This window comes from Erythrolamprus reginae, chromosome 6 (assembly GCF_031021105.1).
Source record: "Erythrolamprus reginae isolate rEryReg1 chromosome 6, rEryReg1.hap1, whole genome shotgun sequence".
In the NCBI taxonomy this organism is placed as follows: Eukaryota; Metazoa; Chordata; class Lepidosauria; order Squamata; family Dipsadidae; genus Erythrolamprus; species Erythrolamprus reginae.
The window spans coordinates 23,903,378-24,866,702 of NC_091955.1; the positions used below are offsets into that span (position 1 = coordinate 23,903,378).

Sequence of the window (963,325 nt, forward strand, 5' to 3'; positions counted from 1 at the left end):
GTATGCTGGTTCTGAAGGATTTTTCAAAAATTATGCTTAGTGGTTCAGCTATGGCAAAAGAGAGGTTTTTTAGGAAGTAAGCACATAGACCATCTGGTCCAACTGATAGAGAAGGTTTAAGGTCACGTAATGCTTTTTCAACTCATTCTTCAGTGAAGTCTACTTGGGTTAGGTCGTTGAGGGAGTTTGAGGTGCGATTGATGAAATTGGGGGATGAGCCATTGCTGTTAACAAACACAGAGCCGAAGAAAGAGTTGAGGAGGTTGGCTTTGCATTATATTCCAGAAAGTAAAATATCATTTAGCTCTCTGGCATTTATACTGTGGGATGCATAAAGCTTATAGTGTCCCCCAGGTTACTCAACTTCTGTATGTAATCAGTGTGGTAATGATTATCAAGGATTGCAGGTTTGGGTGCCTTCTCTATGTAGGTAATATTGAAGTTTCTTCTTTCTGCCATCATCAAGAATGCTGAGCTTATTGAGTTGCTGCTTGGGCTAGATTGAAGACATTCTGGTTGGAGGAAATCTCATAAAATGGGGAATGATTTTTCCTGTTTTGTTCTTCCTTGAAAGGATCAATTGTAGATCTGGGCTTTGACAAAAAGTGCTTATTTGCCATTTTGTCAGGATGTTTCTTGTATGTGAAACAAGATATTATCCGACTCTCTGGAACCAGCTCCTCCTGGAGATTAGAACTGCCCCCACCCTCCTTGACCTCCGTAAACTCCTTAAAACTCACCTCTGCCATCAGGCATGGGGGAATTGAGTCATTCCCCCCCCCCTCCCGCGGGCCTATACTATTTATGTATGGTATGTCTGTATGTATGTCTGGTTTAATAATGGGGTTTTTAAATGTTTTTTAAATTTATTAGATTTGTCATGAATTGTTTAATTGCATGCTGTGAGCCGCCCCGAGTCTACGGAGAGGGGTGGCATACAAATGTAATAAATAAATAAATAAATTAATTAATACAGTTCCTCATGTTGTGGTGATCCCCAACCATAAGTCTAGTGCCAATTCTCCCAACACAGCTTCATGCTGATTGGCAGGAAGGTCAGAGATTCTCAGTTAGGTTTTTTTTTTTTAAAGTAACTTCATTGATTTGGGGGGGAGACGACAAGATATCAATGACTACTTCAGCTTCAACCACAACAACACATGAGCACACAACAGATATAAACTTAAAGTAAACCACTCTAAACTCGACTGCAGGAAATACGACTTTAGTAACCGCTTGGGCAGGAAACCCTACAACACTTCAGACAAATGGTTATGCAACATCTTCTTTAAAACTTTATTTTTATTTTTTATTTTTATTTATTTATTTTGTCCAATACACAATACACATTGAAGAGAATAGACAAGTAGTAATATATATAAAGAAAATGATAGGATAAAAAATATAAAAATAGAGGAGAAGATATATGAAAGGAAGAAAAGATAAAGGAGATAAAGGAGAGACAATTGGACAGGGGACAGAAAGCACTCTAGTGCACTTATGCACACCCCTTACTGACCTCTTGGGAACCTGGAGAGGTCAACCGTGGATAGTCTAAGGGAAAAATGTTGGGGGTTAGGGGTTTACACTAATGAGTCAGGTAATGAGTTCCATGCTTCAACAACTCGATTACTAAAGTCATATTTTTTAGTCAAGTTTGGAGTGGTTAATATTAAGCTTGAATCTGTTGTGTGCTTTTATTTATTTATTGGATTTGTATGCCACCCCTCTCCGGAGACTCGGGGCGGCTAACAGCAACAATAAAGCAGTGTACAATAGTAGTCTGATGTTAGAAACAATTAAAAACCCATTAATATAAAAAACCAAACATACATACATACATACCATGCATAGAATTGTAAAGGCCTAGGGGGAAGAGGGTCTCAATTCCCCCATGCCTGACGGCAGAGGTGGGTTTTAAGCAGCTTATGAAAGGCAAGGAGGGTGGCAATTCTAATCTTTGGGGGTAGTTGGTTCCAGACGGCCGGGACCGCCACAGAGAAGGCTCTTCCCCTGGGTCCCGCCAAGCGACATTCTTTAGTTGACGGGACCTGGAGAAGATCCACTCTGTGGGATCTAACTGGTCGCTGGGATTCGTGCAGCAGAAGACGGTCCCTGAGATAATCTGGTCCGGTGCCATTGTGTGTTGTTGTGGTTGAAGCTGAAGTAGTCTTTGATAGGCAGGACATTGCAGCATATGATCTTGTGGCCAATACTTAGATCATGTTTAAGGCGTCGTAGTTCTAAGCTTTCAAGACCCAGGATTGTAAGTCTAGTTTTGTAAGGAGTTGTTGAATTGTTGAATTGAATTGTTGAAGTCCACACGTCATAGAACAGCCATCTTTGCCTCCCCCTGTGCTATCATGTCTCCCTTGTGGACTTCAACTCCCAGAATTCCTCAAGACAGCTTTTCTGCAGTTGGGAGACCTCTTGTTGTACAGGTTAGCGTCCCATACGGACCGCGAGAATTGTTACTTCAGGCGCGCGTGCGCCTTTGCACCACAAACCGATCAGCTCCGCGCGCCGCCTCCCAGCCAGCCAATCGCCTCTCTTCGTCTTTCACGCTCCGCCTCGTGAGAGCCGGAGTCCTCCCTGGCTGTCAAGAGTGAGATCATTGCTCCCGGCCAGCCCGCCTATTACGTGCTTCCGCTTCTGTCCTTCTGCGCCTGCCCGACTCCTTCCTCCTGCGGTAGCTCCGCCTCTATCCTGCTGTTTCTTTCGTGCCTCGCCGGTAGGTTGGCTTTTTTTCGAATTTTAAGCGCTGGAGGCGGAAACTCTCCCTGACCGGGATGGGGAGGGACCTTTTTATCATTATTCCTTTCTTTATTTGAGGGGGGGAGGGAGTGGCGCCTTCTCGACTCGGCTACTCCAGGCTCGTCCAGGGCGGAGTCGCCATAGAACCCTCCGCGTTTTACGTTTGTCCCCAGTTTTCCCAATTGGCGGCTCCTGAGATGCAGAACGACAATACCCATCACCCCCAGCCGGCATTGGGGCGTGCATTGCTGTAGATTGCTATACTTGCCTAGGATACTTGCCTAGGGAATCCTATCCGTCGCGGCGCCACCGGAGTCCCTTCTCTGCAGAGGGGGAAGATAATCTGCGAGGCAGCCGTTTGATCAGTGGAAAATAATTATAAATAATAAAATAACGTCCTCCTTCCGAAGGTCAGATGGATCCTTTCCATTTCTAACCATTCTTAACAGTATTTACAATTTCTCTTTTCGTTGTTTAGAACAGAGGTCTCTAACCTTGGCAACTGTAAGACTTGTGGACTTCTATTTGCATGGTCCATTATTTCTTTGATTTTCATAGAAACATAGAAGATTGACGGTAGAAAAAGACCTCATGGTCCATCTTGTCTGCCCTTATACCATTTTTTCTTAGGAAGAATATATGTTTATCCTGGCAATGTTTAAATTAATTTACTGTGGATTTACCAACCACGTCTGCTGGAAGTTTGTTCCAAGCATCTACTACTCTTTCAGTAAAATAATATTTTCTCAGGTTGCTTCTGATCTTTTCCCCAACTAACCTCAGATTGTGCCCCCTAATTCTTGTGTTCACTTTCCTATTAAAAACACTTCTCTCCTGAACCTTATTTCACCCTTTAACATATTTAAATGTTTCGATCACGTCCCCCCTTTCCCTTCTGTCCTCCAGACTATACAGATTGAGTTCATTAAGTCTTTCCTGATAAGTTTTATGCTTAAGACTTTCCAACCATTTTTGTAGCCTGTCTTTAAACCCGTTCAATTTTATCAATATCTTTTTGTAGGTGAGGTCTCCAGAACTGAACACAGTATTCCAAATGTGGGCTCACCAGCGCTCACAATCTCCTTAATATTTTCGTTGTTTAGAACAAGGTCTCTAACCTTGGCAACTTTAAGACTTGTGGACATCTTCAGTTTGCATAGTTAATTATTTCTTTGCTTTTCCAATTGAATATGTAGCCTGGGTAGTTGTTCTTTCCAACTTGGTTCTTCATCACCGTTATGTATATTTCATTTCTTTTTGCTGTAAGTTGTGTGCATAAGTGCACCAGCGTGCCTTCTGTTCCCTGTCCTAATGTTTCTCTATTACTAGTATCATGTATATAAACATTGTTATATCTTTGTATGCGCCAATACATACTTGACAAAACAAATAAATAAATATGAGTTGACACCCCATCTGCCCTAGGTAGTTTGGCCTGTAAGCCTGACAGTTGGTTCTATATAAAGTACAGTGGTACCTCTACCTAAGAACGGCTCTATTTATGAACTTTTCTAGATAAGAACCTGGTGTTCAATATTTTTTTGCCTCTTCTCAAGAACCATTTTCCAGTTATAAACCAAAGCCTCCGAAACTGTAACCGGAAAAGGCAAGGAGAAGCCTCCATGGGGCCTCTAGGAATCTCCTGGGAGGAAACAGGGCCTCCACCTTCTCTGTGGTTTCCCCAATCACACACATTATTTGCTTTTATATTGATTCCTATGGGAAAAATTGCTTCTTCTTACAAACTTTTCTACTTAAGAACCTGGTCACGGAACAAATTAAGTTCGTAAGTAGAGGTACCACTATATGTGTGTGTGCTTACCATGGTCTTCCAAGACTGAAGGATGCCCATGCATAAATTTAGTTAATGTTGGATTCTTTTGTATTATACTCACCCCTCATTGGTTTTATAGTTAATGTTTTGCCACGAAATATAAAGTAAAGCTTGAAAGAAATTACAGAAAATAGTGTCATAGCCTAATTAAAATAAGACTAGTCCAGGCTGCCAGCAGGACTCAAAAACTGACCTCAAACTGTGCACATGTAGTTACCAAAATGTGGCTAGGGTCTTCTGAAAAAAGAGTAGCTAGTTTTTATTAAAGATGTGTGTATTAAATTAAACTAAACTAAAATATTTAAAATAGATTATTGCTTTGACAAAAACCTACAGTGTTACTTGCTGTCTAGTAGTGATACATTGCCAAAGTCTTGGTTATTTTATAATGCAGAGAAAATCAATAGAGACAGCATTAATTATGTTAATATTTTTTCTTTCTTTCATTTTTTTAGGAACACAAACCAATGCTTATTTGACTATTAGTACCGGAGTCATTCCAAGTTAATTGTGGATATCTATAACTGATGGGGCCATGGAGAGTATTACAAATCTATTTGGTGACTTGTGTGAGGCTCACATAGTATCTGTGTCAACAAAGATCCATTTGAATAAAAGAAAGAGCAGCAAAAAAATTTCAAGGAAAAGTCTCAAAAAGATTGCATATAATACTTTGTTTGCTGATCTTTTTCTGGATGAAACCCACAAAGTTCCTCAATCAAATTTTTCTAGACTCCCTGTGAAAAACAAAATATTAATGCTGTCTTTCAATTTGAGAGTTGCCGGACTGGGCTTAGAAGCAGACCGGCTGGAACAACTTGTAGAGGAATTAGAAACCTCTACTTGCTTACCGTTTACTGAAATTACTTCTATTTTGGATTTTCTGGTACAGCTTTCAGGAAGTGGGCCGCCTCATTGCTCACCCCTAAAAAAGGATTATTTCGTGAATAACAAAAATGTAGGAAGAAACACAAAATATCAAGGGTATGATTATTATGATGTTAGCGTATTTGAAGCAGATGCGCAGGCTTTTATTGCAAATGAAGAACTTCAATGTAATGATACAATTCAAAAGACGTTGCAAATTATGGAGGCAGCACCTGGCACAGGTCTTCCTACGGTGGAACTGTCTTCACAGCATTGCTCAATGGGGGACAGGTACGAGAGAGAAACTCGGGTGTCGCTCTTCGGTGCTCTCATTCACAGTCGTACCTAAGATATGGACATCAAGTTGGATTTGCCACCTGTGCCTGACAATGCAGATATGTCTGGACTTGCAATCAAGGTATAAGATTGTTTTCTTTTGTCTATGCCAGGGATCCCCAAACTTGGCAACTTTTAAGACATGGGATGTTGAGTTGAAATCCATAAGTCTTAAAGTTGCCAAGTTTGAAGACCTCTGATCTATGCCAATATTGATCTTAATGAACTTGTGGATATTTATACTTCCTCCATAGAATATAGCAGGGTGCCCAGCAAACCTGGAAAACGGAAATCAGGGAAATATCAGAGAATTTGTTAAAAAACCAGAATAAATAGTGGGGGAAATAAATTATTAAAATGTTTAAAAGTCGGGAAAATCATGTAAAAAAAACCAACAACGGATTGTGCTGCCTGGCAGAGTCAAGCAAAAACGAGCATAACTGTGGCAACAACTTGCTTCCTCAGCTACCAATATTTCTCCACGGCATAGCCGTTTGGTATGATGTCATCTACGACCGTGCCTTAACTAGATCGCAAGTTACAGGGAAATGTCTGGCAAATATCAGGGAATTTCAAAATGCTTTCCCCCTGGACACCCTGGACAGAAGCACCACTGTCTCCATTCATTCTACCTCTACAATTTCACAATTATTATCTCATTGGAAGGATAAACAAAGACAAAAATGTAGATTTTCACTTTCATGCATTTCCCTAATCTGATGCTGTATGTTTCCATCTTGAAGTGTAATGTGATTCACATAAATATACTCAAGAAGATCAGTATGCTTTGCCCCGTTCTCAACATTGCAAAATGTTTCTTGACCAATAATATGCTTCTGACACATCAATATTTCACAATAACTCGGGGTTCTAAAATTTTTTATTGCTTTCATTTATTGATATTATTTATTCCTGTTTGAATGTTAGGGCATAGCAATATGGTCTCACATGAGATATTTTTATCGAAAGTTGGAATACACCAAATCTGAGTATTAATTTTAATTTAAACAATTTGTTATAATCTCGTATTTTTATTAGAACAATCCCAAAGCACAATTGTTAAAAGCAGTAATATAGGAACAATAAAGGAGTATGTTTATATTTGCAGGTTCCCCAGAGTATTGATCCTTCTGAAGATGAAGGATTCCAGTCAGCATCCAATCTCACTCCAGACTTTCAATCAGAACCTAGTGTAACACCAGATCTTGATCTCTGGGAGGCAGCACTTACTTTTGGACCCAGTAAACGACCGTGCTGGGAAAGAATTGGATTGTAAGTATTTTGTTTTATTTTTTGAAAAAGTATAATAATTGTTCAATTATGTTTCCTTCCTCTTTACATTTTGACAGGGAAAAGAGACAGGAAATGTGTGGAGTTGCACACCTAATAGTGTGGAGACTATAGTAATAAAGGGAAACTGATTAATAACATTCACATTTGCATGCCTTTGAATGATACATAATAGTTGATGAAAAGGAATGCATAATAACAGGATTCAGAATATAATGTCTTTTATCTGGTATTTTCCATATTTTTTAAAAAAACCTAGAAAATTGTTAAAATAACCACCATTTTTTGATATTATAGTTACTAGTGCAGTTGTGAAGATAATTGTAACAATTAATAATCCAAATCCTTTAAAAGTTATTTTATATAAATAAGTTGACTTTCAACCTTCCCCACCCAAAAAAAGCAGAGGTTGATTGATGTACAAATAAAATAAGAGTACCGTAATTTGCCCAAGAAATTAAAATTATTTTATTTGTTCTTTTTTTTGTTAGACTATATTTAATGCAACAGGTATTAAATAATATTTAATAAGGTCTTTACTCAAAAGGAATTGTGGGCCATAAAGATTAGATGCCACCAAATTGGAAAGAATTTGTAATCTACATCTCTTTATAACATGGTTGCATGATTCATAGCTTAGCTATACTGAAGGTCAAACAGCAAAGGAAAATCGTATATGTTATATATGGTTTTGTCAATAATAGTTTTCTTGAAAATTGGGTCTCAGTTTCAAAAGTAATTCAGTCTTCTAGTTTTAACATTTTTGTGGATGTTTTTTTCTGACAGTCCTCCTGGGAAAAAAGAGGAGCCATATCTTTCAGAAGCTGGTAGAGAAGCCTTTGACAAATTTTGCAGACTTCGAGAACAAGAACTTCAACTTTTCAGCAGTACTAAATTTCAGTTTCCACAGCGTGTATTAGTAAGAGAGCCAGAAATTGTTAAGGATGTGTTGAATGTTCTTATTGGAGTTGTATCCACTTGTTTCTCATTTAATCAGGTACTGTATAACATTTCTATATAATAGTTTTATATGCATTTTTGCATTCTATCATGCTGGACAAAGTAGTCTAAGAAAAGTATACATTTATCAATTTTGCAAAATCTATCAAGGGTATTGTTTAATGCAAGGATCCCCAACCCCTGGGCCACAGCCCATTACCAGGCTGTGAGCCATTTTGAACCGGGCCGTGGAAGCAGGTGAGTGAACGGGCGCTCATTCCCATTTGTGCAAGCAGCAGGCAAGAGTGTGTGGTCTTGCCTACCACTTGTGTGGAACCATCCCCTCTCCTAACAACACCCCCTGTCTGCAAAGCCAAAAAGATTATGCCACTAATTTAGGAACAGCACTATATTGTGAACAGAGACTGTTTCACCTTATTTTCCCCCTCTCTTTTGCAATAACTGTCCTTCCTCCCCTCCCCCCCTAAAAAAATGTATCTAAGGTGACTCAAAAGAGTCCTCTATCTTGAAATAAATGTTGATTTTTTTTTTTCTGGTGAGGAGGTATAGTGAAAGGAGAATGGGTCTTCTCAAGCAAGATGCTTCCATAAATGGAAATGGATATTGGACTGCTCCTACATTTTGCATACTCCTAGAATTTATTATTGTAAGTCCTGCCCCGAGTCCTACGGGATTGGCAGCATAGGAGTAGAATAAATTAAATTAAGACATTATTTTAAAAACCCTAAGTAAAGCAATTGAATTATGTAAGTACCCCGTCTTATACTGTGCATACAAATCCAATAAATAAATAAATGCCCGCATTATTAAGTTAATTTGTTGCTACTTAGTAATGTTTTCAATTGCTCTACTTTTTAACTATTACAAATAGTTTAATAAACTATCCAGATTCTTTTTGGATGGTTTAAAAAAATATTGTAAAAAATATTAATGGCCATAATTTTGATTTAACTTTAAGGCATGACCCATGTATTCAGTAAATAAATTATTAAAACATAACATTTATTGATTAATTATCAATTATATATATTATATTAATTATATTAATTATCAACAATTATCAATATCTCCGGGACTGCCTTCTGCCGCACGAATCCCAGCGACCGGTTAGGTACCACAGAGTTGGCCTTCTCTGGGTCCCGTCGACGAAACAATGTCGTCTGGCAGGACCCGGGGAGAGCCTTCTCTGGCGGACCCGACCCTCTGGAATCAACTCTCCCTGGAGATTAGGACTGCCCCCATCCTCCTTGCCTTTCGCAAACTCCTTAAAACTTACCTCTTCCGTCAGGCATGGGGAAATTGATTCCCCTGGGCTGTTTCCGCTTTATGTATGGTTTGTATGAGACGTATGATTGTTTTTATATTAATGGGTTTTAAATTGTTTTAATTTTGGATTTGTACTGTTTCCGTTGTTGTGAGCCGCCCTGAGTCTTCGGAGAGAGGCTGCATACAAATCTAATAAATAATAATAATAATAAATAAATAATAATAACACACTAGATCAGTTTTGTGTAAGACAATTTTTTCACGGATCAAAGAGAAGACAAGCGTAAAACCTAGAATCACTTGCATGTGCAGTTTGCAGTCGGGTTCCCGCTCCTATGAGATTCTAATGCCTGATAATCTGAGGTCTAGCACTGGGGAGCAGCTGAAAATACAGGTGAAACTTTGCTCACTTGCCTCCAGCTGTGTGGCCCAGTTTCTAACAGGCCAAGGACCAGAACCATCCCATGGCTCAGGAGTTGGGGACCCCTGTCCTATATAATCAAGTTCAGGCTATAATTTATTTACTATAAAGACATTCCATAGGAAACGTATAGAAAAGAAATGTTCTAGTGGTCTTTTTAACCAGTGGTCTCCAACCTTTCAGGATCGACAGACTGGCAGAGGCGAGGAAGTGAGGGGGTAGGGGGATAGTTTCATGCGCGATCACACCGCTTTCACAAATGCAGCTTTGTGCACTGTGCATTCACTTCCGCCGCCTAGTTCGAAAGAGGTTGCAGCTCCCTGCCCTGGATAGTTAAAACTTCCTATTGAATAAGAAACCAGATTGAAATTACTTAAAATGTTGTATTTAATTTTATTAGAATATCTTACAATATCAAATTACTGTAGTATTTATTTATTTTTATTTATTTATTTATTATTTAGATTTGTATGCCGCCCCTCTCCGAAGACTCGGGGCGGCTCACAACAAGCTAGAACAAATCATAAATAATCCAAATAACTTTAAAATATTTAAAGATTTAAAAGAACCCCATATACTAACAGATACACACACAAGCAAACCATGTATAAATTAAACATGCCCGGGGGAGGTGTTTCAATTCCCCCATGCCTGACGGCAAAGGTGGGTTTTAAGGAGTTTACGGAAGGCAGGAAGAGTAGGGGCAATTCTAATCTCTGGGGGGAGTTGGTTCCAGAGAGCCGGTGCCGCCACAGAGAAGGCTCTTCCCCTGGGGCCCGTCAACCAACATTGTTTAGTTGACGGGACCCGGAGAAGGCCCACTCTGTGGGACTTAATCGGTCGCTGGGATTCGTGCGGCAGGAGGCGGTCTCGGAGATATTTAGCATCGAGGTAATATTTAAGATTAAAACTGTTACAGTATTCAGTAGAGTTTTATTTCAGGAGTTAATATAAAAATGGTACATTTAAGTATTTTCCAATTGGATTAATGAGGACGTGTATTTGTTTAGTAAATATATTCCAGGCTGTGCATTTCACTAATTTCCTGTTATTGCTTTCTCAACTTTATAGGCAGTGCAGATATTTGTAGTGAAACAAGGCATTTATGTATCTGGAACTTCACCCGAAAGTATGAATTGTCTACTATCAGAAGTAGCTGAATATGGAACTTATTACACACGGCTGAGCCGTTTCTCTGTTCAACCAGTCCTGGACTCATCATATAAAAAGGGGCTTGTATTTCAGGTAATGCACTTGCAATTTTTATTATTAATTTGGTTGAACATAGTCTTCTCTTTACCTAATATCTATTAGTAAAGTCTGGTATGTCCTCTGTTTTGGAAGAAAAAAATTGCCTTTCTCTTATACTGTTCAATTAAATCCCAGTTGTACAAAACTCCTCTTCACAAAGTGCAGGGGGAATAAAATACTGAGCGCAAACAGAATCTTGTTTATGCATAAACCTATTACATTTCACTTGGGAGTCAACCTGGTTATGAGATTAAAAGTGTGTTAGTCCCTCTTATAGATAACTTGCACCAGAACCTGGATTTTCGTAGTGCAGCCCTCTTAATCCTATTAGATTTTTCATTTCTAATACCATCAACTGGTGCACCAGTTGCGACCCTATTTGGACCGGGAGTCACTGCTCACAGTCACTCATGCCCTCATCACCTTGAGGCTCGACTACTGTAATGCTCTCTACATGGGGCTACCTTTGAAAAGTGTTCGGAAACTTCAGATCGTGCAGAATGCAGCTGCGAGAGCAATCATGGGCTTTCCCAAATATGCCCATGTTACACCAACACTCCGCAGTCTGCATTGGTTGCCGATCAGTTTCCGGTCACAATTCAAAGTGTCGGTTATGACCTATAAAGCCCTTCATGGCACCGGACCAAATTACCTCAGGGACTGCCTTCTGCTGCACGAATCCCAGCGACCAGTCAGGTCCCACAGAGTGGGTCTTCTCCGGGTCCCGTCAACCAAACAATGTCGCTTGGCGGGACCCAGAGGAAGAGCCTTCTCTGTGGCGGCCCCGGCCCTCTGGAACCAACTCCCCCCAGAGATTAGAACTGCCCCCACCCTCCTAGCCTTTCGAAAGTTGCTTAAAACCCACCTCTGCCGCCAGGCATGGGGGAACTGAGATATACTTTCCCCCTAGGCCTTTACAATTTTATGCATGGTATGTCTGTATGTATGATTGGTTTTTATATAATTGGGCTTTTAACTGTTTTTAGTATTGGATTTGTTATATACTGTTTTATTGTTGTTGTTAGCCGCCCCGAGTCTGCGGAGAGGGGCGGCATACAAATCCAATAAATAAATAAATAAATAAATAAATAAATAAATCATAACATTTCTCTGGACACTTGTGATGTTACAGACAGAAGATACTGTTTTGTAGGTCTTCTCCATTCTGGGAAGATGATTCCAGTAAGTAGTTTTGACCAATCAAGCTCTTTGTCTCTCCAGGATGTTTCTTTTCTATCCCAGTACTAGTGAGACACATCCTTTGTTGATTCTGGGTGAAGTATAATTAATTTGCTGATGACATTCACTTATATAATTCTGAGCCAGGTAGGGGATGATATAAATATAGAGTCTCTCGAGATCATAAGATGATGGATGGGACAAAGCAAGCTACTGTTGTGTCCCAGAGGATAGTTCTTCTGTCTCTACAGAAACCATCAGATCTCTAACAAGGCTTTCTTTGGGTTTGCACTTTCACGAAGAAACAAGTTCATTATTTGGGAGTTCTTCCGAATTCTTTTCTGCTTGATAATCAAGCAGAGTACTTGGCTAAGGGAAGGCTTTTCCAAGCTTTGGTGTAAGATTTAAGGTGCTTTTTGGATAGGAGGTACTGACAACAATGTCTCATGCCTTCATTAATTTATTAACCTCATTAACAATGTAGTATTGTCCCTGCACAAAAAAACACATGCAGATTCATGTCTTAGCCCAATATACCTAATAACTGAAACAAATATTCCTTACACTATATATCTACACATAAAGACACGAAATAGCCAAGGGAGTATCCACATGTCTTTGTCTTAATCCCTGCTCAGCATTGTACCATTTGTTATACATTCCATTTATTCTCCCAAATGCCTTCTGTGATATACTGTTCTTGATTTATTCAGCAACCAACATTCAGATTTATATTTGTGCCAAAATTCTATAATGTAACCTAAGACTAGTATCAGTCAATTTTGATATATCTTAGTTGATATATCACAAGGAATACAAAACCCCCGTTCCATTGCATACTACTTATGCTATTGTATACATTCAGGGGTCTCCAAGGCTAGAGTTTGTCTTAGAATTCAGCATACTGCTGTCCACATCCCACAAAGTTGAAGGTATATGTAGTGTACATAATATATTGTTGACTGTTAGCTAGAAATCTTTCTGATTGTCCACTTTATATGTTTGTAAGTACAGTATATATAAATTAAACCAAGTTTTTTGTTTGTTTGTTTGCAGACTCAGTGCGGCTAACAAGTGGAATAAATACAATAGCATTAAAATACAGTCAAAATTGCATAATAAAATCAGTAATATAATAACGATAAAATCTTAAAAAGAACCATACACACACAACAATCTAATTCCAGGCCTGCCAGAAAAGCCAGGACTTAACGGCTTTCCGGAAGACTGGTAGGGAGGAGATAGTGTGAATCTCGGGAGGTAGCCACCATAGAGAAGCCTCATAGTTTATACTGTAAGAATTGGCCATAGTTCAATTGTGTCTCAATTATCAACTGTGAATAAGTAAGCCATAACTTAACGTGATATACAAATTGATTTGTTCATGCAGAGAATGTGTGCCACTACTAAACAACGGTTTTATGTTTCAAAAGGTTGGTGTCTTAAGCTGTAGTGTATGATGTATCCTATCTCCATTTTCCAGTTTAATAAACTATGAGATATGTTGTATTTAATATTTTTAATTAAAAAAAACCCCTTTCTTTTTGCTTTTGTTAGGCATTCACAAGTGGACTGAGGAAATACTTACAGTACTACCGAGCGTGTGTTTTGTCCACTCCCCCAACTTTAACTCTTCTAACAATCAGCTTTCTCTTCCGAAAACTAGGACGACAGCTAAGGTAACTTTGTAGGATTAATGTACTAGGACAATGATGGCGAACCTTTTTTTCTTTGGGTGCTGAAAGAGCGTGGGCGTGCATTATCATGCATGTGCGAGTGCCCATACCCATAATTCATTGGCTGGAGAGGGCGAAAACAGCTTCCCCTGCTCCCCTGGAGGGCCTCTGGAGGCCGGAAATGGCTTGTTTCCCAACTTCTGGTAGGCCCAGTAGGTTCATGTTTTGCCCTCAGCAGGCTCAAAAGGCTTCCCTGGAGCCAGGGGAGATTAAAAACGCCCTCCCCCATCCCCCTGGAGGCTCTGTGGAAGCCAAACATGCCCTTGCAGAGCCTCTGTGCAAGCCAAAAATCAACTGGCCAGCACACACATTTATTTATTTATTAGATTTGTATGCCCTCTCCGAAGACTCGGGGCGGCTCACAACACATGCACATCGGAACTGAGCTAGGGCAACATCTTGCACACCAGCAGATATGGCTTCGCGTGTTCCCCATCACTAATAGGACATAAATGGAAAATTGAACACTTTTCAATAGTGTCCCAAAGATAGTGGTGTGAAAGATGCTGTCTTTATTTTAACACAGTGGCCTGAACCCCACCTGGTTGGTCAGCCACCTCTCCCAGTGGTTGAGGGGCCTGGGACAACATTGTCATCAGTGCCTGGTCTCTCCAAACATGCCAACGGAGACATGCCATCCCTCTTGGGTGGTCCTGGTTCCAACTCCTCTGAACCGGGTTCCAATGGGACCATGACAGATGCCCTTAAGGCTAGAAGAGCATTAGGGAATAAAAAAAATATAGTCCTGACCCCTCTTTTCTAATATAGTGGTACCTCTACTTATGAACTTAATTCGTTCCGTGACCAGGTTCTTAAGTAGAAAAGTTGGTAAGAAGCAATTTTTCCCATAGGAATCGATGTAAAAGCAAATAATGTGTGCGATTGGGGAAACCACAGGGTGGGTGGAGGTCCTGCTTCCTCCCAGGAGATTCCTAGAAAGGCCCCACGGAGGCTTCTCTCTGCCTTTTCCGGTTATAGTTTTGGAGGCTTGGGTTTGTAAGTGGAAAATGGTTTTTGAGAAGAGGCAAAAAAAATCTTGAACACCCAGTTCTTATCTAGAAAAGTCCATAAGTAGAGGCGTTCTTAGGTACAGGTACCACTGTATAGCTTTATTTAAAAAGCTGCTGCTTCAGTGTGGTGCACATACATTTATTTATGAAAATAATGTCACATTGGTTGTATACATCAATGTTGGTTTCATGGGACTAAGTAGAAATGGGTTGGCTGGTAGTATGTTCGGAGATTTTTTTTTTCAAAATTCCCAGACTAGCTAAGAACCACATAATTCCTTGTGATCTCCCACCCAAGAGTTTATGAAATCTGGCTCTGCTTAGCTTTTCAGACTCGAACCTAGGTTAGGCAAGATAATCTGGCACACCTAATTATTACTAACGGACTATTCAAAAAATTGAAATATATTTTGTTATACAGTAATACAGTATTTTAGTTAGATCAACGTAACATAATTAACAGACTTAGATATTTCCTGTGAATTGTTTTAATTGATTGTGATATTTTGAAATGTATATTAAAATATTTAATTATATAAATTAAAATGTTAATTTAAATTGGATTGAATCTAAGACCTATAATAAAATACTGTATGTTTATCTTTTCCTAAAAGTTTAGTTACACTTAACATGTATTGTTAGAGCATCCTGGGTTAGACTCTAGAAGGCAAGATCTCTTGTCATTGTTTTGCCACAACAACTCTGTAAAAACTCCATTAAGGATGTTTCTAAGTCTCAGTACAAAAATTGTATATTTTTATGTGTGGCTTGGTTGGAATAAATAGTTGATCTCAAAATGTTTTGAGGCCATGCATTTTAAGTGGCTTGATAGGATTTCTATACTATTCAACTTGTAATATTTGTACTCATCAATATTTGTAGTAATGTAACTGAGCAAAAAATATTGTGTATTTCCCCACCTGTTGAGAGCTATGAAACTACTACAGGCTCACTTGAGCAAAGAAGCAGCTGTCGGCAGTAGCTTTATCCAGTTGATTTCTTGGATAAAGCCAGGCAAGTGAGTCTGAACTGAAAAAATGCTAGTTTTATGCTTTTTACACAAACTAGCTTGTATGTATTGCAGGGAGTAAAACTTCTTTCATATCTCTACCAAGAGACGCTTAATAATTGCAGCAGTGAGCATTATCCAGTTCTCCTGTCCCTACTGAAAACAAGCTGCGAACCGTACACAAGGTAGGATCTTTGCATTGTCACAGTGATCTGGCATAATCATGTAATAGGTTTTCTTATATATAACAGCCATTCTAGACTTTTTCTTTTTTTTTAAAGGAAGTTCATTGTTTTGTGTTTTAGGTTTATCCATGACTGGGTGTATAGTGGTCTATTCAGAGATGCGTATGGTGAATTCATGATTCAGGTTAATGAAGATTATCTAGGCTTTAGAGGTAAGCTTTCTTTGAAATATTTGTTAGATTTATTGATTGATTGATTTGATTTGATTTGTATGCCGTCCCTCTCCGAAGACTCGGGGCGGCTAACAACAATAAAAAAGACAATGTAAACAAATCTAATATTAAAAATAATCTAAAAATAATCCCACATTTTGTTCAGGAACTCAGGGCAATGCAAATAAGGCTCCTTCCACTAATTTTGCTCCAACACAACAGCTATTTCTAAAAGATATGTTGGACTGAGAGAGAAATGGAACCCAATGAGTGAAAAATATTGTAGCACAAATGCTAAGTTGCCTGGCTTGCGAAAAACAAATGGATAACATTTGAGCTCTCACTGCAATCTATTGCTTTAAAACTGTACCAAAATGGTATATTTCAGAACTCTTTTTGATATGTCGTATTTCTTTATACTTAGACAAGCATTACTGGACCCATGGATATGTTTTGATTTCTAAAGAAGCAGAAGACTGTTCCTGTATTTTTGAAACATATTGCTAATGATGTATATATTTGTGGGAAAACTATAAACCTACTGAAACTGTGTTGTCCCAGGGTAAGTATTAGAAGTGAATTCATTATCTTGATTAGCTGTTTCTGAATCTCTTCCAAATTTTCAGACTCTGTTGAAATAGTGCCCAGAACTGGATCTAGGGTAGAAAGTACATCTGACCAAAGCAAAATAAACTAAAATGATAATTTGTTGATACAACCTAAAACTCCTTTTGCAACCCCATCTCCATGCTGACAATTAAAATCACCTATCCTTTTTTTTTTAAATCATAGTTTGTTTTGTCTGTTAAGTGTTATTTGCAACCCATTTTTGTATTTTTAGCATTCTTTATTAACCTCAAATCTTTCTGTCCTTACGTTTTTCTCTACAATTCTGTGCCCCCTACCTTTGTTCTGTACAATGGTACGTCTACCTATAAACGCCTCTACTTACAAACTTTTCTAGATAAGAACCAGGTGTTCAAGATTTTTTTGCCTCTTCTCACGAACCATTTTCCACTTCCAAACCTGAGCCTCCGAAACTGTAACCGGAAAAGGCAGGGAGAAGCTTCCGTGGGGCCTCTCTAGGAATCTCCTGGGAAGAAACAGGGCTGGAAAAGGTGGGGAGAAGCCTCTGTGGGGCCTCTCTAGGAATCTCCTGGGAGGAAACAGGGCCTCTAACCCTCCCAGTGGTTTCCCTAATCGCATGCATTATTTACTTTTACATTGATTGCTATGGGAAAAATTTGCTGCTTCTTACAAACTTTTCTACTTAAGAACTTGGTCACGGAACGAATTAAGTTCGTAAGTAGAAGTAGCACTGTATATTGTCTTATTTGGGTGTACCAATATTGACCTTTTGTTGTGCTTTACTTGTGCTCCTCACTGGAATTGCTTGCAGTTGTGCTTTTAATATCTTTAGGAAACCTTACTCTTCTCGAGCCCTTTCTGATTACTGGTAGTTTCTCTTAGCATCGGAGCCTACCAGTGATTCCTTGAATTTATCAAAATCTTGTTTTTGGAACTCCCATAATACATGCTTGAGTGTATACTGCTTTAGTTTTTCTGAAGATCAAGAATTCTAAAATTAAATGGTTATTTTCTTTCATGTTCCTTTTACTACTTCAACTAAGTTTCCCATATTCAGTAGCATCAAGTCACAGACAGCTGATTTTCCTATAACTTCTTTCAGCTTTTGAAGAAGAAAAAATGCCAGCACTACAAATCAGGAATTACTGGGAGGAATATCTTGACAGAGTTTGTATTCTAATAGATATTGAAATATGTCTTCCACAAATACAGTTTAATCTCTTATTGAGAGACATGCTTCCTTTTGGAAGATACTATCCAAATCTTTTCCTTGCTTCTTGTAGTCTCTAAGCAGGGTTCATATTTACAGTTCCTCTTCCCTGCTTTGCATTGCTTCTGTTTCCTTTTGAATAAATAGTATAATTTGCTTGCTGTGTTGCAGAGATAGTCATTTCACCAGCCATCTATTATATCTTCCATATTCTGTACTGAGAACTCGAGCTTATGTTTATTTCCATACTCCAAACATTCATGCTAACATTGAAGGGCATGAACATGATGAATTAATGTTGTTTCTCAGTTTTCTTTGAGTGTCTTAAGAAGCCCAATTTCTGCATTACACAAATCTCTTTCTGTGGTCCTTCAGCATTTTTATTTATTTATTTTATTTATTTATTGGATTTGTATGCCGCCCCTCTCAGAGACTCGGGGTGGCTAACAGCAGTAATAAAACAGCATATAATAATAATCCAATACTAAAAACAGTTAAAAACCCATTATTATTAAAAACCAATCATACATACAGACATACCATGCATAAAATTGTAAAGGCCTAGGGGGAAAGAGTATCTCAATTCCCCCATGCCTGGCGGCAGAGGTGGGTTTCAAGCAGCTTACGAAAGGCTAGGAGGGTGGGGGCAATTCTAATCTCTGGGGGGAGTTGGTTCCAGAGGGCCGGGGCCGCCACAGAGAAGGCTCTTCCCCTGGGTCCCGCCAAGCGACATTGTTTAGTTGACGGGACCCGGAGAAGACCCACTCTGTGGGACCTAACTGGTCGCTGGGATTCGTGCAGCAGAAGGCGGTCCCTGAGATAATCTAGTCCGGTGCCATGAAGGGCTTTATAGGTCATAACCAAGACTTTGAATTGTGACCGGAAACTGATCGGCAACCAATACAGACTGCAGAGTGTTGGTGTAACATGGGCATATTTGGGAAAGCCCATGATAGCTCTCACAGCTGCATTCTGCACGATCTGAAGTTTCCGAACACTTTTCAGAGGTAGCCCCATGTAGAGAGTGTTACAGTAGTCAAGCCTCGAGGTGATGAGGGCATGAGTGACTGTGAGCAGTGAGTCCCGGTCCAGATAGGGTCGCAACTGGTGCACCAGGCGAACCTGGGAGAATGCCCCCCTCGCCACAGCTGAAAGATTTCTCTAATGTGAGCTGTGGATCGAGGAGGACGCCCAAGTTGCGGACCCTCTCTGAGGGGGTCAATGATTCTCCCCCCAGGGTAATGGACGGACAGATGGAATTGTCCTTGGGAGGCAAGACCCACAACCACTCCATCTTGTCTGGGTTGAGTTTGAGTTTGCTGACACCCATCCAGGCCCCAACAGCCTCCAGGCACCGGCACATCATTTCCACTGCTTCGTTATTTCAGCTTTGCAGAGAATTTGGTTTCAAGTCTTTTGAACCTTGCCATGGTTTGTCCAAACATTTTTTTTTTACCAATCCTTGTTAGGTGCCAACAATCCATCATCTAAATAAGTCAGATTTCGGTCCCAGAAAGCAGATTTCTCCCATTCACCCCAATTTCTTTATTTGTTTATAGCGCTTTCATTTGCGTGACCAATCGTGTTCAACATAGATGGAGGTTCTGGCTGTTTTTTTGTAGTACTATGTTAGCAAAAACGTCAGAAGAGAAGGATTTGGGGGTAGTGATTTCTGACAGTCTCAAAATGGGTGAGCAGTGTGGTCGGGCGGTAGGAAAAGCAAGTAGGATGCTTGGCTGCATAGCCAAGGTATAACAAGCAGGAAGAGGGAGATTGTGATCCCGCTATATAGAGCGCTGGTGAGACCACATTTGGAGTACTGTGTTCAGTTCTGGAGACCTCACCTACAAAAAGATATTGACAAAATTGAACGGGTCCAAAGACGGGCTACAAGAATGGTGGAAGGTCTTAAGCATAAAACATATCAGGAAAGACTTCATGAACTCAATCTGCATAGTCTGGAGGACAGAAGGAAAAGGGGGGACATGATCGAAACATTTAAATATGTCAAAGGGTTAAATAAGGTTCAGGAGGGAAGTGTTTTTAATAGGAAAGTGAACACAAGAACAAGGGGGCACAATCTGAGGATAGTTGGGGGAAAGATTAGAAGTAACGTGAGAAAATATTATTTTACTGAAAGAGTAGTAGATGATTGGAACAAACTTCCAGCAGACGTTGTCGGTAAATCCACAGTAACTGAATTTAAACATGCCTGGGATAAACATAGATCCATCCTAAGATAAAATACAAAAAATAATATAAGGGCAGACTAGATGGATCATGAGGTCTTTTTCTGCCATCAGTCTTCTATGTTTCTATTTATTCCTATATGTATCAGAAGGATTGGCATTGGATTTGATAAGTCTCTAAGTTGTTCTGTCTTATCCTTTATTTTTGCTGCTGATGGTTTTGGACAGAGCCAGGCAAGGTTGCTCTACTATGACTTATGGACTTCAACTCCCAGAATTCCTGAGCCAATCATGCTAGCTCAGGATTTCTGGGAGTTGAAGTCCACATGTCATAGAAGAACCAACTTTGCCTACCCCTGGTTTAGGATCTTCAGGCTATTACAGTAAGGAATTGTCAGCTTGCATGGCTATTCTGTTTGTCTTCTTACAAGGTCCAGTTGCATCCTCCAGACGAGGCAACTTTAAAACTTGTGGAGTTCAACTCCCAGAATTCCTGGCTGAGGAATTATGGGAGTTGAAGTAGACAGGTCTAAAAGTTGCAAAGTTTGGAGACCCCTGCTCTATGTGTTTTAGGGATTTCATGTCCCGTCTCCTTTTGTGTCATGAAATCCTAGAGTTCATTTTATTTGCAGGTTCCTAAAAGCTTTATTTTTTATAACGAGTGATCAGAATATATTCTACATTGTTTGCTTTTAGAGTATTTCTTTTTCTTCTTCATGGTAGAAACACTTGCTAAAAGTCTATGGAGGAATAAAGCCCATCAGATTCAGAAATTATAGGATTGAGGCCTTTAAATAATATAGGAGGCTAATGAAAAGTAAAAGGTGTATAATTTAAAAGCAAAGTTGATTTTAATCTCTCTTTTTGCAGCACTATATATGCTGGTCTGATATTTCTGTTCCTCGGATTTCTGTAACTTTCTCCCTTGATGAATTAAAAGAGATTGAGAAAGATTGTGCAATCTATGTAGGTCGAATGGAAAGAATTGCTCGCTATAGTACCATCAGCAAGGAAGAAAAGGTAAATATATTTAACAGAATAATTTCAGAATGGAAATTATTCCATCCCATTGTCCAGGATCTAGACAAAATCTAGTCAAGATTTTGGTTTCTGAGTGATAACCTTTTGAATTTCAAATGTCCTAATTTATTTAATGCATGTCTCCTTTTATGATTTAACATTTGAAAATTGTAATAAATCACATGGATTTTCTCCTAGGTTTTGCGCTTAGAAATTGAGAAACAGGAGTTAATTGCTCATGCTCGAGAAACAGCTAGCAAAGCTCTCAAAGCCATTACTGGTAATTTATATTTGTCTTTGCAGTCTAGTTGAATTTCTTCTATGATTTTTTCTGATAAAAATATGCATTTTAACTTTATTTTTAAATCAACAGATATCAGAAAAAATGGCACTGGACGTAACAAAACGTGAACAATTTCAGAGATTGAAAGAACAATTTGTAAAAGATCAGGAGGTATGTTTTTATTCATCAGGTCTCTGTGTGTATGCGTATATATGTATATGCATATATATGTGTGTATATAGATTAGAATCTATATAGAATTTTCCTGAAAAGATATACAGCTCAGCTTAAGGTCTTGGAAAATGATTCTGAAAATCTTTCTGAATATCTTGATAGCGTCGACGTGCTCTGAAGCAGGAAGAAATTGATGATGATTTTAGTTATGCTCGGGAACTCCGAGAGAGGGAGAAGAGACTGAAAGCTTTAGAAGAAGATTTAGAGAAAAGGGCAAGGTAAGCATTGTTCTGCCGGTGTGTTTCAACTGCCCGTAATTACAGGGTAATTAGTCCAGGCAGACACACTCCACATGATAAAAAGGGAAAACCCAAAAGTTTTTATTAATAGAAAAACAGAAACAAAAACAGAAATAGATTGAGTGATTTTTGTATAGAATATAGCTATACTGCCTCCTCTGCGGGATTCTTGGTCGGACCGAAGGACAAGGTAGTTACTTGATGTGATGATGGAATCAGGATAGGATGTATTTAGCCATGTTTCACAGACAAAGATTAAATATAGCTACTAAAGAAATCTGTTGACTTCATCTTGAAGACAGCTATTAAATCCTGCAATATGAATCTCAGCTCACTTTGTTCATATACACATTCTTATAGTGCTTGAGTCCCATTGATCTTTATGAACCCTTACTAACTACACCTCCTTACCCTTATAAATAAGATATGGACGTACATACTCCTATTACTCCTTCATACCCCAAAGTCATACAATTCCGAAGTGTCAGCTATATTGCGAACACCCCCTTTCCCCTTCTTTCTGTACTTTTCTTCCTATCTTTCCCTCTATCCTTTTCTCTATTCTTTTACCTTATTTTTCTGACATTTGATACTGTATTTTGCACATAAATACTCAAGATTATATATTACCGGTACTATTATTGTTTTATATTATGTATTATACTTTTACCATATATTTTCCATATTTGATATTGTATCTTGCACATTTACACTCGAGATTATATATTACTATTAATACTTCATATTATGAATTATACCACTTTCTCTTTTATGTTTATTTTGTTCATGTTTTCTTTTTAATGTTAATATTTAATAAACATTAAAAAAAAAGAAATCTGTTGAATTCAGAGAGGTCAAATAGGTGAGTGGAAATCTTATGAGTTTCCTAAGCATAATCCTTATCCCACTTGTTGCTCTTTAATATGGTAGGCTACAATCCTCAATACTTTTTGTAATTTAAGGTCAGCAGGTTTGGGGAAGTTATGTAGCAAAATTAAAAATTTGTCAGCAACCCTAATCCTAATTAATACTTAAACAAATCTTAAGAATGCCCCCCTTATATAAAAACAAATGGAAGATGAATTGCATTTAATAGCTGAAAGCTTTTGTGCAACAAAAATAAGAGGTTACAGGTTATAAAACACCTTTAAAATGTTAAAATATTAAAATCCAAAATTGCAATATTATTAAGAACTATACTAAAACTGAACAAAGAGATAGGGCTCCAAAATATTGTTTGTCTTTGATTATTGGGGGAGGTAAAGTTACATATAATATATACCGTATAAGATGCACCAGAGTATAAGTATAGGTTTTTGGGGAGGAATATACGAAAAGAATCTGCTTACCAGGTATTCAACTGGCTAGCATCCTTAGTCTGGTCAGCTTCAGCACATTATTTTATCCCTTGGTTAGGACTTTTTTTTTAAAAAAAACTATTCGGAGAGAGTAGCAATGAAAGAGCTTGCAAGCCAGTAAGAGCGGGGAACATCATTAGCACCTGGAAAGAAACATTTGGAGCAAGTAGAGAAATGGAAAAAACCCTGCAAAGACTTAGGGCTTGGAAAACATTCGCAAGGAATAACAATGAAAAAGCTTGCAAGTGGGTAAGAGCTAGGAACATCGTTAGCACCTGGTTAGGGCTGGAAAGAAACTTACTTGGAACTAGTTAGAGCAATGAAAAAAAAAACCTGCAAAGACTTAGGGCTTGGAAAACATTCTTCGCAGAGAGAAACAATGAAAGAACCTACAAGGTAAGAGCTGGGAAGATTGTTAGCATCTAGTTAGGGCTGGGAAAAAAAAAAAGAGAGCAACATTTAGAGTATAAGACGCACCCAAATTATCAGCCTCTTTTAGGAAGAAAAAGGGTGCGTCTTATACTCCAAAAATATGGTATAACTTTATATATGGCTAAAATATAAAATATTTATATGAAATATAAAAACGGAATACAAAAAGGACATTCCATTTATGAACCAGAATTGTATGTATTCTGTTCCCTAACATAATATTTCTTTTTTTCGTATAGTGGTCATCCGAGGTGATGTTAAAGACCTTCAGCCTTTGCTTGTGAGAAAAATCACATCTTTATGAATCACATATTTTTTTATGGTTTCAAAATGCAAAAGATTGTTGACTTTCCAATCCACCATTTCGGCAGAGGCTTTCAGGGCTAAGCCAGTAAGGAAAAAGGTATAGAGTAGTAGTATTCAGATATTGCTGCTTTGGCTATTTCTTCTTAGCATGTTTTGCTTCACTGAGTTGATCTTGCTTAGCGTGGTTCTATGGAGACTTATGTCTCCATAAGGAGCAGTTGACCAAGAGAAAGAAAGGGAGGCGAGATTATTAATTATCTTCCATTGTCTCTGAGCACTAAAATGGGGTTTTCTTCTTTTATAACTTTTATCACTTCTTTTATAACTAGGGACTTAGCAATTTTAAGGAATGATTCAGAGACCATATGATGATATTAATGCTAATATGTTTAATTGAAATTAATTGTGGGTTCATATGGAAACAAACTAACTTTTTTGCACTATGGAACCTGAAGAAATTTCTATTTTTCTTCCATTATATGTTTATGTCGATTTGAATATTTTAGAATTTAGAAAACTGAATGCGGCTACATAAGTATACCAATTGAAGGAACATTGTAACACCAACATTTCTTTTTCATCAGGTAGAAGAACCTGAAAATTCAACCTCATTGAGTGTTGTGACTCAGCAAACTTCTGTCTCTGAGATCATTCTGTCTGAAAACCAGGAAGGAGGAAGTACGGGGGTTGCTATATGGAAAATAGAAGATTACCTGCAAGAATTATCTAATCAATATTGCCTGGAAAAATATCAGGATCAATATGAGTTTATGTGTGAGTAGTCTCAAAATGAGAGGCATTTAAACAATGTAACTCTTGATATGATACCGCCTTTCAAAGAAGATAACTCTTGAGTGTTGCTAACCTAAAACTCGGTACCTCAAGGGTGAGGAGTTTATGATCTTTAGATAAGGGGTCTCCAACCTTGCAACTTTAAGCCTGGAGGACTAACTCCCAGAATTCTGTGAGTTGAAGTCTGCCAGGCTTAAAGTTGTCAAGGTTGGAGACCTCTGCTTTAGATCATGGGTACCCAAACATTTTGGCTTTCCTGATCTGCATTGAGTGAAGAGTAAATTTGTCTTGGCCCACATATATATAATATAGTATCACTAAAAAAATTAAATAATATTATTAAAAATTTAAAATCTTGTGGGGCCGCATAATTAGCTGTTCAGGATTGCATGCTGTCCTGTTGGTTGATCACATTTGCTGTAGATGTTCTACATCAGTGTCTACCAACTTATTTAGCCTAGGGAGGGTGAGTTTTTTAAATCTCTTTTTAAATTCTAATTTGATTTAATTCTAAAGGCTGTGAAATGAGAGAGGCTCAGTAATAAGTCAAGGACTCATTGTACAGCCACTATAGTAAATGATGGCAAATTATTTATCTTTACTAGATAAGTGGTCAAAGCAATGGAAACTGCAGTTTAATGTTTCCAAATGTAAATAATGCACTTTGGGGAAAAGGAAAACCTCAATCTGGGTATTGTATTGGCAGTTCTGTGTTAGCAAAAATTTCAGAAGAGAAGGATTTAGGGGTAGTGATTTCTGACAGTCTCAAAATGGGTGAACAATGCGGTCAGGCGGTAGGGAAAGCGAGTAGAATGCTTGGCTGCATAGCATAGAGGTATAACAAGCAGGAATAAGGAGATTGTGATCCCGCTGTATAGAGCGCTGGTGAGACCATATTTGGAATACTGTGTTCAGTTCTGGAGACCTCACCTACAAAAAGATATTGATAAAATTGAACGGGCCCAAAGACGGGCTACAAGAATGGTGGAAGATCTTAATCATAATACATATCAGGAAAGACTTAATGAACTCAATCTGTATAGTCTGGAGGACAGAAGGGAAAAGGGGGGACATGTGTTAAAGGGTTAAATAAGTTTCAGGAGGGAAGTGTTTTTAATAGGAAAGTGAACACAAGAACAAGGGCACAATCTGAAGTTAGTTGGGGTAAAGATCAGAAGCAACTTGAAAAAATATTATTTTACTGAAAGAGTAGTAGATGCTTGGAACAAACTTCCAGCACAGATGGTTGACAAATCCACAGTAACTGAATTTAAACATGCCTGTGATAAACATATATCCATCCTAAGATAAAATACAGGAATAGTATAAGGGCAGACTGTAAGTATTTTAGGGCATGCAAAAATGTAAGCTCCTTATCTCTTAAGGTTCTGCCGAGCTGAATGTTTTGAGAAATGTCCCTATTCTGGAGGTTTTCCTGGAAGTTAATTATCCACTCTTCCACACATAGTCCAGCCCGAATTTTGTCTGGAACATTATAAATTGCATCTCATTTATTTAAACATATAAATTACATCTCATTTATTTAAACAAGGGATGATCCAGAAGAGAAAAGGGAATCCTTGAAAATTTTGAGTAGGCATTGGAGTGTTCCAGCCAGTTGTTATGAGTACTACCTTCCTTCCTTCCTTCCTTCCTTCCTTCCTTCCTTCCTTCCTTCCTTCCTTCCTTCCTTCCTTCCTTCTTCCATTTTTATGCCGCCCTTCTCCTTAGACTCAGGGTGGCTTACAACATGCTAGCAATAGCACTTTTTAACAGAGCCAGTGTATTGCCCCCACAATCCGGGTCCTCATTTTACCCACCTCGGAAGGATGGAAGGCTGAGTCAACCTTGAGCCGGTGATGAGATTTGAACCGCTGACCTTCAGATCTACAGTCAGCTTCAGTGGCCTGCAGTACAGCACTCTACCTGCTGCGCCACCCTGGCTCATGGAAGATCACAAGTTGTTGTTTTTACTGTAAAACTTTGGGGATTTAATTATTTTTCTTAGTAATTTTGAACTCTAAAGAAAAGTATTTTTGTTGCGTAGAAAATGGCAAATCTCCATTCTTGTAGTTTCATGGGTTACTTAAGTTTCATGATTCAGGCACTAGAAATTGTTTTCCAGAATTCCTAGGCAAAGATATTAATGTACTACGTACTAAGGAAATGCTTTTACTGGTGGTTAAAACATGTGCTAAATTATATTTATATGTACCTTTTCTCTCTCTCTTTGGCATTCAGTTTTCAACTTTTTGAACAGTATTTTATAAATACTTGCATTGCTTTATGGTTGTTATCTATATACAGTAGTACTTCTAGATACGAGTTTAATTCGTTCCAGAAGGGAGCTTTTATGTCGAATCTGGAACAAATGGCTTTAGACTTTGTTTTTCCCCTCCGAGATAACCAAAAGCAAGGATCCTTGCGCCACCTAGTGGACGCTCAGCTCATATCCCAAATTTGAGCTTGGGTCTGGAACAGAAATTTCTCTCCCCTCGTGGCTCGTATCTTGGAATACTCGCATGTGGAGCAGCTCGTATCTAGAGGTACTACTGTATTAAGTTGGTTACTGCAAACTACAGGCTGTTACATCTTGGTTGTTGATTCATTATATTTTACCTTTTGATAATCTTTAAAAGTAATGAAGTTTCGCTTAATTTTTTTTTTAATCTGTAATGCAGCCGAGCTTCCAGTCTCCCATCTCTTACATCACATGATCCCCAGATCCTATACTTTCCCTGTGCATCCCTCAATACAGTCAGCAACAGATAAAACAGCTGTACAGCTAAGTGAGCTCTTGTCACTTCCAGTGCTGATGAAACGGTCGATCACTACTCCCTTAGTTTCTCAGTAAGTAGCATTGGAACTATTAAGTCAATATGTAAGAGTACCTTGTTCTGCTGTTCACATTGTTTCATTAAGGACAAACAAATGATCATCTCTCCTCCTTTTATTGAGTCAACAGTATAGACCAGTGATGACGAACCTATGGCATGGGTGCCACAGGTGGCACGCTGAGCCATATCTGCTGGCACGCAAGCCGTTGCCCTAGCTCAGCTCCAATGTGCATGTGTGTGCCAGTCATTTGGTTTTTGGCTTGTGCAGAGGCTCTGGGAGGGCCTTTTTGACTCCCAGAGAGCTTCTGGGGGAGTGGGGGGGGGGTTACCCTCCCCTGTGTTCTGTTGGGCTCTCTGGTAGACTCCTCCCAAAAATTCACAGGTACAAATTTCAGACACACACACGTTTGAAAATTCAAAACAATGTTCTTTATAATGAAAATTCACTTAACCTAAGCCCTCTTTTGGTATAGCAAAGAGCAGTCGTCTCCAAACAAACTGATAATTTGTACAAGTCCCTTATCAGTTCTGTGATACTTAACTTGCAGCTGTGAGGCAATTCACAGTCCTTCTTTCACAAAGTGAAACACACTTTGCTCTGGTTTAGTTTCAAAGCGGGGAAAATCAGCACACAAAAGGCCAAAGTCAGTAAAGCAGTCACGAAACACAAGGATCAGATAATCCTCCACAATGGCCAAACCCACAGGCTGCTATTTATAGCAGCCTCACTAATTACCAAAACCCCAGCCAACCACAGGTGGCCTCATTTTCTTTGATAATAATCTCTCAGTTGTCGTTGCCTATGCATCGCTCTCCGCATGTGTGGCTGTATCATTAACTCTTGTTCTGAATCCAAGGAGAAGCTAGATAATTGATCTCCTTCTGAGCTGTCTGCCCCACTCTCCTCCTCCCTGTCACTCATCTCTTCTTGGTCAGAGGAGCCTTCATCAGCAGATTCCACGGGGCAGGGGGGGGGCGCAAAACAGGCCTGCAGCATGTGGATGTCTCCCCCACATCCACAGTCCTTGGGGCAGGAGCTGGGCCAGGGCTAACCAAAACACCCTGGCTCCAGGAAGCTTTTGGAGCCTGGGGAGGGCAAAACACAAGCCTACCAGGCCCACCAGAAGTTGGGAAACAGACCATTTCCGGCCTCCAGAGGGCCTCCAGGGGGCGAGGGATAGCACTTGCTTACTCTCTTTTGGCACCCGAGGAAAAAAAGGTTTGCCACCACTGGTATAGACAATTTAGTGATTACAGAAACAATCCTATATCATGAAATAACTTGTATTAGATCTATAAATATCATAGCATATTTCCTCTTCAGTCTTTTCTTCATCAGGCCAAAGGAATTGCATAAATATATGATGAAGAATTAGAGTAAAAACTTTTATTTTCAATATACATGGTACATCCATATTTGAAAAGCAACCAAAACTTTTATTTTCAATATACATGGTACATCCATATTTGAAAAGCAACCAAAAGACGTTGAGCTATTCTAGTAAATTCTTTTGTAGAAGCCAACCATTAATTCTGTATACAGGATCAAAAGGAACATTATTTTTAACATGGTTTGATTGGTGATTCATTTTACCTTATTCCAGCTTATCGTGGTTTTCTTTCTTCTCTTTTATAACGAACAGAGAATTTTAATTATATTACATTTTAAAATTTGTATCATCTATTTCTTTTTTATATATAGTGTTTCCCTTGTAAACAAAGCCATTGTGGATTATTATTTTGTGGAATTGAATGTTGAGAAACATTTTGAAGCATTGAGGCATTTTTTGTTAATGGAAGATGGAGAATTTGCTCAATCACTCAGCAATTTGCTTTTTGAAAAGGTATTGAATTATATCTATTTGCCCAGAAAATAGCCATTTCATGAGTGTGTTTCCAATGAAGATCAAGAGCAAACAGCCAGTCTTGGAACTGTGCATTATAGGAAACTCTGGCATAAGATTTTCTGGTAATAAACAGCATGCTTAACTTCTGCTTACATCCTGCCCAGTGAATTCTCAGCCTCTAATATGCTATTTTCTCATTCAAGCTTGGATCAGGACAGACACCTGGTGAACTTCTGAATCCATTAGTCCTCAATTCCATCTTGAATAAGGCACTTCAGTACAGTCTTCATGGAGACAGTCACTTGGCTTCTAACCTCTCTTTTGCACTGAAATATCTCCCAGACATGTTCAAACCCAATGCTCCTGATGCCCTCAACTGCTTAGACTTACGATACAAGGTGAGATGCCCATGGAAATTTTCGACTTATATTCTATAGCAGGGGTCCCCAACCTGATCCAATGGGTCACAGCATGCCAGAAAGTGGACCACAGAAACAAGTCAACCTCTATCTGCAGGATGCAGGCAGTATACCAACCCCCCCCCCCCCCCCCTTTATGGTCTGTGGAAAAGCTTTCTTCACGGAACCGGTCCCTAGTGCCCTGAAGCTAATGGGGTGTATGTGTTCTAGAACCATGATTGATTTATTAAAATAATTGATTCAGAATATTTCCTGATGCTATTTATAAATGCATATTTGTGTTGTTTTTATATTATTATTATTATAGTAGATCCTTGGAACAAACTTCCAACAGACGTGGTTGGGAAATCCACAGTAACTGAATTTAAACATGCCTGGGATGAATATATATCCATCCTAAGATAAAATACAGGAAATAGTAAAAGGGCAGACTAGATGGACCAAGAGGTCTTTTTCTGCCGTCAGTCTTCTATGTTTCTATGTTTCTATTATTATTATTATTATTATTATTATTATTATTATTATTATTATTAATTAGATTTGTATGCCGCCCCTCTCCGCAGACTCGGGGCGGCTCACAGCAGTGATAAAAACAATATACAGTAACAAATCTAATATTAAAGTTTATGAAAGGCAAGGATGGTGGGGGCAGTCCTGATCCCTGCGGGGAGCTGGTTCCAGAGGTTCGGGGCCGCCACAGAGAAGGCTCTTCCCCTGGGTCCCGCCAGCCGACATTGTTTAATCGACGGGACCTGGAGAAGGCCAACTCTGTGGGACCTAACCAGCTGCTGGGATTCGTGCGGCAGAAGGCGGTCTCGCAGATATCCTGGTCCGGTGCAAAGTTTGCAAAATAAAGATTCATATGCAGTGAGAAATATTTCCTTTTTCTTTTAGGTTGACTGGCCCTTAAATATTGTAATTACTGAAAAGTGTATGAATAAATATAACAAGATATTCTCGTTCCTGCTACAGCTGAAACATATGGTATGGACTCTTAAAGATGTCTGGTTCCACTTAAAGCGAACTGGTAAGACTGATTTGCTTCTCTCAAATATTTATTTTTTTCCATTGAAGTATTTTTACACATATTATTTTGATCATTTAATATGTTATTCAACATTGTTATATTTTAGCAGTAATTTATTGACCTTAAATTACATTGATCCTTTTTTTCTTTTAAATTTGGCTCCTAAAATATTTTCTCATTTTTAAATAAATAAATGTGTTTTCAGACCCTGTGATTAAATGTAATATTTGTTTTTCAGCGTTAGTAAAGCATGCATCGAATTCAGCCCAGTTTCGACAACTGCAGCTTTATAAGCACGAAATGCAGCATTTTGTTAAAGTTATTCAAGGTTATATTGCAAATCAGATTTTGCATGTCACTTGGTGTGAATTTGGAAATAAATTGTCTTCTGTGGGAAATTTGGAAGAAATTTACCGAACACATGCGGAATATCTCAACAAAGCAATCTTTCGGTAAGGAAGCTGTATAACTTGTCTGATTATGTTGATCAGTATTGTTCATATAAGTAAAAGGATGGATTAAACATAATGGATTTCCATTACACTGACTTGGTTTGGGTTTACTTCTACTATAATGTAGCAGAACAGATGCATTGTGCATTGATGGACCACGGAAAGCATTTCCTTGCATTGCATTGCAGGAATGAAGAGGATCTTATACAGTACTTCAACTAGCAGAAATAATTTCTTTAAGATTGTTAAAAAGCCAGTTTGTGTATGTTCTGAGGAGCAATCTGGACTGTAGCCACCCTAGTACAGAATCACTTGCGGCTTCTCTTGTGTTTATAAATTTATACTTTCTTTGAATCCTAGAGGCTGTTAGATGATTGATCGATTACAATAATTTATATCCGTTTAGGATAATAGGTCTCCCAAAATGGTTTAAAGTAAATTATACATAAAAATCAAACAAATATAGTTAGGATCCTTTGGACAAGTGGTTTCTTTCCCCAATCCTCTTTGTAATTGGCTCCTTACTATAATGATGACTCTATGCGGAGCAGGGAAGAATCAAGATTCATGTCAACCCTTTAAGGCAGTTCAGGTTCACAGAATCCAGACAAGTTTGACTGCAACTATAGTTTATTAAGAAGGTTCATAGCAGAACGTCTGGAAATCATCCAGTCCATTTCTGGTTTCACAAAAGCAAAATTATTTTCCAGATGTTGAATATATTTACAAAATGTAAATCGGGGTATTAAGCTCACATTGTCATGTTGTCATGTGTCATATTGTGACTTCCCCCTTTGCTAAAATGGGAATGGGCGTGGCCAGCACGTGATACATCCAGGCACCAGGCCGCGAGTTTAACACCCTTGATGTAAATCAATTACACTTACTATTTTTAATTCGTTAAAAATTTGGGGGGTTTCATGAACGAAGGGTTAGTATCTAATGGAGTTAGTATACTTTTTTACATGATTCAATAATCAACACTCTGAATCAATTCAATCAGTTTTAATTCTTAATATGGTAAATGATAAATATATACAAAAGCTGGTTTTGGACTCTAATTTTTAAAAGTGAGAAAGGGTTCAAAGAGCAAGATGTTTAAAAAACAATGAACCAGTTTAAGTTTCTTTTTAATATTTTCTTTGTTTTCAGACCTAAACATGTTCTTATAACTGTGGATGTATAGTTTTAAAATCTATTACAAAGTTAGAGACATTACATTGCTGCCTGTCAGTTAATTTCACATTGGTATATGTTTAAAATATATCTTTGCTTTTTCTGTGACAGGGGATTATTGACGGAAAAGGCAGCCCCTGTGATGAATATAATTCACAGCATCTTTAGCCTCATTTTAAAGTTCCGTAGCCAATTAATCTCTCAGTCTTGGAATTTTGATAGCAGCAAACATGTGGCTGTTCACCCTAATTTTGGATTAATGCAGCAGTCCTATAACACATTCAAATATTACTCTCATTTTCTGTTCAACGGTAAGACTTGTCATGTAATTTTCCTGTAATGTTAATCTGAAAATCAAAATGAAACTCAAGCACAACATCATTGACTTAATGCTTTTAAAGATCACATTACATTTGAAATTAAGAATGTTTATCAGTTTTCTTAGAGCAAACCTTCAGGGAAATAATATATTCTGTATTATAAGGTGTAGAATAAAAACTCACTTGCACTTCATTTCATATTAAATTAGAGCATCATAGTATCAATATGGTGAAACCTCCATGAAGTCAGATGCAGCGTCAGCTGTGCTTCTGCAGTCTGCAGTGTCCTATCCACCTTATCTCCCTTGGTTGCACAAAACAGTTTGCATAAAGGCAGATGGCAGCAACGCTATCTCTCTTTCCAGAGTCCTCTTTGTAACTGGTTCCTTACTATAAACGTACAGCAGGTTCACCCTGCCTTCACCCTAAATGAAGGATCATCTCTTTTTTTGTATTTTTTCCTTCAGGCCTACTTTCACCTCCTAATTTTGAGCCTTATTTGCTTTCCTTTTTCATGCAGAATTTAAGTCCCACTGTTTACAACCGTTATAAGGAAAACCAATTGATTATTGCTATGTTTAGCAAAGTACTTGATAGCAGCCTCCTTTATGCATGCTATCTAAAACACTCTTAGTGGGGCAGCATTCCCTGCAATCATATGATATTGCTGGGGGAAATAATGAGGGTTTAGGATTTGATATGCATCATCCAATTGATGCTTATTATTGCAAGGATTCATTCCAGGGCCACTTTGTTTTTTCCAATGAGGACATTTGGAAGAGACCCAGTAACATTTTTCTTGCCATGTTTCTGTGTTCCTATGTTTCTATTGATAATTGACTTTTCTAAATTTCCCCCTTTCCTCCCTCTTTCCCTGCAGTCGTAACAAAGCTTATCAACAGAGGATACCAGTCTCACCTTGAAGATTTCTTACTAAGAATTAACTTCAACAACTATTACAAAGATAATTGACCCTTCACAATAGACCGAGTGCTCTGTGTATTATAAGGAACCCAGGCCATTTGAAAGCCGCTGACCTCAGAAGCTTTGAAGAGTTTCCACTGAAAATAGTGACAGAGTAAAATGGTTCAATTGAAACAGCAAGATGCTCCATTTCCTCACATAGCATGGCACCGGTTCACACTGTCTATTAGATTTATTGGATTTATAAGCCTTTTCTTTTCATGGAAGCATGTTTCCCATGTTGGTGTGATATATCAAAGCATGCATAAATGTAAATTTGTTAATGTGTAAATTCTTCCTTTAGCATTGTAAAAGTTTCTCATGTAAATGTGTAATAAAGAGCAGAGCATAAATTTATTATTTTGTAATCAATATGCAGATGTTCAGAGCAAACCTCCCCCCCCACCTTACTGACAATTACCTCTTTGTAGATAAATGTAATATGTACATAATCTAGAATGTTTATTAATTATACTGTAATGGCCTATGATTATAGATGCTGTGAAGTTTCTTTTATAGATCTAATCATTTCCCAATATAGCTCTACACTCCTCATATTCCCCTGAGTGTCTTATTGTATCCTTCATTATTTTTTAATTAGCATCAAAGCACATCAGAAGGCATCCAGGGTCATTAGGATTTGGGCAAGCATATAAATTTTACTATTTTTTCTTTGCAATAGGAGGGAGAGAGGAAATGTGAAGGAAAGAAAGAACTTTGTGCTGGATGCGAAATTGTGTTATATTGAGGGGTGCTGGATGCGAAATTGTGTTGTATTGCTTTTAGTCCTTGACTAGTATATTACCAAAGCTTTTAAGTTTACTTTATTCTATTGCACTTTGCAGGCTCAAGTATGTAGGTTTTGTGTTGCATTCAGATTCTCTGCAAGATTACCTTGTGCTCTTACAGGACAGCTCTGAATGTATTAATGGGCACCAAGAAGGTGGAAATACCTGTTTAAGCAGTGTAAAGGTTCTTTGCTTTCCAAAGACAAATTCTGCCCTTTTCCAAAAATTCTTGCACTACTTGGGATGTGTTATTTCACTATAGTTTCTTTTTTAGTTTCAAGATCCAAGCAAAGCTATGAGATCCAGACAGGATTCTCACCAGGATATGTTGCTCATCAGACTTTGAAGCCATGGCAGTTGCCTAAAAGTCCTTTTATCTACTTTTAATAGCTACCAATCTCCAGACATAGCCTCTGGTTTCCTAGTTTGCTTTCATCTTATACTTTCACCTTTCATCCTATACTGTCATCTTAGCATTCACATCCTTGAAAAACCTAGAGATGCAACGTGTCATGGTTGCATCACCACCTTGAAAGCTTATAAGTAAACGTATGAATATATGAGGGAAGTGAATCTGGAATGCATTTCTGCCTAAATGCAGCTGCTTTCCCAAATTGTGGCTGGCAATTCCACCATTACTCCTTCACAAGCATATGTTTAAGTCAAAGACATTTCAGTTCCTGGGACAACACTAAAAATAAATATCTGGGATCAACTTATTATACAGCACCATCCAAAAACAAATTAGTTGCACAAAATTTCATTTCCTAATTTTCTTATTTAAAAAATGGACATTTGCTGTAAACATCATCAAATTCATTTATTTTCAATTAATATAGCTTATGGTGACAGATTGCAGATTTTATGTGCTATGATTAAAATCATAACTCATTTAAAATACTTAAGTCATGGTAACAACATTCACATGGTGTATTTTCATTGCCTTGCCAAAACCCCGGAAACCCAGAGCCAATAAAATTACTTAATTTTATTCACATCATTTGTCCTATTTTGTTTTATTTAAACACGTACCCAAAAGACCTGAAAACATAAGACCTTTTAATAGTATCCTGTTTCCCTCAAAATAAGACATCCCCTTATAAGGCCAATCGCTTATTTCAGGGTTCAAAAAAATATGAGAGTGTTTTATTTTCGGGGAAACACCATATAACTTAGTGACTTAGTAGTAGTAGTAGCAGCTATGCTGGCTGGAGAATTCTGGGACTTGAAGTCCACAAGTCTTAAAGTTGCCAAGTATGGGGACAAGAGATATACTATGACTTAAAAGTCTTAATATCTCAGTACAGGTGGTCCTTAATGTAAACTAGTTGGTTAATGACTATTCAAAGACATATCCACAAAAAGGAGACTTACAGCCTGGATCTGAAGTTCTGACTGTTGCCCCAACCTTGCTGTCATATGATCTCACATTTGAGCACTCAGAGTCACTTGACTGCATTTTATGGCGTTTCTGGATTTCAGCAAAACCATGCCTTAATGAACAATGGGCTTGCTTAGCAACAGCAGTATTTGGTGACCAACTGTAGTGTTTGCTTAATGACCGCAGCAGTGGAAAAGATTGTAAAGTCAGGTTGGTCTGTGATTGACCTGTTCTACACAACCATAATAGGTTCCATTCTAGTGGTAACTCAAGGACCACCTGTAGTCTAGATTTTTATTTTTCAAAATTTATTTACTAATTGTCAGCCATTGCCCCCGCCCGCTGAGACACGTACTTTTCAGCAACAGATGTTTTCATCCAGTTACTTTGTTGAATGATCTTTGTTGAAATATATGAAATACATGCTGAATGCTGTAGTCAAATGTAATCAAAATAATTATATTTAACTGGCAATAAACCCCAGATTGCAAAAAAGAGGAAAAATGGAAGACTCTCTTGAGGTAGCAAATTTGAAACACAAAAAATACACAGTCTATACAAAATGCAACATTGGAATGCGGAAGGCTTGTTCAAAATCAGTAATTTACGGTATACTGTATTTTTACCTACTGTAACTCTGAGGCTATATTTCTTAAGTTGGGGCTAGGGACCCTTTGCCACCCTTAAGGAGTAACAAAGCTAAATTCAGTTTGTTCATCTATAACAATAATAATAGAGTTGGAAGGGACCTTGGAGGTCTTCTAGTCCAACCCCCTGCTTAGGCAGGAAACCCTACTCTACTTCAGACAGATGGTTATCCAACATCTTAAAAACTTCCAGCGTTGGAACATTCACAATTTCTGGAGGCAGGCTGTTCCACTGATTAATTGTTCTAACTGCCAGGAAATTTATCCTTAGTTCTAAGTTACTTTTCTCCTTGTTTAGTTTCTATCCATTACTTCTTGTTCTACCCTCAGGTGCTTTGGAGAATAGGTTAACTCCTTTCTGGCAACCCCTGAGATATTGGAACACTGCTATTCAATGCTCATCTATTCAACAAATAATTGGTGCCATTAATTTAGAAAATCTATTTTGGATGAGTAAAGTGTTAAATATTCCTCATTCAGTGAACTGCATGCACCCAGAAAGCAGAATACAGTCTTGAACCAAAAAGAAAAACATAATTTGCAGTACAATTCCTAATTCACAAAGAAGTGGAGACAGTGACTCAGGTTTCTGAATGTACCTATATAGATTACCATATTTTTCAGAGTATAAGACGCACCTTAGTTTTGAGGGAGGAAAACAATGAAAAAAGGCCTCTGCTTCCTAGCAATTTGTCAAACAGCAAACAGCACAGTTGATATACACTATTTGCTATGTATTTCTGTGCATGTGTGCCTGATCCATAGAAACAACAGATAATTGGAAAAATGTACATTATGGCAGTATATTAATGCCAGAAAGTTTTCTTAAATGTAATCACTAACTCCTCCCAATTATTTAAATAGATCTACTCCAAACATGACTAAGTCAGAATTTAATTCCACTGCTTTATCTTAATACTAAATAGGACACTATTACATTTCAGACTATACAGTGGTACCTCGGTACTCGAACGCTTTGGTTCTCGTACATTTCAGATAACGAACAAAATTTTTGGCAAAAATTTGCTTCGGTATCTGAACAAAAATTCGGATACCGAACAGCCACAGAAAATTTTGTTCACTATCAGAAATGTTACCGCCGGGGGCTGCTGCAATCCCAGCAGCTTCAGGGGGCTGAGGAGCTCTATAAGAGCTCCAAGTTGCAGGAAGGGTGGGGGCTGCTGCAATCCCGGCAGCTTCAGGGGGCTCCTTTCCTCAATGCTTCGTACCTGTAAGCAGCTGCAAAAACTTTCTCCTTCCGGCTTCCCTTCGAGGAGCAACAGCGCCGGGAACGTCACGTGATGAAGGGAAGCTGTTGGAGCCATCTGAGCAGTTGCCGCCGCTCCAGCAGCTTCCCTTCATCACGTGACGTTCCCGGCGCTGTTGCTCCTCGAAGGGAAACCGGAAGGAGAAAGTTTTTGCAGCTGCTTACAGGTACGAAGCATTGAGGAAAGGAGCCCCCCAAAGCTACCAGGATTGCAGTAGCCCCCACCCTTCCTGCAGCTTGGAGTACTGAATTTATTTATCCCATAGGAAATAAAGAAAATAGATTTAATTGGTTCCCAGCGAGTTAACGGGCTGGGAACCAATTAAATCCATTTCCATTATTTCCTATGGGATAAATTCAGTACTCGACCAAATCGGTTCTCGACCACACTTCTGGAACGAATTGTGGTCGAGTATTCCCTCCCAGCAATCTGCCTCCTTGCAGCTTTAGTTTCACTTTCATTTTAGCATGTGGGTCTGCCTGCAGCCTCAAATCAATGGAGGGTCAAGAAGCTGATAATCAATTGCTTGGCTTAACAGATTCTGTGCTTTGCTGCAAGGAGTTAAATTGCTGGGAGGCAGAGGCCAAAGGGTGGGAATAGCCGGGGCTACATTCAGTGTATAAGATGCATCCACGTTTTTACCCTCTTTTGGGGGTAAAAAGCTGTGTCTTATACTCCAAAAAATACGGTATCTTCAACTCCTTGTAAAGTAGTTGTTGAAAATATTTGTCTGAATTTTATCTATTTGGTTTTTTACAGTGTACAGTTTTACTATTTCCCTAAAGCCCAGTGATAATATATTCATGATCAAGCCACAGAGGTTCACAATAAATGAACAATCTGCTTAAATCAAACGCATCTTCAAAATAAAAGCAACTCGCTTTCCAGTGAAAGAATCATAATATCCCTGCATAGCTAAAAATTAATAATATAGCTCTGAAGTACTAATAATTCATTTTCAGACAAAAATACATCCAGCATCTGGGTTTACATTTTTGTCTTCAAAAACAGAGGTTTCATTTGGATGTTCACCAGCTAGTATGCATAAAAATATATAGTGTTCCCTCGATTTTCGCGGTCTCGATCTTCGCGAAACGCTACACCACGGTTTTTCAAAAAATATTAATTAAAAAATACACGGTTTTTTTGCTATACCACGTTTTTTCCCACCCGATGACGTCATACCAAGAGTCACTTCTCTGTCTCTTTCCTGTCATTCTCTTCCTCCCTCTCATCTCTTTCTTTCCTTCTCTCTCTTTCTCTATCTCTCCCCCTCTTGCTCTCGAACGGCGAGCGAGCGGCGGGTGGCCGGGCGAAGGGCAGGCGAGCGGCGAGCGGCGGGCGGGCGAACGGACAAGCGGCGAGCGGGCAAACGGACGAGCGGCGAGCGGGTGAACGGACAAGCGGCGAGCAGCGGGAGGGCGAACGGACGAGCGGCGAGCGGCAGGCGGGAGGGCGAACGGACGAGCGGCGAGATGTTTATTTTATTTATTTAGATACTGTAGATGTTTATCTAATATTAGTTGCACTTTCGTCGCTCCCCGGCTCCACCATCTGCGCATGCGCGGCCATGGAAAAAAGGGCGCGCATGCGCAGATGGTGTTTTTACTTCCGCACCACTATACCGCAGAAAATCGATTATCGCGAGAGGTCTTGGAACGTAACCCCCGCGATAATCGAGGGATCACTGTAATAGCATTTCCTGCTCAAGAAAAACTTCAACCTACCAATTTACCTGGCATATGATATTAAGTGGGTGCCTGGAGAATTGATTGTCACATCTGATGAAATAAACGTGGCTCTGGTGAGACAGGAAAACACCCAAATGATCTGTTCAGACTTAATAGCACTTCCACAGCACCTTGCTACTCTTTCTACTCCTAAGAGCTTTGCAGCCTCTTTGTGGAAAATTTTAGCAAGGCACGAAGATCATGTCACACACAGCTCAGATGCCCAAAGTGGAGGCTTGCTGCTATATGGAATTTTTTCCTGGGTTCCTGAACTGCAGGTAGCAACAGCAGAAGCAGCTGCCGTCACACTTTCTCCTTCTTCAGATACCTCCAGGAAGCATTCTGAATCTTAAAATGGCCTTTCTAGGAGTTTCAAGACTCTTCTCACCTGTAGAGAAAGGAAAGGAGAGCAAGAGGGTGAGACACAGGACTGTTCTTAATAGTGTCCTTTGGATCTGGAGCCTCCCACTCTACTCCTGCACATCTCCCAAGAATTTGATTGGTTTTATTCCTTTTTGTGTGAAATCTAGAATGGTTTTTCTTGACCCTGGACTTGAGTGATAGGGATTAGTGGTTGTTCAATTTTATTATTGCTTGGTTTTTAACTACTGATGCGTCATCCAGAATTCCTGCGATGAGATGGGTGGGCAAAAAACAATACAGTGGTGCCTCGGTTCTCAACCACAATTTGTTCCAGAAGTGTGGTCGAGAACCGATTTGGTCGAGTAAAGAATTTATCTATCCCATAGGAAATAATGGAAATGGATTTAATTGGTTCCCAGCCCCTGTTAACTCGCTGGGAACCAATTAAATGTATTTTCTTTATTTCCTATGGGATAAATAAATTCGGTACTCCAAGCTGCAGGAAGGTTGGGGGCGGCTGCAATCCCCGCAGCTTTGGGGGGCTCCTTTCCTCAATGCTTCATATTATTACCTGTAAGCAGCTGCAAAAACTTTCTCCTTCCCGTCGGCAGCAACGGCGGTGGCTTCCCTTCGAGGAGCAACAGCGCCGGGAATGTCACGTGTTGAAGGGAAGCCGCAGGAGCCATCTCAGCAGTTGCCGCCGCTCCATAAGTTTCCCTTCATCGTGTGACGTTCCCGGCGCTGTTTCTCCTCGAAGGGAAACCGCCGCTGTTGCCGCCGCCGGGATGGAGAAAGTTTTTGCAGCTGCTTACAGGTAGTAAGAGGCAGCAATGAGGAAAGGAGCCCCCCAAAGCTGTCGGGATTGCAACAGCCCCCACCCTTCCTGCAGCTTGGAGCTCTTATAGAGCTCCTCATCCCCCTAAAGCTGCTGAGATTGCAGCAGTCCCCGGCGGTAACATTTCAGATAATGAACAAAATTTTCTGTGGCTGTTCGGTATCCCAATTTTTGTTCAGATACCGAAGCAAATTTTTGCCCAAAATTTTGTTCGTTATCCGAAATGTACGAGAACCAAAGCGTTCGAGTACTGAGGTACCATCGTATATAAATATGGGAAATGTTTACCTCTAGAAAGTCACCATTTTCTGCTGCTTCAATAGCCTTTTGAGCAATGTACAGTGATCCCTCGATTTTCGCGATCTCAATCTTCGTGAAACGCTATATCGCGATTTTTCCACCCGGTGACGTCACTCCTTTCCTTTCTCATCTTTCTTTCTCTCTCTCTTTCTCTATCTTGCTTCTTCCTCTCTCACACTCTCTTCCTCCCTCTCTCATCTCTTTCTTTCCTTCTCTCTCTTTCTCTATCTCTCCCCCTCTTGCTCTCGAGCGGCAAGCGAGCAGCCGGGCGGGCGGGTGAACGGGCAAGCGGCAAGCGAGCAGCCGGGCGGGCGGGCGAACGGGCAAGCGGCAAGCGATCAGCCGGGCGGGTGGGCGAACGGGCAAGCGGCAAGCGATCTTGGGGTTTCCCCTTTGCCTGGGCGGCGGGAAGACCCAGGGAAGGTTCCTTCGGCCGCCCAGCAGCTGATCTGCTCCGCAGCGCGGCAGCAGCGAGGAGCCAAAGATGGGGTTTCCCCTTTGCCTGGGCAACGGGGAAACCCCATCTTCGGCCCCTCGCTGCTGCCGCGCTGCGGAGCAGATTAGCTGCTGGGCGGCCGAAGGAACCTTCCCTGGGTGCCGCCCGCCGCCCACGCAAACTCCACCATCTGCGCATGTGCGGCCATGAAAAAAAGGGCACGCATGTGCAGATGGTGTTTTTACTTCCGCAACCCTACATCGCGATAAATCGATTATCGCGAGGGGTCTTGGAACGGAACCCTCGCGATACTCGAGGGATCACTGTAGTTCCTCAATATATATTTTGGATTGCTGGCATTCATAATTTTCAGACGCTCATCATGCCATGTATCAGTATTGCTAATGTGCTCCATTTCTTTTTCCAGCCTAACTCTGAAAGCAGAATAAAAGCGTTTGATCAGTAGAGTTTGTTAAATATCTGAAATGAGTCATTTAAAAAGATAAATATCATAGTGCTTAGCTAAGTATATAATATTAACAAATGAAAAACTAGAAGTTAAGTAATAGCATTAGACACAAACATTCATCTGCAGTTCACAGATTGAATTGTTATCATGCGATTTATAAATATATCTCAACAAAAAGAACAAAAGACACTAAAACGAAGAAAATTTAAATAACCTCACCTGTAATTCTGCAACCAATTTTTCCAGGTTTTTTTATTTCTATTGAGTAAATCGGAGGCTGTTAATTGCTGCAGTTTGGAGAACTGTTCTATTCGTTCCAATTCCTTATTAATGTTAGACTTTGTTCCAATTAAGGCAAAGAGTTGTGGGTTAGACTGTGCTAACATCAGCATCATGGAGAGTTGTCTAGAAAAAAAATCCACTTGTCAATTCCATATAGTAAAGCATCATACTTGTCAAGAGTTATTTCTTATCCTTCTAAAGCAGTGTTTCTCAGACTTAATGACTAAGGTATGTGAACTTAAATCCCAGAATTCCCCAGGCATGTTGTCTGAGGAAATCTGGAAATTGAAGTCTATAGGTATTAAAGTTTGAAAAATGCTGTTTTAAAGGAATGTTTAAAACTGAGTAGGCTTAGCTTTTCATATATCATCTGTGCTTTCACCTCTATAACATAACAGGCTGTGTCATTTCAGGCTTTCCCCCCAAAGATTCTTAAAATACTGCCTGTATTTTAAGGATCTTTGGAATCACAAAACAGGTTTTGCTTGCTATCTTCCTTGTATTGATTACAGGTGAAACTCGAAAAATTAGAATATCGTGCAAAAGTTCATTTATTTCAGTAATGCAACTTAAAAGGTGAAACGTAATATATGAGATTTATTACATGCAAGCCAAGATAGTTCAAGCCGTGATTTGTCATAATTGTGATGATTATGGGGTACAGCTAATGAAAAACCCCTATTGAAAGGTTTGATATTGTTCTATGTACAATCCTTGTTTTATTGATCGCATGTAACATTCTAATTTTCTGAAATGATGGATTTGCGGTTTTCATGAGTTTACACTTTTAAAAGTGAAGAACAATTACAATTGGGGGGGGGGGGAAGGTCATATATAGCCAGAAAAATCCTGCTGAACACATCAAAAAGGTCAGAACCATCAGTTTTCAACAACTTCCGAAATATCACTGGAAAAGAGCTGCATGGATCTCTGGAAAGATACTGTTATGGAGGGCACCTCTGAATTAGTTGTCTAATTCATCATTTTGTTTTCCATTCTCTATTGGTCTTTCACTTACAGCGATTTCTTAATCCTGACATGGAGATCTTGTGGCAGAGCTACTTCACCACATCCACTGCACATGCTTACGAAAGGACATGTTTCATTATAAATTTGTAATCTTATAATATTTTATAATTTATAATATCATAAATGTGTAATTCTTAGCTTCAAGAATCTTTGGAGTTAAATGGTATGTTGAGCCTTATGAATTAAAATGAGCAGATACTGTGGTTTACTTACTAACCACTCATCTTATATTAAGCAAAATACATCCGGAACCGCCTTCTACCGCACAAATCCCAGCGGCCGATAAGGTCCCACAGAGTTGGCCTTCTCCGGGTCCCGTCGACCAAACAATGTTGTTTGGCAGGCCCCAGGGGAAGAGCCTTCTCTGTGGCGGCCCCAGCCCTCTGGAATTAACTCCCCCCAGAGATTAGAACGGCCCCCACCCTCCTTGTCTTTCGCAAATTACTCAAGACCCACCTTTATCGCCAGGCATGGGGGAACTGAAACACCTCCCCCAGGCTTTTATATTTTATGTTTGGTATGTATGTGTTGTATGGTTTTAAATTGTTGGGGTTTTAGATATGTTTTATTTTAATATTAGATTTGTCTCACTGTTATATTGTTTTTGTATTACTGTTGTGAGCCGCCCCGAGTCTTCGGAGAGGGGCGGCATACAAATCTAATAAATAATAAAAATAAAAATCCCTTTCCTGTGGATACTATTGCATGCATTAAAGAGAAAATCTGGTATTCATCCTGCCTTACTCCACTGCAGTGTTTCCCAGCCTTGATAACATTTAACATGTATTGACATCATGGCTGGGGAATTCTGGAAGTTGAAGTCCATACCTGTTCAAGGCTTAGAAATACTGGTCCATTATTTTCATAAAATCATAGAGTTGGAAGGGACTTTGGAAATGTTTTAGTCCAATCCCCTGTCTAAGGCATGAGATCATGACAAAACCCCCAGTTTAAAAGGTTTTTTGTTAATATCTGAGATATTTCATTATCAAGTAAAGAACACATTTCTTCATTCACCAGTTGTTCTCTTTCTATTAATGAAAAAAAAATGCTCTTTCTTAGCTGTAACGTAGGTTTTTAAGGATTTTACTGGAACCTAAATATTGGTCTCATTTTTAGCCCAAACTGTAATTTGGAGGTCCCTGAACGGCTTTCCTCCTGCTATGACCGCCTTCAGCACTATAACCTGATGGAAAGATGCATTTCGGTCTCTGCCAGAGAAGGAACTGAGAGTGAAATCATGCTGATTCACAGGTATGCTCCTAGGGCAATGTCAGCCACTGTTGGAGAAATAATGAGGAATAAATTCAGTATACAGTGATGCCTTGTCTTACAAACGCCTCGTCATACAAACTTTTCGAGATACAAACCTGGGATTTAAGATTTTTTTGCCTCTTCTTACAAACTATTTTCACCTTACAAACCCACCGCCGCCGCTGGGATGCCCCACCTCTGGGCTTCAGTTGCCAGGGAAGCGCACATTTTTCTGCTGCTGGGATTCCCCTGAGGCTCCCCTCCATGGGAAACCCCACCTCCGGACTTCCGTGTTTTTGTGAATCCCAGCAGCGCAAAAATGGGTGCTTCGCTGGCAATGGAAGTCCGGAGGTGGGGTTTCCCAGCGAGGGGAGCCTCAGTGAAATCGCAGCATCGCAAAAACACGGAAGTTTGGAGGTGGGGTTTCCCATGGAGGGGAGCCTCAGGGGAATCCCAGCAGCACAAAAACAGGCGCTGGCAAAAGGGGTGAATTTTGGGCTTGCACGCATTAATCGCTTTTCCATTGATTCCTATGGGAAACATTGTTTCGTCTTACAAACTTTTCACCTTAAGAACCTCGTCCCAGAACCAATTAAGTTTGTAAGACAAGGTATCACTGTATGTTTCTTTTTCACTTAACATTTACGGTAATTGTTTTTATAAAGTCCAAGTTAAGTCTTAGCACCCTAAAAGAGAAATTGTTATTTGCACCGATAAATAACCCAAAAATTCAACATGAAAACCTGGTGACAAAATAGCCGATGTTCCAGAACTATTTCTACTGGGAATAAAATATCACAATAGAAAATAAGAAACAGGACTGCCACACATGGTCCAATGTTTTTATAAAGTTTTGTTTATGTTTGTTTATGTATGTTTATAATGAAATAAAGCTTTTTGTATTAAAAAAAATAGCCGAAGTTAAAGGATACCATTTCAGCACCTATGGTGTGTCTATGCAGGTAGTCCTTCGAATACTACCATTATGCAGACTGCCCAGTTTCCAGCCCTTTTTGCTGCGGTCTTTAAACAAACCAATGGTTCACTATATGAATGGTTTTGTCAAAGAACATAAGAGCTGGTTGCTCACATGGCCATGATACGCTGCAAACAACTATAAATGCAGCCATGTTGCCAGGCATCCCACATTTGGTCACATGACTCCAGAGGGACCAGCCATCAGAACATTGAATTCAGATTATAGGATCACTTTGAATGTAAACTACCCTTCCCCAAAGAGAAAAATATATGATGAAAATTAGGGAGAGGGGTTTTTTTTCCAGTCCACACCTCTGAAAGATATTTAGTTAACTGAATGGGAAAAAGATAAAATGATAAATAGGTTATTGGCTGAAATGTTGCCTATAAAAACATTGCAAAGAGTTTTGTAGTATTTCTATTGAAGCTCCAGTTTCTCCTTGAAAAACACATCTTTGCAAGAGTGAATAACTTATTTCTTTCTCTCTCTGCATATTTATTGCTGGAAAGCCATATCACAATTGATTCAAACTTTGAATATGGTTTATTGTATCAAAACATAAATACATTTGTCCTTTCAGTTATGTTTTTTGATCCCAGCACAACTAACTAGAGGTAATAATCAGTGATCAACATGATTTTCTCAAAGAATGTAAGCAGATAACTCATTTGCATTAGTAATTAGATAGTTATCAAAAGCTAGTAGTACAGTATTTTTAATTTTGGGGAAATTTCCGGGGATGGAATAGATTGCAGGGTAAGAATCAGGCCAAAAGAAGCAAAGAAAATATCAACCTATGGATAAGAAAGCTTTTAGACTTCAATGTAAAGGTTTTATACACTACTTCTACTGTGTGTTCTGTCGGGCTCTCTGGTAGACGCCTCCCAAAAATTCACAGGTACAAATTTCAGACACACACACGTTTGAGAATTCAAAACAATGTTCTTTATAATGAAAATTCACATAAACTAAGCCCTCTTTTGGTATAGCAAAAAGCACTCGTCTCCAAACAAACTGGTAATTTGTACAAGTCCCTTATCAGTTCTGTGATACTTAGCTTGCAGCTGTGAGGCAATTCACAGTCCTTCTTCTTTCACAAAGTGAAACACACTTTGCTCTGGTTTAGTTTCAAAGCGGGGGGAAATCAGCACACAAAGGGTCAAAGTCAGTAAAGCAGTCATGAAACACCACGATCAGATAATCCTCCACAATGGCCAAACCCACAGGCTGTTATTTCTAGCAGCCTCACTAATTACCACAGCTCCACCCAATCACAGGTGGCCTCATTTTCTTTGATAATAATCTCTCAGTTGTTGTTGCCTATGCATCGCTCTCCGCATGTGTGGCTGTATCATTAACTCTTGTTCTGAATCCAAGGAGGAGCTAGATAATTGATCTCCTTCTGAGCTGTCTACCACACTCTCCTCCTCCCTTTCACTCATGTCTTCTTGGTCAGAGGAGCCTTCATCAGCAGATTCCACCGGGGGCAAAACAGGCCTGCAGCATGTGGATGTCTCCCCCACATCCACAGTCCTTGGGGCAGGAGCTGGGCCAGAGCTAACCACAACACTGTGTATACTTCATAAAACTCTCCTAGCACATACACAAAGAGATTTTCTTTATCTCTTGTTTCTCTTAAACTTGTAGGGTTTCATGTTGCGCTGAACTGAGCCACAGTAAGGAATGAAGTAACAGTAAGAGATGTTCTTTTGGATTACTAAGTTCAATGCATCCTAGATGTCTCAGTGCTTTTTCTTAGAAGGCAACTGAACTTTCTTGTTTTTTTCTTTTGAAGACATTTTGCTTCTCATTCAAGAAGCTTCTTCAGTTCTGATAGGATAGTGGAGAATGGAAGGATTTATATTTCTTGCAGACAGCAGGTAATCTGCATTCATTTATGGGTTGTTGAAGCATTTGGAGGTTTATCTGTGTCCTCAGGGTTTTCCCAACACAGATGAGCTGATGAAGCTTCTTGGATGAGAAGTGAAACATCTTAAAAGAAAAAACAATGTCCAGTTGCCTCCTGAAAAAGCACCTTTGGGACAACCATGACCTGGATGATTGAGAATCTCTACAGACTAATGCATCCAAGACTTAGTGTTCTAAACTTAAAAAAAAAATCCATCCCAAAGAAATGGGATTGTCATTTCCTGAGAAATGGTCCCAATATAGTTGTGGCTTAGAGGCAAAATCAGCAATCAGCCCAGTTTATATACCGTATTTTTGGAGTACAAGACGCTCCTTTTTCCTCCCTAAATTTGGGTGTGTCATATACACTGAATGTAGCTTTTTCCCCAGCCCTAACTAGCTGCTAACCATTTCCCCAGCTCTTACCTTGCAAGCGTTCATTGTTTCTCTCTGTGAAGAATGTTTTCCAAGTCTTTTCAGGGTTTTTCATTGCTCTAACTTGCTCTAAATAAATTTATTTTTAACCCTAACCAGATGCTAATGATGTTCCCAGGTCTTATCGGCTTGCAAGCTCTTTCATTGTTACTCTCTATGAACTGGGATTTTTAAAACCCTAACCATAGTATAAAATAATGTGCTGGCTAAGGACGCTAGCCAGTGGAACAGTTTCCCTATTTCCCTCCTAAGGTGCGTTTTATGCTCCATTGCGTCCTATACCCGAAAATATGGCACGTATTGGTTTGGCATCTTTCCACAGATCTCAATTGGCTTGCTATAGATAGCTGTCCTGGTCACTCGATCTGCAACCATATTCCTGATTAGCAGAGTAAAAGAGGCAGCAGCATTTGATGCTTGCTCACACCCTATGTAATGTCTATGTGTGACACCATATTTCTTTTTCTTTTCCAGTATGGATTATGTGGAAATTGTGAAGAGCACTGAGAAAATGGAAAAAGAAGAGCTCCAAAAAGTCTCTGCTGACTATGATGTTGTTTATTTTCATCCAGTATGGAGCCTAATCAAGATTTCTTCCTAGATATAATATTCCTTAGTTATAAACCTTTTCCCCAAAGAGTTGAAAATTAAAACATTTTGTTCTTAACATGAATATTTCTAAAGGATCTAGGAACATTTTGGAGGAGACGTAGAGTCTTTGATGACATGGTTGCAGCAGTCATTTTGACTTTTTAGCTTTCCTATGCAAGGCTTAAAAGGGATCTATTGCTTTTGCTATCACCACTAAACCCTTTTCTGATTTAAAGATTCCCCCCCTTCTATTTTTCTCTCTCCAAAATTATGCAACTGGGGTAAGATGCTGAACACTACAATTAATGTTTGCAGAAGGAACCAAATTTAGCCATTGTTAAATAACTTAAAATGGGTTTCCAATGTCCACCCTTAACTTTAAAATGTTTCTACAGGCTCTCAGCTCTTACTTTGCCTGGAACTAAATATTCCACATAAAGAACTGATAGATAAATTAGTGAAGATTGGTCTTAATCCCTGGATAGTTCAATGGATTTGCAGCTGGCTGAAGCGTAGACATCAGAGACTTATTGTTAATGGCGAGTATTCTGAGCAGAGACAGGTTACAAGCGGTGTGCCACAAGGGTCTGTTCTGGGTCCTATTCTTTTTAATATGTTTGTGAGTGACATAGGGGAAGGTTTGGTAGGGAAGGTTTGCCTATTTGCCAATGACTCTAAAATGTGCAATAGGGTTGATATTCCTGGAGGCGTCTGCAATGGAAACTGCAGTTTAATGTTTCCAAATGTAAAATAATGCACTTGGGGAAAAGGAATCCTCAATCTGAGTATTGTATTGGCAGTTCTGTGTTAGCAAAAACTTCAGAAGAGAAGGATTTAGGGGTAGTGATTTCTGACAGTCTCAAAATGGGTGAACAGTGCAGTCAGGCGGTAGGGAAAGCAAGTAGGATGCTTGGCTGCATAGCTAGAGGTATAACAAGCAGGAAGAGGGAGTTTATGATCTCGCTATATAGAGTGCTGGTGAGACCACATTTGGAATACAGTGGTACCTCGAGATACGAGTTTAATTCGTTCCGGACCTGGGCTCTTAAGTCGAGCAGCTCTTATCTCGAACGACTTTTCCCCATAGGAATTAATGTAAATAATTTTAATTGGTTCCAGCCCTCAAAAAACTCACAAAGTTAGTCTAAATTATGCAGAAAGACATGTTTTTAATGAAGAAATGTACATGTACATATAAATGAATAATGAAGTTTCTTTCACTTGTAAACTTTCTTAAACTTTTAAATTTACATATGTTCAACTTCTCTGCCACCCAATCCTGTAGGACAGAGGTCCCCAACCCTTTTTGCACCAGGGACCGGCTTTAAGCGATCAAGAGAGGAATGGGTGAATGAATGGACGGAGGGTGGGAAGGAAGGAAGGAAAGAGGGAAGGGACAGGAACAGAGGAAGGAAGCAAGGAAACTTATGAAAGGGGAGAGTAAGAGAGGAATGAGTGAAGGGAGGGAGGGAGGGAAGAAGGTGGGAAGGAGAAAGAAAAGAAGAAATAGAGGAAGGGAAGGTAAAAGAGAGAAAGAAAAAGAGCAAGAAAGAAAGCTGCAAGCCCCCCCCCCCAAGCCCCCCAGGCCGGCTGCAACCTTTTAAAACACGCGCGCCGCTTCGCAGCTGTCTCCTGAAGCCGAACGCGGAAGTTAGCGTTTGGCTTCAGGAGACAGCTCCTTGGCGCTTGTATCTCGAATTTGGGCTTGTAAGTAGAACAAAAATATCTCTCCCCTCCCAGATCTTATCTCGAGTTGCTCTTAAGTAGAGCAGCTCTTATGTCGGGGTTCCACTGTACTGTGTTCAGTTCTGGAGACCTCACCTACAAAAATATATTGACAAAATTGAACGGGTCCAAAGACGGGCTACAAGAATGGTGGAAGGTCTTAAGCATAAAACGTATCAGGAAAGACTTAATGAACTCAATCTGTATAGTCTGGAGGACAGAAGGAAAAGGGGGGACATGATTGAGACATTTAAATATGTTAAAGGGTTAAATAAGGTCCAGGAGGGAAGTGTTTTTAATAGGAAAGTGAACACAAGAACAAGGGGACACAATCTGAAGTTAGTTGGGGAAAAGATCAAAAGCAACATGAGAAAATATTATTTTACTGAAAGAGTAGTAGATCCTTGGAACAAACTTCCAGCAGACATGGTAGATAAATCCACAGTAACTGAATTTAAACATGCCTGGGATAAACATATATCCATCCTAAGATAAAATACAGGAAATAGTATAAGGGCAGACTAGATGGACCATGAGGTCTTTTTCTGCCATCAGTCTTCTATGTTTCTATGTTTCATAAACTTATCCCTCTGAACAGGTGGAGCTTTTCTTATGGCCAAGATTCCATACTTCCTCCAGACCTATCCTTCTACCCATCTCCCCAAATTCCTACTTTCTTAGTTCAATTCCTTGCAATGTAAATTGAGAGGAGGTGACTGCTGAGTGATTCTTTGAATCAGGGGTCTCCAACCTTGGCAACTTTTAAGACTTACGGACTTTAACTCCCAGAATTCCTTAGCCAGCAAAGGATGAGTAATTCTGGGAGTTGAAGTCCTAAAGTTGCCAAGGTTGGAAACTCCTGTTTTGAATTACAGTTCTAATACCCAATGCTTGAATGAGGGGAAATTCAGTGTTGCAGAGTACCAACCTGTTCCCATCTCTCCAGTCTTCCTTCATTCTTCTCAGAAACTGCAGTAGAGTCTTGGAATCATGAACTTCTTCTGTTCTTCAGACAACATATCATTGTGCCAAACTGGCTGTGGGAGCAACGCTACAATTGGTAGATGCTGTGATGTTGGGAAAGGCCCGTAATGGTTTGACTCTAATAAGGTAACCAAATCGAGATGTTTTCCAAGTAAATGTTCTTTGGTACAGTTTATAGTTAACTGATTCAATCATACTTGGTTGCAGGCCTCCAGGTCATCACAGTGAAAGAAATGAAGCAAATGGATTTTGTATCTTCAATAATGTTGCTATTGCAGCAAAATATGCTCAAAGAAATTATGGCTTGCAAAGGTGGAGTATAGCAATTTAAAATCACAAATTCAAGGAGGTCTTACTGAAGAGTCCAGACACAGGCTAAGTAAAGACGGTTCCTTTATTCAGCTCTTAAAAGGAGAAGTGACAATCAGCGGAACACGTATGCTCTACCTGGGGAGAAACCGCTCTTTTTATACATTTGCGGCTCCCGCCAAAAGAGAGCAGCCCGCGTCTGAGCCAATCAGGAGCGACTTCCTGTTTCCAGCTCAGACAGCGTTTTCAAAAGGAACAAACTATTTACAAGGATACAACCCCCCTCCCTCCTTAGTCAGAATACATCACTCAAGAAAGCCACGTGATGAAGTCCTCCAATCTGCTCGGTCTTCGCAGGGCTCGCTCCGACCTGCGCAGTTCATTTGAGTCCTCGCTTCCAACGGTGGAGGTCGGTTCGCCTGTACTTCCCCAGTGCGTCTGGGGCCTAGTTTGGGCTCCGGCCCGCTGAGTCGACTGGGCAGGCACAACACCGACCTCTGAGGGTGAAGACGGCTCGGCGTCGCTGGAGGACCCTTCCTGACTGGATAAGTCCATTTGAATGTCCATTAATGCGGGTTGCGCGTTACAGTCTATTAGAGTGGGAGAGTCTGTTTTAGCCGTTTGTTCAGGGGAGGTTTCAATGCGCTTTCGTACATGGTCAATGTGTTTTAGGGGCAGTTTGTTGTACAATTATTCCCTTCATCCAATTCAAACCCCCATCAAAATTCTTTGCAAAAACACTTTGACCCAAATACAATTGTCTTTCAGGGTTCACATACATAGGATTATGAGTACAAAACCTTGGGTGTAACCTATCCAGTGGGGACCTAAGTTTCCTTCCCATTAGTATTTCAGCAGGGCTTATGTGTGTGTGTGAATTTGGTGTAATATGTTGTGTTAACAAAAATTGGTCCAGATGCTGTTGTACATCTCCAGGGCCTGACCTGCGCAATGCCTCTTTTGCCACCCGAACGTATCGTTCTGCCAAACCATTAGCCCAGGGCGAGTAAGGCGAAATGAGAGCATGTCTGACCCCCAAGTTATCTAAAAATAATTCAAATTGCCTGGCTATCAATTGGGGTCCATTGTCTGACACTAAGATGTCAGGACAGCCATGGGTGGCAAACAAATGGCGCAGAACCTTAATTGTGGCACTCGTGGTTATATTATTCATTGCAATGATTTCCACCCACTTGGAAAATGCATCTACCACTATTAAAAAATATTGTGACCCCACTGGCCCTGCAAAATCAATATGGACCCTGGACCAAGGCCCTGCAGGTTGTTCCCACTCTGCTGGAGTTGTTTTGGGGGGGTTAGGCCGAGACTCTTGGCATGGATCACACTTGGCTACCCACTTTTCAATATCAGTATCCAGACCTGGCCACCATAAGTGCCCCCTAGCTAGGCCCTTCATCCTGACAATACCAGGATGGCCCACATGTAACATTGTGAGTACTTTGGTCTTTAGACTCTCAGGAATGATTACCCGATCACCCCACAACAGGCAACCTTTAACATATGACAATTCCAATCTTTTGGTTTTAAAATCACTTAAATCAGATTCTACAGAGTCATTCTGCCACCCCTTAAGTACACAGTTTACCACCTTTTTCAAAATTGGGTCTTGCTGCGTGTTTGCAGCCACCTCCCTTGTTGTTGTTAGTGGGTTATCTTCGAGCTCTATCATTAAAACATCAGCAGATGGGGCAGGGTCCTCTACTAACTCTGCCATTGGGCACCTACTGAGACCATCTGCGTGGTTGATGGTTTTACCCCCTTTGTGAATGAGCTCGTACTGGTATCCTGAGAGGAACAAGGCCCACCTGATTAATCTTGGAGACATAAATGGGGGAGTTGGTTTGTTGGGGGCTAAGAGGCCTAGTAAAGGCTTGTGGTCGGTAACCAATTCAAAACTCCTGCCAAAGAGATAATTATGAAACTTCTTCACCCCGGCCACTAACGCTGGAGCCTCCTTATCTAGTTGGCTGTAATTTCTCTCCGTATTGGTCATTGTCCTTGAAAAGAAAGCAATTGGGGCTTCTGTATTATTTGGCAACACATGTGCCAAGACCCCTCCCACGCCATATGGGGACGCATCGCACGTAAGCCTGACGGGTAGTAAAGTGCTATACTGGACTACTACACTTGCGGAAGTTAATAACTGCTTTATTTGTAAGAACGCTTCGTGCTCAGTTCTCCCCCATGTCCAAAGCGTTCCTTTCTGAAGTAGCCGGTGTAGAGGCTCTGCTGCTGTTGCCTTCTGTTTTAAAAAGACAGAGTAAAAGTTTAGAAGGCCTAAGAATGCCTGCAATTCTGTTCTATTCTGTGGCTCTGGGGCTTCCCTGATGGCTTTTAATTTTTCAGTAGTGTTGTGTATGCCTTCCCCATCGATTCTATATCCTAAGAATTTTACACTGTTGGTTCCCCACACACATTTGTCAGGTTTGATTCTTAACCCTTTATCTTGTAGTCTATGTAATACTTCTCTTATTCTTCTGTTGAGTTGAGATTGGTTTTCTCCTGAAATTAAAATGTCATCAAAATAGGGAATGGTCCCTTTAATTCCTGACAACAAGCATTCCATTATGCTTTGAAAAATCCCGGGAGCTATGCTTACCCCAAATTGTAATCTGGTACATTTAAATGCACCCCTGTGGGTGACAATTGTCTGTGCGAGTGCTGTTGGTTCATCGACAGGAAGTTGCTGGTAAACTTGGGCTAAATCGATTTTTGCGAACACTTTCCCTTCCCCCAGGGAGTGAAGGAGCTGTTGTACCACTGGAATGAGGTAAGGGTGATGTTGGAGGGCTTTGTTGAGCGTAGACTTATAGTCAGCGCAAACCCTCAAAGAGCCATCCGGTTTAAGAGGCGTAACTATGGGTGTTTCCCATGGTCCCTGCTCTACAGGAACTAAAATGCCCTGGCTTATGAGCTTATCTAGCTGTAGGTCAAGCTTGGGAAGGAGCGGGAGGGGTACCCTGCGAGGTTTGAGCCGGACAGGAGGGACCTTGGGGTCAATAGAAAAGGAGATAGGGGGCCCTTTATACGATCCCAAGGTGGGGCTAAACACTTCTGGGAATTCCTGTAAGAAGTTAGGCATGCTATCAGAGTTAACAGTACATATACCAGAAATTTCAATTCCCAATGGTTCCATCCAAGCCAAACCCAGGAGAGAGTGTCTAGCCCCTGTAAAAACAATCATAGGAAGGGTACATTTAACAGTCTTAAACATAATAGGTACATTCACTTGGCCTAGAACAGGTATTATTCCCCCTTGAAAATCTCTAATTACCAATGAGGTTTGTAAAAGGTCAGACTTTGAGAGGCTAGGCATGTACATTATAAGCTTTTCCCACGGCATAATGCTGTATTTAGACCCCGTATCAAGTTCCATGGAGCATGGCTTGTTGTTTAGGAGCAGTGAGATTACAATCTTGCCCCCATTTTTTGTTGCCGTGCTATTCACGGAAAATTGATTGTTACCTCTTGAGTAGTCGCGGTTAGCGATTGAGTAGTTCTTGCGGCCGGAAAACCGGGGAAACCGGTTTTCGCGCGGTTGAGGTGTTTGAGTCTGGAAACAAGGAGGACGAGGAGTGGAGAAAGATTCCTCAGGTAAAGTTGCTCTGCAGGCTTCGATGATATGGCCGCGTCGGTTGCAGCGGCGGCAAACGGCGTCCCGGAAGGGGCAGCGTTGGCGCGGATGGTTTCCTCGGCAGCCGGCGCAGGGGGCGACGGGGCGAGGGTATCTGGGTTGTCTCGGTTGGTCCTGTTGCAGCAGGAAATAGCTGTCCTCGTTGAGGGCTGGTGGGCTGAGGTCGTCTGGGGCCTCAGCGCGGGAAAACGTGGAGTCAATCTTGGCGATGACTTCTCGCTTGTCGTGCTCCTTCAGCTCTTTGGCAGCAGCGTCGGCGACCTCTGCGGTTTGTGCCAGCTTGAATACTGCCTGGAGAGACGGCTCGTCTTCGGTGAGGAGCTTGTTCCGGACCATGGCATTTCTCATGCCGAAAATTAAGGCATCAGTGAGGCGAGCTTCTGGGCTATCAAACTTGCATTTTGAAAGCACCGTTCGAAGACGCGTAGCGAACTGATTAATGGATTCGGATTCGAGCTGGGCCATTCTTGAAAACTGGTGCCGGAAAACGACGGCTGGTTTCGTAGGCTTGAAATGGCTCGCGAGCTTGGTTTGCAGGACGTCCCAAGCGACGGATTTGGCTGGGAGCGGATCGGTGAGAGTCTGGGCGAGATCGAATATTTCTGGGCCGCAGTAGTTCAGGAAGATTGCCCGCTTTCGTTCGGTGTCGGCGTCCCTTATTCCCGGGGCCTCGAGGAAGATCTCGAACTTGGCTATGTAGGCGTCCCAGGAGGATTTCTCCGGATCGAAGAACTCAGGAGCCCGGCCGATTTGAAGGTTGTTCATTTTGCACGCGTGGTTCTTCCGTCCGTCGTCGCCAGTGAAGAGTCCAGAGACAGGCTAAGTAAAGACGGTTCCTTTATTCAGCTCTTAAAAGGAGAAGTGACAATCAGCGGAACACGTCTGCTCTACCTGGGGAGAAACCGCTCTTTTTATACATTTGCGGCTCCCGCCAAAAGAGAGCAGCCCGCGTCTGAGCCAATCAGGAGCGACTTCCTGTTTCCAGCTCAGACAACGTTTTCAAAAGGAACGAACTATTTACAAGAATACAACACTTACCTTGTAATGAATGCTGCTGTTGGTTTCTGCAGGATCCTCATTGTTGACTGGGATATACATCATGGACAAGGAATTCAATATGCATTTGATGATGATCCAAGGTTCGTCTATTACTTGTTTTTGGAGATGGTGCAGCAAACCTGAGTACTGCATGAGTTTAAAAAAGTTTTATTTTGGAAATAAATTACCAATGAACTTTGGTAGCAGACAGCAGACCTCAAGATATTTTGATAGCATTCACTGCACAATTATTACAATGTCGGCCTGATTGCGTCTGCAGAATCTCGCCCATCTGCCCTGTTCAGGATGACTCACTCCCTTCTTAATCGGGGGTAGTTGGGGAGCCCTTGTAGGGTAGTGCCGAGGCTTTTAATAAGTTTTTCGCAGACAAAATCGCTCAGATCCAGACTGACCTTGACCCAAATTGGAGTGCAGAGTTGGCTGACAACGAGTCAGTTGTGGTGACAGGAGCCCGTCTTAGTCCATCTATTTGGAGTGAGTTTGACCTGGTGACACCTAATGAAGTGGACAAGGCCATTGGAGCTGTGAGTTCCGCCACCTGCTTGCTGGACCCATGTCCCTCCTGGGTGATCTCGACCAGCAATGAGGTGACACGGAGCTGGGTCCAGGAGATTACCAACACTTCTTTGGGGGAGGGGTCCTTTCTGGCTCCGTACAAGGAGGCACTTGTGCGCCCCCTCCTCAAGCTTTCCCTGGACCCAGCTGTATTCAACAACTATCGTCCTGTCTCCAACCTTCCCTTTATGGGGAAGGTTGTGGAGAAGGTGGTGTCGCTCCAGCTCCAGGGGTCCTTGGAAGAAGCTGATTATATAGGCCTTCAGCAGTCAGGATTCAGATCCAGCTACAGCATGGAAACTGCTTTGGTTGCGTTGATGGATGATTTATGGTGGGCCCGGGACAAGGGTTTATCCTCTGTCCTGGTGCTTCTTGACCTCTCAGCGGCTTTTGATACCATTGACCATGGTATCCTTCTGCACCGACTGGAGGGGTTGGGAGTGGGAGGCACCATTTTACGGTGGTTCTCCTCCTACCTGTCTGGTCGGTCACAGTCGGTGTTAGGAGGGGGGCAGAGGTCGACTCCTAGTTTCCTACCTTGTGGGGTTCCTCAGGGGTCGGTTCTCTCCCCTCTGCTGTTTAATATCTACATGAAACCACTGGGTGAGATAATCCAAGGGCATGGGGTGAGTTACTATCAGTATGCTGATGACACTCAGCTGTATGTCTCCACCCCATGTCCACTCAGTGAAGCAGTGGAAGTAATGTGCCGGTGTCTGGAGGCTGTCAGGGTCTGGATGGGTGCCAACAGGCTCAGACTCAATCCAGACAAGATGGAGTGACTTTGGGTACTGCCTCCCAAGGACTCGTCCATCTGTCTGTCCATCACCCTGGGGGGGGGAAATTATTGACTCCCTTGGAGAGGGTTCGCAACTTGGGCATCCTCCTCGATCCACAGCTAACTTTAGAACATCATCTTTCGGCTGTGGTGAGAGGGGTGTTTGCACAGGTCCACCTGGTGCACCAGTCGCAGCCCTATTTGGACAGGGAGTCTTTGCTCACGGTCACTCATGCCCTTATCTCCTCGAGGTTCGACTACTGCAATGCTCTCTACATGGGGCTACCTTTGAAGAGTGTTCGGAAACTTCTACTCGTTCAAAATGCAGCCGTGCGAGGAGTCTTGGGCCTTCCAAGAAATGCCTATATCTCACCATCACTCCGCAGACTGCATTGGCTACCGATCTGTTTTCGGGCACAATTAAAAGTTTTGGTTATTATTACTTATTTATTTATTATTAGATTTGTACGCCGCCCCTCTCCACAGACTCGGGGCAGCTCACAACAACAATAGTAACAATTTAACAAATCTAATATTTAAAAAACATCTAAAACCCATCATTAAAACCATACAACACAAGCATACCATACATAAACAATATAAGCCTGGGGGGATATCTCAGTTCCCCCATGCCTGGTGATATAGGTGGGTCTTAAGCAATTTACGAAAGACAAGGAGGGTGGGGGCAGTTCTAATCTCTGGGGGGGATTTGATTCCAGAGGGACGGGGCTGCCACAGAGAAGGCTCTTCCCCTGGGGCCCGCCAGACGACATTGTTTAGTTGACGGGACCCAGAGAAGGCCAACTCTGTGGGACCTTATCGGCCGCTGGTTTCGTGCGGCAGGAGACGGTTCTGGAGGTATTCTGGTCCGATGCCATGTAGGGCTTTATAAGTCATTACCAACACTTCGAATTGTGACAGAAACTAATTGACAGTCAGTGCAGGCCACGGAGTGTTGGAGGGATGTGGGCAAATCTAGGTAGCCCCACAATAGCTCTTGCAGCAACATTCTGCACGATCTGGAGTTTCTGAACACTTTTCAAAGGTAGCTCCATGTAGAGAGCGTTGCAGTACTCGAACCTCGAGATGATGAGGGCATGAGCAACTGTGAGTAGTGACTCTCTGTCCAAATAGGGCAAACGCCCTCATTGCCACAGCCGAAAGATGATGTTCCAATGTTAACTGTTGATCCAGGAGGATGCCCAAGTTGTGGACCCTCTCCGTGGGGGGTCAATAATCCCCCCCACCAGGGTAATGGACGGACAGATGGGATTGTCCTTGGGAGGCAAAACCCACAGCCACTCTGTCTTGTCAGGTTGATTTTGAGCTTTTTGACACCCATCCAGACTCCAACAGTCTCCAGGCACCGGAACATCACTTCCACTGCTTCACTGACTGGACATGGGGTGGAGATGTATAACTGGGTATCATCAGCATACTTATGATACCTCACCCCATGCCCTTGGATGATATCACCCAGTGGTTTCATTTAGATATTAAATAGTAGGGGGGAGAGGACCGACTCCTGAGGCACCCTGCAAGGGAGAGACCTAGAGGTCGACCTCTGACCCCCCACTAACACCGACTGCGACCGACCAGAGAGCTAGGAGGAGAACCTCTGAAGAACAGTGCCTCCCACTCCCAACCCCTCTAGCCGGCGCAGAAGGATACTATAGTCGATGGTATCGAAAGCTTCTGAGAGGTCAAGAGGACAAGCCCCTGTCCCGGGCCTGCCAGAAATCATCCATAGGTTATGAACTATAAAGCCCTACATGGCATAGGACCAGATTATCTCCAAGACCGCCTTCTGCCACATGAATCCCAGCGACCGGTGAGGTCCCACAGAGTTGGTCTCCTTAGGGTCCCGTTGACCAAACAATGTTGGTTGGCGCGACCTAGGGGAAGATACTTCTCTGTGGGGGCCCCGGCCCTCTGGAATCAGCTCCCTCCGGAGATTCGCATTGCCCCCACCCTCCTCGCCTTCCGAAAGCGACACCCAGTCCTTGGAGCTGTACCCTCGCAGGGAAGAGGCTCCGACCTGGGGGAAGAGAAGTGGGCATTACTCCGCAGAGCAGGGGCCCAAACCGTCGAAGTAGGTCACTCCAGTATCTGAAAAACAAAACAGAAAGGATACTGTTAGTAACATATAATATGCTTTATAAATAAGAAATAAATCAACTAAATTACAATCTAATTAACAGTAAGACTACAAGAGTCATAGGAGGAAAAACATGAGTCCCTCCACTATGACTGATTCAAGAATCTCTTTTCTTCCACAATAAAACAAAACAAAAGATCAGAACAAGATATACTTTATGAATAAAAGGGCACAAAATGTTTCTGAACTATTTATATAATTTTTATATAGAAAACTATCTTCCAGCCTGTTATCTTCAGAAATGCTGTTGGCTTTGCTATAAAGACTTTTTAAAATTTTCTACAGCAAAAATATATAAATATTTTATATGTATTGTATAAATGTATGAATATTGCATTAATACTGTATGAACATGTGAATAGAAGGGAAACTCATCAAATTTGCAGATGACAATAGACTGGCAGGAATAGACAACACTAGACAATAAACTGGCAGGACTAGACAACACTAGGCTCAAGATCCAGATAGATTTTGACTGGTTTGAATACTGAACCCTATCTGAAAAAATGAAAAATAAGAAAAATTATAACTTTTATGCTTAGGCAAGAAAACTCAAATGTACATGTATGGATTAGGTAAAACCTGGCTTAATAGCAGTAACTAAGAGAGAGATCCTATAATCCTAGTAGACAATCACTTAAATATGAGCCAAGAATATGCGGCAGAGCTAAAAAAGGTAACGTAATCTTAGGTTGATTAACAGGGATAGAATCAAGATCACATGAAATAGTATTGCCGCTTTATAAAGCCTTAATACAGTGGTTCTCAACTTTGGGGGTCAAACAACCGTTTCACAGGGGTTGCTTAAGACTATGGGAAAAGACTGGCTCGGTTCCTCTGGCTCCAGCACTGTTTTGAAATGCGCTTCTGCCTGTGAGGAGGCGATGAGGTTCTGGAGCTGCTACAGCAGGAGGGTAGGGGGAGAGCTCCGGGAAAGCGACGTGGAGAGATGCGAACGTGCCCTTCCACCGCCTGCCTCTCTGCACCTTTGGCTCTGTGGGCAACTCTTGGGCTTGCGCCGCTGGGCATGAGTTAACACCAAACATTTCCTCCTGCTGGGTGAGTTGCTGCTGCTGCCGCCTTTCTGACAAAAGGCTTGGAACAAATGGGAGCCACTGGACAAGGAAGCAGCCACCTCTGTTGCCTCTGAGAAGAGCCCCCTTTCCTGGAAAAGTAGTTAGAGGGGCTTATTTCAGCACATGCGCTTAAAAAGGCTGGTTGCTCTTATTATGGGGACATGTATTATTTTCGAGGGGGAAACAGTACATTGTTCTGATATTTGAGGAGCTGCCACAAAGAAGGAAGGGGATCAATCTATTTCCAAATAAGGCAAGACAAGAAACAATGGACAGAAACTAACAAAGAAGAGAAGCAGGAGAAATAACAGTGAGAACAGTTAACCAGTGGAACGGCATGCCTTCAACAGTTGTGGGTGCTCCATCACTGAAGGCTTTTGAGAGGGGACTGGACAGCCACTTGTCTTGAATGATGGAGGGCATAGATGGCGAACCTGTTTTTCCTCAGGTGCCGAAAGCGCATGCACGCATGCTATTGTGCATGCGTAAGTGTCCACATCCATAATTCAATGCCTAGAGAGGGCAAAAACGCGCCCCCCCTCCCAGGCCCTCAAGAGGCCGGAAATGGCCCAGCTACAGCATGGAAACTGCTTTGGTCGTGCTGATGGATGATCTCTGGCGGGCCCGGGACAGGGGTTTATCCTCTGTCCTGGTGCTTCCTGACCTCTCAGTGGCTTTCTATACCATCGACCATGGTATCCTTCTGCGACGGCTGGAGGGGTTGGGAGTGGGAGGCAGTGTTCTGCAGTGGTTCTCCTCCTACCTCTCTGGCCGATCGCAGTCGGTGTTAGTGGGGGGTCAGAGATCGACCTCTAGGTTTCTCCCTTGTGGGATGCCTCAGGGGTCGGTCCTCTACCCCCTACGATTCAACATCTACTGAAACCACTGGATGAGATCATCCAAGGGCATGGGGTGAAGTGTCATCAGTACATTGATGACACCCAGCTGTACATCTCCACCCCATGTCCAATCAGTGAAGCAGTGGAAGTGATGTACCACTGCCCGGAGGCTGTTGGGGTCTGGATGGGTGTCAACAGGCTCAAACTCAACCCTGACAAGACGGAGTGGCTATGGGTTCTGACTCCCAAGGACAATTCCATCTGTCCATCCATCACCCTGGGGAGGAATTATTGACCCCCTCGGAGAGGGTCCGCAACTCGTCTTCCTCAATCCACAGCTATCATTAGAACATCACCTTTTGGCTGTGACGAGGAGGGGGTTTGCCCAGGTTCGCCTGGTGCACCAGTTGCGGCCCTATTTGGACAGGGAGCCACTGCTCAGTCACTCATGTCCTCATCACCTCAAGGTTCGACTACTGGAATGCTCTATATGGGGCTACCTTTGAAAAGTGTTGGGAAACTTCAGATCGTGTAGAATGTGACCACGCAAGCAATCGTTGGCCTCTCTAGATTCACCCACATCTTGTCAACACTCTGCGGCTTACACTGGTTGCTGATTACTTTCCGGTCAAAATTCAAAGTGTTGGTAATGACCTATAAAGCCCTACATGGCATCGGACCAGAATACCTACGGGACCACCTTCTGCCACACAAATCCCAGCGGCCAATTAGGTCCCACAGAGTTGGCCTTCTCCGGGTCCCATTGACTAAACAATGCCATCTGGCGGGACCTGGGGTAGAGCCTTCTCTGTGGCGGTCCCGGCCCTCTGGAATCAATTCCCCCCTGAGATCCAAATTGCCCCCACCCTCCTTGCCTTCCGCAAGATGTTAAGGACCCATTAATGCCACCAGGCATGGGGGGGACTAATCCCTTCCCCATCTTTCTGACTAGCTTTTGAGAATGGTGTGATTCCGTAGAATTGAATGTTTTTTTTAGTAATAATGGGTTTTTTAATTAGTTTTAATATTGGATTTGTATCATATTGTATTTTGTTGCTGTTGTGAGCCGCTCGGAGTCCTCAGAGGGGAGACATGCAAATCTAATAAATTATTATTATCACTATTATTATTATTATTTCCCAATTTCCAGTGGGCCCGGTAGGCCCATTTTTTGCCCTTCACAGGCTCCAGAGGCTTCCGTAGAGCCTGGGCAGGGCAAAAATACCCTTCCCACCGACCGGAGGCCCTCTAGAAGCTGAACATGCCCTCCCACAGCATCTATGTGAGCCAAAAATCAGCTGGCCAGTGCGCACATGTGTGCTGGAGCTGATTTAGGACAACGACTCATGTGCCTGCAGATATGACTCTGGGTGCCATCTGTGGCACCAGTGCCATGGGTTTGCCATAACTGATATAGGGTCTCCTGCTTGAGTAGGGGGCTGGACTAGAAGACCTCCAAGGTCCCTTCCAACTCTGCTATTTTGTTATTCTGTTATTTGGTTTGTGGTGTCCTTTCAGTCTTTACAAACTGTTCTGGAAAGCAAGGGGTCGAGATATATAGGTTTTGGTTGCCCTGCTCTAGGGAGGCAGATATACGGTGCAGCCGATTAGCACTGTACAGCTCCACTTTTTAATATGGAAGTGAATATCTTTAGCTCAAGCCAAGGAAAAGAAGATATAGGGAATCACAAATGGGATTGCATTTCTTTAGTAACTCCCCACTGAGATGTATGTTTATAAATTAAATCTAAATAATGTCAACTGCTACTGAGTAAAGCCTGAGTAAAGCCTGAGTAAAGCCTGAGTAAAGCCTGTATAATTTTTTTAGCATTAAATAAACTTAATTACAAACTCCCATGAGGTTATCTTACATGTGAAAGAAATAAATTTAATGTTTGATCAGTAAGGTTACTAATCTCCTTGGGATGTTAGTCAAGTGTTAAATATTTCAACAATGACCAATAATTGGGGCAAGAAGCATAATGGTGGGAGGACAATCTGTTTTCTGATATTACTCAGCTGGAAATAAATCTGAGCTTTAATCTCCTTCAGCAGGAGTCTTCAACCTTGTCAATGTTAATAATAATAATAATAATAATAATAATAATAATAATAATAATAATAATAATAATAATAATAATGTGTTTGTCAATTGCAAAAGGCTGTTTTACTGGGATCGGCAAACATAATTTGCCGCTACATCACGCAGTGCTAGGTGCTTGGGAAGCACCCGACTGGTGATGAAATACGAAATCCAGCATAGTTATCTCATTTGCTGTGTTGTATTGACATAATGACATGATATTGTGATATAAAATCCAGCATATACTTCTCTTTTGCTGTTTATTACTTTTTTGTGAATAAAAGAATAATAAGAGTGGGAAAGGACTTTGGAGGTCTCAGACAAATAGTTATCCAACATCTTCTTAAAAACTTCCAGTGTTGGAGCCTTTACAACTTCTGGAGGCCAGTTGATCCACTGATTAATTGTTCTAACTGTTAGGAAATTTCTCCTTAGTTCTACGTTACTTCTCTCCTTCTTTAATTTCCACCCATTGCTTCTTGTTCTACTCTCAGGTGCTTTGGAGAATAGTTTGATTCCTTCTTCTTTGTGGCAACCCCTGAGATATTGGAACACTGCTATCAAAGTTTAAACAAGGCTCTTCTATAACATGTGGACTTCAACTCCCAGAATTCCTGGGCTAGCATGATTGGCTCAGGAATTCTGGGAGTTGAAGTCCACATGTCATAGAAGAGCCAACTTTGCCTCCCCCTGTGCTATCATGTCTCCCTTGTGGACTTCAACTCCCAAAATTCCTCAAGCCAGCTTTGCTGGAGTTGGGAGACCTCTTGTTGTACAGGTTAGCGTCCCATACGGACAGCGAGAATTGTACTTCAGGCGCGCGTGCACCTTTGTACCACAAACCCATCAGCTCCACGCGCCACCTCCCAGCCAGCCAATTGCCTCTCTTCGCCCTTCACGTTCCATCTCGTGAGCACCGGAGTCTTCCCTGGCTGTCAAGAGTGAGATCATTGCTCCCGGCCAGCCCGCCTATTACGTGCCTCCGCTTCTGTCCTTCTGCGCCTGCCCGACTCCTCCCTCCTGGGGTAGCTCCGTCCCTATCCTGCTGTTTCTTTCGTGCCCCGCCGGTAGGTTGACATGTGTCTCAATTATCAACTGTGATTAAGTAAGCCATAACTTAACATGATATACAAATTGAATTGTTGATGCAGAGAATATGTGCCACTATTAAAGAATGGTTTTATGTTTCAAAAGGTTGGTGTCTTAAGCTGTAGTGTATGACGTATCCTATCTCCATTTTCCAGTTTAATAAACTATGAGATATGCTGTATTTAATACTTTTAATTTTTTAGAAAACTTTCTTTTTGCTGTTGTTAGGCATTCACAAGTGGACTGAGGAAATACTTACAGTACTACCGAGTGTGTGTTTTATCCACTCCTCCAACTTTAATTCTTCTAACAATCAGCTTTCTATTCAGAAAACTAGGACGACAGCTAAGGTAACATTGTAGAATTAATGTAATGGTATATAAATGGAAGATTGAACACTTTTCAATAGTGTCCCAAAGATAGTGGTGTGAAAGGTGCAGCCTTTATTTTAACACAGTGGCTTGAACCCCACCTGGTTGGTCAGCCACCCCCCCCAGTGGTTGAGGGTCCTGGGACAGCATTGTCATCAGTGCCTGGTCTCTCCAAACATGCCAAGGGAGACATGCCATCCCTCTTGGATGGTCCTGGTTCCAACTTCTCTGAACCGGGTTCCAATTGGAGTATGACAGATGCTCTTAAGGCTAGAAGAGGATTAGGGAATAAAAAATATAGTCCTGTGTGTCCAATCACACTTGGCCAATAAATATAGTCTCTACTTACGAACTTAATTCGTTCTGTCACCAGGTTCTTAAGTAGAAAGGTTTGTAAGAAGAAGCAATTTTTCCCATACGAATCAATGTAAAAGCAAATAATGTGTGCGATTGGGGAAACCACACGGAGATTCCTAGAGAGGCCCCACGGAGGCTTCGCCCCGCCTTTTCTTGGCCTGTTTCCTCCCAGGAGATTCCTAGAGAGGCCCCACAGAGGCTTCTCCCTGCCTTTTCTGGCCCTGTTTCCTCCCAGGAGATTCTTAGAGAGGACCCATAGAAGCTTCTCCCCTCCTTTTCTGACCATGTTTCCTCCAAGGAGATTCCTAGAGAGGACCCACGGAAGCTTCTCCCCTCCTTTTCTGACCATGTTTCCTCCAAGGAGATTCCTAGAGAGGACCCACGGAAGCTTCTCCCCTCCTTTTCTGGCCCTGTTTCCTCCCAGGAGATTCCTAGAGAGGCCCCACAGAGGCTTCTTCCTGCTATTTCTGGTTACAGTTTCGGAGGCTCGGATTTGTAAGTGGAAAATGGTTCTTGAGAAGAGGCAAAGAAATCTGGAACACCCGGTTCTTATCTAGAAAAGTTCATAAGTAGAGGCGTTCTTAGGTAGAGGTACCAATGTATAGCTCTATAAAAAAAGGTGCTGCATCAGTGTGTTGCACATACATTTATTTATGAAAATAATGCCACATTGGTTGGATACATCAATGTTGTTTTCATGGGACTAAGTAGAAATGGGTTGGCTGGTGGTTTCTTCAGAGATTTTTTTTCTCAAAATCCCAGACTAGCTTAGAACCACAGAATTCCTTGTGATCTCCGATCCAAGAGTTAATGAAATCTGGCTCTGTATAGATTTTCAGACTCAAACCTAGGTTAGGCAAGATAATCTGGCACACCTAATTATTACTAACAGACTATTCAAAGAATTGAAATATATTTTGTTACACAGTAATACAGTATATTAGTTAGATCAACGTAACATAATTAACAGACTTCGATATTTCCTGTGAATTGTTTTAATTGATTGTGATATTTTGAAATGTATATTAAAATATTTAATTATATAAATTAAAATGTTAATTTAAATTGGATTGAATCTAAGACCTATAATAAAATACTGTATGTTTATCTTTTCCTAAAAGTTTAGTTGCACTTAACATGTATTGTTGGAGTATCCTGGGTTAGACTCTAGAAGGCAAGATCTCTTGTCATTGTTTTGCCACAACAACTCTGTGAAAACTCCATTAAGGATGCAAGGCTCTAATCATCCTCTTCTGAGCCAAACATTAGTGTAGCTCAGAGATTATCTTGTCTGTCCACTCCCTTGGGCAGTTTTAATATTCTACTACAAATGATACAACTCATCATCATCATCATCATTCTCATCATTCCTATCATCCTTTTCCTCCCACTTAGGACTGTATAACTGTAACTTGTTGCTTGTATCCTAAGATTTTTTTATTAATATTGTTTCTTCATTGCTTATTTGACCCCTATGACAATCATTAAGTGTTGTACCACATGATTATTGACAAATGTATCTTTTTCTTTTATGTATGCTGAGAGTATATGCACCAAGACAAATTCTTTGTGTGTCCAATCACACTTGGCCAATAAAATTCTATTTTATTCTATTCTTCAACTCCCAGAGTTCCTCAGCTAGCAAAGACTTCAACTCCCAGAGCTCCTCAGACACAAAGCTTCTTGTTGTGTCCTTGTAAATAGTAGTTTGGTTCTGTGTGAAAACGCTGTCTTAGCGAGAATCAGGAAGTCGCTCCTGATTGGCTCAGACGCGGCTGCTCTCTCTTTGGCGGGAACCGCAAATGTATAAAAGAAGCGGTTTCTCCCAGGTAGAGCAGACGGTCTCCGCTGAAGTCACTTATCCTACTGAGCTGAAATAAAGGAACCGTTCTCACCTAACCCTGTCTCTGGGTCTACTTCACTGGCGACGACGGACGGAAGAACCACGCGTGCAGAATGAACAACCTACAGATCGGCCGGGCTCCCGAGTTCTTCGACCCGGAGAAATCCTCCTGGGACGCCTACATAGCCAAGTTCGAGATCTTCCTCGAGGCAGCGGGAATACGGGACGCCGACGCCGAACGAAAGCGGGCCATCTTCCTGAACTACTGCGGCCCAGAAATATTCGATCTCGCCCAGACACTCACCGACCCGCTGCCAGCCAAATCCGTCGCTTGGGACGTCCTGCAAGCCAAGCTCGCGAGTCATTTCAAGCCAACGAAACCAGCCGTCGTTTTCCGGCACCAATTTTCCAGAATGGCTCAGCTCGAATCGGAATCCATCAATCAATTCGCAACGCGACTTCGAACGGTGCTTGCAAAATGCAAGTTTGATAACTCGGAAGCTCGCCTCACCGATGCCTTAATCTTCGGCATGAGAAATGCCACGGTCAGGAACAAACACCTCACCGAAGACGAGCCGACCCTACAGGCAGTAATCAAGCTGGCTCAAACTGCAGAGGTCGCCGACGCTGCTGCCAAGGAACTGAAGGAGCACGACAAGCGAGAGGTCATCGCCAAGATCGACTCCTCGTTTTCCTGCGCCAAGGTGCCAGACGACCTCAGCCCACCAGCTATCAACGAGGACAGCTTTTTCCTGCTGCAACAGGACCAGCCAAGACATCCCAGGTACCCTCGCCCCGTCGCCCCCTGCGCCGGCTGCCGAGGAAACCATCCGCGCCAACGATGCCCCTTCCGGGACGCCATTTGCCGCCGCTGCAACCGACGCGGCCATATCGCCGAAGCCTGCAGAGCAGCTGTGCCTGAAGAAGCCTTCTCCACCCCGCGTCCTCACCGTTTCCAGAATCAAACACCGCAAACGCGCGAAAACTGGTCCTTCCGGTTTTCCGGCCGCAAGAACTACCCAACCGCTAACCGCGACTACTCAAGAGGTAACAATCAATTTTCCGTGAATAACACGGCAACAAAAAATGGGGGCAAAATCGTAATTTCCCTGCTTTTGAACAACAAACCATGTTCTATGGAACTTGATACGGGGTCTAAATACACCATTATGCCGTGGGAAAAGCTTAAACTATATATGCCTAACCTCTCCAAATCTGAGCTAGTACAAACCTCGTTGGTAATTAGAGATTTTCAAGGGGGAATAATTCATGTTTTAGGCCAAGTGAATGTACCTATCGTGTTTTAAAATGTTAAATGTACCCTACCAATGATTGTTGTTACAGGGGCTAAACACTCCCTCCTGGGGTTGGCTTGGATGGAACCTTTGGGAATTGAAATTTCTGGTATTTGTACTGTTAACTCTGATAGCATGCCTAACTTTTTACAAGAATTCCCAGAAGTGTTTAGTCCCACCTTGGGATCGTATAAAGGGCCCCCTATCTCGTTTTCTATTGACCCCAAGGTCCCGCCTGTACGGCTCAAACCTCGCAGGGTACCCCTTCCGCTCCTCCCCAAACTAGACCTACAGCTGGATAAGCTCATAAGCCAAGGCATTTTAATTCCTGTAGAGCAGGGGCCATAGGAAACACCCATAGTCACGCCTCTGAAACCTGATGGCTCCTTAAGGGTTTGCGCTGACTATAAATCTACGCTCAACAAAGCCCTCCAACATCACCCTTACCCCATTCCTGTGGTACAACAGCTCCTTCACTCCCTGGGGGAAGGGAAAAGGTTCGCAAAGATCGATTTGGCGCAAGCTTACCAACAGCTCCCTGTCGATGAACCGACAGCACGCGCACAGACAATTGTAACCCACAGGGGTGCCTTTAAATGTACCAGATTACAGTTTGGAGTAAGCATAGCCCCAGGGATATTCCAAAGCATAATGGAACGGTTGTTATCAGGGATTAAAGGGGCCATTCCCTATTTTGATGACATCTTAATTGCAGGGGAAAACCATGAGCAGCTCAACAAAAGAATAAGGGAAGTACTTCAGAGACTGCAGGACAAAGGGCTAAGAATCAAACCTGACAAATGTGTGTGGGGAACCAACAGTGTAGAATTCCTAGGTTATAAAATCGATGGGGAAGGTATCCACCTCACTACTGAAAAATTGAGAGCCATTAGAGAAGCCCCAGAACCACAAAATAAGACAGAATTGCAAGCTTTTTTAGGTCTTCTAAACTTTTACTCCGTCTTTTTAAAACAGAAGGCAACAGCAGCAGAGCCTCTACACCATTTGCTCCAGAAGGAAACCCCTTGGACATGGGGGAGAACTGAATACGAAGCCTTTATACAAAATAAACAGTTACTCACTTCTAAAAGTGTGGTAGTACAGTATAGTACTTCGCTACCCATCAGGCTTACGTGCAATGCTTCCCCATATGGCGTGGGAGGGGTCTTGGCACACGTTTTACCAAATAATACAGAGGCCCCAATTGCCTTCTTTTCGAGAACAATGACCAATACTGAGAGGAACTACAGCCAACTCGATAAGGAGGCTCTAGCTTTAGTGGCAGGAGTGAAGAAGTTCCATAATTACCTCTTTGGCAGGAGTTTTGAATTGGTTACCGACCACAAGCCCTTACTAGGCCTCTTAGCCCCCAACAAACCTACTCCCCCATTTATGTCCCCAAGGTTAATCAGATGGGCCCTTTTCCTCTCAGGATACCAGTACGAGCTCATTCATAAAGGGGGTAAAACCATCAACCACACAGATGGCCTCAGTAGGTGCCCCATGGCAGAGTTAGTAGAGGACCCTGCCCCGTCTGCGGATGTCCTAATGATAGAACTTCAAGACAACCCACTAACCATTGCAAGGGAAGTGGCTGCACACACGCAGCAAGACCCAATCCTAAAAAAGGTAGTAAACTGTGTACTTAAGGGGTGGCAGAACGACTCTGTGGAACCTGAATTGTGTGATTTCAAAACCAAAAGACTAGAATTGTCATATGTAAAAGGTTGCCTGTTGTGGGGTGATAGAGTAATCATTCCTGGAAGTCTAAAGACCAAAGTACTCAAAATGTTACATGTGGGCCATCCTGGGATTGTCAGGATGAAAGGCCTAGCTAGGGGGCACTTATGGTGGCCAGGTTTGGACACTGATATTGAAAACTGGGTAGCCAAATGTGATCCATGCCAAGAGTCACGGCCTAATCCCCCCAAAACAACTCCAGCAGAGTGGGAACAACCGGCAGGGCCATGGTCCAGGGTCCATATTGATTTTGCAGGGCCAGTGTGGTCACAATACTTTCTAATAGTAGTTGATGCATTTTCCAAGTGGGTGGAAATCATAGCAATGAACAATATAACTACAAGTGCCACCATTAAGGTTCTGCGCCGTTTGTTTGCCACCCATGGTTGTCCTGATATCTTAGTGTCTGACAATGGGCCCCAATTGACAGCCAGGCAATTTGAATTGTTCTTAGATAATTTAGGAATCAGACATGTGCTCATCTCACCTTACTCACCCTGGGCTAATGGTTTGGCAGAACGTTACGTTCGGGTGGCAAAGGAAGCTTTACGCAGATCAGGCCCTGGAGATGTACAACAGAATTTGGACCAGTTTTTGTTAACCCAGCATATTACCCCAAACTCTCACACGCAGATAAGCCCTGCTGAAATACTGATGGGAAGGAAACTGAGGTCCCCCCTGGATAGGTTACACCCAAGGTTTTGTACCAAAAATCCTATGTATGTGAACCCTGAGAGACAAATGTATTTGGGGCAAAATGTGTTTGTAAAGAATTTTGATGGGGGTGTAAATTGGATGAAAGGAAAAATTGTACAACAGACCGCTCCAAAAACATATATTGTTAAGTTAGAGGATGGTCGAATGTGGAAGCGGCACATTGACCATGTACGTAAGCGCATGGGAAACTCATCGGAACAACCCGCTGAAACAGATCCTCCCACTTTAACAGACTGTAACGCGCAACCCGATTTAATAGACTGGCAAATGGACTTATCGAGTCAGGAAGGATCCTCCAGCGACGCCGAACCATCTTCATCCTCCGAGGTCGGTCTTGTGCCGGTTAGATCAACCCAGCAGGCCGGAGCCCTGACCAGGCCCCAGCCGCACCGGGAAAGCGCAAACGAACAGACCTCCACCGTCGGCAGCGAGGACTCAATTGAACTGTGCAGGTCGGAGCGAGCCTCGCGAAGACCCAGCAGATTGGATGACTTCGTCACATGGCTTTCATGATTGATGTATCCTGACTAAGGAGGGAGGGGTGTTGTATCTTTGTAAATAGTTTGGTTCCATGTGGAAACGCTGTCTGAGCGAGAATCAGGAAGTCGCTCCTGATTGGCTCAGACGCGGCTGCTCTCTCTTTGGCGAGAACCGCAAATGTATAAAAGAAGCGGTTTCTCCCAGGTAGAGCAGACGGTCTCCGCTGAAGTCACTTATCCTACTGAGCTGAAATAAAGGAACCGTTCTCACCGTTCTCACCTAACCCTGTCTCTGGGTCTACTTCACTTCTGACAAGATATTTCCTGTGAATTGTTTTAATTGATTGTGATATTTTGAAATGTATATTAAAATATTTAATTATATAAATTAAAATGTTAATTTAAATTGGATTGAATCTAAGACCTATAATAAAATACTGTATGTTTATCTTTTCCTAAAAGTTTAGTTACACTTAACATGTATTGTTGGAGTATCCTGGGTTAGACTCTAGAAGGCAAGATCTCTTGTCATTGTTTTGCCACAACAACTCTGTGAAAACTCCATTAAGGATGCAAGGCTCTAATCATCCTCTTCTGAGCCAAACATTAGTGTAGCTCAGAGATTATCTTGTCTGTCCACTCCCTTGGGCAGTTTTAATATTCTACTACAAATGATACAACTCATCATCATCATCATCATTCTCATCATTCCTATCATCCTTTTCCTCCCACTTAGGACTGTATAACTGTAACTTGTTGCTTGTATCCTAAGATTTTTTTATTAATATTGTTTCTTCATTGCTTATTTGACCCCTATGACAATCATTAAGTGTTGTACCACATGATTCTTGACAAATGTATCTTTTTCTTTTATGTATGCTGAGAGTATATGCACCAAGACAAATTCCTTGTGTGTCCAATCACACTTGGCCAATAAAATTCTATTTTATTCTATTCTTCAACTCCCAGAGTTCCTCAGCTAGCAAAGACTTCAACTCCCAGAGTTCCTCAGACACAAAGCTTCTGACAAGATAGTGGCAATGCTGGCTGTGGAACACTGAGAGTTGAAGTACACAAGGTTGGAGCCCCCTGCTCTAAAAGGATGCAAACGACCAGCTGTCTGCAAGAAATAAAAATCCTTCCGTTCCTCACTCTCCTGTCACATCTTAGATGTGAAATGAAACAACTTCAAGGAAAAACGTCGTCTCTTGAAAAAAAAGCACCTTCACCACAACCTGGAGGACTAAGACTCTCCGTAGACGCTGCAAAGCTTCATCCAGTCCACGTTTTCTGCATTTAAAGGTGTTTTTTAAAAAAGAAAACCCATTTTTAAAGGCAGCGGGGGGGGAGTAATGCCGAGAACAACCAGCCCCGCCCCTTTGCGACGTATCAGCCACGGAAAACAACCCCCCTCCCCTCCGATACTTAGATAAATTCCTTCTGGGCTCTGCATTCAGCCAGGGTCTCTTTCAGGCTGCCTCTCCTCTGCGGCTGCGCAGTGCCTGAAAGACGAACGGTATGGGGCTACTGGGCTTCTTTCCTAGTAACGCCGGGAGGAGAAAGAGGAGGAGGGAAATCAGCCCCTGTCTTTCTTTTGGACCTACCTCCCAAGATCGCGTATCCGTCTGAGCTCGGGCGGCGGCGGCAGCGGCGCAGCAAGAAACATCTCCACCAGGCCAGCACCATCTTTTCTGATGGTGACGTAAACCGCAGTGCCCGCGTAGAGAAATGACCTCACACTACGTTTCCCTCGCACGCAGGGAAGCCCTTAGCGTCATCTACTATGCCTGCACAGGTCTCGGGAGTGGGGGTGAGGTAGCTGTTTCCTCGGGAATTCTGGGAGTTGAAGTCCGCGTGTGTCATAAAGCCTTCTAAGATTTTGACCGTCGATGTTGCGAAGATGCGCTCACTCTTGCTGCAAGTGACTGTCTAGTCATAAAAGATTCATAAATAAATTACTTTTTATGAACGCGAACCATGTATATATTTATTTTATGAATGTTTATTTTAAAAATAAAATCACTTTTAAAAATTGATATTATTATGAATTTGTAACTACTCTTATGAACAATTTATGTCCATAATTTCATGGACACACGAGGACCCGCGCGCGAGACACTCCAAAGTTCTTCCGAGCGTTCGTTCTGTCAGTTCTTAAGATGTAGAAGAGTAGTCACATCTTGGATATGAAAGGTATCTTCCGGGTCCATTTTTCTTAAGAGAAGTTGGGGTTTTCCCGCCCAAAGAATACGGCTGGGGACAGATCTCTATGTTTAATACACCTTTCTTCAAATTTGAAAAGAATGACGGCCTTAGAATGTTCATCTAATGCGGGTTTCATTTAAAAAACGACATCCCTTCACAGTTACAGGTATAGAGAACAAGAGAGGCTTGGAAATCGAGCGACTCTATGGTGGTCATATAGTCTCGCCCTTTCGCGCGATTGTACGTGGGAGGGGGGGAACCGCGCGAGTCCGTCTTCCCTGGTGACGTTTAGAAGTGACGTTCCATATTCAGTGGGCGTGGCCCATTTTTCAGTTGAACGCAGATTCGGTTATTGTGAGGGAGGTTTGCCATCTGTTTGCCGTCGAGTTGAAGGGCGCTCAGTGGAACAAAACTGGTATTACAGGCTATATACATTTCCATTAGAAATCATCAACGAGACTATTTAATAATAATAATAATAACAGCAGAGTTGGAAGGCACCTTGGAAGTCTTCCAATCCAACCCCCCTGCCTAGGCACGAAACCCTGCGTGGCTTCAGACAAGATGGTTGTCCAACATCTGCTAAAAAACTCCCAGTGTTGGGGCATTCACAACTTCTGGAGGCAGGCTGTTCCCCTGATTAATTGTTCTGACTCGAAATTTCTCCTTAGTTCTAAGTTGTTTCTCTCCTTGTTTAGTTTCCACCCATTGCTTCTTGTCCTAACCTCAGGTGCTTTATAGAATAGATTGGCTCCCTCTTCTTTGTGGCAACCTCTGAGATACTGGAACACTGCTATCATGTCTCCCCTGGTCTTTCTTTTCATGAAACTACCCATGCCCAGTTCCTGAAACCTTTCTTCACATGTTTTAGCCTCCAGTCCCCATATCATTTATGTCACTCTTCTCGGCACTTTTTTTACAGCCTCAATATCCTTTTTGCATTGTGGCAACCAATACAGAATGCAATATTCCAAGTGTGGCCTTACCAAGGCCTTATAAACTGGTATTGACACTTCATGTAATCTTGATTCCATCCCTCTGTTAATGCAGCCTAGAACTGTGTTGGCTTTTTGGCAGCTGCTGCACACTGCTGGCTCCTATTTAAATGGTTGTCCACTAGATCCCTCTCACAGTTACTACTGTTGAGATAATAGTTACATATGCAATTCATAGGCAAGAATCACTTCTCCAAAGGCACTGGCAAATATGCCCTGGGAAGTTTGCAGCCACCAATATTCATTTTGGATCATCATTGTAATCTTTAGTGATTGCTGCAATCTAATCTCTAGGATTACAGAAGAAACTAATGGATGAATGGAATAGGGTACATTGTGGAATCCTTTATTTCTCCAATGCACTGGCAAGGAGAGTCCAATGTGGGTGGTATTCTCTAGTCTTATTGGTAGGGACTGAGTTCAATTTAAATATTAGGCAGGCCCCGCCCCCTGGCCCCTCAGTCAAAAAAACTCAGTCGCAGTATAGGGACTTAGAGTTTTCTTCTCTCATACACAATGTGTATTTCTATGTGTATTTCAACTAATAAAAAATTTCTTTTTCATGTATTTGCAGGTAAGATATTCTACAATCAAGATATATGGTAGTACAGTATAGGGCTGACACCCTCCGTGGGGGTTGCTGTGTCTGCATAGCAATAAGCCGGCTGTCAGATTCGAGCTCGCGTATCCCTCTCCAGGGTCCTGATTGGCCGCATAAGCATAGTTACTGTTAAAGCGGGAACCCTCCTTTGTATGTGATTGGTAGTTGCCTCAGAAGGCGTCCTGTATATAAGTCTGTGTTCTCTTGTGTATTTTCTTAAGCCTGTACCTGCCCTGTTGGCATGTTCTGATTAAACTCACATGTTCTGGTAAAAGGCCTCAGTTATTATACTGGCGACGAGATTTCAGCCCTGCATTTCCATCCAGCATCTGTGTCTGCAGTAAGTGACAATGTCTGTACAGCTTACTTTTCCCCCTTTCAACCCACAAGGGGAGACCTGGGATTCCTACGTTGCCCGCTTCGACTGTTTTCTAATTTCAAATGGGTATACCGAGATTTCTGGGGACCGCAAAAGATCTTATTTTCTCGGTTTCTGCGGCCCCGAGATGTTCGAGACTGCCAGAGCTTTATTCGCTCCCGTCTCTATCCATGATGTGCCTTGGGAGACTTTCCTATCAACTCTCCAAGATCACTATGCCCCTGCCCCGTCACGGTGTGCCCGGCGCTACGTTTTTTATCAGAGAAACCAGGCAGAGGGTGAATCCATTAATGAGTTTGTGGCCGCTCTCCGCCGGGCTGCATTATATTGCGAGTTTACAGATTTAAATGATTACTTGCTGGACAGGCTAGTGTTCGGAGTCCGGGATGGCCGCCTTAAACGCCGTTTGCTGGCCACCCGGGATTTGACCTTTCAGACAGCTTTAGCTGAAGCTCGTGCTTTTGAGCTTTCCACGCTATCCCTGGCAGCCATGGACAGCTCGGTGAACGCAACAGCTAAAGTGCCAGCGGTGCCAGAGAACCCGAAAGCCGCTACAGAAAAGGAGGGCGGCAGCGAAGTTGAGGAGGAGGAGGTATGCCGGCTGGGTGCTTCCAGGGGTCGTGAGCCTCCTGCCAGCCGCCCCCGGGCCCCTCTGTCCCCTTGCAGGGGTTGCGGGGGAAACCATTATAGGTCAAATTGCTCGTTTAGAGAAGCGGCTTGCCGGCGTTGCGGGGCCAGGGGCCACATTGCAAGAGTCTGCCGTTCCCGGAGGTCCCCTCCAGCCGCCCCTAGAGAGCAGAGGGAGTTCCAAGGGTCCAATCCCCGTTGGCAGAGGAGATTTTCTTCCACTAAGAGGGATGACTGCAATGCCATCTATAGCTGCCCGCGCCCAGCTTCTACGTTCGTGAGAAAAACCTCAGGCTCTTCTGACAAGATCTCCGTGACAGTTCGTTTGGGAGGCGTGAATTGCTCCATGCAAGTGGACACGGGCTCCGCGCATTCATTGGTTTCCTGGGCCACCATCAAGAAATGCATGCCCGGATTGAGCAAGAGTCGGTTGCAGCCATGTACTGTGACTTTACGGGACTACCAAGGGGCGCCCATTCCGGTGTTGGGGGAAGGGAGATTCCCTGTCATGTTCAAATCTTTCATGGGCAGGTTGCCTCTGATGGTGGTGGACGGGCCATTCTCCAGCCTCCTGGGTTTAGACTGGTTTAAGGCTTTGGGCTTTTCTGTTGCGGGGGTGAACGCTGTGAGAGGGGAATCAGTATTTCAAGGGCTTACTAAGGAATTCCCCTCCGTCTTCGATGACAAGCTGGGTTGCTACACGGGAACCCCGATTACTTTTAGCCTTGATCCCAAAGTGCCAGCTGTAAGGCTGAAGCCCCGCAGGGTGCCCATTCCCCTCCGGCCAAAAGTTGATGCCGAATTGGACCGTCTGATTGCACAAGGGGTGTTGGAGCCGGTTGACCAGGCTGTCTGGGAGACCCCACTGGTCATCGCTTTCAAAGGGGATGGGGGATTGAGACTGTGCGGGGATTATAAGTGCACTGTTAATAAGGCCCTGGCTCACCACTCATACCCGCTTCCAGTGGTGCAGCAGTTACTTCACACTCTGGGTGATGGTAAGATCTTTGCCAAGCTTGATTTATCCCAGGCTTACCAACAGCTCCCCGTAGACCCCTTGACAGCAGAAGCCCAGGCGATCATAACGCATAGGGGGGTGTTCAGGTGCCACAGGCTGCAATTTGGGGTCTCTATTGCACCGGGGTTGTTCCAGGGGTTGATGGAACGGTTGCTGTATGGGCTGGAAGGCACGGTGCCCTACTTTGACGACGTGCTGGTCTCGGGGAGTTCCGAGGACGAACTTCTTCGCAGGGTTAAGCAGGTATTGCTCAAATTCCAAGAAGCGGGACTGAAGCTCAAATCAAAAAAGTGTGTCTTTGGGGTTCCAGAGGTTGATTTCCTGGGATTCAGGGTGGATGGAAAGGGAATCCATCCCACCCCTGAAAAGACTAGGGCCATTTGGGATGCCCCCAGACCCCAGTCGAAGGAGGAGCTGCAGGCTTTCCTGGGTCTCTTGAATTTTTATGCGGTGTTTATCCCGCACAAGGCTTCGGTGGCAGAGCCGTTGCATAGGCTTCTGGACAAGCGGTCAGTTTGGCACTGGGGGGAGCGGGAGGAAGCTTCTTTCAGAGGGGTCAAAGGGATACTCACCTCAAACAGTGTCCTGGCTCAGTATTCCCCTAGTCTGCCATTAGTTCTCACCTGTGACGCTTCCAGGTACGGAGTGGGTGCTGTCCTCAGCCACAGATTGCCAAACGGCTCGGAAGCCCCTTTGGCGTTTTTTTCCCGGACTTTGGCCGCAGCAGAAAGAAACTATGGCCAAATAGATAAGGAGGCATTGGCCCTAGTGGCGGGAGTTCGCCGTTTCCACGAGTATTTGTATGGCAGAAGGTTCGAGTTAGTGACGGACCACCAGCCCTTGCTAGGGTTACTCTCAGGTAACCGCCAGAGCCCAGCTGTCTTGTCTCCACGTATGACACGCTGGATTGTCTTTATGGCCAATTACACTTACACGTTAACGTACAAACCGGGTCGTCACATTGCACATGCAGACGCACTCAGCAGGTGCCCAGTACATGAAGAAGTAACAGACCCTGCACCGGCCAGCTCCGTTTTTGCTTTGACAGACGGGCCAGTGGTACTGGCTGCCCCCGAGGTATCTAGAGAGACAGGGAAAGATCGCATTCTGGCCCAGGTAAGGCAATGGGTTTTGAGGGGGTGGCCACTCTCTACCCCAGCTGACCAGTTCATTCCGTTTTTCCGCTGTCGCACGGAGTTCTCCGTAGAGAAAGGAGTTCTATTAAGGGGGGGCAGAGTAGTTATACCAGGCAAGCTGAGGAACCAGGTGTTGTCCCTGCTGCACAAGGGGCACCCTGGAATAGTTAGAATGAAGGGTCTGGCCAGGGATTACGTGTGGTGGCCAGCATTAGATAAGGAAGTGGAGCAATGTGTGGCTAACTGTGCTGTTTGCCAGGAGAGCAGGTCTTTACCCCCACGAGCGGAACCTTTAACATGGGAACCACCAGCTAGCCCCTGGACACGCTTGCACATAGATTTGGCCGGTCCCTTCATGGGGCAAACATTTTTAATCACCGTGGATGCATACTCCAAGTGGGTAGAGGTGGCCCAGATGCAGTCCACTCAGTCGCAGGCCATCATAGAATCCTTAATGACCCTATTTGCCACGCATGGGTTCCCGGATCTACTGGTCTCGGATAACGGCCCGCAGTTCACATCAGTCCTCTTTGAATCTTTTTTGGCTACAGCTGGCATTAGACATGCCTTGACCTCGCCTTGGCATCCGGCCAGTAATGGCCAGGCGGAACGGGCAGTTAGGTCAGTTAAAGAGTCCCTCAAACGGCTGCCCCAGAACTCTTGGAAGGCTAGATTGGCTGATGTGCTCATGGCTCAACATACCACCCCATGTGTAACCACGGGGAAGACGCCAGCAGAGCTTTTAATGGGTCGCAAATTGCGAATCATACTTGACAGGTTGCACCCAGGGTATGCGGGAACAGTACAGTGGCCAGACGCCGCCAGACGTGAGGTGTCTGTAGGAGACGCGGTATTTGCCCGTGCCTTTTCAGGACATAAGAATTGGGAGAAAGGTATAGTTTGCAGGGAACTGGGGCCTCGTTCGTTCGAAGTAGAACTAAGAGACGGACGAATTTGGAAAAGACACCTGGATCAGATTAGACTTAATAGGGAGGATCGGCAGGAAGATCGGGAAGCCAATGAGTTGCAGGGGGTGTGTCTTCAGGACCCACCCACAGCTGCAGGAACTACAGGAAACTTTCCCTCAGCGTTTCACAGGGAAGAAGAAGTGGGCCAGGCTCCCAATCCAATACATCCGGCCGAGATCGAGAGGTCAGAACATCCCACAGAGCCCCGGCGCTCCGAGAGAATCTGTCGCAGACCTGGGTATTTAAAAGATTATGTCTGTGTCAGCCGAAGGGGCAGGAGTGCTGTGTCTGCATAGCAATAAGCCGGCTGTCAGATTCGAGCTCGCGTATCCCTCTCCAGGGTCCTGATTGGCCGCATAAGCATAGTTACTGTTAAAGCGGGAACCCTCCTTTGTATGTGATTGGTAGTTGCCTCAGAAGGCGTCCTGTATATAAGTCTGTGTTCTCTTGTGTATTTTCTTAAGCCTGTACCTGCCCTGTTGGCATGTTCTGATTAAACTCACATGTTCTGGTAAAAGGCCTCAGTTATTATAGGGGTCACCTTCCAGACTACCGCTCCTCCCCCCATTCGGCCCTCAACTCACAGAGGAAAAGAAGTTGAGGGCGGGAGAGAGCCACCGGGTTGTGTACCTCTGTGGTCACGCTCGGTTATGACCATCACGGTTGGCATCGGAGGGGTGCCCTCCTCCGTTGTACACACCGTCATCAAGATTTCGATCAAACAGTCGTTTCGAGAGCGATTTAAAGTGGAAATCATTGGGAAAGAAAAGGACAAAGACAGCTGGAGATAGCAGATCGGAGGCATAGCCACTCGAAGGTTGCCGAGGCGACGGGACGCCATTTTGAAGGCAAAAGGGCATGCTCTCAGCATTCACCTGGTTACCATGGTAACCGCATCGGGCACCATTTTGAAGGCAAAAGGGCATGTTCTCAACATTAACCCGGTTACCATGGTAACCGCGTCGGGCGCCATTTTGGTGACTCGAATACTCGATCTGCATAGGCAACACGCACGCGTGTGATTGCCTGCCTGTCAGTTAGCCGTTTCTGAGGAAAAAGATCGGCTGTTAGACAGAGACTTATTCAACTATTCTCCAAGCGTGAGTTTTAAGATAAAACAAGTTTTAAGGTAAAACAACATGGCAGAACCTATAATGCCTATAACAGAGGGATCATCATCCTCTAAGCCTGATATCCCCAAGGGGAAAATTCCTTCAGACAAAGGAAAGGCAAAGCCATCACAAATGGCTTCATTGAAGGAGGCAGAAAAAAAGATTAGAGCCTTAGAAAAACAATTAGAGGCACAGAAACAGCTTTTGCCTCCAGCTTCAATTGCAGGATCATTTCTTTCACCAGCCTCCCCCATGAACAGTGAAGGGGTAGCAGGCTCAGCTAATGAGAAAGATTGGTCCCCAGAGAGAGCTGTTAGATCAACACCTGTGACAAGGTCAGAGCCACAGGATATTCTAAAACAGGCACAAACATGGCCCAATTACTCTTCTAATATACAGATGGGACAACTACCACAATATGGACATTCACCAGCAGCTACATTTACCCCTGCAGCTGCTGGTTTGCGTGGAGCCCAAGATACATGGCAAAGTATGCCTCCAGCACTTCAAGATTTAATAACTAGTGCATATTCGCAAGGCATAATGGAGGGGACACAGCAATATTCCACACAGCAGTATGCCCCACAGCAATATATTCCACCACAATATGGGTCTCAAGTAGCCACTAATAAAAGGTCTAGAGACCTGTGGTCAGTTCCATCTCCTCATTCAAGGCCAGAGTCTTTAGAAGAGGACAGACCTTATAGAGAGGAGGACAGTGAGGCGGAGAACTCTGAATAAGAATTCTCCATGAGATGAAAAAAGAAAATTCTACAAATTTTGTAACTTAAGGAAATAAAAATGACAATTCCAGTGAACAATTGGAATAATGACCTTTTACTGGATTACAAGAGACTGCTTAAAATATTGGAGAACTTTGTTTGAAGGAATTACAGAGAAAGACTTTCATTTAAAAACAAATACAAAGTTTATTTGTAAAATGGGTCAATTTTTTATTTTAGGTGTTTTGGGGATTTACTTATATCTTGATATACTGATTTTGTTTACATGGTGTTAATTTTTTACTTGTTTGTATCCATCGTCAGAACGATGAAGACACTGAGGAAATTCCTGGGGCTGCGACGGAACACCACGGAGAGAGCTGCCAGGTGAGAAGGAGCAGGCCTGGCCTTGATTCCTGCCTGGTCTTCATGCAAACACCAGCTCTCCTCTTCATCTCTCTTTGGTTCCTTGGGCCACCCATTCTCCCTTCAACAGGTTTCTGAGGATGGGATTTCCCCCAGTGAGGCCCATCACCGGTCCAAAACATGTCCACGTGGCAGACTCTGTGGATGTCATAGGGAGCTGGGTAGCAGAAACATCTGCTCCTGAGGTTTCACTCAACGCTTCTTCACTTTGTGGGAAGGGGACTTTATGATCTCTTGATGGCATGAGGCGCTAAACTGGATTGTGTCTTTAAAAGAACCCTTTAAAGCAGGGGTAGGTAAAGTTGGCTCTTCTATGACACGTGGACTTCAACTCCCAGAATTCCTGAAGTAGCGTGATTGACTCAGGAATTCTGGGAGTTGAAGTCCACAAGTCATAGAAGAGCCAACTTTGCCTACCCCTGCCTTAAAGAATAAATACCATCCCATGTTTGGAAGCTTATAATGTGTAAAATGTTCAATTTGCTTATAATCCATAAATGGGAATAGGTTTTTGGAAATAATTTACCGGTAGTTTCTTTTCCCACTTATACCAGGCACATTGTAACTAGGACACACTGTACAGTGTGACTAACAACAGTTCATTTAGTGGCCATTCAAAGTTACGTCAGTGAAAAACTGACATATGACCATTTTTCACACTTAGAACCATTGCAGCATCCCCGTGGTCACGTGATCAGAATTCAGACGCTTGGCAACTGACTCTTATTTATGTTGATTGCAGTGTCCTGAAATCCTTAGATCACCTTTTGAGACCTGACAACTGAAGTCAGTGGGGGAAAACACATTCACTTAACAATTGTGTTGCTAACTAAAACTGCAGTTGTCCCCTTAACTGTGGCAAGAAAGGTCATAAAATGGAGCAAAATGTACTTAACAAATGTCTCATTTAGCAAAATAAATTTTGTGCTCAGTTGTGGTGGTAAGTCAAAGATTACCTGTAACTAGAACCATATTATGCTTAATACTTCAAATGCCCTTTTTATAGTATTTGTCTAACACAATGACATCCTTCCTATTAACTCTACTGTTCAAGTATCTTTTTTCATATATAGAAACATAGAAGACTGATGGCAGAAAAAGACCTGATGGTCCATCTAGCCTGCCCTTATACTATGTTCTGTATTTTATCTTAGGATGGATATATGTTTATCCCAGGCATGTTTAAATTCAGTTACTGTGCATTTACCAACCACGTCTGTTGGAAGTTTGTTCCAAGCATCTACTACTCTTTCAGTAAAATAATATTTTCTCACGTTGCTTCTGATCTTTCCCCAAGTAACTTCAGATTGTACCCCCTTGCCCTTGTGTTCACTTTCCTATTAAAAACACTTCCCTCCTGAAATTTATTTAACCCTTTAACATATTTAAAAGTTTTGATTATGTCCCCTTTTCCCTTCTGTCCTCAAGACTATACAAATTGAGTTCTTTAAATCTTAGCTGATAAGTTTTATGCTTAAGACCTTCCATCATTTTTGTAGCCCGTCTTTGGACCTATTCAATTTTATTAATATCTTTTTGTAGGTGAGGTCTCCAGAATTGAACAAAATTGATAAAAGTGAAGGAGGTCTAAATATTTTCTGAAAGTACATATATAAAAAGCTACTCATATTTTATGAATATATACTGTCTACTCAAGGTATATGAGGACAGCATGGAACTGCAGAATTAGGCAAAAATAAATTGTACTAGATTTTAGACGTATGCCAATAATTAATCCACCTCTATATTTTAATGCTTTGTAAAACGAACAAATTTGAATAGAAAATTAACAGATAAACACCATTGCGCTGTAAATAAAGAACTTTATTCTTTATATACTAAGTTCACTTATCACGCTGGGAATTTTTTATTAGATAATATGCAAAATGCACCTTTACTGTGAAACAATGTTTATCTATATACAGTGTCATTTTAAGTCAAACATATATTAGAAAGGTTTGTGCAAATCAACTAACAAATTATAATAATTACAAATATTTGTTCAACATTTTATTATAGGACAGAAATATATTGCAGAAGCAAGGTATGTATGCAAAATTCCCTTAAATATTGGTGTTTCTTTCTATTATGTGGCCAAAATAAATTTCAACATTTCTGAAACTAACGACACATTTAATACTAGTTATCATAAAAATGAAATGAAAGAATACTAATCCTGTACCTTTAAATTTTTATTCTGTTGTGGATTATGGAACGTTCAATGATGTATATGTAAAGGAAAACTAAAAGCTCTGGTTTTGGGACAAAAATGGTATCGAAAGGGTTTTTTGCTTCTGTGTAGTAATTAAATTTATAGATAGAGTAATAGAGCTTTCACCTTTATTTATATGATTCCCTGTATATTAAACCATCAAGATATATTACTTTCTTATATGTTTCCTGACATCTTATCACCAGAGCACAGGGTTTTATTTTCTAATATGATTTTCCCAATCTATGATTCATTATATAAAAACAAAATAACAACATTTATTATATAAATAAGTATAAGATGATACTCATGTCCTTGTCTGTCCGCACCCAATTTTAATATTAAAGATTGCTTCTTGGCATGATAGGTGGCCTTCGTCAGTCTTTGTATTCCAAATTCATGGACTCAGTATATTTTTCGGTGTATATACTCTGAATGTAGCTTTTTCCCTCCAGCCCTAACTAGCTCTTACCTTGCAATCTCTTTCATAGTTTCTCTCTGTGAAAAATGTTTTCCAAGCTATAAGTCTTTGCAGGGCTTTTTCATTGCTCTAACGATGTCCCCAGCTCTTACTGGCTTGCAAGCTCTTTTATAGTTACTCTCTGCCAAGAATGTTTTCCAAACCCTATCTTTAGGGGTGTGAGGGATTTTGTCTTAGGTGTATATGCTCTCAATGTACGTAAGGAGAATAAAATAATTAATCAAGAATAAAAAGATACTAAACTTAGTGATAATCAAGGTTACTAATAAGCTATCAAATTGTACTAGGAAACAAATAAAAGCAATATATTTGAAAGATACAAGCAGCATGGTTATAGTAATAAGTGGGAAGAGAAGAATAGTAATACAATCTTAGTAAATTCTTTGACAATGTTTTGGGAATTAGTTGTTAAGCAGAGTGATGGCATTTGGGAAAAACTGTCCTTGTGTCTAGTTGTTTTGCAGTGCTGTGTCCTATAGCGTCTGTTTGAGGGTAGAAGTTGAAACCAAAACAACCCCCTGTACACCCTTTTCCAAGGCTGCGCAAGGAGGCGGGCGTTGGAGTTGAGGGTGGAGAGCGACAATAGTGCAAAGGCCGGCGAAGGTTATTTTGAATGTTGGCCATGGCCGCCTCCGCCTACCTGGTGCCTCCGGCCCCCTCGCGCCCCTGGCTTCTTGCCGCTGCCCCTCACCCACCCGATTCGCCTCTCCGGCATTCTCCTCCTCCGCTTCCTGCCTTGGGGTGCGGCTCCTCCCGCTGCGGTGGCGGCTGCGGCTTCTCATCCTCCTCATCCGGCCGCTAGCCGCTCCAAGCACTTTGGGAACGCCCGCCCTGCCCTTCTCGCAGTCCCTTCGCTGAGAGAGCTTTCATCTCGGGCTGTCAGTGAAGGGGCTGCAGGAGACCGGGGCAGGCATTCTTCTCACAGCGGAGGCCGGCGAAGGTTATTTTGAATGTCGTGAGAATGAGAGTGAGAGAGAGAACAAGAGAGAGAGAGAGAGCAACAGACAGAGCGAGATAGAAAGAGAGAGAGATTGAAAGAGGGAGGGAGAGAGAAAGAGAGATAGCAAGAGAGAGAGAACAAGAGAGAGAAAGCGTTAGAGATAAAGAGAGAGAAAGAAAACAAGAGAGAGTGAGAGAGAGAGAGAGAGGCAGAGAGAAAGAAAATAAGAGAAAGAGAGAACAAGAGAGAGAGAGAGCAACAGACAGAGCGAGATAGAAAGGAGAAAGAGAGAAAGAAAGAGAGATAGAGAAAAAGAGAGAAGAGAGGAAGGAAGAGAGAGAATGAGAGAGAAAGCAATAGAGAGAGAGAGAGAAGAGTGGAAGGAAGAGAGAGAAAGAGAAATGATAGAAAAAAGGGAAGAAAAAGAAATTGATTGAGGCAGAGAATGACAGGAAAGAGAGAGAAACAGAGAGAGAAGTGACTCTTCATTTAATGCATATGGTAAAAAGCACTTAAATAATAACAAGAGGGAAAAAACCAGCGGTCACCTGTTTTTGGAAATGGTTCAAGAGTTCACACACACACAGACACACAGGAGGGAGAAGAGGCAGGGATGGAAAAAGAGATGAGAAGTGAGAGAGGGAAGGAATGGGAGAAAAAGGGAGGACGAGGAAGAAATGAGAAACAAATGAGACAAAAAAGGGGGAGAGACAGGAGAGAGATCCAGAAATGAGAACAGTGGTAGAAATTTGAGGAGGGGTGATTGATTAAATATGGATTGACTATGGGATATTGGCAAAAAATATATTTAGGTGTTGTTTAATATTAGGATGTATTAATTTTCAAAAATGCATTCAAATTTTAGAACTATATAGAATTACATAGGTAAAATTAATGGAAGATACATATGATAAATAAGGGTTTTATGATATGTTCTGTATGATTTTATGAGTTTGCATTATGAATTTAAAATATACTTGGAAATGTAGAAGATTTATGTAAGTTAATAATAGTAAATGCCAAGTGCCTGAAAATTAATTGAGCTTGGAAATATTGAATGAAATTATAGAAAAGTATAATTTATGGAAATATATTAATTGATGCATTGGTGTTCAGGTAGATTTTCATGGTATTACTAGATTACTATAATACTATGATAAATATTTAAGAAACAAAGATTTTAAACCATGGATTTATTAATAGTTGTGGTTTTGGTTTTACTGGTTGTTTTAGTTTTCATAGTAATAGATTTTGGTTTTGTTTTATTATTAATTTCTTTTAATAAAAAAGAAGGGATTTTTTCCTTATTTATTTATTAATTAATTATTTATTTATTTATACTTCTATGCAGCTCAGTCCCAAAAGGACTGCTGCTCAGACACTAAACTTTTCTGCTCACACTGAAAAAAAATTAGAGGGAACATTGGTTGGTAGCAATATTTTTTTGCGCAAAAAGAACATTCTTTGTTGAGCTTTTTTGATAATGTTTTTGATGTTAGGTGTCCATTTTAAGTCTTGAGATATGATAGAAACTTGAAGGACTCTAACTGTTGGTACTGGGTTGCCTCGTATTGTAAAAGGTGGTAATATAGGAGGTATAAGGATACCCCTTGAAGGAGTTTTAGAAACTACAGGAGTCTAGGATGAGGTGACTAGTCTTTGGTAGTGTATATCATAACAGGAACATAGTGCTTATTTTTTGGCTAAGCCATATTGGCTCTCAAATTTTACAGGTGAAAGATTCAAAAAAACAAAATATCCACTGTGAAAGACCAATTCATGAATTAATACATGCTTTGGATATTAATGAACGAGGTGACGAAGACGAAGAGGTGAGTTTTTCTGTAAGTCAGCGATAATATTTTGGGGAAATAAGATTTCCTTTTTTATTCCTTTACTCTTTTTTATAATTTTTTAAAAATGTTTCAGACAGGTATCATAGCATATTGAATTCATTTCCTTCATTTTCAGAAGTCATAAATCAAATAAATTGAAATTATTGAAATCATGAATGTAATAATAGTAAGCAAGGTACATAAATATGTACATATTATATTTATTTGCAACCGTTTCTGCTGGCCCAATCACCATTCTATTCGGTTTCTACTAACCCTTCCATCATTCTCGTATAATTGTTCTATCCTAGTTATCCCTTTTCCCTTCAATTCTCTTATTGCCCTATTTAAGTTTGTTTCGTTATATCTATTTATTACATACAATGCATCTCCATACAACTCCAAACTAGGGTTGGCGCATCCTCCATCATTTTCATTAGCTATTAACCACTTTTTCCTTATTCTTGGTCTTTTATCTTCTATTCAATGATTAAGTTTCCTTTCCCATTCCCTGAACTTAGTGCCTTGTAAAACACCTGGCAATACCTGAAACAAATACATCTTAGGAACAAGCAAAAAAAGGCGAAAATCACCGGGATCTTACCGGGTATGCGCGTGCACAGCTACCGACCTACCAGAGCCGCGCACCTGGGTTCACCGGGTGCTGCCCACCACGGTCTATGTTAAAAACATATCATAATAATCACCATGTCAATCATTCAAGTAATTGTGATTCCACCAACCAATCAAATCACTAAAACACAGTCACCCAATCTATTTGCTACATTCAAACCAAATCTCCACCCCCCAACACTATATATAAGGAACAAATGGCAGTTGCAAACATTCCATATTTACAGCAGCACGAAGCTTAAAACTTCAGCCTGATGATGGTGAATGTGATTTCACCGAAACGTCGCATAGACACTCAAAATATTACACGGGGCAAAAACCGAACTCAGAACAATCTACACATATACATATACATATACATATACCCTGTTTTCCCCAAAATAAGACAACCCCTGATAAAAAGCCCAAGTGGGCTTTTGAGTGCATGGAAATAAGGCCAAGTGCTTATTGCAGGGTACATAAAATATTAAGATAGGCTCTTATTTTTAGGGAAACATGGCACACATACATATACATATACATGTATATATAAGTTTATACATATACAATTGTGTACACCATATATAAGGAATGTGGTGGCGCAGGAGCTAAAACGCTGAGCTTGTAGATTGAAAGGTCGGCAGTTCAGCAGTTCGAAGCCCTGGCACCATATAATAGGGTGAGCTCCCGTTACTTGTCCCAGCTTTTGCCAACCTAGCAGTTCGAAAGCACGTAAAAAATGAAAATAGAAAAACAGGGACCATCTTGGTGAGAAGGTAACAGTGCTCTGTGCACCTTCGGCATTAAGTCATGCCATATGACCACGGAGACGTCTACTAACCAAAAAATTAATTGAAAAGCTCATGAAAACCCAAACTTTTGTTCCAAATTACTGTATTGGTTTCATAGTACATGCTTCAGCTTCTTAGTAGAAAGTTTTATCAGCACTGGAACTTTCTTAGAGATTACTGCTACACTATAGCATTATGATGGTCATTTAAAATCTGGGCAGAATCTTAATAAAACTGCAATTTTGAAAATTATGGAAATAAATATGTATGTCAAGAAATAAAATATAGTTCAATATAGTAATTTTATTTTACAAAGCTCCAAGTGAAGGTGGAATACCATCACAAATTTATCTCTGTTTTAAATATAGGCTGTTTAAAATGTTGTCAAGTCTGAAAAATCTGTTCTTATTCCTTTACAGTTTGATAATGAATTAAGGATATTTATGGGATTGCGACCACATCAAAAAATGAAAAGGAACAGTGAATTCCAAAAAAATTACCAATGGTAACTTTTTATTATGAAGATAATTTCTGTGTATAGAATTTTTATTTTAAATATATTTAATTTTGCTATAATGAAATAATTTTACATATAAAGATTAATACCCTTGTTTTTGTGACCTGTTTTTTCTATGTCTTATGCACTTCCTATTGATTTATAATATAGGTGCAGGTAGTTTTTGTGCTATAACCATTTGTAACAACTGTTCAAAGTTACGAGGGACTTAAAAGCAGTAACTAACTACCAGTTCTTGCATTTTTCAGCTTTGCCAATTTATTTATTTATTAGATTTGTATGCCGCCCGTCTCCGGCATACAAAGCTCCTGGGCTTATGATAAACTTGGGTGCTTGACAACCATCATGCATTTACAGTACTTGCAGATTTATGACCTTCCCACCATACTTCTGAAAAGCAAGTTAAATGGGTGAATTTGCTTAAAGACCCTAGCAAAACAGATGTAAAACTGGACACAACTCACTTATTCTTGACAAATGTATATTTTCTTTTATGTACACTGAGAGCATATGCACCAAAAACAAATTCCTTGTGTGTCCAATCACACTTGGCCAATAAAGTAATTCTCTTCTCTTCTCTTCTCTTCTCTTCTATTTATTCTATTCAAGGTTGCATCACTTAGTGATGGTTCCAATCCCAATTGTGGTTATAAGTCGAGAACCATTCATTGTCCTCACTTAACAGCCACAATTGTGCCCAGTCAATATGAGGTGCAATAGATCAGTGATTTTCAACCTTTTTTGAGCTGCGGCACATTTTTTACATATACAAAATTATGGGGCACATTGAGCGGGGGGGGGGAGTGGGGGGGCTACAAAAAGTTTGGACAAAAAATTATCTCTCTTCCGCCCTTTTGCTCTATTTCTCTCCCTCTTTCTCTCTCTTCCTTCCTTCCCCTCTCTGTCCATCCCTCTTTCTTTCTTTCTTCCTTCCTTCCTCTCTTTTTTGCTCTTTCTATCTCTCCCTCCTTTCCTGCCTCCCTTTCTCTCTCTTGCTTTCTTTCTCTCTCTCTCTTGCTTGCTTTCTCTCTTTCTTTCTTTCTCTCTCTTTCTCAGCTTCGCGGCACACCTGACCATGTCTCGCGGCACACTAGTGTGCCACGGCACACTGGTTGAAAAACACTGCAATAGATGACCTGACTTGATTTTACAATCCTTTTTACAGTGGTCATAAAATGAGTAACTGTGCAAATCATGTTTGTTAAGCAAATCCATTCTCCCAAATGGTGGTGGGGTTTTTTGTTTTTTGTTCTTTTTTGCTGGAAAGCAGCAAAAAAACATTGCAAATAATGGTCACACGCTACAGCTGATTGTAACTGTGAGTACGGGATCAAACACTCAAAAGGTGATTATGTGACTTCAACAGGGTGTGCCAATCATAACTTTGAGGAGGGGTCATAAGTAACTTTTGGGGAATTTTTAAACTTCGTCGTGTTGTTTTGCAAGGAGCAACAAATGCATGTTAAAAAATAAATGAAGAACTAACTACAGAAGAAATAATGAGAGTTTTGCTACAAAATAGATGATAGAATATAACATTATAGTTGATAAAAACATGGAAAGAACTTGTATGCTTTAGCAATGCAGACAATCATGTGAATTGTTAATTAAATTGTGCATCTACAGTATCAGAAAAACAATGTTAAATTGACATTTTGGTCATTTTAAAATGGCTATTTGTAGAGTAATGAACAAAGTCTAAATATATTAAATCATTATTTTATTCAGCCTGGCAAAATTCTTTCTTTGTGCAACAAAAATAGAATCTGTAGTATACTTTAAACAATTGCATTAAAAAAAAAATGTCTTTACAGTATGGTAGAATATCTAAGAGGGCCCGAATATACATTAAAAGATTATGAGACTGAAGAAAGTTCATCTCAAATAAAGTTAAATGGAGAAAAAAAGATTAAACATTCAGACATCAACAAGGAAGTTGGAGAACTAAGAAAAAGGGTACGTACTAACTATTACTTTAATTGATTTAAATTCCACTCTTACATGATAACACTCGCATAGTCCTTGTACTAGTGAACGATAAGCTCCAAGCCCAGTTAAGAATACTAGTCGTCATCTATAAATAAAAAAGTACAGTGGGAAACTGAGTTATTTAATTTTCTTCTTTAAATTGCTTCTTATGTGAGATTCTGCTTAGGTTTGGACCTGGGTGTAGTCTCCTTCCATGGAAGTCTTAAAACTGGTTCCCTTTCTTGTTGGCCTTCTACAATGAAATATACAGTATCTTTCATTTGGAGGTGATTCGGGCTTTCTTTTTTAGACTTTCACTTGGTGCACTATTGGCTGCTTTATCTAATGTTTAAAATGATAAAAGCTATAAAACTACCCAGAGACCAGAGATAGAGGTACCGCATTTTTCGGTGTATAAGATGCACCGATGTATAAGACGCACCTAGATTTTAGAGGAGGAAAACAAGGAAAAAAGCATTCTGAACCAAATGGTGCAGTATTATATCGTTTAATAAAATAGCAGTGTAGCAGAATACTTTTTACAACCATGTACATTAGCACCTCGTGATACAAATCCCTCCTCTCACGAACTTTTCGAGATACGAACCCGGGGTTCAGGATTTTTCTGCCTCTTCTTATGAACTTTTTTCGCCTCATGGATCCACCTCCGTGAACGCTGAACCTGGAGGTTTGGCAAAAGTTCGAGTTCGGCATTCGGGTTCGGCCAAGAAGCACCGCTCCCCAGGTGTCACCTTTTGAAACAGCCGTGGAGCTTCTGGGCGTTCTCCTGAACCCGGAAGTTTGGCAAAGTTCAGGTTCAAATTCGGGAGGCCGCCGAGAAGCGCCGCCACCCAGCTGTCACCTTTTGAAACAGCCGGGAGGCTTCTTGGCATTCTCCTGAAACCGAAACCGGAATTTCGCCAAAGTCCCCTTTTCAGTCGGCCAGGAAGGATGTCTCTGTGATGTCACAGCTCCGCCCCTGGAATTCCCTATTGGGATTCCCCACCTCTGTTTGAGCCTCCCGACTGGCCGAAAGCTACACAGCTCTTCTAGGAAGGTGGCAACCAGATGGTGGCGTTTCTCGGCGCTTCTCCTGAACACAAACACAAACTTTTGCCGAATTTCCGGGTTCAGCGTTCAGGGGAACACTGAGAAGCCCCCCAGCTGTTTCTGAAAATTTCCAAACGCCAGAGCGAGATAGAAAGAGAGAGAGATTGAAAGAGGGCGGAGAGAGAGAGATAGCAAGAGAGAGAGAACAAGAGAGAGAAATTGTTAGAGAAAAAGAAAGGGTTGGGGCCACCACAGAGAAGGCTCTTTCCCTGGGGCCCGCCAACCGACATTGTTTAGTTGACGGGACCTGGAGAAGGCCCACTCTGTAGGACCTAATCGGTCGCTGGGATTCGTGCGGCAGCAGGCGGTCTCGGAGATATTCTGGTCCAGTGCCATGAAGGGCTTTAAAGGTCATAACCAACACTTTGAATTGTGACCAGAAGTTGATCGGCAACCAATGCAGACTGCGGAGTGTTGGTGAAACATGGGCATACCTAGGTAAGCCCATGACTGCTCTCGCAGCTGCATTCTGCACGATCTGAAGTTTCCGAACACTTTTCAAAGGTAGCCCCATGTAGAGAGCATTACAGTAGTCGAACCTTGAGGTGATGAGGGCATGAGTGACTGTGAGCAGTGAGTCCCGGTCCAGATAGGGCCGCAACTGGTGCACCAGGCGAACCTGGGCAAACGCCCCCCTCGCCACAGCTGAAAGATGGTTCTCTAATGTGAGCTGTGGATCGAGGAGGACACCCAAGTTGCGGACCCTCTCCGAGGGGGGTCAATAATTCCCCCCCCCAGGGTAATGGAAGGACAGATGGAATTGTTCTTGGGAGGCAAAACCCACAGCCACTCCGTCTTATCCGGGTTGAGTTTGAGTCTGTTGACACCCATCCAGGCCCCAACAGCCTCCAGACACCGGCACATCACTTCCACTGCTTCATTGACTGGACATGGGGTGGAGATGTAAAGCTGGGTATCATCAGCGTACTGATGATACCTTACCCCATGCCCTTGGATGATCTCACCCAGTGGTTTCATGTAGATATTAAATAGCAGGGGGGAGAGGACCGACCACTGAGGCACCCCACAAGGGAGAGACCTCAGAGTCGACCTCTGGCCCCCCACTAACACCGACTGCGACCGACCGGAGAGGTAGGAGGAGAACCACTGGAGAACAGTGCCTCCCACCCCCAACCCCTCCAGCTGGTGCAGAAGGATACCATGGTCGATGGTATTGAAAGGCGCTGAGAGGTCAAGAAGCACCAGGACAGAGGATAAACCCCTGTCCTGGGCCCGCCAGAGATCATCCATCAATGCGACCAAAGCAGTTTCTGTGCTGTAACCGGGCCTGAAACCCGACTGCTGGGGACCTAGATAATCGGCTTCTTCCAAGGACCGTTGGAGCTGGAGTGCCACCACCTTCTCGACAACCTTCCCCATAAAGGGAAGGTTGGAGACTGGCCAGTAGTTATTTAGTATGGCTGGGTCCAGGGAAGGCTTCTTGAGGAGGGGGCGCACGAGCGCCTCATTATAGGATGATGGAAAGGATTCCCTCCCCAAGGAAGCGTTCATTCACTCTTTTACTACTTTAACAGCACCAAAGGCGGCACAAGCTTTCTATAAGCAGGGTAGAGGTTTTGTGAAGAGATAAAATGAACCTGTTAGTGGACCCAGCTCCGTGTCACCTCCCTGCTGGCCGAAACCAGCCAGGAGGGACACGGATCCAGTAAACAGGTGGCGGAACTCACAGCTCCAATGGCCTTGTCCACTTCATCAGGTGTCACGAGATCAAACTCTTCCCAGACAGGTGGACAAGTACGGGCCCCAGTCAACTCGACTGACTCGTTGTAAGCCGACTCTGTTTTCCAATTGGAGTCGAGGTCAGCCCAGATCCGAGCGATTTTATCAGCGAAAAACGTGTTAAAATCCTCGGCCCTACTCTGTAAGGGCTCCCCAACTCCCCCCTGGTTAAGAAGGGAGCGGGTCACCCTAAACAGAGCAGCCGGGCGGGATTCCGCTGATGCAATCAAGGCGGCATGATACGTGCATCTTGCCGCCTTGAGCGCCACTTTGTAAGTCTTAATAAAAGCTCTTACAAGTGTTCGATCGGATTCAGACTTACTCTTCCTCCATCTCTTCTCTAGACGTCTCTTCTGGCGTTTCAACTCCCGGAGCTCCTCGTTGAACCATGGAGCTCTATGGGGTCTAGTGCCACGGAGAGGTCGCAAAGGCGCAATCCGATCAAGAGCCTCTGCTGCAGCCTTGTTCCAGGCTTCCGCAAGAGACTCCGCCGAACTGTGGACGAGTGCATCTGGAATAACCCCAAGCGCCGTCTGAAAGCCCTCTGGGTCCATCAGGCGTCTGGGGCGGAACATCTTAATTGGTTCCGCCTCCCTGCGGGGGGGAGGATTGGAGCCAGGAAGTCAAGCCGTAGTAGAAAATGGTCTGACCATGACAAAGGCAGTACTTCTAAGCCCCTTAGTCTCAGACCATTGCTCAATTGCTCAGAGAGGAATACCATGTCGGGTGCGTGCCCTCCCTCGTGAGTCGGACCCTGTGTTACTTGAGTCAGGTCCATGGCTGTCATGGTGGCCATGAACTCCTGTGCCAGTCCAGAGGCATACACACACACACAGGAGGGAGAGGAGACAGGGATGGAAAAAGAGATGAGAAGTGAGAGAGGGAAGGAATGGGAGAAAAAGGGAGGAAGAGGGAGAAATGAGAAACAAATGAGACAGAAAACGGGGAGAGACAGGAGAGGGACCCAGAAATGAGAACAGTGGTATAAATTTGAGGAGGGATGATTGATTAAATATGGATTGACTATGGGATATTGGCAAAAAATATATTTAGGTCCACCTGGCAATACCTGAAACAAATACATCTTAGGAACAAGCAAAAAAAGGCAAAAATCACTGGGATCTCATCAGGTATGCGCGTGCACAGCTACCGACCTACCAGAGTCACGCTGCTGGGTTCACCGGGTGCTGTCCACCACGGTCTATGTGGGCTTTTGAGTGCATGGAAATAAGGCCAAGCACTTATTGCAGGGTTCACAAAATATTAACATAGGCTCTTATTTTTAGGGAAACATGGCACACATACTCATACATATACATGTATATATAAGTGTATACATATACAATTGTGTACATCAGTGCTCCGTGCGCTTTCAGCATTTAGTCATGCCATATGACCACAGAGACATCTTCACACAGCGCTGGTTCTTTGGCTTAAAAATGGAGATGAGCACTGCCCCTAGAGCTGGAAACAATTAGCATGGATGTGCGGGGGAACCTTTACCTTTGCCTATGAGGCGAAATGACCAAGTCATTGAGCTAGTGCAGCTTGTAAAAGAAGGTCACAAAATTATTCAGGACAAGAACTAGATAAAGCAAAAGTAAAAGTAAGATCTGGTTCAATTCCCAAGATACCTGTACTTCCTAAAATGTTGTGATTGAAACTATTGTTAGTAATTTGATCTCAAGGGTTACTGATTGACAATGAAATGGATTTCAGTCTTTTTTGACATGATTTGGCATGCTGTTAACCTTCACAGATGAGTGTGGTTCAAAAAATTAATTGAAAAGCTCATGAAAACCTAAAATTTTGTTCCAAATTACTGTATTGGTTTCATAGTACATGCTTCAGCTTCTTAGTAGAAAGTTTTATCCACACTGGAACTTTCTTAGAGATTACTGCTACCATAGTTCCCTCTAAGATGAGCAGTGAGCAATCGCTCACTTAAAAATCATCATCAACTCAGAGTTTTCCAAACCTGCCCAGAAGCCGAGAGGGAAAGAGTGAGAGGGAAGGAGAGAGAGAGGAAGAGAGGAAGAGAGAGAAACAGATAGAAAAAAGAGAGGAAGGAAAAGAGAAAGAGAAAGAATGGGAGTAAGGAAGAGAGAAAGAAAATCAAGATCTAGTTTGAAACTAGCTCAACTATTTAAGTGGCATTTTGATATTAATAGAGTTGCCCTATTATGAGCTCACTGTTATAGACACACAGTACAGTAATTTATTTTGAAATTCTCTGAGGCAAAACAGGGTGGGTTTTTTATTTGTTTGTTTGTTTGTTTGTTTGTTTGTTTATTTATTTAATATTTCTGTGCCGCCCAGTCCCGAAGGGACTGCCGCTCAGACACTATACTTTTCCGCCCCCCCCCCAAAAAAAAAATTAGAGGGAACACTGACTGCTACACTATAGCATTATGATGGTCATTTAAAATCTGGCCAGAATCTTAATAAAACTGCAATTTTGAAAATTATGGAAATAAATATGTATGTCAAGAAATAAACTATATTTTAATGTGTTGCTATACTCAAGACATTATATTCTCAGTTAATGGTTTAATTAAGATTTGGGTGTACAGCGTGGACTTTTCTTCTAAATTAATATATTTTATGAATTAGACACAAACTACTTCTCAAGAAACTTTGGAACAGATGAGAGCTACGAGTAATGCATCTTGGGGAAATCAATTGGAGAACAGTATTAAAAAAATAGAATCAGAGTTGGCCACTTTAAAAAACAGTCATCAAGATATCCTATTGGAATTGGAAAAATATAAAGGACTCTATTTAGAAGAACTAAAATTACGGAAATCTTTGGAGAGCAAATTGGATAGGTAAGTAAAAATGCTTCAATTCTTGTAAAAGTGTAATTTTTTTTATTTATTTCAGATTAGCTAATGTCAATATGAAAAAAAAAATAGTATTGTAAACTCGCTATGATAGTGATAATTAATGCAAAGCATTGTGGTTAATGCGAAGCATTCTGTTGAATGGTTTCAAAAATATCATATGGTAACAGCAACCTTTAAGTATCTATTTAGTAAATCTGTCTGCTCTTACTACAAAGCAATTCTGGCTGGCTTACAATACCAAAGCAGCTATACTATTGGACATTAAAAATATTAAAATTAATATTAACATTGAATATATAACATTAACAATTAATTTTATGTTTAATAACATTTACTATTAAATATAGAAGTAAAATGGATAATATTTCTTCAGATTAGTGGTTTATTTCCTTTTCCACTTGAAAGGTCTAAATGTATAATTTCTAATGCCAAACTTTGACATCTAGCTTGTCAGCAAAATTGTAAACATCCATATAATTTTGTACCATTACATAAATTATTACTCTTTTGCATACTTAAAATTTGCACAGGTATGCAAAACAATATTTGTTTTGCAAATTAAAGGGAACATAGAAAATAGAAATAAAAATAATTACTATGTTAAGGACTGCCAATAGGTGTTGACTAGTATTTTATGGCAGGAGATAGATTCCATAAAAAATAAAAGCTCTCTCTTTGCGTTTTATTGATGTATTTATAGTGAAGTTTCAAATCAAGGAAAAGAAAGACTTGATATTCTGCTTTCTAGAATTCTCACCCACTCCCAACTTAGAATAGAATAGAATAGAATTTTTTATTGGCCAACTGTGATCGGACACACAAGGAATTTGTCTTGGTGCATATGCTCTCAGTGTACATAAAAGAAAATATGGATTTGTCAAGAATCATGAGGTGTACAATACTTAATGATTGTCATAGGGGTCAAATAAGCAGTGAAGAAACAATCAATATTAATAAAAATCTTGGGATACAAGCAACAAGTTACAGTCATACAGTCCTAGGTGGGAAGAAATAGGTGATAGGAAAGATGAGGAAAAACTAGTAGAAATAGAAGTGCAGACTTAGTAAAAAGTTTGACAGTGTTGAGGGAATTATTTGTTTAGTAGAGCGATGGCATTCGGGGAAAAACTGTTCTTGTGTCTAGTTGTCTTGGTGTGCAGTGCTCTGTAGCGACATTTTGAGGGTGGGAGTTGAAACAGTTTATGTCCAGGATGTGAGGGGTCAGTAAATATTTTCACAGTCCTCTTTTTGACTCGTGCACTATACAGGTCCTCAATGGAAGGCAAATTGGCAGCAATTGTTTTTTCTGCAGTTCTGATTATTCTCTGAAGTCTGTGTCGGTCTTGTTGGGTTGCAGAACCAAAACAGACAGTTATAGAGGTGCAGATGACAGACTCAATGATTCCTCTGTACAATTGTATCAGCAGCTCCTTGGGCAGTTTGAGCTTCCTAAGTTGACGGAGAAAGAACATTTTTGGGGTGCTTTTTTGATGATGTTTTTGATGTTAGGTGACCATTTTAGGTATTGAAATATGATAGAACCTAGAAAGTTGAAGGTCTCTACTGTTGATACTGTGTTATCTAGTATTGTGAGAAGTGGAAGGATGGAGGGGTTTCTCCTAAAGTCTACCACCATTTCTACGTTTTTGAGTGTGTTCAGTTCTAGATTGTTTCGGTCATACCACAAGGTTAATTCTTCAACCTCCCGTCTGTATGCAGATTCATCATTGTCTCGAATGAGTCCGACCACTGTTGTATTGTCTGCAAACTTTAGTAGTTTAATACATGGATCGTTTGAGATGCAGTCATTGGTGTATAGAGAGAAGTGGTGAGAGTACACAGCCTTGTGGGCGGGAAGCTGTGCTAATGGTACATGTATCTGATGTGATTTTTCCTAGCTTCACCTGCTGCTTCCTGTGTTCTAGGAAGCTTGTGATCCACTTACAAGTGTGTTCAGGTATTTTTCATTTTTATTTATTTATTTATTTTGTCCAATAAACAATGAAGGTTTTAGTGGGTATATATCTATATACACATAGTAAAATACATGATTGAAAGTCTGGTCTCATAGGGTATTCTATTTCGAGTGGAGGAGTGAAGGGCTCTTCTGGTGAAGTATCTTTGGACATTTTCAAGGGTGTTAATGTCTGAGATGCCATATGGGTTCCAAACAGATGAGCTGTATTCGAGGATGGGTCTGGCAAAAGTTTTGTAAGCTCTGGTAAGTAGTGTGAGATTGCCAGAGCAGAAGCTACGTAGGATTAGGTCTACAACTCTTGAAGCCTTCTTGGTTATATTGTTGCAGTGGGCTTTGCCAGACCCATCCTCGAATACAGACTTAGACTTTCAATCCTGGGCCTAGAAAGTTTAGAACGAAGACGCCTTAAACAAGATCTAAGTATTGCCCACAAGATCATATGCTGCAACGTCCTGCCTGTCGGCGACTACTTCAGCTTCAACCACAACAACACAAGAGCACACAACAGATTTAAACTTAATATTAACCGCTCCAAACTTGACTGTAAAAAATATGACTTCAGTAACCAAGTTGTCGAAGCGTGGAACTCATTACGGGACTCCATAGTGTCATCCCCAAACCCCCAACACTTTACACTTAGATTATCTACGGTTGACCTATCCAGATTCCTAAGAGGTCAGTAAGGGGCGAGTACAAGTGCACTAGAGTGCCTTCCGTCCCCTGTCCTATTGCTCTCCTATATCTCCTTTACCTTTCTTCTATTCCTATATTTCTTCTTCTATTCTTTCATTGATATATTCTATTCCTATATCTTCTTTTCTATTATTTCTTAGATATATTTTACTATGAGTATCTCATCTATAACCTTCATCATGTATTTTACTATGTGTATATTGATATATACCCACTAAAACCCTCATTGTGTATTGGACAAATAAAATAAAATAAATAAATAAACAAATAAATAAAACAGTTCAGATGGGAAATCTTGACAACAATTTATCACATCACATAAATGCATCTCCTAACATTGGAGAAGAATTCCTGAACACCAGTAGAACTCGTGCGGAAGATTTACTAAACCATGCGGAAGATTTACTAATGGTTAGTAATTGTGAATGTCATTCTATACTGTAATTTCTGTTTTAACTTTAGGTTATACTTTAAGTTAAAGTGATATGTTATTTCATTTTGTAAACAATCTTTAACTCCTTACCTTGTCTTAGGCACAGCATTTTCTAAGAAAAACGGTGAAACCCCCGAATACTTAATATCTTAATTTCTATTGTTCTTTTATGGAAGTTTAACAATAAAATTATGCATAAATATGCTCCATGGAATGCTTAAAATACTGACTGAAATTTTGAATATTATTTAAAAGTCAAATTTGATTGTTTTGTGATTTACCAGTTAAACGTATGGCAAATTTTAGAAACATGATACTCGTCCCATCTTTAGAGACTTCTATGCAGAATTTACAGATAGCTGGTGTAGCTGCAAGAAAATAAGGTTCGCAACAGACCAGACAAATCTGTAAAGTCCATCAAGAAGGCACAAAATGTCTGCCTTGTTACTCCAACTTTGATTCAAACAATTCTGTGAAAGATCAGTGTTTACTGTTCCTTTCTATAAATACTACATGCTGACTTTTATAAGCTATGAGCTATGCTGGTTTTTAATTTCTTTTTTTGTTTAAAACATTTGTATAGCATCCCATCGTATATCAATTATGGGATGCTTACAACCAGCAGAACAATTTTTTTTAAAAAAAAAGCTGGCACCATAGCCACGCTTGCCTGCAGCCCACATTCTCATTCCAGCTTCATCGTGACCAATTCCAATCTTTGGGAGAAGAGGCAGATTTTAAGGGCTTTTCTGAAAGTCAGAAGGCATGGGACCTGTCAGTTTTCAGTGGAAAAGGCATACCATAGGCTAGAAGGTTCAGCAGAAAAGGTAGACTTCCAAAGACTCCAAGATTGGCAATGTTTAAGAAACAGGACCTCGAATGGAGCCCTGTTCCTTCTGTTGGGATGGACATTTAGGGAGAGACTTTTAAAGTTGTACAATTGACTTTTGACAATGAGTAGGAGGAGGATAGCAGTAACAATGTCTTTAATTCTCTCCATTCGTTTGCCATTACTATGAAGTGATAATAAGGTGTACTGTAATTTAACACTTCATTTAACAACAAGAAAGGAACAATCAAACAAAATAGTGGTGTACAGTGATCCCTCGATTATCGCGAGGGTTCCGTTCCAAGACCCCTCGCGATAATCGATTTTTCGCGATGTAGGGTTGCGGAAGTAAAAACACCATCTGCACATGCGCGCCCTTTTTCATGGCCGCGCATGCGCAGATGGTGGAGTTTGCGTGGGCGGCGGGGAAGACCCAGGGAAGGTTCCTTCGTCCGCCCAGCAGCTGATCTGCTCGGCAGCGCAGCAGCAGCGAGCAGACGAAGATCGGGGTTTCCCCTTTGCGTGGGCGGCGGGGAAACCCCGATCTTTGTCTGCTTGCTGCTGCTGCGGCCGCCCAGCAGCTGATCTGCTCGGCAGCGCAGCAGCAGTGAGCAGACGAAGATCGGGGTTTCCCCGCCGCCCATGCAAAGGGGAAACCCCGATTCGGCTCCTCGCTGCTGCCACGCTGCTGAGCAGATCAGCTGCTGGGCGGCCGAAGGAACCTTCCCTGGGTCTTCCTCGCTGATGCCCCCGCTCGCCCGCCCGCCGCCCACCGCCCGCCAGCAAGAGGAGGAGAGATAGAGAAAGAGAGAGAAGGAAAGAAAGAGATGAGAGAGGGAGGAAGAGAGTGTGATAGAGGAAGAAGCAAGATAGAGAAAGAGAGAGAGAAAGAAAGATGAGAAAGGAAGGAAGAGAGTGACGTCATCGGGTGGGAAAAATCGCGATATAGCGTTTCGCGAAGAACGAGATCGCGAAAATCGAGGGATCACTGTATAATAAATTGCTAACATATAATGAATTAAAGAATGAACAGAACGTGATTTTGAAACTTCCTGCAAATTCAGTGATGAACAAATTAGTCCAAAATGAAAGGTGAAGAAAAGGAAGTAGAGTAATAATTCTATAAAGAGATCTGAAAGTAAAATTAATGGGAGTTTAAGAAAAAAGCCCCACCTGGACCCGAACTCACTGCTTACAGTCACTCATGCCCTCATCACCTCAAGGTTCGACTACTGTAACGCTCTCTACATGGGGCTACCTTTGAAGAGTCTTCGGAAACTTCAGATCATGGAGAATGCAGCTGCGAGAGCAATCATGGGCTTTCCCAGATATGCCCATGTCACATCAACACTCCACAGTCTGCATTGGTTGCCAGTCAGTTTCTGGTCACAATTCAAAGTGTTGGTTAAGACCTATAAAGCCCTTCATGGCACCGGACCAGAATATCTCCTGGACCGCCTTCTGCTGCACGAATTCCAGCGACCGATTATGTCCCACAGAGTTGGCCTTCTCCAGGTCCCGTCGACGAAACAATGCCGCTTGGTGGGACCCAGGGGAAGAGCCTTCTCCATGGCAGCTCCGACCCTCTGGAGTCAACTCCAGTACTGCCCCCACCCTCCTTGCCTTTTGCAAACTCTTAAAAACCCACCTCTGCTGCCAGGCAGGGGGAAATTGATTTTCCCTGACCATTCCCTTTTGTAAAATCTCGTACCCTGCCGCAGGCCAGATAAATGACCTCAACGGGCCGCATCCGGCCCACAGGCCGTAGTTTGGGGACTGCTGCTTTTAGGTATGGTATGTATGGTTCTTTTGGGATGTATGACTGTTTATATATTAAGGGTTTTAACTGTTTCAATCATTGGATTTGTACTGTGCTTTGCTGTTGTGAGCCGCTCCGAGTCTTCGGAGAGGGGCGGCATATAAATCTGCTATTTAATATCTACATGAAACCGCTGGGTGAGATCATCCAAGGGCATGGGGTGAGTTATCATCAATATACCGATGATACCCAGTTATACATCTCCACCCCATGTCCAGTCAACGAAGCAGTGGAAGTGATGTGCCGGTGCCTGGAGGCTGTTGGGGCCTGGATGGGTGTCAACAAACTCAAACTCAACCCAGACAAGACGGAGTGGTTGTGGGTCTTGCCTCCCAAGGACAATTCCATCTATCTGTCCATTACCCTGGGGGTAGAATCATTGACCCCCTCAGAGAGGATTCGCAACTTGGGTGTCCTCCTCGATCCACAGCTCACATTAGAGAAACATCTTTCAGCTGTGCCGAGGGGGGCGTTCGCCCAGGTTCACCTGGTGCACCAGTTGCGACCCTATTTGGACCGGGAGTCACTGCTGATGGTCACTCATGCCCTCATCACCTCGAGGCTCGACTACTGTAACGCTCTCTACATGGAGCTACCTTTGAAAAGTGTTTGGAAACTTCAGATCGTGCAGAATGCAGCTGCAAGAGCAATCATGGGCTTTCCCAAATATGCCCATGTTACACCAACACTCCGCAGTCTGCATTGGTTGCCGATCAGTTTCCGGTCACAATTCAAAGTGTTGGTTATGACCTATAAAGCCCTTCAGGGCACCGGACCAGATTATCTCAGGGAACGCCTTTTGCTGCACGAATCCCAGTGACCAGTTAGGTCCCACAGAGTGGGTCTTCTCCGGGTCCCGTCAACTAAACAATGCCGCTTGGCGGGACCCAGGGGAAGTGCCTTCTCTGTGGCGGTCCCGGCCCTCTGAAACCAACTCCCCCCAGAGATTAGAATTGCCCCCACCCTCCTAGCCTTTCGTAAGCTACTTAAAACCCCAACGGCAGCATCACATTGTTTCAGGCACGAGGAAGAAGCAGCTCCTGGCATGGGTGGATGCGGCAGCTGAAAGGCAGTGATACACGGCTTCAGGTGCAGGGAAACCACTTTCTGGTCTGGAACTGGCAACCAATGGCATGCTTGGTATCAAGCAGGATTAGGTATAGAGTGGCATGGGGCAGGAGGCCGGAGTCCATGAGCAGAGGCAACAGAAGCGAAGGTGGAAAAAGGAAGACGCTGCTCCGCTCGTTTGTGTTTATTTTGTTTTTTAATCTCATAACTACAGGCAGGCAATGGTGGGTGGGGGCTTTCCCATTTTGACCCCTCAAGGGAGAGTGGAAAGGAAGGATGGGAACTTCTTGCAGCCTTCCACTGTGTCATGTTATGTGAGCTAGTGGAAAACTAACTAAAGCACATTGTGAAAAGTGGAAGCTAGTGAAGTATATACCTCTTTCTTTTTATCTCCATGGCAAGTATTGGTTCCACTGGTTCATCAGTTATTCTCTAGACTATTATCCAGTATTTCTAAACTGACAGATCGTATGAAGTGATCAATGCATGAAAAAGTGCTGCCAGAAACTAACAAAGACTTCTGTGTAGATTGATTGTTTCTCTTTTTGCTAATGCAAATTAGTGTATAACACTAAATAACAAAGTATACAAAGAAGAAAAATACATAGTTGTATCGGTAATGCAGATTGTGCATATAAATTGCAATCACAACCAATGTTGAAGCTGCGCCTGTAAAAATATATATAGTTTACATACTTTTTTAAAAAATTGCCTGTTTGTGCTTCTTAATTATCTATGATTATACAGTTATAGATATATATATGTGTATACACAGAGAGAGACAGATTTGTTCTTTAGTCAAAATGTTTTGATTTTGCATTTTTTAAAATAAAACTTTGTTGATTTTTAAATGTCTCCTTTAAAAACGATAACATGATTATACTTTTAGTAATTCTGCAATGTTACATTTAAAAAATCACATATCTACATCTTATTTGGATCTTATATCTTATTTATATCTTATGTATACCTTATTTATTTAACATAATAATTGACAAGATTATACCTTTATATTTGCCTGCACATATAATTATATCTTTCTATTTATATATTTACCTCTTATATTTTTGCTAATTTTAAGAGTTACCCATGATCTTCTTATTTTATTTTCCCTAATTCAATCCATTTGTGCCAATGTTCCCACATCTCATAATATTCTGATTCCTTTTGGCCCCTTAGTTCCAATGTATGTTTGTCCATTTCGGAACATTCATGAATTTTGTTTATTATTACCTTTTCTTGGGGGGTCTCAGAATTTTTCCAAAATTGGGCAAAAGTAATCCTAGCTGCAGTTATATGTTAAATATTTTTTTCCCTTTACTATATTCTTTTTTAAAAATTCCCAATAAGAACCTGATTTTGCATTTTAAGCTACCTGTGAAGTTGGTCTTTGATTGGATATTATATTATCAGCAAGTGTTGATCCATTAATGCTAATACATGATGTAAAGTTTTGATCAATGTTAATTGAAAACTAGAATTTTTTTTAAAGTAAGAGTAACCTGTGTGAAATTTTATATTTAGTAATATTTCAACCATAATCTAAATGTAATTTCAGATGCAGATGTAAATAGATAAAAGGATCGCAAGAGTGCTGGATAAAGGTAAATAGCAAGTTATATGCTGACAAGTTATATGCTTATTCTGCTGTTTTCTTTGTTTCCCCACCCACACCCAGAAAATGATACTAATACTGAAATTTTTAGACATTGCACCTCATCATTTATGTTTTAGAACAGGGCTGTCAAAGTCACAGTCCACAGACCGGATGCGTCACTTGCTGGCACCGTCCCTGCCCAGTATAGCGAAGGGGGGAAAAGTCCCGATATGTCACGCGACAACGCAAGTTTGAGACCTGTTTTAGAACCTAAATGTGGCCACAGTTAAAGCTTTAGCAACTTATTTTTAGAACATAAAAATATAAACCTGCTGAGAAATATACTAATCTGCATGATAGAAATATAGTTCTGATGTATAATATACAAAGTAAAATAAATAAGGAAAAAGGAATTGTGCAGGAATAAGAACACCGACACCTAGAGCTAGATTTTAAATGAGTCACTTTATTAAAGTTAAATGAACATAAACTGATTATCAACCAATAGCCAGGACCTGCAGAGGCCACTAAACATTTTGGGGCAGAAATTATTCACGAATAACCTTTCTGGGCAACTATGGGTGTAGCTCCTTGCTGAACAAGATGAAGGTACCATGCTTCACCTGGTTCCTGGCCACGCCTTGGCGTGCGGGAGGGCTCAACGTACAATCCCCTTCCAGTTATTGGGATAGTTGAGTCCCAAGGACACTCCCTCTCCAATTGCCCCGGCCGCAGGGTACCTAGAGCTCCTGGCGAGAGATTGCCCATCATCTTCCAAAAGATGCCCTAAAGGAGAACATGCAGTTGCTATCACTGCCCATTGCCGCCCCTAATCTGCCATGGAGGGGGGGGGGTCGGATCTCTATCTTGGCCCCCCGACTCCCCCCTCATCCTGGACCAGCTCACGTAGGCACCTCTGCAGGTCTCCGAGGAAAAATTTGGCATTCACCTCACCTGAGAGGTGAATGCCATCGGCTCGGTAGAGCCCAGGCCTGTCAATTCTGATCTGATGGTGGTGTTGACTATTGCTACCCCCTTCCTAGCATTATCCCTGCTCTAGGGAATAATAAGTTGCGCCACACCATCCTCTAGCGGATCACAGCCCAAAGCAACGTGCAACTGGGCAACCAACAAAAAGGGACCCAAAGGTCTACACAGGCTAGACAGAACACGGCTAAGCCTCTCACATTACAGGGTCATGCCCACTTGAGCAAGACCACCCACTTGGCGCAACCACACAATGAGGACCCGCAGGCCTTCGCAAGCATGCCAGGCCAAACCAAGGATGTTGCCACCATGTGGAAGAATGTCAAACTGGGCGACACCACAGTCGATAACCACACCATCCAAAAAATGGGAGGAGCCCCTCCATCGCAGGCCTCTCGGTTGGCTGAAGGACCCTGACCCATTGGCAAAGCATCCGCTTCCATCCGAAGTCCTTCTTTGTATCTCTCTTGGGCTTCTCCCATAAGCAGCGATGTAAAACAGAACTAGGTAAGGTAACATCACAGCGGTAAAGCCACCCTTTGTGCTATGTCGGATGCATGTCCGAAGACCATAGACCACCCCCGGCTGATAGTATTAACCAACCTCTGTAGGAAAAACCCCAGCGGCTGCCCTTGCTCTCTCGGGTAAAAGAATGTGACTCTTACTGTCCCAAGGGCTAACCAAGCTTGGTGCCCGGTGAACGGGGAGCCTCCCTGTTGATAGGTTACCCTCTCTTTGGGCCACCTTGCTGCACAAAATGCCACCACAGCTGCCCGCATCAAGAAACTCCTGTCTAAAGAAGGAAGGCAAATGAGCAACCTGATGCCTATCCGCTCCGTTCTGGATCCCGGCTGTATGGACCTCAATGCCACCCTGTTCTTCACCATGCTGAATGACAGGCAGCGAACGATGCCAAAGAAAGGAAAGGCACCAAAACGGTGTGAGGATTCAGTACTATTTTGCCGCTTACGCCTCCTTAAAGGGCAGGCGTTTGTCCAGAATGACAAAGAAGTATTGTCGGTGCCTTCCGTTAATTGATCGAAACCCGCATATACATCATGCCGCAGACAAACAGTTTTACTGCTAATAATTGAGCCGGGACATCCTGGTGCCCAACTTAAGGGCAGAATAGGACCTTGACTATGTCAGGAAGGTCAGCTAGGGGCATAAAGTAAGCCAGCTGATAAAAGTATTACCCCTGTAAGAAGAGTTGGCATTGAGTTTAGCTAAATCAAACCGGGAGGTCCCGGTATAACTGCAGCCGCCACTTATACTGTCCCAGAGTTGAACTGGCAGCCTTTTACCCAGTATGGGAAGATAATTCATCTATATAAATTTCAAACTAAAAGATGGGGATCTAGAGAGCTAGCTAGTGCTAATGATATTGGATAGCATTATTACACTCACAACCATGTAGGCCACCCAAGCCCATAATGGTATTAAAGGTAAAGGGGGGGGGGGTCTTGCCCATATAGTAATTCTACGAAATAATATCCAATACCCAGCTTTGCCCTCCCTGGTTGAAATGGGGTGGATTGACTAGCAACCTTTAGCCCTGTCCTAGGGTAAGCCCATAGAGCTAGTTAGTGCTGTTGATGCTGGACACCGTCATTACGCTCCAGTGTATTTAGACCACTAAGCACATAATAGTACAATTAATAATTGTGGTGGCCCGCAAAAGTATCAATACTGGGAAGTAATGCTCGATCCAAAGCTCTGCCAGCCTAGATTTGAATATTATTTGAAGAATGCCCAAAAAGCAGAACCACCTTTGATCCAAAATTCCAGTAATTATTAACCTCCTGATGTTCCTTCAAGGAACTCCCAAATTAAGGGTGTGCCATTCATTACCCTAATTTTTATAGCTGTGTGAACCCATTGATGAGCGAATAAGAGTTCCAACCTGGTTATCCTTACTATGGATGTATTCCCTAACCGTTTCCTATCTTCTTTACCTGGGAGATTCCTTAATTGCTTCCTACCTTCTTTACCTGGGAGATTGGCACAACGGTGTCCAATGTACTTCTGATGCAGGACCCCAAAGGGGTGTGAGCCATATTAAATGGCTAGAGAGCCTTGTCCACCCCCACCGTAACAGCTGGGCTCAGAGCCAGAGTATCATTAAGGCCCTTATGGTATATAGGAAAAATACCTATGTAGGTGTGTCCTCTTCAAGCCACCTTCCGCTGAAGGTGAAATAGGAAATGTTGCACCACAGTCTCATACCATTACCAGGATATGAATCTGCATAGCTGTTCTGGTAATCACTTCTGGACCACAAGCTCTGACATTGAATCATACACGGAATTTTTTTTCCAGTATGATTTATTTTGCATAGATCACATTGGTAATTTAGGGTAAAACTGTTATCCTTATTTCTAAAACGTATATAATTTGCAAAAGCATACACCCATGCTGGCGAACCTGTTGCATGCGGAGCCATATCGGAGGGCACACAAGGCATTGCCCTACGTCAGCTCAGCTGATTTTCAGCCTGGGGAAAGGCCGATTTGCCCTCCAGATGCTTCAGGGAAGCTTCCCTGAAGACCCGGAGGGCAAAAAATCTCCTAACTGGCAAATCAGAAGTTCAGAAAAACAGACTTCCAGTTTAGGTTTATTGGATTGGATTTAGGTTTATTGGATTTATATGCCGCCCCTCTCCGCAAACTCAGGGCGGCTCACAACAATAATAAAAAACAGTACAGTACACAATACCAAATCCAATGCCCACCCATCCAGTTCCAATTTAAATTAATAATCTCATAAAAAACAGTATATATAAAAAACAGGCACACAGTCAATCAATCAACAAAACAACATGGGCAAGGGGGAGGTGTTTTAGTTCCCCCATGCCTGACGGCAAAGGTGGGTCTTAAGGACTTTACGAAAGGCAGGGAGGGTGGGGGCAATCCTAATCTCTGGGGGGAGCTGGTTCCAGAGGGTCGGGGCCCCCACAGAGAAGGCTCTTCCCCTGGGTCCCGCCAGACGACATTGTTTAGTCGACGGGACCCGGAGAAGGCCAACTCTGTGGGACCTAACCGGTCGCTGGGATTCGTGCGGCAGGAGGCGGTCCCGAAGATATTCTGGTCCGGTGCCATGAAGGGCTTTATAGGTCATAACCAATACTTTGAATTGTGACCGGAAACTGATCGGCAGCCAATGCAGACTGCGGAGTGTTGGAGTGATATGGGCATACTTGGAGAAGCCCATAATTGCTCTCGCAGCTGCATTCTGCACGATCTGAAGTTTCCGAACACTTTTCAAAGGTAGCCCCATGTAGAGAGCGTTACAGTAGTCGAGCCTCGAGTTGATGAGGGCATGAGTGACTGTGAGCAATGACTCCCGGTCCAAATAGGGCCGCAACTGGCGCACCAGGCGAACCTTCAGGGAAGTTTTCTGAAACTCCGGAGTGTGAAAAACGGTCCAACGGTCAAACTGGAAGTTCGGATAGCAGACTTCTGGGTTGCCCTTTGGGCTGATTTTTGCACTCCAGGGTTTCAGGAAGCTTCCCTGAAGCCTCTGGAGTGCAAAAAACTGCACAACGGGCAAACTGAAATTACATTTTTTCCGAACTTCCGGTTTGGCCGTTTTTTCACCGTTCAGGCCTGTGTGCATGCGCAGGGGCTGTGCAGGGGGGTGCACATGCAGGGGGGGAGGAAAGGTGTATAGGCATGTGCATGCTTGCTAGCACACACACACACACACCCTTTTGACACCCGAACCAAAAAAGATTCGCCATCACTGGAATACACTGTGGCTTAAAAGTTTTTTTGTTACATAGCTAAATAAACACTGTTAAAAATAATGCTAATATCCGACAAAATTGGCATTCTATACCGTTGTCACTTCATCGTATGTTATTAAAACTGTAAAAAATACTCTTGTTTTTCAGCTTACCCTAAATTTGCTACTGGAACTGCTAGATTCTCCTCTTTTTTATCAGTTGATGGACCTTCAAAATCAAACATAGACCAAGATCCATTTTTGAAACATTTTTTTACAGTTCCATTTACTGTACATAATAGTCTTTTACTGCTAGTTTTTCTTTTTTCTCTCGATCCAGTTGTACAATTTTTCCCATACTCTGTAGTAGTTTTTATTTTGTTGATTTAGCATTTCGTAAGTTAATTTGCTTAATTTAGCGCAGTCTAATATCTTTTTGATTACCATCTCTTCATTTGGCGTCTTTTCTTGCTTCCAAATTTGCGCAAATGTTTTATGCACTGTTTTATGTTGTGTGATGTAAAAACTGTTAAAAATCAATAAAAATATTTTTTTAAAAAAAAGAATTTGCGCAAATGCCAATCTTGCTGCAGTTAATATATGGATTATTAGATAATAATTTTCTTTACTGTGTTGTCCTCTAATTATTCCTAGTAAATACATTTCAGGTTTCCACTCTAACATTTTTGAAATTCTACTTGGCGGCAAATGCCATCTATAAAACATTTTAATTTGATTTTCTTTAAAGGAGGTTGACTTTGTTATTTTCCAATTATATGTCCATACCTTTTCCCAAGTATTTAAGTCTATCTCTTTGTTTAGGTTTCTACACCGTTCTGTCTGGGTGCCCCCAGACTTCAACACCAACTGGAAAAAGCAGCCAGACACGCTGGTAAAAGCAAAAGCACTTTATAGCTTGAAAAATAAACACAGAGAAAAACCTGTTCTTCCCAACAGGCAGGCTATGAGACTTCACAGCAGAGTCCTGATGGCCAGACAATACAGCAGACTTCTTGCTGGCACACCCACCACTGTAGAGAATAAGACCCACACCTTTTCCCCCCGAGGTTTCAGTATTCAAAGTCACAAACCAGAATTCCAAGACACCAAAGATCACAGCCAGGTCCCAGGACTCCCAAAGATAATACTCCACAAGCCAGGAAGGGTGGGTCTGGCTTTTCAGCCTTTCCAGAGAGCACCACACCCAAACCCAGCTGTTGCCTCTTTAGTGCTGAAAGTACCTGGCTAATTGTCCCCTTCGTTGTGTTGCTCTTCTCTGCCGGAGATCGATGATTGCTTGTGCATTTTCATCTAAGGAATCCAGGCTGCTTGCTGGGGAGAGCTCCCTCTCGGGGGACTCTGGCTGTCCTCCCTCTCCCTCAGCCTGAGATTCCTCCTCCCCGTCTGCCTGAACCTCCTGTTCCTCATCCTCCCCCTCTGAGCAGGAAGCCGGCAGAGGATCAGCCGTTCCCTGAGGAGCCTCAGACGGAATCACAACATACACCAACTAATCATATTGTCCTTTAATGTCCATTCTGTATTTTTACAATTAATTAAAAATGTATCTGTTTTCTTTGATATGTTGTTAATAGTTTACCTAGGATGTTATTGTTTTCTTTTTAATGTAATTAAAAAATGTAATTAAAAATTTAAAATAAAACAATTTTAAAAAAAGAATAAGGTCTTCAAAGTTCTAGATCTGACTAGATTACTTAATTTCTTTTTAATAGGATGCCTATCTGGCAGTGCACTTGTATGTAGAGAAAAGACTTCAGCCTTCTGGTCCCCGTTTCGTTCTCGCCATCATCCCCAGGTTTTTTTTAGAAAATTCACACTAGCCTGTGACTAGTTAAGTTTGTAATTATATGTATATTAAAAAAGTTCTTCCTAGATCTGCTCTTGCACTTTAATTAATTTGCAGGTAACTAATTAATTAATTAATTAATTAATTAATTTGCAGGTAATTGCAAATTAATTAAAGTTTTTCTGGTACTTTTATTTATTTCCTCAAATGCATCCCATATACAAGGCATCTCTCTCTCTCTCTCTCCTCACCCCTGTTAGTCATGAATAGAATAGAGAATAGAACTAAAATTTTATTGAATAGAAATGAATAGAACAGAAGAAAACAAAACAAGTAGAAAATAGAAATTGTTATGGTTGGCTCTGGGCCAGTTCCTGCAGTGGGGAATTTGGATGTTGATTTAGGGGAATCCTCAGGTTATCAGAGACCTGTTTTATTGCCAGTAGAATCAGACAATGAAGTTGACTCACAGCCAGGGGGAGACAGTGGGGGAGAGGAATCAGACGGGGCGATGGGTGCAGCCAGCCCACCAGTCAGTGCTCCAATTAGTGAGTTATCAGAATCAGAGGAGGACCCACTTGTGGATGTCCGTATGCACAGGCTTTTGGGAAGAAGGGATCAGTTGCTCAGGCGTCTCAGAAGATAAGTGAGCACACCTGTTCAAGGGGTAATTATGTTAATGTGTTTTGTAATAAATTACGGGCGTTGGGAAGTGAGAGCTGTTGGCGTTTATGCATTTGAGAAAGAGACTTCTGAAAACATTGCTACAGCTCATATTAGTCAAGGATTTCTACTGAACTTTGGACACTTCATAGTTAAAGAACTTTTGAGGACTTTTTGGCTGGATGGATGTGGAGATTTACAGCCATCTTATCTGTTCGTTTTGGCATGCTGCCGCATTCAAGTACTTTTTCGGGTGAAAGTAATTTGACTCCTCTCAGAGCTTGAGTTTTCAAGATGGCTTGATAAACTTGCTTTAATTTCTTTGTGACTCTGTCTGTGTTTGAAATTCATTCCAAACTGGGGGCTAATTGCCAAGGGCCAGGCATAATAGAAATGAAAGGAATGGAATAGGAAATGCACAGAATAGAGCAGAGCAAAGCATAATTTATTAGCCAAGTGTGATTGCATCTACAAGGAATTTGTCTCCAGTTCATAAGCTGTCAGTATAGATATAAACAGCACGTAGTAGATCATAGGTCATAATCATAGTTAAAATCATTAATCACAAGTTAGAAACAACAATTGATAAATAAATCATATGAAACCAATAGAAGGTGATAGGAAAGATGAGATGTTAAAACTTTAAATGTTGCATGTGCAGCTACAACAGGCTTAACTGGACCCCAAAATTAGAGATCCTCAACAGCCTGTCTGAAGATATCAATACATTAAAAACAACTTCCAAAACACATCAAGCATTCATGGAAAACAGAACCGCGCCTACAATCCATGGAAAAAACATCCAAGCGCTGTTAAAAGCAAAACCTCCAAACCTTATCTCCTCTACCACTCCACCTCCACCTGATTACACCCCAACAAGTCCACCTCAACCACCACCCATAACACAAAGACAGTCCAACTCTTCCCCACTCTTGTCAAAGATGCAATGAAGCGTGAACATAAATGCCGGAACGCCATCCTATTCGGCCTTGAAGAAAATGATGAACCTGATATAACAAAAATACGGAACATTATCCGCCAACAACACTCTCATTCAATCTCCCCAGAAGATATATTAGAAGTATCCAGAAACGGACCAGAGCATAAGTTCTGTGATGGCTCGGTGGCACCACATTTCTGCAAAAATGAACCTACAAAACAGCTTTTCATCAAGACCATTAATCTCATAGCCAGATACAACATCAGATATAACAAACTTAGATCCAGATCAGACCTTTCACTCCTTCAATGCATCCGCTCCCGTGAACTAAGGGCAGAACTAAAGAGACACCTTGACCTGGGTGAAACCAACTTATACATAGACTACAGCACTGAATGCATCAAATCCAAAACCCACAACCCTCCCTACATCTTCCAGTCTAACTATTCTCATTAACCACCCTACATCTCCCAACTGACCATCCCACAACAACAAACTGACACCTACCAACCAGCCACAGTACAACAACAACAAAATGGCATCCCAAACACCACAAACAAAGACTAGAAAAGCACACCCCTTACTACCTCTAACCAATCCAAAACCTACTCCTAACACAAAATCAGTCTCAAATGCAAATTATTAAATGCCAGAAGTATAGTCAACAAGATGTCAGAATTCCTCCTTCTTGACTCCTCCGTCTTCGATATTATCTTTGTCTGTGAAACATGGCTCAATGTGTCCTATCCAGACCCCATTATTACAACCAAGAACTATCTTATCTCTTGTTCTCACTGTGTATCCTGCAGAGGAGGCGGGGTAGCTATATTCTACAAAAAATCTCTATATCTAAAAAACATCAAAATTGCACGGGATCTGTCACTCCCTGAAACTATTGTCTGTGAACTATCTCTAATTACCACAATTCGCTTCTTACTCTGCTACAGAGCTCCTGACTATGACATCACACATGCAAACAACTTATATGCACTACTAATGTGGGCTACACACTGCCCACCCCCCATCATCTTCCTCAGAGACCTCAACCTACCACACATTAACTGGACCTTAAATGACTATAGCATGGAACCTATACATTCTACTATACATAACACCGTCACCAGAGTACTATGTAGGGCTTTATAGGTCATAACCAACACTTTGAATTGTGTCCGGAAAACAATCGACAACCAATGCAGTCCGCAGAGTGATGGAGAGATGTGGGCATATTTTGGAAGGCCCAAAACTGCTCGCACAGCTGCATTTTGGACGATTTGAAGTTTCCGAACACTCTTCAAAGGTAGCCCCATGTAGAAAGCATTGCAATAGTCGAACCTTGAGGTGATAAGGGCATGAGTGACCAAAATATGATTTTCTAAAGTTAGCTGTGGATTGAGGAGGATGCCCAAGTTGCAGACCCCCTCTGAGGGGGTCAACAATTCTCCCCCCCCAAGGTAATGGACGGACAGATGGACGTGTCCTTGGGAGGCAGTATCCACAGCCATTCCGTCTTGTCTGGATTGAGCTTGAGTCTGTTGACACCCATCCAGAACCTGACAGCCTCCAGACACCGGCACATTACTTCCACTAATTTTACCCTTAGACTATCCATGGTTGACCTCTCCAGGATTCCTAAGAGGTCAGTAAGGGGTCTGCAATAGCTCACTAGTGTGCCTTCCGTCCCCTGTCCTACTGTCTCTCCTATATCTCATACATGGGGTTTTTAGTGGTTTTTAAAATTATTAGATTTGTTGTACATTGTTTTATTGTTGCTGTGAGCTGCCCCAAGTCTACGGAGAGGGGCGGCATACAAATCAAATCAAATCAATCAATCAATCAATCAATCAATCAATCAATAATCTATCCCTCTAACTTTTCTTATATTCCCTCATTGATATATATCTTATTCCTATATTTTCTCTTCTATTCTTTCCTTGATATATTTTACTTTGAGTGTATCCTCTATAACCTTCAATGTATATTATTGTGTTTTTGGACAAAATAAATAAAATAAATAAATAGGTTACAAACTATAAAAATATCAATTAGAATCTTAGAATTTGGCGGAGCAGTTTTTAATTCCTAGGAAAACAGTTTGACTGGACAGTTAGGTTGAATATTGTCAGTTTGAACCCAGAGGAAAGTTATCCCATTACGTTACCTGTCTGTTGTGATAGTAATGGAATCTGTATTCCCACAGTACCGGTGTCCTACAAGTTTGATGAACTACAGTACTTCTTTGTGTGGTCATCCAAGTTGAGACTTGACAGTTTAACCTGGGAGCGGAGAGGGAGAGGGGAATCAAGCTATAGGCAACTTTGATAGTAGGCGGCCAAAACAGTAATTACACTGAAATACATAGAGTATCTATTTACAAATCAGGTAGGTGCTAGCTAGATGGCCCCCCAGATGGTCCCCTAGGGGAATCAAGCTATAAGCAACTTTGATAGTAGGCGGCCAAAACAGTAACTACACTGAAACATATAAGGTGGCACAGAAGGTAGAGTGCTGTACTACAGGCCACTGAAGCTGACTGTAGATCTGAAGGTCAGCAGTTCAAATCTCATCACCGGCTCAAAGCTGACTCAGCCTTCCATCCTTCTGAGGTGGGTAAAATGAGGACCCAGATTGTGGGGGCAATAGGCTGGCTCTGTTAAAAAGTGCTATTGCTAACATGTTGTAAGCCGCCCTGAGTCTAAGGAGAAGGGCGGCATAAAAAAAATCGAATAAATAAAAATCTATTTACAAATCAGGTAGGTGCTAGCTAGATGGTCCCCCAGAGACAAACATACAGTGGTACCTTTACTTAAGAACTTAATTCGTTTCACGACCAGGTTCTTAAGTAGAAAAGTTTGTTAAGTAGAAGCAATTTTTCCCATAGGAATCAATGTAAAAGCAAATAATGAGTGCAAACCATTAGGAAAAAAATAAAAGCTCGGAATTTGGGGGGGAGGGGAAGGAGGAAGAAGAGGAGGACAGTCACTGCCAAAGGAAGAAGGTGAGGTGAGGGGAATCAAAAAAATCCAAAACTTTAAGGTTTTTTTTAAAAAAAGAGGGACTCTTAAGGCAGGAGGAGGAACATGTGCCTCCCATACAGCCAGCACGAGGTTGCCTCCCATACACTGTGCCAGAGAGAGAAACCCAGGCGGGCGAGAGGAACCTCTCGCTCCTTTGACTGAAAGGTGGCTGCTGCTGCTGCTGCTACCTGCTTCCTCTTCCTTCCCATGCTGAAGGGCTCTGTTCTCTTGCTCCCTTGCTTTGTACCACTGTGGTGACTCCTTGGATTGTCTGAAGCCGAGTTGATTTTGCCAGGGCGAAGCAACTCCTTTTGCCTTTCTGAGCCCAGACGCTCCGGGAGGCAAGAAAATGCTTTGTTCGCTCTGGATGCCAAAGCCTCCTTAAGCGCCTCCGAATGGCTCCTCTGGCAGTCCAGAAAAGCCCGAGATGGCCAGGATTAAAGGGGGAATGGCAGGAAACTGGCCGGGCCTTTGTGCCGCTTCCAGATTTCCTGGGAATTTTTTCCGGGCTTGGGTTTTTAAGTAGAAAATGGTTCTTAAGAAGAGGCAAAAATATCTTGAACACCCAATTCTTATCTAGAAAAGTTCTTAAGTAGAGGCGTTCTTAATTAGAGGTACCACTGTATTTGCAACCTTCTGATGAGCAAAGTCAAAGGGGAAGCCAGAATCACTTAAGAATTGTGTTCAATGTTCCCTCTAATTTTTTCCCGATGTGGGCGGAAAAGTATAATGTCTGAGCGGCACATTTTCATGCCTGGGCGTGAATCGGTTAGAAACAAATGGGGGTCACGTGACCTCAGGGAAAACAGCAACAGTCATAAATATGAAACGGTAGCAAAGTTTTGATCCTGCAATCATCAGGCTGCTTTAAAGGTCCTAAGTGTGAAAAGGGGACGTAAGTAACTTTTTTCAGGGCCGTTGCGACTTTGAACGGTCAGTAAATGAACCATTGTAATTCGGGGACAACCTGCCTTTCCCCGTAGATGTTTTCTGTGGAGCTTCAAAATGGACTCCTGGTCTGCTTCTAAAAGAGTGCACTGGTCAGACAGATAATCCTCGACTTCTGTTCTGACCCCAATGGAGGCCCACGTTTCTATCTCCTGAGTAAGACGGTTATTAAGTGAGTTCTGCCTCACTTTACCACCATTCTTGCCACAGTCGTTAAGTGAATCCCTGCAGTTGCTTATCAGAAGATCCCAAAAGATGTTCACATCACCCTGGGACATGGCCACCATCATAACTAGGTTGTCAAGTGTCCAAAGTTTGATCCAATAACCCCTTTATTTTTCTAACAAAGTCCTTCCTTTCTAGAAGGAAGAATAAAAAGAATATCATGCAAAAGGGGATTAAAAGGGGATACAAAAAAATAAAAAATAAAAGGGTTTGGTTCAAAGTTCTGCTAAGATTGAAGAAATTGGAGTTTGATAAGGGTTGATTAAGCTTGGAGTATTGTTTTGTTTACTCTTTTTAAAATTATTTTTTCTATTTAGATATATGAATTTAGGAATTGCTGATCTGTTTTAATAAATTTAGAAGTATTGATTATAATAAGGTATGTAGTAGGTGATACTGATTTGGATTAATGCATAAATGGAATTGAATTTAGAATTGTTGGGGAGATTAATGATATTAATGATTTTTACTTGATTGAAAATAGAGAATACCGGTATTTAGAATTTTTTCCTTTTTTTCTTTTCTGAAATTGAAATTTAAGATTAATAATTAAGTAAGAAATTAGATAAGTATTAATTGGCTGTTAGATGGGCTGAAATAATTTTTAAATTTTGGATTAGGTAAATGTACTATTTAGAGGGGGGGAGAAGTCTGAAATTTGTATATGTTTATGTTTTGTTTTTAATTTTCTTTTGTTAACATCTGATTGACTATACGAGGTTTTCTTGGTTTATAGAAAAATGTATAAAGAAAGAAGGAAGCACTTTGGCGTAATGGTTAATAAGTTAGAAATATAATTGGTGTTGTAGTTTTTGAAGGAACATTAAGGAAGGAATTTAATTAAAGGAAAAAAACTTTTGCAACTTTTTTGATGATTGATATTAGTTAGTAACAAAATACCGCATTTTATTCATGGAAAATTAGATGGTACACTGTATTATTTGAATGTATGTTGAGAGAAAAAATTAAAAAAATTTACCCCCCAAAAGTCCTTCATTCTTCCGTCCCTCCATTCATTTCATTCTTCCTTCCTTTCTTCCCTCCATTTCCTTTTCCTTCCTTCCTTTTCCCTCCATTTCTCCTTACTTCCTTCCTTCTCTCCCTCCCTTCTTCCTTTTCTCTTTTCTCCACTCCTTTTCTCTTTCTCTCTCTCTTGCTTCCTCTCTCCCCCCTTTCTCTCTCTTTCTCACTCACTCTTTCTCACTCGCTCTCTGTCTGTTGCTCTCTCTTGCTTTCTCTATCTTTTCCCCCGTCTCTTTCTCTCTCTCTCCTTCTATCTCTCCACCTTTCTTTCTCTCTCTCTCTCTCGGCCCCTCCTCAGATGGTCATCGGGCCGGCACCGGCAGCGTGCAGGATGTGGATCCGTACCCCCCCGATCATCGGGCCGGCGCCGGCAGCGTGCGGTGCGTAGCTCCTCCCCCCTTGTTTCTTCAAAACAAGAAAAACCTTTGCTGGCCTCTGCACTTTCGTCGCTCCCTCTCCCCAACTCCAACGCCCGGCTCCATTGTGCGACCTCGACCAACTCTAGTAATGATAGATTCTGAGGAGGATGAGCCAGGCCCATCCTGGTATCCTGGGCCAGTGGCTTTGCCAGCTGATGCAGAGAGTGAGAGTGAGGGAGAGATAGACCTGGATAAACCTGGGGGACCACCCGAAGCTTAAGAAACAAATAAATCAATGCTCTGTTTCTTTCACTGATTTTAATCTTTAATGAATAAAAAAAACTGGTTAGAAGCCAAATTCAATCAAGCATTTAATCAAATAGTTGTTCCAGTTGTATTTTGTAGTTGTTCCAATATATATAGTCAATGACTATACATATTTATTCATTACAATAAGTAGAGGAACGTGATGTAGAGTCTGGTTTGTGGCTTAGTATCAATAGCCATAAGACCACCTCTGCATCTAGCAACTCACATTTCTTCAAAATTCACATTTGCCACATTTGCCACAGAAAAGATTCTAACGCTGGTGTGAAAGGAGAAAACTTTATACTAATTATGAACTGAACTCTGTTCTTCCTTCAAAGAGGCATCTGTTTTTCTACAACATTCTTTTTTCCCCCCAGTTCCTGCTTCAGATCCATGGGCTCCTTTATTCTTATGACGTCAAAAGCTTTGGAAAATTTAACTTTCAATTCTGCTACTGCTCTAGTCAAAATGTTTCAAGACAGTAGCAAAGAAAAGAACGTCTCTTTGGAGAGCTTCTGCTTCATCTTATTTCAATTTTCTTGAATTGTCACGGCCATTTGAAGCGAAAAGTCCTCAAATTTCTTGGTTTATGTTCTTCTTGCCCTGAGTACTTCAGGAGTACCCAGAAAGTTAGTATCTCTCCCCATATTGTGGAATAAGCAAAGGGGATGGAGGGAAGAAGCTGGAGTGCCAATCAGATGGTCCTTTCATATATATTTATTTATTAGATTTGTATGCCGCCCCTCTCCGTAGACTCGTGGCGGCTCACAACAACAATAAAACAATGTACAACAAATCTAGTAATTTAAAAACACTAAAACCCCATTATTAAAAGCAAACATACACACACACACACACAAACATACCATGCATAAACTGTATAGGCCCCGGGGAGATGTCTCAATTCCCCCATGCATGACGGCAGAGGTGGGTTTTAAGGAGTTTACGAAAGGCAAGGAGGGTGGGGGCAGTTCTAATCTACGATGTCTGTCACTCCATCAGTTACAACTCTAGGATGCAGCCATGAAGATGTTTATGAAGAAGGAGGAGGAAGCAGAAGAAGAAGAAGAAGAGGAGGAGGAGGAAGAAGAAGAGGAGGAGGAAGAAGAAGAGGAGGAAGGGGAGGAGGAGGAGGAGGAGGGGAAGAAGAAGAAGAAGAAGAAGGAGGAGGAGGAGGAGGGTGGGTGAGGAAGAAGAAGAAGAAGAAATTCTTTATTGGCCAACTGTGATTGGACACACAAGGAATTTGTCTTGGTGCATATGCTCTCAGCGAACATAAAAGAAAAGATACATTTGTCAGGAATCAAGAGGTAAAACACTTAAATTGTCATAGGGGTCAAATAAGCAATGAGGAAACAATATTAATAAAAATCTTAAGGATACAAGCAACAAGTTACAGTCATACAGTCATAAGTGGGAGGAAATGGGTGATAGGAATGATGAAATATCATGAAGGTACAGCAGCAGTAAAATAACATGGTGCCAGTGTCAGTGGGGAAAGGATCTTACAGTAGAAGAATCTTCAAGCATCTATCACTGCAAGATGACATTCCTTTAAGTGCCCCTGCTTTCTCCAGAGCTGAGGAAAACACTGGAGACATCCATTGTTTTATTACATTTTCCCTTGGGATTTTACTAGAAAGATGCATACTGCTTGGGAGTACAGTAGGGAATGGGACTCTCTCAACTACTTGAGAATTCAGATCAAGGCTTCCAATTTTTCAACCTTGCCTGAAAAACCCCCCACAGTCCATCTTTTTCCCCCCACATGCCCTTTCAATTCCATCAAACTGAATGAGGCTAAAAATTATATTTATTTATTATTTAGATTTTTATGCCGCCCCTCTCCGCAGACTCGGGGCGGCTCATATGTATATGTGTGTGTGTCACATGTTTTGGGTGAATTTGAAAATTAAGGGAGACTAGGATAGATCTATTTTGGCCTTTTTTTTGTCCTCATCAGCTAGCCATACCCTCACTGGGACTTGAACTTATATATATATATATATTTATATATATAATTATATATATATATATATTAGTTGATTTACATACATCAATTACATCATACAGCATACACCAATTACATCAACAACCCCAGGTGTTACCCCACTGACTCACCAGGAAGTTTCAACACAGCTTGCAGCTGCTGAGCCATCAAACCACACCCACCCACCAGTATTTATAGAGGGAAGGCAGCTCAGGTCTCACTGTGTTTGCCCTAGAACAAGGACAGAAGCACCAGCCTTAAGATGACGAGTGGGACCTCGTCGAAACGTCGACAGAAATATCTGAATCCTACACGGGAAGAAACCTGAATATGCCAAGACTTTCATACCTGTACCCGTGAAAATATACGAAAACAAATATATATATATATATACATATATAAACATATACATACACACACACACATATTCGACTTCTATGCTACCCAGGCCCAAAGTACTCAGGGTGGCTTACAACAATATAAAATACAAAAAGCAATTAAAAAGAAGTCAAATATATAATCTAACAATAAAACCCAGATTAAAATCCATAATAAACTAAATAATCACCATACATATGTAGCATTCATACAATTGGGCCATGATAGTTGTTGACTCATGGCCTGCTGGCAAAGCCAGGTCTTCGTGACCTTACAGAAAGCCAATAGGGTGGGAACAGTACGGACATTGGCGTGTGTGTGTCAAATTAAATATCAAATATTTATCAAATATGACTCCAAGAGATGAACGAGTTCAGAATTTGACCAACACATCAATATGTCAGTATTACACCAACTGCTATGATCAGGATAACAATTCAAATCAGAACCTGTGGTTAACTAACCACTTTCCTTAACAGATGCTATAAACGGTAAACAACCAGCATTATAATGGATTAGGCCTTAATGCATCAAATAGCTGATGCTCAGCTCTTCCAGAATTTTTCCATTAGTGATACCAGAAATTAACATCTTTGGTTTAGCATTTGCTTTGTTTGCTCATAAACACGTTGGTTCATTAGGATCAGAGCTGCAGCCTCAGGAAGCCCATCATAACTAAAAAGAAGAGTCTCGTTGGTCCAGGAATGCTGCAGGCTGTGCTAGTGGCTGGCATACATTCAAGGCTGGTGATTGTTGAACTGGCCTGGCTAAATGTTGTCGCACCTCCGATGGTAGCATCACAGACAGCATGGGTAGTGCAGCCCTTCATGGCAACTTTTGTAGATTTTTCTTCTGGTGTTTAGAAAGGGAGAATATTACAAAAGGCATGTTAAACTCAAGGGGGCAACAGATACACATCAATCCATTTCTTCAAGACCAAAGAAACACTGTAGTCTACCCGCACTTCTCCCAGATGACTTTCCTCCCATGGAACCAAGTTGCTGCATTTATAATTTATATTTTGAGAGAATGATTCATATCCTTTAAATTAAAGACAGTCAGCAGTCAAATCCTGTGTAACCTAATACAGTGTTTCCCAACCTTGGCAACTGGAAGATATTTGGACTTCAACTTCCAGAATTCCACAGCCAGCGGATGCTGGCTGGGGAATTCTGGGAGTTGAAGTCCAGATATCTTCAAGTTGCCAAAGTTGGGAAACACTGACCTAATAAACAGAAAGCAGTGTAATAAAGGAGGGCAATAACACAAAATGTTTCACAGACAACAGATCAACACCCAGTATGAACCGTATTGCCTCAGCTAATTCATTTTGCTTCTATAAACTCAGAATATTTCCTATACATTAGCTGGGTGGTGTAGTGGGCTTAAAACCTACTTGGAAACTTGCCAGCCATTTGCCTATAGAGTTAAAAAAAAGGGGGAGAAACTTTTTTGCTCTCAAGATTTTGGACCTCTTATGATGAGCACTGACATATTTTACAGTAAATAACAAGACTGTCTAGAATATTTGCAGAAAAATAGGTTTTCTTCCACATCTAATTATTATTTATTAGATTTGTATGCCGCCCCTCTCCGTAGACTCGGGGCGGCTCACAACAGTGACAAAAAACAATATGCATTGACAAATCTAATAATTTAAAATCTAAAATAGCAATTGTACATTTTTTAAAAATCTAAAAACAAGGAACCCCAATATAAAAAACATACATATAGTCATATCATGCACTAAAACTACATAGGCAGGGGGAGATGTCTCAGTTCCCCCACGCTTGACGACAGAGGTGGGTTTTGAGGAGTTTACGAAAGGCAAGGAGGGTAGGAGCAGTTCTAATCTCTGGAGGGAGCTGATTCCAGAGGGTCGGAGCCACCACAGAGAAGGCTCTTCCCCTAGGTCCCGCCAGACTACATTTTTTAGTCAACGGGACCCAGAGAAGGCCAACTCTGTGGGACCTGACCGGTCGCTGGGATTCGTGTGGCAGAAGGCGGTCTCGCAGGTATCCTGGTCCGGTGCCATGAAGGGCTTTATAGGTAATAACCAACACTTTGAATTGTGACCGGAAACTGATCGACAACCAGTGCAGACTGCGGAGTGTTGGAGTAACATGGGCATATTTGGAAAAGCCCATGATTGCTCTTGCAGCTGCATTCTGCACGATCTGAAGTTTCCGAACATTTTTCAAAGGTAGCCCCATGTAGAGAGCGTTACAGTAGTCGAGGCTCGAGGTGATGAGGGCATGAGTGACTGTGAGCAATGACTCCCGGTCCAAATAGGGCCGCAACTAGTGCACTAGGCGAACCTGGGCAAATATTGATCTGAAGTGCTATGGAAAATAAGATCATCAGAAGGATGTTTAACAGAACAACAGAATTGGAAGGGACCTTGAAGGTTCTCTAGTCCAACCCCTTGCTCAAGTCCAACCCCTTGCTCAAGCAGGAAACTATACCAGTTTAGACTTTGTTATCCAACTTCTTCTTTAAAACCTCCAGTGTTGGAGCAACTACAACGTCTGGAGGCAAAAGCCATTCCATTGGTTAATTGCTCCCTTTCAGGAAATTTCTAACTGCCAGGAAATAGGACTGTGCTTTTGACAGCTGCAACACTCTGCTACTTCATATTTAAGTAATAATTAAGTAATTATATATTAGGACTCCAAGATCCCTCTCATAGGTACTACATACTATTGAGCAGGTATCACATATTCTGTACCTGTGCATTTTATTTTTCTTGTCAAAAGTGTAGAATCTTACTTTTCTCACCATTGAATTTCATTTTGTTAGATAGGGTCCCCTATTCAAGTCTGCTAAGATGCTTCTGTATCTTGAGCCTATCTTCTGGAGTGTTGGCTATCCCTGCCAATTTAATGGCAGGGATATCCCTTCATCTAAATCATTGATGAAAATATTGAAGAGTACTGGGCCTAAGACAGAGCCTTGTGTACCCCACTGCATTCTGCCCTCCACCACTGCATTCTTCCCTCCCTATAGATACAGTTCCCTATAGATACAGTACATGTGGTTGGTCAGTCAGTTACGAATACATCTGGTGATGATGCTGTCTTACCCATATTTTTCTACCTTTTCATGTAATAGGTTGAAAGTAGTACTTTATCAAATTTACTGAAGTCCAAGTAAATTATATCCACAGTATTTCATTGTTCCATTAATTTTGTCACATTGTCAAAGAATGCAATAAGATTTGTCTGGCATAATCTGTTTTTGGCAAACCCATATCGGCTTCTCCTTGTGACTTTGTTTGCCTCTAGGTGTTCGCAAATTTGTTGCTTGGTTATCTTTTCCCAGAATCTTCTCAGGTATTGATATCAGGCTGGTAGACTGATTCCCCACCCCCTTTTTTTGAAAATGGAAATTACATCAGGCCTTTTCCACTCATCTTGTAGTTCCCCATTGCTTCAGGATCTTTGAAAAATATGGTTCAATGGTTCCGAGATCAGGTCTGCCAATCCTTCAGAACTGGCATCACTTAGACTTGACATTGTTTAAAGAGTCTTGACATTGCTTAGAGTAGTGATGGCGAATCTATGGCACATGTGCCACAGGTGGCACTCAGAGCCATAACTGAGGGCACGGGAGGTATTGCCCTATGTCAGTTCCAGCGCGCATGTATGTGCTGGCCAGCTGATTTTCGGCCTTCTTTTTTGGCCATTTTCGCTCTCTCCAGGCTGCCAAATTTCCGTTTGGCCCATTTTTCACCATCTCCAGGCTCCAGGAGTTCAGAGTCTTCAGTGAGACCTGTGCGTGGTGGGAGGTTTGCACATACATGGGGGCAGTGCTGGGATTGTGTGCATGTTGGGGGAGAAAGGCATGGGTGTGGGTACATATTCGCACACTAGCGCGCATACAAACTCTTTTGGCAACCCAAGCCAATAAAGGTTCATCATCACTGGCTTAAAGTGTCAGGTCAGGAGAGCTCAAACACAAGCTGGGCAATTTGTTTTTCCCAGTGTCTTAAGATAGAATTAATATTCTCCTATTTCCTATCTTATTTTTCCAGGTTAATTTGAGCTGTACATGATCTTTGGTTAAGCTACTGAACTTTAAGACTAAATAGAGATACCAATTAGGGTCTCATCATTCTAATCCATCATGCCAACTTCCACACTTAGCTACTCTAAAAAATTGATTCCTTGCTCTACATTTTAAATACAGCCCTGACATGAAAGTTTCATCTACTGCAACATGTCCAAAGCAAAGGTTTTTTTAAGTTTGACTTCAGGGGAATGTCTTATGTTGTTTCCCTGGCAGCATCGTGGAAGCCTTTTGCCATAGCCTCCTGAGATTGTTTTGATCCCTGTCCCATATCTTTTATAACCCTGGGGTATTCTGAAGGCATCTAATTTAGGTACTATCCATGTGTGATCTTGCTCATCTTGTGAAGACAAGCCAAAGTTAGCTAAGCGCTGCCAAGTATCTATCTGAAAAATTGAGAAATTGAGAAGATTCAAAGATACTTTAAAAATACTTTACAAATGTTGCACTAGAAAGAAATGCCCCAATTATTTAAAGACTTAAGACCTCTTCTTTATAAATGTACATTCCATACTTGCTGAAAGCTTTCTCATCTATTTTACTGATGGCATTTGACTGGCAACATTCCATTGCTCATGTTATTGGATTTTAATACAAGAAAAAGCCATGTACCTCCCTGCCCAACAACATACATATTGCACATAATCTGAATGCATCTGTATCTCTGAATGAGCATAACTTTCATTTCTGCCTGCTGTGTTCCTATGGGTATTTTGCAAAGGTCATAGTTTAGATTCTAAATACCAGGTAAATAGCTTAAAGCAGTGTTCCTCAACCTTGGAAACTTGAAGTATGGACTTCAACTCCCAGAATTCCCTTCAACTCCCAACTGGCCAGGGAATTCTGGGAATTGAAGTTCATGCACACAGTTGAGAAACACTGGCTAAAAGACTGCATTCCAGATTAAGATTTTAGATGCCTGCACAATGTCATTAACTGCTGATATGGTTCTTCACGTCTGACTTTCCTAGATTCATGTTGGAATTCATGTTCCTTTTGGCAATATACTTTAAAAACATCCAACGTGTTTCATGCATTTCTAATTATGTCTCCAAACAAGTTTTACTACTAATCTTTCAAGCAAATTGACAGTGTCTGAATTAGACCATGCCATTATTTTCTTGTTGGACCTGTCCTTGGCTTGATATATAAGAACCTTCTAGGACTACATCCTGCCAAATGATTCCTGAGATTAACACCATGACAGACAGAGTTCCCAGTTTCTCTGCATCTGATGACTTTAACAAAGGTTGGCTGATACTTATGATCCCATGAATAGTCAAGGCAATAGAAACATAGAAACATAGAAGTCTGACGGCAGAAAAAGACCTCATGGTCCATCTAGTCTGCCCTTATACTATTTTCTGTATTTTATCTTAGGATGGATATATGTTTATCCCAGGCATGTTTAAATTCAGTTACTGTGGATTTATCTACCATGTCTGCTGGAAGTTTGTTCCAAGGATCTACTACTCTTTCAGTAAAATAATATTTTCTCATGTTGCTTTTGATCTTTCCCCCAACTAACTTCAGATTGTGACCCCTTGTTCTTGTGTTCACTTTCCTATTAAAAACACTTCCCTCCTGGACCTTATTTAACCCTTTAATATATTTAAATGGTACTGCAACCTCAGAATTCTTACTGGAAATTGATTATCTAGATGTGTCAAACTCAAGGCATGTTGTCACTTGACGTATTGTGATTTCCCTGTTCACTAAACTGGGAGTGGACATGGCCAGCACATGTCGCCCAAGTTTGACATCCCCCATCTAGATAATCACCAATCTGGATTGACACATGGAATTTGCTCAGAGACAGCCTCATTGCTCTGATAGATGTTCTGCATGAAGAGAGAGACAAAGGAACTATAACAGTGGTTCTCAACCTGGGGGTCGGGACCCCTTTGGGGGTCAAATGACCATTTCACAGGGGTCGCCTAAGACCATGGAAAAAGACTATTTCCCCATGGTGTTAGGAACTAAAGCTTCTATTCTGGCGCCTTGGAACGTATTTTTACAATCCGACCAATCAGGCGTTTACAGTGGGAGTGTCCTTCCTGCCAATCAGCTTAAAGCTCTGTTGGGAGAATTGGCACTAGACTTATGACTGGGGGTCACCACAACATGAAGAACTGTATTCTCTGTGATGGCCCCGACCCTTTGGAACTAACTCCCCCCAGATATCAGAGTTGTCCCCACCCTCCTTGCCTTTCGTAAGCTCCTTAAAACCCACCTCTGTCGTCAGGCATGGGGGAATTGAGACTTTCCCTTCCCCCTAGGCTTATAAAATTTATGCATGGTATGTCAGTATGTATGATTGGTTTCTTAAATTGGGGTTTATAAAATTAACTTAAATATTAGATTTGTTTACATTGTATTATTATTGCTGTTAGCCGCCCCGAATCTACGGAGAGGGGCGGCATACAAATCTGATAGATAGATAGATAGATAGATAGGATAGATAGATAGATAGATAGATAGATAGATAGATAGATAGATAGATAGATAAATAAATGGGTATTAGAAAGGTTGAGAACCACTGAACTATAACAAAATCTCTTGGTGACTATTAATACTATTAGCCCTAATGGCTAACTGACATAGCCAAGATGCTAGGAGGAAACTTAGTGAAATTCAGTAAACTCTTTCATTACTTGAAACTTTTTTGCATAAAATTGTCATAGGATAAATATTTGGATACATTTCATTAGACACAACAATTATTATTTTCTAATCTCCCATGTCTTATATAAGCTTCTCCATACTGTATACATTTTATTTAAAAGAAATAGATGTTTCTAAGATGCAGCCTGCTGTCAAACCCCATAAGAACCCATATGAAATGCTGAATAAATTACCAAAATGTATGTATCCAGCCAAATCAATGCACTGAGTCTCGTATCCAACACAATCAACAATGTCATCTTTACAAGAATCAGGAAATGAAGCGTAGCAGGCTGGGCATCGAAGACCATTGACGTTGGTATCTAGTTCTGGCACTGAATAAATAGAAAAATTGTAGAAACTATATCAAGCAGCATAATTAAATAAGAAAATGACATCATGGGTTAAATATTTGGGGAGGGGGAATTCCTTGTTTTGAGCTCAAGATGAATTGTTTCAATTATTTAGTTGATTGGATATTACAGAAGATTAAACAATTTTGTACCTTTATTCTATCTTTAGCAAGATCTTTTGCCCCCATTCACAATGGAAGTAAACATAACTAAGCATTTTAAGATTCATGTTCCTCATCAATCATAATTCTTATGTTTATTGTAGCAATTTTCTTGTCCCTAAGAAGTGAGCCCAGTGAATGAAAGAATGCTTCTTATAAAGGATTTGTTTGACTGCTTTTATTGATAACTTTAGGCTATTTCATTTTAGACTGAATTGTTATAAATGTGCACAAGGTGAATTACCCATTTATAGATTGTTATATATATCTAGTGAATCATTTTCAATGTCCTTTTAATTTAATTTATTTTATTTATTTATTTTGTCCAATACACAATAATACACAATGAAGGTTATAGAGGATATACTCGTGTAAAATGTATTAAAGAAATAAGAGAAGAGAAAATATAGGAATAAAATATATCTATGAGAGAATAGCAGAAGAGATATTGCACGAGTCAAAAAGAGGACGGGGAAAATATTTACTGACCCCTCGCATCCTGGACATAAACTGTTTCAACTCCCACCCTCAAAATGTCGCTACAGAGCACTGTACACCAAGACAACTAGACACAAGAACAGTTTTTCCCCGAACGCCATCACTCTACTAAACAAAGTAATTCCCTCAACACTGTCAGACTTTTTACTAAATCTGCACTTCTATTCTACTAGTTTTGCTCATCATTCCTATCCTTTTCCTCCCACTTAGGACTGTATGACTGTAACTTGTTGCTTGTATCCTAAGATTTTTATTAATATTGATTGTTTCTTCATTCCTTGTTTGACCCCTATGACAATCATTAAGTGTTGTACCACATGATTCTTGACAAATGTATCTTTTTCTTTTATGTACGCTGAGAGCATCTGCACCAAGACAAATTCGTTGTGTGTCCAATCACACTTGGCCAATAAAATTCTATTCTATTCTATTCTATTCTATACAGGGATAGAAGAGAAGATATATGAGATATCAGAGAGGCTATAGGACAGGGGACGGAAGGCACTCTAGTGTACTTATGTATGCCCCTTTTTATGCTATCTATGATCGTTAAAAAGAAGTGCATTTTCTGAAAAATTTCATGGCCTTGGAATTCTTCCCTCTCTTTCCTCTCTCTTCACTGTCATGTCAATATACCTCTTCCTTGTCCCAACTTTGCCAGAAAGGCAGCAGACCTCAAGATGTGTTTCCAATTCAGAACAACGTTGTCACAACTCTTCCAAACAGGTTGGAATAGCCATTTCCAGATTAAAATATTTTACATCTCATTCCTCTGCTCCATACGATATTTTGGAAATGGAAAGACGTGGCATCTTGAGAGCAACAAGTTCACTTTTTAGATTATGTATAGATTTAAGATTGTGCAATGATCCTTCCAAAAGTGTACAATTAAGTTTAAGTTTATAGGTAGAAGTCAACAGCATGTGCCAGGACTTGGGCTTAAAATAAATAATATGGAAATGATGTATTTCCCCAATTTATTTTTAAATTTTATTTTAAATTTTGAACCAGGGTCATTCCTTGTAGTGAGTGGGAGGTCTAAACCTTCACTGCTGACTTCTTCCTTCTTATCTGGCTATCTGGTTTTATTTACTCTTTTTTTAGCCTGATCTTTGCTTGGTTCCTCTGCTTTTAATAAATGCTCCTTAACTTAAATCATTTGTACAAAAGCACAAGGGAGTAAAGCTCAAGATAGATACCTACATTTGACTGGAAAATTTGTATTGCAGGCATCGTCATTACAGCAAAAAACACTTGTCCTTGATCTTCCTTTTTTACCCAGATTAATGTGAGCAGAACCACCTTCACAGACACTTGATGGAACACAGCTTTTAATAACCCCCTGAGCCTGAAGTTCTCCTGCAGGGAGGAAAAATAAATTGACATTTATTTTCTCAATTTAAATAATGAGGAGCAGATAATAGCAGATAATGAGAATATGCGACACTAAAAGCAGCAAAGCCCTTCATGGCACTGGACCAGAATATCTCCGAGACCGCCTTCTGCCGCACGAATCCCAGTGACCGATTAGGTCCCACAGAGTGGGCCTTCTCTGGGTCCTGTCAACTAAACAATGTCGGTTGGCGGGCCCCAGGGGAAGAGCCTTCTCTGTGGTGGCCCCGACTCTCTGGAACCAACTCCCCCCAGAGATTAGAACTGCCATTACTCTCCTTGCCTTTCGTAAGATCCTTAAAACCCACCTTTGTCGTCAGGCCTGGGGGAACTGAGACATCTCCCCTGGGCTTATACAATTTATGCATGGTATGTTTGTATGTATGTTTGTTTAGTAAATGGGTTTTTTTTAATCAAACCGGTTTTTTAAAAATATCTTAAGTTATATTTGGATTTGTTATAAATTGTTTTTATTCTGTTGTGAGCTGCCCCGAGTCTGCGGAGAGGGGCGGCACACAAATCTAAATAATAAATAAATAAATAAATAAAGCCTATTTAAAATTACAGTGAATACAAAGAGTAGCATCCTATTCGGATAACATGTTTGACCTTGAAAATCACTAACCAGGAAAGATCTTTACTGGTGACTGCTGCATCATATAACGATTAACTATTTAGTGGTCATAATTTGGGAATAGAATTTCCACCACTCATTAATCATTGCACCATAATTTCATAACACCGGTAGCCTATTTGCTACTGGCCATACAGGCAGAGATGCAGCCGTTGGCAAAGCTTGGTCACTACAGCCATCCCAAGTTTGAAATGTGTGTTTTATAAGTAGCCCTTATATTCTTAGCTATTCCTTCTCCTCTGCAATTTTTTCTTGGAGAACTAAAGTTGGATTAGAAGACCTCCAAGGTCCCTTCCAACTCTGTTGTGCTGTTCTGTTCTGTTGGCATGAGCTTCTCCCGAAACCTGCTACTTTCATTAAAAGCAATATTGTGGCATTGTTGCCACAAACTTCAGCCCTTTTGCAAATGCTTGCGGCTAATTGCATACATAAAAGGGGATTCAATATATGAGCGGGATATGTTTAAGGCTACATATAGTCTCCTCTAGTGTTAGGTAGATGTATTAAAGGGCCTCCTATTTGAGTTCCCACACCACATTCTCACTGCTGGACTGCGTCATCAATTTAAACTTCATGTCAAGGAATTTAATGGACTGCCTCTCCCCAACTACATCTACATGGCCCACCAGAATAGGAAGGCAGGATATATTGTAGATCCCAACTATTAAGAAAGTATAGATTAGATTAGATTAGATTTATTGGATTTATATGCCGCCCCTCTCCGCAAACTCGGGGCGGCTCACAACAAAGTAAAAACAATACATAATAACAAATCCAATACCCACCAATCCAATTACAATTTTAAGCTAAAAAAATTCATAAAAAACAACCCCAAAATATTAAAAAACAAGCACACAATCAATCTAACACCAAAACAACATGGGCAAGGGGGAGATGTTTCAGTTCCCCCATGCCTGACGGCAGAGGTGGGTTTTAAGGAGTTTGCGAAAGGCAAGGAGGGTGGGGGCAATCCTAATCTCAAGGGGGAGCTGGTTCCAGAGGGTCGGAGCCACCACAGAGAAGGCTCTTCCCCTGGGTCCCGCCAGACAATATTGTTTAGTCGACGGGACCCGGAGAAGAACCACTCTGTGGGACCAAACTGGTCGCTGGGATTCGTGCGGCAGAAGGCGGTCCCGAAGGTATTCTGGTCCGGTGCCATGAAGGGCTTTATAGGTCATAACCAACACTTTGAATTGTGACCGGAAACTGATCGGCAACCAATGCAGACTGCGGAGTGTTGGAGTGATATGGGCATACTTAGAGAAGCCTAGTAGGACCCAGGAAAAGGACCTTTTCTGTAGGGCTCTTCATTTTGGAATATCATTTCCCCAGAGATAAGATTGGCTCCTACCCTGCTTTTCTGACAGTTTTGTCAGGAAGCTTCGGAATCTCATCTGGAGCCAATCAAGTGGGTGGTGAGGTGGGATATGGGGTAGGGGTTTAAATTTGTGAATTTTTAGCTGTAGATTTTTAATATTGTTTTCTGCCCACTGCCCAGAGTCAGTGTGTGTGTGTGTGAAATGGGTGGCTATATAAATTTGTTTAATAAACCAACAAATGTAAAAAAAATACTATTATAAATAATTTCTATTGCTATTCTTTACCTTCCAGATATGTTTACTAATAAACAAATTGCAGAATAACTGAAGCATGCAAAATTGCAGCAATTCACGCGGCATATAAATTTAATAATCATTAAAGCAAATGAAATGAGTGGACAAATAAAGTACTATTAAACCTATAGGGCAGTGATGGCAAACTTTTTTTTTCTCAGGTACCAAAAAAGAGTGCACATGCACTATCACGCATGTGCGAGTTCCCACACCCATAATTCAATGCCTGTGGAGGGTGAAAACAGCTCCCCCCCACCCCCACAGGCCCTCTGGAGGCCGGAAACAGCTTGTTTCCCAACTTCTGGTGGGCCCAGTAGGCTTGTGTTTCACAGACTCCAAAGGCTTCCCTGGAGCTGTGGGAGAGTAAAAACGCACTCCCCCATCCCCCAGAGACACTTTGGAAACCACAAACAACCCCCCTGAGCCTTTGTAAGATCCAAAAATCAGCTGGCCGACATACACATGCATGTTGGAACTGAGCTAGGCCAACAGCTCACGTGCCAGCAGATATGGGTGGCACCCATGCCAAAGGTTCACCATCATTGCTATAGGGGAACCTTTACCCTCTTGGCTACCCAACTCTCCCCAAGCAAAGCACATAACAGAAAATAAGTCTCCACCAAGAAGTCCTATTGTAGTTTAATAGCAGCAGAATGGGAAGGGGTCATGTAGTAGGATTACTAGATCAGGGTTTATTTATTTATTTGTTTGTTTGTTTGTTTATTTTGTCCAATACACAATGAGGGTTTTAGTGGGTATATATCAATATACGCATAGTAAAATACATGATGAAGGTTATAGAGGAGATACTCATAGTAAAATATATCTAAGAAATAATAGAAAAGAAGATATAGGAATAGAATATATCAATGAAAGAACAGAAGAAGAGATATAGGAATAGAGGAAAGGTAAAGGAGATATAGGAGAGCAATAGGACAGGGGACGGAAGGCACTCTAGTGCACTTGTACTCGCCCCTTACTGACCTCTTAGGAATCTGGATAGGTCAGCCATGGATAATCTAAGGGTAAAGTGTTGGGGGTTTGGGGATGACACTATGGAGTCCGGTAATGAGTTCCACGCTTCGACAACTCGGTTACTGAAGTCATATTTTTTACAGTCAAGTTTTGAGCGGTTAATATTAAGTTTAAATCTGTTGTGTGCTCTTGTGTTGTTGTGGTTGAAGCTGAAGTAGTCGCCAACAGGCAGGACGTTGCAGCATATGATCTTGTGGGCAATACTTAGATCTTATTTAAGGCGTCTTAGTTCTAAACTTTCTAGGCCCAGGATTGAAAGTCTAGTCTCATAGGGTATTCTATTTCGAGTGGAGGAGTGAAGGGCTCTTCTGGTGAAGTATCTTTGGACATTTTCAAGGGTGTTAATGTCTGAGATGCGATATGGGTTCCAAACAGATGAGCTGTATTCAGTTGCAAAACTGAAGATGGTCTCCAAATGGTGAGAATATGGCTAAGTTTTATTTCCTGCTGGCCAGCTAAATTTTTGCAGTTTGATTCTGATCCATCAAACCATGAGTCCAACCCCTTCTTCATGCAGAATTGTATCCTATGGCAAGTGGTTGGCCTCTGTTTGAAGGGTCATCCATAGCCTCTCTTTTTTAATTTTCAAGATGGTTCCATTTTCACACAATTTTTATTGTTTTATGCATAGGATTTATTTTTCTAACATGCAATTGGTATTTGTTCTGCCAAATTATTCAGCCACACACAATTCTTCATGGAAGTTCTTTTTTTAAAAAAAGTTTATTCATCAATCTTCAAGAGCAGAGCACACAAAATATATGAGTATACTGAAATCAACGTATAATTTTGGTTACAAAAGAAAACCCACTTTCCGATGTTACTTACCCAATACACTTTCAAATGCAGTAACACCACAAAAATCCTCTTCTGGAGGACATACTTCTATATGACCGGAACAGTTACGACCTTGACCGATGCAAACTTCACATTTCAGAGCAATACCTGGAGAACACAGAGGGGGAAAAAAGGGTCATTTATATACCTATTTAATTTTTGGAAGAGAAATTATTAAATGTACTTAATTCTGGAGTCTGAAATGTCTCCTAAGGGTTCAAAACCAAAAATACTATTTGCAATTCCCATTGCTAACTAGAATGAGCTATGAATGTATAGATATACAGATGAAAATAAAAAAAATTAGACTATATTGACCCTGGACTTAAAGAAAAACAGTGGACCAACACCAGCAGTTGACATGGCTCCCCAAATCAACACGGACTGTGTAAATGTTACACTGGACCTCAAGCATCTTGGGGTGTGTGCCTCTCCATTCTTCCTCCATACTCTGGGTCCTTGGTTTCCAAATGGGATGTAAACATTTCCACAGTCTATGTTAATTTGGGGAGCCATGTCATCTGCTGGTATTCATCCACCGTACTTCATTAAGTTCAGGGTCGACACAGCCCATCTACCAGATTTTGGAGCACTCCACGCTTCCACCTGCATACGAGCTTTATGGGGATTTATTTTATTTTATTTTATTGGATTTGTATGCCGCCCCTCTCCGTAGACTCGGGGCGGCTAACAACAGTAGTAAACAGCATATGACAATCCAATATTAAAACAGTTAAAAACCCTTATTGTAAAACCAAACATAGATACAGACATACCATGCATAAAATTGTAAAGGCCTAGGGGGAAAGAGTATCTCAATTCCCCCATGCCTGGCGGCAGAGGTGGGTTTTAAGAAGCTTACGAAAGGCAAGGAGGGTGGGAGCAATTCTAATCTCTGGGGGGAGTTAGTTCCAGAGGGCTGGGGCCGCCACAGAGAAGGCTCTTCCCCTGGGTCCCGCCAAGTCCAAGGGATGATAATTTAAATTTTCCAGCAGGACTTGTCACCTGCCCACCCTGCCCGAAGCTCCAAAACCTGCTTCAATGACCATGGGATTACTATCATTGATTGGCCAGCAAACTCGCCTGACCTGAATCCCATAAAGAATCTAAGGGACATTGCAAGTGAAGGGCTACCAGAATTTTTACTACCACACTGTGGGCATGGCTTATGCAGGATGTCCTGCATTTTCTTTCAACATCTTTCAGTGCAAATTGGGTGCTCTGGGGTGGAGCTCCATTTTGGCTACCCCACTGCATCCCCCCCCCCCATCCAAGCAGTAGCCCACCCCTGGGCATTGCCAAGAGAAAGATGAGAGTTATGACACGGAACAATGCAGAAGACTGAATGCCACTATTGAAGCATCCTAGTATTCCATAACACCACAGCAGTGCCACAGGCTAATGCTGCATTGGGGCAGGAATTGCTGCAAAAGTGGCCCAAACAAAGAACTAGATGCATATGCATGCTTATACTTTTCAGAAGTCCGATATTGTTCTATGCACAATCCTTTTTTATTGATCGCATGTAACATTCTAATTTTCTGGGATGGTGGATTTGTCGTTTTCATGAGCTGTCTGTTCCCTATAATCATATTCCTATTATGAATCACATTCACTATTATGACAAATCACGGCTTGAACTATCTTGCCTTGCATGTTATGAATATCTCATATTTTAAGTTTCACCTTTTAAGTTACATTACTTAAATAAATGAACGTTTGCACGATACTCTAATTTTTTGAATTTCACTTGTAGATACCCATTTATTTATATGACATGTGGAAAAAGTAGAGCGCAATAGGTTTGTATTATTTGGGGCAACATTAAATGAGTTCACATACTTCATACAGGTGAAGTAATGATTCTGCAATGCTGTTCTGGATTTTTGCCAGAGATCAGGGATAAATGGAAGCACATGACTGCCAGGGTGTATCACTTGTTCGTAAACCTGTTTATAAACCAGCTTGGCCTCATTAGCAAAACTTTTCTCTGGTTTAGATCAAACAATTATTCTGTATGCTATGTCATTTCACAAACTTGTTGCATTATAGATGCTCTTTCCTACAAATAATACAAACAAATTTACAACAAAGTGAAATCCCCAGAACCTTATATAGATCAGGCAAATTTGCACAAATAAGTAATGTCATTCAGTGAGATGCCAGAAGATTTTTTAAAAAATGAAGACCATACAATTATTTTATTTGTTAATGATGTATATCATTAAAAGCCTACAGTATATCTGAGCTTTTAAATATTAATGTTCTCCTTGAAGGCAGCTGGCTGACTGAAAACAAGTCTGAATTACAAACAGTAAGAAATCATATTTGAAATAATAAAACATGAAAGGGCTACAACAGATAAAACAAGGCATTAGATCAAAACCTAGCCATTCAATAAAAAAGAATGCCTGACCAAACAGGAAGATTTTTTGAGAGCCAACAAACACGGCAACAGTAGAATTCTACTCTTACATGTCATGTAAATATTTTTGTTTTGTTCAACCTGTTCAAGTTTGAGTCCAAAAGACTGCCTGAACAAGTCCCTGCATTTTATTAGCAAGGTTTTCAAAAATGGTTTTCTATCTGTGTAATGATGTCATTTCCCAGACTGCTTACATTACTTCAGTTGCATTATTTACACTGTTACAATGCTTTAATTTCCAATTTACAAGGTTTAAAGGAATAAGGAACATCCCTCCACCTAATTAGTCCATTAACATGAGGTTTCACTGTATTTTAAACCAAGGACCATTAATCCTATTCGGTATTCTATTGCCCAAACCAAAAAAAATCAGATCTCTTTAGAAAGATAAATCTTATATTTTGTCAATCTTTCTAAGCATCTGTGTATGTGTATCGATAAAAAGGACAATAGAAAGGCACAACATCTATTTCTCCCACACAAACCAATTTATACCACTGCCACCAAAGAAGGAACTACTCACCACTGGCTATCAGTGCTGAGAGGAGGCCAAAACTGAGGCAAACCTGCATTGTTGCTAGATTAGAACTGGACTAAACTTCTAACGTGGCCAGCTTTTTAGCTAGGAAGGTTACCTTCAATTACTGCAAATGAAGGAGTGTCCCAAAGCATCCTTTCTCCTTAAGGCCAGAGTGGAGAGGAAGTTACACATTAATGACATGCCTCCTGACCAACACAAGCCAGATCAACTACACTGCAAAAGCTGCTTTGGCTTCTGACAGGTGTAAGGTGCTGATTTTAACTAAAGAAGACCTAGAGGATGAGAGACTTGAGATTGGACTCAGAGGTTCAGATGGGTTTGTTGTTAACATATCTGCCTCCTAGCTGCAGTGCAACAGTCCTGCTTGCACTTCTAGAGGCGGTAGCCGGTTGGCGGTGGAGTTCCCCGGGCTTATGGTTCTGGGGGGACTTCAATTTACTGTCACTCAGCGAATCCTCGGATGCAGTGCAGGAGTTCAGGGCTTCCATGGCAACCATGGATCTGTCCCAGGTACTTCAGGGTCCAACTCATAGGGGAGGACACAGGCCCGACCTAGTGTTTCTCTCGGGGCAGTGGAATCACGATCTGGTATTAAGAGGCATAGATGTTTCTCCCTTGTCATGGTCAGGTTATTTCCTGCTGAGGCTGGACTTTAAGATACCAATCCTCCATCACAGGGAGGTGGAGCCCATTAAGTGGTTCCACCCCAAAAACCTAATGGACCTGGGGAAATATCTGCCTCTCTTGCCCACAATCTGGCTGAGTCTTTGGTGGTTGTCTGGAACAGAACTTCATCAGGGGCACTAGACCGGATTGCGCCTTTGCGACCTCTCCATGACAGTGATCCAGGAGAGCTCCTTGGTTCACCGTGGAACTCCGGGAGATGAAGTGTCAGAAGAGACGTCTAGAGTGATGCTGGAGAACCGGTAAATCTGAATCTGACCAAACATTGTTAGGAGCCTTTATTAGGACTTACCTAGTGGCAATATGGGCAGCAAAATGTTCACATTTTTATGCACATTGCATTCACAGATTCGTGCCCAGCTGCCCTATTTGGGGTGACCTGTTCCCTTCTCAATGTGGAGGGAATGGAGGAACCCTTGCAGGATAGAGCTGAGGAATTTCTGGTGGACAAAGTCGCCCAGATTCGAATGGACCTGGACAATTCCGGCTGAGATGACAGGCCTTAGTCCTATTGTGTGGGACAATGCCCCTTTTGGCTAGTCTTGACCAGCAGGGAAATGACACGAGGCTGGTTCTAGGCCTGGTCAATACCTCGAGTGAGGGGTCTTTTCCGCAACCGTTAAAGGAAGCGGTTGTGAGGCCCCTCCTCAAGAAGCCATCCTTGGGTCCAGCTGAGTTGAAGAACTTTTGTCCAGTCTCCAAATTACCCTTTGTGGAAAGGTTGTGGAGAAAGTGGTGGCACTCCAGCTCCTTCGGTCATTGGATGAAGCAGATTATCTAGACTCATTTCAATCTGGTTTCAGGCCTGGCTACAGCACAGAAACTGCTTTGATCACACTGATGGATGATCTCTGGCAAGCCCGGGATGGAGGTTATTCCTCTATCTTGGTGTCCCTTGACCTCTCAGCAGCTTTTGATACATTGACCATGGTATCCTTCTGCGACAACTAGGGGAGTTGCGAGTGAAAGGCACTCTATAGTCGGTTGCAATCGGTGTTGATAGGACAGAGGTCGATCCCTAAGCCTCTCCTTTGTGGGGTACTGCAGGGTTCGGTTCATGTCCATACCCATAATTCAATCTCCCCATGCCCTGCCCCCTGTGCATTAGTGCACGATCCACCCCGCTCCCCGACTTCCAGTGGGCCCAGTAGGCCTGTTTTTCACAAAAACAGCCTCTACTGCCCCCCAGAGGCCCGCTGGAGGTCAAAACACCTTCCCAGATCCTCCACGTGAGACCAAAATCAACTGGCCAGCGCGCACATGCACGCTGGAGCTAGGGCAATGGCTCGTATGCTGGCAGATATGGTTCTGTGTGCTACCTGTGAAACAGGTGCCATAGTTCGCTATCATAGTCTTATTAATTAGTGTTAGGGTGTGTCTTTATGGCTTTATGTTTTAAGATGTGTGCTTGCAGTCATAGAAAAATAATGAAAAATAAAAGAGGGGAAGTACAGTGGTACCTCGCTTCTCGACCACAATTTGTTCTGGAAGTGTGGTCGAGAACCGATTTGGTTGAGAACTGAAACAATTTAAAATAAACTCCCCTCCTCAGTTGTCTCTCCCTCTAGCTTGCCTGCTTCTGTCCCCATCTCTCTCTCTCTCTCTCTCTCTCTCTCTCTCTCTCTGTAGCTTGCTGGCTTCCGTCTTCAGTTCTCTCGCTCGCCCGCTTCTGTCCCTGGCTCTCTCTCTCTGTAGCTTGACAGCTTCCGTCTTCAGTTCTCTCGCTCGCCCGCTTCTGTCCCTGGCTCTCTCTCTCTCTCTCTGTAGCTTGGTGGCTTCTATCTTCAGCTCTCTCGCTCGCCCGCTACTGTCCCTGTCTCTCTCTCTCTCTCTCTGTAGCTTGGCGGCTTCTGTCTTCAGCTCTCTCGAGTGTTCGAGTTCCAAATATTTGTTCGGATTTCAGGGCAAAAGTTTCTTGAATTTCCTGGTCGAATACCGATTTGTTCGAACTGAGAAGCGTTTGAAAACCAAGGTACCACTTTAGCTCCTAAATTGGCAGTTCTGTGTTAGCAAAAACTTCAGAAGAGAAGGATTTAGGGGTAGTGATTTCTGACAGTCTCAAAATGGGTGAGCAGTGTGGTCGGGCGGTAGGAAAAGCAAGTAGGATGCTTGGCTGCATAGCTAGAGGTATAACAAGCAGGAAGAGGGAGATTGTGATCCCGCTATATAGAGCACTGGTGAGACCACATTTGGAATACTGTGTTCAGTTCTGGAGACCTCATCTACAAAAAGATATTGACAAAATTGAACGGTCCAAAGACGGGCTACAAGAATGGTGGAAGGTCTTAAGCATAAAACGTATCAGGAAAGACTTAATGAACTCAATCTGTATAGTCTGGAGGACAGAAGGAAAAGGGGGGACATGATCGAAACATTTAAATGTGTCAAAGGGTTAAATAAGGTTCAGGAGGGAAGTGTTTTTAATAGGAAAGTGAACACAAGAACAAGGGGACGCAATCTGAAGTTAGCTGGGGGAAAGATCAAAAGCAACATGAGAAAATATTATTTTACTGAAAGAGTAGTAGATGCTTGGAACAAACTTCCAGCAGACGTGGTTGGTAAATCCACAGTAAATGAATTTAAACATGCCTGGGATAAACATATATCTGTCCTAAGATAAAATACAAAAAATAGTATAAGGGCAGACTAGATGGATCATAAAGGTCTTTTTCTGCCGTCAGTCTTCTATGTTTCTAAGTAAGGAAATATGAATTAGTCACATTTTCACCTGTGCAAAGGGATGCCCTTCCCACAAATCCACCCAAGAAGCCTTCCAGGTAGCTTACACATCACTTAACATGGCTTAACATGGCTTAACAGGGATACTCTGAGCTTGTTCTCATGTAACTCCATGCCTTGAACATCTAGTTCCAGATTCAAAAGTCTTTCATCAGAGTAAGCCTTTATGAAGTGTTTCATAAAGCAAACTGCAAGGACACCAAAATCTAGTTTTCATATTGTACTAATTCATGGTTCGTAGGATAATTTACATTGGGCTGGGATTACACAATACATAAAGCGATATACAGTATCATTGTTTAGAAAACCATACTGCAGGATTGTAGTTTAAAATATTGTTTGGACTGGCTTAGTACATTGCCTTGATGTATCCTTTTGTCTTGGCATAATGCTAGCCACGTTTTATAGCACTAGTCATAATTAAAGCAATTTTTGAGTTAGCATAACAACATAATAATTGATACTGTAATGATCCTGAGCTACAAGAAATGAAAGACCTACAAGTTATTTATTCCACTTCATTGATTGCAGTGTTGTGTCATATTTGAATCCTACCATTATAGCTGTTCTTTACTATCTTTTATTAAAATAAATCAGATTCATAAACTATAGCTTAAAGGTAACCGCAATCAAGGCCATAGTTTGTCAGGATTTAGACATAAAACTAAACCATGATCAGCTTGAAATAGAAGACTATTACAATTGTCTTCAAAAGAAACACCTACGTGTGAAGAGCTGCTACAAGAGTTCCAGAGGGGGTTAACATTTAAAAAAAGTTTAAAAAATGAAATTATGTGAGGAAACATCACTGCTTTTTCCCTTATAATTGAGTACAGGCAGTCTTTGCCAATCAGGACCAGCAATTCTGTTGCTAAGTGGCAATCATTAAGCAAGACATGTAACCATGACAGTCTCACCTCACCTCCACTAGTCATTAAGTGAATCACCTGTCTTTGTTAGAGCAAGATGTCACATGACCTAGACTTGTAATTTTACTGCTGGCTTCCCCATTCACTTTGCTTTTTGGAAGCCAGTTGTGAAGCATGCAAATGGTGACCCCAGGATGCTGTGATGGTGCTAAATTCAAAGTGCCTGAATCTCAATCGCATAACCATGGGGACATTGCCTTGGTCATAAATGTGAGGATTGGTTGCAAAGTTATTTCTGAGCACCACTATAACTTGGAATTGGCTAAACAGGGCAGTCACCAAGTGAGGACTATCTGTGTAAAGATTCTGTTTTTTGATATTGGCATTGTGGCCATCTTGCCAGAAGCATTTCATCTGGGTGTAAAGAACAGTGAGACGCCCTAACTTCCTTTCAAACCGACACGCCCATGTAAACAATTTTTCCGAATGTATGTCATCCCTGCCACCCACATACCACCTCTTACCCTCAATAGGAAACCTTGTCATGACTCAACATTCCAGCTGGGTCTTTGTTCTGACACCATAACTTGTCTTTCCTCCAATGATGGCGTTTTCTTCACTTCCTTCACCCAAGGTCATGAATTCAGGCCTTCCAGGGAAGTGAGCCTCTCAATTAAACACTATCCATGGTCTTTCATCAGGGTTGCACCACACCTTTTTCATGTTACTGTGTTTGGCAGCCTGCCTTGAACTTTCAAAATGAAGGTTTCGTTTACTTATTTTAATATTTTTGTCATAACCAATGGCCAAGGCCAGACCAAGCAATCTTATAGTGATGTGATGCACCATAGACCATTTAAATTACTGTATTTTTCGGTGTATAAGACGCACCTTTTTACTCTCCAAAAGAGGGTCCAAAAACTGGGTGCATCTTATATTCCGATTATAGCCCCACCCACCTGCCAGCCCCACCCTTCGGAGGTTTTCGGCCTCCATACATTGCATTTTGGCGTGGTTCCAGGCAACAGGGATCACTTCCATACACGGCCAGGGGAAGGTAGGGAAGAAAGCACTGCACAGGAGGCATAAGGCAAGGTGACTCACCAGTTGGCCTGCGGAGGAAAGCGTTTTCACTGAATTTCAAGTGGCAGCCATTTCTGGTCGGCACTGCCACCAAAAAATGCTTTCCTCCCTCATTCCAAAAATGGGGCGTACAGCCGGCGCTGCCTGCTGCCCAAAATGCAATGCTCTGTTTTAGTCCCCACACGCTCCATTTTTGGAATCGGGGATGGTATCATGACACTTCTGCCTGAAAACACGTTTCTCCTCATTCCAAAAATGGAGCATGCGGAGATCAAAACAGAGCATTGAGTTTGGGGTGGCAGACAGCGTTTTTCCAATCAGAGAGAAAAGTGCCTTTGGGCTGCAGCGCCGGCTGGAACCACTCACCGTCTGAAATGTGATGCTCTTCTTTTGCCTGCTCAAGCCCCATTTTTGGAATGGGGATGGGTGGACAGTGAATGGCTCTGACCGGCGCTGCAGCCAGAAAACTCATTTCAAAACCGGCTAAATAAAGGTACTTAAAAGAAAAAGGAAATGTTGGGGGGGTTGTTTGTTTCTCTCTTCTTCTTTCACTTCTATGTAACCACATGGTTTGTTAAGATTTGTGCCTTCCCTAATTTAACTGAGATTTATGGTGGGAATGACTTGTATGTGTGCGGGGGTGGGCTACTTCCCGGACCGGATGGGGGGAACACCTGCTACCTGTTCCTTCCAATGCTGAAGGGCTCCCCTCTCCTCTTGCTTGCTCGCTTTGTAGCCGGCGCCTTTCTTTCGCTGTGGTGACTCCTCGGCTGCCCAGAGGCTGCCCAGAGGGAAGGGAGCAGAGAAAGGAAAATGCTTCATTCACTCTGGGCTGCCAAAGCCTTCTTAAGTGCCACCAAAATGCTCCTCTGGCAGTACAGAAAAGCCAGAAATGGACGGGATTAAAGGGGGAATGGCAGGGAAATGGCTGGGCCTTTATGACGTTCTCAAATTTCCTGGGAAATTTTTCAGGTTTAGGGTCAGGTTCTTAAGTGGAAAATGATTCTTAAGAAGAGGCAAAAAAATCTTGAACACCTGGTTCTTATCTAGAAAAGTTCTTAAGTAGAGGCATTCTTAAGTAAAGATACCACTGTACATGATACTAGTAAAAAAATAAAAGAAACATTAGGACAGGGGACAGAAGGCATGCTGGTGTACTTATGCACACCCCTTAGGAATCGGGAGAGGTCAACGGTAGATAGTCTAAGGGTAAAGTTTTGGGGGTTAGGAGATATACTACAGAGTCTGGTAGTGAGTTCCATGCATCAACTACTCGTTTACTAAAGTCGTATTTTCTGCAGTAGTGTTTGGAGCAGTTTACATTAAGTTGTATCTGTTGTGTGCTCATGTGTTGTCGTGGTTGAAGCTGAAGTAGTTGTTGACAGGAAGGATATGATTTTATGGGCTATGCTTAAGATCATGCTTAAGGCGACATAGTTCCAAGCTTTCTAAACCTAGGATTGTAAGTCTAGTTTCGTAGGGTACCCTCTCCTAGAGCCTGGGTGGTGCAGCAGGTAGAGTGCTGTACTACAGGCCACTGAAGCTGACTGTAGATCTGAAGGTCAGCGGTTCAAATCTCATCACCGGCTCAAGGTTGACTCAGCCTTCCATCCTTCCGAGGTGGGTAAAATGAGGACCCGGATTGTGGGGGAAATAGGCTGGCTCTGTTAAGAAGAGCTATTGCTAACATGTTGTAAGCTGCCCTGAGTCTAAGGAGAAAGGTGGCATAAAAATTGATTAAATAAAATAAATAAAAATGAAATATCCTAGGAAATATTTTAAAAGGCAGAAGATTATATGGAATATCTCCAGAGACATGCTTTTAGGCAAGGAAAAAGACTCACTCTTACTAGCCCCCACCTTTGTCAATGTGCCATCAAGGAAGGCCCAGCACACCTTTTTTAAATAGGTGGACCAATCTATTCTACATAACAAACAATAGCCATATTAGGAATTACCCCAAACCCTTTCATTCCACCACCACCCAGCAAACTTGCATTCAAAAACACAGCCTACAAAGTGGCTTCTGCATGGAAATCTGATAACCAATCAGAGTGCATTTCTTATGCAGAAACAGGAAACTCTGAGGTGGGGCCAAACTCAGAGATTCTTAGCAACTGCTCTCTCTCTCTCTCTCTTCTTTCCTCCTGAGCCAACATCTGAAAGCATGTGATCCATCTTTTCTTAAGAGCCATCCACCATTAAACCTTTCCAAGCAACCTCCATGAATCCGGTGTCTTTTTCCCCCACCTGGAACTGAACCAAGAAGAATATTACTTCCTTCAATTTAATACTCAATTTTTAAAAAACTTTTTTCCTCTTTTCTTCCTTTTACCAATTTTTTCTTTTTGTTGTTCATTCTGTTGGATGTGGTTTTTTTTTCTCTTTTGCAGTTTATTCCCATTGGTAACACACACATATATGGTAAATTAATTAAGGACATCTCACTCTTCATCCTCCATCAAAGAAGTGGAATACCCTCAAGATAAGGAGAATTACTACAAAATCCCTTCATAATAAATCTATCTTTAGGAAGGAATCTACATATCTAAGGCCCTCAGACTTCTCTTTTCCTCCTGGGCAATATTTGAATATATAAAACCAATGTACACTCCTCATGGTTAAAACTAAGGGCAGGAACACCTCAATATGGAACTCTAAATATTACAGCCTGCTGGTATCTATGTAGAATAATTATATAGGATACCTTTAACCATTTTTTGTGATTTAATTTTCCAACTGCTTAAGTTTGTGTTTATTCATGATCCAGCTTAAGAAACTGGAGCAAGAAAATTCTTCTAACTCCATCAGTATTCATACTGTCTGGGGACAATGGAAATTGTGGCCTGAAAAATCTGTACAGCACCAGAGCTGAGCATCTTTTTTTCCCCTTTTCTTCTAAAACATGCTCTTTGTCTTAATGAATATCAAGGCAGAATCAGGTATCTCGTCAGGAGCAAAGAACCAGGACCATGGATTAAGTGTTAGTACAGAAGATTTATTGTTCACACTTATACACAAGTGAAGCAGTTTCAAAAGAACCGCCCCTCCCCCACTTCTGAAAGTAGCAATTGAGCTAAAATGGCAGTTGCTGCAAAAAAGAACACCGTTAGGCCCCTCCCCCTCAAAGCTAGTGGAAGAGCCAGAAAGCCTCTCAGTATGAGATAAAATAAACTACTACTTTGTCTGACAGGAAAACACAGAGATATTGCCATTAGCTTTGGAGACCATTTTCCCAACCTCGAGGCAAGGCAGGGCAGTCAGAGAAGCTTCAGTGGGAAGAGGGTTTTAATGATTCTGAAAAGGTTTGGGTTCTGTTCGAGCTCTGGGCCAAAAATTGCATTTGGGCAAAAGAGAAAAGTTTCTCCTGTATAAATCTCCTTGAAGGATCTCAGTCCTGAAGACATCCCTTACCTCTCTCTGTTCCCTCATCCCAAGGCAAAGGGTCTTCCTACCACAATGCTTTTTGGAGACCAGTAGGGATAAATAAATAGCATTTTTCCTTCTTTGCTGTACATTGTAAATGAGTTCGTTGTTGCTTCCTCTGGACTTTAAACATCAGATTATAGATATCGTCTACAGCCTGCCTTTTTTCCCCTCATACCCAAACTTTCCCCCCATCCCAGAAACAGAAACACTGAGGAAAGCACTAGAGCAGAGGGGGAGAAGACAGTAGCAATGAGGCAAAATTCAAGAAAACATGATTAGCTCATGGCAGACTTTTAAAAAGTTATTTATGACCTGTCTTCAAAATTACATCGGTCCCATCTTTTATGATCATATTTGGCAATCACTTGAAATTTATGCCCAGTTGCAGCATACCATAGCAATGTCAATGTTTTGGGTTGTATTTTTGTTGCAAAAAATGGCAAAAACACTGGTTCATATGCCACCTGGAAGCTCAACCATGTGCCATTATATAATATAGAGAACTCTCTGGGAGGATGTGGCAAATGGGTCTGTTTAATTGGTTTGAAGGAGAATGGGAAATGGACATTACATTTAATTGGAAAACAATCATCTGTTTTTTGAAAGGGGGAGATAGATTGGCTGTACAAATTGGACTTACTATATTCAATCAATTGGTAGATGAAATTAAGAAACAAAGATGAATATTTGATATGGGACAAATTAGGGTTAATATTTGGAAGGATTTGGGATTGAAGCTGTGGTAAATTTTCTATGGAACAGATTACAATAACAGTTGTTAACAGAGGGTTTTGGAATATCAATGTTGCCTTTCTTTTGTTATTATTCTTATTACTTTCATAGTTTTGTGTACTTATTGTTTTTCCTGTTAACTATTTTGTTATTATTATGGTATGTAGATGACAAGCTAAAATTTGTATTTAGTAATTTAAAATTCTTTTGGCCTATTTCACAAAGGGTGGGAAATGAACACGGTTGTATTATATTAATCAGATTCAACTTGGAAGGATATGCGTATATATATATATATATTTCCCCTTTTTAAAGACACCTTCTCTATTTAATTCCTATTGTGTTTTTTACTGTTTTGTTTTTGTTAATGTTTTGGAGGTTTCTATTTTAACTATTTTTGAATAAACTAAATATTACCAGGGGGATTCCTCAGAATGGAGAGTCTCAGAAACATTTAAAGTTTCCCTTCTAAAGAAAAAGCAATTGTGACCCAGGGACAAGACAGCACACAGCCTTCCTGGCTTATCAGTGCCCAGGAACAAGAACTTGTGTAGTCTTGTGGTGGTATTTAAATGTTGGCAAAAAGGAGGATAGAAAGATAGAATCCTCTCTCTCGCCTTCTCTTCCTCCCCCTCTAGTTCCTCTTCCACTCTATTAAACCTTTCCAAAGTGTCTCCCAACTCATAATATACTCAAATTTAAAGGGTATCTACAATTTCCAAAAAATTCTTATTGTACCTTAAAAAGTAAAAACAAATCTTTTATAACATCCACAGAAAAAAAAGCTACCTCTGGTAACAAAAAATCTTGTCTTGTGGGTTAACAATAGTGATGGGCGAACCCAACAAAGTTCGGGTTCGGCGAGTTCGGCCAAACTTCGCCGTGAAGTTCGGGTGAGTTCGCCGAACCCGAACTCTTCTGGAAATAAAGCCACACGCCAGGAAGGAGTCTCCGTGATGTCAAGGTCCCGCTCCTGGAATCCCAGTGTGGGATTCCCCACCTTTTCCTTGCAGTGCCGCTGCGGCGTCCTTTTCTGTAAAAATAATAAAAACACATTTTTTTCAGTAAAATACACCTGCATATCTCAGCTTTTAAATAGGTGGCACACCTTGGAGGGGACATGCATTTAGGCTACATGGAACCATCTGTGCAAAAAAAATATTTTTTTTTTTACTGGCCAGGTGCACAGTACAGTGCAACCATTGTCTGCATTCGCACTCAGGACACACACATTTTTTTCTAATAAAATGCACCTGCATATCTCAGCTTTTAAAAAGGTGGCACACCTTGGATGGAACATGCATTTAGATTCAGAACACATCTGTGCAAAAAATAATTTTATTGATGGGCACCTCCAGTTATACCATTGACAGGATTTGAACAGAAACTATACACAAACTTTTTCCATAAAAATATATCTGACTATATACATACATAAGATGAATTTTACAGCTGTGGGGGGGGGGAGGTGGTGATGGTAGCAAACGCTCTAACCACTCAGTCAGATGTTGGCACAGCCAAGTCCTGTGGGATCCACGCCTGGTTCATTTTAAGGAATGTATGTCCACATTGTGGATAGGCGGATCCTTTTGTCGGTGATGACCCCTCCTGCGCTGCTGAACACATGCTCAGACAGGACACCAACCTGGCATTGAGTAGCAGCAGCCTGAGCCCAGGGCCAGAGTTACACTCATCACCAGTACCCTGGGTTGAGCTCACAGAGCCGGAACGAGGGATCGTTATTAAGCAGCGATCTCTCGTTCCCCTGGAACGGCTAGTTCTGTGGCTTCCACCATATCTGCCTCTCCCCAGCAACACTGGAATATTCCGACCCTCTGCCACCCCAGAGATCGGTGCCTTCTCCCCTCCCGCCTCTCTCTCGTCAGGTGGGCCATGTAAATCATTCGTAACATACCCATTTACCCAATCCATACCATAATCTCACCCATCCCAACCATCCCACTCATACCAATCATTCATCCTATACACATTATTACATCCACCCCAGTTATCCATTACTTTAAAAAAAAAACCAATAATTTAATTTAAAAAGATTAAATTAGCAATGATTAAAACACTAATAAAATACGTAGCAAATATATAAAATATGCAATCTAAAATTCATAATAATTAATATTGATGGAAATAAAATCAGATCTTAGTCACTGGTCAATCATCAATCAATTCAGGTATAATGTCCTCTATAGTTCTTCCGTACAGTTTTAGAGTCTTAAAGTCTGCTGTCTTCTACAATATTCCCGCTAGGGGGTGCAGGTCTTCTATGATCTTACGTAGTAATTAGGAAGATGGAGGGGGGAGAAGATAACAACGATGACAAACAAGAATTAAACATTAAACAATACCCCCAATCTAATTAGCCATGATGTTCCTAGGCAATTAATTCCATCATTCTCTCCCCCTCAAGTCACTCTGGTCTCAATAGTCAGTTGTTCTAATATCAGCCAACACCTACTCCATGGGGCACTCATACTGGTTGTCTGTCTCCTGCATCCCACTTTATCCCCCTCGGCAGCAGCAGCTCTCACCCACTGGTATCATGCGGGTGTGTGTGTGTCATTGTTCCTAGATGTTCTTCGCCCACCAAATCTCCACAGACAACCTCCACTGCCAACAGCAGGTCGCTCTCACTGGCCTGGATCCTCGGCATCTTTTGGTCTCACAAGCAGGGATTCACTTCGATCTCAGCGCTGGTCTCTGCTGGTCTCTGCTCCGCTCCTCTCCATTACCCTTTTGCCTCCACCACCTCGGCACTGGTCACACTCACTCACTCACCGGCCCTGAGCCGGGAGGTTCAATTCGGTTGTGGCTCTCTGCTCTCCCAGTTCCTTTCCTCCCCTTCGGCATTTTGCACCCAGGCGTGGCCATCTTCCACGCCCCAGCTGATTGCCCTGAAAAACTCTCTCAACGCCGCAGTCTCTGGCACCCCTACAACAGGGCGAGAGCACTCAATTTACAGCCCCTAAAACGGGGGACACAATAGATTGATTGATTCATTTCCGATGATTTCTACCGTAGTCTCAGGGGAGCGGCGGACCCACCATCTCCACACCGCTCACACTGGAACTGTATCACTATCCAATGTGTTTTGAGAGGTTCATGATGCAATTGAAATAGTATCTGACTGCTCCCCTCTCCTCGTCTATCAGGATCTTCTTCATCTCGCCTTCCCTTTTGTTTTGTGGTTGATGCAGTTTTAGGAATCTGAATAGGCTCTTTTAAGGCCCCTTTAAGATGAATTGTTCTTTCCTGTATTACTTCTCTGATATGTTTTATTCCAGTCTTGTTTATTTTCAATACTGGAAGCCTTTAACACAATTTTATTATCTGAAGTAGGAGTTCTTCCAACCCACAGGGCAAATTTACAGGGGTCACCTTTTATAGGTTCTGAGACACCGAACTCTGAAGTAAACAACTTGCTCTTGTAGATGTATTTAATTCTTCGACTAGAAGCTTTGCCCCAGGACAAGACTGGCACACAGTAAAATTTCACTTGGGGAGAGGACAACTGGCACCCTGCCCACCAAAGTCTTTTTCTTCTGGTGCCCTGGCTGGCTTTGACCCCAGGACAAGACTGGCACAGAGGAAAATGCAACATGGGGAGAGAGCAACTGGCACCCTGCCCACAAAACTTTTTTTTCTTCTGTTGCCCTGCCTGACTGGCTAGGCTGCTATGCCCCCTGCCCACACAAGTTTTCTTCTTTCTTTACCTTGGATGCCTTTTGAAGACAATGTCACAGTTGAGAAATCTCCCTTTTAGTGGATCAGCCAGCAGATGCAGCCTAGTTGATGTTTGAAATCTCCCCAATCTATCTCTCCCTGGCGGCAGCAGCAGCACTGTCCCTAACTAACTACTATCTCTTTCAATGGTGATGGACTGCATGGTCCTGCCTTTTATAGAGGCAGGTCTGGTGTCCCTCTGGACCAATCAGTGGCCAGCAGGACACATGGCCAATCATAGCCTTTTCTTGCGTTTTATGTCCAGAGAACGCATGGCTTCAGCTAAGAAGAAGGCTGTTGATTGGTGCCTCGCGGAGTTTGTTCGAACACCAAACTTTTGCACGGACTTTCAAAAAAGGTAGGGTTCAGGTTCGGCATGCTGAACACAGCAAAGTTCGGTACGAACCCGTTCAGTTCGCCCAACACTAGTTCACAATCAAACCAGGTTCCCCGCTCACACAGCTATCTCTGCCCTGCACTGTGCCAAAACCATGTTTGCATTGTATCCAGATATATATTAAGATAAACAGATATGTATTAAGATAAACACCATGCTTAACACTTGGGGGGGGGGGGGGGACAATTGCTTAATGTTATGTCCGGAAGGGGACATACTCCAAATTTACATGCCAGTCGCTGATTGGCTCTGGTGCGATTGGCAGGTTTAAAGAACTGCTTTATAAGTGCCTCGCCTGGGCGCGCAGCTCAAGTCTGTAAACTGCTACAGCTTGATCTAATAAAGTTAGAAACAACAGCTAAAGTGTCCTGCCTCTCCTTGTCCAATGTAACACTTGCTATATAAGAATTTTCAACCAGGACTTTATATACTGTATTGCTGAAGGCTGATGCCAAATCCAGCTTTGCAAAAGTAGGTATCAAATTCCCAATTTATTAGAAATGAAATCCTATATCTGGACTGAGGTCTGAATGTAATAATCAGAGTTTCCAGTATTTAGGAAACCTGGGCTTCTAACTGATGATCCATGTCAAACAATATAATAACTAATTAAAATAAAGGTGCTAATACATTAGAACTATTTGCAGTCTCATGACTTCAAGCATTCAGATCTGAAACAGATATTTAAAAAATATCCATAAAGGGTTTTTTAAAAACAAAACAAAAAACTGGACCTTGGAGAAGATGAACTTCAACAGAAAGTCCATTAGAAAAAAACAAAATTAGAAATATGAAGACAGGAATAAGAACCATGGGACAGGCTTCAGTTTAATTTTATGTGTGCAAAGTATCTTGGAGGAAGTCATGCCTGTGATCTTTTATCACCAATGGAAGCTGAGTATTAAGAATATTTTTTGCTTTTTTCATTGATCCCTAAGGGAGCGCAATAGGACTTGGGCCATCAGTGATCACATCATCTTTTTAAAAAAAATAACTTTTATTTGAATACATATATACTCACAATAAAAACATTTAAAAAGAAAGTGAGACGAATGTGTAGCAAATCTATATAACGGTTCTAACTGTACTCGCATTCTATTACATATCATTTTTTAAATACTTATTATAAAACGGTTTTGTAAAAAAAAACCCAATAATAATTCATATAAGTAATCTTATCTCTAATTCCCATCATGCAATTTGTCACCAGGAAATAATTGTTTAATTTGAAATTTAATTGTTAATTAAATGTACATTTATCACTTTAACCTTTTTTCTAGCCAGCAATTAAACATATCCCAGCATTTATAGAATTCAGACTCTTCCTTGTTTTTTATTTCCAACATTAATTTATCCATCTCTGCACATGTTCTAATTTTTTCTATTATCTCCTCTTGTGGCACCATTTCATTTTTCCAGTGGTGAGTAAATGTTAGCCTAGCCGCCGTTGTTATGTGTATAACCATATATACCTGACATTTTTACCATTTTTAATGTAATATTCCTAGCAAAAAACATTCTGGTTTTGTTTTTTTTAATTCCTAATATTTCAGATCATCTTCATCAGCATCATAATCCACAAATATATCATATGAAAACTGATGAGCAATGTTTCATGAAGTTAGCACTTATGTAGTGTGGATCTCCCCAGGGCATTGATGCACAGATGGGCAAACCACTTGCTTTGTATCATTGCTGTGATAGCTTTTGCAGTGTTCTACGAATCCTTCTTGGTCCAGATTTTTTTCACTACAATAAGGGCAAGGAAATGTAAATCTATTGGGGACCCTCCTGGTATTCTGTAATGGTTCTTTAGTCACAGCTTTAACACCTTCCATTATGTAATTCTGGTACTTCGAACAAGCAGCTGCATGAATTCACAGCTTTGAGAAATACTTTTTTATTCAGTACACAGTTGGCACATTCCAGTTGGGTTGTTCTAGCTGACTCAGCCTCCAGACGGCGACAAAGTTCATCACCCTGAAGAAGCAAGTAACACTTAACCCTGCTGACCCGAACAGAACAGCAGGGTTAATTGTTAATTAAATGTACATTTATCACTTTAACCTTTTTTCTAGCCAGCAATTAAACATATCCCAGCATTTATAGAATTCAGACTCTTCCTTGTTTTTTATTTCCAACATTAATTTATCCATCTCTGCACATGTTCTAATTTTTTCTATTATCTCCTCTTGTGGCACCATTTCATTTTTCCAGTGGTGAGTAAATGTTAGCCTAGCCGCCGTTGTTATGTGTATAACCAAATATACCTGACATTTTTACCATTTTTAATGTAATATTCCTAGCAAAAAACATTCTGGTTTTGTTTTTTAAAATTCCTAATATTTCAGATCATCTTCATCAGCATCATAATCCACAAATATATCATATGAAAACTGATGAGCAATGTTTCATGAAGTTAGCACTTATGTAGTGTGGATCTCCCCAGGGCATTGATGCACAGATGGGCAAACCACTTGCTTTGTATCATTGCTGTGATAGCTTTTGCAGTGTTCTACCAATCCTTCTTGGTCCAAATTTTTTTCACTACAATAAGGGCAAGGAAATGTAAATCTATTGGGGACCCTCCTGGTATTCTGTAATGGTTCTTTAGTCACAGCTTTAACACCTTCCATTATGTAATTCTGGTACTTCGAACAAGCAGCTGCATGAATTCACATCTTTGAGAAATACTTTTTTTTAAGTGCAGTCATTTCAATTTGCTTTTCCAAATTAGTAAATTGTCCACACCCAGTTCCATGGAGGGAGGTCTGAGAAAAGAATTACTTCCCAAACATTACAGTAAGAGATTAAAAGCAAGCATGTTTTATCAGTTGCCTTTGACTGTATGCAACAAAGGGAAGTTTAAATTTTGAAATAGAAATAGGTCTCTTTTAAAGTGCACTTTGTAAATTTGTGTTTTAGGGGTTCACACAGATGGAATTAAGAATCAACATTCTTAACTTTCTTCAATAGTTTATCAACGCTGCTATAGAGTACTAAATCACATAATAAACCACAGCAATGCTATGAAATAGACAGGATACAAAATGAAAGTAGCTAAAAGAAACTTTCCAATTTTGATATTCAAATAAAGAAAAAACACTGAGCCCCATGAAAAGATGGTGGTTCTGAAAAGAAACCTTGATGACAAAAATCAACCATTAATTTGGAAAGGCAGAGCCAAGATTCACTCCTCTATAAAGGGAGTCAATTTTTAATCTTAAGTATTACGTACTTGCTAGTTCTGCCAACATGTCATACCAGTGAAAATACATGCACTGCTAACCAAGTGAAATAAATAGTGCACAAACCAGACAAATGGGCTACTATTTATGATCTAGAGTTTGCATATCAAACTCCTGTACTTATACATGCACAGCCACATGTCCTTGCTCTTTCTTATATGCATGTAAATGCTCCTTGTGATCATATAATAACTATCTACATAGGGTAATGTGTACAAAATATACAGTCAAGGAAGAACCAAGGTAAATAACCGTTCCTGCAAAGTTAGATACGTTCCTTTGAAACACGGTCTGTATTGTGCTTTTCAATTATAAATGGTTTATAACTTCATGCAACTTCCTAGCCACCATGCTGTCTCCACAACAGAACAATAAGGCATGTGAAGCAATGTTACACTTTTTTTCTACAAGGATACAAATAATTTTTTTTAAAAACTTGGTGTCCTCGGAGAGGGGTGGGATACAAGTCCAATAAATAAATAAAATCCTTAGTGGATCAACAAGAGTGAAACTGTTCTTTTGTAGGTCTCTCCTAAAAGCACAAAACAATTTTCTGGCCTTAAACTTGATAAAAGGAGTCAGGTGTTTGACAAAAAGGCTGCAGATTCCATTATCAAAAAGATAGCAATAACAACTCATCAGAAAACTTTCTGGTCTCCACAAAGTTAAATCCAGAGCTCTGCTGCCATTAGGCAGGGTACTGTGGCAGTACTTGTGGCAAACTCCACAAATAGGCTTTTTAGGCTTAAGACATTCTTGAATGCTTGCACGGGCTTCTCAAACATCTCCAGGCACACCGGGAAAAATAAAACGAGAAAGTGGGTCCAGTCTCACCCTCCGGCAACCGAGCACCAGCCTTGGCCAACGCGGAGGGGGTGGGTGAGGGGGCAGAGCAGCTCTGGCTGCCCCGAGTGCCCCTTGGCAGCCAACCAGTGCTGAGACAGCGAGAGAAAAACAGTCCAATGTGCCTAGAGGTGTTTGAGAGCCTCATTCAAGCGCCTTGTGGTCATATCTTTTGCACACCATCACAGTCACTGGAGAAGTCACTGTCCACCTCAGAGGGCTGAGGTGAAGACGACACCTGCTGCCCAGGAGAGGGTGTGTAAAGGCGGCGCCTATGTGTATGTCTGGGGAGATGGGAGGGGTCCTCTTCACAAGGACCTGGATGAAATGAGAGTGACTTACTCGGCCATGGTGACAGCAGGCAGGTGAGAAGATTGAAAAAAAAAGTTGCTCTTCGCGGGTGAGGCTTCCTTTGGTCTAGGGCGGCCCACCGCAGAGAGGACGCGGCTGCCCACCCACCTACCTGAGCTACTGGAATTAACTGCCACCGGTCAGCTGGAGCTGCACATGCAGCTTCATTTTTGCTGCTGCCCACTCCTGCTTTGTGGTACATATTTCAAGAAAGAACTCTGTTGTCATACGGTCATGTTTGACCTTCGGGCACTCCATGCCTCTCTATCTTTCACTACCTCCTTCAGATCTGCTACGGTCATCCAAGTGTCATCTATAGTGTCTAGCCAGGGGTGCTAGGATGGCCTCTTCTCCCTTTTCTGCTGATCACTCCAGCATGATTGATTTTTCAAGTGAGTCAGTTTTTATGATATGACCAAAGTATTTTCAGCATCTGTTTGGTGATCTTGGCTTCAAGTGATATTTTTGGTGAGGAATTATTTGTTATTTTTGTAGTCCATTGGATGTGTAATAGTTGTCTCCAATAAAGAACTCAAGATCCCTATAAAGTTCCTGGTTCCCTCTCCTCTGCAATTCTGGCCTTGAAATATTACAGTTGAATGTGCATCTTTATGAAGAGATTCCTGCCTCGAGAAAAGCAACTTTTGTGACAAGACATATTCTTATAGTACTTGATTATGTGTTAATAAGGTGACCCATTATAACCCAGCTCTGGTGTCCGTGTGTTTATTCTGTCTCCGATGCAATATCCAGTTATTGTGAATAGTTTGTCAGTGGGACAGTTACCAGGAGTTTTGACATGCAAACGGTTGCATCTCTTTCTATCCTTTTACCTTCAAAATAAAAATGAAATGCTTTGAGTTAGTATAAGATGGGCCAACTGCCAAGAGAAAAGGGGAGGTCAAGGTACCCTTTCTTCTCTCCACCTCATGAGGAAAAACCTTTCCTTTGATTTGGTGATCCCAGCTGAAAAAGCCCCAAATGGCCATAGTCCAATTGAAGCTTCTGGGTGCTATTCAAGGGCAGCCTGATGTGGTGTGTGATACTAATCAAGCTGCAATGTGACCAAGGTGCGAGTGACTATCTGAAAGGCTTCTCCCTTCTTACTCGACGAGCACGCAAACAGATTTTCTTCACCCACTACAAAGAAACCAAAAGGCTACCTGATGTCATATATTGTGAGCAAGGCAGTGAGTCCAGGAGTGAAACTGTTTAAATTATAGTCCTCCAGGACATCCTGACAGGAAGCAAGAATGGAGAGAAGCAGAGAATTTAAGCTCAACCAAACTCCTCCAGCTCTTGCTCTTTGTCTCAGCCCCCTTTGACCTGCTCTTCTGCTATAGCTTGTCTTTCAGTGCAAAGGAAAATTACCGCCAGCTTAAGCACCCTTCTCGTGGGCCGTGTTTTTCAAATCTGGAAACTCTCCATCCCAAAGAATCTTTTGCACCACACTGAGGTTTGGGGGAAAGATATTTAATTGAAACCTGGGGCCAAAACCCAGCCATGGAAACCTTTACTTGCAACACAAAGATAAAGATAAACTAAATGTCAACCGCTCCAAACTTGACTGCAAAAAATACGACGTCAGCAATAGAGTAATCAACGCCTGGAGGTGCACTACCTGATTCTGTGGTTTCTAATGGTAATCCCAAAACCTTTAACCTTAGATTATCTACAATTGACCTCTCCCCCTTTCTAAGAGGTCTGTAAGGGACGTGCATAAACACACCACTGTGCCTAGCGTCCCCTGTCCTATTGTCTTCTTTGGTTACTTTTTTATCATTACTTATCTAAGATTTTATTTGTACAAATTACCACCCTATAATTGCTTGGCAAAATAAGTAAGTAAGTAAGTAAGTAAGTAAGTAAGTAAGTAAGTAAGTAAGTAAGTAAGTAAGTAAGTTAGTAAGAAAGAAGAAAGAAAGAAAGAGGAAAGAAAGAAAGAAAGAGAAAGAAAGAAAGAGATACCTATTGCATGGGTTGTCTTGCTTTTCATCTCAGAGACCTCTTGCCACAGATTTTGGCTGTTCCTTGGGTCGCTTCTTTGATGGCCTGCCCCCTGCTGGACTCTACGAGGAAGGTTCTGCTTCTGAATTTTCCCTTTTCCCTTCTATCGCACCTTTAAGAGAATGTATTAACACTTTTCACTGTGTTCGTGTTCACTGTTTACAGCATAGATGAAGGTATAGACAGGTGGCGGATCCTAGCAAATTCGGATTTTCCTCCAATAAGAAAAACCACCAAAATCAGCCCTCTCTTTTTGTATCCCTGCCTTTGAGACCCAATTCCATCCATTCAAAAGATTTCTTGTTACAGAGTAAGTGCTGTGTCATGAAGGGGAGAGACCATGCAGATGAGTGGTCTGCGACCAATCCAAAGAGCACAAGGGCCTCTCAGTGATCCCTGCGGGAGGAGGTTTTCCCGGAATACTAGATCAAGGGTTGAGGATTGCCTCTGAAGGCTTAAAAGGGGCAAGACAAAAAAAATAGCTACATACAAAATAAACATAGAGCAAACAGTGCAGAAATGCTTGACCTCATCAATGAAGAGAAAAATGATGTAGTCTCTGAATTCAGAGTACCTTAACTCTGGTTAGAATCATAGGAAAAGCTTCTGGCTAGAATGGAAGGACAGAAGGATATTATGGCAGAGAAAGGAGAAGGGTTTCGGCCGAGCACATGGAGGGGACTGTGCTCTCTTGACGATCTCACCCAGGAGAGAGAAGAGAAGCTTCAGCATCCAGCAAACTCTTACAGGACATTGGAAGCATCTTATACAAGTACCAGGCTAAGGAAACAAGGAACTGAAGTGGACAATCTGGGGATTACAGTCATATCCCTGCGCTTCTCAAAAGGGCCATGATAAAATTGAGATAGAATGTAATTATGGATCCAGATACTGTTCTGCCGGACTCTCTGATAGAAGCCTCCCGAAAATTCAAGGTACAAATTTCAGACACAGCGCTACGTTTGAAAGTTCAAAACAATGTTCTTTATCACAAAATTCAAAAGAAACAAAGCACCCTTTTTGTATTGCAAAGAGCACTCTTCCCCCAAAACAACCTTGTAGGCTGTACAAGTCCCTTAATCAGTCCTTAAGTACTTAGCTAGTAGCTGTGAAGAAACATCACAGCCCTCCTTCTTCCAACAAAGTGAAACACTCACACACTTTACTCTGCTTTGGTGTCAAAGGTGTGAAAAATCAACAAAGTCCAGAAAATAGCAACACACGATTCCTGAAAAACTGCGATCAGATAATCTTCCACAATGGCAAACTAACACGCTGCTATTTATAGCAGCAGCCCTAATTACTGGAGCCCCACCAAACACAGGTGGTCTCAACTCCTGTAATATGTCCTCAATTGGTCTTTTCTACACATAACTCTGCGCCTGCGTGGGTCCAAGACTTCCTCATCCGAAGCGACCGGAAGATAAGGAAGATTGGCTTCCTGGGCTGTGTGCCAAGCCTCCCTCTTCCAAGTCACCCCCACCTTCTTCTTTGTCTGAGGAAACTGCACTTCCTGACTCTGCCGGCAACCAAACAGGCCTAGGACATGTTGACGGTTCCTCTGCCTCCACCTCCACATTACCTGGGGCAGGAGCTGGGCCAGAGCCAACCACAACAGTTACTAACCACCTTCTTGTCTCCAAAGATTGAAAAAGTGTCAAAAGGATGTAAGAAAATTTAATAAGAGCCTATGTCCCATTTGCCTTACATAAAGCTGTTCTTGTAAAAACAAGGAGATTTGTTCCTCTACAAATAGGGTAAAATAAGAAATTTATCAATAAGAAATGTATCACAATGTATACCAGGTGCAAATGATCTTTAGAGATGTCGAAATTATGTGGTAACTGTAGAACCAATAGAAGCTTGGATATAAATGATTAATAGACCTGGAAAATCCCAAGAAGTTTGGGAAGATATAATTAAAAAAAGGAGATGGACAACAAACAGAGGAAGTGCTCTATCATGAAGGGGAATGGAACATAGGGAGTGAAAATGTATCAAAATGCTGTATTTTGTACTGGATAGCAACCCTAGAGACACATGGACATTTTCCGTGATCTCTGGTCTCAATATGCATATTGATTTTGTTTGAAATAAAGTCCCCCCCCCCCCCCCCCCCCCCCGTTATTATCCTGGGCTCTTGGAATTATTCTCACAAAGGACTTAAAGAATACATAATAACTCAGATGCAGAGATTTGTATACAATCCCTGTGTCCTTGGCTGTCAGAGATTCTCAACAGAGAGATTTTTGTTGGATGTTCTTGCAGGAGATACAGCAACATGGGGTGTAGACATTACCCAAAAGCCCCTGAACGTAAAAGATCTTAATGAGGAGGCCAGCTACTGGGAATTTTGGAAAAGTGGAAGGAAATACCTGGTCAACTCTCACTTAGGACTGGACCTGACTGAAGTCTTGACTGAGGAGCCCATGAGGACCTGCATCTCTCTCAACTGCAAAGGGGGGGACAAGTGACATTTTTTAATGCCAGGACATCAACTCTGCTCCATCCATACATTCTCAGACACTTCCTTGGTTGGAGAGACCCCGATGCCCTCTTTCAATTTGTCGGAGCACACCTGAGTGACACTCCCCTAAAAAAGAGGACTTCCACAAACAAAACTTTGGAAAAATCACTATTTCCCAAGCACGTATACACTCAATATAAGCCTTATAGCCTCATAGGTGTTCTGCCGGGCTCTCTGGTAGGAGCCTCCCGAAAATTCAAGGGTAAAAATTTCAGACACACACGTTTGAAAATTCAAAACAATGTTCTTTATCCCCAAAGTCAAAATAAACTAAGCACTCTTTTTGTATTGCAAAGAGCACTCGTCCCAAAACAACCGGGTAGTCTGTACAGTTAACCTTAAGCAGTCAATAAGTACTTAGCTAGCAGCTGTGAAGAAACTTCACACCACTTCTTCCAACGAAGTGAGACACACACACACATACACACACGTTGCTCTGCTTTGTTTTCAAAGGCGTGAAAAATCAACGAGCAAAGTCCAGCAACCAGCAACCCAGGATTCCTGACGAACTGCGATCAGATACTCTTTCACAATGGCCAAACCCACACGCTGTTATTTATAGCAGCAGCCCTAATTACTGGAGCCCCACCCAACCACAGGTGGCCTTACTTTTTTCTTGTAATAATCCTTTAGTTGTTGTCTCCTATGCATCACTCTGCATGCGTGGATGTGTCATTAATTCTTGTTCAGAATCCAAAGATGATACAGATTATTGATCTCCTCCTGGGCTGTCTGCCAAACTCCCCTCTTCCCTGTCACTCATGCTGCCTTGGTCAGAGGAGGCTTCATCAGCAGATTCCATCGGGAGCAAAACAGGCCTGCGGCATGTGGATGTTTCCCCCACATCCACCTGCACATTCCTTGGGGCAGGAGCTGAGCCAGAGCTAACCACAACAGATTGGGTCCCTTATCTCCTCTTCCTCAGACCCTGGCAAAGTCCTAGTACTTGTTTATTTACGTAAGTTATTTACAACAGTCAGATTACTGATTGTAAGATTGATTGTAATTTTATAGATGTCTAATGGGATGTACTTCCCTGTTTTGCAATTTTATGCCAATACTTTCATCATCACAGAAACAGAAGACGCCCAGAAGACAGTAGACAAAAATAAAACATAGCAATCTGTGATCAAGATAGAAAACGTGAATGCTCTGTGCCCTAAATGTGTCCCCAAAAAAGAATCGTTAATAGAATTGTAAAAATTGAAATACATTATTAAATAAATGCATTTTTTCACAAGATGCCAAATTAAAAAAAAAAGTCTGACACAAAACTGTAGCACAGTGGTTCTCAAGTTTTTTAGTACTACAACGCCTTAATACAGTTCCCCATGTTGTGGTGACCACTAGCCATAAGTCTAGTGCAAATTCTCCCAACAGAGCTTTAAACTGATTGGCAGGAAGGTCAGAGGGACACCCCCACTATAAACGGCCTGATGGGTCGGATTGTAAAAATATGTCCCAAGGCACCAGAATAGAAGCTTTAGTTCCTAACACTATGGGAAATTTGTCTTTTCCCATGGTCTTAGGCAACCCCTGTGAAATGGTCTTTCGACCCCCCAGGTTGAAAACCACTGCTGTAGCAGCTTTCTATAGGCAAAGGCTCTGTGAGTAAAAAAAAGTCTGACAGGCAGGCCTTATAAAATCTGGCAATAACAGATTTTACAACGGCATGCCTCGAGTGCACACAGACCTTCGTGCTCTGCAGCATCCTTCCCAACAGGCAGCTGGCGCAGGTGCTGAAAGAGGCCAGGCTGTGCAGAGGCCCTTGGGGCGAGGAAGGAAGGAGCATCAGCCTGAAGCACCGGGAGCCCCACAAGCCCTTGGTAAGGACCAAAAGACCCTCATCTGCGTGGTCTACGACCGATCCAAAGAGCACAAGGGGTCCTTAATGTTTCCTGCAGAAGAGGCTTTCCTGGAATACCAGATCAAGGTTGAGGATTGCCTGAAAGCCACAACTAAAAACTGGAAATAGGGGAAGAGATGGCTGGTTGACTGACTGCAGCTGTGGTGGTGGATGTTTCCACAGTAGGTGGAACAAACGGCTGGCCAACAACATCCCCCAGGTTGAACAAGTCAGCCACTGGAAAACGGCTTCTTAGTTGATCCACATGTCATCTCCATACCCTACCGTCACTCAATAGGACCCAGAAGGAACAAGGCCTGGTGATTTCAGTAATCCGGACAGGTTCCTGGAGCCAATTTCCTCCCCCATAATTTTTTGCATAAAATAAATCACCCACAGACAAGTATCTGGTCCTCTAGGTTAGTCAATGACTTGGTCCAGAGGGTATTGGGGGTGGAGGCAGTCCAGCCTAGTATGTAAAAGATGCCCCATCAGGGAGCTGGGCTACAGTTGGTATGTGGACAAGATGTAGATGACAAGATGGTGCAGAAGATAGTGGGCTACCCTCGTTTGCCAGTTTCCCCCCTGAATCCTACCCAAAGCCTCCTTGGCAGATCTTACTGCCCCAAGCCAGCGCGTGCACCTGGGTCGTGTTCTCCTGGCCCCGGCGCAACTTTCGACTGGCCAATAACTCAGCCCACAGTGCAATTGCTTTTTTTTTTTTTACAGCTTATTTCAAGAGTTATTTCTATCAATTTGCATAAATTCTCAAGCCTCTATCTTCCTTCTTTAAGTAAATAGTTCTAAAATAATCTGTCCTCCCATCAGTGCCTATATTTCTGTTTTTATTAATTGAGTAGTAGCCATACTTTCTTTGAACATATCCGACGATAAAAAGTTGCTAGGAAATTTTTCCATTAACAATAATCATGCCCTGGCTAATTCCTATTTTGCACTGTGCAAACACCCTAATAAAGACATGTTTATCTAATCAAAAGCTATTGCTGTGGAGAAATAATAGGTCAAAGGATTCCCTTCAATGTCATTTTGAGCTGTTACGAGACAGGATAAGCATAAATTCATAAATGCAATACTGAAAACTGGTTGCGATGTCTTTGTATAGCCACTAGGTGGCTATTTATAATTCTTAAACAGACCCCATCCATAATGGAGACATGAAAATATAGTTTTCACACACTTGGTTACCATCAGCCACAGAAACGGATGTGTTTCTATCTCCAATCCTAATCAACCAGAAGATGTTTTCTTAAATGCAGATATAAGCAATCACTCCAGGGAGTCCTCGACTTATGACCACAATTGATACCCAAATTTTGGTTGCCAAGTGAAACAGTTGTCAAGTGAATTTTGTACGATTTTATAACCTTACTGCCTACAGTTGTTAAGTCTGCAGTTATTAAATTCATAACATTGTTAAGGGAATCTTCCCCATTAACTTTGTCAGGTCACAAAAGGTGATCACGTGACCCTGGGACACTGCAACGGTCATAAATATGAACCAGTGGCTACGTCAGAATTTTGATCATGTGACCATGGGGGTGGTGCAACAGTCGTAAGTCACTTTGTTCAGTGCTGTTGAAATTTCGGTCACTAAATGAACTGTTGTAAGTCAAGGTCAACCTGTACTCCTATGGCTTATGTGGCAAGCCTCTCCTATTATTCTTCTAAAGCAGTTTGTGTAAGAATTCCAAGGCAATACAACATGGGGCTACTTTTGAAGAGTGTTCGGAAACTTCAGATCGTGCAGAATGCAGCTGCGAGAGCAATCATGGGCTTCCCTAAGTATGCCCATATTACACCAACACTCCGCAGTCTGCATTGGTTGCCGATCAGTTTCCGGCCACAATTCAAAGTGTTGGTTATGACCTATAAAGCCCTTCATGGCACCGGACCAGAATATCTCCGAGACCGCCTTCTGCCGCACGAATCCCAGCGACCGATTAGGTCCCACAGAGTTGGCCTTCTCCGGGTCCCATCGACTAAACAATGTCTGGTGGGGCCCAGGGGAAGAGCCTTCTCTGTGGCCGCCCCAACCCTCTGAAACCAGCTCTCCCCAGAGATTAGAATTGCCCCCACCCTTGTCTTTCATAAACTTCTTAAAACCCACCTCTGCTGTCAGGCATTGGGGAACTGAGACATCTCTCCCGGGCCTATACAGTTTATTTTTATTTATTTATTGGATTTGTATGCCGCCCCTCTCCGTAGACTATGCATGGTATGTGTATGTTTTCTTTTTAATAAGGGGTTTTTAATGACTTTTAATTATTAGATTTGTTATATATTGTGTTATTGTTGTGAGCCGTCCCAAGTGTACGGAGAGGGGCGGCATACAAATCTAATAAATTGAATTGAATTGAATACTGAGGATTCTTTGAGGTCATGCAGGCTTCAGAAAGAGTGGGAGGGAATATTTGGGATCTGTGCAGGGAAATTATTCTCTGCTGCTCCATGATGAAAGCTGGCTTTTTTCAGCTTATCATGTACTGTATACTTGAATCTGAATTCCATTTACTTTAATGAATGGACCTCTTTAAAATATTGGCTTTTTTGCAGGCATAAATGGAAGACTGGAAGAAGGTTGGATGCCCAAAGGAGGTCAACCTACTTTAATTAAAAAAGCACAAAGATGCTGGCCGCCTTGCAAATTGCAATTGATCTGAATCATTTTAAATGGGCACAGCTTTGAAAGACATTGATTTTAATATTAAAAAGGCCCTCGTGACCATAAGTGACAAGGATTTCAAATTAGAAAAACACCCAGAACAGTTCGAGTCAGTTTCCTGGACTGGAGCACATGGATACTAGATGTAGAAGTTTTTTATGGTTATTCTGTTTCTGGAAGTACTGTCTACAAGATTGGAAGTTGTTCCTCGAGAGAGTTGCCTCCTGTAGCTTGTAGATGTTTTAAAATGTGAAACATTTTCTAATTGCCTTGTATGTGAAACATTTTCTAACTGCCTCTGTAACAACAGAGTTGGAAGGGACCTTGAAGGTCTTCTAGTCCAACCCCTGCTTAGGCAGGAAACCCTACACTACATCAGACAAATGGGTATCCAATATCTTCTTTAAAACTTCCAGTGTTGTAGCCTTCATAACTTCTGGTGGCAGGTTGTTCCATGGATTCATTCACTGTTCTGTCAGGAATTTTCTCCTTAGTTCTAGATTGCTTTTCTCCTTGTTTAGTTTCCACCCATTGCTTCTTGTCCTACCTTCAGGTGCTTTGGAGAATAGGTTGACTCCTTCTTTGTGGCATCCCCTGAGATATTGGAACTATCATGTCTCCCCTGGTCCTTCTTTTCATTAAACTAGCCATGCCCAGTTTATGCAGTCGTTCTTCGTGTTTTAGCCTCCAGTCCCCTAATCCTCTTTGTCACTCTTTTCTGTACTTTTTCTAGAGTCTCAGCATCCTTTTTGCATTGTGGCCATTGAAAACTGAATGCAGTAATCCAAGTGTGGCCTTACACTTGGAATACTACATAGTGGCATAGTGAGATGCCAGATTTCCAAGCTCAAAACAGTAGGAAATCCCCCCCCCCAATAACAACTATGGTTGGAAAATGATGGAAACTGTCACAAAAAGGTATATTGAGATAGTTGCTTTTGTAATAAATGTTGGGCTAAGTCAGATTTACTGATATTGCTTTTGGGCAGTAAAGATACAGTAGTTTCCTGAACAAAATTGTAGATAAGCTGCCTGAGACAATTCTCTTAAAATAGAGCTCTTATAAAATTGAACATTAATATGCTAATTTACATTTCCAAACTCTGACCTGGAGGAATCAGCAAACGTATGATACTTTAGTGACCAGACCGACATTTAGCAAGATATTTAGTATATTCCACTGCTATTTGGCATTTATAGCTAAAGAAACATGCAAACAATTGTAGCCTTCTGTTAAAAGGAAGCCTTCTGTGAACATAATATACTAGTTGGGAGCAAATATCTTTTAAATGTATTATTTCCACTCACAAATTAGTTTGGTTAACAAATAAGATATCAACAAGCTTAACAATGGCTCATCTAAGTTTGCCTATTTGTAGTCTTCTGTTCTTTAAATTATTGATCATGCTAATTTCAGTTGGAATCTTTGTATGCTAGTGATGTCAATAATTAGGCAACCAGAATAACAGAATAACAGAGTGGGAAGGAATCTTATTCTGCCCCAGCACCGAGCCCCAAATAATTACGCAACAAGTTGTCTTGGGCGACATCTGTGAAAAAAAATCAGGTGCTCAGGCATGAAAATTCATTTATTTATTTTGACTTCTATGCCACCCAATCCCGAAGGACTCACCTAATGTGCCACTCAGACATTATACTTTCCCGCCCACACCAAAAAAAAAAAAAATTAAGAGGGAACGTTGCTCTGCAGTCCGCCATTCCATTATGTTGGACATCCCTGGCCCTATGTAACAGGTCCTTCCGGGAGCCTCACTGTATAACTGTTACGACGGATGCCAGCCTGTTGTGCTAGGCTGCCCATACTTCTGGTGAGGTGGCTCAAGGACAATGGACTTTAATGACACAAATATCAACTTCTTGGAGCTCCGAGCAGTGTCTCTCACACTCCGCTGGTTCCCTCCCCTGATGGAGGGTCGGCATGTCCTCATACTCACGGACGTCATGACCCGCTCACATCAACCACCAGGGTGGAATGAAGTCTTGTCGCCTTATGCAAGGCGGAAGCTCTCATTACCTAGGCCGAGCACCATCTGGTTTCAATTCAGGCCTAGACTCCTTTGCGTCTGCAGAGTTTTACAGAGGGTTTGCACTTCTGCTCCCCTGGTCCAGCCTTCTCCCTCCCTTTCAACTCAAGCTTGGATATATCACATGTTGGACTCTCAGCAGCGCACTGGAGAACAGCCGTTGACTTACCTGAATGGTCTTCTCGAGGCGCTGCGAGGAGAGTCCAAGCCCTCCTGGCTTCTTTGGCCCAGGGCCATATTTTCATTGCCTTGTTTGCTTCTTATTGTTAATAAAGTTCTTTGTTGACTTTCACTACGTGTTTGGGGTTTTTTTTACTGACCTTCTGGGGCAGTTAGTGGGCATTGCCTGATTAAATATTCAAATTTAAACTCAGTCCCTACCAATCAGGCTGAACTAAGACCAACGTTGGACTCTCATCGCAATGCCTCGAGAAGACTGTTCAGGTAAGTAAATGGTCCTTTTCTGCTTTGAATCATATAAAAAATGACACCAGAAACAGACTTACAGATGACCTGAGTGCTGCATGTGTTGCTCTAACTTACAGAATATGAGCCAAGGATATACAAATTGTCAGCAGGCATACAACAGCAAAATTCACACTAATAAAAAGCATGCCAAATGCAAAGTTTTACATTTCAATAAAAGGTTAGTTATTTTATTGAAAGCGCTGTTATTGTGATTTTTCCCAGAGGAAAAATCACAAGTTGTTTTTTTTCTAAAAACGGTGTGCAGAGGGTTTGAGTGGACTGCAAAGTGCTCCTGGGGAGGGAGGGCAGAGAGGACAAAAACTTTTTTCTTACTTACCTCTTACCCTATTGGCACTCAGAGATAAATACATGGGTTGCAGTTTGGGCACTCAGTCTCAAAAAGGTTCACCATCACTGCCCTGGAGATTGTCTAGGGCGGGGTAAGCAAAGTTCGCTCTTCTATGAATTGTGGACTTCAACTCCCAGAATTCCTGAGACAATAATGCAAGTTCAAGAATTCTGGGCGTTGAAGTCCACATGTCATAGAAGAGCCAACTTTGCCTACCCCTGGTCTAGGGAGAAGAGATAAGAGATATACAGGGATCTGGAGTCACCAGAGCTGCTTTGCAGCCCTCCTAATCAGCTTGTGTGGCTAGGGTGTAGCTTGGGCCCAGAATTGGTGAGCGTGTCGTCAAGATGGACTGCGACTTGAGCTCCGGGGTCTGCACAGGGCTGGCACCAATGGGAGCACATGCATGTTCCGCGAGGCTTGCAAGAATTAATTTGGAAGATTGGGAGCAATTCTTCAAGTGCCAATTGCAAAAATCCAACAACTAAGCCATGTAAACAGCACTAGTAGAGAAGAGTAGCAAGGCAGAAGGCAAACAAAAATTAACTGCAGCTTCTGGCTATTTAGAGCCGGGCATGGCTGCCGCATGGGACAAAAAAGCGACCATTTCCACAAGGCAGAAAAACACGCTTGCCAGCTGATTTAAATTAGTGGAATTTTGCTGTGATGTTCCCTCGCTGAAATTGTCCACCCCGGTTAGCTTGCCCTTGGGAAAGGTTCAGAGGAGGGAGGAGGAAGAGTGGGGGGGGGAATTAGGAAAGAAGGATCTGTAGTCAATTTAAATATTTTCTTGCCTTTATTGTAGATTGCTCTCTTGGAACAAAGCTGCTTTAGAGAAACTGAGCAGAGAGCGCCACCTGGTGTTAAAAGGAAGAATTAGGAAGGGAAGGATAGGAAAGGTTTCCAAATACTGGAGGTTGCCAACGCTGTCCTTCCAAGTGAAGGACTGAGCAAAATCTGGGGAAAGGGCAGATCCAGCAGTGTTTTAAAGACTTTGGCTCAGTCCTTTTGCTCTGATTGGATGAGCGATGACCCACACACGACTATGGTCTCCGTCAATAGTATGGAGAATAGCATTGCCCATCCTTTTTATCTTTGGTTTGTCCCATCCTGGACTCTCCCTTTGATGCAATGGAAAAGGGGGGTTGATTCTTACCTGACAAGACCTTTTTCTGAGAATCAAAGGGAGAGTCCAACTCCACCCTTGCCCAGCTTTCGGGGAGTTAATGTTTCTCTTTTTGCAGGTCTCGCAGGAGTTCTTGCCACAGTTCCGTGGATACTGCTGTGGGCTTCTGTCATTCGCTTTGGGCTTGTTTTTGACCGAGGAAATGTCATCAGGGAGGTGGATCCTCAGAAAATTCAACCCAGTCCATAGAGCTATGGGATTAGAGCAACCCATCCTGGACTTTCCCTTAGATTCTCAGAAAAGGGGCATATTGGGTAAGAACCAACGCCCCTTTTCCTGTAAAATGAAGTATGTAAAGTTTTATTGTAGAGAAATAAAGATCTTTAGAATAAACATTTTTAGTAATTGTTTGACAATTAGATTATAATGCTTCAGATAATCCGTGTTTGAAGAGCTGGTTGAGGAGCTTTTGGCAATTGTAAAATACAGGAACCTGACTGTAAATTTTCCATGTTCATAGAATCCATATTGCTAGATGCAACTCTGAAATTGATGCTCAATATGCACATTATGAGTTGTTTTCAAATTTACATGAGCAGGTTCAGAAATGGATGGTTCTTTGGTACTTAAATGTACTAGTTCTATTTTGAGATTGAGAGTTGTTTCCAAACTGAGTGTGAGTACACAATGAAGAAAATTGCTGTATTTTTCAAATATTTTTAATCAGAAATTATGAACACATAGGTAATCTATAAACTAGGAAGACGAAACTGCAGAATTGTTTCTAGAGATGCTGATGGGGCAGTATGAAACATTGACATAACATATAATCTCATTTATAAAGGCACTAGCTTCCAAGCAAATATTAAAAATATAGGTAACTGGTTCTCAACAAATGTGCATGGACTCAATATGTTACATACAGGCAGTCCTCAACTTATGACATTTAATGATGGTTCAAAGTTACAATAGCCTTGGAAAAAACAAGTTACGATCTGTACTATACTTATGACTAACACATCATCCCTGCAGTCATGTGATCGCCATTGGGCTGCTTGGCAATCAGCTCGTATTGCTCATATGGTTGCAGTATCCTATAGTCAACGTGATCACAATTTGTGACTTTTTAATCAATATCTGGCAAAAAATGCCCACTGAGAAAGCTGGATTTGTTTATGATTCACTTAATTGTTGATTTACTTAATAATAGATGTAAAAATTATCATAAAATCAGATATGATTCAACTTACAATCACAATGATTTATGATGAAAATTCTGATCCCAATTATGATCTTAAGTCGAGGACTACCTGTAATTGAAGCATACCTTGAAAAATATCAATAGAGGTGGTAAACATGAATATCCATCTTGGGGGGAAAGTTTTGTTTCTATTATAATAGGACTAAGCTTCTTTTAAGAAGGACTGCTGTAATTTACTATATAAAAAGTTTTGAGCATAACGGCTGAAAAATTTGTATTAAAATTGTTACATCTAATTTATTTATAAAAGATTTGTACAATTATATACATATATATTATACATTTATATAAATATAACATTTACAGTCTCTTTTCTTTACTCCGTTGAACTTGAAACCACAACCTGATGTTATACTACCGTTTCTTTTGACTCAGGCAATTGCAATGGCTTAAAGTTTACCACTTCTTTATATGTGATACCTGGAAAAGTTAAAGAAACACAAAAATATTCACGTTAGTTTCAGAATTTTTAAAATATACATATATATCAAAATTTATTAAGATGGGGCAGTAATTCAGATTTCGGAGGAGGACGAAAGTGATCTGGAGCTTGGTGCAGGCAAGCATGTCACATTTATTCATTAAAATTGTTTTTCCCTGCGATCTCACAAGTGTGTTAATAAGTATATTAACTAATGTCATCAATAGTTCTCCAATTTAGCTATAGAATTTTTAAAACACAATTTATTACATCCAATTCTAAAATACTAGCAGAAATAAATTAATCTCATTATATATAACATCTTGAATTTTGAGGTCTATTTTGTAAATTTGAATTGGCCCAAATAAGGCATAGCTGTATATAGAGAGTTAAATGATGGTAGCTTTTCCAATTACAGTATATACAGGGGGTGGACAAAAAAATGAAAACACTTGACTTTTTGGCATCATGTTTGAACATGTTCAAATCAATCAAAACTAAACATATTTTAATGTTTTTGAAAATTCTGTTATTTGATATATATTTTTAAACTACCTTTTTTTAAAACAGAAATTTAAGGAAATTGGTTATAACCTTCTAGAAATGGCAGACCTCTCAGACTTTCAAAGAGGCCAAATTGTTGTTCCTCAAATGGCAGGCGCTAGTGTAACAGAAAGTGCCCAAATGTTTGGCGTTTCAAGAGGTAATGTCTCAAAAGTAATGACTGCTTTTGAAAGAGAAAGGAAAACGTCCTCAGTCAAGCACAGGTCTAGTCAAAAGTCGAAGTTGTCTGAGAGAGACAGTTGGAGTCTAAAGCGAATTGTTAGAATGGATCGCAAGACCACAGCTCCTAAAATAACTGCAGAGCTCAATAGACACGTACAGAACCCAGTTTCCACAAAAACTGTTCGAAGAGAGCTTCACAAATCTGGATTCCATGGAAGAGCTGAAATTAGAAAACCTGCTCTCAAAGACAAATGTTTCAAAGCGTTTAGAGTGGTGTAGAAACCACCAGAAATTATCCCTCGAGCAGTGGCAAAATGTGATTTTCTCTGACGAATCATAATTTACCATTTTTCTGTGTCTATGTTTGGAGACAGCCAAAAGAATCATTTCATTCAGACTGCCTTCTCCCAACCATCAAACATGGCGGGGGTTCAGTGATGATCTGGGGTGCTATTTCTTGGAAGAATTAACAGCCATCACTATTTAGGAATTTTGGCCGACCAAATTCATCCTATGGTTCAAGAACTGTTTCCAGAGGGAGATGCCATCTTTCAATATGATAATGCATCAATCCATAGAGCAAGAATTGTTAAAGAATGGCATGAGGAACATTCTAATGAAGTTCAGCATCTCATCTGGCCACCACAATCCCCAGACCTCAACATTATTGAGCATTTATAGTCGATTTTAGAGATTCAAGTAAGAAGTCGATTTCCACCCCCATCGTCTCTAAAAGAACTGGAGGGTGCTTTAACTGAAGAATGGGCTAAAATTCCTTTGGAAACAGTTCACAATTTGTATGAATCAATACCTCAGAGAATTGAGGGTATATTTGCTGCAAAAGGTGGACCAACACCATATTAAAAGATATTTTGATGATTTTTCAAGGTGTTTCTATTTTTTTGTCCACCCCCTGTATTTCAGGTATTTTAAATATCCAATGACTAGAAACCAAAAGGGTGCAGCTCCCCCTTTTTCTTCACAGATTCTCAGAAAAAGAGCCAGTTTGATCTTACTACAGTACTTTAAAAGCCATTTGATACACAAAGTAGTTGATGATTTTCATGACATGAAGTATATTGCTTGCACACAGTCTTGTAAGACTCTGAAAGAATTTAACCACTTTAATGACCTTGAGTGTCTGATTAAAACACATTAAAAAAATCTCCCCAATTAATTCCCATAAAGCAAAATTTACAGAATACTGTCAGCAAATAATATTTTTCCCTCATGATAAGGGCAGTTTTAGTAATTATTATGAAATTTAAACCATGCCATTTCTACTTATAGCAGCTTTCATAGCTATTTTAATTTTTCCTTGCTGTTCTCTCATTTCTTGCCCATCCATTAGTATTCAAGTCTATTGTAGAACTGAGTGTAGAAAGGACATTTGTCTAAGAGTTTGGAAAAATAATTGGAAGAGAGGAAATAATGAAGGTCAGAGAGACAGAATGGAACAGCAAGGACAAAGAAGTATTTCTATATGTCTTATTTAATACAGCATATTCTTCAGTTCCCCTGAATTATATTTTAATTAAAATGTGTAAAAATATATTTCAAGAATGTAGATAAGACTTCCTACATCAATCTCATCGTCATTAGAAGACTGCTATTCTACACAACAATTCCAAACATACACTTCCATTCATCCAAGGGCAGATCCATGTTGTCGAAAGTGTCATCATATTTCTCTGCTTTGTTTTCCTCATCAGGATCGTGAATGGTTTCAAAATGTGAATGTGCCAAAGCTTCACTTGCTGTTATTCTCTTCTCTGGGTCTAACACCAGCATCTTTTCCAAAAGGTTCACAGCTGGATCAACAAATCAGAAAGGCTGTTTAAGGACAAATTCTCCAGAAATAGAACAAGCATGTACTTAATATTTTGTGTAAGTTCTGTATCTTCTAGAGCTAGGGTTCCCAAACTTGGCCACTTTAAGATGTGTGGACTTCAACTCCCAGAATTCTTCAAGCAGTCATGCTGGCTGAGGAATTCTGGGAGTTGAAGTTCATAAGTTTTTAAGTTGCCGAGTTTGGAGAGTCCTGCTCTAGAGATCATGTAGTTCAGTGATGGCAAACCTATGGCACGGGTGCCACAGCTGGCACATGGAGCCATATCTGCTGGCACACGAGCCATTGCCCTAACTCAGCTCCAACATGCATTTGTGTGCCGTCCAGGTGATTTTTGGCTGACACAGAGGCTCTGGAAGGGCATTTTTGGCTTCCAGAGAGTCTCCGGGAGGATGGGGGAGAGTGTTTTTACCCTCCGTGGCTCCGCCAGAACTTGGGTAATAGGGCATTTCTGGCCTCCAGGGGTGTGGGAAGCTGTTTTCGCCCTCCCCAGGCATTGAATTATGGGTGTGGGCACTCACACATGTGCAATAGCACTCGCTCATGCTCTTTCGGCAGATGAGGCAAAAAAGGTTCGCCATCACTGATGCTGTTCTTCAAAATTCAAAGGCTGAAAGAACTTTAATTTATTAGCCAGCTAATCTGACAATTATGAAGAAATTGTTCAGAAAATAATTCTACAATGAAATTTTCACAGGGCACAAAAAAAACCCTGGGAAGGTTTTTTTTTAATGTATGAGAATGGAAAATAAGTCAGCCTGTTTACTATCCTGATATCACATATATTTTTTTTACCATACTGTATCTATCAATATTTAACTTACCTGAAGGGTTTGCATTTTTCAAAATGGCAGCAAAATCTTTTTTCTGTACTTGTGGAAGGCTTTTGATATAATTTTTTGCCTTTAAATAAATGAACACAAAGATTATTGCCGATTGTTAATTCAAGAAATGAAATTAAGAAAAAGAAATTGGATGCTATCAAACTGGGTTTTATTCCTGATAAACATATGGGGGGGAAATGCACGTATGGAATACACAAATAAATTATACACGAGTTCACTTTGGATCTTAAGTTCCTAAATTAATTCATACACAATTTGCCTACTTTCAATAATTTATATAGTTTAAGATAATTTGATTTTGTTTTCTCAGACCATAGATGAACCGTTGTACCTACCTGAACGGTCTTCTCAGTGCTCTGGAAGGAGAGTCCAACATGGGTTATTAACCAATCCTATTGGTAGAGACTTTGTTAATTTAAATAATTAACAGTCACCGCCCCCTTAGCAGCCCCCATGAGCTCAGTTTTAAAAACGAAGACAATGTAAAAACCAACATGAATTTATTGAAACAATAACAACGTATAACATTGAACAACCCAAATACTCCGGCGACCTGGCCAAACACCATGCCGGGTGGGTTTGGACTCTCCTTCCAGAGCACTGAGAAGACCATTCAGGTAGGTACAACGGTTCTTCTCCATTGCCTCTGGAAGGAGAGTCCAACATGGGATATACCAAAGATCAAATCCCCTGGGTGGGAAAAGGCTGTGCCAAGGTTGTTGGAGTGGAACACACTCGCTGCAAGACACGCCTGCCAAAGGAAGCCTCCGCCGAAGCTAAGGAGTCCAGCTTGTAGTGGCGGATAAAAGTAGAGGAAGAAGACCAAGTCGGTGCACGGCAAATATCTTCTATCGATGCTTGTGTCGACCAGGCTGCCGATGTAGCTGCACTCCTGGTTGAATGAGCCATCACTCCAGCCGGAGGTGGATTGGGATCTTGCTTTATAAGCCTCCTCAATACAATCCCTAATCCAACGACTGAGGAATTGTGAGGAAACCCCCAGACCCATCTTGCTCTGGGCAAAAGACCACAAACAACCTCTTAGTCTTCCGGAATGATGCTGACCCTCTAATGTAGAGCTTCAAGGCTCTCCTAACATCAATCTTATGCCATCTGAGCTCCGAAGGGTGCTGGCCATGAGTACAGAAATCCGGGAGAACGAGTTCTTGTTTCCGGTGAAATCCCGAATTTACCTTCGGTATGAATGAAGGGTCCAACCTCAGCACCACTCTATCCGGATGAAATAAACACAAGTCCGGTCTAATGGACAGAGCCGATAGTTCAGAGACTCGACGTGCTGATGTTATAGCAACTAAGAACAATGTCTTAATAGAGAGGAGCCGAATTGGGATTGCCCTCATTGGCTCGAAGGGAGGTCCTGTAAGTGCACGCAGCACTAGGGAAAGATCCCATGTTGGAAATCTCCTTATTGGAGGGGAGTGTGTGTTAATAGCACCTTTGATGAAGTCCCTCACCCACGGGTGTTGAGCCAAAGAGCGAGATTCCGGCAAACGAATTATGGTCGAAAGAGCAGCTACTTGCCTCTTCAAGGTGTTAGGGGCCAAGCCCCGCTCAATCCCCGTCTGGAGAAACTCCAATACAGAAATTATGGAAGCCTCCTTCACATTGAAGGGTGAAGCAAAATTTGCAAAAGGCTGTCCACATTGCTTGATAAATCCTTACTGTTGATGGACGCCGAGTTGCCTGCATTGTGGCGATGACCGCATCCGGTAGATGTTGTTGTCTCAGTCTATTCCGTTCACATGCCATATGGCTAGCTGGAGCCAATGGGGGTTCGGGTGATGAATGGACCCCTGACTGAGAGAAATGTCCTGCTCTGGAATCCTCCGGGGGGGGGCACTGATAAGGCTACGAGATCGGCGAACCATGGACGTCGTGGCCAGTACAGTGCCACTATGACCACTTCTGCTCGCTCTTGAATTTCCTTGTCCAGTACTCTCTGTATGAGACATGTCAGGGGAAAGGCATATAACAGGCCTAGGGGCCATGGTGACAAGAGAGTATTGACCCCCCTCTGCACTCGGTGTTGGGAAACGAGAATAGAACCTTACCAGTTGAGTGTTGACCTGTGTCGCAAAGAGATCCACCAATGGAGTACCGAAGTGATGAACAATCTGTTGGAATAATCCTGGATCCAGTCTTCACTCTGAGGGATCCAGAGTGGACCTGCTTAACCAGTCCGCCTGTATGTTGCTGATCCCAGCAATGTGTTCTGCCGACAGCGAAGTCAAGTGGGTTTCGGCCCAGTTGAAAAGTGCTGTGGACTCGACCATCAGGCGGAGCGACCTCGTGCCCCCTTGGAAGTTCAGGTGGGCCCTGGTCGCAACATTGTCAGTTAATACTAGCACATGCCTGCCCTGAACCCAATGTGAAAAGGCTTGAAGGGCAAGGAAGACTGCCTTCAGTTCGAGGTAGTTGATGTTGACGGGAATCAGGTCCTTTGGGGACCAGAGTCCCTGGGCCATGTGAAGGCCCATGTGAGCCCCCCAGCCGGACAGGCTCGCATCCGTCGTGAGGATGAGGCGGTCTCGATTGCAAAAGAGTGAGCCCTGGAGAAGAGCTGGGGAGGCCCACCACTTTAATGATTCCTTGACTTCTGACGAAATCCGTACTTTCCTTTGCGAATGACTCATCCTGACCTTCTGAGATGGAAAAAGGAACCATTGGAGGACTCTGATATGGTGAGGAGCCCAAGGCACAATGCCTATAGTCGATACTAGAGTCCCCAAGACTTTGGAAAGCAAGGCCAGGGGAGCCCGCTGCTGGAGTTGCAGATGGGCTATTAACTGTCGAATGTTTGTTATTCTCTCTGGGGACAATGTCACGGTACCTGTGGATGTATCGATGATCGACCCCAGGTGTAGCAGTCTGATCGTAGGAAGAAGGTGACTCTTCTCTTCGTTGATAGTGAATCCGTGGGACTCTAGAGTCTGTCTTGTGAATGCTAGATCTCTCAGTGCTCGGGACGGGGACCTGGACAAGATGATGATATCGTCCAGATACGCCAGCAGTCGGATGGCACGAGATCTGATGTGGGCTGTCAGGATGTCTAGCAGTTTGGTAAATGTTCGGGGGGGCGAAGACAGCCCGAACAGCATAGCCCGGTATTGATAGTGGGACCCATTCAGGTAGAATCGGAGAAATCTCCGGTGTGCTGGTATAATTGGCACATGTAAATAGGCTTCTTTTAAGTCTATTGATGTCAGGAGATCGTGCTGTCGGATGGATTGCAGAATGGTTTGGAGGGAATGCACCCGAAACCTTCTGTATTTTATGAAGGTATTTAAGTGCTTCAGATTGAGGATCATCCTGACACCTCCTGATGTCTTTGGCACGAGGAATACTCTCGAATAGAAGCCTGTACCTTCTGCGTGACAGGGCACTTTTTCTATTGCTCAAATCTCTAAGAGATGAGCGATCTCCCGTTGAAGTTGTGTTCTTTTCTGTGGATCCCAAAGAACTGGACACTGAACAAAGTGGTTTGGTGGGAGCTGGAGGAACTCCAAACGTAAACCCTGGGATATAGTGGCTAGCGCCCATTTGTCGGAGGATGTAGTCCGCCAGGAGGCCTGGAAAGATTGAAGCTTGCCTCCTATGGGCTGTAGAGCGGAGTCATTTAGTACATTTGAAGCCCCTCTGGTTGCCTCGAAAGGGACGCCTCGTTTGCTGGTAACCTCTCTGTTGATCTTGGAAGGGCACTCGGTCACTTCTAAACCCGGTCTGATTATACTGGTTCTGAGGAAACGGTCTGGTAGTCTGACCTGTAGTGGACGAGGAGTCCCACGGGCTGCCGGCGAGGATAGTGAGTGGGTCGACGGTCCTGGCGTCTATAGGCTCTGGGGAGGGACTTCTTCTTGTCCTTGTCCTCAATGAGGACTGGCTCTAATGCTTCCCCAAAGAGTTTGTCTCCCTGAAAGGGGGTTGAGGCCAGGTTCCATTTTGATTTCAAATCAGCTGGCCAGTTCCTCAACCACAGGAGGCGCCTGGAGGAAAGGGTAGTCGCCATGCTCCTTGCCAAGAACTTGGCTGCATGGAGGGTGGCATTGGCCGAAAACTGAGCTGCCGCCAGTAATTTCCCTAGGTCTTGGCGCAAGCGACCATCCTCTTGCCCAAGGCAGGCTTGCATTTCCTGCAGCCAAACAATTGATGCCCTGTTGAAGAAGGATGCGGCAGTCGCCGCTCTAAACCCCCAGCCAGCCATCTGATGCGTCTTTCGCAACAGAAGGACCATTGAACTTACCTGAACGGTCTTCTCGATGCACTGCAAGGAGAGTCCAAGATGGGTTATTCTACAGTCTGATTGGTTGGGACTGAGTTTAATTAAAATATTAGTCAGGCACCGCCCCCCTTAGCCCTCCAGTCTAATCTATACGAAGGAGCAGTAATGCAAAACAAACTTTTTATTGAACAATGAAATGCAAAGCAACCATCAACAAGAACCATAACCAAAACTGTGACCCTGGTCCCGAAGCCGGGCGGGTTTGGACTCTCCTTGCAGTGCATCGAGAAGACCGTTCAGGTAAGTTCAACGGTCCTTCTCCAATGCACTTGCAAGGAGAGTCCAAGATGGGATATGCCCAAGTTATAGTCAAAGGGGGGGAGAAGGCTGGACCAGGGGCGCTGAGAAAGAGCACACCCCTTGTAAAACCCTCCTCCCAAACGCTGCTTCCGAGGAAGCGAATGAGTCAATCCGGTAGTGTTTAATAAATGTGGACGGGGCTGCCCAAGTGGCTGCCCGACAGATGTCCTCCAGTGATGCCTGTGTCCTCCAGGCCGATGATGTGGCCGCACTACGAGTAGAATGTCCTGTTATCCCCTGTGGAATAGGGGTGTTCTTAGCCCTGTACGCCTCGGATATGCATTCACACAACCAGCGGCTGATTGCCTGAGATGAGATCTTTTTCCCCATGGCTCTGGTTGAGAATGACACAAACAGAGCTTTAGACGCTCTGAACATTTGAGTTCTGCGTATATAGATTTTCAAAGCACGTCTAACATCCAGTTTATGCCATCTCAATTCAGAAGGGTGGTTCCCATGGGTGCAGAAGTCCGGAACAACAATGTCCTGAGTCCTATGAAAGGTGGAATTTATCTTTGGGATAAACGCTGGGTCCAATCTCAGTACAACCCTGTCCGGATAAAACCGACAGAGGTCCTGCCTTGTTGACAATGCTGAGATTTCAGAAACTCTCCTGGCTGACGTGATGGCCACCAGAAAGGCAGTTTTAATGGACAGGAACTTTAGGGAGATCTGACGTAGAGGTTCAAAAGGAGGGCCTGTCAAGGCATGCAGCACCAGTGGCAGGTCCCAGGATGGAAAACGGTGAACCGTGGATGGCTTTATGTTGGCGGCCCCTCGTAGGAAGTCCCTGATCCAAGGATGCCTTGCGAGGGGTCTGTAGTGATCCTTGACTAAGATTGTTGACAAGGCCGCTACATGGCGTCGAAGGGTGTTTGGAGCAAGACCTTTCTCCAGACCTGCTTGTAAAAATGATAGTACCATTAGAGGTGAAGCTCCCTGTGGATCTACCTCTCTTTGTTTGCAGAAGTCACAGAACGCCGCCCAAGTGGCTTGGTAGACACGTCTGGTAGAAGGTCTGCGGGCCGCCTGCATGGTGTCTATGACCGCATCTGGCACGAGCTGGTTCTTCAGATGGTACCGCTCAAGTGCCATACGGTCAGCTGCCACCAGTGAGGCTCTGGATGAGTCATTGCTCCCTGCGTGAGGAGTATTCGATGGTCCAGAATCCTCCAGTAGGGAGATATCGAGAGTTCTCTCAGATCGGCAAACCAGATGCGTCGTGGCCAGTACGGAGCCAGCAGGAGCACCTCTGCTCGATCCTCCAGTATCTTTCGAATCACCTTCGGTATTAGTGGGACAGGTGGAAAGGCGTAAAGCAGGCCTGATGGCCACCGTTGACGTAGGGCATTCACTGCCTCCGCCCCAGGAGAGGGAAAGCGGGAGAGAAATCGGGGGAGTTGGGTGTTGTGGCAGATCGCAAATAGGTCCATTATCGGCAAGCCGAACCTCCCAACAATCTCCTCGAAGATCGTGGGGTCCAGGCGCAACTCCCCGGGATCCAGAGTCTCCCGACTCAGCCAGTCCGCACAAACATTGTCTACGCCCGAGATATGTTCCGCCGACAGGGAAGCTAGGTTGGTCTCTGCCCACCTTAATAGGGACTCCGTCATGAGCTTCCGTGATCGTGTTCCCCCTTGCCTGTTGATATGGGAACGTGTAGAGACATTGTCGGTGAGGATTAGGACATGTTGTCCTCGTACCCAGGGGGCAGAACTCCCGAGGGCCAGCGAGACCGCCTTCAGCTCTAAGAAGTTGATGTTGCAATCTTGCAAGTCCTGGGGCTCCCATAGGCCCTGAGCCATCTGGGAGGCAGTGTGGGCCCCCCACCCCATCAGGCTGGCATCCGTCGTTACCGTGATATGGTTTTTTTGCAGGTAGGAGGAGCCCTTGTCCAACGCTGGGGAAGTCCACCAGCGAAGGGATCTGCGAACAACGGTGTTGAGCGACATTCTCCTGTAGAGATGGCTTGATTTTGTCCTTTGAAAGGGTAGCAGGAACCATTGAAGCGGTCTCAAGTGATGCCTTGCCCATGGCAGGATGTCGATACAGGAAACTAGAGTTCCCAAGACCTTTGACAGGAATGAAAGTCTTGGGAGCTGGGAGAGGAAGACCATGCCCAAGGTTGTATCTATGGTGGTTCCTAAATGAGCCAGCCGCGTCGTAGGTGTCAAATGGCTCTTGTCCCAGTTCACTGTGAACCCATGGCTTTCGAGAGTCTGAATGGTCAGATGTAGATCCCGATAGGCCTGGTCCCTTGTCCTTGCCAGTATAATGATGTCGTCTAGGTACGCCATGAGGCATACCGACTGTTGTCTCAGAGAAGCTGTGAGGACGTCCAATAGCTTTGTGAACGTCCTCGGAGCTGAGGAAAGTCCGAAGGGCATTGCCCTGTATTGGAAATGGGTCCCCCCCAGACTGAACCGAAGGAACCGTCTGTGTGGTGGAAAGATGGGGACGTGGAGGTAAGCCTCCTTGAGGTCTACGGAAGTTAGAAAGTCCTTGTGTCTTATAGATGCGAGGATGGATCTGAGCGAGTGCATCTTGAACCTCCTGTATTTGACGTAGAGGTTCAATTGTCGCAGGTTCAAGATAAGCCTGACCCCTCTGGAGGCTTTTGGGACAAGGAAGATCACGGAGTAAAACCCCTTGCCTTGTTCCTCCGGGGGAACTTCTTCTATGGCCCCTATCTCCAGGAGATGAGAGACCTCTCGGTAAAGAAGGGTTCTCTTTTGAGCGTCTGAGGGGACCCGGCATGGAATGAAGCGATGAGGAGGGGGGCAAAGGAACTCTATCCTCAGTCCCTGGGCTACGGTGGCCGCCGCCCAAGCATCCGAAGACGTAGTGGCCCAGGGGTTCGCGAAGTGGGCTAGTCTGCCACCCAATGGAACGGAGATGATGGAGTCATTTGTTCTTCCTGAAGCCCCGGTTAGCTCCTCTGAAGGGGCGGAGTCCCTGGTAGGACTTGTTGCGGTCCTGTGGAGCTGACCTGTCCAATCAGAAGGACCCCTGGCCGAAGGAGCCCTGGAAGTAAGGCCTCGACGCTTGGGTGGTGCTCGAGGAGGGCTCTGCACGAAAGGGCTGGCACCTTTGATATGGGGTGAATCGTTTGTCCTGCCTCTTGGACCTAGGCATGACTTTCTTTTTGTCTTTGTCCTCAATTAAGATGTCATCGAGGACCTCCCCAAAGAGCTTGTTGCCCTTAAATGGAGCTGAAGCTAAGCACCATTTAGACTTGACGTCCGCCTGCCAGTTGCGGAGCCATATCAGTCGGTGGGATGACACTGACGAGGCCATGGCCCTGGCAGCAAACTTGGCAGCATTGGCTGTAGCGTCCGCTGAGAATTCGGTGGCTGCCAGGAGTTTGTTGAGATCCTGCCGAAGGCGCCCGTCCTCAGGATTGACCCTTCACTGGATCTCCTGAATCCAGAGAATGGTGGCCCTGTTAAAAAATGAGGCTGCAGAGGCGGCCCGTATGGCCCAGGCCGCCATCTGGTGAGTTTTGCGCACAATGTTCTCGGCCCTTTTGTCTTCGGCTTTTAGGCCCTCCTGAGACTCAGAAGGGACCAGGGCATTAGAGACGGACCGTTGAACTTACCTGAACGATCTTCTCGATGCACTGCAAGGAGAGTCCAACATGGGTAATTCTACAGTCTGATTGGTAGGGACTGAGTTTAATTTAAATATTAGCCAGGCACCGCCCCCTTAGCCCTCCAGTCTAATATGAACGAAGGAGCAGTAATGTAAAACAAAACAATTTATTTGAACAAAACATTCAAAGACCATCATAAACCAGAACTTCAACCAACAGAGACCCTGGTCCCGAATTCGGGTGGGTTTGGACTCTCCTTGCAGTGCATCGAGAAGACCGTTCAGGTAAATTCAACGGTCCTTCTCCAATGCACTTGCAAGGAGAGTCCAACATGGGATATACCCAAGTTACTCATCCAAGGGAGGGAGAAGGCTGAACCAGGGGCGTTGAGAAAGAACAAACCCCTTGTAAAACCCTCCTCCCAAACGCAGCCTCCGAAGAGGCGAAGGAGTCAATCTTGTAGTGCTTAATGAACGTAGACGGAGTCGCCCATGTTGCCGCCTTGCAGATGTCCTCTAATGGCGCCTGAGTTCTCCAGGCCGATGATGTGGCAGCACTACGCGTAGAATGTGCCGTTATCCCTTGTGGGATAGGCGTGTTCTTGGTCTTGTACGCCTTCGATATGCAGACCCTCAGCCACCTACTGATAGTCTGGGAGGATACCTTATGTCCCATGGCCCTATCCGAAAAGGACACAAAGAGGGCTTCCGACACTCGAAATGTCTGAGTTCTGCGCACATAAATCTTTAAAGCTCGTCTTACGTCTAACTTGTGCCACTTAAGATCTAGAGGGTGCGTACCCTGGGCGCAAAAGTCAGGGACCACAATATCCTGAGACCTATGGAAATTGGAGTTAACCTTAGGTATGAAGGTCGGGTCCAATCTCAGCACTACTTTATTAGGATAAAATTGACAAAGATCCTGTCTGGTTGACAACGCCGAGATCTCCGACACCCTCCTGGCAGACGTGATGGCCACCAGAAAGGCAGTCTTGATGGTCAACAGCCTTAAGGAGATCTGGCGAATAGGCTCAAATGGAGGGCCTGTGAGGGCATCTAGGACCAGAGGCAGATCCCACGACGGAAACCGATGAACCACGGGAGGCCTAATATTGGTTGCCCCTTTGAGAAAATCCCTGACCCAAGGATGTCTTGCAAGGGGCCGGTAGTGATCCTTACCCAGAATTGTGGATAATGCCGCCACATGGCGCCTAAGGGTATTGGGTGCCAGGCCCTTCTCCAGACCTGCCTGCAGAAAAGACAAGACCACTAGAACCGACGCCCCCTGTGGGTCTACCTGTTGATGTTCGCAAAAGGTGCAAAAGGCTCCCCATGTGGCTTGATAGATCCTCCTAGTAGAAGATCTACGGGCGGCTAGCATGGTTTCTATAACCTTGTCAGGCACGAGCTGACTCCTTAGATGGAGCCGCTCAAGTGCCAAACGGTTAGTTGCCACCACTGGGGTTCCGGATGGTGCATTGTCCCCTGGTGGAGTGAGATCCGATGGTTGGGAATCCTCCAGTGGGGTGACACTGAGAGCTCTGCGAGATCGGCAAACCAACTGCGCCGAGGCCAAAAGGGAGCCACCAGCAGCACCTCCGCCCTTTCCTCTAGTATCTTCCGGATCACCTTTGGAATTATGATGACCGGCGGAAAGGCGTAGAGCAGACCAGGTGGCCACCTCTGGCGGAGCGCATTCACCCCTTCCGCTCCCAGGGAGGGAAAGCGAGAGAGGAAGCGGGGAAGCTGAGCATTGGAGCAGGTGGCGAAAAGATCTATAACTGGACTCCCAAACCTCCCAGCAATCTCCTGAAACAGAGAGGGGTCCAGACTCCATTCCCCTGGGTCCAGAGTCTCCCGACTTAACCAGTCCGCACACACATTTTCCACCCCTGAAATGTGCTCCGCAGACAGAGAGACTAGATTGGCCTCTGCCCATCTCATCAGGGACTCGGATTCCTCCATCAATCTCCGCGACCGTGTTCCCCCTTGCCTGTTTATATGTGACCCTGTGGAAACATTGTCCGTCATGATCAAAACGTCGTGACCCCTTACCAAGTGGGAGAAGCTCCGAAGGGCAAGCGAGACTGCCCGCAGTTCCAACAGATTGATGTTGGAGTCTCGTAAGTCTTCCGACTCCCAAAGGCCCTGGGCCATCTGAGAGGAAGTGTGAGCCCCCCACCCAGTTAGGCTGGCGTCCGTTGTTACAGTAAGAAGATCCTTCTGTAGGAATGAGGATCCCTTCCCTAACGCTGGGGAAACCCACCATCGAAGGGATCTGCGTACTTTGGAGGTGAGGAGCACCTTCCTTTGAAGATGACTGCACTTCTCCCTCTGGAAAGGGAGCAGGAACCACTGGAGCGGGCGTAAATGATGGCGAGCCCATGGTAAGATGTCTATACATGACACCAGGGTTCCTAAGACCTTTGACAGGAATGAAAGGCGCGGACAGCGTTGGTTCTGCAGGTCCCGCAGCAGCATCCGAATGGAGGATTGTCTTTCCTGGGATAGAAAAACCATCCCCAGGGTAGAGTCTATAGTCGTCCCCAGATGGGCCAGACGCGTCGTTGCTGTTAGATGGCTCTTTTCCCAGTTTATCGAAAACCCGTGAGCCTGGAGTGTCCTGATGGTCAGGCGGAGATGTCTGTCCGCCTGCTCCTTTGTCCTTGCCAGAATGACGATATCGTCGAGATACGCCATCAGGCGTACCGATCGTTGTCTCAGCCAGGCCGTGAGGACGTCCAACAACTTCGTGAAAGTTCTCGGCGCTGAGGACAGTCCAAAAGGCATCGCCCGGTATTGAAAGTGCTTGTCCCCTAGACTGAACCGCAGAAACTGACGGTGTGAAAGACAAATGGGGACGTGGAGGTAAGCCTCCTTGAGGTCGATTGAAGTCATTACATCTCCCTGCCGAACTGAAGCGAGGATAGACCGGAGTGAATGCATCTTGAACCTCCGGTACTTGATGTAGAGGTTTAGTTGCTGAAGGTTCAAGATCAGTCTGACTCCTCCCGACGACTTCGGGACAAGGAACACCACAGAGTAGAACCCCTCGCCCCGTTGGTCTGAGGGTACTTCCTCTATGGTTCCAATCACCAACAGATGCGATATCTCTTGTTGTAGGAGGGACCTTTTCTGGGGCTCCGAAGGAATAGGGCAGGGAAAAAATCGCTGAGGTGGACGGTAAAGAAATTCCAGTTTTAGGCCTTGATCTACCGTGGAGGTCGCCCACGCGTCTGTTGACGTGGACCCCCAACGGTTTGCGAAATGTGCCAACCTGCCGCCCAATGGAAAGGGATCCCGAGAGTCACTTATTTTTCCGAAACCCACGATTGGCTCCCCGGAAAGGCCGGCGGCCCTGTGAGGATCTGTTGCGGTCCTGAAAGTAGGGCCTGTCGGACCTAAAAAAAACCTGGTTGGAGGAGCCCTGGAAATAAGGCCTCGCCGCCTGGGTAGAGGTGGAGGCGGGCTCCTGCCGAAAGGGCTGGCATCTTTGATAGGGCGTGAAGCGTCGCTCTTGCCTCCTGTTTGACTTGGGCATCACCTTCTTCTTATCCTTGTCCTCTATTAACACCTCATCAAGGACTTCACCAAAAAGCTTTTTACCCGTAAAGGGGGAAGATGCCAGGGACCACTTCGACTTCACGTCCGCCTGCCAGTGGCGGAGCCATATAAGACGGCGAGATGCCACCGATGAGGCCATGGCCCTGGATGCGAACTTGGCCGCGTTCGCGGTGGCGTCAGCCGAAAACTCCGTGGCCGCCAGGAGCTTGTTGAGATCCTGCCTGAGGCGGCCATCCTCCGGATTTACCCTCGATTGAATCTCTCTAATCCAGAGGAGGGTGGCCCTGTTAAAAAACGAGGCCGCAAAAAAGAAGTTGGCACATATTACCATGCATGGTGGACCTGTCCGGAGACAAAAATATTTTGGAATAAAGTAGAGAATTGGATAAATGAAATAACAAAAGAGAAGATAAAAAAATCTCCTGAATTTTTTCTATTGGGTATTTCAAACATAAAGTATAAAAAAGAAATTTACTATTTAATAATACATATATTGACAGCGGCACGAATAACATTCGCGCAGAAATGGAAAGAAAAGACGATACCGAATGACACTGAGGTGTTTAAAAAAATTATAGAGTGTGCAGAACTAGATATGATGACTAAACGTTTGAACAATCAAACCGAAACAGAATTTTATAAAATTTGGGATAAAGTATATGATTGGTGGAATGTTAAAAACAGTAAAAAAATTAAATATATAAGAATAAATGACTATTTTAAAATCATAAGATAGAATTATATAGTTTATATTATAACTAACTTAGAAGTGTTTATATTATCTCCTTCTTGTATTACTAATAATTTGTTTATTGCTTTTTGATATATATATACAGTGGTACCTCAAGATACGAACTTAATTGGTTCCAGGAGGAGGTTCGTAAGGTGAAAAGTTCGTAACATGAAACAATGTTTCCCATAGAAATCAATGGAAAAGCGATTAATGCGTGCAAGCCCAGAAATTAGAAACCCGCAAGCCGGTCTGCCATCGCCAAAGGAGTCCCGAGTCTCCCGTTCTCTTCTCCCCCCCTGCCCCTTCGCCGTCCCTGCCTTCGTTGCCAAGGATCCCGAGTCTCCCGTTCTCTTGTCTCACCCCCCCCGCCCCTTCGCTGTGCCTGAGCGCTGTGAATTAAAGTTGCCGGCAAGGATCCCGAGTCTCCAGTTCTCTTCTCTCACCCCACCCCCACCCATTTGCCGTGCCTGAGCTGTGTGAATTAAAGTTGTAGGGAAGGATCCCGGGTCTCCCGTTGTCTTCTCTCATCCCCCCACCCATTTGCCGTGCCTGAGCTGTGTGAATTAAAGTTGCCTGCAAGGATCCCGGGTCTCCCGTTGTCTTCTCTCATCCCCCCACCCATTTGCCGTGTCTGAGCTGTATGAATTAAAGTTGTAGGGAAGGATCCCGGGTCTCCTGTTGTCTTCTCTCATCCCCCCACCCATGTGCCGTGTCTGAGCTGTATGAATTAAAGTTGCCTGCAAGGATCCCGGGTCTCCCGTTGTCTTCTCCCATCCCCCCACCCATGTGCCGTGTCTGAGCTGTATGAATTAAAGTTGCCTGCAAGGATCCCGGGTCTCCCGTTGTCTTCTCTCATCCCCCCACCCATGTGCCGTGTCTGAGCTGTATGAATTAAAGTTGCCTGCAAGGATCCCGGGTCTCCTGTTGTCTTCTCTCATCCCCCCACCCATGTGCCGTGTCTGAGCTGTATGAATTAAAGTTGCCTGCAAGGATCCCGGGTCTCCCGTTGTCTTCTCCCATCCCCCCACCCATGTGCCGTGTCTGAGCTGTATGAATTAAAGTTGCCTGCAAGGATCCCGGGTCTCCCGTTGTCTTCTCTCATCCCCCCACCCATGTGCCGTGTCTGAGCTGTATGAATTAAAGTTGCCTGCAAGGATCCCGGGTCTCCCGTTGTCTTCTCCCATCCCCCCACCCATGTGCCGTGTCTGAGCTGTATGAATTAAAGTTGCCTGCAAGGATCCCGGGTCTCCCGTTGTCTTCTCCCATCCCCCCACCCATGTGCCGTGTCTGAGCTGTATGAATTAAAGTTGCCTGCAAGGATCCCGGGTCTCCCGTTGTCTTCTCTCATCCCCCCACCCATGTGCCGTGTCTGAGCTGTATGAATTAAAGTTGCCTGCAAGGATCCCGGGTCTCCCGTTGTCTTCTCTCATCCCCCCACCCATGTGCCGTGTCTGAGCTGTATGAATTAAAGTTGCCTGCAAGGATCCCGGGTCTCCCGTTGTCTTCTCCCATCCCCCCACCCATGTGCCGTGTCTGAGCTGTATGAATTAAAGTTGCCTGCAAGGATCCCGGGTCTCCCGTTGTCTTCTCCCATCCCCCCACCCATGTGCCGTGTCTGAGCTGTATGAATTAAAGTTGCCTGCAAGGATCCCGGGTCTCCCGTTGTCTTCTCTCATCCCCCCACCCATGTGCCGTGTCTGAGCTGTATGAATTAAAGTTGCCTGCAAGGATCCCGAGTCTCCCGTTGTCTTCTCTCATCCCCCCACCCATGTGCCGTGTCTGAGCTGTATGAATTAAAGTTGCCTGCAAGGATCCCGGGTCTCCCGTTGTCTTCTCTCATCCCCCCACCCATTTGCCGTGCCTGAGCTGTGTGAATTAAAGTTGTAGGGAAGGATCCCGGGTCTCCCGTTGTCTTCTCTCATCCCCCCACCCATGTGCCGTGTCTGAGCTGTATGAATTAAAGTTGCCTGCAAGGATCCCGGGTCTCCCGTTGTCTTCTCTCATCCCCCCACCCATTTGCCGTGTCTGAGCTGTGTGAATTAAAGTTGTAGGGAAGGATCCCGGGTCTCCCGTTGTCTTCTCTCATCCCCCCACCCATGTGCCGTGTCTGAGCTGTATGAATTAAAGTTGCCTGCAAGGATCCCGGGTCTCCCGTTGTCTTCTCTCATCCCCCCACCCATGTGCCGTGTCTGAGCTGTATGAATTAAAGTTGTAGGGAAGGATCCCGGGTCTCCCGTTGTCTTCTCTCATCCCCCCACCCATTTGCCATGCCTGAGCTGTATGAATTAAAGTTGCCTGCAAGGATCCCGGGTCTCCCGTTGTCTTCTCTCATCCCCCCACCCATTTGCCGTGTCTGAGCTGTATGAATTAAAGTTGTAGGGAAGGATCCCGGGTCTCCCGTTGTCTTCTCTCATCCCCCCACCCATGTGCCGTGTCTGAGCTGTATGAATTAAAGTTGTAGGGAAGGATCCCGGGTCTCCCGTTGTCTTCTCTCATCCCCCCACCCATTTGCCGTGCCTGAGCTGTATGAATTAAAGTTGCCTGCAAGGATCCCGGGTCTCCCGTTGTCTTCTCTCATCCCCCCACCCATTTGCCGTGTCTGAGCTGTATGAATTAAAGTTGTAGGGAAGGATCCCGGGTCTCCCGTTGTCTTCTCTCATCCCCCCACCCATTTGCCGTGCCTGAGCTGTATGAATTAAAGTTGCCTGCAAGGATCCCGGGTCTCCCGTTGTCTTCTCTCATCCCCCCACCCATTTGCCGTGTCTGAGCTGTATGAATTAAAGTTGTAGGGAAGGATCCCGGGTCTCCCGTTGTCTTCTCTCATCCCCCCACCCATTTGCCGTGCCTGAGCTGTGTGAATTAAAGTTGTAGGGAAGGATCCCGGGTCTCCCGTTGTCTTCTCTCATCCCCCCACCCATGTGCCGTGTCTGAGCTGTATGAATTAAAGTTGCCTGCAAGGATCCCGGGTCTCCCGTTGTTTTCTCTCATCCCCCCACCCATGTGCCGTGTCTGAGCTGTATGAATTAAAGTTGCCTGCAAGGATCCCGGGTCTCCCGTTGTCTTCTCTCATCCCCCCACCCATGTGCCGTGTCTGAGCTGTATGAATTAAAGTTGTAGGGAAGGATCCCGGGTCTCCCGTTGTCTTCTCTCATCCCCCCTCCCATTTGCCGTGCCTGAGCTGTATGAATTAAAGTTGCCTGCAAGGATCCCGGGTCTCCCGTTGTCTTCTCTCATCCCCCCACCCATTTGCCGTGTCTGAGCTGTATGAATTAAAGTTGCCTGCAAGGATCCCGGGTCTCCCGTTGTCTTCTCCCATCCCCCCACCCATGTGCCGTGTCTGAGCTGTATGAATTAAAGTTGCCTGCAAGGATCCCGGGTCTCCCGTTGTCTTCTCTCATCCCCCCACCCATGTGCCGTGTCTGAGCTGTATGAATTAAAGTTGCCTGCAAGGATCCCGAGTCTCCCGTTGTCTTCTCTCATCCCCCCACCCATGTGCCGTGTCTGAGCTGTATGAATTAAAGTTGCCTGCAAGGATCCCGAGTCTCCCGTTGTCTTCTCTCATCCCCCCACCCATGTGCCGTGTCTGAGCTGTATGAATTAAAGTTGCCTGCAAGGATCCCGGGTCTCCCGTTGTCTTCTCTCATCCCCCCACCCATTTGCCGTGCCTGAGCTGTGTGAATTAAAGTTGTAGGGAAGGATCCCGGGTCTCCCGTTGTCTTCTCTCATCCCCCCACCCATGTGCCGTGTCTGAGCTGTATGAATTAAAGTTGCCTGCAAGGATCCCGGGTCTCCCGTTGTCTTCTCTCATCCCCCCACCCATGTGCCGTGTCTGAGCTGTATGAATTAATGTTGTAGGGAAGGATCCCGGGTCTCCCGTTGTCTTCTCTCATCCCCCCACCCATTTGCCGTGCCTGAGCTGTATGAATTAAAGTTGCCTGCAAGGATCCCGGGTCTCCCGTTGTCTTCTCTCATCCCCCCACCCATGTGCCGTGTCTGAGCTGTATGAATTAAAGTTGTAGGGAAGGATCCCGGGTCTCCCGTTGTCTTCTCTCATCCCCCCACCCATTTGCCGTGCCTGAGCTGTATGAATTAAAGTTGCCTGCAAGGATCCCGGGTCTCCCGTTGTCTTCTCTCATCCCCCCACCCATGTGCCGTGTCTGAGCTGTGTGAATTAAAGTTGTAGGGAAGGATCCCGGGTCTCCCGTTGTCTTCTCTCATCCCCCCACCCATGTGCCGTGTCTGAGCTGTATGAATTAAAGTTGCCTGCAAGGATCCCGGGTCTCCCGTTGTCTTCTCTCATCCCCCCACCCATTTGCCGTGCCTGAGCTGTGTGAATTAAAGTTGTAGGGAAGGATCCCGAGTCTCCCGTTCTCTTGTCTCACCCCCCCACCCCTTCGCCGTCCCTACCTTCGTTGTCAAAGCGCTGGGGAGGGAGGCTGTACTGTATCTATCCATCTATCCATCCATCCATCTGTATCTATCTCTCATCTATCTATCATCTATCCATCCATCCATCCATCCTTCTATCTATCTACTGTATCTATCTATCTATCTATCTATCTATCTATCTATCTATCTATCTATCTATCTACCTACCATCCTTCCTTCCTTCCATCCATATCTATCTATCTATCTATCTATCTATCTATCTATCTATCTATCTATCTATCTATCTATCTATCTATCTATCTATCTATCTATCTATCTATCTATCTACAGTACTGTATCTATCTATCCCCCACAGCGTAAAACACGAACGTTGCCAGCGCTATTCCTGAAGGGGTCTTGAACCTCCGGTTACCTCCCCCTCCCTTCCCCGTCCCTGTCTTACTGGGGGAAGCACTTTGGAGGGAGATTAGCCGGCCATTCTGCCCCTCCCCCAGCCAAAAATGCAAAGCCGGACTGTCGCCAAAGGAGGCTTAACTGCAATTAGGCTGTCCGAGAAACATAAGGAAAGGGGGGAGGGAGGGAGGCAGAGAGAGAGGCAAGCCACGGGGGAGGTTCTCCCCTCTGGCAGGCTGGCTGTGTATTGGTTGGGCATGCTCCTCCTCCCCACCTCTGATTTGCTCTTTTATTTTTAAGCCTTAAAGTTTCAGCAGATTGTCCTGCTCTTCTTCTACCTCCTCCTCCCCCCACCCAAAATTCTTCCTAGCAACCAGGCCACCAATGACCATCTCTGATGACCTTTGAGCTGGTCAGTTTCGTTTCTAAATCTCTGATGACCTTTGAGCTGGTCAGTTTCGTTTCTAAATCTCTGTCCACCATTTTCTGGAGTTTCTTGTTTGTGTTAGAACTGTTTTAATAACAGTAAAAAACCCCATCAAACGCAATCTCAGTCATGTCTCCTAAAAAGGTTCCTGCAAAAAGCGGTGAGGGTAAACAGAAGAAGGAGCCAATGACTATGGATATGAAGCTTGAAATAATCAAGAAATATGGGGAAGGCGCTCGTGTGGTGGACCTTGCGAGGGAATATGGCCGGAATAAAAGCACAATTGGCACCATTTTGAAGCAGAAGGAGGTTCTGATGGCTTCAAAACCAGCCAAGGGAGTGACAATAAGGTCTCATCGTCGCTGTGATGTGAATGATGAGATGGAGAAGCTCCTGCTGTTATGGCTGCAAGATAAACAGCTTGCAGGATATTCGGTAAGTGAGGCCATGATTAGAGAAAAGGCTCTAGTCATATATGAAGATTTGGTGAAAGATATGCCTGGGACATCAGAAGATGAAGGGTCTTTCAAGGCCAGTCGGGGCTGGTTTGAAAGATTTAAGATAAGGACTGGCATACACTCTGTGATGAGGCATGGTGAGGCTGCGAGTTCAGATGCTAAAGCTGCAGAAAAATTTGTAGTGACATTTGCAGAACTCATTGATGCAGAAGGCTATGTCTCACAGCAAATTTTCAACTGTGATGAGACGGGCCTCTTCTGGAAAAAAATGCCAAGGAGGACCTTCATCACAGCAGAGGAGAGGAAGATGCCTGGGCACAAGCCTATGAAGGATAGGCTGACCCTTGCCTTGTGTGCCAATGCCAGTGGGGACTGTAAGGTGAAGCCTCTCCTCGTCTACCATTCTGAAACCCCTCGAGCATTTAAGGCACACAGGTTGACCAAGGAAACCCTTCCGGTTTTGTGGCGGTCTAACGCAAAGGCCTGGGTCACCAGGATTATTTTTGTGCAGTGGGTCAACCTGGTGTTTGGCCCCACAGTCAAGAAGTTTCTGCAGGACAATGATTTGCCACTCAAGGCCCTCCTTCTGCTGGACAATGCTCCTGCTCATCCACCAAACCTCATAGAGGACATTTTGGAGGAATTCAATTTTGTTCGTGTGCTTTTCTTGCCACCAAACACCACACCTCTCCTCCAGCCCATGGACCAGCAGGTGATTGCAAATTTTAAGAAGATATACACGAAGCACCTATTCAAAAGGTGCTTCGAGGTGACGGAAAGCACCAACCTCACCCTTCGAGAGTTCTGGAAGGACCATTACAACATTGCCACCTGCATCAGTCTCATTGATTTATCTTGGCAGGGGGTTTCCAGGAGGACCCTGACCTCTGCCTGGAAGAAACTGTGGCCTGGAGCAGTGTCCAACAGAACATCCGAGACGTTGGAGGAGGCTGAACCCATCATCCTTGAGGAAATTGTGTCCCTGGGACAATCTATGGGCCTGGAGGTTAACGAAGATGACATTGAGGACCTCGTAGAGGAGCATAGTGAGGAGCTGACAACAGAGGAATTGAAGGACCTACAGCAGCAGCAGCAGTCGGAGGTTTTGAAAGCTTTGCAGGAAGAAACAGCAGAGGAGGAGGAGGAAATACCCACAAGGGACATTAAAGAAATGCTGTCGATGTGGGAGAAGTTGCGCAGCTTCGTTGAAATGAAGCATCCGGAAAAAATTGCAACAGTTCGTGCAGCAGACCTTTTCAATGACACCTGCCTTGCGCACTTTAGAAAGATTTTGAGGGGGAGAAGTAAGCAAACTTCTCTCGATAGGTTTTTTGTTAAAGGACCCCTTAAGAGTGCTGTAGTTCAAGAAAAAAGACGTAGGCTTGATGAAAGTGAGGATGATCCAACCTCTCAAGCACCTAGTCCTCCAACAAGCTCAAGCACCTAGTTGTCAGGTCTGACTTAACTAAATTTACTTACTTAAAAGATAATAAATTAAGTTTTTGTTAATGTAGTGTACAGTACACTGTACTGATGTATTTTTTCATTCTTATCTCTCCTGCCACTTTCCCCACTCGCCACTTCTTCCTCCCCCTGCCACCACTACCCCTCTCGCTTCCACATTAGAGAAGAAATAAAAGCTCCAAATTTGGGTGGGGGGAGGAGGAGGAGGAAGAGGAGGAGGACAGTCGCTGCCAAGTGAAGAAGGTGAGGTGAATTTTAAAAAATCCAAAACTTTAAGGCTTGAAACAAAAAGGGACTCTGAGATGACCAGGAGGAGCATGCTCCTCCCATACACCCTGGACCCACCACACAGGAGAAACTCCACTGCCACTTCCCTCTCTAGTTGCCCCTCTCCCCATTTCACTCACATCACTTCCTCCACATGCACACATTCTTACATTCCTAGGACAGCAATCTTACACTTCTTATTCCCCCTTCAACCTCCCATTATGTTTACAGGAGAGCCAACTTGCAATTTTTATCCCCCCCCCAACCTTGCTTCATGTTTCTATGACAGCAAAGGTTGGATAGATGGATAATGGATGGATGGATAGATAGATGGATGGATGGATGGATGGATAGATGATAGATAGATGATAGATGGATAGATGATAGATATGGATAGATAGATAGATAGATAGATAGATAGATAGATAGATAGATAGATAGATACTGTAGATAGATAGATGATAGATAGATGGATGGATGGATGGATGGATGGATAGATAGATGATAGATAGATAGATGATAGATGGATAGATGATAGATAGATAGATACAGATAGATGGATGGATGGATGGATGGATGGATGGATAGATAGATGATAGATGGATAGATGATAGATAGATATGGATAGATAGATAGATAGATAGATAGATAGATAGATAGATAGATAGATAGATACTGTAGATAGATAGATAGATGATAGATGGATGGATGGATGGATGGATGGATGGAAGGGTGGGTGGGTGGATAGATAGATAGATACAGTAGTAAAGTACTGTACAGTGTTGCCTCCCTCCCCAGAGCTTTGGCCACAAAGGTAGGGACTGCAAAGGGGTGGGAGGTTGAGAGAAGACAACAGGAGACCCGGGATCCTTCCCTACAACTTTAATTCACACAGCTCAGGCACGGCAAATGGGTGGGGGGATGAGAGAAGACAACGGGAGACCCGGGATCCTTCCCTACAACTTTTAATTCACACAGCTCAGGGACTGCAAAGGGGTGGGGGGATGAGAGAAGACAACAGGAGACCCGGGATCCTTCCCTACAACTTTAATTCATACAGCTCAGGCACGGCACATGGGTGGGGGGATGAGAGAAGACAACGGGAGACCCGGGATCCTTGCAGGCAACTTTAATTCATACAGCTCAGACACGGCAAATGGGTGGGGGGATGAGAGAAGACAACGGGAGACCCGGGATCCTTGCAGGCAACTTTAATTCACACAGCTCAGGCACGGCAAATGGGGGGGGGGGATGAGAGAAGACAACGGGAGACTCGGGATCCTTCCCTACAACTTTAATTCATACAGCTCAGACACGGCAAATGGGTGGGGGGATGAGAGAAGACAACGGGAGACCCGGGATCCTTGCAGGCAACTTTAATTCACACAGCTCAGGCACGGCAAATGGGGGGGGGGGGATGAGAGAAGACAACGGGAGACTCGGGATCCTTCCCTACAACTTTAATTCATACAGCTCAGACACGGCAAATGGGTGGGGGGATGAGAGAAGACAACGGGAGACCCGGGATCCTTGCAGGCAACTTTAATTCACACAGCTCAGGCACGGCACATGGGTGGGGGGATGAGAGAAGACAACGGGAGACCCGGGATCCTTGCAGGCAACTTTAATTCACACAGCTCAGACACGGCACATGGGTGGGGGGATGAGAGAAGACAACGGGAGACCCGGGATCCTTGCAGGCAACTTTAATTCATACAGCTCAGACACGGCAAATGGGTGGGGGGATGAGAGAAGACAACGGGAGACCCGGGATCCTTGCAGGCAACTTTAATTCACACAGCTCAGGCACGGCAAATGGGTGGGGGGATGAGACAAGACAACGGGAGACTCGGGATCCTTCCCTACAACTTTAATTCATACAGCTCAGACACGGCAAATGGGTGGGGGGATGAGAGAAGACAACAGGAGACCCGGGATCCTTCCCTACAACTTTAATTCATACAGCTCAGACACGGCACATGGGTGGGGGGATGAGAGAAGACAACGGGAGACCCGGGATCCTTGCAGGCAACTTTAATTCATACAGCTCAGACACGGCACATGGGTGGGGGGATGAGAGAAGACAACGGGAGACCCGGGATCCTTGCAGGCAACTTTAATTCACACAGCTCAGGCACGGCAAATGGGGGGGGGGATGAGAGAAGACAACGGGAGACTCGGGATCCTTCCCTACAACTTTAATTCATACAGCTCAGACACGGCACATGGGTGGGGGGATGAGAGAAGACAACGGGAGACTCGGGATCCTTCCCTACAACTTTAATTCATACAGCTCAGACACGGCACATGGGTGGGGGGATGAGAGAAGACAACGGGAGACCCGGGATCCTTCCCTACAACTTTAATTCATACAGCTCAGACACGGCACATGGGTGGGGGGATGAGAGAAGACAACAGGAGACCCGGGATCCTTGCAGGCAACTTTAATTCATACAGCTCAGACACGGCACATGGGTGGGGGGATGAGAGAAGACAACGGGAGACCCGGGATCCTTGCAGGCAACTTTAATTCATACAGCTCAGACACGGCACATGGGTGGGGGGATGAGAGAAGACAACGGGAGACCCGGGATCCTTCCCTACAACTTTAATTCATACAGCTCAGACACGGCACATGGGTGGGGGGATGAGAGAAGACAACAGGAGACCCGGGATCCTTCCCTACAACTTTAATTCATACAGCTCAGACACGGCACATGGGTGGGGGGATGAGAGAAGACGACGGGAGACCCGGGATCCTTGCAGGCAACTTTAATTCACACAGCTCAGACACGGCACATGGGTGGGGGGATGAGAGAAGACAACGGGAGACCCGGGATCCTTCCCTACAACTTTAATTCACACAGCTCAGACACGGCAAATGGGTGGGGGGATGAGAGAAGACAACGGGAGACCCGGGATCCTTCCCTACAACTTTAATTCCCACAGCTCAGACACGGCAAATGGGTGGGGGGATGAGAGAAGACAACAGGAGACCCGGGATCCTTCCCTACAACTTTAATTCACACAGCTCAGACACGGCACATGGGTGGGGGGATGAGAGAAGACAACGGGAGACCCGGGATCCTTCCCTACAACTTTAATTCACACAGCTCAGACACGGCAAATGGGTGGGGGGATGAGAGAAGACAACGGGAGACTCGGGATCCTTCCCTACAACTTTAATTCATACAGCTCAGACACGGCAAATGGGTGGGGGGATGAGAGAAGACAACGGGAGACCCGGGATCCTTGCAGGCAACTTTAATTCACACAGCTCAGACACGGCAAATGGGTGGGGGGATGAGAGAAGACAACGGGAGACTCGAGATCCTTCCCTACAACTTTAATTCATACAGCTCAGACACGGCAAATGGGTGGGGGGATGAGAGAAGACAACGGGAGACTCGGGATCCTTGCAGGCAACTTTAATTCACAGCGCTCAGGCACGGCGAAGGGGGGGGAGGGTGAGAGAAGAGAACGGGAGACTCGGAAGCCCCGCCGCCTGGCTGTCACCTTTTAAAACAGCCGGGGGGCTTCCCAGCAGCCTCCCGAACGCCAAACCCGGAAGTTCGGGTTTGGCGTTCGTAAGACGAAAAAAGTTCGTAAGAAGAGGCAAAATTTTTCTGAACCCCGGGTTCGTATCTCGGGTTGTTCGTAAGACGAGGGGTTCGTATCTTGAGGTACCACTGTATATATATATGTATATTATTTTTCATGATTTTTCTTTTAAAAAAAACATATAAAGAAACTTAATTAACAATTTTAATTTTAAAAATTTATAACTAAACTTAACGATAATGTAATCTTCAAGTGTGGTTTTTCTGCTTAGATCTGATAATAGTTAGAGTTTTTTATATTTTGTATTAGTTAGACTTCTATGATAAGCGGAGCAAAGGTAGCTCCTTAAATGTTCAATGTTGTATGTCTTTGTTTGTTTTCTTTTGAAAATAATAAAAAATATTTTTTTTTAAAAAAAACGAGGCCGCAGAGGCAGCTCGAATAGCCCACTTTGCCATCTGGTGAGTCTTTCTGACCACGTTCTCTGCCCGTTTATCTTCGGCCTTCAGTCCCTCCTGGGACTCAGAAGGCACCAGGGCATTAGAAACAAGGCTTGTGATGGGCTTGTCCACCGTTGGAAAATTTAACAGGTCCTCCATGGCCTAATCAAATGAATAAAATTTACGGTCCAGGACAGATGGACCCTGAGCCGCTGCCGGGTTCTCCCAAGGACGTTGGATGGTCTCGAGGAACATCTGTGAAGAAGGTATGCCCACAGTTTCTTGCTTGGGGAAAACAAAGAGACCCCCCGTGACAGGGGCGTCAGCAGTGGGCTCTGTCTGTCTCCCCTCACCAGCTTGATCGATAGTCAATTTAGCCTTGTTTAACAAGACCTTGTAAAGGGAAGACTTGAACAGACCAGTGAAGGAGGGTTGCTCCGGCGGTTGTTCATCGCCTGACAGGTCATCATCCTGGTCACTGAAGGCCTCCCTGGCGGAATCCTCCTCCTCCATAGAATCAGCCAATGACTGCGTGGCTGGGGCTATCCACGGATCTCGGAGCCTCAACGGTGGTGGCCCCGCTGGTTGTTGTTGGTGCGCCCCTACAGCCAGGCCCTGGGAGTATGCCTGAGTAATCAAGTCCTGAAGGGCCGGAGGAATGCTCTGCCAAGCGTTTTGAGGGCTGCGCAGCCCCGCTGCTGTCGGAGTAAACGTGGCTGACTGCGCTGGGCCACCGGATGCCTGTGTAGACACCTGAGAAAGTGGATAAACTGCAGGCCATACGGATGGCTGTCTTGCGTAGATGTAGGCATCCTGCGCAGGGCCCGGAGCCCTCTGGGTAGGGCGCTCAGGGCGCTCAGGGGACCAGTCCCTCTCTGAGGCCAAGCCTACAACCCCTGGTGTAATCACGGGGGAGGCTGGCAAGGGAGTTGGCCCAAATGACCCTGCTGACAAGGAGGCCTGCTTCTGGGACGCCTCCAACTGTTTCTCAAGGGCTCGAATTCTCTTTTCTGCCTCCCTCAGAGAGGCCCCTTGAGAAGTCTTTGCCCTCTGGCCCTTATCCTTGGGGGTGCCGGGTTTAGTTGAGACCATAGCCTCCTCTGCCGAAGGAACTGGTGTCTCTGCCATTCTATTTTTGTACTTAAACACTCACGATTTCTCCTGAGATCACAAACCGCTCAGCAAGGCACGCCAGGAGAAACTCTAAGAATAACAGACTATCTCCCTGACACCCACAGAGCCTGCGTGTCCCCAGGCAGATTTGACAAGTTTCCGAGCCGTTTGAGCGTGACGTCACGCTATTACCCGGCCTCTCCAGCAGGCTGCAGCCCGGTTGCCCCGGCAACCGTCCAAACACACTAAGCGCGCCTGCGGCTCTCGGCACCAAGAACAGTTGTCATGGAAATGGGCGGGAAGCTCCTTGCCTGTCCCACCCGAACTCTCCTCTAAAAATGGCCGCCGCCACAGCCCAGCGATTTTCCTCAGCCTGAGGAGACGCCTCAGAAGCCTTCAGCTCACCAGGCGGCCAGAGGAGGATCGGAGGGGCGCTTCTAGCTCATTAATCTTCTCGCGGCGTTTTCGCCACAGGGAGCAGGCCCCCCATGGCGTCAGCCGCTTTACACTGGCACCGGGCGCTACCGCGGAGGCAGGCAACCCGGGGGCTCCATCCCAACTTACTCCTGAATTGTACCAAGGAGTAGAGGAGCCGCAGCCTAAAGGGATCGCCCCACGGAGGGTAGGAACCCTATGCTGCCCCAATGGAGCTGCCCCATCTTGTGCCTGTAAAGAAAAGAAAAGGAGAGAAAAACCATTAACACAAGGTAAACACAACCTTCCTAAACGTATATATGTAACCTTTGATTTTAATCTTAAACTCTAAACATTCAACTTAAACCTTAGTTGAACACCAGAACAAAAAACTCTGAGTCCCATTACTGCGACTGAGTTTTTTAGACTGGAGGGCTAAGGGGGCGGTGCCTGGCTAATATTTAAATTAAACTCAGTCCCTACCAATCAGACTGTAGAATTACCCATGTTGGACTCTCCTTGCAAGTGCATTGGAGAATAGACTGGTAACAGGTTTGTCTACCGGCGGAAAGGCCAACAGGTCTTCCATTTGTTGGTCGAAGGCGTAGAACTTACGGTCTAGGTTGGATGGGCCCTGTGCTGCCGCCGGGTTCTCCCAAGGGCGCTGGATAGTTTCCAAAAACAGGTGCGAGGAAGGGATGTGCACTGTCTCTTGTTTCGGAAGGACAAACAGACCCCCCCGTAGCCTGGGCCGAAGCTGATGCAACAGGTTGTCCGCCCTCTCCTGCCTGTTCGATAGTCAGTTTGGCCTTGTTGAGCAAGACCTTGAACAGTGAGGTCTTAAAGAGACCTGTGAAGACAGGTTGTTCATCCCCCGACAGGTCATCCTCCCGATCACTGTAATCCCCCCTGGAAGAGCCTTCCTCCTCCATAGTCCCGGTCAGGGAGTGTGAGGCCAGAGTAGTCCAGGGGTCCCTGAATCTCAGTGTGGGTTGCCCTACCGGTGCCTGTTGTTGCTGTGCCCCAGTCTCAACTCCCTGGGAGTATGCATTGGCGATCAAGTCCTGAAGGGCCTGGGGCATGCTCTGCCAGGTATCCTGGGAGCTACGCAGTCCCGCTGCCGTTGGCGTGAAGGTGGATGACTGTGCTGGGCCATATTGAGGAGGAACATAAGCCTGAGGTGTAAAAATGCCAGGCCAAATAGAAGGTTGTCTCCCCCAGTTGAACCCCTCTGGGGGAGTAGGTTGTGAAGGGCGTTCAGGAGACCAGTCCCTTTCTGAAGCCGAGCCTGCTACCCCTGGAGCGATCATGGGGGAGGCTGGCGGAGGCGTGGGGCCAAAAGCCCTAGCTGAAAACGAGGCTTGCTTCTGTGTGGCCTCCAACTGCTTCTCAAGGGCTTTTATCCGTTTCTCAGCCTCCCTGAGAGAAGTACCCTGAGAGGATTTTGTCCTCTGACTCTTCTCCTTTGGGGTACTGGGCTTAGTAATGGCGGTGGCCTCCTCCCCTGCGTGGGCTGGTGTTTCTGCCATAAGTCTCCCCTTATAAACACACGGACTGAGACAAAGGAGGGTACAGGAGCCAGCAAGAACCGCTCGACCTTGTACTCCAGGGAATGGCGAAGTACAAATTAACGGTTTTTTTAGACCTTAGGCCCCTGCTGCGCCTGCGTGTCACCAGGGCAGAGCAGGGCTTGTGGTGGAGAACGTCACAGGCAAATCCCGATGTCCCCAGCAAGCCGATTGGCTGCGCCCAAAGCATGGCCTATGGTTGCCATGGGAACCGCCTATGCTACCGCCCAGTAGCTGTGGCCCCAGCTTAAAGGACGGCCCGGCCGCCTATCCAGGAGACGGGCGGGGACTCCTCCCCCTCCCCTGCCTGCTGCCGAAAGCATGGCTTGGGGTTGCCATGACGACCGCCAACGCTACTGCCGAGTAGCTGCGGTCCCGGCGTGGAGGCAACATGGCCGCTGAAACGGGCGGGAACTCTTCCTCCGTTCCCGCCCTTCTGCCCCCCCCAAGATGGCGGCACCCAGTGCCGGCGATCCTGATCGTCCTGAGGGACCCCTTATGTAAGCCTCTGGCACTCCGGGGGCTTCTTGAGGCTTCCCGCTCTTCTTTGCGGCATATCCGTCATGGAGGGCAGACCCCCCATGGCGTCAGCTGACCACCGGGCGCTACCACGGAGGTGAGCAACCTGGGCGCTCCTCTGAGGTCCACCAACGGGCTTCCAGCTGTGTGGACCACCAACCAGAGGAGCTGCAGCTCAGGGGGTTAAACCCACGGAGGGTATTAACCCAGGCTGCAAAGGATGAAGCCGCCCCCTGTTGTGCCTGAAAGAGAGGAAAGAAAAAGAAAAAAACATTAGAACAGTAAAAGAACAACATTAGAAATTTTATTAAAATATAGAAAGATGCCCTATTAAACCTAAGTTTAACAGGAGAAAACAACTCTTAGTCCCATTACTGCGACTGAGTTTTTTAGACTGGAGGGCTAAGGGGGGCGGTGCCTGACTAATATTTTAATTAAACTCAGTCCCAACCAATCAGACTGTAGAATAACCCATCTTGGACTCTCCTTGCAAGTGCATTGGAGAACCTCTGCTTTCCTGTCTTCCGGCTTTAGGCTGTCGCCTGTCTCCGAAGGCACCAAAAAATCAACTGCATCACTGGCTGATCAATCGGAGGAAATTCCAGCAACTTCTCCACCTCCTTATCAAAGGTGTAAAATTTCCTCTCCACTGCAGAGGGGCCTTGTGCCGCTGCTGGGTGCTGCCAGGGACGTTTAACGCTCTCTCGGAAAATCTCTGAGGAAGGTATGTGGTCTGACTCGGGTTGAGGCTCTTTAAATAAGACAGTAGACGGTTTTGCCCCATCAGTAGTTTCTGTTGGCTTTGCAGGGCCAGGGCAAGTCTACCGCTTGTTTGGCTTTGTGAGGCAAAATCCTAAAAATCGATGTTTTGAACAAACCAGCCGCTACAGGCTGTTCAGGAGGTGTTTCATCATCTGAAAGTTCATAGTCCTTCTCAATGTCATCTAAAGGGGACGCTTCATCAGCACAAGACCCCAAACCCGAGGGGGGCGGTGCAGACTAGAGATTTTTGGATGGAACTGGGCGAGGATGTTGGCTAACTTGATTCACTCCCGCCGCCATCCCCTGAGAATAAGTGTTTGTGATCATTTCTTGTAAGGCAGGAGACATCTGGTGCCAGGTTTCAGGCTGTGCTCGCAACCCAGCTGCTGTGGGCATAAAGGTAGCTGAGGGGCCCTGCGTGCTCCTTAAAGAATGACTTGCAGAGCCTGGCCTGGTCTCACTATGGCCAGGAGAAGGCAGAACCTGAGCCATGGTTACAAACTGCCTGTCTGGAGACCAGTCTCTTTCCAAATATGTCTCTACAGGCCTCATGACAGATTGAGACATTGGGGAGTCTCTGGCCAAGGACAAATGACAAGGCATCGCAGGCATCACCGGAATGCCTCCTTCAGGGAGGATGAAGAGACTGGGAGGCCTTGGCTTTATCCCTAGGTTTGGACTTGACTTTGTCCTTAGGGGCATTAGGAGGAGAGGTCACCTTCTCAGGGATATGATCCTCCATAGTACTCACAAGTAAGGTCTGCCGGCACCGGAACTTACAGAAAACAAAGCACTCGCTATCACTAGGTGAAAATGGCGACCGGGACCTCCAAAGGCTTGCACATGCGCAGAATAGCCCAACTGTTCTTCGCGCCTATCAACTAGGCGGAGAGGAACTTTCCCGCCTTGCCAATCATGGTGAGTGTGGGAAATAAACGTCCCAAAATGGCGGCGCGCTGAGGTAATCCTCTGTAGCGCTTGTGCCCTCCGTTCTACGAAGCAGACAGACTCCTCGGAGAGGTCAGGCAATGCCGTGGTCAGCCTCTCTTCGCTCTCCGCTGGAGCTCAAAAAAGCCTCAAATCGGCCACGGCAGCAGCAATCACTTTGGCCGCCGAACAGCTGAGAGGCGCTGGCAAGCAGCTAAACCATCATTTCTCTTCAGGAACTCCGTTCCTCGAGCTTCCCAGTGGGGGGGGGGCAGATCCCCCCACCTTCAGCTCGCAGCCGGGTTTGGCCTCGGAGGCCAGGGACCCCAGGCTGTGTTGCTCCTCGATCGGGGCAGTACCCTCTGAGGAAAGGGTCCCCCGAGAAGAAATCGGTGGGGGCGGTGCCCGCGGAGGGCAGAGACCCCTTCCTGACGATCTTCCTTCACCTACAGAAAAGACAAGAAAAAGAAAACATTACAAAGGTAAATTGCATTTAATATTCAACTTTCTACTACTCAGTGAAAACTTAACAGTCTCTACTCAGGGACTGAGTTTTTAAAACTGAGCTCATGGGGGCTGCTAAGGGGGCGGTGACTGTTAATTATTTAAATTAACTCAGTCTCTACCAATAGGATTGGTTAATAACCCATGTTGGACTCTCCTTCCAGAGGCAATGGAGAATCAGGGAAATTATGAATCTTGGAAATGTGCACACACATAAAGGTTTTCCTTTTCCAGTCATGTAATTAGAATGCAGTACTGCAGGCTATTTCTGCTGTCTGCTAGCAATTTGGCAGTTCAATTCTCACCAGACTCAAGGAAGACTCAGCCTTGCATCCTTCCAAGGTCAGTAAGATGAGGACCCAGATGGTTGCAGCCAATATGTTGACACTATAAACCGAGAAGGCTGTAAAGCACTAAGAAGTGGTTTATACTGTAAGTTTAAATGCTGTTGCTATGTACAATTCTAGGGGTCGGTGCTCATTCTTTCTTTCATTCATTTATTTAATCAGACTTCTATGCCGCCCATACCTCGGTATTCAGGGTGGCTAGCACTTAGATTTATATACTGCTTCACAGTACTTTACAGCTCTCTCTAAGCAGTTTACAGAGTCAGCATATAACCCCCAACAATCTGCATCCTTATTTTACCCACCTGGGAAGATTGGAAAGCTGAGTCAACCTTGAGCCTGGTGAGATTTGAACTGGTGAATTACAGCCAGCAGTCAGCAGAAGCAGTTTGCAGTACTGCACTCTACCCACAGCACTACCAAGGCCAAGAGAGTCAGCATTGTCCGAAGACACTTCTGTGGTCATTTGGCCAGCATGACTATACACTGATGTGCACAGAACACTGTTATCTTCCCATTGAAATGTTACCTATTTATTCACATTTTGCATACTTTAGAACTGCTAGGTGGGCAGGAGATGGTAGAAGTAATGAGCTCACCCGCTCACAGGGCACTCAGATCTCATACCCAGCTGACAAGTTCAGAGGTTTTAACCGCTGAGCCACCTCATTCCCAGTATATATTTATTTTATTTATTTATTTGTTTGTTTTGTCAAGTATGTATTGGTGGTACACAAAGATATAACAATATTTATATACATGATACTATATACACATAAAGTCAGCCCCTGTGTTAATATTCTGAACCAACTGTAATAAATGAATTAAAATTGGGCAGAAATTATTGATCCCCATGTTCAAACTTCTCTCTGCAAACGGGACTAAAACAGGTAACCTGTCTTTCAAAGATACTAGAGCTCCTCATTGGCTTACTACAGAAAACCTTATAAGGTCACTACAAAAGAAAGTGCTATGTACAGGCGGTTCTTAACTTACAAACTTTGGTTTAGTGAATATTTGAAGTTACAAAGGCATTAGAAAAGTGACTTACAACTGAATCTTACATTTGCATCAGAACATCCCCATGGTCATTTGATCAAAATTTGGTCATTTGGCAATTGAAATGCATTTATGACAGTTGTAGTACCCGGGAGTAATGTGATTGCCATTTGCGATCTACATAGCTGGCTTCCGATGATAAGCAAAATCAATGTGAGAGCCATATTTGTTTAACAAAAAGGTTGTAAAATTGGACATGACTCACGTAACAACTTAACAACATAAATTCGGGACTCAATTATGGACATAAGTCTAGGATTACCTGTATACAATGTTAAGTCCAATTTGTAGTGAAATCAAATTTTCTTGTGCTTTTTATTTTTGTCTATGTGATTTTTAATTTTTATGAATTAAATTTATGTAGCTATGGATCTAATCAGAATTGATTTCAGAAGTCTCTTGGATAGGATAAACAGCTTTCCACCTCTCTCTTTCTTTGATTTTAGATTATTTTCTTGCGATCATATGACAATTTCTCACATCAGGTTTACCTCACACGAAAAGGGGAAGTTCAACAACATCATAAGGGTAAAAGAATCAGAATAATTAATTTAAAGTTTTAAACACAAGATGCCTGAATTATTTCTTTTTAAAAATTAGAACCATGTAAAATTTCTGTGATGTATAGCTTTTAAGATAGCAATCATTTATATTTATGGGGTATTGATAACTGTGAATAAAAAAGTGTATTTAAAAATTCAACTAAAAAGTTTCTAATAGTTTCTAATCAGATTTCCTTAGTTTGCTGCTTTCTACACCATGGTAAATGAAAATCTCAAAATAGAACTAATACATTTAAGTACCAAAGACCATCCATTTCTGAACCTGCTCATGTAAATTTGACAAAAGCGGCAACTTACATCTTGGCTTTGTAGTTTCTGAACAAAATCCTGAGTTGGTGTGCCTGTAACTTTCATAATTTCTGTAAGCTGATCCAGATCTGAATGTCAAAGTCAGGAATCAAATATCCAGTCAGCATGTCAGAATGATATAATTAATCTGATTTGTAAAAACTTCATAACTACATTAAAATTTTAGATTTCTTTCTTTGATAAACTAGTATCAATTATCTCATATTCCAAATTTTGAAGAGAGAAAGCTACGTTTGTCTTTAAACACTGATTCTTCATAACTCATTTTGAGCTTCTAAAAATGTCCATGACAATAAAAAAAAGAGAGAAAAGGATAAACTCAAAGATTAGCTGCATCAACGCATATAAAATAAACTAAAATATAATCCTATGTGCCAAGTTTTAGAACAAAAATATGACTTTCAACCAGCATTTAATTATAATTAATTAATTAATTAAAAAGTGCTATTAATCTTGCAACTTTCTGGCAAAGCTATAAACCTCCAAAGCTGGCTTGATGGTTGCAAGCATATAGCTCAAATGATACAATTTTTCACTTTAAGTGATTATGAAGTGACTTACTTTGATACCTGAATTTTTGCATATTTCTCCAACTTAATATGAAACATTCATCAAAAAAGGATACGATCATTGCCCTTGAAAAGAGGCCTTCCTGTTATCATCTCAGCCATTATACACCCTACCGACCAGATATCCACTGAAATACAGAAAATGCACCAATTAAATTGGTGTGAGCAGCATCTAAATTCAGTTCATCAATCAACAACAAAACCTTTAAAAAGAAAGCAACAACACAAAATCAGTGTTTTGTGTGTTCTATTTCTGCAATTTCAATAGTTCAGGAAATGCTTTTTTAGAATGTTGAAGGCCTGAGCTACAGGCATCTTCTTTGTTTCAAAGTTTCTGTTATTTAGCATTGATGAAGCAGCTAAGTATAATTCACATCAAAGCTGTCTGTTGTGCCAGCTCTTTATTACATTTTAATTTTCTATGTAAGGAGTTCGGCATGATATAGTATCATTTCCATTTTATCTGTTCATAAAACTCAGTTCTATGAATCAGTGGACTCCTATTTTTAAGAAATAAAAATAAAATTTGCCTTTGATTTCCAGGGTGACACTGTTCTTTTATTGTTCTAATCCCAAACCATATTTTGAAATATAAATAGATTATATGCATAATAAAGTACGCCTCTAGATTTGATAGATACAAGACAGTTGCAAGAAAAGGAAGTATTTTCATTCCATTCTGATAGGGGAGTGTGAGTGTGTGTGTGGGAGATATATATGTGGTATATATACAGTAGTATGGTATGTCCCATTCCTGAAGGCTGTTCATTGGACAAAAAATATATATCTTACAGTACATTATGAGCCGGGGTGGCGCAGCAGGTAGAGTGCTATACTGCAGGCCACTGAAGCTGACTGCAAATCTGCAGGTCAGCGGTTCAAATCTCATCACTGGCTCTAGGTTGACTCAGCCTTCCATCCTTCCAAGGTGGGTAAAATGAAGACCCGGATTGTGGGGGCAATACGCTGGCTCTGTTTAAAAAGTGCTATTGCTAACTTGTTGTAAGCTGCCCTGAGTCTAAGGAGAAGGGCGGCATAAAAATTGAATAAATAAATAAATAAATAAATTGCAACAGGTTTTCTGGAAATACTAGCTTCCCTTGTCAGAAATGCAATCAGTACGGTAGTAACTAATAATTAAATTTATTTATTTTATTTATTTATTTGGTTGGATTTCTATGCCAGACATCTCCGCAGACTCACAGGTGGCTTACAAAAATAAGGATAAAATACAGTACAAAATATAGCGAGAGAAACCCAAACCTAAATATCTCCGGGACCGCCTTCTGCCGCACGAATCCCAGCGACCGGTTCGGTGCCACAGAGTTGGCCTTCTCCGGGTCCCATCGACTAAACAATGTCCTATGGCGGGACCCAGGGGAAGAGCCTTCTCTGTGGCGGCTCTGACCCTCTGGAATCAGCTCCCCCCTGAGATAAGGATTGCCCCCACCCTCCTTGCCTTTCGCAAACTTCTTAAAACCCACCTCTGCCGTCAGGCATGGGGGAACTGAAACATCTCCCCCTTGCCCATGTTGTTTTGGTGTTAGATTGATTGTATGCGTGTTTTTTTTTAATATTCTGGGGCTGTTTTTTATGAATTTTTTAGTTTAAAATTGTAATTGGATTTGTGGGTATTGGATTTGTTATTATGTACTGTTTTTACCCTGTTGTGAGCCGCCCGAGTTTGCGGAGAGGGGCGGCATATAAATCCAATAAATCTAATCTAATCTAATCTAAAACTGAGGTTAAAATCCCAAAGATATAAAAACCAGGCATTCACATTCATTCTGACTACAATCACATAATCATATCCTCAACAAGAACGAGATGAGCTCAATGGCTCCAGGCCTGTTGGCAAAGGTAAGTTTTTAAGACTTTGCGAAAGGCTAAGTGGGTGGGCGCGGTGCGGATTTCTGGAGGGAGTTTGTTCCAGAGGCCTGGGGCAGCCACAGAGAAGGATCTTCACCTGGGCCCCGCCAGCCAGCATTGCTTAGCTGATGGGTCTCTGTGGCCACTTGGGTATATGAGGTAGCAGACGGTCCCATAAGTAATTAGCATAGTAATTTATTTATTTGTTGAATTTATATCACTGCCTATTCACTCATGGTGACTCAAGGCAGCTTACAGAATATGGTACCACATTTAAAACAATAAACACTAACAAAAAGAATCAAATAAATTAATATAGTACAATAAAACAAAATCACCCTCCATTTCCCAACCTGGCAACAGCAGATCACGCAAACTATTTAATGGGCTCCATCCTGCTCTGGGTTCCCCAGGCCCTCTGGCAGAACCAGGTCTTCGGTCCCTGAAGTGGGGGCCGTACTAATATCCAGGGGGAATGAAGTTCCAGAGAGAGGGAGCCACTAAGGAGAAAGCCCTTCTTCTGGGTCCCACTAGGTGTACAGTGATCCCCCGCTCGTTGCGAGGGTTCCGTTCCAGGACTCCCCGCAACGAGCGGGTTTTCGCGAAGTAGCGCTGCGGAAGTAAAAACACCATCTGCGCATGTGCAGATGGTGTTTTTAACTTCCGCAGCGCTAGCGAGGAGCCGAAGATTGGGGGCGGCGCGGCTGTTTTAAAACGTTGCCGCTGACATGGGGGGCTCGCTAGCACCCCCCCGAACCCCCAATCCGGGTTTGGGGGGGTGCTAGCAAGCCCCCCATGTCGGCGGGGACGTTTTAAAACACCCGCGCGGCTTTCCAATGAGTCCCGAAGACAACGCGGAAGTTTGACGTTTGTCTTCGGGACTCATTGGAAAGCTCTGATTGTTTTAAAACAGGCGCGCCGTTCTCCGCTGACTCCTGGCGAACGTCCCCGCTTTAGGAGTCAGCGGAGAACGGCGCGCCTGCTTTAAAACGATCGGAGCTTTCCAATGAGTCCCGAAGACAAACGTCAAACTTCCGTGTTTGTCTTCGGGACTCATTGGTCCCTTGCTAGCACCCCCCCAAACCCGGGTTGGGGGTTCGGGGGGGTGCTAGCGAGCCCCCCATGTCGGCGGCGACGTTTTAAAACACCCGCGCGGCTTTCCAATGAGTCCCGAAGACAAACGCGGAAGTTTGACGTTTGTCTTCGGGACTCATTGGAAAGCTCCGATCGTTTTGAAACAGGCGCGCCGTTCTCCGCTGACTCCTGGCGAACTTCCCCGCTTTAGGAGTCAGCGGAGAACGGCGCGTCTGTTTTAAAACGATCAGAGCCGGCCGGCTCCGATCGTTTTAAAACAGGCGCGCCGTTCTCCGCTGACTCCTGGCGAACTTCCCGGGCGAAGGGCGGGCGAGCGGGTGCTTCGCCCTCCCGCCAGCAAGAGGGGGAAGACCCAGGGAAGCCGCCCAGCAGCTGATCTGCCGGGCGCCAGCTACGCATGCGTGCCCATAGAAAAAAAGGGCACGCATGCGCAGATGGTGTTTTGACTTCCGAGTTCAAAAATCGCAAATTACCCTGTTCGCAATGGTCGGGGACGCAATAACCGGGGGATCACTGTATCTCCCTCAGAGATGAGACTCGCAATATTCCCTGCCTCCATGATCTGATGGATCAGGTAGATGTAACTGACAAGAGACGGTCCCTCAGATAACCTGGCCCCAAGCCATGAAGACCTATAACGGTGACAACCAGCATGTTGAATTGCACCTGGACGGAAATCGGCAACCAATGCAGTTCCCGCAGGAGAGATGATACATGTACGCACCGGTATCTGCACAAAATCATGTGGGACACTGCAATTGCACCAACTGGAGCTTCCAGATGCTCTTCAAGGGAAGCCCCATTTAGAGCGTGTTGCAATAGTCAAGGTGGGAAGCGACTAGGCCATGAGTGACTCTGAGTAGGGACTGTTGGGCCAGGAAAGGGCATAACTAGCGTATAACCCACAGTTGCACAAAGGGCCTTCTTGGCTATGACCAGGAGTCACATGTCCCAGAAAAACCCTAGATTATGCACAGGGTCTGTTTGGGGTAGTGCCACCCCGTACAAATACTAAAAATTAGTGCAGAGAAATCTATTGTTGGTCTAAGTTGGTCTAAGTCTGCAGGATAGCATGACGAGGAGAAAACTGGGAGATTTTATGTAATCACACTGCTGATACATGTATCTGACATAGGAATACATGTATTAAAGGTAATACTGGTAGTCTTCATGATGGTAATTGGGCTGTAGGATATGCGATGGTTTGTGAGAGGCCAACATAGTGGGACTATGACAAAACTTTCAGAATCAGTTATAAGTCTCCTTTTTCAGTGCTACTGTACCTTCAAATAGTTGCTGAACATTGGCTCACATGATACATGGTAAACAAAAAGTACTTGTAGCAAAGTTTTCAGGAGTTACATATAGCTATCTGGCTTCGAAGTCCCTATAGTAAGGGGCCACTGTTAAGAATGGCTGAATCAGACAAGGGAAGTCGGACATTGCAAAAATGGCACAGCCTTGAAACCCAAGAATTTCAGAAACCTACCCGATGTTGTACAGATGATTAGAACTAAGATGTTTCCCTCTAGAAATGACATAGAAATTAATATGGAAAAGGCTACACTTTCCGTTGTTCAATACTTTGCAATTTTATTCAATGCAAATCAAAAAATTGAGTTTTCTTGTTGATCTACAAAGAGATCATAAGATACTTACTGTAAAGCTGTTAACTCTTTTGCAATAAAAGTGATGAAATTATATAATCACTGATTACAAAAACCCCAGCACAGAAAACAGTTTCTAGCAAATACAAATATTACCTGTTTGTGTATAATGCATCCAATTAAGTATAACTTCTGGGGCTCGATACCACCTAGTAACCACATAGCCAGTCATCTCACTATCTGTATGTCTTGCCAGCCCAAAATCTAAAATCTGTTTTAGAGGAACAAAATATAATCAATTTTCCTTTCATTGTCGTAAAAACCAAAATGAGATTTGTTCATGTTAGAAAATATCCTTAACATTTACCTAACAATCTAAACTATTCCCTTGAAAATAGTTTTAAAAGATGCCTGACAGATTACGTTATATTTCTGTCACGCTGCTAAAATGCTTATTTCTCATATCCATATATTTTCTCATTATCTTCATTCAACTTACATTATCCAAATAATTGATTGCAATAAAATGATTCCCTTATTTTAGAGGAATGCAAATTGTTATTTAAATTTGTAGACTCATTCATATTAAATAACATTTTTGCAAGTAAAGAATAAGAATCTCAAAAGCCTATTCATTACACGCTATTTATTCAAACATCATAAACACAAGTTTGATATATTACATTTTTCCTGATCGTAGTAACTGGAAATCCCAGTTCACAAAAATTATCCGTTTACATTATATGATCATAAAGGCGAAAAACTGAAACCATGTGAATTTGGTTTATTACTCATACATTCACAGTTACTGAGAAACCTTTGAACTTACTTTAGGCCATGACAATGTATTTGGCAGAAACAAATTTTCTACCCCCATTATGAGCTACTTCAAAATGCCATGCAAAGGGTCAAAGACCTGGGATCTCTAAGCATTACATAGGGTTCAGGATTACTATGCCCAAAGTTGATGGAAATGTAATTTGAAAATCAATCTCATTGCTCATTACTGCATGTACCAACATGTGGATCCAACTCAATGCAATTTTTAAAATTAAATTGTTATGATTTTAAAAACGAAATAAAGCACTTACAGGTAATCCTCCACTTACAACTACAACTGGACTTGAAATCTTGTTGAATGAGATACCATGTGACTACTTTGTTCATTGACTGCAATCCTGGATTTCTCACTTGCAACTTAAGCAAGGTGTGGGTCGTTAAGTGGACTGATGGGCTTCCAGGGCATGGTGGAGAAGGGAGAGGGCCCAGGCTAGGGAGAATGATCACAAGAATGCTGGGTTTCGCTAGTGTTTTTGCCAGATTTGAGGACCATCCAGTTTTGCCGCGGAAGCAAAAAACCGCACCGAAACATGGGCATACCTGCATCTCCATGCATGATTGCGCTACCTGCACAAGTGCAGTAGCATAATTGCGCTGGACTCCACTAGCACTCAGAGCAACGGGGCCAAGCACAAATCACCGTTCCACCTTAGCAGCCCATCTCTGGGACAATCCCTCAAGAGCATGGAATGATTTTTCTCCCTGCAAAGGGAGATAAAGTCCCTCTGCACACTAGGGGTACGGATCTGAAATCCAATCTATCCTCCATTTGCAAACTTCCCTGCTGATTCCCTTGTTGACTTTCTGGGTGTTAGGCACAAACAACCAAACACACATATACAGAGTTTGAGTTAATTATTATGTTCTGTCTATATAATATAGGGCAGTGTTTCCCAACCTTGGCAACTTGAAGATATCTGGACTTCAACTCCCAGAATTCCCCAGCCAGCATTCGCTGGCTGGGGAATTCTGGGAGTTGAAGTCCAAATATCTTCAAGTTGCCAAGGTTGAGAAACACTGATATAGGGATCTCCTCTATCTAGCAGCCTATTCTTAGGAACTATTAGATAAGGCTCCAAGGAACTTAGGAAAGGCTGACCTTTTGTGGTCGTGCAGTGATTCCAGGCTAGCTCTGAGCTTGATCTCTCCCCCGCCAGGCAGGGTGCTTCCCAACACTGGGGAAGCTGACAAAGAAAATGGTAAACGACAATCACAATTTCAGGACATTTGGCAACTGGTTGTAAATGTGAATAGGTTGCCAAATGCACAAAATACAGTCATACGATGGCACAGAGAGAGAGAGCTACGCCACAACAGGGCCTCTTCCTATTACAGGCTCTTAAAGTGATATCAGACCAAACATCTTGCTGATTCATCATCGTAGCAGCTGGTCAGCTCTTAAATAATTTCTCTGATAGTTGTAACATAGGACACAAACTGAAGATCACACTGAACTGCTTGTTGCTCCGGACAATAGTAATTCAAAAGTAATTGCATTTAAGAAGGTTTTTACATGAACCCCATCAATAGAGCCTTTTATTATGAGGCTCAGTTGTTTCAATGAAAGCCTTACAAAGTGAAAAGCTACTCAGCATTTTATTCTCATTACTCCCAATCTAGGACTGCATGCTATGTTTCCGGCTTGTATCTTATTTTCCACAGCTTAATTAAAGATACCTTTTGAAAAAGACAAAAGACTTGATTCTGCTCTCTTCTTACAAACAATGGGGTGAAATCCAATAATTATCTATGAAAACATTCAAGCTTAAGCTTCTGAGAAAATGTTAACAAACTTCTTTTGCAAGCAATCATCCTTCTGCACCAGCTCGACACTTACATTGTGTGCAATGTTGCAGAGTCTACCCTTAGTCGGGAAATGTGCAGTTAATCCAGGCACACAGACATTAACAGTCTACTAATTCACACAATAGTGCTACAGACTGCAACCTGTTCTCATTTTTTTTTGGCGTTAATTGTATCTGATATACTTCCAGATTCCCCAGTATTTACTTCTGAAAAAGCCACTAGACTACAGCATTCACTTTCTTACCTTCAACTCACAGTCTTCATTAACTGCTAGGTTTCCAGGTTTTAAATCCTATAAAGATGTTTAAAACAAGAAATCTAAAATTGAGTTCATTTGTAATTGGAATTATTTATTTCAAAGGCAGGCATTTTTAGTTGTTGTTCAAGACAAACGATGGCCCAGAATGCAAATGGGCTGATATGTTGCCAAATATGAACATAGGGTCTGATAATCAAGAGATTAGAGGCTTCTCTGCCAGTGATTGAACAATTATAGAAGCCAAGGGAGCAAGCTAAGTATTACAAAAGATCCAAAATCAAACAGGTGTGTCCACGTGTATCACTATAACATTTCCACTGAGCAAAATGAAAATATTACAAGCATGCAAACATCCTGATCTCATTTTAATCAATCACAAAGGAAACCTGTAGTATTCATCGCATTTGCACTGAATTGGAAATAATTATTGTAATAATTCCTGAAGGATACAGTTTAATTTGCATTTAAGCTGTGACTTTGCAAACAGTACATTATCCAGTTCTCATTAAAACAGCAAAGACTTTTTCAAAGCAGCTTTGTAGGTATCAGTAACTGAAATTGTGCAATAAACATTATCTTTCTTTGTATATTTCAGTATAAAATTTCAGTATAAAATTTACAAGCATTATATATGTGGATATGTGATTGTACAGAATCTTTCTACAAGAATAGCTAAATCTATCAGAAAGAAAAGCTTGAAGAGATTTACTTACTCTATGAATTATGCCAGACGAATGGATATACTGTGGAAACAAACAAACAACATTTTACTCATTTGCTATTGATGAAAGGCTTTTCTTGTTGTTCCAAAGCTTTGCAAAGCAATGGCAAAAACAATCCATGGGGGACCATTCTGATTCATGTAGTCATCTTCATCTGACTTTTCTGTTTTGGGTTTAAAAAAAGGTCTTCTGCTAAGCAAAACATCAGGCTGTAATTTTGTTTATATTTACAGATATGCCTCTGGGCCTCACAAAACCTCTTAATAGTTCTTAAGAATAAAAAAAATGCTTGCTGTCTTCAATGGTGTGCACTTTGCACAAATACCCATCTGTTAATGGATCAAGGTAATCTGAGTCAATAATGAGCATCTTGCAAGATTGGATGGAGTATGAGACACAGAACAGCCTCAACTGTCTGCTTTCTCATAAATGCTAATTTGTGACCTGAATGCCCCCGCTCTAACATTTGTTATGTGAATGGGCAAGAAGCAGCCATTTTGTCAATTTCCGTGCCAAAATTTTGAAATTAAAATTAGTCTTTCAATTAAAAAACCCCCTGTTGCCTGTACTTTAGCTGTGTTTTACAGAAGTTGTAATCCAACAAACCTAGAAATCAATCTTCAATCTTTAAGTTGTCAGAAACCAGATATTTTGATTGAGAAACATATGAATGGAAAATTCAGAATTCTTATATCATAGCGAGATATATATATATCTTTTGTATATTTACAATGGATCAATTTTGGATGGTCAGCCAAAAGTCATGAATTTTGTAAGTCATTTGTCTCCAGATGTCCAAGAATCTCAACACCTAGCATGTCTTTGTTGACTTGGGTGACGACCAACTTTGGATGTTCAATGAACTGCTGTAAGTCAAGGACTACATTTATTACCCAAGAATCTGCTACTAGGATCAAAGAGATACTAAAATGTCTAGATTCTAAGAATCTGAAACTGTTCTTGGATGTTCTGTTTTTTTTAAATTATTATTCTTATTATATTGATGGTCTTTGACTGTTATAAAGGTCTATTTATCAAAGACACTGTTAACTGGAAGATTATTTTTTTACTGCGGTGGGCTACGAACCAGAACGCTAAATTACGCTCGCCGCGGCGGCTCATAAGTTCTTGCGGGATCAGCACGATTTTGCTGTTGCACCTGTGGAGGTAACAAAATCGTGCACGGAGCTGCAGGTAAAACCTCGCTGAAACACAGGTGCAATTTTGCTACCTCCACAGGTGCAGCAGCAAAATCATGCTGATCCCACAAGAACTTACGAGCTGCAGTGGCGAGCGCAATTTAGCGTTCCGGCTTGTAGCTCACCTCTGCTGTACACCAGCACTTCAACTTACCTACATATATAGGAAACCAGTCTTTTGAACTATTGCTCAAGACCAATTGTCTGCCTTTCTTCTCTGTAAGCACTAAACTTCCAGATAAAATAAATTTGCAAAACAGAGCTTAGATGATGTTTTTCTATACCATAGCTCTTCTTGGGTTCTATTTCTGCCTTTGTTTCCTTTCAACAATGGCACTGCCACCACTATGGGATTCCCAAACTAGATCCTTCAGCCTTTTTAAACTTACCATTCTTCTTCCTACTATATTAGCAGGAAAGAAACATTTGAAACCTTAGCATGAATCCTTATGTTTGCACAACATATTCACAGTATATTTTGTGTAAAAGAAATGAATTACTAGAATTGAGACTTTCCCTTCCCTCTAGGCCTATAAAATTTATGCATGGTATGTCTATATGTATGATTGGTTTCTTAAATTGGGGTTTTTATATTAACTTAAATATTAGATTTGTTTATATTATCTTATTATTGTTGTTAGCCGCCCCGAGTCTATGGACAGGGGCAGCATACAATGCTGATAAATAAATAAACCAACAAATAAATAAATAAAAGTAGGAAAGGATCATTATGGAAATATTCTTAGATAGGTAAAGCTTCCTAAGAAGCTAACAAGGAACAGGCAAAGCAATGATTTTTGCTGAAGATTCTGTAATGTAGTTATGAATGTGATGGACTTGGGACTGGAAAGGCAGAGATTAAAGGTCCGCCTGAGCCACGAAAGCTGAAAGGGTGATTTAGAATCACTCTTGCAATTCAATATATTTCACAGGGTTGTTGTTATAGGAGGATAAACATTATTGGTATCCTCAAACTTGTAAAGGAAAGGTATGAAATCAATCAAATAGATATATGAAGCCACAACATAAAATATCCATTCCCCCCTAAAAAAGTTGTTTTCATTTCTTGTTGCCATTACACGCAGTTTAAACAAACAAGAAAAACAGCCAGTGTTGCTTCTCATGAAACGTTAGGTACAATATTTAGGTCTTTTCATTCTCCCTGCACCTGGGTCAAATTGCATATTGGAACTAAGATGGCTTTCTGGCTTAAAAAGCTAAAGCATTACATGATGCCCAAGGTATTCAAAGGCCATTGTTGTTTTCCTTGATTGGTTTGCAGTAAATTCAACAATGCCAAGGCCTAAACCTGACCACAAAATTCCATTCCATTCCCATTCCACTCTCTACTCCACTACATTCTATTCATCACCTATAAAGCCCTTCAAGGCACCAGACAAGGGTATCTACGTGACCGCCTTCTGCCGCACGAATCCCAGCGACCGGTTAGGTTCCACAGAGTTGGTCTCCTCCAGGTCCCTTCTCTGTGGCGGCTCCGACCCTCTGGAATCAGCTCCCTCCAGAGAACAGAACTGCCACCACCCTCCTTGCCTTTCATAAACTCCTTAAAACCCACCTCTGTCGTCAGGAGTGGGGGAACTGAAACATCTCCCCATGCCTGTGTAGTTTTTTGTGTATGATATGATTGTATGTATGTTTTCATATATTGGGGTTTCTTTTTTTTAAATAGAATTTTTAAATGTATTATTGTTATTTTAGATTCTAACTATTAGATTTGTCATTATATATTGTTTTTATCATTGCTGTAAGCCGCCCCGAGTCTACGGAGAGGGGTGGCATACAAATCTAATAAATAATAATAATAATAATAATAATAACAACAACAACAATAATAACTTTATCTCTACTCTATTCTTTCCTTCCTTTCTCCTTCCCTCAGCAAGTAAAGGGAGGGGTCAAATTGAAGCCTTATTTGAAAAGAAACCATCACAAAAACAAAATATATGATAGAAAAAAATGTGCTTATGAAGATGATTGAAGGTGAGAAAACAGAGCTCTCTGTTTTCTCGCCTTCAATCATCTTCATTTTTATTTCATTAGAAAGAGCATGTTTTTTTCTATCATATATGTTGTTTTTGTGATTGTTTCTTTTCAAATAAGGCTGCAAAAATCAGTCAGGTGGACACCTGGTCCACTTGACAAAGAATTTCCCAGAGATAAATTACCATTGTCTCAATCTAGAAGAGTAACTGATTGCTCCCCAATAAGTCAGGCTCCTCAAAACAATTGTATAACATGTTTTAAAGGAGGCTTATAGAACTTGGGATATTTCCGGACCAAATCTGTAACCTTCAGACAAGTCATGAAGCAGTTTGTTTGTATTTGCTAGGATTACTCATTTTCCTGCACAGTATGCATAAGGTTCATGAGTAAATGGACTAAATTGAATCTTCACACACAACCTTCAAATTAATTAAATTTGGAACTAAGAGAAGCAAATAATCAAAGTTTATAAACTTAAAAGGATTTAAAATCCAAATCCTGATAAAGGTTCACCAATGAAAATGTAACATAAGAATGAAAATTTATTTAGAGTAAAGATTAGTAAAAACATTCTAATTTCAAATTCCATCTGTCAATGAATATGTAAGTCTACACCATGAAATGAAACCTGCATGAGGATGTCCCTTATATTTTTTTTCTTTCTTTCAGTTGTGTCTGAATATCAGAGGCTGCCTCAACACATTCTTGCAGTTTTCTTGTGGCAAAGGGTTTCTGAATTGGTTTTTCAAGGCTGAAAATAACAGGTCCAAAGTTACCCGGGTGGAATTGTGCCTAAGGCAGGACTAGAATTCAGCCTCCTTGTTTCTAGAATGATGCCTTAATTACTACTTACCTTAGGAAAGGATATATTGTGTCTCAAGAAAATGATGACAAAAACCAACAAAAATTAAAACAGAAAGATCTAACCTTTAGGCCTTTTAACATCTGGTAAACCAGGAACTGGATCCTATCTTCAGTTAGTTTCTCATGCTTCATTATTTTACTTAAGTCTGTTCCCATAAATGGCATGACAAGGTAGCTAAAATAAAAAGGCAATTAAACATGAACTAAACCAAATTACATTATCTAATAAAGGCATACCAGATTATGAATATTTCAGTTAGAAGGTGAAAGGACATTACAGTGTTCCCTTGATTTTCGCGGAGGATGCGTTCCAAGACCGCCCGCGAAAGTTGAATTTCTGCGAAGTAGAGATGCAGAAGTAAAGTACACTATTTTTGGCTATGAACAGTATCACAAGCCTTCCCTTAACACTTTAAACCCCTAAATTACAATTTCCCATTCCCTTAGCAACCATTTATATTATTACTCACCATGTTTATTTATTAAAGTTTATTAAAAAAATATTTATTAAAGGCAGACAACGGTTTGGTGATGACATATGACATCATCGGGTGGGAAAAAATGTGGTATAGGGAAAAAAACCGTGAAGTATTTTTTAATTAATATATTTTTAAAACCATGGTATAGACTTTTCGCGAAGTTCGAACACGCGAAAATCGAGGGAACACTGTAAATCTACCTTTAAATATGAAAGTTAAATTGGAATACAGGTAGTCCTCAACTTACAATGAAACTTTTAATTTAAATTTTTAATTGCTAGGCAAGACAGTTGTTAACTGAATTTTGTCACAATTGTTAAGTGAATCACTGCAGTTGCTATGTTAGTAACATGGTTGGTAAATGAATCTGGCTTCCTCATTGACTTTGTCAGAAAGTTGCAAAAGGTGAGCGCATGTCCCTGGGACACTGCAACCATTATAAAAACATGCCAGCTGCCAATCAAAAGGGAGCCAAAAAAAAGCAGGTATTTTTCAGGTTTTGGGGACTATATTTAGTGCAAGGGAAAAAGCAGAGCTTTCTGATTAAAAAACTCAGGATAAACAAAGCATCAGGCCTGGCGTGCCGACAATTATTGAAATAATGGAAACACTGATGTGTGCTTTCCTCCATGATTTTGTTATGGCTAATGCGCCATAGCTTATGAATATTGCAAAGCTGTTGAATAGCTTGCAAGCTATTCAAACAATGTAAATAACCAATAACAAAAATAGGGTTGAAGTAATAACTGTAGACTTTTTACACTAATACATATTTGGTAGATATTACTGTGTTCACAAGTAATAAGAAGTTGAAGGACTAAATACAGGGTTAAAAGCTGACAAATACATGCAAAAATGCAATACTAATTTAAAGCAGAAGAAGACAGGAAAGAAACTATTTATAGAAGCAATTAATTGCAAAAATCCAACTAACTAATAAAAGTTTTATAGACTTTTCTGAGAGAAATTACTTATTTCTATTATTCTGGGGGAGGGAAGTACAAAAAGCTTAAACTTCTCAAGCATTGTACACTACCAGTATCCATCAGTCTCAGCCATTTTATATGTTGATTGAATACAACAAAAATTGGCTACTGTCAAGTAGAAAAAGCTGCTCTAGGTTTTAAATGGTTAAGATAATCTATTTTTAATAAATAACTAGATCTTCCAATACCTAATTATAAATAATCAACATTCTTTAAAAAAAAAAAACAACCAGATATTTAACTAGTCTGACAAACAAAAGGTGGCATATAAAACCTAACAAATAAATAAATGAACTATTTTTAAAATAAGATATATTACTTTAAATAATCCCATCAGCAATAATTTCACCACTGGAAAACAAAATGAGCATTAATGTGCTGGTTTACATTTTATTTGGCGGATATATGGCCTAAATGTCCTCCAGCCTCATTTGATACAAGCTTAACCATTAAAACTAGAAAGGTCTTTCACAATTAAATTTTCTACTTAATGTTATAAAGAGGTAACAATCTATCTCCAAGTTCATAGTATGTACAAACATAGATAGTTGTGATGTCATGTTATTCGGTATATAGTCACCTGATTCTTGCAGCATGACAATGTTCACCAACATCTACATTAATGTATCCTAATATGAAGAGCCAGATTCCAAACTGTTCCAGTTAACTCCAAAGCAAGCTTAACCAAGAACAGGGATAGGCCACTAATTTCTGCAAGGGGTGACATGAGAAACTGGGAATGTTGGGGAGGACCATCAATGGCATGCAATTGTTTCACTGTCCACAGGTTTTATGCAAGTATCCTGCCCATGACACCCTCCCCCCCAACATTGCTGAAGCCCTGTTATCCCACTGATGCCAATGCCATGTGCCAGACTGGGATTGCCTATGAGCCATTAAATGCCCAGGTCTGTAAGAAGGAACAATAATTACATCAATGTAAATACAAAGACATTTGAGATCAGCATCTATTTTAGTGTGAATCGAAACACAGAACCAAATGTTTTCCCTAAAATTATGCACTTACAAGTCATTAAATTTATCCAGTGAAGGATCTGGTGTGAAGACATCTAAAAGTCCAATTACCTACAGAAGAAGAGAAATACAAACAAGGAAATGTTGCCATTGCAATTATTTGCATGAGAAACATTAATTGCCAGTCTATTTCCAGGTCCAACTCAAGGTGTTATGATCTTTAAAGCCCTACATGGCATGAGGTCAGGCTACCTATGAAACTGTCCTTATCCCATTACATCAGCCTGACCCACCTGATCACACAGGAAAGACATGCTGCAGATGCCGTCAGTTAATGAGTGACTTGGGGGGGTCCACAAAGAAAGCTTTCTCTGTCTTTACCCCTACTCTGTTAAAGCCTAGCCCCCCCCCCCTCAAGATGAGGCGGGTCCCCACTCTCCTGGACTTCTACAAAGGTGTTAAAAACACAGCTCTACACCTTTTCTTGCACCAATGAAATGGAGGGTTGGTGCCCAGAAAGCCCCTCCACCTTTTAATCAATTTGTAACACCCCTTGCTTGTTTTAAATTTTACATACCGTTTTATGTGTGGTTAATACTTTATTGTACACTTCCCAGAATTGCTTTGTGATGGAAATGGATTGTTCTTAAGTATGACAAATGAATAGTTAGTGAATCCAGGGTTTGTTTCGCTATAGAGAAATGGTACACTACATGTTTAGTATACTGTATCTTGCATGCATATCATATATATAGGTTGATCTGAGCAACTGAGAACAAACTGCAGAACTGAGATTTCCCATCTCTTCAACTCCTCTAAAAACAGTCTGCATTGGTTGCCGATCAGTTTCCGGTCACAATTCAAAGTGTTGGTTATGACCTATAAAGCCCTTCATGGCACCGGACCAGATTACCTCAGGGACCGACTTCTGCTGCACGAATCCCAGCGACCAGTTAGGTCCCACAGAGTGGGCCTTCTCCGGGTCCCGTCAACCAAACAATGTCGCTTGGCGGGGCCCAGGGGAAGAGCCTTCTCTGTGGCAGCCCCGGCCCTCTGGAACCAACTCCCCCCAGAGATTAGAATTGCCCCCACCCTCCTTGCCTTTCGTAAGCTGCTTAAAACTCACCTCTGCCACCAGGCATGGGGGAATTGAGATACACTTTCCCCCTAGGCCTTTACAATTTTATACATGGTATGTCTGTATGTATGATTGGTTTTTTATAATAATGGGTTTTTAACTGTTTTTAGTATTGGATTATTGTTATATGCTGTTTTATTCTGTTGTTAGCTGCTCCGAGTCTGCGGAGAGGGGCGGCATACAAATCCAATCAATCAATCAATCAATAAACAAACAAACAAACAAACAAACAAACAGTCCAGAGGTTAGAAAACTTCATATGAAGGAGGATTGTCAATGGAGATAAAATTTCCTTTTATACTGCTTTGTTTGTGGGAATGTCTCCTTGGATCAGAAAAGAAAACTGTTGACCGGCATCTTCCTTTTGGCATCTTCAGAGGTTCCTCTACTATAATTCTATACGCTCAAATTGACACCATTTTGAGGTAGGCAACAGAAAGAAATAATCTTAAAGATTTATCACAATTAAAAAATAAAGACTCTCACTATATTGCCGCCACCTAAGTTTTGTTCACATGAAAGATGTAAAGCTCTTGTAAACATCATTCATCCAGAAAGATTAACTATGATCCTTTACCACTAAAAGGTTTCTATCCATTTTAGATTTGGTTTAGCAACACAGCATACATAGATACCCCCCTCCTAAATATTTAATGAATAGATAAAATATTACAAGCCTGCAATTATCTCACATATTCTCATGAAAATTCATGATCCGCAAGCGTTCATCTGAGAAATAGCAAAGCCAGGAGCCAAAAAAAAAGTGCTGAGCCTTGATTTACTGCATCCCATCAAAAAAAACATTGACCAAATTAACTTGCATGAAAACACAAACTTGCCTGATTCCTAACTACTAATTTACTTGCTTGGCAGAAAAATAGAAGATGATTAGCACTGAAAAAGAGTAATTAATGGATTCAAAATACATATTGTTTTTTTCAATGCTAAAATCCAACGTTAAAACAAAACCTCTGAAACTGCACTTTGACAAAACTGTTATGGCTTGAGTGGAATGGAATACAGCGATACCTCGTCTTACAAACTTAATTGGTTCGGGGATGAGGTTCTTAAGGTAAAAAGTTTGTAAGACGAAACAATGTTTCCCATAGGAATCAATGGAAAAGCGATTAATGCGTGCAAGCCCAAAATTCACCCCTTTTGCCAGCCAAAGTGCCAGTTTTTGCACTGCTGGGATTCCCCTGAGGTTCTCCTCCATGGGAAACCCCACCTCTGGACTTCTGTGTTTTTGCGATGTTGCAGGGGAATCCCAGCAGGGGAATCCCAGAATCACAAAAATGTGCGTTTCGCTGGCAACGGAAGTCCGGAGGTGGGGTTTCCCAGCGAAAGGAGCATCAGTTAAATTGCAGCATCGCAAAAACACCGAAGTCCTCGAAACCCCACCTCCGGATCTCTGTGTTTTTGCGATGCTGCGATTTCACTGATAAAAGCTGGACAACTTCAGATATGCAGATGATACACTCTAATGGCAGAAAGTGAAGAGGAGCTAAAGAGTCTCTTGATGTGGGTGAAAGAGAGTGCAGAAGTTGGCTTGAAACTCAACATTAAGAAAACTAAAATCATGGCATCTGGCCTTCTCAATTCCTGACAAAAATGGGTGCTTCGCTGGCAACGGAAGTCCGGAGGCGGGGCATCCCAGCGGCGGTGGTAGGTTTGTAAGGTGAAAATAGTTTGTAAGAAGAGGCAAAAAAATCTTAAACCCCAGGTTTGTATCTCAAAGAGTTTGTATGACAAGGCGTTTGTAAGACGAGGTATCACTGTATTTGTAAGACAGCATTCTCTCCCTCAAGCCCCAGATTCACAATCAGTGTTGATAATTACTAGAGAAAGCATATGTTTAATTGGACTGAAAAGTAATCCTGTCAAGAACACATTGACGTATCAACTGGTATAACAAAAATCTTTGTTCTCTTTAGCTTTCAAAAAAGGGGAACAGGCATTTTGCACCAAGTATTATTGTTCAGACATGATAATAAAATAATTACTTATATATATTTATTATATCTATCTATCATCTATCTATCATTTTAACCGTTGGGTGAGATCATCCAAGGGCATGAGGTGAGTTACCAGCTGTACATCTCCACCCCATGTCCACTCAGTGAAGCAGTGGAAGTGATGTGCCGGTGTCTGGAGGCTGTCAGGGTCTGGATGGGTGCCAACAGGCTGAGACTCAATCCAGATAAGACGGAGAGGCTGTGGGTACTGACTCCCAAGGACACTTCTATCTGTCCGTGCATCACCCTGGGGGGGGGGATTATTGACCCCCTCGGAGAGGATTCGCAACTTGGGCGTCCTCCTCGATCCACAGCTGACATTAGAACATCATTTTTCGGCTGTGGTGAGGTGGACGTTTGCCCGGGTCTGCCTATCTGGACCGGGAGTCACTACTCATGGTCACTCATGCCCTTATCACCTCGAGGTTCGACTACTGAAATGCTCTCTACATGGGGCTACTGTTGAAGAGTGTTCGGAAACTTCTACTCATCCAAAATGCAGCCGCGCGAGGAGTCTTGGGCCTTCCAAGAAATGCCCATATCTCACCATCACTCTGCGGACTGCATTGACTACCAATTTGTTTCCGGACACAATTCAAAGTGTTCGTTATGACCTATAAAGCCCTACATGGCATAGGACCAGATTATCTCCAAGACCGCCTTCTGCTGCACAAATCCCAGCGATTGGTGAGGTCCCACAGAGTTGGTCTCCTTAGGGTCCTGTCGACCAAACAATTTCGGCTGGCGGGACCTAGGGGAAGAGCCTTCTCTGTGCGGGCCCCGGCCCTCTGGAATCAGCTCCCCCCAGAGATTCGTACTGCCCCCACCCTCCTTGCCTTCCGAAAAAGTTTAAAAACTCATCTTTGCCACCAGGCCTGGGATTCCTTAGACCTTCCCCCCAACCAATGAATGCTTAGTTTGACTGCTGAATGAATGATATTGATAGTTTTTAATTATAATTTTAAGATTGTTTTTTAAGGTATAATTGGATTGTTATTATTGTTTCCTGTTTTTTCTGTACATGCTGTGAGCCGCCCCGAGTCCTCGGAGAAGGGCGGCATACAAATCCAACTAAATTCTAAAAAAATAAAATAATCTAATGCTGTGATTCCAAATCTCAAAAATAATTATGACTTTGCAGTACTGATATATTAAAAATCAGTTATAATTAAAACAAAATTTCAACAACTGCATTTAAAGTCATAGTTCCTATAGAATTCCAAGCATTTGAGATAACAATAGCATGAAGACTGAAATACATAGTAATACCATTCAACCAAAGAGCTTGGTGAACAAAATATCAAACTGGCGCAACTTGTTCATTAGGCTCTATAATAATTCTCATTTAATCATTAAGTTTTTTCTTAAATTTGGCAGGCAATATACTGACTGTAAAATGCTTAGAGAAGGCTGTAAAGCACTGTGAAACTGTATATAAGTCTAAGTGCTGTTGCTATTAGGCTACATATTAAGCTATATGTTATAGCATTTTCACTCACCTGCTCTATTCCTTTATTATTAGGACTGTGAGATTAGTATCTTTTTCAGTTCCAGTTTTAACTAAATAGACTTTAATTATAAATAGAACTTAATTGTTAGTCATTTAACCAATTCTGACTGCTGATTGATTCAATAATGTTCAATAAGCTTTTGCAGATTGATTGAATCCCAAGACTGAAAGAGATTAAAGCTGGAAGAATAACAACTTTTAGGAGTTAGAAACACAAAAAATGTGTTGCCTAAACAGGTATTTATTTATTATTATTTATTTATTAATCAGATTTGTATGCCGCCCCTCTCTGCAGACTCGGGACGGCTCACAGCAATAATAATATAATGTAAACAAATCTAATATTTAAGTTAATTTAAAACCCCAATTTAGAAACCAATCATACATACTAGCATACCATACATAAAATTTTATAAGCCTAGGGGGAGGGAAAGTATCAATTCCCCCATGCCTGACGACAGAGGTGGGTTTTAAGGAGCTTACGAAAGGCTAGGAGGGTGGGGGCAACTCTGATATCTGGGGGGAGTTGGTTCCAAAGGGTCAGGGCTGCCACAGAGAAGGCTCTTCCCCTGGGTCCCGCCAAACAACATTGTTTAGTTGACGGAACTTAATTTTATTGATGACTTTTATTTGGGATTGTTCTGTTAAATCTATCCCAGGTTTGGGCTCAGAACTAAAGCTTAATAGCATTCTCATGGCCACACTTGGGGGGAAAGGAATTTTGTTTATGAAGTGCTAAACTAGAGTTGTTAAGCACTGCTTCTGTATCTTATGAGTCATGAATAGCAAAACTGATCATTTAGAAGAAATAGCAAAAACAACTATTTAGATGTTAGTCCATGTGAACTAGTTCCTGTTAGGCTGCAAAATCAGAATGTAAGGATTTTCTGAACTGTGGAACAGAAGGTTCGTTAGAGGACGTACTCACATTTTCATGCTTCATGTGCTTCAGAAGGCGCAGTTCCCGATAGGCTCTTTTGGCAAAAAGCTCTGATTGAAATGGGCGGTACAACTTCTTGATAGCCACCTTGCTTCCACTTTTTTGGTCAATAGCTGAACTTAACAGAGACAGGAAGAACTGAATTAGATGTAAATAAAAAAGACATGTGGAGTTGCCAAGCCAAAAAAGCTGCTGTATTTATATATAAAAAAATCAGCTCCTATCTTTAATTGTGCTACAAGGGTGTCTATAAGTTAACAAGGATTTATTTTTATTTATTTATTAGGTTTGTATACCGGCCCTCTCCGTAGACTCGGGGTGGCTCACAGCAATAATAAAAACAATGTACAACAAATCTAATATTTAAAAATATTTTAAAACCCCTTATTTAAAAAGCAAGACACACACACAAACATACCATGCATAAACTATATAGGCCTGGGGGAGATGTCTCAGTTCCCCCATGCGTGACGGCAGAGGTGGGTTTTAAGAAGTTTACGAAAGGCAAGGAGGGTGGGGACAATCCTAATCTCCGGGAGGAGCTGGTTCCAGAGGGTCGAGGCTGCCACAGAGAAGGCTCTTCCCCTGGGTCCCGCCAGACGACATTGTTTAGTCGACGGGACCCGGAGAAGGCCAACTCTGTGGGATCTAACTGGTTGCTGGGATTCGTGCAGCAGAAGGCGGTCCCGGTGATATTCTGGTCCGATGCCATGAAGGGCTTTATAGGTCATAACCAACACTTTGAATTGTGACCGGAAACTGATCGGCAACCAATGCAGACTGCGGAGTGAGGGTGAACATGGACATACTTAGGGAAGCCCATGATTGCTCTCGCAGCTGCATTCTGCACGATCTGAAGTTTCCAAACACTTTTCAAAGGTAGCCCCATGTAGAGAGCGTTAAGCCCCATGGTTGTTCAAAGGAGGTTACCCATTCTTCACTGACTGGAGGCTCATTCCTTGTACCACCAACACAGTAACTACATGATCCTACCTTAATAAGGAACTACCCCAGTGATGGCGAACCTTTTTTTCCTTGGATGCTGAAAGAACATGCGCATGTGCTATTGTGCATGCATGAGTGCCTACACCCATAATTCAATGCCTGGGAAGGACAAAAACAGCTTCGCCCAACCCCTGGAGGATCTCTGGAGGCTGGAAACAGCCTGTTTCCCAACTTCTGGTGGGTCCAGTAGGCTTGTGTTTCACACTTCCTAGGCTCCAAAGGCTTCCCTGGAGCTGGGAGAGGGTAAAAACGCCCTCCCTCCTCCCCCCGGAGGCTCTCTGGAAGCCAAAAACTCCTTCCCAGAGCCTCTCTGCGAGCCAAAAATCAGCTGGCTGCACACACATGCACGTTGGAGCTGAGCTAGGGCACCAACTCATGTGCCAGCAGATATGGCTCCACGTGCCATCTGTGGCACCCGTGCCATAGGTTCACCATCACTGAATTAGCCTATTTAATAGAGGTTTTTCAGTCTGAGAGGTTTATTGTAACAAGAAACCTAAGAAACTGCTCAAGTTACATTGTTTCTCTAACTGACACTGATTCATTGACACCTCTTCTCCATTACCTTTTAAGAGGAGCTGTTCTGCATGAGAAACAGATACTTTACCAAAAAACTAAAAACTCACCTCAGCAGAGTGTAATTATTTAATACAATGTTTTATGTAACGGAGACCGACCTGTGTATGTATGCCTAATATGTATATCAATAACATGTCTTGTTATTTACTGGGAGTCATATTCCACTCCAATCCAAAAGGTTGAAGCGACTTAGATTCACTTCTATGTTAACCCCAACACCTGAGGAAAAGCCAAACATAACAAGAGTTGCCACGATGCAAAAAGGATGTTGAGAAAGAGGGCAGAGAAGAGCAACAAAGATGATTAGGGGACTAGAGGCTAAAACATGTGAAGAAAGGTTGCAGGAACTGGGTATGTCTAGTTTAATGAAAAGAAGGACCAGGGGAGACATGATAGCAGTGTTCCAATATCTCAGGGGTTGCCACAAAGAAGTCAACCTATTCTCCAAACACCTGAGGGTAGAAGAAGAAACAATGAGTGGAAACTAAACAAGGAGAGAAACAACTTAGAGCTAAGGAGAAATTTCCTGTCAGTTAGAACAATTAACCGGTGGAACAGCTTTCCTCCAAAAGTTGTGAATGCTCCTACACTGAAAGTTTTTAAGAAGATGTTGGACAACCATTTGTCTGAAGCAATGTAGGGTTTCCTGCCTAAGCAGGGGTTGGACTAGAAGACTTCCAAGTGCCCTTCCAACTCTGTTGTTGTTGATTATCATCATCATCATCATCATCATCATCATGGTTACACATCCTCTTCCACTTCCATGGCCATGCTCTGATGTGTTCTGAAAAGCCAATGGAATTTGAGGCAGTTATGGGACTTTTGTTCCCAAAGCATAGGCAACATGGCCTTGGGAATGATATTCCTTAGGGGGCTGGGGTTACTCTTTATATGGGTCTTATTGGACAGGAAGCAGCCACCGGAAGAAAAACCATGTCCTAAGCCATGTGGAGTATTAATGGAAAATACCTTGATTTGCCCTCAGAAGGAAACCGATAATCAATAGTTCTCACAAGACATGTTACGTAAGAGACTCTACATGTTATCATCAATACGGGAACTATGCTCTGGACCAACTGAATCTACCAAGATGGTTTCAAGGATGTCCCATATAAGGCATTTTGCATTATTTCAAACAGGTACGAGAAAGGTGTGAGTGATTGTAAGCAGGACCTTCTCATTCACAAGACTGAAGCTACCCTGTTTCCCCAAAAATAACGCTGCATCAATCAGATTTAAAACACATCCAACACGGTAGCAGTACATAATGGTACGGTAGTAGTAAGAAATTCTTGATAGGATTCAGTTTGTCTGGTTATGCTGGTTTGTGATGACAACTACTGTACAGTATATAATAAACGTTCATTTTTTTTGTTCAGCAATAAATGTGAATTTTTCTTCACTGAAAAAAAATAAGACATCCCCTGAAAATAAGACGTAGCACATCTTTGGGAGCAAAAATTAATATAAGACGCCGTCTTATTTTCGGGGAAACAGGATAGTGCACCAGATATAACCATGCAGGAGTCCACACAATCTAAATGTTCTTCAAGGAGTTTGAAAACATTTTCAGAAGGTTAAATGTCTTCATAGCTTATAGGACATGGATATACTGTATTGAAAATTATGGATTTCTGAAGCTGCAGGCAGCTACTTCAATTTTGCTTATTTAGATTCACCTTTTTGGGCCAAATGTTCTTGTCCATAGCAGGATTTCGGCGGGAGGAATTAAGAGATACAACAACTGTCTACATATAAAGAATAAAAAGAATCACATCTTTGACAGGTATTCAAATTCTATGGCCCAAAATGTAACATGTCCAGCAAGGTGGAGAGTTTGGTAAATCCAGTTAACATAGGTAATTTATTTATTTTATTTATTTATTTTGATTTTTATACCGCCCTTCTCCTTAGACTCAGGGCGGCTTACAACATATTAGCAATAGCACTTTTCAACCGAGCCAGCCTATTGCCCCCATAATCCGGGTCCTCATTTTACCCACCTCGGAAGGATGGAAGGCTGAGTCAACCTTGAGCCGGTGATGAGATTTGAACCGCTGACCTACAGATCTACAATCAGCTTCAATGGCCTGCAGTACAGCACTCTACCTGCTGCGCCATCCTAGCTTGTAATAGTAATACTTAGTGCTTGTACAGATTTATTCCATCTGTGTGATATTCTACCCAATGTATTAATAACTATAGGTATAACAGTTTTACTTTTTTCATAATTACTAATTATAATTGCTTATGTCTATCCAATGTCTATTATCCTCACTATTTCAAAGATTATTCTTTTCAAGTATTGCTATTACACAACATTGCTTCACATTGCTCAATTTTGCTTCTTTTGACTTTGACTATACAGTAGTCCCTCACCTATCGCTGGTGTTACGTTCCAGACCCGGCCGCGATAGGTGAAATCCGCGATGGGGAATTTATCGACTGATAGTACTTATTTAAGTATTTATATTGTAATTGTTTGGTAAGTTTTCATTGTTTTAAGTGTTTATAAACCCTTCCCACACAGTACTGTATTTATTTTAGATACAGTATTTAAATACAGTACAGTATTTACAATTTTAGATATTTTTTTTTAAAAAAACGTGCCGATCGAGTTCCGCGGGCTGTTTAAATCTGCCGATCGACTTCCTCAGAAACCCACAAACCAGCGAAGATCCGCGAATGATTTTTCTCATTAATATTTCTTGAAAACCCGCGATGAAGTGAAGCCGCAGTAGGTGAAGCGCGGTATAGCGAGGGACTACTGTATACTGGAAACTGGAAAGTTTAAAGGAGCCAAATATTTTTTCCAATTAATCTCATTCAGAATACCTTTTTCCACATAAATTCACTTCCATTTAGTTTACCCAATGAATAAATTGCACAAAATGAATCAGATATATCCATCTGGCCAGATCATAAGGCTACCCTGAAAGGAAAAAGCTGGACAAGCTCCATAGTAAGTGAAGATGAAGTCAAGATTCCAACATTTTAGGTTCCAAAATCTGTCAGAATTATAACTGGTCACAGGAGTGAATTTTTGTCAATGCATTCAAAATGCCAATTACATCAACCATCATCCGGGCACATGCCAGAGGAAGTAAAACATAATTATTTCCTAATTCCATTTGAGATCTGGGAACAACAGAAAAGAAGAAACCAGTAATTGACACATGGAAATAATAGAATGAAGCATTAAAAGGGAAGGGAAATACGAAGAAGGGACAGGATGTAATATGATGTAATGGACACACTTCATAGTGTTTGGCAGTAATATAGAAGCAGTTTGCAATTGTCTTTTCCAGAATTGCTTTTTCAACTTCCCAGGCTACCCTGTATCTATAGAATCTCCTGGTGGCCTCCCATCCATAAAAACAGGTCAATTTGTTTTTTGTCAGATCCTCCAAAGTTGGCTGAACGTTGCCTATAAATTATTGGAATTGGGCTTCCAACAGAACACTTGGATTTCTGTTTATTTGGCTTCTGGTTTTGATCACTCACAACAAAACATTCAGAATAATGGAAGAACAGAGTTGAAAGGGACCTTGGAAGACTTCTAGTCCAACTCAGCCAAGAAACCCTATACCAGTGATGGCGGAACAACTTGCCTCCAGAACTTGCGGGTGCACCAACATTGGAGGTTTTTAAAGAAGTCATTGGACATTTTAAAGAAGACACTTTTTGGCACCAAGTGCCCAAACCGGCTTGCAATGTGATTTCGTGCATCGGAGCACCAGAAACCCAAGACCTGTTGGGTGATGCGCATGCACATGGTAGCCACCTGGTCTTCGGGTTTCTGGCGCTCTGACATGAGTGAAGACCAGCTGGCATACATGCATACAATACAGCAAGCATGTATCGGAGACCAGAAGAACAGCTGGTGATGGCATGCATGCCCAAAGAGAGCTCTGTGTGCCACCTCTGAGACCTGTGCCATAGGTTTGCCATCACAGCCTCATACCATTTCAGACAAATGGCTGTCCAATGTCTTCTTTAAAAACTTCCTGTGTTGGTGTGCACCCACAATTTCTGGAAGCAAGTTGTTCCACCGATTAACTCTTCTATTGGGAAATTTCTCCTTAGTTCTATCTAGGTTCTGTCCTTGATTAATTCATTGAAACAGCATAGACTTTAAAAGGCTGAGTCATTTCCAGTTAGTAAAAATGGCATGTATTGCGAGAGAACATTGGGGGGTGGGGAGGAATAAATATTTCCCCTTTACAAAAACCAGCCACATTTTTGTTGTTGTTGCAAAATTATAATTTACTACCACCCAGCGTTGTTTCAGGATTTTCCCCTCTCCCAAAGATCGCTAACCCTCTTTTTCTACCCCAAAACAACGCAGTAACTTTTCTCTCGCTTCCCTCCGCGTTTTCCATACAACCTAGTGGGAAAAGAGCAGAATTAAGAAATTTCAACCTTCAAAGCCATCCGAAGTCCTGCAAACGCCACGGAAGAGCGCGCGCTGCATTCACACGACACGTTATTTTTTAAAAAAAACCAAACCCCTCAATCTGGCATTCTAACTTAATGAACGATATTGTTCATTGTTGGTTACTGGAGGCTTTCTCCTCGCGTTAAGGGCTGATGCCAAGTGAGAGGAAACCCGAGAGAAAACCGAGCGTATCGTGTGAATAGGTCCAACCGCAGCTCTGCCAAAGAAAATGCGCTGAGGCTGGCATTTCGCGCGGCCGCCTCAGGCTACCGGTTCTAGTTACCGGCAAAACAGGAGTGTGTGTGTGTGTCTGTCTGGGGCGAAACAGGCGCGTGTGTATGTGTTTGTCTGTCTATCTCTGTGTGGCGAAACAGACGTGTGTGTAAGAAACTGTGCGAAGAGGCCATTGTTCCCTTGCTGGACGGTGCCGGACTTAACGCTCCGGAGCTGCAGCACCGCGCTTCCTTCGAAGCTCTTTCCTCGCAACCATGAGGCGCCCGGTGTGCCTCGGCGACCACTTACCAGACGGCGCCGTAGGCTCCGGAGCCCACCGCCTGCAACTCTCGGTAGCGCTCCCTCACTTCCCAGACGGTCTTGGTGATGTCCTGGCGGTAGAAGCCTTTCCTGGGGGCGGTCATCGCGGCCTCGCGCTCTCTCTCTCTCTCCTCCCTCAGATTCCCCACCAAGGAGAGTGGGAGGACCCCCCTCCCCCCCAAAAAAAACCTGTGGGGACGTCAGCCGGGGAAAAGGAGCCGCTGCTGATGCCTTGGCGCGCGCAGGGCCTTTTGTGCGGCAGCGCGCGCGCGCGCCTCACCTCTTGCGGGGTCTACAGAACTGGGTCCCGGCGCGCCACACACACACACCCGCCCTTGCCCGCTCCTATTCGCTTTCCCCGGGTGGAGGAGGAGAGCCGTGCGGCGGTCTCTTGGCTACGCCGAAAAGCCACGTGCGCGCGCTCCCCGCCCTTCCTTCCGCGCTTATTTTTTGTGAGGTGATGTTGGGGGAGAAACCCCGCGGGATGGACGGCGCCGGGCCCTCTTTCTGGCTCCGGAATGGCTTAACTCTCGCCTCCCCGTTGTTAGGAAATGCCGCCTTGGCTTTGCCAAGTTTTCAAGCAAGATGGGATCTATGGTGGAAAGCAGCTGCTTAGAACATAATGGAACAAAAAATGAGGGAGGTGTCTTTTTGGCGGGCGGGGCAGCCTTGGCATCCTCTCTCTAGCTGCTGAAAACGGAAGGCATTATTTCTTCATAATTAACTGTGCTTTATGTCCTAACATGAGCACGCCCCATTAAAAACAACAACAAAAAACCTTTCCTCCAAACCTAGCCTGCCCACAGATAGGGTCTCTGCAGGTTTATTTGATTTATTTTATCATTTATTTTATTAGACTTACAAGCCGCCCAACTTCAAAATGGACTCTGGGCGGCTCAATATATAACATCCAAATGATATTAAAAACCTATAAAAACAGTTCAAAAACAATAACAATGAAAACCATGCATACCATTTATGGGATTACTCGCTCTCGGCCTCACCATTTCCTAACTTAAGTATTTCCATTTCTAGGTCTATTATAATTTCAAGCAGGAGGTTACAATCTGCAGGTTACTTGGTGCAAGTAAAGCTGGCAGCAAGGAAGTTAGTGCAATTCCGTTTCCCCCTTTGTGCAGCATGCCAAGGCCCATAAACTTAAAGGCCATGTATGGTATGTTCCTTTTGTGCCTTGGTGCAACCCTGTTCTCCAGGACTTGTAAGCCGGATGTGATGCAAAGCTAAGTAGGGGAGGAAGATGTGTTGGATATGTTTGATGCTTTGAGTTATTTGTAAAAATAATAAAGATGGAATACAAATACATAAATAAACCCTAAGCACAGTAGGACAGACAGTAAACCAAATTTCCAATTTGTAGAAACTTCCTTGGGTGAGATCCTTTCAACCTCAGGGTTAAGTTCTAGTCCACCATCACATTTAACTGGAATGAAGCAGGTTGATATACAGTACTAGAGTTGTCAACCTGATCCTACGCAGCTTCTGCTCAGGCAATCTCACACTACTCACAAGAGCCTACAAAACTTTTGCCAGACCCATCCTAGACTACTGCTCATCTGTCTGGAACCCATACCACATCTCAGACATCAACACCCAAAGATATTTCACCAGAAGAGCCCTTCACTCCTCCACTCGAAACAGAATATCCTACGAAAATAGACTAACAATCCTGGGCCTAGAAAGCCTAGAACTACGGCGCCTAAAACACGATTTGAGTATTGCCCACAAGATCATATGCTGCAACGTCCTACCGGTCAATGACTACTTCAGCTTCAACCGCAACGACACAAGCACGCAACAGATTCAAACTTAATAGGAACCGCTCCAAACTTGACTGTAAAAAATATGATTTCAGCAATCGAGTTATTGAAGCGTGGAACACATTGCCGGACTCAATTGTGTCAACCCCTAACCCCCAACATTTCTCCCTTAGACTCTCTACGATTGACCTCTCCAGCTTCCTAAGAGGCCAGTAAGGGGCGTACATAAGTGCACTGGTGTGCCTTTCGTCCCCTGTCCAATTGTCTTTCCTTTCTCTCACTTATCATATATATTTTCTTTCTTTCATATATCCTCTCCTCTAAGTTCACTTTACCCCTATATATATTACTACATGTCTATTTTTCTTCCTATGTATTTGTGTATTGGACAAATGAATAAATAAAATAAAAATAAATAAATAATGTACTGTGCAATTGTATAAATTCAGTCAACAGTAAATTTAGATTTGTTCTTAAACTGCCCTGAGATTATCTAAAGCGGAACCAGCCCTCTTGATCCATTATGTTATCCAAAACCAAAACAAAGATGGCAAGGTTGATTTTGTGTCAAGTTGATGTCAGCTCTAAGCAGCCACAGAGATTTTTGTCTGATGATCTGTCCCCAAACTGATCCTTCAACTTTCTCAATGAAGCATTCCTTGCTGTGGAAGATCTTTGAGGAAACCTCTTTTAGTCTATACTGGAGAAGAAAAAAATCTGACAGCGCTTTTTCTTTCCAACAGATTCAGTGAAAAGTATTTAAGCTTTTGTGAACTACAGCTTTTTCATCAGAAACAGTCCTAGATTGATGTGAGGCGAAGTGGATGGTGGTGACAGAGAAGGGTTTATGCAGATAAATCCCACTGAGATGGTCTGAAACTCTTTGAGGTATGTGACTTCAGCAATCTCTTGCTTAGTGATGGAATTAAAATGCTAGTTTTCCCAAATAGTCATATTGAGGTTTGCTATAGAATGTCCTAGGACCATGATGGCGAACCTATAGCATGCGTGTCACAGGTGGCACGCAGAGCCATATTGGAGGGCATGCACATGCTGGTCAGCTGATTTTCAGCCTTGGGAAAGGTTGTTTCACCCTCTGGATGCTTCACGGAAGCTTCCCTGAAGTTCTGGAGACAAAAAAAATCACCCAATGGACAAACCAGAAGTTGTTGTTGTTGTTGTTGTTGTTATTATTATTATTATTATTATTATTATTATTAATTAGATTTGTATGCTGCCCCTCTCCGTAGACTCGGGGTGGCTCACAACAACAATAAAACAATGTACAACAAATCTAATAATTAAAAAATCACTAAAAACCCCTTATTAAGAGGCAAAAACATACACACAAACATACCATGCATAAACTGTATAGGCCCGGGGGAGATGTCTCAATTCCCGCATGCCTGATGGCAGAGATGGGTTTTAAGGAGTTTACGAAAGGCAAGGAGGGTGGGGGCAGTTCTAGTCTCCGGGGGGAGCTGGTTCCAGAGGGTCGGGGCTGCCACAGAGAAGGCTCTTCCCCTGGGTCCCGCCAAACGACATTGTTTAGTCGACGGGACCCGGAGAAGGCCAACTCTGTGACGTAACCGGTCGCTGGAATTTGTGCGGCAGAAGGCGGTCCCGGAGATATTCTGCTCTGATGCCATGAAGGGCTTTATAGGTCACAACCAACACTTTGAATTGTGACCGGAAACATGAAAAAAATGCCCAAACAGGCAAACTGGAAGTCCAGAAAAACACACTTCCGGTTTGGCATTGTGGTGTTTATTGCACTACATAGAGTTCAGGGAAACTTCCTGAAGCCCTGGAGTGTAAAAAACAGCACAGCGTCAAACTGGAAATGTTTTTTCCCGAACATCCGGTTTGCCTGTTTCGGCATTTTTTTCATGTACCAGGCTTCAGCAAGGCCTGTGCGCATGTGCAGGGGGCAATGTGGAAATGGGTTTTGTGCATGTGTGTAGGGGAGGGGAGGGGTGTGGGCTCATGCACACTTGTTAACACATCCACACAGCCCCTTTTGGCACGTGAACCAAAAAAGGTTCGCAATCACTGTCCTAGGAAGTTGAAATGCTGTTCTGTTCTAAGATTTGTGATGTACTCTGTTGCCCTTTTCATAAGGGAGGTTAATTGGAGGTTTTTGAGATTACCACAGAAGAGCATGTGGGCAAAAATATGTTCTACCCATGATTGATTTCTTGGCTGGGAAGCTCAATTAGACATGATAGCCAAACAAAAAATCAAGAAGAAGAACAAGGATCTCCAAGGGTGTCTGTAGTATGTGGTCAAAAAAGTCATGATGGGATTGAAGCTGTGCCTTTTAAAATGTGCATCGCTCATGAAAAAATAGAGCTTCAATTGCAACTTTGTGGTTGCCATATCAACTCTGGACTATATCCCTAAGGGTTTATGATAATATAAGTTGAATTTAGCATTTGCTAGTTTTCATTTATTTACAGTTTATCAGTCTTGTCTCTATTATCTCTATAAAAAGTTGAGATATAGATTATAAATAGAAACTATACATCATGTTAATTACCCAAAGTGTGTTCTCCAGCCTAGAGTTCTTACAGTGTAACATCTTATTGGTTTGACTTTTCCTAAACATGATAACTTAAAGGGGGAAAGGCTAGGGTCTCTCTTATTCTCCCCCAGTGGGTTTTTAAGAATGAAGCTTAGAGATAACACACACACAAATACTAGATATTGCCAAAAACTCCTTTGCACACCTTACCTGGAGTGATTCCTTTACCAAGAAGAAAACTGTTTGTGCATGTTATACTTAATCCACAGGAAGCTTGCTTGTGAGGTGCAAAACACCAAACCAAAGCAAGGAAACCCAAAATTAATCCCCCTGCTGGAATCTCAGCTGATGATCCATCAAGGATTTCTATTACAGTATGGCTGCTGTGACTATCCGTGTCAAGTTTGACTTCAGTGCTTCAAGTGGACAGTTCTATCTCTGATGGATAGAAAGGTTGTCATACAAGTACTGGCAATATCTATTTCCTATTTTACCTAGTCTAGGCTTATATGCCAGCACTAGTTACAGAGCAATAAATAGAAGACCTATAACAATCCTGCCTGAGTACAGCAGGTGCACAAAAAATATGAGCAAACAACCTACTTTAGTAGAATAATTCTTTGGCATGATTTTCAAAAGTGTATTGCTTCTATTTGTTACCAGATTTTGAGCAACATTATAGCAGTGGGAGCATCTGATCAATGTTATTGAGGCTGGGAAGATAAATTAGACTGGAAGCTGAAAGCCCTGTTTTCTACAGTATATTGTTACAATACATTGAAAACGACCTTGGCCAGGGGTTAAGTTTGATTGCAGCCTTTTTCCCCTCTAGCCAATGTTGTACTTCAAGATACACATCTAGTGGGCTGAGAAATCTGAGGAATATAGACAATAGGAAAGCAAGAGATGGAGATAACAGAAATACAAAATAAAATCTGCGTGGGAGCACCTTCCATCTGTAGTCTGCAATATTTCTTTGGCAGAGATGATCTGTATTTTGCTGCATAGTTTTAGATCAGGGATATATTGAACGAACTGCCCATTTCTGGTTAAATGATGAGAAGATACATGTATGCATATGTACATATACATATACATATACATACATACATTGCCCAGGTCCGCCTGGTGCACCAGTTGCGGCCCTATTTGGACAGGGAGTCACTGCCCACAGTCGCTCATGCCCTCATCACCTCGAGGTTCGATTACTGCAATGCTCTCTACATGGGGCTACCTTTGAAAAGTGTTCGGAAACTTCAGATCATGCAGAACGCGGCCGCAAGAGCCATCGTGGGGCTTCCTAGATTCGCCCACGTTTCTGCAACACTCTGTGGCCTGCATTGGCTACCGATCAGTTTCCGGTCACAGTTCAAAGTGTTGGTTATGACCTTTAAAGCCCTGCATGGCATTGGACCATAGTACCTCCGGAACCGCCTGCTACCGCACGAATCCCAGCGACCGATAAGGTCCCACAGAGTTGGCCTTTTCCGGGTCCCGTCGACCAAACAATGTCGTTTGGCGGGCCCCAGGGGAAGAACCTTGTCTGTGGCAGCCCCGGCCCTCTGGAATCAACTCCCCCTGGAGATTAGAACTGCCCCCACACTCCTTGTCTTTCGTAAATTACTCAAGACCCATCTATACCGCCAGGCATGGGGGAGTTGAGACACCTTTCCCCCAGGCTTTTTTTATATTTATGTTTGGGTATGTATATGTTGTTTGCTTTTTTAAATATGATAGGGTTTTATGTGCTTTTTAATATTAGATTTGTTTTCCCTGGAATATTGTTTTTATTATTGTTGTGAGCCGCCCCGAGTCTTCGGAGAGGGGCGGCATACAAATCTAATAAATTGAATTGAATTGAATACTGTATATGTCTTTATATAGATGATAGAGATTGATGATTGATGATAGCTAGCTAGATGGATAGATAGAACAGAATAGAATTAATAGAATCGGATTGAATTGAATTTTTTATTGGCCAAGTGTGATTAGACACACAAGGAATTTGTTTTTGGTGTACATAAGGAGAATAAATACATTCATCAAGAATAAAAAGGTATCACAAACACTTAGTGATAGTCAAGCTTACTAATAAGCTATCAAATCGTACTAGGAAATAAATAAAAACAATATAAATTGGAAAATACAAGCAACATGATTATAGTCATAAGTGGGAAGAGGTAGGCATTAGGAAGGGCGAGAAGGATAATAGTAATACAGTCTTAGTAAATTATTTGACAGTATTGTGGAAATTAGTTGTTAAGCAGAGTGATGGCAAAAAGTGTACTTATGTCTAGTTGTTTTGGTGTGCAGTGCTCTATAGCATCATTTTAAGGTCAAAAGTTGAAACAATTTGTGTCCACAGCCCTCTTTTTGACTTGTGCAGTTTACAGGTCCTCTCTAGAAGGCAGGTAAGTAGCAATTATTTTTTCTGCGGATCTAATTTGTCTTTTACTAGTATCATGTATATAAATAGTATATCTTTGTATACCACCAATATGTAAGTGACAAAACAAATAAAAATGAAAATAAATAAATATCCTCTGAAGTCTGTGTCGGTCTTGTTGGGTTGCAGAACCAAACCTGACAGTTATAGAGGTGCAGATGACAGACTCAGTGATTCCTCTGTATCAGAACTGTATCAGCAAACTCTTTGGGCAGTTTGAGCTTCCTGACTTGGCACATAAAGAATATTCTTTGTTGTATTTTCTTGATGACATTTTTGATGTTAGGTGTCCATTTTAAGTCTTAAGACAAGATAGGACTTAGAAACATGAAGGACGCTATTGTTGATACTGTGTTGTCTAGTACTGTTTGAGGTGATAGAATGGGAGCTAGGCAGACAGACGGACAATTAGATACATATGTTATAAATGTCTTCTAAGAAGATATATATATTTCCAGTCCTTGTGTGACAGAAAGAATGACCAAATTTGTTGTACTTTCCAGTACTGTATTAGGATGTCTTTTAATAGTGAATTGTTTTCTGCATCCTTCTTCCCCATTATTTCTGGGATGCTATAACCTGCCAACTGAAGTTATTATTGTGTTAAGTCCAATGCAGTTAGTTGTCTCTGAGTGACATTTGCAATACTCCTTAGTTTTTATGTTTACCCAAATCTCTTTACTGTATAAGGATAATAACCTTGAAGGACAAGGATCACATACAGTATCCAAACAGAGTGAAATATTCGACCAAGAGGTTTTTCATATTTCAGAGTTAGTCTTTGCTTTTCTTGCATTTATTCACCTTTGAAATTTATCAAAAAATATGAAAAGCTGACACATGAAAAAGGATTGCTCATTATAATCCAAGAAAAGATGTGGAGAAATGGATTTAAATTGCAGGAAGACCTTGAAGGGAGCAGATTGATTGTGGACCAATGGTGGTTGGATTCAATTTACTGGTTTTGTCAGTAGAGTTGTTAGGGATATTTTAATTTGGATTTTTGCATGGATGTCACATTTGACGAGTTAGCCTACACAACTTCTTCCAACAATATGGCTCTGTGGAAGATCTAATTTCACATGAAAAATGATTTTTGTGAACATTGTCCTCCTACTTCTCTAAACTGTCACCATAATCCAGAGCCAACAATGATTAACTATGAAAGCAAACTTCCCTTTTGCATTTTGTCTATTAATTTATTTAAAGAACAGTTGCAGTTCTTTATTGGTATATATTTTACATGTGGATGATTACTGTCCACTGAATGCAGGGAACATGGCAGGAATATTAGGAGATTTGGACATTTAAAAGAAGGCATGTCAAGAAGGCATTACTGGCTGAACGATTCAAGCCACCCCCTTTATAATCTGCATTCTGCATACCATGGGAGAGGATTAGGAAGTTGAATATTTTAAGATATCTGATTTTACATCTGTATGAATCTTTCAGCTGTTTGTGTGCTGCTGCAATATACTAACTGCAGTAGACTGCTATTACTCTGAATGAATTAGATCAGGTTTGAGGGTTCTACAAATCAATTATATTTTAATATTATATCAGAAGTAGCAATAATAAAAGTGCACTTTGCTGCACTCACTGTATAATTGAACAGTGTGATTTTGCCGGAATAATTTCTGTTTAATAACCTTGACCAATTTTCTAAACAAGACTGGGTCAGTGTGCCTAGACAGAATAAATCTGTGAGCAATTAATCGTTGACACCTTGTGGAACATGGTAGAACCATGCCTTCAAATCCTACCAAGACATAAAACAGTTTAGACTTGTTTTCTTGTGAGTTCACTTTAGAAGCGTTTCAAAAATGGCACGCTGTGTAGACACTTCATGGTCCTGCCTGGCTTTGATGAAGATGCTGAGTTTTCCCTTTCTGAGAGTCTTCTTCCTCTTTTTGCTCTCATTGTTATCAAAAACAAAAGCTTTCTCACTGTGCAACAAATATATTTAGTATAAAATCAGTTTTAGGTGTGTGTGTGTTTATCTTTAAATCTAGGGCAGTGTTTCTCAAATAGTGGGGTGGCCCCCCCTGGGGGGGCACGGAGCAATGCTGGGGGGTGGGTGCGTGACCCCGGGGAATGTGGTTTTTTTTTGCCACAATGAGTAGGGCTTTTTTGCACTGAGTAATAGCATACAGCACAGAGCAGAAAATTCTAAGTGCATATAACAAACCCTTAAGGGACACAATGAAAAAGTATTTAAGCAGGATGAAAAAAAAGGAGGATAGAGATAGAGATAATGAGACAAACGTAAATCCCCCAAAAGCTAAGATGAGGAAATATGACAAATGTATGTAGCGTTTGGCTTCACTGTTACTATGGTGGGAGACAAGGAAAGACCAGTATGTTTACTGTGTCTAAAAATGTTAGCAGTAGACAGCATAATGCCAAATAAATTAAGGCATCACTTAAACACATTAGACTCCAATCACACTGATAAGCCGCTTGAGTTTTTTCAGCGAAAATGTGTTGAATATTGCAAACAATCCTTCCATGCAGAGAGTTTGGGGGGGGGGGGCACAAAATGTTTACTTCTTCTTAGGAGTGGGATGTAACAGAACATAACTGAGAAACACTGATCTCTGGTGAGAAACCTACTGCTGTATACATGCTTCTGACCCAAGACCCTTGGCTTCCTTCACTTTGGCTATTTATTTATTTATTTATTGTTTGTTTGTTTATTTTTTAAATTTAATTAATTTTAATTTATTTATTTATTTATTTATTTATTTATTTGTTTGTTTGTTTATTTAGTCCAATACACAATGAGGGTTTTAGTGGGTATATATCTATATACACATAGTAAAATACATGATGAAGGTTATAGAGGAGATACTCATAGTAAAATATATCTAAGAAATAATAGAAAAGAAGATATTGTAATAGAACATATCAATGAAAGAATAGAAGAAGAGATATAGGAATAGAAGAAAGGTACAGGAGATATAGGAGAGCAATAGGACAGGGGACGGAAGGCACTCTAGTGCACTTGTACTCGCCCCTTACTGACCTCTTAGGAATCTGGATAGGTCAACCATAAATAATATAAGGGTAAGGTTTTGGGGGGTTGGGGATGACACTATGGAGTCCGGTAATTAGTTCCACACTTTGACAACTCAGTTATTGAAGTCATATTTTTTACAGTCAAGTTTGGAGCGGTTAATATTAAGTTTAAATCTGTTGTGTGCTCTTGTGCTGTTGTGGTTGAAGCTGAAGTAGTCGCCGACAGGCAGGACGTTGCAGCATATGCAGCATATGGCTATATTGGTCAGAATAGAATGCCTGATTTAGATGTCAAAGGATACTTTATGGTTAGGTTGCAGGGTTTCTTTCTTTAATACTGGAGCTGAAGACAGGAATGTCCACAGGGTGTAGTCAAAGAACATAGCTTATTACAGAGGAATCTTGGCAGAGCTTTGATTCCACTATCACAGCCATTATATTGCCTTATTTTTAAATCACACCCTGTAGGCCAGTGATGGGCTGTCAAATTTTTTACTGCCACACTGTGGGTGTGGCTTATTTGGTGGGGGTGGCTTGCTGGCCATGTGACCAGGCGGGAGTGGCTTGACAATCCTTTGACCGGGGGTGGCTTAAAAGTAATGTGATTGGGTGGGAGTGGCTTATCGACCAAGATAAGTTTTCAAATAGGTGCTTGGGACTCTTTTTCAGTTGATTAAGTCACTTTATTTGAATAGCCACAAAAAGGACAAATGATAGATGGCATTATGTGTTGAGGAGCACAATAACATTTTAAGGTTTTGTACTGAACTCACAAGGTTCAGTATGATAACAGATTAGGCAAGTAGCTCAATTTTCTTTAATTGCTATAAAAGTTCAGTTCTGGATAATGATTAAAATGATTAAATCATTTATGGGTAAAAACATACTATTTCATTATTTTTTATTTTAAAAGTAATTAAGGATCCTATTAAGGTACTAGAGAAGGAAGGACAATAAAAAAACTATTAAGTGTTCAAATAATAGGGCATAAACTTACTACCGCACTGCGTTCCCCACTCCCTGTAGGTTAGGATATCAAAACAGCCATGGAAATAAGCAATATTGGCTTCTATATGTATTATATTGCATAGCAAAATAAATACAAACATTAAGAGTAATGCTTTTCAAACTTCTGCAACTTTAAGGTGGATGGAGTTAAACTCCCAAAATTCCTAAGCCATTACAGTGGCTGGGGAACTATGAAAGTCCACCCCTCTTCCCAAGGTTGATAAACATTTATTTAAAGTATGATTTGTAAAACTAGCATCAATGGGGACTGCTTAGTTAAAGTCAAAAAAGGAGGAAGTCAGAACGTAAATATTTATCTGTATTATCTGTACAAGTTTTTTGTTTCTTTATTCTTTAAATAACATTTTAAAACAATATAATGGACATTTTGGGATTAAGATAAACAATTTACACTTGTGTTTTTTTAACCATAAAAACAACTAGATATGTTTTGCTTGGTATCATTTACTAATGTCATACACAATTATATTAGATTTGTTATCGTACATTGTTTTTATTATTGCTGCGAGCCACCCCGAATCTACGGAGAGGGGCGACATACAAATCTAATAAATAATAATTATTAGTAGTAGTATTATATAACCTCAGTAATCATGTGTTCATTCAGAGACAGTATCTTTTTAAAAAAACACCTTTGTTTTAAATAAAAAGATTGGGAGAAAAAGAAAACAAGCACAGTTCACACTACTGATGTACTTTTTAAAAAATGGAAATTGAATGTATTTGTATCACCTATCTTATCTATCACCTCTCTCTTTCTGTGTTGTATTATTGCTACATAAAGTTTAAACTTTAAAAAAAAGCTTGGTTTTGGAATTCTCTTTGAGATTTCAGGTCAGGCCCTTTTTCTCAGACAATCTGTGACAGGATTGTGATAGTCTAAGACCATGATGGCTGTTGTGGTTAGCTCTGGCCCAGCTCCTGCCCCAAGGACTGTGGATGTGGGGGAGACACCCACATGCTGCAGGCCTGTTTTGCCCCCCGGTGGAATCTGCTGATGAAGGCTCCTCTGACCAAGAAGACGTGAGTGACAGAGAGGAGGAGAGTGTGGCAGACAGCTCAGAAGGAGATCAATTATCTAGCTCCTCCTTGGATTCAGAACAAGAGTTAATGATACAGCCACACATGCAGAGAACGATGCATAGGCAACAACAACTGAGAGATTATTATCAAAGAAAATGAGGCCACCTGTGGTTGGGTGGGGCTGTGGTAATTAGTGAAGCTGCTATAAATAGCAGCCCATGGGTTTGGCCATTGTGGAGGATTATCTAATCATTGTGTTTCGTGACTGCTTTACTGACTTGGACCTTTTGTGTGCTGATTTTCCCCCGCTTTGAAACTAAACCAGGGCAAAGTGTGGACTGTGAAGGACTGTGAATTGCCTCACAGCTGCAAGCTAAGTATCACAGAACTGATAAGGGACTTGTACCAATTACCAGTTTGTTTGGAGACGAGTGTTCTTTGCTATACAAAAAGAAGGCTTAGTTTAAGTGAATTTTCATTATAAAGAACATTGTTTTGACTTTTCAAACGTGTGTGTGTGTCTGAAATTTGTACCTGTGAATTTTCGGGAGGAGTCTACCTGAGAGCCCGACAGAACAATGGCGGACCTATGGTACCCGTGCCACAGGTGGCACGCGGAGCCATATCTGAGGGTACGCGACACATTTCCCTATGGCAGCTCCAGCACTGACGAGCTGATTTTCAGCCTTCTGTAGGGCGGGGAAGGAGAACCCATTTTCACTCTCCCCAGGCTTCAAGAAAGCCTCCGGAGCCTGTGGATGGTGAAAAACGAATCCAACGGTACCTATTTCCGGTAGGCCTGATGGGCCTATTTTTTACCATCCACAGGCTCCAAAGGCTTTCCTGAAACCTGTGATGAGTGAAAAACACCCCAATGGGCCTACCTGGAGTCCAAAGGCTTCAGTGAGGCCTGCACATATGCGTGGGGGAGGAGCATGGGGTTGTGCACGCATGTGCAAGGAAATGGAATTGCATTATGAATGTGGGCATGCGCATGTGGTATCCAAGCAAAAAAGATTCACCATCACTGGACTAAGACCTACAGATGCTACTTTAACCTGCTTAGAACAACAGGTAGACTATAAATGGAAAAATGGCATTGATTCATTTGCTAATTGACATTAATACTTATGCACATCTTAATTCTGCTTGTGCGTATGTTTAAAAAAGCTTATTTCCAATTGGATGCACAGTCTAATGTGAATATGTTTGCACAAGTAATTTCAATAGATTTATTTCCACGCAAGCACAGAAAATTGGAGTTGCAATTAGAAGCCAGCCTCATTGATCAATGACATTTACACCTATAATATTACAAGTTAATAAGTGGAGGTTCAATACTAAGCACCATAATTTTGAAAAGAATTCAATTAAATCCGTTAGCCCCTATGCAGAATAAATTAGTTGCCTCTAAGGCTCATTAAAATCAACAGGACTATTTCATCACAACTTTCTTCAATCCTATTCATTTCTATGAAATTTAAACAAAACTGCCATTTTTTGGATCAATAATGATGGCTTCAGAATTAGTAGATTAGGACACAGGTTTTACTTTGTCATAATAGTGATGGTTTTCTTTTTTTGCTTTCAAATACTAATTAACCTTTCACATTTTAACTTGAAATGACCATATTTTAATCTTGTATGGCCATTGAAGCATAAATTTGTAGGCAGAAAAAATTGTATTATTCTCATCAATCACTATAGTGAATATAGAAGATGGCCTTGAGGGAATAGAAGGAAGGTTCATTGCTAAGGCAATGATCAGATAGATGTGATCGGGTCAAGAGGGTAGTTTATGAAAACACCTCCTACTGCATGCCCCCACCCCCAATTCACACAAAGATGAGGAAAGTTGAAACACATTTAGATTTGCAGGATTCTGTTACTGGATAACTCTTCCAATGCAAAGAACTTTAGGTTTACAACAGGGCTTCAAACTCGTGGGCTGCATGTATTATAAGCTGGCCATGCCCATGCCCACACCCAATTTAGTGAAGGGGGAAATGTCACAATGCATCATGTGACACCGCGAGTTTGACACCCTTGATCTACACTGTCTCCGTTTCTTAGTTTGGTCTCCCTTCTAGAGCTCAATCAGTCGTTTGTTTGTTTGATTTCTATGCCACCCTTCTCATTTGCCTTATGTGAAACCCCAAAAACTTACTGTAATACTGCTTTCAGTGTACCTGCAGATCTTTCAGCCCAACAAGGAAGACCAGACTAAAATACCAAAGACAGATAGGTCATGTTCTGTCTGGGTCACTCCGGAAGCTATGACCAACCCAAAAAGATAAGCCAGACACGCCGGTTGAATAGAAACACAGTTTTATAATGGTAAAGAGAAAAGAAGCCAACAGAAAATGTCCTTACAGATCAGGAAAACACTGGAACTCCAAATAGATACACGAAGGCAATTGTTCATACAGAAACACAGGATCCTTGATGCCAGACGAGGCTGTTGTGCTAACAGACATACACCTCCCACCAGTCTTCAAGGCTGCTGGGCCACGAGCCAGGAACAAAAACGCTGAGAGAAAATGCAGATAACACCAACTCCCCTTTGATAACACTCCACGCTGCCGGAATGGTTCTCATGCCTTATAAACCCTTCCCTGCTAATGAGGACCACACCCAACCCCCTGGTGTTCCTCATTCACCGCTGATAATATCTACGCAATTGATCTCTCCTTTGAGCTATGCGTCTTACCCGCATACTAATGATAGCTTGTGCGTCATCATCCAGGGACTCCAGAGACTCACAGCTACTTGCTTGAGATAGCCCTTCCCCAGGGCTCCCAGGCCTTGCAATCTCTTCACTTTCGTGACTGCTGTCCAACTGCCAAGAACTCTCCTCTCCGCTCTCAGCCTCCTCCGGGCATGGAGCCAGCAGAGACGCAGCTGGTCTTTGATCTGGCTCAGGCTGAACCACAACAGGTCAGAACTATTTTTATTACAATTGCTATGTTACCAGAATCAAGTAAGTCCATGGGTGGGTTCTAAATTTTTTTACTACCAGTTCTGTGGGCACGGCTAGGTGGATGGCACGTGATTGAGTGGGCATGACCAACTTGACATCAGTCATGCACACTCAGTCGCATGACCCTCCCGCCCAGCCATGCCCACTAAAACGGTGATGAAAATTTTGGGGACTCTGCTAGAGGGGGGAAGAAAGGGGAAAAACTCCCAAAAATAGACAGCTGGAGGATTTAGGATGTGAAAAGCCATTTGTTTCCTAAAAGGAATCGAAGCATTCAGCTTTGCAGCCCAGGAGTGGGTTCCTCCTCGTTCAGACCAGATCACCCAAACTGCTAGCGACCCGCTGGTGATGTCAAGATGGCATTATAGACCTGGTTTGGTCGGTGCCAGTTCATGGGTGCCATCTTTTTTTCAGAATTTTTGATGAATTTTTTTTACTACTTGGGCGTTGTTTCCGCTGCTGCTTGAAAATGGTCCCTCCCGCCCGGCCCCGGGCTGAAACTGACCATATTCCTTGGCTTGAAGCACCGCTGATCAGCTCCTCAGATGTGTTTTGGGCTGATTCCTGTTACTGAGCCTGCACAGAAGCCAAATTGGACGAGAGAATGTGCGCATGGGAACAGAGTGTGCATGCACATGCAAAACATTGCAATGTAAACTGGCACTGATGTAAATAGGAACCCACCTGTGGACGTGGCTTATTTTGTGGGGGTGGCTTGATGGTTATATGCTGGTGGGTGTGGCTTTGTGGTCATGTGACTGGGTGGGAGTGGTTGGCAATTGCGACTGGGTAGGAGTAGCTTTGCGGTCATGTGACTGGGCGAAGGTGGCTTGGTGATCATGTGACTGAAGTGGTGCATGGCTGCAAAACAGGAGGGCATTTTTCAGCCACTTTTGGGGACTGAAAAGTTGAGGGTACTGAAGCAGGGATGGGTTCTAAATTACCTTGCTGCTGCTTTGCTTCCTCCAGGGTCGTGTGGGTGTGTCTCATGGACACATGCATGCATGCTCAGTGTCCAAAAAAGACAATATGAATAAATAATAAAAAAGTCAAAAACAAGATGGCGACCACATGCACAGTAACGGAAACTCAGCTTCTGCACATGTTCAAAAGGAAAAATAAACTCAGAATTTAAAAAAAAATTGAAGGGAAAAAAAGATGGGTAAACCACTTCTTACTCCAGAAGACACTCTTGCCCTGTGTAAAATTGACAATCCAATAACAGAGTAGAACTGAATTTAGAGTACTGTAATCTTGAAATCCTGCCAAAGTCATTATTCTGAACAACAAGCAATTAAGGTGGAGTGTGTATGTTTTTTGTGCTGCTTCTTCCCCTGGACCCAAGAAATCTGTTCTGTAAGAGTCTAATTTCATATTTGAACAATCTTGGTGCCTCTTCTGGCTGATTGGACTCTCCAATAATGCGGTATACAGATTGAGAATGAATTGTTTTCAGCCTTTTAGACACAGACAGATAAGTATGAGGCCAGTGTAATCTTAAAACAGAGGAAGGTCTACCAGAATATCTTAATGCCATGAAATCACATCCCCAAATTACGTATTAATCAATTTCAAGCATCTTGTTACAATGGTTTTAATGTTCTAGATTTTTTAAAAATGTAAACCTTAATGCAAAATAACAAAAAGACCAAAGTTAATGGTTGTTAATTGCTTGACAAAATATTAGTTCTATGACTAATGTTTGATCATTTATTTTTACCTATAATTTTATTCAAGAGTAGGTTTGATCATTGTTTTGTTTATATCAAAGCAACAGTTGCCTACATTATACTTGCTATAAGATAGGAATTAATAGTTTACTGCTGTCCCCTTTACCTAAAAGTATCTTTAGGATAATCAGTGCATTTTCTTTTCATCAAAAATCTGGATTTCAATTTTTTTGTAATCTGTTTAATAGGGTTCCCTTGGAAGTTATTCTTAAGCCATTAGATATTTCTAGTCTTATTTTCATAGATAAAGCAAGAGAGCTGAGGAAGGATCTGCAAATCTTAACATCCAGGTATTCCCTCAAGAAGTCCCAATAAATCTTATAAGAGGAGGGTGACTGGAGGAAACAAATTAAAGGTTCATCTTTTGATTCATTTTTATAATGGCCATAGTCCTGCAATTCTGATGTAACCATGCTTTGCTAGCTAGTATCATATGCTAGATTGCCCACTTGTATAAACATATTTTGATAGAAATATGAAAGATAGAAACTGTCTTTTCTTTCAGTCCATTCATCAAATTCTATTAAAATGCAACTTCCAAACAAAAGCTACAGGAATTTAGAAAAGGAAACAGTTTATTGACAAAAAGATGGAAAGAGAGGCACTGCAAAATTACAGGAAAAATTGTGTTAGCAGAGAGTTATCTTCAGAAGAGCTCAAGCATGTAAGATAAACTCTGTTCCTCCAGACTTCATGCTGTGGATCTCTGTATTGTAGTGCAAAATTCCCAATAAAACTTGTGTCCTGCACTTTTCTACAACTACAGGAGAAACAATGACAAACTTTAATACTATCAGGAAACAATACATTTGACTGACTTGTAATTGTTGCTCACTCATGTTCTTGAAACTGCTACAGGTAAAACTACAATAATATTTTACTGTATGTCTAATTTACAACACTGGCTCCTTTTCCTAATGGCACTAACTATAAATAAAAGAAAAATAACACCCTAATGCTTAAAAATAAGAAATTGCTTCTATGGATTTCTATTTGTCTCCACATACATTCATGCGTTAACTATACAATTTGAGAAAATAATCTCTTTTTTAAAAAAAACAACCCCCCCCCCACAATTTTTGGCATCACACTGGGAACATGCAGAGAAGACAAAATTTAAAAAGACAAACTTCAGTGCATCATTTTTTCAGAAGGAAGCAGTACTTAATGTTCCGCAATTATTACATTCGTAGTACAAGACAATTCCCTTCCCAATGTATGTTTCTCCAGACTGTTTTGCTTGCATTGTTGTAGCTTTTCCGAGATCTTTGGATTGTAAAATCTATGTTTGTCACATAGGAAATTGAATTGCAGTTCTAGATGTTTTATAGTCTTCAGAGTAAAGCAGAGCAAAAAGAGGAGTCTGGATTTATTGTTCAATTTCAAGGCTATCCATCTTCAAGTCAGGTGGTTTAAAGCTGATCACTTCTTCATATGTTAGTTCTTTAAGAAAAGCAAAGGTAAGAGAAAATGTGAAATATTTTACTATGAAATATTAGCATAAAAAGCTATAGGGTGTGGAAATTGTGAACAAAATCCAAAAACTTGAAAAAATTATATGAGAAATGCTTACTTCATGCTATAGTACGAGCATTTTGTTTGGCTTAATTTACTTAGTGAAACAGACTCAGATTTGTTATTTTCTATACAGATTCTTCTTATTACCATACTGCCATATAAGTTTATGAATACACTGTTGCTATCACATAAAATTACTTTAAGGAATAGAAATACACGAAAACTGCAGGAAATATGTTAGAAAACTGCAATTTGGAAGTTAGGGGAAGGATGTTAGATTGGTGTGTGGATTCCCTTCATGTAATCCATCCAAGAATGTCTTGGAGATGGTTCATATGTGCCCCAAATACTGCTTTTGAATAGCTAGAAAAACCTCCATTATTGAGGATTTAATTCTACATAAAATTCTGACCTGGAATTAATCTCTCCAAGCCAGGTTTGCATGGACATGCTATGATGCAGTTAGGACTGGAGGATATGTAATAATTAGTAAATCTTTTAAATAAGATTTCTACCTTGCTTTTCAAAAGCATAATTTGATAAGGTCTGCTGATTATGAGGGCTGCTGCAAATGGGAGGCTGGGTTAATGTAGGGTGGGGATATCAAACTCGATTTCATTGAGGGTTTTGTTTGACCTCAAGGGGCTGGAGTGGGCATGATCAGTGTGGGCATGGCCAGCTCTACGTCACTCATGTCAGGGGCGCTTCTGTGGTGGCCCGAGTGCTCTGCCAGCAAAAACAAGCTCCCAGCCTCCGTTTTTGGCTGGGATGGCCTCCTGACCCTCGGGAACTCCGTTTTCACTGGCACAGGCACTACGGGCTGGTCCTTCCTTGTTTCCAAAGTGTTTCCCGAGATCTAAACACCCAGCAGGTTATATCCAGCGCCAGGGCCTTGAGTTTGACACCCCTGATGTAGGGAAAATATCCATGTATGATCCATTCCTCTACATGAATTTATTTTTCAGGGTATTAGTCAATACTCAGAATAACTCTGGAATAGCACTCAATTACCATAGAAATCTTGATTTGGGATTAAATATACATATTGTAACTGCCTAGTCAATGGTGACTTGGAGTCTCACGCCTATCACAACCAACACAAAACACATTTCTAGAAAGACTTATATTGGATCTCACCACTGGAACTTCAGATATCAACAAAACCAATCACCTTAAGGAGATCTCACTGTTTCTTTGTCTAAGGCTTTAGTTCAAATAAATAAAATCATAGAGGCTTTTTAAAAATAGTAATAACCCTCCCCCCTTTTAAAAAAAGTCTGGCTTCTTAGAAGTTGGCAAAGAAAGGGGACAGAGATGTAACTGATGTGGGTGATTTCTGTCCCCGACCAATGAGGATAAATCAGTTTTTGGAAGCTTATGAAAAGGGAGCTGCAAATAAAATAGATGTAGTTGTGGATGATAAGGGGCAAACTAATAATGAAAATAATGTTGTTGTTAGCTCTGTGAGTTAATGGCCATAATATCTAGAGATAATTTGGATCTGGTTGCCATAACTGAGACATGGTTTAAGGATTCTAATGAATGGGAAATATCCATACCAGGATATACACTGTATAGGAAGGATAGAATAGAGAGAAGGGGAGGTGGAGTAGCCATTTATGTTAAAGAAAGTCTAAAAACAACACTAATTCAAAATACATGTCAAGATCTGGAGACTCTCTGGATTTGCATGCAAAATAAAGAAGGTTCTGTCATTAGAATTGGGGTGATCTATAGGCCTCCAGGGCAATCTGAGGAATATGACAACAAGATGGTGGATGAAATTACCCAAATGGCACTAAAGGGAGATATTGTGGTTATGGGTGATTTCAACATGCCTGATGTTGACTGGAATATCCCCAGTGCCCTTACATGCAAAAGTAAGAATATAGTAGAGGCCTTTACAGGAGTAGCTCTGGCACAGCTGGTTAAGACACCAACTAGAGGGGAGAATATTCTAGACTTAGTTTTTACGAATGGGAATTGGGTTTCAGAGGTCAAGGTGGGAGAAAATTTAGGTTGCAGTGACCATCTATGTTTGTGGTTTGATGTAAAAACTCATTGTGAGCAATCCTATAATGCAACCAAAGTATTGGATTTCAGAAAATTTTTTTTTAATGCAATGGGGGAATATTTAGATAATGAATTAAAGGGGAGGGATAAATTGGCAGGAGTGAGCACCCAGTGGACTGTATTAAAAAAGGCCATCTTAAAACCCACTGGACTGTATGTAAGACAAATAACTAAAGGTAAAAGGAAGAAGAAACCCCTATGGTTTAGCAATGATGTAAGGGCTATAGTCAATGAAAAAAAAGGCTGCCTCTAGGAGGTATAAAGAGTCTGGAAGTATAGCTGATAGGGAGGTGTATAAAATGAGACAGAAGGAGGCAAAACAGATAATATATGCTGCTAAAGCCTCAAAAGAGGAAGAAATTGCCAAATCAGTAAAGAAGGGGGATAAAACCTTCTTCAGATATATTAGTGATAAGAAGAAGAAAAACTGCGGCATCACGAAGCTTAGTACCGGGAATAATACATGCATTAATGGGAATAAGGAGATCGCTGACCATTTCAATAGCTACTTCTGTTCACTTTTCTCAAAAGACACCTTACAAAATAATACTATGGAGGGATATAGCATTGCTTCCAGCTGTACGGATTCAGCTCCAGTGATCTTAGAAGCCGATGTCTTAGAAGAACTTGAACGATTAAAGATAAATAAGGCAATGGGTCCAGATGGCATCCACCCGAGTTCTTAAAGAACTCAGATCTGTCATTGCTACCCCTCTGACTGATTTGTTTAACCAATCCTTGTTAACAGGAGAAGTTCCTGAGGATTGGAGAATGGCCAATGTTGTGCCTATCCACAAGAAGGGCAGTAGAGAAGAAGCTGGTAACTACAGGCCAGTTAGCTTGACATCAGTGGTAGTTAAAATGATGGAGACTCTACTCAAAAAGAGGATAAATCAGCACCTAAAAAACAATAACTTATTGGACCCAAATCAGCATGGCTTTACTGAAGGCAAATCATGTCAGACTAATCTCATTGATTTCTTTGACTATGTCACAAAGGTGTTGGATGAAGGTGGTGCCGTGGATATTGCCTACCTGGACTTCAGCAAAGCCTTTGATACGGTTCCACATAAAGAGCTGATAGATAAATTAGTGAAGATTGGACTTAATCCCTGGATAGTTCAATGGATTTGCAGCTGGCTGAAGCGTAGACATCAGAGAGTTATTGTTAACGGCGAGTATTCTGAGCAGAGTCAGGTTACAAGCGGTGTGCCACAAGGGTCTGTTCTGGGTCCTATTCTTTTTAATATGTTTGTGAGTGACATAGGGGAAGGTTTGGTAGGGAAGGTTTGCCTATTTGCCGATGACTCTAAAGTGTGCAATAGGGTTGATATTCCTGGAGGCGTCTGTAATATGGTAAATGATTTAGCTTTACTAGATACCGTATTTTTCGCTCCATAAGACGCAGTTTTTTTCCTCCCAAAGTAGGAAGAAAAATCAGCCTCGTCTTATGGAGCGAAGATGCAGGCAGGGGGGGGGGGGGGAGGCTGCGAACTCCGAAGCGCCATCCCGCCGGCTGGCTGGCTAGCTGCTGCCTGGCCCCCTCCCTCCCGGAGGAGGGTCTCCCTCCTCACCACCAGCGGCGCTCCCCACGCCAGCCAGCCAGCCAAGCCCCGCGCCCGCCGGAACCGGCTCCTCGCTCTCCCCCCGCCGCCCGCCGCGTTTGCAGGAGGTGGGGAGGGTCGGGCGGCCCGCCAAGGCCAGGAGGGACGCCGCTGCCCCCCCTTCCTTCTCTCCGCCCGCCGCTGCGCCGAGAGGAAATGCCGGCAAAGGCTTTTGTCAGCGGAGGCCGGCGAAGGCGATATTCAATGTCGGGGGCGCACGGGAGGTTGGCGCGTTCCCTATCTCCCTGCTAGCCCACTCGGAATATTCAAAATAAGAAAAGCCTTTGCCGGCGAAGGTTTTTCTTATTTTGAATATTCCGAGTGGGCTAGCAGGGAGATAGGGAACGCGCCAACCTCCCGTGCGCCCCCGACATTGAATATCACCTTTGCCGCCGGCCCCGCCTCTCCTACAACCCCCTTGATGAGAGCTCTCGGCAAAGGTGAGGCGGGCAGGGCGTGCGCGCATCACCGCTAAGAAGAACGGAGAACGAGAGTGAGTGAGAGCAACAGACAGCAAGATAGTGAGAAAGAGAGAGGGAGAGAGAGAAAGAGAGAGGGGGAGAGAGAGGGAGAGGGAGAAAGAGAGAGGGAGAGGGAGAAAGAGAGAGGGAGAGGGAGAAAGAGAGTGGGAGAGGGGGGAGAGCTAGCAAGAGAGGGAGAGAGAGAAAGAGAGAGGGAAAGGGGGGAGAGAAAGAGAGAGGGAGAGGGGGAGAGATAGCAAGAGAGGGAGAGAGAGAAAGAGAGAGGGAAAGGGGGAGAGAGGGGGGAGAGAAAGAGAGGGAGGGAGAGAGAGGAGATAAAGGAAGAGGAGAGAGAGAAAGGAAGGGAAAGAAAGAAAGAGGGATAGAAAGAGAGAGAGTGAGAGATGCTCAGTGAGCCTTTCTTTGAAGTTGCCTTTCTTTCTTTCTTTCTTTCTTTTTCTCTCTTGCTCTCTTGCTCTTTCATTCTTTTTTCTTTCTCTTGCTTTCTTTCTTTCTCTTGCTTTCTCTCCTTCCTTCCCTCCTTCCATTTCTTTCATTCCCCCTCTATTTTTATTTCTCTTTCATTTTCTTTCTCTCTTTCTTGCTTTCTTTCTTGCTCTTTTTCTTTCTCTCTTTTACCTTCCCTTCCTCTATTTCTTCTTTTCTTTCTCCTTCCTACCTTCTTCCCTCCCTCCCTCCCTTCAGTCCTTCCTCTCTTACTCTCCCCTTTCATAAGTTTCCTTGCTTCCTTCCTCTGTTCCTGTTCCTTCCTTCCCTCTTTCTTTCTTTCTTTCTTTCTTTCCTTCCTTCCTTCCTTTCCTCCCTCCATTTCTTGCTTTCCTTTTCCTTCCTCCCTTCTTTCCTCCCTCACTCCCTTCTTTCACTCCTTCCTCTCTTCCTCTCCCCTTTTTGGCTCAAAATATTTTTTTTCTATTTTCCTCCTCTAAAATCTAGGTGCGTCTTATCAGCAGGTGCGTCTTATAGAGCGAAAAATACGGTAAATGGTCAAAGCAATGGAAACTGCAGTTTAATGTTTCCAAATGTAAAATAATGCACTTGGGGAAAAGGAATCCTCAATCTGAGTATTGTATTGGCAGTTCTGTGTTAGCAAATACTTCAAAAGAAAAGGATTTAGGGGTAGTGATTTCTGACAGTCTCAAAATGGGTGAACAGTGCAGTCAGGCGGTAGGGAAAGCAAGTAGGATGCTTGGCTGCATAGCTAGAAGTATAACAAGCAGGAAGAGGGAGATTATGATCCCTCTATATAGAATGCTGGTGAGACCACATTTGGAATACTGTGTTCAGTTCTGGAGACCTCACCTACAAAAAGATATTGACAAAATTGAACGGGTCCAAAGACGGGCTACAAGAATGGTGGAAGGTCTTAAGCATAAAACGTATCAGGAAAGACTTAATGAACTCAATCTGTATAGTCTGGAGGACAGAAGGAAAAGGGGGGACATGATTGAAACATTTAAATATATTAAAGGGTTAAATAAGGTCCAGGAGGGAAGTGTTTTTAAAAGGAAAGTGAACACAAGAACAAGGGGACACAATCTGAAGTTAGTTGGGGGAAAGATCAAAAGCAACATGAGAAAATATTATTTTACTGAAAGAGTAGTAGATCCTTGGAACAAACTTCCAGCAGACGTTGTAGATAAATCCACAGTAACTGAATTTAAACATGCCTGGGATAAACATATATCCATCCTAAGATAAAATACAGAAAATAGTATAAGGGCAGACTAGATGGACCAGGAGGTCTTTTTCTGCCGTCAGACTTCTATGTTTCTATGTTTCTAAATAACCCTTAAAATTATTGAAAGAAAAGTTCCAAGTGAGACTTCATGGGCACTCAATTTTTTTAGCATTTAGAACCCTGAAAGCATATGTATTTAATGATGCACTCAATAAAAGTGCTTATGTTTAATGAAAAAATTGAACAGCCTAGTATCCATTTGTTACCAATAACCACCAATTCTTAAAACAAGATTTTTTTTCACATGGTTCTAGCATTTTCCTGCATTTTTAAAGGAAGGAAAACATTACTGGAAAATATTTCCTGAACCTTGCACCAGAAGTTATGAAACAAAGTAATTTCCTTAATCTATTTATATGCTCTTGCAACAGTTTTGATGAAAATTCAGTGGGGAATTACTGTAGACATAGTGTGCACTAGTAGTTGCCAGTACTAAACCATGGCTAAATGGCACATGCTGGTATGAAGGTGGTCGGCAGGGGAATTCCTTTATCTATTTATCTAAAAGTTATTTCATCTACATTCAAGAGAATGTAGGTATTAAAGCTATACTATATCATGGCAGTAAACATCCAATCAGAATAGAGCTGGGAGGGACCTTCAAGATCTTCTAATCCAACCCTCTGCTCAAGCAGGAGACCCTATACCATTTTAGATTGGTGGTGGTTCAGTCTTTTCTTAAAAATGATGAAGCATCTACTACTTCTGACGGCAAGCTATTCCACCGATTAATTGTTTTCATTGTTAGGAAATTTCTCCTTAATTTCAGGTTGTTTCTCTCCTTAGTTTCCATCCGTTGTTTCTTGTTCTGCCCTCTTGATACTTTGAAAAATAAATCGACCACATTCTGTTTGTGATGGCCCCTCAAATCCTGGAATAATGCTATCATGTTCCCCCTAGACCAGTGATGGCGAACCTATGGCACGGGTGTCACAGGTGGCATGCGGAGCCATATCTGCTGGCACGCAAGCTGTTGCCTAGCTCCACTCCAACATGCATGTGTGTGCCAGTGAGGTGATTTTTGACTCGCCCAGAGACAGGTTTTTTTTTTTGTTTCCAGAGAGCCTCTGAGGGGATGGAGGAAGGCATTTTTACCTTCCTCTGGCTCTAGGGAAGCCTGGGGAGGGTGAAACACAAGCCTTCTCTCCCCCTGAAGTTGGAAAACAGGCCATTTCTGGCCTCTAGAGGGCCTCCGGGAGGCGAGGGAAGCTGATTTCGCCCTCCCCAGGCATTGAATTATGGGTGTAGGCACTCACGCATATGTGATAGTGTGTGCCCATGCTCTTTCGACACCCAAGGAAAAAAAGGTTCACCATCACACTCCCCTAGACCTTCTTTTCTCTAAACTAGCCTAACTCAAATCCTGCATCTGTTCATGTTTTTGTCTCCAGGCCTTTAATCGTCTTAGTTGTTCTTGTTTGCACTTTTTCCAAAGTCTCAACATCTTTTTTGTAATGTGGTGACCAAAGCTTGGATGCAATATTCCAGGTACAGGTAGTCCCCGACTTACGACAGGCATCCGTTCCCATGGCCCGTCGTAAGCTGAGTTTGGTGTAAGTCGGAATATTCCAATTTACATGAATATTCCGACTTATACGGCGGCGGCAGCGGCGGCTTCTTAAAGGAACAGCCAGTCCTTCTCAGTGCTGCATTGCTGCAGCCTCTGAGGCTGCCGCTGCCGCCTCCGTTCGGGCGAGGGGATCTCCATAGTGGGCAGCCTCGGAGGCTACAGCAATGCAGAGCTGTCCCTTGAAGCTGGTCCTTCTCAGGGCTGTGTTGCTGTAGTCTCCAAGGCCGCCCACCGTGGAGATCCCCTCGCTCGAATGGAGGTGGCGGCGGCAGCCTTGGAGGCTGCAGCAACGCAGCACCAAGAAGGACCAGCTGTTGGTCCCTTGAAGCCACTGCCGCCTCCATTCGGGCAAGGGGATCTCCATGGCGTCTCTGAAGCCACCGCCCGCCGTGGAGATCCCTTCGCCTGAATGGAGGCAGCGGCAGCAGCGGCGGCTTCGAAGCTATCCCCGGGTCGTTGTAACGACAGAACGTCGTACATCGGGGACGGCATAACCCGGGGACTACCTGTATGGCCTTACTATTGTATTTTGCCCTCTCCAGGCTCCAAAGGCTTCCCTGGAGCCGGGGGAGAATAAAAACACCCCTCAGAGGATCTCTGGAAGACAAAAACACACTCCCAGAGCCTGTCTGAGCGAAAAATCAGCTGGCCAGCACACACATGTACATTGGAGCTGAGCTAGGGTAACGTCTCACGTTCCAGCCGATATGGCTCTACGTGCCACCTGAGGCAACCATGCCATCAGTTCACCATCACTGTCTTAGTTGAAACAGTATTTGCAACCTGGCACTAAAGTTGCTTTTAACCTCAAATAGGTTGTAAAGTGGTTCATGTGTTGACCTGGAAATCAGAGGACTCACGTTCTAACCCACCCACATTCATGGAAGTTCATTTGGTGATTTTTAAGTTGGTTAGTCCAACTACGGGATTCTTATTATGGGGAAAACAAAGAATGATGGAGAACTATGTACATTTTCCTGAACTTCTGCCCCAAAACAATTAGCCATTAAAAAGTGTGTGATGGAATATGTCAAGAAAATGGGATTATCGGACAATGTAATGGTTCATTGATATTTGACTCTGTTATTTAGACTGTATGACTTACTTTCTGTAAATCTATCTTTGTGATGCTTAATAAAGCTTAATATGTTTTAAGCCTTTATAACATTCACGCCCCCAAAGAAAACACTTTCTTACCTTTCCATTCATCTATAACCCTTTCTTTATTTTCTATTGATTCGTCATACACCTCTGCCTCTGGTTCATCCTCAGGATCATGATACTGAGCAAAATAAGAATGTGCAAGTGCTTCCGAGGCCGTTATTCTTTTGTCACTGTCCAGGATGAGCATCTTCTCAAGAAGATCCACAGCTAGAGATCAAAAATTGAACGAATATAAAGCAGCTAATCAATTTTAAATGGACCAATAAAAAAAGTCTTGATATTTTCACTTCCACTGCCAAAGTTTCCAGCCTAATCTCAGGCAGCAATGCTTGAGATACAAATTATATGTAACAATTTATTTCTAGTAGGAAAGAATACATGTGGCTTAGAGATGAACCATGGATCCTTGGCACTCTCTGCCTGCTGTTTGCTTGCTTTGCTTATTTGCTTGCAGATATTTCATTATCTATGTAACCCAGTGTTTATTTTGTGAATGGACAACCCTTGCAGAGTACCTGTTTTGTGATATATCCACTTTGAAGTACCTACACTTCAAAATATTTGGGAACCTTGACATAAAGGATTCATTAACTAGTTACATAACAATACTTTGCAAATTACTACCATATCCTTCCTATCTATCTATCTATATTATTTTTTTCTCAATGATATCCCCAGCTTCCTATTCCAGATCACAGAATATTTATATTAAAAATAATCAATATAATAAAAAGAAATAATGCTTAGTTTATAAGTAAAATGGTCTGAAGGAATAATTCATTTGGAGTTTGTCTATACCCAGTGCAATTTTTAAAACCAATCTCAGTAGATTTTTAGAGATTTGCAGTAATGATTTGTTTTTCATTCAAAGTGACTATTCCTCTGAGAATAGTAGTGAATATTAAATATTTACCTAATGGATTTGCTGCACGAAATACTAGTTTCAGATCCTGTTGAGGCATATATGGTAGAGATTCTATATATTTTCTGGCCTGCAAACATGAAATTGCATAAACATGCATAAATTAAAAATCTGAGATTAAATGGTTCATCCTTGAAAATATTACTTGTGAGTGCACTCAATTATAATCAGATGTCCCCAAGTATTTAGAAAATGTAGAAATTATATAGTAGGATGAGAAACAAGATGAAAGTATTTTTCATCATTCTTCTCATTTGTCTTGTTGTTCAGTGTAGATTTTAATTAGACAAAATAAAATTCCCGAGCTTCCTAATCTCCTTAATTATATGCACATCTGTTTAAAAAAAGTAAGACAGATATGATTAGAGAAAAGATACTTCAATTTTTCTACATGAACTGCACATTGTAACTATCACAAGCACCACCACAATAACTTTCAAAGGAGACTTTGCAGGACTACAAAGATCAAAATGCCATTCTTTATATAGTGCAAAAACCGAGAGAGGTTATTATTTGTGGGGAGGGGGGCATGTGTTGGGAAATGGTTGGCAGAATTCTAATGGGAAGAGATGTGATAATAAGCAAAGTATAAGAAGTTTATCGTAGCCTTATGTTAGGCAAGTGGTCTGCTCTTCAGCAGATATCTTCCAGCAAGTTAGAAGCCAAAGTATGCCAATAAACAGCCTCTTGTTTCTGTATAAGCAAATAGATAAGATTTCTATGCAAGTGAAATAATGAATGTAAATAGTGAGACACTTTGGTCTGCCAGGAAACATTATTTCCAACCTTAAAAATCATCATAATTTGCTATAAATCACACTTAAAGGGAGAGGTCCAGAAGAAATATAGCAACTAACATTTGCCAATAAGCATTTATCTTTAAATATGCTTCAAAATTATATATTTCAAGAAAACAGAGATATGTATAATAAACAAAAACAAGATCCATATAATACGATGAACATTAAAAAAAACCAATAGAGACTTTCTGTAGAAACCACATCTTTCTGAAGAATGGCACTGCCCTAACGGTGCTTCTCTATAAATATTTGCTTCAGCAATTAGTTAATTATGTTAACTAGAAATCAAACATTTTTATTGTTTGATACTCAGAAACTCACAATGCGGTCATGTTAAAAACACAAATTCTTTGGAAATTGTGTTTTTTGGGGGGGAGGAAGATCACTCATATTTAAAAATCAACTTGATAAAAACTTTCAACGTCAGGAAATCAGTGTCAGTCATGTAATAGATTAATAATTATTTAATAATTATGCTATTAATAAATCATACATGTTCTGATGATATTTTCTTGAGAAGTTCAGAACTAGGTGTACCAACTACTTCCATTATTCGTTTCAGCTGGTCGATATCTGTAACACTTTAAGAAAACTTTTAGAAAGATAGGAAAGATAGCAAAGGAGTTATATGCACATATAAACTGCCAAAAATTATTTTGTTCTTCTATCTAATAGAAAGGAAAATAAAAAGATGATGGACAGATATTATATACTTCTATCAACAAATTGGACAGGTTTTTGAATCAGTATTATTTTATATCTAAAATCTCTGTAGCCTAGAAGTTGGGGTGGGAAGTATGAAAATCACGAAGTCTTGTTATTTAAAAACTATTACGACATATCACAAACTATCTGCCTAGTTCCTTAATTTGCTTCAAGGGCAGCTTCCTATAAGAGCCGACATTAGCAGCTGGCTTTCAAGCTTACCAAACAAATTATGAATTTCTCAACAGCTTTGGCCTTCGACATCAACTCACAAACTACTGGCTGTTGTAAGCTGTGTTTGTTTGCTGGTCATTAGTTAAATGAGACATACAAGAACAAAATTTAGTTGGCCTACTGCAGCTTAAGGACACATTATGTTCTGAGCCTTTATGGCTATTACCAGCTGTGAAAAACAGTCACTTTAGCTATTTGCTACAGCAATTTTGCTTAATGTCTAATATTGCCTTAAAAGCTTTAAGTACAAAGCAAGATTGCAGCCTGTTACCGCCTGTGTATCCGTGGTTTGGGTTGAGGAGTGGGGTGGGGTTGGGTTGTAAGAAAAAGGATACAGTCATTTCCTGGAAAAAGAGCCTTCCCTTTCAGCAGCTCTGCCATGATGCATCCAACCGACCAAATATCAACTGCCAAGACACAAATACACAAGTCAAGGGACTCTGTACAATCCATACGTCACTCGTGTCGGGGTCTCTTGTGGTGGCCGAGTGCTCCTCCAGTGAAAACGGGCTCCTGAGCTCATTTTTTGGCTGGGACAGCTTTCTGCACCCTTCTGCCAGCAAAAACCGAACTTGGGGGAGTCATGCGCCCCCCCCACACACACCGGGCTCTTTTCACTGGCAGAGGTACTGTAAGGCGGTCCTTCCCTGTTCCCATGGTGGTCTAGTGCAGTGTTTCCCAACCTTGGCAACTTGAAGATACCTGGCTGGGGAATTCTGGGAGTTGAAGTCCAGATATCTTCAAGTTGCCAAGGTTGGGAAAAACTGGTCTAATGGACAAGATCTAAGCAGTTTGACACCTCTGCCACTGTACATACCAATAAGAAAAAATATTTACTTTACCTGTCTGATTATAATGCATCCAGTTTAACATGATTTCTGGGGCTCTGTACCATCGGGTTGCCACATAGCCTGTCATTTCATCGTCAGTTTGCCGGGCTAAGCCAAAGTCTAAAATCTACAGAATAATGAATAAAGTTTCCTGTCATTTTAGTTATATTAAATGTTCCCACTGCTTTTTATTCTTACTATTGTAACTCATTATAAGCTGCATTGACAAGACAATCAAACCAACAGGCCAATTTGGCACAGTGGTTAAGATTAAAAACCAACAGGCCACGAGTTCCAGTCCTCCCATAGGTATGAAGGCCAACACGGTGACTCTTTTCCAGTCACTCTTACTCAACCCAATTCACAAATGCATAGGTTTGTTGTTGTTGGGGAAACTGTAGCTGCTTTTGTACACTCCTTTTGAGTTATACAAAACAAAGAGGATATAATTATAACTTTCATTTTATAATTCAAATTCAGGAAAATTGAAAAAAAAAGTAGTTGTTCCAACTAACAAAGCCCCTTTGCCTTTAAATTACATGACAGGTTATATGGCAATTTTCTGGTTTGCACAGTGTCTTGAGATAGAGCATAACAAATTGAGGGGTGGTTTGAAGAAAAATAACTTGTAATTCTGTTGAACCATAACGTAATGGGTTATCTCAGCTTATTTTGATCATCTCCTCACCATCTTTTCCTAAAGCCAGCACAGATCCAAATATAAAACTGGCAGAAAAGCTGAATTTTGACAGAGGCTCAAGATAAAGTGCATAAAGTGTGGGACCATATTGTTGACACTGATTTCAGTGGAATGGAAATCTGGCTTTGACACCAGCATTTTAATTCTCTGTACACGTCAAATCACAGAGAGACTGGATTCTCAAGATAGTACCATGAGGCTAAAATCTAAATACTTAGCTGATTTATATTCCTGCCCACCGATACCAGACTGCATGGCTTAGCACAGGGTTGAAGAACCTGTGGCTCTTGGGTATTGCTCAACTCAGTACGTCAACAGGCAGGAATGACAGAAATGATAGTCCAACATTTCAGTCCTCATCTGAAGACCCCAACATAATTGTTTATAAGTCAATTCAATGGATCTGATATCAGGTTGTTATAGGGCAGTGATAGCAAACCTACGGCACACGGCCATATCTGAGGGCACATGACACGTTGCCCTATGTCAGCTGCAGCACGCATGGATGTGCTGGCCAACTCTCACAGCAAAAACAGCCCAAAAGGCCAACCGGAACTTCACTTGTATGCTCACTCCCAGCTTTCTTTTTTCTGTCAGAGGTCTTCAGGAACTTCTTCAGCTTTGAACAGTTGCAGCCAGGCCTCTCACATCTCAGCCCATTTCTTCTACAGCAGGGAAGGCTTTCCTGAAAGCCTGTGTAGATGGTAACAGAGCTCCAGATTGATCCAGAGTTCTGTTATCGGCTGCAGAGGTCTTTCCTAAAGGCCTTTCCACCCCCGTCCCTGTCAAAAGTGGTGTTCCCCAGGGCAGCGTACTAGGTCCTACTCTTTTCATTCTCTACATTAATGACCTCTGTGATCATATCGCTAGCAACTGTGTTCTTTTTGCTGAGGATGTAAAACTTTTCAACACCGCTGACAACACATTTACTCTCCAAAAAGACCCTGACTTTGTCTCAGATTGGTCTAACACCTGGCAACTTCAAATATCAACCAACAAATGCTCTACCCTCCACATCGGAAAAAAGAATCCAAACCTCATATATAAACTGAATAAACAAATTCTCACAGCCAACCCACACTCAGTAAAAGACCTTGGAATACTAATATCAAATGACCTAAGTGCTAAAGCCCACTGCAACAATATCGCCAAAAAGGCTTCTAGAGTTGTTAACCTGATCCTACGTAGTTTCTGCTCCGGCAAACTCACACTACTCACAAGAGTCTACAAAACATTTGCCATGTATTGAATACAGCTCATCTGTCTGGAACCCATACCACATCTCGGACATCAACACCCTTGAAAACATCCAAACATATTTCCCCAGAAGAGCCCTTCACTCCTCCACTCGAAACAGAATACCCTACGAAAATAGACTAACAATCCTGGGTCTTGAAAGCTTAGAACTACGGCGCCTAAAACACGATTTAAGTATTGCCCACAAGATCATATGCTGCAACCTCCTACCGGTCAATGACTACTTCAGCTTCAACCGCAACAACACAAGAGCACGCAACAGATTCAAACTTAATATTAACCGCTCCAAACTTGACTGTAAAAAATATGACTTCAGTAACCGAGTTGTCGAAGCGTGGAACTCATTACCGGACTCAATAGTGTCAACCCCTAACCCCCAACATTTCTCCCTTAGACTATCCACGATTGACCTCTCCAGGTTCCTAAGAGGTCAGTAAGGGGCGTACATAAGTGCACTAGTGTGCCTTTCGTCCCCTGTCCAATTGTCTTTCCTTTATCTCATATATCATATATATATTCTTCCTTTCATATATCTTCTCTATTTTTACATATTATCTTTATATATATTACTTCATGTCTATTCTCTTCCATATGTATTGTGTATTGGACAAATGAATAAATAAAAATAAATAAATAAGGCCTTTCTAGCCGATAACAGATCCGGATCATTCCAGAACTCTGTTATCGGCTACAGAGGATTTCAGGAAAGCCTTCTCATCTGCAGAAGAAATGGGCAGAGGCCTGGTTGCAACAATCTGAAGTAGTAGGGCAGCTCCACTTCCTTTCATTTCCTGAACTTTCAATTGGCCTGATGGGCCATTTTTTGCCATTTCCAGGCTTCAGGAGGCTTTCCTGAACCCTGGGGAGAGCGAAAAGCAGCTGAAACGGGCCTACTTTAAGTCAGGAGGCTTCAGAGAGGCCTGTGTACATGTGTGGGTAGGGAAGCAGAGGGAGTTGTGCGCATGCTCAGGGCATTATGGGTGCATGCACGCTACTGTACGCACGTGCGCCCTTTTGGTGCCTGAGCCAAAAAATGTTCGCCATCACTGTTACAGGGTCTGAGGCACTTTTGAAACGCTGCCTATTAATCACATAGGTGAACTTAAGCATACAACAGGGGTTCCGATATGCAGGAAAGTAACATAAATAGGGCAATAAATATCACACTTTCTCTAAATGTTATTTAGCATATGGAAAAATGGACAATGATTTGTTTGCACATCTTGTTCCTTTTCGTCTCCATCTCTTTACCATAATTTTAAATTTTATTGTTACTGTGTGTGTATTTGTATAGTTTTATTGCTTTTAACAGTGTAAACTTCTCAAAAATAGTCTTGTGGTAAGATTGGCAGCAAATTTAGACAGATGGGGGGGGAGGGGGAGAGAAAATCAAAATAGCATGAATCCTACCCTTAATTCACAGTCTTCATTTACAGCTAAGTTACTGGGCTTCAGGTCCTGAATCAGAATGAAAAGACTATTAAAACAGGGCTAAATTTAAGATGATAACACTAATCAGTGCAGATGTATACAAACCATCATATCAGTGATTGAAACTTACCCGGTGAATGATTCCAGCAGAATGAATATACTGCAATATGAAGAAAAAACAGGTGAAGTCAAAATCAGAAATCAGATACAGTTGAATGAACATGATTATCAGAAACCATTTGCTTTGATTCATATTTTTCTACAAAGTAAAGGTTTAGTTAGGCTGCATTTATTTCCACACTACAAACTCACAATGATGAATCATACAAGGATTTTGATTACATTTTAAATGGCATTTTAAAGTGCAAACTCCACCGCTCTTTGCAATCCAATCTAGTGGCCTTGAGAATAAGAATAAAGATTGCCAGTTAGAAATCTCTTATTGGAAAACAGCAGTCAGACAAAGAAAAAAAGAGTACAATTTGCCACAAAAGATCCTAAATTTGTGGCTGACAGGCTTGTTTTAATTCCTACTCCAAAATGCATGGAATCTCAAAGTCTCAAAAAGTCTGCTACATATAAACCTGCATATATTGTGACTTGTAAAAAAAATCTTACACCATAGCATCATCATATGAATGGATATTATTTATTTGGCTATTTGAGGGTATACTGTACATATAGAGCATATACAGTGGTACCTCTACCTAAGAACACCTCTACTTACAAACTTTTCTAGATAAGAACCAGGTGTTCATGATTTTTTTGCCTCTTCTCAAGAACCATTTTCCACTTACAAACCCGAACCTCCAAAACTGTAACCAGAAAAGACAGGGAGAAGCCTCCTTGTGGCATCTTTAGGAATCTCCTGGGAGGAAACAGGGCCGGAAAATGTGGAGAGAAGCCTCCATGGGGCCTCTTTAGGAATCTCCTGGGAGGAAACAGGACCTCCATCCTCCCTGTGGTTTCCCCAATTGCACGCATTATTTGCTTTTACATTGATTCCTATGGGAAAAATGCTTCTTCTTATAAATGTTTCTACTTAAGAACCTGGTCATGGAACGAATTAAGTTCGTAAGTAGAGGTATGGATTTCCCAGGCATTTCAGAAAAACCAAATTATATTTTGTTCTCAATTTGTTGGTGTCCTGCAAAAGCACCCTCTTCATCCACATATTACAATTTGGTCTTCATGCTTATTGCAGGGGACTGGATTAGATTATACTTTGAGTCCTTTTCAAATACTCGGTTCTATGATTCTTAGTTTTATTGGAGAGCCACAGCTAACCTCCAACTATCAGATTTAAAAAGATGTGATGTCTAAACATCAGAGTATTAATAATCTTTAGTCAATACTGTGCAACATAAATACCATTGTACCAAAATAAAAGAATGTAGGAGGTATGTTTAACAACGATATAATAAAGGGAAAATCAATTGATTTCCAAGTCAAAATATGACTCAATACATAACCACATACAATAGTACCTTCTCTCATGGTGCCCGCCTTATGAAATAACTTTCCATGATTCAAAATACAGAATTGTAATGCTGGTAAAAACACAGGGAAATCTCAATCACAATCTCTCTGTTTCCATCATATATCTCTCTCTCCCTCCTTTGCTTCTCTCTCTCTCTCCTATCTATAAGCTATTTAGGAACTGCAGAGAGTTGCTCTGTGAGGGAGACAGGATATATGGATGGTCCTCCAGGAATGCAATGAAGACTTGGCTTTTCTCACTGGGGCCAGGATGTTGATGGAGGTGGCATAGTGGTTGATAGATGAAGGTTGGTTTTATTGTATTAAACGGTGGTTTTTATTTTTAGAGAATTGCATTTGTAGTCTGTTTGCTCCCCAAATTCCTTCTGGTAGATGGACAATTATGCAAGCTTGTTTAATTAATTGATAAAGTAGTGTTGAAATGACAGGTTTTACATTCAATATCTTTCCAAATTGGATCATTAACCCTGAAATCTGCACAGAGATGCACTGCAGTGTAATTAATTTGATGTTGTAAATCAAATAAGCAGCATCCCTTGAAATAAAAAGCATACAGTATTTGATTCAACAGCTCTTGCTATATAAGGAGGATCTCAAGTAAATAAATGTGATATTTATTCATTGGGTATCATCTTACACACGGGAGTTAAAATTTACCAACTGAAAGATGTATTCTCAATTCCTTAAAAAATTTTTTTTTAAAAGAACAACCTTTGACTTATGACAATTGAGCTACCAATTTCTCATACTAAGTAAGACAGTTGTTAAATGAGTTTTGTCCCATTTTACGACGTTTTTATCACTGAAGTTATTAAGTTAGTAACGTGGTTGTTCAATAAATCTGGCTTCCTCAAAAATCACAAAAAGTGATCACATGACACCGGGATACTGCAAAAATCATAAATACATGCCAGTTGCCAAGTACAGAAATTTTGATCATATGACCATGGCGATGCTTCATAATTGTGAAAAATGGCCATGAGTCATTTTTTTTTCATTACCATTATAAATTCAAACAGTCACTAAATGAATGGTTGTAAGTCTAGTGGTATTTGTAGCTGTAAACAAAAAGGACAGCAGAAAGAAGAAGGGAAAAAGTTCCAGCATTATTGAAACAGACATTTTTCTTTCAGTTTTATGAAATATTTCCCACCAGAGGTGCAGATGACTCCTATTTTACAGGCATCTTCAAAAAATCAGGCAGCCAAGTATTTAGTTTCTCTATCTAATATGTGTAAGATTTCAATTGCAGGGTCCATTCTAGGTTGGTCACAGGCAGCGATGGGCTACGAGCTGGAACGCTAAATTGCGCTCGCCGCCACAGCTTGTAAGTGCTTGCGGGGCCAGCGCGATTTTGCTTCTGCACCTCTGGAAATCGCGCATGGAGCCGCAGGTGTGCCCATGTTTCGGCGAGGTTTTCCCTGCTACTGCGTGCACGATTTTTCTACCTCCACAGGTGCAGAAGCAAAATCGTGCTGGTCCCGCAAGCACTTACGAGCCACGGCAGGGAGCGCAATTTAGCATTCCAGCTCGTAGCCCACCGCTGGTCACAGGTACCAGAGGTTTTGTCTTCCAAGGTTTCAGCTCATGTTGGAGTCCATCTTCAGGGAACCTCTCTCTAGCAGCCCTGGTGACCAACCCAGATTGGATCCTGCAGCATTATCACGAGACATGCATATTCGCCTTCATTTATAAGATTTCAATTGATGATTATTACTATTGATATATGACCTTTATTGTCTTACATATATATTAAGTGTTTAGACAAATTATAAAATAGAAGTCTGTATTAATAGATTAATAGCATAGATAATACATAAGTATAGATTTAGACATAGCCTTATAGATACAGTGTTACTTTTTTAAAAATATATATATAGCATATATATATATATAGTATAAAAATATTAATTGTTTATTATTATTATTTTTGATTCTTAGATATATTTACATAAATTGTTAATAGATTAATTGTTTATAACTACACTATACTTATATTTAGATATTTAGATATATTTAATATACTAAAATAGTTATTAAGTCATTAAGTGCTATAGAAATTTTAATTAATTACTATAGAATTTTACATTCAATTAAGATTTGTATTCTTGTAAAATATATAATATTTTAGAAAAGCAAAACCAGATTATAAAAGAAATGGCCAATTACCAGCCCAGAGGTGGTAAAAAAACAACCCCAGCCACACCTTCAAATACACTATCTTCAGCTTCTTCAGCCTCACAAAGACAAATAGATGATATGTTAAATCCAGAGAAAGAAAAAGAGAAAGAAAGTTCCTCACTAATGCAAAATATGAATAAAACATTGACAGTTATGCAAGAAGCAATGCTGAAACTACAAGAACTTATTACCAATAACCACCTAGAGTTAAAAACTGATATCCTTAGGTTAGAAAACAGACTGGAAACAGCACAACTTGCAACACAGAAAAATGAACAAAAAATTATACAGGTGGAAGAGAAAATAGAAGAGTGAGAAAAAAATTGAACAGGTAGATCAAAAACTTAAGGAATCCCATAAGGATCTCGAAAACTCCCTGATTCAGCTGGAGTTGGAACGATCTTCTTATTTTTTAAGATTTCAAAATGTGATAGAGACAGAGAATGAAAACTTAGGGGAGATTATGATAACCATAATTTCAGGAATATTACAAACCAGTCGGGAAGAGGCAATAAGTGAACTGGGTGAAATTTACAGAATTAACACTAATTATGCCCGTAGAAACCGACTCCCCAGGGAGATCCACCTGAGATTTGCCAGAAGGATCATGAGAGACAGGGTATATGCAATTTCTAGAGGAAGAAAAATGACATATAAGGGTAAAGAATTAAATATATTAAAGCAAATTCCTAGAAAGGTAAGAGAGAGAAGGAGAGATTATAAGACACTAGCCTCTGTCCTAAACAAAAAAGAAATTACATTTAGATGGATTAATCCCGAAGGGATGATGATAAATATTGATGGCAGAAGAGTTAAAGTGGACTCCCTTGAAAAAGCACAAGAAATATACGAACAATTGGTTAACACTGAGATAGAGTTAGAGAGCGGGGAGAGATTAGAATCTAGTAAAGAAGAAGAAATTGAAATTGACAAACAAACAGGTGGAAGGACGGGGGAGACGGGGGGAGAAGGAGAAAGGGAAGAAGGGGCTAAGACCAGATCCCAAACAGCAGCAGCAGCAGCAGCAGACAAATAGAAACAAACAAACAAAAGGAACTAAAAACAACCAAGAAGGAAAAGCCCTCTTTCTTTTATTCTTTTATTCTTGTTTATATATTCTCTTTCTACCCATTCAAAGCTAAATGCCACTGGGAACTAAACTAATTTCAATAAACATAAATGGTCTCAACAACAATCAGAAAAGAAAAAAGGTTTTCTCCAAACTCCTGAAACAGAAAGCACAGATAATATGTCTACAAGAAGTACATATCAAACTTGCACACAAAAAATATTTAGAATACACCAAATTGGGAGAGCTATACACTTCTCTAGATGAAAAAGAAAAGAAAAGAGGGGTAGCCACCTTCACAGGTGCAGAAGCAAAATCGTGCTGGCCCCGCAAGCACTTAGCCACGGCGGGGAGCGCAATTTAGCATTCCAGCTCGTAGCCCACCGCTGGTCACAGGTACCAGAGGTTTTGTCTTCCAAGGTTTCAGCTCATGTTGGAGTCCATCTTCAGGGAACCTCTCTCTAGCAGCCCTGGTGACCAACCCAGATTGGATCCTGCAGCATTATCACGAGACATGCATATTCGCCTTCATTTATAAGATTTCAATTGATGATTATTACTATTGATATATGACCTTTATTGTCTTACTTTTGCTTTGAATGTGTACTGTGATTGCCCAAAATCCTACTGGATGGTGATGGATTACAAATATTTTAAAATAAATAATTAAATGAAATGTCCCCATGGCTTTTACCTTTAGTCCTCGAAGTAACTGATATATAAGAAACTGTATATGGTCATCTGTCAGTTTTTGACACTTCACTATATTATTCAAGTCAGCACCCATTAAATTGGTGACAAGATACCTGCAAATCAAAACCAAAATTATGAAGACATTTACAGTGCAATTTCATGTCAACTGCAAAGTAATCCTCAGTGAGTCCACAGTCTTAATAGTTTTTAAAAAAAAAAATACAGCTCTAATCGTTTTATAGATTCAATCATTTTTCAACCGTAATTGCTTTTAAAGTTGCTTTGAAAACTTTATTATAACCATATATTTCACTGGTACAATTTAAATATCCAGGCTGTGAATCTTACAAGCATTGGATACAACTAGGGGATGATTAATGGCCAAATCTGAAATCTTAATTGATAGAGGGAAATTAGGGGTAATTAAACACAACCGTGAAATCGGATTCAATGGTTCACTTCTGATGAAAAGATGATTTCCCCCTGTGAGAAGCAAACTCCTGGCTGTGGTGCATAGATTTTGTTGGAAGTTTAAGCCCATAGTACGCACGAGAAGGACAAAGGCAAGGGATCGTCAAGTTTAACCTCCTTATTATTATTACAGCAAATGAGATTGATATGCTGGATTTCATATCACAATATCACAAGTCAAACATTTCCCAAGTGTCTAAGACTGTGTGGTGTATTTTCATATGATGCATGCAGATCTATTTATTATTATTATTGTTGTTGTTTTATTCACAAAAAACCCCCCAGCAATACACAGCAAACGAGATTTATATGCTGGATTTCATATCACAATATCACAAGTCAAACATTTCCCAAGTGTCTAAGACTGTGTGGTGTATTTTCATATGATGCATGCAGATCTATTTATTATTATTGTTGTTGTTGTTTTATTCACAAAAAAACCCCCAGCAATACACAGCAAACGAGATTTATATGCTGGATTTCATATCACAATATCACAAGTCAAACATTTCCCAAGTGTCTAAGACTGTGTGGTGTATTTTCATATGATGCATGCAGATCTATTTATTATTGTTATTGTTGTTTTATTCACAAAAAAAACCCCAGCAATACACAGCAAACGAGATTTATATGCTGGATTTCATATCACAATATCACAAGTCAAACACTTCCCAAGTGTTTAAGACTGTGTAATGTATTTTTGTATGATGCACGCCTTTTGCAACTGACAGATGATGATGATGATGATGATTATTATTATTATTATTATTACTACTACTACTACTACTACTACTACTACTGCTATTATCATCATCATCATCATCAACATCACAATCAAAGTCAGCCAGATGTTTGGATTGGGTTTGGCATTTTTGTCTACCTATTGAGGCCTTACTAAGGACCTGGGATAGGCAAGTCTGGATGTCTGATGGTATTGCAGATATCGTTGCAGGATGGAAGCTGTTCCAAATAAAGCTGCTTTCTGCAATTGACTGGTGGCAAATTTTTCAATGCCTATGTTGTTGTTAAGCAGTACTCTAGTTGTTTTGGGATTGTACCCAAGGCACCTGTTATTATTGTTACTACTCTTGCTTGCCTTTGCTATAGTAGTTCTATTTCTATTTATAGATCTTTGTATTTTGTTATCTTCTCCAGCTCTTTCTCTTCTATTCTGTTGTCTCCAGGCATTGCCACATCCACTTTCCAGACTTTTTTGTCTTTCTTTTCAGCAATTGTAAAGTCCAGGGTGCTTGTTTGTTTGTTTATATATTTGTTCAAATTTATATGCCGCCCAACTCCCGAGGGACTCTGGGTGGCTCACAACCAAAGATAAAACATACAATGTAATATTAAAACCCTAAAACAATCTAAAACAATTTTAAACCAACAGTTAAAAACAGTTAAAACAGTTAAAAACTATGCATGGTTATGTAGCAGGTGCCTGTCTGTCTGAAATCTAAAGTCCCAAAGCATCATCATCGTTATTGTTGTCATTATTGATTTAATCTTCACTTTGATTCACAGTCTGGGACTGGTAAAACCTAAACAGTTCAAGTCGTAACCAAGGGCTTTTTATTTTTGTTATTATTATGTAACTCTAAAGGTAAAAATTATCATTCCAAGGCCAGCAGGAATGAAGTCAATTACAGAGCCAGCTTCAAAATGCTTTACTGGGATAGAGGAATGCAAACAATACTACGCAAACATGCATAAATAACCTATTTTACTTTTAGTTTACTACACTGGTTGAGGAATTCTGAGAGTTGAAGTCCACAAGTCTTAAAGTTGCCAAGTTGCAGACTCCTGGAATATATCATGTAAAATTTCTCAAAGGTTGGTTTTCTGGGGCAAAAACAAGAAATACCGAGTCCTGTAGCACAGTGTTTTTCAACCGGTGTGCCGCGGCACACTAGTGTGCCGTGAGACATGGGCAGGTGTGCCGCGAGGCGGCTCCTGCAAGTGGGAGCTCCAGGGCTGAGGCTTCCACTTGTGGCTGTCCCCGCCCGCCCGATCCATCCTTCTCTCCGGCTTTCTTGGGGTGCGGCTCCTCCCACAGCGGTGGCTGCAGTGGTGCTGGCGATCCGGCCGCTAGACGCTCCGAGCGCTGTGGGAACACCCACCCCTCTGACAGTCCCGCCGGTCTTCTCGGCCACCTACATGCTGCGGGAAGCTCGGGAGAGCCAAGCAGAGCGCCCAGGCCAGGCAGAAAAATGCCGCTGCCTTGCTATCCCGCTTCTCTCTGGCCATGCCATTGCAGAAGCAGCCTCTCCCCACCTCATACGCACACTTTCGGCTGGGCAGGGGGTGAAGCCGACCCCCTGGCTGCCGGCGAAGGAGGCTCGCTCGAGCCTCAGAAAGGAGGCGGATTCAGACAAAGAGCCCGGCGCAACGGGCGCAGCGTTGGAAAGCGAGTGGGCAGTGGGGGTGCTTCGCTTCTGCCTTCCTGAGGCGCTTTTTTTTGGGCTCCGCGTCCGGCGAGTTTCTGCCTTGCCTTGCCTACGTAACGCGGCGGGAGAGATGCTAATTCCCATCCCAATCAGTCTGTCTTTTCCCTCAGGAGTGGGTGGGCGTTTTGGAAAGCAAGAGAGAAAAAGAGAGAGAGAAAGAGAGAGAGAAAGCAAGAGAGACAAATAGGGAGAGGAAAGGAGAGAGAGAGAAATGAGAACAAAAAGGGGAGAAAAAGGAGAAATGATAAAATGATTGAGGCAGAGAATGAGAGGAGAGAGAAACAAAAGAGAGAGAGAGAGGTGATTCTTGAAGCATATGGTAAAAAGTACCCAACTAATAAGGAAAAAACCTCAGCCCACACCTGTTTTTGAAAAGAATAAAAGAGAAAAAAACCCCAGCCCTCAACTGGTTTTGGAAATGGTTCGAGTGTGTATACACACGCACACACATAAAGGTGGGAGAGAGACAGGGATGGAAAAAGAGGAGAAGTGAGAGGGAGAAGGAATGAGGGAAAAAGGGAAGAAGAGAGAGAAATGAGAAACATGAGAGAGAAAAGGGGGAAAGACAGGAGAAGTACCCAGAAATGAGACAGTGGTATAAATTTGAGGAGGGATGATTGATGATTGACTGTATTTATAAGGGGATGTTACATGGGATTGTATATATGAGGGGGTTATGTATGTATGTATGTACGTACGTATGTATGTATGTATGTATGTATGTATTTATTTATTTATTTATTAGATTTGTGTCATTTTGGTTGGTGGTGTGCCCCAGGATTTTGTAAATGTAAAAAATGTGCCGCGGCTCAAAAAAGGTTGAAAATCACTGGTGTAGCATGCCAAAAGCTAATCAACTTAACAAAAGGTTATGTGATAATAATAAAGTGGTTAGTTACTAAGTTATTTTCTTAAGTATCTTAATCCATTTAACATTCCTTTAAAAACATTTAAAATTACTGCCCTTACAAAAGAAGCTAAACAAAAAGATGACTCATTTTACAACATCCTACTTCCAGTAGCAAGCCAAAACCCCTTTTAATTTTCTTAATATCAGAAAACTGTATTCTGATAGGTGTACTTCATCACAATTAAATATTTTGAGAATTGACAGATGCAACAGAAAAAGTTAATCACATATTTCATTATATCACTGAACTTAATTCTGCTTACAAAAATTTGCTTTTCTCCAAATAACTTGCCAACTATTAATTTTATTTTAAATTTTACTTACACTTCATTAAAATTTTCTATTGAAGCTGCAGGTGTAAAAACATCTAGTAATCCTATAACCTGAAACAAACAAAAAAAATAATTTCTATTTTACGTAGTGAAATGCATAAGATACTACAGGATTTTACACTATTTTGGTTGCTAGACAAAGACAATGGAGACTAAAAACAGAAGTTAGGCATACTTTAGTCAACAATATCAGTTGTATATAACTTCTGAATTCTAATTGCTAAGAGTATAATTGTACTTACAGGTTAACTGGGATTGATTTTCTTCTTCTCATAGCTCAGATTGAGATTGCTCCCAACTCAGAAACAGGTTTTTAAGAAGTATCTGCCTGTTTATTACTATGTCTATCTACCTCCTATCATGCTTCAAATAAATCACCATCTTTCATTTACCCTTTTTAAAAATAAAAAGCATTTAACAATAGAGTAAAACATGAAAATATCAATTTATAGGGCAGGATAAAGATACTGATATTCTAACTGGTTTCTACACAACCAGCATTGTGCTACTTTTATTGTAAACATATATACTCCTGGTTGATTTGGGAAAGATTCAACCTAGGAGGGGAAATAGCACTCTGTTCTACATCGCAATCTATGCCCGAATTAAGGTTTATTCAGGTTTGTTACTCTATTTTGCAGAAAAAATATGATATGTATGCACCATCCTGGCTTTTCAAGATTGGATGAAACTGACAAATTTAATCTGGCCTTCTGAAAAAAATAGGTGGGAAAGGACCGAAATATGAGACCCACCCTTTTTGAAATTATTAGGGCTATTATAACCAAACTACTTCTGTACTCTATTATTATTGCAAAGCAAACTCAGCTCTTTCTTAACAAAAAAAAATATATTAATGAAATAAAACCTTTCAAGTGAATCCCTGTATATCAATTAGACTTTGATCTTACATTATAAATAAACTGATTTTTTTTTTGGTAATATAATTTGAATATTAGCAGTTGATGCTAATCATGTAAAAAAAAACCTACATTGTTGGTAAATGCATTTCTTCCCCTGCATTTGTATCTCAAAATTCAGCCTTCACCAAAACACTAAAATAAATGCACTTTTGTTGCAGGAATAACTTTAAAAATATATTTAATGCTGTGACTGTAAACTGCCCAAAATAATTAAAGCCACAGTTCTGGGGTAGGGGGATAGATTAAAAAAAATGCAGTACAGTGTTCCCTTGATTTCCATGGGTTCGAACTTTGCGGAAAGTCTATACCACAGTTTTTCAAAAATATTAATTAAAAAATACTTTGCGGGTTTTTTCCCTATACAGTGTTCCCTCACTTTTCGCGGGGGATGCGTTCCAAGACTGCCCGCGAAAGTTGAATTTCCGCGAAGTAGAGATGCGGAAGTAAATACACTATTTTTGGCTATGAACAGTATCACAAGCCTTCCCTTAACACTTTAAAGCCCTGAATTGCAATTTCTCATTCCCTTAGCAACCATTCAGATTATTACTCACCATGTTTATTTATTAAAGTTTATTTAAAAAAATATTTATTAAAGGCAGACGAAAGTTTGGCAATGACATATGACGTCATCGGGTGGGAAAAACCGTGGTATAGGGAAAAAACCCACAAAGTATTTTTTAATTAATATTTTTGAAAAACCGTGGTATAGACTTTCTGCGAAGTTCGAACCCGCGAAAATCGAGGGAACACTGTACCACGGTTTTTCCCACCCGATGATGTCATATGTCATCACCAAACTTTCGTCTGCCTTTAATAAATATTTTTTTTAATAAACTTTAATAAATAAACATGGTGTGTAATAATCTGAATGGTTGCTAAGGGAATAGAAAATTGCAATTTAGGGGTTTAAAGTGCGAAGGGAAGGCTTGTGATACTGTTCATAGCCAAAAATAGTGTATTTACTTCCGCATCTCTACTTCGCGGAAATTCGACTTTCGCGGGCGGTCTCGAAACGAATCCCCCGCGAAAAGCGAGGGAACACTGTACATCCTTATTCTTTGGTATTCCTTCATTTACCAATATTCCAGTCCTCTTAAAATGAACACTAAAAGGTTACCTGAATCAAATGGCTCAGACCTGCTAAAGCCTGCTTCTACAGTATTAGAACCACAAACCTGATCTTCACTTGAATGTAAGGTTAACTGAGGATACCCAACAATGTAGCAAGTGTTCAAGTGCTTCTGCTAAATTATCCTTCTATATGAATGTGGGATTTTCTGATTACTGCTCCAGTAAAACCGAACAAAAGACAAATTGCCATTTCTATTGGAGGTTTACATAATACCATCTTTCCACTCACATTTTCATGTTTCATGTGCTTGAGTAATCTAAGCTCCCGGTAAGTCCTTCTAGCATGAATAAGGGACTGGAAAGGTCTTGAAAGCTTTTTCACTGCCACCTTCTGCCTTGTTTTGGTATCATATGCTGAACTGAAACAAAATCAAAATATATTTTAAAATTCATCTCAAGGGCTTCACTTTATTTCCACATTTCAAACTGAAACCAGCAATTTGTTTTAGTTGTATTTTCAAACGTTATTTCACTGTTCACTTCTTTCTTGAAAAAAATGTAACTTTACTAGAACTTAACTTCATTTTGCGCATCGTTATTATTAAACATCCGTATATAGCCGCCCCGAGTTTTCAGAGCACATACAAATCTAATAAATAATAATAATATATAACCATGCTACTTAACTAGCAATGAAGCTGCAATTCTACAATAGGCCTTTCTATCAATCTATCTCAAACACATAGAAAGGGAATTTCCCAGAATTCCTCTGGATCCCTTTCTAGTTCTATGCTAGTTCTATGGCATAGCAATTAGAAACATAGAAGATTGACAGCATAAAAAGACCTCATGATCCATCTAGTCTGCCCTTATACTATTTCCTGTATTTTATCTTAGGGTAGATATATGTTTATCCCAGGCATGTTTAAATTCAGTTACTGTGGATTTACCAACCATGTCTGATGGAAGTTTGTTCCAAGCATCTACTACTCTTTCAGTAAAATATTTTCTCATGTTGCTTCTGATCTTTCCCCCAACTAACCTCAAATTGTGTTCCCTTGTTCTTGTGTCCACTTTCCTATTAAAAATACTTCCCTCCTGAACCTTATTTAACCCTTTAACATATTTAAATGTTTCGATCATGTCCCCCATTTTTCCTTCTGTCCTCCAGACTATACAGATTGAGTTCATTAAGTCTTTCCTGATAAGTTTTATGCTTAAAACCTTCCACCATTTTTGTAGCCCGTCTTTGAACCCGTTCAATTTTATCAATAGTGTATTACTATTACTATTTACTATTTGTAGGTGAGGTCTCCAGAATTGAACACAGTAATCCAAATGTGGTCTCACCAGCGCTCTACACAGCGGGATCACAATCTCCCTCTTCCTGCTTGTTATACCTCTAGCTATGCAGCCAAGCATTCTCCTTGCTTTCCCTACCGCCTGACTGCACTGTTCATCCATTTTGAGACTGTCAGAAATCACTACCCCTAATTAATTTGAGTAAGATATTTTTATAAAGAGATCAGCAATTTCAGTTTAAAAGCAGATGTCATCAGAAACTGGTGATTGGTTACAGTACATTCGGTCGAGATGTCATGAAATAATGTGCCTTGTTACCTCAATCTGCTTTGTTTGCCTTTCCTCCCTGGAGAACAGAAAGAATAGGTACCTATTATTCTGTATCCGCTGCAGTATAGATAGAGACAAAGAACTCTTATCTAGAAAGATTGCAGAGGTTGCCTGCAATCTTCATAACCTCCTCAAACATCCATTTCACTTCTTTGTCTTCCAACAGCCCAGCTGTTCTGTTGCTCATTTTGTTTTTCAAATATATGTAAAGAAATTATTATTGTTTCCTTTAATAGTTTTTTGCCATATGTTGTTCAAATTTTTATTTCTGCAGTCCTCATCATCGCTTACATTTGGAAGGAAAGGTGTTGATCAGTTTTTTCCTTACAATTTTTCCTTGCATAGTTACTATGGTTTTAATAAACCTTCAGGCACTATGATCACTTTCCCCATTTGGTGCCTTTCCCCCCCACCAGTTTCATTTCTGAAATGCTTCTGCTGCTGAGTCATCAGTGACAGTGTTGGACCTTACTAGCAATTTTTCATTTGTGTGATTGCTATATGTAACGGCATTAGAGCAGTGCTTCTCAATTATTTTCTGTTACGCTCCTCCTAGAAAGAAGTAAACATTTTGGAAGGGCCCAACTCTCCACTGGGACAATTGCTTGCAATATTCGGCATGTTTTGATGAAAAAAAAAATCAAGTGGCTTATCAGCGTGATTGGGGTGTAATGTGTTTAAGGAACGACTCAATTGATTTGGCTTCATGCTGTCCACTGCCAACATTTTTAGACACAGTAAACATACTGGTCTTTCCTTGTCTCCCATCGTAGTCACAGTGAAGCCAAGCGCTACATATACTTCATCATATTTCCTCATCTTAAGCTTTGTCTTATTATCACAGTCTCTTTCCTCCTTTCTTTTCCTCCCTTCCTAACAGAAAACAGCAGGTGAAGCTAGGAAAAATCACATCAGATACATATACAATTATCACAGGTGCCCCCCAAGGCTGTGTACTCTCACCACTTCTCTCTATACACTAATGACTGCATCTCAGATGATCCATCTGTTAAACTACTGAAGTTTGAAGATGATACAACAGTGATCGGACTCATTCGAGACAATGATGAATCCGCATACAGACGGGAAGTTGAACAACTCTCCTTGTGGTATGACCAGAACAATCTACAACTGAACACACTCAAAACCGTAGAAATGGTGGTAGACTTTAGGAGAAACCCTTCCACCCTTCTACCTCTCACAATACTAGACAACACAGTATCAACAGTGGAGACCTTCAAATTTCTAGGTTCTATCATATCTCAAGACCTAAAATGGTCACTTAACATCAAAAACATCATCAAAAAAGCACAACAAAGAATGTTATTTCTGCGCCAGCTCAGGAAGCTCAAACTAACCAAGGAGCTGCTGATACAGTTCTAAAGAGGAATCATTGAGTCTGTCATCTGCACCTCTATAACTGTCTGGTTTGGTGCTGCAAGCCAACAGGACTGACACAGACTTCAGAGGATAATCAGAACTGCAGAAAAAACAATTGCTGCCAACCTGCCTTTCATCGAGGACCTGTATACTGCACGAGTCAAAAAGAGGGCGGGGAAAAGAACCGTTGAACTTACCTGAACGGTCTTCTCACTGCACTGCAAAGAGAGTCCAAGGTGGGTTATTATTCAGCCTCATTGGCAGGGACTGAGTTAAAAATTAGCATAAATGTTATGTCCCGCCCACCACTACCCTCCTTAGGTCAGTCAATAAAAAACGAAGGAATAGTGAAACAGACAAATTTATTCAACAAACTTTAAACTATAGAACTTCAACTGTACTGTGCACCTGGGCCAAAAAGGCCGGGCGGGTTTGGACTCTCTTCGCAGTGCAGCGAGAAGACCGTTCAGGTAAGTTCAACGGTTCTTCTCCACTGCACTGCTCAGAGAGTCCAAGGTGGGATATACCCAAGCAACACCTTAGGGAGGGATAGGCTGGCCCAGGGGCGCTGGAACACAAACTCTTTGTAATACTCTTCTCCCGAAGGCTGCCTCTGCGGAAGCAAATGAGTCCAAACGGTAATGTCTGATAAAGATTGTAGGTGGGGCCCAGGTCGCTGCCCTACAGATGTCTTCAATCGGCGCCTGTGTGGTCCAGGCCGCCGAGGTGGCTGCACTTCTAGTAGAGTGGGCCGTAATCCCCTCCGGTAAGGGGGTTGCTCTAGCCTTATATGCCTCAATGATGCAGGAACGAATCCATCTGCTGATAGTCTTGGCCAATACTTTCTTCCCCATCAATGCGGGAAGGAATGAAACAAAGAGAGCCTCCGATCTCCGGAACGTGTTCGTGCGGCGAACATATAATTTTAACTGCTCTCCTAACATCTACTTTATGCCAACGAAGCTCCGATGGATGGGAGCCGTGGGTGCAAAAGTCCGGTAACACTATATCTTGTGATCTATGAAACCTAGTGTTGATCTTAGGCAAGAAACTAGGGTTCAAGCGGAGGGTCACTCTATCGGGGTGGAACACACATAAGTCTGAACGCACTGATAGAGCTGCTAGTTCGGAGACCCTGCGTGCAGAGGTTAAGGCCATCAGGAAGGCCACTTTTATGGAAAGCATGCAAAGGGAAACCTCCCTTAATGGTTCGAAGGGGGGAGCCGTAAGGGCCTGGAGAACCAGGGGCAGATCCCAGGACGGAAAACGGTGAATCACTGGTGGTGACAGGTTTGTTGCCCCCAGAAGGAAGTCCTTAATCCAAGGATGGTGAGAGATCGGGTAGAGTGGGTCTGGCCGGAGAATGGTTGCAATGGCAGCTACTTGTCTGCGAAGGGTGTTAGGAGTTAATCCCTTCTCGAGGCCCTTCTGTAGGAACTCCAGAAGGGTAAGCACTGAAGAGGATGAAGGCAAGACGCCTTGTGCCCTACAGAAGGTGCAGTACGCTGTCCATGTCGCTTGATAGATGCGGGTGGTCGAGGGACGCCGTGCCGCTTGTATAGTGTGGATGATGTTATCTGGAACCTGTTTCTCCCTCAAGCGGTTCCCCTCAATCTGCACACGGCAAGCCTCCACCACTGTGGGTCTGGGTGAATTATTGAGCCCTGCGACAGGACCAGTTGGTGACACAGGATTCTCCACGGGGGAGACAGTGATAGGTCCATCAGGTCGGCAAACCACGGACGTCTGGGCCAGAATGGAGCTACCAAGAGAACTTCCGCTCCTTCCGAGATGATCTTGGCCACTACCCTGTGTATTAGACTGACCGGAGGGAAGGCATATAGTAAACCGGTCAGCCAAGGTGACAGGAGTGTGTTGACCTGCTCGGCTCTCGGAGTTGGGAACCTGGAGAAAAACCGAGGGACCTAGTGATTGTGTCGTGAAGCTAACAGGTCCACTGCTGGAATGCCATAATGGTGGACTATCATCTGGAACACCTCTGGGCTCAGGGACCATTCCCCTGGGTCTATCGTTGTGCGGCTTAGCCAGTCCGCCTGCGTATTGTCCACTCCTGAAATATGTTCTGCACGGATCGAGGCGAGATGAATCTCCGCCCATGACATTAGGGCGTGTGCCTCCTGCATTAGACGGCCTGACCGTGTGCCTCCCTGATGATTTACGTGGGCCCTCGTCGCTACATTGTCTGTCAATATCAAGACGTGGCGGCCCCTTACAGTCTTTGAAAACATCTGTAGTGCTCTGAAAACTGCTCGTAGCTCCAGGAGGTTGATGTTGGGGTCTGCCAGATCCAATGCTGACCATCTACCCTGGGCAACCTGGAGTCCGGAGTGAGCTCCCCATCCGGACAGACTCGTGTCTGTAGTGATCGTCACCTCCTGGTGGAACAAGAAGGGAGAGCCCCTGGCTATGGCGGTTGATGTCCACCGGGGGAAGGAAAGACGAACTGCTGTGGTCAGGTGCACCTGATGCTTGGAGTTGCTTAGCCGGGCCCTTTGGAAAGGGAGTAGAAGCCACTGCAGAGGGCGGGAGTGCAGCCGAGCCCAAGGCACTATGTTGATGCAAGAAATGAAGACCCCTAGCAGTTGTGAAAGCAGTACTAGGGGAATCTTGGTGCGGCGTGATATTGAGTGTATCAGTGTCTGTATTTTCTGCTGTCTCTCTAATGACAGAAAGACCATGCCTGATGAAGAATCTATTGTCGTGCCTAGGTGGAGCATACACCTGGTTGGCTGTAAGTGGCTTTTGTCGTGATTTATTGTGAATCCTGCTCTCTCGAGCGAGTCCATTGTCCGGGCCAGATCCAGGTTGGCCTGTTGCGGACTTCTGGATAAGATGATTATGTCGTCTAGGTAAGCTAGAAGACGTATGGAGCGTGACCTGAGGCTTGCTGTTAAGGCGTCTAACAGCTTGGTAAAGGCTCTGGGAGCTGAAGATAGGCCGAAGGGCATGGCCTTGTATTGAAAGTGCCGGTCCTGGAGGCAGAAGCGTAGAAATTGACGGTGTTGCTGATAAACCGGAATATGTAGGTATGCCTCCTTGAGATTGATGGAGGTCATCCAATCCTGATGGCGTATGGATGCCAAGATGGTTTGCAATGAATGCATCTTGAACCTCTGATACCGGATGTAAATGTTCAGTCGTTTGAGGTTCAAAATTAGGCAGCATCCGCCGGAGGGTTTGGGGACTACGAACACAATGGAGTAGAACCCCTTGCCTCTCTGGTCTGTAGGAACCGGATCTATTGCCCCAATGTCCAATAGATGTTGGACCTCTTGAAAAATAAGGGCTCTTTTTTGTGAGTGAAGCAAGGTGGGGCATTGCACAAATCTGTTTGAAGGAGTCTGCCAAAAGTTTATCCGCAGCCCCTGTTCCACAGTCTCTAAGACCCATGCGTCGGTGGAGATGGATTCCCAAAAGTCGGTGAAGAATTGCAGGTGTCCACCGATGGGCGGGTCGTGGCAAGAGTCACTTCTGCTTACGATATCCCCCTCTGTTGCCACCTCTGTAAGACCTGCGAGATTGTTGAAATTGGCGGTGTCTGTCTCCATAACCACCTCTGTCAGATCTGTAAGTTGGTTGGGTATAGGTCCCCTGCCAATGGGTCCGTGCAACTGGGGATGAAGTTGAGGATGGTTCTGAACGAAAGGGCTGCCTGCGAGAGTAGGGAGCTCCTCGCCTATCTTATCTCCTCGCTGACCTTGGCAACACCTTCCTCTTATCCCTGTCTTCAATCAGAACAGAGTCCAGGGATTCACCAAAAAGTTTAGAACCCTGATATGGTGCTGTGGCGAGGCGCCATTTCGATTTCACGTCAGCTTGCCAAGATCGGAGCCAAATCATGCGCCAAGCGGAGGGATTAGTCGCCAGTGCCCGAGATGAAAATCTTGCTGCCGCCAAGGTGGCGTCTGCAGAAAACTCAGCAGTGGCAATGAGTTTGTTAATATCCTGGCGTAGCCGGGCATCCTCTGGGCCCAGTCTTGAGAGCATATCTTGGAGCCACAGAATGGAGGCTCTGTTGAAGAAAAAAGCAGCCGAAGCTGCCCTCAGGGACCAGGCAGAAAGTTGGTGCATTCTTTTAATCAAGTTCTCTGCCCTCCTGTCTTCTGGGCGCAAACCATCTGCCATCTCTGATGGAACTACTGCGTTAGACATCAGTGATGTGACAGGAGTGTCCACTGAAGGGTATTGAAGTAAGTCCTCTATCTCTGGGTCAAAGGTGTAAAACTTTTTGTCCACGGTTGAGGGCCCCAGGGCCGCTGATGGGTTCTGCCAGGGCCTCTTTATATTCTCTGCAAAGATAGGCACTGCAGGAATATGCTCTGATTCCCTCTGGGGTTCATTAATGAGTCTGGCCGCTGGCATGATGCCCACCTCTTGACCAGCTGGTTTCGATGAGTTATCTGGTAACAGCGTGGTCTTAGCTTTATCCAAGAGGATTCTGAATAGGGAGTGCTTGAATAGCCCTGTCAGAGGGGGCTGATCCGGCAAATTAGCCTCACCCTCTGAAAGCTCATCCTCTGCATCTGAAGCCATCTCCCTTGGATCAAATTGCTCCTGCAGTGAATCATGCAGAGATGGAGCAGGAGCAGGAACTGTCCAAGGGTCCTGTCTATTGGCTCTGGCTGGTAGAGGAGAGGGGCGTTGCTGGGCACCCACTGCGATGCCCTGGGAATAAGCAGAGGCTATCATGTCCTGTAATGAAGGGGACATAGCCTGCCAATTATCCAAGGGGCCCCTGAGCCCCGCTGCAGTCGGGGTAAAGGTGGCTGCCGGCTGTTGCGCAGGTTGAGGCCACGATTGGGATGGCCTGGACCAATCTGCCCTTTGGATCCCCTCAGATGGAGGTGGGGCACTCAATGGGCGGTCAGGAGATAAGTCTCCAGCAGCAGAAAGGTGGGGTCCCTCTAGAGCAGCAGCAGAAGCCAAAGGACTCTGTTGATGTGGATTCATACTGGAGGAGGGACTAGGGCCCTGTCTTGGTTTGTTTATTTCTAGCTGAGCCTCCAGGGCTTTGATTCTCTTCTCAGCCTCTTTTAAGGCCGCTGAGGATTGAGAAGATTTCCCCTTGGACTTAGTGCCATGGCTTTTATCCTTTCCCTTGCTAGTAGAGGGGGTAGCTGAGTCAATAGGATTGACTTGTGATTGAGACATGATAAGTAGTAACACTCACGCAGCAGCAACAGTAGGAGCTCGGTAGCACGAGGTACTGGAATGCACAATAGTAAATGCGTGCTGACTCAGTTCTCAGAGGAAGTAGTAATAGACTTCCAGTCACGTGATGAGGGCAAGTTCCTGAGTTTGCAGGGAAACGCCCACTTAGTTGTAATAAAGATGGCGGCCGTTGAGTATTGTGCTGAATCATTGGCTCATAGCCCCCCCTTTGTGCTCAAACATGGCGTTCCAAAGTGGGCGGAGCTAACCTTGCAACGGCTGAGGCATCTCCGTGCCTGTATGCTGGTCGCTCAGCACTTTACCCCATAAAGAAAATGGCGGACCGGAGTCTCGTAAGCCATAAAACATCCCCATAGTAGCACCCCATGATTGGCGGCCGACGTTAATGCCGCCAAACAGCTGTTTTCTCTCCCTGTGAGCCTGGCGACTGTCGCGGTGAGATCGGGAGCCCCGTAGCATTTGCCGCCTAGTTTGGATCGGCGGCCGCTGATAACGCCGCCAAACAGCTGATTCGGACGATCGCGCGGCGAGATAAGGAGCCCCGCTGGCGGTGGGGGTGGGGGTTGAGCGCGGATGTCAGGGACCCCTCAAAACATCTTCCCTGTCTTCGAGGCAGTGCTCCAGAGAGCAGTGGCCTCTCAGGGGTAAAGAGGTGGAGAGCAGTACCCCGGAGGGAAGAGGCTCTCAACAGGAATCCCTTGTTCTCTTCCTCCTGTAAAAGAAAGAAAAGACAATTAGGAAAAAACAAATAAATGCAAATAAAATTCACTGTCTTAGAGAGAAGCAAACTCATAGTCCCTACACTATGACTGAGTTTTTAAGACTGACCTAAGGAGGGTAGTGGTGGGCGGGACATAACATTTATGCTAATTTTTAACTCAGTCCCTGCCAATGAGGCTGAATAATAACCCACATTGGACTCTCTGAGCAGTGCAGTGGAGAATATTTACTGACCCCTTGCATCCTGGACATAAACTGTTTCAACTCCTACCCTCAAAACGTCGCTACAGAGCACTGCACACCAAGATAACTAGATACAAGAACAGTTTTTTCCCGAACGGCATCACTCTACTAAACAAATAATTCCCTCAACACTTTCAGACCTTTTACTAAATCTGCACTTCTATTCTACTAGTTTTTCTCATCATTCCCATCATCATTTTCCTCCCACTTAGGACTGTATGACTGTGACTTGTTGCTCGTATCCTAAGATTTTTATTAATATTGATTGTTTCTTCATTGCTTATTTGACCCCTATGACAATCATTAAGTGTTGTACCACATGATTCTTGACAAATGTATCTTTTTCTTTTATGTACACTGAGAGCATATGCACCAAGACAAATTCCTTGTGTGTCTAATCACACTTGGCCAATAAAATTCAATTCTATTCTATTCTGTTAAATATTTTTCCATGGTGTTTCTTAAGGGTTTGTTATCTGCACTGTACATCTCCTGCTCTGTGCTGTGTGCTATTGTTCAGTGCAAAAAATCCCAACTCCCTGCGGCAAAAAAAAAGCATGTTCCCCAGGGTCACATGCCCCCCAGGCATTGCTCTGTGCCTCCCCCAGTGGGGCCCGCCCCACTATTTGAGAAGCATTGCATTGGAGTCACTAACTGGTTTTACAGTAGCTGCATCTCACAATAGATCCTGGACCCCACTTAGAATTAAGTGTATAGTTGTTTCCCCTGTAACTGGTTCCAAGACTATTCTAAGGCACTATCACTTACAATTATTTAACAGTCTGGTTTCTATGTCACGATCCATGCTTGAATGCCCCCAATCTATGCAAAGATAACTAAAGCCTCCCATTGTTACAATAGCTTCTCCTCTGCATGTATTCCTAATTTCTTGCATTCTCTCAGGAACAACTGTAATATTTTATCACAGGAATCTCATCTTCAAATGCTTTCCTAATCATCCTTTGTTGTTCTGTGTTCAGGACAAATCTGTATTCAGGAATGACTGTCCCTTACTATTTCACTGGGTTTTGTGTTCCTGTTCACAACCATTGCTACTGCTATAATAATTGCTATAATAATAATAATTACATTTTTGTTTTATTATGTCAATACAACACAGCAAACGAGATCACTATGCTGGATTTCGTATTTCATCACCAGTCGGGCGCTTCCCAAGCACCTAGGACTGCGTGATATAGCAGCGAATTATGTTTGCCGATCCCAGTAAAGCGGCCTTTTGCAATTGACAGATGGAGATTTTGTCAATTCCGATGGTTTTTAAATGTCCGCTGAGATCCTTTGGCACTGCACCCAGTGTGCCAAGTACCACTGGGATCACTTTCACTGGCTTACTGGCTACTGTAAATAATTTTTCAAATATTTTTAAAGGGTATTTTATTAATAGGCATTAACTATTTGTAAAGGGTATTGATTATATATGAAAATTGATATGGAAGTGATTAGGAGATATTTGAAACATTTCAGCTTATTCAATGTGAGATACTAGAATTCAGAACAGCTTAAATGGGGTCTTAGCTAATAGTATACAGTAGTCCCTCACCTATCGTGGGAGTTACGTTCCAGACCTGGCCGCGATAGGTGAAATCCGCGATGGGGAATTTATCCTCCTTCCCACCAGCTCCGGATGCCTGGAGGCGAGCAACGGCCGGCTAACCTTTCCCCCCACTACTACTTACTCTGTTCTTTGCAGCAGTTCGGCCAAATGTTGTCTTTTTTGCCTTGCCCCGGCTGTAAAGTCCCTGGTGAGCTGCCCCGGCTGTTTCTTTTTTTTTCTCTCTCTCTTCCGCCCTCGAGCACTTCCTCTTCCACCCTCGAGCCCAGTCTGGAAATCCCCGCCGCGTCACGTTCCTTTCTTTTTTTTCCTTTCGGCACTGGCGAGGGGGATTGAACGAGGGGACGGGCCTCCGCCGGAGCTCAGTCCCCGCCCCACTCATCATTTGGGAGTCCTGCTGGAATTATTCTAGCGCTCGTTTGTGTGGTGAAATGATTCAAATGAAGCTGACTTCAAAACCCGCGATGAAGTGAAGCCGCGGCAGGTGAAGTGCGATACAGCGAGGGACTACTGTATTTCTATAGCATTAAAAAACTGGGCAGCTATTTTTATTCAGATGTCAAAAGTGAAGATGGTAGCATTGTATTCTATGACTTCCTGAAATTGATTTGTTGTAAAACAATTTGATGTTGTTGTTATAATTTTTATTGTACTGTGACTGGAGAGACAAAAATATAAAAAAATTCTTTGCCGGGAAGAATTACATTTAAAAAGAAACTAAAAGGCCTATTAACATGCACACATAATCATTCAAGCAAACCTACTATACATTCATTGGCCACCGGGTAGAATCTAATAAACCCAGGCTTGGTGGCACAGATAGGTCTTTAAACTTTTACGGAAGGCGAGGAGGGTGGGGGCAACACGAATCTCTGGGGGGAGCTGATTCCAGAGGGCCGGGGCCCCCATAGACAAGGCTCTTCCCCTAGGTCCAGCTAAGTGACATTGTCCAGTTGACGGGACCTGTAGAAAGCCGACTCTGTGGGACTGAGGTTCATGTGGCAGGAGGCGGTCCCATAAGTAATCTGGTCCCATGCCACGTAGGGCTTGTGGTTTTTACAATAACCACCCAAGGATTAGCCCCAAATGATAGCTCTTTCCAATCTACCTTGACAAATATCCAGAGAATCAGTCACCTTAATTTGGCTCCCTATCTTCAATGTCTTCAAGGTAAGATTGCCTTGGGAACATCAAGATCTGAATTCTGGGCCCCTGGTGAGCGGATTGGAACCTCTATTCATTAGAGAGTCTGCCACCCTGTCTAGATATATCAAATGCTAATTATGCCTGCCCAATATTGATATGCTGTAATGTAATCCTCTAATGTACATCATTAATTAAAATCTACCAATTTACAATGCCATAAAAGATTGCTCCAGGCGCCACTGGCAGTAAACAAGCTTTCAGAATAAATGCACAAGGCTTTGATTATTTAAGTTAACCTTGGGTGATTCAGAATCTTTCTTCCCTGCAAACAATAATAGCCACTCTCATCACCCAATGCAATCCAGAAGCAAAACAATCAAGACTACAAATATTGGCCGTGTGCACATTTGCTGCATTTAAACTACATCAGTCCTGTGCACATTTGCTCCATTTAAGCACGGCAGGTCATTTAAGTAACCTGTCATGCTTAGAACTCAACTACATATGCTATACTAAATGTTACAGAGACTGATATTTCACAATTTGCATATTTAAAGTCCTTTTTTAAAAATATATGTCGCTAACCCACCTAGTAAAGGGCTTGTAAGTGTTGGACATTGAGATTTAATGAAGCATTGCATTGAGTAATTTATCCTGCTGTAGAAATCCAGGGATTCTATGCTGGAAAGTACATACAGTGTTCCCTCGCTTTTCGCGGGGGATGCGTTCCGAGACTGCCCGCGAAAGTTGAATTTCCGCAAAGTAGAGATGCGGAAATAAATACACTATTTTTGGCTATGAACAGTACCACAAGCCTTCCCTTAACACTTTAAACCCCTAAATTGCAATTTTCCATTCCCTTAGCAACCATTCAGATTATTACTCACCATGTTTATTTATTAAAGTTTATTAAAAAAAATATTTATTAAAGGGAGACAAAAGTTTGGCAATGACATATGATGTCATCAGGTGGGAAAAATTGTGGTTTAGGGGAAAAACCCGCAAAGTATTTTTTAATTAATATTTTTGAAAAACCGTGGTGTAGACTTTCCGCGAAGTTCGAACCCGCGAAAATCGAGGGAACACTGTAGGCTTGCATGCAAGTGAATGAATGTGCTGCCCCCCCCCTCTGCAAAAAAAGAAAAGAAATTGGTAGTTTCTTTGTATCAGCCTGCTCAGATTCCCAGTAGATGCAAAGTAACAACTTTTGTTAACAAACAGGAGAGAAACATAGTGAGCTGATGAATCTTTCCATATTTCTTTTAGGCAAGATAGAACACACACACAAGGAAGGAGGGAGGGAGAGAAACTGATATAAAAAGGGAAATGAAGTTTTTCAAATCCAAAATGTTGGCACTCATGCATAGTCCCAATCATCCTGAAAGTCTTTGAAAAAGCCATTTTGATTTATTTATTTATTCATTCATTTGTCCAATACATAAATACATAGGAAGAAAAATAGATATGTAGTAATATATATAAGGGTAAAGTGAACTTAGAGGAGAGGATATATGAAAGAAAGAAAATATATATGATAAGTGAGAGAAAGGAAAGACAATTGGACAGGGGACGAAAGGCACACCAGCACACTTACAAACCTCTGGAAATCTGTCCCACTCTCTTACTCTAGATTTCATAAGGCTAAGTGCTTCCTGGTCAAACCCTTTTGAGTTCAATTAGAACAACAGACTAAAGGTAAGAAGCTTCCAGGGATAGTCTACAGCAGTGATGGTGAACCTTTTCTTCCTCGGGTGCCGAAAGAGCGTGTGTGTGCACTACCACGCATGTGCGAGTGCCCACACCCATAATTCAATGCCTGGGGAGGGCAAAAACAGCTTCCCCTGCCCCCTGAAGGCACTCTGGAGGATGGAAACGGACTGATTCCCAATTTCTGGCGGGCCCAGCAGGCTCATGGTTTTTTTTTAATAAAAATTTTATTATTTTAAAAAACAAAACAAGACATACATACAATCCCCCCCCCCCCCAACAAAACATATAATACAGAAGGAGGAGTTCTAATCGCTCCACTCTTGGTTGAAGTCTTTAGTAAAAAGCTTTTGTTGATTAGATCTAATCAAAGGAAAAGTAACATATTTCATACCACTGTTATATACAATTTCAAAATAAAATACTTTGTAATCTTTAAGTTCATTGAGTATTTTATAATATTCCGACTCTTCTTGATCTTTCAACCGCCTCATCATCATGTCCAGCTCTGCACACTCAATAATTTTCCTAATAAGTAGGCTCATGTTTTACGGTCCCCAGGCTCCAAAGACTTCCCTGGAGCTGGGGGAGGGTAAAATTGCTCTCCCTCATCCCCCCCCCTCGAGGCTCTGGAAACAAAAAAACGCCATCCCAGAACCTCTGTGCAAACCAAAAATCAGCTGACCAGCACACATATGCACGTTGGAGCTGAACTAGGGCAACAGCTCGCGTACCAGCAGATATGGCTCCGTGTGCCACCTGTGGCACTCTTGCCATAAGTTCGCCATCATTGGTCTACGGTGTAAAGCACTCTCAAATAATTATGTCAGTAATAGGTTTTAAGAAAATTTTACAGGCAATTTCTGTGTTGCCTTTCTTCAACTGTTTTTTAAAAATAGTACTGCAAGCACATATCTCTCTCTCTCAGTAGCTATAGTTTGACATTGCTGTCTTGAATTTTTATGACATTCCCAAGTTTATCCCATAGAGTTTCCCAATCTTTCCAGCCTTACGGCACTGTGGTGGTAGGGAAGGGGAAAGAACATAAGAAGAGCCATGCTGAATCAGGCCAAAGCCCATTGAGTCCAGCATTCTGTGTTGCACAGTGGCCCACCAATTGTCCATGGGGATCTTGAGCAGAAATAGAACGCAAGGCCCTCCCTTTCCCTTTACCCTCAAGAAGTGGTACTCAAGGGAATCCTGCCTGCCTCAACCAACATAGAGGCAGCACTTGGACATCCATTTCAATAACCATCTATATGCTTGGCATCCATGAATCTGTCTAATCCTGCCTTGAAGCTATCAAGGCTGACAGCTGTCACGACCTCTTCTGGAAGTGAATTCCATAAACCAACGGCCTTCTGGGTGAATAAATATTTCCCTTGATTTGTCCTCACTTTCTTACCTATGAGCTTTAGGGAGTGCCCCCTTGTCCTAATATTGTGTGATAGAGAAAATAATTTTTCTCTATCCACCTTTTCTCTATCCCATGCATGCTTTTATACACTTCAATCAAGTCACCCCTTAAATGCCATCTTTCAAGGCTGAAGAGACCAAGGTGTTGTAACCTGGTATCATAAGGGAGGTGCTCCATTTCCTTTATCATTCTTGTTGCCCTTTTTTGCACCTTTTCCAGTTCCATTATATCCTTCTTGAGGTGCGGTGTCCAGAACTGTACACAGTACTCCAAGTGTGGTCTCACCATCAATTTGTACAGAGGCAATACAATGCTTGCTGACCTATTTTCAATTCCCTTCCCAATCATGCCCAGCATGGGATTTGCTTTTTTTTACTGCTGCTGCACACTGTGTTGACATCTTCATTGAGCTGTCCACCAAAACCCCAAGATCCCTTTCTTGGGTTGTCTTGGAAAGTTTTGTCCCCATCACTTGGTAGGTATAATTGGGGTTCTTTGCCCCGATGTGCATAACTTTGCACTTGTTAAGGTTAAAATGCATTTGCCGCTTTGTTGCCCACTCACTCAATTTCGAGAGATCCTTCTGGAGCTCCCGACAATCAGTTTCACTTTTCACTTCCCGGAACAATTTAGTGTCGTCAGGAAACTTTGCTACCTCACTATTTACTTCTACATCCAGATCATTAATGAATAAATTAAAAAGTAAAGGTCCCAAAACTGAACCTTGGGGTACACCACTTCTTACTTCTTTCCATCCAGAGAATTGTCCATTTATTGCCACCCTTTGCTTCCTACAATTTAGCTAGTTACCAATCCAGGACAAGACCTGTCCTCTAATTCCGTGGCTGAAGAGCTTTTTTAGGAGCCTTTGGTGAGGGACTTTGTCTAAAGCCTTAGCCTTTTGAAAGTCAAGATATACAATATCAACTGGGTCCCCTTTATCTGTGTGTTTATTTACACCCTCAAAGAATTCTAACAAGTTAGTAAGACATGATTTGCCTTTGCAGAAACCATGTTGATTTTCTTTCAGCAATACCTGTTTTTCTATATGCCCAATTAATAATTTTATCTTTAATAATGGTTTCCATCACTTTACCTGGAACTGAGGTTAAACTGACTGGTCTATAGTTTCCTGGATCACCTCTGGATCCTTTCTTGAAGATCGGGGTAACATTTGCCTCCCTCCAATCCTCAGGTACAGTGTCTGATCTTAGAAAAAGATTGTATATTTTAGCTAGAAGTTCAGCAATTTCACACTTGAGTTCCTTGAGAACTCTAGGGTGGATGCAATCTGGACCCGGCGATTTGTTGACATTTAGTTTAGAGAGGCATGCAAGAAATCTTCCTTGTTTATCTCTATCTGGTTTAATTCTTCTAATTCCCTCCCTGGGAAATCTAATTCAGTGGCAGGCAAATGCTCTCTATCCTCCTCAGTGAAAACGGAGGCAAAGAAATCATTTAGTCTCTCAGCAATCTCGTCTTCTCTGATTATTTCCTTCTGACCGTTGTCATCGAGTGGCCCAACTGTTTTTCTGGTTGGGTTCCTGCTTCTGATGTACTTAAAAAAGGTTTTGTTATTATTATTAATATTCTTTGCTATGTGCTCCTCAAAATCTCTCTTGGCTTTCCTGACTATCGCCTTGAATTTGGTCTGCCAGACTTTGTGATCCTTCCTGTTCTCCTCGGTAGGAAGAGCCTTCCATTTCTTAAATGAGTTTTTCTTCTTTCCAATAACCTCCTTTACCTCATTTGTAAGCCCTACTGGTATCCTCTTGGACTTTCCAGTCCTCTTTTTTCTTTTAGGAATGCATTTTAGTTGAGCCTGTTGTAACATATTCTTAAACAGATTCCAAGCATTTTGGAGGGATTTGACTTTCCTCATTTTGGCAAAATTCCCTCTGTGAAAGTTTAAGGTCTCTGTTAGTTTTCACTGACAATTTGCTATCCATGGTTAAGTTGAAGGTTAACCATGGATAGCAAATTGTCAGTGAAAACTAACACAGAGAGATAGTTTGGTGCGAGTGACGGGCAAGTGTGCACACGTGCAGCTCCATTTGTGCAAGCAGGAAGCACGCATACCCACCACAAAAATGGAGCATGTGCACACGCACTCACATGCTACTCGCGCAAGTAGGAATATGTGTGCCTCCTTATCACCACCATTTCCATGGTTCAGTTCTGAAGAGCTCAAACTCCAGTAGTGGGCCGTAACACGAGGGTTGGGATCCCTGTAACAAAATTCTGGTTATTTTATTGTTATATGGAGAACCTCTGCTACATTTTTGCACAGGCCACCCCCCTTCCCTCGTTCAAGCATGTCTTTGAATTGAAAGCATGTGAGAGAGAAAAAAATGAAGCAAGAATCTGAAGCAATTGAGTGGAACTAGTTACAAGTGAGTGTTTTATTTGTTGAAGTTGTTTCCATTTAAGTCTTTTTGCACAGAAAAAGACAAAAGCATCTGAGGGATTGTAAAACATTTTGTTGAGTCCAATGTGAATTATGTTATTGAACATAATAAAACCTGTTGTGCACAGCCCTGGGAATGAAACCAAGAAATGGGGCTTTTACAATGGAAAGTCTTATCAGGCATCATGTAGCTTGATCATGGCAAGCTAGAAAACTCAAAAAGTTTTTTACTAAATTCTGTGGAATTCTGTGGAATTCATCTCCTAAACACAGAGCTACCTTTAGTAAGATTTAATGATAAAAAGCCAACTGTTCAGTTCGTTAATTAATACTGCTTCTTTAAAGAGACAGAGCAGAATACACGAGCCTTTCCTCGTCTGTAAGGCTGTACCGCCCTTACCTCCCTCCATTCATCCTGGCACCGCCTCTCCAATAACCCCATCTATCTTTTATTTTTGAAAATATCCGCTCTAAAAGTGACTCTTCGCTGGGAGCGTTTTCTCCGAGTGCTTCTGGAATGCCCACCCTGCCTCTCCTGCAGCCCCTTCACTGAGAGTGCTTTTGTCCTGGGCTGTCAGTGAAGGGGCTGCGGGTGTTCCGGAAGCGCTCTGAGAAAGCGCTCCCAGCAAAGCAGCTGTGAGAGCCCTTTCTCCGAGAGTTTTGGGAACGCCTGCCCCGCCTCTCCTGCAGCTCCTTCACTGACAGCCGTGGATGAAAGCACTCCCAGCGAAAGGGCTACGAGAGGGGCGAGGCGGGCGTTCCGGAAGCACTCGGAGAAAACCGTCTCACAGCCCCTTCGTTGGGAGTGCTTTCGCCAAGCCAGCCCCTTCGCAGCCGCCCCTCTGCTCCAGCCCCGCCCTCCCAAAGGGTGGGGCTGCCACATCCTGGCGGAATCCATTCCTCTTGCCAGGACAAGAGGATAGTGGCGGCGGTGGTTTCCCTTTCAGAAGCAGCAGCAGCCCCTGGAATGTCACACCCACCCCCGCCACCGGCGCCCATCCCCAAATAAGGATCCGAATGCCAGCAGTAATGGGCAAAAGGGATAAGTTTTGGGCTTGCACGCATTATTCACTTTTCCATCGATTCCTATGGGAAACATTGTTTCATCTTGCTTTTCACCTTACGAACCTCGTCCTGGAACCAATTAAGTTCGTAAGTCGAAGTATTACTGTACACCCATGGCTTCAGCTCTGTGTTTGAGCACTGAACTCTACTGAATTTAGTGAAACTTAGAAGTTTTCCAGCTGACCATGATCAAGCTACATTACCATCTTACAAGACTTTCCATAGTAAAGCCCCATTTGTTGGTTTCATCCCCAGAATTGTACACAAGGAATTTTATTATGCTCAATAACATAATTCACATTGAAGTCAAGCTTGCCTCAACCGAATCACAACAAAATATTTACTATTTATTTTGGAAACTACCATACAAGGAGGGGGTCAAGCTATTTTCCAAGCACCCAAAGGACACACAAGGAATAATGGGTGGAAACTGATTAAGGAGAGATTCAACCTAGAAATAAGGAGGAACTTTCTAACAGTGAGAACAACCAATGGAACAGCTTGTCCTTTGAAGTTGTGGGAATTTCATCACTTGAGACTTTCAAGAAGGGATTACCATTTGTCAGAAATGGTATAGGGCAGCGATGGCGAAGCTATGGCACAGGTGCCACAGGTGGCATGCAGAGCCATATTTGCTAGGACGCGAGCCGTTGTCCTAGCTCATCTCCAACATGTATGTGTGCGCTGGCCAGCTGATTTTTGGCTTGCACAGAGGCTCTGGGAAGGCATTTTTGGCTTCCAGAGAGCCTCCGGGGGGGATGGGTGAAGGTGTTTTTACCTTCTCCCGGCTCTAGGGAAGCCTTTGGAGCTTGGGGAAGATGAAATATGAGCTTACTGGGTCCACCAGAAGTTGGGAAACAGGCCATTTCCAGCCTCCAGGGGGCAGAGGAAGCTGTTTTTATCCTCCCCAGGCATTGAATTAGTTGGGAAATAAGCTATTTCCGGCCTCCAGAGGCCCTCCAGGGAGTGGGGGAAGCTGTTTTCAGCCTCCCCAGGCATTGAATTATGGGTGTGGGCACTCATGCATGTGCAATAGTACATGCACACGTTCTTTTGGCACCCGAGGAAAAAAAGGTTCGCCATCACTGGTATAGGGTCTCTTGCTTCAGCGGGGGTTGGACTAGATGACCAAGTCCATGGAGGGGGCGGCATACAAATCTAATAAATAATAATGATAATGATAATAATAATAATAATTATTATTATTATTATTTCCCTTCCAATTCTGTTAAATCTACCTAGTTTCATTAGAGAAGACTGAGCACATGCTCCAGTTCAAAATGCTTCCAACACATCCCCACAACTTAATATCCAAGAAAATATTAGTTCAGACATTGCATACATGTCTACTACTAAAAATTTAAGGACATGGCACATAATATATCTATCTAGAAAGTTAAACAAATATCAAAACAAAATAACTTTCCTGTATTACAAGCTAAATAGGTAAAAAAAAATCCTGGCAAAAGCTTAAAGTCTGTCTCTCCATATCGCAAACTGCCCTGATTCTTCCCATATACCTTAGCTTAAGGAGATTGGGTGTGCCTCTAGACACAGATCATCTCCTATTATTTTGCTCTTGCCCTAGTTGTAACTGGAAAACAAGCCAAGATTGGGATTCTGATCAAAGCTTCTTCAGAAATATTTCTTTTTTTCTTGGAAAATAAATTGTAATTATACCCAAACTCAGCTGTGCAGAACAAAAGGGAGAAAAGGTTAGGTTAGGAAAGTCTGTCCAATCCAGAAGCATCTCTGTGATATTCTTCAATTCATTCTCTCCAATTAGGGGGGTTGTGGCCCAGCATCTAGATCAGTGGTCTCCCAACCTTCCCCCAGGTTTCCGTAGGTTGGAAATGTTCCGTTTGCTGACTTTTGGTTGAACAAGAAGTTTCATTTTTATGCTCTCCCCAATCTCTTCTTTGTTCTGTTGGGCTCTCTGGTAGAATCCTCCCAAAAATGCACAGATACAATTTCAGACACCCACACGTTTGAAAATTCAAAACAATGTTCTTTATAATGAAAATTCACTTAAACCAAGCCCTCTTTTGGGATAGCAAAGAGCACTTGTCTCCAAACAAACTGGTAATTTGTACAAGTCCCTTATCAGTTCTGTGATACTTAGCTTGCAGTGTGAGGCAATTCACAGTCCTTCTTTCACAAAGTGAAACACACTTTGCTCTGGTTTAGTTTCAAAGCGGGGAAAAATCAGCACACAAAAGGTCAAAGTCAGTAAAGCAGGCACGAAACACAAGGATCAGATAATCCTCCACAATGGCCAAACCCACAGGCTGCTATTTATAGTAGCCTCACTAATTACCACAGCCCCACCCAACCACAGGTGGCCTCATTTTCTTTGATAATAATCTCTCAGTTGTTGCCTATGCATCGCTCTCCGCATGCATGGCTGTATCATTAACTCTTGTTCTGAATCCAAGGAGGAGCTAGATAATTGATCTCCTTCTGAGCTGTCTGCCCCACTCTCCTCCTCCCTGTCACTCATGTCTTCTTGGTCAGAGGAGCCTTCATCATCAGATTCCCCCGGGGGGGGGGGGGCAAAACAGGCCTGCAGCATGTGGATGTCTCCCCCACATCCACAGTCCTTGGGGCAGGAGCTGGGCCAGAGCTAACCACAACACTTATAAAGGCTCTGAACCTTTATAATAATAGAAATTCTGGTTCAACCGAAAGTCAGCAAACGGAATATTTCCAGCCTCCAAAGGGCCTCTGGGGTGGGGAGGCTGTTTTTGCCCTCCCCGGTCTCCTAGAAAGGCTCTGGAGCTTGGGGAGAGCAAAAAATGAGTTACCCCCTCTAGAAGCTGAAAACAGGCTGCTCCCCAACTCCCAGTGGTCCCTAAAAGCCCTAAAACCAGCTGTCTGGTCATGTCTAAGCTCGCATGCCCACCAATAAGGCTCTATGTGCCACTTGTGGCATACATGTCATAGGTTCACCATCACGTATCTAGAGAATACAGTGTTATAGAAGGCAGCTACAACGATCTAACAGATTTGCTCAACTGCAATTTGTAAACATGTGATTGTAATGCTACAATTCATCGGTTCAAAGCCACAGACACACACAAATCAGCCTTCAGAATTGTTTTTATGGCTTGACAGTTGTTACATTTAGGCAATTCTTTGTTTCACAAAAACTTGCAGTATCTAGCAACAGTTTTTAGTTCACAAGGAGCCCTTGCAAAAAAAAAAGCTTTGTTTGCAAACAAGAAAGAAGGTACATTTTTATGCATCCCAAGAATTCTGTAAAGTGGAAACAGAGAATTTGCTGATGTGAAGGACAAACACATTCTTTGTACTGAAACTCGAGCTAAAATACTATGTTATTTAAGTTCTATGAAAGAATTCACAAATATGTTTCTATAGCTTAAGAAAGACAAAGTTTTGATGACACATTAGGACACTTGTTTATCTGATATGGATTGTGAGGAAGTGGTATTTTCCTATAATACCAATGTAACAGCAGTCTAGATTTTTTTCAAAGATAAATGTGAAAATATAGGGTTTTTAAAAATATTTTGATGTTTTGTTTCTGTATATGGGAAATCTGTGGGGAATTAATGTAGAACACAATTCCTATGTTTTACATAAATTAGTTCTGAACATGAAAATCAGAAATAGATAGTTAACTGAGACCAGTAATATTCCATTGTTGGTTCTGAATGTGATCATTCTTCCTTGGACTGCACAAGTTCATAACAAGTTCTTGGACTAACAGCTCCTATTCAAAATAATATATCAGCTCTTGTGTACCTATTGAAACCATTACTGAATTATAGCAAGCCTATTCTTGCCACTCATGCCTTGGTCATCTCTCAATAGCATTATTGCAATCCACTGTCCTGTACAACTGCTACTGAAGACCATCAAGGTACAGCTACTTCAGAAGCAACTCAATTGGTTTTGGGTGGCCATTGTTGCAAGAATGTACTTGCTCTTAGCTGGCTTTCAGGTGCAATTCAAGAGGCCAGTTATAGCTTTAAACCCCTCCACGGCTCAGAATCTGGGTACGTTCAAGATCACCTTCACTCAAAGGTCTCTGCCTACCCATTAAGTTTAGGATGGAGAACACTTTTTCCATCCCATTTCTGAAAGAATGATTTAGGAGTCACAGGGAGGCCTTCTGCATCGCCCCTTCTCTTATTTGGGGTAAACATCATCCCAGGTTAAACAAGCACCAATCCCGGAATCATTCAAGAAGCTGCTAAAACCTGGCTATGTCAGAAACCTTTGAGGATTGCTATAATGAAGGGTTCCCAACCCTGAAATATGTGATTGTTTTGTTATGAAGAATGATATTCCTCAGTGTGAAGTTTATTATAATACTGTCATTTATTATCCAATTATTAAGAAATTTTCAGAGAGGGTTATTCACAACAAACAAAGTGAATGATAATCAATGATCTTTTATACTCAAGCGTTAGTCCTTTCCAAGGTAGATAACAACTACACAGCACAATACACTGTCCCCCACTTGAAAACATGACAACGAAGTCTGGAGATGAGTTAATACTTCCTAGGTATTGTATTTTTTGGAGTATAAGACAGACTTTTTTCCTCCCTAAAAGAGGCTGAAAATTTGGGTGAGTCTTATACTCAGAATGTAGCATTTTGGAAGCTCCCCCCCCCCAGCCCTAATGAGGTGCTAATGATCAAAGAAGTTTTTTCCAGCCCTAATTCTTTGCAGGCTTGTTTTCATTCCTACTCCTTCTGAAAAAAGTTTTTCATCCCTAATCAGGAGATAAAATAATGTGCTGAAGCTGAACAGACTAAGGATGCTAGCCAGTTGAATACCTGGTAGGTAGAATTTTTTCCTATTTTCCTCCCCCAAAACTAAGGTGCGTCTTATCAGAAAAATATGGTAATTGTAGAATCCCTAATTACAAAAAGGATTCTATCTGAGTTCAAAGTGTATCCAAAAATACAGCCAAGGGTCAATCATTAATCATATCTGAACCACATATAAGCCATGAACTAGTTACACTGATTAGGAACATTATATTAACCTCAAACACTGCACACGTGCTGTTCAGAAACTGTTCAGAAACTTCTATTAAAAATTATAACTGGGAACAAATTAATATTGATGGGAACATTTCTTTTTATTGATGAATGAATGTTATCATTCAAAGAAGTTGCCTGAGCTACCAGAAGCTTTAATTTGAAATTAAATGACAATAGGGACTAGAAATCTGATGGACTGCCAATGATAGGTAATATCTATTTTGGTGTTACTTGACCTCTCAGCTGCTTTCAATAACATTGACCATGGTTGGGAGTGGGAAGCATGTAGGGGTATGTAGGGGTTTAACTGTTTTAACTGTAAATTGTTTTTAGAGGTTTTGTATTACTATTGTTTTATATTCCTGTTGTGAACTGCCTAGAGTCCCTAAGGAGTCGGACAGCACAGAAATAGAATGAATGAGAGAGATGGAGAGAGTATTTGTTTTCTTGGATTTTCACGGGCATAGGTATGTAGGTCTTGGCATATTCAGGTCTTTTCCCATGTAAGGCTGATAGAATCCTGGTGATGTTTCAACAAGGTCCCACTCGTCATCTTCAGGCTGGTGCTTTCAGCTTTGTGCTCAGACAAACTTTTGTGTTCACCTGAGCACAAAGCCGAAAGCACCAGCCTGAAGATGATGAATGGGATCTTGTTGAAATGTCGCCAGGATTCTATCAACCTTACATGGGACAATACCCGAATATACTAAGACTCTCTCTCTCTCTCACACACACACACACACACACACACACACAATTTTTTGTCATCTTTCAGGGGACTGAGAGCGATACAAGTTACCCTTCATTTAGTGATGATTCAAAGTTACAAGGGCACTGAAAAATATGACTTCCAACCAATCCTCACACTTATTAGTTTCAGTCATGTGATTGTGATCTAGGCGCTTGGCAAGAACTCACTGCAGTGTTCTGTTGATACTTGATCTCCATTTCCAGCTGGCTTCCAATGAGCAAAATCAATCAGGAAGTCTGAACTGAAATTTGCAAATTGCTGTCATGTGATGCCCTACATAACAACCCACAGCAAAAGCAGGTCATAAAATTGGGTGCTTTCATATGATGCCTCATTTAATTACCATACCATTTAACAATATAACTTCAGGACCTAAATGTGGCTGTAAGTGAAGGACTACCTTCACAAATCTCCCTGTATCATTGCCGAAACCATGAGAAGCTTGAACTTCATGCCTTAAGAAAGATATGAATCCAGTTTCTAACCCAGTATTTTCAGTCTAAGACCCTGAATCTGTCTTCTTAGAAACATAGAAACATAGAAGACTGACGGCAGAAAAAGACCTCATGGTCCATCTAGTCTGCCCTTATACTATTTTTTGTATTTTATCTTAGGATGTATATATGTTTATCCCAGGCATGTTTAAATTCAGCTACTGTGGATTAACCAACCACGTCTGCTGGTAGTTTGTTCCAAGGATCTACTACTCTTTCAGTAAAATAATATTTTCTCACGTTGCTTTTGATCTTTCCCCCAACTAACTTCAGATTGTGTCCCCTTGTTCTTGTGTTCACTTTCCTATTAAAAACACTTCCCTCCTGAACCTTATTTAACCCTTAGACATATTTAAATGTTTCGATCATGTCCCCCCCTTTTTCTTCTGTCCTCCAGACTATACAGATTGCGTTCATTAAGTCTTTCCTGATATGTTTTATGCTTAAGACCTTCCACCATTCTCGTAGCCCGTCTTTGGACCTGTTCAATTTTGTCAATATCTTTTTGTAGGTGAGGTCTCCAGAACTGAACACAGTATTCCAAATGTGATCTCACCAGCGCTCCATATAGCGGGATCACAATCTCCCTCTTCTGGCTTGTTATACCTCTAGCTATGCAGCCAAGCATCCTACTTGCTTTTCCTACCGCCCGACCACACTGCTCACCCATTTTGAAATCACTACCCCTAAATCCTTCTCTTATGAAGTTTTTGCTAACACAGAACTGCCAATACAATACTCAGATTGAGGATTCCTTTTCCCCAAGTGCATTATTTTACATTTGGAAACATTAAACTGCAGTTTCCATTGCTTTGACCATTTATCTAGTAAAGCTAAATCATTTACCATATTACAGACGCCTCCAGGCGTCTGGCCCTTCCCTTTGGTTTTGTCAATACAGTGGTACCTCTGCCAACAAATGCCTCAACTTACGAAGTTTTCTAGATAAAAACCGGGTGTTCAAGATTTTTTTTCCTCTTCTCAACAACCATTTTTCACTTACAAACCTGAGCCTCCAAAACTGTAACCGGAAGAGACAGGGAGAAGCCTCCGTGGGGCCTCTCTTAGAATCTCCTGGGAGAAAACAGGGGTGGAAAAGGCGGGGAGAAGCCTCTGTGGGGCCTCTCTAGGAATCTCCTGGGAGGAAACAGGGCCTCCGCCATCCCTGTGATTTCCCCAATCGCACACATTATTTGCTTTTACATTGATTCCTATGGGAAAAATTGCTTCTTACAAACTTTTCTACTTACGAACTTGGTCACGGAACGAATTAAGTTTGTAAATAGAGTCTGTATTTGCAGACGTCATCTGGATTGTAGCCACTAATACTGATTTTAAAAGAATGTGTTTGGATTTTAAGATCACTACACAAATCCACTGTAATCTACTGAATATAAGAGTTTCAAATTCACTTCAAAAACAGCCCAGCCTGGATTAGGAGCAAGGAGATGTAGATTCTAATCCTCTCATGTATGGAAATTGCCCTTGAGCTAGTTATTCCTTTTCAGTCCAAATCAGTATCAACTGATTAAAAAGCTAACTCCCCTCATCATGTATTGATAAGCTTCACTACAAAAACTAAGTGCACTAAAAATAAATAGATCCCCTATGCATGGAAGATAAATGCTAAGAAAAATGATTTTATTTATTTATTTATTACTTAGATTTGTATGCCGCCCCTCTCCGAAGACTCGGGGCGGCTCACAACATGTAAAAACAAATCATAAGCAATCAGACAAATTTAAAATATTTAAATATTTAAAAAACCCCATATACTAACAGTCACACACACAGACATACCATGCATAAATTAAACGTGCCCAGGGGGAGATGTTTCAGTTCCCCCAAGCCTGACGGCAAAGGTGGGTTTTAAGGAGTTTACGGAAGGCAGGAAGAGTAGGGGCAGTTCTAATCTCCGGGGGGAGTTGGTTCCAGAGGGCCGGGGCCGCCACAGAGAAGGCTCTTCCCCTGGGGCCCGCCAACCGACATTGTTTAGTTGACGGGACCCGGAGAAGGCCCACTCTGTGGGACCTAATCGGTCGCTGGGATTCGTGCGGCAGGAGGCGGTCTCGGAGATATTCTGGTCCGATGCCATGAAGGGCTTTAAAGGTCATAACCAACACTTTGAATTGTGACCGGAAATTGATCGGCAACCAATGCAGACTGCGGAGTGATGGTGAAACATGGGCATACCTAGGTAGGCCCATGACTGCTCTCGCAGCTGCATTTTGCACGATCTGAAGTTTCCGAACACTTTTCAAAGGTAGCCCCATGTAGAGAGCATTACAGTAGTCGAACCTCGAGGTGATGAGGGCATGAGTGACTGTGAGCAATGAGTCCCGGTCCAGATAGGGCCGCAACTGGTGCACCAGGCGAACCTGGGCAAACGCCCCCCTCGCCACAGCTGAAAGATGTTGTTCTAATGTGAGCTGTGGATCGAGGAGGACGCCCAAGTTGCGGACCCTCTCTGAGGGGGTCAATAATTCCCCCCCCCAGGGTGATGGACGGACAGATGGGATTGTCCTTGGGAGGCAGAACCCACAGCCACTCCGTCTTATCCGGGTTGAGCTTGAGTCTGTTGACACCCATCCAGGCCCCAACAGCCTCCAGGCACCGGCACATCACTTCCACCGCTTCGTTGACTGGGCATGGGGTGGAGATGTAAAGCTGGGTATCATCCGCATATTGATGATACCTCACCCCATGTCCTTGGATGATCTCGCCCAGCGGTTTCATGTAGATGTTGAATAGCAGGGGGGAGAGGACCGACCCCTGAGGCACCCCACAAGGGAGAAACCTAGGAGTCGACCTCTGGCCCCCCACTAACACCGACTGCGACCGGCCAGAGAGGTAGGAGGAGAACCACTGAAGGACAGTGCCTCCCACTCCCAACCCCTCCAGCCGGTGCAGAAGGATACCATGGTCGATGGTATCGAAAGCCGCTGAGAGGTCAAGGAGCACCAGGACAGAGGATAAACCCCTGTCCCGGGCCCGCCAGAGATCATCCATCAACGCGACCAAAGCGGTTTCCGTGCTGTAACCGGCCCTGAAACCCGACTGCTGGGGACCTAGATAATCGGCTTCTTCCAAGGACCGCTGGAGCTGGAGTGCCACCACCTTCTCGACAACCTTCCCCATAAAGGGAAGGTTGGAGACTGGACGATAGTTGTTAAGTACGGCTGGGTCCAGGGAGGGCTTCTTGAGGAGGGGGCGCACAAGCGCTTCTTTATAGAGTGATGGAAAAACTCCCCTCCCCAAGGAAGCGTTGGTAATCTCCTGGGCCCAGCTCCGTGTCACCTCCCTGCTGGCCGAAACCAACCAGGAGGGACACGGATCCAGTAAACAGGTGGCGGAACTCACAGCTCCAATGGCCTTGTCCACTTCATCAGGTGTCACCAGATCAAACTCTTCCCAGACAGGTGGACAAGTACGTGCCCCAGTCACCTCGACTGACTCGTTGTCAGTCGACTCTGTTTTACAATTGGAGTCGAGGTCGGCCCGAATCCGAGCGACTTTATCAGCGAAAAACGTGTTAAAGTCCTCGGCACTACTCTGCAAGGGCTCCCCAACTCCCCCCTGATTAAGAAGGGAGCGGGTCACCCTAAACAGAGCGGCCGGGCGGGATTCCGCTGATGCAATCAAGGCGGCATGGTACGCGCATCTTGCCGCCTTGAGCGCCACTTTGTAAGTCTTAATAAAAGCTCTTACAAGTGTTCGATCAGATTCAGACCTACTCTTCCTCCATCGCTTCTCTAGACGTCTCTTCTGGCGTTTCAACTCCCGGAGCTCCTCGTTGAACCATGGAGCTCTACGGGGTCTAGCGCCACGGAGAGGTCGCAAAGGCGCAATCCGGTCAAGAGCCTCTGCTGCAGCCTCGTTCCAGGCTTTCGCAAGAGACTCTGCCGAACTGTGGACAAGTGCCTCTGGAATAACCCCAAGCGCCGTCTGAAAGCCCTCTGGGTCCATCAGGCGTCTGGGGCGGAACATCTTAATTGGTTCCGCCTCCCTGCGGGGAAGGATTGGAGCCAGGAAGTCAAGCCGTAGTAGAAAATGGTCTGACCATGACAAAGGCACTGCTTCTAAGCCCCTTAGTCTCAGACCATTACTCAATTGCTCGGAAAGGAATACCATGTCGGGTGCGTGCCCCCCTTCATGAGTCGGACCCTGTACTACTTGAGTCAGGTCCATGGCTATCATGGTGGCCATGAACTCCTGTGCCAGCCCAGAGGTTTCGCCGAGTGACGGCAGGTTGAAGTCCCCCAAGACAATAAGTCTTGGGAACTCCACCGCCAACCCGGCTACCTCCTCGAGTAGCACAGGCAGGGCTTTTGACACGCAGCTGGGAGGCAGGTACGTGAGAAATAAGCCCACCTGAACCCCTAAGTCCAACTTCATCAAGAGTGACTCGCAACCCGCAATTTCCGGAGCAATGAGTCCACGTAGGCAAAGGCTCTCCCTGGCTATAATAGCCACTCCTCCCCCCCTTCCCTGGGGTCGAGGTTGATGCCATATCTGAAACCCAGCTGGGCAGATTTCAGAGAGAGGAACACCTCCCTCTGGGCCCAGCCAGGTTTCAGTAATACATGCCAGGTCGGCCTCCTCATCCAGGATCAGATCCCGGATGAGGAGAGCTTTATTTACCACCGACCTGGCATTAAGCAGCAGCAACCTGAGCCCAGGGCCAGAGTTACACTCATCACCAGTACCCAAGATTGGGCTCACAGAGCCAGAACAAGGGATCGTTATTAAGCAACGGTCCCTCGTTCCCCTGGAACGGCTAACTCCGCGGCCCCCGCCATATCTGCCTCTCCCCAGCAACACAGGAATATTCTGACCCTCTGTCTCCCCAGAGATTAGTGCCCCCTCCCCTCCCGCCTTTCCGGCGTCAGGTGGGCAAAGTCTATCATTCATACTGCTTCCATTTATCACATTCATACCATAATCCCACCCGCCCCAACCATTGCATTCATACCAATCATTCGTCCCATATTTACCCCAATCATCCATTAATTACAAAACCCCCTAGTGATATTAAAATGAATTAAATTAGTAATAATTAAAATACTAATAATATATATCACAATATAAAATAGGAATAAAAAGTTCATAGATTAATAGTTAATAATATAAAATCAAAGCTTAGCTATTAATTAAAGTTGGTAAAGTGCAAAGTTCTAAAGTGCTAAAAATATAGGAATAATTAAAAATCAACTATCCATCAAGCCAGCAATACTGACACCAGGTCTTAAAGGTGAGTTCTGGGGGGGAAAAGAATTGATCAGATGATAACATTCCATCTCAAGTAATGTGTATTAAAATGGCGGAATAAGCATGAATTAGCAATATGGAAACTGGAAAACTGATAATAATTGCTCCAAAACTAAAGTCGTGTGAAAATGAAATTTACCCAGAGAAATACAGTACAACACTACATGATTTTGATAATAGAAAACTCTGAATCTCTAATTAGCTGTATCAAATAGCAATCCTTTTATACGCAACTGAGAATCAAATACATTCAAAATCATTTGGTGAAGAGTTGAATGTAAATAGAAAGTTTTCATAATTTCTGAGCATCCTAGTTCAAAAGAAAGTATGAGGAGTCTCCCTAGGAAGAATGAAAAAAACTTTTCTGTGGACAATAGAATGGTTCAATTAAGAATTAAGATAATTGTTGCAAGGAAGGCTTCAATTTTGTAAAGGTTTGTGGTGTAGCTTATAGCTTGTGGGTTCTGGATTTTATTTCAAAGGAGTACAGCAGGGGTGGGTTCTGGATTTAGTTACTGCTGGTTCAATCAGGGAGGTGCTGCATGGGCAGGCACGCGCACTGCACACCTGCTTGTGCAGTACACCAAATTAAAGCTGTGCATGCACAGAAGCAAAAAGCCAGATGGTAGTGGCTATGGTGGCGCCGAGAGAAATGGCTCAGGGGTGTAGCAGACCTGGGTCATTGCCAATTCCAGTGACTCAGACCGCCAATTTACTAATGATTCTATAAAACCGTTCCGAAGCGGTAGGAACCCATCTCTGGAGTACAGGTAGTGCTCAACTTACAATCACAATCTGAATCCAAAATTTATATTGCTGAGTGAAACATATAAGTAAATTTTGCCCCATTTTACAACTTTTCTTGCCACAGTTGTTAAGTGAATCATTGCAGTTGTGAAGTTAGTACACAAGTGTCAAACTCAATCACATCACATGATGTATTGCGATGTTTTCTGCCTTTGCAGAGCCAGGGTGGGCATGGTCTGTGTGTGACGCACTGCCGGTTTGACAGGCTTGAGTTAGTAGCAGTTATTAAGTGAATCTTAATATCGTTGACTTTGCTTGGTGATCATATGACGCTGGGACACTGCAACAGTCATAAAAATGTGCCATCTGTCAAGCATACGGATTTTGACCACGTGACTATGGGGATGCTGCAACAGTTCTCAGAATGTAGCATTTTGGAAGGCCCCCCCCCAGCCCTAATGAGGTGCTAATGATCAAATAAGTTTTTTCCAGCCCTAATTCTTTGCAGGCTTGTTTTCATTCCTACTCCCTCTGAAAAAAGTTTTTTCATCCCCAATCAGGGGATAAATAATGTGCTGAAGCTGAACAAACTAAGGATGCTAGCCAGATGAATACATGGTAGGTAGAATTTTTTCCTATTTTCCTCCCCCAAAACTAAGGTGCGTCTTATCTGAAAAATATGATAATTGTAGAATCCCTAATTACAAAAAGGATTCTATCTGAGTTCAAAGTGTATCCAAAAATACAGCCAAGGGTCAATCATTAATCATATCTGAACCACATATAAGCCATGAACTAGTTACACTGATTAGGAACATTATATTAACCTCAAATACTGCACACGTGCTGTTCAGAAACTGCATGAACGTCTATTAAAAATTATAACTGGGAACCAATTAATATTGATGGGAACATTTCTTTTTATTGATAAATGAATGTCATCATTCAAAGAAGTTGCCTGAGCTACCAGAAGCTTTAATCTGAAATTAAATGACAGATAGGGACTAGAAATCTGATGGACTGCCAGATGGACTATGGGGATGCTGCAACAGTTATAAGTGTGAAAAACAGTCATAAGTCACTTTCTTCAGTGCTGTTTTAACTTTGATCAGTCACTAAATGAATTGTTTTAAGTTGAGGATTAACTGCATTGTTTCAAGTGATAGTTCTGCCTGTTCTTTGTAGGAGTCGTCTCTCTTATAAAACACTTTTGCCAGGATCCGCAAACATTACAAAGTTAGCAATAGGAGATAAGCAAAATATCCAGCAAACTAACCTAAACTAGCCAATGTAGGACAGAAAACAGTCATTCTTCTTACCACTTTTACCGGTAGAATCTAAAGCAGTTGTTGGAATAATTCTCCATATTGATACATTGCTACACCAGCTTCTCAGAAACTAAACTGCCCATGACTCTGCAAAACCAATGGCAAAAGTGGAAGAAAAAAAAAATCAATGTTTGGACGGTCCACTTGCAAATACACTTTATTTTCTGATGATCACATAGCGTTTCTTTTAACCCTGTCCAAAGTGATTTTAAAAACTGCCCAAAGCTGCAGATCACTCAATAGCACTGGATAAGATAAATGGGTTTAAGAAATTTATGATCACAATCAGATCATTTTCTAAGTGGTGGACATGTAAACAAAAGGAACCATACCACATTAACACTATTTTGTGGGGTTCAAAGATTCAGTTGGCATGGAATGCTTGGTCTAGTGAACGAGTCTCAGATTAGGTGAACTCAACTGAGTTAAATCTAAATATGGAGTACCAAGACGAAGAGAAGATACCCTTCTTCTGTAGTCCATATCAGACTGCAGTTAGAATATCATGTCCAGTGCCGGATATCCCATTTTGAGAAAGGCATGGACAAACTGGAGCATGTCCAGAAAAGAACATCCGAGATGATAAAAAGTGGCTCTGGTGTGTTCAGTCTGGAAAAAAGAAAGCTGTGCTTTCACCTTTGAGGATGGATGATGTGTCTCCACAAATTGATGATCCTCACTCTGAGTATGTTCTTGTATTCTCCCAAGTTCTTCACCTCTAACCTAGGTTAAACCTCAATCTTCAGGACCGCCTCCTGCCGCACGAATCCCAGTGACCGGTTAGGTCCCACAGAGTCGGCCTTCTTCGGGTCCCGTCGACTAAACAATGTCATCTGGCGGGACCCAGGGGAAGAGCCTTCTCTGTGGGGGCTCCAACCCTCTAGAACCAGCTCCCCCCTGAGATTAGGATTGCCCCCACCCTCCCTGCCTTTCGTAAACTCCTTAAAACCCACCTCTATCATCAGGCATGGGGGAACTAAAACATCTCCGCCTTGCCCATATTGTTTTGCCGTTTGATTGATTGACTGTGTGCCTGTTTTTTATATATATTGGGATTGTTTTATGAATTTTTTAACTTAAAATTGTAATTAGATTGGTGGACATTGGATTTGTTACTATGTACTGTTTTTATTATTGTTGTGAGCCGCCCCGAGTTTGTGGAGAGGGGCGGCATATAAATCCAATAAATCTAATCTAATCTAATCTAATTATTTGCACAATTTTAAAAATGCCCAAACTGGCTTTGGAATGATTTTTATGGACTATTTAATTTGCTAAGGCCCAAAGAGAGATACGCTGGCATTATGTACAGTACAGTGGCGTTATGATTCATCTTTATAGTAAGAATATGCCTGGATATTTCTTTATCTTCTAAGACCAATTATACATCCTACCTCTTAGAGCATGGGTCCTCAAACTATAGCCCGTGGGCTGTGTGTGGCCCATCAAAGCCATTAATCCAGCCCACACAGGACGAGGCTGCGCTACCCACATTGCTCCACCAACTCTTCGCCTGAGTGCCACCAACTCTTTGGCTTACCTCCACGAGCCCCACGGGCTGGAACTGAAAAGTGAGGCCAACAATTTTGGCCTACAGAGACGTTCTGGAGGTGGGGGAGGTGAAAAATGGGGCACACAGATGCCCCAGAATGCAAAAAAAAAAAAAGGGAGCGAAAATGGCTCATTTTTGGCCACAAAACGGCCTGTTTTTGACCTGCAGAATGCTGCTGGGGGTGAAGGAAGTGAAGAACGAGATGTACAGATGCCCTAGGAGGCAAAAAAACCTGGTGAAAGTTGCCTCTTTTTCATGTCTCCCGCCTCCAGAAGATAGACAGAGATAGATACAGAGATAGATACAGAGATAGATAGATAGATAGATAGATAGATACGTAGATACGTAGGTAGATAGGTAGATAGATAGATAGATAGATAGATAGATAGATAGATAGATAGACAGACAGAGATAGATAGACAGACAGATAGATAGACAGACAGACAGATAGATACGTAGATACATAGATAGATAGATGATAGATAGATAGATAGATAGATAGATAGATAGAGAGAGAGAGACAGAGAGAGAGACAGAGAGACAGAAGGGGGAGAGAAACAGGGAGTGGGAGAAAGGGAGAGACAGAAAGAGAGAGAAGTTTCTAAAGCTCCTTAGGGCTGAGAAGAAATACCGCAAAACTGAGTTTTCTGAAGTGGACCACTAGATCCCTAAACAACAAATGATCTAGTAAAAAGTTAACCAAAAGAGCAACATGCAAACAAAAGCAAATAAAACACCCATTGGAGCAAAACAACTTAATGTGTATGCATTGTTTAATAGACTGTTAAATTGGCCATGCCCACCTAGTCACATGACCTAGCCATGCCCACCCATCCAGTCTGGCCCCCCCAACAGTCTGAGGGACCGTGAATTGGCCCTTTAAAAAGTTTGAGAGAGATGATCTCGCTGGGGACTTCAAGCAGAGCCTTTTGAATAGTGACACTTACTAATGGACTTTTATTGGATAGTTCAGGATCTCTCCTCCCCAACACAGGCCTTGAAAAATCCAGTAAATTTATTTTTGTATGTGTGTGTGTGAATTAATTTTACTATTACATAGTTACATTTCCCAGAAATAATGTGTCTCTAAGTTTCACACTTCCACTGATTAATCAATTAAGACACAAGCTGTTCATTGCTGAAGATCTGTTTTTTTGCCTGAAAGACAGAAAACGCAGATGCCATTTGAATGAATAATGGCATTTACTTCCACATACTACCAGACAGCCAGACCTTTCAGCTTTTCTCATTTCCTATTCATGTGATCAAATTATTCTTTTACTTGAAAATCATTCTGATTTAATTCATTAGATGCACATCCTTCCTTCCCTCTAAGAAAGGCACAAAGACCATTCTCAGGTTTAATCCAACTCCTTAATTTTACACCATAATGACTCAGTGATTGGCCATATTGCACACTAGAACAAAAGAGGAAGCATTTACAAGTGTATTTAAAACACAAAAGATCCAATTTAATCCCCAAGTGAAAAAGTTTGTTTGTTTATTTATTTATTATGCCGCCCTTCTTCTTCGACTCAGGATAGCTTACAACATGTTAGCAGTAGTACTTTTTAACAGAGCCAGCATATTGCCCCCACAATCCGGGTCCTCATTTTACCCCCCTCGGAAGAAAGGGAGGCTGAATCAACCTTGAGCCGGTGATGAGATTTGAACCGCTGATCTACAGATCTACAGTCAGCTCCAATGGCCTGTAGTGCAGCACTCTACCTGCTGAGCCACCCTGGCTCTCTTCAGTTCACCTGACTGAATGAATAATAGCTAAAGATGTCCTTTACACTCATTTCAGTTCTTGGTGACCATACAGATACAGTACATCCTAGAAGGTTTCTTAAAAAGAATACAGAAATTTGCTATTGCCTTCTCAGAAAATATACCGTTTCCCCTAAAATAAGACATCCCCATATAATAAGCCCAATCGAGGTTTTGAGTGCATGGCAATAAGGTCAAGCACTTATTTTAGGGTTAAAAAAATAACAAGACAGGGTCTTATTTTCCGGGAAACACGGTAGTCAACACAGTTACTTGAATAATCTCAGCAACAATTATATCAAACTCAACACTTAGCAGTTATGGTATACAATCCTCAGTAAAATTCACCAAAGCTTAATAAACTTAAGAGAGTTAAATGTCTATGGAGATACTCGATCATCCAGGCCATGGTTGTCCCAAAAGTGCTTTTTCAAACGGCAACTGGACTTTTGTTTTTCCTTGAAGAGGTTTCGTTTCTTATCCAAGAATAAGCGAAATGTCTCCAAGAAAAAGCAAAATCCAATTCCCTTTTGAAAAAAAAAACATCTTTGGGTAAGAGAAAGATACTACGTTTCTTATAGACTGGCCTGTCCAGTCCATGTTTCCAAAATGGTCAGCCAAATTCTCTGTGAATTTCTGAGGCAAGACATAAATATATCTATCCCTGGTCATTTTACCTCCATAGGACTTGATTTCCTGCCTTTGAACATGAAAGATCCATTTCATTGTTTAAGCAAACAGCGATAAGCTAATTTTCCAATAATCTTCTATTTGTCTTCTAAAACTAACTTAGCTCATAGCAATGAATACATCCTGTGACAAGTTCCAAATATTTGTAATAAAATCTTGTGAAATCTTTACATTGCTGCTGCCCAATTCATATGAGATAAAATTCTGTCTAGTCAGGTCATTCATCATATTTATAAATCACTACATAAACTATACATATTATACAAAGTGAACTTTTATTCATTAAAAACAACTTTGGATAATTACAGAATTTCATTAGGGTATATCTAAAAGTACTTTTTTTTTCTCTTTGGCACCCAGTATCTCTCCCTGTACTTTATTGTAGTTGCCCTGAATCTTGTTTGCCATTCTGCTAGTCATACATCCAACTTTAAGAGATTAAATGTCTGCAGTTTTTGGCCAGCTGCTTCAAATTTCACTTAAGAATTATTTGGTGACATTCAGAAACTTGGCTACCTTACTGCTCAGGCCAACTACAAACATATTTTTAATAGGTTAAATAGCACCAGCTCTAATGTCAATTTCTTTCACACCAAAAACTTGTTTCATTTATTCCCAAACCCCATTTACTTCTGACTCCTCAAAAGAAAACAAACAAAGCTAAGGTTACGTCTTTTTGCTTACATTACGTGTATATTCTTTCTTTCTTCTATCAGCCGCCCAAAGTCACATGCCTTGGTTTACTTTCCCCCCAAATGGTTTTTTATCTAGAGATTTGTTTAAACATGGCCTTTTAGCCTGCGGTCTAATTATACACACATTAATAACATAAACCTTGATGCATAATTTTTAATTACTTGAGTATCAGTTAACCCAAAGGAATACCACACATACACAGCAATCTTGTGATACATAAAGGGGGGAGATAACAATTGTTTGAAATATGATATAGAGAAATGGAATTGCTCAATTCTCTATAGGGTGCATTTCATTAAGGCTGGTGTATCACCCCAAAGTATTGCTAGCAGGTTCTAAAACCACCTCTAGATTTTATCTTAATAGCTGCAGGAAGAAAAGCACCCCCAAACTAATGATTGCAGTTCAGTGCAGAAAGAAGGGAGGTCTTTAAAAATAGCCTGGGGAAACCTCTTTCAGTAGCTGGCATGGTCTGGGTTACCCTTAGCAACCTGGGAAGAATTCCAGGCTGAATTGCATTGTGAGCGCCCTGTCTCTGCTCCAGAGCCCAGTGGGGGCAGGGAAGAGACAGGAATCTGACCACAAACCCCACCGGGTTGCACAATTCAGAGCAACAAGCAAGGCAAACAAAGCCCATTAACACCACACACCTTTTCTTTGCACACCACCCAGGGCTATGCCTACACCTGCTCCAAACAAAAGATGGTCAACTCTGATTCCTGCCTAAAAAAAGGGTACCAAGACTTCATGAAAAGCCCTGCTCCATCTGTACCTATCCCATAGGACTTGGTTTCCTGCCTTTGAACATGAAAGATCCATTTCATTGTTTAAGCAAACTGCGATAAGCTCATTTTCCAACAATCTCCTATTTGTCTTCTAAAACTAACTTAGCTCATAGCAATGAATACATCCTGTGACAAGTTCCAAATATTTGTAATAAAATCTTGTGAAATCTTTACATTGCTGCTGCCCAGTTTATATGAGACAAAATTCTGCCTAGTCAGGCCATACATCTAGTCATACATCCAACTTTAAGAGATTACAATTACTTGGCAATTCTTTTTCAAAAGCATTTTCTAGTTCCTCTTTTGATTCCCCCCAAATTATTATTTTCACATACACTAAGTAGGATCAAGTTCTCTGCACTGAAACCCACCTACCCCTCACAAATCCCCCACACACACATATTTTGGCCTATTGCTTCCTGCAAAAACACTTATTGTTTTAAGTGGAAACACTCCACCAAGCAAATCAGCCTATGCAGGCGTCCTTTCTCTGGCACATTATCTAGTTAACAGTGTTTCCCAACCTTGGCAACTTGAAGATATCTGGACTTCAACTCCCAGAATTCCCCAGCCAGTGCTGGCTGGGGAATTCTGGGAGTTGAAGTCCAGATATCTTCAAGTTGCCAAGGTTGGGAAACACTGAATTCTAGTAGGCCTGTAATTCAGGATGCTTGCACGGCTCCTTTCTCCTCCACCCAAACTCCCCGCCTGCCGCCGGTTTGTGCAATTCGGTGGAACCGTACAACTAACCGAAAGGGAGGGGGGGTTGGAAAACCAAACGAAGCCCCCCCCCTCCTCTTCCAAACGCACCTCAGGCGCGCAACCTCTCCCTCGCACCACACACACACACACACACACAATATACAGCCCGAACAAGAAAAAAAACCCGAAGCTTGGCCTATTGTGTGAAATTAAGCACCAGCGGGTTCTAAGTGACTTCCTCTTCCCCCCCCCCCATGGTTGTTATTGTTGTTTTAAACACAAGCCGGCCTTGCTACCTGCCGGTTGCGACGGCCTGCCCCCCCCCCCCGCCTCAATTATTCCACGCCGGCAACCGGGAATCTCGTCAGATGCCACCGGAGCCTTGGCGCGGCTTTTGGGTGTTCCCATTGTGCGCGTCCTCCAGCTCCACACACGCCCAGCACGAGACGGCAGGCCGTATGTGTGTGTGTGTGTGTGTTTCTAACGAGTTAAGCTGTTCCGCATTGTTAGTTCCTAAATGGAGGGGCGGGTGTGTGCGTGTGGGGGTTGTTACTCTTAAGCCTTCATTTGGGAATCCTCCTCCCTCAGCTTTCCCGCCCCGGATAGAGATGCCCCAAAGCGCATCCCGGCACCTGCCCCGGTGCTTCCTTCCCCCCCCCCTCTCCGGCACCTACCACACGGAGCCGTAAGCCCCCGAGCCCACCGGGGTCAAGTGCTGGTAGCGCTGGGGAACCTCCCACACGGTTTTATTCAAATCCTGCTTGTAGAAGCCGCCGCGTTCAGACATTTTCCGGAGCCGGCGGCGGCACCAGCAGAAGCGGCGGCGACTGAGAGTTACAGCTTGGAAGTGGAAGAGCAAAACTGAGCCGGCGGGGAGGAGACCGGGGGAGGGGAAGGGAAGGGAGGAGGCCGACAGACGTCGCTGAGGAGATGGAGGAGGAGGAGGGAGCGAAAGGAGATGAATGGAGCGGCTGAGCGGAGTTTATAGAAGGAGAGAAACCGGGAGCTAAGTTTCCAGTCTCCCATCTGAATCCCGGCCGTTGGTCGAGCAGCCTCCCCGCCCGGCCTTAGTCGTTAAAAGGAAAAAGGGTCGCTCCATTGCAAAAGCTACTTTGCTCCCCCCCCGCAAAAAAAAAAACCACCCCGGCGTCTTTCTTCCACGTGTTTCCGACTCCCCAATTCCATCCTTCTCTTTTCCCCCAGCACACCCAGAGACTTCGAGAACCATGGGAGTGACGCATCAGATCGAATGGAAGATCCTATGCAAACCCTAAAGGTAGAGGGAGGGAGATGTCACAAGAAGAAGAATAGGTTTGCCCAGGCTCACCAAACTAGTTTTCCCTATGATTAAGTTTTCCTGGCAATAGGACTAAAAAAATTAAGCCATTCTTAAAATAAAGAAATCCCAAGAGGGAAACTTTGGTTTATTTTTTTACATCTGGGTACAAAGAAAGACACTTAAATACTACAGTGGTGCCCTGTCCTAAATGCTAAAAAAAATGTAAAAAAAATAATGAAGATGAGATGTAATATTCAGGGAGGTATGAGAGATTGGCATGAGGAAACCACAAAACTAAATTTGGGGCCCTCGTGGTTAACTACTCCGATAAATGGAGGCACACCTTCTTCCACTCCTTGGGTTTGTTCACTTATTTGTCTCTGTAGGCCCTGCGTTCATTCTGTAGCACACTTAAAACATTTTTTAAAATAGAACATTAAATAGAATAATTTAACCCACTGCAGTAAAATAGCTGATAACTGTAGTGACTTTGAGAAAGCGGACTAAGCTTTCAGCAGATGTAGCTTAATTATCCTTTGGAAAACAAAGGGAAAACAACCCCAAAGATATTTTTAAAACTGTGGAGTCTTTGGTGCTTTCTGAGCATAGTGACTTCCTTACAGATTTTTCACGATCCAACTTGGTAATATCATCAGTGTTGTAGATGTGGGGGGTGCTCTCTGCTTATATACAGTAGCTTTCCCTGGCAGTTACTGGTAGAGCTTTGCTAGTTTCTTGATCAGTCCAATGCCTATACCTGTGATGGCAAACCTATGGCACAGGTGCCATAGGTGACACACAGAGCCATATCAGAGCATAGTTCCCTCTAAGCTGAGCAGTGAGCAATCGCTCACTTAAAAATCATCATCAACTCAGAGTTTTCCAAACCTGCCCAGAAGCCGAGAGGGAAAGAGTGAGAGGGAAGGAGAGAGAGAGGAAGAGAGAGAAATAGATAGAAAAAAGAGAGGAAGGAAAAGAGAAAGAAAAATAATGGGAGTAAGGAAGAGAGAAAGAAAATCAAAATCTAGTTTGAAACTAGCTCAACTATTTAAGTGGCATTTTGATATTGATAGAGTTGCCCTATTATGAGCTCACTGTTATAGACACACAGTACAGTATTTTATTTTGAAATTCTCTGAGGCAAAACAGGGTGGGTTTTTTGTTTGTTTGTTTGTTTATTTATTTATTTATTATTTCTGTGCCGCCCAGTCCCGAAGGGACTGCCGCTCAGACACTATACTTTTCCGCCCCCCCCAAAAAAAATTAGAGGGAACACTGTATCAGAGGGAATGTGAGGCATTGCCCTATGTCAGTTCCAGCAGGCATGCACGGGCTGGCCAGCTGATTTTCGGCTTTGGGGAAGGCCAGTTTTGTCTTCTAGAGGGCAAAAAACTGCCCAACCTGCAAATCGGAAGTCCATTTTTCTGAACTTCTGTTTGGCCCATTTGGCTGTTTTTTGCTGTCCCCAGGCTTCAGTGAGACCTGTGCACGTGCAGGAGTAATGGGGGGAGTTGTGCACATGTGCGGTGGGAGGGAATAAGTGTGGGATAGCGCATGCACACACACACACATTTGGCATGTGAACAAAAATGGTTTACCATCACTGTCCTATACCAGTGATGGCAAACCTATGGCATGGGTGCCACAGGTGACACTCGAAGCCATATCTGCTGGCACATGAGCCGTTGCCCTAGTGCAGCTCCAACATGCACGTCTGTGCCAGCCAGCTGATTTTTGGCTCTCACAGAGACTGGGATGGCGTTTTTAGCTTCCAGAGAGCCTACAGGGGGGTGGGGGAGCGTGTTTTATACCTTCACCAAACTCCAGGGAAGCCTTTGCAGCCTGGGGAGAGAGAAACACGAGCCTATCGGGCCCACCAGAAGTTGGGAAACAGGCTGTTTCCAGCCTCCAGAGGGTCTCCAAGGGGCGGGGGAAGCTGTTTTCGCCTCCCTAGGCATTGAATTATGGGTGTGTGCATGTGTGGTAGTGCACACACACAGTTTTGGTCCATGAACCAAAAAAGGTTCGCCATCACTGTCCTATACCATTACAATCTCTTTTGGAGCATTCACAAATTCTGGAGACAAGTTGTTCCAGTGATTAATTGTTCTAAGGGTCAGGAAATTTGTCTTTAGTTCTAGGTAGCTTCTCTCCTTGGTGTATTCTGCTTGATTGTTTGCCTGCTCTTATAATCCCCATTTATCTGGGTGTTGACTGCTAGGGATGATGTGTTCTGCTCTTTTGAATTGCTTCTCAGCTTTCTGGTTGTATCTTTTGGACGGTGTATAAATATGGTTTGTTTCTTTGTTTCTGTGGTCTGAATTCCAAGCTTCCAGGAATTCCCCAGTGCTTTACTTTATTTATTTATTTATTTATTTATTTATTTAATTGGATTTGTATGCCGCCCCTCTCCGAAGACTTTGCATTTACCTTGGCTTAGGATGCCCAGCCGAAACTGTGGTTGAGCCCATCCATCTGTCCATGAAATCAAGAAATTCAGGAGTATCTTCTGAGTGCTAGTTGGTATTCATGGATGCACTCCACTAATCTGCTTATCTGCCTTATATAGTAGCTGTTACCGTCCTTACACTGTATACAGTGTTCCCTCGATTTTTGCGGGTTCAAACTTCGCGAATAGCCTATACCACGGTTTTTCAAAAAATATTAATTAAAAAATACTTTGCGATTTTTTTTCTATACCACGGTTTCCCCCCCCCGATGATGTCATACGTCATCGCCAAACTAATTTTTTTTGCAAATAAATAACAAAAAAATAATTATTATTGTTAATAAATAATTATGTTTATAAATATCAGGATCACTAAGTGTTTTATTCAATGGTGAGTACCAGTAATAATGGTGAGTAAATGGTTGTTAAGGGAATGAGAAATGGTAATTTAGGGGTTTAAAGTGTTAAGGGATGGCTTGTGATACTGTCCATAGCCAAAAATGGTGTATTTACTTCCGCATCTCTACTTTGCGGAAATTCGACTTTCGCGGGCGGTCTCGGAACGCATCCCCCGCGAAAATAGAGGGAACACTGTATTGTAAATAACGTTGGACCTTTCCCCTCTTCTTTTTGAACTACCAGATGTTTTGGTTTATTTAAGATTTTTGGGAGGGCTTTAGTTGGTTGGTGTGCCACGTGGTTCTTCTAACAGTCTGTCGATGGTTTCTGAGATGTTTTTTGATGTATGGTGGTATCCCTTTCATAGCTAAAGTGGGCTGAATGGTTAGGCAATTTTGATAAAGTTTCACAGGTATCCATTTTGTTGAAAAATGTTGCACAGGCAGTCCATTTCCTTTTACTGGTGTTCCACCTTGCTACGCTGCAGTACATTTGTGGATATCTGCATAATGTTCTTAGACAGCTTCCCTTGTGGGAGGTTGGGTTGTTACTTTAGTAGTGGAGCACTTGGATAGTCTGGGTTGTTTTTCAAAAGACTCGCATTTCTAATTTGCCAACTTTTCCTTTGCTGATGAAGATATCCAGGAAGGGTGATGTGTTATTGTTTTTTTTCCCCTTGTGAATTTTATTCCTTTGAAGATCTTGATTGTTTCACTTTGTAGGGGAAAAGTTGCTCCAACCTTTCCGGCTTCATCGACTGGCAGCAGTGGTGGTGGCGGCAGGAGGGAGGAGGGGATGGTTTTGCGTGCGCAACCTAATCCTGCGCATGCACAAATGAAACTTCATGCACTTGCTTCTGCTTGCATGGCCCAGTTTTCAGTAGCCATGGACTGGCGGTACTGGCCTGCGGCCTGGAGGTTGGGACCCTAGTGAACAGACAGAAGGTACAAGACCCCACAATTAACAGTCAGAGGAAGAAACTTGGAAAGAGCAGCCCTAATGGATCAAATACAGTGATACCTCGTCTTACAAACCCCTCGTCATACAAACTTTTCGAGATACAAACCCGGGGTTTAAGATTTTTTTGCCTCTTCTTCCAAACTATTTTCACCTTACAAATCCAAGCTGCCGCCACTGGGATGGCCCGCCTCTGGACTTCTGTTGCCAGCGAAGCGCCCGTTTCTGCGCTGCTGGGATTCCCCTGAGGCTCCCCTCCATAGAGGGGAGCCTCAGGACACCTCCGGACTTCCGTGTTTTTGTGATGCTGCAGGGGAATCTCAGTAGCGCAAAAACGGGCGGTTGGGCTGGCAAAAGGGGTGAGTTTTGGGCTTGCACGCATTAATCGCTTTTCCATTGATTCCTATGGGTAACATTGTTTCGTCTTACAAACTTTTCTCCTTACAAACCTCGTCCCAGAACCAATTAAGTTTGTAAGATGAGGTATCACTGTAGTTACAAGTGGAAGCCAGAAATTTGTACCTTCAGACTTGCAGGATTATGTTAACGTAGCTTTACATTAAGTAGAATTAGTTCATCTTGTCATGTTTCCTGTTTAGTTTTCTTGTGAGGGCTTGCACCAATCTTGCAAAACTAAAGGCACTTTTTTTTTTGCCTCTTCTTAACTGTTTGACACAGTAAGGCAGATCCTTCCTAAGCCTTTTTTTTCTCTGACTGGTAAGTGATTGAGGACTGCTGACTTCCTTGTCAGAGTGTTTCCTACATCTCTTCTTCTCATTCTCCAAGATCATTCAGACAACCCGTTACATATGCGACTTCTCTTTTTTATTATAAATGGCTTTGTACTTTTGGTTGTATATGGCCCCATGTCTGCGGAACAGTCTTCCCTTAGAGCTTCAGATAGAGGAGAATTTTCTCCGCTTCCGCAAGGCATTAAAGACATTCTTCTTTGATTCAGCAGATTGAAACATCCTTGTTCTGGGGATCAGCAAGGGGGGAAGAAATTGGAGAGGTTGGGAATGTTTTTTAACAAGTTTTGTGGTTTTATTAGTTGTGTTTTAGCTAAGCGTGTGTGTGTATTGCCTACTGTCTGTCCTTGTTAGTTGCATATGGCTTGTTGTCATGCCTTTTGTTAATAGGGCATTATAAATAAATGTTTATTATTATTGTTGTTGTTGTTGTTGTTTGTTGTTGTTGTTATTATTATTATTATACAAGACAACACAGGAAACGAGATCACTATGCTGGATTTCGTATTTCATCACCAGTCGGGCGCTTCCTAAGCACCTAGGATTGTGTGATGTAGCGGTGAATTATGTATGCCAATCCCAGTAAAGCGGTCTTCTGCAATTGACAGATGGAGATTTTGTCAATTCCGATGGTTTTCAAATGTCCACTGAGATCCTTTGGCACTGCGCCCAGTGTGCCAAGGACCATTGGGACCACTTTCACTGGCTTATGCCAGAGTTGTTGCACCTTGATTTTTAGATCTTTGTATTTCACAAATTTCTCTAGCTGCTTCTCAATTTTGGGACTGCGATGTCAATGATCCATACTTTCTTTTTCTCCACAATCATGATGTCTGGTGTATTATGTTTCAAAATTCCGTCAGTCTGAAGGCGGAAGTCCCACAGTAGTTTTGCTTGCTCATTTTCGACCACTTTTTCGGGCTTCTGATCCCACCAGTACTTTGCCACTGGTAGATGGTAGTTCTGGCACAAATTCCAGTGGAACGTATGCCAGAACTAATTATTATAATAATATGTGTGTGTGTGTGTGTGTCACACATGTTTTTGATGAATTTGAAAATTAAGAGAGACTAGGATAGATCTATTTCGGCCTTATTTTGGCCTCATCAGCTAGCCATACCCTCACTGGGACTTGAACTTGCAAACCTTTGCCTTGTAAGGCAGAGAATTAACCTCTAGGCTTAACTTCTCTCTCTCTCTCTCTCTCTCTCTATATATATATATATATATATGTGTGTGTGTGTGTGTGTGTGTGTGCGCGTGCGTGCGTGCGTGCGTGTTTTCTGTTGGATCTAAAACCCAGTTTTAAAAAAATTCTGCAGAAACGTGATACACACACACATATAATAATAATTATTATTATATATGTAGGGATGCTATAGTTTCTAGAAATGCATTAGATCTCTGCGGTGATCCTTTGAGTGGGGATTCTATGCTCCTCTGAAGAGACTTGATTTCCGTATCTGGTTTATCTAGTGGAGTGATGGGGAACCTATGGCAAACGTGCTACAGTGGGCACACAGAACCCTCTCTGCAGGCACACGAGCCATCACCCACCTCAGCTCCACTGCGCATATGCACATGCACCTCCCACTGGCCAGCTCATTTTTGGGATGCATGGGGAACAGGACACATGCAGGAGATGCACAAGCATGTGAGTGGGTGGTGCACATGTGTGAGGGTAGGGGAGCATGACATCCCCCATGGCTCGTGTTTGGTTGCAGGAGGCTGCAGGGAAGCCTGGGAGGGCCAAAATGGGGCATGGAGAGGAAATTCAGCATGTCCCTCAAGGCCCATTTTTGGTTCCAGTAAGCTTCCCGGAGCTCTGCTAAACCCAAAATGGGGGGTGGGGTTATGTGTGTGTGCATGCACATGCATAGGGGTTATGGAGTCATGGGGGTCATGTGTGCATGCCTGGGGAATAGGAGAGCATGGGAGGTGCATGCGTGCGTATGGGTGCATGTATGCATGTGCTGTCACGCGCACACACTTTCGGCACACAGCAAGAAAAAGGTCCCCCTAGATCATCACTGATCTAGTGGGACTAACATCCTGCTAAATGCAGGGCCAGCACTGCTGGTACAATGTGATCATCTGTATTTCTTGTAAAATTCCCAGATGTGTAGTACATAGAAAAATAACTTGCTCAGCACAAGACTACCTTCTTTTAAAATTAACAAAATCTTTACCTTGTCTTGTTCAATACTGGTGGTTTTGTTGTGGATTTTAACTGTTGAACCCCCCCCCCCCCTTTTGTATAATACAGTTTACTAGATTCCTTTGGGAGTAAAAACAGTATCAAAATAAAAAGAATTCATCTCATTGTCTTTCTCGTAACAGTGAAATGTTTGCATTCTGTTTTGAATGGATAAGGTGCAATATTTCATATTGCAATATATTGTTTCCAGGCTACACTTCAGATTTCAATAAAATTCACCCAGGACTCATCAATGGCAAATATTTCCATTTGGAACCAAACTTACTATTGGCCACTAGCACTTTTCCAATGCTATCCCATGAAATGCCCCACGTAATTTAAAAGCTTGCTGACTTGAACTTGTGCCAATGAAAGATGACTTTGCCACTGTTGTATCTTTTGAAAAGTCAGCTCAATTCCTTCCCACCAATTTTGGCTCAGGAAGAGAAGATCATATTATCACTTTTTATTAAAAGGGGGGAAAACAGGATTCTGGGCTTAACAGTAATCCCAAGTTATTGTTCCACTGAGTTTAATACCATAAATAAGATGGTACCAGCTCCTAACTACTTTCTTTCATTCACAAGATGAAAATGTACCAGAAAAAAAAATTCCATGGTGAAAATTAGTTGTTAATGGACTGATACTGTAAAAACAAGTAAGGCCTATCTAATAAGGATTGAATCTGGGAGAACATGGCTTTAAGCATTTAACACATGACAGAATAAATGGGCTTTTCCCTACCGTGCAATAGGTCCAGGCAATATCTGTCCATTCCTCCATCCATGCATTCATCCATCCAATCTTTATTTTGATCATAGACTATGATAAAATAAAGTCAAGAATTACAGACATTTCAGTAACCATTCTTGAATGTATAGGAGATTAAAAACTCTAAAGGGTAGTATTGATGACATAATATGATATACTTTAAAATCTTCCTACAAAATTCATTATCAAAATTATTAATTAAAATAATGAGGCCTCGGTAGTTGTAAAAAGGATATATTGATAAAGAATAAACAGGTTTCAATGAGTTTACTAATGCTGTGTATCCTTGTTTAAGGATCTTAATTGCTACCAAATAGAATCTACTAGCATAGTAAGATGATCCACATTTAGCAATAACATTTTCAGCAATTGTTCAGATTTGCAGTGGTGGTGAATGAATGACGCTTGTAACTGGTCCTGGTTCTGGTTGTTATAGTGAAGTGAACACAATCTAGACACTCAGCAACCGGCCTGTATTTCCAACTGTTGCAGTGACCCACAGTGAGATGATTGCAATTTCTCTGCTGGCTTCCCACAAAGAAAATCAATGGAGAATCTGGAGAAAGCCAGAAGTCATGATCATCACTTAACAACCTGTGTAGTCCTTGCTCAAGAGAAAACTGGGGACAGTTGGGACTGCTTTCACTAACTAGAATGAATTGAATTGAAAAACGTTATTGTACACGGTGAAGCTATACCCTGTATGACAGTGATGGTGAACCTTTTTTCCCTCGGGTGCCGAAAGCACATGTGTATGTGCTATTGCACATACGTGAATGCCCACACCCATAATTCAATGCCTGGGACGGCGAAAATGGCCTCCCTGCCCACCCGGAGGTCATCTGGAGGCCACAGCATATTTCTACGGAGAGGGGCGGCATACAAATCTAATAAATAATAATAATATTTCCCAAACTCTGGTGGGCCTGATAGGCTTGCCCTCCCCAGGATCCAGAGGCAAAAATGCCCTCCCCCCATCCCCTTTGAAGGCTCTCCAGAAGCCAAAAATGCCCTCCCAGAGCCTCCGGGTGAGCCAAAAATCAACTGGTTGGCACACATATGCACATTGGAGCTGAGCTAGGGTAACAGTTCATGTGCCAACAGATATGGCTCCACGTGCCACCTGTGGCACCCGTGCCATAGGTTTGCCATCACTGCTGTATGATAAAGGTTTTCAAGCCTAGCAACTTTAAAATGTCTGGACTTCAACTCCCAGAATTCTCCAGTCAGATTGCTGTACACTCTAATTCAGGGGTGTCAAACACAAGGCTCACAGGCTGGATCTGGCCTGAGGGGTGCTTAAATCAGGCCCAGAGGGGCTGTTGGCCTGGAAATATCAAAGGAATGCCCCACAGTGCCTCTGGTGGCTATAATGGGCTGCATGCGCTCTCCCCCAAAACCTCATTTTTACTCTCCGTGGCTTCCTGTAGCATTGCCGGCCAAAAACAACCAGAAGAGTGCTGCAGGAGGTCATAGAGGGTGAAAACAAGCTCAGGGCCAAATGTGGATCCCCCTGCCCAGTTTTGGCTGCAGAAGACATCCTTCCTGCCCTCCCCCGCCCCACCAGCCTGCAGAGGAGAACTATAATGCTGATCCGGCCCTAGAAGAAACCCAGTTTGATACCCCTGCTCTAATCCTTTCAGGGATATCACACACACACACACAAGAGAGAGAGCTCTGTCATCAAAGTCTCCCCCTATTTTTATGTGCATGCTGCAGATTAAATAAATGCTCCCTTAAAATATATTTTTACTGTTTTCTCTTTTTTCTGCTAGAAACATTATTATGATATTTAACACGAATTGATACAATCCCCTAAAGAAAATTGCCAAATGCATCATCACATGATTATCTGGTTTTGGTTTGATGTCATTTTGTGTGATGCTTCATCAAATTTTTGGATAAGAAACACAAAGCAGTAAAAAATAACTTTAGTTAATTTTGCAGATAAAATTCAACTAAAATAGTCATACTAAACCCTAAATATGCCACAAAATAAAGAGCCAGCTTCTCTTTATTGGAGAATCTGAATCTGTTTGCATAAACCTTGCAATGCAGTTTGCATATGATTTGTATTAAAGCTATAAGTAAACATCCAGTGGTTTGGAAGAAATATCCATCTGGGTTCAGTTCCAATTGGGAAGGAACTGTTTTTGGGGTCCCAAGCCCTCTGCGCATTGCGTTTTCGCCCTCCCTTGCTCCCAAAAGCATTCTGCAGGACAAAAATGGGTGCATTTTTTGGTGAAAACAAGCACATTTTTGGCAAAGATGGCTACATTTTTTGCAAAAACGGGCCGCGTGGAGCATTGCAGAATGCTTCTGGGGGGCAGGGGAGGCAAAAACATGACACGCAGAGCCCCAAAATTATTTTTTTGTGTTTTTCCCCAATAAATATATGCATACTACATACACTGCTCAGAAATATAGAGAACACTTAAACAACAGAATATAACTCCAAGTAAATTAAACTTCTGTGAAATCAAACTGTTCACTTAGGAAGCAACACTGAGTGACAATCAATTTCACATGTTGTTGTGCACATTCAACTTTGTACAGAACAAAGTATTCAATGAGAATATTTCATTAATTCAGATCTAGAATATGTTATTTGAGTGTTCCCTTTATTTTTTTGAGCAGTATACATACATACATACCATGTTTCCTCCTAAAATAAGACCCTGTCTTATATTTGTTTGAACCCTGAAATAAACGCTTGGCTTTATTGCTATGCACTAAAAAGCCTGATTGGGCTTATTATCAGGGGAAGCCAAATATATTTAAGAACCATGTTATCAGCTTAACAATTGCAATGATTCACTTAACAACCATTAGAATAGAATAGAATAGAATAGAATTTTGTTGGCCAAGTGTGATTGGACACACAAGGAATTTGTCTTGGTGCATATGCTCTCAGCGTACATAAAATAAAATATACATTTGTCAAGAATCATGTGGTACAACACTTAATGATTGTCATAGGGGTCAAATAAGCAATGAAGAAGCAATATTAATAAAAATCTTAGGATATAAGCAACAAGTTACAGTCATACAGTCAACATGGGAGGAAATGGGTGATAGGAAAGATGAGAAAAACTAGTAGAATAGAAGTGCAGATTTAGTAGAAAGTCTGACAGTGTTGAGGGAATTATTTGTTTAGTAGAGTGATGGCGTTCGGAAAAAAACAATTTGATTTTTATGCCACCCTTCTCCTTTGAATCAGGGTGGCTTACAATATATATAGCACTTTTTAACAGCCAGCATATTGCCCCAACAATCCAGGTCCTCATTTTACCCACCTCGGAAGGATGGAAGGCTGAGTCAACCTTGAGCCGGTGATGAGATTTGAACCGCTGACCTACAGATATACAGTCAGCTTCAGTGGCCTGCAGTACAGCACTCTACCTGCTCTACCACCCCGGCTCTCTCATAAGTCAAGGATTATCTGTATATACATATACTGCACATATATATATATATATATATATATATGTTTTTTGCAAAAACACAAAGATTGGAACTCCAGCCTGATGATGGTGAATGTGATTTCGCCGAAACGTCGCATAGACATGCAAAACATTACACAGGGCAAAACCCGAACTCAGAACAATCTACATATATATATATATATATATATATATATATATATATATATATATATATATATATATATACACACACACACACACACACACACACACACACACACACACATAGTAGATTAGTTTTGATAAGTTAATATATTTCTTAAATAGCAGATGCTGACACTGTCATCAGTCATAAATCTTGAATAAATCGAACTTTATATTTTGTGCTATATTTGGATCAGGTGACAAAATGGAAATGTTAACCCAACTAAACTGATAGATGAATGATTTCAAATAGACTGAAACTCATTGTACCTTGGAATAGGGTTGTCTGAGGTCAAGAAAACCCATTAACATTGTTTCCAAGTAAATATCTATAGGACGTGGTGTTAGGAATGTTAATGTTCTTATCAAGATATTAAAGGCCAAGGAATCTTAAGTGGAACAAAAGATGACTGACTTACTACTATGTGAACCTAAAATTTCCCTTTCGCATCCTGCAACTAGCATTTATGCTTCGTACTCTTCCATCTGTATGGTGAGTTATCAACTTTGTAAGATACAATATCTACAGTATCTTATAAAGTAGTGGGTTTGGATGTAGGTCATACCTATATACTCATGTCTCCAATAATAGCTGTGTGCATCATTATCTTTTGATTAGTGAGGTCACCTTTAATCGTTTATGATGATCTTCCCTTTAAAACCTATGAATCTCAGCAGTCTTCCTTAGTCTGGAAACCATACATATTGTCTTGCCAGCCTGGAAGTTGAAATCTAATGCATCACAAGGTATCTGTTTGAGGGTTACTGACTTTGTGCATCTGAAGCATGATATTTCAGAAGACAATCTGAATGCCTTTATTCCAACCAGAAAAAGTTTTGCCTCGTTTCCAATGCGGTGAATTGAGATTATTTGGTGCATCTGAGATTATTTTCTTTTCTGCTGAAACCTTCAATTTTCTTCCTAGGACTATCCCATGTCTTCTAGTTTCCAAACAGTAACATGTTGACCTCTCCTTTTCCACCCACGTCTGTGTTTAGTGATTATTTAAAAAATACTGTTTCCAGTATTTTATATCGAAGAAGTACAGTGGTACCTCTACTTAAGAACGCCTCTACTTAAGAACTTTCTAGATAAGAACCGGGTGCTCAAGATATTTTTGCCTCTACATGAGAACCATTTTCTACTTAAGAACCTGAGCCCAGAAAAAATTCCCAGGAAATTTGAGAGCGGCACAAAGGCCCGGCCAATTTCCTGCCATTCCCGCTTTAATCCCGGCCATCTCGGGCTTTTCTGGGCTGCCAGAGGAGCCTTTCAGTGGTGCTTAAGGAGGCTTTGGCAGCCCAGAGCGAACGGAGCATTTTCCTTTCTGGGCGCTTGGAGAGGGAATAAAGCACTTTGTTGTGGTGACTCCCTCGTGCTGCCTCCCATACACCCGGTGCGAGGTTGCCTCCAGGAGCGTCTGGGCGCAGAAAGGCAAAAGGGGGCACTCACCTCACCTTCTTCCTTTGGCAACGACTGTCCTCCTCCTCTTCTTCCTCATCCTCCTCCCACCCAAATTCTGAACTTTTATTTCTTTCCTAATGGGTTTGCATGCATTATTTGCTTTTACATTGATTCCTATGAGAAAAATTGCTTCTACTTAAGAACATTTCTGCTTAAGAACCTGGTCACAGAACGAAATAAGTTATTAAGTAGAGGTACCACTGTACTAATAAAAAGTCCAATGGGCCAATCTTGTTACATATTAAGCATATTAGATGCCACCTATTAAGCATTTGGTATTTCGTTTCTTCCTATGCAGTCAACAATGTTAATTTACAGTTCTTCTTCCGTACTTTTTCCATTCCTCTAAATTTATATCGTTAGAAATAATTAATAAAAAATAAAGAAACTACTCAAATTTATCATTTTACATAACTGGATTGTGGGGGCAATATGCTGGATTGTGGGGGCAATATGCTGGCTGTGTTAAAAAGTGCTATTGCTAATATGTTGTAAGCCGCCCTGAGTCTAAGGAGAAGGGTGGCATAAAAATAAAATAAATAAAATAAATAAAGTAAATAAAGTAAATAAAGTAAATAAAATAAATAAAATAAATAAATAACAGCAGCACTAATTGTTTATGCTCAATGTTGGAAACTCAAAACTACCAATCAATGAGATGATTATACATAAGATATTAGAATGTGCTGAGATTTATAAGCTCACATTAGAAATAAAAGGCAAGGAAGAAACAGGTGTGGGTTAAGTGGTATAATTGATTAAAATGGAAAAACAAAAAGGTATAGAAATAAATGTAGATAACTAACAGACATATGAAACAGTACTGTTAAAAATGTTTATTGTTATATAAAATGGAAAATAAATTTCTTTAAAAAAAAAATACTGTTTCCAAAGTCCCTTTCTCTCATTTCCCATCTAGAGAGCAGTTCTATTATGCAAAGTAAAACTTTCTTCTATAGATAGTCTGTTTTTAACACACTAAAGTTTCCAGGCATATTATCGATAACTAACCTGAACACTTTATCCAATAATAAATCTGTCTTTATTTATTTTTTTATTTGATTGATAGATTGATTGATAGATTGATTGATTGATTTATATGCCACCCCTCTCTGAGGACTCGGTGCGACTCACAACATATCAAAACAATATTATTATTATTATTATTATTATTATTATTATTATTATTATTTATTAGATTTGTATGCCGCCCCTCTCCGAAGACTCGGGGCGGCTCACAACAGTAATAAAAACATATAGTAGTGTATCTTTCCTCTCATTGCTGAAATTTAAAACTGGAAATTTTCAGAAGTACCTTCTTCTGCCTACCAGTTATATGTAACTTTTATTTTTATTTATAATATCTAATTTATAGAACCAACCATCTCACAAGCGACTCTGGCAGCACACAACAAAACTAAAACAATATTTTTTATAAAAAAAATCATCATTATTAATATTGGAAACATTTTAAAACTTTAAAAACAGATTGAGTGATGTTAATAGTAATAACCTTACTAGTTTATCCATCTGCTGTAGTTCCCAGTCTGGCTGACATAACCAGGTTTTGAGGGATCTTCAGAAGCTTAGAAATAATGAGGCTACTCCTCTCCTGGGGAATGGAGGAGATTGCCAAATATGGAGGCCACAGCAGAAAAGGACAAATGTAGCTCCTATGAAACAATCACCTTTTGCTTTGTGATATTCATGCATCTTAAGAGTAGCCACAGTCCTATTTTATGGGATCAATCTACTGTACCGTGTTTCCCCGAAAGTAAGACAGTGTCTTACTTTCTTTTTACCCTCAAAAGCCCCACTACGTCTTACTTTCGGGGTATGTCTTACATTGGAAAAAAATTGAAAGGGTCGCGTTCCCGAAGGCATCTCCCCAGAGTCCAGAAGGGCAGCCGCGGGACAGGAGCCTCGTGAGCCCTTTTCCAAGTTCAACCTCAGGGCTCCAAGCGGCGTGCACGCGTGGAGCCACAGACGCATGTCGGGGAAGCGTGTGTCTGGAGGGGAGGAGCTGCTCTGCGCAGTTGGGCAGCCCCACCTGCCTGCCGGAAAGGAGGCGGGCGAAGGAGGGCGCAGCTCCGGCCGCTCGCCTCAGAGCTGGTCGGCCTCGCTGGCCGCTTGCAGCCGAGCCTCAGCAGGACTTGGTTGCTGGGACGAGCGCCTTCGCTGCAAGCCGCCGCCCGCTCGGCTCGCTTCGGACCAGCGCTGTCCTTCGCTTTGCCAAGCCGGGGAAGAGGCGGTGGCGCCGCGGCGAGGCGAAGGCGAGGGGCGCGCGGGGAGCTTGGAAGCGACGTCATCGGGCTACCCCCCCCAGCAATACCCCCATGTTTCCCCAAAAGTAAGACATATGTCTTACTTTCGGGGTACGGCTTATATTAGCCGACCCCCCTGAAACCCCCGATACGTCTTACAATCAGGGGTGTCTTACTATCGGGGAAACAGGGTATTTGAAATCCAGTGAAAAAGAGTCTTATATGAGCGACGGTGGTGCAGTGGTTAAAGTGCAGTACTGCAGCTTATTTCTGCTGCCTATCGGCTGCTACCTTCCTGCAATTTGGCAGTTCAAATCTCACCAAGGTTGACTCAGCCTTCCATCCTTCCATTTTACTCGAGGTGGGTAAAATGAGGACCCAGATTATTTGGGGCAATATGCTGACTCTGTAAATGGCTCAGAGAGGGCTGTAAAGCACTATAAAGCAGCATATAAGTCTAAGTGCTATTGCTAAGTGCTATACCTTAAGGGACAACCATTCCAACCTACTGTGAAGTGGAAGAATCATTAGTAAGAAGCCCACGTCTCAGAATTGTTATTCATACTCAACATCTGGAAAACAAACAGAGTAGGCAAATGTAGAAGATTTCAAAATCTGGTGAGATTTATTGTGTTGCTGTTTAAATTGCAGTACTTATTTCTTAATCACTGGCTTGATGGAGAAGTTAGCAATACAAATGTCATGCAAAGCTGCGTCTTTTTTTTTTGTCAATGATATACTTCCTCTTTTTTTAGGATATGCACAGTTCCACACAAGCCTTCTTGTTTCTAAAACACAACTGGCAAAATGGGATCTGTCCAGAAAAATCTATGCAGCCTGGAAGCTGATTCTTGTATCTGTGAACAGGCAGGCACAGATCAGCTTGCAATTTCTTTCCCCTGCAAATAAGCAATACAATTTCAGGATCAGGGTAAGCACATCCTACTTTCATTATAAATTACATGCCTCGTGGATCCTTATTTTGCAAAATTTATTCATTTTCCTGAAAGCACAATTTCCCATAAACCACTAGAATGCCATTTTAAATGTTTCTTGAAGCCCATGTCTGGGCTTTTCACTCCCTGGCATAAGGTTGACTGGAAATTCTGCGAATGAGCCCAATATGTTTAGAGCAGTGATGGCGAACCTTTTTTGGTTTGTGTGTCAAAAGGCTGTGTGTGTATAGTGCATCTGCACTTACCCACACCCGTTCCCTCCCCTCTTCATGCATGCACACACATATGCTGCCCCATACACATGTGCACAACTCCCACCCCCACGCATGCACACAGGCCTCTCTGAAGCCTGAGATAGTGAAAAACAGCCCAATTGACAAACCGGAAGTTCAGAAAAATGGACTTCCAGTTTGCCTGTTGTGCTGCTCCAGGAATTTCCTGAAGCCTCCAGAAAGCAAAACAGCCTTCCCCAAGCCTGGAAATCAGCTGGCCAGCATGCGCTGGACGTGCACTGGACCTGATACAGTGGTACCTCTACCTAAGAACGCCTCTACTTACAAACTTTTCTAGATAAGACCCCGGTGTTCAATATTTTTTTGCCTCTTCTCAAGAACCATTTTTTACTTACAAATTTGAAACTGTAACCAGAAAAGGCAGGGAGAAGCCTCCGTGGGGCCTCTCTAGGAATCTCCTGGGAGGAAACAGGGCCGGAAAAGGTGGGGAGAAACCTCCATGGAGCCTCTCTAGGAATCACCATCACTGTTCTATGGCATTATGTTCTCATCACCCAGTCCAAAATATGTAAATATACATAGACAATATAGTCACAAAAATTTACAATAGTTTCTGTATTAATTTGGAGTCACTGCCTTGTATTTAGGGAGTCTTGTACTAAATGGAGCTTCTTAGTTAGGATCAAAGGTTAATGTAGCAATTCATATTATAGTTAAGAGTTACCAACAGGCCAATTCAAAAGATTAATAATGGTATGTGAGAAGCACCTTGAGAGATGGGGTAAAGGTCAGATAAGAGAGACCATAAAATGCAGCCGCATAATGGGCGAAGACACAGACTTCGAAGGGACCCCGACTAACTTCTCAGGCTGTTAAGAAGACGGTGGGAGATTTGTACTTTCAGATTTGTAATAGTTTGTTAATTTTATTTTTATTTTATTTTTATTTATTTATTTATTTTGTCCAATACACAATGAGGGTTTTAGTGGGTATATATCAATATACACATAGTAAAATACATGATGAAGGTTATAGAGGAGATATAGTAAAATATATCTAAGAAATAATAGAAAAGAAGATATAGGAATAGAATATATCAATGAAAGAATAGAAGAAAGGTATAGGAGATATAGGAGAGCAATAGGACAGGGGACGGAAGGCACTCTAGTGCACTTGTACTCGCCCCTTACTGACCTCTTAGGAATCTGGATAGGTCAACCATAGATAATCAAAGGGTAAAGTGTTGGGGGTTTGGGGATGACACTATGGAGTCTTACACGAAATAGAATTCGCTCCTATAGTTGTGTTTCCTATGTCGTTGGCCTAGTTGGCTTAGAAGGCTGACATACAGCTGGGGGAAATAATAAAAATGTAATAAGTGTATCCTTTTGTGAAAGATAAAATAGTTTTTTTCTGTTACTGTGTATTTTCTGGAAACTTGGCCCACTCTTCGCTAACAAGTCAATGACAATAACTAAATTCTACCACTTTTCACCTCAAAAGAGGTATCTCAACAAAAGATATCTTCAGTTGGTTTTATTAACAAATTAAACTGACATTTAAGTATGCTTTGGGATAATTGGGGAAATTATTTGACTCAATCTAGCAAATAGTATTTGGGGAGCTTAATTTTTAAACTTCATTAAAGAGTTTGTTCAGTATACAGTAATGGCATTCTTGATCTGCAGGGACAGTAATGAACTAACAACCTTTTATTTTAATATGCCTACTATTATTACAGAATTTGCATTAACAAAATACAAGCAAATAATGAACAAAAAGATTTCCCCCAAATAGACATATGAGTACTAGTCCCATTATTTATTTCCTGATCAGCATGCAAAGGAACCCTTTTCCACCCACAAAATAATTGTCATTTAGTAGATTGGTTCTGCAGAGAGCTGGCCAATATTTGGTTTTCCTAAATATCAATTCCTAGTTTATGCCGGGATTCAAAGCTCCGTTGTCTGTTCCATAATGTAATGACATTGTCACTTTCAAATAAATTAAAATGGTGTTTCTCAACCTTGTGTGGACTTCATGCTGACTGGAAAAATCTGGGCTCTGCAGCCCACACTCTTAGAATTGCCAAGTTTAAGGAATATTGATATACAGCATCTTCAAGAGAGGAATGCGTCCCATTTTAAAGGGCTATCCTGGACTATACAGGTAGTCCTCAACTTACAACCACAATTGAGCCCCAAATTTCTGTTGCTGAGTGAGACATTTGTCCGCCTTCTGCCGCACGAATCCCAGCGACCGGTTAGGTCCCACAGAGTTGGCCTTCTCCGGGTCCCGTCGACTAAGCAATGTCGTTTCGTGGGACCCAGAAGAAGAGCCTTCTCTGTGGCGGCCCCAACCCTCTGGAACCAGCTCCCCCCAGATATCAGAGTTGCCCCCACCCTCCTTGCCTTTTGCAAGCTCCTTAAAACCCACCTCTGTCGTCAGGCATGGGGGAATTGAAATTTCCCTTCCCCCTAGGCTTATAGAATTTATACATGGTATGCTTGTATGTATGAGTGGTTCTTTAAATTGGGTTTTTTTAGATAGTTTTAATATTAGATTTGTTTACATTGTCTTTTTATATTAGAAACATAGAAACATAGAAGTCTGAGGGCAGAAAAAGACCTCATGGTCCATCTAGTCTGCCCTTATACTATTTTCTGTATTTTATCTTAGGATGGATATATGTTTATCCCAGGCATATTGTTGTTAGCTGCCCCGAGTCTTCGGAGAGGGGCAGCATACAAATCTAATAAATACAAATATACAAATACAAAGTGAGTTTCATCCCATTTTGCGACCTAATTTGGTACCACGGTTGTTAAGTGAATCACTTAACACTTCTCCATTGACTTTGCACATCAGAAGCTCATGCAAATGTTATCCCATGATGTTGAACACTGTAACTGTCATATATACTTGGCCAGATTACTTGCGGGACCGCCTTCTGCCGTATAAGTCCCAGCGACCAATTAGGTCCCACAGAGTTGGCCTTCTCCAGGTCCCGTCAGCCAGACAATGTCGCTTGGCGAAGCCTAGGGGAAAGCTTTCTCTGTGGGGGGCCCGGCACTTTGGAATCAGCTACCCCTGGAGATTCGCACTGCCCTTACCCTCCTTGCCTTCCATAAGAGTCTTAAGACTCACCTATGTCGCCAGGCTTGGAGTCACTGAAGGGCTACTAAAAGTTTTACTACCAACACTGTGGGCGGGTTTATGCATTTTCTTTCAACATCTTTTAGTGCAAATACGGTGCGTCATCCCCCCGTCCGGGTAGTAGCCCACCTCTGCTTAGGGCAATTAGGTCTCAGCCCCCTGGCCAACGAAAGGAGATATATGTTGTATGATTGAACTGGCATGATTGTTTTTAAATATTGGATTTTTAGATTGTAATTTTAAATTGAATTAGATTTGCCGTTGTACGGTATTGATATATTATATGCTGTGAGCCGCCCCGAGTCCTTGGAGAAGGGAGGCATACAAATGTAATTAATAAATGAAATAAATAAATATAAAAGTGAGTCGCCAAACAACTGAATTTTGATTGCATTACCATGGGGATGTTCCAATGATCCCAAGTGTGTAAAGTTAGTTCTGTTGCAACTTTGAACAGTCACTATATGAACTGTTGTAAATTAAAGAACACCTGTAGATTAAAATTACCTCCTACATCACCATTTGGTCTCATCTCAGAATTGGTTCCATTCCCAATCATTTTCATGACATTGTCTATTTCTGAGAATCAGTTTATTTCTGGCTTTTCTCCAATTTATTGGAAATGGAAACAAAAAAAAAATCTCTATTCCATTTAAATCACCAGGGAATACTACTGTATGAGAACTTTGCCAGAATATTCCCATTGGGAGAAATCCTTTTCTTCGTTTATGCCTTCCCTCTCAACCCATGGTAATCTTGTCCCCAAGATGCTCTTTGTTTATTTCTTTCATTTCCTCTTCAGCTTCTAATGTAGACACTAGAACATGCAACAATAGTGCTTGGAAAATAACAGACAGTTGCAAAATTACCATCATTCAATCTTCACGTGTCAAGGAGTGTTTTAATGCTGCCAAAGAGCAACCGCTCATCAAACACACACTTTTATACATACACACAGATGGATGCTTACTGGAAAATATGAAAGGATAGGACTGTTTATTTTATTTTATTTTGGTGTAAAGGAGGGGAGAGAGAATCGCCCACAAATATTGAGTAATTAAAACTTGACAGGAAAATATTTCATGCACATGACAGAGGGTTTGCATCAAGGTCAGAGGAAAATAAAATTCAATAAATGCAGACTATGAACGCTACAGCTTAAGTCAGGCATTCAAAATATGATTTCCATAAGCTCCTCTCCTACAATACTTAAGCAGCGTGTAAAATCTTAATGTAAAGATGCACAAAGTAGTGTTTGGGGATATAAACATACCCCGGTATGTTTATACTACCCTAATAGCATCTGCAGAGGGTAGTAGGGGGAAATTCTCCATGGTATTTTTTTCAAGTGATCTCTTTAGAATAAAGCATGCTGACCAAGAAATGTCTTTATGTTTGCCAATATTTATTCTATTTATTTTTAAATTTACAACCCACGTTTATTTGGTGCAACTTAAGACATCTCTCCTATTTTCCAAACAATAAGCCCGTGGCAGTGGTGAAATCCAATTTTTTTACTACCAGTTCTGTGGGCGTGGCTATTTGGGCATGGTGTGGTTTGATCGGCATGACAGGGTAAGGATCAAGGATGGGCTATACGCCAAAATGGCGGGAACGCCATTCAGGTGGTGGCAATGGAGCATGTAGATTGCTCCATTGCCACCGGGTGTGCACATGCCATGCACACGCTGTACATGCCCAACCGGCGCAATTCTGGTAAAAATTACTGGGTTTTTTGCTTCCACAAATAAACCAGCAATTTTTGCTGCCAGACGGGTGTCCGCGTGCGAGATATTGGCTGCTGCACATGCGCAGCAGCTGAATCTCACTGCACCACCCAGAGCAGCAGCTGGGGCCAGCAGCAAAAATGGCTTGCCCAAGCTCCAGGCATGTGGCTTGGTCTTTGCTCTCCTGCACTGCAGGAAAGAGATGCCAAGAGAGTACAGAGAGGTCATGCGGCCGGAGCTCAGGGCCACATGGCATGTTCCCCGCGCCATGGCCCATCTTCTCCTTGCCCCTGCAAAAGGTCACACCCCGGAGCAAGGTAAGAGCCGGGCGGGTTGGCAAAGCGGGTGGTGGGTGGGCTGCTTGCAGTGGAGCTGCCATTCACAGTAGAGTTGCTGTGAGTGGCAGGCCAAGTAGCAGCGAGTTGGGGGAGCCATGGCGAGCAGCAGGGACAGCTGGGCAAGCGGCAGCATGCAGGGGGGGGGGGTGACAGCATTCTCCCCTGGGCCTATACCCAATGATAGAAAATACTATATTTGAAACAGAGTACTGTATATGTGGCAGTGGTGGTTTTTCAGTCAATAATACAGACCAACATATAGTAAAGGTATTACAGTGGTACCTCATCTTACGAATGCCTCTTCTAATGAACTTTTCAAGATAGGAACCCGGTGTTTAAGATTTTTTTGCCTCTTCTTCCGAACTATTTTCACCTTACGAACCCAAGCAGCTGCTGCTGGGATGAAGGGGTTTCTTTTTTCCCCCCTTTTTTGAAGAAAGAAAAGGGAGGGGCTGCTTGGAGTAGGAAACATTTTGCAGAGAACAAAGTGCTTGCAAAGGAACTGAAAGGGTGTCTTTTGAAGAAAGAAAAGGGAGGAGGGAGGGGCAGCTTGGGGGAGGAAAATTTTTGCAGAGAACAATGTGCTTGCAAAGGAACTGAAACAGTGTCTTTTGAAGAAAGAAAAGGGAGGGGCGCCCCCCTTGCCTTTCTTCCTTCCCACTCACCCTTTAGCCTAGCCTTGCTTCTTCCACCCGCCCCCTTTAGCTGCTCCTCCCTGCCCTCTGTTCACCTCCCTTCTAAAGTTTGGGATTTTCCTGAAGGATTTGCACGCATTATTTGCTTTTACATTGATTCCTATGGGAAACATTGTTCCATCTTACGAACTTTTCACCTTACGAACCTCCTCCTGGAACCAATTAAGTTCATATGATGAGGTGCCAATGTATTTACAAGATATACAATATCATTAATATTACACAGTAACTATGATGCTGTCCATACTATATAACAAACACAGAGCAATACCATTTAGTATATATCAATACCTTTTAGCACATAGTAAATACATCAGACCAAGTAGCACACAGCAATATAATTCTGTTATTCGCACACAGCAGGTACATATACTATTACGCACAGAGCAGATACCTTTACAACTTAGCACACAGCAGTATAGTATATTCCACATAGTATATTGCACACAGCAAATACATATACCGTTTAGCAAACAACAGCATAGTACATTATCTCATATTAATAGCAAGCACAAAACGTAGCACACAGCTATATAACATATTCTCTTATTTGCACACAGTAAAGACTTAGCAATATTAACCAGCATATATACACCAACAACCAACTATACAATTCAAGGCAACAGAACAGACACAATGCAACAAAGCTCAATACAACAGAATGCAACAGAGTCTGTCTTCCTTATATGGCTAAATTGCAGCCTAGTTCATAATTGCTAACCCAACCGATAGAGTATGTTGTACTAACAGGGGGGCAGTGGAGTGAGCGGTGGCGAGCAGCGCTGAGCAGCGGGAGGAGTGACGGTGAGCAGCGGGGGGAGTGGCGGTGAGCAGCAAGGGCAGCGGGGGGAGAGGCAGCAAGCAGCATGGGCAGTGGGGCAAATGGCGGTGGTCACCTACCTTATTTTGGCCTATTTCTGGCCTTTTTGCTTCTGCGCATGTGCAGAAGCTAAAAAACCCAGAAATCCTGTTCTGGTAGTGCCGGGAATGGTGGCCCATCCCTGGTAAAGATACTGAAAAATCTGCATTGCCTCCCCACTCCTGACAGAAGGATATTGCAAAATCTCCATTCCCACCCCACTCTGGGGCCAGCCAGAGGTGGTTTTTGTCGGATCGCCGAGCTACTCAAAATTTCTACTACCGGTTCTCCTGAACCTGTGCGAACCTACTGGATTTCACTCCCGCTCTGTGGACTAGGTTGCTTAAGAAAAAACGATTGAGTCATCGCCCAACTGTTTTTCATGACTAAGGAAGGATGGGAATCTTTTTTTTTTTTTTAATATACTTTATTGGTTTATACAAAAAGGAGTAAAACAGGGGGAAAGGGGATGGGAGTACAGAAAAGAGAAGTGGGAGGGGAGTGGGGTAAACAGTATTGTTATATCACAGCTTATATATATTGTTGTATACACATTCCAAGTATTTGTCCATATGTAAATATTTCGTATTTAGAATTCTTATTTGAATAATCTTATAGCTGTAATATTTGATAATCCAACAGTAATGTAAAAAGCGAAGGGATAGAAAGGGAGAAAAGGGAGAAAGAAAGAGAGAAAAAAGAAAGAAAAGAGAGGTAGAGAGAGGAGAAGTAATACCTGCAAGCAAGCAGGCGTTTGGATTGTGACGACTTAGGTGGATTATATTTGTTGTTTTTGTTAGTGAAAGTTAATCATAGGTTGTAATATTAGTAGATTTCTAATAGTTATCAAGTGGATTGAACTCAGACAGGGATTGTATTGGTTTTGGTCCGATTTTTAATTATACATATCTTTATTTTGGTTTATATTAAGCGATTTTGGTTATTTTTCGCTTTATCATCTTTAGAGTTAGATAGCCATCTGAACCATTTCTCCCAGGCCTTGTAGAATCATTTTTGTTTTGAATTTCCTGAAGGATGGGAATCTTGATCTCCTAAGGTTTAGTCCAACTCCTTAGCCTTGATCCCAAAGTGGTTCTCATAAGCAGTGGGTCTTCACATTTATTATGTTTAAACAAAAGCAGATAGCCCCCAACTGGAATGAAGCTTTAAACAATGTTAAAAATCTATAGGATCAGAAAAACAATTTTTTTTAAGAAGGTTGTTTCCCACGTTTGGATGTGCTGTGTGCAATAACTGCTTCATATTTTTTTAAAGGTACGCCTGGCCCTGGGTATTAATTCATTCATATCCAATCAGCTTTCAACGGATGAATGCTGAAAGCAACTATGGCTGATAAATGTTTCATTTTATAAAGACTTACTTTTGGCCAGCTGTTCTTTTACACTGGCAATGACTTTACTGCTTTTCTCCTATCCACCCCCACCCACCACATGTTTAATTGCATAAATCTTTTCATCTGGGCTATAAAAAATTTCCTTTTTGCTCCTTAAAAAAAAATAAAGCTGAAAAATGGTATGCTATCTAAAATCAGTTTAAGCCGGTTTCCAGAGCAGTGAGAGAAAACACTCAAACAGCCCTTAGCAGCAGTGTTGGAGCTATATGGAAAAATGCCAAATCAGACCTTCTCACTTCCTTTCTGCAGAAGTCAGCAAAGTGCACTCTTCTGTTTGCTTTTCTTTTAATTATTATTTACTAAATTTGCAAATATAACTGGGAAAAGAACCAAAAAAAAATATAACAAAAGCAAGTGGTAAATGAAGAGATTTATAATAAGCCCTGCAAAAATTAACAAAAAGGGGAAAAAAGAAAGCAATGACACTAATATAAATCTATCAGTTAAAAATATATCAGTTGGAAAGTTGAAATCAGTGATAAAATAAAGGAATAGTAAAACCATATTATTATACAGCATAGTATTTGACGATTTAAACAGCAAGGTTCAATTTATATATGTTAAGTTAAGAAAAAAAGGCCCCAAAATCCTACCTGATCTGAAAAAAAAAATGAACTTAGCAAATCAAAAAGAAAACTATAAATATTATAATCTTATGTTAGGAGAAACCTGTACAACCAAGCCCAAATCAATTTGTAAGATTACACCTAATCATGGTTTTCAAATCTATCAGATTTGTTTTTTTAAAACATGAAATTAGTTTTGCCACTGAGTTATAATCCACACTTTCTTAACTTTGCCATACTTCTAGAAAAGGATTTATTTGTGTTTTACTATAGTAAGCGTAAGAGTATTCTAGCAGCTGTTAACATTTTCTTATATTTTCTGAGAGTATAAGGTTTAGTAATGTTTAGTAATCAATATGGAAAAAATGAATCTGGATGTTGCATTTCCAACAGTTTTTAGAAATAAATGGTCTATTTTGGCAAGCCTACTGGAATAATGCATCATTAGTAGAATATGTTATACTAATTTTAAACATTTTTCTTCCATAGATATTCCCATTGTTGCATGACAGTTATTTTATTCAGCTTTCACAACTATTTGATCCTATAAATCCTATAACCCTTGTTCACGTTCTGAATTGTACAGCAACTTGTAGATAAATTTCCTATAAATTCTCTATTTTTTTGTGTGATAGTTTTTACTAGTTTAGTTAAATCTCTGTTTCATCCTCTTTGTGAAATTCGACTACGCTGCTATTTTATAGATAGGGAGCCAGGGAGGTAGTTCTGGCCTTTGTACATATAAAAAAACATCTCAAAGAACCTAATCTGTGTTACTTGACAATAAAATCTTGCAATCTGTATGGATTGTTATCCTTTCACTTGAAACATTTCTTTGTTGTTCTTCATCAAAAAGATAGATATTTCATACCAAAGCAAATACCATAAATCTAGACAAATTATTTTCCTATCCCATACATTTAGAATGCCTTTTATTTAAACCCATGTGTTTAGGGATAGTTTTTAGCTTTTGTTCTGTATTCAAAATAGAATCTTGCTTGTGTGTTAGTTCTAATTGTTTCAGTTAAATATTTAATATGTTTGTTTTTGTCTGGCTTTGCTCTCTTTGATGCTAAAAAAATATACAGTTCAGTAATAAATCTTTGCTCAAATCCCATTCGGTAAATAAAGAAACATCAAATTAGCTTGGTTTGGAATAAGCTTTTCAGTTTGTATTAACACTTCAAGTAATATCCTCTTGTAGTATTAATCAACCTTAAAGTCTTTTCAATCTAAGGCTTCCTCTGTGTATTGTTATATGGTAGTTGCTGGCTTACAATCAGCATAGATGAAAGCGGCAATTTCCACATCTTTCCTTAAGTATCTTGTTTGCTTGCTATTCATCTTTAATAAAGCAACGCATATTATATTAGGATTAAACCAAGGTATGAATGTATCTATTTTTACTAGAAAATGATACAGTCGGCTAGCATGTGAACCTGAAAAGCACTTTGAACATTTTCCCAAGTTCAGTATGACACATAGTTACCATATTTAAGCTGGTTATTACACAGGGAGCAGCTGCCCCAGGCAGAAAAGTAGGTTAGAATAATTACAACAGATATAATAAGAAATCTAAGAAGGAGGAGGAAGAGAATGGGGAGATACTACATGTCAAAAAAAGAAAGAAAAAGCCACACAACTTTCATGAATTTATATTTAGGCAAGTTTATTTATTTATTTATTTATTTATTTATTTATTTATTTATTAGATTTGTATGCCGCCCCTCTCCGTAGACTCGGGGCGGCTCACAACAGTGATAAAGAACAATATGTATTGACAAATCTAATAATTTAAAATCTAAAATAGCAATTGTACATTTAAAAAATCTAAAAACAAGGAACCCCAATATAAAAAACATACATACAGTCATATCATGCACTAACACTACATAGACAGGGGGAGATGTCTCAGTTCCCCCACGCTTGACGACAGAGGTGGGTTTTGAGGAGTTTACAAAAGGCAAGGAGGGTAGGGGCAGTTCTAATTTCTGGAGGGAGCTGATTCCAGAGGGTCGGAGCCGCCACAGAGAAGGCTCTTCCCCTGGGTCCCGCTGGACGACATTGTTTAGTCGACGGGACCCGGAGAAGGCCAACTCTGTGGGACCTGACCGGTCGCTGGGATTCGTGTGGCAGAAGGCGGTCTCGCAGGTATCCTGTCCCGGTGCCATGAAGGGCTTTATAGGTAATAACCAACACTTTGAATTGTGACCGGAAACTGATCGGCAACCAGTGCAGACTGCGGAGTATTGGAGTAACATGGGCATATTTGGAAAAGCCCATGATTGCTCTCGCAGCTGCGTTCTGCACGATCTGAAGTTTCCGAACATTCTTCAAAGGTAGCCCCATGTAGAGAACGTTACAGTAGTCGAGCCTCGAGGTGATGAGGGCATGAATGACTGTGAGCAACAACCCCCGGTCCAAATAGGGCCGCAACTGGTGCACCAGGCGAACCTGGGCAAACTGAAGTATCTTATTAACCCAATGGCAGGAATTGAAATTATGAGTTTTTATCTATTTATCATTTGATAGCGGATAAATAGCAATAGCACTTTGACTTATATACTGCTGCACAGTGCTTTACAGCCCTCTCTAAGCAATTTACAGAGTCAGCATATTGCCTCCAACAATCTGGGTCTTCATTTTACTGACCTTGGAAGGATGGAAGGCTGAGTCAAATAGATTGCAATGCATCTTTTTTTATGAAAAAGTTTTATTTATACACATAAGACAAAAGACATTTGGGTAGCAAATCTGTTTTACATTTCTTGTTGTGCTCACAACCTATTACATAGCTTTTTCTAGCATATTGTTATTAACAAATCATATACATCGATCTTACTTCTGTATCTATTTTCCCTTAACCCATTGTCCCCAAGAAATATCCTTTTTTATTCTTTCACTGTAATTACTATTATTATTACTAATTATATATTTGTTGCTTTTTCCTTTTCTCCAGCCAGCAGTAGAACTTGCCCCAATATTTATAATACAGTGGTACGTCCACTTATGAACTGAATTGGTTCTGTGAGCGGGCTCTTAAGTAGAAACGTTGTTAAGAAAAGCAATTTTTCCCATAGGAATGAATGTAAATGCAAATAATGCGTGCAAACCCATTGGAAAGCTCAGAATCTGGATGGAAGGAGGAGAGTTGCTGCCAAAGGAAGAAGGTGAAGTGAGGGGAATCAAAAAGTCCAAAACTTTAAGGCTTAAAAAAAAAAGAGGGACTCTGAGGCGTCGAGGAGGAGCATAGGCCTCCAATACACCTGGCGCGAGGCTGCCTCCCATGCACTGCCTCCCATACACTGGCTACTGCTGCTGCTACCTGCTGCCTCTTCCTTCCCATGCTGAAGGGCTCACCTTTCCTCTCACTCACTCACTTGCTTTGTAGCCGGCACCTTTTCTTCCCTGTGGTGACTCCTCAGCTGCCCAGAGCGAAGGGAGCGTTTCTTTTCTCTGGGCGCTGGCAGAGGTTTATTCCCTCTCCAAGTGCCCAGAGAAAGGAAAATGCTTCATTTGCTCTGGACTGCCAAAGCCTCCTTAAGCGCCACCGAAAGGCTCCTCTGGCAGCTCAGAAAAGCCCAGATTGTGCTTTTGTCCAGATTGTGATGTGATTAGTGAGGAGGTGGATTCCCAGGAGGGAGGGGGTACAATTCAGAAAGAAAGAGGCAACTCAGGATAGATATTTTTTTTGTGTGAGAGGAAGAGTGAAGGCAACCCCACCCTAACAGTTCCCAGAGTATATTATAGATGCAGTTAATAGAATCTTCAGTGTCTAATATTATTCAGGGTCTAATATTTTTTTCTATGAGTGTGAAATAATATAATTGGCAGAATTACCATCTGTTATTCTTGATTTTGGGCCTGACACAGATGGACAAAGGGAATTGAGAGTTCTAGATTGAAAAAAATATTTCTTCTTACATGGACTGTAGGTGGGTCCCCATTTGAAACAGCAGCTGTACCCTTAGCGCATGGTGGTCCGCATCTGTCTTGTCCAACTGAAATATGCTCTGCCCACTTCACTTGTTTTATGTTGCCCAATCAGCAGACACCAATGAATGGAAAGAACCAGGACAATACAATGAAGAACATGATTGATATAACCAACCATGAAGGTGAATGAGCAGTTGTGTGCCGAATGGGGGAACTAAATATTTATTTATAAACATATATTCAATGGAGCCATCTAGTCAAGACATTCATTTACAAAGCTGGTTGATGTACAGATACATATGACCCAGGTCCAAATTTATTTCCAACTATTTTTCCCATCCATCACTACGACTCAGCTTTGTTGGCACAAACTAATTGGTGTTATATTTATGAGGATTGGAAGGGGACCACTATACTGACCTGCATCGTTTATCTCCTGCAAGATGTTGCTGTATTCTGCAAGGACATGACATACACACCTATGCATATCTTCAGTCTCAGGAGATCTGCAGTAAAAAACATTATCAAATGAATTATGGATGGTTCCCACGTTGATTGAAACTTTCAGATTAAAGTTCAGATTAAAAAATATTCCTGGTGATCCATTGGCACATATATATTATTTTTCTCATTGCAATATAAAAGTGGTTTGTTTTTGGATGATTTGTTTGTAAGTTGATAGAGATATGCAAAGATGGATTTTTAAATGGTTTTTGTTGAATGTTTCATATCCCTACGGTGCAATTTGAATTCTTGATTTCTTTGTTCCTGTCTTATCTTCTTAATCAAAACACAACATCACTTTTAATCTGACATTTTAAAATATTATAATATGAAGCATATTATTCATAAGTCATTATTAACGAGACGTTGAACAAAAACCATTAAGTTTGCACATGATGATTTTTTTTAATTGCAGAATTTAAAGACAAGGAGCTTTAGTGATATTGTCCATGATATATTTCTTAGCATAATAGCATGGTTGTCTTTTGTCTTGATAATCCAAATATCCCAGGGTAAAAGATACGTTCCCTTCAAATTAATTCTATCAACCACAAAATTTTGCTTCCCTTAGCATTAATATTTCACATACTGCTTTGTAGAACTGTTTCCTTTTAATATGTAACATGCAGTTCTATGTATTATTATTGTTTTAAACTCAGAAACAAGTTTTCTTCTACAATACGCAGGGGAAGAATCTGCATAATTCCTACTTCATGTGATGGGTAACAAGCAATACTATCTCATACGTTTTAATGCGTTTGAGTATGGAAAAGCTTTTTGAAAAAGAAGGGTTAAATCTCTTCTCTCCATGGCCTGCAGTTCTGAGCTTTATTGTCACTGCTCCATGCTGCTTTGAGTTAAGAAAATACATACAGAGCTCCATGATAAATAACTTCTAATTTGAAACTGCTTAGAGTGGCTCTTTGAGAATTAGGTTAAGAGAGGAAGAATAAACAAACCATGCATGTGGCTATAAAAACCAAGGTACAAAATGAATGGAAGTCTACAAATTCTTTTTTTTATTGCACCAAATAGTTGGGACTTGATCTCCGGTTTCTGACCTAGGGGGACATTAAAGCAGGGGTATCAAATCTTGGCAACTTTAAGACTTGTGGACTTCAACTCCCAGAATTGAAGTGGTTGGCTGAGGAACTCTGGGAGTTGAAGTCCAGAAGGCTTAAAGTTGCCAAGTTGGAGACCCCTGCACTAAAGTATATGAAAGCTTTTACATGTCTGGTAACATTTCGTAAACTACTCAAGACTCATTTATACCGCCAGGCATGGGGGAGTTGAGATATTCCTTCCCCCTAGGTCATTACAAGTTATGCATGGTATGTCTGTGTATGTTTGGTTTTATAATAAGGGTTTTTAGTTGTTTTATTATTGGATTGTCACATGCTGTTTTTATCATTGTTGTTAGCCGCCCCGAGTCTACGGAGAGGGGCGGCATACAAATCCAATAAATTATTATTATTATTATTACGAGTAGATTTGTATGTAAATCATCAAAGGAAATTTGGATCTGCTCGTCCAAATCACAACTATTTAAAAGCTTGGGTGAAGCTGCTTTCCAGCTTCCCAAGCTCATATGAGTATAAACAGTATGTGTACATTATTTATTTATTTATTTATTTATTTATTTTGTCCAATACACAATAATACACAATGAAGGTTATAGAGGATATGGTAGAGAAGATATATGAGATATAGGAGAGACTATAGGACAGGGGACGGAAGGCACTCTAGTGCGCTTATGTACGCCCCTTACTGAATTCTTAGGAATCTGGAGAGGTCAACCATGGATAGTCTAAGGGTAAAATGTTGGGGATTAGGGGATGATACTACGGAGTCCGGTAATGAGTTCCATGCTTCAACAGCCCGATTACTAAAGTAGTATTTTTTACAGTCAAGTTTGGAGCGGTTAATATTAAACTTGAATCTGTTGTGTGCTCTTGTGTTGTTGTGGTGGAAGCTGAAGTAGTCTTTGACAGGCAGGACATTGCAGCATATGATCTTGTAGGCAATACTTAGATCATGTTTAAGGCGTCGTAGTTCTAAGCTTTCAAGACTCAGGATTGTAAGTCTAGTTTCATAGGGTATTCTGTTATGGCCTAACTGTGACACAATATGGTTTTTAAATTGTTGGGTATTTTTAAATGTAATTTTATTATTAGATTTGTTCCATTGTTATACTGTTTTTATTGTTGTTGTGAGCCGCCCCGAGTCTTCGGAGAGGGGCGGCATACAAATCTAATAAATTGAATTGAATTCTCAAACTGTATTAGCTCTTGTTCCGCCTGTGATGGTAAAATCTCATGTTCAAAAAAGAATTTGCCTACCACACCCATAACTAATTGGTGCATTATCCTAGCTATGGTTACAACATGGGTACATACTGTACATTTGGAGAGGTAATTGTCAACCAACAATTGAGTTTTCCACATGTTTGCTGATTCCTTTGTTGGGACCTGATTCTTTAGCTTTTCAGAGTAGCTTCTTTTTTGCAGTTCTGATCTCCCTTGTTAATACTTTTCCCGCTGATTGTACAGCATTCTATCACCTTTTCTGTAGGCTTCCTCCTTGGAATGACGTAGTTGCTTAAATTTAGCTTAACATATCAGAGCATCTCATCTTGAGGGAGGAAGAATGTTCTCCACATTGGTCCATAATCTAATTTGTTAAATGTACTCAAAATCAAATTAGAAATAACCAGCAAACAAAAGTTTTAACTTGTCTAGGGCAGTGATGGCAAACCTTTTTTCCCACAGGTGCAGAAAAAGCGTGTGTGCATTCTATCGTACATGCACAAGTGCCCACACCCATAATTCAATGCCTGGAGAGGGCAAAAACAGCTTTCCCTACTGCACAAAGGCCTTCTGGACACCAGAAACAGCCTGTTTCCCAACTTCTGGTGGACCAAGTAGGCTCGTGTTTCATCCTCCCCAGGCTCCAAAGGCATCCCTGGAGCCGAGGGAGGGTAAAAGCATCCTTCCCCCATACCCCTGGAGGCTCCCAGGAAGCCAAAAACGCCCTCTCTCTGTGTGAGCCAAAAATCAGCTGACTGGCACACACATGCACATTGGAGCTGAGCTAGGGCAACGACTCACGTGCCAGTAGATATGGCACCACATGCCTCCTGTGGCACCCGTGCCATAGGTTCGCCATCACTGGTCTAGGGCATCCTGTGGATGCTTACAAGGAAGTGACTTGTGTGTAGTTGTCATCAGGGTGGATTAATCTAGGATAGATGAGGACAGGCATGCAGTGTTGATGGGCAGTTTGGAATGTACATAGGCATTCATTATATTAGCATAACTACCTAATTAAAAATGTTGACCTTATTTTCATTTTTGAAATGTCTAATGAAAACTTTACACACTACGTAGTACCCTTCTTTGATTAAGTAGCAGATAAAATAAGTCACTTTCATTGTGCGTTTCGCCTGCATCCTGTTCCAGAAATTGAAAGCAAAATAGGACAATTGTGAGCTGCAAGTGGACTCAGCATCTCATTCCCCCCCGCCCACCCCCAAGTTCCAAGACAATAGTTTTGAAATAAAGTGTGATAATGGTTCAGTTTTGGTGGTATGAAGTTTTTGTTTGTACCTTACAAATCAAGAGAATGGGAATCCTCAATGTATTTAAAAACTAAATTTGTCCAATTTGCTCTCTTACTTTGCTCAGCTATAAATGGCCAACATCCATTTCTTTTATATCTAATTTGGCCTGTTTCTTGGCTTATGGGAGAATAGGCTACTACAGTGCAAATTAATCATATCTAGCCTTAAATTTCTCCCAGTGCCATCACCGTGTTCTGAAATCAACCCCAAATATACACTCTGAAATCATTTTTCTAGGAGTTAAGGGTGGAAATGTAAATTATTTCCTTCCCAATGACCTCAGTTTCTAACCTCCACTCATCTCCCTACCCACTAAAGGAAAGAACAGCCAACAATTTTAATTGCATGGCTAACACATGTGGATCACCTCTTGTGGACTTCAACAATGTTGTCAGTTGGAATTGTGGTTATTGAGCCTTCAAATTTCCCCCAACCCTGGTTATCAAGAGTTTAATTAAAAGAAGGACCGGGGAGACATGATAGCGGTGTTCCAATATCTCAGGGGTTGCCACAAAGAAGAAGGAGTCAATCTATTCTCCAAAGCATCTGAGGGTAGAACAAGAAGCAATGTGTGGAAACTAAACAAGGAGAAAAGTAACTTAGAACTAAGGAGAAAGTTCCTGACAGTTAGAGCAATTAATCAGTGGAACAGCTTGCCTCCAGAAGTTGTGAATGCTCCAACACTATTTATTTATTTATTTATTTATTTATTCATTCATTCATTCATTCATTCATTCATTCATTCATTCATTCATTCATTCATTTATTGGACTTATATGCTGCCCCTCTCCATGGACTCGGAGTTTCCACTAGAAGTTTTTAAGAAGATGTTGGATAACCATTTGCCTGAAGTAGTGTAGGGTTTCCTGCCTAAGCAGGAGTTGGACTAGGAGGTCTCCAAGGTCCCTTCCAACTCTGTTGTTGTTGTTGTTGTTGTTGTTGTTGTTGTTGTTGTTATTATTATTATTATTATTATTATTATTATTATTATTTAGCAAGGATTGTAGTATATTAGTACAGGCACCCATGATAAAATTGTGATCAATCTAATCCCAAAGCTTAGAACGGGGCTGTCAAGCGCCGAATGCATCACATGCTGGCCACGCCCATGCCTTGTTTAGCTAAGAAGAAAAAAGTCCCGATACGTCACGTGATGTCACCATGATGATGTGAGTTTGACATCCTTGCCCTAGAATGTAGGTAATTAAGGCTATGACAGGTGACATCTGATTGAGCTAAGATTGGCAATCAAGACACAGATAATTGTCATACTTGTTGCCTCACCACTTTATTACACCCTATAAAGAGACTTTTGCCCTAGAAGCATCTGGTCTTTAGCTTGAGATGTTTGAATATATTGTGTTACTTAGGAGCAGCAATCATATGCCTACGTGGACATCATTTACGCCTGGTGATTTTCTAAGCAACCTGGCATTTCTTTGTCCATTAATTCTCAATGTGGCATCATTGACCTTTGTATGAGCTGACAACAGCTGTGGGCACAAAGTCAGGAGCTATGAGGCACTCTCCCACCATGACTTCCTCAACCCGAGTTTGCTTGGTACAATGTGTGTCCCTTTTCCATCTTTTTTGGGTGAAGAGTTACCTGACTAGGCTATGAGTTGGCCTTCTCCAGATCTGCGGCCTTCTCCAGGTAGAAGGCCACAGACTTGGCCTTCTCCAGGTCCCGTCACCCAGGCAATGGCGCCTGGCAGAACCTAGGGAAAGAGCTTTCTCTGTGGCAACCCTGGCCCTCTAGAATCAACTCCCCCCAGAGATTTGTACTGCCCCCACCCTCCCAGCCTTTCGTAAAGCCTTAAAAACTCACCTTTGCTGAAAGGCTTGGGGGTCATTGAATTTTAACATCTATCCCGGTCTATGATTGAACTAATAATGTATGCTAGTATGAAACATGGATGATTAGTTTTTAAATGAATTGGAGTGTCAGAATATGACACTTGTTAGATTTTTTAAATGTGATTTTAGATTTGATGTTTTTTAATATTTTAAATGTTAGATTTCTCTCCTATTTTGTAATTGTCTTGAAAGCCGCCCCGAGTCTCAGGAGAAGGGCAGCATATAAATCTAATAAATAAGTGAATGAATGAATAAATGAATATATGAATGAATAAATGATGAAGGAAAAAATGGTTTAAACATCCTTTCCTACTCCTCACTCTCTCAATTAACAGTATTTGTTAAATATAATTTCAGTCATTTAATATGGTACCTAGCTTGTCCATTCAAGGAGACCTTATCTTACAATAGTTCATTTAGTGACCCTTCAAAATCCATTATAAAACAGTTAAAAATGTGGCTTGTGATTGTTTTTCAAACTTACAACTGTTGTAGCATCCTCATGGCCACATGATCAAAATTCAGATATGTGGCCACTGGCTCATATTTATGGTGGGTGTAGTGTCTTTGGGTCATCTTTTTGACCGGTGGTGGGTTCTAAAACCCATTGCTCCTGGTTTGCGTGCGTGTGACGTTTCTGTGAATGTCTCCCGCCACTGCTGCTACCACTTCACAGAAGTAAGCTGAGCCCGGAGCAACCCACCGCTGTTTTGGACTTTCTGACATGCAAAGTGAATGAGGAAGCCAGGTTCACTTAACAACCGTGTTACTAACTTAACAACTGCAATGATTCACTTCACAACTGTGGCAAGAAATGGGCAGAATTCACTTAACAAATGTCTCAGCAACAGAAGTCTTGGGCTCAATTGTGTTTGTAAGCCAAGGCCGACCTGTATTTCAGACAAATAAACATCTAAGTACTTTATGGATATCCATTCATACATACGTACACAAACATACATACACACTTTTTCATTTACATGTAATCCATTTTTTTCTCCAGATCCATTCCTGTTCTCTCTGCCTCTCAACTACATACAGTGGTACTTACGAACTTAATTCGTTCCATGACCAGGTTCTTAAGTAGAAAAGTTAGTAAGAAGAAGCAATTTTTCCCATAGAAATCAATGTGAAAGCAAATAATGTGTGCGATTGGGGAAACCACATGGAGGGTGGAGGCCCTCTTTCCTCCCAGAAGATTCCTAGAGAGGCCCCATGGAGGCTCCTCCCCATCATTTCCGGCCCTGTTTCCTCCCAGGAGATTCCTAAAGAGGCCCCACGGAAGCTTCTCCCTGCCTTTTCCAGTTACAGTTTTGGAGGCTTGGGTTTGTAAGTGGAAAATGGTTCTTGAGAAGAGGCAAAAAAATCTTGAACACCCAGTTCTTATCTAGAAAAGTTTGTAAGTAGAGGCATTCTTAGGTAGAGGTACCACTGTACTGTAAAATCTTGGATATTATCAGGTCAGCACTTTCCAGAACTCCCCCTCCCAGCTCCGACTAGCTTGTTTTCCAAGCAAAGAGGATCTTTGAAATGCAGATCCAATTGGCTCTTGGATTTTAAAGAGCTCAGCTAGTAATTGCACATTGCCCTTTTCTGATCTAGACAAATATATGCATAGATCTTTAGGCAGGCTGGAATGCACGATTTCATCAAGTTGCATGAAAGAATTTCCAGCCAGCTTTTCTTTTCTGGTATTCGAAGATTGAGATTCTCTTTTTGCATTAAAATTGGGGCAGTATCTCTTCTAATTATCCTTATATTTGGCTTGTTGGAACTTTATTCAAAAGTAAAGTTTTAAACATTTCCTTCAAGTTGGGGAAATCAGGAGAAAGAGTTCCGAGTTTAACATTTCACATGATTGTACATGTGGTTTTTTGTCGTGATTCTTCAAGGAGGGTAGCATCAACAAACCATGAAATTTTTGTTTCCTCCCAAAGATATATGTTGTGGCTTAATTTCTCGCAAAATGAATCATTTGCTTTCTCCGTAGCCCTGCAGATCTGCTCAATTTCAATGTCTTTGCCAGAGTTTCTCAATTATTTTCTGTTACGCTCACCCCCAAGAAGAAGTAAACATTTTGTGCCTCCCCAACTCTTCGCTAGGATGATTGTTTGCAATATTCAACACGTTTTCACTGAAAAACCTCTATCGGTTTATCAGTGTGATTGGGGTATAATGTGTTTAAGTGACGCCTTAATTTATTTGGCTTTATGCTGTCCACTGCTAACATTTTTAGACACAGCAAACATATCTTTCCTCATCTCCCACCGCAGTCATGGTGAAGCCTAGTGCTACATATGCTTCATCATATTTTTTTCATATTAGCTTTCAGGAGACTTACGTTTGTCTCATTATCTCCGTCTCTCTCCTCCTTTCTTTTCATCCCTGTTAAATATTTTCCCATGATGTCTCATAAAGGTTTGTTATATGCACTTCATATTTCCTACTCTGTGCTGTGTGCTATTGTTCGGTGCTAAAAAAAACCCTACTCCCTGTGGCAAAAAGCAATGGGATAGTGAAAATGGAGCTCCACCACAGAGCACTATTTTGTATTGAAAGATATTGAAAGAAAATGCAGGGCGTCCTGTATAAGCCACGCGCACAGTGTGGTAGTAAAAATTTTGGTAGCCCTTCACTGAAAAAAAGCATGTTGGGCTTTTTTTTGAGCTATCACGGGCTTTCCTAAATACGCTCATGTCACACCAACACTCCGCAGTCTGCATTGGTTGCTGATCAGTTTCTGGTCACAATTCAAAGTGTTGGTTATGACCTATAAAGCCCTTCATGGCACCGGACCAGAATATCTCCGGGACTGCCTTCTGCCGCATGAATCCCAGCGACCAGTTAGGTCCCACAGAGTTGGCCTTCTCCGGGTCCGGTCAACAAAACAATGTCGTTTGGCGGACCCAGGGGAAGAGCCTTCTCTGTGGCGGCCCCGACCCTTTGGAACCAACTCCCCCCCGATATCAGAGTTGCCCCCACCCTCCTAGCCTTTCGTAAGCTCCTTAAAACCCATCTCTGTCATCAGGCATGGGGGAATTGATACTTTCCCTCCCCCTAGGCTCATAAAATTTATGCATGGTATGCTAGTATGTATGATTGGTTTCTAAATTGGGGTTTTAAATTAACTTAAATATTAGATTTGTTTACATTGTATTATTATTGCTGTGAGCCGCCCCGAGTCTGCGGAGAGGGGCGGCATACAAATCTGATAAATAAATAAATGTTCCCTGAGGTCACGTGCCTCCCCGACATCGCTCCGCGCCCCCCAAGAGGCCTGCCCCACTATTTGAGAAAAACTGGTCTTTGCTAACTCATTTTGGCGCTGCAATAATTCCAGTTTCAGAATTTTTGACATTTCAATCATTCTGCTCATGGGAGGAATGTTTTCTAGAAACAGAAACAAAAATTACACTGCGATTGGATTTTAGAATGAAGTTGTCAGAGAAATTCCATTATGAGATTCCATGCTTTTTCCCACAAGAGCAGTATACTACGCCTAGAGTACAATAAAACCTGAAAGGAGGACTTTGATTTGAGGAAGGATTGTGTGAAGCACTAATAAGGAAAATATTTGGAGCTCAGGTTTGACATGGGCGGTCCTTGGTGCTCTCTGAACTTGCTTTTTTTCCAGCAGACATTTCAATACCCAAACTAGGTAGCATCATCAGTGTTAGTGACTAGTTGTCTAGTTTGGGTATGAAACATCTGCAGGAAAACAAGCAAGCTCAGAGAACACCAAGGACCCCCTATATCAGTGATGACAAACCTATGGCATGGGTGCCACAGGTGGCACGTGGAGCTATATCTGCTGGCACACGAGCCGTTGCCTAGCTCAGCTCCAACGTGCATGTGTGTGCCAGCCAGCTGATTTTTGGCTCATACAGAGGCTCTGGGAGAGCGTTTTTGGCTTCCAGAGAGCCTCCGGGGGGATGGGGGAGACCCTTTTTACCCTCCCCGATTCCAGAGAAGCCTTTGGAGCCTGGGGAGAGCGAAACACTAATAATAATAATAATAATAATAATAATAATAATAATAATAATAGTAGTAGTAGTAGTAGTAATAATAATAATAATAATAATAATAATAATAATAATAATAATTTATTAGATTTGTATGCTGCCCCTCTCCGAAGAATCGGGGCAGCTCACAACAATAATAGAACAATATTACAATGAAACAAATCTAATATTAAAAAAACATATAAAACCCCATCATTTAAAACCATGCAGCACACACATACCAAACATGAAATCTAAAAGCCTGGGGGAGGTGTCTCAGTTCCCCCATGCCTGGCGATACAGGTGAGTCTTAAGTAATTTACGAAAGACAAGGAGGTTGGGGGCAGTTCTAATCTCCAGGGGGAGTTGATTCCAGAGGGCCTGGGCTGCCACAGAGAAGGCTCTTCCCCTGTGGCCCGCCAAACGACATTGTTTAGTCGACGGGACCCGGAGAAGGCCAACTCTGTGGGACCTTATCAGCCGCTGGGATTCGTGCGGCAGAAGGCTTTTCTGGAGGTATTCTGGTCCGATGCCATGTAGGGCTTTAAAGGTCATTACCAACACTTTGAATTGTGACTATCTTACTGGGCCCATCAGAAGTTGGGAAAAAGGCCATTTCTGGCCTCCAGAGGGTCTCTGCGGAGTGAAGGAAGCTGTTTTCGCCCTCCCTAGGCATTGGTGTGGGCACTTGCATATGTGCGAACCGTGTGCAGATGTTCTTTCGGCACCCGAGGAAAAAAAGGTTCGCCATCACTGCCCTATATCAGTGATGGTGAATCTTTTTTGGTTTTCATGCCAAAAGGGGTGTTTGGGGGTGCGCTAGCATGTGTGCATGTGCCCACACCCCTTCCTGACCCCTACATGCGCACCCCCCACACTCTGCCCCCTTTCTGAAGCCTGGTAGGAAGTGGTGACTTCATACAAGTGTCTGGAGTGCCGCACTGGTAGGAACCCACTGATGCAATTTTCGGCAATTTTTTTCCAGCGTCTCAATGTCGGAAGAAGCCCCCTGGTCCACCCTCGTCTTAATGTCTTTGTCTGAAGCACATCTGAGAAGCTCCTTCGGGGGGGGGGGAAACATCAGTGGGTTCCTACCGGTGTGGCACTCCACACCACACTGGCATGAACCTACCACTGCTGGTACGCGAAAAAAATGTCCAAACAGGCAAACCGGAAGTTCATTTTTCTGAACTTCCGGTTTGTCCATTGGGGGATTTTTTTGCCTCCTGGGTTTCAAAGAAGCTTCCCTGAAGCATCTGGAGGACGAAATGGACTTTCCCAAGCTGAAAATCAGCTGGCCAGGGTACCTATAAGCGCTGGAGCTAAAATATGAAAGTCTCGTGGCCCCTCCCCTATGGCTCTGCATGCCACCTGTGGCACATGTGCCATAGGTTCGCCATCACGGCCCTATATCAACCCCGAGCTTCAAATATGAGCTCCTCCTATGTGAAGCACCTTTGCAAGACAATATGGAGACTTGCTTCCAAATGAAATAAGGCTGTAATTCAACTCACTGTTTTCTGGACCTTATTGACTCCAGGTACAATAATTACTGTATTTTTGGAGTATAAGACGCACCTTAGTTTTTGGGGAGGAAAATAGGGAAAAGAATCTGCTTACCAGGTATTTATCTGGCTAGCATCCTTAGTCTGATCACCTTCAGCCCATTATTTTATCCCCTGATTTGGGCTTGAATAAAAACCTTATTCAGAGAGAGTAACAATGAAAGAGCTTGCAAGCCAGTAAGAGCTGGGAAAATCATTAGCACCTGGTTTGGGATGGAAAGAAACATTTGGAGCAATTTAGAGCAATGAAGATAAACCCTGCAAAGACTTAGAGTTTGGAAAACATTCTTCACAAAGAGTAACAATGAAATAACCTGCAAGGTAAGAGGTGGGAAGGTTGTTAGCACCTAGTTATGGCTGAAAAAAAGCTACATTCAGAGTATAAGACGCACCTGAATATTCAGCCTCCTTTAGGGAGGAAAAAGGTGTGTCTTATACTCAGAAAAATACATTAGTTTAGTTTAGTTTAGTTTAATCAGATTTGTATGCCGCCCCTCTCCGCAGACTCGGGGCGGCTCACAGCAACAGCAATACAAGACAAATCCAATATTAAATTAATTTTAAGAACACCACAAGTTAAAAAACCAATCATACACACTAGCATACCATACAAAAATTTTATAAGCCTAGGGGGAAGGAACATGTCAATTCCCCCATGCCTGACGACAGAGGTGGGTTTTAAGGAGCTTACGAAAGGCTAGGAGGGTGGGGGAAACTCTGATATCTTGGGGGAGTTGATTCCAAAGGGTCGGGGCCGCCACAGAGAAGGCTCTTCCCCTGGGTCCCGCCAAACGACATTGTTTAGTTGACGGGACCCAGAGAAGGCCAACTCTGTGGGACCTAACTGGTCGCTGGGATTCGTGCGGCAGAAGGCGGTCCCGGAGATATTCTGGTCCGGTGCCATGAAGGGCTTTATAGGTCATAACCAACACTTTGAATTGTGACCGGAAACTGATCGGCAACCAATGCAGACTGCGGAGTGTTGGTGTGACATGGGCAAATTTAGGAAAGCCCATGATAGCTCTCGCAGCTGCATTCTGCACGATCTGAAGTTTCCGAACACTTTTCAAAGGTAGCCCCATGTAGAGAGCGTTACAGTAGTCGAGCCTCGAGGTGATGAGGGCATGAGTGACTGTGAGCAGTGACTCCCGGTCCAAATAGGGCCGCAACTGGTGCACCAGACGAACCTGGGCAAACGCCCCCCTCGCCACAGCTGAAAGATGTTTCTCTAATGTGAGCTGTGGATCGAGGAGGACGCCCAAGTTGCGGACCCTCTCTGAGGGGGTTAGTGACTCCCCTCCCAGGGTGATGGATGGACAGATGGAATTGTCCTTGGGAGGCAAAACCCACAGCCACTCCGTCTTATCCGGGTTGAGTTTGAGTCTGTTGACACCCATCCAGACCCCAACAGCCTCCAAGCACCGGCACATCACTTCCACTGCTTCGCCGACTGGACAAGGGGTGGAGATGTAAAGCTGGGTATCATCTGCATACTGATGATACCTCACCCCATGCCCTTGGATGATCTCACCCAGCGGTTTCATGTAGATATTAAATAGTAGGGGGGAGAGGACCGACCCCTGAGGCACCCCACAAGGGAGTAACCTAGAGGTCGACCTCTGACCCCCCACTAACACCGACTGCGACCGGCCAGAGAGGTAGGAAGAGAACCACTGAAGGACAGTGCCTCCCACTCCCAACCCCTCCAGCCGGTGCAGAAGGATACCATGGTCGATGGTATCGAAAGCCGCTGAGAGGTCAAGAAGCACCAGGACAGAGGATGAACCCCTGTCCCGGGCCCGCCAGAGATCATCCATCAGCGCGACCAAAGCAGTTTCTGTGCTGTAGCCGGGCCTGAATCCTGACTGCTGAGGACCTAGATAATCGGCTTCTTCCAAGGACCGCTGGAGCTGGAGCGCCACCACCTTCTCAACAACCTTCCCCATAAAGGGAAGGTTGGAGACTGGTCGATAGTTGTTGAGAATGGCTGGGTCCAGGGAAGGCTTCTTGAGGAGGGGGCGCACAAGTGCCTCCTTGTAGGGATCCGGGAAGGACCCCCTCCCCAAAGAAGCGTTGACAATCTCCTGGACCCAGCTCCGTGTCACCTCCCTGCTGGCCGAAACCAGCCAGGAGGGACACGGATCCAGTAAACAGGTGGCGGAACTCACAGCTCCAATGGCCTTGTCCACTTCATCAGGTGTCACCAGATCAAACTCTTCCCAGACAGTAGAAGGAAACTATGCACTTCTTTCTCCTTTTCTTGCCTAAGAGTTCTCTGTTGCATGATATAATATCACATGTTATGTAGTTAGGCTGAGATTTCCAGGGCTTTTCATATTTCCTTCCTCTCCCATTTTACTTCTCTTTCTCTCTTCCACCTTTGACGTGTGAACTTGAGATTCTTACTTAACTTGCTGTTTCTTCATATTGGTAGAGAACACATTACAGTCCCTTGGTTCAGTGACTGAATATTTGCTGTCACTATCTTATTTCCTTAGTAGCAATGGCAAAAATAGACTTATATACCACCTCATGGTCCTATTTAGCCCCCTCTGAGCAGTTTACAGAGCCAGCATATTACTCCCAACAATCAGGATCCTCATTTTACCCACCTCGATGGATGGAAGGCTGAGTCAACCTTGAGCCTGGTGAGATTCGAACTGCCAAATTGCAGGCAACTGGCAGTCAGAAGCACCTGCAGCAGAGGTGGGCTCCTCCTAGTTTGGACTGGTCTTCAAACTTAGCGTCTTTCAACTCCCAGAATTCTCCAGCCAGCATAGCTTGGGACTATTGGGATTCTAAAAGCATTTGCTAGGCAACAAAATAAACTTCTGTCCATGTGTATGCAATGCATGGAGAACACCATTGCCAGCTAGCTGAAGAACCAGATGAGACATCTCACCCAGTGTGATATGCTTCGATAAAAGGAACTGCATTACCTCTGTGCTGTAAATGAGACAGAATGAGTTGAATCCAAAACACAATTTCACAGTAATTCCTAAGAGGCCAGTAAGGGGCGTATATAAGTGCACTGGTGTGCCTTTCGTCCCCTGTCCAATTGTCTTTCTTTTCTCTCACTTATCATATATATTTTCTTTCTTTCATATATCCTCTCCTCTAAGTTCACTTTACCCTTTATATATATTACTACATGTCTATTTTTCTTCCTATGTATTTGTGTATTGGACAAATGAATAAATAAATAAATATCTCCATCCAGATATGATGGGAAATGTAATCGAAGTCTATCACATCTGAGGTCTTCTACATTTTGTTCAAAGTCCATATGTACGATTCTCAAGAACCCTGCCAGCATATCAAAAGAAAAACAGAACAAAGGAAGACTTACATAAAAAGTAGCAAGCAGCATCAGCGTAATATGCTTCACATGTAAATAAGTTTTAGGCCCAGAAATGCAACTTGGTGTACAATATGGAAACATTAGCAGGCTAATGAACAAGGCTAATGTTTACTTTGATTGTGTCACTTTTGTCTAGAAATCTGCAGAACAGTTGTTACTAACAAAAGCTAGTCCTTGGTTTTAATTGATGGAGCCTTCTAAGAACAATTTCTCTTTCTGTCTACTTGAGTCTTATTAGTAGCACCATCTGTCTTCTGTCAGAGCCACTAGCTTTTTTATCCAAGCTATTTTCCTTTACAAATATTTCTCTACTGCATCCTGCTCCACCCTGAAGGTCCTTGCCCAAACATGTGGAGAAAGCTTTGCCAAATCCACAGCTAATTAAAGAAGAAAAGTGATTTTTTTTTCCATGAAGAAAGTGGGGTTAGAGCTTGATTCCTTCATAAAAACTTAGGTGGGCACGATGTCTGTTTCTTTTTTTTGTATTTCGGCACACTTCATAATAATTATCCTGTCCCTCCCACATCTCACATGTAGCAACTGTCCATATGTTGAATGGAAACTGCGCTATCTTTCTGCATTCTAAGTGAATTTTAATGATATTCCCATTTATGGAAATCATTTGTGGAGCTGCTGTAAGAGGGCTGCATAGAAATGAACAAAAGAAAACCATTGTGCGCGAGCATTACAAAAAAAGAACCCCTTATGCTACTTCTCATACAGATGAACTCTTCCTCTTTAAAAATATATATCTTTAATCCCAACCAAGCTCTCCTGATTGGAATTAAATATATATTTGCAAAAAGATTGTCCAGATATTGCTGAACTACAAGTCCCAGCAACCCCAGCCACCATAGGCCAGTGATGATAATATTATGAGTTATAATCTAATAATGTCCAGAGGGCTAACAATTCCTTATTCCAACTCTGACTCTTGAGGGACAATCAAAGGTCATAAATTACCATTACAGTAGTACCTCTAGATAGGAGCTGCTCCACATGCGAGTATTCCAAGATACAAGCCACAAGGGGAGAGAAATTTCTGTTCCAGACCCGAGCTCAAATTTGGGATATGAGCCAAGCGTCCACTAGGTGGCACAAGAATCCTTGCTTTTGGATATCTCGGAGGGGAAAAACAAAGTCTAAAGCCATTTGTTCCAGATACGAGTTGTTCGACATACAAGCTCCCTTCTGGAATGAATTAAACTCGTATCTAGAGGTACTACTGTATTCTCACAAGATACAATACCTTGTCAATTTCAGTCTTCTTGCTTGGTCTATTGAAATACACATTGATTGTTGTATACTGTATGTATGATGAATGAGTATATGAGCCTGATGACCATTACACATACAATGATGAATTATTTTAATGGTTAAAATGGATATAACCAAACTGAATTATCATTAGGCAAAATGAGCCAATAACCATAAGTATTTACGTATTTCAGCAAAGAGAAATGTCTCTGCTATTCTGAGAACTGATTAAAGGTGGTGTTCGCCATCAGTACTGCTTGCTTTTATAACATCACTACATCTTCAATATTTCTAATTAACCAGTTCCTTTGTTCTTCTTCGCCAAATCCAAAACAACTAACAAAAGACTAGCTTAATGTTAAGAAAAGATTATTGGAATCATCAGTATGTCAAGTATCGGGTAGTAGTGCATAGAATTTTGAATATTTTGTAAATACTTGACTAAATATAAATGTTTAAAATGTTCCTCTTTTTTTCCCAAACAAGGAACACATACTCTTCTTTTTCAAAACCTGTGCCTTGTCTTTGTATGGTTGTTTGTAACATGCGCAGATGTATTAATCGTATTTAGAAATGGGAATATGGAGTTCATCAACTGTGATTTAAATACCTTTCAACTTGTCTAAGAAGTAGGACTCTTTACTTCATGTTTGACTGCCACATGTTGTCCATTATACTGAGAGCTTCATAATGTTATTTCTTCCTCTCCTCACCTGAAAAAAATCTACATCAGAGGTCTTCAAACTTGGCAACTTTAAGACATGTGGACTTCAGCTCCCAGAATTCCCTAGCCAACATTAACTGGAACTTTATAGTGATTGTGATTCTTTTCACCTGATATCAGTCCTCTTATTCAAAAGATATTTGACAACTGAAGAAAAGTGCATCAGAAATAATGGGTGAAAATGGGGATTGTGACAAGTTGGAACCCTTTCAATGGCCCATTTCCAGGTCAAGCCATTTCCATTTTCTCCCTGAAATATTCAACCAGGCAGAACACAATTTGTCTCCTAGTCTTGCTGATTACAAGCTTTGAAAGAAAAAGACAGGCAGAAAAACATGCAAAAATGTGTGTGTGTGTATATATCTAAAGCAGCTGCCTTATCTCCTTTCCAGGATAAGCATTTCCTCTAAACCAGGGGTCCCCAACCACCGGGCCGCGGACCAGTACCGGGCCGCGGGGCATGTTGCACCGGTCCGTGGAGTCAGCAGCTGCCGGCCCTCATGCTGCCACCCCCTCCCTCCAGCGCTTCGCCTCCCGCCGGGCAAGAGGCCTCGGGAGGCAGGTTCTGCCGGCCACAGGACGATGGATGGGACAGAGGGGCGGGAAGGACCGAGAGGCTCAAGCCTCTTTTGGCTTCTGCCGCGGGGCGCTTTTGCGTTTTTGGCTGGGGGGAGGCAGGAGGGCCAGCCTGACCCCCTCTCTCCAGCGCTTAGCTCCCGCTGGGCAAGAGGGCTTGGAAGGCAGGTTCTGCCGGCCACAGGACGATGGCGGGAAAGAGGGGCGGGGAGGACCAGCACCCCCATGCTTAATCCCGCCCCCAACCACGCCCCTTTCCGCCCCCACTGGGCCATAGAAAAATTGTCTTGCTGAAACTGGTCCCTGGTGGAAAAAACGTTGGGGACCACTGCTCTAAACCAATGGTCTCCAATCTTGGCAACTTTAAGACTTGTGGACTTTAGCTCCCAGAATTTTATGCTATGCTAGCTGGAGAATTCTGGGAGTTAAAGTCCACAAGTGTTAAAGTTGCCATGTTTGGGCACCCCTGATCTACATTTATTTTATTTTATTTTATTTTATTTTATTTTATTTTATTTTATTTTATTTTATTTTATTTTATTTTATTTTATTTTATTTTATTTTATTTTATTTTATTTTATTTTATTTTATTTTTTATTTTATTTTATTTTATTATTTTCTTTTATTATTTTCTTTTCTTTTTTTTCTTATTTATTTTATTTTATTTATTTTGTCAAACAATTATAAGGTGATAATTTGTACAAATAAAACATTAGATAAGTAATGATAAAAAGTAACAAAAGAAGACAATAGGACAAGGACGGTAGGCACAGTGATGCGCTTATGCACGCCCCTTACAGACCTCTTAGAAAGGGGGAGAGGTCAATTGTAGATAGTCTAAGGTTAAAGGTTTTGGGGTTAGGAGTAGAAACCACAAATCAGGTAGTGCATTCCAGGCCCTTCTGCTCCGCAGGAGGTTTTTGTCCTCCCTGAGCTCTCCTTAGAACACCTGCGTTACAGTTTGACAGGTGTACTGCCCCAGTCAAACTCCCCACCTGATGCTGTCCCCGGAGCGGGTTGCAGCCAAAAGTGAGAGCCTCTTGGGGCTGGCCCCCCCGCCTCACTGGGTAAGTGGAAAAAACCATCAGAGTAGTGGTATTTCACCGGCAGCCCGGGTGGGCTTCCCACTTATTCTACGCCTCTCATGTCTCTTCACAGGGCCAGACTAGAGTCAAGCTCAACATAAACATGAACTGTTTCAGGAACAAAAAACAAATGGATCGGAGACTAGAAGCTAAGTTGTATGTAGATAGATCAGAGACATCAAAAATGTGAACTCTGACAAAAGGAAACCAGAGGTGAATATGACAGCACTTCAAATACCAGAAAGGATGTCACACAGGAGTATATCAAGATCTTGCTTTCCTGTCATTCCAAGATAGGGAACAATGGATTCAAACTACAGGAAGGCAATTTGTTTTATAAAACAGCTTTTTACCAGTGAAGTATTGAACATTGAAATAAGTGATAGAAAAACATCATGAAGGAGAATTAAGTCTTTTTCATTCCAGAGATGCAAGCAAGCAAAAGCTAAACACACACATATACTGTATAGGAGATCTGGATTTTTATACTGAAAAGTGGATTGGATATAGAGTTGAACTCATTGTCATACAAATTAAATAAATAAATAATTCCAGCATTGTGATTTTTTGATTCTATAAACATGTAAAATGATTTTCTGTGTTGGTGTTTGTTTTAAAGAAAGAATGGCTTCCAATATCTCCATCAAATTGTTAATGCCTTAGGGTTTTTTATTACTATTATTATTTCTATTATATCTGGGCAGAGTATAAAACAACTGATTTAAACAGCTTGTTCCGATTGATTGATTGATTATAATTCTGCTCAACTTTCAACTATATTTGTTCTATTATCTCTGAGGATTCAAGACAAATGAGAAACTCAAAACATTATAGTAGTTTACTTAGAAAAATGGAGCTGAAAATATGGAGTAATGAAACATTTCTAAGAATATATTTCACTTGTTTTGTTCTCTACAAGTGATTGAAATTGGATTGTGCCAAAGAGACCAATCTTTGCATTACAGGATTTGGACTACAAATTTGAACTACAAATTGTCAGTGGAGAAATCTTTTGGGAAAACATTGTTGAAGAGAATACATTTGCTACCTCTATACAACGCGCAAAAATTTGCATTTGTTTTGCATGTAAGCCTTAAGGAACAAGTTTTTCTATTTGGCACATTTTATCAGAGACATTTTTCAAGCATGCTGAACTCAAACTAGTTCAACTTGCATTCCCTCCCTCCAAAATAGAAAACAAATGAAGATGGACAGTGGGGCAGAATTGTATCTCCTTACATTAAGGTTGAATAATGTCTCTTGCATTGAATCTACTTTGTGGATTAACTGATATTTCTAACTATTTTTAAAGACAACCACAGCGGTGCCTAAAACACGATTTAAGTATTGCCCACAAGATCATATGCTGCAACGTCCTTCCGGTCAACGACTACTTCAGCTTCAACCGTAACAACACAAGAGCACATAACAGATTCAAAGTTAATATTAACCGCTCCAAACTTGACTGTAAAAAATATGACTTTAACAATCGAGTTGTCGAAGCGTGGAACTCATTACCGGACTCAATAGTGTCAACTCCCAACCCCCAACACTTCTCCCTTAGACTCTCCACGATTGACCTCTCCAGGTTCCTAAGAGGCCAGTAAGGGGCGTACATAAGTGCACTGATGTGCCTATCGTCCCCTGTCCAATTGTCTTTCCTTATCTCATATATCATATATATTCTCTCCTTATCTATATATATCTATATCTATATCTATATATTATATATATATATCATATATATTCTCTCCTTATCTCTTATATCATATATATTCTCTCCCTCCCATCTACTTCTCTTCTTTTTACTTTCTATCGTTATATATATTACTTAATGTTTATTCTCTTACATATGTATTGTATATTGGACAAAGAATAAATAAATAAAAATAAATAAATAAATATGGTGCATTACAGGAATCTAAGGTAGCTATTCAGGAAAAAAAATACCATGGCCATTCCATGCCATACTATACCATCACTCAAATTGTGAAACTGAAGTTTATGAGCGTAACTCCTTCCCAAATGACTTGAACGTCTAATCCTAAACTCTTATTTCCTCTGAAATATCAGGTGATAAAACCTTATTTTGTTTTCCTCATATCTTTTTTATTTTCCACAGGAACTGATTTGGAACTGCTTCCCTATCTTGTTCTTGGAAAAAGAATGCCTATAGGCCAGCATTCATGTTTCTAAATCTTTGGCCTTACAATGTTGATGAGGATAGTCTGCAATAAGAGAGTGACCACTTCCATATCTAAGTTCTACATTCTTGTTAAAACTGCTGTATTTTTCAGAGTATAAGATGCAACCTTTTCCTCCCTAAAAGAGGCTGAATATTCAGGTGCATCTTATATTCTGAATGTAGCTTTTTTAAAAGCTTTTTTTTCCAGCCCTGGCTAGGTGCTAACAATCTTCCCAGCTCTTACCTTGCAGGTTCTTTCATTGTTACTCACTCCAAAAAATGTTTTCTAAGCCCTAAGTCTTTGCAGGGTTTTTTCATTGTTCTAACTTGCTCCAAATGTTTCTTTCCAGCCCTAACCAGGTGCTAATAATGTTCCCAGCTCCTACTGGCTTGCAAGCTCTTTCATTGTTGCTCTCTGTCAATAATGTTTTCCAAACCCTGTCTTCGTAGTTTTTTTTTAAAAAAAATTGCTCTACTTGCTCTGAATGTTTCTTTGCAGTCCTAACCAGGTGCAAACTATGTTCCTAACCCTTATTGGCTTGCAAGCTCTTTCATTGTTACTCTCTCTGAATAAGGTTTTTTTTTAAAGCCCTAACCGTGGATAAAATAATGTGCTGAAGCTGATCAGACTAAGGATGCTAGCCAGATTAATATCTGGTAAGCAGATTCTTTTCCCTATCTTCGTCCCCCCAAACTAAGGTGCGTCTTATACTCTGGTGCATCCTATACTCTGAAAAATATGGTATTTATTTGTTTGTTTATTTGTTTATTTGTTTGTTTGTTTGTTTATTTATTTATTTATTGAGTGATTGGATTTGTATCATAAAAACAATGTCAGATCTGAAACCGCATGTGTTGCGGTTCATCTATTCCTTTGATGAAGTCAAGAAGAGGAGTATACAGTGATCCCTCGATTTTCGCGATCTCGTTCTTCGCGAAACGCTATATCGCGATTTTTCCCACCCGATGACGTCACTCTCTTCCTTCCTTTCTCATCTTTCTTTCTCTCTCTCTTTTTCTCTCTTGCTTCTTCCTCTCTCACACTCTCTTCCTCCCTCTCTCATCTCTTTCTTTCCTTCTCTCTCTTTCTCTATCTCTCCCCCTCTTGCTGGCGGGTGGTGGGCGGCGGGCGGGTGGTGGGTGGGCGGCAGGCGGGTGGGGGGTGGGCGGCAGGCGGGCGGGCGAGTGGGGGCATCAGTGAGGAAGACCCAGGGAAGGTTCCTTCGGCCGCCCAGCAGCTGATCTTCTCGGCAGTGCAGCGAGGAGCCGAATCGGGGTTTCCCCTTTGCGTGGGCGGCGGGGAAACCCCGATCTTTGTCTGCTCACTGCTGCTGCGCTGCCGAGCAGATCAGCTGCTGGGCGGCCGCAGCAGCAGCGAGCAGACGAAGATCGGGGTTTCCCCGCCGCCCACGCAAAGGGGAAACCCCGATTCGGCTCCTCGCTGCGCTGCCGAGCAGATCAGCTGCTGGGCGGCCACAGCAGCAGCGAGCAGACGAAGATCGGGGTTTCCCCGCCGCCCACGCAAAGGGGAAACCCCGATTCGGCTCCTCGCTGCGCTGCCGAGCAGATCAGCTGCTGGGCGGCCGAAGGAACCTTCCCTGGGTCTTCCCCGCCACCCACGCAAACTCCACCATCTGCGCATGCGTGGCCATGAAAAAAAGGGTGCGCATGCGCAGATGGTGTTTTTACTTCCGCAACCCTACATCGCGAAAAATCGATTATCGCGAGGGGTCTTGGAACGGAACCCTCGCGATAATCGAGGGATCACTGTATACTCTTATGTCATTTGCATACATTTCTAATTTATGCTTTATTTTCCAAAAAGGCCAGGCAATTCTGGTTTCTAAGACATTTAAACAGACTAAATTTGTTTCAACGTCCCTGAGGAAATCTTACCAGCCTTAGAACTTGAGAACTCAGCCACTTGAGTCACAGGTTTTCCTTGATTCTTCTCAGAACCAAGTGTTATGGTCCGCCAACCGTCTGCAAAGTTTGCAGCAGAGTCGGACAAAAAGGAAGCTGGGAAAGAACATGGGCCAACCCGGAGTCTGGAGAAGACTCTGTATCAGAGGCAGAGGTCTGGCCTGGGCCATCTAGGAAGTCTGTGCTGACTCCAAAGCCTCCAGAGACTGACATGAGTGAGGCAGTGAAACAGGGGGAGGCTGTTCCCAATGCAGGCATGCACATAAAGCAAGAACAGTTATGGAGGAAAAGGGCTATTCGGGAGTAAGGCTTGTAGTTTATTGGCCTCCCCCATAGGACACAAAAGGGAAGCACACGGATGTGCTCGTTGCAGGAAGCAACTTGATTCAATTCTGATCGGTGTAACTTAGCAGTTCTGTTCTGACTACCTAATTTGGTGATTATCAGTCTTCTTCCTAAATACTGTGGTAGACTTCTGTCAGACTAATTAACATTGTTTGGGACTTACTATGGCTGGGAATATTTATTTATTTATTTATTCATTCACTCACTCACTCACTCACTCACTCACTCACTCACTCACTCACTTATTTATTTATTTAGTCCAATACACAATACATATAGAAGAGAATATGTATAAGTTAATATATATAAAGAAAAATATAAGATAGAGGAGAAGATATATGAAAGGAAAAAAAAATATATGATATATGAGATAAAGGAAAGACAATTGGACGGGACGAAAGGCACACTAGTGCACTTATGTACGCCCCTTACTGACCTCTTAGGAACCTGGAGAGGTCAATTGTGGATAGACTAAGGGCGAAATGTTGGGGGTTAGGGGTTGACACTATTGAGTCTGGTAATGAGTTCCATGCTTCGACAACTCGATTGTTAAAGTCATATTTTTTACAGTCAAGTTTGTAGCGGTTAATATAATTATATAATTCACAGCCGTATGAGGGTTTTGGGACTACAGGTACGTTTGTGTTTTGTTATTTATCAGGAAGCCTAGGTCAGAAAACCAAGAAAGTATTTTACAGAACCACATCTGCTCTCTATCACTCTTTGAAAAATATAGTCAAGGTTATTGGATGAAAATCATCATCCAAAATAATATAAGACTACAATTTAGTCAGTCATAGATTACTTTTACAATTTACTTTACATAATAAATCTAAATACAGAGAGGATATACCAATCGTTTTAGAATTATTAATCTTGTACTATATTTTGTTTCTAGTTGCACAAACGTTTGCCTCAGAATTCAGGAATAGGTGATATATTATATTATATTATTAGCCACCCCGAGTCTACGGAGAGGGGCGGCATACAAATCTAATAAATAATAATAATAATAATAATAATAATAATAATAATAATAATAATAAATTATGTAAAGAAACAGATGAAATAATCGATCACATACTCAGCTGCTGCAAAAAGATCGCACAGACTGACTACAAGCATAGACATGATGCTGTGGCACAGATGATCCACTGGAACTTGTGCCGGAACTACCATTTACCAGTGGCAAAGAACTGGTGGGATCATAAACCCGAAAAAGTGATCGAAAATGAGCAAGCAAAACTACTGTGGGACTTCCGACTTCAGGCTGACCGAATTCTGAAGCATAACACACCAGACATCCTGATTGTGGAGAAAAAGAAAGTATGGATCATCGACATCGCAATCCCAGGGGACAGCAGAATTGAGGAGAAGCAGCTAGAGAAATTAGTGAAATACGAAGATCTAAAAATCGAACTGCAACGTCTCTGGCATAAGCCAGTGAAAGTGGTCCCAGTGTTGCTTGGCACGCTGGGCGCAGTGCCGGAGGATCTCAGCGGACATTTGAAAACCATCGGAATTGATAAAATCTCCATCTGTCAATTGCAAAAGGCCTCTTTACTGAGATCGGCAAACATAATTCGCCGCTACATCATGCAGTCCTAGGTGCTTGGGAAGCGCCCGATTGGTGATGAAATACGAAATCCAGCATAGCGATCTCGTTGGCTGTGTTGTGTTGACATAATAATAATAATAATAACAACAACAACAACAACAACAACAACAATCCATTTGCACAGTGGGGTAGATTAATCTGGGAAAACTAGTCAAATAATTATTTATTTAATTTTTATCCTACTTTTTTTTACTTTATAAGTAACTCAAGGTGGGAAACGTAGATAATATTCCTTCCTTTTCCTATTTTCCCCACAACAATCACATTCTGAAAAGGGTTTCACTGAGAGACAGACTAGCTCAATTCACCCAGCCAGCTTTCATGCCTAAGGCTAGTCATCTAGTTTATTTTTTATTTTATTTATTTATTTTGTCCAGTACACAATAATACACAATGAAGGTTATAGAGAATATAGTAGAGAAGAAATACGAGATATATGAGAGACTATAGGACAGGGGACGGAAGGCACTCTAGTGCGCTTATGTACACCCCTTACTGAACTCTTAGGAATCTAGAGAGGTCAACTGTGGATAGTCTAAGGGTAAAATGTTGGCGATTAGGGGGTGATACTACAGAGTCCAGTAATGAGTTCCACGCTTTGACAACCCAATTACTAAAGTCATATTTTTTACAGTCAAGTTTGGAGCGGTTAATATTAAGTTTGGATCTGTTGTGTGCTCTTATGTTGTTGTGGTTGAAGCTGAAGTAGTCTTTGACAGGCAGGACATTGCAGCATACTTAGATCATGTTTAAGGCGTCGTAGTTCTAAGCTTTCAAGACCCAGGATTGTAAGTCTAGTTTCGTAGGGAAGGGCTCTTCTTGTGAAGTATCTTTTAACATTTTCAAGGATGTTAATGTCTGAGATGCGATATGGGTTCCAAACAGATGAGCTGTATTCTAGGATGGGTATGGCGAAAGTTTTGTAAGCTCTGGTAAGTAGTGTGAGATTTCCAGAGCAGAAGCTACATAGGATTAGATTAACAACTCTTGAGGCCTTCTTAGCAATGTTGTTGCAGTGGGCTTTGACACTTAGGTCTTTTTGTAATTAGTATTCCGAGGTCCTTGACCGAGTGGGGATTATCTGTGATAAATTGTTTATTAAGTTTGTATTTATAGTAGGTTTCTAGCCTGGTGCCTTAAATACAGTGGTGAAATTCAAATTCTGTGGGCATGGCTTGGTGGGCATGGTGTGGCTTAGTGGGCGTGGCTCAGCAGGGTAAGGATACTGCAAAAATCTCCATTCCCTCCCCACTCTGTGGCCAGCTAGAGGTGATATTTTCCGGTTCTCCAAACTACTCAAAAGTTCTCCTACTGGTTCTCCAGAACCTGCTGGATTTCATTCCTGCTTAAACACAAGACCAAACTGGCTTATAGGACTTGTAAAACCTCATAAAAGCAATTGCTTAATTTTGCTAAACAACCTGTTTTTTTAAAAAAACATATACTTTTGTATAATTGTAGAATAAGGAAATACCCTCAAAATGATATTGTTATAAGCTGTGGAAACAAAAAAGGAAAATACAGGCTGAAAAATATTAGCAACATCAGATTGCCACCAGAGGGCGATGCCTCCTAGCCAAAGGCAAGGCAAAGTTGCATTACAACTCTATTCGTTTTTCTTTATTTATATTGTTGTCTGTTAAAAAATTATAAACACTTCAGTAAGTTAAAGCAGATCTTTCATAATGCCAATACTATGCATTACATTTTTTTTCTCCCAAAGCCATAAGGGAAAGAAGAAGCAAAATCATGAAGATGGCATTGTTCTCACTCACTAAACTCCAGTGTCTCATTTAAAGCATAAGGAAAGAACTCAATCTGATGAGTTATTAAAAACTTGCCCCATTACCAATTTTCAAATCACACGAAGAGATCTCATGCTTATATATTGGTATATGTATCAGGTGCTTCCATACCTTAATTAGTTTATTTACCTTTCATATGTTTGGATTAAACTGATTAGAGGTGCTAGAAGATATAGACACGTACATCTGAAGGACATCAGGCTGCAGATTCTCCTTTTGGCAAATCCACCCAAATTGTAGGAGAACTAATAGTAAAAGGGAGTAACGCTGATAATTTACCTGCCATTCTTGTAACAAGAGAGCTTCCCCACCTTGGTAACTTGAAGATGTGTGGACTAGCTGAGAAATTCTAAGAGTTGTAAGTCCACACATTTTCAAGCTGGCAAGTTGATAAACACTGCTTTTGCAAGAATGGCAGGTGAATTAACAATCTGATCAGTATTGTTGTTGTTGTAGTAATAATAATAGTAATAATAATAATAATAATAATAATAATAATAATAATATACAGAGAGGGGCGGCATACAAATCTAATTAATAATAATAATAATAATAATAATAATAATAATAATAATAATAATATTAAATGTAAGCGGCACCAGTTTGGGGTCATTGTTGCTCCTGGCATTTTCCAGGGCCTCAGGTGTAATGTAGTTCCAGGGCCTCAGGTGTAATGTAGTAGAGGCCCAGGTGTAATGTACTTCAAAACCCCAAAAAGACATCGTAATTACTTCTAAGCAGTTTATTGTTACAGTATAGACAGAATCTTGCCAAACTAAAGCAAACTACTTGCTTGCATCATTAAAGATATACAGTGATACCTTGTCTTACAAACTTAATTGGTTCCGGGACAAGGTTCTTAAGCTGAAAAGTTTGTAAGACGAAACAATGTTTCCCATAGGAATCAATGGAAAAGCAATTAATGCGTGCAAGCCCAAAATTCACCCCTTTTGCCAGGCAAAGCGCCTGTTTTTGCACTGCTGGGATTCCCCTGAGGCTCCCCTCCATGGGAAACTCCACCTCCGGACTTCTGTGTTTTTCTGATGCTGCAGGGGAATTCCAGCAGCGCAAAAAAGGGTGCTTCGTTGGCAACGGAAGTCTGGAGGTTGGGTTTCCCAGTGAGGGGAGCATCAGTGAAATCGCAGCATCGCAAAAACACTGAAGTCCTCGAAACCCCACCTCCGGACGTCTGTGTTTTTTGTGATGCTGTGATTTCACTGAGGCTCCCTCACTGGGAAACCCCACCTCTGGACTTCCGTTGCCAGTGAAGCATCCGTTTTTTGCGCTGCTGGGATTCACCTGCTGGGATTCCCCTGCAGCATCACAAAAACACAGAAGTCCAGAGGTGGAGTTTCCCATGGAGGGGAGCCTCAGGGGAATCCCAGCAGTGCAAAAATGGGTGCTTCGCTGACAACGGAAGTCCAGAGGCGGGGCATCCCAGCGGCGGCGGTGGGTTTGTAAGGTGAAAATAGTTTGTAAGAAGAGGCAAAAAAATCTTAAGCCCCAGGTTTGTATCTTGAAAAGTTTGCATGACGAGGCGTTTGTAAGACGAGGTATCACTGTACTCTGAAAACTTCTAAGGAAGAACTAACTTGGCTGTCCTCGCAGCCATCACTATCTAAACTTTGCTGCCTCTTATTCCTCTGGAATGCACTCCTTCCATTCTACCATTCTACCAAATTTCACCATATGTATCAATCCTGGATTTTGTGTTCTGTAAGGGGATAGAACAGCTGTAATATCTTAATACTTTAATTCAAGGGTAGATTAATTTAAATCAAGGCAATTAAAAAGCACTGAAAGGAAACCTTGATTTAAATCCCGGTTCTTCTTATATGTGTTAAAATAATGATGTCAATTTGATCACAATCTAAACGCTGGTTTATAAAAACAAGAATAGACAGACTTTATGCCGTTATATGTTTTAACAATGGCTTGCTAAGCCAACCACTTGGTTCACATTTAATAATGCACCATAAAGTATAGTTTATAATTCAGAAGGATTGAGTTCACATCTCCATATGTTAAACAAAATCAAATTATATTCTAGTGTGCGAGGGATGAAACCAACCAAGCAGCATGTGATAAAGTTATTATGTTCATGAATTTAGCAAGACTTTAGCATGGGATTGAATAACTACACTGTTTTTAAATGTCACAGTTATATTTTCATTAAAAAGACATGCATCTTAAAAAAAGTTTTCATCTTATTTTAATTAGAAAATATCTATAATTTTTAATGTAGCCTTTTCTGAGCTCTGTCTGATTACACTTTTACTTTGAACAATTTACATGCTATAACTCCATAGCTGAAGTCATTCCATCTCCCTTTATTATTCTGGACTCAAAACCCTGTTGAATACTTATAAATTATCCAATTCCTATATGTCCTTGAGGTTTCTTTTCCATTTTCTCTCAGCTGAATAGATGTTCCTTGGGGTTGGGAAGGAATCTTCGCTGGGAAATGAATGAAATTTCCTTGTAATCTCATCAGTGGATGGTTTCTTCATTACCGAAACTGACATAAAAATCTGAAATCCTCCCTTAGGCATATTTAAATATTAAGTCAGTGGCAATATTCCAGCTTGAATGTGCATCTATAGATTCCTCTCTCATAGTCAATGTCACTTAGGGTAGACGAGGTTTTTACGGAAAGAAAATTATACATTTTTGTCTTTAGATAAATAGTCTTTCTGGAATGAGCCAGAAACTTTCCTTTGGAAAAAGAGTCTTAATTTCTTAAGTAAACATCCCCAGAAATGAATTATTGGACAGGCTGCCTATAGAGACCTCAGCCCTGGCTAACGAAGGGAATTCACAATAGAAACCTGATATAGCTGCTGCCGCTATTATTTATGCAGAATTTGCAGTTGAGGGGACGGTATTTCATGCCAATTTTGAAAGTAACCTCCTTTCTAATATCCAAGCCACCTATAACTCCACTCTTCAGTCATTAGCAGGAGCTGAGTGATCAATGGGTTAACAGAAAAGGAATTAAGAGTCAGGAAATGGAAGGTGAAATAAAAGCATTCAGCAACGAAACTACCTATTTTACTATTTGGAGCGTCACTCATGAGATCAGAATAAATATGGCTGGAAAGAGAAATGGCAACCACTACAATATTCTGCCCCCATCTGCAAAATCAAATAGATAGTTACAAACAGGGGCACTGGACTCAAAGTTATTGGAGAAGGCTGTGATGCTCGGAAAAAATTGAAGAGAGTTGAAAAAGAGGTCAACAGAACACCAGGTTCCTATTATCATCAATGGTGGACCTGTAATAAAGTTAAGACATATTGGAAAATGATAGCAAAAATGTTAAAAGAGATTGTACTACAAGGAATAGAAAAAACCCCAGAATTTTATTTGTTAGGCATAACTAAGCGGAATTATAAAAAATATATTTTGTATTTGGTAGTTCATATTTTAACAGCAGCCAGGATAGTTTATGCACAAAATTGGAAGGGGGGAAATATCCCCCCAAAAGAAGAGGTAATAAAGAAAATTTTAGACTGTGCAGAGATGGATATGATGACAAGAAGGTTGAATGACCAAGAAGAACCTGAATTTTATACTATTTGGAATAAAGTTTATAAGTGGACAGATAAAAATAAAAATTGAACAATATGAGAAATGTATGAATATACCAAAATGATTTTATATTTTCTCTTTTTTTATTAACTTAACTTCTATATTATTAGAATGTTTGAACAATATTCTTCTTTTCATTTAGATTAATATGTTGACTTAATGAATTAGGAACATATTCTTTTTCTGTATTAAAAATGAATCTTCTAAAATGAGAGGGGTAACTGTAACCCCTACTATGTGTTAAATGTTTGTAAGTTTATGTGTGAATTTTAAGAAAATTAATAAAGTTTTATAAAAATAAAATAAAATAGAACACCAGGCTCGATGCAATCACTGATGCCAGCAAGATTCTTGATAAAGCAACAATTTTAAAATCTATTTGCTCTCCTTAAATTGGAAAAAGAAAACGGTCACTTTGCTCAACACATTCATCTTGGTATATTACAAGAATCTGGTATGCAGAATATTAAAAAACCATTCACAATGGGAACATTTAAAAGTCTTCTCCCATTAGATTGAAAAAAAAAACATTATAGTATCTTGTGGCTTCTCAAAGAGTATTGGCTGGCTAACATGGTCACTCAGAAGGGTTTCTTTTCAATTTATTAGTATTATTTATTAAATTTGTTTGCCGTCCTTCTGGTCACAAGACAACCTAGGGGATCTTTAATCATAATTTTATTATTTGGAGCGTCACTCATGAGATCAGAATAAATATGGCTGGAAAGAGAAATGGCAACCACTACAATATTCTGCCCCCATCTGCAAAATCAAATAGATAGTTACAAACAGGAGCACTGGACTCAAAATTATTGGAGAAGGCTGTGATGCTTGGAAAAAATTGAAGAGAGTTGAAAAAGAGGTCAACAGAACACCAGGTTCCTATTATCATCAATGGTGGACCTGTAATAAAGTTAAGACATATTGGGAAATGATAGCAAAAATGTTAAAAGAGATTGTATTACAAGAAATAGAAAACCCCCCAGAATTTTATTTGTTAGGCATAACTAAGCGGAATTATAAAAAAGATATTTTGTATTTAGTAGTTCATATTTTAACAGCGGCCAGGATAGTTTATGCACAAAATTGGAAGGGGGAAAATATCCCCCCAAAAGAAGAGGTAATAAAGAAAATTTTAGACTGTGCAGAGATGGATATGATGACAAGAAGGTTGAATGACCAAGAAGAATCTAAATTTTATACTATTTGGAATAAAGTTTATAAGTGGACAGATAAAAATAAAAATTGAACAATATGAGAAATGTATGAATATACCAAAATGATTTTTTTCCTCTTTTTTTATTAACTTAACTTCTATATTATTAGAATGTTTGAACAATATTCTTCTTTTCATTTAGATTAATATGTTGACTTAATGAATTAGGAACATATTCTTTTTCTGTATTAAAAATGAATCTTCTAAAATGAGAGGGGTAACTGTAACCCCTACTATGTGTTAAATGTTTGTAAGTTTATGTGTGAATTTTAAGAAAATTAATAAAGTTTTATTTTTAAAAAAAATAGAAAACCAGGCTCGATGCAATCACTGATGCCAGCAAGATTCTTGATAAGGCAACAATTTTAAAATCTATTCAATAAGATTAAATAACTTTGATGAAAATAAATTGGAGAAGCTGATGGCACGATGAAATAAGGTGAAAAATTATATCTTAAGTAGAATTTATGACAATGTGAAAAATAAATTCCAATCACTTTTTGCATGTAAAGAAATGTAAACCGGAGCTAAGGAAGAAATTTAAACTTATTGTAAATAATATAACCCCCTAAATGGTGGTGGGGTTTTATTGGTGATGGGCACGTCTTATTTTATGTATTTTTTGTTTGTTGTTAATTTAGTAAATAAACCAATAAAATTTTTTAAAAAAAATCTATTCACTCTTCTTAAATTGGAAAAAGAAAATGATCACTTTGCTCAAAACATTCATCTTGGTAGATTACAAGAATCTGGTATGCAGAATGCAAAAAAACCATTCACAATAGGAACATTTAAAAGTTTTCTCCCATTAGATTAAAAAAAAAATACATTATAGTATGTTGTGGCTTCTCAACTAGTATTGGCTGACTAACATGATCACACAGAAGGATTTCTTTTCAATTTATTAGTATTATTTATTAAATTTGTTTGCCATCCTTCTGGTCACGAGGCAACCTAGGGGATCTTTAATCCTAATTCAATAGAATAATGCCTAAATAAAATATGTCTCCCATGTGAGTATTGCTCCCGATGACATCCCTCTTTAGCAGGAGCGGATTCCTATTATCGCAGCTTTGGATTGCTTGTGTAGGCGCATGCGGGCAAGATTTTGGTAATTTTTTTGCTTCTGCACATGCACCGATCGCTACTGGTGCGCCGTTCTTTACTATTCCGGTAGAATGGAATAGAATAGAATAGAATAGAATAGAATAGAATACTTTATTGGTCAAGTGTGATTGGACACACAAAAGAACTTGTCTTGGTGCATATGCTCTCAGTGTACATAAAAGAAAAAGAGACATTTGTCAAGAATCATTTGGTACAACACTTAATGGTTATCATAGGGGTCAAATAAGCAATGAAGAAACAATATTAATAAAAATCTTAGGATACAAGCAACAAGTTACAGTCATACAGTCCTAAGTGGGAGGAAATGGGTGATAGGAATGATGAGAAAAAACTAGTAGAAATAGAAGTTCAGAGTTAGTAAAAAGTTTGACTTTGTTGAGGGAATTATTTGTTTAGTAGAGTGATGGTGTTCTTGTGTCTAGTTGTCTTGGTGTGCAGTGCTCTGTAGCAACGTTTTGAGGGTAGGAGTTGAAACAATTTGTGTCCAGGATGTGATGGGCCCTCTTTCTGACTCGTGCAGTGCAGAGGTACTTAATGGAAGGCAGGTTGGCAGCAATTGTTTTTTCTGCAGTTCTGCTCCATCAGAACTTCTGATAGAGTTCTGTTCTTTAAAGAGGGAGACTATGCTAATTTAGAGATATTCCTCCCTAAATAATTAGGCTATTCAATTTAAAGAATATTATAAAACATTACTGCAGATTAGTTTGTTATGTTAACCAATTATCTGATAACTTTATTGTTTAGAGCAGAGCTCTCCAACCTTGGCAACTCCAGAATTCTGGGTGCTGAAGTCCACAAGTCTTAAAGTTGCCAAGGTTGGAGAGCCCTGGTTTAGAGGAAATGCTTGTCCTGGAAAGGTGATAAAGCAGCTGCTTCACACACACACACACACACACACACACACACACAAACACACAGGTTTTCGCATCTCTATTTCTGCCCGTCTTTTTCTTTCAAAGCTTGTAATCAGCAAGACTAGGTAGTAGAAGACAAATTGTGTTCTGCCTGGTTGAGTATTTCAGGGGCAAAATGGAAAATGGCTTGACCTGGAAACGGGCCATTGAAAGGGGTTCCAACTTGTCACAATCCCCATTTTCTCCCATTATTTCTGATGCACTTTTCTTCAGTTGTCAAATATCTTTTGACTCAGAGGCCCAATGTCAGGTGGAAAGAATCAGGATCACTATAAAGTTCCAGTTAAGAAGATGTATTGCCAATGAATTTACCATCAGCACTAAATTGGTACTAGACAAGAGTTAAAAGAAGTCAAGGGGGCTGGATTTGAATCAATTGTGGGAATGTAAGGACACCAGACTGATTCCTATTAGAACTTTGCTCCCAGGCTGTCTTCGCCTTCTTCTGAACCAGGTGAAGCCCCATTAAATTCCTCCCGGATCGGACAGGTTCACGTGAACTGGTAGCGACCTGCTGGTGACATCATGATGATGTCAAGGAACTGATTCAGTCTATGCCAGTCCATGGGCACTGCCATCTTTAAAAAAAAATAATTTTTTTTAATGTAATTTTTTTTAAAAAAAAAAAAATTTTCTTCTAAGCATGCGCAGAAGCTGGGTTTTTGGCATTTAGCATGAGGCTACCGTCTTGTTTATTTATTTTATTTTATTTATTCATTTGTCCAATATACAAATACATAGGAAGAAAAATAGACATGTGATAATATAAAAGAGGGTGAAAGTTCACTTAGAGGAGAGGATATATGAAAGGAAGAGAATATATAAGATAGGTGAAAGAAAGGAAAGACAATTGGACAGGGGACGAAAGGCACACCAGTGCACTTATTTACGCCCCTTACTGGCCTCTTAGGAACCTGGAGAGGTCAATCGTGGAGAGTCTAAGGGAGAAGTGTTGGCGGTTAGGGGTTGACACAATTGAGTCCGGTAATGAGTTCCACGCTTCGATAACTCGATTGTTATTTTTTTTGGGGGGGGGGTTGTGGCACTGCATGCGTGCATAGGTACACCCACACAGTGCAGGAGGAATCAAAACGGAAGTGAGATAATTTCAAAGCTACCCCTGCATTACATGTTGAGGGGGAAAGGGGGCTAAAGTGAGGGATTCCCCCTTCCCAACAATTACAACTGACTTTGGAAAAGATTCCACCTGGCAACATTTGTTTCAGATTCTGCTTGTTCTTTTTTGGTTTTAAAGGACTTTTTAGAGAAATTGATCTAACCATGAAGCAATTTTATCGATTTCAGTCTAAACACTGAAGAGTACTTTCAAGGAGCGCAGTGATAATTCAGCTTTTTCAGTAAATGCTTTTCCCCTTTGGTTTACCTAGCTGGATCATTTCTGATATTTTTCTCTTGAAATGGTAGCTTGTATTGACAGACTTAGGTGATCCATGAAGATCCACCAGCTTTGAAAATACAATTCTGGAATATAAAGGAAATTAAGACTATTGGCAAACATAAGGACAAAGAATTGATCAGTTTGAAAACCATTTTTTAGAAAGGAGATTATTATTTTCTATTTACTAGATTCCTTAATCACAAAATTGGCGACACTGTCCATTATATCAGCCTGTAGGGACTATTTCCCAAAATTCTTAGATTTGAAACATCACAGTTTCATGTACAGTGATACCTTGTCTTACAAACTTAATTGGTTCTGGGACGAGGTTCTTAAGGTGAAAAGTTTGTAAGACGAAACCATGTTTCACATAGGAATCAATGGAAAAGCGATTAATGCGTGCAAGCCCAAAATTCACCCCTTTTGCCAGGCAAAGCGCCTGTTTTTGCGCTGCTGGGATTCCCCTGAGGCTCCCCTCCATGGAAAACCCCACCTCCGAACTTCTGTGTTTTTGCGATGCTGCAAGGGAATCCCAGCAGGGGAATCCCAGCATCGCAAAAACGAGCACTTCACTGGCAACGGAAGTAAGGAGGTGGGGTTTCCCAGCAAAGGGAGCATCAGTGAAATCGCAGCATCGCAAAAACACCGAAGTCCTCGAAATCCCACCTCCGGACCTCTGTGTTTTTGTGTTGCTGCAATTTCACTGAGGCTGCCCTCACTGGGAAACCCCACCTCTGGACTTCCATTGCCAGCGAAACGCCCATTTTTGTGCTGCTGGGATTCCCCTGCAGCATCACAAAAATACAGAAGTCCGGAGGTGGGGTTTCCCATGGAGGGGAGCCTCAGGGGAATCCTAGCAGCACAAAAACGGGTGCTTCGCTGGCAACGGAAGTCCAGAGGCAGGGCATCCCAGCGGCGGCAGTGGGTTTGTAAGGTGAAAATAGTTTGTAAGAAGAGGCAAAAAAATCTTAAACCCCGGGTTTGTATTTCGAAAAGTTTGTATGACGAGGCGTTTGTAAGACAAGGTATCACTGTATTTCTTTCATTCATGGAACTGGGGGAATAGAATAGAATAGAATAGAATAGAATAGAATTCTTTATTGGCCAATTATGATTGGACACACAAGAATTTGTTTTGGTGCCTATGCTCTCAGTGTACATAAAAGAAAATATAGATTTGTCAAGAAACGTGATGGAACACTTAATGATTGTCATAGGGGTCAAATAAGCAATGAAGAAACAATATTGTTTTGATCATGCCTTTATCTTATTTTATGTCCAGCTGGCATTTTCTATCAATAATTAGAGGGTTGTACTTTTGTCCCAAAAGCTATTTAACCTTCATATGAAACTGTTGCATCACATTCCAAGCAGAGATTTGGGCTTCTGGGAAAAAGAATGATCCCTCTGAGAACTAACCAATTAAATCTCAATTTAAATGTGGCAAAGATGCTCTTAATCAGGCAAAAAGTAATAGTTTAGCATGCTTTGAATAGAGCTTTTGTAGAAAATAAGATGAAGGTTCTTTTGATCTAGTCTTGATCTGGATGCTTAGTTATCAATAGGGGCCTTTTTGATCATCTGAGAATTTTGATCTTGCAAGGTCAATGCATGCTTTGAGTAACATCACATCTAAAAGGATAATAGGATAACAGAGATGGAAGGGACTTTGGAGGTCATCTAGTCAATCCCCTGCTCAAGCAGGAAACCTTGTCCAATTTCAGACAAATGATTGTCCAATGCCTTCATAAAAACCTCTAGTGTTCACAACTTCTGGAGGCATGTTGTTCCACTGATTAATTGTTCTAACTGTCAGGAAATTTCTCCTAAGTTCTAGGTCGGTTCTCTCTTTGATTGATTTTCATCCATTGCTTCATGTTCTGCCTTCAGGTGCTTTGGAAAATAGGTTGACTGTCTCTTCTTTGTGGCAGCCCCTTAGACTATTATGATGTATTTTCCATAAGGCTGGCTTTAAAGATTATTTGGAAATTACTTTGGTGCAGCTCCTTAGTTAACTAGAAGTTGATAGTGTCACCTTCTGAGTCTCCAGCACCAGGAAACAGCAAACAACACAGTCCTTGGCGTGAGATGCATTTAAAGCAATTTAAAGAACTTGGCACAAAATGACTACGATTAAAGTTGGCACTACCTGCTGCTCCTTTACCACTGATTTAAATCCCCGTGTGGCCCCTCCCCTCCTCCGTGGGTTCCAGAGACTGTGAAAGACTGAGAAGCTGCAGTTGCCGCTAATCCACCCCCTTGCCAGTCTGGTTTCTCTCTAGCCGCATGTGCCCCACCCTGCAGCTGATCGGCGCTCCATCACATCAGTAGATCAGTGACCCAGGCCTTTAGCTGATTGGCACTCTGGCTCTCAGCTGATTGGTGCCAATTCTTTACTGGGTTCCTCTGCCATGTGGTGTCCCATGATGCCATTGGCCTACATAAATCCATGCCTGCCTCCTCCTCTGTTCCTTCCCACCCTCCCACTGAATGAAACCCTTCCCCAGAATGTCAACCCCCGAGATGGCCTGTCAGATGCTTGCCATTTTGGGTTGACAATTTTCTGAGCTGCATTGGGATTCAATTTCAGGTTTTAAATAATAATTTCTTATATCCTAATCTAGTGATGGCAAACCATTTTTCCCTCAGGAGCCAAAAGTGCGTATGCATGCACTATTGCAACTGCACGAGTGCCCACACCCATAATTCAATGCCTGCGGAGGGCAAAAATTGCCTCCCTTGCCCTCCTGGAAGCTCTCTTCACGCCAGAAACAGCCATTCCCCAACTTCTGGTGGGCCTGGGTGACTTCCTTGGAGCCTGAGGAAGACAAAGACGCCCTCCCACATCACCCCGGAGGCCCTCCAGGAGCCAAAAATGCCCTTTCAGGGCCTCTATGTGAGCCAAAAATCAGCTGGCTGGTGCACACATATGTGCTGGAGCTAAGCTAGGGCAACAGTTCACATGCCGGCAGATATGGCTCCGCGTGCCACCTGTGGCACCTGTGCCATAGGTTCACCATCACTGTCCTAATCCTAACATTTCCCTGTATGCTTAAATAAGCTTTTGGAGTTTTCTTGCATGTCCAAACAATCTTTGCAATCTGTGATTTGAGACAGTTTGTTTTCAAACAGGATTTCAGTCGATAATTTGATATTTTAAAAAATAAATCCTGGCTATTGGTATTTTGAATGTAGCAAAAATAAATATGTTATCCCTTTTCACCCAAAATAAGACATCCCCTAATAATAAGCTGAATCGGGCTTTTGAGAGCATGGCAATAAGGCCAAATGCTTATTTCAGAGTTCAAAAAATTGTAAGACATGGTCTTATTTTCAGGGAAACATACAAAATAATATACAAAATAGTTGGAAGAAAACAAAAAGTATTCAATTAAAAACCCCATCATCCTTCTTATCCAAAGGCACAAAAATTAACAGAAACATATTACACTGCATAGAAAGTATTTATTTATTTATTTATTCATTCATTCATTCATTCATTCATTCATTCATTCATTCATTTATTTTGTCCAATACACAATGAGGGTTTTAGTGGTTTTAGTGGTTTAGTACTCCATACACATACACATGATGAAGGTTATAGAGGAGATACTCATAGTAAAATATATCTTAGAAATAATAGAAAAGAAGGTATAGTAATAGAACATATCAACAAAAGAATAGAAGAGATATAGGAATAGAAGAAAGGTATAGGAGAGCAATAGGACAGGGGACGGAAGGCACTCTAGTGCACTTGTACAATTTTTAAAAACTTGCCTAGATGAACAATATTACAGATAGTCTTTGCTTAGTGACTGTCTTATGTGGTGACTGTTTGCAGTTGCAATGGTCATGACGAAACAACTTTGTGACCAATCTTCACATTTATAACTGTAAAGAAAAGAAAAGCTTAAATGAGAGGTGGTTTCACTTAGTGACTACTTGACTTAAGGATCATATTGCCAATAACACTTAGACGTATATACTATTTCACAGTTCTTTACAGCTGCCAAATTTTTTACTGCCACACTGTGGGCGTGGCTTATTTTGTGGGTGTGGTTTGAGGGTCATGTGACCGAGTAGGAGTGGCTTGTCAGCCATGTGACCAGGCGGAGTAGCTTGACAGTCACGTGACCAAGCTGGCTTAAAGGTCATGTGACTGGGTGGGAGTGGCTTACTGACCAAGATAATTTTTCAAATAGGTGCATGGCCTCTTTTTCAGTTGATTAAGTCACATTACTTCAATAGCCACAAAATGACAAATGATAACAGCATTATTTGTTGAGGAGCACAGCAACATTTTAAGGTTTTGTACTGAACCCACAAGGCTCAGTATGGTAACAGATTAGGCAAGTAGCTCAATATTCTTTAATTGCTATAAAAGTTGAATTTATTTATTTATTTATTTATTTATTTATTGATTGATTGATTGATTGATTGATTGGATTTGTATGCCGCCCCTCTCCGGAGACTTGGGGCGGCTAACAGCAACAATAAAGCAGGGTACAATAGTAGTCTGATGTTAGAAATAATTTATTTTTATTTTTTATTTTTTATTTATTATTTGGATTTGTATGCCGCCCCTCTCCGAAAACTCGGGGCGGCTTTTTTATATTAAAAGCCCATTAATATAAAAAAAACCAAACATACATACATACATACCATGCATACAATTGTAAAGGCCTAGGGGGAAGAGGGTCTCAATTCCCCCATGCCTGATGGCAGAGGTGGGTTTTAAGCAGCTTACGAAAGGCAAGGAGGGTGGGGACAATTCTAATCTTTGGGGGGAGTTGGTTCCAGGTTGTCGGGGCCGCCACAGAGAAGGCTCTTCCCCTGGGTCCCGCCAAGCGACATTGTTTAGTTGACGAGACCCGGTCGCTGGGATTCGTGCAGCAGAAGGCGGTCCCTGAGATAATCTGGTCCGGTGCCATGAAGGGCTTTATATTGAATTGTGATCGGAAACTGATTGGCAACCAATGCAGACTGCGGAGTGTTGGTGTAACATGGGCATATTTGGGAAAGCCCATGATTGCTCTCGCAGCTGCATTCTGCATAATCTGAAGTTTCCGAACATTTTTCAAAGGTAGCCCCATGTAGAGTTCTAGATAATGATTAAAATGATTAAAGCATTTATGGCTAAAACATACTATTTAACTATTTCCTATTTTAAAAGTAGTTAAGGATCATACTAAGGTACTAGAGAAGGAAGGACAATAAAAAAATATTAAGTATTCAATAAATAGGGCATAAACTTACTATCCCCACTGCATCCCACTCCTTGGGGGCAGCAGCCCATTACTGTTTCCAGCCCTCTTTTAGCAGTTTACAGAATCAGCATATTGTCCCCAACAATCTAGGTTCTCATTTTACTGACCTTGGAAGGATAGAAGGTTGAATCAACCTTGAGTCCTACCAGGATCGAACGTCTGGCAGTGAGCCGCGAGTAAGCCTGCAATACTGCATTCTAATCACTGTGCCACTATAATTCCTCATAATGGTTGCTTATGAATGATCATGGTTGCAAATCAAAGAGTACGCATAACCAGTCTTTGAATTACTTTGGTAGATAATAATTTCATAGCAGAAAGAAAATCCAGCTGGGATTACACTAATTTCCAGTATTTTAAATGTTTTTTGCTTTGTACCACATTTGGTAAGTCTGCAGTGTTTCACATCTAAATTCTAAATGTTTGATATATACCGTATTTTTCATAGCATAAGACACACCTTTTTCCTGCCTAAAAGAGGCTGAAAATTTGGGTGCATCTTATACTCTGAATGTAGCTTTTTTGAAGCCTTTCCCCCAGTCCTAACTAGGTGTTAACTATGTTCTTGGCTTCCTATTCCCTTTTAAGAAGGTTTTTTTCCAGCCCTAAGTCTTTGCAGGCTTGTTTTCATTCCTACTTCTAAAAAAGGCTAACCAGGGGATAAAATAATGTGCTGAAGCTGAACAGACCAAGGATGCTAGCCAGATGAATACCTGGTAGGTAAAATCCCCCCCCTCATTTCTCCTATTTTCCCTACTATCCCCCACAAAAAAGTAAGTTGCGTCTTGTACTCCAAAAATACCGTAATTCAAAAGTACACTCACTTCTTTAAGATTAGATTAGATTAGATTAGATTTATTGGATTTATATGCCGCCCCTCTCCGCAGACTCGGGGTGGCTCACAGCAATGGCAGAAACAGTACATAGTAACAAATCTAATATTTAGCAATCTAAATTACAGTTTTAGGTTAAAAAATTCATAAAAGCAACCACAATATATATAAAAAACAATTAATCATACACCAAAACAACATGGGCAAGGGGGAGATGTTTCAATTCCCCCATGCCTGATGGCAGAGGTAGGTTTTAAGGAGTTTACAAAAGGCAAGGAGGGTGGGGGCAATCCTAATCTCTGGGGGGAGCTGGTTCCAGAGGGTTGGAGCCACCACAGAGAAGGCTCTTCCCCTGGGTCCCGCCAGACAACATTGTTTAGTTGACGGGACCCGGAGAAGGCCAACTCTCTGACACATGGATCTTTGGTTTAGTGGTTAAGATATTGGACTAGAACCTGGAAGGCGAGAATATTTAGCCCTCCCTTAGCCATAAAAGGCAGTTGTCTGACTTAGGGCTAGTCATTCTCTCTCCCCCCAATCCACTTCACAAAGTTGCTGCCAAATGGAAAATAAGAGAAAGCATTATCTATGCCACTTTGATTTGTATAAAGTTAAGGTAGGATAGTAATCAAATCGATATATAAATAAAACATATGGCTATAAATCAAAATAGTGCAATTATGGAGATATCTCTTATCATGTAAGCATCCCCTTCTTCATTTTATACTTTCAATGTGATGAGGTTAACAGGTAATCATTTTAAAACATTCTTTGAGATGGTCTGTAAGCAAGACCAAATATCTTTTGTTGATTTAATCTCATTGGCTAATATACCTGAATTAAATTGTAAAATGAAGGGATTTAATTGAATATATGGCCATCTAACCATTCTAAGTAAACCAAATCTCTCTTGCAATTTAAGATATTTCAACACTAAATCAAATGTGACTTAAAAACTTGATTCAATAAGCTAATCCGCATGTTAATTATCCTATTTTCTCATTGCTTTTTAAGAAAAAAATTAGCTGCATTTTTCAAATTGGGTTTGTCCCACAGTATAAATTTGTCATACAAATGGGTCAAAATTATATTTCCACCCCAACAACTTTCAAATCTGCCTTGGAGATTTCAGTGCAGGAAATATAATAGAGCTATTAAAGAAGATAAGAAAAAATATCTGTTAGGGTAATATTTGTTTTACAGTATTCATTTCCCCCTTAATCTCCCTGGAATTTTTAACTATTTATCTGAGATGTTTTTTAAAAATGATATATTTCATATACATTGCAATTTTCAATGGGATTTTTCTATTTATCTGAGATGTGTTTTAAAAATGATATATTTAAATTAACAATTAGGCCTGTTGCCTAGAAATAATTATTCCCAGATAGTTAAAAGAATTCTAACTATAAATAGCATCTAAATATTTTCTTATTTCCATCATATAAGAAGACTATATTATTCATTTTAGTACACAATACCTGTGTTGGTCTAGAACTGTGATGGCAAACCTTTTTCCCCTTGTGTGTCGAAAGATTATGTGCACACGCTATTGCACATGTGCAAATGCCTGTGGAGGGTAAAAACGGCTTCTCCCACTCCCCAGAGGCCCTCTGCAGGCTGGAAACGACTTGTTCCCTGTTCTGTCGGGCTCTCTGGTAGACTCCTCCCAAAAATTCACAGGTACAAATTTCAGACACACACACGTTTGAAAATTCAAAACAATGTTCTTTATAATGAAAATTCACTTAAACTAAGCCCTCTTTTGGTAAAGCAAAGAGCACTCGTCTCCAAACAAACTGGTAATTTGTACAAGTCCCTTATCAGTTCTGTGATACTTAGATTGCAGCTGTGAGGCAATTCACAGTCCTTATTCTTTCACAAAGTGAAACACACTTTGCTCTGGTTTAGTTTCAAAGCGGGGAAAAATCAGCACACAAAAGGTCAAAGTCAGTAAAGCAGTCACGAAACACAACGATCAGATAATCCTCCACAATGGCCAAACCCACAGGCTGCTATTTATAGCAGCCTCACTAATTACCACAGCCCCACCCAACCACAGGTGGCCTCATTTTCTTTGATAATAATCTCTCAGTTGTTGTTGCCTATGCATCGCTCTCCGCATGCGTGGCTGTATCATTAACTCTTGTTCTGAATCCAAGGAGGAGCTAGATAATTTATCTCCTTCTGGGCTGTCTGCCGCACTCTCCTCCTCCCTGTCACTCATGTCTTCTTGGTTAGAGGAGCCTTCATCATCAGATTCCACCAGGGGCAAAATAGGCCTGCAGCATGTGGATGTCTCCCCCACATCCACAGTCCTTGGGGCAGGAGCTGGGCCAGAGCTAACCACAACATTACCCAACTTCTGGTGGGCCCAGTAGGCTCGTGTTTTACCCTCTCCAGGCTCCAAAGGCTTCCCTGGAGCTGAAGGAGGATAAAAATGCCCTCCCAGAGCCTCTGTGAGCCAAAAATCAGCTGGCCTGTATACAGATACGCATTGGAGGTGAGCTAGGGCAACTGGCTTGCGTGCCAGGAGATATGGCTCCACGTGCCACCTATGGCACCTGTGCCATAGATTCGCTCTCACTGGTCTAGAAATACAGTGGTACCTCATCATACGAACTTAATTGGTTCCAGGAGGAGGTTCGTAAGGTGAAAAGTTCGTAAGATGAAACAATGTTTCCCATAGGAATCAATGTAAAAGCAAATAATGCCTGCAAATCCTTCAGGAAAATCCCAAACTTGAGAAGGGAGGCGAACAGAGGGCAGGGAGGAGCAGCTAAAGGGGGCGGGTGGAAGAAGCAAGGCTAGGCTAAAGGGTGAGTGGGAAGGAAGAAAGGCAAGGGGGGAGCCCCTCTCTTTTCTTTCTTCAAAAGACACCGTTTCAGTTCCTTTGCAAGCACATTGTTCTCTGCAAAATTTTTCCTCCCCCAAGCTGCCCCTCCCTCCTCCCTTTTCTTTCTTAAAAAGACACCCTTTCAGTTCCTTTGCAAGCATGTTGTTCTCTGCAAAAATTTTCCTCCCCCAAGCTGCCCCTCCCTCCTCCCTTTTCTTTCTTCAAAAGACACCCTTTCAGTTCCTTTGCAAGCACCTTGTTCTCTGCAAAATTTTCCTCCCCCAAGCTGCCCTTCCCTCCTCCCTTTTCTTTCTTAAAAAGACACCCTTTCAGTTCCTTTGCAAGCACCTTGTTCTCTGCAAAAATTTTCCTCCCCCTAGCTGCCCCTCCCTCCTCCCTTTTCTTTCTTAAAAAGACACCCTTTCAGTTCCTTTGCAAGCACGTTGTTCTCTGCAAAATGTTTCCTACTCCAAGCAGCCCCTCCCTTTTCTTTCTTCAAAAAAGGGGGGAAAAAGAAACCCCTTCATCCCAGCAGCAGCTGCTTGGGTTTGTAAGGTGAAAATAGTTCGGAAGAAGAGGCAAAAAAATCTTAAACACTGGGTTCGTATCTTGAAAAGTTCGTTAGAAGAGGCGTTCGTAAGATGAGGTACCACTGTACACAGTTATCGATTGTACATTACATCAGCGATGGGTTGCTCCTGGTTTGGCTCGGTTCTAAGAACTGGTAGTGCTGGCAGCAGGAAGCTCGGCCACGCACCCAGGACAGGAACTGGTAGTAAAGGTTTTTAGGACCCACTACTGCATGACATATTATTGGCATATAATTAAATGTTTAATTTAATTCCAGCCATTGTCTTTTGCTTAAAAAGGAAGAGCAACCCTTCCAATATTAACAGAAGATAAAAAGTTGCTGAAAAGTTGTAGGAAGCATCTCCAAAGTTGAATTCCATTTTTAAATAACCCTTACACAAAGTGCCACATATTAACCCATTTCAGAAAAAAATAATAAATACCGATAAACTAAACATTTCAACTGCATGTGATCAAAGGCCTTTTATATAGCCAGTGATACAAGACAGTCATTCCTGAATTCAGTTTTATTGAAATTACATCCAGAATGTCAATCTAATCTAATATGATTAAATGCTTAAAAATCTTTTATAAAACCAAATTGTGCATAGTGGATAATTGAAGATGATATCATCTGTAACCTGTGTGGCAAGGACAGTGGTAACATTTTTGCATGACCATTCAACCATCAGCAGAATCTTCACTGTCTTTCAAATGATGCCGGACTAAAGGAATTGGGTTTTTTTTTTTGGGGGGGGGGGGATCCTTATTTTAAAAAGGAATAATTCCAGGCTTCCTGTAACTTTGGAACAAAGAACACAATTATTATTATTTAAATTTATTGGCCATCTCCAATATATTATACAATATTATACTGTATTGGAGACTCAGTATATGTCTCAGGCCAATTAGTACAGTAAGCCTCTGAAGTAGGCATTTTTCCTCCCAATAGAAGTTATATACAGTATTATTTTTAAAGAGACAGATATAGTTAAATATGTGGCTCGATCATGAGGAATCTTGGCAGAGCCATGTAAAGTTCTTTGCTTACTAAGTATTTGTTTAATAACAGATCTGTGCAGCAACTACACTTACTGCAGTCATGTGATTGGCATTCCCAGCCAGCTTCTTGCATTTATTTATTTATTTATTAGATTTGTATGCCACCCCTCTCTGTAGATTCGGGGCGGCTCACAACAATAACAAGAACAATGTAAAAAACAAATCTAATAATTTAAAAAACACTAAAAACCCCATTATTAAAAGCAAACACACACACAAACATTCCATGTATAAACTGTATAGGCCCGGGGGAGATGTGTCAATTCCCCCATGCCTGACGGCAGAGATGGGTCTTAAGAACTTTACGAGGAGGGCAAGGAGGGTGGGGGCAGTTCTAATCTCCGGGGGGAGCTGGTTCCAGAGGGTTGGGGCCGCCACAGAGAAGGCTCTTCTCCTGGGTCCCGCTAAATGACATTGTTTAGTCGACGGGACCCGGAGAAGGCCAACTCTGTGGGACCTAACTGGTCGCTGGGATTCGTGCGGCAGAAGGCGGTCCCGGAGGTATTCTGGTCCGATGCCATGAAGGGCATGTAAACTCAATGCAAAAGTTGGAAGTAAAATTGCAAATTATATCACATGATGCCTTGCTTAATGACCATGACAGAAATGAGGCTTTAAATCTACCATAGTCATGTGATATCTCATTTAATTACCCTGTTGATTGGCAACAAAGTTGTTCATCTCTATTATGATGCTTAAATAGCGACTACCTGTATTATATCAGCATCACCTTCTTTTAACTACCACATGATCCTTTATGGGGTACAATCTGGCCTAATAGAGTGTTTACTGGCCAGATGCCCTTCCTAATGGCAATGTGGAGTTTTGTTCAGTATTCTCATTGTGCCCAGAGAGAGAAATATCTGCCTCTACCTAGGATTTGAATTCATATCCTCCTGATTGTGAGGTGAGAGCACCACCTTTACACCAGCGCACCACTCCATTAGCTGTACTATATATTTCAATAAAATATTATATAATAGACTACAACAATGTTTCTAAACCTCATCAACTTTAAGATGTGCATGCCTCAACTCCCCAAATTCCTTTGCTTACAATAAAACCTTATTGTTGTGGTTAGCTCTGGCCCTGCTCCTGCCCCATGGACTATGGATGTGGGGGAGACATCCACATGCTGCAGGCCTGTTTTGCCCCCAGTGGAATCTGATGATGAAGGCTCCTCTGACCAAGAAGACAAGAGTGACAGGAAGGAGGAGAGTGTGGCAGACAGCTCAGAAGGAGAGCAATTATCTAGCTCCTCCTTGGATTCAGAACAAGAGTTAATGATACATCCACACATGTGGAGAGCGATGCATAGGCAGCAACAACTGAGAGATTATTATCAAAGAAAATGAGACCACCTGTGGTTGGGTGGGGCTGTGGTCATTAGTGAGGCTGCTATAAAGAGCAGCCTGTGGGTTTGGCCATTGTGGAGGATTATCTGATTGTTGTGTTTCGTGCCTGCTTTACTAACTTTGACTTTTTGTGTGCTGATTTTTCCCCGCTTTGAAACTAAACCAGAGCAAAGTGTTTTTCACTTTGTGAAAGAAGAAGGACTGTGAATTGCCTCACAGCTGCAAGCTAAGTATCACAGAACTGATAAGGGACTTGTACAAATTACCAGTTTGTTTGGAGATGAGTGCTCTTTGCTATACCAAAAGAAGGCTTAGGTTAAGTGAATTTTCATTATAAAGAACATTGTTTTGAATTTTCAAATGTGTGTGTGTCTGAAATTTGTACCTGTGAATTTTTGGGAGGAGTCTACCAGAGAGCCCAACAGAACACACGGCAAAAAAAAAAGCGCATTCCCTGAGGTCATGTGCCCCCCTGTCATCCCTCGTGCTCCCCCCCAGGGGGGCCCACCCCAATATTTGAGAAGCACTCCTCTAATAGATAAGCATGTAATACTTTCCATTACTCAAAGCATTTTCATTTGCATCCTTCAGTCTCAAAAGACCATGGTATCATGCTCTGGATTCCCCAGAGCACAAATCCTGGTAGGTTGGTATCGAGGATAGACTGTTATCCAAGCAGTAGATCCCCCCTCTCCACATCTCTGAAATATTCCAATGGAATGGCAAAGGCCAATACGATTGGTTCCAGCTATGTTGCAAGAGTTATGCAGAAAGGGTTAAATAAGGTTCAGGAGGGAAGTGTTTTTAATAGGAAAGTGAACACAAGAACAAGGGGACACAATCTGAAGTTAGTTGGGGGAAAGATCAAAAGCAACACGAGAAAATATTATTTTACTGAAAGAGCAGTAGATCCTTGGAACAAACTTCCAGCAGACGTGGTTGGTAAATCCACAGTAACTGAATTTAAACATGCCTGGGATAAACATATATCCATCCTAAGATAAAATACAGAAAATAGTATAAGGGCAGACTAGATGGATCATGAGGTCTTTCTCTGCCGTCAGTCTTCTATGTTTCTATGTAACTCTTATGGCTGTACACAGTCACAAACTGCTTCCAGGAGTCTGGCTCCGGATTTTGCCTCAAGGTTTACTACTGAAGCCTTTTCCAATGATGGATATAGCTACAAGGTAGTGGAGGTTTGCAGTCAGAGTTTCCCTTTTCCTAGTGGTTGACCAGGGCGTCTTTCGTGTTTTGCTGTGGTCTTAGCATACCACATTACTTGCAAAGACCACCTTCATGACCATTGACCTATTCTAATAGGTTTCATCCACTCAGTCCGCCAGAATCTGTCTTCACATGATTGGGATAGACAAGTCCCTATCTCGCCGAAGGTCAATGACTACTCTCAGCCTGGTTTGACCAGCCTTTCGAAGCTGTTGTCCAGAGTATGGCTGCTGTGCATGCTACTAGGAGCTACAGGTAAGAGCTCGAAGCAGGCTTATAGTATATGGGATAGTGTAATGATCTAACGATCTCAATAAAATTTGGTAAAAATATTTAGCTGTAATGATTTTCTGTAATGATTTTATAAAAATAATCTATGAACTATATCTGGAACAACTTTAGTAGGTCTAAAAATGTTAATAAATACCCTACAATCTATAAAATATTTAATCTCCATTTAAAATTAAAAACTTCCTGGATCATTGATGTTTTTCTCCATTATGATTCTCAGCATCTGTTAATCAGAATTATGAAACCTCCAGCATTTTGAAGATCTTGGACCGCTTCCATTACATTATATATCTTGTGCTGTTCTATATTTTATGCTGATGCATTTTGGAGCAATGTTTATTAATAAATTCAATCAAGATCCAGTGCTTTCCTACTGCTATTTTCATGTTTTATTTTTCTGTCCAAAAAGAAAAAAAACAGCCAGAGTACAGACTCCTTTGTTTGGTAAGACAAGGAGTTCTGGGTTATAGCCATGATCACAACAGAGGATAATTGAAGTGTTAATTTGGAGGGAGGGAATGAATGCAGAGAAGGAAGGAAGAAATATTTGCTTCCCTGTATTTAAAGTCAAACATTAGACTTAATTGGGGATGAGGTTTCGTTTTAGTTTAACCCTTGAAGATGACATTGATTTTACTGGAAAGTTTATTCAGGTTTTTACCTTTCAAAAAGTGTCTCAGTAAACAACCAGGAAGGATTTTTTTTTTAAAAAAAAGCATGCTAAAAAGAAGATAGATTTGTTGGCATACAGTTGAATATTGTTCATGATTGGTGTTCAAGATAGCAAAATTGTGCAGGGGATGCTTAGGTCAACAAATCCTTTATGGAGCCTACAGGAATATATGATACTGGGAGTGGGGATAAAAAAATGTCAAGATTGTAACTGCATGTCCACTCAGCGAAGCAGTGGAAGTAATGTGCTGGTGTCTGGAGGCTGTCAGGGTCTGGATGGGTGCCAACAGGATCAGACTCAATCCAGACAAGATGGAGTGGCTGTGGGTACTGCCTCCCAAGGACACATCCATCTGTCCGTCCATCACCCGGGGGGGGGGGAAATATTGACCCCCTCAGAGAGAGTTTGCAACTTGGGCGTCCTTCTCAATTTACAGCTGACATTAGAACACCATCTTTCGGCTGTGGCGAGGGGGGCGTTTGCCCGGGTCCACCTGGTGCACAAGTTGCGGCCCTATCTGGACAGAGAGTCTTTGCTCACTATCACTCATGCCTTCATCACCTCGAGGTTCGACTACTGCAATGCTCTTTACATGGAGCTACCTTTGAAGAGTGTTCGGAAGCTTTAGCTTGTCCAAAATGCAGCTGCGCGAGCAGTCTTGGGCCTTCCAAGAAATGCCCACATCTCACCATCACTCCGTGGCCTGCATTGGCTACCAATTTGTTTCTGGTCACAATTCAAGTGTTGGTTATGACCTATAAAGCCCTACATGGCATAGGACCAGGCTATCTCCGAGACCGCCTTCTGCCGCACGAATCCCAGCAACCGGTGAAGTCCCACAGAGTTGGTCTCCTTAGGATCCCGTCGACCAAACAATGTTGGCTGGCGGGACCTAGGGGAAGAGCCTTCTCTGTGGGGGGCCCAGCCCTCTGGAATCAGCTCTCCCTGGAGATTCATACTGCCCCCACCCTCCTTGTCTTCCAAAAAAGTTTAAAAACTCATCTTTGCTGCCAGGCCTGGGGTTCCTTAGATCTTCCCCCCTGACCAATGAATGCTTTAGTTTGACTGTTGAATGAATGATATTGATAGCTTTTTAATTAGAATTTTAGGATTGTTTTTTAAGGTATAAATTGAATTGTTATTATTGTTTCCTGTTTTTCTGTACATGCTGTGAGCCGCTCCGAGTCATCGGAGAGGGGCGGCATACAAATCAAATTAAATCCAATTAAATCTAAATCTAAAATTTGATTGAAAACTCACCTGTTTGCACACACATCACAATCAAGTTTACAGCTTGGAATTTCCTCCTGGTCTTCTATCTAAGTACGAAAGTACTACTTGTTCTGTCTTGTATGGCAGTTGGCCAGTAATTAGTCCCAAATTAAAACTCACACACACAGGTTTTAAGCAGAACAAGAATCTTTTTACGAGATGTTTCTTGAACTGACCAAACGCAAACCAAAACAATGTCTTTCCCCCTGCCAAAATCCAGGCGTGAGGCCAATTTGATAAGATAAAGTTACAAACACTTGCTTCTCAGCCAAAGGTCTACTCACAATATTATTAACCCTATGAATGTCCAGTACTGAATCCAGGTTTTTCAGGCAAAAACACTCTTCACAGGCTCTCCTCCTCCGGAGGCACGAACGTTGGCTTCTTGCAAAGAGCACTCTCCAACTCCTCCCCCTTATATATTCTCGGTGAGTGCAGACTATGCACAGCCTAGCTTACTTCCTCTTTCTGTGCTTTCTTAACTGCTCCCACTGCTCCTCCCCATATCTTTCTCATCCGTACATTCAGGATTGTGTTCTGCCGGACTCTCTGATAGGAGCCTCCCAAAAATTCAAAGGTACAAATTTCAGACACACACACATTTGAAAATTCAAAACAATGTTCTTTATCACAAAATTCAAAATAAACTAAGCACTCTTTTTGTATTGCAAAGAGCGCTCGTCCCAAAACAACCGGGTAGTTTGTACAAGTCCCTTATCAGTTCGTAAGTACTTAGCTTGCAGCTGTGAAGAAAGTCACAGTCCTTCTTCTTCCATGAAGTGAAACACACTTTGCTCTGCTTTGGTTTCAAAGTGGTGAAAAGTCAACAAACAAAGGCCGGAGTCAGCAAGACATTCATGAAACACAATGATCAGATAATTCTCCACAACGGCCAAACCCACACTTCGCTATTTATAGCAGCACCACTAATTACAGCAGCCCCACCCAACCACAGCTGGCCTCATTTTCTCTTGTAATAATCCTTTAGTTGTTGCTTCCTATGCATCACTCTACGCATGCGTGGATGTGTCATTAATTCTTGTTCAGAATCCAGAGATGATACAGATGATTGATCTCCTCCTCGGTTGTCTGCCAAACTCTCCTCCTCCCTGTCACTCAGGCCTTCTTGATCAGAGGAGACTTCGTCGGCAGATTCCACTGGGAGCAAAACAGGCCTGCAGCATATGGATGTCTCCCCCACATCCACCTGCACATTCCTTGGGGCAGGAGCTGGGCCAGAGCTAACCACAACAGATTGGGTCCCTTATCTCCTCTTCCTCAGACCCTGGCAAAGTCCCGGTTGTGGGCTGTGAATCCCCAGTTGGGGGTTCTATAGCCTCTGTAGGTTCCTCACACCCAGACTCTCCCTCCACCTCTGGCTCGCTGTCTGACTCCTCCGACAGCCACACTGGCCGACCGTGCCCCAATGGCCCCATTTCATCAGGCTCAAAGTCCATTGCCAGAGAGCCTGACTGCGAACCAACCACAACACTACTTAGGTAGCTTTTATTTTGAAAACAGCCCAGGTTGACTATATGGTATCAAACACACATATAATACATTTGATCCAATTATATAATACAGTATTACTTCCTCATTCTCCCCAACCTAATAAAATTTTCTGTTTTATACCAAATAGTTTAAAATATATATTTTTTCATTTCCGTTTCCTTTTCCAAACACCCAAATCCCTAAATTACCCATGGAGGTGGACTTCTTCACTGTAATAGCTGTGGGAAAGACTTTGGGAGATGGGATGAAGAGGAGATGGCCTAGGGAATGCTCAGATAAGAGACAGCATAGACCACAACAGGACAGTAGGTGGGACAAGAGGCTGTGAAGAGACCCTCCCTAGTTTCTTGGGCTGTAAAAGAGGCAGAAAGATATGAGGGTTATCCAGAAAGTAAGGTTACAAGGCATGTAGCTCTCGCGGGGAATGTTCATGGGGGAAGTTGGTATTACTATCCTGTAGTGGGAAGCCAGTGGAAGAGAACGAGCAGTGCCAGTGGTCAGTAGATCACCGACTAGCTTTGTGGTGAAGATTAGAGATGAGCGTCCTCATTCCATTTCCTTCCAAGTATGAAGTGCACACTGTAATATGCTACCTGAGTGCTAAGGGCATGAACGCTGCTGTGATGGGTGTCCAGATGCTTATTGAAGTGCATGAAAGCGACAGAGTCCATGCTGCCTGATAATTTCTTGACCATTTTGAGATTGAAGGTGTTGTGGTTAGCTCTGGCCCAGCTCCCGCCCCAAGGGATGTGGAGGTGGATGTGGGGGAAACATCCACATGCCACAGGCCTGTTTTCCTTCCGACAGAGTCTGCCAGTGAATTATCCTCTGACGAAGGAAGTGTGGGTGACATGGAAGAGGGGGGTTTGGCAGACAGCTCAGGAGGAGATCAGTCATCTTTATCTTCGCTGAATTCAGATCAGGAATGTATGACAGACCCACGGATGCGTAGAGTTATGCATAGGAGACAACAACTTAAGAAATATTACAGGAGATAAGAGAGGCCACCTGTGTTTGGATGGGGCTCCAGTAATAAGAGCTTCTGATAAAATAGCAGTGTGCTGGCGTGGCCGTTGTGGAAGATTATCTGATCCTAGTTCGTCAAGGTGAATTGTTGTTTCCTGATTTTATTCAAGACTGTGTTTGGATTCCTGGATTCCTGTACATTGGATTACACTTCATTGTGAGTGTTTATCACTGTTTGGACAACAGTAGCTGTGACCCAATTTCACAGTTACTGAGTTAATAATTGGACTTCGTTCTTGTATTGTATTTCAACTGTGCCTTGTTGCTACAAGAAATCCCTTTGAAGTTTAAAAGGGAGTTTTTTCTTCTCTTCTGTTGATAAAGAACATTTATTTGCCTTCTATCGTGTGTGTGTGTCTACTTGGACTAATTAACCTGTAATTAAGGGCGGTTGGCACACGCCAGCAGAACAGAAGGTGAGGCTTTTCTCAATTGTATTGTGACAGGAGATGAAACTCCTTGGGCGTATCATCTTACTCCAGAGATCAAACGTCAATCAGTGCAGTGGCGCCATAGCCATTCTTCTTCGGCCAAAAATGTTCAAAACTCAGCAATTAGCGAGAAAAATCTTGGGCACCCATTGCAGCAGGGTTTATACCCGTAACATTCAGGTAACATATTACAGCGCACACTTCACACTTGGAGGGAAATGGAATGAGGATGCTCATCTCTAACCTTGGCCACAATTCCAGTCGATGATCTACTGACCACTGGCACTGCTCATTCTCTTCTGCTGGCTTTCCACTACACTATAGGTGCTGCAACCCAACAGGACCGACACAGACTTCAGAGGATAATCAGAACTGCAGAAAAAACAATTGCTGCCGACCTGCCTTCCATTGAGGACCTGTATACTGCACGAGTCAAAAAGAGGGCGGGGAAAATATTTACTGACCCCTCACATCCTGGACACAAATTGTTTCAACTCCTACCCTCAAAATGTCGCTACAGAGCACTGCACACCAAGACAACTAGACACAAGAACAGTTTTTTTTCCGAACGCCATCACTCTACTAAACAAATACTCAACACTGTCAGACTTTCTACTAAATCTGCACTTCTATTCTACTAGTTTTTCTCATCATTCCTTTCACCCATTTCCTCCCATGTTGACTGTATGACTAACTTGTTTATATCCTAAGATTTTTATTAATATTGCTTCTTCATTGCTTATTTGACCCCTATGATAATCATTAAGTGTTGTACCACATGATTCTTGACAAATGTATATTTTATTTTATGTACGCTGAGAGCATATGCACCAAGACAAATTCCTTGTGTGTCCAATCACACTTGGCCAATAAAAATTCTATTCTATTCTATTCTATTCTATTCTATTCTATTCTATTCTATAGCAATGTCAACCTCTCCTGCAAACATTCCCCATGAGAGCTACGTGCCTTGTAACCATACTTTCCAGATAACCCTCATAATTATACTTTACTTTGCAAGATTCTCTTAATGTAGCTTTACCATAAAGTAGTATTGGTTGTCTTTCCTATCTTTCTACCTGGTAAGCTCAACATTCACCAAAGTGGCTTTCTAAATGTATGTTTAATGTCGCATCCCTGAAATGTTTACAAATCTGTGGATGCAGCAAACAGGGGCTTCTTTTGCATCAATGTGTGTTCCTTAGGAAAAAGGAAGCAATCAACAAATACTTCAACTTTGTAAAAAGCTGCTCAGTCTCCAAAAAATATATAAAATCCTTGATTTTGTTGAAAGGCTTCACATGCTCAAAACCCACTGAAAATTTCACTGAATATTTGCGGGAAATAGAAAGAGAGATTGTTTGGGAATAAAACCCGCGTCCATGTGATTTAGGTATCATCGTTTTTTAAACACATGTCTCTTTTCATTATAGCATTTCTGAAGCAAAATGTCATAGCGTTGTTGGACCTAGGTCTTTCTTTATACTAGCAATTCTCATTCAGTCTGCTAAGTTAATGTAATAAGCTGCTAAAGCTGTTTGCTTTGGATCCTAGAGTGGCTTGAATTCATTTAAGTTCTAGAGAAATCTAATTTTCCCCCATAATGAAATCCATCTATAGCTCTTCAGTGGTTTGGAAATCTCTACCAGGTGACTACTGATTTAATATTGTTACTTCACATTTTGAACGTGAATTTAATGCTCAGCAAAAGCACCAAACTGATAGCTTGGAAAACATTCTCACTTTTATGAAAATAAATGGGACCAAAAGGGCAGCAGCAGTACGGTGTGGCATTTCATTCCAGTGCTTTGGGTTTTGTTTTGTTTTTTGCTTTGTAGGCGCACAAATCAATCACTTTAGTGTATAAAATACTGGCATAGCCCAGTGCAATTGTTTATGGCGTTTAGCTAGGATTGTGCAGAACGCCAATTGTTATGCATGGAAACGATCCATTTGGGGTGTTTATATATGACAAGCTTAAACTGATCTGAAAGGCAAATATGAAAAACTGAATTTTCACCAAGATAGTCCTTTTAATCTGCTGCAGCTGAAACAGGGTTATACTGTCTATTTATTTATTATTTATTTATTTATTTACTTACTTACTTACTTACTTACTTACTTACTTACTTACTTACTTACTTACTTACTTACTTACTTATTTGTATGCCGCCCCTCTCCGTAGACTCAGGGCAGCTAACAACAATGATAAAAACAGCATGTAACAATCCAATCCAATACTAAAATAACTAAAAAAACCCTTATTATAAAAACCAAACATACATATACAGACATACCATGCGTAAATTGTAAAGGCCTAGGGGGAAAGAATATCTCAGTTCCCCCATGCCTGAGGTGGGTTTTAAGAAGTTTACGAAAGGCGAGGAGGGTGGGGGCAATTCTAATCTCTGGGGGGAGTTGGTTCCAAAGGGCCAGGGCCGCCACAGAGAAGGCTCTTTCCCTGGGTCCCGCCAAACAACATTGTTTAGTTGACGGGACCCGGAGAAGATCCACTCTGTGGGACCTAACTGGTCGCTGGGATTTGTGCAGCAGAAGGCGGTCCCTGAGATAATCTGGTCCAGTGCCATCTTAAAGATCCACTCCCCACCTGCAGCTCCCATTGCCCTGATAACTTCAGCTTCTCATGGTGATAGCCAGAGGTGGGCTCCTATTATGCTACTGCACCTGGACTTCAAAAGCAAAAAAACGCAGCAAAACATGGGCGCATCGGCGTGTCCGCACGTGATTTTGCTACCTGCCCAGGTGCAGTAGCATAATTGCACTGGACTCCGCTAGCACTCAGAACCACGAGGGTGAGCACACGTCACCTTTCCACCTTCCAGCCCACTTCTGATGGTAGCCTTATTTTGCCTCCAAACCAGAATGTAAATAGCGTTGGGCCCACCCTTCCAGTTCCAGAAAACACCTTAAGTGTGTGTGAAGTGGTTAGAGATGTGCAAGGCGGCCATCCTATACCTCAGAGTGGGACTCTGGATGCCTGCATTCTGCATGGGCAGAGCCCCTCTTTGGAAACAATTGGTGAAACAAACTTGGAGTGAAGCAAAGCAAAGCAATGCAGTTGTAATGTGTGTGTGTATCATTTTTAGAAATAAGGGGCTTCTCATACAGCAGCTTTGAGGAGATGCTCAATTATGTTACTATTGCAACATTCTAGTTTCTCTCCCTCCCACCCACGCATATTAGAGAAAAATGCCCCCTCAAGGCAAGAAAGTGTGAAAGGGATGAGGTTGAGCTCATCCGTGTAGTTTCTACTCCTATGATTTGTTGTGGTTGGCTCTGGCCCAGCTCCTGCCCCAGGGAATGTGGAGGTGAAGGCAGGGAAAACGTCAACATGCCCTAGGCCTGTTTTGTTGCCGGCAGAGTCAGGGAGTACAGTTTCCTCAGACGAAGAAGAAGGTGGGGGTGACTTGGAAGAGGGGGGCTTGGCACACAGCCCAGGAAGCCAATCACCATTATCTTCAGTTGATTTGGATGACGAAGTGTTAGACTCACGCAGGTGCAGACTTATGCATAGAAGAGACCAATTGAGGAAATATTACAGGAAATAAGAGAGGCCACCTGTGTTTGGGTGGGGCTCCAGTAATTAGAGCTGCTGCTATAAATAGCAGCGTGCTAGTTTGGTCTTTGTGGAAGATTATCTGATTGCAGTTCTTCAGGATTGTGCCTCGCTATGTCTGAACTTTGTAGATTTTTCACGCCTTTGACACCAAAGCAGAGTAAAGTGTGTGTGTGTTTCATTTCGTGAGAATAAGGAGGGCTGTGACGTTTCTTCACAGCTACTAGCTAAGTACTTAAGGACTGTTTAAGGGACTTGTACAGCCGACAAGGTTGTTTTGGGGAAGAGTGCTCTTTGCAATACAAAAAGGGTGCTTTGTTTCTTTTGAATTTTTGTGATAAAGGACATTGTTTTGAATTTTCAAACGTGTATGTGTCTGAAATTTGTACCCGTGAATTTTCAGGAGGCTTCTACCAGAGAGCCTGGAAGAACATGATTGAGGGACTTCAGGCCTGGTTGAGTGACATCTTACCTTTGTCACTGGCCTAGGATACTCAGTCGGGCCGGTTCATCCTCCTCAAAGTCCGTGACCAGCTGAGCTGGCTATGGGCCACTCTGACAGGGGTGGGGTGCTGCCCAGACTGGGGGGGGGGGAAACGCAGTAGGGTAGCGAAAATGGGGCTCCATCCCAGAGTACCCAATTTACACTGAAAGATGTTGAAAGAAAATGCAGGGCGTCCTACTGAATTCTCTTTAGTTTTAATTAGGATTTTGGCAATTCGTTTTTTCTTGGCTTTTTTTTACTGCTGCTGTTATTTGTAATTTTTATGTTGCTGTAAGCTGCCCCGAGTCCTTTGGGATTGGGTGGCATAGAAGTCAAATTAAATAAATAAACAAATCCTCACATTTATTTATTTATTTCATTTTGTCCAAAATGCAATGAGGTTACGGGATATACACATAGTACATCAATCAATTGAAGAATAGAGGAGAAGAGGTAGGAATAATATAGTAGAAGGAAGAGATAGAGATATAGAGATAGAAGAAATATATAGAGATATATATAGATATATAATAATAATTTATTAGATTTGTATGCCGCCTCTCTCTGAGAAGAGATATAGTGATAGAAGAAAAAGATAGAGAGTTATAGAAGAGACAAGAGGACAGGGAATGGGAGGCATGTTTGTGCATAGAAACATAGAAACCTAGAAGATTGACGGCAGAAAAAGACCTCATGGTCCATCTAGTCTGCCCTTATACTGTTTCCTGTATTTTATCTTAGGATGGATATATGTTTATCCCAGGCATGTTTAAATTCAGTTACTGTGGATTTACTGACCACGTCTGCTGGAAGTTTGTTCCAACCATCCACTACTCTTTCAGTAAAATAATATTTTCTCATGTTGCTTTTGATCTTTCCCCCAACTAACTTCAGATTGTGTCCCCTTGTTCTTGTGTTCACTTTCCTATTAAAAACACTTCCCTCCTGAACCTTATTTAACCATTTAACATATTTAAATGTTTCGATCATGTCCCCCCTTTTCCTTCTGTCCTCCAGATTGTATACAGATTGAGTTCATTAAGTCTTTCCTGATCCGTTTTATGCTTAATACCTTCCACCGTTCTTGTAGCCCGTCTTTGGACCCGTTCACCTTATGAGATTTCACTTGTTGCATAAATCTTGTGCAGGATGGAGCACCTGACCGCACTAGCTGCTGCCCACCACTGATTCTGTTCCACTCCTCCCATTGAACTCTCTGGGCAAAATCCCGTAAATGCTGTCTCTGCTCATCTATTGCATTGCAAGATGTGAGCAGCCATGTGGCTCTGGCATGTGGGAAGTATGACCACAACCCAATTACAACAGCGGGAGAAATCAGTCATTTGTTAATTGGACATTGACCACAGTCATTGGCCTGAAAATATGTATAGGTCAGTCCATGAGAACAAGATGTTTCATGGCATATATTATGGTATAGCTTTGCAATTAATTTTGTTTCTGTGCAGGCTTTAGGAGAGAAACATGCGTTACTGCCTTCTCCACTGAGAAATAGGGGAAATTAAATCATGGAAAGTTAAAACTGTTTTTTGGTCAGCAGCTCTGTATCATTGATATGTTTGTTTAATTTATTTGCTGCTCACCACATCTTGGGGCTTCTCTATAAAATGGGAAAAAACATTTAAAAATGTAAAGAAACAATAGTAAAATAATGAAAAGGAACACACAAATAAAAGTACAATAATAATATCAATTAAAAGATGGTCAGATGTGTTCTGTCGGACTCTCTGGTACACTCCTCCCAAAAATTCACAGGTACAAATTTCAGACACACACACATTTGAAAATTCAAAACAATGTTCTTTATAATGAAAATTCACCTCTTTTGGCATAGCAAAGAGCACTCGTCTCCAAACAAACTGGTAATTTGTACAAGTCCCTTATCAGTTCTGTGATATTTAGCTTGCAGCTGTGAGGCAATTCACAGTCCTTCTTCTTTCACAAAGTGAAACACACTTTGCTCTGGTTGAGTTTCAAAGCGGGGAAAAATCAGCACACAAAAGGTCAAAGTCAGTAAAGCAGTCACGAAACACAACTTTGCTCAGATAATCCTCCACAATGGCCAAACCCACAGGCTGCTCTTTATAACAGCCTCACTAATTACCACAGCCCCACCCAAAGACAGGTGGCCTCATTTTCTTTGATAATAATCTCTCAGTTGTTGTTGCCTATGCATTGCTCTCTGCATGCGTGGCTGTATCATTAACTCTTGTTCTGAATCCAAGGAGGAGCTAGATAATTGATTTCCTTCTGAGCTGTCTGCCCCACTCTCCTCCTCCCTGTCATTCATGTCTTCTTGGTCAGAGGAGCCTTCATCAGCAGATTCCATCGGGGCAAAACAGGCCTCCAGCATGTGGATGTCTCCCCCACATCCACAGTCCTTGGGGCAGGAGCTGGGCCAGAGCTAACCACACCAAGATGGGGAGCAGGAAGCACAGAGGAAGGGAAGGGTCCGCTGATTAGACTATTACACTTCCTGTACCTGTGCAGGTAGCAAAATCATGCACAGGGAAGGTGTAGGAAGCATAATTACACTTGATAGCGCACTCGCGTTCCAGAGCCGTGGAGCTGCGCGCAATTAGGCATTCCGGCAGCAGTCTACCTCTGCATCTCAAACATGGTACTCAGTGAAGGGCTGCAAAAAAATTTACTACCACACTGTGGGTGTGGCTTGTTGTGTGGGTGTGGCTTGATCATTATGTGATTGGGTAGGAGTGGCTGGCCAGCCATGTGACCGGGGTGGCTTAAAGGTCATGTGACAGGGTGGGAGTGGCTTACCAATCAAGATAAGTTTTCAAATAGGTGCTTGGACTCTTTTTCAGTTGATTAAGTCACATTATTTGAATATCCACAAAAAGGACACATGTTAGACAAAATTGTTGAGGAGCACAGTAACATTTTAAGGTTTTGTACTGAACCCACAAGAAGATTCAGCATGATAACAGATTAGGCAAGTAGCTCAATTTTCTTTAATTGCTGTAAAAGTTTCAGTCCTAGATAATGAATGATTAAAGCGTTTATGGGTAAAAACATACTATTAATTATTTCCTATTTTAAAAGTAATTAAGGATCATACTAAGGTACTAGAAAAGGAAGGACAATAAAAAAAAACCTATTAAGTATTCAATAAATAGTGCATAAACTTACTATCCTCACTGTGTCCCCCCATGGGGGCAGCAGTCCACAGCACTCCCAAATTGGGACCCTGTTCTGTCTGGGTGCCCCCAGACCTCAACACCAACTGGAAAAAACAGCCAGACACGCTGGTAAAAGCAAAAGCACTTTATAGCTTGAAAAATAAACACAGAGAAAAACCTGTTCTTCCCAACAGGCAGGCTATGAGACTTCACAGCAGAGTCCTGATGGCCAGACAATACAGCAGTCTTCTTGCTGGCACACCCACCACTGTAGAGAATAAGACCCCCCACCTTTCCCCCCCAAGGTTTCAGTATTCAAAGTCACAAACCAGAATTCCAAGATGCCAAAGAGCACAGCCAGGTTCCAGGACTCCCAAAGATAATACTACACAAGCCAGGAAGGGTGGGTCTGCCTTTTAGCCTTTCCAGAGAGCGCCACACCCAAACCCAGCTGTTGCCTCTTTAGTGCTGAAAGTACCTAGCTAATTGGTCCCTTCTTTGTGTTGCTCTTCTCTGTCGCAGATCGATTATTGCTTGTGCATTTTCCTCTAAGGAATCCAGGCTGCTTGCTGGGGAGAGCTCCCTCTCGGGGGCCTCTGGCTGTTCCCCCTCTTCCTCAGCCTGAGATTCCTCCTCCTCGTCTGCCTGCACCTCCTGTTCCTCCTCCTCCTCCTCTGAGCAGGAAACCGACAGAAGATCAGCCGTTCCCTGAGGGGCCTCGGACGGAATCACAACAGACCCAAGTGAAATTGGCAGACCCAGGTCTTCAGGCCCTTGAGGAAGGATAGGAGGGTGAAGGAAAAGGGGCAGGATGTTCCAGAGCAGTGGTCTCCAACCTGTGAGCCACAGCCTACTACCAGGCCTTAAACTGTTCAGAACTAGGCCATGCATCCCCACTTGCTTGAACAGTGGGTGAACGCATGCGTTTCCCTCCTCCTGCTTGTGCAAATGGAGCTGTGCGTACGTGCGCACTTGCCTACCATTCACAAGGAATGATTCCGCCCACACACACGCTGGCTTGCAAACTGTAAAAGGTTGGGGAACTTTGTTCGAGAGGGCCACCAATACAGCATAGAAGGCTCCCTCTTCTGGATCCCACCAGGCAAGATTCCTTGACCAATAGGATTCACAGTAGGCCTCCTTCGCCAACACGGCTAGGGTAGTTCATCAAGTAACCTAGAGCCACACCCTGGAGGGTTTTAAACGAACACAGTGAAATTCAATGGTGAAAAATGTAAGGTTCTATATTTAGGCAAGAAAAACAAAATGCACAGGTACAGTATAGTTGGTACCTTGCTCAATAGTAGTAACTGTGGGAGGGATCTTGGGGTCCTAGTGCACAACCATTTAAATATGAGCCTGCAGTGTGCAGCAGCTGCCAAAAAACTTAACACAGTTCTACGCTACATTAACGAAGAGGTAGAATTAAGATCACATAGAAACATAGAAACATAGAAGACTGACGGCAGAAAAAGACCTCTTGGTCCATCTAGTCTGCCCTTTCACTATTTCCTGTATTTTATCTTAGGATGGATATATGTTTATCCCAGGCATGTTTAAATTCAGTTACTGTGGATTTCCCAACCACGTCTGCTGGAAGTTTGTTCCAAGGATCTACTACTCTTTCAGTAAAATAATATTTTCTCATGTTGCCTTTGATCTTTCCCCCAACTAACTTCAGATTGTGTCCCCTTGTTCTTGTGTTCACTTTCCTGTTAAAAACACTTCCCTCCTGAACCCTATTTAACCCTTTAACATATTTAAATGTTTCGATCATGTCCCCCCTTTTCCTTCTTGACATGAAGTGTTAATACCATTTTATAAGGTGTTGGTAAGGCCACACTTAGAATACTGCATTCAGTTTTGGTCACCATGATGCAAAAAGGATGATGAGACTCTAGAAAGGGTACAGAGAAGAGCAACAAAGATGATTAGGGGTCTGGAGGCTAAAACATATGAAGACAGTTGCAGGAATTGGGTATGTCTAGTTTATTGTAAAGAAGGATCAGGGGAGACATGATAGCAGTGTTCCAATATCTCAGGGGTTGCCACAAAGAAGAGGGAGTCAACCTATTTTCTAAAGCACCTGAGAGTAGAACAAGAAGAAATTTGTACCTGTGAATTTGTACCTGTGAATGGGTGGAAATTATTCAAGGAGAGAAGCAACTTAGAACTAAGGAAAAATTTCCTGACAGTTAGAACAATTAACCAGTGGAACAACTTGCCTCCAAAAGTTGTGAAAGCCCCAACACTAGAAGTTTTTAAGATGTTGGATAATCATTTGTCTGAAGTGGTGTTGGACTACGCAGACCTTCAAAGTCCCTTCCAAGTCTGTTGTTGTTGTTGTTGTCCTCCTCCTGCTCCTCCTCCTCCTTATCATCATCATCATTATTATTATACACCTTGACCTGTACCTGTTGTGGTTAGTTCTGGCCCAGCTCCTGCCCCAAGGACTGTGGATGTGGGGGAGACATCCACATGCCGCAGGCCTGTTTTGCTCCTGGTGGAATCTGCTGATGAAGGCTCCTCTGACCAAGAAGACATGAGTGACAGGGAGGAGGAGAGTGTGGCAAATAGCTCAGAAGGACATCAATTATCTCTCTCCTCCTTGGATTCGGAACAAGAGTTAATGATACAGCCACGCATGCGGAGAGCAATGCATAGGCAGCAACAACTGAGAGATTATTATCAAAGAAAATGAGACCAACTGTGGTTGGGTGGGGCTGTGGTAATTAGTGAGGCTGCTATAAAGAGCAGCCTGTGAGTTTGGCCATTGTGGAGGATTATCTGATCGTTGTGTTTCGTGCCTGCCTTGCTGACTTCAACCTTGGTGTGTTGCTTTTCCCCCGCTTTGAAACTAAAGCAGAGCAAAGTGTGTTTCACTTTGTGAAAGAAGGAGGACTGTGAATTGCCTTACAGCTGCAAGCTAAGTATCTCAGAACTGATAAGGGACTTGTACAAATTACCAGTTTGTTTGTAGACGAGTGCTCTTTGCTATACAAAAGGAGGGCTTTGTTTAAGTGAATTTTCATTATAAAGAACATTGTTTTGACTTTTCAAATGTGTGTGTGTCTGAAATTTGTAACTGTGAATTTTCGGGAGGATTCTACCAGAGAGCCCGACAGAACAGTACCCAGTAGCAAACTAGCAGCCAGTGTGCTTGTGAAGCAGTGATGTAACATGGGCCATTCTAGGGGGCCCAAAGACTGCCTCTGTTGCTGCACTTTGTACTACTTGAAGCTTCCAAATACATTTCAAGGGCAGCCCTGTGTTAGGAGCATTGCAGTTATCCATACAACAGATAACTAGGACTGAAGTGACCAAGCACAGGGTATCGTGATCCAGGACAGGGTGCAGCTGGACCACATATCAAAGATGTGCAAAGGCAACATTACCCATGTCTGAGGACAAATTTAAACCTAGGGCTTCCTGGCCCTGATTCAGGACCTTAATCACAGTCCTACATTGGCTCTATTGGTTTGTTTCCTAATTACAATTTCTTATGCTACCTATTGATGGTTGCGCTAGATAGGACATCAATTTACATTATCACAATGATTCTGAATTGAATTCTGTCTAATAATATTTTGAATGAAAATCCATGTCCCCGTCTCTGGATATCAACATTTCATTAGAAAGCACATTAAAGCTCTGCCAGAAATGATTGTGTACTTAATAGAGCATTCCTACATTTCAATCATCAGATTGTATATTCTTTACAGCTGTACTGCAATAAATACTGTTTGCTGTAAAGAGATCTTAATCACAAACACTTCAACTAACATTTGTTGAGAAGCACAGCCGTATAGCTAATTTTAAAGATTAGCATGTTTCATCTTAATCTTTTGCAGCTGAAAGGGTGGGGGGAAAAACCCTCAAACAGCCTATAACGAGGGAATCCAATATTATACACAACATGAATTGAATTTCTTAATACTGCAGGTCTATTGATTTAGAAAAAGTTATAATTCAACAGTCTTCTAAATTCCATTTACCATCTTCATTTTTTAAAATCTTTGCCTGAAGTAGAGTTTTAACACGAGACAGTCCCCCCTGGTTTTCAGTAAATGCAGTGTGATGTTTTCTTGATGTTGAAACCTGTCCAGAAACTTGAGAAAGAGATATTATAATTCTCACAGGAAACAGGAGATTAGAGCAAGTGCTTGGATTCTTTATCAAATAAACCAGCCAGGATAGGATCTGGCTTTTACCGTCATCCTTCTAAATAGTTCAATATATTGGTCTCTTTGGGATCCTTGTCCTCCATAAAACTTTGTCTCTTCTGTGGGAGAGGCACTTATCCATATACCCTTGCAACCTAAGGAACAAAGAATGAATCAAGCAAGATGACCTTCTCAATCGTTTTAAGGATTATGGAGGGTTTGAGTTTTATTCCACTAAGAGGTCTCATAATTTGGTGTTCTGTCAAGCTCTCTGGTAGAATCCTCCCAAAAATGTACAGATACAATTTCAGACACACACACGTTTGAAAATTCAAAACAATGTTCTTTATACCGAAAAATGCAAATAAACGAAGCACTCTTTTTGTATAGCAAAGAGCACTTGTCTCCAAACAAATTGGTAATTTGTATAAGTCCCTTATCAGTTCTGTGATACTTAGCTTGCAGCTGTGAGGCAATTCACAGTCCTTATTCTTTCACAAAGTGAAACACACTTTGGTTTAGTTTCAAAGCGGGGGAAAATCAGCACACAAAGATCAAAGTCAGGAAAGTAAGCACGAAACACAACGATCAGATAATCCTCCACAATGGCCAAACTCACAGGCTGCTATTTATAGCAGCATCACTAATTACCACAGTCCCACCCAACCACAGGTGGCCTCATTTTCTTTGATAATAATCTCTCAGTTGTTGTTGCCTATGCATCGCTCTCCGCATGCGTGGCTGTATCATTAACTCTTGTTCTGAGTCCAAGGAGGAGCTAGATAATTGATCTCCTTCTGAGCTGTCTGCCCCACTCTCCTCCTCCCTGTCACTCATGTCTTCTTGGTCAGAGGAGCCTTCATCAGCAGATTCCACCAGGGGCAAAACAGGCCTGCAGTATGTGGATGTCTCCCCCACACCCACAATCCTTGGGGCAGGAGCTGGGCCAGAGCTAACCACAACAATTTGGCCTCTTTCATATCCTCTCTGCTGGTTTACTTTTTAAAATAGTGTCTTGCTTAGAGATGTCCAAGCCATGTTCAAAACATCCACCTGATCCTTTCCCCATTTATTCTTCCCTTCCTGTTGTGGTTCAGCCTGAGCCAGATCAAAGAACAGCTGCGTCTCTGCTGGCTCCATGCCCGGGGGAGGCTGAGAGCGGAGAGGAGAGTTCTTTGCAGTCAGACAGTGCATACAGCAGTCACAAAAGTGAATGTGATGCAAGGTCTGGGAGCCCTGGGGAGGGGCTATCTCAAGCAAGTAGCTGTGATTCCCTGGAGTCCCTGGATGATGACGCACAAGCTATCATTAGTATGCGGCAGAGACGCATAGCTCAAAGGAGAAATCAACTGTGTAGATATTATCAGCGTTGAATGAGGAACACCAGGGGGTTGGGTGTGGTCCTCATTAGCAGGGAAGGGTTTATAAGGCATGAGAACCATTCCGGCAGCGTGGAGTGTTATCAAAGGGGAGTTGGTGTTATCTGCATTTTCTCTCAGCGTTTTTTTCCTGGCTCATGGCCCAGTAGCCTTGAAGACTGGTGGGAGGTGTGTGTCTGTTGGCTCAACAGCCTCGTCTGGCATTAAAGATCCTGTGTTTCTGTATGAACAATTGCCTTCGTGTATCTATTTGGAGTTCCAGTGTTTTCCTGATCTGTAAGGACATTTTCTGTTGGCTTCTTTTCTCTTTACCATTATAAAACTGTGTTTGGATTCAACCGGTGTGTCTGGCTTATCTTTTTGGGTTGGTCATAGCCTCCGGAGTGACCCAGACAGAACACTTCCCAAACACTTTTTCCCCCCGAAGATGTTAAGAAAATGGACCTAATTGCTGTTTTCACATTGCTTCATTATGTAATTGCATTAGAAACTGAACTGCCCTGTTAGGAAAATGTTCACTGAAAATGAAATTAAAAATAAGATATTGCTGTTGTCTTCTCAGGCTCAGAAGTATCCGCTAAAATTATTTTCAGTTCCATAACATTCATCATTCATATGTAGTTTCCCAGTCTCTTAAAAATTACACTGATAAATTGTGTACATTGGATTTAATCTTTTCGTTGGTTGTTGACACCAACTCAATTTCTAAGGACTCATCTGGTAACCATGACTATGACTACAAAAGAGTGACTCAAAGGAGGAGTATAAGGTGAAAAATATAGATTAACGGAAAACAGAAAAGAAGGGCTTGTATGTGGAAATAATAGAAAGGGGAAGCTACAAAATACTCGAGACCTTGTGAAGTGGAGCTGATGAATATATTCAGGGAAGTGAAGGCATGGATTTAATTATGAATGAAAGCATTTAAATGTATGCCATAGAGTATGAATCAAGACTGGGTGCATGTGAAAACAGAACTTAGTTGGCAATACACCCCAGTAGGTGAGATAATGGAAGAATATTGGTATGCATTGTGGCAAAATGTGTGCTGCTTTATGAATATAATGTGTGAATGGATGAATAGAAGTGAGGTGATGGAGTACAGAAAAAGCGATTGGGCCGTTTGGAGGCCAAGAATGAATCACAATAGGATTGTTTGGCAAGTATTGACTTATAAAGAAGTCTGCCTGGTTTTAATACAGTATATAGTTTAAGCATAAGTCTATTCATAAATATACATGGAAAAAGAATGAACCTGGAAGCATGATTGATTTGATTGGTTATGGTGAAAGACTAAGGGAAGTAATAAAGAAAGCATGGGTGATTAGAATTGTGAGCTGCACAGAATCACTTGGCCAAGTAGGGTGGCTGTTCTGTCTGGGTGCCCCCAGACTTCAACACCAACTGGAAAAAGCAGCCAGACACGCTGGTAAAATCAAAAGCACTTTATAGTTTGAAAAATAAACACAGAGGAAAAACCTGTTCTTCCCAACAGGCAGGCGATGAGACTTCACAGCAGAGTCCTGATGGCCAGACAATACAGCAGACTTCTTGCTGGCACACCCACCACTGTAGAGAATAAGACCCACACCTTTTCCCCCCAAGGTTTCAGTATTCAAAGTCACAAACCAGAATTCCAAGACGCCAAAGATCACAGCCAGGTCCCAGGACTCCCAAAGATAATACTCCACAAGCCAGGAAGGGTGGGTCTGCCTTTTCAGCCTTTCCAGAGAGCACCACACCCAAACCCAGCTGTTGCCTCTTTAGTGCTGAAAGTACCTGGCTAATTGTCCCCTTCGTTGTGTTGCTCTTCTCTGCCGGAGATCGATGATTGCTTGTTCATTTTCATCTAAGGAATCAAGGCTGCTTGCTGGGGAGAGCTCCCTCTCGGGGGACTCTGGCTGTCCTCCCTCTCCCTCAGCCTGAGATTCCTCCTCCCCATCTGCCTGAACCTCCTGTTCCTCATCCTTCCCCTCTGAGCAGGAAGCCGGCAGAGGATCAGCCGTTCCCTGAGGGGCCTCAGACGGAATCACAACAGGTGGCTATAGAAAATTTATTTATTTATTTATTTATTTATTTATTTATTTATTTATTTATTTATTAGATTTGTATGAATGGATAAATAAATAAATAAATAAATAAATAAATAAATAAAGTGGGAGGTTCTGAAAGAGGGACATATCAGTATCTGATCAAACAGTAGCATGTACATTGAGGGAAAACATACATGGGAGAAAAAGAAAATAAACAGAAAGTTTACAAGAATGGTGGAAGATCTTAAGCATAAAACGTATCAGGAAAGACTTCATGAACTCAATCTGTACAGTCTGGAGGACAGAAGGAAAAGGGGGGACATGATCAAAACATTTAAATATGTCAAAGGGTTAAATAAGGTCCAGGAGGGGAGTGTTTTTAATAGGAAAGTGAACACAAGAACAAGGGGACACAATCTGAAGTTAGTTGGGGGAAAGATCAAAAGCAACATGAGAAAATATTATTTTACTGAAAGAGTAGTAGATCCTTGGAACAAACTTCCAGCAGACATGGTTGGTAAATCCACAGTAACTGAATTTAAACATGCCTGGGATATATCCATCCTAAGATAAAATACAAAAAATAGTATAAGGGCAGACAAGATGCATCATGAGGTCTTTTTCTGCCGTCAGTCTTCTATGTTTCTATGTTTATGAAACTCTAGATGAATACAGTGGTACCTCTACTGAAGAACGCCTCTACTTCTACATAAGAACCGGGTGTTCACATTTTTTTGCCTCTTCTCAAGAACCATTTTCTACTTACAAACCCAAGCCCCCGCAACTGTAACTAGAAAAGGCAGGGAGAAGCCTCTGTGGGGCCTCTCAAGGAATCTCCTGGGAGGAAACAGGGCCTCCATCCTCCCTGTGGTTTCCCCAATCACACACATTATTTGCTTTTACATTGATTCCTATGGGAAAAATTGCTTCTTCTTACAAACTTTTCTGCTTAAGAACCTGGTCACGGAATGAATTAAGTTCATAAGGAGAGGTACCACTATATTCCTATAGTGAACAAAATATTGAATACAGGGAACCTTCAATCTACATTGAAACTAGAATTTCTGTTGCTAAGCCAGGTGCTTGTTCAGTGACTTGTGCCCAATTTTATGACCTTTTAAGTAAATTGCTACAATTGTAAAGCGAATTGTATGGTCATAAGCAATTCTGTCTTTCCTCATTAACCTTGCATGTCAGAAGCCAGTTGGGAAAGTCATGAATGATGACCATATGAGCCTAGCGTGCTGCATCCATTGTAAATATATGCCAGTTGTCAAGTGCCAGAATCTTGATCCCATGACTGTGAGGATGCTACAATGGTCATAAGTATGAAGATCGGTTAGAAGTCACTTTTTCAGTGCTATTGTAACTTTGAATGGTCACTAAATGAATGTTATTAGTTGAGGAGTACCTGCATAGGAAAGCTATTTGAAACCGAAAGAAGAGATAGGTGTTACAGACTACCACAATTATGTTTAGATATGTGTAATTTGGAGTCAGTTTGTTGCAGTAGTTAAGACTTCAGCTTCAACCACAACAACACAAGAGCACACAACAGATTTAAACTTAATATTAACCGCTCCAAACTTGACTGTAAAAAATATGACTTTAGTAACCGAGTTGTCGAAGCATGGAACTCATTACCGGACTCCATAGTGTCATCCCCAAACCCCCAACACTTTGCCCTTAGATTATCTACGGTTGACCTATCCAGATTCCTAAGAGGTCAGTAAGGGGCGAGTACAAGTGCACTAGAGTGCCTTCCATCCCCTGTCCTATTGCTCTCCTATATCTCCTATACCTTTCTTCTATTCCTATATCTCTTCTTCTATTCTTTCATTGATATATTCTATTCCTATATCTTCTTTTCTATTATTTCTTAGATATATTTTACTATGAGTATCTCCTCTATAACCTTCATCATGTATTTTATTATGTGTATATATATACCCACTAAAACCCTCATTGTGTATTGGACTAACTAAATAAATAAATAAATAAATAAACAAACAAACAAACAAACAAACAAATAAATAATGGGGCTACCTTTGAAAAGTGTTCGGAAACTTCAGATCGTGCAGAATGCAGCTGCGAGAGCAGTCATGGGCTTACCTAGGTATGCCCATGTTTCACCATCACTCCGCAGTCTGCATTGGCTGCCGATCAATTTCCGGTCACAATTCAAAGTGTTGGTTATGACCTTTAAAGCCCTTCATGGCATCGGACCAGAATATCTCCGAGACCGCCTTCTGCCGCACGAATCCCAGCGACCGATTAGGTCCCACAGAGTGGGCCTTCTCCGGGTCCCGTCAACTAAACAATGTCGGTTGGCGGGCCCCAGGGGAAGAGCCTTCTCTGTGGCGGCCCCGGCCCTCTGGAACCAACTCCCCCCGGAGATTAGAACTGCCCCTACTCTCCCTGCCTTCCGTAAAGCTCTCAAAACCCACCTTTGTCGTCAGGCATGGGGGAACTGAAACACCTCCCCTGGCCACGTACAATTTATGTATGGTATGTTTGTGTGTGTGCTTGTTAATATAGTGGGGTTCTTTTTAAAACTATTTTAAATACTTAAATTTATTGAATTTATTTGGATTTGTACGATTGTTTATATTGTTTGTTGTGAGCCGCCCCGAGTTCGCGGAGAGGGGCGGCATACAAATCTAAATAATAAATAAGTAAGTAAGTAAGTAAGTAAGTAAGTAAGTAAGTAAGTAAGTAAGTAAGTAAGTAAGTAAATAAATAAATAAATAATAAACTAGGAGACCATGAGTTCTGGTACTTATATAAGCACTAAGCCATATAGATCAGGGTGTCAAACTGGATTTTTTCGTGGACCAGATTAGCATTGTAGTTCTCAGTGGGCCAGCAGGGAGGGGTGGGGAGCGGGAGATGGGATAAATAACATCTAAGGTAACACAGCTCTTAACCAATCACCACTGACCAATGATTCTGCTCCTAGAGTGGCCTCTAGAGGAACACCGGAACACTGCAGGATGGATGCTTCCTGCAGCACTTTCTCTGTCAAAATGGCAAAGGGGTAGGCTACTGCCCGGACCCGGGGGGGGGGGAATGCAATGGGGTAGCAAAATGGAGCTCCACCCCAGAGCACCCAGTTTGCGCTGAAAGATGTCGAAAGAAAATGCAGGGCATCCTACATAAGCCACAGTGTGGTTGTAAAAATTTTGGTAGCCCTTCAGTGCCCATGCATCATTTTTACCCTCCGTGGCCTTTAGCACCACCTGCTGGCCAAAAATGAGGCCTTCACATGGCCCATTTTTAGCCGGCAGAGGCTGGTCCTTTGATATTTTCAAGCTGGCACCATGGGCTGGATTTAAGCACCCCACAGCCCCTGAGTTAGATGATCTTGAGCCAGTCCTAGAAAGGAGGAAATCGCAAATTACTTCTGAAAAATCTTACCAAGAAAACTGCATAATCAGACACCATTGAACAAAAGATAAAATATGTAATTTAAAGTGAAGTGTTGAAAAAAATACTTGATTAAATGATAGCACCATACTGTGGATGAAGAAAAAAAAAACACGTAAGAGAATGATCACAGCAAAAGAAGAGAATGAGAGAAAGATCCATGTATATGGATCAAAATATAAGATAAAAAAATGCAACCAAGTGCAAAGAACAGCTAAGACTAAAATGGGAGGGAAAATGTGAAGTGACTTTGTTGGAAATAATAAATTTGGACAGGGGTAAAAAGGGCTAATGACTGGAATGAAAAATAAAGTGATGAAATTACTTGAGAAGAAATTGGATTGCTGGAAAATTGTTTGGGAATGATAGTGATATGTTAGATTAACACTGAAACTGATACTTTCAATACTAATGCCGAATGCTATAAGAATGTTGAAAAGTATTAACACTGGAGATATTGATGACTTAACTGGAGAAATATGAAAATATGGCTATAGTTGATTTGCCTTGCCACAGTTCATGTCTTTATGAAGACCTCATCTTTACCTGACAATTAGAAGAATGCTCTTATCCTTTTCCTATAAAAAAAGAGAGGCAGCCAATGAAGGCAACTGTGGGCTACATGGTGCCCCCAGACCACACTTAGTTTAGTTTAATCAGATTTGTATGCCGCCCCTCTCCGCAGACTCGGGGCGGCTCACAGCAATAACAATACAATGTAAAACAAATCTAATATTTAAGTTAATTTAAAAAACACCACAAATTAAAACCAATCATACATACTAGCGTACCATGCAAAAATTTTATAAGCCTAGGGGGAGGGAACATGTCAATTCCCCCATGTCTGACGACAGAGGTGGGTTTTAAGGAGCTTACGAAAGGCTAGGAGGGTGGGGGCAACTCTGATATCTGGGGGGAGTTGGTTCCAAAGGGTCGGGGCCGCCACAGAGAAGGCTCTTCCCCTGGGTCCCGCCAAACGACATTGTTTAGTTGACGGGACCTGGAGAAGGCCAACTCTGTGGGACCTAACTGGTTGCTGGGATTCGTGCGGCAGAAGGCGGTCCCGGAGATATTCTGGTCCAGTGCCATGAAGGGCTTTATAGGTCATAACCAACACTTTGAATTGTGACCGTAAACTGATCGGCAACCAATGCAGACTCCAAGAGTGGTCAGTGCTGATGGAAATATTTCTTAAAACTGGACCTGGATAGTGTTCTGTCGAGCTCTCTGGTAGAATCCTCCCAAAAATGCACAGATACAATTTCAGACACACACACGTTTGAAAAGTCAAAACAATGTTCTTTATAATGAAAATTCACTTAAACCAAGCCCTCTTTTGGGATAGCAAAGAGCACTTGTCTCTAAACAAACTGGTAATTTGTACAAGTCCCTTATCAGTTCTGTGATACTTAGCTTGCAGCTGTGAGGCAATTCACAGTCCTTCTTTTTTCACAAAGTGAAACACACTTTGCCCTGGTTTAGTTTCAAAGCAGGGAAAAATCAGCACACAAAAGGTCCAAGTCAGTAAAGCAGTCACGAAACACAATGATCAGACAATCCTCCACAATGGCCAAACCCACAGGCTGCTCTTTATAGCAGCCTCACTAATTACCACAGCCCCACCCAATCACAGGTGGCCTCATTTTCTTTGATAATAATCTCTCAGTTGTTGTTGCCTATGCATCGCTCTCTGCATGCGTGGCTGTATCATTAACTCTTGTTCTGAATCCAAGGAGGAGCTAGATAATTGATCTCCTTCTGAGCTGTCTGCCACACTCTCCTCCTCCCTGTCACTCATGTCTTCTTGGTCAGAGGAGCCTTCATCAGCAGATTCCACCGGGAGCAAAATAGGCCTGCAGCATGTGGATGTCTCCCCCACATCCACAGTCCTTGGGGCAGGAGGTGGGCCAGAGCTAACCACAACAGATAGCAAGTGTGAATATGCAGCTTTATGACAGGAGGCGGCAGATATTGTTAATGCTTAGCAGGCTGTAGAAAAATTATGGCAAGTTTGTGGATTGAAAGACAGCACAAAATAAAGATATGAGTTGTGGGATATTTCATACGAAGATAGACTGGAGGTTTGGTTATTAAATGTGATAAGAGTGGTATATGTGAGAAGTAAATCATGACCGAGAATGGAATGTTTAAAGAACAGATCAGTAGTGAGCAATGAGCAAGGAGTTATTTGATGTGTCTTCTATTTTTAATGCATTTAGGTGTAAGAGATGCTTAGGGTGCAGTTACTTTCCACTTACTTTCACCACCGATTCGCATTGCTACATATTGTGTGTACACGAATGCTTTGCTCGTGCGTGCGTGCATTTCCTTGTGCAATTTGGCTTTCATGCTTGCTCAGTGTCTGGAATCAATCCGAAACACAGTGGAAGAGCTGATCATCTGTGCTTCAGGTGAAGGAATAAAAGTCGGCTTAAACCCGGGGGCAGGCAGGAGGGACCTTTTACAAGCAGCAAAACAGGAAAAAACATCAAAATAGTAAAAAAAATTCACCAAAGATTCCCCCCAAAAGATGGTGGCACCCACAGTGTTGTGGTTAGCTCTGGCCCAGCTCCTGCCCCAAGGAGTGTGGATGTGGGGGAGACATCCACATGCCGCAGGCCTGTTTTGCTCCCGGTAGAATCTGATGATGAAGGCTCCTCTGACCAAGAAGACATGAGTGACAGGGAGGAGGAGAGTGTGGCAGACAGCTCAGAAGGAGATCAATTATCTCTCTCCTCCTTGGATTTGGAACAAGAGTTAATGATACAGCCATGCATGCGGAGAGCGATGCATAGGCAACAACTGAGAGATTATTATCAAAGAAAATGAGGCCACCTGTGGTTGGGTGGGGCTGTGGTAATTAGTGAGGCTGCTATAAAGAGCAGCCTGTGGGTTTGGCCATTGTGGAGGATTATCTGATTGTTGTGTTTCGTGCCTGTTTTGCTGACTTTGACCTTTGTGTGCTGATTTCCCCCCGCTTTAAAACTAAAGCAGAGGAAAGGGTGTGTCACTTTGTGAAAGAAGAAGGACTGTGAATTGCCTCACAGCTGCAAGCTAAGTATCTCAGAACTGATAAGGGACTTGTACAAACTACCAGTTTGTTTGGAGACGACTGCTCTTTGCTATACAAAAAGAGGGCTTAGTTTAAGTGAATTTCCGTTATAAAGAACATTGTTTTGAATTTTCAAACGTGTGTGTGTCTGAAATTTGTACCTGTGAATTTTAGGATTCTACCAGAGAGCCCGACAGAACACACAGACTGGCACCAACCGAACCAGATCCATGGCGCCACTGTCACATCACCAGTTGGTTGCTAACGGTTTGGGCGATCTGGTCTGAACCAGGAGGAACTCACCCTTGTTATGTTGAAATTAGAGATGTGTTGGTTGGAAATATAAATGTACATGTACTATTGTATATAAACTTTTTGATTAAGAATGATTTGCAGATCTCTATCTGCCTGCTTACCTATTTACCTACCAATATCTCAACATGAATCTACTGAAGACTAGTCTTGCATTAACATGAAAAATGGATAGCAAGTTATCTACACATAAAAAAAAATATATCCAAAATCGCTTATAGGAGAAAATGTCTTAAAATGTGTCTTGTCCAGAATTAAAAACCTCAGTTTTAGCAGCTTATCAAACTGCAGAATGATGCCAGTAACACAGCCAAATTTCTTCCAGGCTCTTGGAATATAGTGTGTGTGTGTATTTAAAGGTGGGAGCTTTCCTCATCTAGCCTTCCTACTTCTGTGAATTGAGAGGGTGGCAATCACTTAACCTCCAAGAAGTCCAGTAAAATAGGAATGAAGGAGACTGCCCAACTTCTGACATGCCTAGAGAAGCATTTCTTAACCTCAGAAACTCCCAGCTGTTGTGGTTGGCTCTGGCCCAGCTCCTGCCCCAAGGAATATGGAGGTGGATGTCGGAAAAACATCCACATGCCACAGGCCTGTTTTGCTCCCGATAGAATCTCCCAACGAAGGCTCCTCTGATGAAGGAAGCGTGAGTAGCAGGGAAGAGGTGAGTTTGGTAGACATCCCAGGAGATCAATCATCCTTATCATCCCTGGATTCTGAACAAGAATGTATGACAGACACATGCATGGGTAGAGTGATGCTGAGAGAGAACAGCTGAAGGATTATTACAGGAGATAAGTGAGGCCACCTGTGGTTAGGTGGGGCTGCTGTAATTAGTGCTACAGATAAAAAGAGCAGCGTGCTGGTTTAGCCTCGTGGAAGTTTATCTGATTCATCGTTTTGCCAAGATTGTGGTTTTGCTGTTTCCCTGTTCAAGACTATGTGTGGACTTTCTGGACTTTGGAATTGGACTCAATTTCCCAGTTACTGGGTGAGAAATTGGATTGCATTTAACCTGTGCCTTGTGTGTACCAGAAAATCCCTTTGACATTTAAAAAGGGAGTTTTTTCTGCTTTTCTGTTGATAAAGACTTTTGGTTTTCCTTCTATCGTGTGGTGTGTGTCTTTTTGGACTAATTACCCTGTAATTATGGGCAGTTGGGACACGCCGGCAGAACACCGGCCAGAACTGAAGTGCAAATATCTTGAAATTGCAGTGGTTGAGAAATACTAGCCTAGAGTACTTTTAATTGTGCTTTCTTCCTTTCCCATTCAAAACAGAACCTAGAAACAGAAAAGACATTTTATTTTATAAGTTATGATCTATTGCTTCTAATTTTCCTCACTGTGAGATGTGTATGATATATATGTATACATTCACTTATGTTTAATATAAATAAATAATCTTTATATCATTTGTAGTGCTCATAAAACCTGTTAATCTTTCAAAGGAAACTCTCGTTTCATTGCTTTTTATGATCTGAAACAAATGACATCAAAGCAACATTAAAAAAAGGGATGCACATTGTTTGAAAGCTGATTTAATAAAAGTTTGTTTTTGTAAAGAGCTTGAAAAAGATGTTCAGACTAATTACTGAAGGTGCGTGCCCCTCATGTGGCCTATAGGCACATCAAAAGAGCCATGGAGCTCAGCTTAACTTCCCCTCCAGTTTGGGAATATTGGAAGTGCTACATCAGTGGTGACAAACTCGCTTTGTCACGGCAGCATCACATGTGTATCATGACATTTTCCACCTTTGTCAAGCCGTGTTGCAGTATAGCATAAATGTTAGAAATAGGATTTATAAATCTGGACCTCTAGCATAAAGAATACTCTGCTTACCCTTATTCTAATAACCCAGGACAAGGAAGGGCACTAACCTGCCTAATCTGCATTCCTGGGAAACAGAAGGGCTCAAATAAAACATCTCACAATAAACAAAGTTTTCACCACTCCAGACAGGACGTTATAGGATCAAAGGGGGGGGGGGATTTACATTGCCTGAAGCATACAATTAAGGAAGATTAGTGAGATAAGGAGACTTCAGAGAAATTAGGTGTGAGAACATCTGCTCTTGGGGAGAGTTTTCCAGGAAATTGTTTCTTGATATCTATGGGAAAGGAAGAACTCAAAGGATACGTTTGTAGTTGTGTTGTTGGATGTATCATTTGACATGTATATGTAATTATCCCCCATTTCCTTATGCTCCCAAATAAAAAGGAGTACATGGCTCTACACTATATCACTTCACCCAGAGAGAGAATGTGTCCAGGTTCTTCTTTCTAGGATTCGGGTTCGTGGGTGACCCCACACGGCTGGGTTGCACTTAGCCCCTTTTGAGGACATAGCTCTCACTAGGGACTTTGACAGCATCCACAAAGCCGGGCCTGGGCGTCGCCAGCATGTGATGCATCCATCCCACAGGCTGCGGGTTTGACACTCCTGTACTATATTTACCACACGTAGAATTGCTATGGAAAAGGTGCAAAAAAGGGCAACGAGAATAATAAAGGGAATGGAGCACCTCCCTTAGGATACCAGGTTGCAACGTCTTGGTCTCTTCAGCCTTGAAAGATGGCGTTTAAGGGGTGACTTGATCGAAGTGTATAAAATCATGCATGGGATAGGAAAGGTGGATAGAGAAAAATTCTTTTCTCTATCACACAATACTAGGGCAAGGGGGCACTCTCTAAAGCTCATAGGTAAGAAAGTGAGGACAAATAAAGGGAAATATTTCTTCGCCCAGAGGGTCGTTAGTTTATGGAATTCACTTCCAGAAGAGGTCGTGACAGCTGTCAGCCTTGATAGCTTAAAGGCAGGATTAGACAGATTAACGGATGGCAAGTATATCGGTGGTTATTGAAACGGATGTCTATGTGCCGTCTCTATGTTGGTTGAGACAGGCAGGATTCCCTTAGGTACCATTTGTTGGGGGTCAGGGGAAAGGGAGGGTCTTGCCTTCTCTTTCTGCTCAAGATCCCCAAGGACAATTGGTGGGCCACTGTGTGACACAGAATGCTGGACTCAATGGGCTTTGGCCTGATTCAGCATGGCTCTTCTTATGTTCTTACGCCACCCCTCAGTTTATCAAATACCTAAACACAGTGAAGGGCTACCAAATTTTTTACTACCACACTGTGGCGTGGCTTTTGTAGGATGCCCTGCATTTCCTTTCAACATCTTTCAGTGGAAATTGGGTGCTCTGGGGTGGAGCTCCATTTTCTCTACCCCACTGCACCCCCCCCCCATCCGGGCAGTAGCCCACCTGTACCTAAACAGCTTCATCTCATCCTCAGCTGTCTTCTGGCATGCCCATAGCTTGCCTTCTATAGCATCAGCCCTGATTTTCTTTCAAAAAATACTTTAAAGGCAATAAACTTTTACTGCATGTCACCTTGAATATGGCGGGGAGGGAGGTGGAAGCCAAGGAAGCCATTATAAATCATCCTAGCCTTTTCATTGCTGCAACAATACCCATTTTCCCCATCCTCCTAATTGAAAAGTGCCTCGCAGATGCTTTTCATAATTGTCCTCCTTGCCTGGGTTGCAGTAGAAAATAAACCCATGTTTAGTTGTTTGGCAATTTATTTTTGTATAGCAAAAAGCAGCAGCACTCGCAGCCTTTTTCTTCCTCCAAGTGATTAGATGATAAAGTCACAAGGTTACAAGGATCTAATAACAGCAAATGTCCAGGTCAACAAAGGTGGCAGCCAGGTAGGTGCTTGAACAAAGAATGTACTGTTTGCGAATCCTCCTAGGAAGAAGTCTGAGAATACTAATAATTCTCAGTGAACAAAACACAAAAGTGTATGTGTGATGGCCAGACCTAATTACATTACAGTAAACTCAGTTACTCACCTTTTCTGGCAATTTTAATCTCAGAAGAATCCCTTTAAAACATGTTATTTCATTGACTCTCTGTGCAAAATCTTATATAGGCAGATCTTACATATTTATTATCATAGCCTTTATTCTCCTCTTTTTACACAGACTCTCAGCCTGTTTTTAAATTGAAACCTATCCTTTCTCATTTATCTGATAACAACTAGAATTCCTTTGAGATTTTCTTTATGTTTTTCTAAGATAACAGCTCTTGCCGATGACTGTTTGACTTTCCTCCTCCAGATGAAGCACAATTTTGACAAATGTACTTCTACAACTGACAAAAAAATATTTTTGCTCTTCGGTAACTTCACGATCAGCGCAACAGAGGGAGCGGAGTATTTGTCAATGACATATTTTGAGTTTTCAAGTAAGAGCAACTCTTGATGTAGAGCCAAGGAAGGAAACAATCAGAAAGAAGTTGTGTGAGTTCATAACTATGATGAATATGTTCACCCAATCTTTGGGTGGGTTATTTTTTTTAAGAAATCGACAATTATACTTGGATTTAGACCTTGGGGACAGAGAAAACTGCCATGCTGAAGTAGATCATTGGACAACTGACTCAAAGAATTATTTGTACAATGTTTGGTGCAGCCTCTGAATCCTTTTAAAGGATGTTGATTAAAGAAACTTCCAGTTAATTGCAGTTTTTATTTTACTACTTAATCAAATGGGAGAAAAGTATTTTGTTCTTTTTCTAATCCTGTATTTTGAAATGTTCTTTTTGCTTGATCATCCATACTTAGTTTGGATTATGATTCTGCCATAGTAATCCTTACTCAGAGAACCAAAGCCAAACAACAAGTACATCTTTCAGCTTGAGACAAATTTGCCATTGCTAGGGTAGACAAGTCATGCTGATGCTCCACCTCCATGCTTTCAGATAGCTCCTTTTTCGTGGTATTTATAGGCAGGGGCATTTCTTGAAAACCCAACATTTAAACCTAATTACTGTATTTTTCAGAGCATAAGATGCACTACCACCACAAAAGAGGGTGGAAATGTTGGTGTGTCTTATACACCGAATACAACCATTTTTTGCCTCCCGAAGCCCTGCCCCAACGTTCCATTTTTGGGAAAATGGGCCCGGTTTGTTTTGCAAAAAATGGGGTGCACAGAGTTGGAGGCCTGCAGAGTGCTCCTGGGGACTGGGGGAATCAAAAAACACTGTTTTTGTGGGGGGAAAAGGGCATTTCCCACAAAAACTGGGACACTTTTGCCTTCCCCAGACCCCAAGACCACTCTGCAGGCTTTCCAAACCCTCTGCCTGTTGTGGTTAGCTCTGGCCCAGCTCCTGCCCCAAGGACTGTGGATGTGGGGGAGACATCCACATGCTGCAGGCCTGTTTTGCCCCCGGTGGAATCTGATGATGAAGGCTCCTCTGACCAAGAAGACATGAGTGACAGGGAGGAGGAGAGTGTGGCAGACAGCTCAAAAGGAGATCAAGTATCTAGCTCCTCCTTGGATTCGGAACAAGAGTTAATGATACAGCCACGCATGCGGAGAGCGATGCATAGGCAACAACAACTGAGAGATTATTATCAAAGAAGATGAGGCCACCTGTGGTTGGGTGGGGCTGTGGTAATTAGTGATGCTGCTATAAATAGCAGCCTGTGGGTTTGGTCATTGTGGAGGATTATCTGATCGTGGTGTTTCATGACTGCTTTACTGACTTTGACCCTTTGTGTGCTGATTTTCCCCCGCTTTGAAACTAAACCAGAGCCAAGTGTGTTTCACTTTGTGAAAGAAGAAGGACTGTGAATTGCCTCATAGCTGCAAGCTAAGTATCACAGAACTGATAAGGGTCTTGTACAAATTACCAGTTTGTTTGGAGACGAATGCTCTTTGCTATACCAAAAGAGGGCTTAGTTTAAGTGACTTTTCATTATAAAGAACATTGTTTTGAATTTTCAAACGTGTGTGTGTCTGAAATTTGTACCTGTGAATTTTTGGGAGGAGTCTGCCTGAGAGCCCGACAGAACACTTCCCAATCCATTTTTGAAAAATAAAGGGTGAAAAATGGGCTGTTTACACAAAAACCAGGTACGCAGAAGGTTTGGGAGGCCTGCAGAGTATTTCTGGGGGCTGGGGAGGAAAAAAAACCCCTTTTTTCCATACTTACCTTACCTGAAATCTAAGTGAGTCTTATAGTCTGAAAAATATGGTATATAAATGAGGTATGATCTAAGATTCCCTGCTGTATTATTTGCTTCCTACAAGATAGAAACAGAGCTAAACGCTGAAGATCCTGATTTGCTTTATTTTTTTAAGATAAAAACTGCACACAAACCAACAAGAACACCAACTGATGCCTGCTTGCTAATCTCAGCTAGCAGGCTTACCTCTTTTTTTATTAACACTTCTGAAATACAGTGAAATATTCCACATACAAGCAACAAATCCTGCGAACCCATCTCCCAACAGCCAATATCCATCCATTTCCATTAATTTCAATGAGTCTCACAAAGGTGAAGTGCTCATAATGTTTCATTCATAGCTTTGCGAGCCTATTATTCTTGTGTATACATAAAGCTACAACCTTGGTAGAAGGCTGTAATAGTACTTACATAATGATTGGACACTGCTACATCTAATCTACTCAGTAGAACAAAGCATGGAACTCACCGAATGGAGAGAAAAATCACAGGCTAATGCACTTCTCTGTTAAATGCAGAGAAGAGGGTAAGTACACAGTCGCTTGTCACTATTAAGCAGTCATTTCTGTAACACCGAGATAAAAGCTTTAGAGAGAAAGGAGGATTCAACCATAGCCCTTGACTTGCCAAATATAACAGAGCAGGATTAGTGACCTTTGGAAATGCAAGCCAAATAGTCAGCAGAGAGGGAGTGGAAATCTAAGGAAAATAAAACAGTTATTTTTATCATCTAAAACAGATTTTTAAGCAGCAGCATATTTCATGGTGGACATGCAGCATGCCCATGAAGCTTATACCCTGACCATGGCTCAGTGGTTAGAATGCAGTATTGCGGGCTAATTCTGCCAACTGTTTGCAGTTCGATCCTGACCTGTTCATGGTTGACTCAGCCTTCCATCCTTCCAATGTCGGTAAAATGAGGACCCAGACTGCTGGGGGCAATATGCTGACTCTATAAACTGCTTAGATAGGGCTCTGCTTAAATAAAGCCCTCTGAAGCAAAATGTAAGTCTAAGTGCGATTGCAATTGCTATTAAGGGTACCTAGGGAATAGAGTTTGAAAGAGTATTTCAATAACCAGAACAGTTTGAAATATCTTTGTTACAACTACTTGTAACTATATCTGATCCTCTAACTTGTGCCATTCTGGCCTGAATGATCATTGGTTGGAGTGTCTTGCACTTGTCCTTTCTGTGTAACTTTGTATTGCTGACTGAATGAGGACCTGAAATGGTTAATTGCACATAAAGGCTTAGTGCACTGCAGCATTCAGCTAATTGGGCAAACGGGAAGCCAACATGGGGTTTCCCAGATTCGCCCACGTTTCTACAACACTCCGTGGCCTGCACTGGCTGCCAATCAGTTTCCGGTCACAATTCAAAATGTTGGTTATGACCTTTAAAGCCCTACATGGCATTGGACCAGAGTACCTCCGGAACCGCCTGCTACTGCACGAATCCCGGCGACCGATAAGGTCCCACAGAGTTGGTCTTCTCCGGGTCCCGTCGACTAAACAATGTCGTTTGGCGGGCCTCAGGGGAAGAGCCTTCTCTGTGGCAGCTCCGGCCCTCTGGAATCAACTCCCCCCAGGGATTAGAACTGCCCCCACCCTCCTTGTCTTTCGTAAATTACTCAAGACCCACCTATATTGCCAGGCATGGGGGAACTGAGCCACCTTCCCCAGGCTTTTATATTTTATGTTTGGTATGTATGTGTTGTTTGGTTTTAAATGATGGGGTTTTATGTGATTTTTTTCTCTTTTAATATTAGATTTGTTCCATTGTAACATTGTTTTTATTATTGTTGTGAGCCGCCCCAAGTCTTCAGAGGGGCGGCATACAAATCTAATAAATTATTATTTATTATTATTATTATTATTATTATTATTATTATTATTATTATTATTATTATTAATTGAGTCATAGCTTTCCATGTCTATCTTCCTTAGAGATAACCAGGGACCCCAACAGCTCCCTTTTTAAACCCCTACAGCAGTTTACATCAGAGCGGTCAATTTGTATTCAGCTACTTCTATTTTGAAGACGACAGAGCTAAACTCATAAAACCATTTCCTACCATTGGGAAACTGGTGAAGGTTGTACATCAGCATTGGGTTCCTACCGGAACGGGGAGGGGGAAAAATGCCGGTAGTTGAAATGGAGCTGCGCATTTAGCTCTGGGTGATTGGTGCACATACCCATTGTTGCAAGATTTGGCTTTTGCACAAGTGCGGAAACAAATTCTTGTGAGAGGATGCACATGTGAGAGAGAGATTTTGGCGATTTTCAGCAATTTTTTCTTCCACGCCAGTGTGGAAGCAAAAACATTGCTGAGATCTCACACGCCTGCGCATCTTATCACAAGATTTGCTTCCTGCACATGCACAGAAGCCAAATCTCGCTCCAATGCGTGCTCGCATCTGCCTGTCACCCGGACCTGCACAAGCATCAGCACTGGTAGTGGTAGTAAGTTGGAACCCCTGCCTGTTGTACATGATATCCTAAAACAGTGATGGCAAACCTTTTTTGGCTTGGGTGCCAAAAGGGCACACGTATGCACGATCGTGGGCATCCGCGTGCCCACAGCCACAAGGCAATGCCATCCCTCTGCACATGCATACAATCCCAGGCTCCCCCTGTACATGTGCCCAGGCCTCACTGAAGCCTACGGACTTGGAGTCGGCCTGTTGTTCTGCCCCAGCTAAGAACATAGCAAAACACAATTTGTTCAAACTTATTTTTAATCAGTAACGAACTACTAATAAGTGTCTTAGTACAGGTCACACACACACACATGAACTTAAAGGCAGTATTTCCTTGCAAAACCCCAACTGCCGTCATTAACAGATGGCATAATTCAGAAAGTCTTAAATCACAGAATAGCAATTAGTCTTTGAGAGCTCACAAAGTTTGGCAAAATGCCAAGTTGTCTTCATTAAACAAACTGAAGTAGATAGGTAAAGCAATGATTTCACTGACATGAGTTCACATGACGCACACACAAATTTCAAAAAAAAAATCCTGCAGAGATTCAACTGCTCTGCCTTTCCTTAAGTAGACTAGGGGAGTAACCAATTAGCCCCAAGTCTTACTCCTGAGGAGACCTCCTCTGGAGTAACCACTCCTGCCTTTTGACAGTTCTGCATGCTCTTGCATTAAGAAGAGAAGCCTCTTCTTCCTCATCACTGCTCTGAGGTGCTGGAGGTTTATTTATTTATTTATTTGTTTGTTTGTTTGTTTGTTTATTTGATTTGTATGCCGCCCCTCGGGGCGGCTAACAACAATAATAAAACAGCATATGACAAATCTAATATTTAAAATAATTAAAAAACCCTTATTAAAAACCAAACATACACACAAACATACCATGCATAAATTGTATAGGCCTAGGGGGAAAGAAATATCTCAATTCCCCCATGCCTGACGACAGAGGTGAGTTTTAAGGAGCTTACGAAAGGTGAGGAGGGTGGGGGTAATTCTGATCTCTGGGGGGAGCTGGTTCCAGAGGGTCGGGGCCGCCACAGAGAAGGCTCTTCCCCTGGGTCCCGCCAAACGACATTGTTTAGGTTCTGAAGGCCCTGGTTGAACCTCTGCCTCTGGCACCGAGTCCTCGCTAGCCTCCTCACTGTCCGATTCGGGTGCCAGCTGTACAGGCCACTGGCGCAACACCATGTCTGTCTCTTTTTGAACGGGATGCTATCAATCGCATGGGCTGCTGGCGGGGAATAACACCCATAGAGCTGTTTTTCCACTCTTCCCAGGGTTCAGGAAAGCCTCCTGAAGCCTGGGGAGAGGGAAAAACAATCAAACAGAAATTTGGAAACTAACTTCTGGTTGGACGATTGTGCTGTTTTTCATTGTCTCCCCCTTCAGGAGGCTTTCCTTAAAACCCATCTCTGCCGTCAGGCATGGGGGAACTGAGATATTCTTTTCCCCTAGACCTCTACAATTTATGCATGGTATGTCTGTATGTACGTCTGGTTTTAAAATAAGGGGTTTTAGTTGTTTTAGTATTGGATTGCTACATGCTGTTTTATCACTGTTGTAAGCCGCCCTGACTCCACGGAGAGGGGCAGCATACAAATCAAATCAAATCAAATCAAATCCAATAAATAAATAAATAAAGTGAAAACATCCGAAAATCAGAGCTAACATAGAGCAAGTCCTTGCATGCCCTCAAATATGACTCTGTGTGCCATAGGTTTGCCATCATTGTCCTAAAATATGCATATACGTTTTAAAAAATATCCACCAACATCCCCTGCCCGCCAAACATCTAAAGTGTGGTATTAGATTTAAAACAAAACAACAACAACATGCCACTAGTATCAATTGAATTGTCCTCCCGACATTCTCAAGAATTAAACATTGGTTGAAGGGGAGGGGAAGACACCCTTGAGTCTTGGCAATTGAATGAATACCTTCAAGTATGGGAGTAATTGGCCATTGCCTTGTATTATTTTGTTTTTAAAATTTCCTGATAACCTCTAATCGAAGTAATATGACTGCTTAGCTGATTGTGATCATGCAGTGGGGGAGGTGGCCAATTGAACAGGATTAATCTAATCAACCCAAAGGAAATTCTAGGCTATGTTTTCTAGCTCCATATTGATCTGGATGCTCATTTCTGTCAATAACCCTCTTCTCCTGAATTATTTTATTTATTTTTATTTTATTTTTCTTCAAGGCTTGGAAAAGACTTCAGATGGATTGTCATCCAAGTGTGTTAAGGAGGCTCACTTGAAGGGATTTCTCATTGACATTTTAAATCTATTTGCCTTGAAAGAAAAAGTGGTTGGGATAGGAATACAATTCCATGTACAGTGATACCTCGTCTTACAAACGCCTCATCATACAAACTTTTCGAGATACAAACCCGGGGTTTAAGATTTTTTTGCCTCTTCTTACAAACTATTTTCACCTACAAACCCACTGAAGCCGCTGGGATGCCCCGCCTCCGGACTTCCGTTGCCAGCGAAGCGCCCGTTTTTGCGCTGCTGGGATTCCCCTGAGGCTCCCCTCCAGCAAGGGGAGCCTCAGTGAAATCACAGCATTGCAAAAACACAGAGGTCCGGAGGTGGCGTTTCGAGGACATCGGTGTTTTTGCGATGCTGCGATTTTACTGATGCTTCCTTCACTGGGAAACCCCACATCCGGACTTCCATTGCCAGCGAAGAGCTCATGTTTGCAATGGTGCGATTCCCCTGCAGCATCGCAAAAACACGGAAGTCCAGAGGTGGGGTTTCCCCATGGAGAGAAGCCTCGGGGGAATCCCAGCAGCGCAAAAACAAGCGCTTTGGCTGGCAAAAGGGTTGAATTTGGGGCTTGCACTCATTAATCACTTTTCCATTGATTCATGTGGGAAACATTGTTTCGTCTTACAAACTTTTCACCTTAAGAACCTCGTCCCGGAACCAATTAAGTTTGTAAGACAAGGTATCACTGTACATTAATAATAATAATAATAATCTAGCTGGTCTTTTCTCCCCTCCTACAGCAAACATTGCCCGGCCAGTGATGGGAGTTCTAACGCATTAGATTTGTTTGAAAAAGGGGAATGCAGCTTTAAGCAGGTTTTAACAGAATCATAAAGGTGCAAAGCAGAACAGAATAGAACAGCAGGTGGAAAAGCAATGAAACTGATCAAGACCTATTAGAGTAAGGTTCCTAGAAGACCCTTGCGGCAGCTTTACAATTGACAGGACCATCACAACCCTACCTACGCTCAGCTGCAGCAAACACACATTTTTTTAATATCTCAGGGATTGTCGCTCAGGCCATGGAACCAGCAAGTGTGATCTTGCACTGAATAGGTCCAAGCTACAGGCGAGAAAAGATTAAGGGTATCAAAGGGATGCTTTCCCTCTTTCATTTCTTTCTTGCTACATACAGGATTAAAACGGGATGGGGGAAGTAACCATTTCACTCAAGGTTCAATTTTGAAGAGAATTAAATTAGACCCAAACATTGTTCAGAATTAGAAGAGCGAAAAGGCGATTTTAGAAACACAGCATGTGACTTGGTAGTATTTTTCCTCTTCAAAACCAGGCTATAGAAAACTTGAAAAAAGGGAGTTATTATTGTGCTCTACCCAAGCAATGAATCATTTTTCTCTGTCTTCTGATAAATACTTTTAAGTCTTTAAAAAAAAGGACATTTTTCTGATTCAAAAAAGCAATTCATCCCACAGATTATAAAGAATGTTGGTTGAATCATTTAATTCTGTTAAGCTCTCTTGGGTCTTTTCGTTTAAGGTTGCCCTTAAGTCTTACTTTAAATCTTTAATCACTATATATTTTAATAGGGTGGACAGATAAGAATAAATGAAAAACAAGGAAAAAGTTATTTATTTCTGTTTGTTGTTCATTTCATTGGTACACTTCATAATTTTAAGCATCATTTTTAAATCAGCATTTTAAAACAAGCAGTAATAAACTGTTTTAGGCTATCAACATTTTGATGAAAAATCATGTTGTTAACCTAAAACTGCAGCTTATTATTGCAAACTCTTTGCGTCTCTTTTTCCTTATTCTCTGAATTCTGTTTCCTCTCAAACTCCCCATTTTGGATCAGCTGAGTTTCATATGCTAATATACTGTATAAATATTGGATTATTGGACTTAGTCTGAACAGAAATGATGCTTCCTCAGGGGTGTGAAAGTTTGTGCCTTATGTGTCTGTTTTTTGTTTTATCCTGATCACTATTAAAAAAAACATGGACGTAATATTATAGATTCTTTTATAAAATTTTTGAAGGCAAATTGACTTTCTGTTTCAAGAGTCTGCTTTCCTTGTTTCATCAAAACAACTATATTGCTTCATCGTAATGCAGTCTTACAATCTACTACAAACTCAAAACAGGATTGATGGAAAAAAGAGATTTTCATTTCTCTTTCAACTGTCTCTCTCCCTGCCTATTTTTATTCTGGGAAAGAATTACTTTCTACTGTAAGCAATACTCAGAAATGTTATATCTATTTGTCGGCTGCTGCTGCTTTGAATTGTGATTTTCCACTCTTCAAAGTTGTGAAGTACGTTCTTTTAATAAAAGTACTCAGTATCAATACCAATTTCCTGTGAGATTTTCCTTGCATAAATTACAATTGCCAGTGAAATAGATTTAGTTTTCAAAATGTTTGTTGGGAATGTAACCTCCCTTCGGTCACTGGCTGGAATATGGGATTTCAGAATTAGCTCCTTTTTGGGCCAAACATAAAAAGTTATTACCTGATCCCATTGAAATCCTGGGAAATACTTGGGGTAGTACAGTTTGTGCAGAATTTTGTTTTAGTGGCAGCATTAAATATTGTAAGATATAAACAGAAAGTATTGAGTCAAAATCTAACACAAATCTTTATCTGGAATTTATCTGAAGAGGCCTATGTTGATTTAGAAAGAATACACATTAAATGAGTCAATATATTGAATATCACTGTTGCCACCAACATTTGAAGTAGTAGTTTTGAAAGCCGCTCAGCTTCTGCTTAAACCAATTATTCAAGGATCTGAAGGCCATGTGTTTTTGAAGACTCTTGCTGCTACCGTGTTTCCCCGATAGTAAGGCAGTGTCTTACTTTCTTTTTACCCCCAAAAGCCCCCCTATGTCTTTCTTTCGGGGTATGTCTTATATTGGAAAAAAATTGAAAGGGTCACGTTCCCGAAGGCTCAAAGTTGACTCAGCCTTCCATCCTTAACGAGGGTAAGTCAGAAAAGCACAGGGTCTGCAATGTTTGGGGTCCATCAGCTGATGAAAGGCACCGAAAAAAAGGAGGAAAGGAGCTAAAAAGAAGCAGCAGGATTGAAAGACCCGCATAATTTCCGAGCCGAGATAAATGAATGATGAAACCTGGACTGCCGGGCGGCCCGCCTGGAACGCCAGCAATGCCGCCGGGCCGATTGCCGAGCGGGGACGGGGCGCGGGAGGAGGCAGCGCTGCACCAGACCCCTCAGGCCGCTCCGCCCAGGATGGGGCTCCTCCGGAGGAGTGCACGGGGGCTCGGGAGGAGCCCCATCCCGGGCGGAGCAGCCTGAGGGGTCCGGTGCAGCGCTGCCTCCTCCCGCGCCCCGTCCCCGCTCGGCAATCGGCCCGGCGGCATTGCTGGCGTTCCAGGCGGGCCGCCCGGCATAAGCAGCAGTTTCGTGCCTCTCTTGCCAAGCGAGGACGGGGCGCGGGAGGAGGCAGCGCTGCACCGGACCCCTCAGACTGCTCCGCCCGGGATGGGTCTCCTCCGGAGGGGCGCACGGGGGCTCGGGAGGAGCCCCATCCCGGGCGGAGCAGCCTGAGGGGTCCGGTGCGGCGCTGCTTCCTCCCGCGCCCCGTCCTCGCTCGGCAAGAGAGGCACGAAACCGCTGCTTATGCCGGGCGGCCCGCCTGGAACGCCAGCTGCTTATGCCGGGCGGCCCGCCTGGAACGGCAGCAATGCGGCCGGGCTGATTGCCGAGCGGGGGCGGGCGCGGGAGGAGGCAGCGCCGCACCGGACCCCTCAGACTGCTCCGCCCGGGATGGGGCTCCTCCGGAGGGGCGCACGGGGGCTCGGGAGGAGCCCCATCCCGGGCGGAGCAGCCTGAGGGGTCCGGTGCAGCGCTGCCTCCTCCCGCGCCCCGTCCCCGCTCGGCAATCGGCCCGGCGGCAATACCCCCCCGTGTTTCCCCGAAAGTAAGACATATGTCTTACTTTCGGGGTATGGCTTATATTAGCCGACCCCCCTGAAACCCCCCATATGTCTTACAATCGGGGGGGGTCTTACTATCGGGGAAACACGGTATTATATAGCTCTTCCTCAACTTAGCAACTAGAGATATTTTTTTCTGAGGCATTAACTTGTGACCTAACACATAATCACAGGTACAGGTAATGCAAAGTCAACTCAAAGATCTATTTTTTAAAAAAAGAATTCAAAAGAAACTTTAAAAATTCAAGGAAAACGTTTTGTGGAAAACAAAAACCCCTTGTATTTGATTTACAATTAACAGGATTTACAACGACAAAACAAAGCAGGTAAGAATGTTTGTTGATCAGTCAGAAGGCGAGTGAAAGAAGCTTAGTTTGACCCAGAATTCGTAGGTAAACTCCTCCAAACAATCCATAGTTCCATATGCTAAGGTGTACATACAATGTAAGAAAACAAAAGGAAAACAAGAAAAGCAGTATACTCTTTCCCTCTTTTGCTTCTGCAATTCCCCTACAGTTGGCAATAAACATTGTCAGCCAATACAGTCTGTAATTCACTCTACAGAAATCAAAAGATTAATAAAATACATTTTAAAACTGACATCAGGACAAAAGCTGAGATCAACTTCAATACACAGAGAGGTAGCAAATAAAATTGTTATCATGTTAAGAGCAAAGCAAGTTTAAGGTACCAAAGAACAGTGCTACCTGGAAAACGCTATTGAATTGACCAAAATAATCCATCTTATTGTGAAAAATAAATGTAACCGAGATTGCTTATGTGTGTATACATGTGTGTATACATGTGTAACGCCACATTTTAAGATTACATATCAAATTTTATAAACTTGCCTATAAGCTAATACTGTCCACACACATTATATATTCAATAAGGTACTTTAATTTCCACTGCAAAGGTAATAATCCTATTCATTGCAGTTTCCCAAGGCTCAGATAATGTTTATCTTTGACAAGGCATGGAATTTCTTTACAATTATTATTTTATATTTCATACACAGGGTATTCTTTGTTTCTACTTGTGTTTTAAAACAATCTAATAGCAATTTTCCCAGGATAACATGAAAATTCATTTTAAAAATCCTATGAACAATTTCAACAAAAGATACACATATTTGAATCAGGTCAAACTGCACATTATTGGCAAAAAGCTAATTACAGGCATTCTGCTGGTCAAATTTTCTCACAAAAGTCATCAAACCACACATAAATATTTTTGATATGATTCTCTTTACAAAACCATTCAGATCCACATAATTAGTACAAGTAAGGCACATTAGCATATATAATAATTAACAATTATAAAAAGAACAAAAGGAAAAGCCGGTTTGATTTTGAACAAATAGAATTTGTGGTCTGTACTTTTTCATCAGAGATTTTAAGAAATGGTCTGAGAATAAGAAGAGCCTAATCCAGATCCAGGCATTTCTGAATCTTGGATACTAGCTAACTCGGAAAAGCAGCCTTGTACATTGCATTAACCTTGACACAGCTAAAATTATATCCCAAGGGTAACTGTCCATAGTGCGTATTACAGATTCCAAGTGTAACAGTAGGTTGACATGCATAACCATCACTTTACTCAAAGTCAGAAAAAAGGGTTCTCTATCTTTCTGGTTCCCTTTTGTGCCAATGGTACACTGGGTCAACTTAGGCTCTTTAGAAGTACCTTGGGACTTCATCCCATTTCCTATTGATGAATATAAACATCTTCCAAAGTTTGAGTGTTTGCGTTGTATGCTAAAGCTGGCACACAAGATTGAAAGTTATGTTCTTAGAGACTTGCAGAAACCTTCCAAGATTTAAAAAAAACCAAACAAACCATCACAATAGATCTACAGCATCATCTCCTTAGACTGTGAAAAAGTGGGTTTGGGGGTAGTTACCACCATGTGTTTTAGCGTTTAACATCCACATGAATGTAAAAGAAACACGGTACCCCAATCCACTGCAATCTCCTAAAAGGAAAGTCATCGCGTATAAATTGTTTACATCCTCCTCAGAAGCAGAAGATTGATGACTGGTTTTTCAAAAAAAGGAGGGGGAAAAAAGCTATTTCCAGTTATTGAAATTAAAAGGGGATATTGCATTTATCTTTCCAATATGCTATTTTGTTTTTTGTTCTAGTACAAATATTGCTTAAAATATAAAGAAATTATAGGTAGTGCTTTTACTAGCATAATGACTTCTAAAAAAACGTCGATGTTTCAAAAATTGTACTATTTGATTAAATGAGTATAACTGGCCCCCCCACCCTCCATTCCCCCTATGGCCCTCCCGCAAGTCCCTTTGGAAATTCATTTATACACCACACAAGATTTTAATTAGAAGCATAATTTACAGTAAAAACTCTTTACATTACAGTGGTTCTATATAAAAAAAGGAGCCTTTTGTTTTTTGTTTTTCATTTAAAATTGTAATTACACATTAAAAAATAGAACACTATTTTCTTATTAGGGAGAATGAATTTACACATCTTCAGATCAGCCTTTTATTTTATTGCAGCTTTCAAATCAAAGGTCAGTCACTTTATGCTCTAAAGCAGCTGCTATTTGTTGTAATCGAATAGCAAGCTGCATTTTTTGTGCGGCTGGGTCTTCTTCTAGTGCATTTATAATCTAAAAGAAAATAAAAAAGAGAACATTCAAGTCAAGAATATTGCAATGTGATCCTATAAGTATTTCTTGAGAAATATACTCCAGGGGTTTAAAGAGTGCTATCTATTAATCATGATATGAACCTGTAAAGCCATTGTAAGCAGTGGGATTTTCAAAATGCAAGAGAAAAAAAATACAGTGTTCCCTCGATTTTCGTGGGTTCGAACTTCGCGAAACGTCTGTACCACGGTTTTTAAAAAATATTAATTTAAAAATACTTTGCGGTTTTTTCCCCTATACCACGGTTTTTCCCGCCCGATGACATCATATTTCATTGCCAAACTTTTGTCTGCCTTTAAAAAACATTTTTTTTAATAAACTTTAATAAATAAACATGGTGAGTAATAATCTAAATGGTTGCTAAGGGAATGGGAAATTGTAATTTAGGGGTTTAAAGTGTTAAGGGAAGGCTTGGGATACTGTTCATAGCCAAAAATGGTATATTTACTTCCGCATCTCTACTTCGCGGAAATTCGACTTTCGCGGGCGGTCTCGGAATGCATCCTCCGCGAAAATCGAGGGAACACTGTACTATCAAATGGATAGCAAAATGTATTCTCTATGTACTTCAAGGGTGGTAAGCCAAGTTTGTGACATTTGAGTCCTCCTGGACATTTTGTTAATAAACAACTCTTCACTGTTTTGGTTAATGTAGCCAAGACAACTGTTATATTTGGATATAAAATCCCATATGGAACACACCTATATTTAGAGATGGGATTCTTCTAAACATACTTTTAAAGTGTATATTTTTCCTCATATATGAATTATAGTCTCTTGGTCAAAGCCAAGCATCCAGTAAGACAAGAAATTATCAGCCTGGAGGCAAATCAGCTTGTTAGATCTTACCCATCTCATAACTTTCTAAAGAATAATAATAAAACAAACTCAGTGGTGGAAGCTTACCTCATCATAGTACTTGTTAGTATATTGGTAGAGCTGGTATAAAGCCACAAGGGTGTTTAATGAGTCTGTGTGGGCCTATTAAATTAAAGAAGAAAAACACTGTGTCAAACATAGAGCTGGCTGCACAAGAACTTTAATGAAACCTACATAGAGGCACCAGATGTAATATTGTCCCTCTTCCTATTAACAATTTTAATAGGTATCCAGGTTGATAAGGAAGTGGAAATTATTATTATTTAAATCAGAAATATCATATCAAGCTTGTTTGCTGATTTGTTACAGCCACTACACTGTTGTCCCCACCTTAGGAATTATTATAGAATAAATAATACTTCAAGCAGAAACCACAGATGTATTCGCCAGATGCAGGTTCAAGTCCCAGTGGGTATGGCTAGCTGATGAGGCCAAAATAAGGCCGAAATAGATCTATCCTAGTCTCCCTTAATTTTCAAATTCAGCAAAAAAACACGTGACACATACAGATAGAATTGTCGGCTATCAATAAAATTAACTGCCTTGGAAATGGCCCTGGGTTGGGCCGAGAGGCAAATAAGGAGCTGTGATGTTCCTTCAATACACCAGGGTGATTCGACACAAAAATATGTAATCCTTCCCCGGTGCAGAGCTGAAGGGATTGGATACTGTAGCCTAGAGGATAATTCTCTGCCTTACAAGGCAAAGGTTGCAGGTTCAAGTCCCAGTGGGTATGGCTAGCTGATGAGGCCAAAATAAGGCCGAAATAGATCTATCCTAGTCTCCCTTAATTTTCAAATTCAGCAAAAAACAAACAAACATGTGACATATTATATATATCATGGAGAAGGAAGTAAGTAAGTAGTAAAAATTACATCCATTTTGTATGTTGAATAATTAGTGTTCTAACTCTCCAGTCTCTTCATTTTAAGGAAGGTTGTGGAGAAGATAGTAGGTCTATAATAAAGGTGGGCTCCTGGTTTGGACCAGTTCTATGGAACCGGTAGCAACTTGGTGGCCTGGGTTGCTGGAACCAGTAGCGACCCTGGCCAGCCAAGCCCCCAAATTGGCTCTCTCGGCGGCACCATAGGTGCCACCATCTTGGTTTTTTTTTGCTTCTGTGCATGCACAGAAGCTGGTTTTTTAGCACTAAGTCCACACAAAGCACCCACTCATCATGTCAAGGAGTGAAGTGGCAGCGAAGAAAACCAGAACCTACCTCTGGTCTATAACTGCCAAGAGCCTAGGAAGAAATGTATTGTTTGGATCTGTTAAAGCAGGTTTCAACCCTGTGGCTGCTATTAACATTACAATGATTGCTCTTAGATAGATAGATAGATAGATAGATAGATAGATAGATAGATAGATAGATAGATAGATAGATAGATAGATGGACAAACATATTCAGCTCCCCTGGTCTTGCTAGACCTTTTAGGGGCTTTTGATAGTACCAGACAAAGTATCTTTCTGGAGTGCCTTTGAGGTAATCTTTCCTGTGGGAAGGGAGCCAACACTTTTGTATTTAACATCCATATATGCTATTGGATAGGGCAGGGCAAGGATGAATAGTTTCAGGCTTAATCTCAGCACATCAGACTAGCTATGAATTCAGAAGCCTTCTCATACCAGAGATAACCCAATTTTGGATTTTTCTGGTTCTGTCCTGTAATTTAGGGGTAATTTGTAACTTAGGGTCGTTTTAGATGCATAGCTGCTACTTGAAGAAAAGTTAGCTGGGAAAAGCACTGCTCAATTTCATCTGGTCAAACTGGTTACAACCTTTTAAAAGGATGCCCTATTCACAGTGATGCATGCTGACCAATTTAATGCACTCTTCATGGACGACCCTTGAAGACCACTCAGAAGTTCCATCTGGTTCAGAATGCAATGGCTTACATAATGATGGGAATGGAGAGATTTTCTCAGATACCATTTTGTCACAAAGATTTCTAGTGACAAGTTTGATTCTGGGGCAATTTAAGATGCTTTGGGATAGACCAGATTTGACAAAAGACACTGCAAGAAAGTTGTGGTTGGGTCCTTTCTTGAGAGCCTTGAGAATGCATGTACATAAACTAGTTGTTATGGACTGGATGTTGTGGTTCTTGGTCAGAATACTGCTGATTATCCCCCCCCCACGCACACACACTATTGTTTATGTCTAATTTAATACTTTGAGCTTGTTGGATTGAATGGCATATAAAATAGAGATGGATCAATCAATCAGTCAGTCTGATCTGGTTATCCTGACTCAGGGGATTATGAAAATAAAACTGGTTTGAAACTACTGAAGATTTTCCCTCCCATTGACCTCAAGTGTATTAAACCACTGAACTAAACTATTAGGAATGTCAAAACCTTGTGGGGAAAAACTCCAGAGAACTGATATACAATAGAAGAACAAATAAGACAACACAAATAACCCAGCATTTAACAGGTACATTTAAAAGGGGTTGTTTCCAATTTTGTACTTACTCGAGAAATCTCTGCTAAATGTGTATTCATATCTTGATCACTCACTTGTACCATCTGGCGAATACCGCTATAATAACTAGAAAAAATGTTTTCGTTGAAATAACAATCTTTAAAAACACTTTAACACTTTGTACTGAATTTATGACATTTTCTTCATAGGCATTACTATATTGAACTAGAATTTTTAAAGGGTGGTTGCTGATTTTTATCTTGGATATATTTATAAAAAGAGATCTGATATTCTCATAGATTGATGTCAGGATCTGAAGTTTTTAGAGCAATTTTTAGAGCAATTATTGATAGCTAAAATGAATCAAAATAGCAATACTTTTCTTATGGTGCAGAATAAAAATATTGCCATAGGCCAGGAATTAGCAATATTATAGGGTCAGTCTACAAGAAACTATTCCCTGTTACCAAGAGAAGAGATATAACCAACTTTTAGTCTATTTTAGGGGAATAAGACAGTTAAGACTAAGCTCTATGCTTATTCTTAACTGTCTAAACTCTAGAAAATCACATTTGGCACATTTTTGGTTAGGGATTTAAGTATGATGGGAGACATTCATTTTCACCACCATTTTCACAAAAAATCATGAAAAAACCAGATTGTCAAAACGGTCCTCTTTTTGTTATTGAATTCTGGCAGAGAAACCTTAGGATACCTGTGGGTTGGTTAAGGGTCTGCTTATGGCTAATAATCTATGTATATGGTGGTATTACGGTCAAATTCCCTGCCAGTCTTTCTCCCATTCTAGCAGTCAAAGGAGAAAACGTGAGACTTATAGGCTAACCAGAGACTTATACGCATGCCCATTAAAGTGCTTGATAAGACATAGAGGCAAGTGACTTTTCTATAGAGTTTTCAGGACATTAGAGCTTCTAATACATCCATTGCTCCTTACACATTGCTCCTTGGGTTGAACATAAGCATTTCAGAGGATGGCTGTTCTTAAATCCATTAAGGCTTATAAGTTTTACTTATACCACAATTTGGATCAGAATTTCCATCATAAAGTGAGGTTATAAAGCGAGATGTCACATGACCACATTACTTATACAACCACAATCACAACTGCAATTTGCTATAATTAATCTAAAACTACAGACTGTTAAACAGAGTGAGTCTCAGGTCCCATACTAGTGATCTTTTAGGAACCTTATGGTCTTTCTCACAGTGCTTTGGAAGTCCTCATTCTCCAAATTGAATACCAGTTCTTCCGAGAACTGGGGAAGACCTGAAGGTTTCTGTAGAATCACGAGAACAAGATGCATAATTTGAGAATGAATGGTGCATGCAATTTGGAGAATGATGTCTTGCAAAGCACCATGCGATGATTTCCAAATAGTATTCATCTTCTTGTGAATCCTGGAGAAGAAGACCGGAAAGTGTTTAAAGCATGAAAACGAGGCACGCAATTTGTGGAAGGAATGGAGCACATGATTTGGAGAAAAGTCTGTGTGGCCTTGGGAAGAAGGCCTGGTGCAACCAAATGCTGCCTTGCATATGTTAACTTTGGGCATGAGCACTTCATTAACTGTGAATGGTCCCTGGACATATGGTCATAAACTGAAGATTACCCGATTGCTTCAACATGACTTTCCTAATCAGCTGTTTAGAAGGATGCTTTATTGTGGTTCCCAAATGGATTCATTAGTGGAGATATTGTAATAAGGATGTGGCTCATTTGAGTATCTGCCATACCTATAAGACATTTCAAGGGGCAGAACCCGAAAGATACAGTAGAACAATCTGTGCAGCTATCTAAAGCACCCACAAGCCCAAATATCTCATTCTGATTCAGAACCAAATATTTTCTGTTGCTTTTGTTCATCTCCCATTCAGCGACTTTAGAATAAAGGCAAACAGTCTTTTCTAGCCTACCTAGAAAAAGTTTATCTCAGAACAGATGATACCTTATAAAAATTCATGCCACAGGAAGTTTTGCTTCCTGGCAGATAATGCTCACAGTTTTTTTCACTTTTGAAAGTGTTTGTTGGATTTGTAAGAATCTTATTTCCTAAATCCATACTACTTACAAACATACATACAGGCCTGAATCAAAAAGGGAAAGCCATCAAAGTAAAGTACTGGAATAAAATACAAAGGCAAAAATTATGATGTTTTTAAAAGCCATGAATATATTCAAATATATTTGGTGGTGTAGTGGTTAGAGTGCAATACTGCAAGCTACTTCTGCTGATCACAGGCTGCCAGCAGTTTGACAGATCGAATCTCAGTAGGCACGAGGTTGACTCAGCCCTTCCATTCTTCAAGGTCAGTAAAATGAGGACCCAGATTGTTGGGGGCAATATGCTTACTCTCTGTAAACCGCTTAGAGAGGGCTGAAAAGCACTAAATGCTATTGCTATTGCTCAATGTTGAAAAATCATTCTATACATTCATTCAGTTTCATTTGGCATTGCTAAATTGGTATCTATTTTGAAAATGAATATATTACTGCTATATTATTTGAGTTTATCACTTTTTTTGCCTAATTTCTATTCTGTCTGGGTCCCCCCAGATGCCAACACCAACCAAAAAGAGTATCCAGACACCCTGGTAAAAAGCAAAGGCAGTTTCTATAATTCAAAGCAAACACAGGTAACAAAAACTGTTCTTACAGACTGGAACACTATGACGCTTCACAGAGGTTTCATGAAGGCCAGGCAATAAAACAGGATTCTTGCTGGCAAAAATAACGCTGGAGATAATAAAACCCACGCCTCCCCCAAGTCTTCCAGACTTCTAGGCCACAAGCCAAGATCGGAGACGCTGAGGATCAAAGCAAGGTCACAGGACTCCCAATTGATAACTCTCCACAAGACTATAAGGGCGGGCCTGCCTTTTCAACCCTGCTGAGGAGAACCACACCCAAACCCAGCTGCCAATTCAGGGATGGAAATACCTTTCTAATTGGCCCCATCTTTGAGCTGCTCATCGCTGCCTCATGTCTATTATAGTCTGTGCGTCTTCATCCAATGAATCCAGGCTACTAGCTGGGGAGAGCACCCCCCCTTGGGGGTCTCAGGCTGCTCTCCCTCCTCCTCTTCCTGACGTTCCCCCCCCGTCTGCCTGGTCCTCCCCCTCCTGTTCACTGTCCTCCTCCTCTGGGCATGGATCCGGCAGAGATCCAGCCGGTCCCTGAGGAGCCTCAGGCTGAATCACAACACCTTCCAGGTCACTTTTATTAACATAAATATTCTAGTAAAAATATTTTTATCTTGATAATTTTATTTAGGATATATTTAGACCCAACTTGTCCCTAAGCAGAGATAGGATGCAAAAAACCAACATTTTGTCCTTGAGAATATAATAATTTGTAGTTCTCTCTACTTACTCTTCCACCATTTTCTTATATGTAGAGATCTCTTTTGCATAGAGTAACTTGTTACTTGGAGAATCCTGAAAAACAGAAAGCAAAGGAATGTGATTTTTTGAAACCTATGCATTTGTTTTTTCCCTAGCATTGCAGAAATTTGAGGAAGAAAATCCATTGCCTTCAATAAGATGTATGGGTAACAAGATATGTGTATGTCAAAATCTGCTCCGATGACTGAAGCCCTATTCTTCTTGCTAACTATGATGGTGAGGCCATCATATTTTACTTTCTGCTTCCTTTATGGATGAGGCTGAAAACCTTGGAAAGCAGAATAGTGATATGTTATATCAACAGCAAGAAGAAAAGACATGGCATTTAAAAGTTATTTATCTTTCAAAATAAGTATGAAAGAGAGACACCCCACTCCCCAAGAAAATCTGTTGCTGCTGTTGATAAAGCAATTCTCCAGCAGGTGAAGTTAGCAGCCCATGAAAACATCTATAGAGAATCCAATTTCTGAAGAGCAGATTAATACTCCTTGAGCATCAGTATTCTGAAGCCTCAGAATGCATTTTCTTTATTGCTACCTCCTGCTCATGTGTTTATCCAAATGTAACGGCAATTTGTAGTTCTTTCTCTGCCCTCTACCTTTTCCACTATCACTTCTCTTTCTAGGTACCCTCGCACACAATATCTACTAGACTACTTCAACCCTAGGCACAAGACGTTTTGAGTAGACTCAGCATATCTTTTTTCATGATATCAGGAATACTAGAAAGAAACCAAGTAGGGAAAAATCTAGCAAAGCCATCCACTTTGGGTGAATTTACTAAACCCTAGATGCCAGGGGAACAGGTAGAAACATAGAAACATAGAAGACTGACGGCAGAAAAAGACCTCATGGTCCATCTAGTCTGCCCTTATACTATTTCCTGTATTTTATCTTACAATGGATATATGTTTATCCCAGGCATGTTTAAATTCAGTTACTGTGGATTTACCAACCACGTCTGCTGGAAGTTTGTTCCAAGGATCTACTACTCTTTCAGTGAAATAATATTTTCTCACGTTGCTTTTGATCTTTCCCCCAACTAACTTCAGATTGTGTCCCCTTGTTCTTGTGTTCACTTTCCTATTAAAAACACTTCCCTCCTGAACCTTATTTAACCCTTTAACATATTTAAATGTTTCGATCATGTCCCTCCTTTTCCTTCTGTCCTCCAGACTATACAGATTGAGTTCATTAAGTCTTTCCTGATACGTTTTATGCTTAAGACCTTCTGCTTAAGAAACCTCTGGCAGTTTTTGTCACAGAAGGAGCAAGGAGCTGTTACTCAGTAATGGTGACATCATTATTTTTAAGTAACCAAAAAAAATCTATTATTAGATGCATTATAGAAGTTGCAGAAACCACCGGCAAGACTGGCAAAAATGTTCCGTAATCTATCTGCCAAATGCTGGAAATGTAATCGGACACCAGGTACCTACTATCATATGTGGTGGACGTGTCACAAAGCAAAAAAATATTAGGAGAAAATACGTAGCTGGCTGGAAAAGATAATTAAACAGTATATAGAGCTGAAACCAGAAATATGTTTGTTAGGTATAATACCGGAAAGTTTTGATATTTAATTTTACATACACTGACAGCAGCAAGGATAGTTTTTGCAAAATACTGGAAAAAATAAAACACCCTGCCAGATGAGGATGTAATTCGAAAAAATTTAGACTTTGCTGAAATGGACAGACTAACTTTAAAAATAAAAGACAAAGAAGATACAGAATATTATTTGATTTGGAATAGATTTTATGAGTGGATGGAGACAAGAGGTAGAAATTAGAGAGACTATGAATGTTTGTATTAAAAATAGAGTTGTATATAACTACAATCATTACAACTAACAAAATTTAAAAAGAAACTTAGTTAAAACCATTTAGTTATACAGTGGTCCCCCGATTATCGCGAGGGTTCCGTTCCAGGACCCCTCGCGACAATCGATTCTTCGCAAAGTAGCGGTGCGGAAGTAAAAACACCATCTGCGCATGCGCAGATGGTGTTTTTACTTCCGCCGCAGCAGCGAGGAGCCGAAGATTGGGGTTTCCCCGCCGCCCACGCAAACTCCTCGCTGCTGCCGCGCCGGCCGCTTGTCCGCCGGCCGCTTGTCCGCGCGCCCGCCCACGCCATTCGCTCGCGCCGCTTCCCAGCTGAGTCCTGAAGCCAGAAGGCAAAGGCGAACTTCCGCGTTTGGCTTCGGGACTCAGCTGGGAAGCGGCGCTGGGGTCTTACCGGCCGCCCACGCAAAGGGGAAACCCCGGCTCCTCGCTGATGCCCGCCACTCGCCCTCCCGCCAGCAAGAGGGGGAAGACCCAGGGAAGCCGCCCAGCAGCTGATCTGCCGGGGGAACGCAAACTCCACCATCTACGCATGCGTGGCCATAGAAAAAAGGGGCGCGCATGCGCAGATGGTGTTTTTACTTCCGGGTGGAAAAATCGCGACATAGCGTTTAGCGAAGATCGGGATCGCGAAACTCGGGGGACCACTGTATTATTATTATTATTATTGTCATTATTACATGCATTATTATAAACACCCCTGACTCTGTGAAGCAGTGTAAACATCCCTTACAGGTAATGGAAAAATGAATTAATGCCTTTAATAAATTAGACTTCGAGATGTATTCACTTTTAACTCCTTTAAAGTTATTTCTTTAGTTGGGTTTTAGTGCAATAGGATGGAGGGAAATGGTTGCAGATTGCTGCGTGTTATCAGAGACATAGAATTGAAGATAAAGCCTTACCCTGCTTAGTTTGTGCTCTGTTCTTGTGCAAGCATCCATAAAAGTCTGTGCGATGACGGATAAGGAAGCATCTACTACTTCATGAACATGAACATCAAAAATGAAATGGGGATTTTTCAATATGTTCACCCAGAACCTAAGAGGCAAGCTGGAAAGAAAACAAGAAACAACTGAAAATGGTATTCAGGAGTGAATGAAAAAGTAATACTAACAAGCAAAAGTATTATTATTAGTAGGGAAGTACAAAATAGGTTTCTTCGCATATCATCATAAACAGGGATTCGTGACATTTGGATGAATAGGATCAAACATTTATGTCAATACATTCTTATTATTTCTGCTTTGCGCCTCTTGGCAACACAAATGATTAAATAATCAAAAGTTGATTGGCTTGCTGTTATACTCAGTGTTCTATTCATGGGCTTGTTGATGCTGATTTGGGTTTTTTGGAGAGCAACAAAGCAGAATGTGGTTTCATCGAATGCTAAGCAGGTCTCAGATAGAATTTTCTTGATGTATTTAAGGAGGAGCACAAGTGAAAGAAATAAAGCCGAGTGCACCAAAGAGCTTACTTATTCTGAATAATCTAGAAGATTTCTATCTTTGTATGACATATTAACAAGCTTCCACAATGTGCTTTTATACTAAAAAGAATTTAAATAATCTAGCTCCAATGTTCCATGATCCAAAGAAATGCTGGCTTATTAGCAAAGGCTCTATAGCTCCGTAATAAAGATTTGTATGCAGTTGTAAGGATATCATTACTTAGTCAAAATGCAGAAGTTTCATGCTCATATTGGTGATATGTATTATTCCAAAGGAAAGTCCAGCTGCACCAAAAATTAAGGTAAAGGTTTTCAAATTGAGCTCAACTTTTGGTAGTCAAAAGTGAAACAAAATCTGGGCTGCCGCATATTCTGTGCCACGTCTAGACTTTTCAGATCTAACAAACAATAAGTAGCCCTTCTCTTCTGCAAAATTGTGCTAGTAAATTCAGTGAACAGCTGAAAAACTATAGACAAATCTTTTGCTATGATCCCACTGCAGTGTTGGGGCTTATTATTTAGCCCATCACCTACGTAGTATTTGTGAATTTGATAGATATCACAAGAAGGAGGGACAGTTCACCATTAACTGCCTGATGAATTATTTGTAACAAAAAGCTGCTTAAATTAGGGAAATAACCAATCTCCTGTTTAATGTTTCCACCATTCTCCTTTAACAGTTTGTTGAACATATTCATACAGTATTGATTTCCCCTTCATTTGCCAAATCTTTGTCTCACTTCATTTTTTAGTAATTGTTGTTTTTTAATCTTCTTTCAATACTCTATCCACCCAGAGTCATTGTGAACTGAGCAGCTTTACAAATTTAATAAATTAAATTACACTGGATTTTGAGGTTCTTGGCCTGAATTTTCAAAGTTTGTGGTTGAGCAATAGGAGTATCCAGAACAGCCAGTATGGTGTAGTGCTTAAAACATTTTTGGAAAGTCTTGGAATCAAACCATCTTCAGCCCAAGAAATTACTGAATTGTACTCTTAGAATAGATTGGTAGTTTCAGAGTCCAACCTAACTCAAGACCTGCTGCTGTAGGAATAAATGTAAGAGAGAATTCTGAGTTTGCTATCTTGAATGAAGAAATGTGGGATACAAATTTAATAAATAGCAAATAAAATGATTATGTTTGAGACAAAATGTGATAATATTTCCATATGTGTCATACAATGGTTGATAAAGATTTAGCTTTTCTCAGTGAAAAGGCTCGCTATTTCACAGTTAGAGAGGAAAAGAAAGTATTTCATGTAAGATCCCATGAAGTTACAATCATTTCCATTTTTAAAGTAGTAAAAAAAGTAATTGTTTTTATCTGCTATCAATACTCTGTTTCAGAATCATTCTGAACTGGACAGCTTTACAAATTTAATAAAAAATCATATCTGAAAAACTGTTGAACCCGTTTCTGAAAGCTTAAGAGAAATTTTGCTTAATTCCCATTTTACCTATAGTTAGTTAGTTTACTTAATGATTAGCTCATGGGTCACGTCAAGATGCAGACTTCCAAACACAAATTATTATTAAAACACAATGAAAACAATTAAAAATGGAATTGGAATAAAATGCAATTAAAATGAAATTTGAATAAAATACAAATTGAAATGAAATCAGAATAAATATGCCATTTAAAATGAGATTGGAATAGACTACAATAATTTAATATATGGTGTTGTGGTTCAGCCTGAGGCTGCTCAGGGACCGGCTGTGTCTCTGCTGGCTCCATGCCCGGAGGAGGAGGACAGTGAAGAGGAGGGGGCTGAGCAGTCGGACGGGGGAGAGGACAGTCAGGAATGGGACGAAGGAGAACAGCATGAGAGCCCCGGGGGGGGGGGGCCTCTCCCCAACCAGTAGTTTGGAGTCATTAGGTGATGAAGCACAAGCCGTCATTGACATGTGACAGAGACGTTCAGATCAAAGAAAGGAGCAATTAAAGAAGTATTATCAGCACTGAATTAGGAACAGCTGGGTTTGGGTGTGGTCCTCCTTAGCAGGGTTTAAAAGGCAGGCAAGCCCTTGAAGCCATGTAGAATGTTATCAGTTGGAGTTACGGTGACCTGCTTTGTTCTCGACGTCTCTGTTCCTGGCTTGTGGCCCAGCAGTTTGGAAGACCCGTGGGAGGAGTAGGTCTGCTATCTACAACCTCGTCTTGGCAGCAAGAATCCTGTATTGCTGCATGGACTTTTGCCTTCGTGGATATATTTGAAGTTCCAGCGTTTTCCTGTTTGTAAGGACATTTTCTGTTACCTGTGTTTTTCTTGAATTTTATAAACTGCCTTTGCCTTTTACCGGTGTGTTTGGCTTCTCTTTTTGGGTTGGTCTTGGCTTCCGGAGTGACACAGACAGAACAATATGGATAAATAAATAATGATAAAATTATACTTTGGTGTCACCCCTACAATCTACTCCACTCACTCCCACTCCTGTACTAATAACAAATAAAAAGAAATGAAAGAAACCAACTTCTTGACTATTATTCTCCCCAGGTACCTGTTTGTTTTCCAGATGTGGATGGTGTCCTCATCTTTGATGTCATGCTTCTCTGCTTGCTCATCAAGAAAGTCAAAGAAATATTTCACAGCTGGTGGAACAACATGGTGTGAATCAAGTACACTATGGAAAAAGTTATCAACAAATTGTTGAAGTGTACCCTAAAGGGGAGGAAGCAGACACACACACAGTACAAACGTTAAAAAAAAAAATCAGGTCATGGTGTTAAATATAACATTTTCCAGGAGATCTTTTCAATTTATAAGAATGTTTCCAAAATTGACTTATAGTCATCTGTACAAGACTTTATCCCAAATGGCCACAGAAACACAATGGCTCCAAGTGCTGCATTTTTCAACTATAAATGGATTGTAAATGCTCTTATGAACATAAAAATGAACAGTCATAACAAATGTCCCAGGAACTTCAGAAAGAATAATTTTCAGCTCTGTTTATAAAGAGGTGGCAATTTCAGCATTGTAGCTCAGGGAGAACAGATGACTCTAGTCTGAAATAAATGGGCAACCAATAGCAGGAATTTGTGGGACAGGAAGGAACTTACAACTGAGCCTTCTGAATATATTACAACAATAATGAGCTGAGGGGACACTTAATTTTTTTAATGATTTAGTAACTTTATTATAATAAAGTTCTGTATTTCTTAGAACAGTGTGTGGATGGGTGGATAGAAAGGAGGGAGGGAGGGAGGGAGGGAGAGAAGGAAGGAAAGAAAAATAGAAAAAATAAAGAACAAATGAAAGAAGAAGGAGGGAGGGAGGAAGAAAGGAAAGGAAGGAAGAAAGGAGAAAATGAATGTACACTTAATGTACTCAAACAATGCATCAAAGATCTAAAAATCCATTAAAATAAGTTTGCTATTCCCAATAATTTTTTTTGAGCATCAAATTCCTCCTTTTAAAGTAATGAGATACTTACATCGTTTAAGTGTCCCAAAAATGTGAAGGGCATTAGATTAGATTAGATTAGATTTATTGGATTTATATGCCGCCCCTCTCCGGAAACTCAGGGCGGCTCACAACAATAATAAAAACAGTACATAGTAACAAATCCAATTCCCACCAATCTAATTACAATTTTAAATTTAAAAAATTCATAAAACAATCCCAATATATATAAAAAACAGACACACAGTCAATAAATCAGACGGCAAAACAACATGAGCAAGGGGGAGATGTTTTAGTTCCCCCATGCTTGACGACAGAGATGGGTTTTAAGGAGTTTACGAAAGGCAGGGAGGGTGGGGGCAATCCTAATCTCAGGGGGGAGCTGCTTCCAGAGGGTTGGAGCCCCCACAAAGAAGGCTCTTCCCCTGGGTCCCGCCAGACGACATTGTTTAGTCGACAGGACCTGAAGAAGGCCGACTCTGTGGGACCTAACCGGTTGCTGTGATTCGTGCGGCAGGAGGCGATCCCGAAGATATTCTGCTCCGGTGCCATGAAGGGCTTTATAGGTCATAACCAACACTTTGAATTGTGACCGGAAACTGATCGGCAACCAATGCAGACTGCGGAGTGTTGGAGTAATATGGACATACTTAGAGAAGCCCATAATTGCTCTCGCAGCTGCATTCTGCACGATCTGAAGTTTCCGAACACTTTTCAAAGGTAGCCCCATGTAGAGAGCGTTACAGTAGTCGAGCCTCGAGGTGATGAGGGCATGACTGACTGTGAGCAATGACTCCCGGTCCAAATAGGGCCGCAACTGGCGCACCAGGCGAACCTGGGCAAACGCCCCCCTCGCCACAGCTGAAAGGTGTTTCTCTAATGTGAGCTGTGGATTGAGAAGGATGCCCAAGTTGCGGACCTTCTCTGAAGGGGTCAATAATTCCCCCCCAGGGGAATGGACGGACAGATAGATTTGTCCTTGGGAGGCAAACCCCACAGCCACTCCGTCTTTTCTGGGTTGAGTTTGAGTTTGTTGATACCCATCCAGGCCCCAACAGCCTCCAGGCACCGGCACATCACTTCCACTGCTTCATTGACTGGACATGGGGTGGAGATGTACAACTGGGTATCATCGGCGTATTGATGATACCTCACCCCATGCCCTTGGATGATCTCACCTAGCGGTTTCATGTAGATATTAAATAGCAGGGGGGAGAGGACCGACCCCTGAGGCACCCCACAAGGGAGAGACCTCGAGGTCGACCTCTGACCCCCCACTAACACCGACTGCGACCGACCAGAGAGGTAGGAGGAGAACCACTGAAGAACAGTGCCTCCCACTCCCAACCCCTCCAGCCGGCGCAGAAGGATACCATGGTTGATGGTATCGAAAGCCGCTGAGAGGTCAAGGAGCACCAGGACAGAGGACAAGCCTCTGTCCCGGGCCCGCCAGAGATCATCCATCAACGCGACCAAAGCGGTTTCCATGCTGTAGCCGGGCCTGAATCCAGACTGTTGAGGACCTAGATAAGATTAGTGTGCTGAAATACACTTCCTACAGCAGGTTTGGAGACCAATACAAAATGGAGATTGTACCCATAGACAAGGAGCCATTGAAACTACAATTCATGTCCTTCTACATTGCATCTTCTATATGGACTTATGGACTCAATTTATAACAACTCACCTAATAAAATAATCAGGAATTTTTTGTACAAATTGTACAACTGCTGTTATCAGATCTGAACAAACTAGCTTTGAATATAGTCAAATTTTGTTATAGTGTATATTGACTCTACCTGCTCACTGCTAATCCACCCCTAATCATAATATATTATTTTGTCTGCTTTTTATTTTTTTAAATTCTTATTATTATTTTTTATTGTTATTATTATTCTTTTATTTGTAATTCTGGTCTGTGACTGCAATAAACATTGATAGGAAGGAAGGAAGGATTGATTACCTTTGGAAAATAATCCATATTTAATTGGGATACATAAACACAAGAAGAACACTTGTGCAATCTGATTGGACATCTTACTAATAAACCAAGGATTTTCATAGAAAATCAGTTTGGCTTGATGGAATTTGAACTGGACCTGTCTGCTCTGCACTTTACATTTTTTGCAGATATTGTTAAGCAGATTTTATGTATACAGTGGTACCTCTACCTAAGAATGCCTCTACTTAAGAACTTTTCTAGATAAGACTCGTGTGTTCAAGATTTTTTTTGCCTCTTCTTAAGAACCATTTTCTACTTAAGAACCCAAGCCTGGAAAAATTTCCCAGGCAATTTGAGAGCAGCATGAAGGCCGGACCAGTTTCCTGCCATCCCCCCTTTAATCCTGGCCATTTCAGGCTTTTCTGGCCTGCCAGAGGAACCTTTCGGTGGCGCTTAAGGAGGCTTTGGCAGTCCAGAGCGAATGGAAATTTTTCCTTTCTCTGGGCACTTGGAAAGGGAATAAACCTCTGCCAGAGCCCAGAGAAAAGATACTCTCCTTTCGCTCTGGGCAGCCCAGAGCGAATGGAGCATTTTCCTTTCTCTGGGCGCTTGGAGAGAGTATAAACCACTTCACTGTGATGACTCCCTTGCACTGCCTCCCATACACCCGGTGTGAGGTTGCCTCCCGGAGCATCTGGACACGGAAAGGCAAAAGGGGGCTTCAGCCAAACCGAGAAGTCACCACAGTGAAGAAAAGGCGCCAGCTACAAAGTGAGCGAGCGAGAGCAGAGGGGAGCCCTTCAGCATGGGAAGGAAGAGGAAGCAGGTAGCAGCAGGAGCAGTCACCACCTTTTGGTCAAAGGAGCAGGAAGTTCCTCCCTCTCGCCTGCCTGGGCTTCTCTCTCTGGCGCAGTGTATGGGAGGCATCCTCGCACCAGGTGTATGGGAGGTGCGTGCTCCTCCTCGCCGCCTCAGAGTCCCTCTTTTTTAAAAAAACCCTTAAAGTTTTGTATTTTTTTTATTCCCCTCATCTCACCTTCTTCCTTCAGCAGCGACTGTCCTCCTCCTCTTATTCCTCCTCCTCCTCCTCCCACCCAAATTCGGAGGTTTTATTTCTTTCCTAATGTGTTTGCATGCATTATTTGCTTTTAAAATTGATTCCTATGGGAAAAATTCTACTTACAAACGTTTCTACTTAAGAACCTGGCCACAAAACAAATTAAGTTCTTAAGTAGAGGTACCACTGTATATCAATAAACTGCTCACAAATGAACTTCAATATAGTTTAAATGATATTATACACCAAGTTGTTATAGATATACTAATGTTTACAGAAGAGGACCTCATGAGGAATTTTTCCTGGGTTTTAAACTGATTTAAGCCCTGTTTAGGCATGCAACTTTCCATATGTATATATATATGAACACTCCTGCAGGGTTTTTCATACATATCAATCCTATGATGTATCGCTACGACAGTCCTCTAAATATTCAGCATAAACCTCTACTGAGAGGAACTGCTCTAAATTACCATGTGATCTAGAAACCTATGATGTACATTCAGAAACTTTTGCCGAAATTGGTGCTATTCACGCAAAGCCTGCAAATATATTTAGCCCTGAGGACAATGGATTCTATTCTACCATTTTCCAAATTTATCAATACTTAATTATAGATAACTCAAGTATTTAGAATTTATCAACACAGCCTAAATAAATACATAGAGAGGATAAGTCTACATATCTAATTTTAAAAAGCCCCAGTATTATGGCACTTTTTAAAATTAAAATTTGAACTGAGCTTGGTTTCTTTGAAATAGATAAGGAACAGCATTGTGAGAAATTGATTAAAATGGAACTTTTTTGTGAAGATGGCTGGGGAAACAAATGTGCTGGTGTTTTCTGTTTTTGGTTGCTTCTACTTACAGTATTTAATCATTGTTATACCGCACTTTTTGTGGTTTTTCTAATTTTTATTATGGAGCGCCTCAAAACATAGAGATACATGCATCTAGTAAACAAATAAATACATTTATCTTCAGTTCTTATTTTCAGAACTGAAGCAATAGTATTAAATTGTTCTTCAAAACCATTTTGAGGCTGGTATAAATATTCCAAATTGAGGCTGTGGCGGCTATTGAAAATGGCTGGCAATAATTTATGATATCAATTGATATTCCTTACTACATCATCTTATTGCCCTCTTTTCTATTTTTCCTTTTTTGGGTGAAATGGGAATTCTTTCAACTGTAGTTCCCCATTTAATTTTTAATTGTTAAGGTTATGGTTGTCCCCCATTTGATGCTAAGGTTCATTCATGGAAATAATCATAATACTGAGGATTAATGTTCACTTTATCCTTTTTTTTTTTTTTAAAAAAGAACAATGTCAGGAGAAGTAGGAAATTTGGTTAAGATAAAGGAGAAATGCCTACAGTCACATGCAGACCCCAAAATGCCATGTTGAAAAACCTGGTTCAAAACTACATAACATTAGCCTTTCAAATTAGTACAGGAAAAATATTACAATGGTTAAATATGGTTTGTATTTAAGAAGAGATTCCCTGAGATATTCATGTCCTTGACTTTAGATCTCAGCAGTACTCCAGACATGGTCATAACAGAAATAGAAAAAGGAGAAAGGAAAAGGTGAGAGTTTTACATTCTTTGCAAAGTGAGCATATATTGCCTTGTATCATATCTCAATATATTAGTGATGGTGAACCTATAGCACGAGTGCCACAGGTGGCACACGGAGCCATATCTGCTGGCACGAAAGCCGTTGCCCTAGCTTAGCTCCAAAGTGCATGTGTGTGCTGGCCAGCTGATTTTTGGCTCACACAGAGGCTCTGTGAGGATGTTTTTGGCTTCCAGAGAGCCTCCGGGGGACGAGGGAGGGCATTATCTCCGGGACCGCCTTCTGCTGCACGAATCCCAGCGAACAGTTAGGTCCCACAGAGTGGGCCTTCTCCGGGTCCCGTCAACTAAACAATGTCATTTGGCGGGACCCAGGGGAAGAGCCTTCTCTGTGGTGGCCCCGGCCCTTTGGAACCAACTCCCCCCCAGAGATTAGAATTGCCCCTACCCTCCTCGCCTTTTGTAAGCTTCTTAAAACCCACCTCTGCCGTCAAGCATGGGGGAACTGAGATATTCTTTCCCCCTAGGCCTTACAATCTACGCATGGCATGTTTGTATGTACGTTTGGTTTTATAATAAGGGTTTTTTTAGTTGTTTAGTATTGGATTGTTACATGCTGTTTTTTGTCACTGTTGTTAGCCGCCCAGAGTCTGCGGAGAGGGGCGGCATACAAATCAAATCAAATCAAATCAATCAATAAATAATTGTTTACCGTCCCCCGGCTCCACGGAAGCCTTTGGAGCCTGGGGACGGTGAAACACAAGCCTACTGGGCCCACCAGAAGTTGGGAAACAGTCCGTGGGGGAAGCTGTTTTTGTCCTCCCCAGGTATTGAATTATGGGTGTGGGCACTCACGCATGTGTGATAGCGTGTGCAACATGTTGGTATTTATATACTGCTTTGGTTTTAAAACAATTTGCAGTTGAACTGAAAAAAATCAATTAATAATAGTTAATGTAATATTGGAAATTCTAACCTAATTCTATGATATAAATTTTCTCTTTATTCATGACCTTTAAAAATGTTTCTGTATTTTCATTCCTCTTTTATCTATCTTTTTAAATTATTATTTTTTCATTAAAAATGCTAAATGAAAATATACTAACAACAACAGGAATAATACTGAGGTCACAATAAATCAATTGGTACCCTGTTGGGTCAGACTAGTTCAACTCTTCTTATGCACACCAGTCAATAATATGATCTTTTAAGAAAATTAAAACCATGGAATGTTTGTTATCCCTTGGGATTCTTTATTATCTAATGGACACATATATTATTTCTGGAATTTTAAAAAAAAGGTCCATAAAGAAAGATTAAAAAACCCTGGGTTTGTTTAACACTAATGAGCTTAATTGAATCTGTTAATTTTAATGCAGTTACTCTACGTATCATTGTACCTGAATTCATCCAATGCCTTTGAATCTAAATCTTAATTCTAAAGGAAAATTCTACATATAAACACAATATCTATTTAAACATAGTGGAACTTGACTCTTGGCAGTCAATTTTACCTTCACAGAGAGTAGCCTTGTCAGATAGATTTCAGTGATAGCTTTGGTCCTTTCCTTCTCCTTCATACTCCCTCTTTTTGATTTACCTTCATCAACTTCATCTGCTGGTCGAACTAGATGCCAGATCTTATTTTCTTCTTCCAATAAAGCATGTCCTGAATAAACCATAACATTTCAAACAATCAACAGATGAAATGAAATGCAGGGATTGAGCAATTGATCGCCAGGCCTAAAATAATGTCCACTGCACTGCAACTAAATGGCATATTTAATGGCCTGCAATAAATATTATTTGCATTTCATAAATGAAAGGGAAATCTAAGCTCATGTTATTCTTGCCTATGAGTTCCAGATTTTCAAACGAAAAAGGTGAGGTAACTTTAAAGTAAAATGGGAGAGCATTCCAGCCCTCCCCTTTCTCCATCCCTCACAGCTGTTTTTGTCCATGGTTGATAGTATTATTTTGAAGAGGGAAAAACACAAGAAAAGTAAAATAAACCAGTATTTCCTAAAGCCTACTGTTAAAGCCAGCTATGTCTACTTTGTGATATGGTTTCACCTGTTTGTTGCTCATAGATCCTAAGAAATTTCAAGCAGATACCAGCAATTCAAGTCTTATCATATCTCTACAAAATGTAATAGTAACTTACACAGTTAGTCCTCTATGTATAACCACAATTGGGACAAGAATGTTCACTGGTAACTAAAGTGGATGTTAACTGAGTTGTGCCCACTTTTACAACCTTATTTGTCATGTTGATAAGGAAATTACAACAGTCAAATGAATTGTGCAGTTGTTAAATCTATCTAGCTTTCCCTTGTTTCCAAATTGGAAACTGGCTGGGAAGGATGCAAATAGTGTTTCTCCTGACTTTTGGGATGGTGCAACTGTTGTAAATATATGCCAGTTGCCAAGTGCCTGAATTTTGATCACATGACTGTGGGAATGTTGCAACTATTATAAGTCTGATTTTTACTAAATCTGCACTTCTATTTCTACTAGGTTTTTTTCTCATCATTCCTATCATCCTTTTCCTCCCACTTAGGACTGTATGACTGTAACTTGTGCTTGTATCCTAAGATTTTTACCAATATTGATTGTTTCTTCATTGCTTTTTTGACCCCTATGACAATCATTAAGTGTTGTACCACATGATTCTTGACAAATGTATTTTTTCTTTTATGTACACTGAGAGCATATGCACCAAGAGAAATTCCTTGTCTGTCTAATCACACTTGGCCAATAAAGAATTCTATTCTATTCTAAAAGTCTGATTTTAATTTACTTTTTTCAATGTGGTTGTAACGTCAATGTTGCTAAACGGATGGTTTTAAGTCAATGACTACCTACAGTTCCTAGATGAACAGATCCCCTTTTGTTGATAATAAGATTGTTAAATCAGAGAACAGACTGAGCAGAGGGAAAAATCAGGGATAGCTTTATGACAAGACCTTGTGATTTTAAAAACCATGAAAGAGTGTGTAATTCTGTTTATTGACCTATTTATACATTGATCTCATTTCATTCTTCCCTTCCTAAACAAAGATTGTAACGCATTCCTACATGGTGTGGGAACAGGAGACCTTAAAACAAAGCCACTTTCCACACCACAGAGTATAAATGTAGTCCATCTGTTTAATTATACTGTACAGTTCACACAGCAAAATAGGCACCGTGAGTGATAACAAAGGTTCCAGCAATTACAAGTCTGCACATTAAATATAAAACTTTTGATCTATGAAACTGGATAAATGTACTATAATGGCAACCAATTAATTACAGTTGTAATAAGGCTCACAATGCATATATGTCAGAAAGAACAAAGCATAAACAATATGTACATAATGACATTTCAAACAATTCTGAATTGCATTGTTTTTATTCAGTTTCCAGCAGCATCGTGACTTTTAGCAATCCGAGAAAAGGCCACTATAGTACATTGTTCTTTCTTTGGGTAAGACAGATAATTTCCACACCAAAAAGTAATGAATACCTGCCATTTTGCAGAATTATTGATTACAAAAGCCCAGTAATATAAAGAAATGGAAAGTCTAACTCTGCAGAATAATTTAATGGTATAATGTTCGTTGTAAAAACTACCTAAATCTTGTGGGCTTTTTTTTCTTTTTAAAAAATTGGGCTTCTACATGTTTTTGTAATTTAGGAGCCCTGGTGGCGCTGTGATTAAAGTCCAGTATTGCAAGCAAAGTGCCCTGTTGCAGGCCAACTCTGTCCAAAGCCTAGAGTTCAATCCTATTAAGGCTCAAGGTTGACTCAGCCCTACATCCTCCCAGGATCAGTAAAATGAGGATCCAGATTGTTGGGGACAATATGCAAATAATACTTATATATTAAATATTTACTAAATGATATTTACTAAATGAGATGTGTGGTTGTGAATTAATGATTTGTGAATGAATTGGCTGACTGATTTTAATATACAGTAGTGCCTCATGATACAAACCCCTCGAACTTGCACGGCTGTTGCCTTTTGAAACAGCCGGGGGGCTTCTTGGAGTTCTCCTGAATGCCGAACCCGGAAGTTTGGCAAAAGTTCGGGTTCGGCGTTTGGGTTCAGGAGAATGCCGAGAAGCCCTGCCGCCCAGCTGTCACCTTGTCAGAAGAGCCACGGAGCTGTCGGCCGGTCAGGCGGCTCAAACGGAGGTGGGGAATCCCAATAGGGAATTCCATGGGCGGAGCTTTGACGTCACAGAGACGTCCTTCCTGGAGTCCACGATCGCATCAATTGGATTACCTTGGTGAAATTGATGGTCCAAATGTTTTTACAGTGTAAGAGTTGTAGATTACAGGATAATTTTTTTCTGAAACCAAATTGTTTCTTGGAAAGTATGTTATTAGCTTCAAGGTAGAGTGTAATGGATTGGTTTATGATTGATTCCATAACTTTGCAGGTGACACAACACAAGGAAATAGGTCTGTAATTTTCAACATTGCTTGGATCTCCTTTTTTGAAGATAGGGATGACTGTGGCAAGTGACCATAGTGTGGGTAGGGAGCTAGTACTGAAGGATTTATTAAAAATTATGCTCAGAGGTTCAGCCAAGGTGGGGGAGAGCTTTTTTAAGAAGTATGCACATAGTACATCTGGTCCAATAGATAAATATGGTTTTAGGTTGTGTAATGCCTTTCTAACGTTGTCTTCTGTAAAATCAATTTGTGTAAGATCATTGAGGTTATTTGTGGTGCGATTAGGAAATGTTGGGCATGAGCCATTGTTGTTAACAAAGACTGAGCTGAAGAAAATGTTAAAGAGGTTGGCTTTGACTGATTCATCATTATGGTCTATGTTGTTTGGCCCTTTAAGGGGTGGGATGGGTCTAGAGTTTTTGAGTTTATTGTTAACAAAGTTGTAGAAGGCACGAGTAGACTTTGTCCATAGAAGGTTTTCTTCTTGGATGATGTGATAATTGGTACATTCAGTCTTTATTTGGTGACACACATTTTTATAGCGTCTTTTAAAGTTTGAAACATGGCCTGCTTTATTTTTGTGCCAAAGAGTTCTTTTTTTGGTTTGGAGCTTTCTTATTTTTATGGTTAATTTGTTTTTCTTAGTTTTGGTGAATATTAGTGGTACATACAATTTGATGACTCTTTGGATTTCAAGTAAAAACATATTATAGTGGTCTTCAGTAGTGATGCAATCAGAGAAAATTGTGTGCCAGTCGAGAGGTGAGAGGTAGGCTTCGATGAGGTCGTAATTGGCCTTTTTGAATTTATAGTTGGCTGTCCTTTCGTTAAGATGGTTTTTGTGAGGGTGTATGTTTAGGTAAAGGTCAATCATGCTATGGTCAGTGTTAGAAAAGGCTTCTTTTATTTGTAGTCTGTAAATTGAGTGTAGACTGTTGCAGAAGATGAGGTCAAGACAATTGTTAAGTCTAGTGTTGTTAGTAACTAGTTGATCTAGTCCTAGGCTAGTAATGGCATTGTAAAGGGTTGAATGTATGGGTTCAGTGGAACATTCGTTTAGGATCCAGTTTATATGTGGAAGGTTTAAGTCTCCAAGAAATATAAGAGGATGAGGGTGGGAGCTTGCCCACGTTAGTAGTGAGGTTAGATTGTGTGCTATATTTGATGCTGGAATGTATAGGAGAAGCCATATTATAGAAATAACAAGACTGTACATTGGAAAGTGCCTGATATAAATTCAGTTAAATTGGCATATAAATCCAATTAATAAATAATAAATAAATACATATCTTATCTCATTTACAAATCTATCAAATTAACATTGCACGTTGTCATTATAACTGAGATGCCTTACAGAGATAACCAAACCTCCTGGGATAAAATGGAAGAAGTTGAGTTAAAATAAAATATTTGTTATTATTAGAACAAAGAAAAACTATAATGATTTTCTATAAATGCAACATTTGTGAGAAACTAGCAAAAAAAATCAAATACTTAACAAGGATACAAAAAAAAAGGAATTGCCAAACCAATTTTCCTACTGTCAAAATCCCACTCAAACGAATGCACTGGCCCATTTGTGCAACTGCAGTAATTTAATTTAAAAATGTGAAATGTTATTGCATTTATCCCCTAGGTTCTGTAATTAACTACTGCATTTACCTCTGTTAAAACATCACTTCTAAACAATTTACAAAAATACTTTCCAGTGAGCTGTAATCCTATTTGATCTATTATTTACTAAAAACCAACTTTAGTTTTATCCAAATTGATTTTTAAAAGGAGAATCAAAGCCCAAGGAGTCAACCCACTGGTTGGGTTTTTTTTGTAAAATGGGCAACAGTACTTCAGTTAATCTCTTTTTCAATGGAAAACACTGTATCTCATTAGCCAACAAAGAACACCTCAAATCTTTGTCAGTGTAAATTGCAGATTTGCCCAATTCTCCAATATTTATAGCTTTTCTAATAAACTGACTTAGCTACATATTAAATACTAGCTTTACAGAATGTATCTGTGTTGCATTTCCTATGTGGTTTAAAAGCTGTAGAAGGCTCTATATCTTTATCACTAGTAAGATTGTTTAGCAGCATATACCTATATCCCAAGCTAGGTGCTATGATCATATATGTAAACTCACAGTATTCAATTTGTTTTCTCTCACAAAACAGAACCTGGCTTAAAGACTATCATGCTATACTTACGTTCCTCTGCCATGTCTTGTTGGTGATCTTCTGGTTGCTGAGAAATCCCCATTTTTGATAAGATGAGGGTAGCACCATCTCTTACCTTCAAGAACAGACATGCAACAAATTGGTGAGAACAGGAAAAATAACTCCTATACCCATGCAGTTTCTACTTCCGATGTGAGCATTGTTATGTGGTCATTGTTCTTTTGATGTACTGTATGTATGACATTGAAAGAGACCAAAAATAAATCACCTAGTCTTTCATTTTAGAGGCCTCTTCACCTAAATATTCATTGGTGAATAAAATTAGGCTGACTTTGAAATAATTTGGGAAGGAAATATCATGGATAATTCTTCCCAGAGTTCTTGCCCATTACTGAAAGGTACTTTTTATCAGTCAATCTCAGATTCAGGTTCTCAAATTCTTTCGAGATTAGAAAAATGACATTCACGGAGATTAGAGAAGATATGCTGCATTCCTTAAGTTTAAGCATTACTGGAAGGACTTAACTGATAACAATTTCTGTGCTGGCTTTAAATAAAGATAACCTTTTTTAATCCCTAATAAAACACAGAATTTGCCAGTTTCCAAAGAGCTGCATTCAATAATTGCCCACTTGTGGCATAGCAATATAATTTCACATTCTGAAGCTGGGCTTTGTTCAAAGAAAACAGATATTGGATACGATAGGAAGGAAAAGGAACATATTTTTTTTTGAGACAGGTCACTATTAATGAAAAGCTGTGTGTTACTAAAAAGTAGCAAGAGGTGTAACGTTTTCAAAATGCTTCCTTACATTATAGTGCATTAGGGTATTGATGCGCTTCCACCTCCCTTCCCTTTGTGATGTTAAATCCAAGTCTGAGAGTATCTGGGCAGTAGATCCTGGACGCCATTCTGAGGAGAAATTACAAGAAAAAATACATTGTACGGGTATCCACCTCAAAACAACCTGCATATAAATAAAGGAAGCTTCCATCTAGCCAATTAATGAACTTTTGCAGAATTCTCTTAACCCACAAAAGCAATCTTGTTTTTAAAAATGATGAATTAGATTTAATAGAAAAGTTATTTTCCTGTAGTAGAGAGAAGGCATTGTGCAAAATGCAGCTGCGTGCAAAATGCAGCTGCGAGAGCAGTCATGGGCCTACCTAGATATGCCCATGTTTCACCATCACTCCGCAGTCTGCATTGGCTGCCGATCAATTTCCGGTCACAATTCAAAGTGTTGGTTATGACCTTTAAAGCCCTTCATGGCATCGGACCAGAATATCTCCGAGACCGCCTCCTGCCGCACGAATCCCAGCGACCGATTAGGTCCCACAGAGTGGGCCTTCTCCGGGTTCCGTCAACTAAACAATGTCGGTTGGCGGGCCCCAGGGGAAGAGCCTTCTCTGTGGCGGCACCGGCCCTCTGGAACCAACTCCCCCCGGAGATTAGGACTGCCCCTGCTCTTCCTGCCTTCCGTAAACTCCTTAAAACCCACCTTTGCCGTCAGGCATGGGGGAACTGAAACATCTCCCCCTGGGCACGTTTAATTTATGCATGGTATGTCTGTGTGTGTGTCTGTTAGCATATGGGGTTTTTAATATTTAAACATTTTAAACTTGTCTGATTACCCATGATTTGTTTCTACATGTTGTGAGCCGCCCCGAGTCTTCGGAGAGGGGCGGCATACAAATCTAAGTAATAAAATAAATAAAATAATAAATAAATTGTACAGTGGGATGGCTCCTTTGCTTCCATCTACCCAGGAAGTCAGCTTAGGAGATTCTGTGCTGTTACCGCTGGGCCGGTCACTCTTTCTCTACACAACCCACCTCACAGGGATAACGTCAACCTTGGGGAAAAGGAATCCTCAATCTGAGTATTGTATTGGCAGTTCTGTGTTAGCAAATACTTCAGAAGAAAAGGATTTAGGGGTAGTGATTTCTGACAGTCTCAAAATGGGTGAACAGTGCAGTCAGGCGGTAGGGAAAGCAAGTAGGATGCTTGGCTGCATAGCTAGAGGTATAACAAGCAGGAAGAGGGAGATTGTGATCCCGCTGTATAGAGCGCTGGTGAGACCCCATTTGGAATACTGTGTTCAGTTCTGGAGACCTCACCTACAAAAAGATATTGACAAAATTGAACGGGTCCAAAGACGGGCTACAAGAATGGTGGAAGGTCTTAAGCATAAAATGTATCAAGAAAGACTTAATGAACTCAATCTGTATAGTCTGGAGGACAGAAGGAAAAGGGGGGACATGATCGAAACATTTAAATATATTAAAGGGTTAAATAAGGTCCAGGAGGGAAGTGTTTTTAATAGGAAAGTGAACACAAGAACAAGGGGACACAATCTGAAGTTAGTTGGGGGAAAGATCAAAAGCAACATGAGAAAATATTATTTTACTGAAAGAGTAGTAGATCCTTGGAACAAACGTCCAGCAGACATGGTAGATAAATCCACAGTAACTGAATTTAAACATGCCTGGGATAAACATATATCCATCCTAAGATAAAATACAGAAAATAGTATAAGGGCAGACTAGATGGACCATGAGGTCTTTTTCTGCCGTCAGACTTCTATGTTTCTATGTTTCTATGAAGCAGACCTGACCGAAGCCATTTTGAAGCTTTAATGTTGCCACACTGGAGCTGAGAGATAGGGAGGGGGGAATAGAAGCCAAAACAAAATACTTTCTCCTGGGAACCAAGGACATTCTCAGAGAGAGGAGGAGAGACATTTCCAGGCAATAGGACAGCCGCCTGATTGGACCATGGGACTGACTGTTTGGGGAAGGGGATTTCTTTTTGCTTTTAATTAGATGAAAACCGCAGGAACCTCCAGAGTTAGTTTTCACCAGGACTGTGCCAATATGATATATGCAATAAAACTATTCTTTGAGGACTATACTTGTCTTGGAGTTTTGCTTGCTATGGTGTCATTAGTTGGAACCCTGACAGATAGTGTTGTGGGGAAAATAAGAACAAGGAGTATTAAGTATATTTGCCAGCTTGAAGTATTTATAAAAATAGTAAAGGTGGAATAAAAATAAATACTAATATAAATACGATGGTTAGTCTTAAAAGGAGATCATATAGAAGAATAACTTGATTTGATAATAGCTAACAGGGACTTGCTGCTCCCTGAAGCTAGAATAAAGGAGGGTCTAAATTTGTCAGTTAATGTGTGTCGTAAACCTTTATTGGGATGAGTTGCATATCTAGTTAAGATTCAATTTATTTTAAGATTATAGACATACAGTTGTTGCCTATAAGTAGCAATTTCCCAGAGGTTTCATTTTTGTAAAAAATGTCAAAACCATCATTAGAGGAGAAAACTCCATTTAAGGGTTGAGATGTTTAGAAGCATAAAATATCCCCCCAAATTTAATTCCATTAAATTATTTTGTTTGTGTTAGTATGTTGTATTCAACTCTTTTTCTTGGAGATTATCTTAGCCTGCATAGTATAAGCATGGTCTTATTGTGCTTCTGGGATACTGGCCAAAATTGTAGCTCAGGCAAGACTATTAAAATAGTTTGTAGCTTTTCTGCATTACTGAGAAACGTGTAAAAGCTTCAATTGTCCAAAGTCATAAAGGTTAAACACTACCTCCATATTAGATAATGTTCATGGCATATAGAACATTAGAAATTGGGAGTGTTAAAGGAAATAAATGTAAACAACAGGAATTAACAAATGAAATGAAGGAAAGATAGATTGTATGTCTATGAAAATAAATAGGAAATGATCTCACATATTTCCAAGTAGTTAATTCTATTGGCTGGAGTGGATTAATATATGCAGGGAAATTATCTGGTTTTATTTTTTTTTAATCTTACTGCTTTTAAATGGTTTTAAAAAAAGAATACGGTAATTGTAATTATTAATCTTAATAGGTATTTTTTTCTACCTATAGTTCAGCTGAGTTATACATTAGTACTGTATATTGCTGGACACCTTATGAATAGATTCTACATCAAATTTATTTATTTATTTATTTATTTATTTATTTATTTATTATTTGGACTTGTATGCCGCCCCTCTCCGAAGACTCGGGGCGGCTCACAACAAGTGAAAAACAATCCAATACATAATCCAATTAATTAAAATATTTATAAATTTAAGAAAACCCCCTATACTAACATACACACACACAAGCATACCATGTATAAATTCAACGTGCCCAGGGGGAGATGTTTAGTTTCCCCATGCCTGACGGCAAAGGTGGGTTTTGATGAGTTTACGGAAGGCAGGAAGAGTAGGGGCAGTTCTGATCTCCGGGGGGAGTTGGTTCCAGAGAGTCGGTGCCGCCACAGAGAAGGCTCTCCCCCTGGGGCCCGCCAACTGACATTGTTTAGTTGACGGGACCCTGAGGAGGCCCACTCTGTGGGACCTAATCGGTCGCTGGGATTCGTGCGGCAGAAGGTGGTCTTGGAGATATTCTGGTCCAGTGCCATGAAGGGCTTTAAAGGTCATAACCAACACTTTGAAATGTGACCGGAAACTGATCGGCAGCCAATGCAGACTGCGGAGTGATGGTGAAACATGGGCATACCTGGGTAGCTTTTCTATATGGAAAACAGATTAGTAAATTGTTATAACTAACATAAGGAAATTTTAGTGTCATAAAACCTACAAGCCATACTAATCATAACACATAGAGAGGTAAAGTGGGGAAAACAAAGTTACTGCCTTTTCTTCTCTCTAAATTTTATCTCTTCAGATAGGAAATTACAAGGGGAGCCATACTTTATCTTCTTTATCAGAATGAGTGTGTACTATTGAATGTATGGAAATTGGAGGAAAAAATTGTGGTAGTTTAGTGAGCAAGTACGGTACTTTTTAAAAAACTTTAAAATCATTCCATGGAGTCGGATGGAATTACTAAGGCAATCTTTTTGCTTTTTGAAAACATTTGCATTTTGACAGCAATGTGTTCTTTAAAATGCATATATAAAAAAAACAAGTCTAAAAACTAGAGAAAGGCTTAAAGATGAAGGCATAATAATAGACTGGCTACCATATTACCAAATTCAAAGTACAGTGATCCCTCGAGTTTCGCGATCTCGATCTTTGCGAAACGCTATATCGCGATTTTTCCACCCGATGACGTCACTCTCTTCCTTCCTTTCTCATCTTTCTTTCTCTCTCTCTTTCTCTATCTTGCTTCTTCCTCTCTCACCCTCTCTTCCTCCCTCTCTCATCTCTTTCTTTCCTTCTCTCTCTTTCTCTATCTCTCCCCCTCTTGCTGGCGGGCGGCGGGTGGCGGGCGGGCGAGCGGGGGCATCAGCGAGGAGCCGGGGTTTCCCCTTTGCGTGGGCGGCCGGGAAGACCCAGGGAAGGTTCCTTCAGCCGCCCAGCAGCTGATCTGCTCGGTAGCGCAGCAGCAGCGAGGAGCCGAATCGGGATTTCCCCTTTGCGTGCGGGGAAATCCCGATTCGGCTCCTCGCTGCTGCTGCGCTACCGAGCAGATCAGCTGCTGGGCGGCCGAAGGAACCTTCCCTGGGTCTTCCCGGCCGCCCACGCAAAGGGGAAACCCCGGCTCCTCGCTGATGCCCGCCGCTCGCCCGCCCGCCAGCAAGAGGGGGAAGACCCAGGGAAGGTTCCTTCGGCCGCCCAGCAGCTGATCTGCTCGGTAGCGCAGCAGCAGCGAGGAGCCGAATCGGGTTTCCCCTTTGCGTGGGCGGCGGGGAACGCAAACTCCACCATCTACGCATGCACGGCCATAGAAAAAAGGGCGCGCATGCGCAGATGGTGTTTTTACTTCCGCAACCCTACATCCCGAAAAATCGATTATCGCGAGGGGTCTTGGAACGGAACTCTTGCGATAATAGAGGGATCACTGTAGATATAAAAAGGACCTGGTGAAATTTGGAATATGTAAAAAACAAAATGAAATAGACAAAATATTAACAGGTTCTCACAAAAAATTCATAACAAAAATGAATAACTATCTACTAAACTACGAAAATATCAAAGAAATAGTTAAACCAAATATGATAGCTTGGATGACCAACTTTGGCTATGCGATCCTACTGGAAGACTGGGAAAAACTATGGTCAGTAAACTACAAGATGACACTATCAACACCTTACAAAGAAAATCTCTATAAAATGTTTTTCCGATGGCACTATGCGCCAGCGCGCTTTGCCAAACTAAATGTGAATGTAAGCAACAAATGTTGGAAGTGCAAAAAAGAGGTAGGAACATACTACCACATTTGGTGGCGACGTAAGGAAGCAAAAAAAATTTGGACCCAAATTCAGACATGGATGGAAGAAATATTGGATTATAAACTTGAAATAAAACCAGAAATGTACTTATTAGGAATAATTAGAGGCAAACATAGTAAAGAAAATTATTACTTAATAAATCATATACTTACAGCTGCAAGATTAGCATTTGCACAAGTATGGAAGCAAGAAAAGACCCCAAACGAAGAAATGGTGATTAAAAAAATATTAGATTGCGCCAAATTTAGTAAGCTAATATACGAGATACAAAACCAACAAAATAAGGACTATTACAGAGTGTGGGAGAAATTATACAACTGGGTGGAAATTAAGAAAAATGTACAGTAAATAGAATTGTAAAAGATAAATTTTGTATACATATAAATTGTAAATGTTTAATGTTGTTTGTATGATGTTTAAATGTTTGTATGTTAAATAAAATCGTTATAAAAAAAACTCAGATACATACCAAGGACAACACTGTCAGGCTTTGGCCATTGTGAGTAAGGCAGATTTCGATATACTTGCTCTATGATCTTTTCTTTCACTTGAGAAATGGTATCACAGTTGAGCACTTTTACAGGTATGGGTTCTGTGCCTTCATCTTGAACAATCACATTTACAGTCTGGAAGGTTAGAAATTTCAGGGTTATTAAAATCACACAAGAAAAGCCAACGCCGGTATAAACCTGTCTATTTATAGACATTTAGACAGGTGGTACAGTTCATATCATTTCATACCCGTTCCTTTAGTGGGGGTTTTTTGGATGGAAATGGGGTCATACTGAGATTTCTTTGAGAATTAATAAACTGAAAATACAGAAAGCTTTCAATATATTGTATTATTGTACCATCACAATTGGATTTTGAAGGCTTTAAAAAAAATTAAACTGAGACACATCATCAAACTAGTGCACTAACTACTGGCTGTAGATGCTTAGATTAGTCCATTAACGTTACAGGAAGACATTCAGTATACAGTGTTCCCTCGATTTTCGCAGGTTCGAACTTTGCGAATAGCCTATGCCACGGTTTTAAAAAAAAAATTAATTAAAAAATACTTCGCGGGTTTTTTCTATACCACGGTTTTTCCCGCCCGATGATGTCATATGTCACCGCCAAACTAATAATTTTTGCAAATAAATAACAAAAAAATAATTATTGTTAATAAATAATTATGTTTATAAATATCAGGATCACTAAGTGTCTTATTCAATGGTGAGTACCAGTAATAATGGTGAGTAAATGGTTGTTAAGGGAATGGGAAATGGTAATTTAGGGGTTTAAAGTCTTAAGGGAAGGCTTGTGATACTGTCCATAGCCAAAAATGGTGTATTTACTTCCGCATCTCTACTTTGCGGAAATTCAACTTTTGCGGGTGGTCTTGGAACGCATCCCCCGCAAAAATCGAGGGAACACTGTATTAGAAACTCCCCTTGTCAACACAGCAAAGAAAGCAATTTCCAGATAGGTAAAGTTTCACGGACATTTAATTCCTACTGTAATCCCCAAATAACAGTTTTGATTGAAATAGACTCAAGCTCTTAAATTAGAAGTACATTTCAGTAAAATAGCATGCAATACACACATGACATTCAAGAGATATTTTGGTGAACATTTTTGTTTACTTACATATATACACTTAAACATTGCTTTCACAAAAGGATTGAGTAAAGGGTAGTTATCCATTAAGTCAAAAATTGAGCCATTTGCAGCAAATTATATTGTTTGCATATGCAAATTGCCGCACATTATGTAAATTTAATGTTTAGTTAACCTCAATTTAATTGCCTCATTCAGAACACTTGTCCAGCTCTCCTTTTATTACCAAGATATTCAGGCTGTCTGATTTACCAATCTGTAAATGCGTTTCAGCCAGTTCACCAAATGAGGTTGACTGTAAAATTATTCTATATGGTTTATTACAGATTGCTTCCACAGTTTTGATTTGGCAATTAAAAATGATACATATTTAAAGTTGACTAGAAGGTTCTTGTCTAGGGAGAGATCCCAAATAATGAGGCTACACTACAATGCACTGTTTATCATGCTGGCAGGTAAAGCAGCATTTACAGATGCTTGATTTTACTGAGTATAGTGGATTAATGTTAGTAATTAACTTTGTCAGTAATTACTTTCCTGCAATTAGATTTACACTTTAAAAATGGGCTGAAAAATATATAATTCTAATAATTACTATCTTACAATCAAATCATTCATTGATGTTGTTTGCTTCAATTTATTTGCAGATATTAAATTAAGAAGAAATTAAATAGTAATTGAGAACTTGGGATAAAATGAATTGTTTAAGAAGGCCAAAAGATTTTTTTTTTATATCTACTTCCATACATATACATTGTCCCCTCATATAAGCCTTACATGCATCCCAAAAAATTGATTGTTGAATATCGCCTACATCATTAATTCTAAAATATTGACATAACTCTGTCTGCAGTTTATTAGTTTATTAGTTTACAAGTTTATTAGTTTATTAGTTTACAAGTTTATCTTGTTCATTAGAAGTTACGACTGCATTATATCTCCAAATTCTTTGATTACATTCCTGACCTATTTCCAATTTTGCCAATAGTGGGGCATGATCTGACAACCAAATACCTTTTATATCTACTTTTTAAACTTGTATATTGCCCACCCTATTCATTATACAACTAAATGTATGATATCTTGCTACCTCTATTTGGTATATCTGCATGGAGATCAACCATATTAAGTCTATTTAAATGTAGCATCCTGCTATTTCTGATCCCATTTTATTAATTGCATATTAAAATCTCCTGCCAAAAATGTTGTGCCCTCCATAAAGTTATCCAACTTCCTCTTTCTGTTTATTATAAATTGTTTTGTTTTCGCATTTCGCATAAATTGCCGCCAATGTCAATTTCTTTTGATTTATTTTCCCTTTAATAAACAACCACCTCCCTTCTCTATCGTTCCGAACTCCAACCTCTTTAAGAATTGCAGTACCTCTACTATTTTGCGTTCCTCGAGATTCATATACCCATTTCCAATTTCTATCCTTAACCAATTCATCCCTTCCTCCCTGTCTTTTATGCGCTTCTGTCAAAATCATAATATCCACCTTAGTTTGCTTAGCCATCCTCAATATCCTGTAATGTTTCAGATTCGATCCCAAACCATTCACATTTAAAACCATTATAATACACTCACTCATAATATACAAAAATAATCCTTTCCCCCTCTTGTTTTGCTCTTGATTTACTGATTTTCCCAGTCCTAACCCCAATCACCCCGCCCAAAGTGCCTCCTCCCGTGCTCCCCCTGCCAAAGAGTGGAAGGACAAGAAATACCCTTGTCCAATCATGAGGCACCTCTGCTGATTACGTTCCTAAGTTGCTGAGCTCCACTTGCAACTACTTTTTAATATATTTTGAAAAAAAAAAACCTCCCACTCTATTTAACCATTGAATAATACCCTCTTTTACTTTTTTCCCATCTCCTCCCCCAAAGAGAATAAAAATTAAAGATAATTTCTGGAAACATCTCCAAAAGGAGGCAACAGAGTCAGTTTCAACTCTTCACTTCTTCGCTTTCCTCTCGCACTAGACTCTTGGTTTTCTCTTCTGTTCCTTTCTAATAGCCTCCACCTGCCCCAGCAACTCCTTCAACTGCTTCTCCCTTTGCCTTTCCTCCTCATCTGTGGTACCACGACCGCTGGAATAATCTTCTCCTCCTTTTGCTCCTTGTGGCTCTCCATCTGCCCCACTTTCTCCGAACTCAATACCCAGTTGGTTCAATAGTACCTTCCCCTCCTCCAATGATCATGCTTTGAACATCTTATTTTCCTGGAACATCAAAATAGCATCAGGGAAAGTCCAGGTAAACTTTACTCTACTTTGAAATAAACAGCTTGAGATTGGGCGTAAAGCAGCTGTCTCTTTCAAAGTTTTCCAGGAGAGATCTCTGAGGACTCTTGATTCCATCTTGATTAAGGCCAGCACAACTTTTCAAATACTTGTAAATCATTTCAGCTTTCTTCTCACTGGCCAAGGCCATAACAATGTCTGTTTGCCTCTCCGGGTTTCTACATGGAACGTCCCAATTAACACATTCTATGTCATCAAAAACAATTTGAAAGCCGTTCATTTTCATCCAATCAAAAAGTGCTTCCGCTAATTTCACGCCTGGAGCAAAATCTGGTCTAAAACCACGCAAACGTAAATTTCTTCTCCTTTGACGATCCCCCAGATTAGTAAGCCTATAATTGTATTGCTTAAAATCCTCGGCTTGGCTTTTAACTTGTTGCTCTAATTTCCGAGTTTTTCCAGCCGACTCATCTGCCCCTTTTTTAACTATTTTAATATCTTGGGAGAGGTTTTCAAGCACCCTCTCCACTCATTGAAATTTTTGTTCAAAGCATTCAACAATCTGAAGTAATTTATCTAATTTCGATTTAATTTTTCCGAGGCTAGGATCTCCTCCTTCCGCCATTTTTTTTCATTGTTAAGATTTATTGTACTCACAGTGTGATAGCGAAAGAAAGTCTGTCTTCCCTTAGAGCTGCAAATCTTAGATTCTCTTTGAACTTCTGTAATTGCTATACAACTCTGCTTATCTTCAAGAGAGATTTATGATGTTTTGGGGGATTTTTTCCACTTTTTTCAATTTCTCATATCGGAGTCTCATAGGGGTGTCTACAGCTGTCTGTGACACATGCGTAATGAACTCCAAGAATTCTTGAGCCAATCATGTTAGCTCAGGAAGTCCACACGTTATAGAAGAGCCAACTTTGCCTACCCCTGACTTAGTCAATTAAAGTACCAAATGTCATAACAAATCATTACATTAGTTTTAAAGCTTTATCTCATTCAGGTGTGGGGAAAAACTGATTTTAGTCTTTCCTTACATGTGGAAGCTGGATGGATCAATCAATCTTTCTTTTCAATAAACCAGGAAGTTGAGTAAGTTATTTCTAGCAACCCACACAGAACCAGAATTTTGATTATGACATTCATTCATCTTTCCATGAAATTGGTTTGACTGACAGTAATAATACTTTTCTATCATTCATGTTTTACAAAATACATACTGTAAGTGGTGAGAAAATAGTAAGTCATATTTCAGCAGCATTTCATTTTTTGAATATTCTAAAACAAATATAAATGAAAGCTACATACCAATTGTGAATATTCTACATCATCTCCCAACAATCCAGTGTCATTCAGTGTGTATTTGGCTTTCATTTGTACAGCATCCACTGGTCCTTTCTCTACTTGATGTTTGATAGCTTTGAACAATTTATAAAGAGGCTCTCCAGCATTTTCCTGATAAAGATATGATAGAAGGAAAAAATTGTGAGTCCAGTTTGTGATGGAGAATTACCATCCCATCACATTGTTAAATATTAAAAAAAACTTCTTAAGATAATTATTTCTGCAGAATACATTTTCCCGTTGAAGTTAAACTACCATTTTCAGATCAAGACTACTGTGGCGTGTTTGGTTATTCTTATTGGTGTATACTCAATTGGTTGGCCTTCTCCAGGTACTGTCAACTAGACAATGTTGATTGGCAGGGCCTACGGGAAGAGCCTTTTCTGTGGGGTCCTGGCTGTCTGGAATCAGCTCCCCCCAGAGATTCGCACTGCCCCCACCCTCCTTAAGAATCTTAAGACTAATTTATGCCGCCAGGCTTGGGGCAATTAGATTATTATTATTTATTATTATTTATTAGATTTGTATGCCGCCCCTCTCTGCAGACTCGGGGCGGCTCACAACAGTGATAAAAACAGTATACAATGACAAATCTAATATTAAAAGTCTATAATAATAAATCTAACATTAAAAGTCTAAAAAACCCCATTGTTTAAAAAATCATACATACAACATACCATACATAAAACTGCATAGGCAAGGGGAGATATCTCAGTTCCCCCATGCCTGACGACAGAGGTGGGTTTTAAGGAGTTTATGAAAGGCAAGGAGGGTGGGGGCAATCCTAATCTCTGGGGGGAGCTGGTTCCAGAGGGTTGGGGCCGCCACAGAGAAGGCTCTTCCCCTGGGTCCCGCCAGCCGACATTGTTTAGTCGACGGGACCCGGAGAAGGCCAACTCTGTGGGACCTAACTGGCCGCTGGGATTTGTGCGGCAGAAGGCGGTCTCTCAGCCCCCTGGCCCAATGAATGGTTGTATGGCTGTTGTCTGAATGGGTATGACTGATTTTTAACATAACTGGGGATTTTAGATTGTTTGCTTAGTTTTAACTAATTGGATTCAGCTATTGCATTCCGTTGTTTTCTTTTTATATGTTGCAAGCTGCCCCGAGTCCTTGGAGAGGGACAGCATATAAATGAATAAATACTCGGAAGAAGGCACAATGAACTAAAGCTTAATGTCAGTCTACAATTTGATATGATATTCAAAATAAAAGTACAGTGGTACCTCTACCTAAGAACGCCTCTACTTACGAACTTTTCTAGATAAGAACTGGGTGTTCAATATTTTTTTGCCTCTTCTCAAGAACCATTTTCCACTTACAAACCCGAGGTTCCGAAACTGTAACTGGAAAAGGTGGGGAGAAACCTCCATGGACCCTCTCTAGGAATCTCCTGAGAGGAAACAGGGCCTCCACCCTCCCTGTGATTTCCCCAATTGCACACATTATTTGCTTTTACATTGATTCCTATGGCAAAAAATGCTTCTTCTTACAAACTTTTCTACTTAAGAACCTGGTCATGGAACGAATTAAGTCCGTAAGTAGAGGTACCACTGTATAGTGAATGCATTTTAGACCTTACCTTGAGGTACTGATACAGACAAATGGACATCCAATTAGAAAGCATTCTTTCTACAACAGTTTCAGATCTAAAATTAAAAAACAACACCTTGTGTTAAAGAACATGGCAAAGAATTGTCCATGAGTATGTCAAAAACTTAACGCATTATATATTTCCCCCATTTCTCCATATCCAATGTATGCAAACTAATGTCTTTGAAAAATATGAGGGCTATGCAAATCTTTCAAAAGGGGATTTGACTTTGAAAGCTGATCCTATTTTGCTGATGAAGCAACTGTGGATGATCTAGATAGTTTTTGAAGCAGTTGTCAATTTCTCTAGTAAAACTCGATCGAGGAAATCAGCTCTACAACAAGACTAAAACTATTTCTATTGAGATTGAGTACTGTAACACAAACATGTCAATCTGATTGTGCTGTACCTCCTCCTCTTCCTTATTAGTTCAGTGAATTATGGAGATCAGTATTAGTCACTTCCAAATATTATCTGGCTGTTCTGGTCTTTAAAAATGCTTCTTCACATTTTTTGCCCAGACAATAACTCCTTAATACATCCATCAAAATTCTATTTTTTACTCTTTAAAGAAGTTGTGTAAATTTGGAAAAAAGACCCGGCTGCTTAGGAAATAGATGCTTTATATGTGCTCTTGCATTCTTCAAAATCCCTTTTTGAAAATATTTCTATAGCTCTCAAAAACAAGTCATTGCTTTGTGTTGCTAGTTGCAGTGAAACAGAGTTAGTGTATGCCCAGAATTAGAAAGATTAGGCTGAAATTCTCACTTCTTCCTTGGTGACTTTAGACCAGTCACCCTCTCTTGTTTAACCTTTCTCTCAAGGTCACTGTGAGGAGAACCATATATGTGTGAGCTTCTCCTGAGGCAGTACAGGGCAAAAATCAATAATAGTAATACTGTAAATACAACCTTATATCGGTGAAGAATGTGCTGCCTTTCCTGTTGTCCTACAGTATAGGAACTACCTATATTGTGAGCTGTGGGAAATGCTAAAACTGTCAGTAAGATAAATATGCTATCATGAGTCTTCCTCCCAAATAATTATATCAGAAAACAGACTTCTTTTCCTTGGGTACAGCAGTGGATTAAGTGCAGACTAAGATGGTTGCTTCTCATTATTGGCATGAACAAATATTCTAATTTTAAAATTAAGTAAAATTACATCCTATACTATGGAGACCAAAAGCACAACAAGTGACAAAACATGAGAGAGAGAAAGAGAGGGAGGGAGAGGGAGGGAGCGAAAGGGAGGGACAGAGAGAAAGAGATAGGGGGGGGGAGAGATGAAGTGGGAGGGAGAGAGAGGAAGGGGAAGAGGAAGGTAGGAAGAGGGAGAGAGAGAGAGAGAACATCATACTCTGGAACAGTGAATTCACAAGAAACTAGAAAGAAAAATGCTGAACTTAGTAAGAAATTGAACACTACTCCTTAACCAAACATGTGAGAAACATGGTAGACTTCACATTATAAGTAATCAATATAAAAGTATATAAACTATGTATCTCTGTTAATATGTCATACATTTTAAAAAGACAAGATTCCATAATGTGGCCCAATCATAGCTAAATATTGCTATTCTTTAAATTCTAATCAATGACGAAGGGTCAGATTTTTGCAGTTATCTCAAGCTGACAACCTGGCTGCTTATTTGGAAAGTCAGGAATCTGTTTTAACAGTGCCTGACTGTGGCTCCCAAGGTAGCTAGCTGCACTCAGATGAAATGGTGGCTGCACCTCATTATCACCACAGGAGCAAGACAACTAGTTATTTGGCTTCTCCACGAGAAGTGGATGGGAAAGCAGGCTATCAATCTTATCTCGGACAACAATAACATATTGGACTTGCCTAGTTGTAATATATTAAAGCCAGCCCTTGCATTTCTTAAATTGTACGGTGTACTTACTGAGGTATGTAAAAATAAAATAAAATTTAAAACCCCCCAAAGAAATGAGAATTTTAATGGGGCAACTTCCATTGTACTAGATTACTGAAGAAACCTTCCCTACCTTCGGAGCATCAGTTTAGGATTTTTGGCCACAACATACTGCTCCATAAGTTCCAAAAATAATGTCCTCATGATGTCAGTATAGTATTCTAGCTTCCCATGCAAAGCCACGGTCAAAAGAGATGCAAAATATACTTTTGCACGGGCAGAAAATTCCTTTTGCTTTTCCAACGTGTGAATGAACTAAACAGAAACAACAACAACAAAAACAGATATATGAATGAAACAATTGAGGCGTTATTTGTTTTATCACTCATTCTGGAAACATAGTACAGTGGTACCTCATCTTACGAACACCTCTTCTAACGAACTGTTCAAGATACGAACCCGGTGTTTAAGATTTTTTTGCCTCTTCTTCCGAACTATTTTCACCTTACGAACCCAAGCCGCTGCTGCTGGGATGAAAGGGTTTCTTCCCCCCCCTTTTTTTGAAGAAAGAAAAGGGAGGGGCGGCTTGGAGGAGGAAAGACTTTGCAGAGAACAGCAAAGGGTGTCTTTTGAAGAAAGAAAAGGGAGGGGCGGCTTGGAGGAGGAAAGACTTTGCAGAGAACAGCAAAGGGTGTCTTTTGAAGAAAGAAAAGGGAGGGGCGGCTTGGAGGAGGAAAGACTTTGCAGAGAACAGCAAAGGGTGTCTTTTGAAGAAAGAAAAGGGAGGGGCGGCTTGGAGGAGGAAAGACTTTGCAGAGAACAGCAAAGGGTGTCTTTTGAAGAAAGAAAAGGGAGGGGCGGCTTGGAGGAGGAAAGACTTTGCAGAGAACAGCAAAGGGTGTCTTTTGAAGAAAGAAAAGGGAGGGGCGGCTTGGAGGAGGAAAGACTTTGCAGAGAACAGCAAAGGGTGTCTTTTGAAGAAAGAAAAGGGAGGGGCGGCTTGGAGGAGGAAAGACTTTGCAGAGAACAGCAAAGGGTGTCTTTTGAAGAAAGAAAAGGGAGGGGCGGCTTGGAGGAGGAAAGACTTTGCAGAGAACAGCAAAGGGTGTCTTTTGAAGAAAGAAAAGGGAGGGGCGGCTTGGAGGAGGAAAGACTTTGCAGAGAACAGCAAAGGGTGTCTTTTGAAGAAAGAAAAGGGAGGGGCGGCTTGGAGGAGGAAAGACTTTGCAGAGAACAGCAAAGGGTGTCTTTTGAAGAAAGAAAAGGGAGGGGCGGCTTGGAGGAGGAAAGACTTTGCAGAGAACAGCCACAGGCACTGAAAGAGTGTCTTTTGAAGAAAGAAAAGGGAGGGGCGCCCCCTTGCCTTTCTTCCTTCCCACTCACCCTTTAGCCTAGCCTTGCTTCTTCCACCCGCCCCCTTTAGCTGCTCCTCCCTGCCCTCTGTTCGCCTCCCTTCTAAAGTTTGGGATATTCCTGAAGGATTTGCACTCATTATTTGCTTTTACATTGATTCCTATGGGAAACATTGTTTTGTCTTACGAACTTTTCACCTTACGAACCTCCTCCTGGAACCAATTATGTTCGTATCATGAGGTACCACTGTATAAGGAGGGAAAAATTGGGATACAATACATTCCAGAAGAATTGAATATATAGTTTTTTGTGGTTCTAGCCAGATAAACTGCAGACTTTGTTTTAATACATCTCTTTTGCATTCAGTTTATCACTGCAACAATTTCATGTCCAGGACTCTGTTTTATGCTTTAATTTTGGTTAATTTGATCCCTGGCATATATCAAACAGGGTGCTAACAAGGCAAGTCAGCAACATCAAAATAATAGGGACAACTGAAATCTTGCCTGATACTTTTTTTAAAAAAAGGATGGTGAGGTTTGATTTGACAGTTGCTTCTACCAGGTTGCTGCTGTTGACCTTTCATAGATACCCCTGAATATGCACGAAAGGGGTGGGATATAATTGCATTTCACGGTTGGTATAACTATATAATGAATGTAATGGGTACTGGCTCATAGTATTTCTAGTGAATACCATTCTTCCACAGATGACAGGTACAGGAACAAAATTATGTAAGATGCTATTATACATCACACACACAGCTTTACAAGATGTTCAGGACACAAAATATGCAGATTAATTTATTATTCTAATAAACAGATGTATCAAATGAAAAAGCTTTTTGGCAACATAAAAGTTGACCTTTATTTTCTACTCACGTTAATAAGGAATGATTTACTGTTGAGCAGATTGGAGAACTGATTCAGTGCCTGTTCTACGGTTGGCCGTCTGGCTTCGGGAATGTTCAATCTCCCAGTGATCATTACATCTTTTTCTCCGTCTTTAGAGGGCAGAAAGAAGACTCTGTCTGTATAGGTTTTGTAGTCGAGCACGGGAATTCTGGCTTCATTGATGTCGTTTGTGTGATCCTCCATTTCTATCATTAAATCTATGCAACGGGAAACAATTTTAAAGCTTTAGCAGGAAATAATACTATTGGTCCAATTATTGTTACCCTGAGCAAAATATTAAAATGCTTTAATTGAAAATTATCTTAACTTACAGTATTAAAATAACACTTACACCCAACCAGTAAATAGGAGTTTTGGTTTTAAACACATTTGCGGGTGTCTGATTTAGATTGCAATTACTTTTGAATAAACATCGTCATCATTCTAATCTTAGAATGAAATCGTTGGAAGAGAAAACTCTCTTTCTTTAGTAGCTCTAGTTGTTTTTCTTGGCAAGGGCTTTGGAGGGCTATCCTGGGGGCTACATTACAAAAATAATGTCTAGGGCAAGGACAAAAATTGATTTCATTACACCGATATGTAAATTTAATTGAAATTAAACGTGGCTAATTTGATTAATCTCTAGTTCATGTATTTAATAATTTTCACCATCTGTCACATGAAAATTATAATTTGGTGTGGAGCTTTAATGGCATCTGAAGGCTGTAAACAAGATTTTTCTGCAGGGGAGAGAGGACAAAGAGATTGAGGTTGCACTACTCTGCATTCACACACACACATAGCCCACTGAGATTAGGATATTTTTGTGTTAATTAGATCAGAATGAATCCAAATCTCCCAGGTCATATTCTCTATCCACAAAGTGGAACTGGTTCTTAATTACAATCTACCAACAAAAGGTCCTTGAACTTTTATTTGTCTATAGGAAGGAACGGTCTCATCCTGTTCTTGCAGTCCATCTTTGCTCTATTATGATACCAAAGAGAAAGGCAGTGAGTATTGCCCACAAGATCATATGCTGCAACGTCCTACCGGTCAATGACTACTTCAGCTTCAACCGCAACAACACAAGAGCACGCAACAGATTCAAACTTAATACGAACCGCTCCAAACTTGACTGTAAAAAATATGATTTCAACAATCGAGTTATCGAAGCGTGGAACTCATTACCGGACTCAACTGTGTCAACCCCTAACCCCCAACATTTCTCCCTTAGACTCTCCACGATTGACCTCTCCAGGTTCCTAAGAGGCCAGTAAGGGGCGTACATAAGTGCACTGGTGTGCCTTTCGTCCCCTTTCCAATTGTCTTTCCTTTCTCTCACTTATCATATATATTCTCTTTCTTTCATATATCCTCTCCTCTAAGTTCGCTTTTAACCTTATATATATTACTACATGTCTATTTTTCTTCCTATGTATTTGTGTATTGGACAAATGAATAAATAAATAAAAATAAACTCTTGCTCTTTCTGACTTTCTCTTTCTATGGCTTTGGAGATGGGATTGGAAGAGGAATTCAACCTACTAGCACTGTCCTTTTTCAGTATAATCTTCAATTAATTTCAAAACATTGCTCAGAGTGCCCAAATGGTGAAAAGTGATAGCATCCATCATCAGGGACATTGAGTACATCCCGCTTCCACATAACAGCGTGGCAATAAAACAAAAGCATGCTTTTTCCTCATTCTTGCTTTGGGACAGGGACAAACTACTCAATATGTTAGATGCGTAGCTATTTTTCATTAAAAGGCAAAGCAATATAATAAGTTGCATGAATGTGCACAAATGCCAATCTGAAATTGAAATTACCATAGCAGTATGGGAATTTACTCTTTCCCCCGCTTTTGTTTGGCAAATATATAAACCTTCTTTTGTGTGTATTGTTGTTGTTTCTTCACTTTGAAAAAAAAACCTTAATTGGCACCAATAAAATGTTAAAGGAGTATATATTCAATAAATGAATTTTCTAAAACAGTCCTTGAGGGAGAAGGATTAAATTTCCTTTAAATGCATTGTATTTAATGCAGAATGGCTCTACCATTAAATGAATTAACAAAAAAGAAAATAAAAAGTAGTTTCTACATTATACTGTAAACATATTGAACTATTTTTTTAAAAAAATAAATGGATAACGTCTTTCAACTTTTGTTACACTGTAATAGAATGTGAGAAATAGGCGCTGGGGAAAATAATAATATTGTTTTAAAACAATTATTTATTATTTATTTGATTTTTATCCTGCCTTTAGTACTTTAGAACTGCAGAAAAAACAATTACTGCCAACCTGCCTTCCATTGAGGACCTGTATACTGCAGGAGTCAAAAAGAGGGCGGGGAAAATATTTACTGACCCCTCACATCCTGGACACAAATTGTTTCAACTCCTACCCTCAAAACGTCGCTACAGAGCACTGCACACCAAGACAACTAGAAACAAGAACATTTTTTTTTCCGAACGCCATCACTCTACTAAACAAATAATTCCCTCAACACTGTCAGACTTTCTACTAAATCTGCACTTCTATTCTACTAGTTTTTTTCATCATTCCTTTCACTCATTTCCTCCCATGTTGACTGTATGATTGTAACTTGTTGCTTATATCCTAAGATTTTTATTAATATTGCTTCTTCATTGCTTATTTGACCCTTATGACAATCATTAAGTGTTGTACCACATGATTCTTGACAAATGTATATTTTATTTTATGTACGCTGAGAGCATATGCACCAAGACAAATCCCTTGTGTGTCCAATCACACTTGGCCAATAAAAATTCTATTCTATTCTATTCTATTAATAACTCAAGGCAATAAACATACCTAATACCCTGTGAGGAGAGTTGATTTGAGTGTGTGGCTGCTCAATGTCACCCAGTTGGCTTTTATGCATAAGGCGGGATTAGAACTCACAATCTCCTGGGCCAGACCCTTAACTACTACATCATTAAAAAAAAAAACCCAACCCCAAAATACTGGGTTTGAGGGATTCAAACTTCCGTAAGTCAAACTTCCGTAAGTCACACTTCCGTAAGTCAAACTTCCGTAGACTTACACTGAGATCTTTTCCATGTTCTTTAGAATGGGGTCCCCAACCCTTGTGGCATGCAAGAAGGTAATGCAAACAAGTGAAACCCCATTTGTGGAATGAAGGCAGCACATGAAACCATGGCCCTTCTGATCCAGGGGTAAAATTCAGCAGGTTCTGACAGCGGAAATTTTGAGTTGTTCAGAAAACCGGCAAATACCACCTCCGATTGCCCCCAGAGTGGGGTGGGAATGGAGTATCCTTCTCCTGGAGTGGGGAAGAAATTGGGATTTTCCAGTATCCTTCCCCCCAGGAGTGGGGAGAGAATGGGGAATTTTCAGTAGCCTTCTCCTGGAGTGGGGTGGGAATAGAGATTTTGCAGTATCCTCTCTCTGCCACACCCACAGAATCATAGAAACATAGAAACATAGAAGTCTGACGGCAGAAAAAGACCTCATGGTCCATCTAGTCTGCCCTTATACTATTTCCTGTATTTTATCTTAGGATGGATATGTGTTTATCCCAGGCATGTTTAAATTCAGTTACTGTGGATTTATCTACCACGTCTGCTGGAAGTTTGTTCCAAGGATCTACTACTCTTTCAGTAAAATAATATTTTCTCATGTTGCTCTTGATCTTTCCCCCAACTAACTTCAGATTGTGTCCCCTTGTTCTTGTGTTCACTTTCCTATTAAAAACATTTCCCTCCTGGACCTTATTTAACCCTTTAATATATTTAAATGTTTCGATCATGTCTCCCCTTTTCCTTCTGTCCTCCAGACTATACAGATTGAGTTCATTAAGTCTTTCCTGATACGTTTTATGCTTAAGACCTTCCACCATTCTTGTAGCCCGTCTTTGGACCCGTTCATTTTTGTCAATATCTTTTTGTAGGTGAGGTCTCCAGAACTGAACACAGTACTCCAAATGTGGTCTCACCAGCATTCTATATAGCGGGATCATAATCTCCCTCTTCCTGCTTGTTATACCTCTAGCTATGCAGCCAAGCATCCTCGGTAGGGGAAAATTTGAATTTCACCCCTTCTCTGGTCTGTGGAAAAATTTTTCTCCACGAAACCCGTCCCTGGTGCCCAAAAGGTTGAGGGCCACTGATTTAGATAACTACCGAATCTATGACTTAGCTCACTTTAAGTAATGAGTGATTGAGATTGATTTTTTTAAAGACAAAAATGATTTAGGTCTCTTAAGGATCATCCTTTGATGCTTTGCTACATATCATTTCCAGCAAAGATCTGCTGTGTGCTGCCCTATGGCTGTACAAATGTGAAATGAACATAATGAAAAAGGATGTGGAACTGCTTGGAACAGAATGAAAAAAAATAGTTATCTTATAAAGCTATATTAGTTATAGTTATAAGTTATATATAATACAATAAGTTATATTATAAAGTATGAATAAGGGTGCTGGGTGGAATAGTAAAATGAAAGATTAATAGATGAGGAAAATGCATAATTAAAAAGTCTGATGCAAATAACAATAAGAGAAAAACTAGAATTATTGAGTACTATATCCAAGTATGGACTGAAATATTGTTTGCTGAGAGATACTCTGTCACAGGTGTCAAACCTGTGGCATCATGTTGTCGCCTCATGGCACATCATAACTCCTCCCCTTTGCTCAACGGCAGGTGGGTGTGGCCAGCACATGTCACATCCATCCCACAGGCCACAAGTTTGACATCCCTGCTCTATGTTATAGAAGTAAAGCATGGATGAGAATAATTAGAACATTTAAGGTAATGGTTCAGCATTGAGTTGGAAGTAAGGAAAGGGTCTGTGATTTCTTTATTGTTCAATGTTTTGCTATATAAACATAGAAGAAACCATGTGGTGACAATAGAGAGATATTTGTTGGTGAGTTTCAGATTCTTGATGGAACATTTGTGTGTGTGTGTGTGTATGTGTGTATACATATATCTGTATATATGTATGTGTGTGTATACAGTACTAAGATTACAGAAAAGCTTCATATGTCGGTGTTACAAATAGTCCTTATCTTATAACAATAATTGGGACCAGAACCTCTGTTGCTAATCAAGGTGGTTAAGTTTTCTTTAATGGTCTTTTGGGGGGGGGGGTGTTAGATTTTTAATTAGTTCATTGGATTAAGATATTGTGTACTATATATTTTATATGATGTGACCCACCCCGAGCCCTCGGAGAGGGGTGGCATAGAAATCCAATAAATGAATAATAATAAATAAATAAGTGAATTGCACTTGATTTTAAAATGATTTTTGCCAGAGTTATTAAATAAATCATTGCAATTGTTAAGTATATCATGCAGTCATTAAGTGAGTATGGCTTCCATCACTGACTTTGAGAATTCTGACTGGGAAAGTTGCTAATAGCAATTACATGAAAAAACAATTGCTGCCAACCTGCCTTCCATTGAGGACCTGTATGCTGCACGAGTCAAAAAGAGGGCGGGGAAAATATTTACTGACCCCTCACATCCTGGACACAAATTGTTTCAACTCCTACCCTCAAAACGTCGCTACAGAGCACTGCACACCAAGACAACTAGACACAAGAACAGTTTTTTTCCAAACGCCATCACTCTACTAAACAAATAATTCCCTCAACACTGTCAGACTTTCTACTAAATCTGCACGGACCTGTATACTGCACTTCTATTCTACTAGTTTTTCTCATCATTCCTTTCACCCATTTCCTCCCATGTTGACTGTATGACTGTAACTTGTTGCTTATATCCTAAGATTTTTATTAATATTGCTTCTTCATTGTTTATTTGACCCCTATGACAATCATTAAATGTTGTACCACATGATTCTTGACAAATGTATATTTTATTTTATGTACGCTGAGAGCATATGCACCAAGACAAATTCCTTGTGTGTCCAATCACACTTGGCCAATAAAAATTATATTCTTCTATTCTATGATTCAAGTCTTTCAACTACTATAAATTCCAATGCCAGTTGTCATATGCCCAAATTTTGATCATGTCATCTTAGGGATGATGAGTGCAAGGACTGCTTGTAAGTCACATTTTTTTCAGTGCCATTGTAATCTCAAGTAGTCACCAAGTGAACAGTTGTAAGTTGAGAACTGTGTGTGTGAATATTTCCATACACAGAGGGAGGGGGAAAAATAGATAGATAAGATATAGATATATAGATGGAAATAGAACAGAAAAATCTGATGTTATGAGAAACCAAGGAAAACGTCTTAGCTTTTCAATAACAAACACACACAGGGGGTAATACAATATAGTGATTATAAAGAAAAATAATACCCTTTCATAACTGTGATGTGTGACTCAAATTCTATTTATCGTAAATATTAGTTTGGAGCTTTTATAAAAAAGTAGCAATTAGAATCCAAGAGTGAATTCTCTTTCCTTCTCGCTTTCCACAAGTAAACTTCTTCCCTGCAGAAAACTAAAATCATGTAAGGCAAGAAAAGTCTAGCAGCATTGGTGCTGTTTCCATAATTCTGTAGTATTAATAAATATGTTAATTTTAGCATGAATTATATGTCTATTAGTGGTCAGCAGAGCCAAGACGGATATCTGTGATTTAACAAAGATCAGAGAAAACACATTAGGTCAATCCAATTTCTTTTAAATTTGACACAAGGGACAATTACTTTGCCCGCTTATACTAGAAGATGTCTGCATTCCTGACAAAATCTTCAAGTTAATTAATCTAATAGCCTGGCACCTCTGAAATTTCTGTTGACTATAGCAATAAAAAAATTAAGAAATTGACTGTTCAGTGAACAATTTAGGTTCTACAAGAGATTCTAAGATTCCTGGCTGCTGGTGGCCCAAACATAGTTATCGGTTGAAAAAGAACTAGATAGTAGAACTGAATAATCAGTGGGATGAAAAAAAGATCATAGAAGAAAAGTAATTTCAAATTTCAAGGCAAGAAAGAGCAGGAGCTAGACAGAATTAGTAAGGATTAAAGGCAATACAGTGGTACCTCTCATAGTTCCCTCTAAGCTGAGCAGTGAGCAATCGCTCACTTAAAAATCATCATCAACTCAGAGTTTTCCAAACCTGCCCAGAAGCCGAGAGGGAAATTTTATTATTATTTCTGTGTCGCCCAGTCCCGAAGGGACTGCCGCTCAGACACTATACTTTTCCGCCCACCCCAAAAAAAATTTAGAGAGAACACTAGTACCTCTACTTAAGAACGCCGCTACTTAAGAACTTTTCTAGATAAGAACCGGGTGTTCAAGATTTTTTTGCCTCTTCTTAAGAACCATTTTCTACCTAAGAACCTGAGCCCAGAAAAAATTCCCAGGAAATTTGAGAGCAGCATGAAGGCCCGGCCAGTTTCCTACCATTCCCCCTGGGTTTCTCTCTCTGGTGCAGTGTATGGGAGACAGCCTCGCGCTGGGTGTATGGGAGGTGTGTGCTCCTCCTCGCCGTCTCAGAGTCCCTGAGTTTTGTGTTTTGGAGTTTTGGATTTTTCTGATTCCCCTCACCTCACCTACTTCCTTTGGCAGCGACTGTCCTTCTCTTCTTCCTTCTCCTCCTCCCACCCAAATTCCGAGCTTTTATTTCTTTCCTAATGGGTTTGCACGCATTATTTGCTTTTACATTGATTCCTATGGGGAAAATTGCTTCTACTTAAGAATGTTCTACTTAAGAACCTGGTCACAGAATAAATTAAGTTCTTAAGTAGAAGTACCACTGTATATTGACATTTTTTCTATGTTACAGGATATCTTTGTACCTTATGCCGAAGAAAAAACTGACTTCAGTATAATACACACAACATGAATTTGGGTTCTACGTGTGTAATAAATCAAACTGGGGTTTGGTAGCTACACACAGCTCCTATCTAGACCAGCCTCCAAATGATTCAGAGCTATTCGTGGAAGTCCAAAATGATCTTATAAGAACATAAGAACACTAGAAGAGCCATGATGAATCGGGCCAAAGCCCATCAAGTCCAGCATTCTGTGTCACACAGTGGCCCACCAATTGTACATGGGGATCCTGAACAGAAAGAAAAGTCAACCCTTTCCCTTGACCTCCAACAAATGGTACCCAAGGGAATCCTGCCTGCCTCAACCAACTTAGAGATCTTATGAGGCCTATGACAATTTTATGGCTTTAGGTAGGCTGAAGTCATTGCTAAGGATGCAGAATAGCACCAATTTAAATAAACAAGATTATTTCCCCAAACTTACAAACATAAGTTTGAACTGCTATTAGCAAAGAACCATGAATATCATACATAGATGGTATTCATGAGTCAAAAAGGTGACAATTTCTTGCCTGCTTCAAAATATGCCGGCTTGAATGTATAATGAGCGTAATAGATTCAAGACAGATGTGTGCATTTTGAAATTCCAGAACTGTGAAATCATTATGTCTAAAATTCTTACAATTTGAAATTTTCAGATAAGTCACTTCCAGATTGTGAAGTGTTAAATTGACACAAACACCATATGCCTAAATGTGAATTAGGCTGCATTACTTAAATCTTGTTAAAAACAGGATTGATAGCATATTTCTACTTTGACTGCTATCTTAGATATATAAATACAATTTTTATTCTTTATTAACATAAGATATAGTATACAGTGATACCGTGTTTCCCCAATAGTAAGGCAGTGTCTTACTTTCTTTTTACCCCCAAAAGCCCCCCTATGTCTTACTTTCGGGGTATGTCTTATATTGGAAAAAATAAGACACACCCGGCCAACCGAACCCACAACACCCATGTCCCGTAAAAAGTAGTAGCACCCTCCCCCCCACACACGGACACACATCCGCATCCCCGCCTGCCCACCCCATCCGGAGCTGCCGGAAAGGAGGCGGGCGAAGGAGGGCGCAGCTCCGGCCGCTCGCCTCGCTCGCCCACCCGGCGTCTCCAAAGCGCCCTTCGCCTTGAGCTCCCTCCGGAGCCTGCCGCCGCCGCCGCGCTTCCTCCGCCGGCCGAGGAGTCCTCCTTATCCGCGCCGGGTTTGGAGTAAGGCTTGAAGCTGGACTTGTCCTCGGCGGGCGAGGCGGCGGCCCTGGCCGAAACGGCGCGGCTCTGCCTGCGGCATGAGCGGGAGCTCCGACTGCGCTTCCTGCGCAAGCCCAACGCCGACAGAGACGTCCAAAGGCGGACGCTTGCAGCTCAGCGACATCGGCGCCGAGGACAAGTCCAGCTTCAAGCCTCCTCGGCCGGCGGAGGAAGCGTGGCGGTGGCGGCAGGCTCCGGAGGGAGCTCGGGCGGTGGCCGCTCCGCCGCTTCGGCCAGGACCGCCGCCTTGCCCACCGGGTGGCCCAAGCTGGCGCGAGCTTGGGCCACCCGGTGGGCGAGGCGGCGGCCCTGGCCGAAGCGGCAGAGCGGCCACCGCCCGAGCTCCCTCTGGAGCCTGCCGCCGCCGCCACCGCGCTTCCTCCGCCAGCCGAGGAGGCTTGAAGCTGGACTTGTCCTCGGCGCCGATGTCGCTGAGCTTCAAGCGTCCGCCTTTGGACGTCTCTTTGTCGGCGTTGGGCTTACACAGGAAGCGCAGTCGGAGCTCCCGCTCGTGCCGCAGCCAGAGCCGCGCCGCTTCAGCCAGGGCCGCCGCCTCGCCCGCCGGGTGGCCCAAGCTCTGGGCGCAGCGCACCACCGCGCACAGCTCCCTCGCTTTTACGTAGTACCGTGTTTCCCCGAAAGTAAGACATATGTCTTACTTTCGGGGTATGGCTTATATTAGCCGACCCCCCTGAAATCCCCCATATGTCTTACAATCGGGGGGGTCTTACTATCGGGGAAACACGGTACCTCATCTTACAAACCCCTCATCATACAAACTTTTCGAGATACAAACCCAGGGTTTAAGATTTTTTTGCCTCTTCTTCCAAACTATTTTCACCTTGGAAACCCAAGCCACCGCCACTGGGATGCCCCGCCTCCGGACTTCTGTTACCAGCGAAGCGCCCGTTTTTGCTCTGCTGGGATTCCCCTGAGGCTCCCCTCCATGGGAAACACCACCTCCGGACTTCCGTGTTTTTGCTATGCTGCAGGGGAATCCCAGCAGGGAAATCCCAGCAGCGCTAAAACGGGTGCTTTGCTGGCAACGGAAGTCCAGAGGTGGGGTTTCCCAGGTAAACACGAGTTTTTGCGCTGCTGGGATTCCCATGCTGGGATTCTCCTGCAGCATCACAAAAACACGGGGGGGGATGTTCCTGTGGAGGGGAGCCTCAGAGGAATCCCAGCAGCGCAAAAATGGGTGCTTCGGCTGGCAAAAGGGGTGAGTTTTGGGCTTGCACGCATTAATCGCTTTTCCATTGATTCCTATGGGAAACATTGTTTCGTCTTACAAACGTTTCACCTTACAAACCTCGTCCCGGAACCAATTAAGTTTGTAAGACGAGGTATCACTGTATTGGGTAAAGAGATGCTTCTTTGATAATGGTTTGTCATTGCTGGGATATATTTTCTGTATCCCCTTCTATTAACTGCCTTAATATTTCCTGATCATTTTCCATATAAGTACTAACAAGGTCTGTTACCGCAAGGGAATAATTTCTATTATTGGCTATATTTTATCAGATTTTTTTCTGCAGTCTAAAACTCTACTAAGCTTCTACAAATTAAATAATATTTAGAACCCTTTCCATCCAGCTGAGAAGCTAGTTGTGAAACTGATCAACCTTGTCTGGCATCAAAAGACTAAGCAGGTATAGACCTTGTTAGTACTTACATGAAAAATGACCAGGAAATATTGTGGCGGTTAATAGACTGAAAAAAAATCCCAGAAGGCAGCAATGACAAACCTTCATTGTTGCAAAGAAACCTACTTAGATGAGTCCATGAATCACTAGGAACTGGGCTCGTTTCAAGAGAGATTTTATTCCCCTCCCCACCTTTAGTCAACAGGAGCATAACTTTCAAATATTAATCCATTTTCTGTTCAAATACAAACTGATTTACTATGTCCTAAGAGAAACATCTTGAAGATTTTATTATCAATGATTTAGTTCCTGATATGTACTTTTATTTCGACTTTAAAAACGCAGTAAATGTTTAAAAATATACTATTTTTTTATGGACAGCTTTTGGATTATTTGCCAGAAGAGTAAGTCGTACGTAAGTTAACGTAGTAATCAAAAATGTTTTTGCTTCCTGCACATTCTCTAAAGACAGTTTAAAGCAGACAGTAGTAGGCATTCAATATATCTTGTGAATTCTCCAGAGAATTCTAAGAAATCCGGCATCAGTCACACCTGTAAATTCCTTTTTGCACCGGTCTCTGACACTTTCCTCCAAGCCTTCGAGTTGTGATTTAATTTTTTCGTATTCTCGTTCTGCTTGTTGACTTTTCCGTCTGTAAGGAATAGAGAAGAAGTTCAGAAAAGTTACAAACTATAAAAATAAATCATTTTATAACAGTAGAGGTATCTTGAGAAGAACAGGGTTATATTTTATCTTAAGTTATAAAATAGACACATAGAACTAAACTAATTAATGTTTAATGTTATATTTACTCAAACGTACATTGTTGTGAGTTTAGGTTATAATCATTCTTAGCTTTTATTAAACTTGTTGATGAATTTAATCTATATTCAGAGTGATATTTTTTAACCAATATGGATCTCAAAAACCAGATTAATTCAACTTTTTAATACATAGACACATTTATTTTATTTATTTATTTATTAGATTTGTATGCCGCCCCTCTCCGAAGACTCGGGGCGGCTAACAACAATACAGAAGACAATGTAACAAATCTAATATTAAAAACAATCTAAAAAAACCCCAATTTAAGAGACCAATCATACAAACAAGCATACCATGTATACATTCTATAAGACATGGGGGAAGGGAAAATTTTCAATTCCCCCATGCCTAACGACAGAGATGGGTTTTAAGGAGCTTGCGAAAGGCAAGGAGGGTGGGGGCAACTCTGATATCTGGGGGGAGCTGGTTCCAGAGGGTCGGGGCCGCCACAGAGAAGGCTCTTCTCCTGGGTTCCGCCAAATGACATTGTTTAGTCGACGGGACCCGGAGAAGGCCAACTCTGTGGGACCTAACCGGTCACTGGGATTCGTGCGGCAGAAGGCGGTCCCGGAGATATTCTGGTCCGATGCCAATATCAATTCATGTTTTTATCTTTCCTCCCTAAATGTATCTTTTTTTCTACAAATCTATAAGAATGGAGGGAAAATAATACAATTTTTAGCACCTGGATGTTAAAAATTAAGATAGGCAAAAGACATCTTTGAAGTAACTCACAGGGTATGTTTGTGTACAATGAAATCATAATATGCAAGAATTGTCATGCCTAAAGTATTTTGGAAATAAACACTTTCAAGGAACAAAAATCAATATAGATGTTCCTAGCAAAGTTCCCTGAGAACAGGAGTAGATGAACCCAATACTCTAGCTACAGAATTCACATATATCTTCCAAGTACTATGTTGTACATTTTCTTTTATGGAATAGTTTCTTGCAAGAGAAAACCAAAGCCTGCCTTTCATTATTTTTAGTATGATGTGAATGAAAACCAGCTGCCTTGAAAATATATATAACAAGAGGTTATCTTGCTTTCTCCCACACAATTTAGTGTGATATGGTCAGAAAATAGCCAGTTAAGAAACGCTCCCATATCTATTCTGGATTGTCCCTTAAATCCTTAGAGCAAATTCTGTAGCTACCGTGAGAAGACAAAAAGTCTTGCCTGGCTAGATTCCTCCCACATTTTTCTCAGAAAATCAGTTTTGCCTTTATTATTTGTACAACAGCTGATGACAATAAAAATTTACCTGTAGCAAATGACTGAGATGATGATAATGGCCACCATGGGGATAATTACCAATGTCAAGATCAGACTCAGTGGCACATCGCTGACTTGAGCATACTCCACTCTTCCTAGGACCCATTCTTTGAAGCCAAATTTTACCTAGGCAGATAATTGCAATTCTTAAAAACAGATTTTGATAAGCATTCAATGCTCAGTTATATACCATTTGGGGAATTTAAAAGAATCAAAATAATAGAAGCTCATTGGTGTATGCAGTTCACATTCCAGATGCATTGTGATTAAACTTTCAGAATTACCAGCCAGTGTAGACAACAGTTTTGGAGAAACGGCCCCAACATATCAGGAATGTACCAGTTTGAGAAAGAAAATCTGGAAAAAAACACTTCTTACATGACAGCAAAGTGGCAATATAACCATATACAGTGGTAGCTCTACCTAAGAATGCCTCTACTTATTAAATTTTCTAGATAAGAGCCTGGAGTTCAAGATTTTTTTGCCTCAAGAGCCATTTTCCACTTACAAACCCGAGCCTCCAAAACTGTAACTGGAAAAGGCAGGGAGAAGCCTCCATGGGGCCTCTCTAGGAATCTCCTGGGAGGAAACAAGACTGGTAAAGACGGGGAGACGCCTGTGTGGGGCCTCTCTAGGACTCTCCTGGGAGGAAACAAGACCGGAAAACGCAGGGAGAAGCTTCCATGGGGCCTCTCTAGGAATCTCCTGGGAGGAAACAGGGCCTCCACCCTCCCTGTGGTTTCCCCAATTGCACACATTATTTGCTTTTACATTGATTCCTATGGGAAAAATTGCTTCTTCTTACAAACTTTTCCACTTAAGGAACGAATTAAGTAGAGGTACCACTGTATAAGAAATCTATCTGTCTGTCTGTCTGTCTGTCTGTCTGTCTGTCTGTCTGATTTCTAGGCCACCCTTCTCCAGTGGACTCAGAGTAGCTTACAAATATAGAAACACAGGTTGAATTAGTCCAAATCATAATAGTTTTAAAAATGATTAATTATGCCATTGTTAGCAACATATAGTCATTTCAACCCTACTTTCAGCCCTCTTAGGGTACTTAAGAAAGCTTCCAAATGACACCAAGAATAAACAAGGACATTAAATCCACTAAAACAATGTCAAAGAGAGAATTTAAACAGATCTGTTTAGATTTACTAAAACTATTGTAGGAGTATATTGTGAATGAAACATTATGAAAATTTTATAAATGAATTAATAATGACGGACCATTTAAGACAGTTCATGACAAATTTTAAAAATATTCTAAACCAGAAAAGCAAGAAAGATGACAATTTTTGAAAGTGGACTACCAGATTGAATCGATTTGGGAGAATGGTCAAGTCCATATAAATGGCATTTGGGTAGGCAAATTCAAAGAGAGAAATTGGTCCTCCAGAAACTTAACTGATGACCCAATATTTAAAAAACAATAAAAACAAAATGCTAAACCACATTTGGTTTTAAGCATGATTTGTTGAGCTTACCAAACTGGACTAATTATCACACATGTTGAGCAGAAACGAATTTATAAATCACAATGGCAGCATATACAGTGCTAACATTGAACAGATCACCCTATGCTTAATGTTAGGAATGAATCTAGACAGACTGTTGCACTCTCAAATTAAATTTTTATTGTGGTCACCCCTTGTCAGCTTGGCTTAACATAAATTGTCCAGATGAGATGCCTGCTAAATTCACACTAAAGAGGACTTGACACCTTGCTATGTGATTGAAGATTCCAGGGATGCCTTTCTGTTTCATTGAGGTGACAACTCTGAATGTTAATGAATACAAGCCGAAATTTTAGCCTATTGAAATCCTCCAAAATTCTGAGTAATCATGAACTTGTTGATTGGGAATCTGAAAATCTGTAGACTTCAATTGTAGGCGATTTCGGCAAAGAAAGGCAACAGTTGCCTTGTACAGTGGTACTTCGTGATACGAACCCCTCGTGATACGAACCCCTCGTGATATCAACCCCTCGTGATACGAACCCAGGGTTCGGAAATTTTTTGCCTCTTCTTACGAACTTTTTTCAGCTTACGAACCCACCGCAGATCGCAAAATGGTGCTCTGCTGGGCACCGCCACCAGGCTGTCACTTTTAAAAACAGCCGGGGGGCTTCTCGGCGTTCTCCCGAACCCAAACTTTTTGGGTTCGAGAGGCTGGCGAGAAGCCCCCCGACTGTTTTAAAAGGTGAAAGCCGGGCGGCGGCGCCCAGCAGAGCACCATTTTGCGATTTTTTTTCTTTTTGCATGCATTAATTGCTTTTACATTGTTTCCTATGGGAAACAATGTTTCGTCTTACGAACTTTTCGCCTTACGAACCTACTTCCGGAACCAATTAAGTTCGTAAGACGAGATATTACTGTATTTTGGGATTCTTGTTGAATAAATTTTAAGAGAAAACCAAAACTATTTACAATTGCAAGTTTTTATATTAAATTCTATATCAGGGGTGTCAAACTCGATTGAGGGCCGCATCAGGGTTGTGTTTGACCTCATAGGACCAGGATGGAAGCAGCCAGGGTGGGAGTGGCCAGCTTGATGTCACTCATGTCAGGGGTGCCTGTGGTGGCCCCAGCAAAAGCGGGCTCCTGAGCTCCATTTTCTGCTGTGACAGCCTCCTTCAATCCACTGCTAGTGAACAGGGAGGGCCACATGTGGCTTTCCCAAGCTCCATTTTTGCTGACAGATGCACTGCAGGCCGGTCCTTTGCTGTTTCCAGCCGGCCAGATCTAAGCACCCTGTGGGCCACATCTGGCCGCCGGGCCTTCAGTTTGACATCCCTGTATTATATCATGTTGCTAAAAAAAATGCATTAATAATGTGACCTACAATGAATTCTGGAAGGTTGTTGACTGTATCTCTTTTTTGCCTCCGCTTTGGTAGAGGTTGATCTTCAGGCGGTTCACAATATAAATCCTTCTCAGTTAGAGTTGTTATGTTGCAGGGTTCTTCTCCTACAAATGCACGGGCCTCATCGATTGTCATCGCTTTGTTCAGATTACTACCCTAGATAGAAAAACAAAATGAGCCACTTTAGCTATTTGCTAATTTAAATCTTTTAAAAGTAGTGTTTATGGGTACAAGGAGCAATGGAAAAGAAACATTTCAAGATCAATAATTAATCTACTGTACATGTCTATCATAAAAGATAAGGATTGAGATTATAACTATATTAAATAAAAATACTCGATACAATTGACATACTAGAGTCTGTGACTATGCTGGATCTTGTTTCTGTGCTAATCTTGCAGGGCCAAGAGATTAACAAAAAAAGTATCAGGATAAATTTATTGAAAAAAATCCTACATCATGTTGTGGTTAGCTCTGGCCCAGCTCCTGCCCCAAGGACTGTGGATGTGGGGGAGACACCCACATGCTGCAGGCCTGGTTTGCCCCCGGTGGAATCTGCTGATGAAGGCTCCTCTGACCAAGAAGCCATGAGTGACAGGGAGGAGGAGAGTGTGGCAGACAGCTCAGAAGGAGATCAATTATCTAGCTCCTCCTTGGATTCAGAACAAGAGTTAATGATACAGCCATGCATGCGGAGAGCGATGCATAGGCAGCAACAACTGAGACATTATTATCAAAGAAAATGAGGTCACCTGTGGTTGGGTGGGGCTGTGGTAATTAGTGAGGCTGCTATAAATAGCAGCCTGTGGGTTTGGCCATTGTGGAGGATTATCTGATCGTTGTGTTTCGTGCCTGCCTTGCTGACTTCGACCTTTGTGTGCTGATTTTCCCCCACTTTGAAACTAAACCAGAGCAAAGTGTGTTTCACTTTGTGAAAGAAGAAGGACTGTGAATTGCCTCACAGCTGCAAGCTAAGTATCACAGAACTGATAAGGGACTTGTACAAATTACCAGTTTGTTTGGAGACAAGTGCTCTTTGCTATACAAAAAGAGTGCTTAGTTTATTTGAATTTTTGGTATAAAGAACATTGTTTTGAATTTTCAAATGTGTGTGTGTGTGAAATTGTATCTGTGCATTTTCGGGAGGATTCTACCAGAGAGTTCGACAGAATACATCATAATAGAAAAATCAAGCACATAACCTAAAATACATATTTACCTTTGCATGAATAAGTTTGTTGACCTGCTTTTTGACTCCATCAGTAAAGTTTTCAAAAGTTGGATCAGCAACATATTGAAAGTCCTGGCGCTCCACCACATGACCATCCATTTTAATAAGTATAAAAATTTGATAATGTTCCGGATCCTCCAGTACTGGTGGAGATAAGAAGACTAATGCAGTGTCATTGATTTTTGAGATGGTTTTTCCTTCAAACTAAAGAAAAACAAAAGGAAAAGAAAATGGCCTGTTACTATTTATAAATTATGTATTTTTATCTGAAAAGAAAACCAGTACTGTAAGCCATCAAATAATCTCATAAATTTTAGTGCATTTCTATCGTAGTTTATAAAAATCTGCAATACCGTCAGGATGTTTTAAAGGAGCTGAAAAATGCATGCTATGATGAAAATAGAATTACAATTGTATAGTTTTCACTGCCATATACAGAGTGAATATATGAATTTTATAAATGATTTTTGATAAGATATTCCTACTAAATCAATGTTTTTTTTCTAAACAATGAAAGAAACAGACCTATATGTGGGTTTACTGAATATCTGAATATCCCCTGATAGCTAAATTTCTTTAAGGTGTGGTAAAATATAATTCCTTAAAAGTTCAGCTAGGGGAAAAAACTATCTTCAAAACATAAACATATTATGAATTTTATAAAATGGTTGAAACATTAGGACACAAAATTATTTTCCTTTTCTAAATATTTTAATATTTGTTATTTGTAATATTTCAATCATTTGCTTGTTTGGTTGCTTTCAACAGGGGGTGAAATAACATGGATGGATGATCTTTGGCGGGCCTGGAATAGGGGAGATGCCACTATCCTGGTGCTCCTTGACCTCTCAGCAGCCTTCAATACCATCGACCATGGTATCCTTCTGCGACGGCTGGACGGATTGGGAGTGGGAGGCACTGTTTTACAATGGTTCTCCTTCTATCTCTCCAGTCACTCACAGTCAGCGTTAGTGGGGGGGGGGCAGAGGTCTACCCCTCAGCTTCTCCTTTGTGGGGTGCCACAGGGGTCTGTCTTCTCCCCCCCTACTATTTAACATCTACATGAAGCCGTTGGGTGAGATCATCCGATGGCATGAGGTGAGGCATCATCAGCACACTGATGATACCCAATTATACATCTTCACCCCATACCAATTCCGTGAAGCGGTGGATGTGATGTGCCGGTGTCTGGAAGCTTTAGGGTCTGGATGGGGGCCAACAGGCTCAAGCTCAACCCAGACAACCCGTCCATTGTGCTGGGGGAAGAAACATTGACCTCCTCAGATAGGGTCCACAACTTGGGTGTCCTCCTGGACTCACAGCTGAACCTTGATCATCATCTCTCGATTGTGGCCAGGAGTACCATTGCCCAGGTTCGACTGGGGTACCAGCTGCGGCCCTATTTGGACCAAGAGGCTCTACGCACAGTCGCTCAGGCCGTCATCACCTCCCGTCTTGATTATTGCAACACACTCTACATGAGACTACCCTTGAAAAGTGTTTGGAGACTCCAAATAGTCCAGAATGCAGCTGTGTGAGTTGTCATAGGTGCACCTCCGCACATCCATATAACACCAATACTTCGCAAGCTGCACTGGCTTCCTATTAGTCTCCGGGCACAATTCAAGGTGTTGGTTATTACCTATTAAGTCCAATATGGCATAGGGCCAGATTATCTACGGGACCATCTCTTGCCACATACATCCCAGATATCAATTGGCCTCCTCCAGGTCCCGCCAGCTAACCAATGCAGACTGGCGGGACCATGGGGAAGTCCCTGTTCTCTATTGCTGCCCCAGCTCTATGGAACCAACTCGCCTCGATGTCCATATTGCTCCCACCCTGCTGGCTTTTCACAAGGCCACGAAGACCTGGCTATGCCGGCAGGCCTGGGCCCCCTAAATCAACAACTAGCTTGACCATGTGTATGAATCTGTACAAATGGAATGTACGTGTGTTGTTGAGTTGTTCTATTATGAGTTTTAATTAAGGTTTTAGAACTTAGATTGTTGTTTTTCTTGACTTCTTTTTATTGTTGTTTGTAATTTTATATTGTTGTAAGCCGCCCTGAGTCCTTCGGGATTGGACAGTATAGAAGTTAAATTAAACAAATAAAATAAATTTATTCTATTTTGGTGTATTGCCAAATATCCAAATTTCAATCATTTAACCATAGGGATGATGCAACAATTGTAAGTGTGAAAAACGGTCATAAGACATTTTGTTTTGGTGCCATTGTAACTTTGAATTGTCACTAAATGAATGATTATAGCCGAAGACTAGCGCTATTAAGAGTGGTTATCACATGCCTAAAATTAATTAAAAATTTGCCTTGAATACAGGAAACATGGGGTAAGATTGATTGTTTTTCAGGTTGGTGGGAGTAGGAATAATCAACTCTAGAGCCTTTGACTATAATACTTGAAATACCTGATCATTTGCTGCTAAATCTAAATATTGGAATTATGGCTCCAAATACTCTTGTGGAGCAGGGATTAAAATGCATAATTGCAGGCTAACTCTGCCCACAGCCTGGAGTTTGATCTTGATGGGCTCAAAGGTGACTAAGCTTTTCAACCTTCCAAGATTGATAAAATGAGGACTCAGAGTGTTGAGGGCAATATGCTAATGTTTAAAACTACTCAGAGTACTGGGTTTTTTTTTTTTTTAAAAAAACACTATACAGTGGTACCTCAAGATACGAACCCCTCGTCTTACGAACAACTTGTGATACGAACCCGGGGTTCAGAAAAATTTTGCCTCTTCTTACGAACTTTTTTCGACTTACGAACCGGCGTTCGGAGACTGCTGGGAAGCCGCGCGGATGTTTTAAAAGGTGACAGCTGGGCGGCGGGGCTTCCCAGAAGCCTCCCGAAAGCCGGTTCGTAACTTGAACAAAGTTCGTAAGAAGAGGCAAAATTTTTCTGAACCCCGGGTTCGGTTCGGGAGGTTGCTGAGAAGCCCCCCAGCCCGGCTGTCACCTTTTAAAACAGCCGCGCCGCTTCCCAGCTGTCTCCTGAAGCCGAACGCCAAAGCCGAACTTCCGCGTTCGGCGTTCGGCGTTCGGAGACAATGGGAAACAATGTTTCGTCTTACGAACCTTTCGTCATACAAACCTCCTCCTTGCACCAATTAAGTTCGTATCATGAGGTATTACTGTATTAGAGTTTTTAAGTCTTTTTAGCTGTATTAATTGGATTTTTAGATGTATTGTTATGTTGTTCTGATATGTTGTGAGCCGCCCCGAGGCCTTGGAGAGGGGCGGCATACAAATCCAATAAATAAATAAATAAATAAATAAATAAATAAATATCTAAAGCGCTACTGAGTGGTCTATAAATCTAATGCATCACATTGTTTATTCCAAAGCTAGACAGTGTTTTGAAACAAAGGATACGTAATACCTTTTGATGCCTCTCTATATGTCTCCTCCTCCTTCTCCTTGATGATATATCTGTAAAAAGCTTGAATTTCAGTTCCACAGAGAACTTCTGAATGATATCAAATCCAGCACCAAGTACAGTAATATTTCGACCTCCACTAAAATACACAAAATTAGAAATCACATAATATATGCTTTCTGATTTTAGAGAGATCATTGAAAATACCTAGCTTGCTTTTATTCTACACTGAATCTTGTTTGTAGATAAGAGTATCATTAAATGTAGCCTTCGTTTTTACATATATGTTATTTTATCATACCTCTTTCTTTTTAAAAATAACCTGAGTCACCAAAAGAATCAATGATGACATTTTCCAAATAATGATATGCCAGCTTTTTGCTATTTTTCTTGTGACAGAAACTCGGTAACATAACTAAAAAATAAATTATGACTGCCCCCACCCCACATGTGATATCATAACCTGGTTTAATATGTTTATTAGTTGCTTGGGTTACTACATATAATCATTGATAAAACAAACAGACGTTCCATCAAGAAAGTATAGCGGAACCACATAACTATAGATGCATGGAGTCCAACTACTATAACTGGGAACTGACACTAGTATGACAAATGACACATAACTATGATCTGTGATTGCATCCATGTTCCTGCTTCTCAGTTGCTCTTGGTCGACAAAGGGTTATTTTGTTTTACTTTTGTTATCCAGCAACAACTCCAAGTCTCACTAATTAGAAAAATACACTCAAAACTGTGAGGCAGAAAGTGTTAAAAAGCCAGATAAACCTTATGGACAAGGTATATTTCTTAAATACATTAATAAACATCAGTTATACAGTTAACATGAACATCCTTTGATTCCCTCCTCTGTCATATTTCTGTATTTTGTCTCCAGATATAACTGATAAAAATTCAAGAACTGTGTTTCTCAATTTTAGCAACTGTAAAAAGGTATAGAGTTGAACTACCAGAGTTCTCCTATGCTGGCTGAGAAATTCCGAGAGTTGAAATACAATGGTACCTCTACTTAAGAACTTAATTCGTTTCGTGACCAGTTCGTAAGTAGAAAAGTTTGTAAGTAGAAGCAATTTTTCCCATAGGAATCAATGTAAAAGCAAATAATGCGTGCAAACCCATTAGGAAAGAAATAAAAGCTTGGCTTTTGGGTGGGAGAACAGTCGCTGCCAAAGGAAGAAGGTGAGATGAGGGTGTTCTGTCTGGGTCCCCCCAGAAGCCAACACCAACCAAAAAGAGTATCCAGACACACTGGTAAAAAGCAAAGGCAGTTTATATAATTCAAAGCAAACACAGGTAACAAAAACTGTTCTTACAGACAGGAACACTCTGAAGCTTCACAGAGGTTTCACGAAGGCCAGGCAATAAAACAGGATTCTTGCTGGCAAAAACAACGCTGGAGATAATAAAACCCACGCCTCCCACAAGTCTTCCAGACTTCTAGGCCACAAGCCAAGATCAGAGACGCCGAGAATCGAAGCAAGGTCACAGGACTCCCAGTTGATAACGCTCCACAAGACTGTAAGAGCGGGCCTGCCTTTTCAACCCTGCTGAGGAGAACCACACCCAAACCCAGCTGTTGCCAATTCAGGGATGTAAACACCTTTCTAATTGGTCCCTTCTTTGAGCTGCACGTTGCTGCCTTATGTCTATTATAGCCTGTGCGTCTTCATCCAATGAATCCAGGCTACTAGCTGGGGAGAGCCCCCCCCAGGGGTCTCAGGCTGCTCTTCCTCCTCCTCTTCCTGACGTTCCTCTCCCCCGTCTGCCTGGTCCTCCCCCTCCTGTTCACTGTCCTCCTCCTCTGGGCATGGATCCGGCAGAGATCCAGCCGGTCCCTGAGGAGCCTCAGGCTGAATCACAACAGAGGGAAATTAAAAAAAATCCAAAACTTTAAGGCTTTAAAAAAAAGAGGGACTCTGGGGTGGTGAGGAGGAGCATGCGCCTCCCATACACCCAGCGCAAGGCTGCCTCACATACACTGTGCTACAGAGAGAAACCCAGGCAGATGAGAGGGGGAGCACCACCGAAAGGTTCCTCTGGCAGCCCAGAAAAGCCCGAGATGGCTGGGATTAAAGGGGGAATAGTAGGAAACTGTCTGGGCCTTCGTGCTGCTCTCAAATTTCCTGGGCAATTTTTCCGGGCTCGGGTTCTTAAGTAGAAAATGGTTCTTAAGTAGAATATGGTTCTTAAGTAGAGGCAAAAACACTTGAATACCCGGTTCTTATCTAGAAAAGTTTTTAAGTAGAGGCGTTCTTTAGTAGAGGTACCACTGTACACACATTTTACAATTGCCAATGTGAGGGGGCATTGCACTAAACTGAAGTGTTGCGGAAGCACTGGTATCCAGCATAATCAGAACTGAAGCTTATGGGCCAATGTTTAATACAGTTTAAACAGCTTTCTATATTAAAGATCACATCAAATGTTTTCCTTTAATTTTGTAAATCAGTAATTTTTCTTTTTTCAGATGAACTAAGCAGTCACACAAGCGCTTGATAATTCTTTTCATTAATTCTTACATGGATGAAAACATTTACCTTCCCTGAAGTTGATGAATTTTATTTTAGAAGGAAGGTACAATTATGTTACATTTATTATGACTACCAAGACATAAAACAATAGTTATCTAATAATTACACTGGGGGAAAAAATCTCATTAAACCCGAACATATCTTTATAACAGAACCATTTTATTACCTGCGAATGCTGACTTCAGGGGTGATCTTGCTAACAGTAGGGTTTTCACTATAGGTAAATTGTACATTTTGTATTTCTTTTTTGGTGTTTCCATGTTGTAGGGTTACAGAAACAGGCCCCTTCTTGCTGTTTGGTCCAGTAACACAAACGATTTCTTGTCCAAATGATATACTATTTAAGAGTAGAGGAAAGGGAAAAATAACAACAATAAAACAACTTTTTTTAAAAACAAATCAAGTTCACTAAGACATCTAACTCATTTTGGGTTGCACATCTAGAGGGAAGAAAGGAAGAGTTTCAAAAAGAAAGAATGAATTAGGAAAATCAGTTGCCTCAGAAACCACCCAAACAGGTGTCCCATTGTGGAGGAAGAGAACACAGCAGTACTCTACAATTTATTACTGCTTTCCGGATATTTGCTTCAGTCCAATTTAGCCTGGGATTTAGCCTCACTATTAGATTATAGTAATTTTGCTCAGTGTGAAAGGGAGAGGATTAAAAAAAAATCTTCTTTTTTAGTTAGGAAAAGATATTACTAATTAAAAGCGGGTGAGCACGTTTCCACTCTGGATTTTGCATACCCAAAGCATCTTACCTACAAATACTTAAATAAAGTTTAAAGAAAATGCCATTATCATAGATAAAAGTCATTTCAACATAAATTGTGTTCAGTTTCAACATTAAACTGAATATGGTTTCATTTCCTTTCATTCATTTGTTCATTTTTAAAATAATGTTTCAATCTCATCTCTTCCCATTGAAGTGCTTGAGAATTGCCCTAACAATGGCCCTTTAAGTGTTTCATGGGCAGCTGTCTTTTTTATACTACATCTAGAATATATTACACTACATCATATTATACAGCACAACCTGGTGTCTTTTCTGCATGAAAAAAATGAATATTTGTTTGTTTGTTTGTTGTATTTATAGGCTGCCCATCTCCTGCTGAACTCTGGATGGCGTATGTCAATCCAAACAATATAAAAACAATATAAAAACAATTTTAAACCCCCCAAAATAAATTTTATTTTATTTATTTATTTAATTGGATTTGTATGCCGCCCCTCTCCGAGGACTCGGAGCGGCTCACAGCATGTACAAAAACAGAACAATAATATGAATCCAATTAATAGTACATTAAAAACAACAATTAAACTCAATTAAAAAGAAAACCTATCAAACCAATCATTCAACAATCATACTTAAAACATTCATTGGTCAGGAGGAAGATATAAAAGTCCCAAGCCTAGCGGCAAAGATGAGTTTTTAAACACTTTTGGAACTCTCCGGGAGGAGCTGATTTCAGAGGGACAGGGCTCCCACAGAGAAGGCTCTTCCCCTAGGTCCCGCCAGCCGACATTGTTTGGTCGATGGGACCCTAAGGAGACCAACTCTGTGGGACCTCACCGGTCGCTGGGATTCGTGCGGCAGAGGGCGGGTCTCAGAGATAGTCTGGTCCTATGCCATGTATGCCATCATTCATTCATCCCTACTTGGCTGGAGCTAGATTGCATTATTCAATGGCCAGTATAAGGACCCTCACAGAATATTGTCTCCTTTTATGTCCGAACTGACCAGCTATAGTCTCAAGTGAAAGCCAGCTCACAAGAGGTAAAGTCTCATTTAAGACATCATTATAACAGAATAAACACAATGTTTGCTGACAACATTTTCTCATCCATGGAAATGTTTGTCGCCTGTAAATATGGTAAGTGCATGTACAATATACTGTATATTATACATAATCTTTATGATAGCATTTAAAGTTATATTTCCAAATTTAATCATTTCTATAGTTCTTTTGATTATAATGCTGCAACCTGGTGTGCATGTCTTCAATGTCGGCATTAACATCTGCTAACATAATCCATGCTGTGTTTTCAATTATACTTTTTGGGGGTGTTCTAATATTGCAACAATATTAACACTCTAGATACGTGCATTTCAGATAAAGAATTACTAGACTGAGAATGTACAGCCCTTCCTAAAATCAAGCATGTAATGGCAATGTGGTATGAAGATTACCATTTAAGAAGTACTAAGTAGAAGAACTTAAAAATGAGCCTAAACTGTTCCTGTATCAGCCAGATGGAGTACAAATGTGACAGATAAATAAAGCTTGATTCACTTATATCGCAAATATTCCTTAATTAAGGCTGAAGCACATGATTAATTACCACATTACTTGAGCAATGCAAATCAACTAATTTTCAATGAAGGACAATTCAAGTATTCCACAGGCAGAACATGACATATTAACCAAAGCAATTCTGTTCCCCTCCATCAAACCGGACTCTCTGAAGTGGATAATACCAATTTATTACCGAACTCTTCCAGACAACCCAAATATCTCAAATTTTTGTACTGTTGAAAGTTATGTAGATAATATATTTTCCACCTCTAATTCACCAAGCAGTGATAAATATCTCCCCTGTTTATCACCCATTAGAAATAATTAGCTGTAACTTCCATCTTTCATTAACCCTGTATATTCACCTTGCTGTCAAATGGCTTTGCCGTGACTCATCAGCACTGCCATTTTTCAGAAATTCACACTATAAAAATGAGGCAAGGTTGCACTTTGAAACTATTTTGTTTTGGTCTTGTCTTTGCCTGTAAAATTGTAGGTTAATGGTGGACCTATAAGCAACTAGAAAAACAACATGCCCATATATAAAGAGGCATTTTGACCTGTTACTTAACACAATTCAACAGTGTTGGTTATGACCTTTAAAGCCCTTCATGGCATCGGACCAGAATATCTCCGAGACCGCCTTCTGCCGCACGAATCCCAGCGACCGATTAGGTCCCACAGAGTGGGCCTTCTCCGGGTCCCGTCAACTAAACAATGTCGGTTGGCGGGCCCCAGGGGAAGAGCCTTCTCTGTGGTGGCCCCGGCCCTCTGGAACCAACTCCCCCCGGAGATTAGAACTGCCCCTACTCTCCCTGCCTTCCGTAAAGCTCTTAAAACCCACCTTTGTCGTCAGGCATGGGGGAACTGAAACACCTCCCCCGGCCACGTACAATTTATGTATGGTATGTTTGTGTGTGTGCTTGTTAATATAGTGGGGTTCTTTTTAAAACTATTTTAAATACTTAAATTTATTGAATTTATTTGGATTTGTACGATTGTTTATATTTTTTGTTGTGAGCCGCCCCGAGTTCGCGGAGAGGAGCGGCATACAAATCTAAATAATAAATAAATAAATAAATAAATAAAATGCCTCTTTATATATGGGCATGTACTGTTGTTAACAGTAACAGGTCAAAATGTCTCTTTATATATGGGCATGTTGTTTTTCTAGTTGCTTATAGGTCCACCATTAACCTATAAGGTGAATATACAGGGTTAATGAAAGATGGAAGTTACAGCTAATTATTTCTAATGGGTGATAAACAGGGGAGATATTTATCACTGCTTGGTGAATTAGAGGTGGAAAATATATTATCTACATAACTTTCCTCAGTACAAAAAATTGAAATTGAAATTTGATTTAAAATGTTATGACGATTTCAATCTTGCACTTTCTGTATATGCAATAACCCAAAGGATAAGGCAAGGATCATGATGACATTTCCTATTCTGGATGCCTTTTCCTTGAGGGTGCTGTACTCCTATTCCTGTTCATGTTGGCTCTTTAATAAACAGATGAAACCTTCACTTAATAATGGCAATTTATTTCAGGGAAGCTGTGATGGCTGCAGTTACAAGGAAAATCTCATCCAGTATTATTGTAACTTCTACTGGTCACTGAATGAGTAGTTGTTAAACATGCATTATCCTCAAGATATTTTCATTAAGTTGGTACTTTCTAGATTTTGAATGTTTTGTTCATATGCCTAGTTTACATTCAGTAATGGCCAGTGACTAGACATGCCAGGAATATAGTTACTACTGTGTTAATGCTGACTAGAATATTGAAAAACAAACACCATAAAATTAAATTAACAACAGGTTATCAAGACAACCAATTGTTCTGTTGACAGAATTGAATACATGATATAAATGGCACAACAGTATATAAGGCAGTAGGTGGAATGGGATATTAAGACAAGGTCATGGATCTTATACTTACACTCTACAGGGCTCTTCATCAAGGTAAACGCTAACATCTTGAATAGAACCTGTGGCTAAGTTTGTGCCACTGATAGTAAGAACTGTTCCTCCAGCTTGAGGACCTCTGAGAGGATTTATTCCTGTAGGTATAGGATCCTGTAATGTAGAAAGACGTAGATTAGTTAAATTCTGAATTTCTTCTAACAATACATATTCTAAACATTGTAATAATACATTTTAAGGGCGCAAAAACAGATCAGAGAGAGAGAGAGAAAAATAAAGACTATTATAAATAACTCATTCTCAAGGTTAGACCACTATAAGCTGCTGCTGCTATCAGCTTCCCAGGAATAATATAGTGGATAAGCTGCCCATTCAGTTGTTAAAAAAATTCTTTTAGAGCATTTTTCCCCCTGACTTGGTTATAATGCTTCTTCCAGCACATTCTTGGATATAATCACATCAGTGGCATGAACAGCAAAGCCCATCGTTGGAAAGGAACTGTGAAAGCAGCAGATAATTTTATCGTGTGTAATAAGGAAACCCTGCCCACCTATCTCAAATCAGAACATTTGCTGATCTGGAAAGCAGCATTTAGGTGTGCACCTTAAAAGCAGGCCTGCACAGTATAACGTGTGACTTCCTGAACCAGATATAGCCTCTCCCCAGCTTGATAAAAACTTCCTGCCGAGAAATGCAGTGCAAAACTAATTATTTCCTAAACAAATAATGAGGTTCTGTGACCTTGCTGAATTTGCTGTAAGCTGATCTACTAAGGTTTTTTTTTTTTTTAAAAAACCTGTAACCTACACATCTCTTGTGTCTAAATGAAAACGTCTTGTGCCAAAATATCATTGAAAATTTTGCTGCCCTCAGAAAGAAAGAGGTGCCCTCAGAAAGTAAGAATGCAGGGTTTGTTTTTTTTAAAAAAATAGTGATTATTTCAAATTTTATGGTTTTGTTAGTTTAAGGCACAACAGAAATATAATAAGGCTCCAAATTCACAGGATTTTACAGATACAGAGATACCTCGTCTTACAAACGTTTCGTCATACAAACTTTTCCAGATACAAACCCGGGGTTTAAGATTTTTTTGCCTCTTCTTACAAACTATTTTCACCTTACAAACCCACCGCCGCCACTGGGATGTCCCGCCTCCAGACTTCCGTTGCCAGCAAAGCACCCCTTTTTGCGCTGCTGGGATTTCCCTGAGGCTCCCCTCCATGGAAAACCCCACCTCCGGACTTCTGTGTTTTTGTGATGCTGCAGGGGAATCCCAGCAGGGGAATCCCAGCAGCGCAAAAACAGGCGCTTTGCTGGCAACGGAAGTTCGGTGGTGGGGTTTCCCAGCGAGGGGAGCCTCAGTGAAATTGCAGCATCGCAAAAACACAGAGGTCCAGAGGTGGGGTTTCCCATGGAGGGGAGCCACAGGGGAATCCCAGCAGTGCAAAATCGGGCACTTTGGCTGGCAAAGGGGGTGAATTTTGGGCTTGCATGCATTAATCGCTTTTCCATTGATTCCTATGGGAAACATTGTTTCATCTTACAAACTTTTCACCTTAAGAACCTCATCCCGGAACCAATTAAGTTTGTAAGACAAGGTATCACTGTATATGAAAGTCCTTCCATGACTCAACAGGAGAATATATAATCATTAAAATTTAGACTCCAGGCAGCTCAATGCAGCAACCAAAGTTAAGAGGAGCAGGTTACATTAAGTACATTGCAAATGTAAGAAAATGTAAGAAAATGACGAAAGTGCCATAGACTTCCCAGTCTCTGAAACACTTGCCAAGGAAGCCAAAGGAGTCTGTTGGACAGAAGCAAGTTGTAAACCTGCTCCTTCTGAGGAAGTTTGGCGGGACCCAGGGGAAGAGCCTTCTCTGTGGCGGCCCCAGCCCTCTGGAACCAACTCCCCCCAGAGATTAGAATAGCCCCCACCCTCCTTGCCTTTCGTAAGCTCCTTAAAACCCCCCTCTGTCATCAGGCATGGGGGAACTGAGATATCCTTTCCCCCTAGGCTTCTACAATTTATGCATGGTATGTTTGTATGTATGATTGGTTTTATAACAAGGGTTTTTAGCTGTTTTTAGTATTGGATTGTCACATGCTGTTTTTACCACTGTTGTTAGCCACCCCGAGTTCACGGAGAGGGGCGGCATACAAATCCAATAAATAAAATAATTTTTTTAAAAAAATGACATAATCTAGAGAAGAAATTGTTGGCCGATGTGAGCCAAATCAACCCACTACAACTAGTTTTCTACCTTGCATGGATTTAATCTGAGTTTGTTTTAATCCAGGGGTGTCAAACTTCAGGCTCACAAGATTTCGGCGTGTTTTTACTTCCTGCGCATGCACGGAAGCACAATCGCATGAGGGACACACGCTCCTGGAACAAAAAGGATGCATGCACAGCACACCAATTTGCAGGTAAGTGTAACCCACCACTGCTCTAAACGCTTGCGTAGTGTCCAAAATGACTATTGGAACAGCTGCTCCAAGGATCAGCGGTGCATTCATTCGTTTGTTTGTTTGTTTGATTGATTGATTTGATTTGATTTGTATGCTGCCCCTCTCCGTAGATTCGGGGTGGCTAACAATAAGAAACAGCATAAAAACAAATCTAATATTTAAATTACTAAAAGCCCTTATTAAAAACCAAGCATACACACAAACATACCATGCATAAATTGTATAGGCCTAGGGGGAAGGTATATCTCAATTCCCCCATGCCTGACGACAGATGTGGGTTTTAAGGAGCTTGCAAAAGGCAAGGAGGGTGGGGGCAATTCTGATCTCTGGGGGGAGTTGGTTCCAGAGGGCCGGGGCCGCCACAGAGAAGGCTCTTCCCCTGGGACCCGCCAAACGACAGTTTAGTTGATGGGATCCGGAGAAAGCCCACTCTGTGGGACCTAACTGGTCGCTGGGATTCGTGCGGCAGAAGGTGGTCCCGGAGATATTCTGGTCCGATGCCATGAAGGGCTTTATAGGTCATAACCAACACTTTGAATTGTGACCGGAAACTGATCGGCAACCATTGCAGACTGCGGAGTGTTGGTGTAACATGGGCATATTTAGGAAAGTCCAGGATTGCTCTCGCAGCTGCATTCTGCACGATCTGAAGTTTCCGAACACTCTTCAAAGGTAGCCCCATGTAGAGAGCGTTACACTAGTAAATCCTCGAGGTGATGAGGGCATGAGTGACTGTGAGCAGTGACTCCCGGTCCAAATAGGGCCGCAACTTTGTTCAGCCCAAACACCAGCTAAGCAATCCACCATCCCCAACCTGAAAACTAGTGAGCGAATGAATGTGCTGAAGCTTATCACACATCACCCCCAACCCATATGCTGAGGCTGACCAGGCTAAGGACTAGCCAGATGAATATCTATCTGGTAGGCATAATTCCCCCATTTTCCTCCCCAAAAACTAAGGTGCATCTTAAACTCCAGTGTGTTATTACTCAGAAAAATACGGTACATTCATTTTAGGTCTTTCTAAGACTTAGGAGGCTATTTCCCACCGCACTTGCAAAAGTAAAATTCATAGCAATAAGAAAAAAGGACCACTTGTACAGTGTTCCCTCGATTTTTGCGGGTTCGAACTTCACGAAAAGTCTATACCACGGTTTTTCAAAAATATTAATTAAAAAATACTTTGTGGTTTCCCCCCCTATACTACGGTTTTTCCTGCCCGATGATGTCATATATCATCACCAAACTTTCGTCCACCTTTAATAAATATTTTTTTAAAATAAATTTTAATTAAGTAACATGGTGAGTAATAATCTAAATGGTTGCTAAGGGAATGGGAAATTGCAATTTAGGGGTTTAAAGTGTTAAGGGAAGGCTTGTGTTACTGTTCATAGCCCAAAATAGTGTATTTACTTCCGTATCTCTACTTCGCGGAAATTCAACTTTCGCGGGCGGTCTCGGAACGCATCCCCCGCGAAAATCGAGGGAACACTATATTTGTATTTTTATGTGAGACCAAAATCCTGTGAGCCATTTCTTCTACTTTAAATCTGCCTTAGACAGAAACCACAGACCAACGTAGTCATATCATCAGCGATCGTGAACCAGTAGGATTCAGCTATTCTTTGGGCTGTATAGTCCCAGCCATCAATCCATCTCTGCTCCATTTTTACATGCATCTGCACTCCCAACTTGTGGTGCTGTTAAATGTTTTCAAGGGTGAGAATGCAGAGCTGTCTGTCTTCTTTCTAGCACTTCCCAGAGTTGCTACCTTATTGCCTTTTTAAAAAAATCATGACAGAATAATCCAGAGAAGTGACATTGACCATATTCAATTCATTTAAGTGAATTTAAAATCAAATTCCATTTTGTCTTGGCGCCATTCATGTCTCCCCACATAGACTTCCCAATTCTCAGCTCTACAATTTTACAACAGAGTTGCAATAAAGGGCCTAGGTTTCAACAGCCAATTTCAGTTCTAAATTAAGAGGAAATAAACATGTGGCATAAATTGCTATGCTATAAAGCTCCCAAGGCATGTTTCATAAGAATATCTTTTTGTGCAGTCATTAAAGGTTTATGCAGCTATGGCTACTTGTAATATCTATTTATGTAAGAGAGCAATAGGCAGTTGCACTTGGTTTCACTGTGTATAATGAATATACTGCTGATAAATACCAAGTCTAGCCCTACAAAACTTGTTTTATGCCTTGTAAAATCAGGCCCAGTTCATTAAGTTTTGTTAAGAAAAATCCATCTAAACCATCTATTACTAGGTTTTCATTGTCAGAGTTCCTGAGTTGAGGCAGTCCATAAGAGAGCATGCCTATTTTGAAGTTTAATTGACATTAGTATCATGTGAGATGATTGTTCCATTACAAAAAGAAGATCCATAATATATGGGGATGAGGAGACTATTTATTTATTTATTTGATTGGACTTCAATGCCGCCCCACTCCGAGGACTAGGGTGGCTTACAACATATAAATTAATTGAGCGATCACAGAAAACAATACAGTATATCCATAATAGACCAAATGTAAAGGTTTAATTTTTGTGCAATCATCTCTTTTTGGGAGCATTTTAGTTTATTGATACGTTGCTTTTTAAACAAAATACAGTAGAAACATTCCCAATGCATTTAAACAAGCACAATTTGGAACAAAATGCTTAAAGTATTTTGCTATTAAATAATTGGATTTTTTTTTTAAAAAAAGCAACCGAATACAGAAAAGCCTTTGATTTATAACCACAATTGAGACCAGAATTTCCATTGCTAAACAAGGTGGATATTAAGTGAGTTGATTTTACAACCTTTTTTTGGTCACAGTTGTTAAGTGAATCAGATCAGTTGTTAAGAGAATCAAGTGGTTATTCAGCAAATCTGGTTTCCCATTGACTTTGCTTGTTGGAAACCAGCTCAGAAGATTGCAAATGGTGATCTTGTGATCCCAAGAGGCTGCCAACATTGTAAATACATGCTATTTGGCAAATATCCAAATTTTGATCATGTGACCTTGGGGTTACTGCAATGGTAAGAGGACCAATTGTAGACAACTCTTTGAATGCTGTTGTAAATGTGAATTGTTGTTAAACAGATAGTTGTTAAGTTGAGGATTACTTGAAGGTGTTTTTCTGGTTCCTTTTGAAAGTTTTTTGACTTCCCAGTCTAGTTCTCTTCTTTGTATTAAAACAGGATTAACCCATTTTAACCTTTTAACATTAGTCAAAGTCAACCATGTCTTACTACATAACTTAGCCTTTTAAATTATAACTATACAAAAGTAACATATACAATGTTTTCGGGTACTGGGAATGTTCTTGTTTTTATCACTTTGTAGAGCTAAAGATGGCTTGTATCTAGTGTTGGGCGAACTGAACTCGCACAATTCAGGTCCGTACCGAATTTTGTGGTGTTTGGCATGCCGGACGCAAATCCAATTTTTTTTTAAATTCGTGCTTCGGTTCAGTGTTTGTGCCAAATACTGCAAAAGCCACCACCCGGCTGTCATCTGTTGAGAAGAGGAGGAGGAGCCGGGCGCTGGTGGCGGCGGAGGAAGGCAAACACCGGGGAGTTGTCACCCGATCGGGAGACTGGGAGGGAGGCACAAAAGGAGCTGGGGAATCCCATGAAGAGAGTAGAGGTAGAGCTTTAATGTCACGTATACCAGCAGGTTGCTAAGGACGCCAAGGTGATCACTTCCTGGATTCCAAGGAAGTGATCACCTTGGCGTCCTTAGCAACCTGCCAGTATATGTAACGTCAAAGCTCCGCCCCCGGAATCTCTTTGTGGGATTCCCCAGCTCCTTCAAAGGGAGGTCTTTTCATGTAATTTTTTTTTTATTTTTACGAAAAAAGACACCACAGTGGCGCCGCAAGCAAAGAGAGGTCTTTTCACATAAAAATATTTTTTTTTAATTTTTACGTGAAAGGACCTCCCTTTGCTTGCGCCGCCGCTGAGGCATCCTTTTTCGTAAAAATAAAAATAAATAAAAATAAAAAATCCGTTAAAATAAAAAACAATGGGATTCCAGGGGTGGAGCTTTGGTGCCACGGACCATTCGGGGTCGGCTGAAATTTGCATGAAGTTCGCCCGAACTTGCTGAACCCGAACACCGTTGGGTTCGCCCATCACTACCTGTATCATGACAATTGAAATAGATTACTGAATTTTACCACATAGAATTGAAATTGGCTGGTTTAACCTAGGCCCTTTTTGCAACTCCACTGTCAAACTGTAGAGATGAGAATTGAGAATTCTCCAGATTATTCAGTCATGATTTTAAAAATGCAATATGGTAGCAACTTTGGGAAGTACTGGGGAGAAGACAGGCAGCTCTGCATTCTCAGCCTTGAAAACATTTAATAGCACCACAAATTGGGAATGCAGCTACTGTACATGTAAAAATGAAGAGGATATGGATTGATGGCTGGGACTGTGTGGCTTGAAGAATAGGTGACTCCTACTGGTTCATAACAGCTGATGATTTGGCTATGTTTGTCTGTGGTTTTTGTCTCAGGCAGATTTAAAGTAGAAGAAATGGCCCACAGGATTTTGGGTCATCTGTGAGACTTAAAAGATTAAAAACACAGATTACATTTGGTCATTTTTGCTTATTCCTGTGAACATTACTTTTGCAAGCAGAGTGGGAAACAGCCTCCTAGGTCTTAGGAGAACCTAAGCCAATGATGTAATAGCCAGCCACCTTAATCAACAACTAAAGTACCATACAAAACACGATATAATATCATACACAGAATAGCCCAAAGCCCACACTCTGCTAGTTCCCTTCTCCAGCCCAAATCTGAAAGCTTGGAAGACTAAACCTCTGGTCCCAGTGACTGAACCAGATTACATTCTGCAACTATTTCAATGTAACAGCTTATTTAAGAATGTATTACATCTTTATTGGGCCTTATCAGGTGCGCACAACCAGTATAGTTAGTATAGGTTTAATATGCTTAGAATATCTCTGTGCCAATCCAATTGAAATCAATAGAAGCTGCTTGAAGACAACACTCTCAACTTCTGAGAAAAGGAACATGTCTCGTTCCACATAATTACATATATTGCATTTAAATAAATACTATGTCATCATAGAATATGAAGACTGATGCTGAAAAACACAGCTGGGATATTTGCTGTGAGGCTGAAACCCCTTTGGGGATTGTATAAGGAGAACACAGCTTTACTCCTAAGATAGAAAGCTTTGATGAGTAGTCAAGGGTACTGCATATATCACAATTTCTTGATTTGTGCATAGATGCAATAGAGTGGAAATGTGACAAACTTTTTCAGGTCTTGCTCAAGAGGACCTATTTTAAAAACCTGGCTTCCAAAGACTACTAAGCCAAGCAGAATATATAAAATTACTTGTATATAAATGCAGAAATCAATTCAAGTATCAGCTTAATCTTCTTGCTAGTTCAATAGCCAAATTAAACAGCATTTACTACATATACTGTATCAATGATATTTCTACCTAGCTTTATCCTGAAAGTACTGTATCATCCAGAAGTGAGGTTAAACATATTAAAAAGAAAAATCCAATTTACAGTTGATTTTTAAAACGTTTAGATTGGGGGTGTCAAACTTGATTTCATTGGGGGCTGCATTAGGGTTCTGTTTGACCTCGGGGAGGTAGGGAGGAGTGGTTGGGTGGAGCATGGCCAGCATGAAGTCACTCATGGCAGGGGCACTTGTGGTGGCCAAGTGCTAAGGCTGGACTTCTCTCAGACCCTCCCTCCTTCCCATTATAATCTCCTTCCTTCCTTCCTTCCTTCGTACTTTCCTTCCTTCCTTCGTATTTTCCTTCCTTCCTTCCTTCTTGCCTGCCTGCCTTCATCCTTCTCTTTCCTCCCTCCCTCCCTTCCTTCTTGCCTGCCTGCCCACCTGCCTGCTTGCTTTCTTCCCCTTCCTTCCTTCCTGCCTGCCTGCCTTCTTCCTTCTCTTCCCTCCCTCCCTCCCTCCATCCCTCCCTTCCTTCTTGCCTGCCTGCTTCCTTCCTTCCTTCTTCCTTCCTCCTTTTCTCTTCATCCTTTCTTCTTTCTTCCCCTTTCCTTCCTTCTTTCCTTGTTTTTCCTTCCTTGCTCTTTTCCCATCTTCCCTTCTTTTTCTTTCCTCTTTCCCTTTCTCCTTTCCTGTCCTTTCTTGCCTGCTCACATGCAAAAGGGGAAACATTTCTCCTTTTGTTTTGTTTTTAGTTTGTTTTGCTAGCAGCTAGCCTTCTGCCACTGAAAATGGAGCCCAGGTATATGTGCACATCTCCCAGGCATCATTTTTTGGCAGTAATGGTGTCCTGCAGCCCTCTGCCAGTGAAGGCCCTGGCAGAGAGCTGCAGAAGGCCGTTGCAGCAAAAAATGGGGCAGAGGTGCACCCCCACCAAGCTCCGTTTTCACCGGCAGAGGTACCGCGAGCCTTGAGTTTGACACCTCTTTAGAGGATGATTTAAAATAAATGATTAAAAAGAATTAAGACCAAAAGTATGGTTCAGTGAATTTTAAAAAGTTAAAACAAAAAAAAGTCAGTATCATCCCTTTCAAAGAATAAAATCTTAAATAACTGATACATTATTTCTCAAATGGGACGCACAATAAAATAATATAACAGCAGATCAGAAAGCCTCAGCAGCACCTGTTAATTGAAAGCCTGATATTGGAAGTTTTAATGCTCATGGCCAGCTGTAATTGAACACAACTTTCCTACAAAGCACATTTTGTCTACATAAACCCCATGTGAAATAGGTTTTGTGGAGTGACAGTAACTGGTCTCAATTACCCCGCCAGCTCCATGATTGTATTGCGATTTAAAATCAGATCCCTTCAGTCTTTGCTCAGCCTTCTATTCAATATATCAAATGCACAGCACAGCAAGGGCTCATTGATTTCAGTGGAGGAAACCGTATGTGTCTATAATTCTACTCTTAAAATCAATTAGAGTTAAAATAATTGACTTTTTCATACCTTGGTTTTGCTCTTTTTTGTTTCTGTATTTTCTATTTTAGCATGCACTTCAAACTCATGTACACAGTTAACAGATGGAGGTCATACACACTCATTTACATTTTGAGGATGCTTCTTTATAAAAAAAAATAGGGCATGCATTTTCTTGTACTTTTAATATAATTATCGTGTTCAAAAAAGCTGCCTCGGTACACCTAATGTTTTTTTTTAATAGACCAATAAAGCAAGCCATAAACTTTTTTACTGCTATAAATTTAATGAAAGGCTCTTTTTGGAATCAAAGTATACACAGCCAGAGGATTTGGAATTTCTCAGTTTTGATTGTGGTAATGCTAAGAGACAGGTAATAGCTCCAACTTCAATGAAATATTTTTTTTTGTACCTTAGGCTTACCTGAAAATTCTCTGAAACAATGGATCTCTTTTATCTTTATCAGACCCAGTTTGGTGTACTCATTAAGGTAGAAGGTTAGAAACCAGGATACTATGAGTTCTAGTCCTGTCTTAAGCACAAATCCAGTTCAGTAATCTGTAGCTAATCATGCACCTTGGCTCTAGGCAAACGACAGTAGCAAACCAGTTCCAAAATTCTTGCCAAGAAAACAGTGGGAAGTTGCCAAGGCAGTTGCTAGGAGTCAAGATTGACTCAAAATATAAATAAATAAATAAAAAGACTTCAACACACAATAATTAAATATACTTTGCATGCTTTGCTACCGTTCTTTTTAATTTTCAGTAAATGGAGACCTGGACGAGATCTGCAGCAAAAGGCTTTGCAAAGGGAGGTAAAGCCTGAAACATCGAAGCTTTCTCTCCCTTTAGAAAGCCTTTTGCCATCTTTTCACATAGGGGAAGGTTTGGTAGGGAAGGGTTGCAATAAAGTGTGCAATAGGGTTGATATTCCTGGAGGCGTCTGTAATATGGTAAATGATTTAGCTTTACTGGATAAATGGTCAAAGCAATGGAAACTGCAGTTTAATGTTTCCAAATGTAAAATAATGCACTTGGGGAAAAGGAATCCTCAATCTGAGTATTGTATTGACAGTTCTGTGTTAGCAAATACTTCAGAAGAGAAGGATTTAGGGGTAGTGATTTCTGACAGTCTCAAAATGGGTGAGCAGTGTGGTCGGGCAGTAGGAAAAGCAAGTAGGATGCTTGGCTGCATAGCTAGAGGTATAACAAGCAAGAAGAGGGAGATTGTGATCCCGCTATATAGAGCGCTGGTGAGACCACATTTGGAATACTGTGTTCAGTTCTGGAGACCTCACCTACAAAAAGATATTGACAAAATTGAACGGGTCCAAAGATGGGCTACAAGAATGGTGGAAGTTCTTAAGTATAAAACGTAACAGGAAAGACTTAATGAAATCAATCTGTATAGTCTGGAGGACAGAAGGAAAAGGGGGGGACATGATCGAAACATTTAAATACGTTAAAGGGTTAAATAAGGTTCAGGAAGGAAATGTTTTTAAAAGGAAAGTGAGCACAAGAACAAGAGGGCACAATCTGAAGTTAGTTGGGGGTTAGATCAAAAGCAACATGAGAAAATATTATTTTACTGAAAGAGTAGTAGATCCTTGGAACAAACTTCCAGCAGACCTGGTTGGTAAATCCACAGTAACTGAATTTAAACATGCCTAGGATAAACATATATTCATTCTAAGATAAAGTACAGGAAATAGTATAAGGGCAGACTAGATGGACCATGACGTCTTTTTTTGTTGTCAGTCTTCTATGTTTCTATCTTTGCAAATAAGCCTTTGCAGCCTGAAATGGAGCTCCAGAGGGATGGGGGGGGGAGTGTATCCCTCCGGAGCTCCACTTTAGCACTTTTGGTAGGAGTTCCCTTCCGATGCTCCATTTTGGCTGCAAATTGCCCCTCCAAAGCTCAGTTTTGTACTGTAAATTGCTGGATGAGGCCTGCGTGAGTCAAAATGGAGCTCTGGACAGGCGGGGTTCCCCTCCGAAGCTCCAAATTGGGCCTTTTAATTTATCTTTTTAGTTTCAATTGGTTGTTTTAATGATTTTTATGTATTTCCATTGTCTTATTATATGCCACCAGAGTCATTATCTGATATAGGTGATTATACAAAATTATCTGAGATAGGTGAGATAGGTGATTATACAAAATATAGGTAAATCTCGACTTATGACTACAATTGAGCCCAAAATTTCTGTTGCTAAGTGACACATTTGTTAAATATATTTTGCACCATTTTACAACCTTTCTTGCCACAGTTATTAAGTGAATCTCTGCAGTCCTTAAGTTAGTAACACATTAGTAATTGAATCTGGCTTCCCCATTGACTTTGCTTGTTAGAAAGTTACAAAATGTGATTACATGACCCCGCGACACTGTAAACTTTATAAATATGAGTCAGTTGCCAAGCATTTTAATTTCGATCCTGTGACCATTGGGATGCTGCACTGGTCGTAAGTGTGAAAAACGGTCATCGGTCACTTTTTTCAGTGCTCTTATAACTTTGAAAGGTCACTAAATGAACGCTTTTAAATTGAGAACTACCTGTATATAAAATGAATGGGAAGCTATTCAAAATACATAAATAAATAATATTCACACACTCACTTTCATTCATTTCTCCCATTTATCCATTCCCATATTATTGTAAGTCAGATACTGTACAACCCAAACCCATGTAGAGAGAATATTTTTCTTGCTTTCCTGGACTTCAAGAAATTGTGTTACAGCTGTCTTCACTGAGCAATGTTGCTGAACATATACATTATGTTATATGCTTTTAGCATAATAACAGGAACTGGCTTTATTTAAATTAAGGTTTAAATAAAGATTACTTCCTTGGTATGATTGGAACCATGTCTGTGAATCAGGTAGAAATTATTTTATTTAATTCAATTTAAGCATTGTCTGATTCCAAACCAACTCTGGGTAGCTCATAAAACAATAAAACACAATGCTAGATGGGATTTGGTTGCTGTAAAGCAGAGGTCCCCAACCTTTTTTGCACCAGGGACCGGCTTTAAGCTAGACCAGTTTTCCACGGCCCGGTTGGGGGGGGGGGGGGGCTTTGGTCATATGGGGGTGGGGTTATGGAGGGGTGGAGCTTAGTGCATACTTATCATATAATTATGACATTTATAATGAGAATGTGATTCAACTTACCATAGGTTCAAAATGAGTGGGAGCACCAGGCTTGTTTCCCTGGATCAGTGGGAGCACTGGGCTTGTTTTCCTGCAACAAGACGGTCCCATCTGGGGGTGATGGGAGACAGTGAAACCCGAAGTGTGTTCCTTATGTCCAGTCTACTCCGTAATCTCGTTTTTGCTGTTGTCATGGCAGAAAACCCAGTTTCACAAAGATAGGATGTTGGAAAAGGAAGCAGAGTTTTCAGTGCTTTGGTGGCGATCCCAGGATATTCAGCCTGGACTTTAATCCAGAATGTTGGGAGATTTGAAGTCTCAAACATACTTTTAAGGCTACCATCATTTGCAATCTCAATCAGTTGGTCTTCTTCAAGCACAGACAAGGTCGATTCACCTGGCTTGTTCACAAATGGGTTGCGAATCCATTCCTTCCTAGTTCGTGGGTCTTTTGTGGTCGGAAAATAGCGCTCAAACTCTTCTGAAAGCTGAGATAGGTGATCATGTACAAGCTGGGAGAATGAAGGCTCAGGCTCGGTCTCTTCCAAAATTCCTGCTAATGTTTGAAACATGTCAAATATCCCTTTTCTCACTCGCAGTCCCCACACTTCCAGTTTGGCTTTAAATGCAGCAACTTTATCTGCCAACTTGAAGGCAGTTGTCATTCTCCCCTGAAGTGACAGATTAAGTTCGTTCAAAAAGTTGAATATGTCACATAAGTAAGCAAGTTTTGTGACCCATTCCTTACTACTGAAATGTGCTGCAAGTGGCGATTCTTTTTCTAAAAGAAATCTATAAAGCGGGTCTCGTAACTCAAAAACTCTGGCCAGTGCTCTACCTTTAGAAAGCCATCTGACTTCTGTGTGTAGGAGAAGACGTTTGTGCTCCGCGTCCATCTCCTCACAGAGCTGCTCGAACAGACGTGAGTTAAGGGCATGTGCTTTTATGTGATTAATAACTTTAATCACATCTTGCAAAACGCTGTTAAGTTCAGGTGACATTTTTCGGCTTGCCAGCATTTCTCTATGGATGACACAGTGCGTAGAGTCGCATTCAGACGCAACCTCTTTGACCCGGGTAGTTAAACCAGAAAGCCGTCCAGTCATGGCAGCTGCTCCGTCTGTGCATATACCGACACAAAATGACCAGTTTAGGTTTCCTGATATGTAATCATCCAAAGACTTGAATAGTTCTGCACCTGTGGTGTTGGCTGGCAACAATAATACACATAACATATCCTCATGCAAATCCTCTTGAAAAATATATCGCACATAAACAAGCATCACTGCCTTGTTGTCAACATCAGTAGACTCGTCAACTTGGATTGCGTACCATGGTGACGCATTAATCCTCTCCAACAATTGTACCTCAATGTCTTCTGCTATTTCATTAATTCGTCTACTGACAGTGCTTGCTGAAAGAGGAACCTGTGCCACTTTTTTAACCGCAGCCTCTCCTAAAAGTTCCTGGCAAATGTCCTTAGCGGCAGGCAGGATCAACTCTTCACCAATAGTGAAGGGCTTCTTAGCCTTGGCAATGCGGTTAGCCACTAAGAATGATGCTCTCAGAGCAGACACATTTGTTGATGTGGTGGCCTTCAATAATTGCTTCTGTCCTTCGTGTTCGCGTTTTTTTCTTTCAAAAAACTCCAAAGGCTTGTCTTTTGATGCAGGGTGCTTGGTCTGTAAGTGGCGAACCAGTTTTGAAGGCTTCATGGCCTCGTTGGATAGCCGTTCGCCACATAACAGACAGAGTGGGCTTGGGGCATGTGAATCGCCAGTTGCGATGAACCCATAATTTAAGTAGGACTCATTGTATTTTCTTTTAAATGCAGCTTTCTTTTTTTTAGCAGTCATGGAGTCTTCATCTGTCTCATTGGGACTTTCTTCCTTTTCAAAGAAGCTCTTCAGTGATGTTTGTTTTTTATTCATTTTACAAGGGTTAGAGGTGAAGGCTTAGTGGGCCCCTAACACAGAAAGATGGCTATTGCTACTGGAGATGGGCACTGATGATGATGACCACTACTTGCTGCTACTGGACACAGCCACTGCTGCTATGAATTTTCACTGTTACAGTATTTGTTTTTTCACTTTAACCAGAAAATCTGCTGCTGGGCTGCAGGACACCAGAACACAGCTACAGGAGTCATAAGGGTGGGACACCTGACGTCATATCTAGCTTTCCATTAGCTGCTAATGATTAGCATCCAGAGCCCCTCCCCCTCCAACTCGCAGCTAGCAGGAGGGGAAGGAGCCCTGGACACACATGACCTGCTTGTCAGTAAGGAGAGCCTGCCGCCCCACCCCTTCTCCACAGGGTGGGGAGAATGAGGAGGCTCCTTTGGCGGCTGGGGGCTGCCTGGCTTTGTGATTTTGGCTGGGGGGGGACTTAGGAAGGTCCTACTTCTCCCCCCCCAGCCAAAAACTCAAAGCCTATCTGCTGGATACGGGCGGGCGATGAGCGGGACAGAGCGGCGCCGAAGCCGGTGACTGCAAGAGGCTCTCCGCTCTCCAGAGAGTTTAACAACAGAGGGCGCACAGACGCACACACAAAAACATAACCCCGTAGATGGGAAAAGGCTGGATTCTTTCTCCCCATCTCTTCCATTCAAGGGAGGCTTCAATAGACTCAGCCACCAAACAATAATAATAATAAAATCAGCAAGCGCCAACCATAACCCTCCTTCTTTATTTTTCAAGCTCGAGCGGTTCTTTTCTCCTCGCTCCAGAAACTTGGCGATCGCACCCCACCGCCGCCGCCTCCTCCGTTTCCCCCAACGGCAAGCAATCTAAACCCGGGAAGGGCATTCCGGCGCTTCCCTTCAGCCTCAGAAGCCCCCTCGACGCTGGAGGGATGGTTATGAGGGGAGCGAGCGAGGAGAAGAAGACGTCCCACTCATCGCTCCTGAGGGAACGGGCGAGGGCGTCGGAGACCCAAAGCCCATCCTGTGTGGAGGGAGACGGAGCCAAGCGGGGCCACCCGGAGACCTTTTCCCGTCTTCTTCTCCTCGCACGCTCCCCTCATAACCAGCCGCCCCGCTCGCGGGGGGATGCCCGTTCGTAGCTACCAGTCCGCCAAGCGTTGAGGGGGCTTCTGAGGCTGAAGGGAAGAGCCGGAATGCCCTTCCCGCGTTTAGATTGCTTGCCATTGGGGGAAACGGAGGAGGCGGCGGCGGCGGTGGGGCGCGATCGCCTACTTTCTGGAGCGAGGAGAAAAGAACCGCCGCCTCCTCCGTTTTCCCCAACAGCAAGCAATCTAAACCCGGGAAGGGCATTCCGGCTCTTCCCTTCAGCCTCGGAAGCCCCCTCGACGCTTGGCGGGCTGGTAGCTACGAACGGGCATCCCCCCGCGAGCGGGGCGGCTGGTTATGAGGGGAGCGTGCGAGGAGAAGAAGACGGGAAAAGGTCTCCGGGTGGCCCCGCTTGGCTCCGTCTTCCTCCACGCAGGATGGGCTTTGGGTCTCCGACGCCGCGGACCGGCTGGAAAACCCCAACGGCCCGGTCCCGGTCCGCGGACCGGCGGTTGGGGACCTCTGCTGTAAAGGATCCAAATGCTCAAGCCGGTGTTTAAAGTGTTATGAAATGCCAATAAGATGGAACCCTTTCAGGGGGTATATTATTTCAGAGGGCAGGCTCTGCAACAGGGAAGGGATATTTTCTGGGTCCCAATAGATGGCACTGTTTAATTGAAGGACTTTGCTTGGCATGTACTCAACAGGCAGCAACCCTAGGAAATAGGTGATTTCTCAAATAATCTATCCTTATATAAGTAAATTATATAAGAAAATCAACTCTCTCTTTGTCTCTCTCTCCATATTACACACACACACTTACATAGTATATGGTTGATTTTCTATCAAAATCACCCTGTCGACTGTCGACACCAAAACAAAGTCAAAATAGATCTATATCAGGCTCCACTTTTTCACTTATCAGCAAAAATATGTAACTAACTAAACACCAAAACTGATAAGTTACAACTTATACACACGAACACACATACGTGTGTGTGTGTGTGTGTGTAAGTTGTAACTTATCACAAACCTGCTAAAAATCAAGGTAGAATACTGATTTCCCTTTTAATTATAACTTTTAATTATAATATAAAGAATATATGGTGCAGTCCGTTAAACAACTTTGAATGTTCTTTTCCCAAATATTTATAGAAAAATATGATCTTATTTCAGGTGCAGTTGTAATTAATGTTCTAAGAGTCAACAAAACATTTGAAATGCAATTCACATTTGGAATGTTGCTTTAGGAAATCTTTTTTGTTTTCTTTTGTTTACTTACTGAAGAACAGAAAGTATACTTATAATGAGGTTTCACATATTAATATAGAAGACGATGTAACTTTGCACTAATGCAGTCTAGTTCTGTGATGTGTGTTTGTAGGGGAAATAGGGAGACAGATAGGAAATCTCTAAATAATGCATGTACTAACTAGTAAATTAATAATTATTGTGACTGGAAACAGATATTTATACCATTCTTTCAAACATAATAACTGAGGAAAAAAATTCTATAAACAATTCTTCATAACTTTAAGTCTTAGAGCATACCAAATACTGGATTTTTTTTCTTTGTAAATAAGCGCAACCTATTTTTATTTAAAAGTTATATGGTATAAAATCTGAACACTCTAAAAATCTTATAAAAGCATGAGAGAAAAAGTACCACACTGCTCACCTGGAGTTATTGCAAGTAAGTGACTGTTTCTTTTTATGAAGAAAAGCCAAGTTTAAGTTCAGAAACCTATCAGGCAATTTTGTTATTTGGAAGTGACATTACAGAATAGCCACATACTGTTACATACAGTTAAGTAAAGACAATTTTGACTCATCCCCTTCCATTGCCACCTTTTCCTCTTCTCTTCCAAGTCATATACTGAACAATTAATGAGGAATTAATATGATCCTATATCAACCCCATTACCATAATACTGATATTTTAGTTTCTATAACTTAAATGAGAAATTTTACTGTTTTATCTTATGGTGTTACAAAACCACAATGTCCTAAAACTATATTCCTAGTAAATCAAATGTATCTACAATGTATGCTAAATATTTATCACCAAGAGGAACTCAAAAGAAGAAGGGAACTAGTTCCCCAGGATATGATCTATAGTGTGTGGGTGAAGCTTTATATTCTTATTCCAAGTAAGATTAAGTTTCATTCCCGTTATGTTGAAAGGCTAGTGAGTGAATATATGAAATTTCTTGGGCACAGTGTATAGGAACACCCCCAGACATACACATCTCTTAATAAGAGGTTTACTAGACTGATACTGGATTAGAATGCTTCTTAGTGCCTCAGTTCTCTATTTGGAAGGACTGCTGTTGAAAAACCAAAGTCTTGAAATATGCATTGAAAAATAGAGAAATTGTTTTGTGGTGGCATGTACTTGTGTTATCAGAACATAAAGCCATCACTATTGTTGTGGTTACCTCTGGCCCCAAGGACTGTGGATGTGGGGGAGACATCCATATGCTGCAGGCCTGTTTTGCCCCTGGTTGAATCTGCTGATGAAGGCTCCTCTGACCAAGAAGACATGAGTGACAGGGAAGAGGAGAGTGTGGCAGACAGCTCAGAAGGAGATCCATTATCTAGCTCCTCCTTGGATTCAGAACAAGAGTTAACGATACAGCCACGCATGCAGAGCAATGCATAGGCAACAACAACTGAGAGATTATTATCAAAGAAAATGAGGCCACCTGTGGTTGGGTGGGGCTGTGGTAATTAGTGAGGCTGCTATAAATAGCAGCCTGTGGGTTTGGCCATTGTGGAGGATTATCTGATCGTTGTTTCATGACTGCTTTACTGACTTTGACCTTTTGTGTGCTGCTTTTTCTCCGCTTTGAAACTAAACCAGAGCAAAGTGTGTTTCACATTGTGAAAGAAGGACTGTGAATTGCCTCACAGCTGCAAGCTAAGTATCACAGAACTGATAAGGGACTTGTACAAATTACCAGTTTGTTTGGAGACGAGTGCTCTTTGCTATACCAAAAGAGGGCTTAGGTTAAGTGAATTTTCCTTATAAAGAACATTGTTTTGAATTTTCAAAACTGTGTGTGTCTGAAATTTGTACCTGTGAATTTTTGGGAGGAGTCTACCAGAGAGCCCGACAGAACAACTATAATGCAAAAGGTGATGGTAGAAATAAGGGACTCTTAAAATAGAAGGGGGATAAGTCACCATCCTCCTCCCTATCGCTATCTAAGAATAAGGCATTTTTCTTAATGATCAAATACACCCTGCCCTTAGTTTCTATCCTTTTTTTCATCCTGCCCTGTTGCTGCTATCTCAACACCAACTTTCTCTTCTGGTCCTTTTCTAGAAGACTCTTTTTCAGTTTTCTTATACAGTAATACCTCATGATACGAACTTAATTGGTGCAAGGAGGAGGTTCGTAAGACGAAAGGTTCGTAAGACGAAACATTGTTTCCCATAGGAAACAATGTAAAGTCAATTAATCCGTGCAACCAAAAAAACCCCTGCAAAAAAACGGCTTTCGGCGGTGGAAAACCCTCCGTGAAAGGTTGGGGACACACGGAGAGCAAACTGGGAAGAGGAGAGGTGGAAAACCCTCCGTGAAAGGTTGAGGACACATGGAGAGCAAACTGGGAAGAGGAGAGGTGGAAAACCCTCCGTGAAAGGTTGGGGACACATGGAGAGCTAACTGGGAAGAGGAGAGGTGGAAAACCCTCCGTGAAAGGTTGAGGACACATGGAGAGCAAACTGGGAAGATGAGAGGTGGAAAACCCTCCGTGAAAGGTTGAGGACACATGGAGAGCAAACTGGGAAGAGGAGAGGTGGAAAACCCTCCGTGAAAGGTTGGGGACACATGGAGAGCAAACTGGGAAGAGGAGAGGTGGAAAACCCTCCGTGAAAGGTTGGGGACACATGGAGAGCAAACTGGGAAGAGGAGAGGTGGAAAACCCTCCGTGAAAGGTTGGGGACACATGGAGAGCAAACTGGGAAGAGGAGAGGTGGAAAACCCTCCGTGAAAGGTTGGGGACACATGGAGAGCAAACTGGGAAGAGGAGAGGTGGAAAACCCTCCGTGAAAGGTTTGGGACACATGGAGAGCAAACTGGGAAGAGGAGAGGTGGAAAACCCTCCGTGAAAGGTTGGGGACACATGGAGAGCAAACTGGGAAGAGGAGAGGTGGAAAACCCTCCGTGAAAGGTTGAGGACACATGGAGAGCAAACTGGGAAGAGGAGAGGTGGAAAACCCTCCGTGAAAGGTTGGGGACACATGGAGAGCAAACTGGGAAGAGGAGAGGTGGAAAACCCTCCGTGAAAGGTTGGGGACACATGGAGAGCAAACTGGGAAGAGGAGAGGTGGAAAACCCTCCGTGAAAGGTTTGGAACACATGGAGAGCAAACTGGGAAGAGGAGAGGTGGAAAACCCTCCGTGAAAGGTTGGGGACACATGGAGAGCAAACTGGGAAGAGGAGAGGTGGAAAACCCTCCGTGAAAGGTTGGGGACACATGGAGAGCTAACTGGGAAGAGGAGAGGTGGAAAACCCTCCGTGAAAGGTTGAGGACACATGGAGAGCAAACTGGGAAGAGGAGAGGTGGAAAACCCTCCGTGAAAGGTTGGGGACACATGGAGAGCAAACTGGGAAGAGGAGAGGTGGAAAACCCTCCGTGAAAGGTTGAGGACACATGGAGAGCAAACTGGGAAGAGGAGAGGTGGAAAACCCTCCGTGAAAGGTTGGGGACACATGGAGAGCAAACTGGGAAGAGGAGAGGTGGAAAACCCTCCGTGAAAGGTTTGGGACACATGGAGAGCAAACTGGGAAGAGGAGAGGTGGAAAACCCTCCGTGAAAGGTTTGGGACACATGGAGAGCAAACTGGGAAGAGGAGAGGTGGAAAACCCTCCGTGAAAGGTTGGGGACACATGGAGAGCAAACTGGGAAGAGGAGAGGTGGAAAACCCTCCGTGAAAGGTTGGGGACACATGGAGAGCAAACTGGGAAGAGGAGAGGTGGAAAACCCTCCGTGAAAGGTTTGGGACACATGGAGAGCAAACTGGGAAGAGGAGAGGTGGAAAACCCTCCGTGAAAGGTTGAGGACACATGGAGAGCAAACTGGGAAGAGGAGAGGTGGAAAACCCTCCGTGAAAGGTTGAGGACACATGGAGAGCAAACTGGGAAGAGGAGAGGTGGAAAACCCTCCGTGAAAGGTTGAGGACACATGGAGAGCAAACCGCTTTCGGAGACTGCTGGGGAGCTGCTCGGCTGTTTTAAAAGGTGACAGCCGGGCTGGGTGGCTGGGTTTGGCGTTCGTAACATGAAAAAAGTTCCTAAGAAGAGGCAAATTTTTTCTGAACCCGGGGTTCGTATCTCGAGTTGTTCGTAAGACGAGGGGTTCGTATCTTGAGGTACCACTGTATATCACCTGTTATGCCGGGCTTCACATTACGAGCCCCCAATTAAGTCCACAGTAGAAATTCAAACACAGACGGTTGTAAAGTAAACAAAGTTGGTTTATCAAAAGGAAAATATTGTCCAAACACACTTTTAATCAGCCTAAGTGCTCTCCCACAACCCACAAGCCTTGAATGTTGTGAAAAACATAAAACAAAAGCAAAGCAGATAAAAGGCAGCTGTGAAGACGTCACAGACACCCTCCTTCAAGAGTCCTCATGCTGTACTTAACTGTGAATTGTTCCACAAAGTCCTTGAAAAATCCTGAAGCAGTTCACAAACGTCTTTGTAAATCCTGAAACAAACTACAAGTCTCTCTCTCACAAAACGGATAATCTCCCACGCCGAGAGGCAACAACGCTGGCAATTTATCAGCAGCCCCATTAGCTTAATTGCCCCAGCCACAGCTGTTCTCCCTTATTTTCTATAATACTTGCGCAGTTGTTCCTTCCTTGTCATAAACCTGCATATGCGAGCATCTATGAATACCTCTTCCAAATCTAACCATGATGATGGTTCACTAATGGGGTAATTAGCTAATGGACTGCCTATAATTACCTCCTCATCCGATCCTGCTTCACTCCCAGAATCTTCCCCTGGCACAGAAGCTTTACTGTCTGATGCTGTTGGCATTAAAACCGGCCTCTGATAATGTGAGGATTCTCCCACACCAACCCCCACAGTCCTCGGAGCAGGAGCTGGCCCAGAGCCAACCACAACATCACCTATATCCTTCACCCATCCTTACCCTCAAGCCTTTTTAAAAATCACAAATTGTCCCTCAAATCAATCATCTCCTCTCCACCTTCTTCCATACTTCCTTTTCTTTTTATTTCCTAATATCAAGGAACCTAGAGCAAGGCCAGGCAACTCTGACCACTTTATGACCCGTAGATTTAAACTCTCAGAATTCTTGAGCATGGTTAGTTCAGGAATTCTGCATGTTGCGGTCTATAGGTTATAAAGGAGCCATAGTTACCCATACTTGACCTACTGAAATGAATTACCCCAGAATTTCAATGAGGTATAGTGACACAGCTAATGACACGGCAGAAGTCAAAGATGCTGGGGTTTACTTTACTTTGAAATACTTTGAATTCAGGCTAAAATTAAATTGGAAAATAAATAGGCAACATAGGTAATTTGGAGAAATAAATCAAACTGGATAAGTAAGACTGGTGATCATAATTGCTGAGATTGTTAAAGGACAGATTTGTGAATTATTGAAATAACGGAGTCATTACATTTTAAATATTATTAACTGTTTCAAAAATGGAAAATAATTTACTGGTTTCCCTCCAAAATTCAAACAACAGTGTCCTTCACCTATTGTTTCTAAATTAGAAGTTCTTTTTTGTTTGTTTTTTTAAAGATGGTATTTCAGGGAACAATTTTATTCCAGTAGCAAAAAAGGCTAGATGGCAACAAGCTATTTAAGATCAAAGCTGACCTCTAAATGAAAAAGAATAAATCTTTTGTAGGATAAATTACCCACAAATAGCAGCCACAGGCTATTTCAGGGAGAAAAGCTATTAAAACAATACAACCAGACCAGCTTACTTGGTTTGAACATCAGCTGCTATTCAAGATTGAGACTGCCTACAAATTTCACAAATGAAATGCAATACAAAACAGTCAAAGTTCATGCCACAGATCAGGAGATGTCTGCTTATTATTAATTCTACAAGCAACTTACCAAGCCAATCATTTCAGTCCTTTTCTTAAAAAAATAAAATAAAATGGGATATTGTGGAATTTTTCATTCACCATATCCTATTACACTGCTGTCCAAAGTGCTATTAGGTCTTGGCTTTGAGTCTTGGCTGTGATCAAACAGATATGATTTTAAATCCATATAAATGCACAAGCAGTTTTTGCACTCAGAATATTTCATTCTGATCTGCCTTAACTAAATTTTATGAAAATGAAAAGCAAAATAAAAATAGACTCATTGATGTCAATCTCAGCTGCTTGGAAGAAAGCCCAAGGTGGTTAATGCACTTAAATAGACTATATTAAAATTTTTGTTACTGAACTTTTATACATAGCCTTGGATTGATGAGTTTTAAAATGAAAGCATAAAAATGTTCATGAGAACTCAAATGTCACAACAAGGATCCAAGGGCAACTTATTGTTCCTATAGAGAATGGCAGCACAACTATACATATTTTTTTTCTAATTCTGTTTTAATAGTCTATATTTATTAGACTTCCTTCTTCTTGTGACTAATATTCCCTCTCCGTGGTTTTTCAATAGAAAAGCTGAGTTTGCACTAGCAGCAAAAAAACATTTCACAGAATAAGTTAACTTTTATTCTCTGTAACAATACCAATGCTCTTCATTCTCTACATCAATGACCTTTGCAATTACATCACAAGCAACTGTGTCCTCTTCGCCGACGATGTAAAACTCTTCAACACCACCGATAACACAACTACTCTCCAAAAAGACCTTGAGGCTGTTTCTGAGTGGTCTAACACATGGCAACTCCAAATCTCAACTAGCAAATGCTCTGTCCTACACATTGGGAAGAAGAATCTGAATTCCAAATACGAAGTGAATAATCAAATTATCACAGATAATCCCCACTCGGTTAAAGACCTTGGCAAACTAATAACAAAAGATTTAAGTGCCAAAGCCCACTGCAACAATATAGCCAAGAAGGCTTCAAGAGTTGTAAACCTAATCCTACGTAGCTTCTGCTCTGGCAATCTCACACTACTTACCAGAGTTTACAAAACTTTTGCCAGACCCATCCTCGAATACAGCTCATCTGTTTGGAACCAATATCGCATCTCAGACATTAACACCCTTGAAAATGTCCAAAGATACTTCACCAGAAGAGCCCTTCACTCCACTCGAAATAGGATACCCTACGAGACTAGACTTTCAATCCTGGGCCTAGAAAGTTTAGAACTAAGACGCCTTAAACATGATCTAAGTATTGCCCACAAGATCATATGCTTCAACATCCTGCCTGTCGGCGATTACTTCAGCTTCAACCACAACAACACAAGAGCACACAACAGATTTAAACTTAATATTAACCGCTCCAAACTTGACTGTAAAAAATATGACTTCAGTAACCGAGTTGTCGAAGCGTGGAACTCATTACCGGACTCCATAGTGTCATCCCCAAACCCCCAACACTTTACCCTTAGATTATCTACAGTTGACCTATCCAGATTCCTAAGATGTCAGTAAGGGGCGAGTACAAGTGCACTAGAGTGCCTTCCGTCCCCTGTCCTATTGCTCTCCTATATCTCCTATACCTTTCTTCTATTCCTATATCTCTTCTTCTATTCTCTCATTGATATATTCTATTCCTATATCTTCTTTTCTATTCTTTCTTAGATATATTTTACTATGAGTATCTCCTCTATAACCTTCATCATGTATTTTACTATGTGTATATAGATATATACCCACTAAAACCCTCATTGTGTATTGGACAAAATAAATACATATTTCTTGAATTTAACTTTAAACTTTTTAAAAAAGACAATGCAATTCTTGATGTGTTAATAATAGAAGTCAATGTATACTTCATCAACGACACACTAAAACAGCATCAAATAATGATGTTGAGGTTCATAGAAGAGCAAGAAACAGAACTTTGTATCTCCCTTGACACCCAAAATGGTAAAAAAAAAGAGAGGGGAGGAGGAGGAGGAGGGGGAAAAGGAAAACAAAAAGGAAAAGAAGAATCCATACTTCAGCAGGCTACTCAGCAAGAATCTACAGGCATTACAGCAGGGATAAGCAAACTGGTTCCTTCTAGATATTTTCAATTACAGCTTTTATTACTTCCGATTATATTAGCTGAAGTTAATGGAACTGAAACCTAAAATGCTTGGTGGGCACTAGATTACTTATCCATGTATTATAGGAATCTACCCTATTCATTTCAAAGCAATTTCAAACTATCTTTTGAAACGAAGGCCTTATGATTCACTGACTACCTTCATGGTTACATCACCTTGTTCACCATGTTAAGATTCCTGTCTGCTGGTCTCCCTTTCAGATTTCTTAAGTCTCAGGTACAACTGTATCTCACCAAAATTTCTTAATATGATTTCTCTCACCTGGGCACTTCTTCTTTCTTCTTTATTACTTCCAAACAGTAAATATCCCCAAGGATTACAGGATTGCTATGTTGATTCATAAGACAGTAAGAACAATCCTTGAATATAGCTCATTTGTCTGGAACCTACACCACATTTCGGACATAAACACTTTAGAAAATGTCCAGAGATACTTTACCAGAAGAGCCCTCCACTCCTCCACTCGCAACAGAATACCCTACGCAACTAGATTTACAATCCTAGGTTTAGAAAGCTTAGAACTACGTCACCTTAAACACGATCTAAGCATAGCCCATTAAATCATCTGCTACAACATCCTTCCTGCCAACGATTACTTCAGCTTCAACCACAACAACACATGAGCACACAACAGATACAAACTTAAATGTAAACTGCTCGAAACTTGACTGCAGAAAATATGACTTTAGTAACCGAGTAGTTGATGCATGGAACTCACTACCAGACTCTGTAGTATCATCACCTAACCCCCAAAATTTTACCCTTAGACTATCTACTGTTGACCTCTCCCGATTCCTAAGAGATCAGTAAGGGGCGTGCATAAGTGTACCAGCGTGCCTTCCGTCCCCTGTCCTAATATTTCTTTTTTACTAGTACTGTATCATGTATATGAATATTATTATATCTTTGCATACCACCAATATGTACTTGACAAAACAAATAAATTAAAGTAAATAAACAAGGGGATTCATCTAACCTAATAGCCTTTTGAGTATAATAGGCAAAATTTATTTTAGCTATCTGAACCAGAATTGGGAGAAATGGCTGGATAGAATAACTGAATTGGAATATGAAGGATTTCAAATGGGGAATTTGCTGCTCAACTATATCTTTGTGTTCTATCACCAGTACAACTATTGCTGTACATCTAGAGAATTCAGTCTCCTTTATATAGGGCTTCCTTGAACATAAATCAACATTTATTTTTTTCAGGAGATTTAGAGCAACTTGATCCCACAATTATTCTGGCTGGCTTACATTAAAAATAAGAACAACAAAAAGAAAAATCCCAACACAAAGTGTGGAAACTTTTGCATCTCATTTGGAAATCAAGGACCCAAAGTATGAAGGAAGAACGGAGAGGCACACTGCAAGATGCTTGAGGTCCAGTGTAAAGTTTCCACAGTCTGTGTTGATTTGGGGAGCCATATCATCTGCTGGTGTTGGTCTACTGTGCTTCATTAAGCCCAGGTCAACACAGCCATCTACTGGGAGATTTTCGAGACTCCGTGCTTCCATCCACATACGAGCTTTATGGGGATGGTGACTTAAATTTTCCAGCTGGACGTGTCACATGCCCACACTGCCAAAAGCACGAAAACCTACTTCAATGACTGTGGGATTACTCTCCTTGATTCGCCAGCAACCTCGCCTGACCTGAACCCCATAGAGAATCTATGGGGCATCACCAAGAGAAAGATGAGAGACATGAGACCGAACAATGCAAAAGAGCTGAAGGCCGCTATTGTACCATCTTGGTCTTCCATAACACCTCAGCAGTGCCATGCTGCAGTGAGGCAGTAATTGCTGCAAAAGGTTGTCCAAATGAAATACAGTGATACCTTGTCTTACAAACTTAATTGGTTTCGGGGCAAGGTTCTTAAGGTGAAAAATTTGTAAGACAAAACAATGTTTCCCATAGGAATCAATGGAAAAGCGATTAATGCATGCAAGCCCAAAATTCACCCCTTTTGCCAGCCGAAGCGCCCAGTTTTGCACTGCTGGGAATTCCCCTGTGGCTCCCCTCCATGGGAAACCCCACCTCTGGACTTCCATGTTTTTGCGATGCTGCAGGGAAATCACAGCAGGGGAATCCCAGCATGGCAAAAACAAGTGCTTCGCTGGCAACGGAAGTCCAGAGGTGGGGTTTCCCAGCGAAGGGAGCATCAGTGAAATCGCAGCATCGCAAAAACACCGAAGTCCTCGAAACCCCACCTCCAGGCCTCTGTGTTTTTGCGATGCTGCAATTTCACTGAGGCTCCCCTCACTGGGAAACACCACCTCCGGACTTCCGTTGCCATCAAAGCACCCGTTTTTGTGCTGCTGGGATTCCCCTGCTGGGATTCCCCTGCAGCATCACAAAAACACAGAAGTCCTGAGGTGGGGGTTTCCCATGGAGAGGAGTCTCATGGGAATCCCAGCAGTGCAAAAACGGGTGCTGCGCTGGCAACGGAAGGCTGGAGGCGGGGCATCCCAGCGACGGCGGTGGGTTTGTAAAGTGAAAATAGTTTGTAAGAAGAGGCAAAAAAATCTTAAACCCCGGGTTTGTATCTTGAAAAGTCTGTATGACGAGACGTTTGTAAGATGAGGTATCAGTGTACTGAGTACATATGTATACTTATACTTTTCAGAGGTCTGTCATTGTTCTATGTACAATGCTTTTTTTTAATTGATCACATGTAATATTCTAATATTCTGAAATGGGGGATTTGGGGTTTTCATGAGCTGTAACCCACAATCATCACAATTATGACAAATCATGGCTTGAACTATCTTGCCCTGCATGTTATGAGTATCTCTCATATATTAAGTTTCACCTTTTAAGTTACGTTACTGAAATAAATGAACGTTTGTACAATATTCTAATTTTTTGAGTTTCACCTGTAGAGTTTCCCATTTCCATTACAACTCAGTAATCACCTTCCCTTACTCCATTCCCATCTCTTTTTAAACATTTCACATATTTCACGAAGGAGGCTCCTTATCTTGGCCCCAACTGGCAAATTTCAGTATCCCTTACAAAAATCCCACCTGTTATATGTTGGAAGTCGAATAGATTTTATAAATACTGCTAGAATGCCCTCTATACAATAAATGGAGGACAGAATCGTAACACCAATTGTAAAAAAATCTTAATTGCTCCTCTGAGCAGGAGATTGTCATTTTTCTCCTTGGCAATCAAACTTCAGCTATTTCCAATAGGGTTGCTAAATTTTTAATAATTATGATGGCTTGCATAAATAACCTGGCAGTTTCCCTACTCAGTTAATTGCTTCAGGCTTTCCCGTATAAGTTTTCTTTTATTTTTTTAATGTTATATTGTTTTAATATATTTGGTATATTGGTATTGATATATCATCCTCTTTTAAATGCATGTCTTAGAACATAAAGAAACAAATGAATGATGTCAGGAATGTTACAATACTCAGAACTATATTTTCTAAAACTGCTGGATGCAGAACACCTATACCCTGCTTGCATGAACAATGAAGAAAATATATCCAATACTTTGGACTCAGAAGAGCATTAACAACTATTATGCACCTACAATTCATATAAATTTATCATAAATCCAATAATGAAGAGATGACTATTATCCTATCTTTGGGATAGGTTGATGGTTCTTTTGTTTTCTTCCTCCCTTCCCAGATATACGTATATTAGTCAATGGTGAATAATTCATATATGAATTCTTTTCTTTCTGACACTATTGTGGAAGTAATTAGGAGTTGAATCGCCTGTAAATCAGTGATGGCGAACTTTTTTCGCTCAGGTGCTGAAAGAGTGTGGACGAGTGCTATCGCGCATGCACAAGTGCCCACACCCATAATTCAATGCCTGGGGAGGGCAAAAACAGCTTCCCCCACCTCCCAGAGGCCCTCTGGAGGCCAGAAATGACCTGTATCCCAACTTATGGTGGGCTCAGTAGGCTCATGTTTCGCCCTCCCCAGGCTCCAAAGGCTTCCCTGGAGCCGGGAGAGGGTAAAAACGCCCTCCCCCATCACCTGGATGATCTCTGGAAGCCAAAAACATCCTTCCAGAGCCTCTGTGCGAGTCAAAAATCAGCTGGCCAGCACACACATGCAGGTTGAAGCTGAGCCAGGGCAATGGTTCGCGTGCCAGCGGATATGGCTCCGTGTGCCACCTGTGGCACCTGTGCCATAGGTTCACCATCACTTCTCTAAATGTTTAAAGTAAAATATAGGTTTTTGCCTAAAAGCTGAAACGTTACCAAAGGATCTGGGTGGACATAGTATAGAACAAGATCTTTAAATACCTTGGAATGAGATTCTACTTTACAGTTCCACGGAAGTCACTACAAAATATATTAGGGAAGAATCTAAATCATTGATGGCGATCAAGCGGTTCTTTTCCCCACCCTCCAAGAGAACGGAGTTTGAGGCCGAAATCCTGATTCATATTTTTATATTGAGTGGAAGTTGTGCTGTTCTTTCAACAAAAATCTCTTAGAGGTCATTCAAATTAAGTTTCTCAGTCCATTCTTTCAGCTTTCGAGATTGAGGCAACATAGAGTAAGGGAGATGTCCTTAATAGAAATATGCAAACTCTGTTGCCAAGAGAATAAGGGGCAAAACATATTTAAAGTCCAATATGGGCAGATCACTTAAACTTTCCAATCCACTGAACCACAAGAAGGAAGAGGAAGTACATTATAACCAAACATGCAAGGTTCTGTTATTATAGCTAATCTCAATAAAAGTAGTGTTATGTTACAGAATTGATTTCATGGTCTGGCCTACCTAGTGGGGCTGACAAGAGATGTCTGCAATTGAATATAGGGCTTGGAAGATACCGGTAGAACTGCCGTACTGGTAAAAAGTATTATTATTTCATTACCACTGCCTCCCAGAATTGTCTAGCAGATGACAATTCCACTATGGGCTACATCATCAGAAGACCAAATAATTTCTATTATATTAACTAAAGATAATTTTTATCTCTTTCTGCTGGCTCTGATCAGGCTAAAGTATTATTTATCAACAGCTGGGGGACATAGAACATCAACCTGAAATTGGTTTCTTACAGTGTTTTAGAATACTCATTACTAGGATTACATTGAAACCTGTAAACTATCTAAGCACATTAATTTATTTTGGTTTAAGGAAAGTTTTCATTTTCAGCCAGGCATTATGCCTTACCATTACCCTTTTTAAATAGAGTACATTTAATAAAAACTATCTGAACATATATACCAGGCTAATTCTATAATTCTATAGAGTTTTTTTTACTGTACAGCATGTATTTCTTTACTACAATTTTTATACTTGTGAAATTTATTGGTATCTGTCTTCCAATGATTTTTAAAGAGAACAGATGAGTTTTATATAATGCTCTTTAATGAAATATTAATCAAGAGATAACAAGAATAATTGAATACAGTCTGGTTGCAGTGAAAATGCAGCAATAGCTACCGCATTGGACTACTATTTAGTTTATATTTATTTTTTAGTTTATGCAGTATTTAATTATTGCACATTTTTCTAAGTGGATTATGACACATTGGTCTTATTTTTCCATTCTATGGTTTCAGATCAGTCTGTCCTTTGGTTGTATATAATTAAAATTATTATATAATTCTATATAATTTGTGGTGACATAATGCTAACTTTTCTTTAATACTTTATTTATGAAAAATTTTTCTTAAATAAGAATCTCTTGAAAAACACTTTGTTTTTTAATTCTTTAGTTATTCTTCAAAAATTATTGCTCTGTGCCGAGTGTAATTAAACTGGAAATGCTCTCCATTTCTTTAAACTAACTTTATTTACATCATTTTTCTCCAAGTAAACATGTCATCATCTCATCCCAAAGCAGCTCATTAAATTTCTGTGGCATGGCATTCCAAAGTGAAGCCTCTGAATAATTACTCCAGAAATCAACCTCCATTATTGAAAAGTTGCAACTCCACAAACATTTACCCAGACCCCCACTATTTTATACCCCTTGTGACGAATCAGCAACTCTAGCGTTACACAGTACAGATTACTTCCTTTTTCTGTACAATTTCTCCTGTCTACTCTGAAGTCTTCAAAAACTAGGATTCAGCAGGGGGTCATTGCCTCTAATATCTCCTTCTTCCTCTTCCAACTCGGAAACAGTCTACATTAACACCTCTGTCTATCTCTCTACACCCTCTGCATCGGCTGGCAAGGCCATGGGCCCAGTGTACCTAGATGGGCCTTTCTCATCTAACATTATCAAAATTGATCTAGGCTCACTCACAATAATTACAGCAATTTTGTTGTCTTAAATCTGTGACTTATTTTCAACTAACTTTTGGTCTCTGGATCAAAAAATAACCACAGTTTTTGTCTATCACATCAACTTTTTAAGCTACAGGATATCCTCAAAAGTCATACAAATTGTGCATATAAAGGAAAGTAAAGTAAAAACCTATCAAATATACTGTTTATAAATAATAATTTTATTCATACAAAGGCTATAATAGTTACTGCAAGTTAAATTGTGTTCATACAAATGGTTGTTTTTTTTAATCGAATGGTAATTATACATATTAAAGTAAAAATTTTCGCTTATAGCTTTTTCTGGAGTGTTTAATCTGTGGACATTTTCGCTTGATGCTCCAACAATAGTCTGCCATCATATATACATCCCATCTACCTTAATACTGTGCCTCCATGACCTTCAAATCTTGGTGGAATCGCTCACCCTTCTCACCATTGACTGCACCAAGATTTTCCAGGAAATTAGTAAGATGTCTATGTAAAAAATGCAATTTGATGCTCATGTTGCCTAATTAATTATATTATATATATATAAGGCGCAGAGAAAAAACTTGATGTAGTAGAAGAAAACTAACTACAGCTTTGAAACCAGCATTTCTAATGAACTATAAAAAAGCTCAAAAATCAAACTCAACAGAAATTGTTTTACAAATTGTTCTCCAATGTTATACATTAATGTTTGATGTTAAAGTTATTGGTTCAAGAAGGAATCATGAACTATTTTGTAATAACTGGAACTCACGTATAATTCAGGCCGTTTATTATAAGAACTCGTGCCAGAGCAGGCAGATACACACATGAAAGGTTTCAGTAAACAGCATAACATTTATACAGCAGACAGGCTGAGGAGCCAACCAATACAGAACAGCATAATCTCCCGCCTGCATTGTTACTTAGTAAACGCGGCCAATCAGCACCTTGGAGAAGGCGCCAATCCCCGCGGCTTTCCCTGCTGCCGGTCGTCAGGCAGATATAACACTCCTTTCTTCTTGGTTGGAGCAAACGTAATCCTTCAGATAGGCGGGTCTTTTTGAAATCCTGCTGGAGCGTCTGAGTCCTTCCTGACACTCCGGCTTGGCCACCAACTCTGTCAATCTTTCCCTTAACTCCCTGTGTGGAGAAGCCACTCCTGAACAGATGTCTGGGGCGGGACTTCCTAGTTCCCTGGCTTGGGGTGGTAATGGAAACACCTCTCTTTCCAGCAACCCTTCCCCGCTCTCAGTGACTTCCTGATCTCTTGCCCGGTCCACCCTGATTTGGTCTAAGTGCCTTTTCCAAACCCTGCCATCCCTTAATATTGTTTCAAAGGAACGAGGCCCCAATGCTCTACTTATAGTTGCCCGCTTCCAGTTCTGCCCCCCTGCATATGCCCGCACATACACCCTGTCACCTACCTCTATTCTCCTTCCCGCTGGTTCTGGCCACTGTGCAGCAGGGGCATATAAGGGATGTAACCTGTCCAGGGTAATCCTCAGCTTCCTGCCCATTAACAATTCGGCCGGAGTCTTACCCGTTGCCACACATGGCGTGGAGTGCTGAGCCATTAGCAACTCCGTGACTCTCTGGTGCCATGACCCATGTGGCATCTGTTTGAGGGCATCCTTGGCAGAGCGCACCATGCGTTCCGCCTGCCCATTTCCGGCGGGATGCCAAGGCGATGCCAGGGCATGTCTGATGCCCACAGCAGCTAAAAACGACTCAAAAGCCACAGAAGTGAATTGAGGGCCATTATCCGAGACAAGTATGTCAGGGAACCCATGAGACGCGAACAACGTTTCCAAAACTGTCACAATAGCCATAGACTGAGTAGACCTCAAGCGGGCCACCTCCAGCCACTTAGAGTGGGCATCCACGACTATTAAAAAATTCTCGCCCATAAAAGGACCGGCCAGATCAATATGTAGCCTTGCCCATGGCCCCGCAGGTGGCTCCCAACTCAACGCTTCCGCTCGGGGAGGAAGAGACCTACTCTCTTGGCACACCTGGCAAGCTGACACCCGCTGTTCTATCTCCTTATCCATGCCAGGCCACCAAACATAGTCCCTAGCTAGCCCTTTCATACGGACAATGCCGGGATGTCCTTTGTGTAACACAGACAGTACATGTGCACGTTGCTTGGGGGGAATTACTACTCTACTCCCCCGGAGCACACAACCCCTTTCCACTGACAGCTCTATCTTGCTACGGAAATATAGGGCAAATTCTTCCCCAGGAGAAGAGGCAGGCCAGCCTCGGAGAATCCACTGCTTAACCCTGGACAAAACTAAATCTTTCCCCGTCTCCCTGGCTACCTCCGGAGCTGCCAATAAAACAGGCTCATCCCCAATGGCCAAAACCGTGCTGGCTGGAGCAGGATCTGACAGGAGCTCCGTAAGGGGACATCTACTCAAGGCATCCGCGTGAGCAATGTGACGGCCCGGCCGGTAAGTCAACGTATAACAATAATTGGCTAAAAATATTATCCAGCGCGACATGCGCGGAGACAGCACAATCGGACTCTGCCTGTTCCCAGCTAGTAACCCTAACAAAGGCTGATGGTCCGTGACGAGCTCAAAGTGCCGGCCATACAGATAGTTGTGGAATTTCCGCACCCCCGCGATCAGAGCCAAAGCCTCCTTATCGATATGCCCATAATTCCGTTCTGCCTTAGCTAGAGTGCGGGAGAAGAATGCCAATGGAGCCTCCTTCCCATCTGGCAACTTATGGCTCAGCACCGCCCCCACGCCGAACTGTGAAGCGTCGCATGTAAGAATTAAAGGCAACGTTGGGGAGTACTGGGCAAGTACACTGTTGGAAGTCAGAATTTCTTTTACCGCCAAAAATGCGGACTCTTCCCGCCGCCCCCAATGCCAAACAGCTTCCTTATCCAGCAGCCTATGGAGCGGCTCAGCAACCGATGCCTTGTGAGGCAAAAATACGGCATAAAAATTTAATAAACCTAAAAATGCTTGCAGCTCTTGTTTTGACTGTGGCCTCGGCGCCTCCTTAATTGCCCTCGTCTTATCCCCTGTGGGGTGGATTCCCTCAGCATCTACTGTGAAACCTAAAAATTCCACACTCGGGACCCCATAAACACACTTTTTTGCCTTTAACTTGAGTCCAGCGTCTCTAAACTTAGACAGTACCTGTCTCGTTCTCATTTCCAATTCCTCCACCGTCCCCCCAGAAACCAATACATCATCGAAATAGGGGACAGTTCCCCCAATTCCGTAGAGCAACCTCTCCATGAGCCCCTGGAAAATTCCAGGGGCAATAGACACCCCAAATTGAAGTCGGTTGCACTTAAACACCCCCCGGTGAGTAATTATCGATTGCGCCTCAGCAGTTTGGGGGTCTACAGGTAACTGCTGGTACGCTTGCGTTAAATCCAGCCTCGCGAATAACCTGCCCTTTCCTAGTGAGTGGAGCAGCTGCTGCACCACTGGCAGGGGGTAGGAATGATGTGCAAGCGCCCGGTTGATAGAACATTTATAATCGCCACACAAGCGAATTCCCCCATCCCCCTTGACCGCAATAACTACTGGGGTTTCCCATTTTGCCTGGTCAATAGGTTCTAAAACCCCTTGGCTAATTAATCTATCCAATTCTTCGTCCACTTTGGGCCTCAGAGGAATGGGTACACGGCGGGGTTTAAGTCGGACAGCTGGGACATTTGGGTCTAAGCTAAAAGAAATCAATGAGCCCTTGTAACAGCCCAGGCTGGAATCGAACACCGAGGGAAATTCCTTGGCCCACCTGTCAAAACCCGTCTCCTCCCTTACAGCATTCACTCCCGTAACTGATAACCCCAAAGCAGTAAACCAGTCCAAACCCAACAAATTGGCAAATGGCCCATTCACAATAATTAAAGGTAATTTGCCTGAAAAAGCCTTAAATTGAACAGTAAAGGTACCCTCCCCCACAAGAGGAATGAGAGTTCCCTGATAGTCCTTGAGGTTGAGCTGACACGGGCGAAGTTGAGACTTCCGTAGCGCGGGAAAACATCGTTTTGCCGTCGACCAGGACACCAGGGACCGGGCGGATCCAGTGTCGACTTGCATCGGGCAAACAGTGTGGCCCAGGCGCACACACACAGAAATCTTGTCCACCGAGGAGGACGTCTTCCGCACGTACGCTGTAGCCGAACGCGGAGAAGTAAAAATAGCATTGCAGTCTTCCCGGCGAGAATACGAGGACCGTCGCTGCCACCGAGAGCCTGAGTTAGAATAGTCTTTTTGCTCCCTTTGAGCCGGCGGAGGAGATCTACGGGACCTGCAAACCTTAGCGATATGCCCTTTTGCACCACAGCGCCAGCAAGAAGCGCCACGGAAAGAGCAATTTACTCTGAGATGCCCCCCTCCGCACCCACGGCAAGGAGACAGTGGGGGCCCGGGGCCGGGTGGCAGGCTGCTCCCGTCCACGACTCGCAGTCAACCGACAAACTTCCTCCTCAGTAGGCGCCGCTGCCCCGTCTGCTTCTGCAGGCACCCCTGGCTTGTCTGGGGAAGGGCTACTTGGCACGGTGACATTGACTGAGGAGTCCATGGCTGCCACAGATTGCGTGGACAATTCAAATGCCCTGGCCTCTGACAAAGCTGTGTGAAATGATAAATCCTGGATGGCCAATAAACGCCGCTTGAGGCGACCATCTCTTATGCCAAATACCAGTCTATCAAGGAGGTAATCATTCAAATCCAAAAACTCACAATAACGAGCCGCCCTGCGTAAAGCAGCTACATAGTCATTTATCGATTCCCCCTCACCTTGATTCCTTTGATAGAACTTATATCGTCGAGCACAACGGGAGGGAGCCGGGGCATAATGATCTTGAAGAGTTTTAAGAAACTCGTCCCAGGGCACATTGTTTATGGAAACCGGGGCAAACAAGGCTCGAGCAGTCTCGAACATTTCCGTGCCGCAAAATCCGAGGAAATAAGCCCTTTTACGGTCACCGGAAATCTCTGAAAATCCATTTGCAATTAGAAAACAGTCAAACCTGGCCACGTATGAGTCCCAGGTCTCCCCTTGTGGATCAAAGGGGGGAAAAGATATGTGGGTAGACATTGTGGTAAGTATAGTTACCCACAATAGTAGGAATCCTCGTCGCCAAATGTAATAACTGGAACTCACGTATAATTCAGGCCGTTTATTATAAGAACTCGTGCCAGAGCAGGCAGATACACACATGAAAGGTTTCAGTAAACAGCATAACATTTATACAGCAGACAGGCTGAGGAGCCAACCAATACAGAACAGCATAATCTCCCGCCTGCATTGTTACTTAGTAAACGCGGCCAATCAGCACCTTGGAGAAGGCGCCAATCCCCGCGGCTTTCCCTGCTGCCGGTCGTCAGGCAGATATAACATATTTACTAAAACATAACCCTGTTTCTGAGCTGAATCTTTTCTTAGGAGTAGATCATAATTTCAGTTCTTCAACATATCTACCTCTGCTTAAATTACTGCAAGCAGGATCAATAATTCTCTCTCCTTGACCCTCTCACTGACTGCTATTCCTTCTCTGGCAAAAAACATTTCACCTTAAAAAAAGAGAGGAAGACAAGATGGAATCTGCAATTTGAATGTTTTCAGTAGGCCTATCTGCTGACAAAAATATACATATTACATTTCTTTTCAACATAACATGGGATTAGATCTAACCTGGTATTTTCTGAAAGAAAATTTTGTTCTCTGCATTATCTGAAAATCACAAGGCACGCTCATTTTCATTATAGTTCTATTTTACCTACAAATTAACAGGTTTCCGAACATGACAATTCTTTGGGCATACATAAAGTGGAATTATAGCAAAATAATATCTTGCATTTCTACATTGATTCCAGAAGAGTCTTTCCAAGAAAAGATTCCAGATGCATAAGGGATTCCTACATGTATGGAATGAACTATCTATCTTCCCCCTTTTCACTACAAATGCTATAGGTTTTCTCAGTATGGTATCAGTAGGCTTATTCATTTATTTTGGAGATGATGTGCCGGTGTCTGGAGTGAAGTGAAGCAGTGGAAGTGATGTGCCGGTGTCTGGAGGCTGTTGGGGTCTGGATGGGTGTCAACAGACTCAAACTCAACCCGGATAAGACGGAGTGGCTGTGGGTTCTGCCTCCCAAGGACAATTCCATCTGTCCGTCCATAACCGTGGGGGGGATTATTGACCCCCTCAGAGAGGGTCCGCAACTTGGGCGTCCTCCTCGATCCACAGCTTACATTGGAGAACCATCTTTCAGCTGTGGCGAGGGGGGCGTTTGCCCAGGCTCGCCTGGTGCACCAGTTGTGGCCCTACCTGGACCGGGACTCACTGCTCACAGTCATTCATGCCCTCATCACCTCAAGGCTCGACTACTGTAACGCTCTCTACATGGGGCTACCTTTGAAAAGTGTTCGGAAACTTCAGATTGTGCAGAATGCAGCTGCGAGAGCTATCATGGGCTTTTCTAAACATGCCCATGTTACTCCAACACTCCGCAGTCTGCATTGATTGCCGATCGGTTTATGGTCACAATTCAAAGTGTTGGTTATGACCTACAAAGCCCTTCATGGCATCGGACCAGAATATTCTAGGACTGCCTTCTGCCGCACGAATCCCAGCGACCAGTTAGATTGGTTCTTTAAATTGGGGTTTTTTAGATTATTTTTAATATTAGATTTGTTTACATTGTCTTTTTTATTGTTGTTAGCCGGCCCGAGTCTTCGGAGAGGGGCGGCATACAAATCAAATCAAATCAATGAATCAATAAATAAATTCCCCAATAACATATCAAATATCCAGTAAATAAAAAAGAAATAAGATTTTCCGTGCACACATACGTACACATACACAGAATACATACCCTGTATATACACTCACCTGATATGTAAATTGCACTTCATTTGTGGACGTACCATATTGTTCATTTATATTAACTTGAATTTGACCTGTTTTTTGTCTTGATCCATGCCCAACTTCACATACAATTCTGTTTATAAAAACACAAAAAAACATGTAAGCATAAAACCAAGAAATGTAAAAAATATATGTTTATGGGATCTCATTAACCCAGGTCCATTATGATAAACAAGCAATTAGTTATATCATTTATTTGAACAAGAGAAAACTTTCAACTTTTGTAAAAGTGCAGAAATCTTTTTTCAATGATATCACTGACAATATGAGCTGATGAAGTAAATATAAAACAATTTGGATTGTAGCCCCAAGATTATAAAGACAGATGGCTGTTATTGTATAATATTTTAATTATATTTTAAACATTATTATTTTAAGCAAAAAAATAATTAAAGTTATTCTAAAAATATATTTACATCTTTGATGGCCCACTCTATGAATGGTGTGCATGTATATGATTGTGACTGTCCTTTTTCAATAACTTTTTAATGGGGTTTTAGTTTTAGATAATGTTTTAATCTTAGATAATGTTCAACTTCTTTATATTAAGAGTTATTGTATATGTTAAATTCTGCATTATATTTGTTATAATTAAAATTACTTTATTTCACATTTATGTAGTCATTCATATGTAGATTTTATTTTTATTTCTTGAATAGTCACTTTTGTCAAAGTTGTCAGAAATTACTTACTTCGTAGAAACAGAGTAGAATTCTTTTCTAAACTGACATTCAGTGTCAGCTACTATTATTTGTTTGACATCTTCAGCCTTTACACCCAGGTTAGATCCTCTTATTGTTAATAAAATCCCACCACTTACAGGTCCATTCTTTGGTTCAATCTAAATGTAAAGGAAACATTATAATTGCCACCTATATTATATAAAACAATATAATAATTAGGCAGCTAACAAACATATATGAAATGCCATGGTAGCAGTTGAATTAGCTTAAAACAGTAGGTTTCTAAACTGACAGGAAAACCAGAAATAGATCCAGGGTACTTGGATATCAAAGACATTATATGTTGTTGTTTTTCTAAAGCCATTATCTTTGACACTGTTCACATATTTTGATTAATCTTTGTAAGCCATATGATACCTTCTATATCAGAAAATCCTAGTAGTTATTTAGATGCCTTCACATTTTATCTTCTAGATGTTGCTTACTTGTTTTTATTTATTTATTAAATTTATATGCTACCCATCTCACTGACAGGTAGTGATGGGTGAACCCAAGGGTGCGGGTTCGGCAAGTTTGGCCAAACTTTATGCAAAATTCGGTCGAAACCGAACCGAACTCGAAGCCGAACGGGGAATCCCTCCCACGAAGAGATTCCGGGGGCAGAGCTTTGACATCACCGGCAGGTTGCTAAGGACGCCAAGGTGATCACTTCCTGGATTCCATGGAATCCAGGAAGTGATCACCTTGGCATCCTTAGCAACCTGACGGTGACATCAAAGCTCCAAACGCCGAACATGACCCCGAACTTTGCCCAGAGTTTGAAAAATTTTCGGGTTCGTGTTTGGCATACCGAACACCGCAAAATTCGGTACGGACCCGAATTGTGTGGGTTCGGTTCACCCATCACTACTGACAGGCAACTTTTATTCACTTCAAACCAAAACAGCAATGTTGAGGAATGATGGAATCTGCAAATCAGTAGCTTCTGAAAACAATAGGATTTGTCCATCTACCATGGCACTGCAGAAGATCTTTTATGAACTGTTCCCCTTCCTAAAACCTATGCCCAAACGTCTCATTTATCACTTTGCATTTTAAGGGTAAGAAAATACAGATGATGTTGGGGAAAATACGGATATTATTTATTATGGGACATGGCCTACTTTACTAACTGCTCCCAGCACTGCACTGCACTGCAAATTGATGGTGTAATAATCAGAACAATATCATGAAACTATGTGAAGTTCATTTACCTGAGTAATGACTGGAGGAGGGCAGGTAGTTGTAGAAGATAAGCAACGTTTTGTGAAAACACAACCATCCCTGGCTCCACACCAGACACACTGGTACTGTGGATCAGCCGCGAGACATAAGCTGCAGTCATCCCGACCATAAGAACAGCTATATAAAGTCACTGCAAAAGTAATTTGCATCTGCTTAGTATTAATTTCTAGTCCACAGTTCAGAGCCACAGAAACAAATGGTAATGGAAGCATGGTTCAGGATAAGAGGCAAAGCAAAACAATGAGGTGAAATAAAATGCTGCTCCAATGGTCTTTTTAAATTTTCTTTTTTTAAGATTTAGGGGTCTCCAACCTTGGCAACTTTAAGCTTGGTGGATTTCACACCCAGAATTCCATTGCCAGGCTTAAAGTTGCTAAGGTTGGGGGCCAGTAGGAGGGGACAATAGAAAATTTGTTGCTATTATTTTCCTCTTTAGTTGATTCCTGCCATTCAGTGATCTACTGATCATTTGCTTAAAAACTTTTTTTGGGTCAGATTGACACATTATAGACTGGTCAATGGAGATGGCTGTGTCACTTTTATGTTTATCAGTTCTTAGTTTAGTAGCTGCGGGATGTTAAAGCTAGACCATACAGAAGTAAAGCCCAGGTTCCATCAGACAATTTGTGACAACGGCAGGTCAGAAGAGATGAGGACGAGAAGAAAAAGCAAGCTTTGTCAAGAAGCACCCAATGCAAAAAAACAGTACAGTGAATGAGAGAAGCTGGAACAAGAGGACTAGAAACTAGTTGTTCAGAGTAAATAAGGAATAAATATACGAAGCAATTAAAAAATATAGATTCTGAACAAGAAATTGGAAAGTAAATGATAACAAAGATGTAATAAAACACTAAGGAATGGGATAAACATAAATTCCAAACTCTATAATTAAAATGGTTTTGATTCAGATTTGACCTCAAGTAAAATATATTTTCTTTAATTTGGTTTGTAATGACATTCCATTCTATAGAGTCTTCCTATTATGAACACAGACACTGCTATTTAATTAATACAATATATATTTTTAGCAAAACCCCAGACAACAAAATTAAACCTTCCAAAATTACTTTAAAGAGTATGCTGAGATATACCTACAGTTAGGATTCAAAGTGTAAGGCAACTTTTACTCTGTATTTTGAGATACCAACATAGCTCAATCTATATCTCCAACATTTTACGCTTCAATTTAAAGTCAAGGGAATCCAAATAGTTTTCTAGCAAACTTTGAGGTTGACAGATAAGGTCAGAGACCATGGGTAGGGGAGTACTGCAGAGCACTGAAATCTCGATAAAAAAATGCCCTGCCACTTTTGGTTATCATGATCATGAATCATGGAGAAAGGCAGAGTCTCTCTTAAGGCTATAGACCCCTTAGGTTTTGAGTTTGTGGATGGATAAGTTAACTGGAGCTGAATTTACAGAAGGAAACAATCTTGCAATAATACAATATTGTTGTGGGAAAAATAGGAGGGAGGAAGATTATTAGGTATGTTCCTTTATAAAGTTACTCATAAAGTAATAAGAGTGGATAAAAATCTAATCACCAAATAATAAATAAATTCCAGACATAAAATAAGTCCATTGCTCTCTAATATCAGGGCAGAGTTAGGATAGCATGTTAAATGGTTATATGAGTGTTGGGCATATTTGAAAATAATTTGGAAGAGGTTTTTCCACATAGTGAATGCATACTATCGTAAAAAGAGCTGCATGTTTTTTTCCAGGCTTTTGGATACACCTGAAAAAACAACAACCACTAGCTGTTTCAATCAGTGGTATTAAAAAAACACACTAATATAATAAGAAAGGAGGTAAACGGCAAACCACTTCCAAAAAATCTTGCAAAGGAAACTACAGAGACACAAAAACAACAAAACTTTAATGAGCTGACATATGTTCAAAGTCTTTTTTTTTTAAAAAAGGACACATCTGTTTAAAAATGAGGAGCTTTGCTCAAGCTTTTTAATGCTTTCAAATCTCATTTAAAGCATTCACAGCTGTAAGGATTGAAGTGGAAAGCTAGTCCAGGAAAGGAAGGACAAGAAATAATACCAGTGTGTTCAAACATTGTTCATCAATAACCATCAAACTGAAATATACCACTGATTATCATTATCAAATTTCTTATTTCTCCTAGGTTGCTCTTTTTTTTAAATTAAATTTATATCTGGCTTCTCAGCTCAACAAGGAATATGTTGTATTCCCTGATCCATTGCACCCCAACTCCAAGTAATAGGTAAATTGGGCTGTGACTAGCCTAAAGTCTCACTGAGGATGAAAGAATCTTTCATCCGTCAAAGTACACCTTTGCATTATCATTATGTATTTTGAATTTATATTCACCTACATATTCAGATTCAAAATATTACCCTTATCTTTATGGGTGTTCCCTTGCCTATTAGAGAGTTGTAGATTATTTCCTGCATTAAAAGGAAGTTTTTAATTTAAGCTCAACTTGTGGTGGGTTTCACGGATACATCATCATTCTAGTTTTCTTGACATCAATTAAGGACATTGTTTTTCAGTACCTTATTCCTAGATATCTGGGGGAACACAACTATAATCAAGATTTTGGTTTGGTAGTTCCTTTTCAAACTAGCAAATTTTCTTAAAAAGCACAAGCTTTCAGAAAGTTTTATTAAACTTTATCCCTTTTCATAACATTTGTTTATATGCAAAAGTGTTCTGTCTGGGTCCCTCCAGAAGCAAACACCAACCCAAAAAGAGAAGCCAGACACACTGTTAAAAAGCAAAGGCAGTTTATAGAATTCAAAGCAAACACAGGTAACAGAAAATGTCCTGACAAACAGGAACACGCTGAAACTTCAAAGCTGTTTCACGAAGGCCATGAAGTAAAACAGGATTCTTGCTGTCAAAAACAATGCTGGAGATAACAAACATACGCCTCCCCCAAGTCTTCCAGTCTTCTAGGCCACAAGCCAAGATCAGAGACGCCGAGAAGCAAAGCAGGGTCACAGAACTTCCAGTTGATAACACTCCACATGGCTGAAAGGGCTGGCCTGCCTTTTAAACCCTGCTGAGGAGAACCACTCCCAAACCCAGCTGTTGCCAATTCAGTGATGCCAATACCTTTCTAATTGGTCCGTCTCTGAGCTGCACGTCGCTGTCTCATGTCAATTATAGCCTGTGCTTCCTCATCCAATGAGGCCAGGCTACTGGCTGGGGAGAGCCCCCCCTCCGGGGCTCTCAGGCTGCTCCCCCTCATCCTCTTCCTGACTTTCCTCTCCCCCGTCTGCCTGGTCCTCCCCCTCCTGTTCACTGTCCTCCTCCTCCGGGCCTGGATCCAGCAGAGACGCAGCCGGTCCCTGAGGAGCCTCAGGCTGAATCACAACAAAAAGTACTACCAGAGACCTGATTTTTCTTCCTGAGTCAGTTTTGAGAACTATGCTCCCTATCACTGGTTCATTAATTTATAAGAACAGAATCCAGTGTGTCTTTAAAATAGAATAGATAGAATAGAATTTTTCTAGAATAGATAGAACAGAATAGAATTTTTATTGGCCAAGTGTGATTGGACACACAAGGAATTGGTCTTGGTGCATATGCTCTCAGCGTACATAAAATAAAATATACATTTGTCAAGAATCATGTGGTACAACACTTAATGATTGTCATAGGGGTCAAATAAGCAATGATGAAGCAATATTAATAAAAATCTTAGGATATAAGCAACAAGTTACAGTCATATAGTCAACATGGGAGGAAATGGGTGAAAGGAATGATGAGAAAAACTAGTAGAATAGAAGTGCAGATTTAGTAGAAAGTCTGACAGTATTGAGGGAATTATTTGTTTAGTAGAGTGATGGCGTTCGGGAAAAAACTGTTCTTGTGTCTAGTTGTCTTGGTGTGCAGTGCTCTGTAGCGACGTTTTGAGGGTATACAAGTTAGTTGTATGATTAATAGTCAGATTTGACAAAGAAACAATCTCTGTAATGTCTTAGGTTTGATTCTGAATTCCTAAGATAGATATGTATAAATATGTATCTTTTTATTTTATGTACGTTGAGAGCATATGCACCAAGACAAATTCCTTCAGTGTCCAATCACACTTGTCCAATAAAATTCTATTCTATTCTATATGGACTTCTGATAGAAGGCATATGCTTTTAATGGAAATCATTTTGTGGGGTTTTGATTTCAGCTTCTGGATTGGATATGTACATATAATGATTTGAAGGGAAGATTGATGGGAGTCATGTCAGAGGCTGATAGAACTCCGTTTCAAAAATCTGTATTTCAGAAATCTATCTGCAAGCCCTCCATATCTAACCAAGCGATTCAAAATATATTTCATCTATGTATGCAGAAATGAGAATGACTCCTGTGTCTGCAAAAGCCAGCCTTCAAACCATCTCCAAATTAGACTTGTAATATACCGAATGTCCTCACAGCTATGTATAATACAGATGCAGAGCTCAAAATGTTAATAAGTTTTGTTACTGATCAGCTCATTAAATGTATCAGCAGCAAGCCTGACATTAGATTCTAGCCCTCATCCATCGTTTTTAGATTCTAGCTGGGAGACCATTGATAAAATAGGACAAAGGATAAAAGGGCTATATTGAATTTAACATTGTTCAAAGTCTCCAGCGGCTATATAAAAAAAGTACTAGATACCAATGTTACTTCCTTTAGTTAAAATAGGAGATTGAAATTGCATTTCCAATTTACAGTTGGAAATGCAATAATTGCTTCTCTACTGAGTAAGTATTCATCTTGAGAATTGGGCAATATAGAAATATGCATAATAAAGATAAATAACCAATTTAATGATGTAATTACATTCAACTGTTAAGTTTAGTAATAATATATACATACATATGAAAACAGACTGTAATGATGAAAAAAACTTTCTTACTTTGTTTCTCATTTCCTTTTATACTTTCTCTAAGCTTGACAAACTATTTCAGATGGAAATCTGTTATTTCCAATTGATTTTTTTTAAAAGATAAAGCAGGAACATATACAGAAATCCTTCCAACTCTAATATTACTGTTACTAAATTATGGGTGGCATTGATTGTGTGGTGATTTTTTTGTGTTCCATTTTGTATTCTATTTTTTTAGTTTAAAAACTGTGAAGTAAACCAGTTCAATCGCTAGCATTCTCCTAAATAACCCAAAATAGCCATTGATTTAATGCCATTTTCCGAGTTAGGGGAGATTAAGGATAGACTTAATCCCTGCTCCAATCCCCAGTTTTAATTTTGGGGGGGGGGGGAAGGAAAAAAAGAAATGCATTACTGAAATTCATCTATTTTGCTGCTGGATATCATGCAGCCTATACCTGCAAGATATTTTATCTATTTTTCCTAGGAACACTTAGTAAAACATACACAATGATTTTTTTTAAAGGTGGATACATTCCATCAATGATTATTGATCTTGACAAATAATAAGATGTAGTCTGTTTGGGTATTAATGTGTTTAAAAAAGAATATATTTATCTAGAAATTGTTACAATCATTAAAAAGTATTACTATTGATCGTAATTGTTGTGATTCCGTCTGAGGCTCCTCAGGGAACGGCTGAACCTCTGCCGGCTCCATTCTCAGAGGGGGAGGATGAGGAACAGGAGGAGGAGGAGGAGGCCCAGGCAGACGGGGAGGAGGAATATCAGGCCGAGGGAGAGGGAGAACAGCCTGAGTCCCCCGGGGTGGAGCTCTCCCCAGCAAGCAGCCTGGAGTCCTTGGATGAAAATGCACAAGCCATCATCGATCTCAGGCAGAGAAGAGCAGCACAACGAAGGGGACAATTAGCCAGGTATTTCCAGCCCTAAATAGGCAACAGCTGGGTTTGGGTGTGGTTCTCCCCAGAAAGGCTGAAAAGGCAGACCCACCCTTCCTGTATTGTGCAGTATTATCTTTGGGAGTCCTGGGACCTGGCTGTGATCTTTGGCGTTTCTGACTCTGGCTTGTGGCCCTGAAGGCTGAAACCTTGGGGGGAAAGACGTGGGTCTTATTCTCTACAGTGGTGTGTGTGCCAGCAAGAAGTCTGCTGTATTGTCTGGCCGTCATGACTCTGCTGTGAAGCCTCATAGCCTGTCTGTTGGGAAGAAGAGGTTTTTCTCTGTGTTTATTTTTCCAACTATAAAGTGCCTTTGCTTTTACCAGCGTGTCTGGCTGCTTTTTTCAGTTGGTGTTGAAGTCTGGGGGCACCCAGACAGAACAGTAATTATAGCTAGAGATTGTAAGATTTATTAGGAATATAGACATACCAGATACACGTGACATTGAACTCCAGCAAAAGGATTACTAAAATGGCTTTAGAAGGTTATGGTTTGATTCTGTCAAGTTTAATTACTCATTGAATTCGACCCTCCTGCCCAGCCATGAAATATACTGGCTAGATTTATGCTTCCAGAAAAACACTTCTAGATTGTAATCAAAAATATCCTCATGCATACTGATCTAAAGTTTTAAAAAGCAGTGGTAATAGTATCACTAAGAAACAAAAATCTTGATTTACTGTCTATAGAGTGGAATGTCTGAAATGAGAAAAGAAAATGTGCTCTTTTTATACAAAGAATTAGTTTAATAGCAACTTGGGGCTAGTCTAGACTCAGATGTGATAAATCAGAACTTGGAAGGAATTAGACGATTTTTCCATAAAACTGCAGAAACTATTAGATATTTTTTTAAAAAAATTCTCACCCTATTTGCAAATGGTATGAGAACGTTTAACAATGGCTTCAATCTCCTCTTGATATACAACAATAATTACAGATAGTCCTCAATTTCCAATCACATTTGAGCCCAAAGTTTCTGTTCTAAGTTTAATTTTGCTCCATTTTACGACATTTCTTGCTACAGTGTTAAGGGAATCACTGAAGTGGTTAAGTTAGTAACATGGTAACACTGTCATAAATATGAGTCACTTGCCAAATGTCTGAATTTTGATCACGTGACCATGGGGACAGTTGTTAAGTGTGAAAAATGGCCACAAGTCACTTTATTTTTTCAGTGCTGTTGTAACTTTGAGCAGTCAGAAAATGAACTGTTTTCAGTTGAGGACTATCTATATAGTAATTTTGACCTATCCTGGTGTTCAAGTTATGTGACTAATTGCTCATCCTTTTGATAAGTATATATTCATCGTTTAAATAACGGACAACTCTGAAAAGATACGATCTTAGAGAAATGAAAACATTTCCCATTAATTTCTATTTCTCGTCTTCCTTTTTAGTTGCTGGATACTTACCAATTAACTTGCTATCCACTTTATCTTTATCTGTTTTAATGAATAAACTCAACGGTAGAGTTTCATTTTCAATATTGGTAATCTGAAAATTAAAATAATAATAATTAAAACAAAAACAGGTTTACTTGGAACTGCTTAGATCCTGGATGATATTTTCAATATTATTATTCAACAACATTTGCCTGTCCCAAGTCTGTGGGAAGATCTCAATAAGTGGACAAAAATGCCAACTTCAGTCTAAATGATTGCGCAATCAAACCATAATAATAATAGTACTCATAGTAATAGGCCCCTTGGATGCAATTCCAAAACAGGAGCATCACTATTGGCACTGACAAAATCACCATCCGTCAATTGCAAAAGGCAATTTTACTTGGAACAGTTGTGATGGAATGTGCACCTGGAGAAGCAGAGAGCTGAGTTTTGGCAGCACAGTGCTTTTCCATGGAAAGGGGAATACTCAGGTTATACCCAGTAGTTTAGAAGATTATATAACTTTAGTTTCTAGATTCTAGCCATTAAAATTAGTTGGGATATACCTTGCAATTTAGAAGGTTGTAACTTTACTTTGGCAAGAATCTGTCCATTAGGCATAGGGTTTGGATTGGGCTCAATTGGATTTCACTGTATTGTCTTTGAGCTTGGACTGATAAAAGCTTATATTATGTGATGATACATTTAACAGCATTGAACAAAATCATCTTCCTATCCTAAGTCCTTGGAAAGGACCCAATGGATAGATAAAAATGTCAAATCCAGCCATGTCCACTCAGTGAAGCAGTGGAAGTGATGTGCCGGTGTCTGGAGGCTGTCAGGGTCTGGATGGGTGCCAACAGGCTCAGATTTAACCCCAAAAAAACAGAATGTCTGTGGGTACTGACTCCCAAAGACAATTCCATCTGTCCATTCATCACCCTGGGGAGGGAGAGGAATTTTGACCCCCTCAGAGAGGGTCCGCAACTTGGATGTCCTCCTCGATCCACAGCTGACCTTAGAACATGATCTTTCAGCTATGGCAAGGGGGGCGTTTGCCCAAGTTCGCCTGATGCACCAGTTGCAGCGCTACCTAGATAGGGAGTCTTTGCTTATGGTCACTCATGCCCTTATCATCTCAAGGTTTGACGACTGCTATGCTCTCTACATGGGGCTATCTTTGAAAAGTGTTCAGAAACTACAAATTGTGCAAAATGCAGCTATGAGAGCAGTCTTGGGCTTGCCCAGACATGTGCATATTTCTCCAACACTCCGTGGTCTGCACTGGTTGACAATTGGTTTCCGGACTCAATTCAAAGTGTTGGTTATGACCTATAAAGCCCTACATGACATCAGGCCAGAATACCTGGTGGACTGCCTTCTGCCAAATGAATCCCAGTGGCCAGTTAGGTCCCACTGAGTCCAGGTCCTGTCAACTAGAAAATGTTGTTTGGTGGGACCTAGGGGAAGAGCCTTTTCTGTGGGGGGCCCGGCCCTCCGGAATCTGCTCCCCCCAGAGATTCGTACTGCCCCCATCCTCCTCGCCTTCCATAAAAGCTTAAAGACCTATCTGTGCTGCCAGGCTTGGGGCCATTAGACCTTTGCCCCCTGGCCAACAAATGTAGTATGTTTTGCGATGTGAATAGGAATGAATGATTTTCAATGTTAGTAGAGTTTAAAAGTTTTTTCTAGTAAAATTAATTGGATTTTTAGATTTGTATATTGTTTGCTATGTTGTGAGCCGCCCCAAGTCCTTGGAGAGGGGTGGCATACAAATCCAATAAATAAACAAATAAACAAACAAATAAATAAATAAATGTCTAGCTGTATGTGTAACCACCACCACTACCTATTTCATTTTAAAATTATCCAATGTTTTTGGCAGTATATCTAAAACCAAATTGCTTACTACTACTGCAATATTAGTCATCTAAGTACAGTAGTACCTCTAGATACGAGCTGCTTTACATGCAAGTATTTCAAGATATGAGCCACGAAGGGAGAGACATTTCTGTTCTAGTCCCGAGCTCAAATTCGGGATACGAGCCGAGCGTCCACTAGGTGGCGCTAGAATCCTTGCTTTTGGTTATCTCAGAGGGGAAAAACAATGGCTAAAGTTATTTGTTCCAGATACGAGTTGCCTCGACATACAAGCTCCCTTCTGGAATGAATTATGCTCGTATCTAGGGGTACTACTGTAGATATATTCAGTCATATTTTCCCAACACAGGAAAAAAAGAATTGTGCAGCAGAGAGCCAATAAGTGCACCAAAAATGTTACTCTCATAGAAACACAGAAGAGCTATTCTAGAATCAAATTAAAGCATTTACTGCATGTAGTCTTCCAACTATCTCTGGAATTTGCTACTTTCATTAATAAGGAACTAATATTGAAAAATACACTGCCTCTGGATAGTGGAGTCAATATGTAGTCATCAAAGCTCGAAAACAGTCTTAACCTGCACCAACATTCTCTGGTCCTTTAAATTACTCATTTTATGGCCGTGTACAGTGTTCCCTCGATTTTCGCGTGTTTCGAACTTCGCGGAAAGTCTATACCACGGTTTTTCAAAAATATTAATTAAAAAATACTTTGCGGTTTTTTTCCCTATACCACGGTTTTTCCCACCCGATGACGTCATATGTCATCGCCAAACTTTCGTCTGCCTTTAATAAATATTTTTTTTAATAAACTTTAATAAATAAACATGGTGAGTAATAATCTGAATGGTTGCTAAGGGAATGGAAAATTGTAATTTAGGGGTTTAAAGTGTTAAGGGAAGGCTTGTGATACTATTCATAGCCAAAAATAGTGTATTTACTTCCGCATCTCTACTTCGTGGAAATTCAACTTTCGCGGGCGGTCTCGGAACGCATCCCCCACGAAAAGCGAGGGAACACTGTATTCCATAAATTAACCATGAATCATATGAAAGCAGTACTTCTATGTTTCTTAACTCAAATTTAGTTTTACTTACTAACTCTAGGACCATATAAAGTGGAAGCAAAGTGCTTACTCAGCTAGGCTATAAAATAAAAAATATCCATATTTATTCTCTTGTTTCAAAAAATGTGGCTTTCAAAGAACTAAGAAAAAATATGAATAAAAGAGACAATCTGCCATTACTATAAATTTTCTTCCCATACAAAAGCTCATGGGATGAGAGTTTCCAGAACCATCTGTTCCATCATATGTGTAACTATCGTAAGTACATTTGATCCAACAGAGAACATTTGAATGACACCAATAGCTAAGTTTATAATATATCTTGAAAACCAAACCTCCTCTACTTTCTTACCTCCGTTGCAGGAGGCGTATGATATATGTTATATGAAAGATGACAGATTCCCTGCCACATGAGATCAAAAGGAGCATTCATAAATAGTCTGTTTATGAACACACCAACAGGAAATCAATGCCATTTTCTCTCCACACAAAAATAATGTCAACAGTTCTCTGAACATGGCCAATAATATACCAATTATAGGTGACAGATGAAAAATAGAACCTTCCCAATATTACATGAAATCAACTTCATTGTGAATCTACTACCCTCTTAATCGACCTAGCAATGACTACACTCCCATTTTTAAAAAGACATGATTAATTATTCTATAACAATGCAAAGAGAGAGAAAAAAAGAAACAGTAAATTGTTCTTAAAAAATAAAATATTTACCTCTGGGCTTTCGAAGAAATATTTCCCATCTTCTGTTTGTTCCACTGTGGTCTCAAATTCAAACTGATTATTTCCAATTTTGAAAGTTCTATCCTGTGAAAAGAAATATTTGACTTATATTATTTATTTCATCATTAAATCAAAGGAGCTTTATTGAGCAATATAAATTCCACTTCCAGGGTGGGGGAAAACTATATTTGTGACCGATATTATGAAAGGCTCTGTGTGTGTCTGGGAAAGGTGTTTATAGAATTGGCTGACAAAAATTCCATGAAATTTGCATATTGTATATCTAAAATGTACCCTTAGAAATAATTAATATAACTTAAACAATAACTTGTTGCAGTGATGAAGACTGTGTCTAAGTCATTGATATGCTTGTTCTGCCTACTGAGTCTGTTCTAACTGTGGATGGACAATTTTAAAGCCTCTAATCTATTACAGTGTTTTGCTTTGATAATAAATACATATTTGGTATAAAGAAACCTGGTGGGATAGTGGTTAGAATGCAGTATTGCAGACTAAATCTGCCACAGTCAGAAGTTCAATCCTGATCTGCTCAAGACAGACTCAGCCTTCCACCCTACTGAGGTCAATAAAATGAGGACCCAGATTGTTGAGAGCAATACAATCATTTTGCTTAGAGAGGTCTGTTGACTACTATGGAGTGGTATACGTCTAAGTGCTATTGCTATATTTGACAAAGATCCTTCATTCATTGTCAACATTGTGCAAAGTATGCCAAGCATGTTTTCTTCATATCCATTAAATACAGTGCTACCTTGTGATACGAACTTTTCGAGATACAAACCCGGGGTTTGGAATTTTTTTGCCTCTTCTTACAAACTTTTTTCGCCTTGCGAACCCGCCGCCGCCACTGGAATACTCCGCCCCCAGACTTTCTTTGCAAGCGAAGTGCCAGTTTTTGTGATCCTGGGATTCCCCTGAGGCTCCCCTCCATGGGAAACCCCACCTCCTGACTTCCGCATTTTTGCGGTGCTGTAGGGAAATCAGAAGGGGAATCCCAGGATCGCAAAAACAGGCGCTCCACTGGCAACGGAAGTCTGGAGGTGGGGTTTCCCAGCGAGGGAAGCCTCAGCGAAATCACACCATCACAAAAACACGGAAACATCTCCAGACTTTTTGCGATCCTGGGATTCCCCTCCTGGGATTTCCCTACAGCATTGCAAAAACGCAGAAGTCAGGAGGTGGGGTTTCCCATGGAGGGGAGCCTCAGGGAAATCCCAGGATTGCAAAAACGGGTGCTCCGCTGGGCAGAGTGGGGGGGACAAAAACAGGAAGAAAGGACTCATGGAGCTCAAGGGAGGAGAAAGGTGTGGGGGAGAGGAGCAGAGTGGGGTGAGCAAAAATGGGAGGGAAAGGCTCACGGAGCTCAAGAGAGGAGAAAGGTGTGGGGAAGAGGAGCAGAGTGGGGGGACAAAAACGGGAAGAACAGGGAATGTTGTGCATACATGTATAGGGGCAGGGCATGTGGGTGGTCATGCACGCATTGCATTATGGGTGCAGGTGTGTCAGCACACTGTTGCACATGCATGCACACTTTTGGCATGCAACAATAAAAAAGTTACCTATCACTGCTATATATCATAAATATTTTTGATAACTTTAAAGTTTTTCCCCATTAAACCTATTTGGAATCATCCAAAGTACGAAGGAAATTACACAAGACTGGTTGGGGGAGGATGGTATAAAATATTAAATTTTTATTAGCACTAAAGCAGACAGGTTTGTGCTTGGCACATTAAAAAAAATAACAATAAATATTTATCGTCACAATTGTCTGCAGGTTAGGATGATATTTATTGACAGCTTTTTAATTCCTTAAGTAAACAAAGAGGAACTTAATCAAAGTCAAACATTATCATAGTATTTTGGTTCGCCTCCTCCAGGCATTATATAATAAAAGCAAAAAATTGTTTTTTATTTTAATAGTGACCTTGGCTCATAGAAAACAGATTAAGAGTGTATATGATAATCTTTGCTTTCCTATGTAGAAATATAAAACATATAAATAGAGAGCCAGTTTGATCTAGTGATTAAGGCATCAGGCTAGAGACTGGGAGTTCTTATTGTGCCTTGGATACAAAGCCAGCTTAGTAAGGAAGTGAACCACTTCTGAAAAACCTTGAGAAGAAAACTGCAGAGGCTTGTCCCACAAATCAAACATGATTGAACAAAAATATCCATCCTGAACAAGATGAGAATACCTTCAGAAATCAGAGTGAGGTTTTTCCCCCCACCTCCTGAATGTGCAAAAGATACTTGATAGGGTACAGTAGGATTTTCTGTAGAGAGCATTTTCCCAACACAAATTTGCTACTTGGAAGATAAAAAATATGCTACTCTATTTCTTTTGCTAATGTACTCTAAATTAAGTCATCTCTTCATTTATCAAGACCTCTTGTGGAAGTCATCAAGAATGTCCTTTATCTCATCTTGATCTTAATTTGATATAAGAACCATCAGCCTGTTACATCAGTAAAATTGGGGACCTTTTGAGCATAAGAATGGCTGGACTAAAATCCAGCCTGAATATGTTGGGGATACTGTCAGCCTCTGCATTTCTTCTTCGTCCTGCTTGCATCGGCTTTCATTTAAAATGGTGGGGGGGGGAGGACATTGGAATTCTGGGAGTGGGGGAAGATGTGCTGGAGGGCCCTGATGAGAAATTTTGAAAAGTGATAGGGAGGAATGGTATAAATGTTCGGAAACTTCAGATCGTGCAGAATGCAGCTGCGAGAGCAATTATGAGCTTCTCTAAGTATGCCCATATTACTCCAACACTCTGCAGTCTGCATTGGTTGCCGATCAGTTTCCGGTCACAATTCAAAGTATTGGTTATGACCTATAAAGCCCTTCATGGCACCGGACCAGAATATCTTCGGGACCGCCTTCTGCCGCACGAATCCCAGCGACCGGTTAGGTCCCACAGAGTCGGCCTTCTTCGGGTCCCGTCGACTAAACAATGTCGTCTGGCGGGACCCAGGAGAAGAGCCTTCTCTGTGGTGGCTCTGACCCTCTGGAACCAACTCCCCCCTGAGATTAGGATTTCCCCCACTCTCCCTGCCTTTCGTAAACTCCTTAAAACCCACCTCTGCTGTCAGGCATGAGGGAACTAAAACATCTCCCCGTGCCCAAGTTGTTTTGCTGTTTGATTGATTGTGTGCTTGTTTTTTATATATATTGGGATTGTTTTATGAATTTCTTAACTTAAAATTGTAATTGGATTGGTGGGCATTGGATTTGTCACTGTTGTGAGCCGCCCCGAGTCTGCGGAGAGGGGCGGCATATAAATCCAATACATCTAATCTAATCTAATCTAATCTAATCTAATCTAATCTATAACCCTTCCCTTCCTGACACTGCTATGCAGTTTGGATCATTGGCCCAATGTCAACGGCCATCACATACCATATGTGGAGAACCTAATAGAGGATGCACACACCTGACACCTAAGAACCTAGGGAAGTGATGGCGAACCTACGGCACGGATGCCACAGGTGGCATTATTATTATTATTATTATTATTATTATTATTATTATTATTATTATTTATTGGATATGTATGCCGCCCCTCTCCGTAGACTCGGGGCGGCTAACAACAGTAACAAAAACAGCATATAACAATCCAATATTAAAACAGTTAAAAACCCTCATTATAAAACCAAACATACAGACATACCATGCATAAAATTGTAAAGGCCTAGGGGGAAAGAGTATCTCAGTTCCCCCATGCCTGGTGGCAGAGGTGGGTTTTAAGAAGCTTATGAAAGGCAAGGAGGGTGGGGGCAATTCTAATCTCTGGGGGGAGTTGGTTCCAGAGGGCCGGGGTCGCCTCAGAGAAGGCTCTTTCCCTGGGTCCCACCAAGCGACATTGTTTAGTTGATGGGACCCGGAGAAGACCCACTCTGTGGGACCTAACTGGTCACTGGGATTCATGCAGCAGAAGGCGGTCCCTGAGATAATCTGCTCCGGTGCCATGAAGGGCTTTATATGTCATATCTGCTGGCCCTAGCTCAACTCCAACGTTCATCTGTGTACCGGCCAGGTGAATTTTGGCTTAAACAGAGGCTCCGGGAGGGTGATTTTGGCTTCCAGAGAGCCTCTGGGGGGATGCCTTTGGCTCTCCTGGCTCCAAGGAAGCCTTTGGAGCCTGGGAAGGGTGAAACACGAGGCCCACTGGCAAAACTACTGGGCCCACCAGAAGTTGGGAAACAGGCCGTTTCCAACTTCCAGAGGGCCTCTGGGGTGTAGGGGAAGCTGTTTTTGCCCTCTCCAGGCATTGAATTATGGGTGGGGGCACTCGTGCATGTGCGATAGCGTGCATGCACGCTCTTCCAGCATCTGAGGTGAAAAAGGTTCGCCATCACTGACATAGGGGATTGGATGGATGGCCAGGGGGTTGCGGGGAGGGATTTGGAATCTTTGTAATACGTATTCTGCCTGCTTTTTCCCTCAGACTTTGCTTTGCTTTTGATGCGCTCATTTCTGATCTAGAAAAAGGACTCTTTTAAGTTCAAATAGACTCTGAGTTTCACTTTCCTGGATTCTGAAGGGAAGCAGACTCGACAGATAGTCCCTTTGATAGTAATTTATTTTTTATATATATCGTTTGTTAATTTGTGAAGGTATGTATAGAACAGGAGGGTCATGTATGTCCTATAGGTTGCGATGTCCCAACCAGCAATAACTGAAGTCTCAATTGTTGTTTGAATTCTTTCAACTTTTTAAAGAAGTTATGGCTCTATAGGTTTATTTTTAAAGATCAAAATCAGCATTAATAAAAGATTAAACATCTCACCAAATTCATAGAAAAAGCATATTTTGTACAAATAAAAGTAACTTTTAAAATCAACACATTAGCAATATCTAAACACAATATTTGTATGTGCCCTGATTCTTTGCACATGATCACATTCTGGTTGGGTTCATTCAAGCCAGCAACAAGTTTGGTTTGGCATTACATGCTAAGAAAGTTACATATAACCAAGTTTATCACGTTATATGAATACAGCTACTAGCTGTTTAAATGGCCCTGTTGAGAGTGAACCATAATCTAAGCTACTGAGCACTAAGGTCTGTGGGTAAGGAGAGATGTTGTAAATACATTCAGGTTATGATTGCTTCTTATTTATTAGGAAACTTGAAAATCTTTTGATTTGAAATTTGAGCAGAGTCATCCTTGGGAGCTTGTAAGTCTGTTTCCAAGAAACTCCTAATTATAATACATGGAAAATGAATGTTTAAGAAAGACATGAAGATAAACCATAAAAACAAAACAGTTACAGAAATTAATGAAATTAATAAATGCAAATTCATAATAATAAATGCAATCCAACTACTGAAAGAGATATATAGATTAATTCAAAGAATATTTAAGAAGATGATGATCTGGTAAGCCACAATGAAAAAACTTGATCTAAAATTTGACAAAAACCTGGGATTCTAAACAGATGAGTTCAAGATTGATAGAATCCTCCCTCGCTCTGCACCCAGGAAAATTCCATAAGTTCAAAGACCTTTGGTAAGATTTTTAAAGGTCAATTGGCTTTATTCACATTCACTCAGACATAACCTAATTGCTAATCATGCAGAACATAAATAATAAGGAAAATGACCTTGATGGAAATATACAGAATTTCTTGTCAAGGCAAAAGGAGTGAAAACATTTTTTGAAGTCCAAAATGTCCAGATAATGTTTGGAAGAGATTCAGTAATTAGAATAGACACAACACAAGTTTCTATAATTATAGCCAAACTCAATAAGAGTACAGTGGGACCTTTATCTAAGAATGGTCTACTTACAAACTTTTCTAGATAAGAACCAGGTGTTCAAGATTTTTTCCCATCTTCTCAAGAACCCAAGCCTTTGACCGGAAAAGGCAGGGGAGAAGCCTCTGTAGGGCCTCTCTAGGAATCTCCTGGGAGGAAACAGGGCCTCCACCCTCCCTGTGGTTTCCCCAATTGCATGCATTATTTGCTTTTACATTGATTCCTATGGGAAAAATTGCTTCTTCTTACAAACTTTTCTACTTAAGAACCTGGTCACGGAACGAATGAAGTTCTTAAATAGAGGTACCACTATAAAACCTATCTTCTTGTGGAGTTGATTTCATGATTTGGTCTACCAAAGAGAGCTACCACAGAACTGCTAGTCGGGTACAAAGGAAAATTTAATGACTATGAACATTCTGTTTTTCATTTAACAGAACATGCATAAACACTGACAAAGACTTTCCCTCTGAACAGGCAATTGTGTTTCAAAATGTGGCAAGATCACAAATACTTCCCTACTTGCAAAACCTAAAGGATTATACTCTATGCAATGGTTACATAAATTTCAAGTATTGTTAATGTCAAATTTCATAGTTTTTACCATTTACCATTTACCAAACACCAAGTAAAATGATATTCATTTATTGACCACTCATTAACTGCTTTCCACATAATTATGAGTAGCACAGTGTTTTTCAACCAGTGTGCCGTGGCACACTAGTGTGCCGCGAGACATGGTCAGGTGTGCCGTGAAGAAGGAAGCTCAGGTTCCAGTTTTGCAACTTTTTGCTGAGAGCAAGAGAGAGAGAAAGAGAAAGAGAGATAGAAGGAGAAAGAAAGAAAGAAAGAGTGCAAGAGAAAGAAAGCAAGAGAGAGAGAGAAAATGAGAGGAAGGGGGGGAGAGAGATAAATGAGCAAAAAGGGGAGGAAAAAAGAGAAATGAGAAAATGATTGAGGCAGAGAATGAGAGGAAAGAGAGAGAAACCAAAGAGAGAGAGAAGTGACTCTTGATTTAAAGCATATGATAAAAAGCACCCAAAGAATAATAGAGAAAAAAACCCCAGCCCTCACTTGGTTTTGGAAATGGTTCAAGAGTGTATACACACACACACACACACACACACACACACACACACAAGTGGGGGAGGAGACAGGGATGGAAAAAGAGGGGAGAGTGTCTTAGAGTGTCATTTTGTGTCATTTTGGTTGGTGGTGTGCCCCAGGATTTTGTAAATGTAAAAAATGTGCCGCGGCTCAAACAAGGTTGAAAATCACTGGAGTAGCAGACATGATTATTCTCCACAACCCTCCAAAATTCCTTTTAGGATATAAAATGAAGCTAAGAGTTAAAATCATCTACTAAACTTTACATGCAAGTGTAGATTAACCATATACTTCTTGCTTTGGTTTGACTTTCAAACTTTTTTTAAAAAAATGTTTTATCGCTAAGAATAAAATGCAAAACAGAAAAACATACATCCAACATTAATAACGGTGTATTAAAAGGAGATCAAATGATCCATATATCAAATTTATTTATTTATTGCCTTTCTATGCTGCCCCTCTCTGAAGACTGGGGGAGGCTTATAACATATAAAATACAGTAAATTACTATAAAATTAATCCAATTAAATTTAAAATTACATGGCTATCTAAAATCCCTAACTGTATTAAAAATCAATCACACCCATTCTTACAACAACCATACAATCATTTGTTGGCCAGGGGCTAAGATCTAATCGGCCTAAGCCTGATGACATAAATGAGTCTTAAGACTCTTATGAAAGGTGAGGAGGGTAGGGGAAGTATGAATCTCCGGGGGGAGTTGATTCCAGGGGGTCGCCCCCACCCACAGAGAGAAGCTTTTCCCCTAGTTGCCGCCAAACAACATTGTCCAGTTGACGGGACCTGGAGAAGGCCGACTCTGTGGGACCTAACTGGTTGCTGGGATTCATGTGGCAGTAATGTATAAATTAATGCATTAATATACAAATAAATGTAACATTAAACATACTATATATGTAGAATCCACAAAACAGATCTAATCTCTATATCAAACTGAATCATTTTGTCTAGACTTGATAATTTTAGAAGCAGTATGACAAATATGAATACCAAATGCCTAATGGGAAAAATTGGTTACATTTCTGATAATTCAACAGAGGATTTAGTTCTGGTATGTAAAGCACTAAAAAGAAAAATGAAACTCTACATAATAGAATATCTTAATCTAAAGCAAAATTTAATAAAAAAGGTAGACAGAGGAAATGGTTTGCAAGTTCAATGCAATTAGATATTGTAGAGAATTCCTTCTCTCTCCTCATTTAGATGTCAGATTTTAAATTCCTGCTACTGAAAAGACATAGCATTAGTTATCCAGAACCCTCAATCCCATTTGTGTCTTCACATTTAATTAACACATTTCAATTTAATTAACATCAGTAGGACACCTGTGTGGTATATTTGGATTAACCTTTGTAGTTTGAACCTAAGACAACTCCTTGAATATAATCTATGTCAATGGCATGAAAATAAGGAAGAAGTTCCATCATTATACAAATAATATGTACAGTATTCATGGTGAAGTCTGAACCACCAGCACATTCTGATAATAGCAAAATTATTTTGCCATTATTTAGCAGATTCTCTTTGCAAAATTATGTACTGTGTCCTATAAGCGTAGGGCTATGCAATCAAAACATTTTATGCTGATGCTAAATACAGTACATTGCATTTCACACAAACTATAAGTAAAAGCAAAATGTTTTTAGCAACATCCCTCTGAGCATCAGCTACTTCAAGAATATATATGAGCACTAAGCACTTTTGTCTGGAAGCAAACAAATGTGCAATATTCTACCCAATCAGTGGATGAGAAGCAAGTTGAAGAGAGAGAAGAATTACAATTCATATGTCATTTATGATTGTGCATCTGAGTAACTCTCCCCTATTATTGTTTTATGGCAATTTTCCCTGTCCTGATGAAGTGATCTTTAAAATAGGGAGAAGGAAAGAGAAGAAGATGACAATCAATGGTGAGGTTGAAAGTCTCAATTACAGTAGCAATGAATGCATCGTTGGAAGAGATGAAGGACCAGCTTAGAGATAGATCATCATGGAGAAATTATTTATGTGTGGTAGGTAAGAGTTGACAATGACTTGATTAAGGTTGTGATTGGAAGTTTTGTGTGCTCCAACACTTGAGACTTTCAAGGGGAGATTGGACTGCCATTTGTACAAAATGGTATAGGGACTCCTGCCTAAGCAGAGGGTTGGAACAGATGACCTACAAGGCCCCTTCCAACTCCAAACAAACAAACAAACAAACAAACAAACAAAAGCAATCATCAGCATCAAATGAGAAGATTCTTTGAAAGAATCTTATAAGAAAACAAAGGAAAGGAAAGGAAAATAACAGCAAGAGCTAAACGTTAGATGCCATCTACAAAATAAGCAGGAACCTAAAGAAAAGAGAGATGGTATATTTTTGTTCATTATACTGTTCTTTCTGGCAGAATTAAAATCAAACGAAAACCAAAAAAATTCAAGAGCATCCACCTTTTGAATCAGGTCCCATAGATTTCTATCTAGATACTGCCATTACCAGATGGATGGATGGTCCTTTAAAACCCCTTTCCTGTTTTTGGCTTTCCTGTTGCTTTGATGTAGCTGCTTGGAAAAGGGAGGGGGGAGGAATTGCCTGGGACCATCTGTTTTGTCTCATCCCTGAAAAAATAGCCAGAGCATCACCCCAGAACAACTTCTCATCACCTTTCTTGGCTTGAGTTCTCAAAATAACTTCATACCTGTGGATTGGCTCCACTCGGACTGGACATGTGGGAGGGACTTTTTCAATGTTTAGTTTAATGGCCTTTGAGAGGGAAACTCAGAATCTCTCCTACTACCCTTGCTATTACTTTCCCTCAATAAAAGTTTCCTTTTGAAATAATGCTTGTTCCTAGAGTTGTTTTTTCTGCAAGTCCTTACAGATTTTCTCATATCTCCTACAGTGTACATAATATGCACTATTAGTATACTTCATTCCTCAATATTTTATTTTTATTCATTTATTTTATTTATTTATTTTGTCCAATACACAATGAGGGTTTTAGTGGATATATATCTATATACACATAGTAAAATACATGATGAAGGTTATAGAGGAGATACTCATTGTAAAATATATCTAAGAAATAATAGAAAAGAAGGTATAGTAATAGAACATATCAATGAAAGAATAGAAGAAGAGATATAGGAATAGAAGAAAGGTATAGGAGATATAGGAGAGCAATAGGACAGGGGACGGAAGGCACTCTAGTGCACTTGTACTGGCCCCTTACTGACCTCTGAGGAATCTGGATAGGTCAACCATAGATAATAGGTAAAGTGTTGGGGGTTTGGGGATGACACTATGGAGTCCGGTAATGAGTTCCACGCTTCGACAACTCGGTTACTGAAGTCATATTTTTCACAGTCAAGTTTGGAGCGGTTAATATTAAGTTTAAATCTGTTGTGTGCTCTTGTCTTGTTGTGGTTGAAGCTGAAGTAGTCACCGACAGGGAGGATGTTGCAGCATATGATCTTGTGGGCAATACTTAGATCTTGTTTAAGGCGTCTTAGTTCTAAACTTTCTAGGCTCAGGATTGAAGGTCTAGTCTCATAGGGTATTCTATTTCGAGTGGAGGAATTAACCAAAATATCACAATATTAACCAAAATATCACAATAAATACTGTGCAGAAAAAAAACACCAGCGCTTAGGACAGGTTTATTCATTCAGAAACACATTTCATTTAAAAATGATTTACTGTGTGTTGTTTTGTTTGCATTATCCTAAGGTGTGGAAGTGGACTTTAACCATATCTGCAGACAGATCAATTTCTAATGAATCGCTGACCTCTAATACAGTGATCAAATTTCCATGCTTATAGAAGTGTTCATTAACATGCAAACAGCTCTCTATATGAATCCCTACAGATAGTTGTACAGGTTCATATCTGCTGATGAAATTCAGAGAAACCCCAGAGTGCTACACCGCACTGTAACTTTTGACTGTGGTGATGTATAACTTTCATCCAGTAAAGATATTTTTAAATTATCCATCAAAACAAGCTTTAAAAATTACATGATAAATTATGTATTCTTTCTATTCTAAAAGGCTCCTCATAACATATGACATTTAATTTTTAAGCAAGGGAATTACAAACTATCAAGTTTTATATCTTAAATACATATTACCGTTCATTTAATTTTACCTGATAATTATCTAGATTCTTCCCTTCAAAATAAACTTTGGTTGAGACCTCCATTGGTATTATTTGGGGACTAGGATTTAAAAAGTGTGGACATTCTTCTTCCTAGAGGGCAAACATTTCATACATATTAGTAGAGAAATTTTATATTTCAGAATATGCTTTGCACAATGATATTTTTGTGTTATTATTTTGCTAGATATGACTACAGTGTTCCCTCGATTTTCGCGGGAGATGCGTTCTGAGATGGCCCGCGAAAGTAGAATTTCCGCAAAGTAGAGATGTGGAAGTAAATACACTATTTTTGGCTATGAACAGTATCACAAGCCTTCCCTTAACACTTTAAACCCCTAAATTGCAATTTCCCATTCCATTAGCAACCATTTAGATTATTACTCACCATGTTTATTTATTAAAGTTTATTTTTAAAAAAATTATTAAAGGCAGACGAAAGTTTGGCGATGACATATGACGTCATCAGGCGGGAAAAACTGTGGTATAGGGGAAAAAACCCACGAAGTATTTTTTAATTAATATTTTTGAAAAACTGTGGTATAGACTTTTCGCGAAGTTTGAATCCGTGAAAATCGAGGGAACACTGTACAAGCTTGCAGATTTGTGTGCTAGACTGTCCAGACACTCAACACTTGAAAACTTTCCATTCTTTCAAGTACAGTGGTACCTCTACCTAAGAGCGCCTCTACTTATGAACTTTTCTAGATAAGAACCGGGTGTTCAAGATTTTTTTGCCTCTTCTCAAGAACCATTTTCCACTTACAAACCCGAGCCTCTGAAACTGTAACCGGAAAAGGCAGGGAGAAGCCTCCGTGGGGCCTCTCTAGGAATCTCCTGAGAGGAAACAGGGCTTCCACCCTCCCTGTGGTTTCCCAATCACACACTTTATTTGCTTTTACATGAATTCCTATGGGAAAAATTGCTTCTTCTTACAAACTTTGCTTCTTCTTACAAACTTTTCTACTTAAGAACCTGGTCACAGAATGAATTAAGTTAATAAGTAGAGGTGCCACTGTAAATTATGAAAAAGAATGGAATTATAACTCAGATACCTATATCATATTCATATATTCGCTGCCTCTTGAATGATGGGGATTTTTAAACAGCTCTACATCTTTCTGCTGTGAAGCATAATCAACTCTGACTTTGACTCTCTGCAATGCAATTAAACAAGATTCACAATATAGTTACCTTATAGTGTTTATACCCATGCTATACTGCCTGATATACTGTCCATCTGATTTATTAGCTGATTGCTATCTTAATATTACGTGTAGAACTTCTAACTTTTGTTCCTATATATGCTCACTGGCCTGTGAAATATTACTATGAGGTTCTTTTAATACAGTTCTGTGCACTAGTTATATTTTATCCGAACTTTAAGTTTGTTGGCCATACTAAACATTATCTCACTTTATCAAAACCATGTTCAGCCAAGGTCTTGAATAAGATTCCATCTTAGAACATTTACCATATTCTGTTTAATCACATCCTGCTCTAGAGAAGCATCTTCACAGACATGATTCTTCCAGTCCCATTGGCAATTCCATCTACTGCTTGCACAGGAATAACACCTACATGAATAAATAAGAAATGCTTTCAGTTTGCATGCTCCTTGGCTCCTTTTTAATAATAAAGGTCATTTTATATATTAATAAAAATCTAAAAGTCTTGCAGTCTTTCAGAGACCAAAATGTCATTTGGAGGATAGAAGATATTCATTACCGCCTGAGTACATGAATGCACTCTTTAAACCAGCTGTATCTTTAAACCCATAGCCGAAATATGATTCTGGGAAAAGACTAACTAATTTATGGAGCTGAAAACAGGACCACTGCAGACATTTCATATGCACCGAATCACATGTTTCCCTTATGACAAATACATAATGGCTTTCCCTGTGAGAGCCCAAGAATTCAACAGATATCTCCCCAAACTTCCAGATATAGAGATACATGTTCTGATATAAGAACTTAAGAAATAGCTAATGATGTCACAAAGGTCCAACAATTAGAAATCGTACTCGGATTGTATATGAGATTATGCCTGCAGTTTTTCTATCAGAACAAAGGGCTCTAGGGCTGGAACAATGATTTGTTACCTTTGTTATCATGATACAAGTGTAGAAATCATGTTATTGGACCAAGAGATTTCCAAAATTCATCTTCACCGATTGTTCCCTAATTCATTAGGATAATTATTTATATTTTACTCAAAGCAAAGGAGATAACTTTGACTGATCTTAGATGCTGGAGTAGTAAAGACCAAAAATGCTTTAAGGAAAGCAAATGGGGTCTTTCTCCCAGGATGTAAACATTTTTTTTCTATTCAAAATACAGAAGGTCTCACCTATAGGAAAAGTCAAGGTATAGTTTACATCACCTTTTGCTGATAATTCAATGAAAAGTTATCTTCTTTGAACAACATGACAACGAAATCAAAAGCATTAATTATTATAATATTTGAGTGCAAATAGCATGGGAAGGAGAAATATAATGAAGGTCAGCAGTCAAATACTTACGGCTCATTTTCAATACGATTTATAGCTTCTCCACAGTCATAAAAAGGGTATGTACCCGATGCAAAAAATATATTATCTCCAAAGGTTAGATTTACCAGAACCAGGACAGAATCTACAAAAAAAACCCCACCACATTAATTTGATTGAAGATGCTTTATAATTTATATAGCTTGGTTCAATTTACAGTCTACTCCAATAATATACCCCACTGAAGCATTTATTGAACCTGTGAGGTTAGGCCATGAATCCTTGGCTCTTTCTTAATAGCATATAAAATTAAACCTAATGACAATAGGCATGTTAAAATATTTTAGAATCCCAAGCTTTAATCATGCACAAATGTTTCCCCACCCCTCAAAGTGGTAACATTTCTATTACAGTGGTACCTCATGATACAAACCCCTCGTCATACGAACTTTTCGAGATACGAACCCAGGGTTCGGAATTTTTTTGCCTCTTCTTACGAACTTTTTTCACCTTACGAACCTGCTGCCGGCCCACTGGGATGCCCCACCTCCAGACTTGAGTCCCTCCCATTCTTTCCCACCCTGTCCTGCACCTTTCTCCCCTCTTGATCTCCATGGGTTCCTCCCATTTTTTCCCACCCTGTCCTGCACTTTTCTCCCCTCTTGATCTCCATGGGTTCCTCCCGTTTTCCCCCACCCTGTCCTGCACCTTTCTCCCCTCTTGATCTCCATGGGTTCCTCCTGTTTTTTCCCACCCTGTCCTGCACCTTTCTCCCCTCGGGAGGGACCCATGGTGGGAAAAAACGGGAGGGACCCATGGAGATCAAGAGGGGAGAAAGGCGCAGGACAGGGTGGGAAAAAACGGAAGGAACCCATGGGGATCAAGAGGGGAGAAAGGTGCAGGACAGGGTGGGAAAAAACGGGAGGAACCCATGGAGATCAAGAGGGAAGAAAGGTGCAGGGTAGGGTGGGAAAAAACGGGAGGAACCCATGGAGATCAAGAGGGGAGAAAGGTACAGGACAGGGTGGGAAGAAATGGGAGGAACCGATGGAGATCAAGAGGGGAGAAAGGTGCAGGACAGGGTGGGAAAAATGGGAGGAACCCATGGAGATCAAGAGGGGAGAAAGGTGCAGGACAGAGTGGGAAAAAACGGGAGGGACTCATGGAGATCAAGAGAGGCTCTTTTTGCCTTGCTTCATTGGGACTGCCACCTCTTGCCACCTCTCGCTGTCCCTCCCCCCACTCCGTTCGCCTCAGCTTCGTCTGCCGGCAGCTTTTTTTTTTTTTTAAAGCCTTAATGTTTTGGATTTTCCTAACCGGCTTGCACGCATTATTGGCTTTTCCATTGATTCCTATGGGAAACATTGTTTCATCTTACGAACTTTTCACCTTACGAACCTCGTCCTGGAACCAATTAAGTTCGTAAGACGAGGTATTACTGTATTGAAAAATGCAGTCCGATAAAAGCAAAAGGAAAATAGCAATAACAATAGCATTTAGATTTATAAACCTCTTCATAGTGCTTTACTGTACTCCGTACTGTTTATAATGTCAGCATATTGCTCCCAATAATTTGGATCTTCACTCTACCAACCTCAGAAGAATGCAAGGCTGAGCCAACCTTTAGCCCTGTGCATAAACTGTAGGCAGAATTAGTATGCAATAGTCTGCTCCAACCAAAAAAACCACCACAGATAGCAAATGTATGAGTAAATCTGTTAATGAAAAAATCTTTGTTGTTAGATTCTTAATTATGGTAATGATTAAAAAATGATTAGTGAGAAGTGGGACTTTAAAAAAAGAATCCGTATAATTTTATCACTTATTTATTTAGCTCCCCTGAGTCCATGAGAGGGTATCCTATAAATCTAATTAATAAATAATAATAAATTAATAAATGACATTTATATGGAAACCTGAAGAAATTTAGGGTGCTTTTAAAGATTAGCAAAATACTTTGCTCGTATTTAAAGTTATGCTGAATTTCTAAAGAGGGTACATTCCTATTTGTTTTTAATAAGATACATGGATCCAAAAATAAATGCATACATACAAAGTTTGTATATGGAAAGTGTATGTTGCTCAAATCATTTATGAATAAAACATGCTTCACAAATAGCAAATATGTTCTGAAAATAGTAATTTAAAAGTAGAATTTTGGAAAAACACTAATATATTGCACATATTTCCTCTATTAATACCTTACTAATCTGAATTTTTACAGAATTAAGAATGAAGAGCTATAGGAATTGAGGCTTTCTCAGTGAGATTCCTAGCGCTTCCTCTTATGGAAATCATTAAATCCTCTGACAAGCTATTTCACAAGCTATTGAGCAACTTCAAACTCTGCTTTCCTCTAACAGCTTGTGGAAAGAGTGATGACAGCTTAGATTTAAGCTCACTTCATGAAAAATTCCAGTGAAAATTGTTGGATGTTTTTCACTTTAGGCCATACTTTCAGAGGTCAACTGGAAACTGAATATATATTTTAAAGACGTCAGTTAATTCAGAGCTGTCGCTTTCAAAACAAATTTATCATTTGCATTGATCAAATCTTCTCAGGAGAAATGAATGTGACTAGAAGCATTTCTTACATTCCCCAGGAAACCACTAATTCTTACATTCCCCCCAGGAAACCACTTGTAACAATCTGCAAGAAATGGCTTTATATAAGAAGTCATGCACTATTAACTTGCTAGAAAAATGCGCAAACAGAAATTCTCTTATGTTCAATATTTATGAAGCATCCACTGTCTGATATCCCAAAGTTTTGTCTACAGTGAAAGAATAACCCAAAATACATTTTTCTTTGAGACAAATAATGTAAAGGACATTCTTGTTTTATCCTGGAAACTATGACAGACATTTATATATCATTCTACCACCCAAGATAGAAATGGCATCTAGGTCAACTATTAACTTTGGCTTTAGTTGACCAATCATTTTGGCATCTGATATGGCTTTTAAGGCAACTTTTTCAACCTGCTGTCTTGGATAGATACTGGAATACAAATTTGAGAAGCTCAGATAGTATCATCTTTGAGGTTTGATTTACTATATTTATAAACTGCCCCAGTCAACTAGGATTCTGGGCAGAAGATAACACAATCAGTATACCCAGAACAAAATAGGAAGTATAATTGAATAGATTAACAATGAAATGTAAATTCAAATAATGACCAGGACAATCTAGGGACCAAATGTCCATTAAAGTTTGAACTTGTATCCTAAATAAAAGGATGGAGGAAGTCATCCTCACTTTTGGGTTTGGGGTATTTCAAAAAATAGTTGACACCACTGACAAAGCCTAGCATCTTATCCGCAACCTATAGCATGGTGGTTAGAATACAGTACAGTGTTTCCTCGATTTTCGCAGGTTCGAACTTCGCGAATAGCCTCTACCACGGTTTTTCAAAAAATATTAATTAAAAATACTTTGTGGTTTTTTCCTATACCACGGTTTTTCCCACCCAATGACATCATACTAATAATTTTTGCAAATAAATAACAAAAAGAATATTGTTAATAAATAATTATGTTTATAAATATCAGGATCACCAAGTGTCTTATTCAATGGTGAGTACCAGTAATAATGGTGAGTAAATGGTTGTTAAGGGAATGGGAAATGGTAATTTAAGGGTTTAAAGTGTTAAGGGATGGCTTGGGATACTGTTCATAGCCAAAAATGGTGTATTTACTTCCACATCTCTACTTCGCGGAAATTCGACTTTCGCGGGCGATCTCGGAACGCATCCCCCGCGGAAATCGAGGGAACACTGTACTGCAAGTTACTTCTGCTGACTGCTGGCTGCCTAAAATTTGGTAGTTTGAATCTTACCAGCTCAAGGTTGACTTAGCCTACCATCCTTCCAAGGTGGATAAATGAGAACCCAGATTGCTGGAGGCAATATGCTGATTCTGGAAATCACTTAGAGAGGGCTATGAATGAAGCACTGGGAAGCAGTATATAAGTCTGAGTGTTATTGCTATGAACTTCATGGAATGGGGATGGGGAGGCTCAGCAGTTCTGTCTGTAAGATGAATTGGATGTATAGATTCTAACTTGACATATCATTGTCTGATATAATCAAATGCTTTAAAAGTGGATGAATATCACTTTGAAAAGTCATCCGGCTGTATTTACATTCTGATGGCTGTCTTATCAGGAGTCTTGTCAATGAAATTTTGAACTAGACAAGTTTATAAATAAACTCCAAGGGTATCCTGACAAAGAGAGTATTATAGTAATCTTACTATGTGGTGAACTGAACATGAGTCACTGTTGCCAGGGCATCTTTGTTCAAGGTAAGAGACACAACCAGTGCAACAGCTGAAACTGAACAAAGATCTCCCTAGCCATGGCTTGCACTTGCTACTTCAACAAGAATCATGAGTGTTGAAAGATCCTCAGGTTATTGCATCTCTGGAAAGAGTGCTATCTTATCAAGAATAACTACTGTATTGATTAAAAAAAAAAATACCCTGATGTTTCCTGGCAACAAACAACTCAATTGCAGCAGGTTAAATGAAACGGAATGCCTATTGAGAAGTTCACCCTTCACTTTTTAGATTTTAAAAAATACTTAATGTATGCACAAGGGATGCAAATATGCCTAGAATGCATGAAACAGACAAGGTGCTATTAATATTTCTAAGAAAAAAAAATGTTAAAGATACTATTCTTAGGCTAATGCCAATAAAAAATGAATCACAGAAAACCCCATACAATATTCGTAGTTTCAAGCAGCTGTTAAAATAGTAGCTTCAAACTTTGGATCTGAGCGTTAAACATGGGGTTCAGCTGTATCTTTACCTTGGCCTTTGGTTGTTGGAGGAATTTGATTTGGAGGTTGGCAGATAACAGCATCACCTTGTTTCTCTGCCTGCTGCCTCATTTCCCCAAACTGACACCAAAGCTGGTCATCTTCATTTAAATCTGGCAAAGGGCTTATAGTAAATTCTACCTGGAATTGAAATAACAAACAATACTTAGAAACAATACACATTCTAACAGAGCAACAAATAAATGCAGTAGTAAAACTCTGTGCAAAAATAAAGCAAAACTGATCAATGCATAAAGTTAATGCAATAATAGTGGAATTTTAATGGCTCACTTGTAACTGTATGAATTTTGGAAAGCAGCCATATTTTTTACGTAGCAAAGCTTAAAGATTCAATACTTGGCACTAAACAAATTTTGAAAAGTTTGGGGCAGAGATCCCAGTAGAGATCATTAGATATTGTTTAGATCACAGATAGATAATTATGGCTCTCTTGATGATACTAGATTCCAGTTACTATCACACAGATGAATGGATGGTAACAATAGTGGATTCTAAAATCCTTTAAATCCCAGGTGGGTGGTCAGAGCCTCCTGCTGCCAAAACGTAGAACCGGTCCAAACCGGAAACAACCCACTGCTGGATGGTAGGTATACTTCCAATAACTTCCAATAACTAGACCAGTGATATACTTCTAGAGCAGTGGTTCCCAATCTTTTTTTGGCCATGCCCCACCTAAGCATCTCTAAAACCCTGACACCCCCCCTCCGTGACATATAATTCTTACTATTCAAAAAGTGAACTCCTACTCACGTGGAAGGAGCCTAAAAGGCCATTAACTTGGTTTAAATAAATTAAACCAAGTTAATTTTGGTTTAAACAAGGTTCCCATTGCCCCCCTCAAAAATCAAATTGCCCCCCCTGTGAACCCCACGTTGGGAACCAGGGTTCTAGACCAGTGATTTTCAACCTTTTTTGAGCCGCGGCACATTTTTTACATTTACAAAGTCCTGGGGCACACCACCAACCAAAATGACACAAAATGACACCCTAAGACACTCTCCTCTCTTTTTCCATCCCTGTCTCCTTCCCCCCCTTGTGTGTGTGTATATATATATATATACACACTCTTGAACCATTTCCAAAAACAGGTGAGGGCTGGGGGGGTGGTTCTCTCTTATTCTTTGGGTGCTTTTTATCATATGCTTTAAATCAAGAGTCACTTCTCTTGTTTCTCTTTCCTCTCATTCTCCGTCTCAATCATTTTCTCATTTCTCTTTTTTCCTCCCCTTTTTGCTCATTTCTCTCTCTCTCTCTCCCTTCTCCTTTTCTCTCTCTCTTGCTTTCTTTCTCTCTCTCTCTTTCTTGCTTTCTTTCTCTCTCACTCTTGCTTTCTCTTTCTCTTTACTTTCTCTATCTTGCTTTCTTTCTCTCTCTCTCTCTCACTCTCTCTTTCTCTCTCAGCAAAAATTGCGAGACTGGAACCTGAGCTTCCTTCTTCGTGGCACACCTGACCATGTCTCGCGGCACACTAGTGTGCCACCGCACACTGGTTGAAAAACACTGTTCTAGACCAACCATCTTTTGCTATTTTAATGCATTTTCAAGGTATCTTCATATATTTGGTTCCAAGGAGAGCACTTCAGCAAGGACTCATAAAATGACTTTCAAATGACACCTTATGTTATTTCAAGAAGCCTGATGTACTGATACATTCTGTCCTTTTTATATCAGAATGTTTCCGGCCCTATTTTTAAGAAAAATGCTTTTCAATGATTTTATGGAAACCAAACCAAGCTATTAATAGATCTCACCCATTCTCTCTTGTGTTGTCACCACAATACGGTCTGCTGACATGTTCTTTTATAAACCTTTGGAACTGCCTCATTCTTGTTGTAAAAAGAACAATAGGGTGGTCCCGGCAGAACATAATTTTAATCAGTCTGCGATGAATTTCTACTTTTTCTTTTTAAATTTCTAAATGGAATCCTCTGTGTAACTTGCAAAGATGCTTTATCCCCTTAAACCTGCCCTGCATATTTTTGAAATAAGACGTAAGCCATTGTTGTCATGCTTTTATGTCTCTACAGAATACAACAAGTCTTTGTTGAATTCTCAGTTCAGCCTAAATGTAGCATCTATTCAGCACAGAAGTTGTTTAAACTTTTCCAGCACAATTAAAGCATGCTGCCCACAGAACAGCATCAGCCAGAACACACAGCGGGAGTTGCAAGTCAGGGTGGAAATAATCAAGGGACTTATTCTGAAAGGACAACAAAGACAAACTTCCCATCAAATGGAGCCGAAACAACATTTTTGTTTGGTGAAGGACAAAAATGAGATGTTTTCTGAGGAAGAGTTATGCCTGATTGCTTTGCAAGCATTGCAGAATGAGCACCCCAATATTTAATTATTTCTACAACCTTAAGAAACCAATATCCTCAAAAAAAGGTGAAGAAAGAATAGAATAGGTTAAGAAGTTCAGTGATTTGATTAGCTCACTAAGAAGCACTGCTGATGTCTTCTCCAACATGTTTGATTTCACAGTTCTATTCTGTTTTGCCATCATCTTTAACTGCTGTGTGTTTTAAGTAATCGTGTGGCCTATTTTTCCAAGAGTTTTGCCTTTGGGAATCAGAACATTGAAAAAATGAGCCACGGTAATGGGTAAATGTAACTATACAGTCAGGAAATGAACAAGAGATGAAAATATGCTATCTGTTTGTACTGTAATTAATCATAATATAATATTGTTCCTATTCATTGCAATCCTTTTTTCCCCCAAGTACTGTATAGTACTTTTGTCTTGAAAGGAATAGGGATATCCTATCTTTCTAAACAAACTAAATTCATGACTTAGGATTTTTCCTGATGATCTCAGCAAGATAGCTGGCTTATTGAAGCTGAGTCTACAATTGCTAACCCACCACAACATGCTTCTGTATCCTTATAAATACCTAATTGCAAAGGACTCCCAAATTGTAGTTTACCAATTGAACAATGGAATTATCTAACAGGAAATCTCTTGATCATTCTGTGCAAAATGCACAGTTACTAAAGATATATCAACAACAGATGTTTCTCTTTCTTGGTTGTACTAGAAATAGCCAGTAAATCTAATTCTAGATTATATATCCTAAGAAGGATCTGCCTTAGTGCTTAATTCTGAGTTTTTCCTTTCAAAGTTTTAGGTTTGCAGCGTTATTATTATAAAAGCTGAGGTTCGCATAATTTTTTTTGATTTGTTTAGCTATAGTTTAAGCTCTAGTCTGCAAAATTGGCATGACTCTTTTCCTCAGATATTATGGGAATGTTTCTCAACCTTGAGAATTTTAAAACATGTGGATTTCAACTCTCAGAGTTCACCAGGATGCAAGATTGGCTAGATGTTGAAGTCCATAGATCTTAAAGATCTCAAGGTTGATTAACACTATATTAAGAGTATGTTACGAATTATAGAGAAGCCATAGGATACAGTTGCACTCAGTTTACTTATATGATTTAGTATTTTGGAACTAAGTATGAATCTAAGCAGATGTTATGAAAATATGGTATTCTCCAAATTTGAAATCCTTAAGTCATTCTACTTTTGTCCTTCTCGCAACTCAAAATATAGCTCTGTAGATGTCCGCTTAAGTTGTCAATTTCTTGGGCAAATTTCACCTTTTTTTAATACATGCAGATATTTTGAAAAGCAAAAAATACAAATTCAAGATTTTGTACAAAACTAGCATTTTCCCAGAAATAAATACAAGAAAACACCACATTAAACAAGCACAAAGACTAATGCTAATTACAATAAACTAACCTGATTTTATGTATGACCAGTGATTTTCAACCTTTTTTGAGCCGCGGCACATTTTTTACATTTACAAAACTATGGGGCACATTGAGTGGGGATGGGGGGGGGGGGGGCTAAAAAAAGTTTGGACAAAAAAATTCTCTCTTTCTTCCTCCCTATTTCTCCCTCCCTCCCTCTTTCTCTCTCTTTCTCTTTTTTTTCTCTCTCCTTCCCTCTTTCTTTCTCTCTTCCTTCCTTCCTCTTTTTTGCTCTTTCTCTCCCTCCCTACCTCCCTCTATGTCTTTCACTCTCCCACCTTCCCTCCCTCTCTCTCTCCCTCTCTTTCTTTCTCTCTTGTTCTCTTTCTCTCTCCCTTTCTTTCTCTCTCTCTTCCTTCCTTTCTTTCTCTCTCTCTCGTTCTCTTTCTTTTTCCCTCTCTTGCTTTCTCTCTCTCTCTTGCTCTCTCTCTTTCTTTCTTTCTCTCTCTGAGCTTCGCGGCACACCTGACCATGTCTCATGGCACACTAGTGTGCCGCGGCACACTGGTTGAAAAACACTGGTATGACTATGCAACAAGTGTGCACAATTATTTCCCACCCTCCCAAACATATTTTTTTTTCATATTTATGATGAATTCATTTCACATCTACCTTGCTTAGAACTTTCCGGCTCATATTTTGAGGGTTAGCACTTGTAATACTCAAACAAACACCATCAGGACTCCAAAGCCAATTATTTTCCCTAGCTGATCTTCCACAGTCCTTTTTTCTTGTGCATCTGGAATAAATAATAAAGCCTAATGTTATCCAAAGTAATTAAAATTTTTAACTCAGCATTCAGTCAAAATGAAATGACATTCAAACCTATGCAAATTGATAAATGACAGATGGCACACATTAAATGTTTAATATTTCATTTTTCCTTTCTTTCAGTTTACTTATTGTTCTTTACTACAAGATAATTACCTATGAGCATTTAAAATGACAACAATAAGTGTACAAATAATTATCTTAAATACAATTTACTGTACAGCACTGGAAAATCTAATCTAATATTCAAGAAACATATAATGGAAAAGTAGCTTTAGCTATTAAGAAGCTAAACTGATTATGAAGTGTATAAATCTGGACTGTTTTGATTATTCTTTAGCACTTTTCAAATTTGTCATCGGTTCTTTATTTTTAGCCTGAGGCTTAGCTCCGTAGGCTCTTACTGTGCCACAGAGAAAGGCAAACATTTCTAGCTTTGGAATTGGTTATTTTTCATTGCTGGAGGGAATATGAATTTAACAAAGTTCTTGAGATAGGATCTACTTTCAGGTTTTGTCAACAATTTTAAGGAATAGAATAGCACTGAGAACTCTAAATAGAGCTGAGTGCAGGAGAACCCATCTAAATTTACTGTGACTTTGGGTGGTTGAATATATTATTGCTTCATACTAATGAAATTTAAATAAAAATAAAAAATACAATGGAACAATGGAATAGATTCCATTAGTACAAATCTTTTGAAATGAATGGCAAACCAACAGCTGTGGCAGACCTAAATTTCATGATGAAATACAGGGAAGCTAGACAACTGAAAATATTCTGGGAGGTTGTAAAGACCTAATTATCAATGAGGCTAAACCACACTGAATGTCACACTTGGCAAAAACTTTTTATTTGCAGCTCAATGTGAGTGATCCTGAAAGCTACTTCTCCTAAATTGCAAATTTCAGTTCAGTCTTGGATATTTTTCTACTGTATTTAGTATGCTCTATGTCTTGCATATGGGAAAAAAAATCACATTGTTAATACAAGACATCAAGTGAGGGGTGGGTTCTAACTTACCTCACTGATGGGCACGCGCTTTGCCAGCATGTGCACGTGCAATGCCAAAAAATCCAATAATAATAATAATAATAACAACAACAATAATTAATAATAATAATAATTATTATTTAATTATTATTAAACAATCGATCACATACTCAGGTGCTGCAAAAAGATCGCACAGACTGACTACAAGCATAGACATGATGCTGTGGCACAGATGATCCACTGGAACTTGTGCCGGAACTACCATTTACCAGTGGCAAAGAACTGGTGGGATCTTAAGCCCGAAAAAGTGGTGGAAAATGAGCAAGCAAAACTACTGTGGGACTTCCGACTTCAGACTGACCGAATTCTGAAGCATAACACACCGGACATTGTGATCGTGGAGAAAAAGAAAGTATGGATCATCGACATCACAATCCCAGGAGACAGCAGAATTGAGGAGAAGCAGCTAGAGAAATTAGTGAAATACGAAGATCTAAAAATCGAGCTGCAACGACTCTGGCATAAGCCAGTAAAAGTGGTCCCAGTGGTACTTGGCATGCTGGGCGCAGTATCAAAGGATCTCAGCGGATATTTGAAAACCATCGGAATTGACAAAATCTCCATCTGTCAATTGCAAAAGGCTGCTTTACTGGGAGTCTTCGGAGAGGGGTGGCATACAAATCTAATAAATTATTATTATTATTATTATTATTATTATTATTATTATTATTATTATTATTATTATTATTATTGGCAAACATAATTCGCCGCTACATCACGCAGTCCTAGGTGCTTGGGAAGCGTCCGACTGGTGATGAAATACAAAATCCAGCATAGTGATCTCGTTTGCTGTGTTGTACTGACATAATAATAATAATAATAATAATAATAATAATGCCAAAAATAAGTTGGCAACCACATGCACAGTGCCAGAAACTCAGCTTCTATGCATGCTAAGAATTTTTTTAAAAAAATTCAAAAATTCGAACAAAAGTTGGCGGTGCTCACAGACTGGTACCGACTGAACTGGGTCAGTGATGTCATCATGACATCACCAGTGGGTCACTACCAAACTGGGAGGAACCTGCCCCTGCATCAAGTATATTTATAATTATGTAACAAAATAGAATAGAAACTTAACTATCTTACTGTGAACTCTTCTGGACAGAGTCACATGACTTCCAGATTTGTTATGAGACATTTTCCTGGACTACAGAAAACGTTATTTGGCATACATCTTTGGAAAAAAAAACTAATAATGATGAATAAGTTCAGTAATGTCTACTCAGACTGACAATGGTTTTCTAGAGCTTCCTCCAAGAATTTCTGCCAATTCTACGTGGAGATGAAACCAGTGGGCCTTATCTTCTGCTTGAACTGGTTTTTAACAGTTTTTATTGTTTATTTGAAACATTTTTTTGTTTTTTGCTTGTTTTAAAGTCTGTGACCTGCCCAGAGTCATATAGGAGAGATGGATGACTACAATGTAATAGTGTGTGGGAATGGAAACACTGCCTAGAGAATGATCAGATAAGAGACAACTAGTTTGCAGCTACATAGTGGGTAGAGTAAGAGACTCAGAAGCTACCTTCCTTAATTTTGAAAAGAAGAAAACAGGAGAACTGTACCTTTAGATTTGTTAATGTAAATTTACAATGCAGTAGAATTAGCTGATTTGGTAGTGTTTCCTGTCTGATATACCAAGTAAGGCTATCATATAAAATGAATGAATGAATGATTTAATAATTTGCATCATAGCAATAGCATTTGGACTTATACACCACTTCAAGTGCTTTACAGCCCTCTCTAAGCAGTTTACATAGAGTAAGCATATTTCCCCCAACAATCTGAGTCCTCATTTTATCACCTTTGGAAGTTTGGAAAGCTGAGTCAACTTTGAGCCTATTCAGGTTCGACCTGTCAAACTGCTCGCAGCTGGTGATCTGCAGAAGTAGCTTGCAGTACTGCACTCTAACCACTGCACCACCGATGCTCTCTCTCGCATACTGCCAAATGGTAGGAATCTCACACATCTAATCTGGGATTATGTAAATATGACACTAAAATAAAATGTTGTCAGTATACAAGAGCAGTCTCCATGTAATTAGGACATTATCACTATTGACACTTAAGACTAATGTGTATCTACCACATACTGTGTTGCACCAAAGTGCTGTTACTATTGGCAAATGAAATCCCCAATTTGAGCTCTAGGCTCAAATTTCTTATTTTAGCAGCATAGGAAATTTGTAATATGCAACAATATTCCTCAATTTTTTAAAAAGAAGTTAACCATGTCTCCATTCCATTACTTTTATTTCACATTTAACTGTTAATGTTTGTATTTGATGCTTTTTTCACGTGTCCAACATATGCTGCATCCATTTTTTTCCTCCTTATTAGAGATCTTTGCTTTGGGATTTTTAAAAACTTGACTGTAGACTTACCAAATGAACTTTATAACTGCTTAAGAATTTGAATCTGGAAATCTTGGTCCAAGATTTGAATTATGACATGGACAATGTTGCCTATTTGCCGATGACTCTAAAGTGTGCAATAGGGTTGATATTCCTGGAGGGGTCTGTAATATGGTAAATGATTTAGCTTTACTAGATAAATGGTCAAAGCAATGGAAACTGCAGTTTAATGTTTCCAAATGTAAAATAATGCACTTGGGGAAAAGGAATCCTCAATCTGAGTATTGCATTGGCAGTTCTGTGTTAGCAAAAACTTCAGAAGAGAAGGATTTAGGGGTAGTGATTTCTGACAGTCTCAAAATGGGTGAGCAGTGTGGTCGGGCAGTAGGAAAAGCAAGTTGGATGCTTGGCTGCATAGCTAGAGGTATAACAAGCAGGAAGAGGGAGATTGTGATACCCTTATATAGAGCGCTGGTGTGACCACATTTGGAATACTGTGTTCAGTTCTGGAGACCTCACCTACAAAAAGATATTGACAAAATTGAACAGGTCCAAAGACGGGCTACAAGAATGGTGGAAGGTCTTAAGCATAAAACGTATCAGGAAAGACTTAATGAACTCAATCTGTATAGTCTGGAGGACAGAAGGAAAAGGGGCGGGACATGATCGAAACATTTAAATATGTTAAAGGGTTAAATAAGGTCCAGGAGGGAAGTGTTTTTAATAGGAAAGTGAACACAAGAACAAGGGGACACAATCTGAAGTTAGTTGGGGGAAAGATCAAAAGCAACGTGAGGAAATATTATTTCACTGAAAGAGTAGTAGTAGTAGAAACTTCCAGCAGATGTGGTTGGTAAATCCACAGTAACTGAATTTAAACATGCCTGGGATAAACATATATCCATCCTAAGATAAAACACAGGAAATAGTATAAGGGCAGACTAGATGGACCATGAGGTCTTTTTCTGCCGTCAGTCTTCTATGTTTCTATGTTTCTATGAGTGCTGGGAGTTAACGTTCAGCTATAATACTACATTTTCTATGTACTGTATTAACCATACCATTGCAACTGAAATAAAACAATCCAATATTACAAGAAATAAATATTATATTCACTGTGTTCTGCGTTGAAACATCCCTAAGCAAACTCGGTTGCAATCGATCTTTTTAATGTGGTTCTTCTTAATTTTGTCTTAAATCTGTCTTCAAAACCAATGATACCCTCTTCTTTGATGGTTGCTAGTGCCACTCATAGATTTGACTTGGTATTGCTACATGTATCAAACCATACATTTTCCTGCATAGATCTTTGATACCACAAAATAATGAGAGAAAAACTCATCACCATAAGCCAAAAGAAAAAGCTACTTTTCCAGTGTGTGTGATTGTTTTATTCATATTTTATGGGTTATAATGACCAAATATTTCAGACATATGCATTGGCACTGTACTACTGTAAGCTTTTCAGGGATTTTACTGAAATCTTCTATCCATCTAGGGAGGAAGCGGGCTCCCCCAAACCTAGCCCTTTCCTATAATTAAGTAAACTGTGTGCCAGGTTTATGAACTTCATATCAAAAAATCCCAATTGGTTCTGCCATGGGGTTAATTAACTTGTACTTAGAGACAGAGTTTAGACCCATACTTCCTTCTGTTACTGATTAAACATAAGCCTAGAGATATTCAAAAAATTTGGTTCAGCAAATTTTAAGCATACTTCTGAAATGTTTAATTACTACGCTTGATCTTCAGTCAAGTGATAAATAGATTGTTCAGTAACTGGTACAATGAATGGTAGTATCAGTAATAATAATAATGTGAGCAAGAACTGGTAGGCTCACAAAATAGACAAAATATTAGAAAATGAACAAGCTAATGTGCTCTGAGATTTTAAAATTCATATAGGCAAGCACTACCATATAACACCCCAGACTTAACAACAGAGGATAAGAAATCTGGATAGTTGACATGGGAGTACTTGCGGACAGCAGAATGGAAGAATAAGAACTGGAGAATAATTACAAGACACAAAAGACCAGCGAACAGAAGTAGAACAATGGGGCTAAAATAAAGAAAGTATTGCTCATAGTAATAGGCTCTTGAGTGCAATCCCAAACATCTGGAGCACCATTTGAACACCACTGGCATTGATCAAAATCACTGTCAGTCAACTGCAAAAGGCAGCCTAACTCAGAACAGCTTACATCCGGTGATAATATCTGTAATAGCACTAGACATCCACACCTGCCTATCCTAAGTCTTTGGGAAGAACTCAATAGGTAGTCAAAAATCCCAAATATTGTATGAATATTTGACTGATATTCATAATATAATAACATCTGCCTATGATGGATAAAAATGTCAAATCCAGTCTAAACATATGGCTGACTCTGCGACAAAACATAATAATAATACAAACTAGTGTTTTTCTCTCAAAATTGCAATGTAAAGGTTAATCTGATTGATTATGAATTCTAGAAATGAAATAAAATTGAGAAAAAAATTAAAAGACAGGCAACTCTGGAAGGCAACCTTGCACTGGATGTGTGGGAGGCAGCGCCAGGGAGTCACCACAGTGAAGTGATTTATTCCCTCTCCAAGCACCCAGAGAAAGGAAAATGCTCAGTTCGCTCTGGGCTGCCCAGAGCAAAGGGAGTGTTTCTTTACTCTGGGCACTGGCAGAAGTTTATTCCCTCTCCAAGCCTCCTTAAGCGCCACTGAAATGCTCCTCTGGCAGCCCAGAAAAGCCCGAGATGGCTGGGATTAAAGGGGGAATGGCAGGAAACTGTCCAGGCCTTCGTGCCACCTCTCAAATTTCCTGGGAAATTTTTCCGGGCTCGATTCTTAAGTAGAAAATGGTTCCTCAGAAGAGGCAAAAAAATCTTGAACACCCGGTTCTTATCTTGAAAAGTTCTTAAGTAGAGGCGTTCTTAAGTAGAGGTACCACTTTATAGGTTGTGTTTGTATATTTTGTGTTTGTAACAATATCTACTGGAATTTATTGTTTGTAATATGTTGAGACCCTCTCTCTGAAACAGCACTTTGGTATTATGGCACAGGTTTTTCAATAAGTGGAATTTAATATTATGCATCTCCAGTTAACCCAGAAGAGATCTATCTGAAATCACAGGGTGTGTGTAGACAACTAAAATAGTTCACTTTTTAATTATGTTGTATGTTGTATGCTGCACAAATTTAAATAAGAGGAATGGTACTGAATTTCCAGTGGGCAGTTGATATATAAATCTAAAAAAGCATAAACATAAAACCAAAACTAATGTTATAAGGATAACTTTTCTAATCAATAGCTTATATTTATGGTAAATTATAGGTTAGTTTCCAGTTCCTTCAACATGTGTTTGAAAACATTGTGGCTATATCTCACTCCCTTTTCATCTTTATTCATTTTAAGATAATGTTTTAATACTTATTGTTTTAAACTTTTATCTTGTTGCTTTTGTTGACTGTAAGCTATCTAGAGTCATATCTAGGTAAGATACATATTATAGAAATTTAATACATAATTAATAAGTATCTATGCTCGAATGGGCAAATAAAAAACCCAAGACCTCTGTTGCTGACATTAACTCAGTTTTACAATGTCTATACTTCAGGTGAACCAAATTCTAATTTTAACTAATGTAAACTGTCACCATTAAGGAACTGCCAAGTGTGAAAGGATTTGGAAACCTGGCATCTACCACATTGCCGACATAATCCTGGATAAGTCTCTGTCATTGCATGCTGAACATTACAAATTCTAGTTCATCCTTCAGTAGCCAAATTTTTTTTTAGAAAATGCTTCAGACATGAAAAACCTTTTAAGCTAGAAACGTAGACAAAAGAAAGCAAAATTTGGCATAGTGTTTATCCCTTCTGCCTCTAATGATTTATAAGCATCATTTTTGGAGCTATATTAAGGACCATTTAGGGTTAAAACACAAGAATAAGACTATCACTAGATAAATACTAAATGTTCACCAGCTGTGGCTTGGCAACTACCATTTTCATGCAAATTATATTCAAACTATACAGGAAAAAAAATGTAAATTGGTTTTCACCCTGCTGCTCATTATATGTTTATATTGTGATAATTTGTGATGAAGATTTTTCAGTTCTCATACACATGCTTTGAAGAAATTAGTCAACGTCCTGGTCTTGTGGAAAGAATTAACTTGCATACTAAGATCTGCTCCAAACTAGATTGCAAAAAATACGACTTCAGCCACAGAGTAATCAACGCCTGGAATGCTCTACCTGACTCTATGGTTTGTACTCCCAACCCCAAAACCTTTAACCTTAGATTATCTACAGCTGACATCTCCCCTCTTTCTAAGGGGTCTGTAAGGGGCGTTCATTCACGCACCACCATGCCTACTATCCCTGTCCTAAAGCTCTATGGTCTTCTATCATTACATTTTTTATCATTACCTACCTAATGTTTATTTGTACGAATTACCATCCTATTATTGTTTGACAAATAAATAAATAAAATAAATAAAAACCTCTTTCTTAGCGGCTGCTACAAAACTTACTTTCCTTCTGTTACACACCAGCCACAGTAAGGATCCCGTGCTTGGATGCAAAGGTTACAGGTTGAGTAACTAACACAGTCTTGGACAGGCAAGCGAAATACCTAATAAAGAAAAGTAAATGAACATCACAGTAACTTTGAAAAAGAAAGCATGGGAAATGATGCTTGCATACAAATGATATTCCAACATGGCATTTTGTACTCTTAGTTTATCTACAATTTGTCCTGCATCTTCTTTGAATAATTTAACCAAAAATAAACAAAACAAAACAAAACTTCAGGAAGAAACCTTCTTCAGGGTATTATTCTAACCTCTGAAGATCATGTATCTAATGGGATCTTCTGAGCCATCCCATCCAATGAAAATCCAATGATGGATTAGTTAATACCAACTTAACAACACATTTGTATGATGTACAGTGATACCTCGTCTTACAAACACCTCGTCGTACAAACTTTTCAAGATACAAACCCGTGGTTTAAGATTTTTTTGCCTCTTCTTACAAACTATTTTCACCTTACAAACCCACCGCTGCTGATGGGATGCCCCGCCTCCAGACTTTCATTGCCAGCGAAGCACCCGTTTTTGCACTGCTGTGATTTACCTGAGGCTCCCCTCCATGGGAAATCCCACCTCCGGACCTCTGTGTTTTTGTGATGCTGCAGGGGAATCCCAGCAGGGAAATCTCAGCAGCGCAAAAATGGGCGCTTCGCTGGCAACAGAGGTCCAGAGGTAGGGTTTCCCAACGAGGGGAGCCTCAGTGAAATCGCAGCATTGCAAAAACACAGAGGTCCGGAGGTGGGGTTTTGAGGACTTCGGTATTTTTGCGATGCTGCAATTTCCCTGATGCTCCCTTCACTGGGAAACCCCACCTCCCGACTTCCGTTGCCAGCGAAGCACTTGTTTTTGCGCTGCTGGGATTCCCCTGCTGGGATTCCCTTGCAGCATCGCAAAAACACAGAAGTCTGGAGGTGGGGTTTCCCATGGAGGGGAGCCTCAGGGGAATCCCAGCAGCACAAAAACGGGCACTTCGGCTGGCAAAAGGGGTGAATTTTGGGCTTGTACGCATTAATCGCTTTTCCATTGATTCCTATGGGAAACATTGTTTCGTCTTACAAACTTTTCACCTTAAGAACCTCGTCCCGGAACCAATTAAGTTTGTAAGACAAGGAACCAATTAAGACAAGGTATCACTGTAGTATTATACAGAAAAGCACTGCATTTTTTTTCTTTTGAAACAAACATAACTCTATCTAATCATCTAGCAATAAACGGCCATCTCTTCTTCATCCTCTGCCTACTGAGCTGCAATATTATCACAGTCAGTACCATATTTCTATCCTTTATAATTGAGAGCTGGGGGGAGGGAAAGTAAGCACTCTCTTGGAACTAGGAGTAGAGGATTATAGGGCACCCCTTCATGTTAAGGCAATGATCACTTCTTTCTGTAGAAATGTCAGTATAAATATACAGTGTTCCCTCGATTTTCGCGGGTTCGAAATTCACGAATAGCCTATACCACGTTTTTTCAAAAATTATTAATTAAAAAATACTTCACAGTTTTTTTCCTATACCACGGTTTTTCCCACCCAATGACGTCATATGTCATCACCAAACTAATAATTTTTGAAAATAAATAACAAAAAAAATAATTATTGTTAATAAATAATAATGTTTATAAATATCAGGATCACTAAGTGTCTTATTCAATGATGAGTACCAGTAATAATGGTGAGTAAATGGTTGTTAAGGGAATGGGAAATAGTAATTTAGGAGTTTAAAGTGTTAAGGGATGGCTTGTGATACTGTCCATAGCCAAAAATTGTGTATTTACTTCCGCATCTCTACTTCGAGGAAATTCGACTTTTGCGGGCGGTCTCGGAACACATCCCCCGCGGAAATTGAGGGAACACTGTATTGCAGATTGCATTTCACTGGATGCTTATACAACCACTAGGCAGCTGAAATCAATAGTACCACCCCACCCCTTCCCTCCAAGCCCCAAAATGTCACTCTCAGTTTTTTAAAAATGTCATTGTTCATGTGAAAATTCAAATGGTCTTTGAATTTTCCAAATTTTAATTAATCAAATCGTTTTCACAAAGTGCCTTAAAGATTTGGGATCCTTTGTCATCAGCCCTCATTAAAAAAAAAAGTTGAGAGCACACTTTGTAAATAATTACAACATACAGTTGTTTATGGAGTTCTCATGATAATTAGCGAGGGATACAAGGCTTAACTTTTTTCAACCTCACTTCAAATTTGACTGAGAGGTGAGCAAAGCAATTTCCCCAACACTCACTCATGATCAGAAATTAATATTATGGTTTATATACATCCTTATTAAAGGCACCACTCTGGGAGTCTAATAGGATTTATTTCAAGTCAATGTGTTAAGAATTAGAACGTCGTATTTCATAACTGTTAGTCGTATTAAGTTCCTGCAATATCTTCCTTCAAGCAGTTTAATATGAAAGAGATGGCTCTTAAGCCATATGACAAAAGCACTCATTTTAAAATCCCAGCACTTTTGAAGCAAATCATTAAAGAATTTATAACACAGTACAACTTACATATAAATGTATTGATTAAAAAAGTTTAGTATAGATTTTTCAACTAAATTTTGGTTAAGTGTTGGTAATGACCTTTAAAGCCCTACATGGCATTGGGCCAGAATACATCCGGAACCGCCTTCTACCGCACGAATCCCAGCGGCCGATAAGGTCCCACAGAGTTGTCCTTCTCCGGGTCCCGTCGACCAAACAATGTCGTTTGGCGGGCCCCAGGGGAAGAGCCTTCTCTGTGGTGGCCCCGGCCCTCTGGAACCAACTCCCCCCCAGAGATTAGAATGGCCCCCACCCTCCTTGTCTTTCGCAAATTACTTAAGACCCACCTTTGTCGCCAGGCATGGGGGAGTTAAGTTATCCTTTCCCCCTAGGCTACTACAAGTTATGCATGGTATGTTTGTGTGTATGTTTGGTTTTTTATAATAAGGTTTTTTTAGTTGTTTTTATTAATTGGATTGTTCATGTTGTTTTACCACTGTTGTTAGCTGCCCCGAGTCTGCGGAGAGGGGCGGCATACAAATCCAATTAATAATAATAATAATAATAATAATAATAATAATAATAATAATAATGCCTATTTCACCAGCCTCTGATGATGATCCTTAACTGTATTTTGAAGGAGGAGGAGGCAGGAAATCTGAGCCATCAAGTGAACAGCAATAATAACTAATGTGAGCTGTTTTAATTTAAAAGACTACATTTGAGAGCAACCATATCTGTTTAAATAACTTGATAAACAAAAACATAAGAGATTGTGGGAATTGCTGTTGTGGGTATTTTCCGATTACTACATGAAAATGGGAATAGCGTAGGAGAAGAATAAAAGTTGATTCAAGCTTTTAGCTGCTCCATGGTTTCCATAATATTAACAGAAATTATATAGCAGGAGTTTTTAAAAAATCGAATGGTTTCTCTATATGATACATACTGGCTTCCTACCTTTATTGTCTGTTTTCGTGTGTCAAATATTCTGATAGTTCTTAACAATTTTGGGGAGTTATTTTTGCATCAAATATTGCATCATTGTTGTTGCTATCTTAACTCTGCTCCAAAATACATGTCATCTTCTAACGGTACTTCCTAGCTACAGTTGGACAATAAATCACCACAATTATTGGCAACTGAGGTTTGTGGTCCAGTGGTTTTCATAATGGGTTTGAATTAAGGTCAAACCAAATGTTATGTTAGAAATAGATGCTGTGTGTGTGAATTAAAGGAGAGTTATTAATGCTAGTTGTGGAAACAAAATGTGGAAAAAGCATTCTCTCTGCAAATATAGCAGCCGTATACCTTCTACTGTACATTTCTTAATACATTTCCCCAAATATCTGACTTTATTGACTTTATTCAAGAATAAAGAAAACTTAACCTTCTTCCCATGCCATGCAATTGCTGTGATTTTCATTTAGCATCACAGTAATTTGTTGATGGCTCATTAAATAGTCCTGCAGATAGGGGCTATGATGCAGAAATACACATTAAACACGACTTTTATGATCTCATTATTGCTACCAAAGATTTTGTACCTTATCTGTAGTCATCACATATAGGTTCTCTTGGAGAGCATCAAGAAGAAGATCCTTTTTTACAGGCTTATTTTTTTCAATAAGAATGCTAGCATATTCCTTTGCAGGATTTGACAACGCTGTCTGAAATATAGATTAGGTATATTATTTTATTTCTTTTCAGTCAAATTAGAATGATGGTTATTCACTTAAAATGTATTTAAATATACACCATTTCTTAGTTTAAATGATCTAATTCAATAATTTTAAGCAATCAGGAAATAAGTTTTTATTTAAATAGCATTGAGAACTATTGAGAACAAATGAAAAGTTTGCTTTGCCATTTTTTGTGATGTGTCATAAAACAATATGGTCCAGGTTTTCAAATGGCAAGTCAATACATTATCAAATAACTTCCCAATAGAATTTATGATCCATTTTATTTATAGCAGATACATATTAAAGTATTAGATCCAGAGAACTTTATCAGGGCGAGAGTTTATGGCATGTAATTCTAGAATCATGATTTAGACTTATGTGCATAATCTTAAATGAACCCAACTAAGTTGTCATTATATTTTCCTTTTAAAGGAAAAAAATGGTTTATCCACATTTAAAATTCGCTTACTGAATAAGAAATATAGTAATTAAATGAAACTATGATTTGTTAAGCAAGCCTGCTACTGAAATCCTGATCAGCAGGTAAACATTAAAATCCCTTCTTTGATTCTTATATAAAGATATATCAAGACATGTTGAAAATAAAACTAAACTATATTTATGTCTCTCATTCAATTATGTGGACAGGAGAGAAAGGAGGCTACCTGAGGTCCCACATGCATTCAATGGAACATTCGTATTTGATTAAAAACTATTTGGTAACTGGATATGGACTTTGGACGGATACTTCTTTCTTCTTCCCTTATCATGTATTTCTTAATCATTACAAGACAAACTTGTAAGCAAACTAGGATAAACGAGTCTACAGAGAGGGGTGGCATACAAATCTTAATAATAATAATAATAATAATAATAATAATAATAATAATAATAATAATAATAATAATAATAATTGGATTTGTATGCCGCCCCTCTCTGCAGACTCGTTTATCCTAGTTTGCTTACAAGTTTGTCTTGTAATGATTAAGAAATACATGATAAGGGAAGATGATAATAATAATAATAATAATAATAATAATAATAATAATAATAATAATAATAATAAACATATTTGATTGCTAGTCCGAAATGGAAATCAATTCATAATTGTAAAAATGCTTTTCTATCACTCCAGAAAATAGGCGTTGATTGCTTACCTGAACGCCTCTTCTCGTACGGTGAGTGGGTACAGCAGTCACATGGGTTGCTCCTGTCCAATCCGTTGGAACTGAGCCTAGTATTAAAAAAGACTGCTGGATCCGCCCCTTCCCCAGAATTCGCGAATCCATAGACTAGGCTCAGTAGTGAAGCTCTTTAATGTTCAACTCTCATGTGTTATAAGAAAATAGAATAGAAGGTAAAGAAGACCACACAAAGGGAGGGAAGTGACTGCTGTACCCACTCACCGTACGAGAAGAGGCGTTCAGGTAAGCAATCAACGCCTATTCTCCGTACTGAAGGAGTGGGTCCAGCAGTCACATGGGACATACCCAAGAGATAGGTCCCTAGGGTGGGAGTACCTTGCTATCGTGAGAGATAACGGATTGGAGTACTCTTCTGCCGAAGGCAGCGTCCGCTGATGCGTACGAATCGTTGATGAAGGAATTTGGCGAGGCCCAAGTGGCTGCTTTGCAGACTTCTTCCAACGGAGCCTGAGTCGCCCAAGCGGCAGATGTGGCAGCACTTCTGGTGGGATGCGCTGTAATATTCCTTGGAATGGAAAGGGAAGCTGTCTCGTAGGCCTTAGAGATGGTCCCTCTGATCCAACGACCTATTACTGTAGAAGACACTCTGGATCCCAAGGATCTGGGATGGTAGGCTATGAAGAGTGCTTCAGACCTCCGGATGGGTCTTGTGCGTTGGATATAAACCCTTAGCGCTCTAGTGAGATCCAGAGTGTGCCATCTAGTTGCCAGGGGATGCTCTCGTTGGAGGCAGAAGGAAGGTAATATGATAACCTGGGATCTGTGGGACATGGAACTGACCTTTGGTAGAAAGGTGGGGTCCAGTCGCAGAACCACCTTGTCCTGATGAAAACTGCCAGAGGTCCTGTCTGATAGAAAGGGCTGCCAACTCAGATATGCGTCGGGCGGATGTAATCGCCACCAGGAATGCTACCTTGAAGGATAGGTACCTGAGGGACGCAGAGTTCAGGGGTTCGTAAGGTGCCTGAGTAAGAGAGTGGAGAACCCGTGGCAAGACTCAGGTGAGATATCTGTGGATTTTAGAAGGCCTGAGGTTGGCCACTCCTCTTAGAAATTCTTGGATCTCTGGAAGGGAGCGGAGGGGCTGCCTGCGAGGCCCCGCCAAGACGGAAGAGATGGCGGCCAGGTGTCGGCGGATGGTGCTGGTAGAGAGGCCTTGGTGGGAGCCTTTCATGAGGAAGGTGATTATCCTGTGGATGGGAAGACACAGGGGAGATAAGCCCTCCTGCAAGCACCACTGATGGAATTTGGACCAAGTATGGTCGTAGATCCGGTTGGTAGACCCTCTTCCAGACTTCAGGATGATTTCCACTGTGTCCGGGTCATACCCTCGCAGGTCTAAGTCCCTCCGGATAATAACCAGGCGGTGAGGTGGAACCACTCTGGGTCTGGATGGAAGGAGGCCCCCTGTCGCAACATATCCTCCGAAACGGGGAGTCGCCAGGGGTCCTGGACGGACATTGTTGGAGGTCCGCGAACCAGGGCCTGCGAGGCCAGTGAGGGGCAATCAGAATTACTCGGGCCTTCTCCAGGAGAATTTTGTTGATCACGTCTGGCAGAATTGGAATTGGAGGGAAGGCATACAATAGACCTGGAGGCCAAGGACTCCTGAGAGCAGTGATTGCCTCTGCTCCCGGAGACGGGAACCTGGAGATGAAGTGAGGGAGCTGGGCATTGGCTTTGGTCGCCAATAGATCCAACACTGGATGGCCGAACCTGAGGCAGATTTGGTGGAACAGTGACTGATGGAGATTCCACTCGCCTGGATCTATGGTCGCTCGCGAGAGCCAGTCCGCTTGGACGTTGAGGCTCCCCGAGATGTGGTCGGCTAGAAGCGACTGGAGATTCTTCTCTGCCCAAAGGCCTAACTTCAGGGCCTCCCTCCTGAGGCCTAGGCTCTTGTGCCTCCCCGTCTGCAAATATGGCTTTTGGTGGCTATATTGTCGGTGAAAATCAGCACATGCTGGTTGGAGGTGTGAGATTGGAATTGTTTTAGAGCTAGAGACACGGCTCTTAATTCTAATCAAATGACGGGCCTGGAAGCCTCCTCCAGTGACCATGTGCCCTGAGCTAAAAGACCCTGGGCGTGGGCTCCCCAGCCCGAGAGGCTGGCATCTGTGGTGACTACAACTGGTCGGGACACTGGAAGGGAGATCCCTTGTCTAGGGCTGGAGAAGTCCACCACTTGAGGGATCTGCGAACCGTCGGTGGAATGGCGACGATTCGAGTAGCTGTGGCCCGATCTCTGGGAGGTAATAGAAGCCACTGTAGTTCCCTGGCGTGAAGACAGGCCCAGGGGACAATACCAATAGATGACACCATTTTACCCAAAGGGAAGATAGGGTGGCAATGGAGGTAGATTGCTGGGGCAGGATGCGAGCAATGAGATCCAAAAAGCTGCGTTTTCTCTCAGTGGAGAGGAAAACCTGGGATAACTCAGAATTAATGATAGTTCCCAGATGCAGAATGGAAGTGGATGGATCAAGGTGGCTCCCTTCAAGAATTATGGAGAAACCATGATTCTGTAGAACCGACATGGTAAAAGAGAGGTCTGCCGCCACCCAGTTCTGGAATTTCCATGAATTAAAATGTCATCTAAATAACCTAAAATATGAATGGGAGAAGCTCGGATATGAGCCGCCAAGGATCCCAAGAGTTTAGAGAAGACTCTGGGAGCTGAGTAGAGCCCAAATGGCATGGCCCTACACTGAAAATGCCTGCCTTGAAAGGCAAAGCGCAGAAATTTCCTATGGACCTTGACAATGGGGATATGGAGGGAGGCCTCCGTGAGATCCAGAGACACCATAAAGTCTCCCCGATGTAGAGCTGCTAAAAATGGAAGATAAGGAATGCATTTTGAAAATCCTATATTTTATGAACCGGTTCCATTTTTTTTTAAAATTAAGATGGCTCTCCAGCCTCCAGGTGTCTTAGGGACCCTGAAGAGGATGGGAGAAAGCCTAAACCTCTCTGGAGAGAGGGGACCGGTTGAATAGCTCTAATAGTCAACAAATGAGAAATAGCCTCCTCCATTCGGATACGAGATGGAGGGGAACTGGGAGAGGAACAAGAAATAAAAACGGTTAGAGGGAGGTGAAATGAACTCTAACTTTAGGCTCCTTTCCACAGAGTCAATGACCCAGGGGTCCTTACAAGAACGGTGCCAGGCGGAAGAGAACCAGGCTAGGCGACCGCCTATGGGAAAAGGAGGAAAACTTACCATCTGGCTCTTTTGGAAGCCCTGGTAGAGGAGGATCCTCTCTGATAACGGGAACCTCTGCCCCTGGTGGTTCTAGATTGGGATCGAAACCGAGGGGAATACTGACCTGGACTCCTTGAAATGCGAAGCCCTGATCCTGTAGACGCCCTGTGCGCCGAAAGGGCTACTGTTTAGGGGCCTTCTTGGTGTAGGTCCCAAGACCTTTTTCTTGTCTGTGGTCTCTGTAAGGAGAGGGTCCAGAAGGTCTCCGAAGAGGAGGTCACGTTTCAGCGGACCCATGGCTAACTGCCACTTCTGTCTTACTCCCGCCTGCTAAGGGCGGAGCCATAGAAGTCTTCTGGCCGTTGTGGAGGCTGCTACTGACCTGGCTGCAAATCTGGAAGATTGGAGGGTAGCATCTGCTACATATTGGGCAGCTGCGAAGATTTAGTTGAAATCCTGTTGGCCCCGTAAGTCATCTGGAGGCAGGTGTGGTTGGAGCTGACGAAGCCACAAGAGCATAGCTCTGGAAAAGAAGGATGCCGCTGCAGCACTCTTAAAGGCCCATGAGTCTGCAAGAAGACTCCTTTTGAGCATTGCTCAAGTCGTTTGTCCTCTGGCCGGCGGACCTCCTCTGCTTCGCCAGGCATGGCGGCAGTCGAGTGGAGAGTCTTCACTGGTTCATCTGGCTTGTGACATGTTAGGAGTTCCTCATAGACGGAGGAGAGCTTGTAGAGCTTCTTGACCTTGGGAGTGGGAGTAAAGCCAGCAGTTGGGTGGTCCCACTGTTTAAGCAAGGCATCCTTAACAACTTGGGCATAGGAATTACCTCATTGTCTTCCTGTTCTTTCATGAAATAAGGAAGATTATCCTCCGGAGGATCTGAGGAAGAAGTAGCCTGTTTTTCTTGCCCGGCTAGCCCCGTGGAACTCTAGCTTTAAGCAGGAGAGATTTGAAAGGCTGCGAAGGGAAGATAGCAGCTGGGGCTGGAATCTTAATCTGAGATTCCTCATCTTCCGACAGACGCTGAAATGGGTCATCATCCTCTTCTGTATCCACGCCCTCATCCTCTTCCTGAGAGGAGTCAGAGACCTCCATGGGTGGGGCTCTGTAGGAAGGAGAAGAACTCACGGGACGGGAGGAGCGTGGAGAGGGATGAGACAGAGAAGGCACATTGAAAGATGAGAGTTTAGCGTCAATGGTGTTAGTCAGAATAGTCAAGATAGACTGAAACTCCGGTGGCAAGGAAGAAATATCAGCCGGAAAAGCCGGAGGATCCCTGAGGGCCTGAGCAGGTTCTGGCTGGGAGGAATCCTCGGTAAAATCTGGCTCCTCTGGACCTAAACCCCATAGGTTAGGTTGGGGTGGATTTAGGTTTGGCTCATCCAGGGATAGCACAGGAACCCCAGAAAGAGGCAGGTTAGAGGCCTCCGGGGGGGTTGGATTGATATGCACTTGGGCCTGCACCTTAAAAGTTTGGCTGGTTTATCATGTATTTTTTGTAGGGCTGGGTCCCTTCTCTTCTCAGCCCTGGAGGGCTTGGCTAAGGAATGGGTGCCTGAGGAAGAGGAGGAAGAGGCCTGGGGAACTACAGTAGAATTACCAGTAGGCCTAACCTCTTTGGGACCTTTGGTAGTGCCTCTCTTGGGAAAAGTAGCCATAGTCTGACAATTAACAGAAGACAAGGCTGAGCCAATAACTGAATAATAAGGAGAAGAATTTCAAGGACTTCCCAAGAGGAATGGATCCTGCTTCGAGGCCTCGAAGCTGCTGAGACGTGAGGACAATCTGGGCAAACCCAGAGTTCGTGCCCCCAAATCCAGCGGGGCCAGCCTCCCTAAACTTTATAATTAAGTAAACCAAGGCACTCTGGTTGGAGGCTTAGCCGGTGGAGAATTTAGCCTGGGACCCCCAAGGCCCGCTCCGGGATCCACGCGGTGGACTGAGGCCTACACGGCTGGCAGGGGGCCAACACGAGAGGCCTAGATTTAAAAAGGGCGCGAAGGCCTTCGCGCCGAAAAAGATCGCTGCGTAAAATTTCTTAAAGGGGAAGCGATCGACTAAGTCCAGGAGACTAGAGGGCGTCTCACTCCGCAGGAGGTATTTCTTAAGCCCTTAAATATTTGTATACAATAATAATCAATAATTCAATAGGTAAATACTTGCACCAGGACCTCCAGGCCAAAGGATTAGAAGAATCCACAAGCGGCCGCAGGAATCGTAACCGGCAAAACCGCCGGGGGAAAACGAAACCGCAACTTCTCCCAAGGAAAAAAGCCTAGCCGCTTTTTTTCTTTTTTTCTTTTAAACGGCTGGCGCAATTAGTGCAAGTAAATCAATAAAGACAATAAATCTTACTACTTTTTGAAGGAAAAGATCGAAGGGAAGGTGTTAGAATGTTGAACGAGCTATCACAATACAACCGCAGGATATGCGAACTGAGCGAATTCTGGGGAAGGGGCGGATCCAGCAGTCTTTTTTAATACTAGGCTCAGTTCCAACGGATTGGACAGGAGCAACCCATGTGACTGCTGGACCCACTCCTTCAGTACGGAGAATAGTTTGTTAAAATACACTGTAGATATTTTCTGCTAGGTTTTGACCACCACTAAGCACTCTGATCAAATGCTTCCCCAATAGCAGCTGTTGTAGTCTCTAAGATGCCAAAAAGCTGTTTTTGTTTCAGGAAGCTCAGCTACTAAAATGGAAATAATATTTAAGCATATTTCTAATCCTGGTTAATAGGCCAAACATAATGAACATAAATTAGTTTGCTCATATTGGCTATGCCAGTGAACAGATGTCAAGTATCTAAGGAAAGAAGACGAAATGAAAAGCTATGATTTAGATCTCATTCACTATTGCATTAGGCCCTGATTTAACCAGTGTCTATTGAATCAAGCCATGACTAGTTTTGTGTATGCACTTCATTAATCCATAAATGAAATGACAACATTAAATTCCTGGCTAGAGTGCAGCGTTCCTATTATCCTCTTCATCACCATCATGTTAGCCACAGCCTATCCACTGCAGGATGAAAGCCTCTTCTGTATGTTTCTGACCAATAAGGTATTGAGCTTTCTTTTGCCAATTGGACTCACAATATCTGTTGATGTCATCATTCCATCTTGTTTTCCTGGATGCCTTTTAGTCAAATGGGACCATTCTATGACTGCCATCATAGTTCTTGCTATGTGACCAGTCCATTTCTTGCTATGTGTCCCTTTTATGTCTTCCAAATTTTTTTATAGATAGTTATAATGTCCCCCCTTTTTTAAAGTTTCAGGGATATTTTAAGGCTCAATGTCTAATTTAAGTTTTTTAGAAGCTTAATAAATCTGTCCCAACTCTAAAAACCTTCCTAAATCTTCCTGACAAAAGTCAAGAGATACTCTTTAGAAGTTTTTTTAAAACAAATCTTCAAAACATAATCAAATATGTTTTTTGGCTCATAAACTAATAGATCATTGTCTTTTTTAGAAAGATTTTCTTTGAAGGTTGATTTTGCACTGGTTTTAGCCGAAAACTATATTTCAATTGTAGATAATCCTCACTTAATAACCATTCATTCGGTGACTGTTCGACATTATGACAGCACTAAACAAAATGGCTAGTTATGGCCGATCTTGTAAGTTATAGTTGTTGCAGTGCCCCATAATCATGAGATCAAAATTTGGGCACCTAAGCAGCCCACTGGCATTTATCAATGCAGAATGCATTTGACCTCCCCCACCCAGTTATGTTCTCCCATCCCCAGGATTATAGCAATCCTGCAACACCAGTACTGCTTTCCCCCCTCAACTGGCCCCAGTTGATCGTTGCTGTCTTCTTCCCACCAAAGATCAGCTCGGGATGGTAGATAGTGACAGGCATTAGCAAAAGCAGCAGAGTGCTGAGCAGCCAAATGGGCAAAGGTGAGTGTGTGGAGGGGCCAGGAAGTTGAAGTGGAGAAAATAGCAACGTGAGAGGAGGACCATAAAGTTCTCGCCTAACTACTGCTGGTAGGCAAGGCAAGCACATTATGTGTTGGCTAGCAACCACTTTGTGACAGAAACTGGCACCAAGTAGGATTGCTATGTACAGACTACCTATATCAGTGATGGTGATTCAAAGTGTTGGTTATGACCTATAAAGCCCTTCATGGCACCGGACCAGAATATCTTCAGGACCGCCTTCTGCCGCACGAATCCCAGCAGCCGGTTAGGTTAGGTCCCACAGAGTCTGCCTTATTCGGGTCCCGTCAACTAAACAATGTTGTCTGGCGGGACCCAGGGGAAGAGCCTTCTCTGTGGTGGCTCCGACACTCTGGAACCAGCTCCCCCCTGAGATTAGGATTGCCCCCACCCTCCTTGCCTTTCATAAACTCCTTAAAACCCACCTCTGCCGTCAGGCATGGGGGAACTAAAACATCTCTCCCTTGCCCATGTTGTTTTGCTGTTTGATTGATTGTGTGCTTCTGTTTTTATATATATTGGGATTGTTTTATGAATTTCTTAACTTAAAATTTTAATTGGATTGGTGGGCATTGGATTTGTCACTATTGTACTGTTTTTTGCTATTGTTGTGAGCCGCCCCCAGTCTGAGGAGAGGGGCGGCATATAAATCCAATAAATCTAATCTAATCTAATCTGGTGAGCCTATGACACGGGTGCCACAGGTAGCATGCAGAGCCATATCCGCTGGCAGGCGAGCCCTTGCCCTAGCTCAGTTCCAAGGTGCATGTGTGTACCAGCCAGCTGATTTTTGGCTTGCACAGAGGCAATGGGAGGGCATTTTTTGTTTCCAGAGTGCCTCCATGGAGATAGGGGAGGGCGTTTTTACCCTCTCTTGGCTCCAGGGAAGTCTTTGGAGCCTGGGAAGGGTGAAACACAAGCGTACTGGGCCCACCAAGAGTTGGGAAACAGGCCATTTCCGCCCTCCAGAGGGGTGGGGGAAGCTGTCTTTGCCCTCCCCAGGCATTGAATTATGGGTGTGGGCACTCATGCATGCACGAAAGCACACAGACATTCACCCAAGGGTAAAAAGGTTCACCATCACTGACCTATATTCTCGAATTATGAGTTTATGAACTTTAAGCACAGTCTGAATTGGAGGGAGGAACTAATTTTTGAGTTATTTATCACTATGATAAATATCACTTGTACAGATAATTTATTTTTATTCGATCTCTATGCCGCCCAGTCCTGAAGGACTCATCTGTACAGATGATGTACAGATAGTCCTTGATGTATGACCACGATTGACTCCAACGTTTTTGTTGCTAAGCAAGACTGTTGCTAAGTGAGCTTCACTTCATTTTATAACCTTTCTTGCCAGCGCTAAGAGAATCACTGTGGTAGTTAAGTTAGTAACATGGTTGTAAAGTGGGCACTGATTTTGTTTATCAGAGGGTCGCAAAAGGTGATCCCATGATTCCAGAACACAGCAACCATCATAAATATGAACCAATTGCCAAGCCAATGTATCATGTGATCATGGGAATGGTTGTAAGTATGAAAAACGGTCATGAATCTTTTCTCAATGTTATTGTAACTTCAGCCATTAAGTCAATGGTTTTAAGTTGAGAACTATCTGTACTGCCTTATCAGAATTTATCCTTCAAATGCTTTTGGCTTAATTTATTTTATTTAAAAATCAATCACGTGGAATAACTTTATGTCTATAGCCAATTTAAGATAGTCATAATTTTAGTAGAAGCTGGAAGCTCAACTAATTTTTAGCATTACGTTACATAAGAAATTACCTTCAGAATTCTGCCATCTGATGTTCCCACAAATACTACAGTCTTCCCATTTTCCACAGCAAAGGTCACTGCTGTTAAATTTATCCCTTCTTTTTTGAACACGGGCTCTGCAGAAATTCCTTCTTTGCTTCCCAAAGGATACGGTAAATGTTCAGAACCACATGGAAACGTTACACTTGAATTCTAAAAAAAGGAAGCATGAATTAGGAATCATAAATTCAAACAAACACGAACCTCTAAACCAGAGGTGTCAAACTCTATTCATTGACGGCTGCATCAGGTTTGTGCCAGGTGGGTGTGGCCAGCTCGATGTGTCACTCATGTCGGCGATGGTCCAAGTGCTCTGCCTGTGAAAACGGACTCCTGAGCTATGTTTTTGGCTGCCATGGCCTCTTGCAACCCTGTGAGGTTGCAGAAGACTGTGGCAGCCGAAAATGAAGCTCGGGAACTCATTTTTGCTGGCAGAAGCACCACAGGCTAGTTCTTTGCTGTTTCCAGGGTTTCCCCGCAGGCCAGTTTTAGTCCCCAGGTCTTGAATTTGACATCCCTGCTCTAAACCCTGAAACTAGGATTGATCTGAAAATTCAAGTGTTTCAGAAAACCAGAAAAGCTGCAGTATGTTTTGAATGGATCAATAGATTAGAAAACTGTGTGTGTTCAACAATGTTAACATATCATCCAGAAAAAATTGTTCCTTACATGCTGGACCTGTAATGTTTCCTCAAGTGCTCTAATGCTGCTGATACACTAACGTTAATATAATCAATAATTTCCTCCTAGAAAAAAATCTATTTGCAGAAGCAACTACTTTCCCTTGATACAGAAACCATGAAGGCATAATTCAACCAACAGGAAGCAAATTTCAATTGGAATTATTTTATTGAGAGGTATTCATGGACGTGTTTAGATTTGACAGAATTGTGCCTGTTTGAAATCTTTAGATGAAATAAAAACAGAAATGAAATACAGTTTGTGGCTTTATCCTATGGAAAATTAGATGAAACATAGAAACATAGAAGTCTGATGGCAGAAAAAGACCTCATGGTCCATCTAGTCTGCTCTTATACTATTTTCTGTATTTTATCTTAGGATGGATATATGTTTATCCCAGGCATGTTTAAATTCAGTTACTGTGGATTTATCTACCATGTCTGCTGGAAGTTTGTTCCAAGGATCTACTACTCTTTCAGTAAAATAATATTTTCTCATGTTGCTTTTGATCTTTCCCCCAACTAACTTCAGATTGTGTCCCTTGTTCTTGTGTTCACTTTCCTATTAAAAACACTTCCCTCCTGGACCTTATTTAACCCTTTAATATATTTTAAATGTTTCAATCATGTCCCCCCTTTTCCTTCTGTCCTCCAGACTATACAGATTAAGTTCATTAAGTCTTTCCTGATACGTTTTATGCTTAAGACCTTCCACCATTCTTGTAGCCCGTCTTTTGACCCGTTCAATTTTGTCAATATCTTTTTGTAGGTGAGGTCTCCAGAACTGAACACAGTATTCCAAATGTGGTCTCACCAGCATTCTATATAGCGAGATCATAATCTCTCTCTTCCTGCTTGTTATACCTCTAGCTATGCAGCCAAGCATCCTACTTGCTTTCCCTACCCCCTGACTGCACTGTTCACCCATTTTGAGACTGTCAGAAATCACTACCCCTAAATCCTTTTCTTCTGAAGTATTTGCTAACACAGAACTGCCAATACAATACTCAGATTGAGGATTCCTTTTCCCCAAGTGCATTATTTTACATTTGGAAACATTAAACTGCAGTTTCCATTGCTTTGACCATTTATCTAGTAAAGCTAAATCATTTACCATATTACAGACGCCTCAAGGAATATCAATCCTATTGCACACTTTAGAGTCATCGGCAAATAGGCAAACCTTCCCTACCAAACCTTCCCCTATGTCACTCACAAACATATTAAAAAGAATAGGACCCAGAACAGACCCTTGTGGCACACCGCTTGTAACCTGACTCTGTTCAGAATACTCGCCGTTAACAATAACTCTCTGATGTCTACGCTTCAGCCAGCTGCAAATCCATTGAACTATCCAGGGATTAAGTCCAATCTTCACTAATTTATCTATCAGCTCTTTATGTGGAACCGTATCAAAGGCTTATCTTATGAATGCTTATCTTCCACAACAACTTTATTATTGCAACTCACCTGGTGCGACGAAGCTTTGCATGGAGCATTTTCTGTTCTGAATGGCTTGTAAAATACATTACGTGTATCCTTCATATAACATTTCTCCCTGTTTTCTTCCATCTTTTTGTTGATATCGCTCAAGTTATAAACACACATGGCAGACACCAAGGAGTCTTTTTCCTTCCTCCTGAAAAGGCCAATGAGCAGCTTGTCCTGTAGTGGGCCCTCAAAAGCTTGCTCGGATGATGCTAGAGGATGTGTTGGGTGTTCTCCATGGACAGAAGCGTAGATTGCATTGCTTTGATTAAAAGGGCCCGTGTCATCTTTACACTCCAAGTCCATTTCAAAATAGGAATGATAATGTTCATCTTCTTTGCAGAGTCTCCCAATAAGTGTCCTGTTTATAGTGGCCTGCCTCTCATTCTGATTGAAAATAAAATAAACAAATTTATTGTCCTCAAAAATATAGAGGAACTGTTGGGAACTTGAGTAAGGGTATGCCGACTTAATAGCAGCAGGATCTGCGTACAATTCAAAAATCTCTCTCCCATCTCCATTGAAAAGCTGTCGAGTGCTGATGATGACCCCGTTATCGTTTCCGCCATTGCCCTTCCCCACAAACATCATTCGGCCTTTTTTCAAAGAGGTGATCAGGCCCACAGTGGCTACATTCTCATCATTACTTGCAACAAATGATTTCTCTCCACTGCCGGTCTCATAGTAAGTCCTGTTGGAAATATTTTCAAGTTCTCTTATGGAGCATATGCCCCTAAATAGACTCCCACAAACTACTATCCTTTTCTCTTGCGTGTCCACCAACAGCAATTTGTTGTAATTGTCCGTCATTTGTTTGTCAGAGCACTGGCTTTCTTCAATGGGAGGTGTGCATTTTTTGTTATCCAAATGTGGCCCAGTGACTACTTCATTGATTGAGAGTTTCAAGTCTTTTGTGAGTTGATGCAGGGCATTTACAGCTCCTAAATAGACTGTCCCCGTATCGTGGTTCACTACTAGGTGACTGAGTTCTGTCTTACTCTGGTACACATCCCATTTCGACCTTAATGCAGAAGAAACGCAGGAGAAGCTCAGGATGCTCAATATCCAAATCCATAAAGCCATTTCTCTGAGGTACCTGTTGAGTAAAAATTGGGGGGGGGGAAAGTTTACATTATGAAGGAGGTCATGGTTTTGTACCAGCTGCAGGCATATTAATTTAATCATCAAAACCTGAATTCATCTATCAGTGGCAATTTCATTTCATTTCATTTTTTCATTTTATTGGATTTGTATGCTGCCCCTCTCCGTAGACTCGGGGCGGCTAACAACAGTGGTAAAAACAACATGCGACAATCCAATACTAAAGTAGCTAAAAACCCTTATTTTAAAACCAATCATACATACAAACGTACCATACATAAATTGTAGAAGCCTAGGGGGAAAGAATATCTTAATTCCCCCATGCCTGACGACAGAGGTGGGTTTTAAGAAGCTTACGAAAGGCAAGAAGGGTGGGGGCTATTCTAATCTCTGGGGGGAGTTGGTTCCAGAGGGTCGGGGCCACCACAGAGAAGGCTCTTCCCCTGGGTCCCGCCAAATGGCATTGTTTAGTTGACAGGACCCGGAGAAGGCTCACTCTGTGGGACCTAATTGGTCGCTGGGATTCATGCGGCAGAAGGCGGTTCCGGAGATAACCTGGCCCGGTGCCATGAAGGGCTTTATAGGTCATAACCAACACTTTGAATTGTGACCGGAAACTGATCGGCAACCAATGCAGACTGCGGAGTGTTGGTGTGACATGGGCATATTTAGGGAAGCCCATGATTGCTCTCGCAGCTGCATTCTGCACGATCTGAAGTTTCCGAACACTTTTCAAAGGTAGCCCCATGTAGAGAGTGTTACAGTAGTCGAGCCTCGAGGTGATGAGGGAATGAGTGACTGTGAGCAGTGACTCCCGATCCAAATTTCATGACATGGTCACAAGGTTTGCCACTTTAAACTACTTAGTCTTAAACAATACAAATTATCCCTTTTAATAATTTAAATACAGCCAAAAGACAAGGTAGATACAAGCATTTCATATTAACTCATCAGTACCTACATTACAATAATACATTACAATGTGTTATTGAGCTAATGTTAATGTAACATACGTACTGAAGAGTCAATATGAAATGCTTGCATCTACCTCTGTTTGTCTTTTAGCTGTATTTAAATTATTAAAAAGGACTAATTGTTTAAAATTACTTAATTTTACTTTGAGGTTATCTTGCCCAGTTGGGCAAAGACCAAATCATGGTTTATTGTCCGAAAGCAGTACAAATCAAATAAATCTGAGGCAGGAGCAAGATATTATCTTCTCACCCCAGAGATTTTTAAAATTACTTTCTAGTAACAGGCAGCCAGTTTTGATTAATTGATAACTTTATAATATCCTTGTCCAATACAAATCCTGTAGAGATTTACAGCTTTAAAACAATGAAAATACACTGAAGTTTTGAAAACTGTATAAAATAACTCATAAAAAAGGAGATAAAAAATGATAGTCTATTTAGTTCATAATGTTAAAATCTTAAGCCTAAAATGCATACTAATACAGAACAGAATATGATTTCGTTAATGGGGAAAAATAGCTCTGGGGAAATCTCACAAGGTTACTTTTAAGTGAAATCTGAAATGTGTAAACCAAAATATTTTTTTGTTCTATATAATGCATACTTTTAATAATACATACGTTGAAAACAACAGCAACAAAAACCCTTAGATCTATTTAAGGTGAAAGACTCTGAATATTAAAAAGGTAGAGTTGTCACAAAAAATGTCTCCCAGGTTTCCGTCTAATATGTAGCAGAGTTAAAGTCTGTGACATAATGCCATTCCTGTTGGTATTTTCCCATTACTGACAAAAAAAAAGGGGGGGGGAACACTGAAGAGAAACTTAGTAAAATGTTACAGTGAGGAAAACGTGGATACAGAACTTCCATCAATAGCAATCATTCTTTGTTTTTAGCAAGTGAAGTTCTGCCATTTGCATTCTGCATTTCATCCTTGCTAATTTGCTTCCTGGTTCCATAAAGGAAAAACAAGCAACTCCTTGCAATCTCTCATAGGAGACCCAACTGATTATCTGCAAAACCACTGAAAGAGAAGGAAGTGGGAAACACTGCCTATTAAGAGAAAATAAAACGGTGAATTCTCGAATAATTGGCATTCAGTTAATCTGGTGACTAATCATGGAGGTCACTAGAGAAAACCATATCTTCTCACTCTTTAATTAAAACAGAACTTTTTTTTTTCTTGGACTATTAAAGTGCATCCATTAACACTACATATTCCTTTTTAAAGGTGGTTTGAGAAATTCTGTCATGAAAGGTTAATGCTTTCATAGCTATTTAATTAATTCCTAAAAGAAATAAAACGAAGGTGGCGTGCAATGTTTCATTTTTCAGCCCTTTGTTCTGTGCTAAAAGTTAGGGCAAAACTAGATAGAAGCTACATGTACATATTTAAGCAGGAATCTTCCCTAATCATACAAGTCAGTTAAAGAAAGGCACTACTCTTTGAGAAGAACTGAGATTTTTTGCCTGTTCTGTACTATGTGTTCCCACATTTTCAGTCATGCTTTACCAACATGTGAAAAAAGTAATGCAGAGAAAAGGACCATAGGATAAAGGCACATGCAAATATGCCCTGTACAACCTTGAATTTCTTGTGCTTCAATTTCTGAGATTTACAGACCGATAGTTTGGCATTTAAATTGTAGACACAAAGACCAATAATCAATATTGTTGAAATCAAATGACTCCTTTAACTAGAAAACGAGTTTATGTGTTCCAATATTTGCCTTCTCTGCAGCCTGGTTTATTTTGATTTCTATCATTTCTGCTCAACCCACCATCTTCTGAGTTATTTAAATGTATACAGTACATATACGTTTCGCACATTCTAATAGTGAGTCATGAAAACAAATATTGAAAGCACTACACCTGGAAGAGAATATCTGTGTTTTTGCATTGATGTTTGAGTTTCCAACAACAGCCAGAAAATTTATTGAGCAAGCTCCTGGTTATCTATCATACTTGACAAAATAACTTTAGAGTTATACTCTTTGTTTATACTGACATTAATTGTTATTTAATGTCAGTATAACATTAATTATTATTTAAAGTTTATATATGGATAAATAAGAAGAAACAATAGAAGGTTAATGAAAACAATTAAATAAATGAGTGAATTGTTTCGGCAAAGATAAGATTTATGTGTTACAATAGAATTAGTTAGAATATGTTTTCTTTTTAGAAATTTATTTGAATTAGTTTACATATGAAGAATTATTATAAGATGAATTTTGAATTTATATTAGAATTAGCTTAAATATGAAAAAATATAATGAGAAGTTTAACAAATTATTTCTTAACATTTATAATAATGAACTGTATTTAAATGTGTATTCTTTTTTCTGTATTCAAATTTATACTTTTGAGATAAGCAGGGCAATACAACCCCAATTTTGTGTTAAATGTATGTGTGTCTGTTCGTCTATTTTATGAAAATTTAATAAAAAAATTTTTTTAAAAAAATAACATTAATTGTTATTTCATAATAACAATTATTAATAATAATTTAATAATTCAAAATGAGTCTAATTAAATAAAACATCTTAAAGCTACATTTTTAATTTGGGAAGGTAATCGTGAAATGTTACACATTAGAGTCCAGTTTAAGCTTTGTTTAAAATAAATTTAATTAAAATGCTCATATTATCAACCCTAGTCTTCTTGTAGATCTCTTCACCTTTCACTGGTTATTCTATGTTTTGGAAGTCTGCTTATATTATTCCAATGCCTTCTTAGCTCAGTAATTACTTGAAGCCCATCTATTTTTAACTGAGCTCTAATTAACAATCAATAAACTTGATTAGTGTACTCACTAGCAACAGCCTACAGTAAAGAACATGCAGAAGCAACCAAAACTCCATCTGCTATTAGGGAACACTAATTTAATAGATATGCAAGACTGGCACATGGCACCTAGCCAGCTGTGCTATAATAAAAACAGAAGGAAGAAAATGTTGAGGATTGGTTATAGGAGGAAGAAGAAGTCACATAGTCAGCCATAGAAAATGGAAAGTTGTTTAAGTTTGTTCATAGTCAGCCACTGACTATTATATCTAATAACATTAAAAAAGTAACACCTTAAAACATACACCTTAATTCAATACTGGCTGCACATGATTTAGTAAATTTTAGTTGATTCTTTTCTGCAAAGAGATTTATATTCTCTGATATGGCTCTATTAAAATCAAATAATTTTCTACATTTGTACTTAGCTGAGAATTGTCTACCTTTTTCAATTTATTTATCTGAGACTTGATAAATATTATGGGTAATATATCAGATAGTAACTGTTCTGCCTGACTGGCTCAGGCAATGCGTAATAGTCCAAGGAAAAGAAATCAAACACACACGTCCTCTGCTAATCAGCAAACTTGTATTAAATAAACCAAAAAGGGTTACTCAAAACAGTTCTTAGTGTCAAAAAACAATGATAGTGCAAGGCTTACTTCAGCCGCATACAAAAACACCGGAACAAACAAACAAAGACAACCTGGAATGAGCAAAGACGTTTCAGGAGTCCTTTTGAATATTTGAAGCAAACAGCAAGTCACAGAGTTTTCACCTCCCACTTGAATGAAAAAGCTGGGTTGAAAACTCCCAACTGCACGGAACAGAAACTTCAGAGCAGGAACCACAAAATAACACAGATAAACAGCCACAGTTTGCCTTGGGCCGTTGTTCCCTTTTATACCTTTAGCCCTCATTAAGGGAACCACACCCAGCCCTTAGTATAAGAACCACACCCAGCCCAGGTGCTCCTATAATGACTTGTAATACTCCTTAAAGTGATCCCTTCTTTGCATAGCTCTTCGGCTACGCAGATCAATATATTGATCTGCAGAAGAATCCAGAGACGAAAGACTGTCTGAGGGACTGTATGTCAAATCCCCTGGGCTGTCTGCTGACTCCTGCATACCAGTGGCCTCATCCTCCTGGCTGTCTGCCACATCTTCCTGGCTGTCAGCCAGGCTTTCGCATTCAGTGTGTGCCGCGTCTCTCCCGTCTGTGGGAGCAACGGCTGGCCCAGGCCCAAACACAACAGTAACCACAAGGGAAGAGCCTTTGTTTAGCAGAGATTTTCTGATATTTATCCTCAATTACAATTTTGGCCATTCCCTTTTATATTCAAGTTATAAATGCTTAGTGAGCTTTATAACAGGTTATACTGACTTGTCTCTTTTCAAGCTGTGCTCGAAATAATGTTCAAAGTTCTGGAAAACTTAGGGAAAGCTCAAGGAATGAAATGTGAACTTCCCCCCTGCCCATTCTGTGGGTGTGGCTTATTTTGTGAGCATGGCTAGCTAATTAATCAATTAATTAATTGGGCTTATATGCTGCCCTACTCCCAGAGTACTCTGGGAGGTCTGGCTTGGAAGAAAGGTGGATGTGGCTTCAGGTGGGTGTGGCCATGTGGCCACATGACTGGATGGGTGTGATCAGGTTGTCATGTGACTGGGTAGGTGCAGCCAATTTAGCAGTCCATTTGCCAGGGAGCAGGGGGTTGGACTAGATGACCATGGAGTCCCTTCCAGCCTTTGCTGTGCTGTTTCAAAACATCCTCTGAAGCTGTGTCTGATGCCAGCCTCCCTCCCTCCTTCCTTCCTTTTGTGGGAAGCAATCCACCTCAAATAAAATATTACTATATTATTATATAGAGCCGGGGTGGCGCAGCAGGTAGAGTGCTGTACTGCAGGCCACTGAAGGTGACTGTAGATCTGTAGGTCAGCGGTTCAGATCTCACCACCGGCTCAAGGTTGACTCAGCCTTCCATCCTTCCGAGGTGGATCAAATGAGGACCCGGATTGTGGGGGCAATATGCTGGCTCTGTTAAAAAGTGCTATTGCTAACATGTTGTAAGCCGCCCTGAGTCTAAGGAGAAGTGCGGCATAAAAATTGAATAAATAAATAAAATAAAATAAATAAATAATAAATAAATACTCATAATAAAAGGCTCACAGGAAAACAAGGGAAAAATCCAACAAGAACCTGCCTGAAACTCATTCCACATTCCACATTCCTGTCTGATAGAGATAATGAAATAATCACCACATAGAAAGTAGAAGCCTGATGTTTGGCTCCATTCACACAAGCAGGCAAAATGTTCCCTAGAAAACCCATTCAAGACAGGATATTTACCCATGGTAAGATTTGGCAGCAGTTTAATTAATTAATTAAATTTATAAGCTGCCCAACTCCTTCTGGATTCCATAGTAGAATCAGAAGTAGAATCAGAATAGGGAGCCCCACACTGAAGAGGCAACACAGGACAAAAGTCATTTAGCCACAATGAGAATCACCCAAAAGGGTCTCAAACCCTTTTAGAAACTCAAAGCCCATATTGCACAAACCCCCAAAACTTCAAAAACATAGAACCATATAAGAATCCCTTTTATCCACTGCTGAATGTTACTTCACTTCTGCAATTAATAACGTCCTTCTGAGCAGCTTCTGAAGGATTTTCAATTTAAAGCAGGAGTCTCCAAAGTTTGCAGCATTAAAGCTTGTGGACTTCAACTCCCAGAATTCCTCGGGCAGCCATGTGGCTAAATTTGGAGATTCCTGATTTAAAGTGACAGCATTTGTTTTCTTCTTTGCCAAGCGATCTCCTGGCTGGAAAATGATTTTTTCCCCCTTCTAACACCTTTCTTTCTTTCTTTCTTTCTTTCTTTCTTTCTTTCTTTCTTTCTTTCTTTCTTTCTTTCTTTCTTTCTGGGAAACTGGTAGAGAAAAAGATTCTAAAAAGTTTTTTAAAAAAAACAGGAAGTGATGATGTCAGAGTGGGTGGGTGGAGCCTCACACTGCCATCCCGATTCTCCGAACCAGCTTCCACAATCACTACCTACTCACCCGAACTGTGCCAAACCAGGAGGATTTCACCCCTGGAAAGCTCTCAAGTAAGAGCGATATTACTAAATTCAGAGATTTATTGGCTCTTAAACTGAATCAAGAATTTAAACTTTGCTGATAATCAGTAAGCCACCCCGAGTCCTCGGAGAGGGGCGGCATACAATTCAATCAAATAAATGAATGAATGAATGAATAAATAAATAAATAAATATTCTTTGGAATACATAAAAATTCCTTTTTTTACATAATTTATTTAATTTACTATACTCTCCTACAAGAGAGTCATTTTGGTACAGTGTTAAAGAATGAGGGTAAAATATGAGAGACCATCAATTCTAGTCCGCTGGGTGACTTTGGTTCAGTCAGTCTCTCTCAGACCTTGGAAGGAAGCAAATACAAACCACTATTGATAATTTGTCAAGAAAACTGGGGTGATGTTTCCAGATAGTTTCCAAAAGTAATCATTGAATCGAAGGTGGGTACACGCATACACATTTTAACATACAGTATTCATAAAAGATCTAGATTTATAATCTGAGTGGACAAAGCAAGCCCCTCTCCTTTGTATCCTTCTCATCGCCTCCAGGTGGTGTTAGCAAGGGCTACAATGAAACCAACAGAGACCTGTCAATAGTCGGAAGACAAGAAAATAATTCTTTGGTTTTTCTGAAGGATCTCTTGCTTAATTTTAAAAAATAGTTGGTTTTGGCTTGTGTTTGCTTTGCAATTCTTTAAATGTAGTTTTTAATTTTTAAAAAAGTGTACTCACTAGCAATAGCCTACAGTAAAGAACATGCAAAAGCAACCAAAACTCCATCTGCTATTAGGGAACACTAATTTAATAGATATGCAAGACTGGCACATTCATTCATTCATTCATTCATTCATTCATTCATTCATTCATTCATTCGATTGATTTGTATGCCGCCCTTCTCCGAAGACTCAGGGTGGCTTACTGATTATCAGCAAAGTTTAAATTCTTGATTCAGTTTAGGAGCCAATAAATCTCTGAATTTAGTAATATCTAGACAAGGGAATAGAAGGGGAACTAATCAAATTTGTAGGAAACACTAAGCTGACAGGAATAATCAACATTCCAGAAGACAAGCTCAAAATCCAAAAAGATCTTGATAAACCTGAGCACTGGGCCCTATGTAATAAAATGAAATTATATGAGATAAAAGTAAGGTTTTACACTTAAGGCAAGAAAAACTGTATAGATACACATTAGGTGAACCTTGGCTTAACGTCAATAACTGTGAGAGGGCTCTTGGAGTCTTAGTGGGCAATCATTTAAATATGGGCCAACGGTGCGGCAACAGCCAAACAAGTCAATGCAATTGTAGGCTGTATTAACAGAGGGATTGAATCAAGGTCATATGAAGTTCTAGCATGGCTTTATAAATCCTTAATAAGACCACACTTGGGATAATTCATCCAGTTCTGGTCACAATAATATGACAAAAAAGTAGAAACTCTGGAAAGAATGCAGAAAAGAGCAGCAAGAATGATTAGGGGGCTGGAGGTTAAAACATGAAAAAGGATTACAAGAATTTAGTTTGTCTAGTCTAATGAAAAGAAAGGCTAGAGGAGAGATGATAGCAGTTCCAATATTTGAGGGGTTCCTACAAAGATGAGGGTATCATACACTTTTCCAAAGCAACAAAAGGCAAAGCAAGAAACAATGGATAGAAACTAACCAAGGAGGGAAACAACCTAGAACTAAGAAAAATGTACTAAAGGTGGAGAGCAATCAATTCATGGAATGGGTTGTCTTCAAAAGTTGTGGGTACTCCATCACTAGATGCTTTGAAAAAGAGACTAGACAACCATTTATCTGAAATGGTATAGGGCAGGGCTGTCCCGACCCATGGGTGGGATGCGTCATGCGTTGGTCCACACCTACACCTGGTTTAGCCAAAGGGGAAACAATCCCGATACATCACACGACACCGCTCTGATGACGTGCGTTTGATACCTCTGGTATATAATCTCCTAATGGAGCAGGGTTTGGATTAGAAAATGTCCAAGGTCTCAAAAAACAAGCCCAGAAGAAAGAAGAAAACCAAGCATAAAACGTATCAGCATAAAACCAAGCATAAAACTAATCATAAAACGTATCAGGAAAGACTTAATGAACTCAATCTGTATAGTCTGGAGGACAGAAGGAAAAGGGGGGACATGATCGAAACATTTAAATATGTTAAAGGGTTAAATAAGGTCCAGGAGGGAAGTGTTTTTAATAGGAAAGTGAACACAAGAACAAGGGGACACAATCTGAAGTTAGTTGGGGGAAAGATCAAAAGCAACATGAGAAAATATTATTTTACTGAAAGAGTAGTAGATCCTTGGAACAAACTTCCAGCAGACGTGGTAGATAAATCCACAGTAACTGAATTTAAACATGCCTGGGATAAACATATATCCATCCTAAGATAAAATACAGGAAATAGTATAAGGGCAGACTAGATGGACCATGAGGTCTTTTTCTGCCGTCAGACTTCTATGTTTCTATGTTTCTATGTTTCAAAATATTCCAGTCCCCTCTCCCCAAAAACATAAATCAAGAAATTGAAGCTAAATAAAAATTCCAATAATCATAAATAAGGTGTATCACGTCAAGATCTCAAGAGAGAGTTTGTCCAGAGGGCAGGAACCATGAAAGAGCTTCAGTTTTAGTAACGGTACCTGGACCATGCCATGCAGTGAGATCAGTGGGAAGGGAAATGAGATCAGAACGCATCAACAGTGCTCCACATCAGAGGTCCATGCTTATTGAAATTGCCTTACAGTGTCCTCTGAGGTGATGCAAAATGTTTACTTTATTATTCCTGTTGAATTTGATTTAGTAAGCATTAAGTCAATGGTGGCGATCCTATCATATGCATGGTCTCCACTGCATCTGAAAATCATGCAAGAACAGTGCAAGAAACATTGCTTTCTCGCAGTTTTTGGAGGCTACAGAGGTTGCACCTGTTAACAGAAAGTGAACACTGCCTGAAAGTAATCACCTCTACCTCAGACTCACCCTTGGTGCTGCTACCTGGGAACAGGTAGAGAATTGTTTCTATTTTGTTTGGGGTGTTGTATGACATTCCAGCAGAGTCATAGTAGGCATTTCCAAATCGTTGACTTGCCAAGCCTAAAAGGTTTGCCACCACTACATTAAATAGTAGCTCAATTGAGTTTTATAATACTTGCTCACATTTTACATTCTATGTTTCTATGTTTCTATCTAATGTAACAGTGGTCCAGAGCTAAAATCCCTTATAATCTAAATTCACACTTGCATAGATTATAACAGTCCCCTCCTCATGTTATAAAATGATTACAAAATCAGGTCCAGGCACATGATGATTTCAATGACTTATGATGGAAATTCTGGACTACTAGTATATATAACATACTTGTTCAAGTGAAGAGTACTGTAGCTTTATTGAAAGATTTTGCCTTACATGCCCAACCAATCAAATTGGTTGGTCACAGCTAATTGTCAGGTTTGCTGGATGCAAAGCTTGTATTTAAGTGAGAATTTTACTTGGACAGATTGCTTATAAAAATAGAGAAAACTGATCCATCTCACTTCTGTTAAATTGGCCAAATATTATGTAATCCCACTGAACTGATATTTGACATTCCTGAACATAGGTAGGTACAGTTGAAAGAAAACAATGCGGACGGAACAAGGGGGCACAATCTGAAGTTATTTGGGGGAAAGATCAGAAGCAACGTGAGAAAATATTATTTTACTGAAAGAGTAGTAGATGCTTGAAACAAATTTCCAGCAAACGTGGTTGGTAAATCCACAGTAACCGAATTTAAACATTCCTGGGATAAACATATATCCATCCTAAGATAAAATACAGGAAATAGTATCAGGGCAGACTAGATGGACCATGAGGTCTTTTTCTGCCATCAATCTTCTATGTTTCTATGTTTACTTTGCTGCTAATATCCTAATTGTATTACGGTAATTTCAAAATTCATTCATTAAAAAAGGTTATTTCAGTTTCTCCAGTCTCTGGTAGACATGTACACACACACATTCTACACTTAGCTCTATTCCTTGCCTACCTGCTGCAAATTTTTGAATAATTTTTATGATTTATTTCATATAGTATAAGCTATCTGTGACTTTTCTGGTTCAGTTATTTTGCTCACTGGATTGACCTTTCTCTTGAGATGCCAAAAAATCTGATATTTTTCATGCACCTCAAGAGGAAGATAATTCTTTTTTAAGTAGACGTTTTGGAAATTAGGCAGTGGAAGACGTGGGAGAAATACCTACATTAAACAGCCACAGCCGAGAAGTAGATGCCGTCAGAGATAAAGATCCAAGAGCGGAATTTGGGAGGCAAGTCAAAAAAATCATAGCAATTAAAATATTGAAGCGGACAAGAGATGATGTATAGATGTCTTCTCCTTTTTGTTGTTTTGATTTGCTTTTCCTTTTCTCTCGCTTTCTTATCATTTTTAGGTAGGTGACATGATTAGAAGTTAGGTAGGATCGAAAAAATGTTTTTTTTAATAAAGGGTGACATGATTTAAAGTTAGAATAAGAGATAGAAATAAGAGAAAGGGGGAATATTAGAGTATACATTTTGATATAATAAAATAAAAGCAATAGGAGAAAATATAGAATAATTGAATAATGACAGAATGCAAGTTAATATAAATGTGTAGTATTATTAGAAATATATAAGTTGGTTTAATGTAGTAACACAGAAACATAGAAACATAGAAGTCTGACGGCAGAAAAAGACCTCATGGTCCATCTAGTCTGCCCTTATACTATTTTCTGTATTTTATCTTAGGATGGATATATGTTTATCCCAGGCATGTTTAAATTCAGTTACTGTGGATTTATCTACCATGTCTGCTGGACGTTTGTTCCAAGGATCTACTACTCTTTCAGTAAAATAATATTTTCTCATGTTGCTTTTGATCTTTCCCCCAACTAACCTCAGATTGTGTCCCCTCATTCTTGTGTTCACTTTCCTATTAAAAATACTTCCCTCCTGGACCTTATTATTGAATTTATTGAATGTATTAATTTTATTTGTATTAGATTGTATGACACCCAGATGCTACACTGTTCATGCACTGATACATTTGTTAAAAAAAATAATAAAAAAAATTGGGGAGGGTGGATGGGGAGAGGAAGATTATTCCTCGGCCCTGAAACAATTCCCAAAGTCCTTCTTTTGGCCCCGGCAATTCTCATTTCAGGTGAAATAAGTTTATTATACCTGCTGCCTTTACTGCAGGAGGTTATTCAAAAAGCCTTTCTGTTTTCTGCTTCATGTATTCATGTAAATATTGCCCAGATGGAGCATTGCCCCCTCCTTTACATGGGAGAACAATCCATTTGCTTAAATGAGTTTTGAACTCTCAAACATGACAACATAATTACTATTTGCGAATTAATCATGCCTATTCAATACATTCTAATAAATAAAATGATTTCAAAATTTCGGACATTACAGTAATATGAACATACCCTGATTACTCCAATTATGATTAATATGCAAATTGCAACATGTACAGACGAATCCTTGATTTCCTATTTTTTTCTCATTTTAAAATGGATTGTGTGGATAAAGACTGCACGTTTGCCAAAACCACCTTAGGAGCTTCACATTAAAATTAAGATCTGAACCAGGCTTCTCATTTCCAAGCTCAGCTAGGTATGGCACTGTTCTGATTATTTAGTTACTCCTGCAACCGAGCCCCTGTGAAGAAGGACATTACAGAATATAATAAAGCATGGTCCTTGTTCAAGAGATGAAAGATGGCAAACTTATATTGCTTAAGATGAAACACTAGAAATGGATCCATGGGATTTGTCAAAACACATATATTAAGTTACTCTGAGAGTCAGATGGGTGGTACCTAAATCTGACATATAAATAAATACATAAATAAGCTTCTTTATTCCCGGCCTGATACTCAATCTTTCTTTTTTAGACATATTTAAATTCCCATCCCACCGCAGTGCCAGTTCAGGACGGTTCTCAGAAATCTCCCAGAACTGTGAGGTATAAAGGGTCTTTGACACAGAACCTTATTAGTTATGCAGTTCCTTTCAGTTCCAATCTCAAGCTGTGTGCATTCTTTTTTCATCCTCCGAAAACCGTCAAGGCCGCTCATTTGCCCTGTACATCTGTTGGGATTAATTGAATTGCAAAGCATTCTGTTTTGAGAAACCTGTTCTCTTCCTCTACCCATTCACACTCCCCAGGAGCTGGGGTTACTTATTTACAATTCCGCTAAGTCAAATCCTTCTCGTGGAAAGCAAATTTGTCAAATTATTACCAATAAATATGCACGATGAAGAGCAATATTCAGTTATAGAGTAAAATATTTTCAAGAAGCAGAAAGTACTTTGAAAAAAATTGTCAAAGACGGATACAAAAGGATAGCACACTGCAGGTGTCTCTTCTTACAATAGGAGAAGAAAATGGTTGTTATTAAGAAAGGTAAAATACAATTTGCATGCAAACTATTTTAGATGGCTCCATCACATTGCAGGCATTTTATAAGAAGGTTCGTTTTCAACTTTAGGAATAAAAGCCTGAATATTAAGTGTACCATATTCATTGACAATAAATTGTAACTTTTAGAATGTCTTCCAAGATGAGACTTTGCCCCCCCAAAGACAAAATAGCAGCCATTTTTCTTTTTATGACTGAAGCAATGTTAAGATCCAAGAACATGATTAGATGTTTTCATTAACAAGCTCAATATCCAGAACTGTGTTTTATAGAATATTATGAGCTCCTATGAGCTCAAACAACAGAATGGAAAAAAACCCAAATGATTTCAGACTATTAGGAGGATCTACATATTTGGAAAGTGCAGTTAACTACTATTTTAAAGTTATTCAGAGGCAAAAAAAAAAAGAATTTTGTTATCTGGATTATTATTTTTGGTCAGTGGAATACAAATGAATCCCTGTTGACTTCTGATTTTGCTTTCGGCGATATTGGAAGCCAGACCGCCAGTTTCGCAGCCAGTTCCAAACACTACACATCTGAGGGTTTGGATTGGGACCTAAGCCTCCCTGTACAGGGGACAAAGCAAAGGGGGATTGCCAGGAAGGTCGAGGGAAGCCACACCTCCCCTCCCTGAGCTGGAAACCTCCTTCAGCCAATGGTATGAAGTAGCGCCAGCCAACATGGCTGCCATGAAGCCAAAAGAAAAACTAAGACTGAGCAGGAGAGGAAAGCGAGTGGTTTGTGATCTAGGCAAAAAAAATCTTTACTTAAAAAAAAATCCCCAAAGATATGAGGGGAAAGAATATAGAAGGTAAATGTCAGTGGCGGGACAAGCATATTAAAAGGGTTTTGAAGAAAATGCTTTATAAGTTTGTTTGAATCTTTAAAAGAAGATGTGGTTTCAGAAATACTTTGTTTTAAAGACGGAAGTATTGAAATCTGAATTGGAATCTGTTTCTACTTTATTATAGCCAAATTGATCACTACTGGCTCATTTATATATGTATTATATTTATATAATAAAAAGGAATAATATTGAAGCAGGAGAGTCATTTTAAAGAACAAAAGAAGGGTGTAAGCAGTGAAGGGACGGTCATCTTTGGCGCTACAGGTGCGCCCTCCGAAGCCATCATGTGCATATCTGGTGGGTGCGCGGGTGCCCATCAGCACAAAATGTGGCTTCTGCGCATGCACAGCAAGCAAAATCTTGTGCAAGGACACGCGCAAGAGCGAGGTTTCATTCAGAGCAAAATTGCATGAGGTTTCACTTGTTGCACATATGCAGAAGCCAAATCTCGCGTGGGGGCATGCGTGCGCATCCTGCAATTTCTTACCGGGATGGAGCACCTGACCACACTGGCTACTACCCACCACTGGGTGCAAGCCTTAGAACTTTTGTTTCTGCTGGGCAAAACAGCTGAGTAAACCAAAAAAAGGGAAAAGAGATGGTAAAGTCTCCGGATTTTTCCTCTTGAAAATTGGTTGGATTGTAAAAATGATAATAAGTGGGAATAAAGATATGGAATGGATCCATCATGATATTAAGGACATTATAAACAAACAGTGTATGGGAATGAAGGAAATGACCTACAAAGGTAATGACCTACGAAGCCCTATATGGCATCAAACCAGATTATTTACAGGACTGCCTTCTGCCGCATAAATCCCAGCGGCCGGTTAGATCCCACAGAGTTGGCTTTCTCCAGGTCCCGTCAACCAGACAATGTTGTTTGGCAGGGCCTAGGGGAAGAGCTTTCTCTGTGGGAGCCCTGGCCCTCTGGAATCAGCTCCCCCTAGAGATTCGTACTGCCCCCACCCTCCTCGCCTTCCGGCAAGAGTCTTAAGACTCACCTATGTTGCTAGGCCTGGGGCAATTAGATCTTGCCCCCCTGACCCATAAATGTGGTTGGATTGTCTGATTAAGTAATATATAAGGTTTTAGCTGTAGTTTTTTTAATGTATTAGATTTGTTTTGTATGCTTTGTTTCTATACTTATTCTGTGAGCCGCCCCAAATTTTTGGAGAAGGGTGGCATACAAATCTAATAAATAATAATAATAATAATAATAATAATAATAATAATAATAATAATAATAAAAATAATAAAAATACCTGATGATATGGATTGCATAGAACTAAAACTGGAGAGTAGAATGGAAAGAATAATAAGTGCAGACCAGGCTTATGAGGAATATACAGAGGATTCTGAAAGAGCGAAAGAAACGGAGGAACCTGAAAATGAACAAGGAAGAAAAAATAATAAAGGGATGATGGTAATATTGAGGGTGAAAGGGGGATGAGAACAGAAGGGGAAGATTTCACATAGTATGGAAAAGATTTGAAAGAAGATGACTTGTACTGAATATATTCATGAACAATCTGTAGAAATGAAGTTATTAAAATAGTATAAGAAAATATATGAAGAATGTATATGTTAATTACAATAAACTTTGAAAAATGTTGTGTGTGCATGGAACAAGAGATAAAAAATAGTTTTGAATGATTGTTAGAAATGTGATAAAGTGATGGAATTATTAGATCTGTTAAAAGGATAAAATCAGCTTATATTAAAGAGTACGAACATATGAAAAAGATGGAAAAGAGGCAAAAACCATTTCTTGATTATTCAATTTAATTCAATTCAATTTATTAGATTTGTATGCCACCCCTCTTGTTTAGAAAAGAGGACGTATTAATTTTAGAAATGTATATGGTGGAGAAAGACCACATCTTTGATTATTAGAATGAAAGGACAAGACTACTAGAATGAAATGACTACTTCAGCTTCAACCGCAACAACACAAGAGCACGCAACAGATTCAAACTTAATATTAACCGCTCCAAACTTGACTGTAAAAAATGACTTCAGCAATTGAGTTGTCGAAGCGTGGAACTCTTTACCGGACTCAGTAGTGTCAACCCCTAACCCCCAACATTTTTCCCTTAGACTATCCATGATTGACCTATCCAGGTTCCTAAGAGGTCAGGAAGTGGCGTACATAAGTGCACTAGTGTGCCTTCTGTCCCCTGTCCAATTGTCTCTCCTTTATCTCATATATTTTTTTCTTCCTTTCATATATCTTCTCCTCTATTTTTATATCTTTTCTTCTATCCTTTTCTTTATATATATTACTACTGGTCTATTCTCTTCAATGTGTATTGTGTATTGGACAAAATAAATAAATAAATATAAATAAATAAAAAGAATGGAAAAAAGTGGGGGGAAGAAAAGAGAATTAAAATTCAGATAAAATAAGAGGGGGGAAGACTAAAAAATAAATATTAAGATGAAAAGAAATGTGATAAAAGTGCTAGAAGATTTAGAAATGGAAGGATGATAATAGAAGTTAAGTATCAAAAATGAGATGGTAAAAATGAATTGTAGTTATTCAAGAAAAAAATATTGTTAAAACCATTGTACGGATGTATGAAATTCAGAAAGCAAATGCTCACAACATGAGATGCACGAGGACCAAAAATTAATAATAATTATTGAAAAAACAAAACAAATGAATTCCTGCCCACACTAAACTGCTATGTTACATGAATTAAACCGTCTGTGGCATTGTGCTTAGGATAAGCCACTCTTCCAAATGCTTTAAACTTTTCAAGTGCACTCAATAATAGATAGGCCTTCATTGTTTTCTTTTCTTTAAAAACCTACCAAACAATAAAGCAGCTCATCTCGTGCTTCAACCTTTCCTGACATTCCTGTTGAGAGAAATAATGTAATACATATATAAACAGCCAAGGCGAATCGTATTTGATTTGTTTACTGGATTTTTTAAAAATCTGCTTGATGCATTTCTATTATCTATTTTAGGAAACCATTTTATTTATTTATTTATTTATTTATTTATTATTTGGATTTGTATGCCGCCCCTCTCCGAAGACTCGGGGCGGCTCACAACAAGTGAAACAAATCATAATAATCCAATTAATTAAAATATTTAAAGATTAAAAAAAAACCCTATACTAACAGACACACACACAAGCATACCATGTATAAATTAAACGTGCCCAGGGGGAGATGTTTAATTTCCCCATGCCTGACCGCAAAGGTGGGTTTTAAGGAGTTTACGGAAGGCAGGAAGAGTAGGGGCAGTTCTAATCTCCGGGGGGAGTTGGTTCCAGAGAGCCGGTGCCGCCACAGAGAAGGCTCTTCCCCTGGGGTCCGCCAACCGACATTGTTTAGTTGACGGGACCTAGAGAAGGCCCACTCTGTGGGACCTAATCGGTCGCTGGGATTTGTGCGGCAGGAGGCGGTCTCGGAGATATTCTGGTGCAATGCCATTTTGTGCAAAAGAAACACCAAACTAGTTTTTATGATTTTTCTTTTAAATCTTATGAGAGTAACTTGGAACTCAACCACCTAATAGGGAATTACTATATTTTTCGGAGTATAAGATGCACCTTTTTCCTCCCTAAAAGAGGCTGATAATTTAGGTGCGTCTTATACTCTGAATGCAGCTTTCCCCCCCCCCCAGCCCTAACTAGCTGCTAACGATCTACCCTTGCAGGCTGTTTAATTGTTTCTCTCTGCGAAGAATATTTTCCAAGCCCTAAGTCTTTGCAGGATTTTTTTCATTGCTCGAACTTGCTCCGAATACATTTCTTTCCAGCCCTAATCAGGTGCTAATAATGTTCCCAGCACTTACCAGCTTGCAAGCTCTTTCACTGTTACTCTCTGTGAAGAATGTTTTCCAAGCCCTAAGTCTTTCCAGGGATTTTTTCCATTGCTCTACTTGCTCCAAATGTTTCTTTCCAGGTGCTAATGATGTTCCCAGCTCTTACTGGCTTGCAAGCTCTTTCATTGCTACTCTCTCCGAATAAAGTTTTTTTAAAGCTCTAACCAGGGGATAAAATAATGTGTTTGCTAAGGATGCTAGCAAGATGAATATTTGGTAAGCAGATTGTTTTCCCTATTTTCCTCCCAAAAAAACTAAGGTGCATCTTATACTCTAGTGCATCGTATACTCCGAAAAATACGGTAGCAGCAATTTGTATTGAATGGTAAATCATCTCAATGACAAATCAGAGAACTTCTCTTTGATCATAACAGTTGGAGGCAACAAAAAAAAACCTTCACTAAAGTACTTTGTGGTGCTCATATAGATCAAAAGTGAGACAAAACTATTTTAAGCCCAAACTTTAACTCTTAGTTAAATGTGAATGTTATCCTATTCCCGTGATGGCAAACCTATGTCACGTGTGCCACAAGTGGCACGCAGAAGCCACATTGGTGGGCACATGAGGTCAGGTCTGGTGTACATCAGTGTGCCAACCAGCTGGTTTTTGTGCTTTCTGGGCCCACTGGGTGTTGGGAAAGGGGCCATTTCTGGACTCCATGGGGTGGGGAAGATTAGATTTATTGGATTTATATGCCGCCCCTCTCCGCAGACTCGGGGCGGCTCACAACAATGGTAAAAAACAGTACATAGTAACAAATCTAATATTTAGAAATCTAAATTTCAGTTTTAGATTAAAAAGTCCAAAAAGGAAACCCCAATATATAAAAAACAAACACACAATCGAATCATACACAAAAACTACATGGGCAAGGGGGAGATGTTTCAATTCCCCCATGCCTGATGGCAGAGGTGGGTTTTAATACGAAAGGCAAGGAGGGTGGGGGCAATCCTAATCTCTGGGGGGAGCTGGTTCCAGAGGGTCGGAGCCACCACAGAGAAGGCTCTTCCCCTGGGTCCCGCCAGACGACATTGTTTAGTCGACGTGACCCGGAGAAGGCCAACTCTGTGGGACCTAACCGGTCGCTGGGATTCGTGCGGCAGAAGGCAGTCTTGTAGATATCCTGGTCCGATGCCATGAAGAGCTTTATAGGTCATAACTAACACTTTGAATTGTGACCGGAAATTGTGACCGGAAGGCCATTTTCAGCCTACCCAGGCTCCTAGAAATACTCTGAAGCCTGGGAAGTGGGAACAATGAGTGTGCCATTGTAAGCTAGGAGCTCGGGGCATGCCTGCAGGTGGGGCGGGGGGGGGGGCACATGGAATTGTGGCTGTCAGCATGCATATGCTCCCCATAACTTCCCTTTTAGCATGCAAACCAAAAAAGATTCACCATCACTGTCCTATTCTGTTTCAATATCGTCTGTCTCCAAACTCTAATACAAACATTTGCTAGAAATCAAACCTAATGTGATAAATGTATTCCATGCCTTAGATCAAAAAGCATATAGAAACATAGAAACGTGGAAGACTGACGGCAGAAAAAGACCTCATAGTCCATCTAGTCTGCCATTATACTATTTCCTGTATTTTATCTTACAATGGATATATGTTTAGCCCAGGCATGTTTAAATTCAGTTACTGTGGATTTACCAACCACGTTGGTAATATTTTCTCATGTTGCTTTTGATCTTTCCCCCAACTAACTTCAGATTGTGTCCCCTTGTTCTTGTGTTCACTTTCCTATTAAAAACACTTTCCTCCTGAACCTTATTTAACCCTTTAACATATTTAAATGTTTCGATCATGTCCTCCCTTTCCCTTCTGTCCTCCAGACTATACAGATTGTGTTCATTAAGTCTTTCCTGATACGTTTTATGCTTAAGACCTTCCACCATTCTTGTAGCCCGTCTTTGGACCCGTTCAATTTTGTCAATATCTTTTTGTAGCTGAGGTCTCCAGAACTGAACACAGTACTCCAAATGTGGTCTCACCAGCGCTCTATATAAGGGGGATCACAATCTCCCTCTTCCTGCTTGTTATACCTCTAGCTATGCAGCCAAGCATCCTACTTGCTTTTCCTACCGCCCGACCACACTGCTCACCCATTTTGAGACTGTCAGAAATATCTTAAAGATCAAATGTGTAATAGAAAGAGTCTGATTTAGAATGGCTCAGCCAATGTTATTTTACCATTGGCCCATAACTTTATTTGTTCAGAGAAGAATCAGAGACGAGTGGGCTGAGTGCACATCTAGTCACACTATTGTGGACATTCAACAAACTATCAGTTTGAGGAAATTGAAATGAACACTTGAAAGACTGAGAATTCTCATTTGCAATTTAGTTTACTGCCAATTTCTTGTTGCTGGCAAGAACTCTAGTTGGTGGGGGTTCTTCTGGACTCTAAAATAACCATGAAATTTCAGGTAGTTGTACTAATCAGGACTTTTATTCCTTATTCATTTCTTTATACCAATTGGTATGTAACCTGTGGCCTTCTCTGGGAAAAAAACATACCTTGCTTTAATGATATCCATTTGGGCTACTGTAATACAATTGTAAGCCACCCAGAGTCACCTTTGGTAAGATGGGCAGCATACAAGTGTAACACTTGACAAAATCGAACACTTGACAAAATTGAACGCGTCCAAAGACGGGCTACAAGAATAATGGTGGAAGGTCTTAAGCATAAAACGTATCAGGAAAGACTTAATGAACTCAATCTGTATAGTCTGGAGGACAGAAGGAAACATTTAAATATGTTAAAGGGTTAAATAAGGTCCAGGAGGGAAGTGTTTTTAATAGGAAAGTGAACACAAGAACAAAGGGACACAATCTGAAGTTAGTTGGGGGAAAGATCAAAAGCAACGTAAGAAAATATTATTTCACTGAAAGAGTAGTAGATCTTTGGAACAAACTTCCAGCAGACGTGGTTGGTCAATCCACAGTAACTGAATTTAAACATGCCTGGGATAAACATATATTCATTGTAAGATAAAATACAGGAAATAGTATAAGGGGAGACTAGATGGACCATGAGGTCTTTTTCTGCCGTCAGTCTTCTATGTTTCTATGTTTCTAACACATAAATAAGTAAATAAATAAATAAATCTCTTATAAACCAGCTTCTGAAGATGCCCAGGAAGACAGTCTTTGAAGCCTATGCCAACATTTAGGAAAGTTCTGAAATTTTAATTAATCTTCATTTATTCTTGTACAGGGTTTTCAAGGAGAAATGTTCTATCATTCTCTTTATGTCTACTCTGATTTTTCTTTTGTATAAGTAAGAGGTTTTAACTGTTACAGTCTCTAGATAGTAGCAGTCTTGGCTATTTCATTTTTCAATGATTCTTATAGTCACCTTCTAATTGTCACCCACGATTGAAGGATTGACTAAATGGTGGCAAAATGCGATACAAGTAGAGGTACAAGAGATGGAAAATATAGTAGAAAATATAGGGAAAATTAAAAATACAAGAATCAGGGAAATGAGAAGGAAAATATTACATAAGTGGTATTTTACTCCCGTTCAATTCGCACACTTTCAGCAGAATGGGAATTGTTGGCACGGGTGTCAAGATAAAGGAGTGTTTATGCATATGTTCTGGGAATGCCCGATAGTGCAGGAATTTTGGCAAAAAGTGAAAGAGGATATCAGTAGAATGCTAAATATACAATGGACAATCACTAAGGAAATGGCAGTACTAGTTAAAAGCAATGCGATGGGAGAATTTAGAGAAATAAAAAAAGCAGCAATAGAAAGCGCTCAGGCAGTAATAGTCTTTGGTTGGAAGGATGCGACAAAATGGACAATGCAAAATTGGTATAGGTACATGGTGGACCATATTCAGTTTGAAATTATGGATAAAAGGATAAATTCGGAAAATGAAACTGAGTTGGAACAACTGATGGGATGGTGGGACAAGGTAAGACGATATATGACGAGCAGAATTCGAGACCAAGCTACAAGAAATAAATTGGAATCACTCTATAATATGTAAATAGATATATTGCTCTTGGGTCAAGTGGACTATATAAGAACACCCCCGATTTGGTGGTGGGGAATGTGTATGTGTCTGGGTGGGGGGCACATTTCACTATGCACTGTTTTATGTTGTGTGTAATTTAAATTTGTTAAAAATTAATTTTAAAAAAATAAAAATAAAAAAACCTTCTAATTGTCGCCTTCTATTTATTTAAGAAGCAGGATAGAAAGAAGAAGCGTTGTGACCTTATCTGAATGCCTCTTCTCATTATTACTATTATTATTATTATTATTATTATTATTATTATTATTATTATTATTATTTAGATTTGTATGCCGCCCCTCTCCGTAGATTCAGGGCGGCTAACAACAGTGATAAAAACAATACATGGTAACAAATCTAATAAAATCTAAATTAACAGTTTTACATTAAAAAGTCTCAAAAGAAAAAAAAACCAATATATAAAATACATAAACACAGTCATCCAGTGGAACCAGGCTTCAGAATGGATTATCTTCGACCAATCATTCTGGGAGATCGAGTCAGTCATTTGCATAATTGCTAGGATCCACCCCTTAGAACCCCAGATATGACGAATCCTGAAGTCTAGACTCGTGTGTGGGGCTCCTATTCAGACCTAGTGCTCCTCCACTTCCTGTGGCTGTGAGGTAACAATTTAGACGGTGTCTTTGTGTGGAAGAAGCACTCAACTGTGCTTCAAATGAAGAATTAAAGGTCAGAATTAAGACCAGGGCAGGTGGGAAGGCTTCTTCCACACAGCGACACCTTAAAAAAAAATTGCCGAAAATCAATGGGTTCATACCAGTGCGGCTCTCTGGACCACATTGGTAGGAACCCACCACTGCCTACCAGGCTTCAAAAAAGCCTGTGCACATGCATAGAGGGGGGGGGGTGACCATGCAGGGGGGCGTAGGGAAGGCATGTGCATGCATGCTACCACACCCACACCCACCCTTTTGGCATGTGAACCAAAAAAGGTTCTCCATCACTGGTTTAGAAAAATGGACTAAATAAAGTTGTCCTTCAAATCATCACTCAATTCACAGCTCTCATCTGTACTATATCTGGATATTTGTTTGTTTATTGGATTTATATGCCGCCCCTCTCCGAAGACTCGGGGCAGCTTACAACATATAAAAACATGTTCTATAAAAAAATACATATAAAAATAAAAATCTCCATCTATAGTCCTGCATAATAATAATAATAATAATAATAATAATAATAATAATAATAATAATTTATTGGATTTGTATGCCGCCCCCTCCGCAGACTCGGGGCGGCTAACAACAATAATAAACACAACATATACAATCCAATAATAAAAAACAACTAAAAACCCCTATTATAAAACCAAACATACACACAAACATACCATGCATAACTTGTAATGGCCTAGGGGGAAGGAATATCTCAACTCCCCCATGCCTTGCGGTATAAACTATTTAAGAGCTACATTCCAAAGGTCAGACAGGTCCGTGAGGCTAAAGACAACAGCAAACATACATTTCATGAAATTAATAAGTCAGAGCTATAAATATTTTCTTATTATTCATCATATATTTTCCCAGGGAGGTTTAACATTATCTCCTTATGAAGAGAATTCTCTGTTTTCACTTATTAGGAAAAGCGACCTATGAACTGAGCAGAACTCTTGATCACTGTATAAATATATCCATGTGGTATCTTGATAGTGTTCTGCCTGACCGGCCTCAAGCAATGATTAATGGCAGTGTTCCCTCTAATTTTTTTTTGGGGGGGGGGGGGCGGAAAAGTATAGTGTCTGAGCGGCAGTCCCTTCAGGACTGGGCGGCACAGAAATAATAAATAAATAAACAAACAAACAAACAAACAAATAAATAAAAAACCCACCCTGTTTTGCCTCAGAGAATTTCAAAATAAAATACTGTACTGTGTGTCTATAACAGCGAGATCATAATAGGGCAACTCTATCAATATCAAAATGCCACTTAAATAGTTGAGCTAGTTTCAAACTAGATTTTGATTTTCTTTCTCTCTTCCTTACTCCCATTCTTTTTCTTTCTCTTTTCCTCCCTCTCTTTTTTCTATCTGTTTCCTCTCTCTTCCTCTCTTCCTCTCTCTCCCCTTCCCTCTCACTCTTTTCCTCTCGGCTTCTGGGCAGGTTTGGAAAACTCTGAGTTGATGATGATTTTTAAGTGAGCGATTGCTCACTGCTCAGCTTAGAGGGAACTATGATTAATGGTCCAGGAAAGAAGGTCAGTCACACACGTGCAGAGTTAGTCAGCAAACTTGTATTAAACAGTAAAGAAAAAGTCTAAAGCAAACGGTCCTTACTTTCAGGAGTAACACACAGGATTAGTTGAAAATTCAGTCAGCTACAAAGTTCGTGGAAAAGCAAACAAATACAAAAGTCATGGAGCATAAATGTTCCAAGAGGTCTCTGAATTTTCACAGCACAAAAGCAGCAGCTTGTCCCAGAGTTTTCAACTCCCAAAATGCTGAGTTGAAATCCAAGAGCAGAAACTTCAAAGCAGGAACAACGACGCCACACAAACCACCCAGATAAACAGCCACAGTTTGCCTTGGCCCCGTTCCCATTTTATGCCGTTAGCCCTCATTAAGGGAACCACACCCAGCCCTGGTGTGCTTATCATGCCTTCTCATGCTGCTTAAAGCGATCCCTTCTTCGTAAGGCCCTTCGGTTGCGTAAATTAATGTATTGTCCTGCAGACGAACTGAGAGAGGATAAACTATCCGACGAATTGCCAGCCCCATCCTCTGAGCTGTCTGCCAATTCTTCCTGGCTCTCTGCCCCATCTTCCTGACTGTCTGCCCCATCTTCCTGGCTGTCAGCCACATCTTCCTGACTGCCTGCTACATCTTCCTGGCTGTCAGCCAGGCTTTCAGAGTCACTGTGTGCCGCATCTCCCCCATCTGTGGGGGCAACAGCTGGCCCAGGCCCAAACACAACAGATAGTAATAAGCATATAGTTTGCCACATGTTTTCTGACTTGCCAGTCTAGCCAAAAAGCCCAACATTTCCTGCTGCTCACCCAGGGATGAGTGTGGAAATCAATCAGGTGTGACTAATTCTATCCTTATGTTCAACGGGATACCTAAATTTACTGATATATAAGAGAGGACAAATATTAGAATATGATTAGAAGTATGGTTTCCTAAGGACAGAGAGATCATTCCACAACTGGATAAACTGAATCATCAGTAACTGATTGAAAATTATAAGTGCTTTGCCAACAGTCCTGAACTGTGATTAAATATCTAAATGTGATTCATTCTGTGGAGAAATTGTGTTGGAAAATCAGTGTCTAACTGGAAAGACATAATATAATAATTTTGCAAGAGTGCAGAACACAGTTGTTTCATATTTTTTTCAACCCAAGCAGAATATTCTTGTTTTTATGAGTCTCTGCAATATTCAGGATTCACTGTCTTCTGAAACAAATATGATATAATCCTATACTCTAAGGTAAAAAGCTCATCATCATGTCAGAGCAAACAAGAAGCTGGCAATTATATTCTATTTAAAAAGTTCTAACTCATTAACAACAGCAAGTTGCACTGAGCAAAATGTTATGCTCCAATACAAAGGTCAATTATTATTCTCTTTGCTTTAGCAGATAGTAATTATTATCACGTGGGGAGGGGGAGCATCACTACTGAACATAGCTGGGAGACAACTGGTTTTAAATAATCCAAGATCAGAAATTTTCTGGTTTGAAGCTGGGTATCCTTGATAGTTCAAAAGCATTTAGCTATCAATCCTTCCTGTGGCTTTTCTGCACCTTTTGATGTTTTCCCAAGAATCATGGGAAGGGAGAAGTGTTATATCAACCTACTTCTCTTGCATATAAAGATTTATTAGGTGTGAAGTGATGAATTACCATATGTTGGAACATGACAGTATCTCCCTATAACACACTTTAAAGGGAAAAGTAATTTCTTTTATTGCATATTTTTGAGATGAGCTCAGGTCAGCTAGGTGCTGCCACTTAGCTATTTGGAGATGTAAAAAAGAAGATTTAATAGAAAAAACAGATGTGGGGGAAATACAGATTTCCACAGCTGTTGGAAAATATTTTCCATTTAGAAATATTGCTATAATTTCATCTGAGAAGTGTTTGATAAAATCAACCATAATTATAAATTACACTCTGGGTCCTACATAAAAGAAACCCATTTTCCATTTAAAACCACCATTCACCCATCTTTGAAAGGGGAAATGCAGATCATTTTTTTTTTAATTTTACAAGAATACAATATGGATAGTATTTAAAGTCCCCATAAATCAAACTTAACTCGAAAGAAATTCTACCTTTACTTTATATCTCAAATATTGGATTATTAGCTAAATGATATATCATGAATAGTCTTTCAGATTTTTCTATAAATGATATTTTTTGCTACTAATGATTACAAAGTAAATAAAACAATCCAAACTCTCTGAATTATAGAACACAAAACAATTAACAAATATCAAGATAAAATGTAAATTTAAACTTGATATACAACTATTTATTAATAGTCCACTACACTACTGACAAACAGTAATGAGAAATAAGAGCACAAATTTGAAATATACTATATATGTCAGATTTTTGAACCCATGAAAAGTAACTATCTCTCTTAATTCTCACTTAACAAGATTTTAAACACAATTTCTCAACTATATGAATTTTTCAAAAAAATGAATTATGTACAGTAACTAATATACAATTCATACTGTGATAATATTATTTCAACTTTTCTAAAGCTCTATATTAAGTCACAAGTCATCCTTACCAGGGTGTTTATGAAAGAATGAAAGGGCAGCAATTAAGAGGTACAAAGACTAGGTTTTGGACATCTCCACTCCACATATAGATTCCTTATAAAATCTACAGAAAGAAAATGGAATAATGTGTTATATATCTGGAGATGTTTTTTTTCTACAGTAAAGAAAATTTTTGGTTTCAAATCCTTTCAAAAACACATTTTTTCATATCTCTTGGAGATGTTCTAAACTGAAAAAAAGACATTCTATGCAATGTGTATCTATATACAAATTGTTCTGGAGACATGCTTTCTAATGCACAAATATGCATACTAAGCACTCTTTTAAAATTAATAACATACATCTGCCCTTTATGCTTATACCGAAGGTGTTCCTTGTCTCCACACAGAAGCTGGATGTTCCCAATCAAATAAACCAATGCTTCAAAAGACTTTCATATCTCCAGAGCACATCTAGCAAATTGCAGTTACTCATGCTCCTAACTTGAATGTGAATCCCCCTAAAAGAAGGTAATTTACACACCCCATCCATTTCAAACAGTCACCAATCAGTCACTGAGATCTTGATAACCCAATTTCTTCAATATGGTACTGCTTGTTTCATTTCACCAATTGCACTTAATTTCCTGGGAAATCATATACTGTATATGGAACTACTTTGATGCAAACCAATATATACAGTAATGTAGTACGCATTTTGGAAGACCTCCTTCCCAGCGATGGGGATTCTAAATGCTACCAGTTCACGATGGCATGCAACAGTTTCTGCGCATGCACAGAAGCACTTGGGTGGGTGGGCGGCGTCTCCTGCTGCTGCTACAGTTCATAGAACCATAACATACCAGTAGTAACCCACCACTGCTCCCCCATCCACACACACATATACCCCAAAAGGTATAATTCCCGAACCAATATTAACTTCCTTGCTAAGACTATTCATATTTTTCATAAGAGACGATATCAGATAGTTGGGATTTGCTTTTATATGCTTCGGGCATTCAAACAAGCACTGCTATATAGCCTAAATATTGTTATATAAACTATAGCCAATGCTTCCAATTACAAGAAAAAGAGGCACAGCTTTCCTGATCACCGCTAATAGCCACCCATCATAAATCAATCAAAGAAGAAAGCTAAATAATATTTTGAAGGAGAAGCAGTCTCTGCTTACTGTTGGTATTATTCCAACTAGTTTGGATTTCTTCCAATCTATTCATACTCAATAACTTGAATCCTACATCATAACTGAAGCTTTAGTGCTTTGAAACTGCCTCTGAATTCTTAGTTCATGAAATATAAAGGTGAATATCATCCACATATATACAAAGCCCATCTCCAAAGCTCTGAATAATGTTTGCGAACAGCTCATGTTGACATTATAAATTTATCGTAAAAGTATGGGTTCATATAAAATGTTTTCAGTCCCCAGTTGGCTAACTTAAAAATCCCCAATAATGAGCTGCAGAGAAAAACTGCATGAACAATTCAGGCGTACACATATCTGGTCTTCTAAAGTGTTATTCAAAGTTACCAAAGATTTGAGAAGCATTGAAAATGAATAGTTTCCTTTTCAACTTGTGTATAATGCCACTATAACTGAGAAGAGCCTTGGCCAAAGTCAAAATATATTTTAGGATATATTTTGAAGAAGAAATTGTCACTTAGCTGTGGTTTCTTTGTTACATTGTTAATTAGACTTTCTAAGAAATGCACTTTTGAGACAGGGCCAACACTTGTAAATAATCCATTTTCTTAAGAATGGGTAGATGACTGCATTTAAGCAATATGCTCTACTTTCTTGGATTTAATGAATTTGCTCAGTCTCTCTAGAAAGATACCCCTACTCACAATTCTTGAATCTGACAAAATGGACTTCAAGAAAAAAAACACCCCAGCTTGGTGAGCTTTTTTTCCTTATTTCAAATTCATGCATTCTGACATTAGACAATAGTAGAGATTTAGAACTTTTTTTAAAAAAAGGCTGAAATAGAAGAAAGGAAATAGTACTATTATTTAAATTATGTGCCACGCAACAAAAATGAAACAAGTTTAGTTTAAGCCAGGAATATTTTTACAAGGAACAATATTATTCAGGGAGTTCATAATACCTTCTGAATGCTATTATGATACCATTCATAACAGCATAACTCTGGAACAAAACTCTAAGCTCTAATGAATTGTTTACAGTTGCAATAGTGAATATTAGACATCTTTCTGGTCCTTTGAAGTCTTAATTAGAACGGAAATGAACAATTCTTTATTCAGAATCAATCAGTCAAATGAGAAAGAAGATAATTTCTTGTTTGCACCAAGTATTTCTAGGTTGAATTAAAGTGCAGTGAGAGGCCAACTCCTCACTCTACTCTTCTACTCCTAATATTAATTACCACATTTTTGAGACATATGTACACCAATACCTTAAGGCAGAGGTCTCCAAACTTGCCAACTTTAAGACTTGTGGACTTCAACTCCCAGAATTCTCCAGCCAGCTATGCTGGCTGGAGAATTCTGGGAGTTGAAGTCCACAAGTCTTAAAGTTGCCAAGTTTGGAGACCCCTGCCTTAAGCAATAATTAACAAGCAGTTTTAGTGGCTTTCAGGAGACTTTCAGGAGACTCCCAGAATAACTAAGTACCTTTTCACCCTCAAATCATAGGGTCACATTTTTAGTAAAGAAATTTAATTTCCAGAGGGCACCGAAAGCAATAAAAAGTCTTGTGCACTTTAAAGCCTATTATGATCTTATAAGGTTTCATGAAAAACTATATACCATAATATGGAACATAAAATGTATTATCGTTGTACTGGCTAGGAGCTATACTCCCTCAACGTTGTGACCATTTTCTGATTTTGCTCTTTATTTTATATTTGATGTTTGAATTAGAGATTTGGAAATTCTAATGTATCTAGTTCTAGTGTATAATGGCAAGTAAGCAAAACTGGCCTGTTTTTATAGTGGAAAGCTATTTTTCATGAATTTCTCTGATTTCTTATCTTCCTTTAATATACCTTTAAATATTCATGGGAATAAGAGCAAGAGCTAATTGCTTTTAATGGGCCACACTCATAAAAACAGTTCATCCCCTCCGGTACATGGGTTTTTTTGCGGGAGGGGGCTTCTGTATAAAAATCAGAGGTGGTGTTCAGCCAGTCCAGGAGAACCCACAAGATCATATGCTGCAACGTCCTTCCGGTCAATGACTACTTCAGCTTCAACAGCAACAACACAAGAGCACGGAACAGATTCAAACTTAACATCAACCGCTCCAAACTTGACTGTAAAAAATATGACTTTAACAATCGAGTTGTCGAAGCGTGGAACTCATTGCCAGACTCAGTGGTGTCAGCCCCCAGCCCCAAACAGTTCTCCCTAAGACTCTCCACGATTGACCTCTGCAAGTTCCTAAGAGGCCAGTAAGGGGCGTACATAAGTGCACTGATGTGCCTATCGTCCCCTGTCCAATCTTCTTTCCTTATCTCATATATCATACATTTTCTCTCCTTTCCTCCAACCTCTCTTCTTTCTTACTTTCTATCATTATGTATATTACTTAATGTCTATTCTCCTTCATATGTATTGTATATTGGACAAAGAATAAATAAATAAATAAAAACCAGTAGCAGCAACTGTACATAATGCCATCGTATTTAGCCATATTTTCAAGGTGGGTGCATGGGCGGAAGGTGCGCATGAGAGTATAGCACATGCACAAGTGGCCGTGCACATCTACAGAGGTGGTCACATTTGTGAATCACTAGGGAAGGTAACTGAATATCACCTCTGAGAAAAACTAATACATTTGTAGATAACATGGCCAGGTCAAAGGTGGATGGGACTCTCTCCCACATTGTTAGAACTCAATACAGCGGTACCTCTACTTACGAACTTAATTTGTTCCATGACCAGGTTCTTAAGTAGAAAAGTTTGTAAGAAGAAGCAATTTTTCCCATAGGAATCAATGTCAAAGCAAATAATGCATGTGATTGGAGAAACCACAGAAATAACAGGTAAGCTCAGGTAAACGCTTCCCAAGTGATAAAGGGCTTTCAAGGTAATAACTGGAATTGCATCTGGAAGCAAACTGGCAATAGCTGATACATTAGTAATATGACATGTGTCAAATATTAACCTCATTTATTGTCATGTAACTGTACTATGTACCAGTTGAAGCTTCTGAATGTTCTTCAAGGAAAACCGCATGTAGAATCCATTGCAGTAACCCAGGAAAGAGGTCATGAAGGTATTATTATCTTCCTGTTCCTAGATGTAATCAATGCCCTTATTATCTCGAGGTTCGACTACTGCAATGCTCTCTACATGGGGCTACCTTTGAAGAGTGTTTGGAAACTTCAAATCATTCAGAATGCAGCTGTGCGAGTGGTTATGGGCTTTCTAAGGCATAATCATATTTCTCCAGCACTCTGCAGACTGCATTGGCTGCCAATTGGTTTCTGGATGCAATTCAAAGTGTTGGTTATGACATATAAAGCCCTACATGGCATCGGACCAGATTACCTCCGGGACCACCTTCTGCCGCATGAGTCCCAGTGACCGGTTACGTCCCACAGAATCAACCTTCTCTAGGTCCCATTAACTAGACAATGTCATTTGGCGGGACAGTGCTATTTGGTGGGACCTAGGGGAACAGCCTTCTCTGTGGGGGCCCCAGCCCTCTGGAATCAGCTCCCCCGGAGATTCATACTGCCCCCACCCTCTTTTTCCTTCTGCAAGAGTCTTAAGACTCATTTATGCCATCAGGCTTGGGGCCATCAGATCCGTGCCCCCTGGCGGCTGATTGTGTAAATGAAAGTTGATCGAATTTTTATGGTTTGGGGTTTTTAAAATATTTTTTTAGATTTTATATTTAATTAATTGAATTTAGGATGTTATGCATTGTTTTATTATATGTTGTGAGCCGCCCTGAGTCCTCGGAGAGGGGTGGCATAAAAGTCCATTAAATAAATAAATAAATAAATAAATAAATAAATAAATAAATAAATAAATAAATAAATAAATAAATAAATAAATAAATAAATAATTTTGATCAAGCAGGGCTTTTCTTAAATTCTTATATAACATCCATGGAGATTGTTAATCCCAACAAACGCCAGCAGTGTCTTCGACATGAACTTTCCCATGGATTCTTTTTTTAAGGTGTAAAATTAAGCTTTCAAGGCAATATTTCAAGGCAATTTTAACTCATGCAAATTCACTCTCCCCCCACCCCAGCTACTAAACCAATTTATATTTTCTTTTCATACAATTCCCCTAGTTTTTAATGTTAGAAAGTAAACCAAATCAAAAATAAATTCCGCTTTCAAAAGAGTTCTTCATCAAGTCAAACAAGCAAGCAAGCCGACAGACTCTGGAAAAGAAAGAAAAACGTAGCCGGCGTCATGCTTACAATGTGTTATTAGTATAGATTAAATATGTTTGCTCTGAAGACAGAGGCGAAGAAATTCTCATTCCATAAAAGTAGGGTTGGGTAAACTCACTTTCCTCTTGCATTTGACAAACCAATTTCCATTTTTTCTTTATTTTTTAATGAAATAAAACTAGGTGAAGGGTGTAAAAGAATGCAAACCAGTTCATTGTATCCTGTTTGTTTATATCAGCATTTTTTGAATGGGATTAATTTCATGGCCTAATTAGATTGAACAGCTATAATCATAATTACTGGATGCGTGTAATAGAAATGTAGGAAGCTAAATGAAAAAAAATAAATGTACTTTTCTTTCACCAACTTATTAACCTGCCTATAATTCCCATCATTTAAGCAGGAACAACTGCATAGTGTATTTTTGAATTTAGAATTTGGGTTATATGTCTGCTATCAAGTTCAAATGATAATGCATCTAATCATAGAGAACTGTTAAAAATTACAAGTAAATGCTCTTAGTGTATATTTCTGTCCAGATCTGTGCTCTGGGCCAATGACCCTTTTATTGAAAAAAAGCCACAAATTTATTTTTCTCCTCTCTTTATCTCTGCCTCTATAAAAGTAGATAAAAAGACTAGATGCTATTAGTCCAATGTTTCTTTGAAGTCTCATTTGTTTATAACTCAAAGGTTATTTTCAAGGACTGGAATGTCTCTAGACTAAACAAATAAGGAAGAACTTTACAAAATACAAAAAAAATTCATCAAGAAATTTACTGAACAAAGGACTATTTTTAGTCTACCAATAAATTTCTTAAGTAACAATACTACTAAACAAATATATTTCTCAGGATTTTCATCCATCACATTAATAAAAAGCAATTAAAAGATACACTTTTTGCAGTGCATTTTTAAAAAGGAACACATATTTTGAAACTAGAACCAATTATTCAAACAAGCAATGCACTAGAAGGTCAGAAAATGGTATTTGCCTTTGTGGTTATTTTTTCATTGGACTTACTTCAAATGAAAGTATATATTTTTCAAAACATGGGAGTCTTTTTATATATCATTATTCTATATTCTACATTGTGTAATTTAGTTTCAAAAAAATCTATCATTTTGGCCCACTGATGTTAAATATTAGTAGGTACTATCAAATAGAAAGGAAGGAAACTCAAAACTTAACATGTCTAGCATACATTATACTCCGACTTTATGCATACAAACCCTGCTTCAGAATTGTTGAATATGCTTTCACTGGTGTCGGTTCCCTGGGAGGTTTGCAAACACACCCAGTCCACCAACAAGTGCCACTCTTTTTCCCCTCCCCTCCAGGGTGATTATAACCCAGTACCCATTCGTACTGGATCTCCAAGAGGCTGGGATTCAGGATTCCCTTGGTATATTATCTCAGTTTGCAGAGGAGAATTGAAGGAATAAAATCTGCCCAGCATGCCATCTCCACCGGAACAGGATAGGCAAAATACAACCTGATTAGTGACCAAAGCCCCCAGTGGCCTACTAAATGGCAATTGTAAAGACCAACTGTATCCTTTGCAGGTAATTGCATATATGTATATGTGTGCATGTATGAAACTATGTGTGTGTATTCATATTCAATATCATCAAGAATGAAAGTCTCATTGTGGGCATCAAACATATGAGTATTATCAGGGTGTACCTGTCTATGCAATGATACACAAAAACATAACAGGAAAAGATTCACATATATGACAAAAAGGTCTTGAAAGTAACTTTTTAGATGGTGTAGCAGATATATGCTGCATTTTAAATTTAATAAATAAAATAAATACATTCATTAAAATGCAAAAGATAACATCTTTTCTTAGCAGATATCTCCAAAATAAAATATCTGCCCCAGAGAAATATAACATTGAAAAATCCAAATAAGTGCATCACATTTACCGTATTTTTCGCTCCATAAGACACAGTTTTTTCCCTCCCAAAGTAGGATGAAAAATCAGCCCCGTCTTATGGAGCGAAGATGCAGGCAGGGAGGGGGGGGAGGCGCTGGAGCAGAGGGGGGCGGCGATATTCCAGCAGCCAGCTTCCAAGCCGCATTCGCCTTCCTCCGCTGCCGCCAGCCGGAGTGAGCTGCTGGGCTGCGCGTGGCGGGAGAAGCCCGGACAACGCCGGAGCGCTGGGCAGCACTACCGCCGCTGCGGGGAGAGGCAGGCATGTGAGCTGGCGGCATTGGGCTTGGTGGAAAGTCCGGGGGCAGCTCCAGCGACTCCCCTCCCGTGGCTGCTGTTGAGGCGGCAGCGGCGTCTGCCTCCGGCGCGCAGCTCTCTCTCCATTCTTCTCTTTCCCCCTCTCAGGCTCCGAATGCGGCGGCGGGAAGAGGAAACGAGGCACAAGGCAGCGCGTCTGCAGGAACGGGTGGTGGGGCGCCGTTGTCCTCATGGCGCAAAGCCACACAGTCCCGGATCGCTTGCTTCCCCGGCCAGCAAGCCGGCTGCCTGGGAAAGCGTTTTTCAAGTGCACTGTTATTGTAATAAATATTTTAGCCCACTTTTTGGCTCAAAATATTTTTTTTCTATTTTCCTCCTCTAAAATCTAGGTGCGTCTTATCAGCAGGTGCGTCTTATACAGCGAAAAATACGGTAATAAGGCTGGTGTTCTGAATTGGAAATCACATTTTCAGATGTGATTTAACCATATTGAGCTTGTATCTTTCAATCTATATTGTTTTTACTTGTTACCTACTACGATTTGATAGCTTATTAGTAAACATGGCTATCACTAAGTGTAGTTTCTTTTTATACTTGATGAATGTATTTTATTCTCCTTATGTACACTGAGAGCATATGCACCAAAGACGAATTCCTTGTGTGTCCAATTACACTTGGCCAATAAAGAATTCTATTCTATTTGTATTTCTAACAAAGATCAAGAGAAAGTTGTTAAAAATAATTTAAAAATAGCATAACTGGCAAACGTCAGCTAGTAATACCAAGTCTGCCCACTGATTTAATAGCATCTCAGTGCAGCTTTTATATAATCTTTTTTTTTTATGGATATACAGTATACTGTGGTCATTAACTTATTCTTCATTTTTGGAAAGATGTTCAACAAAATTCTGTCATATCACATTTTTATTTTTATCTTTTTCTGGGGAGTGGTGTATAAATATATTTATATCTGAATATGCATTCTTGCTGATTTAGGAATATTTTCCTGGAGGGTCTCTTAAGAGAGAGAATTCTAATCATGACCTTTTGATCATTTTGCTCGGAGGCAACAAATATGTCCTGCAGCACTGTAGCCAATATGTTCCCCTCTTTTTAGCCATTCAATATGTTCCTTTTGCCTAAGGGATTTTAACATAAACAAAGAATCTGCAAGTATCAAATTCATATTTATTTGCATTGCAAAATTGTGCATGTTACTGAAGCTTACTAACAATTAAGGGATATACTGTCTACATTCATAGCAGAAATATGATCTATCTTGTAGAAAGTGTAAGTATCGCCGCAAGAATGAGGAAAATGTTAACATTTTCTCAAGAATCACAGGCAGGAGGGTGGTTTCGAAAATTCTAGACCCTCCCAAAACAGTTCAACTTTTAACTGTTAGGTATGAAAACATAGAAAAATTTTCATACTTGCTGTATAAATTAATGGAAACATAGAAGTCTGACGGCAGAAAAAGACCTCATGGTCCATCTAGTCTGCCCTTATACTATTTTCTGTATTTTATCTTAGTATGGATATATGTTTATCCCAGGCATGTTTAAATTCAGTTACTGTGGATTTATCTACCATGTCTGCTGGAAGTTTGTTCCAAATATCTACTACTCTTTCAGTAAAATAATATTTTCTCATGTTGCTTTTGATCTTTCCTCCAACTAACTTCAGATTGTGTCCCCTTGTTCTTGTGTTCACTTTCCTATTAAAAACACTTCCCTCCTGGACCTTATTTAACCCTTTAATATATTTAAATGTTTCAATCATGTCCCCCCTTTTCCTTCTGTCCTCCAGACTATACAGATTGAGTTCATTAAGTCTTTCCTGATACGTTTTATGCTTAAGACCTTCCACCATTCTTGTAGCCCGTCTTTGGACCCGTTCAATTTTGTCAATATCTTTTTGTAGGTGAGGTCTCCAGAACTGAACACAGTATTCCAAATGTGGTCTCACCAGCATTCTATATAGCGGGATGACAATCTCCCTCTTCCTGCTTGTTATACCTCTAGCTATGCAGCCAAGCATCCTACTTGCTTTCCCTACCGCCTGACTGCACTGTTCACCCATTCTGAGACTGTCAGAAATCACTAATTCTCATGAATTCAGTTGTTTCTGTTCCAAGGCTCTGACCTTGCCTAATGATGTCCTGATCTTTGTCGTTTTCATTAAATACAGCGTATTCTGAATTGAAACAGAATATTGCTAGTTAATACATTATTATTTAGAAAAGTAAGATCCTAATTCAGCTAAAGGGCCGGACCATCCTTCAGGAGACATTGCTAGAAATAACTTTGCAAAACTCCCTTCTATCTTTAAATGAAAATTCATCCCCTCAAGGCAAACATTCCCTCCATACCAAGAGAAGCAGCTCACATTAAGAAGCATGGGCTAACTCCAAGCTGCAGGTCCTCCAACTTTATTTGTTTGTTAATTTATAAAACCTGTACAAGATATTTTTTCAAAATATAAACTTCAGAAGAAACACTGAAAACTAAAGCTATTACTATAAATCCTGTCTATGTATCATTCTCTTCCACAACACGAAAAAAAGCTTAGAAGAACAAATTGATATTTCAACAGTTTAGTCCAGGGATAAACGCCACACGAGTCTCTAGATTTTGATGAATTCCAATTCCCATCAGTTCTAGTCAGCATGACCAATTACAAGGATAATGGGAATGGCAAGAAACCAACTTCTTGGAACATAAATTATCCATCTTTCCACTACCTTGGTCTCCAGATTTATTTACCAATAATCATGCAAAATACAAAGCTCTACACATTATATGGAATAGAATTCCTCCTCATACTAGACTCGAAATTCTCGGTTTGGAATTGCATCTCTTACAGTCAGACCCAGGTATTGCATACAAAATTATATGTAATAATGCTTTACTTGTAAATGACTTTTTTTGTTTTAATCATAATACGCGTGCAAACAACCACTTTAAACTCAATGTAAATCATTTTAAACTTGACTGTAAAAATATGATTTCTGTAAAAGAGTTGTCAAAGTCTGGAATGCCCTATCTCAGGGGTCGGCAAACTTAAACACTCAAAGAGACATTTGGACCAGTTTCCTAGAGAAAACAAAACACCTAGAGCCAGTGATGGGCTCCTACCGGTACAGCTAATTGCAAGCAACTCTGAGGTTCTGGCATATGAGAGCAGGATCAAGCACAATTTTGCTTCCCGCACCTGTGCAGGTAGCAAAATCTCGCACAAGGATGTTCCGGTGAGGTTTCTTGTTTTCCTGTGCCTATTGTACATGTCATTGTATTTTTATTCCCTTATTCTTCTTCCCATTTTTGTTTGACAAATTCCAATAAATAAAAATAAATAAAATATCCAGTCCAGCAATTAGGTTCTACACCATAAACAGAACGTGAAATGCGAGAGCTTAAATATAAATCTGAATTAAAATTCAGGCAGCAAATGAAAAATATATATATAGGACAAACAATGACGTTATTTGCCAAAATGTACAAAAACATGGATAGATATAAAATCACATGAGCTTCTATTCAATGTTTTATTCCTTTTTCATAGGTGCCTTACCTATTTTTAAAAATGAATATCCTAGCTAAAATCAGATGTCTACCAACATTGGCTTAGCGCTCATGCATATTTTTATTTATATCTGTATATTTATAGTTTTCAGTGTAAAATGTTTTTGTCAATATTTTATCACGGATCAGAAAAGAGACATTAGGTTGTAATGTCATTTTCTTAATTTGTTCTTCTACACTAATGAAGCTACAGAGGAAAGATGAAGGGCCACTTTATTTAGTTCATTATTTTATCAATAGCAAAATGAACACGGTAAGTAATATTTTTCTAGTTACAATGTAGCACAACAAAAATGTAAAATTATATACTGCATCCTGAATATGTGCATATCTAGAATAGTGTAGATGTCTCCAGTTTGATGATGTTGAGAAGCTGGCTTGCAAGAAAGCCTCTAAAATAAGAGACTAAACTTTGCCTAACAAAGCGTCAGCAGCCTATGGTAAAACTGGGCTTTATTATGTTGTGCCATGCATGTAGTCCTCAGCATAAAATTTCCACTGCTAAACAACTACAATTGATCTCCAATTTTTTGTTGCTAATGAGACGTTTGCTAAATGAGTTTTGGTCCATATTATGTGTTGTGGTTCAGTCTGAGTCAGATGAAAGACCAGCTGCGTCTCTGCTGGCTCCATGCCCGGGTGAGGATGAGAGCGAAGAGAAGAGTTCTGGGCAGTTGGACAGGGGAGATTACAGTCAGGAATGTGAGGAGGAAGAACGGCCTGGGAGCCCTGGGGAGGGGCTCTCTCAAGCCAGTAGCTTGGAGTCTCTGGAGTCATTAGGTGACGAAGCACAAGCTGTCATTAGTATGCGACAGAGACGTATAGATCAAAGGAGGGATCAATTGAAGAAATATTATCACCGGTGAATGAGGAACACTAGGGGGGTGGGTCCTCATTAGCAGGGAAGGGTTTATAAGGCAGGCAAACTCTTTCTACAGTGCGGAGTGTTATCAGAGTGGAGTTGCTGTAATCTGCATTGTCTCTCAGCGTTTCTGTTCCTGGCTCGTGGCCCAGCAGTCTTGAAGACCCGTGGGAGGTGTATGTCTGTTATCTACAGCCTTGTCTTGGCATCAAGGATCCTGTGTTTCTGTATGAACGATTGCCTTCATGTATCCATTTGGAGTTCCAGTGTTTTCCTGATTTGTAAGGACATTCTCTGTTGGCTTCTTTTCTCTTTACCATTATAAAACTGTGTTTGGATTCTACCGGTGTGTCTGGCTTATCTTTTTGGGTTGGTCATAGCTTCCGGAGTGACCCAGACAGAACATTATGACTTTTTGTTGCCACAGTTAAGTGCAGATGTTAAGTTAATAATACAGTTGTTAAGTGAATCTAGCTTCTCCATTGACTTTGCTTGTCAGAAGATTGCAAAGCAGAATTACATGACACCAAGACACTGTAACTATCAGAAATATGAATCGATCGCCAAGTGTCTGAATTTTGATCACATGACCATAGGGATGCTGAATTGATCATAAGTGTGAAAAATAGTCATAAGTCATTTTTTTCAGTGCGGTTGTAACTTTGACTGGCCATTAAATCAAGAACTACCAGTACAAGGAATTGTGGATGAAAAAATACCAGATATGTTGTACATACATTATATTTTAGGTCATTAGTAACTCAGTGAGCAATGGATGAATGTAACAACGGATTATTGCAAAATTTAGTCTTAGATTAATACTAACTCTAATAGAAACATCTACATTAATTCCCTAGATCTTATCTGTAATGTGAATTTAAGATTATCACTAGTTATAAAAATCAACCCTAATGGGAACCCTAACTCTACATCTAACCAAATACAGTATATAGTAACTCTAATTTAACCCTAGTTTAATTTAACTGTAGTTCCCACACAAATATTTTCCTAACCATAAATCCCAAGAAATAAATCTAAATCTATCTCTAACCATATAAATTATTGTTAATTTTACAGTTAATATTAAATGTACATTTAACTCTCACTGAGCCTTAAATATAACTTACCACCCAAATATTTTGCATGGGTATGAAAATTCATTGTTAAACATTAATATGGTATGTGATGGAAGTAAATAATGTGTCAAAATAAATAAAATAAATGGTTTTGCAGAGAGTAGAGGGTGAGGACAGTAGAAATTATCCACTTGGTATTTTAATAAATTTATGAATAAATTTATAAGGAATCATTGTTAGCTAGGACATGAATATATATGTAACTTTGTATATAGATGATACTGAGTTTAGCTGAGAAACCAAATAATTTGCATTGAATATTTGGCAGAATGTACATCATTCATGTTTTTCAAAGATCAAGGTACTGATATTTGAAAATGTATACTAAATTAAAGATAAATGAGGTAAAACCTGTGGCAATTAGATGGATTTTATTCCTTAGTAGAATGTTTAATAAAGATTGGGATACATATGAAGAAATTTCATGATTGGCAACTATTGGAAGAACAGGAGTAGATAATAAGTGGTTCTGTTGTAAAAAAACAAATACAGTGATACCTTGTCTTACAAACTTAATTGGTTCCAGGATGAGGTTCTAAAGGTGAAAAGTTTGTAAGATGAAACAATGTTTCCCACAGGAATCAATGGAAAAGCGATTAATGCATGCAAGCCCAAAATTCACCCCTTTTGCCAGCCGAAGCGCCCGTTTTTGCACTGCTGGGATTTCCCTGAGACTCCCCTACATGGGAAACCCCACCTCCAGACTTCTGAATTTTTGCGATGCTGCAGGGGAATCCCAACAGGGGAATCCCAGCATTGCAAAAACGAGCACTTCGCTGGCAATGGAAGTCTGGAGGTGGGGTTTCCCAGCGAAGGGAGCACCAGTGAAATCGCAGCATCGCAAAAACACCAAAGTCCTCGAAACCCCACCTCCAGACCTCTGTATTTTTGTGATGCTGCGATTTCACTGAGGCTCCCCTCGCTGGGAAACCCCACCTCCAGATTTCCGTTGCCAGCGAAGCGCCCATTTTTGCGCTGCTGGTATTCCCCAGCAGTATAACAAAAACATGGAAGTCCAGATGTGGGGTTTCCCATGGAGGGGAGGCTCAGGGGAATCCCAGCAGCACAAAAATGGGTGCTTCACTGGCAATGGAAGTCCAGAGGTGGGGTTTCCCATTGGCGGTGGGTTTGTAAGGTAAAAATAGTTTGTAAGAAGAGGCAAAAACAATCTTAAATCCTGGGTTTGTATCTCGAAAAGTTTGTATGACGGCGTTTGTAAGACGAGGTATCACTGTATTTATTTAAAATAAGTGAAAATAGCAGTATGATAGGAGAAACAAGAGAAAAAGATAAATGAAGTAGGTAAGTAAACAAGAGAGAAGATCCAGAATGAATGTTTGCTGAATGAATGTGCATTGGGTATGAATGTGAGTGACCAGTACATCGAAACTGTTTGGATATCAAAAGAGAAGGAATGTGCATCAAATTGCCAAATAAATATACAAAAAGGAATACTTAAGAAAAAAATATATAAAACAAATTGTGGTTGTATCAAGTAAATAAAGAAATAAGAAATGTAAAGAACAAAAGTTGGAAGGGACTTTGGAATTCTTCTAGTCCAATTCCCTGGACAAGCAGGATACCCTATTCAATTTCAGACAAATGGTTGTCCATTATGGAATACCTTCTGAAGGCAGGCCATTCTACTGGTTAATTGTTTCACTCTTAGGAAACTTCTCCTTAGTTCTAGATTGTTTGTCTCCTTAAATTAGTTTCCGCCCATTGTTTTTTAAAAAAATCTTGCTTTTTTCTGATGCTTTGGAAAATAAGTTGACTCCTTCATCTCTGTGGTAGCCCCTTAAATATTGGAACACTGGTATCATGTCATTTCTGCACTCTTTCCAGAATCTCTACATCTTTTTTTTATAACTTGGTGACAAAAACTGGATGAGGTATTCTAAGTGTGATCTTATAAAGCGGTTGTCAACATCTCAAATAGCATCTTAGAAATAAATCAGATTCCAGTTCAATTCTCTCATCCAAGGTTCGATTTATTATCAGACCCATATTGGTCACGCCATTGCCATTCCAACACTAACTTCCTTCCGGTTCTCTGCCCAGGTTAAGGTTCATCCTACATCCCCAAACCCACAAGTTCATCACAAGGACCAGTCCGAGTGCAAGGATTTTACCGACTTCCTCTTACTTCAGTTGATGCAGAACAAAAGATGATCTTGGTCTCTAAGAAAGGAATTTGTTGTGGCTAGTAACTTTCCCTATCATGCAACTACCCCTCCCAATTCCCCTAATACAGTAATACCTCATCTTACGAACCTAATTGGTTCTGGAAGGAGGTTTGTAAGGCGAAAAGTTTGTAACACGAAACAATGTTTCCCATTGGAAACAATGTAAAAGTGATTAATGCGTGCAAGGGGGGAAACAATCCCAAAATGGCGCTCCGCTGGGCGCCACTGCCCGGCTGTCACCTTTTAAAACAGCCGGGGGGCTTCTCGGCATTCTCCCGAACCCGAACCCAAACCTTTCGGGTTCGGGAGGCCGCCGAGAAGTGCCGCCGCCCACCTGTCACCTTCTTAAACAGCAGGTGGGCTTCTCGGCGTTCTACCGAACCCAAACCCGGAAGTTCGGGTTCAGGAGGCCGCTGAGAAGCGCCCGTCTGTTTCAGAAGGTTGCTGCCGGGTGGTGCTGCTCGACGGAGCACCGTTTTTGCGATTGGCGGTGGCGTTTTCGGCCAATCTGGAGGCTGGAAAGGAGGTGGGGAATCCCAATAGGGAATTCCATGGGTGGAGCTTTGACGTCACGAAGACGTCCTTCCTGGTCGGCCGAAACATGGGTTTGTAAGGTGAAAAAAGTTCGTAAGAAGAGGCAAAAATTTTCTGAACCCCGGGTTTGTATCTCCAAGTGTTCCTATCACGAGGGGTTCGTATCATGAGGTATCACTGTACTATACTACTGTGGCAGGCCAAAGTCTCTAACTCCACATGATGGCTTCCGCCTGACAGCGGTACTAATACTTCACGTGGTCTTGATTCTATTCCTCTGTTAATCAACCTAGGATTGTGTTAGATTTTTTTGGTCTGCCGCATTCTGTTGGCTCATATTTAAGTGATTGTTATCTAGGACCCCTCTCACAGTTACTGCTATTGAGCCAGGTTTCCCCTAATCTGTGTCTGCATATTTGATTTTTGTTGCCTTACTTTTTCTATCTTGAATTTCATTCTATTAAATAGTCTGTCGAGATCCATCTGGATCTTGAGTCCATCTTCAGAGGTGTTGTCTGCAAATTTGATGAGTTCTCCTTTTATTCCTTCAACTAAGCAGCAAGAATAATTTGCAACAATAGAGAGATATGACAAGATATAATGAACGTTCTTGGTATAAACAAGATGTCCTTTTCTTTTTCTTATTTCACACCTTGAGTTTCTTTGATTGACAATTTCCTGTTCCCTTTTGGCACTTTGCATAGCTCTGCTTATTCTCAAAGGGAATAACAAGATGGATATGTAGGTATGTAATATAATGTGAGTACACTGTACAGAATTCTTTTGGGTCTATTATTTGTCATGTATAAATGCAAGCTCTTGAGAAGGAATAGATGATTCATAAGGCAAATGGTATACCATCTGCTTGCTTCTCTTGCTCACTGGCATTTTTTTAAACTGGAGCAGAGGGGATAAAAACCTCTGGGGTTGCTAGGCAACCACAGGGTGGGATATTAACTACTTCTATGACAACTTAGAACTATTAAAAATATTTTCATGCAACGGTCTACATATCATAATTTTATTCATCAAAGCTAATAAAACTAGGCATGTTGTTGATAGCAGGCGCTACATTTTCTTTTAGTTGAAGATCCATCTATCTTGATTTGAATACTTCTATACTGCATGCCCAATTAGCAAAGAAATCTTCAAAAGAGTTCCAGTAAGCAGCTTTTATCACCAGCTACAATATTCTGGGTTACTTGGATGCTGCTGTTATGCTCTTCAGGGTAATATATATATATATATTTATCTATTTATTTATTCCCTCCTTTTTATAGCTTTAGCTTTGGTACTGTTTTGAGGAGGAAACTTTGTAGTTCCAACCTCCATCAAATCTGCGTTATTATACAAAATGCAACTTTAGAAATACATACGAATGCAATCAGCACATATATAAACTCATAAGTGTGATTAAAATTTCTTGGTATTTTGTATGCACTGCTGTTGCTGTTATAAAGCTGAATAATTTGTGCATATTGCATAAAAAATAATCCCATAGTACACCTCAATTATTTCAAATTATCACTGTGCAGTGTTTTCATTTGAGCTAAACTAAATCCCAACAATGTCAAAAATACAGAGAAATCCTGAAGAAACCTATAATTACACATACAAAGAAATGTATCATCAAAGAAATATTACTAACATGATGACTTTTGCATAAATACAAGGCATGTACTCTTTTCTGCTATTGGAAGAACATTTGAGTTTTTAAATATCATCCACTTCTAGACCCTGTAAAACCTGGACAAATTGATCTGTTCACAGTAAAGGAAAAATATTAAAAGGCACAAGATTGTTTGATATAATCACGGTTAGAGGCTCTGCTATAACTCTGTGATTGGAAAAAGGCCATTCAGCTTTACTGCCACCCCCATGAATAATAAAATATGGCTAGGAAAATATAAAGAAATGGAAACCTAGCTGATAGATTGCATTTGCAAAAACACAGAAAGGAAAAATGAAAACAGATATGGCTCCATGCATGCTTCAACTACATGGCACCACAATTGCAACAAAACAAACAGTTTAGGACAGGCTTTTTCAGTGGAAACGTACAAAATGTTTGTGTATGAATCATTTGATTTATATAGAATATCTGGCTTCAAATCACCTATGTTTAATCCATAACATATTTTGGGGATGTTTAATCCACAGCATATTTTGGTCCATTCTATGTATGGACCAATATGTGGCTGCTCAAACAGAAATGATGGTGGTGGGTACATCAGGAAAAAGCCAAGGTCCATATAATATTGTAGAAGAAATTAAGAGGGGAAGATGGAAGGGAGGCAGCCAGTATGAGTATCTTGGTCGAATTTGGGTTTGGCTGAAAATCTAGTACAATGCTGGATTTTATTTGTGCTGAATCACATCTGATCCAAAACGATTTGGCTGAACTTTTGAAGCTTGAAGGTTTATTCTAGGATTTTTAAAGTTATATTTTGTAAAACATAAAATAGTCTATTCTGGTGATGGTGAATTTATGGCATGTGTGCCACAGATGGCACGTGAAGCCATATCGGAGGGCAGGCAAGGCGTTGCCCTATGTCAGCTCCAACATGCAAAATCAAAAGGCTGATTTTTAACCTTTTTTACTCTCCCTGGGCTTATTTTATTATTTATTTTTATTTTATTTTATTTTATTTTATTTTATTCATTCATTTATTTATTTTATTATTTTATTTTAATATTTGTTTATTTATTTATTGTTTGATTCATTCATTCATTCATTCATTCATTCATTCATTCATTCATTCATTCATTTATTTAGTCAGTCCAATACACAATAATACAAAATGAATGCTATAGAGGATATGGTAGAGAAGAAATACGAGATATAGGAGAGACTATAGGACAGGGGACGGAAGGCACTCTAGTGCGCTTATGCACTGACCTCTTAGGAATCTGGAGAGGTCAACCGTGGACAGTCTAAGGGTAAAATGTTGGGGGTTAGGGGATGTTACTACGGAGTCCGGTAATTATTTCCACGCTTCAACAACTCGATTACTAAAGTCATATTTTTTACAGTCAAGTTTGGAGCGGTTAATATTAAGCTTGAATCTGTTGTGTGCTCTTGTGTTGTTGTGGCTGAAGCTGAAGTAGTCTTTGATAGGCAGGACATTGCAACATATAATCTTGTGGGCAATACTTAGATCATGTTTAAGGCGTCATAGTTCTAAGCTTTCAAGACCCAGGATTGTAAATCTAGTTTCGTAGGGAATTCTGTTTCGGGTAGAGGAGTGAAGGGCTTTTCTGGTGAAGTATCTTTGGACATTTTCAGGAGGGACTCCTGAATCTGGGGATGGCGAAAATGGGAAGTTCAGATACGACTGCCAGTTTGACCATTGGACTGGTTTTCGCCATCCTCAGAGTTCAGGAAAGCCACGTTTCTAAACTTCCAGTTGGTGCATTGGGCCCCCTTTTGCAGTCCCCAGGCTTCAGGAGGCTTTCCTGAACCCTGGGGATTGTGAAAAATGGCCCAACTGGAAGTTCATTTCCGAACTTCCAGTTGATTTGTTTGTCCATTTTTCACTGTCCCTGGGCTTCAGGAGGCTTTCCTGAACCCTGGGAATGGCAAAGAACGGTCCAATGGGCCTACCGGAAGTCTGGAGATCAGTGTCCATGCGCAGGGGGGGAGCATGGGGGGTGGTGGTTGTTCACATGCATGGGGAGGGCATTGCATTATGGATGTGGGAACATCATTTTATCGTGCACACATGCACCCTATAGCATCTGAGCCAAAAAAGGTTCGCATCACTGGTCTATTCTTTATTCTGTTCTGGACTTTCACTCATTTGAGCTAAGGTAAGTGAATGTGGATGCATTTACATAAAATCACATGGTTTATGCAAAAATCCAGCAGATTATATTGATAGGTTAAGTTAACCAAAATAGCTTTTTCTCCTTCTTACATTGTTAATATTAATCTTGGAGTACAACTCATAATTCTAAATTACCAATTAGCGGTTCAAACATAGACGCAAAGGTTTATTGTTGTCAATGAACAGAATTGAATGGGCAGTTCATTTTTTGTCAAACAGTACTACTGACATCGTACAGATGAAAAATGGTGATTTCTCTAGATGAGAAATATTGCCTGAAAAAGTTTGAATCTAGTTTTTTTGTCTAGTCAATAGATGGATTTACATTTCAGTGAACACTTTATCACTGAAGCAAATACCGTGATACAAGACAGACTGCTGTTGTCAACTCAACTCAAATCGGAAAAGAGCTACTAACATTAACCTAGAAGTGATGTGCCCTCCTCTATGACTGTATACTTTTAACTGAATTGCATAATTCCCAACCCGTGTGGAAAATACATTTCTGCTTGTATGAACAAAGTTGTACTTTGGAACTGGATGCTAAAACAAAAGGCAAAACAAGTCTTACAATTATGTTTATAAATTTTTCTTTTAAAAATACTCAAATTTAAGTATATGGTGGTAGAAGGGGCAACATACAAATCCAATAAATAAATAAATAAATAAATAAATAAATAAATAAATAAATAAATAAATAAATAAATAAATAAATAAATAAATAAATAAATAAATAAAATAGAGAGGCATGTTTCAGATATTAACTGTAGAAATATTATCTGCAAAATATATGCTTCAGTCTTTCTATGAGATAGATAGCTAAGAGCTGACATCAGTCTGATGGTATATTATCAATCCATCAATTTTAAGTATTCCTGAAATATTTGCTACCAAATAGCTCTTGTAATTCTATGTCAAATAATTGACATTGCCTGTATTTTGATAGACATGGAAAGAATTCAGACTTTGAGCTATAATTTGACAACAATAAATGTCAGTGAGAGACAAAGTTGTTAGCGTGTGCTTGAGTTCAATTCCAAATAGTCAAATGTTTGGCATTCATGTGTCAATGACCAAATGTCAGCATTTTCCATACTGCAGATAGAAAGAGAAGCTATGGCTAAAAAAGACTGGTTTTCAAGGGCTTGGAATTTGTTTAAATGGTGAGCTTAAATCCTTGACAGTCTTCACAAAATGGGTCTTACTTCCCTCTTTGTATCTTGGAAGGAGAGTTGGGCATTTGTTTTAGTGGTAACACAATGAGGCAATCCAATAAAATACAGGAAATATCAGCCTAGCCTCTATTTTTTGACATCATCATATTTTAAAAATATTACTAAGCCTTACCAGTGTGATAGCAAATATTCTCCCCCTTTCTAGTTGCCTTGTCTGCAGAATCTAGAGTCACTTGGTATTCTAGATAACATTGATAGATGTTATTCTATCAAGCCAATAAAAATAACCGACCAATGTGATAGCTGGACTTCTGCAGTTCAAGTCTACATTGAATTCACTGAAGGTGCAACATAACTGACACAATTGTAGAGCCTCAGAACTGGAAAGGAGCATTTAAAATGACTCTTCAAGTGTAGTCAAAGATTACTATCTAGATTATTAAGCCCCAAACAATCATGTGGATCAATGAACAAACCTACTCAGAGTTCTCAGTTGAAGCACAAATGACTAGTCTTAAATTACCATACTTCATACATATTATTGAAGATAATATAGCTCTCATCTGGAAAAATCTATAACACTGAGAAAAGTGGAAAGTAAGCGAAGAAGGCAACAACTGACATCAAGGTGGATGGACTCACTTACAGTAGAAATCAGTGCAGCGGTGGAAGACCTAATGGATTGGGCCAGGGACCAATCATACTGAGAAAATCTATCTATGTAGCCATTAAGAATTGATACTCACACGATGCCAATCGATTAATTTAGATTATGTTTATAAAATTATAGAAGAGGTCAAACACAATATCGAATGTGGGTATTTTAAACAGCTGTTCTCTATTCAATGTGTGGTATGCCAACCCAGTGCCCTGCAGATAGTATAATCCCATCAGTTCTAACTAATGGGGCTAGGGGGACAGATACAGGCTTGGAAAACTGCCAAAGCAGCATAGATGCTAGATTCCCAACCTAGGGCAAGCTGCACAAAGATTATTCCTTGCCACAAATATGTACCGTAAAATGGTGTTCTTGATTATTTCCTGCGTATAATAACTGAAAAGTAATACAATTTTATTAGGGTTAAATATCTATGGAGATTTTCAATCATCCAGGTCACGGTACTTGCAAAGGTACTTTTTCAAGAGGCAACTGGACTTTTTTGTTTTTCATAGAAGACATTTTGCTTCTCATCCAAGAAGCTTCTTGGTGATGGGTTTCATTTTTTTCTTACTATTGGTTCTATGGGCGTGGCTTGGTGGGTGTAGTGTGGCTTGGTGGGTGTGGCAGGGTGTGGCTGTAAAATCTCCATTCTCACTCCACTCACTCCACTCCAGAGGAAGGTTACTGCAAAATTCCCATTTCCTCCCGATCAGCTGGGACTCAGGAGGCAGAGAATAGATGGGGACAGGGTCAGTCACAGGTGGCATTAATCAGTTCTCCAAATTTCTCCTACCGGTTCTCCAGAACTGGTTCCAGACCCTGCTGAAACCCACCTTGAAGCTTCTCCAACTCTGACTGGATGGTGGGGAATAGAAGGATTTATATTCCTTGCAGTCAGCTGGCCATTTACAGTCTTTTAGAGATACATTCTTTAATGGGGTTAAGTGTATATATACTGCTCAAAAAAAAATAAAGGGAACACTTAAACAACAGAATATAACTCCAAGTAAATCAAACTTCTGTGAAATCAAACTGTCCACTTAGGAAGCAACACTGATTGACAATCCATTTCATTTTGTTGTCAGCACATTCAACTTTGAACAGAACAAAATATTTAATGAGAATATTTCATTCATTCAGATCTAGGATGTGTTATTTGAGTGCTCCCTTTATTTTTTTTGAGCAACCCTCTACATCTGTGGCATATTACTTCATAAGAGTAAATATTGACACTATATTCTTTTGCTTTTACTAACACTCTTCCTAATAGCTAATAGTGATGTAGCATAGAAAATGTGTGTCAATGCTATGTCTCCAGATGAGAATATTACTGATTTACTTTACTTCCTGCTTATACATGGCTAATAGAACAGCACAGGCTCTTTTAAAAATTCAGTGTATGTTAGATAAAAATATCCTTCTCTTTCCAGCTTGACTGAATCCAACCCTTTGTATCTGTCACTTCACCTTCATTGGGGGAGAAAATGCACAAACAAGTACATTACTGCAAGTCAGAGAGCTGGATAATACAGAACAAAGGCAGGCATACTGCCAGTTCACACAGCTAGTTGTTAAAAAACTAAAACAATAAACAGTATTCAGGTTTAGTTGACTTGAATGTGTCCCATTTCAAAAATAAAAGGCAAGGATCTTATGTTTCTCCAGAAACTTAATATTACTGTTACACATAAGTAACAGTGACAGTAATAAGTAACAGTAATACACTGTTACACATAAGAATCACAGGAAACCATATTCACATTGCATGCAGAGCTTTTTAAAATCCTGCAATAATTTCAAACTGATTAAAGTAGAATAATTGTCTACCTTAATCTCAATAATTGGAGTTCACCTGGTTTACTCTAAAAACATATGTGGTTTTGAGAGTGGATTCCATAGCTTCATTTATTACACAATATATTGAAATAGATGGTTTGTGGGTTAATATTAAAAACAAGGTCACCTGCATTTTGTAATATAATTGCTTGACACTGGAAAAGCTACCGGAACAAAAGGAACATTTTGTGTCTCCAGGGACAGAAAGCACAGTTTTCCCTGGAAGAACACTAAGTAAGGTATAAATATAGCTAAGCAAAAGGGCATGCAAGGTAAAACAAGTGTTTTATCAAAATTAAAAATAGCTGCTTTTCAATTATTTCTTTTCCATACTAATGCCCAAGCTGACAAATGCTGTTCTTACTATTTCCTCAGAATGTCCATGTGGCATAGATATAACCAAACTGGTGACATAATGTATACTTTCATCTTCCTAAAATGTTTTAAAATTATAATTAAATGCCTCCAAAAAGCTTCCTTTTACTGCCTTCCAAAATACAGGTAAGTAGGGCACCATCTGGATCTCTGAGAAAAATCTTTGAGAATACAAAGTATTACAAAGGATGAACCATAAGCTTAAAAATATCATGTTGGGTATATGTCAAGATAAACATAAAATAAAACGGAAAAACGATAAGGCCGTAGATATTAATGTTCCAACTGCAGAACTGTGGTTTGCTTCTACAACCTGTTTAGGGTTTTTTTGTGTGTGTATCCTTGTCTAATAATTGGAAATGGTAGTAGTAAGGTAGTAATAGTAAGGATGAAAGCAAAACTAACAGGGCATTAGCTTCTTTTAATCTATCTCCGAAGATATTTTGCAGAATTCTAACTGAAAGGACAAAGAATGCAACCATGAAGAAACTGTGGGAAGATTTTTGCTCTTAAGTAGGTCACTGAAAAATGTATGAATGTGAGAAACTTGCTTGTTTTGAGAATGTGTAACAAGCTTGAATTATGGAATGGTATTCCTGGGGATCCAGTTGGAAGTTGAGGGTTTAATGAAGTAACGTGTGAAAATAAATAGAATAGAATAGAATAGAATTTTTATTGGCCAAGTGTGATTGGACACACAAGGAATTTGTCTTGGTGCATATGTTCTCAACGTACATAAAATAAAATATACATTTGTCAAGAATCATGTGATACAACACTTAATGAAATGAAATGAAATGCTTACAGAATAACTAAGATAAGATATGTGATCCCCCCCCCCATGGTTCTGTTCTTAACTACTTCTATTTGGCAGCAGAAAATATCGTAAAATCTGGTAGCTGGCAGATCTATATGTAGAATAGATATCTTTCTATCACCCTAGCCTCAATTTTCCTCATGGAAATTGATGTGCAAACTGGACCATGCGTTTTTGGCTGGGGGGAGGCAGGAGGGCCAGCCTGACCCCCTCTCTCCAGTGCTTAGCTCCCGCTGGGCAAGAGGGCTTGGGAGGCAGGTTCTGCCGGCCACAGGGCGATGGCGGGAAAGAGGGGCGGGGAGGACCAGCACCCCCATGCTTAATCCCGCCCCCAACCACACCCCTTTCCGCCCCCACCGGGCCATAGAAAAATTGTCTTACTGAAACTGGTCCCTGATGGAAAAAATGTTGGGGACCACTGATCTAAGCAACTAAGTAACACTAAGATTTTTTTTCACAACACACATTTGTGAAGGATAATCTAGTATCCTATAATGCCACGATGGCGAACCTATGGCACAGGTGCTACAAGTGGTATGTGGAGCTCTCTCTGCAGACATGCGAGCCATGACCAGCTCAGTTTGACTGCGCATGTGCAATTGCTTCCCACCGGCCAGCTGATTTTCGGGTCATAAAAGCACATTATTTCTCCTCACTTTCTGCAGGTCGTGTCTTTCCCACCACTGTTTTGGGTTAGGGGGGTCTGTGTGTGCAGGGGGCAGGACGTATGGGAGGGGCATTGCATTATGGCAGTGGGCACTTGCGCACATGCAACAGTGTATATGTGCACACTTGTGGCACCATCACTGCTTTAAAGCATTCATAAACTTGAATTCAGTAAAAAAATAGCAAACAAAATTGCTTTAAGAAAAGAATGTTAGAATGAATACTATCTATGCGGAATAAATCAATGAAAGTGAGGACAAATCAAGAAAGTGAGGACAAATCAAGGGAAATATTTTTTCACCCAGAGGGTCGTTGGTTTATGGAATTCACTTCCAGAAGAGGCCATGACAGCTGTCAACCTAGATAGCTTCAAGGCAGGATTAGACAGATTCATGGATGCCAAGCGTATTTGTGGTTATTGAAATGGATGTCCATGTTCTGCCTCTATGTTGGTTGAGGCAGGCAGGATTCCCTTGAGTACAATTTGTTGGGGGTCAAGGGAAGGGGGGGTCTTGCCTGCCCACCATGGACAATTGGTGGGCCACTGTGTGACACAGAATGCTGGACTCGATGGGCCTGATTCAGCATGGCTCTTCTTATGTTCTTAATGGCTGCATTGGGTATATGATACATGATTAATTTCTAAGCTGATAATAAACAACCTTTTATTGATTATCTTTTGTTTAAGCACAATTCCTTTACTGCATGATATATGTCTTTTTAATCCAGACAATTTATAAAGGTATAACATAGACTACACTACACATAAAATATTTTTTATTTAAACTAAATGTACTAGAAAATAGTATCTCTTTCTTCCTTTTTTCTTTTGCCTCTATTCCTACTTATATTTCATAATATTCTGGGGATGAAGTCTTATCCAATTAAGTAAGATTGTTAGTAAGTAGGCCAATGAGGATGATAGTAGAATCATTTATGCATAGCCTGAAGAAAGGGATATGTAGACATGTAAAAGTTGTCAGAACATCTTATGACAAAGAAACATATTTGTTTTCTGCTTTTTGGAGGAGTAGGATAAGAATTAACAGATGAATCTGGGATCAAAGTTGCACAACAGTTTTAGTTAATAATCAGAATTTTCAATGGTGGTCATAAATAGACCAATATTTAAAATTGCAAGGTTTGGTTTATCTGCCTATATTGATACGGGATCCATAGTAAGATTTAAGATGAATTGCAATTTATGCTTAGCTTTGTTTATCCAATTTCCCCTCTTTTCTCCCATTTTTCACCCATTCTATTTTATTTGATGACTAAAGGCCATAATAAAATTGATCTGATCTGACCAATATCCAGAAGCTGTTTAAGCAGGATAGCAACTGCCTTCCACAATTGGCTTCAATATTGGGAAAAAGCAGAATAATAAATCTATCTCAGCATCTATTGTTGTCCTACTATCACAGCACCATTGAGAGTGTCCTGACATACGGCATTCTTGTATGGTATGGGATCAATCCTGTAGTGGACAAAAAAGCTCTACAGAGAATCATTAAAACTGTCCAGAATATCATTGGGCTCCAGCTACCAGCCCTGGACGATATCTTCGCATCTCGCTGTTCTAGGAAGTTGCACAACATTCTCAAAGACTCATCTCATCCTGTTTGCAATCTTTTTGGACTGTTGCCTTCTGGCAGAAAATACAGAACAATTAAAACTCAGACCACACGTTTTCTGAATAGTTTTTATCCCAGAGCTATAATTGCACTTAACAATGAACTAAAAGGTCACCATCAGTGAGCTGTTGGAGAGTATTACTTGGTCTGCTGTGTGGATGTTTGAGTAGTGGGGAATTTGTAGTGACTAGGATGTGTTTTGGGGATTGTTATTACTATTATTATTATATATATGTTTTGGGCCTGGTCTTTAGGTGTTATGTGAATTTCATTGTATGAGTATACTGTGTATGTACATTCAATGACAATAATAAAGTATTTCGTAAAACATAGAGCAGGGGTATCAAACTCAAGGCTTGGGGGCTGGATCCAGCCTGTTGGATCCATCCTGGAAACAATGAAGGACTGACCTGCAATGCCTCTGCCAGTGAAAACAGAGGTCAGGAGGATGACACACAGCCCTCTCATGCTTCATTTTTGGCCATGACAGCCTCCTGCAGTCTTCTGTGAGTGAAAACAAATATCAGGAGGACCAGGTGTGCCCCCCCCCCCGGGGCTCTGTTTTCACTGGCAGAAGGCTGGAGGAGGCTATTGTGGCCAAAAATGTATCCCAATCAGTGACATTGAACTGGCCATGCCCTCAATGAAATCGAGTTTAACACCCTTGACATAGAGGATGTGAAGCAGGTCTTGTTGCACTGCAATTTCTGTTTGAACCTGTGTGATATGCTAACTTAGCCTCCCATAAAGGAATTCCGGGGGACAGATGACCAATGTTACTTCAACGATCTTCTAGTAAAACATAAGGCCGCTATAATTTGTAATGAAGCCAAATTTTGTCTCCTTGTTATTGGAGTGAGGCAGAAAAGATTGGGAAATAAAACTTCTTTGACACATTTAAAATTTCTTCCTTTGCGTTTTCTTCTTTTTAAAGTTTTTAAAAAGTTAATTCAATTAAAAGCTAATTAGCTTCTTTCTGTTATTGTATAAGGTATTTAGAACTGTATTTATATATACAAACCCACTGGTTGAAGACCTGAATAAAGTTAGTTATACAACTAACTCTTCCATCTTTACACCATGATCCAATGTTTCCACGAATAGATATTGTAGATGCAGCATCCTTAAGTAAGTTTAACATTACAGTGGTACCTCTACTTACAAACTTAATTCGTTCCGTGACCAGGTTCTTAAGTAGAAAATTTTGTAAGAAGAAGCAATTTTCCCCATAGGAATCAATGTAAAAGCAAATAATGTGTGTGATTGGGGAAACCACAGGGAAGGTGGAGGCCCTGTTTCTTCCCAGGAGATTACTGCAGAGGCCCCACAGAGGCTTCTCCCCACCTTTTCCAGCCCTCTTTCCTCCCAGGAGATTCCTAGAGAGGCCCCACAAAGGCTTCTCCCTGCCTTTTCTGGTTACAGTTTCAGAAGCTCGTGTTTGTACGTGGAAAATGGTTCTTGAGAAGAGGCAAAAAAATCTTGAACACTCAGCTCTTATCTTTAAAAGTTCGTAAATAGAGGCATTTGTAGATAGAGGTACCACTGTATATATTTTACTCCCCTGGAGATGGTCAAGATGATCATGTAAGTTGAATATCTCAGGAAGACAATTATCTTAATTTATATCACATGATGACAGAAATCCCATAGATGCTTTTTCAAGAGGCAACTGGACTTTCTTGTTTGAAGGTGTTTCACTCTCATCCAAGAAGCTTCTTCAGCTCTGACAGGATAGTGGGTTAGAGAAGGATTTATATTCCTTGCAGACAGCTGGTCGTTTGCATACTTTTAGAAGGTTTATCTGTGTCCTCAGGGTCACCCGAGTAGCGGTCCTGGTTCCTGTAGTCTTCCATTTATTTTCCTCTGGAAATCCATTCCTATTCCCCCACCTTTCAAAGGGTATTCATCCCAAATTGTATAGATAAAAGTCTGTAGAGATTGTCAGTCATCCAGGCCATGGTTGTCCCAAAGATGCTTTGTGACCACCATGACCTCAATGACTAAGAATCTCCACAGACTTTCTGTTCTGTTCTATTTCAAGCTCTAGTAGCAGACTTTATTTTCTTTTTTATCTAGCAATAGCAAAAGCTGAAACATCAAAACTTTAATCCCTAATATGCTGCATTCTACTAGTTGTAGCAATTGATGTGGACCCATTTCCTTATTTAATTGCTGCAAAGTTTATTGGTAATTAGCTTGTAACCATTTTCATTAATGAAATGTGCATTGTGCAATCACAGTTGTGTATATCACTGTAACAAGGCAGCAAATTAATATGATTCTACAAAATCCTAAGGCTGAATCTGCATTTACATACAACTTCAGAGCAAGTCAAAATAAAAAACTGCTCAGCTTATTTACCAAGAGTAGAATCCAATACTTCAGTCTTTTCCATATACTATATACTGAACAATGGGTTTTTATTTGCATTGATTTCAATGAATTCAAATAAACGGGAATGATTAACCATCTCCAAAACAAATGCATTTGTTTCAAATTAATGACAGGAGAAATTTGGATACACTTTTTGTTATGTTTCTACTTTTCCTAGCACCTTTGTGTGTACAAAGACAAATAATGGATGAACAACAACAAAAAGTAGTTAACAAGTACAACAAAGCAACAGGAAATTATGGAGCTGTCACAATTTCAACAGTCTCAGATATTTAATAGGAGGTATGAGAAAATTCTATTAGTCTGGTCAGATAACAGATTTGATACCAAAAGTGTCACTTCCCTACTGGCTCCTTATGTTACTATTAAATTATTATGTCACTATTATACTGTAATCTGTTCACAAAAACATTAAGCCGTGGTTGCCGGTTCTTTAGCTTATGTTGGCCTTCCCTATGCACTAAGTTCTTCTCAAGAACCCAGAATGTTGTAATGTATCAACATCGTATATCTATGGATCCAAGCAGGATGGCGTTTTGCAATTAACAGATGTCAATGGGCAGATTTTCTAGGGGCCCCAGCAATTTGGTGTGCTATGAGCCAAGACTGTATCATCTGTATTAGGAAATCTCGCAATATTGTAACTGGCTCATTTTTTAAAAACTACTTTTTCAACACTATGTTCCCACTGAAATTTTATTACTGGTACATGATGATTTTTACAGATGCGCCAAATCATTTTGGCGACCTCATTATGTTGTTTTTAATCCATTTGTGTGATCTCTTTATAAAACTGAGTATATGATTTACTATTTCTTCCGCATTTTGTGCAATCTGCACTTTACATCATGATTTTTCAATTCTGGCCTTGACTGCATTAATTTGAGTAGCTAGCTCTTTAGAAACCAAAACCAACCTTTCAATTTCTATTTTAATGTTCCAGTTATGTCATTGCCAGGTTTTATCTTTATCTACTTCCACTTCAATTTTCGATAGAAATTGACCATGTAATGAATGTTTTTGTTCGCCAGCATTCTGTTCATGTTTTCATTATTTTATTTCCAGATTCATTTTTTTATTCCCTATTATTTTTTATGCCATTATTATTAATTCGTTGTAAAGTCAGGTAGATATTTAGACAGGATTTGGCATTTTTACTCCCTACCCCAAGAACATGAATAAGCAGATCTTCTTTAACAGTGTTAAAGGTATTGGTCAAAGGCTTTTCAAAGTAAAGTCGCCCTTTGCAATTGACTTATGGTTATTTTTATCAATGCCAGTGGTGTTCAAGTGATGCTACAGATTTCGGAATTGCACCCAATGCATATATTATTACTGGTATTATTTATGTCCATAATCCCTCAAACAGGATGGATAATAACTGATGGAATCTAAACATATCAGAACCAATGCTGCCCTAGGTATTTACTTTCTTATCCTTTGTAATTCTTTCAAACTTACTCTTAGTATAATATTTAATAATAATAACAACAACAGAGTTGGAAGGGACCTTGGAGGTCTTCTAGTTCAACACCCTGCTTGGGTAGGAGACCCTAAACTACTTCAGACAAATGGTTATCCAACATTTTCTTAAAAACTTCCAGTGTTGGAGCATTCACAACTTCTAGAGGCAAGCAGTTCCACTGATCTAACTGTCAGGAATTTTCTCATTAGTTCTAAGTTGCTTCTCTCCTTCATTAGTTTCCACCCATTTATTACTAAGCTATTTTGGGAAAGAGAAAAAGACTTAAAATATGTTATATTTCTTCATATCCTTGTTTAGCAGCCATGACACATTACCACCAAACAGGATCTATTCCTCATTCCTTTGCGATAATAAAGATACCTTGTGGAAGTCTGTCCAAAAAAAATGTATCCTTAACTTCTATCTTAAGCATCAACTACTTCCTTCTCCTTTTTTATCTTTGAATTTATCCAACTGCTATTTTCTTCCCTGGGAAAAAATCTCACTTTTAACAGTTTGCTAACAGTACCTAAGCTATTATTTTCACACAGAAGCTTCAAAATGGGTTAGCCATGTTGAATCTGACATTTCATGCTGCTGAAATGAATCACAATTATGAAGCAATTATTTTTAAATGTGTGATTGTGGTACCATAAAAGCTCTGTGAATAAGGGCAATTTGGGGAGATATTTCTTTTACCTTCTCTACCTTTTTCTGCACAGTTGGATATCTTATTACTTTTTATTGTGCTTAAAAAAATATTGCTTACTTGCTTATTCTTCCCAAGTTTCTGTGTCATTGGTGCCAAGATGATAGAATAAACTACCTTGGAGGAGGGGGAAACAATGGGAGTATACAGTCTGGACAGGGGATATTTTGTAAAATGAAACAGGTTCTTTATAGGGCTTTTCTCTGTGAGAGGCAGGATCAAGTAAACAAAATTCTTTCGGATTTGGTAATACCTATAATTCATCCTTAGAGTGGCATTTTGAGGAAGTTGCATATTGGAATTTATTCTGAAATTTCCAAGTTGATACTGAAGTAAACCAATGTAAACCAAATTGTCTTCAGTCTTCTTTTTTTTCTTTTAAAATAAAACACATATATTTTCCCTTTTATAGGAAATTCAGAAATTTGAAATACATTTTTATGGATTTGAAATAGCTTTGGTAAGATTACCACAGGCAATTCTTATCTCTTCTAACAAGCAATATATTGAATCTTTCCATACACTAAGTATTATAAGTCACTGAAAAAGCTGTTTGGTTTTCCCCCACCTCCAAAAAACCCCCTCAATTATTTAGAGACAGAAAATAATATTTGCTCTTGCATCAGTATTAGTGTTTGAAATGGTTCTAGTTGGGACTAAGCACATTGTAGGACACAAACTATTAATTACAGGGTTAGATGGAGATAATATGAGATTACAGTAAAGATTTCAAGGTTCCTTGTTCCAAAATTGTTCATAGATGTCTTTTAAATTTAATCAAAACTTCGGTACTACTTTAGAAGTATGCAAAACTACTTTGCCAGCCTTCTTCTTGCCTTAATTTTTGTTATTTTAATTCCTCATTATTGCTTCTAGATCCCACAACATCTGCAATCCAACCGCCAATTATCTTTTGACAAAATATAAAAATTTCACATCATAAAATAAAATAAATCCAAAATAAAGAAGTTACCCCCTTGAGGGAATCTTTAAAATCCACTTCACAAACTCACAAAAGTCTTGTTTTAAGCTGTCAACTTTTGATACTTTATACAACTTTTTGAAAAAGAGACAAAAACAACAAGATGTATGTATGGACAAATGTGTTTATTACCACAGGAGTAACTGGGACAACATGCTTAGTAAGTCCATGATTTATTCCATATATTATGAAAGCACCAGCAAACTCCAATTTGTTTAAGTTTTGAATTTAGATTTTCAGCACTTGGACAGAATACAACCTTGACCTTTTGTTTGTTTCATATTATGGTTTAAAATGTATTTCATAAATTAAATACTTCAGGAGAAATTTATTAACAGAAACTACTCAAAACCCATTTTTAAAATACTGTATTATCCACGCAGTGTGATGACAAAGCTTTCAGAAACCCATTAAGTGTATAGACTAGTTTCTGATTCACTCCTTAGAACAACAAAACCCTATCATGGTCTTCCAAGTTTACATGCAAATACACAAACCAGACTTCACTTACATTCTGCCCCTTTTCCTGCTTCCTACTTCCATTAGCCTATAGGTAATCAAGAACTCACCCAGGGACAACTTCAAGGAAACTTCAAATCTGCTGCATATATAATTTCTAAATGTTACCATGGTGATCTCCAGTTTGTTGAAATCAACTCAAAAGTCAGAGCAAACTGGGGCAAAGTATATAAGTGACACCCGTGAAATATATTAGGTTTTTTTTAAAAGTAAGGGAACAATGCTAAGGAAATAAATACAAGAGAGCTGTTCTTACCAACTGTGGAACCAATGAGTGTTGCCAAAATATTACTTGTTTATCTGAAACAAAGACAGGCAATCCGATGCTGTTCAAACTACAGCTTTCCTCAATGCCAGTTAAAAGGCTTAACATTTCTGGAAAGCACAGCATTGTCCCTCCTTGGTTTATACTACTGATTGACACATTTCTTCCAAGTAGTTCTAGTTAAAAGCTGGTCATTTAATATTATTATTGATTTTTTATTATTATTATTTATTGGATTTGTATGCCGCCCCTCTCCGTAGACTCGGGGCGGCTAACAACAATGATAAAAACAGCATGTAACAATCCAATATTAAATAATCCATTCCATCCAGTAAAGTAGCTGAGACTTACTCTTACAAGATAAATACCATTCGGATAATATTAAGCAAATAAAGCAATGTCTTCATTTCTGTTATGTATACCTCATCTTTGAGGAATTGCAATATAATGACAGGCCTGAAGCATCTAGGGAATTGCACGGCTATGTGGAGACTTGAAATAGTGGTATAATGTAAATTCCAAAACCGAAGTTTCCATAACTGTAGATAATTACAGCAGCTCTAGCTTTTCAGGCATTCAACAGAATGTAAAAGACACAGGATCATCCATGTCCTCAGTAATCCTAGATGACTGGGTTTCATAACAGCTGCATATTCCTTGGAGTCCCTTCATAACTTTACTTAAACCAGGACTTCCCAAACTTTTCTATTCCCTGTATCCCTAGAACGCTTCTGATATTTATTTATTTATTTATTTATTTATTTATTTATTTATTTATTTATTTAATTGATTAATTAATTAATTGGATTTGTATGCTGCCCCTCTCCAAGGACTCGGGGCGGCTCCCAGCATATTCAAAAACAGAACAATAATATATGAATCCAATTAATAGTACATTAAAAAACAATCAGTAAATTCAATTAAAAAGAAAACCTATCAAACCAATCATTCAACAATCATACTTAAAACATTCATTGGTCAAGGGGAAGATCTAAAAAGCACAAGCCTGGTGGCAAAGATGAGTTTTTAAGCACTTTCGGAAGGCGAGAACGGTGGGGGCAGTGCGAATCTCTGGGGAGAGCTGATTCCAGAGGGCCAGGGCACCCACAGAGAAGGCTCTTCCCCTAGGTCCCACCAGCCAACACTGTTTGGTCAACGGGACCCTAAGGAGACCAACTCTGTGGGACCTCACCGGTCGCTGGGATTCGTGCGGCAGAAGGCTACTTCACCTTTAACAACAGCAACACAATAGATAATAGATACAAACTGAATGTAAATCCCTCCAAACTTGACTGCAGAAAATACGATTTCAGCAATAGAGTGGTCACTGCCTGGAACTCATTACCTGACTCTGTTGTTGCTTCCCCCAACCCCAAATTCTTCAACCTTACATTATCTACAATTGACCTCTCCCCTTTTCTAAGAGGTCTGTAAGGGGCGTGCACAAGTGCAGTTATGTGCCTAATGTCCCTGTCCTACTGTCTTATTATCCTTTCTATTACTACGTTCTACTTATGTTATGTTATTTTATGTTAGTATGTACTATAATACTATATTTGTTTGACAAATAAATAAATAAAATAAAATAAAAGGCGGTCTCGGACATAATCTGGTCCTATGCCATGTAGGGCATATTCTCGCATTCCTTACAGAAGTAAATACATGGTTTGAATTATGCATATACACTATAATTTTGAAACTTCTAAACCCACTTTTCCGCACCCCCTGGAATATGGTCTTGCACCCCTGTTTGGGAACCCCTGATAAACAGGGCATAATTGGAGAACTAAGGCAAGTTTTATTTTTAAACTGTTACCCTTTTTTTGGGTAAACATTGGAATTACAAAATTTGGAAAAAATTAGGTCATTTGCATTTATCAGACAGATTACAATGGTCAAAAGTTTCTTTTTCTTTTTTCAACTTGGAATGCTCCTGCAACCCCAAACGACTCAGCACAACCAGAAGTGGGAATTTCAGCTCAGCTAACTGCAAATACCAATGTTGCCCTTTGGCAACTGTGTTTCCTTTGGTGTCATGAATTACAAATGTCATACATCATCCCTGTTGACAAATGACAAGTTAACATTTGTACATTAATTTGGAGGGAAAACTAATTTTATACATCTTTCAACTCGTCATTGTAAGTGATAAAAAATAAGACTTGGCAAAAGCATTCAGGAAGTAGAAAAGATGTTTAAAAACCTGCTACGTACTCAGCTTTACTGATCCCCTTTAATTTACACATGCATTGATATGAGTGGTGGCAAGGGAAGAAGCATCCACTGGTACACTCAGACCCCTTACATTTTTTATCTATCTATCTATCTATCTATCTATCTATCTATCTATCTATCTATCTATTTGATTGATTTGTATGCCGCCCCTCTCCGAAGACTCGGGGCGGCTAACAACAATAAAAAAGACGATGTAGACAAATCTAATATTAAAAATAATCTAAAAAACCTCAATTTAAAAAAAACAAGCATACAAACAAGCATACCATGTATAAATTCTATAAGCCTAGGTGGAAGGGAAAAATTTTCAATTCCCCCATGCCTGACGACAGAGGTGGGTTTTAAGGAGCTTGTGAAAGGCAAGGAGGGTGGGGGCAACTCTGATATCTGGGGGGAGCTGGTTCCAGAGGGTCAGGGCAGCCACAGAGAAGGCTCTTCTCCTGGGTCCCGCCAAACGACATTGTTTAGTCGATGGGACCCGGAGAAGGCCCACCTAACCGGTCGCTGGGATTCGTGCGGCAGAAGGCGGTCCTGGAGATATTCTGGTCCGATGCCATGAAGGGCTTTATAGGTCATAACCAACACTTTGAATTTTGACCGGAAATTGATCGGCAACCAATGCAGACTGCGGACTGTTGGTGTAACATGGGCATGCCTTGGGAAGCCCATGATTGCTCTCGCAGCTGCATTCTGCATGATCTGAAGTTTCCGAACACTTTTCAAAGGTAGCCCCATGTAGAGAGCATTACAGTAGTCGAACCTCGAGGTGATGAAGGCATGAGTGACTATGAGCAGTGAATCCCGGGCCAGATAGGGCTGTAACTGGTGCACCAGGCGAACCTGGGCAAATGCTCCCCTCGCCACAGCTGAAAGATGTTTCTCTAATGTGAGCTGTGGATTGAGGAGGATGCCCAAGTTGCGGACCCTCTCTGAGGGGGTCAATAATTCCCCCCCCCCCAGGGTTATGAACGGACAGATGGAATTGTCCTTGGAGGCAGAACCCACAACCACTCCGTCTTATCCGGGTTGAGCTTGAGTCTGTTGACACCCATCCAGACCCCAACAGCCTCCAGGCACCAGCACATCACTTCCACTGCTTCGTTGACTGGACATGGGGTGGAGATGTATAACTGGGTATAATCCGCATACTGATGATACCTCACCCCATGCCCCTGGATGATCTCACCCAGCGGTTTCATGTAGATATTAAATAGCAGGGGGGAGAGGACCGACCCCTGAGGCACCCCACAAGGGAGTAACCTCGAGTTCGATCTCTGACCCCCACTAACACCAACTACGACCGACTGTAGGATTGATATGTAGGATTTATTGTGTGTGTACAACTCCCTATATGTGAAGGATTGTTCAGGAATTTGGAATTTTAGATAAGAAGTCCATCAAACGCATGAAATAATGTGTGAAATGGAACCTAAATATCCAAATAAACCCATACATTTTAAAATGATATTAAAAGACAAGATGTTGTCTTCGAGCTTAAAAAGAATTTAAAAAATCAGAAAATCCTCTCATGGAACAAGCTGTCTACTGGCAGAACAAATATTCATGGTCAAGAGGGTCCAATTTTCTGTTCAGTGTCACATACATGCACAGTAAATGCAGCATATCTCACACTGTATTTTTTTTTAAAATGGAGATGAGCACAGTTATGAATATTGAAAGTCCAAAACTTAGTCTTCTTAAAATTTGCTTTCTGAATGCCTTCAAAACTGATGTGACAGGAATGAGTTTTGTAGTTTTCTTAGAATTGAGAATTGGCTTCCACAAGTTGAGATGTTTTAGAATCAAGTGCTTCTAAAGTTTATGTGAAAAAGCAATTCCTTCTTCCCATTTCAGAAGCTCAGAATTTTATTAGTTATTAGATTCTGTTTCTCTCTCAAAGGAGAAGTTTGGGAGCAAGCAGAACAAGGTTAGTCAAAGTAAGCAGATTTACAGATCTAATTTCTGTAAAAAATGAAAAAGATATCTGCTTGACTCAATTAACAGCTCCCTGAAAAACTTATTAGGATTTCCCGAACTTTGATAAAGACTTAAAACTGCTAAGAAATCATTAGCAGCAAAACATTTAGTGTTTCAATCTGTTGTGTGTCCATCTTATTTTGGTGGGTTCACCACTGGGAAAGAACGCCTTCCCCCAGAGTGGGGTGGGAATGGAGATTTTACAACATCCTTTGCCCAGAATGGGGTGTGAATGGAAATTTTGCAATATCCTTCCCCCAAGGGTGGGGAGGGAATGGGTATTTTGCAGTATCCTTCCCCTGGAGTTGGGTGGGAATGGCGAATTTGCAATATTCTTCCCCCAGGAATGAGGTGTGAATGGAGATTTTGCAATATCATTCATTCATTCATTCATTCATTCATTCATTCATTCATTCATTCATTCATTTATTCATTCATTTACAGTGGTCCCCCAATTATTGCGAGGGTTCCGTTCCAGGAAGACGTTTGGCTTTGGGACTCAGTTGGGAAGCCGCGCGGCTGTTTTAAAACGTCGCCGCCGGCATGGGGGGCTTCCTAGCAGCCCCCCAAACCCGGGCTGGGGGTCCAGGGGCTGCTGGCAAGCCCCCCATGCCGGCGGCGATGTTTTAAAACAGCCGCGCGGCTTCCCAACTGAGTCCCGAAGCCAAACGCGGAAGTTTGCCTTTGACGTTTGGCTTCGGGACTCAGTTGGGAAACCGCGCAGCTGTTTTAAAACGTCGCCGCCGGCATGGGGGGCTTGCCAGCACCCCCCCGAACCTGGGTGGCCGGGCGAGCAGCGAGCGAACGGCAGGTGGCCGGGCGAAGGGCGGGCGAGCGGCGAAGGGCGGGCGAGCGGGTGCTGGGGGGGGCTTCTCGCCCTCCCGCCAGCAAGAGGGGGAAGACCCAGGGAAGCCGCCCAGCAGCTGATCTGCCCGGCGCCATCTACGCATGCGTGGCCATAGAAAAAAGGGTGCGCATGCGCAGATGGTGTTTTGACTTCCGGGTTGAAAAATCGCGATTTAGCCCGTTCGCAATGATCAGGATCGCGATACCCGGGGGATCACTGTATTGGATTTGTATGCCGCCCCTCTCCATAGACTCGGGGTGGCTAACAACAATAATAAAAACAGCATGTAAATCCAATACTAAAACAACTAAAAAAACCCTTATTTTAAAACCAATCATACATACAAACAAACATACCATGCATAAATTGTAAAGGCCTAGGACGAAAGAGTATCTCAGTTCCCCCATGCCTGACGGCAGAGGTGGGTTTTAAGGAGCTTACAAAAGGCGAGGAGGGTGGGGGCAATTCAGAGGGGGGAGTTGGTTCCAGAGGGCCGGGGCCGCCACAGAGAAGGCTCTTCCCCTGGGCCCCACCAAACGACATTGTTTAGTTGACGGGACCTGGAGAAGGCCCACTCTGTGGGACCTAATTGGTTGCTGGGATTCGTGCAGCAGTATATCCTTCCCCCCAAAAAGGGGAGAAAATGGGTATTTTGCAGTATCCTTCCCTTGGAGTTGGGTGAGAATGGAGATTTTGCAATATACTTCCCCTGTCATGCCCAGCAAACCACGCCCACAGAACCAAAAAAAAATTGAATTTCATCCCTGAATCCAGCCCAGTATATTAATAATGCTCCAACGCTTGAGGAGTGAGCAACAATTCTATCTTGGCTACTCCTTTCTGCACTGTTCTCACCGTTGCTTGCAGATGAGGTTTTGTGGCTACATCTTTGCATTTTCCAGGATGAAGCAGAGTTTATTTATATTTGTAATAAAAGTCATTCTAAATCTTTTTGGTTACTAAAGTACATAAAAAAGGAGTCATACCTGTTTCTTCTGCATTAATAGAGCTTTTTAACTTTCAGCCCAATTAGTCACTGCATGACTACAGCCAGTATTTTAGTTAGTTTCACCTTTGTACTTTCGGTACAAAGCCCTTATGTGTCTTTCACAACATAATGAGATTACTGTACACTGCTTAGCCGTTTTACATTCTGTTGCATCAATCAATATTGGAAAAGAGTATCGGTCTCACTTGATATGCCTCTGCTTGTAGGGTGGAGCTAATGTCCAAGAATGGGATGACACCTTCCATTCAGTCAATGAGGATTGAGTCTGTCAAATTATAGATCTCCGCCCCTGCCTCAATTTCTTCCTCTTTGCCATAGACAGTGTGTGTTCTCACAAGGTTCAACATAAGAAAAAAGATCACAATTTGATGCCCTGGTACATAGACCAGACAGACTTTGGGTGGGATTGGATGTTAGCTCCACCCTACGAGAAGTGGCATATCAGTTGAGACCAAGGCCCCTTCTCCATAGTGGGTGGAACAAACATCCAAGAATGGGAGATACCAAAGCCTTCTGTCCATTGGGAGGGCTAAGTCTGGGTAACATGGTTAGACTGCGAATATACTCTTTGAAGCACATGGTGCCCCAAGGCTGCCTCCATTGAAGCAAAAACATCAACTTTGTAGTGGCAGATAAATGGTGTAGGTGAGGCCCAAGCGGCTACCCTGCAGATGTCCTTGAAGGATGCTTGTGTGGACCACACCATCATCACCACACTGCACGTTGGGTGCCCCGTGGTAGTACCTGGAAGTCGTAAGCCTTAGCAATGGTACTTCCCAACAGTGGAAGGGACACTTTCAAGCCTAAAGAATTGGGTTGGAAGGAGACAAAGAGAGACTCCTTCCTGCGCAGCTTGGTCGTGTGCTTAATATAAATTTTGAGAGAACGCCGAATGTCAAGGGTGTGGCACTGTCTCTCTAAGGCATGGAAGGGCGTTGGGTCAGAAATTAAGTAGTACAGGTTCTTGAGCCCTGTGAAACCAAGAATTCATCTTGGACACAAATGTAGGATCCAGCCAGAGGACCATTCTGTCAGTATAGAAAATGCAGAGGTCCTGCTGGACCAACAGGGCTGCAAGCTCAGAAATCCTTCTGGCTGAAGTGATTGCCACCAGGAACACCACCTTACAAGTACAGAGGGAAAGGGAGGAAGACCTCATAAGCTTGTAAGGGGCCTGTGAGAGAGACAAGCACCTTAGTGAGATCCCAAGTGGGATACCTTTGGACCACATGCGGCATAGGTTAGTAGTGCCCCTCAAGAACCAGTGTCCCATGAGGTGCTGCAATAGAGACTCCAGGGAGCCACAGGACATCACAGAGGATAATGCCGCCACCTGCCGTTTGATTGGGTTGGGTGAAAGGCTGATTCAGCCCCATTGCAAGAATTCTAACCATGTTGCAATATTCAAATCTATGATAGAGATAGAGATAGGAACAAAAGGCTTTCCTGATAATGCAGTCAGACATGGCTCGGGGCTTCAGAGTGCACCGCTCAAGTGCAAGGATGTCACTTGTTACCAGGTGGACCAACAACCGCAGACCAAGTGATGATTGTCAGTGGAATCTGCCAGGATGGGCAAATGGAGAGAGATTTCAGGTCTGCAAACCGTGCCCTCCTAGGTCAGTGGGGGGTCAGAAGCAACACTTGTACCATCTCCTCCAGGATCTTTATGATGACTTTGGGGAGGAGAGGCAGTGATGGAACTCATACAAAAGGCCAGGTGGCCAGTCACAGCAGAGCATGGCCATCCCCTCCATGCCCTCGGTCTTGTATCTGGTATAAAATCTGGACAGCTGGACATTCTGTGGAATGGTAAAGAGGTCTGCCACCAACAGACAAAATTGGCTTGTAAAGGCCTTGAAGATGGAGAGATGAAGACTCCACTCCACCTTATTGATCATTGTCTGACTCAGCCAGTCTGCCGTCACATTAGACAACCCAGAGATGTGGTCCGCCACTAGTGACTGGAGGTTGTGCTTCACTCAAAGACCCAGGGTTTTATCATCAGCCATCAGTGGCCTGGACATTATACCCCCTTGCCGGTTGATATGGGCTTTTGTAAGGAAAAGAACATGCAGCCTATTCTATATTTTGAACAAATAATTTGGAAATGGGTTTCCTTAAATTCTCAGCCATCTTATCAAACTGGCAGGTATATATTTCTAAAATATATATAAAATATATAATAAAATATATTTCTAAAATGGAAGAACTACCATTATGTCAGCTCTTCGATATACCACTATATATTTTCTATTATCCAAAGCTGTAGTACAGTGATGGCGAACCTACAGCACAAGTGCCACAGGTGGCACATGGAGCCATATCTACTGGCACGCGAGCTGTTGCCCTAGCTCAGTTCCAATGTGCATGTAACAAGCAGGAAGAGGGAGATTGTGATCCAGATGTATAGAGAGCTGGTGAGACCACATTTGGAATACTGTGTTCAGTTCTGGAGACCTCGCCTCAAAAAGATATTGACAAAATTGAATGGGTCCAAAGACGGGCTACAAAAATGTTGGGAGGTCTTAAGCATAAAACTTATCAGGAAAGACTCAATCTGTATACTGTAGTCTGGAGGACAGAAGGGAAAGGGGGGACATGATCAAAACATTTAAATATGTTAAAGGGTTAAATAAGGTTCAGGAGGGAAGTGTTTTTAATAGGAAAGTTAACACAAGAACAAGGGGGCACAATCTGAGGTTATTTGGGGGAAAGATTAGAAGTAACGTAAGAAAACGTTACTTCTGAAAGAATAGTAGATGCTTGGAACAAACTTCCAGCAGACGTGGTTGATAAATCCACAGTAACTGAATTTAAACATGCCTGGGATAAACATATATCCATCCTAAGATAAAATACAGGAAATAGTATACGGGCTGGCTAAATGGACCATGAGGTCTTTTTCTGCCGTCAATCTTCTATGTTTCTATGTATGTTTTGGCCAGCTGATTTTTGGCTCGCACAGAGGCTTTGGGGGGCATTTTTGGCTTCTAGAGAACCTCCAGGGGGATGGGGGAGGACATTTTTACCCTCCTCTAACTCCAAGGAAGCCTTTGGAACCTGGGAGGGCAAAACACAAGCCTATGGCCCACCTAAAGTTGGGAAACAGGCCATTTCCAGCCTCCAGAGAGCCTCCGGGATGGTGGGGGAAGCTGTTTTCACCTTTCCCAGGCATTGAATTATGGGTGTGGGCATTCATGCATGTGCAATAGTGTGCAAACACACTCTTTTGGCACCCAAGGGGAAAAAAAGGTTCACCATCACTGCTGTAATAGAAGGATAGAAAAATGCAGGAATAATATTATGGCAGTTGCTTTCTTGTATCTTACTGAAATTATGGGTTATTTATGAAAATGCTCATCAGCCTTTAAGATATTGTAGAAGTTGTGAAGGGAAAGATAATTCTTGGCAGCTGTACTTAACAGTTTTAATACAGTTCTCATTATGTGATATAAAATAAGTACCCAATCATATAAATGTAACAGGAATTCCCTCCTCCCACAAAATCATTGGGTAATCTAATTTACAGTGTTCAGTTACAAAAATAAATTCTAAAGTAATTTGCACTTAACTAATTTGCAATTTATAGCAATTTACACATCACTCAGGTACATTCATTTTCCAGTGTAAGGCAAATGGAATAAAAACGTAACAAGCCCCAAAAGACTCAGCCACAATATCTCCTGTGTACACTACAGATTTCATTTTTGGCATCTGTGTTACTCTACATTCCAAAGCAGCAGAGTAAAAAGTATAATGTAACATTCTCCCACCTGGTGTTCTTCAGATGTGTCAAGCAACAATTCCCATTAAGCACCAAGAACAGGAAGCTGGTATCCAGGGAGAAGATATCCCTTAAAACAGAGGTCTCCAAACTTGGCAACTTTAAGACTTATGAACTTCAGCTCCCAGAATTTTCCAGCCAGTTATGCTGGCTGGAGAATTCTGGGAGTTAAAGTCCACAAGTCTTAAAGTTGTCAAGTTTGGGGACCCTTCCCTTAAAACATTGGATCATGCCAAGCAACAGAACAAAACTCTGTACTTTTAGCGACTATTAATCAGCGTATTTCTTTTTTCACGCTACTGAAAATTGTGTATGACTTGCTTGCAATAAAAGGTGCAAATAAAACACTGATCAAGTGTACAGTCTGCTGTTAATTGATACATTTTTAAAGAAAGAAATAACATTGAGATGACCTCTATCTGCTTGCCATGTTTTGAACTTCAGCAAATACTGATTGTACTCTATATTGCAAACTAATAAAATGAGTGACTTGTTAGTATTATCAGCCTCATATTATATTTACGGTACTTATTTTTAGGGTTAGGGTTTTAGAGTTACATATTACAAATTTATAAATTAAAAAGCAAAACAAAATTTGCTTCATTCTTTTTATGGACCCTACTAACCCTACTAATTCTTATAGTGATGCGAAACTCTTAGCAAAATGGTTGCATATTATTGATGCCAATTTTATATAAGATGCAGGGTAGAGCAACTAAGAAAACAAAGTAATCCTTCAAATAAACATAAAACCAAAAAGGAATGAGAATACTTATTAAATCTTCCTTGCAGGATGAACCCTGTGTACTTTAAAAGAATTGGCTTTGTAATAAAAGGAATTTTGGAATTACTTCCAGTCCTTTACGGAAGAAGACTGCCTCAATCAGACAAAAAGACAAGAAGAAAGGAAAAAGTACAAATAAAAAATGCCAGTTAGTGGAACAGATTACACTGCAGAAAACAGAGAAAAATAGAGAAAGACCTGAACACCGAAGGCATAATTTAATTTCTTTTTCATATGAGCATTTTGTATTACAAAAACAATTTCTACTTATCATAAAGTCCACCTTTCATGTCTAAAACAAAAGGCAATCTTGCTGACTACTTTTAGCAACCCTATGCCAAATTTACCTTTCATCTATTGGAAAAAATCATGCATCTTGCAGTTAAACATTAAGATACTCAGACAATATAAGCATAGTCCAACCTGGTATACATTGTTTCTCAGACAAGTGTCTGAACAGTCATGATTGTTTTCATTTAAAGAAAATGTACAACGTAGTCATAAATGCATAAAAATACTGCTGAAATCATATTATAATTATGTAAGAAAAATCTCTCTCATTATAGCAAAAGCTTACTTTGTTTTGTTTTTAAAAAGCAGCCTTTTCTCTCATAACTGAGCAAATATAACAAAACCTATTTATATTAGTTGTGACTCAGAGATCTACTGTAATTTTCTGAGAAAGCCATCTGCTTCTTTTTCCAACAGCAAGCAACATTATTTAACATACATGAGAGACAGTTTTACAATTGGGATAAATTAAAATACTGTACTTGCAAATTTGAGATTCTCTAGTTTTTATTACACAAAATGCAAATGTTGTGTAAAGGCATTGATCGCCCCATCCCATGATAGGAAATGATCAGGCCTAGTAGGTTGAGACTCTAATACACAGAAAAGCAACAAAGATGATTAGGGGACTGGAGGCTAAAACATATGAAGAACGGTTGCAGAAACTTGCTATATCTAGTTTAATGAAAAGAAGGACTAGGGGAGACATGATAGCAGTGTTCCAATATCTCAGAGGTTGCCACAAAGAAGGAGTCAACCTATTCTCCAAGGCACCTGAGGGTAGAACAAGAAGCAATGAGTGGAAACTAATCAAGGAGAGAAGCAACTTAGAACTAAGGAGAAATTTTCTGAGAGTTAGAACAATTAATCAGTGGAACAGCTTGCCTCCAGAAGTTGTGAATGTTCCAACACTGAAAGTTTTAAAGATAATGTTGGATAACCATTTGTCTGAAGTGGTGTAGGGTTTCCTGCCTAAGAGGGGGTTGGATTAGAATAGAATAGAATAGAATAGAATTCTTTATTGGCCAAATGTGATTGGACACACCTGGGGCATATGTTGGTTATGACCTTTAAAGCCCTTCATGGCACTGGACCAGAATATCTCCGAGACCGCCTGCTGCCGCACGAATCCCAGCGACCAATTAGGTCCCACAGAGTGGGCCTTCTCCGGGTCCCGTCAACTAAACAATGTCGGTTGGCGGGCCCCAGGGGAAGCGCCTTCTCTGTGGTGGCCCCGGCCCTCTGGAATCAACTCCCCCCGGAGAGTAGAGAACTGCCCCTACTCTCCTTGCCTTTCGTAAACTCCTTAAGACCCACCTCTGTCGTCAGGCATGGGGGAACTGAAACATCTCCCCCGGTCAGATACAATTTATGAATGGTATGTTTGTATGTATGTGTGTTTAGAATATGGGGTCTTTTAAATATTTTTAAACAGTAATTTAGATTTGTTGTAGATTGTTTTTTTCACTTGTTGTGAGCCGCCCCGAGTCTGCGGAGAGGGGCGGCATACAAATCTAAATAATAAATAAATAAATAAATAAATATGCTCTCAGAAGACCTCCTTTCCAATTAAGGTTCCTTCCAACTCTATTATTCTATTCTATTCTATTCCATTTCCAAGTTCAAAAAATCTTAAAAGTAAATTCATTGCCTACACAAATGTGCTGCGCAATACTTAACTAAATTTCATGGGAAAAACAGTTACCAGATATTACTAATTTGTAAGCAACAGTGTGTTAATAAATTACAATTCATTTACTATTAAACAAGCAGCTCCCAATTCAAATATCTTCCATGTGCTTTGGGCTCCATTTTCAGAAATCCATCAATGCCCACATGCTAATTTTCAACTGGGAAGTTTTACACCTCTGGAGACTACCAGAGAGATAGACTGATGGACACTAACCAAAGGAACTAGATTAAAATATAAAGCCAGATATAGAACTAAAATTGCACATGATCATATTTGTTTATAATAGACTTGCTATTTAAACAGAAATCCTTATTGTACAAATGCAGCAGATAAACAGCAAATTGGCATTTAGCAGCCACTGACTCAATTTAAACAGGAAGCTGCATCAATTGTTAGGTCCTTTCACATAACCAGCTTTAGGTTTAAATGAGGCCTCGACTGAAATTATTTCTACAGCTGTAAGTATAGTTTTGAGTTCTTGCTGTGAGTGTCAAATCAGAATTGGAGCTTCCAATTTTTTAAACGTAAAAGCATATAAAACCATAGAATCACAGAGCTGGAATGGACATTTATGCCATCATATTCAGTTTAATTCCCTACTCAATGCTGGAATCCAAATTAAAACATCTCTGGCAGATGAATTTTTTATACATCAGTGAATAGTTGCCATTAATTTCTGTTAGCAAAAGTAGAATGTTTTAGACAGCAACACACCACAGCCAATTGCATGTCACACTGGCTTGAGATCAAAAGCTTACTGATATTCTGGTATAAAATAACAAAGGACAGCAAAATTTCATATCTAGCTTTAACAAAAATACAAAGGTAGGGGAGCCCAACAAATTATTTTTGTACTCCATTTTTCCTTTTTATAGGGGAAATACACATTTATTCCTGGTGCTCTATTTTCTCTGAAAAAGAAGCCAAAGACAGTCATGTAGTACCAAGCATACTGTTGAAAAAAATGTGGTTCTCTTTCAGAAATGAGATCAGGGGACAATTCCTACTTAGATAGCAACATCAGTGTACTTTTAGAGAACTACATTTAATGAGCTACTGCAAGCCATTGGAGTCAACTGCATACGGAACAGGTCCAATTAACTAATGAACATCGCAACTCATTAGATGTACTGAAAGCAAATGTAGACAAACTGAATGCAAGGAGGAACTACTTTCACTTAGTTGGATTGTGCTGACAATGCAACTGAGCTTTGCAAAGAAATCAGAAAGCACAGCAAGGCTGCCAGGTAGCTGCAATGAAAGGAAGAGTGTGAAAAAAAACCAACAACCTAAATTACCTGTCAATATATTTATTTGGTCTTGTAACTTCAAGCACTTCTATCCACATGTCACTGTCCAAAAACTTCAAAGGATTTTCATTTATAGAACCTGTCTATCTTTGTAGAAATCAAATCTTGCTATTGTACCAACCAAGGGGAATACACATGCACACACACATACAGAGAGAGAGAGAGAGAGAGAGAGAGAGAGCAGCAACACACAGGAAAAAATAAAACTGTCCAAAAACCGAACTCCTGGAATGCAAGCTTTAAATACAGAAAAGGGATAAAAAAGTCTCCCAAGTTTTGAGATTTGATCCTTTTCTATCTTTCCATTTATCCCAAGTAAACAGCAATATTTTAAGAAAGTAAACCACGTACATAAGGAAACAACTGCCATCTGTCATTAACACTGTCTCCTCTGAATGGCTGATCTTTAATTAAACACAATCACACTTTTACAAAGCTAGGAGAGTTGAAAATATCCATGGCAATACTTTTGAGTGACAAAAGAAAGATTATTCTGAGATGCAGCAGGACCCATATGCAGACCATTCACTCTCTTTTTAGTGTCAGGAAAGATCTACGCATGCAAAGAATTATAGATTCAGAAAGTGCAACATAAAAACACAAACCACCTAATTCTGGATTAGATAGTTATGAATGACAATGCTACTTCTCATGCTACAACACATAATTGTATTTATACTGAGATTAACTGAACAATTTCCAACAAATCAGCCTCAACTTTATATACACTAAATTACTGAAAAGAATGGCAAACCTGTTTTTAAGAAAAAGTAATAGAGCATTTTAAAATTCACGCGATGAGAAAGTGCTGACTTTGTTCTACAGCAGGGGTATCAAATTGGTGGTCTGGGGGTTGGAAAAAAGTTGTGAAACATCACGTGACAGCAGTGTGATTCTGCAAGTTTGACACCCGTGGTCTACAGGATTAAACTTGTAAATATGAAAAACCCTGATTATGATATAATGAAATAATTATTTTGAGAAAATGCTGGATCATTTATTTATATTCTTTATTATTTTTATAAATAAATTAAAGGTAGCAAACATAAAATTCTCTTTTCTCCTCCTACTTTACCCAGAACAATAATAAAAAATGAGTTGAGCCGAGACAGAATTATTTATTTTTTAATTTATTTATTCATTTGTCCAATACACAAATACATAGGAAGAAAAATAGACATGTAGTAATATATATAAAGGTAAAAGTGAACTTAGAGGAGAGGATATATCAAAGAAAGAGAATATATATGATAAGTGAGAGAAAGGAGAGACAATTGGACAGGGGACGAAAGGCACACCAGTGCACTTATGTACGCCCCTTACTGGCCTCTTAGGAACCTGGAGAGGTCAATTGTGGATAGTCTAAGGGAGAAATGTTGGGGGTTAGGGGTTGACACAATTGAGTCTGGTAATGAGTTCCACGCTTCGATAACTCGATTGTTGAAATCATATTTTTTACAGTCAAGTTTGGAGCGGTTCGTATTAAGTTTGAATCTGTTGCGTGCTCTTGTGTTGTTGCAGTTGAATCTGAAGTAGTCATTGACCAGTAGGACGTTGCAGCATATGATCTTGTGGGCAATACTCAAATCGTGGTTTAGGTGCCGTAGTTCTAGGCTTTCTAGGCCCAGGATTGTTAGTCTATTTTCGTAGGATATTCTGTTTCGAGTGGAGGAGTAAAGGGCTCTTCTGGTGAAATATCTTTGGACATTTTCAAGGGTGTTGATGTCTGAGATGCGGTATGGGTTCCAGACAGATGAGCAGTAGTCTAGGATGGGTCTGGCAAAAGTTTTGTAGGCTCTTGTGAGTAGTGTGAGATTGCTTGAGCAGAAGCTGCATAGGATCAGGTTAACAACTCTAGAAGCTTTTTTGGCGATATTGTTGCAGTGGGCTTTAGCACTTAGGTCATTTGTTATTAGTATTCCAAGGTCTCTTACTGAGTGTGGGTTGGCAGTGAGAGATTGTTTATTCAGTTCGTATGTGCGGTTTGGATTCTTTTTGCTGATGTGGAGGGTAGAGCATTTGTTGGTTGATATTTGAAGTTGCCAGGTGTTAGATCAATCTGAGACAAAGTCCAGGTCTTTTTGGAGAGTGAGTTTGTTGTCAGTGGTGTTGAAAAGTTTCACATCGTCGGCAAAAAGAACACAATTGCTTTCGATATGGTCACAGAGGTAATTGATGTAGAGAATGAAGAGAGTAGGACTGGCTTAAAGTCACCCAGATAATTTTTCATGGCTAAGGCAGTTCTAGAATTTTACAGATTCCTGGTTTCTAGCCTGGCACAATAACCACTAGTGTCTTCTTATGACTTAACCTGCTCTCCTTTTCAGGCATGTGGCTGAACCTATCTGGAGAGCATGAAACTCATGAAGAGAAGTTCAATCTACCATTGCTAGGAGGGGAAAAGCCAATTTATTTGTGAAGTTCAACATAATTTGCTATTAACCAATGCTACAATTTGTCAAGGCTCATAGGTCTTTGAGGGGAAAATGTTTTTATATTAAAGAGTTTGAGCACAAACATTTACTGTTATTATTCTATACACAGAAACTCACTGCCCTACTTACTTCCCTTGGCTTGACAGAGCTTGTATAACATAAGTCATTTTAGCATGTCGTGGGAATGAAACTGGTTACGGCTTATATAACTTCTTCAATTTTGTAATATTTAATAAAAGAATCAGGAGAACAGTATGAAATACAGTATGTGGGGAACCTACGATCATTCAGAAATCACCACAGAATTGTTACCTTAGGATAAAACAATTAAAATTAAGAAAAGGATTTCTGAATTTTAATGACAGATTTTAGGCAGACACGACCCATAATGGTTTTCTTTGGTGGTCCAGTTGAAGGACTAGAAAGTCTTTTGTGTTTATTTACAGCTACAAAGTAATGGACATATTTTGGCATAATTTATGTCAAGCGCATTGGTGTATGAAACTGTTTTATTTGAGACAGTTTTGGGATTTTTCATTATTTTTGTTAAATTTTTGTAAAGTTTATTTGACATACCAACATACAAACAACATACAAACAATGTTAAGCATTTACCATTCCCTATATGCATGAAAATTACTCTTTTACAATTCTTTTTACTATACATTATATTTCTTTACTGCTAGTTTCCCTTTTTTTTCAATCCAATTGTACAATTTCTCCCACACTCTGTAGTAGTCCTTATTTTGTTGACTTTGAATTTCATACGTTAATTTACTAAGTTTGGCACAGTCTAACATTTTTTTAATCACCATCTCTTCATTTGGAGTCTTTTCTTGCTTCCATACTTGTGCGAATGCCAATCTTGCTGATGTAAGTATATGATTTATTAAATAATAGTTTTCTTTACTGTGTTGGCCTCTAATTATTCCTAGTAAGTACATTTCCGGTTTCGTCTCAATTTGTAATCCAATATTTCTTCCAGCCAGATCTGAATTTGGGTCCAAAATTTTCTTGCTTCCATACAAAGCCACCAAATATGATAATATGTTCCTACGTCTTTTTTGCACATCCAGCATTTGTTACCTACATTCCCATTTATTTTAGCTAAACATGCTGGAGCGTAGTGCCATCGGAAAAACATTTTATATAGATTTTCTTTGTAGGGTATTGATAGTGTCATCTTATAATTTACTTTCCATAGTTTTTCCCAGTCTTGTATAGCCAAAATTAGTCCTCCATGCTATCATATTGTGTTTAACTATTTCTTCCATATTTTTATAATTTAGTAGATAGTTATACATTTTAGTAATGGATTTTTTATCTGGGCCTGTTAAGATTTTATCTATTTCATTTAGTTTTTTACAGATTACGAATTCTACTAGATCTTTTTTATAACTACTTTGTATTTTTCATTATTTGTATCATAAAGTAAAATGTTATGGCTGCATTTAGAAGCAAAACATAAACAAAATCTATGATAGCCTACAGCTGTGATGATGAACTTATGGCATCTGTGCCATAGGTGGCACACGGAGCCACATCTGAGGGCACGTGACGCGTTGCCCTATGTCAGCTCCCACCTGCATTTGTGCACTCTCCAGTTGATTTTCAATGTTCCAAAGGGCAGCTATTTTTGCCCTCCCCCGGCTTCAGGAAAGCCTCCTAAAGCCTGGAGATGGTGAAAAATAGCCCAAGGGGCCTACTAGAAGTTTGTTTCCGAAATTCCGGTAACTTCGTTGGGCCTGTTTTTTGCCATCCAGAGGCTCCAGAGGCTTTCCTAAAGCCTGGGGAAGGTGAAAAATGGCACAGCGGGTCTACCGTAAGTCTGTGGGCTTCAGTGAGGTCTGTGTGCATGCGCATGGCGGAAGGAAGCAGAGTGGTGTATGTGTGTGTGCTTCCCCCTCCCTGCATACATGTACAGGGATGGCATTGCATTATTGGTGTGGGCCAGTGGTGGGTTCCTACCGGTGCTGTCCAAAGCGCCACACTGATAGGAACCCACTGATGACACAATTTTTGGCGATTGTTTTTACAGTGTCTCCATGTCAGAAGAAGACCTGCCTCCTGCCCTCATCTTAATTCCGACCTTTATTCTTTGCCCAAAGCACAGCTGAGAAACTCCTTCTCAGGAGACGCCAGGAAAAAAAATCATGCCTCATCAGTGGGTTCCTACTGGTGTGGCATTCTGGACCACATTGGTAGGAACTCACCACTGGTGTAGACATGCACACATGCACCCGAGCAAGAATAAGGTTCCCTAACACTGGCCTATAGGGGTTTAAGGTGTTTAAGGGGTGACTTCATCGAAGTGTATAAAATCATGGATGGGATAGAAAAGGTGGATAGAGGAAACTTCTTTTCTCTATCACACAATACTAGGATGAGGGGGCACTCCCTAAAGCTCATAGGCAAGAAAGCAAGGACAAATAAGGGGAAATATTTCTTCACCCAGAGGGTCGTTGGTTTATGGAATTCACTTCCAGAAGAGGTCGTGACAGTTGTCAGCCTTGATAGCTTGAAGGCAGGATTAGACAGATTCATGGATGCCAAGAGTATCGGTGGTTATTGAAACAGATGTCCATGTGCCACTTCTATGTTGGTTGAGGCAGGCAGGATTCCCTTGAGTACCATTTGTTGGGGGTCAGGGGAAAGGGAGGGTTTTGCTTTCTCCTTCTGCTCAAGATCCCCATTGACAATTGGTGGGTCACTGTGTAACACAGAATGCTGGACTCGAAGGGCTTTGGCCTGATTCAGCATGGCTCTTCTTATGTTATTATAGAATAGTAATAAGAGGTTTTATTACAATAGTAAACATAAATAACAATAGAAATTTTCTCAACTTGTTTAAGCAAATGATGCAAACCTAAGATATTACTAGATGAACACATGATAAAAACAGAGAATAGACAAGGCACATTTTCACATGAAAAAGTATGAAGCTGGTATGGAGAAGTTTGAAGTCAACTTTTTTCACTAGTAATATTAGCTGACTGGGTAGAACATATTGACATATCTATCTGGCTGAATCAAGCATTCAATTTTTTTGCTATATCTAAAAAGGAACTCAATTTTGGGTGTAATGTTGGTTCTTTGTTATGAAAGTCCGTGCTTTTTCTCTGTCTGCCATAAAATCACAGTAACTCTATAAATCAAATCCTCTTCCAATTCTAGAGAACTTCATGTTTTCTTGCTAGCAATAATTGCACTACAGTTTGCTATTACTGCCATCCAACAATTTTGGTCATTTGGGAGTCTTAAGGTGACTTCTCCAAAGTGGACTGTACCAGCTTAAGATGTTTTTCACTATGAATTCGATTACTGCATCAATTTCTCTGAATCCAAGGCAAGGACAATCTTCAACAGTTTTTTTTTTAAAAAAATCCCGTAACAGGGCTCATGCAGAAAATCTGTTTTGCCTCCAAATCCCATCACACATAGTAGTGTAACCTTTCATGAATGAATGCAGATATATGTTTCCAAGGATAATGCTGCAGGATCCAATATGAGTTGGTCATGGGGACCAGAGTTTAAGGCTTCCCAGCTTTCAGACTTATGCAAGAACCCATCCTCAGAGAATTTCTTTCTCTCCAGAATGTGCACACTGGGCTGTTCCATGTATAATATTTATGGGGTATCTGGTTGTGTGCACAGCCCAGTACACACTTCTGGGAGAGAGAGAATTCTCTGAGGATGAGCAAGACTAAAACTCTGGTTCCCATGACCAGTGTTCCCTCTAATTTTTTTGAGCGGAAAAGTATAGTGTCTGAGCGGCAGTCCCTTTGGGACTGGGCGGTATATAAGTATAAATAAACAAACAAACAAACAAATAAACAAATAAATAAATATAGAAAGAAAGAAAGAAAGAAAGTGTGGGCATGCGCTATCACACATGAGCGAGTTCTTGCATCCATAATTCTATCCTTTCTGTGTCTCCCTCCCTCTTTCCTCCCTTCCTCTTTCCTTTCTATCTCTTCCTCCCTCTTTCCTCCCTCCCTCTTTCCTTTCTATCTCTCCCTGCCTCTTTCCTTGGTATCTCTCCCTCCCTCTTTCCTTTCTATCTTTCCCCCTGCCTTTCTCCAAGCCCTTCCTTTTCCCTCTCCCTATCTAACTACCCCCTCTCCCTCCTTTCTATCTCTCCCTCCCCCTTTCTCTCTCTCTCCCTTCCTTCATCTTTCTTTCCCTCTCTCTCTCCATCCCTCTTCCTTTCTCTCTTCCTTCCTTCCTCCCTTCCTCTCATTTTTGCTCTTTCTCTCTCCCTCCTTCCCTCCCTCTATGTCTTTCCCTCTCCCTCCTTCCCCCCTCTCTTTCTCCCTCTTGCTTTCTTTCCCTCTCTTTCTCTCTTGCTTTCTTTCTCTCTAATTCTCTCTCCCCTCCTTTCTCTCTCTCTCTCTTTCTCTCTCGTTCACCACGCCGGCAACAGAGAGAAAGAGAGAGAGAGAGAGAGAGAGACGGAGAGAGAGTGGAGGGCACCGTTGCCTTCGCCTCCGCCCGGCTCTGCAGCTAAGAGGCAGCAACGGCTCCGGCAGCAGGGAAAAGTCGGCCAGGCTTCGGGAACGCCTGCCCTGCCTCTACTGCAGCCCCCTTGCTGGAAGTTAGGGATGAAAGCGCTCCCAGCGAAGGGGCTGCAAGAGGGGCGGGGCGGGCATTCCCGAAACGGACGGAGAAAGCCATCTCTCGCAGCGAAAGCGCTCCCAGCCAGGGGGCTGTGAGAGAGGGCTTTCTCCGTCCATTTTGGGAAAGCCCGCACTGCCTCTCTCGCAGCCCCCTGGCTGGGAGCGCTTTTGTCCCGAGGAACTGAAGCCGCCGCCGCCGCCACGAGAGAACTCGCGCCCCAAGGCAGGGGGCAGAGGAGGAGGAGAGGGGGCGGGCGGGGGGCAGGGCCGAGAGGCCAGGAGCGCGAGGGGGCCGGAGGCACCATGGAGAGGCAGGGGCGGCTGCGGCTCCCTTCTACTGCCCGTGCCTCCCCCCCCCGCCCCCCCGTGCGCGACCGAGGAAAAGGGTGAGCGCGCAACCAAGGAAAAGGGTGCGCGCGGGGGTATTTTGGAGCGTGCGCACGCTCACGCACGCAGCTTACGGGGAGCAGTGCCCGTGACCCATTCAGATTGGATCCTACAGTGTAACCTTTATTGCATAATACAATTTTCTCTAACTGGATTTCTAGGTTTTTGCTTCTGGATTGCATTGGCATCCTTTAGACTCAAAAGACCATGGTATCATGCTTCTGGATTAAGCCAATATTATTCAGCACAAGAATTTGGTTATCCTTAGATGTAAGCAAAATTTTCTGATTACAGACATTTTTTAAAAATTTGAGTGGTGTTAAACACATTTTCCTTCTAACTGTACCATCAGAGATTATGAAGAGAAACATTTGTTACCAAGGAGGAAATCCAAATATGCAGGGTCAGATGTCCAAGCATACTATCTCATGCTTTTACTTATTAACTAAAGATCCTAGTTCAAATTTTGCTTCACTGTAGAGAAAGTGCAGTTTAATTAAGTTACTTGCAGAAATGTTGCAAACCAAAAAACTGTGTTTATTATTGTACACATAACTTGTGATACTGACTGAATTAAGGGAGTTTTAGATGTGCCCTTCTACTATGTAATTAGAATGAAGGTTATTTCCAAGAAAGAATGTCTAAAGTGTGATACTGACTAAAAGAACCATTATCGTGCTAATGAAGCAGAGAATCTTTGAATTGGCCTATTGAGGGACCTGCCAGAGAAAACATTACAGCCCTGCTGCTGTATAACTATTGCAAATCAAACCATTCCAACAGCACTTGTTTATCACAAGAGTATTCAGCAACACTCCTTTTTCAAAAGAGATTTTCTTTTTTTTATAGATAAAGTAATGTTAAATCTCTGGAGGTTCTTTTTTTACAATGTAAGACTCATCCTGACCATGGCCCTGGCTATGTTAAACCTCTGGAAGCCTTTGTATGAAATCTGCTGGTGACTCTGTAAGATTTAAGTAATCATTACTCTATTTTACTTTGCCTTGCTGCTTATTGGCTGGGTTAGCTAGTTTGGTTCTCCCTAGCCCCATCTCTTTTTTGTATTGCCATCAGGGCCTCAATTCTGGTGTCTTTCCCTGATCTCTTAGTTGTATTGCTAATCCAGAGATGTTGTAAGAGCACTTTACGCCATTATAAACCATCTGCTGAGTGCAAGCCCTATTTTCACAACTCCTCTATGATGCTGGGCAGAAAACAACATTCTATATAAATTTCTGGCTTTGAAAAACTGCTCTACAAGACCTCAAGCACACAGGAATTATTGACTAGCCGAAGATTTAGGGCTCTTTTTTCAGAACATAACCAAACCTTTCATTCAGAATTATTTCTTTCTTTTTGGCCTTTAAAAAGAACTGTGCTGGAAATTGCTTAACAGGCTTCAGCAACTGGAGTACTATGATTCAAAAGTAGCCAGTATTACTTTTTATTTATTTATTACTTAGATTTGTATGCCGCCCCTCTCCGAAGACTCGGGGCGGCTCACAACACGTGGAAACAAATCATAAATAATCTGACAATTTAAAATATTTAAAGATTTAAAAAAGACCCCATATACTAACAGACATACACACAAGCATACCATATATAAATTAAACATGCCCAGGGGGAGATGTTTCAGTTCCCCCATGCCTGACGGCAAAGGTGGGTTTTAAGGAGTTTACGGAAGGCAGGAAGAGTAGGGGCAGTTCTAATCTCCGGGGGGAGTTGGTACCAGAGGGCCGGTGCCACCACAGAGAAGGCTCTTCCCCTGGGGCCCGCCAACCGACATTGTTTCGTTGACGGGACCCGGAGAAGGCCCACTCTGTGGGACCTAATTGGTCGCTGGGATTCGTGCGGCAGGAGGCGGTCTCGGAGATATTCTGGTCCAATGCCATGAAGGGCTTTAAAGGTCATAACCAACACTTTGAATTGTGACCGGAAACTGATCGGCAGCCAATGCAGACTGCGGAGTGATGGTGAAACATGGGCATACCTAGGTACGCCCATGACTGCTCTCGCAGCTGCATTCTGCATGATCTGAAGTTTCCGAACACTTTTCAGAGGTAGCCCCATGTAGAGAGCATTTCAGTAGTCGAACCTCGAGGTGATGAGGGCATGAGTGACTGTGAGCAATGAGTCCCGGTCCAGATAGGGCCGCAACTGGTGCACCAGGCGAACCTGGGCAAACGCCCCCCTCGCCACAGCTGAGAGATGGTTTTCTAATGTGAGCTGTGGATCGAGGAGGACGCCCAAGTTGCGGACCTTCTCTGAGGGGGGCAATGATTCTCCCCCCAGGGTGATGGACGGACAGATGGGATTGTCCTTAGGAGGCAGAACCCACAGCCACTCCGTCTTATCCGGGTTGAGTTTGAGTCTGTTGACACCCATCCAGGCCCCAACAGCCTCCAGGCACCGGCACATCACTTCCACCGCTTCGTTGACTGGGCATGGGGTGGAGATGTAAAGCTGGGTATCATCGGCATATTGATGATACCTCACCCCATGTCCTTGGATGATCTCACCCAGCGGTTTCATGTAGATGTTGAATAGCAGGGGGGAGAGGACCAACCCCTGAGGTACCCCACAAGGGAGCGACCTCGGAGCCGACCTCTGACCCCCCACTAACACCGACTGTGACCGGTCAGAGAGGTAGGAGGAGAACCACTGAAGAACAGTGCCTCCCACTCCCAACCCCTCCAGCCGGTGCAGAAGGATACCATGGTCGATGGTATCGAAAGCCGCTGAGAGGTCAAGAAGCACCAGGACAGAGGATAAACCCCTGTCCCTGGCCCGCCAGAGATCATCCATCAACGCGACCAAAGCGGTTTCAGTGCTGTAACCGGGCCTGAAGCCTGACTGCTGGGGACCTAGATAATCGGCTTCTTCCAAGGACCGCTGGAGCTGGAGTGCCACCACCTTCTCGACAACCTTCCCCATAAAGGGAAGGTTGGAGACTGGACGATAGTTATTGAGTACGGCTGGGTCCAGGGAGGGCTTCTTGAGGAGGGGGCGCACAAGCGCTTCTTTATAGAGAGATGGAAAGACTCCCCTCCCCAAGGAAGCGTTGGTAATCTCCTGGGCCCAGCTCCGTGTCACCTCCCTGCTGGCCGAAACCAACCAGGAGGGACACGGATCCAGTAAACAGGTGGCGGAACTCACAGCTCCAATGGCCTTGTCCACTTCATCAGGTGTCACCAGATCAAACTCTTCCCAGACAGGTGGACAGTACGTGCCCCAGTCACCTTGACTGACTCGTTGTCAGTCGACTCTGTATTACAATTGGAGTCGAGATCAGCCCGGATCCGAGCGACTTTATCAGCGAAAAACGTGTTAAAATCCTCGGCACTGCTCTGCAAGGGCTCCCCAGCTCCCCCCTGGTTAAGAAGGGAACGGGTCACCCTAAACAGAGCGGCTGGGCGGGATTCCGCTGATGCAATCAAGGCGGCATGGTACGCGCATCTTGCCGCCTTGAGCGCCACTTTGTAAGTCTTAATAAAAGCTCTTACAAGTGTTCGATCGGATTCGGACCTACTCTTCCTCCATCGCTTCTCTAGACGTCTCTTTTGGCGTTTCCACTCCCGGAGCTCCTCGTTGAACCATGGGGCTCTACAGGGTCTAGCGCCGCGGAGAGGTCGCAAAGGCGCAATCCGATCAAGAGCCCCTGCTGCAGCCGTAATCCAGGCCTCAGCAAGGGACTCCGCCGAACTGTGGACGAGTGCCTCTGGAATAACCCCAAGCGCCGTCTGAAAGCCCTCTGGGTCCATCAGGCGTCTGGGGCGGAACATCTTCATTGGTTCCGCCTCCCTGCGGGGAAGGATTGGAGCCAGGAAGTCAAGCTGTAGTAGAAAATGGTCTGACCATGACAAAGGCAACACTTCTAAGCCCCTTAGTCTCGAACCATTACTCAATTGCTCGGAAAGGAATACCATGTCAGGTGCGTGCCCTCCCTCGTGAGTCAGACCCTGTACTACTTGAGTCAGGTCCATGGCTGTCATGGTGGCCATGAACTCCTGTGCCAGCCCAGAGGTTTCGCCGAGTGACAGCATGTTGAAGTCCCCCAGGACAATGAGTCCGGGGAACTCCACCGCCAACCCGGCTACCTCCTCGAGTAGCACAGGCAGGGCTTTTGACACGCAGCTGGGAGGCAGGGACGTGAGAAATAAGCCCACCTGAACCCCTAAGTCCAACTTCAGCAAGAGAGACTTGCAACCCGCAATTTCCGGAGCAATGAGTCCACGCAGGCAAAGGCTCTCCCTGGCTATAATAGCCACTCCTCCCCCCTTCCCTGGGGTCGAGGTTGATGCCATATCTGAAACCCGGCTGGGCAAATTTCAGAGAGAGGAACACCTCCCTCCGGGCCCAGCCAGGTTTCAGTAATACAAGCCAGGTCGGCCTCCTCATCCAGGATCAGATCCCGGATGAGGAGAGCTTTATTTACCACCGACCTGGCATTGAGCAGCAGCAACCTGAGCCCAGATGTCATTTTAAATGCCACACAAGTTAAACCAAAGTAAAGATTTTATACTTCCTTTTCTCTGGAACAGATTATTTCCCCCCCCCCCTCTCTCTAGTTCCAACATTTCTCTTCTTTACCATTTCCTTCCTTTCTTTTCTTTTTGAATTAGAATAATTAGTATCAGACAACTGATTAGCTTACCGTATTTTTCGGAGTATAAGATGCATCTTTTAACCCCCCCCCCCAAAACAGGGTGTAAACTTGGGCGCATCTTATACACCAAATGTAGTCCAAGCCATACCACCATTTGGTCTCTGCCTCCCAGCAATTTACCTCCTTCAAGCAAACAGAACATAGCCTGATTAGCATAAGCAATTGAGTATCAGTCTCCCGATACACAGCTGATCTGATTCAGCACAGGCAAGCCACATGCTAGAACTGAAAGTGAAACTAGCTACAAGGGGTCAAATTGCTGCGAGATGGACTGCTGGCAATGTTGGACTGCTGAAACTACAAGGTAAGTCAATACCTATTAATGTCTGTAAAATGTTCAAATTATTAGACTTATTTTTTTAAAGACTGCTTTATCATTGTTCTAGACAACTTAACTTCTTGATCTGAAGAGGCCCAGTGCTACATCTTATTTTAAATAGCAGAGAATAAATATACTTCCAGAAAGCCACATCAAATTTAAAGAACTGTAAAAATATAATTAGGGTTTCTTAATTTAAGTTAAACTTAAATATTAGATTTGTTTATATTGTCTTATTATTGTTGTTAGTCGCCCCAAGTCTATGGAGAGGGGCAGCATATAAATCAAATAAATAAATAAATAAATAAATAAACGAATGAATGAATGAATAAATAAATAAATAAATAAATAATCTGAAATGTAACAGTGTCCTGTTTTGTATTAAGATAAGGCAGCTTCGTCATGTTTGGAGTAGAGCTATTTAAATAATTGGGAGGAGTTAGTGTGACTACATTTAAAAAAACCTTTCTGGCATTAATATACTGCTATAATATACATTTCTCCAATTATTTGCTATTCTATGGATCAGACATACATGCACAGAAATACACAGAAAACTATATATCATCTGTGCGGTTTGTTGTTTGGTAAATTGCTGAGAGGCAGGGGACTTTTTCCTTGTTTTCCTCTCCCAAAACTAAGGTGTGTCTTATACTCCAGTCCGAAAAATATGCTATATTGTAATTGTATTAACAGTTCACATTCTTTTCTATGGTGTGAATTAAACTGCCCCTAACTTTTTATTGTTGCATAGGAGTGCAAAATTGCACTTTAGTCATGACATAAAATTATTATAACTCCTTGTATAATCACTTCTTTGTTTAGAATAGATATAAGCAAACTATTATATCAACTACAAACTACCCTGTTTGTGAATTCCCAATAGTGAAATGAATACATACACCTGCTGTTTGCATGGCACATTTAAGTAAAATTGTGTCTTGTTCTGGCATCTAACACATGAAAGAATGTGTATGTACATGAACAGAGCACACTATTGATCTGTGCGATTTCCCCCCATCTATAAATAGGCTACAAATAAGAAATGCGGAAAGGAAGAGAGGGACATTTAAGTACAACGTATACGGAAAGAAAAGGGGGAACCTTCTAATTTATAGAGCATAACATGGTGAAAAGGAGATAAACCACCAATAATGGGTAAAATGACGGCTAGTGACAGCTAAATCAAAAAACATCTTACTGATGGGAAAAAGTAGATGACAGAGGAGTGTGGCGAAATGGCAGATTACTAAAAACAAGTTGACAGCTGAGATGCTATATTATATTTTTTGGGAAAGTAGAAAGAAGCTTTGAAGAAAACACACAAGTTTTGAAGATAGAGCAGGTTATGTGAACCTGGAAATGCTGAAGATCATATTAGTAAGACAAAAAAAAGATGTATGAAACTAAAATGACTCAAGCTAGAAGTACGAAGTTCTAACAGGAAAAAAAACAAAGGAATGGGTAGCTACTGGTGGGGAAGGGATAATGTAACTTCTCTGTCCTTCAGGGTCAAGAATAAACTAATCCGGGTCTTTCTTGAATTAAGTAATTTAAAGATATATGAATGGGATTCAAATGCATTCTACTACAGGTAATCCCTGCGAACGTTCAAAGTTACACTAAAAGTGCCCCTTAAAGTTTATGAACAAATCCCAAAAGTATGAATCTTGCACCACCACAGCAGTTGTTCACCCTTACGAACAACCACAGAAGCTCTGCAACATTTGTCCTGCACATTGCTGGCCGAAATGGAGCTTCTGAGGGGTGGATCTTTAAATTAAATGAATAAATAATTTGAAATTAAAAAAGATGAAAGCCTTTGTGTGTGTGAGAGAGAGAGAGGGGATGGGGAGGAAAATTATTTTTAAGAATTTCTAAAAAAATTAATGTATTGGTTTAATCAAAATATAAATGCTCCAAGTCTTCGGAGAGGGGCGGCATACAAATCTAATAAATAATAATAATAATAATAATAATAATAATAATAATAATAATAATAATCAATATGGAAAATGTAAAAATTTAAAGCTGTGCCTTGGTGAGTGATATAAACATACCACATAGACAAATAAGAATTCAATTATAATTTACATCATATTATATCGTATCATTTTATACTATACTCTATTATATCAGTATAACTTTGACTGCAACAATAGCTATACAGTGTTCCCTCGATTTTTGCGGGGGATGCAAAAATGAGAACGCCCGTGAAAGTCGAATTTCCTCAAAGTAGAGATGCGTAAGTAAATACACCATTTTTGGCTATGGACAGTATCACAAGCCATCCCTTAACACTTTAAACCCCTAAATTACCGTTTCCCATTCCCTTAACAAGTATTTACTCACCATTATTACTGGTACTCACTATTGAATAAGACACTTAGTGATCCTGATATTTATAAACATAATTATTTATTAACAATAATTATTTTTAAAAATATTTATTTGCAAAAATTATTAGTTTGGTGATGACGTATGACATAATCGGGTGGGGAAAACCGTGGTATAGAAAAAAACCCACAAAGTATTTTTTAATTAATATTTTTTGAAAAATCGTGGTATAGGCTATTCACGAAGTTCGAACCCGCGAAAATTGAGGGAACACTGTATACAAACCAATATAGCTAACACAGAGTTAAGACAGAGCTGAGAGCCAGTTTGGAGCATTGGTTAAGGTATCAGACTAGAAAACCGGGCACTGTGAATTCTAGCCCTGCCTTAGGCCCAAAGCCATCTGGATGATCTTGGGCCAGCCACTTTATTCCAGCTCTAGGAAGGGAACAATGGCAAATAACTTCTGAACAGTCTCTTCCAAACAGTCTCCAAGAATTGGGACACAACAGAAGAAGAAATGAAACTGTGAGTTTAGTATATAAAATGTAGCATATTTATTAATCAGTAAGAAAAAAACACACAGTACGGGTACTTTCTTTCAGCTGGCTTGTCTGTGTTGATCCCAAAACTCAAATTAATATCCAGGAGAAGGAATTCTTCCCAATTCTAGAATTTTTGAACTTGCTTAATCTTTCTAAGGAAGCAGACGATCAGTTCTTCATTTCTGATCTAATAAGAATAAGTTGACTGCTGTCCACTTCACCCCTAACACCCCTAGCCCTCTGAGGCCAACCAAGTTAGGTTAGCAAGAGGACAGGATTCATCATCTACAAAAGTGAACAAGGGAATCCACAAATAAAATAATCCCTCTATTTTTATATTTTTTTCCTTTTCTGAAAATTGTAGTAGTTTTGGAGATGGTAATGCTATCTCCCCCATAATTGAGCTCATTTGTACTCTAAATTATGGGACATCCATATATTGGTGTGAATGATTTAATTAGCCTACCTGACATTGGAGAGGCAGGAGGGGAGGGGGCACCGATCTCTGGTTTGGCAGAGGGTCGGAATATTCCAGTGTTGCTGGGGAGAGGCAGATATGGCGGGAGCCGCAGAGCTAGCTGTTCCAGGGGAACGAGGGATCGCTGCTTAATAACGATCCCTTGTTCTGGCTCTGTGAGCTCAACCCTGTACACTGGTGATGAGTGTAATTCTGGCCCTGGGCTCAAGCTGCTGCTGCTCAATGCCAGGTCGGTGGTAAATAAAGCTCTCCTCATCCGGGATTTGATCCTCAAAACCCACCTCTGCCGTCAGACATGGGGGAACTGAGATATTCTTTCTCCCTAGGCTTCTACAATTTATGCATGGTATGTTTGTATGTATGATTGGTTTTATAACAAGGGTTTTTAGTTGTTGTAGTATTGGATTTTTACATTTTGCTTTTTGTCACTGTTGTTAGCCGCCCCGAGTCCACGGAGAGGGGCGGCATACAAATCCAATAAATAAATAAATAAATAAATACTCCATTAAATCAAACCTTGTTCTATTTCAACTATTTATGCTAGCAATTACTTTTTGGGGAATTATATCTGAAAATGAAAGAGTAATGTGCTTAAGAAACACTGGGACAATCACTGCAGAGGTAATAATTCACACCTTTGACTTCTATGCTTTGGGCGTGACGTTGGTATCTCTACTTCCATTAATTGGTAAGATTCCTGACTATGCAGGAATTCCAATTGCATTTAAGCCCTGATTTTATTCAAGTATAAAACCTGAATAAGGCTATTCTTCACAGAGGTTTGAACATTGTAACAAAAGTACAAGATTTGGGAGTGATAAAGAAATGCAGTAACCCAAATGAAAAAATTATGATATATTTTTTAAGGAAATGGTCATTAGTAGTTCTAATGTGTATACCAATGACCAAAAGTTAAATGACAATAAACATTATTAGAAGATAATATATGAGAAGAAAAAGGACACCACGAAAAATATAATTTAATTGGTAATGCAAATATCAGTCTGTTTAATATAAAATTCTAATTAAATTGAAGTCACTCTAGGGAAGGTTAGGAAGGAGAGGGAGGAGGTAGTTTTTGAGAGGGTGAAGAGGAGAAAGAAGGTAGGGTGGAGAAAAACTTTTTTTTTAAAAAAAGAACATTGTAACAAAAGGAATACCTGTCACTTAATTCCAGAAAGTGATAAAACAACATTTACTTTCAGATCTATGTCAATTGTAAATAAGACAGCTAGAAATCAGTTCATACCCAAATAATTATTTTCCAGACAAAACATTTAGACAAGATGCCTTGAGCAAAGCCGGAACTGCCAATGCATTAATTATTTACTGAAAGGGTTTTTCCTTATGTCAGGACATAGATCATAAATAAGAAATAAAGCACAGCAGAGCAATGCATGAAATCGGTTTGTCTTCTTTCTTTAAAAATGTATTTTATGTATCAAAATAATACTTCAAAGTGTATTAAATCACCAACTTCACTTAATTGGCAATGAATATATTTTGAAATGACATAACTTAAAACAAAAGTGTCCAGAAGCTAATAACAGCAGCAAAACTCATTATTTTAAAGAATTATTTATTGTTTCCCTTGGGAAATTTTATTGAATTTGACACAGAGGCTGAAGAAATCTAATCTTATAAACATCATTTTAATTTTTAAAATAAAGCACTAGCCTTAGAGCTTTAGTCTTGTCCACTTCCTTTTGTGCAGTAATAAACTCTCTTCTGATTTTACTGTTTTAATATTTACAGTCTTATTTATAACCGTGATGCTGCCCAGATAAATTGTTAAGCTTGATGGTTATATAAATTGTTTAAATAAATATATAAAGCAAGCAAGCAAGCACATGGGACTTACATGCACAAACACCCCATTTTAAATTTGAGTTTGGGAAAATATATTTTTTCTCATTCAATAAAATGTGCAGGGTCTTATTTGGAATCAAATAGCACAAACTAAGATAAATACTATAAAGATTTAGTGCTTCCCACATGATGCCACTGTAGTACAAAGAGTTCTTTACTTATACAATGCAAGTTTCCCTCACTATTTTTGGAATATGGGATCAAATATGGAACAGATGGGAAACAAAGCTTTAGAGGAATTTATTTTTCAGGCAGTTTTCAGACAGACACAAATAGATTTTAACCTTCATTTATTTTCTAAACCCCAAAATATCCTTGGATAACATGTCCTAATAAATCTACATGTATTTGTGATGAGGCTGCATTTTCTTACATTAAAGAATTGGGACAACCCCCCCCCCCCCAATCACCAATATGACTCACTCTAGGAAAAGCAGATATTAGTGCCTTTTTCTTCCTCTGCAAGTATATTTAGTTTTATTTAGGGCAGTGTTTCCCAATCTTGGCAAACTTGAAGATATTTGGACTTCAACTCCCAGAATTCCCCAGCCAGCGAATGCGAATGCTGGCTGGGGAATTCTGGGAGTTGAAGTCCAAATATCTTCAAGTTGCGAAGGTTGGGAAACACTGCCCTAAATAATGCGAATGCGAATGCTGGCAGGGGAATTTTGGGAGTTGAAGTCCAAATATCTTCAAGTTGCCAAGGTTGGGAAACACTGATTTAGGGCATACTGTATTACAATGCATTTTAAGCATCTTGATATAATATAATATATCCCATTCCAGAACAATCATTACTAGCTTGTTATATTTTTTAATTATTACAGCATATGGGTTGGTTTGCATAACATGCCAGAATAAGGTAAAACAGGGTAGGTTAGTTATAGGAAACCCAAATATTCTTAATATTAATTTTCATACTAATATATCAGTTGTGTTACGTTAACCTGCTTTTAGGCCTAAGTGTGCTACTCAGCCACCGCAGTCAATAAAATCTATACCGTAGGTTTAGATATAACAAAAAAATATTTATTTATTAAAATTTACACGTTATTTATTTTATTTATTTATTTATTGGATTTGTATGCCGCCCCTCTCCGGAGACTCGGGGCAGCTAACAACAGTAATAAAACAATGTACAATAATAATCTAATAAATACTAAAAATGATTAAAAAACCCATTAATATAAAAAACCAAACATACATACAGACATACCACACATGAAATTGTAAAGGCCCAGGGGGAAAGAGCATCTCAATTCCCCCATGCCTGGCGGCAGAGGTGGGTTTTAAGAAGCTTACGAAAGGCAAGGAGGGTGGGGGCAATTCTAATCTCTGGGGGGAGTTGGTTCCAGAGGGCCGGGGCCGCCACAGAGAAGGCTCTTCCCCTGGGTCCCGCCAAGCGGCATTGTTTAGTTGACGGGACCCGGAGGAGACCCACTCTGTGGGACCTAACCGGTCGCTGGGATTCGTGCAGCAGAAGGCGGTCCCTGAGATATCCATCTCACAAAATATTACTCAGGGGAGGTGCACACAGCCATCAAATAACAATATTAAGCAAAAATATAAATCAAGGAACAAGAAAAATTGCCTTGTCTCTAAAAATGTTGTCTTCTTTTATTTTCTTCAATTATGCTGACAACTTGTCCTGACAGAAAACACAATACTTTGGTGATGTTTCCTTTCAAAAAGAACTGGAATGAAAGATGAGCCGTTTTCCAAAAAGAAAGAGTTAATTCACTCTGGAGACTTTGTCAATTCTTGTAACTAATTTACTGTTCCTGGAGGCCGGGAGGAAACTCATAGTGACCACAGACATTCCTTAATCTTTCAAGAGTGTACTCTGGGAAATGATTGTAAATGGCCAGCGAAAGAGAGCCAAAACCACAAGCACTAAAAAGAGTTTTAAAAACAGCTTCACAAAAATGCTCAACCTCAGGCTTTATTTCTTATTTTACTTTTTCCGATTTTTCATGCCTTGTTTAGAAGATTTTTTTCGTGTGTGTCTGTCTGCTGTTCTATGTGGTATTTACAGTGAAAAGGGAACCTATTGTTCATAACTTTAGGACCAAAGAAAAACCAGTCAAAATTGCATTACTTGTTATCTACAAGAATAAGTGGCTTGCCATTGTGTTCAGGATGTTATTTTGAATTCTGGTCTACAGATAGTCCTTGACTTACAGTATGTCAACAATTTAGGCCAAATTTTTGTGGCTAAGCAAGGCAGTTAAATGAGTTGTGCTGCATTTTATAACCTTTTGCCATGGTTGTTACTACAGTTGTTAAATGAATCATGCTGTCCTTAAGTAAGACCAGCATTCAGAAACTCCCTGTAAAGGTTGTAAACGACAAATCCAGAACTCCTGGACATTATTATTATTATTATTATTATTATTATTATTATTATTATTATTATTAATTGGATTTGTATGCCGCCCCTCTCCGCAGACTCGGGGCGGCTAACAACAATGATAAAAAACAACATGTAACAATCCAATTTAATAAAACAACTAAAAACCCTTATTATAAAAAACAAACATACACACACACACAAACATACCATACATAACTCGTAATGGCCTAGGGGAAGGAATATCCTAACTCCCCCATGCCTGGCAACAAAGGTGGGTCTTGAGTAATTTGCGAAAGACAAGGAGGGTGGGGGCCGTTCTAATCTCTGGGGGGAGTTGATTCCAGAGGGCCGGGGCCGCCACAGAGAAGGCTCTTCCCCTGGGGCCCGCCAAACGACATTGTTTGGTCGACTGGACCCGGAGAAGGCCAACTCTGTGGGACCTTATCGGCCGCTGGGATTCGAGCGGTAGAAGGCGGTTCCGGATGTATTCTGGCCCATTGCAGCCACTGCCATCAATTTAGGCTTAGTTTAAGTACTGAGATTTTCTGATGGATTTCCGTGGAAAAACGGAATGTGCTTCCACCTCACTATGTTATAAAGCCTGCCTTAAGTGCAACCTGATGCACATTAAAAAGGGTGGGGCTTTAATTTCATTGTTTTTGCTCTTGACTTCTTTTGATTCTTCCATTGATGTACTAAAGTCACGAAAGTGGGCTTGCTACATATCATGATATATAAGGTGATGAAACAACAAAGCAATAATTGTACAATAAAATTGTTTTACACGGAAAGGGTTGCTGAGAGTTGCTGACAGAAAATAGCCCAAGAAAATAGATGAAAGATGGAAAAACTGTCCAGGACCTAAGTCTGAGGAGCACATCCATAAATTTACCTGTTGTTGCAGCTATTGCCTACACTGCTGAGGACAGGTAATCAGACAAATGGATATCAGCAGAAGGAATAGCAAAGATTCTAAATATAAATTATTTTCCCAGTAACAGTTAGTTTACTTCTCTGATTGCTAATTACTTCTTTGATAATGGTTTCCTGGTAACACATGAATTATTTCCCTGGTAACTGCTACAAATAGTTTCCAAATGAAAGGACTACCAATGGTTTCATGTGAAGGTCTATGTCATTTTATATGAATGCTGCCTGGATTAGCTGGGCTTCAGAGCAAAACAACAGATACTTATCACTTTAGTTTAGTTTAGTTTAGTTTAGTTTAGTTTAATCAGATTTGTATGCCGTCCCTCTCCGCAGACTCGGGGCGGCTCACAGCAACAACAACACAATGTAAAACAAATCTAATATTTAAGTTAATTAAAAAAAACAAAAAAAACCCACCACAAATTAAAACCAATCATACACACTAGCGTACCATGCATAAATTTTATAAGCCTAGGGGGAGGGAACATGTCAATTCCCCCATGCCTGACGACAGAGGTGGGTTTTAAGGAGCTTACGAAAGGCTAGGAGGGTGGGGGCAACTCTGATATCTGGGGGGAGTTGGTTCCAAAGGGTTGGGGCCGCCACAGAGAAGGCTCTTCCCCTGGGTCCCGCCAAACGACATTGTTTCGTTGACAGGACCCGGAGAAGGCCAACTCTGTGGGACCTACCTGGTCGCTGGGATTCTTGCGGCAGAAGGCGGTCCCGGAGATATTCTAGTCCAGTGCCATGAAGGGCTTTATAGGTCATAACCAACACTTTGAATTGTGACCGGAAACTGATCAGCAACCAATGCAGACTGCGGAGTGTTGGTGTGACATGGGCATATTTAGGAAAGCCCATGATAGCTCTCGCAGCTGCATTCTGCACGATCTGAAGTTTCCGAACACTTTTCAAAGGTAGCCCCATGTAGAGAGCATTACAGTAGTCGAGCCTTGAGGTGATGAGGGCATGAGTGACTGTGAGCAGTGACTCCCGGTCCAAATAGGGCCGCAACTGGTGCACCAGGCGAACCTGGGCAAACGCCCCCCTCGCCACAGCTGAAAGATGTTTCTCTAATGTGAGCTGTGGATCGAGGAGGACGCCCAAGTTGCGGACCCTCTCTGAGGGGGTTAGTGACTCCCCCCCCCAGGGTGATGGACGGACAGATGGAATTGTCCTTGGGAGGCAAAACCCACAGCCACTCCGTCTTATCCGGGTTGAGCTTCAGTCTGTTGACACCCATCCAGACCTCAACAGCCTCCAGGCGCCGGCACATCCAGGCACCTCACATGCTTTGCAGGTGAGCTTCCGATAATTTTTATGGATAGCAGACAAAATTGCCTGTTGCTCTGGACAAATCCTTTGGCAACTGGATACATTAAAATCATTCATGACAATAATGATGTCCACTCTGACCTCTATTTAGGAACACAAAGCTTGTGTTCCCAAGAGCACTATATGAAGATAGTAAAAAGTTTTTGAAACAGAATGCAAATCAAAGTAAACTCGTGAAACAGATAATAGAAAAACTAATTAATGTTAAAAACCAAACAATCCTTAGGCCTGCTTTTCTAAATGATATACACTGTACAAGACTTTAATTGCTTTATTGCTTTTTTCATTTTCTTTCTTTTTTTACTTTATTACATTCCCTATTCTTCTTCTCTTCAATTCATTTCTGTTACTTTTATTCTGTTGAAAATGTATTTAATAATAAATGAACACTCACACAGATACAGATACACACACAAAGAGAAACAAAACTTTTAAATTTTTACATAAATGATCTTGCGATATTATAAGCAACTGCATTCTCTTTGTGGTTGATGTAAAACACCACAGACAATGCTACTGCCCTACAAAAAGACCTTGACCATGTGTCACATTGGTCAAATTGGCAACTTAAAATCTCAAACAACAAATTTTATGTTCAACACTTTGGCAAATAAAAAAAAATTATAACATCAAATACAAGTTGGGCAGACATGACCTCGTAGATAGTCCTCAATCTGTCAAGGGCCTTGGAGTAGTCATGTGTAATCTAAGTGCCAGAACTCACTGTAACAACATTGCCAAAAAGGTATTAAGAGTTACAAACCTAATCTTGCATAGCTTCTTCTCAGGTAATATTAAACTGCAAATTAGGGCGTACAAAGCTTTTGCTAGACCAGTTCTTGAATACAGCTCATCTGACTAGAACTCGCACTGCATATTAGAGATTAATACAATCAAATGAATCCAGAGATATTTCGCAAGAAGAGTCCTGAACTCCTTTGCTTGCAACCAAATACCGTATGGTAATTTTGGACTTAGACAATTTAGAACTATGCCACTTTTGGTCTGACCTAAGGATAGTACACAAAATTATCTGCTACAACGTCGTACCTGTCAATGACTACTTCAACTTCAACTGCAACAACACGCAAGCAAACAAGCAAACAATCACTCCAAACTCGATTGCAGATAATACGACTTCATCAACATAGTGATCAATGCCTGGAATGCACCACCTGACTCTGTGGTTTCATCCCCAAACCCCATAACTTTAACCTTAGACTGTCTACTGTTGACCTCACACCATTCCTAAGAGGTCTGTAAGGGGTGTGCATAAGTGCACCAATGTGCTTACCATCCCTGTCTTAATCATATCCATTTCCTGTTTTCATACTTACATCTGTTAAGCTTGACAAAATAAATAAATAAAAAGAAAGAAAGAAACTTCAAAATGGCCAATAAAATATATGGCTAACATTTGTTCATCAAAACAGCAAAGCTCTTGGTGTTTACAACTATAGACAGATAACGAGCAGTGGTTTCTTTCAAATTGTGGATTTTGATGATTGAGTGAACTATAATTTGGTTACATTTAAAAATGAGCACCAAGAATTAATCTTCTACATACTGAATAACAAACAAGAGATTTAGAAAATAAATGAGTAATTTAAATTAGAAAATATCTTTCCAAAATTTTCTCTGACTCCTGGTAGAATTGAGTGCTCAGCCATTTTATTCATTTCAGCAAATTTCAAATTGTTTCTCAGTTTTATTCTACACGCATAACATTAAAATATATATAAGATGTTTGCAGTTTGTTTCCTACTTGAATCATGGAATACATTATATAAAGATTTTAGAAAAGCGTTCCACAGAAACATTCTGCAATGCTATGCTAATTCAACCAGGCACAAACAACCTGCCTATGTTGGAACATAAAAAAAATATTTCTATACATTGAAAAATGTTGCAAAGCATGGAGAAGTGTCATAATGAAGCAGTGATTCTAGGGCATAGATAGGTGAGCATTTGCCAACTTTCCAAGTAATAACTAGAATCTAATTAGCAAAAAGGGTCAATTCCTTGACATATTTTTGAAGATAGAGCAATGATGTAAAAAGCTGAGATAAAACATGCAATAGTAAGGAAAAGCATAGTACAGTGGTACCTCATCTTACGAATGCCTCTTCTAACGAACTTTTCAAGATACGAACCCGGTGTTTAAGATTTTTTTGCCTCTTCTTCCAAACTATTACGAACCCAAGCAGCTGCTGCTGGGATGAAGGGGTTTCTTCCCCCCCTTTTTTTGAAGAAAGAAAAGGGAGGGGCTGCTTGGAGTAGGAAACATTTTGCAGAGAACAATGTGCTTGCAAAGGAACTGAAAGGGTGTCTTTTTAAGAAAGAAAAGGGAGGAGGGAGGGGCAGCTTGGGGGAGGAAAATTTTTGCAGAGAACAGCGTGCTTGCAAAGGCACTGAAACGATGTCTTTTTAAGAAAGAAAAGGGAGGGGTGCCCCCCTTGCCTTTCTTCCTTCCCACTCACCCTTTAGCCTAGCCTTGCTTCTTCCACCCGCCCCCTTTAGCTGCTCCTCCCTGCCCTCTGTTCGCCTCCCTTCTAAAGTTTGGTATTTTCCTGAAGGATTTGCACACATTATTTGCTTTTACATTGATTCCTATGGGAAACATTGTTTCATCTTATGAACTTTTCATCTTACGAACCTCCTCCTGGAACCAATTAAGTTCGTATGATGAGGTACCACTGTATTAGATTTTTGTTATTAGAGATTTGCCTACACTCACATGAAAAGTTTGGCATAAAAAGTAATAGTTTCTTGGATCGTAATTTATCACAATAGGATAGGAGGTTAATCTTAACATGCCTTAACATATAACATTTTGTTATTGACAGTTGCGAAGTTGTGTAAGACCCATCGTGACCCCATGGACAATGTTTCTCCATGCCTTCCTGTCCTCTTTCATCCCTCAGAATCCATTTAAGCTCACGCCAACTGCTTCAGGGGCTCCATCCAGCCACCTCATTCTCTGTTGTCCCCTTCTTTTGCCCTCAATCTTTCCCAGCATTGGGCTCTTCTCCAGTGACCCCTTCCTTCTCACTAGGTGGACAAAGTATTTGAGTTTCATCTTCAGGATCTGACCTTCTAAAGAGCAGTCAGAGTTGATCTCCTCTAGGACTGACACTTTGATTGCCTTGCAAATGAAGAACAGAAAAGAGATGTGGCAAGGCGAAACATTACATGGACAGTACATTTTTTAAAAAGCACATAAAGTAACAATAAGATTTGGCAATGGTTAAGAGCAGGAAAATTGAAGAAAGAGGCAAAATGGATAATTCTGGCTGTGCAACACCAAGTCTTAAAACAAATGAATAAAAAAGCTAGAATTGAAAAGACAGCAATAGATAGCAAGTGCTACCTGTGCAAAAAAAAAGTTAAAGAAACAGTGGATCACTTAGTTAGCTGCTAGAAGAAGAACACAAAGTATGACCAAGTATGCCAACAATGGTGTTCTGGAATATCTTTAAGAAATACCAGTTGTTTGCAAAACTGCTGGGACCACAACATAAACAAAGTAATAGAAAGTGAAGGAGATAAATGGCTTTGGAACTCGATAATTAAAACAGACAAGCACTTGTTACATAAGACCCAAAATTTAACTGTTTATAAGACATACAAAAAAATCTGGATAATGAACATGCAATATTTGTATACAGCAGAACACAAGTGAAAGAATGGGAGAAAATTACAAAATACAAAGACCTGCAAATATTATTATTATTATTATTATTATTATTATTATTATTATTATTATTATTATTATTAATTAGACTTGTATGCTGTCCCACCCCGGGGAGCCTCACAAAATACAATGCAAAAACAATACATATACAAATCTAATAGTAAAAATTAATAAGCTAACAACCCATTAAAAACAGCCAATTTTATCAATCACATCCACACATGACATTTAATGGTCAGAAAGGGGGGGGATATACTAGTTGCCCCCCAGAGGGACTGTGGCATTAAAAAAAATCACTAAATCGGGGGGGGGGGGACAGGGGACAGCTGTCAACGCGGACGGATGTGAGAGACGATTCTCCGATCTGAAGTTTCAGTTTTTCCCTGTTCATTTCCACTGCTTGTTGGTGCTTGCCTGCACCTAGATGGGACTGCCTGGGGATTGTCTCCAGTTGAATGTGAAGATTGGATTGGACCATGTGAGGAACTTGTGGGGGTGGGGTAGGGTGGTGAAAAACCTGGAAGGCTTCAGATTCATATGTTCCTAGATGTGCCAACATGACATCTCTAATAAATTGGAACTTTGGGAACTTCTAGCCTTGGAGTTTTATTTTGTTGGGGGTGACATTAAACACCATCAACAACACCTGCCTATTCCAGTTTCTTAGAACAACTCAATAGGTGGATAAAAATGCCATCTGACCCACTGTGCAAGAAACTATAATAACAACAATTTATCCCAAATCCTGTTAAAAATCACAGTCAAATATCCCTTCTTTCAAGTTGAAAACTTCTGAGCTTAGGAACAAGACCACAACTATGCAGCATCTCACTTGAAACTCCAGTCCAGTTTGAACAGATGTTGCCAATGAGTTTCCTAAAATATTGGGCTTGTTAACTAAATTATCACAAAAGAAAGTGCAAACAAGAAAAAAAATGTATTAACATCACTTTCTCTAGTCATTAAACTATTCATCCCATACAAATGGTATCATACTAGGATTTATTTTTTGACAAATTCATTATTCTTTTTTGACTTAGTCATAACTATCCCTGACTTCCTAATAAGATGTTTACAAATTCCTTTATAAACAATTCTTATGTCTTCCATTTTAGCAAAGCTGAAGTGACTAGTCTGTAGTGTCTTGGACAAGATGACTTTGTCCAAATTGTTTATCAGTTCTATGATTTGGGGTTTTACAAGATCTGACAGATGAAGCAGAATGAACTGCTAGAACTTTCTGTTTTGAAAGCTATGTGTGGAAATTATATTTTATATATTTTTTCATTCAGACTTTATAGCACATCTATCAAATCTGAAGCCTGAAGCTTTTCTTAGCTGTTTATTATTTATATTAAGAATAAACTCCAGAACAGAAGCTAGTAGAATTCAGCCTTTACTTTTTCCAAGAATTCTGAGCCCCATCAAAAAATGACCCTGATGAAAAATGGAATGCAATTAAATTAGTCTAATCTTCAGAATTCTTGTGGGGCAGGGCGACTTCTTCCATTCAAAAACTCTAGTCTGTGCACTCTCAAGATGACTTTATTTAAAAAGCACAATCTAGGATTTTTATTTATTTAAGTGAAAATGTACGACCACTCAGCCTGGGCAATTATAACACTGGGGAGTGTTCAATTCACTAGCAAAACGTAAACAATGTAGTTTATTAAATTACAGTTTAAACAGCAACAATTGATCGATGACCAAGAAAGCTAAATTCATACAATATCCATCCAGGCAGGAACTCCAATCAATTTATTCTCAATGCTCAAGGAAAGAATCATATTTTGAGGGTCTTTAAGAGCTCGGGATGTGGGTCAACTGTATATTTGGTATGTGGGATGGGTGGGTAATCATTTCAGAAGGCAAGCACTGTAATGGGAAAGGGGTCCTCCCAGACAACACTGTTTAGAGAAGTCCAACCTCTTAGAGCATGGATGTCAAGCTCAAGGCCTGGGATACTTAGGTTCACTGATGGGCAGCAGCCGGTACTTCCAGGTGTGCAGCTCCGGTAGGAAAATCCCAGATGTGTGCACCCCCAACATGCCCCTGCGTGAGATTTGGCTTCTGTGCATACATGAGAATGCAAGAAAGAGCGAGATGATGCCTGTTTTTGCCTATATTTTTGCTTCTGCGCATGCGCGGAAGCAAAAAAATCAGCAAAATAGCCAAAATCTCACTCTTGTGCACGTCATTGTGCGAGATTTGTCTTGCTGTGCATCGGCAGAAGCCAGATCTTGCACCAATGGGTGCACACATGCCCACGACAGCCTCCGAGGGAGCTCTGGAAGCAGGTAAGAAGAATGGCCCTTAGATCTGCCCTGAGGGCCACCATGGAAACAGCGAAGGACCAGTCTGCGATGCTTCTGCCAGTGAAAACAGAGCTCCCTTTTCACTGGCAGAGTTGCCAGAGGCCGTGGCAGCTGAAAACAGAGCTTGGGAGCCTGTTTTCACTGACAAAGCAGTTGAGCCACCATAGGTAACCTTGACACGAGTCATGTTGAGCTGGCCATGCCTACCCTGGCCACGCCCACTCATCTTAGAGCATGTAAGATTGGCAAATGCTGTTGGGGACAGGTATTCCAGGAGAAAAGTCAGACCTATGCCACTAAGAGATTGATTGATTGATTGATTGATTGATTGGTCGGTTTCTTTCTTTCTTTCTTTCTTTCTTCCTTCCTTCCTTCCTTCCTTCCTTCCTTCCTTCATTCATTCATTCATTCATTTATTTATTTATTAGATTTGTATGCCGCCCCTCTCCGTAGACTATAAGGCAGGGCTGGCTCTATATATTTTGGAACCCTGGACAAAGTCATATTCTGGTGCACAATTATGGTTTGGTTCATTTTCTGATTTTGTTAGGAATTCAAAAAGTCACCCCTTTGTTTCTTTAAGTGTTTTAACTTTATGCTTAAAATCATTTGAGCCCCACTCCTTTCCTCCCTTTTTTCATACATGTTCCCCTACTTACTGTGAATCCCATTAAATAATTCAATCAGGATTCAGGCCAAGGTATAGGATAGAGATGGCATATTTAAATTTTAAATATTTTATTTAAATATTTAAATAGTTTAGCCAGGCTTCAGATTCAGATCTGAATGCAGGACAGAGATGGCATTGATCATACTCTTGGATAACCTATAGCAGGGGGTACTCCATTCTTCCTGTCTTCTTGAACTCTCAGTAGCTTTTTTATTGTGTTAGCTTTTTGGATCAGTACTAAAAATTAAGGCTGAGTGGCATAATGCAATGTTTGGGGGGGGGGGGGTGCGTGTGAATGGAATGCAACAAGCTTCAGCTCAACCCAAACAAGAATGAGCAGCATTGGGTGTTTGAAACATAGAAACATAGAAGTCTGACAGCAGAAAAAGACCTCTTGGTCCATCTAGTCTGCCCTTATACTATTTTCTCTATTTTATCTTACAATGGATATATGTTTATCCCAGGCATGTTTAAATTCAGTTACTGTGGATTTATCTACCACGTCTGCTGGAAGTTTGTTCCAAGGATCTACTACTCTTTCAGTAAAATAATATTTTCTCATGTTGCTTTTGATCTTTCCCCCAACTAACTTCAGATTGTGTCCCCTTGTTCTTGTGTTCACTTTCCTATTAAAACACTTCCCTCCTGGACCTTATTTAACCCTTTAACATATTTAAATGTTTCGATCATGTTCCCCCCTTTCCTTCTGTCCTCCAGACTATACAGATTGAGTTCATTAAGTCTTTCCTGATACGTTTTATGCTTAAGACCTTCCACCATTCTTGTAGCCCATCTTTGGACCCGTTCAATTTTGTCAATATCTTTTTGTAGGTGAGGTCTCCAGAACTGAACACAGTATTCCAGATGTGGTCTCACCAGCATTCTATATAGCGGGATCATAATCTGCCACCTGACTGCACTGTTCACCCATTTTGAGACTGTCAGAAATCACTACCCCTAAATCCTTCTCTTCTGAAGTATTTGCTAACACAGAACTGCCAATACAATACTCAGATTGAGGATTCCTTTCCCCCAAGTGCATTATTTTACATTTGGGTCTTCTGATGTTGAAGACTTTTCATTGTTGATCATGGATAAGGTAGCACTGCCTAGTGTGCAGTTAAGGGCCAGTTTGGGACCAAGGGGTCCTGCTCATTGTCACTCATGCCCTCATTATCTACCATCTGGACTAATACAATCAGCTCTACATGGGGCTGGCCTTGAGAGCATGCAGAAACTTCAACTGGTACTGGTGGTAGCACAGATAATAAACAGTGCCAGTTATTGTCTAACAAGTCTAATTCATAAACTGGAATTCCAGGTGCAATTCAAGATACTACTTGTTGCCTTGAAAGTTCTTCATAATGTGGGACCAGGTTATTTGGGGGACCACCTTTCCCCAGCTTCTTTCTAGCTCTCCAATCTCATTGGGCAGGAGAGGTATACCTTGGGTTTTGTCAGCTAAGAAATATTAGTTGGCAAGACCTTAAAGACGTAGCTCTCCGCTGTAGTGCCTCCTTATGGAACATTCTTTGTCCAGAAATCAGGAAGCCCTCAACCTTGCTGGCTTTTCATAAATCTTTAAAGTCCTGGCTCTGTGCCCAGGCCTGGACTCCTGAGTGATACATGGACCCATTTTGTGGTTTATTTAGTCATTAGGGTGGATGATTTATTCTCGGCTGCTAGGTACTTAATGTTTATATTATTTTAATTGCTTTATTTTTAAATTTTTTAAATGGTGAGAAAATAACAAAAAAATGTACTATATTCTTGTGCATCAAAGTAAATAATTTTAATTAGATCAGTAACTCATTGTTTTAATATGGCAACAATTCAGTGTAATTATATTTAACCCTTAGGCATCTGCACTGAAACAACTTGCTTGCTCAATACCTTCCTATTTGACCCTTGTTTTGCTTCAGTAGTATTATCAGCTTTCTATGGGCCATAGCTATATATTATAATATGACCCATAATGTATAACATACTGTATTTTGGAGTATAAGATGCACCTCTTTCCTTAAAATTCAGGTGCGTCTTATACTCTGAATGTAGCTTTTTTTCCAGCCCTAACTAATGATCTTCCCAGCTTTTACCTTGCAGGTTCTTTCATTGTTACTCTCTGCCAAGAATGTTTCCCAAGCCCTAAGTCTTTGCAGGGGTTTTTTCATTGCTCTAAGTTGGTCCGAATAAGTTTCTTTCCAGCCCTAACCAGGTGCTAACTTGTTCCCAGCTCTTACCTACTTGCAAGCTCTTTGTTACTCTCTGCTAAGAATGTTTTCCAAACCCTGTCTTTGTAGGGTTTTTTCATTGCTCTAACTTGCTCCAAATGTTTCTTTCCAGTCCTAACCAGGTGCTAACAATGTTCCCATCTCTTAACCACTTGCAAGCTCTTTCATTGTTACTCTCCATGAAGAATGTTTTCCAAGCCCTAAGTCTTTGCAGGTTTTTTGATTGCTCTAACTTGCTCCAAATATTTCTTTCCAGCCCTAACCAGGTGCTAATGATTTCCCCAGCTCTTACTGGCTTGCAAGCTCTTTCAATATTTTTAAAGCCCTAACCAGGGGAAAAATAATCCCCTGAAGCTGACCAGACTAAAGACACTAGCCAGATGCTAGTGGATGCTAGCTAAGCAGATTCTTTTCTCTATTTTCCTCCCCAAAAACTAAGGTGAGTCGTACACTCTGGTGCATCTTATAGTCCGAAAAATACAATATATTATATTATTTTTTGTGATGTGCAACTATGAACTGCAGAAATTTACAGGGAAGATGATCAGATTTTTAGACATGTATATTTTCAAAACCTTTGTGGTTGCCCCTCCCTTAAAAATTGGCATTCTAAGAAAATGCTTAGGGATAAAAAGTGGTCCTGCTACAGGTGATATTTAACATCTTGTAATTCATCCAGAAGCTTATGGGGGTTCATGGAGATATAGAACAAAGTACTGGAGAAGGGAATGGGTGTTTATGTTGTTGTTTGTACTCAATGATTTGGCATTAGAAATCCTTGACACCAAATCACTCAAAAATACCAATGCTCCTTTTATACAGCCATTAGGAAAAAACATATTTTCCCACTAATTGCAAGGTATCTTGGCCACTCAGACACTACCTATCTCCAGTGGCTGCTTAAAGATGAACAGGCCATAATTACAGCACAGGTGGCCAGATTCTGCCCAGCAGCAGTGGGGATTCGTCACAAATGTGTGCCTTCATTAGAGCGAGATATGTACATCTTTTGTATATTTACAATGGGTCAATTTTGGCTGGTGAGCCAAACGTCATGAATTCTGTAAGTCATTTCTCTCCAGATGTCCAAGAACCTCAACATCTAGCATGTCTTTGTTGACTTGGGTGGCAACCAACTTTGGATGGTCAACAAACTGCTGTAAGTCAAAGACTACATTTATCACCCAAGAATCTGATACTAGGATCAAAGAGATACTAAAATGTCTAGATTCTAAAAATATGAAACAGTTCTTGGATGTTGTGTTGTTGTTGTTATGATGATGATGATGATGATGATGATGATTATTATTATTATTATTATTATGATGATGGTCTTTAACTGTAATAAAGGTCTATTATTTATTTATTTATTCATTCATTCATTCATTCATTCATTCATTCATTCATTCATTTATTTATTGGATTTGTATGCCGCCCCTCTCCGGAGACTCGGGGCGGCTAACAGCAATAATAAAACAGTGTACAGTAATAATCCAATACTAAAAATGATTTAAAAACCCATTAATATAAAAAAAACCAAACATACATACATACATACCATGCATAAAAATTGTAAAGGCCTAGGGGGAAAGAGCATCTCAATTCCCCCATGCCTGGCGGCAGAGGTGGGTTTTCAGTAGCTTACGAAAGGCAAGGAGGGTGGGAGCAATTCTAGTCTCTGGGGGGAGTTGGTTCCAGAGGGCCGGGGCCGCCACAGAGAAGGCTCTTTCCCTGGGTCCCACCAAGCGGCATTGTTTAGTTGACGGGACCCGGAGAAGACCCACTCTGTGGGACCTAACTGGTCACTGGGATTCGTGCAGCAGAAGGCGGTCCCTGAGATAATCTGGTCCGGTGCCATGAAGGACTTTATAGGTCATAACCAACACTTTGAATTGTGACCAGAAACTGATCGGCAACCAATGCAGACTGCGGAGTGTTGGTGTAACATGGGCATATTTGGGAAAGCCCATGATTGCTCTCGCAGCTGCATTCTGCACGATTATTAATACCAATAGATACGGATTTGTGCATTTAGCCTTCTTCTGAGAAAAACAATGGCCTTAGCTCAGATACTTCCCTTTGCTTCCATTATGAATAGTAATCAGTGGAGTGCAGCAGATATTGCTATTTTTACAGGTGGTCCCACAGGAAGAGAGAAAGTGAGTTTTTATGTGGACTCTACTTCTGGGTTTTATTTTTTTGGCCTGGACTCTGGACACTTTCCAAAATCATCAAGGATATAAGTGAAAGGAGAAAACTTTCTCCCTACTGAAAGGGCAGCTGCACTCAACAGATGTGAGAAAAGTCTTCACACAGATGTGAGAGAATGACCATTGCAAATATTTACAAGTTGGAGGTTTCTAATTTTAAGGAAGCTTCATGGTTTTGCCAGTGATATCTAATCAGGTAAACTTATATACCCTTAATAAAATATGAATGTATCATTAAATACAAATTGGTGCCTCTTGTATAATTTAATAGTTAGTTACTCTTTCTATGGCTGAATGAATGTGCAGATATGTTCATTCGCACATCATGTGCTCGCTATGGTCAGGCAGCTACTACTGATGAAGCTAATTGCTATTTATAACAGGGAACACTATAACATTGAGCCTGCTGTAGATGCATTGCCTTTTTGTCTTAAATAGAACAAAAATAAGTTCATCAATGTGAGTTAGTTATACTAAATTTAAATTTAGATATACTAACTCAAAGCAGCATCACGTGATGTATTGCGACCTTTTGTTTTTTGCTAAACTGGACATGGGCATGGCCAGCATGTGACAGATCTGGCCCAAGGGCCACATAGAAACATAGAAGACTGACAGCAGAAAAAGACCTCATGATCCATCTAGTCTGCCCTTATACTATTTTCTGTATTTTATATTAGGATGGATATATGTTTATCCCAGGCATGTTTAAATTCAGTTACTGTGGATTTATCAAACACGTCTTCTGGAAGTTTGTTCCAAGGATCTACTACTCTTTCAGTAAAATAATATTTTCTCATGTTGCTTTTGATTTTCCCCCCAACTAACTTCAGATTGTGTCCCCTTTTTTCTTGTGTTCATTTTCCTATTAAAAACACTGCCCTCCTGGACCTTATTTAACCCTTTAACATATTTAAAAGTTTTGATCATGTCCCTCCTTTTCTTTCTGTCCTCCAGACTATACAGATTGAGTTCATTAAGTCATTAAGTCGTTTTATGCTTAAGACCTTCCATTCTTGTAGCCCATCTTTGGACCCGTTCAATTTTGTCAATATCTTTTTGTAGGTGAGGTCTGCAGAACTGAACACAATATTCCAAATGAACACATGTTTGACAGCCTTGGTTTACAGTAAAAAATTTAACTGTGCATCACTTTATAGCTCAAAGCTCTGTTTGTATCTTCTCCTGCATCATAGAAAGTTGACTTGCTACCTTTTAACGTTCTAGTTGACTTGCTACCTTTTAACTTTAGAGGCAGATTCTCAGCTGATTTCTGATTTCAAATGTAAACTTCTCAGACTTACATAGTGCACTTTCTGATGACAAGAATACTATGTAACTTTGTAGGTTTCAAAAAAATAACTTGATTACATCAAACAAAAGCCTTCTCTTTGAGACTTTCCTAATCTTCTCCATTAAAAAGAGAAACAAGATAACATGGTATACAGGCTTGTGTTCAGTAAAACAATTTGCAATATGCTGCAAGTCCCCCCCCCCCCAAAATGTGAATTTGATTCATCAATTCTGCTGTTTTAATAATGCTAAAATATATTAAGTTGTATATCAAATTTGAGTCTTGTAACAACTGTCTGCGGATTACACGGTGTTCCTGTTGTTGCAAAAGAGGAAGGCCAGAACTGTGAGATAGATAAAATGAAAGACATCAAGAGTCATTTTCTGCTGTGCCAATCTGAGCATAAAGTGATTATGTCTGTAGCTGCAAAGGTTCAAAGCAATCCTTAAAAAAGAAAGAAAAGGCCCAAACATGAAAACAGGCCAGAATTTCTTAAATATCAAAGCATTCTTCAAAATATATTTTCTGAAAATTAATTATTTAATTTGAAGTTTCTCGTTGAAAACTGTAACAATAGAACAAATGAAGACATACAAAGCTAAATGATTCAGATGGCTGAACTATCACTGCTAGATTCCCATACTGGTTAATTTCCAAATAATTCAATTGATTTATCTAACATGGTAATCGTGTACTTTATTTGGCATTTATTTATTTATTTATTTGTTTGTTTGTTTATTATTTATTAATTAGACTTCTATGCCGCCCTTCTCAAACCTGGCATATACTAAACCATAAACCACAATTGCTAATTTACAAAACAGACATTTTTATTATTTATTTATTATTCAAATGAGAGACTTTCCATCTTACTCTCAGAATGACTCCTGAAATAGTGGGATGAATGAGTTCAGGCATCACTTTTCAGAATAGTTTGCTTGGTTTTTGTGTTGCACAACATTCATCCTGCTATTTTCTGCTTTGTGCATACATCCTTTTATATTATTTGACTGTCACTGTTATCTGTTTTTAAAGATCTGCTTTTACTACCTCCTTCTCTTAAATACAGCTGTGCCATTTATTTATTTATGTCTCCATATAAAATATTTTAGGATTGCTTTTTTAATTTTTGAAATATTCATCCCCAATGAGACCAACCATCTTTAAATCCAAATGCGATACAACCAAATTTAAAATTGCTGTGAAACCAAGCAAGGGGGAAGAAAGTGGTCCACCAATTACTAAGTGATGAAATTCATCTTCACAGAGTCTGACTTGTTTCTGATCCAGCAAACCTAACTTCCCTTGGTAATGGAAGAATATTCGATGGATATAGTTTGTGATTATATGACAAGACTGAGCAGCCCCTGAGATCTGATCTTCAACACAAAGTTTTGAAACAAATATCAGGCCAATGATGTGGCAATATTTAACAGTGGTTGCTCTTCCTGAAATTGTGCTGCTTTACCTAACTATAGATAGTCCTCAACTTACAGTTTGTTTAGTGATTGTTTGAAGTTATAATGCCACTGAGAAAGTGACTTATGACGATTTGTCATTCTTACGACCATAATAGTATTTCCACGGTGAACAGAATTTGGATGCTTGACAACTGACTCATAATAGTGACGGTTGCAGTGTCCATGTGTCATATGATCAGTTTTTGTGACCTTTGACAAGTAAAGTCAACAGGAAAGGTAGATTAACTTCGGCAACTGTGTTACTAACTTAACAACTGCAGTGATTCATTTAACTGTAGTAAAATGGGGCAAAACTTACAACTGTCTCATTTAGCAATAGAAATTTGGGGGTTCAATTGTGATTGTAGATTGAGGGATACTTGTGGACGCAGGTGCTATATTCACACCAGGGGCAGGTTCCTCTTACGTTCCGGTGCGCTGCATGTGCATCATATTTCACAGTCTCATGTCCCCTCACACAATTTTGCTTTTGCGCATGGGGATGACAGCATCAGAGGTGTCACACACAATTTGTGCAATCGGCAAGCCACTACCAGAGCACCTCTGATTCATACTTAGCAGAATCTTTCAACAATCTGATCCCAGCATTGCACATCCCTGTTAAATATGAAACAGACTGCATAGAGCCGGGGTGGCACAGCAGGTAGAGTGCGGTACTGCAGGCCACTGAAGCTGACTGTAGATCTGAAGGTCAGCAGTTCAAATCTCATCACCGGCTCAAGGTTGATTCGGCCTTCCATCCTTCGAGGTGGGTAAAATGAGGACCCGGATTGTGGGGGCAATATGCTGGCTCTGTTAAAAAGTGCTATTGCTAACATGTTGTAAGCCGCCCTGAGTCTAAGGAGAAGGGCGGCATAAAAATTAATTAAATAAATAAATAAATAAATAAATAATTGATTGATTGATTAAATAATTAATTAAATAATTAATTAAATAAATAAATAAATAGTTTGGCCATCATCATGACATGTCAGGTCATAGTTAGACTGCATAACGGTGTAGAGAAATATGAATGTAGTTTTAAATCCTGCTTTTTTCTTTTTTAATCCCTTATTTTCAAATTAATATTTTTTTTCAATGCCAACTTATTTGCACCTTTACAACAGATTTACACAATCTCACATTCGCCAGGCATTTGGATTTCAAATTCCCATCATGCTCATCTGACGCCTTGCTAGGTGGTCTATTTTAAACATCCAGAAGATACATCTATTTATTTCAAAGCACAAACCATATACTCCTCTCGATGGCTATAGTTTTTTTACAAAAACAGATGTATTTTGTTAATGTAAACTGCAAGTGTTGACTATCTAATATTGACTAGGTCTGCAGCAGGAGCAAAATAATACTTTTCTTCTATCTGAATTGCCTGTGCTTTCCTTACAGGGGCAAACAAAAAAGAAATAACTCTGCAAGGTACATCTTTAAGATAATTTATAGGTTGACTCCATCAAGTGTGCAAAATCACTCAACCAGTCTTCACAATATATTAATTTCACTACAATGCACAAAAGGTATGATTATGGCAGACAGATGGGTATTTTTTTTATTGTATTCAAGGCTGAAATGGTATCAAGGTTAACTGTCATTTAATTTATCTCCATCAGACTGTAGCACAAACTCACTGACTGCCAAACAGAGAATTTCTGGAATGGCTAAGAAAGATTGGAGTACATTGTATATCTAACAATTTTGGTTTTGTATGAAAACAACAAATTAATGTACTAAATGCAGAGCTGCAATTGAAGAAAAAATGTTTACCAAATTTTAATAACAGCAGTTAGCTCAAACTAAACAAGTAAATTTTTGAACAATAGTCTTGACACAGCATCATACTTCTCCAGCCAATGTAATATGAAACTAGGCATGGCTATTAGTAAAAATGTAATTATGGATCCTTTCAGTAATATAGTGTGTATATATGAATTTCGTAAAACATTTTTAGATAGACTGGATTATCCAAGCAGTTCTCCCATGTGTATATTAACCTACAAGTCCATAGATTGCAGCTTGCAGAACTTCATTGTCTGGGAGATCTATTCTACTGGGCTTTCTTCTTCAGCAATCTTAATAGTCTTTCTTAGTCTATACAACCTTAAACCAAAGAGAAGACTACATAAACATTTGCTGTCTACTAAGCTTGATTTGTCTAGCTACAGGCTTATAAACAGCAGACCAAAACACCATGTGGAATTTAAATGCAGGATCCAAGAAAATATTGTTCTGGAAAACACAGCATCTAAGTATCATTAATTTACATTTTAAATTCTTAGCAATAAAAAAATCTCTGTATCTTTATTATTAGAATTGGCATATATAGACATCAAGGAGAATGGAGAATAGAAAGCAGCAGACTTGATTATCAACCTTTTATAGCTTTTAATAATTTTTAAAATTGCCCCTAGTTGGTAGTAGTATTTTAAAATTGCCCCTAGTTGGTAGTAGTATTTTGTATTCTCAGTAAAATAATCTTAGTCCAAAGAATGTCATTTTCTGATCTCTAGTCTAGTCAAAGGTTGTACAAACTATACACATTATTTCCACACAAGTTTACAAAAGATGTTTCTTCCAGAAGATTTGGGAAGATATACAGTAAAGACATGGAAATAAATAAAATGTCTTTTTAGCATCAAAATCCCAGACATTGTTTCTTCTGAATAAGCTTTCTAACATTTGGCTCTCATTTTTTCCCTATGCAGATCATCAATCACATGATATACCAAGGGATTATATTAAATGCAGATGTTTTTGTGTCATAAAATAATCCATTCAGCTGTAGTATTTTGACACCAAACAGTACTCAGGCTAAACTATCCTTGTCTAATGGCTATATGCACTAATTCAAGATACATTTTCATACTTTTGATTTCTTTCACACAATGTATGTATCTCTGAATTTATCAGTAACAATTCAGAAAATAAAGACAATTGGACCAAAATCTTTATTTCAGTGGCTAAAAATAAAAGGTTCCAGAAATCTAAGTATTCTGATTTTATAACAGAAAAATACTGTTTTAAAATTTAATAATTTACCAATTCAAAGGTATTTATGCAGATAAATACAACATTTTACCTTTATGCAAATATAACATTAACAGTTTGGTCTTTTTCTTGAAGCTATTTGAAGTAAAATTGAAAAATGAAAAGTGCTTTATTCTGCGCCTTGCATATTGTAGACTTTTTTATATACTAAATTTGGACAAGTTAGGCCCACACAGGTTAATCTATTTGAAGTAAAATATTTGAAATGAAAAGATAATAAAAACAAACAAGCAGATCAAGAATGCGTTTGCAGAGGACTTTACAGACATTAAATTGCTGCAAAACACTGCCTCTTCCTTTGCGGACTGACAATTAAAATCAATGTATTGAAGCCTCATTTTCTTGAAACGTGTTCAGCATGTTCCACGTCAACATAATACATTTTACTGTCATAACCAATATGAATTAATCATTGCCCTAAACTCCTTTTAAAATTGTCAGAAAAAAAGTATGATAGATTCCATGTATAAAGAATTTTAAAAGCATTTTAACGGCCTATAAAACGAGCACAGACTGAGTACTGTGACTTATTTAAATATATATTTATAGGTGAATGAGAATTTGAATCCATGAATGGGAAGTTTCTGTAACATAAAGAATAGAAATGCATGGTCACATTGATACAAATGTTATCCTTTTAATTTTTTTTTATTGAAAGCAGATTGTTCAAAGAGAAAAGGTTCACTATAAGTGGTAAAAGAATCTTGCTTAAAAAAACCCTCCTCTTTGCTGACCAGTGATTTTTAAAAATAGACAGACTGAAGAACAACAGAATTGAAATTAGTTAAGTAAGCAAAGGAATGTCTGTTGTCAGAACATTCTTCCAGAAGTGGTCCACTCTAGCACAGGCATTAATAGAAATAGCATCATGGAAAGGATAAACAGTTGCAGTCACAATAGTGATCTGCTTGTACTTTATGACTCACCTGTTGTGAAAAATATCACAGGGGTGGGTTCCACTTAACTTTGCCGCTGGTTCGTGTTGCAAGGTTTCGCGTGCACACTCAATATGCTCATGCACATGCATCCCCTCTAGCAATTCTGCTTCTGCGCATGCCCAGTAGCTATAATAAGCCCGAAACACAGCTGATCATCTGTGCTTTGGGCAAACGAATAAAGGTAAGTAAAACCCAGGGGCAGGCAGGAGAGCCCTTTTTCAAGCAGTAGCAGAGGGGGGAAAACCTTTAAAACAGTAAAAAATTCTGAAAAAAAGATGGCAGCACCCACGGACCGACACCAACGGAACCAGATCTGGGACACCATTGTGACATCACCAGCGGCTTGCTATCAGTTTGGACGATCCAGTCTGAACCAGCAGGAACCCACCCCTGAGTCCCTTCTATCATGCTCACAATAAACAACAGTATTGCACTATTCCATACTTAAAACACCTTTCTTTTCTTTGGCTTATCAGCCAAAACATATTTAAGATTTTTTTAAAAAATATTATTTAATTATCAGTTAATAAATAATAATTAAATACTTAATTACCTGCAAAGAAAATGCTGAAATTTTGAGATGTACATAGTTTATGTTCTGAAAAGCTGTCTAGCTGTTTTTAAAGCCAAAGCAATGTAGTCAGTCCTTCAGTATCAATATGATAGCTAAATGTAATACAGGACAGCAATCTGAAATGCCTGACAATAACAACCTATGTTAAATTGATTTTTAGTTTAACTCAATTTAAAAGGGAAAATTTTCACTGTATGTTTGAAAACATTCCACAAGAGGTTTCAAATGTTTTGGGTTATGTTTCAGTTAATTTTTGTTTAAATACTATGCTTCTGTCACTTCTTCATTCTTCCCATTACTGAACTTTGTACTTTTTATATCGTTTTAAATAGTTATTGTGATCAGTTTGTCTTTCTCCTACCTATTTTACCGGTAATCACTACAAAGGGCAAGAATATCAGTGCTAATTCATGATAGTCATTAAGTCAAGATACCCAAGTGACTGTACTTGATTTTACAATCATTTTTATGATGGTTATTAAGTGAATCCTGCAATTATCCCAAGTGGGCACTTTTTGACAGAAATTAGTAAAAACTGCTGGAAAATGACAAAAAAAAGTAGCAAATTGCAGTCATGTCACTTTAGATTATTGCAGCTAGTCAGAAATATGAGGTAAGTTGCCAAGTGACCATGGAGGAGGGTAAGGCACAATATTTGATGAAGCCAAACAATTATTAAACAACCAGTCGTAGGTTACAAACGTTCTTCTCCTACATTATCCCTTGATGAATGTGGTAAACTAATTTTGTGCCAAATCAGATTCATTTAAATTGTGACTATGAACACATTTACTGAGGGTTCACTGTATGGCAGTGAATCCTCAGAAATGAGAATATTTCTATAAAATGTTTGAATACACTAAGATGTGTTTCAGTATCATAAGCTGAGCAAAATATTATTTTTGGTTGCTGAGAACAACAGATTGCAGAGGTCCAAAATAAATTTGCATTTTTCTTAGCTAGGCTCAGCAAGGAAATTTCTGCATTTTATTGTTTGATCATAACTCCTATCTGCAAGCAAAAATAGTACATTGTAATCCTCGACTTATGACCACTATTGAACCCAAAATTTCTGTTGCTAACCAAGACAAGCAAGTTGTTAAGTGAATTTTTGCCTCATTTCACGACCTTTGTTGCCACTGCACTAGTTAAGAGTAACATGGAATCTGGCTTCGCCATTGACTGTGCTTGTCAGAAGGTTACAAGAGGTTCTCTCTCTTATGCAACTGTCATAAATATGAATTAATTGCCAAGTATCTCAGTTTTGATCATGTGACCATGGAGATACTGCAGTGGTCATAAGTATGAAAAATGATAAGTCTCTTTTTTCAGTGCCATTGTAACTTCAACTGTTATAAACCAAGGAGTTCCTGTATTCCCTAAATCATGGTGAATCTTACTATGAAGAAATTGGAATGCAGTGATAAAAATTCCCGTAGTTATTCTTGTTTCCTTGCACTCAAGTTAATTAGCATTCACCACTCTTACCATCAGGACCGTCCATAATTTGTTGTCATTATTTAATATTAGGTAAATTGTACCATAGAAGTTTTTTCGTTATACGCCACCAAAGTACATTTGATTGGATTGGATTGGATTGGATTGGATTTGTATTCCGCCCCTCTCCGTAGACTTGGGGTGGCTAACAACAGTAGTAAAACAGCATATGACAATCCAATATTAAAACAGTTAAAAACCCTTATTATAAAACCAAACATACATGCAAAACATACCATGCATAAAATTGTAAAGGCCTAGGGGGAAAGAGTATCTCAGTTTCCCCATGCCTGGCGGCAGAGGTGGGTTTTAAGAAGCTTACAAAAGGCAAGGAGGGTGGGGGCAATTCTAATCTCTGGGGGGAGTTGGTTCCAAAGGGCTGGGGCTGCCACAGAGAAGGCTCTTCCCCTGGGTCCCACCAAAGGACATTGTTTAGTTGACGGGACCCAGAGAAGGCCCACTCTGTGGGACCTAACTGGTCGCTGGCATTCGTGCAGCAGAAGGCGGTCCCTTAGATAATCTGGTCTGGTGCCATGAAGGGCTTTATAGGTCATAACCAACACTTTGAATTGTGACCGAAACTGATCGGCAACCAATGCAGACTGCGGAGTGTTGGTGTAACATGGGCATATTTTGGAAAGCCCATGACTGCTCTCGCAGCTGCATTCTGCACGATCTGAAGTTTCCGAACACTTTTCAAAGGTAGCCCCATGTAGAGAGCATTACAGTAGTATATTAGGTAAATTGTACCATAGAAGCTTTTTTGTTATACGCCATCAAACTAGCATCAACTGAGCAACAATCTAGATTAAAAATGAGCAAGTACACATGAGCAGAAATGTGTCTGATTTCAAAATTGTTCATAGGTCAGTGCAAATCCCTCAAAAGATGCTCTGAAGTGCAACCAGGAATTCATTCAGAACATTTCCCTCTAGATTTTTAAAGCAGCTGTATCTTTTTCTGAGTTCATGCAAAAACAAGCACAAGCTGTTCCTGGCTCTCTGTGCATGAGAAAGCATGGCAAGAAACGCAGTAAGTAAAGCAATGGGGTTGAAAGCAGCTCTTGCACGCAGAGAAGGCCAGGGTAGCTTCTTTCAGGTTTTGATTTGAAACCTCCACCATGCTTTCATTTCATTTTACCACAGGTAGCAAAACTGATGGCTGAGAACCAATGAAATTTTACACAAACAGCTAGTCCACGCAGGGAAACAAGTATAAAAATCAGAACAAATCAGATCAAAAGTGAAGCTTCAGCAAAAGCTTACAGTTTCTTGCTGCTTCAAGTGAAAGAAGCGCTAGAACAGAATAACAACGGGGCAATTTTAATGGAGAAAATCTATGTGGTCACCAGGAGTCGAAAATTACTTGATGGCACATGATCAATAAATTTTAACCAGTCTTCCCCCCCCCCCACTCCTCTTTCCATAGGAGTGATGCCTGTTTTGGTGAATTTAGTTGAAAGTAAACAGAATTTCTAATAAAATAATTAGACGTGAATCTCTTCTGTATTTCTGAATCCATAAACTGGTACTTTTGCTCTCACATAACAGTGATTCTTTGAGCAGTGGCACTAGATAAAAACAGTGGAATTCTAAATGTGTATATGAATTTTTGGAAAAACGGCCTTACCCTATTGAAAAAGACAAAACCTCCATCCAACAGGTTTTGTAACAAAACGTGCAATATCCAATCATTAAATGTAAAAGAGTCAATTCCCTCAGAAGTCTTTATAAATGCTAGTGTTAGATATTTGCCTGGGTGACCTACCCAGACAGGGTAAAAGTCAAAAGTTCAGATTTGTTTATTGCATGTTGATTGGTTGCCTTCTTTTGGTGTTTAAAATGTATCTTTGTAAAACTGCCCTGTTGCTGGGCTAGATTGTATAAATAGGAGAACTGTCATTGTATAGAGCTCTCAATCCTCCATTGCTTCTTGACTGATTTGACTTCCTTGTCCTGTTAGCGAAATAAACCTTGCTTGATTCAACCTTGCTTTGAGAGTTATTACATTGGCGACGAGGAGACTGACCCTCCGTGTGCTATCATGGCTACTCCATCGGTAGTCCAGCCACCTGAATTCTTTGACCCAGAAAGAATGACCTGGACAGCCTACATGGTGAAGTTTGAAATATTTTTGGAAGCGGATGGCATGAAAGACGCCGACAGCGGCCGCAAGCGTGCCCTTTTCCTCAATTACTGTGGCACACAGATTTTTGAGCTAGCAGAAACCCTCACTGACCCTGAACCGGCAAACTCAGTTTCCTGGGACACTCACTCATCCAAGCTAGCCGCAGTTAAATTCATTCTGATCATGCAAACATAAATCTTTGGCTCAAAGATAGCTAAACTGTGTCTTCTAATATGTGCATGGAAAGGAATGGTAGCATGCTTATGATTCGAAACAAAAGAGCCGCTCAGGTTTTGTTGAATTATAATAACTGGATAGCCAGCAAACTTTGTGCTATGATTAATAATAATAATAATAATAATAATAATAATAATAATAATTTATTAGATTTGTATGCCGCCCCTCTCCGAAGAGTCACATCTCAAGATGAATAAGCTAAATGCATCATCAACACATTTCTGCAGCTATTTGGAATAAAAAAATCTAAAGGCCCATCTCTTCAGAAACAGACATGTTCATTGATTATAGAAATCATCAGTGGCAAAACAGAACTGTGGCCATTTATTTGTAGTAATTCACTAATCAATAAAAAAACATAAAATTGTGTCTATAAAACAAGCAGCCCTATTAAACACATTTTCCCTGTTTGTACTTTTGCCATTTTATTACCGGTTCTAAAGGTGATCATGCCTTTTTCCACAAAGAAATTAATAACTATCTTTCTAACTAGGGATGTTGATTTATATATATATAAATCAGCCGAAGGGATTGGATACTGTAGTCTAGAGCAGTGTTTCCCAACCTTTTTTGAGCTGCGGCACATTATTCATGTTTTCAAAATTCTGGGGAACACTGAAGGGGAGGGCGGGGGGGCTAAAGAAAAGTTTGGACAAAAAAAATATCTCTTCCTCCATTTCACTCTATTTCTCCCTCCCTCTTTCTCTCCCTTCCTTCCCTTCTTTCTCTCCATCCCTCTTTCTTTCTTTCTTCCTCTCTTTTTTGCTCTCTTTCTCTCTCCCTCCTTCCCTCCCTCTATGTCTTTCCCTCTCCCTCCTTCCCCCCTTTCTTTCTCTCTCTCTCTTGCTTTCTTTCCCTCTCTTTCTCTTTCTTTCTTTCTCTCATTCTCTCTCCCCTCCTTTTTCTCTCTCTCTCTTTCTCTCTCGTTCACCACGCCAGCAACAGAGAGAAAAAGAAAGAGCGAGAGAGAGCCGGAGAGAGAGTGGAGTGCGCAGCAGCCATCAGCCTCCTCGCCCTCCCAGACGTCCCCAGCGCCCGGCCTCGCACCGCCTCCCATTAGCCCGGCCGAAAGCCACTCAGTCCCGGACTCCCGGATCGCTCGCTTCTCCGGCCAGCGTGGCGCTTTCCTGGGCAGATGGCTTTGCTGACCGGAGAAACGAGCGATCTGGGAGTCCGGGACTGTGTGGCTTTGCGCCATGAAGAGAAAACGGCAGCAGGGAAAAGTCGGCCGTTTTCTCTTCATGGCGCAAAGCCACACAGTCCCGGACTCCCGGATTCCTCGCCCCAAGGCAGGAGGCGGTGGCGGAGAAGAGTGGGCGGATCAGGCAGGCAATGGGGCAGGACGGAGAAGCCAGGGGCGCGTTTGGCCGGAGGCACCGTGGGGAGGCAGGGGCAGGGAGGTGCGGCAGTAGGAGTAAAGGGAGCCGCGGCTGCCCCTGCCTCCCCACGGTGCCTCCGGCCAAACGCGCCCCTGGCTTCTCCGTCCTGTCCCATTGCCCGCCCGATCCGCCCACTCTTCTCCGCCACCGCCTCCTGCCTTGGGGCGAGGAATCCGGGAGTCCGGGACTGTGTGGCTTTGCGCCATGAAGAGAAAACGGCAGCAGGGAAAAGTCGGCCGTTTTCTCTTCATGGCGCAAAGCGCCCCTGGCTTCTCCGCCCTGCCCCATTGCCCGCCCGATTCGCCCACTCTCCTCCGCCACCTCTCGCCGCGGCACACCAGTGTGCCGCGGCACACCGGTTGGGAAACACTGGTCTAGAGGATAATTCTCTGCCTTACAAGGCAAAGGTTGCATGTTCAAGTCCCAGTGGGTATGGCTAGCTGATGAGGCCAAAATAAGGCCGAAATAGATCTATCCTAGTCTCCCTTAATTTTTTGCTGAATTTGAAAATTAAGGGAGACTAGGATAGATCTATTTCGGCCTTATATATTTATAGTATTTGGTGTAGCTGCTAGAGAACTATTGATTTAGATTTATTATTAGAGGTAGAAGGGACCTTGTAGGTCATCTAATCCAACCCACCGCTCAAGCAGGAGTTCCTACACCAATCAAGACAGATGGCAGTCCAATCTCTCCTTGAAGGTCGTAAGTGAATGGACGCCTACAATCTCTAACTGCAAGCTGTTCCACTGGTTGATCGTTCTCACCGTCAGAAAGTTTCTCCTCATTTCCAGGTTGAATCTCTCCTTGGTCAGCTTCCAGCCATTATTCCTTGTTTGGCTTTCTGGTGCCTTGGAGAACAGCCTGACCCACTCCTCTCTGTGGCATCCCCTCAAGTATTGGAACACTGCTATCATGTCACATTTGGTCCTTCTATTCACCAGACTGGCCAAAGTCAGTGGTTGCAACCACCCTTTGTATGTTTTATTTTCCAAACCCTATATCATCCAGGTTGCTCTCTTCTGAACTTTCTCTAAGGCTTCAATGTCATTTTTTTAGTGTGGGGAACAAAACTGGATGCAATACTCTAGGTGTGATCTGACCAAGGCTTTATAAAGCGGCATTAGTACTTCTCTGCTCCTTGATTGTATCCCTCTATTTATGCAGCTCAGGACTACATTGGTCTTTTTGGCTGCTGCTGCACACTGCTGGCTCATATTTAATTGGTTGTTTACCAAGACTCTGAGATCCCTCTCTGATGACAACAATGAACCTATTGCTGAAATATTAAAATGGGAGTTTAAAATAAACATTAATGTCAACAAGAAATCTTTGGAAAACAGAGAACATTTTTAAAAAGTGTTTTTAAATCCATAGGGATGGGACTGATCTTGTAACTATTTCAGGTTTGCTAATTGAAATATCTTCAGTGTGGGAGGTGAGCACAGAACATGACAGCTAATATTCAAAAGTTAAAAGAAATGAATGTATTTAAAGGGGCTATACTGTTGTTTTTGCAAAATGCAATAGACAAGAAAGTTAAGATGAAATTTCCACTTGACGTCATGAGAGCATTTTATTTTAAAAAAGAGAGAGCGTTAGAAAATCAAAAGTTAGAAATGAATGTTTGAAAACTGTCTTGTCTAATTTTTATTACAAAGGAGCCCAAGCAGAAAACAATATAGACATGCAAGGCTATCTGTGGCTATTAATCATAACAACTATGGGTTTCTTTTCCCCCCTGTAAAGTTTTTCTTGCAAAACAACCGTGGGAAATGGTTATTTTTCTTATGCTCCTCAGGTTCCCTTTGACATCTGGGACACCACTGTGGGAAAGAGAATTCTGAGCTACAAAGGCCTCAGGTCTGATCGAGCAGACATAATCGGAAATCTCTCTCTTGATTCCTCTAGTGAATACAATACATACTACATGCATATTCTATATCACAATCATTCAAAACATAAATTGATTGTGGAAGGAGAATCTAGATGGCTATACTGTATTACCATAAAAAATTACATGATACTAAGCCTAAGATGTTTGCATTTATATTTATTCAACAACTGTTCCTAAGTGTACCCTTCAAGATTATTTATTGGTTAATCAATCAATCAATCAATCAATCAATCATCAATCATCTTTACAAATATTTGTTGGCCACCAATAAATTAAGTCTGTGGATAATCAAAAACAAACAAAGGGACAAAAATTTAATTAATCAAAGAATATAATTTACATATAAAGGCCGGAAACATGCTTACAATCAGCTCATATATTTTAAGAGCCTTGTGAAGAGGCCAAATGCATCTGTAGAGAAATGTATTCAGCTAAGAACTTCTGGTGGGAGAATCTGTTGCTTGGTATACACTTCATACATTCTTACAAATGGGAGGAACAGTCAGATATTCTTCTGCAGATGTTTGGACTGGACAGTCAACTGCTTGTTTTCCTCATGGGAGTTGCATGAAGAAAGTAGTGTTTTTGTTACAAAACTAATTGGAAAAGGAAGTAGTGCAAGAGTTATTATATTTCCAATTGGCTAGATCTTAATATAGCCCCTATTATCCACTGTTGTTATGATTAAGTGATAAGCTTTGACAAAAGAATCTTCTTCTCTAATAATCTAATAAAAATTCTGATCTAATACTTTTCTCCACTGAAAGTTTCCCATATTTTTTTCATATTATTATTATTATTATTATTATTATTATTATTATTATTATTTAGATTTGTATGCCGCCCCTCTCCGTATCAATATTCTTGATGGGCATATCAGTGGGATCATTTATTTGCTGAATAGATATAGCTGCCCATGCATGTGAATCTGGGTAATACACATAATTAAAACAAAAACTAAAAATCAATATAATTGTGGGTCCAATCACACTTGGCCAATAAAGAATTCTATTCTATTCTACTCTATTCTATTCTATGTTGTTTTTGAGCACACAAAAGTACTTAGTACTGTGCTGCCATATTTAAGGTTAAAATTAGTTAATTTAAATGAATTTAAAACTAGTTTGAGCTGAAATACAGAAACCTCATCAATAACTATATACTGTACTGCAGATCCCAATATGAGCTCATGAACACTATATATATCCTGATGGGTTCCTTACAACTAAACCTATGAAAAGGTTTTAGTTGCAACAAAATATAGCAATAGCACTTAGTCCTATATACTGTTTCACAATATTTACAGCACTTTCTGAGCAGTTTGCAAATGTCAGCATATTGTGTCCAATAATCTGGGTTCTCATTTTTCGATGGAAGGCTGAGTCAATTTTCAGCCAGTCAGAATCAAATTCCTGGTAGTCAGGAAAATTAATGGCAGTACTGCATTCTAACCAGTGGGCTACCATGGCTTCATACAACAAAGCTTAATTTTTTGTGGATATTTAGGATGCAAGCAAAGTCTTTAATTCACTTCTAAAACCAACAACAAAATCATTTTAGAATTCATTCAAGAATGCAATTACATATTTTGAATCAGCTATGAAGACACTATATATTTCTAATGACTCTCTGATACAGGCAAAAAAGGGGGAAAAGAAATTATTCAGGTGCTTTGTTTAATATTAATGGAACAAGCCTATTAATGTTAATGGATATACATGTATATTTTTTGGCATTCAATTTCTTTTATACAAATACAAATTAGATATAACTATTTCACATGAAAATTGAGAGTCGTCATTTTGGATAAAAGAATTTACTACAGCCCATTATCCCTTGTTTTGTTAAATAAACTGAAAAGGGTGGACAATCTGGCAACATATTGAGAAATGTTTTATTCAGTGAAGGATCTCTGGAAAAGATCCCCTCTATTAATTTTTCATTTGCAGAAAGAAATGCTTGTTCTTGGCTATGTGCATTACATGCACAAGTCTAGCAGCAATTATATGTTGGTTTTATTCCTTAGACTACATTTTCTTAAATGGTAGGCTTCTCACAATGGTTATACATTAAATGGTTCCAGTATCCCAAATGTGATATTTTATGCTTTCTCAATCTGGTACACTCTAAGTCTCCAGCCAGTTGTTGTTTCAATGCCCTCATTATTTATTCAATTTATATTCCAACTTCCCATTTGGGAAAACTTACCAAAATCTGCCTAGAATTGCCATCACACAAAATTAAAACGTTTTTTCATGTTTATTGTGGAAAGAACAATTGGACTCTACTTCTCTTCTTTTCTCCTTAGGCCATAATAATTAATTTAAACTGAGAAATATTTTTAAATAAAGTCTTAATCTTCTCTTAAAATGTATGGATTTATAACCGTCTACCCAGACTTATTATTTCAAATATAACACATGTTAAAATATCTTGCAAGTCCAAGAAAAACTATTAACTATTCCAATCCAAACAAGGTGAAGAGCCAAGATGTCAACCAACATTATACAAGTGTCAGGCCTGGAAGCCATCTTGGGTTGCAGGTCTGCCACATTTAGTGTTGTAAGAAACTGGGCAGGGGGATTATATGGAGTATAGTCAAAATAACATTCCTTTCTCCGAGAGTCAAGGCCATTCTACCCTGCACCAGGAGTGGTGTGACTGGGAAACATCTCCAGTTGGAACAGTGCTTTGACTGAATCATGTGATGGACATGTGGGTACTGGGGCAGAGACTTGGACTTTTTTGGGTGGGTGGGGGGGTTAAAGAAAACATGGAAGCTTTCAGATTCAGGTTTCCCAGATTTGCCAATATGATATCCCTAATAAAACGGGACTTTGAGGAATGCTTAGCCTCAGAGTCTTTTTTTGTTGAGGGTGTTACTTGGAACCCTGACAAGAAGCTTCAATTCTTTGACTAGTATTATCCTCTCTGCTTTAGCTCCCACAGTCTAAATCTGTCAATGAGATGAGACTAGAATCCAGACTCGCACTAGTAATAATTCTGGGATTCATAAATACAGGTGAAATTCGAAAAATCAGAATATCATGCAAAAGTTCATTTATTTCAGTAATACAACTTAATATATGAGAGAGTCTCATTACATGCAAAGCAAGATAGTTCAAACAGTGATTTGTCATAACTGTGATGATTATGGGGTACATCTCATGAAAACCCCAAATCCACAATTGCAGAAAATTAGAATACAGTATAGTGAAAAGGTGCAATATTCCAGGCTCAAAGTGTCCCACTCTAATCAGCTAATTAAGCTATAAGACCTGCAAAGGGTTCCTGAGCCTTTAAATGATCTCAGTCTGTTCAGTAGGAATCACAATCATGGGAAATACTGTTGACCTGACAGATGTGCAGAAAACCATCATTGATACCCTCCATAAGGAGGGAAAACCTCAAAAGATAATTACAAAGTTGGATGTTCCCAAAGTGCTGTATCAAAGGCGCATTAATGGAAAGTTATGGGGAAGGGAAAAGTGTGGAATAAAACAGTGCACAAGTAACAGGGATAACCGCAGCCCCGAGAGGAAAAGGCCATTCAAAAGTGTTGGGGACTTTCACAAGGAGTGGATTGAGGCTGGAGTCAGTGCATCAAAAGCCACCATACACAGATGTATCTTGGACAAGGGCTTCAAATATCGTATTCCTCTTGTCAAGCCGCTCCTGAACAACAAACAACGTCAGAAACCTGGGCTAAAGAAAACGGACCTGGTCTGTTGCTCAGTGGTACAAAGTCCTCTTTTCTAATGAGAAGCCTGGGGACTGGGAAAAACAGCCCAACAGGCCAACCAGAAGTTCACTTGTGTGTGTGTGTCATCCCCAGCCTCCTTTTCGCTATCAGAGATATTCAGGAACTTCTTCGACTTTGGACAGTTGCAGCCAGGGTTTGCACATTTCTGCCCATTTCATCTGCAGCCGGCAATGCTTTCCTGAAGGCCTCTGTAGCTGAAAACACAGCTCCAGATTGATCCGGAGCTCTTTTATCGGTTATAGAGGCCTTCAGGAAAGTTGGTTACAGAAGAATTGGACAGAGGCGTGCGAGGCTGGCTGCAAAGCTCCACTTTGGTTTTGTTTCTGAATTTCCATTTGGTCCATTGGTCCATTTTTTTGCCATCCCCAGGTTTTAGGAGGCTTTCCTGAATTCTCAGAGAGTGAAAAATAACCCAATGGACCTACCAGAAGTTCACAGGGTTCAGTGAGGTATGTGCGTATATGCAGGGGGAGCACCACGAAGAGGTTGTGTGCATCCATGGGGAGACAGTGTGGAGGTTTTGTACATGCATGGGGGAGGGCACTGCATTATGGGTATGGGCAGGTACACACAGGCTATCACACATGTGCGCACATCCTTTTGGTACCCAAGCCAAAAAAAAAATTCACCATCACCATTACCATCACTATCCTAGTAGAACATCTGTCCTAGTAGAACTCCTAAGAAGGAACAAGGCAAGCCTTAATACTAAGCGATATGAATTTCATGCAGGACAAATGGGATTGTAAGCAACTTTTATTGATGAACAGTATGGCTTCTATTAGATAAAACTCTATCACAGAGATGAAGAAATTAGGGAATAATGTTACATAAAAACCATTTCTTACTCCTTTGGTATGAACTATTTTTAACTTCCTGCATATTGGCATTTTTAGCAGCACGGAAAGATAAGTTTCAAAGATTTCATTTCCTTATTATTTGGACTCCATTACAGAGCTGAATTATCTAAACTCAACACAATTCTTAATAAAAACTGATCATCTCTAAATTCAGTCACATATATTTAAAAATATCAGCACTCAGTCAAACGCAAACTCTAAATAAGGTGTGATTCCTGCTGTCTAGTAGTATATTTTAGAAACCTCATTACAAAATAAGTACCAACTTCCACTCCTTTCTTACCAAGATAGAAAAAAATATCACTAAACTAAATGAGATGTATGAAATAAAAACAAGCCTAATACTGTATTGCCTTACTTGAATTCAGAAAGAGGTTCTGCCTTAGTTTATCTTTTTAGGCAAGCTAAACAGTTTTAAGAATGCCACTTAAAACATATCGCAAATCAACCTTTAAAAAAATTAAATATTTTATTTTCCCAAATCAACCTATTAATTAGATCCAAGAAATATAGGAACTGCTGCAGATGGTTTTGTGTAAATAAGAAGCCCTATATTCATGAGGTTAAATAACCTGTTAATTGAGAAAAATCATTATACCCAGGGCCATCTTCTGCAGTTGCTGCCCTTCTCTTTGAAGATCTGATCCTAGTTTCATACATTAATATGCAAGAAGGGCTTTTATGGTTACCCTCCCTTAGATAAGACTTTCTGCAAATCATAAGCAGACCACATATCATCTGAGGAAAAGGGAGTGGACAGAGATGATCACTGCCTTAATTGCTAACATTAATGTCTTTATCAGTATATATCTATGAGGCAATCTGTGGTGTTCAGTGCAAATCCTCCAGCATGGATTGGGTTTCAACCCAGATTTAGAACAATTTATATATGCTAATTTATAAATCATAGTCGATAAGCCACAATGTACTAAGCCAAACCAAGCAATTCATATTATGGGTGTAGACTACTTAAAATGTGTTGTGGTTAGCTCTGGCCCAGCTCCTGCCCCAAGGACTGTGGATGTGGAGGAGACATCCACATGCTGCAGGCCTGTTCCCCCCCCCCCCCCCGGTGGAATCTGATGATGAAGGCTCCTCTGACCAAGAAGACATGAGTGACAGGGAGGAGGAGAGTGTGGCAGACAGCTCAGAAATAGATCAATTATCTAGCTCCTCCTTGGATTCAGAACAAGAGTTAATGATACAGCCATGCATGCAGAGAGCGATGCATAGGCAACAACAATTGAGAGATTATTATCAAAGAAAATGAGGCCACCTGTGGTTGGGTGGGGCCGTGGTAATTAGTGAGGCTGCTATAAAGAGCAGCCTGTGGGTTTGGCCATTTTGGAGGATTATCTGATCGTTTGTTGTGTTTCATGAGGGCTTTATTGACTTTGACTATTTGTGTGCTGATTTTTTCCCTGCTTTGAAACTAAACCAGAGCAAAGTGTGTTTCACTTTGTGAAAGAAGAAGGACTGTGAATTGCCTCACAGCTGCAAGCTAAGTATCACAGGACTGATAAGGGACTTGTATAAATTACCAGTTTGTTTGGAAAGGAGTGCTCTTTGCTATAACAAAAGAGGGCTTAGTTTAAGTGAATTTTCATTATAAAGAACATTGTTTTGAATTTTCAAACGTGTGTGTGTCTGAAATGTGTACCTGTGAATTTTTGGGAGGACTCTACCAGAGAGCCCGACAGAACAAAATGGGACTTGCATCTCAAAGTAAAAGTAAGGTGTTAACAAAACATACAACTAGGTCATATTGTCATGAGAATACAAAGGTCTCTTCTACTTTCCAGCTGCCAAGAGAAAAGTCACTTTTGTGTGCACTAGCCTATCTCTGTTAGAATGAAAGTTATTTCTAACACCATTAAGAAGATTGAGTTAACCTTAGAGCCAAGAGATGGATCTAATGCCTCCTTCACCAAAAAGGCACAGAAAGAACTCAGAAAGTCCTGCTTTTGCTTCCCTAAAACTATCTGTATGTAGGACTCTCAATGGAAAATGGGACAATTGCTGATGTCACTATTGAAACATTTACCTTTTAATAAATTGTGTTAAGCAGAACTTTTGGATTCTCTTTCCTTGCATTAACTGTTTCTTGCCAGATTAGAAGGAGATGAGTCTGACAGTTACACAGATATCAGCTTCTAAAATATGAACAGCCAAAATTGCTAAAATATTAAAAGAAGACCTTTGTGAAAGCGGAAAATTAGAAACAATTTAGTGAACACAATAAAATCATAATCTACTTAGAAAATGCACCTTCCATCTAAGATTTCTCCACCTATCTGATGTTCAGCCATTTTCACTGGGAGTTCTTAAAAGGCTACATAAGAGTAGGAAATGAAGGCCTATACACTAGACTTAATCATTAATCGTTTCTTACTTCTGGTCAGTTTGCATTCACAAGCTTTATGACTTTACTAGCTGCAATAATTTTCCAACAATATGATCGTGTCAAATTGGGATTGGTTTAGTAAAGTCATAAAGTCATTTACTTCCAGGTGATTCACACCCAGCATAATCCCAATAAATTCCTACGTTCATATCATGAGTATTCTTCAACGTACAACTGTAATTGAGCTTGGAATTACAAGGGTAAATTGTGCCACCCAAAACTATAGAGACAAGCCATTCCAATCATTAATTGTTTTTACTGCCAGAAAATTTCTCCTTATTCCTACACTGGATCTCTCTGATAAATTTCCATCTGTTACTTCTTATAAAGTGCTTTGGAGAATAATTGACTCTCCTCTTCTCTGTGACAGTCCCTCAAATATTTGAATACTGCTATCAAGTCACCCTAATCCTTCTTTATTCTGGACTAGGCATACCAAATTCCTGAATCCATTCATCATATGGTTTATCCCAGGGGTCTGCAACCTTGGCAACAACTACTTGCAGCTGCGAGAGCAATCATGGGCTTCCCCAAATATGCCCATGTCTCACCAACACTCCGCAGTCTGCATTGGTTGTCCATCAGTTTCCGGTCACAATTCAAAGTGTTGGTTAAGACCTATAAAGCCCTTCATGGTACCGGACCAGATTATCTCAGGGACCGCCTTCTGCTGCACGAATCCCAGCTACCAGTTAGGTCCCACAGAGTGGGCCTTCTCTGGGTCCCGTCAACTAAACAATGTCATTTGGTGGGACCCAGGGGAAGAGCGTTCTCTGTGGCGGCCCCTCTGGAACCAACTCCCCCCAGAGATTAGAATTGCCCCCACCCTCCTTGCCTTTTGTAAGCTTCTTAAAACCCACCTCTGCCATCAGGCATGGGGGAATTGAGATTCTTTCCCTCTTAGGCCTTTACAATTTATGCATGGTATGTTTTGTATGTATGTTTGGTTTTATAATAAGGGTTTTTAATTGTTTTACTATTGGATTGTCACATGTTGTTTTATCACTGTTGTTAGCCACCCAGAGTCCACGGAGAGGGGCGGCATACAAATCCAATAAATAAACTCTAAGACTTGAGGACTTCAATTCCCAGAATTCTTCAGCCGGCGCATTGGCTGAGGAATTCTAGGAGATGAAGTCCACAAGTCTTAAAGTTGCCAAGGTTGGAGACTCCTGGTTTATCCTCCAGCCTCCTAGAGTTATATCATCTATTCTGAACCATTAGAGTGACTCGGTGGGCAGAAATGATGTATCCAACCCATATGAAAACTTTTTAAGATTGTGAGGAAAAACCAATGACAGCGTTTTGATGTAGGAAACTGTACCAAATTGATTTTCTACTTTATACGGTAATGATCAGAAAATATATGAAAAAAAATTATGATGAAGGAAATACATTTTCCCTCTAATTCTAAGCAAACCAACACATTAAACAGAACTGAATCATTTCTAAATAAGACCAGTGGATTTTTAAAAATTATTTTAAAGAAGATATTTTAATTTTTAACACTTTCCTTTTTTAAAGTGGAAGAAATGTAAATGTAAACTTGTCAAGCAACATTGATCAAAACTGAATTAATTTAAAATACTTCAATAGCTATGTTTTATGTAAAATTAAAAAGAAATGTTTGTTTCTCTCTATCTGCTGCTCGTACATTTGAGCTTGGGTTTTTTTAATATGTAAGGATTTACATTTGTCTTAGATAACTTCAGACTTGTCAAATAAATGCCCCAAGTGTTTTACAGAATGTTGACTATGATAGAAAAAAAACATTCTAGTATTTAGAGAATACAAGCTGTTTTTGCAGAAATCCTCCAATGATAATACTGATCGCTGCTTCATTTGCTAAGATAACATTTCCCTCCAGAGGAGAGTAAGGCATTATTTACCTTATAAATTGTAACTTAATTTGTTCATAAATGATTTATGAAGCACAATGAGCTAAGCTAATCAATGCAAGCTTACATTTTAGAAATGTACACGTTTACAGAGCTACAATTGTCCCTCTGAAAGCAAAGTACGTTATCATTTATCATTCTCAATTTAAATATTAAACTGACATGAGCCCATGAAGCAAACTATTGCAGGCATGAGGCTGTACCTTATTAAAGATAACACATGAAAGCATGCACAGAAAAAATTCTGCCAGTAATAATCAATATGAAGTCACAGCAACAAATGCATTTTAAAATCTCTTGGAAAGCTTGTATTGATCAAACTGGCCTATGCAGCCTCCAATTTATAGCTGTATTCATTTCTGTACTTATAAGCTGCAGGTTGTCACTTGAAACCTTTTCCTTAGGAGAAATTTTTGAATTTTAAAATAGGGCATGGAGCTGATACCATTCTTGGCTCAGGAATGCAGAATAAATGATTCAGAAAAGGGGAAAAGGAAACAGCATTAAGCTTGGGGGTTTAAGCAAAAACCTGGCATGCACAATATAAAACAGATGTGTTGCAACAAGTCTAGTAATGAGGAAATCAGTTTAGGCTTTGAATGAAAATGTTCAGTGGAGAGATCACACTTGGTAGAGAGAGTTAAAAGAAGAAGAAAGAAGCAATAAGTTGGTTCACCTGACTAAACTTATAAACTTTTCTGGAGGCTTTGTATGAATTCTGAGATCTGTTTACAAAAACACAAGGTTATTTAAAGCAGTTTAATGAACTGTCAATTCAGGGTCATAGTTAATAATAAAACAGACCGAGATTTCAATGAGTTGATCACTTTTCAATGAACACTTGAAATGATGTACAGTGATCCCTCGATTTTCGCGGGTTCAAACTTCGCAAAACGGCTATACCACGGTTTTTCAAAAAATATTAATTAAAAAATACTCCGCGGTTTTTTTCCCTATACCACGGTTTTTCCCACCCGATGATGTCATACATCATCACCAAGAGTCACTTCTCTCTCTCTTTCTCTTTCTTTCCTGTCATTCTCTGCTTCAATCATTTTCTCATTTCTCTTTTCCCCCCCTTTTTCTATCATTTTTCTCTCTCTCTCTCTACCTTCCACTCTCCCCCCTCTTGCTCTCTCTCTCTTTCTCCCTCTCCCTCTCTGTGAGAACGCCTGCCCCACCTCTCCTGCAGCCCCCTCGCTGATAGCTGGGACGAAAGTGCTCTCAGCTAAGGGACTGTGAGAGGGGCGAGGCAGGCATTCTCAAAGCGCTCAGAGCGGCTACCGGCCGAATGAGGAGGATGAGAAGCCGTAGCCGCCAGTGTCCGAAGAAAACCGGTGAGAGGGGTGGATCGGGCGGGCGGTAGCGGCGATGGGGGCAGAGGCACTGGGGGGGCGGGGGCAGCCGACATTCAAAGCAATCTTTGCTGGCCTCCGCACTTTCGTCGCTCCCTGCCCTAATTTCAAGCCCGGCTCCTTGCACTGCCTTGAAAAAGGGTGCGTGGGGGTAGTTTTTGGCTGTCCATAGCCAAAAATGGTGTTTTTACTTCCGCACCGCTACTTCGCGGAAAATCGACTTTCGCGGGAGGTCTTGGAACGTAACCCCCGCGAAAATCGAGGGAACACTGTACAACAAAACAAAATGTGTGGTTGAACATACACTGTTGAACATATTCTATTCTATTCTACTCTACTCTACTCTACTCTACTCTACTCTACTCTACCCTACCTTACCCTACCTTACCCTACCCTACCCTACCTACTCTACTCTATTCTACATTTAAGATGGTTTTTACATTCTTCAGTTATAAATATTTACAAACATCCCATCAGGGTTCTTAGACAAGGGGAGGAAAACTCCAAATCTCAAAGAAATGCTTGTATACCAATAGCGGTCCATCGAAAAGACTTCCCTCAACAGCACATGGACATAGAATATGTATTAATAAGAGGATATCTGAATTTCTGCTATGTAGCACTCTGTGGAACTATAAGAAATATTTTTTAATAAGTCAAAGTTCTTCTTTATGAATGGTGCCTACAAACCAGTGTTTTCCTATTCTATTTTTTTTAAAGATACCATATATTTCAGAGTATAAGCCGCACCTTACTTTTGGGGGAGGAAAATAGGGGGGGGGAGATCTACCTACCAGATATTCATCTGGATTGTGTCCTTAGTTTGTTCAGTTTCAGCTCATTATTTTATCCCCTGGTTAGGGCTGAAAAAACACTTTTTCAGATGTAGCAGGAATGAAAACAAGTCTGCAAAGACCTGGGGCAGGAAAAATTGCTTCGGAAGAAGTAAGGATAAAAATAAATGCTGCAAGCCAGGAAGATCATTAGTACCTAGTTAGGGCTGGAAAAAAGCGCTTTAAAAAAGCTACATTCGACACATCCAAATCTTCAGCCTCTTTTAGGAAGGAAAAAGGAAAAAAACAGTGCAGTCAGGCGGTAGGGAAAGCAAGTAGGATGCTTGGCTGCATAGCTAGAGGTATAACAAGCAGGAAGAGGGAGATTATGATCCCGCTATATAGAGCGCCGGTGAGACCACATTTGGAATACCGTGTTCCGTTCTGGAGACCTCACCTACAAAAAGATATTGACAAAATTGAACGGGTCCAAAGACGGGCTACAAGAATGGTGGAAGGTCTTAAGCATAAAATGTATCAGGAAAGACTTAATGAACTCAATCTGTATAGTCTGGAGGACAGAAGGAAAAGGGGGGACATGATCGAAACATTTAAATATGTTAAAGGGTTAAATAAGGTCCAGGAGGGGAGTGTTTTTAATAGGAAATTGAACACAAGAACAAGGGGACACAATCTGAAGTTAGTTGGGGGAAAGATCAAAAGCAACGTGAGAAAATATTATTTTATTGAAAGAGTAGTAGATCCTTGGAACAAACGTCCAGCAGACGTGGTTGATAAATCCACAGTAACTGAATTTAAACATGCCTAGGATAAACATATATCCATCCTAAGATAAAATACAGAAAATAGTATAAGGGCGGACTAGATGGACCATGAGGTCTTTTTCTGCCGTCAGTCTTCTATGTTTCTATACTCTGAAAAATATGGTATATGCTTCAACTCCCCAAATTCTCTAAATCCAGATAGTTAAATTGGTGAGGTTGGGACACATTGTTGTAAACTATAAAGGATAATTAAAATATTTCATTTTTCTTCCTACGTAGCATAAGCATTTTTATAAGAAAAACACAAGCACATATTCTCATGAACTTGGCTAATGGAAAATATTTTTTTTTAAAAGGGAATGAAAAATAATGTTTAACAAAAGGAAAAAGATAGTAAAAGCAAGGCCAGACCACTTTTTTTTTAAATGATGAAATTCAAGCAAAGTTGTAGTGATAGAAAATTGGTAGTCTACAAAGTATGGAGTCTGTGTGTATGTGTTTCTGTTCACTGTCTCTCATGGGTACCCATCATATTATTGTGGAACCCACATTTTGAAAAAATAAACATGCATATTTTTGATGTAATCTATCTAGAGATAAAAACTTCCACTTAATAGACAAATGGAGAGTGGAAGGTGATTGAAAGAAATGATACATTAAAGGTGGTTCCTACAGATAACCAGAATGTCTTTGGAGAACAGTCTTCATCATAAAAAATATACTGACATCAAACACACGTTATATTTTATTGACTGACTATCAAGTCTCTGAACTGCAAAAACCACAAGGGACAAAGAAAAACATTTTTTTTTCACAAATCTCTAAATCTAAATCAAAATGTTGGAAGAGGAACTGATAAAAGACATAGAAGAACCAAAGGAAAGGAAGGCTACAACCTTTAAGTGAGAGGGGGGAAAATAAACCAAGGCACAGAAGCAAAAACAGAAATAGAAAGGAATTAATCTGAAATAGCAGTAAAACACAAAGCAGAGTCACAGAACTAAATCAATTTGACACACTACAGGGCCAACAGATATTGGCCTCTCCTTATGAAACTATCCCTAAAGCCAGTGAGTGGACATAGTTATACACCTTGGAAACTAAGTAATAAATCAAGTTCTATTGAATGTTATTGATTTACAGTCAAAAACCAACTAAGCAGGCAGGCAGGCAAGGTAGATATAAACACATGTTACAAGAAGATTAACAGATTTCAAGAGTAATTTAATTTCTTTTAGGAAAACGCCTTCTGATCAGTTTTAATAACTTTTATTAAGGGTGATTTTCATCCAGAGAGTATAAATGTGGAAATTATATAAAACCAAAAATTGGTTCAGCTGCAATGATCTAAAAAGATTTTTTCCGTATTAGTATCAAAAACTAAGGAAGCATGTAGCACCAACCTATGTTACCTGACTATTTACAAAAACTGTCATAATCACAAATAATTCCCCCCCAAAAAAAGTTCAATTATTTATTGACCAGACATTACAAAGTGTTCATATAAGCACTGTAGTATAACCATATTTAGAACTATTTTGTAAGTTTTGCAACATAATTAAATGTGACATCCACTAGCGTTGGTGAATACAGTCTTTAAAGTCACAACTGTAGAAGGTAGAATACAGCATCTATTATACAAACCACCAAAAAAAAGTCTGCAACCATCAGCAAAATGGGAAAATATGCAGGAACCCAGAATGAGAAACATCATAACTCATCAGTCCTGGCAGGACAAAGAATATAGCTGCAGACAACTTTCTCTGCTGAAAAATGAATTGGTCACTGATCCAGGATCTGAGCTCAGGACTAGAGTGACACTCTTTCTTTCTTTTCAGTCTACCATGTCAATTGAGAAATAGGTTAAATGAGTTTGCTCAGCATCTTTAGAATGTTTAGATTTGTGTCCCTTCTTTGGGCTAGACTCTAGACAAAACTGCTCACTATTCTGACTGGCTGGCCAGACTGTACTTCTGCAAATCCTTTCTGTTCATTCAAAGTCTTTGAAAAACATGATCAGAAAAACAATCAGATTTCTTTCTTCTACATTTATGTGACTGTTGTCTAACTTTATATCCTATAAAAGTGGGAAGATGAAAAGGAGGCTTTGAAGGTGGAGGAGAAAGAAACCATACTTCCATCCAGTTCTCAATGTCTTGTCAAACTCTTATTGCTCATTAGTAGGAAGGAATATGTATTTTCTCATTCTATTTTATAAAGTAAAATTCCATGCAGATTAAATCTCTTAGACTGCCGGTTAACTTTTTCCCTCTGTAACATCTTCTAAAGAAACCAGCCTAATTGTATTATATTTCTGCTTGTCTGATCTTATTTTGTATTGTTGTCTTGACTCCCTTCTTTTGTTCCTTCGTTCCTTCGTTCCTTCTTTCGTTCCTTCCTTCGTTCCTTCCTTCGTTCCTTCCTTCCTTCGCTCTATTTTACTAATAAGTGAAATTTTACCAATTTCAAGGTCCAGAATAAAATATAAATATGAAGTCATGGGACTGGGACCAATTTTTTACTCCTCTATTTCATGTGGTTTCCAATTACAAACCCAAAGCAAATACTCTTCAGTGGCAGATAATTAAGTAGTCTGTAAGAGTAAATGCCATACAATATTCTAGATGCTTGATAAGAGTGATTTTGCTCATCAACAATATCAATCTAGTCCATTATTTTCAACTGTAGCTATTGCATGTAACCTCAAAACCAAGTTAGGAATCTCATCTGAAATGTTTGAAATGTTTGGAAAATTTGAAAGTAGTGGTCTCAAATTTTTACTTGGTTTCAGATCGAAGGCTGAATGGCTTTGGATCAGTTGATCCAAACAGCCTAACCTGCTCACTGGATTAAAATAAAAAACAGATAAGGAAATCAATGTAAACCACTTTCAACTTACCCAAAGTAAGATTTTAGTCTTTAAAAACTTGGCTTTCCTCCCAACCCCTGGGGTTTGTGTTGTTTGGCATCAGTCAGTCAGTCAGTCAGTCGGTCAGTCAATCGGTCAGTCAATCTTCCTTTCTTCTGTTCTCCCTCTCTCTCCCCCTCCCCCTCTCCCTCCCTCCCCCCTTTTCCCAATATTGGTTGATTTTGTCCATATGTATATGCACTTTTCTTTTTAACCTTCCACTACCCTTCTTTTTAATTTGTATGATACCCAGAGTCATTTCAAAAAATTCTAAATTTAATAAAATAAAATATAATAGTAAAAATATAATTAATAACTGAGCAAATTCTGATGCTGGAATAAAAGAGATAATGATAATAGATTTCATGCCTGATGGACTTATGATTTCTTATTTAAAATCCACTATCTGACTACATCTACCTAATTCATGGAAAGGAGAAAAAGGTTGAAATTTTATACATTTCAATTGGAACATCAGCTTACTATTAAAAATTGCATCTTAATTATATAAGTTTGGGAACCTGGAAATGAATAAATTGTTCTGCATGTATTTGTAAAAGGTACACTGAAACATTAAATACAATAGTAAATATATACTGTCAGTTTGTTTTTAAAAGAAAAAACCCCCTGACAAGTTAGTATCATCACCCAACCCCCAAAACTTTAACCTTGGACTATCCACTGTTGACCTCTCCCAATTCCTAAGAGGTCAGTAAGGGGCGTGCATAAGTGCACCAGAGTACCTTCCATCCCCTGTCCTAATATTTCTCATTTACCAGTATCATGTATATAAATATTATATCTTTGTATACCACCAATACGTATTTGACAAAATAGATAGATAGATGATAGATAGATAGATAGATAGATAGATAGATAGATAGATAGATAGATAACCACATACTTTAATGTATGCAAGTTTATAACATTTTCTTGCTCTCATGATGGGAATTTCACCATGTAAATGTAAACTTTTAAAAAAGTGCTAGCATAATGCAAATACAATATGTGTGTTCAGAGCTTCCTAGACACCAAGTCATACCTCCAAGACTTAATCAGATTTTGTATCATAGAAATCACTGCTTTACTGCCTTAGACTTATTTAAGAGTAATTACTGCACACTATAAAAGGCAAAGTTGAGGACTATTTTGAAGCACATTAATGCCATTCTCACTGCTTTTATTCTTCTCTTCCACTAAGTAAACAAAAGAACAACCCATAAAATTACCTGATTCCAACTTAACTCATCCAGTCAGATATTTCATAGCTCTTATGCTGCAACAGCAATAAAGTAAATACTTAACTGTGAAATTTTAAAAATACATTCGTTTGCTTAACCTAAATGGTAGTCTTGATCATCACCAGAGGCAATATAATCACTGAAATCAAATCTATTTTATATACTTCTATAGTTAGGGGTGGGTGGGGGATGAATGTGAAACTTAAATTATTTAGATGCCCATATAATTAAACAACTTCTTACCCACCAAGGACCCCAGAGTAAATTAATATCAGTCTTTGTAAATGTCAAAAACCAAAGCTAAGCAACATAATGTCTTAAACTGATTTTGAAGAAAGGTTTACATGCCATGGAATGGCGGTAAGGGGCAAGAGAAACTGATGCCCAAAACATCTGCAGAATGTCACGTAAACCACTGTTTAAATTTTCTACATGCAGATAATGACATCAAAATCAGAAAGGGTTCATCTGCTTGTCTCAGCCATTGCACAAATAATTCTAAATTATTGCAAATTATATAATTTATACTGTAATTTATTTATTATAAATTGAATTATCAATTCTAGGAGCCGTGGCGGCACAGTGGTTATAATGCAGTGCGGTAGGTAAGTAAAATAAGGACCCAAACTGTTGGAGACAATATGCTGACAATATGCTGACTCTGTTTAGAGAGTGCTATGGAACAGTATATGTCTAAGTGTTATTGCTAATGCTAAATATTGGACTATGTTTTGGCATACTAATACCAGTTAATGTTATCAGCTAATACCAATATTAAACTGTGTACCAGCTACTGTTGACTAGTTTCAATGTATGTATGTATGTATGTATGTATGTATGTATGTATGTATGCATGTATGTTTGTATGTATGTATGTATACATGTACAGTATGTATGTATGTATGTATGTATGTATGTATGTATGTATGTATAAAAGCAAAATACCACTCATGCATCATCACGAAATCTCCAGAAGTGTAAAGCCAACAAGCTTGAAACTTGGTACATACTCTTGGCTTCTAGGTGCTCAATAAGAAAGGATTTTTCAAAATGACCATCAGATCATTAGTTATCTCTTATGTTATTAACATGCTTGGACGCTAAGGAGTTAGATGTTCTACTCCACCTCCCCACCTGAAAAGAACTCTGTTCCAACTGCCATCAGCCATCAAGTGTGGCCAGCATGTGCGGGCTGGGAGTTTAGACATTCTATTCCATGCTAAACAGTTCAGTTTCATAGCAAACCCAAGTATCAAGCTATTAGTTTTACACAGAAATCAAAGAATGAGCCAGACAATATCTCTCCCTCTCCCACTCCCTCTTCTCTTTATCTCTCTCTCCCTCGCTTCCTCGAAACAGGACAGAATTAATAGAGTGACAAATATAAAAACTGTATTTCTTTGAGCCAGTTCTGCTTCTATAGATGATGCTTTTCAAGCTTTTCACCATAGTGACTGTTGAGGAAGAAAAGTCCATAATACTGAAAAGGAAAAAAATCTGAATAATCAAATAGTGCTATAGCTTAGTAAATAAGATATATTCACCAAAATCTGTTGAAATACCCAAGAATCATTTCTACTAGTAGTAAATATGAAGTACTGAAGAAAAGAAATACAGCTCTAAATCTAAGGTTAGAAGGAAAGAAGAGGATCCAATTTTTTTCCTTGGGATTTTTAAAATTCACTTATGATATCTTTTTAAGAGGAATTACTTGTTTTAGTTAAGCTTATATTATTTGCATAATTCAACAAACCCTTTTGCACTCAATTTGAACATGTGTATGTATTATATGCACTAGGTGGAATTTCTGAGAGGAAATGGCAAATGCTAGGTTGATGCAACACCTAGTAGCAAACCTGGTTTACTACCATATAGAGTCTGAAATAATGTTCAATTATCTATTAATTATGAAATAATTCATTCATTCATTCATTCATTCATTCATTCATTTATTGGATTTGTATGCCGCCTCTCTCCGTAGAGTCGGGGCGGCTAACAACAATAATAAAAACAGCATGTAAATCCAATACTACTACAACTAAAAAACCCTTATTTTAAAACCTTTTATTCTGAGCTGTTGTTGTTTTGTTTAATAATGTCATTGTGTCATATCTCTCCATTTTTAAATAGTCCTTTTCATTAAACTGAAGCTAAATGTATATTGTGCTTCTAAACTGCAATATTTTTTTAATGAGACATTGTAGCTCTAGACTCCTTGTAAAAAAAAGTACAAATCTCTTGTCTCTTGTTTTCCAGCAAGGTTAGTAATGAAATATTTCTATGCAATATCAATAATTATATGACTATATACACACACATGCTGTTAACCTAAAACAAAATTTTCTTTTTCTTTTAAATTATCCCCTATCTCCCAGGTTTTGCGGAAGGGAGGGCAGGGAAATGGAAGGAGAGAGCACCACATAGAGATCCTGAAAAAAAAAAGGCAGGATAAAAATCTATTAAATACAACTGCATTTTCTCCTTTTAGAAAATGGGGCCAGGGAGGAAATAAACTTTGTTTTCTTGCTTACTCTTTCAAATCTTGGTGCGTCTTATATACCAGTGTGTCTTAATAGTCTGGAAAAATAAGGTAAATAAGGATCTAAATTCACTGCATTACACTTGTTCTCCTGTACTTCTGTCAGGCATGTTGCTTGTTCAGTTAAGCAATTTTGGGATTGATGCCCATGTGCAGGTAGAACATTACCTGAACAATGAACATTAAACATCGTTTCAATCATCTGTAGGACTTTTTTTAACAGTTCTGAATATAACATATTGCAGTGTTTTTAGTACAGTATTACAGATTTTATTGGACATACCATACAACCTGCTGTCGAATTGGCATTTTGATAATTTATCAAAGTTCTCTCATGATGATGGATGAGATGCAGTAAAGTGGACAGATGGCAGACCACAATTGGCTAGAAGATTGTTACTTGGCTTTCAGTAGCAAACTGGCAACAGTTTCTGAACCCAATTGCTTAGCCACAGTATCTCAAGAACCGCATCCGAATTAGGCTATCACAACTCTTAAACTGTAAAACAGAGATATATAAGTTCCATACCTAGTCTCCTTATGGTGCTCTATAATTTCTGCCAATATTGTTTTAAGTAAGGGTGCTAACCTTGCAACTAAGTTTTATGGACTTCAACCTCAGAGTTGCTGGCTGGAGAATTTTGAGAATTGAAGTCCACAAATCTTAAAGTTGCAAATGTTGGGCACCTCTACTTTAATGGTTTAGAACAGTGGTTTATAACCTGTGGGTCGCGATCCCTTTGGGGGTCAAACAACCTTTCACAGGAGTCTCCTAAAACCATCGGAAAACACATATTTCCAATGGTCTTAGGAACCGAGATACTGCTCCTCTATCCGTCACCAGTTAGGTCCACACACATGGAAATAGACTGCTGCAAAAATAATTCTGTACCATGGGAACTTCTGAGCATGCACAGAAGGGGAATTTCCAGCACTGAGCATGTGTCACCATTTTGTTTGGGGTGTTTTTTTGCATTTTTTTTTTTAAAAAATCAGCATTGTGCATGCATGCCTGCATGTATTTTCACCATTCCGAAGAAATCATAAATCAGTAGTTCACAACTCAGTGGTAGAAAGAGCTTGTCAGTACATGAATATGTTCCCAAGATCAGTCCTCATCAACTCCAAATAGTATTGGAAGAGTGGCCACTAGAATGCTTAGAACAGCAATGGTAGAATGTAGCTTTGTATGTGCATAAGAAATTTTTCTATCAAAATGCATTTTCTGGAAGAAAAACGTTGTCTTCTCTAAGAATGAAATACAGAATTATATTGCAAATATAGTGGGATATAAAGACATAAAACCACCTTTCACTTAGGCTTAGTTCACATATTTTTCTCCTCTGGCTACTTACATATACAGTGTTACCTCGTCTTACAAACCCCTCGTCATAGAAACTATTCAAGATACAAACCCGGGGTTTAAGATTTTTTTTGCCTCTTCTTCCAAACTATTTTCACCTTACAAACCCAAGCCGCCGCCACTGGGATGCCCCACCTCCGGACTTCTGTTGCCAGTGAAGCGCCTGCTTTTGTGCTGCTGGGATTTCCCTGAGGCTCCCTTCCATGGGAAACACCACCTCCGGACTTCCGTGTTTTTGTGATGCTGCAGGGGAATCCCAGCAGCGCAAAAATGGGCACTTTGCTGGCAACGGAAATCCGGAGGTGGGGTTTCCCAGTGAGGGGAGCCTCAGTGAAATTGCAGCATCACAAAAATACGGAAGTCCAGAGGTGGGGTTTCAAGGACTTCCGTGTTTTTGAGATGCTGCAATTTCACTGAGGCTCCCCTTGCTGGAAACCCCACCTCCAGACTTCAGTTGCCAGCGAAGCACCCGTTTTTGTGCTGCTGGGATTCCCCTGCAGCATCACAAAAACACGGAAGTCCAGAGGTGGGGTTTCCCATGGAGGGGAGCCTCAGGGAAATCCCAGCAGCGCAAAAATGGGCGCTTCGGCTGGCAAAAGGGGTGAGTTTTGGGCTTGCACACATTAATCGCTTTTCCATTGATTCCTATGGGAAACATTGTTTCATCTTACAAACTTTTCACCTTAAAAACCTCATCCTGGAACCAATTAAGTTCGTAAGAAGAGGTATCACTGTACATTGATATGAATGTCTACATCAGGACGAGCATGAAATTCAGATTTGGAACAGAGAGTTCTTATATATGAGCACCTTTATTATAATGGAATTTTTGCTTCCCCTTTCACATATAAGCACATCAGGACAAAGTTTTTAACATCCCTTCAGCTTCTGCAAAGGTCATCTGAATAATTAGTATGAGCAAAAAATATCATAAATACAATAGTCTGCATTAAATTAATCCTACCAAAAGATCTCTAGTTTAGAGCAGCCTTAATTAGAACACTCCAGTTTGTGAAAAGAAGCAACTTTATAAGATCAATGTGATTTTAATTTGGCTGTCCAATATAATGAATGTAATATAAAGGTAGTATACTACGTTACCCATGTCAGGAATCATTAAGCAATTTCAAGGTTAAATTAGACTGATTGTGATGGAGATTCAGCTGCTTTTGTTGTTGAGAGTGGAGAAGTTGTGTCCCACCCATTGCAACTCCATGGACAATGTTCCTCCAGGCTTTCCTGTCCTCTATCATCCCCCAAAGTCGATTTAAGCTCATTCCTACTGCTTCACTGACTCCATCCAGCCACCTCATTCTTTGCTATCCCTTTCTTCTTTTGCCCTCAATCTTTCCCAGTATTGGGCTCTTTTCCAGTGAGTCCTTCATTCTCATTAGATGGCCAAAGTATTTGGAGTTTCATCTTCAAGATCTGGACTTCTAAAGAGCAGTCAGCATTTCCTCTAGGACTGATTGGTTTGATTCCCTTGCAGTCCAAGGGACTCGCGATATGTTATATAAAGAAACAAATACACAACTGAATCTTCCCTGCTGATAGACAAATTAGTTTGTAAAATCCTCCCCCCCCCCAACTGCTTAGTATTTTTATTAAGAGGGCATTAAGGAAAAGAACATTGAGTTCCTGCAAGGAATACACTACACAAAATATAAAACTAATATGAATGAATGTATCTAAAATATTCCCATGCAATGCAGGAAAAAGTTTGTCCTCAAAGTATAAATATTTCAGCAAGCTTATTATGTAACCATCTGTATCTCAAATGAAAGATACACATGCAGAAGAAATTTCTCTATGTACTGTATAGCAATGTTTGAAACTACAGTGTACCTCATCTTACGAACGCCTCTTCTAACGAACTTTTCAAGATACAAACCCGTGTTTAAGATTTTTTTGCCTCTTCTTCCAAACTATTTTCACCTTACGAACCCAAGCAGCTGCTGCTGAGATGAAGGGGTTTCTTTTTCCCCCTTTTTTTGAAGACAGAAAAGGGAGGGGCTGCTTGGAGTAGGAAAGATTTTGCAGAGAACAACATGCTTGCAAAGGCACTGAAAGGGTGTCTTTTTAAGAAAGAAAAGGGAGGAGGGAGGGGCAGCTTGGGGGAGGAAATTTTTTGCAGAGAACAACGTGCTTGCAAAGGCACTGAAACGGTGTCTTTTGAAGAAAGAAAAGGGAGGGGCAGCTTGGAGGAGTAAAGATTTTGCATGCTTGCAAAGGCACTGAAATGGTGTCCTTTGAAGAAAGAAAAGGGAGGGGCGCCCCCTTGCCTTTCTTCCTTCCCACTCACCCTTTAGCCTAGCCTTGCTTCTTCCACCCGCCCCCCTTTAGCTGCTCCTCCCTGCCCTCTGTTCGCCTCCCTTCTAAAGTTTAGGATTTTCCTGAAGGATTTGCACGCATTATTTGCTTTTACATTGATTCCTATGGGAAACATTGTTTCATCTTACGAACTTTTCACCTTACGAACCTCCTCCTGGAACCAATTAAGTTCGTATGATGAGGTACCACTGTACACTGTTACTCCAAAAGTGATTGTGGACATTACTTTTTTGAAAAATGCATGAAGGTCTGAAAGTACAGGCTAGTGTTGCCCCAATTCCGTTATTTTGAAGGCCACAAGGCTTTCTCTCATTATAAGAGACTAAAACCAGACTTTATTACTGCTTGGAGGATGAAGCACATAAAAACTTAACATAAGGAAGAAAATATCATAATGTAATAAAAGTGGAAAACAAAATTTGACAAAACTCCACCAATCAGAATCCAGAAAAACACTAGCAAATCTTGCTTATAAATGTATGTATCCCATGCGGTATTCAGTTCATATCTTTGTCAGACCCAAGCGGAGCATCTACTTCCCTAAAACTATTTAATTAGACCCTGGCTCACCAAAAAGGTGTTACATGTGATGCATGTGCTATTCAACTGGTTTAAAACACTCAATCACTTCTGGTGTCTCATTTAGGAGAAATGAAATTGTATCTCATGCAATGCATAAAACAACTTAATGAGAAAATAAAAACTGCCACTTAGAATTTCCCAACATAATTCTGTGAGAAACTGAAACGCATTCTCCATAGATTCATGTGAAAAGAAACTTTTTGCCCATTAACTAAATTGAAACAAAGCCAAAAGTATGTGGATAATTTGCTGAAGCTAGTTAAAAGCATAGTCAATAGCTTTGCTTTTTAAAGCTCCACTCAGGGATTCTAAAATCTGATTCTCTTTATATAAAGTTCTATACACTAATTAAGCAAAACGAGTTTTCTTTCAAAATCAACTAAACAGGTTGGAATAAAGTGACATGCTAGATTAAAAATGAGATTTAAAATATTCACAATCTGGGCAAATACACATTAAGAAGGAGCAGCAATTATTGCAGCATATAATTGGGAGGGAGGGAATGAATGGAAATTTAAAATCAATATATCATGCTACTTTATTATGAAGCAAAGTGCCTGCATTAACGTTTCAAAGGCAGCATTATACAAACCCTGATACCTCAAATATTTTTTGAACCTGGAGTTCTATAACCATCATTAAAAGCATTAATATTTTATATGGTACTTTTGAAGAAATATGCAGTTTCCTATTGATCATGTTAAAGAAAAGTATGTTTGGAAAATAAGCTTGAATCATTAACCTATAGATTGATACCAGTATATATATTAACTGAAATGGTATGGTCCAGGAAGTATATTTTTTGTATTTTAAGAAGTTGGAGTTGAAATAAAAAAAGACATTTCCGTTTATTCTGAGGAAAAAATGAAACAACATTTCTTATTTATTTTAAGAAAATTGAAACAACGGATTATAAACTACTATTTGAATAGAAAAATTAATGGAATCAACTGATAGAATGGGAAGATAAATCTGTCCAGATGATCTGATGCTATTGAAAGGAATTTAAAGAGACAATCAGAATTAAGTGACATTGGAAAGGTTTTATTAAAGAGCTAAAATATTCTGTTTCAAATAACAATTGTCCCAGGTGTGAAATTACCTAAATAAATAATTTTCTTTCTTTTTAAGTTACTCGTGTTCTTGTCTGAGTAGATTCCAAAGATAGTTGCTACCACATGCTCCTAGGTGTTGATAAGTAGATATATAAAGAAAGGCATCCCACAAATATAATAAATCAATAGGGGTGATGGTAGCATAATTGGGAGATTATTCTCCCATATGCGTGGGACAAGCATAGAGAAACTTAAGATTCATTTGGCTGTGATGTGTAATGGCTACAATCTTCTAAGAGATCTTTAGATACATCACAGTAACTAAAAAAAGTTTGCAATTCTAAATAAAAGTTATTTAACACTATTTAAATTACATAGAAAGCAAGCATATGGAGAAATAATTCTTCACAAGGATTATGAGGCAGGAAAAGTTATTTATAATGCTTGAAAAATGACAACATTTTTTCCTCCTGTATTTATATATTCATGCTTTATTTCCCAAAGTGAATTCAATCTTATTCACGTGCTTTAGACAGCCGCCAAAAATTGATCTTTCCTTTTCTTATTAACACTCACAGATGTCTAAGACTCAAGTGACTTAAAATGAACTAAAAGTCTCCAAGGAATAAATTGGGCATAGTTTTGGAATTTGGTCCAATGCTCCTAGCTATAAAATACATGAAATCAAACATAATGAAAGCCTATGGTTTATTAAACATATGAAATATACACAAATCATATTTGTTTTTTTCCAAACAGCATTCCCAAGTGTACTACTTTAGTTTAGTATATACTCAGCGCACTCCGACTTATACCGCCATTGGATTAAATGGATTATCTGGACCCTGTCAATTTGGCTTCAGACCTGGTTATAGCACAGAAACTGCTTTAGTCACACTGATGGATGATCTCTGCCGAGCCCAAGCCCTCTCTATCTTGATGATATTTGACTTCTCAGTGGCTTTCAATACCATTGACCATGGAATCCTTCTGGGACGACTAAGGGAGCTAGGGTTGGGAGCCACCATGCTGGGGTGGTTTTCCTCCTATCTCTCTATTCATAGTTGGTGTTGGCAGGAGAACAGAAGTTGACCCCTAGAATCCTTGTTTGTGGGATGCCTCAGGGCTCGGTCCTCTCGCCTCCTATTTAATATCTACATGAAACCATTGGCTAAGATCATCCGACGTTTTGGTGTGAAGTATCAGCAATATGCAGATGATACCGAGTTGTATATATCCACCTCACGTCAGTTCAGTGAAGCAATGGATGTGATGTGCCTGTGCCTGGAAGCTGTGAGGATCTGGATGGGTGTCAACAGGCTCAGACTTAACCCAGACAAGATCGAGTGGCTGTGGGTACTGCCTCCTAAAGACTGTACTGACTGTCGATCCTTGGTTGGGGGGGGATTTGTCCCCCTCAAAATGGGTTTGCAATTTGGGTGTCCTCTTAGACCCACAGCTAAGATTAGACCAACATCTAACAGCTGTGGCTAAGGGGATCTTTGCAAGAATTCATCTCACCAATTGTGACCCTACTTGGATCAGGATGCTCTCCACACAGTCACTCATGTCCTTATCACATCACAATTGGATTATTGCAACACACTCTACATGTGGCTAACCCTGAAGAGCGTGCAGAGAATACAATTGATCCAGAATGCAGCTGCGTGAATGGTTGTGGGTGCAACTAGGTACATTCACATTTCATCAATCCTACATGAGCTGTACTGGTTCCCTATTGGTTTCCAGGTTCAATGCATTGGCAGTTCTGTGTTAGCAAAAACTTCAGAAGGGAAGGATTTAGGGGTAGTGATTTCTGACAGTCTCAAAATGGGTGAGCAGTGTGGTCGGGCAGTAGGAAAAGCAAGTAGGATGCTTGGCTGCATAGCTAGAGAGAGGGGAGGGGCGGCATACAAATCCAAATAATAAATAAATAAATAATAATAAGCAGGAAGAGGGAGATTGTGATCCCCTTATATAGAGCGCTGGTGAGACCACATTTGGAACACTGTGTTCAGTTCTGGAGACCTCACCTACAAAAATATATTGACAAAATTGAACGGGTCCAAAGACGGGCTACAAGAATGGTGGAAGGTCTTAAGCATAAAACGTATCAGGAAAGACTTAATGAACTCAATCTGTATAGTCTGGAGTACAGAAGGAAAAGGGGGGACATGATCGAAACATTTAAATATGTTAAAGGGTTAAATAAGGTTCAGGAGGGAAGTGTTTTTAGTAGGAAAGTGAACACAAGAACAAGGGGACACAATCTGAAGTTAATTGGGGGAAAGATCAAAAGCAACGTGAGAAAATATTATTTTACTGAAAGAGTAGTAGATCCTTGGAACAAACTTCCAGCAGATGTGGTTGGTAAATCCACAGTAACTGAATTTAAACATGCCTGGGATAAACGTATATACATTGTACGATAAAATACAGGAAATAGTATAAGGGCAGACTAGATGGACCATGAGGTCTTTTTCTGCCGTCAGTCTTCTATGTTTCTATGTTTCAAGATGTTGGTAATTACCTTTAAAGCCTACATGGCTCAGGGCCAGGTTATCTCCAAGACTGCCTTCTACCTCATAGTTCCCAGCGACTAGTAAGATCCCACAGAGCTGATCTCCTCCAGGTCCCATCAGGTAAACGGTGTCGGCTGGCAGGCCCGCAGGGAAAGGCCTTCTTTGTGGCTGCCCCGGCTCTCTGGAACCAACTACTCACTGAGATCCAGACTGCCCCCAGTCTACTGACCTTCTGCAAAGCACTGAAGACGTGGCTTTTCCGGCAGGCCATTGATGTCATAATTTTATGAGGTCCAGACTTAAATAATATGCATATATGTGATTTTTAAAACTGTTTTTATCTTAATCTTTTATGATGTTTTTAAATGTATTTTATATCCTGTTGTAAGCCACCCAGAGTCCTTTGGGAGTTGAGTGGCTCCCGAAACAAACAAACAAGCAAACAAACAAACAAGTAGTTTGTTTATCAATCTTTATCAATCTGGAAAAATCTACTTTTACATTGAAGAAATAATTAAACAGAACACCTTCATAAAATCCATGTTATTTCCATCACAGAAATCACTGTAAAAATCTTTTCTCTAAACCCATTATTTATTTATCTATCTATCTATCTATCTATCTATCTATCTATCTATCTATCTATCTATCTATCTATCTATCTATCTATTTATTAGATTTGTATGCCACTCCTCTCCATAGACATTGGTATCCTTCAGTCTCGAAAGACCATGGTATCATGCTCTGGATTCTCTGGACTCTCTAAATGACTTACCAAAAATAAGACTCTTATATTTTTTTGAACCCTGAAATAAGCGATTAGCCTTATTGCCATGCACTCAAAAGTCCTATTGGGCTGATTATCAAGGAATGTCTTATTTGGGTGGAAACAGGCTACATATACACGGATCCTACTCAACAAAGGAAAATCAAGGGCACAGTGTAGTATGTAGAATCCAAAATGACACACAAAAGAAGTGTTTTCTTCTATACCTGATGCCTGCTAATGTAGTTTAAGATTTGGTTCAACCTCATGCTTGACAATAAGGTAAAACTGTTATCCAAAGATTTGGATAAAATATTCTATTAATAAGTAAACATGTACAGTGTTCCCTCGATTTTCACGGGTTCGAACTTTGTGGAAAGTCTATACCACGGTTTTTCAAAAATATTAATTAAAAAATACTTTGCGGGTTTTTTCACTATAACACGGTTTTTCCCACCCGATGACGTCATGTGTTATCGTCAAACCTTTGTCTGCCTTTAATTAATTTTTTAAAAAATAAACTTTAATAAATAAACATGGTGAGTAATAATCTGAATGGTTGCTAAAGGAATGGGACATTGAAATTTAGGGGTTTAAAGTGTTAAGGGAAGGCTTGTGATACTGTTCATAGCCAAAAATAGTATATTTACTTCCGCATCTCTACTTCGCGGAAATTCAACTTTCGCGGGCGGTCTCAGAACGCATCCCCCACGAAAAGCGAGGGAACACTGTACAATGTGGTAAATATATAATCGAAGTGTTAAATATATACACAACAATAATGATTAGTGACTCAGATGTCTAGTGACATTCTCATTTAAAATCGTATGTTATATAAATAAGACACTTCTTGAAGTGAGGAGAAATAAACTTTTTTTAAAAGTTGATTGATTCCCTAACATTTTATTTTTAGGAATACTCAAATCAGCTTAAATCTTCATTTCTTCATTTTATATTCATAACCTCACTCTATTATTAATACTCAACATAATCTCTACATCCAAATAATTCAGCTATATTCAAACTGAAGACACCTCACTATTATGTGTGTTTAAAACATTTATAAAATAGGTGACGAACATAAAATAACCAGATGTTTTTGGACGACTATTTCAAACTTCAATTATATGGCCAACTCAACTGTTGTGGTTCAGCCTGAGGCTGCTCAGGGACCAGCTGTGTCTCTGCTGGCTCCATGCCCGGAGGAGGATGACAGCGAAGAGGAGGGGGCTGAGCAGTCGGACGGGGGAGGGGACAGCCAGGAATGGGATGAGGATGAACAGCATGAGAGCCCCCGGGGGGGGGGGCTCTCCCCAGCCAGTAGCTTGGAATCATTAGGGGATGACGCACAAGCTGTCATTGACATGTGACAGAGATGTTCAGAGCAAAGAAAGGAGCAGTTAAAGAAATATTATCACCATTGAATTAGAAACAGCTGGGTTTGGGAGTGGTCCTCATCAGCAGGGTTTAAAGGCAGGCAAGCCCTTGAAGCCATGTGGAGTGTTATCAATTGGAGTTACGGTGTCCTGCTTTGTTCTCGGCATCTCTATTCCTGGCTTGTGTGTAATAACTGGAACTCACGTATAATTCAGGCCGTTTATTTTAAGAACTCATGCCAGAGCAGGCAGATACACACATGAAAAGGTTTCAGCACAAGCATAACATTATATACAGCAGACAGGCTGAGGAGCCAACCAATACAGAACAGCATAATCTCCCGCCTGCATTGTTACTTAGTAAGCGCGGCCAATCAGCACCTTGGAGAAGGCGCCAATCCCCGCGGCTTTCCCTGCTGCCGGTCGTCAGGCAGATATAACACTCCTTTCTTCTTGGATGGAGCAAACGTAATCCTTCAAATAGGCGGGTCTTTTTGAAATCCTGCTGGAGCGTCTGAGTCCTTCCTGACACGCCGGCTGGGCCTCCCCCTCTGTCAATCTTTCCCTGTGCGGAGAAGCCACTCCTGCACAGATGTCTGGGGCAGGATTTCCTAAGTCCCTAACTTGGGGGGGTAATGGAAACACCTCTCTTTCCAGCAAGCCTTCCCCTCTCTCCGTGCCCTCCTGATCTCTTGCCCGGTCCACCCTGATTTGGTCTAAATGCCTTTTCCAAACCCGGCCATCCCTTAATATTGCTTCAAAGGAACGAGGCCCTAATGCCCTACTTATGGTTGCCCGCTTCCAGTTCTGCCCCCCTGCGTATGCCCGCACATACACCCTGTCACCTACCTCTATTCTCCGTCCCGCTGGCTCTGGCCACTGTGCAGCAGGGGCATATAAGGGATGTAACCTGTCCAGGGTAATCCTCAGCTTCCTGCCCATTAACAACTCGGCCGGAGTCTTACCCGTTGCCACACATGGCGTGGAGTGCTGAGCCATTAGCAACTCCGTGACTCTCTGGTGCCATGACCCATGTGGCATCCGTTTGAGGGCATCCTTGGCAGAGCGCACCATGCGTTCCGCCTGCCCATTTCCGGCGGGATGCCAAGGAGATGCCAGGGCATGTCTGATGCCCACAGCTGCTAAAAACGACTCAAAAGCCACAGAAGTGAATTGAGGGCCATTGTCCGAGACAAGTATGTCAGGGAACCCATGAGACGCGAACAGCGTTTCCAAAACTGCCACAATAGCCATAGACTGAGTAGACCTCAAGCGGGCCACCTCCAGCCACTTAGAGTGGGCATCCACCACTATTAAAAAATTCTCGCCCAAAAAAGGACCGGCCAGATCAATGTGTAGCCTGGCCCATGGCCCCGCAGGTGGCTCCAAACTCAACGCTTCTGCTCTGGGGGGAAGAGACCTACTCTCTTGGCACACCTGGCAAGCTGCCACCCGCTGTTCTATCTCCTTATCCATGCCAGGCCACCACACATAGTCCCTAGCTAGCCCTTTCATACGGACAATGCCGGGATGTCCTTTGTGTAATACAGACAGTACATGTGCACGTTGCTTGGGGGGAATTACTACTCTACTCCCACGGAGCACACAACCCCTTTCTACTGACAGCTCTATCTTGCTACGAAAATATAGGGCAAATTCCTCCCCAGGAGAAGAGGCAGGCCAGCCTCGGAGAATCCACTGCTTAACCTTGGACAAAATTAAATCATTCCCCGTCTCCCTGGCTACCTCCGGAGCTGCCAATAAAACAGGCTCATCCCCAATGGCCAAAACCGTGCTGGCTGGAGCAGGATCTGACAGGAGCTCAGTAAGGGGACATCTACTCAAAGCATCCGCGTGAGCAATGTGACGGCCAGGCCGGTAAGTTAACGTATAACAATAATTGGCTAAAAATATTATCCAGCGCGACATGCGCGGAGACAACACAATCGGACTCTGCCTGTTCCCAGCTAGTAACCCTAACAGAGGCTGATGGTCCGTGACGAGCTCGAAGTGCCGGCCATACAGATAGTTGTGGAATTTCCGCACCCCCGCAATCAGAGCCAAAGCCTCTTTATCGATATGCCCATAATTCCGTTCTGCCTTAGCTAGAGTGCGGGAGAAGAATGCCAATGGAGCCTCCTTCCCATCTGGCAACTTATGGCTCAGCACTGCCCCCACGCCGAACTGTGAAGCGTCGCATGTAAGAATTAAAGGCAACGTTGGGGAGTACTGGGCAAGTACACTGTTGGAAGTCAGAATTTCTTTTACCGCCAAAAATGCGGACTCTTCCCGCCGCCCCCAATGCCACACAGCTTCCTTATCTAGCAGCCTATGGAGCGGCTCAGCGACCGATGCCTTGTGAGGCAAAAATACGGCATAAAAATTTAATAAACCTAAAAAAGCTTGCAGCTCTTGTTTTGACTGTGGCCTCGGCGCCTCCTTAATTGCTCTCGTCTTGTCCCCTGTGGGGTGGATTCCCTCAGCATCTACTGTGAAACCTAAAAATTCCACACTCGGGACCCCATAAACACACTTTTTTGCCTTTAACTTAAGGCCAGCGTCTCTAAACTTGGACAGTACCTGTCTCGTTCTCAGTTCCAACTCCTCCACCGTCCCCCCAGAAACCAATACATCATCGAAATAGGGGACGGTTCCCCCAATTCCGTAGAGCAACCGCTCCATGAGCCCCTGGAAAATTCCAGGGGCAATAGACACCCCGAATTGAAGTCGGTTGCACTTAAACACCCCCCGGTGAGTAATTATCGATTGCGCCTCAGCAGTTTGGGGGTCTACAGGTAACTGCTGGTACGCTTGCGTTAAATCCAGCCTCGCGAACAACCTGCCCTTCCCAAGTGAGTGGAGCAGCTGCTGCACCACTGGCAGGGGGTAGGAATGATGCGCAAGCGCCCGGTTGATAGAACATTTATAATCGCCACACAAGCGAATTCCCCCATCCCCTTTGACCGCGATAACTACTGGGGTTTCCCATTTTGCCTGGTCAATAGGCTCCAAAACCCCTTGGCTAATTAATCTATCCAATTCTTCGTCCACTTTGGGCCTCAGAGGAATGGGTACACGGCGGGGTTTAAGTCGGACAGCTGGGACACTAGGGTCTAAGCTAAATGAAATCAAAGAGCCCTTGTAACAGCCCAGGCTGGAGTCAAACACCGAGGGAAATTCCTTGGCCCACCTGTCAAAACCCGTCTCCTCCCTCACAGTATTCACTCCCGTCACAGATAACCCCAAAGCGGTAAACCAGTCCAGACCCAACAAATTGGCAAAAGGCCCATTCACAATAATTAAAGGTAATTTGCCAGAAAAAGCCTTAAATTGAACCGTAAAGGTACCCTCCCCCACAAGAGGAATGAGAGTTCCCTGATAGTCCTTGAGGTTGAGCTGACACGGCCGAAGCTGAGACTTCCGAAGCGCAGGAAAACATCGTTTTGCCGTTGACCAGGACACCAGGGACCGGGCGGATCCAGTGTCGACTTGCATCGGGCAAACAGTGTGGCCCAGGCGCACACACACAGAAATCTTGTCCACCGCGGAGGACGTCTTTCGCACGTACGCTGTAGTCGAACGCGGAGAAGTGAAAATAGCATTGCAGTCTTCCCGGCGAGAATACGAGGACCGTCTCTGCCACCGAGAGCCTGAGTTAGAATAGTCTTTTTGATCCCTTTGAGCCGGCGGAGGAGATCTACGGGACCGGCAAACCTTAGCAATGTGCCCTTTTGCACCACAGCGCCAGCAAGAAGCACCACGGAAAGAGCAATTTACTCTGAGGTGTCCCCCACCGCACCCTCGGCAAGGAGATAGTGGAGCCCGGGGTCGGGTGGGTGGCTGCTCCCGTCCACGACTCGCAGTCAACCGACAAACCTCCTCCTCAGTAGGCGCCGCTGCACCGTCCACATCTGCAGGAACCCCTGGCTTGTCTGGGGAAGGGCTACTTGGCAAGGTGGTATTGACTGAGGAGTCCATGGCTGCCACAGATTGAGTGGACAATTCAAATGCCCTGGCCTCTGACAAAGCCGTGTGAAATGACAAATCCTGGATGGCTAATAAACGCCGTTTGAGGCGACCATCTCTTATGCCAAATACCAGTCTATCAAGGAGGTAATCGTTCAAATCCAAAAACTCACAATAAAGAGCTGCTCTGCGTAAGGCAGCTACATAGTCATTTATCGATTCCCCCTCACATTGATTCCTCTGATAGAATTTATACCGTCGAGCACAACGGGAGGGAGCCGGGGCATAATGATCTTGAAGAGTTTTTAGAAACTCGTCCCAGGGCACATTGTTTATGGAAACCGGGGCAAACAACGCTCGAGCTGTCTCGAACATTTCCGTGCCGCAAAATCCGAGGAAATAAGCCCTTTTGCGGTCACCAGAAATCTCTGAAAATCCATTTGCAATTAGAAAACAGTCAAACCTGGCCACGTATGAGTCCCAGGTCTCCCCTTGTGGATCAAAGGGGGGAAAAGATACGTGGGTAGACATTGTGGTAAGTATATTTACCCACAATAGTAGGAATCCTCGTCGCCAAATGTAATAACTGGAACTCACGTATAATTCAGGCCGTTTATTTTAAGAACTCATGCCAGAGCAGGCAGATACACACATGAAAAGGTTTCAGCACAAGCATAACATTATATACAGCAGACAGGCTGAGGAGCCAACCAATACAGAACAGCATAATCTCCCGCCTGCATTGTTACTTAGTAAGCGCGGCCAATCAGCACCTTGGAGAAGGCGCCAATCCCCGCGGCTTTCCCTGCTGCCGGTCGTCAGGCAGATATAACATTGTGGCCCAGCAGTTTGGAAGACCCGTGGGAGGTGTAGGTCTGCTATCTACAGCCTCGGCTTGGCAGCAAGAATCCTGTATTGCTGCATGGACTTTTGCCTTCATGGATAGTTCTGAAGATACAGCATTTTCCTGTTTGTAAGGACATTTTCTGTTACCTGTGTTTTTCTTGAATTTTATAAACTGACTTTGCCTTTTACCGGTGTGTTTGGCTTCTCTTTTTGGGTTGGTCTTGGCTTCCGGAGTGACCCAGACAGAACATCAACTATTTTTTATTTCCCACTCAATATATTATGAAAAAGAATAATAAAAGAAATGGATAGCTGATGGTCTTCCTCACCACTCATACTTCTTCCTGATAATATCATTTTTATGCACACATTTGTAAGCAAAACTGACAGTAAGGGAAAGTTCAACATATGGTAAATCTGACTACAATCTGTATGCAAATGGTTTTATACAGAAAAAAATGAAAAACAGAAGAAAACTATTAATGGCAAGTTAGCAAAGATTTAACCTTTGGAATTTCAAATAGTTCCTGATAAATATTCTTCAACAAATATTATGGGAAGAGTTGATACCTTGCATTATTTTTAGATATAATTCTACTTGTGTGCTGAAAAATTTGTGGGGAAACAAAATTCATGCAAAAAAGGCAAACACATTATGTCTTTTTAAAAACACTGATTAAGTTACAGTTTTCCCCATGCTTTTTAAAATACTAGCATTACCATTAATCTTGATAGTCTGCAGAAGAAAATTGACAGTAGATTAATTTTAGAGAACATCACAATATTCTAACATGTTTCCACTTAATATTTGTTCTGTTTCTATAGAATACCGCTCCTCTGCTAAAATATACAAAAGAATAATTTTAAATATATTACTAATCCCAATAAAGTATGACAAGCTTAATGTATTATAAATGAATTTTAGTCATCACCCTTAACAAAATGGCAAAAATATAATTTTATCATTGAATGCTAAAGACAGAGCAGACAGCTATAATACATATGATATATTTTTTCCAAGTCTTTGATGTCTAACCAAATTCTTGTGAACTGTACAGATTAATATAATTCTGTGGATTTAGTTAATATTTTAGTACTTTATTATGCTAAAATGAAAACTTGTAATTTAAGTGCAAGTTCTATTTAAGTTATGGTATATTTAAAGTTTTATATTCCAAATGAATAACATTTTTTAATGTTCTAGTTAATTTCAAATCATCCAAAGAGTTGGATGGATTACATCAAAAGAACTAAAAGCAAATGGGTTTTCCATGGGAGCCCAAATAGATGCTAAAAATAATCCCTAAAACAAGATCCAAGAATATCCTCCCATGTGGAAAAAGCACATATTGCTAAATCCATGTTCTATTAGTAATAATATGTAATCATCATGGCCATTACTTTGATCTCCTTTGGATTATTTTCATTTTACTTTAGATAATATTTCTGAAATGGAAAATGTTATTGTAACAAGCAATTAAGACATATTCAGAGATCAGATGTTTCCAACTAAAATAAAGTATCTTCTACATTTCCCCCCAAAAGATTTCATTCATCTACTCCATCTCAAAAGGCTACCATCTCCTACATTTGCAAAGTAACATTTTTGGAAATATATTTTCACTGTATTTTTTTTTTTTTTAGACAATGGTAGGAACAATATTTTGCTGTAAAAGATCTTGTAATGAAAAGTGCCAGTGTTTTTTAAAGGGAAGGGGCCATTAAAAAAAATATCTAGATTTCTAAGTTCAACTTGCTTTAATGTAAACTATGCTAAAGACTAAATTGTGAGACTTAAATAGGATAAATTTCTTGCATTTAAAAAAAAAACCATATAGGTAAATTTTTGATTTATGACCACAAATGGACCAGAAATTTGATCATATGGGGTTATAGTCAAAGCACCCACACAACTGAATACATTTTACTGACATTTTTCAGGTTGGTTGGTTAAGTGAATGGCATAATTGTTACATGAATTGGTGTTTATTTGCAAGAAACTGTGGCAAAAATTGCCAGGAAACAGCAAAAGTATCAGGAGATGCTACAACCAGTCATAAATGCAAACTGGTGGCCAAGTGCCTGCAATACAGTTTGTGACCATTGGGGGAGTAAGAGAGAGATGACATTATGCAGCAATCAAATATCTTTTACGGGCCATATATCACCCATGATGAGATTATTGTGGTGGCGCAGTGGTTATAATGCAGTACTACAAGCTAATGTTGGTTGCCAGCAATTCAGCAGTTCGAGTCTCACCAGCTCAAGATTGACTCAGCCTTTTGAGGTTAGTAAAATGAGGACCCACATTGTTGAGGGCTATACATTGATTCTGTAAATGGCTTAGAGATGGCTCTAAAGCACTCGGAAGCAATATATGTCTAAGTGCTAATGCTATTGTTATCCTAACTCTAAACAATCATAAAATGGTAAGTTGTATGTTGACGACTACTATTACTACTATTATTAGGTCCCACAGAGTTGGCCTTCTCCGGGTCCCGTCGACTAAACAATGTCGTCTGGCGGGACCCAGGGGAAGAGCCTTCTCTGTGGGGGCCCCGACCCTCTGGAACCAGCTCCCCCCTGAGATTAGGATTGCCCCCACCCTCCCTGCCTTTCGTAAACTCCTTAAGACTCACCTTTGCCGTCAGGCATGGGGGAACTAAAACACCTCCCCCTTGCCCATGTTGTTTTGTTGGTTGATTGTGTGCCTGTTTTTTATATATATACTGTTTTATGAGATTATTAATTTTAAATTGTAACTAGATGGGTGGGCATTGGATTTGGTATTATGTACTGTGCTGTTTTTATTATTGTTGTGAGCGGCCCCGAGTTTGCGGAGAGGGGCGGCATATAAATCCAGTAAACCTAACCTAACCTATTACATTATAGCCTTGTATACAATGTTGTGCTTGTCTTTTTCATCAGTTGTGACATCACAAGTTGCCTTGAGGCCCAAAGATTTTAAAAATTACTACTTTTATAAGCTACAGCCCTTGACATCATTTGAAAAAGCCTTTTTTCGTCTTTACAGAGATCTCAGCATTACAAACTGTTAGCTGATGTATAATTAATTTAAAAACTTATTTAATTAAAAACTTATAACTACATTGCAACCATGTAGGTCTTGAAGTAAGATAATGAAACCGTTTATCTTTGAAGCAATAAATGATATGGGAAAGAAACAATGAAATTCAAAAAAGCAGTGCAGTATTTTTCTCTTTCAACACCAGCTGTGAACTTAAATCAATTAAACTTTGCGGTACAAAACATTAAGTTATTTGCTTCTTTAAACTCATAGGACTAACTATTTAATTAATGTGACTATTGAATGATGTCATTTTATAATATAGTGCTATACTTTGAGTACACTATATAGTTTCACCTATCATTCACAATACAGTGGTACCTCGAGATACGAGTTTAATTCGTTCCGGACCTGGGCTCTTAAGTCGAGCAGCTCTTATCTCGAACGACTTTTCCCCATAGGAATTAATGTAAATAATTTTAATTGGTTCCAGCCCTCAAAAAACTCACAAAGTTAGTCTAAATTATGCAGAAAGACATGTTTTTAATGAAGAAATGTACATGTACATATAAATGAATAATGAAGTTTCTTTCACTTAACTTGTAAACTTTCTTAAACTTTTAAATTTACATATGTTCAACTTCTCTGCCACCCAATCCTGTAGGACAGAGGTCCCCAACCCTTTTTGCACCAGGGACCGGCTTTAAGCGATCAAGAGAGGAATGGGTGAATGAATGGACGGAGGGTGGGAAGGAAGGAAGGAAAGAGGGAAGGGACAGGAACAGAGGAAGGAAGCAAGGAAACTTATGAAAGGGGAGAGTAAGAGAGGAATGAGTGAAGGGAGGGAGGGAGGGAAGAAGGTGGGAAGGAGAAAGAAAAGAAGAAATAGAGGAAGGGAAGGTAAAAGAGAGAAAGAAAAAGAACAAGAAAGAAAGAAAGAAAGAAAGAAAGAAAGGGGGAAGGGACAGGAACAGAGGAAGGAAGCAAGGAAACTTATGAAAGGGGAGAGTAAGAGAGGAATGAGTGAAGGGAGGGAGGGAGGGAAGAAGGTGGGAAGGAGAAAGAAAAGAAGAAATAGAAGGGAAGGTAAAAGAGAGAAAGAAAAAGAGCAAGAAAGAAAGCTGCAAGAACCCCCCCGAGCCCCCCAGGCCGGCTGCAACCTTTTGAAACACGCGCGCCGCTTCGCAGCTGTCTCCTGAAGCCGAACGCGGAAGTTATCGTTTGGCTTCAGGAGACAGCTCCTTGGCGCTTGTATCTCGAATTTGGGCTTGTAAGTAGAACAAAAATATCTCTCCCCTCCCAGCTCTTATCTCGAGTTGCTCTTAAGTAGAGCAGCTCTTATGTCGGGGTTCCACTGTATGGATTTTCTTTTGTGTGTGTGTGTGTGTGTGTGTGTGTATAACATATGTTGTATCAAGTTGTATTTCATAGGTGTATAAACTTTATGTGATAAACTTTCAATCATTATAGATCTTCTCATTTAGATGGTGTTGTGATTCAGCCTGAGGCTGCTCAGGGACCAGCTGTGTCTCTGCTGGCTCCATGCCCGGAGGAGGATGACAGCGCAGAGGAGGGGGCTGAACAGTCGGACGGGGGAGAGGAAAATCAGGAATGGGATGAAGGAGAACAGCATGAGAGCCCCGGGGGGGGGGGGCTCTTCCCAGCCAGTAGCTTAGAGTCATTAGGTGATGACGCACAAGCTGTCATTGACATGAGACAGCGACGTTCAGAGCAACGAAAGGAGCAGTTAAAGAGATATTTTCACCATTGAAGTAGAAACAGCTGGGTTTGGGTGTGATACTCATCAGCAGGGTTTAAAAGGTAGGCAAGCCCTTTAAGCCATGTGGAGTGTTATCAGCTTGGCGTGGCGTTATCCTGTCTTGTTTCTCGGCATCTCTGTTCCTGGCTTGTGGCCCAGCAGCTTTGGAAGATCCGTGGGAGGTATAGGTCTGCTATCTACAGCTTTGGCTTGGCAGCAAGAATTCTGTATTTGGACTTTTGGCCTTTGTGAATATATCTGAAGATACAGCATTTTCCTGTTTGTAAGGACATTTTCTGTTACCTGTGTTTTTCTTGGATTTTATAAAACTGCCTTTGCCTTTTACCAGTGTGTCTGGCTTCTCTTTTTGGGTTGGTATTGGCTTCTGGAGTGACCCAGACAGAACAGATGGTATATCGATAAAATATTTTATTTTCAACTATTCAAAGTGCCTCCAAAGTCCACTAAGATTGAACTTGTTCATATTTAAAATGCATATTTTAAGTGTTCAAAGTGCTAATATACAGCATATTATAGTATTTCCAGAGATACAGTAAGGAGAGGGATCGTTATTAAGACTGCTTAATCAATTCATGACCAAGAAAAAAAATGAATCAGGTAAAGGTGTTGCTTTATTTTCAGTCTTTTATTTACTGTGTTACACTAGTTCTTTCACTGAGGACATAGTCCTGAACATGCTTTCCTAAGAGCAAGAACCATTGAATTATGTTTTAAGTTTCTTAAACCATAATTAAGTTTCCATGGTGGTGCAGTGTTTAGGATGCAGTATTGTAGGCTCAGACTTCCCTCCCGAGAACCTCAAAGTTGACTCAAACTTCCATCCTTCTGAGGTCAGTAAAATGAGGACCCAGATTGTTGGGGACAATATGCTGATTATGTAAATCACTTAGAGAGGCTGTGAAGCATTATAAAGTGTATAAGTCTAAGTGCTATGCTATTCTTTAAAACTTATTCAGCATTATCCAAGGTGGGTAAATCAATTGTGGAATGACCAGTACTGACTGATTTAGTAGTCTCCAGTAGACCTTACTATGTTTCCAATATTTTTTATACAAAAATTAAAACAAATAAAGGAGAAAATTTGTAGCTCTGGTTTAAAATGAGGGCTCTATCAGCTTGGTTAGTTTCTTGCAGATGTTTCATTACCGAAACTAGGTAACATAGTGTTATCAGAAAACAATCAAGAACCCTCAAAAATTAAAATAAAATATACTACTGTAGTTGTTTAGTCTTTCTACTTCATCCTTTATCATTCACAAAACAGGAACATGAATTATGTTTTTGAATGACTTCTATTTCATTCTGCCTGTCTTTAAAAATAGAGTTTATTTAACCCGCTCCAAGTCTTCGGAGAGGAGTGGCATACAAATCTAAATAATAATAATAATAATAATAATAATAATAATAATAATAATAATAAGTAGAAGAAGAGAAGCATGCATTAGCTGACTATGTGAAGGGGAGCAAAGAGTCAGTGTTGATGGAGGTCAACAATAGGAAGCTTCTCAAGGTGAAGCAAACTAAGGACCAGTACAGAAAAAATGTAACTCAACGTCGTATGGACAGTTGGCGGAACAAAGCATTGCATGGACAGTTTTTGGAGAAGATTGAAGGCAAAGTGGATAAAGAAAAGACCTGGTCATGGCTTACAAGTGGAACACTCAAAAAGGAGACAGGACTAATACTGGCAGCACAAGAACAGGCCATTAGAACAAATGCTGTCAAAGCCAGAATTGAAAAATCAACAGACGATCCAAAGTGCAGACTCTGTAAAGAAACAGATGAAACAATCGATCACATACTCAGCTGCTGCAAAAAGATCGCACAGACTGACTACAAGCATAGACATGATGCTGTGGTACAGATGATCCATTGGAACATGGGCCGGAACTACCATTTACCAGTGGCAAAGAACTGGTGGGATCATAAGCCCGAAAAAGAGGTCGAAAATGAGCAAGCAAAACTACTGTGGGACTTCCGACATCCGACTGACCGAATTCTGAAGCATAACACACCAAACATTGTATCGTGGAGAAAAAGAAAGTATGGATCATCGACATCGCAATGCCAGGAGACAGGAGAATTGAGGAGAAGCAGCTAGAGAAATTAGTGAAATACAAAGATCTAAAAATCGAGCTGCAACGACTCTGGCATAAGCCAGTGAAAGTGATCCCAGTGGTACTTGGCACGCTGGGCGCAGTACCAAAGGATCTCAGCGGACATTTGAAAACCATCAGAATTGACAAAATCTCCATCTGTCAATTGCAAAAGGCTGCTTTACTGGGATCGGCAAACATAATTTGCCGCTACATCACGCAGTCCTAGGTGCTTGGGAAGCCCCCGACTGGTGATGAAATATAAAATCCAGCATAGTGATCTCGTTTGCTGTGTTGCACTGACATAATAATAATAATAATAATAATAATAATAATAATAATAATAATAATAATAGCTATCAGGAAGGAGAAATGAAGCTAGGTCTGGCAGTTGTGAATCTGTCTTATGGAGGTGGATTTTAGGGTCGCCATTCCTTAAAGGGGAACTGGAATACTTTATATTTAAGGGGCAAGCTCTAAACCAGTGATGGCGAACCTATGGCACAGGTGCCACAGGTGGCATACGGAGCCATATCTGCTGGCACGTTAGCTATTGCCCTAGCACAGCTGCAATGTGCATGTGTGTGCCTGCCAGCTGATTTTTCATTCACACAGAGGCTCTGGGATGGTGCTTTTGGCTTCCAGAGAGCCTCTGGGGGGATGGGGGAGGACGTTTTAACCCCCTCCCCAACTCCAAAGAAGCCTTTGTAGCCTGGAGAGGGCAAAACACAAGCCTATTGGGCCCACCAGAAGTTGAGAAACTGTCCGTTTCCGACCTCTAGAGGGCCTCTAGGGGGGGGAGCTGTTTTCGCCCTCCTCAGGTATTCAATTATGGGTGTGGGCACTTGCGCATGAGCAACAGCGTACGCCCACGTTCGTTCAGCACCAAAGCTAAAACAGGTTCACCATCACTGCTCTAGACTGACCCATACTCAACAATTCTTACCCAGTCTCTTCTTTACGAAACTTTGCTAAGGGTTGCTGAGGGTCAGCAGTTACAAGGATTTTGCTAAAAATTATATGGAAGCTTTTGTACAATTGAATGGGTGGACTGAAGAATTATTACACAGTACGTAAAGCAGTCATTAAAATTTCCATACATACTTTCCAGAATCCTTTTAATAAAACAGTAAATCATTAGGATCCTCTTTGCCCAAGGCTACGTTATGGATTCATAGCTGAAGTTACCTCCAAAATTGTATGAGAGCAGGAATCTGCAAAATTTTAGCTGATGTATATATTGCAATAATCCCCAAGCTATGTGCAAAGGCAGCTGGTTCAAATACCAGATAATTCTTGTATACATCCTGTTCTGTCTGGGTGCCCCCAGACTTCAACACCAACTGCAAAAAACAGCCAGACACGCTGGTAAAAAGCAAAGTCACTTTATCTCTTTGGAAACAAACACAGAGAACAAAAACTGTTCTTACAAACTGGAATGCTGTGAAGCTTCACAGAAGAGTCACGACGGCCAGACAATACAACAGGCTTCTTGGTGGCACACACCCCACTGTAGATAATAAAACCCACGCCTCCCCCAAGTTTTCAGCCTTCGAAGCCACAAACCAGAATCAGAGACGCCAAGGATCGAAGCAAGGTGACAGAACTCCCAAAAGATAACTCTCCACAATACAGGAAGGGCGGGCCTGCCTTTTCAACCTTTCTGGGGATAACCACACCCAAACCCAGCTGTTGCCTATTAGGGATGGAAATACCTGGCTAATTGTCCCCTTCGTTGTGCTGCTCTTCTCTGCCTCATATCGATGATGGCTTGTGCGTTCTCATCTAAGGACTCCAGGCTACTCGCTGGGGAGAGCTCCCCCCTGGGGGTCTCAGGTTGTTCTCCCTCCTCCTCGGCCTGACATTCCTCCTCCCCATCTGCCTGGTCCTCCTCCTCCTCCTGTTCCTCCCCCTCCCCCTCTGAGCATGGAGCCGGCAGAGTTCCAGCCGTTCCCTGAGGAGCCTCAGACTGAATCACAACAACATCCGCACTAGAATGGCTGAACAGTTCCATTATACCAGATCCAGCAGCGCAGAAGAATGTTACAACCTCCAGTACAAAATGCCTGAAAAAAAGGCAGACCAAACCCAAATCTTATATTGAAATATGACAACAATTTCATTTGTGGCTACGGATGTTAACATCAATAGGAACCTCTAATTGGGAAGTTTGATTTTTGGCACAGTTGTCTCATAATAGGTTTTGTAAAACTACCATGCAGATCGCGTTGTCAGCAAGGAATATATATATAGTGGGCAAATCTTGATTCTTATTTTGCAACATATTCCATTGTCTGATTCATCAGGTCACATGTGTGACAGCCTCTCTTCCTTTTTCTTTTTTGGAAAAAGAAAGAGGAAATAGTACCCTGCAATCTAGTTGTCAGGCTGCCAGTGACTTAATGGCCATTGCTATGGAGAGATTCTTTGCCACATATATATATGGGGAGGGGGGAGAAAAAGAGTCAGGGTATCATTGGGCCTTTGAAGGATAATAGTGTGGTTTTACCCTGCAATTAAATCAGTGCAAATGTACAATTATACTACCAGATTCAGCTGCAACCTTTCAGTTATACAAATGCAGCTGAAGTCCCATACTTAAAAAGAAAATCTATTGAAGGAGAACAATTATTTGTTTAATTTGCAGCTTTAAAATTCCTTCTCAAATACAGGAAGTTGTAGAATTTGGGTAGAAAACTATACAGGACTGTTAAAGACTGTCACGTGCTACTCTGCTTCTCACAAGAGATCAGAATTGGTTTCCACACATGTTCCATCAAAAATCTCCAGCAAGGCTTCCTTGACGTTATCACATCCATCAATATTCTGAGAAAACATGCTCATGTGAGCAGAAAATAAATCTCCACCAAAAACATTTTAAAAATAGAACTGCTATTGGGATTTCATTCACACTGTCAGCAAGAAACGATTTTGCAAAACTGTTGTTTATGAAGCTTTCCATCCTTTCCCTACCATAGTTTAAAAGCAGCAAGTTGAGTCATGATGATTTAAAGATACTTTCATGCAATTAAAAAAATTCACAGAAAGGACAATAAATGAGTGTTGTATATATAAAAGACAACTGGTAGTAATTGAAACAGCTAACAATTACTGGCTTCTCTGGCCAATAGTTTTTACTCAGCTATTTCTGTCTGTAGGTGTGGTGTATGTTTTAATTTCTTCTCTGACTGATATGGTTAGATTTTCTTTTAAAAATTCACTGATAATCAGAAAGTAGATCTTTACATTATTAATCGACCTTGAGGCAAACTAAAAAGGTAGAAGTAATTGTCTCTCTCCTTCTCTCCTTCTCTCTCTCTCTCTCTCTCTCATCAATCTAGTTCAGGAAAAACTGAAGCTTTTCTAACTGTATATATGTTTCTTTCATTTTTGTAGTTTATATGCACAGACCTTTGGATCCTGTATTTCCTGAATCTTGTGAACTGAAACACTGAAGCAGGAATTGCAACTCTTTAACTAATTCAAGTTCCTCTTACTAATGCTATTTGGTTAATGAAAAAAAAATATTTTAATCTTCCTTGTTCATTTTTTTTCCCTTTTCTAGCTTTAACATGCCTAATATCAAAATATTTTGCAATTTGGAGGGTTCAGGGAAGATTCCCGAAGCTCCGGAGTGCAAAAAACACCACTATGGCAAACTGGAAGTTCTAAAAAACACACTTCCAGTCTGTCAATTGTGCTGATTTTTGCACTCCGGGGCTTCAGTGAATCTTTCGGCGTTGAAAAACCAGCACTACGGCAAACTGGAAGTTCTAAAAACACATTTCTGGTTTGACCATTGTGCTATTTTTTGCACTCCAGAGGGTTCAAAGAAGCTTCCTAAAGCACAAAAAACAGCCCAATTGGCAGACCAGAAGTGCGTTTTCAGAACTTCCAGTTTGCCGTAGTGCTGGTTTTTGCACTCTAGAGGGTTCAGGGAAGTTTCCTGAAGCCCTGGAGTGCAAAACACAGCACATTGGGCAAACCGGATGTGCGTTTTCTGAACTTCTGGTTTGCCTATTGTGCTGTTTCCACTTCCAATACAGAACAACGGCAAATCAGAAGTGCGTTTTTCTGAACTTTCGGTTTGTTTGTTTGTTTGTTTGGGGATTTTTTTTGCCTCCGGGGCTTCAGGGAAGTTTCCCAGAAGTGTCCGGAGGATGAATCAGCCTTTGCCAAGGCTGAAAATCAGCTGGCTCTGAAACATGGCAAAATCTTGCATTTCCTCCCATCTGGCTCCATGTGCACACTTGCCCTAGGTTTGCCATCCCAGTCATAGGAATACAAAATAAATGTAATGAATTTGACATAAAAGCTTCTCTTTGGGGGAAAATGTGTGCCAAAAGGCAAATATTCTACTTCACAAAAGTTACTACAGTCATAACTCACAGATAGATATTTTTTTTTGCTCCAGTAAAAAAGATATTTGCATACGTTTGAACTCAAATAGTGAGATTATTTATTATACGGTACATAGAAAATTAGTGACTTCATTTCAAAGCAAGATTTCCATTTTTCAAACATCCACCATGCCTCATTGCTCTGCATATTTTCAGACTACTTTAAATCCCATAACACATTGTCCTTCTTTAATAGTTTCCATACAAAATGCAAATAAATCTACTGACTATTTCTATGTCCTCTCTACAATTCTATAGGGAGTCTCCCCCAGTAGCTGAGTGTTTTGTTCGCCTGTTGAATTTTCATTCTGCTTCTAGAGTAGGCAATCTTGCTAGCTTCTCTTGGGATCTATTCCTTTTCCATAATTAGAAAAAAAAAATTCTCCATTAGTTGGATGTGGCATAATAACCACCATAAACTTATGTTCCAATATTAATGAAAATAAACGTAAAGCTTTTAAAATGAAATACACAAGGTCTGGAGCAATGGAAAAGGAGAAAAGGCGATTGCAATAGGCATGTTGTTAAAGCACTTCAAAAAGTTAATCGATGTATGTTGACTAATAAATCCTAATTGAACAAGGATATTTAGAGGTCCAGTAGCATGCTTTGATGATTTTCTATGTTTTCTCAAAGTCAAAACTTCTTCCCTGCTTTTCCTAACTACCCTCATCAGCAATTCCCAGGTGAAATATTTTAGTAGAGCTCATTGGGACCAAAAATACATCATTAATGTCTACGTTTCTCCACAGCAGAAAAAGGAAACACTCCCCCTATAAAATGCCAACTAATTTTCACAAGCTATTAGGCAGATTAAGCAAATCTAATGGTTAAAATAATTCATTTCAGTAAGGATTAATCAAAATATTAAATGAAATAACCTTGAGAATCTGGCTTTTATTTTATCCTTATCCTTAACCATGAGATTTGGATTATGAATGTAAAAAAAGTCCTTTAAATTTCAAGGGGCTTATTACATCTGACAATATTACACTACAATGTTATTTCCCTACTACATTTCACAATTGTTAATATGCAGGTTCTTTTTGCAGTGGTGATGTTTACCAGAAAACACTATATTGTACCATGATGCCATTGGCAGTTTGAGGCCAACAATGTTCTGTTATTATTTTATAAGCAACAAAAACTATTTAAAAAATAACCCAGGGAGTCAATTTAATTATGAGAATAATTTCATGTTGTGGAAACTCTTTGAAATACATATGCAGTATAGCCTTTTCATTGATCATATTGATCATGTAGTATCAAATAATAAATTTCAAACTCTTCCCAGCATTATAGTTACTTTTACATTTTCTGGCTGCTTCTTAGCTGTCGCTCAGAATTCCATAATCACTGAACACAATTAATGCAATGAAATTTTTTGGGGAGAGAAGGTGTTCTCACTCCAAAATTGTTTTGAAACATGGAATCTGATGCGAGCTTATAATAACTTGGGGAAAATAGGTTATCACTTGTTCAGAGACCATTAGGAAGTATGGATTTTAAAATAATGACTATCCAGCACCTCTGTAAAAGAGGTTACATCTAAGGAATTTGCTAAATGCAACTTAGTTTGCTTTAAAAAAATGTTTTTTGTGTCATTGAATTAGTTTTGATTCTTGGTGATTGCCTAGACAAGTGTCTGGAGTTTTCTTGGCAAAATTTAATAAGTGATTGCCACCGTATTATTCTTAGGCCTGAGAGAATGATATGGCCAAGATTGTCTTGTGCCTATAGTGTATGGTGGGAGGAGAATCCAATTGGGGGAGAGGTGTCAAAAAAGAGGTGAGCTAAGACCTCTTGCACATTAGGAAATGACTGGAACTCACCTCCCCCAGTATCCCTGAAACCTTTATTTGTCTGCTCTGTTGAGAATGCAGTCTGCACAGATGGTTGTAAATAGGCATGCAACAATAAAGAGGTAACTTTGTATGCCGTCCCTCTCCGCAGACTCGGGGCGGCTCACAGCAAGATACAGCAAATCATGACAAATCCAAATAAATTTAAAATATTTAAAAAGATTTAAAAAGAACCCCATTTATTAACAAACACACACACAAACATACCATGCATAAATTGTTTCTTTATATTCATTCATTCATTCATTTTCTTTAACTGTCCAAGTAAACAAAATGACTCTAGGCAACTCACAATTCTAAAATTCTACAACAATTTAAAAAACATTTAAACAATAAAATATCACAAAATAAATAAATACAAACAGCAGCTGAGATGATTAATCAACTAATAGTAAAGCCAAATAACAGGATCGTTAACACATTATGAGCCCAAGAAATTTGCTAATGGGCAAATTGAAATCTTTAGGATATGCTGTGAGGTTTGTTTCTTGCAAAATAGCTAGTCTGGGCAGTTAGTTGCACATTCGCAACATAGCAGATTATGGGTGAGGGTCACAATCTCTAGAGATCTCCAGGATGTCTACTACTGCCTTGCCGCCACCCCCCTCTGCAGAGACATGGGCATACTGCCTAGCAAAGAACCAGGATCCACTCATCCATCATTTTAATTTTCTAAGAAGGGCTATGCCAGGCATTCTTGCAAACTAATTGATTCTAAAAATGGACTGCTTTGTTCTGCAGATTGCTAGTTTCTCATTTAATATTGTTAACCAAAAGTATCTAAATAAAGTAGCATTTAAAAAAAAAATTAGGGAGCAGGAATTATCTGAAGTACACTAGTAGCCACCATCAACAAGTTTCCTTAAAACAGGTGGTAGAATAAATGTCTATCTGAATAATTTTCACAACATTAATTTATAATTTACATTGGGACTTTAGTTTGTTCAATGTCCAAATAATTCTTTTTTTATATAAAGGATTAAGTAATTAATATTGTTAATTACTCCCCCCCACCAGCATTTGTTCATCACAACAGGCCTATGAGGAGCCTGAGATAAAATTATTGGCTTAAAGTCAGAACTTCATGGTAAACCAGTGATTTCAATCCATTCTCCTGAATCTAATCTAGCATTCAGACCACTGTAACCACTGCTGGCATTTGTTGTTCTGTGGCTCCTCAAGCTACAAAAAGAACTTTAAAATATCTGAAATTGGCATCAAATTGAAAATGTGAAAGTGACTTTTAAAAATAAAAACTACACATAAGAGCTTCTATGACATTATTCTGGTCACGCATCTTTCAAAGTATAAAATGTTACACCTTGTTCCCTTCATTTAACCACATTGTCTGAATCTAGATTCCATAATTAAATTTTCTCTCTCCTTTTTTGCTTTTCAGGTGCCTGTAAATTAGAGGCAGATGTTTTCATAAAATTATTCCTAGGGGAAAGCTTAAACCTCTGCTCAGTACCTATGCTAAAACAAAAAGCACTTCATTTGTAGCTGGTTATGTGCATGATGACAAAATCTACTTGCCTATTAACAAGTAGGAATGCCAAATCCACTTAGTTTTTTTCATAAGAACATAAGAAGAGGCATGCTGAATCAGGCCAAAGCCCATTGAGTCCAGCATTCTGTGCCACACAGTGGACCACCAATTGTCCTTGGGGATCTTGAGCAGAAAGAGAAAGCAAGACCCTCCCTTTCCCCTGATCCCCAACAAATGGTACTCAAGGGAATTCTGCCTGCCTCAACCGACATAGAGGCAGCACATGGACATCCATTTCAATAACCACCAATACACTTGGCATCCATGAATCTGTCTAATCCTGCCTTGAAACTATCAAGGCTGACAGCTGTCACGACCTCTTCTGGAAGTGAATTCCATAAACCAACCGCCCTCTAGGTGAAGAAATATTTTCCTTTATTTGTCCTCGCTTTCTTACCTATGAGCTTTAGGGAGTGCCCCCTTGTCCTAGTATTGTGTGATAGAGAAACATTTTTTTCTCTATCCACCTTTTCTATCCCATGCATGATTTTATACACTTCGATCAAGTCACACTTTAAACGCCATCTTTCAAGGCTGAAGAGACCAAGGCTCTTCATAGTCCTAAAAGATTTGATTTATGGTCATTTATACATTAATGGCGAGCTAGATGGCAGCATGTAGCTGACCTTGAAAGGCTAACCAGGGTCATTTAGTAAGAGGGTGGGAAACTACCAGAGAATACCAGGTCTGTAGGCTAGACTCAAAATTTAAAAGTGTCATAGAAATAAGCAGAAGCAAGTAATTCTCATACTGTCATTAAGAAAGTCAATGAAGTTTCTTAAAAGAGGCATTGCTTCCACCCTCACTCCTCCCAAAATATAGCTGATAGTTGTAAATTTAAGAATAAATACATCAACCTAGAGCTGAGGCAAACAGAGCAAAAGATAAGTTATTAATAAAATTAAACCGGTCCAAAGACGGGCTACAAAAATGGTGGAAGGTCTTAAACATAAAACGTATCAGGAAAGACTTAATGAACACAATCTGTATAGTCTGGAGGACAGAAGGGAAAGGGGGGGACATGATTGAAACATTTAAATAAAGGGTTAAATAAGGTTCAGGAGGGAAGTGTTTTTAATAGGAAAGTGAAAACAAGAACAAGGGGGCACAATCTGGGGGAAAGATCAGAAGCAACGTGAGAAAATATTATTTTACTGAAAGAGTAGTAGATGCTTGGAACAAATTTCCAGAAGATGTGGTTGGTAAATGCACAGTAACTGAATTTAAACATGCCTGGGAAAAACATATATCCATCCCAAGATAAAATACAGGAAATAGTATAAGGGCAGACTAGATGGACCATCAGGTCTTTTTCTGCCGTCAATCTTCTATGTTTCTATGTTTCTAATTTCAAAATCCCTTCATTAGTTTAAGACTCACCAGACAAAATGAAGAGTACAAAAAGGCCCTTCTTGTGAACTGGATGAACTTTTTTTATGTTGTTCAAAGCATAATTATAAATAAAAATAGCTATTCTATGAGATTGATTCTTTCAGCCAGCTATCTGTGCCAGCATCATTCAGGTAAATTATGCCAAGCCTCAGTGCTACAATGAAATACGTTAATTGCTCCAAAATCCATAACATTAACTATTTCCTTTACTGATAATACAACAGCAAGTTTATGCTAAAATGTAGCTTGCTCAGTTGTCTGTAGCATTAATGGTGGGTTTTCATTAAACTACTCTTGCAACCACTTGTGATAAATAAATCTTGGGTCATTCTGCTTCTTTGGATCTTCTCCCGTGGGTGTTTGTAGCAGGTAGACTGTTGTGGTTAGCTCTGGCCCAGCTCCTGCCCCAAGGACTGTGGATGTGGGGGAGACATCCACATGCCTAGGCCTGTTTTCCTCCCGGTGGAATCTGCTGATGAAGGCTCCTCTGATCAAGAAGACATGAGTGACAGGGAGGAGGAGAGTGTGGCATACAGCTCAGAAGGAGATCAATTATCTAGCTCTCCTTGGATTCTGAACAAGAGTTAATGATACAGCCACGCATGAAGAGAGCAATGCATAGGCAGCAACAACTGAGAGATTATTATCAAAGAAAATGAGGTCACCTGTGGTTGGGTGGGGCTATGGTAATTAGTGGTTTGGCCATTGTGGAGGATTATCTGATCGTTGTATTTCGTGCCTGCCTTGCTGACTTCGACCTTTGTGTGCTGATTTTTCCACGCTTTGAAACTAAACCAGAGCAAAGTGTGTTTCACTTTGTGAAAGAAGAAGGACTGTGAATTACCTCACAGCTGCAAGCTAAGTATCACAGAACTGATAAGGGACTTGTACAAATTACCACTTTGTTTGGAGACAAGTGCTCTTTGCTATACAAAAGGAGTGCTTAGTTTATTTGAATTTTCGGTATAAAGAACATTGTTTTGAATTTTCAAACATGTGTGTGTCTGAAAATTGTATCTGTGAATTTTTGGGAGGATTCTACCAGAGAGCTCGACAGAACATAGGTGGGGTCCTCTTCTCTTCACTGTTGATTTGCTCAGTGAAGCAACGCACAAGCACTGCATGTCCTGGAGACATGCACAGTGCTAAAAACACAGCTTCTGCGCATGTGCAGAAGCAAAAAACAAGATGGCACCACCTGTGGAGGGATCATGGCAGGTTCCAGCGATCAAGGCCTCTATAGCAGTGTTTCCCAACCATGGCAACTTGAAGATATTTGGACTTCAATTCCCAGAATTCCCCAGCCAGCAAATGCTGGCTGGGGAATTCTGGGAGTTGAAGTCCAGATATCTTCAAATTGCCAAGGTTGGGAAACACTGCTCTATAGAACCTGTCAAAAACCAGGAAGAATCCACCTCTGAGGTAGACTGATCCCAAAGCGCCTAATCCTCCGCTCACTTCACTGATCCTGAATCTGCTCACTCCATATTTGCTAGTTAGTCAGCCTGTTAACTCTTAACCCATCCCAACTTTCCATTAAAAAGCAACAACATATTCTTCCTAACTCTTTTGCTTCCCTCAAGTTATTACTAGAAGTGCAATTTTCGTTATCACAACAAGATGGCAGATTTTATTTGTTTCCTATCGTCACATTTTGACAAACTCATTTTCCATTGTTTATAGAAGCCCATGTTAACAATTGTGAGCTTGTTTATTATATTCCGCCTTTTATATCGGAACTCAAGGCAATAGACTCTCTTCCTGTTTCCATACAACTGTTGTTGAGGAGTGATGGACTAGATCTTTTGACAAGAAAGTAATATACAAGGAAATGACTACCATAATACTTAGCTTATAGTGATTCAGAGTTGTTAAACTGTGGAAGGTAGTAATCTAATAAACAAGCAAAGAAATAAATTTGCCAAGAATATCAAGACAGTTACAAAATGTGGAAATGGCAGTTCAGTGATTTTGAAATGATAGTGACTTTTAAAAATGGTCCTATTCTTTTTAATATGTTTGTGAGTGACATAGGGGAAGGTTTGGTAGGGAAGGTTTGCCTATTTGCCGATGACTCTAAAGTGTGCAATAGGGTTGATATTCCTGGAGGGGTCTGTAATATGGTAAATGATTTAGCTTTACTAGATAAATGGTCAAAGCAATGGAAACTGCAGTTTAATGTTTCCAAATGTAAAATAATGCACTTGGGGAAAAGGAATCCTCAATCTGAGTATTGCATTGGCAGTTCTGTGTTAGCAAAAACTTCAGAAGAGAAGGATTTAGGGGTAGTGATTTCTGACAGTCTCAAAATGGGTGAGCAGTGTGGTCGGGCAGTAGGAAAAGCAAGTAGGATGCTTGGCTGCATAGCTAGAGGTATAACAAGCAGGAAGAGGGAGATTGTGATCCCCTTATATAGAGCGCTGGTGAGACCACATTTGGAGTACTGTGTTCAGTTCTGGAAACCTCAGCTACAAATAGATATTGACAAAATTGAACGGGTTCAAAGACGGGCTACAAGAATGGTGGAAGGTCTTAAGCATAAAACGTATCAGGAAAGACTTAATGAACTCAATTTGTATAGTCTGGAGGACAGAAGGAAAAGGGGGGACATGATCGAAACATTTAAATATGTTAAAGGGTTAAATAAGGTCCAGGAGGGAAGTGTTTTTAATAGGAAAGTGAACACAAGAACAAGGGGACACATTCTGAAGTTAGTTGAGGGAAAGATCAAAAGCAACATGAGAAAATATTATTTTACTGAAAGAGTAGTAGATCCTTGGAACAAACTTCCAGCAGACGTGGTTGGTAAATCCACAGTAACTGAATTTAAACATGCCTGGGATAAACATATATCCATTGTAAGATAAAATACAGGAAATAGTATAAGGGCAGACTAGATGGACCATGAGGTCTTTTTCTGCCGTCAGTCTTCTATGTTTCTATATTTCTAAAATGAATTTTGAATTTAGCGAAAATATATCTATGCATGTACATACATTTACATAAGGATGTAACATTTGTTATGTACATGTAGCCAATGAAATAAATGTGCTCCATTCTCCGTGCGCATGAAGCTATAAATACTATAATTTTTTTAACCCTGTCATACAGGTCCTATGATATCATGGCTAATACATTTTTCTCTTTATTGCTTTACCTTCTCTATTTATTGGTTATGAAATAATTATTTCATAATGTTTAATATGAAGTCACCAGGAATCAAGCTTCCTTCAAACGAATATATAACTCTGCCATCCCAGAACTGCTGAATGAACCATAAATAAACCATGCTCAAAATCATTCACAGATAGGACCATCAATGGAATTTTGAAAGGCTGCATGCCTCATTCTTCAAATATCGTAAGGTATTGAATTCTAAGCATGCTACACAAGATATGTTGAGGGCCATGAAAACTGAACAGAATCTTCTTCACTATCCAGAAGTACCATAAAATAATCATGAATTACATATTTCGCCAGTTCATGAAATGTAGCTGATGATATTTAAAATATTACATTATTTACAGTCAGAGAAGACAACAAGACTTTTTAGTATTTTTTTCATGTCGACTGAAGCACCTTATTATCAACATAGAAACAAAATCCACATCACTAAAATCTCAAACCATGATTTTTTTATTTATTAGATTATTAGAACATAAAATCAAAATTGTCTGTGATTCTCTGGATTATTGCATGCATATACACTGACTAAATACTGTATATTTTTACATTTCAAAAATATATGTTTGTAAAAATATCGTATTAATTACAACAAAATCTTTTTATTCAATGAACCTTGGTAGAATGAATATAAATTTTGTTCCCAAATAATGTACAAAGTGCTGTTACTAAACCAATTCAGACAGCACCGTTCTTGTCCTTTATGATTTATATAATTACCTAATTGAGATAGTTATTCATTTTTGTAATTGTATATTGACACATATATACTTCATTAAATAATGAAGCAAGTGATATATATATTTACATTTTTTCAGTTATATAAATGTAATGGCCATTCAACTTTAATGGACAGTCCTTCTTCGGAGCTGGTCCAATAAATCAAAATTTTGGTATAATGTCTTATCAAAGTATTGTTTTTATATAGCACAGTAATACTGTTTAGAAAAAATAAAAATATTACCTGTAGTGATTCATATGATAATTCCTTGATAACTGGGACGCTTATCCCCTGTAGGCTTTCTTCAAGTAAAATGCTCTAAAAACAGGAAAAATGTATGTCTGTAAGCATATCCATACAAAAATTGTACTGGCTCCCCCAGCATTCAATGATTCAAGTTCTGCCAAATCTGCAATAAAAAAAAGAAAAAAATATGTAAAACTTGTTTTTATAAGATATATTAAATTGGACAACTCTTGTTCTGTATTAATTACTATTCCTAGGTTGATATTTCTATTTCCTTCCTAACACAAATTTCTATTTCCATTTCTAATTTGTATGCCGCCCCTCTCCGTGGACTCGGAGCGTCTCACAACAAACATAGAATACATAATAAAACAATTTGATCCCATTAATAACAGTTAAAAGACTTAAAACATCATAAAAACTTTAAAACATTCAATTATCATTCAGTCAATCAATAGATGTATTCTAAATACATTCGTTGGTCGGGGGAGGGGGGAGATCTAATGGCCCCAGGCCTGGCGGCAAAGATGAGTTTTCAAACTTTTCGGAAAGCAAGGAGGGTGGGGACAGTGCGAATTTCTGGGGGGAGTTGGTTCCAGAGGGCCAGGGCCCCCACAGAGAAGGCTGTTCTCCTATGCCCCACCAGCCAACATTGTCTGGTCGATGGGACCCTGAGAAGACCAACTCTGTGGGACCTCAATGGATGCTGGGATTCGTACCACTTGTGCAGCTGCATTTTGGATGATTTGAAGTTTTCGAACAGTCTTCAAAGATAGCCCCACGTAGAGAACATTGCAGTATTGTTCATTATACCACTTGGCTCTCTTTGTTCTCTTCTCTGCAGAAAAGAGTTAGATAAACTACTAGTAGTTTATTAATTTATTAATCTTATGACTATATCAAAGAAAGTAAAATAGGGGTAAATACAAAATCTAATCCCAGAATGAAATAGATAAAAAGAGAATAGAATAAAAATATATATCTGGTAAATATATTAAATATCTCCGAGACCGCCTCCTGCCGCACGAATCCCAGCGACCGATTAGGTCCCACAGAGTGGGCCTTCTCCGGGTCCCGTCAACTAAACAATGTCGGTTGGCGGGCCCCAGGGGAAGAGCCTTCTCTGTGGTGGCACCGGCCCTCTGGAACCAACTCCCCCCGGAGATTAGAACTGCCCCTACTCTTCCTGCCTTCCGTAAACTCCTTAAAACCCACCTTTGCCGTCAGGCATGGGGGAATTGAAATATCTCCCCCTGGGCACGTTTAATTTATATATGGTATGATTGTGTGTGTGTCTGTTAGTACATGGGGTTTTTAAAGCTTTAATATTTTAATTGATTGGATTATTTATGATTTGTACTATTTGTTGTGAGCCGCCCCGAGTCTTCGGAGAGGGGCGGCATACAAATCCAAATAATAAATAATAAAATAAATAAATAATAAATTAAAAAATTACCAGCATTTGGATAAATACATCCCTTGTACATGATATCCTAATCTGTACAATATAACACATTCCAAAATGCCTTGTCTATAAACTGTTCTGCTCATAATACATACATTACATCCTGGGAGGAAATAGGACAATCTGCAATTTGTGCCCAATATAGAGTTGACAATCAACCAAAACATGAACAATATCTTTTTAAGGTTGCGGCACCACATATACAGTATGGCAGGTGATGAAAGTGCCAAAATTTGGCTACGGAATCAACAACTCATTCCTTGCTCTAGAATAGTTCTTCTAAGAAGCTGAATTGAAAGGTATTTTTCAGATTGAAAAATAGTTTTGTTGTTAGCCAGCCAGTGAAAAGATTCACTTTTTATCAATAATGCTAAGATTGTTTGGGCACTGATATCTAATTTTTTCCGTTTAAAAATGTCATTGACCAGGCAGACAGTTGAGAATAAATATTGGGTGGAAAATGTGAAACAACTTTGATAAGTCAGCTTACCTAGGACACCTATTTAGCTTTCACAACTATCTTTACAAACCAATTTGAAATGACATCATTAAAACCCTATCAGCATATAAAACAATATTAATACATTTATCGTGGAACTTTGGTATATGAAGCATACAGGGATCCTGGAATATCATTAATATATCTGTTTACAAAAAAATTGATCTAGAACAGGAGTCTCCAACTTTAGTAACTTTAAGACCTTTAAGTACTTCAACTCTCAGTTGGCTGAGGAATCAGGGGATTCCACAAATCTTAAAATTGCCAAGGTTGGAGACGGATCTAGAACACAATCTTCTCTAACACTTTAAATTCTTAGAGTACTATTTACACCAATATAGATTTCCAAGTGGGTCTTTGAAAACAGTAAAGAATGTGATTGTTAAATATAAAAGGAAAGAATATAAATTTGGTCTATTACATCAAACTTGAACGAGATATATTGTTATCTCTGGTAATTATAAATGGTTTTTGCTAACCAGAATGAATAAGAAGATTTTAAGGATTAGTTTATAGTTAAGAGAGAGAATATGGGAAGAAGAAAACATTTATTGTATTTTAAGATAAAGTAATAAATTGCTAAAATTTATATTTGTTAGGATCAAGGGAGAAGTCACTTTTTTATTAGTGATGGGCGAACCTAACCTGCACAATGCGGGTCTGTACCGAATTTTGCAGTGTTCGGCATGACAAACACGAAACTGAAATGTTTTCAAACTTCGGGCAAAGTTCGGGATCGTGTTCGGCGTTTGGAGCTTTGACGTCACTGGCAGGTTGCTAAGGATGCCAAGGTGATCACTTCCTGGATTCCATGGAATCCAGGAAGTGATCACCTGCCAGTGATGTCAAAGCTCCGCCCCCAGAATCTCTTCGTGGGAGGGATTCCCCGTTCGGGTTCGGCCGAATTTTGTGTAAAGTTCGTCCGAACTTGCCAAACCTGAACACTGTTGGGTTCGCCCATCACTATTCTTTATATATTTCCTTTTCTTCTTGTTTGTTTCTTTTCATTTTTTCTTTTTTCTATTTTTTCCCTCTATTCTTTTTTTAGTTTGTAAATAGCTTTTATCTAGTCGTAATATTTAATAAAATTATTATATGTAAAAAATAAACCACATTGTAGAGTATAAAATTGGAGAGTTTTTTTACACTAAGTCTGAAGTATTCTAAACTGATTTCCAGGAATAACCATATTCATTCATATCAATGGCCTTTTCAGAAGGGCTGTTAAGGCTTTATAATTCCATTCAAGCTTTGAGCAAAATTGTAGCTGTTAATTTTATGATGCTCCCCACTGTTTGGTATAATACTGCAGATGACTACTTAATTATTTCAACATTTAAGTGGTATAACAATGTCCATGGCTTAGATCCAAAGTATTTTAAGAAGAAAGAAGAAATGCATTTGTGCTATTTTAGTGTGAAGTCTAGGATAAAAAAAAATAGACTGAGCTTTGTGTCAAGAAATCTGTCTAATTATCTGAAACAATGAAGGTGATATTATTTTTATTTTTGTGACATACTCTTTTAGTAAATTAGAGAACTGTGATTAACATAGACATGCCTCCAGAAGGTCATTTCTGCATCCAGTTTATTATTTCACGATTTTTAGAGGTTCTGAACATTGGACAAAGAATGTCATTTGATATACTGAAAAATTCTAATTAAAGAATGGAAATAAAATTGCAATTAAATAAAATTGTTAGTTATTTTCTCTTTATCCTGTATACTTATTCCCCTTCTTCAAATACTGAGAAGATGAATGACAGATTTAAATGGAATGTTTTTTAAATAGCCTAGCAAACTGCAAATAGCTATTAACAAAAATAATAAATTCTGTCACCTTCCCAGGAGAGAAGAAAATGTTGTCCAGACTTTATGCATTAATCAAAGTTTATAAAACTTTAAATTCCGACAAGCTACTATATAATAAAAATGCAAGAGTACAATTTTTAAAATTCAAATATCTTTGAAAACCAGTTTTTGCCATAGGCATATTTTAGTCTAAAATTCTCAAGAACACTGCTCATAGGGCAAGAAATAGTTTCTGGCTAGTAATCTGAGTTTTCAAAGTAGTCTTCAGTGAATTCACGTACAAATTATTAATTTTAATTATACACAAAGCTAGCTTGGAGTTTTCCAGCGTGTATAGTATTTTTGGAAAGAATCTCATCCTTCATGCATTGAAAACATGATTGAATCTATGACTGAATCTAAGAGTGAACCAAGAAGGAATGCTAAAGTTACCTAACAAAAAAATGAGATTATTATTATTATTATTTATTATTATTTATTAGATTTGTATTATTAGATTTGTATTATTTATTAGATTATCTTCGCCACTCCGAGTCTTCGGAGAGGGGTGCCTCTCCGAAGACTCGGAGTGGCGAAGATAATAGGTGAGTGTGAGAATCCACAGATGATTACTTGAATACTCAAGTTTCCAGGTAAATTAACTTTTTTTTTCATAATTTGGGGGCTTCATCCATGGTTTATTAACTGGCAGAGATGATATAACTCTTTTTCTGGATGCAGCTGAAAGCTGAAAGCTGTACCCATTCTCTTGTAGAAGAATTCTACAAATATGAAAAGCAAGTTTGGTTTAAATCAAGTTTTGTTTAAACTCAATTTCATTGAGGGCTATATCAGGGTTGTGTTTGACCTTGGGGGGAGCAAGAGGTGTGGCTAGCATGTTGTTACTTGTGTTAGGAGCACATGTAGTGGCCCAAGGAGTCTGCCAGTGAGAATAGGCTTCTGAGCTCCGTTTTTGGCTGTGATGGCCTCCTGCAACCCTCTGCCAGTGAAAATGGAACTTGGGAGAGCTATGCACAGCTCTTACGAACTCTGTTTTTGTTTACAGAGGTACCACAGGCCAATCCTTCCCTATTTCCAGGGCAGCCACCCAGACCAGGTCTAAGCACCCATGGGCTAGAAACAGCTCCCAGGCCTTGAGTTTGACACCCCTGGTACAAATGATAAAAGAATGGAGGAATCTTAAGATGGGGAGAAAGGTAATAAATATGCTGTCTTTAAGTCATTTTGGTAATGACACGTCTGTGAAAAGTCCACAAAAGATGACCACTTAGCTGCATAAAGACATTTTGTAGAACAGTGTTTTTCAACCGGTGTGCCGCGGCACACTAGTGTGCCGCGAGACACTGGCAGGTGTGCCGCCAGGCGGCTCCTGCAAGTGGGAGCTCCAGGACTGAGGCTTCCACTTGTGGCTGTCCCCGCCTGCCTGATCCGTCTTTCTCTTCGGCTTTCTTGGGGCGCGGCTCCTCCCACAGCGGTGGCTGCAGCGGCGCTGGCGATCCGGCCGCTAGCCGCTCCGAGCGCTGTGGGAATGCCCACCCCTCTCACAGTCCGGTCCCAGACTGACAGTAAAGGGGCTGCTTCCCATCCTCCTTCTTAGAAGGTTTCCTTCTGAGCAAGCTGGCAGGAGGATGGGAAGCAGCCCCTTTACATTAGCGGTGGCTGCAGCGGCACTGGCAATCCGGCCGCTAGCCGCTCCGAGCGCTGTAGGAATGCCCACCCCTCTCACAGTCCGGTCCCAGACTGACAGTAAAGGGGCTGCTTCCCATCCTCCTTCTTAGAAGGTTTCCTTCTGAGCAAGCTGGCAGGAGGATGGGAAGCAGCCCCTTTACATTAGCGGTGGCTGCAGCGGCACTGGCGATCCGGCCGCTAGCCGCTCCGAGCGCTGTGGGAACGCCCACCCCTCTCACAGTCCGGTCCCGGGCTGACAGTAAAGGGGCTGCTTCCCATCCTCCTGCCAGCTTGCTCAGAAGGAAACCTTCTGAATAGGAGGATGGGAAGCAGCCCCTTTACTGTCAGCCCGGGACCGGACTGTGAGAGGGGTGGGCATTCCCACAGCGCTCGGAGCGGCTAGCGGCCGGATCGCCAGCGCCGCTGTAGCCACTGCTGTGGGAGGAGCCTCAGAAAGAAAATAAGAGAGAACAAGAAAGAGAGAGAGAACAAGAGAGAGGGAGAGAAAGAAAATAAGAGAGAATGAGAGAGCAACAGAGAGAGAGAGAGAAAGGACAAGAAAGAGAAAGAACAAGAGAGAGAGAGAAAGAAAATAAGAGAGAAAACAAGTGAGAGAGAGAGAGAGAAGGAAAGCAAGAGAGAAAAAGAGATAGCAAGAGAGAGAGAAAGCAAGGGAGAGAGAGAGAGAAATGAGAACAAAAAGGGGAGAAAAAAGAGAAATGAGAAAATGATTGAGGCAGAGAATGAGAGGAGAAACAAAAGAGAGAGAGAGAGGTGATTCTTGAAGCATATGGTAAAAAGCACCCAAATAATAAGAACCCCCCCCAGCCCACACCTGTTTTTGAAAAGAATAAAAGAGAAAAAAAAACCAGCCCTCAACTGGTTTTGGAAATGGTTGAGTGTGTACACACACACACACACACACACACACACATAAGGGGGGGAGAGAGAGAGGGATGGAAAAAGAGGAGAAGTGAGAGGGAGAAGGAATGAGGGAAAAAGGGAGGAAGAGAGAGAAATGAGAAACATGAGAGAGAAAAGGGGGAAAGACAGGAGAAGTACCCAGAAATGAGACAGTGGTATAAATTTGAGGAGGGATGATTGATGATTGACTGTATTAATAAGGGGATGTTACATGGGATTGTATATATGAGGGGGTTATTTATGTGTGTGTGTGTGTGTGTGTATGTATGTATGTATTTATTTATTTATTTATTAGATTTGTGTCATTTTGGTTGGTGGTGTGCCCCAGGATTTTGTAAATGTAAAAAATGTGCCACGGCTCAAAAAAGGTTGAAAATCACTGTTGTAGAAAGAGGCTCTGTAATGAGGATTCTCTCTATTTTTGTTCTGAGAAAAAGGAGGGTAGGACTAAAAAGCTCTGAAGCAAAAGATTGAGACCCAAGTGGTCCACCTGTCCCAGTGGAGAATAGATTGCAATAGTTCAGAATACAAAGGTAGCTCCAGTGATGGAGCCTCAGCAGAGAACCAAATAATAGGTACCAAGTTACCACAATGTTATAACCAGTTTCTTCATGTGGAACAGCGGTCCCCAAACTATGGCCTGCAGGCCGCATGCGGCCCACCGAGGCCATTTATCCAGCTCGCAGGTGAATAAAGTTTTTGTGAGAGAGAGGAAAAAGAGAGAGAGAGAGAGAAAGAAAAGGGAAAGAGAAGTGGAGAGGAATGAAGGAGGGAGGGAGTGGGGGAGGGAAGGAAGGGAGGGAGGGAGGAAGGAAGGAAAGAAAGGAGGGAGGAAAAATGGAGTGAACAAGGAAGAAAGGAACGAAGGAAGGATGAATGAAATGAATGGAGGGACAGAGGAAGGAAGGACTGTTTTGGGGCGGGGGGTAATTTTATTTTTCTCTTAACATACATTCAAACAACATAGTTTACCATCTAATTTTCCATGAATAAAATGCGGTACTTTGTTAGTAACTAATATCAATCATCAAAAAAGTAGCAAAAGGTTTTTTTTCTAATTTTGTCATCCTGTTACATTCATTTTCTTTTCATTAAATTGCCTCCTTAATGTTCCTTCAAAAAGTAGAACCCCAATTATATTTCTAACTTATTAGCTATTATGCCAACGTGCTTCCTTCTTTCTTTATACATTTTTCTATAAGCCAAGAAAACCTTGTATAGCCAATCATATCTTAACAAAAGAAAATTAAAAACAAAACATAAACATATATGAATTTCAGACTTCTTCCACCCCTCTAAATAGTACGTTCCCATTTTGTTTTTTACTTTAAAATAAGGTATGTGCAGTGCGCATAGGGATTTGTTCATAATTTTTTTTTATAGTCCGGCCATCCAACAGTCCGAGGGACAGTAAACTGGCCCCCTGTGTAAAAGGTTTGGGAGCCCTTGATGTGGAACTTTGTTAGTACTTCTGTCAAAAGACAAATCAGTGCAGAATATATAAAAGAAGGTAGATTCCCAAAGAACAGAAAGATCTACTGTAGAAGTCCATTGTGCTCTGAAGAAGCAGCTTGTCCCAAAATATGTACATAAAGAAATATATTCAAACATGATCACGTCAATATAGGTGTCATGGATACAGACACAAAACTAAGTTCTGGGGCTGCCTGAAGGAAATCAAAAGGAGTTTAGATAATTTTGATAAATAACGCAGAAACAACTAAGGTGGCACTGGCACTAGATGGGGAAAGCCAGTCTGGAGAAGGCCTCAGGGATGCTATAGCTGCTCTTAGTTATTATTGGAGAAGCTACATGAGTTATATCTGAATCACACATGGGTTGCATCTTGATGACTCATGCTCAGAAATCATGAAACTGGGGAAAAAAACATATCACCTGTCACCTGGCCTTTGCTTTATGTCTATATGAAGAAAAAGGATTAACCACTACATTCCTCTAATATCTATTTAAACAAGTAATATCTTGTTTAAAAAGATCAGATATTTAAATTTAAATCAATCTACTGAACATGAATTGTATGCTCATTCTGTCTCATTGTGAAAGCTGCCCTTTAGCTCCTCCCCAACCCATGGCAAGCAATTATCAAATTAAATTTGTTTTTAGCACTGGAGTCTTGTGTGTGTGTTTGAGAGAGAGAGAAAGAGCGAGAGAGAGAGTTCATGTTAACCGATATGTTCCTAGGGAGTTGTGCAGCATAAAAATCAAGTAAGTAAAAGTAAGTACAGTAAGTAAGTAAGTATGTAAGTAAGTAAGCAAGTAAGCAAGCAAACAAGCAAGTATGTAAGTAAGTAAGTATGTAAGTAAGTATGTAAGTAAGTATGTAAGTAAGTAAGTATGTAAGTAAGTAAGTATGTAAGTAAGAATGTAAGTAAGTATGTAAGTAAGTAAGTATGTAAGTAAGTATGTAAGTAAGTATGTAAGTAAGTATGTAAGTAAGTAAGTATGTAAGTAAGTATGTAAGTAAGTAAGTATGTAAGTAAGTATGTAAGTAAGTATGTAAGTAAGTATGTAAGTAAGTAAGTAAGTATGTAAGTAAGTAAGTATGTAAGTAAGTAAGTAAGTATGTAAGTAAGTATGTAGGTAGGTAGGTAGGTAGGTAGGTAGGTAGGTAAGTAAGTAAGTAAGTAAGTAAGGATGTAAGTAAGTAAGTAATAAATAAATAAATAAATGTCCACCATATCTATCTCCTAAATCATTAACCTGTATACATTACAGTAATATACCCTCCTCCCAATATTGACTTTTACTCATTTCCTGCATTTTAGTGCTTGACTACATATATTTCATTACCTCATCAGAACTGAAATCCCTGCTTAAAATATTCTTTACTTCTGCCTTCAAATGAGGAGTGATTTAAAAGGGCTTCCTGCCACCACGGGTAACCTAGTTCACCCTAGAGAGGTGTTTATCTTTAATGTCTGCTGTACTGACTTCCAGCATGCATGCAAAGTAGAGTATGTGCAACCCTATCCTGCATTTTCTGTCAAGAAGTGAATGCTCTTGACTTGCAACAGAGATTTTCTTGATTATAACGATATCTCATTTTGCTTGGATGGCACATTGCCCAGCCTAAGGAGAACTGGGCAGCTCCCAGGTATTGCGATGCACCAAGAAATGCACAGAGCTCTCAGTCCTTGCTTGCAAGTTAATAAAATTAACTTCTTTAATATGGATGCCAATGGAGGAGGGAGAATGGTTTTGGGCAGCATCTCAACAGAGGCACTGATAGGAGGTTGTAAATGAGAGAGAACTGCATAGAATACTGGGTTGGAGTGGAAAAGGAAGGCAGGGGACAGGATTCCTGTACATTTGGCATCCTGGTATCCAACCTTGGCAATTTTAAAACTTATGGACTTCAACTCCCAGAATTCTCAGCCACCATGGTTGGCTAGGGAGTTCTGGGAGCTGAGGTTCACAGCTCTTAAAATTGCCAAGTTTGGGCACCCTGGCCCTAAGGTTTTGTTCTGTCTGGGTTCCCCCAGATGTCAACACCAACTAAAAAGAGTAGCCAGACACGCTGGTAAAAAGCAAAGTCATTTAATATCTTTGAAAACAAACACAGATAACAAAAACTGTTCTTACAAACTGGAATGCTATGAAGCTTCACAGAAGAGTCACGATGGCCAGACAATACATATACAACAAGCTTCTTGCTGGCACACACACCACTGTAGATAATAAAACCCCCAAGTTTTCAGCCTTCGAGGCCACAAGCCAGAATCAGAAACGCCAAGGATCGAAGCAAGGTCACAGGACTCCCAAAAGATAACTCTCCACAATACAGGAAGGGCGGGCCTGCCTTTTCAACCTTTCTGAGGAGAACCACATCCAAACCCAGCTGTTGCCTATTAGGGATGGAAGTACCTGGCTAATTGTCCCCTTCGTTGTGCTGCCCTTCTCTGCCTCATATCTATGATGGCTTGTGCGTTCTCATCTAATGACTCCAGGCTGCTTGCTGGGGAGAGCTCCCCCCCGAGGGTCTCAGACTGTTCCCCCTCCTCCTCGTCCTGACATTCCTCTTCCCCATCTGCCTGGTTCTCCTCCTCCTCCTGTTCCTCGTCCTCCCCCTCTGAGCATGGAGCCGGCAGAGTTCCAGCCGTTCCCTGAGGAGCCTCAGACTGAATCACAACAGGTTTATACAGCAAAGAGAACTTCTGAAAGCAGTTTGACATTCCTGCTAAATGGGTCTTCACTGAACATTGAAATATTAAGAACAGAAGGGGAATGCAAAGTTGCTAAAAACAAAATGTACACTTTCTTGAGAAACACTTTTTCATTTGCTTTTTTTTTAAAAAATTATTTTGGTTGCTGAAGATGGTACAGAAAGCTTAAATTTCTTTGGCACCTGTTCTGAAAGAGAAATCAGACCACAGCTCGAAATGCCTCCAGAAACACTAAGTGAATCATCTCCGTATTCAGAAATGTCATGAAGTACCAAGGCAGGTGTTGCAAGTACAGACACGATCCATTTATACCCCCAAGCAACGTTGTTGTTCATGTGCTAGGATTTTTAAAACTTGGAATCCAGAAAAACATTGTCTTGTGGCAATCTAACATTTCATCTCTCCGTCTACCCAAGATAACAGCATCCTGTATTCTGCATATTTTTCCCCTTATGGTATTTTAGACTTACAAAACAGAAGTGGAAAGTGCAACCGTTTTATTTAGGTTTGGGACACCTATACGGCTAAAGCTAAATGCACTTTGGACCACAATTCCATGCATTTAGCTATCTCCACCTGCCACAAGTGATTATCCTTAACTCTACTGGCATGGCTGCTGTTATCAACAGTACAGTGGTACCTCTACCTAAGAACGCCTCTACTTACGATCTTTTCTAGATAAGAACTGGACATTCAAGATTTGTTTGCCTCTCCTCAAGAACCATTTTCCACTTACAAACCTGAGCCTCCGAAACTGTAACCAAAAAAAGCAGGGAGAAGCTGCCTCGGGGCCTCTGTAGGAATCTCCTGGGAGGAAACAGGGCCTCCACCCTCCCTGTGGTTTCCCCAATCACACACATTATTTGCTTTTGATCACTATATGAAAAATTGCTTCTTCCTACAAACATTTCTACTTAAGAACATGGTCACAGAACAAATTAAGTTCGTAAGTAGAGGTACCACTGTATATTATTACCCATTTCCATACAGCCAAAAGAAGGATTAACTCCCCCACCCACAAACACACACTGATTGCTTCTCACAATTTATTATTCCTCCCTAACTGCAATATCAATATCAACTTTATTTGATTAGTCAATTGACCATATCAAAGCGAGGAAAAGGACCACATCGGTCATCATAAAACTGTGACTGGTTAAAATACAATAAAATTGGCTAAAATAGAGGGAATTTGAATAAATAATAAGTTAAAATGCAGTATAATATGCTAAAATTCAATAGTAAAACATGAGAATATAACTTGTGCAAAGGATCATATTAAACAAATCTAAGATACTGATTTAAAATATTCTTAAGTGAGTTCATCTCATTTGCATGCCACCCCAATATGTTCTATAAAACCTATTCTCATCTGAACAGCCCTGACTATAAACTTAGCGGTTCTAGAAACTACATATATATTTGTACCCTGAAGAAAATATGATAATTGTTTATTACAGTCCCAGTGTATGATTTTGTCAAGTAGGGGCTGTAAATACTGAGGTCTTACTGAGGAGTATAGTTTATAATTGAGTAGCACATGTGCAATGTCTTCTATTTCTGGTGCACCGCAAATGCATGTTCTCTCAAAATATGGTACTTGGTGGAATCGTCCATATTTGACCATAGAATCTAACTGCTCAAATCTTGCTCTAGTGAGTGCTGTTCTATGGTATTGGGTCAGAACGATTGTCAGGTATTTTTCCAGTTGAAAGGCTGTTTTGTTCTTGGCTAAACATTTTCAGTGACCTGCACTTAGAAAGTGCCTCAATATCAGTTTGTGCATTAACATCTAAAACTCTTTGTTTAAATATTGCCTTGGCCTGATGTCCGGCTGAAAGCAGGTGTTGCATTGAGAAACCGAAATATAGGGTGGTTTGAGAAAGTTGGTTGACACATGTAGTGGGTTTGGGTGTGCCCATGTGTTCTTCTAAGCACATTTTTGGGAGTCTGTCAGGTTCCATTGGGAGAATCCTCCACCAATAGTTGAAGACTTTAATAACTGTTAAACTGTAGCGGAGTGGATGCCAGTTTTAGCTCTTATTGCTGCTGCAGATGTATTTCTATCGGTCCCCAAGATGGTTCTTAGAAAGCATCCCTAACTCCAAACAATCTTGCTGTGAATTCTCTTTCTCTCCAGCTGACTTTCATGCCCAAGGCAAGACTGAAATTCACAGTATCCCAGTTTCTAGCTTGCTGTATAACCACTACACCTAACTTCTTCTGTGCATGTGCAGAAGCAGAGTTTCTATTTTCACCTTTTTTTGTGAGTGGGGGGTTGTATTTTTTAGCACTGGTGCAGCCACACAGGATGGGAGCAAGAGAACCAGCAGTGAGGTAAGTAAGAACCCATCCCCTGTTTCAGTTCTTGAAAAAACAAATGAAAAGGGACAAATAAATGGGATATTTAGCCATAGGAGAAAATTACAGTATAAATATACATGACTGGTATGAGAACCAGTGATCTAGTGGTTAAAGTGTTGTATGGAACCCGCATTGCATATCAGGCATTAATACAATCGAGAGAGTCCAGAAATATTACACAAGAGTCCTCCTCTCGCAACAAAAGACCTTACTCCACCAGTCTTGAAATACTGCAATTAGACAATTTACAACTATGTCGCTTTCGATCTGATCTAACTGTTGTTCATAAAATCATATACCAAAATGTCCTTCCTTTTAATGACTACTTCACCTTCAACCACAACAACATATGAGCATGTAACAGATACAAACTAAATGTAAACCTCTCCAAACTAGCCTGCAGAAAGTACGACTTCTGCAATAGATTGATCAATGCCTGGAATGCACTACCTGACTCTGGTTTCTTCCCCAAACCCCAAAATCTTTAACTTTAGATTGTCTACATTTGACTTCTCACCTTTTCTAAGAGGTTTGTAAGGGGCATGCATAAGCACACTGTTGTGTCTACCGTCCTATTGTGTTCTTTTATCATAACTTTCTAGTTACGTTATGCTTATACAAACTACTATCCTATACTTGTTCAACAAATTAACTAACTAACTAACTAACTAACTAACTAACTAACTAACTAACTAACTAACTAAGTAACTAGTGATATTCATTCCAGTTCTACTTCCTTGAGTGACTTTCAGCCAACCATCTGCTTTCAGTCCAACTTATTTCTGATCTTGGGTTGTACTAAAGATTATTTGCCATAGGGTTATTCGGGGGGGGGGGGGGATCACAGAAGGAAACACGATATGTGCTATCTTGAATTCCTGAGTGAAAGGGAGAGATAATTTAATGAATAGTTAAGAGGAAAAAAACTCTGATGTTCATTGTGTCATGTACATTCTGTTTTGCCCCTTAATAGGGGAGTCACAAAATTTCAAATAAAATATGTAGGGGTTTTCATTCTTACTACAAAACAACTATGAAAAAGGAGTACTATTATTTGTGTAAGGTACTTATAGTTTGCCCATTGCCGAGGGGATCCATAACAAGTAAAGTAAAAATCAAATATAATAGATAATGAATTGCTCAAAATCACACACTCAGTAACCACATAGAAATAAATAAGTATCACAGTCAAAAGTGGCAAAAGACATGGCCAGTTCTTCAAAGTAGGCCAGAACAGAAACAGACACCCCAAAGTTACTATATAGGGTACAATAACAGAATCTTGAAAGCCTGACATAAGATACAGTGATACCTTGTCTTACAAATTTAATTGGTTCCGGGACGAGGTTCTTAAGGTGAAAAGTTTGTAAGACGAAACAATGTTTCCCATAGGAATCAATGGGAATGCGTACAAACCCAAAACTCACCCCTTTTGCCAGCCGAAGCTCCCGTTTTTGCACTGCTGGGATTCCCCTGAGGCTCCCCTCCATGGGAAACCCCACCTCTGGACTTCTGTGTTTTTGCGATGCTGCAGGGGAATCCCAGCAGGGGAATCCCAGCATCGCAAAAACGAGCGCTACGCTGGCAACGGAAGTCTGGAGGTGGGGTTTCTCAGCGAAGGGAGCATCAGTGAAATCGCAGCATCGCAAAAACACCAAAGTCCTCAAAACCCCACCTTCAGACCTCTGTGTTTTTGCAATGCTGCGATTTCACTGAGGCTCCCCTCACTGGGAAACCCCACCTCCAGACTTCCATTACCAGTGAAGCACCCGTTTTTGCACTGCTGGGATTCCCCTGCAGCATCACAAAAACACGGAAGTCCGGAGGTGGTGTTTCCCATGGAGGGGAGCCTCAGGGGAATCCCAGCAGCGCAAAAACGGGTGCTTCGCTGGCAATAGAAGTCCGGAGGCGCGGCATCCCAGCAGGGACGGTGGGTTTGTAAGGTGAAAATAGTTTGTAAGAAGAGGCAAAAAAATCTTAAACCCCGGGTTTGTATCTCGAAAAATTTGTATGACGAGGCGTTTGTAAGACGAGGTATCACTGTATCTCTTATATGGAATCAAGGCAAGGATATTTTCCCTCTTTCTCATACATCCTCCTTTTGTGGAGCTAGGTCTTCTTTTGCACATTTGTTTATTATCTCTTAACAGTTCTGCTGACAGGTCTTGCATTCCTTTGTCAATTTTATCTCTGCCTTCCTCTACTGGAAACTAACTCCCAAATAACCAAAAGCAGATTTTTCACCCAAAACAGAAAGGCAATAATATTAGATACAGGCATGCTATCCTTTCAGCAAAAGGGCTATCCACCACAGGGAAGGTTTCTTGATGCCTTTTCATTATAATGATTTTCCTGTAGCAATCTTTAAGAGTGTAAGAATAAACAGCAAGAATAACCAAGATATTTATTTATTTTACTTTACTTATTCATTTGTCCAATACATAAATACATAGGAAGAAAATAGACATGTGATAATATAAAAAGAGGGTGAAGGTGAACTTAGAGGAGAGGATATATGAAAGGAAGAGAATATATAAGATAGTGAAAAAAAGGAAAGACAATTGGACAGGGGACGAAAGGCACACCAGTGCACTTATGTACGCCCCTTACTGGCCTCTTAGGAACCTGGAGAGGTCAATCGTGGAGAGTCTAAGGGAGAAGTGTTGGGGGTTAGGGGTTGACACAATTGAGTCCGGTAGTGAGTTCCACACTTCGATAACTCGATTGTTGAAATCATATTTTTTACAGTCAAGTTTGCCGCGGTTCGTATTAAGTTTGAATCTGTTGCATGCTCTTGTGTTATTGCGGTTGAAGCTGAAGTAGTCATTGACTGGTAAGACATTGCAGCATATGATCTTGTGGGCAATGCTCAGATCATGTTTTAGGCATCGTAGTTTTAGGCTTTCTAGGCCTAGGATTGTTAGTCTATTTTCGTAGGATATTCTGTTTCGAGTGGAGGAGTGAAGGCCTCTTCTGGACATTTTCAAGGGTGTTGATGTCTGAGATGTGGTATAGGTATAGCCTATGTCTTTTTCAATGTATGAGCATCCAGTAAATAAAGGGGTCTGCAATTGCTAGCAGCAGCCACACCATACGAAAATGAATGAGTTAATAATATTGAGAACATTTTTCAGTGATGCCTATAATAAACACAATGGAATATTTCTAAATCAGCTCTAGGTATGATTTATATGAAGCCACTCCCCTCAGTTTTCAAAAGATGAAAATTAATCCTAAGTTTTTTTCCCCCTTTGCCTCTCTTTCTAATTAAAATTAAAACGTATGCTGATCTATGACTATAATAAAGATTGATCTGGCTTGAAAATTAAATCAAAATTTGTTCCGTCAACATCTTACTTGCGAATGCCATCAAAGGAGCCAGACTAAGAAAAACGATCATTGGAATAAAATAAGGATTCTCCTCCACACTAGAGACAGAAGCAACATCTGGCTCCATCTGCCAGTTAATTATTTTGAAGACTTTTCATAATAAGATTTCAAGAAAAAAAACATTTTGTGTACAGCTATTTAGAGGTAGCACAGGGGCAGAAAAGTTTAACTGACCGCATCATGCTCCATAATGAAGTAAAGTCTCTACCATGTGGAGCCTACTCTGGGCAAAGTTCACACCAAAGCAGCACTGTCAGCAGACTTTCAGGGGCTCCTAATCTTTTTCAGGAGGAATGTGCTCTGTGTATGAAAGATATTTCCTGTAAAGTTAGACTGAATTATCAGTGACCTCCACACCCCCCATCAGCACTTACATTTCTAAGTGGAATTTTCAGAATTCTTCTGTTAGCAAAAAGGACACTGAATATCAAATAGCAATAATTCCTCCTGTGCAAGTGTTTTAGAGTAGGGGTGTCAAGCTGACGTCAACACAGCACTGTCACATGACGTATCGGGACTTTTTCCCCTTTCCCTACACCAGGCGTGGGTGTGCTAAGGGCATGATGCATCTGGGCCATGGGCCGTGAATTTGACACCCCTATTTTAGAGGATTCCCCAATATCTAGAGCAGTGTTTCCCAACCAGTGTGCCGTGGCACACTAGTGTGCCGCGAGACATGATCAGGTGTGCCGCGAAGCTCAGAGAGAGAAAGAAAACAAGAGAGAGAGGAAAAAAAGAGAAAGAAAGAAAGCAAGAGAGAGAAAGAAAGAGCGAGTGAGCGAGAAAGAGAACAAGAGAGAGAGAAAGAAAGCAATAGAGAGAGAAAGAGAACAAGAGAAAGAGAGAGAGCAAGAGAGAGAAAGAAAGAGGGAGGGAAGGAGAGATAGAGAAAGACATAGAGGGAGGTAAGGAGGGAGAGAAAGAGAGCAAAAAAGAGATGAAGGAAGGAAGAGAAAGAAAGAGGGATGGAGAGAAAGGAAGAGGAAGGAAGGGAGATAATTTTTTTGTCCAAACTTTTTGTAGCCCCCCCCTCCGCTCAATGTGCCCCAGGGTTTCGTAAATGTAAAAAATGTGCCGCGGCTCAAAAAAGGTTGAAAATCACTGATCTAGAGCAGTGGTCCCCAACGTTTTTTCCACCAGGGACCAGTTTCAGCAAGACAATTTTTCTATGGCCCAGTGGGGGCGGAAAGGGGTGTGGTTGGGGGCGGGATTAAGCACAGGGGTGCTGGTCCTCCCCACCCCTCTTTACTGCCATCGCCCTGTGGCCGGCAGAACCTGCCTCCCAAGCCCTCTTGCCCAGCGGGAGCTAAGCGCTGGAGAGAGGGGGTCAGGCTGGCCCTCCTGCCTCCCCCCAGCCAAAAACGCAAAAGCGCCCCGCGGCAGAAGCCAAAAGAGTCTTGAGCCTCTTGGTCCTTCCCGCCCCTCTGTCCCGTCCATTGTCCTGTGGCCGGCAGAACCTGCCTCCCGAGGCCTCTTGCCCGGCGGGAGACGAAGCGCTGGAGGGAGGGGGTGGCGGCATGAGGGCCGGCAGCTGCTGACTCCACGGACCGGTGCAACATGCCCCGCGGCCCGGTACTGGTCCGCGGCCCAGTGGTTGGGGACCCCTGATCTAGAGCACTTGTGCAGGGGCACAACTGTAGAGATCACATAAAATTATCTGGAGATCAGAACTGCCCCCACCCTCCTTACCTTTCGCAAATTCCTAAAAACTCATCTTTGCTGCCAGGCATGGGGAAATTGATTCCCCTTGGCCGTTTCATTTTATGTATGGGTTGTTTGGGATGAATGACTGTTTTTATAATGAGGGTTTTAAATTGTTCTTTTTTAACTTAATCATTAGATTTGTACTATGTATTGTTGTTGTAAGCCGCTCCGAGTCTCCGGAGAGGGACGGCATACAAATCTAATAAATAATAATAATAATAATAATAATAATAATAATAATAATAATAATAATAATATAATAAAACCATTTCTTCTATAGAAGATTCTTCCACTGGGTTAGAAATTCCCTATGAAGTTGTTCCAACTGTGCTATGTTTTGCAAACAACTAATGATACTGAGTGTCATATCTACTTGCAGTGTCTAAGTCAGTGATGGCGAACCTTTTTTTCCTTGGGAGCCGAAAGAGCTATCATGCATAGCTGAGTGCCACACCCATAATTCAATGACTAGGGAGGGGCGAAAACAGCTTCCCTCATCCCCCGGAGGCCCTCTGGAGGCCAGAAACGGCCTTCCCAACTTCTGGTGGGCCCAGTAGGCTCATGTTTCGCCCTCCCCAGGTTCCAAAGGCTTCCCTGGAGCCGGGGAGGATAAAAACGCCCTCCCCCATTCCCTCTTGAGGCTCTCTGGAAGCCAAAAAGTATCTCCCAGAGCCTCTGTGCAATTCAAAAATAGCTGGCTGGCACACACACCCAAGTTGGAGCTAGCTAAGCTAGGACAACAGCTTGTGTGCCAGCAGATATGGTTCCGCGTGCCACCTGCATATCATAGGTTCGCCATCACTGGTCTAAGTGGTACAATTTAACAAAATACAGAAGTCCTTCACTTACAACCATTTGTTTAGTAACTGTTTGCAATTACTACAGCACTGAAAAAAATTGGCTTATGATTGTTTTTTCACATTTACAACTGTTACAGCATTATCATGGTCACATGATTAAAATCTAGGTGAAAATAGTTTGGAAGAAGAGGCAAAAAATCTTAAATCCCGGGTTCATATGTCAAAAAGTTCGTATGACGAGGGGTTCGTAAGATGAGGTCTCTTCCTACTAGGGATATTCAGACAATACTACTCAAAACATGATAGACACTTAATATTACATATCACAACAGCGGCTAGAATTATGTATGCCCAACTATGGAAAGAGGAGCTCCCCCCCACAATTTACAGTGTGATGAATAAAGTATATCAAGTGGATGAAATGACGAAGCTGACCTACGAGTTACAAGACAGGGACATGGAAGACTTCCATAAAAGCTGGGACAGGTGGTATATCTGGGTTGCCCCCCCCCCCCCAAAAATTAAATTAATTAATAAATTAGAACCAAATTATAACTTATGTAATTTAAAATTAGGAACCTCAACACCAAATTCAAAAGTAACAAAATTAACTACAATTTATACACATTAGGATAAAATAGCACCATTATACCATTGAAGGATATATATATGAATGTTAAAATGCTATGAGGAATGGCAAATGTATATATGCAATTGATGTATAATAAAGTAATAAAAGGACTAGACGTAAGCTGCATATTAAATGTACTACTCTTAGAGTAGGTTGAATGTAAACAACGGTATCAAATGTAATTGATAAAGCAGAGTGCTTTATTTCTCCTTTTTTCCTTTGATTTCACACCTTTTTCTTTTCTTCTATTCTTTTTCTTTCTTCTAATCTAACTGTGTGTACGTTGTATTGTACTACGTATATGTACTATATTTGTGTGGTTTTATTGTAAATATTTAATAAACTTTGTTTTAAAAAAAAAGATGAGGTCTCACTGTATGTTGCGCTGTTAAAAACACAATCTAGATCACTTTTTAAAATGAATTTAGATGTGCTCTCAGTTTAAGCATAAAGTACAATTATAATAGTTCTAAATACAGTAAATGGAATGAGCATATTACTAAATAATTAAACTAAACTAAAATCAGTCAACCCATTTTAAAAATGTCTGGCCTGATTATGACCTATTTGATACTGGAGGAAGTGATAATGTTGGGCTGTGCTTAAAAAAGTGACTATGTCAGAAATGGATTGTGAACATGTCAGAACTTGCAGAAACAGTGAAACTAAACTGTTTGGTCAGAAAACAAATAACTCTGACAGCTGAAACTTTATAGGGAATTTTGGCAGAAAGAAGAAAAACTGAACTTCTCATTTATGGATTTGAATATTAAGGAAGATGTGGACCAAATGTGGATTATGGTTGTCAGGGGATTTAAGGGGAAAATAAGAATCTAATTATGTGTTGAAAAGAAAGTTAGAAAATTCATTTATTTTGTCAAATATGTATTTGTAATATACAAGGATATAACACTGTTTATATACATAAATGGGTACTGATAAGAGGGAACATTAAGACAAAGATGGCAGGCATGCTGGTGCGCTTATGAATGACCTCTTAGGAATTGGGTAAGGTTGACAGTGAATAGTCTAAGGGTAAAGTTTTGGAGCTTTGGTGACAAAACCACAGTCAGGTAGTAAATTCCAAGCATTAATCCCCTGTTACTAAATTTATATTTTTTGCAGTCAAGTTTGGGGTAGTTCACTTTGAGTTTGTATCTGTTGTGTGCTTGTGTATTGTGGTTGAAGCTGAAGTAGTCGTTGACAGGAAGGATGTTGTAGCAGATAATTTTACAAGCTATGTTTAAGTCGTGCTGAAGGCAACATAGTTCTAAGCTTTCTAAGCCCAGGATTTCAAGTCTGGTTGTGTAGGGTATTCTCTTGCAAGTAGAGGAGTGGAAGGCTCTTCTAGTAAAGTATCTCTGGACACTTTTTAATGTATTTATATCCAATATGTGGTGTGGGTTCCAGATAGATAAGCTGTATTCAAGGAATGGTCTGGTGAATGTTTTGCATGCTCTGGTTAGTAGTGTGATATTACCGGAGAAGAAGCTATGTGAGATTAAGTTAACAACTCTTGAAGCTTTTTTGGCGATGTTGTTGCAGTGGGCTTTGGCACGTCTGTCTGTCTGTCTGTCTGTCTGTCTAATCTATCTAATCTATCTATCTATCTATCTATCTATCTATCTATCTATCTATCTATCTATCTATCTATCGGATTTGTATGCCACCCCTCTCTGTGGACTCAGGGCGGCCCACAACAAACAAGGAATACATAATAAAACAATTTGATCCAATTAATAATAATTAAAAAACTTTAAAAACATCCTAAAAATTAAAACATTCAGTTAACATTTGATATGAGAATTCCAATATCTTTGAGAGAGTGAGGGTTGTCTGCAAGGTCTTGTTTATTTAGCTTGTATTTGGTGTTCTGATTCTTTTTTTCTGTAAACCTGCTTGTTCTGACCCAGGTCCCCAAAAACAATATAAGTGGTTACTTTATTAGGAGCACCGGCAGCCCGGCAAAAAGTTTCTCTCTCAACGCAGGCTAACAAGTCTGTCCGACAGGAGATGAATAGTTGTCTGCCAGATCTACTCATCTCTGCCCCAGAGCTAGGGTGGGTCTTCACTAGCAGCAGAGGATCGGTCCACAGATTTCCACTGCTTTCCTCTCCTCTGCCTTCTGCGCATCCATGTGTCAGGCACCAGACCTAGCTGTTCCTTCTCTTCCTCATCAGCTGCCTCCAGACCTGAGGGCTGTTGACTTTCCATCTGAGGACTGACAGACGGCCCAGGCTCTGCCCCCCTTCTCTCTCTCTCTCTCTGCCAACTCCATTCCCTCTTCCCCCTCAGAGCTCTCATTGCCTTGATGCTGTGCCTGACTGCCATGCCTCCTCTTCTGATTTGACTGCTGAGGGGCCAGTGGCCAACAAGCCACAACACTACTGGAGCAACCACAAGTGCAAAAACAAATATTGCCATGTAACAAGAAAATAAGAGCAGGCATCCCTCCATGTAGTTTATATTTTAACTTCTATCAACATCAGCAATCATTATGAATCATTATGAGTTAGAAATATTTAATTGTGTTCTCATGAGTCTGGAAAGAGCAAACTAAATAATTTCATTTTCAAGCACAAAATACATTTTTCTCCTACACCTATATCAATAAATACAAAAAACGGTTCATTTATCCTACCTTACTAAGATTAAGTTTTACTTAACCATGTTTTACTAAAAAGAAGCACACCTGTACAAAGCAATTCCTCACGATTTGTACTTTACAAGCCGGACAATACAACAAGCCCAAACTAAACAAGACACAGCATATACTCTCAAGAGTCCCATAATTGTTATGTACAACTGTACAGAAAAAAAAAGTTATGCAGAGATCAAGTATTTTGAAAATACTTTACTGCTAGGTTTAAATCTTGCAATGGGGAGTCTTTTCTGTGCCTGAGGCCTGCCCTGTAAATACCCCCAAAGATACAAATAGATACAACCAATGGTGGGCTGCAAACAGTTTAACCACAGTTTCAGTGATCGCATGCTTCACGCACACCTAACGTGCTTGCGCACAGTGTTTCCAAATGCAGCAATTTGAAGCTTAGTTGCTGTTGTGAGTGAGCCTAGATCAACTTTGATAATGTCGGATGATGGGGACGAGGCAGAACCAGGGCCGTCAGGATGCACTGGCCCCATGACTTTGCCAGCCAAGACAGAAAGTGAAGGGGAAGAAGACGAAAGTGGAGAGGTGTTAATGCAGACTATTTCTGAGTCAGAGGAGGAGGAGGAGGAGAGAGATCTTATGGAAATGCTGGCTGGGGAATTCTGGGAGTTGAATTCAGATATCTTCAAGTTGCCAAGGTTGGGAAACACTGTCTTAGAGACTAGATTCATAAGATTCCATAGCAGGCAGCAGAAATTATATGGGAAAAGGAAATGATTCTGTACTATTGTAGTTTAGAAAGCTGTTTCATCACTAGAGCTATAAAAGAATGGGAGTTTGGGTAAATTCTTTGCGGAGCACAACTATTCTCATAGAAGCTGTTTCTTCCAGGGTGCTCTGATGACGTCTCAGAAAACACGGCTTCTAGATATTCAGAACTGTTAACTGAGAAAAAGATGCAAGGTATCTGAATGTGTGGGGGAAGCTGTCAAATTCATGATGTATGAGAAATCTTATCTATCTGGGACAATAATGATTTAGCCTTTGGCGTGGCTCCAAGAGCCATTAAAGTAGAAGTGAGATTGGAATGTAGAATTGCTGAGAACAAATGAACTTAGCTGGGAATGAGATGATTCTTTGATAATTTTGATGAAAAAATGTTATGAATAAAAGTTGTTAAAGAAGACCTTGATGAGCATTGCAATCTGTGTAATAAAGGGACATAACAGTTGCTTACTTTTTAAGGCTGCCCCGGTAAGTAGAACAACGGAGATGCAGCAATCAGCTTTGCCCTGCAGATCAGTTGAGCCAGAAAGAAGGAAATATAGGACAGGATAGCATAGGGGCAGGTGGGCAGGGGCAGCTGATTGTTGGAACTACCAGTTCATCTGAACCGGTCTGAATCGGTAGCAGCCCACCACTCAATACAACTCGCTCAGCTTAGCTTTCCATAAGAGCCTGTAGACCTGGCTATTCTCCCAGGCATTTGGGCCAAGAACATAGCTGAGCTGACATTTTGAGGCTAGTGTTTTAACCAGGTGTCATGGGTTATATGTTTTAGTGTAGCTTTTAATCAGTGTTCGCCTCCCAGAGCCACTGCTATGAGATGGACAGCTCTAAAACCATTTGAATAAATGAATAAAATGATTTCTCTGCTCAGACTTCATGAAATATAACTGGCCTCAATATTTGGAATTAAAGCCATGCTTTCATTTAAAAATGCAATCCGGTGTACTTTCTCCTATATCCCACTTCCAATGAATGCATATACTAGAGGATGATGAGAAAGTTTATCCTACTTTCTATCACAGAAAGGCGAAAAGAGAGAACGAAATTATTTCTGCAGTTCACATTTCCCACTGGCATTATAGCCTATTTCTCTAAAGCAGATTGTACAGCTATTTGTGGCTTTTCTGCAGAAAGCTTAAAAACAATTTTCTGTTAAAAAACCTGCAATAACTCCCCCCCTTTTTCATATCCACACACTCTCTTACACACACAGTGTCACAGCTGAATGAAAGCAACACTCAGATAAACAGTAGCCACATGAGAACAGCAAAGCCATTTCATAAGAGTAGCTGGCACGTAATTTGTTCTGCTAACTTCCCAATACAAATCACTCGCTTCACAGTGTAAGTGAAGTTATCAATATTACAAAATTACCATCCAAAACAGCATTTGCCTGTCATCAAGTATCTTAGGGCCATACACAAAAAGCATGTGGAATTGGAAATACCAACATTTCCTGGGTACAAACTAATGATACATGAAAAGGCAGATCTTTCCTTTCAGAAGCCTTGTCATTTCAATTGCTTCTTTCCCTGCATAAAATATCACAAAACATTAGTGGAATTCACTGAAGGAAATTCAGTATTTTTGTCAGCTGTATTATGGAGCAGCAAGTATTTTCCTCCCCATATGGGCAGTTGCATCCTGCCTTCTTTCATTAAATCATGTGAATCCCTATTGTCATTTTGCCAGAACGTTTTTTGAAAATGCTACCATTAAAAAAGAGAAAACCTAAATTACAAGGTATCATCAGTGAAGAAACAGTCGTAGTCTATCCTGTCACGAGAAGAGATATTTAAAGTAATTAGACAAACTGTAACAAAATAGGCAATTTAGTTTTCAAAAATTGTTTATATCCTACATTTCTAAAAAAGAATTCTTCATTAGAATGATGAACTTAAAATAGCAATTGGCTTCACACTTTATCATTTTAATAAGGAAGGAATAGTATTGTGGATATATTAATCTGTGTCACACTCTTTTAACATCTATCATTTTCTAACAAAAATTTGTTTCACCTCGTTTCTGCATTTGTTTGCAAATGTTTGACACAAACATTTATACATATTTTTATACTTTTGCAAATATTTCTGCTTTGGGGATATTGCTTTCCCATAATCTTTACCTCCTCCTTCAGGTAGAGATATGTAAGACAGCATTCAACCAAGTGAAGAAAACCAGAGGATAATTGTCTTGTATATTTTATAGATAAATGTTATTTATCTGGAACCAGCTCCCCCCAGAGATTGGGATTGCTCCCACCCTCCTTGCCTTTCGTAAACTTCTTAAAACCCACTTCTGCCGTCAGGCATGGGGGAACTGTGACATCTCCCCCTGGCCTATATAATTTATGGCATGTTTGTGTGTATGTTTGTTTTTAAATAAGGGGTTTTTTAGAGAGTTTTTAATATTAGATTTGTGATATATTGTTCGTATTATTGTTGTGAGCCGCCCCGAGTCTGCGGAGAGGGGCGGCATACAAATCAAATAAATGAATGAATGAATGAATGAAGGAAGGAAGGAAGGAAGGAAGGAAGGAGCGAGGGACAGAGGGAGGGGAGGAGAGAGGGAGTGGAGAGGAAGAGGGAGAGAGGGAGTGGAAGCAGGAGAGAGGGAGAGAGATGGAGGAAGAGAATTTCCACCGAATTCTTAAAGACTGCCTTGACAAATCCCAATTTTCTTAGTTTGCCATTGGTTCTTTCCTAGGAATGACAGAACGTGACTGGCCCAAAGTCACCCAGCTGGTATCTCACTACAAGAACTTGTACAGGTGGTCTCTGAGAATTAGAAATGATTGTGATGAAAAATAAAAGTGAAATATAAACCACTTTAATTTCATCCACCTCTACCATTCATAATATAGAGATTCAGCTGTCTGAGATCATTTTTATATTTATAAATATAAACCCCTCGGCCCTTTAACATATTTTAAAACTCTGTTTTAATTCTAATTCTTTATTCTGTTTTAATTGTGTTTTTAATCGTGTCTCTTTTATATTGTTTTATGACTGAATTTGTAAATTGCCCAGTCACTTGGACTTTGAGATGTGCTAATGCCTAAATTAGATAAATAAGTTAAATAATGCAAATTTTCTAAATAAGTTAAATAAAGCAAATTCATGTAATTAGTATATCTGATGGCTTACATTATTTTGAAGTGGAAAAGCAAAAATAAGTAATGTACATATAAGTAATATTACATATAAGAAATACTACATATAATAAATGGTGGAACAGTGGTTAGAACGCAGTATTGCAGGCTAATTCTGCCAACTGCTAGCAGTTTGATTCTCACCAGGACCCCGATTGTAAACTGCTTAGGAGGGAGGGTTGTAAAACACAATGAAGCAGTAGGTAACTCTAAGTGCTATTGTTATTTTTAATTCTAAAGCAAGTCAAGATCCAATCCATAAAATATATCATCAAAAAATATCTGCTGGCGTGCAAGCTGTTGTCCTAGCTCAGCTTCAACGTGCATATGTGTGCTGGCCAGCTGATTTTTGGCTCACACAGAGGCTTTGGGTGGACATTTTTAGCTTCCAGAGAGCCTCCAGGGGGTGGGCAAGGGCGTTTTTACCCTCCCCTGGCTCCAGGGAAGCCTTTGGAGCCAGGAAAGGGTGAAACACAAGCCTACTGGGCCCATCAGAAGTTGAGAAACAGGCCATTTCCAGCTCTCAGAGGGCCTCCGGGGGATGAGGGAAGCTATTTTTGCCCTCCCCAGACATTGAATTATGGGTGTGAGCAATCACCATGTGCAATAGCGCATATATATATATATATATATATATATATATATATATATATATATATATTTGTTTTCGTAAATTTTCACGGGTATATGTATGTAGATTGTTCTGAGTTCGGGTTTTGCCCTGTGTAATGTTTTGCATGTCTATGCGACGTTTCGGTGAAATGTGATGGTGAATGTGATTTCACCGAAACGTCGCATAGACATGCAAAACATTACACAGGGCAAAACCCGAACTCAGAACAATCTACATATATATATATATATATATATATATATATATATATATATATATATATACTCAGAACAATCTACATATATATATATATATATATATATATATATATATATATATATATATATATATATATATATATATATATGTGAATGATGAGGCAGCAGCCATCTCGATCACCGGAACATAGAAACTTTAATAAAACCACTTAGCTTTCGTTAGCGTGCTGCTAACTTCGTCAGAGTATTAAAAATGCCATGGGAGACAATCACCTTTATAAAGCATTATTCAGTCTGCTCATTGCCCGCGTCATAGGGCCACACCCTTCCCTCCCCTCTGCGGCAAGCCTAATTGTGGGCTTGCTCATGCTGGCTAAAGGGGGATCTACCGCTTTTACTCGTGTCTGTTGCCTCTTTCCCTCCCCAAGGGAGGAGGTGGAGTTATGAGGCCTAATTGTGGGCTTGCTCATGCTAGCTAAAGGGGGATCTACCGCTTTTACTCGTGTCTGTTGCCTCTTTCCCTCCCCAAGGGAAATATATATATCACACATGTTTTTTTGCTGAATTTGAAAATTAAGGGAGACTAGGATAGATCTATTTCGGTCTTATTTTGGCCTCATCAGCTAGCCATACCCACAGGGACTTGAACCTGCAACCTTTGCCTTGTAAGGCAGAGAATTATCCTCTAAACTACAGTATCCAATCCCTTCAGCTCTGCACCAGGGAAGGGTTACATATATTTGTGTCGAATCACCCTGCTGTATTGAAGGAACATCACAGCTCCTTATTTGCCTCTCGACCCAACCCAGGGCCATTTCCAAGGGAGTTAATTTTATTGATAGCCGATAATTCTGTGGCATGGGCAAAATATATATATATTGCCCACACCATATCAAGGGACAGAAAAATAAGCTTTGGACAAACCTTACTTGGAGCTTTTGAAGAGAATAGCCAGAAAATCATGTATTTTGTCTTAAAGGTGCACTATGCCACTGTACTTACTCTTGCAATGATGCACCCCTGTTGCTTGCATAATACCCAAAACATCTTAATAAAAAAATAGTCGGGGATTACCAAGCAGGAAGCTTCATATCTACAGAAGTTAAGGATGGTCATGAATACTTGTTTAATGTCCATTAATCCTGCCTAGATCACCTTTTTCTTTATTTCTTTAAGGGTTAACTGACCTGCCTCAAGCGAAATACAAGCAGGGTTTTTATTAGAAAGTGCATTAAGTGTGCACTAAGGAAGTTAAAGAACTGGGTGAGATGCATACTTTGCTTAGATATATACCTAACTTTACATGAAAGCAGGAATGAAGCTAGACTGGTGGGCAAGGAATACAAGTAGTCCTCAACTTACAACAGTTCAATTAATGACTGTTCAAAGTTACAACAGCACTGAAAAATTTTGACATATGACCAGTTTTTCACACTTACAACCATTGTAGCAACTCCACGTGAGTCACATGATCAAAATTTAGGTACTTGGTGACTGGTTCATATTTATGACCGTTTTAGTGTCCTGGAGTCATCCCTTTTGCAACCTTCTGACTAGCAAAGTCAATAGGGAAGCCAGATTCACTTAACAACCATGGCAAAAAAAGATAACTTATTAGCTGCAGGGATTCACTTAATGACTATGGCAAGAAAAGTGGGGCAAAAATTACTTAACAAATGTCTCACTTCACAACAGAAATTTTGGGCTTCATTGTCATAAGTCTAGGACTACCTGTATCTTAAATGTAATAGGCATATTAATTTTGCCAATTAAATTTCTGATTTAAAAAAAATTCCCCCAAAACAAAAATGTGATGCTGTCATGGCTGTAAGAATTTTAAATAGCATGATTTTAAATGTTTTACTTTAAAAATGTAGAGAAAGAACCTGGAACTGCATTAATATTTTGCCTGGCAAATGGAATAACTTTTCGGATGTAAAAAAAAAAAGAATTCCTTGCTTGTTGCCACAGCTGCTTTTTAGCAATATAAACACACATTCTATATGAGGGTATCAAATAACAACACTGGACTCAAAAGGACTACATAATAAGAAGCAGAAGATGGAGAAGTTCAGACTGATCAGCGCTGACATTTCAAGATGCAGAAGGTGAAATGGACCACCAATTAATGATATCAAGTATATAGGTTAAACTTTTAAAAAATGAAAGAGCTATGCTGAAGCAGTACTAATTAATTTGGAGATAGTATAAAATATTTTAGTTCAGAAGAAGATTCTAAAAATAAAAAAGCTCAAAAGCTGGTGCAAGAATAAAGTTAAACAACCCTAACTTTCTCTATTTTTGAAACTTGCCTCTTGTCTCTCATCTGCTTTAACATATAAGCCCATCCAAAGATTTTGCAATTGGGTGACTTCTAAATATTATAAATAAAATAAACAAATGATTATCAAGACATGTAGAAATTTAGAATTAAGCACATCATAGGAAATCAAAATCAAAACCCTAAATGCAAATTAATGGCTATATGTTTTATGTATTTTTTTTTAGAATAGAATAGAATTTTATTGGCCAAGTGTGATTGGACACACAAGGAATTTGTCTTGGTGCATATGCTCTCAGCATACATAAAAGAAAAATATACATTTGTCAAGGATCATGTGGTACAACATTTAATGATTGTCATAAGGATCAAATAAGCAATGAAGAAGCAATATTAATAAAAATCTTAGGATATAAGCAACAAGTTACAGTCATACAGTCAACATGGGAGGAAATGGGTGATAGGAATGATGAGAAAAACTAGTAGAATAGAAGTGCAGATTTAGTAGAAAGTCTGACAGTGTTGAGGGAATTATTTGTTTAGTAGAGTGATGGCGTTCGGGGAAAAACTGTTCTTGTGTCTAGTTGTCTTGGGGTGCAGAGCTCTGAGCTGGTGCAGAAAGAACATTCTTTGTTATGCTTTTTTGATGATGTTTTTGATGTTAGGTGACCATTTTAGGTCTTGAGATATAATAGAACCTAGAAATTTCTATAAGAATGGCAAAAATCTAAATTGTGCAGTTTTTTTATTTCAATATCCTGATCCTCTCCAGCTTCTTCAAAGTTTATATACCACTCAGAGGCTGCTTAGATGGGACATAGAAAATCCTACTTTTCTATGAATGATAAGCTTCTTTAGGAATTAAACTTGGAGAACGAGTGATGCAGAATAGAAAAGGAGGACAAAAATACATAATCTCTGCATCTATCTAATTCATACAGTGAAAGGACACATGGAATCAAAGTATAGACAACTTAATTGTGTTAGCCTTATGCAAGCCTTAAGAGTTAAAAATGGAAAATATGGGTTAATATTTGTTATTAAGTGTTGTGGTTGGCTCTGGCCCAGCTCCTGCCCCAAGGAATGTGGAGGTGGATGCAGGGGAAACAACAACATGTAATAGGCCTGTTTTATTGCTGACAGAGTCAGGTAGTGAAATTTCCTGGGAAGAAGAAGAAGGTGGGGGTGACTTGGAAGAGGGAGGCTTGGCAGACAGCCCAGGAAGCCAATCTCCATTATCTTGGTAGATTCGGATGAGGAATTGCTAGACCCACGCATGCGCAGAGTTACGCATAGAAGAGACCAATTGAAGAGATATTACAGGCAATAGAGAATCCACCTGTGGTTGGGTGGGGTTCACATAATTATAGCAGCTGTTAAATTGGCAGTGTGCGGGCTGAGCAGTGTGGAGATTATCTGATCATAGTTGTTGGGAGTCATGGAGTTTGAGAAAAGAAATCCTTGTCTGGAACAAACAGTATTTGTGCCGAACTGCACAGTACTGGTTTATTGCTGATTTATTGCTTGCCTTGTTATTGGACTGTAATCCATTACTGCCTTGTTTATACAAGAAATCCCTTTGAATCCTAAAAGGGCGTTTTGCTTCTCTTTTGTTGAGATAAAAAACATTTACTGGACTTCTACTGAGTGTGTATGTCTGTTTTGAACCAATTTCCTTTTCATCGGAGGCTTGTACTAGAAGCCGGCAGAACATTAAGGAGAGAAATATCTGTATGTATGATTGGTTTCTTAAATTAGGGTTTTTTAATTTAACTTAAACTTAAATATTAGATTTGTTTATATTGTCTTATTATTGTTGTTAGCCCCCCCGAGTCTACAGAGAGGGGCGGCATACAAATCTAATAAATAAATAAAATAAATAAATAAATAAATAAAATAAATATGATGTCAACCAGCATGCTTAGCGGATTTAAAAGTTAATGTGTTAACTAAGTAAAGATTCTTTGACTGTTACACTCAAAAATAGATAAAAATAGACATCGTACTGGGAGAATAAAGGGATCAAAACCTAGGGAGAAAAGCAATGACAAACCTAGTCAAGATCATGAAAGATTTACAGTATGTATTTCTATGACATTAAATATCACAATAGCTAATGGGAAAAAAAATCTTTCCAGCAATACTGTACTGCTTCCTATCTAAGCATGCTTTGTATGCTAAACATCAAAAGACTGACTGAAAGAAGACAAGGCACCTTCACATTATGGATTTGGAGCACCATGAGCTGCAAAAAGGAAAAAAAAGTCAATTAATCTTAAACTAAATAAAGGATTGTCCCCTTGAGGCAATGATCTGCAAGGAAAATATCACATACTTTGAACATATGATGTAAGTGGATGATGAGCTAGGGAAAAAAACTTTGCTTGTCAAGGTTAAGAGGAAAGAAATATGGGTTAGTTCGAAAGAAATTACACGACTGACTTTGGAATACTGTTCTCTTTACATTTTATGCTGTTTAAATTATAGCAAAGAAAAACAAGTAGAATGGAATAACCACAGCAGCAACAATTAAGAGACACAAAAATATATTTAACCCACAACCTTAAGAACATCAACACATTGAAAACAATTCATGAATTGCAGCCCACATTAATCAAAATACAGAGGTTTCTGGATGAAAAAAATGATCTAGACCAGTGGTTCCCAACGTGGGGCCCACACCCCACAGGGGGGAAATTTGATTTTTAATGGGGACAGTTAGAACCTTGTTTAAACCAAGTTAATGGCCTTTTAGGCTTCCTCCACATGAGTAGGAGTTCACTTTTTGAATACCGTAATAAGAATTATATATCATGGGGGAGGGCATCAGGATTTTAGAGGTGCTTAAGTGGGGGAGGGCCAAAAAAAGATTGGGAACCACTGATCTAGGCCCCAACCAATCATGATTCAGGCATGGATATAGGACCAAAATGGCATTGGTCATGCTTTTTGATGATCTCTAGTGTGAGCAGGATGGGGTTAATGCATCCATCCTTACTCTATTTGATCTCTTGGCAGCTTTCAATGCCATCAGATTGTGAAGATGGGACTTAATCCCTGGATAGTTCAGTGGATTTGCAGCTGGCTGAAGTGTAGACATCAGAGAATTATTGTTAATGGCGAGTATTCTGAGCAGAGACAGGTTACAAGCGGTGTGCCACAAGGGTCTGTTCTGGGTCCTATTCTTTTTAATATGTTTGTGAGTGACATAGGGGAAGGTTTGGTAGGGAAGGTTTGCCTATTTGCCGATGACTCTAAAGTGTGCAATAGGGTTGATATTCCTGGAGGGGTCTGTAATATGGTAAATGATTTAGCTTTACTAGATAAATGGTCAAAGCAATGGAAACTGTAGTTTAATGTTTCCAAATGTAAAATAATGCACTTGGGGAAAAGGAATCCTCAAACTGAGTATTGTATTGGCAGTTCTGTGTTAGCAAAAATTTCAGAAGAGAAGGATTTAGGGGTAGTGATTTCTGACAGTCTCAAAATGAGTGAGCAGTGTGGTCGGGCGGTAGGAAAAGCAAGTAGTATGCTTGGCTGCATAGCTAGAGGTATAACAATCAGGAAGAGGGAGATTGTGATCCCGCTATATAGAGCGCTGGTGAGACCACATTTGGAATACTATATTCAGTTCTGGAGACCTCACCTACAAAAAGATATTGACAAAATTGAACGGGTCCAAAGATGGGCTACAAGAATGGTGGAAGGTCTTAAGCATAAAACGTATCAGGAAAGACTTCATGAACTCAATCTGTATAGTCTGGAGGACAGAAGGAAAAGGGGGGACATGATCAAAACATTTAAATATGTCAAAGGGTTAAATAAGGTTCAGGAGGAAAGTGTTTTTATTAGGAAAGTGAACACAAGAACAAGGGGACACAATCTGAAGTTAGTTGGGGGAAAGATCAAAAGCAACATGAGAAAATATTATTTTACTGAAAGAGTAGTAGATCCTTGGAACAAACTTCCAGCAGACGTGGTTGGTAAATCCACAGTAACTGAATTTAAACACGCCTGGCATAAACATAGATCCATCCTAAGATAAAATACAAAAAATAGTATAAGGGCAGACTAGAGGGATCATGAGGTCTTTTTCTGCCGTCAGTCTTCTATGTTTCTCTGTTTCTATCAATCATGGTTTCCTTATGGAGTGGCATCAGGGATTGGAAGTGGGTTCTATCCTGGTTCACTTCCTTCCTTTGTGGCCACTCAATGTTAATAGGAGGTGAGAGGACCAGCCTTCACCCACTGCTTTGCGGAATCCTGCAGAGTTCAGTATTCTCCACTCCTACTCAACATCTACATGAAGCCATTGGGTAAGATCATCCATCACCATGGACTGAGATGTCATCAATATGTTGATGATACTCATTGTATATCTCAGCCTTTGGTGAGTTAAGTGATGTTGTGACTTCCGTCTCGCAGGAGGCTGTTAGGGGCTGGATGGAGAGCAACAGGTTGAAACTGAACCCTGGCAAGACCAAGTGACTCTGGGTTTGGGGTTCTTTGGCCCATGAAGAATTGCTATATTTAGTCTTGGATAGGGTGGCACAGTACCAAACAGAACCTTTGTGTAATCTGGAGTTTCTCCTAGACTAGCAACTTTTGCTGAAAGAGAGTTGCTAGGAGAGCTGTGGGTTAAGTGACAGGTATGCCCTTTTCCTGGACCAATAATCTCTACTTACGGTCACTCATGCCCTAGTCATCTCCTGTCTTGACTATTGCAATGCGCTCTACATGGGGCTGTCCCTAAAAAGCATATGGAAGCAGTGTTACCTCTATTTTTTTGGGGGGGGGGCGGAAAAGTATAGTGTCTAAGCGGCAGTCCCTTCGGGACTGGGCGGCACAGAAATAATAAACAAACAAACAAACAAACAAATAAAAAACCCACCCTGTTTTGCCTCAGAGAATTTCAAAATAAAATACTGTACTGTGTGTCTATAACAGTGAACTCATAATAGGGCAACTCTATCAATATCAAAATGCCACTTAAATAGTTGAGCTAGTTTCAAACTAGATCTTGATTTTCTTTCTCTCTTCCTTACTCCCATTCTTTTTCTTTCTCTTTTCCTTCCTCTCTTTTTTCTATCTGTTTCTCTCTCTTCCTCTCTTCCTCTCTCTCTCCTTCCCTCTCACTCTTTCCCTCTCGGATTCTGGGCAGGTTTGGAAAACTCTGAGTTGATGATGATTTTTAAGTGAGCGATTGCTCACTGCTCAGCTTAGAGGGAACTATGTATGGAAGCTCCAGTTTATGCAAAATACAGCAGCCTGCATGATTTTGTGCAGACTTTGGTGTGCATATGTATTACCTTTCCTGCAGAAGCTTCATTGGTTGCCAATTTGCTCCAAGGTGCAATTGGATTTTTAATTGAATTTTTAGGTAAGTATATATGTTGTTCTGATATGTTATGAACCGCCCTGAGTCCTTGGAAAGGGGCGGCATATAAATCCAATTAATAAATAAATAATAAATAATTCAAGGTGCTGATTGTCACCTTGAAAGCCCTTCATGGCTTGGAGGAAGGTTATTTGAAGGATAATCTCTTGCCAGTCACCACTAGAGTGGGGAGGCAAAGAATATTGTGGGTCCTGTCCCTAAGGTGATGCATCTAGTGGGAGCCAGAAGAAGTGCCTTCTCTGTGGTGGCTCCTTCCCTCTGGAACATCATTCCTTTGAAAATTAGACTGGCCCTACTCTAATACCCTTTCGAAGGGCTGTGGAGATGTGTTTCTGCTTGCAGGCTTGAAGAACCCAGAGAGGGATGGAGCCCATTAAATGGCAAATATGTATGTTGTCACTGGGGGGGGGGGGGGAAGCATCATTATTTTACTGTTTTTTATTAAATTTATGTTTATTTCTTTTATACAGTGGTACCTCAAGATACGAACCCCTCGTCTTACGAACAACTCGTGATACGAACCCGGGGTTCAGAAAAATTTTGCCTCTTCTTACGAACTTTTTTCGAGTTACGAACCGGCATTCGGAGACTGCTGGGAAGCCGCGCAGCTGTTTTAAAAGGTGACAGCCGGGCAGCAGGGCTTCCCAGAAGCCTCCCGAACGCCGGTTCGTAACTCGAACAAAGTTCGTAAGAAGAGGCAAAATTTTTCTGAACCCCGGGTTCGGTTCAGGAGGTTGGTGGGAAACCCCCCAGCCCGGCTGTCATCTTTTAAAACAGCCGCGCCGCTTCCCAGCTGTCTCCCGAAGCCGAACGCGGAAGTTCGGCTTTAGTGTTCGGCTTCAGGAGACAGCTGGGAAGCGGCGCGGCTGTTTTAAAAGGTCGCAGCCGGCCTGGGGGGCTTGCCAACACCCCCCCGAACCCGGGTTCGGGGGGGGTGCTGGGAAACACCCCAGGCCGGCTGTCACCTTTTAAAACAGCCGTGCGGCTTCCCAGCAGTCGCCAAAAGCCGTTTTTTTGCGGGGGGGTTTTGGTTGCACGGATTAATTGACTTTACATTGTTTCCTATGGGAAACAATGTTTCGTCTTACGAACCTTTCGTCTTACGAACCTCCTCCTTGCACCAATTAAGTTCGTATCATGAGGTATTACTGTATTGTGCTTTTATATCCTGTAAGCCACCTTGAGTCACCATGTCCAAGTAAGCGGCAATATAAATGTTATTAAAAAAAAAATGTATTAAAGAAATAATAAATACTTAAGTTACAAGAGGCATTCCACCACGTAGACAGAAGTTAAGACTTGAATAAGTAATTAGCACTTTAAAATGATAAAGTTTAATATCATTGAAAATAGTTCCATTTTCAGTTTCAGAATAAGTTTGCAAACCACTTATATAATTTAAAAGGCTGGGAAATATACTAGCTCTAGTTTTGTAGAAAGAATATTGATTTACTTTCCTATTTATATCACAGTTAGATACATCTAAGTAGGTCACTGTACTAGAAACACATTTGTATATACTATATATATGTTTGTATGTATACAACACACACACATACACCCACCCACACATTTGACTCCTATCTTTTAAACATCAGTGCCATCTCAGTGACAAGATATTCTTTAAAATATTTATTTATTTATTTTTATTTTGTCCAATCCACAATAATCCACAATGAAGGTAATAGAGGACACCTTCGAGGAAATAGAATTAGAGAAAGAATAGAAGAGAGAGTATAGGATAAAATAATCAACGAGAGAATAGAAGAAAGATAAAGGGATAGAAGAGAAGATATGTGGGATATAGGAGAGACAATAGGACAGGGGTCGGAAGGCTCTGTAGTGCACTTATTTACTTACTTACTTACTTACTTACTTACTTACTTACTTACTTACTTACTTACTTATTAGATTTGTATGCCGCCCCTCTCCATAGATTCAGGGCGGCTCACAACAGCAATAGAACTAAGGTGGGTTTTAAGGAGTTTACGGAAGGCAAGGAGGGTGGGGGCAGTTCTAATCTCCGGGAGGAGCTGGTTCCAGAGAGTCGGGGCCACCACAGAGAAGGCTCCTCCCCTAGGACCCGCCAAACGACATTGTTTAGTCGACAGGACCCAGAGAAGGCCAACTCTGTGGGACCTAATCAGTTGCTGGGATTCGTGCGGCAGAAGGCGGTCCCGGAGATATTCTGGTCCGATGCCATAAAGGGCTTTATAGGTCATAACCAACACTTTGAATTGTGACCGGAAATTGATTGGCAACCAGTGCAGACTGCGGAGTGTTGGAGTAATATGGGCATATTTGGAAAAGCCCATGATTGCTCTCGCAGCTGCATTCTGCACGATCTGAAGTTTCCGAACACTTTTCAAAGGTAGCCCCATGTAGAGAGCGTTACAGTAGTCAAATCTCGAGGTGATGAGGGCATGAGTGACTGTGAGCAGTGAGTCCCCGTCGAGATAGGGCCGCAACTGGTACACCAGGCGAACCTGGGCAAACGCCCCCCTCGCCACAGCTGAAAGATGTTTCTCTAATGTGAGCTGTGGATCAAGGAGGACGCCCAAGTTGCGGACCCTCTCTGAGGGGGTCAATAATTCCCCCCCCCCGGGTGATGGACGGACAGATGGAATTGTCCTTGGGAGGCAAAACCCACAGCTACTCCGTCTTATTTATTTATTTATTTTTATTTTGTCCAATACACAATAATACACACCTTCGAGGAAATAGAATTAGAGAAAGAATAGAAGAGAGAGTATAGGATAAAATAATCAATGAGAGAATAGAAGAAAGATGCATAGGGATGGAAGAGAAGATATATGGGATATAGGAGAGACAGTAGGACAGGGGTCGGAAGGCACTCTAGTGCACTTATGCACGCCCCTTACTGACCTCTTAGGAAATAAAATTGTAGAAGTAACATTTCAAATATATATTTTTAGTCAACACTACCGCATTATATCATTAGTTGATTACTGAACACATTACCAAAAAGCCTCATTCTTGAAAGAAAAACTGCCAAATTACACAAAGCAAGCTGGAATAAAAGTGTTCCATTCAGCAGTTTCATTGCCATGAAAGCTTCTAAGTACATTGTTTTAAATTAAAGCAAAGGAGGGGAAAGCCTGTGCATTAGGTATCCTTCAAGCAAAACAATAAAATATATTTATATCTGCTTTTCAGTTAATTTGATCTTGTTTATACCCAGTTGGCATAGTGAGGAAGGTGTGTGTAAAATACAGAATAATCACCAGATGAGGATTCTGTAAGCAGAAGTGAGCTTAGATCTTCAGGGAGTATTTCAAGTAAGGGCTTAACACTTGGCAATCACCAGCTTTAAAATGAGAAGTTTGCACCAAAATATACTTGACATAAAAATCAAAATGCTATTTCCTAAGAGCGTGAGGAAAATGTCCTTTTTAAAAAATCTCTGATTAAGCTTCATACCTTCTGTCAACTTGTCTAAAAGGATATTGCATAAAAATAACTTTCAGTATGGTTTGAGATATTTCTTTTAAAATTAAATGCTGGTTTCAATTCTCTTTTATCCTATGCTCTCTTACATTTTGCACCTCTTCATTAATCTTTTTAAAAATATAATAACCTATCTACAGTCTGAATCAAAGAGAATTTCCCAAACCCAATATCCGTATTGTGCTCCTAACTGATTTAGCTCTGCTCTTGGGCATTGAATCACTTATAGAAGGCACCATAGAGAAAACCAAAGCAATGGTGGAGATGCCTAAAGATGTAAGAATTGCAGGCTTAGATTCCAAAGTGAGAAGCAAAAGTAAAAGAATGGCATATATTGCAGAAGAGATTCACTTTATATGCATTATGCATTTAAAAAAATCTTTGTCTCTTGAATAGAGAATGCGTGGTACATTTTAGAAATTCATAGTCTGAAATATTATACTTCCTTTTCTTACAGTATTTCCGACTTATTGTACAAAATTATAAATTGTTTAAGAAAATAAACAAGACTCATATAAACAGATCCATAATCCAGGGTCTGGATGATGAATCTGTGGCATGTGGAGCCATATCTGAGGGCTGTATCTGAGGACACATAAAGCATTGACCTATGTCAGCTCCAGTGTGCATATGCTGGCATGCTAGTCATCTGATTTTTGCCCTTCCAGAGGGCAGGGAATGGTCATTTACATCTTCCCCAAGCTTTAGGAAAGCCTCCGGAACCTGTAGATGGCCAAATATTGACCCAATGGGCCTATTGGAAGTTCATAAACAAACTTTCAGTTGGACTGTTGAGCCCTTTTCCGCCATCCCCAGGCTTTAGGAGACTTTCCTGATGCCTGGGGACAGTGAAAATGGTGAGAAGCAGCCCAACTACCCTGTTTCTCTGAAAATAAGTCACCCCCGAAAGTAAGATATAGGAGAGATTTCATAGAATTGCCTAATATAAGGCATCCCCCGAAAGTAAGATGTAGGAGACATTTCGTTTCACAGCATTCCCAAACAGAACATATACATATATGGCTTGCATTGGCTGCCGATCAGTTTCCAGCCACAATTCAAAGTGTTGGTCATGACCCTACATGGCTTTGGACCAGACTATCTCTGGAACCGCCTGCTACCACACGAATCCCAGCGACCGATAACGTACCACAGAGTTGGCCTTCTCAGGGTCCCGTCGACTAAACAATGTTGTTTGGCAGGCCCCAGGGGAAGATCCTTCTCTGTGGCGGCCCCGGCCTTCTGGAACCAACTCCCCCCGGAGATTAGAATTGCCCCCACCCTCCCTGTCTTTCGTAAACTACTCAAGACTCATTTATACCCCCAGGCATGGGGGAGTTGAGATATTCCTTCCCCCTAGGCCATTACAAGTTATGCATGGTATGTCTGTGTGTATGTTTGGTTTTATAATAAGGATTTTTAGTTGTTTTATTATTGGATTGTCATATGCTGTTTTTATCATTGTTGTTAGCCGCCCCGAGAGGGGCGGCATACAAATCCAATATATTATTATTATTATTATTATTATTATTATTATTATTATTATTATTATTATTATATAACACTGCTGTCCATAAATTGCATCCCTAAACACTGCATCAATCAGATTCAAAACACATCCAGCATGCATCCAACATGCGGCTGGCTATTTGGATGCGTTTTTGCTGCAGGATACAAGTTTTTGCTACAGGATACAATTCACTGGGGAAAAAATAAGACATCCCCTGAAAATAAGACGTAGCACATCTTTGAGAGCAAAAATTAATATAAGATGCTGTCTTATTTTCGGGGAAACACGGTAGAAGTTCATTTTTAAACTTCTAGTACGTCTGTTTGGTCCGTTTTTCACCTTTCACAGGTTCTGTGGGTCATTACGTGACTGTCCCAATTTCACAATATTTTGCAACAGTTGTTAAGTGAATACCACAGATCCATTGTCCATTGTTAAGTGAATACCGCAAATCCATTGTCCCCAATAGGCTATTTTTGTCAAAAAGCAGAATGTTGGTTTCCAGCATTTACATTGTAAATCATGGAGCTGTGACTGTGCGATGCTGCAAATGGCCATAAAAGTGGGCCGGTTGCCACCCAAAATGCTATCACATGTTTGTGGGACATGGATGTCAGAATTTCAAATCTGGGTTATAAGTACCATTTTTGGGAGCTGTTGTGACTTTGCAAGGTCACTAAGCAACCAATCATAAGTTGAGGATTACCCATCTATACACACAGATGTGTGTTTTCACTGGTTCAATCTGTGATGCCCTAATAAGCCTCCTGAAATAAAAAATAAATTTGTGAATTTAGAAATGGTAAATAACTGAATTTAATTTACCCAACTAAAATACATTTTCATCAGACTAGAAAGTTGTGTAATTATTTCACTGCTACCATTTGAATTGTAATATCAGTCATGATTCTTAAGCAGTACATTAGTTTTGTAGTTATAGGTTGGGCTGTTGTTATTTTATGGTTTCCATAGGCATAATAAGCACTTTTTCCAGAATTATGCAATTCAAAGTAAGAAAGGGAATTTCATTAATTCAGACTCCCATATCCTTAGGGTAGTCAGGGACCTATGGATTAGCCCATTGGCACTACTCTGACTTGAAAAAAAACATTACAAGTAGAGGATTAATGCAACAATCTACCAGTTTCAAAGAAATAGGATCTAGGTTTTGACAAGCTGCTTTGCAATTTACAGAATAAATGTCTTGCTTCTCTCTGCAGTCTGATTCTGAGTGCTCATTCAAAATAAAATGATCATATTGAGAAAGACATGCCAAAATTACAAAGATCTCAAGAGACAAACTTGAGGTACATATTTTGCGTCTTAGCACTTTATTTCCAAATACAGTATTCTTCTATTTTAAATGATACTCTATTCCACCTGCTATTGATGCCAAGGGAATCATTTACAGGACGATCTCTCCAGATAATATATTTGTAGGATTACATCTTTCAAGAACTGGGCAATTTTGGAGACTAGAGAAGGGCAAATATATGAATTCTGATGCTCAGTTTGATCTTGTTAGGGCTCTATCCATAATGGTTGAGTTGGCAATATATAAAACAACAATATATATATATTATAACTGAGCTATAAAGCCCTTCATGGCACCGGGCCAGATTATCTCAGGGACCGCCTTTGCCGCACGAATCCCAGCGACCAGTTAGGTCCCACAGAGTGGGCCTTCTCCGGGTCCCGTCAACTAAACAATGTCGGTTGACGGGGCCCAGGGGAAGAGCCTTATCTGTGGCGGCCCCGGCCCTCTGGAACCAACTCCCCCCAGAGATTAGAATAGCCCCCATCTTCCTTCTTTTCATAAGCTCCTCAAAACCCACCTCTGCCGTCAGGCATGGGGGAACTAAGACAATCTTTTCCCCTAGGCTTCTACAAATTATGCATGGTATGTTTGTATGTATGATTGGTTTTATAATTTTGTTGAGGTATTGCAGACTGCCACAAGAGGGAGCTAGACTTCATAGCTTATTTCTCTGAGTCACCCTCTCTGTTTCTCTTTGACTGGCTATTCACTATTAAAGGCTACTGACTGTTAGGTATGCTCTGTGATGTCTCTGCCATCTCTCTGCATTGTAGTCATGTAGTACAGCTAAAAGGTGTTTTGGCTTGATATCTTTGTTTACTGATTATGACAAAGACAATTGACAAGAAAGACTATGTACTTGGTAATATTTGGATTGTTATTCTGACCTATTATGTGTATGACTTTAAAATGTTTATCTGGATATGTTATTTCTCAAAGTAAACTTTGATTCAAGTTGGTATATCTATGTGGCTGAGTAGTTATTCACAACTAATCTCAATCTAAATGTTTCTGTGTGTGCACAACCTTGGTAAACAATGATTACTCTGCTCATACAGACCTGATGCATTCATGGCATAACCTCTGATGTAATGTAAACAAAATATACTAGATTCACCTCTATAACTGTCTGGTTTGGTGCTGCAACCCAACAGGACCGACACAGACTTCAGAGGATAATCAGAACTGCAGAAAAAACAATTGCTGCCAACCTGCCTTCCATTGAGGACCTGTATACTGCACGAGTCAAAAAGAGGGCGGGGAAAATATTTACTGACCCCTCGCATCCTGGACACAAATTGTTTCAACTCCTACCCTCAAAACGTCGCTACAGAGCACTGCACACCAAGACAACTAGACACAAGAACAGTTTTTTTCCGAACGCCATCACTCTACTAAATAAATAATTCCCTCAACACTGTCAGACTTTCTACTAAATCTGCACTTCTATTCTACTAGTTTTTCTCATAATTTCTATCACCCATTTCCTCCCATGTTGATTGTATGACTGTAACTTGCCGATTATCTAGGTCCTCAGCAGTCAGGATTCAGGCCTGGCTACAGCACGGAAACTGCTTTGGTCGCGCTGATGGATGATCTCTGGCGGGCCCAGGACAGGGGTTTAGCCTCTGTCCTGGTGCTTCTTGACCTCTCAGCGGCTTTCGATACCATCGACCATGGTATCCTTCTGCGCCGGCTGGAGGGGTTCGGAGTGGGAGGCACTGTCCTTCAGTGGTTCTCTTCCTACCTCTCTGGTCGGTCGCAGTCAGTGTTAGTGGGGGGTCAGACCTCTAGGTTACTCCCTTGTGGGGTGCCTCAGGGGTCGGTTCTCTCCCCCCTACTATTTAATATCTACATGAAACCGCTGGATGAGATCATCGAAGGGCATGGGGTGAGGTATCATCAATATGCAGATGATACCCAGCTTTACATCTCCACCCCTTGTCCAGTCAGTGAAGCAGTGGAAGTGATGTGCCGGTGCCTGGAGGCTGTTGGGGTCTGGATGGGTGTCAACAGACTCAAGCTCAACCCGGATAAGACGGAGTAGCTGTGGGTTTTGCCTCCCAAGGACAATTCCATCTGTCCGTCCATCACCCTGGGGGGGGAAGTCACTAACCCCCTCAGAGAGGGTTCGCAACTTGGGCATCCTCCTCGATCCACAGCTCACATTAGAGAAACATCTTTCAGCTGTGGCGAGGGGGGCGTTTGCCCAGGTTCGCCTGGTGCACCAGTTGTGGCCCTATTTGGACCGGGAGTCACTGCTCACAGTCATTCATGCCCTCATCACCTCGAGGCTCGACTACTGTAATGCTCTCTACATGGGGCTACCTTTGAAAAGTGTTCGGAAACTTCAGATCGTGTAGAATGCAGCTGCGAGAACTATCATGGGCTTTCCTAAATATGCCCATGTCACACCAACACTCCGCAGTCTGCATTGGTTGCCGGTCACAATTCAAAGTGTTGGTTATGACCTATAACTGGGATCGACAAACCCAGGCGCCTGGTCGCCAGTGGCGCCTAGAAAATGTTGTCTGGCGCCTAGAAAATGTTGCCTGCTGTACTGTATGTCAGCGTTTCCCAACCGGTGTGCCGCGGCACACCGGTGTGCCGCGAGACATGGCCAGGTGTGCCGCTAAGCTCCAGCTGGGCGGGGCGCTGCCGGTACTTCCGTCTTGGGGCTCCCGCTCGCAGCTGTCCTCCGCCTCCTGCTCGATGCCGCGGTTTTCGGCGCTCTCCTGCTGGGCGCCAAAGAAGGAAGGCAGGAAGAAGGAGAGCTTTATTCTTCGCGCCTTTTCCCCGCCTTCCTTCTTTGGGACCCAGCAGGAGAGCGCCGAAAACCGCGGCATCGAGCAGGAGCCGGTTGACAGCTGCGAGCGGGAGCCCCAAGACGGAAGTACCGGCAGCGCCCCGCCCAGCTGGAGCTTCTCCTGCGTCGACGGCAAGTTTCCTTTGTGGCCCGGTGGGAGGGCACTGGCGATGGGAGCGGGGGGCGGGGGCGGCCGCAGTGGCCGCAGGCAGTCGTGGAGAGATGGCGGCGGCGAGAGGGAGCGCTCTCTCTCTCTCTCTCAGCTGACTGCAAGCGGGAGCCCTGACGGTGGCGGTTGGACGTGCTGCTAGACGTCGTACATGCTGGCGCTGCGGGCCTGGCATATACGGTGTCCAGCAGCACGTCCAGCTGCCGCCGTCAGGGCTCCCGCTTGCAGTCAGCTGAGAGAGAGAAAGAAAGAGAGACATATAAGAGAGGCAGACAGAGAGAGAAAGAGAGACATAGCAAGAGAGGCAGAGAAAGAGACAGAGCAAGAAAGAGAGGCAGAGAAAGAGAGAGACAGAAAGAGAGACATAGCAAGAGAGGCAGAGAAAGAGACAGAGCAAGAAAGAGAGGCAGAGAAAGAGAGAGAGAGAAAGAGAGACATAGCAAGAGAGGCAGAGAAAGAGACAGAGCAAGAAAGAGAGGCAGAGAAAGAGAGAGAGAGAAAGAGAGACATAGCAAGAGAGGCAGAGAAAGAGACAGAGCAAGAAAGAGAGGCAGAGAAAGAGAGAGAGAGAAAGAGAGACATAGCAAGAGAGGCAGAGAGAGAGAGACAGAGCAAGAAAGAGAGGCAGAGAAAGAGAGACATAGCAAGAGAGGCAGAGAGAGAGAAAAAGAAAGAGAGACATAGCAAGAGAAAAAGAGAGACTTAGCAAGAGAGGCACAGAGAGAGAGAGAAAGAGAAAGAAAGAGAGACATAGCAAGAGAGACAGAGAGAGAGAAAGAGAGAAAGAGAAAGAAAGAGAGATAGCAAGAGAGGCAAAGAGAAAGAAAGAGACATATAGCAAGACAGTGAAAGAGAGAGAGAGAGCAAGAGAGAGAGAAAAGCAAGAAAGAGATAGCAAGAGAGACAGAGAGAGAGAGAGAGCAAAGGAGAGAGAAAGACATAGAGGAAGGGAAGGAGGGAGAGAGAAAGAGAGCAAAAAAGAGAGAAAGAAAGAAAGAGGGATGGAGAGAGAGAAAGAAGGGAAGGAAGGAAAAGAGAAAGAGGGAGAAATAGAGCGAAAGGGAGGAAGAGAGAGGGTTTTTTTTGTCCAAACTTTTCTTTAGCCCTCCCCCCCGCCCCGCCCCCCCTTTCAGTGTTCCCCGGGATTTTGAAAATATGAATAATGTGCCGCGACTCAAAAAAGGTTGGGAAACACTGCTGTATGTATACAGTATATTTTTCCCGCCTTGTGTTTACGCCCAGAAATGGTACATCTTGGCTTCCGTAGCTCCGCCCATCAACCTCGGAGCGAGCTGCTTTCCCAGCGTCCCCTGCGCTTGCGTGCGTCTCTCCCTCCCCCCCTTGCCTCCATTCCGCCTCCTACTCGAACCCCTTCACTCCCCCCCACCGCACACAGACGCTCCGATCTTGGCCGCTCACCCGCCTTCGGAGAGAAGCGGAAGCCCCTCCCCTCCCGGCGTGAGGTTTTGTTCATTCCTCCTCCGGCCGCGTGCGCGGTGACTTCCGACCAGTAACCCCTCCTCCCCCCTCCCCCCCTCACCCGCGTCCCCGGCCCGGTCTCCCTTTCCTTCTTCTCTGTTTCGGTTTCTGACTAACGGTCTCCCCTCGGATCCCGACGGGAGTACAGCAGAGCCGGCTCGGCGGAGCCAGGCCTGCGCCGGGGGGGAGGGGGTGAAAGCGATGTCAGGTGGAGACTCGGCAGCTGCCGCGGCCTCCCCTCAGCCGTTGCCCTTCTCGCTGCCCAAGCCTCCCCCCCTGATGCAACTGAACCCCGGTGAAGGCGTGCGTCCTGTGGGACCTCCCGGGCCGGAACAGTCGCCGAAAAGCGCTCGCATGGGTGGCCGGCCGGACTGGCCTGCCGGGAAACCCGTCAGTCTTCTGGCGCCTCTCCTTCCGCCGCGCGGGGAACCCGAACCGCTCCTTCCCTTCGGGCCAGTAATCTCAACCACACCGGACTACGGTGTGGTTGAGATTACTGCATTGGCTCATCATTTTCGTAAACAGCTATCTCCACCTGAAAGTGATGACCAATGCATTCACTCACTCCTCAATGAGTGGTATGAGTTTAAGGTCCTTGGAAAAGGAAAGAAACTGTGTGAGCTTCTGGATTTGGCACTCTCCAACACCGAGAGATTTCCAGTTCTGGGAAACCTGTTGTCGATTGTAGCGGTGCTCCCTGTCTCAACCTCATGTTGTGAAAGAGGATTTAGTTTGATGAACATGGTCAAAAATAAATTCAGATCAAGGATGCAAGAAGAAAGTTTAAGTGACTTGTTTATGATCACCATGAATGGGCCAAGGCTGTGGACCACTGGTACTTCAGCTCTAAAATCACAAGGCATGTTCATGGCCACAAAACGCAAAGTGAAAAACACTAGAATGTTGCCTAAAATCTAAAATATCAAAATATAATATTTATTATCTTTAAAAGTAAAATGTTGTTTATAACGTTTGTAATGTTTTTTTTGTTAAATTAAAAACCAAGTTTGCTTAAAAAAAATTCTGGCTCCTAAATTTTTTGGCTGGCTCCTAGATTCTGAACAACTTTGTCGACCCCTGACCTATAAAGCCCTTCATGGCACTGGACCAGAATATCTCCGGGACCGCCTTCTGCCGCACGAATCCCAGCGACCAGTTAGGTCCCACAGAGTTGGCCTTCTCCGGGTCCCGTCAACTAAACAATGTCGTTTGGCGGGACCCAGGGGAAGAGCCTTCTGTGTGGCGGCCCCGACCCTTTGGAACCAACTCCCCCCAGATATCAGAGTTGCTCCCACCCTCCTAGCCTTTCGTAAGCTCCTTAAAACCCACCTCTGTCGTCAGGCATGGGGGAATTGACATGTTCCCTCCCCCTAGGCTTATAAAATGTATGCATGGTACGCTAGTATGTATGATTGGTTTTAATTTGTGGTGTTTTTTAAATTAACTTAAATATTAGATTTGTTTTACATTGTATTGTTATTGCTGTGAGCCGCCCCGAGTCTGCGGAGAGGGGCGGCATACAAATCTGATTAAACTTAAACTTAACTTAAACTTGTTGCTTATATCCTAAGATTTTTATTAATATTGCTTCTTCATTGCTTATTTGACCCCTATGACAATCATTAAGTGTTGTACCACATGATTCTTGACAAATGTATATTTTATTTTATGTACGCTGAGAGCATATGCACCAAGACAAATTCCTTGTGTGTCCAGTCACACTTGGCCAATAAAAATTCTATTCTATTAAGACCTTTTCAAAGCTTACTTGCCTAGGAAAGTAAAAATACATCTAATTTTCTAAATAAAATAAAACCTTTATAGTAGATAGGCAATCAGATTTATTTATTATTTATTATTTATTACTTAGATTTGTATGCCGCCCCTCTCCGAAGACTCGGGGCGGCTCACAACATGTAAAAAACAAATCATAAGCAATCAGACAATTTAAAATATTTAAATATTTAAAAAACCCCATATGCTAACAGTCACACACACAGACATACCATGCATAAATTAAACGTGCCCAGGGGAGATGTTTCAGTTCCCCCATGCCTGACGGCAAAGGTGGGTTTTAAGGAGTTTACGGAAGGCAGGAAGAGTAGGGGCAGTTCTAATCTCCGGGGGGAGTTGGTTCCAGAGAGTCGGTGCCGCCACAGAGAAGGCTCTTCCCCTGGGGCCCGCCAACCGACATTGTTTAGTTGACGGGACCCGGAGAAGGCCCACTCTGTGGGACCTAATCGGTCGCTGGGATTCGTGCGGCAGGAGACGGTCTCGGAGATATTCTGGTCCGATGCCATGAAGGGCTTTAAAGGTCATAACCAACACTTTGAATTGTGACCGGAAATTGATCGGCAACCAATGCAGACTGCGGAGTGATGGTGAAACATGGGCATACCTGGGTAGGCCCATGACTGCTCTCGCAGCTGCATTTTGCACGATCTGAAGTTTCCGAACACTTTTCAAAGGTAGCCCCATGTAGAGAGCATTACAGTAGTCGAACCTCGAGGTGATGAGGGCATGAGTGACTGTGAGCAATGAGTCCCGGTCCAGATAGGGCCGCAACTGGTGCACCAGGCGAACCTGGGCAAACGCCCCCCTCGCCACAGCTGAAAGATGTTGTTCTAATGTGAGCTGTGGATCGAGGAGGACGCCCAAGTTGCGGACCCTCTCTGAGGGGGTCAATAATTCCCCCACCAGGGTGATGGACGGACAGATGGGATTGTCCTTGGGAGGCAGAACCCACAGCCACTCCGTCTTATCCGGGTTGAGCTTGAGTCTGTTGACACCCATCCAGGCCCCAACAGCCTCCAGGCACCGGCACATCACTTCCACCGCTTCGTTGACTGGGCATGGGGTGGAGATGTAAAGCTGGGTATCATCCGCATATTGATGATACCTCACCCCATGTCCTTGGATGATCTCGCCCAGCGGTTTCATGTAGATGTTGAATAGCAGGGGGGAGAGGACCGACCCCTGAGGCACCCCACAAGGGAAAAACCTAGGAGTCGACCTCTGGCCCCCCACTAACACCGACTGCGACCGGCCAGAGAGGTAGGAGGAGAACCACTGAAAGACAGTGCCTCCCACTCCCAACCCCTCCAGCCGGTGCAGAAGGATACCATGGTCGATGGTATCGAAAGCCGCTGAGAGGTCAAGGAGCACCAGGACAGAGGATAAACCCCTGTCCCGGGCCCGCCAGAGATCATCCATCAACGCGACCAAAGCGGTTTCCGTGCTGTAACCGGCCCTGAAACCCGACTGCTGGGGACCTAGATAATCGGCTTCTTCCAAGGACCGCTGGAGCTGGAGTGCCACCACCTTCTCGACAACCTTCCCCATAAAGGGAAGGTTGGAGACTGGACGATAGTTGTTAAGTACGGCTGGGTCCAGGGAGGGCTTCTTGAGGAGGGGGCGCACAAGCGCTTCTTTATAGAGTGATGGAAAAACTCCCCTCCCCAAGGAAGCGTTGGTAATCTCCTGGGCCCAGCTCCGTGTCACCTCCCTGCTGGCCGAAACCAACCAGGAGGGACACGGATCCAGTAAACAGGTGGCGGAACTCACAGCTCCGATGGCCTTGTCCACTTCATCAGGTGTCACCAGATCAAACTCTTCCCAGACAGGTGGACAAGTACGTGCCCCAGTCACCTCGACTGACTCATTGTCAGTCGACTCTGTTATACAATTGGAGTCGAGATCGGCCCGGATCCGAGCGACTTTATCAGCGAAAAACGTGTTAAAATCCTCGGCACTACTCTGCAAGGGCTCCCCAACTCCCCCCTGGTTGAGAAGGGAGCGGGTCACCCTAAACAGAGCGGCCGGGCGGGATTCCGCTGATGCAATCAAGGCGGCATGGTACGCGCATCTTGCCGCCTTGAGCGCCACTTTGTAAGTCTTAATAAAAGCTCTTACAAGTGTTCGATCGGATTCAGACCTACTCTTCCTCCATCGCTTCTCTAGACGTCTCTTTTGGCGTTTCAACTCCCGGAGCTCCTCGTTGAACCATGGGGCTCTACGGGGTCTAACGCCTCGGAGAGGTCGCAAAGGCGCAATCCGGTCAAGAGCCCCCACTGCAGCCGTGTTCCAGGCCTCCGCGAGAGACTCCGCCGAACTGTGGACGAGTGCCTCTGGAATAACCCCAAGCGCCGTCTGAAAGCCCTCTGGGTCCATCAGGCGCCTGGGGCGGAACATCTTCATTGGTTCCGCCTCCCTGCGGGGGAGGATTGGAGCCAGGAAGTCAAGCCGTAGTAGAAAATGGTCTGACCATGACAAAGGCAACACTTCTAAGCCCCTTAGTCTCAGACCATTACTCAATTGCTCGGAAAGGAATACCATGTCAGGTGCGTGCCCTCCCTCGTGAGTCGGACTCTGAACTACTTGAGTCAGGTCCACGGCTGTCATGGTGGCCATGAACTCCTGTGCCAACCCAGAGGTTTCGCCGAGTGACGGCAGATTGAAGTCCCCCAAGACAATAAGTCTGGGGAACTCTACCGCCAACCCGGCTACCTCCTCGAGTAGCACAGGCAGGGCTTTTGACACGCAGCTGGGAGGCAGGTACGTGAGAAACAAGCCCACCTGAACTCCTAAGTCCAGCTTCATCGAGAGAGACTCGCAACCCGCTATTTCCGGAGCAATGAGTCTACGCAGGCAAAGGCTCTCCCTGGCTACAATAGCCACTCCTCCCCCCCTCCCCTGGTGTCGCGGTTGATGCCATATCTGAAACCCGGCTGGGCAAATTTCAGAGAGAGGAACACCTCCCTCCGGGCCCAGCCAGGTTTCAGTAATACATGCCAGGTCGGCCTCCTCATCCAGGATCAAATCCCGGATGAGGAGAGCTTTATTAACCACCGACCTGGCATTCAACAGCAGCAACCTGAGCCCAGGGCCAGAGTTACACTCATCACCAGTACCCAAGATTGGGCTCACAGAGCCAGAACAGGGGACCGTTATTAAGCAACGGTCCCTCGTTCCCCTGGAACGGCTAACTCTGTGGCCCCCGCCATATCTGCCTCTCCCCAGCAACACAGGGATATTCCGACCCCCTGCCACCCCAGAGATCGGTGCCCCTCCCTCTCCTGTCTCCCGGGCGTCAGGTGGGCCAGACATATCATTCACACTACTATCGATACACTCGTCCATACCATATCCCCCCCCACCCCCGCCCATCCAGTCGTACCAGTCATTCCATTCGTAACCACAAGTATGTTTATCCCAGTCATCCATTACTTAAAGCCCCAATTTCGTTAAAAATCAATTAAATTAATAATAGTATAAAAAGACAGTTAACAGCAATTTAAACACTAAAAACATTAAAATATAAATATATAAAATATACGCTAAAATTATAAAATTGATATCGATGGTAGTATAAACAGATCTTTAAAAACTCTTCAATCATCAGAAGTTAGTCAGTCCAGGCATGATGTTCTTCTGGTCTTCAACGGTCTTAGGTCTTAATCTAATTTAAGAGAGTCTTGGTCTTAATTTCTCTCTTCCTGATGTCTTTTTTAAAACAGTCCACAAGGGGGCGAAGTTCTTCAATTTATCCACAGTCCGGAAGGGATATAGTCTTTTAGTAATACAGATCACAAATTAAGGATTAAGAGAGGAGGAAAAAGGGGGGGGGGAAGGGGGGGGGAGGGGAAGAGAGTTCATGGAATAATTTCCAGTTTTTAACTCCCCTTGGCCCCCAGTAGCTCTCACCCACTGGTGCCAACGGGAGGAGGCTAAGTTGATTGCTCTTAAGTGTCCTCGTTCATCTCGGGGGCTCCGTTTCTTCCCCGCTGACTCTCTTCCCCATATTGCCTCTGCCGTTTCCACTCCCCACAGCCCCCCATAGCTCCTCTCAACACCTCTCCGCCGGCGCTGCGAGCCTCCGACCTCTGTCCGGTCCCGCCGCCATTTTCCGCGCTGGCCAGATGTTCCTCCGATGCCGCGCTCTCTATAAGCTCTCCCTCGGCATCCTCGACACCTCCTCGGCAGTGACTTGGCGTTCCTTCGTCCTCTCCTCTCTCCTCTCTCCAGCAAAGCTGCAACTCCCAAATGCTGTATTCTCTGTGAGCTCCGCCAAACGCCAAACGCCACCGAACGCCGCCGCCATCTCCGCGTCTCAGCTGGCCACCTTTCATTGCCGCGGTCTTTCTCGGCGGCCCCCCCCAGCAGGCGGGAAAACCTTCCCAGCCCTCAGGATCATAAAAGTAGGGGGACAAAGTGGCCAGCGGACTCTGATCCGTCTCCAACCGACTTGAGCCTGGATTGACCCATTTTTCCTGATGATTCCGTTGTTTCAGAGGAGCAGCGGACCCACCATCAATTCATTGTTGAATAATGTATTGCTAAACAACAATCTAGAAATATTTCACGAAAACAGTACTTCACCCCTGTACTCACAATAGAATCCCTTATGCCACCAGGCTTGAAATTTTGAGCTTGGACAATCTGGAACTGCGCCGCCTGCAGTCTGATCTAAGTATAATACACAAAATAGTCTGCTACATCTTATCTGCCAACAACTTCTTCAGCTTCAACCACAATAATACACGGGGTGAACAATCCATACAAACTCAAGATAAATCGCTCCAAACTTTATTGCACAAAATAGGCGTTGATTGCTTACCTGAACGCCTCTTCTCGTACGGTGAGCGGGTACAGCAGTCACATGGGTTGCTCATGTCCAATCCGGTGGAACTGAGCCTAGTGTTAAAAAAGCTTGCCGGATCCGCCCCTTCCCCAGAATTCGCGAATCCATAGACTAGGCTCAGCTGTGAAGCTCTGTAGTGTTCAACTCTTATTGTTAGAGGAAAAGGATTATAGAAGGTAAAGAAGACACATACAAGGGCGGGAAGTGACTGCTGTACCCGCTCACCGTACGAGAAGAGGCGTTCAGGTAAGCAATCAACGCCTATTCTCCGTACTGAAGGAGCGGGTCCAGCAGTCACATGGGACATACCCAATAGATGGTCCCTAGGGAGGGATTAGATTGCTATCGTGTGAGATAACGGATTGGAGTACCCTTCTGCCGAAGGCAGCGTCCGCTGAAGCGTAAGCATCAATCTTGTAGTGCCTGATGAAGGAATTTGGCGAGGCCCAAGTGGCTGCTTTGCAGACCTCCTCCAACGGGGCTTGAGTCGCCCAAGCGGCCGAGGTGGCTGCGCTCCTGGTGGAATGCGCTGTGATGTTCCTTGGGACTGAGAGGGAGGCCGATTCATAGGCCTTAGATATAGTCCCTCTGATCCAACGGCCTATTACTGTTGAAGGCACTTTGGCCCCCATGACTCTGGGGTGATAGGCTATAAACAGTGCTTCTGACCTCCGAAAGGGTCCAGTGCGTTGGATATAGATTCTCAGCGCTCTAATAAGATCCAGGGTGTGCCATCTAATTGCCAAGGGATGGTCTCGTTGGAGGCAGAAGGATGGTAGGACAATATCCTGAGTTCTGTGGAACATGGAACTGACCTTGGGTAAGAAGGTGGGGTCCAGTCGCAAGACTACCTTGTCCTGATGAAATTGACAAAGGTCCTGCCTGATTGAGAGGGCAGCCAACTCCGAAATGCGTCGTGCAGAGGTAATAGCCACCAGGAATGCTACCTTAAAGGATAGGTACCTGAGGGACGCCGATTTTAGAGGTTCGTATGGTGCCTGCGTGAGGGAATGGAGAACCCGTGGCAAATCCCAGGATGGATACCTGTGGACCTTGGAAGGTCTGAGGTTGGCTATGCCCTTGAGGAATTCCTGAACTTCAGGGAAGGATCGGAGAGGCTGTCTGCGGGGACCCCCTAGGACAGATGAAATGGCTGCCAGATGACGCCGGAGGGTGCTGGTGGAAAGTCCTTTATGGAAGCCTTGCATAAGGAAGGAAATGATTCTGTGTATGGGGATGCACAGAGGAGAGAGACCTTCCTGTAGACACCACTGGTGAAACTTGGACCACGTGTGGTCGTAGATTCGATTGGTCGAACCCCTTCTGGCCTTTAAAATGACCTCCACTGAATCGGGGTCATGACCACGCAGTTCTAAGTCTCTCCTGATAACAGCCAGGCGGTGAGATGGAACCACTCCGGGTCTGGATGGAATGAGGCCCCCTGCCGCAGCATATCCCCCGAAACGGGGAGTCGCCAAGGGTCCTGGACGGACAGCTGTTGGAGATCCGCGAACCAGGGCCGGCGGGGCCAATGAGGGGCGATTAAGATTACTCGGGCCCTCTCGGTGAGGACCTTGTGAATCACGTCCGGGAGAATTGGAATAGGAGGAAATGCGTAGAGTAGGCCTGGAGGCCATGGACTCCGGAGGGCATTGATTGCTTCCACTCCCGGGGATGGAAATCTGGAAAAGAAGCGAGGGAGTTGGGCGTTCGCATTGGTCGCGAAGAGATCCAGGATTGGTAGGCCGAATCTGAGGCTGATTTGATGGAACAGGTCTTGATGGAGGTTCCACTCTCCTGGGTCTATCGTTGCTCGAGATAGCCAATCCGCCTGGACGTTGAGGCTCCCCGAGATGTGGTCGGCTAGGAGCGACCGAAGATGTTTTTCCGCCCAAAGGCCTAACTTGAGGGCCTCCCTCATGAGGGCCTTGGATCTCGTGCCCCCCTGTCTGCAGATATGGCTTTTTGTGGCAATGTTGTCGGTGAGAATGAGAACGTGCCGGTTGGGAATGCGAGGAGAGAAATGCTTCAGAGCCAGGGAAACGGCTCTTAACTCTAGCCAATTGATTGGCCTGGAAGCTTCCTCCGGGGACCACGTGCCCTGGGCTATCATCCCCTGGGCGTGGGCGCCCCATCCCGATAGACTGGCATCTGTGGTGATGACAAATTGATCCGGGCACCTGAACGGGGATCCTTTGTCCATGGCCGGAGACTTCCACCACTTGAAGGATCTGCGAACACTTGGTGGGATGACAATGCGACGATTTGAGTTGCTGTGCCCCGATCTCTGAAAGGGTAATAGGAGCCACTGGAGTTCCCTAGCATGAAGGCGAGCCCAGGGAATGATGCCTATGCATGACACCATCTTCCCCAAAAGGGATGACAGAGTTACTATGGATACTGAAGAATTAGATAAAATGTTAGAAATTAACTCCCCTATACTGAGTTTTCTCTCGGGAGAGAGAAAAACCTGGGAGGATTCTGAATTAATAATGGATCCCAGGTGTAAGATGGATGTGGAAGGTTGGAGGTGACTTTTATCAAAGTTGATGGAAAATCCATGGTCCTGAAGGACTGACATGGTGACAGAAAGGTCTGTTTTCACTTTCTCTAGGGAGTTCCCATGAATCAAAATATCATCAAGATAACATAAAATGTGGATGGGAGACGCCCGGATATAGGCCGCCAGGGACCCCAAGAGCTTTGTAAAGACCCGAGGGGCCGAGGAAAGGCCAAATGGCATCGCCCTATACTGGAAATGCCTGCCTTGAAAGGAGAAACGTAAAAATTTTCTGTGGCATTTGGCTATAGGAATGTGGAGGTAGGCCTCAGTGAGGTCTAAGGAGACCATGAAATCTCCCGTGTGGATGGCGGCCAAAATAGAAGATAAGGAGTGCATCTTAAACTTCCTATATTTGATGAATAGGTTTAGCTTCTTTAAATCCAAAATAGCTCTCCAACCTCCGGAGGACTTTGGAACCATAAATAGGATGGAGTAAAAACCTAGGCCCTTCTGACCGGAAGGAACCGGTTGAATGGCTCTGATGGACAATAAATGAGAAATGGCCTCCTCCATACGGTTACAATCTGAGGAGGACCTGGGAGAAGGGCAGGAAATAAAACGTTTCGGGGGAGGAGAAATAAATTCTAAAAGAAGGCCTGTTTGAACAGTGTCAATGACCCAGGGGTCCTTGGAGGTGAGACGCCAATTAGAGGCGAAATGGGCTAGGCGACCCCCTATGGGAATTGAGGAAAGATTACCATCTAGGTTTTTTTGAAGCCCTGTTAGAGGACGCTCCCCTTTGGAAGCGAAAACCTCTGCCCCTGGAGTTCCTACCTTGGGAACGAAAGCGGGGGGAATACTGACCTGGAGATCTCTGATAGGAAGCCGCTTGATCTTGCTGGCGCCCTGGGCGACGAAAGGACTGCGTTTTGGTAGCCTTTTTTGTGGTTGGACCCAAAACTTTCTTCTTGTCCGTGGTTTCCGTGAGGAGTGGATCCAGAAGATCACCGAAAAGAAGGTCGCGCTTTAAGGGTCCCTGGGATAACTGCCACTTCTGGCGTACTCCCGCTTGCCAAGGGCGAATCCATAGGAGTCTTCTTGCCGTTGTAGAAGCTGCAATAGACTTAGCAGAAAATCTAGTAGATTGCAAGGTGGCATCAGCCACGTACTGGGCAGCTGCAAAGACCTTGTTGAAGTCTTGTTGACCTCTCAAGTCATCGGGAGGAATATGCTGTTGAAGTTGACGAAGCCACAGCAGCATGGCTCTGGAGAAAAAGGAAGCTGCTGCAGAACTTTTAATGGCCCAGGAATCTGCGGTGAATCCTCTTTTGAGCATTTGTTCAATCCGCTTGTCCTCTGGGCGGAGGACTTCCTCCGCTTCGCCTGGCACAGCCGCTGCCGAGTGAAGGATCTTGACAGGTTCATCCGGTTTGGGAAAAGATAGAAGCTCTTCATAGGAAGAGGAAAGTTTGTACAACTTTCTGTCCTTGGTGGAGGGATTAAGGCCAGAGGCTGGGAAATCCCACTGTTTGAGTAAAGCATCTTTAAACAATTTAGGCATAGGAATTACCTCGTTATCCTCCTGTTCCTCTGTGAAGTAAGGTAAATTCTCCTCCGGGGGATCAGTGGAAGTGGAGGCTTGTTTCTCCTGGGCCGCTAATCCCGTAGAAATTCTAGCTTTGAGGAGGAGAGATTTGAATAATTGAGAAGGAAAAATAGTAATTGGAGAAGGAACCTTTATTTGGGATTCCTCATCATCTGAGAGGCCTTGAAAGGGATCCTCATCATCCTCCATATCCTCATATTCGTCCTGAGAGGAATCTGAATCATCCTGAATAGGAGCTCTAACCGCTGGGGAAGAACCCAAGGGGCGGGAGGGACGAGGAGGAGGAGGAGGTAAGGGAAGCTCATTGATGGTGGAGAGTTTGGCATCAATGGCCTTGGACAACACAGCAAAAATAGATTGGAACTCAGGAGGTAAAGTAGAAATATCAGCAGGAATGGCAGAAGAATCCCTAAAGGCCTGGGAGGTTCCTGGCTGGGGGGAATCTTCAATAATATCTGGTTCCTCTGGACCTATGCCCCATAGGTTAGGTTGGGGTCTGTCTAGGTTAGGCTCATCCAGAGATAACACAGGGACCCCAGAAGGAGGTAGACTAGAAGCCTCTGGGGGGTCTTGACTTCTGAGTACTTGGGCCTGTACTTTCAAACGTTTTGCTGATTTGTCATGGATTCTTTGTAGGGCTAGGTCCCTTCTCTTCTCGGCCCTGGTGACCTTGGTCGAGGGGCGGGCCCCTGGAGAAGAGGAGGAAGAGGCCTGGGGGATACTAGTAATCTCATCGCCTGTAGGCCTGGCCTCTCTGGGACCTTTAGTTGTGCCTCTCTTGGGAAAAGTAGCCATAGTCTGACAATTAACAGAAGACAAGGCTGAGCCAATAACTGAATAATTAAGGAGAAGAATTTCAAGGACTTCCCAAGAGGAATGGATCCTGCTTCGAGGCCTCGAAGCTGCTGAGACTTGAGGGCAATCTGGGCAAACCCAGAGTTCGTGTCCCCAAATCCAGCGGGGCCAGCCTCCCTAAACTTTATAATTAAGTAAACCAAGGCACTCTGGTTGGAGGCTTAGCCGGTGGAGAATTAAGCCTGGGCGTCCCAAGGCCCGCTCCGGGATCCACGCGGTGGACTGAGGCCTACGCGGCTGGCAGGAGGCCAACACGAGAGGCCTAAATTTAAAAAGGGCGCGAAGGCCTTCGCGCCGAAAAATCGCTCCGTAATATTTCTTAAAGGGGAAGCGATCGACTAAGTCCAGGAGACTAGCAAGACGTCTCACTCCGCAGGAGGTATTTCTTAAGCCCTTTAATAATATACAATAATGAATCAATAAATCAATAAATCAATACTTGCACCAAGACCTCCAGGCCAAAGGATTAGAGGAATCCACAAGCGGCAGCGGGGATCGTACACGGCAAAACCGCCGGGGGAAAACGAAACCGCAACTTCTCCAAAGGAAAAAAGCCGAGCCACAAACGGCTGGCGCTATAGTGCAAGTAAATAATAATGGTAAAACAATTCTTACTACTTTTGAAGGAAAAGATCGAAGGGAAGGTGTTAGAATGTTGAACGAGCTATCACAATACAACCGCAGGATATGCGAACTGAGCGAATTCTGGGGAAGGGGCGGATCCGGCAAGCTTTTTTAACACTAGGCTCAGTTCCACCGGATTGGACATGAGCAACCCATGTGACTGCTGGACCCGCTCCTTCAGTACGGAGAATATGATTCAACACCTGGAATGCTCTATCTGACTCCATTGTTACATCCTCAACCCCATCTCCCAACTTCAACCTTAAACTGTGTACCATGGACCTTACCCCATTCCTAAGAGGTCCGTAAAGGGGGCATGAATAAGCGCACCAATGTGCCTATCATCTGTGTCCCACTGTCCCCATTTATTTGTATTCATTTCCTTCATTCATGTCTATGTTCATATTTATACCTGCTATCTTGTACATATTTGACAAACTAATAAATAAAATAAATAAATTAGTATGAAAGTGTGGTCAGCACCCTTTTTGTATTATTTTCTGAGTGTTTTACAATGCTCTTTTTTTTTATCACAACAGTAATAATCTCCTAGATAGCTAGAGGTTAATTATATTTTATAATTACATGTTCTGGAGTAATATCAAGATAGTATAATGGTAAATGGGCCGGTCACTTCACACTAACATGCTAGCCATAAGCCTCACAGATATTTAGGAATAATCAGTCCTCAGATCAGCTTTTGTATGAACTAACAACCAAGGAATATATACACCTTATCATTCTTTCCATGACTGCAAGATTCCCATAAACTTGACCTGCCATGGATGTTAATTCAGAATAGTATCACAGGATGGACTGTTGTCTGAGGACCCGTCTGTATCTGATGCCTCCTGCTTATATACTCTGCATTTCTGAAAGTTTATCTCTTAAAGAAAACTTTACTTTGTTCAAAGAAAAATTCTTAAATGATCTGAAATTAAGATTAGGACCAAGCATTTAAAGAGCAATTTGCTGCTGATACTGTAAACATTCTAGGGCAGTGGTTCTCAACCTTTCAAATGTTGCAACCCCTTAATACAGTTCCTCATGTTGTGGTGACCCCCAACCATAAGTCTAGCACCAATTCTCCCCATACAGCTTTAAGATGATTGGCAGGAAGGTCAGAGGGACACCCCCACTGTAAACAACTGATTGGCCAGATTGTAAAAATATGTTCCAAGGTGCCAGAAAAGAAGCTTTAGTTATTAACACCATGGGAAATTTGTCTTTTTCCATAGTCATAGATGACCCCTGTGAAACGGTTGTTTGACTCCTAAAGGGGTCCCAACCCTCAGGTTGAGAACCACTGTTCTAGGGTTGCGAATACAGAATTTAAAAAATAACTAAAAGTGGATTTCATACAGGTCATAATCACTAGATTCTCAGCAGAATGTATCAAGTAGAACTCTTTAAATTGCTAATTGGGCAAAAAGAGTGTTATAATTATTCAACAAATGCCAGCTATTCATGTTGTTACTAAATCATCATCAGGTTTGGTGAACCAGTCTATTTTTTTTCACCCAGCCTAACTTGGCTTACCTATTTTAGGCATCCCAGGATACATGTGAAATTGTTATCTAAAATGCATTATGAAAATTTACTAGTGTTTACTTTCATTATTTCGACTTAGCAGTATTAATTACATAAAACTGGCATATATGGCACCTATCCAATCTGCCTCCACTTAAAATAGTACCTAAAATAATTTACTTAGATAATTTAATTAGTTCAATATATGTTGGGTATATTGCAATAGTGACACTCAAATATAATTTTATCATATTTTATTCATCCATAAATTATTATTCCAATCTCATTGAAAATTGTATTTTATTTAAATCTTTTTAAATTGTATATTTTTAAAAAATCATATTTAATTAAGTAATAATTTGTGTTTGGAACTCAGCACTTTCATATGGCCCATGAGCTAATCAATGAAGTAAACTAGACTACACTTATGACCCATCCTAGAGGTTATGACAGCTGCATTGTTAAAAACTGTTATAATAACAAGTTCGGTCCTATGATGACTCACCTAATGGCCTCAACTTAATGACTTACAATAGAAGTTCTGAGTTCAACTCTGATTGTGAAGAGATGATTACCTGTATTAAAGAAAAGGGGTGGATGGATTTTAACTTGTGTAAGTGATGATAGAAAGGTAATGAGTGTTGGCTTCTTTAGGAAACACTTTTTTTGGTTGAAACATGCCAAAAAAATGGCTATCTCCTTCTGCTCACTTTGTTATATCGAGGTGAATGTTAGCCAGTGGAAATACATGTTGAATAGTGTGGGAAGGAAGGGATTAAGAAAACTGTGTGTTTAAACAAGAGAGATCAAGAAAGACTGTATGATGAACGAATATGAACTTGTATACAAAAGTATTTAAAAGAGATCTCTGGATTCTGGTGGGATACAAGTATGAGAAATATGAAACAAACAAGTATGTCACAAATATGTGAAAAGTACTTTGAGGTGGTCTGGTTGAACAAAAAAGATTGAAGACTAAATTTAACAAAAGAAACATATAAAGGAAGAATATTTGAGTCATGACAAGGGAATGCCATGCATGGATGCACTGATGACATCCTTAAAAAGGGGTGGGGAGGCAATAAGTTTATAGAACAAAATGAAAGGTATGACTCAGTGTATGGGCGTGCTGGAAACAAGGAAGGTTTTCCCAGAATAGTAAAGTACAGAGACATGTACCGGTAATAAATGAGTTTTGTTGACTAATATTTTATACACACACACGCACCCCTATAAATTAGGGGTGTGTGTGTGTGTGTGTGTGTGTATGCATGCAAAGCATTGCATTCCAGGCGGCTACCTGAGGCCTCCAGGTGGCAGGGACAAGGCGGGCGTGCCACTGAGTTAGCCAATCCCAGTGGAGACAGCAGCAGAGGTAGCGGCGGCAACTGCTGAGGCACCTCTGGCGGCATCCTTTCGAGGAGCAGCATTGCCGGGAATGTTATGTCCATGCCCCAGGCCGCCACCACTATTTTCGCCGGGACCAGCTAACTCAGTGGCACGCCCTCCTTGCCCCTGCTACCTGGAGTCTCCGGGTAGCCACCTGGAATGTGATGCTTTGCTGCTGGGGCTTAACCTGGTGTGGAGCGGAGCCTCCAGGAGCCTCTGGTGAGGAAGATTCCCTGCATGCAGCTGTGGAGAACTGGGCAGGGCATCCCCCCGGCGCATCTTGGGAGTCCAAGTAGCAGGGACTGAAACAAGAGCCGCGGGGCAGAGCCCGGCCTGAGAGAGATCGGAGCGCAGGAGAGGAGTCGATCCTGCTGGGCCAGCTGTAAAACCAGGAAGCAGTGCAGTTCTGCGTGAAGCTGAGGATAAACTCAGAAGAAGTGGGGTAGGCTGCTGGCTGGTCCCCAGAAAGACAGAGGTGGAGGCAGAGACACGAGAGGCAAAGAGAGGGGAGGGAAGTGAGAGGGGGAGAGAATGTGAAAGAGAGAAAAGGAGAAAGACAAAAAAGGTGGAGGAAAAGAACGAGGGAGAGGAAGAACAAACAAATGAGAGAGAGAAGGGGAGAAGGAAAAAGAGAGAGAGAGGAAATGAAAGGGAGAGAGTAAGAGGGAAATGAGAGAAAAAAGGGAAGAAAAAGAGAGAAATGAGAAAATTATGGAGGCAGAGAATGAGAGGAAAGAGAGAGAAAATGAAAGAGAGAGAGAGAAGTGACTCTTGATTTAAATCATATGGTAAAAAGCATCCAAAGAAGAAGAGAGAAAAAAAAACAGCCCTCACCTGTTTTTAGAATTGGTTCAAGAGTGAAGACACCCACACACGCACACACACAAGGAGGGAGGAGACATGGATGGAAAAAGAGGGGGGGAAGTGAGAGGGGAAGGGAATGAGAGAGAAAAAGGAAGAGAGAGAAATGAGAAAATGATGGAGGGAGAAAATGAGGTAGAGGCAAATGAGAGACAAGGGAGAGAGAAAGATTGAGAGAGAGAGAGAATGAGAGAGGGAGAAGAGGGAAACAAATGAGAGAGAAGGGGAGAGAAAGAAAAAGGAAGAGGGAGAGGAAATAGAGAGAAAAACTGAAATTAGACCAAAAAGAGGAGAGGGAGAAACAAATGAGAGAGAAAAGGGGGAGAGTGAGGGAGAAGAACACAGAAATGAAAAAGACCTGGATGGAGAGAAGTAGAGAGAGGGGAAAGAGAGAGAGAAAGAAAGAAAAGGGAAAGAGAGAGGGAAGGAAAGAGAGAAGTGGAGAGGAAGAAAGGAAGGAGAGAGGGGGAGGGAAGGAAGGAAAGAAGGAAAGAGGGAAGGGAGACATTTCCCACAGAAAACACAGGGAACTACAAACCCACCCACTCATGGCTGGAGAGGTTACTATTACTATTTAATACTACACCACTTGGTTCAGAATACTTTTTTCCTTCTTTTCCTCCTCTAAAATCTAGGTCTGTCTAATACCCTGGTGCATCTTATACACGGAAAATATGGTAAATGGTATGTTGGAGTTGTTAGACTTTTGCAAAGCTCAAGGCTACATTGTGAAAGGCATTGTTAAATCTACTATTAAATTTGCACTTCATTTGCCATTTGAAGATTATGAAAAAGTGTGCCCTTAAATTTCATCAACAGAGGAAGGACCAGGAACCTGTTCTTCAATACAATTCCCCAATCCAACTACAACTGTGCCTGTTGGAACATGCTTCTTTTTATGGTCGTATTACTCAAACCAAGCAGTCAAAATACACTTACAATTTCAGCCCAGATAAATCATATTATTGTCCAGTTCATCATTCTTTACAATCTATTCAAGCAAGGAAGATCCCAAGCAAGAATCAGAATAAATGTATATTGTTTGACTTCGTCGTTCAAATATTCAAATTCCTTTTGATAAAAATTTCAAGTATCAGAAATGGCATGGCTATAATTCTGTAGCCCCCATTTTTCCCTAGATGAGTTTAAATGATTCTTTAGAAATATAACCTTTTATATTATTATGTTCCAGTCTTTAATAAATCTGTTGGCATTTGCAAAGTAAATAAATGTAAATTTCCCCCTAGATCTAGGTTATCCTACAGACACACACAGCATAATAAGTAAGGTCATTGGCTTTTCTGTTGCAATCAATTAAATCTGTGTTTACAACTTGTCTAGGAAGTAATTAATTACATTTTATTTGCCAAGACTGAATCTGACTGTCCTGGATTGCCAAGAAAAAGAATTTTACATAGTCAATAATACTACCGTGTTTCCCCGAAAGTAAGACAGTGTCTTACTTTCTTTTTACCCCCAAAAGCCCCACTACGTCTTACTTTCGGGGTATGTCTTACATTGGAAAAAAATTGAAAGGGTCGCGTTCCCGAAGGCATCTCCCCAGAGTCCAGAAGGGCAGCCACGGGACAGGAGCCTCGTGAGCCCTTTTCCAAGTTCAACCTCAGGGCTCCAAGCGGCGTGCACGCGTGGAGCCACAGACGCGTGTTGGGGAAGCATGTGTCTGGAGGGGAGGAGCCTCTCTGTGCAGTTGGGCAGCCCCACCTGCCTGCCGGAAAGGAGGCGGGCGAAGGAGGGCGCAGCTCCGGCCGCTCGCCTCGGAGCTGGTCGGCCTCGCTGGCCGCTTGCAGCCGAGCCTCGGCAGGACTCGGTTGCTGGGACGAGCGCCTTCGCTGCAAGCCGCCACCCGCTCGGCTCGCTTCGGACCAGCGGCGTCCTTTGCTTTGCCAAGCCGGGGAAGAGGCGGTGGCGCCGCAGCGAGGCGAAGGCGAGGGGCGCACGGGGAGCTTGGAAGCGACGTCATCGGGCTCCCCCCCGGCAATACCCCCGTGTTTCCCCGAAAGTAAGACATATGTCTTACTTTCGGGGTACGGCTTATATTAGCCGACCCCCCTGAAACCCCCGATACGTCTTACAATCGGGGGTGTCTTACTATCGGGGAAACAGGGTAGAAACCAAACTGTATGCTACCTAGAGCTATCCCTGTAACAACATTGGCATATTAATTGAGCTAAGTATACAGTGATCCCCCGTTTATTGCGTCCCCAACCATTGCGAACAGGGTACTTCGCTATTTTTCAACCCGGAAGTCAAAAATACCATCTACGCATGCGTGCCGGGCACGCATGCGTAGATGGCAGCGGCTTCCCTGGGTCTTCCCCCTCTTGCTGGCGTCAGCGAGGAGTTTCCCCACCGCCCACGCAAACTCCTCGCTGCCGCCCGCCCTTCGCCCGCCCACGCCGTTCATTCTCGCCGCTTTTGAGCTAAATCCGGGAGCGAATTCGCTCCCGGATTTAGCTCAAAACCGCCGATAGCAAGCGGCAAGGAACAGCTTGTCTCGGCGCTTTCGAGCTGTCAGCTCGAAAGCGCCGAGACAAGCCGTTCCTTGCCGCTTGGTATCGCCGGTTTTGAGCTCAAAACCGCCGATAGCAAGCGGCAAAGAACGGCTTGTCTCGGCGCTTTCGAGCTGACAGCTCGAAAGCGCCGAGACAAGGCGTTCCTTGCCGCTTGCTATCGGCGGTTTTCAGCTCAAAACCGCCGATACCAAGCGGCAAGGAACGCCTTGTCTCGGCGCTTTCGAGCTGTCAGCTCGAAAGCGCCGAGACAAGCCGTTCCTTGCCGCTTGGTATCGCCGGTTTTGAGCTCAAAACCGCCGGTTTTCAGCTCAAAACCGCCGATAGCAAGCGGCAAGGAACGGCTTGTCTCGGCGCTTTCGAGCTGACAGCTCGAAAGCGCCGAGACAAGGCGTTCCTTGCCGCTTGCTATCGGCGGTTTTGAGCTGAAAACCGGCGGTTTTGAGCTGAAAACCGGCGATACCAAGCGGCAAGGAACGGCTTGTCTCGGCGCTTTCGAGCTGACAGCTCGAAAGCGCCGAGACAAGGCGTTCCTTGCCGCTTGGTATCGGCGGTTTTGAGCTCAAAACCGCCGGTTTTCAGCTGAAAACCGCCGATAGCAAGCGGCAAGGAACGGCTTGTCTCGGCGCTTTCGAGCTGACAGCTCGAAAGCGCCGAGACAAGGCGTTCCTTGCCGCTTGCTATCGGCGGTTTTCAGCTGAGTCCGGAAGCGAATTCGCTTCCGGACTCAGCTCAAAACCGGCGATACCAAGCGCCCCCGGACCCCCAACCCGGGTTTGGGGGGCTGCTAGGAAGCCCTCCATGCCGGCGGCAAACAGCCGCCCCGCCCCCAATCTTCGGCTCCTCGCTAGCGCTGTGGGAGTAAAAACACCGTCTGCACATGCGCAGACGGTGTTTTTACTTCCGCATCGCTACTTCGCGAAAACCCGCTCGTTGCGGGGGCTCCTGGAACGTAACCCTCGCAACGAGCGGGGGATCACTGTATATTTTTACGTTTATTGGATTTATATGCCGCCCCTCTCCGCAAACTCGGGGCGGTATTTTACCAAAATGTTTATCTGATAGCCAACAGAGACATTGAAGCCTTTCCCCATTATTAAGCCAAGTATTTCACAGCCACATTGTATTCTCTTATATTAGTCAGACACAAATTCTGATGTTTTGTATCTATGTAATTGGTAGGAGACAAGAAAGAAGAACGAACAGAGGGCCAGCCTTGTGTGAATGATGAAAAGCTATGTTACTAAACAAGTGAACACTGAATGTGAGCATTGTGTACAATAAAGCAATGTGGTTGCAATAAAGATGATTTCTTGCACCGCAGTTAGAAGTAAGGATACACTACTTCCGTTATTGTTAACCAGGTGTGCATGTACATATACTGCATAAATGCCATGATGCACATGGCCCATAATATTTAGTGTTAAAACTCACATTTTAACTGCGGCTAAAATTATTTATGCGCAGAATTGGAAAGGGGAGGATGTCCCCAAAGAAGAAGAAGTTATTGTGAAAATATTAGATTGCGCTGAAATGGATATGATGACAAGACGTTTGAATGATCAAGAAGATACGAAATTCTATGAAACATGGAACAAAGTTTATACATGGATAGATAAGAAAAAATAAGATATATAATCTATTTTTAGTAAGCATAAGGTATTCACTTTTGGTTTGGGTTATATTAGTATTAGTTAAACCAATTTTGTTTAAGAATTATATTAGAATTAGTTCATATATAAGTAATATGGTAAGAATTTTAGTTTTATATTTGTATTAGAGTAAATGTGAAAAACTTCAATTTAAAATTTAGCAAAGTTTTTAATATTTAACATATATCTAATTATGTATTCTTTTTCTGTATTTGAATCTATACTTTCGAGATAAGCGGGGAAAATGTATCCCCACTTTGTGTTTAATGTTTGTATGTCTGTTCGTCTATTTTATGAAAATCAATAAAAATATTTAAAATAATATTTAGTGTTAAAAAATATACTGGTTTTCCAACTGCAAGATGCTAGACTGAGCTGCCACTGATAGCACTGTATGTTATAAATATGTCCACTGGCTTTTCTAAACTAGAAGCTCGGCTATAATTTTAAGTAGTGAATACTACAGCTGTATACGTAGTGTATAATAAAGTTAACATTTAATTTACCGACAGATATTATTAAGACTTCACACTGTGAAGCATCTATTTTTGTAGCCTGAAATGCCACTCAGTGGTGATATCACTGTACAATTTTTTTTCCAGAGAAGAAGTGTATTATATTTCATTTCCTTTGGCAAAAACTCTTATCTTGTGGGTGGTGGTAAGTCTGAAAGCATTTATTTTAAGCATAACTGTCTTTTCCTTGCTGACAGTTGCAAGTTGCATGCCTATATTTAAAACTGTTCCAAGTCTTTGCATTCTACTTTCCATCCCTAATACAATTCTTGACAAAGGATCCAAACATCATATGGTAAACATGTGTTAATCTTTCTATGATTTTAAATATTCTTAGAGATGTCATTCAGTATACTACTTTCATTACTGTACAACCATCACCATCCATATATTTATACTGCAGGGTATGAACATGATGGGATATTCTTAAACGTCCTTTTATACTTAACATGGATTTTGTTGCTAAACTGGTTGCATCCTATGATCTAAAACAACAGAAATAAAGGAAGCCATGAAGGGATATGAGCAGTATTGTACATAAGATAAAAGATTATGCTATAGGATTCCCTAAAGCTCCATCTTATCCTATAGGTTTTCAATATGTACATGGAATACATGGGTAAGAGCCCTTCACTCCTCCACTCGAAACAGAATACCCTACGAAAGCAGACTATCAATCCTTGGTCTTGAAAGCTTAGAACTATGACACCTAAAACATGATCTAAGTATTTCCCACAAGATCATATGCTGCAACGTTCTACCTGTCAATGACTACTTCAGCTTCAATCGCAACAACACAAGAGCACGCAACAGATTCAAACTTAATATTAACCGCTCCAAACTTGACTATAAAAAATATGACTTCAGCAACTGAGTTGTCGAAGCATGGAACTCATTACCTGACTCAGTAGTGTCAACCCCTAACCCCCAACATTTTTCCCTTAGACTATCCACGATTGACCTCTCCAGGTTCCTTAGAGGTCAGTAAGGGATGTGCATAAGTGCACCAGTGTGCCTTCCACCCCCTGTCCAATTGTCTCTCCTTATCTCATTTATCTTTTCTTCTATTCGTTTATTTAGTTATATTACTAAATATCTATTCTCTTCAATATGTATTATGTATTGGACTAAATAAATAAATAAATAAATAAATAAATAAAATAAATAAATAAATAAGCTCTCAACAAGATGAAAGAATTCTGTACTATCTTTACCTGTAATCAGAATTAAGCTAAGTTATGAAGTTGTTGAGGAAGCCACATGACTGTTTATTATCATTTTAAGTCCAATTCATCTTTCAAGTACTTGATGGTACCAGACTTTTCTTAACACATCCTGGCCTTGTATAAGATTATCTAAGAAGGTTATTCTGCAAGTTTCTTGAGTGTGATAAAGATAGCTTATTTTGCCCCAAAGATGAAACTTTATAAACTTTTAAAAAGATCAGATCAAAACATTTTTGTTAATGTCAAAACATTTTAATTACCAAATATAATCTATTTATTGTATTTCCTGCTAATTTGTAGTGTTTTGTATTTATTATATATTTAACATGTGCTACTTTATGTGTGTACTATCTAAATGAGTTTACAATATATCTAAACTCCAGAATACTAAAGCCTCTTTTATCACACATCAGATGATGTAAATATTTTTGAATATCCTTTAAACTTCTTTGACAATTAATTATTCATTTTTTCAGTGAAAATTAGATATTGCATGAAGGCACATTGGGAGAAAAATAAGAGAATGTCCAAGGGGAGCAAATATTTTTGCACTTTGTAAGTCTTAATTTTTTAAAAAGTCACTAAAACGATTTGTTTATAAAATACAAAAAAATGTCATTTACTACAATGTAGGTACTTCTAATTGGAATCCTGAATTAATTTTTTGCATCCCCAATGAGCTGCTATTTTATTAAATTGGCATACTTATTCATTCTGACTGCTAATTACTGAGAAGAAGAAAGAGCATAAATGCTGTCTTCGACCTTTCAACAAGGGTCATTAAAAAATTATGAGTTTTTCTTGAAATTCCAATATTCATGAGTTGCTTTGAGCTATGTTCTTAAAGTATACCATTCACGAGTTACTAATATTGTCCACACACCATTTAGTTACATCCAAGTAAGCAATTTTAGCAACTCAAGCATTTTTTTCCTGTCAATTTCTCCATTGCATCGTCACCGTTAAAAAGAAACGTTGCAGTTTGGTGGGAGTGAAAACAGGAAAGTAAATTAAGTAGTTTCCCTCTTCTGGATAAAAGCAGTTGAAGCAGGGAAAAGTCTAAAAATTAGGTCATGTTCTTGTCCCACGCATGAATCTGAATAAAAGATGACTGTCCAGCTTCTGCTTGACATATAGTATAAAGCAAAGGTGAACTCACCATATTACTTGGAAGTGATTTTACCATCAACATCCCCATAACATTCTTCTTTTTAAGTTTTAACTTGAATTTATATTCTTGTAATTTAATAGAAACATAGAAACATAGAAGACTGACGGCAGAAAAAGACCTCATGGTCCATCTAGTCTGCCCTTATACTATTTCCTGTATTTTATCTTACAATGGATATATGTTTATCCCAGGCATATTTAAATTCAGTTACTGTGGATTTACCAACCACGTCTGCTAGAAGTTTGTTCCAAGGATCTACTACTCTTTCAGTGAAATAATATTTTCTCACATTGCTTTTGATCTTTCCCCCAACTAACTTCAGATTGTGTCCCCTTGTTCTTGTGTTCACTTTCCTATTAAAAACACTTCCCTCCTGAACCTTATTTAACCCTTTAACATATTTAAATGTTTTGATCATGTCCCCCCTTTTCCTTCTGTTCTCCAGACTATACAGATTGAGTTCATTAAGTCTTTCCTGATACGTTTTATGTTTAAGACCTTCCACCATTCTTGTAGCCTGTCTTTGGACCCGTTCAATTTTGTCAATATCTTTTTGTAGGTGAGGTCTCCAGAACTGAACACAGTATTCCAAATGTGGTCTCACCAGCGCTCTATATAAGGGGATCACAATCTCCCTCTTCCTGCTTGTTATACCTCTAGCTATGCAGCCAAGCATCCTACTTGCTTTTCCTACTGCCCGACCACACTGCTCACTCATTTTGAGACTGTCAGAAATCACTACCCCTAAATCCTTCTCTTCTGAAGTTTCTGCTAACACAGAACTGCCAATGCAATACTCAGATTGAGGATTCCTTTTCCCCAAGTGCATTATTTTACATTTGGAAACATTAAACTGCAGTTTCCATTGCTTTGACCATTTATCTAGTAAAGCTAAATCATTTACCATATTATAGACCCCTCCAGGAATATCAACCTTATTGCACACTTTAGAGTCATCGGCAAATAGGCAAACCTTCCCTACCAAACCTTCCCCTATGTCACTCATAAACATATTAAAAAGAATAGGTTCCAGAACAGACCCTTGTGGCACACCGCTTGTAACCTGTCTCTGCTCAGAATACTCGCCATTAACAATAATTCTCTGATGTCTATGCTTCAGTCAGCTTGAAATCCACTGAACTATCCAGGGATTAAGTCCAATCTTCACTAATTTATCTATCAGCTCTTTATGTGGAACCATTATTTTGTATCCCACCTGTCTGCATTATACAGAAAAGCCCATTCTTCTCGTTTCAGATGCTTTTTAAGTGTGACTTTGTGAATAACACATCTTATTATATCTTTGAACTACATGCTTTTGCTTTATTTCTTAATGTAAGCTATTCAGCAGAAACAAATGTCTGTAAAAACAAGGTTATGTCCATATTTAAAGGCTTCTTCTACCTTGCTACAAGTTTTTTTAGTAATAAATTCTAACATAAACACATCTGCATTTGGTTTCATATTAATTCAAAGTTTCTGTTGTATCACGAAACAAATTAATAAACTCTTTATTGATGAAAGTTCATTACAAAAAACACACTGTTGTTGTATAATTACAGTAAGGTTAATTTTATGTGCAATAAAATATCTATTTATTTAGCTATCCAGATTAGCATCTGGAATAGGTATTTTTCAGACAGTACTGTGCAATTGAGATGTTAACATGATGACAAAAATATTTATCTAAAAATTAACTGAAAAGTTATCTTATTTGAACTAGTGTTACAGCAAATATCAAGGGCATGATGGAAAATTCCTTTTAAAAAAAGTGTTTCAGAGTGAATCATTATCCTCAAGTACATTGAGAAGATGCTGATTTTAATTCATTCAAAAACTCAAAGACTACCTTATTCTAGTGTGAACAAATGCTTCTTAGTTTGCACACTTTATTTTCCAGCTGGGAATTAAATATCCTCTCCTTCTACTCATATAAGTCAATTATTCTTTGCCTCTCAAATTGAGATCCCAGTGATTCAAAGGCTCTTTTTAAGAATACATATTCCTTTCTTGTGCTTAAAGATAGAAATACAGAATATTTTCCCGTTAGAATAGTAAGTTCAGATGGACTCTCAGGCAACTATGCAACTGCACTATTTGATCCCTGTATAAGCAAAATTTGTCTAAAGAAATAATATTCATTAATGCTTTTATAATAATAATAATAATAATAATAATAATAATAATAATAATAATAATAATAATAATTTATTAGATTTGTATGCTGCCCCTCTCCGAAGACTCGGGGCGGCTCACAACACGATAAAAACAGTATTATACAGGCACAAATCTAATATTAAAAAAACCTAAAAACCCTATCATAATTAAAAACCAAACAGCACATACATACCAAACATAAATTATAATAAGCCTGGGGGAAAGGTGTCTCAAATCCCCCATGCCTGGCGGTATAGGTGGGTCTTAAGTAGTTTACGGAAGACAAGGAGGGTGGGAGCAATTCTAATCTCCGGGGGGAGTTGATTCCAGAGGGCCGGGGCCGCCACAGAGAAGGCTCTACCCCTGGTGCCCGCCAGACAACATTGTTTTGTCGACGGGACCTGGAGAAGGCCAACTCTGTGGGACCTTATCGGCCGCTGGGATTCGTGTGGTAGCAGGCAGTTCCAGAGGTATTCTGGTCCAATGCCATGTAGGGCTTTGAAGGTTATGACCAACACTTTGAATTGTGACCGGAAACTGATCGGCAGCCAATGCAGGCCACGGAGTGTTGTAAATACATGGGCGAATCTGGGAAGCCCCACGATGGCTCTCGCGGCTGCGTTCTGCACGATCTGCAGTTTCCGAACACTTTTCAAAGATAGCCAGCCCCATGTAGAGAGCGTTGCAGTAATCGAACCTCGAGGTGATAAGGGCATGAGTGACTGTGAGCAGTGACTCCCTGTCCAAATAGGGCTGCAACCGGTGCACCAAGCGAACCTGGGTAAACGCCCTCCTCGCCACAGCCGAAATATGATGTTCCAATGTCAGCTGTGGATCGAGGAGGACGCCCAAGTTGCGCACCCTCTCTGAGGGGGTCAATAGTTTCTCCCCCCCCCCAGGGTAATGGACTGACAGATGGAATTGTCCTTGGGAGGCAATACCCACAGCCACTCCATCTTGTCTGGATTGAGTTTGAGTTTGTTGACACCCATCCAGTCCCCAACAGCCTCCAGGCACCGGCACATCACTTCCACTGCTTCAGTACAATTAGCAGAATCTACATTTCATTTCAATGCAACGCATATGGCTTTCTATTGTTGGGCAAGTAAGAATATAACATTTTTGTGTGTGTCTGATTTAAGAAGATATATTACTATATACAAAACCCATACAGACCTTTCCATTCAAAGAATGGAAAAGGTAGCAGATAAAACTTGCACAAACTTCTTCCAAGCCAGAACATTAGAAAATTAGTGTGCTATTGTACAAGCATTTATTTTTTAGTAAGTGAGCCATATAGACTTCTTCCCTTTCCCTTGGGAAAAAAGAAAAAGAATTGGAAAAGGAAATCAATAAAAAAGATTTTTGACAAACGGTAGTGATCATCTCAAAACCTGCTGTTTATCAACCCAAACAGGATCTTTCCCTTTGAAATGGACTGAAATTAAACGGCAGCATTGTGTGTTACTATCCAGACTTTTTCACTGTGCAGCACTGGTGGGTTTTAAAAAAAAGTATTTTCCCCCTACTGCCAGTTCTGTGGCGTGGCTTGGTGGGCATGGCAGGGGAAGGATACTGAAAAATCTCAATTTCCTCCCCAATCCAGAGAAAGGTTATTATAAAATCCCCATTTCCTCCTGATCAGCTGGGATTTGGCAGGCAGAGAATACATGGGTCAGTCAGAGGTGGTATTTACTGGTTCCCCAAACTACTCAAAATTTCTGCTACCAGTTCTCCAGAACTGGTCAGAACCTGCTGAAACCCAACTCTGCTGTGCAGTAACTTAATGCTGCTTTGTTGGAAGAGAAGCAAATGCCTTTACAGTGTTCCCTCGATTTTCGCGGGTTCGAACTTCACGGAAAGTCTATACCACGGTTTTTCAAAAATATTAATTAAAAAATACTTTGTGGGTTTGTTGTCTGCCTTCAATAATTTTTTTTAAAATAAACTTTAATAAATAAACATGGTGAGTAATAATCTGAATGGTTGCTAAGGGAATGGAAAATTGCAATTTAGGGGTTTAAAGGCTTGTGAGGCTTCATAGCCAAAAATAGTGTATTTACTTCCGCATCTCTACTTCGCGGAAATTCAACTTTCGCGGGCGGTCTCGGAACGCATCCCCCGCGAAAAGCAAGGGAACACTGTATTTCCATTAGGATTTCTTTGGTAAAACGTAAATATATGAGGATGATTTGAGATCTTTCAATAATTAAGGACCTATAGAGTCAACCTATCACATATCAGAGGTGTAGATCAGTTTTAAGGGTCAGGCTTCCAGCCAGACAGAAAAATTAAGCTCAGCTCCAGATACTTAAACCTTTTATTCTCACCAGAAGTGGTCCAAGACTCATGACTAGTCCAGGGGTCTCCAACCTTGGCAACTTTAAGACTTGTGGACTTCAACTCCTAGAATTCCTCAGCCACAAAAGCTGTCTGAGAAACTCTGGGCGTTGAAGTCCACAAGTCTTAAGGTTGGCAAGGTTGAGGACTCCTGGACTAGACAATAATGAAGCAATAAAGAAACATAAGATAGTCTACTGCATTTCACAGCAATCAAAGCCTACGTATTGCTGTATATTTCTTGATTTATATTTTATTTATTTTCCTCCATCCACTCATTTGGAGTGGGAAGATATTTGGTTGTTTTCTTCATGGAAAACAGCCGGATTATGTTGACATAAAGCTTTTTCTCAGGCTGGTAACTGCAAGTTCCTGATTATCCTACTTTACTCCTAATACTAAGAAGTCCCTCTGTGATTGCAATGGGCAATTTTAAAATGCAAACAAACAAACAAATTAGTCAGTCAGTCGGTGATCAAAAAATAAATATAAAAAATTATAAATCCTAAATTTCTCCCAAGGAACATATTAATTGCAGGTAGTGCTCACTTAATTCAAATGTTTAGCAACCATTCAAAGTTGTTATGGCACTGAAAAAAAGTAACTTTACAATTGGTTGTCACACTTATGGGTGCAGTGTTCCTAGAATCTCATGATCAAGATTCAGGCAATAGCAGCATCAATATCCACCATAATGTCCACTGGTCCCACAATTGCCATTTTGCCTGCATAGAAGATCAATGGAGAACCTAGCAATAAAATTGCAAGTTGTGCCCCTTAGCGACAGAATTGCTGGTGCCAACTGTGGTCATTATGTAACAACTACCTATAACTGAGATATAAATATTAGCCACATAGTTAATTTCTAACTGAAGCAAAAATATGTCAGATTACATTTAGATAAAGAAACGATATAAATATCAATGAAAATGAAAATGAAATTCAGAAAATGAAAAAGTTGGCTTGACATATATTATCACAAGGTAAGTCATTGGTTTGGGTGACGAGATCCACATTTTTGGCAAAGATAGCAATAGCAGTAACATTTAGACTTATTACCACCTTATTGTACTTTAACAGCCCTTTCTAAGCAGTTTACAAAATTAGCCTATTGCCCCCAACAATCTGGGTCCGCATTTTACCCACCCTGGAAGGATGGAAGGCTGAGTCAACCTTGAACCAATAGTGAGATTTGAACTGCTGAACTACAGCTGGCAGTTAGCTGAAGTAGCCTGCAGTGTTGAACTCTAACACTGCGCCACTCCCCACTCTTATGCGATATTGTGCTTTCATCAACAACAATAACAACAACAAAGATTAATTAAGAATTTATAGAACTAAGGACTTCAAATTAAGATTGTAAATCAAGAAAAGTAAAATCCTTTTCAAAATAAACTTAGCTCCTGATAAGTAAATACAGTTGTACCTCAAGATACGAACCCCTCGTCTTACGAACAACTCATGATACGAACCCTGGGTTCAGAAAAATTTTGCCTCTTCTTACGAACTTTTTTCAAGTTACGAACCGGCGTTCGGAGACTGCTGGGAAGCCACGCGGCTGTTTTAAAAGGTGACAGCCGGGCGGCGGGGCTTCCCAGAAGCCTCCCGAACGCCGGTTTGTAACTCGAACAAAGTTCGTAAGAAGAGGCAAAATTTTTCTGAACCCCGGGTTCGGTTCAGGAGGTTGCTGGGAAGCCCCCCAGCCCGGCTGTCACCTTTTAAAACAGCTGCGCCGCTTCCCAGCTGTCTCCCGAAGCCGAACGCGGAAGTTCGGCTTTAGCGTTCGGCTTCAGGAGACAGCTGCAAAGCGGCGCGGCTGTTCTAAAAGGTCGCAGCCGGCCTGGGGGGCCTGCCAGCACCCCCCCAAACCCTGGTTCGGGGGGGTGCTGGGAAGCCCCCCAGGCCGGCTGTGACCTTTTAAAACAGCCGTGCCGCTTCCCAGCTGTCTCCCGAAGCCAAACGCGGAAGTTCGGCTTTAGCGTTCGGCTTCAGGAGACAGCTGGGAAGCGGCGCGGCTGTTTTAAAAGGTCTCAGCCGGCCTGGGGGGCTTGCCAGCACCCCCCCGAACCCCAAACCCATGTTCGGGGGGGTGCTGGGAAGCCCCCCAGGCCGGCTGCGACCTTTTAAAACAGCCGCGCCGCTTCCCAGCTGTCTCCCGAAGCCGAACGCGGAAGTTCGGCTTTAGCGTTCGGCTTCAGGAGACAGCTGGGAAGCGGCACGGCTGTTTTAAAAGGTCGCAGCCGGCCTGGGGGGCTTCCCAGCACCCCCCGAACCCCGAACCTGGGTTCGGGGGGTGCTGGCAGTCGCCGAAAGCCGTTTTTTTGCGGGGGGGGTTGGTTGCACGGATTGACTTTACATTGTTTCCTATGGGAAACAATGTTTCGTCTTACGAACCTTTCGTCTTACGAACCTCCTCCTTGCACCAATTAAGTTCGTATCATGAGGTATTACTGTATACATATTCATTTAGTTTTCTTAGCCACTTAAAACTTTGCAAGGTTCCATTCTCTTCTGAGCCAGAGTTGCACAGTGGTTAGAATGCAGCACTGCAGGCTGCTTCAACTAACTGCTAGCTGTAGTTCAGCAGTTCAAATCTCACCACCGGTTCAAGGTTGACTCAGCCTTCCATCCTTCCGAAGTGGGTAACTGGGTGATACAGATTGTTGGGGACAATATGCTGATTTCTCTTTAGAGAGGGCTGTAAAAGCACTATGAAGTGGTATGTAAGTCTAAATTCTATGCTATTGCTATTCTTCTGGAGTGCTTTTGACTCTGGGTTTTTCCACTCAAGTACTAACTAGACATGACCCTATTGGTCTTCTGAGTCCAGAGATCAACTAGGTGTTGCCATCTGCTTAAGATCAAATGCTAATGTCCAAACTGCATTTATCTTTTAATTATACTTGATGTTTCATTACTAAACATGTGCAATGAAACGAATTAAAAATTGAATCACTGAATATGAGAAAAGGCTTGCTGCGCCGTGAAGAATCTTGGACAGTTGACATTGATTTGTTTAACAATTAATTGTGCTTATGGATAGGGTCTCTACTTTAAACTGCAGAGCAATTACCTGGAAGATTTCAAGGTTGTATATCTTATGCTAATTTTTGTTCAAACACTTGCACTCCATATTTGAAACATCAGTTTGGAGAAGTTGTTCTATACCACTATATATATAGCATGATTGAAGAACAAATATATTCCTAGTCACAGTCAAAATAGACTTTCTAACTTTCTTCACCTGGCTTAAAAATAAAAGTTTTTTTAATTACATACAATAGACTCTGTTTTGATTGTTTCCATTATAATGGAACATATGAGATCAATATAATCCTTAATGGGATTTGCCCATTGCTGCTTAAAAGGCACAACAGTTATTGCACTAGCTACACTTGCACAACTAGGAAAAGATACAAAGTGACATTATTAACTAAAGAGGAAAAATGAATAGCCTCCTAAAGTACAACCTTTAATATCAATTAGCTTCTACTGTGTTTCCCCGAAAATAAGACATTGTCTTATATTAATTTTTGCTCCAAAAGTTGTGCTACGTCTTATTTTCGGGGGGGGGGGGTGTTGCCTTATATTTCTCAAATAAGACAAATTCACAGGCAGAAAAGCTGACACCCCCAAAGAAACTGTACCGTACGGTACACTGATTATGGTACGGTACCTGTCAGTAATGCACACACACACACAAACGACGGCACTTATATGGTACAACAGTATACTCCCGCTATTGCAGCTTCCGGCCACCAGAGGAACTACAGTCTACGCACTGTAGTGGAGACTGTAATGGCGGTGAGACAGCAGCAGACTGTGTCTGCTGTACTGGATGGTACAAAGCGATGGAAGGGGCCAGCAGGGGACGCCATATTATTACGGTACCACTATGAACAGCTTTGAATGGTACCGTATGTTTTTCCACCGTACCGTATGTAAACTTGACTATGCCTTATTTTCAGGGGGTGCCTTATATTAGCAAATTCTGCAAAGCCTTACTTTCGGGGTACGTCTTATTTTTGGAGAAACAGGGTATATTTTTATGACTTATCAAAGGCAGAACACAGTGAATTAATTCAACTTCTTTTGTTATCTCCAATATATACTGTATATTACCGTATTATAGCCCTACATGGCATCGGACCAGAATACCTACGGGACCGCCTTCTGCCGCACGAATCCCAGCAGCCAATTAGGTCCCACAGAGTTGGCCTTCTCCAGGTCCCGTGGACTAAACAATGTGGTCTGGCAGGACCTAGGGTACAGCCTTCTCTGTGGTGGCCCTAGCCCTCTCTAATCAACTCCCCCAGAGATTCGAATTGCCTCCACCCTCCTTGCCTTCCACAAGATCTTAAAGACCCATTTATGCCGCCAGGCATGGGGAGAATAATCCTCCCCCCCATCTTTCTGACTCTAGCATTTGAGAATGGTGTGTTTGTGTAGAATTGAATGGGTTTTTTTAAGTAATAGGTTTTTAAATTAGTTTTAATATTGGATTTGTATCATATTGTGTTTTGTTGCTGTTGTGAGCCACTCCGAGTGCTCGGAGAGGGGCGGCATACAAATCTAATAAATTATTATTATTATTATTATTATTATTATTATTATTATTATTATTATTATTCAGAGTATAAGACGCATCTTAGTTTTGAGGTTGGAAAACAAGGAAAAAAGGCCTCTGCCTCCCAGCAATTTACCAAATAACAAATAGTACATATGATATACACTATTTGCTGTGTATTTCTGTGCATGTCTGCCTGACCCATAAAAATAGCAAAGAATTTGAGAAATGTACATTATGGCAGTATATTAATGTCAGAAAGTTTTCTTAAATGTAGTCACACTAATTCCTCCCAATTATAAACAAGACACTGCTACATTTCAGATTATATTTGTTTAAAACTGATGTGGCTTTCTGGAAGTATACCTTATTCTCTATTATTCAAAAGAAGATACAATAGCACTGGGCCTCTTCAGATCAAGCATTTATTTTAAAAAACTTCTTCATTTTTGTTGTCTAGAACAATAATAAAGCAATCTTTAAAAAATAAGACTAATAATTAGAACCTTCTATAGACATTTATAGTTATTACTTACCCCCTTGCATCCAGATTCAGCACTGTTTAGCACAATAAAATAAAATTCTGCCTCTGCCTCTTGCCTCCTTGCAGCTGAAACTGCTCTTTAGTTTCTAGCACCTGGTTTGCCTTGCAGCCTCAGTCAGCTGATAGTCAGGAAGCTGATAATGAGTTGCTTGGCTTAACAGGTCCCATTCTGTTTGTTGCAAGTAGGTAAATTGCTGGGAGGCAGAAGCCAGAGTGGTTGGTATTGGCTAGGTGGGTGGGACTATATTGGGTGTATAAAATGCACCCAAGTTTTCACTGTCTTTTTGAGGGTAAACAGGTGTGTGTTATACTCCAAAAAATACAGCATATGGAAATTGAAAACTAAAATTGCAACTTTCCTGGATTAATAGTGTTTTAATGGAATTTTTTATAGAATGCAGCATTTGAAAAAATAATACAAATGGTAAACTTAAAAAATACTTTAATTATTGTTGAGATAACTCAACACTGTAGACTAAATGTGAATAAAAGTTTGTATATGTGTATATTTCATGTTTTTTAAAATAATTTAATAAAGATTACTTATAAAAAAATCAAACAAATGATGTCAGTACAAATACCGAAGGAAAGTTAACATTTTATCTTTCTATGACTGCAATGTAATACTATAAAACCTCCAATGATGTAGGACATCTTGTTTCTCTTTCTTTTTTAGTATTTTATCTAATCCTGAACTTTTGTTTCAATGTTACCTGTGTGTTTTAAAAAATTGTAACAATACAATGAATAATAAACTGTTCATTGTTATCATTATTTGCGTGGCATAAATCAGGTTCAATGAAGATCCTACTCACATAGGTCACCAGTCCCCAAATTTGCCAACTTTAAGACTTGTGGACTTTAACTCCCAGCTGTCTGAAGACCATAAAAATATAAACTTAGATTTCCTTAGGCATAAAGTCTCGACAACATATATTCGCACCTGATTTGTCATTATTTAATGATCTTGAGTTTTTGTGCAAGTAAAGAAGCAAATGAAAAGAATTTGAAAAGGAAAATATTACAATTCACGCCATTTATTCTAAAAGATCGAATTATTTATTCATACATAGACTGCATATCATTATTATACTGTAAGTTTCCTCAAGAAAAAAATGGTTTGAAGAATCTTTTTGGACTTATATAAAGGAATTTTGATTTCCCTTTTAAATAGTAAAAGCTGCCAATTCAGGATAATAATTCTAATTCAACGAGAAAACTATTCTAGTGATTAAAAAAAAAACTTCACATAAAAGTTGTATTTTTTAAAATCTTCTGTATCATAAAAATAGCAATGGATTTTGGGATACTTCTACAGATAATATTTCCACTGCCTTTTAGAAGATATGATGGTAACTGAGCTATTTTGAAATATAACCCAGTAGCAGAACAGTCATATGAATCCTGGAAATCTAACTGACTTCAGGTGAAACTTACTGACAAATAAATAAATAAATGTTTTCTAATAGTAAGAAAGAGAACACCTAGTTTTTATTGTGCATTTCCAAAAAGTGCTTTTAAGGAACAGATTTTTTTAAAAAAACATCTGCAAATATGGACCCAAATTGTTGGGGGCAATATGCTGCCTCTGTAAAACTGCTTAGAGAGGGCTTTGTAAAGCATTGTGAAGCAGTATGTAAGTGTAAGTGCTATTGCTATTACTAGTATTTTAATATTTTATGAGAAAAAATGTTTATATTTTAGTAGATTGATTTTACATACTAGACTTTTAGTATACTACAACTTTTATTTATAGCATTTTACACAGCACTCAACTTACAGCAGTTCATATAGTGACCGTTTGAAGTTACAACAGCACTGAAAAAGTGGCTTATTATTGTTTTTCATATTTATGACCATTGCAACACCCCCATGTTCACATGATCCAAATTCAGACATTTGGCAATTGACTCATTTGACATTTACACTGTTCCGGGGTCATGTGATCATCAAATCAATGGGGAATCCAGATTCATTTAACAACTGTATTACTATTTAACAACTGCAGTGATTCACTTAAAAACTGTGTCAAAAAATGGGGCAAAACTCACTTAGCAAATGTTTCACTCAGCAACAGAAATTTTGAGCTCAATTGTAATCGTAAGTTGAAGATTACCTGCAGTTCATTTTATTTATATGTATTACATTTATAGAAAATGCTATTTACATTTGAATATTGCAACCTTTGTACAAAAATTGCATAAACATTGGCATTATTGATAGTACTTCCAAAGTTACCTACTACTAAATAATAAAGCTCAGAAAAATCTGAAGAAGCCTGCCTTAAGGCAAAACTTTAATTTTAAAATCAATTTTTCATCAACTGCTAAACCAGCTGTAAACTAATGATTTTTAATTAGTACTCAAGTGTGACAGATTCTGATAATTAAAAGTATGAGTGAGAAGGAAATCAAATAGCAAGAAATTTACCGCATTAACTTGAGTGCAGAGCTTTACAAATGCTTAGCAGAAACCAGACTTTTAAAATACTCTAAGTATTTTAAGTAATTTAAGTAGAAATCGGCAGCTGTTGGATCTGAAGCAGAAAGATTTCCTCATTTGTGGACATGCTCACTGCACCTTTCCAAAAATGTCCTTTCTTTGGTCTCAAGAAAACATTGATGCTTGACCTACAACCAATTTATTGACCATTCAAGTTACAACAGCACTAAAAACAAGTACTTTAAAACTGGTCCTCGCACTTACGATTTTTGCAGAAATCTTATGTTCATGTGTTCCAACTTGAGTGCTTGGCAACAAACATGTATTTATTTTGATTGCAACATCCCAGAGTCATATGATCACTATTTGTGACCTTCTGAGTCAGAGATAAAGAAATAAGCAAATTGCTTGCATTAAGGTCTGAACAAAGGTAGGATTAATCCTCAGCCACAATAGGAATTGCCCAACAAGCTCCTTCATTACATCACCCTCCAAACGTCAACTCAGATAACCTACAGAGCCAGCTATGACCCCTACAACAGCCAATAGAATACATGCCCTTGCAGAGGAACATGAAGTACCAATGCAAAGCCGAAGAGAAGGTATACAGTAAATACCCCCCATTCTCAAGTCTATGCGTTCAGTTACCAAGGATCCTTGTGGTTCTGCTTCATCATTAAACCATCTTTCCAAGAAGCCTCCATGTTTCCATTTTTCTCCCAGCTTGGAACTGGACCTAGATCAGTGATAGCGAACCTATGGCACAGATGCCACAGGTGGCACGTGGAGCCATATATGTTGGCATGCGAGCCATTGCCCTAGCTCAGTTCCAATGTGCATGTGTGTGCCGGCCAACTGATTTTTGGCTTGGACAGAGGCTCTGCAAGGGCATTTCTGGCTTCCAGAGAGCTTCTGGAGGGATGGGGCCGGGTGTTTTTACCCTCCCCTGGCACCAGGGAAACCTTTGAAGCCTGGGGAGGGTGAAACATGAGCCTACTAGGCCCACCAGAATTTGGAAACAGGCCATTTCCAACCTCCAGAGGGCCTCCCAGGGGTTAGGGGAAGCTGTTTTTGCCCTTTCGAGGCATTGACTTAAGGAAGTGGGCACTGGCGCATTCGCAATAGTGCACGCTCTTTTGGCGCCTGAGGACAAAAAGGTTCACCATCACTGACCTAGATAGTTCTTATTTATTTATTTATTGGATTTGTATGCCGCCCCTCTCCACAGACTCTTCCAACAGTACTTTACTTAAACAAGCAGCCATAGATACTTGGACTTGGTCTCTCTCTGTCAGTATTGCTTGAGGGCATTGGTCTAGCTAGCATATGAGCATAATGCTTAATTATGCTTAAACTCCTAAGTATAATCCACCGTTTCAGATTTTCTAGAGCTCTGCAAGCCTATTTGCATGAAGTACAACTTACGGCGCTTCAACAGACATGTCAAATGTGCACATTGATGAAAACAGCAGAGATCTAAAGACTGCGCCTCCACAAATAAGCGACAGTTTATCAAGCTTTGGGGCAAAATGCCTGGCAAGGAACGTGTGTACAATTTTGGAACTACTGACATTGTTAATTGGAAGTATATGTGTTTGTTCTCAAAAAACTTTCATTCCATTTTCTATGAGTGAGCAGAAATAGTAGCTAATTAGTGTAACAGAAACAAACAGTTTTGTTTCTCAAGCCAAAACACTGCATTAATTTAAACTGTCTGAAAAAAATTAGGAAGAAACATTTCCTTGGGCCAAGGAATCTGATTGAATAGTTTTTGGAGCAGAATGCTGTTAAGATTCTAATCGGAATAGGACTAAGCATCATGATTTACACAGGGCTTGTTCCCTAAAACATCAACCTGTCTAGTTGTTTCACAAAAGATTGTGTGACATTGTCTTGTGTATTACACCCTTGAATGACAGCCAATTATTTGGGGGGGAAAGCCAGACAAATCCATCAATCTGTCACCTAGGCCACTGTTTCTTCTAGGCAAACTCAGAAGATAATGAAAACAACAGTAACAATATTGTCTTAAATATAAATATATCTTGAAAAATAGGAATCCTTATAAGAACAAAAAATTACACCAAATTTTATCACAATAAAAAAAACAAAAATACGATTTAAAAGATAATCAAAAGTTTCACAATCGGCAGCTATCCTACAATAGTTTGGATAGAAATATGGCGTCCATTGTTGTTCAAAAGAGGGCAGTGAGGGGCCAGTCATATCTTATTCTAAGATTCATAATTAGGGTGTTATTACGAAAAAGCTCTAATTCTGACCTTTGTTCTTTAATTTAAATGAACTTTGGAGCAAAGAGAAAGCATTTCCAGGAATTCTTAATGCAGAAATATTATAGGCACATGGGTATGAGGCGCCATGTAAATAAAAACAGTGAAATGAATTTGATGAAGGTGTCTTGGGTGAGTGTAATAGCTATTATCCTCTAGTAGTTGCTAGGAAACAAATGAATTTGATTTTCTTCTTAATTAATTCACATACAATAAATGTTTAGCCAATAAACAAGAAGCAATTTCAAATATATATGGATGAATTTAGTGTTTTTCAAATTTAGGACCTGTTTACTTCAATTCCAAGAATTCTCCACGTTGGCTAAAGTCCCCATATCTTAATGTTGCCAATGTTGATAAATCTAGATAACACTAGATAAATCTAACCCTAGAAATCTTAATTATTTTTTTCAGGTTTTTTTTCCTTTAATAGACTTGGGTCACAGACAGAGGAAACAAGTTGCACAAGATATTTTGAAAAGTTATTTAAAAGTTGAAGCTGTGCATGAGCTAAGAGATAATGTTCTTGAATTACGTTCTCTATCTAATAACTGCACAGATGCATACATTTTTAAATGACCGTTAATGAAAGGTACAGATTTGACACATTAAATCTTAACAGCTTTTGAGAAGACATTAAAATTTATAATCAAAATCTGCTTGAATTTGCATTAATAGTCACTGATCCAACAGACCAACAGCTGCAAATTGGGTCTAAAAATAAAATTAAGAACAGTAGCGTTAGAAACACAATTTAATGTGTTGCTGAAGCAGTGGCTGATTAAATCTAATGAAGTAAGACATACAAAATGTAAATCTGTAACAACTGCTAAATAACTGACTTTCATGGAGGCAAATTATAAAACTGAGGAACATTGGGATGATGGGCAAAGAAGGGCTTCTTAAACTATTAAAAACGTAATAAAGTCTATTTTTTTTATTTAAAAAAAACCTATTAAAAACGTATCTAGTTCTTTACATGTTTCCTTGAAGTTTTATGCCCAAGCTGAAATGAATCAGTGGGGCTTTGCAGTGATCGGTATTCCAAAAGGATAAGGATGATTAGGAATGTACATACGCCCAACAATGGAAAGAAGAAAATATCCCAACAACTTTAACTATCATTAGCAAAATCATGGAATGTGCTGAACTATCCAAAATGACGATGGAAATACAGAATAAAAATGAATCCGAGTTCTACAAGGCCTGGGAGAAGTGGTACAGATGGCTATTCAACACTAATAACAATAAAACAGAAACCAACTGAAAACATTTTATTACTCAACAAAGGAAAAACATATACAACAAAAGCATCGACCAAACGCAAACTATATGTTCTGTCTGAGTTTAATTCCCCCCGATACCTATCTATAAATTACTAACAACATAACCTACAACTATCCCTCAATATACACATCCACTGCCATAACAGTATAATCAAATAACATGTCGTTAAAATACACACACCTGCTATACTGCAGGTACTACCCCCTTCCCTTTCCCCACCCAAACCTCATCCCATCTTACCTACCTCTTAATAACCATACTACTTCATTTCTAAGTTAATCTATAGATATGAAACCATACAACTTTAGATATCAAATATAACATGAAAATTCACAGTTGAATGTTTGGAATTGATACATAAGTTATATATCTTACGTTGAAACATGTGTATTGTTCTGTATCCCCTTTACTTTCTGTATCCCCATTCCCCTCTCCTTTTTTTCTTAATACATTAATAAACTTTTTTTTTAAAGGAATGTAAATGGGAAATCATGATGAACCTACCAGTTTAAATAAACTGATTTAAATATATACTGGCAGGTATAATATGCATGTCCATAGCAGTTCAAATTACTTTCTTCCCCTCAATTCCATATCTCAGTACAATTACAACTGGGACCAGAATTTTTGTTGGTAAATGGAGGTTGGTAAATGAGTCATGACTGATTTTATGACCTTTGTTGCAAGAGATGTTAAGTGAATCACCAGCATTGTTAAGTGAATCAGATTCATTGCCATATTTTTCAGAGTATAAGACGCACCTTTTCCTCCCTAAAAGAGGCTGATAATTTGGGTGTATCTTATACTCTGATTGCAGTTTTTTCCCCCAGGCCTAACTAGCTGCTAATGATCTTACCAGCTCTTACATTGTAGGCTCTTTCATTATTACTCTCTGCAAAGAATGTTTTCCAAGCCCTCAGTCTTTGCAGGGTTTTTCCCATTGCTCTAACTTGCTCCGTATAAATTTTTTTCCAGCCCTAACCAGGTGCTAATGCTCTTCCCAGCTCTTATCGGCTTGCAAGCTCTTTCATTATTACTCTCTGCAAAGAATGTTTTCCAAGCCCTTAGTCTTTGCAGGGGGTTTTCCATTGCTAGACTTGCTCTGAATGTTTCTTTCCAGGTGCTAATGATGTTCCCAGCTCTTACTGGCTTGTAAACTCTTTCAATGTTACTCTCTCAAAATAAAGATTTTTTTAAGCCCTAACCATGGGATAAAATAATGTGCTGAAGCTGACCAGACTAAGGAAACTAGCCAGATGAATACCTGGTAAGCAGATTCTTTCCCCTATTTTCCTCCCCAAAAACTAAGGCGCGCCTTATGCTCCATGCGTCTTATACTCCAGAAAATATGATAAGTGAATCTAGTTTGCCCCACTGACTTTTTGACCATGCCAATTGCCACACACCTGAATTTTGTTCATATGACAATAAGTATGCTGAAATGGCTGTAACAGCAGAGACCTATGTCAAGTCACTCTTTTTTCAGTTTCATTGTAACTTGAAACAATTGCTAAACACCTGTACTACAGGACAATGGAAATCTGATGTGATCAGCTTCTACTGGAAGCTAATTTCAAACGTAGTTAGTTTTACTGGAATTCACCCCGTAGTAATACCTCAATTGAGTAACAACTACTGTATTTGTGATTATTTCAGGTATAAAACACGAGGCATTTTCTTATATTTTGAGACCCATCAAGATTTATATTTAACACATGTGTCTTCCCAACCCAAGATCTTTTTGGAGTTAAGTTCTACATCAAGTTTCAACTTCTAATTCTTACCAAGAAAAGTATTCATTAGCCTTTGCACCGCATAGTATCAATGCAAATATGCTAACCTGCTGCACAAATGAGAGTTTCATTAATCCAGGAATGTTCTCCCTTGTTTTCAGAAGGAAGAGTCGTATTAACTTTGATTGCATTTAAGAATTAGAAGTTAAAGAATTAACTTTGATTGCATTTAAGATTAGAAGACCCAGGTCTGATGGAATGGGCTAGTAATAAAAGTCAATAGACTAGCCATAAAAGACAAGACGGTAAGACATCTACCATGTACTTTTGCAAATGCGATATAATAGGTATGGTTGCCTCAAAAACACTTAGGGCAAAGGGATAATCTGAAAATGTTATTATGTACCAATTAGGCCCACAGCAGGAAGGGGGGAAAGTTCCTAGTTCTCCATAGTGTTCCAAAACAATCTCATTTCTTTAAAATAAAATGTAACAAAATGCTCATCTGCTCTGCTTTCAATCATATAATTTCACCCTAGAATGTAATTAGTAAAACCATACCCCCTACCAACATCCTCTTTCAAAAATAGTAATTAACACAAACATCACTAGCAATATAGGGATACGAAGTGAGAATAAACTACAGGTCCTGGAAAAGGTAGAATGCTTTAAAACACATCTAAACTTCCTATCTACATTGGTTCAATTGCAGAATTTTGGTGGTATAAATTGGCCAAATTCCTTGAGTTTTACAACATGTGATCATGGTCATATTATAGAATGTTTCAGGGGACTGCAATCTACACATTTTGCTTCCAAGCTGTATATACATAAACAGAGAAACCATATTTTTAAGCACTCGTCTAAGCCCTGTAGGACTACTAATTTGTATTTTCTGTATTTAGGCTTAATTAGGGAAAGCAGCTGCTATTTCAAGTGGGTGATTTAGCACATATTAAAATAGCAATAAAGTATCCAATGGTTGCAAAACTGGGATTTCCACAAGAGAATCCTATTGGTAGCAATGTGCTGATTATATATGCTTCCTGTGTTTGAATCCGACAACTATGGAATTTAGTGATTTATTCTACCGCAGGACAATCAGGACATAACTATCCTAAATTGTACAACCGTTTATACCATGGTCATTAAGTGAATCAGATTGATGTTAAGGGAATCCATCTTGCTCAACTGACATCTCTTGTCAGAAACTGGCTGGAAAGGTAGCAAATTGCAAATACATGACACTGCAACTGATTTCCAGACTCAATTCAAAGTGTTGGTCATGACCTATAAAGCCCTACATGGCATTGGGCCAGAATACCTGTGGGACTGCCTTCTGCTGCATGAATCCCAGCGACCGATTAGGTCCCACAGAGTCGGCCTTCTCCAGGTTCCATCAACTAGACAATGTCACTTGGCAGGACCTAGGGGGAGAGCCTTCTCTGTGGGAGCCCCGGCCCTCTGGAATCAGCTCCCTCTGGAGATTCGTACTGCCCCACCCTCTTCGCCTTCCGAAAGAGCCTTAAGACTCATTTATGCCATCGGGCTTGGGGCTATTTAATTCTTGCCCCCTGGCCAACAAATGTGTTGAGAATAATAATAATAATAATAATAATAATAATAATAATAATTTATTGGATTTGTATGCCGCCCCTCTCCGTAGACTCAGGGCGGCTAACAACATATAATAAACAATATACAATATCTTAGATCCAATGTTGAGTGAATGGAATGTTTTTTCTGGGGTTTGGGGTTTTTAGACTTTTAAATTAATTAATTGGATCTAAGATATTGTATATTGTTTATTATATGTTGTAAGCCACCCCATGTCCTCAGAGAGGGGCGGCATAAAGTTCAATAAATAAATAACTATGGTTACATGTGCACTGGTTGCCATGCATCTAAACTGCAACCATGTAATTGCAAGTGTGTTGCAATGGTTGAAACTTCAAGGACAGATTGTAAGTCACTTTTCTGGAGGCCGTCATAAATCTAAACTATTGTTAAACAAAAGCTTGCAAGTCAAGGATTGCCTGTGCTTCAGTTATGGTAGTTGTGGGCTGTCTTTCTCAGTAATAATGTATGAGAATGTCCTTGAGACCCAGGAGGAGGAGGAGGAGGAAGATCAGACTAGGGAACCACTAGATAAGAGACAGCTTAGCCCATAGACGCAAAGGAGGCATGGTAAACATCTCACAAAAATCCATCCTTGGATTCTGAAGTCAAGGGAGGAAGAGATCTAATTTCACATTTTCAAGATTGAATTCAACCTTTTAGAGGTAGCCCACACAAAAGTACTCACCCTACATTTATGGTAATGTTATAACAACATCTTGCAAGTCTGAAAGTATACATCTCTGTCCTCACCTTTGCAGTCTAAGAAACCACAGGCCATCCTTTCTGGGAGGTTTACCATGTCCCCATTCTTTCCATAGGTTAAACTGCTTATTATCTGATCTTTGCTTGGTCTGCTATTCCTGCCTCTTAAGGACAGTTTTGCAGACAACAGCTTCACGAAATTATACAATGGGAAGAGCCCCCTTGGGCCCCCGCATACAAGTTCTGCTCAGCATAGGAATATAAAGGGGGGGGGGCTTGACTGAAGGCTAACCAAGTTCTGCTTAAACATTTCCACTGAGAGATAGTTCACCACTTTCTGTGGCAAGAGTTCCATTGTTGAAACTGTACTTACACTTTTTTGTGGGTTTGAGTTTTTTTTTCTTTTTTGGTCTTATAGGTTTTTTTTTTTTTGTCTATTATTTAGTTTGGAAACTTTCTTCCTGTAATTCAAGGCTTTCTGTACTAGGAATCTGTGTGGGATCTTATTTAATGATTTCATTTGCTCCTGCAGAGTTTTAAATGACTCTGGGTAGCTCCCAGTACGTTTTCTTAACTCTTTTTCTTTTCTCAAGCCCAGATAATATAGTCAATTCTTGTAGTTTCTCATCGGAAAGCTGATGTTCATCAGAAAACATAAATGTCCTTGGGCTTCACTACAGAAGCAGAAAAGTTTATTGTGTCACACTTACAATACAGTTGGACAAAGTCACAAAATAATAACCAGGAAAATGAAATCAGAATGGAAGTATGAATCTCTTTGGGGATGTCACATGAAGTAGGAGTCGATTAAGAAATCTGTATAGAACACAGGTCTTCAATCTTGACAGCTTTAAGACTTTTGCACTTTAACTCCCAGAATTCTCCATGAGTCTTAAAGTTGCCAAGGTTGGAGATCCCTGGTTTAGAAGTCAGAGAAACATAGATCACTTAATTAAAGTAAGGAGAACCTATAGGTATTAGGTTCTGTTCTACAACTAAATAATTTTTTGCTGTTTTACTAGTAGTTTTCTGCAGTTATCAAATCATATGCTGGCTTTGATGTATTGAACCAAATAGATAAAAAGAGGAATGTTTCTGAGAATCAGGAGATGGCAGGAACTGCATACAGGTAGTCATAGAGGCATACAGGTAGTCCTCGACTGAGAATGATAATTGATAAACCAAGTCAAATGAATTGTTAAATGAGAAATTTCTGTTGCTAAGTCAAGTGAATTTTGCTCCATTTTACGACCTTTCTTGCCACAGTTGCTAAGTGATTAACTGCAGCTGTTCAGTTAGTTATATGGTTGTATAGTGAATCCGGCTTTCCACTGACTTACATAACCCTGGGACACTGCAACCAACATAAATATGAAAAAATTTGCCAAGCATCTGAGCTTTGATAACATCTGTCTGGAACCCATACCACATCTCAGACATCAACACCCTTGAAAATGTCCAAAGATATTTCACCAGAAGAGCCCTTCACTCCTCCACTCGAAACAGAATACCCTACGAAAATAGACTTACAATCCTAGGCCTAGAAAGCCTAGAACTACGGTGCCTAAAACACGATTTGAGTATTGCCCACAAGATCATATGCTGCAACGTCCTACCGGTCAATGACTACTTCAGCTTCAACCGCAACAGCACAAGAGCACGCAACAGATTCAAACTTAATACGAACCGCTCCAAACTTGACTGTAAAAAATACGATTTCAACAATCGAGTTATCGAAGCGTGGAACTCATTACCGGACTCAATTGTGTCAACCCCTAACCCCCAACATTTCTCCCTTAGACTCTCCACGATTGACCTCTCCAGGTTCCTAAGAGGCCAGTAAGGGGCGTACATAAGTGAACTGGTGTGCCTTTCGTCCCCTGTCCAATGGTCTTTCCTTTCTCTCACTTATCATATATATTTTCTTTCTTTCATATACAGTAGTCCCTCGCTATACCGCGCTTCACCTACTGCGGCTTCACTTCATCGCGGGTTTTTGAGGAAGTCGATCGGCAGATTTAAACAGCCCGCCGAACTCGATCGGCAGGTTTTTCAAAAAAAATAAATATCTAAAATTGTAAATACTGTATTTAAATACTGTATCTAAAATAAATACTGTGTGGGAAGGGTTTATAAACACTTAAAACAATGAAAACTTACCAAACAATTACAATATAAATACTTAAATAAGTACTATCAGTCGATAAATTCCCCATCGCGCATTTCACCTATCGCGGCCAGGTCTGGAACGTAACACCAGCGATAGGTGAGGGACTACTGTATCCTCTCTTCTAAGTTCACTTTACCCTTATATATATTACTACATGTCTATTTTTCTTCCTATGTATTTGTGTATTGGATAAATGAATGAATGAATGAATGAATGAATGAATGAATGAATGAATGAATGAATGATTATGGGGATGCTGTAAATAGTTGGGTGAAAAATGGCCAAAAGTCACATTTTTAAGATAAATGAATGGCTGTAATACAAGACTACCTCTATTAAGAGATTTTGTGAAGAATGCTTTACTCAATTTTCTCTAAGCTTTTTTGGCCACTTCATAATCTAGTTGCAAAGCAAATCACTTTAGGTAATGAAATGCTTCCCGAGGAACTATCATTTGAATGTTCTGAATCAGAAGCACAAAATCAAAGGTAGCTGACAAAGAAGAAATAATGAATCCTCATCCATACAGTAGTAATTATAAGATAAAAGAGAAGTGGAAAAAAACTGAGACTGGAAATAAAGTGGGGACTAGCAAGTGATTAGACAAAGTGAGATTGTTGACTGGATTCAGACAATGAGGGACCAAGATCACTGATAAAGAAGGAGCATGATGAAACCAGTAATGCAGAAGGTCAGAATAAGGGAAAAACAGAAATTTGGACTCAGTGGATCAGAGAATAAATACACTGCTTCAATATTTGAAAATTCAATAAACAATATTCAAATGTTTCAATAGCTAGGCTTGTATTTCAAATAATAAAAGAGACATAATCAAAAGGCCAATGAAACAGTTTTAATCTGACTCTTTTGGTCTACAAGTGGAATGATTTAAATAATAATTGGTAATTAGCCAGATATCCAAGAATCAAGCTTAAAAGTTTGGATTTACCCATTCCATGGGACAAAGCTAGGAAAACGAAAGATGAGTTTCACTCATCCATCTAAAGTGGAAAGCAACAAAAGATCAGAGTCTGACTAGGTTGTTTGTTTGTTTGTTTTGTCCAATACACAATGAGGGTTTTAGTGGGTATATATCTATATACACATAGTAAAATACATGATGAAGGTTATAGAGGAGATACTCATAGTAAAATATATTTAAGAAATAATAAAAAGAAGATATAATAATAGAACATATCAATGAAAGAATAGAAGAAGAGATATAGGAATAGAAGAAAGGTATAGGAGATATAGGAGAGCAATAGGACAAGGGATGGAAGGCACTCTAGTGTACTGGTACTCACCCCTTACTGACCTCTTAGGAATCTGGATAGGTCAACCGTAGATAATCTAAGGGTAAAGTGTTGGGGGTTTGGGGATGACACTATGGAGTCCGGTAATGAGTTCCACTCTTCGACAACTCGGTTACTGAAGTCATATTTTTTACAGTCCAGTTTGGAGCGGTTAATATTAAGTTTAGATCTGTTGTGTGCTCTTGTGTTGTTGTGGTTGAAGCTGAAGTAGTCGCCGACAGGCAGGACATTGCAGCATATGATCTTGTGGGCAATACTTAGATCTTGTTTATGGCATCTTAGTTCTAAGCTTTCTAGGCCCAGGATTGAAAGTCTAGTCTCGTAGGGTATTCTATTTAGAGTGGAGGAGTGAAGGGCTCCTCTGGTGAAGTATCTTTGGACATTTTAAAGGGTGTTAATGTCTGAGATGCGATATGGGTTCCAAACAGATGAGCTGTATTCGAGGATGGGTCTGACAAAAGTTTTGTAAGCTCTGGTAAAATGTGTGAGATTGCCAGAGCAGAAGCTACGTAGGATTAGGTTTACAACTCTTGAAGCCTTCTTGGGTATGTTGTTGCAGTGGGCTTTGGCACTTAAATCTTTTGTTATTAGTATACTAAGGTCTTTAACCGAGTGGGGATTATCTGTGATAATTTGATTATTCACTTCGTATTTGGAGTTCAGATTCTTCTTCCCAATGTGTAGGACAGAGCATTTGCTAGTTGAGATTTGGAGTTGCCATATGTTAGACTACTTAGAAACAACATCAAGGTCTTTTTGGAGAGTAATTGTGTTATTGGTGGTGTTGAAGAGTTTCTGACATATACTATGATTCACTTAGCTGGAGTTATGACATATTCATGAGAATTATTGACAAGAAACAGAACTAGAAAAACTTCCAAGTTAGAAAGAAAAGTGCAAAATAGTGTAAACTAGAAAAAATGCAAACTAGTGTGATTCATATGTCAAGCCCTTTGAAGTGAATGGTTAGGGAAGATGTGATAATTGTCTTCCAGTACTTGAAGGGGACTAACTTATTCTCCAAAGCACCAGAGGGCAAGACACAAAATAATATTTGGAAGCTTGCTAAAGCGATCCAACCTAGATGTTTTTGGACAGTGAGAACAATTAATCAATGGAATAGCTTGCATTCTGGAGTTATGGTTGTTCTGTTAGTAGAGGATTTTAAAAAATAGACTGGACAGATGAAGGACTCCTCCCTTCAATAATGGGTTGAACTGGAAAATCTCAGAGATCCCTTCTAGACCTATGATTCCACATTCTATAGTTAATAGTTCAACTAGGATGCAGTCATACAATGTGCTAACTTGTCTACTGAATACATTTATCTTCTGGCTTTTCATAATACATTGAATTATAAGCTGATTATTATTATAAGCTGGGTTCTATGCTAACACACACACGCATCACACACAACATCACTAAGCTCAGCATGTTTGCAGAATGTAACTCAATTTTTATTGACCTTAAAAGGAATAACAATAGCAATAAACCATTTTCCTTCACATTTCCCCCCCATCACATTTCCTTTATTTTTCTTGGATTTCCCTGGATTGAAAGCATGGGCAGCATCCTTTCAATCCAGCACCAGTATGGCTGCTTTCAAATCCTATCTGACACCAAACCCATTACTGCAATGAAGGATGCAATAGAAATACTGACTCTGAAATCCAGGTGGGAAAAACTCATAGGACATACTAGGTTTTTAAAAGACATGTTCATTGAACAACATTACATCTAAACATACTTTAAAATTTGAAGTTACTCACTTTCTGATTTTTAAAAATATATTTAGCTACTAGGGCATAGGAACAAAGTCTGAAGTGACAGGATATTGCAGTACAAACTACGGAAGGACAACTTGTTCTTTTATTCTAGATCAATGGTTCCCAATCTTTTTTTGGCCATGCCCCACCTACGCATCTCTAAAATCCTGATCCCCCCATGACATTTATTTATTTATTTATTCATTCATTCATTCTTTTTATGCCGCCCTTCTCCTTAGACTCAGGGCGGCTTACAACATGTTAACAATAGCACTTTTTAACAGAGCCAGCATAATACCCCCACAATCCGGGTCCTCATTTTACCCACCTCGGAAGGATGGAAGGCTGAGTCAATCTTGAGCCAATGATGAGATTTAAACCACTGACCTGCGGATCTAGCAGTCAGCTTTAGTGGCCTCCAGTACTGCACTCTACCCACTGTGCCACCTTGGCTCATTCTTATATAATTATCTCATATAAATCTTACAATTCAAAAAGTAACTCTTGCTCACATGGAGAAAGTATAAAGGGCCAATAACTTGGTTTAAACAAAGTTCCAATTGCCCCCATTAAAAATCAAACTGCTCCCCTGTGGAGCCTGGGCCCCACATTGGGAACTACTGTTCTAGATGCATTTAAATAGTTCTTATGTAAAGGGCCAAACAAGACAATTGTAAGTGGCCTTTAGGTAAAACATCTATGGGGTTGCAACATACAACTCTTTGCATGGTATAAGTAAGCAATATAAGTCCACTATTCACCTTACAATTAATAACAGTACCCACTATGTAAGAATAGGAATATTAGTGCAATTGCATTCTGCTAGCAGTTGGCATATTTCAAATTATGAAATTTTGACCAACTTAATGTAAAATAGTACATCTATGTAGTCCATTTAAACCTAGCTAGCATGCAAGTTAGCCAGTAATATTATAAAAAATTCATTCTGCATAAATTTACACTAAACCTGACTTAAATAACCAAATAAGTTGATGTGGAATAAAAGGTGAAGAGTGGCAAAATAAGAAGGAAGAGGAGGTTAGTATATTTTCAAAACAAACCTATTAAAATACTTTGTTTCCTTAGCTATTTTTAAACTAGACTGTCAAGGATAAATACTTCAGAGCAAAATTTTTGTATTAAAGCAATTAATTGTAAAGAAAGTTACAGCATTAAAACTAAATATACACACAGAGAACAATTTTCCTTTTAAAAACTACATTTTTCCCTTATGGGAGTAACAACAGTTCAGGATATTAGCATCTTTTTCATATTTTGCAACATCAAATATTTTTCATTTTAAATATATTTCAGACAGAATCTCTGAATAATAGTAACAAGGAAACCTCTTTTTAAAAAAAAAAAAAAATTCACCTATCACAGCTGTATCTATTTATAGATGTGCATGTCCACACAAGACAGAATGCAATTGCGTCTGAACGTGGAAATTTATTTCTACAGGAAGTTTCTCAGCTTTAGTCCTTCATAGCATTAATTATTCTGTTTTTAATCACATCTCTTTCCTTTGGGATTCCTACTAACAACAAGATTACTGGAAGAAATCCAAAAAATATTTAACTTGTTGACTTTGCTAGACATTTCTACCATTTGAAGATCTTGCCTTTGTACTTGGACTTGTTGAGTTATACTTCAGAATTCTTTTCCTAAGAAACTGAGCTTTAAAGCATAACATGATCTGCCATCTTTATTACGTGCTGAGTAACTCTACTTTATTAAAATAATCAAAAATTCAACTGTGATGTTCTTTTTCTTTTATCTTAACTTTTATCTTTGGCATTCTTTTCCCAAAAATTATTCTACACGAAATATTCCAAAAGCACTGTGTGCCAAGTATGTAGCTGCTATGGGGATATAAGATCATCCTATATACCAGTGATGGTGAATCTATGGCACGGGTGCCATAGGTGGAATGTGGAGCCATATCTGCTGGCACACAGGCCATTACCCTAGCTCAGTTCCAACATGCATATGTGTGCCCGCCAGTTGATTTTTGGCTTGCACAGAGGCTCTGCAGGGTATTTTTGGCCTCCAGAGAGCCTCCGGGGGGATAGGGAAGGCATTTTTAGTCTACTGGGCCCACCAGAAGTTGGGAAACAGGCCATTTCTGGCCTCCAGAGGGTCTCCGGGGAGCGGGGAAAGTTGTTTTTACCCTCCCTGGGCATTGAATTATGAGGTGTGGGCACTTGTGCATGCATGATAGCGTGCACACATGCTCTTTTGACACCCAAGGGAAAAAAGGTTCGCCATCACTGCTATATACCCACCAAAGGTCTCCCTGCCTTCTCTTTTAAAACTTCTACTGAAGTCAACTGAACTCATTTTTTCAGTTGAGATTTCTGTGTCACTTAAACTAAACCTTTTCAAAAACTGAACGTCAGCTGAAAAGCCTCCCATGCAGGTTGAACTGAATGTAAAACTTCCTGTTTTCAGAAAGTGAATGCATACAATACCTAAGGAAAATTTTTCAATGGCCCAGGGCTTTAGGGAGAGACCCACTTTCATTTATAATTAACGTGAATTCCCGCTTTGGCTAAATATGTTAATTCTCACCAGTTGCCTTGTTCTGCCACACATTTATTAACATTTATTGTGGCATAAATTTAAAGCATCTAAAGCAGTGATGGTGAACCTATGACATGGGTGCCACAGGTGGCACGTGAAGCCATATCTACTGGCACACAAGTCATTACCTTAGCTCAGCTCCAATATGCATGTGTGTGCTAGCCAGTTGATTTTTGCCCCTCACAGAGGCTCTGGGAGGGCGTTTTTGGCTTCCAGAGAGCCTCCAGAGGGATGGGGGAGGGTGTTTTTACCCTCCCCCAGCTGCAGGGAAGCCTTTGGAGGCTAGGGAGAGGTAACACAAGCTCACTGGGGCCACCAGAGGTTGGGAAACAGGCCATTTCCAGCCTCCAAATGGCCTAAAAGGGGTGTGGGAAGCTGTTTTTGCCTTCCCCAGGCATTGAATTATGAGTGTGGGCACTCTCACATGCATGATAGCACACTGCAAGCACACTTTCGGCACCTGAGGAAAAAAAGATTCGCCATCACTGATCTAAAACAAATACAGTATCAGTATCAGTGGCAGCAAATATAAAAGAGTGAATTTAGACCATTTTTTAATCACACTGGATCATAAATTATTACTTTTGCCTTTACTATCTAAATTACTTTGATGACAGGAAGGGATACTTTGATTGACATAGAGCACCTCACTGCCCAGCTCTCTTAAAATCCTCATCACCATCATCTGCCAGCTGCAATCCAATACATTCCTTGGTTATCCATTGCTACTTGCATTGATTATACTAATTTAATAATAGATAAATTACCTCACAAAACCTACGGACTCCTTTTATCATAGTTCAAATATTTGACATTTTATTGAAATTATAATTCAATAACTACAATTACTCTGATGTACAATACATAGTTTTATTTCAATTTATATCAAACTCCCATTGAAATAAATTTACCTCATAACACCTTCAATTCATCTTGGGAAACCCTTCCCTAGATTCTATTCCTCAGAGAAAATACGCTAAAATATCCAAAATGCACAGAACAAGTTAGATTCTCCTTTATTAAAGATGAGTAGGTTTTGTTTTTAACAAAATTAATCATATATAAAAGAAACATACGCCCAATTAATTTTATGCCAAAACTAGAAATAAATTAGCTATTTCAATCACTTATTGCTTGATTGTGAAGAATAAAAGAGGAGGACAACAGTGAAAACGGATAAGTCACTTGACTGTGAATCAAAACCAACTTTATCTTGAAAGGCCTTTTTCTCTGATAAGACATTGAAACATCCACAATACTTTTCTTAAAACAGTTGTCCAGGACTTTCAAGTTTTAAAAACTATAAATGAGCACTTTACTTTAATTAGAACCTCTTTAAACAATTCCTTGCCTTTTCAACATCCTTAGGTTTAATTTTCTTGTCTATTCTTCTTTGGTTTCTGTGTTTTTGAATACACAATGAAAAAGAGAGAGATTTACATAACTCAGAAGTGTTGCCCTGATGTGTTTTAGGTTAAAGAAAGTAACAAGATATACTGTGCATGTGTGTGTGTGTGTGTGAAACATATTTTTACTGATAATGAAAACGAAGGGAGACTAGTATAGATCAGTGATTTTCAACCTTTTTTGAGCCGCGGCACATTTTTTACATTTACGAAACCCTGGGGCACATTGAGCGGAGGGGGGGGGGCTAAAAAAAGTTTGGACAAAAAAATTATCTCTCTCTCTCTTCCTCCCCTTCGCTCTATTTCTTTCGCCCTCCCACTTTCTCTCCTTTCCTTCCTCTTTCTTTCTCTCTCCATCCCTCTTTCTTTTTTCCTTCCTTCCTTTCTTTTTTGCTCTCTTTCTCTCTCCCTCCCTCCCTCCCTCTATGTCTTTCTTTCTCTCTCCTTCCCTCCCTCTCTCTCTTGCTTTCTTTCTCTCTCTTTCTCTCTCTTTCTCTCTCTTTCTTTCTCTTTTTCTTTCTTTCTCTCTCTCATTCTCTCGCTCTCTCTTTCTCTCTTGCTTTCTTTCTCTCTTGCTTTCTTTCTCTCTCTTTCTCTCTCTTGCTTTCTCTTGTTCTTTCTCTTTCTCTTGCTTTCTTTCTCCCTCTCATTCTCTCTCTCGCTCGCTCTTTCTCTCTTTTGCTTTCTTTCTCTCTTGCTTTCTTTCTCTCTGAGCTTCGCGGCACACATGACCATGCCTCACGGCACACTGGTTGAAAAACACTGGTATAGATCTATTTCGAACTTATTAATTATGCTCTCATCAGCTAGACATAGCCTTACCAGGATTTGACAGGAAAAAAACAAAACAAAAAAACCACACATACACAAACACACACACAGCTTCTTTCCGGCCTACTTTATACATACCTTGTATGTTTTTTTCTTAAAAGAAATTTGTATTTCCTAATTCTTCCTCAGACTCAGATTCAGCATTAAAGATTTTGAGCAAACACAGAAATACTCTTGATACTGAAGTTAAGATTATTTATCTTGGCAGGCTGACTGACTTGACAGGAAATACATATTCCAAGAAAAGAATTAAAAAGTTAAAGTATCAGTGCAAAATATGCCTGCTATTCATTTTAGACATAGCTGGATAATCTCGCAAATCTGGTTTCAAATGAAATCTCACTTGCTACTCATCGTATACTACAGAAAGACAAGATGACATACTAGCGCACGGAAAGAGTGCTGCTAGATGAAATAGACCAAGCATTTAATTTCCCCCAGTTTTGAGCCTATGTGTCTCAGTGAATTTCTGTCAGTTTACTTAACAGCCATCCCAGTTAGTGATCTTCACTATCTTGTGGAAACGGATTCCTACAATCAATCACATTTTGTGTGAAAGCTTTTTCTTTGCCTTGAATAAGTAGTCCAATGGGATGTCATAACTTTTGTTAGAACGAGAAGTTAAAAATAAAATCTGGAAGAATGGGGTAGCAAGCTACTTCTGTGCTGTTACCAAGAAAAAATAAATAGCCATGAAATATATTGATGCCTCACAGTTCCTTATCGCAGTGTTTCCCAACCTTGGCAACTTGAAGATATCTGGACTTCAACTCCCAGAATTCCCCAGCCAGCGAATGCTGGCTGGGGAATTCTGGGAGTTGAAGTCCAGATATCTTCAAGTTGCCAAGGTTGGGAAACACTGCCTTATCGGACCAAATGTCAAATCTCCTTCTTCATCATTTGTGGGTTTGATATTGTCATGATTGTACTCCCATCCAAATGAACATTGTGTCTGGCCATATGTCTTTCTCCTTCAGAGATGAGTCTGCGGAGAGGGGCGGCATACAAATCTAAATAATAAATAAATAAAATAAAATATTAAGTGTTCCTTTGCACTTAGCAGCATAATGAAAAAAAGTATCAGCTACTTGTTCTCACAATAAAAGTTAAAGAAAGAATGTGTGTGTGTGTGTGTGTGTGTCTATGCATGCATGCATGCATGTAGTATGAATTTGGGGACTGCCAATTCATATCTGCTGCACGAATCCCAGCGACCAGTTAGGTCCCACAGAGTGGATCTTCTCTGGGTCCCGTCAACTAAGCAATGTCGCCTGGCGGGACCCAGGGGAAGAGCCTTCTCTGTGGCGGCCCTGACCCTCTGGAGCCAACTCTCCCCAGAGATTAGAACTGCCCCCACCCTCCTTGCCTTTCGTAAACAACTTAAAACCTACCTCTGCCGCCAGGCATGGGGGAATTGAGATCCTCTTTCCCCCTAGGCCTTTACAATTCTATGCAGGGTATGTATGTATGTATGTTTGGTTTTTATATTAATGGATTTTTAATCATTTCTAATACCAAATTACTATTGTACACTGTTTTATTGTCGCTGTGAGCCGCCCCGAGTCTCCGGAGAGGGGCGGCATACAAATCCAATCAATCGATAGATAGATAGATAGATAGATAGATAGATAGATAGATAGATAGATAGATAGATAGATAAATAAATAAAATATGCCAAAATCCAGGTTGTTAGGTTACTCAGGACTCATTCAGTTTGTTATAATACAGGTAGTATTGTCACTTACAACCACAATTGACCAAAATTTCCATTGCTAAGCAAGGCAGTGAGTTGTGCTCCATTTTACCATCTTTTTGCCACAGTTGTTAAGCAAATCATTGTAGTTATAGCTTATTAGATTTATAGTTTATTAGATTTGTATGCCGCCCCTCTCCGAAGACTCGGGGCGGCTCACAACATAACATTACAAATCCAGTAGTAGAAAATTAAATCAATTTAAAAAACATTAATAACATAATGAAATCCCTAACTATACAATCATACACATTCAACCTGTTGTGGTTCAGTCTGGGACCCCTCCGGGAATGGCTGACCTTCTGTCGGTTTCCAGCTCAGAGGGAGAGGCTGAGGAACAGGAGGTGCAGACTGACGAGGAAGAGGAATCCCAGGCTGAAGAAGGACAGCCAGAGTCCCACCAGGGGGAGCTCTCCCCAGCAAGCAGCCTGGATTCCTTAGGGGAAAATGCTCAAGACATCATAGATATGCGACAAAGGAGAGCTAATCAGAGACGGACTCAATTGGCTAAGTATTTCCAGCATTAGAGGTCACAGCTGGGTTTGGGTGTGGTGCTCTTGGGAAAGGATAAAAGGCGGACCCACCCTTCCTGGCTTGTGGAGTTTTATCTTGGAGATTCGTGAGACCTGTCTGTGAACTTTGGTGGCTTACAATCCTGGTTTGTGCCTTGGACTATTGAAACCTTGGGGGGGGTGTGCCAGCAAGAAGCTTGTGGTATTGACTGGACATCAGGACCCTGCTGTAACGTATTATAGCCTGTCTGTTGTGAAGACAGGTTTTCCTTTGTGCTTATTTTTTCCAGCTATAAAATACTTTTGGCTTTTACCAGAGTGTCTGGCTGTTTTTTCAGTTGGTGTTGAGGTCTGGGAAAACCCAGACAGAACACAACCTAATCCATCATACAGTAAGGCCAGAAGCATGGTAATTATTCCTATGCCTGGCGACAGAGGTGGGTCTTCAGTTAGGTAAATCATGAGGTCATTAAGCAAATATGGTTTCCCACATTGAATTGTTTGTGTCACAACAGCTAGGAAGTTACAAATGGTGATCACCTGAACCTGGAACGCTGGAATTGTCACATACGTGACAGCTGACAAACACCCTAAATTTTATCATGACTGGGGGATACTGTGATGGTTGTAAGTGTGAAAAATGGTCACAACCCAGTTTTTTTTATGTTGACGTAGCTTCACTCTATAAGCGAACAGTGTGAAGAAGGTACTTCCAACCCAATTAGTGGAAAATTAGGCAAATAGCATTTTTATGCTATGCACAATTTTAATAGGGGTGATTATGAATGGTAAAAATATAATTAAACATTTCAAATTCAGATTTTCCCAGTTCACCATGAATGTGTATATATTTCAGAAAGCTTAGGAAATTTTGATCTATAGATTATGTGCATTGGAATATTTATACGTTTATACTTTTTATACTTTTATGGAAATAAAGATTTCTCAAAGTCTCCCAAATTGGAAGGTCACTATGAATTAATTTAACAATAATATGTATGAGAATATTCATGGCACAATCTATTAAATTTACATAAATATCAGCAGAAACATGGAACAGACTTAATTATGTAAAAAAAAAAACTACCTAGAGATTTTATTTATGTCCCGGAAAAATCTATATTAATTTAAATATAACATAACATGTTATTCACAAACATACATGTTAGTGAGGATATCTAGTTGGGTGAAGAGGTTAGGGAGAATTTTATTCAAATTTTAGAATAAAACATTATCCAAATTTTACAAGCAGAACAACAACAGTTCATTGTTCTGATACAGTAGTACAAATAATTTATCCAAAGACTACGAATAATAATAATAATTATTATTATTTATTAGATTTGTATGCAGACTCGGGGCGGCTCACAACAATAAAACAGTGTACAATGAACAAATCTAATAATTAAAAAATATCTAAAAAACCCGCATTATTTAAAAACATACAACACAAGCATACCATACATAAAACTATATAAGCCTGGGGGAAATGTCTCAATTCCCCCATGCCTGATGGCAGAGGTGGGTTTTAAGGAGTTTGCGAAAGGCAAGGAGGGTGGGGGCAATCCTAATCTCCGGAGGGAGCTGGTTCCAGAGGGTCGGGGATGCCACAGAGAAGGCTCTTCCCTGGGTTCTGCCAGACAACAGTTTAGTCGACGGGACCCGGAGAAGGCCAACTCTGTGGGACATAACTGGTCGCTGGGATTCGTGCGGCAGAAGGCGGTCGCGGAGATATTCTGGTCCGATGTCATGAAGGGCTTTATAATGTATACTTATAGTGAATTATAATTCGGAATCTCTTTTTGATATGAAAGTAGGCTTTCATAAAGAGATGTTAAATCAGTTTTGCCCCATTTATGACCTTTATTGCCACACCTGTTAAGTGAATCATTGCAGTTGCTAAATTAGTAAATGGAAGTTAAGTGATTCCGACTTCCTCATTGACTTTGCTTGTCAGAATGTTAGAAAAGGATGATCACATGACCGCACGGACATGGCAACTGTCATAAATACATGCCAGTTGCCAAGCGTTAAAATTTTGGTCACATGACAATGGAGACCAAATGGTTTTAATAAGGTTTGTGATTTTATTAGATGTGTTCTAGCTAAGTGTATGTATTGCCTACTGTCTGTCCTTGTTAGTTGTATGTGACTTGCTGTTATGCCCTTTATTTAAAAGGCATTATAAAGAAACATTTATTATTATTATTATTATTATTATTATTATTATTATTATTATTATTATTATTATTAACAAAGGCCAAAATGTGGCCAGCCAGGAAGGACGTTTTTGTGACGTCAAAGCTCCGCCCATGGAATTCCCTATAGGGCTTCCCCACCTCCTTTCCAGCCTCCCGACCGGCCCGACAGCTCCGCGGCTCTTTTGAAAAGCTAACAGCCGGGTGGCGGGGCTTCTCAGCGTCCTCCTGAACCTGAACGCCGACCCTGAACTTTTGCCGAACTTCCGGGTTTGCCGCTTGGGAGAATGCTGAGAAGCCCCCCGGCTGTTTCAAGAGGCGACATCCGGGCAGCGGGGCTCCTCGGCGACCTCCCGAATGCTGAACCCGGAAGTTCGGCAAAAGTTCAGGTTTGGCATTTGGGAGGATGCCGAGAAGTCCCCCGGCTGTTTCAAAAGGTGACAGCCGGGTGGTGGGGCTTCTCGGCGGTCTCCCAAACCCGAACTTTTTGTCGAACTTCCGGGTTCGGCATTTTGAGAACTCTGAGAAGCGCCCAGCTGTCTCAAAAAGTGACAGCCGGGCGGTGGCGTTTTTTTGCGTTTTTTTTCCTTGCACGGATTAATTCATTTTACATTGTTTCCTATGGGAAACAATGTTTCGTCTTACGAACTTTTCCCCTTATGAACCTCCTCCGGGAACCAATTATGTTCATAAGACGAGGTATTACTGTAATTGTAGGTCAAGAACTAGCTGTAGATCTGACTATAATTCCGGGGAGAAGCCTCTATGTTTAAGCATTCATATCAAGTTCAATTTATTGTAAATATTTTATTTTTATAATACTTCTATTACAACTTACATCTACAGGTGGATCGCATTTAGAGACTACTACAGCTGTTTGCAGTTATGATGGTAATGAAAAAGTAAGCCTACAACCAATTCTCACATTTATGATCTTTGCAGGCCTGTAAAACAAAGAAAAGCTGAACTAAGATGATAAGTACAGTTGTTGTTTCACTTAACAATCACTTCACTTAACTAACAAGTTGCCACTCTCAACTGTGGTTGCTAAATGAAGACAACCAGTATTGTTATACCAAAAATTCACTGAATTTGTTGGTTTGAGCCAAAAAAGTAAACCACTGAATGTCACAGTTGTTTCATATTCATCTTTAAAAATAGAAATGCAAGAATGTTCTAAACATAAATGTGGTTTTCTAGATTAATTTTATCCATTTGTAAGTCATAATTGACTGTATGTGAGGTGTTGATTCTCTACATTTTATTCTCAGCAGATAGGAAGATTTCTGACGGAAATACCACATGGCACTCAGCTTGAAATACAACTTTTGATTTCAAATTAGTATAATATTTATGTGCTTTTTCATACTATATAAAGACGGTATATTTTGGGAATCAAAATAATATCAAAAAATAGCACGTATATAAATTTTGGAAAGACACCAGTTATCTGCCTTTCTAAGTTAATACAGTAAGACCTCCTTAAGCTTTTTATCCTCAAAGACTTTATATGCTAAATGAGTTAGCTTATTTGGCCAATTGTTTCATTGGACAAAAAATATATATCTTACAGTAAATAGGCATTATAATCTTACCTGAATGTCTCTTCTCATCTGGTGGAACCATCCTTCAGGAATGGGAGGTCCTCAACCAATAATCTTGAGGATCGAGTCAGTCAATTTGAAATCTTATTTATTTATTTATTGGACTTGTATGCCTCCACTCTTGAAGGACTCGGGGCGGCTTGATGGGAGCCGCCCCGTAGCCCAAGAACTGATGAATCCAAAGGCTAGACTCAAGCGTAGCAACTCAATGAATGGTATTTACACTGAGTGGAGTCTCTTTCCTATGACTCAGTCTATAAATAAAGATCAAGTTGAAGGAAGAAGAATAAGAGAAAAGGGAGGGAACTGAAGGCTGGTTCCACCAGATGACAAGAGGCCTTCAGGTAAGATCACAATGCCTGTCTGTCTGTCTGTCTGTCTATCTGATTTTTATGCCTCCCTTCTCCTTAGACTCAGGGTGTCTTACAACATGTTAGCAATAGCATTTTTTAACAGAGCCACAATTGACCTCTCCAGGTTCCTAAGAGGCCAGTAAGGGGCATAAATAAGTGCACTGGAGTGCCTTTTGTCCCCTGTCCAATTGTCTTTCCTTTCTTTCACCTATCTTATATATTCTCTTCCTTTCATATATCCTTTCCTCTAAGTTCACTTGCACCCTCTTTTATATTATCACATGTCTATTTTTCTTCCTATGTATTTGTGTATTGGACAAATGAATAAATAAATAAATACAAATAAATATTGCCCCCACAACCCAGGTCCTTATTTTACCCACCTTGGAAGAATGGAAGGCTGAGTCAACCTTGAGCCGGTGATGAGATTTGAACCACAGACCTACAGATCTACAGTCAGCTTCAGTGGTCTGCAGTAGAGCACTCTACCTGCTGTGCCACTCCGGCTCATAATTTACTGTATGATATATATATATATATTTGTCCAATGAACAGCCTTCAGGAATGGGACATACCATACTACTGTATATATATCACATATATATCTCCCACACACACACTCACACTGTTGCAGTATAGCATAAATATGTTAGAATAGGATTGTATTATAATTATATATATATCTGTACCTCTAGCATAAAAATGCTCTGCTTATTATAATCCAGGATAGGAGGGCACTAAACTTGCCTAGTCTGCATTCCTGGTAATTACAACAGGGAAACAAAAGGGCTAAATAAACATCCCACTGATAAACAAAGTTTACATCACTCAGGACAGGACATTATACGATCAAAGGGGGAGATTTACATTGCCTGAAGCATGCACAGGATGAGAGGGTGATTAAGGAAGATTAGTTGAAATAAGGCAGAAGGCTTCAGAGAAATTAGGTGTGAGGAACATCTGCTTTTAGGAAGAGTTTCTAGGAAATTGTTTTGTGATATCTGTGGGAATAGGAAGAACTCAAAGATATGTTTGATGTTATGTTATTGTATGTATCACTTGACATGTATGTGTAATTATCCCCATTTCCTTATGTCTCCAAATAAAAAGAGGTACATGGCTCTATAACCATGTCACTTCACCCAGAGAGAGAATGCGTCCAAGTTTTCTTTCTAGGATTCGCGTTCATGAGTGATCCCACACGGCTGGGTTGCACTTAGCCCCTTTTAAGGACATTGTCTTCACTAGGGACTTTGACAGCATCCACATCACACTCCCCTATCAGAATGGAATGAAAATACTTCCTTTTCTTGCAACTGTCTTGTACCTATCAAATCTAGAGGCGTACTTTATTATGTATATCATCTACTTATATTTCAAAATATGGTTTGGGATTAGAACAATAAAAGAACAGTGTCACCCTGGAAATCAAAGGCAAACAAGCAATCTTTTCTTTGAAAGTAATGTTTTGAGTGAAACTAATTGTCATGCAGAAAGCAAGGTCTGGCAAAGATGTACCCATCAAGAACACATGTCCCTAATGGAGTAAGTTGGTTTGATATATTTTGACACATTTATTGTTCATTTCCCCGAAGACATGCTGGTCGACAGTGCAATTTATAAATTCAATTCATCATAGTTCATATAGTTGTATTAGTAATAATGATAAGAAGATTCAATAACTTTGGCTGTCCCCCTTCAACAGCGGCTCTTTAATGCACATGCCAAGCCATCATCTTATGGCATATTCAGTGGCCATCAAACCAACATCATCCATGCAGCAAGCAGTCTGAAGCATCTAAAGGTAAGAATTACAACATTGCTGTGATTTATGGAATCCGCTATTTAGTTGTTACGTTTTTAACCCTATTCTTTTACCATATGAGCTCTTTGTTATTTTTTTATACTCTTGTGCTTTTATGGTATTTTGTAAGACCACCTTGAATGTGATCTGGCAGAAAGGCAAAATATGCATTTTTTTTTTTTTAAAAATGGACCAAAACCAAAGACACAGCAATATTAATCTATTTATGTAAGAGGGGAAATGGCTTGATGCTGCCTGCATATGATGGAATAAAAGAATTAGTTATTGACCTTTTAAGAAATGACAGGGTGGATGGCACAGGATACATTAATAAGATTTGGCTGGCAAACACTTTCCTAGCTGAAGTTCAGTCTCTCTTTCCCAGATTCCTAGTGTATGCAATCAGATCATTTTAAATTTTGCCATACAGTAGCCAAGTAGAAACATAGAAGACTGACGGCAGAAAAAGACCTCATGGTCCATCTAGTCTGCCCTTATACTATTTCCTGTATTTTATCTTACAATGGATATATGTTTATCCCAAGCATGTTTAAATTCAGTTACTGTGGATTTACCAACCACGTCTGCTGGAAGTTTGTTCCAAGGATCTACTACTCTTTCAGTAAAATAATATTTTCGCATGTTGCTTTTGATCTTTCCCCCAACTAATTTCAAAACCCACCCACCCAAAAAGCTTCCAATTGATCCTTTTTTCACTGAGCCACTTCTTGGAATTAACTGTTGCTCTCAGATGCATCTCAAAATATTTTTTTCTGAAATTTATTTTCTTTTTTATGGCTTTCCTGTCCCCTGACATTTGACACTTCCTGTTTACTTCATTTTTGTCATCTAAAAAGCCAGCCTCGGTCCAGACTCATTGCTGCCACTATGGTTGGTACCAAGCAGTTATAACCTCCCCCCTCATACTAACCATACTAATAAGATAACCCTCTTTCACCAGCTTCCTGAATTCTTCCAAATTTCTTCCATAACACATGAATCTTTAGAAACAGTGCTCAATTAAGTGCCCATTGGCAAACAACTTAATCAGCATTACTCCTTCCCAAGGAAATGGTGAAATAAATATTAGAAAGTTACAGATAATTTCTCAGACCACTAATTCAACATTCACAATATACATGGAGTCATTACCACAGAAGGTCAGAGTTTGTAGTAAATAAATTTGGTGTGGTATGGAGGACTAACACTACAACTTTTAACTGTTTTCTACCCTACCTCAACAGTTTTGGCAATTATGGTTAAATGTGCAACCAGGATGATCAGGGGACTGGAGACTAAAGCATATGAAGAATGGTTACAGGAACTGGGCATAGTTAGTCTAATGAAGAGAAGAAGCAGGGGAGACATGATAGTAGTCTTCCAATATTTGAAGGGCTGCCACAGAGAGGAGGGGATCAAAGCCCCCAAAGGCCAGACAAGGAATAATGGATAGAAACTGATCAAGAACTGGCAGTTCTGTGTTAGCAAAAACTTCAGAAGAAAAGGATTTAGGGGTAGTGATTTCTGACAGTCTCCAAATGGGTGAACAGTGCAGTCAGGCAGTAGGGAAAGCAAGTAGGATGCTTGGCTGCATAGCTAGAGGTATAACAAGTAGGAAGAGAGAGATTATGATCCCGCTATATAGAGTGCTGGTGAGACCACATTTGGAATACTGTGTTCAGTTCTGGAGACCTCACCTACAAAAAGATATTGACAAAATTGAACGGATCCAAAGATGGGCTACAAGAATGGTGGAAGGTCTTAAGCATAAAACGTATCAGGAAAGACTTAATGAACTCAATCTGTATAGTCTGGAGCATAGTTCCCTCTAAGCTGAGCAGTGAGCAATCGCTCACTTAAAAATCATCATCAACTCAGAGTTTTCCAAACCTGCCCAGAAGCCAAGAGGGAAAGAGTGAGAGGGAAGGAGAGAGAGAGGAAGACAGGAAGAGAGAGAGAAACAGATAGAAAAAAGAGAGGAAGGAAAAGAGAAAGAAAAAGAATGGGAGTAAGGAAGAGAGAAAGAAAATCAAAATCTAGTTTGAAGCTAGCTCAACTATTTAAGTGGCATTTTGAAATTGATAGAGTTGCCCTATTATGAGCTCACTGTTATAGACACACAGTATTTATTTATTTATTTATTCATTCATTCATTCATTCATTCATTTATTATTTCTGTGGCGCCCAGTCCCAAAGGGACTGCCGCTCAGACACTATACTTTTCCGCCCATCCCCCCAAAAAATTAGAGGGAACACTGGTCTGGAGGACAGAAGGAAAAGGGGGGACATGATCGAAACATTTAAATATGTTAAAGGGTTAAATAAGGTCCAGGAGGGAAGTGTTTTTAATAGGAAAGTGAACCTAAGAACAAGGGGACGCAATCTGAAGTTAGTTGGGGGAAAGATCAAAAGCAACATGAGGAAATATTATTTTACTGAAAGATCCTTGGAACAAACTTCCAGCAGACGTGGTTGGTTAAATCCACAGTAACTGAATTTAAACATGCCTGGGATAAACATATATCCATCCTATGATAAAATACAGAAAATAGTATAAGGGCAAACTGGATGGGCAATGAGGTCTTTTTCTGCCATCAGTCTTCTATGTTTCTATGTTTCTAAGAGATTCGTCCTCGAAATAAGGAGGAATTTTCTGATAGTGAGAACTATCAACCAATGGAATAGCTTGCCTTCCGAGACTTTCAAGAAGGGACTTTCAAGAAGAGATTGGGCTGCCATTTGTCAGAAATGATGTAGGGTCTCCTGCTTGAGTGAGGGGTTGGACTAGATAATTTAAAAGGTCTCTTCCAGCTCTATTAATCTGCAGCAAGGACCACAAAATAAGACTCAAAGGTCACATAGAATTCTCAAGTTGAACATTGCCCGCTCATGCCTGTTGGCCAAATATTAAAAAACCAGAACTACCTGCTCTGACTAAAAGCTCCAATAAATTTTTTACCTACAGAGAATTTGTGCTTAGCCATTTTGGTTGATATAGCACTAACTTTTTGATATTGCTCACCTTTCATTTTCTCGCACCCAATGAGAATGGGGCATGTTTCATTGTAAAAAACCAAGGGTGACTAATGTTGAACAGCTTGGTTCTTTATTTATTGATTGAACACAATGAATTCTGAACATGCATACAGTACTGGGGAAAAAATCTAGGAAAGAAACATGAGTAAAATGTAGTCTGTTGGTGACTGTTGTGATTCAGCCTGAGGCTCCTCAGGGACCGGCTGGATCTCTGCCGGATCCATGCCCAGAGGAGGAGGACAGTGAACAGGAGGGGGAGGACCAGGCAGACGGGGGAGAGGAACGTCAGGAAGAGGAGGAGGGAGAGCAGCCTGAGACCCCCGGGGGGGGGGGGGCTCTCCCCAGCTAGTAGCCTGGATTCATTGGATGAAGACGCACAGGCTATAATAGACATGAGGCAGCGACGAGCAGCTCAAAGACTGGGCCAATTAGAAAGGTATTTCCATCCCTGAATTGGCAACAGCTGGGTTTGGGTGTGGTTCTCCTCAGCAGGGTTGAAAAGGCAGGCCCGCCCTTACAGTCTTGTGGAGAGTTATCAATTGGGAATCCTGTGACCTTGCTTCGATTCTCGGCGTCTCTGATCTTGGCTTGTGGCCTAGAAGTCTGGAAGACTTGGGGGAGGCGTGGGTTTTATTATCTCCAGCGTTGTTTTTGCCAGCAAGAATCCTGTTTTATTGCCTGGCCTTCGTGAAACCTCTGTGAAGCTTCAGAGTGTTCCTGTCTGTAAGAACAGTTTTTGTTACCTGTGTTTGCTTTGAATTATATAAACTGCCTTTGCTTTTTACCAGTGTGTCTGGATACTCTTTTTGGTTGGTGTTGGCGTCTGGGGGGACCCAGACAGAACAGTGACCAAGAATACAATCAGCTCCTGGAAGAATTACAGAAGAGAGTTTCTACTTGTTGAGAACTCTGTTGCAAACTCAGGGGATACTTTGATATTATTTGAAAAGAAAAGAAAATATGAAAGAGAATTCTGACCCAGGCTCTGTTACTTTCATAAAAAAGCAGATATACTATCATTATTAATAATAATAATAATAATAATAATAATAATAATAATAATAATAATGATGATGATGATGATTGAAAGAAAAATTAAGACCTGGTTAATCTGCAGTGGTTAGAATGCAGCACTGCAGGCTACTTAAGCTAACTGCTAGCTGTAGTTCAGCAGTTCAAATCTCACCACCGGCTCAAGGTTGACTCAGCCTTCCATCCTTCCAGGGTGGGTAAAATGAGGACCCAGATTGTTGGGGGAAATATGCTGATTCTGTAAACCGTTTAGAGAGGGCTGTAAAAGCACTATGATGCAATATATAAGTCTAAATGCTACTACTATACTGTTTGAATTTAGCATAGAATAGTATAAACTACTTCCATTTTTTAAAATCAAAAGTTTCCTTCAAATTAAGTTCCACCATTAACTTAGTAGACATGCTCATTTCATTTTCCTGGCAATATTTGTTTGGATGATCTGATGGATGATCTCTGGCGGGCCCAGGACAGGGGCTTGTCCTCTGTCCTGGTGCTTCTCGACATCTCAGCAGCTTTCAATACCATCGGTCATGGTATCCTTCTGTGCTGGCTGTAGGGGCTGGGAGTAGGAGGCACTGTGTTTTATAGTGGTTCTCCTCCTACCTCTTCAGCCGGTCACAGTCGGTGTTAGTGGGGGGTCAGAGGTTGACCTCTAGGTGGGGTGCCTCAGGGGTCAGTCCGCTCCCCCCTGCTATTTAATATCTACATGAAACCGCTGGGTGAGATCATCCAAGGGCATGGGGTGAGGTATCATCAGTACGCTGATGATACCCAGTTGTACATCTCCACCCCATGTCCAGTCGGCGAAGCAGTGGAAGTGATATGCTGTTAGGGTCTGGATGGGTGTCAAAAGGGTCAAACTCAACCCTGACAAGACGGAGTGGCTGTGGGTTTTGCCTACCAAGGAAAACCCCATCTGTCCGTCCATTACCCTGGGGGGGAGTTATTGATCCTCTCAGAGAGGGTCCGCAACTTGGGCATCCTCCTTGATCCACAGCTAATTTTAGAACACCATCTTTCGGCTGTGGCAAGGAGGGCGTTTGCCTAGGTTCGCCTGGTGCAATAGTTGCGGCACTATTTGGACAGGGAGTCTCTGCTCACAGTCACTCACACCCTCATCACCTCGAGGTTTGACTACCGCAATGCTCTCTACATGGGGCTACCTCTGAAGAGTGTTCGGAAAATTCAGATTGTGCAGAATGCAGCTGCGTTAGCAATCATGGGCTTTCCTATATATGTCCATGTCTCGTCAACACTTCACGACCTGCACTGGTTGCCGATTAGTTTCTGGTCACAATTCAAAGTGTTGGTAATGACCTATAAAGCCCTACATGGCATCGGACCAGAATAACTATGGGACCGCCTTCTGCCGCATGAATCCCAATGGCCGATTAGGTCCCACAGAGTCAGCCTTCTCCAGGTCCTCTCAACTAAACAATGTTGTCTGGTGGGACCCAGGGGAAGAGCCTTCTCTGTGGGGCCACAGCCCTCTGGAATCAACTCCCCCCGGAGATTTGAACTGCCCCCACCCTCCTCGCCTTCCGCAAGACTCTGAAGACCCATTTATGTTGCCAGGCATGGGGAGACTAATGCGCCCCCTTCTGACTAATAATAATATGGTATGATTGTGTAGTATTGATTGTTTTTTAATGATGGTGGGATTTTAATTTTGGTTTTAACTATTAAATTTGTATTATACTGTTATTGTTATTGTTGTGTGCCAGAAAGGGGTGGCATACAAATCTAATTATTATTGTTGTTATTATTATTATTATTATTATCATTATTATTATCATCATTATTATTATCATTATTATTATCATTATTATTATTATTTTCCTGGGCAGCCTACAACAGTAATATAGTACAAAGTTAAAATGCTCTAATAAAAAACAGTAATTATTTAGAAAGTAGTTTTGCACTCCTTGCTATTTGTTATTTTAATTTCAGAGTTTGGAATTTTCTGAAAGTCTCCCATTTCAGTCCTAACCAGAATCAATCTTATTTAGATTTGGCAAGTCAAGATCAGGTAGATGATGTTACTTAACTGGCCAAAACAGTTGCCATTTTCCCAATAAATGGATTTTTTCTAAAATAGTGTAACTAGGCATCTTGTCAGGCGTAAAAGATCAAGTCCAGACATGACATGACAATTTAACTGATTCATTGCTAAAAGTCTATATATAACAATCTTCTCAATTAATAGTCAACATCTGGTTAAACTCAGATAAAGGTCAACAGCAGTCAAACGGCATTGCCCATAGTTGTGTCTGAGGGGTCCTTGATGTTCTTTGAGTTTGTTTGTTTTATTGCAAATGTTTTATTACACAAACTAGGTAACTGATGATATTTATTACCCAGCTTTGGTAATGTGCAAGAAAACAAGCAAGCTCAGAGAGTACCAAGGACCCCTCATTTCAACCCTTAAAAACAAATATTCTCCTTTACTAATAGTTGTGTCTACCTATGTGATTCTATGACCCAGAAAGTAATGCACCACATTTTTTTTCAACAATTATTTATTGAACACAATGAAACTTACACACAAGAAAGAATGATGTTTCTTCTACACGCCCTATTTTTATATGTAATCTCCGTCCCGTTCTATAGGCTTCCTCCAGTGAGACACAAGGGTGTGTATGCCCTGTTGGTACCACTCCTTGTTCTGGTCACGAAGCCATTTCTGCACTGTGCAAATCACCTCTTGGTCATCCTTGAAACGGCTTCCACAACTAACCACAATTCTGTTGACTGCAGATTCTCCATAAACTGTACACAAACTTTTGTGAATGTTCCCAACAGTTTCTTTCTCCACAGTGAAAAATTCAATGACGTAACATACTTCACTTACAGACGCCATTTTGAAGCACTGCTGCAACTACACTATCTGTCTGAAGAAATGCAAAATTTACACACCCACTCCTGACAATTCAAATAATATATATCTAAAGTTTTGCAATTTTACCATTACTGTAGGCTGAGGGGGAAAAATGTGGTGCATTGCTTTCTGGGCGTCTCTCTTTTTACCCCTCTCCCTAGCTCTGCCAGTCTTCCTATATGTCTATCCCTAACCATCATTGTCAAAACAAAAAAAGATGTAGAATAGAATAGAATTTTTATTGGCCAAGTGTGATTGGACACACAAGGAATTTATTTTGGTGCATATGCTCTCAGCATACATAAAATAAAATATACATTTGTCAAGAATCATGTGGTACAACACTTAATGATTGTCATAGGGGTCAAATAAGCAATGAAGAAGCAATATTAATAAAAATCTTAGGATATACGCAACAAGTTACAGTCATACAGTCAACATGGGAGGAAATGGGTGATAGGAATGATGAGAAAAACTAGTAGAATAGAAGTGCAGATTTAGTAGAAAGTCTGACAGTGTTGAGGGAATTATTTGTTTAGTAGAGTGATGGCGTTTGGAGAAAAACTGTTCTTGTGTCTAGTTGTCTTGGTGTGCAGTGCTCTGTAGCGACGTTTTGAGGGTAGGAGTTGAAACAATTTGTGTCCCGGATGTGAGGGGTCAGTAAATATTTTACCCGCCCTCTTTTTGACTCGTGCAGTATACAGGTCCTCAATGGAAGGCAGATTGGCAGCAATCTGTCAACAAAGCAGTGGAAGTGATGTGCCGGTGCCTGGAGGCTGTTGGGGCCTGGATGGGTGTCAACAGACTCAAACTCAACCCGGATAAGACGGAGTGGCTGTGGGTTCTGCCTCCCAAGGACAATCCCATCTGTCCGTCCATTACCCTGGGGGGAATTATTGACCCCCTCAGAGAGGGTCCGCAACTTGGGCGTCCTCCTCGATCCACAGCTCACATTAGAAAAACATCTCTCAGCTGTGGCGAGGGGGGCGTTTGCCCAGGTTCGCCTGGTGCACCAGTTGCGGCCCTATCTGGACCGGGACTCATTGCTCACAGTCACTCATGCCCTCATCACCTCGAGGTTCGACTACTGTAATGCTCTCTACATGGGGCTACCTTTGAAAAGTGTTCGGAAACTTCAAATCGTGCAGAATGCAGCTGCGAGAGCAGTCATGGGCTTACCCAGTTATGCCCATGTTTCACCATCACTCCGCAGTCTGCATTGGCTGCCGATCAGTTTCCGGTCACAATTCAAAGTGTTGGTTATGACCTTTAAAGCCCTTCATGGCATCGGACCAGAATATCTCCGAGACCGCCTTCTGCCGCACGAATCCCAGCGACCGATTAGGTCCCACAGAGTGGGCCTCCTCCGGGTCCCGTCAACTAAACAATGTCGGTTGGCGGGCCCCAGGGGGAGAGCCTTCTCTGTGGCGGCACCGACTCTCTGGAACCAACTCCCCCCGGAGATCAGAACTGCCCCTACTCTTCCTGCCTTCCGTAAACTCCTCAAAACCACCTTTGCCGTCAGGCATGGGGGAACTAAACATCTCCCCCTGGGCACATTTAATTTATACATGGTATGCGTGTGTGTGTGTCTGTTAGTATATGGGGTTTTTTAAATCTTTAAATATTTTAATTAATTGAATTATTTATGATTTGTTTTACACTTGTTGTGAGCCGCCCCTAGTCTTCGGAGAGGGGCGGCATACAAATCCAAATAATAAATAAATAAATAAATAAATAAATTTTTTTTTTCTGCAATTCTGATTATCCTCTGAAGTCTGTGTCGGTCCTGTCGGGTTGCAGCACCAAACCAGACAGTTATAGAGGTGCAGATGACAGACTCAATGGTTCCTCTGTAGAACTGAATCAGCAGCTCCTTGGGCAGTTTGAGCTTCCTGAGCTTGCGCAGAAAGAACATTATTTGTTGTGCTTTTTTGATGATGTTTTTGATGTTAGGTGACCATTTTAGGTCTTGTATTGTGTAGTCATGGTAAAAGCTCAGTTTTTATATTTGTGTTAGTCACAGAACTATGTGAGGAACAGAGCTGATATTGCAACACAAAGAAACACATCCTTGGTTCCTGCTTCAGATGTCTACATAGAATAAATAATGAAAAGTCCCTTGTTTGTCATATAATTTGTCTTGACTAAAAAAATGGGGATAGAATACTTCCTGTTCTCCCCAGCCTCTCTCTCAAATCCCAATACTATATTATGTTACAAGTATAATGCAGCTTTTGCTACGAATAAGTGCAAACAACAGAGAAAACAGAAGTCCCCAAATCTTTACTTAAATGGCCTCTTTCATTATACCCTAAATTAACAAGTTTAAAGAAATGCAACTTGTAGTTAAGATAAATTTATATTCAGCGTATTGTAAGTAACATATTCTTAACTTAAACAGTTAAGAATATGAATTAGAAAGTTTTCATATAAGAAGAGAGGGCTACGTCTTCCAAGCAGCATGAGCAAAGGCATGAGTTTTGCTCTTAACACTAGATCGTTGCCAGATTAGGACACAGAATTTTAATTAAATTCTACTAGGAAGCTGCAATGAGCAAAAAGAGAATGACTCAGAATGGTAATTACTACCAGTCGCCGGCATGAAAGTACAAATTTAGAAGCCATGCAGGTGTTACTCTTTTACAAATGCATCCAAAAATTATAATCAGACAGTCCTCTGGATAATTTAACTGAGAAAGCTATAAAACTTTGAAATGCATTTCTAAGATGTCCCAAAAGAGACATGAAAATGAGGCTATGCTTAATGCTACCAAGCTAATTGGCTGTCAAAGTGTTCAAATACAATTCCTTTCTAATAGAAAAGCAAGGTATCGCGGATGTGTCATTCAATGGCTGTTTTCCTTAAAGGGAGGAGATATTTCAAGCCTGCTTTCAGGTTGGGTTGAATTATGACATTCATATGACACAGATATATTCTTTTTTCTAGACTCCCTTTATGTGTGTGTGTGTGTGTGTGCATGTGCCTTTGAGTCAGCACTGACTCCCGGCAAATGCTTGGACAAGTCTCTACACTTTTCTTGGCAGGATTTCAGGAGTTGTTGCCATTGCCTTCTTTCTCCTAAGAGTGAGAGACTTATTGGTCCAAGGTCACCTAGCTGTATTTGTAGCTAAGGCAGGAAACCTCACCTGGTTTCTAGCCTGTCATCTCAACCACTACAGTATACAAAACTCTCTCACTTTGGATATATTAGTTTTACAGTATTGTGAAAGGATTAACAGCTAATGTTAAAATACACCTATGAGTAAGACAGAACATTTAAGGGAATGATAGGGAAAACATGTAGAACCAGCAGAACTGCACAGATCACAAATAGAAAGAGGAATTAATTGGCACAACTATCACAGAAAATCCCACGTTTCCTCAAATACAAGGAATGGAAACATGTAGCATATGGCAGCATATATTATGGATACAGACGCTAAATTAAGTTTTCATGTTTTGTCAGTTATATAAGACAGGAATCCTGAAGTTTTGTTTTTAGAACATGTTTATAAATCCATGTGCTGTTTCTTGTCATCTTCTACTTAAAAAAAAATTAATGCACAGAAAATGTTTCACACCTACCAGTTTACACTTTCAAGTAAGCAACTTTCAGTTAAAAATTTATTCCTAGATTTAATCATTTGCAACTGCAGTTCACAGGCTGGAATTTTCTTCTCGGAGTGTTTCAATGGTCCTTCAATTATTCATGAAATCACTGAATGATAAAAGGTTGCTAATTTTGCTAAAGGAAAATTATCTTAAAAGGATATAAGATGATTTTTTATTCTGAGATAGAACGTATGGGTAGCCACCTTCACCAGTTTAAATTACGGGAACTTCACTCTTCTTCATAGATTTTACACTAAGAATATTCCTAATTCAACTGTTCCATTTTACAGATAAAAAAACTGAAAACACTGGGAGTGAATGCTCCCTCTGACATTCCATATTCCCTGCCTGAGAATCTATTTAAAAAAAAAAAAAAACCTCTCTACTTTAGCCTTCTTGCATTTCAAATTATCATCCAACAACCCTGGGAAATACCAAGTGTCCAGAAAATTGATTTAGATGACAATGAAAAATATGCACCAGTAATGTTGACTGCCAGAAGACTGAAACCCTAGGGCTATTTCATTAGGAGAAATAGAAAGGGATTTTCCAATGTGGGTGAAGGAGGGAGATTTTATTTTCACAGAAACCATTGAAATAGGTGGGGCTGGGCTTGGTGTAAAGTTACAGAGTGAGCTTTCTGGGAAAAGAATTTTTTAGGCTGACATTTAATAGCCTAAGTGATGCAGCACACTAGAACTCTACAGTTATAGCATATCATGCCTTATATTATCCTTCTGAGTAATTAAGATATTATGTAACCATGTGAGTGAAGCCTGCATAGCAATACCGCCAATATTCCAATCCATGTGGACAGAATTACAAACATCTGCATCTGCCTTTCTAAGCTTCATGTCCTGCAGATGCAGTAAAGCTTAAGAATGGTCTGTGTGGCCTTAGGGATGGACTTTTGGAAAGGATAATCCTATTTGTGATAGACTATTAAATCTGGATGTTTCTAGGCTTGTCAGGATTGTTCAAGAGGACAGATATACAGTGGAACCTCTACCTACAAACACCTCTTCTTACAAACCTTTCTAGATAAGAACTGGGTGTTCAAGATTTTTTTGCCTCTTCTCAAGAACCATTTTCCACTTACAAACCCGAGCCTCCGAAACTGTAACTTGAAAAGGCAGGGAGAAGTCTCCGTGGGGCTTCTCTAGGAATCTCCTGGGAGGAAATGGGGCCGGAAAAGGCGGGGAGAAGCCTCCATGGGGCCTCTCTAGGAATCTCCTTGGAGGAAACAGGGCCTCCACCCTCCCAGTGGTTTCCCCAACTGCACACATTATTTGCTTTTACATTGATTCCTATGGGAAAAATTACTCCTTACAAACATTTCTACTTAAGAACCTGGTCACGGAATGAGTTAAGTTCATAAGTAGAAGTACCACTGTATAAGCAAAAGCCACAGTCATGAAGATGTTGTGACTCAATGTGTGATGCATAGGGCCACATGACATGACCAAAGCTGAATATTGAGTTGTACAGACCCCAACTCATGAACTTCTTCAGCTCAAAGTAAGTCTGAAGATGATTTATTTAATTTTTCCCTCTAAGGAAAATAATACTTTTCATCTGACACAGAAAAAATATTGTGTATAATCCTTAATAGTCACTCAATAATGCAGCTGTCTATAAGTCCTGCCGAATCACTATATGCAGGATGTTTAAAGATGTCTTTAACTCAAGTCCTATTTCAAAAATAAAACATATGTAACATGTAATTAACTTTATTAAACCCGGGTAAGCTTTTTTGAAACCTTCATTAGTTTTGTAGGTGCCTGAAAAATGCATTAATACATGTAAAGTAAAATATATTTCAATTTAAAATATGAAATATATTGATTATTTCCTCTCCCCCAGTTCAACTTTACTAGCAAACAAGTACCAACATATTCTAGATAGGCATTCCACCTCTACCTTGGATGTGCCAAGGAATTCCTTCTAATATATACACAATGACTAATGCTAATACACCTACTGTCATGTTTATAAAAGTTTGTATTCTTTTTAATGAAATGCCTTAATTACAAGTGATGATGACCTTTAAATCATTCCTTTTTGCTTATCCTTATATTCTCATCCAAAATCTTTTCTTTTATGTATACCGTGAGCATATGCACCACAGATACATTCCTTGTGTGCCAATCACACTTGGCCAATAAAGAATTCTATTCTATTCCATTCTATATGTGCCAAAGCTTGGGAACACAAAATGTTTAGATACCACTTAATTCAGTTGAACAAAAGTCAATCTTAAAAAACGAGTACAACCTAATGAAATAAACATACCGTATTTCATATGACACAGCATTCCCACCAGAAATCCTCTGAAATATGGAATGAAATCTCCAGAATAATCTGTTGATCATTTTTATTTACACTAGAGGTGATATACAGTACAATATTTTTATAGGCCACAGAGGGTACAAATCAATAGCAGAGCTTATTTTAATCAATTGTTTTCCTACAATTAATTTGGTTTTTTTTAAGCCAGAGGGACTCTGCTGAACCTTTGGACCCTACTTCCAGTTCTAAATACTTCTTGCCCCCATTTATATAAGGGCCTTTTTGATGGGCAACTGATAAATTAGAAAAGGAGATTTCAAAAGAGGGTAACTGGAAACTTTAAACTGCAGGACTAAGCTCAGGTATGGGAGAGGCTTATGAAGAAAATTCCATTTGTATTGATGAGATCTTTTTTCTACATGAAAGGAATCTGCAAAAAGGACAAATAGAGGAAAGAAAGAACAGTGCTTCTCCTCTCTGTTTTGACTATGCCAAGGGTCTCCAACCTTGGTAACTTTTAAATCTGGAGAACTTCAACTCCCAGAATTCCCCAGCCAGCTTTACTGGCTGAAGAATTCTGGACAACGCATTCCACCAGGCTTAAAGTTGCCAAGGTTGGAGACTTCTGATCTAACCTAATATCTGTCTCAGAGTTAGCCATGATGAAATGTGATCTGCAGTGTGAAACATGTCCTATCCCTGTCAAATAATTATTAAATGTGAAAATATTTTCTTCTTTTTCTTTTCTTTCGTTCTCTATGGCTACCTACCTCACCATAGCAACTCTGGGCAGCTAACATAAAAATACAACCCAAAATAACATCAAATCAGAAACAAACTCGTAATGACAGTCAAGGGGGAAAGGCTGATCTACAATAAACTTTTAACTAGCAGCCATATAATTGTCCCATTACCTATCCACAGTTAACTAAACATGCCATGAGTCCAATATCTGCCTTTTGAACTGATACCTGAAATTGCTGGTATCCATATTATGCCAAATTTAAAAGTTTAATCAGTTCATTATTCAGATTACATCTCATGCTACTGCCAAACATTCCTGGTATGCAGCTGGACAGGAAATAAAAAACTGAATCTAGTCCAAGATTCATAGTCACACATGACTTTTCTTAGTGGAGCTCTGCAATCTATAAAGAACATCTAGCTGATTCAGATAGACTTTGTGCTGTATGCCCGAGCCCTGAGCATACATTATTTTTATCAGGATTACTTACTTTGAATAGCTTCCAATTCAGCAATGCCAAAAAGTAACCATTTTACTCTAAAAGAAGTGTGTGGGGGAGGAACAGAAAATCAATCAGTGGAGAAAATTTGAATTGGGTTGCCATCCATAAAACATCCAGAAATTCAGAATTGAATGCAGCATTAATATAAAATCAACTACTTCTGGAAATCAGATCAGCTCATCATACGAGTGCAAAACAGGCCCCTTTTCTCCTAGAAAATAGCAATACAAAGCTCTTAGCCACCTGGCAACAAAGAGGAAGTCTTTTTAATAATTTAAAACAAAGCCAGCTTTAAAGTGATGTCACTTGTCATGTGGCGAAGTTGATCAATTGCAGATTTTATTCTACTGAGGCACCGGCTCTCGAATTTCACAGACTTAAAACACATCGCATTCTTCTTGATTATAGATAACCAATTCATTCTTCACATCTCTGATAAGCTTTATTATGTATATCTTTTGCCCCACAGCCAGGATTTCCTATAAATCTTCGAGGAATCTGTGCACTGAAGGCTAATAGGATTTCATTGTTAACAAACCAAGCTGTTTAATCTTGCAATCTACTGCTATAATTTAAATGCTATCAAAATAAAATGTTTATTGATCCAATTATAATGCTCTAGTTTGAATAATTTTTAAGAAATAAAACCATCGTCCATCTGCAGCAAAAGTAATTCAAACAACAGAACTTAAATGCTGAATCACATACAGAATTAAACAAAAAAAAAACCACACGCAGATTAACAGCAGTTCAATTATGGAAAAATATTGAAATTTTTCATAATTTATATTGAAAAGTTGATTAGAAGTTCAGAAGTAGAAGTGTCCCTAGCTACTCAACATGATTTTTCCTTAAATTCTGCAACATCTTTACTACGCTACATTCTGTAATAAAGAATCAAACAAGTTCAATTTTTTTTAAATCGTATCTACCTTTTTCTTTGTATGATTAAAGGAGAGAAGACAAGACTAAACAGATGTGCTTTGATATGTCATCAATGAAAATGTTACCTGTCCGTCACAACAACCAATCTTCTGTATAAATATTAGAATATTAGTTTGAAATACACATCTCTGAGAAGTTGGCAAAAATCATTCTTTCTAAGCTCATTCTCTTATAGAATATATAACACATTGCTTCTTTTCTTCTCTTCCCCCACATTTGACACTTCTAGTTGCAACCAGCTCTTGTACATTAATCGAAGATTTTAAAAAGTTGTTATACTCCAAATAAAACTTGTAAACCATGTATAGTAAAGTCTGCAAAGGGACAAGTCCAGAGGTGATATTCAGGTTCGGCCAAACTGGTAGCTGACCGGTTCTCTACAACCAATAGCAGAAATCGTGGGTGAGCCTAACCCTCCCCCTGCCCCTATGTTATCCTATTTGTGCATGTTTTTGAGTCCAGGTGCATGTGTGGAAGGCTCATATGCAAGTAAAGTGCATGTGTGGGTGGCCGTACATATGTGTGGAGGTGGTGTGTGAAAGTGAAGTGTGCATGCTCATATTTGTGAACCAATAGGGAAGGCAAGTGAAGAACATCCCTGGACAAGTGAGTTTTTCCATAGACAATTTAAGACATTACACCTTGACACTGAAATTTGCAATGGACATGATCCTGTAGTACTGTAGTAATTGTAGTACTGGACATGATACTGTAGTACTACTTCTTACCATTATGATACAGATACCTCCACATGCTTTATGTGTGGTTTTAGCAGAGGCCATCTGAGTTTTTTAGTTTTAGTTCAAAGCTATGTAATACAATTGTGATTTAATAAAACTAATTTAAAAATTTATAAAATAGAAACTTATTTCATTGGCTGTTTTAGTTCCAAAATCAAGAGCAACATAGCAACCTGTCACAGTTCATCCACAAGGAGCGTATAGATCTCATAGAGACTGTGATGAGCAAAGTTCTGTATATAATACATTAATATAATTTCATAGACATCAAACTCTAGTTCATCCAAGTCAGCTAAATGCAGTGCCTTAAAAGCATCCCATAAAGTTGGTGGTGTCAGTTTTATGTATAATCATCCATCCAAAGGCTGCAATAAAAGGCTTTTAATGTTCAGCAATAAACCTTGAACCAACAGGAAAAAAGCCACCTTAATCGACCAAAGCAATGACACTAAATATAAGAGCATATTGTTTCTCGAGAGTAACTACTTTCATTACAAGTCTGTCACACTGGAATTGCCTTTGTTGAACAACCAGTATGGAATTCCACAATAGAATTATCATTGCACTTTAATTTTTTTACCCCATTCTTTGGTCTTATGTAAGCAGTCTACATGGTGCCGGAAGTGATATCTTGAATGTATCATTGTCCATTGTTTTTCCTAAACTGGAAAATAGAATAGAATAGAATAGAATAGAATTTTATTGGCCAAGTGTGATTGGACACACAAGGAATTTGTCTTGGTGCATATGCTCTCAACGTACATAAAATAAAATATACATTTGTCAAGAATCATGTGGTACAACACTTAATGATTGTCATAGGGGTCAAATAAGCAATGAAGAAGCAATATTAATAAAAATCTTAGGATATACGCAACAAGTTATAATGTGTAGATATAAATTATACAGTATATCCTGGCAATCCTTGACAAATGAGGCCAAAATTTATGTTGCTAAGCAAATCAGTTGTTAAGTGAGGTTTGCTCCATTTCTTGATTCAGTTGTTAGATGAATTACTGCAGCTGTTAAGTTAGTAATATGATTATTAAGTGAATCTGGCTTCCCATTGAGTTTGCTTGCCAGAAGATCTCAAAAGAATAGAATAGAATAGAATTTTTATTGGCCAAGTGTGATTGGACACACAAGGAATTTGTCTTATTTATTTATTTATTTATTTATTTATTTATTTATTTATTATTTAGATTTGTATGCCGCCCCTCTCCGCAGACTCTTGGTGCATATGCTCTCAGCGTCCATAAAATAAGATATACATTTGTCAAGAATCATGTGGTACAACACTTAATGATTGTCATAGGGGTCAAATAAGCAATGAAGAAGCAATATTAATAAAAATCTTAGGATATAAGCAACAAGTTACAGTCATACAGTCAACATGGGAGGAATGGGTGATAGGAATGATGAGAAAAACTAGTAGAATAGAAGTGAAGATTTAGTAGAAAGTCTGACAGTGTTGAGGGAATTATTTGTTTAGTAGAGTGATGGCGTTCGGGAAAAAACTGTTCTTGTGTCTAGTTGTCTTGGTGTGCAGTGTTCTGTAGTGACGTTTTTAGGGTAGGAGTTGAAACTATTTGTGTCCAGGATGTGAGGGGTCAGTAAATATTTTCCCCGCCCTCTTTTTGACTCATGCGGTATACAGGTCCTCAATGGAAGGCAAAAGGCGATTACATGACCCTGTGACACTGCAACTGCCATAAGTACTTGTCAGTTGCCAAGTATCCAAATTTTGATCATGTGACTATAGGGATGCTGTGGTTATAATAAGTGTGAAAAATATTCATAAGTCATTGTTTTCAGTGTTGTAGCTTCAAGGGTTACTAAATAAATGGTTGTGAGTCAAGGACTATATGTACTTTAGAAGATATAAGAAAAATCAGTTTAAAATGAGACTGCACATTTAAAGAGCATGCAGAAAAATAAGCAGAGGTCAAAATACATCCTGTGGTTCCAATTGCCCTGTCCACCTTTTTTTTTTTTAAAAAAAACCCATCATTTTCAATCTCTTGTGTCCCAGTTGAAGGCAACCAGTATAGGTATTATGGATGTCAAACTAGAAGTTTCTGTTCTTGATATGAAGGATCAAAATTTGCACCATAGACAAGTTCTTGCTATGATATTGAAAAAATTGCTGCTAAACTGGAGAGAGAGATTCCAATATAGAGGCTGTACTTTCCTCTGACTTTAGCCCTCCGTTGTAAATGTAAACAGCAACTGATCCCACAAAAAGATAAGATACTCACTATAAAAATTAACACTATCTATGAAAGCACTTTGTTTTAAGAATGACTGGGAAAAAGGCATCTAATTCAATTTGTCTTTTAACTTAGTAAATTGAAGTATGGCTTTTCATTGCTATGCTTATAACCAAAACGGCCTTACCATTCTACCACTCATGAACTTCCAAATATGGCCATTGTTAGTATAGTTTATATACTCTGTGGCTTCAAAAAGTTTAACATACACTCCTTAAGTGTAGTAGGTGTAATTTAAAAACCTTAAAAGGAAAATATGTTCATCTGATTGCCTTAAAATTAATACATATGAGCTACTGAGCAACATAAGAATAGATTTATCAGAGAACCAATAGCACTTATAGATTTGTGAATCAGGTAGGAGCTTGACCCTTAATTTCTTCAACACCTATTAACACCTATTAAATGCTAGCCTGATCATACATCATTGTAAAAGATCTTTGACCCCTTCACAGTAAGAATGTATGCAATGACCACATTAAGTGCCACAAAGAATCACCCTAGCATTTACTGCAATTACATCTTCCATGCAGGATGAATAAATATTCTTTCAAATATTATTTTGCAGAACTTATACAAAGGATGCAACAGATGCCAGAAACATATCTAAAGGATTGGAGGATTAGAATAGCAAAAGTTAAATGTTTTCAGAGAACCAATGCAAAGTAATTTGAAGTTTTAAAATGGAAGAAACTTGAAAATCCAGGTATTCAAAAGGAGAATAACAGACAAATTAATTGTAGAATCAACATAGTTCCCTACTTCACTTTGTTTCCAATTTGAAACTATATCAAATAAGAAAACAATGTTACACATAGAACACAGTAAAAATGTTCTATCTTTTTGCAAACAATGTATCTATTTAAAATTTCAAGTGCATATCTTCCATTCTCTCACAAAATGGCCACAACAGATGGATCCAATTAATAAATAAATAAATCTATTTCCTTTTACAAGATTGTTCCAGCTAGTTATAGTATATCTATAAGAAAAGGTGAATAAATTTAAACAAATAACAGCTGGCTATAATTACCAGTTATTGTTATTACAATAAAGAACACAGAACATAGAATCATAATACTGAAAGGGATCTCAGAGGTTTTCTAATCCTACCCCATGCTCAATAAGGCAGAAGACTTTATACAATAATTTTGGTCATAATGTTTTCCTACTTCTAAGTTTGATCTCTCCTTTCCAATACAGTGGTCCCCCGAGTTTCGCGATCTCGATCATTGCGAAACGCTATATCGCGATTTTTCAACCCAGAAGTAAAAACACCATCTGCGCATGCGCGCCCTTTTTTCTATGGCCACGCATGCGTAGATGGCGCCGGGCAGATCAGCTGCTGGGCGGCTTCCCTGGGTCTTCCCCCTCTTGCTGGCGGGAGGGCGAGCGGCGGGCATCAGCGAGGAGTTTGCGTGGGCGGCGGGGAAACCCCAGCGCCGCTTCCCAGCTGAGTCCTGAAGCCAAACGCAGAAGTTCGCTTCAGGACTCAGCTGGAAAGCGGCGCGAGCGAACGGCGTGGGCGGGCGAAGGGCGGGCGCGTGGGCAGGCAGGCGGCGGACAAGCGGCGGGAGGACAAGCGGCGGGAGGACAAGCGGCGGGCGCGGCAGCAGCGAGGAGTTTGCGTGGGTGGCGGGGAAACCCCAGCGCCGCTTCCCAGCTGAGTCCTGAAGCCAAACGCGGAAGTTCGCTTCAGGACTCAGCTGGGAAGCGGCGCGAGCGAACGGCGTGGGTGGGCGAAGGGTGGGCGCGCGGGCAGGCAGGCAGCGGACAAGCGGCGGGCGGACAAGCAGCGAGTGCGGCTCCTCGCTGCTGCGGCGGAAGTAAAAACACCATCTGCGCATGCGCAGATGGTGTTTTTACTTCCGCACTGCTACTTCGCGAAAAACCGATCATCGCGAGGGGTCCTGGAACGGAACACTCGCAATAATCGGGGGACCACGGGGGACCACTGTATTCCACTCATTACTTCTTGCCTTGGTGCACTGGAGAATAAGTCAATCAAATCATCACAAATTTTCTTGGATGGCCATAATATGTAAATGGGGAAAAAAAGAATAAGATAATCAAAAAGAACATAGACCTACAGTAGCTGATTGGAAATTAATTAACTTATGGAATCTGAAACTGAGTTTAGCTGAACTATGAATATAACTGGATTATTATTCATCAACTCAATTATGCTCAATTTGCGTCTTCTGTATGCTGGCATGTAAAGCTGGAATGAGATTTCCTCTTGTACTATCTGTTCTCTTATAGCATCTACACTAAAAGATAAACTGGTTTGATCTGTTTGCTGTTTTATTGGCATTTTTTTTAATTTATTTTATTAGTTGGATTTCTAAGCCAACATTTTAGGTAGCACTGCTCCCATGTCTGGGCTGCAAAAAAGATTCACAAGTTACACTTAGACTACCTGAATCCAGATCCCAATGATCAGAACTGTATATAGTTTCTTCAAAGCATTCTGTAGGAGACTGACGCTCGAAATTATCTATCTATCTATCTATCTATCTATCTATCTATCTATCTATCTATCTATCTATCTATCAGATTTCTATGCTGCCCTTCTCCTGAGCATTCAAGGAAATGCTCCTTGAATGTTCACCAGTGAAAAATGTTGGTTGATTGATTGATTGATTGATTGATTGATTGATTGATTGGATTTGTATGCCGCCCCTCTCCGGAGACTCGGGGCGGCTAACAGCAATAATAAGACAGCGTACAATAATAATCCAATACTAAAAACGATTAAAAACCCATCAATATAAAAACCAAACATACATACAGACATACCATGCATAAAATTGTAAAGGTCTAGGGGGAAAGAGTATCTCAATTCCCCCATGCCTGGCGGAAGAGGTGGGTTTTAAGTAGCTTACGAAAGGCAAGGAGGGTGGGGGCAATTCTAATTTCTGGGGGGAGTTGTTTCCAGAGGGCCGGGGCCACCACAGAGAAGGCTCTTCCCCTGGGTCCCGCCAAGCGGCATTGTTTAGTTGACGGGACCCGGAGAAGACCCACTCTGTGGGACCTAACTGGTCGCTGGGATTCGTGCAGCAGAAGGTGGTCCCTGAGATAATCTGGTCCGGTGCCATGAAAAGGGCTTTATAGGTCATAACCCACACTTTGAATTGTGACCGGAAACTGATCAGCAACTAATGCAGACTGTGGAGTGTTGGTGTAACATGGGCATATTTGGGAAAGCCCATGATAGCTCTCGCAGCTGCATTCTGCACGATCTGAAGTTGTATATTGTTCAGTCCCATCTCCATCATAATCAATATAAACCAGAGACATGTCCAACCTAGTCAACATTAAAACTTGTGAACGTCAACTCACAGAAAGTCCATAAGTCTTAAAATTACCAAGGTTGGAATCCCTGGTGTAAACAGCGAGGAGCCATTGCAAGGCACTTTCTTCCCCCAGCAAGAGGAGAGGTAGCAAAAGGATTTGGGTTATATACTCATACAGATAGGAGTCATAGCCAAAAGGCTATAGCCAGGAAGGCTGAGTCCTTAGAATAGTATGAATAGAATTCTTTATTGGCCAAGTATGATTGGACGCACAAGGAATTTGTCTTTGGTGCATTATCAATTATCTTATCAATTATCTTTATTAATTAATTAATCAGTTATCATTATCTTATCAATCACAGTGGTCCTGTCTGTTCATACCCTTCGCATGGCTACATTTCTCAGTTATCAATTTGATCAGGAACGTTCTGGCTTAAGGAAACCAGATAAATTACTAGAGTGATGTTTATTTATGTATTTATCTAATTTAATTTATAGACCATCCTAACCTGTTACAACTCATTTCAAGAAGAGAGAGTCAGATGCATTCATAATGAGTTCCCAGAGCAGATCTGTGTGCATGATAAAGTGAGGCACGAAGCTGAATGGGAAGTAATTCACAGCTTTTTTTTCTACCAGCCTCCTGCTTTGCTATTTGATGAGATCACATGGCCTCTACTCCACCACTCTCATTTTATATAAAACAAACAGAAAATACTGAATATTTAAAGTCAATACTTAAAGCTTGCATTTCACAATTACTGTTACTTAAAATAAATTGCTTGTAAATCAACAAGCCAATCTTCCAAATGCATAAGGTAGGGATTATGTTCACAAACCCAAAAGGATAAGAGATGCTACAGAGTTAACACAAAAATTATTAGAATATATGTATTTTGTCCACTCAGTTTAACAATGTGGTGCTTTTTTAATATCTGAAAAACACACGGCAAATAATAAGTATATTACAAGAGTGATTCTAGTTTCTTATCATCAGTGTTTGTAAAAGCATTTATAAAAACCAAGAATATATTTTTATTTCAGGGAAGGTGTCATCCAATTTGTCCGACTAATGTTAAAATGTTATACATTTTAACAGAACCAAGATCCACTCCATTAAATAATCCACATTGGGATTACTTCATTTCACTAGGAAGGCTATGATAACATACATAAGGTGGTGACTGAATAATTGCCAACCAGGTAACTATAACATAAGCCACAATTCATGGTTTACAAACAAAAAATTGTTAGTTTTACACATTCTAAACCTGAGACAGATATGCACATTATAATTTAGCATTTTGAGTAAACTTAACTGGTTATTTTTTTAAATATATGATTGCACATTTTAGGGTCCTTCAAAGTTTGAAATTGACAATGGATGACCACTTATGAATGCCTGATTGTCCATCTCAAAATACTCCTAGCTCTTGATAATTAGAAGATATCCCAAGAGGTAGACTGCAATCACAAATTCTCTTACAACCACTTCAAGACTAAAAGGATCGTAATTATATCTAGTGAGGCACTCCATATCCTCTGGACACACCATTCAGTCTACAATTTTTGCATCATTTCAAGGAATTCTAAAGTGAAGGGGAAATGCCTCAATCTGATTCAAATATCAAATTAGAGCTTGTTATAAACTCCACATGGCTCAGAGCAATAATCAATTCCATTCAGTAGCTATAAAGAATAACTTTGTCCACATTATGTATGTTTACATGCATTAATTGATCACTGTATGTTTGAAGAAATGGTCAAGTGTACTTAATTAGCCACAAGACCATTAAATTAAGAAACTGAAGCATCATGGTAACAGCATACACTGTAGGAAAAGTGGGTGGAAGTATCTTATAGAATGAAAGTTACCAAAGACCTGCCCACCCACCAGCCCCTATCCTTTGTCCTCTGGCTCCCAGCAATTTGCCTCTTTGCAACAAATAGCAAATAGTCTGGTCAGTTTCAGCACAGCCTGATTTAGCACTAGCAGCTGATTGGTGGTTGGATCTGCCTCCTGGAATACCACCGGATCAGCTGTTCCAGGCTGTGTGGATTGCAGCCCATTATCACTGCCACCTATCGCCACTTCCATATGCTCCATTTTTTACCTCTGCATGTTCCGTTTTCAGCTTCTGTGCATCCCATTTTAGGCCTCTGCACATTCTGTTTTCAGCTCGTCTGGAATGGGCTGAAAACAGGACGCACGGAGGCCAAAAATGGGGTGCACAGCAGTCAAAAATGGGGTATGCCAATCAGCTGCTTGTGATTAATCAGGATGTGTTGAAACTGAACAGGCTGTTTGCTGCAAGGAGGCAAATTGCTGGGAGGCAGAGGCAGTTTTTTTCTTGTTTTCCTCTCCAAAAACTAGGTGCATCTTATAGTCTGGAATGTCTTATAGTCTGAAAAGTATGGTACTTAACATACTTGGTTATAGAAGGGATATTTTTGTTCATTTAACTAATAGATCATAAATGGGAATGGAAAAAATGTAGTTCCAGATGGGAACTCCTAGAATCTCAGTTTGATATACAGATTCCTCTAAACATATATAGACAATGTTTTAGAATATATTAGCAGAACTAACAAAAAATCATTCTAAAGATGGCACTGTGAATCTGGATTACAGATGGTCCTCAATTTACAATCATTTGGTAAATAACCAATTGAAGTTACAACATTACTGGAAATATTTGACTAAAGACTGGTCCTTGCACTTATAACTATTGATCAAAATTTGCATGCTTAGCAACCAGCATTTGTTTGACAGCTGCAGTGTCATAGGATCATGTGATCTCCATGAGAGATCTCAACCAGCTCCCAACAATTAAGTCAACTGGGTGGGGTGGGAAGCTGGATTTTCTTAACAATTGATTGTTGGCTTATCTGAACATTAATTCTATGTGTGCTGCAGTAGAGTCCAAGCATGGGTTATCTTCTCATCTGATTGTCCAGGGACTTAGTTGCAATTTCTTTGGCCACACCTCTTCCTGCGGCCGAGCTCCAGTTTTTTCAATGAAGATCCGAATCTGGAGAAGACGCAGACCATCTGATAATCAACCACTCCTGGACTCTGGACCAGAGTGGGACTGGACTCTCCCACAGAGCCCATAGAACAAATGTTCAGGTAAGCCAATGTTCATTCTCCTGTGCATGGCTTGGAAAATTGAAATATGGGATATACCCAAGCTAAATAAATGTTGGTCGGGAAACAGATTGGTCCAGGTCCCCTTGGCCAGTAGAACCCATTGCAACACACATCTCTCAAACGCTGCCTCCAAGGCAAACAAGTCAAGTTTGTAATTTCTCACAAATGACGATAGTGAAGACCATGTGGCTGCTCTGCAAATCTCAAGGATAGAGGCCTGCATGGCCCATGCTGCCATGGTGGCCACACAAATTGTTGAGTGCGCTGTTATGAGGTGAGGAGCTGATTTGGCCTAACCCTCATAGGCCAACGTGATCCAGATCTTCAGCCAACAAATGATGGTAGATGGTGACATTTTATTTTCCATCATCCTAGGTTGAAAAAAAGGCCTTTGTCAAAGCCTACCTGAAGAAAGTCCAAAACCTCTGTCACTGTCACTATGGTAGGTAATAAGTTCCAAGTGGCACACATTGACTAAATGCCACATACGTCCTGATCATAAACCCCCTTCTGGAAGCCAGAATGGTGGAAATCACTTTCCTAGAATAGTGACCCTTCCTGAACATTTAGCGCTCAACCACCAAATGGCTAATTTGAGCCACTGGGAATCTGGATGTTGCACAGCTCCTTGGTGAAATCCTCCAAAGGCGTGAGATGGATAGTGTCATCAGGTCTGTGAATCATGGTCTCCTTAGCCACTGAGGAGCCACCAGTATCACCTCTGCTTCTTCCTCCATGATCTTCCTGATGACCTGTGGAATCAGTGGGGTTGGAGAGAAGGCATTCCACAGGCCAAGGAAGTCACAAGGCACTGGTCCCTCTGCTGCTGGATTATGGAACTCAGTAAAAGAACTTGGAAGTTGTGCAATTTGAAGGTTATTGAACAAGTCCTAAGACAGACAGATGAATCTGTCCACAATCTGGTCGAAAAGACCTGGGTGGAGTTGCCATTCAGACTGGTCAAGCATTGTTCTGCTCCCCCAGTCCATCTGGGTGTTGACTACCCCCAAAATGTGGTCTGCCTGTAAGGAGCACAGGTGAGACTCCGCTCAAGTATATAAGTTCTGTGCTTCACGCATCAACACTAAAAAACTCTACAAAGACAGGGTTTGGAAAACATTATTCACAGAGAGTAACAATGAAAGAGCTTGCAAGCGGTAAGCGCTGGGAACATCATTAGCACCTGGTTAGGGCTGGAAAGAAACTTACTTGGAGCAAGTTAAAGCAATGAAAAGACTGCAAAGACTTAGGGCTTGGAAAGCAGTCTTCACACACAGTAACAATGAAAGAACCTGAAAGACAAGAGCTGGAAAGATTGTTAGCACCTAGTTAGGGGAAAAAAGCTTTGAAAAAAGCTGCATTCAGAGTATAAGATGCACCTGAATTTTCAGCCTCTTTTAGGGAGGAAAAAGGTACATCTTATACTCAGAAAAATACGGTATCTAGGATTTTCCAAGCAGCACACAGGAGAATGCATGATTCACTTTAAAAATGCAGTGACTCACTTGACAACTGCCTTGTTTGCCACAAAGATTTTGGTCCTATTTGTGATGGTAAATCAAGAACTACCTATAATAGCGACCACAAAGAATTAGACCTTTCTATATGACATCTAGTGATAATTTAATGGGGTTTGCAAGCTACATAAGGCAAGGCTTAGAATGCAATACTTACACTAATTGTTAAGAATTAAGGCTAGGTCTTAAGACAATCTGGACTGCAAGCCCCATTTGCAGTCTTGACCTGGCCTGTAGCATTGGTGGTAGGGGTTGGGCAGTAGCAGCAAGGGGACAAGGGCAGGGCAATGGTAGCCCTACACAACTGTCTCAATTTCTCATGTGATCCGTTGGGAAAATGAATTGCCCACCTCGGTCTTAAGAAACAATAGCAAAAAATAAAATAAGGGTGACAAGGAATATGTAATGTCACAGAAAACATTGTAGCTAAGGTTGATTTTTACATTCAATATACAAAAAAGGATATGTTCCTATTTTGCAAACTGGATGTGGATGTCTCCAAATATCTTTAATTTTCCCCACAAAGCATTATAGATGGATATATCACTCCATAATCTGATGTATCAAGATATAATATTTGGTTTGCACATGTAAAATTCTTGCAAAATAATTTTGAATCTTATTCAAAAGTAATTAATAGATCTTCAAAAACTAAAATCATATATCCAATTTTTTTGGTATTTTTTAATGATGTCATCCTATAGTGGATGCAATGATACATACATCTTTTTTTTAAAAAAATTAAATCCTCTGAACTGAATTTTCTAGTACTACTGTGGTCTTTATAAATGTACTTGAAAGAAAAGCCATTGCTTTTCTTCTATGCAAACTGTGATGCAGAAAAATAGATTCTTGTATCATTCAAATAAGCTGACATATTGGACAAAAGATGGTAAGAAACAATTTCTAGACACAGCATGGGACTTCAAGAAATGCATTTTCTAAATTCTGCTTAGAGCCAGTATTATTCTTAGCATAAAAGCTTGGTTCTACTTGTTACAGCAGGCTAAATTGTCTACAATAGGAGAGGTAAACAATTTTCTAATAATGCAAGCAATCATGTAGACAATGAGTTTAGCCATTAAGTTAATCAAGCTTATCTATGAGCTTTTTTTCACTTTATAATTTCTGACTTGTTATCTTAAAAAAAAAAAAAACCCTGGAGATATAACTCCAGTTTCCTGTCAATGATTTTTAGAACACTTTCCTAAGGCAAGAGTAACACTGTTTTGAAGTTTCAATAAATAGCAAGTATTGTACATTATATCAAATCAAAAGTGGTGGATGAAATCTCATGTTAAAAATTTAAATCTTCTTTAAATATTTTACAGTAATTAATCTTCATGTCAACTAACCTTTATGCCTGTTGCACTCTACTATAAGTTCTTAATGTCTTGTCATATGGACAGATGGATTCTTCTACAGCATCTTTCATAAATTCACCCACAATTCATAACTCAAAAATAGAATTAGTGACACCATGATACAATTTGATGAATGAGATGCCTTTGTTCCTCCACATGCTACATTTCTCACAAGATAGAATAGCACACGCCTAACTTAGTGTAACAAATGGCTCAAGTACATTTTTTGCACCACCCACACACTGCTAAATCCATCTGATGAAAGGATTTGGAAATTACTAGAACACTCATATCTCAGTAACTATATCTGGGAAAGGAAAGAAAAATGTATTTTTTGGGAAACTATCTTCTGCGGTCTCAAACAATATGGCTATGTAATAATATAAAGGGATTTGAAATTTCCAAAGACTCTTAGAAACATAGAAACATAGAAGACTGACGGCAGAAAAAGACCTCATGGTCCATCTAGTCTGCCCTTATACTATTTTCTGTATTTTATCTTAGGATGGATATATGTTTATCCCAGGCATGTTTAAATTCAGTTACTGTGAATTTATCTACCACGTCTGCTGGAAGTTTGTTCCAAGGATCTACTACTCTTTCAGTAAAATAATATTTTCTCATGTTGCTTTTGATCTTACCCCCAACTAACTTCAGATTGTGTCCTTGTTCTTGTGTTCACTTTCCTATTAAAAACACTTCCCTCCTGGACCTTATTTAACCCTTTAATATATTTAAATGTTTCGATCATGTCCCCCCTTTTCCTTCTGTCCTCCAGACTATACAGATTGAGTTCATTAAGTCTTTCCTGATACGTTTTATGCTTAAGACCTTCCACCATTCTTGTAGCCTGTCTTTGGACCCGTTCAATTTTGTCAATATCTTTTTGTAGGTGAGGTCTCCAGAACTGAACACAGTATTCCAAATGTGGTCTCACCAGCATTCTATATAGCGGGATCATAATCTCCCTCTTCCTGCTTGTTATACCTCTAGCTATGCAGCCAAGCATCCTACTTGCTTTCCCTATTGCCTGACTGCACTGTTCACCCATTTTGAGACTGTCAGAAATCACTACCCCTAAATCCTTTTCTTTTGAAGTATTTGCTAACACAGAACTGCCAATACAATACTCAGATTGAGGATTCCTTTTCCCCAAGTGCATTATTTTACATTTGGAAACATTAAACTGCAGTTTCCATTGCTTGGACCATTTATATAGTAAAGCTAAATCATTTACCATATTACAGACGCCTCCAGGAATATCAACCCTATTGCACACTTTAGAGTCATCGGCAAATAGGCAAACCTTCCCTACCAAACCTTCCCCTATGTCACTCACAAACATATTAAAAAGAATAGGACCCAGAACAGACCCTTGTGGCACACCGCTTGTAACCTGACTCTGCTCAGAATACTCGCCATTAACAATAACTCTGATGTCTACGCTTCAGCCAGCTGCAAATCCATTGAACTATCCAGGGATTAAGTCCAATCTTCACTAATTTATCTATCAGCTCTTTATGTGGAACCGTATCAAAGGCTTTGCTGAAGTCCAGGTAGGCAATATCCACGGCACCACCTTCATCCAACACCTTTGTGACATAATCAAAGAAATCAATGAGATTAGTCTGACATGATTTGCCTTCAGTAAAGCCATGCTGATTTGGGTCCAATAAGTTATTGTTTTTTAGGTGCTGATTTATCCTCTTTTTGAGTAGAGACTCTTATTCATATTTTGTGGTAAAATCCAAGATTGCTCTATTATGGCAGAGCAAAGCATAAGAATTACATACCAGAGTCCTTACTGTGTTCATAAGATGCTTGTTAGGTAAAAGGTCATTTCAATTTGGACATTTTATTTCTCATTAGAATTTGAGGATTGGAGGATTAAATTAAAATTTTCAAGCATTTCCCAGACCACCTTCTAAACATGTCCAAAATGTTACTTTTCAATACTACTGTGTTTCCCCAATAATAAGACCCTTTCTTATATTTTTTTGAACCCTGAAATAAGTGCTTGGCCTTATTGCCATGCATTCAAAAGCCCAATTGGGCTTGTTACCATGGTATGTCTTAGTTTGAGGAAAATAGGATATTAAAAAAGGTAAACATCTTTAAAATATGGAGAATAATCACACATGCAGTTCAAATAGATTTTAATTAAAACTAAATTATTTCAAATCAAATTTTGTTTTTTTCCTAGCCTTAGACCAGTGTTTTTCAACCAGTGTGCCGCAGCACATTACTGTGCCGCAAGACATGGTCAGGTGTGCCGTGAAGCTCAGAGAGAAAGAAAGCAAGAGGGAGAGAAAGAAAGAGAGAAAGAAAGCAAGAGAAAGAGCGAGCGAGAGAGAGAGAACAAGAGAGAGAGAGAAAGCAAGAGAGAGAGAAAGAGAACAAGAGAAAGAAAGCAAGAGAGAGAGGGAGGGAAGGAGAGAGAGAGAAACATAGAGGGAGGGAGGGAGAGAGAAAGAGAGCAAAAAAGAGGAAGGAAGGAAGAGAAAGAAAGGGATGGAGAGAGAGAGAAAGAAAGAGGAAGGGAAAGAGGGAGGGAGAAATAGAGCGAAAGGGAGGAAGAGAGAGAGAGAATTTTTTTGTCCAAACTTTTTCTGCCCCCCCACTCCCACTCAATGTGCCCCAGGGTTTCGTAAATGTAAAAAATGTGCCGCGGCTCAAAAAAGGTTGAAAATCACTGCCTTAGACCATGGGTCTCCAAGCTCTTTAACTCACTGAAGTTTCAGGTTGTTCATTGACCCTCAAACATTTACTATATGAAAATAATCTAATAAGTACCAGTTTAATAATGCTATGAATATTAAATATTGACCTACCAAGACTTGGGGGTTGATATTAAATATCTTGGGAACTTTGCACTTCCACCTCTTTGTTGTAATCTTTCTCTCTATAAGAGAAAGTTATACAGCTGAAGACTAAATTTTTTTACTAAAGATTCTGATGGTCATCGTGCTGTCAACTTTCCATCTATAATATTATTTCAGCCTAAAAGTATGGGAAGCATGTGAAAAATATATGAAAAGACTGAAATATCCAGATTAACTTCAACATAGTTAAAGGTCTCTAAATGGTTCACTAAAAATAGTATTCCTATTATTTTTTCCCATGCTGCCAAAAATGGGTGGGTTTTTTTACATTTTCCCATTGGGATCTATGGCTGAATCTTTTTGAATTAAATTTTGATGAAGTACCTTAAAGTAAATTGTATTCCCGTTAGAGCAAATCTTGTATCCATTTGAATCTCAAATCTCCAGTTGACCAAATCAAGGCTCATTCATAGATATTCATCAATGTTAAGAAATGTAGTTACTAATACATCTGTTTTCTAGAAACTTATGTTCAACAGATGTCTGAATATTTTAAAAAATGGTACCTTAATATACCATATATTTCCAGCAAGAACCGTGATTCATTTTATTTATGTATTTATTATAGATGAAATCTGAAATACTCTTTTAAGTCGCCTACTAACGTTAGAACTATATATTTCTTTGGGGATTTGTCAAAAATCAAACTAAATAAGAACTGCAGAGGTTAATTCACATTCAAAACAATTGCTGAGAAATGATAGAGTATCATTATATCCATACTTGTTCACCAAAAGTAGAATATTAGAAAGGGCAAATAGAAAGTGGAAGGGATAGATAACCTTCAAAATAAATGTAAGATGAGGTGAGTACCCCCTCCACCCCCCCCCCAAAAAAAATGTTCTGCAGTATTCCATGAAAGGAAATAGCAGTCACCCAAATATTGCTTGGGTATTTTTCTTTATACTTCCCCTCCCAACAATATTTACGACTTTCTGGGAAATTTCCCAAAGAAACAGTTCCTGAATTTTTATTCCAGAAAACTATTGAAGGGGTGGGGGGTGGGGACATGCAAATTGAAACAAATAAATGTGAAAGAAATATAAAATGAAAAGTGACGTTTTCAAGACAATAATCTTGGGAGAAAAATAGTCTTGCTACATTTTTCTCCATCTTATATAATCTGGTAACAGACTGTAGCTCTGTTGGGTTCAGAATTTAAACAAGAGAATGAAAACTGTGAGACTGAGTAGGACTAGAGACTGATTGCATTCAGCCTTATGTTGAATGATTTTCAGAGCAGATGACCAGGAATATCCTACACAAATTTATACTGAACATACCAAGGTTTTGTTTCCAAGGATCACAGTAATTTTAATTCTGTGCCAAAACTGGTTTTCCCCAAATATTTTAGATTACAACTCTCAACACAGTCACTGGTTAAGAATGATGGACACTCCAAGTCAAAACAGGAGTATATTTGATAAGCTACTGAAAACAACTGCATTAATGGCAATTTTGTTTCTGAAAACAATCCCATGGCAAATAATATGCATAATGTGCTCCAGATTGTTATTCCCAAGAACTGAACATTTCCTTCCATTCTAAATCCTTGTTAAGAATCAACTCTTCCTCTAGATAAGAACGAAGATTGCACTGCTGGTGGATACACACACTGGTATTTAGTGCACTTCAGCATTTTCTTAACATATTGCTTAAAGAATTCATACCATTAAATATAGTCAGCTCTTGACTCCCACAAGAAAAACAAAACTGCAGTTGCTGTGGGTGGCACCTTCTGCACACAGGATTAGATAACATAAAAAGCATGCGGCTACATCATCCCTGTAGCTATTCCTGCAGCCACTACCATAGCAGAGAACAATTGGAAAAAAACCAGTTCAACAGGATTTTTTTTTCATGTTTATTCGGATGGGCATAAGTTTAAAAACTTTGCTCCCATTTCCAAATTTGACTAAACATGTTTAAATCTATATATGTTTTTTAAAAAACAACACTCTTTTCCACTTAAATTAATAGATAATTTTGTTTCAAAGTGCTATGGTCTTCCTGTTGAAACATTTGGCTCCTGAAAAATATTTTAGAAACCATTCCTCTATTAAATATTCTATCAGTGTAATGGCTGTTCCATTATGCATCTTTGTTACCACTTTTGCAAGTGCTGAAAAATTAATTTGATTGATTTAATAATTCTTTCTCAGTTCTATACTATAAAATCTGCTGTCTTATGTATTAAACATCACTGTTCAAAGTTGTGTGTGTGCGTGTATGCGTGTGGCTGAGTATGTTTGTAGATGAGATGGGAAGAAAAATTGAAAACGTTAGAGTAACAGAAAACGAAGTGCAAATATGTGGCACGTTTTTCTATAGATTGTACAGTAGACTGAAATCTAGTGAGTCAGTTGTGAGTTGATTTTTTTATCTCACCATCAAAATAAAGCTGAAAATAGGTGGACTGAGAAGAGGAGGAGAAGTATCCTTTCCATGATTATATGGTAAGGGGCACTACTATAAAATCCATTTTAAAAGCACCAGTGATTGAATCACTAAATCAAATCAACCTTCTTAACTGAATCATCCACCCTGATCAAACAATGGAACCAAATTACTAGTCTCTGAATTTATCTGATGATTTGGTGATTTTTTTTGCACATGCTCAGGCAAGTCAAATTAACATCCCAAACTGATTCCATTTTACAGATCAATGTAGAAATCACAACTGTGTTAATTTAAGGAATATTATTGACCAGAAATTGAATTAAATCAATCAGAAAATTTAAATCAGTGGTCAGAGAGGACATGTCTGATCTCTACACCTATAATATCTAACTGCCTACCCTTGTTATTCTTTACTTGATTATTTATCATGAACATAAAGCACAGCATTTTACCCATTGAATAGAACAGGATTATATTTATCAGAACATAGTTGTTGTTGTTGTTGTGGTTAGCTCTGCCCAGTTCCTGCCCTAAGGACTGTGAATGTGGGGGAGACATCCACATGCTGCAGGCCTGTTTTGCCCCCGGTGGAATCTGCTGATGAAGGCTCCTCTGACCAAGAAGACAGGAGTGACAGGGAGGAGGAGAGTGTGGCAGACAGCTCAGAAGGAGATCAATTATCTAGCTCCTCCTTGGATTCAGAACAAGAGTTAATGATACAGCCACGCATGCGGAAAGAGATGCATAGGCAACAACAACTGAGAGATTATTATCAAAGAAAATGAGGCCACCTGTGGTTGGGTGGGGCTGTGGTAATTAGTGAGGCTGCTATAAATAGCAGCCTGTGGGTTTGGCCATTGTGGAGGATTATCTGATCATTGTGTTTCATGACTGCTTTACTGACTTTGACTTTTTGTGTGCTGATTTTTCCCTGCTTGGAAACTAAACCAGAGCAAAGTGTGTTTCACTTTGTGAAAGAAGAAGGACTTTGAATTGCCTCACAGCTGCAAGCTAAGTATCACAGAACTGATAAGGGACTTGTACAAATTTCCAGTTTGTTTGGAAACCAGTGCTCTTTGCTATACCAAAAGAGGGCTTAGTTTAAGTGAATTTTCATTATAAAGAACACTGTTTTGAATTTTCAAACGTGTGTGTGTCTGAAATTTGTACCTGTGAATTTTTGGGAGGAGTGTACCAGAGAGCCTGACAGAACAGTTGTTGTGAAGTCATGTCCCACCCATCATGACCAGTGTTCCCTCTAATTTTTTTTTTGGGGGGGGGGGGCGGAAAAGTATAGTGTCTGAGCGGCAGTCCCTTCAGGACTGGGCAGCACTCTTTCTCTCTCACTCTTTCCTTCTCGGCTTCTGGGCAGGTTTGAAAAACTCTGAGTTGATGATGATTTTTAAGTGAGCCATTGCTCACTGCTCAGCTTAGAGGGAACTATGATCATGACCGTATCGATAATTTCCTCCTGGTATTCTGTTCTCTACCATCCTCTGGAGTTCATTTAAGCTCACAGCGACTGCTTCAGTGACTCTATTCAGCCACCTCATTCTCTGTTGTCCCCTTCTTTTGCTCTCAGTCTTCCCCAGTACTAGGCTCTTCTCCAGTGAGCCTTTCCTTCTTATTAGGTGGCCAAAAGTATTTGAGTTTCATCTTCAGGACCTGACCTTCTAAAGAGCAGTCAGGGTTGATGTCCTCTAGGATTGATCGGTTTGATCACCTTGCAAGCCAAGGGACTCCAGCACCATAGTTCAAAGTCCCCAATTCTTTGGCGCTTAGACTTTATTATGGTCCAATTTTCACAGCCATTCATTGCAATTGGGAAAGCCTTGATTATACACACTTTTGTTGGCATGGTGATGTCTCTGCTTTTTAGTATGCTGTCTAGATTTGTCACAGCTTTCCTTCCGGGGAGCAAGCGTCTTTTAATTTCTTGGCTGCAATCACTATCTGCAATGATCTTAGAAAATAAATAAAATAAAATCTGCCACTTCTTCCATTTCTTCCCCATCTATTTACCAGTAATTGAGAGGTCCGGATGCCATGATCTTAGTTTTTTTAATGTTGAGTTTCAAGCCAACTTTTGCACTCTCCTCCTTCACCCACATCAAGAGGGTCTTTAGTTCCTTTTCACTTTCTGCCATTAGAGCGGTATCATCAGCAGAGCATTATGCTTGCTGAATTTCGAATTATATTCTTTTTTTACATCAAAATAAAATAAAAATAGTTTTTACTGCTGTACAATCTAGCTTTCCAATAAGTAAACTACACTCAATTCAAATATTTTGGAAAGAAATTTGCAACTGTTTGATTAATAGTTTAAACACAAAAAAAATCTCTACTAACCTTTATTTACCTCCAGAACTCAGCATTTACTGGAGAGAAAAAATTCTTGACACAATGCAGTGCAACCAATAGGCATAATCTAATAAGGAGTTTCTTGAATTGCCTATCAATCAAAGCTACAATATTATATTTATTATGGATTCTTTCAATTGTGCTCAAAGTATTGAATACTTTCCTAAAGTAAAATGAACTGGAATTTTCCTAGAATTCTATTTCAACTACGTACACCTTTAATCAACCATTATTTGTATATAATTATGAGCAGTCTGTGGTCAGAAATTTTCTATTAAACACCATGACATTCCAAGAACTCAATGCTAGGGATATGATCTCCAAAAGGGGGGAACAGTTATCTCATGTTGGCTCTGGGTACAGCTAAAGTTTCAGGGAACTCAGTATCCCCAGTGGCATCTTAAATGGTTTTTCCCCAGAAGAAAAGCATTGTTAAAGATATTTCTAGTGAAAGGCAATATTTCTACAAACCGTATTTTTCAGAGTATAACATGCTTCAGAGCATGAGACAGTTTTGGGGTTTTGGGGTAAGAAAATAAGGGAAAAAAAATTCAGCCTCTGCCTACTGTTCTGCTGGCATGTCCCAACCACCCGTAATTACAGGGTAATTGGTCCAAAAAGACACACACCACACGATAGAAGGAAAACCCAAAGTCTTTATCAACAGAAAAAACCTCCCTTTTTAAATGTCAAAGGGATTTTCTGGTACACACAAGGCACAGGTTAAATGCAATCCAATTTCTCACCCAGTAACTGGGAAATTGAGTCCAATTCCAAAGTCCAGAAAGTTCACATACAATCTTGAACAGGGAAACAGCAAAACCACAATTTTGACGAAACTATGAATCAGATAAACTTCTACGAGGCTAAATCAGCACGCTGCTCTTTTTATCTGTAGCACTAATTACAGCAGCCCTGCCCAACCGCAGATGGCCTCACTTATCTCCTGTAATAATCCTTCAGTTGTTCTCTCCTATGCATCACTCTACACATGCGTGGGCCTGTCATATGTTCTTGTTCAGAATCCAGGGATGATAAGGATGATTGATCTCCTCCTGGGCTGTCTGCCAAACTCCCCTCTTCCCTGCTACTCACGCTTCCTTCATCAGAGGAGCCTTCGTCGGGAGATTCTATCCGGAGCAAAACAGGCCTGTGGCATGTGGATGTTTCCCCCACATCCACCTCCACATTCCTTGGGGCAGGAGCTGGGCCAGAGCCAACCACAACACCTACCAGCATCCATGGTGTTCATCTGGCTAGCTCCCTCTCAGTGTGTGAGGGAGTTGAAGGCTGTTTGGAAACTGAAACAGTATTTGCTGTGTGAGCAATAAGGAAGGAGACATTTGTGTATGCTTTCTGGATGATTGCTGCTGCAAACTTTAATACCTCCTTGCAGCAAATAGCAAACAGCTTCAGCACATTATTGCAGCCTGATTCAGCATGAGCAGCTAACTGGTGGGTGACTCACCCTCCCGGAATACCCCCAATCAGCGGTTCCAGGCTGCAGGGTTTGCCACAGACCATAGTCTCCTCCATGCCTGTGTGTTTGACTATATTCAGTGTATAAGACGCACCCAAATTTTCACCCTCCGAAAAATATGGTAGTCGGGTTCTTAGGAGCAGTAGTAGTTATGCAGCTTCTCCTGATGGGATCATCATATTGTATGATCAGGCTTTACAACATATTTTTTTTTCTCCTTACATTTCCAAACAGACATGGGAACGCAAGCCAAGTGGATTTACCATGCGCTATAAACCCAACTATCAATGGGTTTGTTAGGCACCAGGTTCAATTTCTGGGTCTCTTCTTAACTGCCTTTGTCAGACAAGAGTCATGCAGTTGCATATTTATAAGTCCTGAAGCTTTTTGTCATCCATCCCTTGTGAAAAGCCAGTCAAAATGACGACACAGTAAAGAGATTGTCAATCAAAGCTCCATGCCTGTTTCTGTTTTAGTTAAATTTTGCCAAATTTATTTTCCTTTGACCACTAGAGAGTTATATATTTACCTATCCTTTGCTCTTAAACAAAAATGTAAAAGTTAAGAGATACATGGGTTACTGCATCAACCTTACATTCAAGTAATTGTTTTATTTACAATAGCTACAAGATAATTTCCTGGATAACCAAGAGAAAGGGATATTATTTCCTTTTTGTATACATTTAAGTACTTCTCTCTTAAAACTGAGAAACTTTTCCCCACCTTATCCTAGTCACTAGTGGCTCTTCCCAGGACATGCTTTATTGTGAAGATAAAAGAAAAAAATAACTTGTGACAAATAAAGACCCTCCACTAGTATTTCTAGATGAGTAACTCCCATACAAGGAAACAATCACCATAAATCTAAAATGCATTTTTAAAATGATAAGCCAGCTTTTTAATGACTGTTTAGGAAATGTATATGTGTAACAATGTTATGTTTTGCATGTAAGATAAGAACATACATATTGCCAATGAAACTGAGACAAAGTATTGTGCTGCCTTTGAAATAAAAGTTATGATAACATTTCTAATTCTGTCACTTGGCTCAGTCTACAATATCATAGCTATTAGGTTTTTGTCTTTATTAGCTTTCTCTATCGGGGAGGGAATTGTTTGTTGGGATTTGTTTAAATTTGGAACTGGCAACTAGCATTATGTTCAATAAATTGCAAGAGGCACCATTGCCATTTTTGTCCACTTTAATATGTCTACTAAATGAGTATCTATGGAGATTTTCAGTCATCCAGGTCATGGTTGTCCCAAAGGAAAAGGAGGAAAAACAAAGAGAATCCAGTTGCTTTTTGAAAGAACACCTTTGGGACATGCCTAAAAGAGGCTTAAAATTTTGCACTGCTGTTTGAAGGAAAAGGTTGGTTCTAAAAATACATTTGCAACAAAGTCACAATTTAAAACAAGGAGAGCACAAGCAGCCTGAACTAACCCACCACCACCACCACCACCACCACGATGCTTCTTCAAAACCCACTGCATGATTCCCACTTTATGACAAGGATTTTGTATGGGGGGATGTATGTGAGCCTAAACAGGTAGGTTCTTAAGTGGAGCAAGCATGTCAACGTTATAAATGCTTTTCATTACTTTTCAAGGTTTTTTTCTTCTGGGGTGTGTGTACGTGTATGTATGCCTGAAGATAGTGACCACCTTTAAGAACTTCCTAAAAGTAATCAGCCTATTGGTTCAGTAACCTGCAAATCTCTCTTTAAAAAATTGTCGCAATGGAAATAAGAAAAATAAGAAATAGAAATAAAAACATAATGGTTTCTAAATCTGGCACCATCACAATATCTTGATGCATTGACCTATATATAATATTTCATATGATTATATATATCCTGAACTCTGAGTCCCCATCTGATAATGTTTGACCTTATGTTCACTACTATTTATGGAGGTAGAAGTATTGACTTTTATTAAAACAATTGTATATTTATAAATAAAAGAAATCAGCTAATATTTTTGTGGAAAGTTTTGTGGAAAGAAGGTTTCATTCATTGTACTGTATTCATTTTGGATATAGTCTGTCGGGGTGGAAAATACAATAAACTATCCTATTCTAGACTTTTGCATGAAGATATCTGTCAGCTAGAATGAAAAGAATAGTTTTTCACTACTCCAATTTGGGCTTGTGTTATCAAATACAACTGACACTGTGACAAAATTAGACCACTATGCTGCATCCATGATCCCAGCCTAGGTAAATTAACATCAGGAAAGGGTCTAATATTTCTTTAAACATGTCCAATTAACAGATTGCAAGGACTGCAGCACACAGTATGCAAAAGATGGCTGAACAAAGAGACTTGACCCCAATCTGTTCTTTCATTTTCAATTTTCATGAGTGAGATTTTGGCATGGACCCAACCTGTATCTTGCTTACATTATTTTTCCAAGTTTGAATAGCAATGGTTTTGGCATAGACCTGTTCTCTCGCAACTTCTTCATAAATAATTATCATTTTGAAAACTGTATTTAAGCATATAGTGATCAGAAATTATGGGAGTTGAAATCCACAAGTCATAAAGCAGCCATCATTCCCCACCTCTGCCTTAAGGGGAGAAATAAACTTTCATACTTCTATATTCAGTGTGGAAGAAAGAATAAGGGAATTAATTGAAGTGAAAAATCTGAGCTTAATTGAATCTGGGCACACTATCAGACCAAAGTGCAACATGTTCTGTCCTGGGTAACAGCTTATTCTCCATTAGTCCTTTTATATACTTACCTTTCATGTGCTCAAAATGAAGAATCTAAATTTTAGTTTTTAAGTCCAGTCACATATTTATGAAAAATTTAAGTCTCCTGTGATAGATATCTCAACATATGCACCAAATAGGGTGAAAAAAGTTCAGAGTTCTTATTGTTTTCAAATAAAGTGGGAAGGGATACAAAAATAGCTGCTAGGTACTTTATTTATTCTACAACTGCTTTGGGAAGAACCTGGAAATGAGTTTGTTTTTCTACAAATTATCACCTCTTTTTCAAGATTTAAAAGCCAAGGGTGATGAAGTGATCTCACAGAAAAGAAAAATGAATGAATTTAACCAGCTCAGCTTGCTAGTTAAGAAATTCCCACAAGAGCAGGTTAGGATCTTCCAGTGCATTAGCAAGAATCTTGTAAAATATTCACCAACAACACTAGAAAGAGAGATATTAAAAGACATTTAGGGTTCTGGGATTCAATTTGATAAAATCAAGACTATTACAAACATTAAAATTACTGTATAAGAAAAGCATGGAAGAAGGAAGAAAAGCAGACAAATTGCAGAAATTAGACGGCATCTATTCCATGTGTGATTCTCAAGCATTTACTGCTAAAATTCTTTGCTTGCTAATGCCACAGCTATCAGAATGTGATAATCTGTGATTGCAAGACAAGCTGCTTGCTAGAGCCACAAAACAGAATTTTTATTTCGTTTGCATTTTAATTAGCATAAAAGGTATTAGGAAGGGATAAAATTATTTTAGATGAATATTATGAATAAGATTATGAATATCATATCCTTCACCTTTCAATATGGTTCAAAAAACTGAAAGGAATGATTATTTCATGCCCAACTCCGTAACTACAGTTTCTAAAAGCAGAATTTTTTTTAAAAAAAATGTATCATTTTTTAAATTTCATTGCAGAAGTTTATTTATTTAGCATATGACATACAATGTAAAGTTCCATTGGGATCGGTTCCCATTGGAATTAGGCAATATAAATTCAAATCAATCAATCAATCAATCAATCAAATCTACACGTTAGACCCGCAATGCAGTCCTGACACCTACATTTCTAGTTCATTCTGTTTGGCACTTGTGCACCTATTTTGGGTGCATTGCAGGGAATGAACTACCTTACATCAGCTGACTAGGAAAGCTTGGTTTGTTGGCTTTTCTGGCCTCCTCCACTAATCTCACCTCACCTTGTATTGCAATGCTTTGTGTCTGACCAGATCTACCTCTGGCTTCTGCTCTCAGCACAAGACAACTAGATTTTTCCCACTGAAATGTTACCAATTTATCTATTTGCAATATTTCATGCTTTCAAACTTCTGAATTTGAAAGGCAGGAGCTAGGGATGGAGGGATAAAGGAAGAGAACTCACTCCATCTCACTGAACTCACTCCATCTCACGCAAACCAGATCATTTGTGGCTAGCAGTTCCAGCATCATTAAGCCACTGGGCCCCCACATCCCTTCAGAAGTTTAGATATTAATTGCTTAGAAATCCACTTGTTTAATTGTTTTCAGTAACTTAGAATCAATGAAGACTAGCTAAGTGCCCTTGCTCTGCTACATAACTATGTGATTGGGCTTGATAAATCTACACTTACATCTTCAAAAATAATGAATAGTTCTGATCGGCCACTCCTGTCCCTTTTATCTCCTCAGGCTTGCCCCACAGAATCTTCTCCTCTCCCCTTCTCTCCTTCAGTCTTGCCATACAGAAGCCTCCCCTATTCTATCCACTCTTGCTGTTGTGAAAGTAAAACCGAACCTGAAATTCCTCTGCTCCACTTGGTTTTTGCATATGGAACAGATTTCTTTTCAGATGGGTAGGGGGAGTGGAACTCCTTAGCATCAGAGGGCTGAGCACCTAGAAACCACGAGGAACATATGTGGCAAATTTCAAGTTTGTAGGCCCCCTGATCAAGGAGGAGACCCTACACCATTTATGACAAATGACAATCCAATCTCTTCCTGAAAGTCTTGAGTGATGAAGCACCCACGACCTCTGAAGGCAAACTGTTCCATTGGTTGATTGTTCTCACTGTCAGAAAAGCTTTACAGTTCTGAAGATTTCCTGATTACGGTGTGAGTGGTTTTTGTTTAGGTAGGTAGGTAGGTAGGTAGATTAGATAGAACAGATAGAATAGATAGAACAGATGGAATGAATAGATAAGATAGATAGTTAGATAGATAGATAGATAGATAGATAGATAGATAGATAGATAGATAGATAGATATCCATCTTTTCCATGGCAGAACATCAGAGGATACTGTATAGCATCATAGGCATGGTGCATCTCACTTATTTGTAATAATCTGTTGTCTCTGCTGTGAAGAATGATATCTCCTCAAAATCCTGGCCAACAATGAGAACAACCACTTCTTTAGTCATGGGGGCATTGAAATTAACTCGGTGCTCTCCAGAATAATAATAATAATAATAATAATAATAATAATAATAATAATAATAATAATAATATTAATATTAATAATAATAATAATTCACCGCTACATCACACAATCCTAGGTGCTTGGGAAGCGCCCGACTGTTGATGAAATGCGAAATCCAGCATAGTGATCTCGTTTGCTGTGTTGTGTTGACATAATAATAATAATAATAATAATAATAATAATAATAATAATAATTTATTACATTTGTATGCCGCCCCTCAGAAGGCCTCCTCTCATCATTAATCACCACTTGGAAGCCCCTGTGGGCAAAATTAACATCAGCCTTAAGTTCCAGAATATACTTGTGTTCATGCAGCAACTTCTGCAGTTGGCTATCCAGTTGTGGATTAACGCCACGGTAGATTCCACAACCAATGTCCCTCTCATTGTCATTATCACTAACAAAGTACAGTGATCCCTCGAGTTTCGCGATCTCGATCTTCGCGAAACGCTATATCGCGATTTTAAAAAAAATATTAATTAAAAAAAAAACCACTTCCGTGTTTGGCTTCAGGACTCAGCTGGGAAGTGGCGCGGCTGTTTTAAAAGGTTGCAGCCGGCCTGGGGGGCTTCCCAGCACCCCCCGAACCCCCAACCCGGGTTCGGGGGGGTGCTGGGAAGCCCCCCAGGCCAGCTGCAACCTTTTAAAACAGCCACGCCGCTTCCCAGCTGAGTCCTGAAGCCAAACTCCAAAGGCGAACTTCCGCATTTGGCTTCAGGACTCAGCTGGGAAGCGGCGCGGCTGTTTTAAAAGGTCGCAGCCTGGAGACCGCTAAGGATATCGCTCTGGGAGAGGGGGCAACTGCCCGGTTAAAAGCAAGAATCCACCCCCTAGCCAAACGGCTTTTTTCCTGTTTAGCGCTCGAACGCCGTGCTAAACAGGAAAAAAGCCGTTTGGCTAGGGGGTGGATTCTTGCTTCTTAACCGGGAGCAGTTGCCCCCTCTCCCAAAGCGATTTTCCAAAGCAGTCTCCGGGAAGCGACCAAGGGAAAGGCAGTCGCCTGCCTTTCCTTCAGCTCTAAAGAAGCGGCAACTGCCCTGCCTTCCCCCAGCCAGTTAACCGAGCGCTTCAAGTTAACCGGCTGGGGGAAGGCGGGGCATTTGCCTCCTCTTTCAAGCTGAAGGAAAAGCAGACGACTGCCTTTCCCTCGGTCGCTTCCCGGAGACCGCTTTGGAACATTGCTTTGGTTGCTCCTGCCTCTCCTGCAGCGGAGAGAGGTGGCAAATGGCCAACCCTTCCCCCAACAGCTTAGCTGAGTGCTTCGGGAAGGTGCCGCCTGTCTTCGCTGTAGGAGAGGCAGGAAGCCCCCCAGCAAGCCCCCCAGGCCGGCTGCGACCTTTTAAAACAGCCACGCCGCTTCCCAGCTGAGTCCTGAAGCCAAACGCGGAAGTTCGCCTTTGGCGTTTGGCTTCAGGACTCAGCTGGGAAGCGGCGTGGCTGTTTTAAAAGGTCGCAGCCGGCCTGGGGGGCTTCCTAGCAAGCCCCCCAGGCCGGCTGCGACCTTTTAAAACAGCCGCGCTGCTTCCCAGCTGAGTCCTGAAGCCAAACGCGGAAGTTCGCCTTTGGCGTTTGGCTTCAGGACTCAGCTGGGAAGCGGCGCGGCTGTTTTAAAAGGTTGCAGCCGGCCTGGGGGGGCTTCCCAGCACCCCCCCGAACCCCCAACCTGGGTCTTCACGGTCGCCCATGCAAAGGGGAAACCCCGGCTCCTCGCTGATGCCCACCGCTCGCCCCGCCCGCCAGCAAGAGGGGGAAGACCCAGGGAAGGTTCCTTCGGCCGCCCAGCAGCTGATCTGCTCGGTAGCGTAGCAGCAGCGAGGAGCCGAATCGGGTTTCCCCTTTGCGTGGGCGGCGGGGAACGCAAACTCCACCATCTATGCATGCGCGGCCATAGAAGAAAAAAAGGGTGCGCATGCGCAGATGGTGTTTTTACTTCCGCAACCCTACATCGCGAAAAATCGATTATCGCGAGGGGTCTTGGAACGGAACCCTCGCGATAATAGAGGGATCACTGTATACTATCTGGAGAAATGAAGGCTGCTGCTGAGACTCCGCCATTATACTCGCTATCCTGTGATAGATCTGCCCTTGCACTTTGAATGTTGGCATAAAATTTCCCTCCTTCATCTCTCTGGTTCCAAAATATGTCATTTGGAAGCATCCATTGTACTTCTGGACAGTAGAAAGAAAGTCTTTTGCCATTGGATACTGGTGGGTGAGAAGGCTACGTAAGGTTCAGGGGAGGGCTGAAGTGAAGGGAGGTGGACTTTACTACCACTGTAAGACATCCCGGACTCTCATGCTGCCACTTTAGTGCCTGGCACCAGGCACAAGGTAACTGGGATTCGAGATCAACAATCTTGTCCCTGGAGTAATTAAGCTGAGGTTCATATTTAAAACCAGATAAATACTTATTAGTCCAAGGCATTGATCTCATTTGTGACCAATCGATGCAGGGGTTATTAGATGCATACTTTTTTACAGCCTGTCTACTGACCTGGGCATGAGTTTGAAGATATTTGTGTGCAACTTTCCGTACTTGTGGTTTCCTAATTGCATCAGTAAATCTTTTCCTGTGTTTTTTGCCTCTTTTCCCTTTAACTGATGTTACAGTAGAAAGAACAGATTCATCTGAACTGAGGAGGAAAATAAGGGGAAAAAATTCTGCCTCTCCCTACCAGCATTCATCGGTATTTAAGTGGCTAGCAGAGAGTTGAGAGGTGTTTGGAAACTAAAACAGTATTTGCTGTGTGAGCAAGAAGACAGGAAGGAGCCTAGGTGTGGCTTAGCTCAACTGTTCTGTAATAAAGATGCTTGCTCCTGTGAAAGCAAAAGTGAAACTGAAACTCCTCTGCTTGTGTTTAGCATTTGGATCAGATTTCTTTTGAGATGGGGAGGGTGAGTAGAATTCCTTAGCATCAGAGCATGCTAATAATAATATAGAAAATACTAATGCTTCAATGAAGCATTTTGGAAAATCCTTTGTTAGTGAGCACCTAAAAGGCAAGAGGATCATACATGGCAAATTTCAAGTTTATAGGCTTTACGGTTCTGGAGATTTCGTGATTAATGCATGAATGGTTTTTGCTTTTATAGAGAGAGAGATTTAGCAGACTGTGAAAACAAGTGATTCTATGCTGGCAGTAATACTACTGAATTGGCTGCTCATGTAGTTATTGAGGGAAGATCATTAGGAGTACAAAGTCCTATTCTTAATATGAACAGTGCCCACTTATAAATTCATGCATTTTTATGCTTTTATCTCTTGGACCTTTCTGTCACAGAGAACATTTATTCCTACAGATTTATTCCTGTGCTTCAAAGTACAGCTAAACAAATCTATGGAAAAGAGAAGCCTATTGGATCATTGGGAGCCCTGCCCTGTGGTGTGCTTTGGAGAGAAACAGAGTTGATCTAACCTTTGCTTAAGATTTTCTATACCTGACTAAAAATGATACTATTTCAAAGATGTTTGTGAACACTGGTTGGTTACGCTTTCAAGACTGTTTTTATAGCTCCTTAATCATTCCAGGTTTTGTTTCTCATTTCACTATCTCTGTCTGTGTGTCTGTGTGTCTGTGTGTGTCTGTGTCTGTGTGTGTTTTAGGGGCTTAAGTTCTTAAGAATTTGTCTTTGTTGCTTATGCTCTAAGTGTACATACAAGAAAATATAAATTTGTCAAAAATCATGAGGTACAACACTTAATGGTTGTCATAGGGGTCAAATAAGCAATGAGGAAACAATAAATATTAATATAAATCTTAAGGACACAAGCAACAAGTTACAGTCATACAGTCATGAGTGGGAGAAAATAGGTGATAGGAATGATGAGAAAAAAATAGCAGTAATACTAGTGCAGACTTAGTAAATAATTTGACAGTGTTGAGGGAATTATTTGTTTAGCAGAGTGATGGCGTTTGGGAAAAACTGTTCTTGTGTCTAGTTGTCTTGGTGTGCAGTGTTCTGTAGCGTCTATTTGAAGGTAGGAGTTGAAACAGTTTATGTTCAGGATGCAAGGAGTCAGTAAATATTTTTACACCCTTTTTAACTATTATACAGGTCCTAAATGGAAGGCAGATTGGATTCAATCTGTGTTTTTGTGGCAGCTGTAGCTGGGACTAACTTTATCAGTTTTAAGCTGTTTCCCCTCATATTATCCTACCACCCCCACCCCCAAAGGTAAGGAATCTCTCTATTGTTTTTATGCTTTAAATAATGGCTGCTACATATTTAATATACAATACGTTTGATTGAAGCAACTTAAATCAGATTCAAGGTGGCCTTTTTCTGGACACTTCAAGAGTTAAGTAAAACGATCCACATTTCACATTAAGCCATAATGGGACCTGTGTGGTTTTTCATGTTGTGCAGCCTTTTTCAACTAACCATTCATTTTAATCATCATCATTGTGATCCTTCAGTCTCGAAAGACCATGGTATCATGCCATATATATATATATATATATATATATATATATATATATATATATATATATAACATGTGTTTTGCTGAAATTTTAAAATTAAGGGAGACTAAGATGGCACCATTTCGGCCTTGTTCTGGCCTCATCAGTTAGCCACACCCTTACTGGGATTTGATCCGGCGCTTCTGCCTTGTAAGGCAGAGAGTTAACAGCTGAGCCACCAGACCTGATCCCTTCAGCTCTGTACCAGGGAGGGGCTATATGTTTTTTTATATCGGATCACCCAACCCAGAGGCAAAAAGGAGCTGTGACGTTCCTTCAATATACCAGGGTGATCCGACATAAAAAAACATATAGCCCCTCCCTGGTACAGAGATGAAGAGATCAGGTCTGGTGGCTCAGCTGTTAATTCACTGCCTTACAAGGCAGGAGCTGCCGGATCAAATCCCAGTAAGGGTGTGGCTAGCTGATGATGCCAGAACAAGGCTGAAATGGTGCCATCCTAGTCTCCCTTAATTTTAAAATTTCAGCAAAAAACATGTGATACATACAGAATATAGTTGTCGGCTATAAATAAATTAACTGCCTTGTAATGGCCCTGAGTTGGGCCTAGAGGCAAAAAGGAGCCGTGACGTTCCTTCAATATACCAGGGTGATCCAACATTATATACATATAATGCATATACATATACATACATACATACATATATATATACACATACACGTGTATGCAAGTTTGCACTATAGCTTTGATGCAATTAGGTCTTACACAATTCATCTCCTTTAAGATATCCTGAGAAAATCTACAAAAAATGTAATATGTATTCATGAGAAAGACAAAATAAACAAAACATGCTTCATTCCCTACCCCCCCACCCCCACTCCTCATTGATACTACACAACTATGTATGCAACTGAGACCAGACAATCTCTTTCTCTACTTTAGTACAGGATGGGTCACTAACAATTTAGCAATTGTTTAGTCACCTGAAATGCACTTGCAGGCTTGAGGATTGAAATGAAAAGACAATCACTAATTGCTTCAGCTGAGAAAAAATAAATTTAACATCTTATGCTTGCATGCTATAATTTCTGCACAGAAATTTCTGTAATCAACAAGCAAGGTTTTAGAGCAACTGAAATACTATGTTTCAATAACAGTTTGTAGGAAGGGGAATTATCTCTATTGCAATTTACAATAATGTAACAATGCTATTTTAAATGCATAGATTAAAATAATACTGAAACAAATTATACATATGTAATTAAGTTTGCAACAATAAATATTTTAATGAAACATCAAACTTAGAAGGTAATCCACAGTGAAACTAGTAGTACGCAATGCTTTCTCCCATAAACTGAATTAGTCTTCCTTCTAAAATGGCTTTAGCAAAATCACAAGGCTACAACTGTTGAATATACTATCCTGCAGATCTTCGTGTTCTGGGTAGTAATTGCAGCTTACAATAGGTTACTTTAATTTATCTATGTTCCAGAAAAACAACACAGGATGCAGGACTCTGTAAAGTTGATTAGATAGCAGTTTGGGGGAGGTGGGGGCAGACAACCATGAATCTTTACTCATCCCAGCTCCAACCCAACAGAAAGACAAGTATGTGCTGGCCATTACAAAGGTTATTATGAAATCAAGCAGGAGGAAGATGGGCCATAGATAGCTGAGTCATGTGAAAAGGATTCATTGAACTTGTGATGTTATCTTGAGCAATACTATATCTTTATCAGCAAGTTGTGCAGATACTTACTGTTTCTTTTTTTATCGAGTATATAAAATACACAACATAGCTATTTCAGTGAAGTTTGTTATTCTATTTGTTTTATTTTTAATATCATCTTTATTGCTTTATAAGTCAAGGGCTATCTACTATGCCTTCCTCCTATTTTTCCCCGCAACAACAACCCTATGATGTAGACTGGGCTGGAAGAGAGTGACTGACCCCAGCTGGCTTTCATGCCTAAAGTGGGATTAGTAGTCACGAGTAGTTAGAGTTCCTAGGTGTCTTGTCAAGTGCCTTAACCACTAGACCGAACTGGTTCTGAGATTCAGAAAGGCAGAGTTACAGGTCACAAAAAATACATTTTCCAGTGGTAAAGTACCTTTTCCACCCCCAGGCACCATTTTGTGAAAATTCTCTTAAAAATCATCACTTACACCCCCAAAATGGTAACATCTTATAGGATTAACTATAATCAGTTGAGCTATCAGAAAGATCACTGATATTCTATAATGTTTTCTGGAAGTTTGTTATATTATATGTTAAAGAAGCACTTAGACCTTTATACTGCCTCGCAGTGCTTTACAGCCCTCTCTAAGCAATTTACAGGGTCAGGATATTACCCCCAACAATCTGGGTCCTCATTTTACTGACCTCAGAAGGATGGAAGACTAAGTCAACCTGGTGCTGGTGAGAATCAAACTGCTGGCAGCCGGCAGAATTAGCCTGCAACACTGCATTGTAAGCACTGTGCCATCACAGCTTTTACAAAAGACCTACAAGTGGAAGTACTGTAGGTCTTCTGATTACTCTAGAAAGTCACAATCCATTCTTCTATAAAACACATTCTTACTAGGCATTTAAATTCAATTCTAATTTCACGCTCCCTTTTCAACTGCTTTTTGTGTACTCACTGGTACCGTAATTGAACCCATCTACCGTGCTGCTATTCGTCCTCTTCTCTTTTCTTCCATCTTTCCCAGCATTGTGTGTTGTACAAAAGAAATAATTTCCCCCCCACTCCCACAGGAATAGAATGTGCAGGAGTAGAAAACAGAATAAATAATACTATTGTTTTTATTAGCTTAATATGCTTATAAAGTTTTTTCAATCCATTCAAGTTCACTCAACCATCAAAGAACATCAATCATACTTGACAGGCTGCAAGACATTTTGGAATTCCATGGTATGCTACAAACAAACAAATAATCCTTTAGGTACACATATTCAAGAAAAAAATGTATATCTAGTAATGAAATTAAATTTATTTCCATAGTTCATATTATTATTATTATTATTATTATTATTATTATTATTATTATTATTATTAATTAGATTTGTATGCCGCCCCTCTCCGAAGACTCGGGGCGGCTAACAACAATATAAAAAGACAATGTAAACAAATCTAATATTAAAAGACAATCTAAAAAACCCCAATTTAAAGAACCACTCATACATACAAGCATACCATATATAAATTCTATAAGCCTAGGGGGAAGGGAAATTTCAATTGATATTCCCAATCAATCAATGGTAAACATCTATAATTACTGCAGAGAATTATAAGACACACATATGAAGACATACTGAGTCTAACAGTCCCATAGAATCCTCTAGTTTAAATCTTGGGCCTTTCTTCATCATTTCAACAACAGTCTTGCTAATTATTTCTGGCCTTCAAGATTTCTGGCATCTATTCCTTGTTTACAAAACACTTTTCTCTGTAGTAAGGTCACTCGCTTACTAGCTTCAACCCTAACACCATAATCTGTAAATAAAGTTTGATCTCTCTACTTGCATCTCACCCCAAAGTATTTCACTAACTGCATATTAGGAGGGGGGGAAAGTGTGAATTACTATTTTTCAGGAACTTTTCAAATATATCTTCACACCTCCTCTGGGAAAGGAAAACATCCATGCTGCTAGTATTTGAATTCTTGATCTTTAAAATACTGCAGGGTTATTTTAATAAATTCAGAGTTTTTCAAAATTTGTTTTCCGCCATTTATACTCAGTGGGATAGACACTTTGCCTCTAACCTTAACTACCAAGGACAAGCCGTGCAGAAACTGTTGGCATAAATAAAATCAATGTCTGACTACTACTGTCTACTTTTCTCTTCCATTATGTTGATTTAAGAGCTTATCCCATTGGCTATGTATCCTATGCCAGCCTAAACCTTAGCCCAAACATAATGTGACTACAAGCCCCTAGAGTGGTTTTTATTTAACATTACTATGTAACACCCTTCCTAGTGCCCTGTTCTAGTGAAATTGTTCTACACTTATAGCATATTTTATGCAAATATAAACATTATGCATGCAGATATTATGCACTTACAACAAGATAATATGCATTATATCTACAAAAGAATAAAACAAATGGAATTCTACCAGATGCAATTTCTTTCTTATCCTACATTTTATATTATGGGTCTTAATAACAATATACTATATCAATGACCAAAAACAAGCAGACTGCTGTTTGTAGCCTGTTTAATGATGTGTAAGCCCCCATCCTCCCAATGCTATTTCCTAGAGCAGTGATTTGGAATCTCATTTTACTTCATCGGTAATGTCTCACATAATGCCCAACTGGTATTTTCCAAAATAGAAATTATGGATGTGATTTCCCAGAACATTCATCGATTCAATATAAATTGGTGGCTTGTGCATCATTCCGCAGACAAACCAAGGGTGGGTTCTAACTTACCTCACTGCTGGTTCACTTCCTCATGCGCATATTCACTGCTGAAAAATCCCCCAAAAGCCTCCCCCCAAGCCAAAACCAAGATGATAACACATGTGCAGTACCGGAAACTCAGTTTCTGCCATTCATTCATTCATTGATTCATTCACTCACTCATTCATTCATTCATTCATTCATTCATTCATTCATTCATTCATTCTATCTATCTATCTATCTATTTATTTATTGTTCGTTCATTCATTCATTCATTCATTGGATTTGTATGCCCCCCCTCTCCGCAGACTCGGGGCGGCTAACAGTAATAAAACAGCATATAATAATAATCCAATACTAAAAACAGTTAAAAACCCATTATTATAAAAACCAAACATACATACAGATATACCATGCATAAAATTGTAAAGGCCTAGGGGGAAAGAGTATCTCAATTCCCCCATGCCTGTCGGCAGAGGTGGGTTTTAAGCAGCTTACGAAAGGCAAGGAGGGTGGGGGCAATTCTGGTCGCTGGGATTCGTGCAGCAGAAGGCGGTCCCTGAGATAATCTGGTCCGGTGCCATGAAGGGCTTTATAGGTCATAACCAGCACTTTCAATTGTGACCAGAAACTGATCGGCAACCAATGCAGACTGCGGAGTATTGGTGTAACATGGGCATATTTGAGAAAGCCCATGATTGCTCTCGCAGCTGCATTCTGCATGATCTGAAGTTTCCGAACACTTTTCAAAGGTAGAGAGCATTACAGTAGTCGAGCCTCGAGGTGATGAGGGCATGAGTGACTGTGAGCAGTGACTCCCGGTCCAAATAGGACCGCAACTGGTACACCAGGTGAACCTGGGCAAACGTCCCCCTCGGCACAGCTGAAAGATGTTTCTCTAATGAAAGCTGTGGATCGAGGAGGACACTCAAGTTGCGGACCCTCTCTGAGAGGGTCAATGATTCTTCCCCCAGGGTAATGGACGGACAGATGGGATTGTCCTTGGGAGGCAAGACCCACAGCCACTCCGTCTTGTCTGGGTTGCTCAGGGGGGAAAAAAATTCTAAAAAAAAAATCCAAAAAATTTCAAAAAAAAGATGGCAGCATCCACAGACAGGTACCAACTGAACTGGTTCTGTGACATGATTGTGATGTCACCAACAGGTCGCTACCAGTTCAGGTAAACTGGTCTACACCAGGAGGAACCCACCTCTGAGACAAATCCTTTTGAAAACCCATTTCACTTATTTTTCCATACATGGTTTACTATTTCCCCCTCCCAATAGTTTTATGCAACTACTCAAGTTTAACATTCATCAGAATCTGACAGAATCAGTTCTCACCTAAATTAATCAAACTCTTGTTATTGAAAGACAAGAGATACAGGGTATCTCATTTTAATCTTGCTTAGAAAACAACATTAAAAATAGACCTCATTCTTTTATAAAAATATATTTTGTAAGAAATTTCATCAGAGTAAGAGTCATAGCTTGAAATGAATCCAAGAAACCTGGAAGTAGAAAAGCAAGTAAAAGACAAGAACAACTTGAGAATGTCTTGGCTGCAATATCCCAGCCATCTGTTTTAACTAAAGACAATCCAACAATCTTACAATCCAACAATTCCATGATTCCTGGATTTATAATGATGTTAAAATTAATCCAACTGAATTGGCACAAATACCAACACTGAGAGTGTTTTAACTGCAACAAAGAGACAATCCTGAAGAGTTTGTCTTGTATAGAAAATGCAACTCTAGATATCCCGAATATATTTATTACTAAAGCTTGTGTCATTTCAAAGTGTTTCCCTAAAATATGTGAATAGGATCTTTGGGCTGATGAAAATAACCAAGGGCAAATTGGTCCACTTTATTTAATAGCTGGTTGAATCCACCCAATGTAAATCATCTTAGCTTTCAATTAATGTTTCAACTCATCCTTTAGACATCAACATTTCTTCTATTTAAGTTAGTACTCAAATACATTATATATGTTTCTTCTCTTCAAAATGGTCCAAACATTTCAGTAAGTCTGGATCATAACTGTAACACTTTTAATACAAACCATTTAAAACACGTTATTCAGCTGCATTGACTTCTGAGAGGGTTCCGGGCAAAAGAATGCTTATTTTAACTTCAAAAACTTCTTTAAGGCTTCAAAGAAAATTCATAAAGTGTTTTTTCCTTCACATGTTATCTAGCTAGACATTCAGAGGGTCAAAATCTTATACTTTATACCTCCCCTGAAATCTAATATAAAGAAAAGGATAGTGTTTTTCTAATGGCACTCGACTTTAAAACAACTCTCCCAGAGTGCATTGTCTGGTATTTCCTCGAGGGGATGAGGGCATGAGTGACTGTGAGCAGTGAGTCCCGGTCCAAATAGGGCCGCAACTGGTGCACCAGGCGAACCTGGGCAAATGCCCCCCTCGCCACAGCTCTGTTACATCCAGGTCTGTTACACTTGCAACTGCTAAACCTGGTTGAATAAGTTCCATCATTTGGAAGCAGATATATGTTCAAAAGTAGGCTTAAAATAAATTTGAACCAAACTTCTAAAATTAATTTTAAGAAGCTCTTGTCCAGCTCACGAAAGGCAGAAAGCAGAAGAAAATTTTGGTGGCTCCAACATGCATGTGACTCTGCCTCCATTCCTATTCTATGCCCTTTATTCCACCAAAACATTTAATGTCAACTCTAACCTCATACAGTGACCACTCCTGCTTTAGGGAAAAGGAAAGGAAAGTTTTGTGGTTCAAGAGATAGATTTTTAATTCAGATCAGGGAAGCAATTCCTCCCAAGAGTGTACAGCAAGGCAGTTAAAAACTAATTCTGAATGCTTAAAACATACAGTATTGATTTCAAGATAATCTAAACTGATTTATTCATTCCTGGAAATTCCAAGTTAGTACAACAATGGACTTTGCATAATACTCTTTGATAATATGTATTGGATTTTACTAAGCTTTCCACAGTGTATAGATACTGAACAGATTGAAAAGCATGTTGAATGATTTTCCTAAAGCAGGGACAAGCAAAATCCTGACCAGGAAAGCAATGTTCCTTTAGTGCCCAGCAAAAAGCTGGAAAACTACAATGGAGAACCCTGTGGGTAGAACCCTCTTCGCCTTCTGGAATATCTATTACCCGCCCATCATCTTTCTTAAAAATAGAGGTACTTGTTGACAATGATCTAAAGCATTCTGAGTGAAAATGTGATCATCCACACATGGGGGGAGGAGGAAAAAAGATAAGTTGTGGGAGCATGGAATAGGAGTCCCCGAAGACTCTGGAAAGTGGGTGATAGGATTCCTTAATCCAAGATTTATTTATTTATTGCATTTATATGCCGCTCACTCCGAAATGAACTCTGAGCAGCTCTAACATGATTTTTTTTTTAAAAAAACCTCACTGAAGCCACGCTTTATTATTATTATTATTATTATTATTATTATTATTATTATTATTAATTGGATTTGTATGCCACCCCTCTCCGCAGACTGTTTGAACCTTTGTTTAATTTTAATGGAATTCAATGAAACTAGAACCATAGACTAATGTACAGAACAGATATTATTAGGTAACCAAAAGGATTCAAGAGAAAATGTTACTGATACATTTGTCATCAGACCTTTAGAAAAAAACCCAAGATATTAGAGGTTTTTTGCACTATAGAAGGGTTGTCAAACTCAAAGCTTGGGAGGTTAGATCTCTCCTGGAAACAGCAAAGAACCAGTTTACAGCGCCTTTGTCAGCAAAAATGGAACTCACGAAGGCCGCATGCTGCCCTAGCAAGCTCCATTTTCCCTGGCAGATGATTGCAAGAGACTATCACAATTGAACACAGAGCTCGAGAACCCATTTTTATTGGCAAAGTGTTCAGGTCACTAAAGCACTCCCTCCAATATGAGTGATGTCATGCTGGCCACAGCCACAATGACCATGCCCCCTGCCCCCAAACACAAACTTGATGTGGCCCTCAATGAAATCGACTTTGAAACCCCTGCTCTATAGAGATAATTGAAGTGAAAGAGCCATCAGAAGAGCCATAGAAGGTATGGAATTGCACTCCAAAAAGCAGAACTTTTTTTTTTAAGAGAAGATAAAGATCCTGCCAGTTTATCTCTCTGTATCTCCAGTTTTCTCCTACCAAGCCTTTCCCTGCTTCATCTAATGGCCCAGGCCTGTCAAGTTCACGATAGGTTACGATCTGGCCTGTGAGGCGATCGAGTTTGACACCTGTGATCTAACCCCATCTCTGAAAAGATCAGTTAGTGGAAGCACAATTTAGTTCTAGTTGGTCTGATTCAAGACGACGTTAAGAGATATTTTATTTTCTCTTCAATAGGTCCTCTTCTCTTCTGTAAGTGCTAGCAGTTATAACCACTACCTAAGTCTCAAGGAGAGACCATAACAACTGTTTTTTGTAAACTTTTTGAGGTTTAAAAAAACATACAAAAGATCAGTCCTCAACAGGGTTTCGATCTCTGAACAAACCACAATAGGAAAAAATAAATGCAGGTGGTTATCCTAATGGAATGTAGTATATGCATGGGGTAGATGTAAGCACTGAGTCTCATTTAGTGGACAGTCATTGATAGCAGTGGTAATTTCCAGGGGTTTGCTGACAAAAGCAACCCCAGTAGTTGAAATCACAAGGAAGTAGATTCAAGTGATACAGCAAGAGTAACTTGTTGACTTTAAGAATGTGAGAAGATGGAACAAGCTGTTCTATGAAATAGAGAGTTCTGCTTCTGATTAACACCTTTGAAAAATATTCTAGTGGATTATGCCTTGAGCCAGAAGTTTGACTAGATAACCTCTAAGGCACTTTCCAATCAATGATTCTATAAGATAATATCTGACACTAATGACACAGAGGCAATCACATATGAGCAATAGTTAATAGTTTACAAAGACAGATACCTTAAGCAGTTAAGAAACGTAAGGCTGACACAGCTATTTAAAAAGAAAAGCAGTCTGTGGGAACTGTAAAACATTAGTTAAATGAAAGATGAAAAGCATCAAAAGGGCAGAAAGTTTAAAGATGTGGCATTCAGACATATTTATACCAAAGGAGAGCAGTGGGAATAGCTTAATTTGAGAATGGAAGAAATAGCAGGTTGTGTTTTTGAAAAGAAAAGCCCTACATGGCATTGGGCCAGAATACATCCGGAACCGTCTTCTACTGCACGAATCCCAGCGGTCGATAAGGTCCCACAGAGTTGGCCTTCTCCGGGTCCCGTCGACCAAACAATGTCGTTTGGTGGGCCCCAGGGGAAAGAGCCTTCTCTGTGGCGGCCCCGGCCCTCTGGAACCAACTCCCCCCAGAGATTAGAACGGCCCCCACCCTCCTTGTCTTTCGCAAATTACTTAAGACCCACCTTTGTCGCCAGGCATGGGGGAGTTAAGTTATCCTTTCCCCCTAGACTACTACAAGTTATGCATGGTGTTTGTGTGTATGTTTGGTTTTTTTATAATAAGGGTTTTTTAGTTGTTTTTATTAATTGGATTGTTCATGTTGTTTTACCACTGTTGTTAGCTGCCCCGAGTCTGCGGAGAGGGGCGGCATACAAATCCAATAAATAATAATAATAATAATAATAATAATAATAATAATAATAATAATAATAATAAAAGAAGATTCCAGTCAAGAGGAAAGAAAGAATCGCCTTACTCAACAGAACTAGAATATTACTACTAGCCCGGGAAAGAAGGAAGCAGCTTCTTTCTCAGCTTCCTTCTGGATTAAAAGAGAAGGGATGTAGGAGAAAAAAGAAATACCATATTTTTCGGTGTATAAAAAGCTCCTTTTTACCTCAAAAAAGTGTGTCAAAAACTGGGAAGGAAGGAAATGACTGTAGCTTGACCAAGAAGAGATTATTTTCCATTTACTGACTGGATACATGTCATAGAACATGGGTATCAAACCTGTCGCATCACATTGCTGTCATCTGACGCTTTGTAACATTTTGTACCTTTGCGGAGCTGGAGTAGGCGTGGCCTGCACAGGATGTAGGCGCAGCCTGCACATGATGCATCCTGCCCACGGGACACCAATTTGACACCACTGACACAGAACTACTCTACCTTTTCCTTAAGGGTACAGAAAATAAAGAGCAAGCTTTTCCTTCAGGATTTTAGGAAAATTATTATTCAACTCAGATTTTTTTAAATGTAATGAATGCTATCCTGAGCATGGGATTGGATGAGATATCCTATAAGATCCCTTCCATCTCTATGATTATACATATATAATTAAGTTTAATTTAATTATGAATAAATATTAACAACACACTTTTTAATTATTCATTTAATGCCTTTTCTTTTTTGTCTCATTCAAAATTACAATTTAATAAAAGGTCTCTGGGGCCATATCTAAGTTATTCAAGGATAATACGATCTCTGGCTTCAGGTTATACATTTCACTTTAAGCATGTGTAAAGTATGAAAATCTTGGACACTGAAATAAAAAATGCCCTATATAGAGAAAACTAATGTTTGGGCAAAACAAACAGCATAAACTCCATCACTTTACTTTAGTGGTTTCAGAAATTTTACTGGCAAAGGAAGTGCACTGCAAGTATTTCTTTGCTTCATTTTGCTTTTCTCTGCATATTCTGTGTATGAATCGTCCAAAAGTATTTGTTCTACAGACAACCCTTCTGTGTTTAATAATAATTACTACGATCAGGATTTAAATATGATAACTGCATTATCTTGCAGTGGACATTCATCTAAGAGCTTTATTATGTTTGAAGAATGAAAGCACAACTAGAAGAAAATAATGTCTTCCTTTTTTACCTTTTATTTTTACAATACTGTAGCTGGGATTAAAATTGTAAATCAAGTTAGAGGTTATAGTCATTGGATGGGGGATGACAGATGTCTACCTAGAATGGCTATGGCCCTTTGGTTGTGCCTTCCCATAATTTAATTGTTTTTCAAAATTAGGTAGAAGAGTTAATTTTAGCACAGTTTGTTTTAGTGATTCATCAAATCTACAAACTGTAAACTTCTGTTACTGTGTCTTCCCAAAGATCTTAGTGTTTGAGTCAATCTCAGTCTATCTAATAATATTTTTGAGCAAACTTTAACAGATTTCTGAATTACATTTGAACATAAATTGCTGTAATCCATGATTATTCTATTGAAACATATTTGCAGCCTGGTGTCTTAGAAAATGTGTGCCTTTCAGTTTGGAAAGTAAAATTGTGCAGGAGGATGAATTGCTGACATAAAGCAAAATAAGTATAACTGAATGGTGGATAATTCAGCAAAGCCATTTGTATATGAGAGTTTTCATAATTATTATAGCATTTTAATTTTTTTGAACTTCTCTCTTATCTGCAATAACAGAAATAGTAGCTACATGGCTACTAATATGTAAAGCAATAATAATAATAATAAACAAACATTGCAGGGTTTGGAAGCACTGCCAAAATGCTGTAGCCATGTGGCCAAATATAATATTCTTAATAGCAGTGTCATAATATGGATATTCTATGCCTAGATTTTATAGAAAATTAGCTTGATCCTCCTTTTCAGAACAGAGCATTAGAACCAACTATATGTGGAATGAACTTCCTAGCAATGTTGTCTATCCAGCTAAAATGCCAAATGATCTATTTTAAAATTTTGATCTAAGAGTTATTGGGCATCAAGCTTATTGAATGAACAATATCAAAAACTGATGTTAAACAACCAAGCAACAAGTTAAGTTTGTAGAAACTAAAGTTTCCATCACCCTGTTTAGAGAAGTCAGAGTAATGAAAAAAGTCCCCATTGAATCTACACGGACTCTAAAGAAGAATTATCAACAGAGTTATATTTATTGTCTTGCCTTACCAAGAATTTCAGGAAATCTTTTTCAGTGATTTATGAGAACATCTCAGTGAGTTACAATGAGAAAGAGCAGTGTTTCTCTCAGTTATTTACTTATCTTTATGAATGAATCACTTCTCCTTCTCTTACCGTGGGTGTGAGTGTGAGTACGTAACCACATACTGTTCTTGCAAAAGAGTTAAAAAAAGAAAATTTCAGCAAAAAAACCCTGGAAACTGGAAAGATTGAAATTTTTATTGTGGATTAATTTTAAGAAGAAAAAAGAAAACTATACTGTCATTGCATGATGTGATAGTTTACATAATAGAAATTGGCCACAAGTACATTAGTTGCAAGGGAACATTAGTTGTAAGGGAATGTTTAAAGAGCAAGCAAAATAGTGTCCATATTTTTATAAGGACCCAGATTGTTGAGGGCAATATGCAGACTCTGTAAACTGCTTAGAGAGGGCTGTAAAAACTGTGAAGTGGTATATAAGTCTAAGAGCTATTGCTTTTAAATAATCTGATTTATTAGATTTATTAAAGCCCACTGCAACAATATCGCCAAAAAGGCTTCTAGAGTTGTTAACCTGATTCTACACAGCTTCTGCTCCGGCAATCGCACACTACTCACCAGAGCCTACAAAACTTTTGCCAGACCAATCTTTGAATACAGTTCATCTGTCTGGAACCCATACCACATCTAGGACATCAACACCCTAGAAAATGTCCAAAGATACTTCACCAGAAGAGCCCTTCACTCCTCCACTCAAAACAGAATGCCTAAGAAAGCAGACTATCAATCCTAGGTCTAGAAAGCTTAGAACTACGACGCCTAAAACACGATCTAAGTATTGCCCACAAAATCATATGCTGCAACGTCCTGCCTGTCAATGACTACTTCAGCTTCAACCGCAACAACACAAGAGCACGCAACAAATTCAAACTTAATATTAATCGCTCCAAGCTTGACTGTAAAAAATATGTCTTTAGCAATCGAGTTGTTGAAGCGTGGAACTCTTTACCGGACTCAGTAGTGTCAACCCCTAACCCCCAACATGTTTCCCTTAGACCAGGGGTCAGGAACCTTTTTGGCTAAGAGAGCCGTAAACGCCACATATTTTGAAATATAATTCCGCGAGAGCCGTACAATATGTTTAAAGGGCCATTGACAGATCAATCGCTCCAATGTTCACTTAGTACAGCAAGGAATGCTCCTCACTGCTGTATAAAGCCACAACTGGACTGAAACAATGGTAATTAGCAGTAAAAAAATTAAATAAATAACTTACATTGTGAGCTTGCGATGCATGACATCAGTCCAGCAGTCTGGCTTCTTCTTTTTCCTGCGCATGACTGGAAGCTGGCATTCTTCCCACCTGATGTTGAGAGAATGCCAGCTTTGAGGCATTCGCAGAAGAAAGAAGCTGGAATGTTGGACATGTCACACAACGCATTGTAAGTTATGTCAATTATCTATTTTATTATTTTACAAATCTCTATGCACACTGCACATACCTTATTTAAAGTAAAAAACAAAATGGGAACAAATACAATATTTAATATTTATTCTTCCTCTTTCTCTCTCTCTCCCTTTCTCTCTGTCCTTCTGTCTTTCTAATTCTCTCTCTCTCTTTCTCTGTCCTCTCTTTCTCTCTTTCTTTCTCTCTCTTCTCTCTTTCACTCACTCTTTGTATCTCTCCCTCTTTCTCCCTCTCTCTGTCTCCTGCTTTCTCTCTCTCTCTCCCTTTCTATCTCTCTTCTTCCTTTCTCTCTCCCTCTCTATCTTTCCCTTTCTCCCCCCCTCTCTCTTTCTCTCTCTCTTCTCTTTCTTTCTCTCTGTCCCTCTTTCTTTCTCTCTGTCCCTCTTTCTTTCTCTCTGTCCCTCTTTCTTTCACTCTGTCCCTCTTTCTTTCTCTCTGTCCCTCTCTTTCTTTCTCTCTGTCCCTCTTTCTCTCTGTCCCTCTCTTTCTTTCTCTGTCCCTCTTTCTTTCTCTCTGTCCCTCTCTTTCTTTCTCTGTCCCTCTCTTTCTTTCTCTCTGTCCCTCTTTCTTTCACTCTGTCCCTCTTTCTTTCTTTCTCTCTGTCCCTCTCTTTCTTTCTCTCTGTCCTTCTCTTTCTCTCTGTCCCTCTTTCTTTCTCTCTGTCCCTCTCTTTCTTTCTCTCTGTCCCTCTCTTTCTTTCTCTCTGTCCCTCTCTTTCTTTCTCTCTGTCCCTCTCTTTCTTTCTCTGTCCCTCTTTCTCTCTGTCCCTCTCTTTCTTTCTCTGTCCCTCTTTCTTTCTCTCTGTCCCTCTCTTGCTCCTGAGTGGGCCGGGCCGGAAGACCCCGCGTGGAGCCCTCGCGACGCCTCACCTGGGTTTTTATACCGGAGGAAGGGAGGGAGGGAGGCATTCCCTCATGCACCCCCCCTCGCCTTCCCCTCCCTGGCCCGGAGCTCCTCCCCTTTTAAATTGCTCCAGCTATCAAAAGGGCGATTACCATCGGCTCCCCTGTCACCAGGGCGGCATTTCCTCCACGCCCCTAAACGAAGCGGGGGGTGGGGGGCTGTCAAAAGCACAGACTCCCGGCCGCTTCCGAAGCGAAACTTTTTTTTCTCTTTTGTCTTGCTGGAAATTCCGGCGGCGATTCTCACCTGCTGCAAGTCCCCGGGACGCCTCGGCTGCAGGTTGCAAAGCTCCCCCCCCCTACACTCTGGGAGCGGTGACTCACCAGGAGAAGACCCACGCGGCTCCTCTGGGGGGCCTTGCGGAAGGCGGCGGCGGAAGCCCCCATGGCCGGCGCTGGGTGTGAGGGAGGATGCTTTCTGCGCGGGCGGAGGCCCACCCTCGCCGGAAGAGCTGCCCATCTAGCAGTCCCGCTGCCCCATTGGCCAGCAGGGGATGATGGGCAAGGGATGCCTCGGGGAAGGAGGGCAGGGCGGGAAGGGAAGGAGGGGGCTGGCGGGGGTTTAGGGAAGGGGAGCCGAGGCCAGCCTTGCAGCTCCTCGGCGGGAGGAGTCGAAAGCCACCGGGAGAAGACTGGGCTCAGCAGAAGCGCCGGGCCTGCCCCCCCCCATTATTCAGGCTCTCTTCGGGGTTGGGGAGTTTTTGGCGGGCGCCGGGGCCCGGGCCATAGACAGGTAGGAGCCCTGTCTGCGAGCCAGATACGGCCATCAAAAGAGCCATATCTGGCTCGCGAGCCATAGGTTCCCGACCCCTGCCTTAGACTATCCACGATTGACCTCTCCAGGTTCCTAGGAGGCCAGTAAGGGGCGTACATAAGTGCACTAGCTTGCCTTTCATCCCCTGTCCAATTGTCTCTCCTTATCTCATATATCATATATCTTTTCTTCGTTTCATATATCTTTTCCTCTACTTTTATATCTTTTCTTTACATAATACTTCATTTCTATCCTCTTCAATATGTATTGTGTATTGGACAAAATAAATAAATAAATAAAATAAATTTACATATTATGTATATTATCCCAATCCTGCACTGATCTTTAATAGGTATCTTTAATACAAAGGTTAATAGTTTGTATTTATTACTAGAGCTCTTAATCACCACAATTAGATCAGAAATATTTTTGGATCTCAATTAATGGCAGCAGCAAATCTTCCCTTCCTCCAAATTTTCATTTAACATGGGCATCGGAACACTGCAAGTTTATAATCTTAAAGCCAGAAAGTCCATAATTGACTTGCTGTCCAAAGTACTAGCAACTGCTTCTGATCTGTTGAAACTGTGTGTGAAGAGTAAATAAGTAAATTCATTCGTTTGCCATACAATAATTTTTTTTTACAAATGTGGTTATGTGATAAGTATATAACAGTGTTTCCCAACCTTGGCAACTTGAAGATATTTGGACTTCAACTCCCAGAATTCCCCAGCCAGCATTCGCTGGCTGGGGAATTCTGGGAGTTGAAGTCCCAATATCTTCAAGTTGCCAAGGTTGGGAAACAGTGGTATATAACATACATGTAGTCTGCATCTCTACATGGGACTACCTTTGAAGAACATTTGGAGACTCCAGGTGGTGCAAAATGCAGCCATACAAGCAGTCATGGGCCTTCCAAGATACGCCCATGTCTCTCGAATACTCTGCAAGCTTCATTGGCTGCCAATTGGTCTCCAAAAATAAAGTGTTGATTACGACCTATGAAGCCCTACATGGCATCAGACCAGATTACTTGGCCTTCTCCAGGTCTCATCAGCTGGACAATGTCACCTGGCGGCAGCTAGGAGAAGAGCCTTCTCTGTGGCACCCCCAGCACTCTGGAATCAACTCCCACTGGAGATTTGTACTGCCCCCACCCTTCTCGCCTTCTGCAAAGCTTTAAAGACCCATCTCTGCTGACAGATTAGGGGCCATTAAGTCTAACATCTAGCCCCCAGCCGAAGAATGAACTATATGTTTGTTTAATTGAGTGAGTGTGAGTGACTGATTTTAAAAATTGAGGCTTTTAGAATGTTTTTAGACTTAGATTTCTATATGTTTTGTATGGTATTTCTGTTGTGAGCCACCCTGAGTTTGAGGAAAAAAGAGGCATGGAAATCTAATAAATAAATTTGTACTTGGATATTCTATTTTACTGCCAAATATGAGGCATAAGAATGATAAGAGATTTTTAAAAGAGTTTTACAGCAGAGACCTACCAAGAAGAAAGCCCTGTTAAGTTTAATGGAGACTATTCCTAGGGAAATGTTAGAATGATTGCAGTCCTAAAGGCTAAAAATAGAACCTTGAGGCAAGGGCTAGCAAAGTTTATAATGAAAACAAATCCATTCTCCCACTACAATCAAATAGGCAGAAGTACAAAAAAGAATGCACAAATGAAGATTTTGCACACATGAGCCATGTCATTCTCGATATGAATAAAGTCTGTCTTACGGATAAAAATGAAGGTCCCACTTTAAGTAGGACCCAACAAGTGAAAAGCTCTACAATTCTTGCAAAATGTTCTAAGAGGAGTTAGCCTAACTTGAACAAAATCTACAATATAAATTGTGTGTAAAAACTGTTGCCTGATTGTAGGCTGGATCCTTTCTTTCCCTTTCTGCTTGATCTGCATTAATACGTATTTATTTTATTTCATTTCAGCTCCCTTTAAAATTAAAAGCAAAGTAAGTGAGGCTATGGCTATCCTTTCTCAGTGCCCTGAAACTGATGGAGCCTGGATGAGGGATAACAGGCTTCGTATGACAGAATGTTAAGACAGAATGGCTATGACTTGTCAGCTCCTGAATTCTTGCTTGGGGTATGGGTGGCAGTTGTGACTGGGAGAAGAACCTTTACTTTACTGCATCTTGGGTTGTGTGCCATTTTATATCCCTTTCCAGGATCAAGAAACTCTCCTCTCAGTGAATCATACCCTGGTCATCTCTGGGATGGACTACTATAATGTGCTCTACTTAGGGCTTTCTTTGAAGAGCATCTGGAAGCTGAAATTGGTGCAGAATACAACATTGCGAGTAGTTTTGTATGCCCCTAGGACAGTGATGGCGAACCTATGGCACGGGTGCCACAGAAGGCACGCAGAGCCATATCTGCTAGCACACAAGCAGTTGTCCTAGCTCAGCTCCAACGTGCATGTGTGTGCCAACCAGCTGATTTTTGGCTCATACAGAGGCTCTGGGAGGGCATTTTTTGCTTCCAGAGAGCCTCAGGAGGGGTGGCGGAGGGCATTTTTACCCTCCCCTGGCTCCAGGGAAGCCTTTGGAGCCTGGGGAGGGTGAAATATGACCCTACTGGGCCCACCAGAAGTTGGGAAACAGGCCATTTCGTGTCCCCCAGACGGCCTCTAGGGAGTGGGAAACGCTATTTTCATCCTCCCCAGGTATTGAATTATGGGTGTGGGCACTCACACATGCGTGATAGCATTCGCCCATGCTCTTCCAGCACCCGAGGAAAAAAAGGTTCCCCATCACTGCCCTAGGCTGTTGCATATTACACAAACTATGCAAGCTGCTGCGGGTAGCAGTTTCCCTCTGAATTCAATTCAAAGTATTGGACATTTAAACTCCTTCACGCCATGAGACCAGGATACGAGAGGAATAGTCTTGTCCCAAGTACATTGACATGTCCCAGCTAGACAAGCTGTGTTTCCTATCAGCCAAGCAGTTTTGGCCAGAGGGATATAGAAGGAGAACATTCTCAGTTGTTATTCCAACCTTATGGAATATTCTATCATCCCTGGGCTGGAACCCCCACTCAGTTTTCCAGAAGTGTGTTAAGACATGATTTTTCCAATTAGCATGGGAGTCAAAGTGTAGTGCAATCCTGGGGATGGCAGTTGGGCTGTGAATGGGCTGCGTATGACCCAATGCTTGTTAACCCCCTATGATGGTGAATGGTGTGCCATAGGTGGCACACGGATCCATATCTGCTGGAATGTGAGCCATTGCCCTAGCTAAGCTCCAGCGTGCACCTGCCAGCTGATTTTCTGCTTGTGCAGAGGGTCTGGAATGGCATTTTTGGCCTCTGGAGGGCCTCCGTGGGGTGCAGAAGAGGCTGTTTTTGTCCTCCCCAGGCTCCAGGGAGCTTCTGGAGTCTGGGGAGGGCAAAAACAGACCCACTGGAAGTTGGGAAATGGGGAGTGGAGAGGGCATGTGCGCATGCATGGGGATAGGGCAGTGAGGATGGGGTCATGCACACATGGGCAAGGGGGGCATGGAGGGATTGAATTATGGGTTTGGGCACACACATTTGGCACCCAAGGGAAGAAAGATTTGCCATCACCGCCTTAAGTCTTTTGAATTTTGTATCTTGATCTTTATTTGGAAGTTCCAGTATTTTAATTCTCTTTTAATGTATGCCTTTATTTGTGTATTTCTATGCTTTTATTATGTTGTAAATCCCCAGAGGTGAGATGGAGGGTATAGATATTAGGTGAGATGGAGGGTATAGATATTTAATGAATAATTGATAAATAAAATGAATTGAATTCAAATGAATTGAAAAATCAATATGTTAAGGATCACCTTCTGAATATCCCCTCTCAATGTATCCTGAAAGGAAACTCAGTAGACCAAAATAATTTTCAGTTATTATGATATCTATTTGAAGAGACAGGTAGATATGTGTTATTTTACATATGTTCTTTGTTTGTTTTATATTATTGTTGAAATTTCTATGTTCTTTAAGATACATTTTTTTTAAAAACCGTAATAAATAAATATATCCTTTCTGTAGAAATGAGGAGTATTTGGGCAAGAAAACAGTAATAATTGTCTGAAGCCTCTATTACTTTAAATGCAACTTAATTAAAATCCAGTGGATTGGGCCCCAAATTAATTAGCAAGAGACCTACCACTTTAATATTTAGGCAGCAGTCCCAAATGAGGTCTGAGCAGCAGCTGTAGGAAGGGAAGCAAAGCTGAAGAGATGTAGCAAGAGAATCAAACACAACCAGTATTTGTTGTGGTGTCTTGAAATTATGGAAGTGATTAAGGAAACTCACTTTTTAATTTGAAATAATTTATGTGTATCAGCGAAACATCACAGACAACTTCAATATTTTTTATACCTTGCAAAGAATTATTATATCCATATTCTTAATCTATTGCCTTGTACATATATGACATTGAAGCAAGATTTCTGTAATTATATATTTCTGAATGTTTTATTTTATTGACATATTAACAAAACAAGGTTTGCAAACCGCAATAACAACATGTTAACCCAGAAACAAGAAAAATACCCGTGTGAACTCAGCTTCTATCTAATCTATCTCTTTTGTATGATTTTGCCAGAAAATAATTATTTAACAGATAGAGGGAACAGCAGGCAAGATCCTAAAGCAAACCATGTACTTTACTTATTATTAAGTTTACATGCTAGACAACGAAATAATAATAAAAAAGTAACTGATGTTCAAATGGTAACATTTATCAACTAGAAACGTGTCCTATAGTTTATACATATCTGCCCTAGAGTTCTTCAATGAGAAGCAGTGCAAAGAACTTTCCAGAATACAGTGTTCCCTCGATTTTCGCGGGTTCGAACTTTGCGAATAGCGTATACCACGGTTTTTCAAAAAATATTATTTAAAAAATACTTCTTGGTTTTTTCCCTATACCATGTTTTTTTCCACCCGATGATGTCATATGTCATCGCCAAACTAATAATTTTTGCAAATAAATAACAAAAAATAATTATTGTTAATAAATAATTATGTTTATAAATATCAGAATCACTAAGTGTCTTATTCAATGGTGAGTACCAGTAATAATGGTGAGTAAGTAGTTGTTAAGGGAATGGGAAATGGTAATTTAAGGGTTTAAAGTGTTAAGAGATGGCTTGTGATACTGTCCATAGCCAAAAATGTTGTATTTACTTCTGCATCTCTACTTCGCGGAAATTCGACTTTCGCGGGCGGTCTCGGAACACATCCCCCGCGGAAATTGAGGGAACACTGTAGTGTTAAATAATGCTCAACCATAGGGTCAATTCAAAGTATTCTAAATTGGGGTGGGGGACACAGAATGGCAACAAATGCGTTAACGTCAAACACAGAGTAGGTCCTGATGAAAATATTCCATTTGAAGCTGGAGATGGATCAACATGTTTCAACCAAGGCATTTACACAAATATTTTGAAATACAGTGATAAGAACTGTACAGTATTGCAATATATTGGGTTACTGAAGTACTGTATTTCCCACACACTCTCAGGTACTGGGCTACTTCTTCAATGGACAAAATGTTAAATTAAAATAAACACACACACACACACACAATATTGGATGCTGCAAAGCAAGCAGGATACGAAAATGGACATAGAGCCCTATGTCTGTCATATTTACAAAAAGGCTCTGGACAAGTTCAAGATGACTAAATAACCAGTTATTGTTTCAGCATTCACACACCCCTAGGTTTTACCCTTATCACAAAAGCTTGTACCTCAAAGGAGAACCTCTATTATCTCTTTATTCCCAGTTTCCCAGTCACTTGTCTCCTCTTTCCCTCTTCAAAACCAGAGGTTTTCCTCCTTTTTTTTATGGTGGAGTTGTTGTGCGTGCTATTTTCAATTATGCACTAAACTGTATTTTTAACCTTGCTATGTCATGATCTAGAAGCCCAGCATGTGAGAAGCAATTAGATTCTGATCACTTTTTGGCAACCACCATCTGGAAGGATGCTACTGTGTAAAATTCTGTGTTGGGAATAAATCCACAATTCACCAGGAAGAGGAAGTTTCTTTAAAAATTAAAAGACTAGTCCATCCTACACATGCCTGTCATAGCTTCTTGGGAGTTCCACATGTGAAGTTCAACAGGGTATTCTTCTGAGTAAGCCTCTCCAAAATGCAACTACCTATACATCATGACAAAATTGCTGTTCTAGAGGCACCTCGTTGCAATATCTGTATAGCTGAAGAAAGTGGAGTAAAAGAAACAGCAATATTTGTCCACAAAATGCCCTTATATGCTGGATTGTGGGAAGAGATACTATAGGAGTGGTTCCCAACCATTTTTTGGCCATGCATCTCTAAAGTCCTGATGTCCCCCACTGTGACATATCATTCTTACTATTCAAAAAGTGAACTCCCACTCACCCAGAGAAAGCCTAGAAATGCCATTAACTTGGCTTAAACACTTGCCCCCATTAAAAATCAAATTGCCCCCCTGTGGGGCGTGGGCCCCATACTGGGAACCACTGCTATAGAAACTTGGATCTAGCAAGATAAATCAGGTGAGCTTTAAGTTAGGAGAGAGTTCATTCCTTTCTTTTTTTTTTGGCAAAGCAACTAAGGAAAAAAAATCTAAATTTCTAGGCCACCTAGGCAGCTGAATTTCAGACAGAATGAGTGGAACATAAAAGAAACTGCCAATTTTTAAAGTCCACCACCGGGTTATTAACGTGGGATCTTTGGTGCGGGCATAAAATATTCAAGTAAGCACAGGGATTGATTTTGTAGTATGTGTACCCTTAGCCAGGGGAGGGTTATCTACCCTTTGGTGGCTAATTAACTGACAAGCCAATGCAAATACCTTGCCATGCAAACTGCAGGTGTCACAATCTCATGCCTGGAAGACTCACTTGGAAAACTGCAGAGGCAAAAAATAAAACAAACCCCGAAACAAAAAAACCTACCCAGTTCCAAAGCAAATAAAGCGAAGTGAGAGTTGAGTCACCAAACCGTGTCCGGAGCTTAGCTCCCTTCAGCAAAGACAAGAGAACCGGTGGTTTTAAACCTTCGCCTTTTCCCACCACCTTCCCAACGCAACCCCCCCCCCCCCCCCAAATAGCCTTCAAGAGCGCGTCAAAACACAGATCTCAAGTCCAAGTGGGCTGAACGCCGCTCCAAGCGAACGACTCCCACCGGCAGGAATGAATGGGGCAGCCCGAGCGAAAAGGGTTTGGTGTCATTTCTATATAACTCGGGCGGATCGCAAAGGCCTGATTGGTTTTTTTTAAAGCTTGGCATTCTGAAAGTTAGACCCAAACCGGAACCGAACAAACCCCCCACAAAACTTCTCGCCATTCCCTAATCCCTTTCTCTCTCTCTCTCCCCTAAGGACTGAATGGTGACAAGCGCGATTGGGAAGGGGAGGTGAGGGAATCGCCGTCCACACCGCAGACCTCGAGAAAGTTTCACACCCGTAACTCTAAACCCGAGGCTCCAAACGAGCTGAGGAAACCGCGCAGCCCCGCCAGCCAACACATACTTCGGCGGCGAAAGCGAAGCCAGGACTTTGCACTTTAATGGAAACCATCTGCTGTTCAAACAAGGGAAGGACGGGCCGCTTATAATCCTTTCAAGAAAAGCCGGGGGAGAAGGGGTGGGTGGGTTAGTGGGTAAGGAGTGGCGACCGCTCGGCTGAAACACACCGGGAGAGAAGAACCGGGTCCTCTTCGCCCGCCTGCCTTCCCAGCGGTCCCGAAGCTTCCGAACTTCCTTCCTTCCACGGCGGACGGACGAGCGCGGCGGGGCCGCCGATATGGAGAGGCGTCCTTCGGAATGGAAAAGCGAGCCAGAGCCGCCGCGCGAGGGAGGCTGGCTTGGTTGTTTGTTTGCTCGGCCGCTCAGCAAATCAGCAATCCCGAGAGGGGTTGTCGAGCCTTTCAACAGGTGGAGCCACCCTTTGTGAGGGGGGGAAGGAAAAAAAGGAGGGGATCCAAGGAAGGAGGGAGGAGGAAAACTTACCCAAGTTGGAAGGCTTTGAGGAGGAGCCGAGCCGGGCGCGCCTTTGTGTGCGCGGCGCTCTCTCGCTTTCTCTCTCTCTCTCTCCGGCTCGCAGACGCCTGGAGCCGCGCTCTCCCGACCGGCTGCGCCTCAACCCAGCAGCTCCCGGAGGCAGCTCCAAAGCCCGGCAGGAGTCGTCGTCGCCGCCACCACCGCCGCGCTCAACATGCTGAGAGGAGACGGCGGCAGCAGCAACAAACAGCCCCGCCGGTTGCCGTCGCTCGGAGCCAGACAGCCGCCTCCACAAGTCGGAGCGAAAGCGGCGGCTTCCACGAAAAGGCGGCGCGCGGGGGGGGGGGGAGAGTGTGTGTGGAGAGGAGGAGGGAAAATAATGAGGAAAAGCGGGCGGGCGGGAACGAGGCGAGCCGCCAGGGCCAGCGAGGGGGCTCGTCACATGATACGCCGGAGCGCCCGCCTCTGCTCGCGCCTTTCTGCCGGCCCCGCCGCGGGAAAGGCGGCAAACAGCCCCGAGTAGACACACCTGAGGAGGCTGCTGCCCATATCCGTCGCCCGCACAAAGCCAGACAGGAAATGGAGGGACCAGGCCCGGGGACGGGAGGGGGGTGGGTGAAGAAATAACAAAGCCGAGCAAGCCGCTTGAGGAAAAGAGGGAAAGCTCTCCGCCCGCCCTCTAGTGCCCGACGCCTCAGCGAGGAAAGCCGGCTCTCCAGGAGCCGCGGCTGGGAAGCTCCCGGATAGAACAAGGCACGGAGCGCGCCGCCAAGAGGGAGGGTGAAGGGGACGCTTGGCTTCTTCCTCTGCCGCCTCGTTGGGCTTCTTTCGCCCGCCGCTGACGCCAGGACGCGCCGCTGGGCGAGGCGAAGGGGGCCGTGCCGGGGTCGGCAAAAGGAGGTTGGGCCCGGTTTTTGGCTTCGGAACCTTGAATGGAGACCTGTGGGGCTTCGGAGTTTTTCGCGTCTGACCTGACGGCTGGATTCAAGAGCTCGCCCCCCGCCCCGCCACCCTCTCTAAGCGGCTGGTTGAAGAAAGGCCATTAGAAACGCGTGCCTTTCTTCCCCCTAAGCCGCATTGGTGGCTGAGGGGAAAAAATTGGGAGTCCCCCTCCCCCCCATTTCATGCAAAATGTTGTAGTTTGAAGTGTGACTTGCTTTCTTCTTTATACTTCCGGTCAGAGCGCTGTGAATTTCAATATTCCTATCAATAAAAATTCGTAATGGAATACTGTACATAGAAAATTGAGGGCGGTATGTTGTGAAGTTACAAGTTGTCTACCATCGTCACCTATATATAGACACTTTCCTGGCTCGTTAATGACTGGATGTGAAGATTTGTATCTGGAAAAAAAATCCCAGAGATCTACCTTTTTTTTTAAATTAATAAAGACTCCATCAGTTCGATATCATTTCTTGAGAACCCAACCAGCGACCCCTGAAGGAATCCAGTTATCATTTGTTTCCTTTGTTGGTTGGTTGGTTATTTCCCAGATCTAGGATTTCATTTCTTTGTGGTCCCCTGTTTACCTGCCACACTGATCCAACCCAGTTTATGTTTTCCAAGGTCAGCCAAGGTTGGCTAGTGGTGCCATCTACTGTGGCATTTGCATACCTGCCTAAAATTTTAAATTGGAATACAATAGATTAGCAAAGAGTTAGAAAGTTTGTTGTTTTGAGTGTTACATAAATATTCACACACTTTTTAGGAAGGATGAAACATAAAAGTTGCCAGCATTTCCTGCTAATGATAAAAACACTGGTCAGCTTTGGGGTGTTTTGTTCCTATGCCCTAAATGCCATGACTCTTGCTCTTCTATACTAGGATAAGATTTTAGCTATTGTCTGTCTCTAAGCTTAGATGTCTGCAAGCAACTAAATGACACAGCACAAAACCTGTCTTGCATCTCAAGGTCATGACATTACATTGCATATTTCAACACTTACCTCACCTTATACTGCCTATGTATACAAAAGCTACATGCAGTATATTGACACACTTAGGAGTTGGCTGTGAGGAGAATTGTAAAAAGTGAATTGAATGCACTGGGAATGGGTTATTTAAGAAAGGCATCTATTAGAAGAAGAGGCAAGGTGAAGAAGGGATGATGAATAAATGTGGATTGAATACAAAAGTCTGAGCTGTACCAAAGATGGAGAAGTTGAGATGATTTGGTCATATAGAAAGAACAAATGAGTTTTAAATAAGGGGTCCTTGGTGCTTGCTTTCTTGTAGATATTTCATTACCCTAACTGTGCTAGTAAAGAGTGTTATTTGCTGTTTATATTTTGTTGTCTTGCTATCTGGGTGGGTGAGGTTAGTCTTAAGAGATTCTTTGGTTGGGCTGTTTACTGGTGGCTCTTTGGCAGTTTCTTGATGGGGTATTGCTTACTTGAGTGTTGGTCTGAAGTTAAGCTTGGAGAGTTAGACTCCAAATACATGAAAAGTTAGAGTTAGTGGAGAGAAGACTGAGAAAGTTGTGGTTGAATGGATCCTAAAGAAAGATGAGACATTTAAAGAATAAATTTGAATAATATATAGCATTATATAGTACAGTGATATATGTATATAGTAATATATGTATACTGCTAAAAAAAACGGAACATTTAAATAACATATCCTATTCATTGAATATTTCATTAGCACAACTATTCCATTTGCACAACATCATGCGAAATTGACTGTCGATCAGTGTTGCTTCCTAAGTGGACAGTTTGATTTCACAGAAGTTTGATTTACTTGAAGTTATATTCTGTTTTCTAGGTGTTTATTTTTTTGAGCAGTGTATATTATCTATATAATTTCTGTGTCATTATATAGATTCCCTTATCAACTTGAAACACTATGTGTTTACTCTGAACTAAGTGCAGTGACAAGAATGTCATCCCAAAACAGCTAAAATCTAGTTGCATTCTCTTGGAAGTATATCCCATTGAAACAAGTAGCCCCCCTTTCCAAGTATGTTTAGTTTGTTCCTATAATTGTACTTACTGTTATAGCCTTAGTTATTTAATGAACACTTTGTGAGCACAATACTTATTTTATTACATATGCCTGTAGGTTGCTAGGCTGTAAGAATACTACTTAGATGGCAAACAAAGCATTCAAAATATATGCCACATGTTATCTCTGTCATGTTTACAGCAGCCTTCAATACTACAATGGGAAAATGTTTGGCAACTGGTTAGTGCACTTTTAAGACCGGTTTAGCAGCAGCTAAAGACTGCAGCAGTTGTAACAAAGATCCCAGGTGGTGGAGATACACGGTTTGTTTTGGAGAAAAAGATAATTCAGTCTGAATGCAGTAATGTTTTACCTGGTTTCTATCCCAAAACAAGGGAAACCACGCCTCTGTTTCTGGATGGCTTCCTCCCAAGAATCCAAAGCCCTATTACTGGAGCAGCAAAACAATGTCAAAGCAAGTTAGTTTCATTAGTGTTGGAGATGAAGCACATCATGAATTAGATTGTGCCTAATAGCTTGCTTAAGGCTACTTACTGACAGTGTTCACATGGCATAGGAGCCGTGGTTGATTATTTCGTGGTTTGATTCAACAATGCATAAGCACACTATTGTGCCTACCGTCCCTGTCCTTCTGTCCCATTATCCTTTTTGTCACTTCTTTATACTTTGTTATGTTAACACAAACTATAACTCTATACTTGTTTGACAAATACAATAAATAAATAAATAAAATCGGCTAGGTGGCAGATCATGAATTGGCTTCCAACAACAGCAGGCTGATCCCCACATCATGCACATCGTGGCTTAATCCATTCTGTGACATGAGTTCACCATTCTCAGGAGGGGGAAAAAATAAAAGAGATACGGAATTTTAGCTAGACAATGGCGAGGGTTTTAGCTTCATTAGTGGGCCTTGCCCAGCGCTGTCTCTCGCCGCCACCCACTCGAGCGCCATCTCTTTCAGGTTGGTCCATCTCGGCATGGATGGCTTGCCAAGGGCAACTCTCAGCCTGCTGGGAGTAATCGTTTGTCCCCGGCTTATTTCGCCATTCCCTTTCGCAAGAGCGGCGGCGCCGCCTGGGCTTTCTCGCTCGGTCCCAGCCAGGCCACAGGAAGCATCGCAAGCAAGCAGTTTCCCACGACCCGCCTGGTCAGTTGTGCCCGGGAGCCATTTCCTAGAGACAGCCTTTTCACTGGCCCTGGCCTTAGGGATGATTCTCCTTCCTGGCCCTTATGGGCGGGCGGGGCGGCGGCGGGGGGAAGAGAGAGAACAAGGGAAAGTGCTTCAAGACGAATAAAGGAAACAGCACTTTCCCTGCCCTTGGCCTCCCCCCGGCGCCCTCGCCGCCCATTTCCTTTTCTTTTCCCTCCGCCCTCTTCCCAAGGCGCGATCTTCAGCAAATCGCAGCGGGAGCGCAGGATCTCTCTTTCCCCCCTTCCTGTTCTGAGCATCTGTCGAGGCGGCAGGGAGCGTCGAACCCATTCGCTGCTATCGCTGTAACCCGCCCCCCCTCCGGGCTCTGTCACCTTCAAGCCTCGGTCATCTTTCTCGGCTGTCACCGTCATCTGTTTCCCCTGCCGCTTGATTTAAAAGAGGCGAGGGGGAAAAACGTGAAACCTTCAGAACCGAACACTTAGCTATCGGGTGGCGGGCTGTGTGACTCAGTAGGCTAGGTGAAATGTTTTATTGCATTGAATTAAAGAGAAATTAGCTGCTCAGAGGGAAGGAAAGAGGGAGGGAGGGAGGGAGGGAGGGAGGGAGGGAGGGAAGGAAGGAAGGAAGGA

General features: G+C 40.8%; 5 protein-coding genes, 1 long non-coding RNA gene and 1 pseudogene across 9 annotated transcripts; 2 read left to right on the forward strand and 5 right to left on the reverse strand.

Moving 5' to 3' along the window:
• Positions 1-3,085: 3,085 nt before the first annotated feature.
• Positions 3,086-34,559, forward strand: LOC139168965 (gamma-tubulin complex component 6-like). The gene is given in 24 exon segments (XM_070754749.1): positions 3,086-3,164; positions 5,044-5,873; positions 6,900-7,063; positions 7,868-8,078; positions 10,800-10,973; positions 13,716-13,837; positions 15,973-16,098; positions 16,219-16,310; positions 16,735-16,789; positions 16,791-16,872; positions 21,168-21,317; positions 21,516-21,597; positions 21,683-21,771; positions 21,937-22,052; positions 23,036-23,043; positions 24,103-24,143; positions 24,754-24,943; positions 27,643-27,811; positions 29,501-29,642; positions 29,849-30,043; positions 30,959-31,091; positions 31,330-31,543; positions 32,831-33,030; positions 33,920-34,559. Coding segments are annotated over 23 exon segments (3,597 nt in total). The 5' UTR covers positions 3,086-3,164; positions 5,044-5,123; the 3' UTR covers positions 34,012-34,559.
• A 56,652-nt stretch (positions 34,560-91,211) lies between these two features.
• On the forward strand, positions 91,212-110,425 carry LOC139168949 (uncharacterized). The gene is made up of 4 exons (XR_011559405.1): positions 91,212-91,342; positions 96,818-97,032; positions 105,429-105,474; positions 110,347-110,425. It is a non-coding gene; the product is annotated as an uncharacterized lncRNA (long non-coding RNA).
• Positions 110,426-122,476: 12,051 nt separating this feature from the next.
• LOC139168950 (phospholipase A2 inhibitor and Ly6/PLAUR domain-containing protein-like) lies at positions 122,477-138,085 on the reverse strand. Its single transcript, XM_070754729.1, has 5 exons — positions 138,037-138,085; positions 135,080-135,196; positions 130,781-130,936; positions 128,760-128,900; positions 122,477-122,685 (listed from the first exon to the last, which is right to left on the reverse strand). Exons 1-5 carry the CDS (start codon positions 138,083-138,085, stop codon positions 122,477-122,479), a joined length of 672 nt encoding a protein of 223 aa, XP_070610830.1.
• Positions 138,086-154,064: 15,979 nt separating this feature from the next.
• On the reverse strand, positions 154,065-156,166 carry LOC139169115 (E3 ubiquitin-protein ligase RNF114 pseudogene; annotated as a pseudogene).
• A 13,755-nt stretch (positions 156,167-169,921) lies between these two features.
• MAPK12 (mitogen-activated protein kinase 12) lies at positions 169,922-233,925 on the reverse strand. Its single transcript, XM_070755415.1, has 12 exons — positions 233,714-233,925; positions 227,158-227,287; positions 221,619-221,677; positions 219,190-219,301; positions 215,051-215,080; positions 214,323-214,370; positions 211,589-211,703; positions 206,918-206,989; positions 206,281-206,360; positions 174,300-174,378; positions 173,264-173,437; positions 169,922-170,899 (listed from the first exon to the last, which is right to left on the reverse strand). The coding sequence occupies exons 1-12, from the start codon at positions 233,827-233,829 to the stop codon at positions 170,829-170,831; spliced, it is 1,086 nt and encodes a 361-aa protein (XP_070611516.1). The 5' UTR covers positions 233,830-233,925; the 3' UTR covers positions 169,922-170,828.
• Positions 233,926-250,810: 16,885 nt separating this feature from the next.
• Positions 250,811-318,332, reverse strand: MAPK11 (mitogen-activated protein kinase 11). The gene is made up of 12 exons (XM_070755422.1): positions 317,838-318,332; positions 279,171-279,300; positions 276,877-276,935; positions 272,726-272,837; positions 267,412-267,441; positions 267,261-267,308; positions 263,906-264,020; positions 263,399-263,470; positions 262,618-262,697; positions 261,316-261,394; positions 260,436-260,609; positions 250,811-251,696 (listed from the first exon to the last, which is right to left on the reverse strand). The coding sequence occupies exons 1-12, from the start codon at positions 317,948-317,950 to the stop codon at positions 251,623-251,625; spliced, it is 1,086 nt and encodes a 361-aa protein (XP_070611523.1). The 5' UTR covers positions 317,951-318,332; the 3' UTR covers positions 250,811-251,622.
• A 118,447-nt stretch (positions 318,333-436,779) lies between these two features.
• On the reverse strand, positions 436,780-959,140 carry PLXNB2 (plexin B2). Of its 4 annotated transcripts, none has more exons than XM_070755420.1 (38): positions 958,586-959,140; positions 782,759-782,924; positions 634,188-634,282; positions 606,265-607,378; positions 604,085-604,267; positions 593,800-593,922; positions 589,707-589,807; positions 581,603-581,729; positions 577,204-577,354; positions 572,424-572,535; positions 571,374-571,476; positions 569,891-569,992; positions 558,841-558,933; positions 555,189-555,270; positions 547,938-548,098; positions 546,694-546,842; positions 545,966-546,074; positions 508,060-508,196; positions 503,984-504,154; positions 501,269-501,404; positions 497,853-498,068; positions 496,613-496,789; positions 493,758-493,894; positions 492,219-492,319; positions 480,952-481,181; positions 478,851-479,032; positions 476,831-476,897; positions 475,213-475,359; positions 470,526-470,682; positions 464,629-464,729; positions 463,847-463,931; positions 458,714-458,868; positions 451,719-451,879; positions 448,674-448,821; positions 445,894-445,958; positions 442,553-442,628; positions 440,105-440,179; positions 436,780-439,159 (listed from the first exon to the last, which is right to left on the reverse strand). In XM_070755420.1, exons 4-38 carry the CDS (start codon positions 607,363-607,365, stop codon positions 439,055-439,057), a joined length of 5,526 nt encoding a protein of 1,841 aa, XP_070611521.1. In that variant the 5' UTR covers positions 607,366-607,378; positions 634,188-634,282; positions 782,759-782,924; positions 958,586-959,140; the 3' UTR covers positions 436,780-439,054. The 4 variants fall into 4 exon arrangements, with proteins under 4 accessions (XP_070611521.1, XP_070611520.1, XP_070611519.1 ...); XM_070755419.1 differs by lacking the exon at positions 958,586-959,140 and adding an exon at positions 958,270-958,483; XM_070755418.1 differs by lacking the exon at positions 634,188-634,282 and having other exon boundaries at positions 958,586-959,078.
• Between the last annotated feature and the right edge of the window lie 4,185 nt (positions 959,141-963,325).

Coding starts and splice junctions, on each gene's coding strand:
- MAPK12 (XM_070755415.1), bottom strand. CDS start 233,829: ATGACCGCCCCCAGGAAAGGCTTCTACCGCCAGGACATCACCAAGACC. Junction 215,081..219,189: donor AGATGTTAAAAGGCCTAAAG/GTTAGATCTTTC, acceptor TTGTTTCCACAG/TATATCCATTCGTCTGGCAT. Junction 206,361..206,917: donor TCTTTTCAAGGGCAATGATC/GTATCCTTTTTT, acceptor TTTGACATTCAG/ATCTGGATCAGCTTACAGAA.
- MAPK11 (XM_070755422.1), bottom strand. CDS start 317,950: ATGTCTGAACGCGGCGGCTTCTACAAGCAGGATTTGAATAAAACCGTG. Junction 263,471..263,905: donor GATGCATTATAATCAGACAG/GTAAAGTAAATA, acceptor GTGTCTTGGCAG/TTGATATTTGGTCGGTTGGA. Junction 261,395..262,617: donor AGAAAATATCATCAGAACAT/GTATGATTTATT, acceptor TCATGTTTGCAG/GCCAGAAAATATATAGAATC.
- LOC139168950 (XM_070754729.1), bottom strand. CDS start 138,085: ATGCAGGTTTGCCTCAGTTTTGGCCTCCTCTCAGCACTGATAGCCAGT. Junction 130,937..135,079: donor TGCATTTGAAAGTGTATTGG/GTAAGTAACATC, acceptor TCCTCCCTGCAG/GAGAACTTCAGGCTCAGGGG. Junction 128,901..130,780: donor TACAAATTTTCCAGTCAAAT/GTAGGTATCTAT, acceptor CTATTTATTCAG/TGCCAGAACTAGATACCAAC.
- PLXNB2 (XM_070755418.1), bottom strand. Junction 555,271..558,840: donor ATTTCTTCGAAAGCCCAGAG/GTAAATATTTTA, acceptor TTTAATTTTCAG/ATTACCAATATTGAAAATGA. Junction 498,069..501,268: donor ATATAGAGAGGCATCAAAAG/GTATTACGTATC, acceptor GTTTTTCTTTAG/TTTGAAGGAAAAACCATCTC.